Raw genomic sequence first — 1,128,258 nt, forward strand, 5'->3', positions numbered from 1 at the left:
TTTTATCCATCACTTTCCCAGACAGCCACCTCTTTAAGCGCTGTTTTTTAACCTGCCATAACAGCACAGAAGCCTAAGTGCCATCAAACATCCTTGGGGGCAAAACATGATGCTCACCGGAACAGAATACAGTCTGGCTTCTGAGATGCTGCATTCTTATCACCCTTATTGTCTAGTCAAGTAAACTTTTAGAGGCTTTTTGATTGAATACTTTCTTCAAATGGAATTTTTCATGGAAATCTACTATGTAAAACAGATAGGAGGTTCTTGCTATGCAAAATAAAGTAGATAGAACCCAGTGTGGAACACTCAGATTTCCCTTGTTCAGCTACAACCTTGCATGTGGTGCTTGGAACATTTCCATAGGCTCGCAGGACTTTAAGGCATGTGACTTAGATGCATTGGCCTACTCCAAAGACTTGGGCTTGAGCATTTTTTCCACCTTTTATCTTTAAATTCTCAGGCACTCTTTCTGATATCCCAGACTTCTCTTCAGGCCAAGATCTAATATGGATCCCTAATAACTTGGATGGGGCTCCTGGGCTTCTTGCATGGCCCACTCCCAATATGGCAGTATGCCACCAGGGCCTTACAGCTGACTCCTCCTTCATGTTGTTATCGTTTAACCCAGCTCATGTTCTCTATGACATATATCGGGCTGAGCTGAGTTATACGTGTAGCAAGATCTGATTCCCTTCAGTCCTTCTTCAGTCCTTTGGGTTGCGGACCAGGGCCTCACATTGTGAATTTAAAATCACACAGAACTATAATGCAACCTTAAATGTCCTGCCACCAGCCCCCTCTCTACCTCATTTGACCTTGTAGGTCACTCATGTTGTTTCAATTTTATTTTGATCCCTCCAGCTTGAACTCCACCAAAAGACACATTAGCTTTAAATGGATAGAAATCACCAATACATGCAAAGACAAAAATATCCAAATCAGACCTAGTCTGAGCCTTGGCAACACTGCCTGAGACTACCCTTAAATCATCATTCTCCACCCTAGTTTCACTTTGATTAGGATACAATACTCTTTGTACCTGACCCAGAAGTTGTTTTAGCAATTCCTTAGGCCCCTTGCTCATGAAGGACTATTAAGCATTTTGTCACTGGCTACTGAAGTATGTGTCTAGGTGGCAGAACCCCCTTTTGGGCTGCATTCTGCTTCATGAGATGGCATACGGGGCACTAATTTTACATAGTACGTCTGTTCATGTAGGGATGTTTTGACAAACCATAATACCTGGACAAGGCTACTTGATGCTGCAGGTGACCTCCTAAGAGATTGAGCTGCCTCTGTCTCTGCCCCATAACCAGAGGACTGAGCAGAATTAGATCTTGGTACACATATAATTCAGCTTTGCCCAATGTGTGACATTAGAGTATATGACCATGGATAAACAGTGAGAAGCATAAGGAATAAAAAGGTGTCAGCTCTGGGGCCCTGATGACATAGTCCCACATTGGGCTTAAGCAGTTGTGTTGAGGATACAGTAGGTGTACGAAGGCACTTTATGCCCTGGTGAGATAACAATGGTGGGTCACTTAGGAGTATTCCTGGTAGTTACCTCCACCCTCGTTTCAGAAACTCTTTTAAACTGTATAATATAGAAGAAGGCTGTCTACCTTAATTATACACACACACATACACATACGTACAGGTGCACCTGTTTGTCTCTGAATAATGTATTTACCTAATTAGTTAACATTTGGCATTTGCTATAGGTTTTATGTTGAACACTGCTTTTTGTTCTGAGTATCTGACCTTGAGGTTCTATCACTTTAACACCACTCTTATTATTATTCATGAGATGCATTCAGGATGAGTTTTCACTGAAAAATTGTTTTGGGTTCTGATTATGATGCTAAAACCCAGTTGACTGATGTCTTTGTCTTAGCTCTGAGAACAGTAGCTGTTGATATTATGGTGATTAAACCAACAGAAGTTCCAGTAGTTGGGGTGTGAAAAGAAACCCAATTTTTCCATTGAGGGGAACCCAGTGAATGATGCATGACTTTAGAACCAAGAGTGAAAGGACAGCCATAGAAGCATTTCTACCACCAGATGGTGTTTGTCTGCTTCTGTGTACTAATTGCTATCAATAATTAAACACAGGTCTCTGATTCATATGCAGAGAGGCAGTGATTATTAAATTAAACATTTTAGAATCATTATAGTACAGTTTATAGGTTCAGCTAAACACAGCGCTCTGGCTGATTATGATTAAACTTACTGATACTAAATTACATATTGATCCCATAAACATCAAGACATGCAGAGAAGCAATGAGAAGAATGCTTATAACTAGAAGCATTTTAATTTTAGATGATAATAGGGGCAGTTGTTAATGAAACATCAGGCAGAGGTTTGAGTTCTCCCAGTTGACTTTCTTCACATAGGAAATGTTTTATTTTTCCATTCATAATAATAAACATTAATTATAAATTGTATCTAATTTTCCAAAGTACCTAATTATCAATGGTAGACTCAAATATCTTCAAAAATGAAAAAAAATAAATCATTTGGGTTTCTCAGTATTTTCTTAGAACTTTAAACACGGTAACAACTTAAAATTGTTTTAACTTTCTTGAATGCTCATCAATAAAAGAGGCAGATAAGCTGCATTGCATTCATCAACTACAGAAACTGAAAGTTATTTTGAAAAGGACATAACATTGATTTTTTTTAATTGTGGTTCACACTGGCCACTACCATGCTATGTGACCTTGTATCAGAATTCTTAACTAAACTGAGTATTTGTGCCCACACCTAGATTTTAAAAAGGAGGGTTTAAAGATCTCTGAGATCTCTAACAGCTATAAAATTATATGGTTCTATTATATTATTAAAGTCCACAGCTATTTGAGAGAAAGTTGCATTAGTACAAAGGGAAACATATTGCTCATAGAATCCACAGGTTACACTTGATGATTCACTCATTTCCAGTCATTTCATCTGCAGATGCATTGACTGATACAGACACTTTCACATTCTGCATCATCATCCTCAATCACAGCAATCAGATGATGCAACGTGTATGAAGGACTATCTCTCAATTATGAGTCATGAATTTAAAGATGCTAGAGGTGACAATAAATAATGAAAACATTTATATTAAAGAGAAAGAGTACTGTTCTTTTAAAAATACATAAATAGATTGTTATTCTTATTGCTAATTTGTTAACTGCTTTGAAACATATTGTGCCCTCATGTTACCATTTTGATTAAAAAATTTTGGGACATTACAGTGTGTGAGATGCATCAAGAACAGATAATCCCTTCACAGCGCTTTTATCTTCAAGGAGTTCCAAACATTTTGCAGTAGGGTTTTCAATTAAAGAATGAATGTTTGATTTATTTCTCTTCTTTTATTTCTCATTTTGGTTTGCTACTGGAATGCCTGTGCCAGGTTAGAGACAAGTTCAACAGCAGAGTAATACAGCACATGATTTCAACAAGGTCAGAGGATTAACACAAATGAATGCAGTTGTAATATCAACTCAATTTACTCGATTTTATCAGGTTTCTACAGTATGGCCTCAAGGGACTTATCAATTCCTTCAACCACTATAGGATTCATTTTCTAGGAGTAACTTATTTTCTAGGGGTAAGCAAGCAACAAAAGAGAAAACCTCTACTACTTCTCATGTTAGGCTTTAATATATCTGTCTATAAAATAAAATTTTTAACATTTTCATACAAATATTATATATGATGAAGAGTAAGTTTTGCCAGTTAATGGAATTAGGTTAATTTCATTTCATGTTACTTTCAGCATTACATTTTATCCTTTTCTATTTCATTTAGAGATAAAATATTCTGCCCACTGTTCTCAGTAGATGTTTCAAACTCCTTTTACCATCTAGTTGTAATAACAATGCTTAGGTTTTATGTTTTGGAAAGTTTTGCTTATGTACATGTAATGTTTGTTCATTTTAGTTTGATGGAATCATCACAAATAAATATATTAGGCTTCAACTTCAATGAAAGATTATTTTAGATTACTCGTTTAGGGTCTTGAAGCAATCAAGACAACAGTATAATGCTTTTAATATGTTGGTCTGTAATGTATTTTATTGGTTAAAAAAGACACTGCATATAAAATAAAAATTAAATGAAAATAAAAAGAGTAAGTTAGAAGCACAATAGTTTCTACATATACAAAAGTGATCCCGGATGGAATGTAAGTGCCATGTATACCAAATTTAGTGATTCAGTAAAATAAAAAGAACATATTTAAAGTAGAAATAATATTTTTATTTTTCTAACACTTTGCTTTAGTGTGAAATTCCCATGAATACTGACAAGAGGTCAATGAAAGCAAACATCATCACATCACAGGGGGCCATAAGAATGATGCAAAGAGTGGATGATTGTACTTAAACATACAGAGACTTGAGAGGAGAAAATGCATGCACATTCATGGAACATGGACAGATACAGACAAAGAACCACATTACACATGTAAGCTGCTGCCCAGGCAGGCAAGGAAACATTATTCATAAGCTCACAAAGGCCATTTGAAATGTAGAAATAGCCAAAATGCAATACTGCATAGAGCAAGTGCACTGCGATGCACATACTCCTGTACAGATGTGCTTTGGAAAGAGATAGAATTCTCAACTGCCTTTCCTATTTCAGAATGCATTTTTGAGTGGATGAGAATGTTATTAGCTTGTGGGTCTCTACATAAAGGCACCTTTATCTGTATGGGGAATTAGTGCCAAGAATGACAGATAAGGAGTCCATGGCAAGGAAACACTTTGGATATTGATCCTGAAACATGTTTAGGAAGAGTTACAAGAAACTGTGCAGTTCAAAGGATTTGGGCATATACCCTGTAATCATTTAGTAATCAGTTCTGAAGAAAACTCAATAACTTAGCATCCCTAGAGAAAAGGGAGTCACTTCAGCAGGTACTTCATTTATTGTATGTAGTGCTTTCAATCCAATGACTTTTATTTAGTTAGGTCAATGTACTTACTTTCCATTGCATGTAGAAATTCACAGAACTATTATGCACATTTCAAGCAGCACACAAGAATTTTTAAAATTCTTATCCTGACTGCAAATTCCTAATTTATGTCTGAGAGTTTATTTCCTCTTTCCAGGTATCTGTCTTCAGATTTTAGTTTTGATTCCAGAGTTACTGAAGGTAGTGCAAAAGCAACAAAAGAAAATTACCTTTATCCTTGCCTTCTTAGATGGAACTTGTTTTCAAGATTTATCTGAATATTTTCTAGCTGCTCCATGAATTCAAAATGTTCTGACATAAAGAAAAACAGACAAACAAACATATGCCTGATCATAAAGAAAAGTGAGTTAAATGATGGATTCAAGGAAACTTCAAGGCAGGGAAGTGTTTTATATAAAAAAAAAAAAAAAAAAAAAAATTGCCAAGGTGATGTTTTACGTAGTGCCCCCACCATGGCACTGAGTTGTTTTCCCACCTTTTCTTACAAGGTTCATGCGCTTACTTCTTTAGATGGTTTTGCAGATACAGTGACTATTAAGTTATAAATAGGGCCAGGCTGGGTCCGGCGACTCAGGCCTATAATTCTATGGGAAGCTGAGGCGGGTGGATCACTTGACCTCAGGAGTTAGAGCCCAGACTGAGAAACATGGCAGAACCTTGACTCTACAAAAATAAAAATACAAAAATACAAAAAATTAACCCGGCGTGGTGGTGCATGCCTATAGTCCCGTCTACTTGGGGGATTGAGGCAGGAGGCTCTCTTGAGCCCAGGAAGTCAAGGCTGCAGTGAACTGACATCACACCACAGTCCTCCAGCCTGGGTGACAAAGTGAGACCCTGTCTCAGACAAAAAAACAAAAAAAAGTTATAAATAGTACCTGAGGGGAGTAACTGCAGAAAGCCATTATGCCGAAAGCCACTGTGACCTAATACTAAATTGAATCTAATTAATCAGATAAATCTGGGCAAGGAGAAGGAAAAGCCCAGGAATGTGAAAATAGAGATGAAAAAGTGAGGGGGAAATGAAGTTTGGGTGTGGGTAAATTCCTTACTCTGCGTGAGGCACCGTGTGATAAATTCTAGGAGTCCTGAATGCCAGAAAGATGAGAAAGTAAAGAAAAAGGAGAAAATGTAGACAATGAATAAAGAAATGCTGAAGACAAAATTTTTCTTTCTTCATTTTTTTATACCAACAACCACCCTCGAGTAATGCTTTTATGCTGGCCATATGGAAGGGGAATGTTGCTGCAAAAACAGGGAACAGAGTTTGAATCCGCCCTTCACATCTTCTAGCTCCTTTAATTCTTCATCATTCACTTTGGAAGACATAAGTAAAAGAGAAACTTTAGAAAGAGTTTGGAAGAAATTAATATAAAGTTTAAAAGATGAAAATGCAATATCAGGAGGAGAAGCTTGCAGAATTGGATTTCTCCCTTCTCTAAGTTTCTTTAGTAATTTTAATCTAGAATGTGGTAATAAAATCTGCTTATCCAATACAATGAGTTTCTGAAAACAAAACAAAACAAAACAAAACAAAACAAAAGAACCGTCAATCTCACTTCATAGGGGAGATGAGATCACTTAGTCCCATTTTCTAAAACATACCTATGTTGCTATATATGCTCCACAGATGGATATTGATTGTCTTTGTTAATACCATTAACAACAGAAGACAGGAGACTAATGAAGGTTTACGATGTCAGAAATGAGCTTGGTTTCTAGATTCAAATGGCATGAAAAGTTAAATGAGGACCTGACTCAAACTTGAGATAGTCCCAAATGCTGCTAATAATAACATCAAGCCTGGTTGGTGTGGATCAATAATCTCTGGACAGATAAAGCATAATTCATAAATGATTGAATTTGGAAGGACATTGAGAATAGACTGAAATAAAACTTATTTACTCTCAAGATGGGGTTATATTAATTTAAAGCTACATTAAATATGTCACTCTTTATCCCTGTAAAGCATGAAATGCTTTCAAATCATCAATAGGCTAGAATGAGTCAATGTCCATATACATTTATAGCACTGATGACATGTTATTGTACTTTTTGGTTGTTAATAAGCTTATCTTTCTCATTGGAATATATTCTCCTCAAATATAGACTCAGATATTTTAATTCATCCTTTCATTTTCAATACTTGAACGTCCATGGGTTGACAGATACTTAATAGATGCTTACTGGATGAAGAACTCAAACAAGTACAAGCCCATTATGTTGGTGTCCAGGCTGTACCACAAACTCTTGTTAAGCTATTTCCAATATTTTAGACACTACTGTCCTGTACAAACACTACTGAAATTTACCTTCTGTACTCACTGCATCTGTTTAAATCTTTCCTTTTCAAAGAAACTTTTATTGCAGTTATATGATGCAGAGACATGTTTACACTTTCTTTTGCTTGATCCTGCATAAATCAGCCCACTAATAACAATTTATTTTGGAAACTCATATTCCAAAATGGAATTTTGTTCTTCTCTACAAAAATGCAGATGACATATTTTTGATGCAGAAAATCCCAGTGAATAATAAAAAATAAATCTTCCAGCACTAATAATTGAACTTAGTAAGATCATAGGATATAAAGGCAATGCAGAAAACTCAATTGTTTGTTTCTCCTCACAAATAATGAACATTTAAAACCCAAAATTTATAACACAATATCAATATAATATATTTACGAATAATAAAATACTTAGTCATCAATCTAACAAAATATGTACTGGGTTTGTATTTGATACACTACAAAATGTGGATTAAAAAAAAGAAAACAAAGAAAACTTAAATAAGTACAGAGACTTACCAGGTTCATGGTTTGGAAGATTCAGCAGAGTAAAGATGTCAATTCTTCTCAAAGTGATCTATGGATTTAATGTAATATCAATCCAAAACCCAGATGGAGTTTTGTAGATATAAAAAAGTTCATTCTAAAATGTATATGAATGGGCAAAGGAACTAGAACAGCTAAACATTTTGGGGAAAAAAATGTTGGAGGAATCACATTAATAGGAGTCAAAACTTAATATAAAGCTACAGATATAAATACAGTGTGGTATTGGCAAAGTTATACATACATAGATAAATAGAATGGAGAGTCCAGAAATACCGCCATGAAAATATGGTCATTTCATCTTGACAAAGATGCAAAAGCAATTAAACGGAAAAAGGAAAGTCTTTTCAACAAATGATATTGGAGCAGTTGGTAATCCATATGTAAACAAAACTGAACCCGAACCTAAACATCAGACCTTATTCTAAAATTAATTCCAAATGAATTACAGATCTAAGTGTAAATGTAAATAAATATAAACTTTTAAAATAAAGTCTTTCTGACTGAGGTTAGGCTAAGAGATTTTAGAATTGATACCAACACCATGATCCATAAAGAAGAAAGATGGTAAATTATACTCTTGACAATGCAAAGACAAGGTACAGATTGTTAGGAAATATCTGTAAATCACACATGCAACAGAAGATATCTACATATCTGTAGTCCACTAAAATGTATTAAGGAATCTCAAAACTTAGCAGTAATAAAATGAAACATTCTATTTTAAAAAGTGGATGTAGAATTCAAAGAGATACTTCACCAAAGAGTATAGATGGCATGTAAGCACATGAAAAGATGTTCAATATCATTAGCCATAAAATAAACGCAAATGAAAACCATAATAAGGCATCACTACGTATTTTGCATACCTAGTCAAATGACCAAAATTAAAAATACAGACAATACCAAATGCTGATGAGTACACAGAGCAAATGGAACACTCATGCATTGTTGATGGGAATGCAAAATGATAGTCACTTTGGAAAATGGTTTGGCAATTTCTTTCCTTCTTTTCTTTCTTTATCTTTCTTTTCTTTTTTTTTTTTCTTTTTTTTTTTGTTGAGATGGAGTCTTGTTCTCTCACCCAGGCTGGAGTGCAATGGCTTGATCTCAGCTCACTGCAACCTCTGCTTTCCTGGTTCAAGTGATTTTCCTTCCTCAGCCTCCCAAGTAGCTGGGACTATAGGCGTACGTCACAATGCCCGGCTAATTTTTTTGTATTTTTAGTAGAGACAGGGTTTCACCATATTTGCCAGGCTGGTCTCGAACTCCTGACCTCAAGTGATCTGCCCACCTCGGCCTCCCAAAGTACTGGGATTAAAGATGTGAGCCACAGTGCCCTGCCTGGCAATTTCTTATCAAACAATACACAAACCTATTACAAGACTTGATGGTTTATTTTTCATTCAATGAAGGACATTTGGTTTGTTGCCAGTTATGCTCTCTCTTTTTTTCCGTTCTTTCCTCCTCCTTTCCTTTCTTGCTTGCTTTCTCAATCATCTTTCTGATTAGCTTCTTCCTTTTCTCCATAGTCTTGCTATCTTCTCTCCCATCTCCCTACTCCTTTACCATTTTATCTGTTTTTGCTTTTTCTTCCTTTCTGTCTTTATATGTTGGCCTATGCTATATCCTGGATATTGGCAAAAATTTAACCTTAGATGTTTAGATGACATTTAATAATTTTCTACAATTTCAATAGAAATAATCAGCAATTTTGAAAGCCATGACTGCGCATCAAATTCACTAAATATGGCTGTATGCCAAAAGTGAATAAGTAGGTTATAGTTCAATTAAAAATAATTAATTTCAGTAAAAGATGGAAGGGGTTAGAAAAATGTGCAAACAAGACTAAATTAATTTCAGTAATTCCTAACTGGGATTATCCACTGTTACCTAAAAAATAACATTTTAATAGTTGTGGTTTGACTCACTAAGCTATCATTGACTTTTCCTTTCTTTATTGGTGGTTATCTTCTCAGATATTGAATTATTTCCTAAGTTAACCTTTCAAATTTTTTTTTCTTCCTTGCCACTATTAAATCATATTGTTAAACTTTGATCATAATTTCTCCACCATTGCTTATGAGTGTGTGTCCTGCTTTCTAAGGCAATATACTCTAAAAAGAGACAAAACAGCATGACTATTATATGATTTCAGATGCTCAGGGAAGGACACAGGTGATTTTGCCCCTTTCATAACTCCCTGGAGTATAGAAAGGTATTTGGTTCCATTCACAGAGGTAAGTCTTTAAACTACATATATCCTCAAGAGAAGTCACAAAAATATTTTATTTCAATATGTGCTATAAGAAACTGTTACTAGTTTTTCACTTGAGAGTAGATATGAGTTTGTGAAAGGAAGAGGAGAAAAACAGTAAGCAGATGAATGTTAAATTCGTGTGACGAAATGGCTACAGTGAAGTCAGGGAAGTTTATATAAAGCAAGGATGAGGAAGCAAAGATATAGTTCATCTTTTTGTGGGGAGACCGGGCATGTTGATTGCTACATGTGGATTTTTGGCATTGGAAGTGACACCCGATACAGGGTTCAGTGATGTGGAAGTCAGAGGTATTTTATCTGGGGTAGAGAACAGGGTTATAGCATCTAATAATTGAAAGGAATCTTGCAGGTCAGGGAGTTCTATACTTTCCAATCCTTACTCCACTATTCTGACACTACATAATTATTCCAGCCCCTTGAACTTTATCCCTAGCTGAGTTATATATATATATAATCGGACTCCTCATATGCTGTGCAGCTTCTAGGATTCTCAAGTGAAATCTGGGACTTGTATCTTCTATGTTTCATTTGCTAAGGCTGAGACCACGGTGAAGAACATTTGGAAATGCATATTCATTTTACGTAAAAGTTCAAGAAGTTCACATTTCATATACATTGTCTTCATACAATCTTTATGCAGAGCTTTTTCTTCTTTCTTCATACTAACCATCTATTTTTTCAATATGTATACTGCGATAAAAGAAACAGCTCAGAATTAATATGTTACTGTAAATACAAAGGGTAAGTGCAAATCTTTGAGATAGAATTTAAAGTGAGTAGATAGTTAAAAAGTTAAAGATTACTCAGAATAATACTCAGGTTTTATTTTTAAAAGACCCATAGATGCATCTTAAATCTATGCATAGTTTATCTCTAATTTCACTTATTTTTTTTATTCTTTAAGTCCAATTGCCAGTCACATTCTTCTCTCTTATAGGCATCTATAAGCATGTGTAGGCATTTATTAACATGTGGTTGAAAATATGTTTACCTTTGTAAAACATGTAGCAATGTTACGTTTATGTACACACATAACTTTTGGTAAACTTTTTTGACATACATATATATGTATATATATAGCAGAGTACACAAATTATAACATGTCAACTTAATGAATTAAAGACAAATAAAAAACTTTATATCCTCTCCCCGATCAATATAGAGAATATCAACAACCCTGAAACCGCCTATGTGCTCCATACCAGTTACTGACCCCTACAAATATAATCACTATATGAATTTTACCACTATTGACTAGTTTTTCTTGTTTCATAAAATTTAAATAAGTGGAATCACATATTATGCACTCTTTTTTCTGTTTGGTTTCTTTCATTTAACATTGTATTTTCTAAATGTATTTTGTTATATGTAGCAGTATTTCCTTTTTCATTTCTGTATAATATTCTACTGAATACACTTATTTATCCAATTTAATATTGATAGGAAAAGCCAGCTGTTTCTAATTTTTGGCAACTGCAAATAATGCCACTATGAACACTCCAGTCATTTAAATTTAGAATTTAGCAATAGGAGGAATTGGAGGGCCTTAATGTGTGACTATGTTCTGCTTACTAAATACTGTAAAATATTTTCTATAAATGTTTGTACTAATATAAACAACCTAAGACAGAGGCTCTTGTTGTCTTATATTTTCGCAAAACTTAGAATCTACTCCACTGATCCTTTTGGTAGGTGTGTAGCACTATCCATTATGTGTGATTTTAATTTGCATGATTTTAGTGACCGCTGATGCCAAGCTACTTTCCTATGATCATCTACCTGGGATATAATATCTTTCATAGTAAAGTGTCTCTACAAGACTTTTGTCCATTTTTAATTGAAATATCTGTCTTTTAAACATTGATTTTTCTTTAAATATTTTGGATAAAATTCCTACATCAGGATTATACATTGCAAATATACCCTCTAACTTCTACTCTGTGGCTTGCCTTTTTTGTTCTCAAGTCATCTGTAATCTGTATTCTTCCCTCTTTTTTTCCTGTCAATGTTATCAGGAATTGTATACCTGGAGAGTATAAACCATATACTCTCTAAGCACATTTAGAGCTATTTTCTGTAGATCTTGATATGACATGTTATCATTATCATTCAGCTCACAATATTTTCCTCTAATTTCTATTGAGATTCTTCTGTGATCCATGTTCAATGTTCTCTTGTAAAGATTATTGGGTGTGGTAGTTGATAATTAGGTCAAATTTATTAATTCGTTTAAAAAGTCTATATCTGTACTGATTTTGCTTGCTTTTTGTATCAGTTATGACAAAGTTTGGGTGAGTTTTCTTTATGATGTGGATTTTTTAATTTCTCATATAGTTCTTCCATGTTTGGCTTTATATCTCCTAAAGCTATATTAATGGGCACAAATTTAAAAGCTTTATATCTTCCTTACATAGCGAGAAATTTATCACTCTAACCTATATCGCTCTGATAAAATGTTTTTTTTTTCTAATTCCAGTTTGTCTGAAGTAAAAATCTACTTTTCTCACACACATGTCTATCAGAATATACAGTTGTATAGATTGGTGCAAAAGTAATTGCGGCTTGTGTGGTTAAAAGTAATGTCAAAAACCTAAATTACTTTTGTACCAACCTAACAGAATATATATTATATATATGGTATATATATTCATATATATATATATTTCCACCCTTTGGTGAGTGTACAAGAGGTAGGATATTTTTCTTTTCACTTTGTTGTTTTTTCATTTTTAAATTTTGTGTCTCATAAGCAGTATAGAATTAGTGAGTTCAGTTTTTATCTTTTTCCTAGTCTGACAAACTTTTATTTTATTTTTAAAAGGAATATTTAGTAATTAATTAATGTAATGATACTTTTAGGTTAATATAATCCAAATTGTTACTTATATTCTATTAAACCACTTATTTCTCTCTCTTTTCTATTCTTTTTTTCTTTTAGCTTTTATTAGCTTTTTGGCACTTCTTAAGTATATTTTTCCTGCTGTTGTTTATAACTATCTTGGAGATTACAACTCAACTATAAGTTATTACTTTTAACATTTCCCGGATTTTAAAACATTGGAACCAAACTTATTCCATTTTACCCTTTAAATTATTGTTGGCCATATATTTGAAATCCCTCTATATGTTAGCTCACACCATGCATATTTATTATTAATATTAATTTATACTTAGACGTGTTTTACCCTTTTCCATGTTTTTTGTTTTGCTCTGCATTTGGGTTTTGTCTGTGATCACTTTCCTTTTATTAGTCAATATTTGCCATCAATGGATTTTCTAAGTTTCCACTTTTCTAGAAAGTTCTTTCTTTCACCTTGACTTTTGCTGTCATTAAATTTTAGATTGACAGTAGCATTTTAAAGTTGCTATTCTACTGTCTTCAGACATCTGTCATCTCTATTAAGATGTTGGATGAGTCTTATTGCTGCATTTTAAATGTTATTATCTTATCTTCTAATTGTTTTCAATATGTTTTTCTTTGCCTTTTGGTCTTAGTCATTTAACTATGAGACTTTATGTGGTTTTATTTTAATCCTGTTTGGAGTTTTTAGTGTCTTTAGAACATACTAGTTGATCTTTTTCATTGTGTTGAGAAATTTCATTGCCATTTTTTTTTTCTTCAAATATTGCTTCTATTTCATTTTGTCTTTCCCTCACTTCTGGGTTGCCAAATTGTACTTCTGCTATTACTGTGTACCATGTTTCATTATATCTCTTAACCTCTTTTCTGAATTTTCCACACTTTCATTACTCTATTTTAGTCTGGATATTATTTATAGACTTTTCTTCTGGTTCACAAATCCTCTCTATTATTTTATTCAATCATGATGTTCATTTACTCCTTATTTGGGGCAAAACTGTATTTTCTAGGTCTAGAATGTTAGTCTCAGTTTTCTAAATTCTAATTATCTGGTAAATAACTTCATCTTATTATCTCTTATCAATATTAATGACAGTTGTCTATGTCATTACTCTATTTACCTATTTTTATTGCATACTTCCTACTTGATATGTTTAACTCTATGCTGGACATTGTGTATAAAAAATTGTAGCAGCCCTCGGTGTATCCACTCAAGAACTAAGATACATGGAGCCAGAGTTATGTTTCTATAGGGTTCATTCTACGGACGATTTATCTGTTCTCCTTGGTGTAGTTCTTCAGTAGTCCCAACTAGAGCCTGTGGAGATTACTAAGAATTCTTTTTTTGTTGTTGTTTGTTTGTTTGTTTGTTTGATGGAGTCTCACTCTGTCACCAGGGTGGAGTGCAGTGGCATGATCTTGGCTCACTGCAACCTCCACCTGCCGGGTTCAAGTGATTCTGCTGCCTCAGCCTCCCGAGTAACTGGGACTACAGGCACGCACCACCATGTCCAGCTAATTTTGTATTTTTACTGGAGACGGGGTTTCACCATGTTGGCCAGGATGGTCTCCATCTCTCTACCTCGTGATCCGCCCGCCTCGACCTCCCAAAGTGGTGGGATTACAGGCGTGGGTCACTGCTCCGGGCCAAGAATTATTTTCATTGATGGATAATACGGCATACATTTTATATCCTCAGCACCATGAATCAGGTGAAGCCATCATTTTGTTTTTCAGTAGTTTTCTGCTTAGCGTCTAAACCTCTCGCCTGAAAGTTGAAATACTGAGCAATTGTCTTGGGTCTAAAAATCACTCAGGGCAGTGACAATTTCTGTATCTTCTTCCTTTTGAGGATTCCAGCCCCTTCTGTCCTACCTGCCTAGGCATTCCCTAACTCTAATTATTGCTTCTTCAGTCCTGTGAGATTAGTAAAATACCTGCTTGCATTTCTATTTTTTAGCTCTGTTTCTTTTCCTGATTTCTCAGTTTTTTTAAATTTTCTTTTAAGAATCAGAAAATTTCCTGAGAGGAAAAGTAACTTGCAAAATTCACCTCACTTGCAGTTCACCTCTCTATAGTTTCCGTTGTATCTTGGCCCTAGAATCTTTAGTTGCCTCATCAATTCATAAATGCTGCAATACAAAGTTTTTCAAACACATTTCCTATGGCTTTCTAATTGTTTTTGGCAGGTCTGCCACAAATAAAATGCACTATAACCTAAATGGTGTTTTCCTATAACTCTAATTATCTAACATAACATTTTATAAGGTATAAGTGTATTGGAATATATATGTATTTTAGATATAGATAGATATACATATAGGTACAGATATAGATACAGATATAATTGGTTGCTTTTAACTTCAGAATTACAGAATCCTAACTCAATTTATTTGTTCATATTACAATGGATATTTATAGGTTGCCTTCAACTTCCTGATATTACAATGCTGCCAAGTATATTATCAAACATGGAACCTCCTGGCCCTGTGTAAAACTTTCTCTGTTATTTATATGTGTTAGTGAGGAGATTGTTGGTTTGTTGCCTTGTTGGATGTGCACACACATGAACACACTTACATACACACATATATATACTTTCAATGGTGTTCTACTACATAATCAGCGAAGATTATAGTTTCTTAATTTTAAGTCCATATCTTTTTAAAAAATAGCATATGTTTTAATATCTTCTCACTTTTCTTCGAATTCCTAGTAATCCTATGATAAATATCTGAGGACATATCTCTGTTCTCTAAGAGTTTTCATGCCTTGAAAATAACTTGAATTTTACAGTTTGAATTTTTAAAGAATGATGGTAAAATTTTGTCATCCCAGATAAATGGCCCAAACCTGGAATTAAAATGGTCTGTAAGTGGTTGGAAGAAGTGATAATGTCTGTAATTAGCAGCTATATTGCTGTATATTTCTCATCAATATTTTTCACAATTTTGCTTTATGCATTTGATGGTAAGCTATTTGGAACATAAGCCTTAAAAAAGGTTGCTCTTTTATTGTCAGTATATACTTTCACATTATAAAATTGTGTATTTTATTTCTTTTGATGTTTTATTCTTGACTTTTTTCCTCCCCAAGACAGGGTCTCACTCTGTCACCTAGGCTGAAGTGCAGGCAAGTGATCATGGCTCATTGCAACCTTGGCCTCTTGGGCTCAGATGATCCTCCCACCTTCACCTCCCAAATAGCTGGGACTACAGGCGCATGCCACCATACCCAAATACTTTTTGTAATTTTTGCCGAGACGGGACTTTGTCACATTGCCCAGGCTGGTCTAGAACTCCTGAGCTCAAACGATCTGCCTGTCTCGGCCTCTTGAAATGCTGGGATCACAAGTATGCCAGCATGCCCAACCCTCCAAAATTTCTGGGATCACAGGCGTGCCACCAAACCTGGCCAGTTTCATTTTTGACTTTTTAAATTAAACTTAATCTTTTTCATTTATCTATGTTTAATAACTCATTGTGCATTCTGTTATTTCAGTGTTTTAGCCACTTTTATTTCAGTATTTTTACTGTGAGCAGCATATGGTTAAACTTTATTTTTTTAACTCAGTGTAAGATCTTTCACCTTGGAATCTGTAACTTTTCCACGCTTACTTAGATGATTAGATTTTACTCACGCTATCTGCTTGTTTTTCTTTTTTATCATTTTTATGATTCATTTTAACCTTACTCTTGCTTCCTGTTTTTTTATATCTGTCTATTTTATGTAAGACTATATATAATCCAGTAATTTTTGAGCTTTAATCCATGCCAGTTTTACCAGTGTTTATCTTTATATTTTCAAAATAAATATTGTCTAATAATAAAACATTTGTTACATCTCCATTACCTGAAATGAATAATTTACTATACTTCTGCTCTGCCCAATCCCAGTTTTTTAGTGATAATGGAAGACTAAGAGAGGTCTTACTTAGGAATAGACTGAAAAAAGGAGGGAGAGGAGCTAGCAAGAAATACGTTCAAGATAAACTGAAAGACAAAAATCTTCTAGGAAGACTCTAGATCAAATTATTGTTGAGATATCAAGACTTAGGAATTTGTGAAGTTTATTCAAAGGCCACAGTGTGAAGGCAGGTCTAAAAAGTAAAAACAAAATGGATACAGGAGTCATAAAAAAATTAGTTCATAGAAGATAAAAAAAGTAAGAATCTTGTGGAATATTGGGTGTTTGCATTAATGAAGGTTTGGTTTGTCTTTTTGGGAATTGTTGGTATATAGATCAAGGATATGTCAACTTGGCTTAAAAGACTTCACTAGAGATAGTGCTGTAAGAATTTAAATCAGAAGAAATCCATGAGTGCTGATAAGTCAGAAACTTCATAGTACAAATGAAACTTCAACTGATTCTTAAAGGATAAAGAATTTATAGAGAGATAGAGGGAAACAAAGAATGCAATCTGTGTAAGAATCATAATGAATCCATAGTGAGGGGGGAAAGGTCAATAAGAATAGACTGAATAAGGTAAATGTGATGGCTGTAGAATAGTGTTGACTAGAGTTTGTAGAAAGAACAAGGCAAAATAAATATGTATGTAATTATGATCTGATAAGAATTTTGTCTAGTTCTAGAGAAAAAGCTGTCGATTTCTTCTGCAATGTATATGCCCCATGAAGAAAAAGATCTTTTTTTTTTATTTTGACAAATATAAATCCCTCACTTTGCAAAAATGTAGTGATACATGTCTAATATGTGTTGAAAGAAAATAAAGAAAAGAATGTAAGCTGTATGTATGTATGTATGTATGTATGTATTTATTTGGTGGTTTGGATTCACTGTCATGTGAACTATTAAATGTACATAGTAAATGTTGAATGTGTTAAAGAAAAACAAATGTAGTAAAGGGATTTCTGTGATACGAAATGAGGAGGCATTTGTCTTGCAGTATTTTTACTTGGGTGTGTTTGTAATATAAATCTATTCCATTAGCATTAGAGTCAGCATTCATAATGTAATAATACGGAACATTGAAACAATTATCCATTTCCCGTTATCAGATACTTCAGTCTACTCCACCCACATACCAGTGGGTAAAATGATATTTTAGTAAAATGATATTTTATTACTAATGTAGGTATTACTAAAGATTACTGAAGATCATGGTAATGTTTTCATAACCTTTTGAAATTATATTTTTCTTGGCATGAGTTTCTAAATACATTCACCAATAATATTTTTCAAAGAAGGGAACAGAGAAAATATAGACTGAACTATGCAATTAATAAATAACATAAACAATAATTTAAAAATCAAAATATATACTAAATTAAATTGTTATAAAATAGAACAAAAACAATCATGTAATTAGTCATCAATAGCTTTCAGATTAAACTAAATTGCTTAAAACTAAATTCAAGTGTTCTGTTAATTGTTTCTCAAATTATATATAGACATTTGCAATTGGAAAAGAAAGTAATGTAAAAGTTGAACCACTTTAACAGTGAAAGAATCATTCTGAAGTAAATACTGCCGCCTGCACAGAATGGTCTGTGTTTGCCAAAGCAAGAACTTGTTTGAGGCTGTGTGTTTTGGGTGGTGAAAAAGTGGTTACCTAGCAACAACTCCTCCTCCCAAGTCACCCCTTCTAGAGCAGTATTTTGCACGTCAGTAAATTGGTTACTTGTTTGACGGATCTAAAAAGAATAATTCAATAATGTGGTAGGGTGTGAATCTCAATCATAAAATCTTACAGGTTTTTCTCTGTGTGGGGTCTGTCTACTGCCCACTCCTCATCTGGTGTTGCTAGAAGCTTGTCTAAAGAGACTGAATAATACCTAAAATGCTATTCATCAAATGAAAGTGAAGAAAACTTCAGACATTTAATTAATAACAGTTCTTTTCAGTTTGCTTATAAAGCAAGCAATGAAATAGTTACTTCGTCCACAATAGCATTAGCTCTGGGCAAGAGGTAATCTTATCACGATGCTTCCTCAGATGTCAGACAGCAAAGGATGGAGTGGGTTTCATAGAAATAGAGTTTAAACAATCTGTACAGTTTACAGATAACAGCATTTTACTATCTGAAGGTAAAATTAATGAGATACTAATTTATATAGAACATGCACATAAGGTATTTATATTTACAAAAAATGAACTTAAACATATGTTAGCAATAACTTAGCTAGAAAATATACACTTTAGTAAACATCACACCATGTATTTAGTCCACCTGTGATATGCATCACAAATAAATGCCACTTATTCTTTAACCTAATAGATATTTATTTCTAGGGACAACCCCATCGGGTGGGGTTTCCTCAATTATGCATGCATAATTGAGGTAATCTGAATAAAGCGAAATGATAAAGACACAACCACAGACTCTGCCAGTGGAAAAATTAAATACAGCAAATTAGTTTGTGTGTTTTCATAGCATGAAGATAGAAAGTTTAAAAAAATGTGTCAGAGGAACATTCAAATGCCAAGTATGTGGGAGCAAATAGAATGGCAAAGAAAAAAGACTGGTTTATAAAATTTTCCATGATGCAAAGAACTGAAGCTAATTTCTCCCCAGACAGAGCCTTGATGCTCTGGGTTGCTGCTAGCCAATGTGCAGGGACCTGCCACTTGCACAGTAGCTTTCTGAGACTCACCCTGTATCCCTTCTCCCACATCCCAGCACACACTGAATGTCATTTGCTTATTAACTCCAGAGCAAAGAAATTCTTTGCAGAGCAATAATTGACAGTTGGAGTTACAGCCTGACTTCTTTCCTTTGAAAAATTGCTAAGCATTTGTTTTAGAAAGGCACACTCTTCAGATTCAAATGAATCAGAATCTGACACCATATTTTTCCCAGTTTTTCACCTCGAGAATATCATCAGTTTAGAAAAAGGAATGTTTTCCTTTGAAATAACCAATGCTACCAATGTTACCTCAGATGTTGGCCTGATTATTGGAACTATTTTGTATAAGCATACTAGAAGTCAGGCCTTTTAACCATAAATGTCATTTCAGAAGCAGTCTCATTATATGCAAAAGTCATAACTGAGAGTGAGTCTGAATATCCAAGGAATTATTTCCATCTGTTCCTAAGTGCTTTAACTGGTCAAATGTCAGGTATTAAAGGGAAGAGAACTGACAGATCAGGAAGGATCAACTGTACCAGCAAAATATTTAGACTAATAATTTATTAGAACATAAAGGATTATAGTGGAGAAACTATCTTATGTCAAATGGATCAATTTGTAGTGAATCTTTTCTAAATGTAGTAAGTGTCATATGTATAACATGTCAAAGAAAAAACTAAAAAGCAAGAAAATACGTTTTTGCGTCTTAAAATGAGTCATTTGAACCAGAAATTTCTCCTCTGTAAGTCACGTTATTCTGATAACTCAGAAACACAATTTTATTCATCTAGGTGATCAGGAGATTTTATATTAGGAACTGACAGGGATCAGTTTCGGGGCTCATCTCGGTAAGCCTCTGAGCCCCCACAAAACAGCAAAGCTAATCTCTAGTGGTCCAACAGTTAAAACAATTGATGAGCGTGTGTTGAATCCTCAAGAGAGGAGGGAGGAAGCAAGAAGGAAAGCTTGAAGGGAGGAGGGGAGGGGGGCAGGTGCTGATTTCAGCCCTGTAGCGTCAGGATTGCGTCAATTCGGGTTCCAGCCACGTCTGGAGCTCGGAGACGAGCTTCTCAGAAGAGCCAAAACAGGAACCGAGGTGGCAAATCACTGTGCGAGGGCGAGTGGACCTCCCTCTTTGCCTCCTCCCTGTTCCAGGAGCTGGTCCCCTGGGCTCTGCGCTGTTGTTTTCAGCGCTCGGAAAGCCGGCGCTTCAGATCCAGACAAGTGAATCCAGCCAGGCAGTTTTTTCCTTCAGCACCTCGGACAGAAACACGCAGTAAAAAATGGCTCCGATCACCACCAGCCGGGAAGAATTTGGTAAGCAAGTTACTGAACTTATGACTGCGGTTGTTCCTTGAATATTCTGGGGTGGGCTGTTTATTCATTTATTTTTTCCCTGGTTGTTGAATACAGATTTCCTAGGTAGTTAATTTAAAAGGAAAATGAGAATGGCAGTCAGGTAATTGTGGCTTACTTCTGCAGCTTCTCTCCCTTCCTTGGTATCTCTCTCCTTAAAACTGTCTTCTGTTAGAGAGAATTTACCTTCAAGAAGTTCTTAAATTTTCAGGTACTTCTGTAAATTGCAGCACGCACTGAGTAAAGAAAAAGGGTTTTGTTTTTCCCATGTTGGTTTCATCTATTTTGTAGGTAAATCTATATTTTATTAGGAGAAGCTAAATATATCTCTGGTTACATTGGGACTTGATCTTGGTTAAAGAAAGCAACTTGTCTATTGGGGTTTGGCAATGTATATTTTATTACAGGGTGTTCCATATGGGTGTTTTTGTCTGCTATGTTTTTCTAGTATCTTTGAAATATGTTGCTAGTGAAAGACAGAATCATATGGTAGTAGGGTTAAAGGGAGTTTCAAAATGCACTGGCTCAGCCTATTTCATTTCACTGCTGAGCTAACCTGGAGAGATGAGGGAAGTATTGTGGGTTGCACAATTAGCTGAAAGCTGCTGGAAACTTGAATTAGGGCTCCAATTTTCCCCTTCAGCTTTCCTTTCCTTACACCAAGTTTTTGGTTTCAGTACATAAAATTAGATGCAATTCGTAGGATAAAAAAGTACTATTTTTAGAATCCAATGTATTACAAGTGAAAAAGGTCAGAATTTTACTTACATGTATTTTGTAAATTATGAAATTTCATAGAAGTTTGTGAAGAGGAGTGATATCTACAGATGTATGATAATTGTTATTAAACTGAATAAAATAACCATGATATTGGCTTTCAAGATTATAAGACCTTATCAGTAGAGAATACATAGGGAGTAGATAAGTGTTTCCATGTTATATAAAATGTTTGCCATTTGACATAAATATCAAATAGGGACAATTGATATTATATTCATAAATGAATTTCTTTCCCAGCCTTCCATTTGGGTTATTGGGTTTATTTTGGTATGACGTTTATTCCCAATTCTTCATTTGAAACCTGAATGATTTTCTAAAACGGAGGAATTTTTAGAGACTGTACTAGTGAAAATATGTTCTAGCATGGTCTATCAGTCTACTTATAAAAATGATTTTCTGCTGTTTTTATTGTTTTTACATTGACTAAAGAACTGTCTCAGTTCATGACTTTGCTTTTGCTCCCTAGCTTTGGGTTATTATAGTCCAGGAATGTGGGTGCATTTTTTTTTCCACAAAGACTTGAATAGAAGCAAAAACTGAAAAGCTGGTACTAAGTTTAGCAGATTATCTTTAGCTCTTGCTTTATATTATAGTAGTCACTGTTTCTTTTTTCTACCTAGAGAAGTCAAAGGTTTATTTCATCTTTACATGATTCAGTTTCTATACATTAAAATACAGGATTTTTATTGCGGTTTTATTGGATTTTTTACCTTCTACTTCATTTGTCTTTTCTTAACCTTACATTCTCTGAGTTCAGTTTTATAATTATGAAGTAGATTGGCAGAAGATTTGGGGGGATGGGGAAGGGAAGTAACAAAAGACTGGATTTCTTGTGGTTATTTAGAAAAGTTTTAACCCTTTCTGGGCTGGAACTTATAACTTTATTATTCACTATTTAGGATAAAAAGCATATTGCAATGGAACAAAATGTATATAATATTACATTAGTTGTATTCACTTTGATGATATTAAGCCTTGACTCTATTGATTCACTATGTACCGATGTAATAATACTGCTTTTGCTTCCATAGTGTTACTAACCATTTGTTTAAGAAAGATGCTTACACATAAAATAGGATAAGCCTTATGCATAATCGATATTACCTAATGTCAGTAATTTAATGTGCCATTATTCAAGAAAATAATGACAATTTCAGTTTGATTATCATTTGCCATGCCATGTGCTAGCGGAAGAAACAGTTATAGATAAGATTGAACTCTAAATTTCACTGTTCTCATATATGTCAAGGAATGCTAATTCACTTATACCTATTGTTCTGTTTTTATCTTATTTAAGTTTAATTAATTTATACTTTGAAAATTTCAGTGTTTGAGAAATTTGGGGTTGTCATACAGAGGGATGGTAGTGTTACAAGTTACAAAGTATTGGTACCCTGTTACTCTTCGGTTTTTGTTTTATTTTTCTCTAATATATGTGTATTTCTTTTACCACTGTTCCATAATTGGGATGAAAATTACTAATGAGTTTGTGGCAATGCCAAATACTGTTTCAGAATTTCCTACAATTAAGTGAACCACTGGGTCCCTAAATGTTTGCTGCTTGAATTCTGGGTAAAGAACTACTTAGAATTCCAGTAAAATTTGATGCTCTGGAAAGCCTCAAAATGACAATAAAAAATAATGAAATTAGTACTGATCCATCATATCGTAGTTGTCTCATGTTACCTGAGAAAACAAAGATAGGTCAGAGTCATTAAGCATTCCCCCGTATCTGTTCAGAACCATTTTGTCTTTTCATTTCACTAATGAAAAACTACTGAAATGAAGGAGTTTCTACTATACTTTATGTTTTTCCTGTGGGGATGTGTTTGTATCTGAAGTTAGTGTGATATATATATCAGTTGGAAAGTAATTCAATCTATTCAACCTATAGCAATTGCTAGCTCTATTAGGCTTTTCAAAAGGCTCGTATCTCCAGCTCTGCTTCTTTAATGTATATTATTGGTCATTTGATTTTTCAGATGAAATCCCCACAGTGGTGGGGATCTTCAGTGCATTTGGCCTGGTCTTCACAGTCTCTCTCTTTGCATGGATCTGCTGTCAGAGAAAATCATCCAAGTCTAACAAGACTCCTCCATACAAGTTTGTGCATGTGCTTAAGGGAGTTGATATTTACCCTGAAAACCTAAATAGCAAAAAGAAGTTTGGAGCAGATGACAAAAATGAAGTAAAGAATAAGCCAACTGTGCCAAAGAATTCATTGCATCTGGATCTTGAAAAGAGAGATCTCAATGGCAATTTTCCCAAAACCAACCTCAAACCTGGCAGCCCTTCTGATCTGGAGAATGCAACCCCAAAGCTCTTTTTAGAAGGAGAAAAAGAGGCAGTTTCCCCTGATAGTTTAAAGTCCAGCACTTCCCTTTCCTCAGAAGAGAAACAAGAGAAGCTGGGAACTCTCTTCTTCTCCTTAGAATACAACTTTGAGAAAAAAGCATTTGTGGTCAATATCAAGGAAGCCCGTGGCTTGCCAGCCATGGACGAGCAGTCGATGACCTCTGACCCATATATCAAAATGACGATCCTCCCAGAGAAGAAGCATAAAGTGAAAACTAGAGTGCTGAGAAAAACCTTGGATCCAGCTTTTGATGAGACCTTTACATTCTATGGGATCCCCTACACCCAAATCCAAGAATTGGCCTTGCACTTCACAATTTTGAGTTTTGACAGGTTTTCAAGAGATGATATCATTGGGGAAGTTCTAATTCCTCTCTCGGGAATTGAATTATCTGAAGGAAAAATGTTAATGAACAGAGAGATCATCAAGAGAAATGTTAGGGTAATTTATTTTCAGTGCTTAAAGTATTTATAAACAATCTTTTATGTAGCTTTTTGGTGTCTGAGGAATTTTCATTAATATGATAAGCTTGTACATGTCATCCTTACCATGTTTAATTATTATTAATTATAATCTAATGGAGATCAAGGGAATAGAACAGATGAAATAAAATTTAATCCATAACTGAAATACTCAAAGTGTTTTAATGATATGAAATAAATATGCATTCTTTATGGATATTTATATATCACTTACGTAAATACTTTTGTTAATCTCTATCATAAATATTTTGACAGACACTGCTACTTTAAAATATAGGTGAATATTTCTTATTCATAGGCAAGTTAACAAAGAGGTTTCAAGGTCAACGTAATTGAATTTAAAATGGAAATTTAAAATTAAATCAATTCTTCCTGAAGATTTGGAAATTGTATTGACTTTCAATGGAACTGCTTTTCAAGGAGGAGGTATCACGTCATATTCAATTATCAATGCCTATCTCTAAATTGTATAGTAGGAAATGAGTTCCTCTATTTTTGTAGTTATACTACTCTGGTAGTTCTGGGTTTATTAGAAAAAATAAGGCATCAATTAAACAAATTTAATCCCATCTTCACTTTAAATTTGAAACTCAATTGATTTCAACAGTAGTATTTCAGAATAACTTCTCTCTATAGTAGAATTATTTATAAAAATCAATAAACATACTAATTTACGTTTTTGAAACAACATAGTGTTTCAGAACTGAAAACCTGACAGCTCATTTTGACTGTCTCCTCTCCTAGTGAAATTAATGAAGGTCAAGGTTCAGAGACATTGCACAGCTTGTTTGAGACACCCGGCTGATTTAGTGGCACAGTGGGAATAAGAATCTTTCTTCTACTCTTATTCTCCTTAGAGTGCCTACTTATACAGCTGTCCCATGTTAGTTTTTGTATAAATATATTGCAGTTTTAGTTTTGTGTCAGCCATCACTCTTAGTTGCAAACAAACACCAAGTTAATATCTTGTTACTTTCAGTCAAAAATTTTACTTTGAATTATTGGATATGTTATCTATTGTCTTTAAAGTACAAATGAAATCTAAGTAGCATTCAAAGAAGGACGCTATGACACCGTCCCAAAACAATTCTCTCCAGTACTTAAAATCAATTCATTTCTTGGCTTGAATGGAAATTTGCTGTTGTTAAAGAGGCAGAGAATTTTAACTCCATTATCCCTCTGTGCCAGGAAGGTAGTTGGGGTCGGAATGAATCTCACTGGGACTGAGTTCAAATTTCAACATGTCGGTGGTAAAGAATTTGAAATCAAATCAAACTTATCTAATTTTTTGCATGAGTATGTGCAGTCATTTGACCCAACACATACTCATGCAAATAATTAGATAAGCTTTGTTACTAGTAATAACTTTGAAAAGTATAGATGTTGTTAAAAACCAAAAGCCAAAAATAATCCTGTGTAGGATATAATTTAAATATGCTTTAAACATTTCTAAGTAATGGGTGTGGTCAATTTATTGCGAATTTTAACATCCTGTAGTACCAAACAAGACCACAAGATGGCAGGCAGTGGTTTTTCAAGCAGCGATGGTCCTGCAGAAAAGCTTTTACTCTTCGATTCTTTAGAATATAAAAATAAAAATAAGTAAGAAGATTACATTTAAATGACAATGTTATTTAAACTTTAATGAAAGTACAAACTTCAAAGCTAAAAAGATAGAAATACTTATATCACATTTGTCTTTCTTTAGAAGTCTTCAGGACGGGGTGAGTTACTGATTTCCCTCTGCTATCAGTCCACCACAAATACTCTAACTGTGGTTGTCTTAAAAGCTCGACATCTGCCTAAATCTGATGTGTCCGGACTTTCAGGTAAGAATGCTTCTGAAATACTCAGGTTCACTGTATGAGTGGAATGTATTTTACTGCAAATGAGCCCACCTACTCTTACTCTTTTATGTTTTATCTTTTCTCTAATACCTTGTTTATCTACTGTAAAAGTTAGCTTTTAGTTTTGTGACTAACTTTACAAAAAAAATGAAACAAAACACTAATTGTTTGTTGTATAGAAATGAGAAACAAAATAAGCTACAGTTTAACATTACCTGAGTTCAAATCCTAACCCTTCCATTCCTTAACAAAATATTATTGGGTATGTTTCTCAACCTCTGTACAAACTGGCCATAATACTGCTCATCCTGAGGGGCATTGTGAGAACTAGAAACACACACTTCTTCAAATATCATCTAATGTTATTACTAGTATTATTTAATGATGGAAGTTGAAAACATGGTCTTAAAAGATTAGATTATGAAGCTAAAATTGACTCATATATTGCCACCAGAAAAAGGCAAAAGCATTGTGATAAAGTGGCATGAACTTAAAATCTACATACTAACAATGACACAGAGAAGCTCAACACTAGGAAATAGAAAGCAAATCCAGCCTGTGACTAAAGAAATTCATAAAAGTTAAAACTAAAAAAAACATTGACATTGTGGACTCTAAATCCTCATTTTATGGAAAACACAGCCAAAAGTCAGGGAAATAGACTTACCCAAAGTCACACAAGTCAGTAAAGCTAGATGTTGTCTAATATATATTTTTTTCCTTCTATTCTATTCTTGGACTAAGTTAATAATAATCAGAATGGGTCCATAGAACATTCTATTTTCTTTCCTTTTGTGTTACCTCTTTTCCTATCATTAATTTTTTCCCTTATTCTCTAATTTAGAACTTTTTTCTCTTATTTTCCATATTCTTCCTTATTTTCAGTTCTGTTGACAAGAGAAAGGCCAAGCTTTATCCATATTTTTCCTTTGTTTTTACTTATTTTTCTGGTAACCACATGTCATTGGCATGCCATGTTCTCTAAGGGCACTGTTATCTTGATATCAGCTCTCTAGCCCAGTTATGCCATTGTAATGCCTGTTATGTTCCATTGCAGATCCCTATGTCAAAGTGAACCTGTACCATGCCAAAAAGAGAATCTCCAAGAAGAAGACTCATGTGAAGAAATGCACCCCCAATGCAGTGTTCAATGAGCTGTTTGTCTTTGATATTCCTTGTGAGGGCCTTGAAGATATAAGTGTTGAATTTTTGGTTTTGGATTCTGAAAGGGGGTCCCGAAACGAGGTAATCGGGCAGTTAGTCTTGGGTGCAGCAGCAGAAGGAACTGGTGGAGAGCACTGGAAAGAGATCTGTGACTACCCCAGGAGACAAATTGCCAAGTGGCACGTGCTCTGTGATGGTTAGCATCCTAGCCATGAGTTGGAACTTAAAGGTTTTTACTAGGCAAGGAGAAATTTTCTTTCTTTCGATATTGGATTGCAAGCTTGGGAAATCAAGCTACCTTTTTTGTTGTTGTTGCTAGAAATGGATTGAATTAGTAGACCAGAAAGTAACTTCAAATGTGTTTCATGATAATTTCCCTATTTATTAGAAGAGTTGGATAAATTTTCATAAGATATTCAATTTTTCCTTCAGATGACCAGTGATATAACTAGGAATAATCAGACATTTTATGAATACTGTGCCAGAATCCCAAATTAAAAATGTGACAATCTCATTGGAACATGTCACAAAAAGTTAATGTGATTATTAAGATTTTAAAATGAAAAGTATGCCTTGCCTTGTGAAAATTTATCCATTTATCTTCAGGTTGGGGAAATCATTTTTTCTTTAATTCCAAAGATACTTAAAAAAATGTCCTCCAGTTTGTATTTATTAATTATGTCATGTGCAAATGGTTGTCCTGCATATAAAAGTATCTGGTCATTTCAGTTTGGTTTGTAATTATTTGATGCAATTTTATCATAAGGGTAACTTAGATGCATTTCAAAAGGACAGTGAACAAGCTGAGAAATGATTTTGTCAAAGGGCTGAGTTGGGAACACTGTGGCTGAAATATAATTTTTCTTCCCGCTAAGGTTACATGTGAGTCAAAATTTTGTAAAATATAGCCTCACATAAGAACCATGGCCTTGGATTATTCACTGCCTGTCACAAGCCTTAGTGTGGCCTGAGAAACCCCTATGTACCTTCGTGAAATCGTTGAATTAGCTAGTGAATAAAGAAATAAACTTCAACTAGAAATCCAGTTAGAAGCGCAATTTTCTTATAGGAAATAGGTATAGTGTGCAAGTGTACTTTTAAGGCCATGGTTTGTACCGAGTCAGCATGGCCACCGAAGTCTTCATTTAACTTATTGTCCCCCAGAAAAGACTGTGAAGATTTTTTACATTGCCAGATAAAAAGTGTTACTTAACCAACAAACAAATGTAAGACTACAAAATCGTTCAAGAGCAATTCTAACGTAATTTACATATGTTCATGCAAAATATACTTAGGCTGTCAAATTAGCACAACAAAGAATGTGTTTCACTATCTTTTCTAGGCTAATTTGTCCTGAGCTGTTGTCTATAGAGCAGTTTACAGACTTGTGTCTTGTATCATTTTCCAGTGCCAGTGTTCTGAAATTCATTCAGAACCTGTTAGATTAAAGCTGCACCCTGTGATTATTTGAAAAGAATTAACTTGAGAGCAATGTCACTATATTTGAGTTTTTAGAGAAGTATGAGTGGAACTTGAGTACAGTTGAATTATTAAATATGCAAGTTAGAAATTAAGTCTACTGAAAAATTTACATTTTGAGTCAGGTTTTGTGTCAGTACTTTAGCAGTTTTTGAGAATGTGTTTGATATCACAGTGTTTGTAAATTCTATGAAAAATGCATTTTCCAAACAACTTATACATGCTTTTTATGACTATGCCTAATGTAAAGAAAATGTATTACATTCTGTATGTACAAAGATTAAAAATCAACCTCTTTTTTGTGCTTTTAAAATGACTTTGGGATTAAAAAAGCATATTTCCCAATCATTGTCTTCATTTCACTACAAAGTCACCTCACGGCATCTTGCTCCACTCGGCATTTCTGTGAAAGCAACATGAAATGATCTGTAGTAGGTGTGTAGCTTGGGGAAGTCAAATGGCCATTTTATACATGTGCATTTGGTATCATGGGCCATGGAACAGAATATATTTTGGACCTCTGAAAATTTGTAAGGGGCCAATTCTAAGTATTCTTCACAGCAGCCAGAAGTTAATGGTGGTAGCAGCTGAGGTATGGTTGTTGGACAAGAAGGATTTTCTTTTTTAATATGGAACAATGAAACCAACAACAAACACTTTTAAAATTAAAATGGGTAATTTGTAAATAGTTTTTAGCTTTTAAAATTTGAAGTGTTTTTGAGTGTGAAAAGTTGAGTAAAACTATTTGCAACTGGTTTTAAGAAAAGAAAGAAGAAAAACAACAAAGGAATTGAAACAGGCAGGGAGATCTTAATACCTAATTTCATCATTTCTGAAAAAATGTACTGTTTTAGAATGTATTACAATATCAATGTGAATATCTTGAATCCTGTTACAAATCCTGCACTGTATTAAACATGTAAATTAATTGTTTGTCTGATTAGCCAATCTCACCACCCAAATGGGGAGGTATCCATGTTTGAAGAACTGTGTAACTCAGTAATTGACTTGTTCTGATGTTGTAACTCAATAGAAGTGTTTTGGAAGGAAGCATGGTGTACGAGACAGTGTCTATTCTTTTGTGCCAGCTCTGTATGATGTTTGTAAGACCATGTTTGTAAGACATGAATAAATTGCTGCTTTTGCCCAACCCATTTCAATGCAGACTTTCTGCCAATGGATTCTGTACTAAGGCTTCTCTTATTGCTGTCTGAATTTTCAAGTTTCCCTAGTGGATCTCCTTGCATAGGTTAGGGAACATTAATTAATGAGCACCGAAATCTTTAATACACCTTTTAAAAACCTCTTCATAACAATCATCTGGAGCAGATATAATTATTCTTATCAAACAGAAGCAAAACTTGAGGATCAAGGAGCATAGACAATGGAATCAAGTAGGGAGGAGTAGTACTCAAGAGGATTTCATGGCCTGCCCTGCCCTTCCCTCCATACCATTCCACTCTCCTCAAGGGGACCTCATCAACTGACTTTGCTAGATTTTTAGGCTCTTTCTCACATTCTTTATTTTTCTAAATTTTATTCACTTTTCTATATTTCATTTACTTTTCTCACCAGTATTTTCAGCCACCATTCTTTATTTACTCTCCTATTTTTTTTTCCTTTATCTCATTTCTTATTTTAACATCTTTCATTACCTATTTTATATCACTGCTTTTATATTCCTTTTTCATTTTTTTTCACATCCTGAGAAATATTTGGTTAATAAAATTATGTGGAACTGGATGTCTTACTTTTTCTTAAATAAGGAGGGAAAATAGACCAGAACATCTATAATATATTATATTACCATTACACACCAGCTAAGGCAAATGGGAACAACAGGATCCACCATCTAGAGAATCTGACATTTTTCACAGCTCTAGTCTTTACAGAAATATTCTATGGTAATCACATGTTGAAAAAAAATGATTTTGCAAATGGAATAAAACTGGAATTTATTGCTAATTTATTTTGTTTCAAATTGTATTAATTGTAGTAAAAGTGTACACAGGCATGTTAAAAGAGTCATTACATTTTAGAATTCAAATATATTTTAAGGAAACGTACCTGCCAAAAGCAACTGGAGATATGGAGGAGATTTTCCAAGGAAACTGGTCATTAGGGAAATGCTAACTAAAACCACAGTAAGATACCCTGCACACCAATTATAGTAACACAAATTAAAGTTTTGAAAATGCCAAGAGCTGACAATGTTATAGAGGAAATGGACCCCTTGTATACTGCTAAAAGGAATGTAACATGTCCAACTGCTTTGGGAAGTAAGTTATAATTTTCATAAGAAGTTAAAAATATGCCTATCATGTCACTCGGTTATTTTGCTCCTAAGTATTTACTTAAGACAAATGAATGCATATGTTTACACAAAGCCTTGCACATGAATTTTCGTAGCAGCTTTATTTGTAATAGTAAAAACGTGGAATCAAGTCAAATGTTCATCAACAAGTGAATGAACAAGTAAAATGTAGTATATTTACAAAATGGAATACTTCTCAGCAATAAAAGTGAATGAGCCCTTGATACATACAACGAGTACCAAAACATCCACACAGTAAGTACCAAAGTATACCAAACTGTACGCTTTAAATGTGTGCAGTTAGTTATATATACATTAAACCTCAATAAAGCTTTTTAATGGGAAATAGAAGTCAACTATAACCAAACCAAAAAAAGAAAGCAATACTAATATCACTGTCAAAAATATCATTCTCCAAAATTAATAATATTATATAACCTACTTTAAGAGCAGTTCTTTCTCTTTCTTAAGGTACATCGTCTTAAGAATGTTTAAATAGAGGATTGCTGGCAAGATAGCCAAATAGGAACAGCTCTGGTCTCCAGCTCCCAGCGAGATCAACATAGAAGGCGGGTGATTTCTGCATTTCCAACTGAGGTACCCGGTTCATTGCATTGGGACTGGTTGGACAGTGGGTGCAGCCCATGCAGGGTGAGCCAAAGCAGAGTGAGGCATCGCCTCACCCAGGAAGTGCAAGGGGTCAGGAAATTCCCTCCCCAACCCAAGGGAAGCTGTGAAGAATGGTGTACTGGGCCCAGATACTGTGCTGTTCCCACAGTCTTTGAAACCCACAGACCAGGAGATTCCCTCCAGTGCCTATACCACCAGGGCTCTAGGTTTCAAGCACAAAACCAGCGGCTTCAGGAGTTTTTATTTCGTACCCCAGTGGTGCCTGGAATGCCAGCAAGACAGAATCGTTTACTCCCCTGGAAAGGGGGCTGAACCCAGGGAGACAAGTAGTCTGGCTTGACAGGTACCACCCCCTTGGAGCTCAGAAAGCTAAGATCCACTGGCTCGAAATTCTCACTGCCAGCACAGCAGTCTGAGGTCGACCTGGGACGCTCAAGTTTAGGTGGCAGGGGAGGGGTATCTGCCATTGCTGAGACTTGAGTAGGCAGTTTTACCCTCAGGGTGTAAACAAAGCCTCAGGGAAGTTCAAACTGGGTGGAGCCCACCACAGCTCAGCAAGACCACTGTGGCCCAGCTGCCTCTCTAGGTTCCTCCTCTCTGGGCAGGGCATCTCTGAGGGAAAAAAAAAGGCAGCATCCCCAGTCAGGAGCTTATAGATAAAACCCCCATCTCCCTGGGACCAAACACCTGGGGGAAGCGGCCACTGTGGGTGCAGCTTCAGCAGACTTAAAGGTCCTTGCCTGACAGCTCTGAAAAGGACAGCGGATCTCCCAGCACAGCGTTCAAGCTCTGCTAAGGGTCAGACTGCCCCCTCAAGTGGGTCCCTGACACCCATTTATCCTGACTGGGAGACAACTCTGAGTAGGGGCTGAGAGGCACCTCATATAGGAGAGCTCTGGCTGGCATCTGGTGGGTGCCCCCCTGGGATGAAGTGTCCAGAGGAAGGAACAGGCAGCAATCTTTGCTGTTCTACAGCCTCCACTGGTGATACCCAGGCAAAAAGGGTCTGGAATGGACCTCCAGCAAACTCCAGCAGACCTGCAGCAGACGAACCTGACTGTTAGAAGGAATACTAAGTAACAGAAAGGAATAGCATCAACATGAACAAAAAGGTTATCCACTCAGAGACTCCATCTGAAGGTCATCAGCATCAAAGACCAAAGGTGGATAAATCCATGAAGATGGGAGAAACCAGTGCAAAAAGGCTGAAAATTCCAAAAATTAGAACACCCCTCCTCCTCCAAAGGATCACAACTCCTCGCCAGCAAAGGAACAAAACTGGATGGAGAATGAGTTTGACAAATTGACAGAAATAGGTTTCAGAAGGTGAGTAATAACAAACTCCTCCAAGCTAAAGGAGCATGTTCTAATCCAATGCAAGGAAGCTAAGAACCTTGAAAAAAGGTTATACGAATTGCTAACTAGAATAACCAGTTTAGAGAAGAACATAAATGACCTGATGGAGCTGAAAAACACAGTACAAGAACTTTGTGAAAGATACACAAGTATTAATAGCTGAATCTATCAAGAGGAAGAAAGGATATCAGAGGTTGAAGATAATGAAATAAAGCAGAAAGAAAAGATTAGAGAAAAAAAAATGAAAAGGAGTGAACAAAGCCTCCATGAAATATGCGACTATGTGAAAAGACCAAATTTACGTTTGATTGGTGTACATGAAAGTGATGGGGAGAATGGAATCAAGTTGGAAAACACTCTTCAGGATATTATCTAGGAGAACTTCACCAACCTAGAAAGACAGGTCAACATTCAAATTCAGGAAATACAGAGAACACCACAAAGATACTCCTTGAGGAGAGCAACCCTAAGACACATAATCATGAGATTCACCAAGGTTGAATTGATGGAAAAAATGTTAAGGGCAGCCAGAGAGAAATGTCGGGTTACCCACAAAGGGAAGCCCCTAACACTAACAGCAGATCTCTCAACAGAAACCCTACAAGCCAGAAGAGTGTCGGGGCCAATATTCAACATTCTTAAAGAAAAGAATTTTCAACTCAGAATTTCATATCCAGCCAAACTAAGCTTTGTAAGCAAAGAAGAAATAAAATCCTTTACAGACAAGCAAACACAGAGAGATTTTGTCACCATCAGGCCTGCCTTACAAGAACTCCTGAAGAAAGCACTAAATGTGGAAAGGAAAAACTGGTACTAGCCACTGCAAAAAACATACCAAATTGTAAAGACCATTGACACTATGGAGAAACTGCATCAACTAATGGGCAAAAAAACCAGCTAGCATCATAATGATAGGCTCACATTCACAGATAACAATATTAACCTTAAATGCAAATGGACTAAATGCCCAATGAAAGTCATGGACTGGCAAATTGGATAAAGAGTCAAGCCTCATCATTGTGCTGTATTCAGGAGACCCATCTCACCTGCAAAGACACACGTAGACTCAAAATAAAGGGATGGAAGAAGATATACCAAGAAAATGGAAAGCAAAAAGAAGCAGGAGTTGCCATCCTAGTCTCTGATAAAACAGACTATAAACCAACCAGAATCAAAAAAGACAAAGAAGGGCATTACATAATGGTAAAGGGATCAATGTAACAAGAAGAATTAACTATCCTAAATATGTATACAACCAATACAGGAGCACCCAGATTTATAAAGCAAGTTTTAGAGACCTAAAAAGAGACTTAGACTCCCACACAATAATAGTGGGAGACTTTAACAGCCCCTGTCAATATTAGACAGATCAATGAGACAGAAAATCAACAAGGATATTCAGGAGTTGAACTCAGCTCTGAACCAATCAGACGTAATAGACATCTACAGAACTCTTCACCCTAAATCAACAAAATATACATTTGTCTGAGCACCTTATCACACTTATTCTAAAATTGGCCACATAATTGGAAGTAAAACACTACTCAGCAAATGCAAAAGAAAGGAAATCATACAAACAGTCTCTCAGACCATAGTGCAATCAAATTAGAACTCAGGATTAAGAAACTCACTGAAAACCACACAATTACATGGAAACTGAACAACCTGCTCCTGAATGACTACTGGATAAATAACAAAATTAAGGCAGAAATAAAGATGTTCTTTGAAACCATTGAGAACAAAGACACAATGTACCAGAATCTGCGGGACACATCAAAAGCAGTGTTTAGAGGGAAATTTATTGCCCTAATGCCCACAAGAGAAAACAGGAAAGATCTAAAATCGACACCCTAACATCTCAATTAAAAGAACTAGAGAGGCAGGAACAAACAAATTCAAAAGTTAGCAGAAGACAAGAAATAACTAAGATCAGAGCAGAACTGAAGGAGATAGAGACATGAAAAACCCTTCAAAAAATAAATGAATCCAGGAGCTGGTTTTTTGAAAATGTCAACAAAATAGATAGACAACTAGCCAGGCTAATAAAGAAGAAAAGAGAGAGGAATCAAATAGACACAACAAAAATGATAAAGGGTATATCACCACTGATCCCACAGAAATGTAAACCACCATCAGAGAATAAAAACCTCTATGCAAATAAACTAGAAAAATCCAGAAGAAATGGATAAATTCCTTTGAGGTGGTAATTAACAGCCTACCAGGCAGAAAATGTCCAGGACCAGATGGATTCACAGCCAAATTCTACCAGAGGTACAAAGAGGAGCTGGAACCATTCCTTCTGAAACTATTCCAAACAATAGAAAAAATAGAAAATCATTTTATGAGGCCAGCATCATCCTGATACCAAAACCTGGCAGAGACACAATAAAAAAGGAAAATTTCAGGACAATATCCCTGATGAACATTGATGCGAAAATCCTCAATAAAATACTAGGAAAACAAATCCAGCAGCACACCAAAAAGCTTATCCACCACTGTCAAGTTGGTTTCATCCCTGGGATGCAAGATTGGTTCAACATACGCAAATCAATAAACATAATCTATCACATAAAGAGAACCAATGACAAAAATCACACGATTATCTCTATAGATGCAGAAAAGGCCTCTGACAAAATTCATCACCCCTTCATGCTAAAAACTCTCAATAAACTAAGTATTGATGGAAAGTATCTCAAAATAATAAGAGCTATTTATTACAAAACCATAGCCAATGTCATACAAAATGGGCAAAAGTTGGAAGCATTCCCTTTGAAAACTGACACAAGACAAGGATGCCCTCTCTCACCACTCTGATTTGACGTAGTATGAGAAGTTCTGGCCAGGGCAATCAGGCAAGAGAAAGAAATAAAGGTATTCAAATAGGAAACGAGGAAGTCAAATTGTCTCTGTTTGTAGATTACATGATTTTATATTTGGAAAACCCCATCGTCTCAGCCCAAAATCTCCTTAAGCTGATAAGCAATTTCAGCAAAGTCTCAGGATACAAAATCAATATGCAAAAATCACAAGCATTCCTATACACCAATAATAGAGAGACAAATCATGAGTAAACTCCCATTCACAATTGTAACAAAGAGAATAAAATACCTAGGAATACTACTTACAAGGGATGTAAAGAACCTCTTGAAGGAGAACTACAAACCACTGCTCAAGGAAATAAGAGAGGACACAAATAAATGGAAAAACATTTCATGCTCATGGATAGGAAGAATCAATATTGTGAAAATGGCCACACTGCCCAAAGTAATTTATACAGTCAGTGCTATCCCCATCAAGCTACCATTGACTTTCATCACTTAATTAGAAAAAAACTACATTGAATTATATATGGAACCAAAAATAGCCTGCATAGCCAAAACAATCCTAATCAAAAAGAACAAAGCTGGAGACATCATGCTACCTGACTCCAAACTATACTACAAGGCTACAGTAACCAAAACAGCATGGTACTTGTACCAAAACAGATATATAGACCAATGGACCAGAACAGAGGCCTTGGAAATAATGCCACACATCTGCAACCGTCTGATCTTTGACAAACCTGAAAAAACAAGCAATAAGGATTCCCTATTTAATAAATGGTGTTGGGAAAACTGGCTAGCCATATGCAGAAAACTGAAACTGGACCCCTTTCTTACACCTGATACAAAAATTAACTCAACATGATTAAAGTCTTAAACGTAAGACCTAAAACCATAAAAAGTCTAGAGGAAAACCGAGGCAATACCATTCAGGACATAGCAAAGGCATGGGCAAAGACTTCATGACTAAAACACCAAAAGCAATGGCAACAAAAGCCATAAATTGACAAATGGGATCTAATTAAACTAAAGAGCTTCTTTACAGCAAAAGAAACTGTCATCAGAGTGAACAGGCAATCTACAAAATGGGAGAAAATTTTTGCAATCTGTCCATCTGACAAAGGGCTAATATCCAGCATCCACAAAGATCTTTAAAACATTTACAAGAATAAAGCACCCCCATCAAAAAGTGGGTGAAGGAGATGAACAGGCACTTCTCAAAAGAAGGCATTTATGCAGCCAACAAACATATGAAAAAAAAAAAAAACTCATCGTCACTGGTCATTAGAGAATTGCAAATCAAAGCCACAATGAGATACCATCTCATCTAACACCAGTTAGAATGGCAATCATTAAAAAGTCAGGAAGCAGCAGATGCTGGGTGAGAGGATGTGGAGAAATAGGAACGCTTTTACATTGTTGGTGGGAGTGTGAACTAGTTCAACCGTTGTGGAAGACAGTGTGGCAATTCCTCAAGGATCTAGAACCAGAAATACCATTTGACCCAGCAATTCCATTATTGTGTATATACCCAAAGGATTATAAATCGTTCTACTATAAAGACACCTGCACACGTATGTTTATTGTGGCACTATTCACAATAGTAAAGACTTGGAACCAACCCAAATGCCCATCAATGATATACTGGATAAAGCTAATGTGGCACATATACACCATGTAATACTATGCAGCCATAGAAAAGGATGAGTTCATGTCCTTTGCAGGGACATGGGTGAAGCTAGAAACCATCATTCTCAGCAAACTAACTCTAGAACAGAAAATCAAATACCGCATGTTCTCACTCACGAATGGGAGTGAAACAATGAGAACACATGGACACAGGGAGGGGAACATTACACACTGAGGTCTGTCGGTGGGTAGAGGGCTAGGGGAGGGACAGCATTAGGAGAAATATCTAATGTAGATGAAAGGTTGAGGGGTGTAGCAAACCACCATGGCACATGTATACCTGTGTAACAAACCTGCAAGCCCTGCACATGTACCCCAGAATTTAAAGTATATATATTTTTAAAAGAATGTTTAAATATATGTAAAATATTATATTTTATATAATGTTAAATGTATTACATTTTAAAGTAATTTGAGATAGTTTCTGTGTATTTATGCCATCAACTCATTTATTTAAGTATATCTCTTGTTTGCTTTTTATTTCTACTTAAAAATTTTTCATTCTAAATACAGTTCTATTTTATGGTGCTGAAATTTTTCCATTTTCTTATTTCAAATTTATAACAAAAATATATTAACTAAAGCCTATCTTTATACACTCAAGCTGTTCCCTCCTCTCCCATACTTTTAAAAGTTTTGGGTTGATTCTTCTAATTTTTAACATAAATAAATATGAGTATTTGTATATTTACATATATCTCTTTATTAGATGAATGGAAGCATGAAATACATGTTTTTTCTACTTTATATTTTTACATAACAATATATTCCAGAAATAATTCCCTGATTGCATATAGGGACAGTCTTCCTTTATAAACCTTTATACTACTCCCTTAAAGCATCAATTTCAAATGCATGATGGTTTAATTTTAAAGGCCATCATTTAAAAAAATGTGTTTTATTGATCTTTACATTTCATAGTAGCTAGGTCAGGATTTTGCATATAGTAAGCTCAGTGAATATATATTTAGTTAATGAAAGTTTGAGACACTATAAATGTCAGATTTGAATCAAATTTAGAAATAGTATTAGAAAAAATATTTACTCCACATGACTCACAGAGAAAAGGGAGGAGCTTACTGAAAGTATTGCCTTAGCTTCCGTTATATTCGTATGTCATTTATCCAGTGGAGAATCCATAATGATACATAATCCTTGGATAAGAGGTATGCCTAGTTCTCATCTTCAAATCGTTTCCCGATCCAGGTCGCAGATAGAACTGTGACACTAGTGTCGCTGCTGCCTTATTACCTCTAGTACTAATACCATCACCTTATAGTTGGGATGACTTGTTTAAAATTTATACTGTCACTTAATGAGGAATCTTTCTGTGACATTCTTTTCCGTGTTCCTATCCAGTATCTGTTCATAGTAGCAGCTACCTGAAACATATACTGTATCACATTTAAATCTAACCTATACAATGCATTTTCTAATTTATATTACCTCACTGAATTCATGGAACTACATAAGATGTCGGCAATATTCTTCTAGTTCTGCTGGTGATAAAGATAAGTATCAGAATGTTATCTAATTTAAAACCCCACAGTGACAAAAAGAGATGCAACCTGGGGCAGTCTGAACCTAAAGTCTCTGCTTTGTGTGCATCATACTGAGCTGCTTCTAAGCTAACACAGTATTGTGTGTTTTGCTTCTATGACCCCCAGTTTCTATGATAATGCCAGATATTAATATATAGCATAGATTGAAAATAATGAGAAGTACTAATTGAATTGATTCCCCAGTGTTTTTTGTTGCTGTGGTGGTTGTTTGTTTTTAACACAGGTCTATTACACACAGTTAGTAGGAAATAAAACAATGTGGCTGGGCGCAGTGACTCATGCCTGTAATCCCAGCACTTCGGGAGGCTGAAGCGGCCAGATCACCTGAGGTTGGGGGTTCGAGACAAGCCTGACCAACATACTGAAACCCTGTCTCTACTAAAAATACAAAAATTAGCTGGGTGTGGTGGCACACCCCTGTAATCCCAGCTACTCGGGAGGTTGAGGCTGGAGAATCACTTGAAATCTGGAGGCGGAGGTTGCAGTGAGCTGTGATGGCACCACTGCACTCCAGCCTGGGTGGCAGAACGAGACTCCATCTAGATTAAACAAACTAACAAAAAAAAAGAACATGCATGAAACAATGTGTGTTGTGTTTCCACTGAACATTTTTAAGAACTACTATCTACTTCTCTGAACATGCATATTTGAGTGTTTGGTACAGAGGTGACAATTTGATGTCATCTTGAATACTGATGACAATCTAGTGATCATAACTATGTGGAGCATCATGTTGAGATGGAGATGGATTATGAGGCCAAATCACAACTTAATAGAAAATGGATAGGCTTGATTATTTATGAACTGGGAAAGGTTTACCTATTTTAAAGGAAACATTTCTAATCATTTCTGGTAAGTAAAATTCCATAGTTCTTGACTTTTTGTTGATGAAATGTGAATTGATTAAATTGCTTTATTAGGTCAACTTCTCTTTTTCTTATGTAAAAGATTTTTTATTCTCCCTGTATCTTAATGGATAAAAACCTGAGGTCCATATTTAGATTCTCTCGGTGTGAATCCTGGCTTCATCTCTCACTAGCTGAGTGAGGACTGCCTTGTTATTAAATATTTAAGTGTCTCAGTTTCTTCCTCTCTATAAAAGGGCTGATAATAATTCCACTGCAGCAAAATGTGGAGATTGCATGAGAGGATGGTAGAACAGTGATTAGTTCTCAGTGGAAATGCGTTTTCAGAAAATGTGTATTGAATTTCTTTGAATCTACAGAGGCGAAAAAGAAAATCTAGTAAATTAAACTGCAGGACTTTTAAAATAGGTATTGATATCTGTTAGTAGTCAACTGCTTCTAGAAGTTCACAACTATATTTTACATCACAGTAAAAAGAATCCTTACCAAAAAAAAAAAAAAAAAATCCACTCATGAAGAAAGTAGGAAAGATATTGATTTTTATCAATTGGAAATTTGACAGTTTATCAGAGGTTAACATTTGCATTTTATCAGTGAAGGCACTTGGGGATAAAAAAAAAAAAGGGCATGGTTGGAGGGAGTAAGAATTACGGAGAGAGCTTAGGTTTAAGGTCAGACAGAACCAAAATTCATGAGAAAGAGAAAATTCATGTTGAAACCTAGTTGAGAACTGCAAGAAATTCATGAAGACCTGGCATGAATAATGGGGAGATCTGATGAGGTAGAGGGGCCAAGCAGATAATTCCACCTGTATAAAAAATGCTTTATTTTGAAGTAGTAACCAATTTTTTAGTTGGTTAACGAACTGTGTTGCTACGTTGATGCAGATCTTCCTTTATTCATGCATATTAATGCATGCCTGCCAAATTCTGGATGCTTTTTATATAACTAAATATCAAACATGTTATTAGCTGCAAAAGCAAAATTTTCAACTTGAGTTTTCAAAAGCTATAAAAGGAATCGCACTAAGGCAAAAGTTGCTGGAACATTTGCAAAGATGTACATGACTACAAACCAGTATTATAGCATGATAATTCTATTCAAGTAATCATAAGGAAAGCACACAGAAAACAATATGAAGAATTACAGAGTTACAATATAAAAAACAAATATAGGCTTGCATGCTGAGGAATGTTAAAAAAATAAAAACACAGGTGTTGGTGTAGTTTGCTAAGGTTGCCATGACTAATACCACAGACTGGGGGACTTAAAAAACAGACATGTATTTCTCACAATTCTGGAAGCTAGAAGTCTAAGATTAAAGTGTCATCAGGGCCACTTTCTTCTATGACCTCGCTCCTTGGTTTGTAGATGGCCGTCTCTTTCCACTATCTTCATATGATCTTCTTTGTGTGTGACTGTGTACTAATTTCCTCTCTTTCTAAGGACACCAGTCATTGGATTGGGTCCACTCTTATGACCTCATTTTACCTTAATTATCTTTTTAAAAAATCTTATCTCTAAATACAGTCACATTCTGAAGTACTAGGGGTTTGGACTTCAATAGATGCATTTTGTGGGGGAAAAAATTAGGCTATAACACATGGAGAGAAAGAGAATGACAAAGAAATTTAATTCTCCAGATGCAGACAGACATGTTGTTTTATATTCAATATATAACTTTTGGACACCAGGATATCAAGGTTTTTCTTATTCTATTTGTTCCTCTCTTTGATGTATGTGGACCACAGAATCTGTATCCTTACTCCAGCTAGCCACAGAAAGTCATTCATTTCCAAAGAGAGATAGTATAAACATTGTAACCATATTCTGAAAACATATTTCATGGGAAGAAAGTAGGAGGAAGCCCTTCACTAAATTTTTAAATTTTATGTTTTTTATATGTGTGTATATATATATATAGCTATATATAGTTTTACTAAAATAGAAAAGGAGACACACATACCATGTTACTTGGCTTTTTTTCACTGCAATAACAGATAGAAAAACCATTTTTATTAATTATAGGCCTGATTTTTGACTTAAAAAGTGATAATTAATTTGCCATGAAATAAAAAAAAAAAAAACTATTTCCATAGTTTCATCTTGCTATCATAGAAATGAGTACATTGCAAAAAATCACAAAGGGACAGAAATGCTTTATTGAGAAGGGACTGGCAGTTAGGATATCAAGGTCCCAGTCTAAACTCTGCTATTATCACAGAAAGTCAATTTTGTTCTAATATTTTAAGGTTTCATAATTCTATATGACCCAAGATTACTTAGTTCTATTTTCACATCTGGTTAATTTAGTCCTTCCATACCATATTTTTTATAAAGATTAACAGTCTGAAAAAAAGAGATTTTTCAAACAACAATGTTGAAACCAAGATCTATATTTGGTTAATATAGACCTTATTTTTTCTTCCATTGCTTGTTCTTTCTCAGTTTCTGTATCATCGCCTTCACACAATCTTGCATCCATGTCAGATGAAAAGTAACTGAGTCAGTTGACTTCTTAAATAACTAACTTGGGACCTGGGCTGCTGCGATGTTCCCTCAGTAGCTTCCTTCAGACTGATTGAGATTCATCTTTTCTGCAGGTGAAAGGAACTGCTTTCCAAAATTGGTTAAAAAAAAAAAAGAAAGAAAAAAAAATCTTTACAAGTTCTTTTTATTAAATAGATGTCAGTCTGGAAATACTTCAGATTTTGCTGTTTATTCTTTTGTGTTCAATAGTCCCTCTTCCAAAAGTCTACTTTACAGTATGCTGATGTATTGCTTAAGATTATTTAAGATATTTCAGAGCATAATGTAATAACACACTAAGTTGTTAAGAACTGAAGTGAATGCATGTAATTCAATCAGGTTACTTTAGCCAAGAGGAACTGAGCTCTTAAGTGTGAATGTAAGGTGAACAAATAAAAAGAATGTGAAGAAGAATGATAGGCTGTGAAGATAAACTTGATGTTCTTTAAAATTATCCTGGAGATCTGGCTTTAGAGTTGTCACAGAATTGTTATCCCATAGAGTGTCCCCATTAGAAAATTTTAAACAAAGCAAAGTTTTGTATATCAAATCTGATGTAATACTGGCTTGACTTCACAGAGCAGTTTGTATAATGACATACAATTTTTAAAACATACTAACTGTTACAGATTTGGATCAGAGAGTCTTAAAACCAGAAGCAAATTGAAAGTTGAGGGTCTTGATTTTTTTAGAACACTAGATTAACAAGCTTCATTCTTGAAGTTTTTGTCCCAGTAAACTTCAGGTAAAATCATATAATAAGGTTTAAAAGCTAACGTACAAATAATAAGCCAAAATCAAAACAAACAAACAAACAAACAAAACATCAGCAGGCAATTCTGATCAGCAGAAACTTTTAAGCAATATTGATTTAGAATTTATAAAGTACATTTATGCAATAACTCAGTGAATCTTCAAAAAATTACCATGTGAACTATTTAGAAAAGTTATTTTATATTTTATATTTATCCTTTAATACCATGGTACAGAGGGTGTTTTTAAAAATTATATTCAAGATTTGAAGAATTGTCTTCTCATTCACATAAGAATATAGATTTTTTTTTTCAATCAGCATTATCTTCTATAAATCTATTCTGGATTTCCACTGAGATACTTAATTGGTATCTCAAATTCAACACACTCAAAGCAGAACGCACAATAAACCCACTCCATCAGCTCTTCGGCTCCACCCCCTTAACTGAAAACAACTCACCGTATCCACTACTACCATTCTATTTCAAGTTATCACCAATTCTTTATTGGACTATTTCTATAGTCCCTTAATAGTCTCCCAAATTCCATCCTTGAAGCATTCTTCAAAAAACTCTTCTCTACACATCAGTCCTAATAAATTACTCTTTTAAATCATAAACCATATTATGTCATTCTTGTGCTAAAAACCTTCCAAACCCTTCCCAACTGAACATGACCAGCAAGACCTCCATGCTGTCCTCCAGGAGACTCGCTGATCACTTCTGCTCTTTGCTTTCTCCTTTACTTTGTTTTAGCCACTATAGGCTTTGCAGCTTATCAGAAACATGAAGCATACTGCTCTCTTGCATACTCCCCCTCTGTCTTAGATACTCCCCCTCTGTCTTAGATGCTCTCCCAGCTAGAATTCCAGCAGGCTTTGCTGTTTCATTTCCTCTGTCTTTTCAGTATCCTTTTCTATAAGGCAACTTTGTTGAACCCTAGCTTCTGCCTCATCTCCACCTTCAATCTATTTATCCCCATAGCTCTTATTTCTTTCTGAGAAACTATAGATTTGTTTGTTTATTTTCTGCTCCCAACCACTGATATATAGACCTCGTAATAGCCATGACCTAGGGTATCTATTGCCCACTCCTAGAACAATGTTCTGAGTACCTAGTCAATATGAGTTAAATTGATGTATGAATGAAAGATATCAGGAAAACAAATGCCAGAAGCTAACTTTCTGAAACTGTGCTAGGTGTTGATGACTTATGCCCCTTCAGTCAAGATTCCTTTATTTTTGCAGCTTAGAATAAGGGAAAATAGACCTAGAATATAAGATTCCCTACAACTCTCTAAGAAATTATTTGGATTTTCTACCATCCAATAGTAAATGGGAAGAACCAGTCAACATACTATTTCCATATGTCATTCTGCTTTCAATCTGGAATGCCTTTCATAAATGTACTTAAAAATTTAATGGTTGGGCATTTTCAAGGTTTGCATCCCTAATTAGTCATAAACACATCAAAAAATGTGAATAAACAGCTGAAAAACCAAATTTGGACTCTAATTTTAGCTTTTATTACATTTCTTAATTTAGGAAGCCCCAACCGGAGAAAAATAGCTTAAAGAAAACTACATTCAGGATCTTCTGTCTTAAATCTTAAGCATACAATACTCTCAGAAATTGTGCCTGACCTTTGGAACATGACTGCCATCTCTTTTAAATTGACAGCTCTCCCCTTACAATGAAAATAAAAAGGCTAAATTTGTCACCAGTGCACTAGAAGCAAAGTGGGATGCAATGAAATTTCACTCAAGGAACACAAGACTGCTCCTTTTGTTGTGTTGTGATTTGAAATAACCTCTGAGAGATGAAAATGTTACCAATAACATGGTGTGTTCCATACAGGCTTACAAGTCAACAGACGGGGGTTCTGGTCTGTGAGCTTAAAGGTGGCTAAATACAGAGAGCTCCTCTCTACTGTAAAGAATGGCCACTTCCCACTGTGGCATCCTGCAGTCAGGAAATTCCCCAAAATGGTAACAAACATGCAGGGCTTTCTTAAAAAATCTCTAACTTCAATCAGATTATGAATGATAGAACTTTAACACTTAAAAGATAATAGAGATCTAATTAACCATATGACCGCCCTGTATAGATAACAGGACTTTGGTGAGGTGTTTGGTACCTAACAGTATCACAATAGAACTAGCTGGCATATAGATCAGAGCACTATATACTATTTTACACAGGAGGGCTGGCATACAGACAAAGTTGAAGTAGTCTTTTGGTACTTCACATTTCAGACTATCTGAATAACTTATCCTTTGCCCTCTGCATTATTACAAATAAAGATCCTGATTTAGTGTATGGTTTGTTTTGACATAGAGCTGGAGGGTCAGAAATAGGTGCGTTACTGAGAATCAGAAGTCAGGTCCTCGGCCAGCTGAAGGACAGCATAATGGCTGATGCCTTGTGAAAGTGAGGGTATACAATAAGAGCTCTAGAAAATAATGCAGAAAGACTAAAAAAGGAAGCAACAGTTCACATTTACTGGTTGTATAAAATTCATTTCTCTTCACTTGTGTTTCCGCATCTCTAAAAAGCTATTACATGTCTGGCCATCCGGTTAGAGATGACAACTACCATACTTACAGTCACAATCAGTAGTTGGAATTCTTCCTCAAATGCTTCTGGCTCCAGAATTGTCAGTTGATCCCCTATCATCGATTCCCAACTCCATACAATTTTCTATTTCCGACACCTTTAAGGGAGCATCACCTATATGCACACAAGTACAGTTTTCAGTGTACTAGTCATTTTCTTCCACTCAGTGGTCAGCATCCCTCCCTGTGGTGATGCTCTGGAAGCTTCAAGGCCTCAAGTAATGCTTCCATAAAGTGACAGTGAGATTCCTTCTGATATGTGTCAACACTGCAGAAAGTACCCACATTGCAGTTAATGAGTGACTCTCTGTTTGCAGGTGTTTCATAGGTCCAAACCACCAGCATTATCAGTGATGAGAAAGTGTGGTGTTTTCTAAAGCCCAAATGTCACACTACAACTCTCTTTTTCATGGAACTGGGAAGAACTTCCTCTCTGCTAACTTTGTGTCAAATTACATGAGTCCTAGAGATTCTCCTTTCCCTGCTTCCAAAGAAAGATAGTTCTTTTCAGAGTCCTTCCGGTTTGCATGGCGCCAGTTAGCTATAGCCATGAGTTATATGTGCCAGTGCTCAGGAATAAACCCATAGATACTGCAGTGGAAAGTAAAGTGAGTGAGTTATCCTTTGTGGTAATAACAGTTTTTCTGCACCCCACGTCTCTCCTCCATCCCTGATACATTACTATTTGAGAATCTAAACTAATGCTCTGACATTTTGAAATTGCTCAGTTACCTAGATCTAAACAGACAATTTGGTCTTAAAAAGATCCAGGGATGTTTTGAAGGTAGCAGTGATAATTTGTGTAATGGCTAGGTACTTTGAAGGCAAGTGGTGTACTAGAAGAGCAATGGGAATTTATTTCAAATCAGGGAAAAGTATCAGACACACAAATGCTTGTAGAATTTGTAACCGATGGGATTAAGAGATCAATAAAACACAATACCTGCCCTCAAGGTCTTCTCACACACAGAAATAGACATATGTATGCACAAGACTTAAAGCACGGGGTAAAATGTATTACATGCCATAATAGTGATATGAAGTAAAATGGGATTATAGAGAATGGAAAGAGTAATTATAACAACAAATTTGCTGATTCATTGCAAATGTGACTTTAAGACAAACTTAAACATTTGAATGTTTATAGGCATTTATACAAGAAAAAATACTGATAAAGCTTGTAGATTGTCAATATCAACCAATTCATTGTTATTGAAGACAACGTGTTGGAGAAAAGAGAGTTACAAATACATGTTTTAGCTAGATTTTGGAAGGTTATGAATGAATGATCTAAGGCATTTGAATATTTCTGTACATACTAACTAAATTAAAAATTGTTTGTTGTTATTTTTCTATTCCTTTGGGTTCTGATCTTTAACCAAAGAATCATGGTGGCAGATGTGGAGTTTCAAATACCAGGTGGTTTTATTTTATATATGCAGATATGCATGTATGTATATATGTACGTATGTTTTCCCCCAACAAGACATAAACTCAAAAGACTGCTGAAAAATGATCTTTCCATTGAAATTTGCATCTCTGGTTCTAAGCATCTAGAGAGAAAAATTAAAACTGAAACTTAAATTTCATATCATATACTTTTTCAGGCTTAGTTACGAATTTGAAATGGTGCAGTGACAGTATGTCTTGATGAATGATTGCTATTAAATCATAGAATTTCCCTCCTTCCATTCTCTCTTTGCTAAAGTACATGTTTTAGTTCTTTATTTTCTGTCTGTATGAAGTGTATTGCTTCTTGGGGCTATAACATATGTTAATCATATGGGCACGCAATGTAAAATTTCTAAGAATTTTCAAGAAAGTAACTTGTTCAGTTTTACACAGTTTTTTTTTTACAAGACCTAATGGGATAATAAATATAAATGCATAACATTTCCACAAATAAGATTATAATTATTATAATGATTACTAATACTACTAATAATATTGAGTATTTTTCTAAAGAAGAAAATCCTACTATTTTCAGCAACATGGGTGAACCTGGAGGACATTATGCTATTTGAAATAAGGTAGTCACTAAATGACAAATACTGCATGATTCCACTTATATGAAGAATCTGTAGTAGTCAAACTCATGGATACAAAGGGTACAATGGTGGTTGCTAGGGGCTTGTGGGAGGAGGAAGTGCAGAGTTGTCATTCAATGACTAGAATTTCAGTTATGCTGGATGAAGAAGTTCTAAAGATCTGCTGTACAACAAAGTGCCCCTAGTGAACAGTATGGTAATGTGCACTTCAAAATTTGTTAAGAAGGTAGATCTCATGTTAAGTGTTCTTATCACTAAACGAGATAAAAGAGTAAAATAAAAACAAATGAACAAAAGGAAACTTTGGAAGACGTTGGACATGTCTATAACCTTGATTGTGGTGATGATCTCAAAACTGCTTGCATGTGTTCAAACTCATGAAATTGTATCCTTAAATGTGTGCAGTTCTTTGTATATCAGTTGTGCCTTAAAATATTGTTAATAAAGAAGAAAAAAGATAATTCATTTGAGAAGCAATTCCACCTTATCCTTCTTTCCTCAAACTCAGTGCTTTAGGGTTACCCTTTCACTGCCTTCTGCCACTTGGAAAGGCATTGCAGCCCTGGACATTGGCTGCTCATGTTGGAAATCTTTCCCTCTCTCTTATGAAAAAAATACTTTTTCTATGTCTTTTTAGGACTGAGCTTTGTTTCATGGAGTGATACAAATGGACATTCATGAGTTAATTCTGTAATCCGAATTATTCAATTTCATTGGCTGGTCTGTGCTGTCTTCCTGGCATCAGGAGGGATTGATTAAGTTAAAATCAATATGTTTTGGAGGCTTCCAAGAGATAACACTACTTTTGGCATTGACAATAGCTGTTGCAGGAACTCTTTTTGAACAAGAAGGTATTCGTGCACAACATCGCCTCTTCACTCTTATGTGTACATTCCCAACAGTATGTTTCACAGGCAAGTTACAAGATAAATTTTATATTAGCAGGACTATCCAAAATCCCAAGCTGTTTCTACTCTAGCAACATAAAAGATCACACTTCACCTCAACTAAAGGAAGGTGGATGAGGCAGATGATTTGTTTGAGTATAGAAAAGTAATGTTGTCATTTTATGTGGAAGTTTTGAGAGCCAAGAATGGTTTTTGACATTCTTTTTTTCCTGTATTATGTTGGTGTTTGGAAATGTTTCAGATAGAATTGTTGCTCTGTCACCCTCACTCCCATGATATGAAGATGAGCTCCCAGCTAATCCACTGTTGTTGAAGTCACTGAAATTTGTGATTTGCTTGTTGCTAATATTATTCCCTAAGTCCTAAAACAGCTCATTTAAGAGGTAGGATGACTTTCTCAACATCACATAATTGGTTGGAAGCCCAGTACATCAGAGTTGATGACCAATTCTGTGATTTTTTTCGCTCTGCTCTTCTCCCAGCATTAAATTCTAACATTGTTTTTAGCAACTCTGTTCATGTAGGGTCTCCTTTTTGGAACTATTATACTCATACCTTTAGTCTTTTCAAGTTTTCTACCTGTGTTCCCTTTTGCAGAATTGCCTTCCTTTAACTCTACTAAATGTGTTCCCTTCAAGCTAATTTTAGGATGCTATGAATTTTTGTAAAGGGTGTCTCATTCTTACATGAGTGAAGAAACCAAATACCATTTCTTAAACCACAAATTCAAGACAATTCATTTGTACAGGATAATGTTGAAAGGAAAACCTGGAAATGTTAGAATCATGAGTTGAAAGTCCAACTGGCAACAAAGCTCAGGAAGTATTTGGCAAGCATATTCATTTCCAGATCAGATACCATGCAATTCAAATTTTACATGTTTTGCTGAAATGTATTCCAGAGAGTAAAAATGTATGCACAATTGTCTGAGAATACTAAATAACAGAGAAAAGAATGAACTAGTAAAACATTTAATTGTGATAGGGGAAGAAATTGATGTTTCAGTTCTTCAAATGTTTGAGCATGTTTTTCTGGTTATATTGTTGAGAAGATGCTAAATCTAGAAATTTCAGAGTAAATTTTTTATATTATTAGTAACAGCAGTCACACTTTTAGTCATTAGCAGTGTCATCGCTCTCTCAAACCTTTTTCTTATTCATTGTTATTATACTTTGATGAGTTAATCTTGCTGTGTAGACAGCTCCCTTATTTTATGTAAGCATCATTTCTGTCATAATATTTTATTCTTTTTCTTTACTCCAAGTTCTCATCAACTTCAGAAAATGACCTCTATTCATTTAACTAGGAATTTTACCAACAAAGAAGCAGCTTAGCATGGCTGGAAAATGTACAAACTTTGCCAACAGACACATCATGATTTGATCTTCATCATTCTCCATTATTGGTTGTGTGACATTGAGCAAGTTATTCTGCAACTTGGTTTCCTCATTTTGTGCAATGAATAACTACCTTGAAGGCTTTCATGGAACAGTATACGTAAAGTGCTTGATAAAACACAGATGTTCAGGATTTGAATCTGCCCTCTACTATATTGCACTCACAGGCCTGGCTTCTACAAGGCTGGCTTTCTTTGGAAAATACTGCATAGTCATCTACTCTCCTTTCATTTTTTTCTCATACTGCAAGGGTGTATAAAGCAAGGTTAAGAACAAATAAAACCTGGTTGGGGTCATCTTTTCCTGCCATGGCTATGCTTTTTTATGGGCCTATCCATAAAAAGCAATGTGGGTTCAGTAGTATTTAAACAAGTCTTCCTATCTGATCTTCTTTTCCTATGTTTAATATTTTTTCTCATCATATTTTGGAAACAAAAGTATTTTAAAATTCATAGACTATGAATTTTGTCTCGTGTCTTCATTATATTTGGTTTCTTTTGACTCAACCTCAGCATTTCTATCTAGTCACACTCTGTGTCAGTGTTTTGACCCTTCTTGAATACCAACATGGGATCTGCCATGTTCCTTTATTCTATTATGAATAGAAACTTTTAAGCTTTCACCTAATTTTTACCTCATGAAGTTATGTTAGCTGTACAAACATTCTTACTTTATTAACTCTCCTTGGAAATCCTTGAGTGCACTGTCTCACAGCCATAAATCCACATCTAGTCCATCCTGTATGAACTTGCTTACTGCTACCAGTAGCTTAGTAGTGATGCTGGTAAATAAAAACTTCAGACTAAAAGTCATGGATCCTCAACTGTGAGTAAAAACTCATTAAAAATGTAAACATAAGAAATGGACCAAGTAAATTAAATTATGAAATCATTTCTCTTCACCTTATATATTTAGAGGCTCATGCTACAACTGCTCCCACTCCCCAAATGCTTAGATGATTCAACATAATTTAGGTCCTGTTTCCATCTAGGAATTGATCCAAATGGAATGTAGGGTACTGCACGCTGAGCATTTCTGCCAACTTTTCCATCTGAGAACAGCCTGAGAAGCCCTGGGAATATTCACAAAGAGGGTGAGCTATGGCTCACTCAGCAACTTCAAGATTGTACATCATTTGAATAAGAAGTTTTCCAAGGTTGAGCCCCTGATCTGTGAGGGTTTATCAAAATCCATAATGTCAAAAGAGACACTATAATTTTGGTATGCCTAACATACAGACTTTAGGTCTGGTTTCTATTTTGACCTCAACGAAAGCTCTCTGGCTTTGTGTTAAATTTTCATTCATTGATTACTTCTTTTTCAGTCAAATCCTGCCATTGAATTTGTGTAATTTAAACCCATTAGGTACATGTTCATGAAAAAAGAGATTGTATTTACTGTGACCTCAAATATTTGTGGATAAATTTAAAACCAACAACAAAAATCTAATTCCTGGATGTTTTGAGAAGCAACTGAGTAAGTAGTGCATTTGCCATTACCCTCTCCATACCCCAGAATCATAGAGAACTCCATGTGGAGTGTGCTTAGGCCTTCTTGAGCATACCGGTGTCTATCTAACTTGCTTGCAGGTGTGTGTGTTGGGGAGGATACATGGCCTAATTTACTGGATCATGGGAGATGTGGAGAGATAAAAAAAAAATTACGGTCATTCGTATGTGCATGAATTCGCTAGTTAACCATGACTTGATAAGAACGTTTCACAGCCGTCTATTAGAATGACTCCAAGTCTTAAAATGAGTAGACATTGCTTTGGAAGCTTAGATTGGGAATTCCCTAATTGCGACAGTTTCAACAAAGCACATAACCACTCTGAGTTTCAGTTTTCTCAACAGTAAAATAAGACAATAATGTCCTTTCACGCTATTCTGTTGGAAACAGTGTGCTAAAGTAAATTTTCAAACCATCGTTGAGCTTAAGAACAATGCTTCTATGAAATGACCAATAGTCCTTGCAATTTCCCTTTGCATGTATATGGATCCTACAGGCCAAGACATTTGTTCATGCATGGTATATTCAACTTGATTTAGTTCAGTTCACATCCATTTGTTGAGCACAAACTAAATCTTTACTCCTGGACTACTGGTAATATATAGTTTCTACCTGAACTAAAGAGTAAGTTAAGATACCAAAATTAACTAGAGTTTAAAATACATGTTTAAAGACTAGTGGAATGCAATAAATTAACATAGGCATATTGAAAAGTGAGCCATCATTTCCTTTTGGAACATCCAAAGAGCAGAATTGATAAAAACCAAAGTGCACCTTGAATCTCTGGAGGAATTTTGGTGACTGGAAGACCGGAGAGGTACTCTAAGTAAAGTCAACAGACTGAGCTGAAGGTTAGGAAACAGTTAGGGAGAAGTACGAATTATTCCAGGAGAGCCAAATTAGGGATAGATCCCATTGAGGATTTTGAATACCAGAATAAGATTTGTGGACATCATACCATAGGCAATAAAAGTATTTCAGAGTTTGAGAAGGGGTGCTGACAGAATCTAAGCAATGCTTAGATAAACTAATTAGCAGTAGTTTATAGGATAAAACAGATTGGGTAAAAAATAAAAATGAGTAACTAGGATGGAGATGGGCAGACAGTGGGGGAAGTTTGTTTTTCTGTTTGTTTTTTTGCCTCTTCACATTGTTATGGCGAGAAGTAAGAACAATACAAGGCTCTACAATGTGAGAAAGAAACTGCGTGTAGACAGCTTGGTTTTATGTCTGTAATCACACACGGTTCTCACATTGTTATTACTTGATGACACTTATATCTTACTTTTTACACAAGATCTTTATTTTGTTTCTTTTTGTAACCTGCCCAGTACTCTCTACAGTTGGCCTTGTCTCTTTTTATATTAAACACGGCCCTTTAATGTCAGATCAAGAGGGAGCATTTCTGTGAAGCCACCCACCGCTAGCTCTTAAAGCTCTTGAAGCTCTTGTTATTCTTCCACTTCTTTGAATCCATTCTTTCTTTATAACATAAAGCACATAAATAAATATGTAGTTGTGTTTCTATATTGCATAGTTAACCTATTTATTACGGGTGTATCTTGAATGTCTGGTTATATCTCAAGCCTCTTTATGTGTTGATCTGTCATTTTGTTTTGAGCATGTGGCAGATACTCAAGGAAATTGTGCAGAGGAGCTACTTGATTAATTTATGATAATCCCTTTCTTGTACTATAATAACATCTATTCTCATTCTTTAGTATTAGGAAATCAGTCAATCTGCGAAAGTAGAATTTTCAGGTTGAACAGATACAAAGAGATGTCGAGCTATAAGTCTCCAATGTTATAGAAAAAAAAACAATAAGAAAGAACCAGAAAACAGGGACATATCGGGGAAACCACTTTAGTATGGTTTCCCTGCTTGTTGCTGGCAGTGTTAGTAGTACTCATAAATCTTCACATGCTGGAAAAGCCTTGGTCTGCAGATATTTGTTTAATCATTCTGTTTCCTAAATTTTTGGATGTAGAAACATAGAACATTTTCCCCTCAGAGGTAAAGAAAAGTTACTCCTTTTCAAATTTTGGAGAAAGATCTTATGAAAGGTGTAATTAATTAGTTGCTACACTTACACCCATAATATGAAAGGACTAAACAGAAATTTATCTATGAGTTTATGATTGCTCCTCCCAGCTCCATAGCTTGGAGAATTAAACTCATTTTAAAGGACATTTTAAATTTTATACAAGAAAAAAATAAAGGTAACTTCATACTGAAGCCAATTAAGTTTAAATTATCTTGATAACTAATATATAAAAACAGACTATAGAACGTCATCACTGAATAACATTGAGACAGAGAGATTAAGTGACTAATTCACAGTCACTATTTAAAATATTATAAAAATAAAATTAAAAAGGCAAGATGTGTTTAAATTCACAAGGCGATAGCTTCTTTCCACTTCATTTTCTCTTCATTTGATATGGCATCATTACTTCAAGGTTTTACACATTTTGAAGCATTCTGAGCCTGTAGATGAATCCAAGAGGCAATGCATTTTCTGTATAAAAGCAAAGAAAAACATGGTGCCTACCTCACAAAATTTGAGATGATGACTAAGAATTCAGTCAGCTCTTGCATTGATAGTGATGGGTGGATATACTAGTCAACCATTGACTAATAGAATTGCAAAAGTAAAGGTGGCAGTATATTTTTTAAATTCTTCCAAATTAGTTTAAACTCTAAATTAATTTAGAAATTTTTATTTTTTGAGAAATTTCTGAGGATGTACAGCAAACCAGATGTCCGAATTTAGTGATAATATTCAAGCTCCAGAAGTGCCCAAGTCATAAAATTTGACCATGGTTTTCTGGATCAGTTATTTACTCCAAAGAAGTAGACAGATTTTCCAGAAAAAGTGACAATAAATGTCAGATAGAGAAGAGTAGAAGAGTTGAGTTGGAATTTAATAAAACATTTGATACAGTACAATATATAAAAGTAAAAATAAATCTCACATGTACACAACCTTGATGAAATAGTGAATGGGGTAAAAACTGGCTGGGGGCCAGGTGCCATGACTCACACCTTTAATCCCAGCACTTTGGGAGGCTGAGGTGGGCAGACCACTTGAAGTCAGGAGTTTGAGAGCAGCCTGGCCAACATGTTGAAACGCTGTCCCTACTAAAAATACAGAAAAAATGTGCCAGGTATGGTGGCAGGCACCTGTAATCCCAGCTACTTGGGAGGCTGAGGCATGAGAATCACCTTAATCCAGGAGTCGGAGGTTGCAGTGAACTGAGACTGCACCATTCCACTCCAGCATGGGCAACAAGAGTAAGACTACGTCTCAAAAAAATTAAATTAAATTAAATTAAAAAGTGGCTGTGATATAGAGGCCAGACTGTGGTAGTAAATAGCCAATCTAAAAGTGTCATCACTAAGGTCATTTACAGTAGAGTAGGTCAAAGTACTCGAAAATATTTTCTGGTAAGAACCTTGGAAGGGATAAAGTAGATATTCTAGTAGGTTTTTCTTTTCCATACTCTGGGCTCCAAGTAGCTAAGAAACAAGTAAGAAGCTGACAAGATGAATATTAAAAACAGTAATTTCTGAGTACAAGCCTGTTTACATAAGACAGTATGAGAGTAACAGAAAAAATCTTATTTAGTCCGGCCTCACAAGTCAGATAATGACAGCACACTAGTCGCTTTAAATTTAGGAATACCAAGGCAATTCAGTAAATTCAGAAACAACAACAACAAAAGAAAAATAAAAGAGAATGAGAAAGAAAAAAAGAAAAGAAACCCCTTTTTTTCACTTTTGTCTTAATTAAATATATATAACCTCATGGAGCTCTCAACAATTTCTACTCTATAAAAAATTTTATTCGTCTTTGCATGTTCACATTCTAGCACAGTGTCAGACAATAAAAAGTATCATTGAAATAATGAATTGATTATAATTAGTTAGTGTACAGCACTCTAGGAGCTAGGAGCATGTAAACAAAATAGAAGATGTGAAAAGGCCAGGAAAAAATGCACATACATAGGACAATAATGCTATTTAAGTTACAATGAGAATTAGAAGCAAAAATTGGAATGGAATTCAAAAAGGAGAAATGAACATCTGGCTAAGGAATTTGAAAAGACTTTATGAAAGGCTTTGTTTGAAATGGACAGAATTTTAATAATCTGGAAGAGAAAATGTCTATGAAAAGCAGACAGATAAGAACAGCAAAGATGTGGATAGAATGTATACTAACAATAGTGATTAAATTCCTTGATGTACGGGTGTGTTCAGAGACATAAGAGGAGATAAGCTGACAGAAGAAACTACAGGGTACAATAAATGAGAAGAACATGTAACAGTGAAGTTATCTGCTACAAAGAAATGTGGGATGAGGAAACCACATTTATACAGTATTATGAAATTTCAAAATCCTACAGATATTTATAACTGTCTCACTTTCTAATATAGTATGAAAACTTTCAAATATAAAAAAGTCAAAAAATAATACAATGAATGCCCATATGCCCACTACCAAGAGCTACTAACAATCAACATTTGACTAAATGTATCCTATTTCTATTTGTTTATTTACTGATGCATGGATGTATCTGGATGTATCTGGAAGGTGGATGCAGGTATCGTGATACATCACCTCTAAATGCTTCAGCGTGCATCTCATAAAAATAAGAACAAGCATAAATATAGCACCACCTTCATATCAGAAAACTTTAATAATTTGCTAATATCCAATAATCAGCCCATATTTACTTTTGCATATATTTTATTTTTGGTTCTATTTTTGTAGTGAATGAGAATGCAATCAAGTTTTACTCATGTATTTTGTTGTTAGACCTTTTTAATCTCTTTAATTGGAAGTGGATTCTTTACAGTTTTTGTATTTTACAAAACTGACTTTCTAAGGAGAGCAATTGTATTTCAGGGGGTCCTGCTATTGTCAGTTTATCTATTTCCTTTAGATATCCTTCAACTTGGTTTTTTTTTTTCCCTCTAGATTTAGTATGAAAAAATAGGCCTAAAGTTTTGATTAGATTAGATCAATATTTTTAGCAAGAATGAATCATACTGATGCAAAATGCTTTCTGTTGCATCACATCATGAGACAGGTAACATCAGTTTGTCCTGCTGTAGGTATTAGGTATTCTAATATTGCTTACTTGATTAAAGTGATGATTGTCAGAACTTTCCATAAAGGTACATATTTTTTCTTTTGAATTAGCTACTAATTCACAAGATAATGCTTTGACACCAAATAGAATAATATAAAATACTCCCAATATTTAATGCAACAATTGATGATCTTTACTTGAATAAATGATGTTATTGGAAACTGTAAAAAGTAATTTAAAAAATTTACCCCTATTTGTATGTTTATTTGCTGGCATGTTTCTATAGTAGAATGGCTTTTTCTCAGCAAGTAAGAATATAAAAATAAATATGGTGTGTGTGTGTGTGTGTGTGTGTGTGTGTGTGTGTATGCTTCCTTTTTAAAAATCAATTGTTACAGTAAGGACTTGATAAAATGAACTACTCCAATGATAGTAAATTAGTTTTCCATTGATTCTCTCTTTTTTTTTTTTTTTTTTTTTTGAGTAATGCTATAGTCTCATGAATTTTTATGTATTCACATTGGTACAGTTGATTAATATTATAATTCTTCATTATGCTCCAGTTTTTAGAAATTTGGCAATCTAGAACCCCTTCAACATGGCTCCAGTGATCCTTTTAAAACACATCCATTAGTCTTTGAATGCTTCTTTACTTTTTACCACAGTATTACCAGGCTTATTTTATATTTTTCCTACCTTGGACCTAGAATAAACTATTTTTACAAGTAGTTGTTACATTTTTTAAGAAACTAACATCTGGATGCTGGATATACTCACTGCTGCTGTGATATTGCAGCTTCTAGACACTTTTTATTGAAACACATTATATATAGAGATACTGTTTATCAAATTTTAACAAAATGTACTTTCTCTTTGGTTTCATAATAACATGAATATATTTATGTGGTTCCTTCTGCAATATACACAAAATAGTTTCACAGTTGCAATTTCATTAATATTATTAACTGTAAAGCTCAGGAAAGTTTAAAATTACTTTGCGATGTTTGAAGAAAATTACTTTGAATTTCTGAAGGCATTCTTCTAAGGACTGCTGAAAAGTCACTTGAAGTGATTTTATCATTAATATTATATATATACACACATAGACATGCACACATACATATACATACAAGTCTATATAGGTTAATTTATTTCTCTTATTTAATATTAAGCCTTGTTTCTTTCCTTTCCTTTTTTTTTTTTTTTTTTTTTTTTTTTGAGACGGAGTCTCGCTCTGTCGCCCAGGCTGGAGTGCAGTGGCCGGATCTCAGCTCACTGCAAGCTCCGCCTCCCGGGTTTACGCCATTCTCCTGCCTCAGCCTCCCGAGTAGCTGGCACTACAGGCGCCTGCCACCTCGCCCGGCTAGTTTTTTGTATTTTTTAGTAGAGACGGGGTTTCACTGTGTTAGCCAGGATGGTCTCGATCTCCTGACCTCATGATCCGCCCGTCTCGGCCTCCCAAAGTGCTGGGATTACAGGCTTGAGCCACCGCGCCCGGCCTCTTTCCTTTTCTATTTTTGAATATGTGAAATACTTATACAATTAAAATTCAAAATTAAATTTAAAAGGCATAAGCAGAGGCTGGGCGCCATGGCTCACACCTGTAATCCCAGCTCTTTGGGAGGTCGAAGCAGGTGGATCACAAGGTCAGGAGATCGAGACCATCCTGGCTAACACGGTGAAACACCATCTCTACTAAAAATACAAAAAAAAAATTAGCCAGGCGTGGTGGCATGCGCCTGTAGTCCCAGCTACTTGGGAAACTGAAGCAGGAGAATGGCGTGAACCCCGGAGGCGGAGCTTGCAGTGAGCTGAGATTGTGCCATTGCACTCCAGCGTGAGCCACAGAGCGAGACTCAGTCAAAAAATAAAAAATAAAAAATAAAAAAAAGAATGAAAGAAAAAGAAAAAAAGGCATAGGCAGAGAAATCTTTCTTTCATTCCTATTCCCTCCCCTCCAACTATACTTTACTAAAGAATATAATCCAACATCATTTACCGTATGAAAAAGCATAAAAACATGTTCCATTTTTGAGAGAAAAGACTATCAAGGCCTGAGTTAAGATGACCAACATGTTAGAATTAGCAAATAAGGGTTTTAAGTCAGCTATTAAAACTATGCTCAAGGATGAAAGAAAAATATGTTAACAATGAAGAAAAAGAATAAATTTTAGCAGCAGGATAGGAATTATTTTAGAACTGAAAAGTACAATAACTGAAAAAAAATTCTTGGGATCTAAAGTTTAACATGAGTGCTAATGCATATACTATTTGTGGTAATCCTTACACAATATATACAAATATAAAATTATCACACTGTACACTTTGAATATAGTCAATCATTGACAAATTAATGAATTAGACAATTGTTACATAAGAATGGAGATGACAAAGGTAAGTTTCATCAAATTTTGTAGATCAATAAAACCTATCTTAACTCAAAAACAGAGAGAAAAACAATTAGTCAACAGAGCAAGCTGTCCTAAATCACAAAAAGAGAAAATCTATCATACTGAAGAGAACTGATACCATATTGGTCTGATGAGAGCTAATTCAACAAAAACAACCACAATGAACAGTCTATGTAGTCATCAGATAGAAAGAGAGCACCCCTCTCAGCAAATGGACAAATAGGAAAACATGGATGACCAACATTTTAAGATAGTAAGGGAGTGTGTGTGTGTGTGTGCGTGTGTGTGTGTGTGTGTATGTATGTGTGTATACATATCAACAGAAAAGTTTAGCTTAAATAGATGAGATACATTTAGATTGGATACCATTTTATTTTTTTAATAATCCTATAATAACTATGAGTTATTTGAAAAGGCTCCGTCTCATTATTTTTTATTTATTACCTTAAAACCAGTGGAATGAATTTAATGAGACTTTCTCAAGGTTTTTTCCCCTTAGAGCTTTGACAGTATTCTGTAGGCTTTTTGTTGCTGTTGTTTTGAGGCTGTCCTGTTATGGAAAATTGCTAATCACAACTGAATATATTTGAGATAAATCTAGGTTCCTTCTATCCAAAATGTCAACCAAATTTACATGTCAGTCATTAGCACCGGAAATAAAGTTTACCTCAGTATCTTGTAAATGAGAAGAGTAGAACACTGAAAGCCTTAACAAGATATTTATGAAATACTAAGGTTTCTAAAGCAATATCATAAATTAAAATTAAAATGAGAAGGGTGGAGCAAAATGGCAGAATAGAAGCCTACACCATTTGTTCCCCCCCACAGGAATATCAAATTTTAACAACTATCTGCACACATAAAACTACCATCTCAAGAACTAAAAATTAGGTGAACAATCACAGTGTCTGGTCTTACCTTCATATTGCTAAAAGAGGAAATGAATACGGTCAGAGAGGCAGACTTGAATTGCCAATGTCGTGCCTCCCTTATTCCCTGGCAGGGGCCTTGTGGTGTGGAAATTCTGTGCACTTTGGGGAGGGACAACACAGTGACTGGAGGACTTTATATTGTATTTGGCACTGCCTGGTCATAGCAGAGATCAAAATCGTGTAGGACTCAGCCAATACCCGTGCATGAAAGGAGTACTTGAATAAGCCCTAGCCTGAGGGGAATCACCCCTCCCAGTAGTTGGAAACTGAGTTTCTCAGCAAGCCTTGCTACTACAGACCAAAGTGCTCTGGGGTCCTAGGTAAACTTGAAAGGCAGTCTAAAACACAAGCATAGCAATTTTTAGGCAACTCCTGGTGCAGAACTGGGTTCAGAGACAGAGGACTAGGGTGGCACATGACCTAAGGAGACACGAGCCAGAGCAGCTAAGGAAGGGCTTGTGCCACCCATACTCAAACCCCAGGCTGCACAGTGTGCAGCAATGAAAGTAACTCCTTCCTTCTGCTTAAGGAGAGGAGATCAAAGAGTAAAGAGAACTATACCAGCTTAGCCACAGTAGGATACGGCACTGGGTAGAGTTGCAAGGCCATCATTGCAAGCCCCAGCTCATGGATGACATTTCTAGATACCCTGGGCTGAAAGAGAGCCTACTGCCTTGAAAGGAAATCTAGAAGGACTCATCTCCCACTGACTAAAGAGCCCTTGGACCCAGAATAACCAGGAACAACACGCAGGTAGTATGCCATGGGCCTTGGGCTCTGAGACTTACTGACTTCACGTGTGACTCCACGCTGCCGCTGTGGTGGTTACAGTGAAAGACGCCTTCTGTTTTAGAAAAGCAGAGGGAAAAGTAAAGGGAACTTTGTCTTTCACCTTAGCTACCAGCTTGACCACAGTGGAATAGAGCAACAAGCAAGCTCTAGGGGACCCTGAGTTCAGGACTTGGATCTTTAACAGCATTTCTAGAATTGCTCTGGGCCAGAGGTGATGTCATTTCCCTGAAGGTTGAGTCCCAGGCCTGGCAGTATTCATCACAAGCTGACTAAAGAGTCCTTGGGCTTTAAGTGAACATCAGGGGTGGTCTGGCAGAATGCCCGTGGGCCGGTGGTGATGATGCCCATAGGGAGAGGCTCCTCTGCCTGTGGGAAAGGAGAGAAGAATAGGAAGAACTTTGTATTGTGGTTTGAGTGCCAGGTTACCCCCAAAAGAATAGAACACAGTGCAAATTTCTGAGGTTTTTGACTAATCCCTGTATCCCAGGGAGTATCTCTGGATCTATCCATGGCCTGGGGGGAAGTGCTGCCCTGAAGAGAAGGACACAAACCTGGCTGGCTTCATCACCTACTGATTGCAGTGCTCTATGGCCTTGAGTGAACATAGGTGGTAGCCAAGTATTGGTTACAGCGAGTCTTAAGTGAGACCCTGGCTGTGCTGGCCCCAGGTCTCATCTAGCACAGTCCCAGTTGTTGTGGCCACAGTGATGTTTACATCACCATACCCCTAGTTCTGCGTTGCTCAGCACAGAGAGTGAGATTCTATTTGCTTGGGAGAAAGAGGAAAGAACAAGAGTCTCTGTCTGGTAATCCAGGGAATTCTTCTGGATCATATCTAAGATCACCAAGGGAGTGTCTCTATGAGTCTGCAAAAACAACAGTGCTATTGGGTGTGGGGCCCAAGTCCCACTGAATGCCTAGAAAGCTTCCTCAAGAAGGACAGACACATATAAGCTCAGACTACAAAGACTACAATAAATACTGTCCAATTTCCAGAAATAGATAAATCAAGAAATAGATAAATAGACAATCAAGAAAAACATGACCACGACAAATGACCTGAATAAAGAAGCATAGACCCATCCTGGAGAAACAGAGCTATGTGACCTTTCAGTAAGAGAATTCAAAATAGCTATGTTAAGGAAACTCCAAGAAATTCAAGATAACAGAGGAGAAATGTAAAATCCTATAAGATAAACTTCAAAAAGAAATTGAAATAATCAAAAAGAATTAAGTAGCTATTCTAGAGTTTATAAATGCAATGGACATACTGAAAAATGCACCAGAGTCTCTTAATAGCAGAACTAATCAAGCAGAAGAAACAATGAGCTTGAAGACAAGCTATTTAAAAATACACAGTAAGAGAAGACAAAATAATTTTTAAGAATAAAAACAATGAAACGCATCTACAAGATTTAGAAAATAGCCCCAACAGGGCAACTCTAAGAGATGTTGGCCATAAAGAAGAGGTAGAGAAAGAGAGGGCTAGAAAGTTTATTCAAAGGGATAATAACAGCAAGCTTCCCAAATGTAAAGAAAGATATGAACAGTCTAGAACAAGAGGATACAGAATACAAAGTAGATGTAACCCAAAGAAGCATACTTCAGAGAATCTAATAAGCAAAATATCAAAGAAAGTAAGAAAGCATCCTAAAAGAAGCAAGAGAAAATAAACAAATAACACACAACGGAACTCCAATATATATGTTAGCAAACTTTTCAGTGGAAACCTTACAGGCCAGGAGAGAGTGGCATGAGGTATTTAAAATGTTAAAGAAAAAAACTTTTACCATACAATAGTATATCCTGTGAAAACATCCTTCAAGCATGAAGAAGAAATGAAGACCTTCCCAGACAAACAGAAGCTGAAAGATTTCATTGACATTAGACCTGTCCTACAAGAAGTGTTAAAGGAAGTTCTTCAAACTGAAAGAAAAAGATTTTAATGAGCAAGAAGACATGCGAAGGTACAAATATTACTGGTAAGTATACAAAACAACATAGAATATTATAACACAGTAATTGTGGTGTGTAAACTACTCTTATTAATATTTTCAGTAGAAAGACTAAACGATGAACCAATCAAAAATAATATTTATAATTTTCAAGACGTAGACAGTACAACAAAACAAAGTAGAAACAAGAAAAAATAAAAAGTGAGAGGAAGAAGTGAAAGTGTAGAGTTTATATTAGTTTTTGTGTGTTTGTTTATGCAATTAGTGTTAAGTTGTCATCAATATAAAATAATGGATTATAAGATAGTATTTACAAACCTTGTGTTAACCTCAAATTGATAAACGCTTGAAAAATACACAAAATTAAAAAGCAAATAATTTAATCATACCACCAGAGACAATCACCTTCACTAAAAGAAAGACAGGAAGGAAAGAAGAAAGGAAGAGAAACCCAGAAAACAGATAATACAATGGCAGGAATAAGCCCCTCCTTACCAATAATAATATTGAATGTAACTAGAAAAGCAGAAGCAAAGCAAATCCAAAATTAGTAGAAGAAAAGAAATAATAAATATGATATCAAAAATAAATGAATTTGAAAAAAATTCAAAAGATCATAAAAGACAGATACATAGACAAATGGAACAAAATACAGAACCTGAAAAAAATCCAAATTCTTATAGTGAACTCAGTTTTGATAAAGGTGCCAAGAATATACAATGGGGGAAAGACTGTCTCTTCAATAAATGGTGCTGGAAAAACTGGACATCTATATGCAGAAGAATGAAACTAGACTGATATTTCCTGCCACATATAAAAATCAAATAAAAATGGACTAAAGACTTAAATCTAAGACCTCAAAACTGTGAAATTACTACCAGAAAACACTAGGAAACTCTCCAGGACTTTGGGTTGGGCAAAAGTTTCTTGAGTAATACCCCACAAGCACAGGCAACCAAAGCAAAAGTATACAAATTGGATCATGTCAAGATAAAAAGCTTTTGCAGACCGGGCATGGTGGCTCCCACCTGTACTCCCAGCACTTTAGGAACCAAGGCGGGCAGACTGCTTAAGCCCAGGAGTATTCTATTGTATATATACACACCCCAGTTTCTTTATCCACTCGTTGACTGATGGACATGTGGGTTGGTTCCACAATTTTGAAATTGTGAATTGTGCTGCTATAAATGTGTGCACAAATGTCTTTTTTTGAAAAATGACTTCTTTTCCTCTGGGTGGATACCCAGTGGTGGAATTGCTGGATCAAATGGTAGTTTCTACTTTTATTTCTTTATGGAATCTCCACACTGTTTTCCATAGAACCCTTCTAGACACTGGTTTAGGCAAGGATTTCATGACAGTGAACCCAAAACCATATGCAATGAAAGCAAACGTAAATAGCTGGGATTTAACGAAAATCATTTCAACCTAAGAAAATAGTTTTCTCTTCCAAAAGAGATTCATACACATATTACATCCATGACTCTGTTAAATTTGATTTGTCTCAGGAGATCTGTGGTAGAATGACTTATTCTAGTGACTTCTCAGAGGATTGAATAGTAACCAGTAAAGAAAATTTCTCCCTGGCCAATGGTTAGGTAGAAAGTTCTTTTCAGCAAGAAATGGCTTTCATTGAGGAAGTTGCTTCTAAAAACAAGCAAAGAAATGTAACATAGACCATCTATTTTCTGTTTTCTTTTGGTATGAATTAAAATATACCCATGAAGGATTACATTCTCACATAATTTGATTTAACTATTATTTCTGTATTATCAGAAATGCCCATTATTTTCTTGAAGTCTCCATTAAAAAAAAAAAAACTCCTTAAGAATAATATTATTGTCAACATGTAAAGATCAAGACAATGATCTCCAATACAGTAACTTAAATATGCAAAATATTAACTTCAGAGTGACATTCAAATTTCTCACTCTGCCTATCGGTATCAGGTCTGATAAGCTAACTTTAGATTCTGACTCCAACCTCCTGATTTTTTTGAGCATTAACTCTTTTTCCCTCAGTGTTCTCTACCTACATTTAATCTCTGATTTCCCTGGTTAATCCCTTAACCCCATCTATCTCTCAGTAAGCCCCTGTCAACTACAAGAATTCTCATCCTATGAGTGAGGAGATTTCATATCTGTGTATGAAATCTAATTACTTTATTCAACAAAAATATTCTATTTCAATGGTATTAGATATTAGTATGTGTAAGTATTACCTAGATGGAAAAACAATGTTCAAATGCAGATTTCAAGAACCTATACTCTTAAAAGTTGACTCAGTAGATACAAAGTAGGCATAGAAATTTGCATTTTAACAAGTATTTCAGGTGATCCACACTAGTTGCTTTATTATTAACAAGTATTCTGATGCAGGTGATCCATACCAGTTGCCTTTTTATTAAATTTTGTAATGTAATAATAACATCAATTTTGCCTATGTCAAAGGCTTTTAAGGTGAAGCTCAAAATAAGATAACATTTGTACTGAGGAAAAATATGTTTACTATTATTATTAGAAATGTTTTCATGTAGTTTGTTCTATGCATTTGTGTTAGTCCATTTTCACACTGCTGATAAAGACATATCCAAGACTGAATAACTTATTTTTAAAAAGAGATTTAATGAACTCACCATTCCACGTGGCTGGGGAGGCCTCAAAATCATGGGGAAAGGTGAAAGTCACATCTTACATGGCAGCAGGCCAGAAAGAATGAGCGCCAAGCAAAAGGGAAAACCCCTTATAAAACCACCAGATCTCATGAGACTTATTCACTATCATGAGAACAGTATGGGGGAAACCACACCTATGATTCACTTATCTCCCACTGCGTCCCTCTCACAACACGTGAGAATTATGGGAGCTACAATTCAAGTTGAGATTTTGATGGGGACACAACCAAACCATATCAACATTTTTTTATCCTTCATTATCTAAGCTTCCCCCTGTATCTCGATGATGTCAAGAATTGTAGAATGTTAGAGGTACAAGTGACTGCGAATATTTTGTACCCCAAACCTATTTATTATTTAATTCACCAATTCATTGATTCATTTAGTCAGATAGATACTGTTCTGAGACAGGTACAAAATTTAGGGAAAAGTCACAGAATAAAGTGATCAGCTTCCAGTTGAAGTTAAAGGAGGATTTGCAAAAACAGACCTTTGATATGAATTTGAATTTAAAGTGGAATTTTGGAAATTAAATGTAGTATAACCATAAGAAATGGTGTTAACCAAGAGCATTTTTATAGGGAAGTTTTATTCTGTCATGCTGTTGTAGGTGGACTTGAAATTAGACCAGAAGGCATCAGGGAATCATTAGAAAGCTCTTTCATTATTGACATACACACCCACACTACTATGATGATTATCTATGTGTGATAATAACCATGTGAATAACAAAGCAGAATGTGGAAGTGAGAAGACAAGGTAAGGGTTAATTACAGTAGGTTGGTGCAAAAGTAATTGCAGTTTTTGCCATGGAAAGTAATGGCAAAACCTCCAATTACTTTTGCAAAAGTCTAAATAATAGTCTACAATATTATGTGAGTAAAAAGGGGGAATGTAATTCAGAAAACAGTAAAATAAAATTAACATAACTTGTCAGTAGTCAGTAATATCCCCTAACAACGGTAGAATCCAGAGCTTCCTGGTGTATACTATACTTCATGGTGACAACTGAACCAAATCCTGAGGCAATTGGATTAGCTGGAGGAGCTAGAAACTAGTGAGAACAAGGAGAATTGAATGGCAGATCTTGAGAGAAGGTACTGCTTACCAAAAGAAGATAGTTCTGAATCTAATGCTGAGCTTTAGATTCAATTTGGGATTAGATTTTCAAAAATAAGCCCAGAAAAATCAATTTATTAAAGCAAACATGAAAGCAAGGAAACATGGCCATAATAAGAATCTTTTGTCACTAAATTATATGCAGTAGTTTTTTGCTTCTTGTACCTATTTTTCTATGCAAATTGTCGTAAACCATTATATTTAAAATAACATTCTTCCACGTATCTTTGTAGCATGGTTTAAAAGTGGTTGTCAATGTGGAAAGAAATCTAAACAAAACAAAATATAAAAGAACTCTGTTATGAAAGATATTACATTATTTCTTTAACTTTTCCTTTGTAATTTCACTTTTCTGTGTTTGGGTCAGTCTGAAACAAATTACTTTCATTTTGGACTTAGCCTCATGGTAAACATGTTCTTGTTTGTCCAGAGAAGAAAGACCATTGACTTTAAAGGTAAGAGAAAAATCTAAAAGTCTCTACAGGTGTAAATACCAGAGAAAAAAACTGAATTATTTGTGATTAAAAATGGTAAAATTAAGTAACTGCATAGTGTGAAGAAATTGAAAAAAGATACATTGAAGAGTGAAAACTATTAAGGTTCTTATACAGAAACTTCCCGGGGTATAGTGGAAACTCTGGCATTTTAACTGCTTTATTCTTACTGGCGAGAGGTTGAAATATCTGTCAGAGAAAGATGCTCCCTTACTAAAGAAAGTACAAAAAAAAAAAAAGTTAAAGCCCAAACATACTGTGATTCTTGGAATCACCAAATTTTTATTTATTCCTTTTCAAAAAGAGGTAAGTGTTTAAGTTTACATATGTCATTACTATAGAGATTCCAACAAATGACCAGAAAATTGAACTGAATAAAGCAGAGTGTGCATTGTCAACGATGGCAAAGGTATTTTGTAGCTTGCACTTCTTCTCTATATTTCATTTTTTTGGAGTATTTCCTGTAAGCTTGACCCTCATGGTCTTGCTCTCTGTCTACACACACACACACACACACACACACGCACACTTCTCATCTCCTCTATACACATTTATCTTTCTGAGATAGCACTGTGAGTCATTGTAAGTATAATGAGAAAAAATAAATGGGAAAGCTGTTTCCAAACAACGCGTGGTACTATAGAAAAGCTTGCTAATAATTGAGGGCAATCAAATATTTCACAATAAAACACCATGCCCATAGGTTGATAATTGTACTTTTTTTACCCTTATCTAAATCCAATTAGGTGAATTTGCCAGCAGTTGCCATTGCAATCTTGGTATCTATGGTAACCTCTGAGAAGAAGATGAAGAAAAAAGGGCAGTCTTTGTGTTGTTCTGTCCTCACATTTAAGGAGTTCCTGGAATGTGTATATTTTAACTTACAAAAACTATAATAAGTCACAGAGTGCTTTTGCTTAGCAGTGAATCATGTACCTTGGGGATGAAGGCTCATGTTGAAAGCAAGTGCTACTGAAATTAGTGGTGCCGAGGAAAGAGATAATATAAGAATTCTTGCCCTTGAACATGTCCAGCCACAATTGCAGAGGTGCCATAATAGCCTGCATTCTGATATGCAGAATAAATGAGACAATGGGACACAGGGTGAGGTGAGACATCTCTTTCCAGTCAATTCTGCCTCGTGGATTTTGAAGGAGCATCATTTCCACAATGCTCTGTCTTATAAAGGGTAGTGGGGTGGAGGTTGTACGTATTCAGCCATTTGTCCATTCTATTTTTCAAAATAAAAGAGAACAATGCTTCTGATGTCTATTGTATCTGTTCACTTAAATTAATGTTTCTATTTGCACCATAGTAGCAGAGTCTGTTAAATGTGAGAGTGAAATGGAACATTAGAGATCTGATTAGGATTGTAATTGTATCACTGAAGGTTGGGTGTGGTGCCTCAAACCTGTAATCCCAGCACTTTGGGAGGCTGAGGTGGGTGAATCATCAGAGGTCAGGAGTGTGAGACCAGCCTGGCCAACATAGTGAAACTCCATCTGTACTGAAAAGACATAAATTAGTCGAGCATGGTGGTGGGCACCTGTAATACCAGCTACTCGGGAGGTTGAGACAACAGAATCACTTGAACCTGGGAGGCGGAGATTACAGTGAGCCTAGATCATGCCATTGCAGTTCAGCCTGTGTGACAAGACCAAAACTCCATCTCAAAAAAAAAAAAAAAAAAAAAAAAAAAATGTATCACTGAGTAAAGGGTGGGTGGTAATATGTAAGGATTAGGCCCCAATGAGGAAAAGGCAGTCTCAAGATTTACAGAACTTATCACTGGAAAAGCTTTCACTGCTTTTCATTCTATTGCCACATTCCAAAATTATTGTAATAAGATAAGCTATAAATATATGTCATGAAGGCTGTTATAGGACAAAAATGATATCCAAAGTATACATTGATTTTTTTCATCACAGTTCAGTATGAATATGCTTTGATTCAAATCTGATTAGGATTTCTGGTTCGATTGCATTTTAATTCTCTAACAATTATTTGGAATTCAATTTTATCCTGAACTGCATCGTTTAATTTTCCACCTGCAAATTACTTTGAACTCCCCAGAGATCATAGTAACTAAGCTCAGAACACCATTACAGTGTTCCTATTACTTGATAGCTACAGGCACTAATGAAGAACTTCAAGCATGATACTATTTATTTTCTACATGATGCTTGATTCTAGCAGTCCTCCAATGGTCTGACTAGTGTCCGAAATTCAATCAGTGATGTAGGAGAGAGAGGAGCATATGCTCTTATTTTCTCTCTAGATTTAAATATCCCTGTGGTAAGCGATCATATCATCAGCAAACAGTGACAGTTTGACTTCGTTTTTACCAATTTGGATGTCCTTTATTTCTTTCTCTTGTCTGATTGCTCTGGCTAGGACTTCCAGTACTGAGTTGAAGAGGAGTGGTGAGAGTGGGCATCCTTGTCTTGTTCTAGTTCTCAGAGGAAATGGTTTCAACTTTTCCCCATTCAGTATTGTGTTGGCCGTGGGTTTGTCATAGATGGCTTTCATTACATTAAGTTATATCCCTTGTATGCTGATTTTGCTGAGAGTTTTAATCATAAAGCAATGCTAGATTTTTTCAAATGCTTTCTCTGCCCCTGTTGAGATGATCATGTGATTTTTAAAAAATTATGCTTATGTGGTGTATCACATTTATTGACTTGCATATGTTAAACAATCCCTGCATCCCTGGTATGCAACCCACTTGATCATGGTGGATTATCTTTCTGAAATGTTGTTGGATTCTGTTAGATAGTATTTTGTTAAGGATTTTGGCATCAATGTTTATCAAAGATATCAGTCTGTAGTTTTCTTTTCTCGTTATATCCTTTCCTGGTTTTGGTATTAGGGTGATGCTGCCTTCATAGAATGAATTAGCAAGGATTTCTTCCCTCCCTATCTTGTAAAATAGTGTCAGAAGGATTGGTACCAATTTTTCTTTAAATATCTGGTAGAATTCTGCTGTGAATCCATCTGGTCCTGGACTTTTTCTTTTGTAGATAATGATGCACACTCTCACCATTCCTCTTGAAGTTCCAGCCAGAGCAACCAGACAAGAGAAAGAAATAAAGGGCATCCAAATCAGTAAGAAGAAAGTCAAACTGTTACTGTTTGCTAACAATGTGATCGTTTACCTTGAAAACCATAAGTACTCATCCAGAAAGCTCCTAGAACTGAGAAAATAATTCAGGCTGGGTACGATGGCTCACAACTGTAATCCAGCAATTTGGGAGACCAAGGCAGGCAGATCACCTAACGTTGGGAGTTCGAGACCAGTCTGACCAACAAGGAGAAACCCTGTCTCTACTAAAAATACAAAATTAGCTGGGTGTGGTGACATATGCCTGTAATCCCAGCTACTCGGGAGGCTGAGGCAGGAGAATCGCAGGAGAATTCAGCAAAGTTTCCAGACACAAAGTGAAAGTACACTAATCAGTAGCTCTTCTATACACCAACAACAACCAAGCAGAGAATCAACCCCTTTTACAATAGCTGCAAAAAATAAAATAAAATATTTGGGGATATACCTAACAAAGGAGTTGAAAGACCTCTACAAGGAAAACTACAAAACATTGCAGAAAAAAAATCATAGATGACACAAACAAATGGAAACACATCCCATGCTCATGAATAGGCAGAATCAATATTGTAAAAAATGACCATACAGCCAAAAGCAATCTACAAATCCAATGCAATACCCATCAAAATACCACCATCATTCTTCACAGAATTAGAAAACACAATACTAAAACTCATATGGAACTCAAAAAGAGCCCGTATAGTCAAAGCAAGACTAAGCAAAAAGAACAAATCTGGAGGCATCACACTACCTGCTTTCAAACTATACTATGAAGCCATAGTCACCAAAACAGCATGATAATGGTATAAAAATAGGCACATAGACCAATGGAACAGAATAGAAACCCCAGAAATAAACCCAAACACTTACAGCCAACTGATCTTTGACAAAACAAACAAAAACATAAAGTGGGGAAAGGATACCCTTTTCAACAAATGGTGCTGGGATATTTGGCTAGCCACATGTAGGAGAATGAAACTGGATCCTCATCTCTTACCTTATACAAAAATCAAGACAAGATGGATTAACGACTTAAACCTAAGACCTGAAACTATAAAAATTCTAGAAGATAATATTTGAAAAACCCTTCTAGACATTAGCTTAGGCAAGGATTTCATGACCAAGAACCCAAAAGCAAGTGCAATAAAAACAAAGACAAATAACTGGGATCTAATTAAACTAAAGACCTTTTGCATGGCAAAAGGAACAGTCAGCAGAGTTAACAGACAACCCACAGAGTGGGAGAAAATCTTCACAATCTATACATCTGAGAAAGGACTAATGTCCAGAATCTACAATGAACTCAAACAAATCAGTAAGAAAAAAAAAAAATTCTACCAAAAAGTGGGCTAAGGATATGAACAGACAGTTCTCAAACTGGCAAACAACTGGCAAACAAACATATTTAAAAATGCTCAACATTACTAATAATCAGGGAAATGCAAATCAAATCCACAGTGAGACATTACCTTACTCCTGCAAGAATGACCATAATAAAAAAAATTTTTTTAATTAACAAAAAACAGTAGATGTTGGCATAGATGTGGTGAACAGGGAACACTTCTACACTGCAGGTGGGAATGTAAACTAGTACATCCACTATGGAAAACAGTGTGGTGATTTCTTAAAGGACTAAAAGAAGAACTACCATTTGATCCGGCAATAGCTCTACTAGGTACCTACCCAGCGAAAAGAATTCATTATTCGAAAAAGATGCTTTCTCATACATGTTCATAGCAGCACAATTCACAATTGCAAAATCATGGAACCAACCCAAATGCCCATCAATCAATCAGTGGATGAAGAAACTGTGGCACATATATATGATGGAATACTATAGCACCATAAAAAGGAATGAATTAACAGCATTTGCAGTGACCTGGATGAGACTGGAGACTATTATTCTAAGTGAAGTAACTCAGGAATGGAAAACCAAACATTGCATGTTCTCACTGATAAGTGGGAGCTAAGCTATGAGAACGCAAAGGCATATGTATAATACAATGGACTTTGGGAACTCAGGGGGAGGAGTGAGAGGAGGGTGAGGGATTAAAGGGCTGCAAATGTGGTACAGTGTATACTGCTCAGGTGATAAGTGCACCAAAATCTCATAAATGACCACTGAGAAACTTATTCATGTAACCAAATATGACCTGTGTCTCAATAACTTATGGAAAATTTTTTTAAAAGTCACAAAAAAATAAATAAATATCCTTACAGCAATGAATCACTCCTTACTTGCCTAAAATTCTTTAATTCCTAATATTAATAGCTATCATTCTTTGAATATTTTTGTTACAGACTTAAAAAAATCTCTAAGCCCCATGCCATTCCTACAGAGAAGATATGATTCACCTTCTATATCCCTATTCCTGCTTTTTTTTAAACAAAATTTACAGATAGTGCAATTAAGTAATCTATTCAAAATCTCACAGCTAATATGTGGTAGAACAGATTGAAAACTAAGTCTATAAGAGTTTAAATCCTACACCTTTTCCATTACATCACATTCATAGAATCTCATTTTATGTAATACAATTTTATGATTTCTGTGGTACACAGTGTATATTAATGGTAAAGCTTAGAGGTGACAAAAGGACTCTAAAAGGAAAGAGAAGGCATAGTCAATTGCACAAAATTTGTAATAATAATTCGATATTTTCCAAAACATTCTTTGAATATACAGTAGTTATTTGTAGTAATTTCTTTTGTAGTACTTTATGTTAATAAAAGTTATTATCTAATTGTGATTCAAAAGGGTGATGAGTCACAGAAAATGAATAAATAACATAAAATCCATTATTTCAGTCCTAAAAAAAAAGATGTTCAGGGTTATTAAATACAAATATATTATTTAACAATTAGTAACGATGGGGAACATCTGTTAATTGTTTATGTTGTGCTCACTACTGTGTTAACCATGATAAAAGCTTTATCACATTTAATTCTCACCTCATCTCTCATCATTAGGGAAACATGGATTTAGGGGGTTTAAGCATCTTACCTGATGCTATGGTTTGAATGTTTCTCCAAAACTCCTATTAAAACTTAATCCCCACGTGGCAGTATTGAAAGATGAGGCTTTCAATAGGTGATTGGATAGTAAGAGAGAGAGTTCATGAATGGATTACTCCATTTATGTATTAATGAATTAATGGCTCATGAATTAAGAAGAGAAAGGGAGACTTGAGACAGCAGATTAGCATGCCTAGCTCCCTCTTCATGTGATATCCCATGACACATCAGGAGTCTTTAGCAGAGAAAGTCCCCATTAACAAGAAGGCTCTAGCTGGGAGCAGCGGCTCACACCTGTAATTCTAATAGTTGGGGATGCTGAGGGTGGAAGATTATTTGAAGCCATGAGTTCAAGACAAGTTTGGTCAACATAGTGAGACTACCTCTCTCTAAAAAAAAAAAGAAAAAAAAAAAGTTGGGTATGCTGGTTGTGTGGTTGTGTATTATAGCTCCAACTACTCAGGAGGCTGAGGTGGAAGGATCACTTGAACCTACATGGTCAGAGCTGCACTGACCTATAATCACAAGAATGACTATGCCACTGCACTTCAACCTGGGGAACAGAGTAAGATCCTGATTCTTTAAAAAAAAAATAAAAAGAGGCCAGGTGCGGTGGCTCATGCCTGTAATTCCAGCACTTTGGGAGGCCAAGGCTGGCGGATCATGAGGTCAGGAGATTGAGACCATTCTGGCTAATACAGTGAAACCCCGTCTCTAGTAAAAACACAAAAAATTAGCCGGGCGTGGTAGTGGCCACCTGTAATCCCAGCTACTCAGGAGGCTGAGGCAGGGAAATGGCTTGAACCTGGTAGGCAGAGGTTGCAGTGAGCCCAGATCGCACCACTGCACCACTGTACTCCAGCCTGGGTGACAGCGTGAGATTCTGTCTCAAAATAAATAAATAAATAAATAAATAAATAAATAAATAAAGACCAGGTGCATTGGCTCACACTTGTAATTCCAGCACTTTGGGGTGCCAAGGTGGGAGGATCTCTTGAACCAAGGAATTTGAGACCAACCTGGGGACACAGTGAGACCTTGTCTCTAAAAAAAAACAAAAACAAAAACAAAAAAAAACTAGCCAGGCATGGTGGCTCATGCCTGTAGTTCCAGCTATGTGGGAAGCTGAGGCACGCGAATCACTTGAGTCCAGGAGGTCAAGTCTGCAGAGAGCTGTGTTCGTACTACTGCCCTCCAGCCTGGGCAACAGAGCCAGGCTTTGTCTTTAAGAAAAAGAAACAACAACAACAAAAAATAATGCTCTCACCAGATGCAGCTCTTAAACCCTGAACTTCTCAGCCTCTGTTACTGTAAGAGAAGGCATAGTCAATTACACAAAATTTGCAAAAAATAGACTAAGACAGAAAATTGGTGCTGAGAAGTGAGGTGTTGCTGTTAACAAATATGTAAAAATATGGAATTGGTTTGGGAATGAGGGATTGGGCAGCTGCTGAAAAAATTTGGAGGAGCAGGTTAAAAATGCTTAGATTGTGGTTAGAAGTTAGAATACAACAAGACTAGGGAAATTTCAGAATCCTTACAAATTGGTTAAAATTTCAGAACCAGAATGCTGATAGAAATACAGGCAGTAAAGTCCATTCTGATCAAGTTTCAGATAGAGCTGAGGAACAAGGTATTGGGAACTGGAATAAAGCCCATCTTTGTTACAAATTGGCAAATAGCTTGGCTGAACTGTGTCCATGTCCATGCTTGAGGGCTTTATAGAAGGCTTAATTTAGAGTGATGATCCAGGCTATCTGGCAGAAGAAATTTCTAAGCAAATTATGGAAAGAGGTGCATGATTACTTTCAGCTATTTAAACTAAGATTGGGGGAGTAAAGAAATAATGTAAATACAGAATTTATAATTAAAAAGGAAGCAGAGTGGAAACATTTGGAAAATTCTCAGCCTGGCCACACAGAGAGTCAAAAAATATGTTCTGGAGTATAAACCAAAGGTGTGGGTTTGCTAAAGATATTAGCACTAACAGAAGGGAGCCAGGTGCTAACTTTCAAGACAATGGGGAAAAAAGAGTACTGAGAGCATTTCAGAGATCTTTGAGGATTCTCCTTGCATTACAGGCACAGAAGCCTAGGAGTGCAGAATGATTTCAGGGGACAGGCCCAGAGTGTTCTTTATGAGTTTGCTACCAAGGGCTCCTTCAGGACTCTCCTCCCTACATCTGGGCACAGCATTTTGGGGACACCCTAGCCAAGACCCTAATGGCCCCAAGTGTGGTTCATGCAGCAGCTCCAGACAGTACAAGTCAGAAATCTTAATTTGTCCGTGTGGTGCTGATTCTTCAAGCTTACAGAAAGTAAGAGCTATAAAAGCTTGGAAGCCTCCAATGAGATTTCAAATGATGTTGTCAAAAACCTGGAGGCTGAGATAGACACTCATCACAGGGCAGAGCCACTGCAGAGAGCCCCCATTAGAGCATTGCCCAGTGGAAATGTGGGGTTGCAACTGCTAAAGAGAGTCCCCACCAGGGTAATGTTTGGTGAAACCATGAAAGCAAGACCACCACCCAGTCCCCATTGGGTAAAGCCTGGGGGAGCTGTGGAAACGGGACTGCCACTGAGCCCCCAGAACTTCAGAACTATCAGAATGCAATGATAGCCTGTGAGAGCTGGGTGAACTAAGCCCAACAAAGCCATAGTTTCAGGGTTGCCTGAGGCCTCAAGGCTCAATCCCTACACCAGGGTACAAAAGAATTATTGGATGTGGAGCCAAGAGAGAATATTCTGGAGCCTTAAGACTCAATGCCTGATCAGTTGGGCTTCAGATTTGCTTGGAATTTGTTACTCCTTTCTTCTTGACTACTATTTCTCCCTTTTCAAATGGGAGTGTGTACCCTATGCTTTTCTAGCCACTGTACCTTGGAAGCAGATAATTTGTTTTGATTCAACATTTTCACAGGTGACCCTCTTGACTTTGAACTTTTGAGTTGGTTCTGGAAAAAAAAGTTAAGATTCTGAAGCTATGTGATGGGATTTGTAGGTAAGGGAAACATGAGTTTTTTTTTTTTTTTTTTTTTTTGTGGGGAGGGGCCAGAGGCAGAATACTATGGGTTAAATATTTGTGTCCCCCAAAACTCATTTTGACATTTAATCCCTGATGAGGCATAATTGAAGGGTAGGACTTTTAAGAGGTGATTGGCAGAGCTCTCATGAATGAATTAAGGCATTAATTGATTAATTGATTACCAGGGAAGTGGGCCTGGTGGCTTTATAAGAAGAGGAAGAGAGACCTGAGCTAGCACATTAGCACTTGGCCCTCTCTTCATGTGATACCCTGCACTGCCTGGAGACTCTACAGGGAGCCCTCACCAGCAAGAAAGCTCTCGCCAGATGCAGCCCTCTAACCTTGGACTTCTAAGCTTCCATAATTGTAAGAAATAAATGTCTTTCTTTATAAATTACTCAGTTTTAGGTATTCTGTTATAAGCAACAGAAAACTGACTAAGATACCTAAGATTCCTAACTAATTAGAGACAGTGTATTTCCCCTATCTTTTGGATTTAAGGCTCTTAGTTCTTGTTTGTGTTCTTTCCTGGATGCTGTTTCCACACAAGTTGTAGACACTTTATTTGTAATAATGAAACTTTTGTACAGGTAAATTCTCATAATTTAAAATGCATAAAGAAATATAACTCATCTGTCATCCCAGTGTGCATTTCTACAGCCTTTAGGACCCAAGGAAAATTTTCTCCTGTGGACTAAGTAGCCAAAGAATGATCTTGAATTTTACTTGAAAATATTTTTGGTATTAGGAATGAAATGTTTAGGGAATCATGGGGCTTTGCTACCTTCTACATGGTTGGCAGTGATGGAAATCTGATTTACAGTGGTCCACACCATAGAAGGTATTCTTCCTCGGAGATCTGTTTTCCAGACTGAAACCAATGAAGTGAACTTGAAAACATGATTGCAAAAATTGCATTTTTCAGCTTAATACTCATCTCTATCTCTCCATTTCAATACAAAGAGATCTGATCTCCTTTTCATAAAGTGACCATCTATGACAGTTTCTATGATTATTTTTTCTCTCTCTTATTGGAAATCTACGCCTTCCTCCATGTCAGCTCATGTGATTGGAACAGGGATGGCTTATCCCCATCACCACTTGAGTCAGTGCATATCAGCTTTGTGGCCAAATTAAATGTTTTATCAATATACATGTGAACAAAGATTAAATAATGAACATCTTTATTGGAGAGAAAGGAAAGAAGATTACTTTCTCATCTGAGAATGAAATTGGCTTGAGAATGCAAAGAAGATGTAAAATGAGTTTCTAATGGCCATCTTTCCCATTATATATGAATGGCATGGTTAAGGAGAAAGAAAGGAAAGCTGGCCTGAGAAACAAAGGTAGAGAGAAACAAACTCCTCACAACTTTCTTGCATTCCTATATCTTGCTGCTCTTTCAAGCCATTTCCACTCTGGAATGTTCAGTGAATTAATATTACCTTTCAGCACTTTGCCTGGTTTGAGATACATTTCTAACACTTACACCAGGAAGAGTTTAATTTAACCCACATGAATCAGTCTTTGCTGGATCATTATGTTGCCTATGTTTCAACCTTTTGTGAGGGCGAAATACTTCTACTTGCTTACTCTGCTCTTATCACACTAACTTTTTGTTTTCTTTTTTGTGCTCTTTTTTCTTTTCATGACTATTTATTTATTTATTTGAGACAAGGTCTTGCTCTGTTACCCAGGCTGGAGTGCAGTGGGGCAATCTTGGCTCACTGCAACCTTCACCTCCCAGGGTCAAGCTATCCTCCCATCTCAGTCTTTCGAGTAGCTGGGACCACAGGCCCATGGCACCACGCCCGGCTAATTTTTGTATTTTTTAATAGAATGGGTTTTGCCATGTTGCCCAGGATGGTCTCAAACTCCTGAGCTCAAGTGATCTACCCGCCTTTGTTTCCCAAAGAATTTTTCATTTTCTACAACATGGTTGGCCCCTGTCAATATTTATAAATTATTTCCCAGCTTTACACATGTGGTCCATCTGCCTGAATTTCCCCCTTTATGATGCTTTACATGGTTGGACCCTGTCAATATGCAGATGTCCCCTCAAATATTGTCTACCCAGGCGGACATTTCCCGACCACTCTCTGCAAATACACGGCTTCAACATGTAGTCAATTATAGTTTTCTGCTAGTTGCTTCAGAGTACTTTCCTAATTTTAATTTCACTATATTATTTGTGTATCTAATTTTGTTTTGCTTTCCCATATATGAAAACCTGTATCCTCTAGTTAGAACCAGACGTACATTTTGCATCATTTTGTCAAAATGCTACACAGGTTCTGTTGCATAGTAGTCATTCATTTTTGAAGAAATAAATACAATCATTATCCTCCAAAACATAGACTGAAACCATCTAAAGGAAATTACATTTCAAAAGAGAAAGAGAGAAATATGGACTAAGGCAGAAAATGTGGAAAGTTTTCCTGTGAGAAAATCAGGTAGCAAACACATGATTTTAATTTAAAATAAATTTTCTGCTGGGCACTGTGGCTCACGCCTGTAATCCCAGCACTTTGGGAGGCCTAGGCGGGTTGATCACCAGGTCAGGAGATCAAGAGCATCCTGGCTAACACGGTGAAAGCCCGTCTCTAATAAAAATACAAAAAATTAGCCAGGCGTGGTGGCAGGCGCCTGTAGTCCCAGCTACTCAGGAGTCTGAAGCAGGAGAATGACGTGAACCCGGGAGGTGGAGATTGCAGTGAGTCGAGATCACACCACTGCACTGTAGAGCCTGGGTGACATTGTGAGACTCCATCTCCAAAAAAAAAAAAAAAAAAAAAAAAAAAACAACTTCACATCTTACCTTTTTTGGGGGAACAAAAAGAGGTAATTTAGTTTGAAAACTCACTATTCCACATAGGATAGTCAGTCAGATAACATGACACTAGTTCTTTTTTTTTTTTTTACAGTTAGGACATATATCAAAGATTATTCTTTTTAATTTCTTAATTTTATAGTTAAGGAAATTCAAGTTATAAAATATTAGTAAACTTTTCCAAGATCACAGAATTAGTTAGTAATAGAACCATGATAAAAACTCAGTGTTTTCTTCTGATAGACTAATGATCACTTCACCCCATAATACTTACTTTTATTTCAGTCATATCATAATTAATGTCTTTAGTTTTCATGTTAAGATTGGATGTAAAAACTGTCACATAAGGAAAAATAATTCTTCCACTTTGAAGAGATGCACATCTTATTCTGTGAGATGTAGGTTTAGATACCATGTATGGAGTCCAGCTAATTGATTACTTAATGAAAACCCTCTGGACCAATTAAAAGGCCTCTAGGGAATCTTAATATCACTTCCTATTCTACTATAAGTATCTCTGAATTATGCAGAAAGCCCTAACTGTCTCTACTGCTTACTCACAATTAAAGCCAACTAACTCTCAACTTCAATGACTGTACTTATTCCACATCTCTCCCTAACCTTCTTGCCCCTTCTCTCACACAGCTCCTGAGAACCACCTCTCATTAGATTACTCACTTGTCTACTGCAATTTACACAGCTGCCTTCCTCAGCACTGCTTCACAAGGGTATTTTTCTAATTATTTTAGCAATGAAGTTGGCCTTACTCCTAATTTGATTCCTATTCACAAAGATCTTTTCAAAGTGGATGAATGATTGTTCCTTCTGTGGCAGTTTTTACAATGTTGAGCATATCAATTCTTAGCAATTATTTTTGTTGTTGTTGTTGTTGTTCATTGATTGATTGGTTGGCCTCTCGATAAAACTACCCATACTAACAAAGTTTAAGTAGCTTATAGTGAAATCCAGGGATGATCCCATAACCTATATTATTCAGTCTAATCCTCAAAAAATTTGATAAAAAGAAACACATTCATTAAATTTCACCTGTGTTAGAATGACATAATTAGAGACTAGAAACGACATACAGACAATTCTTCCCTGGAGCTTCTAACCCGTTGGGAGACCAGAGAAGGAGATTATGGATAAAGCTCTGGGCAACTCTGACTGTTCACCGTGCCAAAGTTTCATATTCTGAACCATCACCACATGTCAAATTCAGCGGCCTGTTTTCTGATAAGAAAGATAACTGCCAATGTACAGGTTTGAGACACACAGACCAAAAAGCACAATATAGCAAAACAAAACCCACCATGGTTGGAGAGTAAGTGGTAGTTGTTTGCAGTCACTATATTAAAATAATTATCCTTCAATCAGGAAGGAAGATTTTACTTAGAGGATATATTATTCAATAGTGACTATTTGAAATAAAAGTCTTGTTGGGAAAGAAGAAAAAATTAAGCAATAAATAGACTGTCAGGAACACTGTAGCCTGTCTGATTAGTGCTTCACAGTGAGAAAGTTATGACATAGATAAAGAATAATCTTTGAGAAATCTCTACCCAAGGCTTATAGAAACAATTAATTCTAATCAAATTATTTTATTTTTATAAACATAATATTGAATGATGAATTATTTACTGAATATAAGAGGCAAAATTCTGATGATAGTTTCTGTTTTTATTTAAAAACAAAAAAACAATAACAAAAACTTTACCAAGCTATTAATGTTGCAACAGGGAACTTAGGTTTTCCTGAGGAAAAAAAAATTGTCCATTGACTTCTGTGTAAATTGGGGATTTTATTTATTTCTAGAGTTTTACATCAGAACAGAAAGGTCATTAATCACTGCCGCTTTTCTACATAACTGTTTTTGACCTAACTCATTGATGGTCAGAGTAGTTGACTTAGTCGAATAAAGTGTGCATCAAAGAGTGTCTAATTTTATTGAACAAGAATGATGATTCAAACCATGCTTGTTGATAATTTTATTCAAACAAACTTACTTTACTCGGAGATCACATGAAGATATACTACCTGTTCTTCTCTCAATCTGTGTTTCAATACATTCCTGCCCCTTCCTGCTATCAGGAATATCTTCTCCATACTATTCTGAGGCTATTTTCATTTTCTTTAATTAAAATAAAATATAATTTTGTACATAAATCTTGCTATTACTGCTATTGTGTTTTCTTCTCAGGAATTCATAGAACAATGGAAGTTTATATTTGAAAAATAAAACTTACGTATGCAGTCAGCTTACAATGACTTCATTATCTCTCCTTAGAAAATAAGAAAAAATAAGTACAGTAGAAAAAAAAAATTTAAAGAAATCATGGAATCCAAAACAGACTTTGAAAATTGATAGAAGAATCATTGCACATATCCAAAAGAAATATTTTAATGCACGGAAAAGACAAGGAGATGTCTTAAAGTCTTAAGAAGAAAAGCTTACGAAACAAACACTTGGTGAGATAACTTTAAACCAGGCATTTCATATACATCCTCAATTCACAACAACCTTACATAGTAGATGTATTTATTCCTTAGAAAGTAGGTGTATTTAAAGATGGGAAAGCTGTGGTTCCCAAAGACTAAATGATTCTTCAAAAATCAGAGATCTGCTGATCGGAATTCAAGTCTTTTCAATCCTACTCCAAAGCCCATCTCATTACTGCGACCTGCCCTGTCTGTTGTTACCTCTCACTGGCAATTGCTGGGACCAAAGATTATCTTTTCAGTAATTATGTAAGAGGAAGAGATTAGCTGAGACAGCAAATCTGCTTGATTTTATCTGGATCTATGTGTATATAGAACATCTTTAAGCTCCTGTGAGACAGTGAAAAATGATAAAAGTTGTCTAATTTTTGCAATGATGTTATCAGAAAAATGTTTGTCACTGCTTGCTCTATTTATTGATGGGCTTCTCATATGGAAACCTGGCATTATCTCTGAAGGTGCTATGCTCTTTTTTTTTTAATGCTGCTCCTGAAACAGAACTCCAGATACAAGTCTCAAAGGCTGGGACAACAATGGGAACCTTCTATGCAATACATAGTACATCTACAGGTCTAGGAAATTGCAAACCAATCCTCATAAATAAAAGCCTTTTCTCCTGTGTTGGCCCTCTACTAGAGGATGATGTCCTGGGGAAAAAAAAAAAAAAAAAAAAAGAGTTAAGAGGCTGAGCGTCAGCATATCATAAAACCAAGAGGTAGTGGTATAAACGTTAAGAAACAAGCATCACTAAGTAGCTAAATAATATTGCAGACTATATAAACAATCTGAGTGCCAGGATCACATCTATTGCTAAAAATATATTTTTTAATTCACATCAGACTTGATCAATTTGGAATCACATTAGTAGCAATAAGTAGTACTTCTCTGGTTTGCCCCTGTAGTCCAAGTGGAACTTCCACTTGCCACTCATCCACCAATCTCACCACTATTTGGGAGGAGGTCCTTTGTAGGTATACTACATAAGTATCCACACATATTTCTGTTGTTTTCCTCTCCCTACATCCTATTGATCACTTTGCTTATGAAGTCATGTAAAAATGGTAACTACTGGTTCTTGTGACTGTAGGTGTCCACATCCATGAAAAGGGTCGTTAGCCATCTCCATGATTTTTTTTTTTGGTGAGACAAAAGTCTTGTGCTTTGTCACCCAGGCTTCAGTACAATGGCATGATTTCTGCTCACTGCAGCCTCTGCCTGCCAGGCTCAAGTGATTCTCCTGCCTCAGCCTCCAGAGTAACTGGGATTGCGGGCACCCACCACCAAGCCCAGCTAATTTTTGTATTTTTAGTAGAGACAAGGTTTCACCATGTTGGCCAGGCTTGTCTCAAACTCCTGACCTCAGTTGATTTGCCTGCCTCAGCCTCCCAAAGTGCTGGGCTTACAGGCGTGAGTCACTGCACCCAGCCCTCATCTCCATGTTTAAGACCAATAATTTTTTCCCCCATTGATTGAACTGTGCTAATACCTGATTGTACTAAATTCACTGAGTGGTTTTATGAAAGAACATCTGTTGAAGCAGAGTAAAATTAAGTGGTGTCTACCCTGCTTAACTATAATTTATTTTTGAAAACAGAGAACGTGTAATATAATTTACAAAGAAGATTCTTGCAGAATTACACAAGATAGATGCTAGTGATTATTTAGATTATTTAGATTCAAATCTCTAGTAAAGGTAAGTTCAGGCTTGGCTGGTGAATAGATTTGCTCATGGAATCCCAAGGACTCAAGGAGCAACAAGAGAAAAAAAAAAATTACAGACTAAGATTAAGGAACTGTAGGAGCAAATAGTTGAATACTGAATAAAATATTCATTTACGTTACAATTTGCCCTAGAGCAGCCCCAGAAAATTGAAAGGTCCTCATAGATAGAAAATTGGAATTGAAGGAATTAGAAAGATTAACACAATAAGAATAATGCATGAAAATTTAAGGTGACAAGGTAGAAATCCCAATATACCTATGTGTCATGTGACATTAAAACTTTTGGACCACCAGCTCACAAAGGTCAAGTCGGGATCTGACAATAGGCTGAGGAAAAGCAAGGGAATGTGTAGGCTGGAAGGGAGGAGAAAAAAGAAAAGACCTGAAAAATGTGTGTCATACAACAAATGGATGAGTTCCTGTGGGCCAAATGAACTGCGAATAATCCCCAAAATTCAAATGAACTCAAAGCAATCCTGCTAAGATGCATCTACATTTATTCTGAGAGAAAATGGCCATAATGGAATGCTAAACTATTGCAATACCTGCCTGATGGGAAAATAGAAGTTTCAGAAAGAACCAGTCAAACACCAGTCAATTGAAGAAATAACTGTTACCTAAGTCTCCTGAAGAAATCTCAGTGAACGCCACATAACAAAAGGTCTTGTAGAGCAATCTCCTAGAGAGCATTGAACATCAAAACAAAGAAAACTAGCAAAACCCAGAAGATCTGTACGGTAAGAAAGGTCCTAAACTGTTGAAAAGCATTAGTACATGTCACCATTTCGGGGACTTGTATCATCTGTGTATTTATAAACGGCTGAAGACATCTTTGAAATGTCAATGTAATAATTAGAGTACAGTTGTGAAGGTAATTGAGATAATATAAATGAAACACTTTAAAGATTTTTATAAGTTATTTTGAGTATAAATATTATTATAAAAGATGACTTGGGTATGAAAGTAAGAACCAATTACTGTACAAAGCCAAATTATTATAATAAAAATAAATAAATAGTTTAGTAAGAAAATGGTGCTTCTCAAAGGTTGGCTTTCACTACTTCCTTCATGCACCTGGAAGCAAAGAACTGTGAAAGCCAGAGTCAAAAATTCTGAAACACCACATAGAAGAGAGTGGTCCTGGAGAACCTTATCAGCAGCATCCATGTTAAACATTATATATTAATGATATAAAACTTTGTTATGGCAGACCACTTCTATTGGGGGTTTATTTGTTATTACAGCATAGCTTATCAAATTTGGATTAATATATTGCTAATTACATATATCTTCCAAGAACATTTTAGAAATGTCTTTTATCTCAGGATACACTTGTGAATGTTTTTGTCAGACTAATATTGAAAAGTGAAATGATATTGGTGATACAAAGTCTAAAGTGTCAGCTCTGCCCAGGAGTTTTATAATGAACTTTTTGTCTTCTCTCACTCTCATGTGAAAATGCAGGAACATGTTCAAAGTGACATATGTCTAATACGATTTGACTAGCACATATTATATTGTAACTATTATCTACTTTAATACTTGACAAACATTTTTCAAATAATTAAATCTAAGAATAAATGGAACATTTTTAGTACCTGCTATTACTTTTTATCTATTCAGCTCATGTTAGGTTCATAGTTGTCTATCATATTATTAATATTAATTGTGGTTAAAATAAATTTTTCACAATTATCTCACAATGTGTATTTTTACCCATTTCTTTTTAAGAGTTAATACAGGTTTTTAAAAATAGGTTTTACTTCTTTGGATGGTTTCCATTTCACAGCAAGTCTGAGCACAAAGTACAAGAGTTTTTATATATTTCCTATCCCCTTAACACCCATATCCTCCCCTTCTGTCAACATTCCACACCAGAATGGTACATTGCTACAAAATTAACATATCGCCCTCACTCAAATCCAAGATTTACATTAGGGTCATTTTATGGATTATTACAAATGTATGTAAAAAAGAGTTACACTGCCCTGAAAACCTTTTGAGTTCTAACTATTCATCCCTCCCTCCGCACCAGCCCCTGGCAACCACTGGTCTTTTTATTATCTCCATAATTTCACCTTTTCCAGAATATTATAGAGTTGAAATCACACAAAATATAGCCTTTTCAGATTGACTCATTCTGTTCGGAAATATACATCTAAATTTCCTCTATGTTTCTTCATACTAGATTGTTCATTTCTTTGAGTGTTGAATAATATTCTGTTGTCTGAATATATCATAGTTTTTTTAACCATTCAACAACTGAAGGTCATCTTGGTTATTTCTTAGTTTCATCAATTATGAATAAAACTGCTATAGACATCTGTGTGTAGGTTTTTGAGTGGACACAAGTTTTTAACTTATTTAGGTAGAAAGAAGTGTGATTATTGAATTATATGATAAGAATATCTTCAGTTTTGTAAGAAACTGTCAAGCTGTCTCTAAAGTTGCTGTATGATTTTGCATTCACACTAGCAATGAATGGGAGTTCCTATTGCTCTACGTCCTCATGAGCATTTGGTGGTGTCAACATTTTCAATTTTGATCATTCTATGGTGGTATATCATTGTTGTTTCAGCTAATAAGTCTATAATTATATATGACGTTGAGCAACTGTTTATGTGCTCCTTTGCCTTTGTGTATCTTCTTTGATGAGATGCCTATTCAAATCCCTTGTTCATTTTTTTAAAGTTTATTTTATTATTGTTGGGTTTAAATTGTTTTATGTACATATAAAGCAACAACTTTTTAATCAGGTATGTCTTTTGCATATACTTTTTCCCAGTCCATTACTTGTCTTATTCTCTTGACAGTTTCCTTCACAGAGCAGACATTTTTCTTTCAATGAAGTCCAACTTGTCAACTTAGTTCTTTCATGGATCATGCCTTTGGTATTGTATCTAAAAAGTTACCAACAAACTCAAAGTCATCTAGATTTTTTTCCTATTTTATCTTCAAGGAATTTTATGACTTTGTGTTTACATTCAGGTTTACGATTCTTCTTGAAATAATATTTATGAAAACTGCAAGACCCATGTCCAAATTCATTTTTTATTGCAAGTGGATGTCCAGTTGTTCTAGCACCATTTCTCGAAAAGACTACCTTGTCGTCATTGTATACTGTCTTTGTTTTTTGTCAAAGAACAATTTACTATATCTATGCGGGCCTACTTATGGGCTCTATTTTGTCACATTAATTTATTTGTCTATACCTTTGCTTAGTCCACATTTTGAATACATATCCTGCATAACGTTGGGTTTTGCATCACTGAATTCATCCAACCACAGGTCAAAAATATGTTTTAAAATTTTTTAAAATAACAATACAACAATAAAAATAATACAAATAAGAAGCAATAAAGTACAACAACTATTTACATAACATTTACATGGTATTAGGCATTATAAGTAATCTAAAGATGATTTAGTGTATATGAGAGAATGTACTTAGGCTATATGCAAACACAATGCCCTTTTATATAAGAGCCTCGAACATCCATGGATTTTGGTATCCACAGGGAGGAGGCTGAGGGGGTCCTGGAAACAATCCCCCATGGATACCGAGGGACAACTTTATTACAACTAATTTATGTTACAGAGGAAAAAGGACTGTATCCTTTTGCAAAGAGAGATTAGGATGATTTCCAAATCTTCCAGAGACTTCTTATCTTTTGAAAACCTTACTGCTTTTCCAGACCTGGAATCTTCATTCTAATGGAATGTACACACTAGCATTTAGAACGAAAGGTAATGCAATCTATTTTACTCAGTCTTCTATAGAGTAAATAAATAGTCAACACTCTTGGAAAAAAAAAAATAAGCCCACAAATATGGAACTGACTCAGAGAGGAGGCTGATCTTGTTAACTACATGCTGTGATTAACTGAATATTAAATAGAAAAAGGAGCTTGGTTAAAATGGAATTTGCCAATTTTCTTGAAAGTTAGCATATTTGTTATCATCCAAATTGAAATACAACCATTTTAACCTTTCTTTATGTATTTATAATGTATTCACTGTATGTGCTCAGAAATTGCTAAGAATTTCTCCCATATTCAACAAGGTAATCAGCAGTATTTAAATGCTTTTATTTCATAAAAATATTCACTTCATCATATGGTAGTAAAACAGTTTTATATACACATAAAATTAATTACATTTTTAAAATTGAAATACTGTTAAAAATAATTTCACTTTGGGTTTCTTCTTTTTCTTCTTCTTTTTTTTTTTTTTGCCTAGAAACAGCAGTAAAAACAAGAAGTCTTTCTAGATAGTGCATCTTGATGTATGGCTTAAGTCATTATATTTGAATAATTTAGGTGGTATTTTCTTCATTGTGAGTCCAATACCAGGTATGAATCCAGGTGTGAAACATGTCTGATAATAATACTCTTGGATAAATGAGGCTGAATTACTATGATTATGAGATTTTCTGCTATTCCATTCTAAGGGCACTCAAGTAACTGGGGAAGAAGCTTCTTCAACCTCTTAGATGCGATGCCTTCTGAATAATGGCCTGAAACATTGAATACTGATATTGTCAGCAGAAATAATTTGTAATTTTTTAAAGTAACTTCCTCTTCAATTATTAGTTTTAAACACAGCTTTCAATGAGTTGTGGTCTATTATTTTACCTCATATTTTATGTAAGTTGATTATATATGTTTGTGAATAGTTTGTCATGATAAATATATTTTATTCTTTTATTGCAAACCCTTTAGGGAATGAAAAGTCTGGAAAACAAATGTTACATATGCAAACAAGGTAATGCATATATTCTGGACTCATGAAAGATTAGAATTGGTAAAGAACTTAAATTTTAATTAGTATTAAAGCTTTCATTTTCTAGATTAGAAACCTAGGTACCAGAGAATAAAAGCCAAAGTCACAGAAAACAGGCACAATAAGATGACAAATCCTGAGAGAAGTAAAACTGAGGGGATAGACCCCCAAATTGTTTCAGTTATTTTCTTGAAGAAAAGCTAATTGACTACAGCACAGTGAGCTGGAATCCAGGACTAGCACAGCTGTCACACTGGGATGAGGAAGCAAAAGTATGTTATGAGGGGAGGCTAAAGCTGTTGGGATCCACAGTGCAATGGGCAGGATGGGATTAAGCAAGGTGCTCTCTGGAAACCTGTTTGGGTCCTGTGTGAGTCTTCAGCTGAGAGCTGGGCAGCACATGTGCAGCCTTGAGGGTTACCAAAGAATAGCTTATAAAGTTGTGAGCAGAACAGAGATAACAATGGTCTAGTGATGCTGGAAGTAATTGTTTTTTCAAACACAGTGGAGACAACTAATAGTACTCTATTAGCATTTTAGGCATCCAGTTGAGGTTCTTGAAAATTCTCTCAGGAGCAAATCATACTCCTATCAGGATCTACTTTAGATTGGCTGAAACCAAATCTAAACCAACCCCTTATAAGATATACAGTAGGCCAGGCACAGTGGCTCACGCATGTAATCCCAGCACTTTGGGAGGCTGAGGCAGGTGGATCACTTGAGGTCGGGAGTTCGAGATCAGCCTGACCAACATGGAGAAACCCCTTCTCTACTAAAAATACAAAACTAACTGAACGTGGTGGAGCACGCCTGTAATCCCAGTTACTCTGTAGGCTGAGGCAGGAGAATCTCTTGAACCTGGGAGACGGAGGTTGCCGTGAGCCGAGTTCACACCATTGCACTCTAACCTGGGCAGCAAGAGCGAAACACCGTCTCAAAAAAAAAAAAAAAAAAAAAAAAAAAAAAAAAAAAATACACTAAAGACAGAGTTTGGTGTTTGAATATCATCTAGTTAGATTTGAGAAGTATTTTAGGTTTTCCACCCTAAAAATTCGTTGTATTAAGTCCACAACAGTTCAAGATAATCACTTAGTATTTATACTTCCTACTACAAAATCAACATTCTTCCTCTGAAGTTGATTTTGTACATGAATTAATATTAATACAATGAATTGTATATAGAACCTAATATAGACATATTAGATTCTATAATACGTCACAGAACCTAAAATCTCTATGACATATTATTTTCATTGTCTAGTATGCAATAAAAATTAGATATGCCACAAAAATTAAAAAATTTGACCCATAGTTCAGAAAAAAAGATAGTCAATAAAAACTGACCTTGAAATACCCCAGACACTGCATTTGGCAAGCACTTTAAAATAGATATTATAAAATGTGCTTAAATCATTAAAGGAAAATATGATTTAAATGAGAAAACAGGAAACTCACAAAACAAATAAAATTATAAGAAAGAACAAAATGGATGCTTTAGAAATAGAAATTGCTCTAACAAAAACAATACAAAATATGTATGTAGAAAAAAAGAACTTTCAAGACTTCCTATAAAGTTTCAGAAATTCTTTAAAAAATGTTTATATTTACTTAGAAATGGACATACAAGATAATGAAACAAAATAATAGTCCAGAAATTGATTCACATTTATATTATCAACTATTTTTCAACCATAGCACTATAGTAATTCAATGAGAAAAATGATACAGTTTTTTTAAGCTGTTATTTCTTAATGGTGCTGACATACTGTATATGTCTAAATATGAATTTTGAATTTTACCCACATAGCACAAACAAAATATGAACTACAAATAGATAATAGATCTAGATATACAAATGGAGACATAAAACTACTGAAAAAAACAAGCAAAAAAAAGTGATAAGTTAAAATTCATCAAAATAAAAATCTCTTTAAAACATACTATTGTAAACATCAAAGCAATTCATGGAGTGGAAGAAACTATTCAAATACGTATATCTAACAAAAGATTTTCCTACAGAATATGTCAAGAACATTTAGACTTCAATAAAAAGAAAATGACCAAGTACTTTCTTAAATAGACTGAAATATTGCAGAGGCACTTTATGAAAAGAGACATATAAATGATATGACAAGGTGCAAAAAATATCATTATTCACCTGGCAATTGAAAACTAAAATGCAATGAGATATCACTATACACTGTTAGAGTAGCTAATATTTTAAAAAATTGGCAGTAGCAAATGTTGGTGGGAATTTGAAGCAACTACAGGTTTTATACATCGCTGTAGTAACATTATAAAATTAAACAACTAATGTGGAACACAGTTTGGCAGTTCCTCAAAGAGTTAAACATATATTTACCATATGAGTCAGCAATTTTTCTCCTAAGCATTTACCCCCAAATGAAAATATCTGTCCACCAAAAAGATGTGTTTGTGAATTTTAATAGTAAATTTACTTATAATATCCAAACCTGGAAACAAACTAAATGTTCATGGTAGATAAATGGATAAATAAATTATGGTATAACCATACAATAGAATATTATTCCACACATTGTAGATAAATACAGCAACATGGATAAGACTCAAAGCATGAGTAAAAATAAGTCACAAAAGAGTATAATTCTAATTATATTACATTATAGGACATACTAAATTAATAGATACTCATAGAAATTCATCTGTGATCTTCCAGAACCAGTATTGAGTTTGAGTGAATGAGGGGATAGAGGTGAGATTGAAAGCTGTATGTGAAACATTTTTGATTAATGAAATGTGGAAAGGTTCTATATCATGAATGGGAGGTAGTTACAAGGTGGTATATATTTGTCAAAACTCATCTAAGTGTGTGTGTTTAGTTTTATGCAAATTATATCTAAATAAACTTGATTAAAAATAAACACCCTAAATTTGAGTGAATAAATCAATAAAGCAAAAAAGCAATGGACCTAGTTTTTACTATGAATTGTCTTGTTAAAGAAGCTCTGTGAAAACCTCTAATCTAAGAAAACAATAAAAATAAATATAAAAACAAAAAAGAAACAATCACAGGAAATATACATCTGTTAAATTTAAAATTGATGTAGAAAGGATAAAACTGAACAAAAGTTTGTAAATGATAGGTAAAATATCCAAAATTATTTTTTATTTTCTGTTTGGAGCAAGGTGGATAAGAAAGAAAGGTCACAAAATGTAGAATAGAGTGACGTGAGTTTATATAAGAGCTCCAGTACAAGAATACAGACTGTAAAATCAGCTTTCCCTCTTAGCTTATTAATTATTATAAGCCGGTTATAATTGGACATATTATTATACCTAGTTAATTAACTATCTGACCAACAGAACAATAAGCAGACTTTATAAATCAATCCAAGAGCCAGTGCTGGAAAAGACAGACACAAATGCAAAGAGGGACAGTTTAGAACACCATGATAATGGCAATGCAGCAAAGGCAGGTAAGTTTTAAAGGATCATCATATTCAAATCTATGTAATATAGATAGATATAGCTATAAATTTGAAAATACTTATAGAGTTATGAATTTTATAAAAATATACAAACGACCAATATTGATTAAAGGAGTTTCCAAAAAGCAAAATGACAAGAACAAGTAGTTGAGAACATAGTTTTAAAAAAATGAACTAGACAGTATAAAGGTAAGTTTTCTTTCTCCACTTTCTTTAAAGATCTAAGAATTTATGTTGCTTTAGAAGCTGAAAAATGAAAAAATATATATACTGCACAAATTATTCTACTAAGCTCAGTACACCTGATTCCAACATTGCATATACTTAGGCAAATTTCATAAAGAAAATATTAGTAAATTAAATCTATCAGAATAATATAACATGATCAATTAAGGTTTACTACTAAAATAAAATAAAGACTGAATATTAGAAAACATGGTTATAATTCATTATATCAAAACTTCAGAGAACAAATAAGTGATCATGATAATAGATGCTAGAAAAATATTTGATAATTTCAGCATTCATACCACTTTCAAATCTAATCATAAGAGAATGTCTTCCTATTATGAATAGAGTGCCTAACCCAAACCAATAGTTACACTCATGAGCAGGCAAATAACCAAAATCAGAGAAAAAATAAAAGTATGCTTAATATTACTTGTCATTCTAGTGGGCAGGTCAATGTGACCAGACATGAAAAAGCACAAAGAGAAAAAGAAAATGATTAAATAACCATTATTCTCAGGTGATATAATTGTTCACCTGGGAAACGTGAAAAATCTCACTGAAGAGCTATTGAAATAATAATATGTTTAGTAATGTAATCAAATAACAAATATATGACACAAAAATCATTCGCTTTCCAGGGTATTAATAATAATCTATGGAAAAATTAATGCAAAACCAGATCCTTTATTATCCAGTATGATAAATAGTTACTGTCATGTGCCTCACAGTGACATTTCAGTCGCTGATAGACCACATATATGATGGTCCCATGAGATTAGAATGGAGCTGTAAACTTCCTGTCACCTAGTTATATCATAGCCATTGTAATGTTGTAGTTCAGCACATTACTTGTATGTTTGCGATGATGCTAGTGTAAGTAAACCTTCTGAGCTTCCAGTCATGTAAAAGTTTAATATATATTATTATGTACAATACATACTACTTGATAATGATAATATGTTCCTGAGTTATGTATTTACCACACTAGACATATTAAATAAAGAAAAGTTGCCTGTGAAACAGTCTCAGGCAGGTCCTTCAGGAGGCATTCTGGAAGAAAGCGTTGTTAGCAGAGGAGATGACAATTCCATGCGCATAATTACCCCTGAAGACCTTCCAGTGGGACAATGATACTCATGATCCTAAGCCTATAGGCCTCAGATAATGTGTGTGTTTTAGTTTTCAACAAAAAAAACGTTTTAAAAATAAACAAAAAATAAAAAATGTAAAATAAAAAGCTTACAGAAATACATAAAGAACAATTTTTATGCAGATGTATGTGTTTGCTATTTAAGCTGAGTGTTATTACAGAAAGTCAAAAAGTTAAAAAATTAAAAAGTTGATAAAGTAAAAAGTTACAGTACGCTAAGATTAATTTATTATTAAGAAAATATTTTAATAAATGTAGTGCAGTGTAAGTGTACCATGTTCATAAAGTCTATAGTAATGTACAGTAATGTCCTAGGGCTTCACATTTACTCACCACTCACTCACTGACTCACTCAGAGCAACTTCCAGTTCTGCAAGATTCATTCATGGCAAGTGTCCTACACTGATGTACCTTTTTAAAAATATTTCATACTGTATTTTTACTGTACCTATTCTATCTTTAGATATATTTAGATACACAAACACTTTCCATAGTGCTGCAATTGCTTACAACATTTAGTACAGTAACATTATGCACAGTTTTATAGCCTCAGAGCAATAGGCTATACAATATGACCCATGCGTGTAGAAGGCTATGCCAGCTGGTTTGTGTAAATATACTCTATGATGTTTACACAATAAAGTCGTGTGAACAACTTATTTCTCTGAATGTATCCTTCTCACTAAATGATGTATAATTAAGTTTGAATAGCATACAATTACATACTGTATAAGCAATATATACCATTCTTTGTATATTTTTATAAAAATTATTCTACCTCTATGAAGGCAATTAAACTGTATTGAATAATATAAATAATATTTGAAAAAAATAGTTGTTTCTAAGGTAGTAAAAATATTAAGAAAACTTGTTAAATTAAATTACTAAATTAATACAATGTCATTAAGTGTCAACAAAAACATTTTTAAATTAATAAAATGAAACCAAATTTCATGAGGAATAATACATATGTAAAAGTGTCCAGAAATTTTTAAGAAGAATATTAGCCCATATATTAAAATGTATTTTAATGTCTTAATACTTAACATCATTTTGCAGGATAATTCATTAGTATCTATTAGAGTTACCTAAACATGCACTTTGGCTAACTAGTAATACCAATTCTATAAATTTTCTGTGGTATATTCTGCTTGCAACACCTATCTAGCTCTCTTTTTCCTCTGGAAGAATACGAGAATTATAATTCTGCATCCTTTAGTAGTTAGGCAGACTAATGATGAGGCCAATGTATTTGAAGCAGAAGTGACAAGAATCACACACTGAAACATTTAATTGTTGATATTATTCTTGAGTTTCTCTTGATTTGCTGTAGTGATTATGGACTTGACCTGTGTTTCATATAATAGAACTGAAAGTGCAAAGCAGCAAAGCCACTATATCACTACTTGGAACAAGTTGCTCATGAGATTCTTTGGAAATGCAACAAGCTTTGTGGATGAGAAATAAACTGCTTGTTAAACTACTGAGACTGAGAAATTGTCTGTTACCATAGCACAATATTCCTCACAAAACACTCTTCTTATCGTTCACCTTATAACAAATAAGTAATTATCAATTAAACATAAATGCATTTATTCCACCCAAATAGCCATCTTCTTATGTGTTGTAATCTTGTCTAAAGTTTTGCTTGCACAAATTGTTTTCCTAATGAAACTGATCACTATAGATCATTTTCCAACTCTAAGATTCGATGATTCTATGATCATTTTCTAATAACTACAAACCACAGTTGGTAATGTTCATCAATTTACTTAACACCTGACACATTAAGTATACTTCTTCACAGAGCTGAAATCAGAAAATTATTACCTTTTTTGAGCACAAGAGATGAAGATACATGATGCACAAATTGCTCAGTGCTAGAATAACTCACTCGGTGAAGAGATGGAAAGAAAGAACACTTGACAGGTTTTTAAAAAGCAGTCTTGAGGGGCAATACCCTGTTTATACTCATTTGTGAGGCTCCTAGTGATAATAGCATCACTTAAACTAGGACTGATTGTTTAACAAGGGAATTCTCACTGAATTGCAGACAGCTTAAAGTTAAAATAACTCTTTGTAACTATTCTTGAAATGTTATGTTCATTTTACACAGTTTTTATTGGAGCCTAATTTCAAAGAAACTTAAACATCATATTAAAGTCCCAATTTGCAGACTCAAAGCATTCATCTCTTGGCTTTTAAAGTACGTTTTATGAACTACAAAACCGTGTTATCTTAGGATGTGATTTTCTGTGTTAAATTGCTGACCCAGTAATGTTTCTGATGTCCTATAAATTATATTTTGGCCTATCACTCCAGCCATATTTTATATCGAAAATCTCATATGTACCAAAACAATGCTTGGCATAAAACATGAGTAGATTAGGTCTTTGCCATTGAAGAACTCCCTTGTCTGTTATTCTGGTTTCTGTTTCCTCCTGTCACTCTACGTCTGTCTGTTTCTTACACAGATGTACACAAACACCTGCACAAACACATGCATGTACACACACACACGCATGCGTGTGCTATTGCATACAACACTGTACCCCTTTATTAGTCTTTGCTGAGGTTCTTTTTAATAGTTTTTCTTTATAATAGTTGTACTCAAGTAGAGACGCAGTTTGGTTTGGACGCTGCTTACTAAAGACATGGCTTCCTGTCACAGAACATAGTAGTTTATCAGTCTGTTCCTTAATCCAACTGATAGGTTGTTTGCAGGAGGATAAATGATTTATATAGTTCTCAAAGGAGTAATAACAAGACCATCTGTGGAAAGCATCCATGAGTTGTTGACAAGGTTTGGTAGCTGAGAAGCCTTCAACTAATCTGGTCTCCTCGTAATCATCTAGGTGTCTCCGAAATGAGTACAGATTATTATAATAGATTTTCATGAAGTTTAGATAGTTTATCTCTTTCTCTCTGCCTGTCTCACTTTCTCTCCCCACCCCCATCCACTTCTCTGTATATTATGTAGCCCACATTTACTTTCTCACCCCTCTCTATCTATTTATATTGATTATCCCAATTATGGAATCTAATGGAAGGTGTGGAAATTTTGTTGAATATTATTACCTGGTATGAGGATTATAATAACTTAGTTTTCTTTCAAATGTGCATTTTTCTTAATTTTTTATTGTCTGTTTTGTTGTTAGCAGTGATTTGGAAGTAGAATATACAAAAATACAGCTCAGAGCAAAAAGGAACATTTGGAAATTATGCAAAAATTGCATCCAAAATTTTACCAAGCATTTGAGTTAAACAGAGTAAAATTGTATCCTGAGATGCTGGCTGAATTTTAATGATATCATTTGGTTCCTAACTTATGTCTCAGGCAGAAAAGTCCAGAAAAATGTAAAATATCTTGGGAACTGAAGATGACATAGCTTGACTACACCTGTCTTCTCATGTAATTTTGAAGCATTTGCCAGTTTTACCTGCATGTGGCATATCTTTTTGTTATTGCCTCATAGTAGTTAAGGCTTCCAGTTTCATACAGTCTTGCCTAAATTAGATTTTTCTATAGAAGAGCATCCTCAGTGAATTAGAGTACTCCAAAATGCAAAAATAAACTCCACTGAAGTTCAGGTCTCTAGTGTAATAAAAATTAAAATTAGACTAAACGTAAAAACAAAAATCATAATTTTATATACATTATTACCAAAGATCAATACTATTTTTAAATAGGTATGCCAAAGCTAAATTAAAACAAAAGTAAGCCTTCAAAGTACCTCCTATGAGAGAGTATACTTATTCCATTGGTGCTGCTTTCCAAAGCCCATTTTGGTGGCATTTTTGAAGAAAATCTTTAAAATAAGACTGTGAGTTGTATAAAAAAGTCAATCTAATTTACTTAGACTTCTACTTTGTGTCAGGTCCAATACAAATATATCCAGCTTTGATTGTTCAATAGTTAATTAACAAAAATCATTATGCATATACCATCACTGGTCTTATCTATGGAGGATATTAAAGCAAGCCAAGTAGTACACTAATAAATTTTCTGAATGCTTTTTTATGATGATAAATAAAGCTACAATAAAACTGACATTCTATTGGCAGAAAACTATATGAATTAACTAATAAAAACAAGCCCTATACTTCTTTCATGATAAACCCTGTAAAGAAGAGTACAAAGTGGTAAGAAAGCATGTAATAGATAGACTTAATTCAGAATGAGGAAAGTGCCATTATATTTAAAATACAGAAGATAACTTTGCAATGTAGGAGAAGGCTTGAGATAAAACAAATACAAAATCTACCAGGAAATAAATCATAAACAAATTTTCTACCTTTGGAAAGCATTGTGTATTCAAGGAACTGAAATATGTCCCTCATCAAGAACCATGAAAAGACAAAAGCTTGATGAGTTGTTAGGCTCCAGGGTCACTCAATAGAGCTTTTAATCCCATGCTTCCTTATTCTTTCCCCAAACAAGAAAAGATTTCACCTGCTTCTGCAAGTATTGGCTCAAAATCCAGGTAGGCTGAATCCTGGGAGGAAACTTCAGTTTCAATATCTGAGTGAGGATGAAGTAGGGAAGAGTTTCCCCTAAAAAGGATCAAATGTATACTTTTACTAAGTTAATTATGAGTTGGGAAGGAAATGATGTATACATGTATAATAATATTTGGTAAAAGTTGTTTCACTATGTGCTTGCTGTATTATTTAGGAGTATTTTTTTCAACTCTAGCAGAGGGAAAAAACACAGTAGGATGGAGGAAACTCAGGAGACATGATAAGAATAGATAATAGGTAGGTTACTAACTGGTGAGACACATTGCTCATACATAGACTAAATGGATCACATGTGTTTTGAATACAGACAAAAATAATGGAACAATCAAGAATATCTTATATGTGGCAAAGAATAGAAATGCCAAGCAAATTTTAAATATAGAGAGCAGATTATGACAGCTCCAGATTGACAACTTATGTATATATTTTGTTGTTGTTATATATATACATGTGTTATATATATACACATATATGTGTATATATATTTGTTGTTCTATATATATGCATATATATGTGTATATATTGGTTATTGTTTATATGAAATTCAGATTTATCTTAGTGTCTACATTTCATCTGGAAAATATGTATTTATAAATTTATGATACACATTATAATCTATCCTGGCCCCATATAGATAAACCTTAGAGCTGCTAGGCACATTAGTCAGGGAGCTACATATGTAGCAAGTGTCGTTGTAAGTCTATTTCTGCAATAGATCAAGTGTGTCATGTTGACTCTAGGCACCTTCCATCTGCTAAACTCCTGTCCTAAGTCCTAACTCTGGTCCTTGTAACCACACCATCTGTAGGGTAGCCTGATGCTGCAGAGTGACAGGACATATGACAATTTCATGACAGAGGATTCAGGCAATGCATTGGTACACTTGGGCTGCTACAACAAAATAAAACAAATTGGGGTATTTAAATGATATAAATTAATTGCTCATAGTTTTGAAGGCTGTGACATCAAAGATCCAGGTGCTGGCTGATTGCATTCGTTGTGAGGGCACATGACATTTCTTCCATGTGAAATCAGAGAGCTAGGGGTGGAGGGAGAGTTCTCAGGTGTCTCCTCTTATAAGGACACTAATCTGCCAGGTGCAGTGGTTGAGCCCTGGAGTTTGAGACCATCCTGGGCAACATAGTGAGACCTCATTTCTATCAAAAGGAGGTTGAGACTGCAGTGAGTGAATATAACACCACTGCACTCCAGCCTGGACAAAAGAATGGGACCCTCTCTTAAAAAAAAAAAAAAAGATATGAATTCGATTGGAACAGAGCCCTATCCATCCTTTTTACTTCATTCAACCTTTATTACCTCCTTAGTGGTCCCATCTCCAATACAGCCCACTGCACACTGGGGTTAGGTCTTCAACACCTGAACTTGGAATGAACACAGTCTATCACAGTCTGAGTAGTATTTTAACCAACATATACATGATCCCATAAATATTTACTCACAATACCTCTTTCCCATTCCTTCATGCTGTATGTGTTAAATCAATTTAATATGTATGTGTAATTTCAGTAACTTAATTTGGTCTATTAGTTTTTCTGTTCTGTTATCAATGGATAGCTTGAAAAGTACTTGTTGGTAAACATTTCATTAACATAATTTACCACTTACAAATGTGGGAAATTGGGCAGATTCTTTGACCAAAAAGTTATAACATTTTACTTCTAGAAATTTATCAAAAAAAAAAAAATAACAGTAACAAATAGACTAAAGATCTTATTGCTTTGTGTTTAATCTAATACACTAAAAGGATTTAAATGACTTATGACACATCAAAAGAATTAGACACCATGCAATCACTAAATTTGACATCGAAGAAGAATACAATTCAAAGGAAAATGACACAATTTTATGGGTAAAAGCAGGATGCAATCTGATGGAAGTGCAAATTGCTGTAGTCTTCTTAAAAAGCAATTTAGTATTATATGTTTAGGTTTGACATGTATACCTAACAAACTACCTCTTACAAATCCAGCTTATAGAACTGAAAGTGCCAGTATATAAATCTTTATGTGTGCAGTATGTCTTTAACTTTCTCCATCAAATCCATACTGCCCCTTCTTCATTCTCTTCCTTTCCCCCTCCCCACCAGACTAATCTGTAGAGATTATGTGAATGGTCTCCTGTGCCACTTAACTTCTGATTGGGGAACCTTAGGAGGAGGCCAGGGAAGAGTTGGGTAGAAAAGTCAGATCATAATATTTAATTTCTTGACTCCTTTGAGAGGTAATTTGAGGCTGGCTACACTTATCAAGCACAGGTCATTTGTCATCTTAAAGCAGTCTTTTTTATGTGAATCTCTTCTTCAATTTGTGGTAACATTTACCTTTCTATGTCCCTTCTGTTCTAGGGATGATGATAACTTTATACTAGTAGTTCCAAGTCATAGGTATGTCCTTTTTGGCTCCCATACAGTTTCACTTTGGAAATTATCTTTGAGATCTGATTGATTCAGTATAAAAGGATGTTTATTGCAGCATAGTTTGAAACTAAAAGTAACAAGAATTACATAAGAAGGATATTGGCCCACACAATGGAATTCACCTTTTATAGGGAACAAGTTAGATCTATGTTAGTAAAAGTAAATAGATACCCATAACAGACTGTTGCTAGAATAGCAAGTTACAATGTGATTAAGTACAATTTCATTCTTCTCTAAACAATCAACAATAGGTCCTATATTTTTGTGCTTATTCATATGCATATGTAATTCTGTATATCTTCAAATATGTATTTTATACAGTTTGAACTTTTTGGGGCATTGTTTTATTGGTTGCAATGAGCACATGTCAATTTTGTAATTTTTAGAGAGTAACATTTCAAAAAATTAAAGCCATTGGTTCTAAAAGTAACTTAAGAAATAAAACATTTAAAAATGCATATATAGTGTGTTACTATATATACACTGCTAAAATACCCAAAGGGATACATCAAAATTCTAACAGCCTTTGTTTCTGTGTGCTGGCATTGCAGGTGCCTAATTTTCTTCTCTCAATTATTGTTTCTGCTATTTCTTCTTGTTTTTGCACTTCCTCTTTCTCCTCCTCCGTCACCACTAAACATAAATCATACATTATTAATAAAATATGATAAAATAAATTAACATTAAAATTTTATGTTAATAAAATAAAGTGACATACTTTTAAAAGTATGTGTCGTAATATTTTTGACAGGAAGGAAGGTCAGACATGCTTCATTGTTCATTGTTTAGAGAAAAATTAGATCGCACTTTGCTCATTACATTGTAACTTGCTTAGAATAGCAAGTTAGAATACGACAACATGTTATGGCTGTCTATTTAACATAGATCTAGCTTGTTCTCTGTAAAAGACAAATTGCATCACACAAGCCATTACTTTTAAAAGTATGTGTCATAATAGAGCGTAAATTAAAAATAAAATTCTAAACTCTCACTGACTGAACAAACTCCCTCTTGGCCAAGGAGATCCCAGAGAAATCTTTAAAACTGAGTCCCCAGCCATGACAGGAAGGAAGGTCAGACATCCTTCATTATAGCCCCTGCCGCTTTAAAGTTCAGGCACAACTGGTCAGCATTAATGTTAAAATAGAGATCATAAGATGGACAATGCAGACTCTTTGTGGCAACAAAATAACAAGTTATAAACAAGAGCTAAGGCCATTCCAAGCAAGGGGTAAGTCATGCCTGCTGGCCATCAGTCTTGCTAAACAGGTCATATTGTAGCTGACTCATCCTTATCTTAATTTAAACATTCGTTTCTGTTAACTCCAAGTTTTCGGACAAAGTCTTGTTTCTTTAATAAATTGCAAGTTAAAGAAATCTCTGAATCCTCCTATGACTTGCAAGCCCTTGCTTCAAGATATGCTAACTTTTCAGTCTGAACCAACCTTCCATGCACTGACTTACGTCGTTGCCTATGACTCTTGCCTCCCTAAAATGTATAAAACCAAACTGTCATCTGGCCACCTCAGATGCACTTCATTAGGACTCCTTCAGACTTTGATTCCCTAGACTGAGGTCACTCATACTGGCTCATAATAAGCCTCTTTAAAATATTTTATGGAGATTGATTTTTCTATTCACAAAAGATACAGACAAAATAAGTTACAACTTAGTTCTGACTGGGTGCAACAGAAATGGCTTTCTGTAAAAGGTGTAATTTGAACCAACAAAAAGTGTGAAAAATCTAGACATGGAGAGATTACAGGAACACATAGCTGGTGAAAGAAAAGGTACAGATGAAAGCATTGTTCTTGTAAATTATAGGATACGCATCTGTCTCGGTAAGCCATTCATTTTTGCTATACTATAGAGTGTAAGACTGAGAAGTAAAGTTTGAAAATTGCATAGAAATAAGTTCATGGGAGGCCATGTCACGGAGAGATGTATAGAGTGAATGGAATGGAATGAAGGCTTATTTGGAGGAGGTATTTTTTAAGCATACTAGTGGAAATTGGAAGTGGTAATTTTAGAAGATAACTCTGGCATGACTGTACTAGACAGATTGAGACTTGTAGGGAAGTGGGGAGAGAACCAAAGACACAAGGCCAGGGGAGATTGCTGTGATGGTCCAGGAGAAAGAGGAGAGGTCTGTACATGAACAGTGGCATCGGTAATGAAAATGAGGGCTAGGCATGAGAGGTGTATAAGGAAAACATTTGCTTCCAAGTGATTGTGGGGTTTTTTTTCAAAATTACATTTTTAATGTGAAAAGGGTGAGGGAAGAGTAAAGATGTGATGGTTAATATTGAGTGTCAACTTGGTTGAATTGAAGGGTGCAAAGTAACATTCCTGGGTGTGTCTGTGAGGTTGTTGCCAAAGGAAATTAACATTTCAGTCAGTGGACTGGGAAAGGCAGACCCATCCTCAGTCTAGGTGGGCACAATCTAATCAGCTGCCAGCTCAGCTAGAATTAAAAGCAGGCAGAAGAACGTGGAAGAACTAGACTGACTAAGTCTGCCGACCTACATCTTTCTCCCATGCTGAACATTTCTTTCCTGCCCTCAAACACTGGACCCCAAGTTCTTAAGCTTTTGGACTCTTGGATCTTTGACCACAGACTGAAGGCTACACTGTTGGCTTTTCCACTTTTGAGGTTTGGGGACTCGGACTGGCTTCCTTGCTCCTTAGCACGCAGACGGCCTTTAGGACTTCACCTTGTGATTGTGCGAGTTAATACTCCTTAATAAACTCCCATATGTGTATATATATATATATACACACACACACACATGCTCGCACGCGTGCGCACACACACACAGATCTATCCTGTTAGTTATGTCCTCTAGAGATCCCTGACTAATACAAAGATATTCAAAAGTTTGAGTGTGGGAGACTAAGAAAGGACTGAGAGCATTACCAAAGCAGAGAACTTCATGAAAAGAGCAGGTTTAGCTGGTTTCGGTTCATCATTTTGAGCATTCAGTGAGCCTTCTTCATTAGCCTCTATTTTCTTCTTTCAAAGTAGCTGTTACCAAGATTGTCCAAAATTAGAAACTCTGATTAAACATTTCTTCCTAAGGTGCTTTTAGAACATCTGCATTGGAATGCATAGGAGTCAAACGTTAGAAATGGGAGAATTTAGTCAGAGGAAAGTGACTAAAACTACTAAAATAGGTGTGGGAGATTTCCCACACAAAGTTGATGTCTGATACCTGATAATTGTCGGAGATTGTCATTGGAATGAATACAGTGGGACAAGATTAAGGCAGAAGGAGATTATAAAAGGTCAGAATGAGAAGAGGAACCAAGTATCATTTGAAAGAATGTCCCAGGCATGAAACACTATGGACAAGCTGAAACAAGATTTTTCTTTAATGTACTGTTTTGTGTAAGTAAGCACGAAGTGGTATAATGTACTACTTTGAGCAAAGTTGTAGTTATTCATGTTCCTTTGAACTAGATCTAGTAGTTCTTATGCTTCATTCTTACGCTTGATATTTGCCTTTTTGACCAGGAGCTGTATGAGATTTAAACGTGCAATCAGGTATAACGATTTTGGGTTTTGTTCTCTTAACTGAGGGTGCTATTTTCCAGATTGTCAAAATGTTTTTTGAAAAAAAAATAATAACAGCAATGATAAAGATAAAAATAATAGTAGTTGTAATAATGTCCAAAGGCCTGCACAGGCACCTTCTCATGTAATGGTCCTCTCTTCATTACCCTTTGATTATTTTGTCCGTCTTCAACTCTCAGAGCTTTAGTTCTTAGATTCAAAAATGATCTTTTCCATGAGGTAAATATTCATATACCATATGAACTGGTCATTTTAGAGAATTTCATACAATAAATTTTAATGAACAGTTAATTTGGAATGTTATCTTACTTGTTTTATTTATGTAGCGGCTTAACTTTGACACTTAGAGATTCATGAGAGAGCTATGCCTATTTGGGGAGAAGACATTTATTCATAGAGATATTTTGTTTTTTGCAAACTGTGTAATACGCCGGTGAAGTGACCTGCTTCAATTCTTTGGGCATGAGACAAAACTTCAATGTGAGGAAACCCATTTTCAATAAAAACAGGTGCTCTAAGAATGTTGATTTAGTGATTGTGTCTCTAGGGGTCTGCCACAATCTAAATTCCAATTTTATTCATTTATATTAAAGATACTTCTGTGTGTTTGTATACCTGAATTATATATATTTTAATTTCAGGTATATAAATAACGGACACTAAACAAATTAATACAAAAAGGAAAAAACAGCCTAAGGAAGCTTGAAGTCATTTGAAAGACCCTAAGCTTAGCCACTTCAGGAAACCAGATAAATCCCCAAATTTTATTAGATGAATCAATAGCCATTCTATTCCAATGATTAGCTTATATGTCTACATATATATTTACATTTGTATCTCAGTATGCATTTTGAAAAGTAGCTCCTTTTCAGTAAAATTGTTTTTCAGTTTAAAATGTCTTTAATTTAAATTGGCCCTCTCTCCTAGTGATCGCCAATGGTTGAATGTAACTTCAGTCCCTCCTGACGGTTGGGGCAGTTGGTTCAAGTGAGGAATGCCATTTTAAGCAGTTCCAGGTTATAATGTAAAATTAAAATTCTCTAAGCAGCAATATCTGCTAATATTTTCTCATTTTACTACAATAATCCAATTTGCTTGTTTGGAAACCAGTATGACTAATTAACTGAATAAATGATGAGAACGAACTAGCAAATAGAAAGTTTCATATTAAATATAGCTTCCAGTTTTGTAGATAGGCATTTTCTCAGGACTCGTCTTTGGCGCAATCGTTACTGAGTTTAGGTGGCAAATTTAATCCAGACCCCACCTACGGTGGAAAAGACACTCATAAATTACCACTGGGATTATTTGTTGGCTCTGTTAGTAAAATCTACAGAATAAAACTCTGTAATAACAGCTATAATAAAATGTACAGGTACAGTCAACTTCCTCATACACAACACCTTATCACAGCGAATTAGGGACATATTGTGATGTTATCAGTCAAATTAGTTTCCCAGTTCAATTGATTTTTACTAATGATGCATAAATATATTTCTATGAAATTTCTATAAAAATTGAAATGAATCAAAATTCCAGTTCAGACCAAAGAACCATTTTCCCTGAGAAAAGTAAAAAAAAATGGATTAAAATATTTGCCTAAAATGAACCTAACTTTAATTCATAAAGATTAATCAACTTTAAAAGTGTGAGGGGTTGGGCACAGTGGCTCACGCCTGTAATCCCAGCACTTTGGGAGGCAAAGGTGGGTGCATCACGAGGTCAGGAGATTGAAACCATCCTGGCTAACATGGTGAAACCCCATGTCTACTAAAAATGCAGGAAAATTAGCCGGGTGTGGTGGCGGGCACTTGTAATCCCAGCTACTCAGGAGGCTGAGGCAGAAGAATGGTGTGAACCCGGGAGGCAGAACTTGCAGTGAGCCAAGATCACGCCACTGCACTCCAGCCTGGGTGACAGAGTGAGACTCCGTCTCAAAAAAAAAAAAAAACAAAAAAAAAAAACCTGTGAAAAATTTAGACATGGAGAAATCATAAGAGCATGTAGCAGGTGGAAGAAACAGCACAAGTGAAAGATTTGTTTTTGTAAAGTATAGAATTTACCCTTCGTCCATTCCTCATTTTGATTTATTTATTATCTAAGATGAGAAGAGGACTATATTTTAACTTTGGCAATATATTTTTATTTAAAAATAGGCAATGAAAACCAGATTATAAGTAGACATTGTCAATATGACAGTGACTTTGTACATTTTTAGAAATATAATTTCTTATTCAGCTATGTTTATAACTATTCAAAACACAAATAAAGCTCAGGCTTTATTCCTTAGGCTATTTGTCTATCCCATACATTTTCTCTGAATGTCTACTGTGTACTTGGCTCTACTCTCTATCCCAGGGAGAAGTCAAAGGGTGTCGTAGAAAATCCTTATGCTGAAGGAAGAGACCTGTGTGTGTGACCCAGAACCTTACCTACCAGCTCTTTATCATTTAAATTACTTAGTTAAACCTTTCATACCTCAGGAGAAGTTAAGAACGCTCATCTCAGTATATTTGTAAAATATTTAACACAATGTATGACAAAGAGTAGATGCTGTTAATACCGGTATATTTTCATTTTTTACTTATCTGAGATTTAACTATGAACAATACATGATCTTTACCCATAAGAGACCAAAACAATGGGCAAGATATAAATGTAAAAAAGTAAAAATGAATATTATGAATTGTCACCTTTGTTAAAATGGTTCTAAAGGCCAAACACAGCGCTATAGTGCCATATATTCACACATACACACACGAAATGTTTCCATATTTCAGAATGGATACATAATACACATTATAAAGAATATATGACATGGAACTCCATAATTCAAACATACAGGAAATGATGATGATGGTGATAATAATGATGGTACAAGCATTGTGCCAAACATTGTGTGAAATGTTTCGCATTATTTTGGATATCCTCAAAACAACAAAATAAAGCTTGTATTACAGTTATCGTTATCCAACGAGGACACTGAAGATTGGAGATATAAAGTAATTTTTCCTATATCACACAATTAGGGAGTGTAGGACAAGGAATTAACTCAGTTCATGTTCATCAAAAACAAATATTTTATTAACATTCTAGCTCAACTCTACAACTCCAATACAACTTTATTCATTCTGCATTATTTGTTTATTTATTGTTTAAAATGAGAAGAGTGCTATATTTTAACATTTAGTGATGTATTTTTATTGAAAAATAGGTAGTGAAAACCCAGATTATAACTAGACATTGTCAGTATAATAGGCACTTTGTCCATTTTGAAAAACACAATTACTTCTTCAGATATAGATACAACTATTCAAATTGTAAAGCCATTTATTGCACACTAATATTGCCTTATGTGGGAGACAACTTAAAAAAACTTAAAATACACACACATCTATTTAAGAATAACCTAGAAATTACAGAATCCAGCTGACTAGAAGCCTTCCAGCTGTTTTCACATATGAACTAATCTGACTTTCATTTCTATCCCACTGACTTTCTTCTATAAGGTGAATTTTTTCATAATATAATATTGTTTTTTTTCTCTCCTGAGGCACTAACAATAATATGTTCTTTATTCTTGGTGAAGAGCATGTATTTCAGTGATATCTTCTTGCCATTAACTTTCATTTATCAACTTAACAAATTTGGAGACTACTAGTAATCTAAAATGTTGAAAATAATATTGTTTTCACATTAACTATCACAATCCATATCATATAGAGTAGAAAGCATGATTTCATAAAATCATCTATATAAACAAACCCCAATTACTCATTGTTCTGAGGGACCAAGAGTGACAAAGAATAATTGAAATACACAGATAATCCCAGAAGGCAAATGTGCACTTTTTTAGGAAGTTATTACAGTACACATAAGAAATAATGTGGGCTTAAATTAGCCCAGTGGCAGTGGGATTGAAAGAAAGCACAAATTAAGAAATACTAAAAATTCAGACTTTAACAAATTTTTAGAAATTTTTGGATATGTGTGTACGGAAGAGAAAGGAGATGAAGTTAATTTTGTATTCTGAACTGAGTGACTCGGGGGCATTACAGAATCACCGTAGTACAGAAATAGGAAGAATGTTAGAGTTCACCTGGCTTCAGGATTCAGATCCAGATATTTGGCCATTGAATGACTGACTCAAGGGATCCAAATGGTCAAAAGAAGATTTGGGATATTGAAATCAGAACTCCTAACTGCCAAATACTCAGTTAAGTTTTCTTTCAGATATCCTTAATTTAGAAACAAAAGTGAGAGAATCAGCACATAGGAGGGTGTGTGCATGTGTGTGAGTGAGTGTGTGTGTGTGCGCTTCGGGGGCTGCTGGTGATGAGTTTGAGACAATAGACTGTAAGCAGAATATTTATGAATGTTTTAGTCTACTCTCAGAAGCACCAAAATATGTGATATACTTTGGAAAGCTTTTCAATCTGATTCACTTTAATGTTGGTATATTGGCATGTAAGTGTGTAAGCTTTTATTATCTGAATGTTTAATTTTTGAAGCGAAGCCTTTTCTATAATATCTGATACATACAGTAGTGATGATGTTTTTCATTTAATATATAGATATTTAAGTATTCAGCTATTCAAACTATAATACTACAACCCCTGACAGGAACCACTGATACAGCCATTTCTTTCATCAGAATGCTTCTTCAGCTATACTATATATGTTCAAAATAATAGGTTTGTGGTACTATTGATTTCACTCTTGTTTGTAAGAACAAAAATTTAGCATCATTCAATGTCTTAATGTAGCTTTCCAAAATAGAAAAGAACAGAAAATCTCTTTACATCTTAATATGGAATGCACTCCAAAGTACACAGAAAACTATTTTCCCATATTTCTAAGACAGAAGAAGAAAAAAAAAATACACACACACACACACAGACACACACACACACACACACTTGCATGTGTATAAAAATTCTGGAAGCATAAACAGAAAACTAGAAGTAATGGTTTACATGCTGGAGAATGGGAACTAGGTGGACAGGAAAAAAATGAGTGGTGAAATTTTCACTGAAAACGTTATATTTTCAAGTCTTTGAAAGATGTGACTATATTATCTAGCCAATAAATAGGCAAACAAACTTTAGTTCTACTTACTAAAGTTCATATATATATACACACACATATAGTTTAAATATGTACATATATTTATGTATACACACACATATATACATATATATTTGTATACATAAAACTATTTCTCTGGTCAAGTTTCTCTTTTCTTTTCTCTCTTAAAATTTGTAAGAACATTTTAAAAAGCCTGTTGTGGTAAGTCCACTTAGGAATATATAAATGCACCAGACTTGCCTTCTAAGTGTTTGTTTACTTATATTATGATGTATTGTGTGAAGTTCTAGAACCAAAAAATGTAATTTTGTTTATTTACTAGTTTTTCAAACTATGTTATATCAAAAGCTCTCCCCTCCCCTATTGCACCTGATTTTTATGATGGTCAAAAGCAACAGAGTACTTAAAACAAAATTTAAAAGAAAAACATCACTCAATAATAATGTTTTTAATTAATGTTGTTAATTATTGGCAATAGTGCTTTCGAATTTGCAATTACTATATCTTATTTGATTCTCTCAAGAAAATTTTATTACATTTATTATCTAGATAGAAAAACTAAAGCTTTTCCTAACTTAGCCATTTGAGATTATGCAGTTAGAATACTAAAGAGCAAAAGTAAGAGTGTAGGTCAAATTTCAAGTCACTATTTTACTGGCTTCTTGAGATATTAGTTATATAATTATTAATAAGCTCCAGTACACAAGAAGAACATTCACAAGAACTTAACAGGAGAGGAAGATGTAGAAGAGTACCCAACCATTTCAAAGCTTCAGCAAAACTTCATTTAGGTTTAGGTTCAGCTGGAGAACAGAGATACAGTGTTCCCCTAACAAGACTCTCCTTGATTCATTTACACCCTACTGACCTCATACATCCATGGGTGTTCTCCACAGCTTTACCTCTGTCAGTTTACTCACCATTTCACTAACTAGAATCTCTTTCCTCTTCCTTATCCACTTATTTTTGACTTCTCAGGTCAAGTGCTTCCTTTTTGATGTAGCACTTACCTGGAAGATGGTTCTGAGTAGGAGGGTGACGGGAGAAGAGTGTTGAATACCAACTAGTATATTAAATTATCTGACATTAGCATTTTTCATGGCATGGCATTTACACAGAAAAATACTTCTATATGACAAAAGCTTAATGCATTGACTAAAGGTATTTGCATTTCACAAGCAGACATTGAATTTTTTTAACTTAAGCAAATACATGTATATGATCTGACAGTGGACTAAAATAAGTTTGAAGGAAAAATCTTGGGAAACAAAATAGGAAAACATGTTTCCAATGCTGGACTCTGGAGTTTCTTGCTGTGCTACATAAAGGCAGCATCTGGGAAGACACAGTAAATTCTTGGGGTTATGTTCATCTGGCAACACAGCAAGGTGGTCTGAGATAAATATTGGAGGCAAACTGCCTGAATTTCAATCCTAGCCTTATAAATGGGGACAAGTCACTTCAGCAATTTACTCATCAATGGCCTCTTTTGTGAAATAAGAGGTAATATAAATGCCTACATCACAGGGTAATAGAACAGATTAAGAGGATTTAGAATGGTGCCGGGCACAGAGAAAGTGTAATAGATGGTAGCATTCAGACATTTTTTTTTTTCACTGTTTCCTCTGTCTTGTTTCCTTGCTTAAAAGTTGTTACGTTTGCTTAAAAGTTGCTGGATTCTAGCATGCCCTGTGCAATTGAGAGGACAAGATGTTGCATCTTTGCTGCTGCAACTTACCTTTGGCTGTCTGCTGCATTGCATGTTTCATATCTTTCACAAAATAAATTGGATAATATGTTGGGGGGTAAGCAACTGAACTGTACATCATGTATCAGTTACAGAACAGTTATCCACAAAGCTTAGAAGATAGGATTTCATACTGGCAGTTCTCCATCTTAATGAGTGACACAGACTCAGACATATGGAAGATACTTTAGAAATCATCTAGCACAATCACAAATTACAGGTGAAACACTGAGGCTGCCTGGTGACTGGCCAGTGTTAGAAAATTATGGTGGTGTGTAGCATCAGAAATTTTTAGTTAGAACAAATAAAACGGGCAGAGCTGTACTTGAATTTTGCCTCTTACTCCATATGGTAAACATCCCTGGGAATATTCATCAACTGTTTCTTTATATCTAAAATACATTTTGGGCACAGGTTGGGATGGGGTGGAAGGTCAGGATCATATATGAAAAAGTCTTTAATCCAGAAAGTGTATATATTAATAGTAAGTGTATTAGTTAGAATGAGTAAGTTGTAACAAATAAGCCACAAAATGTAAAATTCTATGGTTGATTGTATTATTGTTCTCAATTACTCACTCTAGGAAATCCTTCCCTGAAGGATATGACAGCACCACTCCCAAACCTCCACACACATGCCTAGACGTGGAGCTTGTTCATTGACTATTTAGCCTGTGGAACATGAATGGAAGTGATGAATGCTACACAACTATGAATGTGATTAACTATATTGTCTAGGATTCTTGAATTTTTCACTTTGCCAAGAGAACAGCATATCTCAGGTAAAGTATTCTGCAACCTCGGCCCCATGTGGTAAAGACACACTGAATAAATACAGAGTCAACCACTGCCTGGGGCAGAACTGCCACTAAACCTCAGTCCTCAAGTAATGTAAGTGAAAAACAAATATTTGCTCTTGTAAGACACTGAGATATTGGGGTTTCCCCTCAGAAAAATCTGACTAGTAGAAAGCCTTAAGTGATAGTTTATTTTCTTCACATAGTCCATAACAAGTGTTTATGATTAGTGGGCAGCTGTCCTTCAGGGATCATTTTGTGACTCCTACTTTTTCAATATATGTTTTCCAATGTCATTTTACTTAGGATTTAAAAGCATGTAGAATTGGGAAGAGCATGAATACCTGAGAATGGCAAGGTTTTATGGGCAGGGTCTAGGAGAGCAACACAATATTAACTTACCTCATTGGCTGAAACTTAATCATATGGTCACATCTCACTGATTGAAGAGAAAATTGATCTTGTGAAATACTTGATAGCTTCTGCCACAATAGGTTTGCAAATAAATAACAGCTATCTTTCTTGCCATGAAAATATACCTCCTTTATACTTCCCGTAAGAGGCAACTCTTTTATATATAGCGAATAGAGTAGCTTTCCCAATGATTCACACTTCTCTGGCAATTGATTCAAACACTGTCCAAATCTATAATAAATAAATTTAAAACCTCTCAAATTTCATAACTTGTTATTTAAGCTCTTCTACTATCTAATGCCAACTTAACTTTATAACATACATGTTTCATCTTCATGCACCCTATGCTCAGTTTGAATAGAACAATAAAACTATTGTAGTAAAAACATCATTCATGACATCCTCTTTTTTTTCCATGCACCTACAGAAATTGACTCATTCCTCAGTTTTAATTTATGTGAATTTTGTCTTTAGCTATCCCTCGTGGACCTCTGAGCCCTGCTAGGTACTCTTGGCCCAGACAAAAATACTGCCGTTGCCTCTTGTTGTGCAACTTCATACTTAGTCTAAATCATTAGAGGAAGGCATGCCAAAAGGAAATCAGGAAAGAACAAAAGATGCCCCAATGATCTTACTTATGGAATTTAAGCAATAGTAGGTAGCATATGGGTTTCATGTTAAAGGGCCAGGCAAATTAGAGTACCAATACAAGAAAGACATTTTAAAGTGCTGGAGAATAGAAGGCTCAGGCAAGTGCTCTGATCCCAAGCATCTGTTGCTCTTGCTGACATTTTTCACGCTGCTCAGAGTCCAAATGTCAGCATTCAAGACTACTTAAGGCAGCTGAAATGGAACATATTCTCCCCACTTTTTAATCCACAGGAACTGTGTCACCACTTCCATAGAACTTTCCTTGATTCCTTCTATTATAAGGTAATAACTTATTTTTCTGAACTCACTTTTAGCAAATAATTTCTATCATAATTTGATACTTAAGATATTTTTGCAATATTTTTATTTGTATACATATCATACCAGAATTGTATAAAGTAAATAATATATTTAAAGCATCAAACACAGTACTGAGTACATAGGAGTAGCTCAACAAAACAGTGATACTATGTGCAGGAGGACGTTCAAACTCTTTTCCACTTTTATTTCTTAAAAAAAAGTTTTAAAAATAATAGTTTCATGAACAAATCAACAAATTAAGGTAGTATAAAAGATTAGGAAGCCAGTAAATGATAGTCACTTATAAACTATGACCTTGGGCAGGCACAGTGGCTCATACATGTAATCCCAGTGCTTTTCAGAGGCCAACATAGGCGGATTCTTCAGGCCAAGAATTCAAGACCAGCCTGGTCAACATAGTGAAACTCTGTTTCAACAAAAACTAAAAATTAAAAAAAAATAAATTAGTCCGGTACGGTGGTACACTGCTTGAGGATCACTTAAACCCAGGGGTTCAAGGCTGCTGTGAGCTATGATGGGGCCACAGCACTCCAGCCTGGGTGACAGAGTGAGACCCTGTCTCTAAATAAATAAATGAACTATAATCTTGGACAAATCTTTTACTTTCCTTGGATTTCATTTTTGTCTTAGTCCATTTGTGTTGCCGTAAAGGAATACCTGTTGTTCAGTATTTTATAAAGAAAACAAGGTTTATTCATCTCCTCATTTTACTGGCTGCCCAGAGAGGGCATTAATCTACTTATGGGTGTCCCCTGCCATGACACAAGTACCTTCTACTAGGCCCCACCTCCAACACTGAGTATCAGATTTCAACATGACATTTGGAGTGGTTAAACAAACTATAACCTAACTATAGCAATGTTCCTTATGACTAAACGAGTGTTGAACAAGAAGCTCTCTAAGTTCCCGCATACTTCTAATAGATATTGTTCTTCTATTGTTGTTTACGAAATTATCACAAAATAAAAACCACACCCATTTGTTATCTCGTAGTTTCAGGGGTCAAACAGAAGTCACAGCATAACACAACTGGGTTCTCTGCTCAGGGTCTCACAAGACTGAAATCAAGGTGTTGACAAGGCTGGAATCTTATCTAGAGACTATGGGGAATAATCTACTTCAGATTGTTGGTAGAATTTAATTGTTTATGATTGCAGAACTGAAGTCCCTATTTTATTGACATGGCGCATTGAACCTTTTTCATCCTTTAAATCTCTGACTTCATCTTTTGCCTTTAATTATATCTGCAAAGTTCCTTTTCTCATGTAACATAACATAAGCACAGGAGTAAAACTAAGGAGCGAAGACTATGGGACCAAAATTTTACCTACGACAGATAGAGAGATATTCAAAGGACCTCTAGAACTGTACAAAGACAGAATTAGCAGCTTTCAGTAGTAATGATTATCTAGTAATTGGAGGTTTTCAAGCAGAGACATTTTAGACAACAATGTTTGAAGCCCATATTTTTCCCAGTCCTGAAAATAAATAACCACCTGCTAGGTAATTGTGATTTAAACTATTAACTGATTGAATTTTTTATTTGTTGAAATCCACTCATAGTTATTTACTGTCTTGAACAGCCTAAGGAAGGTGCAAGAGGTACTCCAGGGCATGTCAGCGTCAACAAGGAAAGAGCTGTGTGAGTGTCTTTGTCTCATTCCAAAGCTAAGGGAGCCACAATAACATGTCTTCCATAAAATATCACATAAATGTGCACTTAATTTATGCCTCTTAGTTAATTCATATATCTAAGCCTGACATAAGCTTAAATATTAATGTGCATATTGCAATACAGCTAGCAAACTTGGAAAAGTATGTGAAATGTATTTAGAAATAATGCAAATTAGAGAAACTCTTCAAATATATCTGGAATGTCTCTGCATGCAGAATGAGCATCCTCTGGGAGTGTTCCAATTTTACCTGCTGTCATCGCTCTCCAAATTACTTTAGAAATGCCATGCATGGTTGAGTGCTGTATTCACAGGTGGCTCTGTATCAATGGTGTCTAATGATGGCATGCATAGGGAACAGAGAGGAGAAGTAAAATATCACCTTCGAATATGTGATATTGGTAGACCTACATTAGCAAATGTGAAGCACATTCTAATAAAACCTCCATCATCTGGAAAGCTATTGAAGAAGGAAAAGTGTCTCAGCCACCTGAATTTCCTTGTCTGTCATTGATTACCTTGAATTCTCTGCCTGCTTTCAAACTTGTTGAAATAGCTTCTAAAGTGCACGTATTCCTTTCTTGGACTAAGAAGTTTTGTGTCATAAACGTTATTGAATTACTGTTTGAGGAAATCTATCAGATTTTTATCAAAGATTAAAGTAGAAATAGACAAACTATTGGTGATCAGATTAAATTGCTCTGAGTCCAACAGTTACCTCAGAAATTGTATGTTCAAGTGGCATGCGTGAGCGATCAAATATATTTGTAATACTAACCTATGTTTTTACCATTTAGCTCCAATGTTAATGTGTAACACTTTCAATTCGTTAAGGATACTAGTGAATGGAAGTTTATTTTACAAAATGGAAATCAATGCTGGTGCTTGTACTACATTCTTTTAACCATTCCTAGCTCTATAACCAGCTGGAAGTTGGTGAGAGACATGCATTGTGATTATTTCAAAATGCTGGATTAAATCAATGATTTTCAAACTTGAGTTATCTATGTTGAATGACCATATATCCCAGTTTTCCCAGGAGAGATCTGATTTATGCCTGGCCTGACCTAAAAAATATTATTTTTGTTCCCTTTCACATTCAGAAGTGTCTCAGTGAAATAATAAATTACAATAATACATAATAAATACATAATACACACATTTATGCCCTATTTATGGATATTGTTGAGAAAAAAACAATAAAAGGTAAGGTATGCAAAATAAAGGTAAGTAAAATCAACCAATGCTTATAATTCTTATACAATATTATGAACAAAATAAATGTACAAATAAGATAAAGGCTAGCTGGCAAAATTGATTCTAATAACAAATATTTAATGTCAGAGATCATGGTATTTTGGGTCTAATGGGGGGAAAATGCAACTTTGAAGCAGGTTCTATATTGAATCTGTGTTTTGGAGGGGTTTTTTAATATTTTTATTGATACGTCATAGCTGTACATATTTTGGGGTTGTGTGCGATATTTCAATACTTGTATATAGTGTGTAAAGATCAAGTTAGGGTAATTGAAATATCTATACCTCAAATATTTATCTTTTCTTTGTGTTGGGAACATTACAACTTTTCCTTTTCTAACTAATTTGGGATATTCAATAAATTATTATTAGCTATAATCCCTACTGTACTATTGAACACTACAACTTATTCCTTCTAACTGTATTTTTTACCAATTAAGCAACTTCTCTTCAGCTACCTCCTCTCTCACTCTGTTGCAGCCTCTGACAATCACCATTCTATTATCTACCTCTATGAAATCCACGTTTTCAGCTCCAACACATGAGAACATGGAGGAGTGAGAACATGTGATATTTGTTGTTCTCTGTCTATCTTATTTCACCTAACATAATGACCTCCACTTCGATCCATATTGCTGCAAATGATGAGACTTCACTTTTTTAATGACTGGATAATATTCCATTGTGTATACATGCCACATTGTCTTTATCCATTCATTCATTGATGGTCACTTATGTTGCTTCCATATCTTGGCTATTATTAATAGTGCTGCAATAAATATGAGAGTGCAGATATCTCTTCAATATACTGATTTTCTTTCTTTTGGATATATCCCTAGCAGTGGATTGCTGGATCATATTGCAGTTCTATTTTTAGTTTTTTGAAGAACCTCCATAATCTCCATAGTGGCTACATTACTTTATGTTCCCACCAACAGTGTACAAGGGTTTCCTTTTCTTCCCATCTTCATCAGAACCTGCTATTTCTTCTCTTTTAATAATATCCATTCTAACTGGGTTGAGATGATATTTCACTGGGGTATTGATTTTCATTTCCCTGATGATTAGTAATGTTAAGCATTTCTGAGTGTTGTCCACTCACTTTGTTACTTATTTCCTTTTCTGTGCAGAAGATACTGTAGCTTGATTTAATCCCATTTGTCTATTTTTGCGTTTGTTGCCTGTGCTTCTGAGGGCTTACCTCAAAAAATCGTCGCCCAGATCAATGTTCCGTAGCATTTTTTCAATGTTTTCTTCTAGTAGTTTCATAGTTTCAGGTCTTACATTTAAGTCTTTAATTCATTTTTAGTTGATTTTTGTATAGAGTAAAAGATGGGGATTGAGTTTTATTCTTCTGCAATAAATATATAGTTTTCCAAGTACCATTGATTAAAGAGGATGTCCTTTCACCAGTGTATGCTCTTGATGCCTTTGTTGAATGTGTTGGAAGTGTATAGTTTTATTTCTGAGTTCTCTATTCTCTTCCATCAGTCTATGTGTCTGTTTTTCTTTTTCCTTTTTTTTAATGCCAGTAGCATACTGTTTCAGTTACTATAGCTTTATAGTATAATTTGAAATGTAAATATATCAAGAATACCTAGTCTGAGAGTGGGAAAGTTTTTTTTGTTTGTTTTTTTGTTTTTTGGTTTTTTTTTTTGTATAGATATTACCAATAACTTTAAGGCTTTGTTTAATTGTTGAGAAAAAAATCAGATGTCAGATTTTACCAAACTCTACCAGTAAGCTATTCCTGAATGCCATTTTAAATGAAGTTGACTTTATAACTCTGTGATTTTTTTGTTTTTGTTGTTAATATTGGAACTTTATTAAAATCTGTAATGAATGGTAATATAATAAAATTACTAACATTAGAAGCATAAGCATTTTATTAAATATTCAGAAAGTATTGCTAAGAAAGTCCAAAAGCTTACTTACCTAAAACATGGAGGTTTTTCCTTATTTTCACATGCCTTTACCAGGGTAAGCCATACCACCATACGCACTGCAATTCTCCTTGTAAGTTTATTATAACCATCAGATACTCTACTACTGAGATGATTGAGGTCTCACTGGGTGAAAATGTTGTCCCAGGTCCAGATGCAAATAAATGTACTAAAACTGAGTGACTGTATTGTGTTACAAATGTGCCTAGACAATACAGATTATGCTCATAATATATGCCATAATTACAAATAAAGCACTGATTAAAAGTTTAGAGACATTAACACCCTTTCTGAATATGCTTGGGCATCCATTTGATTGCGAAGATGAGAAGCAATCCATTTGGAAATTCTAGTTATAATTTGGTGAAATAATTTAGCCTGTGGAAACTGAATTACAACATATTTCTCTCACATACTAAAATTACTTACTTTAAAACGTTTTGAAAATGTTTAAAGTTACATTTTAAAAAGTGATTTGAAGGTTTTCTTAGGTCACATACTAAGATAATGTAAATTTTATAAACTTCTTAGCTTTTTTCAAGCTGAAACTGCCTTTGCAAAAATAACAGTGTGAAAATTATGATAGTGAAAGAGATCTTACCTAATTGACTCCATCTTGTGTTTAACTTCCAAACTGCCCTTGTTCATTCCTGGATATAGGCCCAGCTAACCATAGGAGTAATTTTGTTTACAGTTTAACTTTGAAACAAAGATGATAAGAGCCCTTTCCCAAAACAAACCCCCTCCTTGCCTGAGATCCATACAGCCAGAGGCCACAAGATTCCTAACTTCCACAATTGCTCCTGTGGATAACATTACTATTTTAATTCCTAAGGTTGGTAGTTGAGGTATTTTTCAGACCCTGCATTCTGATGGATCAGCTGGTGACACCCAGACCAGTAAAATGGCTCATCTGGTCTTGTGGCACCCACCCAGGAACTGACTCAGCGCAAGAAGTCAGCTTCTACTCACCATGAATTTGTCCCCAACCAACCCAACCAATAGACATTCCCATTCCCTAGTCCTGCTGCCCACCAAATCCTTAAAAAACTCCAGCCTCTAAATTTTTAGAGAGGTTGTTTTGAGTAATAATAGAACTCAAGACACTTATTTAGCCAGCTCTGCATGTATTAAACTCTTTATCTATGCAATTCCTGTCTTGATAAATTGGCTCTATTTGGGCAGAGGGCAAGATGAGCCAGTGGATGATTACAAACCAAGAGAGACTACAGTCTCTTTTGTAAAATTAGAAGAAAGAATTAGAATAAAAAAATCAAAAAACAACTTTAGAGGTAAGTTAATAAATTATTGTTGATAATATTTTAAAAAATTGAAGATGTTAAACAATGTAGTACACGCACGCACACACACACAAATCCTGCAGTTGAGAGGCCCTAACTCAGCCTTGTCTTTGTTTTCCACTTGTGATATTGCTTTTGATATGTCATATTATGTGGTGTCAAATGCACCATAAAATGCAAGAACAAATGATATAATAAAAAAAATACAGTATGAAAGGTCTTCAAGTAATTTGACAACTAAAACTTTTCCAATGAATCTTAGTCCCTTTTACATTTTCCTTCCTATATATTTTTCTTATTTACCTTTTCAGAGGTAAATCATGGCTTCGAATTACAAATATAATTTCCATTTTATTTTAATAAACATTCACCCAATTCTTAATTCCTGCAAAGTTGGTATTCTGTTGGAACATGGAATATAATATAATCAATTTTCCTATTTGTAAAATAATTATGAAAAAAATTATTTGTAAAATAATTTTCTTATTTGTAAAATAATCTCCTCAAATCAAAATTGAAGAGTTTGTTTATTGTAAAAAACATTTATAGATATTCTGGAATCGCTGAACTTAACTTGATATTTAAATTATTTTGAATATATTTTGAGACAAGGAGAAAAATATGAATTAAATAAGAAATCTCTCCTCAGCATTTTGAGAAGTAAAATAATGAAATGTAATATTCTTAAGACACAGTACAGACTGAAAAATACAGTCTCAGATGATAAACCACTGTAGGGGTAAATAAATAGCTTGGACCCATTATTAACTTATAAAAATATTTATAGCACTAAATTGTAAACATTATGGGGTCAAATAATCTGTCTGCCTTGTTCACTTGTGTCCCAACAGTGCTTGTATATTTCCTTGACATAGAAAGTACTCATCAGGTGTTTTTGAATGACTCAGGGCTGATGACATAATACTCTGTGCTGGAAATCTAAAGTGAGTCCTAACATTATCCAGCTGGAAAGGCAAAAATGTAGTTACAGGCCTAGATATAAATTATCATGCCCACTTTAATAATAATGCTGTTAATTTTAACATCCTTAATAGCTGTCTGAATATTAATTTCCTACTGATTTTCATCCAGTGTTGTACTATACCTGAAATTCAATCAAAGGGAATGTTAATTTTTTTTTTTTTTTGATGGAGGAAAAGTATTTATTCCTTCAACATATATATATATATATATATATTTGTATTATACTTTAAGTTCTAGGGTACATGTGCACAACGTGCAGGTTTGTTACATATGTATACATGTGCCATGTTGGTGTACTGCACCCATTAACTCGTCTTTTACATTAGGTATATCTCCTAATGCTATCCCTCCCCGCATCCCACAATAGGACCCAGTGTGTGATGTTCCCCTTCCTGTGTCCAAGTGATCTCATTGTTCAATTCCCACCTATTCTGCACAGCAAAAGAAACTACCATCGGAGTGAACAGGCAACCTACAGAATGGGAGAAAATATTTGCAATCTACTCATCTGACAAAGGGCTAATATCCAGAACCTATAAAGAACTCAATCAAATTACAAGAAAAAAAACAAACAATCCCATCAAAAAGTGGGCAAAGGATATGAAGAGACACTTCTCAAAAGAAGACATTCCTATAGTCAACAGACACATGAAAAAATGCTCATCATCACTCGCCATCAGAGAAATGCAAATCAAATCCACAATGAGATACCTTCTCACACCAGTTAGAATGGCAATCATTAAAAAATCAGGAAACAACAGGTGCTGGAGAGGATGTGGAGAAATAGGAACACTTTTACACTGTTGGTGGGACTGTCAACTAGTTCAAGCATTGTGGAAAACAGTGTGGCAATTCCTCAAGGATCTAGAACTAGAAATACCATTTGACCCAGCCATCCCATTACTGGAGATACACCCAAAGGATTATAAGTCATGCCGCTATAAAGACATGTGCACACGTATGTTTATTGCGGCACTATTCACAATAGCAAAGACTTGGAATCAACCCAAATGTCCATCAGTGACAGACTGGATTAAGAAAATGTGGCACATATACACCATGGAATATTATGCAGCCACAAAAAAAGGATGAGTTCGTGTCCTTTGTAGGAACATGGATGCAGCTGGAAACCATCATCCTCAGCAAACTATCGCAAGAACAGAAAACCAAATACCACATGTTCTCACTCACAGGTGGTAATGCTAAAATTCTTACAGACAAAAATAGATTGCGAATGATATCTAGGGAGTTTAAGCCATTCGGTAGGAGTCAAAATAATTATTACAGTGAAGAACACCTTCCGACTCCCTGTATATCATGCCAGCTGTGCCCAGGGGAAGCCCATTTTGATCTTTCTTTCAGGTCATCCAGATTGTGACTTGCTTGAGTTGCAAATTCATTAAGGGATTGTCCATGACTAGCTATCTGGATTTAGGAACGAGGAGTTGAGGCAAGGTATTTATATAGATTGTCAGACATGCTGTTCAAGCAGAGGAAAAGCTGCAGTACAAAAAAAAAAAATGTCAAAATGTCATTTTACAGCACTTCTTTTTAGTAAGTTGTTTTGTTTGTTCATTTGGTCAATATCTTTTGAGTATATAAACCTTAAAAGACAGAATTAAAACAAATTTGTTCAGTAGGTGTTCCCTGCTTTCAAAGAGTTTCCAGCTTATTGCTAAGATAGAAAATATTGATACAAATCTAGTGTCACATGAATGATCCGATAAAGAATTACAGGGTAGAAGAGAGAGTCACATGGGTATGTGGATGGATTTAGGGACAATATGATAAAGAGAACACAAATGTTAGTTTAGACATAGGTTAGATTAGATGGCCCCAAAGAGTGAATATGGCATGCTCAATGTGAAAAAGGCAAGGCACAATTTAGGTCAATGAGGTATCCAGAGAGATGGCGTTTGTGTTTCATGTAATAAGCTACTGCGAAGAAGAATGGAAGTGTTGTCATAATGTGGAAAGGCTCTGACTTTCCAGATGCTGGCTTGTTTATGAATTCTAAGAGGTTGACTGTAGAATATTTTGGATGTTCTTGGTGCATTCAAATGTTTTCTGATAATAGTGGTAGTTTTATTTCTATTTTTGCAATTCTTAAAAAATTTATTTTTATTTTTATTTTTTGGCTAGTATACTGACTAGGATCACCAGTATAAGGTTGAAAAGAAGTGGAGGTTGCAGACATACATTCTCTTATGAAAGCAGGCATTCTTATCTTATTTCCAATGCCAGAAACAACATTATTAATATTTCACTGTTATGAATATTTGTTGTTTTTGATATTTCTGATTATATTAGAGAAATTACCCTGCATTTCTTGTTTTCAAAGCACTTTTATTAAAAATTAGTGTTGAATTTCAAGAGAAGTTTGTTCTGAATCTAGGGAGATGAGCCTATGATTATTCTTTTTCATGTTATTTATGTTAACTTTTCATCCTTGAAATTCAGGAATATATTTTTCTTAATTTCAAGATTGTCTGCATTTTTCAATCTTTTGTTCATGTGTACTTACTTATGCCCTGTTAAAAAATATTTTGCAAAGATCATGTTATTTTCATGTATTACTCTTTAGAAGTTGTATTATTTTACTTTAAGATTATGTATGCAGTCTACATGAGATTAATCATGTTTTATAATGTGAAGGTGGCTCAAGATTTGTTTTTTACTATATGGACGTTCAATTGACCTAATGCCGTTTGCTGAAAAGATCGTCTTTCCTCCACTACTCTGCAGTATCACCTTTGTTGTAAATCTTATTTTAATATATGTGTGGGTCTATTTTGTTCCCTTCATATGTTGGTTAATTAACGTGTTTTTATTATTATTTCAATTAAAATGTTAAATTCTTTTAACATTTTTCTTCACCAACACCGATTATGTTTTCTTGTTCGTTTTTGTTTTCTTACAGATTTTAGAATTAGTGTTACTGGCAGCAAATTCATAGGGGTCTTCAGCAACTTCAATTTTTGCCCCCTCACAAGAAAGAATTTGACGAGGAGAAGGAGAGACCTAGGCAAGTTTTAGAATGGGAGTGAAAGCTTATTGAGGAGTTTTAGGGCAAGAATGAAAGGATGTAAAGTACACTTGGAAGAGGGCCAAGCGGGTGACTTAAGAAATCAAGTGCACAATTTGATCTGTTGACTTGAAGTTTTATATGTTGGCAGGCATGCTTCCAGGGTCTTGTGTCCCTTCTCCCCTGATTCTTCCATTGGGGTAGGCTGTCCATATGCTCAGTGGCCTGCTAGTGCTTGGGAGGGAAGCATGCAAAGTGTGTTTACTGGAGCTGTCCGTATGTTCCCCTGATGCATTTTTCCCTTACCAGTTGAATGTTTCTAGAAGATCATATACCAATTAAACTCGACCATTTTTTCTCTTAATGCACATGCTTGAGCCCACTCACCCAACTCCTGAGACCATAACAGGAAGCTGCTGATCACCAGTTTCAGATGTTTTCTATATATTAGGACACTGCCTTTCCTGGCTGTGACCAATCATTATTTTAGTGAGACAGTTAACAATTTCCTGAGTATCACCTGATGGTCACCCGACATTACTGGTGTGGGTGGGGGGAACCCTCTCCTGCCTGGCTTACATCTGACTATCTACCTACTGTAACATTAGCTTGTAAATATCTGCAACAAATTTCTGCAGCAATGTTGATCAAGACTGCAATTAATTGAGATCAATTTAACGAGACTGACATTTTGTAACATGAAGTATTTAATATATAATTTAAATTTATTTTAAAATTTAGTAATTTGGGGGTAATTTTGCATATCTTTCATTGAATTTATTCATGTAAATATTTTTATTTTAAATTTATTTTTGACATTTTAAATGTAATCTACATAATAGTTTTTACATTCTATTTATGTAAGAAAAATATGCAATTTTTCATATCGACCTTGAATCAGATCATGAAATTTCCCCTAAACATTACCTAAGCTACATCTCAAAAATTTGAAGTCATATTTCCATTACAGTCATTTATTATTATTATCACAAATTATTTCTTGTTTCCTTTCTGGTTTCTTCTTGGTGATGGATTAATAATATTTTGCTTAATTTCCAAGTGTTTTTGGTTTTTCTCTTTCTAGTTTATTTCTGTTTTCAGATAATATTTTCTGAATTACTTTGACCTTTTGAAATTTGATAGATTTACTTTTTGCCTAAGGCTATAGTAAATTTTGGCAAGTTTTTTATGTAAGCTTTAAATAAATACGTATCTTGCAAATGTTAGATCAATTAGTTTAAGTTTAATTACCTGTTATTCAACTACTCAGTTTCCCTACTGAATTTTTGTTGACTTATTGTATCATTTATTTAAGAAGATACGCTAAAATCTCCCAATTAGATAATAAATCTATGTTTTCTATTAATTATCTCATTTTTTTCGACAACAAATTCTAATACCAGGTTTATTAGGTCACAGAATGAAGAATTGTTATAGCTTCTTATTAAATTTATTCATCTATCATTTTGATATATTTATCTTATTTCTTATTCTTTTATTTCTTAGAAAGAAACATTTATTAGGGACTTATGAATAGAAGTCATGTTTGTGTCTCAGGTGGACACAAGACAAGATGGCGGATCCCTGTATCATTACCCACCAGAATATACCAAAGGAAAGGAGTGGTTCAGAAGGGATTTGTAGGACAATTGAACTATGATAACAGAGAGATTCCTTGACCTAATGACTGGATTTATGGTAGGAATTTGTTCTTACATAAGGAAAAATAGATAAACTGGAAATTTTAGAGACTTTCTGGAATAGGAGTTAACCAGAAGTTAACACAGCATAGTAGCTTCCAAGATGAAGTTGCTTTGACCACTACACTCCACCCTCCTAATCCAGCTCTTACAATGTCACATGCTCTTCTCTTCTGTGATGGTCTCTGAGCTTTTAGGGAGGGTGCTTAATATTGTATAGCTTTATTGGCAGTGCATATATTGTAGGAAAATCTAGGTTCTTACTACACGACAAGGAAAGATTAGGCACACAGACACTTTGAAGGGTGAAAGGGATGGAATATATTGGGTTGAAAGGAAAGAGGGAAATACAACACAGCAGAGTGAGATGGGTTCCTGCTAACAGGCTCTCCACCTCACTGGTCAAATCCCAGGTTACCACCCAAGAACAAGAGAGGCCAGGCTCCTCTCCCCAGCAAATGGTGTGAACTTTCCAAAGCTTCACCCCATTCTCCCAGTGCTCAGGCTGGCTAAAGATTCTCCAGGGAACCCTTTTTACTTGGCAGTCTCATTAATCCCTCTAAAGAAGTACATCTAACTGCCAATTGGAATAAGGATAAGGATAAAAATAAAGAACAGTCTTAACCCCTTCCTGCTGATGGGGGGCGCTGTTTTTGGGACAATGGTATTCAGAGCTCCCTCATAGGCCTATCTAAGGGTCCCTAGCAGAAAGGGCAATCATTTGAGGCTCTGGTTGAATGACTGTTTGGAGTTTGATGGCCTGAAGATGAGAAGAGACAAAACAGGCCATTAGAAAACATGAATCAAAATGAAACAAGAGGAGAGGTAAGGACAGCTCAAAAATCCTGAGGCCTTTTATCACTTTGCCATGGAGAGAGGGAGGCCAAAACCTCGACTGGTAAAAAAGTTTTATCCTTTTGCCAGCATGTCAGGCTTCTGTGTTCCCTTCCCCTAAGCCCAATCCTAAGCCAACCAGTTTAAGGTGTGGGAAATTAACTTTTCCCAGTTTGGAGGATCCATCTAAGGGGAATATCCTGTAGTACCCAGACACAATCTTATCAGTGAAGAAAGGGAAGAGGAGGATAAAGGAAAAAAGAAGGCATTTTATTCAAAGGAGTTCTAAGAGTTCAGGATGCATTCGAAAGGGGTACAGACTGAAGATGGATGGTTACACTATTTCCTAGAAAATAACCAGGGTGTGTGAGAAAGGAAAAATGAGACGTTCCTCTTTCTTTCCTCCATCCTTGTATTGCCAACTCCCAGCAACTGTGACAGGGTGCTACCCATGGGTCCCAAAGTGGCTTGCACCCATGAAGCAGAGAGGTCCTAGACAATAGGAATTACCCACTCTTACCTATGCCTCTATTCTCTCCACTGTAAGTAGCCTTAGAGTTTCCAAGACGTAATTTATGTCACGGATACCAGCATGACTTTCATCCATGAAATGGGAGGCTTGGCTTAATCGGCAGGAATTAGCCATGGTCACGTGTGCTGTGCATTTCAACCTCTATTACCATCTGACTCTGGATTACTTAAATCCAGCTTTCTTTCCTAGGGCTTTCACCTGAAGCTTGGAATTGAGTTCTTCTCCAATAAAGGAGAGAAAAGGATGTCTTCTGACATGCCCAGATCACTGGTGGCTGTAGTAATATTTGCTAAGATTTTGTTACAAGATGCTTGGCTTTGGTTAACTCCCATGGTTTTACTTTCCCAAAAAGGAAATCTCCGGGTGATGGGCACCCTACTTGTTCCTATCATGTGGCAGAATTTGCAGGATAATTACTCAGAACTAGAATATTGATCCAGATTACCACATTACCCATCCCTCTTGTTCTTTCTGAGCTGCAGCTGGAGATTGCAGGTTGGTTCACAGAAACAATCAGGGTTAGTCTAAAATATAGGAAAAAAACTTAAAAACATCTAATGAGTTTAGAATTTAATGAAAAATGTATGATAACTTTTGAAACATAATTTTTCTCTCTAGTCTCATTTTTGTTAAAAAAATCATTATAGGACTGTGTTGTTTGCAAAATAGACTTTAGTTTATACATCCATTGATTATTTGCATAAAGCACAGCAAAAATAACTATTTCTACATATGCCTTTTGGATTGTCTTTAATGGAAATCTGTTCCACAATCAATCTCAGATAAGACCTTTTAAAGCCAAGCCCAAGATTGGGTTTGTGTCCTCTAATACCTGTGAGTTGAGTGATCCTCTCCTCTTAAGGCCCCAAGATAAAAATCTGGAGCATGTTTGCTTCTCCCTGCCTGCTTCTTCTAGAATTTTGAAACTATCTGTGAGTATTCTTAACTTATGGAAATACAATTGTTTGCATCAGTGCAAAAAGAATACATTTCATTTTTCAACAGGATGCAATTAGAGAAACTGGTTGTTTTACCAAGGCTTTGACTGGAAGGGTACACTTCCCTTTAAGGAGTCAAGCTCAACTTGAAGAACCAATAAAAGCCCCTTGGAGCAACCGGCCTTATACCCTTTTCTACACAGTCCTCATGCAGGGTTCCTGACCTGTGATCAGTAAAGAATTTCACTTTCTAACAGGCCCCGGAGCTACTCAGGAGGCTGAGGCAGGAAAATCACTTGAACCTGGGAGGCAGAGGTTGCAGTGAGACAAGATCGCAACACTGCACTCCAGCCTGGGTGACAGAGTGAGATTCTGTCTAAAAAAAAAAAAAAAAAAAAAAAAAAAAATTTGACTGTTATTACATATCTCTCATGTAAATCTATTTCCAGTAGTCTCAATTACATGTCATAATGGTAACTTTTAGCAACTTTTAACTTTAATTAGTAAGTTGTTTTGATTATGTGGTAGGTGCAGCCAAGTTTTGACTCCTTCCATCATAACTAAGGGTGTGTTTAATCCCATATGTCCCCAGGTCTTACCAAATTGAACAATTATCGAAACCCAAAACGCACTTTAAAACCTTAAAACACTTAGTAAACCTTGCATCTGACCTGCATATTTAGTACACTTATTTATATTTTGATGACATCTGCATTTTACCAATGATCTTTAAGACTCTTTTTATTTCACAAAGATTAAAGTCACATGAACCAAAAAGTACCACAGATTTTATCTTCCCTTTAAAAAATGTTTGATCCAAGCACTTATCTTCCTTTAGGACAAATTAATTAGAGTTCATTTGACAAACATCACATAAACAACACATATATAAGTACACAGAACGGCAGACGAAAACCCATAAGATCTTCTGTCATGGGGTGACAAACCTATCTGCATTTAATTCCTGGGGTTCCATTAGGAAACCAGAGGTCTCTCCCCTCTCATGTGTGCATTAAAAGTGACAAGGCAAAATCGAGAAAAATAACTCAGTTGACTGAAGAAAAAAAAAAAAAAACACTTTTTCCAGCAAAGCAAGGTAAAAGGAAAGGAAAATATAAAGGCCTTATAAATATAACTATAACTTGGATATCCACATTTTAATTAAGCTGAGTACTTCTTAAAAAAGTTCTTTTAACCCCCTTATTATCTGACTTTAGCCATGCCAAGTGGCCAATATTTCTGGCTTTCAAATTTTACTAAAGGCTTAGAGAAAGGAAAATCCAAAGTGGTTCATGGAGGGGAGGGGAATAAACAAATAGCAAAAGGTCATGCAGATGTCAAACCAGAAAGGACTCATTCCCCAAGCCAGGATGAATCTGGGCCTCACAGAAGCTAAACAAAGCCTAGCCATGGGGTTACAGACTATTATCCCAAGGACATAAAACAAGATAGAGTCCTGCAGCAAAGTTTGCTATGGACCATAAAGAAATACATATGAAGCACACCAGATTGACTACAGCTTAAGACCAACCTCACAATTCCTTTCTAACAATTAAAACTCTACAGAAAATATAAACTAATCTCCATCATTCCTGGCCCAACAAAACTTCTTCCAAAAGGAGAAAAGAAAACAACCTTGTTTAAAACTTACCTGCTGACAGGGAAGAGAAATGGATGTCTGGGGCAATAACCTCTTATTCTTATGCAAGTGGTTCCTCCACTAGGGAGAATAGCTTAATTACTGTGCAATGGAGCTGGATTCCCTGGTCAGGTGTTGGGGAGACTCCTGGGTGTCTGGTGGGGAATGCTATCCAGCCAAGTGGGGGCCTTGGGCCATGCATCCCAACCCTTGCAGGGAGTGAAAGGTGATGGGGAGCTGCTGCTGTGCATCCTGATAAAAGGAACAAAAAGGCCATGGAAAGGCTGAGTTGGATCAAGGCTGATATTCCTGACCCCCAGGAGCAACGGGAGTTGCTCTACCCTCAGAAGAAGTCCAAGGGAAAAGAGACTTAGAAGTAAAAGAGAAAAATATTTTTTTGGTTTGCATCTCATTCACCCTTTTACAAGCCCCATGTTGGGCTCCAAAACATAAAAAATTCAGGTTCTTCTCACAAGACCAGGGAAAGATTAGGCTCACAGATGCTTTGAAGGGTGAGGGGGACAAAATTTATTGGGAAAAAAGGAAAAAGGTAGAACAACACAACAAAGCGAGATGGGAGTCCTGCTAACAGTCTCTCCACCTCAAATCCTACTACCGTGGAACAGGAGGGGCCAGGATTCTCCCCTCAGTAAACAGCGTGAACATCTTGATGCTTCCCCTGTCCTCCCTGTGTGCAGGCCGAATGGAGATACTCTGGGGAACCCTTTTTACTTGGCGATCTCACACAGTGAGATTCCAAAATAAGGAAAATTCACAGGCTGTTGAATCACTTCTAGTCTTCAGAATATCATGACTTCATTTTCACAGAAGTAAAACAACAAAAGATGCATAACATTTGAACAGTAGATACATAATGCACACAAAGATTACAATCAAAAGATAGTTTGTATGCCATCCATTAAGAAGCATGATAAAATTAAAACCTAGCTCTTTTTCAGACCTCTTATATCCAGGAAATAGCCCAAATAGTAGGCAAAAAATAAAAACTCAAAAAAGATAAAAATGATCAGAGCTAGAATATAAATCTTTCTTTCTTCAGTTTCTCTAATTTACCATGGATAAATCATAACAGCATCAACTTATCTGCAAAATAAATTTTAGTTTCATTATTACTTGGTCTGATTATTTACATAAAGTGTAGCAAGTATAGTGATTAGCTATATAGGCTCCTTTTTACATTGGCTTTGCTGGAACTTATATAGGAAATTTTGGACTTGACTTCTTCAAAGCCTCAAAGCCAGAAGACAAGACAAGTCAAGGATTCACCATTAGACTATGCTTGTAATAACTGTACTAATTTATCTCTTTTCAAAGTCCTAAAATATCTTGAGGTGTCTGGGCCTGTTAGAAAGTAACATTCTTTACTCACCATGGGTCAGAAGCCTTGTAAGGGAACCATTTAGACAAGATACTAGGCCAGTCTTTCCAATAGGATTTTTGATGGCTTTATAGAGTCAACCTTAATTCCTTACCTGGTCATATCTGCAAATATGTCTTTTCAGTCAAAGACTTGGTAAAATAACCAGTGTCTTCAATGGTGTCCTATTAAAAAAAACAAAAAACAAACAAACAAAAAAACAAAAACAGATTCTTACTGAAGTTATACAAATAGCTATATTGCCACAAAATAAAAATACTCATGAATAGTTTTCAAATTTTGGAGAACTCATGTAGAGAGAAAGATCAATTTGCTCACAAAAATACACTTTACCCAACTCTAAGCTATAAATAGCTCCAAACAAAGATGGTTTTCTGGACTCTTCTTCAATCAGAGTAGCATCCCTCCAAATAGGATGTTATCCATTCATACTGGAACTGCCATCCACAAGTCAAGCCTCTCTTTATCAGTCAGGTGAAAGCTGTTCATTAGGTATTGTAGAATTCAGCAGTTTCTTACACAGTCCCAAAGTCAGTCCGAAGGGAAAAAGAGGCTCTAGCCTCATGAGTATTTTCTCATGAGGAAATACACTCTCTAAGTAGAATAATCCTATGTATACCATTTCTATTTTATCATGAAACTCTTTTGGGCACTGCTATTTCCATTGCCTTAGGGGCAGCATCAGTTAACATCCCATAGCAAGGCAGTAAATGCCCCCCAGATGGAAATGTTCTAGTCCAAAGTTCCAGTAGTCATCACTGGAAGATACTCACAGGCTTTTGCCAGATGCCCCAGTAAACATTCTGCAAAGGGCTGTCAAGTGGAGGATTTGTCCCAACCAGCACTCCAGCATCTATTCTACAGTCTATGGGCTCAGGAAAATCTTACTAGTTCCCATTTAGCGTGTCCAATTCATTTTGCTCCAAGGGCAGATTTATATGCCTTCTCTTTTACAGTACTATGTAGGGGGAACACCCCAGTTAGATACAATATTAATTTTCTTAAAACATTTAAATAAAGGAGTCACAACTACTTTATGTAAAGTCTGTTTAAACATTTCAACTTTCATAACCCTATCAATCTTTACATTTTTAATGTTTAGGTACCAGGAACTTTATTCCACACCCAAATCATTTTATCCTCTCTTGTGAAAAAGACTTTGGGTTTCCAGCAGGGTGTTAAGCCAAAGGATTAACCTTTTTTTTCACTCTTATCTTTACTTACCAGCCTCAACATTGCCCCTAGGCAATTGTTGGTCAGCTATTCTCATTGGTGTTTGGGTGAAGGAGAAAGGACAAGATGGAGGAAGGTGAACAAGAAGGCATAATCCATGTTGCTTCCGGGTTCTTCCTCACCAACTTTCCCGCGCGCGGGAAGATGCAGATCAACTGAGCATGCGCCAGGTGATGTCAATCCGAAGAGATCAAATCTTACCCGGCCACGCCTACGGAGACGCCCCTATCACGCCCTTATCCTGCCCACTGCCCTCCCCCTTCCAGTACCAATGCATAAAAGTCTGCCACTGGCAGGAGCCAGTGTGACTTCTTCGGCCCCCGCATTTGTGGACCGGAGAACATCACCTGAGAGCGCCGGGCGCGACTTCCCTGGCCCCCCCACACCTGAGGACCAGAGAACTTCGCCCGAGAGTGTGCGCATATTTGCAATAAAAGACTGCCACTTTCTTACGTACTTTGGCCTCATGTTTAATTACTTAGCTCTCCTAAATTAAGTTACATTAAATTAAATTAAATTAAAACAGTTGGCACCGAAACCCGACCCAGGAGGAGACCCTTCCTCAACATCCCCTAGGGGTCTAAAGAACCTCCTCCGCAGCGAACAGGCTCCCAACCCAACCAGCCACGAACACCGAACAAGTGTTCCAGCCTCCCACTGGTGCCGCTCTGAGAATTTCTCCTTCGGTGAGTACTCCCCTTTGTTAACCATCTCCGTCCGTTTCCGTGTCCTTGGCCTGGAGTCGTACCTACGCCCAAGGACGTAGCCACCCTGTGGCGCAGTGAGGTCTTCAACCTGGAGACGTCCGTCTTGAAGTTCCTTAATTCTCCGTTAGTGGCTCCAGGAGCCCCCGGTCTCTAGCAGCAGCAAAGGACGCTTTGCCACTGCGTGAGATCGGTTTCCATTTCTGGTGGTTAAACAATGGGAACCTCACAATCGAAACCTCTCCACTGTGGCATGGCCGCAGTATAAATTAGACAACCAATCTCAATGGCCACCAGACGGCACACTTGACTATAACATTCTATTAGATCTCTCTAATTTCTGCCAGAGGCTCAGAAAGTGGTCAGAAATTATCTATGTTCAAGGCTTTTAGGACTTGCGCTCTCGTCCAGACCTGTGCGCCTGGTGTTAAATGGCCCAGGTCTTGTTAGCCTAAACCCCTAAACCCGGCCCTTGGCCCCCACCTCAGCAACTGAGGAGGACTCCACCTCCATTTCAGATGGGGCTGACGGCAGGCGACCTCACTCCCGACTTTCCAACCCCCCTTCCTATGGACTTCCTACCACCCCTCCCAACGCTCCTCCTTCAGCCACTCCTCTCACCCCTCCCTATGGAGCTCCCACTGCCCCGCCCGACACTCCTCCCTCAGCCACTCCTCTTACCTCTCCCATTTCCGTCCACACTCGCTCCAAGACTGCGGTAGCGGCCCCCATTAGTCAGCCCTCTACCAGTCAGCCTGTCTTAACATACCTTACTGGTCAGTCTGTTCCAACCTCCCCTGCTAGTTTGTTGGCCGCCCCCTGCCCCCCCCAGAAGTTGCCGGAGCCGAAGGCGTGGTTGGAGTCCACGTCCCCTTTTCCCTGGCTGACCTTTCCAAAACTGAAGAACGACTTGGCGACTTCTCAGCCAACCCCACCTAATATTCCAAAGAGTTTCGATACCTAGGCCAGGCATATAACCTTACCTGGCATGACTTACATGTCATTCTTACTTCCACTCTTAACCCAGAGGAAAGAGAGTGCATTCTCACAGCCGCCAGGCTACACGCAGATCAATGGCATTTAACCAACGCCACCGTCCTGTTAGGAAAGGTGGCTGTCCCGTCCATAGAACCAGATTAAGATTACCAACCGCAGCAGCCTGGCTGCCGTAGGAAGGACATTATGATTCAATGTCTCAGACGGTATGCAGGCAGCCTCTAACAAAGTGGTCAATTTTAATAAATTAAAGGAAATTATCCAACACCCAGATGAGAACCCGGCTTCCTTCCTAAATCGCCTTACAGAGGCACTGGCCCAATTTACCCAGCTAGCCCACTTCCCCCGCTGGGGCAGCTGTCCTAGCCTCCTATTTTATCTCCCAGTCAGCCTCAGATATTCGAAAACAAAAAAGGTTGAAGATGGGCCTCAGACTCCCATACAGGAAAATTGGCCTTCAAAGTTTTTAACTCCAGAGAAGAAGCAGCTGAGGCCGCAGAGCTAGACAAGGAGAAAAGAAGGGCTGTGCTTCAAGCGCAAGCTCTAGTGGCTGCCCTCCAACCTGCGTTGCCCATTCTGCCGGCAGGGAAGACACAGAGCAAGTCTCCCAAGGGCTCCTGCTATAAATGCGGAGACCCAGGACACTAGGCAAATCAGTGTCCCCAGGCCAAGCTGGCCACTCCGTCTCGTCCATGCCTTAAGTGTGGCACAACTGGGCATTAGGCAAAACAGTGTCCAAATCCTCGCCTGCCTACCACGCCGTGCCCAACCTGCCAACAGGAAGGACATTGGAAGTCTGATTGCCCCGCCAGCAGGGCAGGCATTGCGCCTCAACGTGGTGCCTCTCCTCAAAGGCCGGAAGGCTCCTTCCAGCTCCTACACCTGGACGACGACTGACGGTGCCCACACTTGGAGACCCCGGTCACCCTTACCGAGCCTAGGGTAACTCTACAGATAGCAGGTAAGCCAATTTCTTTTCTCGTCAATACAGAGGCTACCTATTCTATTTTATAATTATATTCTGCTTTGCCAACCTATGGAGGTCCTAGCCAGCCATCCACTATCTCAGTAGTTGGGGTAGACGGTAAACCGTCTAACCCTCGCCAGACCCCAGTGTTAAATTACTGCCTGGACTATGCATGCTTTGCCCACTCTTTCCTCATCATACCCTCTTGTCCCACCCCCTCTTGGGACGAGACATCTTAACCTAACTGAAAACATCTATTCCCCTTCCCTTTCTCCAGGTGACCAGGTTCTACTCAAGGATCAACACCCTCCTCAAATTTTCCCGCTTCCTCACCATTCTTCATCTTAACTTAACTGACTTTTCCCTCATAAACCTCATAGACACCCTCCTTCCCAACCCATCCCCCAACCAGTAGGTTTCCCAACTTTTTACTCTCATACAAGACCTAGCTTGGCAGGGTGCCCTTTGTGATTTCGGCAATGTTGAACTTACCCTCTACACCTTTGTCATAATTATTATGGTTCACTCTAAGTCCCCTAGTTACTCCTACAAATCCTAACTTTGTATGGAGATTCTAAACCTGGCCTACAGACAACCAGATACACTCAGTCATGCAGGGCACTACAGATTGTCCCCCCCACCCAGGGTTGTCACTCTGCCCTCTCCCTAAATAAAATGTGGACTCATTAGGCCAGGATGAAGGACAGATACAGGGAAGGAGAGGCTGTAACCAGAAGGCAGTAGAAAGCCCAGACCTCCCCAAGGGCCTCTGCGGCACTCAGTCCCTGTTGAGCCAGAGATAGGGAGAAACCAGGAGGTAGGGGAGTTGGTGAGGGGAGCAGCCTTGGTGAGCGGGAGGTGGGGAGATGGAGACGGAGACAAAGAGATACAGACAGAGACAGAGATGAAGAGATAGAGATGGAGAAAGACAGAGATAGGGAGAGACAGAGATGGAGAGAGACAGAGAGAGAGACAGAGGTGGAGAGAGACAAAGACAGAGATGGGGAGAGACAGAGATGAAGAAAGACAGTGAGACAGATGGAGAGGGACAGAGATAGAGACAGAGATGAGGAGAGACAGAGAGAGATAGATGAAGAGATACAGAGATGAACAGAGACAGAGATGAAGAGAGACAGAGTGAGACAGAGATTCCTTTTTGCTACTCTACGCCAAACTCTTCATGGTGTAATTGCACATAAGCTCCCAGCAGGACCCAGACAGCCCCTATTGGAGGCTACTTTTGGTGTAACCAAACTCTATCTAAAACTCTTAACCATACCTCCATCACCCAGTCCCTTTGCATTCCGGTATCTTTAGTGCCTAGCTTAACCCTATATAGTGAAGGAGAATTGTCTGAACTAGCTTCCCAGCTCAGCTCCAGCAATAACATCCAAAAGCGGGCTGTTTTTCTTCCCTTAATTATCGGGGTTTCCCTAGCTTCAACAATTTAATGCCCCCTTAACCCCCGGACCACCGGTATGGCTACTGCCTGTAGTACAGCAGATGCTTCCATTCCTAATTCCCATACTAATCTTCTGCCTTATGTTATGTCTTGCTCCCATTCTAATAAAATTTCTCCGAGCCAAGGTTCAAGAGATCACCCGAGTCACCTTCAACCAAATGCTCCTGCATCCCTACACCCAACTGCCAACCTCAGACCCTAACTACGCCCCTTAACAGCAGGAGGCAGCCAGACAGACCACAGCACCCTAAATTCTTATAATCAATAAGAGGTGGACTGTTTGGGTGAAGGAGAAAGGACAAGATGGAGGAAGGTGAACAAGAAGGCATAATCCATGTTGCTTCCAGGTTCTTCCTCACCAACTTTCCCGCGCACGGGAAGATGCAGATCAACTGAGCATGCGCCAGGTGATGTCAATCCGAAGAGATCAAATCTTACCCGGCCACGCCTACGGAGATGCCCCTATCACGCCCTTATCCTGCCCACTGCCCTCCCCCTTCCAGTACCAATGCATAAAAGTCTGCCACTGGCAGGAGCCAGTGTGACTTCTTCGGCCCCCGCATTTGTGGACCGGAGAACATCACCTGAGAGCGCCGGGCGTGACTTCCCTGGCCCCCCACACCTGAGGACCAGAGAACTTCGCCCCAGAGTGTGCATATTTGCAATAAAAGACTGCCACTTTCTTACGTACTTTGGCCTCATGTTTAATTACTTAGCTCTCCTAAATTAAGTTACATTAAATTAAATTAAATTAAAACAATTGGGATCATTGCCTTCCAACTTTTCATAAATTTCTCCAAACTGGGGTAAATATAGAAAACTGATTTGGGTACCTTTAATATTGGGGAACCAGTAGGAGAGTTTGGTTCACCCAACTCTCAATAATGTTGTATTAAGACTTCTGTTTTAACCCTTTTAATTTCTATTTATTCATTCTATTTCTCAATAACAGTTGTGAAAGGAAAATAAATCTCGGGGCCCCCACATCACTAAGTCAAAGGGAAAAGACAAGCTGGGAACTGCTTAGGGCAAACCTGCCTCCCATTCTATTCAAAGTCATCCCTCTGCTCACTGAGATTAATACATATCTGATTGCCTCCTTTGGAAAGGCTAATCAGAAACTCAAAAGAATGCAACCATTTGTCTTTTATCCACCTATGACCTGGAAGGCCCCTCCCTGCTTTGAGTTGTTCCGCTTTTGCTTTGAGTTTTCCTACCTTTCTAGAGCAAACCAGTGTTCATCTTACACATGTTGATTGATGTCTCATGTCTCCCTAAAATGTATGAAACCAAGATATGCTCTGATCACCTTGGGCACATGTAGTCAGGATCTCCTGAGGTTGTGTCATGGGTGCATCTCCATAACTTTGGCATATAAACATTGTAAATTGACAAAAAACTGTCTCAGATTTTGGAGTTCAAACAATCTAGATTACCACCCTGCTGAGAAAGGAAAAGGACTTTCCCCTTTTATTTTTCCTCTTAGCTTCACCCCTATCAATTTTTTTACCCTATTTGTTAAAAACGATTCAAACATTTTTACCTTCCTAGAATGAATCCTTTGACTTTCTTTTGTCTACATGTATTAGCTACTATTCTCTTAGTAACCCTAATATCTAGTAAAAACCCTATAATTTCTTCATTTAAAATGACATGACCTTAAGATTTTAAATTTACTGAAGAGAATTGTGAAGCTAGTTTTAATCACCAAAGATTACCAAAGTCACATGAACCAAAAGGCATTTGAGCTAACTTTTATTTTTCGGATAAAACATTTGATTTAAGCACTCAATTTTTCCTTAAGCCAATTCATTAGAGCTCTATTACATGATTTGGTAATGAAATATCACATATACATGACACATATAGACATAGAGACAGACACAAAAACAGCAGATTTTATAAAGGTATAGTATTTTGTATTTCCCAGTTTTCCAAGTTTCTCCTAGACTTTAGAGAATTAATCTCCTTCACATTTCAAAGATATCTGTAATTCGTATAGAATTCAAGGTTAATAGTTATGTACTTTTAGCATTTTATTTTTCATTTTTATTTATTTTGTGGATGGGGTCTTGTTTTGTTGCTCAGGCTGGTATCAAACTTATCCTTCCTCAGCCTCTCAAACTGCTGGGATTACAGGTGTGAGTCCCCACACCTGGCCCACTTTTAGCACTTTAAAATATTATACTGTTGCTTCTTGCTTCCACTGTTTTTGTTGAGAACTCAACTGTAACTCTCCTTTTTTTTTTTTTTTTTTTTTTTTTGAGATGCAGTCTCGCACTGTTGCCCAGGCTGGAGTGTAGTGGCGTGATCTCGGCTCACTGCAAGCTCCGCCTCCCAGGTTCACACCATTCTCCTGCCTCAGCCTCCCGAGTAGCTGGGACCACAGGCGCCCGCCACCAGGCCCGGCTAATTTTTTTTTTTTTTTTTTTGTATTTTAGTAGAGACGGGGTTTCACCGTGTTAGCCAGGATGGTCTCGATCTCCCGACCTCGTTATCCACCCGTCTTGGCCTCCCAAAGTGCTGGGATTACAGGCGTGAGCTACCGCGCCCAGCCAACTCTCCTTGTTTTTACGCTGAAGGTAATGTTCCCTCACTCCACCACTGTCATTTTTAAATGTTCTCTTTTTCTCTGTCATATGACAGTTTTGTTATCATATGCTTAGATGTGATTTTCCTACTTAAGGTCCACAGTAATTTTTTTTAATCTATGGCTTGATATTTTCCATCAATTTTGGAAAACATGAAAAAAAGTAAATAAAGTGTTTCCCTGAGTCTTCTGAACTGTTCTAGTAAATTAACCAAGCCCAAGGAGGAGGTAGTGAGAACCCAATTTATAACCTGTCAGTTGAAAGCACAAGCCAGAACCTGGAGCTTATAATTGACATTTGAAGTGGTAGTGTTTCAGGAATTTTCCTTATTTCAGCTAAATATAGTGTCCTTGTCTTATGGCCATAAAAATTTAGGCTCACAGACAATTTGAAGTATGAGCAGGGCAGGGTTTATTGGGTGAAAAGGAAGAAAAGGGGGAAACAGGGACCCTCCATAAAGCCAGAGTCCCAACTGTTGGACTTCCTGCATTGCAGTTGAGATTCCAGGTTCCACACAGGAAGAGGAGGGGCCTGGTTCATCCCCACTGCGAATAATGTGAAATTCTGTGACTACCCCAGTGCTCAGGTCAGTTGGAGTTTTGCCAGTGATCCTTTCCTGGCTGTCTCATTTCCCACTTTAAAGAAGTACAGACTGGGCACAGAGGCTCAGTCCTGTAATCCCAGCACTTTGGGAGGCCGAGGTGGGTAGATCATTTGAGGTCAGGAGTCCCAGACCAGCCTGGCCAACATGGCGAAACTCATCTCTACTAAAAATTCAAAACTTAGCTGGGCATGGTGATGCACGCCTGTAATCCCAGCTACTGTGGAGGCTGAAGAAGGAGAATGGCTTGAACTTGTGAGGCAGAGGTTGCAGTTAGCCAAGACTGCACCACTGCACTCCAGCCTGGGCAAAGGAGCAAGACTCCATCTCAAAAAAAAAAAAAAAAAAAAAAAAGTACATCTAACTGCAGTTAGAGTAAAGATAGGGATGAAGATGAATCTTAACTGCTTCCTGCTGACAAGGGGCATTGTTTTGGAAAACGGCAATCAGAGCTCCCTCGGAGGCCTGTTTAAGTGATCTGAGCAGAAGTGCAGAAGGTGCCAGAGTCAGCAGCTCTAGTTGCCTGACCGTTTAGAGTTTGATGGACTGAAGGAAAGAACACACAAATCTGGTTATTAGAAAATATGTATCAAAATGAGACAAGGGGAGGGGTAAGGACAGCTCAAAAATCCCAAGGACATTTGCCAGTTTGTGCAGGGAAAGGGGGACAAAAGCCAAACTGGCAAAACACTTTACCCTTTTGCCAGCATGTTGGACTTCTGAGTTCCTTTTCCCTGAGCCCAATCGTAAGCCAACCAGTTTAAGATTTGAGAAATTAAACTTTCCCAGTTTGGAAGATGCATCTGAGGGGAGTGTTCTGTAGTACAGAGACACAATTTATTATCTGTGAAGACAGATCCAAGGAGGAGAAAGGAAAAAAGTAGGTGTTTTTTTTAAAGGAGTCCGAGGAGTTCACGATGCATTCAAAAAGGGAACAGACTGAAGATGAATGGCTACTTATCTAGAAAAAGAAGAGCAGGAATCCCTGGTTCCCTTTACTTCCTAGCAGATACCTGGGGTACATGAAGGAGAGAGGGAAGATTGTCCTCTTTCCTTCCATCTTTGCATTCCTGAGCCCTGGTGACATTGGCAGGTGCTGCCATGAGTACCAAAGTGGTTTGCACCCATGAAGCAGAGGACTTAGGGTATAGAAATTATCCAATCCCATCATGTCTCTTTCCCACCTACTGTCAGTAGCCTTGGAGTTCCCTAGACCTTACCCTTTGACATGGATACTAATGTGGCCTTTATCCATGAAACAGGAAGCTTGAGCTTGGCTTAATCTGCATGAATCAGTCACACTCACCTGCACTGTGCTTTTTAACTTCTGTTATCATCTTCCTTTCGATCCCTCAGATCCAGTTTTCTTCCTAGGGCTTCGAGGCAAAGCTTGGAATTGAGGTTGGGACAAAAAAAAAAAAATGTGTGTCGGGGGTTGCATGGACTCTCCTTATGGCTGAATGCTAAGGTGAAGCTGTGGGACTGAGTCCTCTTCTAATAAGGGAGAAAAAAAGATAAGTTGTGACATAATCAGATAACTGGTGGCTATAGTTATCCTTACTAGAATTTTGGTGTATTGTGCTTAGCTGTGGTTATTTCCCTTGGTCTTACTTTCCGAAAAAGAAACCTCTGGCTGATGGGCACCCTATTTATTCCAATTACCTGGCAGGATTTGCAAGATAATTGCTCAGAACTAGAATATTGATCCAGATTTTTTTTACATTAGCCATCCCTCTTGTTCTATCTGAGCTGCAGCTGGAGATTGCTGGTTGGTTCACAGGAACAAGCAGGGTTAGTCTAACAATGTAGGCAAAAACTTAAGAATAACTAATGAATTTAGAATTTAATGAAAAATCTATATTAAGTTTTGGAACATAATTTCTGTCTCTCTAGTCCTAATTTTGATTTAAAAAAACAAATCATGATAAGATTGTGTTGTTTGCAAAATAGACTTTAGTCTTATAGTAGGCCTGATTATATACATAAAGTACAAGAATAATTGTTTCTACATAGGTCTTTTGGATTGGCTTTGATGGAACTCTGTTCCACAAGGAATCTCAAATAAGACCTTTAAAAATTGAGTCCGGCCATGGGTTTGTATCCTCAAATACCTGTGAGTTGGGTGATCCTCTCCTCTTACGGTCTCAAAATGAACTTGGAGATCCTGAACCTCCTAGAAAGCGACATTCTTTACCGACCACAGATCAGAAACCCTGTACAAGGACTGCTTAGGCAAACATATGAGGCCAGTCTCCCATGGGGCTTTTAACATCTCTGCAAGTCAAGATTGACTCCTTAAAGGGAAATAAACCCTTCCAGTTAAAACCTTGGTAAAATAAACAATTTCTCCAATTGTGTGTGTCCTGTTGCAAAAGACAAATTCTTACTGCACTGATGCGAACAATCATATTGCTATAAGTTAAGAATACTCATAGTTTCCAAATTCTGGAGAAACTAGGCAGAGAGAAGCAAATATACTCCAAATCTTGTTCACAGGAGTATACCTTACTCAATTATTAAAGGCCATAAACAGTTCAAAATAAGTTTCCTTGATTCTGAAAAACAAAACAAGAATCAGAAATAATCCAAGCAAAGATTAAAAAGAATTGCTTCAGTTTCCTGAGTTCAGTTTATTTAGTTAACCATTGTTTTGCTTGCTATTCCTGAACATTTTAGCTATTCATGAGTCCTGTACATTTTTTTTTATTCAAATATTACAATTTTCAAAGTTATCAGAACCTGTATTTGAGAGTGCCTGTCAGAGTCCTGTAGCTTATTATACACCATCTTTTGAAAAGGATTAAAACAAGACAACAATTGTCCATGAATAACAAAATGTCCAAGGTAGTTACAGTTAGAAACACAATTGACAAAGAAGTCTTGTTACCTTTGCAGTTAACAATAACTTAACATAACAACCTTAGTTATGATTGATAGCTTATACTTAGACATTAGAATTTTAGAAATCCCATGAAATTTTGGAACATGTATTAGCATTATTCCCAAAAATATAACCTAAAAAGATTGTACATCATTTTGGCAATTTCACATACTTACATATGTCAAATAATCCTGTTTACCTCTCTTTTCTCGAAGTTTTAGGGGCCCTCGGAACTATCCAAAAATCCAGGCATTAGGAAAGACAATTTGGAAACTGAAGTTTGATTTTAGGAAACCTGTTTAATATGCTTAAAGCACTTGCTATTATGAAATAGAACTCCAGATTACCATAACTTATTTATTTTGCCAAAACGATAACTCAGAAATTTTAAAGAAGCAAAAACCTTTATAACACTTAATAAATTTTGCCAGAGCACATTCATGCCTTAAGCAAACCTCATTGTGCTTTTATTTCAATGCTCAATTACAGATAAACCAAAAAATTCTGATATGGTTTGGCTGTGTCCCCAACCAAATCGCATCTTTAATTCCCAGGTATTGTGGAAGGGATCTGGTGGGAGGTAATTGAGTCATGTGGGCAGGTCTTTCCCATGCTGTTCTCATGATAGTGAAAAAGTCTTATGAGATCTGATAGCTTTAGAAGGTAGTATTTCCCTGCAAAACTCTCTCTTTGCTTGCTGCCATCCACATAAGATGTGGTGTGCTCCTCCTTGTCTTTTGCCATGATTTTCAGGCATCCTCAGCCATGTGGAATGGTAAGTCCACTAACCCTCTTTCTTTTGTAAATTTCCCAGTCTTGGGTATGTCTTTATCAGTAGTGTGAAAATGGACTAATACAATACCTTTCCAGGATTTAGTCAATATGTTCACATAGAGAACCTCTTTTGCAAGATTAATTTCCACAATTTTTCCACCACTTATTTGAACCTCCAGTGTTTTACATGTAACTCAAAATAATCCTTTAACCCTAGGCAAAAATTTACATTTCCATGCCTTCCCATAACCTTTTACAAAAAAACACATTTTATTGTTCCTAGATACCATGCATGTAAATCTATTTCCAGTAGTCTCAATTACATGTTATAATGGTAACTCCTAGAAATTTTTAACTTTAATGTAAAATCTGGAAGTTTGTTTTAATTGTGTCGTAAGTGTAGCCAAGGTTTAACTTTTCCAGCATAATTAAGGGTGTAGTTAGTTTCATATGTCCATAGGCCTTATCAATTGTAAAGCTGGCAAATCAAATGGTTCTCAAAACCAAAAAAAAAAAAAAACACAGTTTGTAACCTTAAAACAATTAGCAAACCTTGCATCTGACCTGCAGAATTTAGTTCAACTATTTATATTTTAATGACACCTGCATTTTACCAATAGTTTTTTTTTTTTTTTTTTTTTTTTTTTTTTGAGACGGAGTCTCGCTCTGTCGTGGCCCAGGCTGGAGCGCAGTGGCCGGATCTCAGCTCACTGCAAGCTCCGCCTCCTAGGTTTACGCCATTCTCCTGCCTCAGCCTCCCAAGTAGCTGGGACTACAGGCGCCCGCCACCTCGCCGGGCTAGTTTTCTGTATTGTTTTAGTAGAGACAGGGTTTCACCGTGTTAGCCAGGATGGTCTCGATCTCTTGACCTCTTGATCTGCCTGTCTCGGCCTCCCAAAGTGCTGGGATTACAGGCTTGAGCCACCGCACCCGGCCACCAATATTTTTTAAGGTTGTTTTTATTTCTCAAAGGTTAAAATCATGGGAACTGAAAGGTATTACAGCTTTTATCTTCCCTTTAAAAAAAATTTGATCTAAGTGCTTGTTTTTCTTTAGACCAAATTAATTAAAGCTTTTTTTACAGACATCATACAAAACACATAGGCCAGAGAAAGCCCAGTCCCCAGAACACCCTTTTTCACAACCAAAACTTTACAGAGCATATAAACAGGGATCCTTATCTTTCCTGGCCTAGTGAACCATCTTCTAAAAGGAAAAACAAAAAACAAAAAACAAAAAAGCTTTAAAAGTTAACTGCTGATGCAGTGTATAAGAGAAAAGTAAAGAAGAACAGTTTTAAAATGCCTGGGAAAGAACCTCTTATTCTTATGCAAGTGGTTCCTCCACCAGGGAGATTAATTACTGTCCAATGGAGTTGAACCCCTTGGCTGTAGAAGAGGAAATCTTGAGCAGTGCATGGTAGGGACTACCAACCAGCCACCCAGGATTCCCTGGGCCATGTGGCCCAGTCCCAGCAGGGAGGGGACGGTGATAGTGAGCTGCTGCTTGCAGGTTACTCTTGAAAAAGGAAGGAAAAGCCATGGAGACTGAGGTTGACCTTCCTGACTCCCGGGAGCAATGGGGATGGGGGTACTATTTCTCCTACTCTCAGAAGTCCGAGAATGAAAAGGCTTAGAAGGGACAGTGAGAGGTTCTGAGTCTCCATTACACTCACTACTTTTCAAGTCCCACTTTGGGCACCAAAAATGTTTCAGGACTTTTCCTTAGTTCAGCTAAAGACTTGGTCCTGGCCGGGCGCGGTGGCTCAAGCCTGTAATCCCAGCACTTTGGGAGGCCGAGACGGGCGGATCACGAGGTCAGGAGATCGAGACCATCCTGGTTAACACGGTGAAACCCCGTCTCTACTAAAAAATACAAAAAATTAGCCGGGCACGGTGGTGGGCGCCTGTAGTCCCAGCTACTCGGGAGGCTGAGGCAGGAGAATGGCGTGAACCCGGGAGGCGGAGCTTGCAGTGAGCTGAGATCCGGCCACTGCACTCCAGCCCGGGCGACAGAGCAAGACTCTGTCTCAAAAAAAAAAAAAAAAAAAAAGACTGGGTCCTTATCACACGGCCATGAAGATTTAGGCTTGCAGACAATTTGAAGAGTGACCAGGGCAGGGTTTATTGGGTAAAATGAAAGAAAAGGGGGAACAGAGACCTTCCACAAAGCCAGAGTTCCTGCTGGTGCACTTCCTGCCTTGCAGTTTATTCCAGGTTCCACACAGGAAGAGGAGGGGCCAGGTTCCTCCCTGCTGCAAATGGCATGAACTTCTGTGGCTCCACCCGAGTGCACAGGCCAGTTAGAATTTTGCCATGGAGTCCCTCCCACCTAGCTGTCTCAGCAGGGGGCAGTTTTGGGGGATGAAGTCCTCAATCTAGGATCTGATGTTATCTCTACATAGGTTGTGTCAGAATCGAAATCGAACTGAATTAGAGGACACTTGGATAATGTCTCCTGGAGAATCTGTGGAAGAATTACTTGGTATGTAGGGAAAACCCCCACATTATCTGGTAACAGAAGTATTCTGAGTTGTATTGAGGGTGACAGCAGGAAAACACTGCTTTTTGCCTTATCTCAGACCTTGATTTTCCACATGTGTTTGTTCTATTGTGCACATTTTGATGTTTTGTTTCCTCTTATCTCCCCTGCTTCAGACTGGATATTTTATTTTATATGTTATTTAGATTGCCACTCTCCTCCTCAGCTGTTTCATTTTGTGGAATAAGTAAAGACTTCTCGAATCTTAACCCTATTTCATTGGCCTATAAATCCATCTATGCCAGCACCATATTTTCTTGATTATTGTTGTTTTGTAGGAATTTGTTCCTTAAATAAACTTCAACTAGGGATAGTTTGTTATAGTTTCTTTCAAGGATTGGACTAATTAAAAATTGAATATACTCTTGAGGAATGCTTTTTTATAATTAATATATGAATGAAGGGCTTTAGAGACTCCTCAATGAAATCTTTGGATGTTTACGTTGGCTCCCCTGCCTGGGCAGGATCTGAACTCCAACTGCTGTCTCCCACATCCTGTTAGACTGCCCAGAGTTCTACTCAGCAATTGAGTCATTAAGGTAGAATTTGAATATGCTGCCAGGAAAAATACAGTAAGTGGCAGGTTCCCCTATCTGTACTTTGCTTCTGTCAGAAAGTTTAGCCCTTCCGATCTTGGAGAAATGGAAGGTTTCTAATACCTTCAAAAAAGTTTTTTCAGAATATTTTATCAATTTATTGTAGTTCTCTGTGGGAACAAGAGTCAGGTATGAGCTTCTACCAAAGCCAAAAGCAAAAATCAGTACTACCTGGAATAGCTTTATAAAATAACACTCTAGTTTAAGAACAATTAACATATTTCAACCTTTGAAATAAATTAAATATAATTTTAAGGCCCATCATAGTTGCAGTCTCACAAATGAAACAAAATAAAGATTGAATTACACAAGGAAGTCTTCCTAAAGGATGCAAGACCTTTGTTGATCTTGAGAGAAAAGTAGAATTCTCAATAGTCAGAGTCACTTGGAGCCAATTACTCAATAATAACTATTTCATAAATAGCATGATTAAATAAAATGACAAAGAAACAAAAGGAATCTTGGGAAGAAAAGAATACCTAGTGAAAAAAATTTTGATTCATATTCTAAATCCCGTAATTATTCTGCCATTGCAATTTAATTAAATACTTTATATCAATTATATCTTTTGAATTCTATTATTGAATTATCAGGATTCTGATGGAACTTACAAAAATATAATGCATCAATTGGGGAAGAAATAAAATTTGGGAACACAGAGTAAGAAAAGTAATAGCACCAGTCTTTCTATGTGTTACTAATGCTGAGTCAATTAATGCAAATAAAGTTTCCTAAGATGCTTTGATGGAAACATCTTTTAAGTATCAACCTATTATTTATTATGAAAAGAGAGCTTATTTAATTCATTATGCTCTCATCTGGAGGAAGTTTATATTATAATATAAACAGAAGGGATTTGGGATTTATAATATACTTTTTTTTTCCAAGTAGGAGTAGTTGAAGTGTTCTTTAGATGAATTTTTGACAAACCACAGAGGGCTGTTCTTTGCTTTCTATGCCCTTGTCAGAACATCTGAATCACTCTACATTCCATTCAGTTTGACAAGTCCTTCAGTTAAACCCATATTATAAAGTAAAGCCTTGCTTTCCTCATGCATTGCAGGAAGAAATTTCTCTGTTTCTTAAGCGTTGAAAAGTAGGATCAAAGGAGCAGAAAGGTGAAGAAAAATCCACATTCAAATACTTACGGATCTGTTAGGGTCACAGCAGCAGCAAGAATGTTTTTTTGTAATTGATAATGTACCCTCAAACTTAATGGCGAGGTTATATGTTTTAGGTCTCAGTTCAGAAAATAAATTCTCCTCTCAGAATTAATTCCTGGTTCTTTGCCAGGTAAAAGTGACATTGGCATCATTAGCACATTTGGGGGAAAATCTAGATTTTATTAGAATTTCAGAGTGATCAAGGGTTGTTAAGTTTACAAACACCAGAAGATAATCCAACCCTAAATGAGGACAAGCAGCATCTCCACGAACCATCACTATTTTTATTCCTCTGAAAGCAGTCCCAGATTCGCTCTCTTTTTATTAGATATGCCAACATTCTCACTATCTCTCCTGAATTCTAATCAATCACAAGAAGACTTGCTGCCAAGAAAGATTCTCTCAAACCTGGAACAAAATTATACTCTCTCAGGCTAAAAAAAAAAAAAATAGCATATATATTTTCTAAGTTACTTGTAGATTTTCTTGCATGTGTACAAATACATATCAGTAAGAGAAAGTATGTGCTAATCAAAATGAAAATTCAGACAAGCTGATTTCACCAAATCCAAGAGTCAGCAAATCATACTGATTTCTCAGAGTATCCATTGTCAAATAATGAAATCATTTTTGGTATGTTTTGCCTCAGTTTTGAAATTAATACACAAGTATCAAAAGCACATTCTTTAAATAAAATATGAGAATCTTCAGTATGATGGGTTACAGGGATGTGCTGAAATCTGAATCTAAACCCTTTACCATGTGTACTTTGCATGGCCCCCTCTTCATGAGAAGAGAAACTCATCATACCTCTTGACACAGGGATCAACTATGGGACCTGCTTTGGCTAGTGGAAAGTGGCAGTCATGACCCAAGCCAAGGATGAAATGGGCTTGTGTATTGGAGCTTTCCCTTTTGTACCTCTGCCATCACCATGACAGCACCCTAGAGCTAGTCTTCTGGAGAGAGAGGTATGTTATAGCAGTGTGCTTGAATTGATTTTTATAGGCTTGCACGACTTCATTGTTAAATATTCACAAATTTCATGAGACAGCTGTTAAACCACTGGTAGCTTGAAACCAGAGAAATGAGCAAATGCTACAAATCAGGGCTTCCACTCTCACTACTCTTTTTTTTTTTTTTTTTCCATTGAAAAACACTTTACCAGCATATCACTACAGTTGGAGCAGAGCCAAGTCACAGCATTTGCCTCACAAACCAGCCAGCCAATAGCCAAACATGTGAGCAGACCCAGCCAAGATCAGCCAATCTGCCTATCCAATTCTTTCCTAACCCCAGGCATTTGAGCAGTACATTTAATATATGTCACTGAGAAAGTACAAATTTCTTAACCTGATTTTAAGAGACTCCATTCTTTAGTCCTGTGCTTTCCCTTCAGTTTTACCTCTCAGGAATTGCTTATCCTGTCTGATCCATCAAAGTTAACTTTCCCTTGCATCCTTAACATAATTTGTGTATTCCTGTCTCCATGTTTTTGTGCATTATATCATTGTACATTTTATATATGTGCTATATGCTGCTGTATATATAATATACATGTGATGAGAGAGAAAAAGAGAGGGAGTCACAAGTCTGTAACCTTTAACACCAAATAGCCATGCATTTTATTTATTGTAAATCATACCTCAATTAATACAATTAAAAACAAAACAATATTATTTATACTTCCTCGTGCCAAGACTGCCTTTCCAAAATTATAGTGATAGAAGTTGAAATACATCTATAATGATTTCAGTGTATTCCTTGGCTATTTTCTCTTAAAACATAATAAAAATATAGCTAACGTGTGAAGTCCTCCACCCTTTAGAATATACTACTTTCTCCAAACCATGTATAATAGAATCAGATTTCACTAAAATGAGGACTCAATTGAGTGAACCCCAAGAAACTGAGGCTTTTTTTTGCAAAGGAAAGGAGGACTGTGGAGCCCTTTACCAATCTATAACACTGCCTCCTGAGCAGCCTAACTTTTCCATGCCTCCTTTTCTAATTGTCAAAGAAGATAACTCTATAAAACAGTTCTTAAGTCTTTTGAAGTCTTGGAATAGAGTCAGTAAAAAAGTGAAAATCATATCTGGTGGTAACTACATTGGAAATAATGTGGTATTTAAATAAGATATAATAGTAAATTGTTCTAATAATAATCTCCTGACATGTGGAATCTAAGTGCTAGATACATTGATATTCTTTTCTTATCTCACTTTATGTTACATTATTTTCTTTGTGAAATGGTTTTATTATTCTTCATACATTAAGTTCAAACCAGCAACCATATTTCAAGCCTTATCGTTCTGAAGCAGCTATCTTTAGTGCATTTCAGATGGTATTAAGACACCAGACTGAAGTTATACTGACTTCAGTTATGCTGAATTTCCTGAGATAGCCTATCTTATTGCTGTTCAAAAATAAAATATGGATATAACATATGAATTCTGATTATTTTTCCCTCTAGTCACTGCGTATATGGTTAATGGTATGACATTATTGACAGCTATTCAGAATACCTCATCACTTTCTATTACAAACCCACAGACACCAACACTACTGCTTGAATATGCCAAATAAATAAAGAATAAAAATGTAGATTTGTTTAAGTTATAGGGAATGCTAACACTTAAAATATAATGCTATTAGATTTCTCCCTTTGTAGAAGAATGATATGCCACTGAGTAAAGGAAATTCCTCCTTGTGTGATCTATGTCTGATAATGGTGTCAAATAAAAACAAATCCAGACTTAAATTTAGGAGAAACTTTATTCAAAAAGACTATCACAATGCTCCAAGCTTAGGATTTACAAGCATTTCAAAATCAAACACAAAAAGGCTTTTCTTTATAAGCAAGGTCAGGCAGGGCTAATAGGAGCTTTCGAGGAAAAACTGGCAAGTGAGTGGAGGCGAACAGACAGCATGGTCAGGGTGGTCTCACAGAAAGTATTTTTAGCTGTGGTCAGCTGATTCTTAAAATGAGCTATTAATAGGGGATCTTTTGTGTTTTAGTGCTTGCTCAGACTTAGGGCCAGCCAAAGTTTAGGGACCTGCAGAGAGCAGAGAAGCCTGACTAAAGTTTGGTCAAGTTAAGTCAGTGAGCAACTAATGGACAATTGTAACCACTTGGTTAATGGTTTGCTAGCAATCCTATTTTTATATATAAATGAAACCAACTCAACAAATATATTTGAATATCTACCATGGTCAGGACATTATGTACTGTGGAAAATGACAAATTTGGAGACGATCTTATCTGCCATGACCCTCTTTATCCTTGGAATTGACCATGATGAACTTGGTGTACTATTTTACCTTGACTATACTTGTTTACTGCCACTTAGAAAGCTTTAGAGACTGAGCAATGACAAGGCAATAGAAACAAAGTAAACTTAAGATTTGTGAGCTCACAAAAATGCCTTGGGTATTGGTAACTATATTGTGCCAGGGAGTCTATTTTTGGAGGGTCAATTTATAAATAAGTTAATTTATGGCAATAAGTTATTATGGTATGGGGTGTGTGTGCATGTTTCATGTAATCCAGTAGTGCTGAAAGAGGCAAAAAGGAAAGAGGCAAAGTTTCTGGGCAAGGGCAGGTGATATATGCCTGGGTTGAGTGCCTTTTGCTCAGAACGTAAGTTGAGGTCTCTATAAGTGGAGCTAATCACGCAACTCATATATGTATTAACAAAGAAATAACAGGAAAGAACATTAGTCAAAAAGCTAAACACCCATTTTCTTTCTGGAACTGTTAAAATGTACATGTTATGCAAGTCATTAAACTCTTTGAACCTTATCTGTTTAATGAAGGTATTTGAGAATCTTTAAGGTTGTTTTCCCACCAAATGCAACAAAGTAAACTGTACTTGCCTTTGTAAAGAGAAAAGTTAAAGAAAACTTTATTTGATTAGAGACAATATAACAGATGCCAAATAGTATATGAAACGCATTATCAAATAAATGCTACAGATATTTCTGTGGCAAACAATTCAAAGAGAAGTGAAAATATTTCCAAAACACTAAGAAAAAATGTAAAAATCTATTTAAATTTTTAATTTTATTGGTTTCTTTTAGAAAACCCTTTGAAATACATTAGATAACCTTATTTGCTCAGGTTTTGAAAGCTCATATATAGAGCTCATATAGCAAAGAAAAACCATAAGACATGATTTCTCTGTTTGGAGGATGTTTAAATAAATCACTAGTCAAAGTATTTTCTCAAGCCAATACATGTGTTTACTTATGAGAATTGAGTCTAAAATATATGATCTTGCATATATAATTTTAATTAACATGTATTCTATTTATATTTACTGGCAGTGTGATATCATTTTTGTATGATATATGACTATTGGATAATAATAACTTTCACAACCTAAGAAAATGAAAAATGAAATTTGATAGTTTTTTGATGTTATTAATCAATCCAGAGAAAAATGGTTGCTAATAATTTTTGTTTTGCCTCATAATGGGCTAAACTTCCTAGCATTTTTAATATAATCTGTTAAATATATCAGAGAGTAAATACATTTGCCACAAGCATAAATAAATTGTAAATGCAATTCACACAGATGTTCTAAGTTCTAATACACAGCAGTCCTCTTAAAGTGGCCTTAAATACGACGTATTAAAAAATAGGGTGTGGTTATTACAGCTGAAGGAAGAATGAGACTATGAGTAGCTATAGAAGGTGGACGAATATTAATCTGTATTTTAAAGAGAAAGTCTGACAAGTATGGAGCAGCGTTTTGGTGTAGGAGAAGATAGGCATTACATGATTTGCTATGAACCAGCAAACAGGATTAATCTCTACCCATCTATCAGAAAGACTGATGACTCCTTTTTGCTGGTTAATTCAGGGTTCTTTTTCAAATATCAGATGTCTTTGTGACGTGCATTTTATTGCTCAACAACTTCCCAAGGTTACCGTACTTATGGTGAAGAGTAATTTGCCAATTCAACCACTGTTGCTTGGGATAACATTCATCCTGATTTCCAGCTATAAGTTCATATTTATTGTTATATGTGATGAATTGTCTGTCACTGCTGAGTGATGTCCAGAAAGTTGACTGTAGTGACCGAAAAGCCATCATAGTCGAGCATGAATTGTTCCTGGAAGGTAAACTATAACTAAGTTTATGTTCATACCATAAGCCATCTAATTCTCACACTTTCAGTTTATGTCACAGAATTTCCAAGATCTTTGTTCTGTTTCTTGTTACAGTTGGTGAAAACAGGGCCAATAATTTATATTAAAATTCAGTATGTTTCAGTTATGCTTTATAAAACACACTTTGTCTAGAGGAGGAGCAAGAGCTAAATACAGAGCTTAACATTTATTGAGAGCTTCCTGTGTACTGAGTGCTTTGTCAAATATATTATTTAATTTAAATAATAAAACTGTGATATTGCTGTGAATATTTCATGAGTAGCTCTAGGATACACGGGTGAGTTGTTTTTTGGAGGAAATGTAATAAATACACCCACGTCTCAAACACAAGGCATTTCCACACCTAAACTGCTTAGCTGTTCTGATTTAAGTATAGACAGTACTGCTGGCCAATCCAGAAACCTGAAAGAACATATAAAGATGGTTCCGAATTCAACAATTTTCAACAATTATTTTTTAAAAATACTGCTGAGTGTCCAGCACCATCAAAGTGGGAGTGGGTATTAAACAATGATCTAAGAACATATGAAGGTGAGAATTCATGATACCATGGACAAGAGTAGCTCAAAAACATAAGTGAATGAACAGAAGTAGGAAGAGAAAAGAGGGACTCATGTTTGTGAGGTAAAGGAAAGGAGAAGTTTGGAAAGGCTTTGGGTAAATACATGTTTTCTTTATAGAGTCTCCTAACTTTGTAACTTTTTTCCGTCAATCTTTCATTTTCAATAAAATGTTTCTGGAAAGCCATCACATAATTATAGCTCTATCTGGAGCTATGTAAAAAAATAATCATGAGTCTTCCTTTAATAAAAGTGTGGTGGTTGATAAATTTTTGTGGTCAATTTTACTCACTACACTGTCAAATATTTAAGCTTTTACTATATAATCCCAGAGAAATCCTAATTTGTAGCAGAGTATTTCTGTTACAATATAGAAGTACAAGACTATGTTTGACAAAAGAATGAACAAAAAAGCATAAATTACACAATAAAAAAAGCCAACTATTAAATTGTTTGGAGGTGATTTAAAACACAACAGGCTTCATAGAGAAAGTACAAGTTAAATTGGACTACTGTCACATCAAAGATATAAAACACTGAAAAATTCTTAGGGATTATTTTAGTTCAAATATAAAACTTGACAAAGGAACAGCTTTCGAGGGTTTTCCATAGAAGGAAGGACTCACAAATATATAGCTGTGGGTTTCAGTAGGTCTGAGTTGTCTACTCAAGGTACGATGAGGCTGTTTCCAAAGCTGTACTGGAAGCAAGGCTGGTTTGAAAGCTGTGTTTACTTTCTTTCTCCAATTATCTGAGAAGATGGCAGCAATTATCTAGACAGGGTCTCAAAGATTAAAAACCCTCCCTGGATTTCGAAATTTTTTTTGGTAGGAATTTTTAGATGTTTCAACCTACATTTTATTTCTATAACCCCAGCAAATAATTTAGAACTTTGCACACAGTAGAAGCTAAGTATTTTTTTAATCAATAAATAACATATTTCTTTTGAAGTGAATTTTTAAGGAAGTTTTCAGGGGAAAAAGTAGTGAAAATATTTCTCAATAAAACAACAAAAAGTCTTATGCCAAAATGAACTTGACTCCGTCAAGCTCTAAATTTGCTCACTCTATTTCAGGGGAAGTCTGATGGCCCATATGTTTCTCAAAACCCAACTGCAAATGATTTAGATTTCTTGGCTAACTTAGACAAAAGGAATCTAACATTTTGGACAACTTAGAGTATTTTATGCTTTTCCCCTCTGGTGGTCATAACTCTTACAGATCACTTATTTCTAATGTTATAAGCCAGAGGCAAAATTGAAATAGTAAAAGGTAATTTGTGAAAGTCAGGTCTGTTTCACAGGGGCCCTGGGTTAATGTGACCCATTAAGAACAAGCATGTTAATGTATTCACTTGCATTTTTTCTCTGTATTTTATGGTTTCTTTTTTTTCACTCTGACTTTTTAATTTATCTTAAAATTCTTCAGTCTATGTGATAAGATGAGGTGATAACTTGATAAGTATCCCATAATAATGTTAGGTATTAAGTAATGTGCTGTTTCTCTTAATATATATATATTTCCTAATTTTCTGTATACATATGAATTTTTATGTGTACATACACACACTCACACATATGCACACACACAGAGGATTGTTTGTTTTGTACCATTAAACTTTCTATCAATTCTTACCTAAGTACCATCTTGGGTTTTTTGGTTTTGGGGTTTTGTTTTTTTTGAGACAAGGTCTCGTTCTGTCACCCAGGCTGGAGTGCAGTGCAGTGGACTGATTATGGCTCACTTCAGCCTCAACCTCTGGGCTCAAGTGATCCTCCCACCTCAGCCTCCCAAGTAAGTGGGACTATAGATGTACACCACCATGTCCAGCTATTTTTTTTTCTTTTTTTATACTTTTAGTAGAGATGAGGCCTCATTATGTTGCCCACACTGGTCTCAAACTCCTGGGCTCAAGCAATCCTCCTGCCTCAGCCACTAAAATTTCTGGGATTGCAGGAGTGAGCCACTGCACCCAGCCTGCACATTGTTATTTTAGCTATCACGGAAATATAAAATATTTGAATCTTTATTTTAAAAATGTCACCTTTTATTGATTTTTATTTTTTAAAATGTTTTAACTGCTCCTTCTTTCACACAAAACCATTTTCATTATTTTGTTGAAACAGAAATATTAACTGAGGATTTACAAAGTGCTAGCCCTAGTAAATAAGACATACGTGGTTTGTTCTCATCAAACCTATAGTGTAGTACTGTGTATATTCCTGGCTAAGGCATCTGTCCAAAGTCTCATTGGTGTTTCTTTTGCGGTGCACTAGGCCAGACCTTGAGGAAGTCTTCCAAGTATTATTTTAGTTTCCTACTTTCAAGCCTTAATCAGAGCTAGAATTTATCAGGCCTACTTCATCTTTTTTACCTTGTCCATTCATCTGTAACTTTCAGCTCTATAGAGTTGAGGCCCCTGCAAAGTAAGGTGTATCTATTCAGTCCCATATCCAAGAGGGCAATAATTAGATCATTCTTGTTTATACAGTATTCCTAGCTCATGAGACTGTTCCTATAACACAGTAGATCCTCAGTAACTATTTGTTTAATACAGCAGACTTGTTATTGCTATCTTCATACCACTTATATTGACAGTCTTTTTAGGCCTCTTCAGTTGAAAATCTATTTATTCATTCAAATATTTATTGGTTACTCACAATTTGAAAGTGTTTTCACACTTCCATCAAAAATTCTAGCCCTAATCCTGAGGGAGGTGAAAGGCAAGTATGACTCTAATGGCTTCACACTGTATGAGCCCCTGTTGCATGTCAATGCTAAGTCTAGATCCCTTTCTTCCTGGGTTTTGAATAGGGGTAAAAGGAAGTGGGTGAGTGCCACTATTGATGTCTATCCAAAGCCTGATCTCTGACACCACAGATACACGCATTTTAGACATCTGTTTATCCAAGATAGAACTATTTGCCAGGTCCTTGCATCAATGTTATTAAATAGAAGTGGGTAATTATAGATGTAAGCTGCTGACTTTCCCAAATGAACCTACCTCTTGTATTGCAGAGAATTTCTTTCCCTCTTTGCTATATCATTTCTTTATCCTGCCTCCTAAATATACGTATGTGTAAATTTTTCCCCCTCTATCATCCCCAATTTTCACTAAATCACTAAATCCTATTCCCATTCAGTGCATCACCTTACCCAGTACCTCTCCCTTTTTTCTGCCCCTACACTATTCTTGATCAAATGGATCACTAATACAAGCCTTTCACCCTCTCTACCTGCCTACAACCCAGTGGTCTTCTTTCTATTATCTTGTCTACTTTAATTAGTCTAAAACATTGCTACCAGATTGTTCTTCTAAATCATTGCTCTGATCTTGCTCCAGATTAAGGATCCTCTGACAAAATGGTGTTTCTCATGACAAACCGATTCACTTATTATAAAACCAGAACAATAACTCATCATATTTTTACTTTCCCAGCATGCCCTGAACTAAAATCTATGCCCAGTTTCAAGAAGTGTCCTCAGCTGAGATTTTCTGTTTAAATCACCACACCCACTTTCATTTTGGCACTTTCTATTTTTGTACTTGTGCAAGAATGTGCTGTTGTTAAACCTAAGATCCTTTGTGAAATCTGGTAGATTAACAAGCACAAGAAGAATGATTGCCATTAAAATTTCTAAGAGACGTTATCTTCTTCAGCAGATTTAATATAAATGTGAAATATTATTGATTGATTGATTGATTGATTGATTGATTGAGATGGGTCTCTCTGTGTCCCCTAGGCTGATCTGAAACTCCTGGGCTCCTGTGATCCTTCTATCTCAGCCACCTGACTATCTGAGATTACAGGCACCCACTACTGTGCCCAGGAGAATTTACTTTTAGGTAAACTATTGCTTTTTATTCTCAGAAAGTCTTTTAGCAGATCGATTCCTCTGTGGACCTTAATTCTGTTTGGCAACCGAAAGTTGCATCTGTATAGATCTATACTTCTGTGTTTTATAAAGTATCTACTCATCATACTGAGTTATGTGTTTTAGTGGACATTCTCTGTTGGCTGTTTCAGGCCCACTTGCCTGACTTCTTTCAGTACTCACCCCTATAGACTTCATAACTGTGCCCCCTTGCCTTTGGATTCTGGTTGGGTTCAGCAAAGGGGACATACCAGCAGGAGTTCAGATGGACAAGGATAAAAGAATTTGAGATTTTTATTGCCTCATAAAAATGAGACACTCTTTTGTAGATGGGTGGTGGTGCAGCGATGGTTGGATTTTTATCCTTTGAGAGGTAGGCATGTCTTCTACCTACTAGGCCTCATTGGGCTCATAATATTCTCCACTTTCAATGAGTATCTGGCTATCGCTAATGTCACTATTTCCTATTGGCCTCACTTAATCTGGCTAAGTAGTCTCATTATTAAACTCTCTTTAAGTATCTCTTTTGCATTTTCTATTTCTTTGTTGCCTGTGTCTGACATATACATGTGAATTCTTATTTGCTTGAGAAGGAAAATGAGTTGACATCTCTGTCTATCCATTTCCAATCCCTCCAAGTGGTAAAAAGTCATGGGCCTCATGTCACATAGGAGAAGAGTCAGAAAAAGTAGCTGGATTGAGCCTATGATGTTCTATGTTATAAAACTGACATTTGTAATGTATTAGATATACTGTATTATTATATTTTAATGTAATTTAATTGTCCTAATGAAAGTTTTAGGCCAATTTAATAATCCGATGGTAGTTTCTACTGTTCATTATCAGCAGGAGGAATCAATTTTATGAAGGGAAATGAAAACTTTGGAGATGGGACTTAGATAAGGGTGAAGGAGATACAATGTGTTTTCCTTATGCATGTTCAGTGGGCCTGGATTATAAGGCATAATAGATCCTGGACATTTCTTGTAAACATTTCAGGTGAATTTACATAGAGGGCAGTATTACAGTGGAGGGCATCCTTGGAAAATCCAAATACTCCCATTTCAATTAGCAATAGTTCTCTATTTTAGCCCACTTTGTTTAGCAAGATTTTACCAAAAAAGTTGTTGGACTAATGGAATTGTCTGGTCATACTAGGTCACTGAGGTGAATGAAGGTGTTTGTAGTCCAGTGGAGTGGTGATAACTGAAGGATGGCTGTAACCAAGAGAAAGTAATTTTAAAACAGTCATCATTAGCCAGGCGTTGTGGCTCACACCTCTTATCCCAGCACTTTTGGAGGCCGAGGAGGGTGGATCACTTGAGATCAGGAGTTTGAAACCAGCCTGGCTAACATGGTGAAATGCCATCTCTACTAAAAATATGCGTGTCGGTAGTTCTAGCTACTTGGGAGGCTGAGGCAGGAAAATCGCTTGAACCCGGGAAGCACAGGTTGCAGTGAGTCGAGATGGTGCTACTGCACTTCAGACTGAGTGACAGAGCAAGACTGTGTTTCAGAAAGCAAACTTAAGACAGTCATCATCAAAAGAGGTAACAACAAAAACATATAGACATCAGGAGACGGGTCTTGAGTCTACATGTGGTAGCATCTGTGGGTACTCTCAGAAACTTGAGGAACATTAGAGGTGGACTAATGCCTGGCAATCATGCTGGCACAAGCTCATGCACACAAGCGATGGTTCCTGGAAGAATCATTGGTTCTGTTATATAGTTTGTCATTGATAAAGCCAGGCCATTTGTGGTATAATTGTTTAATGCCTGACTACACTCTAAGGTCTCCCACTGTTAGCTTCTCTTTTATTTTTCTCTAATTTTTTTGACTAACAGGATATAAATAAAAATAAATGATTAAGTATACACTCAATAAGTATGTGTCAAAGAAAGGGGAAAGTGTTAGGTAGATGAGAGAGGTAATATTGTATAGTGAATTATGACTTTGAATAGCTGAATAGACACAAGCAAATTACCTAACCTCTCTCTGCCTCCATTTCTTCATTTGTGAATTGGGTCTTATAAAAATGCTTAGCACATAGAATTCTTGGAATAATTAAATCTTTTAATGTATGTAAAATACTTATATCAGTGCCAGTCATATAGAAAGCTCCAAACGTGACAGTTATTAGTATTATAATTGTTACTATTTTCATTATTACCAATATTTAATAAAATAATTATAGAAAATAATTGGCTAGAAATTGGTTAGTAGTGAAAGTTGAAACTCTTATTTTCTAAGACATTTTCATTAATTTTCACTATATTTTTATTTTTATGTGTTTTATATTTTAGAGGCAATGTCTCGCTATGTTGACCTGGCTAGTCTCAAACTCCTGGCCTCAGGCGATCTTTCTGCCTTGGTCTACCAAACACTGGGGTTATAGGCATGAGCCACCACCCCCAGCCATACTACTTTTTCTTTGGTTCAAAATAATGTCATCTATGTTTCAACTATTCTGATTTTATTATACATATACAAAATTGTGTATGGAATGATATGTTACCTTACCTTATCTTTTCATCTCTCTTATGTTTTTTAATGCCTAGAGATGTCCTCAAATTTGCTATTTCCTTAAATGCTGGGCTTTTTCTCATGCTTCCTTTGCATTCCTTTTTGTTTCTCTTATGTTGTTGAATGGAGGGTTTGCACAAATTATACTTGTAAACTCACAGGAAGTGAGTAAAGAGAAAATTATTATAAAATTTATATAATGATTATTTATATCTATGTCACTAATTCAGGTTTAGCAATCATAACTTATACCATTGCATTAGTAATACTTACTGATCAAATAGAGAATTTGATGATTTTTCTCTTTATGTCTGAAAGTTTCTCTCTCACTATACTATATTAGATAAAACCAAACTGCAAGGGCTAGCAAGCCAGAATGCACTTCTTGGTTTTGGGAGAAAGAATGATGAACATTATATAGATGACACTTATTTTCTATCCATGTATGGATGTCCTGATGCAGAAGATTCCAGTTTGCTTGGAAAATGACATTGTCATGCTCCCAGCATACTCCCTGAAGAGACTGACTTTATATAGGCGAGTTGGCAGTTCTTCGTATTATTATAAAACTTGTGATATTTGAGAAAGTTCAGATTTGATCAAAACATCTCCCCAATAATTATAACACCTGAAATTTCACCATTGATTTTTGTCCTAGGACATGATGAATTCTGCACCCCCAACCCTTTAAAATGTAAAGAATAAAGAGAGAGAAAGTGAGTTAATACATATGTTAAATAGTTATCCAGTTGTTCCCTAAAGTGACCAATACTTGGGAGTGAAATGCAATGGAGGTAGATGATAAAGAAGAAAGAATCTGGGCCTGTGGGTGAGGCAACTTGGTTTCTAATTTTGAGACTCCCACTTCCTTAGTAGACAACTTTTCCCAAATGCATTTACTGCTTTTAATGTTATTTGCTCATACATAGAGCACCTCTGGGTGCAAAATGGTGCCTGGGCTAGCATGGCTTTCAGTCTTGAGAAAATTAAGGCCCATTCAAAAAATGAAGATGAGCCCGTGTCAAAAGTCAAATGCTAGGGCGATGCAATAGATGATTCTCAAATGACTGGTAAAAGCATATAGTAATTAAAAGGATAGAGGATCAATATGAACAGAAGGATTATAGAGATAGGATCTGAGAAATCTGTGAATTATTCTCTGAGGTCTGGGAAAGAGTATATTGTGAGCTAGTAAAATACATTTATGAGGTAAGACATTTGGTATAAACTTGGGATACAAACTTTTTATTACTCATTTGAAATAATTATAATGAGGGAATTTAGTTTTATGATCTCATTAAAATTCCTGATAGCTTGTATAGAATCTACACTTCTATCTTCATTCAGTTAGTTAGCCAAAAGTTAGCATTTGCTGTTTAACTCAGGATTTATACAGGAAAGAAATTCTTGGGAGAGCTAGTTGTTTCTCTGTGGTTTAATAATATTTTTTAAAAAGATTCTTTTTAAACAATGCCAAATGAGGCCATCGATTTTTGTTTCAAACTAAATTTTGTTGCAAGCAACTAAAGTCCATTCTCTGATAAAAATGAAGAATTCCCTTTTCAGCTGATAAGGCACAGAGTGTTTATCTTTGGATGGTCATAGAAAGAAGCTGGCTTGGGCTATCCATCTGCTTTTATGAGGTTTTGTTAACACAAAGGGACAATGAGGCTGAAAGTGGTTTTTAACTTAACTGATTCCCCCTTATCATATCTGACATCCTTTCATGAAGGAAAATAAAAGTCAGGTGGATGTTATATTAGATGCACATTTGTAAAATAAAAACAAATGTGGGAAATGGTAGGTTTCTCCTTTCATTCTCAGGAGCTATATGAGAATGAACGTTGCTTGTGATTTCAACAAATAAAGGTCACTTTACCTCCCTGGCTTTGATGGCATGTGCTTAGCACAGCACATGCGCAAGGAGAGAAACACAGGCATTATTTCCAAATCAATTCATTTAAAAACCCTCCTTGACAATCATCTCAGTGGTCCATGTTGTCTTCCATAGCCAAAGAGTGTGATATAGTTATTGTGTGGTGAGGGCAAACACCATAGAAGAGGATCTCATTTCCATTCTAACAGTTTGCTCTGGGTTGTACATAGACCTCAAACATTTTTACATGTTAAAAAATTACAATGTTTCAAAACCATTGACTATTTTAATGATAAATTCAGTTTTATTTTGGAAGTGAAATCCATTCTCTGATTATGTGATCGTTGCATGAGTATTTCAGGATGGGAGAAACAACTTCAATGGTTACCTTGTCTATAGTATTAGAATCCCTTCTAAGAATCCTTAACAGGTGTTTCTTCAATACTTGTTTGAACAACTTGACTAAGAGGGAGTCCCTAACCCCAGAGTCATTTGATCCCAATGTGTACAGCTCAGTTTGATAGGCAACCACTCTTTGGCTGAACATTCTCTTAATATACATGGATTAGCAGTAGCTTTTACAACACAAACAGTGCTCTGTCCACATATTAGTGCTTCAAATATTTGAAGAAGTCCTCTTTATTTTATTTTTCTTAGCTTTCTCTTTTATTGACATTATCACCTGCAGTAACTTTTAATGAAGAGACTTGATTTCTAGCCTTCTTATCATCCTGGCTATTCCCCTGTGGATTTGACTTACTATATCAATATTCTTATAAATACTTTATCCAGAACTGAACACTGTAGTACAGATGTGAGCAGATGAATATAGAAAATAGGAAAGCCTGACTTAGGTAGTATTTTATTAATGTAAATTAATGCTGGTTTACATAACAGTCATATTGTGTGACTTGTAGTTAGCAAAAGTCTTGACATTTGTTTCCAATCTGATCTGCTGATATGTACTTTCAGATACGTAAAAGAATCTAAGTATAAGAGTTAACATTATTTCTACTTAAATTTTAATTTGTCTTTTGGGCCCTACATTTCCTACTTACATGTGCTGTATACTTATGACCCTGCCTTCTAGGACTTTAACTATAGCATCGATTGCAAATGTCACAGGCAATTGTCATAGACAGAATTTTCAAATAAAATAAATCACTATATATTTCCTTGTCAATAGTCATAGCAATGTGCTCCCATCTTGTGGACTTCCTCTGCTTCCTTAATCTTCCCTAAGACTTTAGGCTTTTCCAGTCATGTTTCAGCTCAAGTCATGGACAGACTGGAGGGAGCTTCAAGAACTAAGACTTGCCCCTTTCTCCTCAACTCAGAGACTTTGGTAAGTATTCTAAGTATTCAAATAGAAAGTAAAATAAGGAAAGGGATGAATTTAATTCCACTACAGCTCTTAAGACAAATAATTATTAACAGTTCCAAGTAATGAGATTAAGTTTTGAACAAACATTGGAATTATATATTGTATTAGTCCATTTTCATACTGTTATGAAGAAATACCTGAGACTGGGTAATTTATAAAGAAAAAGAGGTTCAACGTACTCACATTTCTACATGGCTGGGGAGGCCTCACAATCATGGCAGAAGGCAAAGGAGGACCAAAGGCACATCTTACATGGTGGCAGGTAAGAGATAGTGTACAGAGTAATTGCCCTTTATAAAATCATCAGATCTCATAAGATTTATTCACTATCACCTCCCACCATGTTCATCCCATGACATGTAGGGATTATGAGAACTATAATTCATGATGAGATTTGGGTGGGGACACAGTCAAACCATTTCATGTATCCCAATTAAAGTCCTCCTCCTCCCCCTCCCCTCTCCCCTCCCTTCCTCCTCCTCCTCCTCTTCCTCCTTCTTCTTCCTCTTCTTTTTCTCCTCCTCCTCCTCCTCATTCTTCTTCTTCTTCGTCTTCGTCTTCGTCCTTCGTTCTTCTTCTTTTTCAAATGAGGTGTTTAGAAAACTACTTATCACTTCTGGAGTGTTGGGAGAAAAATGGGAAGACCAATGGCTTGGGGCAGGACCTGCATGGTGAAGGAGACAGGCTATGTGCAAATTGCCAGATTGGGGAGGGCCAAGAGTCTCAGTAACAGAAATTCAGAGGGGTTCAGAGTGCTGTAGAGAGCTCTGAAACACAACGTTCAGGAACAAGGTTAAATTCAGCCATGTTCTAACTTTGTCAGGAACTAAACATTGTGAATGAGATCTTAAATAAATTCCATAATTTTTTGAGATCTCCTTTCTCTGAATTGTTTTTATGAAACTCCTCACTTTAGATGCTCTTAATTAGTACCAACAGGACCATTATATTGTATATTTAGTCCAAAGATAATTTTTCACTTTGATGAAAAAAAATCAGATAATCTCTATGGAAATCTCCTCAAAATATTAGATATATTATTTGGAAACTGGTCATTAAGCACATTGTTTGAAATAGGGTAGGGTGATAAGCAATACGGGACACAGTAAATTCATAAAACTCATGCTTTCTGCACTTTGTGAACTGGATCTGAAGATTAATCCAAAAGAAAGTGTGCTGAAATATTTGTGCACCTTATGAATAACTATAATAACTATAATAGTGTTCTATGGAGACCACTTTAAAGAATAATGTTCACTAGAGTAAATGGGTTTTAATCTGCTTATAAGAATGTAAATCCAATCAATTTATAATCATACCAGATATGATTATGAGGCTATAAGATTGAGAGGCAGGCAAATATATTGAAAAAAAATGTGTCTTTCCTTTTCAATTTAGAAATCATTTTCTTCCATCTTAAAAGGCTAAAGCTGTATTTATGGACTTCTTATATCTAAGGCAATTGCAAATCTTAAAAGTTTAAATGATCCCAAATTTGGCTTCAATATTCAAACTTCAAAGTTCTGTAGATTAGAAATGGCCTCTGAGAAACTCCTGCAAAGTACTATGCTAAATAATATTGCCGGAAGTAGACTACGGATAAGGAGGTGTGGACAGAAGATTCAAAAATCATGATGTTCAAATGGATTCGATATCGCTCATCTAAGGATATCGTTAGGTATCCTTTCTAAATTCCGTAATAATTACTTCTATCTCTTTCAACAAAGTAATGAGGAATGGAATTGGGAAGAACAGAAGGCCATTCTGAGCACCATATGCTTGGTGACTGCATGGGTGTCCTTTCTTTGGATGGCTGTTCAGCCTCAACACTTGAAACACTCACTCAAACTTGAAAGCAATTACCATGGTATTTCTGAACTTTAAATTCCTAGTAGGCTTTAGATTATATCCAGCACATCTATTTCTTAGTACAACGACATGATGTACTTCTGAATTTACATGCATTTAATTAGGTGCAAAGTGAGAGATCACATTAACGTGTAGGCTCCCTGTGGCAGAAGAGTAAGTGTGTGAAAGAGTTCAAAAATAAATTTTCTATTAGCTGAGAAAGTGGGAGTCTCTCTCACCTACATGAATCAGTGCCAGGCTTATGAGGAAGGATTGTATCCTAGTGAGTAGAGAGATCCTGAGAACAGAGTCGTTCTGGTTTATCTTCCAAGTTCTAGGCAAGATCCCTAAAGGAACATAACTCTGCAATGTTGTGCCTACTCTGTTACTAGGCTACAGCACATAGTGGAGCACCTCAGAAAATGTGTGGTCTTCCTTTGCCTTTTATAATATGCCTGTGTAGAAAGGGATGAGAAGCCCTGAAGCATAATTGAAAGACTACAGACAAGTTTTGAGTTCTATCCTTGCCAATATAGTCTTGTGTCTGTTACTAAACATCTACAGACCTCAGCATCTTCATTGACAAATGGTGATGTTAATCCTTACCTCATGCCTGTGTAAGTGAGCATTAAATGACACAGTAGATGCCGTATCTGTCTGAGAGCCAGATGTGCATCATATCACCACTTTTTCAAGTTCTTTGTCTGGAAAACTTTTCTTTAGTTTTTGTACATGTGCATGCCTCCAGTCAAATTTATCCTCCATGATGACATCTTTGTTTCCACAAAGTCTCAGGGGTTTTCTCTCGGGAGAGCAATGAATAGTCTCCTCACAGCATTGTCAAGATGTATTTTATTTGAGTTACTTATTCTTATAGCCATCTTCCTTTCTGGGCTGTTAAATCCTTGTCATGCAGCCAATTTCCTCCTCCTTCTAATCACACCCACTGCCAGTCCCCAGTCACTTCTCCATTCGGTCAAAGTTCTTTCTTGGTGAAATGAGGAGGATGGAAATTTGCATATAATAGAGGCACAAGCTAGCTCCTGACAAATTAATTTACATTTCCTTTGCTTGCTTTCTTCCTCTTTGTATTTTTCAGCTCAGATCTTCAGTCCTTCTTACCTTTTTCGGAATTTGCTCTCTGGATACATCCAGTGCATTTGTCAGTGAAATTATTGTTCTGTCTCCAGTCAACTTCTGACCTATCAAAAATCAGCTGGTGCATGTTCCTATTTACATTAATCAAACATATGATGTTTTATATTACTTACCAGAAGAGGAAAAATTATAATGCACTTAATAAAATTAGTGGGGGAGGATCTATTCATTATCAAAAAATGAGAGACACACATCTGCCACCTGTGTCATCTTCCTCTGAACTGCCCTTCAGCTTATAGGAAAGTCATTTCCACTAGATTTGGCATATGAATGGAACCAGATTGTGAACCCCTTGCCCTTCTCGTTTTTTGTTTTATTTTGAGACAGTCTCTCTCTGTCACTCACCCAGGCTGGAGTGCAGTGGCACGATCTCAGCTCACTGCAACCTTTGCCGTTCAGGTTCAAGCAATTCTCCTGCCTCAGCCTACCAAGTAGCTGAGATTACAGGCACCTGCCACCATGCCCGGCTAATTTTTGTATTTTTAGTAGAGATGGGGTTTCATCATATTGGTCAGGCTAGTCTTGAACTCCTCAGCTCATGACCCACCTGCTTTGGCCTCCCAAAGTGCTGGGATTACAGGTGTGATCGCTCATCTAAGGATATTGTTAGGTATACTTTCTAAATTCCATAATAATTACTTCTACCTCTTTCAATAAAGTAATGAGGAATGGAATTGGGAAGAACTACACCTGGTCTCATGTTCTTTATAGTATTATTTTTCCTAGGGAATAGGAGTTGGGCATGGCAGGACCGTGATCAAAAAGAAATGGCATCATCAGAAAATCCGCAGTTTTGAGAGAACTACAATAGTTTCAATATTTAGTTTGATATTTTCTCATTAGCTGTTGTTTCAGTACAACCATGGGTTTAGATGGCACAATAAACTTTGTCTCGGTGATTTTCCACACCCCGTGTTTTCTTAGTGTCTTTCCATCCCACACCCTCATTCTCTAATTGGAACACCTTCCAGTTTTCAATTTCCAGCTCCTGGTAGACCTCACTAGCAAGCCCACAATTAGGAAAGTAGCAAAAGAAAACAAAACCTGAACTGATGTCTGAACCTAACTGTATTCATTCGTTTTCACCCTGCTGACAAAGACATACCCAAAACTGGGAACAAAAAGAGGTTTAATTGAACTTACAGTTCCACATGGCTGGGGAGGCCTCAGAATCACTGCAGGAGGCAACAGGCACTTCTTACATGGCAGCAGCAAGAGAAAAATGAGGAAGAAGCAAAAGCGGGAACCCCTGATAAACCCATCAGATCTCCTGAGACTTATTAATTGTCACAAGACTAGCATGGGAAAGACCAGCCCCCATGATTCAGTTACCTCCCCCTGGGTCCCTCCTCCAACACATGGGAATTCTGGGAGATACAATTCAAGTTGAGATTTGGGTAGGGACACAGCCAAACCATATCATTAATTTGTTCTAGGAGACATTGAATTTTAAAAGTAGAATTTAGGGAGGAAGGGCAAAGCTGGGTCCAGTAATCATTTGACTGGAATCAAGACACCTGCGTTCAGGATCGCAACACAGTTTCTAGGAAGATAGATAAGGAATCTGTCAAAGTCACCCAATCTGTCTAGATTTTTCTTCTGTAATGTTTAAAATGAGGAGATACACATAAACCATTTCTAAAAAAATCTCTCTCAGCTCAAAGATGTTGTAAGTTTATAAATCACTAAACATCATAACACAATGATGTCATGTGAAGTAGACATTTCAAGGTAAGAGTCTCTTTTTAGCATTCTCAAATCCTTTATCAAGGTGACCATATACTCTGTTTATGTGAGACTAGTTCACACAAGATTCCTACAAAATCTCAACTAATAGTCCTAAGCAAGTATGCAAAGTCATACATGATTTTATGAGTGGACATGTAACACGATACAGGTTGATATTTTAAGTGATATCACTGAAAGAATGTGCTCTGCACATTCAAAGTGCCTGAGAAATGTCTTAAGAGATTTTTTTTCTATTTTATTCTATTTTATAATTTTTTTTTTTTTTAAACAGAGTCTTACTCTGTCATCCAGGCTGGAATGTAGTGGCACAATCTCGGCTCACTGCAAGCTCTGCCTTTTGGGTTCACACCATTCGGATTCACACCATTCTCCTGCCTCAGCCTCCTGAGTAGCTGGGACTACAGGTGCCCACCACCATGCCTGGCTAATTTTTTGTATTTTTAGTAGAGATGGGGTTTCACCGTGTTAGCCAGGATGGTCTTGATCTCCTGATCTTGTGATCCACCCATCTTGGCCTCTAATTTTATGTTCTTATATAACCAAGATCTTGGTGAATGGTACAAGGGAGCAAAGTAAAAATATTAACAGACTTAAAAATCCAAATCCCTGTAGTTTATTCCATATTTGTTCAGTGCCACCAGTTTTGTTTGATTGTTTGTTTGCTTGTTTTTTAGAAGTGGGAAGTGCAGTCTTTATTGTTATTTTTTTTAATTATACTTTAAGTTCTGGGATAAATGTGCAGAGCTTGCAGGTTTGTTACATAGGTATACACGTGCCATGGTGGCTTGTTGCACCCATCAACCTGTCATCTATATTGGGTATTTCTCCTCATGCTATCCCTCCCCTAGCCCCCCATCCCCTGACAGGGCCCAGAGTGTGATGTTCTCCTCCCCGTGTCCATGTGTTCTCATTGTTCAACTCCCACTTATGAGTGAGAATATGCAGTGTTTGGTTTTCTGTTGCTGTGTTAGTTTGCTGAAAATGATGGTTTCCAGCTTAATCCATGTCCCTGCAAAGAACACGAACTCATCCTTTTTCATGGCTGCATAGTATTCCATGGTGTATATGTGCCACATTTTCTTTATCCAGTCTATCACTGATGGACATTTGAGTTGGTTCCAAGTTTCTGCTATTGTGAATAGTGTTGCAATAAACACATGTGTGGATGTGTCTTTATAGTATCATGATTTATAATCCTTTGGGCATATACCCAGTAATGGGGTTGCTGGGTCAAATGGGATTTGTGGTTCTAGATCCTTAAGGAATTGCTACAGTGTCTTCCACAATGGTTGAACTAATTTATACCCCCACCAACAGTGTGAAAGTGTTCCTATTTCTCCACATCCTCTCCAGCATCTGTTGTTTCCTGACTTTTTAATGATCACCATTCTAACTGGTGTGAGACGGTATCCCATTTGGTTTTGATTTGCATTTCTCTTATGATCAGCGATGATGAGCTTTTTTTCATGTTTGTTGGTAGCATAAATGTCTTCCTTGAGAAGTATCTGAGATTTTTTTAAATTAGAGAATGTCCTTGAATTATTTTCTATCTGCAAATTTGTAATCAAAATTTGGTATACTTTGTAAATCACAGTAAAATATTGTTGTTTTTCATTCTAATTAAAATGTACACTTTATCAACTCATTATTTGGAAATGGTAATGAAGTACTTAAATTAAAATCAAATCATTCACCTGTGGCACATGCTACCATGAAGTGTGAAGTAGACTTTTTCTAGCCTGATTGTCACTTTGCATCATACACAGCTTAGGGAAAACACAGCCCTATCTAGTGTTATGAATTTTCAAGGTCCTCTTCAAAATGTAAGTTTTTATTTTACTTTAAGATTTTGTTTATGTTCTAAACTTTCTGTGCTTATTCAAATCTGCAAACTGTGTAGAAGTATAATTTTGATTAATTTTTAAAGAGCTAGTAGTTTTATTTGAAGAAAAAAAGGACAGGAAAGGAGAATTCCAATTAGACCTGTTTGCACATAGGGTTAATTTATATTTTCTTTGCTTATTTATTTAACTATTTTATACGGTTTTTTGAAGTACAGGATGGGAGAGAACAGCATGCAGATTGTGGTCACTTTATGAAAATCAACCGGCCGGGCGCAGTGGCTCAAGCCTGTAATCCCAGCACTTTGGGAGGCCGAGACGGGCGGATCACGAGGTCAGGAGATCGAGACCATCCTGGCTAACACGGTGAAACTCTGTCTCTACTAAAAAATACAAAAAAAACAAAACAAAACAAAACTAGCCAGCCGAGGTGGCAGGCGCTGTAGTCCCAGCTACTCCGGAGGCTGAGGCAGGAGAATGGCCTAAACCCGGGAGGCGGAGCTTACAGTGAGCTGAGATCCGGCCACTGCACTCCAGCCTGGGCGACAGAGCGAGACTCCGTCTCAAAAAAAAAAAAAAAAAAAAAGAAAAAAGAAAATCAACCGTATTCAACTGAAAATCTACACACTTCTGAATGTGGAGTCTTCCCCCAAAGCCTTGTGTTGGCAGCTGGAAGTGACAGTCTATTTTCTGTTATAGTGACAGCTTGAGTGGAGATGGCTTTACTTTAAGAAGCCTATTTTCCTGATTTAAAGAAAACTTGCCTTTGGCCAAAATCATCTCCAGTGGAGCTCCCTGGGGAAGTGGGGGGAGGGAGGGGCTTATTAATCTCAAAGTCGCAATCCAGAGAATCCAACCTGAACTTTTGCCTCAGAAAGCCACGTGTTTCCTCGGCTGCAACTGCAGTCTGATGCTCCACTGAGGCAGAAACCCTAAGCGCTTTCCTTGCCATTGCTGATGGAAGGGGGCAGCTGGGGTTATCCCTTGAATGTTTTATAGCTGACCTACTCTCATCTTACTCTAAAGATACCCCCTGCAAATTTACAGGACATGACATAAGAGAGAGAGAAAAAAGAACACACAGAAAGAAAATCCTCAACTGTTTAAAAATGATCCACTGATTAGATGAAAATTTCATTAATTCTTCTACCAGAATCTAAAATCTAAAACCTAAAATCACTTCAAAAGTTAAAAAAAAAAGAAAAATATTCAAGATTTGAAATACATGGACTTAAGAGTGCTGAGAAGAAGATGAAAGAAAGAAGGAAAGAGTGAATATGAGAAGGAAGGCTTTGAGTCATATAATATATAAACAGAGGATTGGGAAAAATAGTTGTCATTCATGGAAAGCATGGGTCAGGATAGAGAACAGGCTTTTCGCCGAGATCCACTCAGGGCCCTGAAATGTTCTGGGGCAGCCCTGCACCGTGGTGGGTTGGGTAGGGCATGAGCACCTCCACCTGGTGCAACCAGTGCCTCCTGCACAATCCTCTCCAAACAGTGCTCCCAGCAGACACAGCCTTTGCAATGCAAACCCTTGCTTGTCTCAGACTGAGATGTTCATTGTCAGATGCTCAATACTTTCCTGATTGACCTTCAATTAGTAGTGGCTCCAAACCCTTTAGCTTTCAGTTTCACTTTCCCTTTTACCCCATCCCCTGTGCTCTCTCCATCAAATGGTTAGTGATCTGGAAACAATTAAAGGTACTGGGAGACTGGATGTTACTAAGGGGCACTTTGCCAAGCGGACTTTTAAAAGACTATAGTTACTTTCTGACACATGGCACTAACAAATTCTGATCAAGGGGTATTCATTTTCTAAAACAGAGGATAGCCTGTCCTAAGTTTTTATCTGCTGCAATCCTCTGCTATTGTGTGGCTTATACGGACACTATCAATATTCACAATGCAGTCTGTTATTGAACATAGGTTAATTTTTTTGTATTGGAGGCTGAGATCTTTGCCATTCCCTCTTCACATTTTTTTTCATGTGATTCTAATTTTCCTACCTTATGTGAAAAGAATACCCAAATAATGGTTCTAGGAGGTTTCTGGGACTGTAGTTAGCCTGCTGTCTGTTGAAGTTTTAAATACCATTTAATTTGACTCAATTTAATACATATTCTCTTTGAACATCTAACACTTAGCCTAGCAGACGCCAAGTGCCATTAGCATCAAAAGAAGTAACCTCTGCCCCTAGAGATTGACCATCCATTTAGTGAAATAAGGCATAGTCACAAAATAAACGGTAAAAGGAGGATTTGAGTGAACATTCAAATACATGAAAAAATGCTGTATTTTAATGAATGTGTGGTTGAATATGCTAAAGATGGCTCTATAAAAGCATGATACTCTGGCTTCAAGAAGAGTCATCTCACTGTATCCATGAGTGCTCAGTGATATCAGAAGTGTTATGCTTCCTTCCAGCTCCCCACTTTGAGTGTCACTGACAAATTGGATATGAAACACACAAAGGAGGGTAAGCAATATGACAAGGAGTGTGTCTCCAAAGAGGAAACCTGGCAGAAACCGAGGGCACTTGGCCTCCAAGTGACAAAACTAAGCTGAAGGAGGATAACTGCTGCCAATCATTTAAATATTTATTTTTGAGAAAGATTGTTCTCTATTGCTGCACACAGTAAAACTAAAACAAATGGGAAGAAATTACAAATCAACCAAATTTATTTCAATATATTATAGTCTTTCAAAAAACTAATAGCAAAACTATATACCATAAATTTGTTTCATATTTTAGATTAAAAACAACCAGCTACATTTTTATAGTCTGTGTTGAGTATTATTTGATTTTATAGATTTTTAAAATATATAACAGAATTTCTAAAGCATAGTGTTTCATCCCTGTAGTAAATGGCAGAACTAAGAATTAAACGATGTCTTCTGGTGCTAAATCCTTAATTGAGCCATCACTGGTACTTTGGATTCATGCTAAAGGGGAGGTTTGCTCTCTGTCACTGAAGGAATTCAAGAAGACACAGCAGGCCCAGCTGTGGGGGTTCTTAATTGGGTAGGAAATTTTGCTGGAACAATATCTCAACACTCCTGCAGCTCTAAGACTTTTTTAAAAAAAATGTTAACTGTAGAATGTTCAAAGTAATTCATAAGACAATTTCTGTTAAAGTTGTTCATGGCCAATAACTTATGTAAGTTACATTCGGTGAATCCTTTCCTCGTTTGAAAGTCCGAGTTTTCCAGTACTTCTGTCTGTAAGAAGTCCAGCTGGGCTTCAAGGTGGTAGACTTATTCCTTACTTTAAGTTTCTAATAGACACTTAGTGATATTTCTGCCTTAGTCATTAGACAACATCATTCCTTTCAGAGCCTGAAGAGAACTGAAGGCTGTAATTTCTGGGATAGTAATTCTTTCTCTCTTGTATCATGATCATTTTTCTGCAAACCCAATAATACATCAGCAGCGCTTTTGACTCTTTAGAGGCTTAACATGTGTACTTAGACTCACAATGAATCAATAACTACCAATCTCAATAAGGACTTTGTCTTACTTTTTAATTTGTCTAACATTTAGCCTACGCTATTTTCTTAGAGTTGCCAGTGCCTTCTCCTGTTGGAGATTGAGATTAACCACCCAAATCCACTACACTTTACATTCCTGGTCTATTTTGGGGTGCTTATGAGATGCTCTAAGTGCATCAGAAAGCAAGGAGCAATGAACAGCTACTAAATGTTTCATGACTTTGCAGTCCAGGAAGTTGGTGGAAGCATTTCTGCATCAAAGCACAAATTCACATTTGGGGGAAGAAAAAAAGAAAGAAAGAAAGTATCGGTTGTACCCATACATGTGTAAAACAGCAATTAAACCCGATAAGTACTTCAGTTGGGATTTAGGGCCGCATCTAACAGTGCAGGATGTTTGCTGGATACCTTGATTGCAGGAGACTTTGATGAGTTTCTCATCCTACTGCTAGGTGGCTTATGATTAGATTAGTTATCTGAGTGGAAAGAGAGATAGATGAGTTTTCTAAGATATAACAGGAATGATTTAGAAGGCTTTTATATGAGGGTAACGCATACTGAAAAGTCTTAATCAATGACACAAAACTGTTACAGAAACTAGCATTGTGCCTGGAAAAAAGAGCAAAAGGATGCAAAAGGCTTTTTCATCAGTGTTTAGACTGTTTGCATTCCAAAGGCAGAACTAGGATAAGCAGAAGATAAAAAGAGAAATATTCTATTTCAACATAAATCGTTAATTATAACAGTAAAACACTGAATTAGCTCCCCCTGAGCTTGCAATCCCTGATGTACGGAGCCTAACCTGGAGGAATGCAAATCTGGAAAGTAGAGGGGGATGCTGAAAGATGGGGAAGTAGGTCAAGGCGACTGCCAAAGCCTTTTGTGCCTGAGTTGAGGATTCATATTATCTTCCTGCAAGGCCAAATTTAGTGCAGAATGCTGCTTGATGGGCACATAATTAACACGACCCAACTGCTTAAGGAAACAGCAGCCCACGTGTCCTCGAGCTCTTCTCTCAGACAGGGGAGATTTTTCAAGTAAATGGAAGGAGCTCTTGAGCTGATACATAAAGTTCACAGGCTGATCTCTGGTAACTCTTTCTCCTCTGACTTTCACTTTTATTTTAGGTTCCTTCCCAGTCTGCCATCTTTATTTAGCCCAACAGACCCTTTCTTAAGTATCTTGGTGAGCTATGCTCAGTAACACAGTAAGACCTCATGTGTGGGCTCAAACCTTAACTGACATGTAAGTTAACATTTTGGACTGAGATAAATAATATATTTTCTGGAAATCACGTCCTCTCCAACCAGGGTTAGCTCCTGGAAGGGCTACCTTCAGTATAACACTTGAAGACAACTAATTAAACATGACATTCACCAATTCAGAAAATTTCTCCTGGGCTGAGCCCCCAGTGTCTGATTTTGGTTTCCTTATTTTTGCTAGTATTCGTTTGTGTTCACATTATTGGTGTCTTTGTAGTCCCTTTTAGCTCTGTTTTGATTTCTTTCCAAGATGATTTTCCTTATATTTATTCCCTAAGGAACAAACATAGCAGTTAGGTGGAGAAGAAAAAAAAATCTACATCCTGCTTGCCTTATACCTACTCTTGCAGCAACATGCCTCTCACTTGGTGATTTTAGCTGGTGCTTCGTGTCAAATCTGGCACTATGTCTGTTGTGCTCATTCTCCTCTTCTCTAAGAGGAATGGAGGGAACAATCATCATTTATGATTTGGGTGAAAGTGCAATGTCCTTCAGCTCTATCATTTTTCTCGTCACTGTTACCAACTTGCCTTTTTCCTCTGCATCCTGGGAAATGTTTTTAAGTTTTTGCTGCACACCACTGGTTTAATTTTCAACGTTGTCAAATATATCTTCCCATTTTCAATTAGAGTTTAAACTCCATTAGTGCAACAGAGGTTTCTTTGCATTTTCCAATAGTACACCCTATTTTAAGTCTTTTATTAAATATAAAAGTTGATATTTATTGAGAATCATATATACCAATCCAGACACTAAAATAAATAACAAGTATTACTTATGAGTGTTACGCTGTATCTTCCTTCTCCCACTATTGTACTTTCATCTGTGAGCCTTTTCTTTATATCACGTTCTACTTTTCTATAAAAATTCTGTTTTAAAACAGTTTTTACTTTTCTGTAGAGGCCATACTCTTATATACTATTAAGAACTTGTAAATATTTTATGTAAATATTTTTGGAGCAAAAATCATAGAATTGTAAGATTTTTCAGAGGTCTGTTGTTCCTCTTTGTCACTATGATAACATTCTTTTTCTTGTGCCACAACATTTTTCAGAAGCTTCTTTTCTGGTTGCTTATTTGCACCTGCGTGAATCTGTCTGAGTATCAGTTTCCCCATGCTGCCTGGTCCCCACTCTTAGCTCCCTGAAGAGGAGTGCTTAGATAATTTACAATATATAGAACGCTGTTTTCCTTAGGTTATTCATTTCTCTTGTTCTATTAAGACTAACCTCCAGAGTGCAAAATATAACTATCCACACTCTTCTTATGTATGTGACACCGTGTTACAATTATGGATAGGCTTAAAAAAATATGATGGGAAAGTAGGCTCCTGAAAAATCTCAAAAATCAGCACTTGGACAGTGGAATAATCCATGCCCAGTTATATATTTGGTGCAGACGCTCATCTGTAAATCAGGGGAGAGTGCAGAGAGTGCATGAGTTTCATGTGTCTCTCTTTGGGTATTTGGGACAGCAGACTTGGTAGATTTCACCAAGTCAAGAACAGAAATGTCAGTGATTATTTTTTTCTCCAGTTAGCCTTACTTCTTTCTTGGCTTTCTCCTCAGTGAATTTGCTTTTCTATTTTCTCCATCTTCATGAGTATTCTGGTTAGAATGTTGGGAAGTATATCTGAACTCTTTGCTAGGTAGCATTTTAAACCATTAGCTTTCCACCCCAATTTCTCTAGGCAATACTGACAAGCTGTAGAGGTGAGTTGAGAAAAAGGACAAATCAAAAGGTCAACAAAATATATCCCAAGATTAGAGAATAAGACATATGAGTTGAGGTATAAGGGATGAAATTTATACAGTCTACAAAAGAGAGGTCTCCAAGGTAGGGTCTCTATGACATGATCTATAAATATCATCAAGGTAACAAAATAAACAAAGCAAATTATTTACAGTCACAAAAGATAATAAGACAAGAATGATTGCCTGAATCTAAGTGAAGGAAAGTTTACAATAGGTTATAAAAAGAGTTTTAGCTGAAAGCAAAACACCAAACAATAAAACTAACACAAAAGTTAAGATCTATCACAGACTGGAGGGTAAAATATAGTTTAAAAAAACTCACAGGAATAGGCAAGAAATGCATATACATTTAAAAGACATGTGATTGTCAAATATTCATTGTAAAAATTAAGGCGAAATCTTGGCATTTTCTGCTCCCTAGTTGTAGAGTCTTTGACAAGCTATTTTAAATATGTGTAATTAGAATAACATCAATTGTTTTTATAAATATTGTTCCAATCATATCTTTAAAATGATTTTCCATTGATTCTGTAACCATTTCAAGTCATAACCTTGACAAGGATATGATCTTATCATACTCTTTTCTGTCACCATCAACTTTTCAAATTAAAAGCATATATCTCAGTACTAAACCCCTGGACTCCACTCATTTCATTATTTCTTGCTATCTGATTTCCCCTCTTACTTTTCTGCTAGGATTTCTGTTTTCACTAATGAGCTCTTACTTTTCAAATGGAATGACATACTGTCACTGCTATTTTTACACGACCAATCTGAAGCACTTGATGGTATTGACCAACACTTGTTTCTTCAAGGCTCTTTTTGTTTGCATTCTATTCTCCTCACGGCTTTCCTAAATCTCTGTATGTTTCTTCTTTATCCTTTCAATAATATGGATGTAAGCCTTAAAGGATCATTGCATAGATACAAATGAAAAAAAAAAATGCAAGGTTGGGTGCAGTGGCTCATGCATAATCTCAGCACTTTGAGATGCCAATGCAAGAGAATCATTTGAGCCAGGAGTTCTAAACCAGCCTGGGCAACATAGAAAAACCCCAGCTCTACAACAATTTTTTTTTTTTTTAATTAGCTGGGTGTGGTGGAGCATGCCTGTAGACCCAGCTACTCAGGAAGCTGAGGCATGAGAGTCACTTGAGTTCAGGAGTTTGAGACTACAGTGAGCCATGATCATGCACTGTACTTCAGCCTGGGTAACACAATGAGACCCTGTCTCAAAAAAAAAAAAAAAAAAAAAAAAGCACAAAAAATTTCTTAGCAAAGCACCTTGAAGAGAGAACACAGAAAATATTACCTTGGTCAATTTTAGTTAATCTCTCCATTCATAAAGGCATGTTTAGATCTCTCCTCTTTCTAGACCAAGCACTCCATAGATAATCTCATCTCTTTTTGTGTTTTCATTTACCACGAATAAACTGAAGATCTCTTATCCATAAGTCTCAACCTCTCTTCTGAACTGCAAATCCATGGTTTGAAACTGCTTTCTTTATACATTTAATGAGATATTCCAAAAGCATATCAATTTTATTTATTTTTATTTATTTATTTATCTTTCTTTCTTTCTTTCTTTCTTTCTTTCTTTCTTTCTTTCTTTTTTTTTTTTTTTTTGAGATGGTCTTGCTGGGTCACTTAGCCTGAAGTGCAGTGGCATGATTTCAGCTCACTGCAATCTCTGCCTCCTGGGTTCAAGTGATTCTCATACCTTAGCCTCCAGAGTAGCTGGAATTACAGGCGTGCATCACACACCTGGCTACTGGCTACTTTGTTCACTTTTAGTAAAGACAGGATTTTGTCATGTTGGCCAGGCTGGTCTGGAACTCCTCACCTCAAATGATCTGCCTGCCTCCGCCTCCGAAAGTGCTGGGATTCAGGCATGAGCCACCATGCCCAGCCATGCACATCAATCTTAATACAAACAAAATTGGATTGTTGGACATCTCCCTGTCTACTTCAGCCAATTCTGTACCTTGAGATACCTTGGAAGTGATACTATTACCTGTCTATGGTAACCAGTAATCTAAACAGAAAACCTCAGCTGTCTTTGATTCCTGTTCCTTTCTTAGTCCGTGTGTCCCAGGCATTACCACCACCTGCCAATTTTTCTCCAGTCATGTGACATGGGTCACATTTACCTTCACAGTTCCTCAGCCATGGACCTAATTAACCTAGTTCAGATTATGATCTTTTTTCTGCACAGAACCAAAAGAACCACCCAGACATTCTATTGCTGCCTAGCTTCTCCTCATTGTAATCCCCTCTTCACATTACCTCTAGAGAGAGCTTTGTAAGTTTTGTAAAACACCAACCTATTCATATTACATTTCTGCTTAAAAGCCATCTTTGGCTTCACATCACCTGGTGTGTAATTCCAAAATTCTCAGAATCGAAAACAAAAACAAACAAAAAACTATCATAGTTTACTTCTAAGCTGTCTTTCGAGATTTCTCTTCTGCCACCCTTCTGTACTTAGCACCTACTAGACATAATAATGTTGAGCATTACCTGTCCTTTCCTCCATGCTTCTGGAAAAGATTGTGCGTTTCCCACACTGACTTGTCCCAGACTCAACACAGTTTCCAAATTTCATGGGACAGGAATAACCAAGACCCCCAGCTCCATTTCTCTCTTACTTGAAAGGTACTTGACAAATGAGTGAACTTTCTCTCTCTTTCTTTTCTCTTTCTCTCTCTTTCTTTCCTCTCTCCTTCCTTCCTTCCTTCCTTCCTTCCTTCCTTCCTTCCTTCCTTCCTTCCTTCCTTTTTTCTTTTTTTTTAATGGAGTTTTGTTCTTTTTGCCCAGGCTGAAGTGCAAGATGGGCTCACTGAAAACTCCTCCTCCCAGGTTCAAGGACTTCTCATGCCTCAGCCTTCTGAGTTACTGGGATTAGACTACACCCAGCTAATTTTGTATTTTTAGTCTAGAGAGTGCTTCATGTGAACTTTCTAATATCTAATTGTTTGCTGTGGATGGTGTTCCCAGACACTGAGTTTACATCATCTCATTTGAATTTCACAAAAACTCCCTATGTTAGGTTTCTGTTTTGAAGGTAAAGACAATAAAGCTCTGAGAGATGAAAATATTTGTTCATTATAATACTGTTAGTAAATTGGTAAGAGAGGTCAGTCCATAATGAGGCTTCCTTTAATCTAAAATCTGAGGTTTTTCACTATCATAGGAGATCACACTGGGCAATTTTATAATGTAGTGAATTTCTTATACTCAGTATTCAAAGCATAGATCAATAATTATTGATTATGGGGTATTTTCTCAGATGAAAGGCTATACTAAATGTATCTAAGACATCCTCTAATTTTAATTTCTTATCTCTCAGTAGAAATTAAAGCAGTCTCACAAATAACATTGGTAAAAATGTAATATTGTCTTAACTCTTAAACTAGAAAACAATTATTTTAATGTTAATAGCAGGGCTCTGTGGTAGTATTTGCAGTGGAATATAAAATTATTCAAACACAATATTAAAAACTTGGTTACATATTTAGCCATTTTGTGCACTGAGGTAGCTATAGTAACTCCTTATCCAGACTTTGAACACAATAATACATTCTAATATTTAACAACTCAAATTGATAACTGATGGCATTTACTACAAGATGAAACTATAACAAACAGATTATATCAAAATTATGCTGAATAAAATTAAACCTATCTTGGACATTATATTGCAGAATCTTACATGACCTCAGTCATTAATGCAGACATTAATTATAATTGTCATAAACAGAGGAAAGTAAAAAATGATTGAAATCTCTGAGCAATAAAATGCAGATGGAAATTTGCAGGATATTTCTCTGAAATTTACCACTATAAAGTAATTTTGTTTTTATAGGGTTTAAATATTCACATCTTTAGCTTGTCTATGTTTCACTGTAGCCTTAGCCTAATATTATTTCATTTACATTGTAAAAGTCAACTTTGACTGACTGAAGATGAAAAAATTATAATCAGTAGTATCCATATCAGATATTACTATGAAGTATATTGATAAAAAAAGTCTGAACAATTTTTTATTTATCATTTACATCAGGGCCTGGACCTAAGACCATAAAAAATATACAGTAAAATGGAACAGGGGCTCCTTTCAAATAGGTTGTAATTTAGAAAATGACGGAATGCTAAGTGTCAAACTAGTGACTAAACAATAATAAATATTATAGAAATTTAGCTGAGTTCCAACTCACTGCTATTTGAGAAAGTCAAAAAGGTTTAATGGATAAAAAGTAAACTCGAGCCAGACCTTGATTTTTCTCTAATCAGAAACCTGTGTTATTCGCTGTTCTACTTCACAGTTGGTTTTGTGCTTTGCTTAAAGAAAAGAGGTAAAAAACAAACATAGAAACAACAAAATCCAAGCTCTATATGCTATAATTTAACTCTCTGTGATTCATCTATAATCCAGTTTTGGAATATGTTCCTATGTTCTTTTGCATCAGTTATGTTTTCAACTTATAATTTACCAAATACATTTTATTTTCTAAACTTTGAACATTCTTGCTTTTGTAATCTCCTACTTCGGATATTTACTTTAAGTCCTAGCCCAAGGCAGTCCTCTTTGTTGACACCTCACTTTGTCTTCCTACTTGGAGTCAGTCTCCCCTTCTGCCACCAACCTGCCATACTCTGCCCATTTATCTATTCAATGACTTGCCATATACTGGCTTATTCCAAGGCCTAGTGGACAGCTGCCTTTTTTCCCACACCAGGCTATAATAATTTTGAACTCATGAACTATATTGTGTTTTCCTTTGTTTTTCTGAAAGGCTGAACACAGTTGTGGAATGAATGAATTTGACAGTGAGCAAATTAATCTACGTTTAATAAATGAATACATGTTGAATAAATATACGCAAGTTACTTAGATTACATGTAAGTTCCTTTTTTCTAAAGTAAGCCTTCGGGGTAAAAGTTCCGCAAACCGAAGTATTCACACTGACTTTGAGTTTTACTGAATGTGAGTAGGTCAGTGTGTGGCAAAGAAGTCTGTGCTCTGCTCTTTATTTACAAAATCAGCTCTTTCTTCTTCATGCTTTGGCTTTGATATTTCCAGTTTGTACAATAGTCTTACACTTCATGGTGAGAATATGCATGCCAAACATTCATTTATTCAGAGATTATCAACTAAGTTGATTTGTCTTTTTATTAGAGTATTCATAGTAAATTACACACTTTGAAAGGTTAATTTAATTAACAGCAGCAATATATGGTCACTCAGTTGGTACAATAAATTCCTTCATTTAACAAAAATGTGTTAGTCATCTAGCATATGCCAGTCACTGTGCTGTTGAATAAAATTTATGACAGCCCATTGATCTGGACTGAGGCCCTACACTTGGCCCCAGCAGTCCAATGCAAAATGGAGTCACTTATGCTAAACTTTCACGTTACCATACCAAAACCTAAGCTAAACAGCTTTGTAAGATCTGACCTTCCAAGAAACCAGGAGAAAGTTGATAATCAAATCTTCAAGCTGCCAATTTAAAAACAAAACAAACAAAAAAAACAAAGCAGGAGATTCACATCAACCAATCAAAAGGGGTTCAGTTAACCTGACCCAGCATGGTAAGAAAATCCCCTCTGCTTTATCTGGTAATAGTAACCTGAAGAACTTGATATTATTTAATGTGCTTTTGCTCTACTCTGTTTTCTTGTGTTTGGTCAACCTGCTTTACAGAAAGTGACTAGACTGCCATGCCCACTGGACCTTTTGTCTATTTTGTGGACTGGATGACGCCTGGTTCATGAATTACAAATAAAAGCTAATTAGGTCTTTAAAACTCATTTTGTTGAACTTGTGTTTGTTGGCACTGAAACATCCTAGAGAGTTAACGTTGAATGCAGACGAGGTCTTAACATCTTAGTAAGGTGGACTGCAATGTAAATAAGTCATTGTAAAACATACAATAAATTAGAATGAAAAGAAAGGTGGCTTTGCATACAATGGCATGAAAAATTACCTACCAATAACCAGAAAGGTGAGAAAATAACTCTCAAAACTCCAAACTTCTCCCCTATATTCCTATCAGAGTGACTGGATGCCTTGGCAGTTTTTAAGGGAGTTTAGAACTGTATCAATATAAATAAAAGCAAATACATTGCTTTTGAGGGAATTGCTTGTTAAATTAGCTTCCCCTTTTGTCCTCTGAGAAAGACTGGAATGGTGAGCAGCAGTAGCACACAGAGGCAAGGTGGAGCGGGCTTGGGCCTGCTTAGGGAGTTGAGTGGCTCTGAATGAACACTGAACATCTGCATCTTAATTTAATGGAGACCAGCACTCAAAGGAAATGATATGCCATCCAAAAAGAATGGCAACTTCCAGGGAAGGGTAGAGGAACTGAATGCAAACTCTGATCATTTAATAATGTTTTCAAGTGCAAAATCATCTGTTAGGAAATGATTTCGGTTACTTAAGGACTCTATTCAATCATCATTTATACAACTAGGAGATATACCACCACACACAAACACAGACACAAACACACAAAAACACACAACACAGACTTTTGGGTGTACTAGTCAAGGCAAGGGAGGAGAAATGCAAACTCACAAAAGTCACTGAATAAAACTGAAAAACATTAGCACCAGAATGCTTCAAAATTCTGCATTATCAATCAGAAGTTTTTCTGGCCCTTAGTACTTCAGGAGAAGGATCTAGGGCGGAGTGCCTTTGAATTTCAAAGAAGAGATAAAGAAAGGGGGCTTTATATCTAGGAAAGTTTCCCTGTACTTCATGTTTTTTTTTCCATGTAAATATGAGAAAAAGAAAAAACCTACTACTTTTTATAGGAGGAATACGGGCAGATACATTAACAATTGCGAAGTAAGCCAATTCACTACCTATATGTCCTTTTCACATCTCACAGTGTCTATTATTTGGAAAGGCACTCACCTACTTATCATGAAGGGACATTTCCATGCATTCTTTTCCCTTAATCAACATTAAAATAATATGGTAAGTAAAGAACAGAACCAAGGACACAGCCGGCATGACAATTTCTGTGCTTTCTCACCAAATCAGAATGGCTGATGTGGAAAACAGAGTAACAGATGGTGGAATAGCTAGAGAGGCACATGATTTGCTCAAGGTCACAAGAATTTCAGCAACACAACTAGAAACAAACGAACAAAAAATCCCAGACCTTGAAGCTAAATGCTATTGTTTACATATACCACTTCATTGAGGAATAAAGTTTCAATTAAATAATTACAGGATAATTATAGTCCCAGTTCTTTATGAAACTCAATCACGGAAATCATAGTTTTGTTGGAAGAAAGGCGGGTAGCGTCCTTTGACTGACTCTATTGTAGGGAGGGTGAGGGCTGCATTGGAACAGGAGACTGGAACAAAGGCTTTGTGTCTCCATGTGCCATCCTGAGTTACTGGGTTGCATTTTTAGGCATTTGATATATGAATATGTTTACAACAGGGTTTGTCAAGTTGACACTTTATGTGGATTTCTCTGATGTCAATGTATAGGATGAACTGAGGGCCGTGAAAAGGAACAAAGGGCAGAGAACTTGGATTCAGGGAGAAAAAGTTAAAGAGCTGCTTCAGTTAAGGAGATCAAATACTAGAAGAGGTAAATCTAAAGCGAGGACCTGGAGGGTGGTAATGCTCCCTACAAAGGTAGAGAACACTGTTGACTTTGTTTAGTGAGGATGAGGGTGCTGTACCACTGGACATACTGAGGTTAAGGTATAATCAGGGTTTGATGGAGACAACCAAGAAACAGTTAGAATAAATTCTGCAGCTCAAAGAAAAAATTGGGTCCAGAATGACAAATTTGGCAGTTACCTATAGAAAGATGATAAATAAGACCTATGACATTGAGTGAATTCACAATCAAAGAGTAAAAAATATAGAAAAAGTGGGAATAAAATAATTGGACAAAGTTTCATTTAAAACCTGATGGATGATCGGTAAAAGAAAGAGTTTACAAATTGGACTCATTAAAAGTTGAAAATTGCTGATCTTTGAAAGATACTGTTAAGAAAAACCACATGCTAGAGGAAAATATTTGCAGAATATTTATATGATAAAGGACTTATATCCAGAATATATAAATAATTCTCAAAATGCAATAAGGAAATAAACACCTTGGTATAAAAATAAGCAAAAGACTTGAACAGATACTTTGGCAAAGAAGATATACAGATGGCCAATAAACACATGAAAAGATAATCTTCTCTTCTTGGGCGAGTGTTTATAAACAGTAGACTAACAGCAGCACAGATTCAAAATAATAACATAATCTTCATATCATATACCTGTGTGGTACTTATCACCTGTCAGACACAGTTTTAAACACTATATAAATATTAACTGACGTAATGAGTTAATAAAGTAGAGTTTTAATTAACTATTCAGTGATAAAGAAATTGAGACACAGAGAGGTGAAGGAATTTTCCCAAGGTCATATAGCTGGTAAGTGGCTAAGCCCAGATTTGAACACAGGCAATCTGGCTCAAGAGCCTGTGCTCTTGGCTATAACAATTTGAAGCCTTTCCACAAACCAGCAAGTATATATCGAGTGCCTACTCAGTGCACACACTATAGAATCACAAGAAATAGATTAAATACAGTTCCTTTCCTAGGGGAGCGTAAAATCTAGATAGAAAGACAAGCCTATGCACACCAAACACTTGTCTGCATCTAGTAAGGATTCAAGCTTTAGAAAATAGACAATAAACATGTTGGACATCATCATGTTGATTGAAAGACAGGATCTTATTATGATAATTAGGAATTATTGAAAACATTCTAAACCCTCTGTAGTTTAGAAGTTCTTTAGAGAAAAACAAAGACCGCAAAAGCTTTGTAAGAATTCAAACAGGGAATAATAATTTAGACATTTAAAAAATTCTTCTACAATCTTTTATGCTAGTATAGTTGTCAGTAAAAATATTTATCAATTATCTCTTTCATGCTTGATAAAGTCCTTGTGATTTAGGTTGTTTCTAATAACTTAATGTAATGTAAACAAGCATGAGCCTTGTCCAAACATGACAATGATCTAATTCAATTACCTCCCTATGTTAAACCTGCAACTGTCTAGTGAGCTGAACAATTCCTGTTAGCCGGCTTTATTTCAATATCACTGAAGATCCATCCTGATGAGCCCTGAGTTACTGTTCTGTTTTGTTTTTGTTTTGCTTTTCCATTTTCCCATAATGAAAACTGCAATAGAAGAGTGATAAAATGCAAGACTATAAGCAGAAGAAATCCTTAAAAGAAAATAGTATCTTTGAATTTGTACCTACAGAAGTCATCCTGTGAGACATAGCAACTCCTGTGAGGTCTCAGATTCACTCCATTCTAGCAGCCCAGTCTGAAAAGGGGTCGAATGTGTGTGTGCCACTAACAGCTGTGACTGTGCAGGAGGTAGGCAGGAAAGAGAAAGGAGACAGCGAGGAAGGGAAATGCAGAAAGAATCAGATGAGGGAGGAAATAAAAATTAGAGAGAGAGAGAGAGAGAGAGAGAGAGAGAGAGAGAGATTGTAGGAGACGTGAAAGAGTGAAGGATCGGAAGGAAGGGTGGGGGATGCAAAAGCCAGATTTTTATTGGAAGCAATTGAAGTGGTTGCTATGAGACCCGCTCGAGCGGAGGACCAGCAGCCAGCCCGACGCTGATGGTTCTTACCTCGTACTAAAACCTTTGCTTTGACACAGTTTTAGAGTTGCTTAATATTCGAGCAAGCACCTGACACGGGTGACTTTCTCCTTCTTTTTTTCCTCCAGTCCCTCGGGTAAGATGGAGGTAGAAAATGAAGCCAGCTGCTCCCCGGGCAGCGCATCAGGCGGGTCCAGAGAGTACAAGGTGGTAATGCTGGGAGCAGGGGGAGTTGGTAAAAGCGGTAAGTTTTCACACCAAATGCTGGGGAAGGAGGGGCCTCTATAGAGACAACTCTATAGAGTGAAACAAGAATGATATTGCTGATGCTGTTAGAGGTGAACTGTGGCAGTTGAGCATCTGGCAGGATGCTCCAAATTGTCAGGACTGTTAAACCTATGCTGATGAGTCAGGAGAATGCAGATAGCCAGTGATGATCCACAGAACTTTAAGAGGATAATTGTTTTCTTTGATTTCATGCTGGGTGATATTTGCTTTTGGTGTATAGGTCTTTTTTAATAATAAAAATATGTATGAAATTGTCATGGCATGAGAAAAATGTGCTCCTATTCTCAAAAATCTTCAAATAAAGAAAGAAGTGCTATGAAAATGCAATTAAACAGTTACAAACACAGACATATACTCAGGATGATCAGTGTTGATTGTTGTGTTTGTTTCTTTCATTAGGAGGTTCTTTTTCCTCATCTATAGTCTGACATAGTGTGTGTGGGCTTTGAATATCAGAAAGAAAGTTGGTTTTTGGAAGTGGCAGTGATTTATGGAATGATATCCATTGTGAGTCCTGTGCAGGGTGAGCAAACTAAACTTCATGGTCAATTAAAGGAGAAAGATGAGGTGATAATAGAGATGAAGAATAATAAATTTGTTTTGGTACATAAAGAAGTGTCAGTTGTTGGGATTCTCGAGGAGCCTAAAAGGCCAAATATAAAAAAAAATTAAAAAATAGATACATAGTAGTTTTTCAGGCTGATCAAATGTTAGATAGCTCGGAGCTATGGCTGTGACTAGAAAATAAATAAATATGGCTTTTTATATAAATATGAAATATCTCCACTGGGAATATATCTTTGGGAATGCTAAAAGGCAGAAGAAATATTATAGTTAGTATGGACAATTCAGTAGTTTTAGTGTTGACAAAAAAATTAAAAGTTGAAGACAAGATTTTTGGCAGAAGAAACCAAAAAGCTGACAACTTTGGTGGATGGGTCCACAAGGGATAAGAAAACTGAACAGTGAAGGAAGAGGAAGGAGATTATGACTTTAGTGGACAGCAAAGTTAAAGATAGCAAGAAACATAAAATTCAGCACCCCTACCTCTTCTCCCCTACAAAAGAGAATTCTCATAAAAGATAAAAGAACTAGGTACATCTGAATGTGGTCAGTAGCAAAATTCAAATCAGAGTGAAAAAAATTATTCCTCTCTCCTGGGGAGGCAAAACTGTGAAAGAAAAGCTTTGCAATTGTGTATAAATGAGGAATTTTTACACAGCTTTCTCCTCTAAATGTAATGATTTGAGAAGGAAGGAATCAAAATAGAGGAGGATTGAAGGAAAGAGGAAGGGATGGAGGAAGGATACAGACAACATGATCTATATAAAATGAAGTTATACTTTTTAAGAATCCAGTCGGATACAGTGAGGAAGAAAGAAATAAGCAATGTGAGAATAAAATACTGAAGAAGAGAGAAAAACAGATCAAAAAAAAAAAAAAAAACCAGCAAAAGGTCAATTCACATTAAATGCCACCAGAAGCTTTTGAGGTCAGGGAGATGCTGAAATAGTCGCAATAATGTGCCTCCGTATTGCTTCTGTCTGCTGGTTAGGTATTTGCTTTTTCACCAGGAGCTTGGGGGATGTGGGGACAGAGTGACTGGTTTTTAGCCTACTTCATTTTATTCCATGGTAATGAAACTTGGAGAAAGAGTTTTTGGACAGGAACATCCTTCAGCAACGTACTTTTCTTGTGATATTGCTGATATTATAGTGGTGATGTTTTGTCTTCTATTTTGATCTCTCCCAAGTATTATTTGTGCTGACTGATCATCGTTACTGTTCCAATGACTATGGATTTTCAATGTGACACATGGCCTACAGAGTGGCCTGTCTTGCTCTCATCTTTGCTTTGTACAATAGAATTCAATTCATAATTAAGTACTTGAACAAAACTTTTCCAGTGAAATGAAAAGACAGGAATGACAGGCTCATTCTCAGAGAAAGTTAAGGATAAAGGGTGTAAACAGTTCCGTTGTACTGATTATATATAAATGGCAACCTTGGCTACTACACCAGAGAATATTTCTCATACTACAGTTTCACACCTGAAAAATGCTGTCCTTATGACTAAATGTTTGAAATCACAGTGATAAAATCATCCGGTCCTTGGACTTTTCCTCTGTGACTTATCTGATGTTATTACATCAGAATATAAACACTCAAGCACTGATTCTCAATATTAACCTTCTATTGAAGGTTAAAATATTTGCTTTCAAATGAACTAAAAATATACATTGTTTATTTTATTTCATTTAAGCCTAGGCTGGGGTGCAGTTGCATGATCATGGCTTTAAAATATGTTTTAAAAGCTACTTTTCATATTGAAGACTTAGATCAACAGAGGTATATGAAGGGATTGTATAACCCCATTACCATGGGTTGTGTGAAGACATTTGCAGAAGAGATCTGCTCTTCTGAAGAAACTAAAGAAGGTACATCAAGCTGCTTTCTGTTTCCAATTCTGAGAGTCAAGTCCAAGTCAGCCTTAAACATGGATTAAAAACTCAATTTACGGTGACTATAATTTTTAAAATCTTGGAGATTTTCTATGTGTATTAATATTTATTCTTTTTTCTTTTTGTAGAGATGGGTTCTCACTCTGTTGCCCAGGCTGGTCTCAAACTTCTGGCCTCAAGCAATGCTGCTACTTCAGCCCCCCAGAGTGCTGGGGTTATAGGCATGAGCCATTGTGCCTGGCCTGAGAAATGTTTTTATCCAGGTTTTACCAAAATATTTTTTTAATATAAACTTTTAAAGAATTTGCAACTTTACTGAAATAGGAATTGCCACAAGATTGAAAATATGTCAGGTAATGAATGCACTTTATGTGAGGAATTTTAAACCACAAGTAATCAATAAAGTTTACTGAGCACGTATTATGCACAGTCCTATGCTAGTTACTATAGAGAGGAAAAATGAAAGACATAGACATTTATGAAGCCCCCATTGCATGGCAGGCATGGGTTACATGTATTTCATGCTTATACTCAGTCCTAACCACAGTCAGAGTCGGTATTTCTATTTCACAGATGAGAAAAACAGAAGTCAGAAAAATGACTTGTGCCTGGTCATGGGGATAATAATTTAGAGTTCGGCGATGTTTTATCTAACTCTACTACGTTATGTTTAATGCTCTGAGAAGAACACAGAGTTGCATCACTCACTATTAAGAAGAAAACAGATCCATTGGTAATGCATTTCCTAGGTCTCGAATGTTATATTTAGAAGAGATCTTAACCGTGTAGGCTATCACTTTGATTTATACATCTATGCCTCTTTAATCTTTAACCTAATTGGACACTATGCATAACACTTCTGTATAAATATATAATTTATATTTATATTTTTATAATTAAAATTATATGTAATATTGTCCAAGAGCGTTACTAACTGCAGAGAAAACAGGGATACACAAGAATTATATGGACCATGGCCAAACTGAGGCACTGAGAGTCGAAGAGACCTGCAAAGGTCATTTATACAGCAGTGGCAGAGTCAGATCCAGAATCCAGTCCTTCTGACACCACTGAAGCTGCTTTTCCATCACTCCCCAATTTTCACACAGAGTGAGCTGAATCAAAACTGCACTATACAAAGTAACAGATACGTATACAAAGTAGCAGACGTTTAGGAGGAACAAGTATAGAGATCTAATGTATAGGATGAGGACTATAGGTAATAATATTTTATTTGGAATTTATGCTAATTAGTAGATTTTATTTTTTTATTTTTGTTTGTACATGGTAGGTGTATATATTTTATATATATATATATATATTTATGGAGTACATGAGATATTTGGATACAGGCATACAGTGTGTAATAATCACATCAGGGTATGGGGTATCCATCACTTCAAGCATTCATCATTTCTCTGTGTTATAAATCTTTCATTATGCTTTTTTTTGTTACTTTAAAATGCACAATAATTTATTGGTGACAATAATAACCCTGTTGTGCTATCAAATGTTATATCTTATTCATTCCATCTAACCACAATTTTGTACCCATTAACCATCTCCACTCCCTCCTCCTACTACCCTTTCCAGCCTCTGGTAGCCATCATTCTATTACCTCCATGAACTAAATTGTTGTAATTTTTAACTTCCACAAATGAATGAGAACATGCAAAGTTTGTCCTTCTGTGTCTGGCTTATTTCACTTAACATAATGATCTCCATTTCCATGCATGCCGTTGCAAATGACTGGATCTCATTATTTTTTATAGCTGAATAGTATTCCATTGTGTATATGTACCATGTTTCTTTTATTCATTCTTCTGTTGATGGACACTTAGGTTGCTTCCAAATCTTGATTATTGTTAATAGTGCTGCATAAATTAGTAGATTTTAGCTGCTCTTACTACCACCCCCTATAAAATGTAGCTGTGTGAAATGATGGATATGCTAATTTGTTTTCCTAGAGTAAATACTTTACTGTCTATACTTATCTCACAACATCATATTGTATACTTTAAATATACACAATAAAGTTTATTTAAAAAATAATGAAGTTAAGATTCATGATAAGAAAACTACTTAAGAAACAACACACATATAAATATACACACATTCAGTGAAATAACAATAAATGACAGTAAAATAGAAACTTATATGTATGGTGATTACAACTAAAAACAAAAGAAAACAGCAAAAAAAGACCAATTATCCAATAAAGTTCAGTATGTTCTTTTATCCTTCTCATTTTGTTCCACTGCCCATCCACTCACCTACCCTCAAAAAAGTAAAAAAAAATAAAAATTATCTCATGGTCACAGTTTTAAAGTTTTATGGAGTCTAAACAATCCTTACGAGTTTTAAATATTGACCTTTGCCACTGTGGTTTGAAACAGCAAGACTGTTCCTCAGTGTCAGAGCATGATGAAATATTGCCTTCATTGGCTTCATATCTGGTTCTCCAAGTTCAGAATCAAATTATTCAATAGATTTTATTCAATAATAATAATATCTTATTTTCCAGGTATTTTGGAAAATGCCTGCATTTGGGATTTATGCTAAGTTAGTAGATATGTATTTTATTGCTTTTTTTATTTTTATGATTTCCTAGTAGGTATATGTATATGTATTTATGGAGTACAGGAGATATGTGTATATAGGCATACACTTACGATAATAATCACGTTTTCAGATTTAAAGAATTTAAGATTCATAATGATCATATTTTGCAAAATAAGATATTATTGCATAAAATTGGGGTAAAAATAACATTTTACCTATTCTGTAGTATGATCTTATTTGATCATAAAATAAGAAAGCAAGTAGGAGAGGTATCTGAGCACAGAAATATCAAAAGATTTTGTCTAAGAGTAACGGAAGTGGGAAAGTCAGAAAGTAAGGACTGGACATGAACTCAGGCTTTCTAAATCTAAGCTGTTCTTCTATCAAGTTGTGTGGGAAAATTAGAGAAAGGTTCCCAATGTCAGATGAGAACTGAATGTCCTTCTCTGGTCCCTAGGACACATCTTGGAATTATTTGGTGAAATGTTGTCTTAACATACATCTTCAAGTGTGAAATATGTACGAAAACATTATGCAAGTCATTGAGAAGGGAGGGGGTGTTATTCATAACTGTGATTTCAGGTGGTTCCTGACCTCTGGGGGTGCACCATCTCATGGTGGAAACTTTGCTGTAACGTGTAATACAAAACAATAAGTTTATATTAGGCTTCTAATGTAAGAGCTTTGGAAACTCAGGATAAGGGATGGCTATAAGAGATGTGAAAGTTGAGAAGATATGACAGCATAGATGATATTTAAATTGTGTCTTAAAGGATGAGGAGAATTTTTTTGATGCAGAAGAGGAAAAGTATAGGGAGATACGAGGAAGAGAATTGAACATAAACAGTGTATACAGGGGCACAAAGGGATGTGAAGGCTTACAATTTTTAATGGCAGGATCTTGATAATGTAGTGTCCTTAAGGGGTAGTTGAAAAAATATCTTTTGAGATTTGCTCAATAGATGCCTTAGTTAACTGTGAAAAAGTTGACCAAAACAAATAAACTGAAAACACCAAAAGGATTACTGAACTCAGAATTTATTAAAATGTTTCTATTGTGAATTCTTTGTAAAGAAAAAACTCGTTTGTAAAATAAACAAACATATTCTCTCCCACGGCCATTTGCAATTTGTTGCCTCTGTAAATTCAGTTTCATGTACCAGGATTTTATTTTGTTTTATTTTATTTTATTTATTTATTTATTTATTTTGAGGCCAAGTCTGGCTCTGTGGCCCAGGCTGGAGTGCAGTGGCTGGATCTCGGCTCACTGCAAGCTCCGCCTCCCGGGTTCGTGCCATTCTCCTGCCTCAGCCTCCTGAGTAGCTGGGACTACAGGCGCCCGCCACGGTGCCCAGCTAAGTTTTTGTATTTTTTAGTAGAGACGGGGTTTCACCGTGTTAGCCAGGATAGTCTCGATCTCCTGACCTCGTGATCCGCCTGCCTCGGCCTCCCAAAGTGCTGGGGTTATAGGCGTGAGCCATGTACCAGGATTTTATAAAGAGAAAGCAGTAACAATATTTCTGAGGTAAGCAGAAAGCAACACACAACCAATTCCTTCCACCTCAGTGAATTAGGAAAGCAGGTAGGAAGTTGAGCCTTTATCTGATAAATTAAATCAAGGCAATCAACCAAGTGCATAATTCATGTCCCAGAGCCTCTGTGTTGTACTTCATTAACAGAACTTTGAATCTGACAAAGCTGAACAATTGTCACATCATGGCCATGCGTTATCCTAACCCTGTGCACTGCAAGGCAAAAGAAAAAAAATAAACAAGGGCAAAGTAAAAAGATGTTAAGATTCCAGTGCCTTCTGTTCTCACCCTTAATTGTTACCACCTCAGTTATACTGCAGACCATCACTCACTGCAATACTGTCAGGAAGCACTGGACAAGAGGTCTAAATAAGGCTCAGCAAAAGAGTAAATTGGTATCTACTCACTCAAGTGATGATTGAAAACAGAATTCAAGCGATAAAAGGCTGTGATTGACAACATCTCCAAGATTATATGTGCTCTGTAGATTTTAAATTGAAGAAAGAGAGTTACTACAGCTCTATATGAGTACTGTATGATATGTCTGCCCCATCTATGACTGGAGATGAACGAGCATGTAATGGTCCCTCAATGAGCCCACATGTTGCTAGGCTCCTTACGTTCACGCATTTACTTTGGTGTTCTGATGGCTGATGGTCTGTCACATTCCCCTGCCTTCCTATACCCCTTGCCCTGCCTTCATCTTGTGAGGAAAGCATTACTGTCTGCATTTTATAAATGAGAAAACTGAGGTACACACACACACAAACACACACACACACACACGTAATATGGCCCGAGGCACATAGATATTAAATGATGAACCTAATGTGCCTACATATGGATGTCTAAGTTCGATGTTTACATTATTTTTATTTTCTCACCTGAAAGTTTTTATTTTTTGAAGACGTGATGCTGTGAACCTGAGTTCTAACTTCAGCTGCATTTTCATACATGTATTTTAAACACCACACAAAATCATCTATATGAAAATATTTTAATATTTTTAATTTTCTACACAAACAAAGGAGAGTGCTACCCTTATTAGATGGGGTAGTGGGTGGCATGAGGAGCTCTGACTAAACATTTTAGCGTGGAGATACCAAAGACTGGTTTATTCTTGTCTATTCAGAGACCCCTGGGGGCCTCAACCACATAGAGAGAAGGTGACAATTCCTTTCAACTTGAGAAAACCAAGTAACCCAGTAATTATAGAAATTTATTGAAACCTGGGATCATGCTAACAAAGAAAGTAAACAGGGTGCTGAATAAACCACACAGATTTTTGAAATTAGGTGCTGATTTACTTAGGGAAGCATATTTTCTTTAAACATATACATTTGGGAATAATTAATAGAAATTGACAAAAAAGTGTTTGTGTGTGTGTGTGTGTGTGTGTGTGTGCGCTCGCACAACCATGCATGCACGCACATGCACCTAGACCTGTGAAAAGCCCACAGATATGACCAAGAGTTAGACACAGCCTCTGCTCTGTCCACCAGGGTAACAAACAAGATGTATAAACTGACTTGTGAGGCAATGATAGAGATGTATGGGAGGTATTTTGGAAGCAATGAGAACTATGGCTTAGGAAGTTAGAATGACCTACCATACAATGTTCAGCTGTTCATCTGTAGCATTGGGACTAGAGTCTCCTTTCTGGAGCATGAATTTTTCCAATAGGCCATGTCGCCTCCCATAAACCAGCATAAAATCTCACTGGAGATCAAGCTGCTGTCTATGACTGATTATTTCTGTGTGTATGTGTGTTTGCAGTGTGGTGGGATTGCAACTGTACACACTGACAGACGGTGGTCCTCTGTACTGCTCACACACCTGCAAGGTGCACTCTTATCAATGACTCTGGCTGTTTGCAAAGCCCATCAATGATATCAACTCAATCACTTGGGCTTTGCTCATAAATACCAGTTTTCTGGTGACCCTGACCAAACAGTGCCATCCGTCCTTCTCGTTGCTCAGCAGGGACCAGTTAAGTGCCATTGCTAGTCACTCTGCCAGACCATCATTTCTGTCCTTTCTGCCTACTATAATTCTACTTCAGCTAGCACCACAACGTCAGCATGAGAATATTGATAGTTCTAGTCCCCATACACTCCAAGCACTTCAGCATCCTGCCACTGCCAAGTGTATTGGGCAGATAGAAACCTGATTCTCATCAAAGTATGCGTGAAGGATGTAAAGCTGAAGGGGCAGTGGGGGATGGGGCCTGCCTGGAGATGTTGCATTGAAAAGGAAATCAGAGAGAAAACTAGATTTGCAGTCCCAGGAAAAAATCTTTAATTGAACTGAAATGAGATAGTGTAGATAATTTGTGGTCTTAACAATGGAACACCGAATAAAGATTTTTAACTATTATAGTTAGAGAAGTTGTTGTGGTGGTGGATGACGGAAGTCCTTTATCAGAAGATTTCTTGGATATGTGAAAGTCAATGTTTGGGTAGTTACTTATTGAATGAATCAGAAGTCCTTAGACACTTTACCAGTTCACAGTTCCTCTTAATATGCTTTAAAATGAGCAATAAAGCGTTTTTGTGTTCACACATCTGTGTGCATTCACAAAAGAGGAATGTTTCTTGTTTCGTCCAAATTATTATTCTTTCAATTTCTTCCTGCAATGAATGGCAAAATAAAAGTGAACATTTCTTAGTTTTGCATATACCTGATCCTTTTCAAAATGCACTAAATATTTTAATTTATTAAATCTCAGTAAACCCAGCAGTGTGGATGTGGTTAATATCCCTAGTTAATAGATGAGAATAGTAAAGCTTGAAGACGGTGAGTAATTCACTCAGGAACCCAGAGCCTGAGGTGACTACACAGAATTCAGTCACTGCCAGAGCTGAGGTCCTTAACCATTGTGCACTGTGCTCCTCATCATGCATTCTTTTGATCAACCTTTGATCTGTAGAATGAAGGCCTACCACAGAAGTGATGACATAATGATGTGAACTGGGGGTTTGGGTAACCTAGGAAATCCATATTTGTCTTTTCTCATCTGTAAAATGGGGATGACAATAATAACTATGAAAACAGTTCATACTCAGAATATTAATGACATAGCCTGGCACAAACTGTGGGACAATGTTTATAACATAAATGGATAGCTTTGTTTTTAATTATTTACCCTTAATAGCACTTGACGTTGCACAGGTCACTTAAGCTTGCTGAGTCCCCGTTTTCCTCATTAAAGGCTTTAATTAAAATATCCTCAGAGAATTGCTGGGTAGGTGACATTGGAAAATATTAAATAAAAACTATAGATCATAGTGCCCAATATTACACCTTCATTAAAACCACTCGTTCCCTCCCTCTCTCCCTCCCTTCCTCCCTTCCTGTCTTCCTCCCTTCCTCCCTCCCCCTTTTTTTTTTTTTCTTTCCTTCCTCCTTCTTTCCATGCCTCCACCTAAGGCAGTTTACCTCTGTAATATAGGGAAGAGTAGTGACACATCTTTCAGACAGGTCCTAGGAAAATACAATTTGTGTTGAATATTGTAAAACTGCCATTGTATATGCACCTGCTCTATTCCTGTTCTTGCTCTCTAGATCCTTATATTGATTAGTTTCTGCTTTGGTCTCTTGAGTGGTAATTTCAGTGACAGTAATAACAGTGGTTTACTTGTTACCTTAGTAAACAATCCCTTTATTCGTCCTAATTGACCCATACCACACACAAACACACACACACGCGTGCGCGCATGCACACACACACACACACACAGACACACACAGAGTGCACTGCCTGTTAGAGAAAGGATTGGAGGACAATTGCCTGCTACAGTAGCCCACAAAGGGCCTGATGAGAGGGGCTATGGCTTTTAACAGAGCATACCTCTGCCTGAATCGAGACTGAAATTAATTTTTCCAATATGTGTATTGTTTTAATAAAATTTGAGTAATACGACATGTCTTCCATTGTCCATATTAGCAACACTGAACATTTAAAGGGAAAGAGTCATATTTAATGGTTGCAGGAAAAGCTAATAATAAGCTACATGGATACAGATTTTTGTTTAATTGAAGAAATCAGGCTCTTTATTTAGTAGCAAAAAGGACACATCTTTTATTTGAAATTATAAAAACCTTAGCTAATTGGTTCTTGCCTATTTTATTTATTTATTTATTTATTTATTTACTGTTTAGAAATATATCTTACTTTATTCCAACATCATTATCTTAGGACTGAAATCAGTGGAAAAACATTAGGGATTTTATATGGGCAAATTCTGAGTAACAGAATTCTGGAACACCTCAGCGTCTTTTATTTTCCTCTTTCATTTTTAGTTGACAAGTAATAGTCATATGTATTTATGTGTTATTTTGATAGGTGTGTACAATGTGTAATGATCAAATAATGGTAGTTAGGATATCTATCACCTCAAACATTTATTACTTCTTTGTGCTGTGAGCATTAAAATCCTCTCTAACTTTTGGAAAATACACAATAAATTATAGCCAACCACATTCATTATACAGCGCTGTGAAACACCAGAACTCATTCCTCCCATCTAACTGTGATTTTGCATCTGTTAACCAAACTCTCCCCATCCTACCCTCCCTCTCTCTTCCCAGTCTCTAATGACCACAGTTCTACTTCTATGATATCAACTTCTTTAGATTTCACTTACAAGTGAGAACTTTTGATATTTATCTATGCCTGATTTAGTTTACTTAACGTAATGTCTTCCAAGTTCATCCATGTTGCGGCAAATGACAGGATTTCATTCTTTTTTCATGTCTGAATAGCATTCCATGTGTATGTATATGACATTTCCTTTATCCATTTATCTGTTGATGGGCATTCAGGTGTATTCCGTATCTCAGTTATTGGGCATAGTAGTGCAATAAACTTGGGGGTGTAAGTATCCTTTTGATATACTGACTCCCTTTTCTTTAGATAAATACCCAGTAGTGGGATTTCTTCTATCATCTTTTAAATCCTCTTATCTCACTCTTACCTGATCTTCATACCACTGTCAGTTTGTCCTGAAATACCGTTTTGATTCTTCTCCTCCTCTAACAACTAAGATATCTTACTTTATTCCAACACCATCGTTTTAGAATTGAAATAGACCCAGATATGTCCTTCTATCACTGTCATCTGTCTTCTAGACAAACTATTTTGCTTTTTGTTACCCAAATTCTTAGGACTTTTTTCTTGTATTCTTTACAAAGTTATTTTAAAATAAGCTCTCTCCTCTTTGCCTCAATTTGTTCAATTTGATCTCTCCTTTCAGATTCTGCACAAGTACTTCTTGCTCTTTAATATCTTCCCTGTCTACTCCAGTCTAATATCTTCTCTCTTCTTTATAACACTTAAAATTCTTTCTGATTATTATCCCTTCCAATAACTATTTACAATTATTCAGGTTCCTTGAGCATCTGGCTTGTGGTCTTAGATGTTATTTAAATTTTGAATTTGTATTTAATTTGTTATCTCTTTATATTTAATTTTCCTGTTTTAATAGCAAATTCATAAAGAGTAGGAAATAGATTTTATATTGTCTTCCTTTTCCCATGATACTTATGGGAGTAAAGCTTCAAAAATATTTATAAACATAATACCCTTCTTTCATCTTTGAGGAAATTCAGAGAGTAAGACACCAAGCATATGTATTAAAATAAAACTAAGCAATATCCTAAAAGTTCACAATAGAGCCATGAATAATAGAGAAAGAAACTGGCACCAAGAGAGAAGAGGCAGGTATGTGAGTATAGGGTAAAGGTGTGGCTTGGGAACAACCTAGACTCAGGCCAGCGTTAACAGTCTTTGGTGACAACGGATTTGAAGGCGAATAAGCCCACCCAGTGTTTAAGATGTTCAGAAACACAAATAGACCACAGGAAGTTCATCCATCAAAACATGGCAGATAGTCACAAACAAGTAAAATATAAATGCTGAGTTAAGGGCCGGGCACGGTGGCTCACACCTGTAATCCCAGCACTTTGGGAGGCCGAGGTTGGCGGATCACTTGAGGCCAGAAGCCTGAGACCAGCCCGGCCAACATGGTGTAACCCCGTCTCTACCAAAAATACAAAAATTAGCCGGGTTTGGTGGTGCACTCCTGTAGTCCCAGGCTGGACAACAGAGCAAGACTTTGTCTCCAAAAAGAAAAATAATAAATAAATAAATAAACGCTGAACTAAAAAGAACTGAGCATGCACCAACAGATGGAATCAGAAGCAGTGTACACATTCCTTGAAAGCCAAAGATTATGATAGCTGACAGTTAAATACATATGAATCAATGAAAGTAACTCATGTTTTATTTCCCAAACCTTTTCCCACTGCACATCAGAACTGTGGACTACTCTTGGGGTGGGGGGTGGGGTGGCAGGAAGGTTTCCTGAGGGTTGGAGTGGGCAGAAGAATATTTTATAAAATGTTATGAGAAGATCTCAGCAAATAAGACTGCAGAACATTGTTTACCCCCCTGGTTCTAAGTTCAAAATGTTTACTAACATAACAAAGAACAATTGTTTCTTGGTCAACACTAAGAAAAACTGAGGTAGATTGTAGTTGAAACAATGAATTCAGAATTAGCCACAAGTTTCTACATATGTTTCCCGGGAGGGTAAAAGTCATTCTGCATAAGATTTAATTTTAATTTTGATAAGAGGAAATCCTAAGAAGAGAAGACAATAGAATCTCCAATAGGACTAGATTCTAATCAAAGCATCACTTCTCCCTGATGTCAGGAAGCTCTAAAATCAAGAAGGCTAAACCTATTTCATAGGCAAAGTTGTTGCCATTTTTAGAAAACAAGCAAAACAATAACAAAAGAAAAAGCAAATAAACATACAGAAAACAACTTTACTCTCTAGGATTAAAAAGTTTTCCTTCCTATTTTGTCTACTTTTTGTTTAGCTAGCTACTTACTCTTTTCTACTTGCGTTGTCATACTGAATGAACTTAAACGATCTAATACCAGCTTTCACACTTTCTTTAGAGCCACCCCACAAAAGCCTTTTATATTTTTTCTGCCCTTAAAAAAATTTGCCTTCCACTTCATCACAGAAAAGCAAATTGAAAACATTTTTACCTAAAATACTTTGCTATGACAAGAATACAAGTGGTCTGCCACTCTTAGCTTATTTATGTATTTTTTGAGTGTAATTCTGAGACAGCTTGGCATGTTTGAAACAGCAGGGACTTTTAAGAGGGACAGGCATGCATGGAAATTCAGTTCTCCCACTAATAAATCAAGTGACTTTGCTGATTCTTCCTCTTCTTCTAGATCTCTTAATGTTGCAGAACACAGGGCTTCTTCTCATTTTAATTTCCTACGGTATTTTATCCAGTCACATGACTTGAATGTAATTTTTATACCTTTATGTCTTTGTATTAAATTAAATTTATATCTAGACTACATTTATATCTAAATTTATATCTGTATAATTAGACATAATTAAAATGACAAAAATTTAAAAAGACTACAATGCTAACGGAGAGGCAGGGTATAATGAGAGTATGAATTTATACAGTCACCATACAAAATAATTTGACACTCTGTACCAAGATGAAGAAATCTGTAACTTGATCAGATGATTTAACAGGTCTACTCCCAGCTATATATACGCAAAAGAAATTCACATATGTATGAACAAAGAGGCATGGTCAGAATATTTACAGTGGCATTATTCCTAATAGTCCTCAATTAAAAGTCTACGTGTTCATTACTATGAGTGAATCAATTGTGTTAGAATTTTTATATATATACACACACATTAATTATACATAGAAAATATATATATGTGCATATATTCATGTGTGAATGCACACACACACATATATGTCTGTGCATGTGTGTGTATATACATACATACACACAAAAAAGGAAAAGGTCACCTAGGTGGACTCCTTTCAAGGGAGGGAGGAGGCAGTGATTGAGAGAGACACTGGGGGATTTTGAAGTCCAGAAATGCAGACTAAAATTGCCCAAAACTAAACCACTGATCTTCTTTTCAAACTTGTTTACCACCAGCCTCCCTCAGATCAACTGATAGCAACTCCATCTTTCCAATTGCACGGGCACAAGACATTGGCCTGATGCTTTACTCCTCTCTTTCCTTCATACGTCCACATCCAATTCATAAGTAATTTCCTTGGTTTTGTCTTCTTTGTATATCCAGAGGTATCCTTTTTTCAACACTCAATTGTGAATTGAATTCTAACTTACCATCCTCTCTTGCCTGTATCTATAGTTTTGCACTAACCCTTCTGCATGTTTCAATTGTCTCCTACCATTTATTAACACAGCAGCCAGAGTGGTCCTTTTAAGCTGCAAGTCAGATCTTGTCATTACTGTGCTTTAAACTCTACCATGGCTCTTGCTTCACTCACAGCACTTTTAACAGCCGATGTCACTTCTGTGATCTCATGTCCTACTAACCTCCCTCTTGCTGTCTCTACTTCAGAAATATCAGCTTCCATGCTGTTCCTAAAATATGCCAGACAGGCACACTTCCCTTTTAGGGTTTTTGTGTTAGCTTTTCCCTCTGCCTGGGATACTTTTCTCCAGATAGCTGCTTGGCTTACTCTATCTTTTTCAAGCGTCTCTCTCCTATTGTCGCATCAATGGACCTGTCTGCACCGGCCTAATCTATTGGAAAACCTCACCTTCCTACCATATCCAAATCTCCCTTTCTTTGGTCCAGTTTTTTCTTTCTATAGCACCTATTGCTTTCCAATGTAATAACTGATTATGTTACTAGTTATTGTTGGCCTTCCTCAACACTAGAATGTCTGTTTTATTCTCCCAACTGCTTAGTGAATAAATGAAATGAAGTTACCTAAACTTGTGAAGCTTCAATGTATTTATCTCTAAAGTATGGAAAATAATACCAGCCTTGCCAATGGGTTATGAGATTTAGGGCTGTAACTGTAGAGGTGAGAAGTGATAAGACTCTAGTTATATTTTGAAAGAAATGCCAAAAGCATTTAGTGATTGATAGGAGAGTGTTGTGGGCCTAAGCCAAAAATGATTTTGCCATCAATAGAAATGGATTATTGTATGCAAATTTGTCAGGAAAAAAACCCTGCAAGATTGTTCTTTTAATGTTATGCAGCAAAAGAGAGCATACGTGGCTCTTGATATTATAGACAGACAAAATACACAAATACACATGCTTATGGTCTTCTGATGCTTATACTCCCATTGAGTTTAAGACTTTTTGAACCAGAACCTATGCTGTAGGGGAAATATGAAGATTAAATTTAATAATCCAAATAAACAAGTGTCATCTGTATATAGGTATGTGATAAATGTCTGAAGTTATTTTTTATTATATTAATGAAAAGATTGATAGTTTATATTAATAAAAAGCATGATAGTTAAAGTGAGGAAGAAATACATTAATATATATATAAGATTAAAAATGCAAACTTACATTTAAGTATTTTAGATGAAAGGGGAGTAAATAAAACCTTGTTTATAGATCTTTATAACCTTGGAAATCACACTCTATTAAGGAGGTTTAAACTGAATCATTCATTCATTTAATATACAGTATAGATGGATTGAGTTCTGTAGCTTTCCAGCCATCATTCTGGATGCTAGAGTCATAGAACTAGCCCAAGCCCACATCTTCAGAAAGGCAAAGAGAGACAAATGATAAGGAAATTACAATTACCAAAGCATCAAAGCTGATCTTGTTAGTGCTCTTTTTTTCTGATTATCTTTTCCACATAAATTTGCTATATATGATTTACCTAGAACCAGAATAGAAAATCAGAAGACTGCAACTCCCCTTTCCTTAAAATTATATGCCAACAGCATGGAGGTTTTCTTAGGAGCATAGGCCAGATGTTGCCATCCTGTTTCTCTATTTCATCCCAAATATTGACATGACTGTTCACTCCTCTGAGGTTGGGTTTGTTTTGTATAGTATGTGCTTAAGAGCAAAGATTTAAGATCTTGCTACCAGCATTTAAATCCTGGTCAATTCTTGCAGTAATGTTGTGATCATGGGCATATCACTCAGCATCTCTGAATCTTGGTTTTCTTCTCTGTCAAATGGGGTTGGTAGTACAATGGCCTTCCAATCAATTAATGAATAGGCTTCCAATGAATTCATGTAAATAAAATCCTGAAACAGTCCCTGGTACTTCCTCATAAGCACTAGTTATTGTCCTTGTGGCTGTTATTGTTGCTATTGTTATTGTAACCATTATGTCTTTGCAAAAAACTCTATTCTGCCCTATCCAGGCTGATAATTATGTTTTCTACATTTTTCTCTAAGACTGAGATGACTTTATTCTCCCTTACTTCAATAAAAGCATTTATTATTTACATTGCTATGTGTTACAACTATTCTCTCTTTATCTAGGGTGAAAAGATTCATGCAATCCTAAGCAAATGGGCTTATAAGGAGGGGAACCAAAGAATGCGTTTGCTAAAGATTTTCTAGGAAAGAAAGTGCCTTCTGATTTCTAAACTCCTGGTTCTTCCCAAAAAGGAAGAGACATGTTTCTGCTATTTTTGAAAACTCTGACGATAAAAGGTTATTACCTAGAATCATTCTGATCCCTCAGAAAAGGACTTTCTAATACAACTTCCAACACTGCAAGTTTCTCATGCAGAAAACCTTTAGACACAAGTGAATTCAAAAGAGAATTTAAGGAACCAGGTTATAGCTTCAGTATTTTGTTCAATTTGAGCTTATCCTGGAAGGTCACACATTTTACATCTCTTTGAGCTGCTCTCCCCATCACTCCCAGCATGTGCTATCATTTTTAATTTTCAAGTTTTATAGCTAACACTTGAGCTACACCAGCTAATATCTAGCTAACTAATAAGGTCCTCTGCTTCCACCTTTATTGATTAATCATCTGTTGGAGTTTTTAATATCCATTTGTGTTTAATATGCTGATATTAAAAATGCCTCTTTCCTGAAAGTGATGGATGGTCTTCCAAAGGACAAGACTTTGGTTATGATTTATGTAATAGCGAGTTCACTGGAGTCTGGCTGGAAAAACTACCCTTGGAGATCATTGTAATAAAGAGCTCTGTAGCAACACTTTTCAGGTCTTTAAAAGCTGTCTGGTGGATAAAGTTACTTTGTATTCAGATTTCTATGTAGACCTTCTAGCGTCAGTCTCCAATAAAACTCACCCAATGGGAATTATTGTTTCCTTATACAAACCCTTTGCTCCAGACAAAAGGACCTTTCCATTGTCTCCCAAGTATACCTTACATCTCTATACATAACTTTTGCATAAGATATTCTACTCTTTTCCAAAAGCTTTCTGGAATTTCCTCTGCTTATTTTAATTTCATTCGTTCTTCAAGAACTAAAAGATAAATATCCAAACCCACAGTAATTTATTCTCCCTCTCAGTATTTCTATTTTTTGCTGTCTGTGCTATTTATTTAACATTTAACATATTCGGATTTGTATATTTAACCTTCTCTGTGTATGTCCTGTCTTTTCTCTATAATATAAACTCCTATAAGTTAAGTTTTATATGCTCTATACCCTATGCCAGTACTTCTCAAATTGTCACTCCCTGGTCCTCAGCAGCTGTAGCATCTAGGAACTTGTTAGAAACACAAATGTTCACACCCCACGTCAGACCTACATAATCAGAAACTCTAAGGGGTGTTTTCAAACTTCCCCATATAATTATATTGTACAGCAGTTTGAGAATCCCTAGTCTACACTATGCTACTTTCTCTCTTTCTCATGATAACAAGGACTCAAGATATACTGGACACTTGCATATTTGTTAGTTAAAATTAGTTTCTTCTGATTCTAAACTACAGCTAACACGCTTTGGATAGGATCAAAGACACACCTCTTTCTAAGCATCAAGCTTGTTTCTCCACTTTATACCTTCATTACATTTTTCTCTCAGTCCATTAGATTTTGTTTTTAGCATCGTACTTTCTCAAAGAACTCAAAATTTAGCATAAAAGACACTTATTCAAGAAACTGTGGCATAAATGATTGTATCAATTATGTTAAGTAATTTCCCTAGAATTTTAGCTTTATATAACTTTTTGAGTATGAATTTCTTGATACATATAAAAAAAATCTAACCTAGAAAAATTGAGAATAAAGCAAACACTTGTGAACCCCCACCACTCAACTTAGTTAGTAATTTTAGCTGTTTTATTAAGTATATTTAATCACCAAACAAATATACTAACATGATTTTAAAACCATTTTAGTTATTATTATACACTGATAAAAGAGAAATGTGAAAGCAAGAGTATCTCTCTAGTAGTCACCAAAATATAATATGTAAATAATCTGTTCCCATGTATCTGCTAGTATGTGTCTTTGAATGTTATAGGCAATATAACTACATATTTTCTCCTGAAAGGAAACTTCCCATGTTAAAAATAATCTTCTGTGATATTATACACATGATTTACTCTTCTTGAAAAGTAGATTCATTTTTAGATTTAGGAAATCTGTCACCCCTCTAAATCTCAAAGGATACTGTTTAATAACCTGACAAGGAAGAAGATAGTTTCCAGCTAAATTCTATGAATTACTAACATATGGACCAGAGAAATTCAGATAGGCCAAATTTTAAAGTTCCATTCAATTTATCTGTGTCTGGTTTGCTGGTGCTAATCTAGACCATCTTCATTAGCACATGTGCTTTCTTGGATTTCTTAACAGACTCTGAGGAAATACTTGTTTACAAGTTGGGATTTATATTCACTCCTCTGTTTCATTCCTTCCTTCCTTTTTCTACTCCAATGTGAAATATTCTTACTTTTCCAGATTGTTCTGCTTCTTGAACATGTGCTATGTAAGTGTTTTTTTCTTCTAATTATTAACACCTTTGCAAAGTTTTAATTACTGTAAATGTAGCCATTACTGTGTATAAATATCTACTGTCTCCTAGTAAGCCAGAATCTTTCAGTAGCGAGCTGAGAGAGCAACCTCTCTTGATTTTATATTCCTCACCTTTAATATTAGTGTAAAGGAAAAATGTAGAGTTTTTTAACATCCATATTCTTCACATAAGTATTTCCAGGTATAATAGTGTTAAATATCTTGTCTAATCAAATTATCATGTCATTTGAGTTAATACTTAGAATCTGCATTTGTTGCTCAAGTGATCAAACCAGTGAGTACAGTTATAATGCAGATAAGGAAGTGGATAGGTATTAAAGATATAATCCTACACCATTTGTGTTTAGATATAATGATTATGTTGAATTTAAAATTGTTTACTTTTTTACATAAGATCAAGTAATTTAAATAAATTTTCTCCCAAGTAGTGAGCTTTAAATTTATTTGTGTACTTGTCTATGTTTTTTTGTTTTTCTTTATTATACTTTAAGTTCTAGGGTACGTGTACACAGCTTGTGGGTTTGATGCATAGGTTTACATGTGCCATGTTGGTTTGCTGCACCCATCAACTCGTCAATTTTTAACCCTATCAAAAAGTGGGCAAAAGATATGAACACACACTTCTCAAAAGAAGACATTTATGCAGCCAAAAGACACATGAAAAAATGCTCATCATCACCGGTCATCAGAGAAATACAAATAAAAACCACAATGAGATACCATCTCATGCCAGTTAGAATGGTGATCATTAAAAAGTCAGGAAACAACAGATGCTGGAGAGGATGTGGAGAAATAGGAACACTTTTACACTGTTGTAAAATTAGTTGTAAGTTACACTGAGTGTAAATTAGTTCAACCATTGTGGAAGACAGTGTGGTGATCCTTCAAGGATCTAGAACTAGAAATATCATTTAACCCAGCAATTCCATTACTGGGTATATACCCAAAGGATTATAAATCATGCTGCTATAAAGACACATGCACACGTATGTTTATTGCAGCACTATTCACAATAGCAAATACTTGGAACCAACTCAAATGTCCATCAATGATAGAATGGATTAAGAAAATGTGTCATATATACACAATGGAATACTATGCAGCCATAAAAAAGGATGAGTTCATGTCCTTTGCAGGGACATAGATGAAGCTGGAAACCATCATTCTCAGCAAACTATCACAAGGACAGAAAACCAAAGACCGCATGTTCTCACCCATCAGTGGGAACTGAGCAATAAGAACACTTGTCTATGTTTTAAAACAGAATGTACCACCTGAGGTTTGTAATGGATAGAAACAACAGTTTATTGATTTATGTCTAATATTTTGACTTATTCTCATTCTTAATTCCTTGATGTTATCTTTCCATATGTTATTCCATAATATCTACATTAATTCTATTAATTAATTTTGAAGTCTTTCTACAAACAAAGTGGGCCTGTTCTCAATACAATTTCCCTGAATACATTTTGCCATGAAACTCAATGCCATTTTCTGTATCATAAAGATCCTGTTTTCTTGAAAGTCTTTTTAACCTTTCTAATGCCAATTCACTGAATTCAAAGTAATTAACAATCCATGATCCTATCAAGAACCAGAAAAAAGAAAATACATTGCACAATGTATGACCACTGATCCACAGTATGAGATGATTAAAAGCAAGAGAGAGGTGGATTTGAAGCTAATCTATAAGCTGGGATTTCACTTCCATCTCCAACTCAGATTTTGTAAGTACCCATCTTCTATAATACTACTTCTGTTATATTCAATTCCATGAATAAAATAATAATTTAGTTTCTCTCTGACTTCCCTTGATCTTCCATATCTTTCATCAGAGCCATGCCGAACCATATTGGAGCCTGAGGCAAAGTGAAAAAAAAAAACAAAAAAACACGAATACCAATTTTGAAATATTCTTCAAGGATTTTTGCATTAATTTTGAATTTTTAAATATTCACTAAAAGTAATTTTTCTAGATTATTGAATTTTTGGTGCTTGCTCCCCTGCTCCTCTCTCCAAATTCTGTGCCTGCCTCACCTCAGTTCCCTTCCTGGCTTTCATTTTCAACTTTGCTTCTCACATATGTTTCTTATGCAATCCAAACCTTGGTAGCTCATCTTGCATAAACTATTTTAATATAATATGGAAATGTGAAGATAGTGTGGTGATGGTAAATTTTAGCATTTCTGCAAGTCAGCGTCAGTACTGACCTGAGAGGCACAACAGTTTTCATGACCTTCACCAGTTCCCCAGTTGTCTCTAGATCCTACACCTCCCAGCAACCAAAATGCTGGAGTTAGCTCATGTCTTCTCTTTTTAACTGACCTCACAGAGAACTGACTCTTTGGAAATTTCAACTCAGAAGAAAGCATTACCTTCTACATGCTGATAGGTTTCATCACTTCCAGGATATTCATTCTCTAGCTCCCTCGTCATATATTTAAATATGGCTATTTTGGGGAAGCAAATCTCCCAACAACCTCCAGTTACAAAAAACAAAAGGGGAATAAATAAAAGAGCCAGGTCTATAACAATAAATTGCTGATAGTAATAAACATTTTAAAAAACACATTTCTCTGAAATATAGCCAAAGTAAGTGTGATTTTTGCTACAGAAAATCAGGAAAGCACATTTCCATCTCCTCAATGAAAACTAGTTGTTATGCTTTGCCATTGATAGTAGGGAAGGAGGTACAGCCCACTCCAATAGACTTGGGGAAATGAGCATTTTTCCTTGACTGACAGTGACACAATTTAACAAGAAATACCACAGTAGCCTTCAGTACTTTGGGGCTCTATTTTCTCATTTAAAAAGTGAAAGCACTGAATCAGTTTAACTCAAGATGTTTTCCAGCTCTTAAATAAATTCTCCCACCTACTCACATATTCTTTTCAAGAAGTTTCTCTGTTTGACTCAATGCTAATAAAATTAGTGTTAGTGGTTTTACACTGTAATTTTATTCTTTAAAAAAATTATAATAGCTATTGTGCAGAAATTATAATCTTGCTTACATATAAGAATATACTATGCATTTGCCAAAGCTTGTATTAGCTAATATTTAGTGATAAAAATAACATTATTTAAGGTGTAACTTTTACTAACAAAAAGACAGAAACTTCCCCTGACTATTCCAGACTGGCCCAAGTGAGGCAAAATAAGAGACTGTTTATAGAACCTAAGTTTCAGCCATGATTTCTTGCTTTAATAATATTATGTTGCTTGCAGTTACATAATACTATCTTGCCTCACTGTCATTCCTTCAACATTTACTTGATATTGAGAAACTGTTTTGACATAAAATGCTGCCTTCAAGCTGAGCTTCTGTCTTGATAACAGTCAATATGGGGCTCCTATTGGCAACCATGGTCCTCTCAGCTTGTAATCACATTGGTTTTTGATCTGAAGGACTTAGTACGTCTTTAAAATGCTCCTAGAATATTCTCAGTTAATCTTGAGACTGTATTTAAGTTTCACAACCCCAAAAACACACCCCGTATTCAGTGAGAATCTATTCTGCCATTTTCATATGAAGAGATGACAAACTTGATTTTAGTTAAATAGATTTTAGGGAATAAAAGCATTTTTTACACGAAGCAGTCTTAAGATATTCAAACCTCATAATTCTGTGACCTGGTCAGGCAGGTATGATTACTCCATTTTAAAGAGGAAAAACCAAATCTTTGATTTTGGCTATTGCAAATGTGCTAGAGTGTGTTTTCTATCTCCGTAAGCTTCAATTTTGGGGATTACAGAGTCAGAGCTCTACAGAGCCCTTGCTAAAAGCATGTTTCTTGGGGAGAGGTAACTACATGTGCATCTACAAGCTAAAGAGTCACTCTCTAGACCCTCTGATAATTTTTCAAAGGTAGTAGAGGTCCCAGTACCTTGGAAAGTAGGACTATTTTTCATTATGTGTTTGTATGTGATGTCATCAAAAGAAAACTTCTATTATCGTTTTGACCCCAGTTACCGTTTAAATTATCCATGAAATAATATATATGGAATGATAAATGATTAAGCATATAATTATTTTGAATTCTTTCAAAGCTTGAAATCATTTTACTTAGATATGTGTAGATAGTGCTTAAAAACCTAGATGTAGCTGAGGCCAAGGAACATCAGATGTTTTTTAAATATTGCTAAAGAAGGAAAGGTTAAATAAAACAGATGAGATCTTCCCTCAATTATTGCAGGCAGAGAAGAGACCAGGAGCATTCAGAATCCTAAATAACACATAATCCAAAGGTCATCTTTGTCTTTGGAGCATATAATGCAATTTCTGTTGTAGCACATCTTCTCTCTGCTAGGTAACTGAACATCCAATTTTGTTTTAATTTCCGGAGAATAATCCAGTTTAAAGTGAAGGAATATGAGGCACATGTGGCTCATAGGAAAACAGCCTTACAGGCCCAGCCACAGAAGAGGGTCCAAATGAAGATAATCATGACCTGCTGCTTATGGCCATATTTGTCAGAAGCAAGGTGTTTCCAAATGAGACCATGGTAAAGACCGCATTATTCAGCATTCTATTATCACCCAGTGCAAATCTATAATATAAATGTTAGAACTGATGATCAAGCTTCTGCCCAAAGCTGTTAATGAATCTTATTGGTATCGGTTGGAAAAGGAACAACAAAAACAAAAAATAAAACATGTCTCTGTCTTAAGATTGCCATTTGTTGTCTAATCTCTATAAGTGAGTGTATAAACACTGTGAGGGCAACAATTTTATTTTCTTTGTCTTAAATAATGGCACAAAGGCCAATATCTTTATCAAAGTAAGTGTTTGATGTATATATATTAAATAAATAGTAAATGAAATATATAATATATATTAAAATAAATAGTAAATGAAAACACATTCTCTTTATTTACTTTTAAATTCAGGAGGACAAATTTGAAAACTCTAATTTATTTAAAGAATTTTCTTCTTTTTTTCTTCTTCTTATTAACTTTTATTTTAAGTTCAGGGATGTGCAGGTCTGTCATATAGGGAAACGTCACATAGGTAAACTTGTATCATGGTGGTTTGCTGTTCAGATTATTTCATCCCCCAGATATTAAGTCTAGTACCCATTAATTACTTTTTCTGATCCTCTCCCTCCTCCCACCATCCACCTTCCAACGGACCCCATTGGTGTTATTCCCTTAGATGTGTACATGTGTTCTCATCATTTAGTTCCAACTTATAAGTGAAAACATACAGTATTTGATTTTTTGTTCCTGCATTAGTTTGCTAAGGATAATGACCTTAGCAAACTTGCTCCATCCAAGTTCCTGCAAATGACATGATTTTGCTCATTTTATGGCTGCATAGTATTCCATGGTGTATATGTACCACAATTTCTTTATCCAGTCTACTTTTATTGGACATTTAGATTTATATGATGTTTTTGATATTGTGAATAGTGCTGTAATGAACATACATGTACATGTGTCTCTATAACAGAATGATTTATATTCCTTTGGGTATATACCCAGTAATGGGATTGCTGGATCATGGGGTGTTTTATGTTTAGGGTTTTGAAGAATTGCCACACTGTCTTCCACATGGCTGAACTATTTACACTTCCAACAACAGTGTATAAGTGTTTCTTTTTCTCCACGACCTCAACAGCCTCTGTTATATTTTGACTTTCTAGTAACAGCCATTCTGACTGGTGTGAGATGGTATCTCATTGTGGTTTTGATGTGCATTTCTATAATGATCAGTGATATTAAGCTTTTTTTCATATGATTGTTGGCCACATGGACGTGTTCTTTTGAAAAGTGTCTGTTCATATCCTTTGCCCACTTTTTAGTTTTTTTTGTTTCTTGTAAATTTGTTTAAGTTCTTTATAGCTTCTGTGTCAGATGCATAGTTTGCAAAATTTTTCTCCCATTTTGTAGGTTGTCCGTTTACTCGTTGATAGTTTCATTTTCTGTGCAGAAGCTCTTTAATTAGTTAGATTCCACTTGTCAATTTTTGCTTTTGTTGCAATTGCTTTTGGCATCTTCCTCATGAAATCTTTGCCCATTCCTAGGTCCAGGATAGAATCGCCTAGGTTGTCTTCCAAGCTTTTTATAGTTTTGGATGTATATTTAAATCTTTATTCCATCTTGATTTACTTTTCGTATATGAAAGGAAGGGGTCCAATTTTTAGCCTTCTGCATGTGGCTGAAGGGAATACGGAATCCTTTTATTTATTGGATAGGGAATCCTTCCCTTATTGCTTGTTTTTTGTCAGTTTTGCCAAAGATCAGATAGTTGTAAGTATGAAGCCTTATTTCTGGGTTCTCCATGCTGTTTCATTGGTCGATGTGTCTGTTTTTGTACCAGTGCCAATCTGTTTTGGTTACTGTAGCCCTGTAATATAATTTGAAGCTGGGTAGCATGACACCTCCAGCTTTGTTCTTTTTGCTTAGAATTGTCTTGGCTATTTGGGCTCTTTATTGGTTCCATATGAATTTTAAAATAGTTTTTTACAAATTGTCTTGGGCAGTGTGGTCATTTTAATTATATTGATTCTTTCTATCCATGACCTTGGAATGTTTTTCTCTTGTTTATATCATCTCTGATTTCTTTGAGCAGTGTTTTGTAGTTCTCATCGTAGAGATCTTTCACCTTTCCGGTTAGCTTTATTCCTGGATATTTTATTCTTTTTTATGGCAATTATGAATGGGATTGTGTTCCTGATTTCCTCTCGGCTTCATTGTTGTTGGTGTATAGAAATGTTAGTGATTTTTGAACATTGATTTTGTATCCTGAGACTTTGCTGACATTGTTTATCAGGTTCAGAAGCTTTTGGGATGAGACTATAGGGTTTTCTAGGTATAGGATCTACAAACAAGAATAGTTTGACTTTCTCCCTATCTGGATGCCCTTTATTTCTTTCTCTTGCCTGATTGCCCTGGCCAGGATTTCCAGCACTATGTTCAATAGGAGTGGTGAGAAAGGGCATCCTTATCTTCTGCCAGGAAAACTCTATTTAAAACATACACGTGTACACACATAACTATCTCAAAAACCTTAGATTTTTTAAATTAAATGTATTTTCAGTGAACTCTCAGTTTATATTTTTCCAAAATAATCAATGATAAAAACTTTGTCTCATGTTTTTTTCCATAATTAACACTTTTACATACCTCTCCTTAGATTGTCTCTGTCAGGAACAAATATTGCATGAAGGAGAATATTGAACATAGATATGTTCTAGTAAGGTCCCCCTTGGGGTTGGTGGCTATGGATTCAGTTAATTCACTGTTGCTGCTCTATAAAAATCCAAGAAAAGTGAAATGGAGACTGTGAAAATGATGATAAATAAGTCTGACCAAATGCACTACGTTCATCAAAGTTAAGCTCAAGTTGAAGAAAATATTTGTGGACAAATTTCATGAATAATTTATTTTGAATTTTTCTGTTAAGAAAAATCATGAAATGATTTATGATAGAATATTGTGCTACAACTTTGTATATTTTCCTCTGTATCCTGTTTCAGTTCTTGCCCTGAATTTCACCTGTTTTTTCACTGTGAGGAAAATTTTATGCAATAGAGGTATCCATAAAAGCCCACCTGTTACGTTCCTCAAGATAGAGACTAAACAAATTTTCAGTTGGCTCCAATTTTTTACTAAACTACTCTTAATGGACTGCTTATTCATAAAATGCAATGTATTAGAAATATTAGAGCATGGAAGAACTTGTAATTGAGCTTCATTTTTTCTTACATTCTCTTTTTGTCAATGTTGGGCAACTGCAAAAGTTCCCAGCAAACCTGCTTCAGATAATGTCATTAATAATCCGCTAATAACATTTTGAAAGTATTCAAAGTTTTTATTCCACTTTTACATAGTTTCTCTAACAGCAATTAAAAAATGGTGTGAGGAGTAATATGCCCTTCAAAGAGGAGGCAACTGAGACATTTTAACAGTTTTGCTCAAGACTATTACAGCTATTATGTGACAGGAATGGGATTAGATGTCAGCTCTTCTGATTTAGGGCTACTAGGCTTTGTAATTTTGTTTATAGACTAGGCTAATATTAAAGCAGTAAAATTATTAAGAAACAACAGACTAATAATAATAGCAAAGACTGAAATTATGTGTAAGTAGAGGTAAGCTTTGGCTTCTACATGTATCGCTTACATCATTGTCACTTGTATTTCCAGGCTAGTGCAGTTTGTGCTGGTGAGTTGGCCTCTGGACAACCACACCAAGGACCACCAAGCAACTTCAGTAACTTCATTACAGGAATGGTTAAAAAAGAAATATTGCTTAATAAACTTATGAGTATTCTTGCACTATTGGAGCACTTACACAAATTCCCTCAGACCCTTACTTGAAATTAAGAAGACAAAGATGATACAAGATAGGTATTTGATGAAGGACACTTTTGAAATAAAATGACCTGTGGTTTTTATGTACAACATTGTTGAATACAGATACTGTAGGAACAGAGAGAAAGAAATCACACAGCGACTTTTTGGTAAGACCAAATAAGGTAAATTCATGAGTAGTTAAAAGTAATCAAAGCCCAAAAACTTGTTTGAGTCTCAAAGGGAGACACAGGTGCTGATGTGTCTCACAGGATTATCTGGAAGATTAGTTATATTAATGTCTATAAAATGCTCAAAATAGTGCCTATTAATAAGAACATATTCAAACACATCCAAGTGTTACTATGGTTATTTTAAAGATCATATCTCTTATTTCTATCTACTCAATGTGTCATTAATACATACTCTTTACTTTTTTATTTTTTTGAGACAGAGTCTTGCTGTGTTGCCCAGGCTAGACTGCAGTGGTGTGATCTCAGCTCACGGCAACCTCCACCTCCCAGGTTCGAGTGATTCTCATACCTCAGACTGTAGCTGGGACTCACGCCTGTAGCTGGGACTGCAGGCATGCACCACCACACCAGGCTAATTTTTGTATTTTTAGTAGAGACAGGATTTTGCTATGTTGGCCAGGCTGGTCTCGAACCCCTGGCCTCAAGTGACTCACCTTCCTGAGCCTCCCAAAGGCTGAGATTACAGGTGTGAACCACCATGCCCAGCCATGAATACCTACTCTGGACCAGCAGTTGCACCACCTGCTGGGAATCAAAGATGAGTGTGACACAGTCCCTGTCCTGCAGGAAGATTTGAACTCTTATTATACTCTATTTAGCCCTGCTCTTTCTCAAAATTGTCTTTGAGAAGCTATTTAGTGTGGTATTTGCCCTCTTACTTCTCCATAGTAGTGTGCCAGATAGAGCATGATCTTTTCGTCCAGAAGGTTAGCATCCCCAGGCTTCCTGCTGTGTGCCCATAGCTCTTTCTATGGCTCCCTTTGCATGCTTTACTACACTGGTCAGGGGAGCCCCTGGACCTTGTTCTGGCCAGCCATGCAGTGCCTTTTGTGGAGTGAGATGTGTTCTTAATCCCCAGCCCTCATGTTAAAATGTGAATCCCACAGTGGGGCATACACCACCTTCAAGTTCTGTCTCCATTTTTGTCTACAGTTGCATTTACGTTTTACCCTGCTATTCACATGTAAATTATCCAATACCTCCCTCTAAAAGCACTATTTCTTTTAAGACTGTGTGGTATTCTATCATGTGTATTTCTTCCTGATTCAGTCTCGGTAGGTTGCATGTTTCTAGGAATTCATCTATTTCCCTTAAGTTATACATTTGTTGCTGTATAGTTGTTCATAGTAGTCTTTTATGATTCTTTGTATTGCTGTTGTATCAGTTGTAATGTCTACACAACTTGAATATCCCTAATCCCAAAATCCAAAATGCTCCAAACTCTAAAACTTTTTGAGTGTTAACATGACACTCAAAGCATATGCTCATTAAAGCATGACATATTTTGGGTTTTGGGGTTAGGAATTCAATATAATATTTAAGAATAATGTAAATATTCATAAATCTGAACAAATCTGAAATCCAAAACTTTTCTGGTCTCAAGTATTCTGAACATATTACTCCATCTTCACACTGCTGATAACGACATATTGGATAATTTATAAAGGAAAAGAGGTTTAATGGACTTACAATTCCACGTGGCCAGGGAGGCCTCTCAATCATGGCAGAAGGCAAAAGGCATGTCTTGCATGGTGGCAGGCAAGAGGGCTTGTGCAGAGGAACTCCTATTTATAAAATCATCATATCCCGTGAGACTTGTCCACTACCATGAGAACAGTATGGGAGAAACTGCCCTCATAATTCAGTTATCTTCCACTAGTTTCCTCCCACCACATGTGGGAATTATGGGAGCTACAATTCAAGATGAGATTTGGGTGGGGACACGGCAAAACCATATCTCTGGATAAGGCATACTAACCCTATACTCTACAACCTTAAGAAGAGAAGGAAATTATGTCATTTATAACCGCGTCGATGGAACTGGAGGACATTATGCAAAATTAAATAAGCTAAGCACAGAAAGACAAATGCTACAACTTCATGTATGTAGACTCTAAACAAATCCTCATAGAAACAGAATGTAGAAAGGTGATTACCAAAGGCTGGGAGGAAAGAGGAAGAATGGAAAAAGAGAAGAAACTGAGCAAAGCATACGAAATTAGACTAGAGGAATATTTTTTAGTATTTTATTGCACTGTGTAGTGACTAAAATAATAATAACATGTTGTATATTTCAAACTTGCTAAAAATATATTTTTTTCCACATTCTTACTACAAAAAACACTAATAAGGTGGTGAGATAATAGATATGTGAATCAGTTTGATTTAATTTTTTTACAATGTATACATAGGTCAAAATATCACATTGTGCCCCACAAAGATATACAATTATTATTTATTAAATAAAAATTAATACATTAATAAATATTTTTCTTTTTATTTTTGTTTCTGTAAAATAGAAGTAAATAAATAATTTTAGAAAGATATTTTCTCCCCTCCTTCTGAAAAAGCCACTGCAGCATTTCTTCAAAAAAGCCTCCTCCTTTCTTCTCATTCTTCTCTTTCCTTCTCTTTCCTACCTCCTCCTCATCCCACCTTTATCCACAGAACTATAAGATACTCCCACTGCTCCTCACACATGGCCATGGTGCAGGCTACAAAAACCCTCAATTGATAGGTCTGTATCTTTCAATAGACTATGACTTACTTCATTTTTATTATTATACTTTAAGGGATATATGTGCAGAATGTGCAGGTTTGTTACATAGGTTTACCTGTGCCATAAACCATTGTGCACCCATCAACCTGTCATCTAGGTTTTAAGCCCCACATGCATTAGGTATTTGTCATAATGTTATCCCTCCCCTAGCCCCCCACCCCCTGACAGGCCCTGGTGTGTAATGTCCCCCTCCCTCTGTCCGTGTGTTCCTATTGTTCAGCTCCCACTTATGAGTGAGAACATGCAGTGTTTGGTTTTCTGTTCCTGTGTTAGTTTGCTGAGAATGATGGTTTCCAGCTTCATCCATGTCCCTGCAAAGGACATGAACTCATTCTTTTTTATGGCTGCATAGTATTCCATGGTGTATATGTGCCATCTTTTCTTTATCCAGTCTATCGTCGATGGGCATTTGGTTTGGTTCCAAGTCATTGCTACTGTAAATGGTGCTGCAATAAACATACGTGTGCATGTGTTTTTGTAGGAGAATAATTTACAATACTTTGCGTATGTACCCAGTAATGGGATTGCTGGGTCAAATGGTATTTCTGGTTTTAGATCATTGAGGAATCACCACACTGTCTTCCACAATGGTTGAACTAATTTACACTCCCACCAACAGTGTAAAAGTGTTCCTATTGCACCACAGCCTTGCCAATATCTGTTGTTTCCTGACTTTTTAATGATCGCCATTCTAACTGGTATGAGATGGTATCTCATTGCGGTTTTGATTTCCATTTCTCTAATGACCAGTGATGATGAGGTTTTTTTCATATGTTTGTTGTTTGCATAAATGTCTTCTTTTGAGAAGTGTTTGTTCATATTCTTTGCCCAATTTTTGATTTTTTTTTCTTTTTGGTAAATTTTTTTAAGTTTCTCATAGATTCTGGATATTAGATCTTTGTCAGATAGATAGATTACAAAAATTTTGTCCCATTCTGTAGGTTGCCTGATCACTCTGATAACAGTTTCTTTTGTTGTACAGAACCTCTTCAGTTTAATTAGATCCCATTTGTCAATTTTGGCTTTTGTTGCAATTGCTTTTAGTGTTTTAGTCATGAAGTCTTTGCCCATGCCTATGTCCTGAATTGTATTGCCTAGGTTTTCTTCTAGGGTTTTTATGGTTTTAGGTTTTACATTTAAGTCTTTAGTCCATCTTGAGTTAATTTTTGTATAAGGTGTAAGGAAGGGGTCCAGCTTCAGTATTCTGCATGTGGGTAGCCAGTTTTCCCAACACCACTTATTAAGTAGGAAATCCTTTCCCCATTGCTTGTTTTTGTTAGGTTTGTCAAACATAAGATGGTTGTAGATGTGTGGTGTTATTTCTGAGGTCTCTGTTCTGTTCCATTGGTCTATATATCTGTTTTGGTACCAGTACCATGCTGTTTGGGTTACTGTAGACTTATAGTATAGTTTGAAGTCAGGTAACGTGATGCCTCCAGCTTTGTTCTTTTTGCTTTCGATTGTCTTGGCTATATGGGTTCTTTTTTGGTTCCTTATGAAATTTAAAGTAGTTTTTCTAATTCTGTGAAGAAAGTCAACAGTAGCTTGATGGAAATAGCATTGAATCTATAAATTACTTTGGCTAGTATGCCCATTTGCACGATATTAATTCTTCCTATCCATTACCATGGAATGTTTTTCCATTTGTTTGTGTCCTGTCTTATTTCCTTGAACAGTGGTTTGTAGTTCTCCTTGAAGAAGTCCTTCATGTCCCTTGTAAGTTGTATTCCTAGGCATTTTGTTCTCTTTGTAGCAATGGTGAATGGGAGTTCACTCACGATTTGACTCTCTGTTTGTCTGTTATTGATGCATAGGAATGCTTGTGATATTTGCACACTGAATTTGTGTGCTGAGACTTTGCTGAAGTTGCTTATCAGCTTAAGGACATTTTGGGCTGAGACAATGGGGTTTTCTAAATATACAATAATGTCATCTGCAAATAGAGACAATTTAACTTCCTCTCTTCCTATTTGAATAGGGATTTTTTTTTTTTTTTTTTTTTTTTTTTTTTTTTTTTGAGATGGAGTCTCACTCTGTCAAGCCGTCTGGAGTGCAGTGGCGCAAACTCGGCTCACTGCAAGCTCTACCTCCTGGGTTCACGCAATTCTCCTGCCTCAGGATCCTGAGTAGCTGGGACTATAGGCGCCCGCCACCACACCCGGCTAATTTTTTGTATTTTTTCTTTTTTTGAAACGGAGTCTAGCTCTGTCATCCAGGCTGGCGTGCAGTGGCCAAATCTCAGCTCACTGCAAGCTCCGCCTCCCAGGTTTATGCCATTCTCCTGCCTCCGCCTCCCAAGTAGCTGGGACTACAGGCGCCCGCCACCTTTCCTGGCTAGTTTTTTTGTATTTTTTTTAGTAGACACGGGGTTTCACCATGTTAGCCAGGATGGTCTCGATCTCCTAACCTCGTGATCCACCTGCCTCGGCCTCCCAAAGTGCTGGGATTACAGGCGTGAGCCACCAGGCTCGGCCTTGAATACCTTTTATTTCTTTCTCTTACCTGATTGCCTTGGCGAGAACTTCCAACACTATGTTGAATAGGAGTGGTGAGAGAGGGCATCTTTGTCCTGTGCTTGTTTTCAAAAGGAATGCTTCTAGCTTTTGCCCATTCAATATGATATTGTCTATGGGTTTGTCATAAATATCTCTTGCTATTTTAAGATACATTCCATCAATACCTAGTTTATTGAGTGTTTTTTTTTGCATGAAAGGGTGTTGAATTTTATCTAAGGCCTTTTCTGCACCTATTGAGATAATCATGTGGTTTTTATCTTTGTTTTTGTTTATATGATCGATTATGTTTATTGATTTGCATATGTTGAACCAGCCTTGCATCCCAGGGATGACGCCAGCTTGATTGTGGTGGATAAGCCTCTTGACATGCTGCTGGATTCGGTTTACCAGTATTTTATTGAGGATTTTCACATCAATGTTCATCAGGGATACTGGCCTAAAATTTTTTTTTGTTGTTGTTGTATCTCTGCTAGGTTTTGGTATCAGGATGATGCTGGTCTTGTAAAATGAGTTAGGGAGTTGTCCCTCTTTTTCTGTTGTTTGGAATAGTTTCAGAAAGAATGTTACCAGCTCTTCTTTGTACCTCTGGTAGAATTTGACTGTGAGTCCAATAGACACAGTAAAAAGTGATAAATGGGATATCACCACTGACCCCACAGAAATAAAAACTACCATCACAGAATACTATAAACACCTCTATGCAAATAAACTAGAAAATCTTGAAGAAATGAGTAAATTCCCGGACACATACGCCATCCCAAGTCTAAACCAGGAAGAAGTCAAATCCCTGAATAGACCAATAACAAGTTCTGAAATTGATGCAGTAATTAATAACTTACCAACCAAAAAAAGCCCAGGGCTAGATTATGACTATCCAAAACAGGTTATGTTGTTTTACAGTAACCTGTGTTTAGCCTACTGCTAAGAGTTAAACAGTTACTCAGAGGATGTTTGGTGTTTGTAGTCATGAAGGAAGAAGAATGGAAAAAAAATGAATGTAAGAAGAAAGGAAGGAAAGAAGAAAAGTTAAACAGCATGAGAAGGAATGCTATTGATAGAGTCTTTGAAACTTATATTGAAGTTTCTGAACATAATTAAACAAGCTATTGTGTTGATTAAAAATAAATCTGTTATTCATGAAACACTGTGTGATAAAAGAGGGCAGAACAAACAGGAAATAAAAATACCTGAATTTTAAATATAGCTCTCCCTCTTAGTAATCAGGAGACTTCTAGGAGGAACTCAGCCTCTTGATACCCTGTTTGCTTCTCTGTGAAAGAAACAGGAAGGATGAGGCATGCACATTTATCTCAAGGTGGAGAACTCCTGATGAACAGTGGTAAGAGCACATATGAAGTCAGACTTAGCAGCATCATGGCAATGAAGTTACCAAACCTCTCTTTCCCTAAATTTCTTTCTCTCTAATACAGAGAAACAATAATACTTACTCTATAGTTTACTGAGAAGATGGACTGATTGAGAGAATGCATAGTTGCTAATAAATATTAACCATCATTATGATAATTATCATTATGGTTATTATGAAGTTTAAAAATAATAAATGATGTTAGCTGCTTACAAGAGCAGTATATAAATTATAAAGTGCTGTAACACAAGCGACATAATGATTATTTTTAAGCATTATTATGTAAACATAAATAAGTTTAAACATGCAAAGGGTAAAATATTTTTGGGCCTTTTTACTATTGTTCATGTATATCCATTAATAGACCTATATGTGTAATTAGTATATCTATCACTGAGAAAAACTGGATTAATTTCTTACATAACAGAGACTATCGTTTGTCACCAAAACTCCTGGCAATTTGCTAATAAGGATCATTGTTTTAAAGAAAACTTTCAAGTTCATTTAGACTGGGGTGACCATCTGATAAGGTTCGCCCCAGGATCCTGGGTTGTCTCTGTTATCCTTGCTTTATTCTAAACAGAATCCTTTTCTATCCTCAGAGTGTCCTGGTTTGGATAGTAAATTTCATGGTCATCCTTCTTAAGAAGAATGAACCCTATGCAAAGCATACAGGACCAACAGGAATAGAAGTTGTTCTTAGAGCAAGTGAGTGTCAGCAAGGGACGTTAAGCCAGTCCCTGAATGGCTGCCTCCGGATTTGGTGTCTTCTGCAGTACATTGGGACACTTAAGAATTTCCCTTCTTACCTTGCTTTGTGAAAGAATCAAAAGAAATAAGCATACAGTGGGTTTTGGAAAATAAAAAATTATTTAAGGTCAATGCCAATTTTTCAAGCCTAAATGTAAATAAAAACAACAGCAAAACAAAACAAAAACAGTAGCAGGTAAGCACTAAGGTGGCAAAAGGGAGAAGCAGAGGTGTGAGGTAAGGAGGTAGGCTTTTTTGTCATTTAGCTTCAGGTTGCCATGGGCTGAATGTCTAAGTCAATGTGATCAAACATCCAAATGTTGCACTAAAGCCCTACCTAATGGTTAAATTTAGAAACATTAAATAGGAGACAGCAAGGTGTGAGAAATCAGAAAATCTCAGATACAATTCCTTTATCTATCACTAATCAGGTGTGTTTTACCTTGGAGAGCAGAACGTGTATAACCTGTATTGACCTTGTTTTTCTCATAATTAGAATGGGAAGGAAAATGCCTGCCTTTGCAGGGTTGATAAGTTGATGTGAGGAATTAGGTGATGTGCATATGTTCTCTAACAGAGAAAAGCGGTCTGGCACAGGGTAGGAACTGAATATAGATTGGTGGCCTGAAAGTCTATTAGACCCGGAGGTCTTAGCTACCGATAAATAAAAAGAAACTAAGAACTGAGTGCGGTGACTACTTAGTGAAATTTAAAACCTCAGTTCCCTCTCTTTAATTACTTTTTTATTTATTTTTTATTTATTTATTTATTTTTTATGTTCCAAGGTTATCTCTTAGGTTAGTTTTTATTTATTTATTTATTTATTTATTTATTATTATTATACTTTAAGTTCTAGGGTACATGGGAACAACATACAGGTTTGTTACATATGTATACATGTGCCATGTTGGTGTGCTGCACACGTTAACTCACAATTTACATTAGGTATATCGCCTAATGTTATACCTCCCCGCTACCACTACCCCAGCACAGGCCCCAGTGTGTAATGTTCCCCACCCTGTGTCTCAGTGTTCTCATTGTTCAATTCCCATCTATGAGTGAGAACATGCAGTGCTTGGTTTTCTGTCCTTGCGATAGTTTGCTGAGAACCATGGTTTCCAGCTGCATCCATGTCCCTACAAAGGACAAGAACTCATCCTTTTTTATGGCTGCATAGTATTTCATGGTGTATATGTGCCACATTTTCTTAATCCAGTCTATCATTGATGGCCATTTGAGTTGGTTCCAAGTCTTTGCTATTGTGAATAGTGCCACAATAAACATATGTGTGCATGTGTCTTTATAGCAGCATGATTTATAATCCTTTGGGTATATACCCAGTAATGAGATGGCTGGGTCAAATGGCATTTCTAGTTCTAGATGCTTGAAGAATTGCCACACTGTCTTTCACAAAGGTTGAACTAGTTTACAGTCCCACCAACAGTGTAAAAGTGTTCCTGTTTCTCCACATCCTCTCCAGCACCTGTTGTTTCCTGACTTTTTAATGATTGCCATTCAAACTGGTGTGAGATGGTATCTCATTGTGGTTTTGATTTGCATTTCTCTGGTGGCCAGTGATGATGAGCATTTTTTTCATGTGTCTGTTGGCTACATAAATGTCTTCTTTTGAGAAGTGCCTGTCCATATCCTTTGCCCACTTTTTGAGAGGTTGTTTAATTTTTTTCTTGTAAATTTGTTTAAGTTCTTTGTAGATTCTGGATATTAACCCTGTGTCAGATGGGTAGATTGCAAAAATTTTCTCCCATTCTATAGGTTGCCTGTTCACTCTGATGGTAGTTTCTTTTGCTGTGCAGAAGTTCATTAGTTTAATTAGATCCCATTTGTGAATTTTGGCTTTTGTTGCCATTGCTTTTGGTGTTTTAGACATGAAGTCCTTGCCCATGCCTATGTCCTGAATGGTATTGCTTAGGTTTTCTTCTAGGGTTTTTATGGTTTTAGGTCAAACATTTAAGTCTTTAATCCATCTTGAATTAATTTTTGTATAAGGTGTAAGGAAGGGATCCAGTTTCAGCTTTCTACGTATGGCTAGCCAGTTTTCCCAGCACCATTTATTAAATAGGGAATCCTTTCCTCATTTCTTATTTTTGTCAGGTTTGTCAAAGATCAGATGGTTGTAGATGTGTGGTATTATTTCTGAGGCCTCTGTTCTGTTCCATTGGTCTATATCTCTGTTTTGGTACCAGTACCATGCTGTTTTGGTTATTGTAGCCTTGTAGTATAGTTTGAAGTCAGGTAGCATGATGCCTCCTGCTTTGTTCAATCACATGCATTCCTATACACCAATAACAGACAAACAGAGAGCCAAATCATGAGTGAATTCCTATTCACAATTGCTTCAAAGAGAATAAAATACCTAGGAATCCAACTTACAAGGGATGCAAAGGACCTCTTCAAGGTGATCTACAAAACACTGCTCAACGAAGTAAAAGAGGACAGAAACAAATGGAAGAACATTCCATGCTCATGAATAGGAAGAATCAATATCGTGAAAATGGCCATACTGCCCAAGGTAATTTATAGATTCAATGCCATCCCCATCAAGCTACCAATAACTTTCTTCACAGAATTGGAAAAAACTATTTTAAAGTTCATATGGAATCAGAAAAGTGCCCGCATTGGCAAGACAATCCTAAGACTTTAATTACTTTTTGAATATGAAAATTAACCAACATCTTAATAAAACCAGTATTTAATAGCAACTGTCATCACATGTAATGAGTGAGTAAGATTTGCAGATTTTGTGGCAGAACCCAGGTAGGTGACAGAGGCACTTTTACTGACTGAAGTAGTGCAGTGAAGCTCGGGTGCCTTTTTCATATTCAAATTTGAAATTCGAAGGCCAGAGGCTTCCTTTTCTTTACAGGAGAGCAGTCCAATCATGACGAACTTCACTGACCGACAGTGAGTCTGATGAAACCAAAATTATAGGCTCCAAATTTACTTTCAAATGAAGTATGTCTCCAGTTTGCTTAGACATATTGCTGACGCTTAAAACATAAAATGGAAAAATGACACTGACTTCAATTATGGGAAAAGAAAATTGTCCTTTGTATTCACCCGTCATAAGTCAGATTTCCCTTGCTTGGGGTTTTTCCAAGGAACCCTCTTGATGTCTTTAGTTGTCATCAGAGCCCTAGTTAACGATTATCTTTGGGGATTACATTAGTCCTATAGGAGAAATTGGGAATTCTTCACTCATAAATTAATTGTGTCTTAATATACATGAAAATATCTGAAAAATATGTTTTCTTGGTTTCTGTTCACTTGGCCACAAAAATGTTTATAGTGGATTAGAAATATTCATTATAGTGCTTCCAGTATTTTTTTTCTGATTTGTCTGTTCAGTCTTTGTTTTATTTCCAGTCTTATTAGTAAAACAAAACAAAACAAAACAAAAAAAACCCCACAAATCTCAGCTCCAGCCTTCCCTGAAGAGTGATCATGAATAAGTTTTACAAGTCTTTGTGATTTTAGTTTGTTTTGGTTCTTCATTTGAAAAATTAAAAATTGAATTAGATGATTTGTAAGGGTCTGTATTTCTATAAATTATTTTGCTGCTACATGGAACAATATTTATAAAGCAATTGCAATTGTTTTCTTTTTAAATGAAGCAAATTATCTTTGATGTTTGCCCAAGAAAAAAAGTGCTAAGTATTCAAACAGAACGTAATTTATCTGACAGGGCTCTGCTCTGTCACTGGAATTATATTTAATTACAGTGTGGATCCTGCAGTCCAGCCAGGGCACATCTTTTACAGTGTCCCTGCTCATTTTCCTGCTCCTCTGGGATGTATACTAGCCCTCTGGACTCTGTAGATGCTCTTGTACAGAAGATTGATGCAGCTGAGATAAAAGAACCACAGTCAGAGAGAAACAAATCAGAAGAAGATTAAGAAAGATAATCTGAGACAATGCCTTTAACTCTCCTCCGTCCAAAGCTCCATATCTGAGGCCAAAAACGTCCCTGGAAGCGGGAGTCTGGGATTCTCCTTAGCCTTCTCCCTATTTTGCCTGCACCCCGTGGCCATACTCTTTTCACTGCTGGCTCCAGGAGGAATGTAAACTATGCTAGGTAGTACACAGAGCCAGTGATGTTTAGCAAGTGTGCCATGCAAGGATCCATGAGGTTTAAAGGAACTTATAGACTACTTGGAGGTGTTGAATATATCCATAAAAAGAGATTCTAGATGTTTTGGAATTCAGAGGCTGTATAGATTTACACATGTGGCAGTGATCAGGAAAGGCTTTCTCGTAAATGTGGGAATGTAGCTATACCGGGAAGGAAGACTAGCTGGAAGGAACTAAGTAGACCCTTCCCTCCAGTCTTGAGCAAAAGTACAGTGGTAAGAACGCACGTGGCACACAGAGAGGCCAGAGTGGGGACAGGCTCAACCTGTGGAGAGTTTAGATTTGCAGAGAATGGAGATGTGGTTAGAGGAATTGCCAAGTGGGAGAGCATTGAGAGGTTTGAATTCTCATCTCAGCCAGGGAGTTTAAAATTAGAAAATTAAACATTGACAATGTCATTACTCACAGTAATAAAAAGCAGAAAGCTTAGCTGTCCATGGTATGCAGTATGCTGGGGTGGACTATGAAATTGGGCCAGGTCATAGGAAGATTCTTTTTTTTAGCATCCCTTTCAAAACAGAATGTCTTTGGAGGAAGCAAGACATGTCAGTTAGAAAAATATTAATGTTTTGCTAAATTTGAGAATTTGATGGCAATATTAACCTGAATTAGCTGAAGAGAAGTAATCATCTAGGTAATTTTGCCTCACCTTACACAGAAAATGGAAGCATAATACATTTAAAAAATTCAATGTCCTAAAAAAATGCTACATACTACCTGCTGTAGACACTATTGTTTTAATCTCTAATAACATCTAATAAAGAATACACGGGTAAATGCACATAGACTTTGTTCAGGCTATAGAAATAGACATGGTGACAGGTGGTGGGCACAATAGCTGTCAGATAAGTGATGGGCTGTCAGTTATAAAAGTGCTTGCTACATTGCTCATGTTACAATTTGAATTCAAAAGATGTTACATGAATCATCATAGCCGTAAAGTCAGTTAGTACTTAATCCTGGACAACAACTGGAGTCTCCTGGTGTTACAGGATTCTCACTAAAGATGTAATAAAGATAAAAACAGATAAGATTTCAAGGTACAGAGGGCCAGGCTTAAACTCAACATGAAGATGTTTTTCCTTGAAATAGAAACTACCCAACAACAAAATGCCCCAGAGAAAAATGTTCAAGAAAAGAGTACTTTGGGCCAGGCACGGTGGCTCATGCCTGTAATCCCAGCACTTTGGGAGGCCGAGACGGGTGGATCACGAGGTCAGGAGATCGAGACCATCCTGGCTAACACGGTGAAACCCCGTCTCTACTAAAAATACAAAAACTTAGCCGGGCGTGGCCGCGGGCGCCTGTAGTCCCAGCTACTTGGGAGGCTGAGTCGGGAGAATGGCGTGAACCCAGGGGGCGGAGCTTGCAGTGAGCCGAGATCGCGCCACTGCACTCCAGCCTGGGAGGCAGAGCGAGACTCCGCCTCAAAAAAAAAAAAAAAAAAAAAAAAAGAAAAGAGTACTTTGGCCATGTCATCAGGGATACAAGCAAGAAATTTCAGCCCCAGTTGGGAGTTTGAATGAGTCTCTATTAGCTACCTAATAGATGGATTTTTTTTTTTTTTTTTTGGATAAGATTCTATAATAAACAATCTCACATGCATAAGCAAAACTTTGCCTTCTCAGTACTTATATATGGAAAACACTCAGGCATCTTTTCTATTTCCTGGCACTATATACCTATGATTGCTCTGACACTATTTATGAAGAAACAGAAAATTATAGGTCCTATTGGATTCAACCGAGGCTTGTGTTTGAACCTCTTAAAAAGAAAAACAACACAGTCTTTGCCATTGCTCTCTGAATGTCTCTTAGGATTTAACTTATTCCTAGCTCATCTGGTGACAAGAGTCTTCTCTGCCTTCAGCATCGTGAGCTAGAGAGAGATGTTCCTAGACGTATCTATGGACCTCAATCAAACATTACCTTCTTTATTAGACCATCCTAGCAACTTCCTACCCTCAATACCTACACAGTTTTTAGGTATTACTTTAGCACTTACCAAAATTCAGTATATTTCATATGATACTTTTTTTTTTTTTTTTTTGGTCACCCTTACACTCCTCTTTCCTCACAACGCAACATATACCTTATTAGAACATAAACTATGTAAGGCAGGATGATTTTTGTTTTTGCTTTTGCTTTTTTTCCTGTTCACTGCAGCTGTATCCCAAGCTTGACATTTAGTAGATGCTCAATAAATACTTACTGAGAGAAAAAAAAAAATCAATTTAATGGAAAGAATGCTATAGTTATGCGGCTCTAAGTAGACGAACATTTCATAAGCACTTAATGAACTGCAGAAATCAGTCCACACATTCTGGGGACGGCCCTCTTTTCATCACCATTCAGTTTATCCAGGTTTCAGTAGTACTGTTTTAAGCTTTCTAGAAGAAATAAATAATATATTCTAACAATCCGAATAATGTGAAGCTGTAAGTACCACAGTATACAGCTGAGGAAATTGAATAGAACTTAGATATTATCACAAAAAAGAACCTGTCTAGGAATGCCAACAGCACTCTAAAGTTGGGCCTCTGCTTAATTGTCCTTCATCTCAGCTTGTTTCTATTGAAATGACTCCCCATGTTAAAATGATAAAAAAAAAAATGATACTTGGTATTGCAGGATCTCAAAAATATCCTTTTATTCACTAAAGCCAGAAAGGAAATGAGCTTTGGATTCATACAAAATTCAATCATCTTCCAAAAGCCCATTTTTCTTCTCTTTCCTTTTTGTCTAGTGTAGCTTGAAAAAAGCAAGGGCATTTTTTGCTCATCTGATGAGATTGACAGGGTTCTTAGACAAAAAGAGGGGGAGCCAAAATGATACTTTGTAGCAAGAGGCAAAATGGCAGCAAATTGAAAAGGTGGTTGCAACCACAATTCCAACTATAATTAAATGATCCTAAAAATAATATGCATGTATATTTAGACTCAGAAACGAGCAGTATATTTAAGAAAAATTCACAGGAACTTCATACTTTAAATTTTGTGTTTTAAGACAGAATTCAATTTTTCTATAAAAAGTCATTCTTTATAAAGCAAAAGATGTGTATGCATGCATTGAGTGTGCTTAGGACTGGTTATATCTAAGCCTCTCACAGTTTCTAAACTAATTAAACAGGAAGATTTACAAAGGAGTCAATTTCTTATTGAGGAAGTTAATCATGGACACACAGAAAAGAAAATGCCTACAAACTTCTTTCAGCATAATCTCTGTTCATGCCACTTTATGAAAGAGAAAACTAGTTTTCTTTTGCTTGTATCATATATAGATCAATGTGAAAAAAAATCATTTTTATTTCTAATGGTGCCCATATTAGAAATAAAAAAAGGAAGAGCTGCTGATTTAAACTTTAAATATAGCAGGGAATATAAGTATTCTTATTTGGTAAGCATGAAACCAAAACAGGATATAGTTGAATTGAATAACAACAAAACTAAAAATAATAAATAATTTAAGGCACATCTTAGTACTGTGTTTTTAAAAGAGTCTTTTAATTATTTTATTTTATTTTATTTTAAGTTCCAGGGTACATGTGCAGGATGTACAGGTTTGTTACATAGGTAAATGTGTGCAGTGGTGGTTTGCTGCATCTATCAACCCATCACCTAGGTATTAAGCCAACATGCATTAGCTATTTTTCCTGATGCTCTCCCTCCCGCTGTCCTCTCAAAATAGGACCCAGCATGTCTTGTTCCCCTCCCTGCATCCATGTGTTCTCATCATTCAGCTCCTGCTTAGAAGCGAGAACATGTGGTATTTGGTTTTCTCTTCCTGCATTACTTTGCTTCCAGCTCCATGCATGTCCCTGAAAAGGACATGATCTCATTCCTTTTTATGACTGCATAGTATTCCATGGTGTATATGTACTACATTTTCTTTATCTAGTCTATCACTGATGGGCATTTGGGTTGATTCCATGTCATTGCTATTGTGAATACGGCTACAATGAACATACATGTAAATGTATCTTTTAAAAAGTCGTAATGCATAAAAAAATAAGGGGTAATGCACAGTTTTGGATGAGATCCCAGTTTGGGTAAATTAGGTATGCATAAAATTTGAGGACTCATTGGGGAACTTTGAACATAGTCGGAATTTTATATAACACAAACATTTACTGAAGTAGAAAGATGGGAATCACTAGTTTAAAAAAGTAAGTTACAAGGCCGGGCGCGGTGGCTCAAGCCTGTAATCCCAGCACTTTGGGAGGCCGAGACGGGCGGATCACGAGGTCAGGAGATCGAGACCATCCTGGCTAACACGGTGAAACCCCGTCTCTACTAAAAATACAAAAAAAAAAAATAGTAAGTTACAAAACAATATGTACAGTGTAATCTCATGTTTACTTATAAATACATACACATATGTATAAACACACAAATGCATGCCTACAAACATATGCAAAGAAAAATCTGAAGATATATAGACAAATATGTTAAGAGATAGTGTGTTCATTGCTGGGTGGTTTGATTGAAATATTTTTGCTTAAATATTAAGTGAGTTTATTTTAGTTGATCTCTACTTTCTAAATACTGCCACTGTTCTTATGCTGCTTCTAAACAGCAAAAGATTATTTAGTAAAGTTACTATATGTAATTGTGTATCTAAAAAACAAAAAGGCCATTTCTGAAGCAGTCTAATTTTGTTTTGTAAAACTACTCATTTTTTCACCTTCCTTCACATACATTATGGTCCACGCATACCAGGTGACTCAATCTACCTGTTCTTCCCTCTATGTCATTGATAGCAACATTTTCTCTCATTTATCTCTGCTTATCAAATACCCTTCCATACTTTCACATTCATTTAAAACTGCTACCTCTTTCATAAGGCATTCCTAGAACCCACATACTATTTCTAATTGTTTTCTTATGCACAGCAAAATTTCTTTAAATGCCACTATAGGACTCTTATGTTTTATGGTTAGTGGAAACCAGGTATGTCCAGTCCACCAGTCTGGATTGCTGGAGGGGAGGGTTCCTAATTGCCATTCCTGGATGACAGGGTCCATATTTATTTTCATCTTTGTATCCGCATCCACCTCTAACTCAGTTCACATATGAAGATATCTGCAAAAGTGAATCCATGTATAAAGAAGTAAGGTTTTAATTTAAAGGCTTAGATAATCAGGCAGGGTTATCTTTGGATGAGGGCCTTAGTTATATGAAGACAGTGCATAGTGGAGATCAGTAATAATTTACATGTAAATATATGTTTGGAGCTAGCATCACAAAGAAAGAGTGATATTATACCTTTAAATGCCACACCAGATACATCCAAAGGAACAAAATATCGGCAACATTAAACTTCTTTCACATTTTCTGCTATTATGTTGTGATAAGAAGAACATAACCAAGAAGTGAAAGTCAAAGCATATGATAGCACCCTTTCCGAAAGCTGTATTGTGAGTTCTACAAACTGTCAGAATAAAATAAACAACATAAGCAAACAAGGGGAGGAAGCTTCAGAGGGTCAATGAGGACTGATCTCATGCTAACCAATGAGATGATGAACTGTCATCTGACTAAGAAGATGGGGAATAGGAATATTAACTTTTCTGGATGATGCAGCTCTTCCACTTTTCAGAAAGCTGAACTGTGGCCCCTGAGGAGTTCTACACCCTCATTGTTAAGTTATTGTTACATTTCTAGTTAGAAATAGCAATTTACCCTAAGATCACTTTTTAAATTCAGACACGTGGGATCCGTTGAAACATAGCGAAAGGGTATATGGGGAACATGATTCAGAGAGAAGAGGGAGCTAGGATGTGTAAGGCTGCTTGAGGAGGAGAATTATGCTTTAGTCTCCTTTCTACAGCATCCCACACCTAGTAAGTGTTAAGTGTTGAATAACAGAGAAATAGAATGTGAGGAAATTTTCTTGTATCTTTGTTTTTCCTTTAGTGTCAATTCCAGTAAGAGACTAATTAGTTACCACCTTGCAAGATATGGGAAGTTGCAAAAAGCCTGAAAAATGAAATTCAGAACAGGCAGATGAAATGCAGAGTAGAGATGGTAAGAAGGTAAAGATTTGTGGAAGAAATCGGCATGGGGGAAAAAATAAAGAAACCCTGAAGTCCTCTGAGCAAGAACTAGACCAGCAATCCATCCTAGCTACTTAGCTAGAGTTGATGACTAGCTTGCTAATTGACTGTTTTGTTTTTCACTGAAACATTACAGGTGTAATTTCCCAATTTATCTCTGAGAGTGATGTCTTGTTTTCTTTTTGCAATTTTATGTAGTCATAAAAAGCTAAAAAGAACTCTGAGCCCTAAATGACTGGCTGATTATTAACTCTGCCAACAGTGTCATAAGCAAATTGATTTGGAAAAAGACTTAGAAGAGAGATCTCAATTCTGGAATTTTCTTGGTGAACTGCTCAGGAATAAAAATATCACAAATTAGGTGCGGTGGCTCCCTCCTGTAATCCCAGCACTTTGGGAGGCTGAGGTGGGTGAATCACCTGAGGTCAGGAGTTTGGGACCAGCCTGTCCAACGTGATAAAACCCCGTTTCTACTAAAAATGCAAAAATTAGCTGGCCGTGGTGGCACCCATGTGTAATCTCAACTTCTTGGGAGGCTGAGGCAGGAGAATTGCTTGCACCGGGGAGGTAGATGTTACAGTGAGCTGAGATCACACCACTGCACTTCAGCCTGGGCAACAGAGCGAGACTCCATCTCAAAAACAAAACAACAACAACAAAAAACACAAACTAGGATATCCAGAGGCATGAATGAATTTTCTGAAAACTGATCATTCTTTTGATAATAGTGAGATTCAGAAGGAGAATAAGTGAACAAAAAAAGGTATCGTATGCCTCCAGTTCGCCTGTCACGTTTTGAGTCATAGATACCTTTAGGAGTCTGATGAAATCTGTAGAACCTCTCCTCTTAATAATGCTTTTAAACACAAAATAAAGAAGGTAGAATTTTAAAGAAAACCAATTGTATTAAAAAAATTTGTCAAACTATTAATAAATGTAATACAGTAATATAAATACTTCCTTACACATTGGATAAGATCTATCAGAAGAGAAAATAACTACTGTAATTTTAAGGTATTGATAATCATTAGCAACACCTTGAGATATCTGCACAACCTGGAGATGATTCAAACAGCGCATATATACATCGGTAACAAAGCCACGGATACTGCTAATGGTACTCCAGTAGGGTAGGTATATTAACAATGGAAGAAAATGCCAACTGTCAATCAGAGATTCATTTGGAAAGGGTATCCTCCAATTGTTAGTTAGAAATGAAGATGTTCTTTTTGTCCCATTCAAAATCTGAGCCTTGCCCCCCGCCCACCAACACAGGCACACGCGCGCGCGCGCGCACACACACACACACACATTCCACTGCCAGTTGCCAGTTAAGAACCTGGGATGTAGTTGCATATATTTTGATATATACAGGTTAGAGTTGAAATAAAAGCATCAGATTCTAACAATTCAGAGTGATCATAAAAACAAGCCTGACACCAAGATGGTTTTGAAAAGGGAGACTATTCAGGACTTCTAAAAAATGTTTACTTCTAATTTTCAGAGAAACTGAACCACTAAAGCAAACCTCGCAATTAAAAATTTCCCTTGCTTATAGATGCAACAGAATAGTCTGCAAGATGCATATCGCTGAGATGGAGAAACCCAAAAATTATTGGTAAAAATACACATTTCACTTTGAACCCGTGAAAACACCAAGAAAAGCCAATGTTCTTTTTTTGTTCCTGTATTAGGTTGTTTCAGTCACATTTTATACAAGTGTAACCAGAAAAGGTTAATTACCAGCTTTTTTACAAGGTCTAAGGGATGACAAAACTGGCTGTATACGGAAAATAAACTGATAAATATGGGGCTGGCTTGTAATTGCAAAAAGCATGTGGACTGTTATAGCAATACCCAAATCTATGGGCAGACATTTAACTGACTGGATTGCTGCTGTGTTTCTCACAGGCATTATCATTCTATAAGATGGTTGCTTTGGTAATTTTCGGCTGAATATATTCATTGTGTTGGAAAAATTCACTACATAATAGCTGATGCACTTAATGAGCACTGTGCTAAACAGGCACATCATGTTTTCATATAAATAACAAGATCAATAAAAGCTGCTTCCCTTATCCTCTACTGCATTCACTCTGGTTAAAAATGCATCCTGTGTGACCTGTGAACGAATGTGATTCTCAGCTCATCATGTTTCTTTCTTTGAAATGGCACTTCGCTGTTTGTTTCTAGCACAGTCCTTGGCACTCGGGGATTCACTGTAGTTTTACTGAGCTGAATCGAAATCATCGTCCTTATTACCACTTTCTCCATTATAGCTTTCCATTAATATAAATGAAGAAAATAGGGGATCACCATAGGTTTTGTCTCCTGAAATATTTCTAAAAGCAGAAGGGAAGAAAGAGAAATTGTGATTATAGCTTTTCTTTACATTCTTAAGCTTTCAGGTCCTGATGAAAGGATTGTAATCTGTTGATTACCAATTCCTCTAACCCATATTGTCTATTTGACAGTATGGTGATATGCTTCCTTAAATAGAGCCATGAAAAATTATTTTCCAGTTGAATAAAACTTCTAAAGTAATAAGTCCCCCAGCTCTTATTTTCCTAACAATATGCAACATTGCCATAAACCTGCTTTCCTTCCTTCGCTCATTCATTTGGCATACATACTTGCGCATTTCTCAGTGCAAGGCTCTTTTCTAGCTGCAGGGACTTAGAGAACTTACGTTTTAGAAGAAATGTATATTACAATATGATACAATATAATATAATGGTAATGAGAAGTAATGTGACAAAAATAAGGCACAACAAGAGGGGTAGAGAGAGATGAGAAAGTTATTATTTTATTGTTCTTAAGGGTATCTTCTCTGAGGAAGTGGCATCTGTGCTGAGAACTGAAGGAAGTGAGAGGAAAAAAGCTTTGTGAATATTTGGTGAAAGAATACTCCAGAAAGAGACATCATTAAGGTATAAGGTCACAGATGTAGTAGGGACCAAACCCAGAAGTCTGTAGGTCTTTGGCAAGGAGTTCAGATTTTATATTAAGTGTCATAAGAAGCCATCAGAAAATTATGAGCAGGGATATAAAAGGGTTTGATTGATATTTTCCATGGTCACTCTGGTTTCTGTATGAAGCATAGACTGTAGGTGGGTAAAGACAAAAACAAGGAGGTTGGTTACATGGTAGAGACAAGCCAAGTCTAGATGGAATTAAAGTGATGATGATAACATTGTATTTCTAAATTAACAGAGATAACACGAAGACTTATTTAGAGCAATTCAGAGTGTAACAGGAAAGGGGTCCTTATCCAGACCCCAAAAGAGAGTTCTTTTATCTCACGCAAGAAAGAATTCAGGGCGAGTCCACAGTGCAAAGCCAAAGCAAATTTATTAAGAAAATAAAGTGGGGAAAGAATAGCTACTCCGGCTGGGCGCAGTGGCTCACGTCTGTAATCCCAGCACTTTGGGAGGCCGAGGCGGGCGGATCATGAGGTCAGGAGATCCAGACCATCTTGGCTAACGCGGTGAAACCCCATCTCTACTAAAAATACAAACAATTAGCCGGGCGTGGTGGTGGGCGCCTGTAGTCCCAGCTACTCGGGAGGCTGAGGCAGGAGAAAGGCGTGAACCCGGGAGGCGGAGCTTGCAGTGAGCTGAGATCCGGCCACTGCACTCCAGCCTGGGCGACAGAGCGAGACTTCGTCTCAAAAAAAAAAAAAAAAAAAAATAGCTACTCCATGGACAGAGTAGGGCGTTCCCAATAGTAAGAGGAGGAACACACCCACCCTAGGTAAAATGCTTGTTTATATATAGGATAACAAAACAAAAACAACAACAAAAATCACAGGGAGATGTGCTCTGCTACAAGGGTTTGTGATAAAGGATTCAGTTTCTTCATTACTATATTTTGCAAGAATTGATATTATCTTTAAAGCCAAATAAGGAATGCTTCTGTTCTCAAGATTTCGGGATATCAGGACACTCCTGAGTCTGGGTCTGTTTAGTAAATATTATCAACTGTTCCCTTAACCGTAAACATCTAGAGGCTGGGAATACCTAACTTCCTGGGAATGCAGCCCGCAAATCCCAGCCTCATTTTTCCCAACCCTCACTCAAGATGGAGTCACCCTGGTTTGAATGCCTCTGATATGCTGAGTTTAGGGAAGCAAGGTTCCAAAATCGTACAAACATGTAAACTGTACCAACAGAAATTGAAGCCTCTTGTCTTCTTATTTGTGTCTCTCTTTTCTATTTATGAACTTTTAAAAAAGTAGCTGTAGTCACATCAATCAATTACTACCTTACCATTTGCAATATCATTTAAATTTCAAAATCTACTGAAGCTAGACTGTGAAGGCATTGTGCAGAATTTCCTGAATATCTTCTCTCAATTGCCAAAACAATATTACCTTTCTACTGGCCTCTGAGATGCAGTTATGCAATTGACCACTGCATCCTTCTCTAGGTTCTTGATGCCCATGACACTATGCCTCCTGATTTGCTATGGATCTCTCTGTTCTTTACGTGCTCATAGGCTCATTTTCCAATAAAATAATAAATATAAAATACAAAATTGCTGCTGTTCCATAGGTTTCTGCTATTGTCCAAAGCTCCATTATACACTCTCTCAGATAATCCATGTTTCAGATGGTTAACCTAGTTATTATGAGTAAATCCCCTGAAGTCAGCTTTCCCAAGCCTGAGTCTGAGCTCTAACCCTAACTACCTGTGTGATCTTGGACAATTTACCTCTTGACATCAAATCTTCAGTTTACTCATCTGTACCTATTCCACACATTTATTCTGAGTCTTAAATGAGATAATTCATTTAAAGGACTTTGGAGAGTCCACCCTCTTGTAATTACTCAATAAATTGTAGCTATCTTATATATCCTCATCATATTAGTCAAGTACTAATACTTGTTGAATCTTACAATTGTATTTCCAGGTCATGCAGCATTGCCCAAATTTCAAGTTTGTATTGTGTCTCCCATTAGAGCCTTGGATATCTCACAGGCCTTACACAATCAACATGTCAAAAACTAAACTGATCATTTTATTTTCTTAATTATTTTCTCTTCTCAGAATAGTCTTGCATACCAAAAATAAAATTCTAAGCCCCTCTTCTTTCCAAACATCTGAATGAACTCTCTCCTCTCAGCCCTGATTTGAGCTATTCCACTTTTCTGCACTGAACCCATGTGTATCTTACATATATTTGATTGATGTCTCATGTCTCCCAAAAATGTATAAGACTAGGCTGTGCCCTGACCACCTTGAGAACATGTTCTCAGGTTTCCCAAGGGGCATATCATGCACACAGACACTCATGGTGGGCTGTGTCATGTGCATGGTCGCTCATAGTGGACTCAGAATAATCTCTTCAAATATTTTACAGAGTTTGACTCCTTTTGTCAACATTTTTGTTTTCAATTTATATGTACCCAATAAGCTGGAAATATAATAGCTGATGCTTAATTTTTTTCCTTTTAGTCACTCCTTATGTGTGTGTGGTGTCCTACTAACTAGTTTTACCTTTTGAATATGATTTTTATTCTTCAGTTACTCATCTCTATCACTCATGCTGTATCCCAGAAAGTTATCATTACTGTGAATCTTCTTTGCTATTCTTCTCCGTATAGTTATCTTACTGAATGCCAAGTCAACTATGTCATGTCTTGCTTCCCGGGATCCTAGAATTCACTATTGCTTAAAGACAAAATCAACTCCTTAACATCAATTTACTACAATCGCAGGGATCTAGTTGCTGTCTACATTTTCAGTCTTATTCCTACGCAACCCCTGCTTCCAATTGTTCACTTTAGAAACATCAGAGGAACATTGATCCATGCTGTCCTTTCTTCTTTAAAAGCTCCACCTCATTTCTAAACGCTTGTCCAAACACATGCTTAAATACAGTTTGTATGCATTGCTTAATCCTTAGCCTAATCAGTCTTCTCTGGCCTCCAAATTAGGTTAGATGGCGCTTCCTTGTCAATTTCTCCACCATTGAATCTCCATATTTTACTATGCTTATATGTCAAGAGGACTTTCTTCTAACTAAACCATGAGCTTCTTTATGACACAGCCATGTGTTTATCTTTGTCTCTCTAGCATCTATCATTTAGGTGAAACCTAGAGCCTTATCTATATGCTAGTTGATAGACTAGTTAAATGAACATTTTATTTCAAATGTTCCCAATTGTCTCTTAAGATGAAATCTTCTAGAATATTTCTTCTGTAAATACCAATTTGATTGTGCTTTTAAACTCTAATGGTGTACAATTGTCTATAAGACAGCGCTTCTTAAATGGTGGTTTACAGACCCTTGCTATCAGAGTAGGAAATTTTTCTATGGATTTTCTTTGTAAATTTTGTGAATTAACTTAAATAACCAGTCATAAATCATTGTAAGCATATTCCAGATCATTCTAGATGGGCACTTTGTAACCCAGACTTACCACTTGGTTTCAGTGCATGTGCTTACATTTTTTATAACGACGATGATGCATCAAGTGTTTAATTAAATAGATAGCACTCAACTTTTAATCTAGAATTAGCTTAAATTCTAGGTTTTAATTCATAGATTCTAATCAGGTATCTATGGTGTGAAATCATTGAAATAATTTTTGGGAATGCATGAAGTCTCAAATTTGAGAAATAAACCTATAAATTAAAATTCGTTCTCATAAAATTAAAGCACAATTAAATATTATTGTGGACATAATTTCATAGCCTCAGCATAAATGCTACTCACTAAACAGACCCTCACCATGTGTTTTTTCTATCCCAACTACTTGCTTTGGATTAAGCCATTATTTATATATCTGAAGTTTTCCACCTATCACTTCCTCCTTTCTAAATTGTATTTATTGTTCATGTCTTCACTCAAATGTTATGTTCTCTATGAAACCTTCCATGATCACATAAGTGGGAGTTACCTAGTTCTACTCTCTTTGTCTTAGTTTTGCTACCACACAATTTTCAATAGCATGCAGGAATACCTGTCTAATTGCTTCCATTTCGTAAAATGAAAGAAAGTGAAAATGAGATAGCATTAATTCAAGTGACTAAAGAAGATAAAACACTTTGATTACTGTTAAAATACCTATGCATGTACAGATGGTTGAAGATCTGCTCCCTGTGACTCAGAAAGTTCTACTGATGAGTGCACACCAAACGAAAGCATAGAAAAATAAAAACAAAAACAGAAAAAAAAGTTTAGTTAAAATGAAATAAGTTGCTATTTTGTGATTTACTTTGCATGTTTAGAAACAGTGAAAATGACAGCTGATGTTGGTGGTTCAGGCCTGTAGTCCCAGCTACTAGGGAGGCTGAAGTAGGAGGATCGCTTGAGCCCAGGAGTTTTAGACTACAGTGAGCTACAATTGTGCCACACTGCATTCCAACCTGGGCAAGAGATTGAGACCATGTCTCTAAAAAAATTAAAAAAAAAAAAAAAAAAACTCAAAAAAGTGAAAGTGAGGCTAAACAGAGCTTATAATGTGGAAATCCAGTAAAACCTGATACATCTCACTAAACTATACCTATTTAAATTGTTATTGTGGGCTAGGACTCACACTTGTAATCGCCCCACTTTGGGAGGTTGAGGTGGGCGGATCATGAGGCCAGGAGTTCGAGACCAGCCTGGCCAAAATGCTGAAATCCCGTCTCTACTAAAAAAACACAAAAAGTAGCCGGGCATGGTGATGCATGCCTGTAATCCCAGCTACTGGAGAGGCTGAGGCAGGAGAATTGCTTGAACCCAGGAGGTGGAGGTTGCAGTGAGCTGAGATTGCACCACTGCACTTTAGCCTGGGTGACAGAGCAAGACTCGGTCTCATAAATAAATAATAAACAAATAATAAGAATAAATCAATAGTTATTGTGAGGAATACAGAATATAACATTTTTGGTTAAATTTTTAGGTAAAGTGACTTCTGGCCAGTCATCTTACTGAGAATGAGAATTTGATGTTCTAACTGTGATCGATTTTGAAAAGTGTTCTTACAGGGACCATTGTTCTTTCAGAACTTCATTGTTAAGGGTATCTGTGTTAAAACACATCACGTGAACCCAGAAGAAAAATTGCTCAAAAAATCATATTACTCTAGTGTTCTTTCAGTGTTTTACGGGGGCCTGCCTGCCATCTACTGATCCTAAGTACTTTATTCTGTCTGAAATTGCATCTCTTTATTTAATTCTTGTGTTATCCTGAGTGAAATGTCTATTGCTTAGTAATAGGATGTAAAAAGAAATTTGTCACCTCCAAAATATACATTACTTAGAGCTACTGCAGTCAGGGGAATAAGCTATTTTCACCAATAATAAATGCACTTAACTCTCTTCTGAAAAGGCTATGCATTACTCTAACTTGAAACCAATGCTTAATAAATGTTTTTATTGGTGTATTATATATTCTGGTATATAACTTTCTGGTGAGTTGAGATTTCTGTAGTAAGGAAGATGCTAGCATTTTTCCTACCTCAATTCACTTTCCTTCAACAAATCCAAGATTGAATTCTACTTATTTCTGTTCTGAAATTTGTGATCACCTTATGAGGGCATCCATCTATTACTTTATCAGACTTTATTGAATAAATGTTAAGGAAGCCATGAAATCTTCTTTCTGCTTCCAGTATTGTCACTGCTGAGCTTGTTAGTCCCTAACCAAATCCTTTATTTTCTCTGGACATAAATTTTTCATCTGTAAAACCAATGATTGAAGTTTTAACACGCCTTTTACTTTAAGACACTGGAATTCTCTAATGAGGAGTTGTCATCTGGATGAGGTCTTACTCCTCCCTATGACCTCTCAGCTCTTGTTGGTACCTAATAGACATTTTCATAATCATTCTCACAGCCCACTTTTGACTTACTGACATAACATGCCTGGTGACCTGCTTAGTAACAAAATGAAAGAAGTATGCAATCCTTGATTTTGAGAAAAATATTTTAGTTCTCATTTTTGTGAATCTTCTAAGCTGTCACATAAGAACTGTATTTTATGTAATTAAGATTTCCAGAAAAAGCTGTATCCTAAATAAAAGAAAATAACTTAAGACTCAAAATTGAAGTTTAAAGGCATTTCACTGGATTCTTGAATGGAACATATTACTAAAGAAGAATCCATAAAACTCCAACAAATTTAAAATTAATTTCAAAAGGGGAGTAAAATAAATGATTTGTGTTAAAATTGTTAATGCATAAGGGTTATCAATGTCCTCAAATATGTTCTTACACAAATGGAAAGTTATTGGGTTTACATTCCTGTGTATAAACAAGAAATTGGCTACTCGTTTAGCCCCAACGTCACCAGTGGAGCCAAGTAAGTTTGCCAATATTGGTCAACACACCAGGCTACAGGCATAGAACTCTGTGCTTTTGATGGTTGGCTGTGAGAAAAACTCCTGACACAAGTATGGTGAATCTTGTTTTAAACCACCCCTTCTCCAGGATAAATTGACGATATAATGATTCCATATTGAAATGTATAAGATGTATTATCTCTTTTTTTACTCAAATCTACTAATATTTACTGAACAACTTTTTAAAGAAAGGCATGAGTCCAGGCATAATTTAATCTGCATAGTTTGATTTAAATCTGTTCTGTTGTGAGCTTCTTTCTATGGTTATAACCCTCAAGGAAAATATATAACTACCATAGCTATCTCTTTGCCATGTCCATCACTTTGGTATGTCCCTAAACTTTCCTTTTTAAAATATAACCATAATTTTCTAATTCTTATTAATAAAGTCCAGTTGTATTGATAGCCACACACGCTCCAAGTTTTCCATATCATATTTCTGTTAGAATGCCTTTTTCTAATTAAAGCGTTATATCTCACTCTGAATCCCCAATTGCATGTCGGAATTACTTTTTTCTTATTATGTGCCCGGTTGATATTATATCACTTGCCCATACTTAAACAGGTGGTCATTTTATCCTGTCAAATAAGACTCGTATTTATCAAAAGTTATGTTAACTTTTCCCAGCTCTGTTCTAGATACTCCAGACTGATAGAGAGGCTATTTAAATTAGTGATCTGGTCTTGCGGAGCTCATCAATTTAGTGGTTCTCCTGAGGACAAAGGGTAGCTTATCAAAGTCTCTGAAGCTATGCATGTAATTTGAGAATTCATATTTAATACTATTATCCAATATTTATCTTCACTGGAACATTAATATTCGTAATTCATATGTTCTAAGCTATAGAAAATAAATCTCATCAGAATCTTTTCAGCCACTAAGAATAATGGATTGCAGACTGTACTGTATGGGAATATGTAGAATGTATAGAGGAGGAGGAACTGTGATGTTTTTATTTGTAACTGGGTCACAACTGCCCATCCTAAGGAATTACCTCTTTTTTGTCTTGAAGTAAAGCATAGACATTTACTCTCAATTTTTTAGGAAATCGTGAGGGTTGTCATAATACTTCACACAAAAAAAGTCTTTTTTTTTTTTCATCTATCCATGTCCTGAATATCTGCATAGTAGCTCATATAAAACCTTAAATACATGTAAACCTCCCTATGTTGCATCGTTTTTGCTCCCCTAATTCAGTGAGCCGGAGAAAGTAGTGTCCAGGAGCTTCGCTTCTTCACTCCTGTAGCTCAGCAAGTGGGAGGGAGAGCCATCCTGTGGCTTCTTCTCTCCTGCTCTTTGGTGGGCTAGAGGGAGTGGCCACCAGCAGCTTCTTTTTTCCCATTGGTTGGTGAGTGGGAGGGAGAATGATGGCTCTTTTACTCTCACTGCCCACACCTCATTGGGCAGGAGCATTGCATCTTTTTCACTCCCTCAGTACAGCCAGTTCCAGGTTCTTGTTCTGCAACAAAGAGGAATGAGGTACCCAGACGCTGGTGAGTGAGTAAGGCAGAGTATAATTTTATAGAGCAACAGAAAACTAGCTCTCAGCAGGAAGAGGGAACCTGAAAGTGGGCTGCCTTCTGTGAAGCTGAGTGGGGGGTTTTTGTGAGCTTAGAATGGGGGACTACTTGCTGATTGGTCCATGAGTGGTCTTGGAAAAAGCACCATTCGGTTGGTTAAAAGGCATCATTCAGAAGGAACCAATCGAGAAAGAGTGGGTAAGACAGATGAAAGTTCTCCCTCAGGTCATGGCCTCTATCCAGAACTGGCAGTTCGGTTTTTAGGCTTTAGACTGTTCTTGGCTTGAAGGTCAGGTTTCACAGGGGACTTGTCCCTGTCTGCCTACGAATTTGTCTGTCTCCTCTTGCTATCATCTGTAGGGTACTGAACCCTGAAAAAGAGTCTGATATCCGTTGCTTATTATTTGTTTGCAAGGGATAAGAGGGCCCTGAGCTTTCTGTGACTATGTTAATATGTATGAATCAAAGAAGTTTGAGAAAATACTGAGAAATGGTAGACTATTTTATGGATTATTATTACACATTACTCTAGTGAAAATAATTGTAAAATCAATATTATGAAAAAATGAAGAAAACCGAAATGTCTTAGAGAGCCAATAAATAAACCATCATAAAACGGTTGAGAGGACTGGTTTTAGAATCTGGCAAACTTGAAATCAAATTCTGTCTTGATCATTTATCAACTCTGTTACACTGTACTACTTATCTTACAGTATATTTGAGCCTCAATTTCTTTATATATAATGTAGATATTATAATATCTTGGTCACAGGGATTGTTATAATACATTAAATGAGTGCATGGAAACACTCGCTATGGGTATGCCATGCTCAAATATTTAGTTGCTATTAGAAGCATTCAAAAAAATACTGGGCATCTGCTCTCTACTATAGTCATTATAAACTGTAGGGATAACAATGATGCTTTCCGCATGTTGGAATGATCTAAAATACCTGGTTTCACATGTAACAGAGCCAAATAAGGGCCAATTTTGATTGTCAGTATAAAAGGCACAAGATCTGTTTTCTCCTATGTACACCAGAGAAAATCTGTAGTCATTGTGTTTTAGTTCATCTACTTATTTTTTTTTTCTAAATGATCTTTGGATGACTGGGGTGCATTTCAATTTGTTTTTATGTGTCTATATTTTGAAAGTTTCAATGTGAAGTAATCCTTTCCTCAATGGAGTTAACATCATTGGCATCATTGGCTAGATCCCATCATTGGCATCCGGCTTGGTAATGGACACCAGACCCGACACATTCTGGAATAATATGAAGGCATAACTAATTCTTTCATAACATCTCCCAATCCCATTGCTAACCATGCGGACCCTTAACTATAAATGCAATTTTATCTGCTGGATTATTCTGGTGTCATCGTGACTGTATTGTGGAACTTGGAATCAAGTGTTTCATTACAAGATTAGTGGCCTTCAGACTCCCTTCTAATAAGGAAGTTTTATTACTCAGTCATAACATCAAATGTGCTTGGCTGTGAAGATAGCATCATATGGCAGAGTAATACTCAACAGGGTATCAGGAGACCTTGATTCTATTTTGAGTTTTGCTTTGCTACATTGGATAACTCTCTTATTCTCTATGAACTCTGATTTCTGATTCAGGGAGTTGAAATGCTATCCTCTCTAAAGTTTGCTTTAGATCTAAAATTCTACTGCTTTCTATAAAATACCTCTCAGATCTTTTCAAGTTAATTATTTAGTTAACATGCTGTGTTGTCATGGATGAACTTCAGATCACAAACAGAATAAAGACTGTGCTTCAAGCCTAATTGTCCCTGACATAAACTTCCTGGAACTTCCTGGCCTTCTTAGCCTCCGAGGTGGGGTTACTTCCCACTCGTTGCACATGTGTAAATCCTGGACCCACTCTAGGACATCCCTTAAAATCAAGAGTTGTCTAGAATCTGCTAGGCAATTGATCCATAAACATGTTAAACAAAAGCTAAAGCCAGGACATATGCTGTCTTTTCTGTAAAATAAAAGAGAAAAAGGGTAGCAATGATTCTCATCCCCACAAGGAGGTCACAGTTTAACTGGAGAAATTTCGCATTTCATAGACCAATAAAACAAGTCAAGTTAGTAAGTGGTCAAAGTAATTTACATCAAATAAGTGTTTGCTGAAGTTTGAAAGGAGATATTTCATAATTGTCCATCAGTTATAAGTGCTGGAAGTTTGGTATGCAAGATGAAAAATTGAATTAATTTAGATAGGCAGAGAGATCAGTGAACTTTTCATTCTGTTTGCTGTCCTATTTCTAACCTAATTATGCGACACTAGTCCAATTTCTCATGTATATCTTGTCTATGATAACTGCTATTAACTCCTGATATCACTCAAGCTTGAACCAGTGTAAAATTTGAATACTCTATCCAAAGCAAGAATAACATTGTGGTTTTGAATGAAGTCTGCTTCTACCTTATGTTAGCTTTATGCCCATAGCTAATTATTTAATGTTTCTGAAACTCACTGTTGACATCCATAAAACAGATAAATAATTATACCCATGTCATAGTGACATTGTGGGGATAAATGAAATGATGTATATTAAATCCTTGCAAGAAAGACTCGCACATTGTATGTCCTCAATAAATACTAACAGTGACTTCTACTATCTTAAAAAGATGGTCATGTCATTCCTCTTTTCATTTCCATGCATTCTTCAAGCCTATGGCCCCCGTGCAAGCTTGTTTTTGCTGTGGGGCCAGTAGGGAAGAGCAGCTGTGTTGAAGACTGGAGATGAGTGGTTCCTGAGGACCAGGAGACAGGGAACAATATTAGTAATAGGCTCAAGGCTTCAAAGTATTGAAAAATAAGCTATTTTTTTGTTGTTGAGACAGTTCTCACTTTGTACCCTCAGGCTAGAGTGCAGTGGTGCAATTACAACTTACTGCAGTCTCGACCTTCCAGGCTCAAGTAATTCTCCCACCTCAGCCTCCTGAGTAGCTGAAACTACAGGTGCACACCACCATGCCTGGGTAATTTTTGCATTTTTTGTAGAGACAGGGTTTTGCCATCTTGCCCAGGCTGGTCTCAAATTCCTGGGCTCAAGCAAGCTGCCCACCGTGGTCTCCCAAAGTGCTGGAATTACAGGCATGAGACACTGCATCTGACGAGAAACAGTTATTTTTTATAGACTTGAATTTTCAATGACAGTGTGGTGAATTTATGAATGATTTTTGTGTATATGTCCTGCCCACTCACATACACACAAGGACATATCAAATCTTCTGAGTGTAGTATATAAGTGCATCTCAAACTTCAATGTACCTTTGAATTATCTTGTTCAAATTAGAATCTAATTTAGTAGGTCTGGGACAGAGTCTTTAGTGTCTGCATTTCTTGCAAGCTCCCCGGTGACTCTAAAGCTGGATTATTCCTTGAACAGCAGATAATGTAGGATCTTTATGTCTGAGAACAGTAATTCACACCTGGGCTTCTCATGCCAGTCACTTCGTTGATCATCCTTTCATGGATTCAAAGGTAATTTTTGTATCACTGTACATTCAAGTGATTTGAATCATTTGATATTTGAAATACATAAAAAAAGGACACAGCAACATTACTATCAACAAAGTTACAACCAAACTTGTGCTTCTAAACCATGTAGCATGGCAGCAAATTACTTGGCTGCTAAGCCACTACTCAGCTATCTTAGTTTAATTACCACTTTAATTTAGAGATAATACATTTACCAGATGCTATGCCAAAATTAAAATCTACCTGATACATTTCTAGTTTGCTTTGTTTGTTCACCGTACATTGCCTCTTCTCATACAGATCCAGAAAGTCCAAAATTCTATTATATGTTGCCCAGGCAAGACACACCAAAATCCTCCCAAGGATGGTTGGCTTCTGAGCTCATTTTGGTTTCTTGGCCCAAGCCCTTTGCTACATCTGGTTCTGCCTTAGATGATATACAAAAAAATAAAAATAAAAACAAAAGTGTCAATCACTTGGAAGATTAGCTGCATTGGCAGAGAAAATATTGATCTGCTGCCCCATAATTATTTGATGTTCCTGGGTGGAGTATGGAAAACTGTAAGGTGCTATACCCCTAATCTTAAACCCACACTAAATGCCACCTGCTTCTCATGGTAACTAAATATTGAATGCCAGTTTAATGCATGTGCATGCATGATCCATGTTTAATATTCCCAGTTCCTTTGTGTTATTGGGAATGTATTGAAACATGAGATTCACAGATGCCTAACTTTAATGGAAGCTTGTCCTTTTTCAAAGCGAAGTAATCTTAAGAAAGTACGTAGTGCTATTTGGAATGAAAATCCTGGAGATGAGGTTGACAGGTTTATGGCACTGGCCCTTGTCTTATTTGCAGTAACTCATTTTATATATAGTGCTTCACTTTGAGAAAGCCAAGGGCTAGAGGCTTCTGTGATTTAACTCAAACAATAAGTAAGATCGTGGTTTCAAAGAGGGCAGAAAATAGGTCTGCTGATTAGAACAATACATTATAGGACAAGAGAAGGCATGGAAAAAGAAAACTTGGATATAACAAATATGAATAAGCATTTCATACTGTGAGCTAGTCCTCCTGCCTAAAGAAATATATAACTCAATGTACGATATCTACAAATAGTCTCCTCTGGCAACCTACATTTATATACTTCCCCCCCACCTCCAGCCCGCTGAATGGTTAGACTTGCTTATGTACCCTTCATCATCAGAACAAGAACAAGGAATTTTGTTTTTTCCAGAACTCACACCAGGGAAAAGCAAAATCCCATAATTATAATTAAATCAATGTTTGTTGTGGAAATTTGAAGTATCGGGGCAAGAGTAAGGAAGCAGGCAGTTTGCTTTGTTTGCTGAGGGCAATTCAAAGATCGTGGCAGTTCTGTTAAGTCCAAAGCTATCGTCCTGCTCATTCCTCCCTGGTGAAGCCCCGGGGATGCTTGACTGCCAGGACCTTACTAATGCCTGGAGCAACTCAAATGTGTACAGTGCCTAGAATACATATCCGTAATCTCCATAGACTTTGGCTCTTGCTCCCAAGCCCAGATTTCAAAAGCCCAAATTCTTTATGACCTTTATGATTTATTTCTTCAATATGTTCAAGGTGTAATAAAATGGCTGTCAAGTGCTGACTTCCTGTTTCATAAGTGCCACCACTTACACTGTCCCCTATTGGTCATTTCTCAGCCTAAAATATGATGGGTGGTAGAATTTCCCTTAAACCATAGTTCCTGTAAATTCATATTTCCCTAGGAGAAAACAGCTCCAGGAAGCTTCCCAATAATCTTTTACAATAAATGTTTATTAGTTTTGATGACAGTGTCTGCACAATCTTGGATGGAATATTACTTTCATCGTTTTTTTTAGATTCAGTGTGCTGTAGTATTGATGAGTTTCACTGTGTTGGCCTAGCTTTCCAGAGAGCACTGGTGACTCCAATACCTTGGACTTTGTTTTTATCAGTGACTTCTTAAAGTGTAAATACTAATTTGTATTATTAAATATTAAATATAGTATTGTGCAAAAATCTCCTGGTAAGGTTAGGCTTCTGCATGTGCAATAATAAGAGACAATTTTTGCTTGTCCAGTATGAGCAGATCTAGGCATATTATTTATATGCCCTCACTTGTTTCTTACTTTTGCAAAGAGGACTGGACTCTACATAAACCTTCTCGTGTAGATCATCCGCACACACTATGGAAGCCAATAAAATTCAGAGAAAAACTGAGGACTTAGGTGTGGAATTCACCTTTATAAAATTATAATTTTTAGGTTGCTATTGCTAACCTATAACCTTAAAGTCCTGCCTGCCAACACCAGGGTACCTGTCTTCCCTGGCTCATTTAGCTTACTTCTCTGCAGTCACATCCTTGCCTACTAGACCCATGGTATACCTCAGAAGTTTTATGTTCCTTGGAATCCACATCCTTTTCTCCTAGACCAACAACATGTGCAAAAACCTCCAGTACCATCCTTGGTACTAAATAATGTCATTTATTTAATGCTACACCTATGGATTTTATCTTTGTGTTATATTTTAAATGACATATTTTTTTCCAAACACAGTGAAGAATTCCTTTTGTCTTTGTGTTCAGGAGTTACTAAAGGAGCTACCAAAAATGTAGTATGAATCCTCCCTTTTGTGGATAATGATGAATCTATTTTATTTAATCATTTTTGACTCTTTTCTGGATAACTTGAAGGATATCATGGGCACCCTCTTTTGATTTAGGGGTAGATCTACTTGAAGTTGTGAGATTGTCTTAACTAATCTGGCTCTAATTCAGCTTTTGATACAGAGTTGTCAAGCACCCACAACTATAATTTCCATCTTAGTGTCTTAGTGCCATTTCATCATTGTTTTCATCACCAGACATCCATCAAGCTCTCCCAGAGGCCAGGTCTCTGGAGGAGACCCCATGGGGAGCTCTGAGAGAATTATGCTGCTTACACAGCTTTTCTTTGTAAGAGTATGGCTAGTTCTCAATTTTTTTGAGATTGTTATTTATATACATAACTGAGAAGCAATCCCTGATTTATCAGGTTTCTCTTCTCTCGTGAATAGGGCCTTATTCTATGGCCATATTTTCAGAAAGCATAGAAAATATAACACCAGGATCAGCTCAAAAGCTTTTTAAATAACAGTGTATCAGGCCCTAGCTACTTCCACAAGCCTGAAGGGTCACCCATGAATTGATGCATTTAATAGAAACCAAGGTGAATCCAAAGCACAGCTATATTTGAAAACTCCAGTGTAGATGAAAACAATCAGCAGATTGAAAACCACATATATCACCATGAGGGCATCTCTACAGGTTCAGAACTTCTTCTTGGTTTTGCAGGTTCACAAACAAACTTTTATGAACGCATCATGGGAGTAAGAAAATCTGTGTGACTAATTCATTCTGATCAAATTTCAACAATTTAAGAAGCAGAATGGCCAATTTACAATAAGAGTTCTTTTTTGGTGAATCACCTTATTTTCTGCTATTTCAAGAAATCTTTCTATTATCAAGGTATCAATAAAACAGACTAGGAAAGAAGATGGGTTTTCGGACATGAAACAGCATATAAGGAATTGAAAAGAGCTATGGAAAATTTTACTCGGCGTATCCTAACTCTGTCTTTCTAATTGTTAAAATACTTACTTTCCAGATATCATTTGTCTCCTTCATAGTCATTGCTGAATGAACCCTCTGGCATGTAATTATGCTTCAATTAATATTCTCCAGTCCATATAGACCACCTTTCATTATTATGCCCTTTTTTTATTTAAACATGTTACTCGACACAGTCCAATTTAGCTATTAGGAGTTAAAGATTAGTCTGCTTTGTGAGATTTAGAACTCTTCCTAATCTTATTAGTAACACATTTATATATTGCCTCAAAGAGACACCTTTTAACCTCATCTTGAAATTCTTTCTGTCCTCACCTGGGGGCCATCATAATCCTGTTTACCTTCAGGTCCTTCATTTTTGTCAGAAGGGATATTGATACTGACTGAGCTGTACACTCTAGCCTTGACATCCTTACAATCACAGACATTTACTGAGAGGCTGGATCAAATTTGGAGGTGGGGACAAAGCAAAGCTAACTTTCAACAAAAAACTGATTTCCCCTCTCAGTGGGGAATTGCAAATGGTCAAAGAGTTACAGTGTGTCCAAATCCTGCCAAGAACTCTGCCTGTGGAGCATTTAGATATTAGTTAAGGAGGTAATGATAGAAATGGATGTGATAGGGTCCAAATACATTTGTATGACTCTATTATAGGCAAGTATGATTAAAGCAAGTGTTTAGATTCTGCAGCAGATTATACTGTTGGTTCCTGCTGTTAAATGGAGATAAGATCTAAGGAGGAAATTTCTTCCACAAGGAACTACTTTGTATATGAAAGTGTAAAACAATGCTCCATTATTTATTATGATTTAAATATAATATTTTACTAATCCATGTATCTACCAATATTTGATAGTGCCTTTACTTTCTTCACCATCTTTTAAAACACCTAACATTTTAATGATCAAATCAATGAATACAAGGTAGAACATTTAAATATGCTTAGAATCACTTTTGGGTGGGTTAAAAATATTGAATCTCTTCCTCCCAGCCCTCCAGACAGTATAATAAAATGATGAAGATAACAAAAAATATTTATCTAGTTCCTCTATGTGCCAGTCATTATGCTTAGTTTTTCCTTATCATCCCATTTAATCCTCGAAACAATCCTATACCCATTTTATACATAAGAAATCGCCTGCTGCTTAAAGGGGTTATGATAGCTTTCCATAGAAGCTATCATAATAATAAGTATAATAGTTCAGAGTGTGGGCTGACTGCCTGGGATTGCAATCCAGTCGTGTATCTTATTATATGGCTCTGGACAAGTTTCCTAAATTCCCTGTGCTTCAATTTCCCTATTTATGAAGTGAGCACAACTTACGTATCAGGGTCTAGGGTTCTTGCTCACAAACTTACCACTAGTAAGTATGTAAATTATTCAGCAAAGAGCATAGATAGCATTTCCTAAACCCATCCACACAGCTAAAATGAGGAGCATTGCAATTTAAATCCTAATACCCTGACTTCAAAGCCTATACTCCTACAATGTGGCCATAGGTAAGAGGATGAAGAACATATGCCAGACAGTATTGGATTCAAATAGAGGTTCTCATTAAAAGTTGAGAGGGCTTTGGCAAGTTTTCAAACCTCTCTGGACCCCATTTAATTATCCACATGAAATAGTATCTATCAAAAAGTGCCTCCAAGACTTGAAAAAAATATGACTTTTCTGGTGGGCAAGATAGAACAGTTATCTCCTGCTCACTCCTGGCAACTTTCTCTACACTTGCTTTGATAGGCTACTTGAAGTCACAGACCTATGTATATTATTAGAGTGTGAGAGAAGGCAGAGAATTAGTGCTTAAGATAATCAGATGCCATTAAAGACTTGGAGGATCAGGTAAGTTCTTAGGAAAGGGAAACTGAGCTAAATGTTATGAGTTTAAATAGAGAAGAAAGAGGAGTAGGTAAGAGGCATGACTGGGGCAATGTCAACAGTGTGGAAAGGAGCAGTTTGATAGGTTACCAGCCCCTGGACTTTTTTGTTCAAATTCAGGCTAACAGATTAGGAAGATTTTCTGAATTTCAAACTAGGGAGTTTGGAACTGATCCTATATGTAATAGGAATTAGAGAGTTTTATATGGGAGGTTATATGATAAAGCACATGAAGTATTCAAAAAGATAGAGTTGGGAAATATTCATCATTTCTTTTCAAATTATATTTTACATCTTAAAAACTGCCTTGGATAAAATAATAGAAATATATAAGCCCAATTAATAAATCCACTCCTGTAAATAGCTCTTTATTCTTTACATAATCCTAATTAAATTTCTCAGAGCAGCCATTAGTTTTATAATGAGTTAAATTCAGGTTTTTTATACACATATCAATGGTATTATTTAACTTTTTAAGTTATATACATAAGTAATTCCATAATTAAAGGTTGACATTGTGAGAAGGAAAATAAGTTGTCATTCTTTATTTATCAGCCACCGTTGAATAGATGAACAATGGTAGCAAGAGGAGTAAAGGCTTAAAATACGTTCATGAGAGTGGAGTGATATTGTTCAGCAAGCTATTGTCTGGCATGTCTCGTAAAACTCTGGTGAAGTCCTGGGTATTTTCTCTGACTCTGTGTTATACAGGATATGAACAGGCTTGTGATAATCCAAAATTCAGGTAGGAAGACAAGAGAGATAGGGAGTGGAAAAGGGTCCAAGAGAACCTCTAACTTGAACAAGTAGGAATTTTATCTGAGAAGATCTGATTGAGGGGTCTCCATAACAAGTTAAAAGGTTAAAAGTTAAACATTTTGTTTGGCATTTTGATTTTCTATTTGGTAAGTTAGACAACATGGCTTATATCCCTCTTGAGTTAATGAGCTACTTCAAAGCAAGAGCAATGCATATTGCAAGTACTTTATATGCACTCATTTAATTATTTAGATTTAGACCAATGGCTAGCAGGCAGTTAACACTAAAAATGTTTTCATAGTTAATTTTTTCAATAAATTTAAGTTATAGTATATGAAAAGATTTGAGGGATCATCTCCCGATCTCTAGACATATATGTCCAATTTATGAATGTCTTTCATTATAAGCCCACAGGCACCTTAAAATGAACCTCTCCTGTATGGAAATTTTTTATCTTGTTCAACCTGTTACTATTCTGTGTTCCCTTAGCAAAGGTCACCGTCCCATCCACTCAGAAAAAAATAACTATCTTTCATACCTCATCTATTTGATCAGCCTCCAATTCCTCCAAGTTCTCTTCTGTAATATCTATTCATTCTATTACAAAACTTCCTATCTGTAATGGAAAAATCTCTCCCCTTTAACTGAATTTTTCCTCTACTTTCATGGCACCACAACAGCAATCATTAACACAGAAGACTTCTGTGGCCAAATAAGTGTTTTGTTGTTGTTGTTGTTGTTGTTGTTGTTTGTTTTCCCACCCATCAAGTAGTGAACTGGGTCTCCTCTAAGTCAAGTGTGACACTCTCTACTTGGAGATAGTGTCAGATCCTACAGGTTGGAGTCCCAGCCCCCAATATTCCCCCCGGCCACGCCAGACTCTAGTTGTTAAGTCCAAGCTTCTAGAAATTCTAACCAACTGGCTTCACGTTGGGGTTCTCACTAGCACCTTTTAGGTTGGATTAATTTGCTGGGGTGGCTCCGAGAACTCAGGGAAACACTTACTTATGTTCACCAGTTTATTAAAAAGGATATTTCAAAAGGATACAGATGATGAGACACGCAGGGTAAAGTATAGGGGAAGGGGCGTGGAGCTTCAGTGCCCTCCCTGGGAGTGCTGTCCTCCAGGAAATTCCATGTGTTCAGCTGTCCTGAGCTCCTCAAACCCTGTCCTCTTGGGTTTTTCATGGAAGCTTCACAATGTTAGCATTGCTTCCCTCAGGTATTGGGCAGGATCCTCTCTGGGGAGGGTCTTAAAACCCATAATCAGAAAGGCAGGAGAGATTAGAGTCCTACTTTGGGGCAGATGGAGGACAGAAGGGGATTCTGTTTCCTGAGGCCTGCCCCTGAGGCCCAATACATCCAACATGGTAACAAAAGACTAAAACCAACATTACTGTGGGAGTTATGAACCAGGAACCCTGGACGCAAATCAATATCTACCAAAACGCCATAACACCACACCGCCTGTACTGCTACCAAAACGCCATAACACCACACCGCCTGTACTGCTACCAAAACGCCATAACACCACACCGCCTGTACTGCTACCAAAACGCCATAACACCGCACCGCCTGTACTGCTACCAAAACGCCATAACACCGCACCGCCTGTACTGCTACCAAAACGCCATAACACCACACCGCCTGTACTGCTGGAGTCTTCTGTGTAGCCTTCACCTTTTCCCATTCAGATTTCACACAGCTGATTCCTAACAGGTATTCCTACCCCCAGAAATGTCTATTTATATAGTTTCCTTCATTTTTGCTGGTAGATTTTATTTTCAATAATCAATTCTGCTGGGCAAGGTTGCTGACACCTCTAATCGTAGTGCTTTGGGAGGCCAAGGTAGTAGGACCACTTGAGTCCAGGATTTTGAGACCAGCTAGGACAACATAGTAAGATACAGTCCTTACACACACAAAAATTAAAAATTAGCTAGTCCCGGTGGTGCACACTTGCAGTCTCAGCTACTAGAGAGGCTGAGGTGGGAGAATCACTTAGGGAATTCAAGGCTGCGGTGAGCCATAATTGTGCCACTGTGCTCCATCCTGGGAGACAGAGCAAGATCCTGTCTCAAACAAACAAATAAAAAGCAATTCTGAGTATGTCTCCTTCATGTAAAAAAAAAAAAAAAAAATCCCTTCTCAATTACCCATTGCTTTCAGAAGAAAGTTTAAAATGTTTAATGACACAATGGGCCCTTGGAGATATGACTTTAGATTTTCTCTCCGGCCTCCATCTGCAAGCTGTACACCTTACATTCACTCTGAGCTCCATCTATACTGAATTAGCAGAAATACCTGAATACTGCTTGTTGCCTGAGCCTTTGGAACTTCGGCAGATGCTATTTCCTTTGCCTGTAAGTCTCCTCTACTGCTTACCCATGTGTATCATTAACTATTAATACATATTCACTATTCAAGATTCAGGATGCCCTGCCTTCTCAGAGAAATAATTCTCCCCAAGGTTAGAGTGCATTCCCTCTTCTTTGCCTAAATTAGAACCTGCAATTAACTATCATAACATTTAGTGCACAATGATGTAATTATCTTTTTAATTTTTATCCTTTATTCTGTTGTGAGTTCCTTGAAGATAGAATTTACCCCTTTTACCTCTGTGTCCCTAAAACTTACCGAGGACCTAGCTGTAGTGCAGTTGTTTGTTGATTAAATGTACAGAAAATAAAAAGAACATTTCTAGTACAGCGCTTGCGATTTAGAAGTAAAGAAATTGAGCTAGAGCTGTCATTGTGACTTGTCTGAATTAATTTAATGAACTAGCATTTGATGTTATGAGAATTTAGCTGCTCAATGATCTTTCTATCAAACCGTGGACAACTTCCTGGAAGTTCTTACTGTGCCATTGTTTATGAAAGGGAACTACAGGCTGTCTTTGGAATTTCACAAGCCAAGATTCACTATCATCATGTCTGTCCATGCTGGTTTGCCAGTTTTCTCTCCATAATTCACTTAACTTTTGCTCCAGAGAGTTGGATTGCCATGCTATTGATGCTACAATGTGTGTATTAAGAAGACAGAAACAACCCTAACCAAGTAATAAGTGAAGTGACTACTCTAGATTCAAACTGTTTTTCAATTCAGTCTAACGTGTGATTGAAACAATTTTAGAAACCAGATTATTGGTTATATTCTCTTCTCTACTAATTCATTAATTAAACAACAGAAAAATGAACAACTGGCATTCCTGTGATAATATAAGGAACATCAAACAAGGTATATTCATTAAAGCGAAACAACAGTTGATTGAAATGTAATATTTCAAACAGATGGGACAACATCATATGAACATATGTGAGCTGTGGTTTTATAAAAAACATCATATTTTAGCCAGATAGACCCTGAGACCACGATGAAACATTGAAAAAAACAAATCGTTTGAATCATTCCAAATAAAACAGTTTAAAAGTAAATCTCAATAAATGTTTACCAAGAGCTTACAATTGTCTGGTCACTAGTTTAAGTTGTTTACATATATTGTTTCACTTACTTTTCATAACAACCCCATAGTGGGTATTATTATTAACCCTACATTTCAGATGAGGCAACTAAGAAACATAACTAATTACTTAATAACTCTCCTAAAGTCACATAATGTATAAGTATCCAGGAAATGTCTTCAACTTCTAGAACTTGTTTCCTTAGCCATTTTCCCAGACTGACAGTTTCATGTAATCTCACAACCTAAATATTTAATTCTTGGAATTATTGGTTTTTAAAATATTTGATGCATTTATTTATATCAGCAGTGAGCCAGTCACCAATTTTCAATGAATATATGCTACACTTAATGTCATGTTTAACACTAACATTATTGTTATAGATATACAAAAGAAACAGGAGCCTGACATCAGTTAGCTTTGAATTTAGTGAACCCATATAATACAATCATATAATAAAAGGTTGTTAAAGGCACTGGCTTAAAAGTCAGAAAAGGTCTCAATGGAATGGTTCAAGTCCCAGCATAACATACATTGTGACAGTATACCTTCTTTGTATCTTTAGTGATTCCAAATTTGATAGATCACAGATCCCTATGGGTTATCCCTGAGTCAGCCCACACCTGCAGCCATTTCATTGGCCTCATGTGCTTCAACTTTTGCTCTCAGCTTCCAAGGCTGCCCTCCTCTTTGACCAGTCAGCCTCCACTCCATGATGGGTTTAAACAGTAGAACTCCCCTCATATTTTTGTGTCATATAATTTATTAAAGAGGAGAAACAAAGGAGTATAATTTCACCACAAAGCAAGCAAAACTTTAAATTTGACATCTGTTATTAAATTGTCCCAAATTTTCTAACCATGCTCCATTGCATGGCTCCCTGGTATGTTCCATGTTTCTGAGGCCCTGGCTTCAGACCTTTTCAAAGCAGCTTCTCCCCTTTTCTTCACGTTTTGCTCACTCTTCTCATTTGTAGACTCCTCATATGTTAGTTTATAAATATAATAATTTTATTTTATTTTAACTTTATTTTCTCTTTATATTTTCCTAAGAATATTAAAAAGCATATCTGTAGAAAAATGAAAGCATTACATTTAAGTATAACTTATAAATTTATTTTTGGTGTTGTTTTGGTTTTTAGTCACCAAAATTTTAATATTAACTGTCTTGGGATGAGAGTAGAGGGAGTGATTTGGTGGAAATTTACTAAAACTTTATTGATTAAGCACAGCATTAATTTTTAATTCTATAATTTGATATTATGCACAGGTAAGATAGTGGTGAAGTGGAAAAACAAAAAATGACAGCAAGTTCTAGAAAGGGAGAAAGAGTGTTGAGAGAAATAGTTGGATATGGCAAGAAGGACAAAATGAGTGAAAAACCAAAAGATTATAAGAAAAAAGGGAGACATATAAGCACAATAGCCATGAATATATGACATTGAGAAAGGAGAAATGGTAGAAAAATAAAAGGAAATGAGAAAAAAGAAATGATCTGGAGTCATATAGACAACTTGTCCAAGTATGCTTTCATATTGTGTCATCTTTGATTATAGGCTTTTGAAATATTTATTACTTGATGTATGAATAATTATAGTTTTTTTTTTTTTATTTGGAAGGGTGAAGTTTTGCCTTAGATCGGTGGCACTCAAACTTTTTGATCTGAGGATCACACTAAACACTCAAAAATTACTGAGCACCCTGAAGAGCTTTGTTTATGTGAATTATTTTTACTGATATCTACCATACTATAAATTAAAACTGAAGTTTTGTTTTAAATTCTCCATGGATGCATAGCTTAAAAAATAATTGCATTTGTCTATCTGTTTCTGTGTTCAATATGCTAAAGTATGTTGTTTTGGTTGAGTACATAAGGAAAGCTGGTTTTATACAGACAAGTGGGAAAAGAGAGAACCTCATTTACCCTATGAAAGAGCCTCTCAGACCCTAAGGGTTATTTGACCATATTCTAAGAATCACTGCCCTAGGGAGAATAGGCATGATTCAATTCTGTAAATGTTGACTGCTGAAGACCCTGTGTTGTCTGCCAGACACCACGTTCCCAGTCTCTAGGGAGCCAAGGCCTCTGCCTCTCAGATGACTAGAAGGCAGCAGAAGCAGCCCAGCTTTAGGCAGAGCTCATCTCAGGGTACTGTGTGGAGCCAAAGCATGTTTACTATGAGGCAAGATAAAATCCAGTCCAGGGACTGATCTAGTCAGTGGATGTGTTCGTGTCACCATAACAAATCTAGCCCAGTGGACCAACAAGTTATGTTGAAAATTAATAATGTGGTCACAATCTGCTCTAAAACTGTGCAAATCCTTCGAATTTTATGTTTTTGTCAGATAATTATGTAGATCTGATCCTAACCTCCATGTCTTTTTTTCATTTGAACAGATGTCATACCAGCACTGACTCATTCTTGTAGTTTTGTAATTGTCACATTGATTATTGACTAAAATACAAGATTTTTGCATGATTCTGTTACATTTTATCTTTCTGGGTTTGTCTCATCATTCCAGCCTATCAGGACTGCCTGTCTTGCATCTGAGACCCAGCCATTGCCTTTAGATTGATGTCATTTCACATATGCTGTGAAAAGAAAAATATGGTTAAAATAATACGTAAACCAAAAGAACACTGTGAAAATATAATATTATAAAGATTATCACCATTATTATTATTATTATTATTACCATGATTAATTTAAATACATATGATCTGGATAAGGCCATAAAAGAGTATGCCTTTTATTCAGGATATGGCCCATCCTCCATTTTCAGTTTTTTTCATAAAGTACTGTGGAAGCTGATGGAAGCTAATGATGTCTTAAGAAAAGAGTCTAGGAAGCCAAACACATTCATGGTACAAGGCACAAAATGGGAAGATCCAGGCAGGAGGTAAAAAGATATTAGAGGTGAGGTAAAAATATTATTTGTGCCCTCCAGTGCCCTTCTGATAAGGTAGGCAGTTGACTATTCTATGATCTATTCTCAAAGTGTTTTTACAAAATTATTACAAGTAGGATAGAGATTCATCAAACAAAAGAAAATGCTTAGGATGTATGCAGATATTACAGCAACAATTAAATCATGGGTGCCTTAATACTTTGATAATCTTCTAAACCAATGAAAGTAAAACCTTCAGCCCGAGGTATATGTTGGTGTCTATTAGTTACAAACATGATTATCTAAAATGTCAAAAAATGTTTTCACTGCAGGATCAGGGTGTCAAGACAGAGTAAATTCTTATTATGGCAAATGATAACAATATTAATTCTCATATGGATTAGATATTAACATCTATGATAATTCCTATGGCAAATTATACACACTTTAAAATGCAAATGCTTTGGAATTGTCTGTAGTCACTACCACCTATTCATGTAGATGAGACTCCAGTAATTGTCTCCATTAGTTATTATGCTATAAGAATGGCACTACACAGAGAGTTGTATGCACAGGTATGCAGGGCACTGCATATTGAAATACTCCTTAGGTATTTTATTTACCTGAGGAGATGAGGTTTATCCTAAATGATAAAATACTTGAGAAAATATTAGTGAAAATGTCTATTTTTCTTCTTCGTTTAAGTTCAAAATAAACTGTCAGCACGTAGCAAGTAATGACATTTAGTTTTAATATTCTTTGCTTTTTTGTTTCTCATCAATCATCCTTGAAAATCAGTCAGTGAAGATGAATAGAGTTTTTAAAGTCCTGGAAAGCACAATTTCTTTCCATTAGCAGTGAGTTTGTGGAGAAATGTCAAGAAAGCAAAGGGGAACATTCCATAAAGGAAAAACACTCAGGGAAATGAAGACTTGCAAAAGGTGCTGCTTCCATCCAACTGCTCAGTTGAACACCATTCCCCCAACCAAATGATGCTATTTTCTAATCTATCCCTCAACCCCTAAATCTCAGTCCTTTTCTTCTTGATTGTCCATATCCTATAACCACACAGGACCCATAGAAACGTAGACATACCAGCCCTTCAGTAAATGTCTTATGACTAAATACATTAAACCACAATGTCAGATTCCCTTCCCACCATTGAACTGTGATGGATTTGTTCTAAGAGAAGAATTGGTTCAGAAATTCTCACCCTGGGAAGTGTAGGTTTGGTATTAGCCTGCATTAATGAGCTTCATTACCCTAATATAAATATGTGGAATTATGCTTTTGATTTGGAAAGCACCAAACCACCAGTGCTGAATACCCCTTTTTAAATGTTAATTTTATAGAAACTTAGAACCTGTAGTATCCCTAGAGAAAACAGAGGAGAACCTCTTTCATTTTAGAAATGCATTAATTAGAAAAAAATGAAAGCTGTCATTAAAGAGGGATCGGAATACCTCTTACCCAATTTCTGATTCAACATTATTTCAGTACGGAAGATCAACATTGTCAGTATTAAAAGCTGCAAAGAGAATTAGGAGATCTTTACCAAACCCCACAAAGACCCTATTTTACTATTCTTAGTACCTCCCTTTTACCTTGTCTTTAAAAAGATCCTATCACTCCTGGTTGGGGCCATTCCAGGTTGGTGGTTATCTCAGTCTTATTCTCCGTGCTCAGCAGCGTGACTGCCTGAGTGTTGGGTGCTATTCTGCCATGCTTCCTCTGGACATATCCTCCTTGCGAACGATCCTGTGCTATGGACTTTTATAGTGCTATTTCTGACCTTCAACTCAATGCAATTTACAAAATGTTTGTAAATATGTGTGCTGAGGGGAAAATAAAAGAAGACTCTCCCTGCTTTCTTTTATTTATCTTTTATTTATTTATTTATTTATTTTTGAGATGGAGTTTTGCTCTTGTTGCCCAGGCTGTAGTGCAATGACGCTATCTCAGCTATCTCAGCTCACTGCTACCTCCGCCTCCCTGGTTGAAGTAATTCTCCTACCTCAGCTTCCCAAGTAGCTGGGGTTACAGACATGTGCCACCACGCCCAGCTAATTTTGTATTTTTAATAGAGATGGGGTTTCTCTATGTTGGTCAGGCTGGTCTTGAACTCCTGACCTCAGGTGATCTGCCCGCCTCGGCCTCCTAAAGTGGTGGTTTACAAGCATGAGCCACCAGGCCCAGTCCTCTCTCCCTGCTTTTACCTTAATTTGACTTTGAGTCAAAAGTTAATTTTAGATGCATTTATTTATTCATTCAAAAATAAACATTTAGTGTACGTGTATGTTATTAGTCGACAAATATCAATGGCCCACATGGTGCATACATTTTCAGGTGAGAGGAAAGAATTAATGAAAACCAATTAGCACAACGGAAAGAGTCTGGCTTTGGGGTCCTATGGCCCAATCAATTTGATTCCTTGATATAGCTCTGTAACCTGACCACATTACTGCATGACTCTCAAAACAATTTTGTTAAATTGTTCCTTCAAGGAATTTTGTAAGATTATAAATCAAACTTAAATAATTTTAAATTGATATATAAAATATTATCCTAAATTTAAATTTTTAAAAGACATAACTTCTGCCTTATTTTAAATAATGATGTCTTCAATAAAAATCCCATAATTTCTTGTAAATGTATGTATTGGGACATAAAAGATAATAATTTAATACTCATTATTATACTTTTATAAACTATATGAACAAGTTATTTAATAGTGGAAAATGGTACATGGTTCTTATTCTTGTTGAAAATGGTCTATTTATTTAATTTTACCATAGAATTTTATCCCAACTACCATACTAAATGTTTATTTTTAAAATAATGCTATCATAATTTTATTTTTTGTTGCTGTTGTCACCATTAAACATATTATTACTGTGTAAGGAAATGTGTGTGTATTTTCACTGCTGTCCTCCTGCACAACTCCCCATCCTCTTCTCAAATGTAAACCTTTAGAAGACAAGGGTCTTCATCTGTTTTGTCCGCTGATATATCCCAACTATCTAAACATTGTCTGACACACAGTATTTTTGAATGAATGAATGCCAGCAAGGGAACATAGGGAGTTCCAAGGAGGAGGAATGGGTTTCGATTTAAATTCAGTAATGAGAGAACACCTCCCAGAGAAGGCCCAAGTGAGTAATAATCTGAAAGAAGTATAGAGCAAGCCATGCAGGTATCTGGAGGAGAGTTCTCCAGGCACAGGTAGAAGCACCAACAAAGACGCTCCTTGGGAAAGGGGGTTACTGAAAGGTATGACAAACTCTGAAGGTCAATGTGACGGAAACAGAATGACTAAAATAGAGGATTGGAGTACAAGAGAAATAACCAGATTCTAAATAGATGAGGAAGGAATGATGACAATAGTAACAATGAAATGAAGAAAGACGCATTGCAGAATGCTTAATTTGGAGGTGGTTTTAAGTTATCTCTCTTCCCTCCTCTCATTTTTCAGATGAGAAAATTAAGTCAGAGAATTTGAGTAATTTTTTCAAGGTCCCAAAAACCAAGAGAAATGGGGCTAAATCTTAGTGACCTGTCTCCCAATCTCCTTTTTCCCATTTCACTGACAGGACATCAATTCTCAAAGGGAAAGCAGTGATTTGCCAACTTCTGTCTTTGAGTTTTTAGATTGTATCATCCTCTAAATTGCTTTAGTTTAGTACTTCGCATAAATATCAAGTATTTTTTGGAGGAGTAGATGTGGGTTGGAGGAGTAATAATGAGTTGTATGATCTTATGCTATATATATATGTATATATATAATTTTGTGGAAAATAACCCCTTTCTATAATTTTCCTCTTTCATAACTGACAGTCTCTGCCTCTGGCTAAATACCACTGACATTCCAAGGAGGGTGATATATAATATTGTCAGATTTTCAAAGAAGTAAATTTGATGATTTAATACTGAATTATGCAAAGCAAGAAGCAGTTGACTTATATTTAACTTTAAAATGAAATAGTAAATTATGGGAATATCTAAATAATAAAATGGAAATTTAAATAAAAATATGCGCATGAAAAAAGAAGTCCACACAAAATGTGTTTGCTTTAAAAAATGATTGTTTTTAATCTCTCACCACTACCATTGTATGAACATTTAATATGCATTTGGCCATTATTTATTATATGTACTTAATGAATATTTTATAAAGTCCTTAGAAACACTACATTTACATAACATATGTTAATGATATGGCCACTAATAAAGAAAAAGGGTCTTTGATATGAAATCCATCAGGTACTTCCTAATAGTATCCAGAGCTTACTATTCAGTAATGTCCATTTCTACAGTAGGATAGTATTCTTAATTGATATACAAGGGTAGTAAATTAACTGTAATAATATTAGAAGTCAAAGCAAAGGGCTATTGAGTCTACTAAGCATTCTTTATTTTCACCCCTAATTACTTTTATTAAGATTGCAAGTATTCTAATCCAATGTCTTCTCTACTCATATACACTCTTCACTTTCTTTGTATCCATAAAGCCACTAACCAACTTTCAAAGAAGCATTTATGTGCATACAGTAGAAAAAACCTCCTATTGTTATTTCTTTTCCCAGATATTTTTATGATAAGCACATAGTAAACCTGAAAAAACGCATCACATATTATTTCAGATGTACTCCTATCTAGATAATTAATTTTAAAAGCAATAAATACAATTATGCATATATTTCTAGCATGTAAGTTGTTGCACCCTACAAACAATTTTAAAAGTATGGTTTTTTATAATAATTTCTGGTAATATTCATCAAAAATTAAAAGATATCTCAGATAATTTATTCAGATAATTTAGAAGCATTCCTTATAGAAGCTAGTAAGATACAGAGTAACATTAAGGCCAAAGTTAGTTTTTCAGAAAATGATTTTTCTTTTTGGGGGGAAAGTATAACATTTCATTTTCCTTCATTTGACATTTCCACCTTTCCTTTAAATATCCTTTTCCCCCTTATGCTGAAGCCTGCTATGTGTTCACCAAACATATTTTCTTTTCTTCCTAACATGCACCCCAGCCTCATAGTAGTTAGGAGGAGCCAAGTAACTGAGTTTTGATAATAGACTGTGGATATAGTAATGTACAATATTTATGGCACTTTTTCTCCTTAACATTCTGTCATGCCAGTCTCTGTGAATTCTCTTACTTCACTTTTCTGCCAAGTTGTCATAAGGAACTCAGAGGAGGCCTTGAAGTTCTGAGGGGTGGGAGACCACCTGATGAGAGGATCTGGGAAAGACTCCATGGAACAGAACCGTCATCTTCCAGCCTCCTTTAGGTTGCATTTGACAAGAGTGAAAAATAATTGCAGCAAAGATACCAAAAGCTTTGTTCATCTATTTGCCTTTTGCACTAATAAATGCTTTGTAGCCGGGCGCGGTGGCTCAAGCCTGTAATCCCAGCACTTTGGGAGGCCGAGACGGGCGGATCACGAGGTCAGGAGATCGAGACCATCCTGGCTAACACGGTGAAAACCCGTCTCTACTAAAAAATACAAAAAACTAGCCGGGCGAGGTGGCGGGCGCCTGTAGTCCCAGCTACTCGGGAGGCTGAGGCAGGAGAATGGCGTGAACCCGGGAGGCGGAGCTTGCAGTGAGCTGAGATTCCCGCCGTTGCACTCCAGCCTGGGTGGCAGAGCGAGACTCCGTCTCAAAAAATAAATAAATAAATAAATAAATAAATAAATAAATAAATAAATAAATGCTTTGTAAGACAAAGCTAGGAAATGTGTTCTTATACATTCTACTTATACCAGGGCACCTATTTCCATCAATCTCTCCCCTACTCACACTCACATATGCATGCAGCTTAATTTTCTGATTCAGGAGGTCTAAAACACATCTAGAATTCACTATATTTGAAGGGTTCCACCTATTAATTTGGTATTGTCATTATCTAGCACACAGTAGGTGCTCAATAGGTGTTTCATAGGTGAACTTTAAAATCTTTTGGAACGGACAGTATGATTTTTCTTATTCTAAGTGGTCATGACCGAATTGCCATCCAGTGACAGTCTTTCTTACGCTTCTCTCTTGGCCTTTTTAGACAAATAAATTCTAGTCATCTAATTGAAGTAATTTGATGCATAGATAAGAACAGAAACTAAATATATTGTGTTTAGGTCATATTTGACATAAATTCTCCATGAAAAAAATTAATTGCTCATTTTCAGCATCAAGTTTTGAAGATCTATACTTACAAGAATTTTGTGGGCTCTATCTTACACATAAGGATTTACTGGTCAGTGAGAAATGAGTAGGAGAATATAGTTGGCCTCTTAAATCTGAATTTCTCCCTATATCCTTCCACAAAGCCAAAATACCAACAAGAAGTACAATTAAATCACATGTGATCTACACTATGAATGCCAAATTACCTCTAGGTAGAAAAGTAAAACAGAGATCAGGTGCGGTGGCTCATGCCTATAATCCCAGCACTTTGGGAGGCCGAGGAGGGTGGATCACCTGAGGTCAGGAGTTCGTGACCAGCCTGACCAACATGGAGAAACCCCATCTGTATAAAAAATACAAAATTAGCTGGGCGTGATGGCACATTCCTGTAATCCCAGCTACTCGGGACGCTGAGGAAGGAGAATCTCTTGAACCTGGGAGGTGGAGGCTGCAGTGAGCTGAGATTGCACCATTGCACTCCAGCCTGGCCAACAAGAGCGAAATGCAGTCTCAAAAAAAAAAAAAAAAAAAAAGTCAACAGAAATTCTGGTGCCATTACAAGGTTGGGGTTGTAGAGGATGGACAGAGGGAAGACTTAAAAGATTGAGAAAAAGAGGAAAGGAAAGTCAAGTACTCAAATGAAATATAGGTAAAATCATTTTTCGAAAGAAAGCCATACAACTCTAATTGCCAAAATACTGAAAATTAGTCTGGAACTTTAGGTTTCACAGAGGTGATAACGTGCTTGACAGTAAACAGAACCAGAACTGACAATCTGCTTCTCAGGGAGATGGAAATAATTAGAAAAGAGGTATTCACCTTCAAGATGTGGCAGTGAAGGAAAAGGTAGGAAGGTAGTGAATAAAACTAAAGATTCTGTTGAAAAGAAAGAGAAACAAGATAAGACAATTACTTCTATGATCCCCACCACCTGTCAATGTTACATAATTTGAAAAAAAATAAAAATAAAAACCCTGCACTGTACTAACCTGACAGAAGACAACACCCTTGACGTAATAACTGAATATGTAACGCATAAGAACAGAGAAAAAAAGGTGAAACAAACATGATACAAAACTACCCTAAGAAGAAAAAAGAAGAGTGAATCAACTGTTTTAAGCTAATAAATACTCTCCTCCAAAATTTAACAGAGCATTGACATGTACTACAAGAAGCTTAACTGAATTAAATATCCTCAAATAATATTGTGTAAATGAATTTAAACACAGAATCAGAAATTCAAAAACTAAGAAACAGAAATAACTTAAAGAAGATATATACTGAGAAAAAAGAAATTGTAGGAAAAGACAAAATCATCTCAGAAATAATGGACAAATCACAGGGTACTCTTGGGAGACTAGCTTAGAATGAAAAATGAGACATTTGAAGAGCAGGGAAACAATCAAGAGAATGAATATGTGATTAATAATAATTTTTACAAGGTCTAAAGAGTCAGAGAAAATCTGGTAGAAATGAAAACCAGGCAAAAAATATTCAACAGTATAAAAAGTCAAATCCTTGAAGAATAAAAACAACATGTAAAAAAAAAAAATTAGTGAAAAGTTCTAGAAATTAAAGAAAATATATATTTACTTATTGAAAAGACCCACTTGTACCTGAAAAAAAAAATCTGAGACTATTTTTTTTTTCTTTTTTTGAAATGGAGTCTCGCTCTGTCACCCAGGCTGGAGTGCAGTGGCGCAATCTTGGCTCACTGTAAGCTCCACCTCCCGGGTTCAAGCCATTCTCCTGCCTCAGCCTCCCGAGTAGCTGGGACTACAGGCACCTGCCACCACACCTAGCTAATTTTTTGTAGTTTTAGTAGAGACCGGGGTTTCACCATGTTAGCCATGATGGTCTCGATCTCCTGAACCCATGATCCGCCTGCCTCGGCCTCCCAAAGTGTTGGGATTACAGGCATGAAACACCATGCCTGGCCTGAAACTATTAATTTCAAGACATAACTTAGTAAAACTAGTGGACTATAAGGAAAAAAGAATCCTTAGTATCTCCAGGAAAACAGATCAAACAGTTAATATGGTTTAGAAAAGTGCAGGACAGGTATTTTATATCCAGCTAAGTTGTCTTGTAAGTATCAAGGCTATAGAAAAATAGTTTTAAATAGGCAAGAACACTGGAAATATTGTACCCATTAATTACATATATATATATCTATATGTATTCCTCCATCCAATCAAGAGAAGATTGGGAAAATTTTGGAAAAAAATAGGTAATGATGAAGATTTATTATATTCAATTTTAAACCTAGACTAAAACAAGAATAAGAACATGAGTACAAGAATGTGAATGGACTTAACTTGCCTATTAAAAGAAAACAAATTTTAAATTGGTACAAAAAAATCCAGCACTATAGTATACCAAAAACCCCTTGAAACACAGTGATTTACAATTGTAAATTCAAAGAAAAATTAGGAATAAACCCCCAAAATTGAAACAAAGTTAAGGCAGTGATTATAACTTTGATCAGACCAAAACAATAAAAATAATTAAATGACATAAGGGAAACTTTTTAATAATAAAAGCCACAATTCACAGTTCAATTATTCACTTATACAGTAACATTCTGATCAAAATATTGATTTCTGACTTATGCTGGTATTTTCTAGGACAACTGTTCTCACTTGGGACTGGTTGATCGTTACTCATTTCTCAATATTGTGTTCTTGTGTGTATATAAAAGAATGTTTTGGGAGTAAAAGATAGACCATTGTTATTAGATTTTTAGAACCAATGTATTAAGATATTATAAAGTCAATACAATTAAAATATCTGAAAAAAGGATAGAATTATGAGTTTGAGTTTCTTATGAAGTTGCTCTTTAGCAAGGAATAATAGAATGCCAATTTTTTGAGGAGGTAAAACTGTGTAACATAAAATGAAATAAAATTTAATCTCCAGTCTGACTGATAGCAGATTCTCTCCAGTGTGATAATAGGTTGAGCTTGATAGGTAGTTAGGAGAGATTTTTCAAAAATTGTTTTTTTACAAATTATCTCCCCCAAATGGAAATGCCTGTTAGATGTCCCATAGGGGATCCACTTTGTAAAACACAGAAGAAACTTATACAAATCAATCTTTCTGAAATTATCCTTTGAGTTCTGAAACAAAGCTCAGCTGGCTCCTTTTGCTTTGATTCTGTCTGTCTCAGCTGTGGGTCAGAAGATTCCACACGTAAAGGGCTTTTTTCAATTATACAACAAGCAGCAGGTTTCCATTACAGCACAAATTCCATCATCTAAATATATGCTGGGGTTTTTTTGGTTGTTGTTTGTTTGTTTGTTTGTTTGTTTTTTGCAGGGTGGGGGCTTGGGGGCGGGTAGTGGGGAATGGAGTCTGGCTCCAGGATGGAGTCACCCAGGCTGGAGTGCAGTGGCACAATCTCGGCTTACTGCAACCTCCACCTCCCAGGTTCAAGTGATTTTCTGCCTCAGTCTCCGGAGTAGTTGGGATTACAAGCATGCGCCACCACGCCCGGCTAATTTTTGTATTTTTAGTAGAGATGGGATTTCGCCATGTTGGCCAGGCTGTTCTTGACTCCTGACCTCAGGTGATCCACCCGCCTTGGCCTTCCAAAGTGCTAGGATTACAGGCGTGAGTCACTGCTCCTGGCCTAGGTGTTCTTATAAATAACTGTAACAGGTAAGTCCTTGACTGATTCATTTATTTCTGATGTTGGCTGTCTGTTTCTCAAGTCTATATCTAAATATTTCTATTATTAAAATGCTTTCACATCTTTTTTCTTAAATTTGTTCAAAACTTCTTCAGGCTCCATAATTCCTTCCCAATTGCATAGCAATTAACTTAGCCCATAACAGTTCGTTCTGTTGCTTCTTGATAGCTTCCATGAGTGTCATGTACTGATACCTGGTAGAGGAACGTTTAAATGTGTGGATAGAATGGTGTGACATTTGGTAGAGATATCAATCATTATTAACATTATTAAAGAATTTCAGAGCCAGAGAGTAGTTAAATTGGTAAGAACAGATTTTATTCAGGAACTATGGCAAAGGATAAAGAAGAACTGCATGTAGAACTGGTCTTAGTTCCAAATACAGCAAGCACTAAGGCAGATGTATAGCCAAGAAGCAGGATTGGGGTCAGTGGATGGAAAAATTACTAAGAAATATCCAGAAGGGGCGATTCTGGTCAAATTTAATGAGATTCTTGCTGAAGGCAGGGAAATAAAATATTTCTTGAGGAGTGGTGGGGATGAAGAATTTGATCAGGTATTGAGAATGATCAGATATCAAAGGTAAGGGATGCTCTCTAAACTGATTTAGCAGTATTTTTGCTGAATCTGGGTTATGAAAAGATGAATATGGAAGTACAAAAGTTTAGGTGTAGGTGAGAAGAGGGTTCTGAGAAGCCTGACTGAAGTTTTGGCAAGGAGTGAGTCTTCATCATTCTGATATCAAAATGAAGATGGCAAAGGTCATTTTTATATCATAGGATAAACGCATTCTCATGGATGGAAAGTAGCACACTAAGTCTGAGAACAAGGCTAGTAGCTGTTTGGGCAGTGGTATAAGTTCAGACTAAAAGGAAAGATGAATGTGGTTCACGAAAGACCACATATATTAGCATATCATGTTGAAGATTATGTTCTTTATTTTAATAGCAGCTGACATGTGAGTGACATAATTTTTTTAATGATGATGATGGTACCATTGGGAAAGAGCTAATGTAAAGAAAATAAAATAATTATGGAGGAAACAGTTTTTAGTCTAATACAATAGAGATTTTCAAAAGAAATATAAGATTCTGAACTAGAGTAATAGCAGAATCCAGATGTTTGAAAAATTTGTTGGAGTGAAAACTTAAAATTTATGTTTGTATGGACGATATGAGAGGGAAGGGATGCAAAGACATCTGTGAGATTTTAGCGTAAATAATTAACTATCATAAGATGGATGTTGAGGCTGTTAATCACATTAGTAATTAAGTGTATATCCATTTGTTTTGAGTGGATTAGGAATATCTTCATTTTAGTTTTAAGTGTACTGAACTAAGCTATTATTGAAATTGAGATGACTGACTACCCATAGCTAATTACTCACATGAAGCCATGCCTCTGACCTCTGTATTCTAACTGGGAGCAAACCAGTCAGGAACAAAGAGAGGGAGACAACTGCCATTTTAAAACTCAGGAAAACATTTTCCAAATGCTTCTTCATATCCACTTAATAAACATGTTGCTGTTAGTGTTTACCTGAAGTATTCTAACTCCTCAGGCTATCTGTAAGGAATGTTGATTTGCATTTCAAAAATTTGCCCAAGGCTGTCAAATTGAGTAATACTTTCATGTAGAGACTTCTTTTGTCAATGCAAAGAAAGGAAGTAAGCAATTGTTAAAGCATAAAACAGAAATTCTCTTCCACTGGGTCAGTTTCCATTTCTTTGCATTTCTCAGCAGGGTCAGACTAGTGCATTCTACATGTTTGTTGAATGGAACTGAGTCTTCTCTGCCCTGAACATTTGCTAAAGTGTGTATACACTGTTAAAAACAACCAAACAACCAGAGCTGGACACTAGTTGAAGCAATAAAAATAAATTTAATCCAGGAACTATTTCCACAAGGGAAAAGAGTCCTCAGTATATAACTAGGCTCAATTCCAAATACAGAAAGGACACGTGGAGATTTATAGGCAAGGTACAGGGGAGGAGGAAGGTGAGAGGGGAGGAGTTACACCCATGAATGGAAAATTCGTAAGAGGAGACATCAAGGGGAGGAAGATTCTTGCTAAACTGACTTAGCAGGATTCTTGTTGAAGGTAGGACAGAGTGATCAGATGTCAGGGGAGGATTCTCTCTAAACTGACTTAGCAGGATTTGTACAACAAGTGGGCTATACAGACCCAGTCAGAATGCAAGGACAAGGTCCATGTTTGAGACCTAGTAGAGAAGAAGGCTTAGGATCTTACCTAAAGTTTGCTCAGGGAGAGAGTCTGTTAACAAACACACATGCAAGAGTAAGGAAAAAAGAAAGAGAAGAGCTATTATACACTATTTTATATAAGTTTGTTGTTTTGCTTCAGAGTTCCTTTTGCTTCCTAATAATGGAAATTCACATGAGGAAATACTCTACAATAGAAATATTACAAATGTTTTACAAAATCATAGGTTTGGAAATAATGTGGAGAATACAGAATTACAGAAAAAAAGTAATGAGAAAAAGGTGGTCAATAACATAAATTTATTAGGCAAAATAAAAGTAACTGAAATAATTTTAATTTTGAACAGTTAAAGATAATCATGTAATTACATATTTTATAGTTCATCAGAACTTCAGAGGTTATCTATTCACTTTTAAGATGAAAAACTTAAGAGTTCCAAAGAATGTACAGATTCTTTGGTGAAAGGGACTTACACATCATTACCAACTGTTTAACCAGAGCAGGTCAAGAGGGATTCTGTAACTGGTTTACACCTTCATTATGTCAAGAGCTTCTTTGTTTTTACTCTAATACCATTTTTATTGAAATACACTTAAAATTTGTACATATTTATTTCAGAGAAGTATCTGGCATTATCTGACACATTTTTCCCTCTAGAACTTTGTCTTACTGTTTTCATTTTGTGTGAAATTAAATTAGTCACTCACATAACTAACTTATTCACCAGAACCTTTTAAAAGATTAGTGAACTATGTTGGTAAATAACTTATTGATTAATTGGTGAATTTTTATTAAACAAAATGCATTTTTCTTTCTTTCAGCAATGACAATGCAGTTTATTAGTCATCAGTTTCCTGATTATCATGACCCCACTATAGGTAAGTAGAAACCTCTTTTCTCTGTAAGCTCAAATAAAGACACTGTTACTAATGGCTTGAAAATATTAGCAATGTTGATGGAAAATAATTATAATTTACTCTATTACCCAGAACACATACACATAAATCTATAATACGTAACGTACTGTTACCAGGGGGTCCTTGCTCCCAGAGCTCTCAAGATGGTGGCAGGCTGCTTCCAAAATAGAGGTGGGCCACTTCCAAGATGGTGGCAAGCCTCGCGTTCTCTGATCTGGGGTTCTTGGCCTCACAGATGCCAAGAAATAGAATCTTGGGCTATGCCTTGAGTGTTATAGCTCTATTAGAAGCTGTGGGTCATGGAAGAGAACCGTGGAACCCAGTGACTAGTGTTCAGCTCGATTAGGACGAACTGAGGCACTTAGCAGCATAGGAACAATGGCAAGCCTTTAGCCCCATCGGGAGTGGCAATGGGTGCCTCACTGGATCAGGAGTACCGCGGACACTCTGCTGGATCCAGAGGGATGAAAGTCAGAGGCAGGTCTGTGACCTCCGCAAACAGTAGTGGTGGATGGCAAATGAAAGTTCGGCTCTAGCCTTAACAAAACACGGACCAGAAGAGTGTAGTTGCAAGATTTAATAGAGTGAAATAGAGTGAAGACAGAGCTCCCATCTAAGGGGAGGGGACCCAAAGGGGGTTGCCTTTGCCAGCTTGAATGCCTGAGTTTATATCCCAATCCTTGTCCCTCCCACTGTGCTCTCAGGCAATAGATGATTGACTATTTCTTTACCTCCTGTTTTTGCCTAATTAGCATTTTAGTGAGCTCTCTGATTGGTTGGGTGTGGGCTAAGTTGCAAGCCCCATGTTTAAAGGTGAATGCTGTCACCTTCCCAGCTAGGCTTAGGGATTCTTAGTCGGCCTAGGAAATCCAGCTAGTCCTGTCTCTCACTACCACAACAGAAGCTTCAAGAGACAATATTTGTCCTTACTTCTCGCCGGGTACCCTAGTATTATCTGTTCTATTTTATTTCTTTCTGGTAAATGGTGGTTGGAATCCATTAAGTGATTTCAGTATCTAATAATGGATAGCTATCTGATTTGAGAAGTTTCTCTGGATAATAAAATTGTACTCTGGATAGTAAAGTTGATGTGAGTATATATGTATTTGGTCATTTACTCCCTTCTGTCAGTCTCTGAATTTTCTACTGCAGAGTTATTTAACCATGTTAATGGTGCATTTGGAACGTTAGATATAGACATAACATTATCCATCATTCTCATCTTGAAGGTTAGGAAACTGACGTTTAAGGTGTAAAAATATTGCTAGAGCCAAAACACCACTCATGTTTTATTCCTCCTACCCAGTTGTCTTTCTGTCATAATATACTGTAGACGCTTTGCATTGGGGAACACGTTTTCTTCCTATTTCAAAGCACAAAAGATGTCTTTAAAATTGCTTTACTGATTCAAAAACCTACTTTAAAGAATTGGCTAGAAATTTTCAAGCAGAGTCCACCGTAGTACTCTTTGCTTAGAAACACACTGGTATTAAAAACACATCAAGCATTATTTCCCGGAGATGGGGGCATATAGCCTCATGGCTGACTGGTTGTCTGGATGGTGAGCTCCTTTAACCACTCCCCATTACTTACCCTATTTGTTCCCTCAGTCTGAATATCTCTTATCCTCACCCCACCCATGGGTAAGATCATCTAGTTTCTATTATGCTCATCAAGAAATTTTAATTCAAGATCTAACTTGATATATTCAATATCATCCTGTAAATTATACTCCTGTATTCTTCCCTGAAAGGCCCCAGAATATTAGCTTGCATACCATTGCTGACAAATATAAAACATACTTATTTTTAAATGTCTGATTGTTTATTAAGACCACCTCATCAGTTGAAGTAAATTGATTATATTTAAATACATGCAATTAGTATGTGGTAACTGGAAAGGACTTCCTCACTAAGTTGAGGTTTGTTTCTAAAGAGAAAGTAACTACTTTGCAAAGTTTTAGAAGTGATTAGCTGCAACAGTTGCTTGATAATTCTCTAAGTCAATTTTCTAAATATCTTAGAAATTCTAGAATGCCAATAGCTTCATACCACACACTGTAAGTTACAGAAGAGGCATAATCTTTGGGAAAATCTCTGAATCTTTTATCTTGTTGGAAAATTCAATAATATAATATATAATTTATGAAATCAGAAATTCACTCAGTTGTTTATTATTTTCTGTTGTTCTTTAAACTTTGTATGTATTGGTGTCTCAAAAACCAGCCTCTTGTTCACCAGCCTGTCACATCTAACAGCTTGAATAGGGCAGTAGATGTGAATAAATCATAAATGACTCCTTCAAAAAGAAGAAATAAGAAGTATATGATGATGCCTCCTTTAGTTATCCATGAGGCACATCTATCACTTGAGATTAAGATACCTGGACATTCAGTACTAACAGATAGCTAAAATCATACTTTTATCTGGCTATAAATAAAACAGCTTTAGAGGAAGAAGCTTGAAAATGGAAACATAGAGTACTTTATTACTTTTGATTCGATTTTCCCATCATTTCATTTCTTGGCCTTTCTAGTGGGAATATTGGTTAACAATTTTCCATTGGTATCCTGCTTGCAGAAGGTAAATGTCCAAAATAATTTACCTTTCACCTACTTCTGCTACATAACTATAACTCAGTGTGGCTGACTTAATGACCTCTCAAGAGGAAATTCATATTAGTACAGTTTGAAAGTCATACAAATTATAAAAGCATAACACCTATCAAAGATACTTTTTTCCCAATTGAGATAGGAAATAAATATTTTTCGATCCTTCTCTAGATCTGTTTGTTACCCTACTGATTGAGGCTTTTAAATAGCATTTTCTCTGAAATATTTGAGGGATATATATGGCTTTATTTTCTCCCTTATATTCAGCTTAGTGTTATTCTTCTTTCAAATATACCTCAATTCTGAAAACGTGAGATCCCTTTATCACTGAAAACAGTTAGATACAATATTTGATATCACTGTTCTTCCCAAGGAGTAATTGTTTCCCTTATTTATTGGCAACAATTTCAACATCAGTAACCAATGAATTTATAACAATAGAAAGGAAAAGCTGATTGGTTAACATCAGGTTACTTCACATTACTGTTTTTGAAAGGGTTAAAACAGAGGAGACTTCTTTATTACACGGATTCAGATAGAATGGAATCTCTTGCTTTCAGAAAGGATTGGTCTGTTCACAGGTCTATTTGCTAGCTTGAAATTTCAGTTTGGTTTTGTGGCATCTAGCGTGAGTGACTTCATTTTGGTTTGGTCTCATGTGTTAGGCCCAGGGCAGGAGTTCAGTTCAAAACAATTGCCTGTCATAATTTTGTTTGACAGGTTAGAGCAGATACTCTCTGCTCTAAACTTATTTTCTGAAAGATGCATAGGAATTAGGCCAGTGAAGAGGAGGGATTGCTAAAACAAAAAGTATAGGCACCGAGACAAGACAGCACAACAAGTGACAGAGCTGGGGCATTTTGGGAACCAGAAGCCCAAGGGTAGTGTAAATGGCATGATATGTAGGATGGAAAGCGAGAGCTAAATACATTACCAGGCACCAGATCTTTGAAGATCTTGCAGGCCTGGCTAAGGGTTTAGATACCTACAGTCTTATACTCTTCTGTGAGAGAAAGATGAATATTACTGACAGCCTGCTTAACTTTTCCATTTGATTGTTCCAAGGCAGAAAATCTAAACATGCCTCAACTTTAACTAATAGCTGATTTTCTGTAGTAGATGTTTATTTTTTCCAGGACTCTTTCTCATGGTAAAGCACCCCACCCATCAGCATCTCATGCCAGAAACCCATGAATAATTCATGATACCTATTTAAACTTCTACATTAAACCACTCACAAAATTCTGTTGTTTCTACCTTTATCACAGGTTTTAAAACTGTTCCCATCTCTCTATAACCTTTTCTGCGATGTTTTTCTAAGCCACACCCATCTCCAATTTGGACTTGTTTTAAAATTGGTTTCTACACAGAACCAAAAAATATCTTGAAAAATTTAAATTTGGACTACTGTAATCTCTGTTTGATGGTCCCTAGTGTTGTATTATTTTTAGCATAAACAAATTCTAAGAACAAAGTGAAGACTCTCATGGTCTTGCTATTATTTATGTCTTCAGTTTCCACACTTGCCACTTCTTTATTGGGCATTAACCACATCCACCTTATTTTAGATCCACAGACTAGTCAAGCCCTTTTCTCTCTTAGGGCATTTTCACCCATATTTTACCCAGAATGCTCTTCACTTTTTCACCTACATCTTTGCTTTATTCACTCATTGTTTTCTGTTAAACTTAAATTTAAATATTGCTTCCTCAAGAGTGCCCCTTTTGACTTCCCAGAAATAAACCTTTCCTTTATAGATTCTTTTAGAATCTTGAATACTTTTAATATCACTAATCTCTAAGAAATTAAATAATTGTTTAGATAATTATCTGTCAAATTAAAGTATCATAAAGGTTAAAAACGCCCAATATGTTATTACTAGTGTATCCCGGACCTAAACAGAATGTTAAACACATAGCAGATGCTATAAAATATTCATTAAATGGAAAATTAATAAGCAAATACATTTCTAGGAAAGCATTAATCATTTTTAGATATTGCTATAGTAACTTTAGAGTCCTGGTGAGCAACTAAACTAATACTAATCAAAGGTGTTCTAGCAGTCTTTTATAAAAATTCTCTGTTTGTTAATTACTATTTCTTGACCTAAAATGATTAGCAAAAGAAAATTTTCGTGACAAATTAAAAGCATTGTGCTAATGCCAATCAGTCTTTATTTTTTTCTCATCTTACTCCTCTGCTCTCCTAATCCTTCCTCTTTATTCAATATTAGTTCCTTAACAAATATTTATGTTTCAGGCATTGTTCAAAGCAAAGAAGTCAAAGGTGCACAATGATAGGCAAGAATTCCTTTTTCATTGAGTTTCTTTGCCTACTTTTATTTCATCATCTTTGAGAGCTGATCATATCTCTTTGTCTAGAGTCCAATTTTTCTTTCTTTTTTTCTTTTTTGTCTCATTGCCTTAAGATGACTTAAGGTCATTACATTAATACAGAACACAATTTAGTTACAAAAAAACTGGCCTTAAGGACCTAACCAATTTTTTCTTAGGGTTGCTTTAGACTTTAACAACTGAGCAATCGGTTATTACTTTATTATCTAATTTGCCCATCCATTTATTTGGTTCTCACAGTGCCCAGAAACTCACAAGACCAACAAGTTTCCAACTATACTTACATATTCTATTTTCAAGGAACACATCCTCTTGTAATTGACTCAACTGAGAATGCTTTTCCTCTTTTAGTGTTTTAGACTTCCAATTTCACTTACAAACCATGAAAACTGCATAATACTCTCAACTGAAAGATTTATATTATTTCTGAGCAATTGGTAAGGACTGTAACAAATTCTACAAAAAAAGAATAAAATGCTATATATAGAGTTAAGTGTTCCTGAATGATTTGGGAAGCTTGAAAAAATAAGGACTTTATACAAGCAGCAAAGTACATCAACAATATAGACAGGTCATCTGCAGATAGCCTCATGCTCAACGGCTGTTAGACCAGCATGGAACAAATGTACCACATTAAGTATACATTTTTCAATATCTCTTGTAGAAAAACAAAATACTTCTTAAGCTGTGAATTTAGAAAAATACTGTGTTTGAATTACACTAAAATGGCCTGTTCTGTGTCTAAAATGTACACTAATAGAGTCACTCCTTTGTGTCACTAGAAAATTCTTGTTAAAATGTAAATGCTTAGGGGAGAGTTAATGCCCAGAGCCATTAGGAGTCATTTATATATTTGCATAGATTAATGTATCCAATTATTCTAGAGAGCAAACCACAGAGCCATGGTCTACAGAGCAACACTGAATGGATACTTACTGAAGGGTCTGGAGAAGGGAGGATATTACTACTTGGCAGAATAAGTGCTCCAGTATAAGTCTTGAAGGAAATCAAGGCCTATAAACTAAACTTGAATAATTATATTTATTAATGACTCTGGAATGTTTGAATGTGATAGGATAGAAAAATAATTCGTATGAAACTAATTAGATTGGATATTGAATTCTGCCTTCATCCTGGCTCCTTATTTTCTTTCCAAATGGATCCTGTAACACCCTCTTGCTTGCTGTGCACCAACCACACTGGACTCCCATTAGTTCTTTAAATATGCCAAGCAACCTCTTCTTTGCCTTTGGGTTTTGTCAAGATACTCTCCTGTACCTTAAACACCTTCCTTCTGCTCTTTACAGAACAAGTTCTTACTCATTCTTCAGGTCTCAGTTTGCATGCATCTCCTCAGAGAGGTCTCTGATCATCTTATCTAAATTAACTGCTTACCACATAAACACACACATAAGCATACATACACACACATACACACATACAAATGCAAAACATACAAGTGCATTTCCTATATCAGCACACAGCTTGTTTTCTTAATCATATTTATTCAATTCTGAATTAAAAGTTTTATTAATTTTTTGTTCATCTTCCCATACAAAAAGTAGGTTCCATGATGTCAGGAAACATGCCTGCTTTGTTTTGAATTTCTTTCCTACAGGACCTCGCACAGCGTATGTTTATTAGGAATGATCAAAACATTTGTGGAATACAAAGAATGCATGAGCAACTTCACTGTCATTTTTTTTCCCCCTGTTATCTAAGTTAGATTTCTATGGTCACATAATTTCAGACCCGTTAACTCTCTCATTTGATATAGTAAGCTAAGCACCACCCAAATTAAACCTAAACCTTTTATGAAATTGCACTGGAGCAGCTGAGTATGACCAGGAAACCTGGTCTCACTTTAAATGTATTATGCTTGATCTTAAATAGGCTTTTAATGGTGCCCTGGAATACATATCCAGGTCATAGACTACTCAGTTTCTCACTCCCCTAAAATCACCAACTTCTCTTATCTTCACTGATAACCTTGCTTTCTACTTTACTTAGATAATGGAAACAACCAGAAGACAAATTTTAAAGACTACCATCCAGAAGATACTTCCAAAGCTACCCACCACTCTGAGTCCACACTCAGCCTTGCCACTTGTTAACTTAGGTGAACTGCCAATGCTCCTGCATAAGCCAGTACTGCCATTTCCATTCAGTAGATTCCATCCCCATGTCCAAATCAAAAATCTTGCTCAAAACAATCTTTTCTTTTTATGAATCACTTCTCATCATCATAAAAATGGTGTTTTTTATACTCTAAATATTAAGAAAAATTAAAAATTCATTTTTGACCCCACTTCTTCTACTAGTACCTTTCATATTTCTCCACTGCTTTGCTATAAAGCTACTCAGAGCTGAATGTACCACCAAACTCTAATTCCCTTTCTACTACTTTCTTCAATCAACTCTAGTCATGTTTTCATCTCAGCACTCTACCGAAATTGCTTTTATGAGGGTTACCTTGACTCTTTAGTGACTAGTCCAATGACAATATCAATTATCTCCATTTTAACTTACCAGCAGCATTTGATATGTTCTACCACTCTTGGATTTCATCCACTTTTTTCACTTGGCATACAGCATATCATACTCTCCTGATTTTCCTCTAACCTCTGTAACAGCTTTTCTGACACTGTCTGGTTCTTCCTGTTTACCTAGATATTGAAGTCCCCCTGAGACTCAGCGTTTGGTCTTCTTATTGTCTCTCTCCACATTCCCTTCATTGGTGATTGTCTTCAGTGTCATGGCCTTGTGTATAATGTATATGTTACAACTCCAAAATTTATTTTTCCATCTTATATTTCTCTCTTGAATTTCATACTTATATCTCCAGCTTCCAACTCAACTTCTCCATTTAGATGCCTAATAGACATTCCTAAATTCCCCTGTTCAAAGCTGACCTCTGGTTCTTTCTACAAAAAAAAAAAAAATTCTTTTTCTTCTACAGCCTTTCTTTCTCTGTCTCTTTCTTTCTTTCTGTCTTTCTTTCTTGCTTGCTTGCTTGCTTGCTTTTCTTTCTTTTTTTTTTTTTTTTGATGGAGTCTTGCTCTGTTGCCAGGCTGGAGGGCAGTGGCATGATCTCAACTCACTGTACCCTCTGCCTCCCAGGTTTAAGTGATTCTCCTGCCTCAACCTCCCAAGTAGCTGGGACTACAGGCACGTACCACCACATCCAGCTAATTTTTGTATTTTTAGTGGAGATGGGGTTTCACCATGTTGGCCAGGATGGTCTCAATCTCTTGACCTCATGATCCACCTGCCTTGGTTTCCCAAAGTGCTGAGATTACAGATGTGAGCCACCGTGCCTGGCCAGCCTTCCTTATCTCTATGGTAATCTCATCATTCTGGGTTGGTTCTCATGCCTAAAACCTTTGACTATTTCTTGATTTTTTTCTTTTGCCACACAATATATGCTCAGGAGGTCTTATTGACTCTACTTCCAGATATGTACAACATTCATCTATTCTCACTACCTCTACTGCTACCATCTTGATCTGAGCCAGAAGAATCCCCAGCCTAGATTACTATTTTAGATCTTTGTTTCTACTCTTGCCTCACTTTGCAGCTTATTTTCACTATAACAGAGTTTTTTTGTTTTGTTTTGGTTTTGCCTTTATTTATTTATTTATTTATTTATTTATTTATAGATTGAGGGGTAATAATGCAGTTTTGTTTCATGGATATATGGTATAGTGGTGAAGTCTGGTCTTTTAGTGTAGCCATCACCTGAATATTGTACCTTGTCTCCATTAAGTAATTTTTAATCCCTCACACCCCTCGACCATCCCACCTTTTGGAGTCTTCAATATCTATTATTACACTCTGTGTTCATGTGTACACAATATTTAGCTCTCACAAGTGAGAGCATATAATATTTGAATTTATATTTGAGTTATTTCACATAGGATAATTGTCTCCAGTTGCATGTCATCCATGTTGCTGCGGAAGACATGATTTCTTTATTTTTTATGGTTTAGTAGTATTTCATGGCATATATATATGTGTGTGGGTGTGTGTGTGATATATATCTATTCATGTGACATATAGATATGTCAAATATATGTTACACTTTCTTTATACAGTCTTTCTTTATGGACACTTAGTTTGATTCCATGTCATTGCTATTGTGAATAGTGCTGCAATAAACATACAAGTGTAGGTACCTTTTTGCTGTGATGATTTATTTTTCTTCGAGTAGGTACTCAGTAGTGGTATTGCTAAATCAAATGGTAGTTCTATTTTTAGTTCTCTGATAAATCTTGATATCATTTTCCACAGAGTTTGTACTAATTTACATTCTTACCAAGAGTATATAAGCATTCCCTTTTCTCTGCATCCTCACTAAGATCTGCTATTTGCTGACTTTATTTGTTTATTTTTTATTTATTTACTTTTTTTATATATATTTATTTTTTGAGACAGAATCTCACTCTGTCACTCAGGCTGAAAATGCAGTGACATGATTTCAGCTCGCTGCAGCCTCGACCTCCTGGGTTCAAGAAATTCTCCTGCCTCAGCCTCCTGAGTAGCTGTGATTACAGGCACATGCCACCACGCCCTACTAAGTTTTGCATTTTTAGTGGAGATGAGGTTTCGTCATGTTGGCCAGACTGGTTTTGAACTCCTGACCTCAAGTGATCTGCCTGCCTTGGCCTCCCAGAGTTCTGGGATTACAGGCATGAGCCACCGCGCCTGGCCTGTTGGCTAATAATAATAAACATTCTGACTGGTGTAAGGTGATTTCTCATTGGTTCAATTTGCATTTCTCTGATGAGTGATACTGAGCATTTATTCATGTATTTGTTGGCTGTTTGTGTGTCTTCTTTTGAAAAAAAAAAAAAGTCTTTTTATGTTCTTTGCCCACTTTATAATGAGCTATTTTGTTGTTGTTGAGTTGAGTTCCATGAAGATTCTGGATATTAGCCCTTTGTTGGAAACATAGTTTGCAGATATTTTCTCCTGTCCTGCAGGTTGTCTGTTCACTCTGTTGATTCCTTATTTTGCTGTGCACAAGCTTTTTAGTTTACTTAAATTCTCTGTATTTTTATTTTTGTTGCATTTGTATTTGAGGTCTCAGTCATGAATTACTTGCCAAGGATAATGTCCAAAAGAGTTTTTGTCAGTTTTTATTCTAGTTTTTTTTTAAATATATTTTTAGGCCTTACATTTAAGTCTCTAATCCGTCTTGAGTTAATGTTTGTATATGGTAAAGATAGGGGTCCAGTTTCATTATTATGCATATGACAATCCAGTTTTCTCAGCACCATTTATTGAATACAGTGTCCTTTCTCCAGTGTATGTTTTCCTTGACTTTGTGGAAGATCAGTTGGCTGTAGGTATGTGGCTTTATTTCTCGGCTTTCTATTCTGTTTCATTGATCTATGTGTCTATTTTTATACCAGAAAGATCTTTTTAAAACATAAGCTTGATTATGTCACTCTGTTCAACACCCTTCAGTAGCTCCTCATTTCACCCAGAGTAAAAGCTAACTGACAACGGCCTATAAAAGCATATGAGTGACATACCTTGACCATCTGACTTTTATTTCTTAGCATTCTTCTTCATTTATTTGATATCCTTACTATCCCCTTTGTTTCTGAAACATGCCAGATAATATCTTACACTGACATCTGTGAACTTGATATTTCCTTTCCTGGAACACGTTTCTTCAAATACTCAAAGAGCTAACATCCTTACCTTCTTCAAGTCTCTGCTTCAAGACTCGAATGCCTTTTTTTTCGAACATGCTTACACTGACCACCATCGAACCTCCAGAATACACTCACTCTCTTCTATTCTTTTCCTCAAAGCACATATTACCTTCTTTTTTAGTATATAGTTACATGTGTCTTCCTTAGCTAGAAAATAAATGCTGTTTGAGCCCTCAGAAATAATACTACACATTTACAACCATCTGATCTTTGACAAACCTGACAAAAACGAGAAATGGGGATAGGATTCCCTATTTAATAAATGGTGCTGGGAAAACTGGTTAGCCATATGTAGAGAGCTGAAACTGGAACCCTTCCTTATGCCTTATACAAAAATTAATTCAAGATGGATTAAAGACTTAAATGTTAGAAATAAAACCATAAAAACCCTAGAAGAAAACCTAGGCAATAGCATTCAGGACATAGGCGTGGGCAAGGACTTCATGTCTAAAACACCAAAAGCAATGGCAACAAAAGCCAAAATGGACAAATGGGATCTAATTAAGCCAAAGAGCTTCTGCACAGCAAAAGAAACTACTACCATCAGAGTGAACAGGCAACCTACAGAATGGGAGAAAATTTTTTGCAATCTACCCATCTGACAAAGGGCTAATATCCAGAATCTACAAAGAACTTAAACAAATTTACAAGAAAAAAATCAAACAACCCCACAAAAAAGTGGGCAAAGGATATGAACAGACACTTCTCAAAAGAAGACATTTACGCAGCCAACAGGCACATGAAAAAATGCTCATCATCACTGGCCACCAGAGAAATGCAAATCAAAACCACAACGAGATACCAACTCACACCAGTTAGAATGGTGATCATTAAAAAGTTAGGAAACAACAGGTGCTAGAGAGGATGTAGAGAAATAGGAACACTTTTACACTGTTGGTGGGACTGTAAACTAGTTCAGCCATTGTGGAAGACAGTGTGGCAATTCCTCAAGCATCTAGAACTAGAAATACCATTTGACCCAGCCATCCCATTACTGGGTATATACCCAAGGGGTTATAAATCATGTTGCTATAAAGACACACGCACATGTATGTTTATTGTGGCACTATTCACAGTAGCAAAGACTTGGAACCAACCCAAATGTCCATCAATGATAGAATGGATTAAGAAAATGTGGCACATATACATCATGGAATACTATGCAGTCATAAAAAAGGATGAGTTCTTGTCCTTTGTAGGGACATGAGGAAGATGGAAACCATCATTCTCAGCAAACTATTGCAAGGACAGAAAACCAAGCACCGCATGTTCTCACTCATAGGTGGGAACTGAGCAATGAGAACACTTGGACATAGGAAGGGAACATCACATACGGGGGCCTGTCATGGGGTGGGAGGAGTGGGGAGGGATAGCATTAGGAGATATAACTAATACAAATGACGAGTTAATGGGTGCAGGACACCAACATGGCATGCATATACATATGTAACAAACCTGCATATTGTGCACATGTACCCTAAAACTTAAAGTATAATAAAAAAATTAATGCTGTTTTAGTCATTGGAGTCTCCCAAAAATGATCAGTGTATGCTTTATAGCAGATTATCAATAAATTGTTGAGTGAATGACTAAAGTACTTATTGTCCCTTCAACCTTGAAAAATTTAACATGTATTGCTGGCCTTTCCTCATCTATAAAAATGCAGTGTTGACATTGTTTTCCATGATTTTTAGGTGAAATAATTTAGATATAATTACTTTATACTCTGCTGAAGACAAAATGAATATTTTGATTTCCTTAGCAGGAATTAATCGAACTCTAAGATGAAATGCTGTCAGGAAAAGGCAACCTAGACTTTGTGCTCTTCTTTGAAGTCTCAGAGAATTTATTCATAGAGAATGGAAAGGCAACCATAATGTCAATTTATTAACCTGCAATGAGATATTACTGTCACCACGACTGAAATTACTCAAAGCACATACGATTATCATAATTTTTCCTGTGGCAAAACTACATAAAAGAGAATAAGTCATAATTGGAAATTCTGATCCAATCTACTATGTGAAATCTCTATTGAAAAACTGGATATGAGTAGCATATGATCTCCATGACAGCTGTCTTACATTGGAATATACGACCTGCCTGTTTGGTATTGAATCAGTCCAAGGAAATTAAGAGAACTGAAAGTTTTAATGATGTCATACTAAGAATTGTGTAAAACATCTCTCACGACTGCATTGGTCTTGCAATAAAGACTATAACACTTTATTCTGTACTCCAAAATAGACTATGATTTCACTCAGTCCCAGAAAAATTGAGTAAACACTCTTTTCTCAGCATTCATGATAAGCTCTTTTGAATAAACCACTTATTGTTTAAATATGCTAGTATAATCTTACTATTGTTGAGTTCTACAGGTTAGGAGAAGTCTTACTCCTTCTGGCTGCTTTACCTATCAATATTCTGACACATGTTCTTTCATTTTTTAATAATTAATACATATCTAATATTATTTCTGAGATGGGCTATAGCAATGAACAAAACAAATTTCCTGCCCTCATAGAGATTACATTTTAGTGGAAGAGACAGAATATACAAGCCTACCAATAAATAAATATCAAGAGGTTAATATGGAAACTTTAGAAATATTTTATTGATACATAATATTTGTACATATTTATGGGGTACATGTGATATCTTGTTACACGTAGAGAATATGTTATGGTCAAGTCACGGTATTTAGGGTATCCATCATCCTGAGTATTGACCATTTCTATGTGTTAGAAACATTTCAAGTCCTATATTCTAGCTAGTTTGAATTATACAATTCATTGTTAACTATAGCTACCCTACTCTGCTTCCACACATTAGAAGTTATTCCTTCAATCTAACTGTATGTTTCTACATATTAGTCAACTTCTCTTTATCCCTGACTCCCAACCACTCACACCCTTCCTAGCATCTGGTAAATATCATTCTACTCTCTACCTCCATAAAATAAAGCTTCCACTTATAAGCAAGAACATATGATATTTGTCTTTCTGTGCCTGGCTTATTTCACTTAATTTAATGAGGTCCAGTTCTGTCCATGTTGCTGCACATGCCTGGATTTCATTGTTTTTTTTATGGACAAGTGGTATTCCATTGTGTTTATATATCACATTTTCTTTATTCATTCGTCCATTGATGGACATTTAAGTTGATTCCTTATCTTTGCTACTGTGAATAGTGCTACAACAAACATGGGAATCCCTCTGATATAATAATTTCATTGCTTTTGGATAAATTCCCAGTAGTGAAATTTCTGGATTATATGATAGTTCTACTTCTACTTTTTTTGGAAACCCTTATACTGTTTTTCATAATGGCTGTGTGTATTAATCTGTTCCTGCACTGCTATAAAGAAATACCTGAGACTGGGTCATTTATAAAGAAAAGATGTTTAATTGGCTCACAGTTCTGCATGCTACATAGAAAGCATGGTGGCTTCTGCTTCTGCGGAGGCTTCAGGAAACTTACAATCATGGTGGAAGGCAAAGGGGAAGAAGGCACTTTTTACATGACTGGAGCAGGAGAAAGAGATGAGGGAGGTGCTACACACATTTAAACGACCAGATCTCACAATAACTCACTCACTCACTATTATAAGAACAGTACTCAGGGGATGGTGCTAAATCATTCATGAGGAACCTCACCTATGATCCAATCACCTCTCACCAGGCCCCACCTCCAACATTAGGGATAACAACTGAACCTGAGAATTGGATGGAGACATAATTCCAAACCATATCACTATACTAATTTACATTTTCACCATGAGTGTGTAAGAGTTCTATTTTCTCTGCATCTTTACCGGGATCTTTTATTTTTTCACTACTTGATAATACTTATTCTAACCAGGGTAAGATAATGTCTCATTTGGTTTTAATTTGCACTTCCCTGATGATTAATGATACTGAGCATTTCTTCATATACTTGTTGGACATTTGTGTGTCATCTATTGAGAAATATCCTTTCCAGTTCTGTGCTCACTTGTTAATTAAATTTTTATTTTATAAAATTAATTAATTTACTTTTATGCTATTGAGTTTTTTGAGTTCATTATATATTCTGGATATTAAGCCTTGTCAGATGAATTGTTTGCAAATATTTTCTCCATTCAACAGGTTGTCTCTTCATTTTGTTGACTTTCCTTTGCTGTGTAGAAAGCTTTTTTAATGCAGTCCCGTTTGTCTATTTTTGGTTTTGTTGTCTGTGCTTTGGAGGTATTTGATATGAAATCTTTGCTTAGCCCAATGTCCTGGAGTGTTTCTCTTATGTTTTCTTGTAGTAGTTTTATAGTTTCAGATCTTACAAATAGGTCCTTAATCCATTTTGAATTTTTTTATGTATGTAGTGAGAGACAGAAGTCTCATTACATTCTTCTGCATATGGATATCTAGTTTTTTCCAGCACCATTTATTGAAGACAGTACCTTTTACCCAATGCATGTTCTTGGCAACTTTGTTGGAAATCAATTGGCTATAAATTTGTGGATATATTTTTGGGTGCTCCATTTTGCTTCCTTGGGCTATGTGTGTCTATTTTTGTAATAATACCATGCATGCTGTTTTTGTGACTATAGCCTTATAATATATGTTGAAGTCAGATAATGTGATGCCTTCAGTTTTGCTCTTTTTTCTTTGTCTATTTAGGCTCTTTTCAGGTTACATATGCATTTTTTTTTTCATTTTGTTTTGTTTTGTTTTAGACAGAGTCTCACTCTGGTGCTGAGGCTGGAGTGCAGTGGCATGATCTTGGCTCACTGCAACCTCTGCCTCCCAGGTTCAAGTGATTCTTATGCCTCAACCTCCCAAGTAGCTGGGACAACAGGCACGAGCTACTACGCCTAGCTAATTTTTATATTTTTAGTAGACAAAGGGTTTCACCATGTTGGTCAGGCTGGTCTTGAACTCTTGACCTCAAGTGATCTGTTCGCCTCGGCCTTCTAAAGTGCTGGGATTAGAGGCATGAGCAACTGTGCCTGGCCTCATATGCATTTTAAGATTGCTTTTTCTATTTCTGTGAAAAATGCATTCCTCTTTTGATATGGATTGCATTGAATCTGTAGATGGCTTTGGGTAATATGGCCAATTTAACAGTATTAATTATTCTAACCCATTAACATGGAATGTCTTCCCATTTGATTTTTGTATCCTCTTTGGTTTCTTTCATCAGTGTTTTGCAGCTTTTCTGTAGCGGTCTTTCACCACCTTGGTTACATTAATTCCTAGGTGTTTTTTTTTTTTTTTTTTTTTTTTTTTGTAACTATTGAAGATGGGATTGAATCCTTGATTTCTTTTTGCACTAGTTCATTATTGGTGATAGAAACACTGTTGATTTTTGTATGTTGATTTTGTATTCTGCAACTTTACTGAATATATTTATCAGATCTAAGTGTTTTCTAGTAGAGTCTATAGGGTTTTCTGAATATATGATCATGTCATCTGCAAAGAGGGGTAATTTGACTTACCGTTTTTCAGTTTGTTGCCTTTTATATTGTTCTCTTGCCTGATTGTTCTGGGTAGGATCTCCAGTACTATATTGAATAGGAGTGGTAAAAGTGGGCATCCTTGTATTATTCTGGTTCTTAGAGGAAATGTTTTCAGCTTCTCCCCATTCAATATGATGTTAGCTGAGAGTCTGTCATATATTGCCTTATTATATTAGGTACGTTCCTTCTATGTCTAGCTTTTGGATTTTTTTTTTTTTTTTTTTTTTGTCATGAAGGGATATTGAATTTTATCAATGCTTTTTCTGGATCTATTGAGATGATCATATAAATTTTCTCCTTTACGCTGTCAATGTGATGTATCATGTTTATTGATTTGCATATGTTGAACCATCCTTGAATCTCTGGAATAAATGCCACTTAATCATATTGTATTATCTTTTTGATGCTCTGTTTGATTTAGTTTGCTAGTTTTTTTTTTTTTTTAATTTTTGTATCTATGTTTTTTAGGGATATTGGCCTGCACTTTTGTTGTTGCTTATTCTTGGTTTTGATATGCTTGGGATATCTTTTTCTATCCCTTTATTTTCAGTCTGTATGTGTATTTACTAGTGAAGTAAGTTTCTGTTAGGTAGCATATATTTGCATCATTTAAAAAAAGCTATTCAGTCAGTCTGTATCTTTTAAGAGGAAAATTGAATCTGTTTCTATTCAAGATTAATCTTGATATGTTAACACTTATTTCTGTCTTTTGTTCATTATTTTCTGATTGTTTTGTACATTATTTGTTCTTTGACTTTTTTCTTTCGTTCTTTCTTAATTGCTTATTGTTGTAATTTGATGGCTTTCTGTAGTGGTAATATTGACCCCTTTATTTTCCTCATTTATGTGTTTGCTCTACCAGTGATTTATGCTTTTGTATTTTCATGATGGTAAATATTGTCCTTACACTTTCAGGTATAGAACTCCCTTAGCATTTCTTGTGGGGCTAGTCTAGTGGTGACAAATTTATTCGGTTTTGGCTAGTCTAGAAAAGACTGCATTTGTCCTTCATTTATGAGGAATAACATTGCTTAGTATTTCATTCTTGGTTGGCAGGTTTTTTGTTTGTTTGCTTTTGTTTTTTGTCTTTTTTTTTTCTTTCAGCACTTTAAATATATCTTTTCATTCTCTCCTGGACTGTCAGGTTTCTGCTTAGAAATCTACTGTCCATCTGATGGGGGTTCCCTTCTATGTGACTAGATATTTTTCTCTTGCTGTTTTATGAATTGTCTCTGTTCTGATTTGGGGATACATTTAATTTAACTTGTTTTAATAGTGTATATTTTTATATGCAATCACTTCTATGTATAGTTAACTTACTAGCCCACTTGATGTGGTTTTCTGAAATACTCGTATCTTTGAAGAAAAGCGGAAACAGTTATAACTTTGAATACATAGTTATGTATAGGGTCTGGGAAGGCACCTCTGCAAGTAAGCAGCCCAAAACTTCAGTTCTAGTAGTGTCACAGTCAATTTACCTCTGCAATACCCTCTACCTCTTTCTCTGATGCCAGAAACATCTGTGGCTACTCCAACCACTCCTCGTGTTAGGGGCAGTATGTGGGAAAGGGAGTTACAGGGATGAGTCAGTGAACTGAACTGTGTGATTAATTTTACAAATGTTACAAAGCTGTTTGACCTTGAGCCCGAATTACTAGGGCACCCCCCTCCACTAACTCTTTATGTGGTACAAAAAAAGGAAGAAAGTTCACATCAGCATAAACTTAGTAACACTGCAGTCTACTGTCTTCTCTTGCAGTAGACGTGTGTGTATCAGGTTACAAAGACAATTTTCTTCCTATAGTCACCAATATTATTGATTCACTGTAAATAATCTAAACCTTCTAAAACTAATGGCCAGCTCTACCAGCTCACAGATGGACGTTTGGTGCATCCGGCTTTAAATAGCATGTGATTCTCATCTGTGTGATGCTGGGAAGACAACTACATTTCTACGTATGATTTACTAACGTCTATTTCTCCAAATGAAAAGTGGAAATAATAACTCTCCCTACCAAGTAAGTCTCCTGTGAGGGTTAATTGAGATAATAAATGTGAAGTGCTTAGCCTAGAACCTGGCATACTATAATCATTTCCTAATTCTAAATTCTAACTACTACTGCTAAGTAATGTGAGATAAACAATGTTATAATTATTCTTTTAATATCGTTTTCAGATAGTACTATAACCAATGAAATATTTAGTTAACCATCTTTGATGCTGACTAAATTCAGAAGCTAATTAAAATAACTGCTGGTCAACCTAAATAACTAAGCAAACATGAATCAATTGTGTTATGAAAGCAACTTACTTATATTTATACTTTGTATTATTTTAATAGCTTATTTTAAAAGATATATTTATTATTTATTGACTCCTAATAAGCCAATTATGTTAATAATTGTGAGTGAGAAGAAAAGTATTCATGTAGGCATGACCTACATATTGACTGATTGCTGATGAAAGCAAATTGAGATGTAAAAGTTATTTTAAGCGTACCTAAAATGAACTAACAAAGTGTGCATTTTCTTCTCCCAATTTGTGTAATTATCATTTTTAAAATGTAGAGTGTAAAATATTCTACTTAGGGATACATTTAAAATTGTAACATACCTCTCAGTACTTTCAATGATTTAGTGTAATTTAGACACATTTACCCAGTGCCATATATTCAGAAGTTGGTAAAACTAGGATCCTAATCCATAATTTTTAACCCCAGTGTCAGAGCTGTTTACAAATACCTTTTAATTTTTGGCCGCTTAAAAGAGGAACTTTGTTATTAGCCATGTCAGATTCTGCTTAAAGCTCTTAATTTAACTAATGTAATGTTAACTACTATGTTGTTATGGTTCCTGGTGAACAAGGAAGACAACATTTTGACATTTCACATTGAAGTTGTCCATATTAGTACGTATTTATTCAGCATGAAGTGAGGACATGGAGAAAGACATTTAGAAATATTTGGTTAGTCAGATTCATGTAAATAATCAAATTGAATACGTCAATTGTCCATATTCTATAATTTGACTTTCTCTGATTAAAGACAGTCCCATAATGTGCATTCTCATTAGTAGAAAGATAGGTAATTTCCTTTAACTTTGAATATTTCCTGGATGCAGTCATTTAGAGTTGATGTGCTTATGACTTACCTGGGGTAGGTGGTGGGGTCACAAAGCATGTTCCTTTATAATGTTATAGTATGTTCTGTACATTTAGAATCTATATGATGGAAAGGGACTAAATTAAATATCAGCAGAGCAGAGTCCAAATTAGTTGTCCTTCTCTGCAAGTAATTGATCCAATCTGAGCCTTTGTTTTCTTATTTGTAAAATAATGCCAGCCATATTTATTTTTAAAAAATTGCGATCTACATATCTCAGACTCCAAAATTTATATCTCATATAACTGAAAATAACTAAGTTAGATCACTTTTTTGACTTCTAAAACTAAACATCCAATTACCTACTTGACATTTCTAGTTGGATGTTCTATGCCTATCTCAAATTTTACCACTTCAGATTAAACTTATGATCTCACACCCATCCAAACTGTTCCTCTTGTGGTGTTGTCTGAGTCAGTGATGACATTGCTATCCATTTAGTAATTCAAGTTCTGAAATTGGAGGTCATCCTTGACTCAACCCTCTTAGCTATACTACCATTGACCTATTGATTCTATCTCCAAAATATTTTCTAAAATTATTTTCACTCCCCTGACTGCTATAGCTCAATATTTTATTACACAGTAACCACTCATACAACTACTACACAGCTAAAACAGTATGCCTTGTCAACATTTCATAAGTACTTCTTATGCTGTCTACCCACAATCATGTTCTTTATAACCCTACATTTTCCAAGCTTTTCTTAAGTTTTAATAGAAAGCAGGTGTGCCTAAACATTTTTGCCTCATTTTGTAACACATATATATGTGTAATTGTAAATACAGTCTGTGTTATTCTTCATCTGGCTATTCTACATTCAATATTATGTTTGTGAAATTTATTCATGTTATTGTACATAGCTATAAAAATTGTTAACTTTTGGTTTTCTGTGATATGGTACTATACAGATTATTAAACATTTTATTGCTATCTATCCATGTAGTTTAAGAATTTTTCCATTTAATCAGTTAAATTTTCTTTTCAATAGATTAACTTATTCAGTTTTAAAAATTACTGCTATGTTTGGACTCATTCCTGCAAACTTATTTGTGTTTTTTATTTACAATGTTGATCTCTTTGTTTTTATTCCCACTTTTTCTTCCTTTTTTCTTATGAAAGTCTCCTTCCTGGAGAAAATTTATGTACTTACTTATTATATTTTTAAAATGTTTATTTGTTTTTAATTATTTCTACATATCTGAGATAGGAGTAAAGGCCTCCATCTTAAAAAGAAAGTCTCCAAAGTGATCTTTTTAAAATTCAGATATGATCATATGTTCACACACATTTACACAACACAAATACACATCCTTCTTTCTGCTTAACATTTTTCAATGACTTTCCTTAACAGGAGAAAAAAAAACATAATATGTCTTGCAATGCTGTCCTTCGGCTGTTCTGTAAAGTTTTTAAGCCTTGTAAGCACCATTCTCTTCTCTTTTCTCTTCGCACTTAAGCAATACTGTCTTTCTTTTTTGTACTAAATATCAATGCCTCTCCTCTTTCCACAGTACTTCTTCAAAAAGTGAATCTATGTGTCTAAAGTACATTCTTATGCCTTGTTCTACCTCTGCTTCTCCTTCAGTTCTCTGTGCTTTGCTTAATTAAAGTCTATTTTTGCTCCAAAAATAAGCTCAAGTATTACCTCTTCAAGGATAAGTTCCCCGATACTCCACGTCCCCTGGATTGTGAGTGACTGTGTCTTCATGAATGTGATTATTGGTTTCATAATTATCTTTTATTTTGAAATTCCATTGCCTTACCCAGCAGTGGAGACTTGAAGAAACTCAATTTTACTTAGTGAATACATTTAGATGTTATATTTTCACTCCTTAAGAGAAGCTTAAGACTCAATGATGGCAGCATTTAGTGATTCTAGCCTAGAGCTGGGGAACCATAAGGAAACCAAAAGGACCTAGTTTGTGAAAACTGCCCAGGAGAGGATGTCAGGGCCTTTGTGGAAGTCAGTTTTCCTTTTGTCTTTACACACAACATCAAGATGCTTATTTATCTAGTTTTCAAGTTCATAGCATTTGATACCAAAAGTTGCAGTGAGTTAATCTATCATACAGATAGTTACTCTGATAGTGCCAACAGCAATAGTTTCAGAAAGAAAACATGACTCATATAAGTCTAATACTTCAGCATTGTATAATGCAGAACAAAACAGTAATGATATAGGAATGTTTAAAAAATGTTACTGTATACAGAAGTTCTCCTGTAATCTTGACCCCAAATGATGGCATGTTTTTCTGTTGTAATTATATTTTCCTTTCCTAAGCTCATCTATAAATACTAGGAGAAATATATTTTGTCAGTGTATAATGAAAGTTCAACATTCTCCCCCTGGAGAATCAGAAACTGTGGGAGCAGTAATTCTCAGTCATGATTCCTGGACACTGTAATATCCCTAGGAAAGTGAAAATTATTGACACAAATTTATATTCATTACTCACATGCAAACTATTAGCTGTCAAGCTATAGTTCATGTTTGCATTGTTTAAAAAAATAAAGAACCCATTGTAGTTAATCATAAAATCTATACCAGTTTTTAAACAAAAGTGCCAGAATTTGGCATTCAAATAAGAATCTTTTCAAAGTCATCACGTTGATCAGTTATTCACTCATTTCAGTGATGTTGCAACCTTTCAAAATATGACTCAACTGTGCATTGTACAAACACATGTATCTACACACGAAATGCTTAATTTTAGGGAGAGGATTTGTTCTGAAAAAGGTGAATCAGGTTATTGGTTTGGAGAAGAGCATCTGAGACACAAAATAATATGGGCTAGTGCTTTTATTACCTTTTATATGGCTTACTATCAATGGACATTGGAATTTTTGGACAGAAAAATTTCTCAGGTGATTATAAAATCAATAATATTGTAATAAATGTGTGACCCTTGCATGTGATGGATTTTTCCCCCCAATTTTTTTTCTTAGCAGGCCACTTAACTTTTTGGGATCAGAATTTCTTCAATTACAAAATGTGGCTAATATTATCTGCCATAAAATGTGGAGTTATGATAAGAACTGATTTAGAAAATATATGTGCAGACTATAAACTTTAGATAAGTGCTGAATAAAAATTACTCTCTATAATCATACTATGGAAATATGTAATAACCCTTATTTATAAATAAAATAACATATAATACATATATTTAGATACATTATTTTCGAGCATAGAGTATGAAAAGTAAAACCAATAAAATGAGTATAGAGAACACTTAAAAATTAGAAAAGGTAGAAATACAGATACTACCCTTTGTATTTCCATAAATTTGACTGAAATGTGAAAATGCGTAATTTTCTCTTAGATCCTCTTAAGTATAATATACAAATCCCCCAGAATAAATGATCTCTACTATGTTTTAAACAAGACAGCTCTATTATATATAAATTCAAGTTTTGAATGCAGCGCTGAAAAGTTCATATATAGAAATGACTTTTCCCATTTAAAAAAAATGTGGTTTTGATTTATAGAGGTAAAGAAAAAAAGAAAAGCAGTGTCTGAAGGCAATAAGGTATTTTTCTAGTGCTTTGCAATCCAGTAAATTTAAAACAAATAGTCTTGACCTTTGCACAATAATGCTCAGTCTGCAGTAATTTGTACTCCTAGGCCACACCATCTGAAAAAGAGAAAGGAGATGAGCACTAAACAACCTTGAATTTTATTATTAACCCCTTTCACAATTATGCTGCTCATAGCTGAACTCTTCTTAATGCCGTCCTAGGGTTACAGAATTCATTGAACTTGAACATGGGAAAAATAGACAGTTTTCCAGTGGAATAATTTCAGGAACACGAAAAAGCTCTCCTGACCTTAAATATCTTACCATATTCAATTTATGCGATCTTTTAATTTGATACTCAAATATTAATGTTCCCTATTAAAATACAAAAATATGTTTAAGAGGAATATGAAATTATTACAACTTTATTGAATATTCCAAGGAAATGGCATTTACAATAATTGCTCTGGAATTTCAGAAAGCAAAAAATGGCCCCTTCAGTTTAAGATGTCTGAAAAAGCACTAGGAACACATCAAACCCAAACTGACCCTGAAATAACTGTTGAGGGAAAGAAATGTTTATGGCAGAGGGAAGTGAACAGAGACAAAGGTTCAAATTCTTATCAGTGAAGTTTAATATGGAGTTCTTAAATTAGGCCTAGGGATATTTTATTTTCGGGATAAAACCTTCCATTTGGTTGATTTTAATTTCTCTGTTATTCTTCTCTACTAAACTTTTCTTTAATCTACATTTGTTTGAGATACAATAAAATAAAAGGTGGAGGTAGACTGTGCAATCCATGCCTGAAATCGCACAGCTTGCCTTCCACTTCTTTGTCGTGTCTCACTCCGGTGTGTCTTCCACATAGCTGCCAGAGGACATCTCTCTCCTTTGCTTCGTATTGCACTTAGAGTAACGCAGCTGGCTGGCCTCTTTGGTGGCATGATGCAGCTTCTGCCTGCTCCTCTGATCTCTTCCTGTACTCTGTCCCACTCTCCTGATTGCGCGTTATTCCTTAGCCAGTATCACCTACCTGCTCCTCCTTGATCACACCACCATGCTGGATCCGGATTTTCGTGCTTTTGTCCACTAGTTGCTTTATCTGCCCAGAAGACTTTTGTACCTTGTGGCTGACTCCTCTTTGTCATTCAGATATCCTCTGAAATGTTTTCTCTTTGGAGATACTCTATTATATTACCTTTATAAAATTTTCTGTATAACATTTATCATTAACCAATATCTTTTCTTGGACATGTATTTCTTGTTCCATTGTCTTTCACAGGAAGCAAGACTCTTTCTACCTATTTAGGTCCCATGTCTTTAGCACCCAGAATTATATCTTGGGAACAGCTAATGTTCTCCCATATATCCTGGTAACAGAATAATTGTTATCCCATGTTTCTCAATAAATTATGCAATGTTGAACATGTACAAATATTACCACCACAGCACAATTACCTGTTTACAACTTTTTTCTTTTACTTTATTCCTGTAAAAATTAATCATGACCTAGAGCTCTGGTATGTGTACATGTGGGTGCATTTTCAAATAAAAGATCTAAAGATTTTCAATTAAACAAATAATTTTAACCAAGATGCCCAATGAGTATTCTTTCTTTGTGAAACAGAAATGCTGTCTGGAACTTCCAGTGAAAATGCAACTGTTTTAAAAAGCAACTATTATACTTTATTTTCAAGAATTTGTAATTATTATTAATGACTCAAACCTTAACACAATTGTTGCAGAAGAAATACAATTATTTTCTTTCTAGATTATGCATGAACTGAAAACAATGTCAATTAAATTGAGATGATGCGAAGGCAGAAAAGCAGAGAAGCATAATTTTCATATTATGACTGGATATTCAAATAACAAAAATTTGCAAAGTTCAACTGAGCTGTGAGATGGAGAAACAAATGATATAAAATGGTGAGAAAACAATATCCTAAGTCTTCAGTTTCCTCATTATAAAGTCATTTTTACATTAATTCTTTTCTATTAGAGGACTGCAGCCTAATTGAAGTTTGACAACAACAGCTCATTATAAGAATTTCTCTACAAACCTGCAGTGTTTTTTTCAGAGGCTGAGGATGAAGATTGTGGAGTACAAGTTTGGAGTTTGATAAATATTGAATAGTTGAAGGTTTGGTCTATGTAGTAAAGGAAAATGCTTGCTGATACACATTTTAACAATTAATTATCCTCGCCAATGGAAAACAATTTCTAAATTGCAGTGGATGTGATTGTTTTCTGGAACAAATGAACAAGCATAATTTATACTGTGTGCAATCATTTGGCACTAGCTGGGAGAGTTAATTGAGTCTGGTGGTAGGAATAAGGGGAATATGACAGAGTGGATAAAACTGGACACTCTCCAAGAGGCTCATTAATCACGTGACTAATTTGAAAATGAATGCATCATGCAAATTAGAGGTGAAAGAAGCTTCCTGGTTTGGAGAGATACCAGCATGTGAGATTATGTGCATTCTCGACACTGCATCAGACGGGAACATGGGATGTGTCAATGTCACGCTTTAATTGGAATACGGTAGTGGGTGGAACATGTTTTAGAATTAAACATAAATTTTCATGAGATTTAGTCTGGTTAAAAATGGCAACCAATGATGCACAAAAGCGTTTCTGAAATTGTCTTTAATAAGACCATGAAAATATTCAGGCTGTTCCAAAAAGAAGAGGGGATGGGTTGTGAAAATATTCCAGCTGCCTAATTTCTCTAAACTTCACCAATGACCAGCTTTCTGTTGCCTGACACTTCTCTTTTCCTTCTCCATTTGTATTGAAAATGGAAGCATTTTAACTCTTTAAGGAAATATGTTTTTTCCTAGCCCTGCAAAGAGGACCTGCGAGTACACAAGAAAATCTTTTGTCCACATACAAATTGCATTCAGGTCATTTTATCTTAAATGATCCATCCCTTCTGAGCTCCACTTGCTGAAAAATGTTGCTGTCACATTTCTTGTATTATTTTCTTTATTTATAAACAACAAAATTACATTTAAATTTAAAAAATCATGTTTGTGACTGATGTGTATATTTAACTTTTTTCTAATGTAGACATGGGGAATTAGGACGTCTTAGGTTATTTTTAGTAAGTTTTAGATTCTTTACTGACATTTTGATGGATGGTTTCTAATTAATTATTTTTAATAAATACCAAATATTTAAGGTATTTACTACTTGAAGATCATTTAGAGTAGTGGTAGTTTGCCACATTTCCAAATGAGAATATAGTTCTTTGTGTTGCTTTTTTATGTTTTCAATTGAGTATCTCACTTGATCCTCAGCATAACTTTAGCAAGACAAATATGGACTCCTGTATTTTTAACCAATTAGGAAACTGAGCTCCACAGAGGCTATAGCTAGAAAATAAAAATTTCTGAATCCTTTGTGTATTTATTGTAATAAACATTACATTGATACTACTTCTTTAAATAAATTGTCTTGTTTACCAAGGTGCTATTACAACCTTTTTAAAAACATCTTTTTCCAAGACAGAAAGATTTATACAAAGCCATCCCAAGTTTGTTTCTCACAGCTCATGATAATATGAAATGTGCCCAGAGGTTTAGTATTGAATAATGTAAGGTTTATTTCATAGTGAAATAAATGGTCTGAATAAATGAAATATTATACTTTAGCTCTTTTATTTTTTGTTTACTTCGTATTGCTGTTTATTGAAGATAACATAAAGTAATGTACAGCTTAATGAGTTAGTATAAGAAAAAGTATCCTTATAACCGCCATTTATGAAATAAGGTAGAACTTTGCCAGTTTACCCCAAAGCTCTCTTTGCGCTGCTCTCTCCACTGCAAGTAACCCTAATTATAACTCTTATGAAATCACTTTTAAATTTTTCTCTATGATTTTATCACTCCATTGATAAAAATAGAACTATAGTTTACCATTATTTTCCCCACTCTCTTTATATATATGTATATGTGTACATATAATCTTATATATGTGTACATTGTATGTATACCTATATGAGTATATTTACATATCTATGCATGTATGTAAAATTACATGTATTATTTGTTTTTGAGCAATTTATTTTTAAAAATTATTAATATTAATTGCCCTCTGCTGTTATCCATTGTGTAGTTTATACGTTACTCTGCCTTCAGAAATTCCTATGAATTTCTAGTTGGAGCTAAAGTTCTAGTCACATTCAGATTTGGTATTTTGTGGAAACACAAATTCATATGTGGTGTTATCCAAAGTGGTCCTTGATCCAAAGACACATAATATCTGGTTGCCTCCTTTTTGTGTTGTTAACAGCCATTGATAATCAATGCTTAATTTCTTAATTCATTAAGAATTGCAAAATGGTGATATCCCAACTCTATCTTTTCTACTTTTCTTAGTTTTTGGAATGTTTTTATAAAATGAAATGACCAATACTATTTGATCACTCCTTGTTTTAGTTTGTACAGAAATGGCAAGATAATTAATTGCTGAGTCTTTCCATTATTTACCAGTTTTCAAAATAATGAGATGATTCTCTAGTTTTTTTCCGAAAGTAACCATATGTCATTATGAATGTATAGACAAACATACCTGGTGGGCATTATTTCAGTGAAGTCATTGTCCTTAGTGATGTTCTAATTGCCTTATCTTTTTCCAGTGGCAATTTTTCAAGCTGACTCCTGAGTCTTATGAACACAACTCTAATAGTCTTTGATAGCTTTCTTCTGATCTGATATGAAAATATGTTCTTAGCTCCTCTTGTTCATTTCCCACCTCAAAACTGTACTCAGCCATTTCTCAAAAACCTCTGGTTTGTCTCAGCACAAAATGGTGATTTAACACCACAACCTGTGCGCTAACCATAGTCATCGCTACTGTGTGCTCATGACTTCTAAACTTTTTCAGCGAATAGAGCTGGAAAATGTAATGGTTGAAAGTTAAAAAATAAAATTTTGCATATGCTGGCCCCATTCTTTTCACATTTTAAAAGTAGTTGTAGTGTATCTTATCAGAGCATATAGCCATGACATCCTCTCCCTCATATAGTCTTAATTCTACATATAAATATAGATTTAATGCTTATCCCTTCTTAAGCCAATGTCTTATCACTTGTATGAGTCATCTGAAGTTCCTTCTGTAGTATTTTATTAAGAAGGGGCTTATAGAAACATTACTAAAGTTTTTGCACGTAGATAATTGTCTATTATCTTTATACTTGAAAGTTAGTTTGCATGATATAAAATCTTTGGTTTATATTTTCTTTCCTTGAGCACCTTAAATATATTACTCTGTTTTTCTCAAATAAAGAGTATGATGACAATCTGTTTTATTTATTTATTTATTATTTCTTCTTTTTGGTTTTTCTATCAAGTCCAATAATTGTATTTATATCAAGTCCAATAATTCTCTTTATAATGGTAGATCTGGGCTGATTTTCTCAAGTATACAATATAACTTTTTTAAATGTAATTTTAAATTATTCTCTTTTTAATTCCAGAAAAATCATCTTGAATTATAGATCTTAATATTTGCTGTCTTCTCCAGCTTTGCTCTCTTTCTTTGGAGGTTATTTTATTAATATTTTGGAACTTCTTTGCCTGTCATATATTTATAATTCTTTTGAATGTTTTTTATTTTTTAAAATTTATTTTCCTTTTTAAACATTTTTTAAGTTTTACCTTTCACTACTCTTAAGACATCACCGATCGTATTTATTCATTTTTGAGGTCTTTCTACTTAAGCCTTTATTTCTGACGTGATTTGTTCTTTATAACCTTACTTCCTAATTCTCCTAATTCTGATTTATGTTATTTAATATCTTGCATTATGCTCTTAATGCATTTTAACTCATTTAAAAAACATTGGGTAACATTCCCAAATGTTTGGTGAACTGTCCTACATGATTTTCTTGTCTACAGGGATGTTTTGCTGCTGCTGCTTTCTCCTTCTCCTCCTCTTCCTCTTCCTCCTCCTCTTCTTCCTCCTCCTTCTTCTTTTTCTTCTTCTTCCTTCTTTCTTTTTCTACTTACTGATATTTGCACAAAAGATGGCTTTAACCTTTTTATACATTTTTATATGACATTTATTCTCCTGATATTTTAGACAGAGGCACCATTTAAGATAGTTTCTTAAAAACTACTGTACTACTCTACAGCACAATTTTCTGTTCAAGGCTTATTTTCTGGGAGCTTTTCTCTTCATTCTCTTCCCCCACTTTTATCTAAACATTCTGTTTCCTGTGTCTCTCTTAAACCTGTTATTCTCAATTCTTTTTTTTTTTTTTTCCCCCCCAAAAGTTTATTCTCAGCGTGGGCTTTTGTTATGGAAAAGAATTTTAATTAATTAGTTTTGGAAGCATTAAGGGAGCATTCTACTTCACCACCTTCATTTCTTCGGAGGATTTCTTGCCCTCTCTGGCTATTGCAGTGTGTAAACCCCTTTGTTGCAGCTACTATTCTCCAAGAGGCTTTCTGGCCTTTTGAATGAGTACTAGTTTTCGGATCCATCAGACCTCATGTTGTCTACCTCTGTTTCTGTTTTCTCTTACACATATGCTGATCCCATGCAATGTGGAGCATTCAGTAATAAGTCTTAAATCTAATCATATTTTTGGGTTTATGGGATACTTTATTTAAGGGATGGTTTTGCCTTAGGGGGCATTTTTTTAAAATGAGGAAATTGAGGGAGTCAAAATCTATACCCTTGTCATCTTTCCAGAATCTATTTTCACTTCTTCTAAGTGATTTTATCTTGTCGTTGCCACAAATTTGGGCAATGCTGTCACTGACAACAGGAGACTTACTGTAGAGTAATTAAGTGAGATCTCCTAATGGAAAATGGATGTGCATTTGTTGTTAATAGTGTTTTTTCACTATCATTTTATTCAGTCACATTAGTTTCCACTCTCCAAACATTGTCTTCTAATCTCAGAGATGATAAAGTGTATATTACAGATTTTTAAAATATTCTCTTTGTAACCAACTGTTTTTATATGTAGAAATAGAAATAAATGATAATTTTAAATTAATAGCCAGTGTTTATTTTTGTAAATCAACTTTACAATAACTATCTAGTTTACAGTATTTCCTTTTTAAAATCAAATTTCATATTCTCAAGCTTTGATTACCTAGAGTTTATCACAGCAGGCTTTAAAACCAGATTGAAGGAGATGAGACAGAGTTAGCTAAAGCATTAGAGGTGAAGAGTTGAGGGGTGGGGCACTCTATAATTTAAAAATTCTATGTCATAATCTCTAAGTCTATACCTTTTTCTTTCTTAGCTGCAGCGATTTGTTTAAAGGGCCCATAGCTAGGAAGTCTTAGAGGTTACACAAAAAATATTTCCAGATTCTGGCACAATTACGTTTCCCCTCCCTGATCTCTCTCTTTGGTAGTTGGGTTCAATTCTGATAGCCAGGCTGTGCTCAATGCTGTGAAGATAGGCAAACATGAGCACAGCATAGTAATCGAGCCTGCAGATCTAACAATCTAATAGGTAGATAATAGGCCAACCTCAATAATTACAATAAGAAGCACAATGTGAAAATCTTACAGAAAGAAAATCTGTGAGTGAGAGTAGCAAAGGGCCATTATTACTTTGTTGTAGCGAACGGTCTCACAGAAGAGGAGGAAGTACTTAGCTCAAGTCCTGGAGGATGAGTATGAAGCAGAGGTGGTACAAGGTCACTCATTCCAGAGAAAAGATTAGCATAGGAGCAAAGCTCAGAGTCAGCAGAATGGACCAACTGCACTTCTCAGAAAGTGTCAGGCACACTGGAGGCATTTGAGGTCTCCCAGTAGATTTAAATCTGCTTATGGGGAAGTCCTGCTATGAGGCTCATACTAACTTTGAAAAAGTCTTTTGAAAATTACTTTTTAAATGTTGATAACACCCCTTGAGATAAATAGAAATACCCTAGTTTATGTAAGCCAAGGATTAGGGGTCATGTTTGCGTAAAACACCTCTAACTTCAGTTCTGAATGAGCTAAACTCACTCTAAGCAGAGCAGGGAGAACTGACCTGCTGACAATGTGCCTCCCTGTGATAGGCATGTTGATCCAGGCCTAGGGAACAGAGACTGGAAACTCTGTAATAATTAAATACATTTAATACAGACCTTATTCATTAGGGCCCCCACTCTCAGAGACAGATTTAAATACAGTAATATGAAATGAAAGTCCTTTTCATAAATACACAGCCTTTTAAGCAGAAAAAAATCTCCAGGCTAGCCAAAATAGCCATCTCTACTGATAATTAAAGTACTGTTTTTGGCAGGTGAAGCAGCCACCTGGGGGGAGAAAAATCAGTACAGAGCATACCCAGATACTTCTGACTTTTTGAATAGAGTACAGAAAAAGCAGAGAAAGAATGAACCTTTTGCCACAGAAGGTCATATTGAATATCTTTTGGGGTAGGAAAATGGAGATTTTACTACTTTCAAAATAAGGAGCGAGACATGCTATTCTGGACCATACTGACCATTCTTCAGAACCTGGGTAGGACCAGGACAGCAATATTAATGTGTGTATGTGTGTGTGTGTCACTGAGGAGGAAAACAAAAAAAGTAATGATAGAGTGGAGAGGACCAAAGTTCTGGCATCAGAAAGACAAAAGTTTTAATCTCAAGTCATCCATTTTTAGCTGGATGAGCAGAATAGGCTATCAAAGAATCGTAGCTTCTTTTCTTGGTAATTATTATGGACGTTGGTACCACAGTCAATTAAACAGAAGTCAAGAAATAGATGTGATTAACACTGAATAAATTTATTTTTAATTCAGTTATTTCTTGCCAGGAAACAAAATCTGTATGAGACCAATTCTTCATATAGGAGGCTTTCTTTTGAAGGGATAAGACAAATCAACTCTGATTACTGTTTGTAATTAACGTAAGGGTCTTTGTGTTTTCACTCAGAAAAATGTTACACATATGCAAACAGGACTAGAAAAATAGCACTGGTAAATTTCTCATTTAAAAATGCCTTTAAGAGAATTCTACTTTTCTGTTCTCTTAAATATGTTTCTTTGTTTCCTGAATGCAGAAAAAAATGTTGTGCTTGGATGTTTTATTAGTTTTCTACTGCTGTCATAACAAATGGCAAGGAGCATAATGACTTATAACAGTGCATGTTTAATGTTATACCGTTCTGGAAGTCAGAGTTTTGACACGATTCTCACTGGACTAACATCAAGGTACCAGCCGGCCTGAGTTCCCTGCTAGAGGCTCTAGAAGAGAATGTTTCCTTGCTCTTTTACCAGCTCCTCCTGGCTGCCCTGCATGCCTTGCTTTTTTCCTTACCTGCCCCCTATCTTCAGTGCCAACAACATAGCATATTTCTATCCTTCCTTCTGTAGTTACATCTTTCCCTCTTCTCTTCTGCATCTCTCTTCCTCTTTAAAGGCCTCTGTGATTACATTGGTCACACCTGGATGTTCCTGAATGCTCTATGCTGAGTTCAGCTTATTAACAACATTAAATCCACATAAAACTTCAATTTCCCCTTGCAGTGTAATGTAATGTAGTCCTAGATTTTGGGGATTAAGACTTAGTCATCTTTGGGGGGCAGGCAGCATTATTCCTCCTATAACAGGTATTATTATAATAGATTATAATTTCTCCTCCAGGTAAATAATTAAAATGGATCAAACTTCTCCCTTCCCAGTGGCTCATCAATGCTGTAGTCCCTGCAAGTGATCATCTGGATACCTTGTAGGGACTAGTGCATCATGCAGCCAGTACCTGTTATCCTTTCACCTTAAAGAGCTTTAGCTTTAGGCAGAGGGTGGTAATTGTCACTAATATGTGGGTAGTTTTTAAAAGTGTGTTACTGAATGTGATGGTTAATATTGAGTGTCAACTTGATTGGATTGAAGGATGCAAATTATTGTTCTGTCTGTGAGGATGTTGCCAAAGGAGACTAACATTTGAGTCAGTGGACTGGGACTCAAGTCAGTGGACTGGGACTCAAGATTAACATTTGAGTCAGTGGACTGGGAGAGGTAGACCCACCCTCAACCTGAATGGACACAATCTGATCAGCTGCCAGTGTGACTAGAATAAAAGCAGGCAGAAGAAAGTGGAAAAATTTGACCGATTAAGTCTTCCGAGCCTCATCTTTCTGCTGTGCTGGATGCTTCCAGCTCTCAAACATTGAACTCCAAGTTCTTTCAGCTTTTACTCTTGGACCAGTGGTTTGCCAGAGGCTCTTGAATCTTCAGCCACAGGCTGAAGGCTGCACTGTCAGCTTCTCTACTTTTGAGGTTTTGGGATGTGAAATGCCTTCCTTGCTCCTCAGCTTGCAGATGGCCTCTTGTGGGACTTCACGTTGTGATCGTGTGAACCAATACTCCCTAAGAAATTTCCTTTAATATATACATCTGTCCTATTAGTCCTATCCCTCTAGATAACCCTGACTAATCCACTAAAGTTCTGAAATTTCATTCCTGTGGTATGCACACACATCTGCTCCAGCTAGGAGAGGAGGTATTCCTCATCTTATTATTATTATTATTATTATTTTATTATTCTTTAAGTTCTAGGGTACATGTGCACAACGTGCAGGTTTGTTACGTATATATACATGTGCCATGTTGGTGTGCTGCACCCATTAACTCATCATTTACATTAGGTATATCTCCTAATGCTATCCCTCCCCCCATCCCCTCCCCACAATAGGACCCGGTGTGTGATGCTCCCCTTCCTGTGTCCAAGTGATCTCATTGTTCAGTTCCCACCTATGAGTGAGAACATGCAGTATTTGATTTTCGGTTCTTGTGATAGTTTGCTGAGAATGATGGTTTCCACCTGCATCCACATCCCTACAAAGGACACGAACTCATCCTTTTTATGGCTGCATAGTATTCCGTGGCACATATGTGCCACATTTTCTTAATCCAGTCTGTCACTGATGGACATTTGAGTTCATTCCAAGTCTTTGCTATTGTGAATAGTGCCGCAATAAACATACGTGTGCATGTGTCTTTATAGCAGCATGACTTATGATCCTTTGGGTATATCTCCAGTAATGGGATGGCTGAGTCAAATGGTATTTCTAATTCTAGATCCTTGAGGAATCGCCACTCTATTTTCCACAGTGGTTGAACTAGTTTACAGTCCCACCAACAGTGTAAAAGTGTTCCTATTTCTCTACATCCTTTCCAGCACCTGTTGTTTCCTGATTTTTTAATGATTGCCATTCTAACTGGTGTGAGATAGTATTTCATTGTGGTTTTGATTTGCATTTCTCTGATGGCGAGTGATGATGAGCATTTTTTCATGTGTCTGTTGGCTGTATGACTGTCTTCTTTTGAGAAGTATTTATTCATATCCTTTGCCCACTTTTGATAGGGTTGTTTGTTTTTTTCTTGTAAATTTGATTGAGTTCTTTATAGGTTGTGGAATTGTGCTACTCCAAAAACCAGAACAGCTTAAAAGGATTCAATTCTATGTTAACAGATGAATGGCCCTTTGACACAAGATCTTTAGAAAGTGCAGTTAGAGGGTTAATAACATAAAGAGAAAATTAGGAAAATTATGTTTAAAAGAAGTGAAATTAAACTTTGAAGTCTCCAGATAAAATCCCAAATGCCCTAATAAGACAAGCACTATTTGTCATTCCATTTCTAGTCTCAAATTTGTTTATAATGCTCTTCCCTATCTGTTTCCATAATTCCTCCGTACCGAGATGGGAAAAAAAAAAGTCTTAAAAGATATTCAACCTAAACACCTATCTTATGTTTGAACTCTTTTTACCACATCTCTTCTGACTACAACCCATGTTTATCGGCACTCACTTTCTTTCAATAAAACCTATCTTATCTTTTGGCCTGTATGTGAATAACTTGCCTATACATTTTTTCCTTATATTGAGCTAAAATATTTTTCCTTGAAATTTCACCAAATACTTTATTTTTGTTTTGTTTTATGTCTAAGGTACCCTTAGAGCCACAATAAAAGTTTCTGTCTACATTGAAGCCCTTTAAAAAATTGACATCAAACATTCACTGTGTGGCCCTCCCCTCTCTAGGCTGAACATCTACCATTTCTCATCCTCCATTTCTCTTCTGTAACAAGGCTTCAAATCCACAAATGATTCTTGTCTCTCCCTGTGTATATCACAGTCTGTCAATATCAGAGTGGCATCCCACTGCAATGAATGAAATAGTTCATTGAATGAATGAAATGAAATAGATAAACGAAATGAGTGAAATGAAATAGAATGAAATGATATGAAATGAATGAATGAAATAGAAATAGCCTAATCAGTAGATAATATTGTTTTAAATAAATACAGATATTTCTTCTTTCCCAATGCAACCCCCTATAGCCCAAGAGAGTTTGGCTGGCTTTTGTGAATACTTCACTTCATTGACTTCTTTTGGGATTCCTGTTGTATTAGTACGTTTTCACACTGTTATAAAGAAATGCCTGAGACTGGGTAATTTTTAAAGGAGAAAGGTTTAATTGACTCACAGTTCAACATGGCTGGGGAGGCCTCAGAAAACTTCAAGGCAAAAGGGAAGCACAGGCACATCTTACATGGCTGCAAGGGGGTGGGAGCGGGGAACTGCCAAACACTTTTAAACCATCAGATCTCATGAAAACTCACTATCACAAGAACAGCATAGGGGAACCGCCTTCAAGATCCAATCACCTCCCACCACATCCCTCCCTCAACACGTGGGGATTATACTTTGAGATGAGATTTGGGCGAGGACACAGAGAGAAACCATATCACTTATCAATAGAAAAATTCTCATTTTTATCATAACTGCTATTTTGAATGTAAATCTCTTTATCCTGTCCATAGATATTAAGAAGGAAAAAGAAAACATCCTTTGAAAATTGTACCAATCTCCATTGAAGTCTTGTCCTATTGCAGTTGATTATTTAACCCTGTCAAGGACCTTTGGGATACCAGTTACATCATTTAAACTATTCATCATCTTTCTCAGTTTTAAACCATCTTCCTATATGAACATGTATTTTTCTGTACCTCTGTGAAAATTAATAAAAATGCAAAGCAAATTGTGACACATGGCAACATTTATAGCAAACTATTAGAAAACTTCTATACACCTAAAACAATATACCATTTATCAATCTAGACAGAATAATTCAAACATTTACTAATCTCTCCAATTATCTTTTCTCTCAGGTTATACTTCTCCATTTTGTCAACTGAGATTGCAAGTCAGTTACCTATATGAAGCACATTACCCTGTGTGGTGATGGTTCAAACTGTCATTTATACACTTTTTTTGAACTTTAAAATGCCATTAATCTGAAAAAGGAGATTTTTCACTCCACTGCAGTAGCTACGTACTCCCTTACAATCTAATAATACACTTTGAGATTTCATTCTTTCTTTACAAATGTTAGTGTGATCTTTTGATTCTCAATACAATTCTCTTATTAAAGGAAGAAATAGGAAGTTAAAGATGTCTGTTGTTTTTGCCATTCTTTGGCATTACAACCTCCTCCTTTTATCACCTATTTTCTGGATATATAGTCTTTTTGTATCTTTTGAAAATCTTAACTTCTCTAGAGTCTGAAAGTCATGAAATGAAAACCTTCAAGTGTCCTGATAAAATCCTCAGTGATTTTGTGGATCAGGTACTGTTTTGCATTCAATTTCTACTCTCAGATCACTTTATAATTATCTAGGCCATTTCTGTCTTTGGAACTCTCAGTTAATTTGCCAAGTTGGATTGTTTGACTCCTTTTTCTCCAGTGGAAACAACTTCTCTTGCCCCATGAATATCCTAATATTTGCTCTAGCTGCAAATGTATGGTCATGCACATTTGTATGTAAATATGTCACTTCTCGCCTTTTCTCATAGGCAGGGACTTCACTTTTCACACTTCTGGGTAGTTTCTTTCACATTGGAGTTTAAGGAAACAGGACCGTCTAGAATTGTACTCTACGCAACCTGTATGGCCATGAGTGTCAGCCTTTTTAACAAAGTGAACCTGCATTATGAATGTCAGATTATTATGAACTGATCAAAGTAATGAAATATATTTTTTTATTATTGCTCAGTGCCTATGAAAAAATCATAGCATAAGCAGAGATCAGCCTCAGATGCAAATAAAGATATTGAAGTTTAAACTGAAGAACTTCTTGAAGTTAGAAAATAATAGTAAAGTTGTCTCTTAAGGAAGTTGTAAATTTGCTTTTCTTCGAGACTTGGGAAAGGAGTAGGGGGAAACATTGAGGTAGACATTTATTTTCTTCTTTTGTTATAATAAACCTTCACATCTGTAGTCCTTGGTGATAAAAATTGAGTTGACATATTTTAGAACTGGACCTCAAATTAGGTCTTCCCAACAACAAATTCCCTGCAGTAACCCGGTTTGCAATCATCTAGCACTTACAGTCTATGTTACCTTGTAAAAGTCCTATAAACTTACCTCTTTTATTATTATATATATGACATTATTCCCCCAACCCCTGCAAAAGAATGAAGAGGCGTTAATTGCAGACACCATTGCAGACTGGCAGAGCAGCCTTCTAAGCTTTAGCACACCCACTTGGCAAAATTGGGAGCCCAGTCTGGCTATACATGATCTTGATACCTAGTAATTTAATTTCTGTATCTCTTTTTTTACATTCTTGAGACATTGAATATTGACTCAATGCAGTGTATAGCTTTATTCCTTTAGTTCAGTGATTTGTACCTCTGGCTGCACATTAGAATCACCAAGGGATCTTTAAAAAAAAAAAAAATCCAAAACCTATTTCCAGAAAATCAGATTCAACTTGTTATCTAAGACCAAGTGCTTAGTATTGGTCCAATCTATTTGACCTAGCTTGTGGGGCAAAAAGAGTATTACACATTTTAGCAGTGAGAGAGTAGAGGGTTATGTTTCACAAACAGAAGAGCCAAAACTAAAAAGGGAGTATGGGCAAGAATTTATAGGCATCTCTACTTATGAGCAAAGTGTTCTTATAGAGATGTAGTAAATTGATTTGTAGTTGTGTATTTTGAGACAGATGGGTAAGTCAAATCTTCACAAAGAAAATAATATTTGAGGTGGTTCTTAAAGCTAATAAGCAGCACTTTGCATAATAGAGAGGTGGAAGAAGGCATTCCTAGTAAAACAATGTCATGAAAGTGTGTTATCCCATGGTTTATTAAGAGAACCCAAAAAAATCTTGTGTGTTTAGAAAATAGGACAAATAGCAGTGAGTGGATGGAAGTTGGAAGTTAAGTGGAAAAATGTATTGTGAAACCATCAGAGCCTTGTTGCAAGCTGTGTGCAACAAGCCACATTGTTCTGTGGCTTAGATGATTTGGTTACAATCTAAAGTTTCCATTGGTTTTCATTGAAATTCTCTCTCTCTCAACACAGTAGTCAAGGACATGGAAAAATAACTCTATGTCAATGATCATCAGGCATGTTTAAATCCCAGATGATGACACCTACTCCTCATCTTTATTATTTGAAAGCTTCTTGGAGTCACTGGCTATTTTCCAAGATTTGATGGGAACACCTTGAGATAGCAAACTAGTGCTTCACTATTTATCACCTTTTATTATTTTAAGTTCTCTTCCTTTACGTAATAGTATGTGAGAGATGTGATTTTTTTTCAGTTTTGTTTATATCATGCTCCAAAACAAATTTGTAGATGCTCAAAATATATTTTGAATGAGTAGGTGAAATCCATGACAACACATATGGGATACAAGATTAGCATCATTAGCTGTGTCTCTCTGGCATTAAAATATGAAACAAGGTAAACTTTTAATCAGGTAAGAACTCCAGGTCAGTTTCCTTTCTTCCTTTTTTCTTCCTCCCTCTTTTCCTCCCCCTCTTCTTTCTTTCTGTCTTTCTTTCTTCCTTTCTTTTTTATGTTTTTTTCTTTCCTTTTCTTTCTTCTTTTTCTTTCTTTCTTACTTCTCTTTCCTTGGTTTCTCAACATTGCTTTTTTTTTCCTCTCCAAGTGCAGTCATAATTTTGAACATAGGAAGGGAAGTAAAGAAGGGAACAGGAAAAAAAAATTAAAAAACAAAAATACGTCTTTGAGTTTCTGCTGATAGCCCGTAACCATAGAAAGGAACATGTGCCAATCACTCAGTCTCCGCATGTGGCAGACATTTTCTACATTCGTTGCCTCAGAAGGGAGAGAAAAACTAAGGAGTGAATTACGTGCTACAAAAATTAATCAGTAGCTGTGTGTCCTTGTCTTTTGCTCTGGTGCGTATCTCTGAAACAACAGGCTGTTCCCACTGAGTGGTGGAAAGGTAAATGGAGACCAGATGTTTAAAGGTGACACAGAGACTATAAATGAGAATTGCTGCTTTGGGGAAGAGAAGAAACAATCAAATATCTCATGGTGCAGAAGCCTAAAGAAGGAGGAGGAAATAAGAGCTAGGTCCAGGAAAAATAATTTTCATAGGGATGACCAGGCTATTGAGTGTCCAAACTCAAGTCTTCTGTAAAGTGGTGTGGGCAGTCCTTTCTCTAGGATGATTTCAAGGTGCCCAAAGTTGGAAAGAATTTTGTATATATTGCTTACATCACCTGCAGTGGATACACAGAAGTGAATTTTGAGAGTACACATCCTGAAGCAGGTCTAAATTATGCTTTGGTTGCACAAACCCAGCAGTGAAACTGTCATTGCCACCAGTGTGTATGGGAGTGGTGTTTGCCTACACTGTCTTCTTCCCAGAAATTCAAATACACATGGCACAGGTATCCTTATATTGCTGACATTTGAATGAACATTTTCATTGGATACAAGAGCCTGTAAATTCTACGTAAAGGAGGCTGAGGAAGTGCATTGCTGCTTCTGTCTCAATCATGGAAGGTAGGACTCAAAAGATTCTGGGTTACAAACTTAACAGTTGTCCAGTGTCATGATTTTCCTGTGTTTTAGTCAATGTGGTTTTAGAAATGGTTCTGCTTTTTGTTGTTTATATCTGAATATTAATTTGAGCTTGGACTAGACTTGGGAGTCTAGTTCATTTACTCAATTCATTTAAGAAACAACACCGAATCTTTAAAGAAAACCTCTATATTCCTTTGGTTAGTCTTAAAAAACAAAACAAACAAACAAACAAAAAAACAGTGTAGCACAATAGGAGCAGCTTTTGGTGTCTAACAGACTTAATCTCCCAACCACTGCCTATTGGCTCTGATTGTAAAGTGTAACACCTCTTTTTTATATTTAAAATGGACATATTGATATATACTTGACAACATGTTGTGCAAATTAAATAAGCATCACAACTGAAAAAACTGAGCAGAGTGCTAGACATAATGTGAGAAGAAAGTAAACTGAATTTACTGACCACTTATTATGTACCTGTCAGAATGCTAGAAAATGAATATACAAAGACGAATAAGGCATGCTTCATGCTTTCATACTGCTGAGACTAAGACAAATAATTACAGCAGAATGAACAAGTTTCTTTAACAGAGTTATGTGCAAGGTTTTGTAGAAGTTCAACAGGGAGTGTAACAGTTTCTGACTGAGCAAATGCACAAAGCCCTCTTAGGGAAGTGTGATGGTTAATTTTATGCATCAAATCAACTAGGCCATGGGGTGCCTAGGCATTTGGTCAGCCGTTATCCTGGATGTGTCTGTGAGAATGTTTCTGAATGACAGTAATATTTGAATCTGTGCATGTAGTAAAGCACATTGCCCGTCCTAATGTGGATGGGCCCCATTCAAATCATTGAAGACCTAAAAAAGCTGAGTAATAGGAAATTCCTACTGCCCGACTGCTTGAACTGGGGTCACTGGTCCTCTCCTTTGTTTGAACTGGAAGTTACACCATTAGTTCTCTTGGTTCTCAGGCCTTCGAATTCAGATGGACTGAATTTCAAAAAACACCACTGGCTTTCCTGGCTTTCCAGGCTTTCCAGCCCGTTGGCTGCAGATCTAAGAACTTAGCCTCCATTATTGTATTCCTTACAATAAATTCATATATATAGGGAGAGAGACACACACACATACATACACACACATATATACACATATATATGTGTGTATACACACACACACACATATATATCTGTAAATACAGAAGGTATAATATATATGCTGGAAAATGCATAATATATGTGTGTGTGTACGTATATCTATCTTACTTGTTCTTTTTCTCAGGATAACCCTAATACAAAAAGTAAACTATGCAATAGTTACCTAAAACATAGTAGGAGTTTAAACCATAAGTAGGGATGACATTCACTTGTATAATATTTAAAATTATTGTTTTGTCTCATCAAAAAGGCCACGAAGAGCTGTGAAAGAATATTCTATAGCTACATTTTGAATCTACGGAGATCTACGGTTTTGCGACAAGTGATCATTTCTATCTAGATCTGCCTTGGCTAACACAGTATCCATGAGCTACTTGGACTTTCATGTTCTTGACATGTGACTAGTCCAAATCAACATGTTCTCTAAGTGTAATATACACCATGGCTTTTAATAACTCAGTGTAAGAAAATTAATGTAAAATATCTCATTAATATTTTTCTATGTTGCTTGCAGACATTCAAATGACATTTTGGATAAATTGAGTTAAATAACATATATTACATTTAATTTAATCCATTTCATTTTATTGTTTAGAAAAATATGTGGCTCATATGATATTTCTGTTGCATAGTGCTGTTGTAAGTTCTGAACCAGAAGCATGGAATGGTCTGGTAGCTTACTAAAAATACAGAATCCCAGTCCCGGCCCAACACTGAAAAAGAATCTGCATTTTAACCAGATCCTCAGGAGATTTGTATGTACAGAAAAGTTTATTAAGCTTCACTGTAGCTCATTCATTGTCCAAAAACAAAAACAGAAACAAAACATTTTGTCCTCCTTCTATAGAGGAAGTTTTGTTTCTGTAGCTCTTAGAGAAGCTGACAAATTAAGGATTGTCCAACTTCACAAAGGCAAGCATTATGTTCCTCTCTGTCAGATTTATCTTTGGTGTGTAATGGGGTTCACTTATTAAAACTCCGTGTTCAGCAAGCTTGGGGAACAAGAAAAAAACGTGTATATTGTTCATCAGTTTTGAGAAGAAAGCAGAATGAACCTTTTTCTCCCACGCATGCATTACTCTTCAGCAGATTGCTGCCCTAACCTGCGGTGCTTTCTGGTCCTCAGGAGCCCATCCACCTCTTGCAGCTCCACTGTTCACCCAGTGCTCTCTTAGTCTCTGCTCCTAAATCTATTAGCAGTTTTTCTCTCCCCTTCCATTTTCCTTTTATCATTCCTTCTGATCATTCCCTCAGGCCCTGCTTTCCGCTTTCTCTTGTGACAGCTAATTTTGTGCAAAAGTAATCTCAGGGTAAGCTGTTTGTGGTTGATAATAGCTTAATATTTTACCTCTCCTGTAGTTTTATTGCATTTTAATAGGGAGTTCCTGGAAGTAAAATGGCTTATCTTCACCAGAGGGAATGAAGTAGAGAGGTGGAACTTGGGGCATCTTGCCAGGCCAATGAGAAAGATGTTTTAAACAGAAAGGTCCTTCGACATCATTCTGCTTTTCATCCCCAAAACCAATACTCACCAACACTGTCAGAAATGTATTTACTCAATGTGAAGACTAATTATCTAGAAATTGTCATTATATGAAATGCAATTGTTATAGACTAGAGAAAAATAAGAAAATTATTGGAAAAAAATGATGAGTTAATTTTGTGCAGATATAGTGTTACCATAAAAATAGGAACAGTTAGAGAAAGTAAATATTTTATCCTTTCATACACTTCAGGAATTTACAAAATTCTCTTTTTAAAACATTTTTTTTCAAAGTAAAGTATATTTTCTGTCTGGATTCTCTCACTCAACATTATGTTTCTAAGACTGAAACACATTATTGTAGCCTATAGTTAAAAAAAATTCACAGCAAAGATAATCTACTCTATGAGTACACTGGAGCTGATTTATACATCCTACTACTGATACACTCTGGTGATATAGTTTGGATATTTGTCCCTTCCAAACATATGTTGAAATTTGATCCCCAATGCTGGAGGTGAGCCTAATGGAAGGTGTTTGGGTCATGGGGGTGGATCCCTTATAAATGGCTTGGTACTATTCTCACAGTTCTTACTCTTAGTTCCCACAAGGCTCTTGCTGAAAAGAGCCTGCCCCCTTTTTCCCTCTCTCCTTCTCCCTCTCTCATCATATGACATCTGCTCCACTTCACCTTTTGCCATGAGTGGAAGTTTTCTGAGTCCCTCATCAGAAGCAGATGTTGACCCCATGCTTTTGTACAGTCTGCAGAACTGTGAGCCAAATAAACCTCTTTTCTTTATAAGTCACCCAGCCTCAGGTATTATTTTATAGCAACACAAATGAACTAAGACATCTGGGTTGTTTCTAATTTAGGGATGGTATGAATAATGGTGATATAAATATTCTCATTTATGCCTTTCCCGTGCATGTGTAACTCTACACGTACATATAGCCCTGATGTGTGAAATTGCTTGTAATAAAGTGTTCTAGTATGTTTTTGTTGTATAAAACATTGCCACAAAGTCGGAGTAGTAACAATAACTTTTGTGTGTCCCTCATACACCTGTAGATGAGTTGGGACGTCTTTGTTTCAGATAGGTATCCAGGTTGCTTCTGAAATCAGTAGGATGAGGAAACGTTTTTCCCATGGCAATGGAATAATCAGAGCAGCAAGAGCTGCACCGCACATGCCTGTTTCATGCTTCTTCTTACATCACACCTATTATTATTTTATTACGCAAGTTATTTTACCATGGTCAAGTCTAAAATCAAAGAATGGGGAAGTACACCCACTTGCCATGAGACCATGATACGTGTGTGTATACACACACACACATATACACACATATATAAACACTTATATTATGCTCTCATACACACACACGCACACTTATATATGTGTACATATATAACTGAAACCAATAATTCAGCTTGCCACGTAAGTTATGTGTAGGATCAGCTTTAGTTGATAGTTTCAAACAGTTTCTAAACTGGTTGAACCATTTTACACACCAACTGTAGTATTACGAAAGTTCTCATAGCACCACAAACTCTCCATTATTTGATATTGATAGTCTTTTAAATTTCCAGGCTGTTAGGTTAGCATTTGCATCATATGATTGTTTTAATTTGCTTTTTATTGGTTGTTAATAAGGTTATACAGCTTTAAGTTTATTTACTAAAATAATAATTTACATTTCTGGTTTATTATGAAAAATAAACAGCTGGCTGGGCTCGGTGGCTCACCCTGTAATCCCAGCACTTTGGGAGGCCAAGGCAGGCGGATGACTTGAGGCCAAGAGTTTGAGACCAGTCTGGCCAACATGGTGAAACCCTGTCTCAACTAAAAATACAAAAATTAGCTGGGCATGGTTGTGCACACTTGTAGTGCCAGCTACTCAGAAGGCTGTGGCATGAGAATCACTTGAACCCAGGAGGCAGAGGTTGCAGTTAGCTGAGATCATGCCACTGCACTCCCGCCTGGGCGACAAAGTGAGACTCCATCTCAAAATAAACGTATTAATAAATAATAATACATAATACATATTAATAAACTTATTAATAAATAATAATAATTTTAATAATAAAAATAAACAGCTTTATCTGTTATTATTAACAAACAAACCAACCAAAAACTACCATCACAATAACCGAAAATAAAGCTAACCCTCAATCTCTTGCCTGCCCTTCATTGGCAGTTGCCTTTTTGTGAATGATTTGTAGGAATGCTTTACATATTCTGGATATGGGCTGGGCGAGGTGGCTCATGCCTGTAATCCCAGCACTTTGGGAGGGATCACCTGAGGTCAGGGGTTCAAGACCAGCCTGGCTAACATGGCGAAACCCCATCTCTACTAAAAATTACAAAAATTAGCCAGGCCTGGTGGCGGGCACCTATAATCCCAGTGACTCAGGAGGCTGAGGCGGGAGAATCGCTTGAACCCAAGAGGCAGAAGTTTCAGTGAGCCGAGATCATGCCACTGCACTCTAGCCTGAGCAACAAGAGCAACACTCCATCTCAAAAAAAACCAAAAACCAAAAAACAAAAAAAAAAACACCATATTCTGGATATGAACATTTTGTTGTTACACCCACTTTATTTCATAAAATGGCTCGTATTTTCATTCTCTTATTAAAAATTTTTGATGAACAAATTTTTTTTTGTTTTAATGTAGCCCAGTTTTTATAAATTTATTCCAAGTGGTCAATCATTTACTTTATGCAGCTTTATATTAGTTATTAAGAAGATTTATAACTCTAAGTCATGAAGGTATTCTTCTAAAGTTTCTCCCGTATGCTTTATTGTTTTTTTGAATGTTTACATTTACAATCTAACTAAAATTTCTTTATTGTATATAATGTGAGGTAGCAAATTCCATTATTTTCCAATATTTATATCCAATATATAAATTACAATATTTATGTCCAATTAACAGTTTTATTTAATGAAAGATTTTTTCCACTGCTCAGAAATGCTAACTGTAGTATTAAAAAAGGATTCATTAGTGTGTAGGTTCTGTATTCTGTTTATTTTTCTACCCATGTGCCAATATCACACTGTCTTAGCTGCTATGAATTAGTAGTAAGTCTTAATACATGGTAGAGCTTGTTGTCCTTTTCCAAGATTTTCTAAACAAATTCTTGGCTCTGTTCATTTCCATATAAATTTAGAATCAGTTTGTGCATCACTGCTCCCACCCCAAAATCTGTTTGATATGCATTTCTAGATCAATTAGGGAACATCTAACATCATTACAATCTTGAATCATCCAACCCATAAACATGACCTATACTTCCACTTATTTAGATGATCTTTAATTTTCTTCATAACATCTCATAGCTTTCTAACTAGAAGTCTTAAAGTTTTACAAAATGTATTCTTTGGAATTTGATAATTTTTTATATTATAGTAAATTGCATCATTAAATAATCTAATTTCCCATCTCTTTGTTTCTTATACTCACAAATCAATTTATTTTTCTTTACTAAGTTTGTTTCCAGAAAACTCAACAAATTCATTTATTTGATCTAGTTTTTCTATAGCTTCTTTGAATTTTCTACATACCTGCCCAAACAATATTTTTCATGAATAGTGGCATTTTTTCTGTGCTAAACATTTTTTTTTCACATCATTCATTTTTCTTGTAGAACTAAGCAGGTATGAATCACAAGCATGAGGTGAATAAAATTGTTGATACTGACTTTTCTTATCTTGTACCCACTCTCAGAGGGAATAATTTTAGTATTTTTTTCTAAATCATGTTGTTAGCTTTCGGTTTTGTTTAGACAGACAGTAATCAGTAAAGCAAGATGCTTTCTCTGCCCAGTTTTCTAATATGCTTTTGGAAATTTGGAGTTTTTAAAACATAAGTGGATACTGATATTTTTAATTAAACTTTTTAGTTTTAGATAATTATAAGTTCACATGGAATTATAAGAAATAATACAGATTGTTTCTTCTTGGAAGTCAAACTATAATAAATGAAAATAAATAAAAACCGGAAATAATACAGAAACATCTCATATCCCTTTATGCACTTTTCCTAATGGTAGCCTCTTGAAAATTGTAACAAAGTGTCACAACCAGGATATTGATATTGATAGTCAAGACACAGAACATTTCACTGACCACAAGGATCCCTTATGTTACCTTATGAAGCCATACCTTTCTCCCTCCACAATTCCTGGCACCCACAAATCTGTTCTTTATACCGACAATTTTGTCACTTAAATAATATCATACAATGGAATCATACAGTCTCTAACCAATGAAGATTGGCATGTTTCAATTAGAAAAATTTGAAAAAGATGCACACACTTTATTGCCTGTATTAGTGATACTCCACTCCTCTGCTTTTTTATTATCGAACAGTATTCCATGATATGGTTGTATCACAGTTTGTATAACCATTCATTGACTGAAAAATATTTGCTATGTGTACAATTTTTTGCTATTATGAATAAAGCTAAGATAAACAACATGAAAACATTACTTTCTTTGTGTTCATGTGTGAACATGTCTTCATTTCTTTGAAATAAATGCTCAGGAGTGCAATTGCTATTTTGTACGATACATATAGAATGCGATTGTTGCTCTGTATGATGCATGCATGATTAGTTTTCTTTAAATTATTGTAAGAAACTGCCAAACTGTTCTTCAGAGTGGTTGTAACATTCTATGTATCCATCGGCAATGTGTGCATGATCCAATTTTTATACATTCTTACCAGCATTAGGTGATGTCACTACATTTTTTATTTTAGCCATTCTGATAGGTATGTAGTGATACCTTATTGTGATTTTAATTTGCACTTATTTAAGGCTAATAATGTTGAACATGTTTTCATGTGCTTATTTGCCATCTATATATAATATTTGGTGAAAATTGCCCTTCTCATCTTTTGATCACTTTGTAATTGGATTGCCTATTTGTTTGCTTTTACTGTTGAGTTTTGAGAGTTATTTATATATGTTAAATACTAGTTTTTTGTCAAATATGTGATTTGCAAACATTTTCTACTGTTCTAGCTGGTCTTTTCCTCATGTTAATGGAGTCTTTCATAGAGCAAAAAATGTTGATTTTTAAAATTTTGGTGAAGTTCTTTTTTTATAGTCTATGCTTAATATGTCATCTTAGAAATTTAATTCTAAGAGTTTTTCATTCTGAAGATTTCCTCATTTTTCTCTAAAACTTGTAGTTTTAAATCGTATATTTAATTCTGTGATTCATTTAGGTTAATTCTGTGAAAGACATGAGATTAGCTCTAGGATTATTTGTTTTGCCAATGGGGGTTTAGTTGGTCCCACACCACTGGTTAAAAATGCGTATTTTTTCCTCCACTAAATTGCTTTTGTGCCTTTGTCAAAATTCAGTCAGTCACATTTTTGTGGGTTTTATTCTGGATTCTCTGTTCTGTTCTATTTTTCTATGTGTCTGTAACCCTTGCCTACATCACATTGGTTTGATTATTGTAACTGTATGATAACTCCTAAAATCAGGTAAACTGATTCTTCCCATTTTATTTTTCTTTTTCAAAATTCCTATTCCTTTCTATTCATTATATTGTGGATTTAATATTCTATTCCAAATCCTTTCCTTTTTCGTAAAATATTTTCATAAATTGTGCTATAGATACAAAAAAAGTTCTGCAATTCTGATAAGAATTTTGTTAAATCATGACATAAATTTGTACAGAATCAACATCTTTATTATACTGGGTCTTCCAATCTATAAAAATAATATTTATTTAAATATTTGATTTCTTTCATTAGTATTGTATAATTTTTAGCATACAAATTATGTATGTGTTTTGTTCAATATACACATACGTATTTAATTTTTGAGCAAGTGTAAATTTGGATAATAATCTCAAAAGACACTATCCTCAATGCCATAATCCCAAAAGTGGAAATCCTGAAAGATCAAAATTCCTAAATCTACATCCCAAAAGTCTAAAATCCCTAAAGTCTAAAATCCTGATAATTACAGTATGGGATAACTGTATCATGTTATCTGAAACTATTACCTTGTAATTATCTTTATTTGGACATTAAGTATGGTTTCAGGAAACGTGTATGGGTGTCAAGATGATAAGGAGTGGATTTTTGGACTTAATTTTAGGTGTCAACTTGACTGGATTAAGGAATATTTAGAAGCCTGGTAAAGCATTATTTTGGGTGTGTATGTGGGGGTGTTTGCAGAGATCACTGGGTGAGTCTGAGTGGACTAGCTGGGAAAGATTTGCCATCAATGTTGGCAGCACCATCCAATTGGCTGGGGGCCTGCAGAGAACAAATGCGGAAGGTGAATTGATCTTTCTCTGAGAGCTGAGACAGACTTTTCCTCTGCTGCTTCAGACTTCAGAACTCCAGGCTCACCAGCCTTTGTACTCCAGGTCTTAAACCAGCAGCTCCTCAAGCCTTGAGGCTTTGGTTTCAGACTAGGAGTTACAACACTGGCTTTCTTGGTACTCAATGTAAAAAGGTTAAACCTTCCACCATCAATGAAGAGAAGTCCTTTTTGTACATCTGCATTTGTGAAATATAAAATTTCTTGAGATCTCAGCTCTTCAGACATACATGGTGGTGACCCATCATGGATTCTAGTCAATCTAGCCAGTACTTAGGCTGTTCATGACAGTGCTTCAGTGGACTGTAATTATAAAGCTATGCGCACACAATGAACAACTTTTGTGATATGTGTTTATACATTTCACTTTTTGACCTATTTCTTTATGAATATAGTTTATCTTCTCATAACTGTTACATTCCTGAGACTGTCATTAATGTACCTGAGTGTTTTATGTTTGCAAAAATATGTATGTTATTATTGCTTATTTTATTGCTTAAAGAGGCTTATGAAGTATTCTGTCATATTTTTATATTTTTCTCCAAACAATTCCCTTAAAATATGAATGAATATATTTTTAATATTTTTAGTTTTTTTTTCCAGAATTATATTTCTGGAATTTTGATCTTCTAGTATTTCAACATTCAAGATTATGGCATTTTGGATTGTGTCTTTTGGGATTATGATTGGCTCCTGGTTTAAAATTTTACATAGCAGGAACAATAGGAAAAATTTCATCGATTTTATCTTCCCAGAAATAGCAGTCTTAGTATAAATCAGACCTTTGTCACTAGACGTTCTCATAGTTTCTCGATGGGCATCAGAGGTACATTGGAATCCTCTCCGAGGGTCCATCAGATGAGGATGAAGAGTCATTAAGACTCTGAGACTCATACAATTGCCTTGATCATAAAAGTTCTTTTTATTTTTCTGTGAAGAAATAATATGTATTTAAGATCATTCTATCATATAAAACCTCTGGAAGACAAATATTGCAGAGGTCATGGTCTTAGGATCATAAAGCCATTTTTCAAGGGTATGTTGAGGGGTAAAAAAGGTAGAACAAGAGATGCCAGGTGCTGGGGAGGAAGAATATCTTCTTCTTTTCCTCTTTCCCTTCATCCCCAAACAATAATTAAGTGAGGCAGAACCAAAGAACTGGAGACATTCAGCATCAGTGACTGTGACCTAGTCCTGCTGCACATATCTATTTGACAGAAGAAAGCCAGAGAATTAGGTTTCCAATGGATCCTTCTATTCTCTCAGGTTGAAAGAAAAAGATTAAATATTTCCAACATATGAGATACACCCTGAAGCATTTTCTGTAGATAATGACTTTGGGGAAGAGCGTGATTTGGCTGTTTCGTCTGCACACTCCTGCCAGGGGTCCATGTCACCTCTCAGAATATGAGTATTATTCCTTGTCAGGTACATCTCCATCTGCTTGTCCTTGATCTGAGAAGTCATTGTTTAAAATGGCATCTTCCAGTAGTGGTCCTCTGTACCTGCAAATCTCTAGGCAGGGTTCTGTGTTTCCACAGGACATACCCCAGCTTTCCCCTCCTCACTGGGTTTTCTGTTCTCGGCAAGGCCTCCTACAGAGGAGTCCAGGAGCACAGACATTCTGACAAGCGTGCTGGTCACTGCAGAATCTGCCTGTGAACACCACAGAAAGTGTGTGACTGGCCACGTTGGGCAGACTTTCCAGAGCAGTGACATTGGGAATCTCTGGGAGGTATCAGAGAGATGCTGATTGGTATCAACTACCCTATTACCTACCTAGTGGTAGTGGGGTAGTTGATACCAACCAGCATCCCTCTGATGCTAGGGAGATTCCATCTATAGAAATAGAAGCTAGTGGGGTAGTTGATTTCTGGGGGAAAGATTTCAATTTCTGTGTAATCTCGAAGCTCCTATTTCTCAGAGACCTATTCTCAGACACTTAAGTAAACTGTACTGAATTATCAATATTGCAGGATGAGAAAAAATGCATGACCTGCCTTATAATTCCTATGAATGTTTAGGGCTTATGTCCTTGTGGCATCCTGTCTTCAGCTTTTACTTCTATGATAGGAAAGGTTGTTCTTTACCCTAAGTCATCCCACAAACTCAGTTCAGCCAGTTTTACAAGCCTTTTTCACAGCCAGCAAACATTTCGACAAACTTTTACGACATTTCATTGAATGTTTAGGCTCAAAGGAAGGGTTACATCAGATTTCATTTAACTTCCTTTCTCTTTTCCTGGCAGAGCTCTCCTCGTCTTCCTCCTTCCAAACTCTGTTTTCAATCCATGACTTGAAGAACTGACCTTAGGTTAACATCAGTTCCTCTGAGTGTTCTCTGACATCTCCCTAAACAAGCATCCTTCAAAATATTTCTAATGTAGCACTCATTAAAACATAGTGAAATTGCTTTTGTATGTGTTCCCGCAAGATTATAAATTCAGTATGGGTGGAAACCACCTGCCCTTTCAACTGTGTAGACTGTATTGCCCTCTGAGTGTGCAGCACCTATTACATACTCAAATTATTTGTATCAACGCTGATTCATCCATGATTTAACATTTTGGTCAAGAAAAAGTGTCCAGCACAGTACGTTGCTAGATACTTCTGTTCTGTACACACACACACACACACATATGTACCTACAATTGAGATGATTTATTTAAGTAATCCTTTGAGAAAGATCTTATAAATAGATTCTATGAGACTTTGTACTATTTATTCCCTTTAAAAAATTTGGGTCAGTGATTAATATCTTGGAGGTGTATAATAGCTTGGAGTTATAGAAAAATAGCTGCATTATAATACCAATTACATATTTCAGATTATGAGGCAAACCATGTAAGTAGTATTCAATCATCTTAAGATATGTGAAAGTCATTTAATGAAAATTTACCATTACATTTCTGGTATTTTTTCTTAGTTATATATTTTGGTGGTCTTATATTATCCCAGCTTTATATTTGCAACTAAAGTATTTTAAAATTATTTAAATGAATATGTTTATTTTGAAAAAAAATATATTAGTTGCTTTGGGAAAATTATCCAGAACACCTTATACTTTTTAATTAATCAAAAACTTTATATTTCTGGTTTTTATTGCAAACATATCTTGCCAAAATGTTTATGATTTGCTTGGGAAAAACATTTTCACATGGGTAAATATAAATAGCACAAATAATTTTGTTTTAATTTAGTTTCATGGCTAATTTGAAGCAGTGCTAAATAAAACTCACAACATAATATTCCTTGAGTTTGAATTTTGCTTTCTTTTTTCAAAAGCACTATCTTATGTGCTACTTTTATTGATCCTGATAGAACTCCCATGCATTGACTAGTGTTTACTATTATTGCCATCTTAAAAATAAGGTTTCAATGGCTTACCAATAACAGATATTTAGTGATAGATTTGAGGCTTTAATACAGGACTTTAGTGATTTCTTCTTACGCAATTCTGCTGAAGAGGGACAGTGGAGAAGATATATCCTGAGAAGAAATGATCTCAAATTAAACATTAGTACTTTGAGATAAATTTTAAGGTAGTAGTGCCTCCAAGAATGCAGTCCCAGTGTGCTTTTCTGCGCAAATGATATAGCAGGCAGCTGCTACCATTTCTGCCTGATAAAGCTTTGTATACATTTGGCCTCATGCTTGGGAAGATAAATCAGTTCACTTCAGGATTGGGTCTATAGGAAGATGATTGAAATTCAGGGAAGTGTTTATATGCATTCAAGAGAGTATTTCTGACAGTGTATTTCTGCATGGGTGGTCTCAAAGGGAGTGAATGAATGGAAACAGAAAGATTGTTTATGGGGAGGAAATGAAAAGGATTAGTTTCTATGGAGGCCAGGCAGGTGACCTAGATTCCCCACAATGAAATGTGTACTCTGATAGACACTTTTTAAAAGAGAGAAAAAAAAAACCTTGGATAAAAGGTCTGTCTTTAGTTTCGAGCCAATTCTCATCAAGTCCCTTTTTAAGGGGTTTTCTGATCCCAAGAGAAGCTTTTATTTGATATACGTTTCATGTGCTGGGTTTATCTAGAGCTCAAATAATCACACAGAGGAGTTCTCGCCTAGATTACTCAGCGTGCCCCTGGCCTCAGCAGGCTCTTCTTTGGGGCTTTGAGTTTAAATAAACAAACACAAAATCTGAAAGATTCACTTATAATCCTTGGGTCACAGAGTCCTTTTCAGAGTAACTATTCTTATTTCCCTATGAAATTGAAAAACAACCCCATGCATCCTCAAATAAATTGCAAGTGATTCCACAAGATTTCTCTTTTGTGAGAGGAAGATCAGTGAATGTACAAAGAGCAATGGAATAGAAAATAGAAAAATTGTGTGGTTGGCCATATGCTGAATACATTTAGAATGGCTGAGAGTTGCTAAAATCATACTAGATGGAGCACCCTGCAAGTCATACTTTCCACAACTCCTGCCTTCTGGAGCACAGTCATAAGGAATGAATTTCCTTGAAGTGGGATTTATGCTCTTATACATTTTGCGATTTTAACATCTCATTGTATATGTGTGTTTATATGTATGTCTCCCACCATGATTTTACAAACCCCTTGAGAGTAGAGACCATGATTGTAAGTGCCCATGTGTGTTTTTGTGTGTCTTCATATCTCCCACAGCTAGCAATAATCTGATTTGTGAGAGTTACTCAGCATTATGCATTGGAAAAATGCCTCCTGTGGTTGATCATTACTACTTTCTACAACAACAGTTTCTGAAAATAATTCATTTGTTTACTTGTGGCTCACAATCAATAGTATGAATAATTATTGAGTTGTGCCAAAATCAGATGATGTTCTAAAATCTTTTAGCAGTGATTCAGTTTGCTCTTTGCTTATAATATAAATGCTACATAAAACAAAATGTAGATTGCAGCCAGACTCTAGGAGTTTGTGACTTCCAGTTTCAGGAGGTCCAGCTGTGTTTTACAGATAATGTAAAAACTGTGTTTTACAGAAGTATAGATATTTAACCGGCTATGTATAATAAGATTGGCATGAATAAGACCATCAATGAATACAATGAAAGAAGAGCCTTAGAGCTTTATCCAGAGCTTCAGGCCCAGATAACTGTTTCTTTATTGTCTTCACTTGAATGAGCCACAGGCGAGGCAAAGTCCACATTTCTAAAATTAAACATGAGGTTATCCTTCTGCCTCCCCTTTCAGGAAATGTCATGCCCATCTGCCCAACTTCAAATGCAAGAAATCTGAGAGCTTCTCTTCTACCTTCCTCCTTCTTGTTTTCTCATCTGATTAGTCACTAAATGCTATAGTTTCTACCTTCTAAACATCTTGCAAATCTGCCAACTTTCCTCCAACCCTAATGCCATTATCTTACACATTATTTCTCACCTGGATTACTACATATCTACTTAATCTTCTTTCTGTGCCTCTAGTCTTCCGCCTTGCAATTCACTCACCACACTTCAGACAGAGTGAGCATTTTAAAATGCACATTTGAAGATGGCATTATAATGAACTCCACATTTCTTAATAATACTGAACATATTTATCCTTTATTATTTTTTTTAAATACAAGATACTCTTGTATTTATTACACACAAAATATAAGGTGACTTCCTCCCCTTATATCATTTAATCCTTCAAACAACTCCATGACCCAAATACAAATAATTGTACCTTTACAAATGAGACATCTACATTTTAGAGATGTCAAGTGATTTTCCTAAAATCTGACAGCTAGTAATTCTGGAACCAGGGTTTAAACCTAGGCAGTCTGACTTCAGATACCTAATTCAAATACATGACTCTTTTAAATATATTCATAAGTTAATCTGATTTATCTCTTACATTTTGTCAACATTTCTTCTCTAAACTCTTGGATTTAGCCACACTGAAATTAAGTTTTTATTGTTGTTCAATAATACTCTTTTCAACATTTGGGATTCTGATCTGCTTTTTTTTCTCTCTCTCTCTCTTGCTTCACTTTCTCTTAACTCCTCCTATTCAATTTAAGTGCTCCTTCTTTATCTTTCAAGTATAAGTAGGAAGTAATATTCAAAGGATACAAAGTATCTTTTCCAATCACAATGGGATAAAACTAGAAATCAACAATTGAAAGAAAACTGAAAGATTTACAATATGTGGAAATTAAGCAACCAATTCTCAAACTTCGAATGAGTTCAAGAAGAAATCTCAAGGGAAATTAGAAAATATTCAGAAATGCATGAAAATGAAAACACAGCATTCTAAAACTGATAGGATGTAGCAAAAGCAGTGCTAAAATGGAAATGTCTAACTGTAGATGCTTATGTTAAAATAGAAGAAAGATCTTGAATTGGGGTACATGATGTCAGCAAGATGGCAGAATAGGAGATCTCCCGCTCATATTCCCCCATAGCAACAATAATTTGACAGCCATTCACAAATGACTTTGTGGGAACATGGTGGGAGCTTGGGGATCTAGGTAGGAAGTTGTGAAACTCTAGTGGAGCCCCAGACCAAGGATGAAGATTTTGAGAAGGCAGGCCAAAATCCAGGTGGCAGGCTCACTTACTGTCTTCCCAATTATAGACCCAAAGACAGCCTCATCTCCCTGTGGACTCAGCTATATTTAAATTTGACCCTGCTCAGGGTCCTCTCTGTCTTGAGTAACAGGCCCACTGACCTTGGTCCTGGCTGTGTACTATAAAGCAGCCCATGACCTGGATCCCACACTCTCAGCTATGGTTTGTTCATCCATATGCAAAACTCCTCAACAACATCCTAGCAAACTAAATCCAGCAGCACATCAAAAAGCGGATCCATCATGATCAAGTAGGCTTCATCCCTGGGATGCAAGTTTGGCTCAACATATACAAATCAATAAGTGTGATTCATTGTATAAATAGAACTAAAAACAAAACCCACAAGGTTATTTATCTCAATAGATGTGGAAAAGACTTTTGATAAAATTCTACATCCCTTTATGTCATCATCACTAATCAGTAGAGGAATGCAAACAAAAAACCCAATGACATACTATTTCACACCAGTCAGAATGGCCATTACTTAAAAGTCAAAAAAAAAAAAAAAAATAGCAGATGCCAGTGAGGTTGCAGATAAAAGGGAATGCTTATACACTGCTGCTGAGAGTGAAAATTAGTCCAGCCATTGTGGAAAGTGGTGTGCTAATTTCTCAAATAACTAAAAACAGAATTACCGTTTAACCCAGCATTAACTCTGTAGATTCCTTTGGCGGGTGTGAACATTTTAACAGTCTTTCAGTCCATAAATATCAAATGTCTTTCAACATTTTGTGCCTTCTTTAATTTCTCTCAGCAACATTTTACCATTTTCAATGTAGAAGTTTTCACATCCTTTGTTAATTCTAAGTATTTAATTAATTTTGATGCCATTATAAATGAAATTGATTTCTTAATTGTCTTTTCATATTATTATTAGTCAATAGAAACATATCTTATTTTTGCTTGTTGACTTTGTATTCTACAACTTTGCTGAATTCATTTAGGGTTTGCATGTATGTAATCTTTAGGGTTCTACATATAAGATCATGTTGTCTGTGAACAGAGATAATTTTACTCCTTTTCCAATTGGGATGATTTTACTTTTTCTTCTTGCCTAATTGCTCTGGCTATGACTTCTAGGACTATGTTAAACAAAGGAGGTCAGAGCAGGGAATCTTATCTTACTCCTGATCTTCTAATAAAGCATCCAAGCCTTTACCATGAAGATGATAGGACGCTATTTTGCCCTGCATTGTTAGGAAATAACTAATAACATTTGTTCCATGTTTTTCTCTAGGTAACACCACTAGGGCACTGCAGATCATAAAATTTTCCTGATGAAAGAGAAATCTACTTGGTTTCACCATAAGCAGAAACACTTTCTCCTATAATTTTCCCGATTTATATCATTTTCAATCTGTATATGTTATTTGAGTAATATTTCTGATTATCTTAGTAACTTAGAAATTTTTCTATATGAAATCTAAAAATTAGTAATGCCTTTCCTGTCACATTTAAATGTAAATGTTGTCTTGTGTTTTTCAGAAGATGCTTATAAGACCCAGGTCAGGATTGACAATGAGCCAGCTTACTTGGACATCTTGGACACTGCTGGCCAGGTAGGTGATGTTCTTAAACCTCTCTGATCTCTGAGTTTATTTTATGCTTTAGCTTCAAATATATTTACCACAAAGGAGAAGATGACTTTATTCAAGCAGAAGAAGAATAAATTTGTGATAACAGTCAGGAATTAAATTTAAAAATAATCAACATTAAATGTGACCCATTACTAATTACCAACCAGAATATTTCCAAATTCCCTCAATTTTCTAAAAATAAAAGAGTCCATGTAGGTGTTATATTGCCAATGAAATTATAAAATTTAAAAATACTTTATTATTTTTCGTCAGGTTTACACAAAACTCTGACACAGACCTGATGTGATAATAATTTCTATTAGAGAATTTTAGTGAATATAAAGGAAGATCTGCTTAGCAGATTTGCTCATGGAACTAAGGCTAAGGAGCCTGATGGAAGGGACATAACCAAGATTTAGTATGGTCTAATACGTTAGTTTGCAAACCTGTAGGGAAGAAGAAAATGAAGGAGGAGGAGGAGAAAGAGAAATAATTTTTTGTGATATAAAAATAGAACTAAAATACGACATCACAATTAGAAGTAAGTTGTGAGGAAAGGTGTAAGATTTAAAACATCTCCAAGTCCTAGATGTATTTTGAAGAAGCATGGATATTTTATTTAACTTCATACTTTCAAAATGATTGTGTTAAAAATATGAACTCATATATTAAGTGCTAGACATAAATCATATAATTTGATGCAAGCACAGGAAAAAGAGAAGAAAAAATAAAAAGTTGTTAATACAATATAAGACAAAAAAGAAAGAATAAAAAGGTAACAAGGAAGTATAATAGATACATGTCAAAACATCAGAAATCAAAATTAAAAAAATCTCTCCTAAAATAGGCAAATATCGTCAGTATCATATTGAACAAAAGAATAAAACTAACCTATATTTGAGTTAAAGGAGACGTAAGTGTACAGAAAGATGAAAAATCAAATAAGGTATTAAAAAGGTAGGCAAAAGTAGCCAAAGTCAAAGCAAGTATAAATGTATTAATATAAGGCAAATAGATGTTATGCAAAAATATTATTAAAGTGTAGAAGTGTCAGTTTGTAAAAAAAGCTTCACAATAGGCCAGGCGTGGTGGCTCAAGCCTGTAATCCCAGCACTTAGGGAGGCCGAGACGGGCAGATCACGAGGTCAGGAGATCGAGACCATCCTGGCTAACACGGTGAAACCCCGTCTCTACTAAAAATACAAAAAAAAAATTAGCCGGGCGAGGTGGCGGGCGCCTGTAGTCCCAGCTACTCGGGAGGCTGAGGCAGGAGAATGGCGTGAACCCCAGAGGCGGAGCTTGCAGTGAGCCGAGATCGCGCCACTGCACTCCAGCCTGGGTGACAGAGCCAGACTCCGTCTCAAAAAAAAAAAAAAAAAAAAAGCTTCACAATATTCTAAAATTCTAATCTGTAATATTTAAGGCAAATGAAGAGAACTGTAAATCATTTACAAATAGAAAATTTTATATAGTAGAAAGTTTTAATGCACTTCTGTTGGTGTTAGATTAAAAAGCTGTGTAGTTGTAGATTTGTAAACACATTTAACTTAAACAGAATACTGCAGTCATTACAAAAGTAAACATTGTTTCACATACACATCCTGTTTATAACTTTTTATTGATTTCAGATCAAAATGTAAATAATGTAGTCTGTAGTCTGTAAAACATTGATTATTTGATGTATATAGAATTTTTGGTTGTGGCTTAGAATGTGGTAAATTTTTATAAAATATTTAAGCAAGTCATTACCTCTTATGGGGGAAAGGGCAAAAGTTAAGAAAGGGGAGAAATACAAAGTAGATTTTATCTATACATGTAATGATTCATGCTCTATTAGAGTTCTGATTAAATATAGGAAATTATTAAGTTGAAGACCTACATCATATATACACAAATCTTCATTATATTATTTCCCTTTGTACTTAAAGATTTTCATTATTTTAAAACATTGTATTTTTTCATCACTTTATGTTACTAGTTTTAAAATATCTGCATAATTGGAATATTGATAGTGTACAAGCAACTAGAAATAGGTGATATCTTTCTATATTTATGAGTTATTTGAAGATTATTTGAAATCTATGTATTAACAGATGAATTTGCTTCTAGAAACATTTGGACAATGGACTTATGGGGTTAGCACTGTTGAAGCTACTGGGAATATATAGAATGGAAAAATTATTTCAATTATTTGAAAGGGCTGTCTTATCTAAGAGGAAGTGTACTTGTTTTTAAGTGGAAACTAGAGATCTAATTGGAAGAACACTGAGTAGGTTAAATTTTACTCATGATAATAGAGGGTTTGTAGCAACTAAAATGCTCAAATAAAAAAAATGGCTGCTCTGGGAAATAGCAAAATTGTGTTATTGGAAACACTCAACTAGAATTATGCTTTAGTAGAAAGTGAAATTTTCATTTATTGAATATTCATTCAGTCTACAGTATTTATGTAGACTTACTAGTCCCAAGTGTGGTGGCAATATAATGATGAATAGCCAATATATTTCTCCTTTCTATTGATGTAGACTTGGCTAGGTCACTGTTTAGTCCAATGGAATGCAGGCAGATGAGACAATCTGCTAGTCGTGGTCCAAGGCCTTTAGAAGCATTAAGTGTACTTGTGCTACTTCTCAAGAAAAGGGAATACTGCAGATAGCCCTTGGTCCTCAGTGGTTGAGAAAACCTGTGAAAAGAACTAAACCCAACCCAAAGAAAGAAAGAAAGCCCAGTCTACCTACCCATGGAACAGATCTGCTACAGACACCACACAGATTTGTGAACTAGAAAAATCATGAACACTAGTTGCTTTAAGACACTAAGTTTGTGGTGGTTTGTCTTATAGCATTATTGTGGCAATAGCTGAGCAATACAGAATATTAATAGAACATTTTTAGTTACATATGGCTGGAGATGGAGAATCTTACCTCATCGTGGGTGAAGTGTGTAAGCGATGAGAGACAAATCTGAAATTCTATGCTCTAGTAATACTGAGAAACTGGCAAACATACAATTAAAAAGATAAAGCTATTACATGTTCGTATCAATAAAATTTTTTAAAAGCTAATTTCAACTGCAGCCAAACATAGTCAGGAGTACATCAGGCAAAACAGATGGTGATATGTTGTTTTTCAAACCATTATTAAATCCTTCCATTCAAGGGGTGGTCTATACAGTTGATTTAACATAATTTATATTCTCTGTAGGGAACAGGAGAGAATACTGTTGAAATACTTTTAATTATATCACCTTGTTTTCTTTTGGTACTATTAATTTTCAATGTATGTTGAAATTTACTATCCTTACAACAAATCCAGGAAGTAGATTGAAAAGCTATTATTAATGTCATCACCTAGAATTTGAGTAAAATGTTATATAAAGAAGTAAAGTGGGTGTTTTCTTGGTGGCATTATTGGAGGCCAAGTCCCAATGTGTTTCATGTTTGTGCTTTTAGGAGAGAACAAGTGATATATTTTTCTTGCCCATCGCAAGTTTCATGGCTGACACCCTATAACAAAAGACAGAGGCATTAACAATAGATAAGCATAATTATTTATTTAACCAGAGCTTTACATAATGTGAGAGCTTTCCAAAAGGAAGACTCAAAGACCCAGGAAAAAATGTGTATTTTTATGTTCAGGTTTGATTAAGAATGAACAGACGTGTCAAGTATGATTGAATAAAAATGAATATAACCTAATATTAACCATTAGTAATGGTAATAAACCAAACCATTACCACACCATAAAGGATCAAAAATTCCTTTTGGCATTTTTGTGCAATATGCCTTTGCTCTGGGTATAGGACTGGATACCTGTCCCATGAGGGTCTTCAAAAGAGCAGGGGTGATAGAAGTTCAGACAGACCTTTCTGCTTTTGGGGTTTTCCGCATTTCCAAGGTACTATATTTTGGGGTAGCATGTCCTGCAGTTCATCACACTATACACATAATCTTGCAGTGCCACAATAATCCCATGGCATCACCAGATCTCAGATTATAAAGAAGTTGTACCCCAAGCATCTTTCCATCATTTAATTAATACTTAACTCTTCCGCTACATGCTCATTAAGCCTATGATTGATGTCTTCCATTTGTTAAGAATTCTGTTTTAGGAAACAAACAAGCACAGCTTTGGAAAACTTAACTTATTAGAAAGAGTTTTTCTTGCAATGAGCTGAGAATGTCTTTATAGTTTCTATCTATTGGTTCCAGATCTATCTCCTGAAAAAAAAAATTACTCATTACATACATGGAAAATGCAAGGCTCGTAAAGGTAATGTGATTTATCTAAGATAGTACAGCAAATTCTTGAGTCAGCTGTGTCTACAATCCATTTACATTTCCACTCAAGCTCTTTCTTATTTCACTTTTTTATGGACTTAGTGTGTACCAAGAACTGCAATAGGTCAAGAAAATACAGAATGAAATAAAATTGAGGCTCTGTCTTCAAAATGCTTGAGGTTTGGGGAAGTGAAGATACACTAAATTAAAAATTGCAGCAAATTATGATAAGTACTATGGTAGAAGTGCACAAGTTTTGATACTGGGTTATCTTTGATATCTAAGGATCTAAATAAAAAGTTAAAGATAAGGTATTTTAAAGATAATTACAAGTTTAGGTGAAACTCTAGTAAAATATATGTAGTAAGTTTAATTATAAATGTATTGAATAATTCTCATTCTTATAAGAAGCAATAAAAGTAATTCTCCAAATACCTTCTTTTTTGTTGCTGTTGTTACTTTATTTATTTATCTTTTTTGGCATGCTAACATATCCAGTCAATTCCATGACCTAGGTCTTGCCCCGTACCTGGCTTTGGACTGGATTAAGTCATTCTGGAACAATGGGAAAGAGTTGTAGTTTGGTATTAGGTTTAGTCCCTAACCAACTCTGCAGTCAAAGCAAGTCCTATAGCCAATCTCGACCTAGTTTACTCATCTGGGAAATGAAGAAATTAGACTTGATCTCTAAAGTGTCTTCCAGATATAAAGCCCTGTGATTTCTGAATTACTACTAGCCTAATGTTTATATAATTCTTCTCTGAAAGCTTAAATTGCTTTTTAGCCACAAAAAATTTGTTTTTTCCTTTCTTCCTCAGTTTGTGGCTTATCTTTAAAGAGAATACTTTAGGACATTACCCCTTCTTTAAGGAATCCTATTATTCTACAAATGATTGTGGATATTTTAAGGTCCAAAAGAACCAAACTTGGGCTAGAATTGTTCCCAAACTGGAAATAAAGTTCCAAATCAAGAGCTTCTATTAGAATGATGTTTAGGATATTTCCTCACTACTTATATTCTAGAATCAATATATGTGTCCAAACTCTCTAGTCTGCTTTTACTATATTTTGATAGCTTTGATTATTTGATAGATGCTAACTAACTTACTAAGAGTCAATGCAAGCTATGTAGCATCAAAGTGAAAAGGTATGAGAAGGTAGGCTTTAAGAACATTCCCAATTTTCAAATTTATGTATTATCCTTAGGATGTGACACTGAAAAAGTGGAGAGATTTTTACTCTCCTTTTACTACCTCCTCCAATGTACTTCTCCTCACTGCTACCTATCCAACACTAGACTCTAATACAGGTATGCTGTAACTATAATCTTAAAATGTGTATTCCATTCACATACCTCTTAAATCACTCCATGCTGGTATTATGTAGTCCATCTAGAAGTAAGGCACATTTTTAAAAACTCTAGAAATAAGGTTTAACCTGAAGGACTTGCCATATAGTCAGAAATATATGAGGAAAAGGTAAAAGAAAACTTGAAAAATAACATTTAAAAATATAGCCAGATATTTAAGTACAAACTGATTTCATAAGCATTTGTCATTAGGATAATCAACAAATGCCAATCTAGCTTTAACTATGAGAAGACAGAGTATGTTTACAACTATACTCACATCTCAAATTGATAGAGCTAGGCATACCCTTTGATCTTGGGGAAAATGGGCCAAGTTCATTGTGATCCATTGTTTTGGCTCTGAGATGCTTGAAAACAATTCACTATTAACATTACTAGAAATAGGATTACCATGAATCCTGATTTTCCCAGGACATTCCAAGTTAGTATCTCCTGTTGTATAGCAATTAATGCTTGTTAATTCTTTTGGTGGCATTGCATTTCATTCGAAAGTGTTCCAGTTTGAATTAATTTATATAGTCATCCAAACCACAAACTAGTAGCTCTCCTCCAGTACAGTGGCTCTGTACAGTACATGGCTATAAAACCAATTGTGATTAAACATGCAAACTGGAAAAGTCAGTCACTATACTGAACAAGACCAGAAAATAGAAACCAAATAAAAATGATTTTAGTAGCCCAAGCAAATGTCAAAAAAATCCATAAAATAAAATTCATATATTGTTTATAAACTCTTTCACGACAAGGGAGTCTATCATGTTCTCATTCTGAGTCCATTTGATATTAGTGTCAGATATAACATGCTGATTACCTAGTTTTATTTTGTTTATAATTTTTAGAGCTAAAACTGGGTTTCTAGAAGCAAATATTTTAATAGTAAAATAAACTGACAACCTACAGAAAAAGATGAAATTATTTTAAAATGTAAGACAAAACTTAAAAATTATTTTATAAATATGTAAATCTGGGACAATTTGCTCTAAAGTCAAGCAGCCAGGTATAATAATAATATTAATAAATAACATGATTACACTCTCAATATATTACAAATTATGATTTGGATTTTTTTGCTAAAGAAGGCACAAAGTATGAAATTTTAGAAAAAAACTTTTACAAGATGACCATTTCCACAGTATGTTTTAAGGGTAAATATCTCTATTGACTCAGGAAAAAAAAATTACCTAGACCATCAACTCTGGAAGATTTACAAAAGATTTATAGAATCCAATTACAAAGTTCTTAGTATTTCCCTGTATTTAAGAGGCAACTATGTTTCCTCTTATATGTTGTCATATATATATGTATATATACACATATGTATGTATATATACATATACATATACTATGTATATATGTATATACATAGACATATATACATGTATACGTATATATGTGTACATATGTCTATATATGTATATATATTTCTGTATGTGTCTATCTCACATTCTCAACATGATTAATTGAACATCCACAGATTTATAATGCTGACTATTTCATTTTGATACAAAAGAAATAAAATTACGGTAGTCCCTGACTTTGGAGAACTTACACTTTGATTTTTGTACATATTAAGAAAGAATTTAGACTTAAAACTGAAGAAAGAAATATCAAATTTCATTACTACATATTTTATCATATCACCTCTTTAACTTTCACAAATAGTGAATGTTTTTACCAAAATATGCTTTAAGCACCTAATTGCTCATCAGTGTGATATGTAGAACATTTAGATTTATATTTATCATTTATATTTTTAGCTAAAACTTGGCAATTTCGAGACTAAATTTGCCAAATTAAAAAACATTATACTTGGCATAAAAGAACTACATAAAATGACTACCAAGATTGCCTAAAGTATACTTTTGATAGAAATAGCTGAGAAACAAAATGTTATTCAATGATCTCATCATTTCTTAGCTTACTGGTCACCATTAATTCAAAGCATTTCCTTCAATATTTCATTTTTGTGTTGGACGGTGACAGAACTTTGTATCCTATAATCACTGCTGGGCCACTGTGCCAACAGAAATTTCACTAAGGATAGTTCTTGGCAGAAACTCTGAAGTCAGTTTACAAAGGTTTCTACTTAATATCCATGAAAATTTCTATCATTATGAATATCAAAAATTAGAAGAAGCTTCAGGAGGTCACATATTTCAGTCTCTTTGGTTTACAAATAAAGACACTGGGACTCAGAAAAGTGGCTTATCCAAGGTCACATGGCTTCTGAATGCCAAACTGGAGTGATCGATCGTAGCATTATGCTCTTGAATCATTTCTGAAATCCTACAGTGATATGGCTGTATTACCTCTTCTAAAAGCTGTCTCTGTGAAGGTGAATACGACTGGACTGAGTGGTAGTGCTTGCTATTAACGTGTCACTTTTTGAGAATATCAGTGATATAATTAAAAGACACCTAGTTGAAAACTTTGAACAATGAATCAAATACTCAGGTTGGTAAAATTGTGGGAGAATTCTGGAAAAAAAAAACCATCAGTACAAATGTTTGTTTACCACTGTATTTTAATATTTTTGTAGTTCTTTACATCCTTCATAATATTTTGTACAAAAAGTTTTATCTTCCCTAATTCTAAACATGAGGGCTATTTGTTTTCAGCTTCTCCTTGATTTACACGGTCCATATATTGATCAATTGGGAAAGAATTTAGATTATATAAATGAATGACAATATTGCATTCTATTTGGTATCTATATGAATGATCAAATTAGTGAGGACGTTAGCTTTAGCCCATACCGCTTGCCATAACTACGGTACAGTTGTGTCATGAAGCAGAGGCACAGTTAAGAATAAGATTTAATAAAAACGAACGAAACATATAGATCATACGACCTATTTTTTTCCACATCTGACTCAAATGGGATGTGTAGCATTAGGTAAGACAAAATATTTATTGTGTCTGTGATTCACTTTCTTCCCATTTTTAAAACAAAGAGTTAAATGTTATTTGAAGGAATTTGTGCTCTAACATTGTATCATGATCAAAACTGGTTTGTTCATTCATTTAACAGTGAACTATTCAGTATTGGACATGGATTATGTTCTCTGAACGTTACTAATAGCTATGACAGATTCAAACAAATTTAAACATTTGTTCCTGCCTTCATGAAATTTGCAACTTAGCCAAGATGTACCAGTTAAGAGAAAATGTCATTAATGTGTTGTTAAGGTAGCTCTCAGTTAAGTTTTAAGAATGAGAATCAACTGTTTTTGTTCAAGCAAAATGGTAACCAGAGAAAGATAAATCAGGAGGGCTTCTCCCAAAAAACTTAATATCTCTGAAGAAGTATATTTATACGTGCAACCTCCAAAATACTAGTCTATGAAAAGAAAAACACATGAATAGTGATGGCTACCATTACAAGTCTTTTAGGAACGGGACATTGTCAGTCAGCAAAAATGACGAGACACATCTCAATCATTTTAGGAGGTTTATTAGCCAAAGTTAAGGATGTACACTGAGGAGACAGGTTTATGACTTTCTCTGAAGATGATTTTTGAGGGCTTCAAATTTAAAGGGGAAAGGGCAAGATATTGAGAAGTATACAATTTTTATATGAGTGGGGGTAGAAAAACATAGTCGTTCACGCCTTTGTTTGGCTCAGTAGTGAATCTGTATTTTTACATTAGATAACAGACAAAATTGGGCAGGGGAACAATCAAATATGCATTTGTGTCAGGTGGGGATGGAGTAGTGACTGCACCTGTCAAGACAAGCTATCAATTTACATGGCCATGGTAAAATTTTAACACAAACACTTTAGGGTAAAGATCTTGGAGCTCACTAGGAATTTCCTTGTGGGAAAAATACGGGGGAGGCATGTAGCTTTTTATCTTGTAGCTGTCTTATTGAGAAACCAAAATGGGGAGGAAGGTTTGCGTGGCCCAGTTCCCAGTTTAACTTTTCCCTTTGGCTTAATGAGTTTGAGGCCCCAAGATTGATTGATTTTATTATTTATTTATTTATTTATTTATTTATTGAGATAAATAGCGACGGCATCTCAGCCTGTCACCCAGGCTGGAGTGCAATGGCACGTTCTCGGTTCACTGCAACCTCCGCCTCCCAGGTTCAAGCAATTATTCTGCCTCACCTTCCCAAGTAGCTGGAGTTACAGGTGCTCATCACCATGCCCGGCAATTTTTTTGTATCTTTAGTGGAGACAGGGTTTCACCATGTTGGCCAGGCTGGTCTCGAACTCCTGACCTCGTGATCCACCCACCTCAACCTCCCAAAGTGCTGGGATTACAGGCATGAGTCACCACGCCTGGCCTATTATTATTTTTTAATACAGATTCTCACTCTGTCATCCAGGCTGGAGTGCAGTGGCCTGACATCACCTCACTGCAACCTCCACCTCCTGGGTTCAAGTGATTGTCCTGCCCCAGTTTCCCCAGTAGCTGGGATTACAGGCACCTGCCACCATGTTCAACTAATTTTTGTATTTTTTTAGTAGAGATGGGGTTTCACCATGTTGGCCAGGCTGATTTCAAACTCCAGACCACAAGCGATCAGCCCTCCTTGGCCTCTCAAAGTGCAGGGATTACAGGTGTGAGCCACTGTGCCCGGCCAGGATTTATTTCCCTTTCACAACATTTTGATCACAAAGCCAAAGAAAGATATTATAAAAACTTTTCCTTCTTTTTTTCCCATGAATATAGCAATATTATGATATTAAAACTTGTTTCTCTGTTCTTTGGGAAATATAGTCAAAGAGTAAGAGGGATTCCTCAAGCCTTGAATGAGTTCCAAGAACCCAGTTTTCCATTTATTTGCTTCTAAATATTGTCTTGACCCTTCATGGATTTCCAGATATACTGGATGTTCCCATGTCACTGTCTATGCCTGGGGTCTTGCTAAGCTACACTGTAGGTGATAATTATAACTATAATATAGGTGTAGCTTAATTAGGTAACTTTTTTCAATCAATTGCAGAAGAAAATGATATATACTGGGTTTTTCTGGTTCAAGAATATTGGTAAGCTTATTTTCTATTAAACCTATTCTTATTCCTAAGAATCTTCGAAGGCCCTGGAAAATAAGTATGTTGCATTTCATCTGAAAATCAGGAAAAAATGGTATTTGGGGAACCAAATCTCTCCATTAAAAATCGATTCTGCAATGAAGAAGCAGAGATGCTTAAATGCTCCTATTCAAGGAACGTGGATTATTCCTTGCAACATGGATAGGTAAATAGCATGCTGATGTTGACTTTAACGAGCAACTGGAGACACACTGTGACCAAAAGAGTTGGAAAATGTATTGTCCCAGAGCCTTTAAGTGCCCTCAAAAGTAAGTAAAAATGTCTTCTGATCAATAGAATTTGACGAGGAGCCACTTTATATAGGGTTGTTCCAGAGACCATTTGTTAAGTTTATTTGTATACTAGCATCCTGTGAATTCAGAGTTATATTTAATGCAAATGATAACGATAATGACCATCTCATTCAGAGACTACTCACAGAAAGAGGGGGTATCTGTTAGTATGATGGTTTGAAACTGAATGGAGTCCCTCCACTAAGCTAATAAGTATCTTTGATATCACTAAGAAATCAAAAGACAGATTTTTCCTGCCAGACTCCTAAGCCAAAAATGTTGCATCCTGCTTTCTCCTTTGAAGCAAAACTGTTTGACTCTCAAAGCCTGTTCAGATAAACACACTTTCATTCCCTAAACACACGTCTGTGAGTGGCTCTGGCAGTTATGTAGGATATTTCAGCTTATTATCTGAAAATGCTATTTTCTCATCTTGAATCAATTCAAGTTTCAAATGAAAGTTAAAATATAATCTTATCTAATGGGAATTAAAAATGCATTTTCATCGGCAATATTTTAATGGGCTTATAAACTGATGCCCTCAAAGGATAAAAATAGTTTTAAAACCATTTTAAATGGGCTTCCTCTTCCCATTTTTTAAATTGTTTTCTCATTTTCCTGCTATAATACAGAAAAGCTCCATTTATAGTAAAATGCAAAGTGTTATTACTTTTATTTGCAGATATGCAACTTTGATTTTAAAATAAAGTTGCTATCCCAGGAAATCCAAAGTTCTTTCTGGTGGAATGATTGACTATTTTGTATCAGGCAGATTTCATGTGTGAGTATGGTAGTAGTCTGCTTTCATAGTTACCAGTGCTTTCACCCCTAAACGTTTCTCTCATTTATTCTCACATCTGAAATTTACAGAAAAGATGTTGTGTTATGGAGCAATAAAAAATAGGCAAGACACAGGTGAGATAGGTGAGGTACAGCCAAACATCATTTTCTCACTAAACTACAGAAAGTCAATAAAACCAATATATTTATAAAGACTCTACGAACTGTGCCATGTAAAATGTGTACTCTCACCCTCCTCTGAGAGAATACCGCTTTGGGAGGTATTTCCACTAATTGATGTTAGAATGCCAGATGACTCCATGCTAGCAGTTGTGGTGGTTAAAGGAAAAGTATTGCTGTTTTCATATGGCTCTGATGAGACCATAGAAAATGTAGCCTAAATAGCAACACACCCAGTGGCTCAAGGGATATGATTATAAAATTTAACTGTGAAGTCTACTCACTAATATGGGTCACACATCTTCACAATGGATCAATGTGATTATTTTACTACTGCACAGCTGTTCTCTTGACTTGTTCTTTAGGTGCCATGTATACTCCTACCTTGATTTTACACTCTAGTTCAGAGAAATGTGTGGTTACAAGTGAAAGCCAGTTATCAGAGGATAGTATTAGAGTAAGCTTGGTTGAATAGCTCTAGCTGAGTCTTGATAAGAGTTCACAGTCTGAGTGTAATCCTATTCGGAATTCAGTACTCCTGTGTTAAACCTGAGTTGATGCGTCCTGCAATAAGTTGTCCAGCTTTGCTGTCCAATCTTTGTCAAAACTCTACTTCTGGGGTAACCGGTAACAACTTTAGTAGTATTTCTAATCAGATATTTATTAAACTCAGAGATGAAAAGACAATGTAGAATTTGTGTCACTTCAGAAAAAAACTGAAGTTGTTGGATGGCTTTTACAGTAGAAGATTAGGATACCTATTAGCTGGGTGTATAGTGACTATAACATTTATTATTTTCTACTTTTTATTCTTTTATGTACAAACCTTGTAAATCAGAATGACTTTTAAAATAATCCCCCTCTGTTTATCACAGATATAATAGTTTTGAAATGCGCCACCACATTCTTAATTTTACAAAGTAGACACTCCAAGACACAAGGGGGAATATTATAAACATAAATAATAGGCTGGACGCGGTGCTCACGCCTGTAATCCCAGCACTTTGGGAGGCCAAGGCGGGCAGATCACGAGGTCAGGAGATCGAGACCATCCTGGCTAACACGGTGAAACACCGTCTCTACTAAAAATACAAAAAAATTAAATGGGCATGGTGGCGGGCGCCGGTAGTTCCAGCTACTCGGGAGGCTGAGGCAGGAGAATGGCGTGAACCCAGGAGGCGGCTTGCAGTGACCCGAGAACGCGCCACAGCACTCCAGCCTGGGCAATGGAGCGAGACTCCGTCTCAAAAGAAAAACAAAAACAAACAAACAAAAACATTGGCAGGATCACAATCCTCAAAGAATTGCTTCCAAATCTTCTCAAGTTTACATGCTCTGTAGAGGTTTTGACCATGAAAATATGTTTCTAATGTTAGGTAATGTAGACTTCTGTGACAATTCCTTAATTCTCTTCTAAGATGGTGCTGAGAAAAGTAGCCCTTTATGAAGATCCTGTGTCTTTAGGAATGAAGGACAAAAAAGTGAAGTTTGAACAGTGCTAAGACATTTCAATTACTCTACAGAGGTGAAATTTCTGACTATTTGTAATTGACGATACAATTTACTTTTTAAAAATGTCCTCTTTTACCTCAGTATTTGTTTGGTAGTGTTACATAATCTCATTCATCTTTTCTTCCAACTTTACCTATACTAAGTTTACTTCAGTTAAGAGGTACAAACTCGTGGCTTCTCCACATGCCTGGTCATCTCCCTAGTCGTCATCTCAGAAATATCTCAAGTTTAGGCACATAATACATGGGTGCATTATTTTACATACGCTATGATGTCCTCACCAGGCTGTTGATCCCCTATGGGACAGATAAGCCTCTAAACAATGGTTCATAGTGCAATGAAATTATGAACTTTTATTAATGCTACAGTTTTATCATGTGGATTAGTCTAAATGGAGTACAGTGGCTTAAATCTGACAAATGACTTGTCCCCAGAGCCTGTTAGGAGAAGAGTAACATACTAGCCTGGGCCCTCCATTCCGTTTACTTCAAAATTGAATGAAAGTCTCTTAACATGTAAATTCCAAAAAGGAGAATGATAAATGAAAATTTTCAATTAGTGAGAAAACTGTCTTTTTAAAGTTAGTATCTGTTTAGGATCTAGAATGGAAGATGTAACTGTTTAATTGTAGAATTTAGGAGTATTAGTATAATACGTGTTAAACTTATCATTATATATACTGTAATTCCTGAACTCAGTAAATAAATTTTACTCTAATTTGTTAAAGAAGTCTTATAAAAAAGCATTTTTGTTGTCTTAAAATGACTGTTTTAATATTGGCAGTGTCCCTACAGTTTTTAGCTCTGGCAATTAAAATGTCAAATAATAGGACTTCAAATTATTTTGTAAGCAGTAAAAATAGTTAATATAGTCGGAAAACGTTTATTAGGAGCATATGATGTTTACATATGAAGCTGGACACAAGAAAGTGTAGGAACAAGGCAGAGATGGAGTCCCTTCATGAAGCGTGGTCTAGTGCAAAAGACAAATGTAAAACTAAGCTATTGTATACAATTGAAACTGTGCACAGGGAACCTGGCATAGTATGGAAGGTTAAGGTCAATGAAGGCTTTAAGACATGATCTTGAGTTCAGGAGGCAGATAGGGGAGGAAATAAAAACTATTGCTGGTATGAAAACTGACATATGGATACGTCTGTAGCAGGAGAGAGGATACCAAGTTTGTAAATTGAGAGATTCCCGGTACTGCTCAGACAGGGAGCGTGTGGGGGACCATGTGCCAAAATAGGGCTAAGCAGGTCAGTCTAATTATACCAAGCCAGGTTAATCAGTCTGAATTTTGTTCCAGGAGTAATGAGATGTCATTGATGGAGAGTAATAAAGTAGGGTTGTCTTTTTAAATGTTCACCCTGGAATAGTATAGAGAAAGAACTGTAAGGAGACAATACATGTAGGAAGATCATTAAAACGCCTTTACAGAATTTCAAGCAAAGGGTGGTAGTCTGGCTCTGTGAATGAATGGACAGGGGGGCACATTCCAGAGTCATTTCAGATGTAGAGATAGGATTTAGGGAAATGTTCAGGAGTTGCACTTGGCAATATTGATGGTCTGGACATGGCCTGACATTTTAGTATTTTTCATGATCAAATTATATATTATATTTGATCATTCTTTTGCCTCTTCCCAACAGATTCCTGTCGAGCTTGTCCTCATCTCCTTATTTTGTTATTACAAACATTGTTCCCTGAATTTCAAAAGTACCCCTAGTTTATGTCCCATTACTATGAAGTGTATTATCATATTAGCTAATTCGCGGCTGCCTGAAGCTTCTATACTAATCAGAATTGATAATCATTCTTATCCCAGTACCTAGAGCCAGCTGGAAGGACATTTCTAGCTGCTGAATGCATATGTAGGCACCAGAAGGGTACACATCATTTTTTTATATAGTCAACAATTTTTTATATATTTTGTAACATAACAGATCAAGACTCTACATTTTATATAGAACAATAGATAATAATTGCTTGGATGCTAATGCAAAATTACATTTTAAAACAGAAATCTATAGCAAATTTATAAACTTTGGATATTTTCAAATTGCTGATCTTGAAATAGTCTTGATAAGAGACCAATTTTTATAGACTGTTTCTTGCCTTGCAAAGGTGAGCATTCCATGGCTTCCTAAGCCTGTGATAGAATACCTCACTCTGTTCTTATCAGCTCTTACAGTAGGAACTCTTTTAACCAGCCTCCTCTTTAACTCACCCACCAGGTTAACCAGTGGTCCCCGCCTCCTCTCAAAATCTTAATGATCAATGTCTCAAATTTTCTAAATCCTGCCGGCAAGATTGCACTCTGCTATACCTGAACTGAAGCTCTCTCCAACATGTTTACGAAGAGTCAGTAATGTTTTCTTCCAAACCAGTTTATACCAGTTGTACATAATTTTTAAGTAAATTATTATGAATGAATGAATCAATTAATTAGTTAATTAATTTTTCGAGAAGAAGTCTCACTCTGTTGCCTAGGCTGGAGTGCAGTGGCACAATCTCAGCTCACTGCAACCTCCGCCTCCTGGATTCAAGCGATTCTCCTGCCTCGCCTTCCCAAGTAGCTGGTATTACAGGTGCGCGCCACCATGCCGGGCTAATTGTTGCATTTTTAGTAGAGATAGGGTTTTGCCTTGTTGACCAGGCTGGTCTTGAACTCCTGACCTCAAGTGATCCACCTGCTTCGACCTCCCAAATTGCTGGGATTACAGGAACTATTTAATTTACGTAAATTGCATGAACTGATAAATTACTGTTAGAAGAGAGTCAACATGCAGACCAAGTTGAGTGATTTGAAATGGTATGTTAACCATGAGTCTCACCTCTCTCTCCTCCCAAATTATTGTTGCAACAGGGATTGGCAAGACAGTTTAAAATTTGTCATTTAAAAATCTATAATTCTGAATTCTTATAGATTCTAGACTCTAAAGTGTGTTAAATTCTTGTTCTACTTTAATGGTATCAAAATTTAAAACACGAAGGATGCATTATGGATATTTTGTGCAAAAATATAACTCCATTTGGCAGACTTGTTTCTAAAAGGGAGTGTGTTGGCTCACCATCAAAGATTTGAAACTGAATATACATTTGTGTTTTAAGTGAATATGTAATGCCTAATATATGTATCATTTAAAACTATTCCACTTTTTAACTGATGGTGATTAATAGTATGAGGTCAGGTCTGGTTTTTCTGTTGTCTCTAAGAGGCCTTTGCCATAGAACAGCCCAGACACCAAACAGTCTTTGCCTGAATTATCATTAAACATTTTGTCCTTTCTATCTTTGACTTTCCTGGGCTAGACTTTGGCTTCCTTGTGTTCTAACAGTCTCCTGTTTATCTCCTACCAATGGACTCCTCTCCACCTTGTTCTCATCTCCTCTCTTAGCAGCCTTCTGGGACATCAGGATGCCATTATAATTTGTGAAACATATCAGGATCAAACCTTTCACCTCTGCCTCACACTGCCTATTGCAAGTTGTGAGACATTGAGTACATCTGAGTGTTTTGGTTGTAATTTCTCTGCTAGGTAACAAGAGAGTAATAACTGAGACAACACGATGTGCAAGCTAACCCACATCTAAGAGACTGCTTCCTGCTGCCCATTGATGGTACTGCTCCTTAGATTAATTAAAACAGGCAATTTGACCACAGATGCATTTCTCTTGTTAATCATCAGGTCATTAGACTTAATAAGATCAATCTGTGATTAGATTCACCGTCTCTCAAACCGATGAAATGGAGCAGAGAGGAAATCAAATTTCAAGTACATGTTTCATTTATTTCTAACCTTCATCTCATTCCACAAAGCCCAAATAGTCCATGGAGGTTACAGATACACTATTTCCATGCCTAAGTGATCAAAGATTTAGCAGAATGACAGCAAAGGAGGACACAGAGAGAATAAAAAGGACTTATTTAGCAATCAGCACTTATTCCTGGGGCACTGAGCAAGGGTTGGCTAGATTATTGGGGGTTTGACCTATTTCTTTTAATCATGAGCATCCTCTAGCAGAGATGTGGAGTGTGGGTAGAGATTAGCATTGCTCTTATGGTGCTAAGGGAGGTAGTTCTATCCTTGGATGTTAAGAATCACTTCAGAACTCAGAGTAAACCCAAACCTGATCCTCCAGCGACTCAGTCTTTACCTGAATTTTCTGCAAAGAGAGGGTTCCTTTTGTAGTGGTCTCAATCTTAGCTGCATACTTGAATCACCTAGGGTAGCTTTTAAGCACCCCGAGGTGATTAATCTTGAAAACATTATGCTAAGTGAAAGAAGACAGATGCAAAAGACTACATACAGATGCAAAAGAAATTACATCCAAAAGACTAAATGAATTTTCCAGAATAGGTAAATTCATACAGAGTATTTACAGTCTCACAGTGGTTGCCAGGAGTTGGAAAGAGGAAACAAGGAATACATTTGAGATTTCTTTTCAGAGTGAAGTAAATGTTCTGGACTTAGTGGTGATAATTGCACAATTTGTGAATACAGTAAAAACCTGAACAGCACACTTCAAATGGTGAGTTTTCTGTTATATGAATTAAATCTCAATAAAAAGGACAATTATAATTAAAAACATCATGAGTATCAGGCTACTTCAAACAAATTACATCAGAATACTTGGGGTAGAGACTCAGGCATATAACCAGAGAATAAGATCTTAGCGTCTGCTCTGATATTGACTCGCTATTTCTCATGGAAAGTCATGAAATCATAAAACGTCAGAAGGGGAGGGCCCTTGTGACCCTTTTGTTTAAGTCCTAACCTGACAGTACCCTCTTTAAAACTAAGTGGAGAGAGTGTTGGGACATCTTCAACACCAAAGCAAGGCCAGTTCATAATCAAACCACTGTTCTTCATGTGCCACCTCGGTTAGCTGGCTTCTGCCTTCATATCAGTCTGGTATCATTTGTGTGTTTGGTTTGTTATCCTATTCCTCTGCCTGTAAATATTGTATCTGAATCCTTGGACTCTCTGGTGTCTGCTCTTCTGCATACAGTTTGGTTTCCAACAGCAATAACTCTTGGCTGAAATGACAACAGTACTATTGAACAATTTCAATCTATGGTTACAGCTCTTGTGGTCACAGTTTTGAAACAGCTTGAATTATCATGGTCAACTATTTTTTCTGATCATTTAATTACTGCTTATCTGACTTCCTCAGAAATATATTATAAAATGACCTCATGTGTTCTCCCCTGGCCTCCTCATATCTTCATGGAGACACCAGTGTGTCCTCCTGACCTCCCAAAGCTTCACATAGCTTGTCTGATATAAAATACTTTGAAATGCCCAACAACACAAGTATTGTTAAGCAAACATACAGCCTATTGCTTTCCCAGTTATTGTGACCTGAATCTGCTATGCAGAGAAGGAAAAGTAATAATTGAGAACAGTAAGAGAGGTAGTAAATGTAAAGTGACATATTTTTGAAAGGATAAAGCTGAGGAGAAAGATGATAGAAGTCTTTAAATTAATGAAGATAATAGAGGCAAAATATGTATAGAGATTCACATCTGTCCTTTTAAAATAAGGAAGGTGACAATAATCATTGCTCCATCATCCCATGATGGAAATTTACTATAGAAATGCTTTTGTGGTGGGTAGAACATAGAGAAAGCACCAATTCACTGTATGGGCTGGAGATCAGGGACATAAGCATGCACTGAGAAAATCATCTAAAGGCCGTGTTGTACGTACAAATCTCATTAAGACTTTAAAAAATTTAAAAAAAAAAAGAAAATAAAAATTCAAAACTTTTCCAGCTTCAAGCAAGTAAGAGATGGCTCAAAAAACTAAAATCTGATCAAGTCTACATTATATGGAGCTTGTGAGGCTGTCTGTCTTGAATAAGGAAGAACGTGTTTCAGAAGGATCATGGACTAGATCAAATTGATTACTCTTTATTTTCTTTTGGAAGGTGATACCATCATCTATTTTTGCCATTACTTTTAATGGAAAAAACAGCAATTACATTTGCCACAACCTAATGTATTTACAGTCTTTTTTTTTTTTTTCTTTTGAGTTGGAATTTTGCTCTTGTTGCCTAGGCTGGAGTGCAATGGAGCAGTCTAGGCTCACTGCAACCTCTGTCTTGCAGGTTCAAGGGATTCTCCTGCTTCAGTCTCCCAAGTAGCCGGGATTACAGGTGACACCACCATGCCGGGCTAATTTTTGCATTTTTAGTAGAGACAGGGTTTCACCACGTTGGCCAGGCTGGTCTCAAACTCCTGACCTCAAGTGACCCATCCGCCTCAACCTCCCAAAGTGCTAGGATTACATGAGCCACTGTGCCCAATGTACTATATTTTAAAATATACACTGCTACTTTTATTGATTTTTCTGCTTTTATACTCTTCTCTGTGAGATATTTTTCTTGCAACCTCAGACACTTCAGGAGCATAAACCCTACAATTTGCAGAAATATCCTCTTCAGCAAACTTGTTTCTTTTCAAGTTTTAGATGAGAAATGGTATTCATTCTAGAAGATAAGAAAAGCCTGAGATCTCAGCTCAGCCTGGAGCATAATAGTTGGAAGGGCTCTCTAGATATTATCTAGTCTCTACTGTTATTCTAAAGTAGTTTATTTTAAAATCCCACACTTCTTTTAAACATTTATTTATAAAAATAATAACTGAAATATTTTAAGAATAGCATTGGGCATCACAACTAAATTTGAAAGAACTTTTCTGGGGAAAGCAACTGGGAAATATCCCAAGCTTCAACAGTGTTGTTGGTTCCTATTATTCTTTTAAGCATCCTTGCCCCTAATAGGCCAGAATCGGTAGGTCATGGGAATCATACTACCACTGGCTCGTCTACAAAGGCCTCCTACAGTTTTATAATGTCCTCTTTGTTCTCCCATAGTCCCAAAGCAACAGCTGTTCCTGGCCTTACCTCTGTATCGCTCACTTTTTAGGGTTCCACTGAGATGGCTCATTTTCTCCATCAAATATTTTTCCTTTCTAATCATTGATTCTTAGTATTCCTTTAAAATAAGTCAGTATCATAATAAAAGATAAGGTTTTAGGAGAAATTTTAAAAGTATGTCTTAATAGTGTACAGTGACTTAGAAACAAACATGGCAGAATGTCAGCATATGTCTCTTTTCTCTCTTTTAAAACATATTAAAATGATCTGAAAATACTAAAATTTTCATAATCACAAAGACAAAAAGAGAAGACAATGGATGAGAGATTGCTACACATTATGGGAAGAAACAAAATAAACAAATGAATGAGACTGATTTTGCAAATTGAAGAAAACTACAATGTAGGTTTCTGCAGAGGAAGATAACAATGAAAAAAAAAACGTGATTTATTCTGTCGATTTTCTGGGAAAGCTGATAAAGGATGGTATAATACGAAAAAAAAAAAATAACCCACCTCAGGAGTATAAAACTGTAAAGAAAAGAAAGAGAAGATAAGCAAAAAAATGCGGAATAATGTTTACCTCAAGAATACAAGCCTTATTCTCAGTGATAGATATACAGGAAATTCTAATAGCTCTAGTAATATTTTATTTCTAAAGCTGGTGGTGGCCTAAATTATTCTTTATACATTATATATATCTGAATGTGTACATATGTGGCATATATATTTTTGTATTTAATACAATTGGAAATTTTTTTTACTTGTAGTATCATTTATTTTCTTTATTAAACCATATTATTGAAGTATGATTGACATATAAAAACTGTATAGTATACATCTGTGAAACCATCAACACAATCTATGCCATAAACATACTCATCACCTCCAGAAATTTCCTTCCACACCCTTTTTTTAGGGGGGATAAAAACACTTAATGTAAAATGTACCCTCTCAGAAAAATTTCCAGTATGCAATACAGTATCACTAACTATAGTCACTATACTATACACTAGATCCCTAGGCTTTATTAATGATGTACAGTTGAAGCTTTGTACCTTTTGACTAATAATCTCCATTTCCTCTTTTCTCCAGCCCCTGGAAACCACCATTTTACTTTCTGCTTCTATAAAGTTTGACGATTTCAGATTCCTCACATAAGTGGTATCACATGGTATTTGTTCTGGGTCTGGCTTATTTCACTTAGTATAATGTCCTCAATGTTCATCCATAGTGTTATAAATGGCAGGATTTCCTTCCTTTTGAAGGCTGAATAATACTCCAGTGTGATATGGTTTGGCCATGTCCCCACCCAAATCTCATCTTGAATTGAAGCTCCCATAATACCCATGTGCCATGGGAGGGAACCAGTAAGAGGTAATTGAATCATGGGGGTGGGTCTTTTCCATGCTGTTCTTGTGATAGTGAATAAATCTTAGGAGATCCAATGGTTTTATAAAGGGGGAATTCCCCTACACAAACTCTCTTGCCTGCCACCATGTAAGACATGACTTTGCTCCTCATTTGCCTTTAGCCATGATTGTGAGACCTCCCTAGCCATGTGGAACTGTGAGTCAATTAAACCTCTTTCCTTTATAAATTACCTAGTCTCAGGGAAGTCTTTATTAACAGCATGAGAACAGACTAATACAAAGTGTATGTATATAAACGACATTTCCTATATGCATTATTCCATGAATGGACATTTAGTAGAAGCATTATTTACAGTCCATGTCATGGCTATTGTAAATAATGCTGCAATGAATATGGGAGTGCAAATATCTCTTTGAGATCCTGATTTCAATTCTATTGGTTAAATACTCAGAAGTGGAATTACTGGATCATATAATGTTTATATATATACACATATTTTCTTTTTTAACTTTTATTTTAGATTCAGTGGGTACATGTGCAGGTTTATTACCTGGGTATATTATGTGATGCTGAGGTTTGGGATATGAATGATCCCATCACCCAGGTACAGAGAATAGTATCCAACTGTTAGTTTTCAATGCTTACCCCCGTCCATCCCTCCTCTTTTAGCAGTCCCTGGTATATATTGTTGGTATCATTATGTCCAGGAGTACTTGATGTTTAGCTCTCACTTATAAGTGAGAACATACGGTTTGGTTTTCTGTTCCTCTGTTAATTTGCTTAGGATAATGGCCTCCAGCTGCACCCTTGTTGCTGCAAAGGACATGATTTCATTCATTTTTATGTCTGCATAATATTCCATGGTATATATACACTACATTTTCTACATTTTCTTTATTCATTACACCACTGATGGGTACCTAGGTTGATTCCATGACTTTTTGATATTGTGAATAATGCTATGATGAACATGCAAGGGTATGTGTCTTTTTGGTAGAATGATTTGTTTCCTTTTGATATATACCCAATAATGGGATTTCTGCGTCAAATGGTAGTTCTATATTAAGTTCTCTTAGAAATCTTCAAAGGACTTTCCTCAGTGGCTGAACTAATTTTCTTTCCCACCAGTAGGGTGTAAGTGTTCCCCCTTTCTCTGTAGCCTCTGCAGCCTCTGTTATTTTTTTGACTTTTTAATAATAGCCATTCTGACTGTTGTGAGACGGTATCTCATTGTGGTTTGCGTTTCTCTGATAATCATCATTTCTCTGATGATGAGTGATGTGGAGCATTTTTTTCACGTGCTCCACAAGTTTGGGGGCCACTTCTATAACATTTTTAAAAAATGTCTGTTCATGTCTTTTGCCCATTTTAAAAAATTGAGTTATTTGTTTTTTGGTTGTTTGAGTTATTTAAGTTTTTTATAGATTCTGGATATTTAGACCTTTGTCAGATGCATAGTTTGTGAATATTTTCTCCCGTTCTATAAGTCGTCTGTTTGCTCTATTGAAAGTTTCTTTTGCTGTGCAGAAGCTCTTTAGTTTAGTCAGTTCCTACTTGTCATTTTTTGTTTTAGTTGCAATTGCTTTGGGGACTTAGTCATAAATTATTTCCCAAAGTCTATGTCCAGAATGGTGTTCCTAGGTTTTCTTGTAGGATTCTTATAGTTTGAGGTCCTACATTTAAATCTTTCATCCATCTTTAGCTAATTTTTAATGGTGAAAGGTGAGGATCCAGTTTTATTCTTCTGCAGATGGCTATCCAGCTCTCTCAGCACCATTTATTGAATAGGGAGTCCATTGCTCATTGTTTATTTTTTTGTTGAAGATCAGATGGCTGCTGGTGTGCAGCTTTATCTCTGGGCTCTCTATTCTGTTCCATTTGTCTATTTGTCTGTTTTTGTACCAGTACCATAATATTTTGGCTACTGTAGCCTTATAGTATGTGTGTGTGTGTGTGTGTGTATATAAAATATATATTATTTTATAATATATAAAATATATATTATTTTATAATATATAAAATATATATTTAAATAACTAGAAGTAAATAAGCAGTTGAGTGTAGAATAATTGACTGAAAATTAATGCAGAAGCACAAACTGTTGGAAGAAGTAAAATAGCCAACTTCTAGTTTTGGGTACAAGCCTCATTATATGATTTAATATGTTATATCTTGTGCATGAGCTGTTTTAATTGCCACAAAGTCAAATCTTATAGATGATAAGAGATGATTCTCCCATTATGTGGATATAAATGAGTAGCGATATTTATTCTTTCTTTCTTGTGTATGTAACATCCAAGCCCTAAAGATGTTCCCTTCAGGAACATATTAAAATGCAGATCAATTGGGGTACAGATTCAGTGAGACTTTTATTTTTTTTTTATTCAACCATATTTATTCTTTAGTTGTTTTCATCACTGGAGAGACAGGTCTCAGATTATTAATCCCAAATCCCCATGTAATTCTGTCCCTCTGAATATTCTTTGTGAAAGTTGTCAGAATCAACTAATAAATAGTTAAATAGAGCTGAGGAAGGCTATGAAGAGAGATTTCTCATACTTGTATAGCTGATACTGAAAAAAACTGCAAAAACTACAACCTTGCATAAAGGCCATCATGACATTACACAAAACATATTTCTGCAAGGATATCTGCCCAGCAATTGCCTGTCTAACCACAGACTGGCATCACCCCTGTTATTGATCTTTGTAGCCAAGAATAATTATTTTAAAACATTTATGTAATGTTCCTCATTTTTTCATTTGAAAACCTTTGTCTTCCTTTGCCTCCCTGAATATACACGTAATTTACTATGATATGCATATGTCCATTGTAATGCCCTATTTCCAAATAAATTTCTGTTAGGGAGCCTCTCTCTATTGTGATTTAGGCTGACTCCTTTATTCAGTGAGTTCCCCGTCATCCTCACATCAATAGGGAATTATTGGCTTTTCACTGGGCACCCCGCACCACACATGTGCCCCTTTTGGAGCAGGAAGATATGTGGTATAGTTCAGAGCTTTTTGGCTTGGCAGCCATGGTCTATGTGGCAGGGCATCTAATTAGAGCTCCAAGTTGTAAGTGTTGCTGCAGCACTCTCTATTTTAATTTCTCCCCAGCTGTGTGACTGGCTGAAACACAGATGGGAAGTAGAGCTGTGGGAAATCAGAAGGACTGAAAAGTAAGTTGAAAAACCGATGAAGCTTTAACAAGAGCAGAGTTGCTCAGAGAGTTCTAAGCTCCCAGGTGGGCAGGATTCCCTGACTTTCTCATTTCCTTTCCTATACTTTGGGATTTAACTTGTTTCTTGGGGTATAATGGAGAGGAAAGTGGGTGGTTTGAGGGTGACTTGGGAGTAGGGTCCTGCCATCGCAGGGTTTTGCATGCTTTGCGTTTGCTCCAGCTGAGGGAGTAATGCCCCCCAACTGAAGTTTATTTCTCTTGAGTTTCCTCTAATTAAGATGATCATACAACTTATTCAAATAGGACACTTTTCAGAGGATAAGGATGTATTAACGAATACCTCAGGCAAGTCAGATATCATCTAGGACTCCTTGGGCAAACTGGGAGGTTCCCTGGTTTGCATTCTGCTCAGGTCCATTTTCTAGAATACATGTGCACTTTCCAAACTTGTATTTTATGTCCTGACTTCAATTCTTGTCATCCCATCTGATGTGTCCCATTCTTAGACTGCTGATTCTATAACAAGACATGTGTTCATTCTGGCCCCAGGATGAACACTGGTACATTACCCTGAATCATAAACTCCTCCTTGCTCCTGGAGAACTCAGAGTGTCACTGAGGAAGACCAAATATCAGAGATCAGACTCTGGGAGTCAACTTGGAAGCGCCACACCTCCCCTCTCTCCTCTAACTACTTCAGTGTGCCAATATCTTTGAACATTTGAACAACATGTCAGGACATTATACTATTTAAGAAAATTATTTTCACTCCTTCTTTTCCATTCCTCATTATGCTTAAAGATGTCACAAATGTCTCAGTATCCTCTGCATAAGATTAAATGTAATTCATTCCAATTAAAAGCATATTATATGTGCCACATTTAGAATGGTAGGAGGTATGGTGTATCATACTGAAACAGAAATAAGTCTGCTGAAAACTACATTCCAAAAGTAGTTCTTTTAACTTTGTTTACTTAGGTACAATCCATCTAATCCATACAGCTACATACATAGATATAAATATGTATAAATTATACTTGGAGAAGTTTTTTAGTTCATATCTTTAGGTAAAGCATAAAATATATCTTAAAGTAATAGCACCTACTCTCTAGGGGAAGAAATATATACATTTTCTTCTTCTTTTGACTTAAATATATTTTATATACAGCTACTATGAACATTGAGCAGGATGTTCTATATCAATACGCATTTCCTCTGCAGTTTTCTGTGCTGATCTGTTTCAAGCTGTTCATAGTCCATGTGCTACTGACCCACATTTCTAATTCCTTTGCCCACCTTATGCTTACTATGTTGGGATAGTAGCAGTGTTGCTGATTCATGGCCTCATTCTCTGTATAAAAAATCCTTCACGTTTATAACTGTAACATTTAAAGTCCTTATTAAGTTCAGTCCTTATCAAGTGATTTCTAAGAAGGCTTGCTCCCTCTAATATGCGCTGCAAAATCAGAGACATGAAATAGCACAGGCAGTAACAAAGGTTAATACAGGAAATCCAGAGCAAAACACTGAAGGAACTCAATTCCATTTTCTTAATGTGCTCAGTCGTGGGCAATGAAAGATTCACTCATTGAATTGTAAATAATCGACTGATCACAACATCCACAAATAATTTAACCTGGACTCCACAAATGAATTAATCAATCCAGCTGTCAACTGTGTTTTCAAGACAAAGGAATTCAGTCCACTCTCAGTTAAACTTTCTCTCCAAATGGAACCGCTAGCTATTCACTATGTTTGCATCTCAATTTCCAACATCCTTCTCTTTCCTGATAGTTTTATGTGCTCTTGAAGGTCAGTTTTCCCCATATCCACATGTCTAAATGCTTGGATTAAGAACTAACACAAATCTAGCTCTTCAATGAATCATTTGCCAATTGCTTAGTTGGAAATTCTATAGTGTATCCACATATTCATAGTTATAATTTTCATCTAAGATGTGTAAAAAAGAAAAGAGAGATAGCACTTCTCTTCTTTGACCCATTTTGCTACTGGTCCATAGTATCTCTTGCTAGGCAAAGAAATTCTGGAACCAAGATGAAAAGAAAAAAAAAATCTTTTGCACTTCTAAAAGCTTAGGTCTGGTAATTTACCATGAATAAGATTTTCAGAGCTGAAAGTGACCTTCATATTTTTTTCTTTACTATCTTTGGATGCTAACTCACTAAATTTCACATTCATTTACATCTCTGCTGAAATAGCAGAGTACTTTACCTTAAATTTCCTGTAGCAAAAATGATTTTTTTGAGATTTTAGGCAATATAATTTTACCCTCGATAATTCCTAGTTTCTAGGTCTTTCATAGCACCCTTAATAAGAACAAAGTTGGCAAGATTTAGATAATATAACTTCTAACAAAGTTTAGATAGTATATACTGTTTTGTTCCTATTAGCAAATCAGAGAAGTAATTACTCCTTAATCCTTGAAATCTCTCAGAATTGTAGGTATAGTATATATTATTAGAATATTTTAAAAATATACCTGTGTAGTAATTTATTAACTGATAGGAAACATTAGATTCACTGTAGTTTAAAAGAGTGTAGACTGCCTCCTGAACACAAGAATTTTGTGTTGTTTTTAATAGAATTGTAGCAGACCTACCACAAAGGAGAGATGAAGAAAAACATAAGCTACACCCATGATTTTAAACGTGTGGTTTTCAGAACAGCATTATCACTATCAAGTGGGAACTTGTTAGAAATGCAAATTTAGAGGTTCAGCAACCTGTGTGAACCACTGGCCTACCTTAAGAAATTATTACAAGTGCAACTTTTTTTTAATAAAAATGCTGTATTAGCATGCAGGTTTGTATTCCTTTAGACTAAACTATTTTTTCATAGGGTGTACATATTATGGTTAGTTTACTTAATTTTACATTTGAGAAATTTTAGTTTTGTATTAAAAGATAGCAAACAGGTGCCTAAAATATGCACCCAAAGTATTCACAGCATTTAAAATTTGCCTTTGTATGACCTTTTTTAAAAAAATAGAAATTAAACAACAAAAAACATTAACCAATTAGTGCTTGTTCTTCAACCAACACCATTGATCTGATGTTCCTGTTTTCTTATTTTCCTCATGCAAATACTTCAAATGATAAAACTAGCTTAAAATTTATCAGATACTGGTTTTAGTATTTTTTGTTATTTCTTGATAAGGTGATTTTGTCTGACTGTTGGATTTGATATGCGTAGCTTGCACATCTTGTAAATAAAAGCCTTCACAGATATGATGTGTCCTTGCACAAGTCTGAGAAAGAAATAAAATGCATGCATGTTTTAAAAAGGATAAGAGAACAGAAGTTTAAAAAAAGACCACACCCAGTACAAAATGATGACATTAGTAACCAAATCAAATGTAACCTTATCACTGCCTAACTGAAATAAGCTAATGCTTCCTCTGTCATGGGTAAACACTCAACAACAACAACACCCATAATGTTTGCCTATGCATCAAAAACCTACACCAAATTCTCACAGTGTTGGTGCCCACATTCTTGGAGGCATGTTCAGCCTGTGACATTCTAACGGAATGGATCTTTGCCAGTCTATGTTTTGCCTTTTCAGAGAAGATCCCTGTGCCTAAATGAATATTAAACTGATAACTCAACATTTTCACTCACATGGGATGAATAAAGAAGTTTTTTTTTTTTTTAAATAGCTAGATGTACTTATTGCCTATGCATATTTGTAGAATGTAATTGCCCTTTGCAGAAAGACTCTTATGGAATAAACATCAATGAGCAGTTTAATTAACTGAATGCTAAATTGCCAATGACAAAATATACCTGTAAAATATCTCATAAAGTACAAGTGCTAAAGTTATCAGACATAAATAAATTATATTTGAGAGTAACATAAAGTTGGATAGAAATTAATGTAATTAATTTATGTCATTAATGTAATTTTTAAGTAAATTTTTGAGAAATATTATTTTATAAACAAAAGAGAATGTAAACCAAAAACTAATGTTTGAGTTTTCTTAGTATGCTATAATTAAAATAATCACCCTCGGAACTCCTTTAATCATTGCAACTGCCCTCTTGTCTCTCCTAGATGGCTCAATGGGGAAAGACTTTCCAGAAGTGATAAAATCTCTCTCCTAGGATGGCTGAAAACATTGGCTCTTATAAATTGTACATTTTCTTGGAAATAAGTGTGATCTGGAAAATGGAATTTAAGGAAATCTTTGAGTATTACATCTAAAAATTTCTTAGCATCTCACAGTTTCAGGACAGAGCCCCAAAGTAATGACTTGTAGACAAACCTGTCCCTACCAACATGATTTGCTTAGTTTGAAGACCTAAAATCAAAACATCATCATCAACAACAACAATGGAATTTTTAAAATTATTTCTCAATCTTAGAGAGAATTGGGAGATACCTGATAAAAATTCATATTCCTGGCCCTCTCTCCCATGTGAAAATGGTGCACTGCAGCTGAATAGAGGCTACCTCATTGAGATGCACACTTTCTCTCGAAATCAAGGGGGCCCATCTGGCCAATCAGTCCTTCCCAAGACTCAGTGATCACCTGTCCTGTGCCAGACATGCCTCAGGCTAGGGGACATTGCTGCAAATATAGGAAACATAAATCCTTGACCTCATGAAGCTCACATTTTAGTGGGAGAGACAAACAATAAACAACATAAATAAACAACCAAACTTGATGGTCTGCTAGATGGCATAAGAACTATAATGAAAAAGTAAACAAAGAAGTGTGAGAGTTTGCCTGGCACATTTAGGAAACAGGAAAGGCCAGTGTGGCTGGAGTGGGATGACCAAGTGAGGCTCAGTAAGAGACAGGAAGAGAGAAGTTAGGGTAGGGGGCAGTCTGCATATGGCCCCAGGGCTCATTGTCAAGACTTTTTGTATTTTCCACTGAAGGACCTGGGAGCCATTAGCCAGTTCAAAGTAGGGAAGGGACCTGACGTGGCTTACATTTCAAAGACTTGGTCTGAATGCTGTGTTGATAACAGACATTGTAGGGGCAGGAAAAGCAGCTAGGAGTCTATTGCAATAAAGTAAGGGAATGGGGTGGTGCTTACACCATGTGGTGTCCTTTCCAAAAGAAAAAAGTAGTTGGATTCTGGAGATACACTGAAGGTAGAACTGGCCACATTTGCTAATAGATTCAATGTGAGGTGTGGGAATAAAAGAGAAGGATGACCCCATAATTTAGGACAAAAGTAAGTACAGTAAGTCCTCACCTAATGTCCTAATGCCATTGACAAGTTCTTGGACACTTTGATTTTACATAAAATGACATCACAAAACTGATTCTACCATAAGCTAATACTTATAAACAAGAATTAACTTCCTATGACCTATTTCTGGGCAAAAAATTATCAAACTTCTAAATAAAGACCCAAACCACTTCTAAAAATAAAGAAATAAATGTGAGATATGCATACATTTAGGAAAGATTAATAAAAACATGTAAAAGAATTATTTACCCAATTTGTGGTGATTCAGGGGTGACAACGGTCATAGTGATGGTGGGTTAAATCAAACAATAAGTATTTGCAAATTGAAAATTGTCAGGAGTACCTCCTACTGAGAGATGAAGCCAGCTGAAGTTCCTGGGTCCAGTGGGGACTTGGAGAACTTTTCATCTTACAAGGGGATTGTAGAATGCTCCAATCAGTGCTCTGCAAAAACACACCAATCAGCTCTCTGTAGCTAGCAAGAGGATTGTAAAATGCACCTATGAGCACGCTGTAAAATGTACCAATCAGCAGGATCCTAAAAGTAGCCAATTCTAGAGAGGATTGAAAAAAGAGCATTCTGATAGGACAGAAACAGAACATGGGAGCGGACAAACAAGGGAATCAAAGCTGGCCACACCAGCCAGCAGTGGCAGCCTGTTTGGGTCCTCTTCCACACTGTGGAAGCTTTGTTCTTTCCCCCTTCACTGTGAATCTTGCTGCTGCTCAATCTTTGGGTCCATGCCATCTTTAAGAGCTGTAACACTCACCATGAAGGTCTGTGGCTCCGTTCTTGAAGTGAGAGACTGTCAACCCACTGGAAGAAACCAACTGTGGACACACTAGCACCATGCAGTTCAAACATCATCAATCACCAGCATGGCAGGCTCGATGGGCACTTTCCTGTCACATCACTTATTGTCATACATTTATATGATTATGCAGATTTGGTGAATTTTTATTTTACAGTAATTGGTATTCATTCATTTACTCATTTTCCTATCCTGACAGCTCAGGGTACAAGGTGGGAACCCACTCTGTACTAACATCATCCCATTGCAGGCCATACTCACACCCACACTTACTCAGGATAGAGCTATTTAAACCTAACAATTCACCTAATGGACACAGCTTTGGCACATGGAAGGAAGCCCAAGCACCCGGAGAAAATGCACGCTGACATGGGGAGAATGTGCAAACTCCATGCAGACAGTGGCCTGATATTTTTTCCTTATCAATGTGTAACGAAACAACGTTGATAAAAATGATTTTATTTGTGACCTACTGTTGAAGGTAAGGTAACAGTTAAAGGAAGAGGAAGACCACACGTAGCTGTGAGAGTTGATTTAATGTTAAATATTCCAGGAGGCAAGACACTGGACTCCTGAGTGGAGAGAGACTTCCGATACTGAGAGTCCACTTCTCCTTCACTGTCCAGAGGGTGAATGTACATGCATGCCTTCAAGTAATTTGAAAATTATAGAAGTTGAGTCCTGGCAGAAGCAACCACTCTGTGTGCCAGAAAAAAGCAGTCCTTATGCCAAGCCATATGCAGAGGTTTGGGGGTGATCAATTGTTATTTCTAAGTTCTAAGGGATTATTTCTACTGTGAAAAGGCAAAGGGCAAATCAGTGTGTTTGACATATTCACTGTTTTTTTTTTTTTTTTTTTTTTTTACTTGAACAGTTAAGATAACAACTACAAAACAACTTTTTTGATGAGTCATACATAAGTGATACCTTGATAATTTGAATATCACTTATCCTTGCATAAACTGCTATAATGGAAATGACAGAGATTAAACAAATTTACCTATCACAGTAATCCCAGTTCTACAACTAACTAGTTGTGTGATCTTGGACAGGTTATTTAACTTCTCTGTTCCTTAGTTTGTCTCCTTTTTAGTTCCTTAGTCTCTTCATTATAGGGTTGTTCATAAAATTAACTGGAATAAAATATACATATTAATTATACATACAAATATATATACATATATATGAAACAGAACAATACTTAACAGCGCTGTAAAATCAATGTTATTAATTCTACTTAAATTTATCATGTTAGATATTAAAGCAAATAATAATACATTAAAGTATCTGGCATTTTTCCCCATAGAAAACTGATGTGATTAATTCTACTCCACAACAACACTATTTGGTAAGGGGAATAGGGATTATTATCACCTTCTCTAGAAAATGTTTGTTTACATGCCTTATTCTGGATTTACTTGCATTGTTTTAAGGAATTTATTAACCTTGGGTAATTTGATCAACCATTTCACATTGTATCTATGGACAGCAAACAATGAAACTTTCATCCCTCCTAGAAAACAGACTTGACTGTGAACAGAAATTTTTGATGCTCTAACTCAGAAAAATAAGTAATATTAGGCATTGGTGGGGGGCGGGGGGCGGTCAGCAGGGAAAGTACTTCTAGGCAAGGGAATAGCTTTTAGTGTTCCTCAAATCATACTATCTTGACAGTTTCTTATCCCAATTCTATGTACAGCCAGTCTATTTTCTTCCTTGACAGTAGTTCTTGGCTCCAGTCATGCAAATCTGCTTAAAATGATATATACCATTTGCTCATTTCTTTTTGCCTTTGTAAAGTCTCTGCCTGGATATCCCTTCTTTGCCCTATTCAAGATCAAACTATTGCTCCTTTCCCTTAAATGCTGTTTAAAGCCTCTCTTCTGCTGAATAATGTCAGAAAGCCAAATAACATGTATTAGAAGCCTGAGTGTCAAGCCTGACAGAATAAACACAATTTTCCAAGATATCAACTATGAATAAATGGGACTTTCATTTATACTATCAGAGCAGTTGCATTTAAATTCCTAGACCAGGAAGACTTTGTACCATAAAGCAAATGACGTTGCTGCTCTAAGAGTCAGAAAACTTACCAGCATGCTATTTTGGAATGTACATCAGAATTAAGAGTTAAGTGGAGTTAAATTAATAGTCTCATCTCCCTATTCACTAACTGTGTGACATTGGTCAAAATATTAAATATTCCTGAGTTTCATTTTCCTAATTTATAAATTGGAAATAGTGATGCCTTTCAATACGATTCATTTTGAAAAATAAAATGAAGCTTACAAAAGAGGCATATACATTGTTAAGGACTTTATATGACGTGTTTTTTCATTCACTTAACAAATAGTTGTGGGGGACCTACTAAGTGCTGTGTGCAGCCCTCCGCTAATACGTTCTTACTTACATTGTAATGATACAGCACCTGACCTGGAAGCCAGCCGTACCGTGTGATAGGCCAACAAGTAGACATCAAGGGTAACACAGTGCCCCTGTGAAGAGAGGGTGTGTAATGTGTGTGTGTGTCTATATATGTGTGTGTGTAGATATACACATTATATATATTTAACTATATATAATGTTAGTGAATAATAATGTTATTTACTATATATTGTGTATATAATGTATATTATTAATATATTAAATATATTAATATATATGAAATGTGTGTGTGTGTGTGTGTGTATATATATAATGAGCCTTTCAAAATTTGAGAGAGGATTTTTCCTTTGAAGAGAAGTAGGAGAAGATGTGACCTGCAACATTTAAACTGAACCTTGACGAATGGAAAGGAAATTTAAGGCACAGGGAGCCGCATAAACAAATGCATGGGGGCATAAAATGTATCTTTCCTGGACTATTGTTATTCGGCTTTGGCTACATTAAAACACCAGTGTTGGCTGCTTTTCAGGTGTTAATCTATATGATTTATCCCTATCAGGTCTTCATTCAGGTAGACGAGCAATAGGGGAATGGTCACATTAATGCAAATTGACGTGTACATGTATGAAACTTTCTCAAGCAAATCCTTCTGGCTCTAGTCATTATTTGCATACTATTATTGTACTTATAATTTTTTTAAATGACATATTTTTATTTTGTTTTTTGTATTATATGATGTGCCAAGAGCTATCAAGGGTTATATTGTTTTCTAGTATTATGTTGGAAGGGAGACCTATGTTTGCAATCAGGCTTGCAGTCCAAGTTTTAGATATAAATACTAATGTTACTTCAGTAGCAATTTTTTTTTTTGCAAAAAAATTGTGTAGGCATATTTTGACTTGGAATAAAGAACAAAATTTTAAAACTTGAAATAGGTATTTTCTTTTAGTAGTCATACCAGATTAAGCATTAGTAAACTATTTCAGGAGATAAGTAGAATTTCTTCCTGTGGGTAATTATCTGTGGCTTTAGGCTCATTTGTAGCTCTGTCAGCCTAACAAAAGGTGATTAAAAGGGGCAAGTCCAAACCACAATTCCACATCTCATTCCTGATCATTTATGACAAATAGAGCTATTAGTTCTATCTTGAGCTAAGCAGAGGAAACAGACCTAGTAAACAAAGCAACATTTATAGTTGCTAAAGTATATTGGTTCTTACTATGTCCAGGTAGTCTTGGAAGCTGGTTACAGGAGGAAATTTTTACCGATCTTTAGTTGTAATAACAGACTTGGTCTTGCAACAACCTTATAGGGTAGGTATTCTTTTTAACTGCATTGCGCAGATGAAAAAGCAGAATCCTAGGGACCTATGAAGTGGCAGAGTCAGAATTCAAACCCAGGCAGTATAGCTCCAGAACCCCATGCTTAATCCCTCTCACCAGCCTCTTGCCGATATAACTCTTTGACAGTTTTCATGTTCAAATCATCCGCTTTCTTATGTTCTCAATAAATGTATTTGAAAAATTCTATTAAGTTGGTTGTTTTGTTTAATGTCTTCTAAGTAAATAAGTAGTCTATTGGCTGGGGGTGGTGCTTCACACCAGTATAACCCTAGCACTTTGGGAGGCCAAGGCAGGAGTATGGCTTGAGCCCAAGAGTTTGAGACCAGCTTGGGCAACATAGTGAGATGCCATCTCTATCAAAAATTTAAAAAAAAAAAAAAATTAGCTGAGCATGGTGGCACATGACTGTAGTCCTAGCTACCCAGGAGGCTGAGATGGGAGAGCCACTTGAGCCTGGGAAGTTGAGGCTTCAGTGAGCTATGATTGTGTCACTCTACTCCACCCTGGGCAATGGAGCAAGATGCTCTCTCTTAAAAAAGTAGTGTATTATGTGTGCTATATTAATAATTTTATTACTACTAATTCTCTTATCAGAGTAAGTTAATAATTCTTGAGCATTTGGACTAAATGAAAATAGAATGTTTTCCATGTTTGAATCTTTCTTCAATTCTAACACTGGAGTGGGCAGCTTGCTATTTTGGAAGCAAAATTATGTCTTAAAGCATATTTTCAAGTTGAAACTTGGTTATCTTGTGAAGTCTTCCTTCAAGAGCTTTGAAGGACAATGTTTTTAGGGAAGAGGAGGAAAGGAAGTACCAAATTTTGGCAGTATGCACCATATGTCTTAAACTTTAGTGAATCTTAAAAATTAGGTGAGAAGGAATTATTTTATTGTATCATTTTGCTCTTTCTTCTTCATTCAAGACCAAAATTTCTTGAAATAGATGTGTTCGAACTTGTTCAGTCTCATTGCGGATATCTCCAGAACTGGCATTTCTACCACCAGGCTTTCTGCATCCATTGCTTGACAGTCCCTTTTTTTTGTTTTATGCCATTATTTTATCCCCTTGGCCACACTCAATACTATTTTATGCTTATTTCCTTTCTCACTTAAAAACTTTCATATACCCAATTTTAAACATCTGTTGAATCAAGTGAAATGTAGTTACTCTTCCACTCTCTTTTCTTTCTTAGATATCATATTTCCTCTTTACAAAAATCCTTGGAATACCTTGGTGATCAATATTTGAATATCCTTCTATTTATCTACTCTGCCTCAGGTTGAAGTTTCCTTAGCTCAAGGTAATCCCCCATAGCCACTGGAGTCCTCAGTCAGAGGGAGAGAACTACCAGTGCCCTGACCCTACCTTACATTTGTCTCTCAAAGAGCAATAGCCAATCCCTTGCCTCCTGAAGAGTTGTATTTATCCTCTTATCTCCCTAAATAGTTGCAATTATTATTTTCCGAGTTCTTCAGTTTGATAAGATTGGGTTAGTTTTTATGTTCCCCCATTGAATTTTATCTCTGTTGTTTACAACTTACGTTAACTCCCAGAAATACTCCATCCCTGTCTTATTTACTGTCTTTTCCAGTCAATCTAAATTTGAGCAAATGAGATCCAGCCCTGAGACAATATAGATCAGGAAGCTTTGTGGTTAGCTGATAACTAAACCAGTTTTGCAGTTGCATTTGATGCTTTCCAGAGCACATCTCCTTTCTCTTTCTTTCCTATTTGAAATAATAGAAAATAGGAACCATGCATGCTGCCCTACTTACCATGTTGCTAGCACAGTCAAGTTGTTACTATCCTGTTTACCACCTTCTCTGCTGTACCTCTGAGGTTCAAGTAGCATAAAAAATAATTTTTGAATCACTTGGATAATAGAGTACTCTTCTCATGGGCACTGCATAGAAGCAGGCATGTTTTTAAGGACATTTAAAGACTAAATTGTTGGCCAAATTATTCAAGAATAAAAATTGCAGTTAGGGATGTTACTTTAGTGAGTTTCATGAGGATAGGAATAAAAAAAATGACAGTAACCATATAGCTAGTATTTTTCAGAGGCAAACCATGTTAGAACCAACATAGAGGAAGGCATTTTTCATACATTATATTACTTAATCTTCACATTGGTGATACTGGAAAGGCATTGATTTTCCATAATCCAGATGAGAAAATAGATGGCCAGAGAAATCAAGATATTTGCCCAGCAGATCTAATGTCATGTTTGTGGTTCCCTCAAGTCACATTCTCTCTCTTCTTCTTCTTTTTTTTTTTTTTTTTTTTTTGAGTCAAGTTTTGCTCTTGTTGTCAGACTGGAGTGCAATGGCACGATCTCGGCTCACTGCAACCTCCACCTCCCAGGTTCAAGCGATTCCCCTGCCTCAGTGCCTCAGTTACTTGAGTAGCTGGGATTACAGGCATGTACCACGAAGCCCAGCTACTTTTTGTATATTTAGTAGAGACGGGGTTTCACCATATTGGTCAGGCTGGTCTCGAACTCCTGAACCTCAAGTGATCCACCTGCCTCGGTCTCCCAAAGTACTGGGATTACAGGCGTGAGCCACCGTGCCTGGCCCACATTGTCATAATTACATCACATGTACTCACCTTGATATGAAGGAGGAGTAAAGAATGCCATATGTAGTATATATACTTAAGGGTTAAATTGGTGTTCTAAGTATGATAATGCATAAAAGATAGAGAACACAGAATGAGCAGGAGTCAGGAAAAGTTTCTGAGTGGTTAGAAAAATGTGTAATGTCTCTGGTTCTTCACTTCAGTAGTCCAACATTTCTCAGATTGGTTCTTGTTTATGAGTTCTCTGAAACTGAAACAACATCGTTAACAACAACCTCTTGCACTTCTCTGTGTTGTTTCACATACTCAAATGGAAACTTAACATTGTCCAGTGTGACGGAAGTTTGGGTTCTACTTTTGTTATGGCAAAAGCTGGTTAGGAAATGGAAGTCTGTGTGTGTTCTGGCAATTTCACCAGTTAAATGATAGTGCACCTGATACTGTGATACAAAAAGTGTATTTATTTATTTGGTTTTTAGCATATGATATTGAGGCAGGAGAACAGGGTCTGGAGACAGGGAATTGAAGGCCAATTGGAGCTAATTTCCTAAAGCTAGATCAAAAAGGAAAACACCTGGGTCTGGAGGCAGGCACTCTAAGGCCAACTTGTGATCACTTCCTAAAACTGGAGGGAAAGGAAAATCCCTCTCTCGCTAAGCCCCAGTAACAAAGTATCCAAAACTACTCCCTGTACCACCCCCTTTCCCACAGCATCTCGAATGTAAAAGGAAAGTGCCTCTGATTGCCCACGGGCCAAGTGCAGGCCATTCCTTCATCTGCATAGGGCACCAAATCCACTCTGGCCTCTAAATGGCCACAGGCCAAATCCTTCATCCACATAGTGGATAGCCAATCCAGACCTCAAAATGGGGCACTTCAACTCCAGAACACTTTGTCACCGGGGTCTTGAGCTGCTTGCTGGGGCCCGCTCCCACCCTGTGGAGCGTTCTCTAGCTTCGATGAATCCTTATTTTCACCATTTCGTTCCTTTGTTACTTTGCGCACTTTGTTCAGTTCTTTGTTCAACATGCCAAGAACCTGGACATCTCATACTCTAGGCCTGCCTTCTGGTAGCAATATGTCTAATATCTTATAGCAGACACTGTACAAAGACTGTATAAGGATGAACTAGACAAGTTCCCGGCTCTCTTTGATCTTAGGATCCAGCAGGGGCACCCCATGTAACTGCACTGACACCATCTAACAAGGGCTGGGTGGATGAGTCCAGAGCTTCGTGGCTGTTAACCAACCCTGCAGTATCCGTGTTTCCTAAAATCTGAAAGACTTGCAGGCAGAAGACTGCCACAAAACGTGAAGGAGAGAGTGTCTCTGCTGTAGGGTGACACAGGGGATTCCCTTAGCACATTTCCTAACTGAGAAGTGTCCTTGTGCATTCATTCAGCCCTGCCCCACTCCACTCTCTAGTGAAGCAATTCGGAATCATCTCAGCATTTGCTCAGTTCTCTCTCTTGAGGCCCCAACACTAACACCAGATTATCCCACAGTTAGACCTTGTGTCTTCCTCAACACGGTCTGCAGGGTTTTTGAACAAGTGGTAAAGGCAGTAACTGATAATGTAGGGGAAAGGTGTTTCTTTTTTCTTTCTTTTCTTTTTTTTAAATCCCAGCCGTTTCTTTATTTAATTACCCTGATCACTACCTGCAGACACTATGACTTTTTCTATTTGTTGATGATGTTGTGTTTGACAATTCCCAAGACTTCATTAGGACTCTTTCTATTTATCGTTTTTTTCTACTTTCACTTTTAATTTTCCAGAAATTTTGAGTTACTGTTGCTATCGTTTTGTTTTCCAATGGTAGTATAGATATCAAATAATAACAATAGTTCTGTGATTTCAATTGCATTTTGAGGGGCAAGAGACTGAGAAATTGCCCACTCTCTTGAACAGGAAGCTTTTGATTTTAAAATATTGCTGCAATAGAAAGGGTTTAAGAAAAGCATTGTTTAAAATTATCATATGTCCTAGCCACCAAAATACATTTTAAAATAATAAAACATATGCTATACAATATTAATATATGTGCTTATATTTTATATGTATGCATATGATATCTTATGATGTTAATATCTATGCTCTATGTTAATATGATATTCATATATCCATACTTTTTATATTTACTACAACTTACTAACAATTTCAAAAACTATTAACTTCCAGAGTGAATCCATCTTGAGGCATCTCACAAACAATACCATAATAGAAACCAGACTTGATAATTTTAAAACTCAAATATCATCATTATCTCATCATTCTCCATTATCCCCATATTTTTCCTGGCCCTAACCTAATAATGAAATCCTATTTTTTCCAATGTAGTAGAATATGCAATTTTAAAATTATTATATTTTAAATAACTAGATCAAAATGATTCCAAAATTACCAAACTGATATGATGATGTTTTTGTGTTATGGAACAGCTCACCTGAGTTTAAAAGTGTAATGAAACACAATTATATTTGAATAACCAAATTATTTGACCACAGTTACTGCAGGGAGTTGAAATAATATGGAACAAACAATGACTTTTTTTTCAATATATTTAAATTTTTTCCTAATATATTTTTATGCAAGATGCAAGGCATATTGGTCTGTTCCCATGCTGCTAATAAAGACATACCTGAGATTGGGTAATTTGTAAAGGAAAGAGGTTTTCTTTTTTTTTTTTTTTCTTCTGTGAGATGGAGTCTTGCTCTGTCACCAGGCTAGAGTGCAGTGGTGTAATCTTGGCTCACTGCAACCTTTGACTCCCGGGTTCAAGCGAGTCTCCTGCCTCAGCCTCCCGAGTAGCTGGGATTGCAGGCATGCATCACCACGCCCAGCTAATTTTACATTTTTAGTAGAGATCACCATGTTGGCCAGGATGGTCTCGAACTCCTGACCTCGTGGTCTGCCCGTCTCGGCCTCCCAAAGTGCTGAGACTACAGGCATGAGCCATGGCTCCAGGCCAGGAAAGAGGTTTAATTGACTTACAGTTCAGTGTGTCTGGATGACCTCACAAAGTGTTCAATGATGGTGGAATAGGAAGTAAACACGTCTTTCATCACATGGTGGCAGGAAGGAGAAGAATGAGCAAAAGGGGGGAAAGCCCCTTATGAAACCATTACATTTCAGGAGAACTCAGTCACTATCATGAGAACAGCATGGAGGTTACCACCTCCGTGATTCAATTACCTCTCACCAGGTCCCTTCCAGGATGTGGGAATTATGGGAACTACAATTCAAGATGAGATTTTGGTCAGAACACAGCCAAACCATTTCACAAGATTACAAATGTATTTTTTAAAGAGAGAAAGATATTGATTGACTTGGGAACAAAAATTTTGCCGAATTTGATGGTACAGGCATGTCCCTTAACAATATAAATTTTAAAACTTTCTTCTACCAATTATCTTAAAAGATTTATCTAGGATGATTTTCCTTATTAGTACTCACAAACTCCTTTACTGTTAGAAGCTTGCTTATTATGTCTGTGTTCCAGAATACATACATTATCATAGAGTTAGCACATCAAAATATTTTTCTAAATGGCATTTATTTGTTCAAATGGCAGCAATTTAGTTGAATTTTTTAATGTTAAAAATCTATCAAGCAATATAAGTGCAACGTAAGTGTTAAAAACACTTTAAGCATAGATGTTGTCCTCTAATTAATGTTTAACATTTGCTTGGTGACACAAGTCTAATTCCTTGAATAAAAAGAAAATAAGAAAGATATAATTAATTGCTAATTTTTTAAGTTCATAAGTGATGAAAATATACAAAAAATAATTCTCAATAAAGGCTGGATTTGTTAGGTATGGGTTCACACACACACACACACACACAAAAACACAGGAAGAATATAATCGACTTAGAAGCATGCACAGGATTCAGATCACAGCAAAGGAAAGAAAGCTACCCATGTGATGTAGAAGGGATTAGAAAACTGGGCTTTCTGAGCTGGCTGTGTTTTAATTAGCTATGAGAAAATGATATCATCACTACCTTTCTGGGCTCTGATTTTCTCATCTGCAAAGTAAAAAGTTTGCATCTGATAATCACTAAATTCTTGATTCCCTAAAAAAGGTTCAAGTATGAGGAATAATGTTCATGAAAGCACAATGGTAAGAGAGACAACTTTTATGATCAGGCCATGAGAGAAGTGACCCCATTAGAGAGGGCATATTCAATATTAACTGGAGATAAAGCTTGATTGGTAGCATGATATCAGATTATATAGGGTCTTAAAATCAGGCTGATGAGTATAGATTTGATGTGAAAGTAAATGTGCAACCACTGGACCTTTGGAGACAGAAGAGCTGCAGAATAAATGCAGTACTTAAAGAAGAGTAATCAGATAGTGAAATGGATGGATTTCCCCCCACTGATGGATTGATTGGAAAAGGGAGACCCTGGGGTTAGAGCAGCCACTCAGGAGGTATAACTAAGCTGGAGGATGAAATATATCCAGCACTTTATGATGGTCAAGAACCTTGTAACCTCTTCCTGGTTGTACTTCTGATGTCATAGAGGACAAACATCTGCTCCAATAATCACTTTCCTCACTTGTATGATGAGGGAGTGTTGGACTGTCAATACAATTCTAAAATTTTGTAATTCTCTGGAGACAAATTATTCTTTATATTGCAAAACAAGATTATTTGGTTTTTACCAAAGGAGGAACCAAATAGTAATTTATTTTTTATTTAATATTTAGAAATATGAATTTCATTGTGGATGGTGAAGCTTTTTTAGAGAAAGCATGTGTGGGTATGTGTGTGCATGAGTCCCATATCATTTTTCTTATTTATAGTAGTATCCTATCAGGTACTCTAAATCAATTAGCAACTGCAACTTTGTCATGTGAAGTTTCTTATTTCACTCTATTTTTGTTGAAATCATCCTTTCAGTATCACATTGGGAATGACTAAACTGCGGTAGATGAAATCCTTTCACAACACAGTTATGCTGACTTCTTCCAAGATTCATTCCTGTAGGTTTTATCAGCAGGAAAACAGCTCCCAGTATGAGTGACCTCCAGGATAAACAGGAAGCCAGCTGTGATTAGAAATATCTTTTAGTGGATTTGTACCACCCAGAGGCGATCATGAAACTTTAAATCTTTGACAAAATACAAGTCAAATAGAAGGAGGAAAGGCAAACAGACTTCTATGGGAAAGAAATTTTGGTGCAAAATTTGATCCAAATACAGTAAGATTCCCCTTTCCTCCTCCCTTTTTAGCGTAAGACAAATGACTAATGCTAGACAATGAAATAAGGAACATTAACTTGCTTTATAATTGCTGTGGATTTCAATGGGATATAGGTTTATCTAAAAGTTAAACTAGACCTGGCCTTACATGTACAGGAATGAATAAGTAACTAAAAGCTTTATCCATTTAGTTTAAGGATTTGATTCCCTTTCCCTTTTATCTTCATCCTCCTGCCCCCAATCCTCACTCCCCTTAAAGTGCATATCATCCAGGGAATAGTAACATATTTTAAAACATTTAGCTTAAAGTAAGTAATTAACCAAGTGATAATATAATTATCTGTTGGGCTTTGATCCAGGCACTGTCCCTAGTGCTTTGGAGAATATGATGCTCAGGTAGGTTAGAGTCTAGTGATGGGAATGTGTATAAAACACACGTAATTACAATAAAAGAAAGAGGCATAAGTGCCAAAATCTGAGGACAGTTCAGTACTGAGCATGCCTGGCAAAAGAGAACAAAACTAGAAGAAAGCTGTCAGAAACCATTTCTATAAAATCTCCTTTAAAATAGATAAAATACTTCAAATGGAGGCAAAGCTCCAGCTCTCAAAAAGAAGGGATAAAAAGAATTTGTCCCCCCAAACTGATCCAGACTAATTGATTTGTGCCCTATTTCCAACTCACATATTCAATCCAAAAGGCTTGTCCCCTGAGTCTGTCACAACTACCCCATTTAGATTCTAATCTTTCACCTAAGCCGTATTTCCAGTTATCATCTATGGATAGTTCCATTTGGATGTCTAATATTAACTAGACAAGTAGAACTCTGTGTGGGACATGATGGCTCTTAAGTTATTTACTTTCTCAATCAGCTGATCTCTGTCATTACAACCACCAGATCCAGGGCTACAAAAACTGGAACCATATTTAATTTAATTTAATTCTTTCTTTCCTCGGCGAGGCAGTGGTATCAATGTGTCTCTGATTTTCTACTTGATAGCTCCAGGACTTCGGCCATCTCATTTAATATCTCTATACTTTTTTTTAATATCTAATGTGAGATATGTTTTTCATGTCATTTTTTCATAATTCCTTTCTCTCCGTTTTTCTTTATTGTGACCTCTCATTCAAGAATTTCCCCCCCCCCCGCCCCCCTTTTCTTTCTCCTTTTGTGAAACCTCACTTCAGAATTACTGCGAAAGCCTTCATGGTTTTCTCCCTGCTCTCAATGGCCCTTTCCTCCACTGTGACTCTCACCATTGCCAAACCAATCCTACTACAATAAGGCTGCCTGCTTGTTACTTTCCTCCTGACAAAAATCTCCTGAGTTCTAGTTCCGCTCACATGTGCTCTTGGCTGTTATTTTGTGCTAATCTCATTGCAATGGGACTGACTTCATGAGCCGGCAATTGCTGCAGCTGCCCAGGGTCCCAAGCCCAGAAGTGCATTGCACTTGTTTTAATGTATTACTCTTGCTGTCTTGAAATTCTTAATTATTTTTGAACAAGTAGCCTCACATTTTCATTTTTGCATGGGGATCTACAAATTATGCAGCTATTCCTGCATTACAACCTTAGTGCTTATTCAAATTGTATTTAGTTAAGAGTTTTCCAGGAGTCATCATTATAGTTGGATTCCAAGTACTCTTCAAGCCTCCAGTTTCAATGCCAACAACTAAACTAAAAAGATTTTAAACATCATTATCAATTATTACACGCTAATCATTTTCTATGGAATAATTTTCTATTATCTTACTTGAAGCTTCCATCAGTATTATTGAGTATGACTATGAAATGTTTGACAAGGCTTACATTGAAAAACACAATCACAGAATAGTCTTAGAGAACCTGATACTACAGATCTAGTTGGGTTGACACTGGGGATGTTGTCTCTTATCTCAACCCCAAGAAGAGAAATTGCCTTCAGCTCTCAGTGCTTAGGGGAGATTTGTGTCAAATTAATATGTTGTTATTGATAACAAAAGTGATATAATTGATCATGTTTTCATTGTAGCTTGGGTTGTTTAGATGTTCAGAGTCAAATTGTAAATCAAACTCTGTCTCCTCACTCTATCCTGGTTCTGATGCTCTAATTTTTATTTGTCATATATATATAAATGACAAATAAAAAAATATATATCTCCATATTTTAGTTTTATTATATGTATTTATTTTACCAATCTCAAATCTTACACAACTGTCATATATAAGTGCTCAATAAATATTTGATGAATGAGTTAGGCACAGCACAAGCAGTATTCCATGATAAAATGCATTCCTAAAAATATGTGTCAAATACCAAAAAACAAATGATAGCTTATCTTCTCTGAAAACTGTAAAATGGTATTTGTTAATTATATTTTGACTTTTAGGCACAATCTTTGACCTCACATTATCGGCATTTATAAAATCTGTTTGTTCATTTTCATTTCAGTTGACATAACCAGTTTAAGGCATCAGATTGAGACTGAGAAACCACCACTCCTACTTATTGCAATCCTTTTGCTTTGCATAAGTTATAGTAAATTTATGATACCTAGACTTTAATCCTTTAGAATTGTTTCTATACTTTCATTAAAAAGATGCAAATAAAAGAAACAACAATCACATGATTCTGTGCTATGCCACCCTCCAAAAATTCAGCTATTGAAGGCTAAGCAGGTCCTAGATGATTAACTACTATGCAAATGATGAATTTGGACTATGAAAGGCTATTTAAAAGTGAGAATACATAATCTTTGGAAGTGAGGTTACCCGAAAGTTGAGGAGTTCTGTACAAATAATAAAGTTAAGGAAGAACATCACATCCTTTTCCCTACCAAGCCCTCTTTGCCTTCCCTCTGAAAACTGTTCCTGCCATTTTCTCAACCCCAAGGTTCATTTAGATCTTAACTATTATTCATTCAATTTATCTTGGCTTGGTTGTGTTTCTCCAATGAAGATATATATATATATCTCCTACCACTTGGTACAGTGTTAGGTATATGACTGACTTTTTAATTTACTTTTTTTTTCCATAAGGAGAACAAATATGGACATGTGGTTCATTAAAGAGATGGCCAAAAGGGATTCAGATCAATATATGTAATGCTATCTGTGTGCCCTTACTGGGAGTGGTTAATAAGCTGGTCTGAATATAGTGCTAGTGCTTTTTAAATATAGTGAGGCATTCGTATCTTTGTAGTACTGCTACTTGAATGCAGTGGAGAGCTGGCCCAATTCCTACATGTTCTAATACCTGCTTAAAATTCTTACTCTGATAATCAAGAAGCTGGAATATGAGATTCATCAAAAATTCTGTATTCATTTTCCGAATATAGAAAGATTATCACACAATTTTAGTACAAGGGAGTATATCAAAGGCAACTGATCAAACTGGAATGCTGTACTCAGAATAGCTCTGAAAATATTAGAAATGCTTATATTTGTAGCATTTTATACAAAGGGTCTATTACATAAATATGTTGCTACTTATAGATAGCAGATGGAATCTAAAAATGTTCCTGAATAATTAACCAGCAAGTTTCATTTATAGCAGGAAGCAAACGAAGAAGGTATTAACATTCAGGATACACCAAACAGAAAGTATAGGGATCTTTAATTCATGGGTGAATGAAGGCGGAAGCAACATGGTGAACACGGCATTTTTCCTTTTAAAGTGATTTCCTTATCATATATTATTAAGTTAATACATAGTAAAGAGATTTTGTTCAAATCTCTGTGTCCCATCAGCCTTTACTGCATCTTCTAGTAAAACGTGCGCGCGCGCACACACACACACACACCCCCCACACAGAAACTTGTGTACATGTTGTGTAAAGAGTTGGTATAGAAAAGGTCATTTAAGATAAAACATCCTCCCCATTCATTATGATAGCTTCATTACATCTGTTTTATTGGTGGAAAGATTTTCTGTTTGGGGAAAAAAAAAAAAGCTTAATACTTTTCTGATGAAGCTTATATAAAAAACACTGCCACATTTATATTTAATGCAGCTAAAAGAAGATTTCATGCCTGTTTTCCCAGTGAAAGCTTCTATTCTGCCAGATTTGTACCAGAGATAATAATAGGCTTGATTTGTATTGTATTTAAAAAATTCATCAAAGCATTTTCACATCTCTTCTCTCATCTGAGCTTTTCTACTGCCCTGTAAGACTAGTTAAGTGTATGTCCTAATCCATCTTTAACAAAAGGAGAAATTGAGGCCCAGAGAGGTTATGTGACATGTCAGAAGACATGCTTTAAGTAGCAGTCCTAGAGGTCATGCACTATGACTACCTTTCTCTGCTTCTAGAATATAAAGACCACTCTGAGCGTACATTCAGTTATGTATTCATACAGATAGGTGCAAAACAAAAATCATCCAAATTTTAAAGTATGTATGCTGGAACTTTATACCTAGAGATTCCAATTTAGATCAGATGTTATTCCTTGACATATCTATTTTTAATGTGATATGTGTGCAACTTTGAATCTGGTTAACAAGCACTGTTGGACCTTTATTCATTCAATCATCCAATATTCTCTGTGAATTTTGCCTTCTGTAATTTGCTTATCTTCCTAACAGGTTGTTACGCTTTATCAAATTTGTTAGTCATTTCTTTATGGCATATTTTTGTTGAAGTCGTCAAATGCATTGCTCTTTTTCTTATGTCTCACATAGAAATATATTCCTTCAGTTCAAATTTAAGAAACAATCTACAATTGAACAACAAAAAGAACCAACCCCCTTCAAAGAAAACTACTACATTCTTCACAACAAAATAAAATCAATATGTAGAAGACAATATACAAATGAATATAAAACATAGGACATGTTGATCATAACACATAAATAATAAATACAAATAAAAGGAACATGATGTTTCAATTCTACGATTTGCAAAAGTAGAACAATTTGATAAGCAGCATCGTTGAAAATGAGGATAAATAGTCACATTTATATAACGCTGGAGAAAGTATTGTTGACACAATGTCTTTGGCATTGAGATTGGCAATATTTCTCAAAAGTAAAATATATGTTCTTTTTGGTCTAGAAATACTGTTTCTCAGGTATAGATAAATCTGTGCAATGTTTAAGAACATATATATCACAGTATTTTCTATAATAAGAATAAAAGGAGGCCATCTAAATGCCTGTTCATAGATAAGTAGCTAAATTCATTATGGTACATGTATAAAAAGAATTATGATGTCTCTATAAAAAAGAATAAGCAATATTTATATATACTTATATAGAATAGTTTCCAAGGTATAGTAGGGCTATTACATTTTAATTAAAGATATATATTTTTTCCCCATTGAGTTTAGAATGATATATAAAGGAAAAAGGAACATGTATATGCTTGTATGTACACAGACAGTAGTGTAAAGTTAAAGAAGCTATTAGCTGATGCATTTGAAAAGGAAAACTAGAAGTTTGGGGTGGGAAGAAAACTAAATTGGTACTAGATACATCTGTACCATTTAAATATTTTGCTAACACTTGTATTTGTTAATTTTCAAAAAGGACTAGACGATTGAAAATCAAAAACTTTAGTACTGAAAATAATAATCAGAAAATAGCATAAACTTTAAATTGTAAAATAGATCTTTTCCAATTTAGCTTGCATTTTTATTATTTTAATCATACACAACTGATATAACAGATCAAATTATGTTTTCCTAAAGATCAAACATATTTCTAAGATAAGATGATCCTATCATTTTTTTTCCAAAGAAATGTAATTATGAATTTGAGAAACATCAGATATCATTTTCAGTCCATACTTCTCTAGTCAAGTCCTGTCAATTATGGAGGTTTGATTCAGACATAGGGTTTCAAAATCAGAGTATGTCAGAACTATGAGGGATCTCAGATATTTTATTACTCAATCGTGGTTCAGGAATGAAACATGGATCCAATAGAATGTTTTTTTCTCCCAAATTAGTACATTTCACTCACATAGTGAAATTTAGGATTGAGTTAAAATAAAATTTAATGCTAAGTAATTTGATATAGTGAGAGTCAGGTAACATGAGTTTTTTGAACCAACTCTGTATCATGTTGTTGTCGGTCTTTGGACAAGTCTCTTGTCCTCTCTGTGATCCAGTTCTTGCAACTTAGAAATGACTGCTGAAACTGATGCAAACACTGTTTACATTTATTCCATATTTACTGAAAATGATTGGTGAAATTCACTTATTAACTCAGAAATGTATTAACCTTATCAGTCTCTGGACTTGCAACCACCCTAATTCTCCAACGTTCCTGGATCTACGTAAATGCTCCCATCTTTCAAGCTAGCTTAAATCAAAATAACATTTATTTAAACAATTACTCTGAGTGGGGCATTTTGTGAGTTCTTATAAACATTTTACTAGGTAAAGAAGTCCCATTTTCTCAAATTCTTCAAACACAGTTAAAACCCACCAAAAATTTTATTTCTTTGATTACTCATAGCACGAATTGTCCAAGTCACAATATGCTCTTTTGTTCTTTCATTGCTTATTCCACAGACAGAAATTAAATTTTATATTTTCCATTGCTTCTATCTAAGTAGCCATGGCCATTTTAACAGTAGTTTCACTAGCCGGGCGAGGTGGCAGGCGCCTGTAGTCCCAGCTACTCGGGAGGCTGAGGCAGGAGAATGGTCTAAACCCGGGAGGCGGAGCTTGCAGTGAGCTGAGATCCGGACACTGCACCTCAGCCTGGGCGACAGAGTCTCAAAAAAAAAAAAACAAAAAAAAAAGTAGTTTCAGAATAAAAGTGAATAAAAACAGATATTTTAGACTTAAAGGAACTTTCCAAATTGTAATTCAGACCAAATATTGAATTTTCAGTCACCGAGAAGTTGTAGTTGAAAGAAGATGAAAGAGTCAGCAGAATGTAGAAATTGATCCATCCCTCAGCAATCTAGATCCTTCTGTTTATGTACCTTCATGAGACAAATCTAACACCCAAATAAATAACTGGATCTGGAATTATCAATGCTAATAACTTTTTCCATTCACAAGGAAGACCAAGGTCTAACTCTAATTCATTTTCATATTTTTGAGTAGAAAAATTTGTTCTCCCAGATTCCTTGGCAGACTTATGGCAAATCCCCTATACAAACCTACTTTCATTTGCAAAGTGAAGCCAACTTCCTTAGGTAATACACTTTTTTCTTCAATGTTTCTAGAAAAGAAAATTGGTTCCAAAAATATCTGAAATATGTAATTTAAAGAATATCTAGCCTGGGTTCAAATAAATGTAATGATTGGAGTATAAACATTTAGATTCATTTTTTTAAAGTGAGGTCACTACAAATAAAATATATATATATATCATCTTTATACAATCCCTAAGAGTCCATGAGTAAAAATTGCTGTTTAATATGTTTTTCTAAGATCTCATAAATGAAATCTCCTATGATTAAATATCAATATTCTTAATAGTTTAAAACATTCAAATTTCATAATGATTACATTTAAACCTCCTATTAATTAGCTATATTGACAGCCCATAACTAAATTTATTTTTTTTTCCTGCAGGCAGAATTCACAGCCATGCGGGAGCAGTACATGCGAGGTGGGGAAGGCTTCATTATCTGCTACTCCGTCACTGACCGTCAATCATTTCAGGAGGCTGCCAAGTTTAAAGAGCTCATTTTTCAGGTCCGCCATACCTATGAAATTCCCCTGGTGTTGGTGGGTAACAAAATTGACCTGGAACAGTTCCGCCAGGTGAGTGCCAATTTTATCTGGTAGCTTCTGTCTTTTGCTCTGATAATACATAGTACAAAATATGGCTGCTTTCCAAGGTTCATATCGAGAATTATGAGAAAGAAATTATGCACATGATTTTTCTAATAAGTCATGGTGGTCACATGGTAAATTGTGTTGGCCTCCATAATATATTTGATCACATATGCTATTTTGTAGAGTGTCCTTGCTAGTGCCCCATCCCCTAGGATCTGGGATTATATACTGAATATAGTAGAAGTGATTCTGTTGACTTCTGAAGTGTGGCCTTAAGAGTTCTGCAGTTTCTGCCATTGTCACTTAACTGCTCACCCTTGAGTACAAGTAAAGAAGCCCAAGCTAACCATGAGAAGATAGTCATGTGGACAAAGTGAGATTCAGGCTCACAGCTGTCCCTGCCAAGACACTACACATGTGGGCAAAGACACGTTGCATGTTTTAGCACTAGCTGCCATATAACTGTAACCTCATAAGATAGCAAGCCAATCCACATGGAACAGGAAATCTCCCAGGTAAGCCTTGTCTGGATTTGTGAACTAGAGAATCAGTGGCAAATAAAACGAAATTGTTTACGCTACCATGTTTTGGGGGTAATTTTTCAAGCAACAATAGATGATCAAAACAGAATCTTTCCCTCCTTCCAGAATTAGAACAAGCCACTGCTTCTCAGGTTGCATCAGAAATTACTCTTATATACCATCCATTTCCTTCAGGCTGCATCTGCTATATCAATGTGATCAATAGACAGTCTCAAAACTTCTCCAAACAAACAAAATTGATAAGGAAGAAACTATGTCTAGCTTAGATTGAGATTCATTACCATAACTTACATAGTTCATTCATTATGTTTTATTCTCATCTGGTCAGACACTACTTCTTGGGCAATAACAGATGATCGAACTATGATGGCTTCCTCCCTGAGTTCTCAAGATAGTAATGATAAATCAGTTGCCCTGGTTCAAGAATCAGGCAAATCATATCACAATTCCACTCCCATGACTCACATTGTACAAAGTAATATTACTGAGAAGTGGCATGCAAATCAAATTTTTGTAAATCTAATTCTGTAAATTGAGTTGCTTTGTTATAAATTGAGATGCTTCATCTTTCTTTTCATTGACCTTAAGTTTAAACTGGCTTTTAATAGTTCATGTTATTCCAGTTAATGATTTATTGTTAGCCTATTTAAAGTAGTCAACTAGTAAAACCTTTTACTAACATAGGAATCTTCACTAAAACAAATAGTTGTCTCCTATCTTAAGGATATTATAAATATGGATTTTCATGCCTAATACGTTTTAAGTTTTCTTAAATTGAAAAGATCTCATACAGAGTCCATGTTTACAAGTTGATGTTTAACAGGGAACGTATTTCTATGATTTAGTGCAATGCATTTTTGTGATGACATTGTTGTATATTCTACTTGAGAATCTAAGCATCTTAAAATGGCAGCTAATTATTGTTTTAGGAACTATACTATTTGTTCATCTCTTCTGCAACTGTTCTGCTATCTTACTTTGCTGTTTCTCTTTGTCCAAAGACATGTTCAGCATAATATGGTTGCATTTCTATGGGTTAGAATTCAAGTTTATCTCATCAGTTAAATATGAATCTATTCTTAGATACTTGGCACAAAGGAAGAAAGTTGGAGGCTTAGTAGCTGAACCTTTCCTATATTCCTCTGAAGAGTGCTAGTGCTCTACTTTTCTTAGGGCCTCTAGGAACTAGCATGACAAAGCACCCTAAATGTACCATCAAGTGAACATATGCCCATTTTGTTGCACTTCTAAGAATTCCTGGAGAACAAAAACCTCTGATTGGGTTTCAGTTAGGAAAGCTACAAGTGACTCTGAAAAACTAGTGAATTTGAAAACATTCAGGTAACATTTTTTCAGGCGAAAAATCAACTAAACTTTCTCTACAATGATTACTCTTCATGACTCCAAAGCTGGCTGACATTTACTTTTCCCTCCCTCTCCAGGCCCTGTCTTACCAGGCTCAAAGGTGACCCTTAGGATCTCACAAAGGCATGTTTATCAGAACCCCTATCCCAGCCTGGATAATTAGCTGCTCCTTTCAGATTAGCAGTGAAGTGAATCACAAGCATTACAAATGTCACTGAAATAAAAACCCAGGAAAAGATATTAAGATGTGTAACTGCAGATTTGATAGTCTTTTCCTTGTAGATAAAAGCAAGTACTGTAAACAAGATAGTCACAGAAAGTGCAAAAACCATGAAAACACAAATTGCAATCTTTGTAAAAATGTTCGTGTACCACTGTCTCCAATAATGAAATGTTGATGTAAAAATTTGGCTTCTGGCTGTGGTTGTGATAGCAATAATTATTCTTAAAACTGCAGAGTGGTTTTTTCTTAGCAAAATGATTTCAATTCGTACTTTATTTTAATCTCGCAACTGCCCTGTGTATTTGTAAGCCAATCATTTGAAGAATGAGGACATCTGACAAATGAATATATTGATAGCAATTGACTTTACTAAACTATTGCAGCTAGTGACAAAATTAAGACTAAAACACTATCACATTGTATTCTTTTTGTTCATCAGTATTTGAAAGGTTACATCTCTATTTCTTCATTAAAAAAAAAGGAAACTCAAAGAAAAATAAAAATGCTGACACCTAGATGGTTTGCAGCTCAAAAGAATTCTGTAAGGATTCCTAGAGTGATAAAGTTAAACTCTGAAAGGTGAAATTACGCTGGTGCTGTTGTTTAGTGGTGAGAGGCAAAGGAGTAGGATTCTCACTAAGCAACTCTTATTCCTTATCACCCTACCCTGAAAGAGTTTTGGAAGGAAAGAATTCTGATGGTTGAAGCTGCTTCTTTTCATATTTGGTAAGAATAGGTGCCTGTATTCTTAATGCATTTTGGGAAATCCCAGAGCCCTTTCTAAAAAAGATAAAAAATAAAGAGACAACGAGTTTTAGTGTATTATGTGTTTATCATTATTCACCTCCTTGAGCTTTAATGTGGAAGGACTCAAATGATAGTATTTAATCTGTGGTCAATATTCATTTTGATGGTGATATTACTGAGGATACATTTAGTGTTTTCAAGGCTCTGTGCTGGGCACGTTAACACATAAGATTTTATTTAATCCTCACCACAAGACCATGAAGTAGTCTCCTGTATACCTATTTACATATGAGTCAACTGAATCTCTAATACATTCAATAACTTGTTCAAGGTCACACAGGTAATTAGAGTTGAGAGACAAAACCCAGTGTGTTCTGGCTTGAAATCTCACTATGTCTTATGGTTGGCCTACAAACCATCGTCATTTTATCATGAATTTATTTTTTATGTCAGCTTCAAGATACTATGCTTCTCAGAGCAATAGCATCTTATGGACAAGGAGGAGCAGGAAGAATCAGGATAATAATTCTTGGGGTTGGAGTGGGCAGTTCCAGGCCATGGACAAGCCAGTAATAGCCCAAAGTTGGTTTCCTTACCCTTTTGGTGTGAGGAAAAATAAAAGTAAGGAAATGGGTTTCAAAATTACTGGAAAGTTCTGTTTTATAACAGCCAAAAAATTCTGTCCAAAGTTTATCCAGGCTATTCTAAAGCCTGTCTTAATTCCTGAACAACATGAGGGCCTTGAGCTCCCGTGGTCTTTGTCCCTATTCATGCAGGCTTCTGTCTTCCCACTGGAGAGTAGAAGGAGATAATCCCCGATTTCTCTTTTTCCAAAACCCTAACCGGCTGTGCAAAGCAGAAGTAGGCTATGAATGAAGTAAATTTCAGGGATCTGCGAGCTAGATTAGAAAGTTTTACGTCAATTGCAGACCACAAACTTTTTTTTTTTTTTTTTTTTTTTTTGAGATGGATTCTCGCTCTGTCACCCAGGCTGGAGTGCAGTGGTGCAATCTCTGCTCACGCCAATTTCCACCTCTCCGGTTCAGGTTCAACTCCTGCCTTAGTCTCCCGAGTAGCTGGGATTACAGGTGCCCACCACCATGCCCAGATAATTTTTGTATTTTTAGTAGAGATGGGGTTTCACTATGTTGGCCAGGCTGGTCTCTAGTAATGGCCTCAGGTGATTCGCCTGCCTCAGCCGCCCGAAGTGCTGGGATTACAGGCATGAGCCACGGCGCCCGGCCAAACTGTTTTATCCTGAAGGTAGACAAACCTTTTGGTCCCAACAGCCTAATTGCAGCATAATTCTCAGCTTTAGGCCTTGAAACTGTGCTTCCCACAGTCTACATAACTCTTGAAGTACTGAGTTGAAATCATGAAACGCCTTTATTTATTCTTTAGTGAGATATCTAATTAAAATAGTTTCTTTACTTAGGGGGTATTTGGAATTGTGAGAATTAGGAATTACTGGATTTAAAAAAGCATACTATCTATTTAGAGTTATATCAAGCATCTACTTATATTTGGAGAGTGGTGATGGTTTCGGAATATAGTAAAGCAATGAGTAATCCAGTCCCTGTCCTCAAGAACTTTCTCTTCTCCTCAGGATCTGTGCATATGATGTAGGGAGAAAGCCTCCTTAAACAACACAGGTAAATGTTGAACAATATGGCACAATCCATAAGTGCAAGGCTTTTTGAAAACCAGGAAAGACCCATATGGGTAGCACATTTGAAGAACAAAGATAATGAATGAATATCTTGACCAAGTAAGAAAGATAAGGTGAATGGTGACAGTTATTTTAGGAAGGACTGAAAAGAATCAATCTAGGCTGGAAGGAAGAAACCTTGGGTCTTATGAGTGTACACAAGCAGTAGAGTGATCAGTGGGAAACTTGGAAGATCAGTCTGCCTAGTACACACACATCAAGCATCCTAAGCATAATTTCATAGAGTCTCCCTTGAAGACACATTTAATCAAAGGCAAAGCATAAATATGTAGCAGAGCATATTGGATATAGTATAATGCAGTAATTAATTGCAAATACCACTCAAATTTAAAAATTAAAGAGTAGTGCTTCATTATCTTTCATTGTCAGTGTACTGGAAAATTTATATAAACATATTTTCTAAATGATGAGGGCTTAGTTTTTGAAGAGAAAAAAAGCTTCAGTAATTTACTCATTATTTTGGGATAGATACTCAAATTCAATTAACTATTCATTAGCCCAATTTATCTTTTCCATAGCATTTTGTAATATGTTATTAAATTTAATAAAATAAATGTGAATGTATTAACTCCAGTTGAGACAGAAAACAAAACAAAACAAAGCTTAGAGTTTCACATGATTTATCCAAACTGGTTGGTTGTAGAACTGGAATTTGACTTACCTTAGCTTACACATATATGTTTTCACTACTGTCACTTTTTAAATTTAATTAATTTTCCTAATGGGTAACAAGCACTCTTTTAGAATCTGGGAGTACACAGATGAACTTGACAGCTAAAATCTCTATAGGTAATAATGTGAAGTTACAGTGGAGGAGACAGATAATGAACAATTTGAGTATGGGTATGTGTATTCTAACTGCACAATGCAAAAATGATACTAGGAATAAAATTATACATACTCAAATATGCATGCATACATACACACGTTTGCACAATTCTGAGCAGTGAAAAGAGCAAAGGAGAAAAATGAAGCAAGGGAAGGAGTTGGCATGTGGAGTGTAAGAATCGGAGCTGTATTTTCTCTAGGGTGGTCAAGATGATCTCTCTGAAAAGATGGCATTGAGCACAACTCTAGAGTGTGGGGAGGACTTGGATGAAGAGCATTCCAGACAGAACAAACAGCACTTGCAAAATCTTCATGGCTGGATTTAGCTTAGCATGTTTGAGAGCCATAATAGCTGGTGAGGAGACAGCATCAGGTTATACAGAGCTTGAAAGTTCTTCGGTAAGAATTCGGATTTTATTTAGGTGTGAACAATTGTTTAAAACATTTGAGCAGAATTGTGGTATGAATACATTTCTATTAAGTCAGTCTTGACATTGCGTGGAGCAACCATGAAGCAGTGAGATGCATTTGGAGGCTCTTTCAGTCATCAGAATGAGAAATGATGGTAGCTTGAGTGAAAGGGATAGTGCTAACTGTTCACGAATTCCATACTCATACTGCACACTGACAGGATGGCAAGTGACAAGATTATAGTGAGGTTTAGAGACCTTTCATGTAGCAACAAAATCTTCTACATTCCTCAGTGGCACCTGAGGTCATCACTGCTTTATCACACAATCCAGTGGGTGTCCATGATGGAGTCCTCATGACATTGTTAAGAAATGTACGCAGCATACAGAAACTAACAGATTATGTAATTGAAAGAATCAGATAGTCCTGGGTTTGAATTGTTACTCAGATGATTTCTGTGTCCTTGGACAAATCAGTAACAGACACAAGATACGTACGTAAGTTCTTCAGAGAAGTACTTCCTGCCCAGCACAGGGGTGGGAAGATATAATTCATAGTAATTACTGATGTCACACCCTTTCTGGGGAAACTCATTTCAAGTTAAGTGTGGGCATATATTTCCAGCCATTTCAGCCCAGTGTGAGATACTGACAGGCAAATCTTGCTAGAGAGCCCCCACTAGTTTGGTAAAGACTCTGTTGGGCTTGCATTTAACTTCTCTCTCTGCTCAACCCTGCCTCCTTCTCCTTCCTTTCACAAATGTTGATTCCTAATAAACATCTTGTGCTTCAGACTCTGTCTCAGTGTCTACTTCTGTAAAATAGGATGATAGTATCTCTGTCATAGTGTTTTTGGGTGGGACAGATGAGATAATGTCAATAGGTTATCTAGCATGGTGTATGTCACAGAGCAGCGCCTCAATAAATACTGGGTGCTACTATCGCTGTCGCTCCTCTGGATTATTGCAATAGTCTTTGGGTTAGTATTCTTCTAATAAGCTCTCTTACAAATTAGAAAGTAGCTAATCAAGTGCATATGAATTGTGTGAAAAGTAAGAGTAACTAATCTGGGTGAAGGCTCAGGGAGCTTTCTGATATAGGCTTCAGCGCATGGATTTTGCAAAATTAATTTTGAAATTGTTTCCCAACTTTTCAGCTGTAAAATAGAGTAGCAATTCTTTAATAACTGAAATCTGCCTAGGAGAGCCTTGAAGAAATTACTGCTTTTTTGCGTAGTTTATGAGCTAAGTAAAGGCAAGTAATCTGGAGCTAGAGAACAGACACAAAAGATTACTGGCCATTCCAGAAAACCTAAACTAATTTTTAAATGTGTGGAAAAACTCATCTTGGACAAAAACTGTGGTTCTTAAAACGTCCTGAAACCAAAAGAGATAGTACCACCTGTGATCTTCATTAGAAATACAAATTATCAGGCCCTATCCAAGTTCTGATAAATCAGAAACTCTGTGGGTAGGGCACAGCAATCTATTTTAACAAATTGTCTGGGTGATTCTAGAGTATAGTATGCTAAAGTTAGAGAGCCAGTGGGCTAGAATATAAAATGAAGTACATGAAGGATAATTTTATTTGGGGACACTATAAGAGCATAGAACCTGCAAGTGTTTTAAAGACCTTAAATGAAATATTTGAGACCTGAAAGAAAAAATATATATACACATACAGTGTAATATATACATAATAATACGTGTATATATATATTACATATGCACATATATACAAACATATGTATATATACACATGCATGTATACAAATGTTTAAAATATAAAATAATTTTAAACATAAAAATTAACTAATGCTTATATTAAAAACAACAATGTTGAAAGTGTTACAGATTCAATGTCGTTTTCCAGGCAAATTTGTCATTTAGAAAAATCTAAATTTCACTGTTTATATTGCACATCTACACCTCAATAGACTTCTACTTGATAGTTTCATGTTCCATTGGAACAGAGCTTGTGTTTCCTCAGATTGAACTGACATTGTAACTGTTTGCTTTCCCTCTTTATTTAAATTGTCTTTCACTGAATTGTTTGGTTTTCATGGATCATTGACTGCATTTGTAAAATTGACAAGCCAGAAAAGGCTTTGGGAAATAAGCTTGTTTCTTTTTAAGGAAAAGAAAGAAAGCAAAGCTGTTAGGGAATTGGATTGGTTCCTTGAAATGAAATCCAGTATTACAATACCACTCTTAACTAATCTTTTGTAAATTTTAAAACCAATCACTTAAAAGAGATGCCAAAAAGGAAATAAATACTGAGTGGGTAAAGTTTTTTTAATTTTTTATGATCCTGTCTAAGATTTCAGGTCTCTATTCCCTTTCGTAGGTATCCTTGCCTGCCCAAACCCTAACATTTGTGGAAAATTTCCTCAACACTCAGCAGTCAGACTCTGGCTATACTTAATAATCAAGTGTATGGTGTGTGTTTATGTATGTGTGTGTGTGTGTGTGTGTGTGTGTGTGTGTGTAGTTATAAGTATAGCTGTAGGTGCATCAGATAATTCAAGACAATACTGTAAATCCAAAAGAATGATATCCATAGATTGAACTACAGATACTCAGAATCAGGAGCACTAGCTGTGTGTTCATGGAGTACTATTTTTTTTTTTTTTTTTTTTTTACTTTAACTCAACCACGTGCTTAGGGAATTACATAATCCAGCTTTTACAAATTGTTTATTTAGAAGTAATTACAGATGCACAAGAAGTTACAAACAAATGTGTATAAAAACCCTGTGCATCCTTCTCCTAGCATTCCCCATGTTAACATCTTATGCAACTCTAGAATAATATGAAAAATAATAAACTGACATTGATTCAATCCATAAAGCTCATTCATATTTTACTGGTTATACACGTACTCATGCATGTGTGTATGTGTATAATTTGATGCAATTACGTCACATGTGTAGCCTCCTTAACCACCGGCATAATCAAACACTCAACTCTGCCTTTACTCTGAGGCCTGTCGTGTTGCTCCTTATCCATCCCCTTCCTATCCCAACCCCTAACCTCTGGCAACTACTAGTCTACCATGTCATTTTTTCATCTATATAATTATTTTATTTTTTGATTATTATATAAATGAAATGAGTTAATATGCATCCTTTTGAGATTGTTTTTCACTCAGCATTATTTCCTGAATTATGTCCAAGTGTTTGTTATCAGTAGTGTGTTTTCTTTTTATTACCAAATAGCATTCAGATTTGGATATACCACAATTTGTTTATTCACCCTTTCAGGGACATTTGGGTAATTTCCAGTTTGGTGCTATGATGAAGAAAGCTGCTATGGGCATTCACAGACAAGTTTCTGTGTGAACATAAGCTTTTAATTCTCTGGAATAAATACCCAAGAACACAATTGCTAGAACTTATGATAAGTCCATTTTAGTTTTGAAAGGAAATGCCAAAGTATTTTCCAGAATGGCTCTATTATTTTATATTCTCACCCTTGCCAGCATTAGATATTATCACTATTTTTCATTTTAGTCATTTTGATCAGCATATAGTGATATCTCATTATGATTTTAATTTGCATTAGTCGAATGACTAACGATATTGAACGTATTTTCATGAGTATATTTGTCATCTAAATATCCTCTACAGTTAAGTATCTGTACATACTTCTGACCATTTTATTTTCTTATTTACCTTTTTAATTGACGTAAAATGATATATATTTATCAGGTACAACATGATGTTTTGTAAAATTATACATGATGAAATGGCTAAATTGACTAGTTAACATACGCATTACCTTAAATACTTATTTTTTGTAGTGAGAACACTTAAAATCTACTCTTAGTTATTCACAAGGAATTTCATATTGTTATTAACTATAGCCACCATATTGTAGAATAGATCACCTGTCCTTATTACTCCTAACTAGCTGAAGTGTTGTATCCTTTGACCATCTTACCAACCCCTCCCTGCAGTCCTTGGTAACCACTTTTTTACTTTTTCTATGAGCCCAACTTGTTTAGATTCCATGTATAAGTGAAATCGTTAAGTTTTTGTCTTTCTGTGCCTGGCTTATTTCACCAAGATAATGCTTATTTTCATTTTCGCTGTGTCCATTGACTCTTTTCTGGTTGGATTGTTTTTTTTTTTAAGTTTGAGTTATGAGAGTTCTTTGCATATTCTAGATTCCAGGCCTTTGTAGATATGTGACTTGGAAATATTTGGTTTTAGTCAGTAGTTTGTCTTTTAATGGGATCTTTTACAGAGTAAAAGTTTTACATTTTGATGAACTAAATGTATTGATTTTTTTTCCTCTTATGAATTGTGATTTTGGTATCAAATCTAAGAACACTGCCTAGTCGTAGGTACACATGAGTTTCTCCTATGTTCTTTTCTAAAAATTCTATCATTTTGTTTCACATTTATATCAATTATCCATTTTGAAAATTATTTTTTGTATAAAGTGTTTTTTTTTGGCTGATGGATGGTTAATTGCTTCAGCATTATTTATTGAAAAGTCTTTTCCTTATTTATTGAAGTGCTTTTACACGTTCATAAAAAATTAATTAGGCATATTCATGTGGAGTTATGTCTGCATGTTCTATTCTGTTCCTTTGATCCGTCTATCTTTCTGCTGCTACCAGACTGACCTGATTAGTTCAGCATACATACATAAGTCTTAGCATCAATAATTCCTCCCTTGTTTTTCTTCTTCTTAAAACATATTTTGGCTATTTTAATGCTTAATGTTTCTTTGTTAATTTTAGAGTAATTTTATGTTTACAAAGAACTGCAATGACATTTTGAAAGAAATTAAATTAAACCTATTGGTTATGTTGAATTGACATCTTTACTATGTTGAGTTTTCCAATCTATGAATATGTTTCTCTAAGTATTTAGCTCTTCTTTGATTTCTTCATCAACATTTTATAAATTTAATTATGCAAAAACTGTCGATGTTAGATTCTTACCTATATAATTTTCTTAGGAGTAATGGAAAATGGTATTAAATTTTTGCTATTACATTTCTGTTTCCAATTATTTCTTGTCTGTATCTTGAAATGCATTTGCATTTTGTGTATTCATGTGGTATTTTGTAACCTTACTAAACACAAGAGATACTTATTAGTTCTCAAAGTATTTTGTAGATTACTTGGGGTGTTCTACACAGACAAGCTTGCGATTTGCAAATAGAGAGTTTTACTTCTTGCTTTCTCATCTGTATATCTTTAATTTCCATTCCATGCGTTATTGCAGTGGCTAAAATTTCCAGGATTATTTCTGTAAGTGTAAGGAAAGACATCTTTGCCTTGTGCCCAATCTTAGAGGCAAAGCATTCAATTTTTCACCATTATGATGCTTGGTGTAGTTTTTATAATAGGTATTCTTTATAAGTTTGAGGACATTCATCTATATTCCTAATGTATTGAAAGTGAATTTTTTTTTTCATGAATGGGTATTTAATATGCTTTATCTGTAGTAAATGATATGATAAGTTTTTTTCCTTGGCTTATTGAAGTGGTGGACTACATTAATATATTCTGAATATTTAACCAGTCTCACATACCTGGAATAAATCACACTTTATCATAATGCATTATTATACATATATATTTTTCTATAATATTTTGATAAAATTTTTTTGAGAATTATTTTCCTCTGAGTTAATGAGATATATTGGTCTACAATTTTTACATTTCATGTGATCCCTGTTGGGTTTGGGTATCAGTTTAATACTGGCTTCATAATATGAATTAGGAAGTATTCCCTTTTCTGGTTTTGAAAGAAATTGTGTAAACTTTGTGTTAATTCTTTTTTGAATATTTGGGAAAAATTTCCTATGAAACCATCTGAGCCTGGAAATTTCTTGAGCAGAAGCTTTTAAAATAAAAATTTGATTTCTTCAATAGTTATACAACTATTCTATTTATTTGATTTTGGCTGAGTTTGAGGAGTTTGTGGTCTTCAAGAAGTGGTTTATTCCTTCCACCTTACTGAATTGATGAATGTAAAGTTATTCATAATATTTCCTTGTAATCATTTAAAAAATTTGTTTCAATAAAAATTTCACATATATATAAGGCATATAACATAATGTTGTAAGATATGTATATATGGTAAAATGGTTGCTATAGTGAAACAAATTAACATATCCACTATCTTATATGGTTACCCATGTGATGATCTGTTGAGATGTCTTCTGTTACATTTCTGATTTTATGCTTTGGGTCTTGTCTCAATTTATGTCTGTCAATCTTGCTAAAAGTTTACCAATTTTATTGATTTTTGTAGATTAATTGGCTTTTAGTTTTATTAGTTTCCTATTCTCTTGTTTACAAATTCATTGATTTCTGATGTTATCTGTATTATTTTCTTAATTCAGCTTGTTTTGAATTTATTTTGTTCTTCTTTATGTCTCTTAAAAATATATTTTGTGTCTATTTTTATTCTACTCTATGTATTATTTTCCCTTGATATTTCCTATTTGACCAATGCATTATTTAGGAGTATATTTTTAATCCCCAAGGTGTTAAAAAATTTCTCCCTGAGTTTCTGTTATTGGTATACTCTTCTTTGATACATTGTGGTCAGAGAACATACTCTGTGTGATTTTATGTTTTTTTTTTATTTGTTAAAGTTTATTTTATTACCATGATATAGTCTATCTTGGTGAATGTTCCATGTAAGCTTGAAAAGAATATGGATTCTGCTGTAGATGGTTAGAGTGTTCTATAAATGACAGTAGGTCTTGTTGATTAATGTTTCATTATTCGCTCTCCTTGCTGATTTCTATCAATTGTTTAAAATGGGATTTTGAAACCCATGTTATAATTATGGATTTCTTTCTCATTCTCCTCTAATGGTTTCTACTCTATGTATTTTGAAGTTCTGTTGTTTGGTCCAAAAACATTTAGGATTGCTATATTATTGGCAAATTAATCCATTTATTATTTTGTGATGTCCTTATTGTCTGTAGTAATTTTGTTTGCTTTTAAGTCTCCTTGATCTAGTATTATTATAGTTGCTCCTTTTTAAAAATTAATATTTGCCTGATATATCTTTTCTATCCTTTGGTTTTCAACTTATCTGTGTCATAATGAAACAGGAGAGTTCCTTGACGCCTCTTGGGACTTGCAACAGGGATGTGGCTCTGCCACCATGTGCTCAAATCCCTTACTGGAAGGGGAGCAGGCAGATAGGCAGGTGCAGGAGCAAGGATGAGCGTTTTTGGACCCTGGCCCCACGGTAGTGTCTAGGGGTGTGTTACAATTAATGCCCTTTTAGCAGTTGCTATCCACAGATGACTAAGTGTTAAACCAGCTCAGTGGAGAGTCAGATGACAGTCTTTTACACCCTCCCCTCTTGGTTCCTGGATCCTTGTCCAGCATCCAGGAAGAATGAGGTCACTTGCACTTGAAGGATGGTGAATGTGGGGATTTTATTGAGTGATGGACGTGCCTTCAGTAAGATGGATGGGAACCTGGAAAGGGGATGGAGTGGGAAGATGATCATCCCCCGGAGTATGGTCATCCCATAGCCAATCTCTCCAACTGTCCCCAGCTGAACTCCTCTCAACATTCAGGTACTGTTTCTCTTCTCTCCTTCTCTGCCTCACCACTCTGCTGCTCTGCCACTTTGCCACTCTTCTGTTCCTCTGGTCATCTGCTCTTGGAGCCTGGTGTTTGTACAGGTTAGCGGGATGTTGTGGGTCAAAATGCAACATTTGGGCAGGAAAAAAGGAATGTCTGTTCCCATTTAGGGTTATGGGTTTCCAGGCTTGAGAACGGAGCCTTTGCCAGGAAACCAACCTCTTCTACCCAGTATTTCCCTGCCTCCTGTCTATCTATATCAATAGTGTTTGAAGCAGATTTCTTACAGCCCACACATAAGTGGGTGTTGTTTGTTAATTCCACTATGCAAATCACTACCTTTTAATTGGTTTAGATTATTACAATTAAATAATTATTGATCGCTTAGAGCCTATGTCTGCCTTTTTATTATTTGTTCTCTGTTTTCACTTTCTCTTTCTCAATTGTCCATTGTTTGTCTGTATGTATCTTGGCCTAACTGTGGATAACTTGAAAATAGTTTTAGAATTCTATTTTGATGTATTTATGTTTTTCATTATAGCTGTTTATATAGTTTTCTTAGTAGTTGCCTGCTGGTGTCATTGTGTTACCGCTTCAAGTTAAGTATAAAAACCTTTCTTCAATTTAGGTCCCCTTAATCGCTTTCAGGTATAATTGTCTCAATCATTTCCTTTGCATACATAGAACACCATGTTAGATGGTGTTCATCTTTACTCCAACTATAAAGTATAATTTTTAAACTCATGAAATGAAGGATGGTCTTATTATGTTTACTGCAATTTTTACTCATTCTGTTCTTTACTTTCTAAAGATCCCAGTCATCATCTTTTATAATTTTTTTTTAGTTTAGAGTTTCCTTCAGCTATCTGTATTTTAAGAAAGTAAATTGTTTTATTGTATTAGGGTGATTTGATTTTTTAGATTTGCGAAACATAAACTTGAAAACTGGAGGGTTTTAAAATGTATTCCAGCGATCTTTAGGTAAAGGTGGATTTTGGTTACCTGGTTATGTTCTTTAATGGTTATTTCTGAGATTTTAGTGGACCTGTCACCTGAGCAGTGTACACTGTCCCCAATGTGTACTCTTTTATTCCTCACCCCACTCCTAACAGTCCAACCCCTGAGTCCTCAAAGTCCATTATATCACTCTTACGCCTTTGCATCCTCATAGCTTAGCTCTCACTTATAAGTGAGAACATATGATATTTGGTTTTTGTATTCTTGAGTCATTTCACTTACAATAATGTCCTCAAGCTCTGTCCCAGTTGCTGCAAAATACATTATTTCATTCCTTTTTATGGCTGAGTAGTATACCATGATGTACATATACAACATCTTCTTTATACCCTCAGTCAGTGGGCACTTAGTTTGGTTCCATATGCTTGCCATTGTGAATTGTGATGCCATAAACATGTGTGGGTATGTGTCTTTTTCATACAATGACTTCTTTTCCTTTGGATACTCAATAGTGGGATTCCTGGATCAAATGGTAGTTCTAGTTTTTGTTCTTTACGGAATCACCATACCATTTTCCATAGTGGTTGTACTAATTTATTAGGTTGGAGCAAAAGTAATTGTGGGTTTTGCCATTTAAAGCAATGCAAAACCACGATTATTTTTGCACCAACTTACCTACCTATACATTCCCACCAGCAGTCCTGTGGCTACTCTTTAATGATAAATCTGCTAGCAACAAATTCTCTCAGTGTCCTTTCAACTGAGAATGTCTTTATTTTAGTATGAAGGATTATTTCACCAGATACACAATTCGTGATTGACTGCTCTTTCAGTACTTGATAAAACTTGTACCACTTCCTTCTGTCTTCCGTGGATTCAGATGGCAGATTCTGTCATTAAATTTGCTTTTTTCTTTATAGAAAATGCAGCAGTTTTCTCTGTTTTAATGATTTATTCTTTGTTTTTAGTTTTCGGAAGTTTAATTATAATGTGATTGGTGTAGTTTTAGGTTTATCCTACTTGAGTTTTACTCAGCTTCTTGAATCCATAGCTTTATGTGTTTTGCCAAATTTGGGAGGCTTTCAGCCAATATTTATTTGAATATTTTCTTAGCTCCTCTCCATTTCTCTTCTTCATCAAAATTATGATGATTCTAATGTCAGATATTTGTTATTGTCCCACAGATCCCTTGATCTCTGTTTATTTTTTCTTTTAGTCTATTTTCTCTTTGTTGTTCAGACTGAATAAATTCTATTAATTTGTCTTCAATTTCACTGATTTTTTCTGTGTCTTTTCCACTCTGCTGTTGATAACATCCAATGAAATTTTTGCTTGTTTTTTTCTTTGTTTGGTTATTTTGTTTTTCACTTCCATAATTTCTATTTCATTCTTTTTGTTTTATATATTCTTTTTGTGTCCTGAGATTTTCCATGTCTTTTAAATTTGTTTTACAGTAAATTATAATGATTATCGAAGTATTTTATGAGGGTTGCCTTAATTTTTTTTTTTTTTTTTTTTTTTTTTTTTTGAGACTAGGTCTCACTCAGTCACCCAAGCTGGAGTGCAGTGATGATCATAGCTCACTACCACCTCTGTATCTTGGGCTAAAGCAACTCTCCTGACTCAGTCTCCCAAATAGCTGGGACTTCAGGCACATGCCATCACACCTGACTAGTTCTTAAAATTATTATAGAGATAGGGTCTCACTGTGTTACCCAGGCTGGTCTGGAACTCTTGGCCTCCAAGAATCCTCCTGCCTTGGCTTCCCAAAGCACTAGAATTACAGGCATGAGCCACCATGCCTGGCTAAAATTTTAACAGATAATTCCAACATGTGGATAGTATTGGTATTGGTATCAAATGATTGTCTTTTGTCATTCATATTGTGATTTTTTCTGGTTTTTGGTACCAGTGATTTTTACTACATCCCAGACATTTTAGTCATTACATTAGGAGACTCTTAATCCTACTTATGTTTTCTGTTTTGGCAGCAAGTTGCTCTGTTTAGGGTTTGTATGTGAGTTCTGGACTACTTTTTGTGGGCTTTGGGTCCAATAATGATTTAGTTGTTCCTCTCCTTGCAATGTTTTCTAGTCTGTTTTGTTCCTTGACGCCTTTGGGGCTTCCTGCTCAACCTCTGAAGTTGTCTGCAGTAGTAATAGGAACTTTCCTAGTCCATTGGTGCCAGGAGGATGCAGGGTTCTGCTGATGCTGGCTCTGAGAGTGGGTTGTTCTGCCTGCCACTGCATCACATGTAAAGTAGAGACTGGAATGGCTGGAGTTTCTCTGCTGTTGTTACTCACGCAGGTCAGAGCTTGGTTTATATCTTTTTTTTTTTAATTAATTATTCACGGTTGGTCCTGTTGGCTCATGCCTGTAATCCTAGCACTTTGGGAGGCCGAGCAGGCAGATCACGAGATCAGGAGTTTGAGACTAGCCTGGCCAACATGGTAAAACCCTGTCTCTACTAAAAAATACAATTATTAGCTGGGCTTGGTGGCGGGCACTTATAATCCTAGCTACTCAGGTGGCTGAGGCAGAAGAATTGCTTGAAACCAGAAGGTGGAGGTTGCAGTGAGCCGAGATCGTGCCACTGCACTCCAGCCTGGGTGAAAGAGCGAAACTCTGTCTCAAAAATAAATAAATAAATGAATGAATGAATAAATAAATAAATAATAAATATTCACTTTTTAATTGACAAATAAAAATTGTATATATTCATGATATACAACATGGTGTTTTAAAATTTGTTTATCCTGTGGAATAGCTAAATAGAGTTAATTAACCCATGTATTACTTCACAAATTTATCATTTTCATGGTAAGAACACATAACATACTTTCTTAGCAATTTTTAACTATATAATATACTAACTAAAGTCACCATGTTTTACAATAGATCTCTTGAACTTATTTCTCCTATCTGAAATTTTGTATCCATCTCATTTTAAGGCCAATCTGTTTCCAAATTGTAGAATCCAGTAATGGGTCAGAAGTAAAATGAGTACACCTATCAATGGGCTTTCAGCTAATAAATATTTTTACTTTTTATTTATCACTAGAAGGCAGCTATTCCGACCTCCAGCAAACATTTGTCCATGCATATTTCATTATGTTTCCTGCCTGTGCTCACACTGGACAACTAAATATGCCTTCCTAGTCTCAACACTTTTCTCTATTCCTCAAGACCCGGGTTAAAACATGCATTTTCTTTCATGACTTCACCAAAGTTATTCTGGAGAGAATTTTCTGTTTTACGACTTCCTTCAATATATATCAAATGCCTCACCTTGATGCTATTAATTATTGTTTGTTCTGGGAATGTTTATTTTTTATTTTCTTCTAAATTATGCTATAAGTCCCTCAAAATCAGTCTCTCTTTATTTTAATTCTCTTAAATCCCTCACACATTCCAGCACTGTCTTGGGTATATATGGGGTATTTTATGGCCATAGATTGATTGATTGCAAAGTGAGGTTCAGGTGGTGCTGACCTCTTTTAATCTATCAAAATGCACAGAACAACTCTGAGGGAGAGACAAGAGCTTGAGTTTGAAGGGATTTCAGCTATAATTTAATCCAGACCACCTCATTTTAAACAGGAGAATTCAAGAGGTAGAAAAGACACAGAGTCAAAATATGGCTAAGAGCAAAAAGGAGAGTAATCCTCATCAGGATTTTCAACAATCACTCCGCTACATTTCCCACAAAACCCCCCTCTTCTCTATAAAGGGGACCCCTTTTATATGCTTTTATTCACTACACCTCCTTTTCAACAGGAAGACAGGGGAGGAGACTAATGATAGCTGTGCAATTAAGAGACCAAATCTGGCCCGCTAAAGAGGATTGCACCCTGCCACATCTATAAGAAATTCTGAATGAAAGTATTCATTAGAGACTCTTGAGTAATCTCTTTTTAAGCTGTCTTAGGTTTGTACAATGTATTTTGAAACTTTTTTTTTGTATTAAAGATTAACACGCATGCAGATTTGTATGCCAATAATAAGTGTACAACTTAATTAATTATCAAAAAGTGAATATAGCTGTATAACCACCACACAGGTCAAGAAATAGAATCTGACACATTAAAAGTTTAACTCCTCTGAAGGGTGTTACATAAATGATCCCCTTTCTCTTCTAAGAAAACCACTACCTTGATTTTTAACATCAGACAAGTTGACCCTTTTTTATACTTAGAATAAAAGAATTTATTTTTTATTTATGCATTTATTTTATTTTTTTGAGACAGAGTTTCACTCTGTTGCCCAGGCTAGAGTGTAGTGGCACGATCTCAGCTTACTGCAACCTCTGTCTCCCGGGTTCAAGGGATTCATCTGCCTCAGCCTCCAAAGTAGTACAGGTGTGTGCCATCACCATGCCAGGCTAATTTTTATATTTTTAGTAGAGACGGGGTTTCACCATATTGGTCAGGCTGGTCTGGAACTCCTGATCTCATGATCCACCCACCTTGGCCTCCCAAAGTACTGGGATTACAGGCATGAGCCACCGTGCCCAGCCATAAATGAAATTTTATGAGAGTATTCTTACGTTTCTGACTTCTTTCAGTCAATAGTATATTTATGAGGTTCATCCATGGTTTTACATGTTCATTTATTATTATCATAATAGAATAATATTCCCGTGTTAGGATATGTCACAATTTATTCATCTGTTCTGTTATTAATGAACACTTAGATAGTGTCCAGTTTGAGGCATTTATGAATACTGCTGCTATTAATGTTCTTTCTCTTATTGTTTGAATCACATATTCATTATTTTTACTGGTTCTATATTTAGGAGTTGAATTGTTGGGTCATAACATGTGCATATATTCAACTTCAGTAGATTTTACCAAACTGTTTTCCAATGTGGTTGTTTAAACTGACACTACGACCAGGAGTGTATGAGAATTCCGTCTACTCTGAATCCTCGCCAACTTGTCAGTCTTTTTAATTTTAAACATTCCATTCTGCATGTAATGATATTTCCTTGTGGTTTTTCTTGCATTTCCCTGGATACTAGTGAAGAGGAGCCTCTTTTCAAATGCAGAGTGGTAATTTCCATATCCTCTTTCACTAGAGTCTGATTCAAGTCCCTTGCCAGTCTTCTATTAGGTTATATTGTTCCCAGTAGTAGGTAGGAGTCCTGACAATTGGTTTGGATGTGGTCATTTGTCAGAAATACATGTTGTACATGTTTTTCCCACTTGGCTTGTTTTTATCATTCTTTGAGTATACCATTCATTAAAAGAAATTCTAAATTTTATTGTGGTACAGTTTATCAGTCTTTTGTTTTATAGTGGGTGATTTCTGTGAAACTATTTTAAGGAATCTTATTCTACCTAAGCTTGTGAAAGTTGTATTTGTTTTCTTCTAGATTATTTATTTGACCTTATGTATTTACACCTGTAGTCCTACTAGAATTCCTGTGGTAAGGATGAATTTTTTTTTTTTTTTTTTTTGTGCATATGAGAGTCAGTGTGACCCAGTGCCATTTGTGAAAGAGATCTTGCTTTCTCTGTTACTCTTCAAGGTCACCCTTGTGATAAAGCACCTGACCATGTGTGTGTTAGTCCACTTGGAGACTCTCTCATATGTTCCATTGTTCCATTGTCTGTCTACAACCACTCTAATAACATAATATCCCAGTTGCAGTAGTTCTGTAATGAGACTTGACATATGGTAGTGAAAGGCCTCAAATTTATTTTTCTTACCTGGAAATTTTCTATTTTTGATTTTCTCCATTTTCATAAACATATTAAAATTGGCTTGTCAATTCCACATGCAAATAGATACACACATATACCTATCCACATTTTCATTGAATTATAGTCAATAACTTAGGGAGAGCTGACAACTTTACAATGTTGAATATTTTAATCAATGAACATTGTAAATACTATTTATTTAATCTTTAGTATTTTCCATCATATTTTAGAGTTTTTTAAAGGAAGACTAGTACATCTTTCATTAAGTTTTATGTTTTTCACAATTTTGAAGGATTAAATCATTTTTTACATTTTATTTTCTATTTTTTGTATATATTTACCTACCTATTCATTGCTGCACAATGCATCATTTCAAATTATTGTTTCTTAAAACAATAATTATTTTCTTATTTATTACTTATTTGGGGTTCTAGGGATTAACTGGGTTTATCTAGGCAGTTATTGTTCAAATTTCCCATCTGGTTGAGATGAAATGGCTTCTGGGGCTAGAGTCATCTAAGACTTCCCCACTCACCTGTTTGGTGGTTGATGCTTGCTGTTGACTGAAGTATCAACTGCAGCTGTTTATGAGAGAGACCGTTTGTTCTATCCATATGCTGTGGCCTTACTCACAGCATGGAGCTTGAACCCCAAGAATGAGCAACCCAAGAGGACCAAACAGAAGCTGAATCACATATGATGACCCAGTCCTATAGCATTGTTTCTCCATAGTCACAACTTTGTCTAGGTTGAAGAAGAGGAAATGTGAACTCCACCTCTCAGTGGGAGGATTGTCACCATCCCATAATAAGAACATGCTAGATGGAAGATCTTGTTGCACCCATCTTAGAAAACACAATCTGCCACATCCAAAAACCTCACTAAAAGCAAATGAGGAGTTAATGGGTGCAGCAAAACAACATGGCACATGTATACATATGTAACAAACCTGCACGTTGTACACATGTACCCTAGAATTTGAAGTATAATTTAAAAAAATTCACTCATTAATTTTGACGATTTACCTTTAGCATCTTCTATATACACACTGATGTCATCTATAAATAATGAACATTATCTTATTTCCTTTCTACTTTTTAATCCTATCTCATTTCTTTTTTGAATTATGTCTAAGTTCTCTCCTGCAGTGTTCAATAGAATTATAGATCTAAATATAAAAGGTAAATTAAGTTGGGCATCTTTTCCCCATTCCTGATTTTAAACAAAAAGCTCCAAATATGTATTCATTAGCTATGTTTACTGTGACAGACACTTCTTTTATAAAATTGATTTTTTTGTCATTCTTTGCTAAGAGTGTCTATCATAAAAGAATATTACATTTTATGAATATTTTTGATTTTCCTTTGATAGAATCGTAAGATTTATCTTATTAAATTGAGAATTTCATCAATTTATCTTATAATTAGGAATTTCATCAATTTATCTTATTAAATTGGGAATTTTATTGATTAATTTTTACTCATGAAGTAAGTCTACCAGATATTTCCTTGAAAATAACTCAAGTCTTGATGCCATATTGCTAGTTTCAGTTTGCAGTTACCTTGTTTAGGATGTTTTTTGTATCTCTGATTATGAATGAGATTGACCTAGATTAATATTTTGTTATATCCTGGTCAACTGTTAGTTGAGGCAATGTTACTATGGCCTCAAAAAAAATTCGGAACTATTTTTTTTCCTATTCTCTGAAATATTTTATGTAAGAATGATACTATTTACTTAAAATGTTGGAATAGACTCACTGGTAAATTTTTATGGGCCTACTGTTTGTTGTAAAGTTTTTTAAATTAGGAATTCAACACTATGGAATCAGTGTCATTCAGATGAAATAATGGTTATGCTAGATTCTTCCCAGCCTCTGTTAAGCACCGCTGGTAGGTTTCTGCTTTGAGCTTTGTGCTTGTTTTTCTCCAAATGCATGTCTAAAAACTGAAAATGTCTTTATCATTGTGCTCAACCCCCTCAATAGTCTACAAAGTAAATTACAATGTCTTCTTTTATCTAAGCATGACCCTTGTCCATCTCCATCATGCCAAGTGATTTTACTAATTATCATCCCTTTGAATTTTAAACAATCGCCATACTGTACCTTTTGCTAGTCACTGAATATCAAACATTGGTGTGCCCTGTTCTTGTGACCTCTACACTTGTCAATGATTTTCCTTATGCACTTTTCACACTGTATTCATCTGTTGACACATCTGCCTACACGACTAGTGTACGCACTTAATTAAGGGATAAACTAGCTTACACAAAATCAGAAACAAATCTTTTCTAAAAGAAGATTTAAAATAAAACAGTAGATAGAGACATAATTTGCTTTTCTTTTTGTTATGAAACACACACTGAGGGAGGTATAAGCAAAACAACAAGTTTGAGATAATGACCCCACAGAACATCACCATGCTAGGAAAAGGCAATTCAAAAATTATCGAGTGCCTCCCCTATGGCATCAGATTCTGAAGTTGATGATAGGAATGAGAGAAAGACAATAGGTAGGACGGTTGGCTAGCCTAGGCCTTGAGTGTTGTGTACAAAGACAAGGAGTAATAGAAAAAGCTGTATTGTTTTCATTACTGGTTCTCTTAATAAGGGAAACAAAGCTATTTTCATAATTATCAGACAAATCTGGGGCAGGAAAGACAGGTTTTGAAATGCAGCATTCCATAAATGGAAATTAATGATGTATGTCATCTGTTTCCAATCTGTCAGTAATGCTCCAAAAACGAAAATAATCTGCCATTAAAATTATCGTTAGGAACAGCAGGACAGAAGCTGGGTAGAAGGTGGCTTTTCTCTCAGAATTCAATAATTTCCAAAGCATCATCAGAGTGTCTTAAGTGTATCATGCTACTTTGTAAATTAAGAATTACCCTTTTTCCCTCTAAAATGTGTTTGAATTAGAAGGGATCAAAGAAAAAAGACCCTTTTATTGTAATCAAAGGGAACATTTCTTATAAAGAAAACTGCATAGTAATAAATAACATTAATGTAATATGATTTAAGCAGTTTTATGATTCTATTTTGCTGCATATTCAGTATGATATATGTCTGTATATATGAGACCCCGTGAGAGATAGATTTGGTTTTTACTTTGAGAAGAAAATAAAATTTGTATTATTTTGTTGCTGCCATATGGCAAATAAAGTCATAATAATGGGCAGAGCATATAATTGCATATATCTTGGGAATTCAAGATGGCTGGGTGCCCCAAACAGAGGAACATATCCTCTCCAGCCTATTTAAAATTGGTGTTCAATATTGAAAAAACAAACTTTCATTCGAGAGATATAAGGCTTAAAATGAAAAGATTGCTGGAAAAATATGTGTATAGGCATATATATATATATATTTTTTTTAATTTGCTTCACTTACTTTTAATTGATAAATGGGAAAATGTTGCTTGTAAGTATTTCTTTCCTCCTTAGCACTTATCCCTAGTTCTGCTAAATCCAGCCGCCTCTGTTTTATCTCATCAGTTTTATCATCATCCTATATTCTGGTTCGTTTAGAGCAGATATAGTCAACATCAAAAATACATGTGTTTGGCTGAGCACGATGGCTCCCGCCTGTAATCCCAACACTTTGGAAAGCCAAGGTGGGCGGATCACCTGAGGTGAGGAGTTCGAGACCAGCCTGGCCAACATGGTAAAACCCTGTCTCTACTAAAAGCACAAAAATTAGTCAGGCATGATGGCGGGCACCTGTAATCCCACCTACTTGGGAGGCTGAGGTAGGAGAATCGCTTGAACCCGGAGGCAGAGGTTGCAGTGAGTGTAGATTACACCACTGCACTCCAGTCTGGGTGACAGAGTGAGACTCTGTCTCAAAAACAAAAAACAAACAAAAAACACATGTTTTTCTGTACTTAAAAAACATGTAAACTTAGATATAATACAGAATGTTTTACCTACTGTAATGTTTAAGTAAATTTAAATACATCACATATATACAGCAAGTCTTACAGGTATACAGGTATATCCATATAGATGTATTTACCATGCTCTTGTTTTACACATTGTTATAATTTTGATATCTATGTTAACATATACAAATCTAATTTATTTGTTAAATGACCATACAATAATATTCCAAACGATGAATATATTAAAATTACCTATTGATCTATTATTAAACTTTCTCCCCAGTTCTTTGCATTACCAGCAATCCCATTAGGAATGTTTCTGTGCACATCTCCTCAAATACAAGTGAAAAAGCTTCCCTTGTAGACATGGCTTGAAGGGAAATTAAACTGTGTGAAGGCATGAAGATTTTAAGCTTTATGGAATATTGGCAAATTTTATTCCAAAACAATTTCACTAATTTATGTATACATCCTCTGGAATAAATAAAAATCCATCTTACTATGTCCTAGTTGTTGAATTTACAATTTTGGCTCATCCAGCTAATGTTAAATTTTATCACATCCTTCTGTTTTGACTTTCATTCTTCTGATTGCCACTTAGGTGGGACAATTTTTCATGTTCTTTTGACACCCCGTTCTGTGTATTGTCTATTTACATATTTTGCCCAAATTTCTATTATTATCTGCTTTATGTGTATGAATTGATGAATACAAATTTCTTATATATCCCAGCTAATTATTTGTTATTTGTATGTCAAATATGTATATGCCAATCAATCATATATTTTATCCACTTTATTATTTCAATTTCCTTTCGTGAGTTGTATTTTGTTATTTGCCTACAAATTTCTTCCTCAGTAGACCAGAACTAATGTAGTTAGGGCACACTGAAACAGCACATCCATTGTTAAACTATAAAATGCTCTTGTAGCTCTCATTTAAAGTTATCTCCCAGACCTCAGGCCTCCTTCTTGCTCAAGTGACCACTGCTGCTCTAGTCTCTCATGCTCCTCCCTGGGACATTGCCTAAATTCCCAAAGATCCAGTAGCTTAGGACTAATATCTGACACCACAAAGACTTATGGGACCCTATTCCAGTGTCATGGCCGGCATCTGTCCTGACTCATTGCTACCCATAGTGTGTCTGCTGATAAGGGTTTTGCTTGATGCCACAGGAATATTCTCTTATATTTTATTCTAATACTCTCAAACTTTGGATTTAGACAATTAAGCCTTATCTAATCATTTATTTTGTGTACGATGCAACATAGAAATAGAGTACTTTTTCCATTATGTAAATCTACTTGATCAAATATTAGATATTAATTGGCACTGTCATACAAAGAAATTCTTGTGTGTGCCTAGGTCTATTTGTAGGAACACTATACATTTTATTTATCTTCCTATATACTATTATAATAATATAGCATTACAATGTATACTGCTATTTTGTAGGCACATATCCTTTCCTAATTTTTATTATTGTCTTTTAAATTCTTGAACGTTTCTTCTGCCACATGCATTTTATAATTAATTTGCCTAGTTTCAGGAAAAATTCTTCTTTGATTTTGATTAAAAATGCTTTGATTGATTTGCTTGCTTTTTCACTTAGGATGCCTTAGTAAGATTTGCTTATACTTCTATTGTTGTATTCTTCCTGTCCATTTTGGCATCAAGGTAAGAATGACTTATAAAATAAGCCTAGTAGCCTTCCTTCTTGATCTGTGCTTCTGTGATAGATAGCATTATCTGTTTCATGAAGGTTTGTAAGAGTTTCTGGACTTGATTTATCTTTCTATTTGTGGGGATGGATTGGGTAGTGGTAGGAGTCATGGACTGAGGTGAGGGTTTTCTATTCCAGAGGCAATTATGATAATTTATATTTTTGTAAATAAATGTCATATGTTCATCTAAATAGTATACAAATTGTGTCAAGTTTTTTTTTTAGTTTGCAAACATACATTTATACTATATCTATACTTAAATATTTTATTTCTGATTAAGCTGTATTGTGGTCAGACAAGACAGTCTCTGTGAAATCAGCTCTTTAAAATGGAAAATTGCTTTGCAGCTCTTAGATAATTGATTTCTGCAAAATGTTTTGTGTGCTTAAGAATGAAATATCTTCTATATTTTGGGGCTCTAGAAACAAGTGTAGCTATCTATCAACCTATTAACCTGTTTTCTTTTATCTGTCAATAAATGTATTACATAGAGTTTATTTTGGCTTATTTATGGTATCAGATTCTGAAAGAAGCACGTTAAAATATAACGCCTTCGTGTGAATGAAAATTTGTCCATTTTTTCTCATAATTTTCTTAGTTGGTGTCATATTCACTATGATTTTGTTAAAAGCACACTAGTATATTATATTTGAATATCCAGAATTACTTATTTTTCTACTATTTTTATGCCTCCTCCATCTTTTTGACTTTTTTCTTTTATCTTTTCTAGTCCTTTATCTTCTGTCATTTTATTTAAATTGTGCTTCTTGTAAGTAATATATAAATAAATTTTGTTTTAATTTTATAGAATTCAATTTTAAAATCCAATATTATGAAATTACTTAAAGTCAATGTTAATCCATTTGCCTCTGATTATTGATACATTTATATTTATTTGGCGTTTCCTATTCATGATTTTTTCTTTTAATTAATTTCTGACATTAGTTAACAATTCCTTGTTTCTTTTTTATCTTTCTTGTTGTTTGAAAGTTACAGTTTATATTTCTATTATGTTAGCCTCCAGTTTTCCACAAACATATTTGTTTTATTTCTGAAGGTGTTTTTATCTTTACAAATAATGAATTTGTATACCTCAATGGCCCTTCAATTGTTTCCATTCCCATCTTCCAATAAATTATTATTTAGAATTCTATTTGCACCTTTTAAAATTTTGAAATACTTGATTAAACAATATATAAAATACTATGTGTAAATTATAAAGTACACAGTAATAGAATGACGACATGTAAACATTATACCCTAGAAACAGAATATTCTCAATAACTGTGAAGCTCCCTATGGGACTTTCAGTGGTTGCAATCTGTTGTCCTTTTCTGAATTTATATTCTTAATAATTTGCTTTAGTTTAGGGTTTTACAATATGCCAATATACTAATCACCATCATGACAAATTAATAAACATGTTATATGCAAGAAACATAAATACTAGTAATTCTGAACGTCCCCTTTACATTTGTAAACTTACTGAGAACCCCCCAAAGAGCTTCTGTTTATCTGTTCATACCTTTTGACATTTATCAAATTAAAAATGAAAGTATAATTTTTAAATTTATTAATGATATTTATATTTTATTTAAATTAACAATGAACTCATTACATGATCATATTAGTAACAGACCTTTATGGGAAATACCTATATTTTATCTCAAAATTAGTGATGTGTGACATTGTTTTATAATTTTTGCAAATTTCCTTAATGCCTGGTCTAAAAGAAGACAGCTGGATTCCTATATCTGCACCTTCATTCAATCTGCAACAGACATGTTTTGGTTAAAGTATAAGAAAAAAATCTGATTTCAGAAAAGGGGAGATATTTTAATATATTTTCCAGAGAACTTTGGATATTCTCCTTTGACAGTACAGCAAAATTCAACAAGTGGTATTTGCTTAAAAAATCGTTACAATTTGCTATCTAAAGCCACATCAATAAAATTTTATATTCGCCTACATCAAAACTTATTGGGCTATCTTGCACTTTAAATTGACCTTTTAGCAAAACAGCTTGGTTTTGTAATATCATGCATTGGACTTTTAAAAAATATTGGTTCAATGAGTTATATATATATTTTAAATGGTGACACATCTACTTGTACAATATCAAAATATCATATTCATTAATTTTACTCCAATATATCTAAAAGTCTTTTATAACTGGGAGATTTTAAGCCCATGGTGGAGGATGCACATTTTCCAAAATTCTAATTTTTGCATGCAAGCTCAAATTTTGTTACTGGCAACAAGTATTGTCAGTTCCCCTTGCAATGAAAGCTTTACTTCTTTAATTGTCAAGATAATGTTTGCTGGGTACTCAAGTCTGAATCACTGTGGTTTGTCTGTTAATCATTCTCTCAGGCAAAAGCGGTGTTCCATAAAATCATCGCTAGTTCAACTTCTCACTGAAACAATTGTGCAAGTGCTTTAATACAAGGCAACAATTGTACATTGGCAGAACTGCCTTAAGCATCATTCCCGTTTCCTTATACATAATATTAAACTTATATGAACTCAAGCATCCATATCTAATACAATTAATAATGTTTATTGTGTCATCAAATTTATTCTTAAACTGCCGTTCTGTATACTGTGAGCAGTTGGCAGCAAGTAATAGAAAAGTACTAGTTCAATTTGATGCCACTACCTTGACTCATACTAAAGCACCGTCAGTTTTATCCAATATTGCCCTTGCACCATCAGTAAAAATGCCAGCACAGTAGAAAAGGCCAAATAAAATTTTAACAGTGATATAAAAATAGTTTTGACCTCAGAGATCTCCTAAAAGTGTCTTGGTAATGCCTAGAGTTCTGTGTTTCACATTTTGAGAGCCACTGTTAAAGATTCACCCCCGCTTTACCTGCTTTCAGATTCCATCTCTTACTATCTTCTCTGTGATATCATTCATATTTCTCCCCTTTCACAAACATAGAAGTTTTTCCTCTTAAGCCCTTCTACCTCAGCCTACAAAACTGAATCTCTGTTATCCCTCACATATCTTGTTACTGAAAGTGCTATCAACACTGATATTAATGAAAAGAGAGAGAGAATTATTTAAGGGTACATTTATTTTTTTAGGGAAGCCTATGTTAGAAGACGGAGTCAGGGTTGTGATGGTATTATGCTTTGACTTTAGATATAGCCAATACCATCAAAAGAAATTCTTTGACTAAAAGTATTTTCATGTGCACTCTTTAGCTTCTCTCTTTTTAAAAAAGGCATAGTACAATGAGGCTATACAGTGTTAACCTGGCATATCCTAAATCTAATTATTTGTAGATGGGGATTCACTTCATTTTAACAAGTGACTGTGTCTGCCTGTCATGAAATGGACTCATAACCTGACTTTTCATTTATATTCCTGACTCTAAGGTAGGTTTTCTCAAAAGCCCCAGAGGCATTATTTTAATTTTAAAACTCATTAAGTGTCTATACCATATCTGTCACATGTGAGGTTTTATAATAATATCTTCCACCAAAGAGAAGCAGAAATTTCTTCAAAAATTATACAGCATTAAATTTTATAGAATGAAAAATACCTTATTAAAAATAATCTTAAATTTCTTAATCATACATTCAATTTAGGTGAATTAAGACATATAATGCACACTCTAAGTTCTAATTGACATTAAGTATTATTACTGGAGGTTAGTTAATAATTAGTTTCTGGTGGTTCATTTTCATTAATTTCATTAATTAAATTTTATTAATTGTTTTTAAATTATATGGTTTTATACTTATTAAACTAACTTGCTCAATTTAATAATATATGAGATTATACATGTAATACAACGTTGAGAAAGTATGTACTTTTATGAAGATTTTTAAAATGTGTTAAATTAAACTAAATTTGGCCTGAGGCTGCTTCTTTACCTTGATTCCTTAGGTAAGGAACTACAAGTTTATTTAATACATAAACAAACTTAAAGTCTAACAGGATATTTTATAAAAAACAGCTGATTTTTTTAATAAAAAAAATTACTACAGCTCAGTCAATTACTACAGCTGAGCTTCAGCCAATCACATGCTAAACATTTATATTTTTAGTGACTGAATGCATATTTTCAGAAGGAAATGAATGTCCCAAAGCTGAGCTTTTAATGCACCTCAGGTTTGCATTACCTCACACTTTGACATGAATCGAAATAAAGGTAATCACTATAGATCTGATAGGAAGAACCAATATGAACTAAGACTTGTAAGATGGGAGGCCTTTTCATAAGCAGCTACTAGAGAAAAGCTGTTACAGGTACAGTGAGTAAATGGACAAATGAAAAAACATCAGGGATGACTGAGGTGACATATGGGACACTGTAGACAATAAAGACTCACTTGCCACACAGGACATCTCAACTCTTGATCTCTCCCTTCCCTTGAGTTTCTTTCACTCACTGATCTCAATAATTGAATCATCTTATTTTTCAACTATGTTGAATGTTGTCACATCTCAGTGGGCATAAGAATTAACCAAGGAAAGCACTCATTTTGAAGTGTCCTATTCCTTATCTTCAAATATTTAGATTAATTGTGTCTGTGGGAAACTCCAGAATCTGTAGGTTGACGAGCACTCAGGATGATTATAATGCAGGTGGTCCATGAACCATTTTTGAGAAACATTGCACAACTCAAACTTGACCAATATTACATCTATGAATCAATAGCTACCCAGTCAGAATTACCGTTAAATGCTGTGACTCAGTACCGCAGTTCTACTCATGGGCTTCTTGACCACTTCATTTTAACCAGCCTGTCAACTTCTATGTCCCATTAAGTCACTTGATCTTTTCTTATTCACCTTCTACTCACTCAACTGCTTATTCTTTGTCACTGTCTTGGTGTACTGACAAAGGCTTAAGTTCCTTCATGAACAACTGAACCTATCTTTTGGTTGGTTAGATGTCAAACATCTTGTAGTGGGTTGATAATTTCTCACAAAAATATATGTTAATGCTTTAATTCCAAATACCTAAAAATGTGACCTTATTTGGAAGTAGGGTTTTTGCAGGCATAAATAAGCATCTCAAGATGAGATCATTCTGAACTTAGGATGGGCCCTAAATCCAATGACTGATGTCTTATTAAAAAGAGACAAAGATAGAGAAACATACAGAAAGAGGAAAAAGGCCATGTGAAAATGTAGGCAGAGATTCTGTTGTGCTGCCACATACCCAGGAACACCAGCAACCACCAGAAGCTGAAAGGGTCAAGGAAGAATTCTCCCCTAGAGTCATTGGAGAGACCCTTGCTTGTACCTTGATTTCAGATTCCTGGCCTCCAGAATTGTGAGAGATTTTCTTGTTTTAATTTACAAAGTTTGTGGTAATTTGTTACAGCAGCCCTATGAACACGTTAAAAAATAAGAAAAGCGGGACCTAAATTTTATTCATAAATTAGTTGCATTCACAACTGCAGAATTAACTGCTATGGGGTGACATTTTACAATGCTTTCTTCCACTCACTAATCGTGGTGTTTTTGACTTCATACACCTTACTGTAGATTCCATCAAAGTGACTTTTGACTTGTTCTGGTTCCTTCTTGTTCTCAATGTATATCTACTGTAATTGTGTCCTTCAGTTTATCCAGCACAATCTCAATTTGTGTCTCTTTTTTTTTTTTTTTTTTCTGGCGTCTAGAGCAGTTTAGTGTTTTTTCCTCAAATAATTACGAGGACTATGTTTCTTAAAATAGTTTTTGAATCGAATGATTTTGTAAGTTTACCAATGTAGTGAAGTAACTTCTCTATTAGCAAGTACATATTTCAAACTGTAAAACAATTACTTTTAAAAAGAATAACCAATAGATGCTAAAACTATTTGGTGAACGTTTGATTTTGATGAGGAACTGGATATTTATGTAGTCGCAAAATAACTTTTAACAAATTAATTATTTATTTAAAAAGTATTAATTATCACAGCGAAGACCCTTAAAGGACAACACTGTAACCAAGTGATAAAAGTGAGCATCATTTGTAATGAGACAAATAATATTTTGTGCTCCAATGAGGGGCACTGAAAAGGACATATCACTTATGTAGTATTCTTCTTCAAAAGTACATAACTTGAATCTAATGACAAGAAAACATTGGAGAGGTCTAAATTGAGAGACTCTTTGTAAACTAATTGGTCATCCTTTTTACAATTTGTCTATCATAATAGACAAATGCCAAGAGACAGGCAAGATTGAAAATAACTAAAAGGACATGATGATTGCATGGAATCTGTAAACCAGAATTGGATTCTGGAGCAGGACAAAATGTTTAGGGGACATTTTGGGGACAAACAGTGAAATTTGAATATGGACTCTATATTAATTGAACAAATTATATAATAACATAATATTCATTATTTTAGTGCTTATCACTCGAAGTTATTTTGGAGTTTGTTATTACATGGTTACAGTAATTATGTCATGCTTGCTTCTTTTGTTTTCGTGGTTTGACTTCCTGGTCCTCAATGTTTAAACCTGTAATCTTTTTGAAGAAGACTATACAATTTCCCACACTTCTCTTTTTTGTTGTTGATTTTGTTTTAGGTCAGTCTCACTCTGTCACCCAGGCTGGAGTGCAGTGGTACAATCTCGGCTCACTGCAACCTCTGCCTCCCGGGTTCAAGCAATTTTCATGCCTCAGCCTCCCAACCAGCTGGGACTATAGGCACCCGTCACTATGCTTAGCTAATTTTTAGTAGAGATGGATTTTTGCCATGTTGGCCAGGCTGGTCTGGAACTCCTGGCCTCATGTGATCTGTCTGCCTCACCCTCCCAAAGTGCTGGGATTTCAGGTATGAGCCATTGTGCCCGGCCGCCCACACTTTTCAATACTCTCCTCCCAAGTTAGGGAGCCTACAAAGCAATGACAGAATCTGAACCCTGGCCTCTTTCTCTTTGGAGTCTCAATAGGAAATCCTGACCATTTCACCCTTCTCTGCCTCTACTTCCATCTTTCACCCACAATTACCAGCTACTGCCAGAGATGTTAACTGTATAAACTTTGGTTTACTTGTGGTATAACCCAAAGACTGAAGCATTTATTTATTTACATAAGTTATCTTCAGGAATCTCATTCCATCCCCAAGGCTAATTATTTACATTCAGGCATCTCTATACTTGATAGCCTGTTTTTGAATGATGCTAGACCAGTGTTTCTAATCCTTTTTTAAAAAAAATTATATGTCTAGTTATATTATGTTTGAGTTTTAATTATATCTATTGAGTTTTAATTTATACTTATATTTGAATTTATTTTAATTCCCCTAAGTAGGTGTTTTACACATTTTTTCCCTAACTACATCCACCATGAAACTTTAATATCATAGGTATATTGTATCTGTTTATGTGCTATGTACTTTATACATTTCTGCTTTATACATAAACAAAGGATGACATTTTAGCCCCCTAAAATCAACTTTTTGCTCCCTTTGGGGTCACTGCATTAGGAATGCATGTGGTAAACTATGCAAATGTTTTATTCTTCTTTCCCTACATTTCTCAATTGCAAAGTTATAAGGCATTCTCAGCTACTTTGTTTACCTTCACTGTTCTTCCCAGTCTCTCTGGGCACCAAGTCAAACCCATTTACCCCTGCCCTAGACTAACCTTTCCCACTGTCAAGCAGCTGCCAGTTGTGACACTGCCCAGTGCCATCAGATCAGAATCTAACACAGCAAGTCTCTCTCTCTCAGGTCTGACACTGTAGCTAGTGTATTGGGAGGTAAGGGTGGATAATGAAAGCAAAAACGGAGTAAGTTATCAGGGGATTTATGTAAAGAAGTAAAAGAAATGAGAAATGATACATTGTCTCTTTGCTTTCTTCCAATGACTGTGTAGTACTTGCGGAACCTTGCTGTGATTATATGGTTGACAGGCTGGTCTCACAAAAGATAGAGAATTATGATGGGTATAGAGAAGAAGTCACACCTGTCTGAGTACATTGAAGAGGACTGCATCATTAAAAATGCCAAAGCCTGGTGAAGAAAACCAGATAAGCCAAGTTCAAGTAAGGAAAGAAAATCACATAGTAAGGTCAATTTCCTTAGGTCACAAAACTGTTACCTAAGCCAGGATTGGAATACCCACCTAATGGCATTCACTTAACAGGTTTTCTCACTCTATGATGTTGTATTCACACGGTAAATAATAATTAAACATACCGGAGGTCACCATGATCAGCAAAGGTAGTTTAGTGTGTAAAAGCCTGAGTCAACTGAATACTTTCTGATATAATATCAGTTCCTCCAGACAATCTAGACTTCTTAGCGCAATAGATTAAATTAATATGTGCACATTCCTCTGACTGAAAAGAGGATGCAGAATCTTAACCATAAGACAGAAAACATTTTTCAAAGAAGAATCCAAGATTGTATTGCAATGTTGAGAGAGTGGACAGAGGGACATAGTTTGAAACAGAAAGTAAAGAGAATACCACACTCACGTTAAACAATATTGATAAACTTCTTTCAAAATGTGATGGGCAGTTAACTTTCCTCTCTCTAAAAAATCAGTTAGTCAGGATAATGTTCTGAAAAATGGCCACTGAGAGACATACTGTACAAGAGAATGCAAGAAAAATTTCTGTCATTGTCTCTACAGATTAAATTTGAAGTGGAAGTTGAATCCACACCTTCTCACAAGTGATAGAGGAAAACAAACTTTTTTTTTTTTTGAGATGGAGTTTCACTCTTGTTGCCCAGGCTGGAGTGCAATGGTGCGATCTCAACTCACTGCAACTTCCACCACCTAGGTACAAATGATTCTCTTGCCTCAGCCTCCTCAGTAGCTGGGATTACAGGCACTTGCCACCACACTTGGCTAATTTTTGTATTTTTAGTAGAGATGGGGTTTCACCATGTTAACCAGGCTGGTCTCGAACCCCTGACCTCAGGTGATTGCCAGCCTTGGCCTCCCAAAGTACCGAGATTACAGGCATGAAAAATGAAAACTGTACCAGCAAATCTAAAGTCTGCCTTTGATTGCCTTCTACTGTACCTGCCGCATCCCCCATCTTCCTGGTTTCTATCCCAGAGAAAACCATTGTTATCAGTTTGATGTGTTTCCTTATAGATTTTTGAATGCTTATTCATGCTTTACTAAGCCCGCATTGCTGTGCAACTTGCTCCTTCCGCTCTGCATTGTGACTGAGAGATCCCTTTATGTCCGTTAATAGAGATGTCAGATTTTGCACTCTATGCAAGAGAGGAAAGTGTCTTACCGAATACTTCCTAAGATCACAAAACTATTGAGTGAAAATCCTGGACAATAGTCCAGTTTTCTTGAATTTCACTTAAAACCATTTACAATTCATATGTCTTCAAACGAGTTAATCCAATCACATTTTTACATAGTGGCCTTTTTACTTTGGTGTTGACCGTGAGCACTGTAACTTTAATGTTGAAGTCTATGCTCACATGTCTTACTGCCCCCAAAACATTCAAATTTGGAGATTGATAGAACAGGAAGTAAAAACAAGAATACGTATTTGAAAGGAATTTAATGAGAATTCTTAAGATTGTTATGTGGAAGAATTATAAAATGTTTCATTTTCAGAGAATTCTGGTCTAATACCATGAATCTAAAATACATGTGTATTGTTCTCAATGTCAGAAAATAGGAAACATTTTCTATTTGATCTGAAGTCTTTAATTGGTAATGACTAGTAATCATTGTAAGCTATGCAAAAGGTTATAATTGAGGCTCTGAGTATTATAAAACAGGGCCCCCGTCTCTACTAAAAAATACAAAAAAACTAGCCGGGCGAGGTGGCGGGTGCCTGTAGTCCCAGCTACTTGGGAGGCTGAGGCAGGAGAATGGCGTAAACCTGGGAGGCGGAGCTTGCAGTGAGCTGAGATCCGGCCACTGCACTCCAGCCTGGGCGACAGGGCGAGACTCCGTATCAAAAAAAAAAAAAAAAAAAAAAAAAACAGGGCAATTTAGTCACTACAAGAATTGCTAGAAGAAAAACAAAGACTGATAGGATAAAATGTTTTGAAAGGAGTTTCCAATTAATATCTTATATCTGATTGCATAAGATTAAAATGCCAAAGTTTAATTGAGTTCTTATCATAAAACTATCTGCAGATTTCCTAATTAGGGATAAGAGGGAAATTCGCCCTCTTCCTCCCTCTACTAATACTTGAGGCTTCCACTTCCAAACTAGGTTCTTCATAACTTGAGAAGAGACTAAATTAACACCTGCGTTTATGTTCATCATATTTACCTGGAGGGGCAAAGTCCAAAGGCATTTAATCCCTCTGCTAAAACTACTTCTCTATGCATAGAGCAATTATGGTTAGTGCTGAACTTTTTCAGACAGACTGAATTCTACAAATTATTCAAAAGTATATCTATATACAGAAAAGTCAGTCAATGTGATTGCCTATCCTACTACAGTATAATTTCTTCCACACAGCACAATTTAATTTTAATTATAAATTAATTGTAGCTGTAAAGTGTCTCAATTTTGACTCCATAAACTGCTCTCATTATTTCCTTTTTAAAGTTGATTTCACAGTCTACTATTTACCAATATCAGACATATCAAGATCTATTTATTTCATTATCATAGCCTGACTGATTATAGCATAGCCTTTAATTATCATAGCATAGCCTATACTGATCAGACTGCTACTTTTTGAGTATTATAAATGTACTTACATTAAGTGTTGTTCTACTAATAATTATTTTGTTAAATACATTGCTCTTTCATTATCCATCCAGGAATTAGTGAGATTCTTTTACAACCACTATATACTCTTTGCCTCTTAGATAAGTTTCTCTTCACTGATGCTTGAAATGTTTTGTGAGTCTTGCTGATTATTGGATTCAGTTTTCTGTTGATTTCTGCTAGAATTTGGTCTCCAAGAAACTCATGGTTTGTGACATCAGTGCATGTTTTATGGACAATCTTTTTGTTTCACCAGCTGCCTTCAAAGCACTCACTGCATTGACTATGCCAACATCCTGTCTTCTTTCTATTTTCATGTGTCATTGCCACCACAGGATATACAGGGAGGTGACAGGAGTGATGTACAGCTGCAAGGGATCAGCTAAGCTGGCTCTTTCTGCTGAGCGCCATCAGCATTCTGACATAGACAAAGACCTCTATCACGCTTGCTGTCCTGAATACACTTTACAATCTCTCAATTGGTAAATTACTTTTACTAAAATTTGATCTTTTAAAGGTAATAATTTTGTGAAGGGATTACTTCTATTGTTCATTCACATTTCAGTTCAATTGTTTTAATCTTGTGAGTTAAACTACTTAAAAAAAAAAAAGAGTTTTAACTAAGGGTGAAAAATAACCAAAGAGTAATCAAAGGAATGAGGGGTATACCAGCCCATGATAGAATGAAGTCAGTGGTTCTATTTTTGACTCCCTCTTTTTTTCTTGCCTTCTATCCTCATTATAGATACTTGGAAATTCATATGAACAGGAACATGTAAAAAACTGTTTCAAAGGTGGTGTTTCATTTACGGGTTTCATGTCCTAATATGACCAACTCCATGTTTTTAAGATCCTAAAATTAGAAAGTGCTGCAGTGTCAATTTCTGTGTCCCCCCAAAATATCTATTGAAATCTAACCTCCAATGTAAAAAGATGAAGAACTGAGGCCCTTAGAAGATGAGTAAGTCATCAAGGCTCTCTGCCATTATAAATGAGATTAGTGCCCTTATAAAAGAGGTTTAAGGGAGCTGTTCACCCCTTCTGCCTTTTGAGGACACAGCAAGAAGGTGGCATCTTAGAAGTAGAGAGGAAGCCCACATCAGACGCCAAATCTACTTATGTCTTGATCTTGGACTTTCCAGCCTCCAGAACTGTGAGAAATAAATATTTATTATATTGAATTAACAAGACTAAGGTATTTTATTATAGCAGCACAGCATGGACTCAGAGAGTTAGCTTTTTTTTTTTTTTTTTTTTTTTTTTTTTTTTGAGGCAGAGTCTTGCTCTGTTGCCCAGGCTGGACTGGAGTGCAGTGGCGCGATCTTGCCTCACTGTAACCTCTGCCTGCATGGTTTGAGCGATTCTCCTGCCTTGGCCACCTGAGTAGCTGGTATTACAGGCACGTACCACCACGCCCAGGAGAGTTAGCTTTTAAAATGATCAACTGATCTCCAAATTCCTGTGGGCTTTGGATCTTAGGACCTACTGACCATCTATTGTGATATAATTTCCAAAAATGGCCTCCATGCTTTAGTAATAATTTTTCGATTCAAAGCTGGTTAGAGGTTGAGAGAAAGTGTTAGTTCTTTCACTTCAGTAGACCTAATTCAGACCACTTTGGAAATGGACCATCCAGAGAACTGCTAACAGAACACTGTGAATTGAATTCAGTGTTCAGACTCATTCCCAGGCAAAGAGCAGTAGGTAGGTGATCTTTCTATAAGACACCAGGATTTCAGGTAATTCTGCTTATCCATTTTTAACTCAAAGAAAAATAGATATTCTTAGTTTTCTTATAGGCATTTTGTCACTAACACATGTTTTATGTACATGTACATAATCTTAAATCTGCTTTATTTGTCAAATGACTGGGGTATTTTCTTCAACTATATTTTCAAGTGTTGTGTTTTGCATAGATTCAAAGCAACTCCAGATTCTGAACGTGAATCAGGCAGCACAATGTCAGATAAGATTTAATATGGGCAAAACAATTTAGCAATGCAGACCTCAGCCTCTTAAGCAGGATTATTTCCTCTGAAGCATCAAGATATTCTGAGAACAGAGTTTATTATTTTTTAGTCATAGTTTAAGAATCTGTATAATACAATACACCCCAATTAAGGTAGTATTAAAATACATTAATTTGTGAGAACTTCTTAATCATAGTAAGTCCAGCTCTGGGACAAATTTTAAAGAAAAGACATTCACTTAAGCTGGAAAAATGGGGCCTACACATATGAAAGGTTTTTTGAGTGCAAGGGAGAATGTATACTTAGAGCTGAATTAGTACTCTAGGTAAGAAGTGCTACAGAGTTCAGAAGCAAAAGATTATAATGTAGATTAGAGGAGGCAAACATGAACTTTGGCAGAAGGTAACACTGACCTGGGCCTTCTACCCTGGACAGGTTTGTTGTGGTTAATATGCTTTAATTTTTAGAGTGTGTGTTTTTTTAGGTTTATAGCAAAATTGAAAAAGAAAATACAGAAGTTTCCACATATCCCCTGCCCTCACACACACAAAGCCTCTCCCATTATCAACAGCTCTCACCAGAATAGTCCATTTGTCACAATCAATAAATCTACATTGACAGACCATTATTACCCTAAGCCCATGTTCTATAGTCGGGCTCACTCTTATTGTTTTACATTATCTGGGTTTTGAAAAAGATAATAACGTATGTCTATCATTATAGTGTCATACTAAATAGTTTCACCGCTTAAATTCACCTGTGCCCTGCTTATTCATCCCTTCCTCGCCCTTTACCCCTAGCAACCACTGTGCTTTTCATTGTCTCCATAGTTGTACCTTTTCCAGAATGTCATATTGTTGGAATTATATAGCATATGGCCTTTTCAGATTGACTTCTGTCACTTAATAAGATGAATTTGAAGTTATTCCATGCCTTACCCTGGCTTGATAGCTCATTTTTTTAAATGCTGAAAAATATTCCATTGTCTGGATATACCGTAGTTTGTTTATTCATTTACCTGGTGAAGGACATCATGGTTCTTTCCAAATTTTGGCAACCATGAATCTGTGTGCAGGTTTTTCTGTGGACATTGAATAGCATTTTTACTTTCTATATAAATAAGATACAGAGAAAATATGTTAATAACTTCAGAAACTTGTGTAGAGATCATAATAATCATTTGTATGTTTTAAATATGGAGATGGAAGGCTATATGACAGTTCAGTGAAAGAATGTGAATATCTAGATGGTTTGACGTATCTTCAAGTTGCTATTTTTAAAATATGAGAACAGTAGTTATTTAGGACTGAAGCTGAGTGCACCATTAGGGAAAGGCAGAGAAGAAAAATTGCTGGGGTTAGGGTTGCATCTCTACTCTGTTCAGCTCTGTCCTTATATTCTGGATTTCAACAAATACAGGCTCTGGAATTATGCAGAACTTCCTCTTTTTCAGTCACTAAATGATGATCTATTTTTAGTTTAATATATCTGTTGGAGGATTCAAACTTCTCCTTCACCCAAATAATTCATCAAAACCTTCTCTTCAACTATAAACTAAATAGTCCCTGATATAACTTCCGGTAAATATAAATTTCTTTGTTGTATCTATTTCCGGTGATAGTTTAGCATTGCTCCTAGAATTCTACGCCAAGCAACTGTCCTATTCCCTAATATAGCTCTGTGTTTATGGAAGCTTAATAAGGCAGAGGTAAGTTGATTTATTATTCTTTTATTTCAGTGTTGATAATTTTTTTTTAGATTTTGCAACATAGCTGAAAGAATGTGAAACCAATTAAATGGGTCTAAAAGCAGGCTACATTAATGTCCTTGTCCATTACTTACTAAAAATTTAACAAGAAGATTATTCTGGACCTTTTTGTTGGCTCTTAGGACGTCTATGCTTTCATCACTCCCTTCTTTCTTCCCTGTTTCTCTCTCTGTCTCTCTCTCTCTCTCTCTCTCCCTCCCTCCTTTCCATCTTCACTTCCTTCCTTTCATCCTCCTTTCCATCTTTCCCTCTCTCCCTCCCCCCCTCCTTCCCTCCCTCCCTCTTTTCCCTCTTTCCCTCCCTCTTTTCCTTCTTTCCTTCTGTGGCATTTAAAGAACTGAAAAAATTAAGAATCTTGCCAAATAGAGTTCAAGCTGTGTAGTAGATAGTATTAAAAATTTTATCTACAAGATAAAAACTACTTTAAAATTCTCATTCTTGGTTATATCTTTGAATGCTTTTTTGCTACTGATAACTTTCATGACAATTTCTGTTTGAGTTTTTTTTTTTTTTAATAATAGGATGATGATAGGAATAGTCCAAATAAAGAGTAACCATGTTTTATCCTCCATAAAGAATATAGAAACAGAATTGGAAGGTAATATAGTTATAAAGTATCCTGAAACTCTCATTTTATAAATTGAACTCCCACTCAAGTCAAATGATTTTCCTAAGGTCATCTCAGTGGTAGCCAGAAATGATGCCCAAATCATCCAGCTTGTTATATCACAACATAATGCATAATACAATACTGCCTAAACATATAAATATATTTAGTCATTCAAAGAGGCTCAACATTTGTAGGAGATGGGAGGGGGTTTTATCTCTTTAATGCATGTCCTTTGTGAAAAACAAAACTAAACAAATTCATAGCACAAGGACAAGTCTGGTTAAATGAATGATGATTCTTATCCCTACTTGAAAGTATTTGATGTAATGGATTATAAATAGCAAAAAAAATCTAATGTTCTTTCTGCATTTCTCTGAACCTTCATTGTCAACACACATGCCTGCTTATGTTACATGAGATAGAGTATGTATGTTTATCTTCTGTGATTATATGTATAAATGTTTGATGGTGGTATACATTTTTAAAAGGAAGCTTGTCAATAATGTGTCCATCACAAAATGACTTTTCTCCTTAGCTTTAGGGCATATTTGCCATCACTAAACCATTACAAAAAAAAAAAATCACTGATTTTTCAGTTTAGAAAACTGGCTTCTTTCTTCAGTTAGAAACCCCAGTTAATTAAAATATCTAGGAATATAAGTCTGTTACCATGACAGAAATGTCAAGAAATTAAATATCTATGATATTGAATAGTCAATGGTAATTCTACTTTATTTTCTTGCAAGAAAGCAACACAACCCGATTTTCCTATAGTTATATATATAATATAATTCATCTAAGGTGGAGTGAAATCAGAAAGTTTAGCATGTGGTAAAGATAAGGAATTATTCTAAAGAGGTAATTTATATCCCTTTAAATACTACACCTATATGTTGGTGGATACATTAAGTAATGTTGGATCAACAGAATCTCTTCATATTTGAATACCTGAGGAAAGCTGGATAGCCTGGGTGGTTTGTAAAGAGGATATGTCATTTATTTTTAAAACAGCATATGTTAACTTATTTATATAACAGATACAATTGATCAAAATATTGTCCATTATACTAAAATCCATTTTAGTTTTTTCAATGTTTTTACATTAAAAAAAATCTAAAAAAATTTGACTTTCATTTTAGAAAGAGGAGGGTACATGTACAGATTTGTTCCATGAGAATATTGTATGATGGTGGGGTTTGGAGTGTTGACCCTGTCACCCTGATACTAAGCATAGTACCCAGTAGGTAGTTTTCTAACCCACTCTCCTCCCTCCTTCTTCCAGAAGTTCACAGTGTCTATTGTTTCCATGTTTATGTCCACATGTGCTCAATGCTTAGCTCCCAATTACTAGTGAGAACATACAGTATTTGATTTCCTGTTCCTGCCTTAATTTACTTAGAATTGTGGCTTCCAGTGTTATGCCCAGACTGTTTGTTCCCCAAAGAAGACCACCAGAGTCCAGAGTCAAAGCCAAGCGGCAAGGATCTTTACTACAAGTTCGAACTTGGTCCCTCCTTTACACAGTATACAAGAGGGCCCCGAACAATGCGAGCGTTTGCTTTTTATAGCCCGAAAGTTGTAGGGGAACAAAGAAATTCTTTTGGCTCCTGCGCTTTCAGTAACCTTGAACGGCTGTCTCCTTATCGGAGACTTTCCAGGTGGTGTTTGTACTGGGCCCAGGGAGTTTGAGAGATATATGGTGGTGGGATGGGAGGATGGGATGTGTTTGTGCTAGGCTCAGGGAGTTTTGAGCCCGGGGCTGAGGAATGTGCCCAGCTCCTTTCATTCCCCCCTTCTTTTCAGGTATCTTTAGAGCCAATCTTGGGTCTTATAAGTCTGATTCTGTTTCAGCATTTACAGGTTGGTATTGGGCTCTGAGGACCATGAGTTTTACGGTGTCAAATCTCTCCCTAACAAATTGTAAAATTCTGTTAACAACACAAGGTCCTACGGTAAGCAGAAATAGTAGACTTAGCAGGGGTCCAAGGAAGGGGGCTAACAGAGAAAATATAGAGGAATTCCACCATTGGTCTGCAGCTGAAGCAAACTGCCGTGTTTTTACTTCAGTGCTTAACTTGCGTAACTGTTGGACCCGGTCCTCTACAAGTCCTGATTCATTTATGTAGAAACAACAGTCTTCTTTTAGAAATATACATGTACCACCTTTTTCTGCAGTGAGTAGGTCTAGGGCCCTCCGGTTTTGCAAGGTTACCTGAGCTAGGGACGTGAGCTGCCGCTGAAGGGAGGCAAGGGACTCAGCCGACTCCTCCATAGCAACGGCAAATTGTTGGTATAACTCCATTCATGTTGGTGCAATAGACATGAATTCATTCTTTTTTATGGCTCTGTGGTGTTCCATGGTGTATATGTATTGCATTTTCTTTATCTAATCTACTATTGATGCACATCTAGGTTGATCCCATGTCTTTGCTATTGTGAATACTGCAGCAATGAATATATGACTGCGTGTGTCTTTCTGATAGGGTGATTTATTTTCTTTTGGGTATATACCCAGGCTATTATATAAAAGAAAAATAAAAATAAAAAGCAGATGCTGAGGAGGCTGTGGAGAAAAGGGAATGCTTATACAGTGCTGCTGGGAATGTAAATTAATTCAACCACTGTGGAAATCAGTCTGGAGATTTCTCAGATAGCTTAAAACAGCTACCATTCAACCTAGCATTACCATTACTGGGAAAAAACAAAAACAAAAAACAACCTAACAAACAAACAAACAAAATCCTTTGTTTTTTTTTAGAGAAGTTTTAGGTTCACAGCAAAACTGAGTGGAAAATATAGAAGGTTCCCATGTACTTTCTGCCTTCCCCCACACAATTAAAATCCCCCACCATAGTGGTACATTTGTTACAATCTATAAACGTACATTAATGCACCATTACCACCCAAAGCCCATAGTTTAATTAGAGTTTGCTCTCAGTGTTGTACTTCCTATGGATTTTGACAAATCCATGGTAGCATAATTCATGTAGCATAAAACAGAATAATATAACTGCTCTAAAAATCCTCTGTGCACTGATTATTCATTCTTCTCTCTCCTCTAACTTCCAGCAACCACAGATTTTTTACTGTCTCCATAGTTTTACCTTTTCCAGAATGTTACATAGTTAGAATTATACAGTGTATAGCCTTTTCAGAATGGCTCCTTTCCCTTAAGTAATAGAGATTTAAGCTTCTTCCATGTCTTTTCATGACTTAATAGCTCATTTCTTTTTGATGCTGAATACTATTCCATTGTATGAATGTACCACAGTTTGAGTGAGGCAACTAGGTTGCTTTCAAGTTTCCGAAGTTATGAACAAAGCTTTTGTAAACATTTGTAGGTAGTCTTTGTGTGGAAATAAATTTGCAATTCATTTCAGTAAATACCAACAAGCTTGATTGCTGGGTTGCATGATAAGAGTGTGCTTAACTTCTTAGGAGACTGCCTAACTGTTTTCCAAAGTGGCTGTACCATTTTGCATCCTCCCCCCTCTTCCACCAGTGATGAGGGAGAATTCCCGTTGCTGCACATCCTTGCCAGCATTTGTTTTTGTCAGTGTTTTGGATTTTCACAATTCTTTTATGTATGGAGTGATACATTACCAAAGCCTGAAGTCTGAAATTTTCTATTTCATGCTACTTGTCAAACTCCAAGAGAGATTACCTACCATGAAATCACATATGCAAATCATTGTGTCGGTATAAAATCTTAGATAACATGATGTTTTTTGAAAGTACTGTTTTATTTTTTCTCAAACAAACTACTTCTTTCTCTCTTGATAACTAAGGGATATTTATTAATTACTTACTTTTTGTATATTTTATCTTCTTAATAACTCCTACAATTGACCTTTAAAGTCTTGGGTACTTTTATTTAGCCTAATATATTTTTAGGTTTGATTTATTTTAACAGCATATCTTTATCTCCAAAGTCACACCTCAAAATGAATTAAATGAAACAAAGAATTGTTCTTAAACAAATGATTTATTTTGTTACTAAAAATACTCTATCTACCTCATAATTTGGGGGGACTTTGGCCTTCCAATTTCTATTTTATTCTTTCTAGAAACAATCTTACATGACCTGGAACTTCAACTCTGTCATCCTTCCTGAATGAAAGTAGCATTGTGGTCTTGCAAAAGAAAATTATTAGAATTCTGTTATGAGCTTTTCTAGATAATTTGTATCTAATCCAAAGAATTTTGGAGGCAACAAGGCATCCCTCTTATCTCATAATCAGAAAACAGCCAATCTTACTACTATCATTTCTGTTTAATTTTCACGTTGCCCTTCTGTCATTTTCTGTGTTGGTTTATTTATTATATTAATACTCCATGCCCCAAATTATGTTAGCATTCATTATGTGCTACAAAATAATCTGCCAATCCTCTCACACAACATACAGATGTCATCAAATTATGGAAAAGGCAGTACAACTTATGTGCCCAGTTATCTTCACTTTTCTAAGACTTACACCAGTTTGCATAATTTCCCAAATGTTCTGGCAGACTTCCTTGACCATGAAAGACTGTAAGAAATCTAGCATTGGAATCTCTCTATTCCATACCAGAAACAAAGCAGTTGAGTTATTAGTTCATACAATCCAACTATCTCAATTTATTAATGTTCTAGTTCTTCCCATTGTGCTCTCTAGCATATCTAACATGTCTAGCATAATTTTTATCAATCGATTTATACCCTACTAATTGTTATTATGCTCATTTATATTGTTATTCTGCACGCAATACAATTTCCAAGTTCTGTTTAAAGTATTCATTCCTCTGGTGTCTGATGAAGATTTTATGATGCTTTTGATAGGAAGCAAATATAAAACTGACAGAAGTAGAAATGTATTTCAAAATTTACACTTCAAAAATGTATACTTTAATCAGCAGCTTACCATTGAAAATCATAGACAGCAGTAAGTCTAATATTATCACTTGGCCTTTATTTCCCAATTCATCTAAAGGAAAAAATTGAGAAGAATTCCTTTTGAAGAAAAACAATTGCTGAATTAATATAATCACACATCCTGGTTACTAATAAATCACTTCCTAAGGAAAAGACACTGAGCTGTTGGACTCAGGCCCCTTCATGGTTATGTCAGAGAATGAATGTAATCAGTATACTTCTATGACTAGGCCCTTGCAGATCTGTGAAATTTAATAAAAAATAGGAGCTTTAATATCATACATTTATTGGATTAATTTTTAAATCAGAATCACAGAAATTATATATGCAAATATGTGTTAAACCTTTTGAAAATGTCTTGCATTTAAGTGACTTTGGTTAATGGTCTGTAATATCCATATGGAAAGTCCTACAATATGAAAACTAATTAGATATTACTGTTATTCCACCAGCCCTCTCCTCTAATAGTAAAGATCCATGAAAATATATTTGTACTATTTCCAGTATATTTTGGAACCTAATTGACTATTCTTTAACTAGAGAATATTTCTGTTAGTAATCAGTGTTTTTGTTAGGGGTATAACTGATTTTAATTTATCATCTGTGAAATGAATGTTACAGAAGTAGCACATAAAGTTTTTGAGTTTTCTTTATTTCTAATGCTCTCATTTTATTTTGCTGCCAGCGATACCTTTGAGAGCCAGTTGTTACCTTGATTTAAGATGAATTCACGACAGAAGCATTTTAATATCAAAACTGACTTGAGTTAGTCCAACGGTATAAGCTGACAACTATCAAGCCTTTCACTTTGATAACCTTGGTGAAAACAGTTTCACTGGGAAGCTGTAGTAGAAGCTTTTTGTAAGTGGTTAAAAAGTGAACCAGAGTGACAGAGTGGATATTTTAAGTGCAAATAACCTTTAAAGAAGGTTGATTGGAAAATGAAGGAAAATAGTAGAGGTGGAAACCAATGGTGGTGGCCTTATGTGATATCCACTAATTGCTCTATAACCAACAAGGATCACTCCCTGTAAGTTTTAAAATTCTCTCACTTCACTTAAAGTTTTATCTATTCTGCATTCTGTTTTCCCATGCCTGTCAGGTAGCAGTTTCTCAATTGACAAATTAACCTGTGATCTATGGATAATAGCAAGTTACCAGGTTATTACTCAAGGTAATGTACTAATACACTCACTCTCCAGTGGGTTCAAACGGACACCTCTAATAATGAAAGTGGTACTGGAGAATGAATATTGAGGGTGATTGAATTATCTGGCATCTCTGGAATGACACAACTAACAGATCTATATAACATGAACAGCCATGATGAGGAGAAAAAGTGATAGAAATCTATCAATCATAGTGAAAGGGTTTCTCATAGCTATGACCTTAACTGATGACATTAAGGAAAAGAGAGAGAGTAATTTCCTTTGAGGGTCTAAACCTTCCGGGCTAAGAGAAATCAACTGAGAATCCAATAGGGGACAGGCAACCTTAGAATATATTTAAAGTTCAAGAGTTGTCAGCTCCTGGGAGAGACTGCTGAGTTCCTGGGTTACTCACATCTTCTTAGAAAAGCCTTTGAGACCCACTGCTATGCTCTGTTTTCAAACTGACAGACTTTTTCTCCTGAAGAACATCTTTCTAGGTTGCTAACTCTTAGCATATGGCAAACCTTAATGTTGTGACATCTATAACTTGGGTTTATTTGGGTTATTACATAGAAGTTTATTGTCTTGCAAATGTTTTAAGCTTTTTTAAGGCTGAGTAACCCACAAACTTTTATAACATATAGCATTACGAAGACATTGTTCAGCTGCTAATGGTCTATATCCTTTTAGGGTTGCCATTTAACACTTCTGGGATTCTAATCAGAAAATAATAGTAGTTAGACTCATGATCTTCAAGACTCATTTTTAGAAGTAGTATCTGTTTTAAAAAGAAAAATCAGTTATCTGAACAGAGGAACTCTGATAAGTCAAACTTCTGCATAGCTGGAGTTACCCAAGATTTGAAGAGAAACTTTTCCATTTTTATATATCTAGAATCATAAAATGTTACTTCAAAGGATTATTTACATAATCACAAATTCATATATTTCTGAAAATAGCATGGGGGCGTCCCACTGAGAGAAAAGATTTGCCTGTCCTCTCATATGTTGGATGAAGCAAAAGGAAATCTGAGAAACCCGAAGCATTCACCTAGAGTAACCAATTTGCAAAAGTGCTATCTGAAATCTGCGTCCTGCTGAGTCTCTAATGTCCAATTTCTTCAACAGAGGATTTACTCATGAATTATGATAATGTTTGGCAAGAAAACTAACACAGTCGTAGATGGAACAAATACAGAGTACCACAAATTAACTACAGAGCAATTACAATGACATTGTGCACTGTGCAATAGTCCGTTAAGCAATATTAGATCACCAGCTTCCTCTGTTCCTGGCTTTGTTGTCAGGAACAAAACTAACTTAGCCTTAGTAGTGTTTTGCGCAGCATTTAGAATTTTACATATGCTAGCACACCAGGTCTGCCTGGGCTTCTGAAATACGATCAGACACACACACACACACACACACACAATCTTGTGCATACACACACACACACACCACTTCAAACTCCAAATTATTTCTTTATTTGCAATTCAAAAGTGTTTTTATTTGGTAACTAGTAACATTTATCTATTGGTTGTTAGATATACAGTGAGAAATTTTCTTTAATTCTTAAAGATTTTGTTAATATAAATATATAATATATAAAAATATATAATGGAATATATAATCATTATATGCTATCAAGCTACCTACTTACTGCCAGACATTATGTAAGTGTTGGGGGAAGGCATATCATAAATCTACAAATGTGCCTAATTTTTCATAGTTTACTATAACTACAAAGCAGCATTCGTATAGTCTGTAGGAGCAATTCCAAGACCAGAGGAAATCATCCAAATAGAGCTCTGTTCTTAATATTTTATTGTGGTCCTCTTCTGGAGAAGACCATACTCCTTCTACTACCCCATTTATCAGAAGCAGAAATCAATGCTTAGAGTTTCACTGATTGACCCATGTCAAACCACTTAAAAAGTGACAGTGACTAGACCCAGTGATCTTGATACCAACTTCTGACCTCTTTTTATGCTGACATGAAAAATTCACCTCTTTTGACTGAATTACCTAGTCAGTTCCACCAGCTAACCAGTAGATTTAGTGTAAAGCATCAGTGTGAAATACTAGTTGCTTAACTGGACTGATGGTTCCTTCTAGGTCAAAGTCTTTAAAGCGTATGGCCAGTCAGATATAAATAACTGGTCATCACTGAAATTAGCAAAGACTGCTACAAGGATAACTTATTTTTAAACAGAAAACATAGAAAAATGGAAAATTATCATCCTCCTGATATGTAGTAGCATGATGCAGTCTAAGATCCAGACCCCTCATGTTATAGCCAGCAAGCATTTGCAGGCAGATATCATATGGGGAAGGAATGAATCAGCACTGCCTCTAATTTGATATCTTCAGTGCTTCCGTAGCTGGATGATTTTCCATCCTTGAATACTGATCCATTAAGCCTGTATTTTACTACCCAGCTATAAACTTGAGTGGCAGAAAATAAATAGTTAAAAAATAATCAAGTGGAAAGCAAGAGCCCAATGTGAAATAGAGAGGTATAAACCATAACCAGAGGCTACTTTGAAAAAAGCATGAAATGCTTATATTCTATAGAAAAGCAAGACTAAGATTTGTACAATCATGTGGAAAAAGTTAAATTTAAATGAGCAATATGCTTTGGAGTGATCCACCTCTTTGCCTGAGATAACAATTAAAAATGTAACACAGGAATTCATTAATCCAATAAACATTCTTTACCCACTATCTAGGTGTTACTACTGGACATGAATAAGATGTAATTCTGAACCTTGGAAAACTCTTGATCTAATAGGCCATAATGTGCAAATGTTGAAAGTGCTGAGTGATAGTTATAAATAGGAAGCACAGAAGAGAGGCACATAACCAACATGACCATGCTGAGAATGCTTCTTAGATCTGAGTTGAGATTTTAAGAAAGAGCTGACAGATAAAGATATAAAGATAACAGAGTATGCAGAGGAGGGAAAAAGCATGAACAATTTCGAGATTCTCAAGTCATTTGCTACAACACCTCATGCATACGGAGAGGAGAAGATGCGAGGACAGCAAGGAAGCCAAGATGACTAAGATGCATCATCACAAAGAGCCTTGTACTTTTCCATGGGAATCGACACAAGGAGGTATTACTGGATGTTTAGAACAAGGAAATGGCTTAGTTGTATATATGTGTTAGAAAATATGATTTTAAAGGTTGAATAAAGAATCAATTGAAGGGGTAAAAATCTGAACTATTAGAATAAGGGAAGACATGCAAAAATTGAGCATTGTTGAATAAGAATTGGGATAGCAAAGAAAATGTGAATTATTGACCAATTGGATATGGAAAACAAGTGACAGAAAGATGTTTAAACAACCTCTGTTTTTTGTTTATTTGTTTGTTTTAAATTAATGGGTAGGTTGTGATACCATTAACAGTGAGTTTCCAAATGGCAGAAAGGCAGCAGGATGTGGGATGTTTAAAAGAGGCAGGAAGACGGGCGGGTGCAGTGGCTCACGCCTGTAATCCCAGAGCTTCGGGAGGCCGAGGCAGGTGGATCACCTGAGGTTGGGAGTTCAAGATGAGTCTGACCAACATGGAGAAAACCCGTCTCTACTAAAAATACAAAATTAGCCTGGCCTGGTGGCACATGTCTGTAATCCCAGCTACTCGGGAGGCTGAGGCAGGAGAATTACTTGAACCTGTGCGGTGAAGGTTGCGGTGAGCCGAGATCATGTCATTGAACTCCGGCCTAGGCAGCAAGAGCAAAACTCCGTCTCAAAAAAAAAAAAAGAGGTAGGAAGAGGAAGAATTCTGTTTTGGACACATGCCCCTGCTGTTAAAATCACCATTCTGAAACAGAAGGGCGAAGTCTTGGTTCAAGATTCTGATTTCAAAGTAATCAATGTATATGAAGTATTTAAAGTAGGATGAAGTTACGGAGAAGGGATAAAAGATATGGAGACAGGAAACTCTAAGGAATAAAATTATGTTGGGGACAAAAAAGGCATAAATACGTAGAAAAAATGAGAAAAATTACATATGTAAAAGATAAGAACAAGGCAAGAACAATAATGCAGATGCCACAAGCAAAGGCAAATACAAAACAAAACAAAAGTTTCAACAGTAACAGACTAGTTCCTGCTACAGTTAGTAGATTGAATATACATATATATTTTCAACTCTCTTGAAACCCCACTAAAGCAATAGTAAGGGGATTTTTTTAAGAGGTAAAACAAAAATCAAGAAAACAGAAGTTGGAAAGCACATCTTTAGCTAGCAGTAGAGAAAACTGATAAAGAAATTGATTTATGCTCTAGAAGTCCCGAACAGCCCCAGGTATTTCCAGAGATGGAGTCAGGGTAGGGCACAGACAGGAGAGTTGCTGGGAAGTCTGCATAAGAAGAACCTATAGTACGAGATCCAGTCCTTTTTGCCACACAACTATATTAGTATCCCTCTCCCAGGTATGAAAAGATTGGATTTGGAAAGAGGAAACTGTGTCTCTAGCAGGGACACTAGATCAGTTAAGGGAAACGGATCTAAACGCAACAGAGAGAAATTAAGTGAACATTGGGTGACTATATGTTACAAGCCAGCCCTCTTCTTTCACTGAGCTCCCAGAAATCCAGCCGTCAGATAAAGAGACTGGAGTTAGTGTTTCCAGAAGAAAATTAGCAGCCTATGAGAATGCAATACCTATAAATACATTAAGATTAAAACTCAGTCATCAAATCCCAAATTGTCACAATTGAAGCCTGCAATTGACAAGTTCTGCCCAACCACTTAAGGTTTATTAACTTTGAAAATTTTTTAATGCCTCACTTTTAAGTATGAGCAGACAATATTGGATGACCTATCATTTGAGGAACATGAAAACTAGAAAAACTAGAAAACAAAACAAACAACACTTAAAATATAATTTGGAGGAGATAGAGGAGGAAACTTAAGAAAAAACTCAAAAATAAAAATGTAACAAAATGTACTATTATGAAAAGAACATATAAAGAATACAGTTTATCAGCTTGCAGAAAGAGAAAACAAAAACAAATAAAACAAAGAAGTCAGGTGATATGCAAGTGATCGTAAATGAAAATAGCTTCTGCTTTGTGACATAATAGCAACAATGAATTTTAATAATAGTGAAGCATGCCTTAAAAATTCTGAAGATAAATCCCAGTAAAATTCATATCCAGCTCACTTATTAAATAAGACTGATATTTCAGAATTCAAGATATCAAATATACTTCATCCCTGTACTTTTTGTTAGCAAACTTTTGGAAGATATTCTCTGCTACAATGAAGGAGTGGAACAATACAGGAGAAAGTGTAATATTCAGACAACAAGGGATTTGACTCAAAATAAAGAGAAAATTTCTAGGAAGATGGTGATAGTGTCCCATGATGAAAGCTGTTCACAGGTTCGGAAAGAAGTCATTCAGATTGGAACCAGTCAGAAGTTTCTAGTAGAGGATTCTTTAAAAAAAATTGACTTGGTAAAATACCTGATGTATTTAAATATATTGAGAGAAAATGAGAGTAATTTTAAGAGATTTTGACATTGAATTAGTGATAAGTACATAGAAACATAAACAAAGACCAAAATAGTTATAAACCCTAGGGAAGATTTTTTAAGTAGTGGAGAAATTACAAGGGTTACTTAGAATAGCACATAGTACTCTAGTCAAAATACGCCATAAAGATGTGAGGAAAATAGGTGAGTAGGAGTAACAATTGGTGGTGGTGGCGGGGGGGGTGGTACAAAAAGCTAAATTCTCACCTTCCACAGAGAAAGTCAAGAGAAATGCCTAACATAGAAAAATCAGGAAGTTGCAATATAAGTATGGTTCGTAGTGACATGGAGATTTACGCCAACAGAATAACTAAATGTTTTGAAAGTGGTTGCCAATGGGGAATAAGTTTGGAAGCAGATGGAGAGAGAGGCAGGAAATTGTAGTGTTTGATTATATAACTTACACACACACACACACACACACACACACACACTCAGAGAGTTGAATCTTGAACAACACGGGTTTGAAATGCATGGATCCACTTTTTTCTTCACCTCTTTCAAGACCAGCCTCTCCTCTTCCTCCTCCTCCTCAGCCTACTCAACCTGAAGACAAGATGAAGACTTTTGTGATGATTCACTTCTATTTAATAAATAGCAAATGTTTTCTCTTTTTTTGATTCTTTAAATAATGTTTTTCTTTCTCTAGCTTACTTTATTATAAGAATACAATATATTATATATAACATACAAAATACATGCTAATTATGCTATTAACAAGGCTTCTGGTCAGCAGCAGGCTATTAGTTAAGCTTTTAGAGAATCAAAAGTTCTGCACAGATTTTCCACTCACAGGAGGTCAGTGCCCTAACTCTTGCATTGGTCAAAGGTCAACTATATATTTTTATATATATATATATATGTATTTATATATATAATATATATATGTATATGAATATACTTACACACGTTGAATATCTCTTATCTGAAATACTTGGAACCAGAAGTGTTTGGATTTCAATGATTTTTGAAATTTGAAAAATTTGCACATACATAATGTGATATCTTGGGAATGAGACCCAAGTCTAAACACAGAATTCATTATTTTTTAAATATTTCTTGCAACTCAAGAGACGTAGATTTAGTTTGCCGTGAATATACATTCCCAAAATTTACCTATGTTTCATATCCACTTTATACATATAGCCTGAGGTTAGTTTCATGTAATATTTTTAATAATCTTGTGCATGAAATAAAATTTTGACTGTGGTTTGTCTACAACTTGTCAGATAAGGTCAGGTGTGAAATTGCTCACTTGTTACATCATGTTCGTGCTCAAAAGATTTGGGACTTTGGGGTATTTCAGATTTCAGATTTCCAGAGTAGAGATACTCAAGCTGTATATAAACATTCATATTTATCTATGCATATGTGTGTGCATATATACATATATCTTTATTTGTATATAGATATGTATTTATGTGTGTATATGCATATATAATATAAATATATATAGTGTATACAAACACAAAACAGAGATAAGGGTTCTTTTTTTGGTTGTTTACTCATGAATGGTGAGAATCTAGACCAGAACCTAGCACAAAGTAGGAAATTTAAAAAATATTGATGGAAAGATAACAACAGCAATTAGCAGAACAAAGTTATCCTCATAAGATAACCACAAAAACAACAAAAAATATTTACAGTTTCAAAGTCACCTGAAAATAACAAAGATCTCTCTCAGGTCAAAAATAGAGCAGGAATAAAACATTAATCAAAACATAACTGAATACTTAAATTTTATGTGAATATTTATATAATATATACCCTAACCATATATCTTCTACCTATATCTGAGCTGTCTTGATTCTTTTAATAATTTGGTAGTTTTCTTCTTTAGTTTCAAAAATGTCAGTGTCTGTCACAGAAAGTGAAACTATAAAAATGGTATTTCCCAAGGGTAGTGGAAGGTAAAGAAGAGGCAGAACATTGAAAACTAGAATAAATGTTCTCTGTAGCTAATTCCCCATGCCATTCTTTAGTACAGGGAGTAGTCCATCTAGTGAAAATGGAGTTTAAAACTGTGAGGATTTGGATTTTCCACTACTCTTACCAGGGATAGCAGGATTTTTTAAAAATCGACATCCCTGAATTTCATAAGAACTTAATGTCAAATATCTTAATAGCATGGGATAGTAGTTCATTTTCACAAAATATCAAATTATGTGGGAACAAAGAATTAAATGCACCCATAGGAGCATAATGCTGGCATTTAACAATGTATTTCTTAGCTATTACTTATTACTCCTTGGCTATTACTTATTAGAAAAAAAACCTGTACTAAAATTAATATGAATCTTTAAATACATGAACACAAAAGGATACATTTTTCAAAATTACCAGGGAACGTGTTTTCTAGTGTTATTTACTAACTTTACGATTTCAGTAATAATGTTATTCATGGTTTTTGCTTTTATTTTCTCATCCGCATGTGATTACTTTTCTCACAAGTGGTGGAGACCAAAGAGAGCAAAGAGGCATGAAATTGAAAACAAAGTTAATTTAAGACCTCATTCCTTTTCTGTCTCATCTTAGATACTCCCTTTCTATGCCCCTAAAAATGATAACTCCACATGAACATACTTTCTCAACTAATCAGTGTAGTTTTCTGAAAAAAAAGTTTCAGGCACAGTTTAATGTTCAGTTTCAGAATGTACTAATATTATTTGAATATGTGGTAAAAATATCTTCACTGGGGGAGAGAATACGTGAATTATGTAATATCGGTCACTGTAATGAGAAATATATTCATCACCTCACTTCTTTGAGATCTAATTTCTATACTAAAAGTTAGAGCGCCGAACTACCAAATGATCTGTGAAGACCTTTCTAGCTCTAAACTTTCTGAGTGCGTATAGTTCAAGTTCAGTGACTAACTGAATAATGAATTGACTTTTCTGTTTTTGGATTTATGATTTGACCTTCACAAATCCTACCCCTCCATAAAAAAATCTGTTGATGCTTTAGGAGGTATTATAGGTTAAGGGAAGTCCTTTCCAAACCATCTCCTTCACAAACTCTGTGGTGATAAATGACATTATCTAAGATTAAATCCTTTGTGTACAGCATTCTTCCCTTCTATGCTATTTTCACATTCAAACAGCTAAGCCAGTCAATGTGCTGTATCCCTAGAACTCTGTTAAAATTAAAAAGATCAGATCACCCTCTTCACCAGAAAGAAGGACAGGAAAAACACGGGATAAAAATATTTGGGTGGAGATGGGTAAAGAAAACAAAAAGGTTGGCTTCACTGATAGGTCTATTACATTTTCCTTTTTTCTGAAGCTATTTATACTGGTAATAAAAATATTCCTGGTTTCCAATTATATTCTATTTGCAAAACTCCTAAAACATGTTTTTAAACCATAGTTCAGCATATTGAATAAGGAGGGCAGATCTGGCATTGACTAAAGATTTTGCCTGCATACCACCAAGCATCTCTGTTTCCACGTGTTCAAAGGTTTGCTAGTCATGGAGAAATAAAAACAGCAACAATACAACACAATTTACTAGTACTTTACACTATGGAAAGTGCTATCCTCTTTATATTTTCTCTCATTCCAGCCTCACAATAATTCTGTGAAGTAGGTACATTACCTTTAAAAAAAAAAAAAAAAAAAAGAGAGAGAGAGACAGAGAGAAGGCAACTGGGACTTAGAAAATATAAAGTAACATGCCCAAGGGGTAAAGTCAAAATCTGAGACAAAATGAAACACAAGAGTGTATCCATTGTTACTTATCTCAAAAGACCAGAATGTCATGCTAAAACTACAGAGAGAATGAAGGAAAATATGGGATGAAAAACTAAATGAATGGCAGGAAGTGGGGAAAAGAGGTGGCAGACACTCTAGTAGTAGGGAGAGCTGAGACACAGGAAAGCAATATGTAGAAAAGATGAGGGTGCCAGTCACCATGACATGCTGACTATTCTGGTTCTCAATTTTTCTCCCTGCTTAGTTTTAAACTATGTAAATAAACTTTAAACCACATGCTGCCTGTGCATGATTAGTTCAATTTCAGAGGAATAGATTCCTGGTTCTGCAGTATGATTCTCATGGCACCAGGAAGCCCTGTGTGAACCTTATCTGGACTCCTTGCAAACCATCTCTCATATGGATTCATTCCCTTTCCCCAGCTATGGACAACTGTGCAAAATTACATCATTAGACCTTCAGCTTAACATGTTGGTGCCTAAAAAAAGTCAAATCCTCTAGTAAAGGGAAGTTGGTTTTCCATTTTTCTCTTGATTCGTAACATGGTATGATGAAGATTCTGAGACCAGAACCTCATTAAAGGGACATATCAGAAACAGGCACAATGGTGGTTTCACAGTGCATGGTTGGGAAACACAAGACAGGTCCTTGGTCCTGCACATACATAAATAGAAATTAAGCATTGGCCAATTCTTACTTTTTCAATTAAAATTTATCTTCTAATCTAAAGATTTCAACAATGCAGATGTAAACAAATTTCTTCTATTGTAAAGATTTCCATGTCAGTCACATACAAATACTAGTTGTGTTTATGCAAAACAGTTTAACTGAAACATGGATCCTCAGCAAATCTGCAAGTATAAATACATAAAAAAGTGAAGAAAACTTCTTTTACAAAGACCTCAATTAAATTACAATATTAAGCAGGCTGTAGCAGGAGTCCATTAAAGATTTAGTTACCTTCTGTAGTGAACATTAAGAAGCTATTACTCAAGCTCTATTTAAACTGTTAAAAGGAATTAAAATGTATAAGAAAGACCATTACATATCATGAGCTAATTTTCTAACGAAAGCTTAGCAGCTGATAGATTGTTTAAGCCTCTCCAAGGTTTTAGTTTCATACTCAATAATTCAGGGATGGGAGCAGGGTTATGTTGATTCATAATTTGTTCCCTTCCATCTCTCAGTGGAATGATGTTGTGATGGAGAATCAGCCTTTATTTCCCATTCTGTATCTAAAGCTGTGCTCTCCACGTTAAACTCAGGAAATATCAGCAAGAAAGTGATGTTGTGTTTCCCCAGGGCCACAGTTCACTGATTCCCAGTTCTCTGATTCCTAGTTCAGTACTGTTTACACTATGCCATGTAGCCTCTCTCTGCTTCAAAACTATTTCCAAGGACAGAGAAGTTAATTTTCTTATGTAAGTTTAGAAAATGTACCCCCTCCTTCCTGAAAATAAATGAATTTTAGGAGTGTGGCGTTCTTTTCTTTTTGATGACTTGCTTTAACAAGTTTCTGATATCTACTTTTATCATCTTGAATATTCCTTCTGTTTGGCAGAAGAAAAATGCTCTTTCTTGCTTGTTGATGTATTCTCATCTTTTTTAAAATTAAAAACTCATCAAGGAACAGTGAAGAGAAGAACAAAAGGGAGTAAAATTACTAAAACTGTTAAATAACTCTAAAATCAAAGTGTATAAAATAAATACGGGGAATATTACTTAGGAAAAAAAATGTTCCTAGATGTGTCTTCTATGTTTTTACTCATAAAATTTTCTCTCACATTCTCAACCAGTCAATAATCATTTATTAAATATCATCTTTTATGTGACTGTCATTTCTCTACTCAGAGGGGAACTAATGATATGAACCTAATGCATGTTACTATATGAAAAGTATAGACTTGAAATGTTTTTCAACTATAGAAAGGCTTCTGCCCTTAGGGAACTTTAAGTCTCATTCAATAGATAAAACCCAAAAAGCAAATAAATATAGTCACATTTCAATAATAAGGAGAAACAAATTGGATATAATGGAGATCTTACTGCCCAGCCATTTTAATAAAATGAACATTCTCAGTTCATTTTATTAAACAGCATCTTGAATTCCCCTTGGAGAATGTCTCCACACCCAGTCATATGAAGTCAGCCTCACCCTCAGGTCAAGGACTAGGTTAGGACAGCTAAGTCCAAGCAGCATCTTCCATCATTCTAATGACATCTTTGGCTTTCGGAGTGTGGATCATGAGATACTGTAAATCCTTAAGAGAGCCACGGTGATACTCACACACGGTGATACTCATTGTCATACATCTATAGTACACTACAAAGAGCATTGGATTGTGTGATGTTCCAAATGATATCATATGTTTGTGAAGCTGGTTTTTCAGTTATTATCATGATAAAAACAACAAGTGCTGTGTGAAAAAATTAATGTGGAACAAGAAATAAGAGTGGAAGTGTCTATTCTGATTCTAATATTTGAGAAATTTTGCCGTAGCCCACATATCCCATTACAAGGTAATTAAGTTTATTTAAAAATAAAAGTGTTTTTAAATATATATATATATATGTGTGTGTGTGTGTGTGTGTGTAGTATATATTCAAGCAGCTACTATGTTGTTAAGGTATGAATGCTTATCAAGTTGTTTGGACCTAATTACTTAATAAAGCATTTATTTTGACCTAAGATTTCATGAAAAAGACTATTGAGATACCAGATTTCTGTGAACAGAGAAGGTTTAGGATTCCATGGACTACAGCAATTGATTCAGTATTGGGCACAGGATGCAAATCCAGGCAATGAGAGGACTAGGACTTCCATTCAACTGTTGTAGAGAGAAGACCTTTTCCCTCTGGCAACAATTTTGACATCATGAGGTGGTGTCTGAATCTGCACAGGTCTACAATGTAGATGAACCTTCAATGGATAGACAGGAAGAAAGAGAGAAAAATTAGGTCTGACCACATCTGAGCAACAAACAAGACATATCTGGATTTAGTTTTGTCTCTGGACTTTTAAGCCATATCAGCCAATCAATTTTCTTCAATGGCCTAGCCAGTTTGAGAGGGTTTCCTGTCACTCGTAACTAAAATAAAGTGTTACAGTAAAAGAAAAATGTCCACAAATCCTTTTTGGTTTTTTGTTTTGTTTTTTTCTTAATATAAAAATTCACATATAGAGGAATTACTTTTTAAAGCACGATGATGAAGGACAAGGGGATGGCCCTGGATATTCACTTTCCTCCGCAATTTGGCAGCCTGGCAAAGGGTGAGACTGAGTGAGTCTGTGGGACAAAGCCATTGGCTAATGTTCACATCCCTGGCATATAGGATGTTACCAGGGCATTTGTACACACTCCCTACCATGGTTCCTGTGTCCCCAGATCATTTGAAATAAGTCTTGTTACTTAGAGAAGCTAAGTGTTTCTTAGCCACTCTTAAGTTGACATATAAATATTTTGTAAAGTAACAAGATAAAGTTTGTTGTTTCCCTCAGAGTACTTCCACTTGCAAGCCCAGCACACTGGCCAAGGCAGCTTCTACCCTTCTACACCTTTGGCCATGAGGCATACAGAATATCCACACTTGGTTGGCCCAGGCTGAGGAATAATGAGTTTTGGTGATTGTGTTTGCTTTCTTATTGCTCAAATTCTAAGTTTTCCTCAGTAGTATGCGTCCATGACATTTGGTTATCTAGAGGCACAAATAATATCTGGCTTAAACAGATTCAGTATGGATTAGTTGTATGTCCAGGTGTTACTTTATACTTTATTCATAATAAATCAGTGGTTGTATACACACACACTTAAATTCACATCACGTAAATGATTTTACGTGACTATGTAAATGATTATGACTTCTACAGAATGTTTTAAATATAGTTTAAAGTGTAGTTTTTGAGATATAAAATCATACCAGACAAGGAAACATTAGAAAATATTAAGTGTTAAAACGTATGTTGCTGATGAATGCAACAGGGTTAAGAGAGTTTAGGTGATGAATATGAGCTGTAGCAGTTATAGAAGACTTAATCTTAGAGATGTTTTACAAACATGAACTGAATAATAATATCTCAACATGAGTTAGTTGTTGCAAGAGTGGCCCAGTGCACGATGTAGGTCATCACCGTCAGAACATAGACCACAAGTCAATAATTGAGGGCTTTGCAGTCCACATCATAATGGTGATAATAATAACAGAGTTGTTCCTATTGATGAGAAAGGTAATCTCCAAAAGTGAAATGTTCAGTCTTTTGTAGGAAATTAAGCTGTTAAGGATTTGAAATGTTTGTGTACTATAAAGTTATTGAAAGGTATATTGACAAAACTGCTAAAAGTGAATTTCCTAAGATTTAAGGCCAAACTTCTATTCGGAATGTTCTTATCACATAAGGTTTTTTTTTGTTTTTTTGTTTTTTTGTTTTTTTATCATCTGAGCAGGGCTGCCATATTGCCCAACTTTATAGGAAACCTTTCACATGAAATGCAGTGACATGCCGTTGCTTCTTGGCCTATTGGTTGTTTTCTTGCCTAGAATTTCCCTACGTATAGGATCTTCAATAGTAGCATTTTAAAGATGAGTCCTTGTTTCAAAAGGATTTCATACCTTTTGAGAATGTTGCTTTCTAATTATTAGGTAACAAAATTCAATCCTAGAAAAGAATTATAAAAGGTACAGGCCAGGTGTAGTGGCTCACGCCTGTAATCCCAGCACTTTGGGAGGCTGAGGCAGGCAGATCCTAGCCAACACAGTGAAACCCTGTCTCTACTAAAAATACAAAAATTAGCCAGGCATAGTTGCATGCACCTGTAGTCCCAGCTACGTGGGAGGCTGAAGCAGAAGAATCGCTTGAACCTGGGAGGCGGAGGTTGTAGTGAGCCGAGATCGCACCACTGCACTGACTGCATCTCAAATAAAAAAAGGGTACAATAGCCTCAGAAGATAACTCAGCTGATTTTATTATTTTTATTTTATTACAATAGCTATTTTTATTTTATTACAATAGCTTCAGAAGAAACTCAGCTGATTTTATTATTAAGAAGAGTTCTAATTATCTAAGTTTTGTTAATATATAAATCTGAACCAGATGTGTTGTGATTTTTCTTTAATTTGATTTTGATATCTTTATGAGTGGCCATAAAACGAGACAAGTAGCCACTTTCCAAGATACCAATGTCCAGGGAGAAAGTTAGGTTAGTGTGTGTTTGCCATGTGAGGCACAATAAGAAGATAAAACTAACAAATAAAACAGAAGAAAAATATTACTTACAGATCCCAGAGAGAAGAGGGGTGCCCATGAGGGTCAATGGGAAGTCTGGAGGTGGCAGGGAACTCAACCAACAGGCAGAGAGTAGAGAAAGGATATGTGGGATGATACCTTTATTAAGGTCCAAGAACATTATCCTTTAAGCTTTTCCTCATGACTGTGGATTCACTAGTTTAAAGAAAACACATACAAAGGGGAGAGCTTATTTACATGATTCTGTTGTTAATTACAAGTTTTGTTGTGATCAGCAGCAGTGAAGTGTTTTGGGCTTTTGGTGTGTGGGATGAGGGACAAATGGGCTATATCCCAAACAACCACACAAGGATGGAAAATTTTAACCAGACCAAAGGGGACAGGGTACAACTGGGGTTCAAACAACTTTTATATCAGGACTAAAAATTAATGTTGGTGCAGCAACTATAATAAAAATTTATGACAAGATGATAAAGGCAAGACCATATAAAGAGAAACAGTATTTTCCAATACTTAGTGAAGTGTTGAGGCAAGTAGTCTCTGAGCAGTTATTATCTAAGAAATCAGAATTGAAATACTGTCATGCACAACTGGGATCCCCAAAACCCAGGCAATGGACCTGTACTGATCCGTGGCCTGGAACCGGGCTGCAGAGCAGGAGGTGAGCAGTGGGGCAGCAGGCATGACTGCCTGAGTTCCACCTCCTATCAGATCAGCTGCAGCATTAGATTCTCATCGAAGCACGAACCCTGTGGTGAACTGTGCATGTGAGGGATCTAGGTTGTGTGCTCCTTTTGAAAATCTAACTAACGCCTGATCTGAAGTGGAACAGTTTCATCCTGAAACCATACCCACCACCATCCGTAGAAACCTGTCTGCCATGAAACTGGTCCCTGGTGCCAATAAGTTTGGGGACTACGGATGTAGAAGAAATAATGCAATTTGTTCCACAAATGATGTTAGGACTTAATTTAAAAGAAAAAATTTGCATGTAAATATATTTGAGATTCCATCTGGTGCAGAATTCACCAACTAGAGCTTCCAGTCATGTAACAGTCTGTCTAGTACAGAAGTGAGAACCCCTTAATTCAAGGTATTCAAGCCCAGTCCGGACTTTCATCTGTCACAGACGTTTTATAATTGCTGTACTAAATTAGGAGAAAGGCTGGGGGAAAAGCCATTGAGGTTCCTGATTCTATGATGATTCTGATATTCCAATTTCCACTTGAATATTACCAATAATAAATTAAATAATGAATTAAAGACTGGCATTCTTGTGCCTGAAAATCTTTAAGTCATTGGTGAACCTTCACTGTACACGTTCTTTGGATTGATGTTAACAAGGTGGTGCCATTTCTGCATGAGTCTCATGCATATTCCACCTCCATAGAGTTGAGCATTATTTAACAAGTATTTTTTTATTTAGTAAAGAGCATCCACAGTGTCTACACTGCTGCCTAGCATATAAAAAGCACTCATTTAATTTTCAGTAATGAAATAATGTGTGAAATTAAAAATAATGTTGGCTTCATCCATCATGTACTAGCCATAAGATCTTGAGCAAATTATGTAACATTGATAAGCCAGGTTTGGTTTCCTCAGTTTGCTTAAACTTGGGTTTTCACAGCTGAACCTAGCCATTTCTCCCTCCTCCATAAGACCAGCATAATATGAGCTATCATTTTTAATAATTTATTGAGTATGGAAATGAAAACTAAGGAGCAATTATGAGAGATCCCACTGAGGAAGAAAAGACAGTAATAGACAATTGAATGGACCATTGATTTAAATCACATTTCTCAATGTGCATGAATTCGCAGGAAAGTGATGGATCTACTTTCCCAGCAGTTAAAAAAGCATGTATAGAAAAATATGCTTCTGTCTACTTTTTCTATTGGTAAATCACATAGTATAAGTTAAGACAAACACTAACTTGCCCCTCAACTTCCAAACTTACTGATTTGACTTACCTGTGGAAAATACTCCTTAAAGTAAGGCAGTGGTTCTCAGCACTGTCCACACATTGGAGTTGCCTGTCATATTTCAGAAACTTCTAATGCCTGAGCTTCAACCCCAGAAATTCTGATTTAATTGATTGGGAATTCCAGAGGTTTAAGAGCTCCCCCAGATTATTATAGTGTACAGAAATTGCTGAGAATCATGACGGAAGTGATAGCACTTTTTTTTTTCCCATAGAGGTGGGGTGTTGCTATGCCACCCAGGCTGTAGTGCAGTGGTGCAATCTTGGCTCACTGAAGCCTCCACCTCCTGGACTCAAGTAATCCTCCCACCTCAGCCTCCTGAGTAGCTGGGACTACAGGCTTGTGCCACCACACTCGGCTTTTTTTTTTTTTTTTTTTTAATTTTTGGCAGAAACAGGGCCTCGTTATATTGCCCAGGCTGGTCATAAGCAATGACCAGGCTCCTGGGCTCAAGCAATCCACTCGCCTCAGTGGTGCTGAGATTATAGGCATGAGCCACTGTGACCTTCCAATAGGTTTTTTTTTTTTTCCCCAGTCACCTGCACTCTTTAGGATATTGACTGCCTCTTGGACTAGTTAATTAGAGTGTATTGAAACTGGATTCTATGGACATTTGTTTTCAAAGTGTGGTTCCCAGACCAGTTGCATCTGTTTGGAGTCTGTCAGAAATACAGCTTTTTAGAGCAAATCCAGGCTTACCGAATCAGAAATACAGGAATAGGGCCCAGCAAACTGAGTTTTGCTCAGTGATTCTAATGCACTCTCACTTGTCAATCATTGACATAGGACATATGAATTTTACAGAATCCCCACAAAGCCTGTTGTCACCAGCCACATTTAATTAATGTTCTCATGTTAGTAGAGTTGACAGTGCTAAAAAAAGTCAAAGCAAATCAGTGGGAGATTATAAAGAACCCTCCCTCCCAATTAAGGTAAAGAGCAGTCTTAAGAAGAACAGTAAAGAATAGTTCACATTGAACAAATGATGGCTCAATTTTGCCGATATAAAATAGAGATTTTTAAAGCTTACTCACTTTGGAAGGTGTTAAACTTAAAGCAGGAGATTCAATTAGCAAGTGCCCTTTGGTGACAGAGAACTAGGTGCAATCAAACAAAATAGAACAAAAGCCATGTAAGAAACAGCAAAACCATGACTCTATAATGAGAATTTTTGAGCTGTCTAAAGATGTTTAAATACCAAAAACAGAGCCATTTAAATATTATTTCATACTGAACGGAGCTAAATAATACTGAGGTTAAATATTAAGAATAAAGTGGGATTGACGTATTTTCTAAAGAACTGCTAAAAATAACATTCATATAATATCTGAAAGAAAAGAGTGACCCTAGGAGAAGAGGGTGCTTTCTTTTTTTTTTCTTTTTTTTTCTTTTTTTCCTGATGAGACGAATATTGAAATAATTGCCAGAATTAATGACACTGAAGACCAATTCCCAAGGGCATAAGACCTAGCACATGGAAAATAATTCTGCCATTTTCAGTAGGAATAATGGAGGAATAGATGCCTGATTACGGGAGTGATAGATCAGAGAGGTATCAGAGCTTGGGGAAGGCATTTTAATGGAAAACTGAGAGACTGAAAGAGAGAGAAATATAATCTTTTCTTTCTTTATTATCTAGTATAGCATTGATTCTGTTCACAGACCACTTGTCTGTGAGAGAGTATATTTTCATTTCTTTTACAAATATTGATCAACATTATAGGTGTCTTGGGATAAATGTACATTTGTTCCTTTTTGAACATTAAATATTTCTTAAGGATTGATAACAAGACATATGCATTAGTTTAAGGTATCCATTAGTAACTTGAATGCATAAGTAAGTGAAGATGGAAGAAAATAAGCAACCAGCTTCTCATGTCAACTGTTTCAAAACCATAATCAACACCTACCCAGGTCCAGGGCATCTTCTGTCAATTGCTTTATCTATGGACTGTATTGTGAGATGGCTTTACACAAAAGAAATAGATAGGTGATGGTGCTGGTTTTACCAAGCTTGAGGAACTGGATTTGCTAATAAGCCTCTATGAGGTGATGGTATCACAGAAAAAGAAGTGCCAGGAGAAAATTTGCCTAGGTAGAAATTGATGGAAAGAACATTCCAGGCAGAGGATGCAGCCTGAAAACATTGGTAAAACATTTGGGAAGACATATGTGATCTGGTTTTTCTAGAATGTAGATTGCATGGGGCTAGGAATATACGCAGAGTGTATTGCAGTTGCATGGGGGAATGGTGGGGGAGGCTCAGAGTTAGATTTAGTCTTTCTAAATTCTACCATCAACATATTAGCAGTCACCCAAGCAATCTGCATAACCAAAGTTTCAAGTAGACAATTCTGAAGTTCATAAAACTAAATGTCTCATTTCTCTTCTTAAAACTACAATTTCTTATTCGTATTTTTTTAAATCCAATACTGGAAGATAGAATACTTGATATTTTTGCTGCTTGTTTTCCTGTTAAAGGGCCTAGGAAAATGTTATTGAGTGAATGAGTGATTCATATCTAGAAAGTATAAGAAATTTGTGGAGAGCCTCTTATGTTAGACTTCAAGGTAATACATTTATACATTGCCATGTGCCTATTTATTTGAGATGCCATAATATACCATGTGAAGGACAAAGGGAAATTTGGTCAAGAAATTAAATTCAATCTATCTGTGCTGGTAATAACAATAGCAGATGGGCTCGGATTTGTGGAACACAGGGACTCCACATCAGGTCCTCAAGGAAAGTAAGTGGACCTGAGGCCCAGATTTGGTCAAAGAATTAAATTCAATCTATCTGTGCTGATAATCACAATAGAAGATAGGCTTGGATTTGCAGAACACAGGGACTCCATATCAGGTCTTCAGGGACTGAGGCCCAGCATAGTGTGCCCAGGGACACATTGGGATGGCCAGCTATGCACAATCAGTCATCAAAACTTGCAATGGATTAGGATCAGCTTGCATTGGATTGGATTAGAATGCCAGAGTTTATTTTGAGGGATTGTTACAAAGAATAGATAATAATGCTCATGGCTGAGGTGATATGCTGAGTCAGTAACTGGGCTATAACTAGTTCTGGGTGTGAAGTACAGAGTCTAAACTCTTGGGAATGAGAGCTGATAAGAATGAGTCACAAGGTATGGACTCTTGTCAATCAGACTGAAGCTCAGGTTCCCAAAGAGCAGCTGAATGTCCATTTAGTAAGTAAGGCAGGTGGTTGGGATTTCATACAAGGCATACATTTCCATACATAGGCAAAGACTGTGGGCACATGGTGAGTTGGGTCTATAGCAATCCCCACCTTTCAGGGTATATGGAGCCTCTTAAAAATTAACCTGCCTTGGCAAGGCTTAGTGGAGGACTGAAAATTGTTAAGCTTGTGTGTTGAAGTCACTGGAATTTCTTGCTAGGCACAAATGAAGACAGTAGTGTAACTCAGGCTCTGTGATAGAGTACAAAAATATAGATTGCTGCTGCTGCTCAAATCAGTCAGGAGATGCCAGAGAGGGAACTAAGGTCAGGCATATTTCTTGCTAGGCAGAAATGAAGATAGTAGTGTAACTCAGGCTCTGTGAAAAAGGATCTGGTTCTTTACATTGGATAAATGGAAGAACAGATTGAGTGGCATGGTGTAAATAGCACAGAATTTCTCCCTAAAAACTCAAGAATTTCAATATGAGCGAGTCTCTTTGAAAACTGCCAAAATAATGAAGACAGAATTTTCAATTCCCTTCCTGTGCTGTTCTCGTTAGAAGACAGTGTCCAGATGTCTGGCTATTTCCCATGAAAGAACGGCAGCTCTGACTTCCCGTCAGAGTACACCAGAGTGCAGAACATGCAGTAGAAACACCAATTACTCTATTAACGGTAACAACAACAGAAAGGCTTGACTAATTAAATGACTATTGTACACAGAGGTTTCATGTGGATTTGTAATTTATAAAACTTTGTTTTGAATTATTCAGGGGCATAATGTGGAAAAAGATGAAATTGAAAAGAAAATTGAAAATATCATTAATGGTATAGTACTTAAAATGTTGATACCTGGTTCAACTTCTCCTGTGATGATTTAAACTTTCCAAACAAAAAGGAGAAAGGCATGGCAACCAACAGGTAGATGTGAGTGATTGATAGGAAAGTGTTATGCCGTGTGTTCTGGGTCAGGAAGTTATTGGAAGAGCTGATTGATTCTGTTTAACAGTATCAACATCATATAGTTTCTTTTCCACTTCCTTATACAATTTTGTTATTCAATTTGTGAATAGAGTTGCTAGTTCCCTGGAACAATTTCTTAATGACATCCCATCATTGTTTCTTTCTTTTTTTACAGACCCAGTATCTGATGCAATTAGTTTGGCTTCAGTGCCCCAATTATTTATATCAAGTTCTGACTAGTTTATTTAGATTTATTCTTGAAATACACACCCTTTGCTGACCACTTGAAAGGGATTTTCTAGAATTTTCTGTAATATGGCTTGAGATTCGGGTTGAGGTGTTCTGTAGCCATATTCAAAGCTTTTGCACTGCTAGAATACTTCACCTGACACTAGTGGAAACAGGGCTGAGGAAATGAGAAAGGTTCCACTGAATATACTAGAAGTTAATTCAAAGAAAGAATTGGAGAGTTCATTTTCCGGAATTTCCAAGAAAGCATATGTGGCATCCAAGTTTAATTGGAAAGATATTTATGTTACTGCTTATAAGAAGTTCAATAACATTGTTTACTCTTATCTAGATCATTTTTCTTTAGTGGACTACATATACCAGGAAAGATGTAGTGGGAGAATTTTCTTCTTCACTGGTAAAAATACCACAAAGAAAATCAGGGAGAGTTAAATATTGGTATATTTAATGGAAGAATAATGGTAGAGGTAAGCTTTGATCATTAAGATTAAGGGTCCTCTGATTTTGTCAAGCTTTTTCAAAGTGTCCTTTTGAATGATGAGAAGTCTAAGATAAATGCATATATACACCTACATACCCTTGAATTCCAAAAGCCAACAAAAGGAAGATTCTGCCAAATTAGATATGATTGTCTAAAAGTTTTCAGTAGTGATGGATAGTTTATTTTGCTGGCATATCAACACAGTAAATTCTATAATCTGTGCCCAGAGGATGATCACAGTTTATAAACATTAGTCTATCATTACCAGATTTGAGGCTTCTGCTCTATTCATTGGATAAAATGCCTCATCTTGTTGTTGGAGGTACAACAGTGAAGACAGAGAAAAAATAAAATAAAAACAGGAAGCATGTGAATCCTAAATTGGTATCTGTGGGAACTCAAAGATTGTAAGTACTAATAGATTATTCAGTATGTGTTTTATGCTCCCCAACATTATCCTCTACCTAATAATAGGCATCAGTGAAAATACAAAAAGTTGGGAGAGTTGTTCTCTGTCCTCAGGAGTTTCATAATCTTATTAGGAAGGTTATATAAATCCACAATAGACAGTTGAATTGCAATGAAAAATGACACTTCGTCAGGAGGCTGAAACACTGATGTTAACCAACACATATTTCAGTTCAGGCAGTTTGTATGCTGAGTTGTGAAGTATAATGCATGATGCATAGCACACAATAAAATACATTAGTAATAAATGTATAAAGGGAGAACCTGTGAGAATTAGCTCAAGTTTTAATGGACTCACAAATATGAAATTGGCACTGTAATTATTTAAAACCAGGAACCTCAAATTATTGATTTCTGCTTTTGGATAAAGGTGATTTTATCAAATAACATTTACCATAATGCAATATGTTTGGCTTCATCAGTCACAGCATCTTTTTGTCTCCCTGGGTGATATTACAGATGTGTGTAATATTATTGTATTTTATTGTAGTTTATTTTCACATGCTATAAAAGAACTACCTGAGAGTGGGTAATTTACAATGAAAAAGGTTTAATTTACTCACAGTTCCACATGGCTGGGGAGGCCTCAGGAAACTTACAATCATGACAGAAGGCAAGGAGAAGGCAAGGGCCTTCTTCGAATGGTGGCAGAAGAGAGACAGTGAAGGGGGAAGTGCCACTTTTTAACCATCAGATCTCATGAGAACTCACTCTCTATCATAAGAACAGCATAGGGGAACCAGCCCCCATGATCCAATCATCTCTTACCAGGTCCCTCCCTTGGTACATGGGGATCACAATTTGAGATGAATTTTGGGTAAGGACACAGAGTCAAACCATATCAATTATTAATTTTTAAGAAGTAGAAAAAAGTAGAGTGCTTTTCTCTTTTGTTTTTCAATATACTAGATATTCTCCTCTGTCAGGCTTAAATATCAAACATCCGGGGGAGAAGGTGGGATTAGGATTGTGATAGTCACAATACAGAGAGATCTAAAAATTTCGTGGCACTCTAAATAGTATGCTCAGAAATAATACGAATAAAAGTCAGTCGTATTTAAAGGAGATAAGGTGTTCTAGGTTTGGTTAGCCCCTGTTTAGCATAGGCCTAGTGAAAGGGAGAAGAGGAGGTGTATTGGATAATTTGATGAAAATAGAGGACAGATAGACTCTTGATGTATTTATTTTTGGAAACTCTAAAAGAATATTGCTCTGCAGAATCTCTTAACAAAATGGATGACCCAAACCCAACATAAGAAGAGTATCAAATTGTTAATCTAGTGGAACAGCATGGTCAGAAAGAGATGGGGTCTCTGTTATATTTCTGATCCTTAGACTTTGCTGTCATGTGAATATTTCATTGAGAACCAGCTTGCCTCCCATGGGGCATACAGTGGTGGAGTAGTTGGTGATGTCATGACAGAGATGTGGATTAGAGAGTCTGAAATAAGTACCCAATGAGACTAAAAGGCAAAAGAGAAAAGGGGAAGTTGAGTCATCTGCAAATGTTATTAAATCACCTTTGGTCTTACCTACGTAGCCCAAGACTCTTTTCCGGTACCTAGCTCTTGAGAATTACCAAGTACCATGTAATTCCCTCCATAAATCACTTTTGGCATGCAACCTGTCCCAGATCAAATTATCCTGTACAATCTAGTTACAGAAATAAAGATCCCCTTCATATCAATGTATGCAAAAACATCCAGGGCATAGCCACCATTGCACAATTCTTACTTTGTGATGTATGCAGGCCCTTTTCAGGGGCTGGCTATGATGTGTGTGGGATGTGGTTGTAAATGACACCAGCAGGATTCAGTTCTTTTATCAAAAATGTCTTGACTTATCTTGTTCTATAATAATTTATTTTTAGTAATTTATTTGTATAATTGTTTGTGTATTCAATTATAAGCTCTTATGCTAAGGATCTATTAGACTAGTTCAGGAAAAAAATTATACCAGGGTAATTAAAATTTGTATCTTCCAACAAATAACTCAATGCTGTTGTCCATAAATGTGTATTTCATATAAAAATGAGCTGAAAAGAATCACATAGACAAAAAAGAGTTAGACAAAGATTTATAGAATTTGAAGTGGGATCTTAGAGACATTATAGTTCAGTATTTCTTAACTGTGAAACTACAGATATTTTAGGACAGATAATGTTTTGCTGTGGAAAGTGACCTTGTAGTTTGTGGGATGTTTCACAGTATCCCTGGCCTCTCCTGACTAAATGACAGTATCTCCCCTAACCCCAGTTGTGATAATCGAAAACGTCTCCAGGAATTGCCAAAAGTCTTCTTGGGAAAGATGGGAAAAATTCCCCTCTCCTACTATTTGAGAACCACTCTTTTAGTCTAATCCCTTCATGTTCAGAAGAAAAATTGAACATGGATGATTTTAAGGAGCTTGCTCTTGGAAGAATTGAGGGCAGAATCCAGTTAGAACAGTACTGTGACTGTCTTGTGTCCCTCTTGATATCACTATAGGGGTCATAGTTCTCCTGGGCCTTCTGAAGTTTTACTGAAAAATCAAACCCCTAAGGAAGATTAGTTGGAGAAAAGGCATACAAATGTATTGAATGTGTATACACAGAAGCCTTCATAATGAAAAGATTCAAGAGAAATTGTCTAGTTTTATGTTAGGCTCAACAAAGTATGGATAGCTGTATAGAAATACGATTGGGCAAAAAGGGTATGATCTAATGCGGCTAGATGGAGTAGGGTAAACCAGCAATGCGTGTCTACCTAGATTCTTCTTGGCCTCTCTGAGTATGCATTCCTTCCTTCTAGGTATGAGATAGGACTCTCTCCTGAACAAAGGTCTTATGACCTATAGTCAAATAAAGTAGATAACATACAATTTATTTTGGACTGTTTTGACATAGAAAGGTGAGGAAAAGTTAGAATATTATCTTTAGGCTTTATGGATGGTTTGAGGAAAATGGTCTCTATGATCCACCTTTGGAAAGAAGGATTCTAGTTTCTATGGCTAGTCCTAAGAAAGAATGGGCCTGAGAAACAGGAGGGCAGAAGAAAGTCAAAGAAAAACTTTTACTTCTGAGGCTGCTCCTGAGGGCTTCATTTTGGGGTGTTTTTTGAGCCCCAACATCACTCTCAATAAAGACAGAACAGACATAGTGCCTTTTAAAAAAAATACTAAAATTCAGCTAGCAGAGTTACCTATGTATAGTAGATGTTTATCAAATGTTTGCATATCATCATCCTTTTGTAGCATTTGATGTAATTAGTAACTCTGAGGCAAGCTAGAAAGCTATATGCTATACAAAAATAGAAAAAACAGGATTCAAAATGTTTTTCTAGGTTACATTATATAATTATTACCTAAAATGCTGACTAGACTTTGTGAACTTTTGAAATGAGAGGTAAGATTTATAAAAGATATATAGCTAAGTAATCTAAGGAAAACCACAGACTACAGCTGGATGGTGACTTTTAGAAGGTATAATTCTGTGGCATTTCCCCCCTTTCTACTTACAGGTTGGGTCAAGTGAATAGATGAATTTATTCCATTTTCTGTTCTCATTACAGGTTTTGTCAGGAAAAGTGAGTTATCACAGAATTTTATTGTGTGATACATTTAGTGAATTATAGCAGTGAGCAGAGATGGTTAACCTCTCTTATAATTGTATATCTTGAGTGACTATTCTGCCCTTTCAAAATGCTTCTGGAATAAAAATTTACCTCTTAATCTCTTATAAATTTCACAATGGTAATTCTTAAGTAAAATCATTAGAAGGGTAGAAAATATTTCCCTGATGAAAAGTTTCTATACAATAATCTAACCTAAAAAAAAAAAAAAAAAAAAAAAAAAAAAAAAACAAGATCCCACCAGGCCTTGTTATCTCAAGAACGTAAAAACTGTTTTGATCTCATCAAATAACATTTGATAGAGATATGTCTTAGCTGTGCAAAATATTTTGCTGGTTTTTAGAAATGAGAACACTTATAATATGTAATTCTGATGACTGATTTTCCACCTGATTTAGAAAATTGTTGGATGTTGACTCTCCCTAAATTTTATCATAGAAATGTATTAATAAGATAAATCCAAGTTTTTTATACCTACTCCAGTAAGGGAGAATACCACCTTTATAGCCTCTTAGTAGCATCTGAAAAGGAGGAGATTAGAGAAGAGTAGTTGTAGGATTTGGGGTCTGGGTAGCAGTTGTGTGATTTTAAGGTGTGTCCTGCAGGAAGGGCAAATGGTTGGGATTACTCAGTATTTATGACATACTAGTATTAGATTGATGGATACAGCAAGGCCAAGGTCTTAATGTAATTTTTTATGATCAAGCTGTTAATCTAGATATAAAGCTATTTTAGTTGGTTCACAGTCTTATCTTCTAGGAGCAAATATTTCCTAGAACAAGTACTTCAGCTATTTGTTTTTAATTCTCAGTATTGTTCAACTGTATGCCTGGTCTCACAGATAGAGAAATATGCAGAGAAATAAAACTTGTTTGTTTCAGCTCCAAAGGTCAAGTTAAGTTCACAGTTACTCTTAAGACCCTAAAAGAAAGGTAGGGGCTCAACTAACAACAGAGCATCATGGGTACGGAAGGAGGCTTAAAAACCTCCCCACACAAGAATGCTTCACCCTCTGCTAATTGGAAAAGTGAGGTGGAATTTTGCCTTTCACTTGCCTTCCTGGATAATCATGCAAGATCTCCCACTTGCTAGTTACTTATTATAAGCTTACTATCTTAAAGATCCAAGGCAAAGAGCTATGGGAATATAATGTGAATAATACATATGCCCCTGACAATCAAACTAAGGTTATATCATCTTCTCTGACCTATTGATTAGAGAATTGGAAACCTTATTAAGTAATAAAACTATAAAGGTACATGTACTACACCACTTTGTGCTAATCTTAGCTATAGAATGCAGAGAACCAAAGTATTGTAAGACATGGTCCTTGTCCTCAAGGAGTTCACATCATATTTACAGAGACAGAGCTAATGTTTAAAGAATAATAATAAAGTTACACAATGAATTACTAATTTCATGATAACAGTTAAAGGATCAAGCAATGTAATAAGCTACCAGTAATAAGAAATAAGAGAAGGCAGAGAAGGAATAGATTATCTCCCTTGAATCTAGTTTACACAGAATTTACAAGCTGAAAATAAGTTTTATTTGAATAGAATAAGTTTAATCCTTTGATTGGAACATAAACCCAGAGTTTTTTTCTAAACATATATTGCAACTTATTTTTAGGTTTGACACAGGTCAGAGATTTAGGAAAACAAATGTTTGAATTGCCTTTTTGTAGAACCTAAAATAGCTGGAAAATCCATACAATTACTGAAAATTATTGAACATGTACACAGGAGTTTACTAGGCTGAATGAGAGACACAGATCTAAAAGGGCAAATCCTCAGATTCTGAGAAATTCTGCTGTAGAGACCAAATTAAAATTATAATAATAGCTTAAAATATGAATAAAGAAGCCAAAAATATAAATTTATATGTGAGAACTATATCCTCCAATACTTACAGCCTTTATAATATTCTGTGAGTCTTTATTTCAAGTTTTATGCTTTTAACATGCAAAGGCTAGAAAATAAACACACATGACAAAATGTTAGAAATTCTGCAAGGAATATTTTATTAATTTATTCCAAATGATGAATTCAGTTGCTATGTTTCAACATAGTCTGAGCTTATGCCAATGACCAGGATGGGATTTTAACTTGTACGTAGTCAGACTTTAAAAGATATAGGGTAGCTTGTTATTAAAATTGTGCAGTGTCAATTGTGACAACTCAACTCTCATTAAATACTGCCAAATGGCTTAGCAGATAGACCTAATTTTTTATCATTTTTATGTCAATAGTGAAGGTGTAACTAATTGTAAACATGCATACAAGACAGATATCACAGATTTATTTCAAATCATTACAAAATTCTGAAAAGAGGCCAGGCATGGTGGCCCATGTCTGTAATCCCAGCACTTTGGGAGGCCAAGGCCGGTGGATCACCTGAAGTCAGGAGTTCGAGGCCAGACTGGCTGATGTGGTAAAACCCCATCTCTACTAAAAATACAACAATTTTCTGAGCACGGTGGTGGGCACCTACGATCCCAGCTCTTTGAGAGGCTGAGGCAGGAGAATTGCATGAACCCGAGAGGCAGAGGTTGCAATGAGCCGAGATTGCGCCAGTGCACTCCAGCCTGGGAGACAGAGAAAGGCTCTGTCTAAAAAAAAAAAAAAAGAAAAGAAAAGAAATTCTGAAAAGAAAGTCTCAGAAGAGAATTAAGTTGAGTTCACTTAATTTTACAGACATGTAAATTAGAAACTATAAAAGCAGAGGTGACAAGGTTATAAAGGACATGTGATCATAGAAGAGGGCAAAATCTGTTCAAAGGAGAACATCTGGAAATGGACTTCCATTTCCATTTAGTTTTGACTCTATTCCCTGTCTCTCAACAACATCTCCGAGGAACAAATAAATGGTAAAAGTGAGGAAAAAGTCCCAGAGCCTGAATACCATGAAATAAGATTCCAATTAATCAACCCATCCTAAATCTCACATTTAGACACATCAGTTCAATCAGGGCCTTATTAATATTTTATTGTGTATCCTAACTCAATAGGACATTTATCTGTGATTCCCTATATGCTAAATTCATTATTGCCTTTCTTACTACCTTCAATTTGTTTCAAAACTGACCTTTCCTAAGTTTTAAAGCTGTAATCATAGATTTTAAAGCAACAGCAAAGAACCTGATTAATTCATCTAAATGTATTAAACTATAAATGAGAGAGAATTATATCATAATCTGCTACCATTTTATTGTGTTAAGGCACACTTTGTATTTTAATAGCTGTCTTCAGGACTTAATGGCTTAATTTAGAGAACAGAATTTTATGGTCGAGTCTTGAGGGTGATAATAGATGGTGACCAGCACTTTTATATCCTTGTAGTGCACTTTGAACTGGAGATCAGATTCACTACCCTGGTGTCTGGAAGCAGACAAAAATCAGGGAGGACTCTGCAGGCATCTGTGGGATCCCATGTATCCTGCAACCTGTTGCCTCTGCAGATACCTCAGAGAGCAAATATTACCCATGGGAGTTACAGTGCACTGCTGAGAAACCCTTACCTGTCTTTTATTATATTTTACTTTTTATTTTTATGAGACAGAGTCTTGCTCTGTCTCCAGGCTGGAGCAATCTCAGCTCAACGCAACCCCCGCCTCCTGGGTTCAAACGATTCCTCTGTCTCAGCCTCTGGAGTAGCTGGGACTACAGGTGCGTGCCACCACGCCTGGCTAATTTTTTGTATTTTAGTAGAGACAGGGTTTCACCATGTTGGCCAAGATGGTCTCGATCTCCTGACCTTGTGATCCACCTGACTCGACTTCCCAAAGTCCTGGGATTATAGGCGTTTGCCACCGGTCCCGGCCCTTTACCTATCTTTTAAGAGTTTAAGGGTTAAAAAAATATTGAAAACCTTTGCCTTTCAATTTTTGCTCCTATGCCTATGACTGCTTCTAGAAATAAGATGTGATAGGCAACATTGTGCACATATTTTGAGAATCCTCCACATTTTTCTGTGTTTGTTGTTTTTGTCTTGTTTTGCTTCCTAAACACATATCTCTAGATGTTCTATTCAGTAATTGATTCTAAAACAATCTATCAGCAAAATTAAATTATTGAATACACAACTGGCTTATTGTCAAAATTAGACAAGATTCTGTGTGAAAAGTTACATTTAAAATGATAAGCACACCACAAATGTAAAGTATCAAGTAGCTCTGCAGAGATGGAAAAGAGAAAAAGCCACCTCAAAATAGGGTTTTTGGAGTAATAGCAATTTCCTTTGGCTAGACTTTTGGCATCATCTGAATGAAAAAGTGGCACCAGTTTGACAAGATTAAGTAAAGTTTGGTCATTGGCACTGCCAATTAATTCATTATAATTCATTAACTTTATTTTCTCACTTACGAGCACCTCTTATGTATACTTCACTGTAAAAGGCAATGTGGAAGATGTGAAATATATATAACATCTGGCTCCTAGCCTCTGGGAATTATAGAGTAGGTTGAGAAAACAACGTATGTGATGGTGACAGAACAAAGTCATAAAGAGAATGCCTAATATGTTGTGACAGTAATTTCAGAAATGGATGAGCTCACTAGGTATAAGAACCGGGAGTTAGGGAAGCACTTTGGACAAAGTAGGACTTGCAGCCAACACTAAAGAATAGGTCTGGGCCCTGAAAACCCCACTCTTAAGAATTTTGCATGAAAAACAAAGAAAAATAATAAGGTAAATATTGCATCTTCTACATATTGCTTTCATGAAATATTTTTTTCTTTATTTACATATCTTCAACATTTTCCATAAACATTGAATTTTCTCACTAGAAAATCAAGTGTAAGTGTTTTCCATCCATTCTCAATAGTCTTCCCCAAGCCTTTGAAATCACTCCATCTTTCAGGAGTATCTTTGTCAGTGAGTCAGCTTGATGCGTAAAAGGAATTCATGCGTAAAGGCTATTAACACAGTCATCATCAAATATGGTCTGCCACCAGATTTATGTCCAGGCCAACTTTGCTCTTTACAATACAATCCATTAACTGTGCATAAACATGTTCAAGCAATTTAGATAATGTGGGTAATGGTGAAACTGAGTGATAGCCATGCCCTAGGGAAAAATGTTTCAAAACTGGTGGCGTTTTGAATTTCCTGTCCAGATGTTAACTGATTGTTGTGATAGCAAATTAAACATAAAGAGATAAAGAGGGGAGCATTCCAAAGAATTATCATTGCCAGATATTTTTCTTCCCTAAATGTCCCTGTGTGGACCCAGAATGGATTAATTAACATTTTATTAATCTTGTTATATATATTCACACGCGCGCGCACACACACACACACACACGTGTAATTTTTTCTTAAATTAAAATTATACTTTCTAGTGTATTTAAAAATTGGAGGGACATGAACTTTGGACCTTTGTGTTAGACTTAGCATAAGAATTGTGGACTATTATTGTTTAAGGGAAACTTAGAGTGTATCTAATGCAGTCCTAATTATATAGATGAGAAAATTGAGGACCAAGAGGGTGACATGGCTTTTCCCTTGTCAGACAGCTCTTGCTGATTGAGCTGAGAGCACAGCTCCCTAGGGTTTTCCTGCCTTCTTAGGGTTTTCCAGCTCATCAAGCTGGATTAGGTCAGAAACAGTTAATTCATACAGTATTGTTCTGTTTAGGTTTATATGAGGTGATGATGAATAAATGTTCCACAGTTCACTACATAATTTAGAAAGTTCTGAATAGAAGGTTTTTCACATTTTTCTTATTGTTGAAGTCCACTCTCAAACTTGAAGATAACTTGGTGCTTCAGTTGTACTAATACAGATGTTAATAATAATCAATGACTATATTGGGTCTTCACTATATGCCATGCACTATACTGAACACTTTATTTGCATCATCTCAGTTAATCTTCACACTTAGCCTGAAAAAGACTATAAGTTGACTTTTACCCATGAGAAAACCGAGATTCCACAAGTTGAGTCATTTACAGTACATGAGTGACACTACTGAAATTTGAACCCAGGTCATCTGACTCTAAAATAAATTTAGATGCACTTGCAAACATAGACACTAAATCAAAAAATATTCCTATTGGCGCACAACATGTATGAGGAGATTTAGGTGCTATATAGTAGGGATTGTTGTGGTCTGGATGGAGAATCTCTATTTGGCCTATAAATATTGAATTTTAGACTGGATCATATTCAGAGGCAGTATATAGAGTAGTTACGCACTCAGATGTGGGCCCAGATGGCCTGGGTTCATATCTCAGCTCTACACTAGATGTCCTGTGGCTATGTGACTGTAGACAAGTCAGCTTACTTCACTAGGTCTGTTTCCTCATCTGAAAATAGCAGGTAACACAAAGAGTATTAGGAGGATTAAATAAACTAATGCCTATAAAATGTTTTCTTTTAAATTATTCCTTTTGGTTTCTTGTGATCTAGTTTCACAAGTAGAAGTGGAGAGAAGGCCTAGAAATAGTGATCAATATGTTTACAGATCTATCTCAGATAAACCGTAATAATCAATGACATTTTCTTAAAATTAGACAATTTCAAGCACCAAAACATTGCTTCAATCATCAAACTATTCTAATAAACTCCTAAAGTTGAATAACCATTTCAGAACAGTACTTCAAACATATTTTCACTAAAAGAAAACTTCACAATGTGCTTTCTGTAAATGACATGCCGTTTATGCTAACGAGAGAGAACTCTGTAGCCAAGCAGCAGCTTGAACCTGAGTCAGTCATTCTCTGTCTTTATAACCCAGGCTAGCTCGTCAGTATGTATGATATCCATTTTCTTCTCTGTAAAATAAATTATGATAATAATAATTCCTACTTCACAACATTTTTTATGGAATAAATACATACACAAACCTGCAGAAATTTGCCACAGAATAAGTGCTGTATAAGTTGTAGCTACATTATTGTTCCATGCTAACTGCCAAGTTTCAATTAGGACTACTGAAGCCTGTGACTACAGGAAGATAGGTGTACACTGATATATCTGCTCACTTAACTTGTATTGAGAAAGACCACTTAGGCTTCATAGTCTTGAACATGTTATACTGCTATAGTCCTTTTCAGTCTGTGAGCCTTGTAATAGGTTGTGTTCTGTAGGATGTAGACTCTAAAATGAAGTTCAGCTCTGCAATGCAAACCCAATGACAGTCTCAGCCAAATCTATTAGGAAAGAGTTTCGGAGATAGAACTGCCTTTCAGCATTGTTCTGTATTGGGTCAACATGTCAACATAGCCAACATTGAAGAGTTTCTGATGAAAACCACCCTTGGAATGAGCTTGGCTAGGCAGCTCCCAGAAGACAGGCAATGACTAAAGGAGTTGACAACTGAACACTATCTGCCTACTACATTTCCAGCAGCTAGGTAATGTCTCTTATTATAGGGGGACCTAGGAGGCCTATCACAGTGTCTGCCATAATACTTACTAAATTCATTATACATTAGATTTATCATCTAGTAGCCAGCCTGGTAACATATCTAGTTGTCTTACCTTGATCCAACTGACTATGCAAAAATTATAGCAATCTGTTAATTCAAATTCTAATGCTCTTATCCTTTATTTAACTTTATTTTTAAAATATATGTATATTGAGTCTTCCTTCTTGAAACACTGAAAATTATACTGCAAACTATAATTGTTATTCCCCAAAGGCCTACCTAGAATGTAGCTACAAATAATTCCAACTATTTCTCCAGCAGTAAAAATATAATGTAAAAGACTTAAATCTCTTTAATAAAAGATAACTGTTTTTAAAGATTAGAAATTATCGTTATATGGACTGGAGACATGAAGAATGACAGATGATACAACCATCTTGAGGTGCGTGAAGATTTATTAAAAGAACTATCTAGAATTTTTTTAGGGCAGAAAAAGATATTTAAAGTGAAGGTAATTTTGCTACTTTTGTTATTATTTTTTTTTAATTAAAATGACTTCCCGTGGAGTCTGAGTGTTGATCCGATGATAGAGAATATTGCTTCAAGTAAGACAACTTAGTTCTGCAGTGTTCCTGGCATGGAGATATACTCAGGAAGAGCATTAAGTAGAGCCCCAGGACATGAATGATTATGGTGGTCAGGATATCTTTGTTTCTCTTTAGTTCTTTATTTCCTATAGTCTAGTAAGTTGCTTCTCTAAGGCAACACCTTTTTATACCACATTTTTCTTTGTTTAATACTCAAGTTAAAATGTGTATGCTTTGTTTTTAAAAATCGTGATTAAGTTCAGGTTTGTTCAATTGAATTTAACAAGTACTGACCACTTTCCTTAGCGAGGAACAGTTCAATATAGGTTTTTTGAAGACCTTTTACCGCATGGCAAACAATAGTAGTTTGTTGTCAACATTTGAATTTGTAGGAGGAAGAGGAGTATGTAACCTACATACAGCAAAGTGCAAAACATAAATGCACAACTCAATAGGTTACACCAGAGTGAAAACCCATAAAATTGCACTTCAGTTCAAGATATCAAGTGTTCTAACACTCTGGTAAAATATTAAATATCAGTGTTATCAGTGGCTATTCATAACATTTTCCTAACCTCAAAAATAAAGTTTTAACATTAAAATGGAAGTATGATGTTTGCTCTGGATTTTTTATAAATACTTCTTATAACTTTGAAGAGCTCCCTTTTATCCTTTGTTAGTTAAATATTTTTATATTAATGTATAATAACATTGAAGTTTTTGCATCTATTGATATAATTGTGTACTTTTTCTTCTTTCTTCTGTTCCCAAAAGTAATTACATTGGTTTTTTGTTGAATATTAAACCAAATTTTAATTCTCAGAATAACCTCAGTTTGTGATTTAATGTTCATTTCTATATTGATGGATTTGGTTTGCCACTATTTTATTTAAGATTTTGGCATCTATGTTTGTGAGACTGGACTCTGATTTTCTACTGTGATAACTCTCTTGTTAAATTTTATCAAAGCTGATACCATACCAAGCAAGAATAATTATGTAAGATTATGTTTGTAATAAATACTCAAATTCATGATTTGAAAAACTTGTTTTTGCAGAGGTGTTTAGTTACAGATTTATTTTATAATTATAAGATTATTCTACGGCCGGGCGCAGTGGCTCAAGCCTGTAATCCCAGCACTTGGGAGGCCGAGGCGGGCGGATCACAAGGTCAGGAGTTCGAGACCAGCCTGGCCAATATGGTGAAACCCCGTCTCTACTGAAAATACAAAAATTAGCTGGGGGTGGTGGTGGACGCCTGTAGTCTCAGCTACTCAGGAGGCTGAGGCAGGAGAATCGCTTGAACCTGGGAGGCAGAGGTTGTAGTGAGCCGAATCGGGCCACTGCACTCTAGCCTGGGAGACACAGCAATATTCTGTCTCAAAAAAAAAAAAAGAAAAAAGATTATTCTGATTTTTTTCTTTGTATATGGCATTTATGTATTATTTTTCTGGGAATTAGTTTATTTAATGTAAAGTTTGCTGAGTTATAATTAATCGTACTTGCTTATGATATTTTCAGTGTCTGATGAAGTTATATTACACCCCTTTTTTTCTTCCTGATTTTAGTTACTCTCTGCTATCTCTCTTTTTTGCTCCGTATGTCCAAGAATTAATACAATTAAATCGCTGGTTTTTAAGAGCTTCTGTTTTGCTTTGCTTTTTATTAGACTAATTTCTGCTCTTATGTTTGTTATTTTCTTCCTATTACCTACTACATTTTTAGTCAGAATTTTTTGTTGTTTGGTTAATTTCTTAACATTGATACGTAGCATACTGATTTTAAAACTTTATTTCTTATACATGCGTTAAAAAAGTTTTGAATTTCCCTCTAGGTTGCAACCCACAAGTTTGAAGATATAATATTTTTTTCTAATTCTAAATATTTTGAAGTATTTTCTAATTTTAATTATGATTTCTTCTTTAATACTTTGTTTTTTTATACAACTATTTATTAGTCTCTGCATAGAAAAGTATTTTCCAATTACCTTTTGTATTTAATGATTTCTAGCTTAATTGGACATTTGTGAGACAATATACTCTATAATTTCTGCAATATTTATATAATATATAATATTTCTATTATAATTTAAATTCTTTGGAATGTAAGAAACTTTGCATTATGCAAATATATGACCAATATTTATAATTGCTTCACTGTACTGGAAAAATATGTGCATTCTACAGTTATTGACTGCAATGTATACTAATTAGGTCAAGTTTGTCAATAATGTTCCTCAAATCTGTATTTATACTGTCTATATAAAGCTATATATTTTTCCCTTAAATAAAAATAAGATTATATGGTACATAAATATATAGATAATTTATACATATATAAGAACATATAAATCTATATATTTTTTCCTCAAATCTATATATTTAAACTGTCTTCATTTGGAAACATATTTGACCTCTTCCCACTCTTTGAAAAATTTAACTACTGTCTAGTATCTGTAATCTCTTCACTTTGGCCTTTAATTTTTACTACCCCATTGACTTTCCTCATTTGTTTTTCTCTACTCATGACCCCTGAAAAATCTCTTCCATTTTATTTTTTCCAGTTGTCTTCAATATGCCAATTACTACTAAATCTGTATTATCATCAAGATTTTTTTTACTGAGTTACAATCCCATATACTCAACTTCTTAATTTTGATATTCTAAGGCATTCAAAACTGAACACATTTGCCCTCATTTTTAGATTTTTATGGCAATAATGGTCCACTAATAAAATGCCCTACCCCAAAGCTTAAATATTACCCTTGATTACTTCATTGTCCACTTGTACAATTAATAATCACATATTTCTTGAATACCTGTTATGTATCTGGCACTACTTTTAATAGAGGATGGAGGCAGAGAAATTATAGGCAGATAGGGGCATGTCCCCTGTAAAACTCCACCTTCAAGCCAAGGTAGCCTGAAACCTGAGGCCCAAAGTGAGAACTTCCATTCCTGTTTGCCCACTCTCTCCTGATTGGTTCTTCCTAAATAATGTCTTTTTACCAATCAAATATTGCCTTTTCCAAAGCTACAGACTGCCTGCCCTGCCCTTGCCTATCCTGAGCCTATAAAGACCCCAGACTCAGTCAGTAGGGGAGAGAGAGGCAGCTTTCCTTCAGAGAGGCAGCCTCACTTCAGCGAGACAGTATGACTTCAGGGAAGAGCCTGCTGGACTTCATGAGCTGGCCAGAGTTCAGGAAAGATTACCTGCCCATCCCATCCCTTCTCCAGCTTCCTTCAACATTGAGAACCACTTCCATCACCTAATAAAATTCTCTGCCTTCATCATCCTTCAAGTGTCTATGTGACCTCATTCTTCTTGGATGCTGGACAAGAGCTGTGGACCCACCATGTGCAGGCACCCAGAAGAGTCTGTCACATTGTCCCTTTGCCCTCACCGGTGGAGGGCAGCTGCCCCATGCGACAATGCAAGTGGCCAACTGAGCTGATACACTGCTGTCCATGGACGGTGGAGCTAAGAGAGTACTATAACATGCCCCAGGGGCTTTGGGGTTGCAGGCATCCCCATCTGGGCAGTCACACAGAGCTTACTCTTATGTCAGTGCCCAGAGAGGCCATGGGAGTCCCACACTCACCTGCTCACATGCTCCTTCTCACAAGGGGTCGAGCATGGTAGGCTGAGAAAACATTTGCCCCTGTTACGAGTCCAAAAAGGGTCTGAGAAAATCCTGCATCACTTTAATTATCAATTAGACTCTATTTCTTTTGTATTTCTTAAGTCACTCTTTCCTTTATTCCTGTAATAGGTAACATATTTTCTCTTACCCAAATGTTTTTATTTTTTATTTTTTGTCTTCACCAAAATAATTTTAATTGTATTTCAGTTGTTTCCTTAGATATCAGTTTCTCTGGGAAAATCAATCTGAGACTTCTCTTGAGCTGACAGACCCTGTTTCATCACTATCTCTCCAGTCATTGCTACAAACATCAACATTTTTCTGATATCCAAGTCTGTTATACACTTGCCAAAAATCTATAGAAATAGGTCACAATAACTGTCTAAATTGAGAACTCCCTTGAGCTTTCTTGCTTTATTCCAATGTCACTAAGACCAATAAAATGATAAATGAACAGACTTGTGCTTTGAATCCAGAGTTCTGGAGAGAGGTATAAAATCTCCTACTTTGATTTTTACCTTTTGTGGCTCTATGTGTCTGAGTCCTGTGCACCAAGTTTCCAGACAGGTGGTCACACCCTGGAAGGGATCTTGGCCAAAGCATCAGAGTTTTATAAGTATGTATTTCATGATCTCTAAATTATGATCCTGAGATCAGTATTTCATTGCTTTCTTTTGATATCTTAGTAGGGAAATAGGAGGAAATTATAAGAGATGCCTAGACGCAGCTGGAGATTTTTCAAAGGATGACATAGCAGGTTTTAAAACTCATGGGTTTGAACCATATACTCATTAATATATGGAGTTTTTTGGAATAATGCTCCACAAGACAAGTATGGTGTCCCTACTTGGAATCACTATAGCCATTTTTCACCCCAACTGTCGCACTCATCACATTCTATGTGAGGTGAGTGTTTACCTACTGCTTTGTCTGCTAGTCATGGCTATTTAATTACAAAGACTTCACATTGTTCCCCATTATATTCCCAATGCTTAGAAGAATATCTAGTGCAAGGCAGGTGTTAGGTAAAAATGTCGACTTGAGTTGATTCTAACAAAAACATAATAATAGAAATATTACTGGCTTTAGAAATCAATAGGAATCTGATAAAATCACTAAACAATTTTGGGCCTCAGCTCTCTATTCTGTAGAAGAATTTTGGAAGAGATTATTTTCTAATTTTATTTCAGCTTTGAAAAATGATTAGGCTAAGAGGCTCAGCTGAAGTCATCAGGACCTGCTTTACTCTATTTCTGGATCACACTTCCTCTGGGATGACTGAATTTTTTGTGTTTTGACTGCAACCCATTATATGAGGTCAGGTATGGAATTTTCCACTTGTGGCATCATGTTGGTACATCAAAATGTTTCAAAGTTTGGAGCATTTTGAATTTTAGATTTTTGGATTTAGGATGCTCAATCTGTAATGAACTTTATCTCAGTTTGAGGTAGGAAGACACAGATTAGTGTCCTATTAAAGTCTTAGCTCTGCTTATGGTGTTTGATAAATATCTGAGAAGCATATTTGTTAGACTTCTAGACCCGCCATCTTCTATAATGTATATTTACATTAATACATTTTCGTATACTGAGAAAAATACATTGAATGTATTTATTATATTCAATAAAATTATACTTTGTGGAAATAAAATATTTTACATTAGTAATTTACATTTGCACCTTCTATTTCAGACCAGGTCATTTATATATTTTGTTTAAAAATGACAGACATTGGATAATACGAGGATCAAGGCTATTTTATTTCCTAGACAGTTTGATAACATCCATGTATGCTTTCTGCCAAATGGAAATTAAGTCAAATTGTGACTGATATAAATGGATCAATGAATGCAAATAAAATTAACAAATGGTAATCAGACCTGCATCAACACAGGTGAGCCTGGCAAAGACATTAAAGGAATGTTTTCCCCTGGGGAGAAATATCATTAATAGGCAAATTAGTTGCATATCAGCCCACAGCAAATTTTTTACCTCCCTCAACTGGTTGGAGGTTGTCTGGAACAATGGGAAAATACCACCAAAGAATTTTTGTGAAAAATAACGTGATGTCTTCAACTTATGGCTAAAAGAATCCATTATGTGAATGCAGGATGTAGAATGTGCCAGACGTGGGTAGCATAAGCTTTATGACAAAGCTCTTGAGGGCTGAGTGAGAAGAGAGATCAATATAAACTATGGCATAAGCTGCTTCAGAGCTTGGACAATTCTGGGCTGGATTAATAAATAATAATGAGATAATTCCCTTGTACAATCATGGAAGCATATACTTATTTATAATATTAAAAGTAAAAATTAACATCCACAAATAGGAAGCATGACACAACCTAAATTAATAAACATATTTCACTGGTATAATATAGTTATTGAATGGTAGCTGTAGAATTATACAGAGAAGTTCAGAATTTGATGTAAGCTTAGGGTATGCAAACTGAAAGCAACATTTAAATGTCTTAATATTGACTCTAATTTCAGGTCTCCAGGATATAAAAATGAAAAATTATGGGTGGTACATATTCATTGTTAGATGAAAGAAGTAAACCATCAAGAGGAAATACTGTTTTCTAGAAACTGAATTTCACCTATTTATCATAGCTCTTTATAGAAGAAAAATTAGAAAGCAGTAACATTTTATGATTTTATAACTTTAAAACTGCACATTTTCAAAAAGGAGCCTCAAATTTTATTTAGTTTAAGCTTTATGGATGAAAAGCTGTTATTATGCAACTGAAGGCTGTTTTTCTAACAGTTTATGGTATACAAGGGATTGGAGAGAAAGGAAAATATCTGTGAGCTTGTCTGATATACCTATTATAATGATCATGCATGTTTGCGTTTTTTAAGATGAGGTTTTTCATAAAAGCATTTACTGAAACGTATCATTGACATCATTCATTCTTTCTCATTTTCTTTCCTTCTGTAATCTAGCACATCTTCTGTGTTCTTTCTACTTAGTATCCTTAGGTACCAATTTCTGCCCGCTCGCTAGCTTATAGGTTAGCATTCAGGTTTTGCCAAACAGAAATTTTGTGCAAATTTCTCTGTGGAAATGCCAGTCCTAACTTCAGAAGGTAGTCTAGTGGTAAAGGGCATGGGATTTACCATATAACAGTCATGGTTTTGAGCCCTTTGTTTTAGGATTCAAGCAAATTGCTAAATGTCTTTAAGCCACAGATGCTCATTTAGGAATGATATCTACTTCAGAATATTGTGAAAGTGAAAAGCAGCCAGGCTGGGCTCACGCCTGTAATCCCAGCACTTTGGGAGGCGTAGGTGGGCGGATCACCTGAGGTCGGGAGTTGGAGACCAGCCTGACCAACAGGGAGAAACCCTGTCTCTACTAAAAATACAAAATTAGCCGGGCACGGTGGCGCATGCCTGTAATCCCAACTACTCAGTAGCCTGAGATAGGAGAGTCACTTGAACCTGGGAGGCGGAGATTGTGGTGAGCCGAGATTGCGCAGTTGCACTCCAGCTTGGGCAACAAGAGCGAAACTCCGTCTTTGGGGAAAAAAAAAGAAAAAAGTTAAAAGCAATGTGTGTCTAACTCTTATGGCAGTTCTTGGCATACTCTCAGTATTGCCATACAGTAAGTTCTTGGCATACAGTAAGTATTGCCGTATAGTAAGTTATTGGCATATAGTAAATATGACATTTGTTGCCAGAAATAGCAAATGAAAACACTGGATGCCCCGTTGGATTTAAATTTTAGATAAACAGTAAATGATTTTCTAATATTTTATGTCCTGTGGGAATAAATGAAAGAAAAAAATGAGAATAAGAAAAGGCTATTTATTCATAGCAAGAGAGTCAGCTACCATCACTTGTATTCTGGGAGAGACCGAAAGGCAGGCAGAGAAGTGAGAAAGCTTTATAGTGGAAGCAAGCAAAAGATTCAGCTCTGCCCTGATTGAAGGTTTTTGCAATACAGAATCTTGTAGGCGGGCTAACCTGAACGGGACATCCTATGTGATAGACTAAGAGTGCACATTTAACCTTTTTTGGTTGACCCTTAGTTGAAAGCAGACACGAAAATTAGGGAAACTTTCAGTTGTTAACCCAGACCTAACCATTCTGATTTTTAAAGAAGTTATTGTTTGGCTTCCTGGATTGTTTCTGGAGATAGCAGTCTGGCTTCCTGCAAGTCTGACATAGAGCAGAATGGCTTCCTGGACTGGTTATTATAGATATGAAGTTGGTTTCCTGGGAAAGTTATGGAAGGTTGTGGGTCAGCATTTTATTTTTAGGTATGGTCTGACCACTGTCCATTTGTATGTTCATTCTCTCAGTCTTAAATATTGCATGGTTTTCTGAATTTTATCTGGCCACAGTAATATTAAGTACTTGCTAAATGGTAGATACTACATAATTGATGTTACAGTGATAATGACATGATGTATTAGTCTCCTAGGAGCACTTACATTTTATAAGAAGACCATGAAGACAGGACTTTGTTACATTACAGTATCACATTATAGTTTCATATGATTCATACTATGGAATTTTCTTGAGGAAATCATTTAAGTCAATCAAGCCCTCACATCACACTGTGATATTAACCATCTGCACATAAAGTCAACTCAGGCCAAGATATAAGCTTTTTCAGTTGAGGGAAATAGTTTAGATTAGTGAGAAAACACATGGCTCTCAAGCAATTCCCATACATCTCATTTAAGCAAAGTCCAGTATTCTCACTGTATTTTTTTTCTTTCTTCGCTTTCTCTAGCTCTTCTAATGTTTATTGATCTGCTTCCTTTATCACTTCCCATTGATTGGTGGGTGTCTATAGTTATGCATTAGGGGTATTGATCCTAAAGAAATGGCCCTCTAATGGAGGTCAGCTGAAGTCAGACATGGAGCTTCGCCCTCTCTTAATTTTTGCTAATTTGGTTTATTGAGATTTTGCTCTTTTCATTTTCCAGTGTGCAAAGGATTGGTTTAGGATGAGGGAAGATTTTTAATATGTTTACTAGCTTTCTGTCATGTTAGCGTTTCTCTTGTCATTATGGGCTGGGTGTTGTGATGCCGATTGCCAGGACCCATCTGGCTTGAACGTCTTGTTGTCGGAAGTTGCTCTGCAAGGTGAGGCATGCACTAGCTCTGGCAAGCTCCTTCTTCTCAAGTGAGAGAAAATTGTGCATGCCAGTTTCAATACCATATGTAGCTGTTTCTAATGCTTGTTCTTTTCGGTTGTAAATAACAGCTGAAGCAAACTTTCTAGTGCTTAATCCGGACTCATGGGCTTTAGGGTATCAAAGTAAACCCACAGATTTTGGTTTTCAAATTCTGAGGCATGTAATCAAGAAGATATTGTAAACCTAAAATGGCAACATGTCTATAGGAAAAAGAAAGCAATATGAAGAAAAGGGGCTTTGGACTGAGACAAAGCTGTTTTGATGCTTTGTACTAATGCTGCCACTTAGTAGTTATGTGACCAGGGAAGAGTTATTTGACCTTCTTGAATTTCAGTTTTCTCACCTATAAATTTAAGCCTCATGCCCCTTAATTGCCATGGAAGATTAGAGGTAGTATTACATGACATATAGCCAGGGATCTTGGCATCAACATACACTAATAATAATAGTAATTTTCATTGTTATAATTATTATTAGAAAATGAAGAAGAACTTCTAGAAGTTATTTAAAAAATCCATCAGGACTCCAGTCCATCATGTTTTTTAACCAAAAATGATATTGCAGAATAAAGTTTTGGGGAAGTATTTCCAAAAAGCCTGAAAAAGTAGAAGGGCTATTTCTGGAAACCTTACTCTTTCTTGTGGAGAAGAACTTCACATAAGTCCTATGCAGTTATATAAAGGAAAAAAAAACCATATTGCACAAACTCTGCCTTTGGTAAGCTTATTTAATCCGCTTGGAGAAATGAAAAAGCAATAAAATATATAAAGCAATTAAAGAGTAGTGCAGTGGAATGTGTAATGAAGAATCCGATTTTGTAGTGGCATCTGGGAATTTCAGCACTTTAGAGAAGGAGTTAATCAGGGTCGAGTTGGTCAGGTTTTTATATTGCCATGACATCTTTTTCTCCCCAAAAATTCACTATATAGGTATTTCCCTTCCTGGAAAATATTAATTCATATGCTTCATTTATTTTTCTACTTCATGTTTTACTGCTATAGTCCTATATTTACCTAATTTCCTTGGTACTGTGTAGACAGAAACTGAGAATGTTCTGCTTCCAAAATGCCTGGTTTAATATAAATTAAAAGATTTTTTAAATTTACATGTAAATAAAAACAAAGCAACAAAAATAAACAACACAACCTGGGGAAATTGGCTTAATGGCTCAAACTGGGACTACGGAAAGACCAGGTTTTACCCCAAATCCCAATACTTTCTTTGCTCATCTTCCTGTCATGTAGTTTTGCTTGTCTTATCTAAAGAACTGTGTTATTGGAGAAGGATTTGGCTATATTCTTTTGCGAACCTCCTAGCAGCTTTGAATAGCATTTTTGCTCAAAGTAGTTCCCTAAACAGGTGCCAGCCCATAAACTGCGTATGATTAGCATGAGATAAGTATAGAACTTGAAAGTAAATGACATTTTTAAAAAAGAGGCCGGGTGTGGTGGCTCACGCCTGTAATCCCAGCACTTTGGGAGGCCCAGTCGGGTGGATCACGAGGTCAGGAGATCGAGACCATCCTGCCTAACACAGTGAAACCTCCTCTCTACTAAAAATACCAAAAATTAGCCAGGCGTGGTGGCGGGCACCTGTAGTCCCAGCTACTCTGGATGCTGAGGCAGGAGAATGGCATGAACCCGGGAGGTGGAGTTTGCAGTGAGCTGAGATCACGCCACTGCACTCCAGCCTGGGTGACAGAGCGAGACTCCATCTCAAAATAAATAAATAAATAAATAAAAGAAATAAAAGAAAAATTTGTAGCACTTTAACATTACTATGATATTCAAGGGCATAATCAGTTGAATTGTTTTATTAAACAGGGCTTGGTGTGGGTGTACATTAGGACTGTGTATCCAGGTATGACAGTTGGAAAAGAAAACAAACAGCTGTCTCCATAGATAGTTTGAAAAACGATGCATTAGTGAACCCACTAGGTCTGTCTGATATCGGTAAAGACAACTAGAGTCCTTCCCATCTTATCAATCAGGAGCCGTATTCTTTAGAGATTTTGTATTGGGGAAAGGTTTAATTAAATTCTTATGCAAATCAGAAAGCATCTTAAAAACTGTGATGTACTTAACTCAGAGCTCTTTTCCTTCTGAAGGGGGATGGGAAACAGGATGATATAACATTTCTGAATATTTTGGTAATCTCAAAGTAAAGTGAACATTACTCAGCAGAGGCTAAAAGAGCTGGTGGCATTTTTCTTCTCTATTACTGTTCATATCGTTTCTATGGGGCTTAATGTTCCTTTTCTTTGTCTTTATTAACCGACAATGAGGAAAAGGTATGTTAGTATTCCCAAACGAAGCCTCTCCTCTCTCATTTTGAGATAAAGCTCTAAAGAAGTAAAATTTGGTTGCTTTGCCTGCTCACCTCCTTTTTTTCTGCTATTTTCTTGCCTTCCGGTCTTCCATGTCCAGGGCTTTCATGCTGCTTTTCTAGTATGTTGAGTATTCCACACACGTGGGCTCCTAAGCAGAGGTAGAGTGGAGGAACTTCGGCTTTACTCTCCCCATCCTACTCTGTGTCATTTCCTTCAGCCTAGCTTAGCCACTGATGATTCTATATCTGAAGTAGATACAGAATCTATTGTAGGTCTTTATTTCCAGGGAGCGTTAAACCCACTGTGACCTCCAAGACAAGAAAGGAAGGACACTTACTCAAGAAAAAAAAAAAAAGAAAGTCAAGTATGAGATGAAAGATTTCTTATTTAATATTGGTTGGTTTGGTTTGATGAAAGTTTGTGTCACATTTGCCCTTATGGATTATTACTGTCCAAATTTTCTTTCTTCCCACAACTTTGAAATGGGAGTAGGAAGTGTGTAAGAAATAAGTTCTTAAATAAGAAATAAGATTCACATCTAGAAGGGGAACTTAAAGATTACCTCATTTTCCACTTTCCAAAGTAGAAAACTGAAGCCCAAAGAAGTGAAATGATTTGGATACTTTACTATAAACAAATGCATTGTTGTTGATAATGAGATAAACAATTTTATATTTGGAAAATACCAATTTACTATATTTATTTAAATGATGTCATATTGAGAAAACAGTCTGATTTTATAACTTTTATTTTATTTAGTAAAATTAATGTATAACTCTTTAAAGAGTTTAATTTATATCTATTTATTTATAACTCTTATTTAATCTCCAGTTATTCTGAAAGTATCTGGTGCTCATGGTATCTAAAACTGATTCCTGCCTTCACATGCATTAATTTATTTACATTGAAAACCTTACCTTTAAAGATTATCATTCTGAGGTACAATTCCAACTTTATGTGTACTTCTCTGCACATCATTTATACATATCCTGCTATAATAGCTATTAAATATTGCGTCAATAAATCTTTTAATAAACAAGTAGCAGGAGAAGTTTTTGGAAGATAATATTATATAAATAGAATGGACTAATGTAAGCTTTGGAGAAATCTCCTTACGAGGGCATTGAGTGTGGCCAATGTAGAACATAGGTTTCCAGAAATATTTTTTACAATAAATTTTATTATGTATATTTAAGGTGCAGAACATGATGTTATAAGTTGTGTGTATGTATGTGTAAATGATTACTGTAGTGGAACAAATTAATATATCTGTTATCTTACATAGCTATACATTTTTTATAGCTGAGTCAAGAGCTGCCATAATCTACACATTTAGCAAAAATCCTGAATATAATATACAATTATTAACAGTAGTCCTCATATTGTTCAATATATCTTTTGACTTGTCTGAAACATTTTGACCTGAAATCTTACTCTAATTAGAAATAGTTAAAAGTGAAATATTGTAATTGGAAGCTTCACAGGTTATAACTGTATGATTCTTTAAGTAGAAACATTTGACTTCTTATGTCAAAGGGCGGTGTGAGGACAGTTTGAGGACTCCTGCTTGACCAGCTCATTCAGCAAAATTAAATGTATTTTGTTTTGTGCTTGCATGGTTTAACAATCATGTCTGTTATGAGACTAATTTATGTCAAGCATGTCAAAAACATCCTAAAGGATGCAATGAATTCACTCTGGCATGACCTACTTTTAGCTTAATTTGTAGGTACATATTTAAGTGTGCAAAATATTGAATGTATTTATTGGACTGTGATATTGTTTGAAAAAGCAGTATAGTGCCTCACTATATACTTGCATATTTAAATATTTTTCAACTGTTTTAAAATGTTTATTCATGTAATTCTAATTCATTTCCCTAGCTACTCAGTAAAAATTAATTTTTATATAGATAACCTTATTTTAGTTCTGCAAAACATTTTAGAAACTACTCAAGACTATTGTAGAAGTATGTGTGTATGTGTGTATGTATGTGTGTGTGTGTGTTAGAGAGAGACACAGAGAGAGAATGATAACAAAATGTTACCCGACCCCCACCATTGCATGTGTAAATAATGGAGTTTCAAATATCCAGTCATATAGTTAATGTAGATCAAACTTAGTCAAATCATCATTTTGGAAATAAGACAAAACTTTGTGCTTGTCTTATTCCATTCAGTTACAGGTAAGAAAATAAAGGCTCTTGGAGTCTATATGAATTGTCCAAGTCCCCAGAATGAGTTTAAAGCAAGTACAAATCTAGACTGCAGACTTTTGGATTCTCAGTCTACAAAACTTGAAACTATACCATGAACAAACCAGGCAAGAATCTTGGACAAAACAGTCAGTCCTATGTTCCTCTCTTTGTGAACTTCATGGTAAATGAGTTTTTGCCTTTTGTTTGTTTATTTATAAACCCTGGGAAGGAGGAAAGCATGGTAGGGAAAGACTTCAGTCTGATTGAGTCCACTCCACATCAGCTTGGGGAGAGGGCAAGTTATTTTATGTCTCTTTGTTTGAACTCCTCTGTGTAAAACAGAAGCAATCTGTATTTTTAGTGGTTATTGAAAAGACTAAAATCAATAGCACCATACTTAACAGACAATAATAACAACATAATGTTTCTTCTCCTTCCCCTCTTCACAAAGCTAATCCTTTCCACCACAGGAAGAGGGTACCCTGAGAACAATACTGTGTCTTTTATTTTATTTTATTTTTCTTTGCTTTTCTTCCTATCCATACGTACCAAAGGCTGAGCACAGAGTTGGTGCTCAATAAATACTTGTTTTTTATTTACCCAGTTTGATCTGAATCGACCAATACAAAGGTATTGAACAAGTCATTCCTCTAATTGAATAGGAAATTGAGATAACTTGGGATTTTGACTCAAGAGAATTAGTTTGAGTCCATCTGTAACTTTGAAGTTACTTGATCTTTGGTGCAAGTTATTTTACTTATTCAATTACATGAGATAGTATATATACATGTATTTGTAATGTAAAATGCTGTACAGATTAAAGCAGCTTTCTTGCCCATAGAGTTTATCCTCTCTTTTAAAAAGACAAGATCTTCAGTGTATCAAAGGGATATCTGCACTCCCATGTTTATTGGAAGACTATTCACAACAGCAATGGTATGGAAACAACCTAAATGTTCATCAACAGAGGAATGGATTAAGAAAATGTAATATATATACAGAATGGAATACTATTCAGCCATAAAAATGAATGAAATTCTGTCATTTGCAGCAACATGGAACTGAAGGTTATTATGCTAAGTGTAATAAGTCAGAAATAGACAAATATCACATGTTCTCACTCATATGCAGGACCTGAAAAAATTGATTTCATAGAGGTAAACAGTAGAATAATAGATACTAGAGGCTGAAAAGGGTGTGTGTTGGGGGAGGAGAAATGAATAAATATATGTTAATAGGTACAAACATACAATTTGATAAAACAAATAAGCCTTTTTTTTTTTTTTTTTTTTTTTTTTTGAGATGAAGTCTCACTCTGTCACCCAGGCTGGAGTGTAGTGGCGGGATCTCAGCTCATTGCAACCTCTGTCTCTGGAGTTCAAGTGATTCTCCTGCCTCAGCCTCCCTATAGCTGGGATTACAGGCATGCAACACCACGCCCAACTAATTTTTTGTATTTTTAATAGAGATGGGGTTTCACCTTGTTGCCCAGGCTGGTCTCGAACTCCTGACCTCAAGTGATCTGCCCACCTTGGCCTCCCAAAGTGCTGGGGTTACAGGACTGAGTCACCTCACCTGGCCAGAAAGAATAAACTCTAATGTTTGATAACACAATAGGGTGACTATAATTAAGTACAATATATTGTATATTTCAAATTAACTAGAAGAGAAAATTTGAAATGCTTTCAAACAAATACATGAAAAATGTTTGAGGTAGTGGATATCCTACTCTGATTTAGTCATTAAACAATCTATGCATGTGTCGAAATATGTGTACTCCATACATATGTACAAAAATTGTACATCAATAGCAATAAATAAAAGATAAGATTTGCATTCAGGGTCTTTTTACAGAATGATTTATTAGGTATATTCTGACAGTGGGAATTGCTTGGAAATCAGGTTTTGTGTGAAATAATCTAAGAAAAAAAATTCATGGTTTCATCATTGGTGGGATCAACTGACTGGCCTACACGTTTATTTCATCAACACTTTTCACTTGGTATTTACAGTATTTGGAAACTAATCACATATTTATTATACCACTTAGCTATTCACTACTGCTACAGGCTCAAGATTAAATGTAATGGTTGGTTTCATCTTAACTCTGACCATATACTAAATGATTAAAAGCCAAATCTAGTGACACACCCTGGACCATAAGCTGCCTCTCTATCGATTTCCGTCTTGCTTCTTCATTTCTTTCCCATTTTCAGCCTATTTTGTAAATTTTTTCCTCTGGTTGTTGTCTGCCCTGAAGATTTCTCCTGTGAGTCTGCCTTTAACCTAGGAATAGCAAATCAAGTATAAAAACAGTAGACATGATCATTTGTGGCTTGGGTTTGTGTGAATGTTTGTAGGATTGGAAGAAAATCTAGTGGATATAAAGTTTGATCTTCCAAGTAACTGCTCTAGAAGCTAGAGGATTAATGTAGGGTCACATCCATTGCAGGGAAGGGAAGAGGCCTGGAGGGCTAGGAGCAGGGTTAATCACTCAGGTGGTTTCCCTGACCTTGATGTATATTTGACACTAGGGAGTGGGAGAGGAACAATAGTCAATCTTACTTGAACATCCATTTCCTAGTTAAGTGTATGTTTTATCTACCTGCATTCCATACCTGCAACAATTAGATCAAATGTAGAACTTCTTATTCACAAATGTCAGCCTCATGACAGTTCTTTCTGCCTCCAGTTCTCTCTCCTCTTCCTAGACCCTCCATCACATTTTCTGCTCTTTGGAACTCTCCTTTAAGGCCTCAAACAAGCCCCATGTCCATCCTCACACAGACCACACCCCTATCTGTGTTTTGATTAAAGGAACTGACCACACTGCCAAGGCAAATGTGCCCAAATTATCAATGGATTTAAACTAAAATAATAATAATAATAATAATGAAAAATATTCTGAGCAACAAAGGACAAATCTGGTAGAAAAGAAAGCAATAAAAACCAAAGCTAATTTTACGGAGAATGGGAGTTTCCTACCGTCCTTCAAATTACTCTTCCTCTGAAGTATTTGCTTGTCTAGATATAAAACTATCTTTATGAGAAAACAAGTGTTTTAACACTGAGACGATCCTAAGCACAGCTGTTTAATTCATTTTATTTGAGAAACTATTCCTGCCTTTCATAGTATACACAAAGAAAAGAACAAACTATCAAGCACACTCATTTACATAATCTGTTCAGTTTAAAATGATAATTAGTTAGTCCCAGGGTAGAATATACAACTCAGCAGGCAAAAGTAATTTTAAAATCATTAGACTTATACATCATGGTCAGGAGGTCAACACACTTGAATTTCATTATGCAATAAGAAAAAGCACTTTCAGTTCCCACATCTTTGTTCTGTGCCTGTATTTAGAAGAGTAAATTCGAAAATACTATGGGAAGAAGAATCCGTTTCTACCAATTACCTTCGGGAAGAAAGTCAAATTGGTGACCCAGTGATTCTGTTTTTAAGTGGAGACCTTGATCAGTCTTGATTCATTTAATGGTCTCAGAAAGGAACAGATTCCTTCCACCAAAAAGCACTTATTATAAACCTATCTATGATTGAAGCAGAACTTGTTCACTATCTTGCCTTAAATTCCTGTAGCATCTATTGTTTTTATATTTACAAGGCAGTCAGACAGTATAGAAAGAGTGATGTGGAAGGACCTCTGAGTTCTAGTCTGATTTGGCACCCCTGTTTTCAGCTACAGATGATTAGTAAATTTCTGTCTTTATTTAGTTCCTGTAGATCTTGGGTCTATACACTTTATGGATCCAAAGTTTAATCTTCTTAATCCAGCAAGTCTGTTGAATGGGCAGCATATAATTTCCCCTGGGTTATTCATGGAAGCTTTTCCTCCCTGGAAAATTGCTCAGCAACTGAGTGAAGCCTTTCAGGAAGGCGTTCTCACTGCTGTCTATATTTGTGAGTCATGTGATAACCTGACCATGTTGACCATCTTATTATTGTAAAGAGCAGTTCAAACTGCCATTCCAAATAATTACTGTGAATAGAACACAGAAGACCAGGCAACACCAAATTGAGTTGTTGATGGTTGCTTTTGTAACCCAGAAACTGCACCTGTGGCTTTGTATTAAAAACATAATGTTCTTACCACTTCAGATAGTGACTTTATGAGCCTGACCTTGAAGGAAGTGATAGTTCAGTGTGTGCAGCTGGCTGGTTATGGTCTCTAAATTCTGCCCGTTACATTAGGGGTGAGGGTATCTGTCAAGAAAAACAACTGGACAGCTGCAAGAATTTTTAGAAATTCTCACTCCTTGTTTGCTTCTGGTAATCTTTTTATTTCTCTGTTTTCGTCATCTATGTATCTCATTTTCCCACTGTTTGAATGATAATTTAAATACAGCTTTCCTCAATCCTCTTTATTTCTAATACTTTTAAATCCTTGCCATGGATCTTTACATTCACTTATTTTTATATTTAACTTTTTCATTTCAACTTTACCATTGATTTATTTTCTGTTCTTTTAATCCTCTAAATTATAACATATCTATTATATGACATTTTGTTTGCTATTTCTACTCTTATTTATTTTATTTTTAATTACTTTTTAATCTGCATCTCCTAACCTCACACACTACTTATATTCTCTCTGCTCCTTGTTATCCTTGAGTTTTTCTTAAGTTTCTTTGAATTTGATTACCCTTTATGCTGACTTTTAAGAAACATAGCCAGAAAGGTGGTGTTAATTCGAGAGAATCCCAATAACAACAGATGGTAATGGACTTTTTCTTTGTCCTTTAATTGCCATTGTATGCTCTCCAGTACTGGACGTCACACCTGGCTCTCCTCCTGTCCCTCCGAACATCTCCCTGCAATTTAGGCTCAACCTAGAGACACAGGAAGTTCACAGAGCCACCCTCCAATTAGAAATAATTATTACTGTGTAGGTAGTAGAGTTTAACCTTTTGTAAAAGTATTACTTTCTGGTGTGTCATACTTTCCAGATTTTATATGAAGAGATGTGTGTTTTATAGCATTAATATTACTTTTACTTTTGTAATTCTAGTTCTCAAAATCATGTTTGAAAAAGCCATGATAATCATATATGTCTTTAAGGTGATCATCTAATATATGTAGATAGACATCAGAATATATATATTATTCTTATATATATATAAGGTGATCATCTAATATATATATATTAGACATCAGAATCAGATTTTGGATGAGCTATTCTAATTGTACTCATGAACCATAAGACAAAAAAGAACCATGTAAAGACGATAGTCAGGCTTCTGGCTCAAATCCATTTGTAAATATACTTATTTCCACCTGTCCAGATGGTTCTTCCAATTATCCAGGAAGGATCCCAGGAATTTCTCTTAGTGTTCCACTACTCATAGACAACGGTGAGAGGTCACGGAGGCAACACCTGTGCCCTGCCGGAAAAGGGTACAAACTAGTCAGAAAACTAGTCTAGGGCAGCACCTGTGCCCTGTCCGAAGCGCCCCTTAATTTTTTTTTTTTTTTTTTTTTTATGACAGAGTCTGGCTCTGTCGCCCAGGGAGCAGTGCAGTGGTGAGGTCTCGGCTCACTGCAAGCTCCACCTCCCGGCTTCATGCCATTCTCCTGCCTCAGCTACAAGCACCTGCCACCATGCCTAATTTTCTGTATTTTTAGTAAAGACGTGGTTTCACCATGTTAGCCAGGATGGTCTCGATCTCCTGACCTAGTGATCTGCCCGCCTCAGCCTCCCAAAGTGCTGGAATTACAGGCATGAGCCACCGCGCCTGGCTGGGATGCTAATTTTTACTTCCAGAACATGAATTTAGTTTTTAGGCAACAAGAGAAGCATGATAAGGCTGAGTCTAAGCCTTTTCAGTCAGTCCCCTGCTTACTTTCAATGTGAGAACAGAAGATACTATGAATCTTTACGCTCCAGGCCATGTGACAATTCCCTTGACTTTCCATATTTCTTTCCCCGGAATTAATGGTGAGTCTCCTTTCAAGTTACCACCAAGGTTCAATTTTCATTCCATGAAAGGTCTTGGGTCACCATTGCCTAACCTAACTGATTCTCTTATATTAACTCAACCAACTTAATTGCTTTAACAGCCAACTGACTTTGTTAATTATTTTCTGCAAAAATGAAGGGCTGCATACCACCTATTCTAAAACCAAAGTTATCACTAAATAATAGCCTTGCATTATGTAACTGAATGGTAGTTTCAAAATCTACAGGTAGTTTAAACAATGTAGTCACCTAAGTGGATGTTTTACAAACAAATTATCTATGCTGATGCTCCAAGTAGTGGCCACAGTGAATTATTCTATCGTTACTCAACTATGAGGTTTATTTTCATTTTAATGATGAATGTAAGTGTTCGATAGTAATTTCACTGAATCTTTTATAACTGTTTTTTGAATTGATAATTGCATATGTATTACATACAAAATATTGACAAATCTTTCTCCAGAGTGGTTGTAAAAAGTCATGATCTTGCCAGCAGAGTCTGAGAGTTTCTTGTCAATGCATATCCTTGGCAGCACTTATTATTGTCAAACTTCTTCCTTTCCTTTTCCAACCTGATAGAGAATAAAGTGGTGTTCATTGTGGTTTTATTTTACGTTTTTCTAAATGCTTGACATTGAACATCTTTATATGTTTATTGACCATTCCATTTTATTCTTATGTGAATTGCCTAGACATATCCTACATTTATTTTATATTTTGCCATATTACCTTTTCGTACTGATTTTTATGTGAGTTCCTTGCCCATTCCCTTTTTCTTTTTTATGCTGGAAATATCTTCCTTAGTTTTTTTACTTGTCTTTGAATTTCGACTTTATTTTTGCAGTCTTTTGTTTAAAAAAAAAAAGTGTATTATTTTTGTACAAATATCTTCATTATTTTGTGCATTATTTTTGCCTTTTGAGCCTGATTTAAGAAATCTTTTACTATCCTGAGGTCTTTAAGTCAGTCTTTTTCATATTTTCTACTAATTAATTTACAGTTTTACTTTATTTTGTATGTGATTTAATGAAGATATCTAATGCTATTTTATTTTTCTCAAATAGAAAACCTATTACTTCAACAATATTTATTAACATTCTTCTTTTTCTCAGCAATTTCTGATACTTCCTCTAAAATATAACACAGTCTTATGCTGGTCAGCATCTAAACCCTGTATTCTGTTCTTTCTTGCACAAATACTGTATGGTTCTCATTACTATAGAAAAAATAGCATTACACAAAACCTCAAACACATTAGGCAAAGTCTTCTCTCCTTGTTTTTGTTTGCTTGTTTGTTTTAAGAATTTCATTTTTGGACTTTTCCACATGAATTTAGAGAACTGACATATATTTTAAGTAACCAAATAACTTCCATAACCTGGATTTTTTTTTTTTATGTTTTCAATATTTGGTAATTTAATAGAGGCAGATGTTATTATTAGATTTGTTTATAAGTATGTATTTTATTTTGCTAACATGGATTTTAGCTTTTAGTATTTTATTTTTCTAATTTTCATTACTTATATTTAAAAATGCTACTAATTATTGAAAATGTACCTTGTATTTGTCACATTTGCTGAACTCGCCTACTAATTCTTACATCATATTTCTGAAAAACCTTAGAATAGTCCATGTAGATCTCAAATTGTCAGTAAATAACATTTTTATTCCAACCCTTAAATTATTTTTTTCATCTGAATGTACTGCCTGTATATTCTTGCATAATGTCAACCTGTGTGATGGTAGGATTTTGATACATTCTTACTTAATGAAATAATTCTAATATGTAAACATTAAAACATGATGCTAGCTCCCAGTTTCTTTATCTCCATTTGCTGGGAGAGATTGGTTGTTTGGTTGATTGATGTGGGAAGATATAAATATAAAATTTTATGGAATTTTTTTTGCATATCTTGCAGTGATTAAATCTTTGTTCTCTCTTAATCTGTTTCTCTATCAGTTACAATATTAAACATTATCATGTTGAGATAAACCTAACAATCCAGATGTTCATATTCTGGCCATGCCACTTACTACGTGAACAGTCTTGGGAAAGTTACTACCATCTATATGCTTCAGCTTTCTCTTCTGTAAAATGGATGTAAGAGAGTGCCTGCTTCTCCTGGAGATTAAATATGTATAAACCCAATTAGGATTTTTTTTGTGTGTGAAAAAGGTAAAATTCTCACTCTCAAATAAATATCCAATGAACATTTGCCAATAATTTTAATTGACTAATTAATAAGGGATTTAGCAAGATGTCACAACTGATTCAAAGGAGAGTTAGAAGTGCTCCACATATAGACAACAAGCAAGGCAGAAATTAATTTACAAAGGGATGTCAAATGAGTCTATCCACAGGGCAATAATTAATTGCATTCCACCCGATGAAATTTATGCATTTATATAGTCAAGAATTAGTTGCATTGTTATCAGTTTTCTACAACTTACAGAGTTGTAAAATAGCTGAAAAAGAGTGAAAGGCATAGAGATTGCACAGAGGACTTAAGCTCAAAGGGTATACTAGCTAAACCCTGGTTCTCAATTGAACATACCAAATATATTTTTTGATCCATTTAAAACTGATTATAATTTTTCCTAGAGATTATTGTAAATTAATATACATATATACATAAAACACATAGAACAGTACCAGGCATGAAATCTTTGCTACTGTTATTCCTGTTTATATTATTTTATATATTATTAGAATTGATTTGCTTATATTTTATGTCACATTTTTACATCTATGTACATTAGTAAAATTGTGCTATAGTTTTGTGTAAAATGCTTAGTTTACAAATTTTTTAAATCAGGTATGTTCTAGTATACAAAAAATGTATACTTTAAAGATGTTTTGGGGGACATTATGGATGCATTATTCCTTTAAGAAAAATTGTTATTAGTCCTAGTACTAGAAATATTTTGTTTTAATCAGGCAATCAATTAACTTACACCATAAAGACATTGAATTATGTGGCTGGTCCTATCTCCTGGTTAACACTATCTGTTAAAAGTTTAGAACTAAATTCTTTATCTCTAGCCTATATTGAATACATTATGGAATGAATTTGTCTTCATGTATTTTTTCTACTCTTTTCTTTGTCTCATATTCTCCATATACTTATACTAATATTTATTTTGTCTTTAGAGATTATGTGTATTAATGGAAATAATTTTCATCAGTTATTAAAAAACCCGAGGTGACCATTATTTTTCATTAAATTAAATAACATAAGTTTGACTAAATTATCAAATTTATTTGACTAAACAGATTGATGAATTCAGCCAAAATTGTAGAACTGATTATATGTGCAAAATGTCAAATTCCTGCAATTAATGGAGTTGATGGGAATGGTCCAATCTAGTATTTTGTTAGCTTGAAAATAGAAGTTAATTCAACTTCATGAATATGGCTCTCTGAATATGACCTTTTATCAGGCATAGAATAACTTGCTGAAATTCTATCAATAAAGTCTTGATAGTATGTGTTCTGCATTTTTCTTCATTATCAAAATTTTTCTCCTTAGTTTTTTTCTCTCATAATTTAAACACACACACACACACAAACACACACACACACACAAACACAGGATTTAAACTAGCTTATAGCTAGAGATTTGCCTAGGAGAATAATTTGATATGAATATCCTTATTAAAATCCCACTGCTTCAAATGGATTTTTAGATTAATATATCTGCAGAGATATAAAATTATCTGATTTATAACCATGCATTATTAGATCTGAAATGTCAGTTATTATCTCTTCAGCTTAATACTTAGATTACCATATAATTTTATGCATCTTTGAGAAAAAAGGTTGAAAAGTAGCACGGAAATGAATCTTGTGCATAGTGTTACAATTGTCAATGGAGTGTCAAAAATAGCTATGAATATTGCACTCTTATATTGACTTAATTCCAAGAAAGAATGGACAATGGTAATGAAAGTGGAACACATCTCCATAAGTCATTCCTTGTTTATGACTAATCTTTGTAACAGTCTAATTGACTTACTGTGTCAGTTACAACCTTCCCCTTGTTCTTTGGCTTTTAAATTGTAAATGTATGAAATTAAACCAAGAGAATTTATCAACTCAACATTCACTTCTTTCAGTGTATAACATTCAAGGTTAAAAATATGGTACCTTTTGAAGAAGAGTTGAAAGTTCAAATATTTCTCACAAAGTTATAGACTCATGCATCTAGAACCATTAGTAATAGTGAAATTAATATTTTCTCATTTTTTTTTAACCATCATTTACTGAATAACTGTTTGATTTAAATAAACAAGAAAATGAGTGGAAACTGTCTGAAGATGAACCAAAAGTCTTCATTTGAAAAGATGACGACTTACACAGAATTATGCCGTACATGTGAAGAGTGTTTCCCGATAATAGTAAGGTTGAACACATCTTGTTCAAACAACTTCCCCATGCTTGAACAGGAAAAGGATAAGCTGATAGGGAGAACATGAGCTTCAATCTCAGGTCTGCCTCTTTCTCATTTATTAACTTCACTCTGTTAATTGAGCCCATTTTCTTATCCATTAAATATGTGTATCTATCTCAAACATTTTCTGTAAACATTAAATAAAATGGTGAATGTAAAACTTCTGGTGTAGTACTGGTGCATAACAGACATATAATAAATTACAGATGTGCTTACTAGTATTATTTTATTCCAATCCACATTCTCTTTTTATAATTAGAAACAAGTATGCAGGGATAAATTGCCAGCCACAGGTACAATCATATTAGGCAGAACTTAAAAGCAGAAGCTTGATCTCTTGATTCTCCTGTAACGCCGTTTACACCTAAGTATGCTTTTTATATTAGCAGTTATTTAATCACCTAATCTTTGCTTCCACAGTTTTTATCAAAGTTCACTGCAGCAAGTATGCATTTGATCAATGCTTGTGGAATGCAGATGCATGGAAATAACAAGGTCATTTTCCTCTCACTGAGTTTTTATCCAAGCTGGATAAAGGTAAACTTAAATAATCAGTTAGGGATTGGCCATATCCATCTCCATAGTTTTGAAACAAATGTGTGAAATATTTTGTGATGAATATCCTTGCAGTGAAATTTGGCTGGCTCTGAGGCTTTATTTTTGTAAAATACCACAGCTGAGGGAGCACTCAGAGACATTTTTCTGACTAAAAATGAAAATGGGTATTTTTTGGCTTTACCCATCACAAAGCAGGCTTAGAGTTATCTGATTTGAGGCTATCAGCCACATCAGGAATTTCATGCCTCTTTGTTGCCCCCCAGTGCTGATTTATTTACTAGAACCTCTGGGGATGCTCCACAGATAGGCTTTCCACCATAGTTTTCTTGGGCACAGTATCAACAGTAGGAATCACTTAGTTTATTTCTCCTGCCTAAACTCTGCTTTCAAGGGCACATGCCTTGGTTGCCAACTTTATTGTAGTTGTTATTCTCTTTGGATGTTGGCCAGCGTTTTGCATTTTGAATTTCATGCAGATGCTTTTTATGCTATGAGTTCCCAATTCTTATTTTCAAAAAGTGTGTATGTCTTTACATTTGCCTAGTACCTTATATATTTTTTGTGTGGTTTCAAAGACATGGTGTCATTGTTTCTTCAGATATGTAAAATAAAGATATTATTGATAAACCTTTAGCAGAAAGAAACAGGATGCATAGTTTTCGGAAGGTTCTGATTATTGTGGAGTAATTAGATCAGAGCTGAAGCACGGTGCGGGTCCCCTGACTCTCCATTTAGTGTGCTTTCAACCCGTGTGCCAGATTGAGGCAGTGATTTCTGGTGTCTATTAATATTGTACAACAATGTATTGGAACCAACCATTGCAGATGAAACTTACTAGAGTAGAAAATCTAAAGAGACCTGGGCAGCTCTTTTTTAAACTGCCACCATCAACTGTTGCCAACAACATGTGCATAAGTTTTCTTCAACATGAGTGAAATCACCAAATAACTTCAGGGTCTAAATTTTGGATCTCAAGTTTTATGCATGATTAGCCATTGAGCCAAGTATAATTAGGGTCATTTATAAAGCATTCCCTACAGGTGTAGAAGCTTTAAAAGGAATAGAAAACAGTTCTGAGTTCTGAACTACTTATTCTTTAATTGGAAGAAAAATAAAACAGTTTCAAACACAAATGCAATCCTAAAGTAAAAATACTCTACAAGCATGAATGGAGTTAGCCAGCGTCTTGTATCTCCAAGTTCTGCACATATTGTCTCCTCTGCATTTATCTTTCTTCTTGCCTTACCTAATTCCTACTGGATTCCTGCAGGAGGGGATACACTTCCAAACTATTTTAGGGTCCTATATCAGGTCTTTTCTGATCTCATTATATAGAACAACTCCCTCCCCTTTCTCCCATTTTAAGTTCCTGTATTTTCAATGGCCACAGTTACCCAGTTTCTACTTTACATGAACTTTTGTTAATAGTTTGATTAATGTGTTTTTTTTCTCCATTTGGTTCCAGGCTTTGTAAGGTTAGGCACCGTGTTCCTTTTTATATGCTTTTGTATCACAGGGCTTCACCCAGTGTTATGCAGATAATCTGTAATTAGTAAGTATTTGCTAAATGAATGCATGAAACTTCCCTGCCTGCCAGCATTGTAATGGAAGGGCAAGTAGTCAAAGGATAGTACACATATTCCAAACTAAACTATTGTCATTTTAAGCTGAGTAATTCTCTGTTAAGAGCAGGCTACCTGTGCATTACAGGATATCTACCGCTCTGTGCCTTCTACTCACCAGGTGTTAGTAGCACCTCCAGTACCTCCTCTTCTCTTCCAGTCTTGATAATCATAAATGTCTCCAGATATTGATTGCCAAATATCCCCTGGGTGCAAAATTACCCCTGGTTGACAACTACTGCTTTAAAGTAACAGTTACAGCCTTATCATCCATATTTTCCCAGCAAGAACTGTCTACTCTATCAAAACTAACCTACTTACAGTCATGTGAATCCACCTTGTACCATCCTGATGCCACAGTTTAAGGTGGTATTTTTGTTCATCACCCCTTCTTTAAATCTTTTCACCATGCTACATCATTTCCTCAAATCCTCTTTGTTATACAGGGTCTGGTTCTAATTCCCATTAGTTACATAAAGTCTTCTCTATCAGTCAGGGTCTGTATTTGTCCGTTTTTCATTGCTATAAAAGAATACCCAAGACTGAGTAATTTACTAAGATAAAAAGGCCTATTTTGGCTTAGAGTTTTGTAGGCTGTACAGAAAGCATGACACTGGCATCTGGTCCTGGTGAAGGCCTCAGGAAACTTTTATTCATGGGGGAAGGTGAAGGGGCAACAGGTGTGTCACATGGAAAGAGAGAGAGCAAAAAGAAGCTAGACTCTTTTAAAACAAGAAGCTCTCCTGCTAGTTCAATACCATGGGGAGAGTCATTCATGAAGGATCTACCCCTGTTATCAAAACACTTCCCACCTGATCTTACATCAACATTACAGATCACATTTTAACATGCAGTTTGAAAGGGACATACATCCAAACTATATCAGTGTCCTAGCAGGAAATGGAGGGCAATCAGTTAAGGAGAAAAAGACTATATACAAAGGTGGGCAGAGTGTAGAAAGGACGGTTAATATATCATAGTTTTTCTATCTCCAGACCTGAAAGGATAAAGAGAAGAAATGGTTAGCAGAATCTGGCAAGAAATCTTGTAGAGAGACCCACCTTAATAGGCTCTGTGACTTTCAGCACAAGGGCCTAGGCAAACTTTTAACCAGGGGTCCTTGCTCCCAGAGCTCCTAAGATGGTAACTGGCCACTTCCAAAATGGCAGTGGGCCACTTCCAAGATGGTGGCAAGCCTCGTGTTCTCTGACCTGGGGTTCGTGGCCTCAGAGATTCCAAGGAATGGAATCTTGGGCCATGCAGTGAGTGTTTTAGCTCTATTAGAAGCCATGGGTCACAGAAGAGAACCATGGAACCCAGTGACTAGTGTTCAGCTCAATTAGGACGAACCCAGGCACTTAGCCGAGCAGGAACAACAGCAAGCCGTTAGCCCCATGGGGAGTGGCAATGGGCGCCTTGCTGGATCAGGAGCACAGCACACACCCTGCTGGATCCAGAGGGATAGAAGTCAGCAGTGGGTCTGTGAGGGTGGCGGCAAACAGCAATGGTGGACAGCAGCGAAAACTCAGCGGTAACAAAACACGGACCAGAAGAGTGCAGTTGCAGGATTTAATAGAGTGAAATAGAGTGAAAACAGAGCTCCCATATAAGGGGAGGGGACCCAAAGGGGGTTACCTTTGCCAGCTCCAATGCCTGGGTTTATATCCTGATCCTTGTCCTTCCCGCTGTGCTCTCAGGCAATAGATGATTGGCTATTTCTTTACCTCCTGTTTTTGCCTAATTAGCATTTTAGTGAGCTCTCTGATTGGTCGAATGTGGGCTAAGTTGCAAGCCCTGTGTTTAAAGGTGGATGTGGTCACCTTCCCAGCAAGGCTCAGGGATTCTCAGTTGGCCTAGGAAATCCGGCTAGTCCTGTCTCTCAAAACCAAGGTGAACCATTAAGAAGAAAGCCAGGGGAATAAAAAGTGTGATGTCACCCTTCTTCATTCCAATCCCTTTCATGGTTCCGCATTGGCTGAATCTTACAGGAGGGCAGAGAGTTATAAAGCCTATTGATGTAGCCCCTGCAGGTCAAACTGCTGGGACAGAGACCAGAGAAGAATATTAAATGTAAAGCCATGAATGAAAGATAATTCAGTTCACCCTTTTTTTTTTTTTTAAACTGGTTTGTTTCTGCCTTCTACCTAAACACTCATTTTCTGTTTGAGGTCAGGGTCATGATGATGTTCATCTGTATATCTATAGCTCCAAGAATAGTTTCTGATGCTTTAAATGTAGTGATCAAATGAATGAGTATTTCTCAGTCAATGCTGAACTAAAGGTGAATGCCAGTAGTCAAATGAAAATGGAATTGACTTCATATCTGTGGGTTCATTATCCAGGGGTTCAGCCAAGAGTGGATCAAAATATTTGGGGAAAAAATAATTTCCAAAAGGTCCAAAAAGCAAAACTTAACTTTGTTCTGTGCTGAGTACTGTATTGAATCCACATGAATAAAATGATATGTAGACATTATATTGGTATTATAAGTCATCTAGAGATTACTTAAAGTATACAAAAGTATATGTGTAGGTTATATGCAAATGCTCTGGCCTTTTATATAAGGGATTTGAGGATCTGTGGATTTTGGTATCCACAGGGTATCCTGAAACGAATCCTTTGTATGTTAACAGGTATGGTAACGAGTGTACTCTACTCATATTAGTAGCACATAGAAAACATCCATTGTTTTTTGTACATATTGATCTTTGTTTTTACTGCTGTTTTTACTGAATTCTCTGTTGACTTGAATGCATTTAACAGGCGAATAAAATGGGATAATGAATACAGGTGAAACAGTTGTACATGTTTGTAAAGTCATTGTTTTACTAGGTAATGAAAGGCAAGCACTCCGTCTTTTAAGAATTGGGGATAACATAAGCAGGGTCAATTAATTGATATTTGTAGAGTACAATGAGATACACATAAAGATGTACTTTATTTAAATATAAAAACATACAATAAAACCCACTTTGTTGGAGAATACATCACCAGGACACAGTCAGGCTTGCTTTAGAAGGAAAAAACAAAAAACAAAACCACACCTAAAATAATAAGGATTCAACACAATATTCTTTGGAAATGAACAGTTTATGAATGGCAATATTTTCTATGTTTGACATATTGCTTACATGTTATTTCAAATCTCTGGTGATTTTAATGAAATGGAACTAAGAGTTTTCAGTATTAAGTGTTATGATAAAAATGCAAGGACTGTGGCATTTACATTGTTTTTGCATAATCCTATTACTTGGTGAATACAAATTTGGTGACTCCAATGATTTGGATGCTATCAGTTCCTCCAATTTCAACTGTAACATCTCATTATATAAGGCAGAAAGAGAAATATTTATTTTAGATAAGAGTATCTCACTTTTGCTCACAAGCTGGGTTTCTTACCACCGCTGCCTTCATTTGTATTTCATATTCCTGAGCAAATGACTTTTCTGATCTAAACTTTGATATAGCATTGATCTGTCATCTCCTTAATTCTGTGCTATATGTGTATAACATTTAGCACTTGTAACAGATATAAGGAATAGGAACATATTTTAAAGACTCAATATATATGAGCCTTTTGGAGACAACTATATCCTTTCTACTTTGAATGTTTCTCCATTTCAGTTCTTTCTGCCTAGAAAAATTCTAACTGTTAACTAGATATACTTTCTGTATTATGTCACTGTTCACCCTACCACATTGTTCTCAAATGCTGCTGTATTGTAGTCCAGATGCTCCATAATTTACGCATTTCTACTTAACCAGTTGTATTGACTATGTCTTCTGAGGATTCATTTTTTAGTACAGTTAGTAGCATGCAGACAGGATTTTGTGCTCAAAGCTCATTGCTCTGTTTCTGTGCTTCTTGAGATCCTCAGCTAAGTGAACGTGATCCATTAATGCTTGTAGCAACTTTTCCACATCCACCTAACATTCAAGGTCAAAAATTAGAATCTACGACCTCTGCGAAGACTTAGTTGATGATTCCATTATCCAGAATTCATTCTTTTCTCAATATTTACATATAGAAAGGGTTAGCACTGTACATTCTATCATTTAAGGTTCTAATTGCTTCATATGTGAATCCTATCTTTCAGTTTCTCAGAGGAAAAGCATCCCACTTTATACATTTAAAGTGTTTTCCATAGTACCAATTGTAATGTGTAGCACAAACAGGGAAAAGTGGAATTATGAAGGTCTTTTACAGATCCATCTTGCTTAATTTTGCCCATTCGAGGCATCAGTATTTTAACTGTGGGTGTCAGATAATGCATGATCATTTTCTCTGGTGGAATATTTAGTAACTCCTATCTATAATATACCTTATTGTTTTCAAAGAAGTCTCCCATGTAGTATTTCACTTTATGTTAACAATTAAGCATATTAAGTAGATGTCTTATTAGTAGATATGATTACTCTGTTTAATAAAAATTCATCTTGTAAAATCAAAATAACATGACAAATATATTACTCTAATAATACCTACTCTAATGTGTGTTATGAATAAATGCAATTTTTATCTCTAAATAAATTCTGTATATTATTATTAACAGAAAATATAGCACAAAAATAATATAATTTTTCAATAGCCATTAAAATTATTTATTCCAAATGTCTACTCATTGGATGCTTGGTTTGTGCATGTACTCTATTAGGTACTTTATAAATATTATCACTTATTTTAACAACAGCCCTGAAAGAGAAATATTGTTTCCCTATTTTATGTATTAGGAAATTGAGGCATAGAAAAGTTATGTGGTTTGTCTTAGGTTGCACAATTATTACTTGGCCAACCAAAATTTCAAACCCAAATTTCATTGGCCCTAAAGTCCTCCCTCCTTCCCCTGGACCAAACTCCAATTCTCCATCTCCATTTAAAGATAAGCGACACTCATCAAAAATTCAATGCAGATAGACTGAATTACAATACAGTTTTACTTCCATTATAATGCAATTGCCTTCAAAAGCTATGCTAATCTGTTATTTTAAACTCCTTTAGTACATATCATAATTACGACATCTAATAAACGTTAACCTTTTGATGGAAGTAATTTCAAACCTACATGAACATTATCCAATTAATTATTCAAAGACATTGTTGGATAATAATTGTGAAACTAATTATTACAGATCAGACTGGTCACAAAATGGACTTTCTTTTCCATTATGCCAACAAAACTCTGCAAATCTAATCCATTGTCTTACATTCTGTGAAACCTTTTAACTAGATGAAAAATATTAAAAGAGAATCAACTTTGAGAACACAGTGAATCAAATAATCAATTTAGCTTCAACTAAATAGTGGATGTTCTGTCTCCCAAAGTGAATTCAGATCTGTTTAAATAGCTGATGTGATTCAAATCCCTTTTTTCCCCCTGAAATTCTTCCAGAGCCAGATTGGAGTCTGAGAAACTGAAAAAAAAAAAAAAAGTTTTACTTCCATCTAAATCTTTGCTCTTTGAAGTCTGATTCTCAGACCAGCAGTATAGCTTCCCCTTGAAAGCTTGTTGGGAATGCAGATTCTCAAACCCTACCCCAGAATGTTTCCATCCAAATCTGCATTTAACAAGATCCCCAGTTATTTTTTATGCACCCAAAGTATGTGAGGCACTTCTCTAGCTGATACTATCTGATGTATAGTGAGCAGTGGAACCAAAATAAAGAGGGTCCTCTCCCTCTCTTCCTAGCTAAATCAGGGTCTTCTGTTTTTTTATTGTTGGTTTTCCTTGATCTGACAATGGAGTTGATTCGAATGTACAGCCTTTTGAAAATTAATTATCAGATGTATTATCATTCCTTGTTAGCTTAGATACAGTAGTCATAGGGCCTTGCCTTGCTGTTTACATTGTGTTATTATGTGGGATTATATATTTTTGAATAGAAAGAGTTCTTGGGAACAACGTTATGTAAGCCTTTCATTTACACTTAAGAAACTGAGGCTCCAAGAATTGAGCAGACTTGCTTAAGTATCACAGGCAGTTATTGGCAGAGAAAGGACTAGATAATACATCTCAACTCAAAATCTTCTGTTTCCCAGTGTTGCATTTTACTTATCTATGCACACTTCAATAACAATACTATTTGAGAATGATGGTAATATCTAGCCTTCCTAGGTGAACCATTTGGTGAATTCATTCCCCTAGATGCAGAAGGACATGAGAGTGCCCCTGATTCCATGGTGTGTTGGAGTAGGCTCCCACTGACTCGTGTTAACTCTCAAGAGCCAATTGTGCACAAGCATCTCTTCCCAAGTCTGTGTTCAGTGACATCATGAAATCAACAGTTTGAAATCAGCCATAGTGGGGGTATTTATACCATGGAAATTGGCAAACTACAAATCAAACTTTTTTTTTTTTTTTTTTTTTTTTTGCTTGGAAGTCTGATTATTAAATATTTACTGGCACACCATTGTCCTGACTAGATTGCTATTTCCAAAGGACGTATCAGCTGATTCAAAGATCAAAGTTGAAGCCGTTCTTGGAAAAAGATTATGCTGTCATGCTCTCTGTGTAGACTGGATTCTTAAAGCCAAGTCTTTCAACTGTCTCTTGTCGTTAATTAATGATGTTTTCAACATGTATAGTCTATTGTTGTTACGTTTGTCCCCTGCTATCATGAAGATTTTTAGATTTTTAAACATACTTTAATGTGTTAAATAAAATGTAGTTACTATTATATCCCTGATTGCTACATAATTGGATTTTGAGTGATTTGTATTTTTCTGATTGCCTTGGATACCCTGGAGAACTTTCTGAAAAGTATATTTCCCCCCTTCATAAGAAAGGCCTTACCCTCAACCTTATTAATTTCTATATTCATACTGGTACAGGGCTACTTTACTAAAATTCATCAAATAATTACCTACTTTATTTCATTCTTCTCCACTCTTTGAACATGTCAATTTCCTCAATTCTGTACACATATTGGATATAGAGAGCAACATGTTTCTCAGTTATTCCTCCAAATATGTTTGCCAAACTTTTAGACTTCTCTTTTTCCTCAGGAATAGTGATTATTCTTAAGTTTGGTCGTTGACTATAATCCAAGACTTCTTAGAGGCTTTGTCCACATTGTCTTATTCTTTTTCCTTTGTCTTTGTTGGATTGAGTTAATTTGAAGACCTTATCTTCGAGCTGTGAATTTCTTTCTTCTACTTGTTCAATTCTATTACTGATACTTTCCAGAGCATTTTGCATTTTGTAAGTGTCTCCATTGTTTCCTGAGGTTTTGACTGTTTTTTATTTATGATATCTGTTTCATTGAATATTTATCCCTTCACTTCTTATATCATTTTTTTTTTTCAATTTCCTTATATTGGGCTTTGCCTTTCTCTGGTGCCTCCCTGACTAGCTTAATAACGAACCTCCTGAATTCTTTTTCAGGTAAATCGGGGATTTCTTCTTGGTTTGGATCCATTGCTGGTGAGCTAGTGTGATTTTTATGGGATGTAAAATAACCTTGTTTTGCCATATTACCAGAGTTGGTTTTCTGGTTCCTTCTATTTTGGGTAGGCTCTGTCAGAGGAACGGTCTAGGGCTGAAGGCTGTTGTTCAGATTCTTTTTCCCACGGGGCATGCCCCTGATGTACTACTCTCCCCATTTTCCTATGGATGTGACTTCCTGAGAGCTGAGCCATAGTGATTGTTATCTCTCTTCTGGATCTAGCCACCTAGCAAGTCTACCAGGCTCCAGACTGGTACTTGGGGTGGAATACCAGCACCTGATCCAGTGGAGGTAACAGGGGGAGAGGGGAGTGGACTCTGTGAGGGTTCTTAGTTTTGGTGGTTTAATGGACTCTTTTTGTTCTGGTTGGCCTCCTGCCAGGAGGTGGAGCTTTCCAGAGAGCATCAGCTATGGTAGTATGGTGAAGGACGGGCGGTGGGCAGCACCCTAGAACTCCCAGAAGCTTATGCCCTTTGACTTCAGTTACCATGGTGGGTAGAGAAGGACCAACAGGTGAGGGCGGGACCAGGCATGTGTGACTCAGACTCTTCCTGGGTAGGTCTTGCTGCATCTGCTGTAGGGGATGGAGGTGAAGTTCCCAGGTCACTGGAGTTATGATCCCAGGAAGATTGTGACTAGCTCTACTGTGTCATGCAGATTGTCAGGGAAGTGGGGGAAAGTTGGCAGTCACAGGCTTCACCCAGCTCCCACACAATCCAAAGGGCTGATCTCACTTCCACTGTGCCCCCACCAATAGCACCGAGTCTGTTTCCAGGTAGTGGGTGAGCAGGGCTGAGAACTTGTCCCAGGCTACTTGCCTCTCAGCTGCAATAGCAAGTGTGACTTTTCTTCTTCCCCTGCCTGTGGAGTCTGCACACCAGATTAATGCCCTCCCCTAAGTTCGGGATAGGAGATTTCTCAATCAGTTCAAATTATTACGAAGTTCAGCTGGAGATTTCCTTTTCCCTGTGGCCTTTTCCCAGTGCCTCTGACTGCCCTCCCAAAGGACCCCTGTAAGGCCAGGCATAAATGGTTTGCTAGGAGACACAGTGAGCTCACAGGCCTTACCCCGCTGCTTCCTCTACCCCTGTATTTCACTCAGCTCTCTCAATTGACTCAGTTCCAGGTAGGGTTAGAATCTTCTCCCATAATCTAGACCTTCAGTTTCCCCAGTGGGTATGTGTGTTCTGGACTGGACGATCTCCCATTCCCACTTCCAGAGTTTGGGCACTCACAGTATTGTGGTGTCTTCTTGGTCCTGCAGGAGCAATCTGCTTCCTTCAGGGTCTGTGGGTCCTCTTGGGTGTCCTGATTTATTTTTACAGTCTTTCTGTAGCAAAATATCATGATGCAAGCCTCCACACGCTGCTCTGTCCGCCCATGAGAGCTGCAATCTAATCTTGATCCCCACTAGTTTGACTTTTATTTTTATTTTTGGAGTACTAACTTTCACCAGAAGGTTACTAAATGAATTTATTTCTTTTACTGAACATTTCTGTCAAATTTGAATAATACATAGCATCTTTCTAAAGAGAGACTATCTTTGTAGATGCTCAGTATTGACTTAAATGGCTCAGTATTGACTTATATGGCTGTTTTGGATATATTGAAAATATGTACAAATATAAGTTTAGACATGAATTTTTATTTTCCTAATTTTTGTATTATTATTAAAGGAATAAAACATAAAACTGTAATGCCAAAAAAATCAAAATAATGGACAGTGGTACTTCTCTAAAGCTGTTGATATTAGAAAAATCCATCTACAGTTATAACTCCACCACTACTTTTCTTTTTCTTTCAAAGTGCATGGCCTATTATTGGAATTCTTTCAATTGATTGTTTTCTTAATTCTTCTTTGTTAACAATAAAGTCAATTCAACCAATGGTGATTATTTTAATAAGAGAACCTATTAAATAGGCACCTTCAAAAGAAAATACTGAGTATGTAAAAATAAACTTTAGTAAAAACTCTCTCTTTATTCTTACTAAGCTACTATCTGCCACTGATTTTTTGCAAGTTTGTATATGCCAAACAAAAACTAATTCTGTTCGTCTATACTTTCTCTTGCCATAAAGCTACTTTCATGTGGACTGAACCAGATACTAACTTTAGGATCTAATATTCATTGAGGTGGCTGTACAAGCAAAACAGAATATGCTTTAAAGCACGTATTGACATTCATTGGAAATTTAATAGTTTAATTTTTTGTAAAACTTGCGAACAGGCCGAAAGGATTACAACATTTACTTTTTGAGAAATACTCTGTATGATTGCAACATTAAAGCTAATGAAGGGCTTTTTTAAGAGTGGATTTGTCTCTGGGCAGGATAAATATAAGTCACAAATTCTTGAATAAATCAGTGTCTCCAATCAGCATGGACGGCCTGGGAGACTTGCATCAATCCACCTTTCTTTAATTTCTTCTTTTCTTTCCCCTTTTCTCTCCTTCCACAAAACACATTGAAGATCTTGCTAACTGTCAGAAGTTGTGTTAAACCCTAAAGATATAAAATAAAGATATGCATTCTGTCTCTGAGAGAGGAAAGTTCCTAGGAGTAGAACACTTAAAATCAATCACTTTGCTGTATTACCGCGTAAGAGAGGTATAGTAAAGAAATGGGGACATTCTAACAAAATTCTCCAAGCCAAAGATGCCATTTTAGTCATTCAGTATAAACCAATTTATGCTGAAAATGTTCTTATAATGACTTTAAAGGACTTAACAAAACTTGATTATTTGTCTATTCTCTTGTCAATCTTAAGTTGGCAGAGAATTCTACTTCCCATGATCCTCACTAAGAGACACAAACTGAGGGAAGCTCCCTTTCTGGACTTCTGTGATGTTCAAGGCAGGAAAATCAGAATATGGAGACTTGTTCACTAGCCCTTAAAATGCGACTTACATGTCATTGACCAAAGTGAGTCACATAGTCATAGCTGTTTTCAAAGGTCTCTAGGATGTATAATACTGTTATGTCCTGGTTTTAGAGAGCCAGAAATAGTCGGTGAACAGCACCAATAACTTCTGTACCAACTCAATCTACTATGAAGAGTTGCTCCTATCTCACTTACCATACATCTTGCATATTTACAGGTAGCTGTGTTTTCTTCTGCTTCCAAGTATCTTCTTTATGTACTGTTTCCCCACGACTTTCATATTTATGAAGAATGATTCAATATTCATACATAAGTAGCTCAAATTTACTTTATTCACCCAATGCTCACTTGCGATAGATCTAGAGCTTTGCATTCTCTGAATAACTTAGTTTTCATGGTACTTGCTCATTTATTTCTTCATCATTTTATATATGTTCTTTTGGCTTTGATGTCTTTTAATCAGTAATTATATACTCAACATTCTAGCACCTTGCCATGCTTTGCAAATGAATCCTTCCATTCCATTTCAACTAAGGCATGACAATATTTGGATTGACATGACATGTTTTTCAACTAAGACGTGACAATACATGGATTTTTTAATGCAGCAATATTTATTTTTATTTATTAGATATTTATCATTTTATTTATTTTTAAATTTACTTCTTTCAAAACAACTTTAGATCTCATTATTAAGGAAGCTAAATAGGGAGTTCAACCATTTGACGATATGTAAGTTTGGATCTCTTGTCAGGTCTTTACAATCTGGGAGACTTTCCTGGGTCACTAACATATGGTTCTCTCTCATCTTGGTCATTTGTAAAACCATTCAACACTAGTGTAGTCCTTTGTTTTCTGGCTGTGACCCTACTTTACATATCCTTACATCTACATATCTTCTACAAATATGACTTCAATGTGAAAATTTGTACACTTAAAAAATGTTATTATTGGCTTTAGATGGTGCTGTCAATTTAATATTCAGTGGAAAACTATGGATAATACTCAAGAATCAAGAATAGCATTTAAGTAATTTTAAGTCTGTGGTAATCATCTCTTTCTAGATCTTTTATTTGATCTGCAGCTTAATACTAGGTGATCCCTCAGGGGTGAATAAGAAACAACCATATCTAAGAATTAAAAGAGGCGTTTGAGGTCATCTACTCTAACTTTTCAGACAAAATCTAAAATTTTCTGTGCATTCCTAAAGTTGAAAGGAATGAGTCTGTCATCCCAAACTGAGAGAATGGCAGAAACTAAGGCAAAGATAGGGAAAATTATACCACTTTTTAGAGAGATAAAAATTGAAGAGATTTATCTGCAGTTTAAAGTTCAGATTCAGAGAGCAGACAATGCTAGGAGGCTGAAACTAGAAAGCAGTCTGGAGTCACAATGTGCAAAACCAGGCAAAATAAAAAGTTTAGATTTTGTATCTGAAGGTTTATGGGCTTCATACTGGAGTTAGTGAGAAGGCATTAGAAGGTTCATGTAGAGAAATTACTCTGAAATTTAGCACCTATTCTCCTCTTAAAGAAAGCCAAGAAAAGTTTCTATGGAGTAAAGAAATTTAACGTCATAGGTAGGGGTTTTTAAAAGGGAAGCAGTTATTTATAGTGAGGTCAGTGAGATTCCTTGCTTGAGATTAATGAACTGGTCATTGTAGAGAATAGCCTCTCTATTTCCAGGTAGTTGAATGCAGATGACCTAATGGTTCTCTTTCATCTTGGATTTTTATGGTGCTGATTACATTAATTAGGAGAAGATACTGTATAATGAAGCTCTTCAGGAAAAAAAAATTAATAGCTTACTTTAATAAGTTTTTTCTGTGATTTGTGTTGCTGATATGAACAGCAATTAGACAGCTAAGTAATGAGCCACTAATGAGCATGTCTTTCTGAGATTACTTTGCAAGTGCGTTAGAGGAGTACTACCATAAAGGCAAGTAGTGATTACTTTTCTGTGGGTTACTAGTTTTGACAGTATTGGTAATAGCCCACAACAATGAGCCCTGTTATTTATTAATATGGCCCCAAAACACCTCATTAAAAGTTACCTTACAATTCTTATTATCTCTTTCTTTAGACAGTTATTCTTGAGTTTTTTTGGATTTTTAAAAATTGATACATAATAGATATACATAGTTTTGATAATTTAATACATATATAAGTTATAAAGATCAAATCCGTTTACTTGGGATATTTATCACATTAAATATGTGTGTTTTCTTTAATCTAGAGCCATTCGAATTATTGTCTTCTAGCTCTCTTGAAATATGTAATAGATTATTGTAAACTATAGTCATTCTACTGATCTATCTAACATTGGGTCTTATTTCTTCTAGCAAACCTTATATTAGACAGTTATTTTATGATACATCTATTCATACAAAACTGTATTCAAGTCTGTTAGAAATCAGTTCTACAAAGTAGCCTCATACAGGTGAGATGGGAAAGGTTGAACATTCATCCAAGTGGGTAAGTGCTACAAGATTTCATTTAGAACTGGCTCTTCATGACTAAGTAGAAAAAAAATATTCAGGGTAACTTTGGAATTTATTTGAAATTCCCCAGTTTCATGGCTCAAAATGAAGACTTACTTAACGAAACTACACAACACATATGATTGGGCAGCTTAGTGTGGTGGAGAGCAAATAATACTGAGATTTCAGAAGCTTGAGTTTAAATCTTGCTATAGTTATAGAACTTTGGTCAAGTCTTTTAACCGTGCCCCTATTTCTTAATCTGAGTAGGGCATTTGGTTGTGATATTCTCTGAATTTCCTTCCCGCACTAAAATTTTATGACTTAGATCAGATGATTTTCAAAACACAATATAGTCAGAATAATTTCTTGAATTTCGTATTTCTATTAATCACATAATGCAATAAGTATCTATGACCTTTACATTTTGTTTTGCCTATCCTATCTCAACAGTATGATGAAATCCTTGAAAACAAGACCAGTTCTAATCCAAAATTTCACCCAATGTACATATATTCTAAAGCTCTCTTTTTATTGTAACATCGCTAGAAAGCTTGGGAAATCCAGATCTTTACTGTAAAGCTTGAGGCCAGCATTTCTGGTATCAATATTATTTTAAATTTAGTAACTGTTACTGGTAGAGAGACTGTCTAAATAGAGCAGTATAATTATATTGTGGCTATTTTTAGAGCTAAGATCTTTTATTGAGCCCAGTCTTTGATGAATTGTTCCACACAGTGATGATTTACGTGAACAAATTACATGTCCTACCATTTTTTTCTGATATTTACAAAATAAGGCAAAAGTAGTTTAAAGAGGAAACTCTGCTGAACAAAGATGACCTACTTTTCAGTTTAATCAAACTTTTAACTGATAATGTGTTAACTATTCCTTTCCCTCTTACTCATCATGAAAAAAAAAAACCTGAATTCTCTTTTTTTGCCAACTTATTAATTCAAATGATGTTTACTTGTTTGTTTAATTTTAGACATTTATATCATGAAATATACACTGAAATAAGATATAGAATCAGGTTTTGTCTTTAAAGACAGAACTGTGGATCTTCCCTTTAACAGTAGGATGGGGGAGTAAAATCTCTACAAAAAAATATGACTTTACATGTCCTCTATGTGTATTTTTTGCATGATTGCATAATCTCTCTTTTCTATGAAGCACATCATTTTCCAGATCCTCTTGATGTGTTTTAGCAGAATGCAGACCTCTGAGTATGGTAAATATCCAGCATCTGTGATACAGACCTTCATGTTAATATTTTAGTTCTTCTCAGCAGTAACTCACTCTTCTTAGTTATCTCGTGCAACTCTGAGGCGAGAGAATGGATGCTAAATGATTTTGCTTTTGCTCCATTGAGCAAAACAACCTTGAAAGATGCCATGCTAAGTCTTCTAGGAATTCATTAATCCTTTGTTCGTATTTATTCTGGCATACTGAGAATTTTGACTAGCTGGCCAACCGACAGCTCATTAGGATCTGTGGGGCTCTTTCGAACACATTATCCACATATGCCAAAAGAACCAGCTTTGAATTGCTTTTCATTTCTCTATAAGCCAGGATAATCAGAAAGCCTTGTTTAACATCTTTAGCATTGACTGCTACCTACACCATTACCTGCTGAAGTTCTCAAGAAAACTCACATCTAATTTCTTTTCCTTCAGATTACACACACACACACACACACACACACACACACACACACATTCACTTTGTATTAAAGTAATCTTGCCTCTAGACTTTGTGCTTCTAAGGGACAAGGGTTCTCGTAAATAACAAAAGTACAAGGACTATAAATGTTTTGTTTTATGCTTTTATTCTCACTCAGGATTAACAGTTTCAGATACTTTATTTTTTTGAGACGGAGTTTTGCTCTTGTTGTGCAGGCTGGAGTGCAGTGGTGGGATCTTGGCTCACTGCAACCTCTGCCTCCTGGGTTCAAGAAATTCTCCTCCCTCCGCCTACCCAGTAGTTGGGATTACAGACACCTGCCACCACGCCCAGCTAATTTTTGTATTTTTAGTAGAGATGGGATTTCACCGCATTGGCCAGGCTGGTCTCGAACTCCTGACCTCAGGTGATCCACCCGCCTTGGTTTCCCAAAGTGTTGAGATTACAGACATGAGCCACTGCACCCAGCCTACCATATTTTAAAATATCAGAAGTGTTCTCAGAACACAAGACTTTATTCAAGGCTGCTTAAAATGTATGAAATGAATGACCTATTCACCAAGAAAACAGAGGAGCCTAAGGTCCATGTCTTGTCAAGAATATTGAAAGGAAGAAATTACCCAGATTAAAATGGCTTTCTTTTTTGAAATTTAAGGCAACAAATTTATAAATTGAAAGATGCAAAGGTACGTAATTTGAAAGGCCAATACCATAGGGATAATGAAGTCCAGACAAGAAAGAAAGAAAATATGAACAGTTACAATTAATACAATATATAATTTAAAGCTATGCACTCTTCATAAATATATCACAGCAGTAATTCTTTAAAGTTACCATGATAAAAAATTATTTCCTTCAGAGAATAATAATTCTTCTAACCTGCTAGCCTAGAAAATCCTCTTTATAATTTACTCTCCTGAATTTTCTCAGTATTGCTTAAGTATGGACTCAGCTATTAGAGAAATATTAAAAATTTTATAACTATTGCCTTTGCAAATGCAGTAATCATTTACTTTCTAAAGTCAAGCAAATTTAGGCTGATTGCTTTGCAAAGTGTTAATCTAGAATAGTTACACTCAAAGTGTGGTCCACAGACCCCTGAGATCTTATGAAGTCAAAACTATTTTCATAATAGTAAGTTGCTACTAGCTTATTTCACTGTGTGAACATTTAAGCTGATTACATAAAAGCAAATGAGGTGAAAGTTGTAGCCTCTCAGCACAAATCAATGCAGTGCCACAAGTTGCATTTGTTGTCATTGTATTCTTCATGGTCATGCAGGCCTGAAAAAAATAAAAGTAAACATAAACTTTTTTTTTTTTTTTTTTTTTTTTTTGAGATCTAGTCTCGCTCTTGTTGCCCAGGCTGGAGGGCAATGGGATGATCATGGCTCACTGCAACCTCTGCCTCCCAGATTCAAGTGATTCTCCTGCCTCATCTTCTCAAGTATCTGGGATTACAGGTGTGCGCCACCACACCCGGCTATTTTTTGTATTTTTAGTAGAGATGAGTTTTCACCATGTTGGTCAGGCTGGTCTCAAACTCTTGACCTCAAGTGATCCTCCTGTCTCAGCCTCCCAAAGTGCTGGGATTACAGGCATGAGTCACTGTGCCTGGCCAAAATAAACTTTAAAAAGTCAGTTTTATTTAAAAATGCCTTTAATGGATTTGTGTGTGTGTGTATATATATATATATATTTATATATAATATATATATTATAAAATAATATAATAATGTAATATATATATTAATTTTATTAAATCTCCACTTTTGATTACCTATCTCTTTAACCTGTCAATGAAATGAGAGGTGCACCTAAAACACTTTTGTGACATGAAGTACAAAGTAGTCTTGAGAACAAGTACTTGTATCATTAAATCGTGAATGGCTTTTTTCATAAAACACTATTTTTACCTGAAAACATGACTGACAAACAAACTATGAGTATTCAGTAAGAGGTTGGTAGACAGTTTCTCAAAATTGTATTAAAGCAAGCCTGTCCATTGAAGGGAAAGCACAAGCAGTATTTGTAGTCAGCAATAACGTTTGAGTAAGGGACAGTTAGAAATTTTGAAAGCTTTTATCCACATCCTGACTTTGCAGCCTCCCTACACATAAAGATTTGTCTTATAAACTGGGTAGTGACATCAATAAATGTGATTCTTTGATATTATATAATCAATGTGTTAACATTTTTAAGATCAGCATAGCTCAGTGAGCCAGTATTTTCCAAATGATGAATACGTGATGTTACAAAATCAGGCATCAGTACAAGATTCATTTGAAATGAAAGCTAGAGAAATAAATTTAAATGTAATAGAATATATGACATTTACTCATATGATTTTAGATTCTACATTAAAACGTATTTTAGTCAAGTTTTGGTATAAAAGCAAAAAAGAATATCCACATTCACCTGGAAAGGCTGTTGAAATACTCTCTTTTTCAATGTTGTGAGCTCAGATAGTCTTCATGTATTTCAATTAAATAATATCTTGCAACATATTACATTTCAAAAATAGGTAATCAGGCTCCAATTCTCTTATGTTGGGTCAGATATTAACGAGATTTGAAGAAATGTAAAGCAATACTGTTCTCACAAATTTGCTCTGTTTTGGAAAATATATTTTTCATAAAGTTATTTATGTTAACTCGTAACAGATCTATAATTGTTATTTTAACATGAATTAATACATGTGATAAAAATTCTTAATTTTAGTTTTTAATATGGTAAAAGTCAATAGATGTAATTCACATAAACTATTTAGAACCACTGGTCTAGAACCTTGGTCTTTAGTCTTAAATTTTTGTATTCAGAGAAAGGTGAGTGTTTTCTTTTGCTTTTTACCGTGCTTTTGCTTTTTAAAAGAATTTTTGCTGATGAAAACTGAAATAATCTTCAAGCCTCACCATTAAAAATCCTTGTTCTCTTTCCAGTGGCCTGACACTGCCCTGCACACTATCTCATGTGTGCCTGTTTAGGGAATATCTAGGAAAACAGAGAATTACAAAATCCAGGTTTTAAAATTTGTCCCTATCCGCAAATTAAAACAGGAACTAGAGGTTATCAGTTCTGGTAAGCTGATGATGGTGAAGACCCTCAAGTGAGTTGAATCAGCATACTCTGGTCACAGTCACAGTGGGCTGTGACAGTTGACATCTACTTTCAGGACCAAGGCCATGAGTTAATCATTTATCGTGTTAAATATTGAAAACCCTTGGGGATACGTAGAAGGATTTATCTTTAATTTCTTTTTTTTTTCATTTTTTTTTTTTTTTTAATTTTGAGACACAGTTTTACTCTTGTCGCCCAGGCTGGAGTGCAGTGGCGCGATCTCAGCTCACTGCAATCTCCGCCTCCTGGGTTCAAGGGATTCTCCTGCCTCAGCCTCCCAAGTAGCTGGGATTACAGGTGCTCACCAACATGCCCAGCTAATTTTTATATTTTCAGTAGAGACGGAGTTTCACCGTGTTGGCCAGACTGGTCTCGAACTCCTAACCTCAAGTGATCCACCTGCATTGGCCTCCCAAAGTGCTGAGATTACAAGCTTGAGCCACCACACCCAGCCTCTTTAATTTCTTAAGAAAATAAGTCTTAATCCACATTGGAGTGAATGTTCTTTCTTGTACAATTTATGCTTGATCTGTATTTTGTTATCCTGAAAGTGCTGATGCTTTGTAAAAACTTCCTTGGGACATCCTGACTTTAAAAACTTATTCTCATTTGTGTGTGTGTGTGTGTGATTTATACTCCACCAGATGTGGCTCTATTCTTCAATTCACTTATAAATGGCTTGATTCATTTACTAATAAGTATGTATCAAGTCCTTTCAGCTCATGTTTTCCTTTTGGGCTTGAACGTAAAAAAAAATTAAGATGTTAACAGGCTTTCTTAACAGTGGCACAACATCTCAATACTTACCTGTACTTTGTTCTATTCAGGATCCAGTTCTATGCTAGCCAATATAACAGATTCTGTTTCTTAAAGAGGAAACATATTTTGAAAGTTAATTAAAACAGAGTTGTTGCTGGAATTTAATTTTTTAAATTAATGTTTTATTTTTATCAAAGCAATGTTCTTTGCAAAATGCTTTATAGGACTATTAATAAATACCGTGGGCAGCAAACAGCATCAGGTTCGAATGTACCAAAACATGTATTAATTGCCCCACAAAACATGCTCTATTATTTTATACTGCTTAAATTAGGTGGAGTTGCCACGGAAACCCCTGCATCCTATAATACCACAATAGTCAAAAGAATGCATGCTAAATATCTGCTCCACCTACAGAAAACTAACAGGAAAGCTGGGCAGAAATGAAGATCTCCCATTATTTACAATCCACCCCAAACATACTCACATGGCCATATAGTATTCAGGAACAAATAATATCGGATCAAACACTCACATCATCATATAGTATTCAGTGACAAACAATATCAAATCAAACCAGGTCAGATATCTCAAACAAATATAAGAGCTCCAAGTGGTCCAAATAACAAACTTCTACTTCATATTCTTAATTCATTTTAGTATTAAATAAGGTAGATCTCAGTTCCTTTCTGTGGATAATATGAGACTGAGAAAATTTGGCATATTCAGTTTCATTTAACAAAAACACCAATATATTTGAATAAAAAAATAGGTTGGGATGATGAAGTCATTGGAATTTACTGATGATAGGTAGGCAGATAAGCTGATGTTTTATCTTGGTAGATGTACAATGCCTATGGTGGTTGTTAATGAATATTTAATTAAAATTATATGTGAATGAAGGAATGAGTGGCACTATTGTCTCCAACTTACGGAAGTGGAAATTAAGATTTAGCAAGGTAAAGGCTTTGCCCAGGGCCAGTTTCTGGTAGAGGGCAGAGCCATTATTCTCTAAAGCCTGTTTCACTCCAACGCATATAGTATACTGCCACACACACACACACACACACACACACACACACACACACACACACACACAAAAGCCGGAAATAAAATGTTAGAGATTTTTATTTTGTTTTGCTTTGTAAATAAACAGGGCATAACATTCCAAAATGCCTGACGATAGCATGATTTTGAGATTCTAGGACACCCAATATAGAGAAAGTGAGGAAGTATGAAAATATTCATGTAATCAGCAGTATCAGTAGAATTAATCCTGAAAACGAATAAAGAAAAAGATGGTTCAGCAAGAAGACTTTCGTATGTGGTTTGAAGAGCCACTTTAAGAAAAATCATGTCCCAAGTCCCAGGAATTGTTTACAAAATAAATAATGCCTCCATCCTTTTAGCCATTATTCTTTTTAACAAAGTTTTTCATTTTTTATCTTGGCAATGTGCAAACAGGAAATGATGATACTAGGCAATGTTGCTCATTGGTCTTCTATATCAGCGCATCCTTCCATAAATATTTTCCGTAAAACACAATGCCTAAAACTGCGCACAAGACTACAGATGTTATCTTATCAAGGCCAAGAACAGTGCAATTTCTGACTTTCTTATTTTTAGTTTTTCTATTATGCCGCTCAAAATTGCATTTACTTTTTGTAACTACCATACCATATCACTGTTCGTTCATACTGAGCATGCAATCTAATGAACTGCTTTCCCATTTTGTATAAACTGGTTTACAGATAAAATCTCAAGCATCTTGGCATTTTTACTGATTGTTTGGACCCAAGTAAAAGACTTCACATTTATCCTAATTATAATCCTAATTAAAATTCATGATTTTAATTCTGACCCTATTTTCAACTCTATCTAATTCTGACTACGATATCCTATATTTTCTGCATTCGGGCTTCCTGATTTGTGTTTCTTGCATTGTCTTCATGCCTGCTTTGTAATCTTTTAATAAGTCAGATAAAAATTATAAAATAAATAGGGCTATCAGTGTGGTTATAGAAAAAGTCCCATAACTCCTGGCATTTGGGTGGCCAAAATGACATTGAACAGAAGCCCAGTTTCCATGCTCTGAGTACATTGTTCAACAAACCGCAGAAACATCTGGTAGCACTAGCATCCAGTTAACATTTTTGTGTATTGTAAAACAGCATCATGGGAAACACTTTCAAATAGCTGTTTAAATACATCATATTCCCTCTGTAACTCAGGAGATGGGTATGAAAGAAAGAAGGAATGACAGTCATCAGTAATTGGTGCTAGTGACTAAAGGAGAAACCGGAGTTAGCTATTTGTAGCATATTGGTATGATTTCCTCTAGGCCTGAGGTACATAAGTTAGTGCTTATTTTCACTATTGCTGCAGAATTTCAGGTGGGAAATCTTTAATGGGTTAAATCTGAATTCAAATTTTTCACATTTTGTACCTGGCTAAAATCACAGCAAGGTTTTGGATATTCTGATTCTGAAAAGGACCCAGATGTTGTCAGTATCCTATGCTTGAAAAAAGAACAAGTTATTCCCAGGGTATCTCCAGTTAGAGTTCATGACATTCTGGATCTTTCTGCCTTTCAATAAATTTCAACATCAGAGAATAGATACCTAACTGAGCTCTTGTTGATCCAATAGAATACATGTATGTGGTCAGCTTACATTCAGTCAGGAGCTTACACTTTCAGACCAAGGAGCCAGCCATGTTATACTCTAACATTTCCAAAACTAGTTTGGGATTAGTCAAGGATGATTGTCTATGTAATTAAAAATTAAAGACTAGAGGTGAAGCTTGGTGCTTCTCTGCGGATATGACAACTGTTTTTTTCTTTTTCTTCACCATCACCATCATCACTACTTCATCATCATCAACACTAACATACATTTGTATGATGCTTTATAGCTGACAAATCATGACACATGAGGCTGAGTTTGCTTTTTTTATTGTTTCTACTTTCCATTAACGACTAATAGTAAATTTTAAAAAATTGGTGCTACAGAAATCTATGGGAGAAAACAAAACTACCAAGGGAATACATGCAAAATTAACAGCATGAAGTAGAGAACAGAATTGTGGACGCAGTCAGAGGTAATAATTCCAATATAGGGAACTAAGGGGAAAACATAAGAGAGTTTGGAGGAGAAGAAAGAATGCAATGCACTTCAAACAAATGGAGGAACAGTTACCTTAAGAGTAGATCAACTCTGATGTTTACTTCCACATGCGAATTGAGCAGGTTCAAATGTATAATGGTTTAAATATTAATCCCTGAAGTAGCACAGAAATCTAGAGATCTAGAGGAGGGCAGCTAAAGATTGAAACCGGATTCTGTATACAGTGAATAAAGTTACAAATCAATATCATCTTAAAAAATAACAATAAATGCTTCAGGGAGATGTGCTGTCCTCAAACATGTATAGGACCAGCTGTGTACAGCTCCAAAGAAGCAAAATAAGAAAGAAATGATTGAATTTGTAGTCCTATTCACGGGATGAACAGGCTCACAAAATAGTAGTTAATAATGATTTTTTAAAAAAAAATAAATGCCATTTATTATCCATTGTTTTGATTAACCAATGTTTATTGAGCCAGACTGCTTTTCAAAGTGCCAGAGATATAGTGGTGACTGAGACAGGCACATTCCCTAACTTTATGGAGCCGATAGCTTCATGGAGGAAAAGACGTAAAATCCATATACAAATAATTATTTAAATTCCAATTATAATAAAATCAATGAAAGAAAAGTGCAAGATCTATAATAATAGTGGGAGAATTCGATTACTCTGGGAGGTTCTGAGAAGGCTGCTTGGTGTTGAGGTGAACTCTAGCTGAGACCTGATTGTCAAAAGAAAAGCTAAGAAAGTGCAGAATCAGGGAACTTAAATACAAATGTTGCTCATTGCAAATGAGAAAGTAAAGTAAAACCAATATGGATGAAGACGTAAAACATGGGGAAGCATGTTCTTAGATGAAACTAGAAGGTTTTGCAGGATCCGGTTCATGCTGGGCTCTGTGAGATTTTAGTCTTCATTGTATTATAAGAAAGTGGTCATTGAAGAAAAGAAGAGGCCTGGATTTGTTTCTTTAAGGAGATTACTCCAGTTGCTGAAAGGAAAATAGATTAAGGAAGCTGAAAGAGAGAAAAAAAACTAACATTTAGGAGTTATTTAGATGGCAATAGCTCAATTGGGAAACATTGGTAGCTTGGGCTATGGGAAGAGCGGTGAAGATTAATAAGTTAATTTGAAATATTTTTAGAGTTATTTATTTGGGCATTCAAATGGATATGAAAGATGATTATTTATGAGAAATGCAATAGTGAGAAATTCTACTTTAGATAAAGGGTTTCACTAGATTATTTCTAAAGCCCATTCCAAGAAATTCTATAATCTTATTATTCTGTAACACTCTTGCAGCTACTTATATTGCAATTTCATGAAAGGATTGCCTTTGAATCCATTGTTCCAACTCCACTGGGGGCTGTGGGGTAGGGAAAACAATTTCATTTGGTTCTTTCTACTTTTCTATTTTCTATCTCTGAAGTCCTGACAGAGATGCCCTATTTATTTTTCAGAATAATTCCCTCTTGATAACTGCTGAAGTTAATATGTTGACAGTGTGACAGTAGTTGAGGATAACAAGTAATTACAAACAAACACTAAAACTAAAATAAACAGTTTATTCAATGAGACTGGCTGCAGTTCCTTGGGTTGATTATGATTAAAGACCTGTGAAAAGCCTCCGGAATGATTCTCCAGCATGCTGAGATCCTGAGGGGAGGGTTCTTTATGGCTCCATCTGCACCAGAGTTATCACCAGGCTTCCTCTAACAGAGAGACAAGAGATTTTCAATTAAGTCCTTGTGAATACAGACAGAACCCTTTTCTGAAGCAATTGTCTGGAAATCAGTGGCAACCCAATTTTCAACATGCAATGTAGCCATTGACTGGCCAGATGCCAATGGTGGAAAGGAGGGGTTGGGGGAAAGAAAGCCAGAATAGAACATAAGGTGCAATGTAATGTCCCTTGACAAGTTTACTTCCCTATAGTCCCATCAGAAGGGACAGTCTGATTGAAGATGTGTTATTATCTTTCCAATTTAATATCTATTGGTTCTGTGCTGTATTCTGTTTGTTTTTGTAACACTTTATTTTAACTCAATAGACATTAGGAGGGAAAAGGCAATATTATTATAAACTATTGGAAATTGAATTAAAGTGAATTAGCTTTCATCAAATATACATAATCTCAATGCTTAAAAAACAAAGACAGACGGTTGCTTGCCAGAAATGCTTTTAGTTTTAACTTTGCATGACTGTGGGGGTAACATTTCCCCTAATATTAAGTTCACAAATCCTAAACTTTTTTGTTTTTCCCAGAATTAATATAAATGGATCTGAATGAAAACTTCTTGAGATAATTGCTCAGGGTTTTCTAAATTCAGAATGGTTCTTGAAACATAGGGGTTACTCAGTGATGAATTTTGAATAACTGAAAACAAAACACCACAATCTCAATGCATATATGCTGAAAAGGCAGGCAAAATTTCTATTGGTATAATGGCTTAAAACATCAGAAAATTAAAATTATATATTTCATGCTATTATATGATAGCCTGCATATCTTCAAGAAGTTAAGCTTCATGATCTAGAATAACAGAATTTGTAGATCTGAAAGGAAATAGAGACGATGACACAAACCTGATATTTGGCAAATAAGGGTATAGAGAATCAGCCAAGAATAGTGGCATGTTTCCCTTTATTTATCTGTCATCTTGTAGGCATTGTATGTCTTGTATTCCCTTGTACACCTTGCCATTTTAGTATTTTGTAAAACATTTAAATTTGCCTTATAAATAAGTTAAGGCCTTAGCTCTTCCCACTAGTGACCTATATGTTGTTTTCCATGCTTTCTATCCATGTAAATCCAGCTCATAGCAAGGTAATGATTATGGAACTCGGCTAACGAGGAAAACATATTTTGAAAACTTCTGAGGCAGTACTGCTTCAAGCCCTAATAGTGACTCAGGGAATGGTCCTAGATCTTGGGGGTCTTGCATTTGCCTGTGCTTGAGGTTAGTTGTGAGGTCCCTTTCTCATGTTTTGCAACAAACAATAGTAACATGCCCAAGTTTGCAAGTAATTATTTTTAACAAAATAAAATTGAAAAGTTTAATCAAACTGCATAATATGATCACTCTCATGGTGAGTCTTTTGATTTTTTTTTTTTTTTAAAGATAAAAAGAGAGAAACTTTTGGTCATAGAGCCCAGAATTTCACATGGAAATGTAAGCTCTTCATGTGCTTTGAGTGACTAAAAGCGTGACCACCACAAGAGTAAACACATCTTTTCCTCCTCTTCAGTACTACAATTAACAGCCATGGACTCTCTGATTTTTTAAATGACCTTTCTTAGGACTTTGAGTTTCTTTTTAGATTATATGCCTGATTTCCAGTGCTTTTCATTTCTCCTACAAAGTAAGCTAAGGAGCAGGGAAGGAGACTAATATTTATGGTTTCCTCTGCTCAGGCCATCTCCTGAGGGCCTGGTGTATAGATGCTTTCCGTAGACACAGTTTATTTTATGTAATTCTCTTAATAATCTTATGAAGTTCTTATTCCTTGTTACAAATTGGTACATACAGATTTAGAGACATCTAAGATTAGCAGGTAAATTCAGGAAAAAGAGGATTTTTAACTTATTTTTATTGTTTTTACCAAGTGAATTACTTCACTATTCTGATGTCCTGAGTTTTTCTGTCTTTAATTAAGGAAGCAGGAACTATAGGTAGGTATTAAGTAATATTTGCAATTTATTCCATTCTGAATTTATAACGCAGTTCTGGTAACTGAGTCTTCCGGAAGACCTGTCAAAGGAAAACCAGAGCTGGACAGGAAAGTGGTGAAATCAGATTTATTCAGAAACTCTTCCATGGTGGGAACAAACCTCAGTATAGAAGTGGGCTCAATTCCAAATACAGCACGGGCAGGTAGAAATGTATAGCCAAGACGTGCAGTGGAGGGTGGCGGATGGAAAATTACTAAAAGAAAATGCCAGGGCTAAGGGAGAGTTTCAGCTGAATTTACTATTAGTCTGTCCAGCTCACAGGAATGCCTAAAGGGAGTTGACCCACAAGAAAACCGATGTAAAACCCTGGGCACAGCACTCAGCTCAGTGCGACCAGGAGCAGATGGGGGCCTTCTTGTCCGTCTCTCCCCTTAGTTTCAAAACAAGAAAAACATTTAAAATGTTAGTGTCAATTTTTCTACTGTCTGACATATTAAAGATTTTTTTCACGGAAAAGAAATGCCATAAGTAAATGGTGTATGCCTCTCACCAGTGTCGACTTATCTGGCAATTATTATTATTTTTTTAAATTATTATTATACTTTAAGTTCTAGGGTACATGTGCATAACGTGCAGGTTTGTTACATATGTATACTAACATATGTATACATATGTTGCGGTGCTGCATCCATCAACTCGTCAGCACCCAACAACTCGTCATTTACATCAGGTATAACTCCCAATGCAATCCCTCCCCCCTCCCCCCTCCCCATGATAGGCCCCGGTGTGTGATGTCCCCCTTCCCGAGTCCAAGTGATCTCATTGTTCAGTTCCCACCTATGAGTGAGAACATGCGACGTTTGGTTTTCTGTTCTTGTGATAGTTTGCTAAGAATGATGGTTTCCAGCTGCATCCATGTCCCTACAAAGGACACAAACTCATCCTTTTTTATGGCTGCATAGTATTCCATGGTGTATATGTGCCACATTTTCTTAATCCAGTCTGTCACTGATGGATATTTGGGTTGATTCCAAGTCTTTGCTATTGTGAATAGTGCCACAATGAACATACGTGTGCATGTGTCTTTATAGCAGCATGATTTATAATCCTTTGGGTATATCCCCAGTAATGGGATGGCTAGGTCATATGGTACATCTAGTTCTAGATCCTTGAGGAATCGCCATACTGTTTTCCATAATGGTTGAACTAGTTTACAATCCCACCAACAGTGTAAAAGTGTTCCTATTTCTCCACATCCTCTCCAGCACCTGTTGTTTCCTGACTTTTTAATGATTGCCATTCTAACTGGGGTGAGATGGTATCTCATTGTGGTTTTGATTTGCATTTCTCTGATGGCCAGTGATGATGAGCATTTTTTCATGTGTCTGTTGGCTGTATGAATGTCTTCTTTTGAGAAAGGTCTGTTCATATCCTTTGCCCACTTTTTGATGGGGTTGTTTGTTTTTTTCTTGTAAATTTGTTTGAGTTCTTTGTAGGTTCTGGATATTAGCCCTTTGTCAGATGAGTAGATTGCAAAAATTTTCTCCCATTCTGTAGGTTGCCTGTTCACTCTGATGGTAGTTTCTTTTGCTGTGCAGAAGCTTTTTAGTTTAATTAGATCCCATTTGTCAATTTTGGCTTTTGCTGCCGTTGCTTTTGGTGTTTTAGACATGAAGTCTTTGCCCATGCCTATGTCCTGAATGGTATTACCTAGGTTTTCCTCTAGGGTTTTTATGGTATTTGGTCTAACATTTAAGTCTCTAATCCATCTTGAATTAATTTTCGTATAAGGAGTAAGGAAAGGATCCAGTTTCAGCTTTCTACTTATGGCTAGCCAATTTTCCCAGAACCATTTATTAAATAGGGAATCCTTTCCCCATTTCTTGTTTCTCTCAGGTTTGTCAAAGATCAGATGGCTGTAGATGTGTGGTATTATTTCTGAGGACTCTGTTCTGTTCCATTGGTCTATATCTCTGTTTTGGTACCAGTACCATGCTGTTTTGGTTACTGTAGCCTTGGAGTATAGTTTGAAGTCAGGTAGCGTGATGCCTCCAGCTTTGTTCTTTTGACCTAGGATTGTCTTGGAGATGCGGGCTCTTTTTTGGTTCCATGTGAACTTTAAAGCAGTTTTTTCCAATTCTGTGAAGAAAGTCATTGGTAGCTTGATGGGGATGGCATTGAATCTATAAATTACCTTGGGCAGTATGGCCATTTTCACGATATTGATTCTTCCTATCCATGAGCATGGTATGTTCTTCCATTTGTTTGTGTCCTCTTTTATTTCACTGAGCAGTGGTTTGTAGTTCTCCTTGAAGAGGTCCTTTACATCCCTTGTAAGTTGGATTCCTAGGTATTTTATTCTCTTTGAAGCAATTGTGAATGGAAGTTCATTCCTGATTTGGCTCTCTGTTTGTCTGTTACTGGTGTATAAGAATGCTTGTGATTTTTGCACATTAATTTTGTATCCTGAGACTTTGCTAAAGTTTCTTATCAGCTTAAGGAGATTTTGGGCTGAGACAATGGGGTTTTCTAAATATACAATCATGTCATCTGCAAAGAGGGACAATTTGACTTCTTCTTTTCCTAACTGAATACCCTTGATTTCTTTCTCTTGCCTGATTGCCCCAGCCAGAACTTCCAACACTATGTTGAATAGGAGTGGTGAGAGAGGGCATCCCTCTCTTGTGCCAGTTTTCAAAGGGAATTTTTCCAGTTTTTGCCCATTCAGTATGATATTGGCTGTGGGTTTGTCAAAAATAGCTCTTATGATTTTGAGGTACGTTCCATCAATACCGAATTTATTGAGCGTTTTTAGCATGAAGGGCTGTTGAATTTTGTCAAAAGCCTTTTCTGCATCTATTGAGATAATCATGTGGTTCTTGTCTTTGGTTCTATTTATATGCTGGATTATGTTTATTGATTTGCGAATGTTGAACCAGCCTTGCATCCCAGGGATGAAGCCCACTTGATCATGGTGGATAAGCTTTTTGATGGGCTGCTGGATCCAGTTTGCCAGTATTTTATTGAAGATTTTTGCATGGATGTTCATCAGGAATATTGGTCTAAAATTCTCTTTTTTTTGCTGTGTCTCTGCCAGGCTTTGGTATCAGGATGATGTTGGCCTCATAAAATGAGTTAGGGAGGATTCCCTCTTTTTCTATTGATTGGAATAGTTTCAGAAGGAATGGTACCAGCTCCTCCTTGTACCTCTGGTAGAATTCAGCTGTGAATCCATCTGGTCCTGGACTTTTTTTCATTGGTAGGCTATTAATTATTGCCTCAATTTCAGAGCCTGCTATTGGTCTATTCAGGGATTCAACTTCTTCCTGGTTTAGTCTTGGAAGAGTGTAAGTGTCCAGGAAATTATCCATTTCTTCTAGATTTTCTAGTTTATTTGCGTAGAGGTGTTTATAGTATTCTCTGATGGTAGTTTGTATTTCTGTGGGGTCGGTGGTGATATCCCCTTTATCATTTTTTATTGCGTCTATTTGATTCTTCTCTCTTTTCTTCTTTATTAGTCTTGCTAGCGGTCTGTCAATTTTGTTGATCTTTTCCAAAAACCAACTCCTGGATTCATTGATTTTTTGGAGGGTTTTTTGTGTCTCTATCTCCTTCAGTTCTGCTCTGATCTTAGTTACTTCTTGCCTTCTGCTAGCTTTTGAATGTGTTTGCTCTTGCTTCTCTAGTTCTTTTAATTGTGATGTTAGAGTGTCAATTTTAGATCTTTCCAGCTTTCTCTTGTGGGCATTTACTGCTATAAATTTCCCTCTAAACACTGCTTTAAATGTGTCCCAGAGATTCTGGTATGTTGTATCTTTGTTCTCATTGGTTTCAAAGAACATCTTTATTTCTGCCTTCATTTCGTTATGTACCCAGTAGTCATTCAGGAGCAGGTTGTTCAGTTTCCATGTAGTTGAGCGGTTTTGATTGAGTTTCTTAGTCCTGAGTTCTAGTTTGATTGCACTGTAGTCTGAGAGACAGTTATAATTTCTGTTCTTGTACACTTGCTGAGGAGTGCTTTACTTCCAATTATATGGTCAATTTTGGAATAAGTGCGATGTGGTGCTGAGAAGAATGTATATTCTGTTGATTTGGGGTGGAGAGTTCTATAGATGTCTATTAGGTCTGCTTGCTGCAGAGATGAGTTCAATTCCTGGATATCCTTGTTAACTTTCTGTCTCGTTGATCTGTCTAATGTTGACAGTGGAGTGTTGAAGTCTCCCATTATTATTGTATGGGAGTCTAAGTCTCTTTGTAAGTCTCTAAGGACTTGCTTTATGAATCTGGGTGCTCCTGTATTGGGTGCATGTATATTTAGGATAGTTAGCTCTTCCTGTTGAATTGATCCCTTTACCATTATGTAATGGCCTTCTTTGTCTCTTTTGATCTTTGATGGTTTAAAGTCTGTTTTATCAGAGACTAGTATTGCAACCCCTGCTTTCTTTTGTTCTCCATTTGCTTGGTAAATCTTCCTCCATCCCTTTATTTTGAGCCTATGTATGTCTCTGCGTGTGAGATGGGTCTCCTGAATACAGCAGACTGATGGGTCTTGACTCTTTATCCAGTTTGCCAGTCTATGTCTTTTAATTGGAGCATTTAGTCCATTTACATTTAAGGTTAATATTGTTATGTGTGAACTTGATCCTGCCATTATGATATTAACTGGTTATTTTGCTCGTTAGTTGATGCAGTTTCTTCCTAGCCTCGATGGTCTTTACATTTTGGCATGTTTTTGCAATGGCTAGTACCGGTTGTTCTTTTCCATGTTGAGTGCTTCCTTCAGGGTCTCGTGTAAGGCAGGCCTAGTGGTGACAAAATCTCTAAGCATTTGCTTATCTGTAAAGGATTTTATTTCTGCTTCACTTATGAAACTTAGTTTGGCTGGATATGAAATTCTGGGTTTAAAATTCTTTTCTTTAAGAATGTTGAATATTGGCCCCCATTCTCTTCTGGCTTGTAGAGTTTCTGCCGAGAGATCTGCTGTTAGTCTGATGCGCTTCCCTTTGTGGGTAACCCGACCTTTCTCTCTGGCTGCCCTTAAGATTTCTTCCTTCATTTCAACTTTGGTGAATCTGGCAATTATGTGTCTTGGAGTTGCTCTTCTCGAGGAGTATCTTTGTGGCGTTCTCTGTATTTCCTGGATTTGAATGTTGGTGCCCTACTAGGTTGGGGAAGTTCTCCTGGATGATATCCTGAAGAGTGTTTTCCAACTTGGTTCCATTTTCCCCCTCACTTTCAGGCACCCCAATCAGCCGTAGATTTGGTCTTTTTACATAATCCCATACCTCTTGCAGGCTTTGTTCATTTCTTTTTCTTCTTTTTTCTTTTGGTTTCTCTTCTCGCTTCATTTCCTTCATTTGATCCTCAATCGCTGAAACTCTTTCTTCCAGTTGATCGAGTCGGTTACTGAAGCTTGTGCATTTGTCACGTATTTCTCGTGTCATGGTTTTCATCTCTTTCATTTCGTTTATGACCTTCTCTGCATTAATTACTCTAGCCATTAATTCTTCCACTTTTTTTTCAAGATTTTTAGTTTCTTTGCGCTGGGTATGTAATTCCTCCTTTAGCTCTGAGAAGTTTGATGGACTGAAGCCTTCTTCTCTCATCTCATCAAAGTCATTCTCCGTCAAGCTTTGATCCGTTCCTGGCGATGAGCTGCGCTCCTTTGCTGGGGGAGATGCGCTCTTATTTTTTGAATTTCCAGCTTTTCTGCCCTGCTTTTTCCCCATCTTTGTGGTTTTATCTGCCTCTGGTCTTTGATGATGGTGATGTACTGATGGGGTTTTGGTGTAGGTGTCCTTCCTGTTTGATAGTTTTCCTTCTAACAGTCAGGACCCTCAGCTGTAGGTCTGTTGGAGATTGCTTGAGGTCCACTCCAGACCCTGTTTGCCTGGGTATCAGCAGCAGAGGCTGCAGAAGATAGGATATTGCTGAACAGCAAGTGTACCTGTCTGATTCTTGCTTTGGCGGCTTCCTCTCAGGGGTGTACTCCACCCTGTGAGGTGTAGGGTGTCAGACTGCCCCTAGTGGGGGATGTCTCCCAGTTAGGCTACTCAGGGGTCAGGGACCCACTTGAGCAGGCAGTCTGTCCCTTCTCAGATCTCAACCTCCGTGTTGGGAGATCCACTGCTCTCTTCAAAGCTGTCAGACAGAGTTGTTTGCATCTGCAGAGGTTTCTGCTGCTTTTGTTGTTATCTGTGCCCTGTCCCCAGAGGTGGAGTCTACAGAGACAGGCAGGTTTCCTTGAGCTGCTGTGAGCTCCACTCAGTTCTAGCTTCCCAGCGGCTTTGTTTACCTACTTAAGCCTCAGCAATGGGGGGCGCCCCTCCCCCAGCCTGGCTGCTGCCTTGCGGTTATATCGCAGACTGCTGTGCTAGCAATGAGGGAGGCTCCGTGGGCATGGGACCCTCCCGGCCAGGTGTGGGATATAATCTCCTGGTGTGCCTGTTTGCTTAAAGCGCAGTATTGGGGTGGGAGTTAACTGATTTTCCAGGTGTTGTGTGTCTCAGTTCCCCTGGCTAGGAAAAGGGATTCTGTTTCCCCTTGTGCTTCCCAGGTGAGGCGATGCCCCACCCTGCTTCAGCTCTCGCTGGTCGGGCTGCAGCAGCTGACCAGCACCAATTGTCCGGCACTCCCTAGTGAGATGAACCCAGTACCTCAGTTGAAAATGCAGAAATCACCGGTCTTCTGTGTTGCTCACGCTGGGAGTTGGAGACTGGAGCTGTTCCTATTCGGCCATCTTGCTCCACCTCCCTGGCAATTATTTTTATCATTTTTATTGTGTATTATTTCTCATCAGGCTAAAAGAAAAATTAGCAAGGCAGTCCTCAAAGATTTCTCGTTCTTCTTTTGATAAATAACATGATATAAATCAGCTTTTACTGCATAATATGAACTGTTTCCTATAATAAATATGCACAATAATTCCATCACTTTTATTAGCTCTGAGGATTTTAAAAAAATTATTTCAGCTGTTTGCACAGAGACATCCATGTGAAATATATTTTTTAATCAGAAGTAGAAATCAGAGATATAAACTGTGTCTCTGAGATCTAACTATCTGTATTAACCTTAAAAAAAGTAAGCTCGTGTTTGCTTATGCTTCTAGCTTTGTAATCAAGAGCACTGTTAGGAGAATTTTGGAAGACGTACTGTAGAAGCAAGCATTAGAATTAATGCAAAACTGATTCACTAATTAGTCAAACCTGGATTATTCAATGATCTATACCTTTCAATGTGTATCATATAAATGACTGATTTGATTTGGCCTAGGTTGATATTCCTACTTTAAAAATGAAGGTTCCAATGATTGAAAAGATTAGTGGCTTGTCTGATGCTACCAAGTCAGGGAAGAACCATGGCTACAACATTGCACTACTTATGCCTGGGGAAGTTCTGATTGTTTGTGTCTGCTAGGCAGTGTGTGGCCTAGCACCCTGTGGGGCACTCTGGAAGGAGGAAAAGAAGGAATGCCTGGCCTTACTTTCACCAAAAAGAGTGAACTGTTTTCTTGGAGGAAAATAGAATGTATGCTTATGAGATAACTGTATTCTTTCTTATACTCTAGTTAAATACTGAACTGGGGAGCACAGAATATTTATGTATACGACAGTCTCAGGAAAAAAAAAGTGCTAATTGTAGGGGGCTAATGAGAAATTCTAAGGGGTTTGGATATGAGAGAAGGCTTTTCCAAAAGTCATTAGGCTGTCCCAGAAAATGTGAAAAGAAAAACATCAAGAAACTTGTTGGTTAATCTTGATACCCATCTTCCTCTATCAGGTAATAAACAACAGGAGTAGAGAAGTAAAAATTAATCATGATTCAAAAATAGTATTTGACACAGTGGATCACTCTTTTCTCCTTAGAATACTTCTTGCTTTCACTTGAATGTTTACTCTGAACCTTCTGTCTACTCCTTCTTAGTCTTTTTTTTTTTTTTTTTCCCTTTGGGTTCTCTTTATCTCTCCAACTTCTAAATTTGGATGGCCCAGGTCTCAGTCCTCAGGCTTCTTTGTTTGTTTGTTTGTTTTCTAACTGTACTCACTTATTGGGTGATCTCATTCAGTTTCATGTTTGGTATTCATATGTTGAAGTTCCCCAAATTTATTTCTCTTAATGAGACCTTTTCCTTAAACAAGAACAAAAAGTCCAGGTAAGAAAGATGACTGACTGAGAAGTCAGAATAGGATTTATGTAATAGCTATATGGAACCTGAGCTGATTTAAAATGATAGAATAGGTTCTTAGAGAAGAAGAGTAGATGTATGAGGGATGATTAAAAATGCCCGTGTACTGTTCAACAGGCCAAGAAGTGAAACAGTTAAGTTTAAATGAATAATTTCTGTTGGGCAGCATAGGGAAAAAAGCTTAGAAAATTTGACTGGTATCATTTTATAGATAAAAATTAAACTCAAAAGATGAAATTTCATTTTACATATAGCTGCTTCCTCCTATATCCTCCATATTTAACAGAGCCACTTGTATTACTACTAGCAGGTCTTATATTAGTCCATTCAAACCATTTTAAGAAGTAGTTAAGGCTGGGCGTGGTGGCTCAAGCCTGTAATCCCAGCACTTTGGGAGGCCGAGACGGGCGAATCATGAGGTCAGGAGATAGAGACCATCCTGGCTAACCCGGTGAAACCCTGTCTCTACTAAAAAATACAAAAAACTAGCCAGGCGAGGTGGCGGGCGCCTGTAGTCCCAGCTACTTGGGAGGCTGAGGCAGGAGAATGGCATAAACCCGAGAGGTGGAGCTTGCAGTGAGCTGAGATCCGGCCACTGCACTCCAGCCTGGGCGACAGAGCGAGACTCCGTCTCAAAAAAAAAAAAAAAAAAGAAAAGTAGTTAAAACTAATAAATACATTATTATTGAAACACACATTTTTTTGAGGGCTCTGGGTTAACAGTGAGAGTGCTTGTGAAGAGGGAGCATTTTCTAACTTTCAATATTTCCCTTGGTATCTGGATAAGAATACTAGCAAATCAGCTATTACTTTGGAGAGAAAAATAAAGTTAACAAAACATGACTCACTACAGTTTTGCACAGGAGAGCAGAAAGAGTGGAACCTAACCATTCAGTAAAGCTGACATTAGTGAGGCAATTATTCAATGACATATTACTAAAAATAGATAGATTTGGGATGCATTTGTATTTATTTTACAAATGAATTTATGGTTAAACAAAAAAGTCAACCTGTGGAATAGTACAGTAAATGAAAAAGCTCTTCAACTAGAAATGGGGTCTTGCTTGGTTTCACTATGGACTTGGTATATGAGCTTTGACACACTATGCAATCTATACATTTCTTATTGTTCTCATTTGTAAAATGTAAATGCTACCTACCCTACTTCATTGAATTCTCTGTGGATTAAATTAGAGAATGAATATGAAAATGCTCTGATATATATAAAATACAAGGCAAATGGAAGTGAAACTTGGTTACTCTTATTATTATAAATAATATCATATATACGTCGACTAGAACAGATTGGAAAATAGCAATGGGATTGTGAGTTGAGCCTAGTTACTTTGCAATGGCTGATATTGTAAATAGCAAGAAGTCAATTAAATTGACTAAATTATAGTTAAGTTATTTCCCCCGCGTACTAAGCTCTGATGCCTTTAAGCATTTATGTCATGAGTACCATGCACACTTGGTCCAAGTATGCATTACATCAGCTGCAAATCAAAGAGCACCCAAGTAAAGCTGAATTAAGGAGAGGAGAACAGTGGGGGAGATAAATTCATTGAATTAATAAACAAAAGTTGCAAGACATAGATGAGATTTTTTTTATATAGATGGAACCAATGTTAAATATATATCAATGAGATTTATTTTTTCTCTATCCATTGCTACTTTCTATGTTATGGCTCCATCTTCGGATCAGTTTTTCCATCACGATGTCATGAAAACTACAACAGATCCAAAGTCATATCCTTCCAAGTTCATGGCCAGCGAAAAAGAACACATTTTTCTTCTCCAGCAGTCTACCAAAATCCTTACAATGTATTATTAGCTATGACTGGGTCACATTCCAATCTTTCGACAAATTACTGTGGCCAGTAGAAGGCACTACTCTGACTGGTCATGCTGGAGTCTGATAAGTGCCCCTGAAATCATAGCTGGAATAAATAGTACTATAATGGCAGAGGCCAAGCACAGAAGAAAGATTGAACCATTGAGGAAAATGTTGTTAAGAAAAGAAACAGGAATAGATCAAAAGAGCAGAAATCAGCAAATGTTTACCACAAAAATAGATTAAAACAATACGAATTGAACTTGTCAATAAAATGTATTCATATTTTCTAAGTCTAGTTTAGCTTTTCAAAATTAAGATTTAACAATCTTAGAAAAACACACTTCACCAAAATACAATGAATTGTATAAAGGAAGTGGAAAAATAATGAAACAAGTCAGTGGGATACCAATAGATAGCTCTTAACAAGCTACTGCAATGAAGTAAATATTTGGTTACTTGCAAAAGTTTTATTATGAAAGCATAATATAATTTCATTAACATACAACAAAAACAGTTACTAAGGTTATTGACAAAAGAAGGTGAGCTACCCAGTCGCGTACAGAATAGTCTGGGACACAAACTCATTTTCCATATATTGTAACTAAATGACAAAGCAAATAATTGAAGACATATCTAATTTGGTCAAGGCAACACTTTAGGATTTGTCTGGGGTTGGTATAGTCACCTGACAAACACATCGAGTAAAAATTATGTAATTAAAAAAAGAAGAAAATTGGATTATCTTATATGACTATATTAATTCAAACATGCATATTTAATAATTTTGGAATCCTACAGTCCTGCTGCTTCCCAAGTTTATTTAATATAGATTTTAAGTTTATTGTCACATTAGATTGCTTATTCTACTAACAACAAAAGACATGTAGGGAGGAAACCCTTAGGCCAGGAAAGGGTGGAGCATAATTCCCCTAGATTTGTGTCTGATGGGCAGCCAAGAATGGAATCACCCAGGAAGCTTGTTGATGGCGTTGTCTCTGTTCTTGCTATCACTGGGAAGATTGGGCCAGACCAGAGGGGCAGGTAGAAGAGAGTCAACAATGTCTCAGCTTCTTTGAGCATAAGTTTGCTTATCTGTAAAATGAGAACACATTATTAAACTTTTCTTCCTGTAGGCACATTATCAAAATAAAAAGAATTTTAAAACTTTAAGTTAGAGATTTAAAAAAGTAAGGGTCGGTTTCAGTGGTTTACGCCTGTAATCCCAGCACCTTGAGAAGCCGAGGCGGGTGGAACACCTGAGGTCAGAAGTGGGAGACCAGCCTGGCAATATGGTGAAACCCCATCTCTACTAAAAATACAAAACTTAGCCGGGTATGGTGGCAGACGCCAGAAATCCCAGCTCCTGGGTAGGCTGCTTGAACCTGGGAGGCGGAGCTTGCAGTGAGCAGAGATGGCGCCACTGCATTCCAGCTTAGGCGACAGAGCGAGACTCTGTCTCAAAAAAAATAAAAATAAATGAAAGTAAATTAAGGCATTTTGGTGTAGGTAGGTCTTCTCATCCAGTGTTTTTTCTGTACTAGAGGGCCTTACATCCTTAAAATAGGCAGGAGGAACATGTTTAGCGGCAAAGGTGTATGTGCTTATTGATCCATCTGCTCAGTTGGATGTTATTTGAATAGGAAATACAAGAGGAAAGATTAGCTATATCTCAGGTTGTCTAAATTGAGGGTTTTCAAATTGTAGGGAAATTATAAATGTGTGGGAGTGGGGCTAAGAAATATGAAATTGAGAATGTGTAAATTAGTTTGTAAAGAATTTTTGTGAAAGAATTAAAGTTAATCTGTTACATCACATAAACAAAATTAAGGACAGAAACTATATGATCATCTTAAAAGACACAGAAAAAACATTTGATAAGATTCAGGATCCCTTCATGACAAAAACTCTCAATAAACCAGGAATAGAAGGGATATACTTCAAAGTAATAAGGGTCATGTATTATAAACTCACATAGCCATTATCATATTGAATGGGAAAAGTTGAAAGCATTCCCTCTAAAAACTGGAACAAGACAAGGATGCCTACTTTCCCCACTCCTATTCAACAAAGTACTGGAAGTCCTAGTCAGAGCAATTGGGCAAGATAACTAAAGAAAAAACATCCAGATTGGAAAAGAGGAAGTCAAATTATCTCTGCTGATGATGTGATCTTAAATCTAGGAAACCCTAAAGACTCCATCAACAAATTCTTAAGTTTGATAAACGAATTCAGTGAAATTTCAGGATAAAAAATTAATGTACAAAACTCACTAGCCTTTCTACACCCCAATAGTGATATTGCTTAGAACAAAACTAAAAGAAGACAATCCCATTTACAGTATCTCTAAAAAAATACTTAGGAATAAATTTAACCAAGAGGTGAAAGACCTTTACAAGGAAAACTGCAAAACATGAATGAAATAAATAGTAGATGACACAAACAAAGATACTTCACATGCTCATGGACCAGAAGAATTAATATTGTTAAAGTGATCATACTGCTCAAAGCAATCTATAGATTCAATGCAAAGGAAGAAAAGAGTTTAGCCTAAATATCGGCATTGGTGGTCCAACCTAGATATAACCTTAGACCAATGATTCAAAGTGTAGCCTACGGACCACGGTGATAATCAAGACCTGTTTAAATAATCTACAATGTCAACACTCTTTTTATAATACAACTAAGAGCATTTTTACATTTTCACTCTGTTGACATTTGTACTGATGTTACAGAAATTATGGTAGATAAAATTGCTGGTGCATTGGAATGAATAAACATAGTGGCACCCAATTCTACTAGCAGGCATTTTATCATTGATCACAACACACGGTAAAGATATGCCAGTTTCACTTAAGAATGTCTTTGATTCACACTGACAAAGTGACAAAACTCAAAAAATGTCTTTGCATAATTCTTAGAAATTATTAATTTTATTAAATCTCTATCCTTGACTACATAGCTCTATGATATTCTGTATGAAGAAATGGTAAATATACATAAGCCAGTTCTGCCCCATACTGATGTTACGTGGCTGTCCACAGGAAAAGCACTTGGGCAATTGAGTAGCATGCAAAATTAGCCACTTTGTTTAGAGTACTGTTTTTTATTTATAATGACCAACTGACAAACTATGACTTTTCAAACTTGGGTATTTGATAGATGTTGCCTCAGAAAGGAATGAATTAGCTTGTTACTTGAAGAATAAATGACAATATCATCAAACTTTCAAATAGTAATTAGAATTTTAGAAATTTACATCTACCACATGGAGCTGGACAGGTTTCCAATACTTAAAAATTGTTCTGATGAAATTGGTGGTGATATTAGTGAATCTCATTTTTGATATTACATAATAAAACACATCAACATTAAAACTTTCACTTGAGAGTAAACCATGATTTCAAATGACGAATGCAGGATTTTTCAAAACAATCCATGGAAGAAGATTTGTTCAAATCGCAAGATTGACCAATGAATTCTAAGTGTAACAAAATGTGGAGCATTTATTAACTTGGTTCTGGATTTCCGCATTGCAATCGAACTTTTGAAAACGATCATCTTGTGTATGATAGTTGGCGTAGTATCAAAAGAAAATATCCAAAACTACCCGGAGAAGTTATTAAAATACTTTTCCCTCTCCCAACTAAGTATCTGTGTGATCTCAGATTTTCTTCATATATTTTAACTAAACAATATATTAGCAAATATTTCATTAAGAAGCAGATATAAGAATCTAGCTGTTTTGTATTAAACTAGATGCATTTGGAAAAATATAAAACTGACACTCTTCTCAACAAATATTTTTGACTGCAAATTATAATTACTTTTTTCAAAAGTTATTTATGTTAACATATAAAAGGCATATTAATGCTATTTTACATTAATTAATAAATTATCAAATTTTCAAGTTAAAATTTTTCAAGTTAAAATTTGATAATTTAAATTTTAAACTTTTATTAATATTCATATTTTAAATTGTTAAAGTTTATTAAATTAAAATAAATTCATTTAAAATAAATGAATACATATTTTTAATGTATCAATTTTAATTTTTAATAAGTAAATAATATTCACATGTAACCAAGATAAGCAAAAAATCCACTGAATTCTCAATAATTTTTAAGAGTGGAATCTTGAGATCTAAAATGTTTGAAAACTCTTGCTTTAAACCATTAGGATTCATGTTTAATAATTCTAAAAGTTTTTACTGAGTATTCAGATGATAATGATAAAAATAGTTAAGGAAAGACATATGTTTGTCTCCTATAAGCCGATTTAATTTGGGAGAAAAGATACACTCACATTCATTAAACAAAAGTGCATGGTATCAAAGAACTTAACATAAATGAGCAACTGCATTGACTCTGAACCTGCTAACTCGTGTTCGGAAAACATAGCTTGAGCTCCAGATTTTTATAGGTGCTTCTTTAGTACTGAGAAATATTTCTTTCTGCGTTGAGTGTTTATTATATTCTTCATGGCAGATTGCATAATGGAGTTTCTGTAAGGAAGCTCTTCATCTTTCCTGGAAGCATGCTGATGTTATTTTCTTTTTCCTGGAGATTTCATTTGCTCTTTGAAAGACTCCACTTTTCCTGTCTATAAATTTTGTCACCTCTTGAGTATTTCTGAAATTCTACGATGGTCTAATATGATAATCAGAGCTGTAGAAATTCTGAACAGGATGAGGATAAAACAACATAGGATCACGGGGAAGTTCTCTGGAGCAAAAAGACTGGATCTGGAGAAACGAGTTTTGATAAATGGGAAGAAAGGTGATGGGTTTTTCTGGTGTGACACGAAGTCACAGCATTGAGATTTATTATGTAGGGTCTGTGGGTGGAAATGAGGCACACTAGGTGACTGGAGCAAAGAGTTCGCATAAAAGACAAGTGAAAAATACCACTGTGACAATAGGATGAAACCGGAGATGATTGTCAGTCCCAAGCATTAAGATTATCTAATTGCCAAACTGTGCTCCAAACTGTACTATGTGAACTAACAGAAAGGCAAAGCCATTTAAGTAAGTATACATTTGTATTTCAGTATCTTTGTGTTTTAATAGTTGCATATATATTTTAATAAGTGAATTTATTTTAATTTCTATCAAAAACAAATACACCAAGTAGTTATAAAGGTATAATGGTAGTGATATAAAATTATTCTATAAATATATTCACTTTATGAATAACAATGTGTTGTGTCAGTTTTTAAATGCCTTGAGTAAATAAGAGTACACACAGAAAGTAGAAGATAGATAACAAAGTAACAGCTATCTAGAATAAATTCACACCCTTTGTGTACAGGAAAGTTAAAACTCACACTAATATGAACCAATCTACTACCAAACCAAAAGTCTTAATTTGGAAAACATAATTGTCAATACATTGAGCCTCCTTGACAGTTATATCTCTAGGACCATTTTCCAGTCACTGATTTTTATTTCCTTTTTTTCTTTTCTCATGTGCCAAAAATTTGAGCCATTCACCTCGTTTTTTCACCCTTTAAATCTGCTATGAATTAATGTTCTATTCATCTAGTTCTGAAGTTTTTTACTATCATCTATAGTGTATTCAATTTAAGAAATTATAATATACCATAATATAGTATAGTATATTCAATTTAAGAAAGGTATTTTTAACTGCCTACTCAAGGATAAACTGTGTACAGATTCACGTTAGCTGTATTGCTTTGGGCAAGTTACCCTGGCATCAGTATTCTCTGATGAGTTTAGTGACTCTTTCTAACTGTAAAATGTATGAAAGATGCAAAGTGTGCTAGGCACGATACCCCGTGTGCTCCCTGCCGTCTCATTTAGTTCACCATCCCCACAATTCTGTAACTGTAGATATACACAGACAATACTATTTTATAAGTGAGATTGCTGACACACAAAGGGGATGAGTTCCACATATGCTCAAATACAAAACTATCCCTCATAAACAGAATAACCTCATGATTGAGTCCTTTAGTACTGCTCAAAATTTGGGCTACCCCCAGTTACCTTATTTTATACAATAAAATAGCGTAAGATGGAGACATCCTAATTTGAAACATTCTCAGTCATAGCTGGAGTTGGATGATTCTAGAAATAGAATTTAAATTAAAAAAAAAAAAAGAGAGGCCAAGAAACTTAACATGGATTTAATAATGATTCCTGGGAGATATAATCTCTCACCTCCATGTACTGGGATGATTATAAACAAGACTTTTAAAGTCATTTAAAAGCCCAAAGCAGTAAACAATTTGGATCACAGCTATTCCTACAGAGCAAATGAAAAAAGTAATCAACTATGCCAAGGTTATGCAAATGAAAGTTGAGACTTAAAGTAAAATGTCCATAGACAGCATCCTTCAGAAATTCAAAAATGCAGTATCTCAACTAGCTCTGGAAAATAGGGTTTGATGACCTTAGAAATGACTTACTTATGAGATGCTGATACCAAAGATGATGATGAATGGATAAATAATTTTTATGAAATATGAAAAAATGCTATATCTAAATTAATACGTTGTTTAACAAATGCTTTTTTACGTATAACCAAATTTTAAAATTAAATATTACATCTAAATATGTGACACATAGTTGGAAAATAGAACAATTCTTTTAGATCTTCTTATATGGAACTTGTAAAATCCCTTACCTTTGATCAGTTATAGTTACATGTCTAATGATACATAGCAAGGAAATGACAGAGAAGAGATTTAAGCTTCAGTCTGTTTGAATTCAAAGTGCATTCAAAGTTCTATAAATCATGTTGTTAAAGTATTATGTAACTCCCTAAGAATACTAGGGTAATTCAAAGGAGATTAATGATTACTAAAGTATTTGAGACAGTGTTAATGATAGATATAAGATTTGAACTGGATATAGAAGGCTAGTTAAGATTTTTATTGACAGAAAAAACATAGCAGTTGCTGTGAATACAAAATATGGAGTTGTTCCATTTCTAAAAATTTCTCTGATGGTGGAATAATAATAATTCTAATATTTTACTAGCAGAAATGTCTTACATTTACTGAGAATTTACAATCAAGTACCATGTAAAGCATGTTGGAAAATCTTCTCATTCAATACCTGTAACTGCCCTGAACATTGCTGTTGCTCCCATTCTACAACAGAAGAAATTGAGGAAAATGAAGAGTAAGTAATTTGCCTGACAGGTAAAAGAAAATAGTAGCACAGTGTTTGAAACCCAAGTATTTTCAAATCTTAGTTCATCAACCATGGCATTCTTTTGCCTTTATCTTTCATTTCATTTTAAGATTAATTTCTTTTAAGTGTCAGGGAGAGATGAATGAAGACTAGAATCATCAAGGAAGGGTTTATGCAGCTACTATATTTTGAGTTTGCCCTTGAAAAATATGCACAATTAGGCCGGGTGCATGGCTCACGCCTGTAATCCCAGCACTTTGGGAGGCCGAGGCGGGTGGATCACCTGAGGTCGGGAGTTCGAGACCAGCCTGACCAACATGGAGAAACTCCGTCTCTACTAAAAATACAAAATTAGCTGGGCCTGGTGGCACATGCCTATAATCCCAGCTACTAGGGAGGCTGAGGCAGGAGAATTGCTTGAACCTGGGAGGCAGAGGTTGCGGTGAGCTGAGATTGTGCCATTGCACTCCAGCCTGGGCAACAAGAGTGAAACTCTGCCTCAGAAAAAAAAGAAAAGAAAAGAAAAGAAAAATATGCACAATTTAGATATGTAAAAGAGAGATGGGCAAATATATATTGTGAATAAAATGATAGAACTATGGTAGAACTGTGGTAGGAGAATGAGAAGTGTGTACAACTATACTCATTCCAAATAACTAGTGAACAAGGAAAGCATGGTTTTGCCATTGTTAATTCTTTGAAAATTTCTTCCCCTGAAAGTTTTCCTTTAATATCAAGAAGTACATGAGTGCTGAATTATGGTGATTAATTGAAGGTTTCAGAAAAAAATATACGTAATATGTTACCCAATAAGGAATAATAAATGACCTTGCCATAATGGAATTGATACAAATTTTACTTTCTATCAGATTGTTAGAATTATAATCCAGCTCTCATGTCCACCAAATGTTTACAAATAAATTATTTTTAAAGTGAGATCCACACTGATAACTATGATGTCATGTTCCACGGTACTTACCTGATTGGGAAACTCAGGCAAAATGAGCTATTAAATGTTCCTTTCTCTCTCTTCACAACTCACTCCTCTAAGTAGAATTAAGTAGTGCTTAATGTAACTATGAATATAGACATTTCATATGCAGCTCTCACTTAGGCTGTGTGCCCCCTTGTGTCCTCTGGAACTTGTTTTAAAATTACAAACTTAAAAAACATCAACATTTTTGTTTAAAATAGAAAAAAAATTTAAGTGTTATTTCAGTTGAAAACCACCTAATTTTTTATTACTCCTGAAGCTGGTATTCAGAACTGCATTTAACATTGCACAGGCTAAATATAATTTGGACCAACTCATGTAAAATCTTCATTTCCTTCCACTTATCTTGAAATCCTCTCATTACTTCTCCCATACCTTTATTTTCTGCCCTAATTTCTCCATTACTACTTTCTGCCTGTCCATTTCTGCCCACGTTATCAATGACCAGCTTAGGTTCCATTTTTCAGAGTGGCTTTCTGTAGCCACTCCAGTCCTCACTATCCTCACTTTTGCCTCGGTTTCCTTATTATTTTGAGTGAAATATATACACATTACACAATTAGTTCCATTCATGGCATCAGAATCTGCACAAACATGTTTGGTAAGACACTGATACTTACAATAACATAAGTTAGACTTACAAGTATTTTAAACACAGCATCTATAGACTTTGTAGTACAAATTGAGTTTCTGGAATATCCTGGTAGGTCCACTAGCCTATGGTTGTGCATGTGTAACTGTACCTATCAACGATTATCCTGTTTCTCACCTTCCTCTGTTATTGGATTCTTAAGACCATTACCTTTCCAGATGCCCTAGAAATGATCTTGCTTGTTCTTTGCCTGTCTCTGGCACTTAACTTAAAATTTTCCCAGTAGATAAAAGATTCTGCCTTTGTTGTCCATGTTTAGAGCTCTCTGTCTTGTCATTGAAACATTTAGATTCCCCACCAAGGGGATTCTAGGCCACATTAAGCTTGGGCTTAAAACCATAATTACTAAAGCATATCTGCTTTTTCAGTTTCTATGATTCTCCTTATGAAAACTGACCTCCAGAATTCTTACAATATTTTTAGAGCATTTATTTTCTAGCCTGTATAATGTTTTGTATGCTATTCTTTTCTTTGTCTAAATTGTCTTATACTTACAGAGCACTATTGTCTTATATTGCATCTATCTACCTATCTTTCTACCTACCTATCTATATATCTATTAATCTATCCATCTATCTTTCTACTAATCATCTTGCTAGTCAGGCAAATATGTGCATAAATGAACACATCATATATTATAAATATCTTATAAGATATGTGTAAATATATTATAAACATCTCTATTTTTTAAGCAAATTATCCTGCTGCCTGTTATATGGTGTAACAATTTAGAAAGAGCCAAATAACATATTATATAACACTAAGGAATAAGAGCATAGCAGTTATTCAATAAATACTCTACTCAAAAATACATGAACACTAATCTCTAACTATTAATTTTATAAATCAGCTATCGTAGCAAGGGACAATTTTTGAGCAGCCCAACTAAATATCAGTTGAATGGATTGTTAATTAGCTGTCTCCCAGACTCTTAAGGCTGAGCCAGTCTTTACATCCAGATGAATCAATGCTGAACACACAAAGAAACTATACATTTTCCTGTGCTTTGAGAGATATTGAAGAGTTACATTTTTTCTGAAACTTGAAGCTAATCTTTAATATATTTTCAAGGAGTTATTATAAATATTTATTTTATTTGCTGTTGCATAAGAAAACTTTTCTCAGTAGGAAAAAATGCCAGAAATAGAGCAATGCAAAAAGGTGGATGAAATTACCCATTTTCCCAAGAGCGAAAGTCACATGGCAAATGTCTGTCATTTTCAGCTCTACCCCATCAGACTTTCGCTTACAACTGCAATGGAAGGGATTCATTTAAGTTTGCATTACTCTCCTTATCCTTGCTTATGTCTCAGAATACATTAACGCAAGTGTGAAAATAATTGAAAAGCAACGGGCAAGATCAAGGACAGTCAGAGAACAAAAATCCCCAAATAGCAGAACTAGCCAATATGCACTAGTATGTTTTAATACGTGCTATCAATATTTATCAATAACCTAGCTCAATTCTACCATTCCTCTGGGTTCTGGTGCCTAAAAGTCATGAGGAATATGGTGACAGATGTGTGGAGCACAATTCTGACCTTCCCAATAGCAGCAGTTAAGGCAGATGAGAGAGGCTGCTTTGGGTGGTTAGCCAGGCGGAATAAACAAAAGGGAAAGTTCGCAGCTCTTAGATTTTCTCTCCCTTGCTTGCAGTTGAGAGAAAGCATCAATTTCAGTCTGTCCTTAGCATTATGAAGAAAAGCATTTATCAAGGGATTATGCTGCTGATTTAGGTATGTAGAAATTGAAGCAGAATTTTTTAAATAAGTATGAAAGAGGAAGACAAATATTTGATCTTTTAGAATATAGAAACTGAAAAGAATTATCAGGAAAACATCATTTACAGAGTTTCTGTTTATTACTCCTTACATACTAGAATGCATAAAATCAGAAATTTAAAGGTGAACCAATTTTCATTATTTTCAGAGTGGATTTCTATTTATACTTATTTTCAGTGCATTTGATTTTTTTTTTTTTTTCAGTTTGAAAACACTTTCACAGATATTATTTGAGTGAAGTAAACAGTAAAGTATAGTGCTTAAAGTTTCACTGCAGGTCAACCACAAAGGAAATGATTATTTTTACCAAGATATTTACTTTCTTTTTGCCTCAGTTTCCTCGTATATAAAATAGAGATGATAATAGTACCATCTAACGTTGTTGTGAGAATTGAATGTGTGAACCAAGAATAAAATTCTAAGCCCCCCCAACTGACTGACTGGACAACCTCTTGGCCAATGGGATAAAAAAAACAAAAAAGCCTGAAAAGCTAGTTCAGGCCATGAGGGAAAGGGAGAGTCAGACATTACACTCTCCTCCCTTTAGAATTCAGTCACGACTGACCAGCATCAACATTAACGCAGAAAGATATTAAGACTGACAAAACAAATTCTTTGTAGCAAAGAAGATACCAAGTTCTAACTTGTCTTTGGTATAAAATCATGTAATACACAGTGGACCCTGAAGGAAATAAAAGTATTTTACCCCAAAATATGTTTCTTTGACATATGTTGAAATGGTCCTTCAAAAGTCTCTTATAGGGAAAATTTACATTATGTAGAGAATCTTCTCTTACTAGGTCTTTTCCAGAGAGTCTGACACCTTTTAAGATCTGAGAAGAGACATTTACATCTATTCTATCTGAAGTCTGCTACCTGGAGGTGTCATCTACATGACAGGAAGCCTGGGCTTCCACAACCCTTTCGTGCCTTACCTTAACTCAAGCTGAGTTCAAGTCTTCAGGCGGAGCTTAACTCTTTCAACCAATGGTCAATCAGGAAATCTTGAAATCCTCCTATGAGCTGGAAGCCCCCTGCTTCCAGATGTCCTGCCTTTGGGGCTGAACCAATTATACCAAGCCAATGTATTAATTTATGTCTTTGACTATAAATTCTGCTTCCCTAAAATGTATAAAATCAAGCTGTAACCCAACACCATGGGTATATGTTCTTAGGACCCCTTGAGACTGTGTCATGGGCCATGATCCCTAACCTTGGCAAAAAAAAAACAAACAAAAAAACAACTCTAAATTGAGACTTGACTCGGGCATTTGATTTAAAGATTTAATATAAATATATAAACGAGTAATTTAATATATATAAAAAATTTAGAAATTTACAACAATCATATCATAGTTGCTAATTTTCACTTTCATCACCTAGCAAAATCAACGATTGTCTCAATTTCATGTATGAAAAAATCCAAGATCCATGGATATTAAGTAACCTGCTCAAGGTCACAGAGCAGTTAGTGGCAAAATCAGAGTTGCTCTTTGAACAGCATTACCTTTGCGTTCACACAGGTATTAACTAACGATCTTATTTGTAGGCCATTTCCAAATCACATTGACTTCTCTCATAGAACCTCTATTCCCCTGACTTTTTCAGTAATTCTCTCATGCATTTTCATTTCTATTTATTGAACAGACTGTGAGCTCTGTAGGATGAGAATTACATTTATATTGTGACCACAGCTCTCACAGCTCCTGTTATGATACTATAAAAAATAATTGCACCAGGTACTTATTAAAAATGGACAGGAAGATCTCATTCAAGACTATTGCAGTAAGGGTCAAGACTTGCAATAGAAGAGAGAGATTGAATTTAATCCCCCTGCAAAAAAAGCTGGGAGACTTTTTAACCACTGGAGTGAGCTAATGGAAAAGCACTGCAGGATGTTATGAGGGAATTTTCTCCATGTGGTCAGGTTGTGTGTTTGTTAATGATCACTTGTTGAAAAAAAGCCTCCTACCCTCCAATAGAGGAAGAGAGACAGGGCTCTATCTTTTTTGACAATTACATTTCAATGGGATGACTCACAAATTCTTTTTTAAAAAGTATTCCTGCGTTGAAGATTTATATCTCAAAGGAGAAAAGAAAAAACAAGGGCAAGTTTAATAAAATAAGTGCTCTAAGTAAAGGGAGGTCAGGGGCCTCTAGGCAGGAAGAAGCCTGTCTAAAACTCAGTTAAGCTGAGGACAATATTAAGGACATCTTGGTCAATATGAAAATCATGGTATCTTCACTAAATTTATTTTTTGGAATCAAAAAAGATCTTAGTGAAACTTCTGATTTGTATAATGTGTTGGTTCAATTACCATTTTTCTGGGGAAGGGGGTTACTAGGGAAATCGAAAAGAGTTCATAGTAAGTCAATGAGTTTAATGAATCATAACCAATCTCTTGTCCAGAGGGAAATACATTTTTCAGAACTGCAACTGACAAGCAGTCAAATGGATTGCCTCTTTTTGTGTGTGTGCTGTCTTTGCCCATTATGGGATGGAAGTGCTCAAGAGCATTTAGATGCTTGCAAAATAGCTAAGGAAAATATGTAAAATAAGAAATTAGCTGTTCAGATATAGACATTTGGAATGTTTTAATCTACATGGAATTCTTAGCAGCTAGAGCTCAAGAGAAAGGATAGAGGCATCATGTGGTGGGTAATAGAGCTGGTAATGGTGACTGCAGAGTTGCTGGCCTGGTGCTGTCAGGGTGCCTGGTGCTGTGAACAATAGAATGACATCTAAAAATGACAGATAATCCCATGTACATGGGTTATCATTTTTCTGTTAAAATATATTTAATGTGTTAACTAGGAAAATGTATTGGTTTTTCTTAATTTTTAACTTTATATGGAGCATAAGTGTTTATAAAGTCCAGTATTTATAGATAATTAATCATTAGCAAACATATGGTAAGATCATTTATAGAGTTAATAGATTTAAAAAAGAGAAAAAAATGATGACAGTAAGATTTCCAAGGGTTAACTAAAATTATCTGTTTTCTTAATTGATGGAAAGTCACCATCTGGAGCTGCCATATTTTCTGTAAAGATTTTTTTTTTCTTTTGGTGACATTGTAAGAGAGGAAATGAGCATATAATTCCTGTTCTGATTGCAGAAGGGAGCAGTCCAGACCTAATTAACTAAGGGGCTTAATGACACTATTTTAGAATACTTGTATAGATCAGTCCTACTCTGTGCCTTTGCTCTAAAAGCATAGCAGCCAGCCACAGGCAGCAAGAGGGCTTTGAACAGCAAATTTCCAAATGGCAGTTGTAGGGCAGAACACACACAAAAAAGTTTTCCTGAAAACCAATATGCAAAGAGGACCAATAGGATAAATGGTGTGCCAAATTGGAGTTACTATGGTGCAACTGTTCTTTACTTATTGATGATCATTTTATGAGTATGTTTTTTAAATATATATGATTATTTTATCATGTAGCAAGAGATTATATGGTTTATACTGGCTAAAAGTTCCAGACACTACTGCTTATCTGATACTAGCTATTTAAGTTAAACCTAGGTTTTTAGGAGAAAACAACTAGCCTCTTCAATGGAGTAAGCCTTGAAAATTCAAGTTTGGTAACAGTAGCTTCCAAAGAAAAAATAAAACTGTGGTCTACAGCTATGTTACTAAAATCTCTAACAAATCAGAAGTGAAGATTGACCTGAATCTAAATGACAATATGTATACTGACAATGAACTCCAACATATTAAACACTATTTTACTTGACATATCAGCAGCAACTTTTGACACAGTTGATCACCTTTTTCCTTTGAAACTGGAGGCATTCCTTCCATGGCTTTCAGGATTCTACATTCCCCGGGTTATTTTCCTGTTGTATTGGCCGCTGCTTCTAAGTCTTCTTTGTTGGTTCCTCTTCCTTTTCCTGACCTGAAAATGTTGAAAGTCCCAGAGATTTATTTATACTCAGACATCCAGGACTATGACTTAAATGCCATCTGTATGCTATTGAATCCCAAATTTATGCCTCCAGTCTTGTTTGTTTCTCCTTTTTTTTTTTTTTTTTGGAAGTCCAGACATGTATTCCCAATGGCCAGACCGACATTTCTTCTTCTCCCCTGGAAGGCTTAATATGTTATTTCAAACTGAAAGATTTCTGAGCAGAATTTTTTATTTCTCCTGCCCCCAAACTTTTATGTTTTTCTCCATCTCAGTAAATAGCACATTATTCACCCAACTGATCAGGACACAAACCTAAGAACAACTTTCTCCCCTCTTTTCCTAAACCCACATGCAATCTGGGAACAGTATGTTCAAGGTATTGCAGAATCTGACCATTTTCCTCCACCTTTTCTACCACCACCCTAATCCAATTTCATGTCTTTAAAATACTTCAATAAATTTCTTTGTTTTCCTTTTTCTTCTACTCTAGACTTTCTACAGTCTATTTTAGATACATGTTGACCATCACATTTTGAAAATTAACTCTGATAATGTTATTTCCCTTCTTTATGCCCTTCCCATTGCTTCTCATTGCACAGAATCTCCTGCATGTGACTTATTTTATTATTTTGTTGTTGTTGTTGAACAATAATTGGGAGTGTGAGAAACAGGGTCACAATTGTCAAATTTGAATTTAGGCTCTAGTGCAAAACTTCTGGCAAGTTGTTAAATCTCTCTGAGACTCAGTGTCCTTGTTCATAAATGGACATGATACTAGTACTATTTCATAAGTTTGTTTTTATTAAAATTAAATAAGATATTTGATATTGATAAATTTAAGAAGCAGGCTGAAAAATAAGATTTTTGATATTGATAGATTTAAGAAGCAAGTAAGATTGACATTTGTTACTTTTTTGGTATAATTTCCAATGAACACAGAGTTCATGTGTTTGTAGTAGTTCTCAGTGAAGGTTAAAAATTAGTTATGATAATAATATTACCCTTTTATGTGTAAGCCTATGAGTTCCATGGAGTGAATGACTGTGTTGATCTTGTACTTTCTGTATCAAGAGCCAACTACAGGTTTAGCAGGTGTCAGCCATCAGTTAGTAATTGCTGAAAGAATAAATAAGTGAATGAATGAATCTAATAAAATTGTCGTCTATCTTTATTCTCAGATGTCTTTGCTCTTTTGATCATCTATTTTCCAATTGTTTATATATTTCCATTTGTCTAAGACCTGGAAATACTTTTCTTCAGATTCTATCCTTCCTGTCACTGTATCTTCCCTTTGTGTTTATGCCCTTTTCCTACACTGTGACACTCTTGAGCCAAAATCCAGACCACTTGCAGCTGCCAACTTTTATTACAAAGTAAGTTGAACCCATCTTCGAGCTTTTACAGCATTTCTCATGATCTCATCATATCAATTTATTGCCTTAAGCAAGATACTTTTTTTTTTTTTTAAACTGAATAGTACTGGGAAGGAGAAAAGAAAGTATGAAAGTGTGTATATATGTGTATTTACATCTGTGTGTGTGTGTGTGTGTGTGTGTGTGTGTGTGTGTGTTAGTTTCTTCTGCCCTCAGAACTGCCTTGGGGAAATCTAGCAAAGAGGAAACCCATAGATGGCTATGAGCAATCTATTTTGGTCCTGACATCACTGTTTACTCCTAAGAGGGTATGGCATTTATTAATGTGGTACCTAAAATATTTCTGGGTTTCTACCTTCTGGACACATAGTTGATTTACTCTTCATGGTTTTCTTATGATTGTGTGAAGCCATGTGGTTGGTCTGGCCAGTAGATTGTAAGTGGGATGATGTATGTCACTTCTGGGCCCAAATATTTAATTATTACTGCAAGGCTTTTCAGAAATGTCTTTTCTCTCTAGCATAGTGATTAGCCTTATTGAAGATGGCAGCTCTTACAATACAATGGATTCCTGAGTGGCTACAATGAACAGAACCCTCAGCCAAACTGTGGTGAAGATTGCATATGTCAGAAATAAATTTAATGTATGTAAGAAACTTTTGCTATGTTGTGCCACTAAGACTTGGACTCCCTGTTATATCAATATAAACTGATAAACACATAAGTTGACTTTTTCAACGAAATATCATTTTCTACTCCTCTTGTTTATTTTGCAATGAGAAAAGTATAGATGATAAGGTGTAATGTGCTCAAAAGCATAATACAATTTTAAGTCTCAATCTCTGCTATCACACTGTTGCGTATGAAGTGTCACTAGAAGAACATATAGGTGGTCATGGTCATCCTCGTGTTTCCATCACTATGTATTAAAGGTCATGGAATTTCAGAATCTAGTATAAACTTCTCATTCAAAAAATGTTTTACTTTTGGGAAAACTAAGATAAGAATAAAAGACATTAGATATAGCTCTCCTTCTAATATTTCACAATAATATTAATATTTAAAATAAATAAACAAATTGAGTAAGGCTATCTCTCCATGGTGTCAAATTATTCATTTGGTTTAGTTAAGAAAAATGTCTAGTAAATTTGAACAATTGATAATGTTCAAAAAAAAAAAAAAATTGCCTGGCTACCTGATTGACCTGATTTCTCTGTGTTACATAAATACTGTCTGGGGAAATGATAGATAATATTTCTATGTTTTACCTTTTCTTCTTTTTCTATCTGAGGACAGGTCTTTCATAGATACACTGATACAGTCAACTTGTGGGGCAGCAATGAGAGAGTATGTCATTCTCCAAGGAAGACACATAGTGGATTTACCCTTCATGGTTTTCTGGCCTGTTAGAGACTTTCCCCCTATAGTTAAATTACTAGATCCTGTCTGGAAAAATCGCCTGTGAAGTTGGGAGGAGAGGAGGGGAAAAAGCAAAGCAAAGCAAAACAAAGCAAAGCAAAGAAGCCACCATTGAGTCTACCATTTAAATATGTAGTCATTAAAATAATACTGGTCTCACAGTGAGACTTCGAAGAGGAAAAATAAACATTTTTTAAAAGGTCTGAATTGCTTTCCTTTTCTTAACTTTTACAGATGTGAAAATACTTTTTGTTTAAAAGAAGTGTTAACCTACTGGCCCCTAGTGACATTGATTAATTGCTTTTCACAGCATTGGTAAAACTGTCAATTCCATCGCTCTCATTCACGTTTAGTCCAACATTTTCTACAAACCTTTTTGTGTAGCACTTAGAATTTAGAGGAAAACCAAGTAAATTAAAGAAGAAAATATTTTCCTTTTAGTCATTTTAAATAATTACTATTTTAAAGAATAAAATATAGGAAGGGTCCAGCTTTTGTGTTATAGAGATAGACATGGTAAATCTAATTAATGGCAACTCTTCTGTCATCTTTCTGATCAATTATTATTTCCTGAGGATCCTTTCTCCGACTTCCTTAATTGAATGTATTCAAATTTGTATACTCATTAATTCCTCATACAATTATCCTTCATAGCATTTATTGTAATTGCTATTGTATATTAAATTGACTAATTACTATGCATTTCAGTACTAAAATATACACTCAGAAATTGAGGACAGAGACTATGTTAGATACTGCTCACCCAGCATGTAGTACAGTCCTACCACCAAATAAATTATTTAAAACAAATTTGCTTAAAGGAGGGCATAATTTCAGACTTCTGGTCTCTGTACTGGCTGACTATTCAAGTCCACTGTTGTTAAAAACCTTAGTCTGCCACACCCATGTTAATAACCTTAGTTTGCCACACCCATGATCTAGAAAATAAACTGTTTTTTTCGTCAGTTTCTATTCCCGATATTCTTACCTTAAATTGTTTCTCAATGCTATCACTCTGGCTTTATTATTTATTCCGAGCATATACAAAGAGCTTCCTTCCATTACTTTTGGTTTGAATTGATTTCCTTTCAATCTGTTTTCTCAGACAGTCAGAGATGTTAGTTCTGCATCAAACTTTATGATCAGTTCACAACTATCAGGAGTTTTAAAGACTTTCACTTTATTTACATACACATAAATATTTATTAAGAAAACACCAATATTTAGTCTTTGCCTTGCACAGAAGGGGGTAAAAAACAATTTTATTTTTCCGTGGATGAATAAAGAAACAAGCCTTTTTAATACAGCTTAAGTTTATGGCTCTCATTGGAAGGTAAGTTGTCTCAAATGAGAGGAGAATTTTAAATAAACACATGTTTGCTCTCTACTCTTGACCCTTCTCCCAGACCCATGGCTCTCCAAGGTTTCGCTAGACCTGCTGTGCAGCAGCAGCATGTATAAAGAGCTTCCCAAAGGTAAGGGCAAAAATCATTTCCAACTACCCCAGGATCTCCTTTCCCAGAGTTTTGGGGGTGAGGCTGAAAAGTTCAAGTTTTTAATCATGGTTTGGCCTTTCTGGTGATCAGCTCTCACCCAGGAGCCCAAGAAAATCAAAAGTCACCTCATTAGAGCAAAAGACAATTTTATCACCGAGAACATTTTATTAGGAGCTCCGCATCAGGAACCATGGTCAAAGAGCAAATATTAGAAAAATAGGTGTACCTAGCATCCTAATTGCTCAAGAAATTACAAAGGTTTTAGTAGCTCTTTGTCAGGAACTGGTAGGAGAGACAAAATATACATTTTTTATGTCACAATGTAAAAGCCATGATTCCTATACTTCAGGAAGACCTAGAAGTTTATTGGATTTATGTGTTTGAGAACAAAAGGTTGGAGGGTTGAAGGCACTGCTGAGGGAATTCTTAATGAAATTAAGCTAGAGGTTTATGTTTGGAATGAAAGAAAGTGAATTCAGGAGAAAGATGCTTACTTTGAGATAAAAACTATTAAGGTCAAAATATTGCCGTTGAGAACAGCGGGCAAGTGTGTGCCAGTGTCAGGTATTTTATGCATCCAAAGACAATGGCTTTCAAAGAGAAATTCTGAAGGAAGAGGAAGCACTCACCATGTCATTCTAGCATTGATTTGGTGTCAGAAGACTTGGGGGTTCATGCCAGTTTTATTATTAATTTGCTTTGTACCCTCGGATGAGTCACTTAACTTCTGGAGATCCCAACTTCTGTCATTGGATAACTTCTCATCTATATTTGTCTCTAATTCTTTAACTAACCCCCTTCTTGCCAACTCAAGAAGCAGATCTGGGTTGCTTCTGCCATCACTATTCAATTACCCTGACCCTATTATAGCGATTCTTCATCTTTTTGGACATAGGATAAATGTCATATCAGCAAGTCATGCATGGACTGACAGCCATCAAAAATGTTGCAAAGGGCAGCATGGCAAAATTTCTAATTCCTGCCTCACTTGAAAGGTCACTGTAACTCTTTGAACTACTCTATTGCTCATATTTGAGGAAAGAAACATACTCTGAATAACACTGCCAGTCAATAAGCAACCAAACAAGTTAATTAGGCTGCATCCCAACAGATATAAACAGAAATTATCTGGAAAATAAACTAGAAAAAAATCTAAATTGTTTAGTGACTTCTTCCCCTTATGAAAGGAGAAGGCTGTCTTAACACCCTCCATGTATTTGTTCAAATCAATTCATTCATGATTGTAATAATCAAACATGTATTACATATTTACTGTATGGTAATACCAAATTCTGAGAAAAAAAGTTACAAAAACAGCTAAACTGATGCTCAGAGAGGTAAAATAGTTTGCCTGATGCCCCATAGGATTTGAATTCATGATTATGAGGTTTCATTACAGATATGTAAGTATAATAATTTATGCTTTTAACTATTACTGTATACTTCTTCCTCTCCCTCAAAGAGCTTAATTTTAAGTAAAATATATCAACATAAAAACAAATATTAAAGAGAAATGTGATAAATATCACCATAGAAGAAGGTACAAGAAACATTAGAGAAAATGGCATCACAATGAAACTAATGTTTCATATCTGTCTTGATACTATAATTATTGATAAAGCTGACAAGAAAGGAAAAACATGTCTAGCTAAGGGAAGTGCAGATACAGAAACAATGAAGGGAAAACTAGCAAAGTATATTTAAATAAAAAAAATTGCATAGTTTGATGTAGTTTGAGCCAAGAGTAAAGAGGCAAAGTGGGAGATGGTCCTGAAAAGGGCAATGAGTGGGAATCATAGAAGCTGTGTGAAAAAGTTTGTATTCTGCGTCCAAATGCCAGTTCAGAAAATTTGCACAATTTTTGCATAAAATAGAAAAAAAAGAGCGAAACTTTAGGTCATATTAGTTCTTCCCTCCTCATTTTATGTTTAGATTTGAACATGACCTTTTTAAAATGAAATGATGGTAGTAATAGATTGAGTCCTTCCTTTTTTTTTTCTTTCATCTCTCCATCCTTCTCTTCTTTCCTTTTTTTCTTTGTTCTTTCATTGAGTATCAACGGATAGATTGTATTGAACAGTCTCGACTCTGAGACATAACTGAAATATATTTTGCTGTTTTAAGTTCCGTGAACTGGCATGCAAAAGTAGAAAATGTAATATTGCCGAACAACAACATCTCTATCCTTTACCAAGAAAGTATCAGTTGTGCCTTTTTGTTTTCAGTCTTTTCCAGTTTACAGCTATCCCATATCTGGTAAATATTTAACAAAGTCTAGTTGCTACTGTTTGTCACTGTCTGCTTCAGAGTCCCATATTCAAGAGCTTGGGCTGAACTTTCAGAGAACTAGAATGAGACTCATGCCAAGGAAATGGAACACTAATTCACTTTCCTCTCACTCTCTCTCTTCCTGTTCCATCAACTTTCTCTCACTGCAGAAACTGCAGGTATATATGTGTGTAGTCTATGGAGGGAGACATGAGGATTGTTATGTTCTACTCAGATAGGAAGCTATGCATCTAGGTCATTGTGACTTTTCTGCTGGCTCTGGAGGGTGTGACTATCCTACCAACTGGTCTTTGGCAGTGACAGCGGTCCAAGCTGTGATATATTAGCTTGTCCTTCAGTGCCTAGGTGACCCAAATGATCTGTGACATTGGAGAAACCACAGGACAATTCCACATTCTTCCTTTCCTGATTCAGTGATCTCTGTGCATACCCCAGGCATCAATTCTTGGCCCTATGAAGCAGTCTCTGGGTGGACGGTCATAAACTGCACTTTCTTTCCAAACCCAGCCTAGGCTACCAAAAAACCTAGGAATCTCAACCATGACTGTCTTGGATCTGTAGAAACCCATATTGGAGTTCTTCCAACTCACTGTGACACTCTGCCCTTTTCCTAAGGTTCACTCATTCTCCCATTGTCCAGTGGCTCTAGGCATGGTGGTATATCTTGCAATTCAGAAAACATTCAATATCCAGTTAGGAAGTAAGACATCTTTCTTATAAATATAATCACATTCTACAGGGAATCATAGATAGAGTGGCCCTCTGAGTCCCATGAGATGGAGAGAGGAAGTGATAGTATGCTGCTCACCAATTTCTGGTGTGCAAAAAAAAAAAAAAAAAAAAAAAAAATTGTTTTTGCTTTTAGCCTATTTTAAAACATCTATGTTTCAAACAATACATAACCAATTCTTGAAATTTGGTACAAAATATGAAGATCTAGTAAAGGGTATCAGGCTCCCATTGAACCTGGCCATTTAAAATTTATCTTGTTTTCAACTGTGGGATCTTTTCACAGTAATATCTACATAGTAGTTGGCAACCCCAGATGACGAGAAAGGAGTCCCAGGCAATGGCTTACATAATTGTATATTATTTGCTGAAAAAAAACCCTTGATAACTATATTAGGACCCATTCAGTTGTTACAGAACACCAATGTAGTAGTTTAAAAAAAATAAAGTCACAAAAATGAATGTATTAGCTCCTATAACCGGGAAATCCAATTCAGTTGGCTTCAGGTATAAGTAGACTCAGAGCCCCTAATGATGTTATCAGAATATATCTTTCTCTTTCTTCTTCTTACCTTTCTATTGATGTTTTTCTTAGGTAGAAACACTTCAGAATCTTAGCTTCTACTATCAAAGGACATGATGATTTCCCAAGAATGCTAGCAAAATTCCCACAGAGGGATCATATCAGCCTGTTTAGGTTAGATGCTAATCACAGAACCAGTATTTGGATAGAGAGATGTAGTTCTCTGAATAGCCTGGCCTGGGTTACTTGCCTACCCCTGAAGCCAGAAATAGGGTCAACTCCATAAAAACCATTGAGCTGAGAAATAGAAGTGTATTGATCCAAAGGGAAGCTGGGATATCATTTCAAACATGTGGGAGAAGGCCTTCGGGGCAGGCAATGATAAAAATCTATCATTGAAATGTATGTAGAATCCAGCCCAACCTACTCCAAATTATAAAATATACCTTATCCATGAAAAACAGAAATCTGGTCATGGTCGTATATCCTGCAATTCATAAAACATCTAGTATCCAGCTAGGAAATGGGATAACTTTCCTAAAACATAAATTTGGGAATTTCTGTTATAAGCAACAGGAAATCATTGAATAATATTAGAGGAACAATAAAAACAGATATAAGTTTAAATCTCTATTTTCTTTTACAATTTCATTCCTTCATTTCTATTTGTCCTGTGATTAAAGTGGGCTCTGGAAACTGTCATAGAAACTAATTTCACCTTGGTAACTAATTAGGCTAACCTCCACTGAACTCTCCACCATCATAGTTACGCAAAGAGCTTCTGAAGAGTTATCGCTTCACCTGTGCCCAGGATGAGGTATCCATGGAAACCTTGAACATCTGCTGACTGGTGGTTGGTTGGCTCAGGCACCCAGAGGGTAATTTATTTCTTGGCTACCTTGAGACCAGCACTTGGGCCTGCCATCCTGACTTAGATGATTTTGTTAAGCATAACTCCTCATCAAAATCTATCTTGCATTGATCCCAGTATCATTCTGACAAAATTATTCAGAAAGATAACTAGATCAGTGAGGGTGAGGAGCAGAAATCTATAATGATAAATCAAAGATATTAAAAAATCCCTGCATCTTATTTTTATTCTCATGAGGCTATATATATGCTATATACTATATTATGCATATATTACTACATATATACATGTATATACATATATATTGTGTTAGTTTGTTTTCACACTACTGATGAAGACATACCTGAAACTGGGGGAAAAAAAAGTTTAATTGGACTTACAGTTCCATATGGCTGGGGACGCTTCAAAAGTCATGGTGAGAGGTAAAAGGCACTTCTTACATGGTGGTGGCAAGAGAAAATGAGAAAGAAGCAAAAGTGGAAACCCCTGATAAATCTATCACATCTTATGAGACTTATTTGCTATCATGAGAATAGCATGGGAAAGACTGGCCTTCATGATTCAATTACCCCTCCTTGGGTTCCTCCCAAAACATGTGGGAATTCTGGCAAATACAATTCAAGTTGAGATTTGGGTGGGGTCAGAGCCAAACCACATCATTCCACCCTTGGCCCCTCCAAATCTCATGTCCTCGCATTTCAAAACCAATCATGCCTTCCTAACAGTTCTCCAAAGTCTTAACTCATTTCAGCATTACCTCAAAAGTCCACAATCCAAAGTCTCATCTGAGACAAGGCAAGTGCCTTCCACCTAATAGCCTGTAAAATCAAAAGCAAGCTAGTTACATCTTAGATACAATGGGGGTACAGGTATTGGTAAATACAGCCATTCCAAGTGGGAGGAATTGGCCAAAACAAAGTGGTTATGGGAACCATGCAAGTCCAAAGTCCAGCGAGGGAGTCAAATTTTAAAGCTCCAAAATGATCTCCTTTGACTCCAGGTCTCACATCCACGTCATGCTGATGCAAGAGGTGGGTTCCCATGGTCTTGGGCAGCTCTGTCCCTGTGGCTTTTCAGGTTACAGCCTCCCTCCCAGCTTATTTCATGGGCTGGTGTTGAGTGTCTCTGACTTTGCCTGGCACTCGGTGCAAGATGTCAGTGGATCTACCATTCTGGGGTCTGGAGGACCATGGCTCTCTTCTTACAGCTCCACTAGGCAGTGCCCCAATAGGGACTCTGTGTGGGGGCTCCAACCCCACACTTCTCTTCCACATTGCCCTAGCAGAGGTTCTCCATAAGGGACCCACCCTGTGACAAACAACTTTTGCCTGGGCATCCAGGCATTTCCATACATCTTCTGAAATCTAGACAGAGGCTCCCAAACCTAAATTATTGACTTCTGTGTACCTACAGGCACAACATCACATGGAACCTGCAAAAGCCTGGTGCTTCCATCATCTGAAGCCACAGGTCAAGCTCTAAGTTGGCCCTTGCAGCCATGACTGGGGCAGCTGGGATACAGGGTACCAAGTCCCTCATATGCACACAACACAGTGACTTTGGACCTGCCCAGGAAACCACTTTTTCCTCCTGGGCCTCCAGGCCTGTGATAGGAGGGGCTGCCCTGAAGGTCTCTGACATGGCCTGGAGACATTTTCCCCATGGTCTTGGGGATTAACATTAGGCTCCTTCCTACTTATGCAAATTTCCATAGCTGACTTGAATTTCTCCCCAGAAACTGGGGTTTTCTTTCTGTCACATAGTCAGGCTGTGGATTTTCCAAACTTTTATGCTCTGCTTTCCTTATAAAACTGAATGCCTTTAACAGCACCCAAGACACCTCTTGAATGCTTTGCTGCTTGGAAATTTCTTCTGCCAGATACCCTAAATCATCTTTCTCAAGTTCAAAGTTCCATAAATCTCTAAGGCAGGGGCAAAATGCCTCCAGTCTTTTTGCTGAAACATAGGAAGAGTCACCTTTACTCCAGTTCCCAACAAGTTCTTTATCTCCATCTGAAACTACCTCAGCCTGGATTCTATTGGTCTATCACTATCAGCATTTTGGACAAAGCCATTCAACAAATCTCTAGTGAGTTCCAAACTTTCCCACATTTTCCTGTCTTCTTCTGAGCCCTTCAAACTATTCCAACCTCTGCCTGTTACCCAGTGCCAAAGTCGCTTCCATATTTTTGGAGATCTTTTCAGCAACACACCACTCTACTGGTACCCCTTTACTGTATTAGTTTTCATGCTGCTGATAAAGACATACCTGAAACTGGGAACAAAAGGAGGTTTAATTGGGCTTACAGTTCCACATAGCTGAGGAGGCTTCAGAATCATGGCAGGAGGTGAAAGACACTTCTTACATGGTGGTAGCAAGAGAAAATGAGGAAGAAGCAAAAATGGAAACCCCTGATAAGCCCATCAGATCTCATGAAACTTATTCACTATCACAAGAATAGCACGGGAAAGATCAGCTCTCATGATTCAATTACCTAAAACTGGGTTACTTCCAAAACACATCAGAATTCTGGGAGATACAATTCAAGTTGCGATTTGGGTGGGGTTTCAGCCAAAACATATTATGTATTATATGTGTCTACATAAAAATATGAAAGTAAACATTTATGCCTCTATGATATAAACATACATATTAGAATAGTCTTTCCTGTTAGTCTAAGGCTAGAAGTCACTGATGTTGACACACTTTGTTCTTTCAGCCTCTCTGGTCTCCCTGGGGCTTGTGTTTTGCTTTTGGCCTCTCAGTATGTGAGGGCTGACCTTAGCAGAAAGTTGGCTGTCTTAAATACAGCAGGTCATCTATCAATTCTTCCCTAGGCTGTCAGAGTTTCTTTTAATCTCACTTGTAATTTTCCAGGGAGGTTTACAAAAGCCACAAATAGAATTTTAATGTTGTAAAATACCTGTGGAGACAGTAAATATTTCCTCTTTCATGAGGACAGGCTGTATGTCAACAAGTCTCAGAGAAGAAAATGACATGTTCCAAGTTAAAGTGTATTGTTCTTAAATTGTCCATGAATTGAGTCATTTGCATTATTGTTCTGACATTATTCTCTCTACATATAGTTAAAGCTTAGGCATTGGCATACACTTCTTGTTATTGGATGCATGATTCTTAAAAGATTTTTTTCTTACACAACTAAATATTAATTGCTTCTATAATTGCAAAATATTCACCTTACCAATTTGCAAATGTATTTATTACGCCTTCCAAGCATCAGCTACAGAAACTAATGGCAAAATTAATGGATATTCCAAGCCCCATTGAGAAGAAAATATAGCCTCAGAGAAGCTTAGTGATGAAGGATACACTGAGTGCCTAAATATGAAGGCTTCAATAAGCCACAGTGACTTTTCAAGATAGCTTAGATAAATGGACTCTCAAATGTGTCAAATCAGCTGGCAAGTAAACACTACAAACTAAATAAGGCTGCATCACAAATTAGATTTTAAAGTAAACTTTTGTTTTAATTATTTATGCTAATTCTTCATAGCTTTCTCAGAGATGGCACATGCTTAGTGAAATAAGGTTAGCTGATGAGAGGATAACATTAGTGATGTGATGCTGTGACTTTATTTGTGAATCCAATTTATTCAGAAAATATTTATTAAAACTCCGCTATAGTTAAATTCTGAGGATAAAAAGTGAACTTGATAGTTTCTTCCTCAAGAACTGCTATTTATGGAGGAAAGAGGACATCTAATCTATAAGATACATGGAAAGATGTATAATTAAGGGATAAAGATAATGGCTCACTTCGAAGACAGTGGAGGTTAAACCTTCAAGAGATGGGGTATGTTCCTGGAAAATGCATCTAGGTAGAGGTAATGATACATTCTAAAACGTGCAAGTACTTTTAAGTAGCTAGGGTGTAGCATATGGAAGGTGGGAAGTGGTTAGCATCTGGGTGAATGTTCCTCATCCTTCAACAATTCAGTGTCACTCATCTTAGACCCAGAAAAGCAGATATACCATCACGTGCTGCAAAACAACATTTCGGTCAATGATGGACTGCATCTACAATGGTGGTCCCATAAGATTATAGTGAAGCCGAAAAATTCCTATCACTTAGTAATGTCTTGATGATTCTGACCCTGTGTAGGTCTAGGCTGATGTGTGTGTTTGTGTCTCACTTTTAAAAAGAAAAGTTTAAAAATCAAAAATAAAATAATCTTTAAAATAGAAAAAACTTAAAATAGAAGAAAATAAAATGTTTTGTACAACTATACAATGTGTTTGTGTTTTAACCTAAGTTTTATTACCAGAGTCAAAAAGTTATAAAAAATAAAAAGTTTATAAAGCAACAAAGCTACAGTCAGCTAAGATTAATTTAATATTAAAGAAAGAAAAATATGCTTTTATTGAATTAGTGTAGCCTAAGTGTACAGTGTTTAGAAAGTTCACAGTAATGTACAGAGATGTCCTAGGCCTTCACATTGACTCATTACTCATTCATGGTAAGCATCCCATACAGGTGTACCTTTTTTTTTTGAGATGGAGTCTCGCGCTGTCACCCAGGCTGGAGTGCAGTGACGTGATCTTGGCTCACTGCAAGCTCCGCTTCCTGGGTTCACGCTATTCTCCTGCCCCAGCCTCCCGAGTAGCTGGAACTACAGGTGCCTGCCACCACGCCCAGCTAATTTTTTGTATTTTTAGTATAGACGGGTTTCACTGTGTTAGCCAGGATGGTCTTGATCTCCTGATCTCATGATCCCCCCACCTCAGCCTCCCAAAATGCTGGGATTACAGGCGTGGGCCACCGCACCTGGCCAGTGTACCATTTTTAATCTTTTATATTGATTTTTTACTGTACCTTCTTTTGTTTAAAAACTTACGATTGTGCTACAATTGCACACAGTATTCAGCATAGCAATATGATGTACAGGTTTGCAGCCTAGAAAAATAGGTTATATCATGTAGCTTAGGTATATAGTAGGTTGTACCATCTAAGTTTGTGTCTGTGATGTTTGCACAATGATGAAATTGCCTTATGGCACATCTCTCATGAATGTATCCCCATCATTAAGTGACGCATGGCAGCATTATGAAACTCATCTTGCTAATGTTCACCTGAATGATTAGAGTTTAGAAAATATTTATGGAGGGTCTACTAGTTACATATACACTGCATTGGTTGATTTGAGATCAACAAAAACATTGCTAATCCAATGTTCCTAAGAGGCTGCAAGCTAGGGAAAATGCATTTGGAATAGGTCATTGAAGGAAGCTATTTCCTAGAAAGCAGAAAATTCTAATATGACAAATAAATTTCAGTGCAGTGGTTCAACTAAAAACTAATTTTAAAAAGTTGAGAGTGAATTCAGGTCACTTTGATAGTCACATATTATGAGAGGGGGACAAACTAAGACTTGAAATTCTACTCTTATCCAATCAGAGGGAGTATCAACCATAGTTTTAAAAACCTTTAATATCTGGTGTGGTCAAGCAGTTATGCATCCTTTTTGTTAGAAATGTAATGATCTTGCAACCAAAATTTCATCGTTGTTGTTGATATTTATTTGTTCTGTGGATACTTATTTTTGGTTGCTATAAGAACAAAGAAAGATAGAACCATATACTCATTTTTCTTCTCTCTGCGTCATTTTTGTTTAAGATTCTGCAGGTTAAAGTCTGTCTTCTGAAAATAAGACAAAACAGTCTTTTGAATACAGTTCAGTGGTAAAACAATTAATAGAAGACATGATCTATATTTTCCATATTAGAAGAGTTATTGTACAGAAGGAAATGGGAGGGGTTTATTCTGGATCTGTTTATACACGCCAGGCATAAGTCTAAAAGATATAAAATTAACAGATAATTATTTTCCTCTTAATATTATTAACTTCTTCCCAGTGAGACCTATACAAATGGCCTGGAGTTCTCTCACATGTGAATAAACTTATTTCTGGCAGTGTCTCTAATGACAATGATTCCATGATTTTTTGGCTTACATCTCTACCAGGCAGCCTCTAATCCCTGCCTCCTCCATCTCAATGCATGGTTTGCACTTAAACAAATTACAGTTGGTCAAAGGAACTGGTACTTTTGCTGAATTAGGTGTCACTGAGAAAAATTAATTGCTGATTTCAAGAGCAAATTCATAGCTCAGCAGGGAGGTGCATTCCTGTAATCCCAGCTTCTGGGGAAGCTAAGGCAGGAGAATCGCTTGAACCTGGGAGGCAGAGGTTGTACTGAGCCAAGATTGTGCCACTGCACTCCAGCCTGGACAATAGAGCTAGACTCTGTCTCAATGATAATAATAATAATAATTTTTAAAAAATAACTGCAAATTCAGGTCGCTTTGATACTCACATATTATGAGAGGGGGATGAACTAAGAATTGAAATTACTAAAGAAAGAGTTGTGTTAATTGGAAGAAGAGAAGGATTTTATAAACAATGAGTTCATTAATATTTAATATTAGGAAATAGAGGTCAGGTTTTCAAGTCAGTTTGATGATTTTTCCACTTGCAAAAGACATAGAGATAAAAGGAACACTGCTCTAATGTCCATGAAAGTTACCTTTAGTAAAGAATAAGCATTTTTTTCATGTGTCTGTTGGCTGTATGAATGTCTTCTTTTGAGAAATGTCTGTTCATATCCTTTGCCCACTTTTTGATGGGGTTGTTTGTTTTTTTCTTGTAAATTTGTTTGAGTTCTTTGTAGGTTCTGGATATTAGCCCTTTGTCAGATGAGTAGATTGCAAAAATTTTCTCCCATTCTGTAGGTTGCCTGTTCACTCTGATGGTAGTTTCTTTTGCTGTGCAGAAGCTCTTTAGTTTAATGAGATCCCATTTGTCAATTTTGGCTTTTGCTGCCGTTGCTTTTGGTGTTTTAGACATGAAGTCTTTGCCCATGCCTATGTCCTGAATGGTACTACCTAGGTTTTCCTCTAGGATTTTTATGGTATTAGGTCTAACATTTAAGTCTCTAATCCATCTTGAATTAATTTTCGTATAAGGAGTAAGGAAAGGATCCAGTTTCAGCTTTCTACTTATGGCTAGCCAATTTTCCCAGCACCATTTATTAAATAGGGAATCCTTTCCCCATTTCTTGTTTTTCTGAGGTTTGTCAAAGATCAGATGGCTGTAGATGTGTGGTATTATTTCTGAGGACTCTGTTCTGTTCCATTGGTCTATATCTCCGTTTTGGTACCAGTACCATGCTGTTTTGGTTACTGTAGCCTTGTAGTATAGTTTGAAGTCAGGTAGCGTGATGCCTCCAGCTTTGTTCTTTTGACTTAGGATTGCCTTGGAGATGTGGGCTCTTTTTTGGTTCCATATGAACTTTAAAGCAGTTTTTTCCAACAGACACATGAAAAAATGCTCATCATCACTGGCCATCAGAGAAATGCAAATCAAAACCACAATGAGATACCATCTCACACCAGTTAGAATGGCGATCATTAAAAAGTCAGGAAACAACAGGTGCTGGAGAGGATGTGGAGAAATAGGAACACTTTTACACTGTTGGTGGGATTGTAAACTAGTTCAACCATTATGGAAAACAGTATGGCGATTCCTCAAGGATCTAGAACTAGATGTACCATATGACCCAGCCATCCCATTACTGGGGATATACCCAAAGGATTATAAATTATGCTGCTATAAAGACACATGCACATGTATGTTTATTGCGGCACTATTCACAATAGCAAAGACTTGGAATCAACCCAAATGTCCATCAGTGACAGATTGGATTAAGAAAATGTGGCACATATACACCATGGAATACTATGCAGCCATCAAAAAGGATGAGTTTGTGTCCTTTGTAGGGACATGGATGCAGCTGGAAACCATCATTCTTAGCAAACTATCACAAGAACAGAAAACCAAACACTGCACGTTCTCACTCATAGGTGGGAACTGAACAATGAGATCACTTGGACTCAGGAAGGGGAACATCACACACCGGGGCCTATCATGGGGAGGGGGCAGGGGGGAGGGATTGCATTGGGAGTTATACCTGATGTAAATGACGAGTTGATGGGTGCAGCACACCAACATGGCACAAGTATACATATGTAACAAACCTGCACGTTATGCACATGTACCCTACAACTTAAAGTATAATAATAATAAATAAATTTAAAAAAAAAGAATAAGAAAAAATTATTACTTGTAATAATAGACAAGTGATAAGAAGCAAATGCTTATGGATTTCTTTATTTAAAAAAGAAAAATTATACCTAGTCTCAGAGATCAACAAACACTTCTTGAAGTGGAGACTGAGAGTTACTTTAGAAAACCTGTAAGGATTAGCAGGATATTGACTAGTGAAGATGTAAAAAAAGACAAGTCCAAGGAGAAAAGCTAAAGTGATAAAACAGGATAATGAAGGAAAACAAGGAATTTACAGGACTATGCGGAAGAAAAGTGTGGGAAAACAACTAGGAAACTGAAACAATATCTATGTCTCTCAACAGATTGAAGAGAAAAGTGACTCTAGCCTGCATTGATTAACATAACTGTGATTGCTTTTGCAAACGAAGACTTGTGATTTTAGCAAAATGCTTTTAGGTCTGATTCAGTAAAGTATGCCCAAAGGAAGAGTCTACTACTATGAGGACAGATATGGCAATAAAGTCAACTATATTAGAATATCTAATCATAGGAGTCCCAACCTCACCCTCTCATGGTGGTCATAAAAACAAGAATCAAATTCATCACTCATATCAGGATGCATGATGCATGCAGGGAGACAAGCCATGCGTTAAATGAAGAAACAAGCAAAAAGTCCCTATATCATTACATTTAGTATACAATAAGCAAATGGCCTTCTGTTTATTAAATCAATCATGTCTCTTAACCCACTTTAAGATGAGGACATTGAGTATTAGAGTTTATATGTAATTCAATTAAGGTCACTCAACTAGTAAGTGGCAGAAATGGGACTAGAACCCAGGCCGTTTGATTTCAGCAACCATCCTCTTAAATAGGATGCTTTTTTCCATTGTATCTCAGTGAGACTTACTGTTTTGACTAACACAAACTATGTTCTCAGCTGCTTCTGTAGAGGATAAAGCACAGATAATGTCAGTGAGCTGACAAGCCATTGCAGTGATAGTGTTGTTTGCCAGGTGCTCTGACATGACCAGAATCTGGAAGAGAAAACAGGTGTCACTGACTTAGAAATGCAGTCTCAGGCTGCTGCTTCTTAACAAACTTGTCAAGATTACCTTCCTTACGCCAGCATGCTGTGTGTCCAGCCATTGAGGCAGGTCATTTTGTTCACCCGAAGAATGATCAAGCAACTAGGCTTGGGAAGCAACAAATGAAAGGAGTTTCTAAGGCCACAGAGGGGTTTCTTGCAACAGTTAAAAGCTGTCATCTGTGCAGTCACTTGGATCTACATATAATATTCCAAAAATCCAGGGGATGGAGACTTGCAGACATATAGTCTATTATCAAGACAGAGAATGTACATTTTAAAAGTATAGGCCAGGTGCAGTGGCTCATGCCTATAATCCTAGCACTTTGGGAGGCCGAGGCCGGCAGATCACCTGAGGTCGGGAGTTCAAGACCAGCCTGACCAACATGGAGAAACCCCGTCTCTACTAAAAATACAAAATGTGCCATGCATGGTGGCACATGAATGTAATCCCAGCTACTAAGGAGTCTGAGGTGAGAGAATTGTTGGAGCCCAGGAGGCGGAGGTTGCAGTGAGCAGAGATCATGCCATTTCACTCCAGCCTTGGCAACTAAGAGCAAAACTTGGTCTCGAAAAAAAAAATTATATATATACACACACATATATATACTATATATAGTATATATACACATGTATACTATATATAGTTATATACATGTTATATATACATATGCTATATATACTATATATACATGTTATATATAACATATCTAGTATATATGTTATATACTAGTATATATGTTATATATACTAAATATGTAATATAGTATATATACTATATTATATAACATATATACTGTTATATATAATATGTAGTGTATATGTATTCTATATAACATATGTATATATGTATATATACTATATATGTGCATGTATATATACACATACATAGTATATATGCATATACATGTTATATATAGTATGTATATATGGTATATAACACACATATACAAGTGTTATATATACATATATAATATGTATATATTTATATATAAGGTATATAACACATATATACATGTTATATATACATATGATATACTATATACATGATATATACATACAGTATATATACTCTATACATGTTATATTTACATATATAGTATATACATATATACATACGTATATATAGCATCTATACTATATATGCATGTTATATATACATATATAGTATATATACATATATACATATGTTATACATATACATATATCATATATAGTATATATACATACCTATATGTGTATATACACATGTACATATGTTATATATACATATATAGTATATACACATATACATATGTTATATATACATATATAGTATATAGAGATATGTATACGTTATATATACCATATATAGTATACATATTCATGTTATATATATACATATATGTGTGTATATATGTATATATATTTTGATTTAACAAAGTGAAAGCCCCAGCTCTAGCAGTCTAAGGTTTTCAGCTGCTTTCTGACAAAAACTCTAAAAACTGGCAGCAGCCTGTAATCCTTGTCTCCCACATCTCAATGCAAGCCTGATTGCCCCAGGAATTCTCTTTCCTAAACCTTTTCTTTCGTTTTACTCTATATTAAAATGCTCTTGTCTTATGCACCATCTCTTTAACCGCATTATCTTTGTGTAGAGACAGGGTAATAAAAAGAGTCCTGGGTTTTAATGCCAATTCCAATATTGAAGAACTATATTATCTTGGAAATTTAGGTATTCCCAAACTGTTTTCATTTTTTCAGTTCATAGAAGATGGAATTTGAAGTACCTGATGACCAGGAACAATTTTAGCTCAGAAATTCAAATCTTCTTCTGACTACATGTAAGAAACATTGACGGAAATGGTCATTTTACAGAGGAATGTGCAGTAAGTGCGTGCCTCCAGAAACTAAACAGTCATTAACAGAGACGTGGAAGAGACATAGGTAATGTTTTAATGGCCTGAAAGATGATCCTTAAGATTATTGCAATCCTGAATTCTTTTGCTTTTAGGATTGTATAACTCAGGGTTCCCCAGAGAAACAGAACCAATAGGATATACAGAGATACAGTGAAAGGGATTTATTATGAAGGATTGAGTCATGCTACTACGAAAGCTTAGAAGTCCCACATCTGCCATCTGCAAGCTGGAGGCTCAGGAAAGCCATTTATATAGTTCCAGTCCAACCTGAAGGCATGGGAACTGTAGGAGTTGATGATTTAAGTCCTGGTCAGAATCAAGGACAGAATCAATGGGCACATAATTGTGAAAAGCCTGAGTGAAGAGTCAAACATCAGAATATTCAGACAGAATATTCAGAAAGGGTAATCAGGCCAGGTATGGTGGCTCATGCCTGCAATCCCAGCACTTTGGGCAGACGGATCACTTGCAGTCAGGAGATCGAGACCAGCCTGGCCAACATGGTGAAATCCTGTCTCTACTAAAAATACAAAAATAACAACAACAACAACAACAACAACAATAATAATAATAATAATAATTAGTCAGGCACGCTGGCACATGCTTGTAATCCCAGCTACTTGGGAGGCTGAGGTAGGAGAATTGCCTGAACCCAGGAGGCAGAGGTAGCAGTGAGCCAAGATTGTGCCATTTAACTCCAGCCTGGGTGATGAGAGAAAAACTCCTTCTCAAAATAAAAATAAAAATAACAATAAAATAAGGGTTATCAAAAAAAAGGACTAGAAAATCAAGAAAGGAGGAAACCATCAATTCAAAGGAGAAAAATTGAAATAAGGGAAGGCAATTTGTCAAATATTGCAGTTGGTAAAAATTGCTGGAAGCATGTATTGGATTTGACAGTAAGAATGATACCTTTGCAAAACCACGTTAGAAGAATGAGGTGAAATAGAATACAGATTGTGAACATTAATGTGAAAATTAGAAGTGATTAAGATAAACCAGCACATAAACCTATAATGTATTTTATTTTGAAATCGTACATCTTTTTTTTTCTAATCCTTTCCTTCCCCAGCCCTATCCTCTCTCTGTATAATCTTATAAAAAGGGCAGATATAAGAGAGTAAATGAACTGAATACTAAAAATAGTTGAGACTTGAATATTTTTCTGAAACCAAAGGGGCTGTTACAGAAGAAGACTGAAAATGTGGGAGAAAGGTGGGACAACTAGTACTGCAGGATTGAAATAGATTAAAAAAAAAAAAAAGGTTATTCAGCCCAGATAGCAGTATCAAACTTGACAAGAATCAGTAACCTCTCTTTGCCTGAGAGAACAAAGACAAGAGTAAGATAAGATGTCTAATAATACAGATGAGTTTCCAGGTGCTAGTCCAGGATGTTGAAATCATACTTTTGGGATGCTTTTATTTCCTCACTGAGGTGAAATAGGAGGGTGAGAGCATCTGCTTAAAATAAGGATGGGGTCAGAGACCTGAGACAAGAAATGAAGGATTTGAAGAACTAAATGAGAAACAGGAAAGGGAACTGGCTGATAATAAGTAGAACGATTGACAAGAGCACTGATGACTCTGTTAAGATTGAAATATAAATGTATAGTGGTACCAATAAGCACAGGCACCTACATTTTCAAAAAATACCTGGCTCCCTGTGTGTAAGGCCAGAAAATGTAGAATGTTGGTTCAGTTTTGTTTTCTGTAGATACTGGGGTTAGAACTTTTGTAAAATTTATTTTGTTCTAGTTCATCCTTCTTTTCATGGCATGCTTTACCCAAATATAATCCAAAAAGATATACAAGTTGATTGTGAGCTTGAAGGAGCCCAGGATACCTCTGGGGAGGCTTGAGCTTTCCTCTAGGCTTCATCAAAGTCATTTGCTACTGTGGTCCCTAGATTTCATTCAAGAAGGCGTGAAGACCCGGTCTTATTTTTCTGTCCAGAGATTCTGCAGGGTCATGTTCTAACCTGACAACATATGTAATCAAGCATTTTGACACTTTAGGTGAATTGCATAGACATGTTAATGAAAATAAGTTAAAACCTTAAGTAATTCAAGTGAGATTTTAGCTTCCAATTCTTTAGTTAATTCACGGAGAGTTTCTTCTGTAGTAACTGGTTGGTTCCTCTTTGCTCAGCTTCCTATCCATTTATTCAGTCTCCATTCAGTGAAGAGATAGGAAAGGTGTTTATTGAACATGGTTCACTTGTAAAGCATTGAGGTGTTGCTTGCAATATAATATCCCTTGCCTTCTTGGTCTTATATTCTGCAGGAGATCCAGACATTGTAGAGTTATACAATTTATTATTTAATTATAATTGTTTTATGTGTTACAAGTATAATACATAAGTTTTTTTCTTCTATTTTTACCTAATACAAATTTGTTAACATAACAGATTAAATACTAAAATTCTTTGGTGTTTAAAGAGTACATTTTTAGGCCATGTTAAAATGGAAAATTTAGTTACTCATAATAACCAATCCCCTGAAGGTTCAGAAGAACCATTGATTTAATATACGTCAAATATACACATTTATTTATTAGTGCAAACATGTGAAGATATCCTTAAGCATGCACATACATGTATGTATATTTACACGTGCATAGTCCTGCATTTATATATATTGCACATACTTCCCAAGTTTATTGATTTGTATTTTTAGCAAGGTATTTTTAAAAGCAAAGTCTTTAGGAGAAAAATTCAAAAAAGAAGGCAGATATTGCTGTTAGCAAAATATTTAGCCTCAACCTTCTCTTTTTTCCCTTCATGGCAACTCCTGGCTGCCATGGCAACCTTTCCGCCCTGCACACCAGAGCTTCAGGGATGAAAAGCACAAGGCCTTTGAGACTTCAAATGTCTCCTGTACAAAGCAGTCTAAAACCCTTTACCCTAGAGCCATTACCATCCCGTTTCTCAGAACGACTGGCTACACGATTTAATTTATTATGTTCTGCTTTTCTTTCCATTCAATCAATATCTCTCCAGAACAGCAAGACAGAGAAAACCTATTACATTTCCGGAGTAGGCACTCAAGAAATAGGCTTTTTAAAAATTACTTATTTGATGGGTTCCTAATATATTTCACACAGATCTGAATAAATTAGACATCTAAACTCACTAATTTCCTCTGATTGTGCTCTTATTCACTTCTTCTCCCTTGTGCTTTGGTCTAAACCATATTAACTACTGATGATCCCACAAAAGCACCATGATCACTTTTGCCTTAGGCTTTTCTTAGTCCCTTTACCAAGACTCCTTCCTGTTCCCCCAACATCCCACCTCCCCTCACCAACCTAAATAATTACTACTTGCCATTCAGGTCTAAGATTAAGGCTCCCTGTCTCAGGAAGCTGAGAACCACTAAGACAGGGCTGGGCACCACTTGTAAATGCCACCACAGTGCTGTACCCTGTGCTGGCCACTGTCATTGATCTGAGATTTCTTTTTATCTGTTTGTCTCAATCGACAACCAACTCCTCTGTTTATTGTAGCCTCAGCTGTATTCCCATGGCCTGGGTTCCAGTGATGTCATTCACAAATAATGAGCCCTCTTAAGTGCCAGCCACTTTGCTGGAGATCAGGTACAGAGGTGAACAAAACAGACACATTTTCAGCAATAACTAAGCTTATTTTATACTGGTGGGTGATGAAAAATACATATAGGCAAATTTGTGAGATCATCTCACTAATTACTATTGATAGTAATTAAATACCCTTCCTATCAATAAAATAAGAGTAATGGGATTGCATTAGTGGGGATGTGTGAGAATGCTTTTGAGAGGACGGTTAGGCAAGGTGTCTCAGTGGAGTTGATATTTCAGCTGGGACTTGAAGAAAACAGTCAGGAGGAGACCTGTAGGGGAGCACATTTCAGGCAGAGGAAACAAGAACTGTAAATATTTGAAGGCAAGAAGATTTTGTACTGGGCATGTATCAAATATGATGGGATATAATCAACGAGGGAGAGTGGTATGAATCGGACTTGGGGAAACAGACAGAGATAACATCGTGTAGAATTTGTAGGTCATGGTGACAAGTAGAAAAAATTATAAACGGGCTAAAATGTGGTCTGAAAAAAGTTAAAATTTCCTCTGTCTTCTTTTCAGACAGTGAACAAACAGACAAATCAAAAATAATATTTATTGGGAGTATACAGTATACTAGGAACTATATAAGTGCCTTTCATGTAATAGCTCATTAAATCCTATTACCAATTCTATGAAGTAGAGTTTTATGAGGAAATTAAACCACAGTCTAAGCAACTCCCTGAGAATTTATGGCTAAAGTGTGGTGTAGCCAGCATTTGGATCCTGGTAATCTGATTCCAGAACCTACCCACTGTAGCATAATTGTAGGCATTTGCTGAAGCCCACAATATAGCAAAAATACAGTCGAGGGCAATATCCTGGCCTCTGAAATTTCAATTTTATGAACTCATTATAATGGACTCTGTGGTCTCCAGTGACTGTTTATTTGGTGTCATTTTCATCATCATCCAAATTAAATATTTAATGAGCACCCGCCACTGCAAAGTGTGTGGCTTGCTTAATGTGTGGCACAATGAGGATTAAAATAAGACAAAATATTTCTGTCCAGCTGCCTTGCAGTTTTGTTGGTGAGATAAAACAACTAAGGCCTATGAACTTCCCTCAAGGAAGATAAGCTGCACAGCAAAGCAGAGGCCACCAAGGTCACCATCGACTGACTGCACTGGTCTGTAAAGCCTTGAGTAGGTCAGGAAGAAGTGAGAGAGAAGAAAAATGAAAGACTTTCCAGATGGGGGAAAAAAAGCCATATGTAAAGACATAAAAATATGTGTTGAGGAATGATGGGCTCTATGGTGTAAAATGTACTCCACATTCTAAAGAGACCTACAGACAAGCACACAACCAAACTGCCTCTGTTGACTCCTACCCTTGCGTTTCCACAATCCACACCCCTTCCCAGTCTAAGAACCCAGGTGGAAATCTGAGTTTTTGATACCAGGACCAGGAGTTCTTTTCCTTCTCCCTGCAGCAAAGAAGGGAAGGAGGATTCTTGCCCTCTTCATTTACAGTACAAGAGAAGGAGACTCCAACATAATCCCTCCTAAAAGAGGGATGTGCTAAGAAGTTACAGACATCTCCTCACCAGTTGAGTTTTTTGCTTAGTTTGCAGACTTGCTCACCCATCTAAAAAAGATAATTGGGAAAAATAGCAGAGCAGATAGAGTACTCTTGGAAGGAACACCGTGTGAGCACACTCTGAGCTGTCAAGAATGGTTTTCCATGTTTCAGTGACTGCAGCTAAGCGTGGGACATCTTGCCAATGCTTTGCTTTGTTTTGCTTTTCCCGGAAGGAGTTTGTGATGACATCTAAGCACTTACCTTTAAACGGAAGATGATCTCTTTTTTAAAAAAGTAACTCTCATATTAAATAAGTGAATAAATCAAGTTTAATAAATCAAAAGCACTTTCACTACAACTGGCCAAAACTGGCAAGGCCATTAACATCATTAAAACTGATCTAAATCAATTATACACAAACTAAAATAGAAAAATTCAAGTTCAGGCCACTTTTCCTTCAAGTTAGCAAATAAGATGTGTTTCCCAGGAAATTGTGATTCCTGCTACTTTGACAATGTAGGCTGCATAATGAAAATTAATAGCTCCATGGGAAATAATGGAGTGAAACACTTACAAGAAGATATTAAAAATATAAAATAAATCCCAAAGAGTTTGCTGTATGCACTAAGCATTTTAACAGCACCCAGTAGGCATAACCACTAAGATTTTTGCTTGCAAAGCTTCTGTTGGAGGAGCCAGACCCATCTTTCTGCCAATCTCCTTCACTCAAGGTTAGCAATCATAGCAAAGCAGTGTCAGAGTTTCCTTTTGTGTTGCTAAGAATTATATCGCTGATTAGGCAACCACCATTACTCTGGCTACCTTTACAATAATTTAATTTATTGTATTTTATTTTTACCGAGCTCGGGTAAAAGATAAAAATATGCAGAGAGCTAGAAAGCTCCTAAAGTCAGCGTATTGTGGGGACTGAAAGTCTAATTGGCCAGGATGCTTGCCGCTTCCCACTAGCAGCTGGGCTGGACTAGAACAGGCTCTGCCTGCCTTTTTGCCCCAGTGATCTCATCAACCCCCCATGCAGCTGTGGCTGTGTTCTAATGCCTCCTCTGGCAGATGGGAAATGGCATTTCAGGGAGTGCCTGGCATATTACATGGTGATCTTCTTTGGTGAAAAAGGTCATATATATTAAAAAGATGGCACCCCTGGGTTACTGAAATTTTCTATTACTTATATGAGACATTTTTCTTTATTCTTTGTTTTCTGCCATTGCTTTCTAAGGCCTCCAGGTGGCACATTAAATCAAAAACTTTCCTTCTTTACAATTGAGGGGCACTGTGGTATAATGATATCTGCATCAATTGCTTCTTACCCCTAAAATAATCTCTCTGCAACATTTGTTCCCCACCCCCCACATTTCTATATTTATTTAAAATTTAACTTTTCATGTAAGTGCAATATAAAATATTGTGTGCCATTTGTTTACTATTTAAGAATGATCTTAAGTTGTAAAACCTCACATCAGATCAACTAAATATGTATAGAATCTCAGCACAGGGAACTGGAAAGGTTTCCCCATGAGAGACAGCAAGAAAGAAGGGAAGCGGTGCTTAATGGAAGATAGTAGAACTTGATGGACATTTTACTTAATTAGATGTGTGACCTTGAGCCATTTCTTAACCACTGCTTAACCTTTCTGAGCCTGAAACTCCTCATTTGAAAAGAAAGAAAATTTAAGTCCTTTCTACCATTGTGCTTCTTTCTTAGGAGTTACTATATCAAGTAGATGAATATTGATGAATATTCAATATTTAATTTTACTTAAAATTTAATTTTACTTAAAATTCAGATAGACAAGATATCTTATGCTAAAAGAATATGTTAATTACCTTAGTTTTCAATTCTAATATGGAAGCTGTTACTTCTCGTAGTACATTCTAGTTCCAAACCAGTCAGACCACCACTAGTGGATTGTTGTGGTCCTAAAAATTATTCCCTATGATGCTGTTGCAATATGGCCTACAAATGGACCTTCAAAACGACCATAATAGAAAGAATAAAACCCAGAAATATGTAAAAATTAATATTTTGGGGCTTGTTTTTTTGACATGTTTGAACTCAAATTCTTGCGTTAAATTTATGGCCTATAAATTTCAAGGTCAAAGATAGGTATGACAAATGTATGGTTTGTCAGTATTAGTATGACATGAAATTTTCTTAAAACATGAAAATGTATTTTCTTGAAACATAAAACTTTATTGTTAAAGTATGCTTTCACTTTTGGTATTTTTCTTAAAACATAAAAACTTTAGGTCACTGATCTAATAATAATTTTTAAGGAAATATAGAAAAGATTAAATGTTTTACTAAGTTTAATTTCCATTTAGATATTATAGCAAATGTGAAAATTCATGTTATTCTTCCATTAGATAACACAGAATTAATATTTTGATAATAAATCTAAGATCATATGCAAACTACATTTTATGCTTTGAATTAGGTGATCCATGATTGCTACATTACGTATCAAAGTAATGGGTAGGCACAGTCTAAATATACTTCAGCCTCCTACAAAAAATAAAATATTCAGTTATATCATTTATTAAAGGTGCTGTTTTGCTGTATATCATTCCAACAAGAACATTTGCATGGGATTTGTTTACTAATTGTATTTCTAGTCGAGCTTGATTATCACATTGGAATTTTAACTGAATTTTGAAGTCCCTAATGATTTATTTGTGATGCTTACATTTTAACCATTAGAACATATTTTATAAATGTAAGTGTGTGTTTGTATAAAATATGCATATGTATATCTATATATGTACTATATATATACAACTAAACATATCTTTTTCAAATACTTAAAAAATTTATAGATTTAGCTAAAGACTTAACTTCAATCCTTCTCTACTTCTACTCTTCTTAAAGAAAAATTACCTTTCTATGTTGATAGAAATAACTTCTATATGTCTTGGTCAAAAATAATCCAAAATGATAACTCAATGTCAGGGTGCCATTGAGAGCATCTTCATTTCTCCACTGATTTGGAATGATATCCTAATAATAGAAAAGCTTTCATAGATATGTTGATCTTTTTCCAGGTTCTCTATTGCATTAATAAGATTATTTGTCTAACCCTTAACTAATGCCCCACTGCCTGAACCATTATAGGTTTACAGATGGCCTTAATCAGGTGAGACCAACATTATTGTTACTATTCTTCTTCCTACCTCCTTCTTATTAGAATTCAAATATTTCTTCTCTATTTGTGCCTTTATTCTTCTCTATGAATTTTAGTATCATTGTATGACATCCTATGATTCAAAAGTTTTCAGGCTTTTAATGTATTTTAATTGAAATTATACACTAATTTGAAATGATTTATTATCTTTATGATATTGAACCTTCGCACCCAAAACTAATACAAGTCTACAATTTGTCATCTGATTGGTTAGATTGCGATAAAAATCCAAACTAATATGATAAATAAAAGTTTTTCTTAATGTATTTGTTAGTGTAACCTAACCAGACCCAACTAATTTTTGTGACAAAGCATGATTTGATGTGATTTGAGTTGATTTGGAGATCTTACATATCCTTTTTGCTGTGAATGTTGCAATATTTAGCTACAGAAATATTACTATACTAGAGTACAAAATTATGCTCCAAATTCAAAGGGAGTGCTGCATGTTTTACAATGCATTTATTTAATTGAGTGTTTAATTGCAATTTCATATAAAGCAGACAAATTATAACTATAGAGCTTTATAAATTACAACAACATGAACTCACCTAAAATCACCATATTGGTTAATAATGGAAGATTATTAAAGGCGCCCAGAAAACTTTCTTGTATCTCCTCCCAAAGGAAACACTATACTGACTCCTAACACTAAACAATAGTTTTTCTGTTTTTAAACTCTCGAAAAATGTAATTGTGTAATGTGTTAATGTAACAATAGAGAGAACTAGATGTGGAGTAAATGGGAATTATATGTTGCCATAGTCTGTAAATAGAAAACTATACTAAAATTAAAAATTTACTAACAACGTTTCTTAGGTCCGATTTCTTTCACTCAGCATTGTTATGTTCGTAAGATTTATCTAAGTTGTATATAATACTATGTCATTTATTTACATTTAACAGCATCACATTGTATTAATATATAGCAAATTATTTATCAAATCTCCTGGTAATAAGGTTTGTGTTGCTTTCAGTGTTTTTGTTTGCTTGCTTTTGCTATTGTGAATAATGTTACTGTAAACAATTTGCATGTCTTTGTTGCATATATCTACACATATTCATTGAAGAAGGCTTCTGGTCATAGAGACTAAATTGTAGGAAAGGTTTTAATCACAAATTTAATTTTTTGTGTAATGTTTAGGACAATATAGAATTTCTATTTTTTTTTTGTATTTAAGCTTTTGAAAATTATATTTTGGTAGAAATTACTCCTTCACCGAATATTTCTGATATACTGAGACAAACATCATGTTCACATGTTATCTTTTTTATGTTTGTAGTATCTGAAGTGATATATGCTATTTCATTCTTAATATTGTTTATTTATGACTTATTTTTCTTCATCACCCTTAATCTGTCTTGCCTGGGCTTTATAAATTTTGACATCTTTATAAAAAGAATTCATGTTGGATTTTGTCTTCTCTATTGCATAATTGTTTTGTTTTTTTTTTTAACTATTTCTATGTTTATCATTTCTTTGATTTTGCTTTCTTTAAATTAATTTGCTGAGCTTTCTGGTTACTTTTTGTAGTTGATATTTTGATCATTAAACTTGAGTGTTTATGCTTTTTAAAAACATGCTTGTAATGCTATAAGCATCATTATGAATAAAGCTATAGATAGTCCTCTAGGTTTTGATTCAGTACATTTTCACTAGCATTTAGTTTCAAATATTTTGAAAATGTTTGTGTAATTTCTTTTTTGACCTATTGACTATTTACATATATACTTTTTCTCAAATATTTGGGAATTTAGTAGAGTTTATTTTTTAATTTCTAGATCATTTTCATTTATTTTGGACTATGTTGTAATTTTTATTCTTTGCAATGTTTTGAGATTCACTTTAGGATAAAGTCAATTTTTATAAATGTTCCAAGTTAACTGGAAGAGAATGTGACTTTTTCATTTGTTAGCTATAGCATGTTGTATATGTCAATTGGATCAGTTGAGTTTGTTTTGTTCAAGTCTCCTATATCCTTACTGAATATTTGCCTATTAATTTTTTCTTTATTTCTTATTTTTATTTCAATAGGTTTTGAGAGAACAGTAGGTATTTGGTTGCATGAATAAGTTTTATCATGTTGATTTCTGAGATTTTGGTGCATTCATCACCCGAGCAGTGTACACTGGACACAATGTGTAGCTGTTTATCCCCCACCTCCCTTTCCCCTGAGTCCCCAAAGTCCACTGTATCATTCTTATGCCTTTGCATTATCATAGTGCATTAGCTGCCACTTATGAGTGAGAATTACAATATTTGGTTTTCCATTCCTGAGTTACTTCACTTAGAATAATGGTCTCCAATTCCATCCAGGTTGCTGCAAATGCCATTATTTTGTCCCTTTTTATGGCTGAGTAGTATTCCATGGTGTGTGTGTGTGTGTGTGTGTGTGTGTGTGTGTGTATTTATCCACTTGTTGTTTGGCCTGGTTTCATGTTTTTGCAATTGTGAATTGTGCTGCTATAAATATGCATGTGCAAGTATCTTCTTTGTATAATGACTTACTTTCCTCTGGATAGATACCCAGTAGTGGCACTGCTAGATCTACTGGTAGTTCTACTTTTAGTTCTTTACAGAAACTCCACACTGTTTTACACCGTGTTTGTACTAGTTTAAATTCCCACCAGCAGTGTAAAAGTGTTCCTTTTTCACCACATCCATGCTAGCATCTATTATTATTGTTTGATTTTCCGATAATGACCATTCTTGCAGAAGTAAGGTGATATTGCATCTGGTTTTGATTTGCATTTCTCTGATCATTATTGATGTTGAGTATTTTTTGATATTTTTGTTGGCCATTTGTATGTCTTCTTTTGAGAATTGTCTATTCATGTCCTTAGCCCACTTTTTGATGGGATTGTTTGTTTTTTTCTTGCTGATTTCTTTGAGTTTCTTGTAGATTCTGGATATTAGTCTTTTGTCAAATGGATAGATTGTGGAGATTTCCTTCCACTCTGTGGGTTTTCTTCCACTCTGTGGGATTGCAGAGCTTTTCTCCCACTCTGTGGGTTGTTCATTTACTCTGCTGATTGTTTCTTTTGATGTGCAGAAACTTTTTAGTTTAATTAAGTCCCAAGTATTTATCTTTGTTTTTGTTGCATTTGCTTTTGGGTTCTTGCTCATGAAGTCTTTCCCTACGCCAATGTCTAGAAGGATTTTTCCAGTGTTATCTTCTATTATTTCTATGTTTTCAGGTCTTCGACTTAAGGCCTTGATCCACCTTGAGTTGATTTTTGTATAAGGTGAGAGATGAGGATGCAGTTTCATTCTTCTGCACGTGGCTTGCCCATTATCCTAACACCATTTGTTGAACAGGGTGTCCTTTCCCCACTTTATGTTTTTGTTTGCTTTGTCAAAGATCACTTGGTTGTTAGTATTTGATTTTATTTCTGGGCTCTCTATTCTCTCTCTTTTTTTTTTTTTTTTTGAGATGGAGTCTCACTCTGTTGCCCAGGCTAGAGTGCAGTGGCACAATCTCGACTCACTGCAAACTCCGCCTCCTGGGCTTACGCCATTCTCCTGCCTCAGCCTCCTGAGTAGCTGGGACTACAGGCGCCCGCCACCACGCCCAGCTAATATTTTGTATTTTTAGTAGAGATGGGGTTTTACCATGTTAGCCAGGATGGTCTTGATCTCCTGACCTTGTGATCCGCCCGCCTTGGCCTCCCAAAGTTCTGGGATTACAGGCATGAGCCACCGCGCCCAGCCTCTGGGTTCTCTATTCTATTCCATTTATCTATATGCCTATATACCAGTACCACACTGTTTTGGTGACTATGGCCTTACAGTATAGTTTGAAGTCAGGTAATGTGATGCCTCCAGATTTCTTCTTTATGCGTAGTCTTTCTTTGGCTATGTGCTCTTCTTTTTGCTTCCATATGAATTTTAGGATTTTTTTTTTTTTTTTAGTTCTGTGAAGAATGACAGTATTTTGATGGAAACTGCATTTGTAGATTGCTTTTGGCAGTATGGTCATTTTCACAGTATTGATTCTACCCATCCACAAGCACAGGATGTGTTTTCATTTGTTTCTGTCATCTATGATTTCTTTCAACAGTGTTTTGTAGTTTTCCTTGTAGAGGTCTTTCACCTCCTTGGTTAGGTATATTCTTAAGTATTTTATTTATTTATTTAGCAGCTATTGTAAAACGGGTTATTGATTTCATTCTCAGCTTGGTTGCTGTTGGTGAATAGCAGAGCTACTGATCTGTGTATATAAATTTTGTATCCTGAAATTTGCTGAATTCATTTATCTAGGAGCTTTTTGGATAAGTCTTTAGGGTTTTCTAGGTATAAAATTATATCATCAGCAAACTGCAACATTTTTACTTCCTCTTCACCAATCTGGATGTCCTTTATTTCTTTCTCTTTTATGATTGTTCTGGCTAGGACTTCCAGTACTATGTTGAATAGAAGGGATGAGAGTGGGCATCCTTGTCATGTTTGTGTTCTCAGGGGGAAAGCTTTCAACTTTTCCCCATTCAGTACTACATTGGCTGTGAGTTTGTAATAGATAGCTTTTATTACAGTAAGGCAGGTCCTTTCTATGCCGATTTTTCTGAGGGTTTTAACCACAAAGGGATGCTGGATTTTGTCAAATGTTTTTTCTGCATCTATTGAGATGATCATGTCAGTTTTGTTTTAAATTCTGTTTATGTGGTGTATCATATTTATTGACTTGCATATGTTAAACCATCCCTGGTATGAAACCCACTTGATTGTGGTGGATTTTCTTTTTGATGTGCTATTGGATTCTGTTAGCTAGTATTTTGTTAAGGATTTTTGCATCTATATTCATCAGGAATATTGGTCTGCAGTTTTCTTTTTTTGTTATGTCCTTTCCTGGATTTGGTATTAGAGTGATACTGGCTTCATAGAATGATTTAGGGAGAGAGGATTCTCTCCTTATCTTGTGGAGTAGTGTCAATAGGATTGTTACCAGTTCTTTCAATTGCTGAGAGAGATACATTAAAATATCCCACTAAACTTTTGGATTTTATTTTGTCAACTGTTAAAATTTAAACTGAGACTATATTTTTAGTACATAATAATTAATTAGTATAATATTTTCCTTTACTATTATAAAATATTTCCCTTTTGCTCAAATAATGCTCTATTTTTACTTACTGTCTACTTTGTCTGATATTTAAACTACAGTAGCTTTTTTCATGTGTAAATTTCCATTCAAATTTCACTTTCTATATCTTTACATATAATGTACTGCAACTGCAAGTGATTATTGTAAAATCTGGTTGGACAGTCTTTGTCTTTTAAAGTTGGAGACTGTAATGCATTTATATTAACTGTGATCAATTGAATCATTCTTTTGAAATTCTGTGTTTTCTCTCCATTCTGGCCATGCTTCAATGTGAGTTGAGCATATGTCCCGCCTCATTGACTTTACGTTTCTCCATGTGTCATTTGGCCCCTGGGATATAGGTAAAATAATTTCTGCCTCCTGTGAATCTTCTCTATAGTATTGGAATATCATTTCCAAGATAAGAGGGTCTCTCTTAGCCTGAGTCCCAAAATAAGAGGACAAGAGGAATACACCAGAACCCACCTGACAGCCTGGAGCTGAGCTGTCAAAAATCTACTCCTTGGCTGCTAGAAAGCAGTGTAGCAACAAAACAAAACAAAACAAAAAATATTTTGCAAGTCACAGAGGCATTTAGGCTGTATTAATATGAGTGTAACCTAATGAAGGCCAATAAATATAGAAAATAATTCCAGAACTGTTGTGTTGCTATAAAAAAACGTAAAATATGCATCATTAGCTTCTGGGTGGGGAAAATTCTTACAGGTGACTGAAAAATAAATGGTAACCCACATTATACAGTGTCATACCATTTGGTAAGATTATCACTTGTGATAACTTGAAAATCAGGGAAGTTACTTAATAGACAACTTTGCCTAATTGCTGGCAATTCAGAATGTTATTAGCTTTAGTTGATTGTTTTCACTGCATTTCTTAAGTTATTTTAAGATAGAAATGAGCTAAAAAAAATTGGTATGTTTACCAGCAGGAATGAAAAAAAATTTAAAAAGAGAGAGAATCCAGACATGTTTTATCTCATAGGGTTAAAATGTAACAAGTTACTCATCTCTGTTTAACAGCCAGTAGTGAGATCAATCTAGAACCTGTCTTTGGGATCAGATAAACTTGATAGATTTTTACACTCCAGCTCAGCCACTTACTAACCATATGATGTGTTGTAACAGTTTTAAAAGTTGGTTTCTGCCCTGATTGCAACAATCGCAAAATGTCAACAACTTAAAAGAATAAAGTTGTGTGTGTGTGTGTGTGTGTGTTTTGTTTTGTTTTGTTTTCTTAGTTATACCACACATCCAAAATGGGTGAGTTAGGAGGTCTATTTATTATTCAGAGTCCTGGTAACTCAGGATTCTGGACTGATAATCTGGTAGGGTTTCATGGGAGCACTAAATTTTGAGTAGGAATGTTAGTACCAGCTACAGGAACATAGAATCCACTGTGCTAATATATGTGTATAATTTATCTTTATATTTTACTTAATATTTATTCAACCTTGGGTAATTTTGTTGATCATTCTTTAAACTCTTCCAATACTTCTAATGGTGATGTAGGCACCAGGAGTTGTAGTAGATACTAAAGGAATGATAAGTGAGACAGACATGGTCCCTGGCCTCAGTCAGTCTATGATCTCTAGAGATCCATTACAACAGCATGAACCACAGTCTGGATAAGTGCCACCAAAACTTATGGAGAGTCAAACCTGCTCCAGAATATTTGGCTAGAGAGGGGCTTATTTACCCGTAATGGTGGTGTTTGCTTTTCATTTTCTTTTGATAGATTATTATTTTTTAAATTTTATGATAACTCCATCTCTTCAATTTACTCTTAAGTGAAAGCTCTGGACTATAATAACAACTAACATTTATAGAGCTTTACACATGTGCCCAGCATGTGCCTCTTCTAGATGATCTCACTTAACCCTAACAAAGAGGTTTTGAGGTAGATATTAATATCTTACACTGAGGAAATCGGGGGAGGAAAAAGTCAAAAAAATTACCCAAGTTTGCAAAGCTGAAATGTAGTTCAGCTGGTACTTGAAACAAAGCAGATTTAATATAAAGCTATTCTTTGACCACTTTGCTATGTTGCTTTTTTGAATTCCAGAGAGCTAATTTCTAGTTCAATTTTTAAATCAGTCATCCTTTCAAGGATTCTAACTTCTCATTTGTCCTTCAAATTCTAAAATTCTAGGATTCTCTCTTAAAACAAATTCTCACATTGCTATATATTTTAAATGTAACTGGGGTCCACAGCTCTAGTAGAGAACATATTTTTAATTGAAGAGTCTTTCTCTTTCTGTCTTTTAAATATTATTTGTTTTTTCCTTAGGTTTCTACAGAAGAAGGCTTGAATCTGGCCCAAGAATATAATTGTGGTTTTTTTGAGACCTCCGCAGCCCTCAGATTCTGTATCGATGATGCTTTTCATGGCTTAGTGAGGGAAATTCGCAAGAAGGAGTCCATGCCATCCTTGATGGAAAAGAAACTGAAGAGAAAAGACAGCCTGTGGAAGAAGCTAAAAGGCTCTTTGAAGAAGAAGAGAGAAAATATGACATGATATCCCTGATTTTGAGTTCCTCACTCTCTCTGAATTTTATTAGTTGGACAATTCCATATGTAGCATTCTGCTTCAATATTCTGTGTGTGTGTCTCTCTCTCTCTTTAAATATCTGCCTGTAGGTAAAAGCAAGATCTGCATAACTGTACCTCTTGAGATAGTTTTGTTTTGCCTTTAACAGTTGGATGGATTTTGTCAATCAGCTGGATATGCTGTTTAGTTTTTACAATATATTACTAAATAAAATTGACATTCCAATTGCCTCATTTCCCTTTAAAGAGTCTAGCTTCATTTGGTATGCTGTCTGGTTATAAAGGAAATATGCAAAATTGCAGCTAGAATGATAAAAGGCTCAGGGGATCTGCCTTTGCCTGATAACACTCTGGTTGTTTGCATTTCAGGAATCTCAGTAAATAATGAAGAAGCTCAGGATATAATTCAGGGCAGAAATCTGCAGCCTGGTCTTTTCTTATTGTAGAAGTCATGGTGCTTCTTCTTGAATGCTCCAGAGATAAACCTTACAGGAATTATTAATAATAGGAACTGGTTTTGGGTCATTGGAGAGCTGAAATAAAATATCTACATATTTACAGTGCTCTGCCCCAGTTAAGTTGTGGCAAAATTATCACAGTGAAGGCACTGGGCTGTGGCAAAAGGATGTTGTCTCTGTAGTGGGAAGAGAGAACCTACTATGAATTTGGTGGTTCATAAGCTCATTAAAAGACGCTTTGCTCCCCTCATTGAGAAGTCCTTCTTAGGGTTGCTTTACCCGCATCAGGACCATTTGCACCGTATGAGACTTGAGGGCTCCAGAGACCCTATGAGCTCCCTATATTGCCAAAATCTCCTCTCTTCCCTTACATGAAATGCTACCAGAGGCTTTTCTCTTGTTTGTTTTACAATGACTCATCACGTAAAATGAAATTGCCCATTCACTCATTTTTTCTCATAGTGTGAATGGGTTTATTAAATTCAAGCTCAGAAAATACACTACCAGAGAGCACAGTTCTGAATGTTTAATAGGCAAGCGTGAAGAGGAAAACCATAAAGCTAAGCATGCGATGGAATCTATCAAGCCCATCTTCATGGGTTGAGGACTGTTTTTAATCATTAATTAGGGAAAAAGAGAGATGAGGGGCATAGTTATCATTCAATATTCATTCACTTCTTCTTCATTATTCACAATGCCTCTGGTACTTGCTAAACTCTGAGAATTCAGAAATGAATCACTCATACATGGGCCCTGTAGCTTAACATTTACCTATGAGTTTCACTCCACTGAAAGAACAATGAGATTACAAATTCTCAGACAAGAAAAAGACATTTTACATCGTGATACAGATACAGCTAAAAGAGAATTTAGGGAATATCATTTTTTAGATGCTGAACTGGAAATTAGCCTTTCACGATATTGTACTTACAGGTCCTTTTATTGCTTGAGGCCAAAGCTGTCTCTCAAACCCACTTAGACTTCACTTTTTTTCTCTTAGACCCTGGGATCAAGGACATTGTCATGTACTTATGCTAGTAACTACTGCCACTTTATCCCTAGGGTTTTACTCAAGCCACATCTTCTAAGGAGTGAGGCACAAACTAATCAAGTTTCCCCCATCTTATATTGCCACATCTTATATTGCCACTAAAACCAGATCCACTGTATTAGGAGGAAAGCCAAAAAAATAATAATAACAAACATGGAGACAACATGAAGACATTAAGATAGCAAGATTCTTTCTTACAGTCTTAGGTCATTGTTTTCTCCTTTCTTGGCCTTGGATTGTTTAATCCTTTGCTTTTGTCCCATTAAACGGGCACACTCACCTCCAGTACATTCTTTGCCTTTTGCAGCACAGGGCCCCAGAACCCTCCAAACCTGGGAAGGCCCTACGAATCCTGCCCTCCATCAGTGACTCTCCTGTTTACCAGAAGATGCAATCTAGGAAATAATACTTGGCACCTATTTTCCAATGATAAGCCTGCATTTTTGAAAACCTGTTGATTGCCTTATACATAAATGATAGTGTTTGGCACTTTTTCTAGCACAATCAAATCTTCATACATTTTAACTTTTATCTTTCATTGTCAACTCTTCTGCCTTTGGCTCTAGAGTTCTATAGCTCATTTCTCCTTTCCTCTATCTCTTTCCTTATGCTTCTAGAGTCCTGGAAAATATTTATGTAGCTTAGAAATCGTCAGTGAGGCTTGGATTGGGGAACAAATACAAAGTCCAATCATTTTATTCTATAGTAGAAAGGAGTTCTATAAATTATAACCCACATGCTAAAAGAATATAAGGTAATTATCACCAGCAGAGACAGGCAGACATTGAGCATTATTTTAAACCAGTCTTTCTTTCAAAAGAATGAACCAAAAGAAAGTGTCCCATAATAAAACCTAGATATTTATGCCAAGGGCTATTGATATTGATAATTTGTGTAAGGACAAATTATCAAGATTTTGTTTCTAATCATATCCCTGAAAATGTCTTACCAGACTAAGGACATCTAAGTAATTCCAAAAACTCAGAGAACTACAGTGTGCATACGCCTTCATTGCCAAGCAAGTCTCTGAAAGCCTTTGCCCAATATGCATAAATGTTCATTGTAGGCCAATGTGTAGTCACCCCACACAATTTATCAAATAGCAATGAAATGCCTACTAGGTACCAAAAACTTTTCTGGATACTGCGTGTGTGTGTGTGTGTGTGTGTGTGTGTGTGTGTGTGTATTTGGTGAAAAGGTACTGGGAAATTCTGAATACAATCTCTGCCCCTCAGAAAAGTACCATTTACCTATGTTAGAGTATTTCTTTATTAATTTATCTTATAGACACACATGATTAAATAACTTTTCAGATGAGAGACAAATGGGAGCCTAAGATGTTATATTTTTTGTTCAGGAAGCACTAGTTGAACCTGCAAACTTCTGTAGAAAATATCAATGAGGAAAAAACATGGGCAGTTGGGCTGCACATCATTTGTATGATGCTCAGATGCACAAGGAACAGATAGCTGCTTTATTTCCCTATAATTCATATGTTATTTCTCATGAACCCCTGACTAATGGGGAGCTGGTGGTAGATGGGACTAAATTTTAGCTCATGCCAGTAATTTAGTGCTAATCTGAGACAATAATTTAAGGCATTTCTTTAACTAACCAACCTCTGCTGTGTGCAGTTGGGTCACTGTTTGATTATTCAAAGTTCTTCTCTGTTTATTCTCCTTTTCAAATTGCATCTGAGTATAGGAGAAAGGTGTGGCTTTAGTGACCTCATGGTAGTAGTTTCTTTCTCTTATCTTCTATGCCCTGTGGTATCCCCCGTATTTTCTGTGATCTTTTAAACGCAAGGTCTTGTCTTACTCTGTTTACTGGGCTGACTGTGAGGTATGTCAGGGGTTGGAAAGTGTGTCATGAAAAACAGCCAGTCTCTACGGGAGCCAATGATCTTGTCCCTTTTCCATGGGTCTCAAGGTCCTTTCCAACACAGTGTCTTTATTCTGACCCAGGTCCTTCTAGTCCACCTTGCCCAGCACCTCTGCCTCCCTTTTGGATCCCTGGCATGCACGAAGAGGGCACTGTGATCCCTGAGTACTGCTTCAGTGAGGCTATTCTAGCTCTCTGCACCCCCTCGGTCTAGCCCATGTGTGGATGCCCCAAGGAGTCCAGTTTATTCCTAATATTCCTTGGCAAAAGTGATATACAAGCACAGACCAATGGGAATGGAGGTTGCCTGAAAATACTGTGTGTGCTCACGGCTATGAGGAAGTTTGTCAGTAGCTCCAGTGTTCCCAAAGCAACCTCACACCATACTCAGCCTGAAAGACTTTGAGTGGTGAGTTAAGAAGATTCTGGTGAGTGACCCATTTGCTTTTTTTTTTTTTTTTTAAATTTTTTTAGAGACAGGGTCTTTCTCTGTTTTCCAGGCTGAAGTTCAACAGTGTGATCATAGCTCACTGCAAGCTCGAACTTTTCTTTTAAGTAATCTGACAAGATTGCTCTTCTTCTGATAAGAAACAAAACAGAATTTAGTAGTCAAAGTAGTGAAATGATGCCCTTTTTTAGGGGGCTTCTGTTCTTCCACTGAAGCACTAAATATATATAAAGATATATTTATATATCTTAAAAAACATATATATATGTGTGTGTATGTATATATATGCATATATATAATATATGCGTGTGTGTGTGTACATATATACACACACATATATATATATATAGAGAGAGAGAGAGAGACAATGATGGGTCAATACAACTTTCAAGATATGGAAACACATTTTAAAAATTTAAAAATATAATGATCTGGCTAGACGTGGCGGTTCACGCCTATAATCCCAGCATTTTGAGAGGCTGAGACAGGTGGGTCACCTGAGGTCAGGAGTTCAAGACCAGCATGGCCAACATGGAGAAATCCTGTCTTTACTAAAAATACAAAAATTAGCTGTGCATGGTGTCATGCATATGTAATCCCAGCTACTTCGGGGGCTGAGACAGGGGAATCTCTTGAACCTTGGAGGAGGGGTTTGCAGCGAGCCCAGATTCTGCCACTGCACTCCAGCCTGGGTGTAACAGAGCGAGATTTCATCTTAAATAGGTAGGTAGGTAGGTAGGTAGGTAGGTAGGTAGATAGATAGATAGATAGATAGATAGATAGATAGATAGATTAGATAGGCAGGGTACAGTAGCTCACGCCTGTAATGCCAGCACTTTGGGAGGCCAAGTCGGGCAGATCACCTAAGGTCAGGATTTCAAAACCAGCCTGGCTAACATGGTGAAACCCCACTTCTACTAAAAATACAAAAAATTAGCCAGGTGTTGTGGTGCGCGCCTGTAATCCCAGCTACTCAGGAGGCTGAGGAAGGAGAATCGCTTGAACTCAGGAGGCGGAGGTTGCAGTGAGCCGAGATTTTGCCGTTGCACTCCAGCTTGAGCAACAAGAGCTAAATTCTGTCTCAAACAAACAAACAAAAAGATAGATGATAGATAGATAGATAGATAGATAGATAGATAGATAGATAGACAGACAGACAGACAGATGACAGATAGATCTCCATTGCATATGTCACACTTAAGACTAAGCCTTCTTTTGAATGTGTTTGTTCTTGCTTCTCTAGTTCTTTTAATTGTGATGTTAGAGTGTCAATTTTAGATCTTTCCAGCTTTCTCTTGTGGGCATTTAGTGCTATAAATTTCCCTCTACACACTGCTTTAAATGGTATATACCCAAAAGATTATAAATCATGCTGCTATAAAGACACATGCACACATATGTTTATTGCAGCACTATTCACAATAGCAAAGACTTGGAATCAATCCAAATGTCCATCAGTGACAGACTGGATTAAGAAAATGTGGCACATATACACCACGGAATACTATGCAGCCATAAAAAAGGATGAGTTTGTGTCCTTTGTAGGGACATGGATGCAGCTGGAAACCATTATTCTTAGCAAACTATCAAAAGAGCAGAAAACCAAACACCGCATGTTCTCACTCATAGGTGGGAACTGAACAATGAGATCACTTGGACTTGGGAAGGGGAACATCACACACCAGGGCCTATCATGGGGAGGGGGGAGGGGGGAAGGATTGCATTGGGAGTTATACCTGATGTAAATGACGAGTTGATGGGTGCTGACGAGTTGGCAGCACACCAACATGGCACAAGTATACATATGTAACAAACCTGCACGTTATGCACATGTACCCTAGAACTTAAAGTATAATAATAAAAAAAAAGGGTAAAAAAAAAAAAAAAAAAAAAGACTAAGCCTTCTGACCAACTTTGTGTAAAATGTCATAGCTCTTCTGATGTGAGTCTTTACATGATTTAAGACTGAGCCCTAAAACCTACCTACCTTAAATCCTCCATTTTCAGCTTGTGCTTAAACACTTCTACTTGGCCTGAAGCTTTTCTCTTAGAGTTTCTATCTGGGGTTAGATAGCAGAAGTGCAGCCATTCTTTCAGCCCACCCACCCACTATTAAATGTAAATGTTAAGAAAATAGTAAATCTAGCCATCTCATTAAAATATCAACAACATAAATATATTTGTCATAGGATCTACTTGCTATTTTTGGAAACTGAGCAAAGGGGCCTATGGTGGAAGGATCAAAGAACACATGAAATTTGAACATGAGAAAGGGAACGTAGACCATTCATCATTTTGTGGGTAATAGGTATAAATCATCTATTGTACCTAAGACTTTGGATTTATGGGATAGAACAAAGTAACCAGGGGCCACAGGATAAAAGGATTACTAAGAGGAATAAATGGATGAGGAACAACAAAGCAGGGTGGGAAGTAAGAATGTAATGCAAAACACACCTGGATTTACCATATTCTACTTTTTTCATCCATTTGCTTCAGTCTAGTTCAACCTTTAATTCCCCACAATATATGAAACCTGGTGTCTCTGCCTTCCTTCAAAAATACTTGCCCAAATTATAAATTCTTATGGACAAAAGAGTACATTAATAAATCAACATTTTAGTCCTGTAAAAAACTGGTGCATAGTTTTAATGATAATGTCAATGTGATTTGTATCCCATCCACTTTTTTAATATTCCATATAAATTAACCTTGTTTCTTAAAGAAAAAGTTAAATTACATAACAGATAAACAGTGTTTCAGGAAACCACATAAATTATTTCAACCCAGTCCTCCCATATAGAGAGAGAAACTGAGGCCCCAAGGAAGGGAAAGTCCCGAGGTATGTGAGGTCAGTCAAGCTCCTTGAAGTACACTTCACTGCCATTTAGGGACTTACTATGGCAAAATCCAGTGTAAAAATGCCAGTGATGAAAAACTCAAGGAAGAGGCAAATGGAAAGAAGACGTGACAACTTTAGGCTTGAGTGAAACTTCAGACATCAAATTTTGCTAGAATGACTTTAGATTATTATATTTTCCATTTTAGTAAAATTTTAGTAAATATAATCTCAAAAGTAGATATTTTAGTAAATTTAATCTCAAAAGAAGGAACAACCATATTTTCCTTGTGCACCTGTTATGCCATTAAGATTGTAACAATAATTTATGCTGTGAACTGTCTGTGTTGCATTGTTCAGTCTTCTCCGGAGGTGTAATTAAAGCCATATAATAAATACGTTTTAAAATATGGCTTCTGGAACAGATCCATAGTGTCTCTTTAAAATCTAAATTCCTTTAAAAATATGAGGACTGTTTGCCTTCCTTTCTAGGTAAGACAAATAAGACACTGAAAGCAAAGCTATTGAAAGTCACTCCCTTCAGGGTAGTACAGTAGACAAGGGAGTGAAAGCATCAATTAAGAGAAGTTTGCCAAAGGTTTTTAATTTATTACTGGTGAGAAATGCTGTATTTACAGCAATTAGACTATACGTTTAAATGTAGAACAGGTAAAGTGAGAAATAAAAGCACTGTTAATGTGTCAGTACCCTGCAGATGTTTAGTAAGCTCAAAAACTCTATCAGTTATAGACTCAAGAGCTTTCTGTTTGCCTCGTGCCAGAATCATAGACTCTGTGACTTTGGGTCAGTCAAGTCCTTCACCTCTCTGAGCACTAAGCAGTTACTATATAAAGTGGGAATGGAATTAGGATATAGAAAGATCGACATTCCCTGAATGCTTTAGCTTGGCCTCTGGAACATATTGTATAATACACTATATATCATATCTTCTGAATTCATTAGGATTTTATAGGTTAACAATAGAAATTACTCATATCCTTTCAGTTATCAGTGGAAAGAAAGCGGACCTCTAAGGTAGTAAATGTATGGTTTCAACAGTCAAACTAAAATGATACGTGAACCACAAATTCAGAAGTAGATAATTGGCTCACAAATCATTCAATTTATTCATGTATTCATTCAGTTACTAATATTTTGAACTCTTGTGTGCAACACACTCTACACAGCATTGTTTATTAACCCCTCAGTAATCAACACAGTCAGCCAAACCATTCATCCATATGGTGAGAAAACATTTTCTGAGAACCCATTCTGTGTCAAGGACTGCATTAAGCTTGGGGATAAAATTGTACTAAAACAGTCACGGTCCTTGCTGTCTTTGAGCTTATAGTCTAATCAGGGAAAGATGGCAATGAAATAGTTACATTTGTAATTCTAAATTTGCGACTGCAGTCAATGTAATAAAGGAGAGTTTGAGTACATAAATATTGTCCATAATAGGAGAATTTGATCTAATTGAGGAGGTCAGGGCTTCCCTAAAGATAGGAGGATTCAGTTGTCATATAAAGAATGAACAACAATTATCTAGACCAAGAGGAAAGGGAAGGTATTAAGAGGTTTCTGGCAGTAAGATCAGCATGGGCATCATCCCTGTGGCAATTGGGCGAATGGTAAGTAATGGAGAGCAATATTACAGGAAACGAAAGAAAAAAAAAATCTATGAAATGATGCAACAGGAGGGAAAAGTTGGGAATGAGACCATGTGTGTCCATTTGAGTAAGAGCTGAGAGAAACCAGAGGCTGTTAAAGGAATTTAAACAGTGGGATGAAATAACAATTATTTGCCTTTTAAAATGGTAATTCTTGCTCTGGAGAAATGATTGGAAGGAGAAAAGAGCTTGCCATAATTGTATTTTATTTATGAGCAATTATGTAATCTAATACCTATACTTTACTCAGGACTGAATAAAAATTTAAAAGAATTGGTCACTTAAGAGAAATGTGAGGCTACATTACTAGCAATGATGACCCATTCTTTCTACTTAACAACAAATTTTACAAAGCCCTTCTCCAAACAGTTCAAGTATTTTATTCAGGCCACGAAGTTATTCAGACTTCTTTAAAAGCAGTATTTCAGATGTTTGACGTAGAGTAACTTTATTTGGCAACTAAATGTAAGATGGATTGAGATGAGAAAACAGTGATAGCTAGATGTTAATTTGACAGGTACCAGCTATAATCTTGGTACGAAGATGGGCAAGTGTGGTCTAGGGTGATAGTATGGAAGTGAAGGGGAAAAATTATGTGTGTCGATTTCCCAGTTGTACCGTTTTCTCTGAGCACAAGACTGCACAGGGCATGGCTTTTGGAAAAGCCTGTTTCATGAGCTAGGGCATGGCAAGATAATAAAATCAATGTCCCTGGGGACTTATCTCCTTCCTCCATTTTGTGTGTTTTCTTCATCATTTTAATACTATTGAAGGTGCCCTTCATTTTGTTCTTTCAAAACTGCCTATCGCTTCATGCTCCTTGGTTTCAGAATGAATGGTTTTAAACAACCAAATAAGCAGTAAAATGTTACGCAAGCTACAATCTCTCTGAGCTCTGAGCTTCTCATTTCTTAATCTGTAAAATGGGAATAACAGTGAGGCCTATTTCACAAATTGGTATAAAGTATAAATGAGATTAGGCACATTAAAATACATCACAGGGTCTTATATAGTGAATAATCAATGAGTAAGTAAATGAAAAAACATATTGTGTTGTGGAAGTAACACAACTGTGCTCTGGGCTTCCCCTAGAAAAGACGGGACAATCAGGCCAGGTGTGGTGGCTCATGCCTGTAATCTCAGCACTTTAGGAGGCAGAGGCAGGTGTATCACTTAAGATCAGGAGTTCGAGGCCAGCCTGGACAACATGGTGAAACCCTGTCTCTATCAAAAACACAAAAAATAGCCAGGTATGATGGTGTGTGCCTGTAATCCCACTTACTTGGGAGGCTGAGGCAGAAGAATCACTTGAACCTGGGAGGTGGAGGTTGCAGTGAGCTGAGATTGTGTCACTGCACTCCAGTCTGGATGACAAAGCAACACTTCATTATAAATAAATAAATGAATAAGTAAATAAATAAAACAAAAAGGAAAAGATGGGACAATCTTACTATAACTCTACTGATATGTACTTTAGCAGAGAATATATGAATTCATTTAGAAAACATTTGCCTTCTATCTTCTAGAAGCTGATCAGCAGGGGGTTCTCAGATAAAACAAAACAAAGATAATTTATGACTCTTAAAATAAGGAGAGAAGAAAACTGTTATTTTTGCCTTTGCAGTCTAGAAAAAATGTTAAAAAGGATCGTTCTCCCACTAACACTTCAGACTACAGGAAAGAACCACTGCTAAAACCTCGTGGTCAGAAAAAGGAGAATAAAGTATTTGAAGATAATAAGGTACATCCTAGTCTACTGAAAGTCAGGTCATTGTCTCCTGTGTCTCATTTCTTAATCAAGTCACTGAACTTTAATAAATCAAAGCCTTCACGGAAAAGGATTTTTCCCACTGATATTATCACATCAGTATGCTTATTGAATGCCTTATAATTCAACTAATATTCAACAACACAATTTTATAATTTCCCAAATATAGAATAGCTAACAAGTTTGAAACCAAATGTTCATGTGATGCAGACAATTATATTTCAATTGATCAAAGAAATGAAGTCTAGAAAGTCTTTGATAAACACTGCTTAAATGTTTAAGCAGGCATATTTTGGAGAATATTAGATAAATCACAGCATAATTGAAAGAAAATGGATGGGAAAGGGCATCTCAATTTCAAATAAATTATATTTTACCCAAATTCCAAATTTCACTCAACTGCAAAACTAGCAAACTCATACCTTCAAAGAAAAATCTAAAGGTTCCACATTATTAAAAAGAGATAATGGGAAACAACATATTTACTTGTAGGTCAGCCTTTCCAAATGTTTATCTTAAGTATGGAAATTTAATTTACCCTGAAATATTAATTCAAGACCAATGATTTACTTTGCAAAGAGATTCTTCAATTTTATTTATATTCACTTCAGTAAATGTAGCCCTGGCCCCAACTCCACACATTTAAAAGAGTTTTCTTTTTGGAGAGACTAAAAGCCCTGAAAAGCATAAAACAAAGCCAAGGGGCAAATAGAAGAAAACACAGAAGAGAAAGAAGGTCAAAAGTTCAGAGCTGGATTAATAGCATTAATGTTAAAATCATAAGAATTGTAGAAGATCAATAAGAAGACAAATGGCTAAGGGAAAGGATAGAAAGAATGAAAGCAAAACAGCTTTATTACATATAAAGAATTATTTGTAATAGGGTAGAGGAAACAATGTTGAAGGCATAAAAAATGAATTTAAAATGGTAGAATGAAATATTATTAGTTCCTTGTTCAAAATCACTGAAAGCTTCTCATCACTGCAAAGCTTTGATGCAGATCCTAAATTTCTGCATGACCAGGCCCCTGAGTAAGTCTCTTACCTTGTCTTCTAGCCCTTTGTGTCTAATTATGAATCTCACATGGTATTTCTAAGTGAATTCAATTCAACAAACATTTTCTTTACCTTCTCTATCAATGGAAATGTTTTCAGCTTTGAGTAACAGAAAACTCAACTCAGAAGGATTTAAACCACACAAGGGCTTTGTTACTGCATATAACAAAGAGTAAAACAAGGTAGGATTGCTTCAAGGTGGCTCTGGGTTTGTTAATTCAGTATCTCGAATGTGTCTGGAAGGACTCATACTTTTGAACTTTTATTCTGCCTTTCTTAATGTTATTACAATGATTAATTTAGACAAATAGAGATTTGTCTACTGGTTCAGACTTTTGTAAAAAGCACAGAGCCCTGTGGAAGAGAGTGGTTAGCTGATAAAATCAAAGTTGTCTTAGCAAGGAGGTGTTGGGGGACAAAAGTGTGGAGTATGTCTCTGGAGTAGGCCACAGACACAAGCTGCAATACCCTCTATATGCCAGGTATATGCCTGGTAGACCCCATGAGAAGGTAAAGACACAAATCATCATTTGAACTTCAGGGAATTGCATCTCAAATGCAAAACTTTCCCAGTTGACTTTGTGACTTTTCAAAAACAAAACTCCCAGTTCCCAAGGCAAGCTTCTTGGGAATATCAGCTATGGTGTTTTTGAATTTTACTTTTTTTTATAAGTGTTTTTTTTTTTTTTTCCTGACACATTGTAACTGTACATATTTATGTGGGGAAATTTGATTTTTTTAAAATTTTACTTTAAGTTCTGGGATACATGAGCAGAACGTGCAGGTTTGTTAAATAGGTATACATGTGCCATGGTGGTTTGCGGCACCTATCAACCTGTCATTTAGGTTTTAAGTCCTGCATGCATGAGGTATTTGTCCTAATGCTCTCCCTCTCCTTGCCCCCGACCCTGTAACAGGCCCCAGTGTGTGATGTTCCCCTCCCTGTGTCCATGTGTTATTGTTCAGTTCCCACTTATGAGTGATGAGTGAGAACATGCAGTGTTTGATTTTGTGTTCCTGTGTTAGTTGGCTGAGAATGATGGCTTCTAGCTTCATCCATGTCCCTGCAAAGGACATAAACTCATTTCTTTTTATGGCTGCATAGTATTCCATGGTATATATGTGCCACATTTTCTTTATTCAATCTATCATTGATGGGCATTTGGCTTGGTTCCAAGTCTTTGCTATTATAAATAGTGCTGCAGTAAACATATGTGTGCATATGTCTCTGTAGCAGAATGATTTATAATCCGTTGGTATATACTTAGTAATGGGATTGCTGGATCAACTGGTATTTCTGGTTCTAGATCCTTGAGGAATCGCCACACTATCTTCCACAATGGTTGAACTAATTTACACTCCCACCAACAGTGTAAAAGCATTCCTGTTTCTTCACAGCCTTGCCAGCATCTGTTGCTTCCTGACATTTTAATAATCGCCATTCTAACTGTCATGAGGTAGTATCTCAGTGTGGGTTTGATTGCCATTTTTCTAATGACCAGTGATGATGAGTTTATTTATATATGTTTGTTGGCTACATAAATGTCTTCTTTTATTTTTAATTTTTTTCCTATCTGAGCTTTTTAAAAAATTATTATTATACTTTAAATTCTAGGGTACGTGTGCACAGCATGCAGGGTTGTTACATATGTATACATGTGCCATGTTGGTGTGCTGTACCTGTTAACTCATCATTTACATTAGGAATATCTCCTAATGCTATCCCTCCAAACTCCCTCCACCCCACAACAGGCCCCGGTGTGTGATGTTCCTCACCCTGTGTCCAAGTATCCTCATTATTCAATTCCCACCTATGGGTGAGAACATGTGGTGTTTGGTTTTCTGTCCTTTCGGTATTTTGCTCAGAATGATGTTTTCTAGCTTCATCCATGTCCCTACAAAGGACATGAACTCATCCTCTTTTATGGCTGCATAGTATTCCATGGTGTATATCTGCCACATTTTCTTAATCCAGTCTTTCATTGATGGACATTTGGGTTGGTTCCAAGTCTTTGCTATTGTGAATAGTGCCACAAAAAACCTATGTGTGCATGTGTCTTTATAGCAGCATCATTTATAATCCTTTGGGTATGCCCAGTAATGGGATGACTGGGTCAAATGTTATTTCTAGTTCTAGATCCTTGAGGAATCGCCACACTGTCTTCCACAATGGTTGAACTAGTTTACAGTCCCACCAACAGTGTAAAAGTGTTCCTATTTCTCCACATCCTCTCTAGTACCTGTTGTTTCCTGACTTTTTAATGATTGCCATTCTAACTGATGTGAGATGGTATCTCATTGTGGTTTTGATTTGCATTTCTCTGATGGCCAGTGATGATGAGCATTTTTTCATGTGTCTGTTGGATGCATAAATGTTTTCTTTTGAGAACTGTCTGGTCATATCCTTTGCCCACTTTTTGATGGGGTTGTTTGATTTTTTCTTGTAAACTTGTTTAAATGCTTTGTAGATTCTGGATAGTAGCCCTTTGTCAGATGGGTAGATTGCATAAATTTTCTCCTATTCTGTAAGCTGCCTGTTCACTCTGATGGTAGTTTCTTTTACTGTGGAGAAATTCTTTAGTTCAATTAGATCCCATTTGTCAATTTTGGCTTTTGTTGCCATTGCTTTTGGTGTTTTAGTCAAGAAGTCCTTGCCCATGCCTATGCCCTGAATGGTATTGCCTAGGTTTTCTTCTAGGGTTTTTATGGTTTTAGGTCTAACATTTAAGTCTTTAATCCACCTTGAATTAGTTTTTGTATAAGGTGTAAGGAAGGGATCCAGTTACAGCTTTCTACATATGGCCAGCCAGTTTTCCCAGCACCATTTATTAAATATGGAATCCTTTCCCCATTGCTTGTTTTTGTCAGGTTTGTCAAAGATCAGATGGTTGCAGATGTGTGGTATTATTTCCGAGGGCTCTACTCTGTTTTCTTGGTCTATATCTCTGTTTTGGTACCAGTACCATGCTGTTTGTTACTGTAGCTTTGTAGTATAGTTTAAAGTCAGGTAGCGTGATGCCTCCAGCTTTGTTTTTTGGCTTAGGATTGTCTTGGCAATGTGGGTTCTTTTTGGTTCCATATGAACTTTAAAGTAGTTTTTCCAGTTCTGTGAAGAAAGTCATTGGTAGCTTGATGGGGATGGCACTGAATCTATAAATTAATTTGGGCAGTATGGCCATTTTCACAATATTGATTCTTCCTATCCATGAGCATGGAACGTTCTTCCATTTGTTTGTGTCCTCTTTTATTTCGATTTGTCTGTGTCCTTTAATTTCATTGAGCAGTGGTCTGTAGTTTTCCTTGAAGAGGTCCTTCACATCCCTTGTAAGTTGGATTCCTAGGTATTTTATTCTCTTTGTAGCAGTTGTGAATGGGAGTTCATCCATGATTTGGTTCTCTGTTTGTCTGTTATTGGTGTATAGGAATGCTTGTGATTTTTGCACGTTGATTTTGTTTCCTGAGACTTTGCTGAATTTGCTTATCATATTAAGGAGATTTTGGGCTGAGATGATGGGGTTTTCTAAATATACAATCATGTTATCTGCAAACAGGGACAATTTGACTTCTTCTTTTCCTAATTGAATAACCTTTATTTCTTTCTCTTGTGTGATTGCTCTGGCCACAACTTCCAACACTATGTTGAACAGGAGTGGTGAAAGCAGGCATAACTATCTTGTGCCAGTTTTCAAAAGGAATGCTTCCAGTCTTTCCCCATTCAGTACACTTTTGGCTGTGGGTTTGTCATAAATAGCTCTTATTATTTTTAGATACATTCCATCACTATCTAGTCTATTGAGAGTTTTTAGCAAGAAGTGCTGTTGAATTTTGTTGAAGGCCTTTTCTGCATCTATTGAGATAATCATGTGGTTTTTGTCATTGGTTCTGTTGATGTGATGAATTACGTTTATTGATTTGCGTATGTTGAACCAGCCTTCCATCCCAGGAATGAAGCCAACTTGATCATGGTGGATAAGCTTTTTGATGTGCTGCTGTAGTTGGTTTGCCAGTATTTTATTGAGGATTGCTTGCCTTCTGCTAACTTTTGAATTTGTTTGCTCTTGCTTCTCTAGTTCTTTTAATAGTGATGTTAGGGTGTTGATTTTAGATCTTTCCTGCTTTCTCTTGTGGGCATTTAGTGCTATAAATTTCCCTCTACATACTGCTTTAAATGTGTCCCAGAGATTCTGGTACGTTGTGTCTTTGTTCTCATTGTTTTCAAAGAATGTCTTTATTTCTGCCTTCATTTTGTTATGTACCCAGTAGTCATTCAGGAGCATGTTGTTCAGTTTCCATGTAGTTGTACAGTTTTGAGTGAGTTTCTTAATCCTGAGTTCTAATTTGATTGCACTTTGGTCTGAGAGGCAGTTTGTTGTGATTTCTCTTATTTTACATTTGCTTTGCTTCCAACTATGTGGTCAATATTGGAATCAGTGTGACATGGTGCTGAGAAGAATGTATATTCTCTTGATTTGGGGTGGAGAGTTCTGCAGATGTCTATTAGGTCTGCTTGGTGCAGAGCTGAGTTCAACTCCTGGATATCATTGTTAACTTTCTGTCTCATTTATCTGTCTAATGTTGACAGCGGGGTGTTAGAGTCTCCCATTATTATTGTGTGGGTGTCTAAGTCTCTTTGTAGGACTCTAAGGACTTGCTTTATGAATCTGGGTGCTCCTGTGTTGGGTGCACATATATTTAGGATACTTAGCTCTTCTTGTTGAATTGATCCCTTTACCATTATGTAGTGACCTTCTTTGTCTCTTTTGATCTTTGTCAGTTTAAAGTCTGTTTTATCAGAGACTAGAATTGCAACTCCTGCTTTTTTGTTGTTTTCCATTTGCTTGGTAGATCTTCCCCAGCCCGTTTATTTTGATTCTGTGTGTGTCTCTGCACATGTGATGGGTCTCCTGAATACAGCACACTGATGGGTCTTGACTCTTTATTCAATTTGCCAGTCTGTGTCTTTTAATTGGGGCATTTAGCCCATTTACGTTTAAGGTTAATATTGTTATGTGTGAATTTGATCCTGTCATTATGATGCTAGCTGGTTATTTTGCTCATTAGTTGATGCAGTTTCTTCCTAGCATTGATGGTCTTTACAATTTGGGATGTTTTTGGAGTGGCTGGTACCAGTTATTCCTTTCCATGTTTAGTGCTTCCTTCAGGAGCTCTTGTAAGGCAGTCCTGGTGATGACAACATCTCTCAGCATTTGTTTGTCTGTAAAGGATTTTATTTCTCCTTCACTTACGAAGCTTAGTTTGGCTGGATATGAAATTCTGGGTTGAAAATTCTTTTCTTTAAGAACGTTGAATATTGGCCCCCACTCTCTTCTGGCTTGTAGATTTTCTGCTGGGAGAGATCTGCTGTTAGTCTGGTGGGCTTCCCTTTGTGGGTAACTCAACCTTTCTCTCTGGCTGCCCTTAAGATTTTTTCCTTCATTTCAACTTTGGTGAATCTGACAATTATGTGTCTTGGAGTTGCTCTTCTCAAGGAGTATCTTTGTGGCATTCTCTGTATTTCCTGAATTTGAATGTTGGCCTGCCTCCCTAGGTTGGGGAAGTTCTCCTGGATAATATCCTGAAGAGTGTTTTCCAACTTGGTTCCATTCTCCCCATCACTTTCAGGTATACCAATCAGATGTAGATTTGGTCTTTTCACATAGTCCAATATTTCTTGGAGGTTTTTTGTTCCTTTTTATTCTTTTTTCTCTAAACTTCTCTTCTCACTTCATTTCATTCATTCTTCAGTCACTGATACCCTTTCTTCCCTTGATCAAATTGGCTACTGAAGCTTGTGTATGAATCACGTAGTTCTCGTGCCATGGTTTTCAGCTCCATCAGGTCATTTAAGGACTTCTCTACACTGTTTATTCTAGTTATCCATTCCTCTAATCTTTTTTCAAGGTTTTTAGCTTCTTTGAGATGGGTTAGAACATCTTCCTTTAGCTCGGAGAAGTTTGTTATTACAAATCATCTGAAGCCTTCTTCTCTCAACTCATCAAAGTCATTCTCCATCCAGCTTTGTTCCGTTGCTGGTGAGGAGCTGTGTTCCTTTGGAGGAGAAGAGGCACTCTGATTTTTAGAATTTTCAGCTTTTCTTCTCTGGTTTCTCTCCATCTTAATGGTTTTATCTACCTTTGGTCTTTGGTGATGGTGATGTATAGATGGGGTTTTGGTGTGGATGTCCTTTCTGTTTGTTAGTTTTCCTTCTAACAGTCAGGACCCTCAGCTGCAGGACTGTTGGAGTTTGCTAGAGGTCCACTTCAGACCTGTTTGCCTGGGTATCACCAGCGGAGGATGCTGGACAGCAAATATTGCAGGACAGCAGATGTTGCTGCCTAATCTTTCCTCTGGAAGCTTCATCTCAGAGGGGCACCCAGGTGTATGAAGTGTCAGTTGGCCCCTGCTGGGAGATGTCTCCCAGTTAGGCTACTCGGGGCACAGGGACCCACTTGAGGGGGCAGTCTGTCCATTCTCAGATCTCAAAGTCTGTGCTGGCAGAACCACTACTCTTCAAAGCTGTCAGACAGGGACGTTTAAGTCTGCAGAAGTTTCTGCTGCCTTTTGTTCAGCTATGCCCTGCCCCCAGAGATGGAGTCTAGAGAGGCAGGCAGGCCTCCTTGAGCTGCGGTGGACTCCACCCAGTTCGAGCTTCCTGGCTGCTTTGTTTACCTACTCAAGCCTCAGCAATGGCAGACAACCCTCCCCTAGCCTCACTGCCACCTTGCAGTTCGGTCTCAGATTGCTGTGCTAGCAGTGAGCGAGGCTTCATGGGCATGGGACCCTCCAAGTCAGGCGCGGGATATAATCTCCTGGTGTGCCATTTGCTAAGGTCATTGGAAAAGCGCAGTATTAGGGTGGAAGTGTCCCAGGTTTCCAGGTACCGTCTGTCACGGCTTCCCTTTGCTAGGAAAGGGAATTCCCCGACCCCTTGTGCTTCCCAGGTGAGATGATGCCCCACCCTGCACCATGAGCTGCACCCACTGTCTGACAAGCCCAAGTGAGATGAACCCAGCACCTCAGTTGGAAATGCAGGAATCACCCGTCTTCTGTGTCATTCACACTGGGAGCTGCAGTCTGGAGCTGTTCCTATTCAGCCACCTTGGAAACACCAAAGGTCTTCTTTTAAGAAGTGCCAGTTCATATCCTTCACCCACTTTTTGATGGAGTTGTTTTTCCTCGTCAATTTGTTGAAGTTCCTTGTAGATTCTGTGTATTAGCCCTTTGTCAGATGGATAGATTGCAAAAATTTTCTCCCATTCTGTAGGTGGCCTGTTCACTCTAATGGTAGTTTATTTTGCTGTTCAGAAGCTCTTTAGTTCAGTTAGATCCCACTTGTCAATTTAGGCTTTTGTTACAACCGCATTTGGTGTTTTAGTCATGAAGTATTTGCCCGTGCCTATGTCCTGAATGGTATTGCCTAGGTTTTCTTCTAGGGTTTTGTAGTTTGGGGTTTTATATTTAAGTCTTTAATCTAGCTCGAGTTAATTTTTGTATAAGGTGTAGGGAAGGGATCCAGTTTCAGTTTTCTGAATATGGCTAATCAGTTTTCCCAGCTTATTAAATAGGGAATCCTGTCTCCATTGCTTGCTTTTGTGAGGTCTGTCAAAGATCAGATAGTTGTAGACGTGTGGTGTTATTTCTGAGGCCTCTGTTCTGTTCCATTGGTCTCTATATCTGTTTGGGTACCAGTACCATACTGTTTTGGTTACTGTAGCCTTGTAGTATAGTTTGAAGTCAGGTAGCATGATGCCTCCAGCTTTGTTCATTTTGCTTAGGATTGTCTTGGTTATATGGGCTCTTTTTTTGTTGTGTATGAAATTTAAAGTAGTTTTTTCTAATTCTGCGAAGAGAGTCAATGGTAGCTTGATGGGAATAGCATTGAAACTATAAATTAGGCAGTATGGTCATTTCCATGATATTGATTCTTCCTATCCATGAGCATGGATGGAATTTGTTTCCATTTGTTTGTGTCCTCTCATTTCCTTGAGCAGTGGTTTGTAGTTCTCCTTGAAGAAGTCCTTCACATCCCGTGTGAATTATATTCCTAGGTATTTTATTCTCTTTGTAGCAATTGTGAATGGGAGTTCACTCATGATTTGGCTCTCTGCTTGTCTACTATTGATGAAGAGAAATGCTTGTGATTTTTGCACATCGATTTTGTATCCTGAGACATTGCTGAAATTTCTTATCAGCTTAAGGAGTTTTGGGGCTGAGACAATGGGGTTTTCTAAATATACAATCATGTCAACTGCAAACAGAGACAATTTGACTTCCTGTCTTCCTATTTGAACTCTTTCTTTCTTTCTCTTGCCTGATTGTCCTTGCCAGAACTTCCAACACTATGTTGAATAGGAGTGGTGAGAGAGGGCATCCTTGTCTTGTGCTAGTTTTCAAAGGGAATGCTTTCAGCTTTTGCCCATTCAGTATGATATTGGCTATGCATCTGTCATAAATAGCTCTTATTATTTTGAGATATATTCCATAAATACCTAGTTATTGAGAGTTTTTAGCATGAAGGGATGTTGAATTTTATTGAAGGCCTTTTCTGCATCTGTTGAAATAATCATGTGGTTTTTGTCATTGGTTCTGTTTATGTGATGGATTATGTTTATTGATTTGTATATGTTGAACCAGCCTTGCATCCCAGGGATAAAGTTGACTTGATAATGGTGAATAAGCTTTGTGAATTTTATTTCTTATCTCTTCATGGATCCAGAACAACAGTGAACTCCTCTACCATTCAGAAAATTACCTATAAATGAACTAAATATTCTATGTGCTGCTAAAATACAGAAGAAACAAGTGAGGTCTATCTGTACACACCATTGTTTTCATACATAAAAAATATTGTTTTAATATTTTCTGGTCCCCAATTTTCCAATTAGTCTGTATCTATATGTTCTATATAATCTGAAGTTGCTAATTTTTTGATTTTTTTAAGTTTATGTGGGTACACAGTAGGTGTACATATTTATGGGGTACATGAGATGTCTTGATACAGACATGCAGTGTGAAACAAGCTCATCATGGAGAATGGGGTATCTGTCTTTCAAGCATCTACCTTTTGAGTTACAAACAATCCAATAGCATTCTTAAGTTATTTTAAAATATGCCATTAGTTATTATTGACCATAGTCATTCTATTATGCTGTCAAATAGGAGGTCTTATTTAGTCTATTTTTGTTACCCTTTAGCCATACCTATCTCCCTCACAACTACGCACTACCCTTCCTAGCCTCTGGTAACCATTCTTGCACTCTCTATGTCCATGAGTTCAATGGATTGGATTTTTACAGACCACAATGAAGTGAGAACATGTGATGTTTGTCTTTCTGTGTGTGGTTTGTTTCACTTAATGATCTCCGGTTCCATTCATGTTGTTGCAAATGACTGGATCTCCTTCATTTTATGGCTGAATAGTACACCATTGTGTATATGTACCACATTTTATTTATTCATTCATCCCATGGATACTTAGGTTGCTCCCAAAGCTTACCTATTGCTATCAGTGCTGCAACAGACATAGGAGTGCAGATATCTCTTAGATATACTGATTTCCTTTAAGTATTTAAATAGACTTTTCTCAAAAAAAGGCATACAAATGGCAAACAGGTATATGAAAAGGTGGTCAACATCATTGATCATCAAAGCAATACAAATCAAAACTACAATGAGTTATTATCTCATCCCAGTTAAAATAGTTTATATCTAAAAGGCAATAATTTAAACTTTTGATATCAAGAAAGTAAGATGTTAATTACTTTGCAAAGAGAAAGACGTATATGACAGTACTGATATATCTAATTACATAGTAGATATGTTCCTGAAAAGTGACATGCATAAATTTACTTTTTAAAATTTGCAGAATGAAAAATGTCCTTCAAAGTATTGTGTGTGTGTAAAATGTTCATGTATGTATATAAATTATGTATAGTTAATGTAATGTATCTACAATTTAATGTCTTTCCTTTTTCACTCAATTCTTTATAAATATGATTCTTAATGACTACAGAATAGTCTATCATATGTATGTATTATATATTACTTGATCATTCATCTAATTTTGGACATTTAATTTGTTTCTGGGTTTTCAATATTAGGAATACCACAGGAATGACATATTTATACACAATTTTTTTGCTACCTTTCAAATTATTTCCTCAAGATTTTAGGACAAATTATTAAAAGTGTCAAATTTTTTTTCAGGAAGGTTATAGTAATTTATACTCCCCAAAAGGTGCTATGAATAATGATGTTTCATCTGTAACCACAGCTAGAACTTGTTACAGGACAAGATATAAAACATCACTAATTTTTAAAAGATTTACTTTTCTTATCATTCTAGTGTCAGATAGGGGAGTTTTTTATTCTTTTCTCTCTTTGTTCAAAAGTCCATTGTCACTGAAAAATTAATCTCCCTAAATTTCTAAGACCAGTGGGATTGTTCAGGACTGATGTTCACACAAATAGAGACATAGACTTATACACACCCCTGCTTTTTGCCTGAATCTTCTCCTGTTCTCAGGTTAAATCTCTCCTAACTCTTCACTCTCATCACCAGGCATTCCCTCTCTAGTAGGTCAGGCTTCAGCTGACTCCAGTCTTAATGGAAAGTTTATCTCTACGATATTCAGGCTATACTGCCCAGATGTTCCACAGACTGCCTTGACTGAGATCTCACACTGAGGAAAACTTTGAGTCTTCAAAATAATCCATATGTTACAATTAATAATGGCAATGCAAATCATAAAATTAAGCTAGCTAACATAGTAGAGATCCAAAGTCTATCTATAAACTTTCCATCTTCTAGCCAGTGTATCTGCATCTGCATCCCCTTTTCACTGTCTCCATCCACATTTCTTCCTGCTTCTTTGTTGTTCACTCTTACTGTACTTTCTGCCTTGTGATAGCCTTGAATCCCAAACTCCTAACCTAGTTCTTAATTACAATATAGATTAGATATCTGTGTCTGGTCACCTGAACAGCACCTTAGGGACTGGCACACAATGACTGTTCTTTGAAATTTAAGCAAAAAAAAAAAAAATCCTTTTAATTGTAAAATCAATATGTATTTATTACAGAAAAATTATAAAACAATTTTTTTAAAGAAGTCATCTATAATCCTTATTATCACAAACAACTACAATTAACACTTTGGTGTGTGACCTTTCAAGTCTACATTTGGTAAATTTTTAAATGATTTCTTTATAAAAAGAAAATTGTACTCACGATAGTCTTTTGTGAGTTCCTTGTTTTCTCTGATATATATCATACATTTGTTTCAGTATATATTCTTAAATTTCTACAGTATCCATTTGAATAACTGGAATATATTAATGGCTTACCAGTATCCCATCATTTGGATGTAATATAATTTATCCAAACCAATTTTCTGTTGTGGAGACCTAGTCATGTTTCAACATTTTATGATTACAAATAAAGTTACAGTGAATAAAGCTGCCATTTCCAACAGACAGGCATTGATGACTGATGAAGAGAACTTTGGGGGTTCTCAGGATACATAAACTCTCACCATGGCCCTGTCACTCTCCACACGCACAGCTGTAAAAAGCCATGGAACCTCAGTGGTCCTCAGCTTTCCTATCTACCAAACAAAATGTGTGACTCAATGCTCTCTTAGTTACCTTTAGTGTAAAGATGAAGACTTGACATTGGGCAAATCACTTATTTATATGCTTTGCAAGTCTTCAGTTAATCCTGCCTGCTAGACTCTGTGCACTCCTAGCTACCTATGCTTCTCACTAAAGTGCTTGTAGTAGTTTCCTGTGGCCACTAATTTGTTGTAACAAGTAACAACAAACTCAGTGGCTTAAAATAACAGAAATTTATTCTCATACAGTTCTGGAGCCTATAAATTGGAAATTAAGGTGTCAGCAGAGACTTGCTCTCTCCAAAGTTTCCTGGGGAGAACTCATGGCCTCTTCCAGTTTCTCCTGGCTCCAGGAATTCTTTGGCTTGTCACATTACTCCAGTCTCTGCCTCAATAGGCAAATTGCTTTCTTTTCTTCATCTCAAAACTCCCTGTGCCTCTGTTGTACAAGTTTGCATGTTATTGGCGTTAGGGTCAACCTGGATCATCCAAGGTAAGATCTTACTCTCAAGATCCTCATCTTTTTTTTTTTTTTTTTTGAGACGGAGTCTTGCTCTGTAGCCCGGGCTGGAGTGCAGTGGCCGGATCTCAGCTCACTGCAAGCTCCGCCTCCCGGGTTTAGGCCATTCTCCTGCCTCAGCCTCCGGAGTAGCTGGGACTACAGGCGCCCGCCACCTCACCCGGCTAGTTTTTTGTATTTTTAGTAGAGACGGGGTTTCACGGTGTTAGCCAGGATGGTCTCGATCTCCTGACCTCGTGATCCGCCCGTCTCGGCCTCCCAAAGTGCTGGGATTACAGGCTTGAGCCACCGCGCCCGGCCAAGATCCTCATCTTAATCACATCTTTTACTATATACAATGTTATTGACTGAATATTTGTGCCACCCTACCTGCAGAAGTCATTTGTTGAAACCCTGATACTCACTGTGAAGGTATTAGAAGATGGAGTCTTCAGAAGGTAATTAGGTCATTAGGATAGAGGCATCATGAATGAGATTAGTGCCTGGCTTAGTCTGTTCAAGCTGCTATAACAAAATACATAGATTAGGTAACTTTTAAACAACAGAAATTGACATCTCACAGTTCTGGAGGATAAGAAGTCCAACAGCACGGCTCCAGCAGACTCAGTGTCTGGTGGGAGCCTGTTTCTTTGCAGATGGTATCTTTTAACTGCATCTTCACATCTTCACATGGTGGAAGAAGTGAGGCAAGTTTTTGGGCTTATTTTTTTTTTTTTTAATAAGCCACAAATCCCATTCATGAGGGCTTCACAAACATTCAGACCATACCAGTGTTCTTATAAAAAGAGACACAAAAGCTGGCTTTTGCTTGTTCTGTTCTCCGCCATGTGAAGATACAACAAGAGGATGGCTTTCTGCAAACCGGTAAGAGTGCCCTCATCAGACGTGGTTCTGCATGCAATTTGATCTGGGACTTTCTAGTCCCCAGACTTGTGTGAAATGAATTTCTATTGTTTAAGCCACCCAGTCTATGGTATTCTGTTACAGCAACCCAAATGAAGACATACAGAAATATTTACTCTTGCAATAAGATAATATTCAGGGGTTCTGAAGATTAGGGCATGCACATATCTTTTGCAGGGCTATCATTTGGCCCAATGCCGTACTCAATATGTATTATTTCTTTCTGAGATGTGCTCCATGTTTGAGAGCAACTGCAAACATTCAGGCTCTACCAAAAATAACCCTCGCAGCAATCAGAAAGTTGTCATTCTTCAAGGTAAATGATTTATTTCATTAAAAGTTTGCATTTAAGTATTCATCATTAATAGGGATGCCTCTGTCAAAAGAACTACCAATAGGCTGACAGAGCTACACATAAGGTGAGCAGTGATATGTGACAAAGAATGGAGCTAGAGAGCCTGGAAGGGTCTATTCCAGGAAAAGTATTTTATGCAATGCCAAGCAAGCTGGATTTTGTTGTAAAGGACATAGGGAACCTTCCTGAAAAAAGCAGTACTGTGAACAATGGGTTGAGACAGACAAGACTAAGAGCAAAAAGTCCAGTAAGAAGGCTCTTGCAGCAAGTTAATGACTAAATGGTGAGTAACTGAATTAAACAAGGCATGAAAAAGACGGAAATGAGAAAAACCTTTGTGATTGATTAGAGGTGAGCATCGTTGGCCCCTCAATTCATCTGTTTTAAAAGTAACTCCTAATAGTAATTTGTTTAATTTCCTTTCACATGGGCTATTTAACATGGTGTTTTGAAAGGCTGCATACGTAATAATAACAGTTACGTTTTGTGTTGCCACAAGGCAGGATGCTTATTTGATCGTCAATCATCCATCCCACAATCCATTTGGCACTGTATCATAGGCAGTGGCCTGCGAAGCCCTCAGAGAGCCCTGCCAAGAAGAGCAGTTGGTGATGGCACAACTGAGTGAGTGTCGAGTGATTCACAAGGAGAAACAGCATCAGCAGTTTAGCAGGGATTGGCGAAGACAGGCATGTCAAAATCCTGTTCCAAGTCATTTGGTTTCCTTTGCTCCTTACAAAGCTGAGTGCTGTTATATTTGGGGTCCTATGAGCCTAAGGCTATAATCCGTCCTAGAGGCATTCTGTAGGAGATTTTTCCTTCTTTCCTTCAAGGAACTACAAGTGCTCTTACCCACCATGCCAGAGAGCAGGATAGAGTTATTCATACAGTGTGCATGATTATTACCAATAAATAACAAACCATTACATACTTTAGAGCATGAAGGGACAAGATAAACTCAAACATGACCCTCTCCCTTCTTCTTTTTTTTTTATTTTTACTTTTTGTAAATGTAGAAGATAAGATCCAGAGAGAAGTTATTTGAATAAAGTAACAAATCTAGTATTTAGCAATGCTAGTAACAAATCTAGTATTTAGCAAGACTTAAATCTAGATTATCTTATTACAAGCATATTGTTTTTTCTAGTACTAGAGATTTACTTGGTTTTACGTAGTCACTAAGCTAAGTAGAAGCCTGCAATTAGGCCTAGATTAATAGTAACAGATGTGGATATATTTTCAGATGTATCAGTAATTGAATTTTTGATCATAAAAATATTTGACATTTCTCTAGGCTTTTGTTTTTCTCTTTGTAAAAACAGGAATAGTGACCCTTATCAATTTCCTTGTTGTGAAGATCAAATGAGAGAACAAATATGAGGTAAAAAATAATATATGCCAGGTGCAGTGGCTCACACCTATACTCCCAGCACTTTGAGAGCCCAAGGCGGGAGGATCACTTGAGCCTAGGAGTTCAAAACCAGCCTAGGAAACATAGTGAGACTCCATCTCTATAAAAAATATATATTTTTTAAAAATAGCTACGTGTGGTGGTATGTGCTTGTGGTTCTACCTACTTAGGAGGCTGAAGCAGGAGGATCGCTTAAGCCCAGGAGTTCAAAGATGCACTGAGCTGTGGTCATGCCCCTGTACTTCAGCCTGGGTGATAGAGCGAGAGGTCCTATCACAAAATAAAATAAAAAAGTTATCTCATGGATAATTTGGTATCATATTCTTTAGATTCATATAACCTGTCAAGAATTTTATGTGGACACCAATGCAAGATGACAGCACTATAGGAGAAGAAATGGACAGAAACACAAAGAGGCAATTATTACTACAGAAGAAACATGCAATCAGGGCCCAGATTATGAGAAATTGATTGGATATCTAATTATTATGCATAATAATCCTTGATAAGCAAGTTTTTTGAGGGGAGGAACAGGAAGGAGAAATGATTATAAAGTGTTTACAAGGATTAAGAATGAGCTGAAATGGAGTGAAGAACAAAGAGTGAGTGGCAAGAATGATATTCATTTCCACAACTACACTTACAACTATACCCACAGATAGACTTACGCATGTACGTAAACAACTTCATGCAGTTCAGGGCCATCCTGAAGTTGGTCTATAGATTTCTAGACAAATGAACTTCTACTCTGCTCTAGATATTAGTTAGAATTTTTTAAAAAATAATCTGGTAATAATTTATCTAAGTAACTCTAAGATCAAAAATGAGCACTTTAGTACCATGATATTACATGGCATAACATAAAAACAATTTAACACAAATGTATGCACTAGTTTTAAGGTAAATGGACACACTGCTAATAATTCTATTCATTTATAATAGAGCACATTTCATCCCATGCAATAGTTGGTAACTTAGGTTAAAACATTGGTTAAACCAGTGTATTTAAAAAGTCACACATGCCTAGCATAATATTTTAATTAATATACACATATATGACATTTGTCTACCAACCTTTGATGTATTCTATTTATCTTTTTTCTAAAAGAAGATCATGGATTGATGGATTGGCATGAGAACTAAAAGATACTTGCAAAGTAATCTGGATGCAAAATTATTTCAAATTGTTAAATTCTTTTAGAGTTGTATTGCCCATGGCTATATATGTTCATGTATATGCTATATATACATATACATGTTCATGACATGTGTTTATATACACACATGGACACACACATCTGCAAAGTTTGCAAATAGGCAATAATATGCAACATATTGCTGATGAAAGCAGTTGTATTTAGTAAAAGAACAAAGAAAAGCAAGACATGATTCATTATAAAATTCAGAATTGTTTCATATAGGAGATAAGTAGGAAGTAGAGGGGCAAAAATACTGTAGTATCCCAAAGTGGGGGTAATCTCGGTAATATATCTTATGGTATGGTAATGTATCTTAACCATGTTCACTTTTAAATTGTATGTGGATTTGATATACATTTTGTGTGTATGGTATATTTCACAGTATGAAATGTTTACAAAGTAAATGGAAAATTAAGAAAAAAATTATTTTGTAATGAAAAATCTTAAGGCAGTTTGGCTACAAAGAGAAGAGGGTAAAAAGGGTGTTGGTTGAGAAGATACATCCAAAATCAAATGCAAATCTGGTTCTTGTCACTCATTGAGTCAAACCCTTCAGTGGTTTCCCATCCTCTTCCTTGACACCCTAGGCTAGGATAAGTTCCTCTGGTCTATCTTTTCAAAGCCCCTCATTTGACAAGTGTAACTGTGAGTTACTTAACATGTAAGTGTGCAGTCAGTCTGTTTTCCACCTGAAACTATCTGTATACTCTATGAGCACAGGGGTCGTGACTGCATCCTTCTCTCTATAAACTTTTAAGGTTCCTCTGTGTGTATTATTAGCTTCTCAACCAACGTCGGATTATTGAATGAATTAACAACAAAAAATAAAACCTAAGTTCCAGAGCCCAGATAATCTGAATATGGACCCATAGTACCATGCGATGAAACTCTCTTAGCACCTCATATATACCTCTTTCCCCAATATCTCATATATATCTGGCTGTAAGCAGGAATGAGAAAACTGCCTATATCATGTGACTTGGGGTTAACTGTTAACTATTTTCCCCCACTTGAAATATAAATTTCTGTAATTTTATCTCCCACAAATTTTATTATTTTTGAGTCATGCTTTTGAGTTAATGTTTTACCCTTTTTAACATACAAATAACCTTTCATGAAATGTTCATGAAGTTATTATAAGCCATTAATTGGTAAACCATTGATAAATATTGTTAAACTGTTGTATCCTCTTCAACCTGACAGCTCTATGAGCATCTTTCCAAAGCTGTGATAAATAGATAAGCCATGATGGAAAGGTAGGTCATTGCTTAGACAAGGTCCTCATATATTGGACAGTAAATTAGTAAAAGAGGAGGAAAGGCTGAGTGAGAACATGATAAGAATAATTTTTATGTATTTTTTAATTATAAGAAACTTCATCTTGATTATATAAACACAAATGGACAATGAGATTAAGATGACAGATAGGAGGCAGCACTAGCTTGCAGCTCCCATTTGGGCGAAAAAACCCGATTTTTTGACATCCAAGTTTTTTGCATTCTGGACTGAGAATACATCAGCTTTATAACCATAATGCCTGAATAATAACCCTGGATCTGATACTTAGAAGTTAAGCGAGCATGGTCAAATACTTGAATTATATAAATCTTACTTACTGGAACCTCACAGAGTTGGTATTAGCTTTGAAGGAAGTATATGTCTAATGTATTTAATAAAATAGCTATTACATAGTAGATACTCAGTAAATGTTATTACAATAATATTGTCAAAATGATCTTTAATGTGAATAAGTGGGACCAAAACTGGACAGATTCTAATTGCACAGAAAGCACAGGTATAACACAGAGCTCCAAAGAAGTCAGATCCAAAATATAGATGGCAGTGGCCATCACAGAGACTCTCAAAAATGACAGTGTTAAGCCAGCAACTAAAATAAGAGTCTGCTTCTCTGAAAGCTTTTACCTGGGTACAATTTGGCCCATAGATAGAGCCATAAGGCTTTTACCAGTGAGACCACAGACAATTAGTTCAGTCTCAGAATGATTTGTAATCAGAAGGTAAGATGAAAAGAATACTAAATGGAAATCTGCAAAGGGCTTATGAGTCCTGACACCAGCGTTCTGAGTCACCCTGAGAAAATAAACCATTAAGGTTCATTTTCTTTGTTTATATTAAAAAAAAAAAAAAAAAAAAAAACAGGGCAAGAAAGTACCAGCTCAAACATCTACTGTTATTTTCACTCCTCTGATCTGAATATTCTGTGAAATAATTTATTGCGTATTTATATCATAGATCATTGGATAATTTATATTAGGTTTTAAAAATATTTGAAAGTAGCTCTTTAGGAACCCCAGATTAGGAATGACTAGATGAGATCATTCCCATGCTCTCTTTTAGCTCTCAAAAAATTTATGATTTTAATATAGTTTATCAATACACCTATGTGGCTAATAAACATCACAATTTGCTAGGGACAAAAAACACTTTTACTTTGCTTTTTATTATCTCATATATATGTGTGTGTGTGTGTGTGTGTGTGTATATATATATATATATATAAAGATTTTAAGGTAATCACAGCTAGTGGCATAAATGCAACTAGGATGTAAAATAAACCTTTACTACCTTTCAAATGGTCATTTTTTTCCTCTTTGTTTCTCAGACTAGCACATATGCTTTCAGTCTTCTCAGGAACCAGAACACACATAAAAGTAGTTTTTGTATGAATACACTAGGCTTTTATGTGAATCATTAAATTCACATCAGACTTCTCAAGTTGTAAAATCGAAGGAAAGAAACCAAATCAAGTATTTTAAAAAGTCAATTTTATTTGGCCCAAAAGGAAATGCCTTCTTATTATACAGACCAGAAAGGTACATAATGACTGGAGTACTAAAAAGTCAGTCTCTCTGTCTACCTGCAGATTAAACCCAAACAAAAGACGAATGATACATAAGGAAAGTGTGTCTTTCAGAAGTTAGAATTGGAAGGGATTTTCAATATCTTGACTCGAAATAAAGGTGAAGAAACTGAGCTCAACTAGTGGACTGGCTTGATGTGCTCTATATTTAGATCACATCTAACTATGAAGCCTAAGATGCCCATTACTCTTAGTAGGAACAGAGAAATCCTTCAATGGAGATATTAAGAATATGGTAAATATCCATCTACCTGGAGTCATCTGAGTTGTAGATATTAGGAAAAAAGTTAGAAGCCAATATTATTTTTAAAAACTATTTTAAAGGTTACAGTTTGACTTGATTCAGCAAACACATGTGGTGTTCCTTATAGTTTTGTGCTATATGTAAGGCAGTTCAGGGAAGAGAGAAACTATAGCATCCCTGCATAAAATGATTAGAATGTAGAAAGAACTGTAATAAAATAAATATAATAAGTGCCCTTAGAGAAGAACAAAAAAGGTACAATTAGATTTTTAAAAAGAAGAGAGTGTATCTGAATTAAACACAGTGATCTTCTATGAATAAGGAAGAGAATAACAATAATAATGATAAGAAACAGTTATCTAATGTCTACACATCAAGCACTGTTAAGTGTTTTCACACATACTGTCTGATTTAATCCATATATTAATTCTTTAATGTAGCGAAATATGACGCACATTTTTTAGAAGTGAGAATGTTACATGCCTGAGATCACACAACTTTAATGAGTGGAACTAGAACTCAAACTCAATTTCAGAAAGTTCCATTTCAGACAGACTCAGTATATTTAAACTTGAAATTATACTGCAAAAGGGATGTGCTTTAAAAGCTGAATAGTTTGGTGGGAAGGGTTGCCTGTTTTTCTTTATTTACTTTAATCCATGGAAAATCCACATACCAAGCCTCAGCATCCTAAAAGCATAATTCCATTGAAAAGCCTAGCTCCAGTTAGACTGCAACTCAGGAAATATGTATAGAAATGTTGTGTTGTATAAAATGTGTTGTGCTTGAAAGAAATAGGTTAAAATGGACTTTGGAGATCAGACTTGGAAATGTCTGTTTACTTTGTAGCAAATGGAGATACCAAAGAAGTGGAAGACCCCTTCGAGAGGGACCGTGGTTCACTTTGGTATTAATCCTGCATAACAAATTGCTTCAAAACTTAGTACATAAAAATAATTTTCTTTTACTTCCTATTTTCTGTAGGTCAGGAATCTGCAAGTTGCTTACATAGATGATTTGTATTGAAAGTTTCTCATGAGGTTGCACTCAAGTTGTCATCTGGGCTGCAATCTCAACGGAAAGCTTGACTGGAAAACAGTTCAGTTCTAAGCTCAATCAAGAGGCTGCTGGTAGGTAGACTTCAGTTTCTTGCTGAATGTTGAACTGAGAGCTTCAGTTCATCACTGGCCTTTGGCCAGAGACAAATTCAGCACCTTATCACATGGACCTTACTATAGCTCAGTTTTGGCATAGAAGCTGGCATCCCTTAGAACAGGTGATGAGAGAGAGAGAGAGAGAGAGAGAGAGTGTGAGAGAGAGAGAGAGAGTGTGTGTGTGTGTGTGTGTGTGTGTGAGAGAGAGAGAGAGAGAGAGAGAGAGAAAGAGAGACTTCACCTTTTATAATAAGAAGAGACTTACCATAAATCCTGCCATATTCTATTCTTGAAGGTAAGAGTATCAAATATTAATTTTTAATCATCAGAAGTTCCCTATATATACTTTTATATCAGATGAATAATAACCATCCAAGACTCTTATTTGTCTATTATATTCTTAACTATCTTTGTTGACAACCCTTTTCTTTTCTCTGAGACCAAGACACTCCTGCTTCAAAAGCTTAGACCATGTTTTCCTTGCTCAGGTACTTGAAAAAAATCCTGTATTTACTATGTAAGTATTTCCTGTCCTTTAAAAAAGTGGTTAATTCACATCTTAGCTTTCTTATCTCTAGAATTAATACATCCTAGGAAATGGAAGAATTAGAGGATTGTGGCTCTGGAAAAGTCAAGGGATCATCTGCTCTCAATAAGACTGCTTAAACTATACCAGAAAGATATATTTAGACCCTAGAGATTTTCTGATCTGTTTCATTTCATGGATGAAGGTACTAAAGTGCAAAGATGTAACACAATTTACCCAATCTGTGGTAATAGTAGTTGACTAGATATTAGGATCTGCATCTGTTTCAGTCTTATCCGATTGTCATTTCATGTGCTTTTTAACTATTGATTTCTTTCTTCATCTTTCTCAAATCGCAATTATTTTAAATTTAATCTATTACTCCTATAATTCCTACTGTGTCATTTTTGGTGAGGGCAATGGTGGTCTGGAAACAGTTTAATATTGAATAGAAATGATAGCACACCTACACTTTGTTTTGGAGCATACATCCACAGTCTGGATTTCAACATGAGTGCTGTATCTTATGTAACCTTTGCTCTGAGGGAGAGGATAGTAGCTGAAAATGAAAGGTTAGCATGTTGGAAGGCTTTTAGCATTACTTCTCTCAGAATGAAATCTGAGAACTACTTAGAAGGCTTTTAAGGAAGAAATAGTGACAGAGGCCAAAGTTCATTAGTCAGAATTTTAGGACGTAGTCAAAAAGTTGAGTAACTTAGAGATATTTTAAGAGGGGAGATCGCTCAGGCCAGGTATCTTGTTGCCCAAAACGAGGCAAGCAGTATAAAATCTATTCAGGCTTGGACTAGACAAGTTTTTACTTTGTTTTAATAGAAAGAATCTTTTTCCTCTTTTCTGCACCCTGTCCTCCCTCAAGCTCCACATAAGGACTAAACTCTCACACCTCCCCCCACATGAGGGCATTATACTTTCCCTAGCTTGCCACTGACAAGGCTCTTGGTCTCTTCTGTAATGATTAAGCCTCAAATTTAACATCTCTGGCATGGAGACCATTATGTTTTGATTATTAATGGATCCCTTGTGCTAAGACAGTGCCTAGCTTATAACAGGAGCTCAATAATGAATGTTAAGTGATGGAAAACCTACAGAGCGTTGTCTATGTAATGACCGAGGTCAGTAAGGCACTCACTGATAACCAACTTTTCCACAATTATCTCCCCTTCCTTTACTTTAAACAATTATTATTTGTCTTAAATAACCCCGACAGATGCCATTCTACTTAAAATCAAAAACAATTCCTTTTATGGCTGATAATTTGTTACATATCAGAGATAGTTGAAAGCATTTGGAAATAATCTGGCTCAGAGCTAGGAATTACTGATTCAAATATTTCTGGAGCCATAGATTAGTGTTTGAAGGGATTTTAAAGACTGCTCTGCTTTTCTCCATAATTTTGAAAAGAGCAAGCCTGGAGTACATAAAGTTTAGGTGATTTGTCCAGTGATCCTGAGGTCATCAATGAAATAGTAAAGATCAGAACATAGACTTGTTGAAAGCTTGTTCATTGTTCTTGCCATTTAGCTTATTATACACTCCAACATGTCTGATTCTTTGTGAAGCAAGTGAAAGGATCCTTAAAGGTTGATAGGTTTATAAACAAGATAGATAAAAACATGAAGAGTCAACAATTGTGGAGTAATTAAGCAAATAGTGGCACTCAGAAAGGAAACATACCATGCTTAAGACATTTTTCTATCTCAAGGTAAAGAAAAACTGAAATTTCAGGAGGTATCACCAATTGTTTCACAATTATAGTTACTAGACTTCATTTCTTATGAATCAGTAGGCTTTGAATATGTCTCGAAGTAGAGGAAGATGTAAAAAGTAGAGACGATATCTGATACTTTTCTACAGAACCATGGAAAGCTTTTTCTACATATCGAGTAAGGAAAGCTGTACGGATTATTTGCATTAGGAAAAAAAAGGCCTCTTATAAAATGTATTTAGATTTGTCCTTGATGTGAGAATTATTATTTGTATAGAGTATGTATATGTGTCCATGTGCCTAAATGTATCAAGGTGACTTTCATCTAATTTTTTCCCACATGAAGACTGCAGAAGTATGAGAAAGGCAAAGGCTTATGTTTTCACACTGGTAAATATCTACAGTGTACCAAATATGGGCCTTCACTATCCTGAGGCAGAGCTGGTCTTCTGAGAAACATACACCAGCCCTTCTTCATCTGAACCTTCAAACCACTTCAAAGTGTGTATTTCTGAAAACACACAGCACAGACTGTGGGAAATATGATGTCTGAAGGTGACACAGGAGTTAAGAAGAATTACTTAGGCAGATAGTGAGGGTATGGAAATCTTCGGTAAGGTTTTCCTTTTAATGAAAAGCAGACTCAAATCATTTTCTAACAAAGAGCAGCCTGTAAAGCTGAGCTGCAGACAGACAAGCAAGCTGGGAGTTTGCACGGGTGAATGCCGGCAGAAACTAAGGACCACACATGCTCAAGATGGCGGCTCCACCTTCTCTTCTCTTTGTCAGTCACCGGTACAGTAAGGAGCAGACAAGATGGCACAGGCCTGGGAAAGTCTATTTGCATAATCAGCTCAAGGTGGGGTGACCAGCCTTCCTTGCCCTATGCAAGCGTCACACTTCATCAAACCAATCTGTGAGCCCTATGCAGATCAGACACCACCTCCTCAAACCTGACCATGAAATCCAGCACATTCACCACCAGCCAGCCTTTTCCTCTTGAAAGTCCCCTCTCTCTCTCACTAGAGAGAGCGAGCTGTTTTTCTTTCTCTTCCTTTTGTCTATTAAACCTCCGCTCCTAAACTCGTGTGTGTCCCTGTCCTAAACTTTCCTAGCACCAGACGAACCCTGGGTATTTACCCCAGACAACTGTAGCTGCTTCAAAAGTATTGTGTCCTTTAGAGGAAGTAGCAGGGTCAGAGAGTGTATTTTTAAGACAGTACAGCAAATCAAAGCAATGAGGATGCAGAAAGCTTTTAATTTTTCTTTCTTTTCCTTAGATTCCAGGAATTGCCTTATTCAGCATCCAGGTGATTTTCCACCCTGCCTCTTGTGCCCTGAGCCTTAATCACCTCTGATCATTCTCCATCCTTTAGGAAAGTGGATTGTACAAGCATGCACAGTGTTCATTGTGTGATGTTTAGTAAAATTTGTAGATAGGGCCATCGATGGGTATACTTTTCTCTGCATGACCCCTTTGGTGAGGTCAGCACAGTGATGGCTAAATTGGATCGGGGGAATTTGCCCTGGATTCCCAGTTATTGAGCCTCCATAGAGAAAACAGTGGCACCAAGAGGGCGGCAAGCAGTGCAAAAATCATCTGCAAAGTGAAATGACTCAGGCACAGTTGTCTGGCAAACCATCCTTTGCACAAATGCCTGAGAGAAGGTGACTGATGAAAGAGATGAGGTTAATATACAGGGTTACATAATACACTCCAATTTTCACAATTGTTAAGTGGGGAGAAAAGCGGAACACAAAACTGTATACATAGTATAATGGCAATGTAAGTGAAATGTGTTGTCTCTCTGCTTATATGTATACACAGACACAGACACACACAATATACATGTTATATATAAATAGGTAATTTGTCTACACATAAAGTTATATATACATGATTATAATTATATGACAGATAAAATAATTTTGTACATGTGTCTCATATGCCTCACATATGTGTTACACGTTTATATATGTTATATATGTATACCTAGATATATATGTTACATATATGTATATATGACATATGTCATATATAATTATAATAATAAAAATACAAATAAGTATATAAATACTGTATACAAATAACAATTTAAAACTTAGTACTTTAAAATTTTAACAGTGGGGTTTTATATCCAAAATTTAACATTACAAAGCATTTTAATGTCAGTGCTATCTAAATTCTCTATAATTGGCATCTATTTATTTTGTATTTAGAAGAAACAAATAATATTTTAAATACTGACTATAGTCTGTATTCACATAGCCACCTAGATAGTAGCATCTTCAGAGAAAACTTGACAATATCCAAAGACCTTATCCATTATAAATTCCCACTTGACTGCATTAAAACCAGCCTGAGGTACCTGACAAAGTGAAAAGCCATTAAAATGCAGTAATTAAATCTAGCCTCACACTAGAGTATCATAAAGTTTATTTGGTTAATTCTTTTTAGCGTGGTTATTTCAGGAGAAACCAAATGATAATTAAATAAATAGCTATTATTAATCCTCAATTCAGTTTCTGCTCCACTCAAGTCTCTGCTCATCCCCGAGACCTTAGATCTGACAGCATGTGATGCTGCTGCCCATCCTATAATACAGACAACCTTCCAATTCAAGTGGCCAGTTCTCCAAGTTACAGTGCCATGAAGATTTCCTGTTTATGGCTTTTGCTTATTTTTCTTTATTTATTAACTGTATCTGTCATTGGCACTTTCTCAGATATCATCTTACTTTCTCTGTATTCCTAGTGCTGTTTATGCTGACAGCTATACAATGATTTCAGATATCAACTTTATCATACGCACCAAGAAGGTCATGAGCTCCTTCTTGACAGAAATTCTGTTTCATATATTTGGTCTTTGTAGAAATGCCATGCCTTCCAGGTAATTTCTTACTTCATTCCTCCAGGTAACCTCTTATTTCTTCCAGCATTTGATGTGTGGCTGTCACACAGCAAACACTACATCATGGCCTGTGTTATAGCTACTAATGCCACCCACTTTGAGATAACAAGCACTTGAGTGATGGAGTGAAAAGAGCACTGATTTAAGAGGCAGATGACCTGATTTACATCTAGGCTACACCATCTATTAACTGAATGACTTTGAGGAAGTCATTTTGCCTAGATAACTTTGGTTTGATTGTTTTATATGACTGCAGAATTTATTCTGGAAGTTCACTAAGGTAATGCACACAAAACCACTTGCTAAACTACCAAGTACCTAAAGGTATATGCAATAGCTTTGTGCCATTTTCCGTACTTGAAGTTTGAAGTATGGTTGATTATACTTTGGCCTCCAGAACAAGCCATGGTACCTACTGAGTACTCCCATTAATATTTCAAGTTAAATCAATAATTAGTCCATGAGAAATTCATGCAATGTTGACCAAATAGAAAATTTTGAAAACAATTCTACCTTGGGAATCCTTTTTAAAGATGAGATTTTTTTCAACTTTCTTAAAAAATAATGTTTTGATGTGTCTCCTGTGCCTTACACCCATTTCTTCTTATTGCTGGCTTAGGGAAAGCCCACTGCATTCATGGACAGATTGCTTCTGTCTCAGATAGATGTCTTCCATTTACAACCAGTCCTCATGCATCCCCATATTTCTTATTGATGGCTTTTAAAAAGCAAGCCAGCCCTTTATCCCAGCACAGTCACCGTGGTTCTCCTTTTGGATCTTGTTCATCTGTTTACAAGGCAACAAAACAGACATAAACATCCTTGGCACAGCTCAGTGGTGGAAAAATACGACAGTAATAATCTTGGTTTTCAGGCAAGTAGTGAATGGTATATCTCTATCCCTGAAGAGAGGACATTAGAAATGATTACAACATCCAGCTGCCGTATGACCCACCTCACATAAATGATGCTGACGAGAACTAGGAGAAAAATTTATTTTGCAGTTTTGATTATTTTTCAAATGGTGGTAACAGCTAAGATAATAGAGCAAGAATAGTAATAAAAATAATATCTATTCCCATTTCAGAATACATTTTCACATTTCTATGTCTTCCTGAATTCTCATAAAGATCCCTTGAGGTAAGTAGGGCATTGATTATCAGGCCAAGTAGTAGATGAGGAAACTGAGGTACCAAATATGTTTTTCATGCTCCCTTTCATGATTTGTGAAGTTTATGTAAAGATATGTACTGAGTCCTGTGGTCCAGCCCCATATTCCAAAGAAGGTTTCTGCCTTCAGCAGCCTGTGTTTCAGTAAAGTGGGAACTGATGCCCAAATAAATGAATAGCATGTAAGATATTCAGATAGTTGCTGGAAAGGAAGGTAGACAGAGGGGCTTCTTTGAGAGAGGGTAGTCAAGAAAGTTCTCTCTGAGGGGCAAGTCTTCAACCTGAGATGGGAGAGGGAAAAGATAGTCAATAGGAAATATTTTGAAAAATAATTCCAGGAAAAGGAAATTATAAGCAAAAGGCTGTGAGACAACTAAGAGCTTGATGCTCCATAGAAAGAAATAGAAATCTGTGAGGTTATAATCTAGCAACAATGGAGAAAGACACACATTAAGCTGAAGTGCATAGGCAGGTGCCAGATTATGCAAAGTTTATAGGCCATGATAAGAGTTATTATGGTAATTTATTGTGAACCATCTAGAAAACTGGCAAAATCCTATTTAATCATAATGTTTTTATTAGATAATACTGTCTTTTGAAGTTTTACACTTAATTTTCTCATCCTGTGTATAATGGATTGGGAATAAAACTTATACAAACCTCAAAACAACTGAATAATCATTTCTCCTTTTCTCTTTTTCTGGAAAATATTATATGTTATAAAATATCTATTTCTTTAAAAGCTTGGTAAAAGGCGTGTCAAAACTATTTAGGCCAAGAATTTTTATATTTGGTTAAGGAAGGAAAGTAGCTTTTTTTAAATAAAAAAATGTCACCATCACTAAAAGTTATTGGCCAATTTGCCATTTTTTAAGTTATTTTTGCTTGTAGTTTGTAATTTATTTTTTTTCTGGGAAATTCATTTTCATATATTTTATTATATTTTACATTTTATTATACCTAACCGGTTTTTTAAATTTTGTTTTAATTACATCTGTTTTCTGATTATTTCTCTTATCAAAAATGTATCTATTTAAGATTAAAAGAACTAAGAGATCTTTTCAAAGAAGTGGTTTATGATTTTCTTCCTATCTTTCCTAGTTTATTGTTGTTCTTTCCCTTGAGTGTACATGACATAGCACTCACCACGTAAAAAAAGATAGCTTCATGTCATTCTTTTAATGGCTGTATAATACTTCATTAAAATAATTTAGCATAGTTATAATAATTTCTCTAATAGATTGCTTCTCATTTTTTCTTATTGTAAATTATTCTGAATACTTGTTCTACTACTTTATTAAGAAAAAATCCTGCAAGTTGATTTAGAAAATCAGAGTGAATACATTTCAGCTTTTAATGCATGTTACCAAAAATTTATCTAGAAATACGGAGCAAATAACACTCTTCCCAACGTACAAAGAAGTGCTTAAGCTGTTATTTCTTTTCACATTTTCCAGGGTTCAGTGAACCTTTGGTTATCTCAAAACAAAAGAAAATGTCCTGTTATTGTCATCCATGTTACCTAACACAAAATGCAAATCCCTTCAAATACTTCCAATGCTGTCCTCCATCTCCCCACTCTCCACATCCATGCTGACTTTGTCTCTTTGGTTTCTCTCTTCTTTCACTGGGATTTACTGCAGCCACAGTAGATCTCTCATTCTTCCTTACCTTAAGCAAGCTTCTACCTAGGGTTTTTGTACGTACTGCTCCATCTAACTAGAATGTCCTTCCCAGGAAGCTAACATGAATACATTAGCTTGTATTAACAATTTTCATGTCACTTTTTCTAGAAGGACTTCACTGAAAACTCTTTTTTTTTTTTTAAGGAACTCTACTTCCTAATCATATCCACACTGTGATGTTACAGCTGACTTAGAAATAGCAACTTGAACTCATGATTTGAAAAAAATACATCTTTACTAATCCAACAAAATTGACAAAGAGCTATTATCTTATCCAAAGTTGATATATACCCTAAGCATCTAGACGTTTGTTTCTAATATAATTTTCAACTAAAAGAATACTGGGTTCCTGGGGAAAATGTCTTGTTTCCATGTGTAAGGCAGGAATAGTAGAAGGGGTGTATGGTACACCTTGCGCAAAAAAAAAAAAAAAAAAAAGAGGAAAGCTTTCAATCATCATTTGATCATGCCAAAAGAACAAAGGTGCTAGCTTGAAGGAGGTTTCATAGAATAATGTTGTGATAATGTGAACACTGAAAAGATAAGAATGATTGTATTGATTGAAATGTATTGAATCAATGAAAGGTAATTCGTTCCTAAGGATCCTCAAATTCATGAAAAATAATATGCAAGATATAAAATTACCTCTGATACTTATGTAACATAAAAATCTTGAATTTAATTGAATCTTTAGAATTAACTTTCTTTAGAACTAACTTTATAGGAGATACAAGGATAAAGAGAACATCAAATGATACCACAAGGAAGTAATCACAAAAAACCAGAATGAGCAATTTACAGATCAATTAGCAGAATGACATTGCATTAAAGACTGTTAAAGATTGAAAAAAAAAATCTCACTGTATATAGCAAAATGTAGTGCACAGTTTGAGTTGGATTATGACTGGGAGAGGTGAGCAACAAAGGAAATCTTTGGACAGAGGGAGGCATTTTATTAGTTATCAGGTTGTTGAAGAATTAGTGCTACTGTTGCTAAGTTGATTCTATCATTTTATCCATGTAAAATGACTTATTTTGTAGAAAAACACCCTGAAATATTTAAGGATGAATTTTTATTATGACTATAATTGGCTTAAAATTTATTTAAAATACTTTGGCATAGGCATTAGTGAGTATGTGTGGAAAGGGAAGATTGGTGTTCATTTTGGTCTTACATAGCAATGTGGTCAATTGATTTAATTCTTGACCACAAATAATGATACAATTTCACTTTTGGCTTTTGGTAAATATATCTTAACACTCAGTCATTTGGTATTTTAGCTAAAATGTGTATTTGTTGTACCTCAAGTTAGAATAATGAATCCTAGAAATATCTTTGCACTAGTAAAATTAGCAACTTGTTAATTAGCATAAACATGTAAAATGTGTAAGTTTTTTGGTGAAATTAACGGTGGTTACACACATAGACTATCTAAAACATTGATACAGTCTGTATTGTTGCCTGCACAGAGTATAAAAATCTACTGAGTTCTTCATTGTTCATGACTTACAACCACTCCCTACGTTTGATTCCTAATTGATCTTGTGTTTAAAAACTGGCTGTTGGTAACTATTATGGTTAGCTGCAACTTGCCCCTAATGTGTTGTCACATTTACTCTAAGTTCACTTTTCTTAATAAGGGCCATTAGAACTCACAGAGAACCAGATCTGAGATTTCATCGTGCCTAACAAAGAGGTTATATGCCTACTTTGTACCTCCGAGCTAATAAAACACCTGTAAGTGTGAGGCTGCATTTCCCCATAGTTATGGGAGAAGAAAGGTGTGCTATTAAATTATGTATAGCTTTTTACCAGTATTTATTTTTACCAAAAAGATTGTGCTATTGTTCATGACTCAATTAGCCAGGTCAGTCAGCCTTCCTCAACAATTAATAAAAACTGTTTTCCGCTGGGTGTGGTGGCTCACATCTGTAATCCCAACACTTTGGGAGGCCAAGGCAGGCAGATCACCTGAGGTCAGGAGTTCAAGACCAACCTGGCTAACATGGCAAAACTCCACCTTTACTAAAAATACAAGACTTAAGCGTGGTGGCACACTCCTATAATCCCAGTTGCTCAGGAGTCTGAGACAGGAGAATCGCTTGAACCTGGGAGGTGGAGGTTGCAGTGAGCTGAAATTATACCACGGCACGCCTGCCTAGATGACAGAGCCAGACTCTGTCTCATAAAAATAAATTTAAAAAATGAAAAATAAAAAATGTTTTCATGCATGCAAGCACACACACACACACATACACACTATCATCACATGATTACTTCTCTCTCTGTAGTAGTTCTTACCTCTTACATATGCTATAATTTGTACACAAATTATAAAATATTGGGGTAAACCAAATAGAATTATGGCATAACATGGATACCCTCTTTTTATCTTCCAGGATGACAATATTTGGTTATAAAAGTGGGTCAAGTGAGTATAATTTAAATGAAATATCCATACTCTATACTGTTACTGACATTAAGTACCACAAATATAGCTTCAATAACATAAATACCCTATGTCTACAAAAACGAAAATAAAAATATTAGCAGGGTATGTTGGTGCACACCTGTAGTACCAGCTACTTGGGAGGATGAGGTGGGAAGATCATTTGAGCCCAGGAGTTCAAGGCTGCAGTGAGCTGTGATCATGCCACTCCACTTCAGTTTGGGTGGCAGAATGAGTGAGACTCTCTCTCTCTCTCTCTCTGTCTATATATATATATTTTTATATATATATATATAGTTACATACATAGACTATCTAAAACATTGATACAATCTGTATTGTTGCCTGCATAGAGTACAAAAATCTACTGAGTTCTTCATTGTTCATGACTTACCATCACTCCCTGGGTTTGATTCCTAATTGATCTTGTGTTTAAAAACTGGCTCTCTCTCTATATATATATATATATAAAATATATATGTGTGTATATATATAATATATATATGTGTGTGTGTATATATAATTTAGTGTATGTACACACACACACTAAATAACATAAATACAAACCATACATTAATGTAAAAAAATAAGTACGGTACCTTTCCCTACCTCCTTCTTCTTTCCTCCTTTCTCTTTCCCTTCCTCCTCTTCCCGGTTATGTTTTTTTGAAAGGTGTGCCAGAGTGCAGGTCATGAAGCTTGCCCAGCACTGAACTTTCTATTCTGTGGCTGTTAAACTGTTCATACACAGGGGAGAACTAGCAAATATATAAAAACTGTGATAATTATTTCATCTAGACTCCTCACTATACAAACATGAAAAGGTGAATACTAGAATAAGCACTGTGATGTTGAGTTGAAATTAGGGGGAGTGGGGTGAACTTATATTTGGCAGACAGATAGACAACTAGATAAATAGATGAAACAAATATATGTATGTGTTTATGTGTGTGTGTTTGATTTCTAAACACTCTTCTCTACTAAAAAATAAAATAAATAAATTTAAAAAAAAAAAAAAAAAAAGGTCCTTGGAGATATGGCTGACTTCAAAACTGAGGCCACAAAAAATAGCAGATTAGTCCAGAACAAATGGTACCAGATAGTAGGAAAGTACTCAGAAAATGATGGGCATATACCTAAAAGACAAAGGAGCCATCTTGAAGGGGACTCTTATTGTATTGACTAAAACAAAAATAAATTGAGCCTTCAAAATAAAACCTCAAGTACATATATATGTAAAAACGTCATACACGTGAGGCTTTATTGTGTGTGTATATATATATATATATATATATATATATATATAAATAGTTTCACATGATAAGAACCCACCATTTTATTCTGATATCAATAAATGAATAAAATTGAATAAATGGAGAAGAGACAGCTCTACCTTACAGCATAAGTCCTAGTATCTTCTCATAAAATACTTATCACTTATTAATTAATAATTTATCATACTTATTACTAATTAACTTTACAGTGGAGACACAAGGCTGACACTCTGTTAACCAAGTAATAAAAGTTAATATCCCTAGTAATGGAACAAATTGACATCATGTGCTTTCTGATATAATGCAATGAAGAAAACATAGCATCACTTGTAATGAATTGCTGCCTCTCCCAATTTTTTATTTGTTTACATATAAGTTATGCATAAAGTATGAGGAAACCCACTGAAATGTGAATTGAAGGAAAGTCTACATAGTAACAGGCCTATACTCTTTAAAACAGGCCTATACTGTTTTAAAGTATATAAAACATATACTACATCAATGTTCGTGAAAGACAAGGAAAGGCAGGCAATATTCAAGGACAAAGGAGATTAAGTGTTTATGACAACTAAATGCAACACATGATTCAGGAGATTGTAAATACAATTCGGAGAAGTGGTAAACTTTGAACGGGGTCAGTTGAAAAGATGGTAACATTGGTTTGATAATTTCTTTATTTTGATGGTTGTACTCTCATCATGAAGAAAATGTCTCTCTTTTGAGCAAGTATACATTGAAGCACTGAGGGCTAATAGTGTGTCATGCCCACAGCTCACTCTCACATGGTAGAGAAAAAGTGCAATATACAGAGAAAACACTAAGGCAAATCTGGTAGATGTTAACATTGAGGGAAACGATGTAAAGGGCATATAGAGGCTCTATGTTCTATTGCAGATTTTCTGTGAATTTGAAATTCTTTTCAAATAAATTGTTAAAATAAAGAGAACTGCTAGAATAATCTGTTTTATAACAATTGCAGAAGCAGTTGTTATCACTTTCTAATAATTTGGGGATCTCTAATGAAGCTAAAATGGAATTCTTATAAAAACCTTCTGCTGTTACTGCTGTTTCAACCACAGAAATATCAATCATTGTAAGGTATTGAGCATTTGTTATTATAAAAGCCGTTATACCCTGAATCCTTACTCTAATGCCTTCCAAAACTATGTAAAACTCCACTCATCAATAAATCCCACATAAATAGAGGACAAATTGCTCTGTTATTTTAAATCTAAATTAGATGCATTTAAATAGGTTAAATGCAGTATATAGAAGTATACCTAAGAAACAAATAATTCATTAGCTAGCCATGTTTTCCTTTCTTGTCTGTTTCTTTAAAAATCAATAAAACTAAAGGAACACCAAAAAAGTACGTTTGCTCACCTGCATTTTGACTTCTGTAACCATCACCAAAGGATATATAAGAAACAAATAAAGTAGATTAAAATCTTCTCTTTAGTCATTTGTCATCAATTGCGATATCTTCTTCTCTCAAAAACTCACAGTAAACTTCTCAGAGCAAAACTGATAATGTCCAGATAATAAATTTTCTAAAATTGCACCAAGTTATGTAGGTGCAAAGATGTGTGAAGAAAAAAAAACATGTTTCAGCCTAGAATTGAGGCTGACTTCAGATTCCCACTGTGCTTGCTCTATAGCATATGTCAAGGCTGTGCTAGCTGGTTGTATTTTCAAAATATGGATAAATCAAACTTAGGGTACCTTCCTAGGGCAAACTGTGAAATAGCCACTCACTGTCTCTGAAGCCGTCTTTTACATTCAAGTTCATTACTCATGAGATTTCGTGTTGTTGTTGTTAAGTGGTGGTGAACTGCAATACAAAGATTGCAAAGGAAAAGTGTTTCTTTCTTTGAGATTCCACAGTAATTTTCACACTACATACACTGCTCTTTCTAGTCTGTATTTTGTTAATGGTAAACATATCTGTCACCTCAACTGGGATGAGCACTTCTTGAAGAAATGAATTATGTCTTATTTATCTTAGTATTTGCAGAATTTTGCACATGTCTGGTACACATAGGTACTTAATAAACATTTGTAGAGATGAATGCAGGATATTTGTTCTCTATGGAGACAGACAAAACTTAAACACTAAATTTTGAGAGAATAGAATGCCCTCAAAAAACAATAAATCATAAAAATGGCTTTATAACAAAGTAGATTGAGCTCTGACCTTTTATTTACATTTTTCTCTAGTGGGTTTTGTCCTTAATAAAAATTACCACATTAAATTAAACAGGAAATATGAGGAAGATGCTGAGAGGTTATGTGAGATGTCAAAGAAAGATGCTAAGTGGGTATGTCTGGTCTTTTTCCCTGAAAATGTTCATTAATCCGTTCTTATTTTAATCCCAGGAGGACAAATTAGAATTTATAACGGGAAAGAATTATAGACACATTGCCTGTAGGTAATCTACAACTGCAACTAAATGTGTATCTACTCAAAATTCAAGATGACTATTCTTTGTTCTTTGCGTTTTTTTCACCCCAAAGGCCAAGGCCTGTGAAGATACTGCTGCTTCATAGACAAATGTGCATACCCAAGGCTTTCTTTGCTGTTCTCTGTAGATAAGAAAGCTTTTTATATTAAATAAAATCAATGCTGCTGGCAAATTTTACACTTGGGTCATTTGACTCAATTAGCTGAGAAAAAAAGAAACTAAAATTAATGTTTCTAGGAGCTTATCATTTTTAAACTATGAAGCCAGGATTTTTTTCTGAGAATTAAAATCAGTTATAAGAATTCAGGGGTAGCAATTTACATGCAATGAATCCATTTGGCAAGGTGAAGCTTTCCATTTACATTAGTCTATCATGACATGTTTGTATTCTAGTAGACAAATATTTAAGAACACGTGAAAAAGGCAAGGTCTTGGCTTAATCAACCATAGACTGTAGCATATATAAGACCAAAGAAAGACCCTAAACAATCAATTTCAGAGTGACCATTGATTTTTGAAGAAATGGTTAATTTCAAAGTTTTTATTTCTTTTCATGAAACACATTTCATACTCTCATAAAAGACTTCATTATAGAATACTTAAAACTTTGTCAATTGAATTCGATTTTCTTAGTTAATTGTCTTTTAAACCTCACATGTCAACCACTTAGCAAACTCCAATACGTAGACAGAAATAATTGGTGAATGAAATCAATTATAAAAGTATTGTGGAAAAATCCTATGGATATTTTTTTCTAATTTCTGGTCTAGGCTTTTCTGTGGGTCTTCCACAATCCCTAGGGATAATGTCCACAGTATGCCTCTCTTCTTAGTGGGGTGATGATTACAGTCACATGTCAGAAGGATTCTCTAGTTCATCATTACCCTATCCAAGGTGCTTGATTTTTCTTGCAACAACTTCATTTTATTTTCTGATTCATTATCTAGTGTCTTTCCTGAAATCTCAATTCTAATTATGGTGTTCCCAAGTTTTCCTTGGCTTGTGACCACATCCCTTCAATCTCTGCCTCTGTGATGACTTTGCTTTCTTCTTCTTCTTTTTTTTTTTTTTGTCTCTGCCTTCACTTTTCTGTGTGTCTCAAATATTCCTTTGCCTCTGTGTTATGAAGAAACTCATCACTGGATTTAGAGCAAACCAGATAATCCTAGATAAGCATCACTTCTAAAGATCTTTAACTTAATCATCTTTTCCCATAAAAGGTGCTATTCACTCTTTTACCGTATAGATGCTATTCATAAAATCTGGGTATTAGAATGAAGATATATCCTTTTGAGGATCACCTTTCATTCCACAAAACCTTGATACCAAAACTGGACAAAGCCATTATTATATTGAAAACTATAAACCAAGATCCCCACGAAATTAACTAAAAAATTCCAAAGAAAATTTTATAATTTAAATATAACAATATGTAAAAAGTATATTATGATTAAAAGTAAGTAAGGTTTATCCTAGGAATGCAAGGTTGATTGCAATATGAAAATCAATTAATACAACTTACCATATTAATAGATTTTAAAACATTATGGTTGTCTTAATAAACACAGAAAAAGTATTTGACAAATCTCAACATCTATTCCTGAGAAAACCACATAGCAAACCAGAAATGTAGGAAAAATTCCTCAACCTGATAACCGGCACATACAAAAATATCAACACTCATTATCGTACTTCATAATGTAAAGTAAATACTTTCCCTCTAAGATCAGAAAAAAGACAAGGTTGTTTACTTTCCTTACTTCTATTCAAAGATGTACTGGAGGGTCAATTCCGCGCAATAAGGTAGGAAAAAGAAATGGAAGGAAACAGGAATGAAATCAAGGAAGTAAAACTCTCTTTATTCACACACAATATTATGCATCTATTTAGAGACCTGTTTATCTATTATCTATCTATTCACACACCATATCTATCTATTTGGAATCCATTAAAAGGCTGCCAGAACCAATAAGAAAATTTGGAAAATTTTCAGAATACAAGATGGCTACATAAAAATTCAATTGGATTTCTATATACTGGCAATAAGCAATCAGAACTTGAAACTTAAAAGTAAAACTATGTATAATAAATTCAACATATTTGAAATATTTAGAAAAAATAAAAAAGTGATAACCTGCATGCTGAAGATAATAAAACATTGCTGATAAAAATTAAGAAAATCTAAATAAACGAAGCAACCTTCTGTATGAGTCAGAAGACTCAATAATGCTAAGATATTAAATATTCTCCAAATTGACCTGTAATATTGAACTGACATATTCCTAATCAAGATTCTAGCAGACATTTTCTGTATAAATTGTGACACAATGATTCTAAAATTCATATGAAAATGGAAAGGTCCTAGAATATCCCTTAAAAACTTTAAAATAGAAGGACAAACTTGGAGGGCTAACATCACCTGAGTTCAAGATTTTTAAGATTGTATGATACTGCCATTAAGACAGACAAATAGATAAATGAAACAGAATGGAAAATGCGGAAACACACCTACACATATATGTACAACTGACTTTTAAAAATAACTATGTAAATTTAGAAGAGAAGAAAACTCTTTTCAACAAATGATACTAGAATAATTAAACCTTCCATGCAAAAAAATGAACTTCAGTCTATACCTTTTAAACTATATAAAAATTAAATAAGATAGGTCATAGATGTAAATATAAAAAGTAAAATCATAAAATTCTAGAAGAAAACATAAGACAATATTCTATGATGTGGATTAAGCAAAGAGATGTCAGATAAGACACCAGCAGACAAGACATTAAAAAACAAACTTGTCAATTAGGATTGGGATGACTGGCACCAGGCATGGGGCACAGGGCCAGACTCCTTTGCACTTGGGCTTACACAAATCTCTTTTGCTCCACTCTTTGGACATTTATTTCTTTTAATACTTTCCTTAGATGCCTCTCACTCCAGTGGTGAAATGAAGGCCTGGAGAAGTAATAATTTCAGAAGGGGCAAGTTGCAGTGTTACTGCCTTGGCACATTGATACAAGTTTCTGATCCTAGAACAACCTCTTTCCATTTAAGGTAAGAGAGCGTTTCCTTAACTATAAATAGGAAGTTGGGAGAGCCAAGTTAATTTATATTGCACAAACTGTTTTTATCTAATGCAGTCAAGTGCAGAGATACTTGGAATCCACGTTGATTATGTAAATTGCTTATGAATGCCTAGACAGAGTTTGTGGGCAAGCAATCTTTTCTCATGGAAAGGAAGGCTTTATTGTTGTGCTCTTTCTTTTTTCCCCAGACCTACCTACAGAATCAACTGGGAACAGAGCCCCACCCTTTTTTCCCCCAAACACAAAACCTTTGATTCTTTTCAGAATAAAATTTGGCAACGCAAACACAGTGAAAAAGCGTGAGAAAAGCACAGCCAATCTAGTTTAAGGTAAGTCTAGCAAACATGAAAATCCCCAGCTTATTCGAAGCAGGATTTCTTTCCATAGGCTATACCCTGCAAGGTCTGAACTGCCAAGTGTAGGTATTTGGATTTCATCTGTGAGAAATAAATACTTTTTAAGGGTTATACATCGGAGACAGATATGATAAATTTGGAGATTGAAGAAGATGAAGCTGGCAACAGTGTACTGATGGACCCTGGAGAGGAGGGAGTGAGTTAAAGTGTTTCCACATTCCACAAAAGCCCTCTGGCCTTCCCATGAGTATGAATTCTTTAGCAGTTTGCCAGGTGCCATTTGCAGGAGGCCTATAATTGTTCTGCCCTCCCTACCCAGCATCTAAGGGTGCATCCTTCTGACAGCACATATCCCCACAGGGAATTAGGCAAAGAAAAATATATCCATCCACATGGTGTATATATTCACATTGTAATACACTCTATCTGAAAGTGAGCATTATACAGTATATAAAATGTATATTTAGTTGCATTTCAGTGACAAATGGCATCCAGGTTTTCCAATGATTTAATACAAGATGTCCTCATTAATTCAGCTCTGTGTCTCTGTGTTCATAGCGCATCTACGCTCCTGGTGTGCTTTTGGCAGCATTATTTATTTAATGCAACGTTCCCAGGTGTTGATATTCCTCCTACAAAAACGAGCTTCTCAAAAGTGCTTCCAAAGCACTTTACTGTTATCACCTCAAATCCATATTCTCATTTAATAACATCTCTTTTTTTTCAATAACCTCCCTTAAATTTCCCATCTTCAACTCTGCATATTTGTTGAAGAAAGGTAACCTTTTTAGTGGGGGCTCTGGTACACATTGGGGATACATGCCTTAAGACACTGGCTTCATTCTCTAAGTAGCATCAAAAATTGGTCCCTTTCCTCAAATCTCTCTTCTCTTGGTCAGCTAAAGTGCTAAAAGTAGCCACTAAAAGTTATTCCTAAGCATTGAAAACTGACTCAAGCCAATTTGATTGTGTCTAACTCTTGGGCTCTTTTTGGAGGCAATAAGAGCTACTGAACTATGTAATGCCCTGTGACAGTTAGCTCCACTCAGAACCTTTCAATCAGAATTACATTGAGAACCAATTATAGACCAAATTTTGCCACATAAACAATGTTTATTTAAAAAACAAAAACGCCTTTATTTGTAAGCAGGCACACACTATTTCCTTTTCATGTTCTGTAAATTTGCAGTTCCTCACTTTCTTTGTGATATTCTATCAGCTTGCCTGAAAAGGTCCACACAACACACACATCCTTCCAGAGGTAGGATTCTGTTACTCTTATCACCATCATCAGGTAACTATCCCTTTTCAGAAACTAATGGCAGAACCAAATAGTCTCCAGTTCCTTTCCTAACATAGAGACTATCGTTCTGACTGAATTTCTATGCTCTATTTTTAAACAGGGGAAGTGATTCCATATTTTTTTGGTTAACCATATACTTTGAATACCTTGCAATTTTACCCATAACATCTATTTTTATTATTTACCAGCATAATTACCGAAGAACTAATTTGTTTAATGAAAACGTTTCTACCACTCACCAATGTAACTTGCATAAAATGCGGTGTAGATCAATATACCTTGGCATAGCCGCTTCTAGAATTTGGACTTTTTCATACATTGTTGGCTATCACCCCTGCAGTGTGGATTCTCAGTGAGGCTAACCAGTCCTGCAGCTGAAACTTAAACTACTAATAGACGTATCTCACTGTCCACGCCAGATATCTTTTTTATTTTTGAGTATTTTATTTTTAAATTTTTATATATTTAGGGGGTCAAGTGCAGATTCCTACATGTATATGTTGAGTAGTGGTGCCATCTGGACGTTTAGTGTATCTGACACACTAACAGTGAGCATTTTACCCAACAGGTATTTTTTTCAAACCTCATCTCTCTTCCACCCTCCCACTTTTTGTAGTGTCCAGTGTCTATTATTCCATTCTGTGTGTCCATGTATACCCAATATTTAGTTCTGACTTGTAAATAAGAACATTAAGTATTTGACTTTCTGTCTCTGAGTTATTTCACTTAGGACAATGGCCTCCATTTTGCAGCATCCATGTTTCTGCAAAAGACATGATTTTATTTAATTTTTTTAGACAAGTGGCTTAACTTTTTAAAACTTTGTGCCAATTCTTTTAACCCTTAAAGCTAGATAAAACCCTTACATGCCCTGAACGTAGCTTTCCCTTTCCATTTCTCTTTTTTCTTCTTGTCTGCGGCAGGGGAACCACAGAAGTGATTAGTAAAAAAAATACTTGTGTTCAAAGTGGCCTTAAAATACTTGTAATCTTAGACCTGAATGCAAATCTCCCTCTTTACAAAAATCCATTATGAAAACTCAAGAATGAAATCAAAATTATAGAAGGAGTAGAGAAGGAGGACCACTCTCCATACTGCTTTTCCACACATATTTTTTAGCATAGTGTCCCCCGGCCGTATTTTTTTTAGCAAATGGTCATTCCTCTGCTGTTTTTACATTTTTAGAAGATGTTTTTATAACACATTTTAACTCAGTCTTACAGATGATGTTCAAATTTTAGGGGCCCACATGTTTTATCAGTTTGTTCTTTTCTAAAGAAACAGTTGAGTAAGAACTTTGGTATTCTTCTAACCTAAATTATGGCTGTCATGAGGTTAGTGACTTTGGCAGGCAGAAGTAAGAAGTCTGAAGCCTGATTACTTGGTCTCAAAGTGAAGGAAATGGAATCCTGAACCAAATAAATAGGTAGTAAAGGTAAATTAAAAACATGAAAAAAAATTCTGAAAGGTGCAGGTTGAGTAGTATTATTTTCCACTCCTGACTGGTCTACCCTGTAGAAACTCTGCTCTTTATTATATATCTTCGTTAATAGCTTCTTATATATCTGTCCAGTGTTTCTTTATGTAAATGAAAACAAATGTGAATACGTGTTCTTACTCCTCTCATATGCATGTACATGAAAGGTAGCACATTATATAACCTGTTTTGTAACTTGCTTTTTGTCCTTAACAGTATGTCTTGGGAATCTTTCCTTGTTGTACAGAGAAAGTTTTCTCATTCTTGTTTTCTGAAAACTTTTATTTGAAGTTCAGGGTATAGTATATGTGCAGGTTCATTACACAAGTAAATTTGTATAAACATTATACAGGCTTATTGTACAGATTATATAATCACCCAGGTATTAAGCCTAGTAATCATTAGTTGTTTTTCCAGATACTTTCCTTCTTCCCACCCTTCCCCCTCCAATAGGCTCCAGTGTGTGTTGTTCCTCTCTATGTGTCCATGCGTTATCATCACTGAGCTCCCACTTTTAAGTGAGAACATGTGGTATTTGTTTTTTTGTTCCTGTGTTACTTTGCTAAGGATAACGGCCTCTAGCTCCATCTATGTTCCTGCAAAGGACATCTCATTCTTTTTTATGGCTGCATAGTATTCCATCTATAAGAAACTTAAACCAATTTACAGGAAAAACATCAACCTCATTAGAAAGTGGACAAAGGAGATGAACAGACACTTTTCAAAAGAAGACATACATCAACCAACAATCATATGAAAAAAACCTCAACATCACTGATCATTAGAGAAATGCAAATCAAAACCATGAGATACCATCTCACACCAGTTAGAATGGTTAGTATCAAAAAGTCAAAAACTAACAGATGCTGGCGAGTATGTGGAGAAAAAGGAATGCATATACATTGTTGGTGGGAGTGTAAATTAGTTCATCTATTGTGGAACAGAGTGTAGTGATATCTCGAAGACCTAAAAACTGAAATACCATTCAACCTAGCAATCCCATTACTGGGTATATATACCTAAAGGAATATAAATTGTTCTATTAAAAAGACACATTCACACGTATGTCCACTGCAGCACTATTCACAATAACAATGGTATGGAATCCACTTAAATGTCCAACAATGATAAGATGGAAAAAAAAAAGTTGTACATATACACCGTTTTTTAAAATAACTGAGTAGTATTTCATGATACATGTATATCCTTTTTTTTATCCAATGCTCTGTTGATGGACAAAAGTTGATTCCATATCTTTACTATTGTTAATAGTGCTATGACAAACACAAAAATGCGGTTATCTTTTGATATGATTTCTTTCCCTTTAGGTATATACCCAGTAGGGAAATTGCTGGATTGAATACTAGTTCTATTTTCGGTTATTTGAAAAATCTCCATATTGTATTTTTGTAGAGGTTGTACAGGGATAATTTGACTTCCTCTTTTCTTCAATTTGGATGCCTTTTACTTTATTTTATTTTTTCTTGCCTGATTGCCCTGGCAAGAACTTTCAGAACTATAGTCAATAGAAGTGGTGAAAGTGGGCATCTTGGACTTGTTCCAGGTTTTAGAGGGAATCCTTTCAACTTTTTTCCATTAAGAATGATGTTGACTGGAGATTTGTCATATATTGCCTTTATTATGTTGAGTATCTTCTGTCTGTGCCTAGTTTGTTGAGGATTTTTATTATAAACTAATGCTAAATTGTGTCACATGCTTTCTCTGCATCTATTGAAATGACCTATGATTTTTGTCCTTAATTCTGCTTATGTGATATGTCACACTTATTGATTTGTGTATGTTGAACCCTCATTGAATCCCTGGGATAAGATCCACTTGATTATGGTGTACCTTTTTTTTTTTTGATGTGCTGTTGGATTCGGTTTGCTAGTATTTTGTTGAGGATCTCTGCATCTATATTCATCAGGGATAAGGTGACACTGGCCTCGTAGAATGAGCTAGGGAGAGCTCCTTTCTCCTAGATTTTGGGAAAAATTTTCAGGAGGACTGGTAGTAGATCTTTTTGCATGTTTGGTATAATTTCACTGTGAATCCTCCTCATCCTGGGCTTTGTTGTTGTTGTGAGAGTTTCAAATTGCTGTTTCAATCTCAATATTCATTATTGGCCTGTATAAGAGTTCTGCTTTCCCTGCTTTAATCTTGGGAGGTTGTATGCTTCCAGGGATTTATCAGTTTCCTCTAGGTTTTCTGGTTGTGACCATATACTTATATATAATAGTCTCTGATGATCTTTGTGCCTCTGTGGTATCAGTTATAATGTCTCCTTTTTCATTTATGATTGTGTTTATTTGGATCTCTCTTTTCTATGCTACTTACTTGAGAAGAAACCTGCTCTCTCTGGTCACAGGCCCAAGGTACAATTTTGAGAGTTTAACACTGGGCTGCATCCCACCCTCAGGTCAACTTCAAGAAATTAGAAAATTAACTCAGGATATTAATGAGAAATGTATCAAAGAGCTAGGTATCTCACAAAGCAAAAGAAGAAATTCTAAACCTAAAAAAATCTATTGAAGGAAATACAAAATGTATTTGAAAGCTTCAATAACAGAGTAGATCAAGCAGAAGAAAGAATCTCAGAACTTGAAGATAGGTCTTCTGAAATAATCCAGTAAGACAAAGATAACAACAGCAAAAAAGAATAAAAGGGGATGCACAAAGCCTTTGAGATGTCTGGGACTACATAAAGTGACTGAAATTAGAAATTATTGGTATTCCTGATGGGAAAGAAAGATTATTTAAAAGCTTAGAAAACCTGTTTAAGAAAATAATTGATGAAAACGTCCCACATCTAGCAAGAGAGTCAGATATCCATTTGCAGGAGGCCCAGCAATCCTCAGGAGTATACATTGCATAAAGTGCTTCATCATGGCATATTATATTCAGAATGTCTGAAGTCAAAGTGAAAAAAAAAGTTAATTAGCAAAAGAAGAGTGACTAGTCAGCTTTAAAGGAAACCCCATTCGACTAACAGCAGATATTTCAGCAGAAACGTTACAGGCCAGAGATTATGAAATCTCCGGTGACTTTAGTCCTTCATGCTATGGGGGATAAACAATGTGTTCAAAGGAGCTATGGGCTGAGAAGTCCTTGTACATTGAGTGATATACACATACACACACACACACGTGTGTGTATGTGTGATTTCCTGGCTAAGAGCTTAATGACAGTGCCTTTCTCCTTTCTCATCTTCTCTGTTATATAAAGAGTTAAGAAAAGAAGGGCTTCTAAACCTTGTTCATGCGGTTCACCTTTTCCCTTACTTGCTGCCAACTCCAGGGTGGCAAGTCAGCAATCCTATCAGTCTCATTGAATCAGAAGGCTGATTATGTAATTAGAATGAACCAAACATTTGAGGAACCAAGTGACAGAAACTGGTGAAAGTGTCTTACAATAACTTTTACTCTGTATTACATGCAATGACCAGACCATATTTGGAATTATTTTACTCTTCATTTGATCCTGTGTGAAGGTCAGACACCTCACTTCTCTGAACCTGAGATAATAGATCTGGTATTGCTCCCTTGTGATTAGGGACAAACAACCCCAGTGTCCATGGCCTTCAGCAGTACAGCATTCCAACAAATGGCAAGGATGTCTTTGTACTTCCTATAGGATAAAGAGTAGAGAAGCTATGGTAAAATTTCACAATCTTTCTCCTCCTGTTATACCTCCACCTTTGGCAGAACCCTATTAAAACTTTTGCTTTTCTATCAAAAATTTTCTCATCAAAGACATAAATCTCCACTCAACTAGCTAAGGGAACTTACATTTTGAATGGCAGATAATCTCAATTTCTTTTTCTTTTATTATTATACTTTATGTTCTAGAGTACACATGCACAACGTGCAGGTTTGTTACATATGTATACAAATGTGCCATGTTGGTGTGCTGCACCTATTAACTCGTCATTTACATTAGGTATATCTCCTAATGCTATCCCTCCCCCGTCCCCCCACCCCACAACAGGCCCCAGTGTGTGATGTTCCCCTTCCTGTGTCCAAGTGATCTCATTTTTCAATTCCCACATATGAGCGAGAACATGAGGTGTTTGGCTTTCTGTTCTTGTGATAATTTGCTGAGAATGATGGTTTCCAGCTTCATCCATGTCCCTACAAAGGACATGAACTCAACCTTTTTTATGTCTGCATAGTATTCCATGGTGTATATGTGCCACATTTTCTTAATCCAGTCTTTCATTGATGGACATTTGGGTTAGTTCCAAGTCTTTGCTATTGTGAATAGTGCCACAATAAACATACATGTGTACGTGTCTTTATAGCAGCATCATTTATAATCCTTTGAGTATATACCCGGTAATGGGATGGCTGGGTCAAATGGTATTTCTAGTTCTAGATCCTTGAGGAATCATCACACTGTCTTCCACAATGGTTGAACTAGTTTACAGTCCCACTGTAAAAGTGTAAAAGTGTTCCTATTTCTCCACATCCTCTCCAGCACCTGTTGTTTCCTGACTTTTTAATGATCACCATTCTAACTGGTGTGAGATGGTATCTCATTGTGGTTTTGATTTGCATTTCTCTGATGGCTAGTGATGATGAGCATTTTTTCACGTGTCTGTTGGCTGTATAAATGTCTTCTTTTGAGAAGTGTCTGTTCATTTCCTTTGCCCACTTTTTGATGGGGTTCTTTGTTTTTTTCTTGTAAATTTGTTTGAATTATTTGTAGGTTCTGGATATTACCCTTTGTGTCTGGATATTAGCCCTTGTCAGATGAGTAGATTGCAAAAATTTTCTCCCATTCTATAGGCTGCCTGTTCACTCTGACAGCAGTTTCCTTTGCTGTGCAGAAGCTCTTTAGTTTAATTAGATCCCATTTGTCAATTTTGTCTTTTGTTGCCATTGCTTTTGGTGTTTTAGACATGAAGTCCTTGCCCATGCCTATGTCCTGAATGGTTTGCCTGGGTTTTCTTCTAGGGTTTTTATGGTTTTAGGTCTAACATTTAAGTCTCTAATCCATCTTGAATTAATTTTTGTATAAGGAGTAAGGAAGGGATCCAGTTTCAGCTTTCTACTTATGGCTAGCCAGTTTTCCCAGCACCATTCATTAAATAGGGAAACCTTTCCCCATTTCTTGTTTTTGTCAGGTTTGTCAAAGATCAGATGGTTGTCAATGTGTGGTATTATTTCTGAGGGCTCTGTTCTGTTCCATTGGTCTATATCTCTGTTTTGGTACCAGCACCATGCTCTTTTGGTTACTGTAGCCTTGTAGTATAGTTTGAAGTCAGGTAGTGTGATGCCTCCAGCTTTGTTCTTTTGACTTAGGATTGTGTTGGCAATGTGGGCTCTTTTTTGGTTCCATGTGAACTTTAAAGTAGTTCTTTCCAATTCTGTGAAGAAAGTCATTGGTAGCTTAATGGGTATGGCATTGAATCTATAAATTACCTTGGGCAGTATGTCCATTTTCACAATATTGATTCTTCCTAGCCATGAGCATGGAATATTCTTTCATTTGTTTGTGTCCTCTTTTATTTCATTGAGCAATGGTTGGTAGTTCTCCTTGAAGAGGTCCTTTACATCCCTTGTAAGTTGGATTCCTAGGTATTTTATTCTCTTTGAAGCAATTGTGAATGGGAGTTCATTCATGATTTGGCTCTCTGTTTGTCTGTTATTGATGTATAAGAATGCTTGTGATTTTTGCACATTGATTTTGTATCTTGAGACTTTGCTGAAGTTGCTTATCAGCTTAAGGAGATTTTGGGCTGAGACGATGGGGTTTTCTAAATATACAATCATGTCATCTGCAAACAGGGACAATTTGACTTCCTCTTTTCCTAATTGAATACCCTTTATTTCTTTCTCTTGCTTGATTGCCCTAGCCAGAACTTTCAACACTATGTTGAATAGGAGTGTTGAGAAAGGGCATCCCTGTCTTGCACCAATTTTTAAGGGGAATGCTTCTGGTTTTTGCCCATTCAGTATGATATTGACTGTGGGTTTGTCATAAATAGCTCTTATGATTTTGAGGTACGTTCCATCAATACCGAATTTATTGAGAGTTTTTAGTATGAAGGGCTGTTGAATTTTGTTGACGGCCTTTTCTGCATCTACTAAGATAATCATGTGGTTTTTGTCTTTGGTTCTGTTTATATGCTGGATTACATTTATTGCTTTGCATATGTTGAACCAGCCTTGCATCCCAGGGATGAAGCCCACTAGACCAATATCCCTGATGAACACTGATGCAAAAATCCTCAATAAAATACTGGCAACCCGAATCCAGCACCGCATCAAAAAGATAATCTCAATTTCTAAAAGAAGAAGATTTAAGCTTAAGTTGCTTAAATGTTATTCATTATCTCATAGTGCACTGTACACAATTTGGGGAGAATAAACAGCAACTTGATTCCAAAAAAGGTCATAATTTATTGATCTTGTTGTTCTAGGAAGATGGAAAAGCACCCACATGGCCAAATCTCTAAAAGTTATGGCTGAAATGAGATTTCCCCAAACTTTCCGTATCACTCTTATGACAGTGATGTTTGTGTCTCTCCTTAATTAAATCTGCATCACTTTCTATATGGAATTTGATCTGCTCTTCCATCATCACTTATAGGGGCCGTTTCCTTTAGATATAAGTGGTGTTCTCCCTTTCAGATACGTTTATATTTTAAAAGAATCTATACATTTTAACATTGCCTTGGAACACAATACTGCGGCTTATGGCTTTTTAGTGTTGTCATTGTGGTCAAGTGTTAAGCCTCTTAATGTTTTTTGCCTAGTTTGAACACATACAGATTGGGGCTTGCTGAATCCCCCATTTGTATAATTCACTCCACAGTAGAAGTCTATGTCATCATGTCTCATGGTACTGGAGGCATACTCCTGGAATGATACTTGAAGGCCACTTTAGTCAAGAAATACTCAAATGGGCGATTACATCCAAAATGTACCAGAGTAGTACTAGTTTATTATATAACTTTCAACTGAATTCCTCCTAGGAGACAGCACCATGAATTCAGCTCTGCTGCCTAAATAGGAGAAGATCCCATTTCTTAGGATTCTTAATGACTCTGACTCCCTATGGGGGAACTTATTTTTAGTGTTCTATAGATATGTCCACTGGAAAAAAATTTGTGCTAACCCCAAACCTATAAATTGCATCTTATTACAGTCAAGTTAACTTAACCAGCTACCACTATCCAATTCTGTCTAGTTTGATATGTACTACTTCTGTCTAGCTTGATATGTATTTCATTTGACAACACTAGTTGTATCACTTCCCCTAACTAAATTTTATTTTTTATAAAATAAGCTATAGAACTCTTGTTTTGGCCACATGTGGAAAAAAATCATATGTACATTTCTGAAATTTTTCTATGATTGCTCACTCTGAAACAACTTAAATTTTTGAACTTCTATTGACAAAATCTATAGGTTTCTTACCTATTTGTCTTTGCACTCATATGTAGATTCAAGAACCTAAAAACTGTGATTAGTGGTACAATACATAGTACTTAGTAGGATCCATAAGTGTCTGCCTTGAAGATTGAATCAAGAAGCCCACCAAAGTCTTCACTGACTTGCCACAGTGATTCTTGACAAGTTCAGAAAAGTGGAGGGCCTTGTTTCTATATTGTCCACAAAATGTCCTTTCTGGAATCTATTTCCTAACAGTCCAAGCTCAGACTTGAAACCCATTGGTTAGTATTTTTTTAATTATGTGCTAGTTTTTCATGAATATCTCGGAGCACACACTGTACTTGAAGAGATCTTTAACCCTCAACAATTGGTGGATGTGGTAGTCACTGAAGAAACCTTTATAATTAATGTATATCCCTATCTGTGTCAACCTACCACACATATTTCAAAAAGGCTCAATAGAATATGTGCCTGGTCAGGGACAATTTCAGACTAGCTTCTCACCTGGCATGGGGTGTGAAGTCACGTCTCATGCAATGCCCTGCCAATGACAGTAATTCCACCTGAGCGTACACTACAGACTTCAAAGTTCATGTCAGCTACTTTTCCACTGGTTGTTAAGGATTACCTGCTTCGCCAATTACTAACTGTGTGATCTTGTTGTATTGTATCTAGGGTTACTAGATTCAGGAAATAAAAATACAGGGCACCCAGCTAAAGTTGTTAAGGATGACCTGCTTCACCAGTTACTAACTGTGTGATCTTGTTGTATCGTATCTAGGGTTACTAGATTCAGGAAATAAAAATGCAGGGCACCCAGCTAAATTTGAATGCAGATAAGTACGCAAGATTTGAGACACATTTAAACTTAAAAAAATTTGAAATTCAAATGTCACTGGATGCCCTGTATTTCATCTGACAACACTAGTTCTATCACTTCCCCTAACTACATTTTATTTTTCTCATCTCTAAAAACATTGCCTCATGTGAACTGCTGTACACATTAAATGCGTGCCTGGCTCAGAAAGCGTTTTGTAATCTATAATTAGTTATGTGTTATCATTGTCATTATTGCAATTATTCACCTATCCAATTATCCAATCTGTATTTCCATAGGGCTTGTGTTCAATCTACTTCCAAATGGATCACTTAAATATTTTAATATTAACAATATACTTATTTTTTAAAAAGGGCCCAATATTGCTCTTTGTTGCTTTTTAAAACAGCATTTTAAGATTGTGTTTTGGTGTCTATGGTCGTGAGAACATTTTCCTTTCAGTTCCTCCTGGCTTTGATGGATTGCCTGCATCTGTTGTACAAACAATCATGGTGAAACAGTAGGAAATGCTGTTTCAACTTGACTTTACTCCCTGAAATATTCTAAGTATATGGTGAGGTGGCAAGAGTATGGTCCCAGGGTGGGAATTTTGAGAGACAAAGGGAGCCTACATTTTTACATCACCACTCAGTTGGATCGATGGAACCTTCATTAGCAAAATAGTCTCAGGAAAAAGTACCAAAATAGCTGAGTTCCTTCCCACCCCCAACCATACCTAAGCTAACCAAATATAGGAAGTCTTAAATGCTACAAATCAGATAAATACATTTTATTAAAAGTACATTTTTATGGCCGGGTGCAGTGGTCACGCCTGTAATCCTAGCACTTTGGGTGGCCGAAGTGGACAGATCGCCCGAGGTCGGGAATTCAAGACCAACCTGACCAACATGGAGCAACCCCGTCTCTACTAAAAATACAAAATTAGCCAAGCATGGTGGCACATGCCTGTAATTCTAGCTACTCAGGAGGCTGAGGCAGGAGAATCACTTGAACCCGGCAAGCTGTGGTTGTGGTGAGCCAAGATCAAACCATTGCACTCCAGCCTGGGAAACAAGAGCGAAAATCTGTCTCAAAAAAAAAAAAAAATACAATTTTAAACACATTTTTATTTTTATTTTATTTATTTATTTATTTTTTTTTTTTTGAGACGGAGTCTCGCTGTGTCTCCCAGGCTGGAGTGCAGTGGCGTGATCTCGGCTCACTGCAAGCTCCGCCTCCCGGGTTCACGCCATTCTCCCGCCTCAGCCTCCCAAGTAGCTGAGACTACAGGCGCCCGCCACCACGCCTGGCTAGTTTTTTTTTTTTTTTGTATTTTTAGTAGAGACGGGGTTTCACCATGTTAGCCAGGATAGTCTCGATCTCCTGACCTCGTGATCCACCCGCCTCGGCCTCCCAAAGTGCTGGGATTACAGGCTTGAGCCACCGCGCCCGGCCTAAACACATTTTTAAATAAGAGTTTATGTTTTGGGAGAATAGAAAGAAAGGAACATAATAGGGAAAAAAAGTCTAGAATAGTTGGCTTTAATTAAGGTACTAAACAAAGTTCCACACTTCGGACATTTTTCGGATTTCAACCTAAAACAAAATGAAAGCCCTTCACACAACCTTTGAAGGTCTAGAAATAAGGAAACCTACTTATTAGTATGTGAGTCCTTTGTAGTGTAATAGGCCTTAACAGATAGAGCTTCCTTTGTAAAATTATGCAAATATATCTGTTTCAAAGAAAAGAGAAAGATTGGGCATCCTTTTAAGAGAGACACACCATGACTTTGTCAAGTGTACAGCTCCTGGGGCAATCTTGATTATCAATAACAGCAGTCCAACTTAAGCTATCTAGACACTGGAGTGCCTCATAAAATCAGTCCATCTGTAAGAAGGTCAGTGTTATAACCTGGTTTCCGGGAGAACTAGTCCCAGGAACTCACTTACTGCTGCTCTCAGTGTCCTTCTCATATCTAATTTCTGCATATTAGCCTCATTCTCTTCTATTGTAGACATCTAGTATTTCTTCAGATTGTAGAAACAAGGCTGCTAAGAGCACCAGAGTTGTTCTTGAGGGAAGATTGACTGTGATAACTATGTTTTAAAAATCCTATGGAAAAACTCTGGTCTTTTTTCAATCAATTGTGACTAGCAGAAAAGTCTTATATTTAGGTGTCCATTTCTCTACTAGAAAATTGTAGTTGATGGCTACAATTTTATAACAGAAAAGACATCTTTAGGAGATATCTCACAAAGGCTGAGTGAAGAAAGAAATTTCCAGAAAGATATTTCTACTCATAGAAAATAGGAAGAAATACTAAGCAGGCAGACCAATAGGCATTCACTACAGAAAATTGACAGATTTTCTATAATTAATATCAGACACAAAAGTAAATTACAATTCCGGTATGTGCTAAGTTATAACACAGAAGCTGGGTTGGAAAGGGCCTTTTTGAGGAAGTGTCTTTTAACTTGAAGCAGAAAGAAGACTGGATAAAAAAAGTTTTCCTGCCAAGGACACAGTGTGCGAGACAGCCTTAAGGGAAAAAAGTACTCAGTGTTTTAAAAAACAGTGAAAACACAAGGGTCACTGTGGCTTAGGAATGATGAAAATATATAGAGCAACTGGAAGTCATGCCAGCAGGGGAAAAATTGTGTTCACTGGAAGCCAAGTTAAGGATTTTGTATTTTTTTTCCTCAAGTGTAATGGGTTTTTATTAAAAATATTTGTAGGACCCAATGCATGTTTTCATAAATTATATCTCACAGATGAGAATTTAGGGACCATAGAAAGATAAGAGTAGAAAATATGAATAAAGAGAAAAAAGTTTATAGTTGGGCTAAGGTGGGATATGAAGACTGAAATTATCTAGTACTGCCTTTGCTATATTGCTAGATCAATTTTTTTTCTTCCCTTTACCATGTTGAAAATCACCACATGGAACATCCATATTCAGCCATACTGATGAATCTTGACATTTCTTATATGTGCTCACCTGTTCCATGATCATGAAAACAAATTGAAGCATATTGTTAGGACATTAAATTGATCTGTTATCTAAGGAAGTAAAAACTAGTCAGTGTGGAAAGGCATCTTTCTGTAATAATTTTTTAATAAAAGTAACCATGTTATAGGAAGTTAGAAATGCTTATGAGAATTCATCTATCCCATTGCCCAATTTTCAGTAAGACTTCACCAAACATCTGTAATAAAGGTCTGCCATATTAAAAGACATCAGAGAAGTTGAGTCAATGATATCATTTAAATGAACAAGCAAATGGTGGAGACACTGTCTTCATTTTTTGTTGTTAATGATTTTGAAAATACAATTTGCTTGAGATAAGCTTAGGACATAGCTATAAGGAAGAGCAGCAAAGAAATAAAAATACTCCTGCATGATAGAGTGAGCACACACCTGATATGGCATTGAATCTACATATTACTTTTAAAATACACTGGAAAGGAAAAAACAGTCAAATATTACCAATTACTTTTTTTTTTTTTAATACATGGACCTTCAACCAATTTGACGTAATCTTCTTTTCCCCCATTGATTCACTTGACAGTTAATTTTGGTCATGCATAAATATATTTATATAATTATCTCAATGAGTTCACCAATGAAATATTTTAGGGTACTATATTTTTACATAGTAAAATGTTATATGCTAACTAAATAACTAAAAATATAAGCAGAATATGCCTGGTTGGGATAGACTAAGGTATTCTGTTGCAATAAGACACCAAACAATTATTCAGTGACTTAAGAGATATACCAGTCTGTTTCTTACTCATGTAATAGTCCAGGGTAGGTGTTCTTGGCAAGTGGATTGTTCCCTTTTTGTCATGATGCAGAGACAGAGGTGGACAGTGGCATTGCCATCTGCAGAAAATGACTTCATGATTGGCCATGCCCTGGTCATCTCAGCCAGTAGGGAGAGAAAAAAGAGTATGGCAAGATATCCAAAATCTGAAAGGCCACATGTCAATTCATTTACATGGCAATGCTTTGTTGCTAAGAGGGCTAAGATACGCAGTCTGCAATAAGACAGCTGACTCTTAGTCCAACTCCATAATTGTGAAAGAACATGGATTTTGGTGGACAACAGTCTTCATTATGTGGTTAGAATGAAATTTATAGAAGAATATAATTTAAATACCTTCAGAAAATTAACATTTAAGGCCAGTCCTCTCCTCTGTTGTGGGTTTACGGACCTCTATCACCTTAGTCAGCAGATGAGCAAACAGTAACAGCTATGAGAGTGGGTGTTCCTTTATTGGAGTGGCTGTCAGCTCAGACACTTAAGGGCTCTGTGATCTTGAGTGTTCTCATGACAATGTTTACCTCACAGGATTATGGTGTGAATGTAATGATGTTAAATAATATAATAATGTAAAACAAATGCCTTGGGTTGAAAGCAAAGTGAGACCTCAACAGATGAGATTTTGTGCCACTCTTTTTTCTATCTTCTGCCCAGAGTGGTTCTATATTATGTTAGAACAAGATTTAGACAGATTCAGACAACATAGAGCTTCCCTCTCGATCTCCAACAAATTTAGGCATTAGAATATGTTGGCGTATTAGGTAAGATTTATGATTATACTGGATGATATTTGGCTTTATCTGTGGTCCTAAGGGAGCCGCACACATCAGGGGAAGGATCACTTTGTGTTAGCCAGGTACCTAGAAGACTCCACCAGACAAACACAAGGAGAAAATGGGTAGGAGAGACCCACTAGCAGGTGCATTTGTCAAGGCTCTCCAGAGACGAGAGAGAGAGAGAGAGAGAGACAGAGAGAGAGAGAGAGAGAGAGATTGAGAGCGCTCCTGACAGGCTGGAGATTGAAGTAAGAATTGATCATTGACGTTACAGTCTTTTTCTTTCTTTTTCTTTTCTTTTCTTTCTTTTCTTTTCCTTTTTTTTTTTTTTTTTTTTTTTGAGACGGAGTCTCGCTCTGTTGCCCAGGCCTGATCTCGGCTCTCCGCAAGCTCCGCCTCCCGGGTTCACGCCATTCTCCTGCCTCAGCCTCCCGGTAGTTGGGACTACAGCCGCCCGCCACCAAGCCTGGCTAGTTTTTTTTGTATTTTTAGTAGAGAAGGGGTTTCACCGTGTTAGCCAGGATGATCTCGATCTCCTGACCTCGTGATCTACCTGCCTCAGCTTCCCAAAGTGCTGGGATTTCAGGCTTGAGCCACCGCGCCCGGCCTGATGTTACAGTCTTGAGTTGGAATTCCTTCTTTTGGAAATCTCAGTCTTTGCTCTTAAAGGCCTTCAGCTGATTGACTGAGACCCATTCACATTATCAAGAGTAATCTGCTTTACTCAAAGCCTACTGATTTAAATGTTATTCAAACCGAAAAACAGTCACAGTATCATGTAGAATATTGTTTGATCAAGCAACTAGGCGCCATGGCTTAGTCAAGTTGACACATAAAATTGACCATCACAATATGAATGGCCTTTTAACACACAGAAACTTAACACTTGAGTGTGCGTGGTCCAGTCAATGCTCTGGGATTCGATCCACCAGATTAGTTAGGTACCTTTTTCTTGGAAAAAAAGAAATGCTAGAAGAAAGTTTAACCCTCCCTCTTCTACCCACGGAATAGTGTCTTTCATTTTCTTTTTAGACAAGAGTAGGTGACGGGGCTACTAAATAAAATTGATGAGGAAAGAGAGTCAAATCAAATAAGGAAGGATAATCTTTATGTAGGCATTGCAGAAAAATATGAAAATCTCTCAATAATTTTATAACTGGTGCATCCTAAATAAATAATATATGTGTATTTTTATGGAGAGGAGGGTTAATATTTAATTTTAAACTTACTCTAGTCAAAAGGAACCAAGAAGGAACTAGGTTACCAATTCTGAAAACATGCTAAAATGCAAACAATGTAATAAATCTTTTGTTACTTGTGTTTTTGTAAGTTTGCTCTGAACAGAATTGCTAAATATTTTCTGATAAACTGTACAGGAAATTGGCATCCTTTAAATCTTCTGAGGATCCAAATAGAATATATTAGAATGAAGCATGGTTGCAATTTATAGTGAGCATCAAAGACAAAATAAATTCGTTTTAAATGAGGGAAGTTTATGAAATAAACTACTTTTCTGAGTAGGAGCAAAATAATTTAAGCTTAGTTCTGTAGACTAGCATATTCCTTTGTTCATGGGGGTTGAAATTTTATGGAGCTATAAACAACAAAGGGAATTGACAACCTGTAATGTGTCTAAAAGAGGGAAAACTGGATCTGCATATAAATTGTTAAAAATAAAAAATAGTTCACACTTTTGTATACTTATTTTGTAATTATTTTGAAAGTATGCAATATGTTGGGCTCTGATATGTAAGAGAAGAGCTCAACCCTAAGAGCAACTGTTCACAGACTCTGATTGGGAAAATATTCTGCAAGATAATGAGTCACCTTTTGTCAACCCATCCAATTAAAATGTTTATTCTGCTAAGATGCAATTGTTTTGATAATAAAACATTTTATGAAGGCATTTCATGGAAAAGAGGGTGTGAGGCTAAAGTAAGTGTTTCAGGCTTATTTATTGTTTTTCCTCTGAAAGAATTTTAATAAATAGTGGGTGTTAAGAAAGCTATAAGAATATAATTCTAAAACCCAAACATACCAGAAGAAATCCGACACTGACTATATCTCTCATTTGCTCAAGAGCATGTCCTTTCTTTCCCTTTTGCCACCAGCACTGTGGCTAGTCCATATCCTACATATTTTGTATTCCCTTAATCATATTATCACTCTTACAGAGATAAACACAGCAACTGTGCTTAGGCTTTCCACAGTGTTAGTTCCACTTGCCACTTCTGTCAAAGCAACAACAGTTCATGTAATAAAAATCACATACATTCTCAATTCCAAGTTGAAAAGCAATGCATTGCAGAGATAAATTTATATATGTGTATATATACTTATATGTGCACATACACTCATATATTTTTCTATACTAGTGATACCTGTGCTTTCAACAGCATTTTCTCAAGTCTGAAGGAAGACATTGCTTCAGTCTCACTGAACCACCCCCTACAAGTATGCCCCAATATACTCTCAGGCAATACACACACACACACACACACACACACACACACACACGCATACACACATGCAACTTCTGTTTTCATATAATCTAACTTGTTAACTTCTTTTTATTATTTTATTTCTTTTGTCCCCTGCTTTCTTAACACTTTACTCTCTGGTTTGTTGGTTTTTAATGGTACACTTTAAATCCTACCTATTGCCTATACAACAATCAATAAGTTTATTCTACTTTTGACTTCAGTACTCAGCCTCCAGCAATTCATCAGTTACAGTTCATGCTTTTCTACCCCTGCTCTAGTTTCAATGGAGGTTTCTGTTCATGGGTTTCTGCTCCTAATAAGTTGTGATTTTCTGTATCCAGCCTGTCTGTCTCTCCAATTTTGGGAGCAGTAGTTTGCCCTATGACCTTAACACCCTTACAGATCTAAGAAGAGTTGATTTTTCAGTTTTTTTTTTTTTTTTTTTTTTTTTAACTTTTTACTTGTTAGAACTGAGCAGTGACTTCCAAGCTTCTTTCATGCCGGAATGTAGACTGTAAGTCCTGCTTTATGTTTCTACAGGGAAAAAAATAATCTTTATCAGCTGAAGTGTGATAAAACATATTTTCTGATATGTTACAGTAATTTTGTATAGATTTATTTGTCTTTCTTCTGTTTTTTCTGTGCATTTAGGGTGGTTTATGAGATTAATACTTTTAATGGCATATTCTTCTGTCACGGTATCGAAATCTAGAATCTTTAGTGATTTTCATTTTACCTTTTACAATTGAGGGAAAAATTGGTGTCCTCCAGTTTGTTTGTTTTCTTGTCCTCTTTTATCTTGCATAGCCCTGCTATCTCCCCTTTTGCTTTTTCTTTTGCCACTTAATTGACGAAAGATGTTTCTCTCTCACTTTTGGTCTTTTTCTTTGTCGGGAGCTCTGGGGGACTGCCATGTCAAGTGACATGCACTGTTAAATTCTTTCCCTTCCATATATGCTCTGACCTATCAAGATACATTTTTAGTGTTCAGATTTACAGTGGAACTACTCTTTCTGATTCTTGTTTTTAGCTCAACTTTAGCCCAATCACAGCTTCCCTCTTGTTTCTTCCCTCCGCTTTTCCTCAGATTGCTCTTGTTTGATCTCAAAGTCTTGTGCCATGTGCAGGCTCATAAAAGAACTTCCCAGAGTTTGGTGTTTTCTCGTTTGTTTTCATTTGTCTGTCTTTCTTTTGTGATTACAATTATTTAAAAATTAAGCCATATTCTACCTTCAAGTATGTTGAATGCATTGCTTGGTGTAGTTTTGTTTCTTGCTTCTTTTTCTGTATTCATCTATAGGAAATACTGAAGACACAGACACAAGTTCCACTAGTTCTTCAGCTGCTCCTTTCACTCCTGTTTTCCATGAGAAACCAGAGTCCAAACACTGTCTGGAGTAGGGTAGCCTTTAGAAGGCGTTACCCAATGCTGCCCAGTCTGAAGTTAACTCTATGTAGGGCACCTAGGTCCTAACTAGGCTAACTAGGTCCAAGGTAAATTTACCTTAAAATTCTCCTTATTAGACTTTTTTTTTTTTTTCAGTTGCTACCTTAAAAATGTTTCCTCCTCCAAAAGTGAGGAAACAGATGGTTGAGTCTTTAGGAGGCAGACCTCCTGCCTTCAAGATGCCCAAAGTCCCAGTGTACGTAACTCGAGTCACACTGGCCTAATGGATTTCTTGTGTACAACACATTTAACAGTAATGAACGTACATGCATCATGAAGTTTGAACCTAGAAGAAGCCTTAAAGATTATCTGGTATCATAAAAAAATTAAGGACCTTGGCAAATAAAATAACATTTTAAGTATGTCATGGATATTGTCTGAGTCATTCTGAGAAGCCAGGTCTTCTGATTCTCAGTCCAGTGCTCTGTGTATTATGTGCTAATGCCTAGTTTATATGAGGAAATGCTTTGGCAGTACCAAGACCTACACGAACATTAGGGGTTAAATTTAGTTCTCTAACCTTAACCAAAAGTTGAGATTTTATATACTTTCCACAACTCATTTTACTTTTAGGTATGCTCTGACCTACCAAGACACATTTTTAGTGTTCAGATTTAGAGTGGAACTACTCTTTCTGATTCTTGCTTTTAGCTCAAATTTAGCCCAATCATAGCTTCTCTCTTGTTTCTCTTTGTTTGTTTATGTCAAAACAATCAAAAGCAAATAAATTTGATCTTTACATCTATCAGTAAATGTATTATTTCAAGCAAGTATTATGATGTGTTGACAATAATTATCAACTTACATTTTCACCTATATACATCCAGGTTCTCTGTGGACACAGGAACTAGATGGATACTCCTAAACTAGTTTATTATTTAGATCCCTTTTAACTGGGACATATTTTGTCTTTCTGATAGTATACATCAAATGGTTGCATTATGCAATCGAAGCCCAAGAACACCTGTCTCACTATAAATATGATCATTGTAAGGAGTCCAAATTTTGTTATATTCCTAAAGAACTCCCCTATGTTTTAACCATGTAACTAATGAGTAACTTTATATATAGGAAAGTGGGATAATAACTGGTCAAGATGAACTTTCATGATTTATTCTAGCTCTTAAATACATGAACCTTTTTAATATAGTCTTCAAATCTGGGATGAAATAAACAGATTAATTTTACTGGAGACACTTATTTGTCACCACTATCACCCATGAGTGTTACATACTTTGGTGCAAACTGCTTTGTTTTTGAAGGGAAGGGAATGAGATCCAGTCTTTATAAACTGATTTTCACATAAATAACATTTTTTCATGTTGTCAGCATTCAATTTTCCACCAATACACTTACAAGTTTTCATAAACTGTCAAATGCAAATGTGACACTACCCCTGAATGAGTATGGCTTTCTTCATAGAGACTTTGATGCTGAAACAATGACAAGTCATAAACATTCACCACTGGCCCATTTCCATGGTGAAGTTTCTCATGGCAAACTCAACAGCAATTATTGACCTCTAGACCTAAAGACCATCAATTACCCAGCTTACAGAGGTGGAATATAGTGAACAAGCAGCATTGGGCTGTCAACCAGTTAACATCCTATCATGAGTTGAAAAGCAATTTGTCCAATATTTCAACTGCCAGGGAGAATTCTTTATTAGCTTTTGGATAGGTTTGCCTTTCAATTGGATGATTTGAATAGCTACTGAGGTAGGAGAGATGCTGCCCTCAGATAATGATTTTGCATTTCACCTCATCATTAATGCTTTGGACCTCAAGGGAAGTCACTGTGCCTTTGATGAAGGTCGAAGCATTTTATAACCTTAATAAAGGCTCATAGCCCTAGGAAGAGCAAGTGTGAGCAAGTGTGGGGGATTGACTGAATAAAAATATAACTAAATTGCCGCTTTATACTAGACCAGCTGGAGGATTTAAAACACAAATCAACACTTAGAAAGTACAATGACACTCTAAACTTTACTGCTATTCAAAACTACACACACACACACACACACACACACACACAAATTGGCATTACTGCAAAAAATGAGAGAAACTATGTTTTTCTCCTTTACAGCAAACTTTTTTCTGAAGTTTCTAATTTAATCACTAAATATTTTTAAAAAGTTCCATGCAAAGATAAGATAATAAACATCTTAACAGATTTGAATACAAAACAATTACCTATCCTGAGGATTCTTAGTTATTGTTATTTTGTTTCTACATAGAGTTAACTCACCATATTTTGAAGTGTGAAATGAATACAAGATAATAAACAACAATGATTATGAGAACCACATCATCATTTACATTTCCCAAAGGATAAGTTATTTTATCCCAAACATTACTAATAAATTACAGCTTTCAATGGATTATTTAAGGGTACTGTCAAGGGAAATCATCCCAACTTATAAATTCATTGAATCGTTTTTCAGTTTCCTAGACTTCTACTTCCTTCCTTCAGGCATAGTTTACTGGCTATACCTATGTTCTCGGGAACTAAGATAGGAAACAAGGGCTGCCACGCCAGACACTGAGAGAGAATAATATTTCATCTGCATTGACCTTCACAGAAACCTTTAGAGAAAGGCATTATTATTCCTATTCACAGACTGTGGATCAGAAGGTTAAATAATTTTGCAAGGTCACACTCCTGATGAGTATCAGAGCTGAATTCTTCTGAATTCTTCCTGGCTTTCAAATGCAGTAAACCATACTGCCTTCTGCAACAATAGAAGAGAGCAGGCCAGGAGGGTTGGAAAATAACCTAGACTAGGACAGTGGTTGGAATGCATGAACTGATTCTCGGACTGGTAGGACACCTGACTAGGGGGTTGGTTCCCACGATGAGTATTCAAGAACCTGATGTGACAAGTTTAAATGCAAGCAAGTAAGGCTCCGGTTTGACTTAGCAACACAAAGTGGAAAACAAAATATCCTTGTACGGTGGCAAGGGCTGGACGACTGCTAGGTTTCCAAAGAAATTATCCCATATACTATAGGAACATTTCAGTTCTTCAACCTTATATGTCTATATCCCTATGAATTCAAGCTATGTGAAAGCAGGGTGGGGATTTCTCTTCCACTTTATCCCAAGCATTCAGGAAATGCTTGATAAAAGGTAGGTTCTCAATAAAGGAATAATAAAAGAAGGTAACCAAAGTTCAAGAGAGGCAGAGGACAAAATTCAGAGTTGGCATGCAGATAACCATTCTAGGCCCAAAGGCAGTGTTTCTGAGGATAGGCACCAACCAGGTACATGAACACATTAATGAGCCCAAGAATTCCATAATTTAAGAACAATGCTTATTGACTTTAACTCCTGCACTCAGTTCTCTCATGTCAATGTACTAACCTTTAGAACCAGAACTGCCCTTGAGCTAGCGCAACTTGCAATACAGAACAGAAAGTCATTTGATTGACAGGTTCATTCAATATACCTCTATTGTCTTTGCAACTGTAGATATACCCATCATTAAACAAAACCTGGTGCAGACCTTCTTTGGTCACTATAGCCAGCTCCAATATGTACCATGTCTCAATCCAGGTCCTAAAATGTCTTTACTTTCATTGAAAAAATATATGTATTTATATTTTTGTTCTCAAAATTTATTGCTGCTATACCACATACCAGGCAATGAGAATAAAATAGTTGAATAACTATCATTGAGTATACCACGTGGCAGGGAAAACAGGAAACTATGCAAGAATTTATAGTGTAAAAGTCTTTGATAGGGAAAAATATGGAATGCTAGAAAATCATATACTAGTATTCCCAGTTACTTTGCCTGAGATCAGTGTGTCCTCCTGGTATCTTTTCCCTTTATTCAAGTGTTTTTGTTATTATATTAAAAATATATATTCAATGAAATCCATCAGGATAGAGTGTGTACATCTCAGTATCACGAAATGCCCTCCTTCTTGGATCAGCTTGTTTGCTGCCACGGACACTGTGAATCTTAAACTGCTCTGTATTCCCTCTTTGCTTTTAGTATTTAGATGATTAAAGCTACATGTGTAACCCCTGCCTGCAGTTATATGTACTAATTTCATCCTTTTCTAGTCTTGTTTTCTATTTATCTCTTTTTCCTTCACTACTGCTGTCACTCTCTTATTCTAAGTTGCCTCAATTAATAGAATGAGATGGGGTAAGAACAGATAAATACATCATCTCCCAAATGCCTCTCTTATCTATTAACCATCCGGGCACTTTGTACATAGCTAACTTTCTTGTATATTTATTTTTCTTTCTGGACAATTAGTCTGAGGGTGAAATTGGAATTTCTGTGCTGCATTATATTGAATGATTCAGCACATTCTAAAATAATAAGATTCCCTTTTCCTAACTCTACAAATTAGCTGTTCTTAAATGTTTAAAAATTGTGCAAAGTATTTTGAGGGCAGAGCCACTTTTTCTCTTTTTTGAGGAAATAATACTTTTAAAGCTGCAAGTTATATATAAAAAACAAGTAACATGATTTTTACATGGGAGGATTAGCACAAAAAAAAAGGACTGCAGCTATGGAAGACTATGGGAAAATAAGAAGAATGTAATGGAGGAGTGAAATTATACCTTATTAACAAGAATGATGCTATTACCTCTGGCTGGCAGAAACCAGGGAGATAAATGAGCAAGTTCAAAAACCCCAAATCGGAACAATGGTTAGCAAATATTCCCATGCATTTAAAGATAAGTTTACCCTTTATAATAAAATATACCATTTGATCTCTTTACATCATCTCCTGAGAATCCAAGTCTGATTTTCAATAACTCCTACCCTGTAGGAGGTTGTGTGTTATCAAGTGATGAAGGCTAACAAGTGGACCTTAGGTTTGAAAATGAGACATACTTATTAGAAGAAAATGACCAGCCTCTAAAGCTCATGCCTAGTAATTTAAACCTATTCTTAAATATGACATAAGATTTCAATTTTCTTTCTATACTTGCATTTGGTATAAACAAGCCCTGGCTATAATTTTTTATTAATTTTCAAATAAAATTTATAATTATTAAAAGTTTTATGAAGAATTTAAAAATAACTATTGTTGTTAGTAGTTACTAAAGCTTACTTACAGAAATAAAAGAGTGGGCAAATGTTATAATGAAACAACTCACACACACAAGTAAAAATCCCACATAAGTATCCGTTAAATAAATGAGAAAATTTTTAACTTTATACATAATACAAGTAAAAACAATGTCATGATTTTCATCTATGAAATAGACAAAGACCTTTTTAAAAGGTCATATACAAATTGACAAGGAATTGTTTATGAACTAAATGGGCCTTCTCATATATTGAATGAATAATAAATCGGTATTTTTAGGAAAGTTTGGTAGTATGTGCCAAAATCACGAACAATGCTGATAGAGTTTGAAACAAATATTTCACATCTAGGAAATTACCCTGTGAATATAAGGAGTGAATTATAGATTTATGTAATGTTTATCAAAGCATTAATTATAGTAATAAAACATACAATGTAAATGTGCAAGAATAAGAAATACTTTAATAAATTGTATTATGCTATGTGGCAATTAAGTCTATTTTACAAATAAAGGCCAGGCACAGTCATTCACACCTGGAATCCAAGCATTTTGGGAGGCCAGACCAAGGTGGGAGGATTCCTTGAGGCCAGGAGTTCAAGACCAGCCTGGACAATATAGTGAGACCCTGTCTCAAAAAAAAAAAAAAAAAAAAAAAAAACCTTAGCTGGGCTTGATGGCATGGACCTACAGTCTTAGCCACTTCAAAGACTGAAGCTGAAGGATCACCTGAGCCCAGGAGCTTGAAACTGCAGTGAGCTATGATCTTACCTATGATGTTAACACCGCACTCCAGCCTGCGTGACAACAGAGAGGGACCCTGACTCAAAAAATATTTTAAAAGCAGATTCTACAAGCGAATAGGATATGTTTTAACTTATCACAAAGGGGGCTAAATTAGGACATCAACTGTATATATGACAGAATTATAATTCTAGAAAATGAACAAATAATCTATACATGCCATATAGGATAAAAAGGCTAAGTGAAAATTCATAAAGATATTAGCTAAGATTTATTTGATAAGATTCTGGGTGACTGTTTATAAATGTTCTTACTTGTGTTTTCCTCTAAACTAGATTGTAAGTCAGAGAGAGAGAGACCATTTTTAAAACCTTTTATTCTATGCATAGTGGGTGCTTAGTAACAGTTGCTTAAGGGAAAGCAGAAATACAAACAGGCAAATGTAGTCATTAAAGATCTGCAAAGCCCAGCCTTGCAGAGAAGGCCGCAGACTGACAATTCTGGGGATAACATATGAATGACCAAGGAAAGCAGCATGAATACTTTCTATTATGAAAGAACCATGAGATTTTGCATATTTAATGCAAGACTGTGAAAATGTCTGTTTTCATGAACTGATATAAGAGATCTGTACACATAAAAACTCCTCAGAATTCAGTTTGCCTACTTTACTGAAAGACTAAAGCAATCTCTGTTGGGAACCCACCTTCGCTTTCAGAGGTTGTATATCCTGAGGAGTCAACGTTTTGTAGAACATACGCTTGTACCATTTATATATTTTAGTGTGTGAAAAACAAGGACATTATTTTCTGTAGGGCTATTAATACGCCATCACACAATATTTTTGCTCTTCCTCTTTTGTGCATTTCTTCCTCTATACTTTTGTTCATTTGCTTATTCTTCTTAAGATAAAACCTTATTTTCTCCTCTGCTCGTGGATGTCTAATATCTCCACTAAGGCCCAAGCTCATTCATCTTCTATGAAAACTTCCTTGACTCAACGGTCAATGCATCTTTCCCTAACGCATTGCAACCTCTAAAAAATTAAACAGTTGCTCACAGAGTAACTTTTTCCATAGCTGCTCAACTAGTTTGGGGATACAAGAGGGTAGGAATCTTGATGCACAATTGTCTCGTTTTTCTCTCCAGTGCCTAACACAATGCTGATCACACTCAATAAAGGCTAATTAAATGATTTCCAAACATGTTAGAAGTAGTTCAATGTTCCTCAAGCAGGTTTTTATCAAAACAATTTAATGCATTGGATACCATAAGCTTTTTAAAGAGAATACCCGAAGGAATGTAAGATAACTTGGACCAGATGGGTGTTCATTTCAAGATGGCAGGGGAACATTTCCAATGCTGAGCGACTGATTCTTCCCACCTCCTCCTGTGTAGACTCTGGCTTGTCACACCTTAATTATTTAACAGCCCCTGCTTGGCATGAAACCAGAAGAAACTGGCTCATTAATGTTCCATTCCAGCACACATTCTTTCCAAAAGGCTTTAAGAAACTCATGAATATTTCATTGTCTCCATCAGTGCCAAAAAGATGGCACCATTATCTAGGAAACCAAATGCTACTTGCTAGGTTTGCTTCCCTGAGCTACTTACACCCAAACAGGGTGCGTTCCCTCAATTATCATTTACGTAAGTCCACACACATTAACAGGTGATATAGATACAAAGCTGAATCTGAAACAGGGTAACTAATAAAAGAAAGCATGTAGGAGGTCTCTTATCTTTAAAGGCAGATACCTGCTTTAAGCTAGGTGTATACATATATATACGCTCAATCAAAATTCAGCAGAGATTAATACAGTTTAATTGAACCTAATTTTTTAGTCGCACTTAATGAAAGTAAAAAAAAAAAAAAAAAAGGAAAAAAATAGAGAGATATATCTGACCATAGACGATGCCTTAATAGACTGTTTTTTTTTTCTTTTTCTTCCCCCTTTTTTTTGTAAAGATCCTAAAAATCAAAAAAACTCTGGAGTTTGAATCTTTAATGTAATGTTTCCCACCCTCTCCTTTCACACTCTTTCCTATATGCTCAAGAGCCATATGATTGGGGACATAAGGAAGAGCTGCTTTACTCAAATATATCCAAGCTGTGAGCCAATTTTGAAAATAGAATCTAAAAAAAAGGAAAGAAAAGAAAAGCGTATCATATTTTGAAGTACTATAGGTCCACAATGGCTAGCGAATTATAGTATTATACAGAATTTAGGATATACTAATGATAAACCTTGCATTGTTAAATGATAGATATTTTCTAAATACTTATTCCTTTGGATATACACATTTTACACCTTAGAATTACTGCAAAAAGCACAGGTATTATTCTCCCATTTTATAAGTGGAAAAAAACTAACATATGGAGAAGTTAAATGGCTTGTCTACAAAATATCTATATGTATATATAACTATCTGTTGGTGAACCTAATCATAAAATGCACAATTAATCAGTCCAGATCTCTTTCACTGAAACCATGTCTGTATTTCTAAGGGGCATTCTTCTCTTGGAAATTTAATGATAATATTTTCTCGGAGAGATTAACTCTCCAATTTAAGCACAGTTTCAAAGTATTTGGAAGTTGGGTATAAAACTTAGTTCAAAATTGGCTTGCAAAACTCTGAAATGTCTCCAGCTGACAACTAATTATCTTTTTTCATAATTTTAAAATAATTTTCAGAAATATCTGATTACTAAGAACATGCCATTCAGAGTACAGTACTAGGTGCAAGCTCGGCAGCTTCATATCACTCATTTGAATTTCTCATTAGACTATGTTCCCTTCTGTTTGTTTCCAAAGGCATATTTTATTCCATCTTCATGAGAAGGAAAGGTCATTAACTGCAATTTGACAAAGAGACAATTAAAATGTGGATTGACCATTGCTAAGATAATCACAGTGCAGTTACCATATTATAACTTCAGCTAGTAGCATGAGCTGCCATTTTTTAAACTAAATGTATTTTTGAGATAATCTTTAAACATTAAAATGTTCTGTAGTTTCAAGTGATTTGCATTCCTGATCCACTGCTTTTACTGGTATCAGTTTTCTACTGTGGCCAGAATAACCTTCACATGTAGATGGTTATGGATAACAAAAAGCATTAATTTATTTCAAAGGCACAGATAATATTCTCACCCTATTTACTAGTTTCTACTTATCCACTGAGCAACGTTATTAATAAGAGTTGGAGAATTCGAGCAAGTGTATTGTTGTTCTCTGAGTACCCTAAGATTGGATACAGAGCCAAGATCTTAAGTGCCAGCCCGGTAAGATGAAAAAGGTTTCTAGCAGCCTGAATGGGCTTCTCAGATGGAGGTAGTCCTCAAATCTTCATGATCTATAAGTCATCTAACAAACATGTGTTTGATGGATGTGTTAAACAGTCATTTCAACTTAAATAAAATAATTATCCTTCATTTCAAACATATCAAAGATCAAAGAACCCAGGGAAAAGAAGGTAGACACAAAAACTGACTAGGTGTATGCAGCCAAATATTTGAGACATAAATATCAAAAATGCATGTATTGAGCTTGTATAGCGCAAAATCCTTGGACTGGGAAGTAAAGAAATTGAATTCGAATCCCATCTGTCACGAAGTAGAAAGAAATATATCTTCTAGCCTACCTTCCTAGATGTCATCAGGATTAGATTTACCTAATGTGAAAGTTAAATAAGATAAAAGTGAAGGTGCGTTTATTAGTAGTAGTTTATTAGCATTAATATGATTAATAAATGAAACAAAAATTTGAAAGGTCACATTAAAACTACAATTATAGGAATATGTAAGTATTTTGTAACATACATATGCAGTTTTATATTTGAAGCTATAGTAATTGCTAGTGGCAAACTAATATTAAAAATGTTTACAGAAGAATGTTCTGAAAACTCCCTAGTAAATTCCATCAAAATTCTCGAAAATTGGATCTTGTTTCTCTTCTAATTCCTATTCTATTCCTATTTCTGAAATGTAATACCATGAATTTTCTTCAGAATCTGATTTCTCATCGAGTAGTGACAATATCTATTGTGGTTGAATATCAATAAAATATTTATGACACTCTTATGTGCTCAATGTCCATTTAGCCCTGGAGAAAACATAGAGATAAAAGACATCCCCTGACTTGAAGAACTTTACAATCTAACTTCACAGGAATGTAGGAAAAGTCGGGAAATTGTTCTGGAATTAGAAGTGGAGCTATAATGTGTGTCAGATGGGATTCTCTGTAATCACCAGTAGAGATGAATAGCTGTCTGTCAATCATTCACCCATTTATTATCCTCTTATGTCTTAAAATCCTGCCTTCACCCTATACATTCCTCTAGTTACATTATTATCTTGTTCTTCACCTTCATCCAAGATTCTTGGAAATCACTTACACACGTTTTTCTTCTTTACTTTCAACTCAGGCTCCAACCCACTGAAATCTGGAGCCACACTCACTACTCCTATAAAACTGCTGGTTTTGAAAATCATCAATGAGACCCCAATGGGTATCTTTCAACCCTTCTCTTTTTTTAATGTCTCTGCACAGTATTGCATGGTGAACTGCTTCCTCTTTGAAGCACCTGCTTTTTGTATTTTTAGTGACAATACAGGCTCCTAAATTTCATTCTATATGTATGATCAACTCTTAGTAGCTTCCTTTAGTAACCACCCTTTTTCAGACCATCTGTAAATGACAGAGTTCCTCAGGGGTAAGACCCATGGCTCCCTTCTCTTCTCACCACATACTCAACTCCTGGGTAATGTTTTCTACTCCTGCAATTTCTAATAGACCTAAATGTCAGACTCTAGACATCCCAAAGGGGTGGCTGAGTCAAAATATTTTAAACTGAAAGCATCATTTCTCTCTTAAGCCTACACTGATGGAAAAAAATGATTGATGCTAGGGTAACAGCTAACCTCTGATACATGTGGTTTAACACTTGGAAGTTTTTTTCTTATGTACATCAATGCTCTCCCAGTGTAAGCTTCATCCATCCTGTGGTCTTTTAGTTTCTGTCACATGGTCAACTGAGTCAGAGCACACACATTAAACATCATGTAGCACATTCTAGCGATTAGACTGCCACAGGCAGACACAACTTCTGGCCACAATCCAGCGGCCAGAACTCAGTCACGTGGTCCCATTCTGATGCAATGAGGAAGGAGAAATATGTTTTTTTCTGTCTGCCCAAAAGGTTCCTCCTTTTACACATACTTGGATATTGTATGGACTTCAAAGACTGCCGCCTTCTGGAAAGTAGAAAGCCTAAAGATCATTTTTTGTTTCAAACAATCAAGCGGATTGTTTTTCATATTAGTTTTATGGTTTCTTTGTCAATACATTTATCTCAAAAATGTACTATGCTTCTGATTAATTTGCTTTATGTCTGCTCCATGTACCAATAATTATACCCAAATATTTTTCTTTTGTTGTCTTTTTTGAGGTTCAGTGATACATGTGCAGGTTTGTTATATAGGTAAATTGCATGCCACATGAGTTTGGGGTACAGATTATTTTACCACCCAGGTAATAAGCATGGTACCTGGTAGGTAGTTTTTTGATCCTCAGCCTCCTCCCTCTCTCCACTCTCAAGTGGGCCATGGTATTTGTTGTTCCCTTCTTTCTTTACATCCATATGTACTCAGTTTTTAGCTCCCACTTATAAGTGAGAACATGTAGTGTTTGTTTTCTGTTTTTATGTTAGTTTACTTAAGATAATGGCCTCCAGTTACATCCATGTTGCTGCAAAAAATGGTCTTGTTCCTTTCTGTGGCTCTGTAGTATTCCATGGTGTGTATGTCTATGTGTGTGTGTATATATATAGACACATAGATACATATGTCTATGTATCTATATATAGATATCTACATAGACATATGTATCTATATATAGATATACACACCATGTGATACATATGTGTGTGTGTATATATATTTACAATAGCAAATATATATTCACACACAATATACATGTGTATATATAATTCACAATACATATTCACAACATGACCATTCACAACAGCAAAATCATTAGATCAGATATATATTTTTTCTTTATCCAGGTTACCATCGATGGGCATTCACGTTGATTTGATGACTTTGCTAATGTGAATTGTGCTACAATTAACATACACATGCATGTGTCTTTATGGTAGAATAATTTGTATTCCTTTTTATAATCCTTAATTCTTCAGCAAACCCAATAATGGGACTGTTGAGTTGAATAGTAATTCTGCTTTGAGTTCTTTGAGAAATCACCAACCTGCTTCCCAAAATGGCTAAACTAATTTACATTCCCACCAGCAGTGTATAAACATTCCCTTTTCTCTGCAACCTTGCTAGCATCTGTTATCTTTTGACTTTCTAATAATGGCCATTCTGACTGCTGAAATGGTATCTCAGTGCAGTCTGGATTTGCATTTCTCTAATAATTAGTGATGTTGAGCATTCTTTCATATGCTTGTTGGCTGTGTGTATGTCTTTGTTTGAAAAGTGTCTCTTCGTGTTCTTTGGCCACTTTTTAATTAGATTTTTTTTTCTTGTTGATTTAAGTTCCCTATAGATTCTGGATATTAAACCTTTGTCAGATGTGCAGTTTACAGTTATTTTCTCCCATTCTGTAGTTTATCTGTTTACTCTGTTAACAGTTTCTTTTGCTGTGTGAAAGTCTTTAGTGTAAGTAGGTCCCATTTGTGAATTCTTGTTTTTGTTATGATTGCTTTTGGCATCTTTGTCATGAAAGTTTTACCAGCCCCTATGTCCACAATGGTATTTTCTACATTATCTTCCAGTGTTTTTATAGTTTTAGGTTGTACCTTTAAGTCTTTAGTCCATCTTGAGTTCATTTTTGTATATGGTGAAAGAAAGGGGTCCAGCTTTAGTCTTCTGCGTATGGTCCGCCAATTATCTCAGATCCATTTATTGAATGAGAGCTCCTATCCCCCATTGCTTGTTTTTGTTGACTTTTTGAAAGATTGGATGGTTCTAGGTGTCTGACATTATTTCTGGGTTCTCTATTCTGTTCCATATGTCTATGTATCTGGTTTTGTAATAGTACCATGCTGTTTTAGCTACTCTAGCCTTGTAGTATAGTTTAAAATCAGGAAACATGAAGCCTCCAGCTTTGTTCTTTCTGCTTAGAATTGCCTTGGTTATTCTAGCTCGTTTTTGGTTCCATACGAATTTTTAAATAGTTTTTCTAATGTTGTGAAGAATGTTTTTGATATTTTGATAGGAATAACAATACATATGTAAATTGCTTTGAGCAGTATGACTATTTAGTTATATTGATTCTTCCTATCCATGAATATGAAATGTTTTCCACTTGTTTGTGTCATGTTTCACTTATATGAACAATGTTTTATAATTCTCATTGTAAAGATGTTTCATATTGCTGGTTAGCTATATTCATTGGTATTTTATTCTTTTGTGGCCATTGTAAATGAGATCGCATTCTTGATTTGGTTCTCAGCTTCGATATTGTTGGTGTACAAGAATCCTAGTGATTTTGTACACTGATTTTGTATCCTGAAACTTGCTGAAGTTGTTTATCTGATTAAGGAGCTTTTTAGTAGTTTTAGGTGTAGAATAATATTGTCTGCAAATGAGGATTGTTTGGCATCCTCTCTTACTATTTGAATGCCTTTTATTTCTTTCTCTTGCCTGATTGTTCTGGCCAGGATGCCCATGCTGTGTTGAACAGTAGTGGCATCAGAATGCATCCTTGTCTTGTTTTGGTTTTCAAGGGGAATGCTTCTAGCTTTTGTCCATTCAGTATGATGTTGGTTGAGGGTTTGCCGTAGATGGCTGTTATTATTTTGAAGTATATTCCTTCAGTGCCTAGTTTGTTGAGGGATTTTAACATGAAGGGATGTTGAATTTTATCAAATGCCTTTTCTGCATCTATTGAGATGACAGTATGCTTTTGTTTGTAGTTATGTTTACAGTCATATTTACTGACTTGCATATGTTGAACCAAACTTGCATCCCAGGAATAAGGTCTACTTGATTGTAGTGGATTAGCTTTGTGATGCACTGCTAGATTCAGTTTATGATTTTTTTAAAAACATAGTTCTAAGATCGGCTTTATATCTTTGATTTGTTGACTACATGTATTTCTCTTAGCATAATGGTGACCATCTTGAGGGTATATTAGCCTTGAGTGAGCAGTACAAATCTTTAGTTTTACCTTTGTTCTAAGACCCTCAATATTCACTTGAGAACTATAACTAGTCCTTTTTGCTAATACCATTTAAAACTCCATGTCTTATTATTTGGGGTCTATAAGAAGTCAAGTTCTTCAACCCTGCAAGCCCCCAAATTACTGGTCTTTCTCTGTTCTCTCTCTGCTTAAAACATGGCCAAGCGTCTCCTGAGGTCTCCTCTGCATTGTACATTCTTGTTCAAGGCAGCCACAGACAACAAATGTATACAAGGAAGGTTCTATGTAACAAACTCTACCTAAAGCTGCCAGTTTACTTGTGGCATATGGTTCACTTCTCACATTATTGAAGGGAATATGTTTTATTCTCCCCAATCTTTTTGCCACTGTATAACATGTATAGGCATTTTTTTTTCCAAAATCTGATGCCACATTTCTTCCTGCTTGCTCCCTAATCACTAAAATTTGTCATATGTTTAAAGTGTTATTCAAAGGTATCATCCCACTTTTATATTAGTCAGGATCCCACTTTTATATTAGTCAGGATCTCACTTTTATATTAGTCAGGATAACAATATATACTGTTTAAAAAACAGTGGCATAAAAGTATTTTTAAAATGTCTCTTTCTCTGTCTTTCCCCAGTGCAAATAGAATCAAAAGTTCCTGATACAGAATAAGCAAATAATGGAAGGAGCCAAGTTTCCTGAGTGGCCAAAGGAAAACTCTGTCTTCTTTATGAAAACTATGAGATAAGCAAAAACAAGTCTTCAATTTTCTTACGCAATTGGACTTTAAGATTTTTTAAATATAAGCAGCTAGTATTAATTACCCTGACTAATAAATAGTATCTGTTAAAATCCCGCCTATTCCATTAAACAATGCCACTATAAAACCAATTACCTAAATCAAAAAAACGGGCATCAGTTTTCACTTTTACCATTTTTTATTCCCTTCACTTAATATCTCACAGAGCCTTTTTGAATCTACCACCATATATAGTACCTCTGAAATGTTTGCATTTCTTTCACTACAAGTAAAATGATTTCAGACTACCAAAACTCTTTTGAAAATTACAAAATCTCAAAGTAGCGTATCTTCCACCCCAATTCCTGATTCTCAATAATATTTTTCAAGCTGTAGCTTGAGTGATCTTTTAAGGGTCCAGCCTTGTCAGATCATTTTCCTGTTTAATCTTTCCATGGTTTCTATTGTCACAGCATGCAATCTTAATTATTTAGGTCAGTGTAAAGACCTTCCACGACCCTGCCCTTATTTTCCTCATCAGTCTCTGTTTACCACCTGCCCTTTACTCTACAATTTATTCAGTATGTTGGGATCCCCTGGAATTCTCAGAGCCTTAGCATATCCTCACTCTCTGCCTAAAGTCTTCTTCATGACTTTATTGTTTCTACCATCTTCTTCTTCTTTTTTTTTTATTATAATACTTTAAGTTCTAGGGTACATGTGCATAACGTGCAGGTTTGTGACATATGTATACTTGTGCCATGTTGGCATGCTGTAACCATCAACTCGTCAGCACCCAACAACTCGTCATTTACATCAAGTATAACTCCCAAAGCAATCCCTCCCCCGTCACTCCTCCCCATAATAGGCCCCGGTGTATGATGTTCCCCTTCCTGAGCCCAAGTGATCTCATTGTTCAGTTCCCACCTATGAGTGAGAACATGCGGTGTTTGGTTTTCTGTTCTTGTGATAGTTTGCTGAGAATGATGGTTTCCAGTTGCATCCATGTCCCTACAAAGGACACAAACTTATCCCTTTTTATGGCTGCATAGTATTCCATGGTGTATATCTGCCACATTTTCTTAATCCAGTCTGTCACTGATGGACATTTGGGTTGATTCCAAGTCTTTGCTATTGTGAATAGTGCCGCAATAAACATACGTGTGCATGTGTCTTTATAGCAGCATGATTTATAATCCTTTGGGTATATACCCAGTAATGGGATGGCTGGGTCATATGGTACTTCTAGTTCCAGATCCTTGAGGAATCGCCATACTGTTTTCCATAATGGTTGAACTAGTTTACAATCCCACCAACAGTGTAAAAGTGTTCCTATTTCTCCACATCCTCTCCAGCACCTGTTGTTTCCTGACTTTTTAATGATCGCCATTCTAACTGGTGTGAGATGGTATCTCATTGTGGTTTTGATTAGCATTTCTCTGATGGCCAGTGATGATGAGCATTTTTTCATGTGTCTGTTGGCTGTATGAATGTCTTCTATTGAAAAATGTCTGTTCATATCCTTTGCCCACTTTTCGATGGGGTTGATTTTTTTTTCTTGTAAATTTGTTTGAGTTCTTTGTAGGTTCTGGATATTAGCCCTTTGTCAGATGAGTAGATTGCAAAAATTTTCTCCCATTCTGTAGGTTGCCTGTTCACTCTGATGGTAGTTTCTTTTGCTGTGCAGAAGCTCTTTAGTTTAATTAGATCCTATTTGTCAATTTTGGCTTTTGTTGCCGTTGCTTTTGGTGTTTTAGACATGAAGTCCTTGCCCATGCCTATGTCCTGAATGGTATTACCTAGGTTTTCTTCTAGGGTTTTTATGGTATTAGGTCTAACATTTAAGTGTCTAATCCATCTTGAATTAATTTTCGTATAAGGAGTAAGGAAAGGATCCAGTTTCAGCTTTCTACTTATGGCTAGCCAATTTTCCCAGCACCATTTATTAAATAGGGAATCCTTTCCCCATTTCTTGTTTTTCTGAGGTTTGTCAAAGATCAGATGGCTGTAGATGTGTGGTATTATTTCTGAGGACTCGGTTCTGTTCCATTGGTCTATATCTCTGTTTTGGTACCAGTACAATGCTGTTTTGGTTACTGTAGCCTTGTACTATACTTGTAGTATAGTTTGAAGTCAGGTAGTGTGATGCCTCCAGCTTTGTTCTTTTGACTTAGGATTGTCTTGGCAATGCGGGGTCTTTTTTGGTTCCATATGAACTTTAAAGCAGTTTTTTCCAATTCTGTGAAGAAACTCATTGGTAGCTTGATGGGGATGGCATTGAATCTATAAATTACCTTGGGCAGTATGGCCATTTTCACGATATTGATTCTTCCTATCCATGAGCATGGTATGTTCTTCCATTTGTTTGTGTCCTCTTTTATTTCACTGAGCAGTGGTTTGTAGTTCTCCTTGAAGAGGTCCTTTACATCCCTTGTCAGTTGGATTCCTAGGTATTTCATTCTCTTTGAAGCAATTGTGAATGGAAGTTCATTCATGATTTGGCTCTCTGTTTGTCCGTTACTGGTGTATAAGAATGCTTGTGATTTTTGCACATTAATTTTGTAACCTGAGACTTTGCTGAAGTTTCTTATCAGCTTAAGGAGATTTTGGGCTGAGACAATGGGGTTTTCTAAATATACAATCATGTCATCTGCTTTTTTTGTTGTTGTTGTTTAGCTGTGCCCTGTCCCCAGAGGTGGAGTCTACAGAGACAGGCAGGACTCCTGCTGTGAGCTCCACCCAGTTGGAGCTTCCCAGCAGCTTTGTTTATCTACTTAAGCCTCAGCAATGGCGGGTGCCCCTTCCCCAGCCTGGCTGCTGCCTTGCCGGGAGATCGCAGACTGCTGTGCTAGCAATGAGGGAGGCTCCATGGGCGTGGGACCCTTCCAGCCAGGTGTGGGATATAATCTCCTGGTGTGCCCGTTTGCTAAGATCCTTGGTAGAGCGCAGTATTGGGGTGGGAGTTACCCAATTTTCCAGGTGTTGTGTGTCTCAGTTCCCCTGGCTAGGAAAAGGGATTCCCTTCCCCCTTGTGCTTCCCAGGTGAGGCCATGCCTCTCCCTGCTTCAGCTCTCGCTGGTCGGGCTGCAGCAGCTGACCAGCACCAACTGTGCCGCACTCCCTAGTGAGATGAACCCAGTACCTCAGTTGAAAATGCAGAAATCACCTGTCTTCTGTGTCGCTCGCGCTGGGAGTTGGAAACTGGAGCTGTTCCTATTCGGCCATCTTGCTCCACCCCTCTACCATATTCTTTTTTCATTTTATCCTTTGTTTCTTCTTGAATGTCTTCAATGACTCCCTAAAGTAGCTGTATTATATGTTTCATTATTTATCATCACAGAACATTGATCTCTTCCGTAACCACTGCTTTCTCATCAGTCTTTCCCTAAATCCTGTTCCTTATTGTTGGGAATTGGATTTTTAGTCACCATTGACTTCTGAATATTTGGCACAGTGCCTGGGTCATAGCATGTTCAACACATACTGAGTAAGTGAATAACTAACCCTCTTCTATGGTTTGAAGTTATGTGTCCTCCAAATTCTTATGTTGGAATTTCAGCCCCACAGTGATTGTATTAGAAGGTGAAACATTTAAGAGATGATTAAGTCATAAGGGCTCTGACTTTCTGAGTGGGATTAACGCTCTTATAAAACGGCTGGCAGGAACTAGCTATGTCTTTTTGCCCTTCTGCCTTCTGCCATCTGAGGACACAGAAACAAGGAGCTGTCTAAAAAAGCTGAGATGGAGCCTTCACCAGACACTGAATCTGCCGGCGACTTGATCTTGGATTTCCCAGCCTCAAGAACTGTGAAAATAAACTTCTGTTGCTTATAAATTACCCCGTCTGTGGTATGTTGTTATAGCAGCAGGAATGGACTAAGAAACTCTTTCTTTATGTAAACAATTACTTGTGGAGAAGTCTGTATAATTACAGAGTAAAATCTTTAAAATCTCATGGGTTTATAAGTAGCCTTACCTGCTGTCTTAAATTCAAGATTCCCACATTTGCACCTCTTTGGTATATAGAATATAGAGTATAAAAATAGTCTTGGCTATCTAAGGCTAGTGGCCAACTGTCTATTGCAGAGAAAGAGTGAGAAATTTAATATAAATATTCATATTCTTACATATCCACTTCCTAGGCTAATTATCTATTTAAGAAACTTTGCCTTATTGCTACACACATACATTTATAAATAAAAGTACTTCTGCATTTTTGAAATATAATTTAGTTTTTTAAGACTTGTGTGCCTACCTAAAAGCATATGCACCAGATATGTCCATATAAGCATATAAGCACAATTCCAATCAAAGTAAAAGACTGTACTTAAACCAACAGTAAGGCCTTAAATCAACTAGGAAATCCAATTCAATCATATTTCAGGATTTATCATTTCAGTCATACAAACTTTATCCTGGACAAAAACTGATGTGGGGTGTGTGTGTGTGTGTGTGTGTGTAGTTTGTTCTAAATATTGTACACAAATTTATTTAAATGAGCTCATCTAGAAATACTGAGTTCTATTTAATGCATTTCTTTTTATTGAAAACAACTGATTTCTTTGTGTCAAAACAATGACAGTGAGTCATTAGAGCAATTATTGTTACTGTGTAATTTCACTACATAAATTACCAAATAAATAATATTTATTGAAGAAAAACACAAGCTTACTATCTTTTTACTTACTTTCAAGTGAAAAGATGGAAGAGCTATTCCTATGTCCTGAAAAGTCCACATATTAGTTGGACATGCTCATATCTGATTCATGAAATCTCCATTGCTTCAGTCCCATAGACGTGAAATGATTTTAAAGCATATCCCCTTTTTTTGTCCTATGTTTTTATATTTAATAATTTTACCCTAATTTTACAGTTACTGAAACTGTTACATAACTGTGCTATTTTATATCTGGACATGCTGTGTATAACAGTATGTTCTTTTTACAGGTCCTGGACTTTATTCTCTAAATCTTTTCAGGGACGTGCATAGATCTTAAAGCGCCCATGCTTGTATTCAAATCTTCTAATATTTTCAATGGGACAGATTCAAAGATCAGTGTTTTTTAAAAAAGAAAAATCAAATATTATTATTACTGGTGGTTTATTTCAGGAATTTGGGAAAGGGCTTCTGTTTTATTCTAAGTATTTTCTTACTGTACTTGAAAATGCTCAAATTCCTTCAATTAGGGACCAATCTTTCTACTCCCATGTATAATGTTGAAAATGTAAAGGTCCTTGAGTGATGAAAACTAGTGATTTATGATGACTGCTATTTGAATAACTGTTATCAGTTTCTTTTGAGATTTTAAGGAGAAAGAGAAGAGAGATTAGGCCATTGTACATATGAAAAAACAGAAAGAGTAGCAGGAGAAAAGAAATCAGGAAGAGATACCAAAGACAAGCTTCACCAATTCCATAACTTTGAAGTCAGTAAGTCAGAAGTCTACCGACTCCTGACTTTAGCTGATTCACAATCAGTAAAGGAAAAACTTCACATCTAGTGGTTTAATGTTTACTCCTCAAAATTCAACACATAGTTGGTCATTTTTGCAAGATCAGGTATCCTTTCGATGCCAACTATAAATTCAATCATAGCATATTCATGTATCCTAAGTCCTTCAGTAATGACTCAGAAAAATTGAAGTAATTCTTTGACCTGGTTTTATAATTTCTTAACACTTTTAAACCTTATGTGCTTTTAGTTTCATAAGAAAGATGCTTTGTTAATTTTTATCTGTCTTTAGAATCAAAGAGATTAGCAAGGTGAAAAGCAGAGCCAGGAGGGCCACATTTTTAATGAGCACCAAGCCTATATACCAGGCTATGCATTTTACAATGTTCTAAATCTTTGCAAAGATTTTTATAAAGTAGCTATTGTTAGCTCCATTTTGAAAATCAACAATAAAAACAAAAGAGTGGTGAAAATGTTTAAGCAATCTACTAGCCAGGGTGACACCATGAACCTGCAGATCTCAATTTTGTGTAACTCAAAGCCCTATGTGATAGGAAGGCAGATGGCAGCAACCCTAGCTTAAAAGGAAGGTTTGCATCCCATAGACCTGGTGCTGAATAGAAAGCACAAAGAACAGAATAGCCGGGCGCGGTGGCTCAAGCCTATAATCCCAGCACTTTGGGAGGTCGAGATGGGCGTATCACGAGGTCAGGAGATCGAGACCATACTGGCTATCATGGTGAAACCCTGTCTCTACTAAAAATACAAAAAATTAGCCGGGCATGGTGGTGGGTGCCTGTAGTCCCAGCTACTCGGGAGGCTGAGGCAGGAGAATGGCGTGAACCTGGGAGGCGGAACTTGCAATGAGCCGAGATCGGGCCACTGCACTCCAGCCTAGGCGACAGAGCGAGACTCCGTCTCAAGAAAAAAAAAAGAACAGTATAGAGCCAGAGCAGGAGGCATCTGAAATCTACTCTTAGTCTCCTGTACAGTACACACTGCAAAAATAGCAGGGATGGACCAAAAACAGAAACACTTAAATCGAATCCTAATTCTACAACCAAGGCCTCAGCTCTCTCAAATGTGTTGGGAACAGAGAACGCACATGATTTTAGCTCCTGCTGAGGGTGTGTAGGGAGTCCCTTTCTGGAACGATTTGCTATCTTCAGAAGAAGTACTGAGAGATGGAGTACCTGAGATAGAAAAAACAACTCAGAGAGAATAAGACCACATCAAAGCATCATGGCGGGTATTTGATGGTTTTTTTTTTTTTTTTTTTTTTTTTTTTTGGCAGGTTATGTTTTGAAGAATAAAGCTTCAAACTTTCTGGAATCATATTTGGTTCTTTATGACATCATGGTCAAGGGTGGGCTTTGCACAGGTAAGTTAGAAGGCCCATCAAAATGTTATTTCAGGGGAGGCCAACAGCCTCTTACATCTCCCTCTCTGGCTTTCAATAGAGCTTTAAATTCCCATTATGAAGAACCATGGCCTTTCTCCAGAGTCCATTGTTAAAATATATATTAATGTATAATGAGTAAAACTTGGATTATCTCTAAACACCTAAGTATAAACTGATTTGTAAGTAAATTCATGAGGAGATGCCCCCAAAGGAATAGAGTTAAGTTTTGGTTCGGGGAGAAGGAAAAAACGTGTTGATGTCTGGTGCCTTGCCCAAGAGGGAGCACTGTGGTCAGGGTACTGAATGACTCAGTTGCCAGAACAGTGAAGGGAAAACCTCAAGAGAGAGAGGTGCTTGTTTCTGGAGGGCATGTGCAGGTGTTCTAAAGAGTCAAAATGAAAGAGGGGACACTGCATAAAGATATAATACATACAGCCCTCTATCTTTGTTTCATTTGCAGGTGACTTTCTTCAAAGAATAAACTTTTTTCAATTCCTTTATGACCTGACATAGCAAAAAGGCACACTGACAGATGGAATTAGAAAATTATTGTTGATTCAAAATAAATAATTCCTTCCTTCCTTCCTTCCTTCTTTCTTTCCCTCTCTTCTCTTCTCTTTCTTTCTTTCTTTTTCTCTCTCTTTCTTTTCTTTTTCTTCTTTCACTTCTTTTTTTATATAAAATCTGTTGACTATAGCCCACATCAGATTCTCAAGGGCCAAACCTATAGAAGTATAATCTAAGCACCATAGTAGGTCTTAGCTACACAACTCCAGTTCGAAGAGTATTTATCTCCTCTTAAGTACATTCTCAGAAAGAAAAATAAAACTTCATATAGCATTTGTAATTGAGTACAAACAGCCTGGAGTCCCCAGCCTAGCTAGCATTTACAGCATTTTGTTTGATCAAACATGATATACAAGTCAGCAGACTAGCTGTGAAGAGATCTCATGATCATAATTCCCAGGAATAAGGTGATTTCAAACAGCTAGAGTAGCATCCCACGGACACCATATACCAAGGGGAACAATTAAGCCAGAATGGCATTCTATTCTGCTGTTGCTTGCGGATTGCAAATCACAGCAGTTTACCCAGTAATTTCCCATCGATCAGCACTAGTGTCTTGCATATTAAAATATTCTTCACTGTAGTTTCCTCATCTGTCAGGTAAATTTTCAAATGTAGGCTGGAAAGAAAGAACTGGTAACTGCTGATTCACAAAAAAATGCAACACATTTGAGGCTCACTTGTGAACAGGATATTAACTACTCTTATTATTTTTTCCTTCTGTCAAAAAGGTTCCTGATCCTTGGAGATGAGAGTATAATTAAAACTGTAATTAGCAAGTAGATAATCAGGAGCAGTGAAAAGACAAAAGAAGAAACTGAGAAGAGCTATTATGTTAAATCAGAATCCAACCAGATTCTAAATATAATTTTCTGTAGTCTAAAAATAAAGGAAGCATTCTATTAATTGTGGTCATTTTTCCACACACTTCTTCATTACAAAAATGTGTAGAATAATCATAAGTTGTCCAATATTTGTCATGTTCTGAAGGAGAAAAAAAATATGAACATCACATATATAGAAATAAGTGAAAACCAACCAAGTAAGAAACACAAAGTCTATTTATTCAGACCTTGCTATAGCAAGGGAGTAAGTCACTATTACTTGTGTTTTGGCAGAGATTCAAAGGCAGATAGAAGAGGGGGAAAGAAAGCTTTATAGTGAAACAAGGGGAAAGGCTTCCAGTGTGCCCCAGTGGAAGCTATTGGCATGGGGAAGTTGTATGCAGGCCAAATACACGTGAGCCAACCTATGTGATTGCTTGGAGCTACATATATGGCTCTCTGTGATTGGCCCTAAGTTAGAAGCAGGGACAAAAGTCAGGAAAGTTGTCAGTTATTAATCAAGGACTGGCCATTCAGGGCTGATTGTTATAGATACCATTGTTTAGCTTCCTGTATTGTTGCTAGTGATAGCAATCTGGCTACCTGCAAGTCTGATTTATAGCAGGTTGGCTCTCTGGTTGTTTATTGTAGATAAAGGGTTGGTTTCCTAGGCAGATTCCTGCAGGCAATGAGTCAGAGTTCTAGTTTTGTATGTGGTCTGGCTATTATTCCATTTTTATATTCAATCTCTCTCATATATTGAGATTATAAAATAAGAATACAATATTTTTAAGTTTTATTAAAAAATTATAGTTGATTTTATTATTTCCACAAGAAGCAAATGGTAATATATTAAGATGCACTCAGATCCTATAATACTTAGTGGAAAATGGATGTAACCTTTTAAGATATTCTCAAACATTACTCAAAAAATGTAGAAAACAAAATTAAATCTGTACTCTATAATTGTAGAAACAAATATTGCTCTTTTCATTGGAAAACCATTCTCAGTAGTCCACTATATAATGTGGGGTGCTGTCTTTAAAGGCATCTCTGCTGTTTCCTCCTTTTCAAACAATTCTTGTTTAATGCCTACTTGAATCTTCTTAAAGGTTGTCGATTCTTACCTTCTAGGTGGACTTGATTTTTTTTTATTTTAGTATATTTTGTTTTCTCTCCAACAACAAAAAGCTATCTAAGACCAACATTGCTTTCTTGCATGGCTCTGAAGTGGCTCTGAATTTCAAAATAGAATTTCCCCAAATAGTTTGGCTACTGGCACATTAGCAGAAGCATGATGTTCCATCCCAAAGTGACCACATGGAAGGGGATCCCACACACTATTAATTTACTCTCTGAACAACATTACATGAGCATATGCCATGTGCAAGATACTGAACTAGCTGTTAGGGTTGCAGAGAAAAATTATATAGATTCTGGCTCAAAGAATTAAGAGTCCGATAGAGGAAGATAGACATTTATAATCAAATAGAAGTAAGTAATAATTAAAGTCATTTTTTTAAAAGTCATCCCAGTAGTGTTTGCAGGAATCAATGAGGTCCACAGACCAGAAAAGAGGGGGCTACAGTTCTCTGAGAGAGGGGGTGACAGAACCTCAACAAAAGTTATTTAGGACAGATGATTTTTCAACTGGTGTTTTAAAATCTGACTAGTTTTGTCACTTGAATAAGACCAAGAAAGGCATTTAAGACAATGAAACAGAGTAAGCAAAGGCATGGAGTCATGGAGTGACTTAAAGCATTTAAATATAATGGCCTCAAAGAAGGTACACACTGAGGAGGGGTAAGGGTAAAACTGAGAAAAATAAGCAAGGACAACATCATGGAATGTATGCATGTCCTATTTAGCATTTTATACCTTATCTGGTAAGCGATAGGGGTTCTTGGAGAATTTTAAGGAAGGTTATATTTTTTAAAATGGCTTTTTAGAAAGATGCATCCACTGTGGATACACATGCTCTTGTGTATTTTTAAAATAATTGTGTTTCTTTGTAGATCTTATAGTTACTAGGTGACAACTCCTCTGATGTTACAATAAGAATATTTGCAAATAAACTTCAAGACCAGAAAAAAATTGTATAGCAAAAATGAGACATCTAACATTTAAGGGGACAAAAATCACTCAGAACAGAACAGGAGAAAGCTGTCCCAGATAATGTAGAAAAGTAGTGAAAGAAGACATTTTAGAGATTATGTATTCTAATGTGTTATTTCATATGGACAGGATATTAAGTTAGGAACTTTGTTGAAAGCATCAAGATAGAAAAGATAAATTGCACCAAAGTGAGCTTCCCAACACAATGCAAATTAAAAAAAAAAAATCAAAAGAGTATAGAGAATGGAAGGATTTGGTTTGGAGATGGAAAGAATTTGGAGAACACTTTCATGGAAGGAGGTGTTTCCTTGCTGAGAATTTCTTCTCCTAAGGGTAGAGATAGAGTGTCTGCTTCTTACCTCAAGCTTGGAGAATGTAAATCCAATATGACTTCTCTGAATATGTAATATGTGTCACCTGCAGGTAAAGAGTGCAGTGAACTCATGCCAGACTACAGACTGAAAATGCTAAAGACAAGAGACAAATAGTGGGAACAAAGCGAGGTGGGGAAATTGGTGACCTACACTCTCAGCATTAACCAGGACAAAGATTGCACAAGCATTTTTTATAGCTCAAATGTGGGTTAAGCATGATAGAACAATAATGTGGCATTGTCTTAGATCTTATCTAATAAGGTACTACAAAGGCTAGCAAGATAGAGCCCAGCAACATATTCAAGGTATTTCTGTCAGAATACAAAGAACCCATTAATAAAAATTTATTGATAAATAAATCAGATAAGTAAAAAATTTATCTACAATTTTTAGTCTAAATATGTCTCAAATATTGCATGAGACATTACGTATTTTGTTTTTTTTTAATTTGCTGTTTGGCCGGGCTTGCTGGTTCACACCTATAATCCCAGCACTTTGGGACGCTGAGACTGGCAGATCTCTTGATCCCAGGAGTTTGAGACAAACCCAGGCAATAAGGAGAAACCTGTCTCTACCAAAAATACAAAAATTAGCTAGGTGTGGTGGCTTACACCTGTAGTCCCAGTTACTTGGGGGCAGCTAAGGCAGGAGAATCACTTGAGCCCAGGAGGTTGAGTTTGCAGTGAGCCATAACTGCAGCACTGCACTCCAGCCTGGGTGACAAAGTGAGGCCTTGTCTCAAACAAACAAACAAACAAACAAATCTGCTGTTCATCCAAAACTCAAATTTAACTGGGCATTGTCTCTCTGCAAACTCACATCAGCACTGGACACTAGCAAGACTCAGCATAAAATCCATATGTGACTGTATGCCCCAAGTACAAACATTTTCCCCTTAATATTTCTCCTTCACTAAGAGTCAACCCTGAAAGACTCATAAATTGCAAGTTTGGGAGGAGCAATGAGGGGAGAAATAAGAAGCTGCCATACCTCTGCCACCCACAGCAGTAATCGTCAGCTGAGAAAGTAGGTAAAGTAGCTGTAACTGTGAATAAATCTGACAATTCCATGGAACTGAACATTTTGAGTGCTGAGATATCTATTTTGTGACTCAAATTAACTGTAGGATGTTGAATACATTAAAAAATCAGAAAAGTTATGGGTCTGCCTTGAATATTCCTCCAGAGTAAGGGGAAAAAACCCAAACAGCTCCCTATCTCATAAGTAAAGTAACTGGGACAATGGGCAAAGAAAATAAATGCGTACTCTGATTGCTCTAATGAGCCTTGCTTGTTCAATACACCAGTTACGTGCAAATGAGTAACAGAAAACAGAGGCTTGAAGGGATCTAAGGGTTGCTCTGAGAGCAGACTGCTTGAGATGGATGAAGGTGAAGAATAGCCCACGTCATCCACATCTGCTTGTAATTCTTTCCAGTGTGATTCTTTCTCACTCTTCTGCCAGTAGCAGACCATCCTTTCCTTCCCACAAGTTCCTCTGCTACTAGAGAAGCCAATTGCAAGTCGAATAAAAAAATTTCAACTAATTATGATTTGAGATATCTCTAGATACACTTGCATGAAAACTCAAAATAAACTTACCTATCTGAGCTATATAAACTGATAATATAAAGTCAACTATGACTTGCCTTTAACCTGGGCTCTGTCTAGAGATGTTTACCACAAGGAGGAGAAGCCCACCACTACTGGGTGCTACAAGTAAAACAGCACAACAGAGCAGTTTATTCTGAGGACCTCATATTAAAATATGAGGTCATATTTTAAAGTTGTTGCCCCAATCTCTAGGGGAATACAAGTCAATGAATTTCACACTAATTACAAAGAAGAACTAGCAAACTGGGGAGAGTGAGAGAGAAGGAGAGTGGGAGAAGGAACAGAGAAGTTAGAGTAAGTGTATAAATGTTGTATTAGTTCCCTATGGATGCTGTAGAAAAAGTACTATAAACTTAGTGGCTTGGAACAATAAAAATATTACTTTACAGTTCTGAAGATCAGAAGTCCAAAATGAATATCACAAGGGTAAAAATCAATGTGTTAGCAGTATGTCTTCCCCTGGAGTCTCTAGGGGGAAATTATTCCCTTTCCCTGTCTATATTCTAGGGGTTAGATGCATTTCCTGGCTGGGGCCCCTTCTTCCATCTGAAAAGCCAGCAACTGCATCACTGCTACCTCAGCTTTCATTGCATCTTCTTTACTGAGTCTAAATCCTTGCCTCTCTCTTTCACTTGTAAGGACACTTGTTATTATATGGCATCACACAGATAATCCAGGATAATCTTCCCATCTCAGGGTCTTTAATTTAATCACAGCTGCAAGGTCCCTTTACCCTGAGACATAATATATGCATATGTTGCAAGAATTTAGGAAACAAAAATTTGGGGGGAACCATTATTCTGCCTACCACAGATGTGCTCTCTCACCCTTCCTTTTTGGGGAAATTGTGAATTACGAAATGAGAATGAGGGATGGATGAACTGGCTGGAAATTTCTCCCTTCACTCCTCCTTTCTAATCCAAAGAAGTCATCCGTAAGTCCCATTTTGCCAACTCAAGGATCCTCAAACTTTGTAATTCATTTGTGCCATAACAGAAACTCAACATCTATTCAACATTCATCTTCTAGTAGCACTTTATATCACTTATCAATCTTCCTGCTTTCTCCTCTCTAGGACTATACCTTCCTGCTCCTCCTGGGGATACTACTCCTTCTCCACTTCAGTAAATTGTTTTGCTAGGGATTCCAGTCTAAACTCCTCCACCAGAATTGTGCACCTGTGACCCAAAATTGGGGAAACAAAATCCTGCTGGAGATCTATATATTGCTAAAGCATGGACATTTATAAGCCACTCCTAACAACTGACAAGGAAAGATGGGATTAAGTCTAAAAGAATCCACGTCATGTCTTCCAAAAAGCAGAAGAGATCTGTCTGCAGTAGGAAAGAATGAAGCTGAGACTCAATGGCACAAGGTGAGACAGGTAATTTGATTTCCTAGTTTCGCTAGACCTGAAGTTCAACCCCACCCCCGTCCTTCTCTTTTATCTGAGCCAAAAATATATTTTATTTGTTTATTTGTTTCAGCCGACTTAAATTGGGCTTCAACCACTTGTAGCAGTAATATTCTGTATTAGTAGAGCCCTGTTCTGAGCTGTTACACTTGCAATATTCCATTAAATCCTCAAAGCAATTTTGTGATGATATAATATGTATCACTATTTTACAAATGAAGAAACTGAGGCAGAGACTGAATAAGTAACCTATGAACATTTATGTCGGCAGTGTGAGAAAGAGCCAGAATTTAACTCAGTTTCCAGCATCAAAAGCCTAGTCTCCCAACTTCAATACCATACTGCCTTCTATTTTCCTTGTAGTGAGACAGTGCCCCATGTCAGCCAAAATGAGTCTTCTTGGCACCATTTGAGTATGTTGTGCTCAACCTTGTATTTTACACATGCTGTTTCTTTAGTCTTGTTGAGTAATCACTATAATGCTAAGAACAGAAAAATTTTGCTAAGTAGTCTTCAATGAGAAAATATTTAAAATTCACTGCTAGTTACATTAGCTGCAGCTATTACATTAAATTAAAAGTCATTTAGACCACACATTGATGATTGCGACAGGTGATACCCAATCTTCTCCACCTCAAGTCTTCAAGTCTTCAATTGTATGTTACAAGCTTTTATATTTTATTTTTTTGACTAAAACATTCTACTCTAATGTTATGTGATATATTTGAGAGCACACAGTAAACGGTGTGTTCTTAGGGAATATATTAACAAACACTTAGATGTGGGCCTTTCCAATCTATTCAAAGCCTTAGGTATAGTGAAACGTTTCAAAAACGGTTACCAGGCAATGTACCATGAGGAACCCTGGGAAGAATTTCATGTAGAGGACAGGAAGGGCAAGGACTGGGTGAGATGTGAAAGAAGGGGGTAACTCTGTGTATGCCAAAAGCATAAAGTAGGCTTATTTCAGCATAAATAACATTACTTGTGGATAAATACCTTTCTCAAATTCCGAGTCCACACTGTCTTGTTTGTTTTAGTTTTTTTGTTTTGTTTTGTTTTTTATTTGAGACAGAATCTTGCTCTGTCGCCTAGGCTGGAGTGTAGTGGCTCAATCTCAGCTCACTGCAATCTCTGCCTCCTGGGTTTAAGCGATTATCTTGCCTCAGCCTCCCAAGTAGCTAGGATTCCAGGCACCACTACCCCACCCAGCTAATTTTTGTGTTTTTAGTAGAGATGGGGTTTCACCATGTTGGCCAGGCTGGCCTCGAACTCCTGACCTCAGGTGATCTGCCCACCTTGGCCTCCCAAAGTGCTGGGATTACAGGCATGAGCCACCACACCCACCCTGATTGTACACTATCTTAACAAGCTGCATTTCTCTTTTATAGCACTTACTTAAAGAATTAACAGACCAACTACATATTTGTTTTCTGTGTCACCATTAGATCTGACTGCAAGTTCCATGCTTTTAGTCATTGTGTGTATCTAATTGCAGAGCTTTATACTTGTTGAAGAAAAAGAGAAAGCAACAATGGTGGGGATGTTGAGTCATGCAGGTGATGGCATAGGGAAGTGAATGAAGACTACTCCCCATGAGGTCTGGGGATATCAACGGTGACACACTGATTTCAATCAGATTATTAGATTTGTCTCAGCATGAGCAGTCCACAACCTGTTATTTCATTTCATCTTCAGCAGGACTTCTCACACCACCTAACCAACGGACAATTTCTATCAAATTGCTGCTCTGCACTTCTCACGCAACTCCTATTATTGTTTGTAAAATCATGACAGCATATACTTAAATCAGTTTATTAACACACATCATACAATGAAATGATGCTTTGATCTAGTATTTGAAGACTTGTTGCCATTTACTTCTGGGTCCCAAATCCAAGGAATTTTAGGACAAAAGTAGATTATTTGCTCTTAATAGATATTGAACCTGGCTTTATACTACACCAATTTATTCATCTTTAAATGCTTGCTGTATGTATTACCCTTCTGCAAACTATCCTTTCTAACACTCGCTCCTCTTTTCATCTCCTGTAGCTACTCTAGTGAGCAACACTTCTTCAGTATTCTTCATTCCATGGCATCTCTAAGCAAGCTCCTTTTAAAATATCTCTTCACTTGTTTCATTATTTATTCACATGCCTTTCTGGCTATTTTTCTCCCCAGTCCTTTCTTGTCTCTTTCCTCTGTCTCTCTCTCTCTGCTGTTTATTATAAAATCATTACTTTCAAACTTCATGTTTACCACATTCATATCCATGTTAATCTACAGTGCTCATGCTAAGTAAGAAGAAACAGAAGTTTAAATGATCAAGTGAAAAGTCAAATTCAGGAAGCTGAGTACACACAAAATGAGCATACCAGAGTTCATGTAAACAAATATGAAAACAATAAGGATGAGGCTACATAGTGAAGAGAGCAAGTCAAGTAGTCAATTGTCCATGAAAACAGTCTACGACCGCAGAGAAAGATGAATGGTAGAAAGTCTTATTAAAATAATCAGTAAAGGTATTTCCAGAAGCAGAAAGAATCAGAGATACTGATGGCTCCAGAAAAGTTCACAGCAAGAATAGTTCCTGATGCTAAATGTTCTTCTGCCCCAGTCTCAACTGCAATCCTCCTAGAATACTAGTCAGCCAGCTTTGGATAAGACTATCTCATATGCAAATGACCTTCAGCAGTAGATTCAGCACTCCTAAGAGGAGGAGGAGCATTCCATACAAGAAGGAATATTCCTTCTGAAAATACTGAATAAGAATCATGTATTTTCCCACTTTATTAACTTAAGCTGCCACCTTAAGAAATAGAGGAAATACAATTTGGGACATGTCAACATTAGAAAAGTTAACCTCAAATAATCTTAGTCTTTTGAATTTCCCTTCAAAAAGATCCTCTGGCCCCTAATCCCTTGTTTAAAACAAGTTGTGTTATTACTAAGAAATGGGCTTTTGCAGAGAGAGCTCCCACCTCCAATCTTGTTATTTCATCAGGGTGCTATAATGATTTCTTTAAGGCACTGTGAAAATACCATGTTAATTTAACCAAAGACTCTGATTAGTATTGGAGCTACGTTTTTCTTTTTTTTTTTAGCTTTTACCCCACAATATTCCTCTTCTATTTCTAGTATAAGAATTCTTTATCAAATTTGGTTGATTCTGTTTTTCTTACTGTTAAATAAAAATGTATTTCAGAATAGTGTACAAAATGTGTGAATGGTTCAATGAATAATCGCAAAGCAAACAACTGGATAACCATCATCCAGGGAAAAAAGCAGAGCCCCAATACCTTCTGAACAATGTTTCTTCTTTATCACCACTCCCTATTCTCTCTTAGAAAAAAGGTTTGCGTACCCCTACCATACTAATTATTGTATTCCATAATTTGATATATAACATTAATAATCAGTTCTATTTTGGATAAAATATTGTATTGTTTTCATGTTGGGATATTATGCATTAATCTGTTGTGAGTAATCTAGTACCTGTCTCATGGGATATATGTTGTTGGGTGTAAACTCAGGAGAGTCTTTATAACTTCAATAAATAATGTAGAACAGTTTTTAAAATAGGTGTGGCAATTAACATTCCCATTAGCAGTGTGTGAGAAAACCCAGTGTTTGTCTTCCTCTCCAGTAAATTTTAACCAACTCAGTGTGTGTGTGGTAGTATTTAACTCTAAGTTTAATGCTAATTTTTTATTTTAATTGGTCATTAGGATATTTTATCTCCTAAAATGCCCATTCCAGACTGGCACAATGTTTACTGGGCTGTCTTTTCTTTGAGTTGTATGAGATTTTTATATATTCTGAATTCATTCCCTTTACCAGTTGCATGTATTGCAAGTATCTTTCACTCTGTTTACCTTTTTATTTCTTAAGAGAAAGTCTTAGAGATAATGTGGCTCCATTTCATCAATTTATAAAAAGTTTTTTTTCTCTGCCCAAAAGTCATCAGAGTATATGACAATATTATTTAATATAACTTCTTGAAGCTGTATTTTTCAAATTTTAATATTTACTACAATTCACCTGCCATTGACTTTTGTCTATATTGTGAGGTAGGGATCAAGGTTCATTAAAATATATATATATATCTAATTATTTTTAGCAAAGTTTATTAACAGACTCTTCTTTCCCCAAGCTTGACAGTGCTAATTTGATTTTAAATTTAATGTCCATATGCAAGTATCTGCCAGGAAACTAGTAAAATCTAATAAGTTAATTGTATACATGTATTACAATCTAAGATTTATACTTCTAGGAAAGCATGTATATTTATAAAAGACATGCACAAAAATATTTCAAAATAGCATTGCTTTTAATAGGCTTAAACTTAAAACAACCTGAGCTCATAAGCTTAGAGTAAATAGTAAATGGGAAAGAGGATAAGAGGAACTTTGAGTTACTGATAATGTCCTATTTCTTTACTGCATCATTTTTACATAATTCATTTTGTAAATATTCATCAATTAGAATATTGACAATGTGAGTGTTATTTTTCTGAATCTATGTTATGTTTCAGTTTAAAAAGAAGTTTATTTTTTAAAAATCAGTAAGATAGCACACATACATGTGTTTATTTTGGCATGACTTGCATCAGTTTTGAAATAAATAAAAATGCTTTGGTGATGTAGGTTAAAGGACACAGGAAAGTCTTCATCTCTGAATTGTTGTTTCCTCATTTGTATAGTGAAGAACACTGGAGCCTCAGTAGTCCTGTCCAGCTCTTTTACTACAAAATTCCATTTACCTAAGTAACTAAAGCAGAATTGGAAACCTGCTTTGTGCCTGTCCCCACAAAACCTCTCATTTTTATTTGTTTCTTGTGCTATTTTTGTCGGCTTCATTGTTGTCCTATCTCAATGAACATTTTCCATAATAGCTTTCATCTTGGAATAATCAAAACCTAGTTTGTTTTAAAAAAAGACAAAACCACTTCAGTGTTTCTCAGTGGCATGTGTGACTGGCCATCTGGTTACATTCACAACTAGGGCGAGATGAAGCTTTCTCAAGCTTATTAATTCAGTGCATGTCTTTCTTGGAGAAGTTGGATGGTCATATTTAATTCCCAGTTTCATGTCAACACTCACGGAGAACATTTGGCCCTTTTAAGTTAAAGCACATGCCCATCTCTTCACTATTTCTTAATGATGAGGCAGAGTTTGTTATGCCAGAAGATGTCTTTTAAGCACATCGAAAGAAAACATTTATACTGCAATCTTCTCTACATATTACCATGATTTACAGCCACACATTCACCCAAATACCAGATTAATATCTGTCCTCATGCCCTTAGACCTGTTTTAGAAGTGCAATAACTTTCTAACTACATCATGGCCTCCAATTTCTCCTTGCTTTAATCTATCTTGTACTACGCTAGTAGGTTAATCTTCCCGCAGCACAACTTTCAAAATCCTTCAGTGTCTTCAAATGTTTTAGTTTATATCAAAGCTCTTAAAACTTTAGTGAGAAAAAAAGTTGCTATGGAATAGGCACTGCCTTAAAAGGCAGATCCCATGTCCCTCACTTGAGATGTTGATTCAGTCAGGAAAGAATGAGATCCAGAAATCTGCCCTTGTTTCCCTGTCCAATTTAGGAAAACTGAGGATTACTCCAGGTATTTACACAGGCGACCATCTGCCTTCTGTGAATGGGGAGATTACTATTTACAAGTGAACTTTGTGCTTTGGCCAGGCACTCTAGAACACTGAATTTTTTGCTGCCAAGAAGTCATCTCAGCAGGTTTTTCTAGAAAACTTTAGAACTTTCCCTTAGCTACTGCAGTAAAATGACCTAACTGGAAACACAGCCAAGAAATTAAAAAAAAAAAACAAACCCTAAAAATCAACAAGAAGTGTGACAGCATGGGCTATTTCATAGGCCTATTTCCCAGAGGCAAGAATGGGAGACTTTGAATAATTTCTCAAAAAGTGACAGGTAGCAGGCAGCTGCTACCTGGGGCTCCTCAGTGACCCCTTCAGGAAGAATCAAGAGTTGACCTGGTGCTGTTGAAGGGACTAAGAAACCCTCAGGGTCCTGTAGGAGCAGTCAGTACAGCTCTTGGAATAATGGAAGGAAGTTCCATTAAGGATCAGCAGTGAGACATTTGGAAAAAAATGTTTTATTGTTTTGAGATTTCCAGTTTCTCATTTATTCACGCAAGGAAATCACCCATGATGAAATATATACATTATCATCTCACATGGAAAGGGAAATAACATACCGGAAATACATTTGAATTTTATTTTAAACCCAAAGAGAAGGGGGAACTAGATTTCCCATGAAAAATGTGGTAGGAATTGAAATAACCAAGATGTATCATGTGATTCTGCCCATACCATTTATTCCCATTTCCTCTGCTTCTTTCACTTAATTCTTTTCTTCTTCAACCAAATAACATGTAATTCTTTCTTACATGCCAGCTCTTTCATTCTTCCAGGTATTCCAGGCTCCTTACTCTGCCTGGAATTTTAAACTGAGTGTGTACTCATCCTTCACATCCCGGTTCAAGCTTCCATTTTCAATCTAGTCCTCTCAAGCCTGCTAGATATAACTGATCATTTTTTTCTCCATTACTGTCTGTTAGCATTTTATCATTTATGAACACTTATTGTGCTGAATAAAACGCTATACTATGATCATTTGTTTTACCCACTAGACTGATTCTTAAGGATAGAGTCTGAGCCTTGTAATCCATATATTCCCCACTATCTGTATAATCTGTGTATTTCCTCTGTGAAAGTAGAGCAGGGTCTATTTGTTAAATTAAACAGAATTGAAATAACTAAGAGGTACAAGTTCATCACAAACACCCAAACACTAGGCATGCTTTCAGTATTTAGCTAAAGAATAACCCTGGGGAGACGTATAAATATTGTATCCTCTCCAATGGCTAAGACAGGGGACATACAGTAAGTTTTCAAAAACAAATATTGACTGACTATATAATTCATTGATTAGTATACAAAATGATATTGGGAGTTTAATTAAATTGACCAGATAATAAAAAACAAACGATCATTTCAGACCATTAATGAATATGAATGTTTTGATTTTCTGTGCCAATAGACTAATAGATACATTAGTCCAAAAGAACAAAATGATTAAAGTTTTCATCTTAAGATAATAATAGCTTACATATATTGACTACTTAGAATAGATAAGGCACCATGCTAAACATTTCATATGCATTATCTCATTTGATATTTATAATAAGCAGATGATAAATACTCTGTTATTATCTTCATTTTGGGGAAACTGAGGTTTAGAACGGTAGCATAACTCACACAAGGTCATGTAGCTGAAGAGAACACTGTTAGTATATGCAACCTTCGAATGTCACTAAAAACTGTACACAAAACAATTATCAAACAGCAAGGTTATTGACAAGGAAGGTAAGATCCAATGTAAATTATATAAATATTTTTCACATAAAATAAAAATTGTATTATCAAAATTTTCTTTGATGACTCTTAGTTTAAAAGAAAGCCTTCTTTTGGATGTTTTAAATCGTTAAAAATTAATTCTGTGGATTTTTTTTCAAATATATATTTGCATTTAAAAGCCAAATGTCAGAGACACCGTTAAATGGCTGGTTTTAGGAGGTATCTCTACTGGAACTGATATTCTAATAACAAAATCCACTCTATCTTGTATTGGAAGACTCATAAAAAGCCCTCCTGGCTGGTACATTATGACCACATTCAAGGAACTAAAATAACTTGTTTCTGTACATATCCTCCCCCAAAAAACAGATAAGAGTATAGTGTTTTTCTAAGCCCTGGGGCTTCGATAGATTTTCTCAAGATAAAGGTAATGGGAAAGTGTTACCAAAATAAAAATGTACTATGTCATTTTTTATGGCATTCACCAAGTAAGAGCCCCAAGTCAGAGACTGTAAATTATCTGAGTTCTGTTAATATGAACATTCATCCCACATGTCAAACGTACAGCCTTGAAGTTGGATTCCTATAACTGCACTTCCTGGATAACTGACCCCTCTATTCCCTCCTACATTTTCATGAAGAATTCTGGTCCGGTTGTTACCCACTGATGGGAATGATAACACATTCACTTAATTCCTCACTATGGATTACCAGGAAGTTTCACAGTATCACAGAATTAGGCAAATTTCTATTAATCCATACCAGAGAACTTAACATTGAAGTAAAAGTCTTATACTAGTAACATTAGCAAAATAATTAATAAATCTAATTTTAAAAAGTATCTCATCAACCCTGTCAATCTGTTTCATTCTACACCAATTTTTAGAGTAATTATTTAATAGTGTTTCTGTTGACACAGTTGCAAAGACTTTTTTGATAAAATTTTTACTTTGATATAATTTAAACTTTGAAAAAAAAAAAAAAAAAAGTAAGGATAGTACAAGAAGCTCCTGTGTGCTCTTTATGGAGATTCATCAACTGTTTTACATTTCACCAACTTAACTCTTTTGTTTGTTTAAACGTAGGTGGAGCATCTAGGTACCCCCTTTGAGTTAAAGGTAAAGATAATGCTCACTCCATAATCTTTCTTTTCAAGTCTGTCTCTGGGGAAGTACAGTGGCTGTCTAGGTTTCCTCTAACTCCTGCAGGCCGACAACCCCCAGGCAAGCATGGTCATGCAAGACCTCTCCCCTCAGTCTCTCATTTATAACACTTGGCATCTGACTTTCTACTCCGAGGTAAGCTAAGCACCTCACATTTATCATTTTCAAAATGGAATATAATCTCTCTCTCTACTTGTTAATCCAAGCCACATCTGTATACCCTATCTTTATTAATAGTGTCAGAGGCTTTCAGACCAAAGTGACTCCATTTGGGCACTTTGGGCTAGAAAAATGAGGCTGAGGCTTACTGGGATGCATTCTCAGAAAGTTAGGCATTCCTACCCTCTAGATGTTTATGGTGAAGGGAACAAATTAATAATGTTTACTAAACAGACCCAGACTTGGGAGTGTCCAAATATCCTCATATCTGGAGAACAAAGGCCTTCCTAATTTTGCTTTAAAGATAATAACATCGATTCTTGCAAAATACAGTCATTCAGAAAATTAATCCTTTATCACAAACCCTTGTAGCAGAACATATCTCTCCGCATATACAAGCGTTGTAACTAGGATGGATGTATTCCTCCTCTTACGTTCGGGAACTTCCTACTCTGTCTATGGAGTAGCTTTCACTACTTTACTCTCTTAATAAACTTAGTTTTACTTTGCATTGTGGACTTGCCCTGAATTCTTTCTTGCACGAGATCCAAGAACCCTCCCTTGGGGTCTGGATCAGGACCCCTGTCCTGTAACAACAGTGTCAGTATTTAAATAGGCTAATTCAATTTATAACCATCAATATGGTCATTCTGGACATCTGTGTCTCCTTTATATCTCACATGTTTCCAAGAAACTAAATTTCATCCTCTTAGATTTACATTTTTCTTTCCATCATGCTTTTACTGTCTTAGGTAAAACTCCTTCCATTTCTCATATAGACTTAAAGTTAAGACTCTTTTATATAGTCCCCTTACATATTGTCTTTTTGACCTAAAATCCTTTCTCAACAATGTTATTACAGTGATCTGTCTAAAATGCCAGAATATATGTCATCATGTTACTCCTCAGTGTTCTAAAGTTTCTATGGCTGACTGTTGGCTAAAAGATTAAATCCGAAATCGGCCGGGCGCGGTGGCTCAAGCCTGTAATCCCAGCACTTTGGGAGGCCGAGACGGGCGGATCACGAGGTCAGGAGATAGAGACCATCCTGGCTAACACGGTGAAACCCCGTCTCTACTAAAAAATACAAAAAACTAGCCGGGCGAGGTGGCGGGCGCCTGTAGTCCCAGCTACTCGGGAGGCTGAGGCAGTAGAATGGTCTAAACCCGGGAGGCGGAGCTTGCAGTGAGCTGAGATCCGGCCACTGCACCCCAGCCTGGGCGACAGAGCAAGACTCTGTCTCAAAAAAAAAAAAAAAATCCGAAATCCTGAGAGTGCTACATTATGTCTTTCAAAGTCTCACACTTGTTTCCTTTCCAAATGGATACCCTTATATTCCACTCCCACATCCATGAATGGTAACAACTAGATAAATAAAATCACGTACCATTAATTGATCACAAAATTACATTGAAGCACTCTCAAATTCAGCTTCAGTTAAAACTAAAAGCCAGACAACCCATTCTCACAATACTTTCCCTCCTAGGAAACTTCAATTTATCATATGAATTGGGGTTCAAGTATTACCTCCCATAAACAGTGTTTTCTAAATTTACCTGATGCCACTATTTAATTCCTCCTCCATACAGTCAATATACCTTACCTATGCCTGTCTTTGCTTCTTGTCACATTATAATGCTCTTATTTATTATGTGGCTATTGTTTCATTAAACTATGAGCTACTCAGTGGCACTCTGTCTTCAAATTCTAGCTCACTGCTAGCCTAGAAGAATTTCTTAAGACATATTTTATAAATACTACTAATAATACAAAGAGCTAACCATCACTGAATCCTTAGTGTTTTTCAAGAACCACAGGCATTATCTCATTTCTTCCTCCCAAAAGCTTTCCAGGAATAGACCATCATGTGCTACTATTATCCCCATTGTACAAACAAGAAAAGTGAAGATAAGTCATTTTTTTCTGATCTTACACAGATAATAGCATTATCATCAAAACTCAATCATAGATGTACTGATCCAGTGCTGTGGTTGTTAAGCCCTTCAATATAAGAAGATGATTATTGTAAGTTAGTCCTTCTTGTACTTCAAGGGAATTTTTTTTCTTCCCAAACAGCAATATCCTTGACATATCTCTCTATCTACCCACGAAATAAAGGTCTGTGTTTCAAAGAATATCTCTCAGATTTCTAAATATTTTATTCCCAATAGCTGTATCACTCCTTCAACTTTTTACTTGACCTAGTTTACCCAGTGAAGCCAGAAATTTTGAAGCTTAGGGTTGTTCCAATTGTAAATAGTTGCTGTTCAGATTCTGATTTTGAACCTGATGATTCATTCAGGTCTTTAAACTATTCAATTCAATGTTTCAATTATTGTTGAAAATAATGAACTGAATGGCTCTTCAAAACACTCATCTACCTTTTGCCACACCATGGGAGCAATTCTTCTCCCAAGAAAGACTTAAGAGGAAAATCTGCAAGGGGTAAAGGGGTTTTGCTGTTAGCACTAATTTTAGGGTCACAGTCTGCACACACAGAATTCAGAGGAGGAGGAGTTGATTCAGCAAGTTCCAGTAGTAAGAAATTAAATGTTGATAATCCCATTCTAAATAATTGCTTAACTTAGTTTCATCACTAGTTCTCCCAAAACCAGTTTGTATATGTGGACACAACCTAAATGTGTTTGGTTTCTCAAATTTCTCTCTATCCTTGTAGACTTGGAATGTGAGTTAGAAGCTTAGGGCCATCTACATTGGGAGTTCTCATTTTAGGGAACCCAGGTAAAAGCAAGTAGAGTAGTACTCCTCTACCCATGGTTTTGCTTTGGGCAGTTTCAGTTACCTGAGGTTAATCACAGTCCAAAAATATTAAACAGAAAATTCCAGAAATCGACAATTTGTACGTTTTAAATTGTGTCCTGTTCTTAGTGGTGTGATAACATTCCACACCACCCTGCTTTGTCCCACCAAGAACATAAATCTTTCCTTTCTCCAATGCATCCACACTATACACTCTACATGTCAATCAGTCACTTAGTAGCCATCTAAGTTATCAGATCAACTGTCGCAATGTTTGTGCTCAAGGAAATTTTATTTCACTTAACAATGGCACCAAAACACAAGAGAAGTGATGCTGATGATTCAGATATGCCAAGGAGAAGCCATAAAGTGCTTTCTTTAAGTGAAAATGTGGACGTCCTTGGCTTAATAAGGTAAGAAAAAACATTTTGTGAAGTTGCTAAGATCTACAGTAAGAACAAATCTTCTAGCCATGAAATCGTTGAAAAAGAAAAAAGAAATTTGTGTTAGTTTTGCTGTCACACCTTAAACTGCAATAGTTACAGTCACAGTGTGTGACAGGTGATTGGTGAAGATGAAAAAGGCATTACATTTGCGCATGAAAAACATGAACAGAAAAGTGTGTCCAGATGTATGGCGTTGTGTTGCATCAGGACGCATTGTGCCTATACAATGACTTGAGGAAGGGATTCCCTGAACTGAGTGACACCAAACCGTTTACTGCAAATAAGGGATGGTTACACATATTCAAGAATAACTTTGGACTGAAACATAAAAATTAATGGAGAGATTGCATCTGCCAATGAGAAGCTGCTGCCATATTTCTGCCAAAATTGAAGAGTTCGATTAAGGAGAAAGAATACCATACAAAGTATGTCTTGAACTGTGCTTAAACGAGGCTGCTGTGGAAAATGATATCCAACAGAACCTATAGATGTTTAAAAAGAAAAAATAAAAGTGCAAACAGGGCACCAGAGCATAAACCATGGAAGGCCCCAAATAACTCTGGTACTATGTGGCAACACTGTGAAGATATAATAAAGCCTGGAGTAGTGCACAGAACAAAGAACCCACAAGCCCTCAAAAACAAAAACAAAAATTATCTGCCTAGTGTCCTTTCAATATAATCAGAAAACATCGGTAAAAGCCATCTTGTTTATGTTCCACCAATGTTTCATCTCAGAAGTTAAAAATAAAATACTTGGAAGGGTAAGAATTGGAACTTAAAGTCGTATTAATAACAGACAATGCACCTGGCCATCTTCAATCTGTTTGCTATGAAAATAAAAACGTCAAGGTTGTATTTTTATCTTTAAATACAACCACATTACTTTACCTCCTTCACCAGGGCAACATTCAATTTCTCAAGGCCATGTATGCCCTCTCCCTGCCCCCACACTATCTATTTGATTGGATTTGATCAGCAATTGATGCAGAGCCTGAGCTGGCATAAGGTAGTGCTGGAAATCATTCTTCACTGTTGTTGATGTAATGACTCATTAAAGTGACAATGGATAAAATAAAACCAGAAATTGTGAGTGCTTGCTGAAAGAACTTATAAAGTTGTGAATAACTTTAAAGGCTTCCCAGGAATCAAGGAAGAAGTTAGAAAAGCCATTCATGCAGCAAGACAAGTTGGTAGAGAAGGATTTGTCAAAATGTCTGATGAAGAATTGGAAGAACGTATTGAAGGCCATTAAGAATGGTTAACAAATAAGTAATAAAGAGAACTGTTGAGTCATCTGCAAAGGAAGAGGAAGATAAAGAAGAAAAGACCAAAGGAGAACCAGTAAAGTGAACATTACCAAAATTTGCCAAAGTGGTTCGAATTGCACTGACATTAAAGGACAAAATTTTGGAATACAATCCTCCAATGGAGCACAGCAATAAAGTCAACTTTATGATCATCACAAGATTACAATTTAGGAAGCAGCACTTTGACAAGTTAAAAAGAGAGAACAATGTTCAGTTACAATGTTCTTCCAAAAGGTTTTGGCAAAAAGCTTTCAACTATCACGGATCCCCAACCATAAACATTGTCTGCTCCTGACATCCAATTATTTACATCGCTATGGCCTGATGATCCAGGATCACCTAAAGCAGATAATTCTCCTGACACATCGTCAGAAGGTCAATATAAATGCTTCTCAACCTAAGATAGGGTTACTTCTGAATAAACCCATTGCAAATTGAAAACATCATGAGTTGAAAATGCATTAATACGTCTAACTTACTGGCTTAGCCTAGACTACCTTAAAGATGCTTAGAACACTTGCATAAGACTACAAAATCATCTGACAACACAGCACTCTGTGGAGTTTTGGTTGCCTCATGAGGGCATGCTTGACTAGGACCTGGGTCTCACTGCTGCTGTTCCGCATTACAGAGTATTATACTACTTTCTACTGAATGATACAGCTTTTGCACTATGTTAAAGTCAAAAAATCATAAATCATATTATATGTTTGGCGACCATCTGTAGTAGCCTAACACTACGTCGCAATGCCTATGTAATTCACCTCCTTGATCTCATCATGTAGGCATTTTATCATCTCACATTATCACAAGAATAAGGGCGACTACAGTAAGAGAAGATATTTTGAGAGAGGGAGAGAAGGACCCCATTTACATCACTTTTATTTCAACATATTGTTATGATTGTTCTGTTATTAACCATTATTTTTGTCAATATTTTTCTGTGCCTAATTTATAAATTAAACTTTATCAAAGGTATATATGGATAGAAAAAAAATTAACATATACAGGGTTCTCTATTATCCATGGATTCAAGCATCCACTGAGGGTCTTGGATTGTATCCTCCGCAGATAAGACTGGAAGACTAAATGATTTGTGGGTTAACACTTCTTTTGCCACACCCACATTTGTAAACTTAAGTAATATAGTAAGTAAAGGAAATGTTACTAAATTCAACATTTATCCTGACATTGGTTTGACTCTCTGAACAAAATCATAAAAACAGAAAGATTACTTGAAAATGTGTCCGGTTCATAATCAGATGAAAGTGTCAGCTCTGACAAATATATGTGGTATATATTCTTTCTTCAGAGACTCCTCAATGTCTCCCAGAAAGTTGTGTTTTCTTTCTATAACTCCTTGAGAAATTAAATCCACCTACCATGTGATTTGGAGAAACGGATGAATGTTCATTATAGTTCCTTGAAAACAACACAAGGCTAACCAAAATGGAAAGAACACAAGTTCTTAGAGAGCTTAAATTGGGGCCTAGAAAGTTAGAGCTGGAAGGGGCCTTGAGCATAAGCTAACACACATTTTATGCATAAGTTGAGAACCAGGAAAGAGAAAGGACTTGTGAGTCTCATAGATTGTTAGAGACAGTGCTGAGCGCCAAGCCTGCGGCTTCACTCTGAAACTCTGGAATGGTACTCACCACATTCCCTGAGACTGGACATGAGGATGAGGTGACCAAAGCGGATAATGCCATCTCTGCTGTCCCTGAAATTTAGAAAGAGAAATTTATCCAAATATGCAAGGGGGCAGTAGATATGGGCTTGCCCTAATACTTTTTCTTTATCACACTGACTTCTATTCTATTTAGAGCTAAGAATATAATGCTAAATTAAATATGACTTGCAATTTAGAAATAAACTATTTATTTCAAATATGACAAAGGGTTTTTAGTGTCAGCTCTAATATTCTCTTTCACTGTCTTCATTGATCAAAAGTCCATTTATGAAAAGGAAACAAATAATGTTAAATGTCAAGAAGTACTTATTTCTCTGGGTACTGGGATTAAATCTTAGTTTCCTATTGCTGAAATTACCACAAACATAGTGGCTTAAACAATGCAACTTGTTATCTTACAGTTCTGGAGGTAAAAAGTCCAAAGTGGATAGGCGGGGTCATATTACTTCTGGAAGCTCTAAAGGAGAATTCATTTTCTTGCCTATTCCAGCTTCTATAGGTTACCCACATTCCTTGACTCACGGCCTCTTCCTCCTTCAAAGCTAGCAGGGTAGCACCTTCAAATCTCCCTCTGTCTCTCTCTTTTCTTCTCTCCAATCTGTGCCTCTATAATCACATCTCCTTCTCTCACTGTCCTCTGCCTTATTTTTATTTATTTATTTATTTATTTATTTATTTATTTATTTATTTTTGAGCAGTCTGGCTCTGTCGCTCAGGTTGGAGTGCAGTGGCATGATCTGCGCTCACGGCAACCTCTGCCTCCCAGATTCAAGCCATTCTCCTGTCTCACCTCCTGAGTAGCTGGGACTACAGGTGCATGCCACCATGACTGGCTAATTTTTGTACTTTTAGTAGAGACAGGTTTTCACCACATTGGTTAGGCTGTTCTTGAACTCCTGACTTCAGGTGACCCACCCTCCTTGGCCTCCCAAAGTGGTGGGATTACAAGCGTGAGCCACCGCGCCGTGCCTCTGCCTTACTCTTGTAAGTGCCTCTGTGATTACATTGGACCCACCTGGATGACCCACCTGGATAACCCAGGATACGATCCCTATTTCATGATCCTTAACTTAATCATATCTGCAAAATTCCCTTTGCCATGAAAGTCACATCATATTTACGGGTTCTAGAGATCAGGATGTGGACATCTTTGAGAGCTATTTATTCCACCTACCACAAACCCCCTTTTATCAAACTCTTCTGATTTATTCCAAACATTCTAAATTTCTCCTCAATCTACCACCTGTTGACCCCCAAAGCATTTTTTAATGTCTCTACAGTGTGCATGAATATTCTACTTACTATTACATCCATTAATTTCCTCGACTCCTTCCCCTCTGAACTTTAAACATTATTAATGTTTTTTCCCCATTCTCCCTCGCTTTTATGCAACTATTAAATATGAATGGAGCCACAACATTGCCCCTGGCACTGTTCATGTTCTAACAAGGGAGTGATGAACAACACAGATGAGGACCCTACCTGGGGTAGCTTTCGTAACAATGAGAAGATTAAAATATACTTGCAGATGAATATATAAGCAAAATAATTAGAATTTTTTTCTAAATGCTGGGAGAAAAATAGGCAGAGTGACACAATAGAGAGTAAAAGACAGAAGGATGACAAGGTTAGCAGTGCAGTTCCTTCTGAGGGGTATAATTTAGGGTGAGCCCTGAAGTGAGAGAACAAGGTAGAGTAATACCGAACCCGACTGAGGAAGCAATGTGGATAAAGATGCCCTAAGTCATTTCCTACAATATTTCTAATAGAACCATGAACAAACCAGTGCTGCCTAGTGGCTTAAGTACTGATTTAGAACTTAGGAAAAAATAATAGACATAATAATAGGCCTCAGTTTCATCATCCTATATATTAGGGTATTGAATTATAAAATCAGATATTCTACAAATGTTTGATGAATATGTATGCAACTTACTTTTATGTAGTTTTAGATATGTTGTCCTTCGGGATATCAAAAGGCAAAGGCATTTGGCACTAACGTGCTGCTTTATTTAGTTGTGCCTGTATGTGTGTGTCTGCTAAATGTGGAGCCATTAGAGTGTTTCATTCCAGGATCATCAAATAAACCAACTGACTGAAAAATAATTACACGTTTATTATGGCCATCTAAGTCTACATCATTATCATGTCTGAAATGAGACTTCTGATTCTTTTGTGCTCCTAATAGAATGCACAGCCAGAGTTTATTGCTCTGACTCAGACATGCTGTCCACAAGCTACGTTCATCCTATCGCCACCTCTCAAGGCTGGGAAATTGTCTAACACTGCTGACCTCAATATGGTTTGGATTCTACTCAATATCCAGGAAAACAATATAGATCATTCTTACTTGATCATAACAAGACCGCTCAGCTCTATTTTACAATGGCCATAAGTAAAAATAAATAACCAATTTTGCCTGAATGAAATAAAATCAATACTTCTCTTTTGCAATATGCTTCTGAGGAAGAAAATCCACAAATTTGTCTTATTTCTAAAGGTCTGGTGGCAAATCACTCAAAAGTATAGTTTTTTTTTTTTTTTTCAAGTCACTGTGAAATGAGCCAAAACATGTCATCCAGATTTTGCATGTGCCCAAAAAGCTTATAGTGGCTCAACTTAAAGTAATTTTTATGGATGATTACAATGAATATGTATATATCCTCATGCTCCTTAGAAGAACACAGTCTAATTTTCTTGTGACAAAGCAGAACATAAAATGAGATTTATCTGTGTTCCCACAATATCTATTAGGTGCTGTGGAGATGGAGATCAGGTAAGCTACCTGCTTATTCAGTAAGACATTATCACTGATAGCATTCTGACACTTAACGATAAACACAGTTATGGCAGCACAACTATAAAAGATATTCTTGATTTTTGTTTTGTTCTGTTTTTTGTTCTTTCCTTCTTAAAACCCCAAGTTAAGAGTAGTAGTTATTACGTGACAATATGAACTTTCTTCTTACAGATATTCATCAATTTTTCTGATTCCTTAGTAAACGTTTAATTAAGGTTCTTAGGCAAGTGAAAAACATAAATACAGTTGAGGAACTAGCTTTATAAAAGTCATAGGCTGTTAGAAGTTGAAAAGATATCTGTTCCACCCAATGATTCTGCAAAACTAAAAGTAAATAAAAATAAATGCAATTTCAAATATTTTCATGTTTTACAATTTTTTTCAATTAAAAAATTTAAGGAAGTTTGTAGATGTTATATAATAGCCAAAGAAAGGTACATGGACAATAGTATGTAACTTTTACTTGTTTTGTTTGTTTGTTTCATTTTGTTTATATTTCTTATTTGCTGATTAAGCAAGTTGAATATTATGGGGATAAATGTACTATGACTTGTAATAGGAAAGAATGTTCCTTCTTCTAATTTGTCCTGGTGAAACAGCAGAAACAGCTACTTCCCAATTCTACCTACAGGATATCATGAAATTCACTGTTCAGAAATATCATTAGCACTTAAATATCACTTAGGTGGCTTTTAATTAAAATAAAAACAGCATAACATTCCTGATACTTTTGAAGACTTGTTTTCCTTATATTAAAAATAGTTGCATCTGTACTTTTGAAGCATGGGTCCAACTATTTTTAAGAAAGCCTCCACATATATAATTGCAAAAAGAGAAGTACAACAGTGTCTAATTCTAAACTATAAAATAAAAACTAAACATCCCCACCATAAAGAGGAGGACACTCTTCCCCACGTCTCTCTTCTGCCCTTCTATCCCAAGGATATCGTAAGAATGAGTCTGATATCCTCCCTCCTTTTATGTACCCATTCATGAATTCACACCAGCTTTAGAGTAGGGTAAAATATAAGACACCCTCTGTTGCAACTTTTTGGAAAGGCATTTTGAAAGGAAATATGGAGTACATTTCCCTTGGGTACGGTAAAAAGCACTAAAATGGAGGTTGGAATCCTGAATTTTAACCCTGGCTCTCTCCTTAACTCTAGTAATACTGACCGATTTATGAATTTCCTTTTGCCTCAATTTACTTATATAACAGAAAGGGATTAGACCAGATATTCTCCAAGCCTCTTTTCAGAATAAACTCCAGATTTCAGTGCTCTTGACTAAGAAGCAATTTTCTTCTTTTCTTCAGCCTGGGACTCATTTCATATAAATGACCTCAAGGTGCAAAACCCTCCATCGCTTGCCAGCTGAGTGTGCATAGCTGACCTCCATTTTATACCGCCTGTGTCTATATGGCTGACTGAATTGACTATTTGCAAGTCAGCCTCCTAGCAATTCATCTTATCTTTGCAAGTTGGTCACAATTCAGTGGTTAAGACAACTGGAGCAGGCTGACCGTGAAATGGCCACTCCCTGACTCCACTCTGGCACAAAAGCAGCCTTTTGTTGTCTGATGCAGCTGAGCCTCATCCTTACAGTATTGAGCTCTGAAATTTACCATTCTTAGACTTATTTCTGAGTAAATGATAGAATACCTACCATCACCACTGAGGGGCTGCCCAGTTGTGCAGGTAAACCCAAAGGTAGACAGGGAGTAGCCCCACTGTAGCCCAAGTGATGAACCATCTTGAGGAGCCCTACCTGCAAATTGTTCCACCTACACTGACGCAAACGCACACCTCCTCTCCCAGAAAAGTCAAGTCAATGTGAGAAATGCAAAGATGACAAGATTGTTAGCTGAAAAGAATCATTTTAAAAAATGAAGGAAAAAATGCAATCATATTTTCAATGCTTCAGTATTCATAATACATTTCTTCTTAAAAGCATGTACTTATTTTAGGGAAGGGCTAGGAGGTAGATTAACACTATTGGCTTACAACTCAATGAAATCATTAATGTTTATTCTAATCCCATTGTACACTGTTTTTGGAGGTGTATGGTGTTAAATGTCCTTTTATAACAACTGATCCCTGTAAATAGAAATAGTTGTACTATTGACATCCATTTAGGATAGCCATACTACCCAGTCTAGATACTACTAGATGTGGACTATATTTTGAAAAGCACTTTCACAGCTTTGACTTTTGGCATTGAAAGAACAACTTTTCAGTTGAATGTTGCCTGAAAAAGCATATCCCACGTTGCTGAAGTCACTGACTATGCCTCCTTTCTGTGTCACCTTGTTGGACTTTACCCATTTTCTATCATGGGGTGCTGCAATCTAAAATATTGATGTTAAATATTTTCTACCTTTTCTGTAGCCTGCATTTTTATGTGCTTTAGCTTATTTGAATCTTATGACATCTCTATTTTTAAAAATTGAGCAATATCTCAAGATCACACAACTGTCAAAGCATGGCTCTGCAGTCCTAATTCGTACCTTTTCCACTACACACAGAAGTAAAACTCAGATAGCCCACAGAGCTTTATTGGGCAATCAGATTCAATGTTAAGACTTTAAAACACAGTAGTAAGGAATCAAAAAAAAAAAAAAAAAAACCAGAACACAGAAGCCACTCAGAGGTAAGAGCTCTGGCTCCTAGTGGTAGCTGAGATGAATAGGATGACATTTCACCAGGCGCAGAGTTTCTCTTACCAAACTCTAGTTTTTAAGTCTTTTAACCCCTGACATGAAGATTTCCAATCAGCCCTTTAAAGCAATTCCCATTCTTTATGGAATATCCAGCTTTAGACAATTATAAAATGCCCTCTTCCTCTCTAAATGAATTTCCTCTCAGAGGATGATTGGGGACCTCTGACACCTAACTGCTTTACTAATAAAAGATCAATGAAACATGCTTGTAGCCTTAGATTTTAGTATTTACACAAAGCCAGTTTTTACTCTTCAAGTAAATAAAAAATATCGGTGTTATCTACCCATAGTAGGCTAATAGATATCTATGAAACTTATGGTATTCGAGCTGGCACTCCAACTCTGAAACGAGGCACTTAAAACTGAAGTGTGCACATAGCCTATGTCAGGCCACTGAAAGTCGCATAGTGAAACCTGGTTACAGCTTGAAATATGTGGTCTGAATCCCTGGCATCATTCATTTTAAGGAAAAAGAATGACAAGCAAATGGACCTAACCAAAATAAATTGCTGTGTGCATGCACTGGAGCTCACGTTTTTTTTCTTTTTCTTTTTTTTTTTTTTTTTTTTTTTTTTTTTTTTTTTTTTTTGAGACGGAGTCTCACGCTGTTGCCCAGGCTGGAGTGCAGTGGCACGATCTCGGCTCACTGCAAGCTCCGCCTCCCGGGTTCCCGCCATTCTCCTGCCTCAGCCTCCTGAGTAGCTGGGACTCACAGGCGCCCGCCACCGCGCCCGGCTAATTTTTTGTATTTTCAGTAGAGACGGGGTTTCACTGTGGTCTCGATCTCCTGACCTTGTGATCCGCCCGCCTCGGCCTCCCAAAGTGCTGGGATTACAGGCTTGAGCCACCGCGCCCGGCCTTTTTTTTTTTTTTTTAAAAAGGAAAACAAAGTATTCTCACCATGTGAAAGCAAACCCAAGTCTGAATGGAAGCATGTCAGTCTTTACTTCTGTAAGAGCAATTGTGATTTGAAATACAGTCAAGATTTTTTCATTGAACATACTAAACAGAACAGTGAACTTTGGTAATGGAAGTAGCTGTCTTATTTACATGACTGATTTTTGCATTTGAAGAGATGGATTTGTGTTCTTCTTTTCTAAATATCAGAAATAAAACTAAGAAGTGTACATTGCCTCAGTAGATATTCAGTATGACTTGGGTCACGCAAGGTCATACTTCCAAATACTTCAGATCTTTGGAGAATTCACTGTGCTTCATGCATCATTTGTTTTCCTGGTTTGACTAGATTTTTAGGTCAGGAATCCTGACACTATTATCTTGATCTGATATTTGGTGCTACAGGCATAATTTTTAACTCACACACATAGCCATTCCTAAGGATGTGTCCATATAACACACAAAGGGCTGATAGAGGGGTTCAAATATATCCATCAAAAGTTGCCTTTTTAATTCATTAGGTAAATATCTTAAGGGACTTCCTTGGAAATTAACTTGACTAGCTTTTTCTATTTTTTTGTTGTTGTTGTTGTTTTTGGTTTTGTAGAAATATAGCCTTAGTTTTTACAAAGACTTGCTTCAAATCCTAGAAAATGGAATTGTCAACTGGAAGAGAGGGCTTTACACTGTCATTGGTCTGTTTCTGAAGTGCTGAGGAGTTCACTTTGGTGAGATGGTATAAATAACTGGATTTTAAGTTTTAATATCTAAACTCTAGAGTTCTAAAAAAATGCACCAGGAGTTTTGTAACATTTCAATTTATATTTCAAAAAGATATATTTGAACTTTGTGTAAATGGTAACAAGAACATTGCATTTGCAATTTCTGTTTTGTTCTTGTGAAAAATTCATTTTCTCTGTCTATCACTTATTCCTCTCCAACCTTCTTTCCTTCCTTGGAAGGACAATATTCAGATCTTTAAATTCTAAATTGGAAACAAATTCTTCAATGCCTTCTTGGGCTTTGAAGAATTTTCTCTCAGCATTCTTGATGGTGCTAGCCCTCTAATCTTGATGGAAATGCTATAGCGACTGTTGAAGGCTGGCACATGAGGGTGGTGCTTAAACTGGCGATCAGTATGGCTTCTTTCCACATCATGAATATATGATCCCATGACTCCTCATTTCCCATTAATTGGCCCACCCCTTCAGCAAAAGCATAGAAGGCAACACATAACCCTAAAGTGAGCAGGACATGGATGCATATATATACATTGGATTAGGGGAAAATACGTAGGTAGCAGGCATTATTTAGTTCTCACCCCCACTATTGTTGTGCTTACCTCTGGCCTGACTTGTAGTCTCCCACAATTAAAGGAGAGAAATATTTTGTTATTTTCATAGTCCATGCAGAGGAAAATACATTTATGTACCTTTAAGTTTAGACCAGTGAGCTGGGATTGTAGAAGCAGGTATTGGAGAAGTTTGCTTGAACAGAAGTGATCCTACCCACAATGGAGAAGAGTAGGTGGAGGTTGTTTGAAAAAGGTAAGAGCTTGAATGGCATAGGGTTTTGTGAGTGATAGACTCTGCACCCCTTATCCAAGGCCAGAACTCTGATGGGCACGTCCAAGCAGCTAATGCTGTCAGTAAAACAAAATTTTTCCTTAGAGCAAAACCAGACTGGTAATTATGTGACTTTTTACGTGAACTCATGCTGTCATCTCTGGCTAGTTCTCCCTCAAATCTCCCCTATACCTATACCACCCTTCAAAATCTGACTCAAGCCTCAAATTTTCTCTGAGCATTTCTGATGGTGCTGGACCTCTAATCTTGATAGAAATGCTATAGTGAGTGTGGAAGGCTGGGGCGTGAGGGTGGTACATAAACTGGTGATCAGTATAGCTTCTTTCCACATCATGAATATACAATCTCATGACTTCTCATTTCTCATTCACTGGTCCATCCATTCAACAAAAGCATTAAGCATTTTATGTGTATTAAGTTGCATGCTACATGCTAGGAACATAAAAACTCTGAAGTCTCAAGGAACTCACAAGAGATGTGTTTAATTCTATCTGGAATTTCTTTTAAAGGTGGGAGGCTAATTACATAAAATAATTAACATATGAAGCTCCAAAAAGGACCTGGGAAAACTCAGTTGGTTAATTCACTAGGGAAGCAAAGTACCATTTTAGACACAGACTTTTGTTTTTAGAAAACAAAAGCAAGGAGACAGGAGACAGGTTGGCACAATAGTGTCACATGCAAGTAGCAAGGATGGCTGGAGGGAAGGAAGCATTGTGAAGGGTCAGAGTGGAAGAAGTGTGAGAAATATGATTAGAGGGAGATATGGAGGACCAGAGAGTTCCCATTAATCAGTGTTGTACATCAGACTTTGTCCTGCAGGCAGGGAGGTGCCTGATGGTCTTGAAGTATTTTAATCATGAGAACATGAGCAGTAGGGCTGGTTGGTTTTATAAAATGTATTACTATTTTGTGTTACATTTGTGGAATCTGAAGTTCAGAATTATGGAAACTGGTCAACAGTAACACACTTCCTAAGTAGAAATCGCACTCTAACCCAACATTTAAGCTCTTGGTAATCCAGACTTCAAACTCAGTGCTTTCTCTCCTGTAAGACAAAACCTTTACAAAACTGCACCCTTGGCATCCTGCTTTCCATATCCACAAGTGCTCACAGATGTCTCTAAAAATTATAACAATCAAAAGGGAAACAAAATCCATATGCAGTTTTTTAAATGGCATTTAGTTTGGATGACATGGAGGCAATTATGTCTAATTTTTCACCTCCATCCGGCTCATCATATGTGCCGAGCCAGAAGCCTCTTACTTTGGCCCACCTTCATTTTATGTTTCTAAGCCCTTTCAGGGGACAGCATCTGTGCCTACAAGCCCCAGCCATGGCCTGTTCTGGAAGCTCCACAATACAACAGCAAAGCTCACACATGGGCTATAGGATCCAGGAGGAAGTCTGCTGTTGGATATTTTCCATTTGAGCCAATCCAACTGCTTTAGGTCAAACAATAAAAAAAAATCCCCAAAAACAGGACAATAAAGAAGTAAATGATCTTATTAGCTTCCATAGAAGTCAGGAGGAAGTCTGTGATCAGAGATTTTCCTACCTAGTTGAGTGAATCCTGCTGCTTTAGTTAAAACAATAAAATATATAATCCTTCAAAGCAAGGCAGTAAGGAAACAAATGATCTTCTCATCTATTGACTATATTTGATGTTTTTAAAATTGTTTTTGGTTTACTTGTTTTTTCACATCATGTTGTAGTGATAAAAACGGCTGAGACATTTTCACTGGCGTGCAGCTCACCCAGTGCTATCCTTGACCCACCAGAAAGAAAGATATTTATCATTTTCCCCTTTTCTCCATACTCCAGTCTATTTCCATGTCATTCTCAAAGTAATATACACTATGATGTCACCTTCCCTCTTGAAGTCAACAGTTCATACTATTACATTAGTTCCTTCTTGGCTAGTCTTATGTTTCCTACTTGTGACCTGGCTATTTAAAAGAAAAGAAGTGAATGAACTCAGTGTTCCCAGAGTTCATCTCCAGCCTTCAGATTATCCTACCTTTAACTAAATCCAAGAACTATCACTGCAGGCCACTGTATGTCCAGTTACCACAGGATATAACTCCTACTAAATAACAGAGTTTTTGTGTGGTTACTTGTCTTTGGTGTCTCTACTTGGCCTCTCTTGTTGGCTCACTCTTGCCTTCCTACTCCACATTGCTGTGACTCTCCCCTGTCCCCTCACTCCAAGCTCCTCCCTTTAATCTACTCAGATCAGCAAACAACAGACTGAAAACTTAACCACATACTCCTTCTTTTATTTTACCCAAAACAGCAAACACAAGACTGAAATATTAGCAAAACTTTCTAAAGGTTTGAGGATGGAATAAGGGAAATACAATGCAAGAAAACGAAACCAACTGGGTATCTGTGTATATATATATATAGTTCCCAAGTCTATTGGCCATGGTTTTCCCTACCAAAGCCTTCCTCCTGGCCTTTTCCTTGCTTATCTTCCTGCTCAACACCACATAGTTTGATACTTTATGCATGTATGAGAGGTTGGGAGGAGGGAGTAATTTATCTTTGACAGATGGAAGTATGTTTGACCACCTCTTCCTCCACTCTGAATATAGGTCCTCAAACCTCTTTTAGTTCCAGTAAGGAGGTAAATCTCCCTTACCTCACTGTACTTTCTTCAGCCCACTCCAAGGCTATGCTACAGCTGAGTCCACTGACATGTCACCCTGCTACAATGATGACAGCTTTTTATAGAATTATGAAGTGCATATTAGTGTCTCATTTTCTACACCAACTTCATTCCAGAGAACCAGTGCAGAACCAAAAGATCCATCAGAATAAATTTTTCCAAATAAACTCACATATGAATAGAAAAACACACCTACAGGAAACCTTTCGATAACATCTTGCCCTTGTAACACTGCTTGGATTGTAACTTGTCTCCAGGAATATGTAATTCTGCATTAATATTCTTTGGAGTTTTGCCTTTTCAGCCTATTTCCCGGTCTAAGTCTGCAATGTATCCCCGGTATTCATAAAGTAAGATTATATTAAGTTGTTAGGTTTATAATAATTATACAATTATTTTGCAGACAATAATATTTAGTGTACTTCCGCCCAAGGATACTCTAACACTAATTATCTTTTTATTCAGAATATTCACAAAAAGATCTCCTTAATAATTTTAGTGGATTCTCCATAACTCATCTAGAAATATAAAATAATTCGACAAAGATCAGGACCTTGTTACTCATCATACTGTAACATGCCAAACACAAAGATAAATATGGCATTATCTCAGTCGTTTGTATAAGAAAAGTAGACATGCAGAACACAAATACCAATCAAGATAAAAACAAAGCTCAGCGGAAACTCTGCAGGAAGAGAACGTGAACTTCGGGAGTGAATAAGGCTTAACAATGGAGATGACATTTTGACTGGTTATTTTAAAATGAACAGGATTTGGACAGGAAAGGCTTAGGGAGAAAGGCCAGTAGTAGAGGTAACAGGAGTAGATGGAGAGCCAACAGCTTTCATTGTCAACATTTAGCTTTTCACATGGCAGTAGCCAGCATTTGAGATTAACTGAGAAACAAATGTTGTGCTCACTCCAAATAAAAGATGTGTCCTGTGTCACAGGTTCTGGAATTGCCCCTCTAAAAATAATGAGATATTTTACAAAACATGTGCCTACCATGTCATGAAAAGCCAGACCAGCAGTCATCCCAGTGTTAGCTGATCCTTTCCAGCTCTGGCTAAAGTGCGTATCTGACGACCTCATTAGTTTTCTCAGGGGTGGAAAGTAGCATAGACAGATGTCCTGGACCATGTGACTGGGCGAAGATAAATAGCCAGGATGCAGCTGTGTAGACAGCTGTCCAAACCAATTAAAAAATAGATCTATCCATTCCCCTCAGTTCCTTGAAAGACTCTGGGATCATCACAATTTTTACACCAGTCCCAAATATGTTTCTGACATAATAATACAACTTAGCACCTCCCTGGCACTGCAATTTTTCAAATATAGGTTCAAATGTATAGTCTTTAAGGTAGAGAAGTAGGGATTTCTAGGTATGTTGATACACAAATGGATTGAAGTATTACCGCAATTAATTAACTAAGTCTCTAAACAACATTTCAGAATCTGTGATTCATGATTTCATGACTTCAGTTGAGGAGATGCAGCCACAGAGCCCGAGAAACAAATCATTCAACCTAGGCTATGTATTCTGTGCAATAGAGGAGATTAGACAGATTCAAATTTTGGGCATTATACACCTATCTGTGTCCTCACAATCCTAAATATTAACCAAGTTGACACAAAAACAAAACAGCCTATTTGCCCATTCTTCCATCAATGTGTATTCATCCTGTGGAATTCTAGTCAGCAATGAAAATAAACAATTATTGTTTCAACCAGACCTCAGATGAGACCAATGAGGTATGAAGACTCTCATTATGCATTAAGTTGCAGTGAGATCAGTTTGCACTGCCTGCTGAGGCCCATCCCCTTATCTTGCTATTATATTCCAGGTGGGAACTCAAACTTTTACAAAAATGACCATAAGAACTATGTTTTCCTTGTCACTTGCAAATTTTGTATTACTATTTTCTCTTTGCTAAGTGTAATATTTCCCCTACATTCTTTTGTGTTCTGACATATAAAAATGTTGTTTTTTGAGAGAATGAGGTGTCCTATATCCAAATTATTTGGTGTTCCCTGTGTATATAATCAGTCACCTGAGAGTAACAATTTGGTGTCATCAGTTCTAAAACCAAATATTTTTGCCCATTCTGTAGATTGTCTGTTTGCTTTGTTGATAGTTTCTTCTGTGTGCAGGAGCTCTTTAGTTTAATTAGGTCCCATTTATAAATTCTTGTTTTTGTTGCAATTGCTTTTGGAGACATTGTCATGAAATCTTTGCTAAGGGCTATGTGCAGAATGAGAAGTCCTAGATTTTGTTCTAAGGGTTTTATAGTTTTAGGCCTTACATTTAAGTTTTTAATTTATCTAGAGTTGGTTTTTCTATATGGTGAAAAGAAGGAGTCCAGTTTCAATTTTCTGCATATTACTAGCTAGTTATCCCAGCACCATTTATTGAATAGGGTGTCCTTTCACCATAGTTTATTTTTGTTGACTTTGTGAAACATCAAATGGTTATAGGTGTGTCTCATTCCTTCTGAGCTGTCTATTCTGTTTCATTGATCTGTGTGTCTCTTTTTGTACAAGTACTAGGCTGTTTCCATTACTGTAGCCTAGTCATATAGTTTGAAGTTGGGTAGTGTGATGTCTCTGGCATTGTTCTTTTCACTTAGGATTGCTTTAGTTATTCAGGCTCTTTTTTTTTTCTTTCTTTCTTTTTTTTTTTTTTTTTTTTGGTTCCACATGACTTTTAAAATAGTTTTCTAACTCTGTGAAAAATGACATTTGTAGTTTGACAGATACAGCATTGAATCTGTAAATTGCTTTGGGCAGTATGGCCATTTTAACAATATTGATTTTTCCCATCCATGAGCATAAAAATATTTGCAAACTATGAACCTGACAAAGCTCTAATATCCAGAATCTACAAGGAACCTAAACAAATCAACAAGCAAAAAACAACCCCATTTAAAGAATACGTGATGGACATAAATGTCTCAAAAGAAGACACACATGTAGCTAAGAAGCATTTGAAAAAAATTCTCAACATCAGTAATCAGTAGACAAATGCATAGCAAAACCAAATGAGATATCACCTCATATCAGTCAGAATGGCTATTCTTAAAAAGTCAGAAAAAATACAGATATTGGCAAGATTGTAGAGAAAAAGGAATGCTTCTACATTGTTAGTGGGAATGTAAATTAGTTTAGCCACTGTGGAAAGTAGTTTAGCGATTTCTCAGATAATTTAAAGCAGAACTGTCATTCAACTCAGCAATTTCATTACTGGGTATATAACCAAAGGAATATAAATAATTCTATACTAAAGACACATGCACTCATATGTTCATCACGGCACTATTCACAATAACGAAGTGTGGAATCAACCTAGATGCCCATCAATGGTGGAATGAATGAAGAAAATGTGAAACATACACACCATGAAATACTACACAATCATGAAAAAGAATAAAATTATGTCTAGAGCAGCAACATGGATGCAGCTGGAGGCCATTAACCTAGGCAAGTTAACTCAGGAACAGAAAACCACATACCACATGTTCTCACTTATAAGTGGGAGGTAAACATTGAATATACATGGATAAAAAGAGGGGAACAATAGGCACTGGGATCTACTTGAGGGTAGAGGGTAGGAGGAGGGTAAGGATTGAAAAACTACCCATTGGATATTATGCTCACTACTTGGGTGAGGAAATCATTTGTGTATCAAACTCTAGTGACACACAATTTACCCATGTAACAAACCTGCACATGTAACTTTGGAACCTGAAATAAAAGTTGAAAAACAAAAAATAATCTAAATGAATGAAATAAAAAAGAAAAAGAAAAAGAAATCTAACATAGGCTATATTTTCAAGATTCTCATCCGCACATATTACAAATAAAAGAAACAAATAAACTGACCTTTTAAAACAACAACAACAACATCCTGATTTTGAAGCAGACATTCTTATAAATGGCAATTTGCTAAGGCAAAGCAACAAAGTAATCTGGCCTTAGAAATAAAATAGTAATAAACTTTAATAACTTTTAATAAACTTAGCAAAGATAGAGCAGTAATCATAGAGTGTAGGCATAACAAATAAAGAAGTCATCATATTTTTATTGTAAGTATTATGAAGTGGTTGAATACCATTGCTCTAAACTAAAAAAATCTGGACTTCATTTCCAGATTCACCATTAACTAGACTGTGACCATAGTGAAGCTATCTTATTTCTTCAGGGATATAGACCATATACCTACAATCCTTTCCTACTCAACAATTCTATTCATTTATAAATACTCATACAAAGCTACAGTATTTTGATTTAACTTAAAGAAGTTGATATGGTTTAGCTGTGTCCTCACCCAAATCTCGTCTTGAATTGTAGTTCCCATAATAACCATGTGTCATGGGAAGGACCCAGTGGGAGGTAATGGAATCATGGGGATAATTTCTCCATGCTGTTCTCATGATAGTGAGGTCTCAGGAGAACTGATGGTTTTATAAGCTTCTGGCATCTCCCCTGCTTGCACTTCTCCCTCCTGCCGCCATGTGAAGGAAGACATGTTTGCTTCTCCTTCTGCCATGATTGTACGTTTCCTGACGCCTCTCCAGCCCTGCCTCTGTGAGTCAATTAAACCTCTTTTCTTTACAAATTATCCAGTTTCGAGTATTTCTTCATAGCAGCATAAGAATGGACTAATACAGAAGTATTTCATAAGATTCATATAACTTAATTAATGGTGATAATTCCTGTGCTAATACTACCCTACACTAACATTACCTTTCAAAATGTCTTTTCAACCATGGCCTTCCCTGACCCTAACCATAACCCTGGACAGTAGGTATAATGGGGAATTTTCAGATAATGTAATTGAAACTCAAAGTGGGAAAATGATTTATCAAAGGTCCCACAGCAATGTTTAAACACAGCAGAAATTTTACATAAGTCCTAGGTTGGGTTTCTGTTCACAATGGTGCTCATTTGAAATACAAAGATGTGGAGTGACATTCAGCTTGGTGTTATGAAGTGGTTGTCAGTAGCTAAAAAGATGTAAAAATATAATGTAAAAATGTTTGCACTTGAAGGACTTACAATTTTTTAGAGTCCTGGGAATGGGAAAGCAGTGATCAATAAGAAATCATAGGAGTAGCATGTGGCAGTTTAGGTGCCATCAGTTGATATACCATGTATGGAAAAATGAAGATAGGTCACTGGCTCTGGATGATTAAAAATACGTGGCCAGTGTGGTGGCTCACGCTTGTAATCCCAGTACTTTGCGAGGCCGAGGCGGGCAGATCACGGGGTCAGGAGATAGAGGCCATACTGGCCAACATGGTAAAACCCTGTCTCTCCTAAAAATACAAAAATTAGCTGGGTGTGGTGGTACGCGCCTGTAATCCCAGCTACTTGGGAGGCTGAAGCAGGAGAATTGGTTGAACTTGGGAGGTGGATATTGCAGTGAGCTGAGATCGTGCCACTGCACTCCAGCCTAGTGACAGAGCAAGACTCCATCTAAAAAAAAAAAATCATGTGGATGCACTTTGCTAAGAATTAGACTGTAAGTCATGATGCACTGCACTTTGAGAATGAATTAGACTGCAGCATGGAAAAAAAAAAACTAATTTACAGTAGTAACAGTAGTATGTGTCCAGGAGGCAGAGTGAATGACTGTTTAAATGGAAATTCTAGATCTTAAGATTATTCTAACTCCTGGATACACAGACAAGGAGCAGCATGCCAGGTGCTAAAGATGGCCCTGTGACTTGGTGGACTCCATTGTGACTGCAAAGGAGGTAGCTCCTGTTGCCAAATAGAGACATTATGTGGTTCCTTGAATAAACCTCTTCAGATGGCCTGAGCTCATGCCTTCAGGGTATTCCCAGGGATCCACATATGTATATGTAGACTCAATATTATACAACCTCAGTGGTAGCAACAAATAGCGTCTGTGAGATAAACAGGAGGCCAAACATACATTCTCATAATCCATTCTGAATTATCCACTCCTCTACTTCCAGATCTGAATTCACTTTCTCACATTTCACCTCTTTCCAAAAGAAGCACCACCATTTTCTTTCTCAGTATTTTCTGCTATAATATGAAGTAATTTCAATGGAAGTCTGTGATAGACTGAAGAATGGCCCACAAGGATATTTCTCCAGAGATACCATAATCCCTGAAACCTGACAATGTTACTTTACACAGTGAAAGTGACTTTGCCAATGTGAAAGATCTTGAGATGGGGAGATTATCCTGGATTATCAAGACGGGCCATAAATACAACCACAAGTGTCCTTATGAGGCACAGGGAGATTTGACACAGAAGAAAGCTGTATAACTACTGAGGCAAGATGCTGTGCTATTGGCTTTGAAGATTAAGAAAGGTGTCATGAGCCAAGTGATGCAAGGAACGCCTGCTGCTCTAGAAGTTGGAAAAGGCAAGAAAACCAGTTCCATCCGAGAGCCTCCAGAGAAAGCCCAGCTCTGCTGGCATATTGATTTTGGCCCAGTGTAACTGATTTCAGAACTCAGAACTGTAAAGAATATCTGTGTGCTATTTTAAATCACCATGTTCTTGGTAATTTTTTAAAGTAGCAATAGGGAATTAACAGGTGCAAAGTCTGAATAATTAGAAAAGTTAATCTGTTAGGGAGCCACATATATATATATACACACACACACACACACCCATATAAACATATATATGCATATATACATATATGTATATGCATATTTAACATACCTCAATATTTAACACGTTTTGGATTTTTTACTTTCTGCAGGTCACTCTCATCACTCTTAATCTTCATTAGACTCAGTTAATCTTTTATTCATGCTAGTCACCAAATTTGTGATGATCAATCCATTCTAGATTTGTACATCCTAAATATTTTTCAAGAACTACTTCCTGAGGGTCTCAATCCAATAATAACACTGCAAGTCTTGGGTCTTCCAACCTTGAGGGCAGAAACTGTGCTTCAATTTTGATTTGTTCCCCCTGGAAGGTGCACTGTAGACTGTAGTACATGGAAGTCTTTAATAAATACTTGTTGAATCACTCAACAACTCATTGATTGATTAATCATTCTGAAAAACCGTTGAACCAAACTACCATGACATGGCTAAAATAAATGAGTTGATTTTTCATTTGCAGTAAAAAGTAAGACCCTCTTTAACCAGCTTGAGAGCAGACAAAAGAAAGTAATTACTGCAAGAAAGAACGAAAGAAAGAGAGAGAGAGAGAGAGAGAGAGAGAGAGAGAGAGAGAGAGAGAGAAAGAAAGAAAGAAAGAAAGAAAGAAAGAAAGAAAGAAAGAAAGAAAGAAAGAAAGAAAGAAAGAACAAAGACCTACAAATCCACACAAAATCCTTTGAATTCCATAATGTAAAATAAAAACGTTTTGGAGGGAATGGGCCTGAGTGGGTAATTTTGAAAAGCTACTGATGTCAAAGACTAAAGGCTAAACTCAGAGTGAGATAACAGTGGCCATTGGTGATAGAGAGCCATTCAGTAATAGCTCTTCTAGAAAACTCAGTTATGTTTGGAGAGTAGTACATTGAGTGTCAACAGCAATCTAAGTCTTACACCAGCTTAGAAAAAAAAAAAAAAACATGAAGAATATAACTATAATCTCATTTTTAAAGGACCAATTCTCTTAGAATTAGGAGAAATTACTATGACACAATGTGACAAAAACCAACTTACACAGTGAACAAAATGAGTCATATTTCTACTTGGTGTGAATCTGTTATATAGTTATATGATCATTGTCAGCAGACTAAAATCCAATTTTTAGTTTGATTTCAAGCATATAGTTTTCCATTGTTTGTTCAGCTTAGTACTTTGAACAAGCCCTACTTTGGGGAACTTTTTCTAACACATAAATTACTTATAATTTTACACAATTATGTAGAACTGTTAAGAAACTAATTCAATATTTTGCAAGCTATTTAGCCTAAAGGAAATTTGCCAGACTTGATGATTTTTGTTGTTGTTGTTTGTTTGTTTGAGACGGAGTCTGCTCTGTCGCCCAGGCTGGAGTGCAGTGGCGTGATCTCAGCTCACTGCAAGTTCAGTCTCCCGGGTTCAGGCCGTTCTCCTGCCTCAGAGCAGCTGGGACTACAGGTCCCGCCACTGAGCCCAGCTAATTTTTTGTATTTTTAGTAGAGACCAGGTTTCACCGTGTTAGCCAGGATGATCTCGATCTCCTGACCTCGTGATCCACCCACTTCGGCCTCCCAAAGTGCTGGGATTACAGGCGTGAGCCACCGCGCCTGGCCTGGCCTTGATGATTTAAGAACTCTTCTCACTGAGGAAAATGTGAAACATAAAATTTATGTTTCAATTGAGTAGAATTTATTTTGAAAAGGAACCACGTTTTGACAGATGAGAACAAACAATTGTTAGGCATTTTCATATGAGGTCATCTTTTTCAAGCAAGCTTAGCCTTGCTGCTTTAACAATCTTCTTCCTGGGCTGGACATGGTGACTCACGCCTATAATCCTAGCACTTTAGGAGGCCAAGACAGGTGGATCACGAGGTCAAGAGATCAAGAAGACCATCCTTGCCAATATGGTGAAACCTCATCTCTACTAAAAATACAAAAATTAGCTGGGTGGGGTGGAGCACACCTGTAATCCCAGCTACTCTGGAAACTGAGGCAAGAGAATTGCTTGAACCCTGGAGGCGGAGGTTGTAGTGAGCCAAGGTCACGCCACTGCACTCCAGCCTGGCAACCGAGTGAGACAAAAGAAAAATCTTCTTCCTGGCTTGTTGAGTAATAATCCAAGCCTGGAAAACAAAAGAAAAAGAAAGCTCAAAAATTCATGAGATTTTTGCAAAATCAACCACTGACTCCTCTCACATGACTTTGTTGCTGCTTTCATTGTATTGACTTCTAATTTGTTTCTCTCTGACATTCTCTGGTGCTTTGAGTTTGTAGTTTTAGTTGACCGACAACTCAAGCTCACAATTCCCCTCCTTGTTTTATCTCTACTTCTCCGTTTTGTCACAGTATGTTTACTCCTAGCTCATATAACAGCTTCTTTTGACAATACATTTCGACTCTTAACTATAAGCATTTTGGCAGGATCAAAATTTATAAACTATAAATCAGATTGTAAAAGTATACTTTCTAATTAAGCTATTTGTCTAAACACATCCATCTCTTTCATCTCCACTCTCATCTTAATTCAAGTTATCTCCATTTTACAATTTATAATGTGCTCTTATTTGGAAAATTCTTTGACCTTTCAGGATTTCCCTCATCCTCTTAAGACGTTTCCATTCTTCTCTCTCTTCTAAGAATAGGGCCATCTTTTAACAAGGAGAAACTTCTACAGCTCAGAGGTTAGAGGGAGACTCAAATCGTTGACTCCCGAGGGAATCACACTAAAGGGATCCTGGACTCTCCTTCAGGCTCTTGTGTGCATTTGGTGCCATCTGAGCCACCCCATCCATATTACCCTTAACTAGTATCACTGAGCTATGGCTGGCTCCACCTGGTCTTTGAGCATGACATTATATAGGCTGTTGCTAAAGTCAATGACCAGTCTTTCATTTCCAATTTAATAATTGCTTCAACTTTAGTTAGCTATAGATAGGCTTGTGTATACCAAGTTACTAAATAGGGACCTTTTTAGAAGTATAAAATCTCCCCTGGTTATACCTGAGAAGCTAAGAATCAGGCATGATGTCCTTGATTCTTCCCAAACTCTCAGCATTTTTTTCTTAGACAGGGTCTCACTTTGTCACCTAGGCCAGAGTGCAGTGGCGTGAACACAGCTCACTGCAGCCTCAACCTTCCTGGTTGCAAGCGACCCTTCTTCCTCAATAGCTGGGACTACAGGGGTGTGCCACCAAGCACTATGCCCAGCTAATTTTTGTACTTTTTGTAGAGACAGTCTTGCTATATTGCCCAGGTTGGTCTTGAACTCCAGACCTCAAGTGATCCGCCCACCTTGGCTTCCCAAAGTACTGAGATTACAGGCGCGAACCACCACACATGGCCTGTCTCTGGCCTCTTGTCCATCACTTCCTCTCTCTCCTGGCATCTCTTCCCACAACAGGAAAGATTGCCCTTCCCCTGTGTGAAATGACCTCCGCTTATTTATGATTAATTCTTTTGTCCTTCCTATGCATTGGCTACGGTATGGTAAAACCTCCAGTAGTTACTCTTGATCTGTAAAAGCTCAGTATTGAATTCCCAGGAAATAAAAGCCTGCATCCAAAACAATTGTTTTATTAGAAAATCTAAGCTGTCTTGTTGGAAATTTATATCTGAGCAATGGCATAATTTACCTAGTGATATCTATTCTCCTTTTCCCTGCAGCACTAAGTCTAGTGGAAAGGCTGCAAAGGGAAAGTGATAATTCAGTGATATGGTTTAAAATGCTTTCTAACTAGATAAGTTCACCTTGATTTTTAACCATCTCATAAATTTCTATTTTTGTATGTAAAAAAAAAAATGCATTGTGGTACCTTTTTTATTCTTAATAATTTTCATCAGACTTCTAAGAAGAATGGTCACTGCAGGTTTCTTTATTTTCTGAGTGTCTAGCATAAAAAAGAGGTTGGAGTGAAATCTAAAGATTATATGTTATAAGAGGAAGGAGGAACAAAAAAGAGGCAAGGCTACTGGCTTGGAAATGGGGGCAACTGGCAAGAAGAGCTAGGCAAATGGCGATTCATCAGGCACTATGTTGCAGGGCACGGCAAGCAAAGTGCTCTTCCATTTCTCCTACCAACTGCTCAATAAAATCCATGTATTTCACTTATGCATCTGATGCGAGTAAATTCTACCAGTGCAATGTGAAGACTTGCTGAGTCTATCAATTGTTGAGTGTCCTTGGTTGTTCAACCAGGACACAGATAACATCTATTACAAATATTTTCTGTCTTGAAAAATCTATGAATATTATTATACTTCTAGCATGTATTAAACGCATACCAGGTCTGGGGATCTATTAGGCAATTAAAAATGCTGAGTGAGATAAATTGATTAGATTAGTTTCTGAGATTGCTTGTTAAACTATGAATATTTTCTTGAAATAAAATATTACAAAGCTCAGTCATACAAGAGGAGCTGTCAGGGTGTGGAACTGTAGTATCTTTATGCTATTCCATTATTCAGAGCAGAAAAGGATGAGAATGAAAGGAAAATTTTATTCTTAAAACTACAATGCTTTCACTTCTATTGCAGAAATTGAGAAAAATTAGCTATAGCAGATACCACATACAAAGTAAGAAATTCCAGGCCTAGGCCTGACTCACCTCCTCTCCTAACCTCTTCAGAAGCTACTTCTTCTAAATCCCTATGGTCAATGCCAGACTCTCTCTGAATTTCTAGCAAATTCTTTGCATAAAAGACAGAGTATTAAATATTTCTTTTTGGTTGAGCACATCACTGAACAAGTCTTTAACCACCTAAGTGCACAATTTTCCAATTACCTTTTCAAAAGTGATGTGCAGACATAATCCAACTAGAAGGTGAAACCTTAGCTCTTTCATTGACATAAAATTGATCGCTTCCTTTGTTCCCAGTGAAATTTTTCTTTTTTAAAAAAGGCAAATCAATTTAAGTGCTGAATTGCCAGACTAGAGACAAGCATGCATAGAGACATTTATTTGCTAAAATATGATACAAAGTAGATATAAAGAAAAACCAAATTTTCCTGTGGAAGACACTAAAGTGTTTGCAGCAAATTGGTACCTACACTCAGGTGTTCCTAGTTCCCAGTGCTGGGTCAAATCACATTACCTAGAAAGTAGAAATGTAGACCCTGATACACAAGGTTGAGCCCCTTTCAGGACACATCAATAATTTGTTCTTGATTTCTGCTTCATTCTAAGCTCCTAGCATGGATTGATCAAAGTTACAAAGTCAAGACCGACCTATTACACCTCATATTGACAATATTCCAGTAAATATTGCCAATAGTGAAGCAAAGAATTCAATCTCTGGATAGCTGAACAAATTCTCATGTCAGCACAGGAACAGGGCAGTCACGGAGAACACAGTTCAAAAACAATTCAAAGTCTTTTGTTTAGGTTCTGTTTATATGAAAAATTACTTGAAATACATGCTTGAAATAAGTCACATGCTCATCTCCTCCTTTTTTACATACACACCAAAATCTAACTATTTGAAAAATATAATGGATGAAATCAAATAAGATGAACTTTATTAGAAATAAATGCAAAGTTGTATCCTTAAGTTAAAGGACAAACCAGCAAAGGGTACAAATTAGAGACTATTACGTTGGTGCAAACATAATTGCAGTTTTTGCAATAGTTCACGTGAAGCTGATATGAAGAAGACAGGAGTTTCAATTCAAAGGATGCTTTATGGAATTCAGTGACTGTTTAAAAGTGTAAAGTTGGTTAAAGCAGTTTGCTAGAGTTACAGTACTCAGAAGAGCATTTCTAGAAGCATTCTGTACTGTCATTCAAGCTGCAACCAAGATGGTGTGTTCACATCTGGTTGCTCTATTAAAAAGGATACCTACCTTCCAGAAAATTAATATGGAGATGAGGGTGACAAAAACATGTATTCTAGAGAAGAGAAGACTTAATGCTACTATAGAGTTCTCTTCAAATAATAGTAATAGTAAAAACAGATAACATTTATTGAATGCTAACTCTGTTCCAGGCACTGCACTAAACACTATTTATACATATGATCTTATTTAGTAATAGCATTAACAACCTTCTTATTCTACTGATAGTAGCAGTCACGAAGCTAGAACTTGATACTAATATTAATCCGCAATTTTCAAAAGAGAAAATTGAAGAAAAGAGACATAAGTAACTTTCCTAGGGTATGAAGGACCACCATGACACCATGAGAAAGAGAGATTAAAGTTGTTCTACTTAGCTCAAAAGAATAAAACAAAGGCTAAGTTTAGAAACTACAGGGAAGCAGAATGTAGGTATATTAAAGGAAAATGGCTTTAAGATTTGGATCTGTCTAAAGCATGGTGTGCTGTCTCTGTGAGGTTGTTCAAGAGCAGTTGAATGGCCGGTAAATGGGGATGTGATGGAGAGAATGTCTGAGTCTGTTATAGATTTAACAGTTCTCTCATCTCTGCCCACATGGTAGTTTTCTGAGTCTAAAAGAATCACCAGCATTTTGATGTAATATGAATCAATCTATTGCACAAAATGTGGGTTTTGGCTTCAATACAATAGATTTTCTGATACCTTTTTTTCTAAGTTTGGTAAAGAGAGAGGAAGAGATGTGAATATTATAGGTACTGGGTTATGCTGCAAAAGACCTGGCATCCAATGACCAAGTAGGACACAAACCATAACCTCTTTCTAATGATCTTTAATCCTAGCCTACCATGAGAACACAATCCTTCTTGAAGAGCATTTTGCACTCATAATTCTTGCTGTAAGATATACTGCCCTGCCTCAGTAAAATAGAATGACACACATTTCTAGCACTGCGTTAGCTTGAAAAGGTAGTTAACAGGTTCCAGACCTGGGGCCAATTTGTTTCCAGAGTACGATAAAATCTTTCAAGGGGGGAACACACCACACACACACACACACTCACACACATGTGCACACACACATATACAGACACACACACACATTGTCTGCATTTAAACAGTTGCCATTTCTCTCAGAATTTTAACTGTCCCAGTCCTCTTATGAAATGTGATTCATTTTATTAACAATATTTTTAGCACCACAGCCTCTAGCTGCCACAGGTCAATATATTTTAATAAGGTGTTTCAATTTTATATAAGGTAAGTGCTTCCAAGCAAAGCTAGGCTTTTTCTTTTTGGTCAACTATCTATAAGAAGTTAAATAAAAGACTCTATATTCTGGCTGAAAGTGAAGGTAGGATAAGATTTTCAGGAAGCCCACCAAACTCTCATTTTCAACTAAAGTAACTTTGTCAATGTACAAGGGGCCACCTTATGAAAGGAAAATTGCATGGGGCCTTCATGTCTAAACAGAATAGAAAAAAGGCCAACAGGTAGAGTTGCAGGTGAAAGAGCAAGTGAGGTAGCCGGCCAGGGAACGAGTGGATCAGTCCTCCCCTGGCATTTGTTCCGGATCTTCCAGGGCCTGATGCCCAGCAGACCACAGTGAGTGTGGGCCCATCCATGACCTAGTCTTCTTTTATATAAATTAAGTCAAGAATGTGACATTACAGGGGTATAATGTGACCACAGAGCAAGGAGAGTGATGAGAAAGTGAAATTCCCTCCCACCTGCAACCTCACTTCTCTTTCCTCTTTCAACTTCTCTTTTTCTCACACTTTAAAAATTCTGCCTTCTTTCTCCATTAGTTCCAGACCATAGAATATCAGGGTTACAGTCAATGGAGAAAAAGAGGAAATATTTGTTAATTCTCTCTTGTTTATGAAAAAAAAATTCTTGCTAAGAATTATACATAGCATTAGTTTAGGTAGTGAGATTGCAAAGATTAATAAAATTATTTTGTTCTTGTGCATCAAAAGCTCAGAGTATATGTGAAATAAAGATGCAAATGGAAATTATAAAACAATCCAGTAAGTGTAATGTTAGTGATAATTGGGAATTACAGAAGAAATAAGGACACTTCAACTTGATTAGAGAAGCAGCTCAGGGAAGGACACTTAAAGCTCTTCATATGGATTGAATCTTAGTTTTAAAAACATATGTTTATTATTTTCACTTTTAATAGGTTGTGAGTATATGGAAGACAAATTCAAAGGGTACAAATCAGAAGGGCTTAAAACTTAATCTTCATTCTACTTTTGACTTACAGCTTCCCAGTTTCCCTTCCCGGAGTTAACTAGATTTTTGTATGTCCTTCCAGATATATTCCATGCATTAAAAAAATAAAATAAAATCCACAATGAGATATCATCTCACATCAGTCAGAATGGCTATTTTTAAAAGTACAAAAAAAAAAAAAGTTGTTGAGGTTGTGGAGAAAATGGAACACATTATACACACTGTTAGTGGAAATTGAAATCAGTTCAGTCACTGTGAAAAGCAGTTTGGAGAGTTCTCAAATAACTTAAAACAGAATACCATTCTACCTAGCCATCCCTTTACAGGCTATGTACTCAAAGGAAAATCAATCGTTCTATCAAAATGTCTCATGCACTAGTATGTTCATTACAGCACTATTTGCAATGGAAAAAACATGAAGTCAACCTAGGTGCATCAACAGTGGACTTGCTAAAGCAAATGTGGTACATATACGTCATGGGTACTACACAGCTACAAAAAGAAGGAACTCATTTCAATTGCCACAACAATGGATGCAGCCAGGGGATATTATCTAAGCAAGTTAACATAGAAACAACAACAACAACAACAAATATTGCATCTTCTCACTTATAAATGGGAGCTAAATATTGGGTACATACAGACACAAAGATGAGAACAATAGACACTGAGCACTACCAGAAGGGGAAAGAGGGAGGGGGCAAGGGTTGAAAAACTACTGGGTACTATGCACACTACCAGGGTGATGAGATTATTCATATACCAAACCTCAGCAACACACAATTTACTCATGTAACAAAACTGCACCTGTACTCTCTGAACCAAATATAAAACTCAGAAAAAAATAGAAATAAAAATAAATGTTCATTGTTTATCTAGCTTATATAGATAGCTATAGATAGATTAGATAGATAACTTTTTCTCCCCAAGTGGAAGCATACTTGAGACCGTCATTATCCAGAATAAATATGTGAGTGGCACATGTAATTTTAAGTTGTCTAGAAGCCACAGAAAAGAGTAAAAAGAAACAGGTTAAATCAATTTTAATAATGTACTTTGATAATTTAACTCAGTTATTATAAAGTGCTCACACTACCTGTAAAGTAGTATAGTGTTTTCTGAAAGGGGGCTCCAGATAGCTATAAATGCATACGGCCAACTCTAGGGAAACCACTAACGAAAGTGGGGGAAATAAGTATATCCGATATGCTAAAAAAGGAGAGAAAATAGAATCATATAAAATGTTCAATTAAAACCACATACATAAGGCAGAAAAAGAGAAGAAGACAAAAACGGGAACAAAGAACAAAGATAACAAAGATAAAATACATAAAATACGTATATAAATAATCACTTTGAACATTAATGGTCTGAATACATCAGTTAAAAGTCAGAAGTTATCATCATGAACTAAAGAAACAAGGTTCAACTACATATTGTCTAGAAGAAACACACATTAAATATAAAGACACATGTAGATCAAATGTAAATGAATGGAGAAAGATATCCTATGTCAACAGTAATCAAAAGAACGTGGGAGCAGCTATATTAATTTCAGACAGAGCAGACTGCAAAGAATGGTATTACATAATAAGAAAGGAATCGATTCTCCAAGAAAACATAACAATCTTTAACATGTATGTACTTAATAAGTAGGTGTCAAAATATGTGAAGCAAAAACTGATGGAACTGAAAGAAGAAATAGAATGAATCTACTATTATAGTTGGAGACATCGACATCCTTCTATCAGGAATGAACACAAGCATCAGGCAGAAAATCTGTAAAGACACAGTTGAATTTAACAACACCATCAATCAACTGGGATAAAACTGAGATCTGTATACTATTTCATATAGTGACAGCTGAATTCAAATTCCTCTCAAGTTCACATGGAACACTGGCAAAGCTAGATCACATTCTGGGTCATAAGCACACCTTAATAAACTTAAAAGAATATCGTGTCTACTCGCAGACCACTATGGAATTAAAGTAGAAATTAATAACAGCAAAATAACTGGAAATTTCCCCAAATACGTGGAAATTAAGCAACATATGTGTAAACAACACATGGGTCAAATAACTCTCAAGAGAACTTTAAATATTTTTGAACTTAGTAGAAAGGAAAACATAGCTTATCAAGATTTCTGGAATGCAGCAAAAGCAATGCTCAAAAGTAAATTTGAAAGAAATAGCTACTCCTTAAAAGGAACAGAATTGAATACCTATATTAGAAAAGAAGAAAGAGCTAAGATTAATAATCTACATTCTCATTTTAGAAAATAAGAGAAAAGCAAATTAAGAGTAAGCAGAAGAAAGTAAATAAAAATTAGAGCAGAAATTAATGAAATTGAAAACAGGAAATCAATACAGGAAAAACAATGAAATAAAAAGCTGGTTGTGTAAAATGACAGATAAAATCAATAAGCACCTAGTCAGGCTAATTAAGAAAAAAAAGGGAGAGAACACAAATTATTAATACCAGAAATAAAAGAGTGAACATTGCTACAGAGCCCATGCACATTAAAAGGATCATCAAGTATCTTAGTCCATTCAGATTGCAGTAACAAAATACTGTAAACTGGGTGACTTATAAACAACAGAAATTTGTTTCTCAAAGTTTTGGAGGCTGAGAAGTACAAGATGGAGGCATCAGGAGATTTGATGTCTAGTAAGGGTGGCCCAATTTCCTGATGTACTGCAATGGGTGAAGGAGCTCCCTTAGATCTTTTTTTATGATAGCAATAATCCCATTAATCAGAGTTCTGTCATCATAACCTAATCACTTCACAAAGCCTTCACCTTCTAATAGCACTGCCTAGCACATTTGGATCTTAACATATGAATTTGGAGGAGACGCAAACATTCAGGACTTAGTATTGAGAAACACTATGAGCAAATCTATGTTCACAAATTTAAAAATCTAGATGAAATGGATCAATCCCTTAAAAGTCACAATCTGCTAAAACTTACACAGGAGTCAAAAACTATCTGAATATGTCTATATCTACTAAAGAAAACACGAGGCCCAGATGGATTCACTTGTAAATTCTACCAAACACTTAAGGAAGAAATTATACTAATTCTCTGCCATCTCTTTCAGAAGATAGAAGGAGACGAAATGCTTTTTTAACTCCTTCCATGAGGCCAGTATCACCCAAATATCAAAACCAGACAAAGACATTACAATTACAGAGAACTACAGACCAGTATCTCTAATAAACAATAGATACAGAAAATGCTCAACAAAATAATAGCAAATAAAATTCAACAATGTATAGAATGAAACCCAAACAAGTGGCATTTATCCCAGATAAATCCATCACAACAGGCTAAATAAGAAAAATTGCATAATAATGCTAATAGATTAAGAAAAGCAATTGGGTTTTGCTTTTTTTTTTTCCTTTCCAAATTGGCAGATTAGAGACTCTTAGCGTGCCTCAGTCATTTGGAAGTAACAAGTGGCTATACTCTGTGAGCTTTAACTCAAGAAGGAAAATGGGAATGTACTGCAATCAAGAAGGATACCTCATGATCCCAGGGACGAGAATGCTGGCAAACAGCCGCTGTAATGCTGTCTTGCTGATAAAACCGAGTGAAGCTCCAGTACGTGAGAGAAGCACAGAGCCCCGCTCTGTGATTTGCCTTTCCACTGGGAACCTGAGCAACCGGGGCCGAGGGAGAGAACTTTGTTTCTCCCAAGGTCTGGAGCTAACTTGAAGGGAGGCTTAGAAATGCTCTGAGGGAAAGACACTGGAAAAGCTGCTGACGTTTTTGCAGCCCCAGTACCAAAAGCAGGACATTATTTTTAATCTGGGCATATACAAAGTTAGCCTTCCTTTGGCAACCTTTCAGCAGGGCCATTCAAGCATTTTAGTATCAGGCAAGAGATTGGAGCACCTGCTCTGGAGCGAAGATAAGGGTCTCCACAGCCAGAACTCTGCAAAGCACTTCAGCAGTAGTTGCTGTAATTGTGCGCTCCCTAGGAGGAGAGTTGCTACAGCTACAGTTTCTCTTGAACAGTGAGACCTGCAGCCAGGGCCACCTGGGCAACCTGTAATCCGTCTGTGCGTCCTATTGCTGTTTGCCCCAGCCTGCTCCCCTGAGGTTGCAGTGCAGCAGGACCCTCTCTGCTCCACCTCGGGCCACAGGTCCAGGTGTTTAGAGCACCTACTTGCCTGGACCAACGGCCTGAGCTGCCCCCCCGCTTCACGGACATAGATCACAGTGCTGTGGGGGCCTCTCTTCTGCATGCCGAGGCAAATCTCCAGGCATCTGGAGCACCTTCTCACCTGGATTAGGAGTTTAGGCCATCTCCCATCCCTGTGCAGAAAACTTGTGGTTGAGAGGGTTTCCTGGCTCCACACCTAGGCACACTCAGGATGCTCGGTGCCCACGCACTGGATTTTCTCTTGGCGCTGGTGCTTGTGCCTGCCATTGGTGGACCTGTAGGCAGAACTGTCAGGTCTGGCTCCATCTATCTTGGTCCCCATCTCCTCCCAGGACTGAGCAGGGAGCTCAAATCACTATGCACTCTAAGAGCAGCTCACTGGCCGGGAGCGGTGGCTCACGCCTGTAATCCCAGCTCTTTGGGAAGCGGAGGCGGGCAGATCACGAGGTCAGGAGTCTGAGACCAGCCTAGCCAATGTGGCGAAACCCCGTCTCTACCAAAAATACAAAAATTAGATAGGCGTGGTGGCGCATGCCCGTAATCCCAGCTACTCGGGAGGCCGAGGCAGGAGAATCTTTTGAGCCATGGAGGCGGACGTTGCAGTGAGCCAAGATGGCGCCACTACACTCCAGTTTGCGCCACAAAGAGCTGCTCCCAGTAAACATGGATCAAGTGTGTACCCAGCCACGCCGGCACAGCAAGCAGGCTCCCACCCATAAGTGTCATCTACTGGCTTGTAGGTTGAACTGCATAACCCTATATAAAACCTGCCAAAAGAAATGCATGGGTTTATGGAAGCTAACCCGAAAGATCCTACCCAGTATGCTCTACAGTTACACCCCCTAAAGAGGGGGGCAAAGGGAAAAGAAAATAATATTGAGAAAGAAAGAAAAAAAATTTACGCAGAAAAAAATTATTGCAAAAATTAAAAGTGCAAATGTGTCCAAATGACAAAGATTCAGCACAAGAATTCTGGCACCATGAAACATATGAGTGAGAAAGCATCACCAAAGGATTGCACTAGCTCTCCAGCAACAGTTCCTAACCAAAATGGAAACTCAGGAATGACAGACAAAGAATTCAAAGCATGGATTTGAAAGAAGCTCAACAAGCTCAAAAACAAGGTTGAAAATTAACACAGGGAAAATTCTAAAGCAATGCAGAAAATGAAGGAAGAGATAAAATCTTATAAAGAAATCAATCAGACATTCTGGAGTTGAAAAACTCACTTAACGAATTTCAAAATACAATTGAAATACTTTGTTTATAAGTCAAGAAATATGTGATTATGTAAAGTGACCAAACCTATCAATTATTGGCATTCCTGAGAAAGAGGGAGAAAAAGTAAACCACCGGGAAAACATATTTAAGAGAATAATTCAAGAAAATTTCCCTGAATATGCTAGAGAGGTGGACATATAGATACAAGAAATTCGGAGAACATCTGTGAGATATTATTCAAAACAAACAGCACCAAGGCATATTGTCACCAGACTCTCCGAGGTCAATACTAAACAGAAAATCTTAAAGCGAACTAGAGAAAAAGGTCAGATCATGTACAAAGCCTCATTAGGTTGACAGTGGACTTCACAGCAGAAATCTTAATAGTCAGGAGGAATTGAGGGCTTATTTTCAACATTCTTAAAGAAAAGGAATTCTAATCAATAATTTCATATCCTGCCAAACTAAGCTTCATAAGTGAATGAGAAATAAAATATTTTCTAGACAATCAAGCACTAAGGGAAAATTCATTACCACTAGACTAGCATTAAAAGAGATCCTTAAGAGAGTTCCAAATAGTTCCAAATATATAAACTAAAGAATAATACCTGTTACCACTAAAGCACACTTAAGTGCAGGGCCCAAAGACCCTGTAAGGCAACCACACAATAGAAACTACAAGGCAATCAGCCAACAACTTCACAATAGAATCAAAGCCTCATATATCAATATTAACTTTGAATGTAAATAGTCTAAGTGCCCCCCTCAAAAGTTACAGAGTGGCAAGTTGAATGAAAAAAAGCAAGACCTATCTGCTATGGTCTTCAAGAGACCCATCTCACACATGATGACACCTACAGGTTCAAGATAAAGGGCTGGAGAAAGATTTACAACATAAACAGAAAACAAAACAAACAAACAAAGCAGACATCACTATTTTTATTTCAGATTAAACAGACTTTAAACCAACAACAGTAAAAAGAGACAAAGAACAGCATTACATGCTGATAAAGGAACCGATTCAACAGTAAGACTTAACTACCATAAACATATATGCACCCAAAATAAGAGCACCCAGGTTCAAAAAACTAGACCTTCCAGGTTTATGAAAATACTTAGCCACACAATAATAGTGGAGGGCTTCATTCCACTGTCAGCATTAGACAGATCATCAAGGCTGAAAACTAATAAAAAGATTTTAAACTTAAATTTGACACTTGACCAATAGGACTTAATGGACATCTACATAATACTCCACCCATCAACCACAGAATATACGTTTTTCTCATCTGCACACAGAACATACTCTAAGATTGACCACATGCTTGGCCATAGGGCAAGCCTCAATGAATTCCAAAATATCAGAACCATAGCAATCACACTTTCAGACCACAGTGGAATAAAAACAGAAATAAATACCAAAAAGATCTCTCAAAACCACACAACTACATGGAAATTAAACGACTTGCTCCTGGATGACTTTTAGGTAAACAGTGAAATTAAAGCAAAAAGCAAAAACAAAACAAAACAAAACAAACAAAAAAAAACCCTGAAATGAAGGAAGACAGAGACGGAACATACCAAAATCTCTGGGATGCAGCAAAAGCAGTGTTAAGATTCCAGAAGGCTCATAGCACTCAACACCTACCACAAAAGTTAGAAAGATCTCTAATTAATGATCTAACATCACACCTAAAGAAACTAGAAAAACAAGAACAAACTAAGCCCAAAGCCAGCAGAAGAAAATAAATAACTAAAATCAGAGCATAAATAAGCAAGATTGAGACCAACATTCAAAAAAAAAAATCAACAAACTAAATGTTGGTTTTTTGAAAAAATGAACAAGATTAACTGGCCACTAACTAGATTCACGAAGAACAAAATGGAAGATCCATATAAGTGGAATAAAAAATGACACAGGTGGCATTATAGCTGATCCCAGAGAAATATAAAATACCCTGAGAGACAATTATAAACAGCTCTATGCACACAAACTATAAAATCTAGAGGAAATGAATAAATTCCTGGAAGCAAATAATCTTCCATTTTTGAATCAGGAAGAAATTGAAATCCCGAAGAGGCCAATATAGAGTTCTAAATTTGAATCAATAATAAAAAGCCTACCAACCAAAAAAGAAAGAAAGAAAGAAATGCCCTAGGCCAGATAGATTCACAGCCAAATTGTAACAAATATACAAAGAAGAACTGGTACCAATCCTGCTGAAACTATTCCAAAAAATCAAAATAGCAAGGAGGGACTCCTTGCTAATTTGTTATATAAACCAGAATCCACTCTGATACCAAGACATGGCAAAGACACAACAGAAAAAGAAAACTCTAGGGCAATATCCCTGATGTATATAGACCCAAAAATCCCCAACAAAGTACCAGCAAATTGAAATCAATAGCACGTCAAAAAGTTAAATCACCACAATCAAGGATGCTTCATTCATGGGATGCAAAGTTGATTCATCAAACACAAATCAATTAATGTGATTCAGCACATAAACGGAATTTAAAACAAAACCATATCATCATCTCAATAAATGTTGAAAAAGCTTTTGGTAAAATCCAACAACAGTTCATGATACACACACACACACACACACACACACACACACACACACACACACACACTCGAGAAAGTAGGCATTGAAGGAACATACCTCAAAATAACAAAAGCCGTCTATGACAAACCCATAGCCAACATAATACTGAATGGGCAAAAACTAGAAGCATTCCTCTTAAGAAATGGAAAAATTCACCACCCCTATTCAACGTAGTACTGAAAGTGCTGGCCAGAGCAATCAGGCAAAAGAAAGAACAGTTATCCAAACAGGAAAAGAAGTCAAACTAGCTCTCTGGGAACAATGGGATTCTACACTTAGAAAATGCTAAAGACTCCACCAAAAAGCTCCTGGAACTGATAAATGACCAATAAAGTTTCAGGACACAAAATCAATGTACAAAAATCAGTAGCATATCTATACACCAAGAACATTCGAGCTGAGAGCCAAATTGTATAACTTTGTACCAATACACATAGATATTATTACTATAATTTATAATAATTCGTGTCTCCTTACAGGACATGCTTCCTCTCCTTTCTCAGTTTTTAAAGGTTGTCTTAGTTGCTCTTGATTTTCTTTTTACTCTAATATGTGGTTTCTGTGTCCTGTGCTACAAAAAAAGTGCTTGAATATTTATTAGAATTTTTAATTAATAGATTAATTTGAGGAAAAAAACTGAAGCAACACCATTTATGATAGGCATACACACATACACACACCTAGGAATATATTTAAACAAAGAGGTGAAGAGTTCTAAAAAGAGAACTACAGAACGCTATCAAAACAAATCATATGTGACACAAACAAATGGAGAAACATTCCATGGTCATGGATTTGATGAATCAATATTGTTAAAATGGCCATGCTGCTCTTAGCAATCTACAAATTTAACACTATTCTTATCAAACAACAAATGTCATTTTTCATAGAACTAGAAAAGAAGCAATTCTAAATCCATATGGAATAAAATAAAAACTCAAATAGCCAAAGTAATCCCAAGCAAAAATAACAAAGTCATCAGAAGCATCACATTATCCAACTTTGAACTATACTACAAGGCTGCATAGTAACCAAAACAGCATGGTATTAGTACACAAACAGACACACAGACCAATGGAACAGAATAGAGAACCTAGAAATAAAGTCGCACATCTACAGTTATCAGATCTTTGACACAGTCGACAAAAATAAGCAATGGGGAAAGGACTTCCTTATCAATAAATGGTGCTGGGATAGCTAGCTAGCCATATGTAGAAGACTGAAACTGGACCTCTCCCTTTCACCATATATAAGAATTAACTCAATTTGGGTTAAAGGTTTAAATATAAGATCTCAAACTGTAAGAATCCTAGAAGAAAACCTAGGAAACAGCATTCTCAACATTAGCCTTGGGGAAGAAATTATGACTAAGATCTCAAAAGCAATTGTGACGAAAGCAAAAATTGACAAATGGAACCTAATAAAACTAAACACATTCTGCAAAGCAAAAGACACTATCAATAGAGTAAACAGACAACAAATAGAGTCGGAGAAAATATTCACAAACTATACATCTAACAAAGTCCTAATATTAAAAATCTATGAGGAATATAAACAATTGAATAAGCAAAAAACATAATCCCATTTAAAAAATGGGAAAAGGATGTGAAAAGACACTTCTCAAAAGAAGACATACTAGCACCCAACAGACATATGAAATAAATGCTTCACATCACTACTCATCAGAGAAATTCATATCAAAACCAAAAAATAACAGATGTTGGTAACATTGCAAAGAAAAGATAAGTCTTATACACTTTTGGTGGGAAAGTAAATTACTTCAGCCACTGTGAAGCGTAGTTTGGAGATTTCTGAAAGAACTTAGAAATAAATTGTTCTGCCAAAAAGACTCATGCACTAGCACATCCATCAAAACACTATTCATAATAGCAAAGACATGAAATCAACTTAAATACCCATCAATGTTGAATTGGCTAAAGAAAATGTGGTACACATATACCATGGAATACTATGCAGACATAAAGAAGAATGAAATCATGTGCATTGCAGCAACATGGATGCAGTAGGTAGCCATTTTCCAAAGCAAATTAACACACAAACAGAAAACCAAATACCATCTGTTCTCATTTATAAGTGGGAGCTAATCATTGAGTGCTCATGGACATAAAAATAGCAGCAGTAGACACTGGGGACAACTAGAAGTGGGGGGAGGGGAAATGGTTAAAAAACTAACTATTGGATACTACTCTCTTACCTGGGTGATGGGATCATACACACCTCAAACCTCAAAATCACACAATATACTCATATAACAAACCTGCACATGTACCCCCTGAATCTAAGATGAAAGCTGGAAAAAAAGAACATGTCTAAATAAACTTCAGAATATTCAATGAACACTTTACTGTTGTGCAAAAAAAAAATTTGACAAAATACAACTCTTCCTCATAGTAAAACTATCAGTAAAGTAGAAATAGAGGGAAACTTCCTCAACTTATGAAAGAAAATCTACAAAAACCCTGCAGTTAACAACACACTTAATGAGACACTAGAAGCCTTTCTAATAAGATCAGGAAGAAGGCAAGGATATCTCCTCTCACCTGCTTTTTAACATTGTACTGAAAGTTCTACCTAATGCAATAAGATAAGAAAAGGAAATATAAATATGCTGATTGGGAAGAAAGAAATAAAACTTTGCAGATGACATCACTAATTATGTTGAAAATCTAAAAGAATCAATAAGAAAAACCTACTAGAACAAATACATGATTATGTCAAGGTTGTACAATACAATATTAATATACCAAAGCCAATCACCTTTCTATATACCAGTAATAAACAAGCTGAATTTGGAATTAAAAACATAATGTGATTTAAATTAGCACTCCACAAAATAAAAATATGTACAATAACTATATAAGGAAAGCTGCAAAATTCTGATCACAGAAATCAAAGAACTAAATAAATGGAGAAATATATTATGTTAATGGATAGTAAGATTCAATTTTGTGAGGATACCAGTTCTTTCCAATTTGATCTATAGATTCAATGCATCCCCAATTCAAACTTCATCAATTATTTTGTGAATATTGATAAAACAGATTCTAAAATTATATGAACAGGTAAAAGATCCACAATAGGCAATACTGTATTGAAGGAGAAAAACAAAGTGAATGGACTGACACTACCCAAATTTAAGATTTATCATAAAGCTATAGTAATCAAGACAGTGTGATGTTAGTGAAATAATAGACAAAACAATGGAACAGAATACAGACCCTGGAAATAGACCCATATAATCAGCTGATCTTTATCAAAGAAGCAAAGGTAACACAACAAAGTATAGACAGTTTTTTTTTTTTCAATAAATTGTGCTTAAACATCTGGAGATTCATGTATAAAAAATGAATCTCGACAGATCTTAGGTTTATGAAAATTAACTCAAATTGATCACAGACCTAAACGTAAAAATGCAAAACTATAAAACTCCTAGAAGAAAACATAGGAGAAAATTTAGATGGCCTTGGGTTTGGTGATGAAGTTTAGGTATGATGGTATCAACATACTTATAAAAGAAAAAATAATAAGCTAGAATTCATTAAAGTAAAAAAATTCTGTTCTGTTAAATACACCGTCAAGAGAATGAAAAAAACGGGCCACAGATTGAGAGAAATATTTGCAAAAGACATATCTAATAAAGCACATTTACCCAAAATAAAGAGAAAACACTGAAAACTCAATAGTAAGAAGACAAAAAAGACCAAAGAGCTTGACAGATATCTCACCATAAAAAACATACAGAAGGCACATAAGTAAAAAGGGGAAATGAAAAGGTGCTCCATAGCATATGTCACCAGGGAAATACCAATTAAAACTCTAGTAAGGCAATACTTTACAACTGTTAGAATGACCAAAATCCAGAACACTGACATGCTGGAAAGAACGTGATGCAACAGGATTCATTGTTGGTAGAAATAAAAAATGGTACACTTTGGTATGCAGTTTGGCCGTTTCTTATAAAATTAAACATACCCTTACTATATGATCCATTAATCAAGTTTTTGGTATTTAACCATAGGAGTTGAAAATATATATCCACACAAACAAACCTGTACCTAGATGATTATAGTAGCTTTACTCATAATATCCAGTGCTCGCATGCAACCAAGATGTCCTCCAGGAAGTGAATAGCTATACAAACTGTGGTAACATAATTCAGTGTTGAAAGGAGATAAGCTATCAAGCCATGAAAAGACATAGAGTGAACTGAAATGCATATTACTATGTAAAAGAAGCCAACCTAATAGGGATGCACATTGTATGATTCCAACTATATGACATTCTAAAAAAGTTAAAACTATGGAAACAGTAAAAATATCAGTGGTTGCCAGGATTGGAAGGGAGGGAGGGAGAGAGGACTGAAGCAGCAGAGCACAGAGGATTTTTAGGGCGGTGAAATATTGTGTAGAATACTACAACAGTTGATACATGTCATTTTATGTATGTCTAACCCCACAAAATATACAATACCAAGAATGAACTCTAATGTAAACTATGCTTTTTTGTTGCTAATGATGTGCCATGTAGTTTCATCGGGAACAAAGTGTCACTCTGGTACAGGATACTGACAATGGGGAGGCTATGTATCTATGGGGGCAGGGAGTATATGGGAAATCTCTGTACCTTTTTAAAAATTTTACTGTGAAACTAAAACTGCTCTAAAAATATTTCTATTTTTAAAGTAGAGAATAAGTGTGCTTAAGTGAGGTGGAGGAGGTGGAGATTTTACGTCAGAGTACATAAATAAATAAAAGTTCAGAGTGAGGACAAAATACATAGATATATAGAAAGATAGATGATAGATAGGTAGATAGATGATAGATTTATAGATAGCTAGATAGAAAGAGAGATAGATGATAGATAGATAGATAGATAGATAGATAGATAGATAGATAGATAGATAGATAGATAGATATGACTAGACAGGTATGTGGGAAGCTACAGTGAGTTCCATGTTCCTATAATAGTTTAGGACTAGAGTTAAGAGAAATAAGACTATAGCGATGGGCTGGCAACAGACTGTGTGGATCATTAGAAGCTGCACTAAGAAAGCTACACTTTATTATGGAAGAGAGCAAATGTTTCCTTTCTCAGCAGAAGAAAATGAACCAATTTACGCTTTAGAAAAATTGCTTCAGTGAAAGAGGACATTGGATATGAAGAACCAGTCCTGTAGACATGTAGACAAATTGACAGGTGGCTGCAGCAGTCCCACTGAGAGATGGCGAGCTTGAATTATTACACAAACAGAGAAGACAAAGTGGACTAGAAAGATATTTGGGAGAATAACTATATCAATTGTTGATTGATAAAAAGGCAATTTCATTAAGGTGAAAACTAGTGAGTACATTTTGGACTTGTTGGATGTAGAATATCTGTGAAGGTACCCAACATGCAATCAAATATGTGGACCTAAAGCTTAAAGTAGAGCTCTCTAGTAGAGGTAGTAATTGAGATTCAGCATATGGCTATTAATTGATACAAAGAAATGCGAAATAATCTATGAAGAGAACACACATAGAGAAGAGGAATTAGCTGAGGGCAGATCTGTGAGGGATGCGACACTGAGGAGAAAGGATCATCACAGAGAGATGAAATTGAAAGTGATGAACAAGATGAAATATAGTAGAGGAGGTCCAGTAATACATGAACTAAAAATGCTTCCTGCATTTGGCACTTAGTATCTTTGATGAGAACCTCATAGAATGAGTCGAGAAGTGGGGTTAATAATAGATTCCAGTAATTGGTGAAGAGAATGAGAGACAGAAAATGTATGTAGTTGGAATAGAATGAGAGATTAGAGAGTGTGTCTGGATTGAACAGGAAGTCAATACAGTTAGAAAAGTTGAAGACATGAGAGACTCAGTCATGGAACCAAATGCACAGGTGGAAAGGTTGCTGTTGAGCACCTCATTCTCTGATTTTAGAGAAGAACTGTATTTCTGATCTCTGGATGCATATGAAAGTATGTCTGTATATATTGGGCAGGAAGACCACTCTTAGTAGCAACGTTTTTGAAATACTTAAAGACAAGATTCTCACTGGCAGGAACAGGGTAGAAGTTAACGAAAGGGTTTCAGGAGACTGAGAACACTTCAAAAATCATTTTTCATTGTTAAAGAGAATGTTCACAGAAAGTAAAAGCAAGGGTAAATGTTAGCAAGTATCCACCAATTTCTTTAAAATAATGAATGGTTCATTTATTTAAGAAAAATGTGTGTGTGTGTGTGTGTGTGTGTGTGAGAGAGAGAGAGAGAGAGAGAGAGAGAGAGAGAGAGAGAGAGAGAGAGAAAAGCTAAGTGCCCAAAGAGTGGTAGACATCATGAAAATAAAATAAAAGCAAGTTAAAACCCTCAAGTTGTTTACTATCTTACTATCATATCAGAAAGGACGTGCATGCAGGCATGAAACAATAATTACCTCAAAAGAGAAACCAGTGAGTGGTTTTGACATTAACTGCAGAAGAACTTGGAATATAATACAAGCCTTTGTGGGGCAATGAAATCTGACTCCATGTGACTTCGGGCATTGCAATGCAAATAAAGTTCAGTAGATACCAAAACAGGAGGGTGTGTGGTAGAAGGCACATCACAAGCAAAGCTACAGAAATTGAATTGGTGTATGGACAACACACAAAATCATACTTAAAACTACTTGACCCCCAAATACTAGCTATAAGAATTTGCAATTGACGTTTTGGATAGCATATAATATGTTAACTTGTGTTCTTAGTGAATCGGCACACTGATCAATACTCTAATTATAAACGAGTGGTAAATCAGGCTCTGATATATGCAGTCAGAAGAGAAAATCAGTTCCAGGCTACCTCATGCCATCTCTCTGCTTCATTGAGCCAATGCCTCACATCCAAACTGTAGTTTCAGGGACTGACTATTTGCAGACAACCAATCAGCTATTCCTGAGAAACAACGTCTTTGGATTAGCCATCAGATGGAAATGAAGGAACTTTAGAGCATTACCCGAGATGTGAGACTGTGAGTACATCAATAGGTTTGCATTTTTATCTCAGTTTTGCTATGCTCATGGTATTAGAACTTTGGTTTCTTTGTACTCCCTTTAAACATAAAAACTAAAATTTTCCCTTTTATTTCAAAGTGAGTGTTTCTTCCAAATATGAGCTGGTTACCAAAGATTTTATTTGCCTTTCTCAACATCCCTGCGAATGACACTAATATGGTTTGGCTGTGTCCCCACTTAAATCTCATCTTGAACTATAGTTCCCATAATCCCTATGTGTCATGGGAGGAACCAGGTGGAGACAATTGAATCATGGGGCAGTTTCCCCCATCCTGTGGTTGTGATAGTGAGTGAGTTCTCACAAGATCTGATGGCTTTACAAGGGGCTTTTCCCCGTCTTCACTTTACACTTCTCCTTGCTGCTGCCATGTGAAGAAGGACATGTTTGCTTCCCCTTCCATCACGATTGTAAGTTTCCTGAGGCCTCTCCTGCCATGCTGAAATGTGAGCCAATTACACCTCTTTCCTTTATAAATTACCCAGTCTTGGGTATGTCTTTATTAGCAGCATGAGAAGAGACTAATACAGACACTATATGCTTTAATGAGGATTTAGGTTAAGCTCGTTCAGCAGGCTCTCCTCAAGAGAGTGCTTCTTCCTATTTCTCAAGTGAAATGTACATATTCATGCAATCTTAGGGCCATCACATGAAGAATTCTATATTTGTCCAGAGTGGGTTTCCATTAAAAAAAATCAGTAAAGCATAAATAAATTCAAATAATTGAAATAAAAAATAAATTTCTGTTGAAATAAGAAGCATACCTCAGTGTTTTAGTTTGAGTTCCCCCAGATATAGACACAAATTCAAGAATTCAAGTGTGAGGATTGTATTTTGAGGGTGACAGGAATGCTGGTATGGAAGTGGGGAATTGGGACAGGGAAGGGAAGCACAGCAAAGTGAAGGTAAACAATAAAAGGCAAATGAGAAACCAACTACCACTATAGAAGACTAGAGATTAAGCCCACAGGGAAATTGTAGGAGTGAGGTAGGGCACACAACTCAGAATTGTTCCACCCAACCAGTGCAGAATTAGAGATTTCTGTGACAAGAGAAAGTGTTCAAGTAAAAAGCACAGGTGCCAGCAGTTGGAAGTTGATTGGTGTGCATTGAAAAGATAGGACTAGAGAATCCTGGTGGGAAATTGATAGTGTATTCCCTCCAAAGACTGAATGCTTTTGTGAGGTTCTACATGCCATAATAGGATTATCAGAATTGTTTTTCAAATCAAAATTTCTTAGAATCCAAACTTGTTTACCTTTATTTGTAACACCACTTTTCTTTTCAAAACCTGAGTATATGTAGTATAGGAGCTAAACTGGTTTTACAACAGCACAAGGAATCAAGCAAATTATATGTTATAGTTAGTATTTAAAACTGTTTAGTTTTTCTAGAAAAATGAATTTACTCAACAACTTTCTTATTATGGTGAAATTTTCTGTCTCTTTCTTTGTAGTACATCATCATTTATTAACTCCTACTATATGTAGAATAATCTGGTTGTCAGCATAAATTAAAAAAAAAAAAAAACTGAAACATAATTGCTGGCTTGTGTAGTTTCCACAAAAGACAATTCCTGACAAGCATACAAAAAAAAGATACAAAACACACACAAAAGATAACATGTAAATAGAAGTAAATAAATCAATTAATTATAACACATATATTGAGTGTCCTTTCTCTGATAAATCTCACATGAAATGCTATGTAACTAAGCCAAAGCCTTGCTCCCACCTCCTTCAATTCATAATATGCTTGGAAGAAATAATAATGATGAAACAGTAGGGAATACTACAGGGGAGTACTTAAAAATTCATCCACTGGGTAGCCATAAACTGGTGATTTCAGAATAGGGAGACATGGATCTTAGCTATGAAGAAAATGCTTTATGGAAGAAGAATGGAACAGACATTCCCAGTTAGCGTTATCAGAACAGAGAAACATAGTGTGAAGAATGAGTAATTACATGAATTTATTCTTCTTTTCCTCAAATTGACTATTTTTGTTTCTTTATGCATTGAACCAACACTTTTTTTGTAACAAAGATCAAAGACTTCCTTTAGGCATTAGTTACAATTCCACATTATTACAGATAAACACAAAGAAAGATAGTTTGCTGAAAACACCAAAAATAAACATCTCATACCTAAACATGCTAATTTGAATGCATTTTGCAAACATAGTGACAAATACGTCTCCAGAGAATCAACCTGAAGGTATCTTTCAATGGGATTCAAGGATTTTGTTTTGTTCTCATGGCAAAAGGACCAGAGGTACAAAAAAACAAAACAAAACAAAACAAAACAAAACAAAAAACACCCAAGAAAGTCTCCATTATACATGTGAATGCGTAGTGTGTACTAACTCACAATTATTGAATACCAGCTACGATAGAGCACTGTTTTAACCTCCTTCTTGTCCAGACACTAGTTTCAAAAAGTAAAATATAGAGAAACAGGCAAGAATAAAATCGAGTCAGTGACCAAATTAAACCCCTCAGCCATGGGAAAGCTACTGGAATTATTAATAAGGAGAAAAGCTTAGGAACATTTAGAAATGCATTATTTATTAAGGAACTGTCAGTGGGACGCATAAAAGGCAGGCTGTGAGTGAAAAATACGCTTGTTTGGGTTGAGTATATTACTGCAGACAGGCTGCAGATAAACTGGAAACAAAGGGGAACATTAATCTGACTCTCAGGAAAGCATTTGTTATGGCAGCAACTATTGCAGTGATTTTAAGCAAATGAATCACAATATGTGGTGAAAGTAAGTAGGAGTAATTAAAGAACAAGGGTTGTACATTGTCTCAACAATGGTGTTGAATTCAGTCATTTCAACTTGAAGCCAGCTAGAGGCAAAGCAGCAATCCCAGACCACCTGACTTGCCTCTTGGTAAACAAGAAAATGGATGAAACAAGCAAATCCATGAGGATTGTGGGGGGAAAAAAAACACTTGACTGAGCAATTGAGTAGTGTAGCTTATTCATTAACAAGAAGTATGAGCAGTCTCAATGGGTGAGAGCCTCTCCCCATGCCCACAAATGACTAGATTGTGAACCTGCTAGTCAGGATCCATCATAGCAGGGGAGAATTGTGTATCTTGAGCCACAAAAAACAAACAAACAAAAAAAGACTGTTAAGTATTTGCTTATTCCACACATAAGCTGAAGAGTAAAGTTAAAGCCACATGGAATAGTGCAATAAACTCAGACATTAGACAAGAACTGAATCTGGGTTCTGCTACTTATTAGCCATATAACTTGGACTCATGGGTTGTACTCTAAATTTTTATCTACTATCCTGTCTCTTCACTACTTCCCCCTCTAATTCCCCTCTTCGATCATCAGCAGCTCTCATCTAGATTATTCCAGTAGTCTCCCAACCAGTCTATGCCTTCCTTACCTTTACCTTTTAGAGCCTAGTTGTCCACACAGTAGCCAAAAAGAAACTGATCATACCTATCTTTCATGATTTTCCATCTACTTACTTTTCCTCATCTACATGCATGAGATAATGGTACCACTCTAGAAAAGGAGCCGAAGTCCTTGAGTCCCTGCTTGGAAGTGTCAGCAGGGAAATTCTTCTCCTTCTCTATAGCACACTGAGACATGAGGTAATGACAGTTTTTAACTGAGTTAAGTCATGAGATTTGGGGGTGGGGAGTGTTTTGATGCTGCAGAATAGTTGAAATTAATCCAAAAATTAGTATCAAAACCGAGGTACCAGTGAAACAAAATTCGAAAGCATCTGATATTTGCTTAGAAGTTAGCATCAGTTGACAGGAAAGATACAGCAGATTTGTCCGGGGGAGATTCTTGTTAAATGCAAAATATTTGCTAAAGCAGGTCACGTAATTACTGAGTTTCAGAGGTTGAAAAACCGAACAGCAGCTAAATGTTCACCAATCTCATTTAACCTTGTGAGTGCACAAGAACACTGCATTTCAAACTTGCCTTGAATCGAAGTGAGATTATATGACAGGACACTTGGCAGTGGACTGAGGAAAGAAAGAGAATTTGCATATGGATTTTTCCTGCCTTTCTTCACCAACTATTTAGGTAATAGAGGAATCCACTTTCCAGAACCACAGTTAGAGGACAGCTAGATTTGCAAAGCTTTCTCTATAAATCCCACTGCTAAGTACTCATTTATCTAGTTCAGCGTTGCTAAGGTAATATTCTTTTCACTTCCCATTGCTTGCTTATCTCATTCTCTAAATGGTTAAAATATATGAAAAACTAGAATTCTAAGCAAGGCTATTTATCTGGGAAAATCCCTTATCTAGCTGTTCATTTGTTATGTATTTATTTGCTGAACAATATTTGATTGCTTATATATAAAAACATATTCTCTGTCCTCAAAATTTACAGTCAAGTAGGTAGAGTTACAACTTAACGTCAGTCAAGAAGACTATCACTAGATTAAAATATCTACTACCTACCTCAGTCTTCCAGCCCTATGCTTTCTGTCCTAATATCTGCAGTGTCTGAATAGAAGAAAGTTAACGGGAATATACAGAAATTACCCTGATGCTATAAAAAAGCAGAAAATAAAACAAAATAGTCATTTTTTCTTCAATTTGCAGCTTCAAATTTCTGTGGTATGGACAAAAAGTTGAGGAGGCAAAAGTGTCTTCACAACTTGTTTCAAACGGGCAGGGGTATTTTGATGACTGAGTTAAACAACAAGCAAGAAGTCAGTTATAATTATCCACCACCCCCACCTACCCCCCAGAAAAACCTCTGATTGTTTTATAGTCAACAAATGTAGGTACTCCTGGGCCTCGGTCGTTTCTTGCTGGTAAATGTGTTCTTTATTTCTGGTCTTAATGTAGATGCTATGAGGTTTCTGTTCCCATTTCTTTTCTTTGTACACTTTAAATTCTCATTCTGATCTATTTTATTGACTCTATTAGCTTCAACAGAGATGCATGCAGAGACCTCACAGACATAGTTTTTTAGCTCTCACGATTCTCCTTATCACGATTCCCACTGATGCAATTCCAAGTTGGCTATCCCCATCTTGACAGTCTGATAGAGACTCCATGGAACTCTGTGTGCCAATAACGAAGCCCATCTTTTTTTACTCCCAAGTAGATCATTACTTTTATTATTTCTCTCTTTTATACTGACACTCTAATTCTCTCCCTCAACCAGGCTTGAAATCTTAGAAGCACCTTGTAGTACTTTCTTTCCTTGAGTACATTCCTAATAAAGTGTTATTTCTAAAACACCATATAACTTCCTCTGGAATTTTTCTGAATGGTTTAATCTACAGCAAGAATTATCTTCATTATCTTTATCATTATCATATAATGTATATTTAATCACCTACATGATATAAATTGTAATAAGAACTTTATATTAAATCTTCAAGGCAATTCTAAGGGATGGTTACTATTCTCATACCCATGTTATAGTTAGGAGAATTAAAGAAGTTTTTCAAGATAATATACCTAGTAAAGTGTTAGGAAAATTTTCTTCCTGTAAGGCAGAATAGAAAAAGAAAACAGGCATTGAGGTCAGATGTATTTATGCACACCTTGATTCTGCTCTTTATTTCCTTAGTGTAGCTCTTTAATATTTCTTAGCTTTGGTTACCTTATCTACAAAATGAAGATAACAATTATATAATTATATACAATTATATAATTGTAATGAGAATTAAGCACAGACAAGGCATCTGAAGCAATGAAAGCAGTTTTAAAATGTAAATGCTCTTCTCTAGTAGAAAAAGTCAAATTGGCCAGTTAAGCCTGTTTTGGTCAACTAATATGAATATGAGAATTTCTGGGATCTGTAAACCTTATTTAAGAAGCCAGTATACATGAATGCAGCTTTTGGCCTCCTGACTTAGTATTCAGATTTAAATCTTGGCATTTAAAAATGTTAAATTAATGACCGATCAATTTCAAATAAATTACCATCTTTAGAGGTGATGCTAATCAATGGAGGACATGGCATGGTTGGTTTGAGAAAGGCCTCATTTGACATTGAAGAAGATGGGATAATAATGGCTTAGTATTTGTGATTTTTACTCATCATGTCATTAAAACAGCAAACATAATAGCTCTAATTAAACCTTTTGATGCTGTTACTACTACCAAGCTGATGATGGTAATCATGTTATTATGAACATTATGTTAATAATAAGACTGAATCTTTTAGAAATAAAGAAGTGATAACAATAACAACTTAATAGTATCCATATTCTTCATGTATCATCAGAGAAGGTGCAATATCAAGCATGAACTATATGACGGGACAGACTAGCACACTAGTCACAGAAGGAGAGGTAGGCTTTAAACATAAGGTTACTGGCTGGGAACAGAAAATAAAAGAGCAGGGTGGGAGTTACCTAAAGCTATCTAAAGATAGATATTCCTCAATGGTTAGAATTATGAAATGAGTCTGCATCAGAGATGCAACCCTATGGTACCTCAGGGATATGCAGGTAAATTTACCCATATCCAGGCAGAGTGTCTGCACAATAACATCATGAAACCAGAAAACGAAGCATAGAATCGAGGATCTTCTGCCATAAGATCCAGAAATAGGATTGAGAACATAAGCAAAGATTCCAAGTAGCAAAGGACAAGTCTCTCAACAGTCAATGGAATTCTCTCCTTGGCTTTCTCTTCATTATATAGTTCATTAAGGATTGACAGAAGACATTTTAGTATGACTTTAAGAACCGACCAAGCTAGCACAACAGATGTCAGATTGTATATTCAAATGATATATAATGGCTGGAACCTAGGCAAAAATAAACCAGGATAAATGTAACATAGAAAATGTAAATTTTATCATTTTAAAAAGAGTAGATATCAATACTACAGGAATTATTACGTTATAAAAATAAGAATTAAATATGCTTGTAAGGGATCAGAGTTTTCTAAAACTCGACTCATGCATGCATTAAAATAATAAGCCTAAAAGCTTGATTTGTGTTTGGTTAGAATTAAAAGACACTATATGTCACAATGGTATTTGATGACAAGCCCTGAAATGAAAACATCTTGACTTGAATACTGTGCTGGCCATCAGTAGTCTCATCAACACAAAGAATAGGAAGAGTAGATTTGCATTCTAGTGATCATGGGAGTCAAATGAACACAGAGCTTTTAAGAGACAGGTCAGGTTGAAGGAAATGCCATATATGAAACTTACGAAATTTAAGTCTGAAAAAAGTTCAAACTTTATAAAAGTGTACAATTGGTAATGTCTGGCTCAACAGTCTTAAGAGAAAGATATGGGACTTTCTAATCACACAAGCTCACTGAGTCAATCCTGAAGGTGGTGCATTCCACGAAGTTCTGCAATTGTCATTAAATATCTAAGTCATCATAGTTCTTTCTGGCTAACATATTTAAAATGTAAAATACTAAAATGAACTCATGCATAAAAAGATAAACTGTATTAATGAGGTATTGCAGAAAGCTGAATAACAAATACTTGAAGAACATGAAGATGAATAGATAGCTCTCAGAAGATCCAATATATTCAAATAAGTTTACATGTTTACTTCTTTGTCTATTTGTTTCTCTAAGAACAAAAACAGAATGCAAGGAAGAAAAAGAGACTACCTATCATTTAGAATTGTACAAAAATAGTATCCGTTTTTTCATAAGATATCAGTTCAAGGCCGTCTATAATTGGTCCTAAAGGAAAGAAGTTGAGCTCTAAGTTAACTAGTCTTTGGAAATTTGTGATTCCGTGCATGGCATGTAGAACTTAGAGACTGGTAATATCTTTGTGTGGTCTCTAAACTGTTGCCCATTAGCCAGTTCATACTCACCTGTCCTCTAAGCTAATAACAAATTTGCATCCAGATTATATAAATGTCAAGGTCACAGAAAAATATGAATGCAGCCAAAATTAACTATGCTTTCTAAAATGTTTGTTCCACCCATAAAGGCTTTGCTTAACTATAGAAATAAAGACTTCTGTTTGTTCATGATTTAAAAAAAAATCTATCCAATACTTTTTTTCTTTTTCTTACTATTATTTATCCTCACTCCCAGATCCACTTTGCCTAAATTAACTGGCCACTGCAAATCAAGATAAGAAAAGCAAGATTACTTTCAGTACAAAATTGCACAGACAGACACTGAATTCAGTCTGCTTCTTGGGTCCTTTCTCTGGCTCAAAGTTAAGATGTTCTTGTAATGTTCCATTTAGGAGCTTAATGTTTTTTCAATAAAGTGATTATAAAGTTTACATGTTTAATTAATTTGCAGCTAAATAATTATAGGCCCTGCTCTTCTCAGTGAAGGAGGGAAACTAACAACAATAGAGGGAAGTTTTTCTTTTCAAATATGAGACAAGAAAGAGAACAATAAGTTTATGATTCTAATTTCATCATTTTATAACTAAGGAAACTCAGTCCAAATGAATTACATATCTTGGCTCAAGTGCTAACACTAGCCAATGAAAGTGCCATGACTAAAACTCCTATCTTCTAATTCCTAATCCATTGTTCTTTGTACCCAGGGTAATTTGCAAAACACTTTTATTTGTTACTTCATTTGACTCTCAAAAATGTCTCTGGAAGTTACCTAATAAGAAAACTGAAACTTAAACTCATAGATTTAAAATATAGTTCAAGTTATATTTAAAATATAAGTTTAAATCAGCTGGCTCCTCAATTTTATCTTCAGCCCTTACCTGTCACTGGATACCAAACTCATATATCTACCTGCCCTCATGACATATTTAATTAAATATCTACTTTGTATCTCAAACTTAACATGCCAAAATAAAATCCGATTTCCTTATCCATCCTCTGCTCTTACCCAACAGTACATTGGGCTGTCAAATCTTATTAGATGGTACCAGTGTTTAGACCAAAAATCTATGCATTATCCTTTAGTCTTCTGTTTTTATTCTCCCCAATATCTCAATCATTAAGCACATCTGTTGACTACCAGCAATACATATCTCAAATCTATTCAATCCTTTCAGCTTCGTAACTACTGGTTCAAGCCACCTTCATTTCTTGCCCAGGTTATCACTGTATTGCTCTGCCTGGTCGCTCTGCTTTCACTATTGTCCATCTGCAATTTATTCTTCACAAAGCAGTCATGAAAGTATTTGTGAAATGCTAATCATATTTTGATAGACCTCTGCTGTAAATTGTTTGTGGATTTGTACCTGTACAAAAGAAAACATAAACTTACGTAGTGTGACATGATCCCGTTCTTGGTTTCCAAATTGATTATATACTTCCCTCTGGCCACTGGCTTTGTTTTGTTTTATTTTGTTTTGTTTTTTGACAAGTTCACCTTGAGCCCTTAGATCCTTTACATTAGCTCTTTCCCCATCTGGAATGCTCTTTTCCTATTTTTCAACTATCCAACCTAAAGTAACCACCTAGCAATCCTCTATCACAAAGACCATTCACAGTAACCAGATACAGGAATACCAAAAGGAAAATTTAAGTCAATTAATACTTAAAATTTCAGCCAATAATAAAATCCACTGAATGGATACTCCTATAAAGATGATATGCTAGATCCTGAAGGTCCCAATCTGATATAATAGACATGAGGGAATCCTGATCAAGTGATACAAAGAAACCATATTTAAAGAATATTTTAAAAGCTATGACTACTAAATCTCAATTAAGATGTACAGACATGTGCAAACTAAGATCTCAGAAAAAAAAAAAATAACACTGCTCATTTCATGCCAAGCTCCAAGCAAAGCACTTTATATGTATAACTCATTAAATCGTTACACTAGCCTTGTGAGTTAGGTAAAATGTACAAATGAAGACACGGAGATACAAGAGAGGTTAGAAAACTGTCCTTTCAAATTTAGAGTTTGGACATCTTCAAGCTTACCAAGTAGTGACAAATTATTTCATAGAGAGATTATGCAAACATACACTTCTACCCCAAGAGCAGTCTATAACATTCACCTCTGTCTCACATCCTTGCCAACTCTTGACATTGTCATAAATTTTAACTTTTGCCGAAATGCTGAATGTGAAATGAAAGCTTTTATGGCTTTGTTTGAATTTGCCTGATTAATAATGAGCTTGAGAATTACTTCATGTTTGTTGTCCATTAATGTTTCCTTTTCTGTGAAATCTCTTTATATGTTTGCTTCAGTTTTTAAGTTGTGTATATATTTACTTATTTGACTCATAGAAGTGCTTTACATATTCTAGATTCAAATTTTTTGTTGATTTCATGTGTGGCAAATATTTACTATAATTGTAAACTTGTATTTTCATTTTAAAATATGTATCTTGCTGAATTAAAAATTTAAATTATAACTTAATTCTTTTTAAAATACCTACACAGTTTATACTTTAAAAAATTATTCTGTTCTCAAATGCAATAAATGCATTTTTCTGATAGTTGAAAAGCTTTGCATTTCACATGTAACTCTTCAGTCTTAGGTTTAATTATTGCACATGGCATGAGGTAAGCACCTAAATTTATATTTTCCCTAATGAAAATCCAATTTCTTTATCACTTTTTATTAAAGAGTCAAATCTTTTCCCTGACTGATCTGTATTCCACCTCTATCATATAGCAAGAGTATGTATGTGCAAGAGCCTGTTCCTGAATTCAATTTTATGTTTCATTGGGTTATTTGTCCATCCAGGTGAATTTCACCCTCTCTTAAATTATGACAGAATATAGAGGCAGTACAACATCATGCTTAAAAGAGTGGTCTCTGGGACCACATTACCTTTGTTTGATTTCTAGTTCCATCATTGCTAGCTGTGTGACCCAGAGCAAGTTGCCTAACCTCTCTTGTCTCCCTTTTTCTTCCCTGTAAAATGGTGATAATAACTCTACCCATTCCAAAGGTTATTTATGTGTATTAAGTCAATACACATTTAAAACAAACAAATATAACAGTGTCTGGGGTGCAATAATGTTTAGTATAAGTTAATATTGCCTTATTTTTTAAAACTAAATCCATTTCTTTCAGACTCAAGATAGCTGGGCAAAAGAAGTAAAATCTGTTATTACATAGGCAAAATAAAAACCACTTTCATTTTGTCCTCTTTCCATTTTCAAAATGTAATTAATATCATTATCTTGTTAGGTCATACCTGCTGTCCTCAAGCCTGCTGTCATTTCTCCATGAAGAATTGTCCTTGAGGAGCGATTTGGCCCCTGGCCCTGGCCTGCTGCCAGCCTTCTGCTTATTTCCTTGGACCCGCTGTGTGATGTATTGTTTCCAGATTCAGTATTGTTTAATGTTCATACACCAAACACTAATCGAGGTTTCCAGGAGCTTATTCTTCCAAGTCAACCCTGTGCCAGTGCTGGGTCCAATCTGTCCAAGGCCCCATGGGAAACCATCCATCCAAATCCAGGGATGCTTGAGCTTGGCTGTCTGGATGGGACACTAGATCTCCCCTAGGGTCCACTTGGCCTTTAAGTCTTTGGCCTGGAAAACGCCAAGACTTTGGAGACTTCAAAGATAAGACTTGTAGGAGAAGGTCCATCTGTGAATGAAAGCAAAAACAAAAACAAAAACACTCCAAATGATTGTTTTGTCTCAGTTAACAATAGGGGCAGAGATGTTAAAAGAAATAGTAAGCGACCATTTCCTTCAGGTTGCAGTATGTTCCATGTGCTGCACCTGAGACCGAATAAACAATAAATATATAGAGAGTGAATGAATGATAATAACAATAATAGTATTACATTTTACCTCCATGAGTTTCCTTTTGCAAAAGATTTTCTCACACATCTCATTTTAAGTTTATAAACATGGAAAATAATGCTCATTATACACTCTCCATATATTAACTTCATTTTTGCCATTTGAAAAGTGAAGAAAGGACAAATATATGGATTTTACCAAAGTTACACAACTATGAGTCTTCTGCCTTGATTACTCATTTAATGATTATTGAATGTCTGTCTTCCAGGAACTGCTAGCTACTAGAAATGCAAAGATATTTAAAATAAGGTCCTTGATCCCTTCCTTCCTTGCCCATTCACCTCCAGATTCACATCATAGCTGTGAAATAGGTACATAAATATGTAAGTATAAAACAAACTTGTAAAATGCTATTACAGAAATATGTACAAAGCACTGAGACCAATATGATAAAGGGACAAATTACAGTTAGAAGGGCTAAGAAATGTCTTAAAAAATCAATAGAACTTCCAAGATAAATAAATGAAGTGCCTTAAAGATAGAGAAAAGCATACAGGAGCAAGGTGATTTTGTCTTCAGGAATGGAATATGGGCTTCTATTGGAATTTTTTTTTTTTTAATGAGGATAAATGCAGGGTGGGCCTAAAGGAGTTGAAAGATTTGAAAGAAATAAGTAACTGTTCCAAAAACCATCAATAATGGTCATGAGCATCAAATAAAATAAAAAGGGAAAATATATAATAAATGTTAAATACAGATATTAGGTACTGTATTTCTCATTTTATGACATATAGTAGACTATTGGTTTCCCTCCAGCATCTATTCTCTCTTCCTCTATCCTTGTAGATCCATGATTTTATTCAAGTGTCAATCCTACCCACACACCTCAGGGTGAACCCATCCACAAATCTGGGGGTGAGTCTGATTGGTCTAGAAGTAATTCCTCTCCCTTCACATTGATTGATTCAAATTTTTATAGGTAATCCAACTGAGATCAATAATAAAAGATCAATATTTGTTGAAAAATAATCTTCCTGATTAATAAAGCTAACACTGTTTTCCTTGGATGCCATCTTATTCTAGGAATTAATCTCTCCTCTAAAGCCTGAAGATGGTGCCAACACTGTGTAGAGGGGAGAATTAGAAAATTTAGGTAAAGAGATTCACAGATGAATTAAGTCAATTCTTGAAATCTGACTTTTTGCTGTACTTTCTCTTATGTAAACCAAAAACATTTTTTATGGTTTTAGCTGGTTTGAGTTTGGTCTCCATTACTTGCAACATAAAGCATCCTGAAAATGTCTTTGTAAATTTTTTTTGAATTATACTTTAATTTCTGGGATACAAGTGCAGAACATGCAGGTTTGTTACATAGGTATACACATGCCATGGTGGTTTCCTGTACCCATCAACCCATCATCTATATTAGGTATTTCTCCTAACGCTATCCCTCCCCTAGCCCCTCACACCCCAACAGGCCCTGAGGTGTGATGTTCCCCTCCCGGTATCCATGTGTTCTCATTGTTCAACTCCTACTTATGAGTGAGAACATGCAGTGTTTGGTTTTCTGTCCTGTGTTAGTTTGCTGAGAATGATAGTTTCCAGTTTCATCCATGTCCCTGCAAAGGACATGACCTCATCCTTTTTTATGGCTGCATAGTATTCCATAGTGTATATGTGCAATATTTTCTTTATCCAGTCTATCATGGATGGGCATTTGGGTTGGTTCCAAGTCTTTGCTATTGTGAATAGTGTCACAATGAACATACATGTGCATGTGTCTTTATAGTAGAATGAATTCTAATTATTGGGGTATATACCCAGTAATGGGATTGCTGGGTCAAATGGTATTTCTAGTTTTAGATCCTTAAGGAATCGCCACACTGTCATCCACAATGGTTGAACTAGTTTAAAATCCCACCAACAGTGTAAAAGTGTTCCTATTTCTCCACATCCTCTCCAACATCTGTTGTTTCCTGACTTTTTAATGATCGCCATTTTAACTGGCATGAGATGGTATTTCATTGTGGTTTTGATTTGCATTTCTCTTATGACCAGTGATGATCAGCTTTTTTTCATAACTTTGCTACTCTCTACATTATTGAAGATAATTATGCTAAAGGGAAAAAACATTTTCTACTTTTAGGGGAAAAAAAATCTGATAATTATGTAGCCATATCATTATTTATCAATGTGGACAACTCAATGAATATATTTCTGCAAGCCAACCAACCAGTGACAGCACTTTGCTTCTAAAAGTTAGGCAATCAGAAGTAGATTAACACTTATGAACATGCTTCTGAATGTTAACTAATGAGGAAGTCTCACTTGATCAGGCATACATCTGTAGTTAAAAACAACTCACTCCCACCTCTGAAATCTGGCAGACTCTGAATTCCTCCCTTCCTAAAAATCTTACACATAAAATTTATGTTTAAGAGCAAAGTCCTGCTCTGCTCTAAAAGCATATGTTTGACCAGCATAGGCTTTTTCACTTAAATAAGCAATATATTATTTTTCTTCTTTGTGTTTTGTGTTTGGGGTATTGCTTGGTGGTCTCATCCTTTGTTAGTTACCTGGAGCTTAGTGCATACTGAGAGTATATCATTTTTGGACATATTACCAAAGTTTTATATGCCATGTAAGAAAGTCTGGTCAATGTTTGGACATTGTCTCCTGACATCTCCTTCTTCATAAAAAGGGCCCTGACAATCAACCATTTACTTTATCCAAAGACACAATGTGGACAAAGTGATACTTGCAGATATTGCTCACTCAGTTCTCAGAATATTTATTGGGTTAAACAAACAATCTTGTAACATAAGATCAGGACAACTTTTCATTTCATTTAAAATTCATAAAAAATTCAGTCTTTTCATTTAAAAATGAGAGTATAATTTACTAATGCTTGAGTGTGTTTTGGAATGCTTTCACTGATATTTAAGCAGATTTACTACTGCAGACATACTCTCTATTGAAAAAAATTTATCTGAGGTATACATTAGTAAACAATATGTTATATAAAGAATCACCTTCTATCTCATTTGATTCATAGACTGGATTGCTTTGTTTTGAATTCTTTAATATCTGGTTAACTTGTAAAGATACTCTATTTCTGCTGTCATATCTTTAAAATGCAATAATTTTATGTCTTCCATATAACCAAGATATTACTACAATCAGTATAAATCTGTATGTTGATGAGTAGCCCTCAGTTGCCTATACAAACAATTGATCTTTACGTATATCACTCAATAAATCTCTTGTTCATGTAGTAAATCAGGCAGATATAATACTGCAATCTATAAAATGTGATTTAGGAGTTGTCCTGATCAAAAACATCTTCCTCAACCACACCTGAATAATGCTGGATAGAGTTTAAAATACATTATGCCAGCTGGTCACAGTGGCTCATGGCTGTAATCCTAGCACTTTGGGAATCCGAGGCAGGTGGGTGGCTGAGCCCAGGAGTTCAAGAGCACCCTGGGCAACATTGCAAAACACTACCTCTACAAAAAGTACAAAAATTAGCCAGGTGTGATGGTGCATGCCTGTAGTCTCATCTACTCAGGAGGCTGAAGTGGGAGGATCAACTGAGCCTGGGAAATTGAGGCTACAGTGAGCCATGATCGTGACATTGCACTCCAGCCTAGACAACACAGTGAGACCCTCTCTCAAAATAAATAAATATGAATAAACAAATAAATAAAGACAAAGAAAGATAACACATCAAGCTATAAGAATTTACAATTAAATTAGTTAATAAGATTAATTTCACCTGTTTTAGGAGGACCAATGGGCTTCACTAGAAAAAGAGTTATCTAATGGGAGAGAAGTGGGGGTGTTATTATATTGCTGTAAGAGGAGAATAATAATAAAGTGTCTTAAAGTCAATTTTACATAGCAGGTAATCCTCAAAGCGAGTCAGCACAGCAAGTATGCAGTCAGCCCTTGTCCACCATTAGTTACCTGTGAGAGTCAGGCAAATGGAAAATTGACTTGCCTGAGGTTAGTGGCAGCTTGCCTGCCCAGTGTGAAAATTAGTAGGTTAGAATTCCAATAAAATAAAGATTCTCCAGCTTTCTCTCACTTTAAAATATACTTCAGTAAGGATTATTGGAAAATAAAACACTTTATTATCTATGGAGAAAGACAGGCCATTTGAGTCAAGTCAACTTTCACCAAGAAGCTTTAGTACTCTGCTCTACATGACAAACTTCAAATAGGGAAAATGATGTAAAAATTATTTGGATTATTCAGGTAAAAGTTTACATAAGATATAATAGAGAGGGTTAAGAGACACAGGGATATAACAACAAAAAACTACATCTGTAGTTTATGTGACAGTGTTTAAAGAGATAGATATGTTAGTTTTCAGAAATTTACACTGTTCCAGTTTGAACTACAAAATTGTGCCAGATCCTATTCATTTACACATTAGTAAAAATGACTATTTTTCAATAATGTTAAGGTATATAAGCAAAATTCAAAATAATTTTAGGTACTTTTTTCGTATATTTATTGACATTCATGCAACCCATCATCTAAGTGAATTTCTTTACACAGTAGCTACTTGAATTGGTTCTTGAAACTCAAATTTGAACTTCCTCTTAGTTGAAAATTTAGAAAACACACACAAAAAAGGAGGGAAAAAACCTACATTTCCTTGATTTACTTTCAACCAGGATTTGGATGTGATTCAGGTTCCCCTAATTTGATGCACTTGGATATCAGCTGAAAAGGCAGATGTGTGGTGGAGGCTAATTCCTCTGCTGTAGCACTGGTGTTTAAAATCAGAGCTTCCTCCTATCCTAGACTCCTATCATATTCTTTCATATGGCATTAGAAATATCCATGGACATGTTCATCGTATCACTGTATTGTGACTCCTGAAGGAGAACAATTTTCAAATTTGTTTTTAACTTTCTAAACCTTTCTTCACATGAAATTACTAACTCTTTTTCTACTTTCCCTCTGGGTGTATACAACTGTAGAGTTTTCATAGACACTCCTTGCATGCTCTAGGAGCTGATGCAAACAAGGCCAAGAACATCTTAATTCAGAGCAGAATTCCCAACCGGAGGCGCATTTGCCTCTCAGGGCATATTTGGCAATACCTGGAAACATTTTTGATCACTACAATTGGGGTTGAGGATACTCCTGGCATCTAGTAGGTGGGGGATGGAATCTTGCTAAACATTCTACATTGCACAGAACAATCACCCATAGCAATGAACTATCTGGCCCAAAATATGAATAGTGCTAAGGTTGGGGAACCCTGAATGAAAGCAGAATACATAAATAATTTGCATTAAATAAATAAAGGCACACTGGTAAAATACAAAAAATAAAAAATAAAGCTAACTGGGCAATTCTGTCTAAGCCTTATGTTGAAAAAAACTAGAAAAAAACTTCATAAATAAATATGAATACATTTTCTTATTTATTTTATTGAGATTAAAATAAATTTAACCATTCTGAAGCGTTTTGAAGCATTTAACCATTTTGAATCGTTAACCATTTTGAACCATTTTGAACCATTTAAGAATTTAGTAGGATATTCACAATGTTATATAGCCATGATCTCTATTTTAATTTCTAAACATTTTCATTATCCCAAAAGAAAAAAAAAACTGTACCCATTAAATAGTAACTCTCCATTTCTCTCTGCCCCCAGTCCTTGGCAAACACCACTCTAATTCCTGTATCTACGGACTCGCCTTCTCTGTTTTCTTTTTTTTTTTTTTTTTTTGAGACGGAGTCTCACTCTGTCGCCCAGGGTGGAGTGCAGTGGCCGGATCTCAGCTCACTGCCTCAACCTCCCGAGTAGCTGGGACTACAGTCGCCCGCCACCTCGCCCGGCTAGTTTTTTGTATTTTTTTTAGTAGAGACGGGGTTTCACCGTGTTAGCCAGGATGGTCTCGATCGAGGCCTTCTCTGTTTTCTATAATGGAATCACACAATATGTGACCCTTTGTATCTTTCACTTAGCAAAATATTGTGGAAGCTTATTCATGTAATAGTCAATAGGAGTATGAACTCTTTTTTATAACTGAATAATATGCTATTTTATATGTATGCAAAACTTTGTTTATTCATTCACTTATTTATGAATATTTGAGTCATTTTCATGTTTTAGCTATTGTGAATAATGATACTCTAAATGTGAGCGTACAAGTCTTTGTTCAAGCATCAGCTTTTAATTATTTGGGGTTTATATCTGAAGTGAAACTACTAGATCATATGATAATTCTATGTTTAACTATTTGAAGACTTGCCAAACTGTTTTCCACAGTGGCTAAAACATTTTACATTTCTACCAGCAATGTATGAATGTCCTAATTTCTCCACCTTGCCAACAATTGTTATTTCCTATTTTTTATTAGTGCCATCCTATTGGGTGTGAAATTGTATCTCATTGTAGTTTGTTTTGCATTTTACCAATGACTAATGTTGTTAAGCATTTTTTAATGTGTTTGTTGGCCATTTGTATATGCTCTTCACAGAATGCCTATTCAAATTCTTTGCCTATTTTTGAACTGGGTTGTTTCTCTTTTTCTTGTTAGTTGTAACAGTTCTATAATTTTATACATATTAGACCCTATGTCATTTGCTAGTATTTTCTCCCATCCTGTAGATTATATTTTCACTTTCTTGTTAATCTTTTTTAATACACAGAAGTTTTAAATTCTGATATGTCCAATTTTCCTGTTTTTGTTGTCATTGTTGCTCATGGTAACAATATTTTGGGTATCATATTTAAGAATCCAATGCCATGTGTCTGTTGGCTGCATAAATGTCTTCTTTTGAGAAGTGTCTCTTCATATCGTTTGCCCACTTTTTGATGGGGTCGTTTGTTTTTTCTTGTAAATTTGTTTGAGTTCTTTGTAGGTTCTGGATATTAGTCCTTTGTCACATGAGTAGATTGCAAAAATTTTCTCCCATTCTGTAGGTTGCCGTTTCACTCTGATGGTAAATGACGAGTTAATGGGTACAGCACACCAACATGGCACATGTATACATATGTAACAAACCTGCATGTTGTGCACATGTACCCTAGAAAATAAGGTAAAATAAAAAAAGAAAAGATGTGTCCTAAAAAAAAAAAAAAAAAAAGAATCCAATGCCAAACCTAAGGTCATAAAGGTTGACTTCTATGTTTTCTTCCAGTAGCTTTACAGTTTTAGCTTCTATATTTGGGTTGTTGATCGATTTTTAAATTTTGTGTACTGTATGAGATATGCATCCAATTTTATTCTTTTGTGTGTGGATACCAGTGTCCCAACATTATTTGTTAAATAAATGTTCTTTTTGCAATGAATAGTCTTAAAAACCCTTGCCAAAAGTCAACTGACCATAGATGTATGGATTTCTGAACATTTCATTTTATTCTATTGATATGTATTTCTATCTTTATGCCAGTACCATGCTGTTTTTATTACCATAGTATTAAATTGTGAAATTGGGAAGACTGAGTGATCAATTTTGTTTTTCCTTTTCAATATTGTGTTGGCTCACTGTGGTCCTTTGCAGTTCCACATAAATTTGAGGATCAGCTTTTGAATTTCTAAGAAAATGCTGTTGACATTTAATAAATCTGTAAATTGTTTTGGTTAATAGTGTACTAACAATATTATATCTTAATATCGTATCTTCCAATTAATGACTATTGCACGTATTTTCATTTATTTAGTCCTTCTTTAAAACATTTTAACATAAAAATGTTTCTTTAAAACATTTCTTGACACATTTCTTTCAGCAATGTTTTGTAATGTTCATTGTATAAGCCTTTTCTCTCCTTGCTTAATTTATTTCTAGCTATTTTATTATTTCTGGTGATACAGTAAATGGCAATGTCTAAAACAAACAATGAACAAAAATCAAGTGAGATTTTTATTAGAACACAAGACCACATCTATGAGCTCCAATAAAAACAACATAAATTAGAATTAGACCTATAAGAATCTAGTTAATTGGAATTTTTAAGTACAGATTTTAGAATAATATTTATTTATTCTATGCTTAAGGAGATAAAAGACAAGATTACTTATTTCAGCTCATGAATAAAACTATTTTTAAAGGTTAAAACACATTTGAAGAAAACAAGTAAAAGGGTCGCTGTTAGAACAAAACCTTTGTTCGTGTGTTGGGCTTACTCTCTATTATTATAAGAATAGATAATATTTTGGGGCACTTATTCTTGTTAGATATTATTGTAAGTGAGTTACATTGTACAACACATTTAACACTTCTAGAAACCTGATGAAATTAGTATTGTTTAGATGAGAAAACAGAAGCAAAAATTGCAAAGAACTTGCCTACTTTCACAAAGCTGGTAGGTGTTAAAGTCAGTGCTTAAACCCCAGCATCAGAATTCTGGGGTTCTAGAAGCAAAAGCATTCTTTTAACATTTACACACCAGTTCCTTACAGGAATACATAAGTTCTTTTGTCAAATTTGGAAGTCTGAGAATTATTTTTTTTTCTAAGAAAGCAATTTCACTTCACAAGCATGCCACACTAACTTTATATCAGACTCTTGTAAGTTTCATTCCACACACACAAAAAGAAAAACAAAATATGCAGTGCAAACCCAAGCAGGACAAATAATTTAAGCAGAAGGGATTCAAAGTAATAGAAAAGTTAACATATAACCTTGGCGATCATGGATGGAAATGATTTAGACATTTAGAGAAAGAGAAGAAGGATCTCACAGACAGAAGGAATAGCTCTTGATATATTCAAGGATCATGCCTAGTTTCTTGTGCCTGGAGCATAGAATGCATGAAATATTGAGAGAGAAGTTTGGAAAGGAATGGAGGGTAAGGAGTCACACACACAAAAAAAAAAAATGAAAAAAAGATTCTGTGGTAGCAAACTGAAATTGTGAGCAGTTTGGACTAATCTTAATATTGCTTTTATACTAATATTTCAGTAAAATAAAATTATCAAGGGCTTTGAACAGGGCAAGATCATGATCAGGCAATGATTTAGAAAATGGCAACAATCTACAGCACAGATTGAGCAAGCAGACCAGTCTGGAAGCATTTTCTATGGTTGGGAAAAAAAGAAAATTAGAGACTCTTCTAAGGCAATGGCTAAGAAAATAGAACAGATTTTAAATATGGTGTAGATATAGCTCAAGCAAAACAAATTGGAAACAATCTATTAAATCAGGATTTTAAAATGCAAAAGAATGAGGCTTTTGTTATGTGGCTGGAATTATGTAGGCAATTGCTTAAAACATCTTTTCTTTATAGAGTTGCCATAAATTTAAGTGTATTTACATCAAGAAAATGTTTTCACTGTCTTGACTTCTTTGTTCATATTGTTTTAACTCTAGGCTTATTGTTGACTCATTATAAGTTGATTTATAATGGAGAAAAAAAATAACCTGAGCTTCTTTTTTATTGATCATTTTACCTGTACAACAATCAAATCTGTGAGTTCAGAAAAGTAATTAATTTCTTTGGAGCTCAGTTTCTCTTAACATTAACAGAGATTGTACTAACCTAATCTCAAAAATCTGTTCCCTTTACAAAGCTATCTGTACAAATTGCCAAATGCGTAGCATGCTTATTTATTTCCTACATAGAAGTAATTTCTTCCAATGTTCATTGTAAATAAGGCCCAAGACCTTCTTGCAGTATCTGTATGCTAGCATGATTTTTTAAGAATATCAACAATCCTGTGACTTTTCTCTCGGCTTGCAGAAAAAAGTTGTTCACCTTTCTTGCTCTTTGTACTGTACTCTTTCACCTCTAGCGAATCAGAAAAAAGGAAGTTGAGATGTCTGGGCTGCTTAAAAAAACTCATCCCTGAGAGAGCCACTCTGTGTTTTGCTGAGGTTGTTGATTCAAAAGCTGGATGGAGGGACTGTCAGATTAGAGGACTAGCCAATACTGCACTGTGAATGGGATGCAGGAAAGGAACAATGGCACATTTAGGACTACTCAATACTGCATTATGACTGGGATGCAGGAAAGGAACAATGACACATTTATCTTCAGGGCTGCAAACATGTTGCCTCTCAGCTACCGGAGGTTATTCAAGAGAGACCATCTGTATTAGACTATTTTCTCACTGCTATAAAGAATACCCGAGACTGGGTGATTTATAAGCAAAAGAGGTTCGACTCACAGTTCTGCATGACTCAGAAGGCCTCAGGAAACTTACAATCATGGCGGAAGAGGAAGGGGAAGCAAGGCAGGTCTTACATGGCAGAAGGAGAGAGAGAGAGTGCAGGGGAAATTGCCCCCTTTAAGCCATCAGATCTCATGAGAACTCCCTCACTATCATAAGAGTATGGGGGAAACTGACCCCATGATCCAATCACCTCCCACCAGGTCCCTCCCTCAACACATGAGGATTACAATTCCAGAGGAGATTTGGTGGTGACACAGAGCCAAACTGTATCACCATCTGTAGAAGAAGTAGCAGTTAATAGTATCCACTAACTGTGCCCGGAGGCCTTGGCTGGCACCACACAAACCAAACAGAAGATGGCTACTGGCAATGGTTTAATTGTGTGACCTAGTTACCCTCCAGACCTCCCAAATCCTTGAGATGATATTGACTATAAACATTAATACACCCTGTGTGGACATGCAAAGCTGTCCCTTAGACTTCTGCTAGTTCTGTCGAGGCTTAGAGTCTCAGGATGTCTTTCGCCTTCGAGTGTATCCTTCCAACCTGCTTTCTCTGTTCCCCACAGCACTGATTCACCTGTGAATCACCAAGCCAGATTTTGCTCACAAACACATACACTATCAGAACCAAAAGCAATTAAAAAAAAAAAAAAAGTAATGAAAACATCTAAAACTGTGATGACAGTAACTGAATAAATGGAGATAGAAAATACTAGGTGGGGAATGTTCACCATGTCAGCAACACAATCGCCTTGAACTTGCTGAGAAAATGCTCCTGTGCTTAAATGTTCTGTCAGTCCTCCTGTCAGAGGTTCCTGGCTGATTATGTGTCTGCAGAGAGGCCAAAGCCTCCTACTCTGTCTCCTGTTCTCTTCTTTTGCCCTTCAGCTAAGGAGGGAGCTTCCAATTTTCTCTCATTTGTCTCAAGTAGCTTAGTTTTATTTGGTGATGTTAATTGCTTCAGTTTTTGTCAAAATTCATTCTCTTAAAGCACTGGTCCAAAAGTCTAACAACATGGATTTTTTTTTTTTTTTTTTTTTTTTTTTTTGAGACAGCGTCTTGCTCTGTTGCCCAGGCTGGAGTGCAGTGGCCGGATTTCAGCTCACTGCAAGTTCCGCCTCCCGGGTTCACGCCATTCTCCTGCCTCAGCCTCGAGTAGCTGGGACTACAGGCCCCCCCCCACCTCGCCCGGCTAGTTCTTTGTATTTTTTAGTAGAGATGGGGTTTCACCGTGTTAGCTAGGATGGTCTCGATCTCCTGACCTCATGATCCGCCCGTCTCGGCCTCCCAAAGTGCTGAGATTACAGGCTTGAGCCACCGCGCCCGACCACAACATGGATTTTTAATGAATAATACAGCTTCCCAGGCTTCATTCCCACTCCCCTTCACCAGGTGCTCCACAGAAATTCTAGTTCAGTTTATGGGAGTAGTATTCAGGAATCTGAATTTTCAATAGTCATATAGAACTGATGTATGGGACCCGCGGGCCACACACTGAGAAACTTTGCTTTAGAGTCTCATTTTTCTCCCCGAGAAGAACATAAGGAATTTCATTAAGAATCGCTGCTTTTTAGAAGAAAACAAAGGGAAAACAGTTTCTGAGATTGCTCTGGGCAACAGTTTTTTTGATATGGCCCCCAAAGTACAGGCAACAAAAGCAAAAATGGACAAATGAGATTGTATCAAATTTAAAAGCTTCTTTCTGTACAGCAAAGGAAACAACCAGCAGAGTAAAGGGAAAAACCTGCAAAATGGGAAAAAATATTGACCATTTATACATCTGATGAGGAGGTAATATCCAAAAATGTGTAAAAACTCAACACAATAGCAAAAAAAAAAAACAATGATAACCCAGTCTAAAAATAAACAAAGGAACCTGAAAAGACATTTCTCAAAATAAGACATACAAATGGCTAGCAGTCATATTTTTTAAAAGTTGACATTACTAATCATCATGCAAATGTAAATCAAAACAACAATGTTACCTTCCAGTCATTAGAATGACTATCATAAAAAATACAGAAGGTAAGTGTTGACAAAGATGTGTTATGAAAGGAAACCCTTGTATGCTGTTGGTGGAAATGTAAATTGATACAGCCATTTTGGAAAAACAGTATGGAGGTTCCTAAAAAAATTAAAAATAGACATACCATATGATCCAACAATTCCACTTCTGGATATATATCTAAAGGAAATGCAATCAGTATCTCAAAAATATATCTGCATTCCTATGTTCATTGAAATGTTATTTAAAATAGCCAAGATATGGAATCAATCTATGTTAAACAACAAATAAATGGATAAAGAAATGTAATATACACACACACACATACACACACATTCATGTGTTACTTAACAATGTGGAGAAATTCTGAGAAATATGTCCTCAGGCAATTTCATTGTTGTGCAAACATTGTAGGGTGTACTTACACAAACCTAGATGGCATAGCCTACCACACATCTAGGACATATGGCATGACCCTATTGCTCCTAGGCTACAGATCTGTCCAACATGTTACTGTACAGAATACTGTAGGCAACTGTAACACAGTGGTATTTGTGTATCCAAACATATCTAAACCTGGAAAAGGCATATTAAAAATACAGTATCATAATCTCATAATCTTCTGGTACCACCATTGCATATGTGGTCCATTGTTGACAGAAATGTCTCATGGAGTACGATTGTGTGTGTGTGCACGCTCATCCTCCTGTAGACTAGGTTGGACTCATTCCTTGGTAGCAGGATTCCAAGAACAGGAATAGGGCAAATACCGTGAAAAAGTGCATGTCAAGTCTCTAGGCATCATGCCTACTTCCATCCTACTGTCCAAGCAAGTAGTATGACCAAGCTCAAAGTCAGTGTAAAAGGAGGGACCTGAACAAACTAAGGCCAGGAGCCCTCAATCTATAATAGAAGGGATATTAAAAATAAAAAAATTGGATGATATTTACTCACTGCATCAACCATAAAGTTACCATATGTCTGGATTTTTTCAAAATGTTCTGGTTTTATAAATTCTATTTTTAATGAGTATGGTTTATTAAATGCATTACTAATATACATTAATCTTACATATTTGTAGATACATTTAAAAATAGTATTTTTCAGTTTAATTCTTTATATTCAGATTGAAGAACGTGACTACTGACTACTGTCATTATTCACTCTTCAAAACTATATTTCTAACCTACTACCCGATAGACATTAACATGGTACTTCATTATGGAGGGCTGTGTCATTACAAGGGTATTTCTCAATCCAAAACTGATAAGGATGGCTAATCCAATTAGCAACTAATGTCTTTAAGATACAAAAACCATAATCCTTTTCAGCAGCACATGGGCTCTCAAGCTCAGGGTTATTATAACCGCTATCAGAAAAGTCTCTTTCTGACTCTTCCTCTGAAAAAGAGCCCTTACTAAGTCAAAACTTATTTATAATCTTTTTTTTTCATTGCCATAACTCCTACTCATTTAACTATGTAAAGTCAAAATTCATTTTCCCTTAACTTTATTCTGCCACGTTTCAGTGAATTCAGAAGACAAGCACAAGTGAACCACAGAAGGCTTTGTGTGCCTTTAACCTGGAAGAACAGACACCACAGCAAAAAGCTCCTTATCAGAAACTACTCTATCTAGTACCATTTTGCAAATTAGGACATCATTTAGAGAAAGAGACATAAGGAGAGCCTTTGGTCATGCCACTTTCTTGTCCCTGGATAAGATCCAATGATATTCTTATCTAATCAGAACGCTGTTAGGTGGATTCACTTCTTTTGCCCAAACCCAAGAGAGGGATTTGCCCTGTATGGAAGAAGAACATGTGTGTCCTCCAGAACAGCAATCATAAAATCCCCAAATAGGGAAGAAATGTCTCAAGAGAAAGTAGGAGACTGCCTTTCATTTTGAAGAATGATCCATTTGGTGACCTCACCTTCTCTGGGGTGGTTTACTTTATTCCAAGAATGTGAGAAGGCTCTGATATGGGCACTGCTAATGTCCCTTTAAGATCAAGGTGGGTTTTGTCCTGACCACGGAAATCTTTTTCTCAGGAGTAAATATAGCTAAATCTATTTTTAAATATTAGTTTAATGTTACTATGTCTTAATAACCAACCTTGGCTTGTTCCTAAAATACATTATTAGATATGGAATTTTTACCTAGTGATCTTGGAACAGAAATTCAGCATAACCAATTCCTCATTTGAAAATTTGGTCACTTTTAAATACCTTTTTCTCTTGCATAAAGAGAGCTTTCCATTTGAAGGCTGGGAATAAGTGTGTATGGATGAATTGATTTTTAGAACTAACAAGAATGCTAATAAAATGTATGCATTGTGTTGCAACAGATTTGTATTTTATTGGGCAATGTATCAATAAACTTCTTCCTTTCTTAGTGTGTTGGATGAAATAAAAAGAACAAAGAGAAAAGAAAAGCAGTGTATAAAAGTGTAATGAATGCAAAGACCTTCAAAGTGTCACTGAGACTAAAAGAACAAAGCTGATTCTACTGATGGAATATGCAGAAGTAAAGCTACTAGCACTTAAAATTCTCTGGCCTGATGAGCATCTGTCCTTGCACAGCTTTTTCTCATTGCCCTGATCAGTCTTTGCTATTTTTGTTTATCACTGAATCATATTTAGTTTCTCTCCTTTGCAGTTGATCAGAGCAAAGGGGCTTCTGTTTAATCCCCCACAATACCCATTGTCCTGGAAGAGAACTTTAATATTATACACTATTTGCTTTTACTTTGTTATATATATAATCATTTGTTATACGGACTTTATAGACAGTTAGTTTTAAGATTCAGGCACTTTTCTCATAATTACATCAAAGCACCATATTTTAAAATTTTTTACTCTAGTGCTTTAAAGAAATGTTTCTATTTTGAATTAATGACCTTAAAAATAGCATACCTCAAGAGGGAAAACCAAGACTTAAAATGTACAATCTTCATTTGAGAATTTTTTTTTTCCTAGAGGAGTGGTAGAACTCAGAATACAATCATCAAATGTCAACTTCAGAGAAATGACAAAAAAAGTTTCTCCCCAATAAAATGACACTAATTATACATTCTTAGGCAAAAAGAGAAATAGAAATCCTCTGTATATCTCAAGGTGCACAAACAGAATTACACAAAGATGGTCACACATACCCTATATGCGCGCGCGCGCAGACACACACACACACACGATTCTAAATAATATTGGTGATTGATGCCTGGAGGTGAAAGAAAATGGTGAGAAGGAGGTTTCTCATATCCAGATGGACATTAGAAAGCACACAGTGGCCCCATTTAGAGAGGAGATTAATACTTTTAATATGCTATTTTAATATTTTAATAGTCATATTTTAACATGCTATTCCAAAAAAAAATTTTAATCACCTCATTCTCTTTCCTTAGTCATCATAATGAGAAAGAAGAAAATAATTCAATCTGTGAGTGAGATGGTATTTCACATGTAAGTGTTTCACATAAATGGAATGCCCAACAGCAGGAAACTGTCTATCACCGAGCTGGACTCTGAGGCCCTCCCATCACCTGTGCCTTTGAGGCTGACTACAGACACTTGAGGGATGCATAAATCACCCCATGAGTTGGTAGGGAAGGGAAACAACCTCAAGGGTAGAAGCTTAGGGAGCCAGCACTGAGGTACAGAAATCCCATCATTACAGTATGCTCTCATTAGCCCTGGACAAACCCCAGCACGGTTGGCCTTCTAGCTTCTCTGAGCAATCAGAAGTCTAAAAAGTCCTTCCTCTCTTATATAACCCACTCAGACTGGTTCTGAGAAGGAAGGATGCAAGTGCATGACTGTCATTAATCTTGTTATTTTTAGCTCTTGCAGAAATTGATGCAAAGGGACTAATACCACAGAAATTAAATGTTTGTAAGTAAAGTTTGGGGTTCCAGTGAGTTTTATTCTGCAACTCACTTTAGGATTTCTGGAAACACTCTGTAAGGAATATGAAAGCTTTTACTATATAAACAATTAAAATGTTTAGAAAGACCTTGTTTCAGAGTCTGAAGACATGTTTCTTTTTATAACGATCCTTTAATGGGATAATTACAGTTGCGTGACTGTGAACAACTTGCTCCTATTGCTCTTCAGTAAAATGGGGAAAATAATATCATATCTATGCATTATCACATGATATAAAGAAAAAGGCCTCCAAAAAGTGCACATGTGAACTATATTTATCTGTTAAAGATAAAGTACTGATCCAAACATTGAAGACATTCAGAAGTGTAAGATCCCATCACAAACGCTCAGGTCAAAGTAAACAGGTAAAGAATTAATTGGAAGAGGAGATAATAGAAATATAAAATAAGAAGTAAGAAAATCAAGGATGGACTCTTGACCCTCTGAATCTAAGTGACACCTAAACAGGTCACTGATTCTTAAACTTGTCTTTAGGCTCAAATGCTAATAATGCATTTTTGTGGGTTGAACTGTGACCCCCCCAAAAAACTTATATGTTTACCTCCTATCCCTCAGTACCTCAGAATTTGTATTTGGATATAGGGTTGTCCAAGTTCTTATAGAAGGAAATTAGGACACAGTCATGCACAAAGGCCATCTGAAAAAAAACAAACAGAAGGTGGCCATGTTCAAGCCAAGGAAAAAGTTCCCTAAGGTAACCAACTCAGCTAACATGTTGGTCCTAGTCTTCAAAATTGTGAGAAAATCATTTTTTGTGGTTTAAGTCACCCAATATGTGATACTTTGTATGTCAACCCTAGCAAAGTAATATGGCATTCAAAATAATTTCTATCCATTAATTTAGCAAATATTTAGTGAGCATTGATCATCCATAGGTACGCAGTTAATGTTAAAAAAAATCAGCAAATACAGATCCAGTTTCTGCCCTCATTTTTAATATGTTTAATAAAATGTTAAATAATTTTATAATATTTTTAATAATTTGTGTAAGTTTATAATCTAATGGGGGAAACAAACATTATCCTATCATACACAGAAATGTAAAATTGCAATTGTGTTGTCCGGTGCTATGAGGGTGTAAAACAGAAAGATGTACCTAGGAAGGTCAAGGAAAGCCTTCAGATGAAGAAACCCTTAGTCACAGACACGAGCTAGGAATTTTTCAGGCAGCAAGGGGAGAATGCTAAACAGGCTTCTGGCTTCCTCCCTGACCTCCACTTGAGTCTTTTCCCAAAGTCCCCAGAACGATCCATTGAAAGCATGTGGCAGAGACATTTTATAAGTTCAGTAAACTGCTACATTTTCCTTCTGATCACACAGGAAAACTGTTCTGCAGCTTTCATTGAATTTCACTGGGACCATCAGATTCGTTTTTTTCATGGAATGTGAAAAGTGATGTGCACAAGAGTTGCCCAAAGTGTGGGGATAACAGAAAAATGAATTCAAATTACTGGTCTATGGTAATATAAAAACATATTTGCACCAGCATTTCTCTCCTCCATGTCATTAACGGCACTGGTTTGACTATTTTAAAAAATTGTTTACAAACAGTTTTGGTTTTTTAGAAAAATTGAGATTTTACAGAGAGTTCCCATGTACCCCATACCCCCCATACCCATTTCCCTATTATTAACGTGTTATGCTTATATGTCACTTTTGTTACAATTATTCAATATTGATACATTATTATTATGAAAATTTATAATTTTATAAACTAAGGAAATTTCAGATTTCCTTAGTTTTTGTTTTAACATCCTTTTTATTTGTTCCAGAATCCCATGAAGGATATCACTTTGTAATTATTAAATAGTCATGCTTCCTAAAGCTCCTCTTGCTGTGACGGTTTCTCAGACTTTCCTTAAGATGACCTGGACAGTTTTGAGGAGTGCTGGTCACATATTTTGTAGAAAGTCTCTCTATTTTGATTTTCTAATGTTTTACTCATTACTAGACTGTGATTGTGTTTTCGGGAGAAAGATCACAGAAGTAAAGTACCATTTGTATCACATCGTATGAAGGGTACATGCTAACAACATGGTTTCCCTGTTGAAGTTTACCTCAGGCACTTGGCTGAGATCATGTTTGCAAGGTTTCTCCACTGTAAACGCATTCTTTTCCCCTTTTCTACACTGGAGTCTTTGGAAGAAATCACTATGTGCAGCCCACATTTAAACAGAGGAGGGTTGTGTACTGCTTCCTTCAGGGTTGAGTATCTACATAAATCAATTAGAATATTTTTCATGGGAGATTAGTCTCTTCCACATGTATTTACTCAAGCATTTATTCATATTACCATGGACTCATAGATGTCTATTTTATACTTTAAATTACAATCTAACAATATTTTTATTGTTTTATGTGTGTATTCATTATTTTATGTTATTATTTATGTATCACTTTATTTTATCACTGAAAAAGGGGTATTGTCATCTTTAATTATAATAGTGGATCTCTCTGTTCTCCTTTCAGTTCTATCAGTTTTGACCTCATGTATTTTGACATGTATGTTAGGTGCACACCCATTTAGAATTCTTATGTCTTCTTGGAGAATTTATCCCTTTGCCATCATGCAGTGCTCCTTTTTTCTCTAATAATTTTTTCCCAAACATCCTTTTGATTTTAAATTAATGTAGCTATTCCAGATTCATTTTGATTAATGTCAGCATGGTATATCTTTATCTATTCCTTTATGTTTAACCTATCTATGTCTTTGTATTTAAAGCGGGCTTCTTGCAGACCACATGGGGCTGAGTCTTACTTGCTTACCTCTATCTTTTAATTAGTGTATTTAGACATTTCATGTTTAATATCATCATCTATATGGTTTGATTAATATGTATCGTGTATGTAACTATTTTCTATTTGTTGCTTTTATTTTTTCTCCTGTCTTCTCTAGTTTTAATTTAGTATTTCATATTATTCTATTTTATTTCCTCTCTTACCATATCAATTACAATCCTTTGTTGTTTATTTTAGTAGTTGCCCTACAGCTTCCAATACACGTTTTCAACTAATAATCTCTCCTTCAAATAACACTGTTCCACTTTATATAAAGTACATGCCTTATAGAAGACTATTCCAATCCTCCTGTCCTCCTCAGAGACAGTCTGTGTCTTGCACCTTTTTCAGCTCTAACCCACTGTTACTGTACTGGAGCCTTTTTGGTCTAGTGGTAAGGATGGTAGTAGGGGAGAAAGAATGTTCTGTAATCTTATGATTGAACAGTCATTTAGTGGCCTTCTGTACTGTATACGAGCTATGACTTTTCAAATGTTTCTCCTGTTGTATAGCTTTTGTATTTCCCCACTTTGGTGAGACATGAAGTCTAGAGGGAGCTAGATTCTAATGAATGCCTTTCTCCAAGCTTACCTAAGACTCTGGTAAAATCTTCTTCCCTGCAGAGTAAGTCTTCATTATGGAGAACACTCTGGGCTTATTTCACAGTAGTTACTCTCCTCACACCATCACCCTTTCCCTCAAGCCATGAGGAAATATTACTTCGATATTCATTCTGAAAACATGAAGTTTCCAGGGGTAAAGCCACAAAACTGTGGGAGTTCCTGTAAGACTGTGACTCTCTCAAACCCCATATGTTCTCACTTCCACACTAGTTCACACTCAGCTTCCAACAATTTGTCAAAATTACCATTTTGGTGCTCTTACTAGTTTATGGATCCAGTGGCTTCCATTTCAGGTAAGCAGATGACTCCTCAGATATAAGCTGTGACTCCTCAGATATACCTGCCTTTCCAGATTTTGGAGTGCCAATTTGCTTTGCAACCTCAGTTCTCTGATTGGCCAAAAAAAAGTTGTTGATTTTTAAATTGCTCAAGTACATTTTTGGTGTAAAGAAGGGGATGATGAATTCCAAGCTCTTTATATATCAGAGCTGAAGCCATAAAGCCTTACTTTTTTGAAACACAACTTTCTTGAGAAGGGAAGCAATGTTTAGATTTATATTCTGGTGCAAGCTCCTCATATTGCCACAGACAGTCATTGATATACATAGCTTCTAGGCTTGCACCATAAAATCTATTGAACAGGATGTAGAAATAAACTCATATAATGTTATATATATATACACACACACACATTTACATTGTTATATATATGTGTGTGTTATATATATACACATATATATACACATATAGATAACACATATATATACAATGTAAATAAATATAAAGAATCATTACCTGTTTGCTGTATATATTATTTGCTAATTTTCCCAGAAAGAGCTTGGTGACTAAGACACAAGTCAGAAATGTTTAATTTGGGGAAAGATTGACCGGGGGAGAAGGAGAAACAATAGTAAATAATGTAAAGGTCTGGAACAATGGACACTCATAAGGAGTGACAGTGGCCAGAAGAAACAAGAAGAAAAACTATTGTATATAACCTTGACTACTTCTAAAATATATCACATTCCCGCTTTAAGGACTGACACTGTGAGGTTCCCTGTGCTAACAGAACACTCTACATGAAGATAGCTTTCCATGAACTAAAGATCTCATTCATTCATTCATGCTTTCTTTCTTTCATTCATAATGTTGTCCAGGGAAGTTTCTGGAAAAACTACTAAAGTATTAATTCTTACAGTTTAGAATTTCTTTGAAATAACTATGTTACTTTGTTCGCAATTAAATAAAAAACCATGCAGCCAGGCTTGTCTTTGTAAATGAATGTCCTTGAATCCAAGGAGAGACTGAAGGCAATAGCCAAAGCAAAGTTCCTGCTCCAGCTTTCTGACAGGCCAGCTCTTCATGAACCTCAGTCAGTTCCTCCAAACCTCCCCATCTATTCAGCACTATTTCTCTTCTTTTTGCTTCCTCTTCTACTGATGATGTGGTTTTCCATAATCCATGAGCTAGCTACTTCCATCCCTACTATAGCTACTTATGTATTCATGTCACTAACCTGACCCAGAATCCATTCTGTCCTTCATTCGAATTATTTTATTATAAATAATTTACTCCAAGTCTCATCTCCTGTCTAAGACCTCTAGGTATGTCCCAGCCCATAATAATAGCAAACAATAATTGGTCATGTACTCTGTGCTGAAAATTACATGTTTTAATATATTTAATTTTCACAGTAGTACTAATAGTTATTATTACCTGTATTTGATAGATAAGAAAACTGAGACAGAGGGAGGTTAAGAGTGAGGCCATACAATGCCATCGCCATCAAGCTACCAATGACTTTCTTCACAGAATTGGAAAAAACTACTTTAAAGTTCATATGGAACCAAAAAAGAACCCGCATTGCCAAGACAATCCTAAGCAAAAAGAACAAAGCTAGTGGCATCACGCTACCTGACTTCATACTATACTACAAGGCTACAGTAACCAAAACAGCATGGTACTAGTACCAAAACAGATATATAGACCACTGGAACAGAACAGAGGCCTCAGAAATAACACCACACACCTACAACCATCTGATCTTTGACAAAACTGACAAAAACAAGAAATGGGGAAAAGATTCCCTATTTAATAAATGGTGCTGGGAAAACTGGCTAGCTATATGCAGAAAACTGAAATTGGATCCCTTCCTTACACTTTATACAAAAGTTAATTCAAGATGGAATAAAGACTTAAATGTCTGACCTAAAATTGTAAAAACCCTAGAAGAATACCTAGGCAATACCATTCAGGACATAGGCATGGGCAAGGACTTCATGACTAAAACACCAAAAGCAATGGCAACAAAAGCCAAAATAGACAAATGGGATCTAATTAAACTAAACAGCTTCTACAGACACTTCTGAAAAGAAAACATTTATGCAGCCAACAGACACATGAAAAAATGTTCATCATTACTGGTCATCAGAGAAATGCAAATCAAAACCACAATGAGATACCATCTCATGCCAGTTAGAATGGCAATCATTAAAAAGCAGGAAACAACAGATGCTGGAGATGATATGGAGAAATAGGAACACTTTTACATTGTTGGTAAATTAGTTCAACCATTGTGGAAGACAGTATGGTGATTCCTCAAGGATCTAGAACTAGAAATACCATTTGACCTGTGACCCCATTATGGGTATATACCCAAAGGATTATAGATCATGCTACTATAAAGACACATGTGCACGTATGTTTATTGTGGCACTATTCACAATAACAAAGACTTGAAACCAACCCAAATGTCCATCAATTATAGACTGGATTAAGAAAATGTGGCACATATACACCACGGAATTCTATGCAGCCATTAAAAAAGATGAGTTCATGGATGAAGCTGGAAACCATCACTCTCAGCAAAGTATCACAAGGACAGAAAACCACACACTGCATGTCCTCACTCATAGGTAGGAATTAAACAATGAGAACACTTGGACCCAGGGTGGGGAACATCACACACCAGGGCCTGTCAGTGGATGGGGGGCTGGGGGAGGGATAGCATTAGCAGAAAAAGCTAATGTAAATGATGAGTTGATGGGTGCAGCAAACCAACATGGCACAAACCTGCACGTTGTGCACATGTACCCTAGAACTTAAAGGATAATAATAATAATTAATAATAATAATAAAAGAGTGAGGCCATAGAGTTAGTGGATGGTGTAACCAGGGTTTAAAATCTGGATAGTCCAGTTGCAGGGTGCCTGCATTTAGCCCCTGTCTAATAGTGTCTGTCACCATACTGATTTCTTATTTCATCTTTACTGTCTGTCATATATTTAATAATTTAAATGTTATTGGACTCATGTATGAGTGTCTCACCTCATAAAACATAGTCAGTGCCAAGACTGAGAGAGTGTTTTATAATTTCTGTATCTTGTAGAATAGGTAATACAGAACAAGGCACAGAGTAACTACTAAATAAATACATTTTGAATGATTAATTATTCTTGTCCTGATCTATTGAACTTCTAATCATTTAAGCAAGTAATCAGAGACAACAACATGATGTATATAAGTTGTAATATTATTTTCTGTATGAAACTAAAATAGATGTTTTTGCATATTTTCTAGGCATCAAAAAAGTATGACTTGAAAAACAGAGCAACAACGACCACAATAAAAACACATCAGCATCCATAACTACAGCTAAAAAAGAAAATATACAGAAGGTTCCAGTATTCCTCCTCTTGCCTCTGAAGGGTCATTACTGAGTACAGTCAGAGATCCCTCCTATCCCTCAAATGCAATTTGATTCTTCCCTTCACATATGCCACATGTGACTCAATTGAGTGAGTCATGCTTAGGTGTTTTGTTAAGACATCAGACATCAGACTCACAGAGACTGAGGACAGTGTCCAGCCATGAGTTACAACCTCTGCTCTGTGTGCAAATTTGACCACAGAGACTGGAAACCTCAGGACCTTTAGACTTCAGTTTTCCCACTTAAAAATAGAGTTCATAAGCTACCCTACCTAGCCCATGGGCCAGCAATGAGGAATGTAAGAACATGTGTGTTTAAATACGTTGGAAATTGTTTAAAGCATTAAACAATGCCAAGAAATAGATGAAGGAGTGAAGACACATTTCTTCTTAAGTGTGAAGCCCTAAAATAACCACAGAGACCCACACTGCACAGTCTGTCTTCATGTTATGATCTGGTCTCCAATAGAGAAGTCCCTATCTGTAACTAGTAGATAACTTGTTACCTCCTGATCAAAAAGAGAGGACCTCATTTAAGAGGTTTTTTTTTTTTTTTTTTTTGTACTTTTGTTTGTTTTTCTTGAAAACTAAAATTAACCGCAGACCTATAAAAGGAGAAATATTGCAAAAAAACACTTTCCCCAAACCCTGATCTCTTCTTTCTTTGCCTCAAAGCTTTATGAAATGTATGACAACTGTTTCTGTATATGTGAGTCACAAAATCTATGAAAGAAGCCTGTAAAATCAGCACATTCTAGCTCCCTAACAAAAGTCCTCTAATCCCCAAATCCCAAAATCATTATTTTGCATAACAAATGAAGTCAATAGAGTTTTAATTAAGTATGTAAACTAGTGACTTGGAAGATGCTGACTTTCCTAGAATCTAATTCATTAGCTAATAAAACTTATCTAAATATGCACATATCCAGCATTTTCAGGAGGAGGAGGAGGTGTTTAATTTCAATTGAATAGGAAATGTAAATGTTGAAGCATACCTGACGTTATCATTAGTTTTCAGAAATGTCTCTTCTGAGTTAATGCTGATCAGGCTCAGATGAAGAAATCTTTTATGGTCTAGAAATAGTAAGAGTTTCAAGGATAATTTCTACCCCACCTCTGCATTTTCTAAGCCATATTGTCTGAAACACAGTGATTGACATGACCATGAAAATAAAGCCTGGCTTTCATGCTGTAGGACAAAAAGAAATTGAACACTCCAAAAGATTTTTAAATTTCATCTTTTGTTTGATAATTGCTGAAAGCTGTCTTTGTATGTGAATATCAAGGCCAAATGGACAGTTATTAAGGTTATTCAGGCCAATAAAATCAGTATTGTGAGAAATAATGAATCAGGCCAATAAAATCAGTATTGTGAGAAATAATGAATCAGTTGTGTCCTGTCTTTTGAGCCTGAATTATTTGAATTACTGCTCCAATTCTCCACCTAGTAGCTATTAGAGCTTAGTCTAGTGAGACAGCAAAAGGGGGATGAAGTAGACTATTGGAGGATGAGATGTTACCAGAAAATGAAAATAGATAATATCATATTGTTTAATATTATTTTTGTATCCTGGTAGTTCAATATATATATTATGTAATATATGGTATATATAATTATATTTTATATATGTTATGTAACATATAATATTTTATATAATATATACATACATATATATTTATTTTATATTTTTTTAAATGGAGTTCCGCTCTCGTTGCCCAGGCTGGAGTACAGTGGCACGATCTCGGCTCACCACAACTTCAGCCTCCCAGGTTCAAGCGATTCTCCTGTCTCACCCTCCCAAGTAGATGGGATTACAGGCATGCACCAGCACACCCAGCTAATTTAGGATTTTTAGTAGAGGCGGGGTTTCACCATATTGGCCAGGTTGGTCTCAAACTTTTGACCTCGTGATCCACCTGCCTCAGCCTCCCAAAGTTCTGGGATTATAGGCATGAGCCACTGCTCCCGGCCTCACATATATATTTTTAATTATATATATATGATTAGGTTTCTGTGGAAAACTCTCTATAAAGAACTCTCTTGTGCTGACAGCTTCTTTTTTCAGAAAGTATTAGACATGATTATAAGATTCCTGTGTGGCCAAAACACTGGATTCTCAAGATGGCAGGCAATGGCTTCCCTGTGCCAGCCACTGTAGAAAGTAAGCCATACTCACTATTCACAATAGCAAGGACTTAGAATCAACCCAAATGTCCATCAGTGACAGACTGGATTAAGAAAATGTGGCACATATACACCGTGGAATACTATGCAGCCATAAAAAAGGATGAGTTCGTGTCCTTTGTAGGGACATGGGTGCAGCTGGAAACCATCTTTCTCAGCAAACTTTTGCAAGAACAGAAAACCAAACACTGCATGTTCTCATTCATAAATGGGAATTGAACAATGAGATCATGGGAATCTCATTCCCATGGGACATGGGAAAGGGAACATCACACAACGGGGCCTATTATGGGGTGGAGGGGGGGGAGGGATGGCACTGGGAGTTATAACTGATGTAAATGACGAGTTGATGGGTGCTGACGAGTTGATGGGTGCAGCACACCCACATGGCACATGTATACATATGTAACAAACCTGCACGTTATGCACATGTACCCTAGAACTTAAAGTATAATAATAATAAAAAAAGAAAGTTCAAAAACCTTCTGTACTTAAACATGATTTGCAATATTCCATTTTTTTGTATGTTTAGAATGCTGAAATGTTTTTGAAGTTAAATAAACAGTATTATATTAAAAAATAAAGGAGAGAGGGATATAAAACTACATATTGAGTACAATGTACACTACTCGGATGATAAGTACATTAAAATCTCAGACTTCATCACTATGTAATTCATCCATGTAATCAAAAATCACTTGTACCCCAAAAGATATAGAAATTTTAGTAATATTCAAAAATAAATTTTTGATAAGAACTTAAAAAAAAAAGAAAGTCATACAAACCAAGTTTCTCTACATACAAATGTAAATGCCACAATTTAAGAATTTGATTGAGTACTCACATATATGCTTCAAATGATTTGTACATCTTTATTTTCAGATGTAAATACATTAGAATACGCTACTAGAGTTTACACACAGTGGAGATCGGCATGGGTTGAAAGAAAGGAGTGTTTCCCTACAACATTCCCCATTGGTTTGTGGCTGAGCTCCACTAGCCAAGAAATTTAGGTTGCTTCATTACATGTGAGCATTTCAAAAGTTTTCCCACAGAAGACTTGTTTCTGTATACCTCTTCTTCTGGTTCCTTTCCTAGCCTTGCAGTGGCACAGTGAGTTTTGGTTGAAGAAAGTGAAGCAATTTTCTATCTGGAGCTCCTAGATCATGTACTCTATTCTCCCCATTATGACAATAAAAGAGGTTGTATTGAAGGCCACATATTTTCTAGGCTGAAGATGATGTACAACCCGTTCTCTTGGGGAAATGTCAGAAAATTTATCACTGAAGATTATCACTAACTTTTACCCCTTCAGCAAAGGAAATGTTTACCCACCCACTGCATACTTCCCATATTAAATTCAAGGCACCTTCACACTGAGAAGGAAAGGGAAGTAGCATAGAACATTTCTTTTTCAGTGATGCACTTTTATTCTTACTTTCTCATAAAACAGACCTTGGGAATAAGGTAGGGAGACATTTAGAATGTATTAATCTTAATATGTTTTTCAATTTTCACTGAAATATCGCATACATATACAAAAAGTACACACATCACATTTAATTTTCAAGAAAATGCACAAATCATATTCAATGAAATTTCCAAAATGTGAACACAGTCATGTAATTAACACCCTGATCAGGAAACAGAATATCAACAGACTCCAGAAGGCATATCTCCCTAAAGTCCTTTCTGGTTGCTATCTATCTTCTACTCCAACTGAGGGAAACCACTCATTTCTAATCATATAGATTAATGTTTCCTCTTTTTGAGATTTATAAAAATGAAATCCAACTGTGTCAGATCATTTATGTCTGGCTTCTTTCACTCAATAATATGTCTGAGAGGTTTATCCACACTGTTGCATGTACTTGGAGTTTATTCATTTTGGGTGCTGTATGGTATTTCATTGTAGGAGTACATGACAATATACTTATCCATCCTATGCTTCATATCACTAATATTATTGGTAATACTTTCTTGTGTGCGTGGTTTTTTTTTTTTTGGTTGCTGTTTTGTTTTTTGTTTGTTTGTTTGTTTTTTGAGATGGAGTCTCGCTCTGTCGCCCCGGCTGGAGTGCAGTGGTGCAATCTTGGCTCACAGCAACCTCTGCCTTCCGAGTTCAAGCAATTCTCCTGCGTCAGCCTCCTGAGTAGCTGGGACTATAGGCGTGTGTCACCATGCCATGCTATTTTTTTGTATTTTTAGTAGACACAGGTTTTCACCATGTTAGCCAGGATGGTCTCGATCTCTTGACTTCGTGATCCACCCACCTCAGCCTCCCAAAGTGCTGGATTACAGATGTGAGCCACCATGCCTGGCCATTGGTAATACTTAAATTGCATGTCTTGTGCTGGACATAAGCACTCATTTCTTTGGGGTATATTTCTCAGGTAGATTTGCTGGATCATAGGATATGCATATGTACAGCTTTAGTAGATATTATGTAATGTTTCCTGAAGCAATTATACCAATTTAAATTCTTACTAGCAAAGCATGAGAGATCCAGTCACTCCATACTCATGCCAGCAATTTGGTATTATCTCTCTTTTAAAAAAAATAAAATAAAATAGTTTTTTTTGAAAAACTATTTTCAAAAAAATAGTTTTTGTGTATGGCATTATGGCATTATGGTTTTAATTTGTATTTCTTCAAAATTAATTTTTGTGCTTTTGGCCATTTGGATATCCATTTTTCCTAGGCCCCTGCTCAAGCCTTTTTTTCATTTCTCCATTGGTTTTTTTAGTTAATTGGTAGAAGTTATGTATTTATACATTCTGGCTGTGAATCTTTTTTTTTGACATATGCTTTATGATTATCTTCTCTCCTATGGGGTGTCTTTTCACTCTTGATGTCTTTTGACAGTAGTTGTTTTCAATTTCTATGATTATTAATTTTTTGTATTCTATTAAAAGAAATTTTGCCTACTACAAGGTCACAATGATGGTTTTTTAAAATTTGTTCTTCTAAAAACTTTATTGTTATTCTATATTTATATCTGTACTCCATCTCAAATTGAGCTTGTGAGGATATTGTGATCCACTCTGACGTTGCTCATATTGATCCTGAGGGCATTGTAAAAACATTTTCATGTGAATTATGCTAATATTGATTACACGTTCTTTTTTCCAAATTGAATTGCATGAACTCAATTGAATTCCATGATTAATTTTCCACAGAGCAAACTGTTTTCGATCTTTTTTTAATATTAATTTTTAAAAACTCATGTCAATTTGGAATAAATATGATTAAATTTTAAAATGACACCATAATGTAAAGATATTTTTTCCTATGTTGTTACTTTTGCATTTGCCATTTTCATTATACCTAATTTCTCTTAATCAAATTTTTACAAATCTAAATTTTGACAAGCATATGTTTTGTTTCTGTGCTTTTTAGTAAATAAATGTAAGGGTGGATAGTTTTAATTATTGTTATTTTATATAGTATTTGTTTTGGTATTAGATAAATACCGTTGTGTTTATTAGCATAAGAAATATGGATTTTTTTTTTTTTCTGCAAAAAAAAGAAACAGAAAAGAATCGGGTATGGTTAAAAAGTAAGGCCAAGGCAGGCAGATCATCTGAGGTTGGGAGTTCGAGACCAGCCTGACCAACATGGAGAAACTCTGTCTCTGCTAAAAATACAAAATTCACTGGGTGTGGTGGCACATGCCTGTAATCCCAGCTACTCAGGAGGCTGAGGCAGGAGAATCGCTTGAACTCAGGAGGTGGAGGTTGTGGTGAGCCGAGATTGTGCCACTGCACTCCAGCCTGGGCAACAAGAGCAAAACTCCATCTCAATAATAATAATAATATTAATAATAAAAAGTTAGAGACATAGTCCCACACACTCACATTTGCATGCATGTAACACACAAGTACAAACTGTCTTTGAGACAAGAAAGAGTAAAAATGTTGAGATAAGCATCCTGCTTCATTGCTAGACCAAACAACTCAGTCTTCTACATAGGTGCTTTTAAAAGAGATTTTATTGTCTATCCTAACTATATTGATTGTATATGACATGGTAAGCATCATTTCAATTTGGGAGCATTAGTTCTTCAATCCCTCAATAAAACAACGGAATGTACGACATTTGATAAATGTAATTAATACTTAAAACAGGGTTAACTCTGGCATCTTTAAGATATCTATTTTGGTGTCTGAATATTTTCTTTTTCTGGAAGAATATTCTCAACTGGGTAGGAAATTGCCTAGTGAAGTGCACAAAGATTCACCAGTGAATTAAATAGAATTAATTTACAACAACCTTTAGATTGTTAATTAACAACCTAAAAGCCCATTTAAAGAGCCATAGGAACAGGGAAGATGAGTGAGAGATCCTGAGGCAAGTTCTCTCCTAACGGGTATCTGAGAACAGAGGCATGAGTCAGAGACTGGCCCCCAAAACACAGAAAAAGGAGTCTGAATGCAAACACGGGTGGTCAAGGGGAACTTTGCTTAAACATGATTTTGCTTGGAAGCTGGTTCTAAGGGTAGCAATTGTATCCTACACTTTTGATTATGTATCCCACTGTATCTCAAACTTAAATTTTGACTGACAACATGAATGCATCAGAATTTTTCTTATATCATTGAAATTTCTCCTTTAATAATTATACTGTGTGAATATATAGATACATCAACTATCAGTTAAATGCATTTTTATCAGCTAAGAAATATTTTCAAATATGTCTGCTATAATTGGATTAATACATTCCCATTTCAGAATAATGTGTTTATAAGTTTGTGCTAAGTTTATTAAAAAAAAAAATAGTATGGCAAGCCTTTCCTTCCTGACCATATAGATGCTGCTTCTGATTCTGAGAGTTGCTTCTGATCTCAAATAATGAATGTAAAAGGAAGTGGTTACATAGATTTATGGTGTGATTTCATGGCATTATGGTGAATACTCATGACTGCAGGACCTTGTAGAAAGCAAAATCTGATATTTAACTCAAGTAGTCTGGACCCTATCCTCTGGGAAAACATATATTTCCCTGTAGCTTAAGGCCATCTTAGAAGAATAGATACACATGACATGAAAGTTGTAACATTTTGTGAGTATGTGTGGAGAATTTATCTTTTCTAGTCATTCTTGGCATCATTTTTCACAATGGAAAAGCACTATCCTCATTATGCGATACTGTTTCTAGCTATAAAAATGAGAAATGTTCTCTTTTTTTAGTTCAGAAATGTTTGATTTAAAAAAAAAAGAGATACAAACAACTTGCTGTCAAGTTTTGATTTTCAGATACAAATTATGCATTTTACAACTTCACCCAAATAAATGTTATCTTTCCCAGGAGGTCACTGTTCAGAAATGAATAAAGAAGAGTTATTGATACCATAAAATCACTTGATACTGTTTAGAAAAGTAAAGAGAGAAAAAGTCTTTAACATATCCAAATAGGCTTCTTACTGTCTTTGTTTTCAACCTCAAAGCTAATCACTGTGACTTTCAGAAATAGCACACATAGTACATATAAGATGCATTCTCAATAGAACACTTTTTTTCCTTGGAGTTTTCATTTTTGTTCTGTTTTATCGTTGTATAAACAGATTCCGGTAGCATCATGCTAATTGATTTCATACTTATTTTTTTTTAATTGTGGTAAGCACAGATAACATGAGACCTATGCGCTTAATTTTTTTATTCTAAAGGCTATTTTTCTAGTTTTTTAAATTTTGATATATTTAGGGAGTGCAAGTACAGTTTTGTTACATGGATATATTGCACGGTGGTGAAGTCTGAACTTTTAGTGTACTCATCACCCAGACAGTGTACATGTGCCCAATAGTTAACTTCTCATTCCTCACCTCCACTCACCCTCCCATCTTTTAGAGTGTCCAGTATCTATTATTACATGTTGTTTGTCCATGTGTACACATTGTTTAGCTCCCAGCTAAAAGTGAGAACATGAGGTATTTGACTTCCTGTTCCTGAGTTATTTCACTTACTATCCACTTAAATTTTTAAGTGTGTGGTCAAGTATTGTTAACTATGAGCACAATGTTGTCTCCTACTCTTCAAAGATCTCTTGAGAAGACTGCTAAGTCCGCCAATCCAATCTTAATCCTTTTGTGAAGAGGTTGCAAGCTGGTAGTGTTTAGAAAAGATCTACCCAACAGATGCATTACATTTGCACCACATGGATTTGAAAACATAACTAAACTGTCAACATTTAAAATTACACATGCATAAAGACAAAGGCAGCTTTCTAAATTCTCTTGACCAATAGAACTCTCTCTCTATGCTGGACCCAAATTCTGCGAATGCTAAATCAGCCTCTATTTCTCACCCTCTGCTCTTAAATCGTTTATATGACATTCCTAATTTCGGCAGAGGTTTGAGTTTTCTGCTCCTAAGACACAAAGAGCATTAGCCATACTATTCATCTCATCTATGTGCAACATTTAATCCTGCATTCACTAATGCCACTAGTCCTCTTGGAATGACTTCCTTTTTGCCTAGTGTTGGTCCGACCACTTCAAGTCCCACTTCACCAAGAAACTTCCCAAGGCAACCAAAGCTAATTCGGATTTCTCTTTTCTGTGAACTCAGATAACACCACACAAAGCAGTACTTGATCATGCTGTTTTGCAAAGAGCCAAAGACAATGTCCCAGTTAGACCTTTGATCAATGCCACCCTTGTTAATTCACAAGTTAAGAGACAGGGTAAACCACCAGTAAATCTCCTCCTTTGATTAAAAACGTTTTATTGATTTAGATCCTCTTTCTGTTTTCTTTTCCTTCAGAAAAATATTGTCCCCATCCTCCATCATTTTTTTCCTGATAATTCAGAAAAGTATCTGGGCCAAACAGGAAAACAATGCGTCTCTCCTTCAATTTCAGAGGAGGCTGTTGTTGAAAACCTGCAGTTTGCTTAAGGACAGGGATTGTATCTTCTCTACCAGGTACCAAGCACATGGACAGGAACACCGGGCCTCCATAATCAATAAAAGTATTCAAAAGAACAAATAAAGAAATGAAGACTAGTCTAAATGGAGACATGGGCTAAATGTAGTTGAGTCACTTAAGTAAGACTGACTTTTGCAGGAAGTAGAGCATTTGTGATTTAATATGAAATGGTAACCGATCAGAAATAACTACTCCACCATTTATCACTGTCTCAAAAGTCGTTCCTCAGAACCATTCTTAAGAATCATAATACTGTCCAAATATCTTAATGAGAAGTAGTTCTTTAAGTTGTTAATAGCTTTTCTTTTCATAGTATTTCATTATGGGTAGTGACTTCTAACTGCACGAGCTAGTGGGTTGCAGAGAATTTATCCCACCACAGACATGTAGGAAGAGGAGGGAGAATGGGTGTCAAGTTCTGGGATGTTGGTAGAACCAACAGAAATGAATACTATTCTGCCATGAAAGCTCACAAAACCACATACACAAAAGAGGAGGAGACATTAGAGCATATTTGTCTTAATCTACTCCTTCATGAGAGCACATAAGCCTAATCATCTCCCACAATAAGCAACTACCCCAGGACGAGGTCTCTAATTAGTAGCCAACCTAAGAAAGTGGCTCTGTATCTACTGTTCTTTCCCAAACATTTCCATCAGAAAATTGCATTTTTTTCTTCACCTATTAAATCATTTTTTTTACAAAACTGATCCATGACTTGACAGTCATTTTCCCAGTGTTATTTTATAGCAGGAGTTTGCACCAACACTTGGCTGAGGAATGAACTTCCTTATCCTTCTAGTGGGTACAATCTTCCAGGCTCAGCTGTCTTGAGAAGGCAGGCCTGGCACTGGGAAACAGGTGGGGGCTGTTACAGACACTGAAATGTGAAACGGGAGACAGGCTGAGCAGTGTCGCAGGGAGACTGCACCAATTCAAAACCTGATTATCTGGTCATTTTTTTCTCTGGCATCTGATCCTGAACTCCATTCATCATGAACTGAAAAAAAAAAAAAAAAAAAAAAAATCTAGTATTTATGCACTCACCTTAACATTAGAAAGACCCAGTCTGGAGGAGAATGTGTAAGCATATTTGGAAAAAAAGAAAGAAAAAGTGCAAGTGAGAAGAAAAAAAAAAAAAAAAAAAAAAAAACTACAGGGAGCATTGTAAATCTATTTAAAAACAAAATCTAAATGTCATACTATATATCATCCTATAATGGAGCTCCTGCTGTGCCCTTCACTGTCTCCTTCTTGCTCTGGCTCCAGGCTAGGCTGCATCAGCCACGAGATAATATCTGTATATATTTTTCGACCAGCAGCACCAAACAGAGGGTTCTGGGGGCTTATTGCCCAATTTGAATTTTAGAATAAAGGAGGAGAGGATCTTTGGTAAAGTGTCAATTAAGCCAACATCCTAATTGGCAGTGACAGCCTCTCAGGTCTGTAGCCCTCTCGTATCTTTTTGGTTTTTTCCATGGGCTGTTGTCCTCTTTAACTTTCTATGGTGGTCAGTGTCCAGAGACCCTCTCCTTTCTGTTCTCTCTAAGATCTGCTTTTTGCAAAGCATTAGGAATTCATTTGCACTAAGCTTTGGATATCTAAGGGCAGCTTTTGGTGGATAAACTGTCCACCAGAACAATGTAAGGACGTTTTCACTAATGAAATTGCAAGTATAAGTTATCAAATGACATGCATACTAGAAGAGACTTGGGGAAGTCTGGGCAAGGGCTTAAGAGGCAAGCCCCTTCCCCGGGAAAATGTCTTCCAAAGTTTGGCCACTAATTCTTGAAACCGACAGTTCTTTTTAAGGGGAATGGAGCTAGAATTAAGGTCAGGTGACATGACTGCATCTCCACGACTATTAAACACTTTGATCACCATCCTTCCTACCTCTTAGATGTAGTTCTACAAACAAGAACTGAAGTACAAATAATAAAGTTCAGAAGTTATCGCACGATTGTCTCATTCGAATCTGAAAGTAGATAAGCAATCCTTGCAAATGCGAGGTTAAGAAATGGCAGAATAACTATAAAGCCTTATGCTGCTTATTTCTGTTGACATAACCTTTGTTTTTAACTCTGGCCCTTGTTTAATAAAAAGAGGTTGAGATTTAGGATTGGCAAAAGCAGAAACTTTCTGAGAAGGAAGAAGGTGAAAGCAAGCATCAATAATAGATAAATAAGATCTGCACAGGCCTGCCAATTGTAGTCCCAGACCTCTAACAAGACCCCATATAGCAGACAACCTTTTAATAGGAGGCATCCTGTTTTCACTGTGCCTCAAGACAGGGAGCAGAGGTGAGAAGTTCATTGCATATTGTTTTCTTAGCTCCCTGCTTACCACGGGGCTGTCATTTCCTCCCTTCAGCCTCTCAAATGTAAGTCTGTGTTTAGAGGGTTGTAGCAGGCAGTCAGCTGAGTCTTAATATTCTTTATTAAAGATCAAATAAAAACACAAAAAGGAGACGCAGCCTGAAGAGCTTCCTCATGGCAGGGGGCCCATCTCTTGGAAAAATGACTGTCCATTTGCTTTGTCTTGTGTCCTCCCCATTAGAGGTTCCCGGAGTGCTCCTTGGCATCATCTGTAATCACACACCCTCAGCAGAACCCTGTGAGAGTGATTTTTCTGTAATGAAAAGATCAGAGCCTCTGGGGAAGAGAGGAGAGGAGGAGGAGAAGCTTTAGTGTGTATGCTAGGTTGGAGGAACAGATAGAAAGAATGTAATACTCTTACACTTCATGTCAGATACACTTAAGTGGAATAAGTTACCCCATTAAACTTTTTATTCTGTACTTTCAGGGGTGGTTTACTGAAAATACTAGTTCAATATACATTCATTCTGGTGAATATTCTATATTAGCACACTAGTAAGCAGAACTTCCAAAAATTTATATCGAGGATGAAGCTCCTCCCAGTGATGACATTGTGAAAGGGCCATTGCAGACGTGTCTGTCTTCTGTCTTCATTACATGCTTATAACATTTAGTACTAGGGATCTTAGATAGTTCATCAATGCTAAATAATAGTCAGGTGGTCATTCAACATAAGTGATCATTTTTTCCCTCCAAAGTCTCCTCCCTAGCTCTAGGCTTGGTATATTACATGGCTCATCTGTTTTATCCCTGTGCCTGAGCCCTGTTCATTCATTCATTTATTCAGTGCTTACTTATGAACAGTCCTTGAGCGCACAATTTGAAAAAATCAGAAATGATTGCTAACTTCATACAGTTTGTATTTGAGACAGGGAGACAACCAATAAACAAATAAATGGGTATAAATGAGTATACAGTACACATTTTGTGTAACCTTATACAAGGAAAAAGAAGCACTGGTGCCATGAAAAAGAGAAATAGAGATAACTACCATAGATTGGGCATTAGACGAAGCCTCTCTAGAGGATGGGAAAGAGCCAGGACAAATGTACCCTAGAGAAAAAGCAGACGCATGAAGATTCTAAGTCTGGCTTTTGTCTGACCAAATCTTTTTATGGTCTCTTAGCCCTGCCTACTTTGTTTCTGCTCCTCTCCTCACAGACAAAAAGGCTTGGAGTTAGCTCTGGAAACCAGCAGTTTGTAAAGGCCTTGCTTCTTACCAGCAAAATTATTTGCTAATCATGCTATGTCCGTCTACTTACCTGCTGTGTTTTCCTGCGGTCAGTCTACCTCACCCTTGTAAGTCACATTCCAGCCACCTTCTTAATGCTGTTTTCATTACTTCTCTTTGTTATTAATTCAAATCCTTTCCTTCCTTCCTTCCTTCCTTCCTTCCTCCGTCCCTCCCTTCCCTCCCTCCCTCCCTCCCTCCCTCCTTCCTTCCTTGCTTTGCTGTGTTTTGCTTTGCTTTGCTTTGCTTTGCTTTTTAATAGAGACAGGGTCTTGCTATGTTGCCTAGGCTAGTCTTAAATTCACGGCCTCGAGCGATCCTCTTGTCTTGGTCTCCCAAGTGCTGGATCAAATCCCTTTTCTAAACTTGTGCTTATTGATTGCACTAACTCATCAGATCTAATAGAAGGAGCATTTCCTCTAACACCAACTGCTATCCTCTGTCTTGGAATATGATCCATATCAACAGTCAGATCTTACTTTTCTTTCATTTCACTAAAAAAACATTCCCTTTAACTGAGGACCAGCCTTGGAACCTCCCTCGGCCAAGCCCTCAATGACTGACCTTCTAGCCATCTGTACCCTGACTCCAGCAATGGGAACTAGACAGTGTCCAATTTTGTTTGTTGATGCAACAACTAGTAATATTTCCATAAATCAAGTCAGAGATATAAATTGGGTGTTTATAAGAATGGGGTCTGAAGTTAGGCTGCTGGCTTTGAATCTTGGGTCTCACTGGCTGTGAGACCTTGGAAAAAACACAACCTATTTCTGCCTCAAGATTTTCAAATATAAAGTAAAGCCATCTTACATAACTCACAGGGTTTTTGGAGGCTCAAGGAAGGAAGTATGTGTAAAGTACTTAAAATGCTATCTGGTACATGGTACAGATCCCCAGAAAATATCATCTAGAGCTACAAAGGGAAATCAATCAGTAACTTGTTATGAGCTATAGCATACACACTAAGAGGTTTTGGTCTAAGAAGCATAGAAAATAAAACTGTAAATCACAAAAATTTAGATATGAGATTAGAGTGGGTCCAGGTTAAGACTGAGCCACCAGAATACTGAATTCTGTGCCATAATTTTCCTTAAATGTATTCTAATTTGAAAAACAAATCATATTACTGAGTATGTGTATGTAGGGCTGAGTGTGTGAATTTGTTATCCCTGACTTCTGCAAAGGAAGACATTCAGGGGCCCAACAAATGGATCATTTTCCTCTTTGGGCTCCACTGACACTCTGCCCTTCCTTCACTGTCAACTCAAGGGTTAGAATGAGATGACCCTTCCTATGCTTCAGTGATTATTAATTTCTACACATTCAACAATGTCAAATTTCTGTGCTTATAGCTTTTAATACTTTAAGCTTCCCAAAGGGATCCCACTTATATCCTAAAGATATATGATATAGACATATAAGAATGTAAATAGCAGCATATGACACTCATACACAACTGCATGTTAATTGGTTATGTAGACAACAAATGGATGATATTGTGACATACAAAGACATCATGTAAAGACAAGGTCATGGAAATTGGATAGAGGTTTGAGAGCCATAAGTTTAGACTGTTCATTTTCCCAGATGCTTGCAGCCAGTTTGAAATGCAGCTTGCATAGAAACAGGACTCTGCCAACTCCAGCCAGCTACAGACTCCTGCCATTAGTGATAAATGACCTTGGTAGTCTTGAAAATGAATAGCATCCAGTGTTATAAGGTGGCCCTGTTCCAGATGATGTTTGTTAACGTGCAGCAATTAGAGTCCAGCTGCTATAGGGAGGCGGTCATAACCCCAGCTGCATTTTAGGAAAAGTACATGTAAAGCACCTAAAATGGTATTGGATTTATACGAACTGAAGGAGTTGAACTTTGTAAAGATGTGTCTGAAGGGCTGCACGAAATCATGAACCTCTGTGGGCTCATCCTGACACTCCAATCATGTTGCCCTGAACAGTGGCAAAATCTATTCATTCAACAAAAAGGACCTGCACTGAGACTGCCATGAGGAAAAATAGAAAACGTCCAAGCCCTCAAGGCAACCATCATGAACTCACACTTGGATTGCAGACCCAAACCTCTCTTTCTGAGCAGTTTCAATTCCAAGACTTCAATTCAGTAAGGAATCGGTGCAGTATGAGGCCATTGGGGGTATAAGGCAGGGAAGAATGGCAAAAAGTAAGAAGACGGAGACCTAAGAGAGACCCAGCAGAAGCTCAGTTGGGAAGTAAAATACAACTCCAGATAAAAATAAAGAAATAAAATGTTACTCCAAAGTTGCATTTCTGAATCAGAGAGGGGTGGTGCTCTATCATGGAGAGTGTGGCAGATACATTTCTGCTTTCAGAGTTGTTTTTCTCATATTTCTCCCTTATCTATTCCTCTACACAACAGTTTCAGGCCCTGGCATGTTGTCCTGAGGGACAGGAATGAATTTGTAGTGGAGGGGATTTGTCATTGAGTAGAAGGCAGAATCTGTTGGGAAGATACTTTCCTCTCTCTTTCATTTCCAAAACAAACAAACAATAAAAAATTCCACTTAATTGAAAAGATAAACCTAAGCATCCTGGGCAGAGGTCATTTTAGACCTGGACAGTTTGCAGATAGTCTTAAAGGCCAATCAATTAATTTATTTTAAAATGAGACTTGTCAGCACTAAGAATTGGTAAATTTCACACAACAATCTGCTTCTGAAATCTCTTACAGACATCAGCACTTGGGCCACACTGGGCCCATATCCCTGTCATAAGGGGATTGGCTCACCCCACACTGGCTAAGACAATGTTCGTTTCATAAGAATCATGGATGGTCTCTGCCTACTCACTTCACTCAGCAATTTACTTCTTTGGCCTTGAGTGCAATTTGACTTGATGATTAATAAAATTGGACCTGAGGAGGAAAGGCTAACTTCTGAGCAGAAGTGAAGATAAAGGAGCCTGGGTTCTTGGTGAAACAGGTGCCTTCTCCCTATTCTGTGGAGGTGTCCTGGGGAAGAGGGGAGGACTTTGAAGTCTCTGGCGTGCACATCTCAGAGCCCACACCACAAAAAATGCCCACATCTATTTCAAGATACCAAAAGAGTGGTAATCCACGATTTAAGGATCCATGGGAGCTAAGACAACAGCCATCTCCACAATTCCAAGCATGGACATAAAGACCCATGACCGGAGGGGTCTCTCTGGAACAAACATGGAACCTTGGCATAACCTTTGACAAGGCTGTGGGGCCTGAACCTCAAATGACCTGAAGCGAATTTTCCCATCAACCTCCGCAAGGCAAACTCTCAGGTTTGGTAATTACACGATTTAAGAAAATAAAAGTCATATGTCTTGCAAACTGTATTTATGAACTTAGAATTGTACCCACCACATTGAAGAAACTGAGAGAAAAGTGTTTCATTTTCTCTAAGTCAGGTATTAATGACTCAACTATTAATGACATCCAAAAGGACTTTTTTTCCTGATAGCTAGATTTACTTACAAATTTATTTAAAACAAAGAAACAAAATTAATTAATTCAAATAAGCAGTTGTGTTTCAAATAGCTAATTGGGAGGTTCATTTAATAGCACCTCTCAGTTTTTGTTGTTTTTCTAGAGACAGGGTTTCACTCTGTCACCCAGGTTGGAGTGCAGTGACCTGATCATAGCTCATTGCAGTCTTGAACTCCTAGGCTCAAATGATCTTCCTGCCTCAGCCTCTGCAGTAGCTGGAACTACAGGTGTGTGCCACCATGCCTGGCTATTTATTTTTTATTTTTGTGGAGACGGGGTCTAATTGTTTTGTTTTGGCTGGCCTCAAGGACTCTTCCTTCCTCAGCCTCCCAAAGTGCTGGGATCATAGGCGAGGGCCACTGCACTGACTTGCACAGTCTTTGGAGCTGAAAGAAATGCCTTATTTTGTTGACAGTATTGTTGGTGCCTTGTTGGTGATACTTGATCGGATGCCATTGTCTTGTTGGCCTTACAATCACACAGCACCAGAAGCAAGGAAGCTCAGGGGGCTCTTCCTGAGCTCCTGAAGTTGTCAGACTGCCTGACAACTTCGGGAGTGTCTTATATACTTGACAAGATCAGACCTACTGTATTGGATTACACTTAGCAGGTCCCAGTACAGCCTTTGAAACTCCATCTTTTTTTCTGAGAGTGTGACCTATTAAAGTCTCCTGACGGCGTAAGTGCATCAGCTGTGTGTATGCACCAAAGTAGATAACATTGCAAATAAGAGTGCTATGCTATCTGGCTTTATCACATTTAGCATCCCTTTTGAAGTTAAAGACAAGATTATCCTGTAAATGCTTGGCAAGCCACAGTTAATCCTCATCTTCATGAGGGAACATGAAAGGACACCCTTAACACTCAATATCAGCTCGTGGTTTTGTGTTATTAATGTGAGGGTTGAATTTGATGCTACAGTGGTGAAACCCATCATGTCACTATTGTAGATGATGCTCCACTAGCCATAACAACAAGGCATTTATTTTTCCATAAAATGTCTGCATTGAATTGGTCTTTTTTATAACAAATCCACTGAAGATTTCAATGTTGTTTCAGCTTTCAGAAACTAGGAACTTGAAACCATGGTTTATGACAATAGATCTTAAACAAACAGAGATAATAATTTTGCTGGTGTGCTTTTTGGTTGTCAGGTGTGTTTCCTGGTGGCTATCTTTGTCGTCGTATAGTAAGCCATAATGTTTCCCTTCCCAAAAGCCTGAGGATATTTTAGTGAATCCATGTTTAGGAAAAACATGGGGCAATTTTGCCTGAGAGACAAAAAAGAACTCATTTTTTATTGGTAGGTCCTTCTGGTCCTGATTATTATGTCAGAATCAGAAGAGACTGAGGCTAAAGATGACTTCTCATATGATTTATAGACCTGGTAGAACTTCACTGTTAATTCCTTAAATCATAAAACAAGTTAGTCTAATTTTAATCAAAAGATTTCTGATTCTTTGAGGTAAAGAGCTTGCATTATTTCAAGTAAATGTGTGTTAAAGACTTTCTTGCTATTTTTAAACTAAGCTTCTAGAAGTATGTACTTAAAATGATTTTAGATATGTGTATGTGTATGTATCTATATATGTAGGTATGTCAAAAGGGAGAAATAGCTTACAACTGAATCATTTAAAATTGTACTTTTTAAATAGCTCTTTTAAATGTACCTGGAATTTACTTTGAAGGTGACTGAGTGATGACATAGAGAAGCCAATGTCATTGAAAGAATAGTTTATTACTTCTAGTACCCAAAAAGAGAAGGCATAACATCCTGTGGGACCACGTGGGCAAGCACCAGGGTTATCAGGAGAAAAGAGTTAGGGGAAGGCGTGAATGAGAGCCTTTAATTCTATAGTGGCAGGACACTGTTAGGTGGAAATACCTCCTATTGGGCAGGAAGCAAAATATAGGTGTTGGGGTTTGTGGCTGGAAGATTTTTAATATGATTTTTCTGCACCTGTGCAAACACAAGATGGTAGGAATGTAAACTACTTTAGCTGTTAATTTGGCCTATGATTTCCAAGATGCCAAATCATCAATTGCAAAATATTAAGAATTATTCTTACAACACTGTAGACTAACACTTATCAACTGAAATGTCTTTGCTAGATACTTACCAAAAACAGTCTTTTAACTCTTTGAAATTATATTTATGAAATACTCTCATCAATTATTTTGTAGTAGGAAACAATAGAAATATATATGCTGGTAGGAAGCAATTTATCTTTTAAATATATTTCATTCTTGATGAAATAACCACAAACCATTCAGCAACACTTAAAAGACTGCTTTTTGTTTGCTTCTGTTAAAGTTGAGAAGAGGCTCTGATAAAATGTGCACTAAAATTGCTGTTTGTCAGCACTGTGCACACAAAAAAAGTGTGTGTGTGTGTGTGTGTGTGTGTTTAATTGGTTCAATTAGTATTCTGTGGTAATCTGCTCATCACATAGAAACAGCATCTAAGCAGAGGGCTTGACATTCAGAATCAATAATGTGCTGAACATTTAAGTGTCACAGCAAATATCAATAGGCCCAAAGTCATTCACGTGCCGAGCAAAGTCTAATTGGCAATGCAACCAGAATGACCAATTTACTTACAAATACTTCCTGCTGGAGCTCTTCTCCTCATTCATATCCAGATGTGGGCATGTCACAGGGTTGGCAAATTCAGGAGCCCACACTGGCTCAGCATGACTGCTCTCTCTCTCTGAGTGCAGCAGCTCACCCTACATCACACAGGACTTAAACCCAGGCTGTCAGACTATGAATTGGATACTTTAGGGCCAAGTACACAGGACTTCTCTGTTCTCTAATTTTATGTTTATATTTGAGATGTAATTTTTTAAAAGACTGTAAACAAAGAAAATAATGTTAAAACTAATTGAACATGAAAAATCTAGTAGTCTCTGAACAAAATCCATATTATGACCAAGTTAAATGGAGAAGTGGGCTGTAACATATAGCTACAGGCTAAGTAGACATTGTGAAAAGAACCTTGTAACCCCAGGTAATGGGAAGCAGTGATGTACTGGAAATGGAAGGGGACCAGAATATGGAGACATAAAACCCTGCCACTCATTGTTCCCTTGTTATCTTTAACATTACCACTTACCCTCTCTGAGCTTCAGTTTCCTGTTTGGTAAGAGAAGAAAATATTTCATGTCTTATTTACTGGGTACTGATCAAATGAAACAATTAGAAAATGTAACATATTATTTAGCATTGTTTGTTTCTACCAGCTCATTTGTTTTAAAGTTTAGATTTATACTTCTTAGGCTTTTTTCGAAACAACATAGTTGAATTTAGCCAGACAGCTTGTTATAAATTGAAGAACAACTCTTTTGTATCAACCTCTTATTTTAAGTAGATTGTCTGTATAAATATTATCTTTAAAGTAGTTCATTTAAGCACCAGTCCATTACTAACATTGTTGAACAAAAAAATTCCTCATCCTGTAGGTTTCATTTCTCAAAGCACTGCTCAAAATTCAGGTGTCAAAAGGAGTCATGAACATATCACCCAGGTGACAGGCATGTCGGGAGCAAAGTTTGGTGATCCCAGGAGGCCAAGACATGTGAATCAGGCATTCCCCAGCCTAGATCCTGAGTCAATACAAAGCTAGTTCATTAGTACTGGAGGACTGCTGGGGTCATAAGCCAAGAGGATCATTATTAATGTCCATTTATTCAAGACTGCTTTTGTAGTATTCAATAAATACCTCTGTGTATAGAACAAGTTTCAAAAAAAAACAAACAGAGAATATAAAGATGATTAAGGGACAGTCCCTTATGAGAAAGTATACAGGAAACAAAACTCTCTGTGAAAAATTCCCCAGGCTTTCCTCAACAAAGTCTTCAACCTAGGCATATCCCACAATAGTACTTTTCTTTCTTTCTGTGTGTAGTGGTTTAAATAGTTTTCCCCAAAAAATTCGTGCCTATGCAGAACTTGTGAATATGACCTTATTTGGAAATAGGGTCCTTGCAAATGTCATCAAGTTAAGATGTGGTCATAATGGACTAGGGTGAGCCCTAAAACAAACATAATGGATGGCCTTGTAAGAAGAGGGCAGTTTGGAAGCAGAGCAACCAAGGAGAAAAAGCCATATGAAGAAAGAAGCTGAGACTGGAATTATGCAGCCATGAGAACAAGCATGCCAATGATTGCTGGCAACCACTGGAAGCTAGGAAGAGAAAATTGTTCTTTCCTAGACCCTTCAGAGGGATCGTGGCTTTGCTGACGTCTTGGTTTCTAGACTCTATAACCTTAAAGAATACATAATTTTCTGTCGTTTTAAGCTACTCAGTTTGTGGTGTTCTGTTATGACAGCCCAAGGAAATTAACACACTAGGGGAATTAAGGCCTGCTATTTCTCTTTGGAGCAAATGTCATTTAGATAGCCAGGGAAATTGATTCAACAGATATCAATCTAGAATAAAATAGGATTGAATGCCAAAAGGATTAGGAAGGAATAGAGAGATCAAGCAGACAAGAAAATTACAGAATTGAATACTTGATTAAAGCTAATTTCTTTGGGTTAATTATACTAAGCTTAATCTAACTCACTTTACTGAGGAAAATCTTGAAGAAACGTCACTCAAACAGCGACAGTATTAGTATCTCCTCTAAGCAGCCTCTTCCCTGAAGCAATCAGTTGCTGCTGCTGACCCTGCCTTGTTTCTGTCTTTGTCTTTCCAGTTTTTCCACCATGGGACCTGCTGGCGTTTCAAAAGCCCATCCCCAATTCCACAGCCGTCCCTGACAAGATAGAAGGCAGCACCAGCTCCATCATTTGCTACAACTTATAAAAGAGAAAGAGAGCGGGAATGTCTAATACATCAAGTATTATGGTAATTACTTTTATATACATAGATTCATCATTCATTCATCCCTCACTCGTATTTGTCCTATTTTTATTAGGGATTTCTTAAGTGCCTGGCATTAAATCAAATTTTCAGGATTCCAAGTTGGACAAGAGAGTAGTGGTCTCTGCCCTCTTTTCCACTTAGGTTCATCTTTTTTTCCCTTATCCTAGGAGTTACAACTTGCTCCATTTGCTGGGTTCCTGTGTGGCCTCTGAGCCTCACCTGACCAAGGATCTAACATTCAGGCACAAACACCTGTCTGAAATTTAAGCCCCATACAGCACCTTTGCAGACCAGTCCCATTTAGATTTGCTTAGTTTCCTGGATTGGGCTTCTTCTCTGACAACTCCCCTTTAGCATTTGTCCTGTTGTCCTTAGGGCCTGATCTCCCCTGTGGCACAAAATCAAGCCTAAAATCTAGCAATGGTTGGGGATCCTTGGCTAGCATTTAGTAGCTTTCCTTTCTTAGAGTAGAGTCTCTTCCTAATATGCTGCTTCCCCCTAAATCATTCACTTTGTCTGCCAAGAAGACTTTAAATATTCATTTGGTATTTACTATGTGCCAGACACCGTTCTAAAGATACGAGGCTAACCATGATGGGTACAGTTTCTTCTGTCATGGAACTTAGTTCTACAGAAAGCAGTAGACCAAGAAAAGAGGGAAAAACCCATAAAATGGACCAAAAAGCCCCAAGTAGTATACAATAAACAAAACAACTGTCAGGACAAAGGCATCCTATTAAAACAAAAACGAAAAGAAGGAGCTGAAAGAAAATAAAAGAAGAGGTTGGGGAAGATCTATCCAAGGAGATGTCATTTAAATTGATGATAACAAAAGGAGTAAGTGAAATTAGCCCATAATTATGGATAGAATTACACAAGTCCAGGCTAATAGTCGGTACAAAGACCCCGTGGCATTGCAAACCATGTTGTATTCCAAGAACCGAGAAAAGACACATAGGTAGGGCATTGCTTGTGAATGAAAAGAGTGATTTTATTAGCTCTCTATTGCTTCTGTCACATAATACCACAAACTTAGTTGCCTAAAACAACACAAGTTACAGTTCTGGAGGTCAGATGTTTGAAATGAGTCTCCCTAGGCTAAAATCAAGGTTGCCAAGGAATCCATGTCCCTGCCTTTTCTGGCCTCTAGAGGCAGCCTGTTTTTGCTTATGGTCCCCCTTTCTGGCAATCGCATCATTCCAACCTCTGCTTGTCATCACCTCTCCTTCCCTGACTCTGACCTTCCCGCCTCCTTCTTCTGAGGAACCCTGTGATTTCATTCAGCCCACACACATAATTCAAGCTAATCTTATCTCAACATTCTTAACTCACCTCTGCAAAGTTCTCTTTGCCAGGTAAGGTAATATATTTACAGGTTTGAGGAATTAGAATGTCTACATTTGGTGGGGAAGTGGGGGACATTATTCTGTCGACCTCAGTGACATAAAGCAATATTGGAGATATGTAAAAGTTCAAGGCAGAATACTTAAGTCATGGTAAATATGGATTTCATGAAAATGTGAAACTATGAAAGGTTTTAAGAACATAAGTTGTTTTCTAACATATGTTTTTTAAAAGATGATTTATACAACTATGTGGAGAAAAGATTCAAGATGGGAAAGTGGGCTAACTGGAATCAAAGAGAAAGAAATTTATCCCTGTAAATTGGATAAGAGATGGCAGGTGTCTAGACTAAAATGGTGACAGTGGAGATGAAGAGTAATAGGAAAATTCAATTAAATCAACTGAACTTAATAGTAGAATCTATATGAGCAGAGTGAAGAAAAATTCAAGAATCAAGTATAAATCTCAGGGGTTTTGTATTTTATTTTATTTATTTATTTATTTTGTTTTGAGATAGAGTCTCACTCTGTCACCCAGGTTGGAGTGCAGTGAGCGATCTTGGCTCACTGCAACCTCCGCCTCCAGGGTTCAAGCCATTCTCCTGCCTCAGCTTCCTGAGTAGCTTGGACTATAGGCACATGCCACCACACCCAGCTAATTTTTGGATTTTTAATAGAGACGGGGGTTTGCCATGTTGGCGACACTGCTCTCGTACTCCTGATCTCAGGTGACTTGCCCGCCTCAGCCTCCCAAGGTGCTGGGATTACAGGCTTGAACCACCACGCCTGGCCAATCTCTGGTTTTTAAATATGTATTTTACAATGGGGAGAGGAGGAGAAGGGAAGGTACAGGAGGGGAGGGGAGGGAAGGAAGAAGAAGAGAAAGAACTCTGAACTCCCAGGCACCAATTTTTGGCCTCTGACCATCACAGATTCAGCTGCTGTCTCTACGCTGGGCCTCTGATTGTCATCTTTACACTTGAAATGATTCTTGCAATCCTTCTGAATTACATTCTCACCCTCCTGGGATATGATAGAAAGCATTGTTTACCCATTTACACTCTAACTCTAGTTTTTATTTATCTGTTCTCTATCGTCACTGTTAATAATTCCCACTCTTCATTTAATATAAATTTTTTTTATGTTCCTCAGCTAATGACTTCCAAATGAAGCTACATCCTATCTAATGTTCAACTATTAAAATAATAGTGTCTTCCTAAGAGAAAAGCCCCAGGTTTCCATATAGTCCCAGGACTACTGAAGGCCCTTCAGGAAAAGGAAAATATGTCAATCCTAGAACCCAATAAAGTCAGAAGAGACTTTGAAAAATCCAGTCTCATATCCTTTACTTCAGATGTGGGGAAACCAAAGCTTCAAACTCCATTCACTGACAGATGCAGGGCAGGTACAAAAAACTCAGACAACAAAAGCCTTCACATAACAAGGACGCCTTTTCCTGAACCATGTTATTTCTAGACAGATAAAAATAATAATCTGATGCCAACATGTTCTTGCCTCCGTAGACACAATAATGATGAGATATATTATGGAATCTCAGTAGCTTTTCTGTACTCTGTGATACTTAAAACAAACAAAATGAAATCTTTTCCACAGTTGACTAAGCCTTCAGATATCTCTTTATGTGAAGAAAAGAATTGGGGAGAATTATGCTGCCCTAACTAGAAGAAAAAGCCATAAATTGTCTCCATCATGTTATGCTAATGAAAGACGTCCAGTCAGCAACCCTAAAGACTGAAATCGTTCTTTTCCAGAGAAGGGCAAAAGTCAGCCTCAATGAGTATTTGGAAGGTGGACCGGGCAACGCTAATTCAATTTCCATGACCAATTCAATCTCTGACCCTCTTTCTCAAGTCCCTGCAGTTCCTGATGATCATCAATTGTGAAGGTCTTTTTGGCTACGCTAGGATCTTAACTAAGACCAATAACTCATTTCATAAGTCACCGAACAGTTGACAAAGGATAATGACTTTCAGTCAATCTTAAGCTGGGGATAGATTCCAACCAAAGACATAAAGGTGAAAGTCCTCTACCCAGTGTCCATTATGCAGCTCCAAGGTAGTTAATTTATGCTTAATGCAATTGTATATTTGAAAGCTGAAAAGACCCAAGTGATAATTAATCTTCAAGAATGCATTTAGCTGTGACTTATCTTGCTGAAAGCTTTTCCCACAATGTACTTTGGAAAGTGGCACTTGCAAACTCCTTCACATTAAATAGGTGTGACTATGTGTCCAGAGGTTAGCCAAGCACAGTGTGTTTTTGTAGAACTCTTTGCAGCAGCAGAGTAAAATTGAATTCGAGTTGTAGATACATGATAATACTAGAGTTTTGGTGGTTGATTTTGTGTGCTGAAGGGAAGTTCTATGGTAAGTGAGAATTTTTTTTATATCACTCAGTGTTTTCCAATTGGTAATAAACATACTCATTAAACATATTGAAATCTTTTAACAAGAGCATTTGACTATCAATGGATTATTATTTAACTATCATGGATAAACACTGAGATTCTCGGCAGGTGTAAAGATCTCTGTTTGCATAATATGAAAGTAATCATAGAATTGTTGTAGCTAGTGGAGACATTAAAATTCTCTGACCCAAGCCTCTTATTTTGCAAGTGAGAGAACTGAAGCCCAGAGTGCTTGCATAACTCACTGATGCTCAGACAACTTATACAGTTTAACCTAAATTTTTGATTAGTGTCCAAGGTAGCTTTGACTTTATCATCCTTTCTCACCCACATCACATTCTGTTGGAATAAAGCAGAGAATAACACTAACAAATCAAATAAGTAATATAAAAATATAGAACTTTTAAAATAAGTTTATCTATGCATTCTTTGCTTGTAAAATATATTTTGTTCCTGACATAAAAGACGCCTTCTCCCAGGAAAACTGGCAAGTCCAGTGGGCTGTTTGTTTATTGATTATTAACCATGTGCTGGACAGTACCCAAGGTAATTTAAGCGAGAACCCCAAAATGCACAAGGCACTCTTCCTTCCTTGGTAGAGCTTAGAACCAAACTGGAGATAATAAGAATATCAACAATAAAATCAATACTTGGAAAGTAACTTAAGGTTGGGGGAAGATAGCTGTGTCAGAGGAGATATTTGGCAAGAACGAAAATTGCTGTGGTTTTGCCATTTAGAACTCAGGTAAATGGAGGAAACGAAATACTAAAAACTGGAAAAACAAAATCAGCAAAGAAATAAACTAGAAACTACAGTCATAGTACAAGAGGGATTCAAACAACCTGGGGGAAATACAGATCCACTTTGCTTTGGGATGGAGTGTAGAATTCTTGGCTAAGTCTTCTTGGTTTTAGAACTTTGTTCATTGCCACTCTTTCCACTCAAAAACAATGTTTGAAAAATTGCTTTTTGATGTTATAATTTGCATTTATCACTTTGACTTTGCTACTTCTTTCTGCTCTCAAAAATATTTTTTCATAGCCTTAACTTGGAAATTGCATTTATTCATATGCTATAAGCCAGAAATGATGGGATGTGGAGAGATACTGGAATAAAATGATGAATAAAATGAAGGTGATCCAAACTTTTTACAGTCTATGGGAAGGCATGGAACCAATTACAGTGAAGTGTGACAATATCTTTGTATAATAAAGGCAGCACAGAATGGCATGGAAACACATGGTATGGGCACCTAGTCCAAGCTGAGCTATCCATAAAAAGTTCTCAGAGAAAGGGGAAGTTGTTTGATACATAAAATAGGGGTAGGAGGGAGGCTAAAATAAGAGAGCTAACAAGGAGGCTTGGGGCAAAAACTTTCAGGCAGAGGGATCAGCAGGTGTAAGGCCCCAGAGCAAAGAGGGAACAACGGAAGTTTTAACTATAGTCATGCTTTGTTTAACAGCAGGGATTACTTCCCCCCAAAAAATGAGTCACTAGATTATTTCATCATTGTGCTAACATCATAGTGTGTACTTACACAAACCTGGATGGTATAGCCTGTTACATACCTAGGCTATATGGTACAGCCTACTGCTCCTAGGCTACTGACCTGTACAATATGTTACTGTACTGAATAGTACAGGCAACTGTAATACAATGGTAAGTATTTGTATATCTAAACATACCTAAACACAGAAAAAGTACAGTAAAAATACACTATAGAAGACAATTTTTAAAAAAGATGCACCTGTATAGGGCACTTACTATAAATGGAAATGGCAGGATTGGAAGTTGCTTTTTGTGAGTCAGTGTGTGAGTGGTGAGTGAATGTGAAGGCCTAGAACATTACCGGACACACTGTATACTTTATAAACACTGTACACTTAAGCCAAATTTATTTTTAAAATTTCTTTCTTCAGTACTAAATTAACCTCAGCTTACTGTAACTTTTTCACTTTGTAAACATTTTAATTTTTTAACTCTGACTCTTTTGTTATAATACTTGGCTTAAAACACAAACATATGGCACAGCTGTCCAAAAATACTTTCTTCCTTTATATTCTTATTCTATAAGGTTTTTCCTATTTATAAAACATATTTTTACTTTTTAAACATTTTTATTAAAAACTAAGGCAAAAACACACACCATAGCCCAGGCCTATATAAGGTCAAGATCATTAATATCACTATCTTCTACCTCCACATCTTGTCCCACTGAAAGATTTTCAGAGGTAGTAACATGCATGGAGATTTCATGTCCTATAATAATGCCTTTTTCTGGAATACCTCCTGAAGGAATTGCTGGAGGCAGCTTTACATTTAACACTTTTTTTTTTATAAGTAGAAGAAGTACACTTTAAAATTACAATAAAAAGTATAAGCCAGTAACATAGTTGTTTATGTATGTTATCAATTATTAGGTGCTGTACCTAATTGTATATGTTAGACTTTTATGCAACTGGCATCACAGTAGGTTTATTCACACCAGCATCACCACAAACATGTTAATGATGTCTTGTACTATGACATGACAATGATGATGTCATTAGACAATAGGAATTTGTCAACTCCATTATAACATTATGGGACCATCTTTGTATACGTGGGCCGTAATTGACCAAAATGTCATTAATGCTACACATAAGTGTACTGGATAAAGTATGGGAAGTTGGGTCACAGCTGATAAAGGATTAGGCAGGAGGCAATCATGTGGAAACTTAAAAACTGAGATATAGGATTATATTTTATCCATGGGATAAAAAAAATTAAGTTACCTTGACTAGGTTCTCAGGTCAGCATTCTTACAAGGCTTGCACCAATTTTGTTACTATAACCCATAAAAAGATGGTGTTTCACATAGGACTATGTCCTGTAGAGTTTTAAAAGCCAAGTAATGGATCTTTATCCTGCAGGCAATGAAGGGGAGAAATTCATTAAATATTTGTTAAAAGAAATGTAACATGATAATGATGTTTTAATGCATATATTCAATAGCAATGCTAAAAAATAATGGCAGGAAAAAAGCAGAGCAAAAGTGGAAAAAAAATTACATGATGAAAACAATGTCAATTAGTATAGCAATTGATATGATGTAAATTGAGTGCACTTTGAGGGCAGTAGCCCCGTAAAGATTGGTAACTGCTATAGTCTGAATGTTTGTTTCCCTCCAAAATTCATGCTGAAACTTAATCCTCAGTGTGAAGGTATTAAGAGGTGAGGCCTTTAGGAGGTTATCAGGTCATGAGGTCTCTGCCTTCAGGAATGGGATTAGTACTTTCATAAAAGGTCTTGAGGGCCAGACGCGGTAGCTCTTACCTGTAATCCCAGCACTTTGGGAAGCCGAGGTGGGAGGATAATGAGGTCAAGAGATCGAGACCATCCTGGTCAACATGGTGAAATCCCGTCTCTACTAAAATACAAAAAATTATCCGGGTGTAGTGGCACATGTCTGTCGTCCCAGCTACTCAGGAGGCTGAGGCAGGAGAATTGCTTGAACCTGGGATGTGGAGGTTGCAGTGAGCCGAGATCACGCCACTGCACTCCAGCCCGGAGACAGAGCAAGACTCTGTCAAAAAAAAAAAAAAAAAAAGAAAGGCCTCGAGGGAGCCTGTTTGGCTTCTCTTTGCCTTTCCACCGTGGTAGGACACAGTACTTGTCTCTTCTTCTGTGTGAGAATGCAGTAAGAAAGTGCCATCTTGGAAGCAGAGTAGTTCTCACCAGACATTGAATCTGTTGGCGCCTTGCTCTTGGACTTCCCAGTGTTCAGAACTGTAAGAAATAAATGTCTGTTATTTCTTAATTATCCAGTCTAAGGTTTTGTATTATGACAGCCCAAACTAAGACAATAGTGTACTTATGAAATTCCCTTTCTCTAACTCCAATTAAACCTACAACATAATCATTTTTGACCATTTAAGATAGATTAAGTTTAATAATTTTGACTTTGTCACATCTGTCTAGCAATTTTGGAGAACAATGTGTACAAAATCCATAATTTGATATTGTATAAAATTAGTCAAATATATAAAGGTAATTGCAATTTTGAAATACATAGATTCTTTAGAGAAGAATGATTAATCATAACGTATAAGTAGGCAAATTTAAAGAGCACCTGCTGGAATACAAAATCTTATCTCTAGTCAATATTAGCCATTTTAATTAACTTAACTCTGTTCTTCCTTTGGCAAAAGAATGCCTGATTGCAGCTCCATGAAAAACACCACAGATTTGTTGCCACTCACATTTCTTACTCTAACTCTTCCTTGAAACATTAACTCCTGCAATTAAGATTGCAGGCATCAACATCCTGGGTAAAGGATATTAGCTACTCCAGGTGTGTCAAAAGATGCAAACAGACCAGATGTTCTATTCTAAGTCCTGTTTTTATTTAAGGCTGGTGGCTTTCACAGGTAAAATTACGGTGGCCTGAGGCTGTTGTATTTGTTTTACTCACTTCATAGTCCAATTAAAGAATTTTTCAGAATTATTCAACTCATTTTTTTTTGAGATGGAGTCTCACTCTGTCACCAGGCTGAAGTGCACAATCTCGGCTCACTGCAACCTCTGCTTCCCAGGTTCAAGCCATTCTCCTGCCTCAGCCTCCTGAGTAGCTGGGACTACAGGTGTGCACCACCTTACTCTGCTAATTTTTGTATTTTTAGTAGAGATGGGGTTTTACCATGTTGACCAGGATGGTCTTGATCTCTTGACCTCATGATCTCCCTGCTTCAGCCTCCCAAAGTGCTGGGATTACAGGCTGTTCAACTCTTTCTTAGTCTTGCCAACTGAACTAACTCCACTAGGGGCCATGTATCAAAAGTTGACACTCTAACTTGACATACTATTTGGATAGAAAATGAGTGGAGCAAGGAAGATACTGGCAACATTGTTGGGAAATGATATGAGAAGAAAGAGAATCTATACTGACACTCAAAATTCTTTCTGAGGAAGGGAGGCTGTGACCACTTACATGGTAATTATGTTCTCACTCAGAACCACGTTCATCCTCCAGTCTTCTCCTTCTACCCTCTAAGTCTCACTCTCTCCCTCCCTCCTTTCTTTCACCATTCACTCTCTCTAATACCTGCATGCTGGTTTTCATACATAGCCACAGCCCCAAATTTGTGACACAGCATTGCCACTTTCTTGGTGGTGATTCCCACCTACAGCTCTTAGTCATGTTATTCTCTTTCTAACTTGTTTTCTAGTTGAGTATTGCCCTAGGAATTCTTCTTCATGCAAATGTTTAGATTGCTCATTTAATCAGTATAGCAGTCTGACAACTCACAGCAGTTTGCAAATTTGGATTCTGAGATTCAAAGTAATTTATAATCCAATGTAGCATGTATCTTGGTGTGTTAAGAAATAATATAACATGGCAAGACCATTTTAAAAGAATCAAATGATAATTTAGGCATAATAATGTAGATTTTTTTCTGTTGTCATTGGCATTCCTGACATTTATAGTCTTCTTGCAAAGGATCAAAGAATGCGAGAGTACTTCACCACTTTGGCCTAAAGATTTATTTGACAAAAACATGTGATTTTAAATCACTGCCATGTTCTCCTCAGATGAGTAGTGTTTGCCTTCTTTGCACTTTGTGTTTAGTGTTTCATTTCGGTACTAAAGTTTCCATGCTTAAATTCATCTCTAGATAAAATGTGTGTGCAGTTGGAGGGGAAATGTTTAAACAATAAGCATTCTAGTAGTTTCATGGTCTGATAGCCATGTGCAGTTGTTAAGATTGCAGGAGGCAAACTCGAGAATCATTTCCCAAACTCAACAGTCTGAGATATTATTTTGTTTACTTAGCTAATGCTGTTATTGATCAACTTCTCTAAACTCAGTGCAAGGTTTTATTTGATATTGGAAAACCTGACCATCAACCACATGAAGTTAAAATCTGCATTCTTGTTAAAGGGAGGACATACACCCTCAGAGTAGCTAGTTAGAGGAAGGGGAATTGAGCAGGGGGAGATCTTTCCTGAAAGTGAGAGGGCTTAATGTATGCCCAAGAACCACAGAAAGAGCTCCAAAATGGTGGCACAGCTCCAAAACACCACAATAGCTATGTGAAAGATTTAAATTTTTGTTGTTGCTGCCATGAACACTATATTTCCCAAAATATTTTGTTTTTTTTGTTTTTTTTTTTTTTTGAGACGGAGTCTCGCTCTGTCGCCCAGGCTGGAGTGCAGTGGCCGGATCTCAGCTCACTGCAAGCTTCGCCTCCTGGGTTTACGCCATTCTCCTGCCTCAGCCTCCCGAGTAGCTGGGACTACAGGTGCCCGCCACCTCGCCCGGCTAGTTTTTTGTATTTTTTTTAGTAGAGACGGGGTTTCACCATGTTAGCCAGGATGGTCTCGATCTCCTGACCTTGTGATCCGCCCGTCTCGGCCTCCCAAAGTGCCAGGACTACAGGCTTGAGCCACCGCGCCCGGCCAATATTTTGTATATGTAGATATTTCATGGAATGGCTTTAATGGATAGCCACATCAGGAGATTGAGCTCGATGTTGAGCATGAGCACAAAGCCTAAGAAGGAGATACACCAAGAGATGGGCATTATAACGCTGTTCAAGCTTGGCTGGAGGGGAGACACCAGGCCAGAGATTCTTAGGAAATTGCAAAACCCTGAATTTTTGGAAATTACAAGACCTTGAAATGTTCCCAAAGTCTTGGAAAAGACATGAGGCATCTCATAGAATGGAGGGTAGGGAGTGGGTTAACTGAGCTTGTTGTTTTTTATTCTCATTAGGTACGATGACCTCTGTTAATATTTAAGTTATATTCCATTTTTGTGTTTATTCCCAATGATGTTTTAGGTTAAAAAAATGTACAGACTGTCACAGGATGAGTTTTCTCCTTTCTGTTTATTTTTCTGTTCATGTTTACTTGAATCTATCTATGATTGTTTAAAAATGTGTCAGTGCTATTTATTTGAATAATTCTCCTGGATATTCAAAACTCGTCAATCATTCCATTATTCTTATTTATTTTTTTTCTGCTCCCCTGCTCCTTCTTTCCACACTGCTTGTCTTATCCAAAGCATACAGCTTGGCAGTGCTCTTTACTGAAGTCCCAATTGACAATAAGTACATACAATTAGCCACTTATTTGCAGATTTAATTCTACCCAGTGGAATTAAAGTTGGTAAATTTCCTTATGTTCAAAATTTTAAAAAAATATTTTTAAGTTCTTTTATATTGTGAGAAGTTATTAGATCACTTTAAACCTGCATATTATAAAATGGCTTAACCATCATAGACAGTATTTCCAAGGCACAGGCAGGGTTCCATTAAACTTGTGAACCTAGACAATCTTTAAAAAAATAGATCACACTTTCCCAAAGTGAACCTGACTTTGAATACTGACTTTGACATCAAGTGGACCACAGAAAAACAGACTGATGGAGCTGGCAGGAAACTAAGAGATCATGTAATCCAATTTTTAGATAAAGATATTGAGTGTTTAAAACACTTGTCTCAAACTACACAATTAATGAAATAGTTTAGACCAGAAACTGTGTTCTCTGACTTGCAACAAAGGAAGTGAACAGGGTTTAGTAGAATCACTGGAGTTTTTGGAAGAACTTTATCTATTGTCCTCCTTATTATGGTCCTATGATATAAGTTATATTAACCAACAGGCATTAGGTGGGCACTTAGAGTTCAAGTTCCAATAAAAGCACTCTGGTACATTTTTAAAATTATTCCAAAAGAGTTCCCAAAATGAGTATATTATTTAAACTTGCTTACAACTTCCCATGATTGTTACTTTAAAAGAGAGACTAATACCTTTTGGAAACATTAATTATTGTATATTTAATAAAATTAGTAACATAAACCTACAGTGATAGCTCATGAGATAGCATACACTCAAACCATATCCTTAGACCATCTTGTTAAATGGGCCCTCCAAGTGAAGGAAAATGTTACTTGCATCTTAAGCAGTGCTGTGACATGTCATTGTTCTTGGAGTAAATTGTTAATCTACAAGATGCTAGCCTATATGAAGCCAATGCAAAGTCAAGTAAACACTTGTTAAGTCCCAAGTTAGTGGGTCTTGTTCCACACAACAGTTTCTGACACAGAGCCCTAGAATGAGAAGAATCTGAGAATGCGGCATGCAAGGATATCATTCATGGAACTGATCATATTGCACTGAACATATTGGAAGCCCTTCATTGATGCAGATTATGCAAAAGAAGAAAATAAATTATACACACACACACACACACACACGGAAATTTGTTTGAATAGGCAATTTACCTAAGACCAAAAAGCAGAAAGATCCAATCCTTCCATAGTACTATATAATTTTATTTGTCCTGGTTACTATTTTTCCCACTGTCAGATTCGTTGATCTGTATCATGGGTTCCCTTTGCTGCAGTCCTTTGCTTGTTTTGAGCTGTCTATGGTGCTTACCTCCAACCTTGAAATAAATTTTCTGGACTAATCGAATGTGCAGTTTCATAATGATGTGGAGTCTCTCGTATAAACCAGGTACTTCTCTTCTATCTTGCCACTATCTCTGTACAGACCTAAAGTTAAATGAGACAATCCTCTCTTCCGTTCTCCTCCACAATGCTGTCCCATGTCTCACCCTCCCAAGACTCTTTCTCAGCCCAGTTTCTCTGTCACAGCTTCTGATTAAGTACATAATCAAACAGAAGTTACTGTCATGAGGAGAAGTGTTTGGTACAGTGAAAGAATATTGAGCTGGGTGTTAGAAAGTCTGGTTTCCAATATCAGTCTAATGCTGAGACATATGACCTTTACCAAGTCATGTGAAATCTTAGAAATCCATTTTCTCATTTATGAAAATTAAGATAATGTCATATTCTTTATATTATCCCCAGAAGATGATCACAAGACTTACATGAGATAATAATGCTAAACATCCATGGAAAATAATTGTAATAATCCATATTTGAAATATATTTCATGTTTTAGTCAAAATAATCAATCATTATGCTCTTTCTTCGAGTTTTCTTAATTCTATCAGATGGAAGATGAAGTTTTAATGTAATCTTAGAGCAAACTATTTATTCACCTAGTAAATAAATGAATACCAAAAGAAACATGATGCCCCGATAACTTAGATGTTTAGAGTTAAACTTAGAAGTTAGACATGTTGGGACTAGGAAACATAATAATTAGAAAATAAGAGAAAATCAGGTATTACACACTGCTTTCTCTACTTTTCCAGGAAAATGGCGTTTCATCTTGTAGGAAAATAGCCACTGTGTGGGTGTGAGGAGAAGCAGCCTTTTATACTGAAAACAAAAATAAAATTGAAAGAGAGGTAAAAAAATAATATCATAGCATTAAGAAGAAACACAGGAAGGAAAGACAGAAGATAAAAAGGAAGGAAAGAGGGAAAGAGGAAGGAAGGAGGGTAGAGAGGAAGAAAGGGAAATGAAAGGGTGAGTGGCACAAAAGAATAAAAAAAGGAAGAGGAGCGAGAAAAGGTGAAGGAAAAGGAGAAAATGAGGGAAGGAGAAAAAAATAAGCTATGCATTAATAAATTGAGTCACTGAAGTCACTCAACTTTTCTAGACTTGATTTCTTTAACAAATAAAAGGACTTGGACTAGAAGATAGCTAAGATCTTTTCAACATTTGGAGGAAGTTCTTCCATTTTAATTCTCTTTTTGAACTCCATGGAACCATGAGCTACTCACTTTGTGAAAGCAAAAGCTAAAAAAACACTGTTATGAAACCTCACTCTGCAATATATTTTGTGACAAAGAAAAGAAATAGACAGCCAAGGATACTTCTGCTATACAGTAGGGTTATATACAGAACACTTTTTGACCTTATTAAAAATTATCAAGTCTTTCAACACAAGGCTGATGTGTTGAATGTGGCTGTTGAAGTTGTCTGTTTACCATTAAACTAAATAGAACACCATTTCATGCCTGACTTCCTTCAGCTATATGAAGATTGCTGTGGCATGTTAGAAAAGGTAGTGGGAACTCAAGGAAACAAAAAGTTCCTCTTTGTGATGGTTGACAGTCTCCTCTGATTTAAAATTCTTTTACAAAGAGCACCGATCCCCGACTCCTGGAAGCAGCACATTTTCACAGATGACACTGCCTACTTGGGTGATAGCACAATTGTTTGTCTTCCTCAGAATAAAAAGGATAGGAATAAAATGAACTGGTAACGCAGAGCTTCACAGATAATAAACATAGTGATAATACACTGGCCTTGGGAAGCAGGCAGATTAATGAACAACTCTTGATTTCACAAGGCCAGTTTGACCCAAAGCAAAACTGAAAATCAGGTAGGACAAAAATTCCCTCTGTCACTCCAAGGTTTCACTTTGAATCTCTCTTTCCTCAACTTTTCCTCCCCTTTACTCCTTTTTGTTTCTTAGAATCCAATAGTATCTTACCCTGGTTTCTTCTGTCTTACTCTGATTTCTTTTATCATGAAGTTTACAACTCATTAAGACTGAAGTGTTAAGAACATACTATGTGGGGCCGGGCGCGGTGGCTGACGCCTGTAATCCCAGCACTTTGGGAGGCCGAGGCGGGCGGATCACAAGGTCAGGAGATCGAGACCACGGTGAAACCCCGTCTCTACTAAAAATACAAAAAATTAGCCGGGTGCGGTTGTGGGCGCCTGTAGTCCCAGCTGCTCGGGAGGCTGAGGCAGGAGAATGGCGTGAACCCGGGAGGCGGAGCTTGCAGTGAGCCGAGATCGAGCCACTGCACTCCAGCCTGGGCGACAAAGCGAGACTTCGTCTCAAAAAAAAAAAAAAAAAAAAAAAGAACATACTACATACTATGTGATCTCTCCTGAGATTATCTGATTGCTAAACAGAATACCAGCAAGAGCAATGGGGTAAATGCAACATGACATAATAAATGTACCTAGGACTAGAATCCAGGAGTTCTGCCTTAGCTTCGTGGACAGGTAGCTGTATGGCCCTGGGCAATTCACTCCTCTGAGCCGTAGTTTTTTCAAATGAAATATGATCTAGAATACTTTATAATTCAGAAATCAGTTCTTTAGGGCAGAGTTTCAGGACTCAATGGAAGAACACATGGGAACATTTGGAAAAACTTGAGCAAGTCTCATTTCATTTCTACTATCATGACACAGGCCTTTATATTCTCTCACAGATGAGGTGGGTTGAGTGAAAGCAAATATAAGCATTATCACTTACTTGCAAATATAGGATAATCCTTTTTATAACATCAGCCTAAAGGTGACTCATGACTTAGCAACATCGCTATGTGGTTGATGCACGGGCCACCTTTATCTCCCTCAGGAACAACCGCTATCACTGACTGAAAATAGTGAAAGTGCCCACTCTTCTTTCATTTTCTCTTGGCAGTGCCAGTAAATCACTTTAAGCATGATTCCTGCTGAGCTCACCTACACCTGACAAAGTAATAGGACAATATAATACAGTGAGTCCATTGTTGGTGTCCTACAAATTAAACAAAATATGATAAGTTTATTTTACAAGTTCATTTAAATAAGGCCAATGAACTCCTCTTTATCTCTTGAGAGAGGCTAATCTCAGGATAAATGGCTGGCAGGAGTAAGAGAGCATTCCCAGCGAGTATCTCAGCAATTGGAATAGTCAGAGTATTGCATGAGAGGGGATAGTCTGTGAGAAAAGATGAAACTAGATAGGGGAAACGGTGCACAGTGACACAGTAAAAGACTTTTTCCACTGCCAAAGGGAATTTCATACCAAGGCTGTGGCTGATATTTGGGAAGACATAGGGGACTTTTATACTTGAAACTCCTTAATATTCAGTGACCTTTAGAAGCAGATCTGACAACTAGTGCCCATGAGCAGGGCTGATACTATTGGTTGTACAGTGTATGCATGGTACACAGGTACTCAGTCAAGGAGGAGGTAGATAAGACTTTAAATCTAGTCAATACTGTACTCACCAAGCTCTGCATCTCGGTATAAGTTTGTATCTGCCCTGGGGATGGAGGATCATGTACCTCTCTAATTGCACAAAGATGCCCTGTAAGTTAACAGGAGCCCTGCCCCTCAGAATCACTCAGGAAGCTTGTTTGTCAGGTAGACTGGTTTATTCCGTGTCTATCTTAGACACCTACAGGAATCCTCTGCCTATCCATGGTTTTTGTTCCCACGGTTTCAGTTACTTGTGGTCAGCTGCAGTTTATAAATATTAATGAAAAATTCCATAAACAAACGCTTCCTAAGTTTTGAATTGTGGATCATTTTGAGTAGTGTGATGAAATCACACAATGTCCTTCTCCTTTCCACTCCATCCTGCCCGAGATGAGGATTGTCTTTGTCCAGCATGTCCATGCTGTCTATGCTATCTGCCCATTAGTCACTTAGTAGCTGTCTCATTTATCAGATTAACAGTGCAGGTATCTCAGTGTTTGTATTTAAGTAACCCTCATTTTACTTAATAATGGCTCCAAAGCACAAGAGTAGTGATGCTAGCAATTCAGATATGCCGAAGAGAAGTTGCTAAGTGCTTTCTTTACATGAAAAGGTGAAAGTTCTCAACTTAATAAGGAAAGAAAAAACATAAATGCTGAGGTTGCCAAGATCCACATAAGAACAAATCTACTATCCATGAAATTGTGAAGAAACGAAAAATAAGTTAATATGTAGTATATGTTGTCTCAGTACTATTCATAGTTTCATGCATCCACTGAGGGTCTTAGAATGTACTACCTGTGGACAAGGCGAAACCTTGTTCACAGGGAGTACTCCAGCTTAGACTTACTGAGTTAGACTCTTCAGAAATGTGGTCCATGTGATTATTATTTGAAGAGCTATGCAAATTACTCCACGAGGCAGCCAATTTTGTCAACTACTGACTCACAGCATCAACCGATATATTTTCTCAACATTGCTATTTCCCTAATACACAGTCATAAAGGTAAATAATATCTCTCCATCTCTATCTGTATCCCTATTATCTCTATATCCATCTACCTTCTACTTCCAAGAACCCAGGACATTACTATCTGCCAAGAACCAAAGACACAAAATTAGGTTACTCTAGAAAATATGCTCCTTTGTTGAGAATAATAAAAGTATCAGGATTGTTTTTCTCTTCATAGCTCTTCTGCCTTCTCCTCATGCTTCTTTCAGAGTGGTGCAATAGTATTAGATCTGCATTCTCTTTGAGAGGCACATCGTACCATAAAGGGCTTAGCATGAGAGAAGAACCTGGGGAAAAACCATCATGGCTGGATGCTTTATTCTGTCTCTCATCCTGACTTTAAAGAAACAAGTAGAAGAAGTTCCTGAGGTTTTAGCTCTTTAAAGAGATCCTCAAGACAGGAAAGTCCAAAAGGAATGCAGAACATTGTTGGAATGAAAAATTGTGCATCTACAGGTAATAAGTCCTCAGGAAACCAATTATGCCAACAGGAGACTATAGTGAACAGATCTGACTGAGTCTGCAAAATGAAAGTCTAATGATCTTGTAAATCCTTACTTAATACACTTCTTGTTTCCAAATACTCATTAGCACAATTTCCCATGTCAAAAACTTCCTACGGATCAGTATAGAGTTAAATAAATCATTGTAGATCGTTGTGCTTTTCAAAATTTCCAGACACAAATGGTCACACTATTAAAATACTTATATACTTTTTAAAATGTCAAATAACTCAACATGAATCATTTCATTGTTCTCTTTGGCTTCATCTATCATGTCCATATAAAGGATTCCCAAACATGTCATCTTAGACTTCCCTCTCTCATGGATTACAGTCTTATATGTCTTCTTACAGAAGAAGTGTACATTCTTATCTATGTGTCTTATGTGTCTTGAACTCAGCATATATAAAAGCTGAATTCATCATCTTCACTATCAAAATATTTCCAAGTTCATATTCTCTGGCTGTGAGACAACATGTTTTCTTGTTACTCCTCCCAAAATCCCAGTTAAATTTTACTGTTTTTTCTCTTTATCCTTTCTACATCTAATCAGGACTCAAGACATGTCCTCTATCATGGTATTTCCTAAATCCATTTCTTTACTTCAATTCTCAGTACAAGTGCCTCTATCCAATTTTTGATAACCTCAAGCTCAGACTCTGATAACTATTCCTAATATGTTTTCTTGTTTTCAGACTCTCAATGATCTAATGTATTTTAGACAGCAATAGGTAATTAGTATTATTAAAGCAGACCCTTCTACTGTAACAAACAACAACAATTATTGGAAACTTTCGAAGTTCTCTATGAAGTTGATTCTAAAGGAGTTGGAACTACCTTTCCAACTTTACCCTACACAAAAATTTTCACATTACTTAAAATTTTCCAAACATGAGTAACATTTTTCTACCACTACTCTTTCATTGCTTTCACTCATTGACCTGCCCTTTCTGTATCTCTATTCTCTATTGAAGTCCTTTTTATCTTTTAATACCAAACTTCATCCTTTCTCTACTGTACTTTTCTTCATCATCTCAACCAGAATGGGCCTTCTCTGGCCTCTGCACTTAGTTCTTATCTTACCAATTGCATGTATGCATTGCTTTGAAATGCAGATATTTACGTATATTACATCTCTCTTACAGGGTTTTTCAGATCAGCATAAATGGCATTTCCCAAAAAGTAGAACTAACTAGAAATAGAATTGGCCCCTAAAGGAGGAAAGGAGTTACTGATCACTGGAGTTATTCACAAACAGAAGCAGAGGCTATAAGTGCTTATGATACAAATATTAATGAGGCCATTTAAGAATCATATAAAGGTGAGACTAGATTATCTACAATAAAAGACATTATACATTGACGTTAATGGTATATTTTGCTGATATAAGAAGTAAAAAGAGTTCATGTATTTTAAAATGTATACTGAATATCAATTACACATAAGAGATTATGCTAGGCACTATAGGTGAGTAGTTAAAAACATAGATATTTTCATTTGCTTTTCCTTTTGTAGAAAAGGCAGGACTCCAGTAATATGGTAGACTAGAGACTTGCACTGATCCTGCCGCTGACACAATAAAAATCCTGGACTATAACTACAAATACAAATACATACACAGTTTCTAAAATTCATCCAAATGTCACAAAAGTGTAAGATATTCTTATGCAAAAAGTGGAAAAAAAAAACAAAAAACAGAGTAAAATAAGAACTCAAAGAATTAAAAAGGGAACTTGAAGTCGGCTTTTGCCATTTGCCAATTTGCTGAACTTTAGATCCTATAGACGGCTCTTACAGACCGAACAGAAAACAACAACAGTAAGTCCCGAATCTACCCTAGTTTAGAGTCTAAAAGGAGGTGCCCACACAACTATATCCTCACTGTAAGTTGGTATGGTAACCAAACCCTTTTCCCATCCACCTTGAGGGTCATAAAAGTAAATGCTTCTCAGCATTGATGAAGAGTAGAATGGAAAAAATATTTACTGAAAGCAGGACATGCAAGTCAGCCCTTACATAGATTTATATCCCAAATTCATACCATTCATGAACCATAAATACCTCAGGCAAAAAACTTAACTCTGAGTGTCACTAGGCTGGTGGTACCTTCAGATATCCAATAAAAGCAAAAGCAAATCTTCTCTGGAAGAAACAATCTTCGTCTAAGGCCTCAAGTAATTTCCTCCAAGAAATATTTCAAAGACAAAAATACATTTTTTAAATACACAGGATACCATGAGCAAGAACCAGCAGAAATGAACAGAGGGTTTTAAAAGATCTGTAAAGATTTCAGATATAGAAATAACTAGAATGAGTTTACAGAATAACTATTTACTTTTAAAGCAACTTAGATATCTAATGTAAGACTATGGTAGAATGAAGATTATGGTGAATTCCCACCCCTAAAAGCAATGATCAAATTGCTCCAAATGGTCAAAACAACCATTTTGCAGCTCCAGCAATTTATCAAAGAAAAACAAAAAATCCTGAGCATTGGCTAGTCATGAAAAGTTGCTAGAACTTTGAGTAGGAGCTGCAGAGTCTGCAATCCTTTTGCATGGAGCTGCTGCCATCCACCCTCTACCAGCTCCAGCAACAAAAACAGTAGTTACCAGTGTGGGCTGGCCAGGAAAACTAGGGCTGTGTCTTCCAGCAAGAGTAGGCCCAATTTTAAATGGAGGGTGAACATGCACAGTAGTGTTGTCAGTGAAAGTAACAAACTTGCTACCAAACGAATGAGAAAAACCTACAGTTCTGGGAGCCGAAGTTTATGATGCTGATGGGGGTGGGCAGTGGGCCATCATATATTTTATGGGGTGATCCTGTGAGAGCCACAGAAGAGAAGAGAGAAGCTCTTCACACATTCCTGGTTGACTAGCTTTGTCCAGTTAACAAAGTGCATATATATCAGGCAAAGAAATAAGAAGAATGATCTACACTGCTCAGGGAAAAATCAGCCATTATAAATTTAACTCCAAGGGGACACAGATAATGAATTTAGCAGACAAAGATTTTAAGCACTTATTATAAATTTAGTAAAAGAATTAAAGTAAGCTCTATTGAGTGAATTAAAGGAAAGATGTGATGACAACTTAAATAACAGGAAATTTCACTAAAGAAATAGAAGCATACAAAACCAAATGTACATTCTAAAGTCAAAATAAAATATAACCAAAAGCAAAACAACTAGGCAGTAGGGAAAGTAAAAAAATAACTGCTTAATTTTAAAACAAAATAAAATGCAAGCTTGAATATGTGCAGAGGACAAACATCCTTAAAGAAAAACACAGATTTTGCAGCAGCAAATAGAAATTCCAGAAATTAAAAAAATACATTATTTGAAACTTAAAACTTTAGTGTACATAATGGAAGAGAAAGTTATCAAAGTGGAGCAGGGATCTGAGAAATTATCACGAATAAAGTAAAAGGAGGTAGAATGATGAAAATATAAAAGGAAGCTAAGATGCATAGAGGATAGAGAGAAAAATATCTATGTTTATTCCAGAGAAGAAAAGAAAAAGTGGCAGAGACAATATTTTAATAAAAATGGCTGAGAATTCTCCAGAATCGAAGAAAGACATCTATATGTGTGTGTGTGTGTGTGTGTGTGTGTGTGTGTGTATGTGTGTGTGTATCTGTATATATATTTAACAAATCCAATAAATACTAAACAATATAAACATAATAGAATTAAAACATAAAACTCCAATAATAAAAAGAAAAAACAGCTAGGGAGAAAGAGAGAAAGAGAAATTATCTTCCAGGAAATAACACACTGACAGCTGACATCTCATTGGCAAAACTAAAAGTTAAATACAGCGGAATAATATCTTCAATATGCCCAGAGAAAAAAGGAATGTCAACTAAAAGTTCTACACTGAGTAAAAATATCTTATGATAGCAATATGAAGATATTTTCTGAAACATGTAAGCTGAGTTTACATCAACAGACCCTAACTAGAGATAAATAAATAAATAGTAAATAGTATATAATGAGCAAAGTGATAACAGATGGACAATCAAATCTGAGATGAAAAAATGATGGACACTAATGTGATAAATTTGTTAGTGAATTTAAACAAACATTAACTGCTTAACATAGCCATGTTTGATGATATTTGCTTATAAAATGTACAAAATCTCACGCCTGTAATCCCAGGACTTTGGGAGGCCAAGCAGACCAGATCACCTGAGGTCAGGAGTTCGAGACCAGCCTGGCCAACATGGCGAAACCCCGTATTTCTGCTAAAAATACAAAAATTAGCTGGGTGTAGTGGTGCGTGCCTGTAATCCCAGCTACTTGGGAGACTGAGGTAGAAGAACTGCTTGAACCCGGGAGGTGGAGGTTGCAGTGAGCTGAGATTATACCACTGCACTTCAGCCTGGGAGACAGAGTGAGATTTCATCTCAAAAAAAGAAAAAAAAATGTACAAAATCATGAAAGGATAAGTCAGGAGATGGCTAAAAAATTAATCTCAACAATTCCAAAAGCAGAAAGGAAGGAAAACATGGCACAAAATATTTTGGAAATGGGAAGCTTGTAATAAGATGTTTGATCCAAATTCCAATATATTAGATATTATATTCCAATTAAAGTAATAAAAACTTAGTTAATTCAAAAAAATCAACCAAACTGAAAAGAATCCAACCACCTGTGATTTGCAATAAGTTTAAAACCTAATGATACAGGCCGGGTGCGGTGACTGGGTAAACAGGAATGGTTTTCCTATCACTATATACTTTTAAGCAAAAGCATTACTAGATATAGGTAGTTCATAATATTAATAAGTTGAATTCATCCATAAGTAAAATAATTTTTTTCTTATTATACTTTAAGTTCTGGGGTACATGTGCAGAACGTGCAGGTTTGTTACATAGGTATACACGTGCCATGGTGGTTTGCTGCACCCATCAACCTGTCATCTACATTAGTTATTTCTCCCAATGCTATACCTCCCCTAGCCCCCCATCCCACAACAGGTCCCAGTGTGTGATGTTCCCTTCCCTGCGTCCATGTGTTCGCGTTGTTCAACTCCCACCTATGAGTGAGAATATGCAGTGTTTGGTTTCCTGTTCTTGTGTTAGTTTGCTGAGAATGATGGTTTCCAGCTTCATCCATGTCCCTGGAAAGGACATGAACTCATCCTTTTTTATGGCTGTATAGTATTCCATTGTGTATATGTGCCACATTTTCTTTGTCCAGTCTATCATTGATGGGCATTCGGATTGGTTCCAAGTCTTTGCTATTGTGAACAGTGCTGCATAAACAGATATGTGCATGTGTCTTTATAATAGAATGATTTATAATCCTTGGGGTATATACCCAGTAATGGAATTGCTGGATCAAATTGTATTTCTATCGCCCCACTGTCTTCCAAAATGGTTGAACTAATTTACACTCGCACCAACAAGGTAAAAGTGTTCCTATTTCTCCATATCCTCCCCAGCATCTGTTGTTTCCTGCCTTTTTAATGAATGCCTTTCTAACTGGTGTGAGATGGTATCTCATTGTGGTTTTGATTTGTGTTTCTCTGAAGACCAGTGATGATGAGCTCTTCTTTCATATTTTTGTTGGCTGCATAAATGTCCTCTTTTGAGAGTGTCTGTTCATAACCATAGCCCACTTTTTGATTTTTTTTCTTGTAAATTTGTTTAAGTTATTTGTAGATTCTGGATATTAGCCCTTTGTCAGATGGATAGATTGCAAACATTTTCTCTCATTCTGTAGGTTGCCTCTTCACCCTGATGATAGTTTATTTTCCTGTGCAGAAGCTGTTTAGTTTAATTAGATCCCATTTGTCAATTTTGGCTTTTGCTGCCATTGCTTTTGGTGTTTTAGTCATGAAGTATTTGCCCATGCCTATGTCCTGAATGGTATTGGCTAGGTTTTCTTCTAGGGTTTTTATGGTTTTAGGTCTTACGTTTAAGTCTTTAATCCACCTTGAGTTAATTTTTGTGTAAGGCGTAAAGAAGGATCCAGTTTCAGTTTTCTGCATATGGCTAGGCAGTTTTCCCAACACCACTTATTAAATAGGGAATCCCTTCCCCATTGTTTGTTTTTGTCAGGTTTGTCAAAGATCAGATGGTTGTTGATGTGTGGGGTTATTTCTGAGGCCTCTGTTCTGTTCCATTGGTCTATGTATCTGATTTGGTACTAGTACCATGCTGTTTCTTTTACTGTGGTCTTGTAGTATAGTTTGGAATCGGGTAGTGTGACATCTCCAGTTTTGTTCTTTTTGCTTAGGATTGTCTCAGCTATGTGTGCTCTTTTTTGGTTCCATGTGGAATTTAAAGTAGTTTTTTCTAATTCAGTGAAGAAAGTCAATGGTAGCTTGATGAGAATAGCATCGAAGCTATAAATTGCTTTGGGCAGGTTGGCCATTTTCACAATATTGACTCTTCCTATCCATGAGCATGGAATGTTTTTCCATTTTTTTGTGACCTATCATATTTTCTTGAGTAGTGGTTTGTAGTTCTCCTTGAAGAGGTCCTTCACATCCCTTGTCAGTTGTATTCCTAGGTATATTTTTGTCTTTGTAGCAATTGTGAGTGGGAGTTTACTCATGTTTTGGCTCTCTGTTTGTCTGTTATTGGTGTATAGGAATGTTTGTGATTTTTGCACATTGATTTTGTACCCTGAGACTTTGCTGAAGTTGCATATCAGTTTGAGATATAATTTTAAACTTAAAATATAACTAATAATGCAGTCTCAATATGTATAGAAATAATTGAGATATCTTCAAGAAGAAATTGGCAATTCACAATCACAATGAGAGATGACATATATTTTATATAAATCATAAAAAAGAGTTATTGATTTAGAAGAGTTTAATAGTGTAATTAGTATATACTGGAGCTACTGAGATATAGATGATACTATACACCAGTTACAGAACACATAATATTTTCAAGCTCACTAAAAATGTATAATATAAATAGCATGCAACTATAAGTAAAACCAGAGGGGGAGCTATAGCCTTAAAATACTTATAGTAGAAAATATAAAATGTTAACTCTAGTGAACCAAGTATCTATCTTAAGAACTTTTAAAAAACAGAAAAATAAATCTTAAAAGGACAGTAAACAGGAAATAGTAAACATAAGTGAAAAGACAATGAAATGGAAAATAAATATGCAACAAAAGGATCAACAGTTTTTTGAAAAACTGATAAAACAGAGAAACCTTAGTTACACTGACAAGAGAAACAAACACACAAAAACATAATAGAGACAAATGAAAAAATATGAAATATAAAAAGGAGAAATCACTACTGGTACTGTAGATATTTAAAAGTTGTTAAGGTGAACAATAAACATCTTTAGACAATAAATTTTAAATATTAGATGAAGCAAACTAATTATCAGGATAATATGATTTACTAAATCTCCCAAAAGAAACCAGACTTGTTCTATAACCAAAGAAAAACAGAAAGACAAACATATTTCACAAAAAAACTCTTAGCCTCTGTATCTTCATTGATGAGTTCTATAAAACAAATAATTTCAGTTTTAGATATATTATGCAATTTTATGAAGGTAGAACAGGATTTCTCACTATTAACATTTTTGACCAGATAATGATCTGTTTTGGAATGCTGTCCTGTACAATACAGGATATTCATCACCATCCCTGACTTCTACTCACTAAATGCCAATAGTACCTTCACCACAAGTTGTGACAATCAAAATTATCTCTGAGTATTGCCAAGTGAAACCTGGGAGGCAAAAATAAGTCCCAGATGAGAGCTGCTTGTCTAGAATTAGCTTGATACAAAATCTTGGCAAGGAGATCATGTGAATGAAAAATATGCTCAAAATGACTTATAAACATAACTACTATCTAAGGCAAATCATTAATGAACTGAATATAACAAGATATGAGAAGAATGAAAACTATGACCAAGTTGGGTTATCGTAACAATTAAAGATTGATTTGACATTAATTAATTTATATTAGTTAAAGTTAATATGAATTACTGAACACAATTAAAAATAATTATAGGACCTCTTCAAAAAAATCTGGAGGAATATCTATTAAAGGTCAACATGTATTCACGATGAAAAAACTCTTGGTCAACTATGAAAAGAAGAAAAATGTTTAACCTGATACAGGTATCTAGAAAGGAAGACAGAGACAGAGAGAGAAAGAAGAAGGAAAACCTCATAAAACAAATTTGAGCACTATTTAGTTAAATGAATCATGCTCATGCCCTGCAATGAATGAATAAAAAAATGCATTGAAAGCATTTTCTTTGAAGAAAAGCCTTTGTGATATGACTTTTATCACAACTTCTATTTAGCCAGCATAATAATGAATTTAAAAAATTAAAATAAAAGGCATAAAGTTTGGAAAGGACAAAGGACAATTATTGGTAATATGTTTGTTGTATTAAAAAGCCCAAAAGAGGCTGTAAATAAAATGTTTACATTAATAAGAATATTTAATAAGATTGCTGGCACAAAATTATTCCATTATTCCACAAGAAAATAAATTAAATAACCATATGTCAAAAATACCTGGAAAAAAAGAAAAATCTAAAAATTAGCACTTACAGTAGCATCAAAAATATGAAGTACCTTAAGACAAATCTACCAAATGTGTTGCAAACACTTTATGAAGAAAATTATAAAGCCTGATTGAAAAACACTAAATGAGACCTAAATAAAGGAAAATTATCTGTTCTTGGATCCTACATTAGGAGATAAAATATTGTAAAGATTTCAGTTCTCTCCCATGCTGACCTATTAAGTTCACGTTACTCCAATCTAAATTCCAGCAGACTTAACCATGGAATTTGACAAATTGATCTTAAAATATATTTGTAAGGGCAAAGATCAGGAACAGTCAAATGTTTTAAAAAGAGAGATTGAGGTTGGGTACTCATTATCTATCACAACTCATTATAAAGCTATGGTAAATAAGGCTGAAAGACGTTTCACCATATTATGACCCTGCCATCTGGACTTGCCACAGAAGAAAAACAACATGGAGAATTATAAGGTCTTTCGATGCTTCCGCCCAGAAATGAATGCCATTGTCCAAAGAAAAGACTAAGTCACATGGTCACATGCTTTTGCTTAGCTTTAAAGAGGTGAGGAAGTGTGATCAGCCTTTTTGTCCCCTGAAAGAAGAGGTGTCCTGGAAATATTGATGGGCACTAGTAACATCTATTACACCAAATGATGTCCAGTCTATGGATCAATGGGAACTGTCATACACTGTTGGAGAAGGTACAAATTGCTACGACTAACGTGATAAAAGTTTGGCACTATCTAGTTAAATGAACCATGCTCATGCCCTGCAATGCAGCAGTCTGACCCATGGTTCTATACTATAGAATACTTCATGTGTACTAGGAGAAATTGGACATGGGTCTACAGAATCATTGTTCACAACAGCAAAAATGTGGTTTGTAAACAACAAAAAATTCATTCACAATATAATAGATAGTAAATTATGTATTCATGCACATAATTTCTATAGAGTAGTGAAAGTAAATGACCTAAGTCACCCAAATTAACGTGGATTAATACAATAAATATAATATTGAGGAAAGAAAAATGCCTACAGCATGATTTAATTCCTATTAGGTTCATAAAAAACAGAACTGTAAAAATATGTAAATATACACCATACATATATATGTATGTACACTTATTTATATAATTATAGGAATATATTTATATTTTAAAATATATACATAAATTTATGTGCATATATTTGTATATATTTAATTCATTTGTAAATATTTTCATTGGTAGAAAAGTTGTCCAGAAAAGAAAGAGATTAATTATCATAAAGATCAGGATGGTAGTTGTCTCTTGGGGTAGAGGTAGGAGGATGCAAATGCTGATGCATGCAGGGCCTTCTGCATAGTCTCAGTAATTTTGTTTCTTACCTGGTTATTCTTTGAAAGTTGCTTGATTTATTATTGTCCCTCGGTGTGCATATAGGTATGTAAAAAGAAAACTCCAAATATGTGTAGGAAATATGTGTCTTTTTAAATAGAGAAAACAATAAGAGAGCAAGAATAAGCACTAGGCAATATGTTACAAATAATACCAAGTGAGAGTACAGTCATTCTAAAAATGTCAGAGAAGGTTGAAATGATTATGGGTTGCATTGGGCCATGATTGTATTCATGAAGGAGCTATGACTTGGTTGAGGCATTGAAGTAGGATAAAATTCTAGTAAGTGGAGGGAAATGGGGAGCTTGTTAAATGGAAGTAGTGTAAGAAGCAAATGGCTGAAAGATAATTTGGTAGATAGTGAACAAGCGACATAGGCTTGAGTGGTTTGTTTGTGTAGAGTAGTGGCATTGTCTTGTTTCCTTTCTATCCATCAGTTATTGATTACACTTCTTCTCAGCAAAGTATATATGAGGGTGGTACAAAGTATATGTCATTGCAAATGTATGTGGGTTCTCATTTATTCCTTAAGCTAAAAACATAGATGACAAAAAGTGTAATATTTTCCCTCACAATACGCAGCAGATAGGCAAAGTAGAATTAGAGTATTAGAACAGGATAAAAGAGAACCTTACTCTTCCTAAAATCTTTGAAATCACATTGTAGCGATGAACACACCAGAGTGATTGGAAGAATGGGCAGAGCAGGGAGGTGCTGGTGCCTGAGATGTTGGTTACTGATACGATGAGACAAGCTCAGAAACTGAAACTATTTAGAAATTTTTACAGTTATTCAATGGAGTAATTTAGAATTTTTAGCAATCTGATGGAGTAATTTGGTGTCGATTGAATGAAATAATAATAAATGGGGTTTGAAGTTACATGTCAGTTTTTTATTCATTTTATTTTGTCTATGAATTTCCAGTATTGGTCAGTGATGGGCAGGCAATTTTATAAAAAAGAAAGAGATCCTTCAGCACAGATTATATGAGAAGTGGCAATATTAGTTTATCCAGACATGATGTCTACCCTGCAAAAATACTTTGATGGCTAAAGTCGACCAAGAAAAAAACGAATATAACATTTGTGTAGCATTTCTGCTAGTGAATACAGTGATATCACCTTTTAAAAGATGAATTGTTTAATACATTCTCACACAATATTTTGGAAAAATGGCTTTCCCTTGTCCCCACACCTATATTAGGCAATCAACTTTCTTTCTGACTGCTCAAAGGAGGGCAAATGTTTTAGATATTATCTGCCATCCCTAAACTCTTAAACTTCCACCATTCCTGTTTTATCTGAATCTCAGCACATACTAAAGGATGAAGAACAGAGCAAGAGAATTTCTAAGTCATATACTTTTGATTTTGCCATTTCCCTGCTCTCAAATCCTGTTTTTGTCCTCATTATACTGAGAACAATTTTTTTAGTAGCCAAAGTACTTTCACACATCCTCTTCTTTCTATATCTACTGCCACTATCTTATCTGCAAATGTCATTATCGCTAGCTCAACCTTCTAGAATAACCACCAACATTAATTCCTGCCTACAAATCCTGCTATTATTCTTTGTCCCATTATAACTGTCAGATTTATTTTCCGAAAATGGAAATGTAATTCTAGACTGTGAAGCTCGAAACCCATCAAGGCTACCTACTCACTTGCTATTGATAAAGCAAAGTTCCTCACACTTGGCATTTGCCATTCTCCACACTATGATCTCAACTGATCTTTCTAGTGTCATTTACCATTGTTCCTCATCACATAACATATGATGCATTAACGAACCAAATGATGTTCTCCAAATACAGCATGATCTGTGAAGCCGTTCCTACAGTCTTCAGTACCATATGCATCTCCCTATTTAAACTCCCATATTCTTCTTTTCTTCCACAGCACTGTGCTTGCTAGACCACTTACCTTACTTTACATTATGTTAGAGTTATCGGTCATATAGCACACTAGAATATGCATACCTTCCTGGAGGTGTTAAAATCCTCATATTGCCTGTGATGGAGGTTCCATGAATAGGAGTGCCTAATGTGTGGAAAATTGAATTCCTCACTGCATATGAGGTAGACCTAAGCCTGCTCTCACCCATAACCACTTTTCCACTGCTATTGTCCACTCCAACATTTCCAAAATTTGCAGGCCCATATATGATTTAGAGCTTGTTACTTATGTATATATTCATGCTGTTTTCTCTGGCTAGATATGCTTTAATTTTCTGTTGCTTATACAAATCCCACTTATCCTTCAATAACCTAAGTTCCAGCTCTGCTATCTTCCATAGTTTGAGAGTGTGAAGTGATTTCTCTCCCCACAATCATTTCTTATTTCTAGTATGGCAAATTAATATTGAACTAATACATGAAATCACATATATCTCTTTTTCATAGTCACTTTGAACTTGTATTTTCATCATGTTATTGTTAAAAGTTTGAGGTGCCTATGACTTGTCTGCTATATAACTAACAAGACAGATATAGGTGGCTGGGCACAGTGTCACACCTGTAATCCCAGCACTTTGGGAGGCCAAGGCAGGGAGATCACTGGAGCCCAGGAGTTTCAGGCCAGCCTGGACAACATGGCGAGACCTTGTCTCTAGAAAAAATACAAAAAGTAGCCAGGTGTGGTAGCGTGTGCCTGTGGTCTCAGCTACTTGGGAGGCTGAGGCGAGAATCAATTGAGCCAGGGAAGTCTAGTCTGCAGTGAGCTGGAATCATGCTGCTGCACTCCAGCCTGGGTGAGAGGGTGAGAGAGCAAGATCATGTCTCAATTAAAAATAAATAAATACATAAAAAGCAGATGTAGGATGTAGTAGCTAAGAGTGTGCACTGTGGATTCAGGTTCCTTGGGTTTAAATCTCAATAATGCTATATATTTGTAGCATGGAAGTTTTGTATCTTTCATGTGTCTCAGCCTTCCCTATGTGTGAAATGGAAATATTAGTTGTACTTAACCTCATATAATTGTTGTGAGGATTAAATGAGGCAATGCAAGTGAAGCCTCTAGAACAGTGCCTGTTGTTTGGTGTGTGCTAGGGAAATGCCGCCTGCCATGATCATTCCTGGAGAGTAAGGGTTTTGCTATTGTTATTGTTTTCTGTTTTATTTTGTTTTTCTGTAAGAGCACACATTTGTTCTCCATATAGGTATTTAGTACCCATCATGCCCTAGTGCTGTGATATTTACTGGGGATACCAGGGTGAACAAGATAAAGCTCATATTGTGCTTTACATGTTTGAGCTTGTTATTTTCCTCAGTTCCTGCCAACCTTATCATTTGAACATAAGAGGCTTTAGTATTTATAACATCATGAGGCTTCCAACCTTCCTTTACTCCTATCCTCCCAGTGAAGGAAAACAGAAAAATCCAATAAACATGAATTAAACTCCTAAGGAGGCAATATGATCTAGAGAAAAAGTCCAGACTTTGAAATAAGAAAGACCTTAGTTCATTGTTCAGATCTCCCATTTACCTGATGGCTGGCTGAACTCACTAACTTTCCTGAGCTTCAATTTTCTACTCTTTAAATTCATATAATTAATCCCACATCTTAGGATCGTTGTGTAAATCAACTGAAATATATATTTAAAGTCTCTGGCACATAGTTACACACCCAATGAAAGCAAAATATTATTGTTTTATGGAAGAGTATATATTTGTTACATATATCAGAGACTTCTGCAATAGAACACCTTAGAATACCTTCTACATATTCTGCTCCACTAAAATTAGATTTAATTATTTAAATTTAATTTATTAGAAGTATATTAGGTAATTTTAAAACCCAATGAATTATGTGCTCTTTAATAAATAATATTTAATAACTCTTTATGAGGTTTAAATAGATAAGCTAATATCTTTACATAAAATCTCTATTTTCCTCATAAAACAGAAGAACTGCTGCTTACAACGTTATAAGAAAGTGTCTGGCTCATGTTTTTATGCTAATCCGCTTCTCTTACTTGTCTCCTCAACAATGCCAGCACTCATGAATAGACTTATTCTTAAAGTACACAAGAAGCCATCTTTCCCCAGACCGAACCCTGCCTGGGACTGTGTGGAGCAGTGGAGCAGTGTGGCTTTTGCTGCTAATAGACACTCAGTCATGCTTATTATTCCTGCTGTCCATTGTGAAATGCACCATTTTGTCACCACACTTAGAAAACATTAAAGAAAGTTCTAAGCATGCTTAAGAATAGTGTCTAATAAATATAGAATTATTTTTATTACCTAGGCATGCACTATTATCAATATGGTAGCCACTAGCCACAGTGACTATTGAGAGGTGGTATGCTAGTAAACGTTTAACAGTATGCTCCCCAATCCCACCCACAATCAGAAATTGCAGCATTTGATAGTTCTCTGGAATAAACACTCCCACAGTGGGCAATTTCAACCTACCATCAACTAGCTCATGAAATTCCAAAAATTTAGCTCTTAGAATCCAATGAGACCTGGTCTCAGCATTCCACTGGGATGGTTAGTCCAAACTGAAATGTGTTTTAAGCATACAATACACAATATATTTTGAAGACTTAGCACACAAAAAAGATGCAAAATATCTTGACATCTTTATATTGATTACATGTTGAAATATTAGTATTTTAGATACATTGAGTTAAATAAAACATACTATTAAAATTAACTACTTTTTTAATATGACTACTAGAAAATGTAAAATTGCATATTTGGCTCATGTTATATTTCTGTTGGATGCACTAATTAAGAAACATCTTTAAAACAAATAAGCATATTTGCATTTTATATTATATTTAGTTGCTATATTTGTTTAGTTACCTTGGTGACCAAAGTGGGGTAAAAATCAAACTTCTAGAAACCTTAATCTTCTTACATAACTCAGATAGTGATGTTCCAGATTCTAGGACAGTCTTGTGGTATGTGTCACCTCACCAAAACAAAAAAAGCTTCAAATACACACATACACACACACACACATATATATACACACACACACATCTAAGTAATATTTCTATTACCAGATTCTGTTAGTTTTAGTTAGCTCTTCAAAACACGTTATCTTTTACATATCTGGTAAGGATGGAGTCAGGGGGAAAATTTTAAATGTGTAATGTGATCTAATTGCATAACCCTGAGCACACCTGTAAGAAATAATGGAGGAAGCAAATTGAAAACTGCTGAGCATGGGCTGAATTCAGAGAAGTGTGGGTTTTATGGTGCCCTGTAATTTTCAAGCAGTTCCACTGATGGCCTACAAATGTACTGTGTGTAAGAGTGAAAGGGCTTTGACTGTATTTCAGTAAGTTGATAGATGGGCTTCAAGGAATAAAAATGCATCCTACAGATGAGTTGCACCTTTAAAAAGGAGCAGAAAAGGGCCAGGACACAAAAGAAATGGTTTAAGGTCAAAAAGTCGTAACTGGTAGATGACATACGAGCCCTGTCAGGTTCCCATGCATCACCATGCTTGTCAGGAAATATTTCCTGTAACCTTGTTTACACAAAAGGGTAGAATGGTTTCACTCATCAAAATTATGAATTTCAAATTCAATATCCCTTTCTCATTAGGAAATCTGAGGGATCTGTCAAGCCATTGCACATCACTTTTTATTATGCTAATGTGCATACTCTTATTGTCATCCTTACAAACACCATAATGTAAAGGTGCCGATGGATAAAGCTCCAACTGGGTGCAGGGCAACAGGAGGTAGAAAGGCATCATGGTGCAAGCATGCTGAATTGGGTGGGTAGCAGGAAACCTCCTTCCAATTCTGACTTTCTCAGTAACTCTCTGTTTAACCCTGGTCAATCTATCTAGACCCTAGGCTTTAGGTTTTTCATCTACAAAATAGGAATGACAGTAGATGCCTTATGTGGTGATTGTGAGTTTGAGTTCAACAATTACCTAAAAAGGGTCTTTGAAAGTGGAATATTTTACAGAGTGTGTTACTATTAAACAGCTTTAGGAAGTAAGTAGGTGCCATCAAAGGAGAGTCAAAAATGTAGCTTTCTGAGGAAAATCCACCTTTCAAGATATGTTCAGATAAATAATTCATTGAGCAAGGCTGTCTAAAATTGAGAGTTCTCTGTAAAGTGTTAAGAAAGCTTTTTTAAAAATCAGTATTTCCCCTGCTCTTCAAAGCTTACAGTTTATTTAGTTTGAAACATGCAAATAAACACATAAAACAAACAGAGGGCAATTCTCAAAAATGATTGAAACAACAGCATGTCTTTGTGAATTAGTTGAGTTCTCTTGCCACCTTTTTTATGAGTAAGAGACCAGACTAGGGTGTTATTCTGTGAAGGTTTAAGGAAGAAAGGAAGTCTTAGGCAGGGGATTACAATATGTCTGGATTTACTCCTTGGCCACATTTGAAGGGAGCATTTCAGAATATACCCACCTTGGCAGAGCAGTTTTCTCATCCTGTTTTCTGTCCAGAAATCCAAACATATTGTAGAAGTCTTAGGCAGGGGCTTACAATATGTTTGGAAGGGAGAAGGCATAATAAAGAAATTGTAGTAGCCAGAACCAAGGGTAGATGTTCGAGAGTCAGAAAAAAATATCATGAAATGTTCAGAAGTCAGGCATAAAAGTTTTTGACCAGTTGATATAAGGGTCTGGTATGTTAGACCAAGAAACTCAACTTGGATCAGCTGTTCAGTGAGGAGATATTAAAGGACCTGAGCAGAGTCATATTTTCAATAAGTGGAAGCATGTGATGGTTGGGATCAAATATTTTAGAGCTGGGTAAGCCCTCTATGAGAGAGTTCTGTTTCCCTATCTGTAAAATAGAAGTTTCATTTTAGGATTTTAGGATTATAGACTTAAAAAACCAAATTGGCTTCCATATGGGTAGATGTTCAATATAGCAACTTTTATTTTACATTTAAATAGAATTTTACAGTTTAGAAAGTGCTAAAATACTTTCTTTATACCACAAACCTGATCTTCAAGTAGGGCCTGAGGAGCTCATTGGCTGCACATAGACCAACATCTAGCAAATAGTGGCAACTGAGTGGTCATCAGATGTTCTGGTTTTCTTTCTTTTCCATTTGCCCTGATGGACTCAGAATCACTCAGGAGGGTTAGCAAACGAAGAGGAACTTTATCTGTGGATTGAGTGATGCCTTGAAAATGCGTTAAAAGCAGGCAAAAGAGATATATTGCCAATGAACAGACACTCAAGTACAACCTTCATCATTCAGAGAGCAGTAGCTCACAGCTTTGGTGGGTTGCCAGTGAAGTCATGCCCCAGCAGTAGCTCAGACATGTCTTACTGAGGAAATGAACTCAGGTGGTGGCCATAGGGCTGGAGAGGAGTAGGCAGATGCAAGAAACCCTAAAGAGGAAAAAAGTCACTGTTGGCCGGGCAAGGTGGCTCACACCTGTAATCTCAGCACTTTGGGATGCCGAGGTGGGCAGATCACGTGAGGTCAGGAGTTTGAGACCAGCGTGGCCAAGATGATGAAGCCCCATCTCTACTAAAAATACAAAAATTAGTCAGGCTTAGTGGCAAGCACCTGTAATCCCAGATACTTGGGAGGCTGAGGCAGGAGAATTGCTTGAACCCAGGAGGCAGTTTGCAGTGAGCCAAGATCATGCCACTGCACTCCAGCCTGGGCGACACAACAAGACTCTGTCTCAAAAAAAAAAAAAAAAAAAAATTAGCCGGGCACAGTGGCAAGCACCTGTAGTCTCAGCTACCTGGGAGGCTGAGGCAGGAGAATCACTTGAACCCAGGAGGTGGAGGTTGCAGTGAGCCGAGATTGCACCATTGCACTCCAGCCTGGGTGACAAGAGCGAAACTCCATCTCAAAAGAACAAAAAAGGCCGGGCGCGGTGGCTCAAGCCTGTAATCCCAGCACTTTGGGAGGCCGAGGCGGGTGGATCACGAGGTCAGGAGATCGAGACCATCCTGGCTAACATGGTGAAACCCCGTCTCTACTAAAAATACAAAAAACTAGCCGGGCGTGGTGGCGGGCGCCTGTAGTCCCAGCTAGTCGGAGGCTGAGGCGGGAGAATGGCGTGAACCCGGGAGGTGGAGCTTGCAGTGAGCTTGCAGTGTCGCGCCACTGCACTCCAGCCTGGGCGACAGAGCGAGACTCCGTCTCAAAAAAAAAAAAAAAAAAAAAAAAAAAAGTCACTGTGGACTACAGCAACAACCGTTCAACAGCAGGAAAACCAGGTTGCAAGACGTTGAGGAGAATGGTGAGGATGCTAAGACAGAAGCTGGTTAAGATTATTCATTGACGCATTTGTTTTTTTAATAAAAGATTGCCACCCTATTCAAATAGGACCTTATTTTTCCTAAGTATGCACCCCACGAGACTTGAGTTACATTTGGTTATCACAATGTGTAGTTGGATTACAAAATTTATTCGTGCATATATTCATTCACTCAAGGAAGTATGTGCCAAGTACTCATCCTGTGCCAGGTTCTGCAGTAGGCACCCAGCATAAAATAATGTAAGAAAACTGTGCTGCTACCCTCCAGGGCTAAGTCTCTACCCTTTCTCTTATTTTGGACCCTGTTCAGATTCATTCTTTAAATATTCTACAGGGAAAGGAGTTCAGTAGTGCCTTTCACCTATAAAATAGCAACTATTTATTTCTTTTAGGAAACTGCTTTTGTTTTTCAATTGCAAAGTGTTCAGATATTTACAAAACGGACAGGAAGTGGTGGCTAGGCATTTAAAAATGGTAAGGCTATCAGACAATGAGGTTGAAAACAGGTTTATATTCCAACCTTGTGTTTTGTAGCTGTGTTGACTTTAGTCAACCACTAGAATTTCCTGGGCTCACTTATGAATTGCAGAATAAACCCTGTTCTACCTATATGGCAAGGCTGCTAGGAAAGTGAAATGAGGTGATATATGTAAAAATGGTTGAAAACTATAATATGCTCTAAAAAGACATATTTATGTATGTGCTAAGTATGTCAAAGTGTGAGAAACATACAACTATAACTATAGAAACAACATTTACATAATTGTTTTTAGTCAGCCTCCGTGTTTTCTGTGAGGGCACAAATGATTACACTGCCATGGTTGACCTGTGGTAATTTTGCAACTGTGTAGATAAATACAGGTAGACTGAAACCTGCTTGATCAGTAGAGGGAAGTTTTCTCAGGAATATAAAATTATGCACGCTTACTAGCTTCCTGGGAACAAAAGTCTTCGTCTGTATATTAAGGCCTTATTAAGTCACTTGTATAGGGCAAACATTTTTCTAAAGTTTTTCTTCTACCCGGTAATGAAAGATTAACAATATTATACCCAGGCTGCTACAAGTAGAGAAGGAAACCTGGGAGCATTTTGTCTTTGGATGGAAGTTACTTCTGCTATTCTTGACTGCAAGCTGTGCTCGCTGTCATATGGGTGAGGGAGGACCCTTCTAGAACATTTTAAATGGTAAAATCTTTATTGGCTCCCTGCCCTGGGAATTTCCCTGAATCAGAAAAGTGTGAAAAAACAGCAGTGGCAAGCTGGATAATATAGAGAAAAGGGCACAGGATTTGAAGTTTGGAAGACCTGATTTAAAAATTATTCGATGTTTTAATTACTGTTTTCTCTCCACCTCCCTGGGTCAACTATTTCTGACATGTTAAGTGAGCACGTCTTCTTACATTTCACGCAACTGAAGACATTTGTATCTATATATTATATATAAAATACTAATGAACATACACTACACACACACACACGTAGGTGTACACACACAGAATATCTCTTTGGAGGATAAATATTTGATTGTTTTGCTTGATATTATTTTTCTACCATTCAGAACAGACTTTAACACTAATAAGTGCTTATATTAGTTAACTTTCAAAGAAGATATGTTGGATTTTTTAAAAAACGTAATGACTAATAACAAAAAGCAGTTATTTTTTACTCATAGACCTTTAGGCTTGCTGCAGGTTGGCTTTACTCCTGGTAGCATTTTCTGGGCTCAGTTCCAGGTCAAGGGTCAGGATCAGGTCTACATTTAGGTCTTGTCATTATGGGATCCAGGATTGAACATACTGAACGTCTTGTCCATTTATGCTCCATTGGTAAAAAATAAATTTCATGGCCAAGTTCACAATCAATGAGCAGAGAGGCAGAGATGACTATTTGCTGAATAATACAATCTATCACAGTCACCCTCCTGTTCACCATGTTTCCTCTGTTTATCTTGCACACAAATATACTCACCTTATCTTCAAGGAAGAACCCCCAAAGTTTTATCCTATTAGATCATCACACTCAAAGTTTTAGCTCCTATGATGGTATCTGCAACAATATTTCTATATATGGCTCTTCTTAATCTGGAGAATCATAAACCAGAAAAAGGAGGAAGAGAACGAGGGGAATAAGAAGTTGAAACAGAAGTATAAGGTGAACTTGAAGGAGAAGAAGGATGAGAAAAAGGAGGAGAAAAAGAAAGAAAAGGACGGGGTAAGGAAGAGAAAAGTAAGGAAGAGGAAAAGGAAGCAGTGGAGGAGGAGGAGGAAGGAGAAAAACAGGAAAAAAAATAAGAGCAATAAGTTGTTTCCCTCCACACACACAATTAATATACAAAGGGGGAACAGTCTCCATAACTGATTCAGAAAGGAGAATTCTGAGCAGCATTGAGCAATTACTAGTCCATAGCAATTCTGAAATTCCCCTGATGAAATGTTGTGATAGTACCTGGGGACAGAAAATATTCCTTGATTAGGCTTCAGTTTTGCTGCCTGAGAATACCTCCCCAGCCCACAGCTTTTCAAGACTCTTGGCTCCATTCTTGAGAACTTACTCCTTCTCCATGATACACCTTGGTCACATTTGAAGGGAGCATTTCAGAATATGCCAACTTTGGCGGAGTTTTTTTTTTATTATGTTCTCTGTCCAGAAATTTGTAATTCATAAGTCTGTTCACATATCAGAGAATTCATCTAAATGGGAGATACTTTTAGTAAATGATCTGTTTTGAAACTAAGTGTTTTTTGTTGTTTATTTCAACCCTCATCCATGTAGAGATAAACATATACATATACACAATTGGTTTAAAGAAATCTCTCTCTCCCCCATGGTCCCTTCCATTCTCTCTCCAAACACACACACAATCACACACACACACACACACACACACCCCATGGAATATACCTTTGCTGGATTCTTTAAAGTGTCCTTTTCCTTATAAACACATAAACTCAGGCTCAAGATGCCACGTTGCCTACTCCTATACTGCAGGCTAATACTTTGAGCCAAATCAAAAAATTCACATGATATTAAGTAAGATTTGGTCATTATGTGACCCCAGTGAGCTGACAGGCCATGAATATTAAAGATGTGAAGAATACAATTACTAATGATCTGGTAGGATGGACTTGTATGGCCAATTATTCAATATTTTCCACTGTCAACATCTTACACAATAAAAATACCATGAGTTATACATAGGAGAGCATACAGATGTTAAATTTTAGAACAGTTATGGAGAGGACTCAAGCCAGTACTGAGATTATTTAGAGTCAGTAGTGTGGATGGTACCCCTCTAGCCCTAGAGTTACACATGTCCAGGTCAGTCAGCTTACCTTCAAAGAGGAAGTACATTGATAGCACCAGCCCTAGACAACCTTGGCAACCACATCATGGTGACTCTACAATTAAGCAAACCCAATAAAATACATTCTTCTAGTTTGAGCTGGTAAGGAAAAAAACACTCTAATCAATTCAGAGACGTTATATTTCATGGTTAGAATTTAGTAAGAAAAGTGACTGTTTTAAGACCAGGACTTGAAACATTTTCTTATCTGTACACTTTGCTATCTCTAGTCTCATATTTTACCACAGTATCCTCCTCTCACTCATTTCACTCCAACTACACTGGTCTCTTGTTCCTAGAAGACAGTAAGGTACAAGGACTTTCCATTCTCTCTGTCCCACTACCTGACTGCTCTCAGGTCAAATCCTTTCAAAGCTCTCTCCTTCACATAATGCAGGCCTTACATGGTTTGGCTGTGCCCCCACCCAAATCTCTTTTTTAAATAAATAACCCAGTCTCAGGTATGTCTTTATTAGCAGTGTGAGAACAGAGTAATACAAAGCCTCTTCTCAACTGTACTTTTTCAGAGCTTTGACCACCATCTAAAGTGACCCCTCCCACCTACGTCCATCCATCTCTCCCCATCCATCTCTCCCCATCCCTGCATCTTGTATTCAAGAGCACTGTCTGGAATTATGTCATTTATGTAAATATTTCATTATTATTTTTGTCTTGCCCCTCTCAATATAAGCTCCATGAGTACAGAGTTTTCTTTTCCCACAACCTAGAGCAGAATTTCATTCAGCATACACAATCACTAGTTGTTGAATAAATGAACTGAATAATAAATGAATTTGCCCACGCCTGTGCTTACACACATGGTCTTCTTTAATTTTTACATTAAACCCAAGATGTGGGTTCCATTGTAACCCCAACTTTCAAGTGAATAAACTGAACCATAGGGGTTAAATAACTTGTTCCAGCTAGAAACTGGTTCATCTGGGATATAAACCCACTGTCTAGTTTCATAATTAGAATAGGAAAACACAGAGAAAGACTGTGGAGATTAATAGAATAAAGACCTGATGGGAAGCAGAACTTGAATTCCTTCTGACCATAGAGGAGTGGCCATAGGAAGTGACCACAGAGAAGTCACTCTCTGTCTCTGGGTAACGAAGGTGGTAGACAAAATCAATAATTTTCAAACTTTGGACAGGCTCACTCAGAAGCCCAATGTGTGCAACCGATAAGAGTATCATGGCTTTATCAGCCCTTACAGAGGCTCTCAGAAGCACAGTGAGAAGAATGCTACCCACAATCATCCCCAGGTTTTGCTCAGTATGAACAGGACTCTAGGGAAGAAGGAAGGCATGGGCTCTGGGCTCGGTAATGGATGTCTAGCTCACAGGAAGGAGTCTTCCCATGGGAGCAATAGTCATCTGAGCAGAGTGAAATGCAGCATAGTAGTGAGGGTATAATCGCACACAACACTACCCATTTTTCTGACCCTGGGGAGGAGCAGATATGAGAGCAACTACAGCCTGTGGGGATAACCTGTGGGGACAGAGATTGAAACACGAGATGAGCAACAGGTTTCACAGATGAGCAAAAATGCTCTAAGCTTCAGGTCCTATGATTTTCAATGGCAGTATCTAGAAAAGGGAATTAATATTCATGCCATTCCTCATTTCCTTTAACTTAAAATACAGTTCTGATGTGTTAATACGTATGTGTGTGTAGATGCATGCACACACTTGCAATGCAATCCCTAAAACAGCTTCATCACAGACTAAATGAAATAAGTTCCTCTTAACTACTAAAGACATTGTTTTACTCATCATTTCCACTTGTTTCCCTTCAAATACTTTCACAGATACTTCCATCCATTTAATGATAAGTTTGCTGTTTCAGTCACTCTGTCCAGGTGCCCAGACCTCAGCGAAATTCAAGATGAATTCCAGAAGCATATTAAATATTTCTTAACATTTGCACACCAGAGGTCATTGGTTTGTGGCAACTTTCTTTTTTTAACATTAAAATGATTACAGAGTGAAGCAACTATAAAAATAATCCCCGGAGAGCACCAGTGTAACATATATGTACATGAGCAGAAGACTTGGATGACCTTGGAAGCTATGCTTTTCTCATCTCTAAAAATAGAAAGGACAACTATAGGATATCCAAAATTGCCTCTAGCTTTATGTCAGGGTAATTGCATATTTGAAAAATTAAAATTCAAAGACTTAGCTCATGATGACCACAGAAGAATGGAGGCCGAGAAAACTCCCCTGATTCAGGATCAGGGGCCAAGAAGGACCAGTGTTTGAAGAGAAAGCTGCTCTGTTTCCTACATCCCTACATAAAGATGTCAATTCTACCACATTCCACTGAATGGATGCTTGATTACTCTCAAAGGTCACCATATATGGTCTTGAACAACTTTTAGAGTATGGACGTCTTTTTAAATGGTGTGAATGCCATGGACAAAAATGCAACTTGTGCCTAGGATCACAAAATTATATACCCAATTCTAGAGGGTTTGAGGCCTCCTGAACCTCATCCATGGAGGACCAAGAAGAGGTTTCCAGTGTAGGGGTTTAAGCACTTTCAGAATAATAGGATGATTTGTGGGGAATGGAAAAAATATATAACGTCAACTTGTAAAAATTATCCAAAAATTATAGAATTTAATTCTTAATATATAGTATGATTAAAAATAGTTTACTTATATAATTTACAAATGATACACATACTGAGGCCCACACATTTTTTTCAATTTTTTGAGATATTGCATTATCAACACAGTTTGAAGAACTGTCCTATAGGATCAGAAGTAAAGAAATTCTATTAAAAGATACCCCAATCCTGAACTACAAAACCCAAGATTGCTCTCATAGTTAGGTAGATCTGTGATTTGGAGTCTTGCTCGTCATATAACCTATTTGTAGTCCTACTATGGTCTCTAAATATCTCTTCACACATTTTTCAGTTGTTTTATACTGAAATTATATATATACACACACACACACACGCACACACACACACACACACACTGGGAGAGTGAAACCATTCAACCCTTAACAACTATTAATACTCAATTACGAGTATGTATATTGTTTCTCTAGTCAGCAGGATTCTTGGAGAACAGAACATATAAAAGTAATGTTTCATAGATATTGTGGGAAGAAAAATACAGCCCGGAGAATGTACAGAGTCACCAGGGGATCCAACTTTGGCCCAAACTATAGCAGCAAACTGTGTGCTACAAGATAGCAGATGAGAACTAAGTATCAGCAAGTAGGGTAAAGAGGGGTTAAGAGTGAAAGGAGAGGTAAACAAGACAGAAGTCAGAAGTCATTACAAACACTTCTTCCTGACTCCCAGTCTGCTCATCTGGCCATATTTTCGAGCACCATCTGATGTTTCCATGCCTACCACCGTATAAATTAGACTCATGGTTTATTCTCTTTAGGTAATTGACTTGAGGGAGCTAACTCCTGGAATATCTTAAAGTGTTTCTTAACTGGAGGTGATTTTGCCCTCAAGGGAAATTTGGCAATGTCTGGGGACACTTGGTTGGCACACCTTGGAGGGTGTGTTACTGGCATCTAATGGGTAGAAGTCAGGCATGCTGGTAACATCCTGCAATGCACAGAACAGTTCTTGTCACAAGGATTTCCTGGTCCAAAACATTGATACCTCCAAGGTTGAGAAACCCTGTCTTAAAGGTGACAGGTAATGCCACTAAGACTGGCCCACGGCAGGAGGCAACATCAGAAATGTGTGTGTTCACTCAATGATTCCCATTTACTGTTCTAGCCCAGAAACCTCAATCCTATGAACAGCCAATCTGCCCCCAGTGGAGTCGGAAATCTCACTGATTCATCACCAGCTATCCGTCTCACAATAGGGAGGAAATTTAAGACCAGCTCTATCAAAGGAAACATAAATCTGCCCTTTCCATCAGCCTTAAAGAAACGGAATTTAATGATCTCAGCTGGGGCCTAATGAGGCAGTGTCCACATCAAAAAGCTGCTCTGTGTTTGACATGTTTGACAGCATGTTAGGGGAAAATAGGGGAAAAAATATACATTGGAAGACTAATTGAGCACTGCAGCTGAGCAATCCATGGAAGTCTTGTCCTCTAGCTAAAGGTTGTTATGCTTCGGTGGAGCCAGAGACAGACCCTGACATGAGAATGTCACTCTTCTGTGTGGAAAAATACGACTTTAAACATAACAAAAGCTGGGAGTATCTGAGAGGCATGATGGTAGTTGCAATAAGTTCTGTTAAAGAGAACCATTCAGCTGCAGCTAACAGGCTGACTTTGATGTAAGGTACACCTGCTATCAAAAGCTACCCGGACTTCCTGTTCTCCTTTGGGACTGGGAAAGTAAGGTTGTGGTATGCAGGGACAGAGGGGACCAGGCCAGTCCCATGAGACAAGGTCATTATGCAACATTTCTGGGATGATGAGGGGCTCCGAGTGCAGACTCTGTCCCCACTGATGTGGCTGCTCCAGGTGACAACAGAGAAAGACATCAAGAGAATACAAGGGAATATCAACCACCAGCAGAGCAGGTAGGAGAAATATGATTCTGAAACAGCCTCAGGTAATGCACACCAGCTCTGGGCCACACGAAAATAACTGAGGTTATGAACTAATCAGAAGTGTAACAAGCATTTCCATGCATTGATCAAGTCAGACCTGAATGTGAAAATTAATCTGCCAGCTGCCTGATGCCTTGTTAATTAACATCTATCTCTCGGTCTCAGTTGTCTTATCCTAAAAATGGAGATACCGGGCCAGGTGCAGTGGCTCATAACTGTAATTCCAGCACTTTGGGAGGCTGAGACAGGAGGACCACTCAAGGCCAGGAGTTCAAGACCAGCTTAGGCAACATAGCAAAACACCAGCTCTTAAAAAAGTCAGGGTGGGGTGGTGGTAGTAAGGAGTGATACTAACAGCCCTCACAGAGTTACTGTAAGTTTAACTAAAATTGTTCATGTAAATTACTTTACTGAAATCATCTATAAATCTAGCATACAGTACACTCTTTTTATGGAAAATTTGTGAACACATGATTGAAATCAGTAAGATTATAAGCAGGACTTAAGTAATAGCCCAAGTGTATGAGGAAAGAACTTTCTGACACCATCATGCCATCTAAAGTGTGCTATGACACTTGGAACACTTTATTTGTGAAATGACTCTCTCAGTTTAAAGTATGCAAGGTCATCCTTAAAATGTGAGCTTCTACAAAGAAGTTGACCTTTCTTTATCTACTAAAATCTATAAAAGTTGTTTTAGTAAATTAAGAAATTTAAGAAATTGTGAAAAAATATGAAATGTTGGAATTATTAGATTTGCAATCCAGACCTTAAGTGGAACTGGCTGTATAACCTTGGCCAAATAACTTCACCTGAGTTGTTGCAACCTTATCTGTAGTTAAATGGAATTCTAACCAGTCCTCCAATTCTTAAAGGCATCATAAGAATCAGAAGGGATATCGGAGGCATACACACACTGAGAACTTCAAAGTGCTCCATAAACAAATAGCAGCTTTCTTAATACTATTATCCAACAAGTTACACCCACATATTTGCATGACACAGAGTGCGCACTAATAATAAACTTTTCTTTGAATGTAAACAAAGATAGAAAAAGACAAATCAGTTAATTGCCACCATCAGGATTCACAGGATGAATAACATGAAACAGCATTATTCAGAAGCATCTTCTAGAAATGAGGGAAGGAAAGGGAAGGAAAGGAAAGGAGAGGAGAGGAGAGGAGAGGAAAGGAGGGGAAAGGAAAGGGGAAAGGAAAGGAAAAAGGAAAGGAAAAAGGAAAGGAAAAAGGAAAGGAAAAAGGAAAGGAAAGGAAAGAAGAAAAAAGACCATGAAGCAGGACTTTCCAGAGGCACATGTCAAGTTTTGATAGCAACCATCGACCCTGGGAAGTTATATTCCCACCCCATTTATTCCTTATCTTCCTGAATTGGCTATCACAAACCTACAGAAGGAGTTCAAATGATCATCCTTTATATTTATTGGTTTGTTTCCTATATTTCTTTTTTTCTTTTTTTTTTTTTTAGATAGGGTCTCACCTTGTTGCCCAGGCTGGAGTGCAGGGGTGCAATCCTCCCAAATACATAAGACAAAATTAATACCTTTTTTAAATGTATGTATCTTCACATTAGGTGGTCCTTTCTTTTACGTATGAAAAACATATTTTATTTTACCTTTAAAATACTTCTCTGGCAATTCCCATCACTTCTCACACCACTTCTCCCAGACTATCTTTTTCCATCTAGTAGTTCTAAGGCTGGCTGACTCATTCTACATGTGAAATTACACACACACAGACGTTCTCTTCAGGTTCCTTTGGTAAAAAGCCTCTGGGATACTCTACCTTCCTAAACCACCTACCTACCTACCTAGACACACACACACACACACACACACACACACACACACACACCCCTGCAGTTCATTCACACTGTCCAGAGACTAGAAGGCACACACAGTGGGCAGTGAAAGGTCTAACTGTTGGCATTGCTGCTGACCCTCCAATCTTGAACTTAGAAGCAGATCACAGCAATGCCGACAGAGAACACTTCCCCCTCTTAACTGGAAATGCAGGGACATTTGTGTAAAACATGCCTAATAATCCTGAACTCAAAGAATCACAGGACTGCATGGTTTTGTTTTTAACCTAGATTCTCTTTTATAACTGATGTCACACTGCTGTTTTGTACCCTAATATGCAGGATAAAAGAAAATGCTTGCTACCCAGGAGATATGGATCAGCACAGAAAGCTCCATGGACCTATTGAATGTTGACTTTAATCACGTTAAATGGGAGGGAGTGACATAGCTCATCACAGAAGACCAGGGTTTTCTTTCCATTTCTTTAAATATATGTGAATGTACGACAACCTACAGTAATGTACATTCACACTTCTGCATGCAACATATTTCACATCCATTTTAATGAACCCCACTGGGCATTCACATTCTTTTGTTAAGCTGGAATTGGACTAGAATGAGGGATTCCCTAGACATCAATCTATAAATTGAATACCTACTGATGGCCAAGCTGAACCACTTGCCAGCCTCTGAATATAGCTCCTTCCTCTTGTACATGCTGTTTCTTAAAACTCCATTTCACAGCTTGGCCTGGTTATATGTAAGGCATTTTTCATTTCAGGCCTTCTTTTCTTCCAGAAGCCCTCCCTGGCCCATTTTGTACACAACACATTTTCCCTCCCGTGTGTGTCACTTACACCATTTGTTTAATTCTACTTAACATGTTTCCTCTCCATCTTCATCCTTACACTTTCTATATACCCTACTCCCCTACTCTCAACTCTTCTTGCCCCCAACACACACATACATACAGACACACACACACACACACACACACACACCCCTGAGCTACCAGGGTACATGGACCAGCAGCATTCATATTTCTTTCCTCTTTTTTTTTTTTGACAGAGTCTCCCTCTGTCACCCAAGCTGGAGTTTCAGCACATGATTTCGGCTCACTATAGCTTCCACCTCCCAGGTTCAAGCAATTCTCGTGCCTCAGCCTCCAGAGTAGCTGGGACTACAGGCATGTGCCATCATGTCTGCCTAATTTTTGTATTTTTGGCAGAGACAGGGTTTTGTCAAGCATTAATCATTTTATCTTTAGTGTGTAATAGACTGCCTAGCTAATAGTAAGTGCTTCCCAAACTGAAAAAGTAATAATTTTCTGTTTATGCTTCTATATGAGTGAGTAGATGTACTCTACATAAGATAGAAAAATTATTCCAGCCAAAATTTACCATATTTAGGGGCCCAATTTGGAGAAGAAATAGTAAATTTGGGAAAATCATATTGGATTTGGAGGAGCTAAGAATAATGAATAAAATAGATTTTAAAAAAGTGAAAGAGTTACAGAGCCATAGACTCTTTCACTTCTGTTGTGAAACAGTGCCAAGAGCACATGAAAATTTGTACTATAGACAGTGACTGCTTCCTGGGCTGGACCAAGAATAAAATCCTGTGATTATTAATTATATGGATTTCCATTGTTGTGAATGTGCTATAACCAGATCAGCAAATTTTCACCAAGACTTACGCTCTGAAATAAAGACAAAATTTTGTTATAGAAAACTTTTGTCAGAATGGCCTTTACTTTTACAGAATTTTAAAAGAAAAGATGATGTGTTGCTCTCTCCTGCACCCACCCTAATTGGATTCATGAAGGTGAATAAGGCAGCTTTCTATTCCAAGCTCTAACTCAGCCAATAAATTCTTGCTCATCCATTCTCTCAACTGAGTCCCGTAAGTGGAACAAGTGCTGTTTGGTGAGCAGAAAAGCTCTTTGAGATACAAGAGGGAGCTAGAAGTACGTAACTATGGCATTGTCTATGGCTTTGGCTTTCTGCAATTGGATACCCTAGTTCTTACCTCGAACAGGTGAACGATGAGAAAAAAAAATCACCCAGACAATCAAGCAAAGGAGAAAGTCTGCTTAAACACCTCTGAGTGTGTATCTATGCACAAAGAACTGACATTAATCAGAACTGGCATTCCTGCTGATGATAAGAGCACTGAAACCAACCTCCCTTCAAAACACCGTCCTAATCTGTTCATTGTAACTCATGTCTACAATTCTTTTTTGAGGAAGAATAGAGTCTTTCCTTTCATTAGAGACGAAGTTTTCAGTGGGAAATTACTCTGGGAAAAAAAGAAATCAGAAATTTAAATCTATAATAAAATATGAGAACAGAATCGGGGTAGGACTACAGGAGAATACCGCCTGGCTGGACCGAGGGTTCTCTATTTAATGAGGAAAAAAATAAATACAGAGAGAAGATTGGGAATGAAGTCCAGATTTAGTGGGAACTGTAAAACTCTTTCACCCTGATTTTCTCCATCCTTAAGCAACTGTTCTCTAGCAAAGGAAATGCCTGCTGAAACATTGTGGAACTTATCAAACTACACATCCATCTCTAAAATTGGCTGTTGCTTCACAATGTTAAATATTAGTGTGGACATGTGTTCACAACTCATGTTTCATACTGAAAGTAGATCATGAATTTATTTTTATTACTCGAATGTTGTGGGTTTAGTTGTATTTCCCAAAAGAACATATTACAATGCTAACCCCAGAAAACTGTGAATGTGATTTTTTTTCTGAAAATAGGGTCTTTGTAGATACAACGAGGCTAAGATAAGGTCATATTGGATTAGGGTGGAGCCTAAATTCAATGACAAGTGTTCTTAATGGCAGAGGTTCTTACAGGGATTCTTCGGGTGTCTTTCTTTATAGACAGCGGGACACAGTCACGCAGGGAAGAAAGCCACGTGAGAAAAGAGGCAGAGATTTGGGTGAGGCAGCTGCAAGTCAGGGAAAGCCAAGGATTTTCAGGAGCCACCAGAAGCTAGGAAGAGGCAAGAAAGGGTATTTTCTTTAAGTCTTTAAGGGATCAGGGACCTCGTGACACCTTGATTTGGGACTTGAGAAAATAAGAATTCTTCGTTAAAGTGAACTAAAATCCTGAGAAGGACTCCTCACTTCTGTATTTGAGTCCTTGTGGATGAACTGCAACCTAGCTTAACAGGCAGGAAAAAACTGAAAACCTCACTTCACAGTATGCGCCTGTAACAATAGGTGAGTCTTGGCCAATCCCGGCTGCCATACTTCAACCTTTCCTATACTGCTGAGCTTTCAAACTGTGTTCAAGTAAGACAGATGCTAACTTGTAACCAATCTGGCCGTTCTGTACCTGGCTTTCTAGTTCTGTAGGTCATTTCCCCCTCCCCCCACCTTTTTTTTTTTTTTGGTTTATAAATCTTCTTCCACCACATGGCTCTGCTGGAGTCTCTGTGAATCTGCTGTGATTCTGCGGCTGCCCTATTCGTGAATCATTCATTGCTCAGTTAAACTCCTTTACATTTAATTTGGTTGCAGTTTTTCTTTTATCATGTTTTAGTTTGTGTAATTCAGTGGCGCTTACTGGGGTAGGTAAGAGGCTATAGGTTCATGAAAGAAAACCACGGTTCAAGGGAAAAGCAGTGCTGAAATATTCTTTCCCTCTTACACTTATTTCCTAACCTGTTTCATTTTGCCTGGTGGTCCAACAATGTCACTTTCCTCTTAGACTCTAAATCCAAAATATTTCAAGAGTTAGGCTAATCTCACACTGTTAAAAACTCCAAAAGCTTTAAGAAAGAAAGTTAGGCAAGGAACAGAAAAGCCAAATATTGCAAGCAAAGTCAGTTACATGGGGTGGGCCTTCCAGGCCCTCTGGCCTCCAGTGTAGCAGCATCTTTGTTAGAAAGCTTGAAGTACCCACCGCCCAGCCTCAGTTCCCGGAATCTGAGTGCACTGTCAGTCCTGCTAGCCCTGCTACAAAACACATCACAGAGGCAGAGACCTCTGAAAGAGTGAAAAAGACTCAGAGCCCCCGAAAGTTTCCAGACAAACAGAAAGGTTTTCTTGTAATAAAACAAAACAAAACAAAACAAAAAACTAAAATCCACATTCATCTACTTAATATTCTTCGGAGAATCCTAATGCTATAAATACACTATTTACACCTAGATGTGTGCGTAGGTACATAGTTGTGTTAATATGCGGAAGGGCAGCTCATCTTGCTTGTTAAATCTCCCCTTGCATTTTACAGCTTTACAAATGTCAGGCCATTAGGCCATAATTCTCCTGTTGAGGACCTCATTTCCTATAAAGTATTCGTATCTGCCACATAAAAGATGCAGGTGAGACGCAGATTCAGCAATTAACCCATACATCTTTATCCGTCTGGCTGGTCTTGCCTGTTTTTTTAAACAAGAATTATGTTTTCTCAAACCTTTAACAAAGTAGCTCTGTTTCCCTTTATGTTTAATTTGCAGGATGAAACTGCCAATCACCAGATTCATTTCCTCTGGTTCAGGAGGAACACCTTACTAAAAATAATAACAATAATTAGGATAATCCAGGTAAAATTCCAAAATTGTAGGAAATGTTTGCAACAGTTACAGAAGCAGGAGGTTTCCAAGTTCCTTGACTTCTTCCAGGCAAAATTGCAAAGTAGGGGAGGATTACCCTCAACTTCCCTAGGCTCCTCCCTCTTCTGCTGTACCCACCCCTGACACAATCAGGCCACCTGGAGGTTCAAACCTTGCCACACAGTTCCACCCCTCAGGGCAATACCCTTAGCTCAGGGTCTTTTTATTACCTCAGTCCTTCTTTGAGGGAATCTGCTATTATTTCAGAAATCAGTAACAAATATACCCAAGGTGTTAATAACTAAAATCCTTGGTTGTTGGGGTAAAGATTAATATTGGTTCCAGATCTGTGTCAGACATTCTATTGCACATACATTAGCTGTTTTAATCCTTATCATTACTCCAGAAAGTAGCAAATGCCTCCCTTGTATTTCAAACATGGAAACTGGGACTCAGAGAAACTAAACAACTAGCCCAAGGTTCCCCAGTGCTCTAGGGGACCTCAAAGCTAAGGCTCATTCCACCAAACATTTCCACCCCTTCCTCAAAGGAACCCTCAGCATTGCTCCTCCAGCTCAACAGAGAGAATGAAAGCCTTTTGTGTGGCAGCCTAGCAACTATTTCCTGATTATTTTCTCTTCAGAAGTGAGATGTTAACCTGGAATAAATGACCCTGATAAGTGAAATATTTTTCTTGCCATATATGGGCCTCGCTGTTCCCTAGTAGTATACACACAGAGAATAACAAATCAAATCCTCATTTGTTTCTACTCTGGGGGAGATGGGAAAAGGATGCTGCCTTCCTGGGATTGTATAAATGTATAACTCTATTCAATTTACATTTCTAAAAGGAATCAGCCAAGCACACTTCTGTTTTCAGTCTGAATGTGAACAGGTTAGTTCCCAAGGGAACACTTACAAGAATCTTACAAACAACCCCTAAAGAAATTAGAATGTAAGTGCCATGTTTATGACAACTCTCAAGTCCCCATGATAAAATCTACAATGTCTCATATCTATTAAGGCAGTTTATTACCAGCCAGTTTCACTTACCTAGGTTCTTTAGATTTTTGAAGGACAACTTTCAGTCACTTTGCCAAAAATATTTTGTCTGAAGCAGAGACTCTTTTTTCCCCACTCTGAGGATTGTGGTTACTTAGGAAAGTAATTCACCTGAACTTGAAATGTACTGAAAATAACCTTGCTTAATTTTACAAATCCTTTAAAAAGTTACTAAACATTCACTGTAAGTCATGTAGCAGAGCAAGTGATCACTACAGATGTTCCATGTACTGAAATAAAATAATAGTCATGCCTTCAAATGTGTATAGTATTTTCAAAGCATTACCATTCATAATAGTAGCAGCCATATATTGAGTCCCGAACATTTTTAAATGGTTACTTCATTTAATCATTACAGCTACTTTGATAAGTTGTTGTCATTAGCTGCACCTTAGAACTGATGGAATTGGTCACACAGCTCATTCTCATAGACAAGCCCAGATTTTGAACCTAGTCCATCTTATTCCTAAATCCATGCTCTTCACCCTGGCCCTGTGCAACCTGCTCACTTAAAAGACATCATTCCATGTGTTTCTTAGGATAAGCTAGTAAGAGTCATGTGAGAACAAATGATTGTCCCCATCTAACAGATAATTGCTCTATGCTGGTGATTCATGAGAGAAGAAAGACAAATGTCTGGGGCTCCTGACTCCAAGCCTGAGTTTTCTTCCCCAGAATGAACCAGCCACCTGAAATGTGGCTTGGGCTAGGTTGTGCTCCTCAAGCTCACTCTACAACCTGCCGCCAGTAAAACTCAGGCCAGAAACATTATGAGTTCTGCAGCTCAACATATTGAACACTTTACAGCTTTGAGTTATGAGATACAAAAGGGTGAGCAAACAAGACCACATTTATCACCCACACAGAAGGACATCATCTACACAATGGAGCCTAAAGGTAATGGGGTATTGGTAAATTGGCTTTCCAAGAAAAGAAGCCCTGATGTGTAGGGTTTACCAATTCCCATTGTGTAAATACTCCCACCATAGCTAACTTTAGGCTACCAGGGTGAGGTTACTAGACATGGAAAAAGAAAGAGGTATGTACAATTAGTTCTTGTAAACCAATGGAAACTGGCCCAGCACTCTACCGCCAAGGCCATTAGAAATCATCAGGAATTCTGAACCTTTCTCCTGAAAAAGCAGCTTGTTGAGTTGGCCATCTCCATTATCTTTACAAATGTAAATGTTCTGGGAAGGATGCAGCAGAGTTCCTATAATATTAGATTTAAGGCCAGTGGTCTCCCTGGTGCTAGTTTCTTACAACAAATGAAAAAGGTTGGAGGAAAACAGCACCAATAATGAGTAGGAGACATGGGACAGGTATGTTTTACTTGTCAGTAAATGAGTGATCAGACTCAAGAAGGAGACACCAGGCATACAGGCAAAAAAAGACAGACTTGAGAATGGAAGAAAAAATCCTTTTAAAAAGGGAAAATGCCTAATCTCAAGCAACCAGAACAAGATCTTGGCCCGTGCAGTAAGCTTGGGAGTCAAAGCTTCACCAGAGTCACGTTTCAGGTTGGCAGACTGTTTGAGGAAATCGAGCCAGGACACCTGGGGATTTGTTATCTTGTAGATCAGCCAGGCAGCTTAAATTTTCTTTTTTAAAAAGTACTCTCTTACATTTCCCAGGCTGCCTAGGCCTTCTTGCAGGCATGAGAGCCCCTGACAGAGGCCAAGTGACAACTTCATCATCCCAAAAGGTACAGAAGATTCCCATAAAACAATTACCAGGGACATTCTTTATAATCATGCAACTCCTTTCTAATTTCCTATCCCTCATCTGGTATTGACGTTTTCCTCTCATGTAGCTTCTCCATGTCACCCCCATGCCATGGCCACCTCTAGGTGCACAGCAAGTGCACAGTAGATACAGGCTCATCCTAGGAACTCAGCCACGTGCAGTTGTTTGGGCAGAAGGGCCAAAATCGAGGGGATCACACTGTGTCTCAGCAGCTCTTTGTTACTCTAATAGAAACTGTCACATGTGTCCGTGTGAAAAGACCACCAAACAGGCTTTGATGAGCAACAAGGCTCTTTATTTCACCTGGGTGCAGGCGGACTGAGTCCAAAAAGAGAGTCGGCAAAGGGTGGTGGCATTATCTTTAGTTCTTATAGGTTTGGGATAGGCATACAAAGTACATTCTTAAGGGTGGGGAAGAATATTACAAAGTACCTTCTCAAGGACAGGGGAGAATATTACAAAGTACCTTCTTAAGGGCAGGGGGAGAATATATGTATCAGTTAGGGTGGGGCAGGAACAAATCACAATGGTGGAATGTCATCAGTTAAGGCTATTTTCATTTCTTTTGTGGATCTTCAATTGCTTCAGGCCATTTGGATGTATATGTGCAGGTCACAGGGGATATGATGGCTTAGCTTGGGCTCAGAGGACTGACAGAAACTCTGGGCAAATAACCATGATTTGATGAGAGAAGATAGAGAAAAAGGAGAGGCCACAAGAGAAGAGAGTAAATGACTCAGTTTGCTTTTTTTCTTACACGTCTGACATGCAGCCTTTCCACCCTCTGGAGAACCCAAGACCCCATTCATTTGTCAGTCCTCCTTCCCTAATAGCCTGGGCCTCTTCTTCCTAGAAGTTACCATTTCCAAAGGAGGGCCTAATACCATCACCTCCAGAGCAGATGGTCACTAATTGCCACAAGTAAACAAACATAGACTACAACAGATACATCTTGTAGCTTTGAATATAATTAATTTTCGAGAACACCAGGGGTACCCATCCCCAATTAGTGGAGCATGTGAAGCTGGGAGCAGAACTGAGGATGCCATGCCAGGCAGGCCATGCAGGGGGCCAGACTCCCATCCTGCAGGCCTCAGACCCAATAGGAAAAATTCAGGAAGCCACTTAACCTTGTTGCCTTTGTTTTCTCATCTGTAGAACAGTGGGTAATAAAATCTTTCAGCTTCCTCACTGGGTTTTATGTGAGTGAACTAATTAATGATTGTATAAAGTCTAATACAATGCAACATGTAATTGAAAAGTTTAATCATCGAGGTAATAGTCCAATAATAGTAGGTTGCAAAGTAGTGACAAATAGTGCTTTTAAAATGCAGCTATTATCATTTTGATATGTTCTCTCTGATCTGCATTTTCAAATTAGAAGTGTATATAATTTCAGTTTTATTTCCATTTTTATAATGTTGTATAATTCCTACAAAGCTGCTTCCTCTGTTGTTTTCGCTGTGATATTTCAGGCAAGCAGAGAATCGCTGTAGATTCCAATAATAACTAGATGTTCTAATTAAAAGTTCTTATGCCCAGGAGTCCCAATGCCAAACTAGTTGGTCAAGAATCTGCCTACCTCTTACATGCTGGATAACTAACTCTTTTCATTTTCCAAATTAGATAAAAAGAAATCTTCACAGTCATAATTTCTTAGCCCTTTGACCTTGTTGCCATTCCTGTAAGTTCATGTTTTGCCTTTCCCAACTTCTACGCCTTTGCACAAGCTGTTTCCCCCACCTAAAATGCCCTATTGCCTCCTTCATAGAAATGTTTCTTTCTAGAGAATTCCTACTCCTTTTGCAAAAAGTAAGCTAAGCCTCCTTCTGTGACACTTTCCCTGACACCTCTAAGAAAACCTAGGATTCTCTTATCTCTGCAATCCTTTTTACACCTACAGGTCCCTCCATTATTGAAATTTTCACAGTGTATTGTTTTGGGTTGTTAACTATTTGTTCCCTCAATAGATGCTAAGCAATTCAAGAACCAGAACTGTCTCTTTTAAATTGCACCTCTTCCTTTCCCAGTACCATGAAGGGCAAAATATAAGTGTTCAGTAAATTTTTTGGTAGTGATCAGTAAAGTATAAATTTATTAAGTGCATTATTAATTGTGGTCCTATGTCATTATATATTTTCTCATTTAGTAACTATTCTGTCATGTGTGCATCTGAAAAAAATGTGGTTTTAAGAAATATCCTCACATTTGATACAGTTAAGGACTGCCTCATACTCAAAATTTATAGCTTTACAAAAAAAGTTTTCTGTAAATTGGTGCCTGCCTATTTCTCTAACCTCAAAACCTATCACTGCCCTCAAGACAACACCTACTGCAATTGCACCAGACTCCCTGTAGCTTCCTGAATCATCCCCGTTGCATCATGCCTGTGCCCGGGAGCCTCTGATTCTGGAATGGCCTTTCCACTCTGCTTGATAAGCTCCTACTCATCCTTCAATTTGGTTATCATCTCCTGTCTGTGGATGCCCTTGACACTTTATGCCCCACCTTACAAATGGGTGCTTTTATTCTTTATACTTCCCGGGGTCTTTACAAACCACCTCCTCACTTATCTCAATATCCTAAGTGCATATGTATACACCTCCTCCCCTTCAAGCTGGGAGTTCCTTTCAGATAAGGACAGTGTTTGATTCTGACTTGAAAGAGCAGATCTTATTGCAAAGCTTGACACATAGTTAAAGCTCAATTAGTAGTTGTCAAATGAATGAATGAATTGGTAATAGCTCTCCCTATTATGCAGGCTGACTGAAGGAGAAGAAAATTACAGTCCTTGTTGTTTACTCTTTAACTACAAGACATCAAATTTTGTATTTCTCTTAGCTTATTGTGAGATATATTGGAATAAATATCGAACATATTTTTACTAAATTTACATTACATTATTTTCCTAGGACAAAAATATGTCTGTGTACCACTCTTCCTCTATTTATTATGCCCCCAAACATCCCCCTATACAGTCTCACATTACCCTCTGTCTGCCCATGTTTTAGACTCATTCCCCAGACTATCTTAAGAGTTATTTCTTGCCTGCACAACTCCATCCTACAAGAGGAAATTTCCCAACCACACATGAAAGCTGTCTATCTTATTTGTGGCTGAGAGAGCTTGAAGGAGAGTAAGTGATTGTGAGTATTCAAGAGTAAACTCAGTACATGTTAAAGTTTACAGAATCCTAAAGATTGAGAAGAGATTAATGGCTTGGATAGGAGTTAAAAATCTACTATTTTACCATACTTTTCTAATCCTTACAATTTTGGGGAAAATCATTTTTGCACCAAGAACTAAAGACTAATAACTTTTTCTATTTATTTTACTGAAGCATTTTATATGCAGCTGAGAAATGACTGCTCATTAAAACTAAGTGCAAGCATTGATGATAAAATATTCTAGAATTGTTACATACAAAACCAGAAACTGAAAGCATTCCTTTACATATGGTAAAGAAAAATGTGCAATCTTCATTTTCAAGGCTGAAGAGCATTTGAAACATGTATATTTACATATATACATAAACATATATACAGATACATTACACATATTTATTTTTGAATCAAGATGTCTATTACCATCATCATCATCATCTCATCATTATTATCATTATCATTATCATCAACTAGCACTTACTGAGCACCATTTATTAATTGTTCACTGGACTAAATGGCATTTCCCTTGCCAGAGACTGATAGAATTGAATAAAGATTTGTGAATTCTCTGAAGGAAGGGACAAGGGGCACTTCTTGAATAAATATCTAAGGTGTTGTTATCACCATAATCTAGAGACTCTCCACCAAATATCCACAGGGAAAATGAGAGTCAAACTCCTTTGATATCTTGTAAAAGATAAAAATCCTTGCTATATCATTGAAAAAAAAACACAACCTATCACTTATTAATAAACACCTCAGAAGATCATCTAACAGGGTCAAGCCATAACTTCTTCTTCTGCCTTGTAGCACTTCTCATGTCTATGTTAAATAGTCTGTGGAACCCTCATTTTCTAAGGAATACCATTTTTTCCCCGATGGTAAAAACACTTACACTGGATCCACTGAGACACGCCTGAAGCAGTTCACAGAGGCTGAGCTGATTGTGCTATTGTACACTTTGGTGGCTGGTCCTTTTAGGAGAGAAAGCTCATAATCACTTCACAATAGTTTTACCCCATGGGATTTTTATCTAACTTATTTCCAGATCAAGGGAATTTTCTTAAGCTAGACTGCAGAACCTTGTAGTGGAGAAGAGAACCACTGCTTATAGTTATTTTCCTTATTTTTTGTTTTTGTTTTTTGAAAGAAAGTGACTTTTAGAAGCGAAATTGTAAAGTTAAACACAGTCCTTTTTCAACCCTGATTTGCTTGTTCCATATTCTCTTCCTATTGAGCTATTTCTTTCTTTTTCTCCTTTATCGTTCTTCCTACCTCCATACTTCTCAAATAATGTTCTTAGTGAAGATGCTCATACCACTCGATTACAGCTTTCTGTGAATTTAGCTCACAGTTATCTCTGTAAAAGGATTGTTTAAGTTTCCTTTTAAACATCATCCTGGCATGCTTAGAATTCTGCTAAAAATATTTCATATAGCAGTGAATGAATAAGAGCAAACTCTTTTGCAATCAAAATTAGGTTTCTGACTTTTCTACCTAATTTAGTTCTGCTTAGATTAAGTAGCAATTTTTTGGCCAGGCATGGTGGTTCATGCCTGTAATCTCAGCACTTTGGGAGGCTGAGGCGGGAAGATCATCTGAGGTCAGGAGTCCGAGACCAGCCTGGCCAACATGGCAAAACCCCATCTCTACTAAAAATACAAAAATTAGCCAGGTGTGGTGGAGCATGCCTGTCATTCTAGCTATTTGGGAGGCTGAGGCAGGAGAAGCACTTGAACCTGGGAGGTGGAGGTTGCTGTGAGCCGAGATCATGACACTGCACTCCAGCCTGGGCGACAGAGTGAGACTCCGTCTCAAAACAACGATAACAACAACAACAAAGTGTTATTAATCACTGCTAGTCACCTGGAGTACATTAGTCATGCTGTTCTCTTCTTCCTACCCTTTTGTAAGGAAGTCATTCCACCTGTTGCAGAAACAGGATAACCTATGCTCAACCCTCCTGCTTAGAGGGTGTGGATGGTCTTGAACTCTAATTCTTCCAAATAAGGTTGTGTTGGTGGCTGTTCGTGAGACTAAAACACAAGCATGCTGAAATGTTCCAGATGCCTTCTATCCAATATTTTATTTGTAACCTGCATAAGAGATGTAAATAAAACTGACTTTTATCTTGATTCAGTCACTCCTCAGTTAATCACAAATGCACAATTTAACATGAAATTCAATTTATACTTCTAACTTATCACTGCACAGTGTTAGATTATGTTAAAGAAATTTGATTCAGTCTTAACAAGTGCCTCAATGTGTGTTTTTTTAAAAAATTAGTGGTTTCTCTCATAAAACTTTAAACAAAAACTGAAGCATATAGAGTTATGAGATATATTTAATTATGTGGTTCTTGAAACAGGCTATGAATATTGTTCCCCATGGTAACATTCATAAATATTAGATATTTGAAGTTTTAGTGGAATAAGTGTGTGGCTACACTTGCTGAGTACTTATATAAAAATAATATTGATTTGGATTATGAAACCAGTAACTTAAAATCATAAGAGTGTTGGCATTGGAAGGAAGGAGACCTTAGAGATACTGCTGCTAGTATATTAGAACCTGTCTGAAGCATTCTTTCAATAAATTTGAAGGAATTCTACACCAGTCCTATGGGCACTTAAGTTAATGGAATAAATATTCTTATTTTTTGGTACAACATTTAATTTTCCTAGGGGTAATATTTTCGGCTAGTCGTTGGCATCAAGACTTTAATTTGGAATTCTTTAAGCACAGACTCATCATTACACATTACACATATGATAATAATGTGAATTACAGCCTTCAGAAATGATGTTTACATCATTGCACCTTTTTTTCTCACTGCCATTCCTTCATCAACAAGTATTTATTAAGCACCTACTGTGTGCCAGCTATTATTTTGGGTGCTGCAGATCACAGTTATGAACTTTGTAGGCAAGAGTTCTGTTTGTTTGAACTCTTGCATTTGTGATTTGTGGCATTTGTGATTAACTGAGGAGTGACTGAATCAAGATAAAAGTCAGTTTTATTTACATCTCTTATGCAGGTTACAAATAAAATATTGGATAGAAGGCATCTGGAACATTTCAGCATGCTTGTGTTTTAGTCTCATGAACAGCCACCAATGCAACCTTATTTGGAAGAATTAGAGTTCAAGACCATCCACACCCTCTAAGCAGGAGGGTTGAGCATAGGTTATCCTGTTTCTGCAACAGGTGGAATGACTTCCTTACAAAAGGGTAGGAAGAAGAGAACAGCATGACTAATGTACTCCAGGTGACTAGCAGTGATTAATAACACTTTGTTGTTGTCGTTATCGTTGTTTTGAGACGGAGTCTCACTCTGTCGCCCAGGCTGGAGTGCAGTGTCATGATCTCAGCTCACAGCAACCTCCACCTCCCAGGTTCAAGTGCTTCTCCTGCCTCAGCCTCCCAAAGAGCTTACGCTTTTTCAAGGGAGCCATATTACTATAAGCAAGCAAAAAAAATGAACGAATGAAGAATAAGGAAGAAAATAAGACAGTGGAATGTGATAGAAAATGTATGGCACTTTTACAGACAGTTTTTTGAGAGCATGAAAGACAAAAAAAAAAAAACTATGCAAAGCTATGAAAGAAGATTATGGCAGATGGAGAGATCAACTAGTACAATGGCTCTGAGAATAATGTGTAGGAAGCAGAAAGAGGATAGGCATTTGTGAGTGAGTCAGTCCTCCTCTTCCCAGGGTTTCTTTCACCTTTTCCCACTGTACTGCATCTGTTCAGGCCTATTCCCTTGGACTTTGCTCTATTCTCATCAATCTTATGGTCTTCTTGCTTTCAAGCTCTATTCATTCCTTATTGACACTCACAATGTCTCTCTGTATCAGAGTTCTATTTCCCTTGTCCTGAACAAAGACTGCTTATAGAGTAAACCAAAACCCTCAGGCTTATCTCCCGTAGCCTCCATCATCTGACTCCAACTCCTAATGCTTCCACTCATATGTCCTCTACTGCAAATGTACAGTGCTATTTCTCACTGTAACGTGTTTGTTCAGATCTTTCTCAAACAGCCACCTTGCTTAGCTCCTTCCTAATTCTGTTCATATGTTCAAATCCTGCCTATACTTTAAGCTATATACTCAAGACACTAAGATCTAACACTAAACTTTACCTTAAAATCTTCACTATTTATTATAGCCTGAAATATCCCCATTTCCTTTCAAAGTCTATGGCAATTCCTATCTGTATAATTTATTTGTTCCTTAAGTTCTGCTTTGTAATACCTTTTCTTTTATTAACAATTAATATTATTTACTTTTGATCTTTATTTATCTGTTTATATGGTTGTTTTTGGTCTCTCCAACTAATTGTGACTATTTTGAGAGAAAAACCATGTTTCATGTTCCTTCCATTATCTTAGCCAAGCCCAATGCTAAGGATATTATTGGTGGTCAATAACTGCTTATGATTTAAGTTCAGCTGAACATAACTCTGTCTGACTGAATACATGGAGGAATGATTTTGATGCACTTGCCTCTAATCTGGCAGTTCCCTTCTTCCACGCTCATATAAAAGGAATGAGTTATTATGGTACATACAATACTAAAATAGAAAGTCTCTTCAATTATTGCTCTAAGCCCTTTTCCCAGCAATATTTGTGAAATGTACATTAGCTCTCAACTCTATTGACTCAGAAACAGAAAATCTCAGGAGGTAACACAACACAGGCAAATTAATGATTTGTGAGTGATGAATGGAATGGCACTGAAATAGATGAGAGACCCCAAGGAAAGCTGTCTAGCCAACATGGAATAGGAGTATCAAAGAAACAAATCCATTTAAATAAGTGCCATACCTCCTATAAAATCCTACGAAACCAAGAACAATCAACACTGCGAACTACTTGCTGATGCCAGTCTTGCTGATGGTATAATTTTCCTAAAAAAGGAAAAGAAAGAAAATTTTATGCACTAAAGGATAATATGTGGAATCTTTTATTTTTGACTATGGATATAATTTAGTGTAATCACTTATTTTAAAATGAGGAAATTGCACCCAGACTGGGAGAATCACTTGCAGAGACGACCCTGGTATGGAGACACTGCTCCCTATATCATTGCCGTCTGCAGGAGAGAGGCGCTATTTCTAGTGCAAAGTGGCAGTTGCAGGGACTGGTTTCAATTGTCAGCCTCTTTGCTGTAACCGGAATTTTCTCATGAGCACCCTCTCTCCAGGTCATGAATAACACTTAAGAGGCCTGAATCCGCTCACTCCCACTTCCTCCTTGGCCAATGGAAGGACTAAGTTGAGGAATCAGCAGGCTGTCTCAACCTACCACCTCATACTCCCACATACTCCCAGCACCCTTGTTCACATCCTGCCTCTTCTCTCAACTCCACATTGCTTGGTTCTTTCTCTTTGTTTTTTGTTTTTTGAGAAGGAGTCTTGCTCTGTCACCCAGGCTAGAGTGCAGTGGCACGATCTTGGGTCACTGCAACCTCTGTCTTCTAGGTTGAAGTGATTCTCTTGCCTTAGCCTCCTGAGTAGCTGGGATTACACACACCCACCACCATGCCCAGCTAATTTTTTTTTTTCAGTAGAGGCAGGGTTTCACCATGTTGACCAGGCTGGTCTTGAACTCCTGACCTCAGGTGGTCCTCCTGCCTCAGCCTTCACCTTCCAAAGTGCTGGAATTACAGGGATGAGCTACCGTACCTGGCTAGCTCTTCCTCTTTCCAGGGATGCTCATCTTCATCTCTTTTTAACCACAAGCATTTCCCTGAAGGCACCTGGATCTTCTCTTCCATTGTAAACCTCTTTATCTTCAACTGCTTCCTGAATTGTTTTGCCCCTTCCAGGCCTTAAAAGATATCTGGAAGTGCCTGAAGGATAAAAATTGTAATAAATGCGTCTCAAATGAACGTTTCTTTTTCTCCTTCATTTTCCTTGCCTCTAGGTCAAAGAAGTGGTCATCATTCTCATTACCCTCTCTCTAGTGATTTTTCTAGGATATTTCTATTTAGACCTTAGTCAGAAAAATAACAAAGAAAAATAACTCTTGCAGCTCTTTTTACCTAATCATATAATTTTAATACCTCCTCATCATTAATATCTATCATACGCCTGGTCATTCATCCTTCTTCATTGCTTCCTTTAGTGTAGAGCATACCACCCTTTGGCCCAGCTCCATTTCTGTCTTCACCCCAGGTGTCCTCAGTACCCCTTGTTTTAAGCCACTGAACAACTGGTAACTTCCTCTCTGTGTTTTTATCACCAATGCCTCCCCCACCCTATTTCTGCCATCCACTCACTGCCCTCACCCTAAACATTGCTACTACCCAGTGTTATTTTACTTCTGAAACATTTCATTTAAATTCAGTTCTCAAATAACTTAATTGCCCAACAATAGGAAATGGCTAAATTATTGTCATTGCATAATACAGGATATCATGCAATTATTTATATGAATAAGGTAGATAAAAATATACTGATATGAAAGTTTACTGAAACATATTGTTAAATGAAAAAAATCAATTAACAATGTACCTTAATGGACTTTTATCAGAATATTACAATCCATTTTTGTGCAAATAAAACATTTACAGCTGTGTGTATGTATAAATGTATAGAAATTTTCCAAAAGGATAAAGTGCTGAGAGTGATTTCTTTGGGAAAAAGGTTAATAATGAGGACAATAAGGAGACATTTTAATGTTTCACCCTTTGTAGTTCTGTATGTCCTGAATTGCTTTCAATAAGAATGTATGTATACATTATTTGTAGAAATTTTAAATGCATATATATGAAAAAAACTCTTTACCACAATATTTATCTTTCTTATACTCTGTTACTCTCTTTACCTATATCTTGACATTATTGAGAATTTCTGGGATTTGACACTTTTTTTTATTGCTTCATGTCTTTCTTTCTTTGGCTCTCTTAGCTACCATTTTCTGATCACTGCAACAATCTTACCATAATTTTTAAATTTTTGCCCCAGATTTCCTTTATTACATCTACCCAGTATTGTTCCACCTCAAGGTAGAGTCAACTGTCCACTTTATCTATATTCAAGTTTGTACCACCACATTTCTCTGGTTTTCTTCATACATAGATGCCTCCTCTAAATCCATTACAGGTTGTTTCTCTACCTCTGCCTATAATGTTAGGGTTTCTCAGGGTTTTGCATGAAGACCTCTTCTTTCCTCATTCTTCATGCTCTTCATAGTAGATTTAATTTACTTTTGAGGCTTTTAAAAAACCCTAAAAACTAAAGCTTAGTAATAATTCCTAGTCTTTACTTCATCTCATGCCTTTGTACTTTGTTCCAAATGCATATGTCAAGGTGACAACTCGTGATTCTCATGAGTACCTCAAACTCAGTATGTTCAAGATCACATCCTTCTTTCTTTACTTGGTTACTTGTTATCACTATCTCAATGAATGACCCCATCATGCCACAACCTGTGTTTTAGATGTGAATTATTATTATTCTCTGGTCTTTATATTCGTTCATTCACCTCGTCTACTAATTCTACCCCCTAAATAACTATCAAAATTCTTGTTTCAAGCCATGATCATCACCTGCCTAGATTTTGAAATGGCCTCTTGTCTAGTCTTTCTACTTGTTTCCCTCTAGTTCATTTCTCATAAAGCCTAACTGAACTTCCTGAGATACATATCTGATCATGTCACTTCTCTGATGAAAATGATTTAATGATTGCCCCAACAAAAACAAGTTCAAATTCTTTATAGGACTAACAACAACCTTCACAAGGTACTACTGGCTATCTCTTCAGTTCATGTTATTTGATTCACTCTTTACCATCTATGATGAATCCATAATGAGCTCCTTCAAAATTTTGTGTTTTCTTTTCCACCTCCGTGGCTTTACCAACTCTGGTCTTCTCCCTGGTCTGCTCTTCCACCACTCTGCAATGAACAAATTTCTATGCTCCATTCTAATATCAAATTAGAGGCAATTTCTCCCTCTGGATCCCAGAGGACATTTATATATTATTTTACCATGATTTTTATCACTCTCTATTTTCACTGATTTATTTGTCTGCTTCCTCTACTGAAGTATGAGCAAATCCCTGGAGAGTCTGGACAAGGTAATTTATTATAACATACATGGTTTGATACATGGTGAGAATATGGTATCATGCAAATATCAGTGACTCTGGAAGATATTGCTGCAACTGCATTCTCTACCTTAATCTCAATGCCCATGACTTATACTGTCTACTGAACTTTCCCACCTCAGTAATATAAGTTTATGTAACTTCATGTAATAAGATTTTAACACACCTAAAGTACATACTCCTTATGACCCAACCTTTTCAAATAAGCTGCTCTGCCTCCCAAAATCCATTTTTTTGGTGAATTTCACCAACATCCCCCCAACGCCACCCTTCTCATGGGTCCCTCAGCCTTCATCTTGTTCTTCTCAGGTCCAGGTTGGTCTGTTTCTTTTCTGTTGAGAATTTCAGTAATGCATCCTTTTTTCTTCTCTCTGTATTTTCTTAGTTCTCATTGCAACTTTGTACAACGCTCTTGGAGAATGTAAACATAATCTCCTTTAATAACTAAATTTGTATAATTTTCTTCTGGTTATTGGTACTAAATTCAATTACAATATTCATTAAGAAGATCACTTTTTAAGATAATGATAGATATTTTGAGCTACAATCCTCTTGGTTTGCATTGGGAAAAGGCTCTTATTCTGATGTTCTAAAATAGACCATTTTTCTTATTTCTCATGATATGATTAAATAAAGATTTATCAACATCAGTCAATTAATGTAACTGGACAAGGAGTAAGAATAGATACCTATCACATAATACCATTGTCTGCAGGGGTTAGCAGTCAACTGGCCAGGGCAACAACCCCTAAAACCCAATTAGTAGAGTAACTCCTATAGAATTGTTCCAACGAGAATGTAGTTGTATCCTTCCACTCTGCTAATTAGTGACCCTGTATTTGATAATTTTAGAATACAAATTTTCTTGAAAAAAATTTATGTGTTCTGAATATTGGAAAAAAAGACATTGTTTTCAAGCTTCTCACTGAATCTCTTTTATAAAATATAAAATGTGGTGGAGACAGTGTTGATTAGGATGCCAAGATTCTTAATTTTTTTCCTAATTGTTGCTAAATCTCTGTGTGATTTTGGGACTGCTCCTTCTGACACTTACTTTTTTGTTTCTTCTTTAAAATGAGAAGTTTGTATAAACTAAACATATCTTTAATATCTTATTTTATTTAGTATTTGTATTTAGTATCCCCCATTCATTTTCATTACTGGCTCTACAAATATACTGAGAGTTAACTTTGACAAACTTCAGTCAAGTCAACCAAGTAATTAATCAATCAGGGGCTGGCACCTTGACTTAGTGTACTGTAATTAGAGTCAGCTTGTTAAGATGCACCAGTATTTAAATAATATTCAAAAATAGTTTAGTATGAACATGAAAGAAAGGATTCATTATTGTCATCAAAAGCATATTCACACCTCAAGTAAATGTTTTCATTTTCAGAATGAAAATGAAAGAGCACAGAATAGTATTCAATCCTTAGTCTCACATTAGGCAGTAATCAGATACATTTGTTATTAGTATTTTATGCACTAGTGTTATGAAAATAAAAGTTTTGCTTTATAAATTACTGTCCTATCTGTCATATCACTAGCTGACCTATATTTTTACAAAACCATCGTCAATCATTACAAAAGAATTATGAGAAGATTACAAAACAGGATATGGCCAAACATGGTACTAGCTTTTTAAAAATGAAGGAAGTAAACTAATGTTTATTGAACATATACTATGGATCAAACCTTTTACATGTATTATCTCAATTAAATATAAGTCTTCAAAAAAGCACAACTTTATAGAGGAAAAGAAAGATAGAATGGCTTGAAATAGAGGTTATGACTTGTACAAGTGGAAGATACAAGATTTAACACAAGTTCTGCCTAAATTGCAAAGCCACGTATTCTTTAAAAGCACAAAACTGATAGTAAAGTAAAAAGTAAATGATAGTAAATTGAAAAGAGGCCTATAGGCCTAGGAGGTTCTATATTCTATTGAACAGAGGGTTTAATATTAATTTCTGTCAAATTTTCAAAAATATTATTTTATGACATTTATGTCATTTTTAATGTGTCTGTTGCAATGGCACAACTGATATATTAATTTCTTATATCCTGATGTCAGAAAAACAAGCCCCTCATGACATATTTTTTGACAAGTTGAAAATTTATGGACTTAATTATGGCATAAACAGATAGATAATATCTGATTAAACAATTGTACACCCCAAAATGTTAATTGATGGATGTGTCATATAGTAGTTTATAAATCTGATTCAATAAGTGCACACATGCACACACAAACATACACTTACTATGGGAATGTGATCTGAATGCTCAGGATCTAGGGTATCAACTGTTCCTGTTTTCCTGTGAATGGAGAGCATTTCCAGAACAAGGTGTTTTCAGTTCTAAAATGGGAAAAATATTTTCCATTTTTATAGACAAACAGGAACAAGTTGGTCACCTGATATAGTTTGAATTTGTGTTTCTGCCCAAATCACATGTTGAATTGTAATCCTCAATATTGGAGGAGGGGGCTCGTAGGAGGTGATTGGATCATGGAGGCAGACATCCTCCTTGCTGTTCTCATGATAGTGAGTTCTCACAAGATTTTGTTGCTTCATAGTGTGTGGCACCGCTCCCCTCTCTCTCTTCCTCCTTCTCTGGCCATGTAAGACATGCTTACTTCCCCTTCACCTTCTGCCATGATTGTAAGTTTCCTGAGGCCTCCCAAGTTGTGCTTCCTGTACAGCCTGCAGAGCTGTGAGTCAATTAAACCTCTTTTCTTTATAAATTACTCAGTCTCAGTTAGTTATTTACAGCAATGTGACAACAGATCAATACAGAAAATTCATACTAGAAAGTGGGGTATTGCTGTAAAAATAACTGTAAATGTGAAAGCAACTTTGGAACTGGACAACAGACAGAGGTTCAAACAGTTTGGAGGGCTCAGAAGAAGACAGGAATATGAGGGAAAGTTTGGAACTTCCTAGAGATTTGTTAAATTGTTTTGACCAAAGTGCTCATAGTGACATGGACATTGAAGTCCAGGCTGAGGTTGTCTCAGATGGAGATGAGGAACTTATTGGGACCTGGAGTAAAAGAAACTCTTGCTAAGCTTTAGCAAAGAGACTGGTGGCATTCTGCTCCTGCTCAAGGAACCTGTGGAACCTTGAACTCAAGAGTGGTGATTTAGGGTACCAGGTAGAAAAAAATTCTAAACAGCAAAGCACTCAAGATTTGGTGTGATTGCTTCGTGTGTGGTCATATACATAAGCAAAGAGATTAGCTAAAACTGGAACTTATATTTCAAAGGAAAACAGGGAATAAAAGCTTAGGAAATTTTTAGTCTGACCGTGTAGAATTCCTCTCCCCATGTTTGGGAGAGGAATTCAAGTCACTTCAGAAATTTGCATAAGTAAAGAGGAGCTGAATGTTAATAGCCAAGACAATGGGGAAAATGCCTTGAAGACATTTCAGAGACCTTTGTGGCAGCCCCTCCCATCACAGGCCTGGAGGCCTAGGAGGGAAGAATGGTTTCCAGGGACAGGCCTATAGCCCTGCTGCCCTGTGCAACCTCAGGACACTGCTCTTTGTGGCCCAGCTGCTCCAACTCCAACTATTGCTAAAACAGCCCTAGATATGCCTCAGACTTCTTCTCCAGATGGTGCAAACCATAAGCCTTGGCAGCCTTCACGTGGTGTTAAGCCTGTGAGCGGGCAGAGGGCAAAAGTTGAGGCTTGGGAGCTTCCAACTAGATTTCAGATGATGAAAGGAAAAACCTGGATATCCAGGCAGAAGTCTGCTGCAGGGATGGAGCCCTCATGGAGAATCTCTAGTACGGCAGTGTGAAGCAAAAATCTAGGGTTGAAGCCCCAACACGAAGTCCCCACTAGGGAATTGCCTAGAGGAGCTGTGAGAAGAAGGTCACTATCCTCCAGACCCCAAAATGGTAGATCCACCAACAGCTTGCCCCATGCACCTAGAAAAGACACAGACACTAAATTCCAGCCTTTGAAAACAGCTGCAGGGGCCGCACCCTGCACAGCCACAGGGACAGAGCTGCAAAAGTCCTTGGGAGCCCACCCCTTGCATCAGTGTGACATGGGTGTGAGACACATGGAGTCAAAGGAGATTATTTTGGAGATTTAATATTTAATGACTGCCTTGCTGGGTTTCAGATTTGCATGGGGCTTGTATCCCTTTGTTTTGGTCTATTTCTCCCTTTTGGAATGAGAATATTTAGCCAATCACTGTGCCTTCATTGTATCTTGGAAGTATTAACTTGTTTTTGATTTTTACGTCTCACAGGCAGAAGGGACTTGCCTTGTCTCAGATGAGAATTTGGACTGTGGACTTCTGTGTTAAAACTGATAATGAGATGAGTTAAGACTTGGGGGACTGTTGAGAAGGGTTGATTGCATTCTGCAGTGTGAGAAGGGCATGAGATTTGGGAAGGGGCAGGGTTGCAAATATATGGTTTGAATTTGTGTCCCCAACCAAATCTCATGTCAAATTGTGATCCCCAGTGTTGAAGAAGGGGCCCGGTGGGAGATAATGTAGATCACAAGGGTGGACTTCTCCCTTGATGTTCTCATGATAGTGAGTGAGTTCTCACACAATCTGGTTGTTTAAAAGTGTATGGCACCTCTCCCCTCCCTTTATTCCTTCTTCTCCAGCCATGTAAGACATGCCTGCTTCCCCTTCAACTTCTGCCATGATTGGAAGTTTCCTGAGGCCTTCCCAACTGTGCTTCCTATACAGTCTGCAGAACTGTGAATCAATTAAACCTCTTTTTTTATATAAACTATCTAGTCTTGGGTAGTTCTTTATAGCAATGCAAGAATAAACTCATATACCACCCTATCAGGATAACACATATAGACTCTCCTTATTTATGCCCTGATATTTTAGCCCTGTTTCCATGGAAATAACCAGGTTTCTAAGCCAAAGAGATAATGTAAAGGCATTAAGTTAATAATTAGGACTAGAGATACAAAGTTTATCTAGACTATGTTATCCTGGACTGACACATGCAATCTTATTCCTCTAATTTCTCCCTAAATGCTCTTCTGCCTGACTCTTGTGCTAACACGAACCAAGCAGCCATCATTTCCAAACTGTACCCTCCTGCCCTAGCTGCCTGAAGTCTAGCCATGAGTATTCTTTATCACTTCCTTTGCATTGCTTGGCAATTACAGGAGCATCAATGTTATTGCCCTAGCTGACCACTGAGTGTATGGTCATCAAGAATGTTGCCCTATTCCTGAACAAACCAAATAATAAAAACTAACTGAGGTTTAAAAGGTCAAAGCTAAAATCAACAGGTTACCTCACCAGCTAAGCATCTTGTGTTCTTTTTTGGCTGATGACCAAGAAGAAGAGTCATCTGTGACAGGCGGAAAGTGCAAGGGAATATTTCAGGCAGAGTAAGCAGGCACTCAGGGGTTAGAACTGTACAATGATGAACTCAATATTCCTGCCAAAATACAGACTTTTGGTTAAAGGCAATAAATCACTTTTGTTTATGTAAAAATTGCTTGAACTTAAAAAAAAATAAAGAAGAGGATATGTTTTATTATTCACAGCCATCCAGAAGTGAGGACTGGGCTTATATTTTTGATACTCTCTGTGGCCCTTAAATAGACATAAAAGTAAACTAGGGTATACAGTGAGTCCTCACTTAATATTGTCAATAGGTTTTTGAAAAGTTTGACTTCAAGGGAAACAATGTACTGCATTAAAGAAACAATTTTACCATAGGGTTAATTGATATAAACAAGAGTTAAGTTTCTATAACATACAGTATATCCAAAAACTTATAGGCAAGTTTAAATAAGACATACTGTATTCCCTAGTGATGTGTTGCAGGGTTCAATATTCAGTTTGACTTTTTTTTTGCATGTTTTATTTTCTTAAAAATTGTAGGTGACATGATAATTACACATACCTATGGGTACATAGTGATTTTGCTTGACTTAATGTAGTGTGGTGGTGATGATGGCGGTGGTGGTTTCCGCTTATTGGAATGATCTTTCCAATTTTAATTGAGAGAATTTTGAGAAGCAAAACTAAAAGAGGTAATGAAAGGTCAAAGTCAGTTCTAACAATTGTCAATTGGCAAAATTTGGCCAGTTATTAAAGCACTGTTAGGTTAATTCAACACTGGTGAGAGTATTTATACCAAGGAAATGGCCAAACACGGTTATCAGTGGGGATTTTTTTCTCTTTTTATTTATTTATTTTTCTTTTCTGGAGAGCCAGTTGTTAAACATCTACCAATACACAACTGAACAAATTCTCCCCTAAAACTTGCAATCCAGATCAGTGTAAATTATGATAAGCAGCAGAGGAAAAGCACCTCACCTATATCCATTTTCTCATTCATGGTTTCAGGGGATAATCCTTACTACCTAGAACTCTAGATTAATTCAGATAATAAAAGCAAGTCTTCATAAAGAACTTGGCTCACAGGGAGCTGAGGAACAACAAAAAGAGTTAACATGAAGTGTGAAATGGTTATGAATCCTGAGCCCATTTATTTTGGCTGAAAGCACATAATTTATTAAGAATGAACAAAAAGGGAAAAGTCATCACTTTTCCTCCAGTTAATAATGCCCTACACTTCCTCTGTCTCCAAATGCTTTGTTCAGTGACGTTCAGACGATATACAAAAAATAAAATCCTGATCCAGCTATTCTATCCAGAGTCTTATTAAAAGCTTAAGAATCTTTTCTTAGATTAAACCTAACTTCAAAAGCATCATTTATGGTCTCTGTCACTGTGAGAGGGATTTAAGCACTGCAGAACTAAGATCTTAGAGTGAAGGTTCTCTTTTACTTCCCAAAACACATTTTTTTTCGGGACAACCCCCATGGAGAAGCAGTCCGTAGAGAAGCAGCCCGTAAAGAAGCATTAAGAAGCTTGGCTTTTGCATTTTGTACATATGTTATGGATCTCAACATTCCAGGACGCGTTTTTGTGGTTTTCTTCTCATCAATCTGGGGGATTTGTCTCAAAATACCAAAATGTAGCTCATTTATTTCTCATTTCCTTTTTATTTATAGTTCTGGGTGGTAGTTTCTTACTGTGGGGATTTGCATTCTCTGACATTAGTCAAGGTCAAAGTACAGAGTCTTTGTGTGCATTCTAAGCCCTTTCAAATATGTGTTCACCCACCAGTGTGATACATTAAAAAAAAGATACCTCATTCAGAATCGACCCACAAGTTCCTGCATTTTGTTTGTCTTCTATTAAAGACTAAGCAGCTACATTTCATTTCAAATTCCACATAAATGCTTTCAGAACAGCTTAAATCTGGAACTGTCTGAAAACAGGAAAGATACTAGATGACCTCCCAGGATCCTTTCTTGTTCCTCGGTTTTCAGCATTGCAATGGCTTCCTATCCTGTGTGCACACAGCTGTTCTGACTCAGTACTGAAGATTGCAGGCTCTCTGGCCTGCACTCAATTCCTTTCTCCATATCTATGTACCAGGTACTTTCGTATCCCTACCTCCTGTCTCCAGACTTAAACTATTTCTCAATAAATTTGCTGATAAATTGTGTGTGTGTGTGTGTGTGTGTGTGTGTGTGTGTGTGTGTGTGTGTGTCATGCATATGTGGGAGAGATTGCGAACATATTCATCTTCACTATATCCAATTAAGGTGCTATAAAGGTCTATTGAGGGTCAGCATAATGACCATAAAATGGATTTCAGAGACTAACATCATTAAATTCTTTGCAAATTCCTTGGGTCAAAAACAGGTAATTTACTGAGCATCTTTAGACCTGCTGCCCTATATGTAAAACTGAGAAAATAGTTACCACTTCATAGGTTTGTTCTGAGAATTAAATTATAAACTGTATACACCCATAAAGCACTTGCTCTGGTATATAGGAACTCTACCGCCAACCCCCACAAAGGCAAATAATATTTTAGGTGTTGCTGAATTACCTGTGCCTTGAAAGGATCAGCTCACTATAAGAAAGCAGGATATTAAATCCAGACACAGCCTCCACTAACCTCAACCACAAAGACAAAGAAGCAGCCTGAGGCATGCAAGATCCAGGAAGGAGGCTCAGATGCTCAGAGCAAATAATTAAGAAAGAATTGGAGGTCAAAATGAAAAACTAGCCCCATGCTCCCTGGCTGATCCCTGATTTTCTTCTCTTTACTCATCTCAGTTTTCCTAGCTGTACCACATACCTTAATGCCCTTAGGGCTAGCAAATCAACATAACCAAAATACTTGCAGGTATATAATACTTCCTTCATTCTTCATTCTTAGATTTGAGCACAGATTCAACACACTGATGCATTAAAAGTTTTTCAGAAAGAAAAGATCCTTTCTGCATTAGATTTAATTATTATTTACAGGACACCTTGATTTCAGAGATACACAATTGTAGAAAACAAGTGTGCTTTTCAGAATCAAGGAACTATGGTAGTCAATTGAAAATCAGTTTCCAGACTGTGAGACCCACTCTTCTCACCAATTCTCTCTCTCCTTTACTAGTTTCTAATGATATTTACATGAGTTTATAAAAATCCTGTATGTCAGATAGGCCAGACATCATGTCCAGAAAGTGAGCTAAGACACGGATCAGAAGTTCAGTTAAGGAAGTGAGGGAACAAAGACTCAGAGCCAAGTAAGATTTGGACTTCTAAAATCGATGCATGTAGACAGACAAGTGACATGAGGACCAACAATGGGACTTTTTTAGTTCCTATATTTGAGCTAAAAATCTCCTCTCCACAGCATTCTAGAATAATATCAGTGCGTGGAGTACAAATCATCTGCTAGAGGAGATGGGTTGGCTAGTGGAATAGCTAGGTTTAGAGTAAGGGCAGAGGTCTAGAAGAATCAATCACGTCATGTTAATTTAGCACTGGTGATGTGATCAGGGTTAAGCCTTGAACTCCTAGGAATTTTAGAATCACAATTTGAGAATGCCTTGGTACCCAGGCATGGGGAAGTCAAATCTATGAACTTGCAGGACAGAGACTCAGCTGACTCATTAGGACAGTGGGTATCACAGTTATAATTGTGAAGGGACAGAATAATGGCTTCTGCGTGAGGCTGAATTTGCCTCCCCATCCCCATGGCTGCTCCTTTCCCTTACTCTTTCAGAGGAACAGCTACCTCACCCATAAGCATCTCAACAGCTATCTCTTCCCTACTCATATCACTGCATAGCTATATTCCAAATGTTTCTAATTTCAATTGTGTTCCAACAAACTGTCTAGAAGTCCAGCTGAATCTCTTTAGAGAACCAAGCAACCTCTGACACTGGAGTAAAAGAGAACCTTGCTCTCAGGTTGGAGGGTCGTTCTGTCCCACTGACAAGTCTTCATGAGTTCCCCTCATGTGAGACATGATTCCTTGCATCATACGGGTGCGAGACATAAGCAAATGGCTCAGAGTAGCATGGGAACGCTGGGACCTGAATCTTATCCATATCCAGGATGTTATGAAAACCTTATTATGAAATCTAGGAAGGACAATAAAATTGATTTCAGTTAATGAATATATAGATGTCTCGTGTTCCTTTCCATTAACTCTAAAAATTATGTTCCCAGAAGTAGATTTTTACATTTTTAAATTTAATAAGTCAAATACAGTCTCAAAACTTAAACAAAAAAGAATGCTTTCTATAAAGGTACATCTATGAACATGCTTGAGAAAAATCATGTATGAAAATATAGCATAATGCATGCCACAGTAGAAACATGCATGGGGTACAGTAGAAGCCCAGAGGAAGAGGGTAAAGTCAAATCAGGCAACGAGATGGGAAAGAAGGAAGACATCACAAGGTGGGTAAGCTCTGAGCCCTGTCTGGAGAGACGACTAGAAATTAGGCATAGTAAGATTCTAGGCAGAGGAAACAGCTTAAGAAAAACAAGAGTATGTAGAAGTGTGTGTGTGTGTGTGTGTGTGTGTGTGTGTGTTTACATGCGTGAGAATCCCAGTTTTCACCCTCCTTCTGAAATTAGTGCAATCAGTCATGTACACTTCCCTGATATGAATAACTTTAAACTCAACATGTTCTCTGTATCAGGGGTTTTGCACTCTATGCCTAGACTCCAGCAATAGAATCAAAAGTCTTTGTTCTCCAACAAGGGAATCTCAGATACCCGTATCAGGTGAAGGTCACATATATTTAGTGGAGAATTACAATAGTCCTTATAAAGTTACCTCTATAAACAAGAAGGCCCTTACTTTGTTTTGGCAATATTGCAAGCTCCCAAGATGGCACACAGCTAGGAGGCTGCTTCCTGCCACAGAGAGAGCATCCAGTACTCACCGACCATGTGGCTTCTCTCCTGCCCTGGCCAGGCTCCAAGCTATTTCCCTCTGTGAGACATGCTGCTCACGACATAACTGGGTCATGCTACAACCACAATGTGATGCTTCTGGGGAACAAGCCAGTTTCCTGCCTTCCCCAGCCCATTCACTGCTCAATGGGTCAGTTAGAGGTATGGTAAATGACAAGAAGCACACCCAAGGAACAATGATGGTAAGGAATACCATGGCAAACCCCAATTTCAACCCCTCTCAGATGTCCATGGCCCTCAGGACCAAAAGGTAATTAATTCTCATTGACCACGTTTTTTTTTTCTCATGAAATAATATTACCCCCCAAGTTGTTTTGCAAGGAAACAGTTACAACCTGGGTTAGTAGCAGCACAGGACAGTACACAGCCCTATACATTGGGGATCAGAGTTCTTGTACTTCAGGAGAGCTGAAGCACTAGAATTGTGCTTCCGTTTGGAGAAGCCACAAATATCTGCTGCTCTGGTTCTTCCTCAGATGAATAACAATGCCTGTTCTTCCTAGGCTGCAGGGACTACTACTATAAAAGAGATTAAAGTATTCTCAAAAACTTTAAAAATTGAAATAATGCTAAATTAAGCTAGGAAGTTGTTCATACCATGAATCTGTCGAGACCAGTGAGAGCCAGCAGGCTCATTTTTGTAGGCAGGTGGGTCAATTGCAGCTGTCACATTTTCCATCCATGCAAGATATGATGCTTAATTTAGAAGGAAGTCTGGAATTAGAGGAGTTCAGTACACTCCACCTAATACTAAATATTCATTGAGAACCTATCATGCACAATGTACTATGCTGTATGTTTTAATTTTAGTGATTTGTCCAAGGTCAGAGGGCTGGTTAGTGTAGGGCTAAGCTAGGTGCCCTCGCTCCCAGCTGTGTTATCCATCATCCCATTTCCATCACATGTTCTGGAGCAACCATTTTCAGTTGGGCGAATAACATGGACTTTATCTGTGTTATGTTTACAGTGGTTTAATTGGAACCTAAAAATAAAGCACACCAGTTTTTCCAGAAATATTTTATTAAATTTCACTTAATTTAAGGAAGGGAAAATACATTAATTGCACCAAGTTTTCCAAAGAGAAAAAGAAAATCTGGGAAGTGCAACTGGATTTCTAAGGAAAAGCAGCAGGAATAAGAACAGCACACAGTGCCAACACACACACACAAGAAAAAACACATAAATAATTCCGCAATTATTGGCAGCTACAAATTCACTGGCTAAAAGGAAAGGAAGTCAAACCAGAGGTCCAACAATATGAACTAAATCATCATCTGCCACTCATCTCAATCAGTGCTGCCCATTACAGGGAAGTTCTCACTAAACTGTATCCACCCAGCTGTAGCCCTAACCACACAGAAATAAAGAAAGGGAAAGAAATTTGGCTCTTGTCACAGAGTACGTCATGATGATTTATCAACCTGAAATATAGTTTAATCTACATAAAAATGGAGTCTTGCAGACTGACTGGGATTAATAGGCTTCAGCTCTAATTCCTTCTGGTGGTCTCATTTAAATATGCCATTCATCACCGTGACCTCTTTTGATAATAGCCTTACTGTAATATTTAATTTCACATTAATTCTCTTGTAACTTAGCCAACGTTCATTTGCAGAAAATCATTAAAGAATCACCTCTGCCCCCAACCCCTACCTTTATCAACATCCTCATGATTGCCAAAACAATTGAAAATGGTCAATTCTCATATTTGCTAAATGCACTGGTCAAGAATCATATGTGTTTGGATAGAATAGGGCATAAGGAAAAGTAGACATTAACAAAGAATCTTTACCAAGACAATGATGTAATACATTTATTTTGAGCCAATTAAGACATAAAATAGGTCTCCATGGAAGAAATTCAGTTTAACAGTTCAATTCGCACAAATTATTTGATTTCTATTTGTGCTAGGGTCTGGCAAAATCACCTATGTGATTCTTGCTTCTTAGCCAGAACATTTCTGGTCCTGAGGGACATAATGGATTCTAATAAATTCAGTTCGATTCATTACAATGTGATGTGTTTACACAGCATGTATTGTTGCCCTCTCTAGGTTATGAAGTTAGCATATAGTCATCCTCAGGAGATTTAAATATACTTTGTGGATAAAGGATTGTTTATACCATAACTGGGTCATGTCATAACTAAAATTAGTGTTTCGATCAGCTTGGCCAGGAGTGGGATGCAAGCCTTTAGGTCACTCTGAGCAGTCAGCAGCAGACTGAGGTGAAAGATGCAGGAATATATAGTTCCACACCTAGAACTGCATAGACAGTCAGAAAAACCAGAGACTGCTGCATCTGGAAAATCTTTCTATTAACTTTAAAACTAGCCTTCCAGGCAAGAATAACCTAGGGACAGAGACTCTTCTCTCTCCCAGAAAGAGCCCAAGATATTCTTACTAGAACAATCTCAGAGGGGATTCACAATGGACACCAGAAGGTGATGTAAAGCTCTCTGCTAAATGAACTAATGTGTCTCAGGTGTTCTGGGCTGGCAGCAGCTGGGAAGATGGTCCCAGCATTCATTTTAGATATAAGAGACATTCAGCATTTTTCTTCAGTGTGTTATTTCCCCTCTTCCTGTAGCTACATCTCTTTCAATAATATGCGTATATGATTGATAATGAAAGTGCCTTCTTTTTAGAATTTAAAGATGATATTAAAGATTATTTAATTCAATTCTAAGAAGAGTACTACCCATAAAGATCAAATAACTTGCTAATAGTTGCAGATAGAAGAGTTGGGCAGTGACAGGGCCCAGGCCAGGGTTCACATCTCTTGATTATTGGCCCATCGCTCCTTCCACCTCCCATGCCTTTACATACTACTTCAACCATCTGTCACTATGAGTGGCCATTTGGGTGAGAGCTCTGTTAAGGAGTGAGCTAGATGGGTAGCTGTCTGGGGGCCAATTTATACGGTACATTAAAATAAGTTCATCCTCATCTTAACTATTTCAATAATATCATTTTGAAAGGGCATCAAATTACTAGTCTACCAAGGGTACCCACAACTCTAATCCCTTTAAGTGATGTAAAAGAAAACTATTCTTTATAACCTAGTAGCTAAAGATGAAAAATAATGATTACCAGGAATCATATACAATCAGAAACAAGAAGCTTTCCCTGGGCTCGTAAGCTGAGCCCAGATCACAGAAATAGATTCCATCAAAATCACAATGATCTTTACATTGCCCAATTTAATTTCCATTTCTCAGTTCTCATATAACTTCTCTGTAGTGTTTGTCACAGTGCTTCACTCCTTCTTTCTGGAAAAACTTTCTTCACTTGGTTTCTAAGACATCACTCCCTCATGGTTTGCCTAACACTATACTGACTGCTCCTCAACTTCCTCTGTTGATTGCTTCTAATTTTTCCAACCTCTAAATGTGGGAGAGTCCCATGGCTCTGTCCTTGGACTTCTTTAGTCTGTACCTACACTAACTGCCTAGGCAATCTCATCCAGTCAAGTGGCTACAAAATACTACATAGATCCCCCAAAACTCCCAGATTGATAGTTCTAGTTATTAATTTATTTCTTTTCTTCAAATCTGTTCTTACATGTTACACTGGCAAAGAAGTCTTCCCTTATAATCCTATATAAAATAGCACCCTGCCCACCCTTGCCTGTCGTCTTTATGTACCTTACCCTCCAAATTCCAGACATATCCAAAACACACAGGACAGCCTTATTTGGATGTCTAACAGGCAGTTCAAACTTAACACATCTAAATCCTAACTCTTGACATCCTCCTCTTAAGGCCTGGTTTTCATCAGTTATACCCTTGTCAGTACACCACAATTCCATTCTTTTCAGTTTTCTTAGTCCAAAATTATTTTTAATCATGTTAATCTCCAAGTCATTCTCACATCCAATCTGTCAGTATTTTTGGCCCCAACTCCGAAATACATCCAGAATCTCCATAGTATACCAACTTCAGCCACTATTGTCTCTCAGCTGGGCTAATTCAGTAGTTTCCCAACTAGTCTTTATTTCCAACCTTGTCCCTCACCATCTGTTCTTTACATTGTAACCAGAGTTTCAGTTTTAAATGAAGATCATCTCACTCTTCTGCTTAAAAACATCTGATGATTCCTCAAGTCATTCAAAGCAAAAGCCAAAGTTCTGACAAAACCCTCAAGGACTTTACATGACCTTTCTCTACTACCTCAATGATTGTCTGAATCTTTGCAGAAGTGCATCTGAGGCAGAAAAGACAGCATGCACAGGTGAAAGGGAGAGCAGCAAGTATGTGGGAGGTAAACTACACAGTACTAATCATTGAGTCCCACACAAGTCCATTTTATAAGCTTAAGAATTTAAATGCTGAAAATGACAGCTAATTTTCGGAAGCCTAAAACTGGTAAATGAATAGGGACTTCGTAGTAACTCATCATAATGCCACTTTTATTCCTGAAAACAAGAGCACATCTCAGAAAGAACTTAAATCTTCAAATGCTTTTAAATGAAACCATCCTCAGGGCACTAGGAAATCACCAAGATGGATGAGAGTTTCCAGATTTTCAGCATGGCATGAAAAGTCACAGAAATGCAAGAGCAGATATTTAGATTTGAACTGTATTAATGTACTCTGCAGTAAATTTTAAGGCTACTCTTGTTTTAATTTACTCTTGATTTGAGGAGTTTCTTACAATATGATTGTTTAACTTCATCAAGAATTATCTAACTTCTATAGAGGTCCTAGGGTGCACAGAAACTCATAGTCTTCAGGAAAGGTACTATCCTAGAAAGTTTATGACACCTAAAAAAACAAGAAGAATTAGTGATGCTACTTCTGACCATTCACCCTCCATAGAAGTCATCTTATGTTATAATAAAATAGTTCTTATCCATTCATATTCACTTCAAGTTCATCTTGAATTTGGAGAAATAAAGTCTCATCAGCTGTTATGATTATTATCTAGTCATACTTGTACATGTTAGCTACCCAAAGCAGAGGATAACATATGGACTTGCATTGTGCAGGTACTATTACATTTATTATCTAATTTAATCACCGTTACCACCATGTAAGACATTAGTTATCATTTCATTTTACAGATGAGGGATCAGGACTCAGAATGTTGAAGTTTCACACCAAAAGGCAACCAGGAAGTGATAAGAGAGCCAGGATATATAGTAATTTTCAATCTTGGAATAATTTTCACTGTGCATCTGTTGGCAGAAGGGCTTTTATCTGTTCTCTAACACACCATTCTCATTTTATACAATTTGTAATTATAGGTCCATTCTTAGGAAGGCCAATACATTCAATTACGTTTTACATAAATTTGCTTCAGTTAAATGAGCATTTATTTTTAACAAAAACGTTAAATATCTGCAAATGATCAGATACTTAACAATCATAAGAAAAGTCGATTCTCGACTAGTTATTTGACTAAATTAAGTTTTTTAAATGATTTCACACCACTTTGGGGTCTAAGCATAAAACCAGCTTAACATATCTTCAGAAGCTTAGTATCATGTGGAAAAGACCCAGAGTGTAGCTTCTCTCACCAATGCCTGGGGAGCCCTCCACATACTAAAGAGCAAAAATACTACTACTCCACATACTAAAGAGCAAAATCCCCACCCATCTGACAGATACCCTCTTATCAAAACTTCTCTATGGCAAATAAATAAAATGGTCATAATTCCATTATGACTACTGGAATTTTTAAATTAATTTAGCTAAATCAGCTTTTATAATCTTTTAAGCAGTTTAAAGCTTTTAAGAGAAACTGATATATGAAGTTATACAACATTTAATTAAGTTTTCAATCAATGTTTAAATATTTGGAGAAATTTAGTTTGTTATATTCAAAATTTTTTAGCTTATTAATTGTGTAAGTGGATGAAAATATTTCCAACATTATTGTTTAAAGATTGCAAAGATGGTACATCCCTCTGACATGTTTCAAGCTATACCCCATAAAAGCACAAGAATGTGTTTAAAAACAATTTCCAAATTTCATCCTTGGTCTATATCAAGAAATGAAAAAGAAAGAGGTTTACTCTAAAAGAAGAAAAAGAAGAAGTTGGCTATAATTCCCACTTCATGGCATAAACATATGGTCAACACAGACATTTTGTAACAGTAAAAAAAAGAAAAACCTTGGATAATCTTAACCAACACATAACATTGCTTATGTATCACTTTTATATAGATGCTGCAGACATTTAATTATAATTATTACTCTGAACTTGTTTACTAACATACTTATTTATCTTTGCTGATGTCCTCAGAAAAATGTGATTTTTCCTTTTTTCATTCCTTACATATGAGATTTCAAGTTCTGGTTGCCTGTGGAACAGTATCATTTCTGTTAGAAAACCATCCACTCCTGTTGCAGGAAGTCAGGGACCCCAAACAGAGGGACCGGCTGGAGCCGTGCCAGAGGAATGTAAATTGTGACGATTTCATGGACATTTATCACTTCCCTAATAATATTCTTATAATTTCTTACGCCTGTCTTACTTTAATCTTTTAATCCTGTTATTTTCGTAAGCTGAGGATGTATGTCACCTCAGGACCACCATAATTGCATTAACTGTACAAACTAATTGTAAAACATGTGTTTGAACAAAATGAAATCAGTGCACCTTGAAAATGAACAGAATAACAACAATTTTTAGGGAACAAGGGAAGACAACCATAAGGTCTGTCTGCCTGCGGGGTCAGGCAAAAAGAACCATATTCTTCTTCTTGCAGAGAGCCTATAAATGAACGTGCAAGTAGGAGATATTGCTAAATTCTTTTTCTAGCAAAGAACATTGATAATTAATACTCTGGAAAAAGAATTGCATTCCTGGGGAGAGGTCTATAAACGGCTGCTCTGGGAGTGTCTGTCTTATGCAGTTGAGATAAAGACTGAAATACACCCTGGTCTCCTGCAGTACCCTCAGGCTTATTAGGGTGGGGAAAAAAACCTCACCCTGGTGAATTTGAAGTCAGACCAGTTCTCTGCTCTCGAACCCTGTTTTCTGTTGTTTAAGATATTTATCAAGACAATACGTGAAAAGCTGAACATAGACCCTTATCAGGAGTTTTTGATTCCACCCTTTACCTTGTGATCTTTGCTTTGCCCTTTGCCTTGTGATCTTTATTGGCAGAAGTACATGATCTTTGTTCTCCTTTTTGCCCTTTGAAGCATGTGATCTTTGTGACTTACTCCTTGTTTGTACAACCCCTCCCCTTTTGAAGTCCTTAATAAAAACCTGCTGGTTTTGTGGCTTAGGTGGGCATCATGGACCTTCTGATATGTGATGTCACCCCCAGCGGACCAGCTATAAAATTCCTCTCTTTGTATTCTTTCTCTTTATTTCTCAGACCAGCCAATACTTAGGGAAAAATTAAAAAAAACCTACTTTGAAATACTGGGGGTGGGTTCCCCCAATACACTTCTCTAATCACTGGAAGTGTAAATTGCAAAATAATTTTTAACTCTTTTTTCTTCAACTATCATGGTAGATACCATATCTGGTCTTTTATTCATTCCTTCTTACATTTGGTTCCATTCACAATGTCATCACCCAATTTCAGATCTATATCATTCCATGCTTTATTAGTTCAACCAAGTCATTCAGTTGCCTTATCTTCTACCTTCTCTTCCTACAGTTCATCATATGTGACATCACAGTAGATTATCCTTTAATACAATTTTATACTTACCATTCCATGTTTAAAATAACAACCCTTCTTTCCTACCACATTCAACTACATCCACCAGGTTTACCTATTCAGTTTATCAATAGAGAAATATTGTCTTCTCCTCACCATCTTTACTTCCCTTATTTATATCTCCTCCTCAATGTATACTGAGGTATATGAATTTCTGCAGGTATACCTTTACTCAGTTCATCTCACAGTCTGCCTAGTCCCTTGCCCCATGTGCATTGTAACCCCATAGCTGAAGCCATTAAGCCTTCTCAGTCCAGACCACAAGGCAGTTAAAACATAGGACTTGTAGATCTGCATTTCCAAAGTGATTTAGTTGCATGCCAAGTCTGTGAGTGGTTAATAGGCATATCATACACACACACACACACACACACACACACACACACACACACACACACACACACAAAAGAACCATGGTTAAAGACGAGTTTGGGAAAAATACTGGGTTAACCAAAGTCAAAAAGTCATCTTTGTCTTTTCTGCAAAATTGAATATGCCACCATACAATGTATTGTCTAGGACTGTACTATGCCAGCACATAAAGTAGGGATTATGTGGAAATTACAAACTTGATGAATGTTCTTGTCATAATTTATCCCTAGCAATGGTGTATTTCTTATTACTTGGAGCATTTATATACTTACTGTGAAACCTGAATGTATCCTGGCTTCTTTGGAACTGGGCCCCAGCCTTATTCTCATACCCACTTTCAAAAACAAGAATCCTGCTGGTAACACCATGAATTCTGGTTGTATCCATGGTACAAGCTTCTCAAACTTATGGATACTCACTTCTTATCCATGGAGACTTTCTTTTAATATTTACTGTTGGGACTCTGAACAAGTGAACTCAGTACACTCCTCTATAATTTTACCTCTATTTTGGAAAATCCCAATCATTAACTTTACAAATTTAAAGTATTGATTACAAAAATACCTAGGTAACAGTCTATGGGTTTCTTAGTTTTAACCATCTCTATTTTTAGAAAATCAGACCAAGTGTATACCCTATTCATAAAGGGCAGATAATCTCCTTTTGGACATAAAAGAATTTGCTCATTAATCACACCAGACAGTTAGAAAAGATTGTATCAGTGGTCTCTTACAGCGCTGACAAGGAAATTCTATAAATTGCCAATTCCAGTTGCATGTTATTAGCTATTTTTGCAATATGGGATCTCAGTGGGTCCTAAGATATGAATCTCATGGCCTGGGTAGTTATATCTTTCCTGGGCCATGTGACCCCATAAATCTTCACATTAAAAAATAATAATAACTTTAATAATAAAGAAAGCTCTGTGGAAGGTAGGCATTTAAAATGAGAAAAAATCAATAGCATTGACTTTGAAAAAAAGAAAAAGCCACAGCAACAACAAAGAATTGCATGACAAATCAAGTTACCAATACCCATTGAGTCTTTAGCTTATGGACAGAAAGGAGGCAGAGGAGGAGGCCTTTCAGCCAGATATGAAATGCATACAGACTTTCAGAGAGGAGACCAGAGATGAGGATCTCCATTAGGAAAAACAAGGTTGGACAGGTAGGATGGGGTCAGCTTATAGAGGGAGGCAAGTTTCCTTTCTTAATTTCCTTTTCTTTTTATCCTTAAAAACTCCTTTTGCTTCGAAAATAAATTCTGTCACCACAGGTAACATTTTCATCCCGAGTCAGGGCTCTTTTGCAAACCCAACTACTCGCTGCCATCCGTTCACATCTGTAACATTTAACTTTAATGCCTCTGTCCCTGAAGAGGTGCTGAACACATTTCAATGCAGCAGCAGCAGCAGATCTGTCCTGAAGAACTAGCTGCGTGGCAGCCAATCATCAGGTGACCTTTCCTATTGACACTGTCTGCAGGGCTGCTTGACCACATAGACAGGAATAAATCTCTTCCTGAGCTAGCCTCAGATGGGAGATGGGAAATTGAACACCTATTCAGCAACATCAGATTTATTAAAGAGAAGGATTGTCCACGGCAAAGTAAGCAGAAACCATGAAAATAGATCCAGAAAGCTGATCTGCCCTGCTGCAAAAGCTACATATACTGCATTCAGTTGTGGCCACTAAGTTTATACTGAAAGTTCCCCCAAAATCAAAAGTGGAGTCTGGGTGAATGAGCTTCCAGCTGTCCTCCTTCCTCCCCCTGGTGATCTAGGTGGTCACTTTCCCTCCGCCATACAGCTGCCCTGTTTTTGGAGCTCCAAATAAGCCTGGGGTAAAATTGAAAGTCAAAAAATTTCATTCCCCAACCCTTTGATTTTACCCTCTGGCCTTTCCCAATGGTTTGGCATAACTTACATTGAGTTTGAATTAAATTAGAAATTGATTTATCATTTATTTGTGGTTGGCTTTGAGACTATAGTTTCTCCACTTAAAGAGGATTAAAGCCAAAAAGGCTGTAGTTTCTACTTTCCAAAGCGGGCTCAGAGGCAGATGTGTACAATCCTGGATTTCTGAGGATGAGCATTAAAAAGTTCTGCTCTGTAAGAAGGAGATACTATAAATGTGTGTTATCATCATCAGGATAAAAAGGCTAGATTTTGGTGAAGACAAGTAAAGATGTCAATTATCCAAAAAAACTTTCTGTTTATCAATGCAATGCATTCAGTAATTTTGAAAGAATAGTTGCCTCCCTAGTTCACAACTAGCTTGAATTTTTATACTTCATAACTGTGATAAGTAACTTAACCTCCTAAAGTTACTTTGGGCTCATTAATTCTTATAGCCTAATTGTGAGGATTAAATGGAACAGCATAAGAAAAATATCTGGAACAATGCATAGCCTAGATTCATCTCATACCCTTACCCTCCTCCCAGCCAAGGCCATTGTTTTCAATTGATTTATAATGCAGGATAATGGAAGTAAAGAACAAACAAGCAAGAATGTATCAGGGTGTTCAGTGCCATAATAAAAATATATCTAAATTGTTGTGGAAACTCTAATGCTCAAACAATTGCCTATACTTGAATCACAGAAAAGGCTTCAAAATGAAGGAGTCATCTAAATAGGTCTTAGAAGGTTGAGTTCACATACACTAGACACAGAAAGGAGGCGAGTGGATATTCAAGGCAGAAAGAGGACTGTGAAAAGGCTTAGATGCAAGAAAGTACATAAGGATGCAGTGTAGTCCCAGCACAGCATGAAACTCGTGATAGCATGAGTCTTATCTGTCCACATGTCCTAAAAGTAAACAACATCCCTGGTGAAAAGTTGACTGATATGTAGAGATAAGAGTGGAGCAATAATTTCAGTTTTTATTATTCTGCTCACCTTGGTAAGAGTTCAGACTTTACTATACATGCATGGGAACCACTGAGGACTTTTAGACCATGGTAGCATAATTAGAACCTGGTTTTACAAACACCGCATGTTCTCACTCATAGGTGGGAACTGAACAATGAGATCACTCGGACTCAGGAAGGGGAACATCACACACCGGGGCCTATCATGGGGAGGGGGGAGGGGGGAGGGATTGCATTGGGAGTTATACCTGATGTAAATGACGAGTTGATGGGTGCAGCACAGCAACATGGCACAAGTATACATATGTAACAAACCTGCACGTTATGCACATGTACCCTACAACTTAAAGTATAATAATAATAAATAAATTAAAAAAAAAAACAATACAAATAGTTGCTGAAAGTATTATGTATAAGTTCATTTTAAAAGTTAGAATTATACAAAACTAGCAATATTCAATAATCTTTCTTTTTGTACTGGTCTAAAATATTGTCACATAGCTAATTATAATTACTCAATGATATTTAAATAATATTTTAATAATATACTAAAAGACATATTTTAAAGCATGTATACAATAGAAAATTTGGAAAGTCATGGAATTGTTAGAATAAATATCATCAGATGGCAATTCTTAGTAAACAAATTCATAAAAATTCAACCACAACTTTAAGATTATGTATTTCAGAGATGACATAATTATTTTAATAAAACCTAGGAAGAAGACATCTAACCTAAAAAAAAAAAAAAAAAAAAAAAAAAAGAACCTGGTTTTACAAAGAGAATCCTAGTTTTATTCAGGAAGACAAGTTTCAATTCAAACACTGACGCCAAGCCAGTGATAAAGGAAGGTATTTTTAAAAGTCTAGCAAATTATGATAATATAGTCATAAATAGAATTTATTTTAATAGGTGCCAGGCACTCTTCTAAGCACATTATTGCATTATTTCACCTAATCCGTATAATAAACCAATGAGAAAGAACTTACTATCATCTCCACTTAAGAGGTGAGGAAACAAGACATTGAGAAGTGAGGCAGCTTACTAAGGACTAGAACTGCTTAGCAGTGGAATTTACCTATCAGTGCAGAAGGTTCGACTGATGATGAAGATTTGAACTAAAATCAATGGGATCTGGTGACATTGAATAAGAAAGTAAGTGGCCAGAGTAAATAAGAAGGTTTCTAGTTCCAAAGAGCAATAGATTATGATGCCGTTAAGTAGAAGGAACAGTTTAGGAGGATGAATATATGTACTGAGAAACTGAAGACAAATGGCCAGGATTGGGTGTGGAAAGCCAATAACTGAATCAAAAATTCCTTCAGAGGTGGGCAGAGCAGGATGGCTGAATAGAAGCATTCACTGATGATTTTCCCTGCGGGAACACCAAATTTAACCACTACACCAAAAAAGCCACCTTCATAGGAACGAAAAATCAGGTGAGCAATCACAGTACCTTGTTTTTACTTCATATTGCAGAAATAGAAACTGAAGAGGATAGGGAAAGATAGCCTTGAATAGCTAACACCAGCCCTCCCCTGTTCCTCCACTCCCACCTAGCAGCAGCAGCCGCCACATGATGCAGAGAATCTGTTCACTTGGGGGAAGAAGAGTGCAGCAATTGTTGGGCCCTGTATTGAAGTCAGCGCTGCCCCGTCACAGTGGAAAGTAAAACCAGGCTAAACTCAGCTGCTGCTCGTCCACAGGAGCATTTAGACTAGCCTTAGCCAAAGGGAATTGCCCATTGCCCATGCCAGTTGTCAGAACTTGAGTTTTGGCCAGACTTACAACTGCAGGCTAAAGTGCTCTGCGGTTCTAAATAAAACTTGAAAGGCAGTTTAGGCCACAAGGACCAGAATTCCTAGGCAAGTCTGAGTGCTGTGTTGGACACAGAATCAGTGGATGTGGGGGCACACATCCTACTGAGACATCGGCAGGAAGGCTGAGTGCTTGTACTACCCCTGCCCCAACCCTTGGCAGTGCAGTTTGCAGCAATGAAAGTGACTCTTTCTTTCTGCTTAAAAAGAGGAGACAGAGAATAAAGGGAAATGTGTCTTACATCCTGGATACAAGCTCAGTCACAGTAGAATAGGGAACTGGGCAGAGTTCTGAGGCTTCCATTTCAGGCCCCAGCCCCTGGAAAACACATATAGATACATGGTGGGCCAGAAGAGAACCCACTTCCTTGAAGAGAAGGCCTCAGTCCTAGCAGGATTTATCACCTGCTAACTTAAGAACTCCTGGCCCCTGAAGAACCAGCAGCAATACACCATGGGCCCTGGGTGAGACTCAGAGACATGCTGGCTTCATGTGAGACCCAGCACATTCCCAGTTGTTGTAGTTATGATGAGATACTACTTCTGCTTGAAAAATGCAGGAAAAGTAAAGGGGACTTTCTCTTTCACCTTAGGTGCCGGCTTGACCACAGATTAGTGGAATACCAAATAGGCTTTTGGGGTCCCCAGTTCCAGGCCTAGGCTCTTGAGCAGCATTTCTTGACCTGGTGTGGATGAGAGGGGAGCCTACTGCCCTGAAAGGTGAGTTCCAGGTTTAGAAGCATTAACCACAAACTGACTGGAGAGCCCGTGGGCCTGTAGTAAACATCAGCAATAGGCTGGCAGTGTTCCCCATGGGTTTGTGATGGTGGTAGCCATAGGAAGAGGCCCTCTGACTGTGGAAAGAGGAGGGAAGAATGGGAAGGACTTTGTCTTGTGGTTTGAGCACCAGCTTAGTAACAGTAGAATAGAGCACCAGATAGATTTCTAGGTTTTTGACTCCAATTCCTCGCTCTTGGATGTTATCTTTGAACCCACCTGAAGCTGCGTGGAGCTCACCATCCTAAAAGTAAGCGAACAGGCCTGCCTTTGCCACCTGCTGACTGTATAGCCTTAGGGCCTTGATCAAACAAAGATGGTAGCCATGTAGTGAATACAGCTTGCCTTGGATGACAGCTAGTGCTCTGCTGGCTTCAGCTGTGACCTAGTGCATTCCCAGTGGTGGTGGCCACAAGGTTGTTTGTGTCATCCTACACCCAGCTCCAGGCATCTCAGCACAAAGAGAGAGACTGTTTGGAAGAAAGTAGGGGAAGATAAAAAGAGTCTCTGCCTCATAATTCAGATAATTCTTCTGTTTCTTATCTAAAATCACTAAGATGGTACCTCTATAAGTCTACAGGAATCACAGTGTGACATGGCTTGGAGTGCCCCCTAATGCAGATACAGTTTAGATAACAACACCCAAGTCCCACTGAATATTGGGAGAGCATCCCAATAAGGACAGGTATAAACAAGCCCAGACAGTGAAGACTATAATAAATATCCAACTCTTCAATGCCCAGACACTAAAGAATATCCACAAGCATCAAGATCATCCAGAAAAACGTGACCTCACAAAATGAACTACACAAGGCACAAGGGACCAAGACGGGACAGATGTGTGACCTTTCAAACAAAAAATTCAAACTAGAAAAAGTAGAAATCAATAACAAGAGGAATTTTGCAAACTATACAAACATATGCAAATTTAACAATATGCTCCTAAATGTCCAGTGGGTCACTGAAGACAACAAGAAGAAAATTTAAAAGTTTCTTGAAACAAATGATAATGGGAACACAACATACCCAAACCTATTGGATACAGTGAAAGCTGTACTGAGGGAAGTTTATAGCAATAAGAGCCTTTGTCAAAAAAGAAGAAAAACTTCAAATAATTAAGCTGACAATATATCTTAAAGAGCTAGAAAAGCAAGAGCAACTCAAACACAAAATTGGTAGAAGAATAAAAATAATAAAGATCAGAGCAGAAATAAATGAAATGGAAATGGAAAAAAAAATACAAAAGACGAAGGTAACATTAAGTTGGTTTTTTGAAAAGATAAGAAAAATTGACAAACCTTTAGCCACACTAAGAAAAAAAGAGAGAAGACCCAAATAAAATCAGAGATTAAAAAGGAAACATTGCAATCAATACCGCAGAAATTCAAATGATCATTAGTGGCTATTATGAGCCACCACATGCCAATAAGTTGGTATATCTAGAAGAAACTGATAAGTTCCTAGACACATCCAACCTACAAAGATTTCGCCCTGAAAAAAAAAATCCAAAACCTGAACAGACCAATGACAATAATGAGATTGAAGCCACGATAAGAAGTTTCCCAGGAAATAAAAGCCTGGGACCTAATGGCTTCACTGGGTGACTTTTACCAAACACTGAAAGAACTAATATGGCTGGGCACAGTGGCTTATGTCTGTAATCCCAGCACTTTGGGAGGCCAAGGCAGGCGGATCATGAAGTCAGGAGTTCAAGACCAGCCTGACCAACATGGTGAAACCCCATCTCTACTAAAAATACAAAAATTAGCTGGGCTTGATGGCATGTGCCTGTAATCCCAGCTACTAAGGAGGCTGAGGGAGGAGAATCACTTGAACCTGGAAGGTGGAGGTTGCAGTGAGCTGAGGTTGTGCCACTGCACTGTAGCCTGGGTGACAGAGCGAGACTCCATCTCAAAAAAGAAGAAAGAAGAAAGAAGCAGGAGAAGGAGAAGGAGGAGGAGAAGAAGAAGAAGAAGAAGGAGTAGAAGAAGGAGGAGGAGAAGGAGAAGGAGAAGGAGGAGGAGGAGGAGAAGGAGGAGAAGAAGAAGGAGAGGAAGAAGGAGAAGGAGAAGGAAGAAGGAGAAGGAGAAGAAGGAGGAGAAGGACGAGAAGGAGGAGGAGGAGAAGGAGGAGAAGAAGAAGGAGGAGGAGGAGAAGAAGAAGGAGGAGGAGGAGGAGGAGAAAAGAAGGAGGAGGAGGAGGAAGAAGAAGATCTAATATTATTTCTACTTGAACTACCCTGAAAAACAAGAAGAGGGGAATATTTCCAAACTTATTCTACAAGGCCAGTATTACCTTTACACCAAAACCAGAAAAAGACACATTAAAAAAAACCCTACCAGCTTTTATCTCTGATGAACATTAATGCAAAAATCCTCAACAAAATACGAGCAAGCTGAATTCAACAACACATTAAAAAGATCATTCATCATGACCAAGTGAGATTTATCCTAGGGATGCAAGGATGGTTCAGCATTCCCAGGTAAATCAATGTGACACATCATATCAACAGAATGAAGGACAAAAACCACATAATCATTTCAACTGATGGTGAAAAAGCATTTGATAAAATTTAATATTCTTTTATAATAAAAACCCTAAAAAAACTGGGTATAGAAGAAACATACCTTAACATAATAAAAATCATATCCAACAGACCCACAACTAGTATCATACTGAATGAGGTAAAACTGAAAACCTTTTCTCAAAGATCTGGAACAAGAAAAGGATGCCCAGTGTCACCACTGCTATTCATCATAGTATTGGATGTCCTAGCTAGAGCAGTCAGACAAGATAATAAATAAAAGGCATCCAAATTGGATAGGAAGAAATCAAATTATCCTTGTTTGGAGATGATGTAATCTTTTTTCCTGTTGTTCAATTTTTTTTTTTTTTTTTTTTTTTTGAGACAGGGTCTTGCTCTGTTGCCCAGACTGGAGTGCAGGGGCACAATCTCAACTCACTGCAACCTCTGCCCCCCAGGCTCAAGCTATTCCTTTGCCTCAGTCTCCTTGGTAGTGAGGAATACAAGTACATGCCACCACATCTAACTAATTTTTTGTATTTTTTTGTAGAAATGAGGTTTCACCATGTTGCTCAGACTGGTCTCAAACTCCTGGGCTCAAGCAATTTGCCCATCTCAGCCTCCCAAAGTCAGAAGATATAATCTTACATTGCGAAAAACCTCAAGACTCCACCATGAAACAATTGGAACTAATAAACTCAGTAAAGTTGCAGGATACGAAATCAGCATACAAAGATCAATAGCATTTCTACACGCCAACAGTGAAGAATCTTAAACAGAAATCACGGAAGTAACAAACCCACAGCCAATATCATACTGAAAGGGCAAAAACTGGAAACATTCCCTTTAAAAACTGGCACAAGACAGGGATGCCCTCTCTCACCACTCCTATTCAACATAGTGTTGGAAATTCTGGCTAGGGCAATCAGGCAAGAGAAAGAAATAAAGGTTATTCAATTAGGAAAAGAGGAAGTCCAAGAAAACAAAGCTGGAGGCATCACACTACCTGACTTCAAACTATACTACAAGGCTACAGTAACCAAAACAGCATGGTACTGGTACCAAAACAGATATAGACCAATGGAACAGAACAGAGCCCTCAGAAATAATACCACACATCTACAGTCATCTGATCTTTGACAAACCTGACAAAAACAAGAAATGGGGAAAGGATTCCCTATTCAGTAAATGGTTCTGGGAAAATTGGCTAGCCATAAGTAGAAAGCTGAAACTGGATCCTTTCTTTACTCCTATACTAAAATTAATTCAAGATGGATTAGAGACTTAAACGTTAGACCAAAAACCATAAAAACCCTAGAAGAAAACCTAGGTAATACCATTCAAGACATAGGCGTGGGCAAGGACTTCATGTCTAAAACACAAAAAGCAATGCCAACAGAAGCCAAAATGGACAAATAGGATCTAATTAAACTAAAGAGTTTCTGCACAGCAAAAGAAACTACCATCAGAGTGAACAAGCAACCTACAGAATGGGAGAAAATTTTTGCAATCTACTTATCTGACAAAGGGCTAATATCCAGAAACTACAAAAAACTCAATCAAATTTACAAGAAAAAAAAACAAACAACCCCATCAAAAAGTGGGCAAAGGATATGAACAGACACTTCTCAAAAGAAGACATTCATACAACCAACAGACACATGAGAAAATGCTCATCATCACTTGCCATCAGAGAAATGCAAATCAAAACCACAATGAGATACCATCTCACACCAGTTAGAATGGTGATCATTAAAAAATCAGGAAACAACAGGTGCTGGAGAGGTTGTGGAGAAATAGGAACACTTTTACACTGTTGGTAGGACTGTAAACTAGTTCAACCATTGTGGAAAACTGTGTGGCGATTCCTCAAGGATCCAGAACTAGAAATACCATTTGACCCAGCCATCCCATTACTGGGGATATACCCAAAGGATTATAAATCATGCTGCTATTAAGACACATGCACACATATGTTTATTGTAGCACTATTCACAATAGCAAAGACTTGGAATCAACCCAAATGTCCATCAGTGACAGCCTGGATTAAGAAAATGTGGCACATATACACCACGGAATACTATGCAGCCACAAAAAAAGATGCGTTCATGTTCTTTGTAGGGACATGGATGCAACTGGAAACCATCATTCTCAGCAAACTATCACAAGAACAGAAAACCAAACACCACATGTTCTCACTCATAGGTGGGAACTGAACAATGAGATCATTTGGACACAGGAAGGGGAACATCACACACCGGGGCCTATTGTGGGGAGGGGGGAGGGATAGCATTAGGAAATAAACCTAATGTAAATGACGAATTAACGGATACAGCACACCAATATGGCACAAGTATACATATGTAACAAACCTGCACGTTGTGCACATGTACCCTAGAACTTAAAGTATAATAAATAAATAAATATCACGGAAGTAATCTCACTTACAATAGCTACAAATAAAATAAAATACCTAGAAATTAACTTAGCCAAAGAAGTGAAAGATCTCTACAATAAAAACTGTAAAATGCTAATGAAAGAAACACACAAAAAAAGAAAAAATATTCCATGTTCATGGAATGGGAGAATAAATATTGTTAAAAGTCATACAACTCAAAGCAATCTACAGACTTGATGCAATCCCTATAAAAATACCAATGACATTCTTCACAAAATTTTTTATATCCTAAAATTCTTCCAAAACCACAAAAGACCCAGAATAGCCAAAGCTATCCTGGGCAAAAAGAACAAAACTGAAAGAATCACATTACCTAATTTCAAATTATGCTACAGAGCTATAGCAACAAAGACAACTTGGTACTGGCATAAAATTAGACACATAGACCAATGCGACAGAATAGAGAACCCAAAAACAAATTTATACACCTGCAGTGAACTAATTTTCAACAAAGGTGCCAAGAATATACATTGGGAAAAAGACAGTCTCTTTGGTAAATGATGCTGGAAAACTGGGTTTCCACATGCAGAAGAATGAAACTAGACACTTAGTTTTCTCCATATACAAAAATCAAATCAAAATGGAATAAAAACTTAAATCTAAGATTTCAAACTATGGAACTCTTAAAAGAAAACATTGAGGAAACTCTCCAGGATATTGGACTGGGCAAATATTTCTTGAGTAATACACCACAAGCACAGACAACCAAAGCAAAAATAGACAAATGAGATCACACAAAGTTATAAAGCTTCTGCACAGAAAAGGAAACAATCAACAAAGTGAAGAGACAACCCACAGAATTAAGAGAAAATATTTGCAAACTACCTATCTGACAAAGGATTAATAACTAGAATAGGTAAGGAACTAACAAAAACTGTATAAGAAAAACTCTAATAATCTGATTTTTAAATGGGCAAAAGATCTGAACAGACATTTCTCAAATGAAGACATACAAATGCCAAACAGGTATATGAAAATGTGCTCAACATCATTGATCATCAGATAAATGCAAATCAAAACTACAATGAAATATTATCTCACTCCAGTTAAAATGGCTTTTATCCAACAGTCAGGCAATAACAAATGCTGGTGAGGATATGGAGAAAAGGGAACCCTTGTACACTGTTGGTAAGAATGTAAATTAGTATATCCACTATGGAGAATGGTTTGGAAGCTCCTCAGAAAAGTAAAAATAGAGACCATATGATCTAGCAATCCCGCTGCTAGATCTACCCAAAAGAAAAAAAAAAAAAATCAGTATATCAAAGCAATATCTGCACTCTCATGTTTATTGCAACACTATTCACAAGAGCCAAGATTTGGAAGCAACCTAACCGTCCATTAACAGATACATGGATAAACAAAATATGGGACATATACACAATGGAGTACTATTTACTCATAAAAATGAATGAGATCCTGCCATTTGCAACAACATGGATGGAGCTGGAGATCATTATTTTAAGTCAAACAAGCCAGGCACAAAAAAAACAAACTTCTCATGTTCTTACTTCTTTGTGGGAGCTAAAATTTAAAATAATTGAACTTATGCAGATAGAGAGTAGAAGGATGTTTACTAGAAGCTGGGAAGGGTAGTGGGGGCATGGTAGCTGGGGGAAGTGGGGATGATTAATGGGTACAAAAAAAATTGGAAAGAATGAACAAGACTTAGTATTTGATAGCACAAAAGGGTGACTATAGTCAATAACAATTTAATTGTACATCTTAAAATAACTAAAAGAATGTAATTGAGTTGTTTGTACACAAAGCATAATTGCTTGTGGTGATGGGTACCCCATTTACCCTAATGTGATTATTATGCATGGCATGCCTGTATCAAAATATCTCATGTACCCCATAAATGTATACATGTACTATGTACCCACAAACGTTAAAATTTAAAAAAAAAAAACTTCTTCAGGTTTTCATAATGTCAATTTTCCTATATAGGCAATTAAGAGTAATAAGATATATGTAGACACATAGATGTTAGATAGATAGATAGATAGATAGATAGATAGATACTATCTTATTCATAGACTCTATTTTAAAATAAACCACAAAGTCTTTTTGAGTTTTGAATTTGGACATATGTCCTAGCGTTATGTCAAAAGTTAGATGGTTAGTTTATTACTAGACTTGGTGTCTTCTGAATCTTTCAAAATTTAATACCTAAAAGACACCCAGAAGTATGAGAATATATATAACTGTAAAATATATAGGCCAGGTGCCATGGCTCACGCCTGTAATCCCAATGCTTTGGGAGGTTGAGGCAGGTGGATCATGAGGTCAGGAGATCGAGACCATCCTGGCTAACATGGTGAAATCCCCTCTCTATTTAAAAATACAAAAACTTAGCCAGGCATGGTGGCACAGGCCTGTAGTCCCAGTTACTTGAAAGACTGAGGCAGGAGAAGAGCTTGAATCTGGGAGACAGAGGTTGCAGTGAGCCGAGATCGCGCCACTGCACTCCAGCCTGGGCAACAGAGCAAGACTCTGTCTCAAATATATATATATATACACACCAGAAAAAATAATTAGAAAGAATGAACAAGACAATATTTGATAGCACAACAGGGTGACTATAGTCATTAACAATTTAATTGTACATCTTAAAATAACTAAAAGAGTATAATTGTTTGTTGGTAACACAAAGCATAATTGCTTGTGGCGATGGGTACCCCATATACCATATATATACACACACACACACACACATACACACACGTATATATACACATATATATGCATCTATACATATATATGCATATATATACACATATATGCATATATATACACATATATATGCATATATATAATCAGTAGATTTTTTTTTTAAATGATAAAACATTAAGACATTTAGAGAATATCTCAAACATACAAGATTTTAAAAGACACATTTCAATTAGGGAAGGACTTTTGATATAATCTAGTACAAATCCCTTCTTCTTTTGAATGAGTGACACAAATAAAAGAAAGATAATATAACGAGTTCAAGTTTTCCTTCACATTGTATGTCAGGTTACCATCAGATTTAGTTACAGTAAGTAAAATTGCTGCAGTTAGACTGAAAATAATTTTCGTTTGACTTGCTTTAAAAAGCCACTGAGAATAAAAATCATCTGTAATTTTATTTATCAAATCATTACATGCATCTTCCATACGGTATATTGTAGGAAGAATACTTTCAGATAGAATATTGGAAAAGATTTGTGTGATCGTTTGTGGAGCTTGAGCTCACAGCCATATAGGTCATATAATATCATTCCTTGAAAAGAGAGGTGGACATCTTGATACACCCCACAGACAACATCTTTTCTACATTAATTATTTTGCCCAAACCTTGAATGGCCTTCATCTGCTTTATTGAAATATGACTCCCTACAAATGGAAAATGCTAGAGCATTTGAAATCTATTCCGAGAATTCTAGCATTTGATGCTTTCCTGCCTTGTTTATAGACTTATCTCTTCTAGAAGGTAGCAAGCTCCTGAAAAGCAAAGAAAATATTTTCAGTCCTTTGTTATTTACTACCTATTCAAGAACAGAAAACATGGTAGGAGCTCAAAATATTTATTGATATGACTTTCTCTAACATGATTTAGTCTACTTTACAGAACAAATTATGCAAAAGTATGTTGTAAAAGAAAAAAAAAAGATTATTTGACTATTTCCAACAGTGACAGTGACAGGTCTACATTATTTTAAAACTTAACTTGTTAATTATACTGCTTTAAAAGATATACACAGTTAGTTAGGGTATGTTGGATTCATTCAATAATACATAGTTGGTGATTCTGTCTTATAATCACTTTTTATTAAGAAATCTTTTCTTTCTATATCTAAACATGGCACTTCCATTTTTCTCTCCTTCTGTAAGCCACGATGCTTATTTATATCCTGTGATCCTTAGAGTATAACCCTGTGCTTGTATTTTTTCTTTCATTGTTTATTATAATAAACATTCATAAAATATTATGTTGACATTTCAAGTTGCAGTTTGTGGCTACAAGAGGAACCGCTTTTAAATATAGATGACAGTAAAGCCAAGAAAGTGATCTGGTAGGACGGTAGGTCGCTGAAATTCCAAGAACTATAAATTTTTATCAAAGAAGAACTTTTAGTGCATTTGGGAAGGGGGTGGGTAGAGTGTACATAGAATCTCAACTCCTGCCATGAGCATGTTATTAGAGGTCATTTAGAACCAAATAAAGACATTTTATAAGTTCAGAAAATGTAAAGGTCTCAGCTTTCACGGGATTTTTTGTCTTCTGTGAAATTATCAGGAAGCTTTGTAAAACTCAGATAAAACAAATACCACAAAGTGACCTGCAGTTTTCACCACACTGCAGTATTTATTCATTCTTGGCTTTTAGACATGTAAACAAAAACTCAGCTGCTTTTTATAGACACAATGGAGGATTTCATTGGAACAGAGTAGGAAGGACTTGAGAGAGGAAAGCCAGGTTCAAGGGCTACTTATCATTCTGGTTTGTTCACTGTCTCCATACTGATAGAGGCAGAAGGCAGAGAAATGCTAGGCAGATATGGGCAGGTCCCTGGCAAAACCCCACCTCCGAGCTGAAAAGCCTGAAACCCACAGCCTAGTGTAAAAACTTAAATCCCTGTTTGCCTGCTCTCTCCCCATTGGTTCTTTCTGAATAATGGATTTTTTCCAATTGAGTGTTGGCTTTTCCAAAATTGCCTATGGCCTGTCCCGCTCCCTATCCTGTGCCTATAAAGACCCCAGACTCAGCTGGTAGAGGGAGAGAAGCTGCTTGACTGCAGAGAGGCAACTTGACTTCAGAGGGATGACTGGACTCCAGAGAAGAGATGGCTTCAGATGAAGTCCAGATGACTGGACTTCAGAGAAGGGCTGGCTGGAGATGGCCAGACTTCAGGGAAGATTATCTGCCTGACCTGTCCCCTCTCCAGCTTCCCTCTCCACTGACAGCCCTAAGCATGACTAAATAAAATTATCCATCTCCACCATCCTTCAAGTATCCATTCGACCTCATTCTTCTTAGATACCAGACAAAAGCTCAGGACCCACCTAGCCAGGTACTGAAAAATGTCTGTCACATTGGCCCTTTGCCCTCACTGGCAAAGGGCAGCTGCCCTACACGATGAGGTAAGGGACCCACTGAGCTGATAACACACGGCTGTCCATGGATGGTGGAGCTAAGATACCACTGTAACACACCCTCTGGGGCTTCAGGGGTGGCAGGCACACCCAGCTGGGCACTACCGTGGGGCCGCCCATGGAGCCTGTTCCTGCCAGTGCCCAAAATGGCCAGCTAGATTCCACACTCACTAGCTCATGCATTCCCTCCTGCAAGAGGTGCAGCACAGCAGCCCAAGTAAGCAGGGCACTCCCATTGCAAGTCTGATGAAGATGTCAAGAAAAACTCCTGCATCAATACAAAGTATATGTATGGTATGGCCCATGTTGAAACAAAAATTTCCTCCATATTGAATGCCTAGAATATCACTTCTTTTTAAATACAAATTGCAGTATTGACTGAACTCTGACCCCTGGCCATATATCAAATCATCAGCATCAAATCTTATTCTACCAGAGAAATATCTGCCAGTCATCCATGTGTAATACCATCTTCTGGTAAAAAGCTGTTTGGCTTTAAAAAACATGTAAGCCAGGATTAAAATATTCTATTTCAAAGGGAAGCCATTAGGTATTTTTGCAGGTAATGACATGATTTGATTTATGTTTTTAAAGAGTCATCTGGTTCTTCTGTAAAGAAAGGAAAAATGGACAGAAATGGGAGAACAGGTAAGAGACTGTAAAATAATCCTGATGATAGAGAGTGGTAGCTTCATGTGGAGTAGCAGCTGTGGAAACAGAGAAAAGTAGACAGATTGGGAACATATTTTGAGAATGGATTTAAATATGAGGAGTGGAAGCAGGAGGGAGCCAAGGATGACATTTACTCAAGAGATGCAAAAGATAATTTTTCAGTCAATTCTTTTATTGGCATTTTTGTCTGATCCATTATCTTACACAGCATCCTGCTTATTCTTAAGGGCTGCTGGTGCTGCCTGGCAATTCCTGTTCTTGGCTCAGTTTTGACTTTTACCAGAACTTTTTTATTTACTCATAACTTTCTATACCCAATCTTATCTATACTTGTAAAGAAAAATGTATAGCTATACTTAATGGACACATATGTACTTAATAGGAGAAATCAAACATTCATCTACCTGACTGTGTATATGAATATAACATCTTTCAAGTACTTTGTCCACTTTGTAGTTGGAAATTGGTCTGCCTCATGTGAAAGCGTTGGTTCTTTCCCCTACAATGAGCTGCCTCCCTATAGGCATGACACCTTCCTACAGAATAAAGGAAATATAAATATATATGAGAAATCCATGTCTTCTAGGTAACTTACAATCTTGTGGAGGAAATGAATTTTTTTTTACTTAGTAATATGGATCAGCAAAGGGCAAATACATGATTAGTTTTACAAGTACTAAAGAAGTTTAGAGAAAAAGAGACCTTTCTGGTCAGAGGGGACAGTAGAGGTTTTGCCCAGTAAAACTAACTTGAATTAGTCTGTAAAAGTTAAGTAGGAAGAGAGACATTGGGTGGACATTCCCATCGCTGAGATCAGTGAGTATGGAGAAAATCAGGAATTTGTCTAAAGAATGCCAAAAAAGGGAACTAGCACCTGTTAGGACCCTACTATATTTCCCAAACTGACACTTTTACATATGTTGTGTTTCATCTTATTTAATCCTTATGCTGAGACAGAAAAACATCAGTATCTTCATTCATAGATATAAGAATTAAGACTCAGGATAGATGAGACACTTCTTCCAAGGTCATAGAAAAATGAGAGACAGAGTTAGATTTTGCCCCTACATTTCTTACAAATCTAACATTACCTTCACCATGCTAAATCTGCTTAGTGAATAGTAAGATAGGAAAAGCTGGCTGAAGCCAGCTTGAGATGGGCCTTGATTGGAAGACTGAAGAATTTGGATGGGTAGACATTGTTCTGGGCAGAGCAATGATTGCTTTTTGTTTGTCTGTTTCTATTTTGAATTGTACTAGGATTTGCTTATGGTGAGCAATGGCTTCTGAAATAACTGAGAAACCTCCTAAAGTAAATATTTTGAAGCATTTAGATATGGAAAGTTCTGGCAAATTTGTCTAACTGGTGTCATTATTTTATAGTCTCTTCTTAGAGTTGATACTGTAGACAAGAAGCTGTGACTCACAAATTCCACAGTACAACGACTTTAAAGTTACAATGTTGCAAAATAAATCATCATTTAATCTACTTACTCTTTTTCTGGAAAGAAGTTGGTGATGATATGTCAACAGTTTGTAATTTTTCAAGGGAATCATGACTCCCGTCTGGCCCCCAATAAATATTTATTAACTTTCTACTATGTTCATAGCATTACACTGTTAGGAAAGCAGAGATTCATAATGTTTAATCCTTGATCTCAAGTAGTTGTCAGTATGGTTGGGAAAAATAAAGATGCCTCCACTTTAGAAATTATATGATGTCATAATAATCATTACTGACTTTCTTGGAATTCCTCACAGCTTATGAAGCAATGGCACTAACATAGTAACAACGAATCATGGCAATACCCAAGGATTAGGACAGTGGGGCCATGTTATCATCTGTCTGGGTGAGATGAGAGCATATGGATTCAGGCAGGCTAACTAACTTCCCCAAGGCCACACAGGTAGCCAGGGAAGCTTCAAGACTGGAAGCACACAGGAGCAAAACAAGTTGCCTCTTTCAAAATCTACCAAGTAAGTGACATCACAGACAATGTGCATGCTCTGGCGAGCTCAGAGGGAGAATAATTTCTGCTGGGTGAGTTAATAGGCAGATGCTTCCAAAATAAGGTGGAATTTGAAGTAAGCCTTGAAGAAGGCTAATATTTGGCAGCCTGAAGAAGGCCTGGGACCTGGAACAGTATCTACAGGTCATTTTTTTTTTGACTGTCTAGGGGACTCAGCTTCCCTGACCAAATGCCATATTCATAATGCAATAAAAGATAGACACTCTCTTAAATATATGAAAATATACTCACTCCCTTCACATTTGTCCCTTCCATAATGCATAAAAGTGACAACCACGAAGTCCAGGTTTGGTGGAAAGTGGGAGGAACTTCTTTACAGAGGGAAAAATTTGGCTTGAAAAAAAAAGACCCAGGCAGAGTGGCTTGCGCCTATACTCCCATTTACTAGGGAAGCTGAGGTGGGAGAATAGCTTGAAACCAGGAGTTTGAGACCAGACTGATCAACATAGTGAGATCTCATCTCTAAAAATAAATAAATAAATAAATTAGTCAGAGTTTTAAGGCTGATGCCAGCTATGATCACACCATTGCATTCCAACCTGGGCAAAAGAGCAAGACTCTGACTCAAAAAACAAACAAACAAAAACAGTAGCTGCCAACCACTCATGATTTTTATAGTTAATAATTTGCACTCAAGATGGTCAATCAAGTCAGGTATCTTTTCCCTGGACTTGCAACCCCACCCTCACTCCCACTCACCCCCTACACCCTCAAATAGAGCTAAAAAAAATTGCCTTGGACCTTATCCACCTTTCCTAAAACTGCTTCCAAGTCTGTATGTATAATATCCTCTGCAAAATGATGTCTGGGCTTTTTGTCTGAATCGTCTTGAGATATTCACAACAGCTATGCTTGGCTAGCCCCACTGTCAGCCTGGGGCAGCCAGGGCACAACCATGGGACCCAGAGGCAGATGGGAGGAGCACTCAGGACCAGCCTCTCTGAGTGGGTATACCTCCAGTGGGGTTGACTGCATCTGACAACATCCCCATCAGGTCAGCTGCATTTGCTTTTGTCTCACCCTGTCAGCCTGTGAAACGTCCAGGTCCCCATATTCCAGCAAGAGAGGCACAGGTTAGCTCTGGGCCAAATGGGGAAGGGAAACGTACAAGACAGTTGTCAAAGTTAGTGAAAAATGAATATCTGCACCATTGATTCAGGAGTCTCCAATGCTCTGTAGAGTTCTACCTAAGTCAGAGGAGGAAATAAAGGAAACATACTATCAACATTATAGCTGTCTAAATGTCACAATAACTTTCTGAAAGTCATGGGGTAGGGGAAGGAGGGAATTCTCTTTGACAGTGTTCAGACAGGACCAAGAAGAACTAAATGTCTTCCCAAAAAACCAAAATAAGAATATGTCAGTTTCAAGCTATAGATGTAAAGCAAATTTGCAGATATTGTGCCTTTGATGTGAAGCAGGATTACATTAGTGTAGATAGCCGATTGGACCACATCCAGGCTTGTAAGCAAGTATCTTTACATAACTCTGGAACTGGAAGAGAGGTCACAGTAGGGAAATTTTACCAGTAGTTGTAATAAAGAGCACATCCCATAGGATAAAGCAAGACAATGGGTGGTGATAATATTAGTTATGTAGCAGGAATGTGAAACAACTCAAGAATGCTAAAGGAAGATACAAGGTAAAAATACATTGAAAGTTTCAGCTGAAAAAAAGAGATACAAAGTGTGACATTACTGAGGAAAAAAGTGAGAATAAAACTGGACGTTCTTCATAGAAATATAGAGGTCAGAGCAAGAGAAAATATCATCTTTTTCTTCCATACTGGCAGTGGCATAGTTGGTCAACTTGTCTATATAAAAAAATGGGAGCACATCCGCAAGATTAGTAAACAGAAAGCAAAACTAGGGCTTGTGAAAATGCTTTAGAAGGACTAAGGCAGTAAGTCCTGCAAAGGCAGGAAGGCCTGGGGAAAAGAAGACTCAAAGGGGAAAATAACTATTGTCTTCACATATTTGAAAGAGTATTGCCTTGGGATAAGGATCATTATTTTCTGTAGGATTATAGTCTAATCATTTAGGTTTGGTCTGCTTAATTTTTCTTTGAATCTTCCTTTCCAATTGCTGGACTTTTATGATGTAAAGTAAACAATGGACAGAAACCAGTACGCCTAAAGTTGGCAAGAGCAAGGGGAAAGAATGATGATGATGAAATTACACTGCAAAATTCCAAAGATCAAAGTAGCCTAATCAGAAAACAAACTACTGATGCATTTAGAGTAAGATGGAGCAGTGACAGACTGGGATGGAGGGCGGAAGGTAATTTTGGGATTGGAAAAAAGAGAAGTCCCTGGGAAATGAAAAGAATAAGGATTTTTTGTAACATCTTTTAGTACTATGTAAAGGCATCATCTGAGAGTTCTTAAAGTAATAACAGTTAAAGCCCAAGTGAAACAGAATTGTAGTGAAAAGCACATTGGATAAAGAACGAGAGAACTTTAGCATCAGCTGAACTGTTTCCTAAAACTGTCACCTTGGGAAATTCATTTAACCTTTCTTATTCTCAGTTCCTCATGTGTCTAAATAAATAGAAAAAAAAAAAGACACATCACAACGTATTCTCTAAAACAAATAGATCTAGGCATACCCTTCCCCCGTGGATGTGGCTTATGGTAAACTGAGTATCCGGTATTTCCCATTCCAGAGAATGGAAGTCAAAGCCCAAGGAGAGAGAGAGCTACGTCTTAGGACACCATCCAAGTGAGTACCAGTCACATCAACCACTCAGACATATTGGGGTGAGAGGCATCACTTTTAGCAGCTGGCTTTTGGCCAGCAATATCCTATGTAATTTGCATAATATTCTAACTAATAGTTAAATTTATTGATAAAAAGCTCTTGGTTTCATCTGACTTTATGACACAGTAGATTAGACTACACCTAGTTAAAGATAAGCAACTTAGGTTAAATGTAAACATGTCCTATGATTTCTTCTACATTATGATTCATTAGCAAGCTCACAACTATTTCTTAAAGGAAAATTGTTTCAGAAGAGGGTTTGACTTTGCTCCAAAATCGGAGCCTCAACTATAATTCCCCAGAGAGCTTGTCAAAGGGCCCACAGAACATACTGATCTGCCTCAGATGTTTTTAGCACCATTGGATTCTCTGGGTCATGAGAGCCAACTAGCAGCATTGCTTATATACAAGATGGATGCTTATATATAAGACCTTCCTCTTGCCCAAGGCTATAGGCATTTTGGGCAAATAAGTTCAAACAGTACACTTTAATGTGATATGTGTTGCCTCCAAAATTCAAATAGGACCATTAGACATCATGCCTCTATCCTAATGAGAGAAGATAAAATGTGCTGCAACTTGTATTTCTCTTTGGAAGATGTAGCCTCGAACGTTAAAGTATATATCACCAGATATCTTCACTGGGGTGCCAAGCACACATGACTCCTATTGAACTGTTTAAGACAACACTACTTCCTGCTCCCCTGGTTCTATCAACATGATGCCATCAATTCTGTAGACCAACATGTTATCCTGAGAAATTATGTGACGGAGAAAGTTCCTGAGGACAAAATCAAGGCATGTAGCCATTGACTAAGCCCAGATAAAGATGGTTATGGTACACTGGTGTTCCTTCCAGGTGTCAGAAAAATCTTTTTCTGGCATTTTCTGTTTATTAGGATGGGGTGGAGGGGGCATTAAAAACCCTCTCAAGCTAAATAGCTAAAGAACAGGAGCCCAAAGCTGGGATTATCTGCTAATAACAAAGATAATATATCTGGAAAATTACAATTGGATTCATCATTTAATTACGCTTACATTAATAATCTTTTATCATTACCAAGGCTCTTCTTTCACTACACAGTCATCACAATGTTAAGTGGAATATAATAGAAACAACCATCTTTGTATCTTTCGAGTTTATGATTATGAACCAACCTCTGCATTTATTCTAGGAATATTTCTTTCTGTTACAAGGACTTCCACTTGTCTTTTTTTATTGTTTTATTTTTTAAATTTTTAAAAATTGTTTTAATTTTTTAAATTTTTTTATTTTACTTTAAGTTCTAGGGTACATGTGCATGATGTACAGGTCTGTTACATATATATACATGTGCCATGTTGGTGTGCTGCACCCATTAACTCGTCATTTACATCCACTTGTCTTTTAATAGCTTCCACTCCACAAGTTCAAGGCTAACATGGAACTGCTGCTCATTGCTGAGTATGTATCTTTTCCATCTATACCACAGTAGCCATAGGATGAGTTTGTGAATCCTCTGGGCCCACTAGGACATAATATCAAGCATAAATTCTCATAACCACCTGATATTCACTCGTAAGTCTCAACTATGACCTCTGGACCACAGTACTGTTGTGATTTACCTGTGAACAGTATGGTTATAGAGTCAACGTCCAGTAACTTCTCCAAAGACCAGGGGGCAATTAAGGCAAAGTTAACCTTAGATTTGCCAGCAATCTCTTTGGGAAAAGCTAAGAGAAAAATGTATAATTAATACTTGAAAAGTCATTACAGGGTCTGTAGTGATTTGCTTCCCCTCTCTAAAACTCATAGTAAAATTTAATTACTAATATGGTTTGGATCTGTGTTCCTACCAAATCTCATGTTGAATTGTGATCCTCAGTGTTGGAGGGAGGGCCTGCTGAGAGGTGATTGGATCATGGGGGTGGATTTCCCCCTTGGTACTGTCCTGAGTACTCATGTGATCTGATTGTTTACAAATGTATAGCACCTCCCCTCTCTCTTTCTTCCTCCTCCTCCAGCCATGTGAAAAGCCAACTCCTTCTTTGTCTTCTGCCTTGATTGTAACTTTCCTGAGGCCTCTCCAGAAGCTGAGTAGATGCTGCCATGTTTCCTGTACAGCCTGTGGAACTGTGAGTCAATTAAACCCCTTTTCTTTTTAAATTACCCAGTCTCAGGTATTTCTTTATAGCAATGCAAGAACAGAATAATACAGAAAATTGGTACCAAGGAATGAACATTGCTAGAAAGATACTGAAACTGTGGAAGCAACTTTGGAACTAGGTAATGGTCACAGGTTGGAAGAGTGTGGAGGATTCAGAAAAAGACTAAAAAATGAGGGAAAGTTTGGAACTTCCTGGAGACTTGTTGAATGGTTGTGACCAACATGATGATAATGACATGGACAATGAAGTCCAGGCTGAGGAGGTCTCAGATAGAAATGAGGAACTTACTGGGAACTGGAATAAAGGTCACTTTTGCTATGCCTTAGCAGAGACTGGCTGCACTGTGTCCCTGATCTAGGGATCTGTGGAACTTTGAACTTGAGAGTGATGATTTAGGTGAGGAGCCTATGCTCATATGTGTGAGCAGAGAAGTGACCTGAAATTGTAACTTATATTTAAAAGAGACACAAAGCATAATACTTTAGAAAGTTTGCATGCTAGCCATGTGGTAGGAAAAAAAAAAAAAAAGTCCATTTTTGTTAGGGGTGGTAGAAATTCAAGTAGGCTGCAGAAATTTGCATAAGTGAAAAGGAGCCAAGGGGAAATAGCCAAGACAATGGTATGAAGGCCTCAAAGCCATTTTGGAAACCTTAGCAGCAGTCCCTCCCATCACAGGCCCCAAAGCCTTGGAGGACAGAATGGTTTTGTGAGCCAGGCCAAGGGCTTCACTGCTCTGTACAGCCTCAGGACACTGCTCCCTATGTCCCAGCTGCTCCAGCTCAAACCTTGGATCAACAGAGCCCAGGTACAGCTCAGTCAACTGTTTCAGAGGGTGCAACCCATAAGTCTTGGCAGCTTCCATGTGATGTTAAGCCCCAGGGTGCACAGAGTGCAAGAGTTGAGGCTTGGGAGCCTCTACCTACATTTCAGATGATGTATGGAAAAATCTGGATGCCCAGGGAGAAGCCTAATGCAGGGGCAGAGCCCCATGGAGAACCTCCTCTAAGGCAGTGCAGAAGGGAAATGTGGGGTTGGAGCCCCCACACAGAGTCCCTACTGCAGCATTGCCTAATAGAGTTATGAGAAGTGGACTACTATCCTCCAGAATCCAGAATGGTAGGTCCACTGAAAGCTTGCACCCTGCACCTGGAAAAACCATAGGTACTCAACACTAGCCCTTGAGAGCAGCCATTGGAGCTTAATCCTGCAAAGCCACAAGGGCAGAACTGCCCAAGACCTTAGAAGCCTACTCCTTACACCAGTATATCCTGGATGTGAGGCATGCAGTCAAAGGAGATTATTTTGGAGCTTTAAGATTTAATGACTGCTCTACCGGGTTTCAGACTTCTGTGGGGCTTATAGCCTCTTTCTTTTGGTCAATTTCTCCCTTTTGGAATGGGAGTATTTACCCAATGTCTATACATCCGTTGTATCTTGGGAGTAACTAACTTGTTTTTGATTTTACAGACTCATAGGTGGAATGGACTAGCCTTGTCTCAGATGAGACTTTGAACTTTGGACTTTGGAGTTAATGCTGGAAATGAGTTAATACTTTTGGGGATTATTGGGAAGTCATGATTATATTTTGTAATGTGAGAAGAACATGAGATTTTATGGGCCAGAAGCAGAATGATATGGTTTGGATCTGTGTCCCCACCAAGTCTCATGTCAAATTGTATTCCTCAATATTAGAGGTGGAGCCTGATGGGAAGTGACTGGATCATGGGGCAGATTTCCCACTTTGTATTGTCTTGAGTTCTCATAAGATCTAGTTGTGTAAAAGTGTATAGCATCTCCCCCTCTCTTTCTCCTGCTCTGGCCATTTGAAATGTCAGCTCCCTCCTTGCCTTCCACCATGACTATAAGTTTTCTGAGACCTCCCCAGAAGCTAAGTAGATGCCAGTTCCATGTTCCTAAACAGCCTGAAGAACCATAAGCCAATTAAACCATTTTTCCTTATAAATTACCCAGTCTCAAGTATTTCTTTATAGCAATGAGAGAGTGGACTAATACGATTGCCATTGTAATACTATTAAAAAGTGGAATTTTAAGAGGTAATTAGGCCATTGTGACTCCACCCTCATGGATGAGATTGGTGCCATTATAAAAGAACAAGCTCTACCTCCCCTTGCTCTTTTTCATGTTCTCACTTCTGCCTTTAGATGATGCAGCAAGAAGACCCACACCAGACACAGGTACCTTGATATTGGACTCTCCAGCCTTCAGAACTGTGTGACAACAAATTTGTGTTCCTTAAAAATTACCCAGATTTCAATATTTTGTTATAGCAACACAAAACAGACTGAGACAGAGTCCCTCCTTAAGCATGTTCAACTTTCCCTTCATTCAACTGGTGCTAGGTCAGGATTATAAGTTGGTTGAGGGCCTACAAGAGTCTATACCATTGATTCAAGTCAAGCTTCTATTCACCAAGCCCTGAGTTATTCTCTTTTAGGTATGCAAATCAAGTCAAATTTTGATGAAATGTCTACCCATTTAAACTCTAGGAACCCCACGATCAATTAGTCATTGCCAAAATTTCATGTAAGTCATATTATTCTGATTATCAGTTATGCCTGCTGTTTTCAATGGTAACATAGCATGCCCATCTTGCTTCTGGGCATTAACAAGTATTACTTTGTCATTGTTACTCTGAGTACCCAACCTTATCATTAAGATCAGGAAGCCATTTAAATGGTTACATTTCTCACCTTTATCGCACCCTAAAGAGGAGAGTCATTGAAGTACTTTTTAAGGCCTCTTTTGCTTCTCTCACCAATGTATTTTTCTATGCTGAATGAAAAGAAATAACATCTAGGCTGTTTTTCAGGAAGGACTAGATGTTTTGAAAGGATGAATAAGTCACACGTAATAAATCTACCCTAAAATCCAATATTTTCTTAAGACTTTGGATTTCTTGATTTATATTAAACCAAAACATTTCTGATATCTTCACTTCATTTGATATAGACTACTACCATTTGATCCATCTTTAATAAGAAAAAAGAAGTACAAGAAAATTATAAAATTTACTTCCAGCTATTTGGGCTAGTTTGACCTAGCACATTAAGTCCAGAATTTATTATAAGTGTACCAATATAGACATTTTTAACCTGATGTAAAATATAATTTCCCCTCTTTGGTCTAGCACCCTTAGGACCAATTCCTACACACATATCCAAGGTCTTTTGCTGATGTAAAATATTGAAATGCATAAGTCAACATCCAGATTTGGTTTGTTTAATTGATCCTCAAGAGCATACTGGGATCTACGTTCAGATGCCAGGTGAAGTAGTAGAGCAAGACGGGGAGTCTTAGCACCCTGTTTTTTTAAGTTATTACAATGTCTTCAAGCATCACAGGATCAGTCTTATCTGACAGGACATGGGGACTGCTTCTGCCAGCCCTAGGAGTTACAGGGGATTCAGAGTTATTGAAATTTCCCCAAGCATCCCAATTCTAATCCAGTGGAATCTAATTCTTTACCAATCAATGACTTAACATTTGCCTGGGAGACCTGATAAACTGTAAATTTAAGTATTTTAAATTCAGCAACCTATATGATCAGGTCCTGTGACTACTGGTGCACACATTAGCCCTGGACCTACAGGACATCGTTTTAGGTAGGTCACAGAAACTCTCTTGTTTTCTAACTTAGCCTGGAATCTAAGATCCTGAGTCTGTTATTTTTTTTTTCTCTTTAATTATTCAATATGAGTAGAAGTAGCTAGTCTTTTCCATCATTATTGTTCTCTTTGTAATGTTCTATTGTAGAATTCTTTCAGTCTATCAAAACCATTCTTTCATTTCTGGTGGCCCAAAGAGATAATTTAAACATCACAGTTTGCATTGAGTGGCATGGAGTAATACCAATACCCCACCCTCTAACAGTAACTGAATCCTTCCCCTTCCAAATTAGAGAACCCATTTCAGATTTTCATTCCTTTTTGGATCTCCTACCTGCCACTTCTGTTCCCACTTATTGTATGGGTCAGTGTTCTTAGTTGCAGGCAACACGGTCTATTCTTAGCTTAACTTAAGCAGAGATAGATACCCATATACATCACTGAGGTATTCCAATGAAAATGCCAGTGATAGTGTCACCTACTGCTTAACACCCAAAAAGTTAGGCTGTTAACTAGGGTGTTAAACACCAGAAGTTCCAGAACAACTGCCACAGAACAAAAGGAAATAAACAAAACACAAGTATTTCCATGAATATACTTTTACAAAACTGTACATTTCTGTGTTCTGATGTTTATGTCTGCTTTCCAAGTCTCATCCAGGTGTATTTGGCTGACTCAGATCACAGCAATAGTTTGAGCTTATGGGAGTCTGGTAATTGTAGCATTTGGCTACAGGAAACATACTACAACAGAGTTGCAGTGGTGTTGAGTAAATCAGTCTTCAGATTCTGCAAGAGTCATGTTTACCTATATGTAGTGGCTTTTGATTCACATACAGTTTTAATATAAAACTTATTTATTATTTGAACCCTGACTATTAGTGCTGCTGTGGCTGCTATTTTTCTTTGAAAAGAGAAAAATGTCTGCAGAAAGAAGGAAATTTCAATGTGCAAAATAACACTTGCTTTGTTTATCTCTAATATTCAAGGTTAGATAAGCATGGAATGCTAAGAAATGCCTTCAAGCTCAGCTCCTACTTTCACGGAGCTCCAGACAAATAAGGAGAAAGTCACATAAATAAACAATGGTAAATTATTGTGGAAAGTGCAAAGGGTGAAACATTCACAGGGAAACATTGTGATTGCAACAATAATCACTACAATGATGAAAACTGAAATGGATTGAATGGATAGCATGTCTCTAGTGGTTTTCTAAGGCATCTTCATGTGTTTAGTATCATACCATCATCCCACAGTGAAAACTCAATTGGACCGTTAAAGTCTTAACTTCCTATAATTCACAAATTATCTTCGTCTAGTAGGACCTTATTATCACCTCTCAAATCACGCAGAGGAAGAAGCTGGTTTTCTTTACCTTCTAAAACTGGTAGCTCTACTCCTAGGCTTTAAGTTTCTCCCCAGGCTAAACAATGATAATATCGCTGCTTAGCTTTGTGCCACTTCTCCGTTTCCAAGTCAGAGGATACACAATCTGAAAAGCTTTCTCTTAGTGTTCTGTAACTTTAAATAAAATGTATTTCCCAGCAAACAATTTTATTTTAAAAAGTTTGTACCTGATGGAGTGGGGAAAAATACCTCATTTGTTCCAAATCATTTCATTTCACCCTTCTAAAATTTGATTGATGCCCAAATAAAATAGAGTAATTTTGCCACATGCCTGGAATGCCATCTGTTGCAAAGAATAACACTTTGCAGCAATTCCACAAACTGTATCCAATGAGGAAGGTTAGAGTCTGCTCTCCAGAATAGTGAGTGGGACTGTCATAAATCCTAGTGTTGGGAGCAACGTCTCCCTGTAACTAACCTTGAGTAAGACATCTTTTTCTCTCACACAGACTGGCATACACTAAGAAAATTTTACCAGTGCTTCTGTAGTTACCATTACCCTCATTCTCTCACTGATTCCCCTGTGTGCCACAGCAGACAGAGAGGAAAAGAAATTCACTTCAAGCGGCTAGATGAAATCATCTATCCTAACTTCTTCGGCAAACCAATGGGGAAGTAATATTTCTTTTTTTTTTTTTTTTTTTTTTTTGAGACGGAGTCTGGCTCTGTCGTCCGGGCTGGAGTGCAGTGGCCGGATCTCAGCTCACTGCAAGCTCCGCCTCCCGGATTTATGCCATTCTCCTGCCTCAGCCTCCCGAGTAGCTGGGACTACAGGCGCCCGCCACCTCGCCCGGCTAGTTTTTTGTATTTTTTAGTAGAGACGGGGTTTCACCGTGTTAGCCAGGATGGTCTCAATCTCCTGACCTCGTGATCCGCCCGTCTCGGCCTCCCAAAGTGCTGGGATTACAGGCTTGAGCCACCGCGCCCGGCCGGAAGTAATATTTCTAAGGTGAGTCAGCAAGTTGGAGAAAGGGCCCGTGACAGCCGCCCTGAGATAATTTTTTAATGCATATAATGTCCTTGCATGCAGCTGGTATTCTTGATCTACTATTGGTGTTTTGCTTTCTTTACCCCAGGTGAGGAACTGGGTCATCTAGGCTGGATGGAAGCCTGTCAGCGATTTAATTTACAGGGCCTGTGTCCTAGTTTCCTTCCCCAAACCTTAAACAAATAGGCTTTCATTCAATCATTACAGCTTTATTCCTTTGAGGTTTGGGGCTTTTAAACCTCCAGACATTTATTAAATCTCTGTTAGTAGCCACAATTTGTGTTATTACCAGTATCCTTTGCGGAAATTTCTAAGATTTGGTCATCCAATAGAGACCCAAGAAAGGAAGAAATCTGAGTAAAATGACAGGCAAAATTCTAAGTTTTACTGACTTCCCGATTTTTCCAAGGGAAGCCGTTGGTGGCATGCCACATCAACGCTCCTTTGGGGTCCTCTTTGTTCCCAGGATATTTACTTGGAGTAGCCTAGCCTAGGCTACAAGTACTCTAAAGCTATGAAACAGAAATTTAAAAAATCAATTTCTCTCATGTTGAGAATGAATGTCATGACCTTGGTTTAAGGCAGTTCTCTCCAAACAGGCATCCCACACCTTGATAAAGGCAGCTGGAGCCAGGAGCATGTATTTGGTACGGCCAACACTGTGAGTGGAAACAGCTCCGCATTTCACACCCAACTCAAAAGCCTACGCCCTTTTTCAGGAATGACCTTTGAGGATTTTCACCCAGGATGTTAGCCTTTTACAATATATAATAAAGGCTTGTCAGAGAACTGTGTAACACTCTAACATATGACCCCAGTGTTGGGATCAATCAGAGACCAGGACCTGAGGTTCAATATATCTTGTCGAAAGAATGCAAAACTTTCACAATATATTATGGTGAAGTTTGCAAATCCCACATACATAAATTAGGAAATCTGCTTGATAGACTTGAATGTCACTGAATCTTTGCCGGGCACCTTGCTAAGTATGGAGACTGAGCAGGGCTGCTTCTGGAGCAGGAAGAATAGGCAGCTCTGCAGACATGTGTGCCTATCTTTCCATACCACAGAACTCTTACTGAACCTTCACTTCCTCACATCCTACTATGTTCACCTCCCATGTGACCTTGTAAGTACTATTTCTTCATCAAGAAGAAGGTGGAGTGGTAGAACATAGGAAAGAAAGAAAGGTAAGAAAATAAGCAGAAGCAAAACTGCAATTTTTCCAGCATTACTAATCATCAGGGAAATGCAATCAAAACTACATTGAGATATCATTTCACTTTAGTTAGAATGGCTATTATCAAAAAGAAAAAAAATAACAAATGCTGGCAAGGATGTAGAGAAAAGAGAACTCTTACACACTCTTGGTGGGAATGTAAATTTGAAATTCAATTATGTAAAACAGCATGGAAGTTCTTAAAAAAAAAAAACTAAAAATAAAACTACTATATAATCTAGCAATTCTACTACTGGGTATTTATTCAAAGTAAAGGAATCAGTATGTTGAAGAGATGTCCACATTCCTCTGTTTATTGCAGCACTATTCACAAGAGCTGAGATATGGAATCAACCTAAATGTTCATCAGCAGATGAGTGGATAAAGAAAATGTGGTATATATACACAATGGAACATTATTCGGCCAAAAAAAAAAAAAAGAGAGAGAGAAAAGAATGAAATCGTGTCATTCGTGGAGAAATGGATGTGGCTAAAGGACATTATGTTAAGTGAAATCAGTCAGGCACAGAAATATAAATACCACATGTTTTAACTCATACATGGAAGCTAAACACACTTGAGTTCATAGAAATAGAAAGTAGAATTGTGGTTCTTAGGGCTAGGAAGGGTAGTAGGGAGGGGAGGATAGGAAAAGGTTGGTTAATGGGTACAAAATTACAGCTAAATGGGAGAAATTAGTTATTGGGTCCTGCAGCACTGTAGGATAAATATGCTTAACTATTATTTATTGCATGTTTTCAAAAAGCTAGAAGAAAGGATTATGAATGTATACAACACAAATTATAAATCTTTGAGGTGATAGAAATACTAATATCCTTGATTTGATCATTACACATTGCATATGTATTGAAGTATCACTCTATATCCCTTAAATGTGTAAAATTGTAATACGTCAACTAAAAATAAAACTAAAAAAAACTATATAATTTAAAAATAAAATTTTTGGGACTGATGGGCATGCTGATTATTTTGACTGTGGTGGTGACTTCCCAAATATGTAAGTGTCAAAACTTTAAAAATGTGCACTTAAATATGTGCAGTTTATCATATGTCAATTATACCTCAATAATGCTGTTTTTAAAATGTTAATGCATTTTACATCTCGATGAGAAGTGTGAAAGAAAAATGTTTTTCCCCAGGGATTTTGACTTTGTTAATATGATGCTATTTGCATAACCGATGCTCTTGCTTCTAATAGAGTTTGATAACCCTGGACCTGCCTTCCCAGAAATTTCCCACTGCTGATTAGTTCAGAGTCTGTGGGTTTATAACCTGATTTAAACCACATTTCTCTCCTTCAGAGTACAGGGAGGGCTCACCCTGCTGGCCTGGAAGGGCACTGTTGCAAAGGTGCTAATCCTTTGCCTCAGTCAGAAATGATTCTGAAATTCGCAGATGGTAGCAGCAGAGGTAACGAAGCAAGAGGTAACACCCAGTGACTTTTGGAAAGCATTTGTTCTCTTGAGAACATCACCCAGGCCTGACTTCAACACCCACATGTTTTTAAATGTCATAGCCATCAATTTTCTGGTATTAATGAAGTCAGGGAAATGAAATTATGAAACCCAACAGAGAGCAAACCTCTGTGTCTCTGCTTGTGACAACCTGCTGACATGAAGGACCCCACACAACGGCTGCTTGCAAATGATTACATCTCTTCGACTCTTTTCAAAGTTCAAAGTAGAGACATGATAACCTTTGTAAAAAAGGTATGTGCTTCAATGTGTTCAAACTAATTTCAAAAGAACCTCCAAAATAAGGATCGTGAAATAAGCAGCTGTCTTATTCTAGTGACAAAAGCAGTGACACAAAACACTCAGAAACATCCAGCCACATGTTCATGGTGCCTTGCTCTACTATCAATGTGAATGAATATGGGGAAAATAAAGATGGGGCCACATAGCTGCCTATCTTCCTGCAGAGTGAATTACGTCCAAGGCTGAGAAGAAAACCAAATTCCTTACAAGTAAAATGTGATCAAAGCACATGCTATGAGTGAATATTGAAACAGCCCTTCTTAATTTACTCAAGTAATCAATAAGCCTTTAGTAAGCAATCATCAAAATATTTACATCTTGCCAACAACTGCAGAAGGAAAAAGACCCCCAAATATACTGGCCTAAGTTAAACAGCAGTGCAGTTCTCTCTTACATGAGTATGTTAGGTAGTCGAAGGCTAGCATGATGACACAACACAGTTCGAGATTTTGCTTCCTTCCATCTTTCAGCTCTGCCCTTCCTAGTGTGCTGCCCTTGTCCTTCATGGTCCAAGATAGCTCATCACCACGTTCACATTCAACCCGGCAGGAAAGGGGAAGAAGAGGACATAAAGATCATGTCCATTCTCTTTTAAGGGCTGTATTAAGCTGTTCTTTGCATTGCTATAAATAAATGTCTGAAATGGGGTAATTTATATAGAAAGGTTTAATTGGTTCACAGTTTGACAGGCTGTGCAGGAAGCATGGTGCCAGAATCTGCTTAGCTTCTGGGAAGGCCTCTGGTAGCTTACAATCATGGGGGAAGGTGAAGTGGAAGCAGCATGTCACATGGAAACTAGTGGGAGCAAGAGAGAGTGCGAGGTGCCACACACTTTTAAACAACCGTTTCTTGCATGAACTCCATCATCGCCAAGTGGATGGTGGTAGGCCATTCATGAGGTATTCTCCCCCATGATCCAAACACCTCCCACCAGGCTCTACCTCCAACACCAGGGATTACATTTTAGCATAAGATTTAGCAGAGATACAGATTCAAACCACAACGAGGGCATAACCCGGAAACTCAAAATATGAATTTGTTTTCATCCCATTAGCCAAAACTTAGACAAATGGCTGCAACTAAGTATAAAGAAGTCTGGAAGTTTAAGACTTTATTTTGGGTAGCATGTGTCCAGTTAAAATTTAGAGGCTCTAATTCTAAAAGGAAAAGATAGAGGATAAAAACTGGGAGATAAACAGCATCTCAGCTATGTATGTGGATAGTCAGAGCCTGCTATGAAATACTGAATAAAATATGTCAGTCTTCTAAAGCCAAGTACTTCTCTCTGCCCACCCCCACGACCCCATACTGTCTTCAAACACTCAGCGCCTTTAGGATAATCCTGTGCACATTCAAAGCCACTCTTTAACTTGAATAAAAACCAAGTGCCCTCCTTGGTCCCACTCTCTCAGGAATTTCCTCAGCATGGTTACACTGTGTCAACAAAAGAAATGCATGAACAGATGCCACATTAGAAATATTCACCTTGAAACTTTTTTTGGAAAATATTGTCTTCTGAAGCACTTATGCTCAGGTCCTTGTCTTCTCTAATGTTTTTGATCCACCCCTAAATTCTGTGTTCCCTCAGTTGTTTGACAGGAAACTATGGGATGCTTCTTAAGCCTATGATGCTTCTAAATTCTCTTGATCAATTTTTCTACTCATTTCAAGTAGTCTAATTTATCATGATGGCTTGGGTTTCATCCTACCTCCCCCTTGAAGTCTTCCTTGATCACTTTGGTTCTCACTGGCCATATTTGTCTTTGAATTTCTCTCAGATCTTACAACAATTTTAGCCTGCAATTTGCATTTATATGCTCTATTATACAAGATATTTACATGTAATATCATACGTACTAACATTGGCTTTTCGGTAATATTAACAATTCCTTGAAGACAGTGGTCATTTAATATGCTCAGTAGCAGCTCAAAATTTCAAACTTAAGGAGGTAATTTTGTTAAGTATTTACATGGTGCTTATTGTACAACTGTCATTATACAATCAAATTTGGCATCCAGTCAAAATAATGAAGGCACACAGGTATGATTAATAATCAAAACTCACAATATATTCCAAAACATTAAAGCTAAAATTTGAGCATGAAGAAAAGGTGAGGGCAAGGCTCCATAGAACTGCTGCGAAGCCAGATTCCTCTTCAGTTTAGTTGTACAAATGGGTAAACATTTTGGCAGTAAATGCTGCAGAGTGATACAACATGAGATCATTGTCAGGGATAATTTGCCTTTCTATCAGCGTTGGAATCCATAGTTTCAACTTCAAATGTCAGTTTGGATCCAACTCTTTCAGGAATATCTCCTCAGCAATGCTGAGGTTCTGTTGCCTCAAGACTTGACAAAGATCACAAAGGAATTAATTGAATATGCACAATAATCAAATACTATGATATACACAGATTAATTCTGAACTAAATTATAATATTATATATATATAGGTTATATATGAAGGTAAAACGAATAGCAATTTATCAATACCATGTGGTTGTGGTATTCACTATAATTCTTCCTCAAAATGGACCAAGAAAAATCCTCATTTATCCATGTAAATAGATAATTCATCTACCTTCTTTGTATGGTCTCACCCCATCGTTACTTTCTTTGGTCTTATCATTCCATGCCACATGGTGATCCCTACACTGACCATCCTATTATATCAAATCTGATATACCAGTCACATGGCCTCAGTTCTTCCTCTCCCTGTTTCCTTCCTTTCTCTTTCCCCATACCTCTTTCTTCTCCTCTTCTTTCTTCTTCTGTCAATACCTTCTTTTTTCCTATGGCAGTGGTATGTGTAACGTTAGAAATTCTCATTTAGGTGGGAATTAAGTAACTTTCAGAAGTGACATACTGCATAAAATTTCATCATTGTTCAAAATCCATTATTATTTTTTTCTCTCAAACTACTATACTTGTTTATGCTCACTTATATGTGTGCAGACATAGCTCTACACATTGCAAATAATGATTGCTTTGCCATATCTGTGCCAGTAAAATGACACACATAATGCATACAAAACTATCCATTTGCATGTTTTGAAACATGAAGACCTGGACATAGACTCTTTTTCCTTCCCTTTTATTGTTCTGCATTTTGCATTCCGGCCTGCAGTGCAACTGCCCTAATCGCTCTAGCTTTAGAGTGATACAATGCATTAAAGTGGCTTTTATGATTGATTAAATGCTCCAGCTCTGCTACTACATTTAATCAATGGCAGAAACTTGACACAGCTTCACTGGCTACAAGGCATTACAGATTAAGCTTCACACATTTTAGCTATTTCAGAACAAATTATGATTTTTATAACTACAGTATTTGTAGAGCTTCGGAGAGTGACTATTGTTTCTAGGAAAATAGCATGTTCATTTTAATTCTAATTAATTTGAATGCCCAAAATTATTGCAAGGTACATTTCATTAGTATCTTGCCTTTGTAAAGGCCATAATAATGTTAAGTCCACATTTTTTTCAATAGTCTGGTGATGACTGTTACAGTAAATGGTCATAAGATCTGACAGTCCAACCACCAGACACAAAGTTTGCAAAATATTGGAGAGATTATATGAAGAAAATTTAATCTGCCTAAATCTTGCATGAAAGTAAACAGATTTCTTGGATCTGGTGACTGTAGATATGCCTGTTCTCAATTGCATATATATTTCTATGATATATTTATAGAATATGTATTTATACATTAAGATATATAGAGTGTGTGTGTGTGTGTGTGTGTGTGTGTATATTAGAATGAAGTGAAAGATGCTCTCCCTTTACTCTTTTAGGACCATGTTTCTTCCCTAAGCAACTGGCCCAGACACACCCCATGTTGATGAAAATAACAGGTTACAGATTTTCAACCACACTTGCTAAAACAGATCTAAGGACCACAATCTACCTTTCTCTGATGATGTCTCCCAATATTTTGTTTTTCTTGAGAGAATGGGCTATGTCATATCACCTTTGTATTCCAAACAAGAAGCACAATTTCTTGCTCAAAGTGAGAGTTTAATATATGTTTGTTGAATGTCTTTCTTTGTGGCCTAAAAGTCCAACAAACTTTTGAAAAACCTTCAAAATGACCATTGGAAATAAGCTACAAATTAATTAAAACAGCAACCCTTTTGTTAATAATACCAGAGGACAATCCCAAGTAAACTCTTATACTGTGTTGATGGTGTCCTCTTTAAAATATAATCATGGGCCGGGCGCGGTGGCTCAAGCCTGTAATCCCAGTACTTTGGGAGGCTGAGACGGGCGGATCACAAGGTCAGGAGATCGAGACCATCCTGGCTAACACAGTGAAACCCCGTCTCTACTAAAAAATGCAAAAAAACTAGCCGGGCGGCTTGGCGGGCGCCTGTAGTCCCAGCTACTCGGGAGGCTGAGGTAGGAGAATGGCGTAAACCCGGGAGGCGGAGCTTGCAGTGAGCTGAGATCCAGCCACTGCACTCCAGCCTGGGCGACAGAGCAAGACTCCGTCTCAAAAAAAATAAAATAAAATAAAATAAAATATAATATAATCATGAAAAGGAAATGTTTCCAAGAGAGACTACTACAAAAGAAGCCAAAAAACTCTGAGTAATTTATATTCATGAATGCATTAAAAATCACAAGACTTTTTAGTTTGCAAAACCAGAGCTGAGGAGACCTGCAACCAGTAATCAGGAAAGATAATTGATCAGTACACTCCAAAAGTGTCAAGATATTGAAAGAGATAAGACTGAGGAATTGTTACAGATTGGAAGAAACTGAGGAGACTTAAAACTAAATGCAATGTGGGATCTTTGATAGGATCCTTGAACATAAAAGTGGATATTTGTGGCCAAACTAGTGGAATTCAAATAAAGTTCATAGTTAACAGTATTGTACTATAGTTAATTTCCTAGTTTTGATCAGTATACTGTGGTTATGTAAGATGGTAATATTAGTGAAGAGTTTATATGAACTCTACTATTTTTGTCAACTTTTCTGTTGGTCTAAAATTACTTTAAAATAAAAGTAAAATAATAATAAGTAAAGGTGAATAGTAAATAAAGTCCCTAACTATCAACTCCAGAAGGTTTATCTTACCAGTTAGGATACTTTTAGATACAAGCAATAGAAATCCAACTCAAATTAGTTTAAACGGTCAGAAACTGTGTTGGTGCCTTGAAAGTTTGGAGATAGGCAGCCTTCTGGCTTAATACAGTTGAAACTCCAGCCCCATTTCTGTGATTCTTTTCTCTTCTCACTGTGGACTTGCTTCAGGCTGTATTTCATCATGATCTTATGATGGATATCAGTTTTTGAGGCCAAGATGCCTCTTGTCTTTTCTGAGAAAGAAAAAAAAAAAGACCCTCTTTTCCTTTCTCATAAAAGTAGAATCTTTGCAAATGCCTCCAACCATTTTCATCTTAAGTCTCACAGGTCAGAATTAGGTCATATGTCTATTCCCAGATCAATGACTGGTAAGTCATTACCACGATTAATTCAACTAATCAGAGCCCATCTCTGAAACTAGAGATGGGCTCAGCTTTTCTAGGTTAACATAGCTGCACAAGAGAAAGATAGCAACCTGAGTAAAATCTGCCAAAAAGGAGAAAATTTATGTTTGGCAGGCAACAGGAAATGTTCATGACAATTATAATTAGAAGAAATATTCTCAAAATTTGAAAGCAGTTACTATAAAGCAAACTACCACTTTATAGAGTAGAAAGAACCCATGTGGAGAATAGTAACCTAAAAGTTGACATGCAGTTGCTTTAAGTTCAAGTGGGTTTCTAGCTTAGAAGGACTAATAAACTTCAAGTTACAGTACAAACTACAGACCACAGAATCCTAGATTTTGAGTTTCTTTACAGATTTGCACTTATCCAGGGCAGAAAACTGCCTCACCCCTAATAACTAGCCTTTTCTAAAATATCTCCCATATACATAGGCTGGCCTCCGATCTACCTTGCAGGAAGTTATTTTTTACGTTGCTTTCATTCTGTCTTCTGGATCATCACTAACATAAATGCACTTATTTTCCCCATGGCAAGCCTTCAGTTTCCAGAAGAGAAATTCCACATCTCTCTTCTCCTGCACACTGAACAAGGTTGTTTTTAGGCATCTCACGTGCCTAGTCACCCTCTGGACACCATGTTTTCTCTTAAAAAAACATGGACATAACACCCGCCTCCATGTCTGAGCTCAGTAATAGGAGTACAGTTGGGTAACAATTTGTAAGAGATCTGCACATTATATTAATTAATGCAGCCTCACATTACATGCTTAATGTGTTAATATTATTTCATATTAAGTTCCTTGGGGGTTGAGGAGGAATGAGTTTCCAGATAATAAACTGCCTGAATGTGCTGAATGATGATAGAAATGTCACTTCCATTCTTCCTCCCATGAACTCCTGCTTAGTGGCCTCATGAGGGCAATAACAATAAAACAAAGTTAAGGAGAAAGTTGGGGGGAAAGTTAGCAGATGTTTAACCTATTTGAGCCAGGGGACATGTTCTCCTAGTGAGGCCCCAAACAGCTTTCAAACTGCAATAAAATAAACCTTGTTATTGTAGCTGAAGGAATCAGCCTGAGTTATTGCCCAGCAGGCATTAGGAATTAGAATATGCATCAATCTATTCTGTGGCCTTGAGAGCAGGTCTAAGTCAATCTTCAATAGCAGAGGTGAGAGGGAGAGGCTGGAAAATTGTTATATCCAGCAAATCCCTGTTGCTCACTCCATAGACTAAGGGTGTTCTTCACCCAAAACATGGGTTCTGGGCAGAGCTGCTTACACCTGGGGGGGGGGGGAATCTTAGTCTCACAAAAACCAAACAATCTGTTACTAGAAAAGAACATTTCTTTCTCCCACAACAGAGTTGTAGTGATACTCTGGTCTGTACCAGCTGGGTTGACCAAACAGACCTAGGAGCGGGGACAGGCCTCATTGTTACGGGCTGCTGTGGTGTGAATATTAACAAAAGCCCTTCTCATTCTCAAAGACATCTGAATTTGGACAATAAATCACACAGTTATTTGATACCACTATATTACAGACTTAGCTCCGGATGTTAGAAGCCCTTATTAAGGTCTTATCATCCTAATAAGACTACTATGAAACCCATGATAAACATAATACAACTCCCATTTGGCATATGAAAGAATAAGTGACACCCCACATCATGCAACTCAGTCACAACCGGACCAGCTGTGGAGCTCAGAGCTCCCGAGCCTGATTTCAAATGTTTCACTGGAAAATGTTGTAGGAGGCTGTTTTTGCAGATCCATTCCCTTCCTATGCCAGCCTGAAGATGAGAAAAAGGCAGTTAAGGGAACCTTGACTTTTCCTCTGTGTACACTGTTTTGCTGAATTCTCCCTTCTCTTAGATGAAAGAGATAGTAAGATTTAAAAATATATAAACTAAGTTATTTTTTTCTCTCTGCTTCATAAAGTATCATTTACTTTTCTTTTTAAAGTAATACATGATTAATAAAAACCTTTAGAAGATATGAAAAATGTAGAGAGAAAAAGAAATAGGCAATCTAGAATGTGGTGGGTGGAGAGTCTACTTTTAAGAGTTAAAATTTTTGTTTGTCTAAAACCATAGTTTCAATTTATTTGCTCTGCCTAGAATATTCTTTCTACTTTTTTCCATTAATCTAGATTGCTACATTTACTTAAGACCTCCCCAAAACTTTTCTAAGCACCCTGGTCCACAATAATTCTCTTCTCCTTACTGGGCCTCAATCACTTATTTTACTTCCTATTACTTATTTTATTGCAAACCTTTGTCTCTGAGACTCAAACCTTTCCAAGAAATAGAATCCTGTCTGATACCTCTGTTTATCCTTAGTACCTGCCACCATGCTTACACATAAGAGTTTGAGAGATATCGTTTGATTGCAGTTTATAATGATGAGGACCATGGTGATGATGCTACTATCAAATGTATCTCTAATTGATTGTCTAGTCTTTGCACATACACTACCTTCACTTTGTTTGATTATTAGCCTTGACCACATATCTTAAAGGAATTTTAAATCCTGTAAATAATACCTGTGTCTCCTCATAGAAAATTACATTCAGGCCTAGAGCTTCTCAGATATAGAAAGATGTTGACAAATTGCTGCAAATTCAGTGGAGAGTTGCTGGATTGATTAAGGGGACGGAGGACTTGATTTATGAGCAAACATTAAAAGAACTAAATATGTAAGGCTGGGCTTCACAGCAATTCTGAGCGGGCTTGAGGGATCTGACAACTGTATATTAGTAGCCAGAGGATGAAAACAGCATTGCAAGAAGAACCGCTTAAATTAGAGAAAAGGGCCTTTGGTGACACTCACCAGGGATTTTAATTACTGGGGAATAAATGTCCTGATACATGAATTCGGCGCTTCTCAAACTTTAATGTGCTCACAAATCACCTAGGGATCTTGTTAAAATGTAGATTCTAATTCAGTGAGTCCAGGGTGGGCCTGAGATTCTGAATTTCTAGCAAGTTCTCAAGTGATGCTGCTACTGCTGTCCAGGGACCAAACATACTTAGTCAAGCCTCTTCTCTTTTAGAATGGTACAATCTTATTTACTTACAGAGTATAAGTTTCAAAAATGAGACATTGAAACTAAATAAAATATTCTGCAACCCCTAAGAAGGAAGTCGGGGCACAAACCAGCCAAGCAGGGCAGGATGATGAGTTGTTTTTCCCTATTTGGCATCCATACAGGGCCTGCACGCTGTGATGAACTTCCCAAACACATTGCTTCTCTCATATTTATCTTTCCACTCATGCCAGATGACAGCATAGAAAAAAAAGCACAGCTACCTCCAAGTGTTGATTGTAGGCTCTCAGAAAGTTTCTGTTTGCTTCCAAAATAATTACCTTTTGATTAATGCCTGGAATTCTACAGCTGGTGCTTCATTCCTTAAGCTTAAAACTTCCATCTCTTCTACAGTGGAAATCTCATCAGTTGTGTGTAGTTTAGTATGGATGGCTTTTAAATCCTTTCCTGATCGATTTTAATGGAGGGCAAAAAGACACCATAAGGATACTACACTGGGGAGTAGACAAGAATGAAGAATGTGAGGACATCCCAACCATTTCACACATAAGAGGGAGGTCTAAAGAAGAAAGGTCAGGCATAGTAATGCACACCTGTAATCCCAGCACTTTGGGCAGCCGAGATGGGAGAATTGAGCTCCGGTGTTTGAGACCAACATGGGAAACACAGTGAGAAATAATGATGAGGACCACAGTGAATTCTTCCATCTCTTAAGAAAATAAATAAATAAATAAAAGCTAAGGTGGGAGGATTCCTTGAGCCTAGGATGTTGAGGCTGCAGCCGTGATCATGCCACTGCACTTCAGCCTGGATGACAGACTGAGATCCTATCTTGAAAAAACAAAAGAAAGAAAGAAAGAAAGACAGAGAGAGAGAGACAGAGAGAGAGAGAGAGAGAGAGAGAGAGAGAGAGACAGACAGACAGACAGACAGACAGACAGGATGGAATTAAAAAAAAGGAGAGAGGCCAATTTGCCAAGGTCTTCCACCTCCTTGCTGCTGAAATCCAGATTTCCAGATTTTCAGACCAGCATTCTTTTCAGTGCACCAAACCTTCCTTTCTCCTCTCCTGGAAATCTGTACTGCTCAGGTCTTCATCTGTTTCAGCCTACAAGTACAGCTAAGGGGCATCCTCCAGCCCTTGGAGCAAGTCACTGATGGCCAGTTTCTCTCACCCAAATTATGCTTAATCAGATAACTTAAGGTAATGTTTCCCCCATCGGATATAACCCCTGAACAGGTGAGTTTCAGTTTCTTTATTACAACCAAAGCAATTAGAATTCAAACTGGAAGGTAAGCCCAGCTGCTTTCTCTCAAACAAACAAGCTCAAGGAGACTTGGAGTAATTCACTAATTACTAAAAGTGACATCATCTCACCTCCATACATATGATCAAATGAGCACAGTAAGGACACTACCTCACACGCTATCAAAACCCCTCTGTACTCCATGGTTTCATTCGATACCATAATGATATCTTCTGTTGTCCTAAGCTTTCACCAATCATACAGATATTTCATGTGTATCTCTAATTTGATTCTCACAATAATTTTTAAGCATTATTGTTACTATTTCCTGTTTTGGCTGGCAAAACTGGTTCACAAAAAAGTTAACATCATGCTAAATGTCACACTAAATCTGGAACTTGGACCCTGACCACTGAACTTCAAAATTTCATGTTATTTTCAAGAAAATATACCTACTTGGCTGGGCACGGTGGCTCATACCTGTAATCCCAGGACTTTAAGAGGCTGAGGTGGGCAGATCACGAGGTCAAGAGATCAAGACCATCTTGGCCAACATGGTGAAACCTTGTCTCTACTAGAAATACAAAAATTAGCTGGGCATGGTGGTGTGCACCTATAGTCCCAGTACTCAGGAGGCTGAGGCAGGAAAATTGCTTGAACCCGGCAGGTGGAGGTTGCAGTGAGCTGAGATTGCGCCAATGAACTCCAGCCTGGTGACAGGGTGAAACTCTATCTCAATTAAGAAAAAAAAGAAAAGAAAATATACCTACTTGATCAAGATCAAGATCAAGTTAATTCTTCCAGTCCCGAGATAAGTTCAGAACTTGTTGCTTTTACCTAATAAAGTAGACTTCACTGAGTCATAACACAATATTGACTTTGTGTGTTCTTGTGTGACTTTTTGATTTTCATGTCTCTTTTCTAGTTGGCTTCCCACCTTAGGAAAGTATATTATTAGCAAATGATGGTGCAGCCTCAATTAATTGAAACTGAAGTAACCACCTGGCAAATGTAATATTGTTCTCAGTTCAACGGATTAAGAAGCAGTAGACAAGAAAACCAACATGGAGCATTTTACTTCAAAAATGCACTGCAAATCCTAAGGTCATAGATTGGGTGTGAACTCATTCTCTGTCTCTATGTTTAATACAGCACACTGAGAATTCAGGGCCATTGAGATGTCGCCAAAGCTCTTTAAGGTCCCCAGTCTGCAGAGACAAAATCAATCACGTTCAATAGCCTCTCCTTACTGAGACATAAAACAAACGTGGACACTAAGACTATGCCCATCAGAAAGTTTGACAAAAATGTGTTAATCTGGTTTAGATATTTGATTCCTCATGAGATATTATTGACCAAATTTCCCGCACCTTGTATGTGCTGGTTAACTGAATCTTTATGGTCATTTCTATTTTTTTCTAGCTCTGCTATCAGAAACAAAAACACTGAAGTATTTCCATCTCTATCCATTGGGATGAGCCTTTGGATCAGTTATACAAAGTCTATCCGTCATTTAAGGACCAGTTTCTATTCGACTCAATTCTATATAAATAATGTCAGCCTAATTCTTTCCAGTGATCTCAGATTAGCTGTGTGGAAAGCAGATGGTGCTGGCATGCAGTAGCACATTTGTTTTCTCTCTATATTTGTCTGTATGTATTATCTGATCTTTTAATTAAAAAAGCAAGCAGTTATCTAAGTTGTCTACCTTATTTTCCAGGTACATCCAAATAACTGCTACCTTTTAATGCCTAAGTAATAATAAAAATAAAACTGGGGTAGTGTTGTAGCTATAGAATGAGATTCTAAACAAACATACACTGGAGGAAATCAGGAAAAGTAACATCAGAGAAGGTGACTGGTGTAACTGAAAAGCAGGTTAGTTGCTCCCTGTATGTATAGCTCATTTAACAAGAGTAAGACGTGACACACACAAACAGTGAATTTATTCAGAAAGGGGAAGATGACACAAAGCATCCTGCCTTCAAAGGTGCTATTTCACCTTTGGAGCAGAAAGCAGACATTTTTATAAGGTAGGGAAGGAAAGGAGCAAGGGCAGGGGTCCCCTGCTACCTTTTATCTACAGGATTTTGAATTGGTGCCTTCCTGGGCAGAAGTAAGTCATAACAGTGGACAGGTGGGCATGCATTAGGTAAGCCTTGCTAGTGAGTGTGAGTTCAGAGGTGACCCAGGGAGGATGGAAGTTCTGAGACAACTCGCTGGAGATGAAATTTCCATGGCAGTATGCTTTGGTCTGCAGATTGACTGTCAACTCTGCCAGAGAGATCTGTCTTGGAACACACAGTTAGAAGAACTTGGCCTGTAAAGAATGTCTGGTGACAGGGGGGAGGTGAAAGCCTATATTTGCATTTCAGAAGGGCTAAGTAGAAAACAGGAAGTTGGGGAAGAGAGAAAAAAAATAATTAAATCACCTCTAGAAAGATGGGGGTACTCTGTTACACCAGTACTAGATACAAAGATGGGCTAAATCCGAGGTGCTAAATCTGAGAATGAAACTGGAGATCTAAAAACCATACAAAAATCTAAAGCCAGAAGTTACCAAAAAATATATATGCACATCATCAAAATGGCTAAAACTAAAATGACTTGTCAATAACAAATATCAGCAAGGATTGAGGTAACTGGAAGTGTCAACACATTGTTTACAAGAATGTAAAATGGTATTACCAAGTTGGAAGATTGAGTCTTAGGGGATGGACATAGCTTGATGATTAGTTTATCATGCAAAATGATCATTGCCTTTATCATAGAAAAGGCAATACCTTTAAATGCAACATTTTTAATACTTATTCTACAGGTTGGCTGTGTCCTCACCCAAATCTCATCTTGCGATACAGATCCCATAACTCCCATCTGTTGTAAGAGGGACCCAGTAGGAGATAAATGAATCACGGTGGCCATTCCCCCCATACTGTTCTCATGGTAGTGAATGAGTCTCATGAGTTGTGATGATGTTATATGGGGTTTCCCCTTTTGCTTGGCTCTCATTCTCTTTTTGCCGGCCACCATGTAAGACATCCCTTTGCTCTTCCATTGCCTTCCACCATAATTGTGAGGCCTCCCTAGCCACATGGAACTGTCAGTCCATTAAACCTTTTTTCCTTTATAATTACCCAGTCTTGGGTATGCCTTTATCAGAAGCATGAAAACAAACTAATACACTTACCCATTAAATGGAAGTTCTACTCCTAGACATATATCCAAGAGAAACGAGTGCATGTGGCCACCAAAAGATGTGTACGATAATGTTCATAATAGCTTTATTTATAATGATCAAAATAAGAAAATCATCTAAATGTCAATCAACAAGAAAATGGACAAATAAATGGTAGTTTTCCACGAAATTGAATATTATATAACAATTTTAAAAATGTAACTAATGCATGCAACAATATGGGTAACTTTCAGTTAGATGCAAAAGATGTATAATGTATGACTTCATTAAGGAAATCAGAGTAGTAATTATGGGCTGGAGGGGGGCCACCAACTGGAAAGGAGCATGAGAGAGCCTTCTAGGGCACTAGAAATGTCCCATATCTTCTTCTGGGTAGTAGATAAATGAGTGTGTACATATGTCCATACTCATTGAGCTTTATTCATAATATTAGTGTACTTTATGTAATTTTCTATGCACACAACATATGCTAACCATGTAGTGTTATATCAATTTTTTAATGTGTCAAAAGGTAACAATAATTCTAAACACAGGAACTGAATAGAATTCACGTTCACCTCCCATCTTTGCTTAAGGGCTTCCTTTGAAGACTCAAGTCTCAATTAGGGAGAACAGTTTAAAGACAGCTGGGTGTGGTGGCTCACAAACGTAATTCTAGCACTTTGGGAGGCCGAGGTGTGTGGATCACGAGGTCAGGCGTTCAAGACCAGCCTGGCCAACATAGTGAAACCCCGTCTCTACTAAAAATACCAAAAAAAAATTAGTCGGGTGTGGTGGCGGGCACTTGTAGTCCCATTGTCCCAGCTACTGGGGAGGCTGAGGCAGGAGAATCACTTGAACCTGGGAGGCGGAAGTTGCAGTTTGCCAAGATTGCGCCACTGCACTCCAGCCCAGGTGACAGTGCAAGTCTCTGTCTCAAAAAATGAAGGAAAGAAGGAAGGAAGGAAGGAAGGAAGGAAGGGCGGAAGGGAGGAAGGGAGGAAGGGAGGAAGGGAGGAAGGGAGGAAGGGAGGAAGGGAGGGAGGGAGGGAAGGGAGGGAGGGAGGGAGGGAAGGAAGGAAGGAAAGGAAGGAAGGCAGGCAGGCTCTTAAAGACAAAGATTCTACACAATGCTTGGAAACAAATGCCTCAGTAAACTCTTGATCCTTATTCTCATCAGATGGCATTTGACTAATAAGCCTGGTTCTTCTACAGAACTTAAGTGCATATCAGGCAAATGCCCACTGGCCAATGAGCAAAGCTGCAGTAATTGTCTTTCTTATGGGTATTATGCATATGTATGATATTCATCACCAATACAAATTTTTCTACTAACTTCATATCCATTTCCCTATTTTAAAACTGTAAAATTTGGTAATTTGCCATGGGAATTCAGGATACTTGTGAGAATGAATAATGTTCCATTATGTTTTAATCACCTTTTATATGGGTTTTTATTTCTCATCTGTGGGTTGTTAGTTTATTAAAAATTGGTATAGAAGAAAATTAAAAATCCTTAGGAAGGATGGTGCTGGAATAGGATTTAAAAAAAAAAAAAAAAAAAGCTTTGTAAGTGTCGAAGGAACTGACTACTTCCATTTCTACCATTTTAAAGTGAAACTTAATTGACAGTAATAGTGGTTTGATGCTGAATAAGGTGCAGACTGAATAACATTCTGAGTCTTAGGGGATGGACATAGCTTGATGATTATTTTATCATGGAAAAACACATTTAACTAGAGAGATCACAATGACTTGGGGGACGACGATGTTACTTAGAAAATTGTACTGTAATTAAGGTACTATTGATTCAAATTAATACTATGGTGCTTCTAACAATAATGCTGGGAATCTAGTATCAATGACAGCCAAACTATTGTCTTTAAGTAGGTTGAAAATAAATGTATTTCCATTCTAAATCTCATCTTAGAATGACTTATTGTTTTCTCAAAGAACTGTTACTTAAAATGTTGATATCTCTTTCAAATCAAAAGCTTGTTTCAGCCAAATGCACAGTCTTATTATCGAAAACACAAAGCATCATATTTGCCCTCTGTATATTGATTTCTAAAATTACATTGCTTTTTAATATTTCTGCAACCTCATTATAGCAACAGAATTATTTCAAGACTATTATAAAAAACAACAAAAAGAGTCTAATTCTGGGCATTTACAATGTAGTAGTATTTCAGTCAATCCTTGCTTCTATGTGGGCAGTATATACTTTATTCACCAAATTTGTATAAAACTCTTACTATGTGCCAAACCCTGTCCAGGTTTTTAAGGAAACAGTGTTGAGAATGGAGCTTAGAGTGAAGAGTAGGGAAGAAAATTTAATCAAAATATCACAGTATTGAGTGTATAATCACAAACAGACATAAAGAAATGGGGCCCAGTGAGAGACTCTAATCTAGGCTGAAGTCTAATGAAGTGACATTTGAGCTGAGATCTGAGGAGTTGTGCTGGGTGGAGAGCGGCATGTGAGAGCATTCAACAAGAAGTGAACACAAGCAGAGCCTTGAACTAGGAGGAACATAGGAGTTTCAGGTAACCAAAAGAAAGAGCAGGGAGGTCTTTCTCTGCCTGGAGGGCAGAAAGTAAGGAAGAGAACAGAGTGAGAAGAGGCTGGAGTTGTCTCAGAGGCCAGGAGTAGTCTCAGGAAGCAGATTAAACATATTTTTAGTTCATTACCAAGAGACACCATGAAGAGGTCTTGTAAGCAGAAAGTTTACAAGATCATGGAGGCATTTTGAAAAGAACATCATGCTACAGTGTGGAAAACAAACTGGAGTGGAGCAAGGTGGCTGCGGGGACATCATCAGCATGCTGTCACAGAGTCCAGAGAAGAAACAAAGAGAACTTAGGAGACACAGTGATCACAGTGGTTAGGAGTTCAGACTCTACAAACCTAATGCTCAAATATAGGTTTGGAGTGCATTATCCACCAGAAAGAACAAGAACTATTGATTCCAGGGCTGGGGAAATACAACACAAACCTAGAACACCTTCAAAGTAAGAATGTGCTTGAAGAATGATGGAGTATTGACAAATACCTCATATGTAGGCATTAGCTTAAAGGAGTACCCTCTGTCCAAATCTAGGACAAGTGAGTATCAATTTCTTTAAAGCAATAGCAATGGATTATAATCCTTTAAATAATACGTTATGGGTCTTTTTTTTTTTTTTGAGACAGAGTCTCACGCTGTCGCCCTGGCTGTAGTGCAGTGACACAATCTCAGCTCACTGAAACCTCCGCCTCCTGGGTACAAGCGATTCTCCTGCCTCCACCTCCTGAGTAGCTGGGATTACAGGTGCATGCCATCAAACCCAGCTAATTTTTGTATTTTTAGTAGAGACGGGGTTTTACCATGTTGGTCAGGCTGGTCTTGAACTCCTGACCTCGTGATGCATCCGCCTCTGCCTCCCAAAGTGCTGGGATTACAGGTGTGAGCCACTGTGCATGGCCTATGAGTCTATTATTAATATGAAGAAATAATGATAGAACAAGAGATGAAGGGAGGGAAGGATGGAGGGAAGAAAGAGGAAGGAAGGAAGGAAGGAAGGAAGGAAGGAAGGAAGGAAGGAAGGAAGGAAGGGAGGAAGGGAGGAAGGGAGGAAGGGAGGAAGGGAGGAAGGGAGGGAGGGAGGGAGGGAGGGAGGGAGGGAGGGAATGGAACAGTTCCTCCTGGTGGATAATGCATTCCAAACCTATATTTGAGTGTTAGGTTTGTAGAGTCTGGAAGGAAGAAAGAAAGGAATAAGGGAAGGAAAGAAAAAAAGGAAGGAAGAAAGGCCAGAAGGAGGGAAAGGAGGAAAGTTCTTCTTTATAGTAGAATGACTAACTAAATGTAGAACCAATATTGGAATTAATAAAGTAACTCTTGACAACCACTATAATAATAATTGACTTAGGTAAGAATCACCAGTGGATGCTAAATATAGTGGGTGAAACTTTGTTTAGTAGCTGGACATTTATATAGTCTCAAAGTATCTCCTGACAAGATACTTCTTAATCATAAAGGGGAAAAAAAATGTAACATTTAAAATGGAATCACTCAGAAGATACCACTTTGACTGAGTGACCAAAGTTAACATTAGCAGTAATAGGACAGAGCCAAATCACATGTTTATGCACCGGGAAGAATACAAGGTCACTTCTCTGGTATTCTTGGCCAAAATGCATAGCCTGATAATACAGTAAATAAATCCAAAATAAGGAACTTTCTACAAAATAACTGGACAGTAGTTTTTAAGTTAATATCATGTAATAAAAAAGATTGTGGAACTGTTCCAAATCAAAGGAGACTAAAAAAAAATGAGTATTAAATGTGATGTGTGATGCAGGATTTTCTTGGACTATAAAAGGGCATTATAGAATATATAAATCTCAATAAAGTCTTTGGATTAGATTAGCTATTGCAACAATATTAATACCCTGATTTTAATTATACGATAGTTATGTAAGTGAAATCCTTATTCTTAGAAAATACACCGAAGTATTTAGGGGCAAAGAGGTATCTCACAACTACAACACAGAGAATAAAAATAATAAAGCAAATATGGTGATATGTCAACATTTGGAAAATCCAAGTGAAGAGTATATAGGATTTTTTCTCTTGCAACTTCTTTGTAAGTCTGAAATTAGGTAAAAATAAAAAGGTAAAAGAAAAAATAAAATAACAAAAGACAAAACAAAACAAAACGAGTGTGGGCTTGGAATGTATGTGTGAGCTGGAATCCTGACTCTCCTGCATACAAGCTGTAACACAGATCTTGGGCAAGTTGCTTCACCTGTCCAAGCTTCAAGTTCATAATTTATAAAATAGCAATATTAATAGAATTTCCCTCCCAGGGTTTTTATGAGAATTAAATAAGTTATTACACGTAAAATGCTCAATAAATTTATGATTAAGGTAGAGGCAATAGAGAGGAAAGTCGACAGACACCAAAGCACGGATGAGGCAGTGAGAAATTCTGGGCAGTAGCTCTTGTTGTCCCCAGACCACTCAATTATATCATTGGAACATTTTAACTAAGGCAACTTTCTTCGAAGGTTTCAAGTTTCAAACTAATATTCTTGTCCTTTCTCTGATCTCCCGCACTGCTTCTTCAGAACTCCAACTTCCCGGTCCTCATTATGCTGAGATATGTCAGATGATGAGAGAAAAGCAATCTGATCAATACAAATTAGAAAACAAAAATAAACACACCTAGACACAGGGATGATACTATAAAAAGTAAGAAAAAAAATGGTGCTGGACATTTTTAGTATTTGTAGATAATGAGACACCTAAAATTGATCACACTACTTTAGATATTGTGTACCAAACAAATGCACGGCACAGAAGAACTGGCATCTCACCTCTGGAGATATGAATACTCTATTTCTCTTTATGGGACCTAGGTTGCTGGGGGTAAAATGACAGTTTGAATGCCATGAAATTTACTTTCCTAAAAATGTATACAATTTAAACCAGTTCTCTCATTGCAGATGTTTTGACATTAGTTCAAGAAAATTTTAAGACTGTTCATTCCCCAGAGATATTTTTGGGGAAGAAAATTTTTCTGAACTCCGAAATCATGCTCCTACTTTTCCCCATGCAAAAGGCCAGCCCTGTTAAATAATTTCCCATTGTATAGGACAATCACTTTTTATAGTTCTCTCTCTTGGACTGTGCAGTAAAGCATGCAGCCTTATTCATCATGTCATGTTTCAAGGAAGAAATCAGAAATCTATCAGCCTTCAAGGCCTGAGTGATGGGAACAGGAACAAAAAACACCTCAAACTGGGGCTGGGTAGGAGCAAAGTTGACAACAGCTCCCGAGAGGCCATTTGTTTTGTTTATTTATCACCTGTCAGAGCCAGAAGGAAAAGGGAACCTAATAGGACACAGGACTCAGCAGTGCATCCAAAACTTGGCCTTATTTAGAGAACATTCATGAGGATGTTCTGACTAGGGACAAAAAAGTCTGACTAGGGACAATGGGTGTTATCTATAGAACAACCATGTAAATTGTCCTTTAAACTGGAGACCTCTTGGAGAATAAAGGGGTTACTATATCCCTTTACTGGTATAGTGTCAATAACTATACCAGCACAACAGACATCCATCAGAACTGCCTTGGCAAATCAGAGTATATGATCACCATAGTGATGAAGTTGTTGGATAGAGATTTATTCTAATTTTACCAGGTAACTGCCAATTCCAAGCTCTTTGTTTTAGAATATTAAACATGCAACACAGAAATTTTAGAGCTCAAATAGTTCACAATCTCAATTTTTATAAGTGAAGCTGAAAGAGGTAAAGAAGTTTTATTAACAACTGTGCCCATGTAAAGTGGCAGAGATCAAAAGTCTTCTTTGGTATTGTTAGTTCAGCTACAAGCCTGGGATTTATGTTTCCAAGACACTGCATCTGATAAGGGAAGCCAGCGTAACATACACCCAGAAGGTTATGACATTTTCTGTATACTTATCATGATCAACTTAAAAAAAAAAAGGACTCAAATATCATATCCTGAGCTTACTGCTCACCTTCATTTGTCAGACCATGATGCATGAGTAGAAGTTATACTTAGTGAAATGAAGACGCAAACCTAGAGCCCAAAAGCCATCACACCCATGGGTACCCATGCTTGTGCATGAAGCAAGTCAGGCAGATTCCAACGCACAACATGACTGAAGCAAGTATACCAGGACCTAGAGAGAAACTACATGCACATAGAATAGCTCTGGAGAGAAGCATGTGCCAACATATTACAAATAGCAGTGGAGGAAGTCTTGAATGTATCCCTCAAGAACATCATCCTTGAGTTGGGTTCCAAGATGGCTGAATAGGAACAGCTCTGGTCTGCAGCTTCCAGCATGATCAATGCAGAAGATGGGTGATTTCCGCATTTCCAACTGAGGTACCTGGTTCGTCTCATTGGGACTGGTTGGACAGTGGGTGCAGCCCACAGAGGACGAGCTGAAGCAGGGCATCACCTTACCTGGAAAGCATAAGGGGTTGGGGGAATTCCCTTTCCTAGACAAGGGAAGCTGTGACAGACTGTACCTGGAAAAATGGGACATGTCTGCCCAAATACTGTGCTTTTCCCAAGGTCTTAGCAACTGACAGACAAGGAGATTCTCTCCCATACCTGGCTTGGCGGATCCCACACCCACAGAGTCTTGCTCACTGCTAGTGCAGCACTCTGAGATTGAACTGTGAGGTGGCAGCCTGGCTGGGGGAGGGGTATCCACCATTGCTGAGTCTTGAGTACGTAAATAAAGGGCCAGGAAGCTTGAACTGGGCAGAGCCCACTGCTGCTCAGCAAGGCCTACTGCCTCTTTAGACTCCATCTCTGTGGGCAGGTAATAGCTAAACAAAAGGCAGTAGGCAACTTCTGCAGACTTAAAATTCCATGTCTGACAGCTCTGAAGAGAGAAGTGATTCTCCTAGCACAGCGTTTGAGCTCTGAGTATCGACAGACTGCCTCCTAAAGTGGGTCCCTGACCCCCGTGTAGCCTAACTGGGAGACACCTCCCAGTAGGGGCCAACAGACACCTCATACAGGTGGGTGCCCTTCTGGGATGAAGCTTCCAGAAGAAGGATCAGGCAGCAATGTTTGCTGTTCTGCAATATTGGCCATTCTGCAGCCTCAGTTGCTGATACCCAGGCAAACAGGGTCTGGAGTGGACCCCCAGCAAACTCCAACAGACCTGCAGCTGAGGGACCTGACTGTTGGAAGGAAAACTAACAAACAGAAAGGAATAGCATCCACATCAATAAAATGGATATCTACACCAAAACCCCATCCGTAGACATCAAAGACCAAAGGTAGATAAAACTACAAAGATGGGGAGAAACCAGAGCAGAAAAGTTGAAAATTCTAAAAACCAGAGCATCGCTTCTCCTCCAAAGGATCGCAGCTCCTCACCAGCAATGGAACAAAGCTAGATGGAGAATGACTTTGATGAGCTGACAGAAGTAGGCTTCAGAGGTCAGTAATAGCAAACTTCTCCGAGCTAAAAGAGCATGTTCTCATCCATTGCAAGGAAGCTAAAAACCTTGAAAAAATGAATGACTAACCAGAATAAACAGTGTAGAGAAGACTTTAAATGACCTGATGGAACTGAAAACCATGACACCAGAACTTTGTGATGCATGCACAAGCTTCAACAGCCAATTCAACCAAGTGGAAGAAAGAGTATCAGTGATTGAAGATCAAATTAATGAAATAAAGTGAGAAGACAAGTTTAGAGAAAAAAGAGTAAAAAGAGACAATCAAAGCCTCCAAGAAGTATGGGACTATGTGAAAAGACCAAATCTACGTTTGATTGGTGTACCTGAAAGTGATGGGGAGAATGGAACCAAGTTGGAAAACACTCTTCAGAAAATCATCCAGGAGAAATTACCCAACCTAGCAAGGCAGGCCAACATTCAAATTCAGGAAATACAGAGAACATCACAAAGATACTCCTCGAGAGGAGCAATACCAAGACACATAACTGTCAGTTTCACCAAGGTTGAAATGAAGGAAAAAATGTTAAGGGCAGCCAGAGAGAAAGGTCGGGTTACCCACAAAGGGAAGCCCATTAGACTAACAGGGGATTTCTTGGCAGAAACCCTACAAGCCAGAAGAGAGTGGGGGCCAATATTCAACATTCTTAAAGAAAAGAATTTTCAACCCAGAATTTCATATCCAGTGAAACTAAGTTTTATAAATGAAGGAGAAATAAAATCCTTTATAGACAAGCAAATGCTGACAGATTTTGTCACCACCAAGCCTGCCTTACAAGAGATCCTGACGGAAGCACTAAACATTGAAAGGAGCAACCGGTACCAGCCACTGCAAAAACAACCCAAATTGCAAAGACCATCAATACTATGAAGAAATTGCATCAATTAATGGGCAAAATAACCAGCTAGCATCATAATGACAGGATCAAATTCACACATAACAATATTAACTTTAAATGTAAATGGGCTAAATGCCCTGATTAAAAGACACAGACTGGCAAATTAGATAAAGAGTCAAGACCCATCAGTGCGCTGTATTCAGGAGACCCATCTCACATGCAGAGACACACACAGGCTCAAAATAAAGGGATGGAGGAAGATCTACCAAGCAAATGGAAAGCAAAAAAATGCAGGGGTTGCAAACTGAGTCTCTGATAAAAGAGACTTTAAACCAACAAAGATCAAGAAAGACAAGGCCATTACATAATGGTAAAGGGATCAATTCAACAAGAAGAGCTAACTGTCCTAAATATATGTGCACCCAATACAGGAGCATCCAGATTCAAAAAGCAAGTCCTTAGAAACCTACAAAGAGACTCAGACTCCCACACAATAATAATGGGAGACTTTAACACCCCACTGTCAACATTAGACAGATCAACGAGACAGAAAGTTAACAAGGATATCCAGGAATTGAACTCATCTCTGCAGCAAGCAGACCTAATAGACATCTATAGAACTCTCCACCCCAAGTCAACAGAATATACATTCTTCTCAGCACCATATCACACTTATTCTAAAATGGACCACATAACTGGAAGTAAAGCACTCCTCAACAAATATAAAAGAACAGAAATCACAATAAACTGTCTCTCAGACGACAGTGCATTCAAATTAGAACTGAGGATTAAGAAACTCACTTGAAAATGTACAGCTACATGGAAACTGAACAACCTGCTCCTCAATGACCACTGGGTAAATAATGAAATGAAAGCCGAAATAAAGATGTTTTTGAAACCAATGAGAACAAAGACACAACATACCAGAATCTCTGGGACACATTTAAAGCAGTCTGTAGAGGGAAATTTAAAGCACTAAATGCCCATAAGAGAAAGCAGAAAAGATCTAAAATTGACACCCTAACATCACAATTAAAAGAACTGGAGAAGCAAGAGCAAACACATTCAAAAGCTAGCATAAGGCAAAAATAACTAAGACCAGAGCAGAACTGAAGGAGATAGAGACACAAAAACCCCTTCAAAAAATCAATCAATCCAGGAGCCGGTTTTTTGAAAAGATCAACAAAATTGATAGGCCATTAGCAAGACTAATAAAGAAGAGAGAAGAATCAAATAGATGCAATAAAAAAGGATAAAGGGGATGTCACCACTGATCCCACAGAAATACAAACTACCAGCAGAGAATACTATAAACACCTCTACACAAATAAACTAGAAAATCTAGAAGAAATGGATAAATTCCGGGACACATACACCCTCCCAAGACTAAACCAGGAAGAAGTTGAATCTCTGAACAGACCAATAACAGACTCTGAAATTGAGGCAAGAGTTAATAGTTTACCAACTAAATAAAGTCCAGGCCCAGATGGATTCACAGCCGAATTCTACTAGAGGTACAAAGAAGAGCTGGTACCATTCCTTCTGAAACTATACTGATCAACAGAAAAAGAAGGAATCCTCCCTAACTCATTTTATGAGGCCAACATCATCCTGATACCAAAGTCCGGCGGAGACACAACAACAAAAGAGAATTTTAGACCAATATCCCTGACGAACATCAATGCGAAAATCCTCAATAAAATACTGGCAAACCGAATCCAGCAGCACATCAAAAAGCTTATCCACCACAATCAAGTTGGCTTCACCCCTGGGATGCAAGACTGGTACAACATATGCAAATCAATAAACACAATCCATCACGTAAACAGAACCAATGACAAAAACTACATGATTATCTCAATAGATGCAGAAAAGACCTTCAACAAAATCCAACAGCCCTTCATGCTAAAAACTCTCAATAAACTAGGTATTGATGGAACGTATCTCAAAATTACAAGAGTTATTTATGACAAACCCACAGCCAATATCATACTGAATAGGCAAAAATGGGAAGCATTCCCTTTGAAAACCAGCACAAGACAAGGATGGCCTCTCTCACCACTCGTAGTCAACAGAGTGTTAGAAGTTCTGGCTAGGGCAATCAGGCAAGAGAAAGAAATAAAATGTATTCAATTAGGAAAAGAGGAAGTTGAATTGTCCCTGTTTGCAGACGACATGATTGTATATTTAGAAAACCCCATCGTCTCAGCCCCAAATCTTCTTAAGCTTATAAGCAACTTCGGCAAAGTCTCAGGATACAAAATCAATGTGCAAAAATCACAAGCATTCTTATACACCAATAACAGACAAACAGCCAAATCATGAGTGAACTCCCATTCACAATTGCTACAAAGAGAATAAAATACCTAAGAATCCAACTTACAAGGGATGTGAAGGACCTCTTCAAGGAGAACTACAAACCACTGCTCAATGAAATAAAAGTAGACACAAACAAATGGCAAAACATTCCATGCTCATGGATAAGAAGAATCAATATCATGAAAATGACCATACTGCCCAAGGTAATTTATAGATTCAATGCCATCACCATCAATCTGCCAATGACTTTCTTCACAGAATTGAAAAAAACTACTTTAAAGTTCATATGGAACCAAAAAAGATCCCGCATAGCCAAGACAATCCTAGGCAAAAAGAACAAAGCTGGAGGCAGCATGCTACCTGACTTCAAACTATACTACAATGCTACAGTAACCAAAACAGCATGGTACTTATGCCAAAACAGATATATGGACCAGTGGAACAGAACAGAGGCCTCAGAAATAACACTACACATCTACAACCATCTGATCTTTGGCAAACCTGAAAAAAATCAAGCAATGGGGAAAGGATTCCATATTCAATAAATGGTGCTGGGAAAAATGGCTAGCCATATGTAGAAAGCTGAAACTAGATCTGTTCCTTACACCTTACACAAAAATTCATTCAAGGTGGATTAAAGACTTAAATGTTAGACCTAAAACCATAAAAACCCTAAAAGAAAACCTAGGCAATACCAATCAGGACATAGGCATGGGCAAGGACTTCATGACTACAACACCAAAAGCAATGGCAACAAAAGCCAAAATAGACCAATGGGATCTAATCAAACTAAAGAGCTTCTGCATGGAAAAAGAAACTATTATCAGAGTGACTGGGCATCCTACAGAATGGGAGAAAATGTTTGCAATCTACCCATCTGACAAAGGGCTAATATTCAGAATCTACAAAGAACTTAAACAAATCTACAAGGAAGGAAAAAAAAAAACCATCAAAAAGTGGGCAAAAGATATGAACAGACACTTCCCAAAAAAAGACATCTATGCAGCCAACAGACAAATGATAAAATGCTCATCATCATTGGACATCAGAGAAATGCAAATCAAAACCACAAAGAGATACCATCTCACACCAGTTAGAATGGCGATTAAGTCAGGAAACAACAGATGCTGGAGAGGATGTGTAGAAATAGGACGCTTTTACACCGTTAGTGGGAGTGTAAATTAGTTCAACCATTATGGAAGACAGTGTGGCGATTCCTCAAGGATCTAGAACTAGCAATATCATCTGACCCAGCGATCCCATTGCTGGGTATATACCCAAAGGATTATAAATCATGCTACCAGAAAGACACATGCACACATATGTTTATTGTGGCACTGTTCACAATAGCAAAGACTTGGAACCAACCCAAATGTCCATCAAATATAAACCTTATTAAGAAAATATGGCACATATACACCATGGAATACTATGCAGCCATAAAAAAGGATGAGTTCATGTCGTTTGCAGGGACATGGATGAAGCGGGAAACCATCATTCTGAGCAAACACTCACAAGGACAGAAAACCAAACACTGCATGTTCCCACTCAAAGGTGAGAATTGAATAATGAGAACACTTGGACACAGGGCAGGGAATATCACACATGGGGGCCTGTCAGGGGGTGTGGGGCAGGGGGAGGGATAGCATTAGAAGAAATACCTAATGTAAATGACAAGTTGATGGGTGCAGCAAACCAACATTGCACATGTATACCTATGTAACAAACCTGCACGTTGTGCACATGTGCCCTAGAACTTAAAGTGTATATTTTTAAAAATAACATCATCCTGAAGGATTTCAGATATGTGTAGTGCTCCATCTTCTGCCTTCAGGCCACACCCCTATCTCTGTGGAAACACACAAACTTTATCTGTGATTTAATGTGAGTGATTTTCCTCATGCAGCTGACAAATACTCATATACTTACACTCTCTCTCTGATCAGCCTCTGCTTTTACAATTCCAGAGCTATGGCTCCATTCTCCTGAAAGGGAATTAAAGAACTACTTCAAAAGATAGGAGCCTGAGAGAAGTAATGCTGAAGGTAATGCTCTCTCTCATTTTGTGTTATATGTGCTACTTAATCTTCCAGCTTTTGCTCCTGGTCTGTTCTAGAATTCGACCCTCCTTTACTTCTGAGTTCTAGATTTTATCTGGCTCCCTTAGAAAATGCCATCTATCTCCCCATCCTCCCAGATTGAGAAAAGAGAGGAGTGGAAAGAAGAAAGTAAGAGGCAAGAGAAAATAAGGATAGATAGAAGCAGGAATGAGAAAATAACTCAACAAGGTAGGGGTGAAAGTATCAATTTTCAAAAAGGAAAAGTCCAAATTCTGTATTTCTGGGTGGACATCAAACTCCAGCAAATTTCTAGAACAGATTATTTACAGATGGCTTTGTGCATTCCGAGAAAGGTAAACTCTTGGGGAATCTTCCCAGTTTTGTTACAGATGCTGCCAACATTTTCAACTGCCAGTAGATACACCGAGCAGTGAAAGTTGTTGTGAACTGGGGTATGAGGGAAGGGATAGAGTATGCATCATTCTCTAATAGGACCTGTTTAGTGATTCCATGCAATGTCATACCAGACAAAGACAACCTACATCATATTCAACCTTTGCAGCACCTCACAGTCGACAATGAGATCCTTCAGCCTAATTTACAAGATGTCTGTGACCTACGGTGAGGCTATTTCCTGATAAACCTATCATGGTAAGGTGAGGAGTGTACTGGCTATCATCACTTTTGCACCATCATAAAGTGGAAAAATTATTACTCAGGGCCAGTTTGTACCAAATATTCAGACCCAGAGGCCCTTTTCTGAACTTGAGACATTTATGTTTCAGATTCTGAATTCTTTTTATTTTACAAAGACAATACTGTGCATACGCTGTATATTACATAATGTATAACTTTGATTCAAACACATTAAATGTATTAATTTTATGCAGCAAAACATAAACATATTTAAACTAAGTGGTATAAAGTTATACATGACCCTGTTCAAGTTCAGATCAGGTTTGGCTGTCAAATCATTCTGCCATAAACTTATGAAAACTTTTGGTGTGGGGTACTTTTTTGATTTTGGCATTATGGAAATAGGATTGTGGATCCCTATTTATTCTTAATATTATTTGAAATGGATGAACTTCAAAGAGAGAATTTAATATTGTATTATAAGTGTCTTTCAAGGGAAAATACCGACTGATAAGTATCCCTTTCTTCCAAGTTCCTAAGCTCTACTTTCTGCTGATGACAAAAATAAATATGCCAATACAGTGATTCATCTGAGTTTATCCCAAGACCATGAAGCAGAATGTGAACAGTATGCACTGGGGCTGCACAGGGTAAGTCCTGCCACTGTCTCTTATTAGTCCGTGACCTTAAACAAGTTACTTAACTTCCCTAGGCTTCAATTTCATCTTCTAGAAAACGGAAATAAATATTAGTACCCATCTCATGGGAGTTTCTTAAAACTGAATGAGGTAATGCATGTGATGTATGATCACAATGCCTACACACAGTGAACATTACAGAAGTGCTAGGTACTGTCATTATTCAGCTCACAGTGATTCCCAGCCTGACATCAAAATAGTAGCCATAAGACTCAGCCTTACACATATCAAATCACCTGGAATAATTTGGGGAAACCAAGGTGGGGCTGCTGCTCTCAAGAGCACCTTTCCCATTGTTCAAGACTAAAATCTTCCCTTACAACAACCCTTGTTCAAATGCGTAATCCTTAAAAGAAATCAAATTTCAATGGGAATTAAAGAGTTAAAACTAAATGCTTGCAAGTAAAAAGAAAGACAAGGGGATATAGGGTTATTGGTCCCTCAAGAGCATATCGCCATCAAAAAGAGAGAATGAGAAATTCGGCATTCAAATTTTCTCACTCTACAGTCCTGCAGAAGGCCAAGGGCTAAGCATCTAAGCATCTCTGAACCTGTTTACTCAGGAATACAACTAACCTCACTTTTGAGGTGATGCAACTGAAAATAACAGGCTAAGTTGACTTACTCAAAGGTACACAGCAACAGATTGTTTTGAATAAATGATTATCTTGCATGTGCCCATTGCTTTCAGATTTATCTTGCATTATCTTATCCAGCATACACAGATAATGAGTGCCAGAGCTGGAATTCCAACCTAAGTCTTCTAATTCTAGGTCTAGTCTGCTTCTTACCGCAATGTAGCCAAATCTTCTTACTACATAGCTTCTTGATTATCAGGCAGGAAAATCCCTCTTCATGAGACTGTATCAAAACTCAGCATGGGAGATGGCAGGAAATACTAAGTAACTAGTGGCTTTGCAATAAGAAAATCCTGTCCATGTAGAGCCATGGACAAAGTACTTACCATGGTTTATTTGCCCATCATATTGTGGGAAATAATATTTAACTGTTATGAAGACTAAATGAATCAACATATGTAAAATATTGGCTGAATATGCAACATGTAGGAAGTACAAAACAACAACAACAACAAAAAAAGACGTCTCCTCCACTGTTTCCTGACTGTCTACAACAGAATCATATTTTTGCTCTATCTTACCTGTGTTCTTTTCCTAGCACTATTCAAGAAGTTCAGACAACATAGGAAACAACTGCCAAGAAGAAATGAGCAAAAACAAAAAGAAAAAGAGAGTAGATATGATGGAGCAGAGGGGACAGTGAGCTTTCACAGACAACCAACATGAGGTTCACGAGGAAGCAGCTGCAAATTTCCCAATATCCTGTGCCACTAATGAGGACATCAGTATTTCAGTGTTCTTTATTTGTACGACTGCAATGACAAAATACACTCCCTCACTCCTCTTGGTCCTGACTTTGTCAGAAACTTCTGCCCTTTCACAACACCCTCCATAGGCTCCAGAAAGATGCTATGACACGGAAGGGAGATTTGGAGCTCAGTGGACTGGTTGCTCATCACTGCTAAGCCTTAGTTTGTCAAGGAGACATCTCCGCCCTGACCACACAAGCAAGAGGATATCCTGTCTTCTGACCACCAGCAGAGGTGGGGCTGCTCAGTCATCTGAAGCCTCAGAGAGAAAATATCAGGAAAGACACTGCCCAAACACTCGGCAGGTATCAGGTTGGCTTTCTTTATTAACATCGAAATAATTTATTACAAATGAGAGATTTTACTAAAAAGGAAGAGGGCACAAATTAAGATAACAAGGATTGGGCATCAATTGAAAATATTGCTGATAAGTTATTACAAATGGTTATTAACTACAAGTCAGAGAATCATTAGACAGGACCCTGCCTCTGAAGGTCAACTCCTTATGAACACAAGATGATACTTTGACACAGCCAGACTAATAATAAGCATGTAATGAGTAATTATCAAATGCAAACAGCACAGTGCAGATAATAAAAATTATAAGTTCCTAAAGGGTCAACTCCAGCAAATACACTCTTGGGTACAACTCAACACACAGAAAATAGTAAAAATCAAAATATAATTAATGTCCACGAGTAAGTATTCCACAAAACTGACTTTCAAATCCTTAGATACTTACCCATTCAAATTCATTGGCAATGTTTTAAAGACATATGTTTTTCTACTGTAAACCCAAAGATATCTGAAACAGATCTCAATCAATTTAGAAAGCTTATTTTGCAAAGGTTAAGGACATGCTCATAACACAGCCTCAGGAGGTTCTGATAACATGTGCCCAAGGTGGCCGGGCTAGAGTTTGCTTTCATATATTTTAGGGAGACATGAGATATCGATTAATATGTGTAAGATGTACTTTGGTTCACTCTGGTAGGGCAGGACAACTTGAAGCAGGGGGCTTCCAGGTCATAAGTAAATAAGAAACACAAAGTTGCATTCTTTTGAGTTCTTGATCAGCCTTCCACTGAATACACAATTTAGTCTGGCTCAGTGAATCTGCACTTTAAATAAACAATAGGGCAGAGGAAACAATTAGATATGGATTTGTCTCAGGTGAGCCTTAGAGGGATGACTTTGAGTTCTGTCTATACTTTGTCCACAAGGAGTTTCTTTGTGGGTAAATCATGAGGGAGGCAAGTAGCTCTTTATCTTTGTAGCTATCTTATTTAGGAATAAAATGGGTCGCCAGTTTGCCTAACATTATGCCAAGCCTGTCTTTTCCCCTGGCTTCGTGATTTTTCTGTCCCAAGATTTATTTTCCTTTCACACTACCACGTGAAACAGAACCTACTAGACCTACTTCAGGCCTGCCTGACTGTGACTGAGTCAAAAATCAAGACACTCTGTGACTTATTGAGATGGACAGGGCCCAACCTGCTATGTGGATATTTGTTTGTTCTTTCTCCAGCAAGTCCTCTTCTTCTGCCATTGTGTGTGTTGTCTTATGTAATATAAAGTTGAACTCAAGGTCTTACAGTTAACTCGCATTATCTGAAACTAGGTAACTCTTATGGCCAAGGTCAGGGAATACAGATCTTGAGGAGGGAAAAAGACTTTAAAGAAGGAATCTAGAAACTCCAAGGAGGTTCCAAAGCAGGAAGAAGTAAGCCCCCAAATTGGGGGTTAGCCCAGATGGGTTCTTGGCTTCGCTGAAGAAAGAATTCAAGTGTGAGCCAATGTTGTTAGACAGCAATGTTTTACTGACTGGTATAGCTCATAAGCAGTGTGCCCAGAGTCGACAGCCTATGGGCTCTTGGCAATTGTATAATATACCCCTTTCAATTACAGGCAAATTAAGGGGTGGAGTTAATGCAAACTGAAGGGCAGGTTGTTTAGAACTTCTTAGGAAAGAGGTGGTAACTTCCGGGTTGTTTCCATGACATTTGTAAACTGTCATGGCGCTGGTGACAGTGTCTCATGCTGATGAGCAGTGAGGGTAGCCAGGGTAGTTTTGGTTGCCATCTGCTGATTCCTGCCAGTTTCTTTAATTTATCCTATCAGGACTGGGAAATAAGTCCTGTAGGTCTCCTTCTCAGTTCCTCACAGTCACAAAATATGGACCTTGGAGAAGGCCCAAATACAAATACAGGTTGTTACTAGACTTATAAGGGCAGCAAGTTACATCAGTGACCTAAGCATGTACTAACAAAGCCTGGCCTCAGAGACAGAAAGCTAGGTCTAGGAAGAGATGATGAAACTAGATGATGTGTAAGGCCAGAGTGCTGTCCGCTTGAATCACTGTTCAGAGGACCTCTTCACATTGCTCATCTGAGACCCTGGTCTTCTCTATCTCCCCTAAGTATCTCCCACTACAGGATGCCACATTGTTTTAGACTTTTATGATGCCTGCCTGCTCCCTCCATGCATATAACATAAATTCTGCTTGTGGGGGTGACCAGTTCTGACACTGGGTCATCTGGGGAGGTCAGGTTCTTCCAGAAGCAGACTCAGAGCCAAGGGGTTAAGTAGAAGTGATTTCCTAAGAAGCATCCCCAGAAAAAAAAAGCATTTAAGGAGCAAGGGGATCAGAATAATAAAGGGAAAGAAGCTACACGTGTCTCAGCCTCAGCCTCATCCCCTGGGGAGGTCTGGAATATAAATCATACCTCAGAGTTTTTCGTGACTTGAGATGAAGAAGCCAGGCTTTTGTCCTCCCACAGCAGCTAGCCATTGGCCTTTACGGCCTGGGTTTCAGGGTTGGGGTGGTAACATGAAGCCTCAGGTACTTCCTGCTCTCCAGAGAATCAAGATGTTTCCAGTACCCTGGAATGACTCTGTCATGGTTGCAGATGCCCTCTGTTAGCAGCAAAGCCTCCCCAAAGCTGGAGGGCAGGTTAAGAGATAAGCTAAAAGGGATCCAAGGTGATGTGAGCGGACCAAGAAAAGTGTCCTCTACACCATTCAACAGCATCCCTTCAGGAGCAAGTATTCATTAAAATCATTGAGTTGTAGTTGAAAAATTAGTAAATGTTGTGGCATATAAATTATAGTTTAGGGAGAAATAGAGACCCAAAGAGGGAGGAAGAACAACTGGAAACAGAGTATGGGCTACTCTTTGGAGAATGTTACCGTGAATTTAAAAAGGGGTGGAGAAATGAGTGTTATCTTAAGGGGAGAGTGGGCTTAAGTTAGAGCCTTTTTATAGATAGAAGAAATACTGCCAATTTTTATGCTGCTTTAAATGAGGCAGTAGAGAGAGAAAAGTTTACAGTGCCAGAAGTAGGGGGAGAATTGCTGGAGTAGTGTTCTAAAATGGCAACTATTCATCAAGCCCATGACAGATGCTTTACTATAAATGCTATTTCATGATTTTCCTAATTACTCCTTTACTATGAAATATGTTATTTACATCCCCAATTACCAGATGAGAAAATTGAGGTTCAGAGAAGTGAAGCACATTATCTAAGAACACGTGAAAGTGAGTCCAAGAACTAGACTTTAAATTTATCTTTAACTCCACAGATGTTCTTTCTCTCCCTCTACTCCAGCATACTCAGCTTTGTTACAGACTTGAATCTTCCACAGACTAAGCCTACTACTGTACTGTGAAACGCAGAACATGACTCAATCTTATAAAATCAATAACGTTCACCTTTTTCAAGGTACTCAGTCAGCAAGTGATACACAAATCCCAACATGGAGTTAGCAGCCATATGCCAAAGAATATAGTCAGCTTCTAGAACATAAAAAAAAAAAAAATAATAAGAGCAAGGAAATAGATTCTCCCCTAGAGCCTCCAAAAAGGTATGAAGGCCTGCCAACACTATTATTTTAGGTTAGTGAGACCCATTTTGCACTTCTGACCTACAGAACTATTAGATGGATTTTTAAGATTGTTTTAAACCACTAAATTTGTATCAATGTATTATAGCAGCAAGAGGAAACTAATACACTTGCCATTGAACAAAGTCACCGTTAAAGGCCACAGGAGCCACTGAGACCTCTGAGAAGCACACAACATGTTTCCCAGGATTAAGCATCCAGTGTAGGTGTGCTGGGGCTGTGATCCACGGCTTCCAATCCCTCATTGCTTGAGTATTACCTCCTTCTAACCAAGTAGACTGCAAGACTTTGGAGAATGCCCAGAAACGGAAGGCAGAAAGATATGACATGCATGCTGATGAGAATTTGACCTTGAACAGGATTGTCATCCACAGCTATGACTGATATTAGAGGCAGGTCAAGAGTGCATGATGCAGGGCCCAAAAAAATTTGCTATAGTTAATGAATTCTAGAAAATACAAATTATAAGCCGACTAAAAGACAAAAGGGCAAAGATATGGATAGGCATTATGTTAACAACAGACACATGGAAAAAAGATAGAACTTACAGGTAATGGAAGAAATATAAATGAAACAAGGACTACCCCTTTTTATCAAATTGATACTTCTGTATTTGTGAAGTGAGTGTAAATTACATCATTCTCCAGGAGTCATTTTTGACTTATATACCTTAAAAGAATTGAAAATGAATTTTCCCTGATTCATCATTCCCAGTTCTAATCATTCAGCCAAAGGAAGTTAATGATATATTTAATAATTTAAACACCCTAAAATAGAGGATTGCTTAAATAAATCTTAGTGTAAACATAAAAGGAGATGTTAGCCATTAACATGTAGTAACTATTTTTAGATATGAAAGTATATTCATGACATACTATTAAATGAAAAAGTCTGTGTTAAAAATAGTAGGCACCCATGGAGTGATTCAGTTGTCTATTAAAATATTTTATATCTGAAATGATACATTTAAAATTTTAAGAAGTAATTGTCTTTGAGATTTGTTTTACTTGTAAGCATTTTCTACAGAGTATGTGTTTCCTTTGTAATACAATTCAAATTAAGATTCTAAAAAAGAACCCCATATTAAAATATTTGTAGTATGTTTTATACAATGATTTTAAGGTACTAGGTAATAAAACCTATAGACACTAAACACTTGATAATCTCACATGATGTGTCCCTGAGATACTGGGGAATTCTCAATTTATGAATAACATCCGAGTCATTTATTTTTTCTCTTAAAATACAATAGAGTATTATACAAACAAATTAAGTGACTCTTTCAGATCCTTAATAATTCTATGAAACTTTAAAATTATTTTATAAAATTAGTAAAATGTATATTGACTAAGACAAACTGTATTGCATCATTTATCTAGTAATCATTCAACATAAATGTTTATAATCAGGAAACTCAAGCACTCACAGCTTCAGCATACAGTAGGATGAATTCAGATGCCTGGAGTTTATTGAAGTTCTCCCAATTGTAGATGAAAAAAGAGGAAGGAGCAGCTCAGTTCAAATGAAATGTGGATGGTGAGTGGTCACTAGGCTGTTTCCTTAGAGTATACAATAAACCATCCTTTCCATAGGTTGATTAAAATCTATGCAAAAAGATCAAGTCTTACCACAGTGTTCATTGGTTTAGTCATTCTAAACAAATAATTTTATTGTTGACATTAGGTCCTAAACAAAAACATTCAACATTCACAACTACAGATAATCCCTACTTTTGGGTCCTGACTGTATAAAACCAAGAGCAATGCTAAATGTCACTTTAGCCAACAAATTTCTGTTTTGATGTACCCATGTTTCACATGGACTTTATAATAACCTATTCTTGAATACTTAAAGGGTTTATTTCAGAGGTCAACTATAATACCCAAAAAGGAAGAAGGGTCCTTGCAAACCAGTGAGTTAAAAGTTTTAATATTCTCACTTCATTACCAAGGCTTGTTGGCTCTATCCCACCCCTTCGGTGCATTTGCCTGTTCAGATATGATTTATGTTGCCAGTCCTAACATGTAGAAAGCAGTGTTGATCTAGCCTGGGACCGTCTGAGCTTCTTTTCTGCTGCCACTAGCTGCCACTCTACCCACTAACCATCTTCAGGCCTCTGCTTCTGGTCTGTTTGCACAACTTGCATCATTGTTTCCCATGATGACTTCCAGAATGCCCAATGAATACAACATTTGTTAAAGCCTAAAATGTCTTCAACATATGTATTTTCCACCATCTAAAGAAAAACTTCACTTTCCTTACCATAAGTTTACCTGATTCTAGCCTCAAGAAAAGAGGAAGTATTGATCATTAAATTGTATTGGTTTGGTGTTTATATTTGGGCCACTCTCCTGATTCTACTATAATTGTATTAAAGCTGTTCATATCATGTTTCCAGATGGCAGAATTCTGTTTATTCAACCCCTCCAAATAGAATAGCAGCATCTATTGATTATCTCAATAGATGCAGAAAAAAACAACATTCAGTAAAATCCAACATTCCTTCAAGATAAAAACCCTCAACAAACAAGGCACTGAAAGACTATATCTCAAAATATAAGAACCATATATGACAAACACACAGCCAACATCATATTGAATGGGGAAAAATTGAAAGCATTTCCCCCTAAGAAGTGGAACAAGAAAAGGGATGTCCACTGTCACCACTCCTATGCAACATAGTACTGGGAGTCCTAGCCAGATAAATCAGGCAAAAGAAAGAAATAAAGCCTTCCAAAAAGGAAAAGAGAAAGTCAAATGATCTTTGCTCACTAATGACATGATCCTACACCTAGAAAATCCTAAAGATTCTCACAAAAAACTCCTACCCTGATAAATGACTTTAATGAAATTTCAAGATACAAAATCAGTGCAAAAAACAAGTTGCATTTTTATACACTAACAGCTACAGCTGAGAACCAAATCAAGAACTCAAACCCCTTCCAAAAAATACCTAGGAATATATCTAACCAAGGATATTAAAAACCTCTATAAGAAGAACTATAAAACATTGATGAGAGAAATTGTAAATGATACAAACAAGTGAAAAAAAAATCCTATGCTTATAGACAGGAAGAATCAATATCATTAAAATAACTACACTGCCCAAAGTAATGTAAGATTCATGCAATTCCTATCAAATTAGCAATGTTATTTTTGACACAATTAGAAAACGCTATTCTAAAACTCATATGGAACAAAAAGAGAACCTGAATAGCCAAAGCAATTAGTATGGTTTGGCCGTGTCCCCACCCAAATCTCATCTTGAATTGTAATGCCCATAATCCCCACATGTTGTGGGAAGGACCCAGCGGGAGGTAACTGAATCATGGGGGCAGTATCCCCCATGCTGTTCTTGTGATAGTGAATGAGTTCTCACCAGATCTGATGGTTTTATAAGTGTCTCGCATTTCCCCTGTTGGCACTCATCCTCTCTTCTGCTGCCCCGTGAAGAGGCACCTTCCACCATGATTATAACTTTCCTGAGGCCTCCCCAGCTATGTAGAACTCTGAGTCAATTAAACCTCTGTTCTTTGTAAATTATCCAGTCTCGGGTATTTCTTTATAGCAATATGAGAACGGACTATTACAGCAATCTTAAACAAAAAGAATAAAGCCAAAGGCATCATATTGCTCAACTTCAAACTATACTGAAAGACTATAGTAACCAAAACAGCATAGTACTGGTACAAAAATGGACATACAGATCAATGAAACAGAACAGAGAACTGAGAAACAAAGCCATACACCTAAAACCAACTGGTCTTCAGCAATGTCTACACAAATATACCAAGGGGAAAATATACCTTATTCAATAAATGTTGCTGGGAAAACTGGCTGACCATATGCCTAGGAATGAAACTGGGTCCCTATCTACCTCTAACCATATACAAAAATTGACTCAAGATGGATTAAAGACTTAAATGTAAGACCTCAAACTATAAAAATTCTAGAAGAAAATCTAGGAAAAACTCTTCTAAGGCCTCAAAAGCAAATGCAAGAAAAACCAAAATAGACAAATGGGATTTAATTAAAGAGGTGGTGCACAACAAAAGAAACAATCAATAAAGAGACAACCTGTATAATAGAAGAGAATATTCACAAACTATGCATCTGACAAAGGACTCATATCCAGAATCTATAAGAAACTTAAACAAATAAATAAGCAAAAATCAAATAACCCACTAAAAAGTGTGCAACAGATATGAACAGACACTTCTCAAAAGAAGACATACAAACACCAACAAACATATGAAAAAGGGCTCATCATTAATATTCATCAGAGAAATGGAAATTAAAACCACAGTGAGATACCACCTCACACCAGTAAGAATGGCTATTAGCAAAAAGTCAAAAACACAACAGATGTTGGCGAGGATACGTAGAAAAAGAAACACTTATACACTGTGGATGGGAATGTAAACTATTTATAGTTCAACCCCTATGGAAAACAGCATGGAGGTTTCTCAGAGAACTTAGAATAGAACAACTATTCAACCCAGCAATCCCACTACTGGGTATCTTCCTAAAGGAAAAGAAATAATTGTCATCAAAAATACTCCTGCACTCATATGTTTATTGCAGAACTATTCACAACAGCAGAGACATGGAATCAACCTAGGTGCCCATCAGCAGTGAATCAGGCAAAGAATATGTGGTATATATACATGTGGAATACTACACAGCCATAAAAATGAAGGAAATCATATCTTTTGCAGCAACTTGGATGGATCTGGAGGCCATTATCCTAAGTGAAATAACCCAGATACAGAAGATCAAATACTGTGTGTTCTCATTTATAAGTGGGAGCTAAACAATGGATACATATGGACATAAAGATGAGAATAATAAACACTGGAGATTCCAAAAGTGGGGAGAGAAAGAGTGGGGTGAGGGTTGAAAAACTATCTATCTATTGGGTACTGTGTTCACTATTTGGGTGATGGGTTCACCAGAAACCCAAACCCCAGCATCACACAATACATCCAAGTAACAAACCTGTAAAATCTGCACATGTACCCTCTGGGTCTATAATAAAAAATAAAATGCCTAACATTTTTATGCGGATTAAATGATGTAATACATGTATAATATTAGAAAGTATCTAGGATTTAACAAATGTTAACTGCTATCATAATTACATAGCTCCAAACCATCTTTTAAGGCCTGGCTCATATACCTGCTAAATCTATTGTACTCAAGCTGAGTATATATAATACATACTTGAAGAATCTGTTTAAAAGTCAGATTTCCATTCCCTGTCCCAGAGACTAATTGAGTAGTCCTGGATGAGAATGCCAGGAATCCATGGTATAAGGTGTTGCCATGTATTCATGCTACCATGTATAAAGTATTCTTGTGCAAGTAGCCTACAGGTCTCACTTTGAAAGCCACTCTAATTACACCTTGTCTACCTATCAGCTTTGCTGTTCTGAATTCATATAGCAGTTACAAATTGGCACTTATTATCCTGTTCTCTGTTTAAGTTTTATTTAACATTACAAATTACCCAAAGTCAAAGATTATATTTTCTTCAGTTTGGCATCTGCCAAAGCCAAGAGTATGGTACCTTTTTTACACCAATGTAGGATATAAATTAGTTTTTTGATGGATTAATCATTGAATCTTCCAGCCTCTAATGTCAAATCCAGGTCTTCTAATTCAATTTAGTTTTAAACAACCAGCGACAGACACTGCTCTTCAACATGGTCTCAGGATTTTACTTGAAGTGATCTAAAAATACAGTTATTCAACATGCCACAGGTACATTTTGATTTCCATGAGAACATGTTGACTTACATTAGTTTGTGTTACGCTTCAAATATTTTACAAACAATTTATTAAGGCCTTGAGCAGTAATACAGCACTCTCAAAATCATTTAGATAAGTTTGGTATACTCTAAAGAAACAGTAACTTGAACATAACCTTGGATAAATATGGTTATAATAACCCAATTACCATATTCTTTTATATTATATTGGGTTAATAATATAAAGTTCTGGACTCTTCATAATGGGGAAAAGAAAATATGTTGAAATTCTTCCAAACCCATTTGCAAACACAAATCAGATGATTAAGTTCAGACTAGCTCAGCAGCTGCACAGTAGAATCATGTGTAACTTTATAAAAATCCTCATGCCCAGATTATATCTTAGGCCAATGAAATTAGAATCTCTAAGGGTTTGACTGAGGTATCAGTGTCTGTAAAACTTCCGAGTTGAGCGTAATGTACAGCAAGATTGAGGACCACTGGGCTGGCTTCATAAGAATCTAACAAGCATAGTAAGCACTAAGCTTACCAAGCACTTAGTAAACACTTAGTAAGAGATATTTTTAAAATAGAGACACTTTTCAATCCTTTTTCAATTCTGATCTACAGTGAGCTGTAAAAACCATCCATCTAATCACAGTCCCCATTTTGTAAATTAGAATTAGGGACAAAGAGAGATTGTTTCAAATCTCGTTAGTGAGAAAGCATACCAAGAGATACTATTTCCTGATGTTCATTACCACGACCTCTAGTGTAAATGACGTACGTGGTTCTTTCCTAATAGTAAGTTTGGATAATCAGGACAACTCACATTCACTGGAGTATTGAAGCAGAGGAGGAAAGATCTTCAAGGAATCAAAAAGAACAAATAAGTAAACCTGACACTAAGCGAACTCAACAGTCTTACCCAAGCTTCATTATATTAATATACCTAAAGTACTGATATGATTTGGATCTGTGTCCCCACCCAAATCTCTTGTTGAAATATAATCCGCAGCGCTGGAAGTGGGGTCTGGAGGGAGGTACTTGGATCATGGGAGCAGTTTCTCATGGTTTAACATCATTCCCTCATGCTGTTTTCATGGTAGAGTTTTCACAAGATCTGGTTGTTTAAAAGCATGTGTCTAATGCCTGCCCCTCCTCTCTCTGTTCTTTCTGCTCCTGTCATGTGAAGTACTGACTCCCGCTGTGCCTTCTTCCATCATGATTATAATTTTCCTGAGGCCTCCCTAGAAGCCAAGCTGATGCTGCCATGCTTCCTGTATAGCCTGTGAAGTCATGAGCCAATTAAGCCTCTTTTCTTTATAAATTACTCAGTCCCAGGTATTTCTTTGGAGCAGTGCAAAACAGACTAACACAAGCACCGAGAACTGTATCTGGCATATACAAAGAGCTACGTATTTGTTACATGGAATAAATATATGAAGACTGTCCCTCCCTGAATTTGCATTCCTCTAGGAAGAATAACTGACAAGGCCCATCACTCCAAAGACCTTACTCTAGTTATGCTTTAAACAATACATTTTTCAGCTTGAAATTCACATTTTAAAGTCTATATAGCACACTCAAAATGTACATAATTGAAATCACAATTTCAAGCAGGGGTCAGCACACCACGGCCCAGGGACCAAATTCAGCCCAACCTATATTTTTGTAAATAAAATTGTATTGGATCACAGTCACACCCATTCATTTACATATTGTTTGCTTCCACACCACAAGCAAAGGTAAGTAATTGAGAAATGGGTTACGTGGCCTACAAAGCCTAAAATGTTTACTATCTGCCTCTTTACAGGCCTCTTTGCCCACCTTTGATCTTGATAATTCCATTTAATAAAAGAAAGTCTTCTTTTCTTCTGTTGTCAAGACAACAAGAACGAAAGTATTTGTATTTAGCCTCTTGTTTTTTTTTTTACTCTTCCCATAATTACCCACCTCATTCTGGAGTTTTATACTTGTAAAGTCAGATATAAACTAACATAAGAATAACTTAAGATATGCTACCATAGGAGCAAGTTATAATGGCAAAAATCACAGACTGCTAAACTTCTTATGAGACTCAAGAGCAAACTATGATATATCCAATGGTTGAAATTTATGAAATGACTAAAAACAATATTTCCTTAAGGTTAAAATAACATGAGAATATCCTTATACTACACTGTCAAATGAAAAAGTCAGGACTCAAAACTTATAAAGTATAATTACAACTACATAAAACAAACAAACTACACATTTTCACAGGAAATCTCTCAAGAAAAACATTCAAATGTGCTAGCTTTGAGTGATAGACAATCAACTTTTTTCTCTACTTTTGATGTGGTAAACTCTATAATAAGCAGGCATTACTTTTATAATAAAAATAACCTTGATTTTTAAAATATGGAATATGTGAAATATGAATTCTGTTTGTATTTAAGTCTGAGACTGACAATTTCTCACACATATGTGTTAGATGTGGCACGTGATATTTGAGTGTCTCACAAACAAAAGCAGTATTACTAAAATGTGTTATGCATGTACAACTCTTTGATGTTTACAAAGGTTTTTCAGAAACAATATCTTATTCAGTTCTCACTGCTTCAAAAAAAATTAGAAAGCAGCAACTGACAAAACTAGAACACCAACTCAGACCTTCTGGCAAAAGTAGAGCACTCGAAAATTAATCACACTTATTCTATTGGTACTAACTTATACCTTCCTCCCTCAACACCAAGCAACATCTAGAGTTTCGTTGATGAGTATTTTTCTTTTTTTTATGAAATCCCAGGAATTCACAATATGATGTAGAGGGCATTTAGAGTCATTTAAGTCCTGTTTGCTCATAGTTCTGTAATGATGCAAGCTGTAATAAAACCCCCCAAATACGTGTATAACATCGTCCCCAATCACAGTATAACCCTGCAAGGGCCCAGTATCAGTGGAAATCACAGTTAAGGCAAGCTGGCGTAGATCTAAAAGGAAGAAGTTGAGGCAGAATTAATGTAAGTAGAGAGTTTATTTGGGCCTAGCTTGAGGACTGCAACATGGATATATAGATTCAAATTTCTCTGAATATACACTTCAATTAGTAACAATTACAAGTGGACTTTTAAAGGGAAAGAAGAGGCAGTTCCTGGGTTGTTTACCAATAATTCACATTAATATAACAAAAACTACTGATTGACTACACATTGTTAAGCTATAGGGTGTGAGTTATAATGTCTAATATGGCATTATTAGGTTAATTTATAACCACTTGTGGATAAAGAAAATGCAATATATATATATGAAACACCATGGAATACTAATCAGCCATAAAAAGAATGAAATGATGGCATTTGCAGCAACCTGGATGGAGTTAGAGACCATTATTCCAAGTGAAGTAACTCAGGAATGGAAAACCAAATATCATATATTGTCACTTATAAGTGGAAGTTAAGCTATGAGAACACAAAGGCATAAGAAGGATATAATGAACTTTGGGAACTCAGGGGCGGGAGAGAGGTGACGGCCTAAAGACTACACATTAGGTACAGAGTAAACTGCTCAGAAGATGGGGGTACCAAAATCTCCAAAATCACCACTAAAGAACTTATGTGTGTAACCAAAAAACCACCTGTTTCCCAAAAACTATTAAAATACAAATTTTAAAAATTTAAATTTATAACCACTTGTGGCAATAGCAAGCAGTTTCCAGAGATGATTCTACAGCTTAAAAGTGAGGGAGTAGAACATGATTGCTACTTCATTTTAAATCCTCTCTAGGCCTAGTGACTTAAAAGGACTGACATTCCTCAGATAAAAGTTCTTTTCTCATCTCACCACGCAAGTTGAACTCTCTTAGTACCCAAACATCTTGACTGTCGTCCTATGGCCCAGCAGGGCTTAATGGGCCATTGATGCTTCAGAGGAGCAGACAAGGACCCACACACTAGTCTAGAAATGCCTAAGCACTTGGTACCATAGGCAATGCTGTATTTTAAGAACTATTAGTTTGGTTCAAAAGTAATTGTGATTTTTACATTTGAAAGTAAAGGCAAAAACCACAATTACTTTTGCACCAATTTTATAGAACCAGCCCTTGAAAGGATTTGTAAGAGACTAATTTGGCTTTTCCAGACCTCCAGTTTTTACTCCTAAGTCCCTCTCTCATCTCTCTGCCACATCCTTGGCTCCCATTCTCTATCATCCCTGATGATGGCCAGTTACTGTCCCATCTCCCATTCTCAAAGGGCCTCGCCCTCAGTGGCTAAGTGAATTCCCTACTAACATATTAATCAGAAAGAGCTCTCTGTTACACCTAAAAAGGATCTGCATTTTAATAAGGTGCTACTATAGAGCATATAAACACATTTCCAAATTATAATCTTATTCTAGCTCTCACCTTTCCAACTCAACACTCATCTTTCTCTCTATTCATTCTTCTTTCCTTCGTGCCTCACGTCCTTCATTCTTACAACCAGGACTCTATAATACCTCTTCGAACATTTTGTTCTTCAATTAACCTTATCCTAATGATTCCTCCATTTGTTCCTCAAGGCATCCTTCTCTTTCAGCTAAAAACCAAACTCATGGTACCACGATACTCAAGATTTCCACAAGCTGGACTCAACCTGTATCAAATCTGGCAAGTTCCCTACCTCCCTTGGTTTTGAAGGAAATAAAAATATTTCACCTCAGAATATTCTTGTCTGACCAATTTTGAGGTGGTTGTTCAGAGGGCCTGCAACAGAATTAGCCCTGCAAAGCTATTTTTGTGGGGAAGATTTACACTGATCAGAAAATTTGCATTAATATAGCCAGGTTTTCTCTGAGGCCTTCCCTTGTCCAGATTTAAGAAAGATTAACTGAGAGTCTGACACCTTTAAAGATCTAAAACAAACATTAACCATCTCTTCTCTCAGAGGGCTGCTTTCTGTGACGTTTCATCTACATAACAAGACCACCTTTGCTAGCCAGACCCCCTCTTCTTCCCTTGCTATAACGTGTCTTGCCATCAAAACCTGTTTTACCATGATCCAAGCCCCCATTCTTTCTGTAACCTCAAGATGGTATATAAGCTCTGAACCCCATTGGGAGTTTAGGGTAATCACTCTGTGGTTCTCCCCCATGTGCATGTTAATAAATTTGTATGCCTTTTCTTCAATTAATCTGCCTTTTGTCAGTTGATTTTTTAGCAAACCTTCAGAGGGCAAATGGGAGGTCCTCCCTTTGCCCCTACAATTTCCACCTCCGCACAAAACCATTTCCTACTCATGGAATATACCTGATTCTGCCACATCCACGTGCCTTTGCCTTGGTGGTATTCTCCAAGAAAATTTACAAGGACAACATGGCCTTTTCAAAAAAGCCTTTCTATTTACCCCAGGCAGAGGGAGCTGATTCTTCCTCTACACTACCATTGTCTTCTTCACATAACTCTATTACATAACTAATTGCTTTCTATTATAATTGGTAATTTATGTTTCTACCGTCCTTATTCAATTTGGGCTACCTAGTAGCAGGGTCTCTATCTAACCCATGCTGTGTACCCATTCCCACTGTCACCACTTCTAAGCTCCTAGCAAAAAGTTGGGCACATACAATAATCAAGGAACTATTGAATTTCTATGAAAAGAATAAGTGAATGCATGAATGATTAATGACAGCATTTCAGTTATTCTAAGAAGAAATATGGAAGAGAATTTCTAGTTAAGCCACTGGGCCTTCTGGAAAATTGCATCACAACAATTTCCTTGTAAAATCACAATGACTACAAGAGAAGTCAATTGAGTGATAAATATTCTCTTTCCTTTTGAATTAAAATCAAACAAGCATGCATTTTGAATAACCAACTATAAATTTAAGTGCTGTAATTAAACAAATATTATAACCAAATTAATTTGAACTATGCAGAATATTTCCTGGAAGGTGGTTAATCAGGTATTAATATTGCTACCAGGTCATGTAAAAAAAAATGGGGCTCAGGAGTCTAAAAATATTATAATTTATCATATTTCAGGTTTATTCTCACCCAATCTATGAAAGGAAAATATCAATATAATTTTAAATTACAAATATAGCTGTATTCCTAAATTAATCATATAATTAATAAATTAATTTTCTGGGATTATAAAAGTGGAAAAAATTTTTAGACAGAAATTCACTTTTTTTCCTCTGAACACTCTTAGAAACGCTCATTGAAAAGGAAAGAGAGAATTTCCTTTTTTCCTATTACACAGCCCACTGTAATTTTACCTGTACTGGAAATTCTTACATAATAAATAATTTTAAAAAAAAATAGTACCTGACTCCAACTGAGCAGGAGAGAGTGAGAGAGTGACTTGGGGAACCACATAGGTCAAGAAGAGCCCTGCCTGATGAATCTTTGTCTCCCTTTTTGCTGACCTGGTTAGCCTATCTTTAACTTTCCTTCATATTTTTCTGAAATGACACCATTCAGACTTTAATTGGGGTTAATATAAGTAAAGACTGTTTGGAGTTTTGAGAGATAAGAGAGGAAGGTATTACTCATGTATACATCAGTGGCAGAGTTAGGAAATCAGCCTAACTTAATAAAAACAAATCCATATTGAAATAGTTAAGAAGCTCTTAATTCTCCAAATTAGAGGATTAATTCTATTAAATCAGCAACTCTGTTGTATACAGCTTGACACAGCTATATTAAATTGGCTTGAAAGTATTGAGAAAGAAAGTTGTATTCTTGAAGAGAGAGGAGATCAAGTTGGAAAACTGAAGTGGGCAACTTCAGTGGGAAACTTTGGCAAACACAGTTGTTCTTATCTCAACAGCAATTTTTATTTCTTACTCCCTTTAGGTAGTCTTCTCTCTCTCTCTCTCTCATTTTGGTATTTTGTAGCTGTATACTATCTTGACCATGACAGGTGCAAAAACCTGGAAATACTTCACTATGACAAATGTTGGACTGGCAGTGTGTACTCCAATGTGATCAGGGATTTTTATGCCATTTATAACATAACATATAACACATAATATATTATAATATACATAACATATTATATTACACAATAATACATAAACCATAAATGCAATCTTTAAGAAAGAAATTAAAACTTATTTCAATGTGAATCAAAGCTACTTAGGCTTGGCTTAGTGCCATGGTAAGCAAAATTCTAAGATGTTTTCAGGCTCTCCATCCTCTGCTGCAGTTCCCTGTATAACCCCCTCTCTTTAAATGCAAGTAGGACCTGTTATTTGCTTCTACCCAATAAATAGGCAAAGGTGGTAGGATATCGCCACCATGATTTATTTATGCTGTATAAGAATGTCCTAACAAACTGGAGAGAGACATTCTCCTGCTGACCCTGAAAAAGCAAACAACCATGCTGGGAACTGCATATGGAGAGAATCATGTGGCAGCAAACAGTCAAAACCTTTAAGACCTGAGGGTAGCCAACAGCCAATAAGGAGCCAGGCTCTCAGCCACACAGCCTCAAGGAAATGGATTCTGTAAATGTACTGAGTGAACTTGAAAGCAGATTCTTCCCCAGTCAAACCTCCAGATAAGAACACAGCCCAGTTAGTATTGAAGACCTTAATTAGAAGACTCAGTTACGTCCAGACTCCTGCCTCATGCACATTGCAACATAATAAATATGTATGATTTTAGGCCAATAATTTTTGGTAATATGTGATACAGCATAGAAAACTGATGTAAATATCTTTCTTCAAATTGGATCCCCCTATATACATAAAAGGGGCATAGTTATGAGATTCACACGCTCAAATACTCTATACTAGCTGCTGGCAATGCTCCTGGTAACCAGATAAATTCTCATAGACCTGTTTGGTTTTTTTTCTTTCTTTCTTTAATTTATTCATCTGTTTTTCTTTTTCTTTTATATTCCTTTTTTTTTTTGGATGTTTTAATACAACTCATACAGCTTGGGCTTTGTAATTTTAATAAAACAAATATAATTGAAATACTTCCTTCGATGAGTCCATCCCAGTTTTTATGTCCCTGCTCACTTTGTACATGTGCATAGACCTATTTCTTCCACTCCATTATCTTTGATTTTAAAATGTGAAGTTTCCAAGAACTTCAATGACTTGCTTAGCTATTTTCAGTGCAGTAGCTGAGGAATAAAACAGAATTCAGGATAACCTTCACAATTCCTTCTCATACTTATAATCTCTCCTCCTACACTGGTGTTAATTCTGAAAATAATGACAGTCATAAGCACAGGTGTAATAGTTATCAAAATGTTCCCTTATCTTTTTCTGTCTCTTCAGATGCTCACAACCACTTTTGAAATAGATAGAGCAACAGTATGTGCTTACTTGGGGTGTTTTATTTGAAATAGATAAAGCAGCATTATTAGTTTGCTTGGGCATTATAATGTTGGCTCTCATTAGAGAAATATCTGCAAGTATTTTCCACATAAATTATTATTTATTCAGGTGTTTGCATATTGAGCTTTTTAACATAAAAAGTTTTTGTACACTTTTATGTAAAAAAAGGTAACGTCACCATTTTTAACGTAAAAAGAAAGAAAACTGAAGAAGAAAGCTTACATGACTATACCAAGGCATGTTTGCAGCAGAGACAAGACTAAAATTCTGGATTCCTGATTCAAAATCCAATTTTCTTCTTCTGTTTCTATCTGAATTCATTAGGGAATTATTGTGAAGATAAAATGAGAAAGGATTTTGTAAAGAAGATGAATCTTGGAAACTTAATATGAAATTAAACAAGTGGAAAACCATTTCTCAAGCAAGAAAGATTTATATGATGGTTACGGTATGATTTGACTGAGCTGGAATAGTATGTGACTATTACTGACATTTATATCTCCATAGCTAATATAAATGTAAAGATCCTACTTATTTACCTATGCTCAGAAATTACGATGAGCGGAAAGAAAGGTTTTTTCATGCCCTTGTTAAATTTACTCAGCCCCAAAATATAGTAAAGTGGCAAGACGTGTGTTCTCTGACAATTCCAGAAACTAATTAGAAATGAAAATGAGTTCTCAGACTTAGGAGGCTAATAGCCTTGTCTATTTTGAAAAATGTAAAATTCCTGTGTGTTCCAACAGAAATTTTTTTTTCCAATTCAGTCTAAGAAGCAACAGAATCATGCATCATTAGGCTGGACAAGGAGATGATAAACAACATTGTTATGGCTCTGTAGTTGCTAGGTTGCTAAAGGCTCCAAAGAGGTAACTCTCATTATTTGACATAGACAAGTTGCTAAATGAGTGTCAAGGCAATTGTTGATGCCTGAAGTGGTTGAAGCAACCTACAGCATATTTGCCATTCCAAGAATGCTGTCTGTGTTTCTCCAAGGATGCAGCCTATTTCATTGTGCTTGCTGCTTTCAGCTTTTTCTTATTCAAGCACATCCAAGTCTTTTTCTTTCAATACCATATTCATCATACGATTTCCCTGTCCATGTAAAGGCACAAAATAGTTGCCAACTGCATAAAAATAAAAGTTTAAATTCCTAAATATGCCTTTCAAGTTATACTGAAATCTATTCACAATCATCTCTCTTCTGTTATGGTCTCAATTCTCCCAAAACAACCCAGTAACCTGATCAAAGTTTCTCTGATCACAGCATATATAGTCACACTTTCACAATCTATCTGCCTCACAATTCCCATCACTCTTTCTCTTACCATTTTTTTTTAAGGCCTCTCCCACAAATTCTTTTCTGACTCTCCCTGTCTATTGTGATTATCCTGTTCTCTTAATTAGATAACACATATTCTCCAGAAGGCTACGGTAGATGCTCATGTTTTCATATTTTAATTCTCAAACTACAGTACAAGCATCTTAAAAAAGAAACTTTGTTGTATACTTCTTTTTGAAACTCCATACAATCTAACAGTGCATTTTACATAGTAGATCCTTGGAAATTCCTTATCTTAGCATCTAAATTGGGTGAAACTTAAAGGAACTCTTTCCTCAAAAGACATCTCTACTCATGCCAGGCATTCTGGCCTTTATTTGAAGCAGTTAAACATTATGCTGTTGGCAGATTTACTTTTCAAGAAATTCTTTCTTATTTGTACTAAGACAAAATCTGCTTTGCAGCACCTTCCAACCAAGTCTTAGTTATGTTCTCTGAAGTGACACAAACCAACTCCAACTTATTTTAACTGATAGTACTGCATTTACTTGAAGGCAGATACCATGTCTTTCTCTTAACATGTTTTTGTTCCTAGTCAAACACGTCTCATTCTATGTATTGTTCTTCACGTAACATGGTTTTCAGACAACCTGGTCATTCCTTTGGCCTCCTTCTGGACTCTAAGCATTTTATCAAAGGTTCTCTTGATTGTGATCATCAGATCAAAGCACAATACTCTAAATGTCATACCACCAATGCATATTTGAGTGGAATAGCTAGTTTTCTTAATCATGGCATTATATTGCTAGTAATAAACTCTAAGTTTATGTTAATATATAATGTGATATTTAATATCACTTATAATTTTGGCTCAAATTAAAGAAATATCTACAAGTATTTTCCACACAAGTTACTATTTAGTCAGGTGTTTGCAACTTGAACTTATCCAATAAAATGTATTGCCCCAAAGAGATGATCACATAAACTGATTTTGTTCAAGCTGAAGTTGACAGCTATCTCATTGCTAAAAGCTTCAAGCTAAAGTGAAAATATGTCAGGTGAAGTGGTACATCAGCTTCACATGTGGAGTTTCCACAGCTCAGAAATGTGGACTGCAAGAAGAAGGTTCAAGGGTCATATGGAAGAATGTGCTCTACTCCACCAGACAAAAGGCTACTGTGTAACTAGTGTTTGATAAGCATTAGTAATGTCCCATGGTAGCTCCCTCAACTTTGCTAGACTTTGGTTTTCCTGGCTGTAAAGTAAGACCCACCTGGATAGTTACTATGCCCCTTTTCAAATAGAAGAGTCTACAGCCTTTCCTTTTCTAAGTACATTCAAGCCATCTGTTCAAGAATCTGTTCTGAATGTTGACAGATATTGGTGTTAAATAAATCAGTCTAAGGAGTCCAACAGCCACGTTTTCTATCAGGAAACTGGATCAAATTTCATCTCTTTTTTTATTGTACTGGTGATTAAATGATTAAATAATTTGATCACCAGCCTTCATGACAAAGAAAAATTAACTCTTGAACAAAGAAATGTCCAGCAGAACCATGAACATTTGCAATGGTGCATCTTCCCTTGGCCACACTGACATTACTTTCCTGGGCAAAATTGGCTCCAGGTCCTGCTCAAGCTGAGCCTGAACAAAGGCATCTTGATTTGTGTGTGTGTGTGTGTCAATCACAACATGTAATCATCAGAAACCATGATCTCACATCCCCCTCCCCAATCTCAGTTCAGATTTTGGATTTGTCAAGTGACTGACTAAGTGTTAACAACCAGCAGATGGACTGGAAGGGCAGATGGGGCTTTCTCAGGAAAGCAGTTAAGAAGTGATTAAAATCACCAAGGACTGCACTTATTTTTCCGCCTTTAAAGGATGCTATATTTTTTTTTTCACTGTGAAATCTGATTAAGACAGAAAAGCAGACAATAGAAGTGAGCTAATCCCTGTTATTTTCCCTTCGTTTAAGTTGCAAGACATTTAAGAAGACAAGATAGTTAGGAAATGTTTTAAATAGATTTTATCTGCTTGAATATTAATATCATGGCCATCCTTAATATTTTGGGATGCTCATAAAGATGTTTTCCATTTTTATAAAGTTTTAGAACTGTGAACTCACTTCCATGTACATTGGGTGTCTATACCATTATTTTATTAATTCAATCATTTAGTGTTATGTATGAGTGAGGCACTGTGATAGGTGCTGATTTTACAGGGAAGAGCAGTTCAACCTCTCTAAACTCAGTCATTTTCCTTGGCGCTATAATATGCCATCTGCATGACTATGCCATTTGAAATACTCAGTTTGGGATATTTACACTTATTTTAACAGCAGTGCTCTTTCTTATATTGCTGGGTAACCCCCTTAGGAAATGTTTTCAGAACCAGACTCGTAGCTACAAAAGAAAATGTCTCATTACTTCGTAGGTAAATCTCATTTTTGACCTAAAATAGTTTTGCCTAGTTTGATGATCAAACTTGATTCTGAAAGATATTTGGTTACATGACATGCACTTCTATAATTGAGAATATTTAACACAATATGCTAGAGGCAGTAAATAACATATAAAAGAGGGGCTCTGGAAAGACTTTAATCACTGTGGTAGGCAGAAGAATGCCCTCTCAAAGATGTCCCTGTTCAGGCTGGGCACGGTGGCTTAGGCCTGTAATCCCAGCATTTAGGGAGGCCAAGGTGGGCAAATCACTTGAGGTCAAGCATTTGAGACCAGTCTGGCCAACATGGTAAAACTCAATCTCTACTAAAAATACAAAAATTAGCCAGGTGTGGGAGTCATCACCTGTAATCCCAGCTGCTCGGGAGACTGAGACATGAGAATAACATGAACCCGGGCGGCAAAGGTTGCAGTGAACTGAGATCACACCACTGCACTCCAGGCTGGGCAACACAGCAAGATTCTGTCTCAAAACAAAACAAAACAAAAAGCCCCTGTTCTAATCCTCAGAACCTGATATGAAAAAGAGGACTTCATAGATGTGATTAAGAGTCTTGAGAGGGGCTGATTATTCTGCATTATCTTAGTGGGCCCAGTGTAATTAAAGAGTCCTCATAAGAGAGAGGCAGAGTCGGAAAATGAGATATGAAAGCAGAACTCACAGGGATTTGAAGATGCGACACTGCTGGCTCTGAAAATGAAAGAAGGATCCACTACCAAAGAACAAAGGTGATCTTTAGAAGCTGGAAAACTCAAAGAAATAGAATTGCCTCTAGAGCCTCCAGAAGGAACAGAGCCCTGCCTGCGGACACACCTACATTTTTGACTTCTGACCTCAGAACTGTAGGGTAATAAATGTGTGTTGTTTCCATCTACAAAAATTGTGGTAATTTCTTAGAGCAGCAATAGAAAATTGAAATTGCAACAAAAACTATTTTAAAGAGGGCCAGGCGTGATGGCTTACACCTATACACTCAGTACTTTGGGAGGCTGACTCAGGAGGATTGCTTGAGGCCAGGAGTTCAATACCATCCTGGGAAAAATAGCGAGATTGTATTTGTAAAGAAAAAAAATTAATTATTTTAAATAAGTGATATCAGCATTGAAATAAATTTATTACCTACAAAAGTCATATAGCAGTTTTTTTCCTCCTTTTTTTTTTTTTTTTTTTTTTTGAGACAGAGTTTCCCTCTTGTTGCCCACTGGAGTGCAATGGTACAATCTCAGCTCACTGCAACCTCCACCTCCTGGGTTCAAGCAATTCTCCTGCCTCAGCCTCCCAAGTAGCTGGGATTACAGGCACCCACCATGACACCCAGCTAATTCTTTATATTTTTATTAGAGACGGGTTTCACCTTGTTGGCAAGACTGGTCTTGAACTCCTGACCACACGTGATCCACTGCCTTGGCCTCCCAAAGTGCTGGGATTACAGGCGTGAGCCACCACGCCTGGCCCAGCAGTGAGTTTTTTTTTTTTTTTTTCTCTCTTTTTGCTCTATGTGGCCAGCTTAGATTGAAAAGCAGAGGTCTCTTGGTATTCTGTGTTGATTTCTGAGGCTAAATCTCAATTAAGTGGGAAACAATGCAGCACTTGATTAGTGATGCTCACAATAGGAGTAGGGCTAGGAATGGTGACCTGTGTGTTAGTCACACATTTGCCATCTCTGATTAGTTAGAATGGGTAAATTAGGCCATTGTCTCAGAATCATAGAATGTCAGTTTTGCTTCTTGTATCCCAGAAAAAATACATTTTAATTCCACTTCAGTAGAGAAATGTACAAAAGTCACTAAAGAAGTTTCTGATAGAATCAGGTCTAAAATTAAAGGTCTTTAACTTTCTATCTGAAATTTTTTCTATGACATCTCAGTAAGTTTTGGTAGTTTCATAGTTCAGGTAGAAATAATACTGATCAAAATAACTGTGGTCTCTCCTCTCTTGGTGACACATATCCCATTAATCCAAGGCCTTAATGTTACTGAGCCACCTTATTTAGTGCTTTATCTACACTCACCCCTGTTGGGCAATATTCAACCTCTAAACATCCTCATACTTCCCCTCTACTTCTGCCCCATAACTACCTTTCCTGTTATGTTGATTAAGTATTAAGTCTCAACTAAATATCCTAACGAAAAAGATAGAGAGACCTAATGAATTAATTTATATCTAAAAATGGCTTATTTATTGTATTTCAATTGTTTTAAATTGTTAGTAGTTTTAAAATATAATAAAAAAGAAAAACTTTAAATGCTTGCATCTATCATTTCATGCAGTGAGGTGTCAGAGAAGCAATACATATATTGCTAGTAAAAACAATAAATAAATAAATACGGTTTAGAAGCCTAGCAGGTGCTGTGCTAGGCACTGGGAATACTATTTTGAACAAAAGAGGCAAGATTTATTTCTTGCAGACTTTCAGGAGCCCCTCAAATCTCAGCAATTGATTTGCACATGGTCATTTCTGTTCTCTCTGCCAAGACCATACCCTGAGAAATAGATCAATCACAGCTTATGGAAACAGAAGTTTTCAAGCAGTCAGTGTGGGCCCTGAACTTTTTTCTGAACATTCCAATCCTCTCAGAGAGGAGAAAACCAATGACTTCTTGGAGAAACACTATTATTTCACAGGGAAGTAGAATGGTAAGTCATTAGGAATTCATAATCTGAAAACTGATTGCCTGGGTTTGAACTCAGTTTTTTCTTTTCCACTTGAGAGATATTGGGCAAATTATTTCACCTTTCTAAGTCTTTGTTTTCTCATCTATAAATTGAGATGAATTATATTTACTGTCTCATGGGGAAAAGATTAAAGGAAACAATCTATGCAAAGAATACCAAGTAGCACAGTTCCTAGGAGAAAGTAGGTGCTGATAAGTGAGAGCAATTAATGTTGTAATTTATATTGTCATTAATATAAAAACAATTCCTCTCTCTTACTTCTCTATTACCATGATGAGACACCTTTAAAATAAAGCCTACAAGAATATTAAAAGATCATATTCTCTCTGTCAGTCTTGGTAAATATGGCAGCTATACTGTTGGTCACAATTCCCCTTGCCTTTTTATTCTGGTTGGAAATGCCCAAATCCACTCAAAGGCTGTCTCTCAGCCCAACAGCAAGACAAAAGCACAAAACTAAATAAAACCAAAGAGAAATACTGCTGAAGATTTCTTAGAAATACATGCCTCCCTGACAAATAGAGTGAAGCATACGAAGACCATCCCCAGACACTCCCCATTTCCTACCTGCATTGAATATTATTGTGTGAGAAGGTCATGTTTGAATCCAATATTGTCCAACCATCAGCCATGAAAAGAAAGATAAAAGAACTGCAAAAAAGAGAAATGCGACCTGATGGAGTTGAACTGCTGAATTAGTCAGTCTGGGAGCCACCTCTTTGGAACTTCTTATTATGAGAGATTTTGTTAACTGAACTCTGTTATTTAAGCCACTTTCAGTGGAGTTTTTATTACAAACAACCAAATTTATTCCAAACTAGTAAAAATTATATTGATACTAAAAATATCTACCTTGTGATATTTATTGAGATTACATGAAATAATGATAGAAACTTCATTTTAAAAACTACTTGATATTATCCCAGATATTTATGTTTAAAAAAAAAAAACACTCCAAATTATCATCACTGAGTTACATTATAGAACAAAAACTTAATCACCTTGATTATATTCTCTGTTTTCCTTGCTCAGAGCCTAATCATATAGGTTCTTGCTACTATTATCTACTGATTGAAGCCCCCAGAATTATAAATTTATTGTTTGCTATGGCTTTAAGCTTGCCATCCTAAAGACAAAATTTACTATAGTTTTAATGGATTGATAGAAATGCCTCAGTGATCTTGTTGAGAAAGATCTTGAGGTGTTAATAATCTTGGTGGAACAAGAGCTACGGTTGAGCCAAGAGAAGAAAATAGACTTATGTCGTCTGGGCATGATGTGTCATGCCTGTAATCCCAGAACTTTGGGAGGCCAAGGCGGGCAGATCACTTGAAGTCAGGAGTTCAAGACCAGCCTGGTCAATATGTGAAACCCCATCTCTACCAAAAACACAAAAATTAGCTGGCTGCGGTGGCATGTGCCTGTAATCCCAGCTATTTGCGAGGCTGAGGCATGAGAGTTGACTGAACCCAGGAAGTAGAGGTTGCAGTAAGCCGAGATCACACGATTGCACTTCAGTCTGGGAGACAGAGTGAGACTCCATCTAAAAAAAATAAAATAAAATAAAGAAAGAAAAAGAAAAAAGAAAATAGACTTATGTCTATATATCTACCATTGACTTATCTTTCCCGACCTAGGATAAAACTGAGAACGTCTGAAATTATAGCTCTATAAATCTCCACCTACAGAAGGCAGCCATGGTTCATCAACCAACCAAAAGTGACTCACTGAGAAATCAATCTGACATCTCACCTGACTACAGGTATTTAGATCTTGGCAACCTATTCTGTTAATGTTCTATAGAAAATATGTTATTCTAAGATAATATCCTTTGTGCTGGCTCAAAATCTCCAATCTAAATTAAGTATTTATTATATTCTAGACCTAAAATAACTCTAAAAAGAATGTAGAGAAATCAAAGAAGAAAGAACTAAACTGAGATGCATGAGTTAATCCTATTTCAAATAGTGTAGCAGTGAGAGTCATATCTGTAGTAAGCTAAAGGATATATGCTATTTTGAGTAAAAGGCCATTGTTCATAGGGTACAGGTCAAGATGTTGATCTTGTTTAATCTATTAATCTCCTGTCCTTCATCTTTTTATAGCCTCTAAGACCTAGATGATCTCATATCTTGCATAAACACTTCCTTACAACTCCAGCCCACACCTATCTGCCTTTGACTTCTGTGCTATTGATGGATATTTAACCCAATGGCTTTTCTTGGCGCTCCCGCGCGCATGCGTGCGTGCATGTGTGTGTCTCTGTGTGTGTGTGTGTGTGTGTGTGTCTTTCCTCCTGAACTATGCTATAAATTCTGCAAGGGTAAAAACTGAGTTACAAATATAAAAGTGCTCATTTAAGTATACATTTTATACATATAGAGGGAAGGCCATATGCTTTATTGTTACCACCACACAATTGCTACAAATTAGTTCTGGTGGCACAATTTGGTCAGGGGTGAGGTTTTACCTTAATGTCACCAACACCCCTTGAATAATTCAAGACCTCTCTCTTCTGCTGTTGGGGAAATGCTGAGAAATAAATGTGCAATTCAAAAAAAAAAAGAAAAAATGGAATGCTGTTCACAAGGCATACATTGCACCAGCGTAAGGTAGAATCATACAATGCAGGTAAGACTATTTCAACTGAAACAAACAACACACTAACCATTATCAGCAATTGGTCTCACCAGACATTGAGAAAGACACCACTTATAGTGATCCAGCTTCCATGAAGCTTCCCAATTCTGATGGTTTTTTCCCCAGTGGATCTCATGGTTCCTCAGTCCCACCTTCTGCTATCCACATTATCACACTCCTTTGTCCTCACTTCAGCCATTGTCTTTTTATCTAGTCCCAGCAAGTATGCATCTGAAGTTTTTCTTCTTACACTTAAGCCATAAGTTTGTTTCAGGTACCAATATTTACAGCTCTTGTTTATACTTTATAGTGGGTGGCTCATATTTATCAGTTCGTTCTGGCACGTAAAAAAGAGCTGCAAGAAACATTAAAGGAAAGGGGAAGAAGGTATGGGAACACTCAGAATGTTATTCCTCCTCACATGTAATAGCTCCCATCACACTTTAGATGAGGTCCTGAACCTAAAGGTGAGCCTAAGAACAGATGCAAGCCAATTACAGCAGGTAATACCTTACTGTCTCAGGCCCTTATTCCCCTCCTCTACTCTGCATTTCCTGTAAAAGGTTTTATTTTACCAATTAATGCAGTTTTAATCAGAGAATTCAATTCTATCCAAAGACTGCTGGAAAGGCTTTCAGATAAAAACATGACACTTTGTCCAAGAAAAAAAAAAAAGTCAAAAAATAAACCAGTGGAGACTTTCCCCTTGGGTAATAGTGGATTAGCTAAATTGGGCCAGTACTTTCTCAGAGGACAACTAGAAAAGCTAGATACAAAAATTTAAAACATCTGCTTGAAAATATTGAAGCACTAACAAGATAGTAAATAATTATCAGGCCAAAATGCAGAGACTGACTTTTAGAAATACTTTCTTCCTGAGGGTGACAGAAGGTTGTGTAAAGTTAATCAAAACAGGAAAAGTAAGCAAATAACATACATAAATCAATGAAACAGAAAACAACCATAAAATAGTGAGGGTCAATGAAGCCATATATGGTTCTTTGAAAGGACCAATAAATTTAATAAATCCCTGGTGACACTGATCAAGGAAAAATAAAAGTTAAAAGATACAAATAACCAAAGTTAAGAATGTAGAAGTCTTTTTTATTATAAACCAAATAAAAATTTCTCATGAAATACTTTGTGAATAAATTTTAAAATTGTAATAAAATGAAAAAATTTCTTTAAAAATACAATGTAATGAAACTGAAACAAGAAGAAATCAAAAGTATAAATATTTATATAACTATTAAAGAAATCAAATATATAATTTTAAATATTTCCATATAGAACCCTAGGCCCAGATGTCTTCAGCAAATACTTCCAATAATTTAAGGAAAGGATAATTTCAATATATACAAATTCTCCAAGAGTATAGCAAAAGAAAAAATACCTCTCAATCATTTCAGTAAACCAGCATAACCTTTCTAGGAAAATTTAATGGGCAAATCAAGAGAAAGGAAACAAAAGTACTAGCCAATCTCATACAGGAATATAAATGCAAAAATCTCAATATTACCAAAATGTTTTTGTAATATAATAACCAAAACAAACAAGGTGGGCTTATTCCATAAATGCAATATTAATTAAGTATTCAAACATTAGGATGTGTGCAATGGCTCATACCTGTAGTCCTAACTGTTCAAGAGGCTGAGGCAGGAGGATCACTTGAGCCCAGGAGTTCCAAGCTGCAGTGAGTCATAATGGCACCACTGTACCCCAGCCTGGGTGACAGAGCGAGGCCAGGTTTCAAAAATAATAATCATCAATGAAATTTAGCCCATTTACAGAATAAATGAGAAAAGTAACACTATTGTCTCTTTAGATAAGTAAAAATGTTTGATATAATTTAACACTCATACATAATTTAAAAATATATGTGGATAGAAGAAACTTCCATAATTTGATAAAGGTATTTATAGTAAACTTATGGGGAAGCTTTTCCTTTGCAATCAGACAGCATGCAAGAATGACCTTTATCACTTCTTTTAATCAATATGGACTAGGGGTTTAGCCAATATAGCAATGTAAGAAAAAGAAAGAAATTCTGTAAGAATTGAACACTATAGTAGGTGCTATTGGTACTGCATCTATACCACCTTGACTTTACCACTTCAGTGTACACCAGTCAACTACTAGCACCTTCATTTCTTTTCTGAAGTCTTTCTTTCACTGTTGGAGTCCCTTCACCTGTCCTACTAGCAGGCTAGAAATGGCTCACCCCAGAGAATGAACTCACTCCCGGTAACATCTCTAACCACAGGTCCACAGAACATTTACAATAAGTACTTTACATGGCTTACCCCTTAAATGTGAAAACTCGGATGCAAATTTTTTACATTGATTAATTAATTCCCCAGTTGGATTGAGCTTTCAAGGTAATTTTCTTGAGAGTGAACCCTGTATCAGCTATCCTCTTTCACTTCTTTACTCCCATTCCAATGTTTCTGAGATCAAGTTCCATATAAATCACTTACATCTGAATGTTTGTCTCAGGGCTATGTATGGGGAATCTAACCTTCAATAGGCAAGATGAATAAATCTGTAATTATTCATAGTTGATATGACTGTAGATATAGAAAACTCAAAAGACAGATGCATCATTATAATTAATAAATGAGTTTAACAAGGTTTGTGGATACAGAAATCAAAACACAAATATTGGTTGCATTTTCTTTTTTTTTTTTTTTTTTTTTTTTTTGAGACGGAGTCTCGCTCTGCCGCCCAGGCTAGAGTGCAGTGACTGGATCTCAGCTCACTGCAAGCTCCGCCTCCCGGATTTACGCCATTCTCCTGCCTCAGCCTCCCCAGTAGCTGGGACTACAGGCGCCTGCCACCTCGCCCGGCTAGTTTTTCGTATTTTTCAGTAGAGACGGGGTTTCACCGTGTTAGCCAGGATGGTCTCGATCTCCTGACCTCGCGATCCGCCCGTCTCGGCCTCCCAAAGTGCTGGGATTACAGGCTTGAGCCACCGCGCCTGGCCATGGTTGCATTTTCAAATGAAATTTTAGAACAAGTACCAGAACAGCAACACATACACAGGAATAAATCTATTAAATGTGTGCAAGCCCTCACAATGATAAAATACTATTAAGTAAAACACATGAAAGCAGGCATAAATGGAGGGATAGTCAGCGATCCCCAAATTTGATCAATTTTTTATGTGAAACTTGTCAAGCTGATTCTAAAATTTACATGACAATGTGAAGGGTCAAGAACAGCTAAGACACTAATGGAGAAAAACAGAGTAGAAGGACTTACTCTACCAGGTAGCAGGAATTACCATAAATTCGTCACTGAGACTGTGTAACAGGGGAACAAAGATAGAAAATTAAATTAGTGAAATAGAGGAAAGAGCCCAGAAAGAGACCCACACAATAAATAAGTAATTGATTAATGACAAAGTTGCTACTGTAGACTAATGGGAAAGGAATATTCCTTTCAATAAATGGTTCTGGATTAACTGAATATCAAAGTGAAAAATATGATAAAACGACTCTTACCTCACACAATAAAAAACATATCTATGTGTGACATGCGAAGCAACGAGGCTTCTGTAAAATCTTGATGATCTTGGGATGGCAAAAGGTGAATATAGCATAATATCATTTTTATATTGTAAAGGGAAAGTACTTACATACTGTGCTACTACATTAAAATTAAAAATGTTTATCATCAATAGATGCCTTTAAAAGGTATCCACACTATAAGAGATTATATTTACAACACATATATCTGAAGAAAGAGTTATATCCACAATATAAAAAGAACAGCTGGCTGGGCATGATGACTCACACCTGTAATCCCAGCACTTTGGGAGGTCAAGGTGGGTGGATCACCTGAGGTCAGGAGTTCGAGACCAGCCTGGCCAACATAGTGAAATCCTGTCTCTACTAAAAATACAAAAAATTCACTGGGTGTGGTGGCAGGCGCCTGTAATCCCAGCTACTCAGGAGGCTGAGACAAGAGAATTGCTTGAACCTGGGAGGCGGAGGTTGCAGTTAGCCAAGATCACGGCATTGCACTCCAGCCTGGGCAACAAGAGCAAAACTCCATCTCAAAAAAAAAAAAAAACAAAAAGAAGAAGAAGAACAACTACTACTACTACTACTACTACTACTACTACTACTACTACTACTACTACAAGTCAATAAAAAATAGAAATCAGTAGAAAAAAGGGCAAGAAACCTGAATAGGTAAAGCCTCTATTTCAATAGCCAATAAATGTTCAACCTTTTCTTTTCCATAATCAGGGCAATATAATGAAAACCACAGTATAATTATCCTCTACATTCTCTAAAGTGGTAAAAATTTAAAAATTAATAATACTGTTATTACCAACAATGTAAAGCAAAAGGAAATTTTATATTGCTAGTGGAAGAGTAAATTGGTACTACTCTTTTAATATACTATATGGCGGCAAGCACAACAGCTAAACATATATAACCTGCGACTTTACAGTTGAACTATAGTTATACATGCAAGAGAATTACAAAATTTACATGAACACAAACGGTCACAGCATCACTATTCATGATAGTCAAAAATTTAAAACCACCCAAACGTTCATCAATATTCAAATGGATACATCATAGTAGAGCCACAAATGGAGTTCATTACTGCACTGAAAATGAACAAACTACAACACTACCTAAGAGATTGAAGGAATATTGTAAATATGATTTTGAGCAGAAGAATCCATACACAAAGTAATATATGCTTTATGATTCTATTTATTTAAAATGTAAAAAGAGACAGATGTGAAAAACTATGAAGAAAAGAAAGTAATCATCATGGATTCAGGATAGTTGGTTTACCTTTGAGACAAGGAGAGATTAATAATTGTAAGGGCATAATAAAGACTTCTGGGGTACTTATCATATTCTGTTTTTTGTTCCATTCTATTTTTAGTTCCATTCTTATGTTCCATAGATCACTGTTACTCAAAGCGTGGTCCATAACCTAGTACCCATCCATATACTGCTGTGAGTTATGATGTTTTGAGGACTCAGAAAATCATGCACCAAAATGAAGACCTCAGAAACAGCCTCGGAAGCAAAAGTTTTTCTCTGACCTTCTCCCACCCTCCTATCTTTGAGTCTGTTTCCCCTTGAAGGTTAGCCATAGAAGCTCTCTTCCCCAAGACAGGTCATAAAAACCAAATAGCTTTCTCTTCAAAAGTCATCATAAAACCTAAAAATACTCTAATTCCCCGCTACCACCACCTTTCAGGTAAAAGCTGGCCATTTGCCATCCCATTACTGGGTATATAACCAAAGGATTATAAATCATGCTACTATCAAGACACATGCACCGTATGTTTATTGCGGCACTATTCACAATAGCAACTTGGAACTAACACAAATGTCTATCAATGATAGACAGGATTAAGAAAATGTGGCACATATACACCATGGAATACTATGCAGCCATAAAAAAGGATGAGTTCATGTCCTTTGCAAGGACATGGATGCAGCTGGAAACCATCTTTCTGAGCAAACTAACACAAGGACAGAAAACCAAACACCGCATGTTCTCACTCATAGGTGGGAATTGAACAATGAGATCACTTGGACACAGGGAGGGGCTCATCACACACCGGGGCCTGTCATGGGGTGGGAGGTATGGGGAGGGATACCATTAGGAGAAATACCTAATGTAAATGATGAGTTAATGGGTGCAGCAAACCAACATGGCACATGTATACATATGTAACAAACCTGCACGTTGTGCACATGTACCCTAGAACTTAAAGTATTTAAAAAAAAAAAAAAAAAAAAAACCTGGCCAAAAAGAAATTATCTGATGTGCCTTGTTTGACTGTAGGTCATAAGACCCTCATTCCAGAGAGAGTCCTGCCCCATGCACAGAAGGAAGAAATACGTGCTCAGAGAGGACAAGAAAAACTAGACAGACAGGCCTTGCTGGGTTCCCCTGCTCAGTCTGTTAAGATCAGATCAGACTCTTTTGTCCAATCATATTTAAAAATAGTTTCCCATACTTTGTTGAACCTAAGCATAAAATGGATAATTTCCCCTGCACCTTTGGGTCTTCATTCTGAAGACTTCTGTGTCACATAAAACTAGAATCAAATACATTTATATCCTTTTTCTCCTATTAATCTGCCTCTTGTCAGTGATTTTCAGTGAACCTTGAGACAATGAAAGGAAAGTCTTCCCTTGGCTCCAACACTGTGAAGTTAATTCCAACAGGCCTGGAATTGGCCTGAGCTGTTTGGCTAAAGTACCTTCAAGATGCTGATCAAGGTACTGATGATGGTGTGTGTTTTTTTGTTAACATGAGTCTAAGGAGTTTAGGGTGGTTTGTGCCAACTTGTCAGCATTGTTCATTGTTAACATTGAGATTAATGATTTAGAGTTGGTTCCAGTATGACCACTGAAGAACTCTGTTACTGGAACTGGTTTAATAGCAAGAATATGCCTATATGACCATAAGAAGCACCAGCAAAACTCCATCTGGGGATCCCAGAATCTAAATATTCGATATGTATGTTAATGGTCCAAAAGAAAGTGTGTCCAATATGATGCTACAGAGGTAAGACAATTGGAACCTGCATCTTGTCTCTCTGGACATCTTGCTGGGAGACAGCCTTTGGCCATGATATGTAGCTTTACTTTAATGCTACTGCAATAATGTATGTTCTTCTGGAACAGACTGAATTTTTGTAAGCTTTGTCAATTTGGGTCCTATCAGTTTTTTTTTAGCAGTTGAACCTTGCCTAATTGCCATGATTAGTCCATGGGTTCACATAAGTACAAGAATTCACAATAGATATTCAGAAACTTTATTTTACCAAGTAATTTTATGCCTGTTGGATACAATAATTTAAAATGTTGACTTGGATTTTGTTTATCTTTGTTCTTTCTCTTTTATTTTTCTGGTAATTCTTTTCTACTGGTTTATTCAAAAGTTTGTGTCTTTATAAAAACATGTGTTTTCCTTTTCCTTTTTTAGTATTTCATTTTAATTGTATTTTTTAACTGATGGATTAGGAAAAACAAAACAAAAACAAAATCTGGTCTGTCATTACAGATCGTTTGAAAAGCACTTTTTAACATAAATGTTCAATTTATGATAAATCACTACATGGTATATCTTTGTTCTACACACTTTTGTATAAGCATGTTATATCTCACAACCACCACCAAAATAAAAGTTTACAAGAAGAGGTAAACAATTCTATGAGACTGGTTTTGCTTTCTTATATTAATCTCTTTCCAAACCCCCACACCATTTCTTTGTTGTCCTCCTAGTTTTCTCACATTCTGGTACAGCTTCCACCACTCCAGAACATAATTATTCTGTTAATGTGGGTGTTATCTACAATAGACTCTGAGCTCCCAGTGCCAAGACTACATCTCAGCGTTAAGTCGAGTGTCTGCCACATAGTATATACTCAGTAAATATTTGTTGAAGCAATAAATGTTTTCTGGCCAATGTTTGTTATAAACACTCTAGCATCCACATGACAGCCCCTCATTCTTTTTCCATTTCATTTGTCTAAAGTTGTCAGCAAATTTACTGAGCACCTAGTATCTAGCATGTGCAGAGATACAATGTAATAGCATGACAAAAATTTGGCTAGGCTTCAGAAAGTGAATTTACGCTCAATTACAAATATATAACTTGTTTCATGGCTCTCTTCAGCCAAAATAACCTCTACTAGGATTTGGACATAACATGGCTCCCTAGCTAGAAATGAGAAATTGGATAGGAAAGCAGCTTGAAATATTTTGGGTGCCATCCGAAGCAAAACATAGGTGTGAAGTGATGATATGGTAAAAGTTAGGAATCTAGAGGTTACAAGCAGCTATAGCATGATCTGACTTTGAGTTAGACCTAAACTGTAGTTATCATCACCTTTACTATGGCAGGTTCTATACTAGATAGTGGGAAAGTGATGATGCTGTGGCTTATGGTCTGGTTGACCCAGACCTCTGAGAAACCCATTTTCTCTCTCATTGAAACCTTCTGAAAGCCTTTTGCTGAAACCATACCAAACACATAGAGTTTAACTGTAATTTTCCACTTATATGTGAAATCTTATCCAGGTTTCTAATTCAGCAGCACACATTATTCCCCCCTCAAATATATAAAAATCCTATAGATTTGAAAAATCTTTCAGTTTATGCTGCTTAGGCTTCTAGCTAACATTCTAACCTCTCCATCTCCGCCAGAGTCCTCTTTGCTGTGCATGCTGTTTGCTTGAGCATTATCAACACTGCTATATTGGTGTTAAATGTGATGCAGGCTGCTTTCTGATAGATTGAGGCCACAAGAGAAAATACCAAAAGTCTAAAGCTCACCACATAAATCCGAAACTACTTCATGCTGTGACCATGATAAATAGATCTGCAAATATCTACCAGGACAAATTTAGAAGAGTCTTGGGGCACTGTGTTATACCTGAATTAAAAGGCAGCTTAGCTAAAAATGAACTTTTCTCCAGGCTAGTATGTTTGTTGTTTTATGTTTAAAAATGAAGTGTAGCAAAACCCCTGTAAGGCATCAAAGAGAATTTGCTGTTGAAAACCAGGATGTATTTTGCTAAGGGTTGGTCATCATACTGATGCAGGATTTTTCTCAGCCTCATCATCAGACTCGTGACAGGGGTGCTCCATTTACTCAGCTCTCCATGCTCAACCCCTAGTGGGAGGGAGCACATGAGCGAGTGAATGTTGGATCTGGCCAGGGTCTCTCTGTCTTGGTGCTGGCAGGGGCAAGCTCTATACGGGGCTCATGGCCAGACCAGGCACCAGTGAGATAGTGCAGTAACCAGCAAGCCACTCTAGGCGCCAGCAGGAGCAAGCTCCAAGGGGCAGTGCCCAGGTGTCTGTGTAGGGGGGTACGTGTGACCCCAAGGCCCCACAGGGTGTATTACAACGATTCTTTAGTTCCACCTTCCACAGACAGCTGTGTGTTAACAGCTCAGTTGGCCCCTTGCCTCGTCACATGGTGCAGCTGTCCACCAGCGAGGGCAAAGGGCCATTATGACAGCCTTTTTATGAGTACCTGCACTCGGTGGGCCCCGAGTTCTTGTCCAGCGTCCAAGAAGAATCAGGTCCTGCTGACACTTGAAGGATGGTGAAGGTGAAGAATTTTACTGAGAGATGGGAATGGCTCTCAGCAGAGAGGGGAGCTGGAAAGAGTATGGGTCCAGCTGGTAGTCTTCCCTGAAGTCCAGTAGTCTTCTCTCCAAAGTCAAGCCATCTCTCCTCTACCAACTGAGTCTGGGGTCTTTATAGGCACAAGATGGGGGTGGGGCAAGCCAGAGGTGGTTTTTTTTTTTTTTTTTTTTTTTTTGAGACGGAGTCTGGCTCTGTCGCCCAGGCTGGAGTGCAGTGGCGCGATCTCGGCTCACTGCAAGCTCCGCCTCCCGGGTTCACGCCATTCTCCTGCCTCAGCCTCCCGAGTAGCTGGGACTACAGGCGCCCACAACCGCGCCCGGCTAATTTTTTTGTATTTTTAGTAGAGACGGGGTTTCACCGTGGTCTCGATCTCCTGACCTTGTGATCCGCCCACCTCGGCCTCCCAAAGTGCTGGGATTACAGGCGTGAGCCACCGCGCCCGGCCAGCCAGAGGTGGTTTTGGAAAAGGCAACATTCAATTGGTAAAAAAGACATTATTCAGAAAGAACCAACCAGGAGAAAGTGGGCAAACAGGGATAGAGGTTCACACTTTTGGGTGCAGGTCTCAAGCTACTTTGACTTGAAGGTGAGGTTTCACTAGGGACCTGCCCCTGTCTGCCTAGAATTTCTCTGCCTCCTGCCTCTATCAATACTAGGCAGATAAGACAGAGAGTTTTCTTTGCATAGGGCTAACTGGTTGTATGTAAGTCCTGAGTGTTAGAAGACAATTTCTTGCTTTCATGGACTTTACCAATTTTCTTTTATTCATATATCTTTGACTGATATTCCTTCTTTTTCTTTTTTTTTTGAGACGGAGTCTAGCTCTGTCGCCCAGGCTGGAGTGCAGTGGCCAGATCTCAGCTCACTGCAAGCTCCGCCTCCTGGGTTCACGCCATTCTCCTGCCTCAGCCTCCCGAGTAGCTGGGACTACAGGCGCCCGCCACCTCGCCCAGCTAGTTTTTTGTATTTTTTAGTAGAGACGGGGTTTCACCGGGTTAGCCAGGATGATCTCGATCTCCTGATCTCATGATCCGCCCGTCTCGGCCTCCCAAAGTGCTGGGATTACAGGCTTGAGCCACCGCGCCCGGCCTATTCCTCCTTTTTCAAATTCAGGTAGTAGCCCATTAAAGATTCTTACTCAGTATTGTTCAATATTCTGATTAAGTTAAATATTTTATTTTTGGAGGTTATTATTTTAAAATGCCATATGATATCCCTGGAATGAGGTCTGAAGGTCTAAAATTAGGACACCAGAAGAATTAACTGGGCTGGGTATGGTGGCTCATGCCTGTAATCCCAGCATTTTGGGAGGCCGAGGTGGGCAGATCACCTGAGGTTGGGAGTTTGAGACCAGCTTGATCAACATGGAGAAACCCCGTCTCTACTAAAAATACAAAATTAGCTGGGCATGGTGGCATATGCCTATAATCCCAGCTACTCGCGAGGCTGAGGTAGGAAAATCACCTGAACCCAGGAGGTGGAGGTTGAGGTGAGCCGAGATCGCACCATTGCACACTAGCCTGGGCAACAAGAGTGAAACTTTGTCTCAAAAAAAAAAAAAAAAAAAAAACTATTAACTGAAATGACACAATATTTGGATTTTACCAAATTACTGAATGTCAAAATATAATAGGTCTATGTCCGCATTGGTACTATTTTGAACTCATTTCATATTTTTATCGTAAGTTTGTCCCTTTATTAGACAAACCAAATCCATTTTGCTTCTCAGATTACTGATTTTGTGTTAACGGATGAAGCTGGTGATTTGGGTTGGCTCTGTGGATAACAGCCTCCAAATAACAAAATTGTTCCTTCTGTTGCAACAGTCTAGAGAAAAATTTTCTGTTGGGTTAAAAGACCCACTCCTGACTGGAAATGTTCTCTTACCCAAACTTAAGGAGTATTTTTAATTTTCTTATTCTTGCGGGGAGGGATAGCATTAGGAGATATACCTAATGTAAACGACGAGTTAATGGGTGCAGCACACCAACATGGCACATGTATACATATGTAACGAACCTGCATGTTGTGCACATGTACCCTAGAACTTAAAGTGTAATTTTAAAAAAAAATTTCTTATTCATTAATACTAGCATAACAGTAATAGAAACAACTAACACAGGCCTTCAGACACAGAAGCTACATCCTTAATTATTATGAAATACAGATTTGTTATCTGCTTAATAAAAGAACAACAACGCTATCTTGAATCCCTTTTGAAGGAAGGTTAGTAACTAAACAAAAACTCTACCTACTTTACAGTAGTATGGCAACATGACTAAAGGGTCTAGCTGTGGGGCTAAGTATCCAAAATAGGGTACTTCACTGTGTAAGCATGGGCAAGTTACTTCAACTTACTAACCCTCAGTTTTTCTTTCTGGATAGTAGAGATACAAATCATACCTATTTCATATGGTTTTAGAATTCAAATAAACTCATGTATATAAAATGACCATGAAATTTATTATACTTTATAAAAGCTCAAAAAAAATGACAAATTATACTATTGTTATCATTATCGTTATTATAAACTGGTATATGTTATAGCATGTAGAAAAAAGACGGAAACACTATATCTAAATGGTCAATGTGAATATTAAACAATGGCATTATTAAAGGCTATCAGTGCTAGCTCCTAATATGGAAGGTATTGAGAAGAATGTATCATTCTACGGCTGGGAAAACACCAAAGCAAAATTTGGAAGCCATGAAGTAGCTTGGAGGTGGATGCTAAGAGAGAAAATCTTCTTGACTGTTACGTATGAAATGCATTGGAGACAAATGAAATAATAAAAAGTCACACTGAGAAACACAATAAAATGATACTTTATCCAAATGGCACAAATACTGCTTACATAATTTATTGCTTTTTAATGTTTAGGTATAATTGTATTGAGATGTAATACAGCATCAAGGTAAGGAAGTGCCCAAATTTGTGAAGATTGCCTTGAATTCAGGATATACTATTGTAAAATCAAGTTTAGCCTAAAGTTGCTTCATTTCATATTTTACGTTCAGCCTAAAGATTCCTCTGTACATAGTAACCCTAACTAAATGTGCAAGCAGATTAACTTACCCTTGTGCCAATCACCAAGCTTTCGACAATTAAAGGTGGCCAACTGTTCAAATTGTGTTCAAATAAGGCAAATGCCAAGCTGTACCAATCTGGCTGTTTCTGCACTTCACTTCCATTTTCTGTATGTCACTTTCTCTTTTCTGTCCATAAATCTTCTACCACATGGATGCGCTGGAGTCTCCCTGAGCTTACACTGGCTTGGGAGGCTCCTTGATTCAGGCAAATTGTTCTTTGCCCAATTAAACTCTATTACCTTTAATTTATCTAAGGTTTTCTTTTAACACTATCACAGAAGGGAAGATGGGTGAAGTGTCTTGACTGGGTGAATTACAAGGCACACAAATCCTGTTCCAGAAAGTCCCATGCGGATTCAGGCAAAGCAAAGCAACGATCTAAATGCGCTTGGAAAAGGCTTGGAAATTTCAACTTTTTAAAAAACATAACACTTTAATGTTTAATTTTGTTTATTATTTACCTGTACCTGGAAAAATTGCCCTATTGTCCCCAACACCACCAGTACCACCACAGTTATCATTGTCAAGGTCCTATTGGTTTTTGAAAATCAAAGCCTCAAACGAGTCCTGTGCTGCTAATAGTTTGACTTCTGTTTTAATTTACACCACAGCAACAAAATAGAAACCATATGATCATCTCAACAGATGTCAGAAGAAGTATTTGGCCATTAACTCTTGGAAAGATCATTTGAGAGCAATTGTGGGAATAAGAAGGGAATGCATTGAGGAATGAAAGAAAAAGTTAATTTAACTATGGGGTAAAGTAGGTGCTAAAGTCTTGAGTGGAAAGGCCCAGAAGTCTGGAACCCAGTCCTGAAGAGATTTTGTGCAACAGATTTGGTAGTCTGAGAAGTGCTTGAAAAAGTAGACTAAAGAGAGAGCATGTATAAGGGACATGTTTTAAATGCCCAAGGAAGGGATCAAACTAAGGAGAACTTGCTACCTAGCTTTGTCATTTTCATGTAAGTGGTAACTAGTGCCTCTACCCAGAGCCTCCACCAGTCAGCCAAGACTCACACTTCAGTCTGAGTGACAACGCCTGCTCTGACCTGGAATTGTTTCTTTCTACCTCATTTGACCTCCTAATTAGGATGTTTTCCCACAAGGCCTTAAAGTTGCATGTAAGACTGTTGGATAAATACAATTAAAACAAAATCTTCCCTCAACCCAGAAAACCTCTCCATAAGATAGTAGAGAAAGAAAACAGTTTTATTATTGAATAAGCATTAAACCAGAATGTGATACACATCACAAGCAATCTGCTAAGAGATTGCAAAGACAGAAAGAAATCTAACCCTTTTATAAAGCCAACCGGATAAAACTCATTATCTACACGCTCTCTAAATAGACAATAATTAGTCCTCAAGTAAGAGGATTTGACAGTGCCATTTATTACATATAGTTTATCCTAAATTTACCTGTTAATTGGGGTGACCATCTGTGTTAGTTAATTGGTTTTATACAAAGGAAAAATAAACTTTCCATATCTTTTTGACAGAAGGTAGTTTTGCAGCTTGGAGCCAGGCACCCACTGAAGTTAGGCTCCTACCCTCCCACAGAAATCGGGATACAGGGGTACTGTCTCCCTTGACATTTCCATTTCAAAAAGAGGGCCCCCAGGTTCTTGAAAAAGACATTCCTAGGTCATAACGCCGGCAGGCCCTTATTTAATGCCTAAGAAACTGAACATACATTTTAAAGAGATAGAGAAAGAATTTACAAGTTTTCTATAGTAAATCACCTAACAAAGGGAGGCAGAGAGAAGTCTCCTCCCTTATATTTGACAAGGAGAATTGAGCCTCTTATTTTGTATTCCTATTTATTCTTACAAACCACAGGGACCCCTGCATCTGGATGCAATGGTGGAGAGGAGTTTCTACGCTGGTACTCATGGTTGGAGTGAGTGATCATGGTTCTCCTCTAGTTGCAAAAGCAGCACAGGTGGTAGCCATTCCAGTGATGAGAACCATGCTTAGCCTGTAATATTTGGTTAATAAAATCTTGAAAAAAAATAACAAAAAGAAGATAACCTGACATGTGGCTTAAATAAAACTACACCTGTATAATGCATTTTAATGACCAATGCCATTTTTGTGAGTCATTAAGGAAATCATAAGTGATTATTTCTCCCTCTTGCTGGCTAACCTGCCTCTTTCTTACCTGGTAGGTTCTCAAATACAACTTTTCTGCCTGTACTGGATTCAGAGACATTTTCTTTTTTTTTTTTTTTTTTTTTTTTTACCAGTACATAGGAATTATAACTCTATTCCCACAGTACATAGTTATGCAAATCAAATAATACCAAGGATGGGGCAGTGCTTACAAACATAAAGTGAAGGATTACCATTCCTGGAAATGAAATGGACAATGAAAATTCAAAGAATGGTCACTCCAAAAGACACACATTAAGCTTTCAAATGCATTTCGCAGACATATACTTAAGCTGAACATTGGAAGAGGTGCTATTCCCTGAGAATTTTGATTGACTGGTCTTGTAAGACACAGTCTGGAAGGCGAATGCAGTAGCTTTTCCTATTGTAATGCATCTCATTTTTCCTCATGGATAATACATAAAACAGCAACAAATGTTTACATCTTGGTGACTGTCCTTGAAAAGCTTAGGGTTTATTATCTTTCATAAGTGCTTATGACCAGCAAAAAAAAAGAAAATACCTCACCTCACATCCTGTTGTGGGAGCTCTGGTTAGAGTCCAAATCATCTATATCTTAAGATAAAGCGAAATTATGCTCATATCATTCTCTCTCAACCTGGAATTCAAATATCTGATTTAATTTTGTTCTTGCATAACTTGGCTCTTATAATCAAGTCACAAACCTGATCTGTGGAATTTATTAGAGAAACAAAGCAACTTCCAGGATATATTCCAGAATTTGCAAATAAAATCCTACCTCCACATAATCTCTGCTTCTGTCTAAGATTCTCAGTAATTAAATATATATTTAGAATGGTGAGCCTAAAGCTTTGAAAGGTCTTCAAATTTTAAATCAGGTTGTCAATGATTTTTAACAGAATTTTAGTCATACATTAATTCCATTGTACTCTATTTATCTGGAAAATAATCATCTGTGTGATACATATAATGTTTATAGTGTGATAATTGCTAATTAAGCAAAATATTCAGTTTATTCAAATATTTTTCCTAAACAAATTCCTGAAAATATGAAAGTTTATTTTTTACTATTTATTGTTTTTTACTATATCAACAAAATATATAGCTGATTGGTAAAGGAGTGAAGAGAATTTTTCCTCTCCCTCTGAAAATTCAACTCTGTTGAAAGAAACTGACAATAGAAACATTAACAGGCAAAAAAGGCATACAAATATGTTAATGTACATGAGCCCAGGAACCATAAAAAATATGAGACTCAAAGAAGGGTCAGATAGCTGAGGTTTAAATGCACTCTCTTCATAGGTGAGGGGGAAATGGGAGTATGTAGACAATTTTCAGGGATAGTAAATGATTTTTTAGTAGAGTTTAATGGGCCCAAAATACAGACAATAATTTATAAATGGTTCCTTTGGAAACTGAATGGGACTGGCAAGTTATAGGAAGTTGAGGGGTGGAAGTGCCCTGTGAACAAATGTTGCCTTATTATGTAGATAAAGTCTCTTAGGTAATCTCTGGAAGATGCCCTTAGAAGAATAGATGAAAAATCTGACTGGGTGTGTTGAGGATTTTTAGTATCTTCTTTTCTTTTGTGATTAATATTTCCTGTTTTTGCAATGGGATTCTGTGGGAACCAGGTTTAGGGCAATGGCGCTTCTTTTAGAAAGAAGTTTCCTCAGTCAGAAAAGGAAGTTCCAGACAGAGTACCTTCGTGAGTTTGAGAGACGACAAACAAGAGAAGGATAGAAAGTTTTTAGTTCTGAGGCAGCCCCTAACATCCCCATTTATTTTCATTCAAAGTGCTCAGCATGCCAAAACACCATACTTCCCAGTGTTGTTTTCTGAGCCCTAATATTGGCTAGGCTTTTCATTCAAACTGATATCTGGGCATCATATGGTTAGATAAGAAAAGGTCCCTGGAACCCATACACCAATAAATACTGTTGTGTATACAAGTACAATCAATTGGTTTGACTTAGTCAGAAGTTGTAAAAATGCCTATACATTAGCCACTAGGAAAAATGTAAATATTTTTTCTATTGATTCATTACACCAAATGTTGACCAAGCTGAATACCATATTGTCACCCAGTATGTTTACATAAAAACAATAAAAAAGATTATATATATATATTTTTTTCTTGGTATAAGCCAGTGATAAAGAGTATGTAAGGTAGTTTGTAAACATACCAGCAGCAATCCACCTTCCAGCAGATGGTGAATACAGAACTGTGCTTAGCTCTATTTTAATAATAAACTCTTTGAACATAACAAGGCGGCGCTTCATGAAAGAGCAGTTGGCTGTTGCCAAAGATGAAAGGACGAAGTCTGTATTCAAAGTTGGCCTACCAAGGCCTCCAAGAGTGTTTCTGCATGAATGGCTTTCTGGATTCCCATTGGATTTTATCCCACAGACAAATTATAATGTTTCACATGGTCCATCACGTTCTGAAGATTAATGCACAGACAACGACCTGGGGAAAAAGTCCTCTTATGACAAATGTCCTTTCCAACCTGTGTTTCATACAGGAAGAAAAAATAATAAAACTAAGTATATTCCCCTGAATATTACATTCAGTCTCTTGCTAACATAAAAATGCTTAGAAGATAGATAAATTTGCCTTATTTCAAGAAAGGTTCCTCCAATGAGAGAATGGAATCCCTGTTTAGGATTGTCTTTAAATACATTAATCTGACACAAGTTATCAACTGTGCCACTTCCATGTGTTGGGGTTCAGAAACTAATACCCTCCAAAAATGGCATGTTGACATGCTCAACTGAAAAAGAAGCCTCAAGGTCTCTCTGTTCTCCACTCCCTAACCCCTGACCCCAGCTCCCACTATCTCTTAATCCTGTCTCTCCCAAAGGACAAGATGAAATTGTTACCTGAAGTTCCCTTATCTGCCTAACATCTGGACCTGCCAAAGAAGAAAACAATTATCTCTGGTCCCTTCCCTGAGTTTTCAGTAACTGAACTCATATTGCAGGAAGAAAGGCTAAAGTCTGTCAACAGACTTTTGTCAAAAGCCATTGTCTGCTCTGCAGGCTCAACAGATTTTGTCCCAGGCCAATGTATGTTCTTCAAGCCCTTTGAATTATCCTAAAAATTATTTACCACCCTGTAAAATTATCCACACTTCCCCGTCTCCCTTTCCCCTTAGAAGTAAATTATATAAGCATCTGTGCCCTATTGGGAGATGGAGCAATCGCTCTGCAATTTCCACTCATGCATACTAATACATTTGTACGTCATTTCTCCTATTAATCTACTCTTTATCAGTTGATTTTTCAGCAAACCTTTAGACGACAAAGGGAAGGTTTTCCTTTGGCCCCTACACGTATTTACTCTTGATGCTCAACCTAAATGTGAACTTGAACAGATTTGCAAAGTCAAATGTCAGCAGGACAATGATGGAGAAATCCCTGTAATGTGCATGGGGAGAGAACTGGGAATGCTACAGTCACAGATGTTGGCAGCAACTCAAAATCAGGTAATACTGGTAGGTTACAGAGAACAGGTAGGACACAACCCTATCCTGCAGCTATTCTTTTCTCTAAATAAATAAATAAATAAAAATAAAAAACATCTTTTACAAGAATGTGCAGGACATCTATTAAAGTATAAGAAGCCCAGGACAGAAAACATGGAAAGAATATCCAGTTACCTTCAGGAGCTTAACATTCCTCACTGGCAAAATTCTAAGGCTGGCTGTTAAACAAGTAGATTTTAAAGGCAATCATTGGGAACCACCCTAAATTAAATAAGAAAAATCAGGCAAACTCACCATAACAGAAGGAAAAATACTGTAGAACAGCAGCGTGTTCATCAGAATTTATTTTTGAATCCCAACTCAGGGATGAGGTGCAGTTGCTCACATCTGTAATTCCAGCAACTTGGCAGGCCGAGGTAGGCTGATCACTTGAGCCCAGAAGTTGACCAGCCTAGGCAACACGGCAAAACCCCATCCCTACAAAGAATACAAAAAATAGCTGGACATGGTTGTGCACACCTGTAGTCCAAGCTACTCAGGAGGCTGAGGTAGGAGAATCACCTGAGCCTGGGAGTTCGAGGCTGCAGTGAGCCGTGATTGTGCCACTGCCCTTCAGCCTGAGCAATGGAGTGAGACAGTGCCTTAAAAAAAAGAAAAAAGAAAAGAATCCTAACTTAGCCTCAAAATAGCTGTCCAAACTTGAGCAAGTTATTTAGCATCGCTGAGACTTTTTTTTTTTTTTTTTTTTAAATGAGGTTGATGTAGTAACTGTGGTTGTATTCAGGATTAATATTACAATGAGCTAATGATTCTAACGCAGGGTTTGGCACGCTGTTTCCTCTCCCTGTGTGGGATAATTGCTATTAATATGCAAAATAGTTGAAAAAAGGAGAGTCTGAAGTTAGGAATACTTATGAAGGAGTTTAAAGAAAACTTGAATTGTTGGGGACTCATTAACATTTATATAAAATCATTCAGAGTCCCAGAAAGAAAAAGAAAGCGTGACTCATGCTGTTATACCTTCTTCACAGAGAGGCTATTTATACACAAAGATTCTCTTAACCCAGATATCACATGAGTTAGGGCTGATGTTTGCCTTTGCCTGCTTCCAACCTACAACCATTACCTAATACACTGACCTGAACTGTGAACCCATTAATTAAAATGCCACTAAAATGTCATTACTGAATAATCTTTCTAGCTCTAAAATCTAAATAATTGGGAAAATATAAAAGAAATAATAAAAAAGAATTGATAAATATTAAGCCACAAGTGGAGAGTCTAGGGTTAAGGGGTTTTGTTGGTGTTTTCCCCTATAAAAATAATCCATATTACTAAGATGGTTCTGTGGGATCTGTTTTCCAAAAAGGTATCAAAGTTAAAAAATTTATAGAAGTAGCTTGACTGTATTTATGTTATTATCCTTGAAAAATGCTCAGTTCAAAAAATCATGAGCTTTTGGTGGCTTGCTTTTAAACCCAGTTTTATCCACTGATGATAGTTTCTTCTGTTTTAAAATAGATGAGAGTGCTTTGGTGATCATGGTTACACAGTATAAACATTGAGGCCACACGCTGTCACTTGCTGTCATTCAGGAGTTCATTTGTTCACAGTTCACCTACTTTGAAACATCTGATTGTCTCAATTACCAGCAAACAGTGATTTCCTGAACATGGATGTTCTTCTATTAACTTCTAAAGGAAGTAGTTTGCTAAGAAGCTCCACCGCATATATCAATCATAAGAAGCCAGATCGCTTTTCAAAGGCATTCCTGCAGTGAGAACTCATTCAAGTGTCAAAGCACGGTTCTAATTGTAAAGTTAATTTTTGACCCTGGTAGGCTTGAAACATCCAAGGTTTAAATTTGATTCCCCAGATCCTACTAAAATGTAGAAGTCTAGAATGTTTCATGAATTGTAGAGGGTGCCCTAGATGGGAGGTGATATATAACATGATAGGGGACCCTCAAACAAGTCAGAGGATAATCTGGAAAAAAAATCAATGACTCTTTCTGGGGTGGAGATTGAAGTATTGATTAGGCAGAAAGTGGCTGATGGTAAAAAGTAGAATTACCCTATCCCTCCACCCCAAAGATGACAAGAAAGATTTGTGTCCTCAGAGTAAATGAACAAAGGAGACAAACTACCCGTGGCAGAGAAAGGTAAAGTCATATCAACAGGTTGCAGCCTTGCTGTGGGTAATCTCTGGAGGTTTCTCATCTTAGCGACATGAGAAATCATGATGCAGATGACCTAAGTCACACTTGCTTGAGGAAGGAGGGTATTCTGAGTAAGCTAGGAATAGAGAGGCACCTGCAAAAAGAAATAAGTTCCCACCAAGAGGCTGGCTAATATGGTTTGGCTCTATGTCCCCACCCAAATCTCATCACAAATTGTAATACCCCCACGTCAAGGGAGGAGCCTGGTGAGAGGTTATTAGATTATGGAAGTAGTTCCCCCACGATGTTCTTGTGAAACTGAGGGAGTTCTCACGAGATCTGATTTGTTTTAAAAATGGCCATTTCCCCTGTACTCCCTCTCTCTCCTGCTTGTAAGATGTGCCTTGATTCCCCTTTGCCTTCCACCATGATTGTAAGCTTCCTGATGCCTCCCCAACCATATGGAACTGGGGGTCAGTTCTTTGGTTTATAAATTACCCAGTTAGCATCATTATAGCATGTGAAAATGGACTAATATAGAGAATTGGTACTGGCATAGAGAGGCACTGCTATAAGGATAACCTGAAAATGTGGAAGCAACATTGGAACTGGACAACAGGCAGAGGTTTGAACAGTTTGGAGGGCTCAGAATAAGACAGGAAGATGGGCGAAAGTAGGGAACTTCCTAGAGAATTGCATGGTTTTGACCAAAATGTCGATAGCGATATGGACAATGAAGTCCAGGCTGAGGTGGCCTCAGATGGAGATGAGGAATCTACTGGGAACTGGAGCAAAGGTCACTCTTGCTAGGCTTTAGCAAAGAGAATGATGACATTTTGCCCCTGCCCTAGAGATCTGTGGGACTTTGAACTTGAGAGAGTCTGGCAGAAGAAATTTCTAAGCAGCAAAGCATTCAAGAGGTGACCTAGCTTTTCTTGAAAGCATACAACTATATGTGCTCACAAAGAGATGTTTTGAATTTGGAACTTATGTTTAAAGGGGAGGAAGAGCATAAAAGTTTGGAAAATTCACAGCCTGAACATGTGATAGAAAACAAAAACTCACTGTCTGCACAGCAACTCAAGGTGGCTGAATACATTTCCGTAAGTAAAGAGGAGCTGAATGTTAATCAACAAGACAATGGGGATAGTGTCTTCAGGGCATTTCAGAGACCTTCAAGGCAGCCCCTCCTATCACTGGCTCAGAGGTCTAGGAGGGAAAAATGGTTTAATGGGCCAAGCCAGGGCCCTGATGCTCTGTGCACCCTTTGGACATGGAGCGTGGTGTTCCAGCCACTCCAGTTTCAGCCCTGGCTAAAAGGAGCCAAGGTACAGCTTAGCCCATGGCTTCAGTGGGTGCAAGCCCCAGGCCTTGGTGGCTTCTATGTGGTGTTGGGCCTTCAGGTATGCAGAAAACAAGAGTTGAGCTTTGGGAGCCTCTGCCTAGATTTCAGAGGGTATATGGAAATGTATAGATGTCCAGGCAGAAGTCTGCTTTGGGGTCAGAGTCCTCCTAGAGAGCCTCTACTAGGGCAATGCAAAAGGGAAATGTGGGGTTGGAGTCCCCACAAAGAGTCCCCACTGAGGCACTGCCTAGTGGAGATGCGAGAAGAGGGCCCTGCAGAAAGGTAGATCTACCGATAGCTAGCATGATGCACCTGGAAAAGCCATAGGCACTTAACACAAGCCTGTGAAAACAGCCATAGGGGCTGTACCTGCAGAGTCACAGGCACACAGCTGCCCAAGGCTGTGGGAATCCACCCCCTGCATCAGTGTGTCCTTGATGTGAGACATGGAGTCAAAGGAGATTTTGGAGCTTTAAGATTTGATGACTGCCTGGCCAGGTTTAGGACATGCATAAGGCCTATGGCCCCCTTTTTTTTGGCCAATTTCTCCCATTTGAAATGGGAACATTTACCTAATGTCTGTACCCTCATTCTGTCTTGAAAGTAACTAACTTGTTTTTTTGTTTTTTTTTTGTTTTTTTTTTTTTATTTTACAGGCTCATAGGCAGAAGGCACTTGCCTTATTTCAGATGAGACTTTGGACTTGGACTTTTGGGATAATGCTGGAATGAGTTAAGAGTTTGAGGGACTCTTGGGAAGGCATGATTGGTTTTCAAATGTGAGGACATGAGATCTGGGAGGGACCAGAGTTAGAATGGCATGGTTTGGCTGTGTCTCCACCCAAATATCATCACAAATTGTATTCCTCTTGTGTCAAGGGAGGGACCTCGTAAAAGGTAAATGGATCATGGGGGCGGATCTCTCATGCTGTTCTCAAGATAGTAAGGGAGTTCTCACAAGATCCGATTGTTTTAAAAGTGGCAGTTTCCCCTGTGCTCCCTCTATCTCCTACTGCCATCTAAGACATGCCATGCTTCCCCTTTGCCTTCCATCATGATCGTAAGTTTCCTGATGCCTCCCCAGCCATGCAGAACTGTGAATCAATTAAACTTCTTTTGTTTATAAATTACCCAGTCTCAGGTAGTATCTTTACAGCTGGGTGAGAACAGACTAACACACTGGCCCTTAGTTCAAGGGCAAGAAGTAAGCTATGCCTGCCTCCACTTAAGCCTGTCTTCACTCAGGTCTGCCTCATGTCATAGAAAAGCATCTGTGCCCATGATCAGAAAGAAGACCCTCTGTTTCATATTTCTCAACAACTGCTCAGCCCATATGGCCACTTTCTGCCATCTTCTTTACCTCTTAGTACTACTTGTAGTATCCTAGCCAGCCAGGCTGCTTCATGCTTCTGCATCTTAAGTCACAGTAGTGTCCCCAGCTCTACCACTCCGGTGTATCTTTGCTTCCCATCTTCCCTGGGAAAATGTTGATTTACTTTTTAAGCCTCCTCTCAGGCATTATCTCCAGAAAGCCTTTACTGACATCACCCTAGCCCCACACACTGAAGCTGAACAAAATGCCCCTTCTCTGTGCATTCTTATCATGGCCACATTACTTTTGTTATGTGTAATTCCTTTAAACCATGGACTCTTTGAAGGCAGGCAGGCAGGGGCTGTGCAATATTATCTCATACATCCTTTCTCTGACATGTGAAAATGTAATTAAATTAAATGATCTGTTACCTGTACCTCCTTTAGTGGTACCTGTCTGGTGGCCAGAGAAGCATCTGTCTCACATACAAGTGGGATCTGAACTGTTTTAATTAACAGGATAGTCTCCAAAGGCAAATTTTGCGTAAACTTGAATCAAGGGGCTCCTGAGAAAAACAGATGATTTTCCTCAATTAGAGACTGAAATCTATGCAGATGGAGCCAGAAGATTAAAACTGTCATGGCACTGGAGCTATAAAACATGAAAAGAAATGGGAGTGAAATGATGGGTTCAAGAATCCAAATTAGAATGCAGGAAGTAAGTAATCATCCTAGAACAAAAAAGAAAAGAAAAAAAAAATTAAAACCTTGAAAACCAGGATGGAGAAGACCAAAATCGAATGTTCAGTGATTAGGAATATGAAAACCTAAATTGGCAAGTCCACATAGTCACTCAGTTTAAGTCAAGGCCCCTCAAGGATCCTTTAGGAAACATTCTAACAAGAGAATCACCTTACTTCCTACTGTTTTTGATATAAACCTAAATGGACTGAGCCCTAGGCTCAAGAATAAAACATATATATACACACACATTCATATATACTTACATACATTTCTTCAGGGAAAAAAAAAAGACTGAAAAACTTAACCCACCCTTAAAAAAGAGACTGGATTAAGTCAACCAGTCAACCAGTATGTTGGATAATAACTACCAGGAACCACAAATGTTGTTAGCACTGATACCAGTTGTAGACCAGAAACGGGATTTTACAACTACTGATGGCCCACAAAATGCACATCACTGATAAAGCTTGTGTTATTGCTTGCATGAAAACCGGGATATAATTCCTAGCTCCTTCTATAAGAGAAGGAATTATTAAGGTGACACATTCCCCATGCATAGTGAGGGTGTTTAAGAGTTCTAGGCAGCCTGAAAATACAACCTCCACTACTCAGATCTAGCTCATGCATTCCTCAAAGCTACCCAGTGAGGAAGGTATTACCCTCCAAAATTTACAGATGACAAAAGTGAGGCAAAATGGGACCATAACTTTCTCAAGATTATAGAGCTAGTAAATGGCCAATAAGATTGGAATCCAATTCTTTGTACTTCAAACTTCATAATTTTCCATGTAATGTGTGCCGTCTCCCATGAGGACAACCTGGAGGCTGCCTGAAAAGTGATCATAGACAGGAGAAATCAGAGAGTCTCAGAAAAAGTCTTAGGAGAGCCAGAGAGCCAAGCCTTCACCTACCTCAAATACAGTTCTTACAGCATCATGTCAGTCCTCAGTTACCCAGCACTTTGTGGATGCCTGGTCACTGGGCATTCAGTAAGCCCTTCTCCCACTTCCTCCCACATTTCCTATGCATTTTTTCCTTTCCACAACTTGGGATAGACATTTAAAAATGCAGAAGGATGAAATGCTATTTTTTTCCCCTCTACAGCAGGGGAGTGGGAGGGCTGTGTGGATTAACATCCTCTGTCAATTTTTTCAAAATATAAAGCTTCCTTTATCTTCCTTGCCCAAGATTCTGAAGGCCCCTTTCTCCCTGCCTAATTAACCACGAATCAACATAATTTATTTACATACATATGTTGTCTGCCTGTTTTCTTGCTTGCCTTTTCATCAGTTTTCAGTTATGAAAACCTGCACTGACGGTTGGGCAATGTGATTTCTGGTCCTGTCTGTAACCTCTGGGAGGTTACTTTCCTTCTCTGTCTCAGGCTCCTCAATAAGAAGAGCAGAGCGGGGCTGGGCGCAGTGGCTCACGCCTGTAATCCCAGCACTTTAGGAGGCTGAAGTAGGCGGATCACGAGGTCAGGAGTTTGACACCAGCCTGGCCAATGTGGCAAAACCCCATCTCTACTAAAAAATACAAAAATTAACTGGGCGTGGTGGCATGCACCTGTAGTCTCAGCTACTCGGGAGGCTGAGGCAGGAGAATTGCTGGAACCCGGGAGGCAGAAGTTGCAGTGAGCCCAGATCACACCACTACACTTCAGAGTGACAGAGCCAGACTTCATCTCAAAAAAAAAAAAAAAAAAAAAAAAAAAAAAAAAAAAAAAAAAAAAGTTGAGGGGCTGGGGAAGGGTTCTGACCTCTACTGACTCTTCTATCTTCACATTCTATCATTTCTTTCCTGTCCTGGGTAATTCACAGAGCCACTGAGAGGAACACATGAGATAATAGAGCTGAAAGAGCTATGAATAATATAGAGCATCTGAGGACTATAGCATTATTTAAACCTGCAGCTAGTCCATTTGTTTTTAAGGTCCCATAGCATCGTGTGCCCAGCCAAGAACGCGCTTGCCTCCAGCATTCTGTTGATGAAGATAAATAATTTGAAAGAAGAGAGTACAAGCAAGGGAGAGAGGGTACGTTTGGAAGAGCCTTGTGATTTGAACTCTTCTTTTATTCCAGTTTTCCAGAGATGATAACTGGGCTTTTGGCTCCAACAGGAGCATTCCATGTTGTTGAGAGATTCGCAATGAAATTTCAATGACAGGAGAAAAATTTGCTCATGTCTTTCTTTTCAAGCACCTCATTCCATGTCCGTCCCACACACTAGCACTGCGTAGAGAAGGATAGGAGCAAGCAGATAAGTCATTTTACCAACAGTGACAATGTAGGACCTCGTTTTAATTTAATCATCAGGATAGACAGGATTTTTGCCTCGTAACAAATCACCAGGCCCTTTTGCTGGTGCTGCTTTTACACCAGATTGAGCCCCATCATTCTTCATGCTGCATTACATCCACACCTTCATCGGGAGGAAACCCAATTTGCTTTGCATTGTTTGCACATCTTGCAGTGATATTAGGCAGTTATTTTCTGAGGCAAACTCCCAGTAAATATTTGGGAGTGATGGTGTCACGTCTCAATTATGGATTCCATTTGAGCAAGGCTGACATTTCTGAAACTCAGAAAAACTACTAAACCTTTTCTAAGGAAACAAATTATTTTAAACAATAAATATTCCTGTATTAAAGCATTTACACCCCCAAATGTAGTTAAGTCTTTCTTTTCTTGCTCACCCTATTAAAAAGGCATAAAGCAGGACTTGTGGTTCTCTGAAAAATTCATATATGCTGGGATAGTTTTGAACAAAATTTGTGAATTAAGAAGAGATGGACTGTTTTCACCAGGGGTGACTTTCTTTTCCTTGCTTTTCTGGATCCTCCTACTCCCATCTTCCTCTTCCAGTACTTTGCAGGAACAAGCCTCAGGCTGTGAACAGATCCAACTACATTGTGAATAGAAGAGTCTCTCATTCATGCACATTTGAAGAGAAGACCCTCAAAGAGAGGCAAGTGCTTAGATCAAAGGAGTCAATACCTAAGGTGTGTTTTCAGGAGTCACATGGCAGAAAACTTTTGTAGGCTAATGGGATGTCTCAGTGATACCAGTGGGCAGGTATCACTACCTGGGTATCACTTGGAGGTCCCCAAACACTAGTGGGACCTCAACCCCAGCTGCTGTCCAGGCTCTTGAGACCACTGCAAGAATGTATTCAAGGACCAATGGAAATACAATGAAAGTATAGAGATTTATTGCAAAGGGAAAAGTACATACTCAATAAAGGGAGTGTGGGCATACTCAAGAGACAGTCACGCCCAAGGGCCTTTGGAGCTGCTACCTTTATGGGTTTCTTTTACCAAGGGGTAGAATATTCATGAAAATTCCTTGAAGAAGGTGGAGGTTTCCTGGAACTGTGGTGCCACCCATTTTTACACCAAATATGGATGTTCCTGGAACTGTCATGGTACTGGTGTGTGTGTGATTTAGTATGTTAATGAACATATAATGAGATCCCAGGTGAAACCTAGGTCAAATCCAGTGCCATATTAGGTTCAGTCAGTCTTACCCAGCTAGGTCCACACCTCAATGCAGCCTCGAACTCCCAAACTTAAGTCATCCTCCCACCTCAGCATCCTGAGTATCTGGGACTACAGGTACATGCCCACTACACCCGGTTAAGTTTTGTATTTTTGGTAGAGATGGGGTTTTGCATTGTTGTCCCGGCTAGTCTCAAATTTCTGAGCTCCAATGAACTGCCTGCCTCAGTTTCCCAGTGCTGGGATTACAGGCATAAACCACTGCACCCAGTTGGAATTCTCCATTCTCCTGCAAACACCTTGTATTATTACTGTTCCACCAGTGCCTTTAACATTTTTCTTGATCAGCAGCCATTTTCCTTTTAATCAGGATCCCCATGTCACATCCAATCGTAACAAGAATTGGACAAAATTTGGGGGCTCTTGGTTTTGGGGGACCTGTGATTTAACTAGAGGCACAATAGCAGCAAAGATCTCTGGGCCTTGCACTGTGCCACATGCATCACATATTTTTCCTCCTTAGACTCCACAGCAATCAGGTAAAGTAGAAATTGTGCTTTTTCTCCCATTATTATCTTGGATTAAGTTACCTGCCCAAGGTTATCCAGTTAGTAAGAGGAAAAAAAGTTTAAATTCAGATTTAGATGCCAAAATGTTTTTTCTTCTCCACTATACTGCAGGCCCCCCTATGCACAGCATCTTGTCAGTGCTACACAATTTGCCATTAATTGCCCCCTTTATTGCTTCATGATGTTAGACTTCCCTCTCAAGAAATTTTCAAACTCCTTTGAAGACAAGGACACGTTTTTCTCTCTTTCCTCTCAATGTACGGTAGATGCTGATATGGCAAAAGAACATTCATGACTAAGCATGGAGAGGAATGTAATAGGAATGTCATTACTATGGATTGTGTTGGGAAGGAATAAATAATGCAGGAGCCAAGTAAAGGAAGCTTAAGAAAACAACCATCAAATGTGAGGTTTAATAGAGTTATGAAGGACAGAAAATACATGTATTGGTGAGAAAAAAGGAGGACCTTAGGGGCACAGAATGGCCCCCAGAACCGCAAAGGAGGAGGAGGAGGTGTCTGCAGGGGTTCCCATGGTCATGAGCATCACAGAGACATAGCATTGTCAGGGCTGATGGGGTCTGGTTGAGTTTGATGCCAGCACTAAAGAAAATGAGTCACATGATAATTACAGTAAAACATCACAATGTCTTTGAGTAGATCACAATAATTTGTCCAAAACAGGATGTTTCTTGGCAAATTTTTCTATCAACTGGTTTGAAGGAACTCAGAGAACATCTGCTAACTAGGCATAATGAGTTCTTATACTTTACAGAATGTCACCATGAAGAACAAATGGCATCAGCTGCCACCAGGCCGTAGCATGCTACTTTACAAAATGATGTGTTGTTATTAAGTGGCAAGGGATATGGATTTCTCAGTATGTTTCTTTTTTTTTTTTTTTTTCTTTCTTTTTTTTTTGAGACGGAGTCTCGCTCTGTCGCCCAAGCTGGAGTGCAGTGGCGCGATCCTGGCTCACTGCAAGCTCCGCCTCCTGGGTTCACGCCATTCTCCTGCCTCAGCCTCCCGAGTAGCTGGAACTACAGGCGCCCGCCACCGCGCCCGGCTCATTTTTTTTTGTATTTTTTTAGTAGAGACGGGGTTTCACCGTGGTCTCGATCTCCTGACCTTGTGATCCGCCCGCCTCGGCCTCCCAAATTGCTGGGATTACAGGCGTGAGCCACCGCGCCCGGCCCTCAGTATGTTTCTTACTTGCTCAATTGCTTTGGTTACAACAACAACAACGCGTATGTTAAATACGCAGAGTAGATACAGAAGGTTTATCTTTGGGTTCTCAGTAATGTGGGACTTGCTCATTGCCCTGGCAAATGACCAAATCCCCTGAGACCCACCCTTGATTCTGTTCTAGCTTTTTCCTTTTCTTTCTTTTTCTTGCCGAAACACTTAAAATGTGAGAAATCGCCTCATTTGGAGTTGAGATGGCCATGTGCTTGAAGGGTGTGGTCTGGAAATCAGACAAACTGAGCTGGGTCCCAGCTTTACAACTGATCACCAAGTCACCCTGCAGGTCATTCCATCAATCTGGTCTTCAGTTTCTCCCTCTGTGAAGGGAGAGGGTTGCCCTAAATCATTTCTAAGATGTTTTTGGTCACTAGAATTAAATTATTTTCTTGAGTTTTAAAGAACAGTTTTTAAAAATTCAAGGTACATTTATTTAGTGCCTAACATGTGTCAGGCATTGTTCTAAACCCTAGGAATACTTTGATTTAAAACAAAGACCCTTCCCTCCAAGAGCTTAACTTCTAATGGATGGAGAAAGACAGTACAAAAGAAAATAAGTAAATACGTATCAAGTTAGATTGTAGAAAGTACTGTGAAGATAAATTAAGCAGAATAAAAGGAATCTGGTATGGAATTCTGGAAGTAGCGATGGGATAGGAAGCAGAATCCTTCTTTATTTGGGGTAGTCAGTAAAGTCCTTGCTGGTAAAGTCATTTCACCTCAGAGAGGAGAACAAGATAGGAGGTATATTACACACATATCTAGGTGGAGTACTCTAGGTAGAAAGAATAAGTACAAAGTCTCTGAGGCAGAAGTGGGCTTGAAATGTACTAGCAATCTGCCCCCACATGCCTTGGAATGGACAGCATCCAGAGGCTAATCTGGAAGCTGCCATATTCCTTGACTTGCCTTCTGCTCCTGCTATTGGGTCAATACAGACAGGAACCTGTTGTGGTAGCATTGTGATATTCTGGGAAAATGCCTGCCTTCGAGTATAAAGAAAGTCCACAGTCACCCCTCTGAAACTGATGCACTAAAGAAGAGAAATGTTTCAAGAGTTCATATGAGTTCCAAGTTTCCTTTGAGCAAGGTGACTTTCTTCTTTAAAAATAGTAAACATTTTGAAATTTTTTCCCCCTGAAAAAGGCAAAATTGAAATAGGCAGTTACATTTGGGAAGAAGCTAAAAGCAAAGTGTGCTCTGTGAAGGTGGGAGCAAGTGGTCTTCTGCCGAAGTGTCTGCCATGAAGACAGCATTTGTAATGACAGCCGTGAAATCACCTTGTAGACACTTAATAGCTTAATAAGAGTTTTAATGGGTCTATTCGAAAATGAGAAACCCCACTGTATAAAATGGGACCATAAAATGTTATGCTGCTGTGCTGTGGCCTCAAACAAATTGCAAATAGATCTCATGCAGCATCCTATAATATCAACTGCTGAGTTTAGGTGGCTATAGGATTTTGGCTATACTTGTCTCCAAAAATACTTGGGAAAGACTTCAGTTGCCTTCAGAGAAGTCCTACAGAGACTGGTGGCTGACCCTGTGGGGAATCCTGAAAAATTTATGTTCATGTTTACTGCTCCACTAATTACCTCAGCTTACACTGATAGCCCTCTTCTCTGAATTTCTATATTTTTATATCATTACTAAATTTATTTACCAATCTCTGCTATTAGAAAGAATATACAAAGAAGAACACTTTATCTTTCCCCTTCAGGTTCTTACCCCGTTCCAGAGCCTATAACACCTACCCAAGGGAAAAGGATGTTAAGTATCGTGAGACTTACAAACCAAATGCCATAGGAATTTAGAAATAGGAGGTAGAATTGCTGTTGTAAATAATCAAGAAAGACTTCCTGGAGGTGGCAATAGTTTGACAAGCCTTGAGGTGAGGACTCTTTAGAAAAAATGAGTAATGCTACAGAGGGAAGTTGGTGGCATGTTGGCAGAACCATGAGTAGACTAAAATAGGTAGACTGAGCAAACTTGAGTACAAAGGTAGTGAAGGCTAGAAAGCATGGTGAGAATCAGGTAATGTATACCCTTTGTGAACCCTGAATATCTGAGACAGTCTCAGCTAATTTAGAGTTTATTTTGCCAAGGTTGAGGATGCACACCCATGACACAGCCTCGGGCAGTCCTGATGACATGTGCCCAAGGTGGTCGGGAGTCAGCTTGGTTTATACATTTTAGGGAGAAACGAGACAACAATCAATACATGTAAGAAGTACACTAGTTCCATCCAGAAAGATGGGAACAACTCAAAGCAAGAAGGGGACGTCCAGGTCACAGGTATGTGAGAGACAAATGGTTGCCTTCTTTTGAGTTTCTGCTAAACTTTTCCAAAGGAGGCAATCAGAGATGCATCTATTGCAGTGAGCAGAGGGATGACTTTGAAAAGAATGGGAGGCAAGTTTGCCCTGAGCAGTTCCCAGCTTGACTTTTCCCTTTAGCTTAGTAATTTTGGGGCCCCCACATTTTCCCTTCACACCTTGAATCAAAAGTATTAAAAATTTGGATTTAAACTCTGGGAAAATGGGTAGCCTTTGAAGGCTTTTGAACAGAAGTTACATAAAGACTAAAATTGTAGCAATATATATTTTTAAGTAAAAGAAAACTGCAAATGATGTCCACAGACTTAAGAAAATACAACACCTAAACCAGAGTGGTAGCAATGGGAATGTCAGGCAGAGATGCCAAAAACAACTCCGACCTACCTGTACCAGCCATTCTAGCAAAATGTTAAACTGTTTGCCAAATGTTTTGTGCAAAATAACTCTGGGAGAGAGACTATTCCCCGCAACCCCATGTAGCACAGGATTGGTCACAAAACAGATCTCTATAAATATCTCTTGACTAGCTAACATGAAAAGCACCCATCTCCTGCTTAGCCTCTTCAATAGGCAATAAAGAAGGGTATTACTTGGGTCCATTCCAGTCAAAGAATGGGCTACAGTCAGAGTCATGGTGACACATCAAAGATCACTGCTAGAAAATTTCCTCTGTGAAGACTCTAAAATATTGGCACATTCAGACTAAAAATGTACTTCAACAGCTATTATCCTGCTTCCTTTGCGGTGAGGAGGCAGAATGCCAGGATTCTTTGTAGCACTGGAGTGTTGAAACTGCCATTGCAAAATTATAACTGAGAAAATTATGACACCGAAAGATCTGACCTAACTAACTCTATCTTGCTTCTCACCTCCAAGCTGTCCTTGCACATTCCTGGGTGTAGGCCCAACTAACTTTGGGCCTTTGTAGTACTAACAAATTAGCCACAACAGTAGAAATTACGGTTTAGGAGTTATGCAGCTGGAGGTTATGAGATTATGACCTTCCCCAAATTGCTCCTGAGGATAATATCACTATTATAAAACCTAAAATCAGTGCTTGAGATATTTTGCAGACACTGCATTTGATGGATCAGTTGGCACCACGCAGGTCAATAAACTGGCTCATCTGGTCTTATGCCCTGACTCAGGTTAATTGACTCAGTGCAGGAGGACAGCTTTAATGCCCTATGATTTTATATCCCACTAGACCAATCAGTACTCTCGACTCATCGGTCCCTATCTACCAAATTATCCTGAAAATCCCCAATCCTCGAGTTTTCAAGGAGACTGATTTGAGTAATAATATAACTCTGATCTCCCATAAAGCCAGCTCTGCATGAGTGAAACTCTTTCTCTATTGCAATTTCCCTGTCTTGATAAATCAGCTCTGTCTAGGCAGTGGGCAAGGTAAACCCATTGGGTGGTTACAGTCTCCTAAATTAAATTTTAGAGCAAGTAATGGTGCCCTGCTTTTGACTGTGATCACATAATGCCAATGTTTTCAGATAAGAAGTGGAAACATTTATGGAAATGTTTGGCGGGTGGGCATCAGTATTTTTAGTCTACTCTTACATTCCACAAAGAGGAGCGTATGGTCCTATGAAGAACTCTCACAGCATTGGTGCTTTGAAAAACTCCAGAGGGAAAATGTGAGCCCATTCACAGGACACCCAAGAAACCTGAGTAAATTGGAATGGGTTCTATAGCCCCACCTCATGCGCCATGCCATATTTGATGATTGCATGTATACAGTCATGTAAGGGGTCTGCAAACCAAAAGTATCCAAGACAGGTCTCAATGAATTTAGTTCACTTTGCCGAAGTTGAGGACATACCCCTGTCACAGTCGCAGAAGGTCCTGAGTTCATGTGCCCAAGGTGTTCAAGTGATAGCTTGGTTTTATATATTTTAGGGAGAAATATGGCATCAATCAGTATATGTAATATGTACATCGGTTCCACCCAGTAAAAAGGAACAACTTGAAGGCAGGCAAGGAGTCAGTGGGAGGGCTCCAGGTCATAGGTAGAGGCAAAAGTTTTCTGGGAGGCTGAGGCACAAGAATAGCTTTAACCCAGAGGGGTGAAGGTTGCAGTAAGCTGAGATCATTCCACTAAACTCCAGCCTGCTTGACAGAGCAAGATTCTGTCTAAAAAAAAAATCTGATTAACAATTGGTTGAAAGAGTTTATATAAAGACCTCGAATTTATAGAAAGGAGTGCCTGCGTTAAGATAAGGGGGTTGTAGAGACCAAGGTTTTTATTATGTGGATGAAGCCTCCAGGTAACAAGCTTCAAAGAGAATGGATAATCTTTAAGGTCTGTTTTAACGTTAATGCTGGTGAGTTGTTTCTGAATTCAAAAGGTGCAGGGCATAATGAGGCATGTCTGACCACCCATTCCCATCACGGCCTGAACTTTTGTTTCAGGTTAACTTTGGAATGCCATCAGCTGTGAAAAGGAGTCCATTCAGTTGGTTGGGGTGGTGGCCCTAGAATTTCATTTCTGGTTTATACCTTTGTACTTCTGACAAACTATACAATTGATTCCCCATGAACAGTATTGAATGAAGAACAATTTTATCTCTTAATGTTTAAAAACAGTGCTTTTGGCTGCATTGGTAAATGCAATTTTTCCCTTGGTTTTCATGAGAATATGCAACAATGACAGGACACAGTGATTCCCTTTTGGAGCTTCACAGCTCTCCTGAAGTAGAATTTATGAACCCATTTTTACCGAATCTTCTAACAAGACAAAACAAAAAGATTGTTTAAGGTCTCGGGAAGCATTACTGTGGAAGACTATGCTACATTGATAGAAATTTTAAAGATTTTAAAGACAAACTCCAGTGTTGAAAAGTATGTGAGAAATGAGTGACATTTTAAAGGGATACAGTTTTTTTTTAGGAGGAAATTTAGTATTATTTATCAAAATTACTCACAGACATATTCTTTGACCCTGAACTTCTGCTTCTAGAAATCTGTCCTATAAAAATAATTATACATGTACACAAAGACAAATATTAAGAATGTCTATTATGCCATTGTTTGCCATATAAGAAAAATGATGGCAAGTACAATGGTGTAGGTCATATTTCATCTATACTATAAAATATTATACAGGTATTTTTTAAACAGGGATAAGCCTTTTACTTTTTTATTGTATGTATCTCTCTATAGCTTGAAACATTTTACAATGAATATCTACTTATATATTAATTTAATTGTTCATTTTTTTGTTTTGAGACAGGGTCTCATTCTGTCACCCAGGCTGGAGTGCAGTGGTGCAATCACAGCTCACTGCAACCTCTGCCTCCCAGGCTCAAGCTATCCTCCCTCTTCAGCCTCTCAAGTAACTGGAACTACATTCACGCAGCACCATGCCTGGCTAATGGGGTTTCTCCATGTTGTCCAGGCTGGTCTTTTACTCCTGGGCTCAAGTGATCTGTCTGCCTTGGCCTCCCAAAGTTCTGGGATTACAGGCATGAGCTACCATGCCCAGGTAAATTTTAAAATATTTTAATCTGACAAAGAAACTGGGCTAGAGTCCAAATTCTGAATTCATTTCTACTGTTCATTTCATGGTGGAATAAATTGTAAAGGGCTTGTTTAGATCCACATGTCAAACAATTTAGTTCTCCTAGGATCTGCAGGGCACGTAAGTTTTCTTGGGCAGATGTGTTATAAACTTGAACATAGGAGTGTGTTTATAAGAGTCATTCCCTTAGGAGGTCTGGCAGTGCTTTTTTGAGCTTGATGTTATCTGGCTGACAACAAATAGACTAGGTATTGAGAGATAACACATGGGGGACAATACTGCTTTTTTATTGGTCTAATAGTTACTCTAATGTCTCCATTCACCTGCCACCTCTTCTAAGAAGTCTAATTTGTAATTCATACATTTATTCATTAAAATATTTGTTGTTTTGTTTGTGTCAAGCATAAGATACATAAGATACTGAACTTTTTTTTTAAGGAAGATAAAAGAGTACACTGGTACATAAGCAGATATTGAAAAAAGACAGGAATAGGGGTCCACATGGTTCCTTTCCTGGCCTTTATGTTATGTCCCCAAACTGATTTTGATTACGTATTGACAATACATACCTGAAAGAGTGTAGAGGAGATCTGATAGGATACATAGTTGGACTGAGAATCAGAAGTTGGGGATACTAGTCAATTTCAAATTCTGAGGACTTAGACCAGCTATTCAATTTCTCTGAAACTCGATTTGCTTATTTTTGCCTCTCACACTGATTTTTCAGAGAAAACAGTCAACATAACACACACATAAGTAATGCATGTAAACTACAAAAGAGCATATCAAAATATAAATTATTTTGGGCCTGCATGGTGGCTCACACCTGTAATCCCAGCAATTTGGGAGGCCGAGGTGAGTGGATCACTTTGAGCTCGGGAGCTTGAGACTAGCCTGGACAACAAGGCAAAACCCCGACTCTACATAAATACAAAAAATTAGCCGGGTGTGGTGGCACATATCTGTGATCCCAGCTACTCAAGAGGCTAAGTTGGGAGGATCACTTCAGCCCAGGAGAGCAGAGGTTGCAGTGAGCCAAGATCACATCACTGCACTCCAGCCTGGATGAGACAGTGACACTCTGTCTCAAAAAATAAACAAACAAACAATTATTTTTATGCATTTTTACAACAGTTTGGAGACTTTGTAGAAAAATCCTCAAATTGTGTAGACTTCCACTTTTTCAATCATTGCATATTTTAAGGACACCATTGTTGGTGAAGTATGCAGTAGAAATAACACTTTTGAGTATGGAATAATGTGTGTAAATTATTAGGTGGAAAATAACTTGTATTAACAGAATCTGTTTATTATATATGAGTATGGGTGTGTATGTGTCTGAAATAAAGGTTGGCTCTATAAGCTAACAAGATAATGACATAGGAAGGTGTTTAAGATGTTAAGCTAAGACGAAAAAACAAAATTGTCTATGAGATCAAATATATAAACCACCTGTCAAATCGAAGGACACAGAGTACCAATAAGGAGGGAGAAGCTGCATTGATAGAGGAAAGAAATACCTTTGGTCAGGGTTTGACAACTGGGAGTTATCATCCAAGTTCCTGGTTATCTCTTTTACAGCATTCAACACTCAGCTAAAGGGGTAAAATTTTCCAGTAGCCTCCTACATAGGACTCCACAAGAGACAGCTTCTCCCCTTGAGAGTCAGTACCAAAGAACCTGCTCAGATATGCCTGTTACATCATCAAAAAACAGAGATTCCACAAGGAAGACTTCATCTTTCAATTCAAGAATTAGAATAACATGTGACCTGCCACTACCTCCTTCCCTAACCTCTGTTGCTCTTTTCTAGGTAAAGGAGCAGAAATACATATTTTCCTTTTTTCTGTTGTTTGTTGTTGTTGTTGTCTGTTTGTTTTGTTTTGTCCTGGAGACAAGGTCTCTCTGTCGCCCAGGCTGGCATGTAGTGGTGCGATCACAGCTCACTGTCATCTCAAGCTCCTGAACTCAAGCAATTATCCCACCAAAGTAGCTAGGACTGCAGGTGCATGTCACCACACCAGGCTAATTTTTTTGTTTGTAGAGGAAGGGTGTTGCTCTGTTGCCCAAGCTGTGGGTGTTGAGGTATCATCATAGCTCACTGTCATCTTGAACTCCTGAGCTCAAGCAATTCTCCTGCCTCAGCTGCCTGAATAGCTGGGATTTACAGGCATGTCCCACCATTGTAGCTTTTTTCTTTTTTTTAAGAGAGAAGGGGTCTTGCTCTGTTGCTGAGGCTGGTCTTGAACTCCTGGCATCAAGAAGTCATCTCTCCTCGTCCTTCCAGAGTGCTGGAATTACAGGCATGAGCCACCATGTCATGCCAGAAATAAACATTTTCTAAAGAAGTGTCCATCTGCCTTGTGCTTTTGGTATTTAGGTACTCTCAAGGAAAAACTGTCTATACTAAGAAAGCTGTACATGAAAATATAAATAAAATAAAAACTTAACTAGTGTTACTGCCCAATGGGTTCACCTTGCCCTCTGTCTAGACAGAGCCAAGTTATTAAGACAGGAGAATTGCAATAGAGAAACAATAATTCACACTGTGTGGGAGACCCAAGTTTTATTACTACTCAAGTCAGTCTTGTGAGCATTGGGGAGTCAGCAATTTTAAGGATAATTTGGTGGGTGGGGGGAGGTCAGTGAGTCGGGAGTGCTGATTGGTTGGGTCAGAGATGAAATCATATGGAGTCAAAGCTGTCCTCTTGTAATGAGTCAGTTCCTGGGTGGGGTCACAATTAGATGAGCCAGTTTATCAATCTGAGTGGTGCCAGCTGATTCATCAAGGGCAGGGCCTGCAAAATATCTCAAGCACTGATCTTAGGTTTTACAATAGTGATGTTATCCCCAGGAGAAATTTGGGGAAGGTCAGAATCTCATAGTCTCCAGCTGCATGATTCCTAAACCATAATTTCTAATCCTGTTGCTAATTTGTTAGTCTTCCAAAGGCTGTCGAGTCCCCAGGCAAGAAGGGGTTTTGTTTTGGGAAACGGCTGTTATTGTCTGTTTTAAACTATGAACTATAAACTAAGTTTCTCCCAAAGTTAGTTCAGCCAACACTGGGGAATGAACAAGGACAGCTTGGAGGTTAGAAGCAGGATGGAGTTGGTTAGGTCAGATTTCTTTCACTGTCTCTATTGTAAATTTTGCAATGGCAGTTTCACTTGTGCTTTGAAATCCTAACACAAATGTTTTCAAAAGTGATGAGTGGTACATCTTCTTTGTTTTGCTTTGGCAAAGGTGTATTCTAGGGTCAAAGAAAGTTCCTTAAGTGACATCACATTCATGGTGCCCCCCCTGCCCCATCAGTACCTTGGAGAATTCTCCTTCTCCCGCTGTTCTAGAGAAGAGACCTCCCCAGAACACCATGTTCTCTCTCTTCCAAACTTGGAGTCATTCTTGATTATACTTTGGTATGCCCCAATTCCCTGAGACTTATACATATTAAGCACAAACGCATGACAGAAGTTTGATTTTATCTACCTTTTTATGGTTTGTCTTATTTTGCTTATTTTGTAGTGTTCTTCTTATTTTTAAGACGTTTTAAGAATAGAAATTTGTGAGAAACAATGATTTTACTGTAACTTTCTTCTGATAAGCCAGAAGTGCACCACAACCCTCTGAGTTTCACGTCAGGCTTAGTAAAGATCAGAAGCCTCTGTCCAGGAACTGTCTCTCTTCTCAGAGGAATAGGAGATGACAGCAGATTTCCAGCTACCTTACCATGCAGTACATCGGAGGTGAGAAACAAGGTGCTGGATTTGGTGGTTGGGAAAGATGAAGAGGCATGTGCTTCAAGACTTAGATGGAGGTACTCAGCTGCTGTCACTTTTTCTTAATGAGAGGATTCTTGGCAGCCTGAGGTAACAGCCATCTTGAAAGAAACAGCATTACACCGGAGTGATTGTTTTCTCTTCACATAGCAAGGCAATTGAGTGATGTCTGATTTTTTAAATCTAGGAGATGCCACTGACTTAAGGCTGAAGTGCTCATAAAGTGATGTTGCCTGCAAAAGTGATAAGGCGGATTGAAGAAGTGGGAGAATTTCCCTCAGTCTCTATCATTATATGTGCCATTCTAATAAGCTACCATGCACCAAAGGCAAGCAAGTTATGAAGCCTAGGCTGGAGTTGACTAAATAAAATGGGTAATTGGGATGGATCCCAAAGTGCAATAAAACTAAATGTAAGTATCATAGGCTCAGCAATTAAAAGATGCAAAGCATGACTGCCAGAATCTTTTAGATTCCAATATGAACATTACATATTGTTGACTATTCAAGTAGGTCCAATCACCTAGAATACCCAATTCCGGAGTTTCAGGAGAGGAAGGCCCCTTGCTCAAAAGTCAGCTTCCTCCTGGTTCACATATGCCTGACTTCACTTTGTCAAGGTAGCCAAGCCATTTCTTTATGAATTAAAGACAAGGCTGAAATGGCAACTGAGCATCACTATACTAAAGTATAAACAGGACTGACCCCGAATTTGGAAGAGAGGACATGGTATTCTGGGGAGGGTGTCTTCTCTTCTAGATGAGCAGGAGAAGGAGAATTCTCCAAGGTCCTGATGGGGCAGGGGGCAGAAGAATGTGACAAAACTGAAATGGCAATTGACCATAAACAAAAGTAGCCTCCAAAGTACATGATTGGTGTCACCTTTTGCTGAGGGATGGATTTTTTAAAAAAAGGAGTGAGAGAATCATGTAGGCACTGCATATCTGAACCGGTGAAGGAAGGATTCTGGCATACCCAAAATAAATCCCACCTAATCACTGAATTCAATCATCTACATTTGGTTGATAATTTTTGTGTCTAACATCATGAGAGATGTTGATCTCTTTTATTTACATGTAGTTTTTTCTTTTTTACATTAATTTTAGCCTCAAAAAATGAATTATTTCCTCTTCTATTTTTATGGAAAATTTACATTACATGCTGCATTAAATTTTTGATAAAATTTACCAATAAAACCACATGGATCTGATATATTTTCAGAGGGAGGTTGTTGTTTAAGTATAAATTTAATTCCTCTAATTGTCATAGGGATATGGAAATTATTTTATATTGAGTGAGTTGAAGTAGTTTGTGTATCTTGAGGAAATGATAGATTTCATCTAAGTTGTCAAATATATGTTTGTAGAGATGGTCATACCAATCTCTAAGAATTATCCTTTTGATGTACTCAGGGTTTGTAGTAATATCCTCTATTTCATTTTGATATTGGTAATTTTTGTCTTTTTTTTTTTTTTGCCTGTCTTGCTAGAGATTCGTTGATTTATTCAGACTTTAAAAAATCCAGCTCTTTGTTTTACTAATTTTCAGTATTGTTTTTATTGATTCCTGCTCTTATCTTTATTTTTTTCCTTCTCCTTACATTAGATTTATTTTGTTTCTCTTGTTTTAGGTACTTGTAGTGGGTGCTTAAATTAATGATCTGAGTTTTTTTCCCTCTTCTCTAATGTAAACATTTAAGGTCCAAAATATTTTTCTCCGTACTGCTTTAGCTGTATCTTACAAATTTTGATAATTCATTTTTATTCAGTTCAATATCCTTTTGTTATTCACCTGGAGACTTCCTCCTTGATCCATGAACTATTTACAAATAAATTATATATTTCCAAAGGGTTTGGAGATTTATCTGTTATCTTTCTGTACTGATCTTTAGTTTGATTCCATTGTGATCAGATAATGCATTGTATGATTTCAATGCTTCTAAATGTGTTAGGTATGCTTTATGGTCCAGCATGTGATCTACCTTGGTATATATTCTTTGAGCACTTGAAACAATATTTATCTGCTTTTTGGAGATGGAGTGTTATGCTGAGATTTTGCTGTTTGATGGTGCTGTTAGTTTTTTTTATATATTTGCTGATTTCCTATCTAGTAGTTCTATCAATTCTTGATAGAAGAGTGTTGAAATGCAACTACTAAAATTGTGGATGTGCCTATTTCTTCTTTTTGTTTTTATTTCACATACTTTGAGGTTCTGTTTTTTGGAGTATAGGCAATTAGGACTGCTATGTCTTCTTAGTAAATTCTACTCTATTTTAATTCATGCTTGTATGATGTATTTTTTCCCATCTTTGTACTTTCAACCTCCCTGCATTCTGTATCTGAAGTGAATTTTTTGTAGACAACACGTAGTTGAATCATATTTGTTTAATCTGTATGTCTGTCTTTTCATTAATGCCCCTTATACTATTTACATTTAGTGTTATTATTGATATGCTACAGTTTTAGTGTGCCTTTTTGTTTTGTTTTCTCTTTGTTCTGAGTTTTTGTTTCCTTTTACTGTCTTCCTGTGGGTTACAAAATATTTTTCAAATTTTTTTTTATGTATTAATAGTGTTTTAAGTGTGTTTTGGTAGATGACTTTTTTAGTGGTTGTGCTATGTATTACGTTATACATACATAACTTATCAGTCTATTGATGTCATCATCCCTGTTTGAGTGAAGAACAGAAATCTTATTCCCTTTATATCTCTTCCCCCTCATTTTTCATAAAAGTTCTTCCATATACATTTAGAAGCACAGATATTGTTATAATTTTGCTTTAACTGTCAAACATTGTATAGCAAACTGAATAGAAGAAGAAAAATCTATTGTATTTAGTCATTTGTTTAATTGTTTTTTTCTTCTTTATTGATGTTCCAGAGACGACTTCTTTTATCATTTGCTTTGGGTTTAAAGAACTTCCTTCAGTCATGTTTTTTTAAGGTAGGTATGCTGGTAAAAAAATCTCTTAGTAATCCTTTATCTGAGAATATTTTGATGTTTTGATTTTTCCATCTTCCTTGAAGGATATGTCTTATTGAGCATAAATTCTGGGTTGCAAGCCATTTTTTCCTCAGCATTTGAAAAATATTGTGCCTCTTTATTTCTGGCCTCTACAATTTCTGATGATAAATACAATGTTATCTACATTGCTTTTCCCCCATAGATAAGCTGTTGTTTATCACTTTTTAAAAAACCTTTTCTTTGATTTTAGTTTTTAGAAGGTTGATTATAAATTTTCCTGGTTGGATTTCATTGGGTATATTCTGTTTAATGTTCACTCAGCTTCTTCAATCTATGCATTTATATATTTTGCCAAATTTGAGTTTTCAGCCATTAGGTTTTTGAGTACTTTTTGTCTCTGTCCTCTTTTCCTCCTTTTGGGACTTAACTGACAGAAATGTTATGTCTCTTGCTATTTTCCCACAGGTTTCTGAGGCTTTGTTCTTTTCATAAATTTAGTCTATTTACCCTTTGATGTTCAGATTATGTAATTTCTATTGTTCTGTCTTCACATTCTCTACTCTTCCTCCCTTCATTCTGCTGTAAAGTTTATCTACTAGGCTTTTTATTTTGGTTATTTTCCAGTTCTAATTTTTTTATTTGGTTCTTCTTTTTATCTTCCGTTTCTTGTTGAGACTTCATATATCTTTTCGGAGGTTATTTTTTGTTCTGTGTTTGTTTGTAATTGCTGTTGAGGCATTTTTAGTATGGCTACTTTACTTTTTTCCCTCAGATAATCCTTACAGTTCTGCCATCTCAGTGTTGACATCTATTGATTATCTTGTTTTATTTAGTGTGACTCCTTTATGGGTCTTAGTAAGATGAGTGATTTTCAATCAAAACCTTGACATTTTAGATATTATGTTATGAGGTTGTAGATCTTATTTAATTTTTTTTTATTCAACTGCCTTGTCCTGACAATACTTTGTCAGGGGAAGGGAACAAGGTATCAGCTCCTTACTCTCAACACTGCCAGGTAGGGGCAGAAGTTCAGGTTTCCATTCAACCTCTGTTGACACCTAAATGGGGAGAAGCTCCTCAACACCACTAGGTAGAAGTGATAATTCTAGCTCTCTGCTATACCTTTACAGATATCTTTCTGGCTAGGAGGAGTGGAAGTGCTTCATTTGTAGTCACCATTCTGCCTTCGCTAAAACCAGAGGGCAGAGGGGAAGGTAGCCCCATTATTACTGGGGCATGGTAAAAGTTTTGACTCTCCACTAGGCTTTATCTAATGCTATCTCAGCAAGATGGGGGAGAGTTTTCTTGTTGTTTTCCTGGTTCTTTAGCTAGAGAGAGTAGACTTTTATCCCTCAATGGGTGCACACCCATTGGGATATATAAAAGTTTTCTTCTGCAGAAAACCCAGAGAACTCACTACTTTATAAATCTGTGGCTCCCTGATTTCTCAGTTGATCTGACTTCCCTCTACTTTTCAGTATTTTTGTTTCTTATATGCATAATGTCTGGGGTCGTTAATTGTACTTAGTACAATTAGTGGCAGGAATTTGGAAATATGTCTACTCCATCTTCCCAGATGCAAGAGATCTGTTATGGCTAACTTTTTTTTTTTTTTTTTTTTTTTTTTTTTTTTTTTTTTGAGACGGAGTCTGGCTCTGTCGCCCAGGCTGGAGTGCAGTGGCCGGATCTCAGCTCACTGCAAGCTCCGCCTCCCGAGTTCACGCCATTCTCCTGCCGCAGCCTCCTGAGTAGCTGGGACTGCAGGCGCCCGCCACCTCGCCTGGCTAGTTTTTTGTATTTTTTAGTAGAGACGGGGTTTCACCGTGTTAGCCAGGATGGTCTCGATCTCCTGACCTCGTGATCCACCCGTCTCGGCCTCCCAAAGTGCTGGGATTACAGGCTTGAGCCACCGCGCCCGGCCTCTTATGGCTAACTTTTAAAGTAAACTGATTTGTCAGTAACAAACATATTGCATATCAGTCCTTCAAAGTGATAGTTCCACTGTACTCTGGCATTGTCACACCATATCTAAGGTGCTGAATTTTATTTACAGAATCACATTTTAAAGAAGAACAATAGTCATTAATGCACAGAAGAGTAGGCTACCATGAATAATATCATATTAGAAAATTTTGTCGTATGAGGAATTGTTGAGAGACCTAGACCTGATTGGTGTGTTAGACTTTGTTGCCATACAGTAGAGTCAGTTTGCCCTTTTTGAATCCTGAGGGCCCAATAAGATTAATGGGTTTTAGATAAATGAGGCAGTTTAGTCTTAATAAAAAGGATTTGCTAATAATTCTAATAATAATAGCTTATCCTGAGTATTTCAGGTAGCCAGTTATAGTGCAAAAAGCTTTACAGGTATTCTCTCAGTTGGTTCCTGCCACAACTCTGTGTAGAATAAACTGTAGTATCTCCATCCTTAGAAATGGGAGAACCAAATGTTAAAGAAATTGAGTCATTTACCTAACCCCACACAATTAAAGAGTCATGTCCAGATTCAAACTCAAGTCTGTCTGACTTCAGGGCCATAGTAGAGCTTCTCAGCAATCAAACAGGCTGCATCTGGACTCTGTAAAAACACTTCATTACTGCAGAAATAAATATTATTTCTTCACATGCCTGACATCTTATGGTGAAAGGATCTTTCATTACCTTGTTTGTAAGACAACAGTTGACTAGCTACGTGCTTCTTTATGATCTTTGCATGTCAGGAATGTAGTCATTGGAAATTAAGTGAGCCTTTATACACATCTGAGATGTGCTGGTCTTTGTTCCCCATGTATCCCAGCTGGTCTAGTTGAGAAATGAATTTCTCAAGCTATGCATAACAAGTACAGGAAAGCTCCTCATCACCAGAAAATTAGAGCAAATGGCTGATTTTTTTTGTTGTTGTTTTCTGTTTTCTCTTTTACATCTTTCTTGCCTCGGTCTCTGAAGATTATATTAATCTACATGCATTTTATTCTGAATGTTTTTCATCTTGTCCTGAAGGGAAGATTTTCCAAATGGAAAAATGAGTTTTAATCATGGCAAATTTTGTTCAATTCATGCTTTGATAGCAATTCTTTTTAATCCAGTTCTTAGGTCCATACAACTCATGTAGAAGTAAGTCTAGTACTTTATGCTTAGGATCTGGCAAATTCTAATGAGGGTAAAATTTGTTTTAACACAGTAATTCTCTCTCTCTCGCTCTCTTTCTCTCTCTGTGTGTGTGTGAGAGAGAGAGAGAGAGAGATGGTTAGAGGGACTAATTTTAGTGTCAGACGAACTGCTTTTTCTCCATTTATTAATTGTAGAACCTGGGTCTTCTTCCCATTTGTAAAAATCCAGCTAATTGTAAAACTTTACTAAGGTTGGCTATGTCATAAGTGAGGTGATATTCAATACACGCAGCAAAATGTCTAGCACACATACAAGGTATTTCAATAACATTAACAATCTTCCCTTTCCAACATCTCTTGTCAATATGAGGAGAAAACATTTCAATGTCATGCAGTATATCATAAATACCTGAGCAGCAGTTGCTTACTCCAACAAGTAAAAAAACCTTTCCTGAAAAAGTGTTGCATATTTATCTAACGTGCACTTATCATCTGAGTGAATTTTCTGATTCTCAAATTCTTTAGAATTCTGTCCTGTAGAACTTTCCAAACAATGATGAAAATGTCCTATATGTGCACTGTCCAAGTCTCTAGCCACTTAACATATCTGTCTATTGAGCACTTGAATGTTGCTAATGCCACTGAGTAACTAAATTTTTAATTTTATTTAAGCGTAAATAGTCACATGTGCTTAGCAGCTATTCAGCTGGGCAGCACGGCTATAGATACTGGTCCCCTGTAGAGCTGATTGGCTTTTTCAAAGCATTAAAATGTTACTGGATTCAGTATTCACTGAAAAATGTGATGGGCTTTCCAGGAGTTTTGGAAGGTTTGATAAATCAGTGCTGCAACCTACGGTCTTCTATTCTTTCATTTTCTTTTGACCTCCACATTCGAACTTCATACTTTTGTATACCTTATTTCAACTCTTCCACAACATTATTCAAGCACATGAAATTAGGTTAAACTAAACATCAAATAAATTACTAAATAGATCAAACAGATAACCTAATAGCTATATGTAAAAGACTTTCTTTTGACACTCTTGTTTCCTTTGGTGAAGTGATGGCAGAAGGAAAAAGGTGGGCTGGTGTTTCTAGCATCTATAGGTGTCGTCTCAAATGGGAAACTGATATGGTTTGGCTGTGTCCCTACCCAAATCTCATCTTGAATTTCCATGTGTTGTGGGAGGTACGCAGTGGGAGGTAATCGGATCCTGGGAGCAGGTCTTTCCCATTCTGTTCTTGAGATAGTGAATAAGTCTCATGAGATCTGATGGTTATTTTAAGGGGGAGTTTCCCTCTACTAACTCTCTTCTTTTGTCTGCTGCCATGTGAGATGTGCCTTTCACCTTCCACTATGGTTGTGAGGCCTCCCTAGCCATGTGGAGCTGTAAGTCCATTAAACCTCTTTCTTTTGTAAATTGCCCAGTCTTGGGTATATCTTTATCAGCAGTGTGAAAACAGAGTAACACAGCAATGGAGCATGGTAATTCACTGCCCTTGCAGAAGAGTGTTTGCTGACGGCCAAGCATCAACAATATCAGATAGGCTTTTGTGGTGGGTCTACTAACAAGGCAAAATAAAAGCATATTAAATATTACGGTTACTCAGTGCAGTCTCACTCAGTATCCACAGAAGATTGGTTTCAGGACTGTTAAGAATACATATATATATATCCTCCTATATACTTTAAATCATCTCTGCTTATAACTAATACAATGTAAATGCTATCTGCATTTTTATTTGCATTATTAATTACTGTATTGTAATTTATATTACTTTTTTCATAATATTTTTAATCTACAGTTGGTTGAATCCACAGATGCTGAATCTGTGGATAAGAAGGATGGACTATTCTCTGAATCTTTTTAAGGAAAAGATCTAATTTTTTAACTACTACATGCATCAGTCACTTTGCCAAATGAGGCACAAAGAGATTTGTGCCAGATTCAGCAAATCCTAGACTTCCTGATTCCTAGGTTACTGTCTTCAACCTTCCACTCACTAGCTTCGCTCACCCTTGCACAGGACAAGGCATTAGTGCTCCCTGGGCTGATTCTCTTAAAGGCTAATCGAAAATATCATTAAGTGACTTGGTTGTGTCCAAATGTTTTATGATTACAAAACAGAGGGGTTTTTCCTGGTTTCTAAGGCCAACAGATTGGTAAGACCTCTCAGAAGTAATCTTGGCTTCTGGAGAAATGAACTCACTACATGAGATATAAGTCTTGGCGACTTGTTGTTGGAGTTAGTCTCTCTAACAACAAGTCCAGGTCGTAAATACAATGATGATGATTCTCAGAGGGGAATGCAACATGAGAGAGAAGAAACTTGAAATGGCAAAGCCCTTCTTGACAATGTAGATTAGTACTCAATAAATATCTCCTGTCATAAGGGTTTCATACTAAGTGTTGGGGGAAATTTGGCTAATTATTTTGAGTTGTGCCTATTCTAGGTTAACAATCAAATTATTCATGGCACAGATGAAAATTTCAAAACAATGTGGCGAAATGTGATGCTACAGTCACTAAAGTGGGGGGGTAATATTAATGTATAGATTGTGCCACTTCTCAAGACCTAAGGTTTTCAGAGGAGTGTTTCAGTGAGGTAGACTCTAGAAGTTGGTGCAGAGTCAAGGTCATGCCCTGGAAGAGCTAGAAAGGCCAGACACATAGGAAACAACCTGCTGCTAATGAAATAAGGGAAGCCACACACCACAGTTTCCAGGCACACTGACGCAGATGGCCCAACCAATGCCATATAGAGGAGTTTGTGGTTTGACTGGCATCATCCAATGAGAAATCTCATTGACCATTACCAGTTACATTCAATGATCATCATTACTGAACTGCAGTGCACGGCTTAGTAACATAGCCACTGTTAGCACTGCACAGTAGCAGCGGAAATGAGCCAAAGCATGTTGCAAACTCTTTACCTTTGCCTATCCTACTAAACTGCAGCTAATGCTTATTCATAGCACATCACACATACTGAAATACTCTTTGTATTCTAGAAGGGAGGGGTGAGTTGTAGTTTGTACAGCTATATGTTAATTTGCTTTCCTTAGGACAATAATACATATTTTTAAGTCAGCCAATAAGAGATTAGAAATGATTTTCTCTGAGAAAACAAAGACAAAACAAACAAACAAAAAAACTAGAAAATCAAACCCATGACCTTGGTCTAATTAGCCCCACTGAATTAACACCACACACTGCATCCAGCTGAGTTAACCAACTCAGACAAGATGGCCAGTCATTAGGAAAGCCCCAGGGAGTGGCTGACTACTTCCTGAAGTGTTTCCAGTGGGTGGGTCTCTAATCTGACACATCTGGGAAGCCCTGAGATGGAGCAACAATTCCTCCCAGGGGCCATTTCTAAACACTAAGGTAAAAATAGAAGCTTTTCCTTCTGCGAAATGTCACTTCACATTTTATCACAGTCTAAGACTCAAAGGGCCTTGTTACATTGAGCCCTAAATGCAGCCATCCTTAGGTTTTCTGATGTCCTCTGTGGTTGCTGGATTAATATGTAAATAGGCTATGTTTTATACTACATATAAGGATGGCTAGTGTTAACTACATGGGAAAGTGGGGACGGAAAATAGGGAGGCAGAAGACTGGAGGGAGACAGGATATCCATCCTGTCACAAGAAATAGACAACAGGGGCGAAGAATATTGACGGAGATAATGCAAATCAATTTTAAGTGTTTCCTACATGAAAAATCAAAAGTAGGACATTTCATACATCACTACTGGCCTGATTCTTTCATTCCACGCCTGTCATTTTGACTTTGTGCTTCTCCCCTGTCCCCCTTGCCGTTATTGTCAGGTTGTTTTCTTCTTGACAGAAGTGGGAAAAAAACGAAGCTCACTGGAAATATTTCTAGAGGAAAATTTCTCTGTAGGAGGAGTTACATAAGCTGTGGTTTCCTCAGCCCTCCCAGGTCTAATCAGAAGCACAGTACTGGTCTGAACTCCAGCGGTGTCAAGCATGCAGGGATTGAGCAGTCCACAGACGTGTGCCCACTCTGTTCTCCACACGGCGTTGCTGAAATGTACATTTGTCTGTGTGGCAGACTGTGTGTCTAGTTACCCATATTTGGCATCCTCTTCTGTGGTGCCCTACCTGTAAGAGGATTAGACACCATTCCGTGGTTGAACCTGGCAGGACCACATGACTCACTTTGGCCACTGGAATATGAGTGGAAGTGTCTGTAGGTCACTGCTGGGCAGACTGAGTGCCAATGCGTAGTTTATCAAGTTGCCTTTGCCCTTTGCTTTAGCTTTTAGTAAACCGAATAAGTAAAACTGTACTTAGTCCTCCAAGATCTGACTCTTTGAAACCTATGTATAGAAACCATTATAAAAATTTCAAAAATCCTGCTTCTTGCACATGGAAAGCATAGATTTCTAAACTGTTGTTTCTGCTGTGGGCTTTACAACCTCAAAGCTGACCAAAGATTCCTCATACTCACCAAATCTGCCTTTCCCCTGAGGGGCAGTGCCTACAGAAAGCTCCCACTGTTCCCCAAGAGATGAGAAAGAGTTAAAGAAGTTCAATAACAGGAATCCCTGTTAATATCTGAAAATTTCATCCTAATGTATGTGCTAAAATATATCTCAGGCAGTAAAACAACACAGGCTTGTCACACTCTCTACACACACATTACCTATTCACAACTTTCCATCCAAGTTTACGTATTCATAACTCTCTACCCCACCATTCTCTGTTTTCATTATAAAGCCCCATGGCTCTGACATTTTCACTCTTAGAGGCCATCAGTAACTTACAGACCCCACTATTCCACAGTCACATGTACTCAGAGAGACAATAATTCTATTAATAATTCTCTTTACAATTTTAACTTTCTTTAACAATAAATCAAATTCATCAAAATACCTGGTAAAGAATGGAACTTCTGTTTTTGTTGGAGGAGTGATCTGGAAGCTGAGGAAGTCATTTTTGCTAATAGAAACAGCATTTTTTCTGGGAGTGGTCACTCTGATGGATGGTCCTATTTATTCCTATCTACGATTACTACTCCCATTATTTGGGGGGAGAATTGAAAGTTATGAAGGAATCTGAACATAGGCACTTCAAACTCAGATATCATGCTCTCTTTATTCGGGTGCTAGAAAATAGGTATTAGCTTTTGCAAAATTATGCAAATCTGCTTATTACATTTTCCCCTAAATCAGAGTTTAAACCTCCCCTTAACTGAAAGTTGTTTTTTTTGAGATGCATGCACATGTGCAGCTCAATAGCTGGAATCAGGAAGTTGTGAGAGAACTTAGTAAGAATATGCAGTACATTCGCTCCTTTTCTCTAGGGTGAAATGAAGACAATATGAGGGTAGAACAGAGTTGGGTTTAGGGAAATCTGGAGTAGAGTTCTAGCCTTCCATTTTTAAAGTGATCCAGGACTAAGTGACTGATATGGTTTGGCTGTGTCCCCACCCAAATCTCATCTTGAATTGTAATTCCCACAATTCTCGTGTGTCATGGGAGGAACTTGGTGGGAGGTAATTGAATCACGGGGGTGGGTCTTTCCCATGTTATTCTCATGATGGTGAATAAGTCTCATGAGATCTGATGGTTTTAAAAATGTGAGTTTCCCTGCACAAGCTCTCTTTGCCTGCTGCCATCCATGCAAGATGTGTCTTGCTCCTCCTTGCCCTCTGCTATGATTGTGAGGCTTCCCCAGCCATGTGGAACTGTAAATCCATTAAACCTCTGTCTTTTGTAAATTGCCCAGTTTCAGGTATGTCTTATCAGCAGCATGAAAATGGACTAATGCAGTGACCCTAACTTAGAAAATTTTAGAAGCTGGGAATGGCCTTAGAGTTGTGGGAAGAGATAAGTAAAGCAGATAGAAGAGTCAGCTTTGGATAGGAATTTTTTAAAAGACTTTTCTCCCTCTGGATTTCAGAAAAGTGAGTCTTAGGCTTTGAGAAGAGCCTTGATCAAAAGCTACCTAGTAGGTGCAGTTGGTTCCTGCAATAGACCAGAGCTAAGGGACCCATTGGAAATTTCCTTAAGGAGGGACCACAACCAATGGACTTTTAGAAGAGTCATATCACTTTCCAGGTTTGGATTTCTCCATTTTTTCTTCAACTTTTTATAAAGTCTAAGCACTAGAAGCTGTCCTTAGCCATCACTCTGTGAAATTACGGGCAAGGCTTGACCCACACATTAAATAAAGAGGTGCAGAGGGAGTAACAGGTGCCTGAGAAAAGATGCTTTACCTGTAGCACTTCTGAAGAATGGTACAATGGCCTGCAGCTGGTACTTAGCAGCAGTAGGAACCACTACCTGGAGGGATTTTTGGAACCCAACTTATCAGCCATCCTAGACATGTCCAGAGACATCTGAGAAGAAAAACAAAAAAAAAAAATGTGTGAGCTTTCACAGGCTTGCAACATGATGATTTGGATGTCAAAAGGAAACTTAGTTTTAGTCACAGTCTGCTGAAGGCTGAAACATCTGAGTTCTAGCAACCATAATGCTTTCCCATAGCTAGAGTTGTTAGTCTACCCAAAATATTGAAATATTTCCAAACTGATTAGGAAACAGCCACTGACTTTGGCTATTCCAGCCCCTTCTCAGGCACTTACTGGATATTCTCACAATCCAGCAACTAAAGGGTGAGTACTAGGCACAGCAGGGGCCTCCAGAGCCTGTTCCATTGCAGGCTTCAAGTACACAGAGTCAGTTCCTGTATTTCCATAACATGCTGGTTATTAGATTATTTGGCCGTTACATTTGCCTACATTTAGCTGAGTCTGACTGGGAGAGATAAAAGAAAATAATTTTAAATGGTACTTATTCTTAAAGACTTTATTTGGGGAAAAGCAAAGACCGACTCGCATCAGCTAAATAAAAACTAACACAGAAAATGTCTTATGAATACAGAGCCAAGGAGCAAAGGTTGGAGTGATCAAGGAGGCTGATGAATGTCAAGTCAGGGGAGAGGACGAGTCTTCTTAAAAGTGTGGATTTCTCTTCTATTGTGGGTTTGGTTGATATTTCTGTGTTACCCTCACTTTAGCAACACAGATCCTTTCCGCATGATAAAATGCAGTTATCTCTGAGCTGAACAATGCTACAATTCAAGCACTCTCATTTATTTGCCAACTACTCAACACCAACTTGACGTTTCTATGCAGTAGTAATTGGGGAAATTATGGGACTATAATACGAGGAGAGAGAAAATAGGTCATCTCTTGTCCTGAGTTATAGAGATGTCAAAATTGTCAGTGCCAACTCTTTTATTATTTTATTCCCAATAAAATTTGGAAACAACTGTGTATATGTAAATAATGACCCAATTATTTCATTTAAATGAACTCACTAATTTAAAATGAATTGTGATCCATTGTTAGGAGCAGCTTACATTATCCCAACATCTTAGATATTAATTCCACACAAAGCTGACTGTATATTTAACTCAGAATGAAGGCAATAAAAAGCAAAGCCATGAAATACAGAATATATGAGAATAAAACTAGAAAAATAAAAAGAATCCAATTATGTACACTTCTTAAAAGTTAACAGTTTCTAAAATTCAGTCTTATCATTTCAATATAAAAAACTTACCATCTTAGTGACACCATTTGTCAAGTTACTGATAAAAAGAAGTTATAGTAGAGAAAAAATAAATAAATTTTCCATTCCCTTTAGCTGACCAAAGCAAAAGATTTGCTTAATTGGGTGCCATAATTTAACTTTTCTCTGTTTTACTACCCAGTAAATAAAAGCTATATTCAAAAGTCAGATAATTAGTTGTCAAAAGATGCCATATCTATTTAAGTACATGAGAGAAAAACACTAGGAAAAGGAAATTTCTGGAAGGCTTTATGAAGCATGTAGGACATCCTTCATAAATGTGTTAGTAAAAGCTTTTGTGAGTTATTATTTTTAAAAAATTAATTGAAAGAAGTGAATTCCAGGAAAGGATAACTTCTGATAACGTGACTCATATACAAAGGGTTTGGCCATTTTCTATGAACCATTATCTTTCTTACAATGTGTGAAGTTCAGCAGGGCCTCCATTACCTACCATGAGCTCATCTCCATGTATGATGCAACACAATGTTAATCAGACCCAACTTCTCTGATGTCACTAAGAGAAGGCTAGTAGCAAAAACCTCCACTCTTCCAGTAGAAAGCATTTTTTATGAAAACATTTTATTCTGATTTCAAATATTTTTTTAAAAAATTTATTATTATAATACTTAAGTTCTAGGGTACATGTGCACAACGTGCAGGTTTGTTACATATGTATACATGTGCCATGTTGGTGTGCTGCACCCATTAACTCGTCATTTACATTGTGCCCCAGTTTTCAGACCATATAAATACAGAAGTTTTGTGACTCAGATACATCGTTGCTTCCTTTTTAGGTATTCGCACCACTCCTCCATTATAGGCAGTCACTTTTAGGCTTGTTTCTAGCACCTGATCATCCAATGACCCTCTGTTTCTTTTGTGACACTGCTGTTGACATGGCGCTTAGCAGAAGCCCTGCGTTCTTCCAGGATTTCAGGAGTTCTCATTAAAAGAGGCAGTTGGTCTGCCTCTTGACAAAACTTCATTTCCCCAGAAAGTTTTCCCTGCACCCTGGACTAGGCTAGACTCCACCCGCCCCTACCCACGGAGACTCCCACAGGACCCAAAGCTTCCACGTTCATCATAGCTTGTCAACAGTAGTCCCTCGCACTGTACCACGAAAGAGGTGCCAACGTCCAGTTCCTGTTGTAACCATCACCATCAAGCTACACCGGGAACACAGCAGTGTATGTTTGCTGAACATCAAATAAAATATATCACTGATCATAGTAGTCTCTATTTTTTAATTTTTGTTCTCATAGAAAGTTTCTAATCTAATTTTTATCTTGGAAATATATATTTTTTATCTGAAATATTTTTCTCTAGAGTAACTTAAAAATACAAAATAGTTGTTAATATTAATGTTAATATTTGTTTTCCAATAAAGACTTTTGTTTTTGGTGGGGGGCATGGAGTCTCACTTCTTCACCCAGGCTGGAGTGCAATGGTGCGATCTCGGCTCACTGCAACCTCCACCTCCTGGGTTCAAGCAATTCTCCTGCCTCAGCCTCCCCAGTAGCTGGGATTACAGGACACGCCACCACACCCGGCTAATTTTTGTATTTTTAGTAGAGATAGGGTTTTACCATTTTGACCAGGCTGGTCTCGAACTCCTGGCCTCAACTGATCCAACCACCTCAGCCTCCCAACGTGCTGGGATTATAGGTGTGAGCCATTGTGCCCAGCCCCAATAAAGATTTTTAAAGTTCAATGACATTTTAAAAATACTTTTTCCAGGCCGGGCACGGTGGCTCAAGCCTGTAATCCCAGCACTTTGGGAGGCCGAGACGGGTGGATCACGAGGTCAGGAGATCGAGACCATCCTGGCTAACACAGTGAAACCCCGTCTCTACTAAAAAAATACAAAAAACTAGCCGGGCGAGGTGGCGGGCGCCTGTAGTCCCAGCTACTTGGGAGGCTGAGGCAGGAGAATGGCATGAACCCAGGAGGCGCAGCTTGCAGTGAGCTGAGATCCGGCCACTGCACTCCAGCCTGGGTGACAGAGTGAGACTCCGTCTAAAAAAAAAAAAATACTTTTTCCAGGCACAGTGACTCATGTTTGTAATACCAGTGTTTAGGAGGCCAAGATGGAAGGATTGCTTGAGCCCAGGAGGTTAAGTCCAGCCTGGGCAACACAGTGAGACACCATCTCTATTCATGAAAGAAAATTAAAGAAAAACCATTTAAAATAAAAATAAATATTTTAATTCCCCTCATTTTATAGTAGGCCAAGGTGTTTTAAGAAAAGCTTAAAGAAATTACTAGGCAGTAGAACTATAATGGACTAATAAGTTTGTGTTGGGGTCCTAACCTATGAGGATGGAGCTCCAGAAGGAAATTGTGCCCTTCCACCAACTCTGCCCTTATTTCTTAGAGCTCTGTCCTCCAAGGCCAAGGAGATAAAGCCAGTCCTTCTACTAGTTGACTTCACCTGTGGTTTAAAACTTTATTGATCAGTCATTTTTATCTTCTGATGTTCATTAGTTTCATTCTGGAAAGAATGTTTTCGATGAGAGAGAGAATGAGAGGCCATAAGATATTTCATGTGGGGAAGAAAGGGTACAGTGTGGAAAAGATAAATTTCACAAACACAGCTAAAGTTTTGCAAGCCTTCATCAGGCCCAGGAGTTTTTCCACGGGGCAAATTGCGCCCCAAGCTTGCAGTTTGCAGCACCATTTTAAATTCTTTTTTTTTTTTTTTAACCACGTGAGAATTGATGGAAACATTTCTAGAAGCCGAGAGGCTGTATGGTCCAGGCATAAGCCCTTCATGATGTTCTAGTGAGGACAGGACAGAGCCTATTTGCTCAGTTGACCAGAACCAGCATTTACTTTGAAGAGCTCGAATAATGATTAAGAAAACAAGAACTTGTCCCAGAAGCTGTTCTTTATGATAGAAGAAACAACAGTGAGGCCAGCATTCATTATTTCTGTCTGAGCCTCAAGAATATTTCTTTCTTTGTTTTTCACTAAAAAGAAAAAAAATTGTTAACAACTGTTAATTATGGCTTATAATAGTCATAAGCCCAAAGAACTTGATCATTAACATAGTTAATGACCAGTTTGTATGTTAACTTCTCTCAGCTTCATCCTGGCATACACAATTAGCAAGTCAGTCATTAAATACTTTGTAATGACTATAGCTGGATTAAAAACTGAAATACAAATAAAAAAATGAGATTGAAACCTTTAAGATAGTGGGTTAATGTGTCTTCTCCTTACCATGGTTGTACCGTATATAATGTTCCTATGAACAGCGTTATTTCTACAGAGGATACGGCTGTTTCCGAGTGGGATTCGATTTATGTCTGCAGCAGATGTTTAATCTACCACATATTGGCTATTGTTTTACAAGCCCCTCTACTTCCTTGTAATGAAATCTCCTTAACTCTCGTATTCCTTGGGTCCATGGGGAGTCATTTCAAGGTGTTCAGGTTTGTATTCTGTTTTTTCCTTTGCCCTCACATTCCAGTTTAAAGCTGTATTCCTCGCTTTGCTAGTACCAGCATCACATACACTCTGACATCTATGCACATTATCAGTATCATTAGCATCAACTAGTATTCGATTCCACACAAGCCTGGTCCATGACTATCTCAATAGAATAATATACTGTATTACTTTAGGACAGAATTTGTTATTTCAAAGTGATTTTAGGTCTAGTCACATAAATGTGAATTCACATGTCTCCTGTGATTCACAAAGCATATCTGAGACAGAAGGACTGAGATTTATATTAGCCTCATTTTTTAAAAACAAGAAAGCTAAGCAAAGAGAGGTCACATGAAATGCCCGAGGCCACACAGCAGGTTTATGTCAGAACGAGAGCTGCGAGTAAATGCTATAGTGGAGGGAGCCCTGGGCTGGGATCAAGGGACCTGACTCTTTTCTAAGCTCTGTCAAGGTAGAAATATGTGTAAATTTTAAGGAGTCCAGATTTCTAGATTGCAGCTTCCTCATGAGTGAAATAAAGGTTTTACATCTGAGAACCCCCAAAGTTTCCTTCAGTTCTGTCATCTTAATTCAGAGATCTGTCTAGTGTTACACTATGAGGTAGTTTAATTCAAAACCATGGTAGAGCTCAGTTGTGTAAAAGCAAATGCATTAAGACTAACTGAATTATTTAGGGACAAGTTTTTCAGGGGAAAAAAAAGACCTGGCGTGTGTCCTAAATGATAGGTTCTAGGGAACAGAGGATGGCATTTTTGGTTAAAAAAAAAAAAAAAAGACATTAAAACATAGTTGGGGAAACAGGACAAACCCCCTTACAAGCAAGACAATTATAAAAGATGATGCGAAAAGACAAAACTTACATTTTAGTACTTTAAATTCTGTAGCGCTTCAGAAACAGGAGACATCAATAGTGGTTTCTTTGATAGTCTGTGGCATTTCTTTCCTGCATCATGGTTTGAGTGAAAATACTTATGGACATTTCTCATCCCTCCTTCTTGCTCTGTGTGAGAGTCTCAGCAGGATAGTCTAGAGCTTTGAGTCCTGTAAATGGCTTCAAAGCCAGATTGGATCATTCAGTTGAAGCCCCTGTGCCCTTCCAAGATTCTACACACTCCCAAATTCTGCCCATCGGAGACACATATGTGTGCACGCAAACACACAAATTCTTTTTTATCTTTAGAGGGAAACTCAAAATGCAAGCACACAGGCAAAGCAAACATTTGGGTGAGATATGAGGCTATTATCTGGGTAACTGAGGTCAAGGAAGTTACTAAAATATTAGAGAAAACATTTACTTTTTAAGTTAGTCATTGCTGACAAATTATCTCCCACATTTGAGTTCCTTTTGATGGCCGATATTAGGCCTTGAGTATGAGTATCTTCATTCCTACAATGCTTTATACTTTTCAAAGTTTTTTTTCCATCTAGGTCTTATCTAGTAAGCACAAGTCCTGTACAGTTGGTAGGGTTAGGGTCACAATTCCCAGCTTATAGATGAACTTCCCAAAGAGAAGAGTTGGAAGGAGAGTTTGAATGTAATGTCCCCTCCAAAATTAACATTGAAACTTAATCCCCACTCTGGTGGTATTAAGACGTAAAGTCCTCATAAAAAAGTCTTCAGAGAGAGTTTGCCCCTTGTTTCTCTTCTGCCTTCCTCCAAGAGAGGTCGCCACAGTGAGAAGGTACCATTGATGGAACAGGCCCTCACCAGACACCAACACAGGCCCCTTGATCTTGGACTCCCCAGCCTCCAGAACTGTGAAAGATAAATCCCTATTCTTCATAAATTACCCATCTGTGATATTTTGCTATAGCAGCACAAACATTAGAGTGTGTTGTAAATTTTAAAGCTTCATATTTCCCTCCTGCTTCAACATCCACACAAATAGGCTTTGAGCACCCTGCTCCAGTGACCACATGCATCATGTGATAAGGTTACACTCTGCCACCAGTTCCCCTTCTTGCCCTCCCTGGACTGAGTCCTAGTAACATTCGGAAACACAAATGAAATCCCCTTGCACATTTTTACTTGTGTGTTCCAGCCTGATCTCCAATGAGGCATCTGCCCATGGGTTTTCTCATGCATGTACATGTGTATATGAGTATTGTAGAGTTCATGTTTAGCAGGGGGTGTGGGGTGTGAGACTGGTTGAATTCTCTGGAAGCAGAGAATTCATATAGAGCAACATGGGCAATTGATTGCTTGTAGGTCAATCATCAAATAAGGATTTGGAGTACCTTGGGATCGATCTAATTCTCTCATTAAGATTACTGTAATAACCAGCTCACTAAACAGTCAATATGGTTATTTCATCCATCTTAATGACCCAATCAAATAAACTCTTGGGAGATCGTCAACACTAACTCCAGAGGGAAAAACTCATGCAGATATAACAGCAGCTTTTGTTGAGCACTCCCAATTTAAAAATGGACTAAGTCACAAAGAGATCCCTAGAGGAATGAGAATTGGTCATTTGCTGTTTATAAATCAAGATCCTAAGGGCTATATCTTAATGAAGAAAATGAGAGCATTATAATTTTTAATAAATGAACTAAGGTAGGAATAAGAAAAATATACATAAAGGATCTTGGATCAGGGCAGTAATTTCATGTCGCAGAAGTATGAAAAGGTAAGAGACAGTTACAAAGCAGAGCAGAAGAGCAAACTGATGTGGCAAAAGGACGGTCAAAGACATGATGCCTTGATCAATGATCAATAGTTCAGACCCTAACAACGTAGCAAAATTTCAATAAATGTTGACTATGCTGTCAATATTCATGATGGTGGTGATGATGATTTTGATGACAACAGTAATGGGGTCTGACAAAACAATAATAGTCAAGAAAGATTAATGGTAGAAATGATGAAAACAGAGGTCTGAGAAAGTTTCTATTAATGAATATAAAATTGGAAATGAAGGTAGCCAACCTGTGAAGCAGTCTTAATAGAGTGATGGTTATAAATACATAAAGGAAAAAGCAATGGTGGGGAGAGGACAAGCCCAGGGACGCTCGCCTCAGTAAAGGAGCACAAAACGTGCAGTTCCTGTCATAGAAAGACAAAGTAGTCTACTTAGGAAAGGTCTAAAGAGAAGGAGAATGCCTTCCCAGAATTGAGCTCTTGCAATGGGAAGAAGCAATATCAAATTCTTAGTATCAGCATAATAATCCGGAGCTATAGAAAGAACTTTCAAGGATGCAAACTCGGACCCCAATATTTGAACACTATAATACCAGATATAGATATTTGGATACATCAGGACATGAGACTGAGTCTTTTTTTTTCAATTCCATTCCCATTTTTGGCATGTGCAACCCACAACCAGATATAGAAGCTTGTCTTAAATTATCCTAGTATGTTAAACCTAAATATATGTTCTTAGAAGAACTGTGAAATGGATGTTTGGTGACTGAGGAGGGATGGGGGAGTCCCTTCTCTTCTTATCAGCACTAATCAAACCAAATTGTCAGAACTACAGCATTAGTACTTGCATTCATCAGGATAGGATAGGCTATAATGCAGTAACAAACAGCCACAACATTTCAGTTATTTAACATAAAAATTTTTGTTTTGTTGTCTTTCATTTACAAGATGTTCATGTAGCAACTCTGGGGTCCGAATTAGCAGAAGCTCCAGCATGCTGCGTTTCTATTTAAAATCACACAACCTACCCAGATGAGAAAATGGAAGGTCATGCACGAACAATTAAACGTTTAGCCCAGGAAATGACATACAGCACTGTGTTTACATCCCATTCCCAGAAGTAATCCCCGGCCTCACTTATGCAAAAGATATGGGGAAGTTTCATCCTCCCAAACGCGACAGTAGGTTTCAAGCGTTAGCTTGCATCAAAATCACCTTGAGTGCTTGTTAAAACAGATTTTGGGGTCTCACCCTCAGAATTTCTGATTCTGATCAGGGCAACTAATAATTTGCTTTTCTGAAAAGTTTTTGGGCCAGACGTGGTGACTTACACCTGTAATCCCAGCACTTTGGGGGGCCGAGAGGGGCAGATCACTTGAGGTCAGGTGGTCCAGAACAGCCTGGCCAACAGGTGAAATCCTGTCTCTACTGAAAATACAAAAATTAGCCAGGCATGGTGGCAGGTGCCTGTAATCCCAGCTACTTGGGAAGCTGAGAAAGGAGAATCGCTTGAACCTGCGAGGCAGAGGTTACAATGGGCTGAGATCATGCCACTGTATTCCATTCTGGGTGACAGAGAGAGACTCTGTGTCAATAATAATAATAATAAAGGTTCCAGGTGAGGCTGATGCTGCTGTCCTGAGACTTTCCTTTGAGATCCCCTGGTTAGAGCAATAGTTCTCAAGCCCAACTGAACATTCACATCACCTGGACAGCTTATTAAAAAAAGATGCACGCCGAGGTCCCACCCCTAAATATTCTGACTTAATTGGGCATCTAAAAATTCTCCTGTATCACAAGAGTTGCTAGTTCAGAAGAATACAATTTTAAGTATGGTTGTAAGATTTCCATCAAAGTGTTCATATTACAGACGAAAAAACAAGTTCAACATCACACAGTAGGCTAGTGACACCTCCAAATCAAGAAACTGAATACCCTGGATCCCAGGTGGTGCCATGTCCTTTAATGGGTCAGCACACAGAGGAGGCAGTATTTTAAGACCAATTTAGTCCACAAATTTCTTTCCCTCTGCTTAAAATGGTTCGGCCTCTTTCCAGAGGGATGCTGGCTCTCAGTGCAATAGCTGCTGTGCTCAGGGAGGAGAAAGTGGATCCGTCTCCAATTCTCCCACGTGGCTGAGAGCGAGCCTAGGAGCAGCTCTCCTCCCTCCCATTCCTCAACTCTGAGCAGCCCTGCTCTGGCTCCTGACCCAGCCTCACCCAGATTTTGCCTCTGCCCCAGGATCTGCGGGCCAAGTGGTTGATCCGGGAAGACAAGCCCACTTATAAAGAAATAGAAAAGAAAATGAACAAAACTGCTGCCGGTGTGCCCTTTGGTCCCAATTGACTAAATCCAGGCTGCCAGAAGGCAGCGCGAGAAGAATCTCATTTTAAAAAGCAACTGAGGGAGATAAAACGCAGCTACCCAACCATTTTGGATGCGGGTCGTCCTCTGCTCCCATCCCCAACACGAAGGCACAGCGTTCATTCTCCCATCATGAAATTTCACTGAATTCATCAACTCTAAGTAAAAATAAATAAATAAGAGCTGATCTGTCATCCTTTACAGATTTTGACCGATTTAACAGCCATCTGATAAACACGCCCTGCATAACTAACGGCCTCTGGCCTGGCATCTTCCTGTAAAACTGAGAAACATCGCCATCTGCTGGCCATGGAGCCCTGGTGCATGGAAATTTCCAATTCCATTGCCCTCAAGCAGCAGTGTCTGCACAGCAATAGGTCCATGAATTCTGCCAACGGGTTGAAATTCACTGCAAATCATTTAATTTCTTTCACTAAGACAAACTACAAACTATATCATGAAATTCTGTTTAACTTTCTTGTGTTTTATGTATATGCATGAGCTGGATAAGGTGGGGAGGCTTTTTGCATGGTACCTTCCTACTCTTTTTGTTGCCCCTATTTTCTCAAAATTCTCAATGTTGTGCATTTCATAACTCCATTTAACTAACATGAAGTGAGCTTACTCTATGTGCTAAGTTGTCATACCCAAAGAATCAAACGACAGAGACTGAGGAGGGGGGAATTGGGGAACTGAGAGGAAGTCTCATTCTCACATTCTATATTAACTGGACACCTGAGGCTCTGTGGTGGTTTTGACTCCTGTACTTTTTTTTTATTTATTTTTTTGCGATGTGGTCTTCCTTCGTTGCATAGTGTGGTCTCAAACTCCAGCCTCAAGCTATCCTCCCACCTCAGCCTCAAGCAGCTAAATTGCAGGCGTATGCCCCTGTGCTGGGTTTGACTCTCAACATCTTCACGGTGAAACCGACTGTGTTGGACACAGGTTTTCAGCCCAACCACGTTATTTAGACTTAAAAATGCCAAAGAAACATGCTTTTATGGCCTCTTCCACGCTGAATCCTTCTTAGAAAATGGGAAAGAGAGACTCTTGTGACGTAAAAGATGGGGGTTTTGGTTGATGATCTGGGTGTTGATTTCTCCTTCTGCCCTTTCCTCTTCCGGTCCTCAGGTGACACCCACCCAAGCCCATCTCTACACCGTTCATCTACTTGAACAATCCTGACTGACATCTCTGACAGTCCAAAGTAAATTGAATAGTGAAATTTCTCTCACTTTAATGCTTATGCTAGTGGAACTTATTTAAATTTATTTAACATGTACAAAAAGATTAACAGGAAAAGAAAGCAAGGAGGAAGTGTCAACAAAGAGGGCAAGGTATGGAAATGGGTGCTGTTTTTGTATTTGGTGGTGAGACCTGGGGTGAGTGATGGTGCCTGAGCTGATGACGATCATATTTCCTTTAATACTATGGCCATGGACCACCTCTGCATCCAGCCTCACTAGCTGAAAAGCAGCTCTGAGGACCATTCTGACGGTTCTTTCCCCATCCCTGTCTCCACTCCCCAGACCTTCCTAGTTGCATCGGACTATAGGACAAGGACCCCCCCCCCCAATCTGTTATGACTGGGAGTGGAGAAATGGGCAATGAAAGAGAATGTGTAGGTGTAATGCCAGGAACTAGAATGATTTCCTGCCAGTGATGAGCTGTCTTGGAGGCAGCTCTGCCTGCTTTGCCATTCAGCACTGACCCACCATAAAGCCAAAAAGAGGAGGGCTCACTTGGGACATGGAGGTGAGAGTTCAAGCCTGCCCTGGCCCTTATCTGCAGGTAGCGTTAGCTATTCTACTCTCCAAGAAGAGTCATGTGGAAAAACAATGTTTAAATTCCTAAATGATTGAAGAAAGAAGAAAACACAAAGATGAATATGAAGTTGACCAATCAGATCTCTCGAAGAAAAGTAATTTGCCCAGCGTCTCATAGCACACAAGTGGTACAGGGTAGTCTCTGGTCTCTTAGACAACATTTCTCACAATGAACTTTTCCTTTGTCACAAAATAGAGAGGTGCTTCTAGCCATTGGAAAGTTTTTGCCATTGGGGTCACCAATCTTGAGAAGTCCTGGACTTTTTTCCATCACCTTATCTTAGTCTCATAACCCCAGGACCTCCTTTATCTGAATATTTCTGTACATCAGAGAAAAGCAATTAATATCATATAAAATGTTAGAGGATCCAGATTACACATGTACCCTTCGGCATGGAGGACAGGAGCAACTGTAACAATGATCACCAAGAAGAAAGTTCAGGGAAATCAGCTGCATTCTGTAAAAAAATTTATGTGTGGTTGAGTGGTTAGTGTCTTAGGTTCTGAAAGGAAGATTCTGTAGTTGGAATCCTGGATCTGGCCCTTAAGAGCTGGGAAAATTGCTCAACCTTTTGTAGCAAAATCATAAGGATAAAATAAGTTCAATCAAATAATGAAGGCATTTTGAACAATATGTGCGGCACATGGTAAACGGTCCATCAGTGTTAGCTCTTGTTTTTATTGCTATTATCACTCAGCGAGTGACCAGCTGCCAACCCTGACTTTGGCAGAAAATCATTCTTGCTCATCATTCAACATTCATTATATACCAATCTTCTCTCTATTCTTTTCCAGGATAAAAGAAGAAAAAGTTAAAAAGGGAGAAAATGCCAGAAACTTCCTGAATCTTTTACAAGAAGTTCTAAGGTAAGGGGAAATCATCCAGGATATGCTTTTCAAATTAACTGAATAGCAAGTATCTCTGCAAACCTTTTTTTTTTTTTTTTTTTTTTTTTTCCCCCAAACGACTGTGGTTGTTTTTGGCAATAGGTAGAAACATGAGTCAATAACCTATGTGGCTCTCAAGAAATGATATTTAAATCAGAACCACAGCTGCACAGGAAGGGCATATGAAGTCAAATTGCTTTAATGTTAATGAACACACATATGTGGTGATTCAATATAGCAGAAAAGCCTGAAAGTGAGTTTTAGTACTGGACTCACTGTGAACTTGCTATAACTCTTGCTTGAACTCTCTGGGCCTCAGCTTCCTCTTTTGTAAAGTGAAACATGGCACTAAATCATATCCAAAGTCTCTTGGGGTTTTAACTTCTAGTGTTACCCTTCCCAGAAGTATTTTTATCTATATAAAAGTATTACAGGGGCAGGCACGGTAGCTCATCCCTGGAATCCCAGCACTTTGGGAGGCCGAGGTGGGCAGATCACTTGAGGTCAGGAGTTTGAGACCAGCCTGGCCAACATGGCAAAACTCTGTCTCTATTAAAAACACAAAAATTAGCTAGGTGTAGTGGCACGTGCCTGTAATCCCAGCTACTCAGGAGGCAAAGGCAGGAGAATCACTTGAACCTGGGAGGTGGAGGAGGTTGCAGTGAACCGAGGTCATGCCACTGCACTCCACCCTGGGCAACAGAGTGAGATATATATATATATATTGCACGGCAAAGCTTACAACAAGGAAAGGAATTATTTGTGGTAGGTCTTCAGGTCTCAGTGAAATAGACGATTGGAGATTAGGGGTTAATCCCCTTCCTACTACATTTTTGTCTTCAGGTCTCAGTGAAATAGACGATTGGAGATTGGGGGTTAACCCCCTTCCTACTACATTTTTGCTAGTGAGTGATCACTCCATATGGATCTCCTAGTGAGTGACCACTCCCTTATGGATCTCCCTGGCTGCTTAAGGCTTGATGAATGGAGCACTGCTCTTTCTGGAACAACAGACTCCTGCACCTGGTCACCAAATCTCTCACACCCCCACACACCTCATTTGTTTCCATAGTTACCAATTTCTTCCCTTCCTCAGCTAAGCCTGGGGAGCCTTCCCTCTGTATAATCTTCCAGTAACATCCCTGTGATATCTTGGTAGCTGGGGTTCCTTGAGGAAAAATTTAACATGAATCATAGTATATCATAGACCTAATTTCTCTGGAGCCTATTTATATATTTGAGGTTTACCACACCAAAAATTCACCACACAATTGTTGCTTTTGATGCAAAACGGTAGACATGATGTGATATTAGTTTGGCACTGCAACTAGATAATATATTTTAACAGTGACAGCTGGTTTCAACACGATTCGAAACCACTGGAATTTTCTCTGACTAAATCCTGAGGTGTTCAGTGCGTGATATTTGCGTGTTTCAAGAACAATTCTACTGTGGGTCAAACTAATCTATCTAAAACTTTCTATAAGGACAGTTCAGTTTAATAAACCGACCTTGATTTCTGTGGCTCTGCCAAACTTAACTGGGAGGAGAAAGTGATGATCAACTTGTTTGAAAAAATATGCCAGCTCAAATGACCTGCCAAAAGTCCAGCCAATGAAAGTGCTTTCACTCCTGGAAAGCCTGCTCATGTATCTTTGTCATTGCTAAGCATTTTAATTGTCTAATTCTGCAAGAGGCTATTTAAGTCCATCCCAAATTCTGCTCTCACTGAAATATGGGGAGTACATGTATGGAAGCTGTTTTGTCCGCTTTTTGATTTGATGCATTTCTTCCCTTCACCTTAAAATAAGTTAATGTGCATCTTTCCACCTTTTGGTCTTAAGGAGCACAAGACTTCAGAGTTTTATGAGCTCCAGCTGGAGTTATAGGAGCTGTCCACTGCAACATCAGTGTGATTTGTGTAGCATTAATAGCCCTTTTGTTCCATGAACTTCAATTCCCTTCAAAATAGAAGAGTATTGAACTCACCATTTCATAAGGAGAATGAAGGAAAATGTACAACTGGATGTGAGCTTATGTGCTATGGTTATTGATACTGACTTCAAGATCACACGTCCTTCTGGTCCTCAGGCCCTGCGGAGCTCAGGGCATTCATTTGGGTCTATCAGATATGTTGCAGGTCAGACTAGAAATAACTAAATCACAGTGCTGCTCTTAACAGTGGGACTTTGTGGGCTGCTGCGACGCCAAGGAATCTTCTTTATCCAGCAAGAAATAAAATATTGTGGACATGATACTAAAGTCTCATGAGTGAACAAGTTTTGTAGCACAAAGGGGTTTTCAACTCAAATGTATCTTATTTAACAAAATACAATGCAATATCTAGTCTGGGTCAATATTTTTAAAGAAATTTTATTTCCTATAGCTGCCTCTCAAAACAATGATAGCAGAACAGGAAAAAAATTTATGGGGGAAAAAAAAAGTTGCCTTGTTCCAAAGAATGCTGCTGGAGGAACTTTTCAAATAAACTCAGCCTCCTCAAGTTACTGTCAAAGGAGAACCGAAAAAAAACAAATGATTTCCAGGAAGTAGAATTTAAAGTCAGGCAAACAATCACCAGATGCTCAATAAGGTGAACTGAGCTTTAAAATTTGTGATCACAAAAAAAATTATCATGTCTTAATTGATGCCAAGCCTTCCTCCCACAAGCTGACCCTCACACTGCTGGCAGGTTTGCTTTTCATTATACCATCTGTATTAGCCACTCTTTTGCTACCCGATTGCCAAACTCCTCTACCTGGCATTCAAGAGCCTCCTAATTGGGCCCCAATGAATTATCAACTCTCTGCCAAGTACAAGGCTTATCACCCCCTACCCCTGTCATTTTGACCTACCCGCCTGGCATGGTATCAGTTGGTCACTTAAGCAACCAAAGGCTATTTTTATTGGGCACTAACTAAACTATGTACTCTGATAGATTCCTTATTGGTGAATACAAAGAAATAAGCTATTATTATTTTTTATAAAGGGACTTCTAAAAGGCAAAGTAAAACTCTAAGATAGAGTGATACATATCAACTAGTATTTAACAAAGAGTGAGTGGGAAATTCTAATCAAAACTAAAGTGTCCTAAAAAAAAATATATGAGTTTAAAGCAGTTTCCTTTGGGTCAAACTATTAAAGGATCTTGAATGAATTCTATTTATCTTTCAACACTCAATTCAAATGCAAACTCTTTTATAGTCACTTCAGAAAGCTACTTTTTCCATAAAGAATTATCTAACACTCAACCAAAAGTGATTTTCTTTCTTTTCTAATCTCTTAAAAATTAAGACACACTACACACGTCAGTAAATTTTAATGCTCCCTGTATTTTGCCTTAAATGTATCTTATCTTTCCAAATAGCTATTTATTAGTTTTATTGAGGTAAAATTTACATACCATAAATTTGCCCATTTTAATTTTTGGTAGAGTTGTGCAACTTTTATATAACATAATTCAAGGTTTTCATCACTTCAAAACAGAAAGTATGCTCATGTGCACTCACCCCTCCTTCATACTCCTATCCGGAAGCAACTCTATGTTTACTTCCTATCTCTATAAATTTGCCTTCCCTGGTAATTTTATATGAATGAAATAAAAAAATATGTGGTCTTGGCCGGGCGCGGTGGTTCACGCCTGTAATCCCGCACTTTGGGAGGCCGAGGCGGGCGGATCACAAGGTCAGGAGATCGAGACCACAGTGAAACCCCGTCTCTACTAAAAATACAAAAAATTAGGGGGCGGAGCAAGATGGCCGAATAGGAGCAGCTCCAGTCTCCAACTCCCAGCGCGAGTGACACAGAAGACCGGTGATTTCTGCATTTTCAACTGAGGCACTGGGTTCATCTCACTGGGGAGTGCCGGACGATTGGTGCTGGTCAGCTGCTGCAGCCCTACCAGCGAGAGCTGAAGCAGGGCGAGGCATTGCCTCACCTGGGAAGCGCAAGGGGGAAGGGAGTCCCTTTTCCTAGCCAGGGGAACTGAGACACACAACACCTGGAAAATCGGGTAACTCCCACCCCAATACTGCGCTTTAAGCAAACAGGCACACCAGGAGATCATATCCCACATCTGGCCGGGAGGGTCCCACACCCACGGAGCCTCCCTCATTGCTAGCGCAGCAGTCTGTGATCTACTGGCAAGGCAGCAGCGAGGCTGGGGGAGGGGCGCCCGCCATTGCTGAGGCTTAAGTAGGTAAACAAAGCTGCTGGGAAGCTTGAACTGGGTGGAGCTCACAGCAGCTCAAGGAAACCTGCCTGTCTCTGTAGACTCCACCTCTGGGGACAGGGCACAGTAAACTAAACAAACGCAGCAGACACCTCTGCAGACGCAAATGACTCTGTCTGACAGCTTTGAAGAGAGCAGGGGATCTCCCAACACGGAGGTTGAGATCTGAGAAGGGACAGACTCCCTGCTCAAGTGGGTCCCTGACCCCTGAGTAGCCTAACTGGGAGACATCCCCCACTAGGGGCAGTCTGACACCCCACACCTCACAGGGAGGAGTACACCCCTGAGAGGAAGCTTCCAAAGCAAGAATCAGACAGGTACACTCGCTGTTCAGAAATATTCTATCTTCTGCAGCCTCTGCTGCTGATACCCAGGCAAACAGGGTCTGGAGTGGACCTCAAGCAATCTCCAACAGACCTACAGCTGAGGGTCCTGACTGTTAGAAGGAAAACTATCAAACAGGAAGGACACCTACACCAAAACCCCATCAGTACATCACCATCATCAAAGACCAGAGGCAGATAAAACCACAAAGATGGGGAAAAAGCAGGGCAGAAAAGCTGGAAATTCAAAAAATAAGAGCGCATCTCCCCCGGCAAAGGAGCGCAGCTCATCGCCAGCAACGGATCAAAGCTTGACGGAGAATGACTTTGACGAGATGAGAGAAGAAGGCTTCAGTCCATCAAATTTCTCAGAGCTAAAGGAGGAATTACGTACCCAGTGCAAAGAAACTAAAAATCTTGAAAAAAAAGTGGAAGAATTGATGGCTAGAGTAATTAATGCAGAGAAGGTCCTAAACGAAATGAAAGAGATGAAAACCATAACACGAGAAATACGTGACAAATGCACAAGCTTCAGTAACTGACTCGATCAACTGGAAGAAAGAGTTTCAGCGATTGAGGATCAAATGAATGAAATGAAGCAAGAAGAGAAACCAAAAGAAAAAAGAAGAAAAAGAAATGAACAAAGCCTGCAAGAGGTATGGGATTATGTAAAAAGACCAAATCTACGTCTGATTGGGGTGCCTGAAAGTGAGGGGGAAAATGGAACCAAGTTGGAAAACACTCTTCAGGATATCATCCAGGAGAACTTCCCCAACCTAGTAGGGCAGGCCAACATTCAAATCCAGGAAATACAGAGAACGTCACAAAGATACTCCTCGAGAAGAGCAACTCCAAGACACATAATTGCCAGATTCACCAAAGTTGAAATGAAGGAAAAAATCTTAAGGGCAGCCAGAGAGAAAGGTCGGGTTACCCACAAAGGGAAGCCCATCAGACTAACAGCAGATCTCTCGGCAGAAACTCTCCAAGCCAGAAGAGAGTGGGGGCCAATATTCAACGTTCTTAAAGAAAAGAATTTTAAACCCAGAATTTCATATCCAGCCAAACTAAGTTTCATAAGTGAAGGAGAAATAAAATCCTTTACAGATAAGCAAATGCTTAGAGATTTTGTCACCACTAGGCCTGCCTTACAAGAGACCCTGAAGGAAGCACTAAACATGGAAAGGAACAACCGGTACCAGCCATTGCAAAAACATGCCAAAATGTAAAGACCATTGAGGCTAGGAAGAAACTGCATCAACTAATGAGCAAAATAACCAGTTAATATCATAATGGCAGGATCAAGTTCACACATAACAATATTAACCTTAAATGTAAATGGACTAAATGCTCCAATTAGAAGACACAGACTGGCAAACTGGATAAAGAGTCAAGACCCATCAGTCTGCTGTATTCAGGAGACCCATCTCACACACAGAGACATACATAGGCTCAAAATAAAGGGATGGAGGAAGATTTACCAAGCAAATGGAGAACAAAAAAAAGCAGGGGTTGCAATACTAGTCTCTGATAAAACAGACTTTAAACCATCAAAGATCAAAAGAGACGAAGAAGGCCATTACATAATGGTAAAGGGATCAATTCAACAGGAAGAGCTAACTATCCTAAATATATATGCACCCAATACAGGAGCACCCGGATTCATAAAGCAAGTCCTTAGAGACTTACAAAGAGACTTAGACTCCCATACAATAATAATGGGAGACTTCAACACTCCACTGTCAACATTAGACAGATCAACGAGACAGAAAGTTAACAAGGATATCCAGGAATTGAACTCATCTCTGCAGCAAGCAGACCTAATAGACATCTATAGAACTCTCCACCCCAAATCAACAGAATATACATTCTTCTCAGCACCACATCATACTTACTCCAAAATTGACCACGTAATTGGAAGTAAAGCACTCCTCAGCAAATGTACAAGAACAGAAATTATAACAAACTGTCTCTCAGACCACAGTGCAATCAAACTAGAACTCAGGACTAAGAAACTCAATCAAAACCGCTCAACTACATGGAAACTGAACAACCTGCTCCTGAACGACTACTGGGTACATAACAAAATGAAGGCAGAAATAAAGATGTTCTTTGAAACCAATGAGAACAAAGATACAACATACCAGAATCTCTGGGACACATTTAAAGCAGTGTGTAGAGGGAAATTTATAGCACTAAATGCCCACAAGAGAAAGCAGGAAAGATCTAAAATTGACACTCTAACATCACAATTAAAAGAACTAGAGAAGCAAGAGCAAACACATTCGAAAGCTAGCAGAAGGCAAGAAATAACTAAGATCAGAGCAGAACTGAAGGAGATAGAGACACAAAAAACCCTCCAAAAAATCAATGAATCCAGGAGTTGGTTTTTTGAAAAGATCAACAAAATTGACAGACCACTAGCCAGACTAATAAAGAAGAAAAGAGAGAAGAATCGAATCGACGCAATTAAAAATGATAAAGGGGATATCACCACCGACCCCACAGAAATACAAACTACCATCAGAGAATACTATAAACACCTCTACGCAAATAAACTGGAAAATCTAGAAGAAATGGATAATTTCCTGGACACTTACACTCTTCCAAGACTAAACCAGGAAGAAGTTGAATCCCTGAATAGACCAATAGCAGGCTCTGAAATTGAGGCAACAATTAATAGCCTACCAACCAAAAAAAGTCCAGGACCAGATGGATTCACAGCTGAATTCTACCAGAGGTACAAGGAGGAGTTGGTACCATTCCTTCTGAAACTATTCCAATCAATAGAAAAAGAGGGAATCCTCCCTAACTCATTTTATGAGGCCAACATCATCCTGATACCAAAGCCTGGCAGAGACACAACAAAAAAAGAGAATTTTAGACCAATATCCCTGATGAACATCGATGCAGAAATCCTCAATAAAATACTGGCAAACCGGATTCAGCAACACATCAAAAAGCTTATCCACCATGATCAAGTGGGCTTCATCCCTGGGATGCAAGGCTGGTTCAACATTTGCAAATCAATAAACATAATCCAGCATATAAACAGAACCAAAGACAAGAACCACATGATTATCTCAATTGATGCAGAAAAGGCTTTTGACAAAATTCAACAGCCCTTCATGCTAAAAACGCTCAATAAATTCGGTATTGATGGAACGTACCTCAAAATAATAGGAGCTATTTATGAGAAACCCACAGCCAATATCATACTGAATGGGCAAAAACTGGAAAAATTCCCTTTGAAAACTGGCACAAGACAGGGATGCCCTCTCTCACCACTCCTATTCAACATAGTGTTGGAAGTTCTGGCTAGGGCAATCAGGCAAGAGAAAGAAATCAAGGGTATTCAGTTAGGAAAAGAAGAAGTCAAATTGTCCCTGTTTGCAGATGACATGATTGTATATTTAGAAAACCCCATTGTCTCAGCCCAAAATCTCCTTAAGCTGATAAGCAACTTCAGCAAAGTCTCAGGATACAGGATTAATGTGCAGAAATCACAAGCATTCTTATACACCAGTAACAGACAAACAGAAAGCCAAATCAGGAATGAACTTCCATTCACAATTGCTTCAAAGAGAATCAAATACCTAGGAATCCAACTTACAAGGGATGTAAAGGACCTCTTCAAGGAGAACTACAAACCACTGCTCAGTGAAATAAAAGAGGACACAAACAAATGGAAGAACATACCATGCTCATGGATAGGAAGAATCAATATCGTGAAAATGGCCATACTGCCCAAGGTAATTTATAGATTCAATGCCATCCCCATCAAGCTACCAATGACTTTCTTCACAGAATTGGAAAAAACTGCTTTAACGTTCATATGGAACCAAAAAAGAGCCCGCATCTCCAAGACAATCCTAAGTCAAAAGAACAAAGCTGGAGGCATCACGCTACCTGACTTCAAACTATACTACAAGGCTACAGTAACCAAAACAGCATGGTACTGGTACCAAAACAGAGATATAGACCAATGGAACAGAACAGAGTCCTCAGAAATAATACCACACATCTACAGCCATTTGATCTTTGACAAACCTGAGAGAAACAAGAAATGGGGAAAGGATTCCCTATTTAATAAATGGTGCTGGGAAAATTGGCTAGCCATAAGTAGAAAGCTGAAACTGGATCCTTTCCTTACTCCTTATACGAAAATTAATTCAAGATGGATTAGAGACTTAAATGTTAGACCTAATACCATAAAAATCCTAGAGGAAAACCTAGGTAGTACCATTCAGGACATAGGCATGGGCAAAGATTTCATGTCTAAAACACCAAAAGCAACGGCAGCAAAAGCCAAAATTGACAAATGGGATCTCATTAAACTAAAGAGCTTCTGCACAGCAAAAGACACTACCATCAGAGTGAACAGGCAACCTACAGAATGGGAGAAAATTTTTGCAATCTACTCATCTGACAAAGGGCTAATATCCAGAACCTACAAAGAACTCAAACAAATTTACAAGAAAAAAACAAACAACCCCATCAAAAAGTGGGCAAAGGATATGAACAGACATTTCTCAAAAGAAGACATTCATACAGCCAACAGACACATGAAAAAATGCTCATCATCACTGGCCATCAGAGAAATGCAAATCAAAACCACAATGAGATACCATCTCACACCAGTTAGAATGGCGATCATTAAAAAGTCAGGAAACAACAGGTGCTGGAGAGGATGTGGAGAAATAGGAACACTTTTACACTGTTGGTGGGATTGTAAACTAGTTCAACCATTATGGAAAACAGTATGGCGATTCCTCAAGGATCTAGAACTAGATGTACCATATGACCCAGCCATCCCATTACTGGGTATATACCCAAAGGATTATAAATTATGCTGCTATAAAGACACATGCACACGTATGTTTATTGCAGCACTATTCACAATAGCAAAGACTTGGAATCAACCCAAATGTCCATCAGTGACAGATTGGATTAAGAAAATGTGGCACATATACACCATGGAATACTATGCAGCCATAAAAAAGGATGAGTTTGAGTCCTTTGTAGGGACTTGGATGCAGCTGGAATCCATCATTCTTAGCAAACTATCACAAGAACAGAAAACCAAACACCGCATGTTCTCACTCATAGGTGGGAACTGAACAATGAGATCACTCAGACTCAGGAAGGGGAACATCACACACCGGGGCCTATCATGGGGAGGGGGGACGGGGGAGGGATTGCATTGGGAGTTATACCTGATGTAAATGACGAGTTGATGGGTGCAGCACAGCAACATGGCACAAGTATACATATGTAACAAACCTGCACGTTATGCACATGTACCCTACAACTTAAAGTATAATAATAATAAATAAATTAAAAAAAAAAAATTAGCTAGGCGCGGTAGTGGGTGCCTGTAGTCCCAGCTACTCAGGAGGCTGAGGCAGGAGAATGGCGTGAACCCAGGAGGCGAAGCTCGCAGTGTGCTGAGATCGCACCACTGTACTCCAGCCTGGGGGACACAGCGAGACTCCATCTCAAAAAAAAAAAAAAAAAATGTGGTCTTTTGTGTTTGGTTTATTTCACTTGCCACAGTGTTTTTGAGGTTCATCCACCTTGTAGCATGTATTGGTACTTACTCCTTTTGATTGCTGAGTAATATTCCTTTTTATGGATATACCTTATTTTGTTTATGCATTTACCAATAGATAAACATGTGAGTCGTTTTCACTTTTTGACTATTCTGAACAATGCTGCCATGAACAGTCATGTAGAGATCTTGTGTGGACATATGTTTTTATTTCTCACAGATACCTAAGACTGGAATTTTTGGATCATATGATAAACTTACCTTTAACACTTTAAGAAACTCCCAAACTGTTATCCAAAGTGGCTGCACCACTTTACATATCCATCAGTAATGCATGAGAGTTCCTAGATAGATTTTAAATTCCTCAAAATCAAATTATTTTAAGAAAGATACTTTTTGGAATACCCTGTCAAAGTTCTATTCATCAAAAAGCACTCCAAGAATATATTTTTCACTTTACATAGGGCAAAGAGGAGGCAAAGAAATAATCAGCCGACACCCTCAAAGTGATTTTCCCAATGGGTCTAGGGTAATACAAAAAGAAAAGTAAGAAAGTATTGAAATGGGTACTCCAGAAAGTAAATAACTACACAAGAATAACAAATAGTTTATATGTGACTTTAAGGTTGTCTGTGGGGTGTCAGGCTGCACATGACAATTAGTTTTATAGCTTTTTCGTCATACAACATATAATAAAATGTCACAGGCTTTACTCTTAGAGGTCAATCTGAATTAGTAAGAAGGAATTATAATGAAATGTTTGAAAATAAGAGTGATTGTTTATAAAAGCATGCAACCTCACCAACTCTTGAAGTGAATATCCTTACCGACTACAGATTCTTGAATGTCCCCAGGCCTTTGCTCATTTGTGTGGCTTTTTAATGTGTTAATTTTCATTGCTCCTTTTTCAGTTATTGATATTTATCTGAGATTTCAAGTCGTCATTCAAATACCATCTCTTTTAGATTTTTTTCTAATTCCCAGCCCCTAATTCCTTTTTATACATAAACTTATCTAGTATAAAATTTTCACATCAATTATGTCATTTAATTGCATGAAATAGGCATCATTATTAGTTTTACTTTACAGACAATAAAAACCAAGGTTTATAGAATCTATGCGAACTGCTATATACTGACCAAATAAATGGTTGAGTTGAAATTAAAATCCAAGTTTCCTGACTCCAAAATTCCATTTTTATCAGGGCATTGCCTTAATCCTCTAGTTTTAACTTATTTCACTGTTATTTAATTATTCCTTGGGTTCTAATGATTGAGGTGTGGGTGTGTGTGTGTGTGTTTTTTTTAATAACCCTTTCCTACTCATTGTAAGGACATAGAGAGCAAGGATTATATTTTACTCATTTCTGCATTCCAGAAGCATCTAACATAGGCTTTGAATATAGTATTCAATAAAAACTGTGCCAAATAAATAAAAATATATGGCCAATAGAATATACTTCAGCTAGACCTCCCCTGAGACAATGCTACTGAATAAACTCACTTGCCTCTAATTAGTGATACCAAGGGCGCCAAACAAGTGGGCTTTTTTTTTCTTTAATTTAAACTGTCATTAACTTGAAAATTCTTCTTTTAAAAAAAACCACAGAGGTAAATGTCAATTGAGCTCTGCCAAATTACCGTTATCTTGAAAGTGAAGAGGTAGATGTTTCTGAAACCATGACGTCGAAATTTATTGCTAGCATGAATCTCAGAGAAAACCTGTCCCCTATTAATTCTAAAAATAAGAAAAACCAAAGCCAGAGAGCATGAGTACTGTGCTCCGTCACACAGAACTAGCTGGCAGCGACCCGGTCCTGTGACTCCCTGGCCTCCGCTGCATCTCATCAGGACACCCGTGATTTGAGATTGTGTGGCAATACTCTGAGGACTATTTCCAGCTCTTCTGTCACTTCTATGACCTTGGGCAAGTCACATAACTGTCCCTCTGTCTTCCTCTGTTTATAAAATAAGGATAATGCGTCTATTTGGAAAGCACTTTAAGTCACTCTGACTAAAGATGCTATTTAAAGTGCCAGGTGCCATTCCACAAATAAATAGGAAAAAAGTAGAAAGAGAAGACCCATACTCAATCATTCCCAGCCTCATCTGTCCCCCAGTGTCGCTCCACTCTCCCGGCACTAGGCAGGCACCTAGCCAAGTGGAAGGATGAAGCTAAGCAGAAGATGATTAACCTTGGATCAAACCTCTTCAGCACAAGATAATAACTGAAACAAATATTCCTCGCAATCTCCCACACACACTATTTCCTAGGACACATGATTACTTCCTGATCATTTTTTGCCTTTTGTTTAATTGGGAAAATGTAATTGAATCATTTCAAATAGTATAGTTAACTGGAGATTTGGCAATGACCTTGAGATTGTGTCTGTGAACACAGGGAAAACTGCACAGTCTGCTGATGAGGAGAATTGGGTAGTTATTAGGTTGTTTTCAATGTTGCTAGGATACATATAAGGAATGATCCACTAATGCAGTTCAGTTAGGAGCAGATAACCATGTCCCTTTTGTGCAAAAACTCTAGGGAAAATAGTCAGTTTACTTCTGTACTCTGCCATAACAAAATAAATGTGACACTGATGCATGTGACAGCTATTATACTTCATGGTTAAAATAGATAGTAGATAACTTCACAAATCAATTCAATTAGTAAAGCTCATATAATAAAATCAAGTTTTGAGTTTTTCTTCTCTATCTTTAGTCAAGGCAGTGGTAACCTCAATAATAGATGGACTGGAAAGCTCTCATTTACTACTATGTGGAAATGTGAAAATAGCGTTCAATACAGGTTTGGAGATTTAATCCACAATCTCTCATACAATTCATACTTAAGTCTGATGTACAATCTTACGTGAACAGAGTAAGGCACAGTATTTGATAAACATGGGCACTCAATCAATAGCTCTTGATGAACAAATGAAAACCAAAGGAAGATTTTTACTCATCTCTATTGGATTGAGGAATGAGCTCAAGTACAATTTCAAAAGCAAAGCAAACATCCCTCTTGATATGTTTATGTATAGAAAAATTGAACCTCACATACCTACTCTTTACAATACAAATTCCGGATTGATTCAAATTTACCTGTCCCCCTAAACATTACTAAACTGATATCCCCAACACACATCACATTACTGCCCCCATGACATGCAGTGCCCCTCCCCTGTGAAGCTGCACTTCTCTGCCCTCTGTTGACTGAAATGCTATGTATTCTCTAGGTTCCTGCTTCAAGCTCACATGTCCCAAGATTGCTTCTCAGAGCAGTCTCTCTCTCCTCTGACCCTCTCTAAACCTTATTCTATCAAGTACATAGCTTCTTTTATCATCTTTTCCTTACTGTTATGTACCTGAGGGCTTCAATAGTCATCCATCAACCAGGACAACATCTACTTCTTGGAGTTTTTCACAACCAAAAGAACAATGCTGTGCATCTAGGAGAAACTCAAAACTAATGAAATTGGGGAAGAAAGAAGACAGAGAGAAGAAAGGAGTAAGAAAACAAGGGAAGGAGTGATGAGGGGAGGAAGGGAAAACCACCAAGTCAACACAATCTTATTTTGTGATGAATTTCATAGACTCAGAAATTAAACAATTTTTTTTTTTTTTTTTTTTTTTGAGACGGAGTCTTGCTCTGTCGCCCAGGCTAGAGTGCAGTGGTGTGATCTCGGCTCACTACAAGCTCCGCCTCCCGGGTTCGCGCCATTCTCTGGCCCCAGCGTCTCCAGTAGCTGGGACTACAGGCGCCCACCACCGTGCCCGGTTAATTTTTTTTTTTTTTTGTATTTTTTCGTAGAGACAGGATTTCACTGTGTTAGCCAGAATGGTCTCAATCTCCTGACCTCGTGATCTGCCCACCTCAGCCTCCAAAAGTGCTGGGATTACAGGCATGAGCCACCACGCCCAGCCAGAGTATTGTCTAGAAACAAATTAGGCAGTTACAATGGAGTTGAGGAATTATCTAATGAGGGTAATCATAGGTAATAGTCAATCTGTACAAATCACATTTGTAAGCCATTTCTTCTTCTAAATACCATGTGGTGTGTTTAGCATATTTTAGGCCAAACTGATGTCTATGTAGTGTGTGTGTGTGTGTGTGTATGTGTGTGGTGTTTAGGATAGGTGTTTGGAACAGACAGCATCAATACCTTACCATCCTATCCCAGGCCTACTGTTGCTAAACAGTGCTATTTACCGTATTTTAGTTGTAGTAGAGAAGAAAGCAGACTGTCTACCCATGTTACTAGCTTAGGAAAAGGGTTTTTAAAGGCATGAGTTTGAGGAAAGACCTCTCCTGAATGGGGAGTTATTAGACATATAGTAGGAAGAGAGGACCTATTTCAGTTAGGGGTGGGAGAAGAAAGTAAGTAAAGATAGAGCCAGATTTTGAAAGGCCTTGAGTGAAGCTAAGAAATGTGCACTGTATGCTGTGGGTAAAAGGGACTATGAATAGAATTTTGAGCAGGGATGTGATGTGATCAGCATTGCTTCTAGGAACTATGGCTCAGGTTGTGAGGGGATGGGAAGACCAGACCAATGAGAGAATAATGAAAAATTGCCTGGAGGCTGGTAAGAAGGAGACAGTATTCCAAATGAGAGAGAATGAGGGCTAATTAAGTCAGTGACAGCAAGAGAATTCACTGGCTGGTGAGACACTGAGAGTGAGGGAGAGGAGCCTGGATGCATGTGGCCAGGTGTGTATTACTCCAGGCTGAATAGCACAGGCTCTGCAGTGTGTATGCTGCAACCTGTCCTGGAAGCAGGAAGAGGCTAGGCCCAGTGGTGAGAACAGCCCCTTTGAGGGGGTTTCCTAACGGAAAAGTGGGATTTTTCTACATGATAGTTTGTCATAAGGGATGGAGGTGAGACTCCTTCAGTAAAATATGTTATCCATGACAGCCTGTGGCAATGGCGCTTTGGGAAACTGAGGCTAGTGTACGGAAACTCCTCTCCATTTCCTTTCCATGGAAGCCCATATAACAATAGCCATAGGGAGAATGGAAACATTAAATTCCAGGCAACGATCAGAAGCAAGGTAGAGAGCACCAAGAGGCAGCTGAAAGAGATTGTGAAAACACTAGTGAGAAAAGAGGAGCTGGTTTCTGTAGGAACTGACCCAGGAACCAATGGGAAAAAAATCCTGCTTATTCCAGAGGTAGGTGATCTTTATGGAGGAGAGAACAAAGGGGAGATTGTGATACTAACACAGTAAGTGCTATCCAGATAGAAGATACTAGGGATGAATATGCATGAAAAATGTATTGGAGCCACATACCTAAAATTCTCCACTACTTAATATAGAAAAAATGTCCGTAGAATTTTAAAAGGGCAGGGCAGGGATTGGCAAACTGTAAACTGTGGGCTGAATCTGGTCCACATCCATCCTTTTTTTGTTTAAAAAAAAAAAAAAAAGAAAAAGAAAAAAAGCTTATTGGACCACAGTGATGCCTGTTTGCTTTTATTTTTACATTGTGTATCGTTGCTTTCATGCTACAACAGCAGAGGTGAATAGTTGTGACACAGACCATATGGCCCACAAAGCCTGAAATGTGTACAATCTGGCCTTTTACAGAAAAGGTTTGTTGACCATTGTTACAGAGGAAAAAGCAACGGCACTCAACCAGTTCTCAGAAGACCCTGATCCTGTCTTAGCACTATGCTGAATGTGTCCTTGAGGAGGTCACTTAATATTGCTAAGTCTGGGTTTTCTAATCTGGAATATGAAACTAATAGTTAACTCACCTGCATGACAAGGTTATGGTGAGGCTCATATCTGATAATGTAAGTGTATATTAAAAACTATAAAGGGCTGGCTGGGCACTGTGACTCACACCTGTAATCCCAGCACTTTGGGAGGCTGAGGTGGGTGGATCACCTGAGGTCGGGAGTTTGAGATCAGCCTGACCAATGTAGCAAAACCCCCATCTCTACAAAAATACAAAAACTAGCCAGGCGTGGTGGCGGGCGCCTGTAGTCTCAGCTACTCAGGAGACTGAGGCAGGAGAATCGCTTGAACCCGGGAGGAGAAGGTTGCAGTGAGCCAAGATCATGGCACTATACTCCAGCCTGGGTGACAGAATCAGACTCCATTAAAAAAATATATATTATAAAGGTCTCTATAAAGGTATATAAATATTTCTGTTTAACCATACCAATACCAGGGTGTATTAAATTAGGAATTATGTTATATTTTTTGGTGTTTGGGGAGGGAAGATGTTCACATGATCATAGAGAAGGTAATATAACTTATAAGGTAGTTAGTTGCAAGGTTGATTGTGAATAGATATTTGTAACTTGAAATTCATTTCTCCCCACAAAATTACAAAGAATTCTTGTTGCATCTTGCCTTTTCATCTGACTCCAGCCTCAAAGACCTGTGAGCAGTTGTCTGAATGTGGGTTCTGTGTCACTCCTGTGCCTTTGCTCCTAATGGGCCTTGGTCTGGACCCCTTCTCTTAGCAGTACCTCCCCACCCTCTTTTATCTGGGTAACTCTTTCTGTGCCTGAGGTATCAGCTCAGGTATCACCCCAGCAGGCAGCCTTCCCTGACACCCCTCTCCTGGATGACTTCTCATTCCTAAACGTTTGTTGAATGGCTATTGCAAATCACTGTTATTGCATTTTTCATGATATGTTGTAATTAACTGTTCTTGTTTTTATCCCCTCTAAAGTAAGCTCCTCGAGGACCAGAAATGTGTCTCAATCAATAGCTTCCACTTACTGAGAAAACACTAGTGCCAGATAATTTTCCCTTTTAATTTTTCCAACTATACAACGAAAAGGAGGCTTTTGACCCCATTTTATAGAGGAGGAAACTACAGACTGGAGAGAAGCTCCTTGCATGAAAGGAAACCACAAATAATTGGCAGAGCCATACCCCAAACTGTTCAAATTCCTCCCCCACTAAAAAAATCCTACTCTTAGTCACATGTTTATTCTGGAGTCCTCATTTGCTGAAAATTTATTAGCTGATTCCCACAGCTAATGATATTTTAGGGAGGAAAAATTCTTTAAAACATGAAAAGATTCACTAATAAGTCAACTATGTACACAAGTAAATCCTTTTACTTCCCCACAGTTCTTAACCTAGCCTCAACCTACCCATCCTTCCTGCTCTACCATTCTGGTGGGTGTCTCTTGTTTATTTGCACTGCATTCACATATGATTATGGAATGTAAAATGACTGCAAAGTGAAATCACACATTTTGCAGAAGATTCAAGATTTCCTGAGGTCTATGAAAGTGATCATAGAAAACTGCTTAGAACACACAAAAGCCCTTGAAAAATCAGAATAAAGTAGAGTTAAACTAGTTAACAACAAAAATGAAGAAAAAACCGAAAGACAGAATAGGTGCTTCAGAAAAGAAAGATTTAAATAACAAAGAATGAAGGGGGCTCTTTAGTATATCTGGTGAAGCCCTCAAATATTTATACAGAAAGGACTTTCTCCATGAAGGTGCTAGAAAAGCCAAATGTAAAGCAAAGGATGGTTAAGTTGTTGCATATTCTTTATTTTTCTTACAAGAATTAGCTCAGAATTCCAATTACAACATAAAATCAACTTATCGTTTTAAATTTTATTTTTCAAGAGTTTGTTTTTTCTCATGAAATTTCTTTTGTGTTATTTGCCATGAAACTCTCTGCCAACCACTGTACTCCATTTCCTTGTTCATAGCAATTTTTTTTTTTTTTTTTTTTTAAAGAGTCTCATTCTGTCACCAGGTTGGAGTGCAGTGGCAGGATCTCTGCTCACTGCAACCTCCGACTCCCTGCTTCAAGCAATTTTCCTGCCTCAGCCTCCCAAGTAGCTGGGATTACAGGCAGGCACCACCGTGCCCAGGTAATTTTTGTATTTTTAGTAAAGACGGGGTTTCACCATGTTGGCCAGGATGTTCTCAATCTCCTAACCTCAGGTGATCTGCCCGCCTCGGCCTCCCAAAGTGCTGGGGTTACAGGCATCAGCCACCGTGCCCAGCTGTTCATAGTGGATTTGTTGAGGATAAGCAACCTGGACCAAGAAGAGCAAACTCATTGCCATAGAATTTTAGAATGAGAAATCAAAGCGTATTTTTGGTTGTTCAGACTAAAACAGGTACAGCTAGGAACAGCCTGTACTCAGATTTCCAGCCATGTGGACCTAGAAAAACTACATGCAGGGGGACAGACTAAAGCACAGAGGCACAGTATCAAGAGAAAAGGGAGATTCTGTCCTTGTTCCCAACACCCAACGCACTCCAGGTCTTCAGTCCTCCCGGTAAACTTGAAATAAATTATTCTTGTGGAGTCATCTAATATGGTTCCTTGAGTTTCTATCATAACTGAAAGAGTCTGAATCAAGCAAAAGATGCCTCTCCATCTTTTCTCTAGCCATGCCCTCCACAGAAACCCAAGAGGATGTGTCTACCTGGAGCCCACATTCCCCAGAATCCTCTTCAGGAACCTCTTCTCTGTACTGTTCGATTCAGGGTGGATTGAGTGACTGGTGTAGATGTCCTTGGGCCCAAGGATTGCTCCAGGAAGGCTGTGGGAAGGGCATAGGTAAAGCTTAATCTGGGGCGTTTACTCATGTCCTTGTAAGGTCCCTCACAGTGCAGAACAGAAACATGGGTGGGAAGACAAAAGATGTGATCTTAGGCCAGAGGGGTGTGTTCAGGTATCTAAACACAAACCTGTCATTCCAGATTATTATAAAGATGCATTAGCCAAGGAGGGAGAGAATAGAATGCATTAGATTCAACAATTCACTAGCTTGATGTATAACTTTTAAATATTTAGACATATGGAATGTAAGCTTCCATTTTTATTCTTCCCTGGATGCTGCAAACATTGGGAGCAGGTATGACATATTAGGATAAAGGATTATCTTTGAGTTAACCATGTTGAAGTATATATCATGACCCCAGAACTACACTAGGTTGTATGCAGGGCTTAAAATTATATCTCATGAAAAGTACTGAATTTCATGAGTTACCTTTCCAGAAACAATGAAATTCCTCTATCTAACCTATTTAACTAAATCTATGTCAAATTTAGAAAGATCCTGGTTAAAAGAAAACCAAGAAGGTAAGTTAGCACCTTGCATATAGGTAGACATCTCTTAACAGAATAAAACAAGGCATCTGGTTTCATATTTTAAGATAATAATTATTCTCATAATTTTAAATTATAGGCAGGAAATATGAATCATGAAACCTAAAAGTCCATCAGATTATCCTTACCCATAGAATCTGTTTCTGTTATTTTTGCCTCTATTTTAGGCTTCATCTATATGAGAATATGAACATCACTTTTTAACTGAATTATAGGTATGGCTATCTAAAATTCATGTTTGATAAAATTAATGAACATCTAGTTAAGGCCTTAAAATAATAGCTATTTTTATCATGTCTTGTCTTCAGTAAACAGTGCTTAATATTCTTATAAAGGTTCTGGTCCAGTTATAATGAATGTAAGAATCCAACAATAGAAATAAAATAAAAAATAAACCAAAAACTGTTAGGGTGGGAAGATACAATCCTAGGTTGTTTGGGCCTAACTTTATCACCACCACTTTACAGAGAACAAAGTTGAGCCTCAGAGAAGTTAAGTAACTGGCCTCAAGTAACAACTTATAATTGACAATCCTTACTATTTTTTATTCATCTTCAAATTTCACACATCTATTTTAAAACACTTGCTTTTTAGATTTAAAAACAAAACATGTCATCTAAAAATAAATTATAGGACACTAAAAAATGTAAGCAGGTTGGAAATCAGCATTTTGTCAAGTGACTTTTCAATGAATATTCCTTTAATATTCTAAGTTCTGCAAACATTTAGCATAAAAACTTTTCCCAGATTTCTCATTTTGCTTAAGCATTTATAAGTAGCCTTTAAATATCTTTCTAAAGTTGCACTGTTTTTTATCCCTGCCTGGTCTACATTATGCCTCCCATTTATTTAACTTCAGAGTATGTGGTACTGATTCTATTATAATTATCATGTCAGGCTTTTTCTGCAATTGTTGCATACATTTAGGTTGCACATTTAATGGTCACCATCCTAAGGCCAAGCAATAAAAAAAAAAAAGATGCTAAAAATAAAAGTCATTTTAAATTTACAAGTATCTAAATTCCAACAAGATTCTAAGTATAATAAATGCACACACATGACTGGAAAAAAACTAGGTGCAAGGTTAAAAAAAAAAAAAATCCAGAACTATCATGTAGGACATAAGATGAACACTCACAAACAAACAGAATGATCAGAGAGATGGGTCATGTAGAATCTGCTCTCAAATAGAATAGAAGCTTCTTGAGGAGACACTATTTTTAAGCAAAGCGGCACATGCATAGTAAAACTATAATTTAAAAATCCAAATTAGTGCCATGGAAGTTCAAGGGAGAAAGAGATGAGTGCATGATGTAGTGGTGAGAGAAAATCTTAAAAACAAAACAAAATAAACTACAGCAAACTAGGAATTAGTACCGAACCAGCTAGCCAGAAAGAATTATAAGGGTGTTTAAGGTTTCATTTGTTGTCTCATTGCCTCTTGAAGAAATCTCAGCTCCCCCATCTGTAAAAGTGAGATAATGAGAGTACTTGCTGCACGGGGTTGCTAAGGACTAAATTGGATGCGGCACTTAGCTTTGCGTCGAACTCTAGTCAACAGTGAATGTTAGGTTTGCCCCGCACTTGTCATTTGACAAGGGTTAGAATGGAAGATGCCATCATGTTACTCACCCTGCTTCCCTTAATTCCAGGAGGCAAGTGCTTTGAAACAGCCTTGAGAAATTTGGAGAAAAAAAGGATGAGTTCATGTCCTTTGTAGGGACATGGATGCAGCTGGAAACCATCATTCTCAGCAAACAGAAAACTAAACACCGCATGGTCTCACTCATAGGTGGGAACTGAACAATGAGATCACTTGGACTCGGGAAGGGGAACATCACACACCGGGGCCTATCATGGGGAAGGGGGAGGGGGGGTTGCATTGGGAGTTATACCTGATGTAAATGATGAGTTGATGGGTGCTGACGAGTTGATGGGTGCAGCACACCAACATGGCACAAGTATACATATGTAACAAACCTGTACATTATGCACATGTACCCTAGAACTTAAAGTATAACAATAACAATAAGAAATTTGGAGATGGATAAATGATTGATTAGAGCCTCCAGGAGGCACCTGATCTAAGCTGATTTAACCATAGGACCTCACTTTCTAGCCACAGTGACTGGTCCTCAAGGGTGGAAAGAGGAATCAATCGAGACAAAATTAGACCGTCTTTGAACTACAGAATAAGGAAAAAGCCTCTGTCCTCGCTGAAGACCACCTGTCCAGGTTGTCCCAGGACTGAGGGGTTTCTCAGAATGCAGGATTTTCAGCACTGAAACTAGGAAAGTCTCAGGCAAACTGGGAATTATTGGTCGCAGTTGGAAAGATATGAGCCCCAAACAGCCTACGGAAGAAGCCAGAACACAGTAAGAAAAATGATGACAATATACAGAAAGAGGTGGAGGTGGGAGAAGAAAGTGCTGGTCTTTGGTCTGAATCATCCTCAAAGCCAGCTAGTCCTCTGTTACATGCAAGCTGGATCACATGAGAAAGGTACACCTGAGAAAGGTACAAAAAGAGAACTTTGTACCTGAGTAACTTGGGTTGGGATTTCTATCACTTGTAACCAAAGGAATCATAGTTAATATGCTGACCCGTGGAAAATTTTTCATAAATATTAGCTATTATAAACCAGGGAAAAACAACATTTATTGGCAGAATCTAATAATAATTACTACAGAGGGGAAAAAAAGAAATAATTCTGCACTCATAGAGACACAGCTAGAGACTACGTGGGCTAGCTTGAGTGATACTGTTCCTTCTACTGACCTAGAAGCTGCCTCCAAAACAGTCTGAAGTCTGGACAATTGTCTGTGTCTAGAGTTACACTAATGACTTTCTGTCCACTAATTGCATCAGAGGAAGTTCAACAGTCTCAGCTACTGTTCTCATTTCTGGTGAATGATTTGCAAGTGCAGGTGGCTTGCAAAAGACAAAAGATGTTTTCCTCAAAATGCTCAACATCTATGAAACTCTGTACAGGTTCAACAACAGGTTTTCCTTGATTATTCCTAAAAATCAAAATTGTTCAGGAATGAGAGGGAGTATATCATTACCTAAAATAATGTTCACTGCTTTGAATACTTTACATGCCAGAATCCTAATGATTTACAGTTCTTTCCATATACTCTATAACTTGAAGTAGAATATCTTCAAAAGAAATTTTCATAATTAATCATTGTTTTCTTTATAGATACACAATATTTTCATTATATCTGTTTACTTTTTTTTTTTTTTTTTTTTTGAGACAGAGTCTCGCTCTGTCGCCCAGGCTGGAGTGCAGTGGCCGGATCTCAGCTCACTGCAAGCTCCGCCTCCCAGGTTTACGCCATTCTCCTGCCTCAGCCTCCCGTATTTACATATTTTTAATACAGGTAATTGCAGATTATCTCTGGAAGTTGGAGAATGCTATGCCTATCTATGGTTCCATGTTTGTAAAACAAATTTGGCTAAACCAAGGGAGTGGTCCATGGCACAAATCTCTCTCTAGAAAACATTATTTTTAAAATGTTAACATTATTAAGTATTTGCTGTGTAGCTTCAGCTCTCCCTACCTTTTCTCCTGAGACAAGCCTGAAGGAGCAGGCCCCATATGCATCAGGCCAGGCTCGTAGCAGAGAGAAAAGACCAACAGAGAAATCCCTGAATGTCTGTTGAAGATTTGCCTGGAAGCAAAACATATCCCTTTTATTCACATTTCATTGGCCAAAGTAAGCCATATGAAAAAGCCAGTGGAGTGGGAAATTATAATCTGCTCACCAAGAAGAAGGAAGGAGAAAATTGTATGGAACAATAATACGATGTAAAAGACTTTATATTACTCTAATGGGCCCCTCTCTTTTCCTTGCTGGCATTATCTTCCTTCTTTCTGGCAAGTTCTAATCCAGTGATCTCTCAACTCGCAGCCACACTCCCCAACTTGCCTCACCCTATTTTGTTTTTATTCCCCCATGTCCTCAGCCTCAAGCATCCCTTCTTAAATACCTTGAATTTGAATAATAAAATAATTTATCGTATAAAGGCTAGTAATGGCTCAGAATAAAATCCCTTTTAGATAAAATTTGTTTTATAGATAAGTCTTTCAAAGTATCTCCACAAATATTTCTAAACACTTGTTATGTATAAAATACCATGTTAGGTATTATACATAAAATTAATTTTCTTAAAAATCTACTAATTGGGCAGAAAAGACATAATGGACAAATGTTCAGTAAAATCAGAGATTTAAGTAACATATAGAGACAAAAACAGATCTGTCAAAGAGCAGTGAATGATTAATTTTCAAGTACTTTTCACGTATGTCAATTGCTTCTGGGTATAAGACAATAAGAGTTTATTAAGGGTTTTTTTCAATTAAAAATTAATTTTTAATTAAAAAACTGTTCAGTTAACAAAATCTACAACAATACATCGTCATACAAATGTCTCCAGCTTTCCCTCACTGCCGACTAAAGCAAGTTTTGGCTTTGCACTGAGATTTTTCTTTTCTTTAACCTCTCTTGCCCTATAATGAGGGTTCTGTCTTATCAGGCAAGCTCTTCCAGGGTTTATGGTACAGAATGGGAAAGAAAGAGACATAGATAAAGATACATCGGATTAGGAATGAGCAAAACCTAATTTGAAAAATTCGCGAAAGATACAAGAGTTGCTGTCTTTTGTGAGGGAAGCTAATTGAGAAAAAAAAGTAACATTTTAAGAAGTAATTTGTAAACTTTGTATCAGTCTTAACCAATTCAGGTTACTACTACAGAATACCATAGACTGAGTAGCTTATAAAACAAACATTAATTTCTCAGACTGCTGGAGGCTGGAAATTCCAAAATCAATGTGCTGGCAGATCCAATGTCTGGTGAGGGCCTGCTGCAAACAGATGACTATCTTTCTGTTTCTCAAAAAGCAGAGAGTAGGGAAAGGGGGTTTGCACTCTTCCTTTTCTTATAGTGACACTAATCCCTTCAGGAGGGTTCACTCTCATGACCTAACTACCTCCCAGAGGGCCCATCTCCCCAAACCATCACATTAGGGCTTTAACATATACATTTTTGTGGGGACACAAACATTCAGTCCATAGCAGTATCCTTTTCCATTTGTTGAAGAAATGTAAATAAACACATTCTTATTTTGCCATTATTTTGGAATTAGACACTTCTTTAATTCTGGCATCACGCAGAGATTGGAACACATGGATTACAGCTTCCATAAAGTTACTAACATACATCTACTCAGCAAGAACATTTGCCAAGTGCACCTTGAAGGGCTTGGATGCACAGTAGTAAGCAAAAGAAGCACAGTACCTGATCTCAGGAAGTCAGATCATAGCCAGTTCTCTTGGAATGAGAAGATTTTGAATGGGAAAAAAGTAGGGGAAAGCACTGAGAAATATTGAAAAGGGAAATACTTGGATCATCAGGTTTTTCAATGTTCCTCAAATTATACTATGAAGTCAGAAATGTACTCTCTGTAAAATTAATAGAGCCATCCCTATAAACCATTTATTAAGTATATTTTATATGCCAGGCAATTTCCTATGTACTTTACTTGGATGAACTTATTTTATTCATAGGATATTAGGTAGATATTTTAATATCATCCCCAGGTAATGAGTAAGCTTTGGATTGACTGACCCCTCCAGGTACCTGCTTAATAACTACAATATACTACCTTATGCTCTAATGAAGGCCTTGGCAGTTTAGTCCATTTTTACTCAAATGTGATGTAGCTCCTTTCTGTCTCCACACTTGAGAAAGAGCTGACAGCACTGCACGTGTCATAAAAACTTCAAGAAGCCTTTTTAATTTTAGATGACTCCTTCTCTCTTTATGTATCCCCACAAATGTCACTTCCAAATTTCTTCAGGAAGGAATTCCAGGGTTAGTTTGCTTTTCATCCAACTGAAGGAAACTGGAAAATGTGAAAATATTTAGGGCCAGCATTCTCTTTGTAAAATGTTTTTGTTGTTGTTGTTGTTGTTGTTGTTGTTTGAGACGGAGGGCAAGCTCCGCCTCCCAGGTTCGTGCCATTCTCCTGCCTCAGCCTCCCGAGTAGCTGGGACTACAGGTGCCCGCCACCACGCTGGGCTAATTTTTTGTGTTTTTAGTAGAGACGGGGTTTCACCGTGTTAGCCAGAATGGTCTCGATCTCCTTACCTCATGATCCACCTGACTCAGCCTCCCAAAGTGCTGGGATTACAGGCATGAGCCACTGTGCCTGGCCTCCTGTAGAATGCTTTTAATCTCAAAGTTCCATGACCCTAATTTGTATGCTTTACTGTAATTTACATATATATATATAAAAATAGTCATTTAAGATAAACACAATGAGGTAGATAAATTAAGAATTATAACCATTTGTCAAAAGAGTAACCATCCTCCAAGAAATTAAATGACTTGCCACCAAATCTATACACAGGTAAGAAGTGGCCAAATCCAAGTCTTCATACCCTGGTCAAGTCCTCTTGCCTCCTACTGCACACCAAGTTCAAGGTCAGCTCATACTAATTGGTGCCTTGGAGTTGCTGCCTAGGGAGTAGATTTTCTCAACTGCTTATTCTGTCCCCATCCTCTCCACAAGTTACATCAGGGCCATAAAAGCAATTACTGCTTGACTGGAGTGGAAAACAGCAATTTTAAATGATTAAAAAAGGGAATCATTTTTAAAAATAATTACTATCATTATATTTTATTGGGGAGGAAGATAGAGATAAATATATTGTGAATCAACAGAAGCCTTGGCCCATGTTCCCTAAGCCTTATTTATCTGGAAGTTGTTTATCTCCCAGAGTTCTCCCTCAGAGGAAAGAATAATAATTATTCTTTAATTATAGCAGAAGTAAATTTTCTCTTCCAGTTCTAAAACAAGATGACTCACAGCTCTTTATTTATTAAAAATAAAATGTCTTTCAAAGAAAAATATTTTTCAAAAGCCAGAGTGAACGGGCTCAAGACTTCCATCTGGGATGCTCACTGACAACAGAGCCATTTTCAGCTGACATTACTCACCAGTGGGTAATGTTCACACCTGTGCAAAGTGTAGTCAAGAGATGCATTTTCCTACCGAGGCCATCCTGCTACTCAGAACTTCATGAGACAATGATAACTTTTCTCTTAAGATGTTTCCAGCTGAGCTATCCAATTACTGGGGTGTGTCTATCATCTGAGCAATAGAGGGCCCATCAAAACATATCTGATTCCACAGTAAATCTCTTGTGTTGTTACTGCTGATGATTTAATTTTTGTTCACTCATCTAGGAACCCAGAACCTGGTCCCATAAACTATGTTTTCTCAATTTCTAACCCTAACAGCATTCCTCAGCCCCAGTTGATCTTCCAGTCCTGCTATCACTCCCCAAGCTTCATCAGGAACATTTAAAGTTCATCTAGACCCACTCTAGCTTTAAGTCTCCAGATTCAGTACGAGAAAATCATGGTGATGTCACCTGTATTCATTTATAAGGAAATGAGACAAAGACTAAAAATAAAAACAGATTAGACAGAGAACCCTGATGGTGGATGTACTGCTCCCTGACCATCTCATTTGCAAGAATTATTGTGGTTGGTGTATTGTATTATACTGAAATTTTCTATATCCTCTTCTCATCGAAATGCAAACTCTGAGTCTAATGACACATGTCCCACCTGTCCAGCTGTCAGGCTTCCTGAAAGGGGTTGGAGGAACCCACAGAACAATAAAAGGAAAGCAAATGGACAGTTAGAACTGACATAATAAAACTGCCTTTTAAATATGGATTCCAGAGCTGGGTGTGCTGGCTGATGCTTATAATCCCAGCAGGTTGGGAGGCCGAGGTGGGAAGATCATATGAGGCCAGAAGTTGGAGGCTGCAGTAAGCTATGATCATGATGCCACTGCACACCATTCTGGATGACAGAGAAAGATGCTGTCAGAGAGAAAGAGAGAGAGTGAGAGAGAAGAGAACAGAGAGAGAGAGAGAGGAAGGGAAGGCAGGATGGCAGGAAGGAAGGTAGGTCAGTCAGCCCAGAATTTTATAGAATCATTTTTATGATCCATTAAGAAACAAGGTTTGTCTGTGTGTGTGTGTGTGTGTGTGTGTGTGTGTGTGTGTGTGTGAAGGCAAGAAAGCCCTTCATGTGGAAGAGCACAAGTGATGATTTCATAGTGCTAGGAAGAAAGGATTCTCAGACCAGCAGAACCAACATGCCATCAAATCTAGAAGTCTGCCCCTAGTACTTCGGAATAAGTATTACTCACCTCAGAATACTACAAATACCACAGCAAAAGTAAATTGCTTTCTAATTTTAGAAAGTAGGATAAATATAAACACTCCTATGAAAGGTAATATGTCATGTCATTAACGTCTTAGTGTGAATTAATTTAAACAAAGAGAAAGAGGCATGTGTGAAAGAGTGTGAAGAGAGGAGTTACAGAAAGTGCAGCTCCTGGACACAGTTTGAGTCAATGTATATTTTACCAAGGTCATGGCCTGGCCAAAGATATGGGCACCCTCTGCTCCCAAACCAGTACCACACACATCTTGCACAGTACATGACACACATCTTTGTTCAAATCCTTATCTAATAATCAAAGTTTTGGTAGCTGAGAGCTTTTGTCTAGAAAAAAAAAAAATGTTTACAATACTGATCTTGTGATCTGTGTCAGTTCTAATTTTAACAGCATTTTCTGAGAATAGAAAAAATACTCTATTTCATTTTCTCCCTTGACCTACTTTAGCATATTCTGCCCCACTTAATATTTTCTATCCTTCACATTCTCCCTCCTGCATGTTACACAAAGAGATGCTGAGCTGGAGAAAATAAGCTGCATTTGTCTTCCTGCTTCCTCCCTAAAGAGGGGTATAGAAACCTGAATGCATTCATTGATCATGCCTCCTGCTATGCCCAGACTGGCCTGTACAGGGTGCCCATCTTAGAGAAAAGCTCCTGTGAATCAGGAAGACACAGAAAGGAATTTCAAATTACCCATTCTCCACCCTTGTCCTTACATTACACATTGTCCTGAGATTACACATTATATCCTTAGGTTATGATTACACATCATTCTTAGATTATAGCTGAGTAATCTAATAAATCAACCTACTGAAATATGACAAAGTGAGCCAAGTATTTCTAAGATGTCTGTCACAGAACAAGCAGCCCTTTATTGCTTACTCACTTATTTTGCTTGTGGCCTAGCAAAGTATTGCTTGTGGACCAGCAGCATTGGTATCTCCCAGGAACTTGTTAGAACTACAGGCTCTCAGGCTTAGGCTGACCTCATCAGAGCCTACATTATAACAAGCCCCTCACAAGATTCATATGTACATTACAGTTTGAGAAGCCTTGACCAAGTTGCTCATTAAAACCTTGCTGTTCCTGACTGCCTCAATGAAAAAGTTACTTACCAGAATGTTCCAGGGAGCCACTTAGTGACAAAAGCAAGTTCATCCTACTGTGGATTCCCATCAGACACGTCAGAAGGAGAGAAGTCTGGGTCTTATTATTCTAACTCATGGAGGTTGCTTAACTTCTGACTTGACAGACAAGGAACCTCTTCAGAGGCCTTCAACTTACCCACCAGCGGTTACCCTAGTTGGTTTATCTGTGAGACCTAGCCTGGATAAACATATGTACTCCCTATCCCTTTACAAATGAAAGTCCAACACTTTGTGATAAAGAAAATTACTTTCCAACTATTAAATAAATGATAGCCACTATTTTTTTTTTTTTTTTTTTTTTTTTGGCTACTTGCTTTGGGAGAAGGCACTTCAATAGATTGTTGTTCTATACTCCTGAGATTTTTCCTGCTGCTGAAATGTTGTTGACATCTTGTAATTATGATCTTTTTAATATTACAGGGAGAAAGAGAAATGGAAATAAAATAGCTACATTATGCTAAGCTCAGACAGATAGAAAAAATCAAATCAAGACCTATCATATTTAGAGGAAAAAAGGTAACAAATGTGGAATTTCCAGGAATTCCTAGGGCAGAAGTGTCCTAATACAAATTGCCACTTCTTTAATGTATACAAAAGACATGAAAAATGTCCCTTTGGTCTTAAAGAAGGCTGGCTCCTGGTTCATGAGATCTTCCATTGCTTGCACTAGTTGGTGATCACTGCCAGAATACATACAAAAATGCATGCAGTCAAACTGTTAATTTTATTCCTGGTGTATTAGTCAGGGTTCTCTAGAGGGACAGAACTAATGGAATGTGTGTGTGTGTGTGTGTGCGCGTGTGTGTGTGTGTATATATATATATATATGTAAAGGGGAGTTTATTAAGTACTAATTCACACATTCATAAGGTTACACAATAGGCCATCTGCAGACTTAAGAGCAAGGAGAGCCAGTCCGAGCTCCAAAACTGAAGAACTTGGAGTCCAATGTTCTAGGGCAGGAAGCATCCAGCATGGGAGAAAGATGTAGGCTGGGAGGCTGGACCAGTCTCTCCTTTCACATTTTTCTGTCTGCTTATATTCTCGCCGTGCTGGCAGCTGATTAGATGGTGTCCACCCAGACTAAGGGTGGGTCTGCCTTTCCCATCCATTGACTTACATGTTATTCTCCTTCGACAACACCCTCACAGACAAACCCAGGATCAATACTTTGTATCCTTCAATCCAATCAAGTAGACACTCAGTATTAACCATCACGGTTGGTTTTGGTGACTTCGGAGCATGTCATATTTTTTCTTGTCATGTATACATCCTGGTAGATGCTGTGTATTTTTTAAGTGATCCTACCCTAATCATACATTCTATCTTCCAACTTTCTCCACTGTTCAGAAATATTATCAAAAGATTTGATATATAAGATTGGTTGTGTGTATTCTGCTTCTTCCCTTATTATCAACCGTGACCTCATTCTCTTCTCTATTTTATATCACAGGCACACTCTACCTCTGAAATGTCAGGTGTTCCATGATATTTCTCCTCTGGGAAAGGTGATATGGGACTGTTTTTTCCTGCAACCTGCTTGAGCTATAAGCCTCAAAAGGCAACAAAAGTGGGTTCCTCTCATCCTCCAAGGTCTCCAGCTTTGGAAGCTCTGATACATCCTCAATGTTCTCCTTTCTCATCCCTGAAATCCTATTTGTAGTCAGCTCCCTGCTCACTTTTCCTTAATCATGGCCACCCCTCTCAACTTTACCTCCTGGTTGCAGGCTGGGTTCCCTGGGAAACAGATTCTACTTTGAGATTTGCATTATGGAAGTTGATTGACAAGTGTTCTTTTTTTTTTTTTTTTTTTTTTTTGAGACGGAGTCTCGCTCTGTCGCCCAGGCTGGAGTGCAGTGGCCGGATCTCAGCTCATTGCAAGCTCTGCCTCCTGGGTTTACGCCATTCTCCTGCCTCAGCCTCCCGAGTAGCTGGGACTACAGGCGCCCGCCACCTCGCCCGGCTAGTTTTTTATATTTTTTTAGTAGAGACGGGGTTTCACCGTGTTAGCCAGGATGGTCTCGATCTCCTGACCTCGTGATCCACCCGTCTCAGCCTCCCAAAGTGCTGGGATTACAGGCTTGAGCCACCGCGCCCGGCCGACAAGTGTTCTTAAAAACAACATCCATGAAGGAGCGAGAGAAAAAAAAAGTTGGGGAGAGAAAGCAGTTGCTCCATGATATACTTGCAATAGAGGCTCCAGCTGACCCTATAGGGAGCTTGGTGTTGGAATGATCCAAGAGAAAAATCCTGAAGAGAGAAAAGGAGCCTTTCGACCTAGTCTCGACCAGTCATTGAATGCAAACTCACATAGAGGGGAATATAATATTTGCCAAGTCAGTTCTCTTCAGCAGAGGGCAATTTTGAGAAAGAGACCTATCTGTGAGCTAGCAAGACTTATCATTCCAAGGACCTGTTTACAGAAATGAGTGTCTTGGTCCTGAAGGGAATTCTGGGAGGTCCACCACAATATCCATTACACTTGCAAATTTTCAAATTATTGCTGACAGAAAAATATTCTACAATGAGCTTTACAGAAGTCTTCCAAAAAAAAAAAAAAGAGCCAAGTTTAAATCTTTGAATGACATTGTTTCTCCACCACCACTTTGAGGAACTAAAATTCCTGCTGCACGCTGCGAATACAGCTATGGCATTTCAAAAAAAAGAAAAAAGCAAGTAAAATGACATACAAAGTAGAATTTTTACCTTTACGGCTCTGTATCTGAACAGCAGACATATATTTTCCAGGAGCATTTCACTGGTCAAATGTCGTCAAAACAATTTCCAAGCCAACCTGCCCTCATTAGTTCTCTGAGCTCTTGATTACAAATTTATAAGAGGCCTGCCCCAGATAGTCAGAAAGCCCCTTCAAGATGGCCATCGTCTTGGCCCTCAGCATGTCCCACTGGGAACATTAGAAGCTTTCCCATCAACCAAAATAAACAACTCCTTTCATGAATAGACCCTAGGAAGGTCTTATAAATCACAGCTGTCAAAAATGTTGCTAGCATTGCAGAAGACAGAAATCAATCTAAAATTCATTAGTTTCCCTGACAAGAGCCTAATCTCATATTGTTTAATACCAACCATGGCACCTCAGGTAGAATAGGAAGCTGCAAGAGATCATCCTGGTTTCTTGTGACAGAAATGTTCAATGTTTATGGCTTAATCTGGCCTTTCAACTATTCCTATTCTGTGGGCAGAAATCTTTGCCCCCCATGCTTAAGGTCAACTTGCCTGTGGTATGATGCAGGAATCACTCTGATGTTGTCACCATATTTCACAGCTATTAATGTTATGGTTGGGTGCGTTGCAGTATTTCAGGTAAAAAGGACACAGACGTTGCATCCTAAGTGAAGTGCTCTGAATATGCAGTGAGTCAAGGCTCAAACATAGCTGCACCATCATCAGAAACACTCCCGCAAGCCAGGGGTTAGCAAGAACACTCCCTTTCCCTCTTCCCCTTCATATAACCCCTGATGTGATAGCTCTTTTGTGACTGTATCGCTCCTTTGAGGTTTCCCTAGTTTATTTAATCAAATCTCATCTATGTATAAATATTCAAGATTAGGAGTGATATTCAGGATTAGCATGGGACAGAGGAGTCTAGAGACAGATGGGTAGTGCTATCACACAGGACACAGCCTCTTGAACACAGAAAATGGTTCAGGCCATACAAGAGCTCCACCAATCTGCAAACATTACTCTGGCGAGGCTAGTCTCCTAATGTTCTCCCAACTCATGTACACATTCAATGTCTCTTCTCTTTCCTTATGCCACTGGAATGACTTGGATTCTTTACTGACTGTCCAATGTCTTTTGGGGCATAAAGTCCTCAAGGGACTTTATTCTTACTCTTTTTAATGTACTCCATCAATGTCCTTCCAGGTTCTTATTGTCTGCACACCTAAGGGCACTTAATCCTGCCTTGTATTGTGACTATCTTTTTACAAGCAAAGGCCTGCTTTTCCAAAAACCTTGTTAAAAACCAAACTTGCTGAATTTACTATTCATCTTGAGCAAGAGTAGTGGAAATTTACCCAGTGAAGTATTACTACCATAAGGCACTAGGTTGATAGGATTTACAGTTCACTCTGCCAGGTTTTTTTTTTTTTTTTTGGAGGGGGGGGAAATTATTAATTTTTGACAAACATTTTAATAAAGTATGATTATTTCATATTCCATGAAATCTAGCACCACCTACATCAGTATACTAAAAATCTTAAGAGAGTAGAATTGTGGCCTGTACCCAAAAGTGTCCTCTTCCTTCACCTAATAAATACAATACATAAAACTCTACACTTGTTTGTTACCAATTTTGATTAAAAAGTTAGAGCTGTCAAATTCTATTAAGATTTCACATCAAATCTTTAAATTGGATAAAGAAGAAACATAATGAAAAGTCATGGTGGCTTATTTTTATAAAATAAGAATGCAAGTTCATTAGAGGCTGTCTCCACATGGTATTTATTTGACTATTTTAATCTCCCATTCAAGTACTAACTAGGCCTGATTCTGCTTAGCTTCCAAAAATCAAATGAGATCAAGTGCACTGAAGGTGGCATGGCCATAGACTTACATAGGGAAAGTGGCATGGCCACAGACTTACAAAGGGAAGGTGGAATGGCCATAGACTTACATAGGGAAGGTGGTATGGCCATAGACTTACATAGGGAAGGTGGTATGGCCATAGACTTACACAGGGGACCATTATGCAAATATATCGATTTACTTTATCAAACTAGGGGCTCAGTAGGCGTTGAGAGTATGGTGTCCAGAAGCTTTGTTTTATGTGTGCTTGTGTTTGTGTGTGCCCATGTACCCATGTGGCAGAGGTGAGGTTGCTGTGTGAGGTTGTGAGGGATGCCACAGTGTGGCCTGGGATCCACGGAAACCTGAGTAAGCAAGAAGTGCCAGGAAGCTTCCGCCTCTCAAAATTTCAGCCCTGTGCCCTCTATCAATAGAAACATACTTTTTCCTACTGGATCCTCTTTAAAAAAAAGTTACTTCTTATTTTATATTTCAGTATTTTTGGGGGTACACGTGGTTTTTTGTTACATGGATAAGTTATTTAGTAGTGATTTCTGGAATTTTGGTGTATCCGTCACCCAAGTAGTGTACACTGTACCCAGTATATAGTCTTATATCCCTCATCCCCCTCCCACCCTTTCCCCCAAGTCCCCAAAGTCCATTACATTATTCGTATGCCTTCACATCCTTATAGCATAGCTCCCAGTTATAAGTGAGAGCATATAATATTTGGATTTTCATTCCTGAGTTACTTCACTTAGAATAATGGCCTCCAGTTCCAAGATCCATCCAAGTAGCTGCAAAATACATTATTTTATTCCTTCTTTTTTTTTTTTTTTTTTTTTTTTGAGACGGAGTCTCGCTCTGTCGCCCAGGCTGGAGTGCAGTGGCCGGATCTCAGCTCACTGCAAGCTCCGCCTCCCGGGTTTACGCCATTCTCCTGCCTCAGCCTCCCGAGTAGCCGGGATTACAGGCGCCCGCCACCTCACCCAGCTAGTTTTTCGTATTTTTTAGTAGAGACGGGGTTTCACCAGGTTAGCCAGGATAGTCTCGATCTTCTGACCTCATGATCCGCCCGTCTCGGCCTCCCAAAGTGCTGGGATTACAGGCTTGAGCCACTGCGCCCAGCCATTTTATTCCTTCTTATGGCAGACTAGCCTAATGGTTTTTTTTGTTTTGTTTTGTTTTGTTTGTTTGTTTGTTGACGGAGTCTTGCCCTGTTGGCCAACCTGGAATGCAGTGGCACGATCTCGGCTCACTGCAACCTCTGCCTCTGGGGTTAAAGTGATTCTCCTGCCTCAGCCTCCCAAGTAGCTGGGACTACAGGCACATGTCACCACAGGCCGCTAATTTTTTTTTTTTTTTTTTTTTTTCTTTAGTAGAGATGGGGTTTCACTGTGTTAGCCAGGATGGTTAATCTGCTAACCTTGTGATCCGCCCACCTCGGCCTCCCAAAGTGCTGGGATTACAGGCGTGAGCCACCAAGCCCAGCCTGGGTCCTCTTTTTAAGAAAGAAAGAAAAAAAAAATCCTGAAAGGTTAAACACAATTTACTAATTTTAAGGACTACAGGCACTGTTCCTTCACAGTGGTACCTAGATTCATGTTTAATTTAATAACTATTAATTAAAATCTTGGGGTTCTACCTTTAGAGTTTTAGACACAATTAAGGAAAGTACAATTTGGAGTCATCTGGTTATTGAACAGACCTGGTGGGATGGACTTTAGGAAGGAATCTATGGGTGTGACAAAAGGTAAAACTGGGAGAGAGAGAGAGAGAGAAACTCAACTCAGAGAAAAACAAAGACAATGTTAACCAGCTTTCTGTGTTCCTAGAAGTATTGTGTCTTTGAAAATTAAGGTGCGATAATTATTTTCTCTCTACTAAATTATTTTCCAAAGATTTTGAAATTTCTTTTAGAAGTCTTTGATTTTATCCTTTCCCAATATCCTCGGAAAGCAAAAAATCTTAGTGATGAAAAGAAACTGTGAGAGTTCATTGTATCAAGACCTCATCATCCCCCTCCTAGATGAAGTCCCATTTCAAATGCAACATTTGAGAGCTTGCAGTTAGAGTGAAGCACGCAGCCCTCGCCCTTCCACACACTGTGATTGGTGGTGGAGACAGACCCAGCAAATGACAGCCTGCCAGATGGTCTTCCAGCCTGTGTCTGAACACTTCATCGAAGAGGAACTTCCTACTTCATCAAGCAGCAGTCCCACTGTTGGACAGCTCTAATTGTCAGGAAATTCTTCAGTAACTTCCAACCTTCAGTTTTCAAAACCATACATCTGACTCTCACTAACATAATAATTCGTCAAAGGTTGGATGATGGCTATGAGGTCTGTCTTCATCTGTCTTACATTTTCTAGGCTAAACAGCTAAAATTCCATCTTTCCTCTAGATGACACTTTTTTCCTGGATGCCTCTCCATAAATGGCTACAAAAATGTGCCCTTTTCTGTCGCACTTCATCCAGAATTAAAGAGAGACAGAAAGACTTCAGATCAGATGTTATCTACAGTACAGGTATTCACTAAGACATAAGTCATCATCCAGTGACATTTGTGTCTTTTTGTCTCACAAAACTCCTTAATGTTCTTTTCTGAAGAAACATCATTATTTAGCTATTTTTTTACATATTAGTCACTAATCATCCAAAGAGACTGTAAATATACACAGGCTAATTCAAAAAGTGAACACAAATGATGAGGCTACTTCAAATGGATTCTTTGTTTCCCCTTAAATAATTTTTACTGGAGATGAAATTTCCAACTGGTGACATGAATTAATTCTTGAATTTCTAGTTGCAAAACAAAATATGGGGAAATAGAAATAATAATGTCATTCATTGGTGAGCTATTGTTTTCTTCCTCTTTAAAGTATTTTCAAACATTGACTAATTCATGATTTTACCTAATTGGGTATTTTTACCTAAAGGAAATAATTAAAAGAGCTACTTTTTAAGTAGATCAGAGGCTTCACAGAAGAAAATTGCACTTTTTTTTAACTCTTCTTCCTGCTGATGCTTCATTTTTGAGTTTCCATTAGAACTGTTTTCTTTGTTTTTAAGTGACTGAGACATGAATCACTTATCTTTATACTCATTCCAGGATGGCTCTAAATATTTTTTTTTAATCACTGCAAGATGCAAGAGAAAAAAAAAATCTTAAAAAATGACATGTCTTCTTTGTTCCCACTCATCCTTATCTCCCTAAATCTATGCTTTCTTCTACTTCCATTAGAAACACTTTCCTGTCTCCTATTTTCCACACAAATCCTGATCTCTCTTCCACATCCAGGTACAGCTCAAGTCCCTTTTCCTAAAGAACATCTTCCCTAACTTCCAGTCCATGCCACTTTGTTTGCGGGTCAAGTTGTCTCTGGTAATAATTTGGTGAGTCCTTTTCAGAGATGAAAATGACAGATGAAACTAAGGCACCTCTGAAGTTCTAGTGGATGAATTTTACCAGGCGATGGTTGGGGGAAATGTTTGGACCTATTTTGTTTTTGAGGTGAAAATGTATTGCTTTAGATTCAGAGGGATTTGGGTTCTAGTTCTCTATTTTAAGTCTTACTTTCCTTACAAAAGTTATATTAATACATGAGGTCACTGGAAGCATTAAAGGAAGTAGTGTCTATAATAACAATGGCACACCTGCTAGCACTTAGATCTCAGCAAGTTACTTATTCTTTATCATCACTATTATTATTAATTGCAAAAGAAGCATGAGCTCATGCAATCTTGGACTCGTTTTATGCTTTCTTACATGGTTGTTTCTCTGAATATACAACTAGGAGTCTAGAATATCTCAGGGTTTTCAGAAGACATTTTGTATTCTAGTTCTAGAAGAGCTGCCTATCTTGCTAAAGAAGACTTGCATATGGAGCAGAAGCAGCAGCATGATTAAAGCCATTCAAGTAATCTTCATGTGCCCTTCAAAGCTCAGAGGACAGTGGCTTGAGCAGTGTGAGGGTCAGTGAGGAAGGATTGCTCCGGTATTGGAAGTCTGGGTGATACGGAGGTACAGGCAGCTTTCTGGTGTTGGAATATATCAGCTTGGTCAGGTGTCCTGCATCTCGGTGAAATCACCTGCATTCATCTGTCCCTAAAGGGCTAGACCTTGTTGGATAAAGCTTCCTCATGGCGGCTAAACAGTCTCTCAAGCTGTTAGACTAGGGGAAATGCAGAAGTAAGAGTCTAAGACCCTCCTTTTACTTCCCTCCCTTTACCCCTTCCAAGGTGAGAAGAAGAAAGAAGTTAAGTGGCCCAGCAGTATGGAAAAGCTGGCAGAATAGCAGACACATGTCTCTAGAAAGCAGCCCTAGCACTCAAAAATGAGACAGAGAAATTAAAGCAGCAGAATTTTGTAGGGTGATGAGAAGTATCTATGCTTCTATGGCTTCTAAGCATCTATGGTTGGATTGATCTCATGTCAATGAGATAGTATTCAACGGTATCCCCTCCAGGCACAGAGCTGACTGACGAATGAATGCCCTATATGCCGACTTTATAAAGACACACAGGATAATAATATAGATAATTTTTAACAGCCACATAGGAAGATTGCTCTATAATTAAAGGTGCTCACACTAAGAAGCATAAATAATAAAAAAGCAACAAGACATGCTTCATCAATTATATGGGCAACAATAAAAATTTTGATAGTAAAGTATTAGTATATGAACTGGTGGGCTTTGAGAAAAACAAACAAATTTAAAACTCATGTAGCCAGTGGCAAACAGTATAGACAAAATTCCTGCTTCCACAAAGCTTCCTATCCAGTTGGGACAGGGAAGAAGAGTGTGGTATGGAAACTAAACATATTTGTTTTAAATCATGTGTTTTTATATGAGGAATTTAGCTTTTAAAAAATACTTTCTCTTGTCTTCTGTTGAGAAAGGTGTTCCTTAGGACACCCAGAAAGAAAAGAGTGGGGAAGAACTTCGTTGTAGCCAGGGCCAGTTGAAAAGATTGCTAAGTATAACTTCGTTGAGTTGTGGAACCTATTAAAAGCAGACTGATAGACCCTCTCTTATAATGTGTATTCCTCTCCCACCAGGCACTTTGTAGTTTAACCAGGTAACTCCTGAAGGACAGGAGACAGAACTTTTTCATTTGTGGCCCTCACAGTGCCCCACCCATGCACAGGTACCATATAGGTATGCAGTAAGTACTCAACGATTGCTTACATACTTAAAAAAAACCTGTAAACTTCTATTCCAATAATACTACACGTTCCTACATTGTTTATATTTTTCCTCTTCTCTCAGTCAATTGGTTACATTTTGTTTTTGTATCTCTTGGTCCACCTGCATTAGAATAGTTTTATCTGCTTTATTCACAAGCACTTTTCCTGGGGGGAAAAAAATTCTTATTTGCTGCTGATGGAACCAATGCTATAGTCACAGTCAAGAGTCAAGTCTAACTGTGCACTCAGCACTGCTATGGAGTCAGGATCCTGCTCTGTGTCACTCACCCCAGGACAGCCCTTCTGCAATATTAGCAAGTTCTGTTCACCTCTAGGTGTTTACATAATTGGATTTGTTTCATCATGTCATGCCTCCTTACCTTTCAAAACATAACTCTTGCTGGGCGTAGTGGAATGCATCTGTAATGCCAGCTATTAAGAGGCTAAGGTGGGAGGATTGCTTGAGCCCCGGAGTTCAGGGCTTCAGTGAGCTATGATCATGCTACTGCACTCCAACCTGGGCAACAGAGTCAGACCTCATCTCTAAATAAACCAATAAATCTGTAAATAATAAATCATAAATAAATAAATGTAAGTCTGCTGTGACCTCCTCCACAAAGCCTTCTCCCTCCCTTTCAGGCAGAACTGACTTGCCTGCTTTCTCTGGCCCCATGTACTTGGTACCTTACATTGCAGTTCTCTGTATGTGTCTGATCCACCCACTCTTCACAGACACCTTCTCCTATTCATTTTTTAATTCCCCCATACCTGGCAAAGATTGAGCACTCAACTGATGAACGAAACTAAGTTGAACTATACTGAAGGGAAGCCAATAAGCATATACCTGTGATATTTTAATACTGTATTAGGCTTGCTCATCTCCAGAATAAACAAAAGATTGTGAGCAGGGTGGTCAGCATAGATGTGAGTTTTTGGAAAACTGCTAGTATCAGTAAAAGTAGGATAATTCCAGATTGTCTGTCTCCCTTTTTCTCCTCTATCTCCTTTTTTTCTTTACCTCTTCCCTCACAAAAATGACTGCCCTCAAAGGAAACAAAAGTCAATGTTCCAAATGTTCTTTGGCCACTGAACATTTAGAAATATTAAAGTTTTCAAAATACAAGGCAAAAAACAGCAAAACACACAAGCAAGCAAGCAAAGAAGCAAACAAAAAATGCCTAGCTCTAATGTCTTAACATTTACTGGTAAATTTTGAGATAAGTGATTCCATTTCTTCATGGACATAATTATTCATTGTTCCAAACACTTTTGCATACACACGATTTTGTCATCATTTTTATGAGTAACAAATAAGCTTGTGAGGTGGTTTGACTTTTCTGCATTTCATTAAACAAATTCCCTGGTTGTCTTTCCAATTGGAATACAGCTGTTATGCTAACACTGAAAATATTAAACATTAATAAAGTACTTGCCAGAAAAAAATGCTATTTCCATTATTTTTCTCATCCTGAGTTTATTTCTAATAACATTTCTCTGGAAACATCTTTCTATCTCCCGTCAAGTGTGCGATATAATAGCAGCCAGAGGACTGCATATTTTTCAGCAGGTCTTGGCTCTGCCCTGTGATCTGATAGCAGGAGTGGAGATTCTTATTGCAAGTTACCTGGGAATATTACCTTATGGAGGCAGATTTAATAGCACATCTTCCACTTTGCACAGTGCATCCAAAAACTCCCATGACTCTAACTTGAGTACATTACAGATTCAATCTGAGTGGTTCCCTATCATTTTCACTTATAATGCAATATCCTGTGGCTTTATTTTATAATGTGTCTTTGAAAGCAAAATTCAGCATTTTAAGTACTCTACAAAGTTAAACAATACTGTTAGAAAACTAAACAGAAGCAATGGGAGGGAAAATCTGAGTACATAAGAGCAGGGGAAATGGGATAATTCCAAAGTATATTTTAAAAGACACACATGCTTTCAGACAGGGCATGCCTCTTAAACTCATACAAAATTGTAAAGTATAAAAATGTTGACTTCTGTGCTCCTCTCCCATCACTTTTGCATTATTGCAGATTTCACACCCACCCCAAACCCACCCCAGGATACCCAAATTTCCTTTGTTGAAGTTTTTTTCCCCCTTTTGCATAAATGAACTGATAAGGCTGTTGAGACTGAGGTAAAACAACTGCATTCTATACCCTTTTCAGGGTATTCAAATTTACAAGAGAGGGAAGAGAGGGCAGTGGATTTCCAGGAAATGAATTATTAATATTAGAAGTCCATACAGTAGTGCGGAGAGGGACTCTGAACCAGGAAGTTTTCTAGGACTCTTAAATCACATCACAAAGGCAACTCAATTTTTTTCCTCTGAGATCACACAATCCTCATTCTTATTTTTTACTATAGAACACTGAGGTTCTGAGATTTTATTTTCCCAAAGTCATATGGCTTGACCCAAACCGCCACATTCTTTGATCCTTGATATTATATCACTTCTCTATTTGTAGTACTAAAATATCTAAGCACAGTTTCCTGTCTTGGTCAGTCCAAAACAGGACATTTCCCTTGCTCATTGATCCTCCCACACAGTGGCCTGCCTAGATGGGCTTTTCTACTGTGGCTAGAATTAGAATTGCAGATTGGCCTGAGTCTATATTGACATCCAGGCATACCCAGAAAGCATGTTTTCCTTTTTAATAAATCCCTATAATAAACTTTAAAGCATTTACTCTTCTTCAAAGTGGTTTCAGGGAGAATGGCTCTATGAGGCAAGTCAATTTCATCATGTGATTTTTTTTTCTTACTTTATTTTAAAAGGAGTCACACATCCTCCCTAAGGGATGTGAAAATTATCCAATAAAATGTTTAATGTTAAAAGAAAACCAATGATGCTATCACTGCCTCTAAGCAAAGATACTGTTGTACCTATTGAAAACTTTCTGTAAACTCTCTGCTGAAGCCTTCAGCAGGAGACAGAGGCAGACAACTGAGCTGGAATCTTCTACCTCAGTCCCCAGCCGCATTCACTGATTCATTTTCTAAATGGCTTAACTCAAAAAGAAAAGCACTGGAATGAGCAACACTAATGTTCTTAAAATCAAAAAACTTCCTTATTAATATTCATCCAATTGGACAAATCAAAAGCACTAAGAAAAAACTCATCCTGTTTAACACAGTAGAAGGAATACTATCAATAGACATGCAATGATGTACCAGACATCACCAGAGATCAGAGTTAATAAGATCAAGCTGGGAAGTGAAAAACTGCCATCACGTAGAAACTCTTCTTGTTCTAGTAAAGGGAGCTTGGCAATTCAAAACAACCATCTTAATTCCTTCCAACTGTCTGGGTAGAGACTCTTTTGGAAACCAAACTTAAGCCAAAATTTGAAGGAGAAACTCAAAGGTTGAAAGCTGACAACTGGCCTCCATATTCCAGCCCCGGAACTGGGGAAAAGTCCAGGTTAAGAATTGATGATGAAGCCAGTAGCAAAGTAGGACTTACCTCTTGTGATGTCAGAGTCCATCATTTAATCCCTTACTTGCCAGAACAATCAGTCTTTTAGGACTAAGACATTCTAAAAAGAGTTTTTCCTCTTCCACCATTCCAGTAATGCCCAAAAGCCACTTAAACTTTATTTTATAAATTTGTATAGAAGGAAACTCTTCACTCATCTCCATTAAAATGCACTTTCAGAGATAGCTTTGAATTTGCTTCTCTCTACTGAGCCCATGTAAGTGCTCTGAAGAATACAGGAGAAATTAAGACATAGTCCCCACCCTTGAGAAACTTACAATTTAGTTGGTAATCAAAGATTAATTAATTCACAGTGAAGTTAATCAAATCCTTCTTCACAGATTGCCTGAGGAAATCTCTGTCACCCTTCTAGGTACCCTCAGCCTTTCTCACCCCTGTCTGCTTGGTCTGCCTAATCTCATCTTTCTCATATTTCAAAATCCACATCTTTCAAAATGGAATCAAGTTAGACAACACATATGTCCTAAGAAATATTATATAAAACTTGGAAATACACGGAAAAAAAGTCAAGCCCTTACAATCTTATACTAGAGCAACATCTAATAGGTGTTACCCAAGATTACTTGATTCTCTAAGATAACGGGTCTATTTTGATATAGAAGGTATTATTGTTACAATCCAGACATTCTTAAGTTACATGTTAATTTGTAGATTCCTGTCTGGTAGAGGCACAAATGATTTTTGTCTAGTAGATAAGATTACACTCAAAATTATAGTTGTGTTGCACTGAAATGGTGTTTCTAACTTAGCAAACTTAAGCATGCCCTTTCTTTCTAAATATGTAAATATGTGTTGTGCAAATGCCTAATGAACCAGCTTTACTATCCTGATTTTTTTTCATAATTGAGTTAAATAAATATTTGACATGGATTTAGTCTTTATTTGTCTGAGTTAAGTTTTAACTTTTGTTAAATGTAAAATGATGGATGAATTACCATTGTTATGTTCACTGGTATGTTGTTTATAAAACCAAATACTAAGAAACAAATTAGTTATCTATCATTAGGGAATCAGTAAATAAATAACGATATACAGGAGATGGGTAACTTTGCAGTAATTTAAAATCATGATATTTATCTCTAATTATTACCATTAAAATATTGATGATGTTGACAAAAGCAGCTTTCAGAAAAAAACAGCATACTGGTGTGATTCCTTTTTTAGTAAAATTGTATGAAGGTATCTCTGTGCATATACATATGGAAAGATATCTAGAAGAGTATTCGCCAAGATATTTGCAATGATTGTCTCTGAGAAGTTGGGTTTTATATGACTTTTATAACCTTATTTGTATGTTTTCTTTGGACATTTATTTCTAGAAAAAGAAACTATCATATTTTGAAATTTTGTTGTTGTTGTTGTTTTCCTGAGACAGGGTCTCACTCTTGCCCAGGCTGAGTGCAGTGGCACAATCAATCACGATTCACTGCAGCCTTGACCTACCAGGCTCAAGCCATCCTTTCACCTCAGTCTCCCTAGTAGCTGTGACTAGAGGCATGTACCACCATACCAGGCTAGTTTTTCATTTTTTGCAGAGACAAGGTCTCACTATGTTGCTGAGGCTTGCCTCGAACTTCTAGATCCACCTCAGCCTCCCAAAGTGCTGGGATTACAGATATGAGACACCACATCCAGCCTTGAAATTCTGAAAACAGTCAACCCAAGAGTCGTATTTTTTTTTTATGTTTGGAAAGACATGCCTCTATTGACTACCTAGTCTATATCCTGATAGCTAGTCTAGGTCCTTTCTAGCCCTTTATCTGTGTGTCTAGGCTATTATCTTTATACCTTGATGCCGGTAGGGTCCCTAGAGCTTTAGAAAAAGACTGCCCAAACTGACTCTGGCTTCTATAATATGGTTTGCTAGTTAAATTTGTAGCTGCTCCTCAGCAGGTAAGAGCACAGGCAGTAATCAATGACTAAGGTCTACTTTCTCTTGGGTACTGTGGTTGGGAACACTTTCATTCAATCACTCATAAAATATTTATTACACATCAACCATAAGACAGGCACTTGGCTGTGCTTTGGGGATTTGAGTGTGAGCAGGATGAAGTTGGTTCTTTCCATCACCGTATTAGCCCATTCTCACACTGCTATAAAGAAACACCTGAAACTGGACAATTTATAAACAAAAGAGGCTTCATTGGCTCACAGTTCTGCAGGCTGTACAGATTCTGAAACTTACAATCAAGGCAGAAGACAAAGGGGAAGCAGATAGTATCTTACATGGCCAGAGCAAGAGAAAGAGAGAGATAGTGGAGGTGCTACACATTTTTCAACAACTAGATCTCATAGGCACTCACTCACTATCACAAGAGCAGCACTGACGGTAACTCTGCCCCCATGATCCAGTCACCTCCCACACAGCCCCACCTCCAACACTGGGGATTACAATTTGACATGAGATGTGCATGGGGACACAGATCCAAACCATATCCATCACTAAGCTTAAAGTCCTGATGTAAGTCCTGAGAATGATGGTTTCCTCAGTAATTACAAGGGCTCCACAGGATCAAAGAACAGGCTGCTTTCTACTAATGGGTTTTACCTCTGGAGGACAGTCAACCAAGCCATTTTCTAATCCCCATGAACATCTCATGACCCAGATTTTTCCTCCCCTTTTCTGGTTTTATTACTGAGTTCCAATATTACCTCTCACCTGAGATACTTTATTAAGGGTTTGTAGGCTCAGAGAGACAAGTCTACAACATACATTCACCTGCCACCCCTCTCACCTTAGGCTAGTCAGGATGCACTAATTCCTTCTGCACTGAGAGTTTTCTGAAGGAACTCATTGTCTGTATCAGTAGAACAAACACTTTCAGTTGTTTTTAAAGACACATTTGTAATGAAACAGCTTCATGCTTCCTCCCGGGGTCATTTGTGATCAACACGCTTTTCAAGAAAGTGGTAATAAGGAATAGACTTTGTGGTCAAGCAAGACAGTAAAGTTAACTAAATTGTTTAGGGGTCAAGTAAAACTTATGACGCGGGTTTTGTTAATATTGAGCAATGACCTATGAATTTATGCTAATAATTCACTGAGCCACAAAACCTATGCAGGATAAAGTGAGGCTGATCATCTGTCTCCCCATATGAACATGCAAACCCTTCTTGATAGTGTAAATCGGAATCATTAAGGCAGAAACCTACAAGTGATCCTGGACATCTTTCTCCTTCCCAAGACTCTGTTACCAAGTCCTCTTGATTTTCTTCCTGGACATCTCTTTTTTCCCTCTCCATCTCCAAGACCACAACACTGGTCCAAGATACCTTTTCCTTATCACTCACCTGGGCCACAAAAATAAACTAGTAACTGATTCTAAGAAAAGTCTTCTTAGATCCCTCTTATTTGTTCTGCTAAATGAACATAAGATTATATCTCCATCCCTATAAAACCATGTAAGACCTTTCTGAAGCTGTTAGGCAAAGGCCACAATCCTTAACATGGCCTGCAAGGTTCTGCAATTGTCTGCCCCAGACCACTGCCAATTCAAATTCATACATGTCCCTACCCCAATCCTAGTCCTGTGACATCAAGGTTTTTTTGTTCTTGACCTCAAAGAACCATGTTCCGGCCCTCCCAAATTTTGGGATCAAGTAATAATTACATGTAGTTCTTTCTTATTGGCTTCCTGATAGTGTTTTTATTCATTTAATTTGATACCTGGCATTTAGGAGATGCTCATTAAATATTTGCTTAATTGATCAATGAATAGAAGAATAAGTAGGTATGCCTATTGAGTTTTAAAATGGCAGACTTAAATATTTAATGCATTTATATTATTACACTCTCTTCCATTGTATCATAAAATCCATTAAACATTTCTGAATGAAATTCCCTTTGAAAACTTGAATTTCTGTTCTGTTTTATATGTACACTGTATTCAGTGTGACTATATATTAGGAAGACCTATTTCACAAATCAATATGATACATAGACTTATTACTCAGAGTGAAAACACTTTTGTGACAGGGACAGTTCTGCTGCATTCTAAATTTTTTGAAATGTGCCAATTTCAAAAAAGATAGTACAAAATATCCACCAATGTTAATTACCAAGTAGTTAAATTCCATAAAAACCTTTATCCAGAGACAAGGGAGGGCAAAATGGTCAACTAGACATAACCAGGTGGAACAGCTGCCATGGAGGGACTAAGATGACTGGCATACTCCTAACAGATCTACAGAGGGAAGGTATCAAGAGCAAACAGAGGGAAGGCACAGAAGCTGAGCAGAAGCAGGAGAAAGCTGGGAATCCTACACAGGGCTATTGCACGCCTGGACTTATTCCTGACCCCCCAACAGCTTTGGGGAATGATTGAGTCAAACTGGCAAGGAGCAACCCACTTTTACCACAGGCCTCTGGAACCCCAGCAGGAGGAGATTCCTCCATCACCACAGGCACTCAAGTTGGCAGAATTAGCTATTTAGAGAAGTCATACCGGGAGCAAGTCAGCTGATGTGGAGCCCAGAGGATTTGGTGCAGTATTTGCAGCAGTACATGGCCAAGGATGGCCATCCTTCTAGACTTGACTTGCTCCCATAGAAGATTTTAGCCCTAGGGAAATGTCAGGCCTGAACTCTGCAGGGTGGTCTTGCCCATCAGACAGGACTGGTTTGACCTGAGTGCTCTTTGGTCTTCTGGTCTCTCCTTGGGCCCAGCCTGACCACATCTGCTAGCATGGAAGCCATGTGTGCCCTGAGGTTGTGTATCATAGCATCTGCACTGGCAGACTGTGCCTGATAGGTGGAAAGTGCCAGTGGTGCAGCCCCCACAGCCATGCACCAACATGCATGCTTCTTCCCCACACTGCAGCTTCCCACTCACCCCACCCTGCATTCATGACAACTCCCCATAATGCTTTGGTTGCACATCTCTGTGCAGGCAGGTTTTGCTTTCCTTGTCCAACCACTGTGCAAGTATGTGTGCACACCACTCTACTACTGCTGCAGTGAAAGTGCAGCCCACCTCCATCCCTCCCCAAATGTCACTGCAGATGGAGACTTGATGGGCACAGAGCCAGCCAGCCAGCCCTGCCCCCGCCAGTGGCCCAATCTTGCACTAACACTGCCACGGTAGTGAAACTAGGTGCAGAGAACAGTGAATCCTCCCCTGCACCGAGCAATCACTCCTGCTTGCAGCAAACAGAGAAGGCACAGAGACCTGCACGAGACAGCATCCCACCCCCAAGCCATCATCACCACCAGCATGATCATGCACACAGTTGCCACAGTCCCCCGCCCTGCAAAGCTGCATTGCCTCTGTCACTGTGATGAACAGCTGCAGGGAGGCAGGCACTCCAGCACCCATGAGCACCCTGCTGCAGCTGACAAATGTGCAACCCACTGCACTGCTGTTACCATGGCTGCTGGCAGGTGTGAATGAGGATGAATCCTGTGGTCACCACACCACACTACAATACACTTTGGCTGATACCACCCATCAGAGTGTAGTAACCAGAGGTTTGAGGGCACATTGGTCCCCCCAGCACAGTGGATTTCTAATGTTGAGGAGCAAGAGAACAAAGCTGGGGCCCAACACAAGTCTCCCAGAGTTAGAGGACACAGCTCAGGAGCTAGGAACTGAGCATTGACCCCTTAAAATCTTCTAGAAATGAAGCCCCTCAGTTAAATTCACCTTATACCACAATCAAACACTCAAGGTCATCAAATAAGATTTTAAAAAATATAAAAAAAACCATCCAAAGGACAGCAACCTCTAAGACTGAAGGAACATAGACCCACAAAGATGAGAAAGAACCAGTGCAAGAACCCTGACAACTCAAAAAGTCAGAATGCCTTCTTTACTCCAAATGACCACATCACCTCTCCAGCAAGGGCTCTAAACTGGGCCAAGATGCCTGAAATGACAGACATAGAATTTAGAATATGGATAGGAATGAAGATCATTGAGCTACAGGAATACACTGAAATCCAATTCAAGGAAGCTAAGAATCATAATAAAACAATTCAGGAACTGAGAGACAAATAGCCAGTACAGAGAAGAATGTAACCAACATGATAGAGCTGAAAGACATACCGCAAGAATTTAATAATGCCATCACAAACATTAATAGCATAGTAGACCAAGTGGAGGACACAATCTCAGAGCTTGAAGACTGGCTTTCTGAAATGAGACAGTCAGACAAGTATAGAGAAAAAGAGACCAGGCATGGTGGCTCACCCCTGTAATCCCAGCACTTTGGGTACAAAAAAATTAGTTGGGCATGGCAGTGCCTGCCTGTAAATCCAGCTACTCAGGAGGCTGAGGCAGGAGAATTGCTTGAACTTGGGAGGCAGAGCCGAGATTGTGCCATTACACTCCAGCCTGGGTAACAGAGCAAGACTCTGTCTCAAAAAAAGAAAAAAAAAAGGGGGGGGGGGGCGGAGCAAGATGGCCGAATAGGAACAGCTCCAGACTCCAACTCACAGCCCGAGCGACACAGAAGACCAGTGATTTCTGCATTTTCAACTGACGTACTGGGTTCATCTCACTGGGGAGTGCCGGACGATCGGTGCTGGTCAGCTGCTGCAGCCCTACCAGCGAGAGCTGAAGCAGGGCGAGGCATTGCCTCACCTGGGAAGCGCAAGGGGGAAGGGAATCCCTTTTCCTAGCCAGGGGAACTGAGACACACAACACCTGGAAAATCGGGTAACTCCCATCCCAATACTGCACTTTAAGCAAACAGGCACACCAGGAGATCATATCCCACACCTGGCCGGGAGGGTCCCACACCCACGGAGCCTCCCTCATTGCTAGCACAGCAGTCTGTGATCTACCGGCAAGGCAGCAGCCAGGCTGGGGGAGGGGCGCCCGCCATTGCTGAGGCTTAAGTAGGTAAACAAAGCTGCTGGGAAGCTCGAACTGGGTGGAGCTCACAGCAGCTCAAGGAAACCTGCCTGTCTCTGTAGACTCCACCTCTGGGGACAGGGCAATAACAAACACAGCCGAAACCTCTGCAGACGCAAACGACTCTGTCTGACAGCTTTGAAGAGAGCAGGGGATCTCCCAACACGGAGGTTGAGATCTGAGAAGGGACAGACTCCCTGCTCAAGTGGGTCCCTGACCCCTGAGTAGCCTAACTGGGAGACATCCCCCACTAGGGGCAGTCTGACAACCCACACCTCACAGGGTGGAGTACACCCCTGCGAGGAAGCTTCCAAAGCAGGAATCAGACAGGTACACTCGCTGTTCAGAAATATTCTATCTTCTGCAGCCTCTGCTGCTGATATCCAGGCAAACAGGGTCTGGAGTGGACCTCAAGCAATCTCCAACAGACCTACAGCTGAGGGTCCTGACTGTTAGAAGGAAAACTATCAAACAGGAAGGACACCTACACCAAAACCCCATCAGTACATCCCCATCATCAAAGACCAGAGGCAGATAAAACCACAAAGATGGGGAAAAAGCAGGGCAGAAAAGCTGGAAATTCAAAAAATAAGAGCGCATCTCCCCCAGCAAAGGAGCGCAGCTCATCACCAGCAACGGATCAAAGCTGGACGGAGAATGACTTTGACGAGATGAGAGAAGAAGGCTTCAGTCCATCAAATTTCTCAGAGCTAGAGGAGGAATTACGTACCCAGCGCAAAGAAACTAAAAATCTTGAAAAAAAAAGTGGAAGAATTGATGGCTAGAGTAATTAATGCAGAGAAGGTCATAAACGAAATGAAAGAGATGAAAACCATGACACGAGAAATACGTGACAAATGCACAAGCTTCAGTAACCGACTCGATCAACTGGAAGAAAGAGTATCTGCGATTGAGGATCAAATGAATGAAATGAAGCGAGAAGAGAAACCAAAAGAAAAAAGAAGTAAAAGAAATGAACAAAGCCTGCAAGAAGTATGGGATTATGTAAAAAGACCAAATCTATGTCTGATTGGGGTGCCTGAAAGTGAGGGGGAAAATGGAACCAAGTTGGAAAACACTCTTCAGGATATCATCCAGGAGAACTTCCCCAACCTAGTAGGGGAGGCCAACATTCAAATCCAGGAAATACAGAGAACGCCACAAAGATACTCCTCGAGAAGAGCAACTCCAAGACACGTAATTGCCAGATTCACCAAAGTTGAAATGAAGGAAAAAATCTTAAGGGCAGCCAGAGAGAAAGGTTGGGTTACCCACAAAGGGAAGCCCATCAGACTAATAGCAGATCTCTCGGCAGAAACTCTCCAAGCCAGAAGAGAGTGGGGGCCAATATTCAACATTCTTAAAGAAAAGAATTTTCAACCCAGAATTTCATATCCAGCCAAACTACGTTTCATAAGTGAAGGAGAAATAAAATCCTTTACAGATAAGCAAATGCTTAGAGATTTTGTCACCACTAGGCCTGCCTTACAAGAGACCCTGAAGGAAGCACTAAACATGGAAAGGAACAACCGGTACCAGCCATTGCAAAAACATGCCAAAATGTAAAGATCATCGAGGCTAGGAAGAAACTGCATCAACTAACGAGCAAAATAACCAGTTAATATCATAATGGCAGGATCAAGTTCACACATAACAATCTTAACCTTAAATGTAAATGGACTAAATGCTCCAATTAAAAGACACAGACAGGCAAACTGGATAAAGAGTCAAGACCCATCAGTCTGCTGTATTCAGGAGACCCATCTCACACGCAGAGACATACATAGGCTCAAAATAAAGGGATGGAGGAAGATTTACCAAGCAAATGGAGAACAAAAGAAAGCGGGGGTTGCAATACTAGTCTCTGATAAAACAGACTTTAAACCATCAAAGATCAAAAGAGACAAAGGAGGCCATTACATAATGGTAAAGGGATCAATTCAACAGGAAGAGCTAACTATCCTAAATATATATGCACCCAATACAGGAGCACCCAGATTCATAAAGCAAGTCCTTAGAGACTTACAAAGAGACTTAGACTCCCATACAATAATAATGGGAGACTTCAACACTCCACTGTCAACATTAGACAGATCAACGAGACAGAAAGTTAACAAGGATATCCAGGAATTGAACTCATCTCTGCAGCAAGCAGACCTAATAGACATCTATAGAACTCTGCACCCCAAATCAACAGAATATACATTCTTCTCAGCACCACATCGTACTTACTCCAAAATTGACCACGTAATTGGAAGTAAAGCACTCCTCAGCAAATGTACAAGAACAGAAATTATAACAAACTGTCTCTCAGACCACAGTGCAATCAAACTAGAACTCAGGACTAAGAAACTCAATCAAAACCGCTCAACTACATGGAAACTGAACAACCTGCTCCTGAATGACTACTGGGTACATAACGAAATGAAGGCAGAAATAAAGATGTTCTTTGAAACCAATGAGAACAAAGATACAACATACCAGAATCTCTGGGACACATTTAAAGCAGTGTGTAGAGGGAAATTTATAGCACTAAATGCCCACAAGAGAAAGCAGGAAAGATCTAAAATTGACACTCTAACATCACAATTAAAAGAACTAGAGAAGCAAGAGCAAACACATTCGAAAGCTAGCAGAAGGCAAGAAATAACTAAGATCAGAGCAGAACTGAAGGAGATAGAGACACAAAAAACTCTCCAAAAAATCAATGAATCCAGGAATTGGTTTTTTGAAAAGATCAACAAAATTGACAGACCACTAGCAAGACTAATAAAGAAGAAAAGAGAGAAGAATCAAATCGACGCAATTAAAAATGATAAAGGGGATATCACCACCGACCCCACAGAAATACAAACTACCATCAGAGAATACTATAAACACCTCTATGCAAATAAACTGGAAAATCTAGAAGAAATGGATAATTTCCTGGACACTTACACTCTTCCAAGACTAAACCAGGAAGAAGTTGAATCCCTGAATAGACCAATAGCAGGCTCTGAAATTGAGGCAACAATTAATAGCCTACCAACCAAAAAAAGTCCAGGACCAGATGGATTCACAGCTGAATTCTACCAGAGGTACAAGGAGGAGTTGGTACCATTCCTTCTGAAACTATTCCAATCAATAGAAAAAGAGGGAATCCTCCCTAACTCATTTTATGAGGCCAACATCATCCTGATACCAAAGCCTGGCAGAGACACAACAAAAAAAGAGAATTTTAGACCAATATCCCTGATGAACATCGATGCAAAAATCCTCAATAAAATACTGGCAAACCGGATTCAGCAACACATCAAAAAGCTTATCCACCATGATCAAGTGGGCTTCATCCCTGGGATGCAAGGCTGGTTCAACATTCGCAAATCAATAAACATAATCCAGCATATAAACAGAACCAAAGACAAGAACCACATGATTATCTCAATTGATGCAGAAAAGGCTTTTGACAAAATTCAACAGCCCTTCATGCTAAAAACGCTCAATAAATTCGGTATTGATGGAACGTACCTCAAAATAATAAGAGCTATTTATGACAAACCCACAGCCAATATCATACTGAATGGGCAAAAACTGGAAAAATTCCCTTTGAAAACTGGCACAAGACAGGGATGCCCTCTCTCACCACTCCTATTCAACATAGTGTTGGAAGTTCTGGCTAGGGCAATTAGGCAAGAGAAAGAAATCAAGGGTATTCAGTTAGGAAAAGAAGAAGTCAAACTGTCCCTGTTTGCAGATGACATGATTGTATATTTAGAAAACCCCATTGTCTCAGCCCAAAATCTCCTGAAGCTGATAAGCAACTTCAGCAAAGTCTCAGGATACAGGATTAATGTGCAAAAATCACAAGCATTCTTATACACCAGTAACAGACAAACAGAGAGGCAAATCAGGAATGAACTTCCATTCACAATTGCTTCAAAGAGAATCAAATACCTAGGAATCCAACTTACAAGGGATGTAAAGGACCTCTTCAAGGAGAACTACAAACCACTGCTCAGTGAAATAAAAGAGGACACAAACAAATGGAAGAACATACCATGCTCATGGATAGGAAGAATCAATATCGTGAAAATGGCCATACTGCCCAAGGTAATTTATAGATTCAATGCCATCCCCATCAAGCTACCAATGAGTTTCTTCACAGAATTGGAAAAAACTGCTTTAAAGTTCATATGGAACCAAAAAAGAGCCCGCATCTCCAAGACAATCCTAAGTCAAAAGAACAAAGCTGGAGGCATCACGCTACCTGACTTGAAACTATACTACAAGGCTACAGTAACCCAAACAGCATGGTACTGGTACCAAAACAGAGATATAGACCAATGGAACAGAACAGAGTCCTGAGAAATAATACCACACATCTACAGCCATCTGATCTTTGACAAACCTGAGAGTAACAAGAAATGGGGAAAGGATTCCCTATTTAATAAATGGTGCTGGGAAAATTGGCTAGCCATAAGTAGAAAGCTGAAACTGGATCCTTTCCTTACTCCTTATACGAAAATTAATTCAAGATGGATTAGAGACTTAAATGTTAGACCTAATACCATAAAAATCCTAGAGGAAAACCTAGGTAGTACCATTCAGGACATAGGCATGGGCAAAGATTTCATGTCTAAAACACCAAAAGCAACGGCAGCAAAAGCCAAAATTGACAAATGGGATCTCATTAAATTAAAGAGCTTCTGCACAGCAAAAGAAACTACCATCAGAGTGAACAGGCAACCTACAGAATGGGAGAAAATTTTTGCAATCTACTCATCTGACAAAGGGCTAATATCCAGAACCTACAAAGAACTCAAACAAATTTACAAGAAAAAAACAAACAACCCCATCAAAAAGTGGGCAAAGGATATGAACAGACATTTCTCAAAAGAAGACATTCATACAGCCAACAGACACATGAAAAAATGCTCATCATCACTGGCCATCAGAGAAATGCAAATCAAAACCACAATGAGATACCATCTCACACCAGTTAGAATGGCCATCATTAAAAAGTCAGGAAACAACAGGTGCTGGAGAGGATGTGGAGAAATAGGAACACTTTTACACTGTTGGTGGGATTGTAAACTAGTTCAACCGTTATGGAAAACAGTATGGCGATTCCTCAAGGATCTAGAACTAGATGTACCATATGACCCAGCCATCCCATTACTGGGTATATACCCAAAGGATTATAAATTATGCTGCTATAAAGACACATGCACACGTATGTTTATTGCAGCACTATTCACAATAGCAAAGACTTGGAATCAACCCAAATGTCCATCAGTGACAGACTGGATTAAGAAAATGTGGCACATATACACCATGGAATACTATGCAGCCATCAAAAAGGATGAGTTTGCGTCCTTTGTAGGGACATGGATGCAGCTGGAAACCATCATTCTTAGCAAACTATCACAAGAACAGAAAACCAAACACCGCATGTTCTCACTCATAGGTGGGAACTGAACAATGAGATCACTTGGACTCAGGAAGAGGAACATCACACACAGGGGCCTATCATGGGGAGAGGGTAGGGGGGAGGGATTGCATTGGAAGTTATACCTGATGTAAATGATGAGTTGATGGGTGCAGCACACCAACATGGCACAAGTATACATATGTAACAAACCTGCACGTTATGCACATGTACCCTACAACTTAAAGTATAATAATAATAAATAAATTTAAAAAATAAATAAATAAATAAATTGCTTTTCACTTCAAAAAAAAAAAAAAGAAAAAAAAAGAAAAAAAAGAAAGAAAGAGAGAATAAAGAATAAAAAGGAACAAACAAAAACCTCTGAAAAATATGGGATTATGTAAAGAGAACAAATCTACATATCCCTGAAATAGATGGGGAGGGTGGAACCAACTTGGAAAACATATTTCAGGATTATCATCCATGAGAATTTCCCCAACCTAGCTAGACATGCCAACATTCAAACTTAGGAAATGCAGAGAAGCCCAGTCAGATGCTTCACAAAATCATCCCCAAATCACATAATTATCAGATTCTCCAAGGTTGAAATGAAAGAAAAAATGTTAAAGGCAACTAGAGAGAAAGGTCAGGTTACTTGCAAAGGGAAGCCCATGAGGCTAACAGTGGACATTTCCACAGAAACTCTACAATCCAGAAGAGATTGAGGGCCGATATTCAACATTTTTAAAAAAAGAAATTCTAACCCAGAATTTCATGTCCAGCCAAACTAAGCTTCATAAGAGAAGGATAAATAAGATCCTTTGCAGACAAGTAAAAGCTGAAGGAATTTGTTGTCACCAGATCTGCTTTACTAGAGCTCCTGAAAGAAGCACCAAATATGTAAAGGAAAGACTGTTACCAGCCACTACAACAACACATGTAGTACAGAGACCAGTGACACCATGAAGCAACCACATAAACAAGTCTGCAAAATAACCAGCTAACATCATGGTGACAGCATCAAATCCATAAATATCAATACTAATCTTGAATATAAATAGGCTAACTGCCCCAATTAAGAGACCCAGAGTGGCAAGCTGGATAAAGAACCAAGATCCACTAGTATGCTGTTTTCAAGAGACCCATCTCACATGCAATAGCACACATAGTCTCAAAATAAAAGGATGGAGAAAAATCTACCAAGCAAATGGAAAACAGGGTAAAAAATGGAGGGTTGCAATCCCAGTTTCAGACAAAACAGACTTTAAACCAACAAAGATCAAAAAGGACAAAGAAGGGCATTACATATTGATAATGGGTTCAATTCAACTTAACTATCCTAAATATATAAGCATACAACACAGGAGAACCCAAATTCAAAAAACAAGTTCTTAGAGACATTCAAAGAGACTTAGACTCCTACACAATAATAGTGGGAGACTTTAACACCCCATTGAAAATATTTGACAGATGATGGAGACAGAAAATTAACACAGATATTCAAGACCTGAACTGAGTACTGGATCAAATGGGCCTAACAGATATACACAGAACTCTTCACCCCAAAACAACAGAATATGCTGCGATGGTTAATACTGAGTGTCAACTTGACTGGACTGAAGGAGGCAAAGTATTGCTCCTGGGTGTGTCTGTGAGAGTATTGCCAAAGGAGATTTAACATTTGAGTCAATGGACTGAGAGAGGATTGACACCCTCAATCTGGGTGTGTACTACCTAATCAGCTTCCAGCACACCTAGGATAAAAGGAGGCAGAGGAACATGGAAGGAACTAGACTGGCTGAGTCTGCCAGCCTTCATCTTTCTCCTGTGCTGGATGCTTCTTGCCCTTGAACATCAAACTCCAAGTTCTTCAGCTTTTGGATTTTTGGGCTTACACCAGAAGTTTGCCAGGGGCTCTTGGGCCTTTGACCACAGACTGAAGGCTATACTGTCAGTTTCTCTACTTTTGAGGTTTTGTGATTTGGACTGGCTTCCTTGCTCTTCAGCTTGTAGACAGCCTATTGTGGGACTTCACTTTGTGATCGTATGAGTACATACTTTTTAATAAAGTCTACTTTATATATACATCTATACAATTATTCCTGTCCCTCTGGGGAACCCTGACTATTACATACATATTCTTCTCATCACCACAGGGCACAAACTCTAAAACCAATCACATAGTCAGAAATGAAACACTCAGCAAATGCAAAAGAATTGAAATCATAACAAACAATCTCTTGGGTCAGAGCACAATCAAATTAAAAATCAGGACTAATAAATTCACTCAAAATCATACAATAATGTGGAAATTAAATAGCCTGCTTCTGAATCACTTTTAAGTAAATAATGAGATTAAGGCAGAAATCAACAACTTGTTTGAATCTAATGAGAAAAATAGATACCACATACCAGAATCTCTGGGACACAGCTAAGGCAGTGTTAAGAGAGAAATTTATGGCACTAAATGCCCACATCAAAAAGTTACAAAGATCCCAATTTAACAACATAACATCTCAACTAAAAGAACTAGAGAACCAAGAACAAACAAACCTCAAAGCTAGTAGAAGACAAAAAATAACCAAAATCAGAGCTGAACTGAGGGAAACTGGGACAGGAAAAACCATTCAAAATATCAACAATTCCAGGAACTGGTTTTTGTAAAAAAAAAATAATAAGAAGATAGAGTGCCAGCTAGACTAATAAAGAAGAGAGAAGATCCAAATAAACACAATCAGAAACAAAGGTGATATTACCACTGACCTCCACAGAAATACAAATAACCATCACAGAATATTATGAACACTCCTATACACATAAACTAGAAAATATAGAAAAAATGGATAAATTCCTAGACACATACGCCCTCCCAAGACTGAGCCAGGAAGAAATTAAATTCCTTAACAGACCAATAACAAGTTCTTAAATTGAGGCAGTAATAAATAGCCTGTCACCACCATCCCCACAAAAAAAAAAAAAAAAAGGAAAGCAAACGAAAAAAGCCTAGAACCAAAACCAGAGAGATTCACAGCTGAATTCTACCAGAAGTACAAAGAGGAGCTGGTACCATTTCTGCTAAAAGTATTCCAAAAAATTGAGGGAGAAGAGACTCTTCCTTAACTCACTCTATGAGGCCAGCATCATCCTGATACCAAAATCTTGCAGAGACACAACAATAGCAACAAAATACTTCAAGTCAATATCCTTGATGAACATTTATGAAAAATTCTCAACAAAATAGTCATAAACTGAATCCAGAAGCACATGAAAAAGCTTATTCACCATGATCAATAGGCTTTATTTCTGGGATGCAAGATTTGTTCAACATGCCCAAATAAATACATATGATTCATCACATAAACAGAACTCAAAAAACACAGGATTATCTCAATAGTTGCAGAAAAGAGTTTTAATAAAATTCAACACCCCATCATGTTAACAGGTCTCAATAAATTATATATTGAATGAATATAACTCAAAATAATAAGAGTGATCTATGACAAACCCAAAGCCAATATCATGCTGACCGGGCAGAAGCTAGAATCATTTCCTTTGAAAACTGACAGAAGACAAGGGTGCCCTCTCTTATCACTCCTATTCAACAACATAGTATTTGAACTCTGAGAAATCAGGCAAGAGAAAGAAATAACAGGCATCCAAATAGAAAGAAAGGAGGTCAAACTATCCCTGTTTGCAGATTACATGATCCTCTATCTAGAAAACCCCATAGTCTCAGCCTGAAAGCTTCTTAAGCTACTAAACAACTTCAGGAAAATCTCAGGATACAAAATCAACGTGCAAAAAATCACTAATATTCCTTTACACCAACAACAGTCAAGCCGAGAGCCAAATCAGAAACACAATCTCATTCACAATTGCCACAAAAAGAATAAAATAGCTAGGAATACAGCTAACCAAAGAGGTGAAAGATCTCTACAAGGAGAACTACAGAACACTGCTCAAGGAAATCAGAGATGATACAAAGGAATGGAAAAAAAAAAAATTCCATGCTCTTGGATAGAAAGAATCAACATTGTTAAAATGGCCATACTGCCTAAAGCAATTTATAGACTCAGTGTTATTTCTTTTAAACTACCAATGACATTCCTCATATAACTAGAAAAAGCTTTATTAAAATTCATATGAAACCAAAAACGAGCCTGAATAGTCAATGTCATCCTAAGCAAAAAGAACAAAGTTGGAGGCATCACACAATCTGACTTCAAACTATACTGCAGGGCTATAGTAACCAAAACAGCATGGTACTGGTACAAAAACAGTCACATACGCCATGGAATAGTATAGAGAACCAAGAAATAATGCCACATACCTTCAAATGTCTGATCTTTGACAAAGCTGACAAAAACAAGCAATGGGGAAAACATTCCCTATTCAATTAATGGTCCTGGGATATCTGGTGAGCCATATGCAGAAGACTGAAACTGTATCCCTTCCTTTAACTCAAGATAGATTAAAGACTTAAATGTGAAACCCAAAACTATAAAAAACCCTGAAGACAACCTATGCAATACCATTCTCGATGTAGGAACAAGCTAAGATTTTATGACAAAGACACCAAAAACAACTGCAACAAAAGCAAAATTAACACATGGGATCTAATTAAACTAAAGAACTTCTGCACAACAAAATAAACTATCAACAAAGTGAACAACCTACAGAATGAGAGAAAATATTTGCAAACTATGCACCTGACAAAGATCTAATATCCAGCATCTATAAGAACTTAAACAAATTTATAAGAAAAAAACAAGTAACACCATTAAAAAGTGGGCAAAGGACATGAACAGACACTATTCAAAAGAAGACACGTATGTGGCCAAAAAGCATATGAACAAAAGCTTAACATCAGTGATCATTAGAGAAATGCACATCAAAACCACAATGAAATACCATCTCACACCAGTTACAATGGCTACTATTAAAAAGTAAAAAATGACAGCTGCTGGCAAGGTTGCAGAGAAAAAGGAACAGTATGCTCTGTTAGTAAGAGTATAAATTAGTTCAATCACTGTGCTCCTCAAAGACCTAAAAACAGAGCTACCATTTGATCCAGCAGTCCCATTACTGGATCTGCATCCAAAGGAATATAACTGTTTTATCATAAAGACACATGTACACATATGTTTATTGCAGCACTATTCACAATAGATAAGTCATGAAATCAATCTAAATGCCCATCAATGGTAGACAAAGAAAATGTGATATATATACACCATGGAATACAAGCAGCTATAAAAAAGAGGCTGGGTGTGGTGACACATGCCTGTAATTCCATCTCCTTGGGAGGCCAAGGTGGGCAGATTACTTGAGGTCAGGAGTTTCAGACCAGCCTAGCCAATATGGTGAAACTCTGTGTCTACCAAAAATACAAAAAAAAAAAAAAAAAAAAAAAAAAATTAGCCAGGTGTAGTGGCACATGCCTGTAGTCCCAGCTACTTAGGAGGCTGGGAAAAGAGAATCACTTGAACTCAGGAGGCAGAGGTTGTGGCAAGCCGAGATTATTACACTACACTCCAGCTTGGTTGACAATGCAAGACTCTGTCTTTAAAAAAAAAAAAAAAAAACATGAGATTATGTCCCTTGCAGGAACATGGACAGAGCTGGAGGCCATTATCCTTAGCAAACTAATGCAGGAACAGAAAACAAAATATCACATGTTCTCATTTATAATTGGGAGCTAAATGATGAGAACACATGGACACATAGAGGGGAATAACACAAACTGGGACCCATTAGATGTTGGAGGGTAGGAGGAGGGAGAGGATCAGGAAACAATGGATACTAGGCTTAACACGTGGGTGACGAAATAATCTGTGCAACAAACCTCCATGACACAAATTTACCTATATAACAAACCTGCACATGTACCCCTGAACTTGAAATAAATATTTAAAATAAAAAACAAAACACCTTTTTCCAGCCTCCAAAAAGACACAGGTAACCAATCTGGTGAACCATGTTCCTCAGAATTAAATAATTGAAGGAATGTTTGGCATTAAGTAGAGAAAGATCACAAAGATGCTTCTCCAAATCAATGAACCATCCCTAATTTGGGCAACAGTAAATCACAAGATATTACATTTTCAGTACTTTGAATTAAGTCCTTTTGTTGCTATAGAACATTAACAAAATACCAAACAGAAGCATGGGGAGAAACTGTGTGCATCTGCACCAAGAAATTTCAAAAACTTGGACCCTACGATGCTTACTTGGTTTTAATTGTTAAAAGTCAAACTATCTATTGTAAATGATGGTTAAGTTCTCACACAGTAATTAAGTTCTATAATTCCTCTGTGTCCTAAACTATGAAAGGTAGCTGCATCTAATCTTTTTCTCACTCACTTTTTCTTTCTCCAACACAAGATTTTATTTTTCTTACTTCCTTCAGTTTTTTCAGCCCCATTAACTGTTTCCTCATTAATTTTTATTTTTTTATTTTTTATTTTTTTTGAGACAGAGTCTCGCTCTGTCGCCCAGGCTGGAGTGCAGTGGCTGGATCTCAGCTCACTGCAAGCTCCGCCTCCCGGGTTTATGCCATTCTCCTGCCTCAGCCTCCTGAGTAGCTGGGATTACAGGCGCCCGCCACCTCGCCCGGCTAGTTTTTGTATTTTTAGTAGAGACAGGGTTTCACCGTGTTGGCCAGGATGGTCTCAATCTCCTGACCTCGTGATCTGCCCGCCTCGGCCTCCCAAAGTGCTGGGATTACAGGCGTGAGCCACCGTGCCCGACTCCTCATTAACTTTTTTGTCCTGCTCAGACATGCAAGGCAACCAAGAAGATGAGGAATCTAGAAGCCTCATTGTTGGCCGGGCATAACTGTAGCATGTAAAAACCTGTTAGATGAGGGGGGGAAATACTGTAATTTTGTTGATAAATTACTAAAAGTGTTTAACAAGGAAACAAGCTGTTATTTTCACGAAAAGAAATAGTGAGTTACTTCCTTTTCTTACCAGCATCTTGTTTTCTTCCATTTTGAAGAAATAACTGTATTGTTATCCAAAAAATGGGACACCTACCCATGACAATTGTAAACCAAAATGAATCATAAACCCCTGTAGCCAGGGAATGTTGAGGTGCTAGCAATCATAACAAAGTAGGAAGGGTTAAAGAAAGAATATGTAATCAGATATAGGGCAATCTCAGCACATAGGCATTTAACGTCTGCAATTTACCCACATATGTTTGGCAAACAAATCAAAAAAAGGGTGAGAAAATGAACCAACAATTTAAAGAGTGTGGGCGACCCAACCAGCTATTCTCCTCCATTGAGCATATGCCTCAGAGTGCACTTGAGGTGGGAGTTATCAATCTGCTGTTTCTCAGTCTGGTCCTAGTTCCCTTAAGTGAAAAACTTAATGAGAACAGACACAGCTTTTACAATACGCACTAAGTGCAAGCTGACCACTTTATCTAATACTTAACTAAAGAAATAACTGTATGCTTCAAAGCTGGAAGAAAAAGATAAGCAGCACTGGATTTATCAAGAAATGGTGTACCTGCTTCCAATATGGCATCTTCCTAGTCCTTTCAAAATGCACCACTGCACAGAATTCAGGTGACTGAACTAAATTTGTTCTTGTCAATTTTTAAAAATTCTATCAAGTTATTTGGTGATTGCTGTCATCACAAGCATTCCATAAAAGAAAAGAAAGTGTGTTCATTCATGTAGAGCCTGCATGGTCTGAGTTTACAGAAATGGAAGTTTATGGAAGTTAAAATAAACCTCTTTATAGAATTGACTCCTCTATCTCAGGAATATGAAATATTCTTCTATAGATTCTTCTTAATGATGTTTTTTATTTTTCAGTATGAAAATAATGTATATCTTTTAATCAACCAATTATTAATTGATGCTTTATGAAGCTATGGATAATTGTGTCATTAAAAAATTTTGTTTCCTATGTGTCACCAGTCAATAGAAAGTCAACATGGCAACCTTTCAGTATTTCACAATTAGGTACATGTGTTATTTGGCAGTATCTAGCAGAGCTGAACATATGCATATCCTATCAACAAGTGATTCCACCCCTAGGTGCATATGTTCACTATATTTATAAGAATGATTATAGCAACATTATTCAAAGAGCCTCAAGCTGGAAACCACTTAAATGTCAACCAACAACAGAATGGATAAGTAAACTGAGGCAAGTATACCCTGGAATACTATATAGCAAAGAGAATGAAATCATTATAACTATATGCAATAGAATGAATCTCATAATATAAGAGTAAACAAAGGAAGCCAGATACAAAAGAGTACCTTCTGTATGATTTCATTTATATAAAAGATCAAAATGAGGGAGAATGAATCTATGCACATGGAAGTCAGTATAGTAGTTATAATTGGAGAAGGTAAATGAAAGGAACAGGAGAAAACTTTGGAGGGGCTTATAATGTTTTGGTTTTTGATCCAGGTGCCAGTTACATGGGTGTATCAGTTTCTGAAAATTCACTAAGTTGAATATTTATGGTTTGGGCACAGGGGCTTAAATTCCTACTTTGCAATACAAAAATGGGGCTTCACTGATTTCTAGATTTAATGCATTGGGGATTTTTAAAAATGCAAAATTAGTATCACATGTAAGGTCCATAGGACCCACCCCAACATATGTGCTGCCATTTAACCTTTTGCTTTATATTCAAGCCACATACATGTAGTTCCCTGAACACTCTATGTGCTCTCCCTCCTCCATCACTTTTCCTGATAACTTATTTTATCAGACACAGCATAGTATACCCATAATAGCACCAATTCAGAGAAATTTGCCTTAATGTGAATGAAGGCCCTATTCTTAGTCTTGTAATCTTGGGCAACTTACATAACAGTTCTGCACTTCAGTTTCCTCACCTGTAAAGTAGGAGAGCAACAGGGTTGCCTCATATATTCTGTTCAAGTACCATCTTTCTGCCTTGTCCGAACTGTTAAAGTAGGGGTCTCTATGCTGTGCTTCTTTATCCCTCATCACACCTCTAACTGAAATGGATTATAGATGTAATTAGTTTGCTAAGTACCACAAGCTGAGTGATTTTAACATTAGTAATTTGTTTCCTCACAGTTCTGGAAGCAGGAAATCCAAGATCCAGGTGTTAGCAGAATTGGTTTCGTCCTGAGGCACCTGTCCTCAGCTTGTTCAAAGATAGTCTTCTCCCTTTTTCTTCACATGGTCTTTCCTCCCTGCATGTCTGTGTCTTAAGCTTCTCTTCTTATAAAGACATCAGTCCTATTGGATTGGGCCTACCCTAATGACCTCATTTAACCTGAATTATCTTTTTAAAGATGCTCTCTCCAATTATAGTCACATTCTGGTTTACTAGGAGTTAGGATTTCAACATATGAATTTTGGAGGAACACAGTTTTGCCCATAACAAGATATTTATCTCCCACTCCCTCTAACTATGATCTCTTAGGGCCATGTCTTATTGTCTTTGTATCTCCAGTTCCAAACATAGCACCTGACATGTGGGAGACTTTGTAGTTCCTAAGAACTACAAAGTTTAAACAAATAAGGTCACGGGAGCAAAATGTATTATTTATTGAAAGGCATCAATGATATAAGGAAGGCAGGAAAGCATCAATCAAGTAAATGATTAGAGTTGAAAACAAAAGTCAATGAATGCAATATACTGACCCAGTTGGAACAGACAGAAGCATAGCTGTAATTCTATAGCAATCACTCCAAAGAGAAGTTTGTCTTTTCTTTAATAACAAATCGTTTTTTAACATTGATTTAGCTAGTAATTCCTGCTTCTCTGCCATTTTATGTAAAACCCAACGGGGACAGGCTCTGTAGTTTTTTTTTTTTTCCCCATTTTATTTTTGATTTAATTGTATTTTAATAAGCAATTAATTAACAGGTTAAAGTAATGATATAATAAGGTATAGGTTAAGAAACCCTCCTCTCACTCCTGTGCCTATCTTCTCCTTTTTTAGCTCTCCTCAAACACAGAATTTCTTTATGCAGTTGTGAGTACATGTGAAAATATATCTTATCCCTTCTCCTTTATTAAACAAATGGTAGCAAAGTACATACACTGTTCTGAACTTTGCTTTTTATACTTCCCAGAATATCCTGGGGACTTTTCCATACCCATAAATAGCAATCTTCCTTGTTCTTTCATCCAGCTGTGCTGTATTGCATTGTGCAGATGTGCCATGGTGATATGATTTGGCTCTGTGTCCCCACCAAAATCTTATATTGTAGCTTCCATAATTCCCACATATTGTGAGAAGGACCTGGTTGGAGATAACTGAATCATGAGGGCAGTTTCTCCCATACTGTTCTCATGATAGCGAGTGGGTTTCATGAGATCTGATGGTTTTAAAAAGCAGAGTTTCCCCGCACAAGCTCTCTCTTTGTCTGCTGCTATCCATATAAGACGTGACTTGCTCCTCCTTGCTTTCCACCATGATTGCAAGGTTTCCCCAGCCATGTGGAAGGTGTGCAAGGTTTCCCCAGCCATGTGGAACTGTATGTCCATGAAACCTCTTTCTTTTGTAAATTGCCCAATCTGGGATATGTCTTTATCAGCAATGAGAAAACAGACTAATACACACGGTTTATGTAACCAGCCCTCTAATGATGGATACTTGGACTGTTTCTCACAGGTTATTATTACAAATAATGCTAAAATGGATAACTCTTCCCATATGTCATTTAAAATATGTACAGGTATGTGTAAAGAATAAATTCCAGATACGAGTTTACTAAGTCAAAGGTTAAATTAGTGTATAATTTTTTTTGTTTTTGAGATGGAGTTTCATTCTTGTCTCCCAGGCTGGAGTGCAATGGTGTGATCTCAGCTCACTGCAACCTCTGCCTCCCGGGTTCAAGCAATTCTCCCGCCTCAGCCTCTCTAGTAGCAGTGATTACAGGTATCTGCCACCATGCCCAGATATTTTTTGTATTTTTAGTAGAGACAGGGTTTCACCATGTTGGCCAGGCTGGTCTCGAACTCCTTACCTCAGGTGATTCTCCTGCTAGGCCTCCCAAAGTGCTAGGATTATAGGCATAAGCCACCATGCCTGGCCCCATAATTAATTTTGATACATATTTCCTGCTCTCCACAAGGGCTGTATCTGTTCACGCTCTCATCAGCAATACATCAAAGAGCCTATTTCACCACAGTTTCACCAGCAAAGAACATTTCAAACTTTGAGTTTGATAATCTGACAGATGGGGAAAAAAAAGGTTCCATGAGCTAATGTGGATTCAGCCAAGGTGATACTGTCCTATAGGAACTTAATCTGACAGGCAAATTTCAGCTGAGCTTAGATCCTTATTCCTTAATTATCTTAACTCCCAGTTTATCAATGATGGTAACTCCTGATGAAGTAAGACCATGGAGGGAAGAGATTGTGGCGGATGGTGTGACTTTCTGGAGGTGAATTCTGCAGGTGAAATATAAGAATTTTACCTACATCTCATGGTCCAGGCTAGATCCTAGGTCCAAAGTAAACGTGAAGACAGCTAGAAAAAATGTCCCTAGCTGAGAATCTACTTCCTAGAAACAAGCATGTGACATGGAAGGAAACAAGGAATCTTTGGAGGATAGAGGTCTCTGCCATAGAAATACATTGTTGTGTTTCTGCTGTTATAAGTTAATTTCAAGTGTTTCACACAAACACTGAACATGAACACAGAAACAACTTTTGTCAAGCTGTGGAATTATTTTTTTAAATATAATTATTCCCAAAGCAATTTTTTCTAAATTAGTCATCTCCTAAGTCCTTTGGCCTCAATGTCCTTATTTGTAAAATAAGAAAATTGAATTAGATCATTTCTGAAAATCTGCCAAGCACCAATTGCAGGGATCTGAGATTGTTGTAGTTTAATGTTCCCTGCAGTAAATGAGTGGTTGACCACAAGCTAATATCTTCAGTACCACCAAACTGACTTTTTGGTTTCTTCCCTCCTCTGTCCTTCCTGGGTTCTTGCAAGAGATGTAGAAATATAGTCTTATGTTAATAAGAGGCTAACTTTAGAGAGGTATAGCTTCTGAAGATATCCTCAATCTCTTTGCACTTCTCAAATCAAAGAGATTCCCTATTTGTTGCTGACTGAATTATCATTGAGTCATATTCTTACCGATAGAGGGCTTTCATTAAATTTAAAAAAAATCTATTAAGTTTCACAACAAGAATTTCTAAAGTGCCTACTCTGTATCCAACTGAACTGTACTGAAGGTACAAAGATGAAAAAAGAAATTTAAACCAGGGAGGGGTGTATGTTCTGACTCAGCAATTCAATAGTTAAGGGATAAAGAGGTACAAAATAGAGCTCCACATCCAAAAGAGCTTATAATTTCTTTCAGTATATTTGGCATAGCCACACAAAAAGATGGCAATATGAGATCACAAATGATTTTCTGCCAAGATGAGTAAACAGGGGGAGGGCACACAGTGTGAATAAGGGCAGAGACAGTCCTAACCCGAGTGACTTTTATAACATCAAGATGACGTTCAAACTGTGTAATGTGAAGCACAAAGGAAGCAGAAGCTCTGGTAAGCAATTCCCAACCATGCAAAGCAAACATGACCTCCCTGGGGGTCCTGCCCTTGAAGGAGGCTGAGGTCGAAGCTCCTTTCATTCTTGCCTGTAACCAGCACCTTTAGCTATGATGGGAAATATATGCTTGTCAATCATGTGTTCCAATCAGGGAAGACACTAAACCCATGTAGTCCAAGAGAATCTTTTCAGTGATAGATAAAACCCAGAAAGGTCAAAGATCATCCATGCCTGAAACAGATGGAATTAAGAAAAATGCCATTAACCTCACCTCTATTGTCTTCCTGTTGACACAGTTGATAGTCCAGGACCTGAGCTTGCTTTTGAAAGTGTTCCTTTTTGCTTGGGAGATCTTTTGTCTTCTTGTTTTTCCTCAGCATTTTACTTAGAGATTTAAGGCAAGAAAACATTTAAATTGTTTCTCTCATAAAACTGAAATGTCATTATTCTATGCAATCATGTTATTTAATTATTAGTGTTCTTTATTTTCAGGCATGTAATCAATGATTTTCCATTTTGTGGCTTACAAAAGAGAAATCCAGTTACATGTAATTGGGGCACAAAGGTCTATTAAACCCAAGTCAAGAAACTCTATCTTCATCCCTGCACCTGTCCCTGCCTGCAGCAGCCACCAAGTAACACAAATTCTGGTTACACATGACTTTCAGAACCAAAGCCATGATTTCTTTTTTAAATACATATCTGTGGCTTCTTTATAATTTTTAATTTTTTTCAATTTTTAATTTGTTTTCATTATGTTTAGAGATAGGGTCTTCCCCTATCACCCAAGCTGGTGTGCAGTGGCATGATCATAGCTCACTGCAGCCTCAAACTCCTGGGCTCAGGCAATCCTTCCGACGCGGTCTCTGTATGTCGCCTACGCTGCCCTCAAACTCCTAAGCTCATTTGATCTCCTGACCTTGGCCTTCCAAAGAACTGGAATTACACATGTCAGCCACCACACACAGTTCAGAGCCATTTCTGAAAATAATAAAAAGAGTCAATAGGTATGTAGCTGTGTGGTTTCCAATATGGAAAAAGAAAAAACAGGAGAGGACTTGCTAACCCTAGTTTATAGACAAAGAAACTGAAACGCCACTTGTTTACATTACTAGGCCAACCCAAACTAGAACCCAGCCTTTTGGTTTTAAGTTCAGTGTCCTTTCTACCATGTCTTTCTGTGAGTGTGGCCTTTCATCTGCACTACAGCAGAGAAATTAGTGGTCCACACAACAGGAGGTCAGTGTTATAGCACACATGTCCAAAGTCTTCATGTGATATCCAATACTTGATAATTACAATTAGATCTAAAAGGAGCTGAAGCTATCTGGCCCAACCTACTCATTTTACAGATAATGACATTTAGACCCAAGGATGGTAGGTAACTTAAACAAAATTGGAATTAGAGAGTCCTCCATCTCCTAGTCCTAACTCACACCCAAACATAAACTTGCTGGGTATTTCGTCACGTCATTTGATTGTCACTGCAAACTCTTCTAATCACATCTGATAAAATTGTTTTTTCAAGAAAACTGCATTTCTCTTTTAGATGTACATAATTCATTCTCAGTGACACCTCCCTCTCCTTTTCTTTTTTTTTTCTGGACAGACTCTTGCTCTTGTTGCCCAGGTTTGGGTGCAGTGGCACAATCTCAGCTCACTGCAACCTTTACCTCCTGGGTTCAAGCGATTCTCCTGCTTCAGCTTCCCAAGTAGCTGGGATTATAGGCATCCGGCACCACATCTGCCTGATTTTTTTGTATTTTTAGTAGAGACAGGATTTCACCATGTTGACCAGGCTGGTATCGAACTCCCGACCTTCGGTGATCCACTTGCTTCAGCCTTTCAAAGTGCTGGGATTACAGGCGTGAGCCACTGTGCCTGGCCCCTGTCTCCTAATCATTTGTCTACCCTTCCTGTTTCTGAGTTCTGAGACTGAATGTGATCCACACAGCAAAGACAAACACTCACAGGTTTGTACAGAACAGGCCAGGGGACCCCAAGTTCGGGGGAAGGGACAGCAGCTGGTCTTAACTAGGAGGTAAAGACAAATGTTTCAAAAACTGCAGGATAGAGGCTAGAGTACACAAGGAGCAAGTCTGCCTCAGCTTCTGGCAAAGGCGTCTAGAAAGGAGGTGTGTTTTAAGGGATCCTGAAATACGACCTCCACATACCTGGGATGATTGTAGGGATGGGTTTGGGGCTATACATTATTTACACCTTAGTGGGATGCAATTTAATTAAATTGGTCTCTTCCTAACACATATTTGATTGAGCTCAGCCCCAGGAGGAGTTTAATAGCTATAACTAGAAATGTAAGGAAGTAATTTTGAAAGGTGGGCAGTTCTGGAAAGGGCAGGCTTGCCCTGGGGAACTGCAGCATGAGGTTTTGGCACGATAAGAACATTGGTCTGTTAGGAGGTGGAATTCAGAGACAAGACTTGAGAAAGGGAAAGGGTGTCATGCAATCAGGAACGAGGAATGGGAGGGAGGCGGGAGGCAGGTAGAGTCCCCAGTTTTCCGAGTCCCAAATCTGAGAGTTTCTTGTGTTGAAGGTTTCTGAAACTTGATGAAGATTTAAGGTGCGCTGTTTCTTTCTTTTCCTCCTGGATAAGTTCTGTTAGGCAGTTTACCCTCCCACAAAACAAACAGAAAGGTTTACAAGGAGTATGCAAAGCAATATACTGTCAAGGAAGACGACACAGATCACCCACCCCTGCAAGCTATGCACTGCAGCCGCCAGCTGTGCAGGAAGGTTTTTAAACAGTGGTTTAGCTTTCTTGGCTCTGGCAGATTTTATTAACCCCCTGTAGCAATGGTTTCCATTTGAGGCCATTCCTTTTTTACTGGAAGAAGAGTGCAACTGAACCCTGGTTACAGGGTCAGGGATCTAGAAGCTGACTGAACCCATGTCAGTCATTTTGTGGACTGATGAATGAGAAGTTGTTCAAAGAGGCAGGCTGGATCGTGTTTCTTCCCTGCTTAAGCTTTCAATGGCTTCCAGTTGCCTAACAGAGCAGAGCCAAGCTCCTCAGTAAGGTCTGTCAAGGCTCATGCCTCATGGCCGAGCACACCTCACCCCCACTGTGCAAAGATCACCTCCACCTCCAAAAGCAAATTTCCTAAAGTTTTCTAAACAAATTCAGCACCCTCCAGCCAACACCTCATTCTCTCTTCCTAGAATTAGTTTCTTCTCTACATCCTTCGATTGCCAATCCAAGCATCATACTCGGTAGAGAGAGACAAGCAGGCAATAGAGACTGGAGCTCAAACTCTGGCTCCTGTTGATTGACTCGCTGGGCAAGTCACTCAGCCTCTCATTGCCTTGATTTAATCCTCTGCAAAGTGGGAAATAATACTAATCATAGTATCACCCTCACAGGATTGCTGCGAGGGTTATCTAAGTTAACCTACATAGGGCACGTGGAAGAGTGCATGGGATTTGATAAGTTCTGAACAAATGTTAGTCATCAGTCCGAGGTGTCTCTGCTAACCCACTTGTGGTAGGTCAATAAGCCCCTCCTCTCTGCCACCACTGGGCTCAATATGTCCATTTGTTATCACTTCTGTCACACTGGACAGCGTTTTGTCAGTTGATACCCTGTTTTCATCCAAAAAGGACTTGATTTGTGGTTCAGTTGCTAGCTTATTTATCTATTTATTTATTTATTGAGATGGAATCTTGCTCTGTCACCAGGCTGGAATGCAGTGGTGTGATCATGGCTCACTGCAACCTCCTGCTCTCCAGTTCAAGCAATTCTCCTGCTCCAGCCTCCCGAGGAGCTGGGACTACAGGTGCGTGCCACCACACCCAGCTAATTTTTGTATTTTTAGTAAAGATGGGGGTTTTACCATGTTGACCAGGATGGTCTCAATCTCTTAACCTCATGATCTGCCTTCCTCAGCCTCCCAAAGTGCTGGGATTACAGGCATGAGCCATTGTACCCAGCTAGTTTATTTATTATTTTATTTATTTTAGTGAGACTGTCTTCCCCATGGGTTGTAAACTGAGAGCACAGGATTTATGTTTATTGTGTGTTTAATTCCTAGACTAGTGCCTGGCATATGATACATTTTCCATAAATGTTTGTAAGGTGAGATGTAATTATTCCAGAAGAGCATACTCGTTGACATGGCATCGAGACCTGGAGGCTTCACTCTTGACTTTGTCTCTGACTTGTTCTTTGACCTTAAATAATTTTCTAGGCCTCATGTTTCTCATCTCTAAAGTAAGAAAATCTGAAGCTTGGCAAGGTAGGTCAGGGCCAGTTTTGGAAACATCTTAATGCTCAACTCTCATTGAACATTTCCTCTATAACAATAATAAAACTCAATGAGGAAGGAAAATACTTTCTATATCAAAAAGACACCTGCATCTGTATGTTTATCACAACAACATTTACAATAACAAAGATATGGAATCAAACTAAATGTCTACCAACAGATGACTGGAATACTATTCAGCCATAAAAAAATGAAAACTAGATGAAACTAGGTGTCATTATCTTGAGTGAAACAAGTCAGACACAGAAAGACAAATATTATAAGTGGGAGCTAAAGAATATGTACACTTAGATGTAGAATATAGAATGGTAGACAATGGAGACTTGGAAGGGTGAAGGGGTGGGAGGATGACAATGATGAAAGATTGCTTAATGGGTACAATGCACATTATCTGAGTGATGGATACCCTAAAAGTCCTGACTTCACCATTGTAAAATCTATGCATGTAATAAAATTACACTTGTACCCCATAAATTTATAAAAATACTAAATAAATAAAATTTAATGAGAAATCAATCTATTGTATTAATGATTAAAAGTAAGATTTATAGACAATGTTACCAGCATAGTGCCTGATATAGAGTAAATCCTCAACACATGGTAGCTATTACTACATAGTATTGCCAAAATCTTATTCTAATGCAAGAATAATATCCTAAGTATGTAGCATATTTAACCATCTGTTATTAAATGTAGGGTTTTTTTTCCTAATATTCCTTATTTTTAAAAAAGGAACATTGCAATGAATTTCCTTGAATATATGTTTTTATTTACTCCTATAAAAACACTATTTCTTTAAACATGATTAGTGCCTTGGAGGGTTTTTAAGACTTTGATACATATTGCCAAATGGTTTCCCAACAATTTTACTAAATTTCTCCCCTTCCTTGTATGGGATTGCTTGCTTTTCTTCATCTTCACCAGCAGTATATTTTATTGCTATTTAAATCTTTGCCAATTGATAGGCAAAAAGTAGTTCATTTTTTATTTTGTATTTTTAATTACTAGTAAATTAATGTTTTATATGTAAGAATTTATTTATTCTCTTCTATAAATTAACTTTTCACAGTCTTATATTAAAATATATTTGGTCAGCCAAAAAGAAATAATAATGAGGAAGGCAGTTACACTAAAAACTGTTTTAGTTAAAATACACAGATTACCTGGAAAGTTTTATCCCACAATTTGTTCTTAATCATTGACTATCTCATCGATGTTTTCTCAAACACAATCAGTTTTCCCTTCCACCTCATGTCTTTCTTTCTGCCTTTTCCAGGGCTGTATTCCAGTGTCACCTCCTCCAAGAAACTTCATCAACTCTTTCTTTGTCTTTTGCTTTTTTCTTCCAATTTCACTATAGGCATCTTGGTTGCTGGTGAGAGACAGGACCAGCTGGATTTCCCAGGCTGACTAAGAATCCCTAAGCCTAGCTGGGAAGGTGACCACATCCACCTTTAAACAGGGGGCTTGCAACTTAGCCCACATCCAACCAATCATGTAGTAAAGAGAGCTCACTAAAATGCTAATTAGGCAAAAACAGGAGGTAAAGAAATAGCCAATCATCTATCACCTGAGAGCACAGCAGGAGGGACAATGATCCGGATATAAACCCAGGCACTGGAGCCAGCCGGCAAGGCCTACCTTCTTTGGGTCCCCTCCCTTTGTATGGGAGCTCTGTTTTCACTCTATTAAATCTTGCAACTGCACTCTCTTCTGGTCCATGTTTGTTAGGGCTTGAGCTGAGCTTTTGCTCACCATCCACCACTGCTATTTGCTGCCATCACAGACTGGCCGCTGACTTCCATCCCTCCGGATCCCGCAGGGTGTCCCCTGTACTCCCGATGCAGTAAGGCACCCATTGCCACTCCCAATCAGGCTAAAGGCTTGCCATTGTTCTTGCAAGGCTAAGTGCCCAGGTTCGTACTAATCAAGCTGAACACTAGTCACTGGGTTCTACGGTTCTCTTCCGTGACCCACGGCTTCTCATAGAGCTGTAACACTCACTGCATGGCCCAAGATTCCATTCCTTGGAACCCATGAGGCCAAGAACCCCAGGTCAGAGAACATGAGGCTTGCCACCATCTTGGAAGCATCCCGCCACCATCTTGGCATCTTGGGAGCTCTAAGAACAAGGACCCCCCACCCCCCAGTAACATTGGGACTTGGATGCCATTTTTCTTTAAAATCTTCAGCCTCTAATATTGTATTCAGGGCCAGGCTTGCAGCAGGTCCTCAATGACTGGAAGATTTCATACCATCACTTTCATTAAGAGGGGCTTGCAACTGAGGAAGAGGAATACAAGCTCTTCCTTTGCAGTAAACTCATAGGATAAAGCTCATCCCTTCTGCAGGGCCATTCTATCTAACATGTTAATGATCTTCATTCTATTTTATTGACATTACATCCTTTATCAATATCTAATAAATAGTTTTTAGTCCCCTCTTTCCTGTGACCAGTTGTTGCAGAAAGAGGGAAGTAAAGGGAAATATCTGTTTCCCCAGAAATGAGGACTACCCAAGACCTAGCCATTTACTATCTATGCCGAAGAATCTCAGAACATGAACACAGGACGAAAAGTCATGTAAAGCAACACTGGTATCTTCTTAAGGGTCAGTTCAGTGATCTAAATGAGAGGAAATTAATTGAATCTATTTTTGTCTGGCATATTTACTGGTGGGGTAGAGCCTAGTGTCAATTTTGCCAAGACTGGTTTAGGGGCGCAGCTAGAGTTAACACTTGAAGCTCTGCAGATGTACTGCCCTCCTTATGTCCTTCAGAGCACAAGATGGAATCAAGGGCTAAGTCTGAAGTCCACAGAGACTGCAGCAACTCCTGGCATGCCGAGAGTGCTTTAGGTAAATTCCAGAGCAGAATATTCAACTTTACAAAATAGTCTAATTGGTAAAACAAAGGAAGACCTACCAATGGTAAAATAATGTTATTTCATCTGCGAAATGTTGGATTACTATATCTAGTAAGTGCCCTTAATACAACTAAGTCCTAGTTTTTAAGATTATCAGTCAATTGATAGGAAAGCTGTGAGGTAGGAAGGAAGAGTATACAACATCAAATTTAAAGGCAAAGGTTGAAGAGCTCAACCACTGAAGATGAATTCAAGATGAAGACGTGGTTCAGTATGTTTCAGCAACAGTCAGAAGAGCCCTGGGTTGGAGGTCCGCTTCTATTCCCTAATTAATTATGTGACCCTGCAAAGGTTATTACATCTATGCCCACATTGTTTTCTTTATATGTGGTTACACTGCTATTTTTAAGATCTCTTGCCTTTTAGAATGTTGACACTCAATTACTCTACTCTGATGTTAGCACAAATCAATCCTCTTTGTTTTTTGTCCCACAGTGAGTGAACACGTCTATAAAGCAAAGATGGTGACACCTGTTCTAACCTAAATGACATATGGGATCCTGGCTGGGTAAGTGCTTGGATATGCTCTTAGTGTTCCAAGACAATAAGGCAATGTCATCATTACCATCATTTTTAAAACTTTCAGTTTTTTGAAGGGCTGGAATTCAAGCCCTTATGTCTCATTTTGTTGTATCTTTCAGGAAAGGGCCCTGGTCTTGCATAGATTCTTCCAGAAAGATGTAGAGAGAGTAACTGGGTAGGAAGAACCATCATTATCAATGGCCCAGGCTATTTCTTACAACAGTGAAATGAAGATAACATTTGGAATTGCCTATAACTTATCACAGAGCTTTCTCAAATATTGTTTTACTCTGTCTTCACAGCAGTGAAGATTCTTATCCGCTGTCCGTGATAAGAAAACTGAAGCACCAAGAAGTTAACATATTTTCTTTAACTCACACAGCTCTTTAGAAGAATTGAAATTGAGCCTAAATATCCCAACACATGGCCTGAGACTGGTCCTAGAAATGACAGAGCCCCTGATGTCCACCCTTGACTGCCTCTATGAAGCCATTTCCTACTCCCTAGAGAGCACAATCAAGCCCTCCTCAGGGGTTTCATAATTCTTCTCACAAATGTTTACATATTCACATGGCTAGCTATTTTTGTATCTATCTTCCTCACTGGACTGTTAGCTTTCTAAAGCTTAGAAACCACATTTAGAGCCATTGGCCCTGACACAGTGGCTACCACAAGCTGGGGCTCAGCAAACGGTGGTAAAATACATGAGCAACAAAAGGATCATCAACAATTTAAAAGAGTGGGAATTTGAGGTGGGGGCAGGAGGAGAGAAAGGAAGGTTGGGTAGAGGGAGAAGGCAGAGGAGACGCTGGTTGTCTGTGCAGAGTCTGACCACATGCCAAACCCAAAAATCACATTGGAAACGTTTGCTGCTGAGTTTGCGCACCCACATTCTGTTCACCACCATTAATGAAAACAATTGAACATGGATGTATTTGCAAACATTTCCATCCAAACACAACAAAAACTGGCAAAAAGGAAGAGGGCATCTGTATTAGTCAGGGTTCCCTAGGGGGACAGGACTAATAGGATAGATGGATATATGAAAGGAAGTTTATTAAGGAATATTGACTCACAGGATCACAAGGTGAAGTCCCACAATACGACATCTGCAAACTGAGGAGCCAGGGCAGGAAGCATCCAGCACAGGAGGAAGATGGAGGCGGGAAGACTCAGCAAGTCTATTCCTTCCATATTCTTCCGCCTGCTCTTATCCTGGCTGTGCTGGCAGCTGATTAGATGGTGCCCACCCAGATTGAGGGTGGGTCTGCTTCTCCCAGTCCATTGACTCAAATGTTAATCTCCTTTGGTAACACCCTCACAGACACACCCAAGAAAAATACTTTGTGTCCTTCAGTCCAATCAAGTTGACAGTCAATATTAACTATCCCAGCATCCAGCATTTCTGTTAGTCATTCACCATGGCTGTCTAGAGTGTACTTCATCTTACAGTGATGAGGCATATAACAGACTCTTATCTTTTGGGGCAGAACAAAGATGCCCAATCATTTAACTAGAAATGGGAAACACAGGGAAACAAAACAATGGCTGTCATCTTGTCAAACACACACACACACACACGAAAAAATGACCAGTAACTATACACACACACACTGGGTAGCTTTTGTAAGTAGAGCCAAAATACTCATACTCATCACGAATAATTATAAAGTGACTTATTCACCACTCCCACTTTTTTTCCAGCCATGGCTAATAGATAGTACAGTGCCTGGCATATAGCAGGTACTCTAAATGTTTGAGTGTCTGAATTAGTGTGTGTAAAATAAATAAGTACAGTGGGACCATTAGTTTATTTAAACAGATGTTTTCTTGCTCAGGAAAAAAATACTATTACTGTTTAGTTACATACACTGCAGTGATATCTCCATATCCCCCAAATAATCAGTCACTACTAAGAATAGGTCACCAGGTTATCTGAAAAAGATGCAGAATGAAGCAAAAGTCGTTTTATTCTGCATATATTCTTACACAGCTGTTGAGGACAGTAACATTTAATTTACTAGATTGCAATTATCTAGACTTCATGTTGTCCATATGCATTTAAGATATATTCTTTTTAATTATTAAATGTTGAGAGGTTACTATGTACCACAGTCTGTGTGGAACGCTAGGGATAAAGTAGTAATACATATATGGTCTCTGCTTCTATTTTAGTAGAGCAAATAGAAAAAAATAGTAATTCCTTATTTTGATTTTTAAACAACAGAGGAAAATTACAGCAGAATTTAATTTATCCTACATGAGCCTTTCATATTATAAACATGTTATAAACTCCTGTAATTCTTTCCCTTTGTATAAAAAGGACAGTTAAGTTCACTTCCTTCTTAACAATTATTACGTTTTGTTTTTCTATGAAGCAAAAAATTAGATTGTTCCTACTTTCACACCTGGAACTTTACCTCCCAAATTACCAGATACTATAAAAGTTATTTTATACCCAATTTCACTGCTTTGGAGAAGTCCCTTCCTCCCTGCAAGCTGGTGGGAAATTAAACCTTACTGAGCTCAACTATCTTAATAACTACAAATCTCCTGCCAACAAAACTATAATTTTTTAAATTATTTCAATGTATTTTGGAGGAACAGGTGGTGTCTGGCTACATGAAGAAGTTCCTTAGTGGTGATTTCTGAGATTTTGGTGCACCCATCACCCAGGCAGTGTACACTGTACCCAACGTATAGTCTTTTGTCCCTCGACCCACTCTGAACCTTTCCCTTGAGTCTCCAGAGTCCATTGTATCATTCTCATGATTTTGCATCCTCATAGCTTAGCTCCCACTTATGTGTGAGAATATACAGTGCTTGGTTTTCCATTCCTGAGTTACTTCACATAGAATAATGGTATCCAATTCCATCCAGGTTGCTCCAAATGCCATTGTTTCTTTTTATGGCTGAGTAGTCCATGGTGTATATATACCACATTTTCTTTATCTACTTGTTGATTGATGGGCATTTGGACTGGTTCTATGGTTCTATATTTTTCCAATTGCAAATTGTGCTGCTATAAACATGCATGTGTGCAGGTATCTTTTTTGTATATAATGATTTCTTTTCCTCTGGGCAGATACCCAGTAATGGGATTGCTGGATCAATTGTAGACTACAATTTGTCTACTTTAAGTTTTCCGTAGTGGTTGTACTAGTTTACAGTCCCACCAACCAGCAGTGTAAAAGTGTTCTCTTTTCACTATAGCCACGCCAACATCTACTATATTTTGATTTTTTGATTACAGCCATTCTTGTAGGAGTAAGGTGGTATCACATTATGGTTTTGAATTGTATTTCCCTGACCATTCGTGAAGCTAAGCATATTTTCATTATGTTTATTTACCATTTCTATATTTTTTTAAGAATTGTCTATTCATATCCTTAGCCCACTTTTGTTTTTTAAGTAGTTACTGTGTTATGCCCTTGACTTTCAATCCTCTCAAGAACCCATGTGGCAGCTCTATCATAAGCACCTACTATGGACATTCTCTCTAATTCTTACAAGTTGGCATTATTGTGCCCAGTGTACAACTGAGGAAAATGTGGTTCAGAGAAACTAAATAATTTGTGACAAGATTCCTTAACAAGCAAGCAAGTGACTCAGAATGTGGACCTGGCCCTAAGTAAAGTGACTGTAAATCCCAGTTTGAATAAGCAGTCTCATCTTATTCCTGTTGTCCTGCTTAAATAATAACAGGGTCCCAGTTTGGATGTTGAGTTATGTGGTCCCCTATCCAAAGGGCACAGCCTGTCTCCAGTCAGTTGGTCGCACCTTCTCCACACAATAGTGGCCTTCAAAGCTGATGCCTTGACGCTGAGGCAAGAGAAGCGTAACTATAAAAAAGAACCTGAAATACTCAAAATGCATGCCAATTCGAAACCATTCAGACAAAAGGAAGAATGATTTATTCAGTTTAATTGTTCCCAAGAGCTGGAATCTATTAAGGAACTAATAAATACCTATACAATGACACTGTCCCAAAAAGAAAGTGTTAAATTAAACAAATTAAAAGTAAACAGAAGAGCATGTAACACATTATAAAAGGATTTTTATCCCAAGTTGTTAAAGGTTAACTTTTGAACCTAAAGAGTGTAAGTTTTAGTTGTCTAGAAAATTCATTGTTTTTTGACCTTTCCTTTCCTAATCATAGTCCAAGGAAGAATTACTGTATTTTTCCTCCACAAAATGCTTCCCCCTCCCACACCACAAAACATTTGCTTCTCAGCTCAGTCTCTGAAAGTTTGAGTTCAAATGCTCACCACATGCTGTGTGATCTTAGATGAGAGTCTTGTCCTCCCTCACCCTTTCACTCATCTGTAAAATTAAGACAATAACCATACCTGGCTCACCAGAATACAGGGAGGATGGTACAAAATAATGCATGTAAAGCACTTGGAAAAGTGAATAGTATTTAGTACATAGGCCATGCTTAACAATTTTACTTATGATGATGAATATTAACCTTCTTAATATTCCTAATGTTAACCTCAATTCAAGTCCTTTCACCCTTGAAAAGTGAAATCCCAAGCAGAAGAAATACTTTCAAAATCCAGCTAAAAATGATACTGGCACTGGCATTTATAAAATACTCCCCAAAACAGGTTTACAATTCAAAGTCAAAGGAGTCTAAGGCACCTAGTCCAACTACTTCATTTTATAGAAAAGGAAAATTGAACCAGAGAGATGATATGACTTCCCAAACACATAAAACCAACTTAGTAGCAAAGCTAGCTATTACGAACTTCATGCTGAAAATGTCCTGAATACAGAAAGAGCATGGGCCTTTGTGGGGAATGAAGCTCATCTTCCACATGATAGCTGTGTAACCTCAGGCAATTTTACTTAACATTTCTGAAGCTTGTTATTCTCTATTGATAAAAATAAGGATTAGAGTTTTCCTTTGTCAGGGTTTTCTGAGGAGTAAAAGAACACACAAAGAGCTGGGAGTCACACTCATACAATATGGTGGCTGTCTGAAGTGGCCTAGCCGCTACAGGGAATTGATCACTACCTACCAAACCATGAGATGTACAAATCCTTCCATACATGCATTCCATTTCTAGAAATGTATCCTATGGGAAGACATGTATGTTCAAGGATGTTTATTGAAGCTTTCACTGTGTTAACAACCAAAAACATTAAATCTCTCTGAAGAAGGAAATGCTGCCAACAACAAAAAACGAAAAGTAAGGAAGATTTACATAAAGTGCAAATAGTAAGCCTTTAAAATTAAGCAAATTAGAATGTCATTGAATAATATGCAGAGTAGATTTTAAGCAAATTAGAATAATATGCAGAGGTTTTGAACTCACGCATGACAAAACAAAACATTAAGATATGAATGTGTATATGTATATGTAGATGAAATTGTTAATAGATACATATGAAATTAGTGGTATTTGAGGGAAAAAAGAAAGATAATTTTGACCATTTATCACATGTACCCCCATATCTTTTAAAGTTTGTATCATATAAATGTATTCATATATCATTTGTATAGCAGAAAAACATATAGAATGCCTAGCATATAGAGGATACTAAATATTTCTTTCTGCCTATATACCTCAATGCTCAGTGTTACAATGTTTATTACTATAATTGATATTTCTATCATTGTCATCATAACTTCACACACAATTTTTAAAAACAAATAATTTTTTCAGGGACTCCTCTGTCCCATGAGAGAGCTTTTCAATCAAGTTTCAAATCTGGCTGTTCATTTATGACCTGCACTAAAGGTCTACATCCCACAGCCTGAACTAAGGGATGAACAAAGGTTAATAAAAACACATAAAGGCAAGGCGAGAGGAGTCAGTCTCCCTTGCCTCTGTTTGTGGTGTCATTTGTCTCCCTGTTAAAATGCAATAAAGACAATAAAAGGAAATCGGCTGTGGAAAATGAAAAAGGCCTCTATTCATAAAAACAGTTCAAATGAGAAAAGTCTTTTAATGGGGATGAGACAACTACCATGCAAAGCAGTGGGAGAGGGGCACATAAAACCCTTAGGACAATTCATTAACCACAAATTATTGTAGGCAACTGAAATCTTTTCCCCCAAAACATGTTTATGTTCTAACCACCAGCATGATAGATGCCTTCAAGCAAATTCTTAGACTGATGCAAAGGCAGTAGGCAAAAGCAAGATATTTCAATATAGGATCTGCCCTAGCAATCTGAGGGTCCTTAGAAGAAACGTGGTTCTGTCATGGACATGATAAAGGAAGCATGATAAAGGGTATCAGTATAAGGCCACCTGGCTCACCCTTAGATCTGACTTCTTGCTCCACTTCAACTAACTCACACCCCTGAATAAACAAATCCATGACCTTGGAAAAGCTAATCACCTTGTTTTTGGACCACCTCACCTAAAATGAAGGTAATATATGCCTAATCTATCTATCATAGTTGTTATGATGCTCAGATGATTTTTTAAAAAGAAAAATATATGTATAATGACTCCAAATTGATCTTATGAAATCATGCCAGCCACTCAGACACCACGCAGCCTGCACCCATTAAAAGAGCAAGCCTGCGGCCGGGCTCGGTGGCTCACGCCTGTAATCCCAGCATTTTGGGAGGCCGAAGCGGGCGGATCACGAGGTCAGGAGATCGAGACCATCCTGGCTAACACGGCAAAACCCTGTCTCTACTAAAAATACAAAAAAAAAATTAGCCGGGCATGGTGGTGGGTGCCTGTAGTCCCAGCTACTTGGGAGGCTGAGGCAGGAGAATGGCGTGAACACGGGAGGTAGAGCTTGCAGTGAGCCGAGATGGCACCACTGCACTCCAGCCTGGGTGACAGAGCGAGACTCCGACTCAAGAAAAAAAAAAAAAAAAAAAGAGCAAGCATGCTCTCAGCAACAATTATGGACCCTTCATTTACTGCCACCCCTACTTTCCCTCTTCCTCCCCATTCCTAGGCTTGCAACATAATTTCTCATTAAACTGTATGTTGAAAAGCTCTACAGTGAATGGAAACGAAGTGCAATTTTGTTTTTCAACATACAGTTTAATTTACATTTTTATCCCACCACCCCGTTAGAGGACTAAAATCTGAGATCCTACATTAAAGTTTTGACAGACTCCTTTCTGTTCTAATTGACGGACTGTGAATCTGTGCCATGTCCATCTGCCTCTTTCTGCTGAGATCTCCTCACCCTTCAGAAACAAAGGCCTCAGTGCCGCCCTTTCCTGGGCTCCACATTTAATCCAAGGAAATACTCATGCTTCTTTTACCTCATGCTATAGTTTGAATGTGTCTCCCAAATTTCATGTGTTGAAAACTTAATCCCCAATGTGGTATTATGAAAAGTGGGCCCTTTAATAGTTGATTGGATCATTCATGAAGACTCTGCCCTCTTGAACAGATTAATTCATTCATGGATTAATGGATTATCATGGGGTGTAACTGGTGGCTTTGTAAGAAGAGGAAGAGAAACCTGAGCTAGCATGTCAGTGCTCTCAGCCACCCACTATGTGATGCCCTGTAGCACCCTAGGACTGCAGAGAGCCCCTACCAGCAAGAAGGCTTTCACCAGATGTATCACCTCAACCCGGAACTTCTCAGCCTCCAGGACTGAAAGAAATTCCTTTTCTTTATAAATTACCTAGTTTCAGGTATTCTGTTGTAAGCAACAGAAAATTGATTAAGAGATCCCACAATCTCTGTGGGGAAGGCCAAGCTCAGTATTGCCTTCTTCTGGTCCTGCCACCAAAGCAATATGGAAGCCATACTTTGTGACCCACAATTATAGGGAACCTCCTTGAAAGTCATGCCAGTGGTCCCATTGGAGCTTGAAAAGTCTCACTTTAAGAATTGATAGCTTCAGCCTAATTTCCTTATTCTTTTTTCTCTCCATCCACAATCCACACTTCACAACGTGAATGAGTACTCACATTCAGAAACAGAGCCCTGACCTGCTGTGGTGGCTCATGCCTGTAATCCCAGCACTTTGGGATGCTGAGGCAGGCAGATCACCTGAAGTCAGAAGTTTGAGACCAGCCTGGCCAACATGGTGAAACCCTGTCTCTACTAAAAAACCAAAAATTAGCTGGGCATGGTGGCACACACCTGTAATCCCAGCTACTCAGGAGGCTGAGGCACGAGAATTGCTGGAACCTGGGAGGCAGAGGTTGCAGGGAGCCAAGATCGCATCACTGCACTCCAGCCTAGGTGACAGGGCGAGACTGTGCCTCAAAAAACAAAAACAAACAAAAACAAAAATATCAGAAACAGGGCGCTGCGGTTTGGCAAGGGTTTTAATTGTCAAGGAAAGCTTCAGTCATGTTCACTAGGTTAGATTAATTGAGGCATAAGTAAGTGTTAGTCATTTGGAAATTATTTCTATTGCAAAGCATCAAAACCAAAGAGTACACAACTGGGTGCCTGAAGGTCTGTTTTGACTCTGCCACCAGATAAGAACAAAAGGAAGAGGTTCACCACTCAGGGACATCACTTTCTCTGTATGTACACATTTTTCTGAGATAACTGGACAAAATGAAGACTTTTCAGACTAAGTTTGTTCTTCAAGCTCATGTGGGAACCCGCCATACCCCAGGACAGTCATGCATGAGATAGGTAAAAATTCAGTATGATTCCTAATTCTGCCTCTCATTCTTCTGCAGCTTTGCTGTTCACCATTATGAATTGACATCAAAAAATCTAAACTAAAAGTGCTTATTTGATACACTGTATTAACCCAATCTCCATCTTTTCTGGGATAGCAAAGGAAAGTCTATTTTACAAATACCTTGTCAAGCAGACAACACTTCTGAAAAGCACGCAGACAAAGTAAAACAAAACAGAACAGAACAGCACTGCTCTTGGACATAACTGCTTTGTAGAGTCAGATGGTGCTTTATTGGTTATGGCTAAGTCCTTGATCTGCCTGGGTATCAGTTGCCTATTTATAAAATAATTAGGCTAAAATTAATAATCTCTAAGGCTGCTTCTGGATCTAAAAATCCACATCAGCATCACTCTGTAAGATGCTGTTTTTATCTTTCTATAATGTATCTTGCAAATTTTAATGTAGGAGCTTAGGAAAATACAGGATTCATTGCCCCATTACAGCCTTGGTTGGCCATCTGTGCATGGGAACTAGGGTCAGATACAGTAAACTAGAGGTTATATTCAGGAAATCCAAGGGTGTCTATAAGAATAACATATCCAGTCTTTATCTTCTAGAGGCAATCTGTTTCATTCATTGTGTTTTTGTTAAACATATTAGAGAATTATAATGGTAATGGCTATCACTTTGTGTTTCTGCTAAAGGTATCAGAGAATTATAATGGTAATGACTATCTCTAGAAGGCAAACTCCCTGAGGGCAAGGGACTTTTTCCTATTTTAGTCTCTGCTATCTCTTACTTTTTTTTTTTTTTAAAAGCAGATTTATTGAGATATAATTGTATTATAAAATTCAACAACGTAAAATATACAATTCAATTTTTTTAGTATATTTACAGAGTTGTAGACCTATCACAAGACCTTCAGTTGGGAAAATAAATGTTCTGGGTTTAAATAGTGGTGATAGTTTCACAAAATGGGAATTGTACTTAATGCTACTGAATTGTACAGTTTAGAATGGTTATTATAGCAAATTTTATGTTGTATGTATTTTCCCACAATATAAAATTCCAGAAAAAATCCCACTGAAGTACTTTTTAACATCATTTGTGTTTTCATTCTGAAGCTCAAGTATTATCATTGTTTACTGACTTGATTCTTTAATAGGTTCTGGGACCCTTATAGAATAGTGATCTTTGAAATCACTTGGACAGTAGTTTTCTCCAGACAATGAAATTAGAGAAGATTTCCCCTTCTTCTTCAGATAGATCTATATTTTCTAAAATAAGCATGCATAACTTTTTAGACAGAAAACAATTATAAACTTTTTTTTAAATATTAGGAATATATGTAACTAGAACTTTTGAGTGAGAAATTGCAAAGGGCTTTCTAGAATCTGAGGAAGATAGAAACTTTTTGGAGATAATTCCTTCTCCTATGGCATTGTACCACATGCTTTTATGCTTATGACTCATTTGTGAACTGTAATATTTTGCATTTATCCCACCTTTCCTATACAAACTGCGTTACTTGGTTTATAAAATTTCTATTGGTAAACTTATTTCAGAAATATATCCATAGATACACCTCTATATACATCTAATAGATGTATAAAGTAAGAATAGAGTTAGAACAGCCTCCTTTCGCAACCTTTAATGAACTGATGTATCTAGTCATTGATCATCACCTGCTAAAAGTGAGGCAACCAGACAGTAAATGCTTAATAAGGAAAAACACAGCAACTTTTATCAAGTAGAATTGCTACAAATAAACCCACCTGTATCTGATTAAACCACTAGCACTAATGCTCAATTTACAGGAAAAGCAGAGACTATAGGAAGATGTTAAGCAACACCTTGGTGATACAATTATCAAAATCCAGATAGCAGAAAACTCTACAGGACAAATAACCTGGTTCCTTCAACAATGGAAAGAATTAAACATTTTTGGACTTGATTTACACAAATTATTACAAAAATATAATATTTGTAAGAGAATTTGAATAATGGCTAGGTATTTGATGATATTAACAAATTATTTTTCCTTGTGACTGCAAATGTAGTTCTTTTTTATATATAAACTGAAGAGGGAAGATTTTCATGACCGGCCTCTGGGAATTGCAGAAATGTGACAGATCTGGAACACTCTCCCCAGCCTATGGGCTGATGGCATGTGGCTCTCTCACAAATGGGAAGGAGCTGTGAAATGGCAGAAAATACTCAATTTTACAACTATTTTTGAAAATCTTTAATATTCCTTATTCTAAAAGTACATTAGTACATCTGACATAAAGTCAGAATGTAAAATGAATCAGGTTGTGAGCAGAGTTATGGTGCAATAAAAACGTGCAGCAGAACTGGACAGTGAAATAGCTCTGAATTTCATTGAAATGTGTTGTATCATTGATCATGGATATAAAGCACAGCATGTTTATGGATTTGACAAGAGAGAATGTACAGATTTTTTTTTCCCCAGGACAAGCAGACATAATCTGGTACCTGTAGAAAATATATAAATATATTGCAGCAAAAGATATCATCACCATTATATTATAAAACATACAGTGCAGTGTAAAAAACACACACACGCAAAGACCATCAAATCATTTTAAGTAACTATATTTGTGGTAATGTTGACACTATTATTCTGAGGCTGGTGCATGTATATTGTTAGGCAAAATGAATAATTACATTGATATAATGAAGAACCAGGACTTTTGGCATATAAGAAAAAAAGATACATATGTAAGATCAAAGAGATTACATTAAAAAAAAACTTGTAATCCTAAATTTAAATCTGAAGTTTTTATCAGGTGAATTTGTGATGTATTTTATCATATACATTTAAAAAGTACCAAAACCGGTAGCAATGACTTCTCCCTAGAAACCAGATGATGATCTATAAGCATACTTTTCTACTAAAACAAACAAAAAAGGGAAAAATAGGGAGTGAGCTTTACAGCTATAGAGGAGTGGAGAGATCAACAAATCTTCTTACCTCAACAAAAAAAGGATAAAACTGGACACAGTTGTCAAAAACAACCATCTTGGAACTCTAAAACTTGACTAAATGCGAAGAACATTTTGAGAAATATATATTTATGAAAAACTGCTAGTCCTTCAGTAATCTTGTCTAGTGCTAATGTTCACCACCCATCCCAGCTTGGTCAATAACAATGACAGCATTGCTAGTGTGCAGCTGGCCAGGAAACCTATAACTTTGATGCCAGACCAGGTGGGCTCAATTTCAGGCACAGGACAAAAACCTACAACAGGCAGCATTATCAGTAGAAAATAAATGGGTGACTGACAGGTCTAGTAGCCTAAATTTTTGGTACTATTTGAGGCAAATAGTAAACCAGGCACACCTTAGTGGAGAGCTCTTAGAAATAAGAGAGGCATAGAAGTGATGAGAGAAGCTCTTCGTGAACAGCTGGCTGACTAGGAAGCTATACGTGTGTGGAGCAAAACCAAGAAAGTTTGAGTTTAAAGTGAAAGTCACAGAAGACTTGAAAACTGACAACTTAGTGCCCACACCCAAAGACCAGTCAGCAGAGGGAGGAAGAATTATGGGTGCATGGAATTTGAGTAGAGCCCATTCCAAATCACTGGATGACCACTAAGCTATGCAGACACTGGGGTGACCCCTAGGAAACCAGGCTAAATAACAAAAATAAAAAATCTTGGCATATATACAAATGGCCATATGCTACAGGTGAGATCAATTCCACAGTTAAAGTTCAAGTGAGTTATAAAAAAGAAAAAAGAAAGAAAAAGTAAAATCAGAATGCAAAATTACTATATTAACTCAAATGTCCAGTTTCCAACCAAATATTAGAGTACACAAAAAATACTAAATGTGAAACCATATTTAGAGAAAGTATAGACCAGATTTAGAAAAAAAAAGCACTGAATAGAACTAACTGTAAGTAGACTAAGAAGTAGGATTTTGCAGCAAAAATTTCATTATAGCTATTCTGAATATATTGCATAGAATTAAAAAAAAAATTTGAGGACAATGACTCAACAAATAAAGGATCTCAGTGGAAAAATAGAAGACTAAAAAAATCCAAATGGAAATCTTTAAGTTGAAAAATGTAATAACAAAAATGAAAAATCTACTAGATGGGTTTAATACCAAATTTGTGATGGCAGAAAAATCATCAATGATTTTGAAGAAAAAATTAGAAATTAATTCACCTTAAGGGTAGAAAGAAAATAGTTACAGAAAAATAAGTGGAGACTCAGAGACTTGTCAGAAAATTATACACATACTGAAGGGATTCAGAATGTGCCACTCCAAAATATTCCACTTTGGCATATTGATTGTTTTGAACTGAAGGTACTTGAGAAACAGCAAATGCAGGAGGGGTTTTCTGAACTCCTCCTTTCCACTTAAAAGTAGGTCATAAAGTTTTCCATTAGAAAGTTGTCTTTCCTTTACCACAGAGAAGAATATTCTACTCACTATACACTGGGAGTCAACATCAAAATGTATCTGTACAAATCTACTCAAATAATTCTTATTTTCTATTATTTTCTTGTATATATTTCATAGTCAGTTTCCCACAATTTACCACCACAGAAACTTAAATCCTTTTTCCTTTGTCCTATCACTTCTTTACAAAATTATTATTCTTTTGGTAAATAGGTTTATAAGTTCTCAGTCCTAACTGCTTCTTCACATCTTTTTTTTTTTCTATGAAGGCTGCCAAATACACATAAAAAATTACATAAAATGTATATGCTTTTCTCCTGTTAATTGGTCTTATGTCTTATTTAATTTTCAGGCCAAATTCTCAGGCCTACTTGCAGAACCTAGCAAGGCAGATGAAAACATTTTTTCCTTTCCCATAATAAAAACATACATGTAATGAGAGTCCCAGAAAGACGGAAGAAAGAAAACGGCAGACAAGTATATTTGACATCAACTTCTGTTTTCAGTTCTGATATCAAAAAATAATAAAAGTCATTACTCCCATCCTTTCAACAAGAAAAAACTGAACATACTGAAAAATAATGACTTCTCTCAGACCTGTTAGAGAACTGAAATCTAAAGGCAAACTGCTACACTGAATCTGGCAAGACAACTTCATCCAAAGAGTTACAGCCAATACCTGCTGCCTTGGAGAAGAAGTCACTGGAGCAATGAACCAGTACAAATATTTAAATGGTAATTTTGATTAATTACTGGAGCCAGGAAACTAACTTGAGAGTGAGACTATCCTAAGGGTTGCAGTCTTAGGGATACATACTTTTTTATTTTAACCACTAGGAATCTGATGTTACTTTCACAGTGAAGCAGCAACAAAAATTCCCTTGTAGCTTTGGCAAGAAGAAGGTAAAAGTAACCATTGTGAAATACACCCAAAGTGCTCTCAATAACACAGGCTTTTGCTTTCAAGGGAGAAAGACTACTAGAACCTTATCCCTACCTGGGAGAAAACTCTATCCCTAATTACAGGCCTGTCTAGCCCTTGGGACTCACCTAAAGGGGGAAAATCTCAGTAAGTTTTTTTCTAGATATCAACAAACGGATTCTAAATTACATAGGGAATGGCACAAGACCTTGGATCACCAGCACAGCACTAAAAAAGAAGAAAATTAGAGAACTCACACTACTCAACTTCAAGGCATACTATAAACCTACAGTAATCAAGATAGCATGCTATTCACAAAAGAATAGACATACACATGGATGAAATAGAATAGAGAGCTCAGAAATAGACCCCCACACATATCATCAATTAATCTTTGACAAAGGAACAAAAGCAATTCAATAAAGAAAAGGTAGCCTTTCAACAAATAGTCCTGAAACAAGTAGACATCCACATGAAAAAAAATCATCTAGACAATCTAGACAAAAACCTTACATCTTTAAAAAAAATTAATGAGAACGAGGGATTCATAGACGTAAATGCAAAACATGAAACTATAAACCTTACAGAAGAAAACATAACAGAAAATCTAGGTGACTGTGGTTTGGCAATGAGTTTTCAGATTCAACATCAAAAATATGATTGATGAAAAAAATTGTTAAGTTGGATTTAATTAAAATTGAAAACTTCTGTTCTGTGAAGGAGACTGTTAAGAGAAAAAAGGAATTAAAAGACAAGTTATAGACTAGGATAAAATAATCACAAAACACTTATCTAATAAATGATTTGTATCCAAAACATACAAAGATTTCTTAAAACTCTGCAATAACAAAACAAACAACCCAGTTTAAGAAAATGAACTAAAGATTCAAATAGACATCTCATACATAAATGACAAATAAGCACGTGAAAAAGAAGCGCAACACTATTTGTCACTAGGGAAATACAAATTAAAACAATAAAACAAAACAAAATAACAAAACAAAATAAAATGTTACTATACACTTAATAAAATGGCTAAAATCTAAAAATTGATAAAACCAGTTGCTGGCAAGGATGCAAAACAAAACAAATTCTTCCATTTGCTGGTGGGAATGCAAAATGGTACAACCACTTTGGAAGCCAATTTGACAGCTCTTATGAGGCTAACTATAGGCTTATCCTACAATCCAGCAATTTTACTCCTACGTATTCACTAGAATAATTTGAGGTGAACACATCCACACAAAAGCCTGCATGTGAATGTTTGTAGCAACTGTATTTGTAATAGACAAAAACCAGAAGCGACTAAGATGTCCTCCAAAAGTTGTGTAGATAATAGAACTGTGGTTTATTCACACAATGATATATTATTCAGTGGTAAAAAGAAATGAGCTACCAAGCTATGAAAAGGCATGGATGAATTACAAATTTCATATTGCTTAGTGAAATAATTTGAAAAGAATCTAAAAAGATTATAATTTCAATTAGATGACATTCTAGGAAAGGAAAGACTATAGAAACAATGAAAAGATCAGTATTTGTCAGGGGTCCACAGAGATGAGAGGAGGGGTTGAACAGGTAAAGCACAGGGAATTTCTAGGGTGGTGAACTATTCCATATGATAGGTAACTGTGAACACATGACACTATGCATTTGTAAAAACCAACTGAACTTTACACAAAGGAATAGACCTTACTCTTTTGAGTAACCTTATTCATTAAGAGTAAACCTTAATGGATGCAATGTAAAAAAAAAAATCAGATGTTAGAGGAATCCCAGGATGGAATGTTGAAAGTGATGAAACAATCTAACTACAAATGTATGCTATTTAATACAACCTCACTGAATAAAGCTGGGGAAAGGATGCTGACCTGAGCAACTTTGGAAATTAGAGTAGTCTGTGAAACAATAGGCAAAAAGTGTAGAGAAGTAATGTATAGCATGAGGACTATAGGTGATAACATCATACTGTATTTGGGATTCATGACAAATGAATAGATTTTAGTTACCTTGCCATGAAAAAAAAAGACAGTAAACATATGAGATGAATTTATTAATTTGCTTCACTATAGTTAAATACTACAGTTAGATATGTTTTTTCTATCTCTGTGTATCCTATAACCTCATGGTGTATCTTTTAAATATACACAATAGTATTAATTTAAAAAAATATGGCTGTGCATAAGCACTATACTCTACTTGAAAAAGAACACATCCCTAATGGAGGAATGAATTAATGATTCTGATACATACATACTAGAATTGAACAACTAAGCAAATGAATTGTGGATGGTGGGAGCTAGGTTTCCTAATATTGTCACCAGAGTTTACAAATCAGCACATGGAAGAGGCTAGAATGATCCATGTGGTAATGGATTAGAATTGGAAACATCAGCATGGACTCATGTTTATTTTAATAAAGATACAGATGGTTACATATGGAAATATTTCCAGATATATATATATATATATGTATAGTCATGTGACAGTATACACATATATGTTTCCTTTCTCTGTTAGCTGAGAGGGCCTAAAAACAATGACATCAAAATAGCAACTAGCACTCTTAATGTCCAGGCATTTGTTTCGGATAGGATTCTCCAAAAAAGGGGAACCAGAGCTTCTCAGAGAAATGGTTGATTCTAGGACTGGGGCTGGAAATATGTAAGATGAACTTGGAGCAATTGCAATGCCAGAAAATAAGAAAATGTTCTTACCAAATAAGAGCAACAACAACAAGAAAATAAATAGCAACAAAACTATAATGGTGGAATATTATCAAAGGGCCACAGGAACAACTGAAAGAGCTTCCACTGGCCACAACTGGAAATATTTGAGCAAGAAAATAATATCAAATTATAACCCAAAGCATAAAATAAGTCCATATTGATGTAAAAAATATTGAATACCTAAATAATTGGGGTAAAATAAGACAAATTTTTCATGCAGAATTCCAAGTAATTTCTACTGATACTCCTCCCTTAGGTTGTAGAGAATAACTTTACCTCTCCTCAAATATAGGATACACCTAGTGATTTTCTTTTAAATAATACAATACAGAAAGAGAGGAAAAAAAATAACTTTAAAGTCTGACAAACGTGTTAGCTATGTGATCAAGGTCAACACCAACAGTGATAAGTTATGTTGGTTGATATACTTTGATAAAATGGCACTTTATTTCAATGATCTTTTTTCCAAAAACACATAATCTCAGTCATAATCTTTGTCTAATCTCAGACAAATCCCAATACAGGAACATTCTACAAAATACCTGTGCATTAACTCTGAAAACTATCAAGATCAAAAACAAAGAAAGTCTAAGAAGCTGTCATTGCTAGGAAGAGCCTAAGGAGTCATGGTGATTAAATGTAATGTGATATTCTGGAAAGAATCATGAAACAGAAAAAGAACATTAGGCATAAAATACGCAAATCTGAAAAATGTACAGACTTCAGTCAATAATGTCTCCATATAAGATCATTAATTGTAACAAATAATAATGTAAGATGTTAATAATAGGAATTATTGGGTATCAAGTATATAGGAATTCTCTGTATTTCACAATTCTCTGTAAATCTAAAACTGTTCTAAAAATAAATTTTATTTGAACAGGAACATTTAAAGAAATAATCATCGAAGTTTCCTAATTTGATTAAAAACATTAATCCACAGATCCAAGATAATGAAACTCAAATAGACTAAAAACAAAGAGACAAACACTTCAACACATCATAGGCAAAGTGCAGTAAAACAAAGACAAAAGAAAATCTTGAAAGCAGCAAGACTCATTGTGCCCAGGAATCACTGGTACTATTTAAAGTTAACTTTGATCAGAAAAAATAGAGGCAAAAAGGCAGTGGAAGGACATATGCAAAGTGCTGTCAACAAAGAATTCTCTAACCAACAAGTCTATTCTTAAAAAAGGCAGGCAAAATAAAACATACCCAGATACACAAAGATTGAGAGAAATCATTGTTAACAGATCTGTATGAAAAGAAACACTAAACGAAGTCCTTCAGGCTAAAGGGAAATACTAGATGGCAATTTAAATTCACAGGAAGAAATGAAGAGTCACAAAAATGGTAAAAACATAGGTAAGTAAAAAGAGTATATAAATATATTTTCTGATTTTTATAATAAGAAATAAAATTGTATAGGGCAATAAGAATAGTACTGCACTAGGAGTTTATAGCTTACAAGGAGATTGGAAGAAATTGAGCTATTTTAGAACATAGCTGCTATATTTTTCTGGAATTAGGTCAGTACTTACTTGAAATAGATTGAGATGAATTGAGGTGTATACTGTATTTTCTAGTAACTACTAAGAAAAGAACTCCAAAAACTTTGTATGTTTTGTTTGTTTGTTTTTTGTTTTGCTTTGTTCTGTTTTGAGACAGGGTCTTTCTCTGTCACCCATGCTGGAGTGCAAACACAGCTCAATGTGGCCTCAGCCTCCTGGGTTCAAGTGATCCTCTGCCTCAGCCTGTCCTGTAGCTGAGACTACAGGTGCACACCACCATGCCCAGATAACTTTTTGATTTTTTTTCAGAGACAGGGTCTCACTTTGTTGCCCAGGTTGGTCTTCAACTCGTGGGCTCAAGTGATCCTCCCATCTCAGCCTATCAAAGTGCTGGGATTACAGGCACGAGCCACCATGCTTGGCCAAAAACGTAGTCTTAAAACAAATCAGCAGCTAGTCGATTTTTTTACCAAAGTGGTATCCCAAGAGTAAAAGAAAAAAATCACAAGGAGAATTAGAAAATATCTTGAACTTATGTTGATGAGAATGATAGAGCTGGGAATAGCAGAGGCCAGGTGGCTGGCAGCACTTAATAATCATAAGCAAGGTGGTAAAAATTACCATAATAGGCAGCAAGGTTGGAATAGCAGCTAGGGCAGGGCTATTCAGTGAAAATGGTAAGAAAATATAGTGTGCCCAGGAATAAGATGGACAACCATTAAGGCCATTGCTTAACAAATCATAATGAGAAAAGATAAACAATGGATGAGCAGAGCTGAGCTAATCCAGTTAATGGATTTGGCCAGTTTCCAGACCTAAGTCAATTCTCAGACTCAGAATCCATCAACTGAAGAAGAGGCCAGGTCTTGATAAATAAGGACTCTGTAACACCACAGGAAGTAGGCACAATAGTGTTCTTCAGAGACCTTTTGAAATGGGATTTATTGCTTTTTACTTAGATAGGAGAATTGCTCCGGAGAAAGATGAATAACTAGATTATTTCCAAGTATATAGGATATGAAATTAATGCTGAGAACCAGATATCCACAGAAGTCCTTATGGTACCCTTATAGAGTATAGGTCTCCAGTAATATATGCAGTATTGGCCCAGAGCTATCTCATAATGGGTTTGATAACTCCATAAGCCCACCTGGTAGTTATTTCTTAGTTAAAAACCATAAAACTAGAAGGGACATACATTGCAGTTAATAAAATTCATATTGGCTCCTTGACCTGAAAAGTAAAAGCTAATATGTAGGAAAAGTCAAATGGAAAGCATCTGAAATTTCTCCCTTCAATGAAGATAGTAATTTCTTTAAAATAGTATTGTATTCTGGGGGAGAAAAAAAATGTGACTAGTGATACTTTCCAAGACAGAAAAAAAAATCAAGGAGCCCTAAGATCAAAACTGCCCACTGTATATTCCAAACTATTTGATGCATCAAATCATGAGATTGGGCAAGTCCAGTCACAATAAATAAAAAAGTGGAAATGCTATATCAGAAGTTAGGTTTGAGCAAATCCATGGGGCTCATACCTATGGTCTTATGAGACATTCACTATGACCATTTGATGGAAGAGAAAGAAGTTCAACCTTGGTTCATGTATGAATCAGCTTGAAATACAGGTAGAAACCAAAAATAGACTGCTGCTTCATGACAGCCCCACTCAGGAGTGGCTTTGCAAGAAAAAGATTAGAAGTCCTCTCAATGGCAGAGATTTGGGTAAAGAAACTTGCCACTCACTTTGGGTAGAATGTGAAGTGACCCAAAGGAAGACGATACGTGTACTATGTGAGGTGGTAGATGATTTGCCTACCTGCCTAGAGGCCTTCAAGTTACAATATTGGAAATCTAGTACAAGAATGTCTTGGATAGAGGCAAATGTTAGACTTGGGGTAGTGGACACAAAGTGTGAGCATTTTGATATTGAATTTAATGCCCCAGATAAATCATCAATTGCAAAAGAGGTTCAAACAACCAAGTGGAGAACATGCCTTTACTAGTATATGTCAGTTAGCCTCTTTCCTCAGACATCGAAGGACTTGTGCAATGGAATCAAGAATAAATTAGCAACAACAGGAGGTTAGGAAAACGGCAGATAGGAGGTAGGACTAACTTGCAGCTCCCACTTGGATGGACAGAGCAGCATATGGAGACTCCTACTGTGAACTTTCTCTCCAAGAACTATCACAGGAACATACCAGGAAAACCGAGAAAATCCACAGACCCTTTGAAGGAAGCAGATTGCTTCTGCAGGCCCTGGGAGACATTCCAAAAACTGTGAGTACCTGAAGTGTGAAAGTGGGAAAGAGGGATCGTCCATCCCAAACACACACCGTCACTGAGGAACCTGAAGGTCCAAATCACAGGAGAAGAATTTGATCTTATTTGGAGCAGAGACAATTTTGGATATCCGAGCAAAATACAGGGTTAGAAGAAACAGCAGGATGAGCTATGTGGTCAGATCCCAGGGAAGCCATTTCTGACTTTGTCTCACAGAGGTCCCTGGGAAAGGCTGCCAGACAAACTGGAAAAGACCACAGGGAGAAGGAAACTTCCAGCTGAACTTTGTAACAATTTTGACCACATGTGAAGTTTCCCATACAGAACTTAGGCGAGGAGGTGAATCTGGAGTGCAGACACAGCACTGAAGCCATGGCAGGTGGGGAGGTGCTGAACCTGAAAAGCCCTGCTTATTTTCACAGCCAGGAGGCTGGCAGTCTGGGGCAAGTTCTCGCCTTGCTCACCTGCTGCCTGGAAACAAAGTTGGTGCTATTGAGGGGGCACATGGTGGAAGCGAGACTGGCCTCTGGGGTTGTATGGGAGCTGGATGAGGACTGTAACTGCCAGCTTTCCTCCACTTCCCTGGAGACCTGCATGACAGAGAAGAGGCAGCTATAATCCCCCTGAGAACATAACTCCATTGGCCTGGGAATGACACCACCATCCCCAACAGCATCTGTAGCAAGTTCCACCCAAAGAGGGTCTGAGCTCAGTCATGCCTAACCCTGCCGCCCACCTGATGGTCTTTCTCCACCCACCCTGGTTGCTGAAGACAAAGGATATATTCTCTTGGGAGCTCTAAGGACCCATCTACCACTTGATTCTCCTTATACCACCACAACTGATACTGTCTTGTTAGTGCCATCTCGTGGCGGGAGGACAATCAGCACAAAACTAATACAATAAACAAAACTATTAATACAACTAAGGATCCTCACAGGGTTCATTTCACTCCCCTGCCACCTCCACCAGAGGTGCTGCTGCTATCCATGGCTGAGAGACCTGAAGGTGGTTCACATTCCCAGTACTAGTCTGGAGCCCAATAGCTCTACTTGGTGGCTACATCCAGAAAAGAAATGACAATCTCTGAAGTGTGGCTCTCAGGAAGCCACATCCCTAGGGAAAAAGGGAGAGCACTACATCAAGGGAGCACAGTATGGGACAAAATAATCTGACAGCAGCCCTTGAGCCCTGGATCTTCCCTCTGACATAGTCTACCCAAATGAGAAGGAATCAGAAAAATAATTCTGGTAATATAACAGAACAAAGTTCTTTAACACCCCCCAAAAATCATACTAGCTCACCAGCAATGGATCCTAACCAAGAAGAAATCCCTGAATTACCAGAAAAAGAATTCAGAAAGTCGGTTATTAAGCTAATCAAGGAGGCACCAGAGAAAGGTGAAGTACAACTTAATGATATCAAAAAATGACACAAGATATGAAGAGAAAATCTTCAGTGACATAAACAGCATGAATAAAAAACAATCACAACTTCTGGAAATAAAGGACACACTTAGAGAAATGCAAAATGCACTGGAAAGTCTCAGCAATAAAATTGTACAAGCAGAAGAAAGAACTTCAGAGCTCAAAGACAAAGTTTTCAAACTAACCCCATCCAACAAAGACATAAAGAATCCAAAAAATGAACAAAGCCTCCAAGAAGTTTGGGATTTTATTAAATGACCAAACCTAAGAATAATTGGTGTTCCTGAGAAAGAAGAGAAACCTAGAAATCTGGAAAACTTGTAAGTGCTTCTGGCAGGAGGCCAATCAGCACAAAACTAGTGCAATAAACAAAACTTTATTTGAGGGAATAATCAAGAATAATATCCCTTGCCTTGCTAGGGACCTAGACATCCAAATACAAGAATCTCAAAGAACACCTGGGAAATTTATTGCAAAAGGATCATCACTTAGGCAGCTAGTCATCAGGTTATATAAAGTCAAGATGAAGGAAAGAATCTTAAGAGCTGTGAAGCAAAAGCGCCAGGTACCTATAAAGGAAAACGATCAGATTAACAGCAGATTTCTCAGCAGAGACCGTACAAGCTAGAAAGGATTGGGGCCCTATCTTCAGCCTCCTTAAACAAAACAATGATCAGCCAAGACTTTTGTATCCTGTGAAACTACACTTCATAAATTAAGGGAAGATACAGTCTTTTTCAAACAAATGCTGAGAGAATGTGCCACTACCAAGCCAGCACTACAAGAATTCCTAAAAGGAACTCTAAATCTTGAAGCAAACCCTCAAAATACACCAAAATAGAACCCCCTGAAAGCATAGATGTCACAGGACCTATGAAACAAAAACAATAAATTAAAATCAACGACAAAGTATTCAGGCAACAAATAGCATAATGAATAGAATAGTCCCTCACATCTCAATATTAACATGGAATGTAAAGGGCTTAAATGCTCCACTTAAAAGATACAGAATGGCAGAATGGATAAGAATTCACCAACTAAGTGTCTGCTATCTTCAAAAGACTCACCTAACACATTAAGGAGTCACATAAACTTAAGGTAAAGGGGTGGAAAAAGATATTCCATGCAAATGGACACCAAAAGCAAGGAGGAATAGTTCTTCTTATACCACACAAAACAAACTTTAAAGCAACAGCCGTTAAAAAAGACAAAGAAAAAAATCATGTAATGATAAAAGGCCTTGTCCAACAGGAAAATATCACAATCCTAAATATATATGTACCTAACACTGGAGCTCCCAAATTTATTAAACAACTACTACTAGACCTAAGAAATACAATAGACAACAACACAATAATAGTGGGGGACTTCAATTCTCCACTGACAGAAATAGGTCATCAAGGCAGAAGGTCAATAAAGAAACAATGGATTTAGAGTGTACCCTAGAACAAATGGACTTAACAGAATATTGTACCCAACAACTGCAGAATATACATTCTATTCATCAGCACATTGAACATTTTCTAAGACAGACCATATGATAGGCCACAAAACAAGTCTCAATATTTTTTTTTAATTTAAATTATATCAAGTACTTTCTTGACCACAGTAGAATAAAGTTGGAAATCAGCTCCAAAAGGAATCAATCAAAACCATGTAAATACATGGAAAATAAATAACCTGCTCCTGAATGATTATTGGGCCAACAATGAAATCAAGATGAAATTTAAAAATTATTTGAACTGAACAATAATAGTGACACAATCTATCAAAACCTCTGGGATACAGCAAAGGTGGTGCTAAGAGGAAAGTTCATAGCCTGAAATGCCTGCATCAAAAAGTCAAAAAACACAAATAGACAATCTCAGGTCATACCCCAAGGAACTAGAGAAACAAAAACAAACCAAATTTAACCCAGCAGAAGAAAAAAAATAACAAAGATCAGAGCAGAACTAAATAAAATTGAAACAAACAAACAAAAAAATAAATGAAACTAAAAGCTGCTTCTTTGAAAAGATAAATAAAATTGATAGACCATTAGTGAAATTAACCAAGAAAAAGAAGAGAGAAGATCCATATAAGCTCAATTAGAAACAAAATGAGAGATATTACAATCGATATCACAGAAAGACAAAAGATCATTCAAGGCTACTTGATCTATGAACACCTTTACGTGTAAGCTAGAAAACCTAGAGGAGATGGATAAATTTCTGGAAATATACAATGCTCCTAGATTAAAGCAGGAATAAATAAAAACTCTGAACAGACCAATAACAAGCAGCAAGATTGAAATGGTAATTTCAAAATTGCCAGCAAAAAAAGTCTAGGACCAGATGGATTCACAGCTGAATTCTATCAGACGTTCAAAGAGGAATTGGTACCAATTCTATTTACACTATTCCACAAGATAGAGAAAGAGGTAACCCTCCCTACATCATTCTATGAAGCCAGTATCACCCTAATGCCCAAACCAGGAAAAGACATAACAAAAAAAGAAAACTACAGACTGATATTCCTGATGCATATAGATGCAAAAATTCTTAACAAAATACGAGTTAACTGAATCCAACAGTATATAAAAAAGATAATCCACCATGATCAAGTGGGTTTCATACCAGGGATGCAGAGATGGTTTAACACATGCAAGTCAATAAATGTGATACACCACATGAATTAAAAACCAAAGTGAAATGATCATCACAATAGATGGAGGAAAAACCACTTGACAAAATTCAGCATCTCTTTATGATTAAAACCCTCAACAAATTGGCAATAGAAAGTACATACCTTAATGTAATAAAAGCCATCTATGACATGGGGAAAAGTTGAAAGCATTCCCCATGAAAAGTGGAACACGACAAGGATTCCCACTCTTACCACCTCTACATCTATTCATATAGTACTGGTACCCCTAGCCGGAGCAATCAGACAAGAGAAAGAAATAAAGGGCATTCAGATCAGTAAAGAGAAAGTCAAACTGTTGCTGTTGGCTGATGATATGATTGAATACCTAGAAAACCCTAAAGACTTCTCCAAAAAGTTCCTTGAACTGATAAATGAATTCAGCAAAGTTTCAGGATACAAAATTAATGTACATAAATCAGTAGCTCTGCTATACACCAACAGCGACTAAACTGAGAGTCAAATCAAGAACTCAACCCCTTTAACAATAGCTGCAAAATAAATAAATAAAATACTTAGGATATACCTAACCAAGGAGGTGAAAGACCTCTACAAGGAAAACTACCAAACATTGCTGAAAGAAATCATAGACGACACAAACAAACGGAAACACATCCCATCCTCATGGATGGGTAGACTCAATATTGTGAAAATGACCATACTGCCAAAAGCAATCTGCAAATTCAATGCAATTCCCATCTGAATATCACCATTATTCTTCACAGAACTAGAAAAAAAATCCAAAAATTCATATGGAACCAAAAAAGAGTCCATGCAGTCAAAGCAAGACTAAGCAAAAAGAATAAACCCGGAGGCATCACATTACCTGTCTTCGAACTATACTGTAAGGCCATAGTCACCAAAACAGCATGGTACTGGTATAAAATAGGCACATAGACCAATAGAAGAGAACAGAGAACCTAGAAATAAAGCCAAATGCTTACAACCAACTGATCTTCGACAAAGTAAACAAAACCATAAAGTGGGGAAAGTATACCCTATTTAACAAGTGGTGCTGGGATAATTGCCAAGCCGCATGTAGAAGAATGAAGTTGTATTCCCATCTCACACATTATGCAAATTTCAACTCAAGATGGATCCATGACTTAAATCTAAGACATGAAACCATAAATACTCTAGAAGATATCATTGGAAAAACCCTTCTAAACATTGGCTTAGGCAAAGACTTCACGATCAAGAACCCAAAAGCAAATGCCACAACAACAAAGATAAATACATGAGACTTAAAAGCTTCTGCACAGCAAAAGAAAAAATCAGCAGAGTAAACAGACAACCCACCGAGTGGGAGAAAATATTTGCAATCTATACGTCTCACATAGGAAAAATATCCAGAATATATAAGAAACGAATGAGGAAAAAAAAATTCCCATCAAAAAGTGGGGGCTAAGGACATAAATAGAAAATTCTGAAAAGAAGATATACAAATGACAAACATGAAAAAAATGCTCAACATCACTAATGATCAGGGAAATGCAAATCAAAACTGCAATGGATACCACCTTACTCCTGCAAGAATAGTCAAAATCAAAATATCAAAAAATAATAGATGTTGGCCTGGATGTTCCCTTAAAAGGGAACACTTGTACACTGCTTGTCAGTGGGACTATAAACTAGTACAACCACTATGGAAAACAGTGTGGAGATTTCTTAAAGGACTAAAAGTAGAACTACCATTTGATCCAGCAACCCCACTACTGGGTATCTACCCAGAGAAAGAGAAGTCATTATGCAAAATAAGATACCTGCAAATGCATGTTTATGGCAGAATTCACAATTACAAAAATATAGAATCAGCCCAAATGCGCACCAATCAATGAGTGGATAAAGAAATTGTGGTATGTATGTGTGAGTATATGATGGAACTGGAGACCATTATTCTAAGTGAAGTAACTAGGAATGGAAAAATCCAACATCACATGTTCTCACTCATAAGTGGGAGCTAAGCTATGAGTATACAAAGGCATAATAATGATACAATGGACTTTCGAGGCTCAGGAGAAAGGGGAGGAGGGGAATGAGTGATAAAAAACTACAATTTGGGTACAGTGTATACTGCTTGGGTGATGGGTCCACTAAAATCTCAGAAATCACCACTGAATAACTTATTCATATAACCAAACATCATCTGTACACCAAAAACCTGTGGAAATAAAAAATGAAGAAAAGAAAAAGAATGAATTAGCTAAAGTGGCAGATACAAGGGCCATGATGGCTCACAGTATGATCTCACTAAGGCTGATCTAGTCACTATAAATATCCAGTCTTTCAGCAATAGAGGCCAATGCTGATACTTCGGTATGATACCAAACCTAAAGTAGAACAGTGTCTTGGTGACAAGTTCATTACACTGGATAAGCTACCTTGAAAATGGAGACGTTTTATTTTCACTGACATTGTTATATTCTAACTCAGAGTTTACCTTTAATACACACAATGTCTCCACTAGCATTATTATCTGTATTAGATTTTGAAGACTGCCATAACAAACTGGTACAGAATGGGTCGCTTACACAACCTGTTTGTACATGGCTCTGATGTTCAGAAGTCTAAAATTGGAGATGGGTTCCTAGACTCAATTCCATGTCCCTCGGGAAGAATACATTTCACTCCTCTTGCCTAGTTCCAAGTCGCTGCTACCCCATCTCTGCTTCTGTCTTTACATTGCCTTCTACTATCTATCTTCTTCCCTTCTATTTTCTTAAAAAGATTCTTGTTTATGGATTTAAAGCCTACCCTAGTCTAAGATGATGATTTTTGCCTGGTCACTTTGGGTTCTTTCTGCTCTTCTAGGTATAAGGTTGTGTGATCATCAAAGGCATGAAAATATTGGTACGTGTGAGTGGGACATAGTGTCAAACACCATAGCTCATTGGCTTCTACCTCCCTAAACATTCTCTAGGATGAGGTCTTCTAATCGTTGCTAGGCACATTTGTTGGTGCTATGTTTATACTAATTCTGACTGGCTAAAACTTGTTGGGAAAAATTGTAAAACCTTATACTGGTGCACCAAATTGTTTATAAGATTGCTAAAAGTGCAAATGTTTCTTCAGCTCTTCTCATGTCTTTAGACACCCTTCTCATGCAAACGGGCCATTCCCATATTTTCAGAAACCAGGTAAACATTTATTGACTCACCACTTCCAAGGTTCCTCAGGGCCAGAGTCCTGCCCCTCATATTTTCCAGAAAAACATAGCCACAATGTCTCATTACAAGGGGATCTATACTCAGCTATTTGGATTTTAGTATTCATTCATCTATATTCAATCTTTTTGGATTTTAAGCCTCTTATATTAGCTAGCACAATGGTATGCACACAGCAGTTATTTGATATTTAGTGGATAGTTAAATAAATAATAAATGAACAAATTAATACATGAAAATATTTATGTCCTGTCAAAGTAGAGGTGAATCATTTTTACTATAAATCAATGATGTTGTCAAATCATTGCCCCACAGATAGTACAGAACATAAATTCATTAAGTTGATGTTCGACATGGATGAAGACTGCTTTCCAAATAAATGGGTCCAGACTCCCATTATGAGTACTTGGCTGTGGTGGTGCCATGCTGTGCTTTCTGTAAAAAGCAATTGTTATGAGGGCCAAAAAGAACTGCTGTGAAACCTGATGGGAGTTTAACTCGAACCAGTTTCCAGATTGTAAAGTGATTGCTTTTGGGTTTCTACTATTTCCCATTCTCATTACACTCTTTGTCACCAGAATGGATTTATGTGGTGCCATATTCTGCACACATTACAATGTTTGTCAAGATAATGAATAGTCTGAAAATTTGAATTTCCAATACAGTCAGTGAATGATGAAAGTGTGTCTTAAAATATTTCCTCACTCTGTTCACTTACCCAACAGGCTTGGCTCTCCCTCCTCCCAAAAGCCTAATAATGTTGCCAGGAAGAGGTCTGAGAGGTCAGCAAAGCAAAAATTAGAATACTGAAAAGGTCAGCATGGCAAGGCCACTTCTTTAATTCACACCACATATTAGACATTAAAATTCTAGGTCCTCACTCTTATAACAAATGAGAATTAAAAAATAGCATAAAATTAATTGGCAACACTTCTTAAAGTGACAAACGGTTATCAATTTCTTTGGTATTCATTACAATAACATTAATCATGAAAAACTCTTTGAATGTAAAAGTAGTCGTTATGTGCAGTTCCATAGGAATTTGGTGGTAATTTAGCATTCATTAATGTCCATTTACAATGAAGTGTTACTATGTTAATTCCCTTTTCTGTGACAAAACCTGTAATAGGGGAAAGACATAATGTCTGTTCCCTCTGTAGACTTTCCATTTCAATTGTGAAGCCAACTTCTGTCTTCAGTTAAGACTAAAATTGTAAGTGGTCTCCTGATTATTGTGGCTAGTCTTAAGAGTCCAAGGTTCAAAGAACGTGAAAAATCAAGATGATTCTGGATACCAAGGAGCATAATACAGTTTCTAAAACTTATGTCATTGTTTAAGATGAGTTTTTGCATTAGCTTACAGGTTACCCTAGCCAACTCAGTGACACTGAATGTAGGATTCAGTCTTCCTAGAGGTAAGCAGCTTGATACTCTTCCATGCCTCAAACCCTGCCCCTACTCCTGCTTTGTTGTCCTATTGCAAGTGGTTAAAATGAATAGATAATATCCATTCTGGTTACAAAGAGTGCAATGTTAATGGAAAATATTAGAAACCCAAAGCAATGACTACTGTCTGGTAAAAACAAACAACTCTCTACTGTAATAACAGTCAACTTTTTAATAACACCAATAACATTATCACAGACAACAGTAGTAATGATAACATCATCGACTACTATTGGACACTTACTCTATTCTAGGCATTACTGCAAGACATTAACATGTATCAGCTAATTTAATTCATTAACAACTCTAGAAAAACAGCACTATTATTATCTCTATTTTATATAGATTAGGAGAGGAACACAGGGCATGAAGCCAGCAACTGGCTGAGCTAAAATTGAAACCTGTCAGTCTGGCTCCAGAATCTACCTTCTGAGGAATTACACTTTGCTGCCTCTGATCTTGCCAGATCGGCTGTTTGCAAGAACATTGAGTAAGATGGTAAGCAAAATAACAGGACTAGCATGCACGCACACACACACACATCCCCTTCAATTTCCTAAGGATTCAGGGAAAACAAGAAATTTGTCCTTGTAAATGAGCACTTTCCAAAACATGAATGCTGCAACAGGTTTCAGGAGATATTGATGTCTTTGGCCCTGAAGCAGCCAGATGGGGTCTAGGGTAGCCAAAGCCAGGTCAACTACAACACCAATCTGCCTCTTCCAGGCTCCTTGGAGCGTATTGGGGAGAAGTAGGGTCTGAGGTACTACACACTTCCAGGCCACTGACAAGAAAAGTGATGTCTGTCATTGCTGCTGTGTGCCCAGTAAGGCTAAATAAATGCAGACAGGAAGGTGCCATACTACTTGGCATTACACCTCAGAAGCCAGCTGCAAAGCACAGCCTTGCTGTGGAAATGGAGGAAAGAGCCAACAATACTTCTAGAAAATGTCATGTTGTGAGTGCTCAAGGAGTACTATCCAGCCCAAGGTGTGGCCAGTTAGGAGTGGTGGTGGGGGCGTGAGAGGATATGGGGGGCCAGGCACAAGTGCCTAGTATGCTAAGTGCCAGGCAGAACCCTGACTCCCTGCCTTCATAGGTGTCAAAACTTCTATCAATTTGCAGCCAATGTGCCCTTTTAATAGAATCCAAACTATCTGCAGTGTGACAGCTCTAACAATGCATGCACATTCTACAAATTAGAACTCCATCATTATTTCTCAACACTTGATATGAAAAAGTTCAATTAGATTGGAATCTTTTCACATTATCACAGGAAATGTCAACATTTTAGTCCATGAAAGACAAGGAAGGGCTGTTAGATCCTTCAACGTAATGTCAACTGTTGTAAATTGTAGAATGATCACAAAAAACTTTTAAGTTTTTTGTAAAACCATTTGTGGAATAACATTTCTTTGTCTACAAAGACAATGAAGAATTTGAAGACATCATTAAAAACGCTTTTCAGAAATTGTATGTAGTTCCTTCAAGCATTAACCTTTGCATTAAAAAGGTATATTCATGGAAGAAATCTCAGTTTTCATAATAAAATAAATAGAAATTCATCTGAAATTTTGCAAATATTTAATACTTACATCTTCTTTCATTTTTTGTATTTAGTGTTCTTATATAATATGAAGAAAAGGTAATGACTGCTTTAGCCAAGCCCTGTAAGAATTTCCTAAATCCCCTCAGCATATCCCAGAATGCCATTCAAATATTCTCACGCTTTTCCTGGGGCTTCTGGAAGAGATGATACAACAGGAGCTTGCAAAATTACCCAAGGAAGAACAGAGAGCTTTAAAGTCCCCCTGCCTTTCTAAATGTTTTAAAATATTTATCATTCCCACGAAGACATGTTTAAAGTGGTAACTTCTCACCAGATTAAAAGGTAAACTCAGCTGAGCATAGGGAATCCGGTTTTGAATTTGACAGGCCAGGCAGACTGCCTGGAGCCTGACAAAACCTCTCTTTGAAGATCCTTGCAAGGCACATGCAAGTACCTGGCAGTTATACTGGGGAAGAGGCATTTGTTTTTATTCCAACTATAAAATCCTTGCCTTCCTAGAATTTTGCTGCACATCTGCAGCATCTACCACCCTGGTTATCCCTTTAGAGGAAAAAAAAGGAACAAGTATTCTGCGGCTTCCCACTGAGCTTGGGGGTCCTAGTTACACATAAGCCCTTTTGAATATGGGCCACCCCGTGAGTGAGGGAGGGAGAAAATGAGAGCTCCTGCTACCCACTGCCACCTCCCCTTATGTAAGCAGGGGTGCTTGCCTATGGAGGAGTCTCGAGATCTCCTTGAAGAAAGAAGCTATTTTTTTCATAATACTTAGTAGAAAGGTCAGATGGCATATAGATTCCCTCTGCCATGTATTTGCTGAGTCTGTTGGACAAAGTACTTAACCATATTGAAACTGTTTCCTCATCTCTAAAATGGGAATAGACTTACATATGTCATACAGTCTTTGTAAAGATTCATGAGAATAAGGTTCATTAGGAATACTGCAAGGTCTTCAATATATTTTAACCAATAGAAATGATAGTTACTATAAATGTTTCTTGAACTAAATTGTTAAAAGTATCATTTAAAGTGCTAACTAGTTTCAAAAGTTCTATTTTTACCTGGATTGATAGAGTCACAAGATAATGTGTGTGTAAATAAATGTGACAATTTTCTCATCAAAGCAATGGGCTCTGTAATTCTCTCCTTTAGGCCTAAAAATATCAGGTGAGTTTATCACTAGTTTCTTTCCTTTTCTCCCCCTCATCCCTTATGACCTAATGGGATAAGGCCAGAAAAACCTCCCTGTAATATTGGCCCTCCTTTTTTTTCCTGAAGTGGGCTGAATTGATACATCTGAAGCTTATAACTTATCCTTTAAGCAGCAGGCTGCTCCACTGACCTTCACATCCAGTTACAAAAGCTTCTGACTCAGGGCCACCTCACTTTTCTGACTAAGTCTATTTGGACTGCTATAACAAAATACCTTAGAATGGGTAATTTATAAACAACAGAAAAATATTTCTCACAGTTCTTGAGGCTGGGAAGTCCACGATCAAGGTGCCAGATGATTCAGTGTCTGAGAAGGGCCACGTCCCTTACCGGTGCTGCCTTCTTGCTGTCTTCACATGGCAGGAGCAGCAAACAAGCTCCCTTAGGTATTTTTAATAAGAGCACTACTCCCATTCATGAGGGCTTTGCCCTTATGTCCTAATCACCTCCTATTAGGGATCGGTTTTCAACATACAAATTTTAAGGGAACACATTCAGACCATAGCACTTTTCTTCTGTTGTTTCTTACTTTTCACGCCCTTATGAATACTCACTCTCCTTGCATCTACTTCTAAGAATAGTTGACTACCTTCCTTGACTCATTGTTTTTCACTCCTTAGCTGCTCCCTAGTTGTTCCCCTAATTTCCAGATTTCCCAACCCCTGGATTTCCCCTAACTTTAAAGCCCCAAAGTTTGTATTCACTTATTTCTCAATCACCAGATAAACCCCTTTCTTTTTGCCCACCATCATGGTGCAAGAGATGTCACTCTGTCACTGGAACCTCTCCCTTATTCCCTTCCATCACATCTCCTTCCACTCCCTGCATCAGGAGGATCACAAGAAATCTGTTCTTTCTGAAAGATGATGAGATCCAAATATAACATATTGAAGATCTGAGCACTAACCCATAACTGTGAGATCTCCTCCCTCTTGCCTTTGTTTTAAACAGCCAGCATGAAAATGCATGGGACCGGTAATATAAGGTTAAGAAAAAGATATGGTATAAGAGTTTATGAACAGTTTCTTTATAACTATGTAAAAACAATTATGTTTGCCTGTGTTTTTCTTGTGCCTAGAACAATGTCTACATGTTGTAGATGTTCCATAAATATTTGATGCATACACTTATCAGTTAATGAATGTATAAATAAAATACTAGAAGGCAATATGCCTAAATGGTTGTCTTTGAGTGACAGAATTATAAATCTTTGTTGTTTTGCCCTACTGTTCTATATTTTTTAAGTTTACTGTAATCATCATGCATGGCTTATACAATTGCAAAAGAACTTTATTGGGAAAAGAAATAGTCAAATGCATTCTTAGTACTTATGGAGATTTCTTATAAAACACTTTTTGAAACCAAACACCAAAGAGTACATATTGCATTACCCTATTACATAAATTTCACAAACAGGCAGAACAAATCCATTGTGCTAGAGGATGGTGGTGACCTTTGTTGGGAACTAGTTAACTTTGATTTCTTTATCTGTTGCTAATTACATCTGTGTGTTCATTTTGTGGAAACTGGAAATGTACACATTTGTGTACTTTTCTGCATTAATATTAAACTTCAATAGAAAGATTACCTTTGAAACTTAGAAACAAAACTGTCTTTCAAGTAAAATGCTTCAGAAGAAAACAGTTTTATTTTAAAGTTTTAGTCTACTGATTCTAATCTCATTCTATTCATAGAAAAGAAATGTGAGTATAAAAATAAAGAAGATAATAAGTATCACACCACAGCAGTTGAGTAATATTTGAAATGGAAAAGTATTAAATTAGGAGGAGTAATTATTGTCATGTTAAAGCTCAAGTTTTCAATCTTTAAAAACAATCATGCAATTACCTAATATACTAATACAATTGGAATAGGTAATATTTGCTTTTTCTGTAATTAAAATGTGATTTACTAGACTTCTGACCTTGCTATCTCTAAGGTGACTGTTCTGTCTCTCAAAACCAAAAGCCTTTGTAAACTCACTGGTTGTATTAGTCTGTTCTCTTGCTGCTGATACTCAAGAGTGGGTAATTTGTAAGTATGTCTCAAGACATACTAGAGACTGGGTAATTTATAAGTATGTCTGGGTATAAGTATGTCTTGAGAAATACTTGAGACTGGGTAATTTATAAGTATGTCTCGAGTCATACTTGAGACTGGGTAATTTATAAAGGAGAAAAGGTTTAATGTACTCACAGTTCCACGTGGCTGAGGAGGCCTCACAATCAGGTGGAAGGCAAAAGGCACCTCTTACATGGTGGCAGGCAAGTGGGAAATGAGAACCAAGATAAAGGGGAAATACCTTATAAAACCATCAGATCTTGTGAAGCTTATTCACTACCATGAAAATGGTATGGGGTAAACTACTCCCACGATTCAATTATTTTTAGAACTGTGACCCTTAAGCCAATAATTTCCACTGTTATGGAATGAACTGTGTCCTCTCCTAAAATTTATATGTGAAAACCCTAACCCCCAATGTGACTGTATTTGGGGATGGAGCCTACAAGGAAGTAACAAAGGTTAAGTGAAATCACAAGGATTCTAATGCAATAGAACTGATGTCTCTATAAGAGGAGGAAACATCGGGCTCGCTAGCTCTCTCTCTGCACAAGCACAGGTGAAAGGCCATGTAAGGATACAGCCAGAAGGTGGTCATCTGCAACCCAGCAACAGACCCCTCACCAGAAACCAACCCTGACCACACCTTGATGTTGGCCCATCTAGGCTCCAGAACTAAGAGAAAATAAATTTCTGTTGTTTAAGCACCCATTACTATGGTATTTTATTATGGCAGCCTGAACAGACTAATACATCCACACACAAGAGTTCTAGCCTATAATTGGAGCTGGGGGTGAAGCAGGCAAACAGCCCATGGTGTTACTAGAAATTAAAGTATCCTTCTAACAATTCATATTTTTATAAGAAGATGAAGGTAGAAGTTATTTGCATTGCATGGCATGACAAGCTGGAATTCTGATTCCTACCTGGTATTCCAGGACCACTTTTCTCTTGCCGTGAAATTCACCTCTCCAAGTAGAAATTGACCTCCTGGCCATGGCTTCATCAGCCCCATATTCATCCACAGATAGACCTTTTGCCTTGCCTTTACCATACAACATATGCATATTTATTTACCCTGCCTCCTTCCCCACTCTTATGATGCTAACCCCACAGAAAATATAGTTACTAAAGGAAGACCACATACTGTCATTCATTTGTTTTCCCATCAAATAAATCATGTCTTAAGCAGTAAGCAAGCCTTTAATTCCTGCCACAACAGAGAAATGTATTTGTCATCATTTTTAGGCTATAACTGAGGGTTAGCTTTAAGTAGCATTTTTACATATTATTGAGCACAAATTATTATCTGTATAATTGGTAGTTCTGGGGCTGCTTCTGAATTTACACAGAGCCCCATTCTCTACCGAAATGTCAGGAAATATGCTACAAGCAACACTTGCCAAGACGGAAAGCAGACGTTCCCCTTTCAGAAGCCCTTCCCACATTTAGTGAAGGGGTTTCCTAATGTCCATAGTCAGTCTTCCCCACCCAAAGAGTTGTGAAAAGGGGAAATATGGCTTTTGAAAATAACCCTCCTTCTTAACTTTCTCTTTCTTCAGAAGTGCCCTGTTTAATAGTATATTGCTTTACTCCTTGAGAATGGACTCACATAAAGTTTTTAGGGAGTAATTCCCCTTCCTAGAAGCATGCGAATTCTACAAGAATGCTCCAGAGAAGGCACTGTGTAAGCTCCAGTGTGCACAGTTCTTAGTTTATATTCCAACAGAAGACAATCCAGAGATGAAGATTAAAGTGTAAGAATTTATTTGAAAGGCAATTGTAGAAAACTGGTAGGAGAGTAGGCAGGTGAAATAAGAAATAAAAGGGCTAACAAAGGGTGTGTCCTCAAGAAAGTTGCCACTGTAGACAACTGGAGCTTAATTTATCTTGGGAACTAAAAAACAGTTTAGAACATGGGCCTCAAAGCTATCTCACTTCATGAGGACAGGAATGTGGGTATTTACTACCCACCCAAAGGGAACTGGAGAATATATGGTCTATGTTGGCTTGCTCAGTGGCTTCAACAGTCAGATAACACTCAGGCAGAGCTGCAGGTGCAGGTAGACTGAAGTTTGGAAGTGATGTGTGAAGCATCATTGCCACGGGGATGTGGGTAGGGAATTGACAATGTCAGCTAAAGGGTCCTATTTCTTATTGATTTATTCATTAATTACCTGCTTCCTTTAAAAAGTGATTTGAATCTCACAAACGTACGTTTAATGAGATAAAATCGTATTGCATGGTTTGTAATAAGCCTAAAAGCCTCCTAACAGTGAGAAATTTTAAACTATATATAGATTCTAGAAGAGGTTAAATATGCTTGAATAGTTTATGGATCTTCATTATAATCAAAACACAATCTGATTAGCAATCTTTGACAAAAGAATTTTCTAAACAGATGCAAACTTCGGCCCAAGCACTATTTGAACACCTCAAATACCAACTAACCAATATCGAATTTGTAAAGGATTTTGTTGGTTGGTCTGTTGCTTTTCTATATGACAGTAACTTTTTAAATGGTCACTACACAGTAGCTCACAGAAATTTAGTTGTTTTACATTTTTCCAACTGCTAATGCAGTTTTTTAGAAATTGTCTCTGCCCAGATTGCAGCTTTCTGTAACTCATTCTTGGCTACCTAATGGTATACAAAGGACTTTCCATCTGATCTGATCAATCCTGGAAAACAGGATTTTATAGGCTTTTCTTTTTTCTTTAAAAAAGAAAGGGAAGGACTCTATCACTGTGATGTGTGCTTTGCCTACATTGTGTAATCTTTTCATCAATCATTTGTGTTAGTTATCATCATGCCTTTAAGTGTCAATCACAGTTTCAGAATGCCTGAGGCTAACAGGAAAGTTTTTCTATGGCCTTATTAAAGATATTTAAAAATAGAATACTTGTTCTTCTTTCCCAGTACCTTCCTGGGCGTTCATATCAGACTGAGGAGGCAATAAGCAACTGCTTGAAAGAAATTCCATCAGTGTGGCATATTCCATATAGAGAGTCTCTTAAAGTCTAAAGAAAGCATTTGTTGCTTGCATTCCTGAATGTCTGCTTGATTAAATTAGTCGAACTTTTTTTTTTTTTTTTTTTTGAGACTGAGTCTCACTCTGTCATCCAGGCTGGAGTGCAGTGGCACAATCTTGGCTCACCACAACCTCCTCCTCCCCGATTCAAGTGATTCTCCTGTTTCAGCCTCCTGAGTAGCTGGGATTAGAGGTACCTGCCACAGCTAATTTTTGCCCAGCTAATTTTTGTTTTTGTATTTTTAGTAAAGACAGGTTTTCACTATGTTGGCCAGGCTGGTTTTGAACTCCTGACCTCAGGTGATCCACCCGCCTCAGCTTCCCAAAGTGCTGGGATTACAGGCGTGAGCCACCGTGCCTGCCCTGTTTTCTAAATAAAAGAAATATGCATTGTATAATTTTGACAAAGTCAGGTAACCGGACTTTCAAAATAATTATGTAAGTTTTTCAAAGCCAATTAATTCATTAAATCTTGACTAGTTGCTTTGTGTGAAACAGTGGTTCAAATTTCTATAACTACCTTAGTGAATATTATATCAAGCATCAAATTTGTCCCAAGTGCTCTAATTGCTTATACTCAAAATTTTTGTTGTTTTATTCCAAGACCTAAAAAAGTAGATTGGAAAATTCTTTATTCTTTTATATGCCTTAACTAGCTGAATTGGAACAGTAAATGGTGAATAATTCAAGATGTATTGAACACTTGTTACACAGGCAACCTGTGCTTGCCTTTGTGCAAGAGAGAAAAACAAAGGAAAAAGAAAGGGAAGGGCCGTGTATCACTGTGCTGTGTGTTTTGCCTACATTGTGCAATCTTCTCATCAATCATATGTGGTAGTTATTATCATGTTTGTTTTCCAGAAGAGAAAGAACTAAGTTTCAAAGTTCAATATAAACTAAGACAGTCCTGTGCATGCTTGAGCATAGACAGTTCCTTCTCTGGAGCCTTCCTGTAGAATTCTAGAAGAGAAGGAGCTAATTTTCTAAATTCATCTGGAAAATGCACACCAATGTAACAAGTTCGTATCTCCATAACTCAGCAGTCCATTTGCTTTACATCATATCTGCCTTCTAAAAAGAAATCAAAAGATCACTTTGACTCGCCAAAACAGATTGCAAAAATATCAGTTTGGGAGCAATCTTCTTAATATCTTTATTGAAGTAAAATGGACATCCCCTCAAAAAAAAAAAAAGCATTATGTGTAAAGTATACAATTTGATCAATTTTAACATATGTTCATCCCTGTGAAATCACCATCACAATCAAAAAATGAGCAACCCCAAATCTTCACCTCCAAAGTTTCCTTGTAATTATTTGAAATTCTTTTCTCCTGTTTTTTGTCCCACCTGCAGGCAATCACTGATCTGTTTTTTTTCTCAGTAGTCCTCATTTCCTAGAACATCATACAAATGGAGACATACAATATGTACGCATTTTTTTTAATCTGACATCTTCCATGCAACATAGTTATTTTAAGATTTATTGATGTTGTTGAATGTATCAATAGTCTACTCATTTTCATTGCTAAAGAATATTCCATTGTATGACTGTACCACAATATGTTTATGCATTCACCTGTCGATGGATATTTAGGTTGTTTACAATTTAGGGTTACTGAAAACAAAGCTACATAAAAATTAATAGGTAAGTCTTTGTATGAATCTATGTTCCCTGTTTTTCTTGGTTAAATACTTAAGAGTAGAATAATAGGTCTTATGAGAGGTAGATTTTTAACTTTTTAAAAAACTGTCACACTGCTTTTCAAAATAGTTACACCATTTTACATTCCCACTAGCAATATAGGAGAGTTCCAGTTGTTCCACATTCTTGTTAACACTTGGTACTGTCAGTCTTCTTATTTTAGTTGTTACAACAGAGCATGGTGGTATCTCACTATGGCTTTTAATTTGTATTTTCCTAGTGACTAATATTATGATTCTTTGCCATTTGAACATCTTCTATGGTGAAATATCTCTAAAATTCTTTGCCCATTTTTTTAAAATTGGGTGTTTTCGCTTCCTCTTTAGTTGTATGAGCACTTTATATATTCTAGTACAAGTTCTCTGTTCAATGTATGTTTTACTATGTTTTTCCCAAAGTTAGCCTTTGTATTTTCCTTTTTATAACAGTGTATTTTGAACAGACAATGTTTTTTTAATTTTGAAGTCTAATATATCAATTTTTGTAGGCTGTGTCTTTGTATGTTTAAGAAATATTTACTAAACTATAAGTCACTAAGATGTTTTCCTGTGTTTTATTTTTAATGTTTTATACCGTTAGCTCATATTTAAGAATACAATATGTTTCAAGTTAATTTTTCTATATGGTGTGAGACAAGGATTGAGGTTCCTTTTTTTTCTTTTACAGATAGCTATCCAATTATTTCAGCACTATTTGTTGAAAAAATTATCCTTTCCCCATTGAATTTCTTTGGCACCTCTGTAAAAAATAAATTAACCATATATATGTGGATCTGCCTTCAAAGAGAAACTCTATAAGGTACTTTTAAAATTACAGAACAGATTGTGAAGATATCAGACAGGACAGCAACTTTTTAAATGTATTATAGAATAATTCATTGAAAAGATGTGTTGACATGACTGTTATGCTTTGAATCTGAATCTGCAATGCTCATTAATAATTTCACAAGTTTGGCACCAAAAATTTGTTCATCAAAGAGCATGTTCAAGTTCTGTCTTTGAGGGGTCCACAGGCTAGAAGGAATAGGAAGCATACTTAATTCATACCCACCACACCAAATAGAAGCAGGTAAGGGCAATAAGAGAGGGACAGTTAGAAGTATTCAAAGACATTAAGAAAGGTGAAAGAATTAGAAAATAATTTTCTTAAATTCCCAGTTAGGGTATTCAGGGAAGCCTTCTCACTGAAGAGGATAGAAGGGTAGGATTTGCACACGTAGAAGGGAGAAAAAGTGAATTCTAGCAGGAATAAAATACATGAGCAGAGGCATGAAGACAAAAAAAATCATGGAGCACATCACAAGAATAAAATGTAAACTGAAGAAAAATGTGAGTAATAGTATGCTTTCCATTCCAGAATATTCTTTGCAGCTAAGGATGTTTAAAGAGTTACCTTATCTGAAGGAAAATGAAACAGTAAAACAAACAAACAAAAAAAAAAAAACAGAATTCCAAATTCTAATATCTTGACCAGTCCACCATACCCATTCAATCAATCAATTTAAAATGGAAAATTCAAAGAAAATAAATAATTTATTTCTTTAAAACAGTTTAACATTTCAGGTAGAAAGTATACAAAACAAGAGACCCAGGTCAAACCACCCTTCTCCACAAAGTCTTCCCTAGATTTTTTCCAGACCTTGAGCTTCTCCGAACACTAACAACTTAATTACAGCATCTTATCAAGATACAGTAATTCCTCTTATCCAAGAGGGATACATTCCAAGACCCCGAGTGGATGCCTAAAACTATAGACTGTAAGGAATCCTGTATATACTGCTTTTTTACTATACCTACACACCTATAATAAAATGTAATTTATAAATTACACGCAATAAGAGATTAACAATAACTGATAATTATAACAACATTACAACATCACTACTACTGTGGCCTGGGGCCATCACTAGGTCAAATAAGGGTTACCTGAATACAGGAACTTCAGTACCATGACAGCTGATCTGATAACCCAGACAGTTCTTAAGTGATTAATGGGCAGTGAGCATCTACAGCCTATATGCTGGATAAAGGGATGATTCACATGCTGGGAAGAATGGAAATTTCATCACGCTGTTCAGAATGGCACCCATTTTAAAACATATGTATTGTTTATTTCTGGAATTTTCCATATGTTTTTAGACTGTGGTTGACTTCAGAAACCACAAAAAGTGAAACTGTGAATTTCACCTGGACTATTAGATACCAGATATTCTCCTGTGTATTTAGTCTTGCCTCCTAAATATGTCTCTTCCTTGTTTGGATACAGATTTCTACCTTTTGGCTGTTAAAATTTCTCACACTGCACTTTTAGTTTACATATATACAGGAAATATCTTCTTCCAGAAATATTTTTGTTTTGTGATTCATCCAGCAAAGGTTGTGAATGTTGTTGGAATTAAGGTTATTTCTCAAAGGCTAATCTGTTTGTGGTTTGTTTTGAAGCAGCATGCTATCATCCTTTTTATAGCTCCATATCAGGTTTATGTATAATTCAATCAATACCTTGGGGCACACTATTTGATGATTACAATAAAAAAAGATCTATTTTGTTGTTCTTTGTGAAGCTACTTTCATTATCACGTGTCACTCAGTTTCAAGAGTTTATGGGACCATTTACACCCAACGGACACTTTAAACATGCGGTTTTTATGACAAGTAAACTCCAAGATAAATGAAAACATTTTAAAAAGATATTAGGATCCTTTCCTTGTCTTTGATTGATATGAATTGGGGTAGTAAAAAGGATTTTCTTTTGTATAGTCCTGCCTGTTACAAGTCGCCAGAGAAATGGTGCTGAGATGAAGTATTCCAAATAGCTAATGGCTTGGGCTTGTTCACTCAGTACCAGCAGGCTCCCTAAAGCTAAAACTAAAAAATGAAAAATAGGCAAACGATTTTTTAACCAATGTACAAATACTTCAGGTCAATTAAACAAACACATTTTGCACACTTTCTACAAGACTAGGTTGAAATGTGGGCAATGGCTACCCCTCTGCTCTCAAATAGCAACCCGCATCAATTATTACTCCCCAAAAGCATCATTTTTAATAGAGCAATGAACTGTTTATTACAAATAGTTACAAATATATTGATTTCTTTTGTGTTTTTATTCTTTAAGTTAACTTCAACTTTTATTATAGATTAACAGGTACACACGCAGGTTACATGGGGAAAATTGTGTGATGCTAAGGTTTGGAGTCCCAGTAATCCAGTTACCCAGGCAGTAAGCCCAGAACCCAAAAGATAGTTCTTTAGCCCATGCCTCTGTCTCTTCCCCCAACTTCGAATGGTCCCGAGTGTTTAATGTTCCCATCTTTATGTTCATGTGTATTCAGTGTTTAGCTACCGCTTATAAGTGAAAACACATGGTATTTGGTTTTCTGTTTCTGTATTAGTTTACTTTGGATAATGACCTCCAGCTCTTTCCATGTTGCTGCATATTACATGATTTTGTTCCTTTTTGAATCTACAGAATATTCCATGGTGAATATGTTCCACATTTTCTTTATCCAATCGCTTGTTGGTGGGCACCTAGGTTGATTCCATGTCTTTGCTATTGTGGATAATGCTGCAATGAACATACAAATGCATGTATCTTTTTCATAGAATGAATTATTTTCCTTTGGGTATGTACCCAGTACTGGGATTGCTGCCTGGAATGATAGTTCTATTCCATGGTGACTGAACTAGTTTCATTCCCACCAACAGCATATAAGCATTCCCATTTCTCCACAGCCTCGCCAACATCTGTTTTTTGACTTTCCATTTTATTTATTTTATTTGTATTTATTTATTTATTTTGAGATAGAGTCTTGCTCTGTTGCCTGGAATGGAGTGCAATGGTATGATCTTGGCTCACTGCAACCTCTGCCTCCCAGGTTCAAGTGTTTCTCCTGCCTCAGCCTCCCAAGTACCTGGGATTACAGGCATGCACCACCACGCCCAGCTAATTTGTGTAGTTTTTGCAGAGATGAGGTTTTACCATGTTGGCCAGGCTGGTTTAGAACTTCTGACCTCAAGTGATCCACCCACCTGGGCCTCCCAAAGTGCTGGGATTACAGATGTGAGTCACTGCATCTGGGCTTGTTTAATGACAGCATTCTGACTAGTGTGGGATGATATTTCACTTTAGTTTTGATTTGTATTTTTCTGATTGGTGATGTGAGCATTTTTTCCTGTTTCTTGGTCACAAAAGCATGATTTCTTGAGTGATTAGTCTATTTTGGTCTCCAAGAAAATCATTTAAAATGCAAGCCCCTTTAATTGAACAAAACTGAATATGAACTATATGTTAGGTAGTACCATTATATCAATGTAAATATTTTAAATTTGATGAATTTTATTGGGTGGTTATGTAAAAAGAAAGAAAAGAAAGAAAGGTTTGTTTTCTTATGAATTGTATGCTGAAGGGATGAAGAGTCGTGACCTCTGCAAATTACTCTCAAATGGTAAAGCAAGATGATAATAATATAATCATCAAGATTATAATAATTATGAGAATAAATATTGTGGATGTTTTATGTAACAGAGAAAGAGATAAAGCAAATGT

The 1,128,258-nt window shown here is 36.8% G+C and overlaps 2 protein-coding genes and 2 long non-coding RNA genes across 4 annotated transcripts; 2 read left to right on the plus strand and 2 right to left on the minus strand.

Annotated features, from left to right (window-relative positions):
• The first annotated feature begins 20,586 nt into the window (after positions 1-20,586).
• On the plus strand, positions 20,587-30,163 carry SYT4 (synaptotagmin 4). The gene is made up of 4 exons (NM_001265986.1): positions 20,587-20,862; positions 23,664-24,478; positions 26,228-26,348; positions 27,424-30,163. Exons 1-4 carry the CDS (start codon positions 20,829-20,831, stop codon positions 27,729-27,731), a joined length of 1,278 nt encoding a protein of 425 aa, NP_001252915.1. The 5' UTR covers positions 20,587-20,828; the 3' UTR covers positions 27,732-30,163.
• Positions 30,164-184,859: 154,696 nt separating this feature from the next.
• On the plus strand, positions 184,860-568,903 carry RIT2 (Ras like without CAAX 2). The gene is given in 5 exon segments (NM_001257707.1): positions 184,860-184,972; positions 270,223-270,279; positions 327,027-327,100; positions 377,088-377,279; positions 568,553-568,903. Coding segments are annotated over 5 exon segments (654 nt in total). The 5' UTR covers positions 184,860-184,869; the 3' UTR covers positions 568,781-568,903.
• Positions 532,213-732,774, minus strand: LOC106994481 (uncharacterized). Its single transcript, XR_013408483.1, has 3 exons — positions 732,343-732,774; positions 680,806-680,870; positions 532,213-533,059 (listed from the first exon to the last, which is right to left on the minus strand). It is a non-coding gene; the product is annotated as an uncharacterized LOC106994481 (long non-coding RNA).
• Positions 732,775-784,277: 51,503 nt separating this feature from the next.
• On the minus strand, positions 784,278-956,482 carry LOC114673698 (uncharacterized). Its single transcript, XR_013408484.1, has 4 exons — positions 956,387-956,482; positions 838,429-838,595; positions 837,569-837,651; positions 784,278-784,725 (listed from the first exon to the last, which is right to left on the minus strand). It is a non-coding gene; the product is annotated as an uncharacterized LOC114673698 (long non-coding RNA).
• Positions 956,483-1,128,258: the final 171,776 nt, after the last annotated feature.

This window comes from Macaca mulatta, chromosome 18 (genome assembly GCF_049350105.2).
Source record: "Macaca mulatta isolate MMU2019108-1 chromosome 18, T2T-MMU8v2.0, whole genome shotgun sequence".
Taxonomy (NCBI): Eukaryota; Metazoa; Chordata; class Mammalia; order Primates; family Cercopithecidae; genus Macaca; species Macaca mulatta.

What these genes read in the sequence shown, in the direction of transcription:
- SYT4 (NM_001265986.1), top strand. Translation starts at nt 20,829, where the DNA reads ATGGCTCCGATCACCACCAGCCGGGAAGAATTTG. An exon ending in CACCAGCCGGGAAGAATTTG is followed by an intron (nt 20,863 to 23,663) that starts GTAAGCAAGTTA and finishes TTGATTTTTCAG; the next exon opens with ATGAAATCCCCACAGTGGTG. An exon ending in TGATGTGTCCGGACTTTCAG is followed by an intron (nt 26,349 to 27,423) that starts GTAAGAATGCTT and finishes GTTCCATTGCAG; the next exon opens with ATCCCTATGTCAAAGTGAAC.